This window comes from Lonchura striata, chromosome 3 (genome assembly GCF_046129695.1).
Source record: "Lonchura striata isolate bLonStr1 chromosome 3, bLonStr1.mat, whole genome shotgun sequence".
Taxonomy (NCBI): Eukaryota; Metazoa; Chordata; class Aves; order Passeriformes; family Estrildidae; genus Lonchura; species Lonchura striata.
In genome coordinates, this window is record NC_134605.1 from 3,518,555 (window position 1) to 4,671,987 (window position 1,153,433).

At 38.9% G+C, this 1,153,433-nt stretch overlaps 6 protein-coding genes, 2 long non-coding RNA genes and 1 other non-coding gene across 20 annotated transcripts; 5 read left to right on the top strand and 4 right to left on the bottom strand.

Annotated features, from left to right (window-relative positions):
• Positions 1–35,188: 35,188 nt before the first annotated feature.
• Positions 35,189–890,977, bottom strand: MACROD2 (mono-ADP ribosylhydrolase 2). 6 transcript variants are annotated; one of them, XM_021527840.3, is made up of 19 exons: positions 890,741–890,977; positions 886,750–886,848; positions 867,486–867,593; positions 696,465–696,494; positions 617,972–618,088; positions 386,226–386,347; positions 314,298–314,328; positions 287,090–287,163; positions 119,369–119,450; positions 103,737–103,778; positions 96,372–96,440; positions 84,062–84,124; positions 80,670–80,735; positions 72,055–72,132; positions 71,367–71,441; positions 70,783–70,872; positions 44,729–44,812; positions 40,095–40,163; positions 35,189–38,282 (listed from the first exon to the last, which is right to left on the bottom strand). In XM_021527840.3, exons 1-18 carry the CDS (start codon positions 890,784–890,786, stop codon positions 40,102–40,104), a joined length of 1,338 nt encoding a protein of 445 aa, XP_021383515.1. In that variant the 5' UTR covers positions 890,787–890,977; the 3' UTR covers positions 35,189–38,282; positions 40,095–40,101. The 6 variants fall into 6 exon arrangements, with proteins under 6 accessions (XP_021383515.1, XP_021383514.1, XP_021383513.1 ...); XM_021527839.3 differs by having other exon boundaries at positions 96,372–96,437; positions 886,732–886,848; XM_021527838.3 differs by having other exon boundaries at positions 35,189–38,278; positions 886,732–886,848.
• On the bottom strand, positions 493,586–493,775 carry LOC116183515 (U2 spliceosomal RNA). The gene has a single exon (XR_004148147.1). It is a non-coding gene; the product is annotated as a U2 spliceosomal RNA (small nuclear RNA).
• Positions 778,702–791,554, top strand: FLRT3 (fibronectin leucine rich transmembrane protein 3). The gene is made up of 3 exons (XM_021527836.2): positions 778,702–778,806; positions 786,011–786,755; positions 787,820–791,554. The coding sequence occupies exon 3, from the start codon at positions 787,865–787,867 to the stop codon at positions 789,812–789,814; it is 1,950 nt and encodes a 649-aa protein (XP_021383511.1). The 5' UTR covers positions 778,702–778,806; positions 786,011–786,755; positions 787,820–787,864; the 3' UTR covers positions 789,815–791,554.
• A 1,703-nt stretch (positions 890,978–892,680) lies between the features above and the next one.
• Positions 892,681–893,855, top strand: LOC110469269 (uncharacterized). The gene is made up of 3 exons (XR_002465220.2): positions 892,681–892,873; positions 893,253–893,321; positions 893,800–893,855. It is a non-coding gene; the product is annotated as an uncharacterized LOC110469269 (long non-coding RNA).
• Positions 893,856–941,407: 47,552 nt separating this feature from the next.
• NDUFAF5 (NADH:ubiquinone oxidoreductase complex assembly factor 5) lies at positions 941,408–948,489 on the bottom strand. Its single transcript, XM_021527835.3, has 11 exons — positions 948,242–948,489; positions 947,677–947,717; positions 947,437–947,500; positions 946,731–946,778; positions 946,526–946,629; positions 946,057–946,096; positions 944,166–944,363; positions 943,513–943,573; positions 942,190–942,273; positions 941,751–941,833; positions 941,408–941,636 (listed from the first exon to the last, which is right to left on the bottom strand). Exons 1-11 carry the CDS (start codon positions 948,473–948,475, stop codon positions 941,550–941,552), a joined length of 1,044 nt encoding a protein of 347 aa, XP_021383510.1. The 5' UTR covers positions 948,476–948,489; the 3' UTR covers positions 941,408–941,549.
• Positions 948,490–948,553: 64 nt separating this feature from the next.
• ESF1 (ESF1 nucleolar pre-rRNA processing protein) lies at positions 948,554–978,087 on the top strand. Of its 6 annotated transcripts, none has more exons than XM_021527831.3 (14): positions 948,554–948,659; positions 950,341–951,037; positions 951,748–952,082; positions 952,906–953,019; positions 953,712–953,812; positions 954,904–955,056; positions 956,502–956,616; positions 957,562–957,700; positions 963,383–963,544; positions 970,099–970,220; positions 971,407–971,497; positions 976,162–976,229; positions 976,880–977,026; positions 977,178–978,087. In XM_021527831.3, exons 2-14 carry the CDS (start codon positions 950,341–950,343, stop codon positions 977,475–977,477), a joined length of 2,544 nt encoding a protein of 847 aa, XP_021383506.2. In that variant the 5' UTR covers positions 948,554–948,659; the 3' UTR covers positions 977,478–978,087. The 6 variants fall into 6 exon arrangements, with proteins under 6 accessions (XP_021383506.2, XP_031360085.2, XP_021383508.2 ...); XM_031504225.2 differs by having other exon boundaries at positions 948,576–948,670; XM_021527833.3 differs by having other exon boundaries at positions 948,619–948,637.
• A 6,106-nt stretch (positions 978,088–984,193) lies between these two features.
• Positions 984,194–1,060,249, top strand: TASP1 (taspase 1). Of its 2 annotated transcripts, none has more exons than XM_077781855.1 (14): positions 984,194–984,235; positions 986,715–986,932; positions 988,564–988,631; positions 990,094–990,162; positions 997,736–997,856; positions 998,942–999,026; positions 1,004,415–1,004,494; positions 1,014,514–1,014,620; positions 1,021,445–1,021,564; positions 1,022,521–1,022,599; positions 1,037,226–1,037,336; positions 1,046,370–1,046,480; positions 1,049,992–1,050,065; positions 1,058,765–1,060,249. In XM_077781855.1, the coding sequence occupies exons 2-14, from the start codon at positions 986,788–986,790 to the stop codon at positions 1,058,858–1,058,860; spliced, it is 1,266 nt and encodes a 421-aa protein (XP_077637981.1). In that variant the 5' UTR covers positions 984,194–984,235; positions 986,715–986,787; the 3' UTR covers positions 1,058,861–1,060,249. The 2 variants fall into 2 exon arrangements, with proteins under 2 accessions (XP_077637981.1, XP_021383503.1); XM_021527828.1 differs by lacking the exon at positions 984,194–984,235 and adding an exon at positions 984,448–984,687.
• Positions 1,060,250–1,089,325: 29,076 nt separating this feature from the next.
• ISM1 (isthmin 1) lies at positions 1,089,326–1,128,457 on the bottom strand. Its single transcript, XM_021527826.3, has 6 exons — positions 1,128,266–1,128,457; positions 1,107,380–1,107,616; positions 1,098,377–1,098,644; positions 1,095,244–1,095,387; positions 1,092,837–1,092,926; positions 1,089,326–1,091,200 (listed from the first exon to the last, which is right to left on the bottom strand). The coding sequence occupies exons 1-6, from the start codon at positions 1,128,392–1,128,394 to the stop codon at positions 1,090,683–1,090,685; spliced, it is 1,386 nt and encodes a 461-aa protein (XP_021383501.1). The 5' UTR covers positions 1,128,395–1,128,457; the 3' UTR covers positions 1,089,326–1,090,682.
• A 184-nt stretch (positions 1,128,458–1,128,641) lies between these two features.
• Positions 1,128,642–1,130,110, top strand: LOC110469259 (uncharacterized). Its single transcript, XR_004147961.2, has 2 exons — positions 1,128,642–1,128,716; positions 1,129,422–1,130,110. It is a non-coding gene; the product is annotated as an uncharacterized LOC110469259 (long non-coding RNA).
• The last annotated feature ends 23,323 nt before the right edge of the window (positions 1,130,111–1,153,433 follow it).

Consider the following 1,153,433-nt stretch of genomic DNA (forward strand, 5'->3'; position numbering starts at 1 on the left):
AATTGAAAAAAGAGGATTTAGCCTTTGGTATCCTTTCTCAGGATATGCTTTTCAAACTGGAATGTCAGCAGTTTGCATCTAATTTCTTTTGAGCTAAATATATTCACTTTGATTTTTTTTGTCTGTGCTTTTCTCTCAGATGGTGTTTCTGCAGGTGATTGGGGAATCCCTTAGCTCCAGGGGATCAGCAGGCATTATTTACCTTTTTTGTCCTCAATTCCTCCATATGTTTATTTATTTACTGCCATTCCTCTGATTTTAAAAAGGAAAAGCACAGATGTTTGAGGAGTGTCTGCCTTTTTTCCACTGTAATTAATTATCTATTATCTATTCAGGGTGCTGCATCCATTGCTCCATCAGGGGCTGTATAACTCAGGGAGGAGTTTCCCAAATGGAAATCTCTTCTCTGACCTCCCCAAGGGGCATGAAGTATGGATCTGTCCCACCTGTGTGAGATGGAAGAAGAAGCTCAAAAGCTCTTAGCATTCCCATCGTGCAAACATAGAGCTGGGTGCAGGAGAAGCGTGCAGCAACAATTGCCACACTGGCAATGGCCTTGAAAGGGAGGTAAGAATTAACACAGCACTTAAATTTAGGGACTAGAAAATGTGCCTGATTCCTTCTCTGCAGCACCACCTGGAAAATAAATTCTGGTTTTGAGGAGATTTTATTTCTCTGGGCAAGCACTTTCATAGTAGATCTTGTGGTATTTCCCACGTAGCATCCACCAGTCTGAGATGAGTCTTCAGTGCCTTTTTGATAACTGCATCTCTTAACCCAGGGCTACAAATCTGCTGCATGCCATCCATGTGGATGAGTGTCCTAGGGTGATGTTATGGTGTTTGTATCTCCAGTCCTGTGTTCTGTTTATGTTTGATATTCTGTTCTGTGCTTTCAGAACTGAGTCTGAAAGTGAAGGTTTGTTTTGCCTTGTTATCAGCCGGCTCACCTCCCCCCATGGTCTGTGTCTAGAAAAGGCTGGTACTGGCTGGCTTGCTTTTGCTTGCTTCTGCTTTTGCCTTTGCTTCCTAGTTAGTTTAGCTAAGCAGTCCAATTCTTTCCCTGGAATCTTTGATCCTTTCCTTCCTTTCCTTTCCTTTCCTTTCCTTTCCTTTCCTTTCCTTTCCTTTCCTTTCCTTTCCTTTCCTTTCCTTTCCTTTCCTTTCCTTTCCTTTCCTTTCCTTCCCTTCCCTTTCCTTCCCTTCCCTTCCCTTCCCTTCCCTTCCCTTCCCTTCCCTTCCCTTCCCTTCCCTTCCCTTCCCTTCCCTTCCCTTCCCTTCCCTTCCCTTCCCTTCCCTTCCCTTCCCTTCCCTTCCCTTCCCTTCCCTTCCCTTCCCTTCCCTTCCCTTCCCTTCCCTTCCCTTCCCTTCCCTTCCCTTCCCTTCCCTTCCCTTCCCTTCCCTTCCCTTCCCTTCCCTTCCCTTCTCTTCTCTTCTCTTCTCTTCTCTTCTCTTCTCTTCTCTTCTCTTCTCTTCTCTTCTCTTCTCTTCTCTTCTCTTCTCTTCTCTTCTCCTTCCCCCTTCCCCCTTCCCCCTTCCCCCTTCCCCCTTCCCCCTTCCCCTTTTTTCCCCTTTCCCCTTTTTTTTTCCCCTTTCCCCTTTTTTCCCCTTTCCCCTTTCCCCTTTTCCCCTTTCCCCTTTTTTCCCCTTTCCCCTTTCCCCTTTCCCCTTTTCCCTTTCCCTTTCCTGAATACCATCCAATCTGCTCCAGACTGGGACCTGGGTAGAGTGGGGCCATGGGGGTTTCTTTTCTGGGGGCTCCTTCCAGAGGGGTTTTCCCCAAATTTGCCCTAAACTAGGACAATGAGGTTGCCCACGTGTTCACATGGGCTGGGGGCATGCAGAGCTGTATCTAATGCTCCTTTGCACAGAAGTGCTTCCTCCTTTTTGAAATGCTCTGGGTGCTCCACAGATGAAGGGTGCTCAGGGTGCATCTATGCATTAAACTTGGCTTAACTCATTTGTTCTTTAGTCCTTCATTATCCAGATGGGAGCAACTTCAAAGTGCTGTTCTCAGCAAGACACATTCCTCCCTATCACTTGGATGTGCCCAAAGCCTGTTTCATGAAAAACTTCGACCTTTTTTTTCAAATGTATGGTATTTCAAAGTCACTTTTTGATTAGACCAGGATCACTAGCAGTTAAATCCATCATGATCCAAAAGTGTTTGAGGGCATATTTTACCTAAGTCATATTGTAGGCATAAAGGGCTCAGCTGTAAAGGCCTCCTAGTGTGTCCTGGCTCCACATAAAAGAAAAAGAATAGATATTTTCATAAATAAAAGTGCAGACCATCATATGCACTCATAATCTCAGAGTAATTAAGCAGCTGGAGAAGATGATGATTCATACCAAGACTCACTGTGCTCAAAGAGTAATTTTCTGTATGTTTGAACATGTTGCTAAGAAATCTTGTAAAAAATGTATTATTCTCTGGTTAAAAGGCTGCCTTCTGGGGTTAAGGCAAATAGCATTTTATTTGTTATTGTGTATCATGATATATAACACAATCTGATGAACTTTCAAAGGGAGCAGTGTGAGACCTTGCAGAGGAGCATTTCTGGGAGAAGTGATCCAATGATGGGAGCTCAGACTGCAATGGAGGCACTGCCCTGCAGAGGTGTAGGTGTTGTGAACTCCTACCATGTGTCTCGTGGTGTTGGGGGTTACAGAGCACCACGGGCAGTGGGAATTTTTTGCTTCTCTCTGAGTATCAGCTTTCATCAAAAAAGTGTTTTTTCTTTTTTACTTCAGTCCTCATGGCGTAAGAAAAATGGTCAGAAATGTGGCAGTCCAGGCTGAAAAATCCAACAAAAAGAAATCAGGTTTGACTTAACATCTATCTTGTGATTAATATTGGGGCTGACTTGCCAATTTATACTATTTGAAAGGCCAAATTAAATAACCTGTAACATTTTTATACTACCCTTCAGATGTGGATTGAAAAGTCCTTTCAGATGTGAAACTGTCTTTTGTGATATACTTGTGATAGAGTGTTTCTGTGAATTTGGGCTAATTTGGTCTTATTTTCCTATAGTGATTTTTCTTAATTCTGCCTCACTTTTCCATGAGTGATGGTCTGTACTTATGCACTGCTCTCAGTGGGACCTATAGAGCCCTCTGCTATCCAGTTATTTCACCCCAAAATTATCTGTCTGGGGATTTCACCTGCCTGAAGGTTGATCTGGAGGAGGGCATGTGTACAGAAAAGGACTGACAACTGAGAAGTTACAGCAAGAAGACTGAGCCAGGAAATCCCCCAGGAAGAAGAGCAGCTCCATGTATTCCCCAGCTGACTTGGCTCACAAGTTTTCAAGAAAATATCCAGGTTAGAACAAAATAGAGTGCCTTCCTCCTGATAGCTTTTAAAAATTATTTTTGCTTGAGTAAAGCCAAGCTCCTTTGAGGTAAATGTGTACAGGAATAAAATTATTGAATAAACATAAAACCCTAGAACTGATTGGGTTCATTTAGTTCCAGCCCCTTCACCATGGGCAAGGATGTCCCTCACTAGATCAATTTGCTCATGGCCCCTGGTCTTGACCACTTCCAAGGGTATCTATGATCATTTAATGATTTCTGTGTGTAAATAAGCACCTATTGGGAGAGGTTGCAGTGGTCACTCTGAATAAGAAGGCTTGGAAGTGATGAAACGCAATCTCCAAGCAAATCCCATGGTCAGATTCACTCAGGATCTCATCCCATGGTGCTCCTTTCCTCTTGCCTAGAAATAATAGGCATAATTTTGCACCAAGATACAATTTATATGGCAAACAAAATCACAGCAGCAATAAGAGTTAAGCAGCACACTCCAGGAATCTCACTGCTGTGTAAAAGTAGATATAGCAGCTATGGTTGTGCACTGATTTTGGCATCTCTGGCTCCACTGTAAGTATTTGTTTATACCACCATTTAGGAGGAAATTTTCTGTGAGCTGATGGTGGTTCAGACCAGCTCCCTTGCCAAAATCTTGCCATTTTTTGCTTTACATTACCACCCCTCAATACAAACTCATCTTTTGCACCCCCAAACAGGTCAAATGTTTTGTTAAGTCTCAAGTGCCTGGAGCTTCTTTCTGCTTCAACTTTTCCCAGTTCCTCAAGATTTTCTAGTTCTTCCTATTTAGTTCTTCCTGTTTATTTCTTCCTATGATCCACAATTGTGCTGATAAAGCCTTTGATTTGCAGTTGATAACCCACTCTCCTGTAGATATTAGAAAAGATTTGTTTGAGCAAACTGCTGCTTTCATCTGTCCTTCAAACGTCCCAGACAGAGGAAGGGTTAAGGGAAATATGCTCTGGAAAGGTGCCAGAGGATTTAGGTGGTGATGCTCTGAGGATGTGCTTGAGGAGTATAAAGTGTGCTTGTCAGGTTTCATGGCTATGCTTAAAATCAGCTCATCTCAGAACCTGTGAGGAATAAAAGGCTTTGGAGGAGCACGGGATGTTTCCCTTGGCAGCTCAAGGTGCATCATACTGCAATCAGCTGTGCTTGCTCCCTGCACCCACCTGCTAAAAAGTGTGCTTGGGGAAAAAAATTAAACTTATTTTTTACTCACACGTGTAGACTAATTTACATCTCAAATCCTGAAGTCAATGAAAAGTTAATTCATAATGCTGGTATTGAAGACGATTAATCCAGTTTGGGATATGAGGGAAGGAATTACCACTTCTGGTGAGATGAACACCAGGACCTGATACTCCTCTGTGCATTCCTCTGCTTGAGATTTAGTTTTGAAGGTGGTTATTAATGTTTACCTTTCATGATTGGAAAATAGCACTGTATAAAGCGTGGCAATTTTTCTCCCTTAATGAGCTAAATTGCTAAATTCCTGCCTGGCACTTTGTGGAGAGTCTCTAATTCAAATTGACAGCGATCTGCAATGCCAAATAATAAAGTACATTTTACATATTTATGCATATATGTGTGGGACAGGAATTATTTCACGTTAATTGAGAGAATGGCAGGGAGTTCTACAATGGGGATTACTATTTTTTTTTTTATTTCTGATATACTTCATCTACCCTTCCTGAGCTGAAAGATGATGATATTAGTAGTTTCCATTTGCAGTGAAGCAGCAACTCTGATGTGTCCCTAATATTTGCCAGCACTGGCACCTCCTTTGCTGTATAAAGATACAAGAATAGCTTTTTAACCTGATTTGGTGTTCATTAACACCGTTTAAAATTATGGTAATAGCCAAGAATTTACTCATATGTGGCACTGCATCTACTTCTTAAGCTAAGAGATCATCTTCTGTAATCTTTGGTGTTGCTAAGTCCCCCAAAATGGGGTGATACTCATTTACATTAGCTGGGCCTCATCTCTCAGAAAGCATTTCTGAAGGCCATACACTTTGGGGGACATGATTATTTAGGATTGCTGCAGTCATAGGTGTTATTTACCATTAATAAATCAGACTGTTTTCAATCCATATCCATCACCACAGGATCACTGAGGAGAGCCACAGCTAGGATTTCTCTTTAGTGAAAGCCATTAACAAGGTGTACCTGTTGAGTGAGGGCTGCTTTACCATTGGAAATCCTTCACTTCTGTGAGAATGAAACTTTTATTTATTTTCCTTCCCCTCAAGGTTACAGCCACAAATCTGTTTGGCATGCAAGAGTAGTGTGAAATCACTTAAATGAGCCATGGAAGGGCTGAGTGGTCCTGATGTGCTAATGTACTCATGGAAAATGCTGGTTCTGCTGGTAAAGTGGGACTAAGGCAAGCCAGACCATTTATCCCCACACACAGACCAGAGCAGGCTGAACCTAAAGGTGTTTGAGTGATAATTGATCTGTCCTTTTGAGTGAGCCCTCCTGCAAGCTCATTCTCACTCCAGCCCCAGCAGAAGGCTACTCCCAGTTTTTTGTCCCATAAATGAAAACAAAATCAGTGAGACAGATTTATCAGAAGGATATTCTGTAGTGGTGATCCCTGCCCCAAGCTTGGTGTTCTCTCTGGGCAATACAATAATGAGTAATTAAACACCCCTACCAATTCAATTGAAGTTCCCAAAGTGCTGGCTAAGCATGAATTACAGTAAGGCTATGAGAGACAGACAGCAAACTCTAAGCCTCAATTTGCAGGCATGAAAGACCCAGTTTGTCAGTTTAAAAACCAACATGAAAACTGTCTCTGCATGCAAATCAATATTCAAAACACCTGAAGCTCAGCAGGACCAAATTTGCACTTTAGGGATCCTCTGTGCCCTGTAAACATCACAAACAAAATTCTAGTCCCAAAGGTGAAGTAAAAGTAAATTTATTACTTGCTTAACCATTCTGAATAATTTTCAGATATATCGTGGTGAAGCACTGTAATTACTGTGTGAGTTTAATTTAGAGTAGGTATTTACCAATCAAATTATATCTGGCAGAGGTCTTGAAGGGATGAAAGTGATCTTAAAAGAAACCCCTCAGTATGTGTATCAGTAATATTCCAAAAATCAATGTTGTCATCAAGCCATATTGACCTTCTTAGAAGCTGTGTTTTTTTAAATTACATCTCTGAAATAAGATTAAAACTTTTCATTATGCCTGTAGTTTCTTTAAAATAAATAAAAAGCACCAAAGCATTTCTTATTGATCCTGAGTCTCATAATAAGTCTTTAAATCTGAACAAATCCAAATGAAAAAACACAAACCAGACAATCCCAACAATCCTCCTCTATTATCTATCTGTATCAAGGGACGTTAAAGTTTAATACATATTTTGTAAATGTTTATTTAATGGTGGGATTTTTCTTGTTGCCCCTTTTGGTGTGCCAGCTGTAGAATCCACCTTTGAACTCTTGAGGCCTCAGCAGAGATGGTTAATAAATGCTATTTTGGCACCTGATACAGCAAGTAATGCCACTCCATTAGCACAGTCCCAGACACCCCTTGCTCATTAATTGTTGTTCTTCATTAGAATGAATAGCTAAGAATTTTTTTTAAAATAAAAGAAAAAACTTTTGGTAGTGGGAGAAGGATATAGAAGAAAGGTTTCAGATCTACCAGGAAGAAGGAGCATCCATGTACTGAACTGTGCCCTGAGCTCTTACAGAAGTCCACCTTTATATAATGTCCAAGGCTTTATGACAGTGTTCAGAGAAAGCAGGCAAAGACAAAATAAATAATCCAATAAAATTTACCTGTTTTTCAGGTTTTCTTTGGGGGTCTTAGCTACTCTGGGCAAATCTGGTTGTTGAGGTATTTCTGTACATGGCTGGGATGTCTCCAGGTTGTCCTGGGCCAGACCATAGGTGTAACGTTGCTCCTCTGTGCTGGGAGTTGGTAAAGCTATAAACATAAAAGACAGGCAGGGCCAGGGGTAGAATATGCATGGAAAAGTTGTGTAATGTATGGAATATGGAACACCTTTGGGAATAAAGGTGTGGGTCAGACCGAGGCTCGGTGCACAAGTTTTTGGAGAGATATCTCACTTGTGCTGGGTGCTGACAGTACATACCCACTTCAGAACTACCCCAGCTTGTGGAGTCTAATTATTTATTCTATGTATCGCTTCACTGTGAGAAAAATCACTTGCACTTTATGGTCTCATCTTTAGGAAATGAGATGTGAATTATAGGAAATATGGAGTGTGTCATCTCTGCCCAGCTGCCTTGACCCACTCCATGGCCTCGTCACATCTGGCACTGCACTTGCAAAACTGAGACTCACCTCCAACCACAGAATTTCTGGGTGTGGGTCTGAGATCTCTTGCATTTTACCTGTTGTTTCTAGGATGCTGCAGCAGCCCCATCATGTAGCCCTTGGCTGGTTTGCTCCCTCACCATGGCAGTATAGCCAATACCAGGTGTCACCCTGATTCTTAAGATTTTCTAAAGCCTTCTGAGTTTACATTCTGTTAGAGAACTTTCCCACATGTTTTCTATAAACAACGTATTGTTTTGCATTCCTTCGTGGGGGTGGAGGAAGTTGATGTACTGGTGGTTTGTCCAATGTCTTTGGAGAGGTGGCCCATTCACTCTCCAACCCACTGTCACCTTTGGAAAAGTATAAAAGTTGGAGTCAGAGAATAAACCTTCTTTCTTTTTTACCTTGCCATCGCAGTGGCTCGTGTTGTGCTTTCTCGTGTCCTATAGTGACAACCAGGTAGCTCTCCTGCAAGCAGCAGTAGGTGAAGTTAGGCAGCTTGGTTTCCCCTCCTCAGAAGAGCACACACAGCTCCTGCCTGTATTTAGGCACTCTGCAGTGAGCCCAATGCAACATTCATATCCCAGCTGGCGTGAGCACAAGGATAAGCAGACACTGTTCACATAGGGAGGGCTGCTCAGACATCCTGTGCAAGGCCCAGCAGAGTGGCTGAGAAACACAGATTCAGTGGCCAACGCCTCAGAGGCAAAGCCCATCTGCAGAGAAGTCAGCACTGACTTCTCTGGGCTCACCCCTCAAAATCACAGAGGCACATATGCACAGAATGGAACACAGATCTGCTGAAAATGAATCCCAAGGTGAACGGGCAAGTGCCAAATGCTCCTGACAAATGTTGTTGATGTCACAGCATTATGTAAGCTAGCAAGTGATTCTTATCCATGGTTTTGTTTTGCCAGTATTCAACTTTGCATAGCAGCTTTTAATCACATAGACAATTTAATAATTTTGGCTTTGCAGACAGATTGTAGTTTCATAGGAGTCATTCTGACCCCTTCTCTCTACAAAGGCTGCTGTTCTCCTTGGACAGCAGTGGTCCCAGTAGTCATCTCTATGTTTTCATTCTTTCAGATATATATCCTCTCATCATTTCTCTCCTTTGCCCAATTTTCCAAATACCTCTGTCCTCAGAGGCACACCTGGACACCCATCTTGTTTCTCTGCAGCTGCTTTAGCAATTTGTTTTCTTCCTCCTTTTGCTCATATGAATGTAATTCCATGAGTTGCTGGATGACACCACTAGTGTCCTCTGTTTAACAGCAGCATAAAATTAGACAAGAACATAAATTGTATTGAACACAGCATAAAAGCCTATACATGGTCTGTGTTCTCTGCCCCTCATGTCTACTTTGGTGTTTGATGTTTTCAAATGGGCCAGATTTGCACCAGAAAATGTTTTGTTTTCCTGGAGAAGGCAAATGGTTCAGAAAAGTCAACATTTTTCTGAGAAGACATTCTGCATCTTAAAGATATTGCATAATCAATGGAGACATAAAAGAGCATGAAAAATTTGCAAGGAGCCATAGCAATTTTAAGAACATCAAAATATATTGGGTTTGATTCCCAAGAGGAGCCCTTATTTGTGTGAACGGGGATCCTGTAATTTTATTATCTCCTAGTAATTTTCCTGTCTTCCATTTCATACCTTTAAAAAGGTAGGAGGATACGAGCAAATCTGTTCATTTGGAGTTATGTTTTGTTTTGGTGGTTTAATTTAAGTGGCACTGAAACGCCAACTGAAATTAGTGTGAGAATGCTGTAGCATTGTAGAGAGGGTTTTGAAGAGCAAAAAGTCCTTTCCACATTGCCAACTTTAGTAGGGAATTTCCTTTTTTGTTCTGAGCTACTCTTTACATTATGCCTCCATTGTTAAATAATTAAGGAAGTAGACTGCAAAGAATTGATTTTAAAATGTGGCAATTTATGTGTGCCATTAAACTTCATTTTTGCTGTAACATAGCTTGCTAATTTGTTATGATGTCTTTGATTTAGTAGCCATTGCCAGATGCATTAGGGGAAAAGGTAAACTTTAAGCTTGTTGACTTGATTACTAAGTTGATTTATTCCTTCTTTTGACCAGTTTACACCAATAGCTATTGCAAGAGCTATAACTGCTATGCAGTCAACACTTCAGTTTCCCCAGTACTAGGAAATACTTTAGGCCACACATTTTTGTGACCAAAGCTTTCTGAACAAATGCTGCAGCACTAGAACAATTCCCTTGATTTTGTTTTTTATTAATTCAGTACTTGTGAGCTGCTTTACAGAAACAATCACACACATTAGGTCCATATCAATAATTTATTCTCCTTTATTAGAAACTATCAGGGCCTTAGAGAGAATTGTAGATGTGAGGGATTAAAATCTACCATTCCTTCAGAGAGGCCATGGGGAGGGCACACATACTGTGAACAAGGCTTGGGAGGAAAGGACCTATTTTTATAGACATAGAGTTAGGTGTATACAGTGGGAAATTGCCTCTTTGCCTTAATTAAAAATAGATTTCTTTCCAGTTTTTTGAGTTCACATGTGTAAGAGTAATTGAGTCTGGAAGAGAGAATTTCAAAACTCAATATTTATGAATTTCAAACATGCATTTAGAAGTGCTCCTAATAGATGTGGTGGTTTTTTTCTCCAGCAAAAATTGTTACAGATTACTGCATGATTCAATTTATAAGTGTTTTACAGAAGGCTAATTGTTCATAGGTGTTTTTATGGCACAGGTGCTACAAGCAACCTAGCCAAATGAAAACCCAGCAAGGGGCAAAATGAACACAACCCATCTGGATTTAAGGAGAGGTCAGTGAACGACTCTGGATTCACTGTGTTTTGCAGAACTACAAAGGAAAAACTGCATTATTTTGGGTTTTGCCCAGGATGTTGTTAGTGCCTATATAAGACTATAATTCTGTAATATAATACCTGGTTTCTTGCTATGCTTTATAAGTATGTTTAGCCTATCATATATCTATTTGTTTCATTATTTAGTAGCAATAACTACATGAACACTAGAAAAGTGGAGATCGATAAATGTGCTGTGTTGTTGAGTGGGGAAAACTGTATTGGGTCTAATGCAGGCATCCAACTTGCTTTCAGTAAATCCTGAAAAACCATTTCTGTCAACATCTTGTTGAGTGTCTCTGACATTTTCTTTAACAGATGCATAAATTTAACTGATATTCATATTTTCCTGTTTTACACCCTGATGTTCTGCTCACCGTCACTGTTACCCGGTGATGACCGAGTATGTTTGCTGGCACTAAGAGCTTGATGTATTCAATGGCTGACAGAAGGTAAAGCCTGAAAGCATTTCACACACCTTAAAAGCTGAACATGGTCCTCTATTTCCAACCTCAGAAGGGAGGCAGGGGAGTCTTTAAATCTTAGCAAAGCCACAGAGTGTGAGCACGGTGCTGAGCAGGCTGTGCTGGTGGCAAGGAAGGCTTTGGAGGAATCACCCTGCTCCCTCCAAAGTGCAGGATCCTGCCAGAAGTCTCAGCTAGGGCTAATTTGAGAGAAACCAGTCAGAACAGCCACCATGAAAGAGCAGAAGGACTTGATGTTGCCATCCTTACTAATGTGAAAAAGCAGCCTGGAAAAGAGCACAGATTTTTGACCTCTTCTAAAAGAAGTGAGGGAGAAGTAAAGATGGCTGAGAAATATCATAAAAGCCCTAGAAAACAGTGGCTAGGTCATTCCTCAGAATCCTGACTATCATTATCTTCCAGATGCCAAAAAATAAGTGTCCCTCTCTCCTGCTCCTTCCAAGTTTATACCCTTCATGTTTACAGAAAAAGGCTGGGAAACAACACTAAAATAAATCCTAGAAATCAGAAACTATATGGCAGATATCATCACCGTTGTATTTCTTTAGATAGTCTTTTGGTGGTTTGGATGTATAGTTCATAGGTTTTTATGGGTACTTAGAATTAGCAATATGCCATTAGACACAGCATAAAAACAACCCACAGAGAGCTGCTCAGAGTTTTCTTGTGCACAAAATGTTTGTGAGAAAACACATTGTAAAAACACAATTTGTTTTCAAAAAGAATTTTTAGTGGAGAATGCTGATTTTTTAATCCAAAGTCAAGGTACAGTTTTCCCTCACAAAGATTTTTTAAAAGCTGAAAACCTCCTTCATAAAACGAGATAAACCCATACTGCGTTCTAGCATGTTTGTGTTTAAAAAAAAAAATCTCAGGTCTTCTCATGCTGACCTGGGGGACTTATGCCAAGTTCTCTAGGGAATCTGGAAACTTCTGTTCTGATTACTTTTTAAAATGGGGTTTTGTAGTGCTACAGTCTGGACAACAGGTCCAAGCCAGAACTGACTTACAAATTATTCCTGTGCATGATATAACTAATATCACCTATGCTAGTTACTTAAAAATAGACAAACCTTGTTTAACAGACTCACCAAACCACTTTTGCTAGCTGTTTGAATGCCAAACCAGATGCTTTAGAGATTTTTGCATGATCTTGTGCAATTGTCTGCATGATATGCTAAAAGAACCTCCCAAGTATTACCAATTTTAAGAAATCCTCCCAGCCATTGGCGTGGGCTCTGGCCAAGCCCTGCTCTGGGGATTTTGGGAAGTGTACCATCAGATGTTTCTGCACAGCAAGATACTCAAGTCATTCTGACTTGCTGATCTGGGTCTGTAAAAGCTGGACCCTTCTGCAGCAATTTAGGAGTGGATGCATTGATAGGACTTCCCAATTCCTGGGAAAATTCTCCAAATTGTCACTGCAGCAGGGTCTCCCCAGCAACTTGCAGTTCTGGGTGTGGTAATGTGTTAGAGCAATTGGTGATGGAACTTTCTCAGTCACTATTCTCTTTCTCATATAGTAATAATTTGGTATCTTACTTATTTTGTATGTTGCTGGAACTGAGTGCATAGTAACCTTATTAATGTATTAAATGTATAATTTTATTTCTGTGTTGCCTTAATATAATAATAGTAAAAAGAGAGCATTATTTCCATTGGTGTCTGTGATATTTCTGTCACACCCATCAACTGGCAAAACATGTCTTATTGAAGTTTTTTTGCTTAAATTCACTGTCTTATTCACCTCTTTTTGGCAGACCAGTGTTGAAGAAGCTCTGCAGGGACCATGCAGAGAGAGTGATAAATCTCTCTGAGGAAAAAGCAGATCAAGTTAAGAAAACCTGGGAGGATAAGGAGCAGCATCCACTGCCCCAAACGTTGCTGTAAAGTCTTACTGATACATTTTTTTTTTGTGGACTGCCTGTGTTCACAGCCTGGCTGGACCATCACTCCAGTCACACTAACCTTTGACACTGCTGCAGCCCCCCCTGCACAGCTAGGACTGAATTTCAATTCTAGCTCCCTCAATGAGCTGCCAGTGTTGCTGTGACAATTATTCTGTAGCTTATTGAAGAGTCACAGTTAATTCAAAGAAAATGGATATATGAAATATTTACATCTGACTTTTCTTTCGTTATTGCTAATTTTTGTTGTTGTTGCTGTTTTTCCTTATAAGCAGCAAACAAAATGCTCTGTTCGTGAAAGAACAGATTGGATTTCCATGTCAGGGCTGCTTTATATAATTAGTTCATAGTCATAGGGAAAAAATATTTATAAATCCAACCTTCACAAAAGAACAACACAGAGGATCAGCTGAAGCCAAACATATATGAAGTTTTGCATTATGTAATGGTAAAATGCTCCTACTGAAATGTTTTATTGATTGCTCAATAATGAAGGAACAAGACTAGGCTTCCAAAAACATAGCACCAAATCTATATGGACAGATAGATATAATTGATTCCTTTCATTGTGGAGTGCTAACATAGAAAAATATTAGGCTATCTGCGAGGAGCAGTCTGAATGTTCAGATTGGTATTCAGTAAAAGCTTTGTATGGTACCAGCACTCCAAGGAGACTGTTTCATATTTTCAGTCTTATCTGTCAACAGCTCTGCATAATCCTCAACAGGTGGATCAATAAGAGCCAAAGGTATTGTGTTACAGTGTGATAATTCCTCAGAAAAGGTAGTGTGTGTTTAGGCTTCTTTGATAGCATTGATGTCAGTGCGAAAAATAAGAAGTAGTAATTATCCCACCCTCAAACAATGATTATTTAAAAGTTCTCATGGATTGGCAATATGCAAAGCACAGAACTTGTGGAGGTGAGTGGCTGAGGAGCAGGTAGCTGGCACAGGTACCAACATCCCCACCATGGCCTGGGGGACTTCTGGCATGTGCTGTCACTGAACTCATGTCCCTGTAACCATGAAGATCAGGAAACTAACCCTGAAGTTAATTTTTGAACCTTCTCCTCTGAAAATCCTTATTCCATACACTTCTGCCAGTATCCTAGATAACCTTCCCCAGCAGTCAGGGACCATGAGATGGGGTGGATGATGCATTGTGCCTTTTGCAGAGGTAAAATATTCACTTGAATTGATCCACCCATTGATTTTTTAGGCTTGCCTCAGTCATGTGACAAACCCCTCTTTGAGGAATTATGAAATCCACAGGTTCATTTAGGAGCTGCAGTGTCCTGTAGTGTAAAGCATAAAGTTTGCTGTTGAATGATAGATATTGTGAAATAAAGAGTACTCAGATTTGAATGTGTCTGCTTATTTTATAAGACTTTATTTTTAAGAATTTTCAGGTTCCCCCATGCTTACTTAAACAAAGGAGACAACTTTCCAGACAAAAATAAATTTATTAAGTGCTGACCATAAAAAATAATGAAATTGAATGCCAGCATTTTTCAGACTGGGGTTCCAAACAAGAGCAGAGCAAGAGGGTCCAATTTCAGACAGTCAGCAGGGAAAGGGAAGCAAAATCCTTGTACCAAGCAAAATATCACAACACTGTCCAGAGAAGCCTGGGGAAAGATTATACAATCTGGACAGAGTCAAGTTGTGCTGTCTGAGACAGTTTAAAGAAAAATCCATTCCTGTACTCTCCAAAATACAAGATGGGGTGATTCTGGCACCTTGCTCCCAGCCAAGGCGAGGCAGCACCAGCAGATCTGGCCACCAGCCAGCACTGGTGCAGTGAGAGCAAACCCAGCTTCCCAATGTGAAATTTCTCCCCCTTCCAAAAAGAGTATGAATCCCTTCTGGCACACTTCTTCCCCACCCTTCAGGGTGAGATTTTTTAATCCTAAATCATCTGATATGGAGGATGAGGAGCTGGGCATTCTGCAACAGCAGGGAAAGATTTTATCCCTGTTGAGATTTCAGGTTTATATTAATTATTAATATTTAGATTAACATCTTGTTGACACTGCATATTTTTTATCCCTTTTTTTACTACCATTTTTTTTTTGCCAGCTGTTTAGTTTAATTAAAGCTCCCCAGCATGGGTTTTCCCCTGAAAGTATTCAGTGATGCCTTGAGGTCTTTTGACAAGCTAAGTATTAATTTCTCTAAATTAAGATGGGTGCCTGCCTGCTCTTTTGTCTCAAGGAATGGGGGGTTTCCTGTGCTCCCCCTGTCCCATCATTCACTCCCTATCCCTCTGCAGACAGACATGACAACATAAAACCTTCCTCTGTTCCTTGGTGCCCAAGGACTGCACCCAGAGGTGCTGAGGGAGAATTTTCCAGCAGAGAGAAGACATTTTAATATGCAAATCTCTTCCTAAGAAGCTGTGATGTAGCCAAACACCCAAGGTATAATCTGGTTTGCCTACCAGTTTTTTAGAAAGCAGACACACAAAGGAAAAACCTTGCTCTGGATATATGCATCTATTTACAGATTTAATACCAGCAAAGCTAGTGAGCAAGTGAGCAGCCACCCCAAAGGTCAGAGCCAGCCTCTTCCCTTCTCCCTGCCTTTCCTTCTGAAGTTTTCCTTATTCCCACATTTATAAATTCCACTGAAAAAGAACAGAGCTGTCTCCTTCTGTGACTGAAATACTAGAAAAAGCCTTTGGTTCCTCAAAATCTAATGACCAATTGGTTCCCTCCTCATCCTTCCTCAACAGTGCATTAAAGAGAGAGAAACAATTCTTGTCTTCGCTTGCTGCACATGTTATTGTGAACATGTGGAATGTGTTATGGAGATTTGTTACCAAAGGGTGGTTTCTTAATTAGCTGATGATGATGATGTTTGGATTGGTGGACCAATTAGGTCCAGGTGCATTGTAACTGTCTATAAAAGCAATGCGTATCTTAATAATGATACACAGAATAATATAGTAATATAATAATTATATATAACAATATATATAAAATATAATATACAATTATATATAATAATATAATAATAAGTATAACATAATAATAAAATAAAGAGATTGATCAGCCTTCTGTGAATCATGGAGTCAATGCTAATTATTACCCGGCCAGGGGCCCGATGTTGCAGTGACAGGTTCCACCCTGAAAGCAAGGACTTGCTAAAAACTGTCTCTACTGCCAGCTGTAGCATTTCACTTTTCTGTCCACACAGTGCAAATTCATTAACAATCCCATAGATGCCTTTTCCCAGATCTGTGACATCATTGTCACTAGGCCATTAGCATTTCGTAGGACTTTGTTGGGGTATTGGCATTCAAAGACTTTTGGTTATGCCTAGGAAACTCAAGGGTGTTTTGCCCAGCCCACAGGCACCTGCTGGCTGGAGCAATCTGTGTGCAAGCTTTGCTCACTCTTAAATTTCTTTTTTGGCTTAATTTAGACTGATGGCTCAAGTAATGGCCATTTTCAGGAAGCCTTGAAAAGCTCTGTGAGCAGTGACAGCACAAGGGGAGAGAGAGCCCAAAGGAAGGGTGTGTAGTACAGAAAACTTAAAAGCAAAAAGTGACACAGCTCTACACAGCTCTACCTCTTTTTAATGAATGAAAAGTTAATTTAAATATTTGTAAGCCTAGAAAGAGCAGTTCCAAAATTAATGACCTATTTTGCCATAAAATGAGGAACATGATGTAATATTTTGCAAATGTTTGCAAATATTTTGCTGAAGAGCTGTGTAGGCATCTGCTTACTGGGTATGTGTGGCAGTCTTTCTTGAGAATACAAGGCAAATTCCTCTAATACCTTCTTACATGAGAGAGCTTTCTGCCTGCTTTTATTTGTTGCTGTTGCCATTCTTTTAAGGCATCCTGCAGTGCAGGAGGAAAAAGGCTCAGATTTGTCAAGGTGGTGATGGCAAAGCATAATGTGGCCATGCTGCAGCCTATTTGTGCTCCTTAATGCTTCAGAGATTTCCACGTGAAGTGAATCATGCCAGAATAATAATGCCACATCTTGCAATTCATTCTCATCAGTTTTAATGAAGATAAAGAGGCTCACTTTTTGAATCCATTTGTGCTTAACAAATTAAACATGCTGCTGAATGGTGCATGCGTACAGAATATTTGTCCATATAGTGTTCATTTAGGTGGCAAGTTAATTAAGCTTGCTTGTTCCTATATATTTTTATTTTTGAAATTCATCCTGTGAACTTTCTGCCTTAAGAAGGCCTCACAGCTATACAGTTGGTTCTGATCTTGTTCCTTGATTATCTGAAGTTATTGTTAATCATTTTACTCTTATTTTTGATGTTGCAGCATCGCTTTGCTTTGAGAAAGTATTTTTGGAGTCCAGCAGCTGAAGAAGTGAGTGACAGGGAGCAGAGGGTAAAAAGGAAAATAGGAAAATCTCCCTTATTTGCCACAGCAGCAATCCACCACCAATCAACGGGTGTCGCCTACAGGCAGCTCCCCATCTCCTTCCTGAAGCTTCGTTTCATGACCCTGTATCTACGGATTGCTACACAGCTGGCAAAAAAAGTGCAGCAGCCACTGGGGAGAGGGTGAACTTCCCACCGTGTCAGGGAAGTTGGCAGGATGCTCAGATTTGTTATGAGGAGATGCTCTGGAGAAGCTTAGGGAATGCTGGAGCAATCCCTAGTTTGGGGTGGCTCCGTGTGCTGGAAAAGTCTCTCCTCCAACCCGAGCTTCCAAAGAAAGGCTCAGCAGTCTCTGTTGTTGGGTCTCAAGGCAGTTTATTGCAAGTTATCTCAAAGATTTTCTCCTTGAGCTGCTGTGGTTTGCTCACAGCTCAGGCAGAGGCACACACACACCCTGACATCCTCTCTGACCCCGACTGCTTCTTCTCTCCCCGCCCAGGGCTGCTGCTGTCTTTTATATGGTACATTACGTGTTACATGGGTACAGTTTTCCCCAATGCCTATTACCTATATTAAATGGTGCTTTTCTATCTTTTATATGGTACATTACGTGTTACATGTTTACAGTTCTTCCCCAATGCCTATTACCTATATTAAATGGTGCTTTTCTATCTTTTATATGGTACATTACGTGTTACATGGTTACAGTTTTCCCCCAATGCCTATTACCTATATTAAATGGTGCTTTTCTATCTTTTATATGTACATTACATGTTACATGGTTACAGTTTTTCCCAATGCCTATTACCTATATTAAATGGTGCTTTTCTATCTTTTATATGGTACATTACGTGTTACATGGTTACATTTTCCCCCAATGCCTATTACCTACATTAAATGGTGATTTTCTACTCTAAACCAATCTGTGAGTGCCAACATCACCAAGAACATGGAGGTAAGGAAGGAGAAAGAGGGAGGACAGGGCAGGCCCAGATCCCAAATCCATCTTAAAATCTCTGACCCCCATGTACAAAACAGAAATCCCCCTGTACAGCACTCAAAAATTCTTCCCTCTACTTTGTGACTACTTCTACTATAATATCTAAACTTTTGTGATTTCTTGTTCTTCCTGCAAGTTTGGTAAATCATTCCATGGCTCAAACCCAAAATCACAGCTGTTTCCAGCTGCCTGCCAGGGTCTCAAATGCTTCTGACCTGGTCCTGGAACCTCCTGAAATGTCTGAGGGACATTTTGAGTTCTGACAAGGGATGACACCAATTTTGCCTCAAGAAACACAAAGAAAAGCAAGCAATATCTGTTACATTAAACACTTTCATTCTGCAAACTGCTGAAAATAATAAATTAATAAACACAAGAAAGGAGGCCAATTAACACTTTAATAAGATTAATTTCCACAATAAACTGTTCTTCAGCAAATAGCCAGGGAAGGGTTCCAAATACTTGGTTGTCTGGACCTGTGACTTTGGATAAAACATAAAAGAGAAGTGGAAAAACCAATGGGCAACAACTTTTGAGCTATGCTGGGAAATTGTATTTACTACTGCAATCTGGGCAGCAAGGCAGAAGCAAGAGGACCATCCAGATGTGCCCCCAGAGAAGCTGTGCAATGGAACATGCAGAGTTACCATGATGTAAATCCCCACTTTCTTTTTCTGTCAGAGGGAATAAATGGCTATAGGAACCACCAGGTGATACTTGATTTTGGCACTAAGTAATGCCACGTAATTCAGCATGGATCTCTCTATGGTAACTTTTGACTTGTGGACACTGAATGGTGCAAAAAATGCTATTTTTTTTTCTTTCTTTTTCTCTAAAGAAAAGGAGAGTTCCCTGATTCAGCTGTCTGTTAACTTGAAGGTTGACCCAAATATCTCCTGGAAGACAGGAGACAAAGAGGGAATCATTGAATATCCTGAGTTGGAAGGGACCCACAAGGGTAATCAAGTCCAACTCCTGACTGTGCGGGGAGCAAGCCCAAAACCCCACCATTGGCCTGAGAGTATTGTCCAAAACTTCTGAGAATATGTCAGACTTGGTCCTGTGAACAGTTCCCTGGGGAGCCTCTTTCAGTGCTCAGATGCCTTCTGAGTGAAAAACCTTTACCTGATTTTTAAACCAAACATCGCCTGGCTCAGCTTCAGGCCATTCCCTTGAGTCTTGTCATTGATCCCCAGGAAGAAGAGTTCAGTGCCCCTCCTCTTCACTTGTGTGAAAGCTGCAGACTGCAATGATGTCTCCTGTCAGTCTCCTCCAGGCTGAAGAAGTTAAATGACCTCAGCTGCTCCTCATACAGCTTCTCTTCCAGACCTTTCACCATCCTCGTGCACCTCCTTTGGATGCTCAAAAGACTTGAACAGCTCAACTTTCATTTTCTTTTGTTGTGAAGGGCATATCCTCTATTCTTGTAGACAAAAAAGTATGTGCAAATGGCAGAAAGGAGAAATTAGAACACTGATGCCAGAAAATGCAGTTTCCCCCTCTGCTTCTGTCTTTTTTCTTGTAGCTTTGTTGCTGAAGAAAGGTAAGCACAGTGGGTGGTAATAACAGTCACGCAAAACCTTGGACCCATTGTATCATCATCTGTCTGTTCAAAATATTTCCAGGTTTGTTTTGGTCATGGACTCACAGCAGTTGATAAAAAAAAAAGTCCTGATTGGGCTGCCAGAGATAAGCTGCTAGCAACAAGAGGCAGAAGAGGAGGCACAAGAGGAGAAAGGACAGGCAGGTGAGCAACAGGGCCACGAGTGTCCCAGAAATTGACTTCAAATATTGAAACATATTCAAGGGTGCTGACTTACAGCAATTTACACTTATTTCTAGGGGATACTTGGAAACTCCATCCTTTAGCAGCACAGGCAGCATCTGCAATTACAATACAGAGGTGGGAACTCTGGCACCACGGGGTGAATTTCAAAAATAAAATCAACACCCCATTGAACAAAGACAGATTTTTGTGGCCACAAGGAATCTTTAGCCTGCTCTTTTCTTTTTTTTTTTTTTTCTTAATTGCACCATAAAAATAGTGAATATCTTGTTTCATTCACAGATATATTTTTATTCCCACTGTGAGGGCCCAAATTCATGAATCCCAGCAGCCTTTTCTGCCTTTGTGCTGCTTTGTGTTTTCATTACAATACCACTGCCAATTTACTCTTTTAAATCCCAAAGCTGTATGTCTTGAAAAAAACCATCAAACTTTGTCTGGGAGGAGGCACAAGTCAGAGTCATCTAAGAAAAGTCTGTTAATCCCTTCTTTCTCCAGAGATAAATCCATAGCAATTGAACTGCATTGCCAGCTGCACTTCTCCCTCTGTTTTGGTGCAGACTTTATAGAAATACTGTCAACAATAACACAGCTGGAACAGTTATTTGCTGCCAGATACTCGGCTCTCCTGACAACAAGTTGCCAGTGTGGACACTGAAGAATTGACTGAAGAATTGAAGAACTGACTCTAAAATCAGCTTTAACACATTCATAGTGGCATCTCCTGGAAGCTCTGGGACAGGTCAGGACAACTTTTCTAGGATGCATTACAGACACTGTCAAATCTGTAGAGCTGTCTCTATGAAGAGGAACCATGGAAGAGGAGTATTTGATGGGAATTTTGGAGTGAAAATACCCACCCATATTTTCTCTTAAAAAAAGATATCTTAAAATTGTATCAAATGTGTTTGTTGTAAATGTTAGAGAGGGAAATTAGGAAAAAGAGAGCATCACAAAGACATTCCCTACAGGTGGCCAAACAGTGTATCTTGTGAAGGCTGTATCTTGTGAAGAAGAAGAGGGTGTAAAATAAAATCCAATTCTGTACTTTGTGTAATACAGAGCGAGTGTCTGGACTGTGATTAGGCTAAAGAAAAAAAGGGAAATTAAAGTAAATTTGCAGGTGGGTGAAACAGATTTTTTGGGGGCAAGAGCTGCTATTCAAGGTCAGTGATAAATAACTCATGTCTAGAAGATAACAGAGAACATGCAGGACTGGAGAAAAAATTCAATTTTGGGCAGAAGGTGACACATCAAGCCAATATGGGTAATATGAAATGATGGTAAGAACAAGGACTATGTTCATCCATCATCCCTGGGATTAAAAAGATTGAAGAAAAAAGATCAAAGATGTCTCTTTGTACTGTAAGAGTCTCCATTTTAGACCCTCTGCCATCCATAGGATATTTGTTTTGGCAGAGGAGGACCACAACTCATCATGGAAAAATATTTCCTACTTGATTAATGTGTCCAGAGAGTCAATTGTTCATCTACTGAATATGTGAGAGCCTGAGGGGCAGGGAGGTCCTCAGGATGAGAGGAAGATGAATCACCTAAAAGCGAGCATTGCCCTGAAGATTGTGTAAGGACATGAGACACCAGCACAAGAAAAGAAAAGGAGAAAGCTGAAATACATGTGAAAACAAATGTTTTAGAAGGATTGGGAAGATCGAGAAGACAAAGTGAAAAATGCAGTTTTGGAGGAGATTATGAGGCATAAATGGCTACCAGAGAATAGGAAACTCCAGTGGGTGGATCAGATACTCATGACAGAAAAGTAAAACCAGCCAAAACAAGTGATGAGGGGGGAGCTTAGATCTTCCAAGAGCACCAAGCTATTCACTGGAGTATTGAGATGCTAGGATAGAGTCAGAATGGTGTTGAAAAGGGCCAGAAAGGAGGTAGAAATGAAGTCAAAGGCCAAAGAAGAATGACACACAATATGGTGCTGGTGGAGACCATAGGAGGATGTGTTTTGTGTGGAGGGAGTTGCCAGCAAAGCAAGGAGTGGCAAATTTTAACATACATATATAGAACTTAGATGGGAGAAAGGGCAACGCCACAAGTCTTGGATTTACTCTCTTCTGGTCCTCTGTTTTCCTAAGCAGCCATGGTTATCCATGAGGCTCAACATTACTGCACTCTTTATGGCCATTGCAATGAAAAACTGCTGGAGTTTTCAAGAAGTTGTCCTGTCATCATCCTGCAATGAGACAATTTTAAAATTGTTGATTTTTCTGTCTGCTAATTTTATCCAGGCTTAATTAAAAGCAACCACAGAGAGCAAGAGACTCAAAGAGAAGACAAGAGGGAGGAAAAATAAAATTATTTGGCTTCACATTCCAGGGACCCAAGCACAATTTGGCAACTAACTGAGGCTCATGAGAGATTTTTAATTTTTTTTTTTTTCTGAATTATATGAACTGAGTTTATAATTATAGAGATCCAGATCCTTGGCATTGTCATATCCAGCAAGTCTCATTACTTATCTTGCAGGAAGTACATGGCTGTTAATACTAATTCCATAATGACAGTGGAGCAGTGAAGTCAAATTTAATAGTGCCTCAGTTAATCATTAAAATTCGCCTATCTCTGTGGATACTGGATCTTCTAATATTTCCATGCAATGCCATTGTGGGTAATAAACGAGATGGCAAAAGGGGCTTTTTAATGTGTTATCATCCCATGGAGGCCAATAAGGCTACCTCAGTCCTGGCTCAGAAATGTTGGAGTGGGCTGTGCAAGCCAATTCCTTTCTGTGATAGTTCTCCGGGAAAAATCTACTTTGACATATCCACGAGATACTGAAAGGTCAAAGATGGAGAAGCAAACACAAGATAGCCAGAGCACATGGCACGTGTCTCAGTTTAGAGACAAATTTAGGAGAAAAACGCTCTGGAACGAGCATTGTTTTTTCAAGAGGAGTGATTCAGTAATCTCCTTTTTCTGCCAGTGAAAGAAATGAATACCAGTGGGTGAAAGTGAAAAAACCCCAACTGTTTATTAACAAACAAGGTGCCTGCACAGCACAGGAAAAAAAAGTGAAGAAATTCTAGATATTGAACTTTCAGAACCTTACCTCCCACAGCAGAACATAAAACTAAAAATGCCCAGGGAAGAAAAACACACTGGCTGCTGCGTGGTTGGGAAGGAAAAACTGTGGCTTTTCCTTTGTCTCAGGGAAGGGAAAAAGGAGTTCATGCAGCAGCTCAGGCAAAACAGATGGGAACCTGTTGAACTTCTGATGCTGGTCTCCACCTCACAGCAGACTAAGCTGGTGGAATTTGGTGTCCTTTCTCTTGTTGGTTCAGCTTTTCCCAAGGTCTTGCCTGGCTGGATCGGCCCCTGCCATTCCCCCTGCAGGTTCCAGTGAACTGCCTTGGTAGTTGAAGAGGGCTGATTTAAATTTTTTTCTTAAAAGCAGATTAAAAATTGAATTATCTCTCCCTTTCTCTCCTAAATCTCTCCATTTTTGAGAGCTGATCCACTGCTTACAGATCCCCTTCCAGTATTTAAAAATGCATTTAAATGCCAGTTAAGCATCCACTGAGACCAGCAGTCATACTTTGGTTTTGTCACCACATTTCTGGCTGATACAGCATTGAGTGCATTGCATATTCCCCAAAATAACAATACACTGCACATCCCCCAAAATAAGGATAGCGAGAAGGATGGGAAGAGAGATGTGGTGTTAAAGGGCTAGGATGATGGGTTTGAAATCTTTTTGGCCTCTGGGTGTTTGAACAGGGTGTAAAGTTATCAATAGCAATCAGGAAACATTGGCTATGTTTGATGCTTCACTTATGGCTCAATATCTAAAATGGAAATACTGATTGGTTTCGGAGCACGTTGTAATCAATATGGCATATCTGATGAATATTGCAGCTAATTAGCTGTGACTTGGTTGTTTAGTGTTTCAGATGAGGAAAATTATCATGTCAATGCTCTGATTTCATAAGAAGAGAATTATTGCTTTATTTTCTGGTATTTGTTTTGGTTTATGCATGTGCATCTTTATTTCTGTATCTGTGTATGCTCTTTGCTTTAGTGAATATGTGTTTTTGCAAGCTCATGTTGAGCAGAATTTGTCTCTGAGTCAAAATTGACAGAAAAAGCTTAATCTGCAATAAGAACTCTTATATTTGTTTTTGTTGTTGTTGTTGTTTATTTTTTTTTCTTTCAGGATTTTAAAAGGAGAACAGATTACTTGCACAGAGCATGATCATCATACTCCAGCAGCAGGGACTAGTGCTGTTAGCTTGCTTTCAGCACTGTCTTTGCAAGTGTCCATGCAGCCTCCAGCACTCACACCATCTGTCACCATCCACAGCTGCACACAGACAGTCTCCAAGCCCAAACTAACCATTTCTTAGGATTTTTTATGTGCTACAATATTTTAATGCCACCATAAAGCAATGTGATTGATGAGCACATGCCTCGTGCCCTGAGTGATCCTGTCACTCCTGAGGCTGTTGGATGAGCAGGGGGTGTCTTGTGGCCTCTTTGATTAGCTGACCCTCCAGTACACACCAGGGATGCCCCAAGGAGATCTGTACCCACTAAAGATGTTGCCTCTCCCTGCAGGGAGGTGTGCTAATGAAACAGCATGCAGGACTGAAATGCACCTTGTCATCATGGGTTCTGTCAGGGTTAGGGGCAGAGCTAGATGTCCCAAATCAGAACTTTCACAAATTTCAATTGCTAAACCCCAAATAATCCTGATCAGAAAAATGTGATCCAGAATCAATAGAACACAATATCTCTGATGCTCCCAATTGGACACCAACAATGCTGGGTCCTTCCTAAGTGTCATCCAGACTTAGAGATGCCTCTGTCAGAGCAAGGGGCAGACCTGCCTCTCTCCTGTAAAGTTCACAGAGAGGAGAGAGTTCCAGCTCAGAGGATTAACTCAGAGGTGCTATTCCACCTAACCAGGTTGTCATCTACACTGGGGGTATGGATGCCTGAGGGAGCTTTGCTTGCACTGTGAGGTGAAGGTGCCTCAGGACCCATCCTGGATGCACTCACGTGTCTGTGTGGATGACCCTCTGGGTCCTACTTCGCCACAGTTACTGGGATCCAGAGGGTCCTGGAGTGCCCAACGATGATTACCCAGGTTCAAAGATGGATATGGCTTTGCCTTGCATGAATGATAGACCAACTGAGGAGCCCATTGAAGAATGGACCCAGGGAGATGTACAAAGATAAATGATTCCCCAATTCTTGGCCTTCTCCATTCTTCTAATCTTCATAAACACTGCACAGGAAATCTGCCTCAAATGTCTCCAGCAGCGACCTGACCATGCTGAGACACCCTGTCTTGTAGCATACCTTGCCTCAGGTTTTTTTCCTGTCACAAAGTTATTTATGTTTAGTTGCCAATGAGTTAAAGTACATACAAACCTAATGCAGTCTTATGCCCTCCCTGCAGCTGTGTTTGTCTAGCTCTCCCCTGGCAATGAGTACTTGCAGGGCCTCCCCTGATGTTCCCAAACCCTCAGAAAGGTATATTTTCCCCAAGAAGAATAAAAAAAGGGCAATAATCCCTGGGTAACATGTAGCATGAGCCTGCTTGGGGTCACCCAGCAGCAGCCAGCAAAAATGTCTAAACAAGCATTCTGAGCTTCCAGCTGGTGTCTTCTTGTCTTTCATTTCACAGCTTAAGCTGCCAGTCCTCCACAAATTCTACCCTGTAGGAAGACTTGGAAAAGGAAAATGTAAAGCAGTAAACAAAATGACAAAAAGGTTTCTAAACATTTAAATGTCAAAATTTGGGATAGTCCAATTACTTCTCAGCAGAACATTGGAGCTTTTGAGTGGCTTCTGGTGTTATTCAAATGTGCATCAGGCTAGTGGGGGATCTAATCAGGGGCTTTCTAATTGTGATAATGTTGCTCTGAGAAGCAGTGGTCTCTCAGAGACCACAACATTCTTTGAGAAAAGCAAAGAGAGGAAATTGCCAAAAGAAAGGGTTGTCATAGCTCCCTGAGAAGCAGATGAAGTTAGATTTTCCCTCATTTCAAAATGGGATTCCTTCACCCACAGGTTACCAGGATGGAGCCTGAATCATGAACAGTGGACATGGGCCCTGATGAGATGATGGCCACTTCCAAATTTTGTTTTCATTGTAATGGCTTGGAAATCCCGTGAAGTTGTGGAAGGTTTTTTTTTTCCTCTGACAGATTCAGACTTTCTAAAGAGGATTTTTTTAGATAATTGGCCACTTTTTCATCCTCTCCTCTCCTCTCCTCTCCTCTCCTCTCCTCTCCTCTCCTCTCCTCTCCTCTCCTCTCCTCTCCTCTCCTCTCCTCTCCTCTCCTCTCCTCTCCTCTCCTCTCCTCTCCTCTCCTCTCCTCTCCTCTCCTCTCCTCTCCTCTCCTCTCCTCTCCTCTCCTCTCCTCTCCTCTCCTCTCCTCTCCTCTCCTCTCCTCTCCTCTCCCCTCCTCTCCTCTCATCTCCTCTCCTCCACTGAGTTCCAAACCTGTTGCCATAGGGAGGGACACCTCCCACCAGCACAGGTTGTTCAAATACCCATCTAAATTTTCCTCTTGAGATCTTTCTGATTTCTGCAGTTTTGATAAGAATTAAACCATCTAAATTGCCAAGTAGCTTTATTTGCAGATATTGATTCCTGGAGAGGCAGGAAGTTTATATTTGAATGATGGATTGGCACATCATTAGCTCTGATTGAGATGACATCTTTAAATGAATACTGTCATCTAGCACTTAATTAGAGATGACTTAGTTATTTTGCAAAGCATTTCATGTCAGGATGGGTCCCTGATGAGCTTTGGAGCTTCTTGAAGGGGAGAACATGGAGAAGGTGGTACTATTTTGTCTGTATGCAGATGCATAAAAGCAACAGAAATTTGGAAAGGGGGATGTCACTGAGGCAAGAGAGCAGAGAAGGATTGAGAGGGATATGAGACCACAGCCTACATTGTAGTGTTGGTCAGAAGGGTAACCACAAAACAAACCTCTGTCTGATTCATCATGGCAAACGGCTCTAAAAAATGAAGGGATGCTTTTCAAAGAAACAAAAATTTATTCGACCCCCTTTCTTTAGAGGGAAAAATAATAAAGGTAAGATGCCCCATAAGATGCCCATTAATTTCCTCTTCATCTGTTTGATAGCATTTGTGAATGTTCTGTTTCCCCATCCTTGTGATTTGAGGGTTATTTTGGGAGAATAAGTCTATGAGTCTAGGAGCTGCATTCCAACACAGGACTGGGCACCAGGATAGGCATTCCCAGCTCTCTTAAGCATTGTGCTCCCTGGGCCAGAGGACCAGGGGACTGCCATTCACTCTGCAAGCAAGAGACTGAGTTCCCCATACAGGCACAGGCTCCAGGTGGCTCCCAGCTACAGAGCCCTTTCCAGGCACTGGAATTCTCTATTTTTAGGGTTTACCCAATGTGAAAAGAGGAAAGGTTGGGTCTGAACCCAGTGCTCAGGTTCAATTCCAGGCCACATCCAAGGTGGCACTCAGTCCTGCTGGGGGTCAGTTTAATTCCTGTACAACTTAGCAGTGTGGGTTTAGTCACAGATTCCCCAGCTGTGCAAAGACAAAGCATAGCTGAGCACTAATGAGGCATAATTTAAAAAATTCTATCGTGCAAATTAATTTCACACATAAACACTGGCATAGTGTACTGGAGTGCAGGCCTTGTAAGCTCAGTAAATGCCTGCACATTCTCTGGCTTTCTCCAGGTTGAAAATGTTTGATTTACCTTCCAGAAAGCACAAAAATGTGTTTTATTAGCCTGAGGCAAGGCGATAAATCATCCAGCACAGTAAAAGCACAACCAGCATAGGGCAGGAAGGATGCAGCATGGGAGTCTGTGGAGCACAGAGCCCCTGGGTGCAGTGGTGGGAAGTGCTATCACACCCACAACATTGCTGCTGTACTTTCTGAGGTAAGTTTCCAGTTTTCATTACAAATAGCTAAAGGTCTCCCTAGATCCCCATTAATTATATACAAATGAGTGTTCTCTGCAGCCTGGCCATATTTATTGCTTAAATTTGTTTGTACCACTAGCCTTCCCTTATTTTCTTCCTCCTGGCATGCTTCTCTGCTGGTGTTGCATGGGCAGTTTTTCTTCTTCCTGGACCACATGCCACAGGGAAAGTTCCAATCTTGATAGATATTAGACTAAAAACTTCCTAGAAATCAGCTGCAGAACATATTTTTTCTCTCTGCAGATCTAATGTTCACACCACAGGGAGAAACAGACTCCAAATGCACCATGGTTTCTCCTGTATAATGTCAATTTGATATTGATTTTACTCCCTGGGGCCTGTTTCCTGAATGTAGGGACATGTGATGATACAGACCCTCCAGCAGAGCTACTCTGACTCCTCTACATCTTCCTCCTGCTCTGTGCCAAAATAATGTATTGTGGTAGGAGGATTCCTCATCACTTCATGGAGCTAGAGAATTGGCTATGGTGATCCATGTAAATAAAATAGAACAGAGCAAAATAAAACAAATCAAATAGTGGATGCAGAGGGTGAGCCTGGGCAAGGGAGTGTTGAATTGAAGACTTGCAGGTTCACAGGTCAGGAATGAGTCCCTGTGTGGCTAAAAAGAGGTAGGAAATGAGGGACCAATGCATGTTGAGAAACAAGTTGTTTGATAAATTACTAGGCAATATAAATAATTATTCTAACCTTCCTATCCCTTGATTTTCAGTAATGAAGTCTGATGCTAATGGAATCACCCATCCAGTTTTTCCCCAACCTGTCCTGGAGGAGAAGTGGCAAGACACAGTGAGGGAACCAGGGTGAAAACTAACTCCATGCATGGCTTCATCATGTGATGTCAAATTCTCTTCTTATGGATGGAGTAGGATTTTTTAACTTATTTTTCAAAGAGACATGTTTATCACAGTGCCACCCATCTCACCTTTGTGCAACCCAGATCCAAGAACAAAGGAAGCTCTCTGTATGTTGATAATTTTGGATAAATAAATTTTGGCTTTGGGAAAACTGGATAAAATGCAGTCATGTGTCCAGTGTAATGAGGGATGTCTTGCAAAGTCATGTTGCTCTTGCTGGTGATTCTGTGGTGCCATAGAGGGTTGCAGAGAGCAGACTAGCCAAAGACATATTTGCTATGTGACACATCCCTTCTTAATCCCATTCAGATCCCTCTGTGTTCCTGCAAAAAATGAAAAGCTTAACTGAAAATCATGAGATTAAATAAATAAATTAAAAGGGTGTAAAAAGCCAGGCAATAAATAAGCCACTAATTCTCACCTTTCTCCCAAGTGTTAGCATGAGTATGCAGGGACATGAAACTTGCTTGTACCACTCCTTGCACACCCTTACCCTTCAAGGTCAAGTATTCTCTCTAGAATATATGAAATATTCAGACACACACACAAACCAGAAGTATTCAGAGGCTGTCAGCTTTCCTAAGTGATACAAACTTTGCTCTAATAGCAGCAGTAAGAGGGAGGCACTCCACTGTTTTGATTCTCAGGCATAAGGAGTCTTGCTGTTCTGGGACAGTAACTTCAGGTTCACTTCCTAAAGGATCCAAGTTCTCCATGTGTTCTTCTGTCCTCTGAATTGAAGTCCTCCCCACTTGGTAGCGAAGTCTGATTCAAAGGATGATTTTTATGGATGCCTGTCTTGGCTGCTGCAGCCCAAGTCCTGGAGGGGAAGGTGAGGATGTTTAACTGCAGGTGGAAGCTGGTGTTAATCAAGGGGATGTGGGAATCCAGGGCATCCCTCTGGCTGCCCTGGCAGGTTTGGGACCCTGGCAGGGGTCAGGAACCCCCCTGGACAGAGCCCCCAGAGACACTGGCTGTGATCTCTGTCCATGGAAAAGAGTTTTCAATCTTACAGCATGAATTACCAGCTCTGAGTGTTTGATATCAGTAATAATTAAGTGTGGCACAGGTGCAAAAGTAAAATTTTAGGATTCTAGATTAGGGGCCCAAAGGGGACAAGATGGAGGAAATTGGGTGTGTCTTGTCCTTTTTCTCCTTCTTCATGCCCTCCATGTTTCACTGTGGTGTTGGCATTTTTCTGTTGGTTCAGGCTGGGGACACACTGTCCAGCGTAGGTGACAGATATTGGCACGTTATTGTAAATCCAGCCCAGGGAGTTTCTGGTATTGAATGTTTGTCACATCCCACTGAGGGCAGAGCCCCACACGCTGCCCTGCAGGACAGAGCTGGGCAGGGCAGCAGAACATGTTAGAGATAAACAGAATAAACAACATTGGAACCAGCACAGACCAATTATGGCTTTGGCAGCAGGGCAGAAAGACAGAGACTTTCTACAATCTCAGAATCATCAATACCACAGATTCTGACAAGGGGATGCTTCTGGCATGGAGGCAATGTGTTTGAGGTTTTTTTTTTGCTATAAAGTGCAGCACCTTAACTGAAACAAGTGGTTTGTTTAAGCTTGGTTAGTTACAGGTGACTGGAGACAGTGAGTGTTGGGTTGTGTCGATCAAGGTCAGTTTTTCTTTCCATATTGGTTTGAACAAGATGCCAGCTACCAGAGGCTCAGGCTCATGATGAGGTTCAGAGGATCGTGGAAACCCAGCATCACAGAGGCAGTGCAGGATTTGCAGATGTCTTTGGGACATCATCTCTTCCAAGCAGCTCCCTGGGGATAGGGGAATTAAGAGATGTGTGTGCTATGCAGCAGTGCTGAACCACAACAGGCATTTGCTGCCCACAGCCCCTCCTAACTCCCCATGGGAGCTTCTGCTTTCCTGTGCCACTATTATTCTTTTAGCCATTTTTGGGAAGCCCAAAAACATATGCCATCTTTGTCTTCTTTTCCTTGGGGTTCAGCAATGCAAGTCAGAGTTTTAGCAGAAGCAGTGTCAATAATTCTGTCTCTCTCTCTTGACATACAAGGCCAGTCATTGCAAGGAAGGTCTAGCAGGTTGTATCCACCAGCAGAAAAAAAGCCTCATGAATTGGGTAATTCTGCTGAAGCAAAGGAGGCAATGCTTTATCTCAGTCCTGTTCTCTCCATCCACAACAAGGCTAAAACAGCAGGAGGCATTTTCATTGCTCACAGCTCCATCTCTCTTTTCTCTTTTTGGCTAAATAAAAGTGTCATTGTTTTTGGTTTTTTGCTTGTGTTTTTTCTTTCTTTTCACTCTTTGGAATCACACTGCTGGGGCTGCCACGTGCTCTCCACAGCTGGATCAAAGTCTCTGTCTGCCACTGTGTACCATTGCCTCCCATTCCCAAGCACACAGGTATTCCCCCATCTCCCTCCCCCTCCAATTCTCCAGCATCCTGCTGGAATGTTGGCCTGAACTTTGGACAATGGTTGTTCTTCCAGAGCCCTCAGCTGGGAGATAGGATTAGTGGCTGGCTAGCTCAAGCTCCAGGGAGCTGCTGTGATGCTCACTGGGCTAAAAAATTTTAGTTTGCCCCACATCCATCTGTATGTTAATGTAGTCAAGCAGAAAAAAACAAACCAAAACATGATCCCCCATTGTGCCAGGAAAAGAAAGAAGTGTGAAGGTCTGTCAGAATGTTTTCTCTGTCACAAGTTTTGTCACCCTTCCACTGAAGGCTATAGGGGACTAGGGGACTAAAGCCTTTATTTTTTTTTTCTGAAATTAAATTCTACTTAAATTCTACTTTTACAGTTTGTGCTAGGCTTGACTGGAAACAGCAACAAAACAACACTTAGGAGTGCTTTTTGTTAACATATTTTTTAAAACTTCCGTTTCTGTTTCATGATAGAAATCAACTACACTATAGAGTCCTGTTTGTTCTCTGATTCCTGCTCTCGTGTCATAATATTGTTCTGCTATAAAGTTTCTCAATAAAATCTAGTGTACATTATTACATATTCTATGTTATACATGGGGATTCCATATATAGCTATCCTGGGAGTTTTCTTTAGGATGTGATAGATCCTACATGACATTTTATAGAGAATTTTGTTCAATTTTGTTAAGTGGATATACTGCTAAAAAAAAAAAAAAATCTAAAATGACATACTATATGTGCAATAGATACATACAAGATATAAAATACAGCCTATAGTAAATCATATCCCAATACTGTATCACACATCATATAATATAAACACAATAATAAACATCATAATAATATAAACTATATATAGCAGATGATTGTTAGTTAATGTATTTTGGACTGTATAGTGTATTTTATTACATACTGTATGTGTACTACACCTAATTTAATTAGACAAAATGTGTGCTCTATAGAAAACTCATTATATCAAACTTGGGTTTATATAATCCCTAAACACAGGTAAAAGCTGCAACGTAAAGTCAATATTTGCACACAAAGTATTTGGTATTACATAAACTAAACCATCTAGGTATCATCTAACATGGAGATAATATATAGCAGCAGTCTACTACAAATACTGTGGTTTAGAACACATATTATGGATAACATATAAGCTATATGATATTTAATATTCAATGTAAATGTAGCTACATATACACTAGCACAATAGTGGTATTTTATATAAAATAAATGTAACTTGGGATAGAACTGCACACAACAGTAGTATATAATAACAGTATAAAATATAACAGTAGTATTATGTAGTATATCCCTATGCTATTCTATTATATACTACTCCTTTATATCATATATTATATTTGTGCCATACCATATAGGAATTATATAATACTATGTTGTTTGTCTAGTAAATGCCATTAGCAAGATACAATACATTACATAACGAAACATAATATATCTTATCTTCTTATCATAATGAACTATATTGAATCTTATACTACACACACTATTTACTGTAAACACAACACATAACATTTTCTTTGACTGGGGGAAAGAGGTAATTAATGTCTGCTCAGCACCTGGCTTCTCATTTCCCTTTTCTGCAGAAAAAAATAAACACACTCTGCTCTGGTGTGGGGTGCTGTGAAGGGCACATTGAGCAGAGAGGGGATTTTTAATTTCACCATGCCCATTTGTGTACTTCTGGATTTTTGGGTCTCTGTTGCATGTTTCAACTGTCTTGTGATTTGATCTCTTCTTCTCTCTTCCTGCTTTCATTTCAAAACTCTTTCCTGACTTGCTGTTGCGATATAGTTTAAAAATATATTAAAGTCTGATAATTTAGGCTTACATTTCCCATCCAGAAGGACACTTCTGCCAAGCAGGTACTTGGAAACTGGTGTGAAATAAGTAGGACTTCTACGTACTGGGCAAAGGCCAAAGAGGTTCTCTGGCCTGTGCAACAGCTGGTGTCAGCACTGAGACCCAGACTTGCACTGAAAATTATTTTACAAAGCTTGTTTTGTTTTTTGCTGGGGAGAACCAGGAAGATCTTGGTGACTATTTTTAATAGGTGAGGTGTGTCTAGTTGCAAATGCCAACCACATTTTCCATCATCAACCAAGTGCATGGACTTGCTCTTCTACCAAGGAATGGATGATGCTCAACAGGGTTAAACTGGAGGAAAATTTCACCTGTGTAATGCAAATAGAGGCAGCCCGCCCAAACCATGAGCCATGAGCTGCCACCAGATGGAGTAACCTCCCCAACTACCTCCTCCACCATCTGTATTTTCATCAGGAATGATTTTTTTTTCCCTGAAGGAATTCATTATGATAAATATTTTATCATTGAATTCTGAAACAGTTAATAGTGATTTGACATTTACTTTAAGGAGTTCCTGATAATTTTAGTGGAGTGAGAAGTTAGGGTATTTAATTGTCTCTGGACACTTTTACTTCAGAAAAAAAAGAAAAAAAAAGAGAGAGAGAGAGAAAAGAAAGAAGCCCAACCTCAAGACTAATTAAAATCCCAAAACACGGTTTTTATCTTTCAAATAAACCAAGGTCATAATGGCCCCTTTAGAAGCTGCTGTGTGAGGGGGGCTAAGGGAGAGGAATAAAAGCCAATTTAAAACATGTACATAACCCTCTGAGGATATTCACATAGAAATCCTGAAAGGTAACCCAATTTCTCTTGGAGACTCTCTCTGAGAAGCTGATTAGGGAAATTGGTAATAAGAGCTTCTGATTCTGTAGACAAAGATTGACACCCAATGTGATCAGCTCCACAGAAGACTTTCCCAGGCACAAATCCACCACTTCAACACCTTCCCTTTTCAGTCCTGTTTTAGAAATTTGTCAAGAACACTCTCCTAACCCACATCATTTGGAAAAACATCCGTCTCTGGGAAGATCTGTGCCACTTCAAACACATGACCTTCTTCATACTCCAATGGCATGGACTTTTTCCTCTTGACGTTGTGCTAGTCAAGAAGGGTGGGAGGGACAGCACTTTTAGCTAAGAAGGCAATTTATTTGTTCTCTCTTAAAACACACACACTGTTACAGCAGAAATAGGCTACAGTGTGGGTAAAGTTCTGGACACAAAGTGAAAACAGTGAGAAGCTATTTCTGGTACTTCTCTCTCTCAGGTTAACTCAGACCATACATACAGTTGAGGCTTGCATACAGCAAAAACGCAGACATTCCCCACAGCCACGCATCTCCTGTACCTTGTCCTCTTCCATTGAGCAGTCCAAGGGTTTGCACACAAGGAAAGGTGAAATTTCAGAGAAGGAAGCCATTTGTTGGAGAGTGTTGAACCCACATAGCCCAGCCCCCTCCCTTCAGTTATTGATGTTTAAAACCTTGGCTGAGAAGAGTAAGGCTGGGCTGGTACACAGTTTCACCTATGTCAGTGTCATGAAAGAGAAAAAAACCCCACTTTTATGGTCTTTAAGGTATCCTCTACCTATCCATTTTTTAAATAAGGGATGGTAGAAAGAACAGATAACATGTAATATACATAATTCCCTATTATACCTGTGGATTGCATTTATATGGAGTATTCTTTGACACATAACAGATGCTGGGATTTAGTGCAACAGGACAGGTTTTGTAACATCTCTTGAGCAGTGCTGGGACCAGCTAAGATGCCTTCCCCCTTTGAGCTGTAAGATCCTCTAAAAATCCCCTCTGCCAGGAGATATCTGGTTGTTACAAGAATCTGTCAAATGATAAATTTTAATGAGGATCTGGCTGCAGGTCCTTGGCTGATGTCCTTCGTTGACAACCAAAATTACCAAACCAAAATGTCCTTCATTGACAAGTGTACTGCACCACTGGCATGGTGAGGAGGGCATAAACACACGAGTGGCATTGCCTTTTCTTCAGGACAAGCTTTATTAACTATTTGCTTTAACAAGGTAGTTATGAAGGCATTGGTTCTTTAGGTTACAAGGAAAGTAACGAGACTCAGGTTGAGCATGTAAATGACAAAGTAACAAGAAAGGCATATGTTAACCCAGATAACTACTAGACCATCTATTAGAAGACATTTTGCAAGCAACATTCTACATTTCTTTGCATTGAAGTAAAAACATATTTTTTGGTCAAGAAAATTACCTTTTTCAATTTTTACATTTTTTTTAAAACTTATATCACAAATGTCAGGGTAAGGCAAATCCTGGATGAACAATATGATAAAAATCCCTATTCCCCAAGAAAATAGATCCACGTACTCTGTTAAATTTTGTAATTTTAAAAGCAAAGCTGGCATGCACTGCATATAGAGAAAACTTTTTTTTTAATATAATTTAATTCAAGTCCTAAAGCAGAACAGTGTTAATTCAAAGAGAGGCTTTCTCAGTGCTTTATAGAAAGAGTGACAATTAGCTGCAGTGACCCATTATTACAGACTATGTCTCAGTATCACCTTTGGATGTCATCATGGGAGCAGTCACCAGCCTGAGGAATATTGTGCCTAATGGTAGGGATGAGCACTTTCAGGCACAGGAGAAACAACAATCAAGCACAGCCTCTTACGTTGAATGCAAACAGCAGCACCCAAAAGCTGCTACTCCCTTTACACCACCTACTGTGAATACATTTTGAGTTTAAATCAAAATTCTTGACATAAATATCAGTATGGTCGTTCTCCAACTAACATTTGTTCTTCTACAAAACCAGCTCCTTACCTTTCTGCATCTCCAGAAGAACATCAGAGACTGACTGCAGCAGCTTATTAACACAGCTGAGAACTCATGCTGCCAACGTATACTCACATTATGAGTAGTGAAAAATGCCAACAACTTAAATCAAAACCCACCCAAAGGAAGACAGATATGAACAAGGCTGCAAATAGTACAGTAAGGACTTAATCTACTCATAGGTTTCCTTGCTTTACACTTTCTGGACTTCATGCTTTGCTGACACATCATTGGGCAAATGGTTGTTTCGAAGACTTGCTATTGTCTACCAAGGTTAAATAAAAAGCAAAATGATATTACTGGCAGGGGCTAGAGAGAATCTAATATGATGCATCTTTGCAGCTAATTTTTTTTCTTTAACTGCCAGTCAGTCTTCGCAAGACATTTAAGGAATCTTTATCTCCTTCTGAATGACCACACCTCACCACCCAACCTCCTGTGGGGCTGTCCCTTTGGCTCCCTTGCTAAAGCCAAAGTTGGTGAAAAAAGATTCTTGGCTAATGTTAATGTTGGCCATGGGGAAGCACAATCAGAAGGGGTACAGAACTACATTCAAGGGACTGGATGGTCTGTTGGAGTTCCCACAGTTACACCACCTCCTGATGCATTTATCCACTCCTGACTGACCTATTATGACAGCCTGTTTCAATTATAATTACACAGTATGAGAAATACACAGAAACACCAGGGACCATGCAGAAGAGTCCACATCCCAAAAGACACGTTCTGCCAAGCATGACCCCAAGACTGGGAAAGGAGAGCATCAGAGGCACCTCAAAGGGAACAAGGAGTCCCTTCAAGAGTATTTGGAGGAAACAAGAGCCAAAGGAATGGTAGCTACCAAATACAGGTAATCTTAGTGAAATTCTCAAACCAATTAATAGACTAACATTAGCTCATTTACTCCTACAATTGATCCAATTTGGAGTTGTCCATCCACTCCAGGTGATGAAGAAGCTCCTTGAGAGCCCCTCTGGCGCTAGTCACACCTGGGTGAATGTACCACTGGAGACAGCACACAGAAATACCCTTCCCTGATGCTTTTCCTGTTTTCCTTTCTAATCCTTATTTTTCCTTGACACCGTTTTGAATTAACAACAACCATTGACTGTCATAGCCCATGTTAGGTACACTCAGGTCACCCTTGACTTGCTGTTACTCCATCACAGGATTTATCATTAAAACTGCTCTAGCTGGGATGAACCTAGATCACAGGAGGATAGAGATATGTCTTACCTTTTTTTTTTACTTTTTTTCATGGCCAGATATTAAATACCTGTTCTGTGATTCAGGAATATTTTGGGTGAAAAAAGGAGTACAGAACCAATTATTTTATCACAATTATCAAATTAGAATCAATTACTGTGCTTAAAATGACCAAATTAGTCTTAGCAGCATTTAAAAATCCTGTTTGTAGCACATCCCACTAGGGACACAGGTTGCATGCTTTTCCATCCAGTGTATTTTCCATCAGTTTTGGTTACAGTACAGTTGGGATATGCACACGAAAACCTTTTGTTCCTTTTCTAAAAATTTCAGTGCAGCATTTACTGGCAGAAAAATTGACATATGGAGAGACATTCTTATTCAAATAACTGTTAATTGCTTTAAAAAAAAAAAAGAAAAATCCATGCATATGTGGTGGAAAATGTAATGAGGGCTCACAAAAGCTACTGTGTGAAGCTGTTAAAGCTGGGAACTGTATTTAAAGATGCCTCCAATGCAGAGTCTTTCCAGCATTGATGAAATGTCTGTTGTCTACCTGTACCCAAAGGTCATACTTACAGCACTGGTTTTGAGATGTGCAGAACTAACTGGAAAAAGCAGGATTTAGGGTGTTGGCTGTTTGAGGCCACATGTGTTATTCACATGTAAGGACGTGGCACAGCATAGGCTGAACATGGGAAAGAAGATAAAGATGCTAGAAAAGGGGTGGGCCTGGAAACAGGCTACTGATAGTATGATGCAGGAGGAAAAAAGACCCAAGATAAGAGAGGGACTCACATTTCAGAAGAAACTGTTGTAAACGCAGGGTTAATTGCAAAACATTGTTAGACCTGGGAAGTTATGATTCTTTCCAACAGACTTACAGAATGAAATGCAATGAAGAACAAAGAGAAATTAATAGCAAAGACTCATTCCCCCAAAAGCTCCCCCCCTCCCAACCCGCTGATCATCTCTGTGTGCTCTTTTCGGCCAAGAATGATGCTGGAGGATGTCAGCGCCTGCCCGTAGGGTTTCCATGGGTCTCTCCTCTCCTGCATCCTTCCTTTGACACAGCAGGAGAGAGAAAAGCAGAAAGAAAAAAGTGAAATTCTCAAATGTCTGCACAGAACCCACGTCTCATGTTTCCAGCAACAGATGCCTAAGGTTTCATTTTTTGTCCAATGTGTGTGTGTGTGTGACACAGCTTATGTATAACAGCTACTATTGGGTGAGCAAATTACCTGTGCTCATCAGGGTGTCTTGGCTTTCCAGAACATACCAGAGATACCAGCTCTGGCAGGTGCTTTGGTGACAAACAACACATTAAAGTACTAAAAATAGGAAGCAGATGGACCCCCCTCACTCCAGAACGACCCTTGTGAGATTCTATGAGGTTTAACAGGCTGATCAATCCTCCCTGGGGATTGCTCCTAGTAATTAAAACAGCAGCAACGGAGTTTGGATGACTTTGACAATGAGTTACAATGAATTTGACGCCTGCTTCTAATTCTGTGCATGCCATTGAACTGCTGAGCAAGACCTGGTGTGCCCAGGATCTGGCCCCTTTGCATAGAAAGATGCCTGCAAAGCCACATCTTGCAGTGGAACTGAAGAGATTTATTAATTGATTGCTAATTCATGAACAAAAACTACTCCAGCCCTAAACATTCACAGATGATCATTTCTATGGGAAAATGCAGCATGAGAAACAGATTTCTTAAGGGCCACATGAAAACTGCAATATTCAAGTAACTTTTTTTTAAAACAGAAGGTCATTAACATATCGATGTATTTTTAAGTTAAGGATTTCATTATTTCCTCTTTTTTGTTTGGGCAAAAAGCTAAGGGAGGGGGAGGAAGAGTTATGGGTGCTGCATTTTAATTAATATTTTGAGGGTGCATCCTATTTTTACTTCAGTACTTTTTAAATGGGACACTATCAGGGCTATTTCTCACTCCAGCAGTATAGTAGCACATCACCTGTATGCTGATAAGGGCCAAGAGTCACGTTCAATAATAAGACCTTGTGTTTTAAATCTCTGTGTTACAGATGTTACATTGTACACCATGTTCTTGTGCTGCATGAAACCCCATTACAAGGGTAAATATAGGATGTTGCTGTTGATGATATTGGTACTTCTCAAAAACCCTACCCCAAAGGAAGCAGTGTGCACTCAAAATCACTTCTGAGGGAGAAATGGCTCCTGCTTCTTTTTGTTAGGGATGAGACCTGGACTTCTATCTTCCCACTACATTATTCATTTTAGTCTGGAAGAAATGCTATTTATGCCTATGAAACACACTTCCTCTACAGCCACCACTGCTCCAGCCACAGTACTATCATTTAGTGTGGAAAGCCAAAAAAAGCTCCGAAAGGCAGCAGAGCTCCAGAAGACAGCTCTCTGAATTTGCCTTGTTTTTCAGTGGTATTGCTGCAGAGATATTAGGTATGGAGACACAAGGGCAACAAACCCCTTACAATGTGAACCTTTTGTTCCCAGAACACAGCTCATACAGAACTGAGCTTTGTTCCAATCAGTATAAATTGCCTGTCATTTCCCGAAGCAATGCCAAAAATTGTTTGCTCACTTATTCTTCTGTTCCTTATCTCAGTGCTGTTTTGCCTTACAATGATCTAAGACCATGCACTACCTGCATCCATTACAGCTGCAGACTGCTGCTATAATATTTGCTTTTTTCCTTTTTCTGATGCAATACAGGCCATATTAGACAATTACTTCTCCTTTGTATTAGGTATTCCTATTTTTTTTAATGTTTGCTAAATTTTAACTTTAATTCAGTTGCTTTCAAAGCAAGTTTTTATACAGAAACTGTATGGAAAATAGGGGAGAAAAGATAATTGTGAAGATCTTACCTGTTACTTAAGGTTTCTGCTCTGTTTCCATTGGATCGTTTATACTTTCAACTTGACTATTCATTTCAGCTGAAAAAGAAACAAGATGGTCATTAAACTCTGTTAATGATACTTGTTAAATTATGTGAAGTAATAACTACTTTTAAACCAAAAGGGACATTAATTGCATTAAGAAATCTCTTAAGTCATCAAATAAGTCTCTTAGGGGACCCATCCTAACCCTGGACACTATGAGAAGCAGTCCTGCAAGGAGGAAGGCTTTAGCATCACTAGAAATGTGAGCCTCTGGCTCTAGATTTGCTCTTTGGTCCACATCCATCCAAAAAGTCCGACTTTGGCACCTAAGCAAGGAGTCCAGCTCAAGGGCAGAAGGACATTCATGTCTCTGTAGGCCACAGAGATACAGGTATTACCAAAGAGTGGCCTAGACTTGCTGGACTAAGTGGAGACCCTCAGATTCAAACCTTGACCCCCAGATTCAAACCTTGACCCTCTGATTTCAAACCTGAACCTTTTATTCAAACCTTGATCCTCAGATTCAAACCTTGACCCTCAGATTCAAACATCCACTTCTAACAAAGTCCTTGGTAGGACTCGGGTTGAGCCACAGGATGAAGACAGATCCATTTCCATAGAAAAATAGGATGATTAAGTTGGAAAAGACCCTTCAGGTCACTGAGTCCAACCTGACACTGCCAAGTCCCACTAAATCATGTCCCTAAATTACAGGAGCCAAGCTGTAACACTTTTGATGCCATCTCAGTTACAGAGATGCTGCTTCCAGAAGTTCTTGAACTGCAAATTGCTGGAACCTAGGGGAGAATTCAGAGGCAATGCCACTATATTCCTACAATAATAGTTTCTTAGTGTAAGATCCATTTAAAAGGCAATCTTATTTTAATTTAAAATTACAAAAAAAAAATCAAACAAAAAAAATTTTAAAAAATTAAATAGAAGGCTTAAACTAATTTCACTATGACATTTCTCAAAACTGTAATCTAAATTATGGCAGGTGTGATTGGTCATAGCAAGGCTAAACATAAATACCTGCAGTTTTAAGACTAATATTTAGTATTTGTTCTGCATTGAATTTGAATGAAGCCATTTATAGTAAAATAATTTTTTGTTTCTTTACTTTGTGTTATCACCTGTAGATTGTGAGGCATTTGATATGGGTGGCAGGGAAAAACCTCAAACATGAGTAAAAGATTTGGAAATTAAGATGGGAGAGAGGAAGGAAAAAAACCCCAAAATCAATAACGATGCTACTTCCAGCCAGGTAGTATGATGTCTTTTCTGAATCAATATTATATCAATGTACCTGTTACAGTTTTGATGAATTGTTTGTAAATTATTCATCACCCATATGCAGAGAAGATACTGTAATGGCTTCCTGGATGTATGTATGAATAATATGAAAAGTATCCTCTCCTGATTACACAGCTCTGATGCACATCACATTTAGCAAGCTTTATATATTCTTTAACAATATTTGCATAGAAAATACAGGATGCTTAATAAAAAAAAAATCACTGAAAGAAGGCTGCTGCACACTGACAGCAGCATCCTCTCCCAGCCCCATCATGCTGGACAGCCTCACTGGCAGTATTTGCTGAAAATACCATCAGCCTTCACTCATGTTCCACAGAAACCACCTGCAAAATAAATCTGGACTTGAAACCTGTGGTGAGGCTCTGTCAGCATCCCAGATGAACCTTCTCCTACATATTTGTGTTGGAGCTCAGCTCTTTGCATGAGCTCTGCTAGGGACAGGGAGGTCTGCCTGAAGGATGGGCTTCTGCAGCCCACTGAGTGAACCCCAACATATGCCACTATGATTCCACACAGTTCCTTCTGTTTAGCTGGAAAAGTGCACAGCAGGGAAGCACATAGCACAAGAACACGTGGAGGAACTGCCACCAGGTATGGTGGGGATGGGAAAGGAAAAGGGAAAGGGAAATGGAAAGGGAAAAAGAAGGAAAAAAGAAGGAAAAAAGAAGGAAAAAAGAAGGAAAAAAGAAGAAGGAAAAAGAAGAAGGAAAAAGAAGAAGGAAAAAGAAGAAGGAAAAAAGAAGAAGGAAAAAGAAGAAGGAAAAAGAAGAAGGAAAAAGAAGAAGGAAAAAGAAGAAGGAAAAAGAAGAAGGAAAAAGAAGAAGGAAAAAGAAGAAGGAAAAAGAAGGCTGCCATCTAAGAACCCAATCACCAAAGGTGGGGATTGCCATCATTAAAAAAACTAATCAGCAATCTGTCTTGAGTACAAGACATTTAATATACACAAGGGTCTTAGCTCTGATGGAAATGGGCAGGACAAATATGTGTCTGTATACATAGCCCTAATCCAGGCTATAGATGCACCTTCTGACAGTTTTCCTGATGGAGAACCAATCCCAGGTCTCAAATAATAGTAATTTCTCAAACATATCACTCTCATGGACCTGCCCACTGGATGAACAATATCAAGATCCACCTAAGCTGTCTAAATTCTCTGCATCTCTAATGCACTTTCCACTGTGCCCTTGAACATGAAATTAAACCACAAGAGCTGGGCTGCCAAGGGGGATGCAGTGATACATGCCTGTGCTTTCAGCTGTGAAGCAATGAGATCTCCTGGGGTGGAAAGAAGAGGACCAGAGGAAAAAATAGGCAATTTACCTAAAAATTACTGTTAAAGGGAATGAGTTTGAGCCTTTCTTTCTTTTTTTGTTTTTTTCTAAAACACGCAGTACATGTCCACAAGGAAAACCACTCTGTAACATACTCCTAATAGCAATTTAAGTAGTCTAGAAATAAAAACTTCCCTGACAAGTGAAGTACTTTTTTGGCAGCTTAAGCAAATACACTTTTCCTGTTCTTTCATATAATTTAGAAAGTTAAAAGAAAAGGAAGGTACAAGATGAGTCATATGTAGAAGACATTAAAAGATAAGCCAAATTTGAAACAGAGAAAGCTATCAAGATCCTCATTTTAGAAATTGCTAGCTGGTCCTGCTGTCCTGTGCTATGGGCACACATTGAAACAGCTATGCAATCACTTTCCTTTCCAGCCAGAAATCCCTTAAAATATTCCTTTAGTAAATTTGTATTTGTTTTCACTAAGTAGCCCAAAGTGTCCCATGGATTCACAATTCAAATGTTTTAATGTGCTATGACTTTTGGGTTTGTTCAAAGAATGAGTCAAGAAGGCTAATTTGGCTTTATTCTGCACTTCTACTTGTAATAGCATAACCTCTAGCATTTTTTAATAAAGGGAAGTTCATTACGCAAACTTGCTTTTCCTGTGCTTGCAAACTTCTTTACAGACCAGTATCTAAGCAGTCACCAATTCAAATAATGCAGCACAATCTGATATCAGATAAAGGAAATCAGCATCAGATTCTTAATAGCAAGAACAATATAATTGGTTTGTGTTTAAGATGTATAAAAGTGTCCCTTCAATTTATATTATATCAATGTTGAGGAGGTTAAATAAAGAATTAAAAAATTAAAAAATAGCCTTCATTACAGAGAGTAGTCTGTGGGTAAAAAATGAGGATTGGACACCCAATCCCAAACCCACTGCTGTTTGGGGCAGTAAAAATGCCCCTCTGTGTAAAACCCAACAAAACTGCAAGAGCTGACCAAAATGAGTGAAAAAGGCCTCACCAAAGCTTAAGCACCAATATGCTGATTCCCACTATAATTTCTTTAAACACAGGATGAGTCAAGGAGGTGAATTATTTTTTGTTTACAAGGATATTACACACTGTAGATTTTGAGTAGCATCCTAGTACTCAGGCCTTGCTAGAAATTGCCACACAGATGGGTCATTGGCTCACCAAGATCAATGTTGGAGGAATATAATTTCCAAGTCAGGAATTGTGTGTTGATCATGTCCACAAACCTGACTGAAACTGCTGTTGGGTCAATTAATTGTGGTTGTTTTATTAACAGCAAAAGTCTCCCAGCTGAGCAAGAATGAGATTAACATACAAGTTCAGAGTGGTTATACTGCCAAATACTTCCCCCTTGATGGAGCTGGGCACCAGCACAAAAATATTCAGAAATAATCCTCTGACTGCAGTTAGACCCCCAACCTCTTGACCTCAAGACCAACATTACACTGGGTCTAAAATATTAATTAAAAGGAAGTGTAGATCATAACTGAACATATTAAGCCAATCAAATTAAAAAGCAGGCCTACAGTGCTAAAAATTACTTCCAACAGACTCACAAGTCAGTAGAGATGGTGCAAACTCTCAGAAAGACTCAGTTGAAGAGACTGTAAATGTAACTCAATTTTTTTTAGGAGGAAACATACAAACAAACTCCAGAAAGGCAATGCTAGGTAGCAACTTCAGGACAATACACAGAGTCATAGAATGGTTTTGCTTGGAAAAGACTTTAAAGACCATGTAGTTGTAGTCCCCAGCCTTGGGCAAGGACACCTTCCACCAGATCAGGTTGTTCCAAGCCTCCACGAGCCTGGCCTTGAACAGTTCCAGGAATGGGGCATCCACAGCTCTCTGGACAACCTGTTCCACAGCCTCCCTACCCTCAGAGTGAACAATTCCTTACTAATATCCAACCTAAACACACTCTTTGTCAGATTAAAGCCATTACTCTAAAAAATTAATTGAAAACAACAGAACAACATACCATCCTTATTTGAAACATCTGCTGCTTGACTTGCAAGGTCAATTTTCATAGGCTCCACGGAAGTTTCCTCTTGCTCTTGTATCCCTATAATATAAGCCCAAGAAGGAGAAAAATCAATACTCACAGTATCTGATTAATATCTAATTCTCAGACTCCTCATGCCTGGCTTTTTTTTTCCCTTCTGGCAAGCTCTTACCTTTGTAGACTCCACTGTTGTATAATGGCACCCACTAGAGAAGAGGACAAAGGATATAGGGAGAACATGACTTGAAAACAATTGCCTGAATATTTTTAGTAATTCAAATTATTTTTTTAACTGAGATTGTTAAAATCACATCGTGGTGCGTGCTTCTGCCTCCCCACCATTCTTTTCTCATCACTTTTAAAGAATCCCTTCTCTTCATAAAATGAAGTAAATGATGGGGACTTAATCACAGTTATAAAGTTTCTATAGCCAGTAGAAAGAAGAGAAATACAGTGAAGTGTTCAAATACACTGGGTAGCCAGACACAGACTAGGATATGAATGTAGGAAAATGCATTTTATCACTGTAACTCAATATTTTTATCTCTTCTGCCTCAGGCAGAAGCCGAAAGCTTAGATTCGAACTCCTAACAATATTTGAAAAGGAAAAACAATTAATTTCCTGGTTTAGACAGAGTTCTACTATTCTGCTATTGGCTAAGAAGCCAATTTTTATTTACATTCCATCATGCTACTTCTCTGCTTCTGTAAAGCCTGTTGCACTCATCCTGTGACTGAACTCTAGGATATCAGGTGGTTGGTCACTAAGGGATCCAGGCATTTGGCTGGTTGTAACGAGACAGAAGAGAGTAGTGAGGACTCAGATATTTCAGAAACATTTCATTCAAAAACTGAAATAATTTATCTGTTCAACAACACAGATGAAACCTTCACTGTCTCTCAAAAACCTCCTTCTTTCTCCTGTGGAATTCTAAAGTGGGGTTTTTAAGTTCAGCAGGGTGTACTACATTTATTTTGTCCATAAAGATGTATCTACTACTGACAATTCCAGCCACTTTTCCTTCTAATTTTATCTGTAAAACAATGGTATAATGGATACTTTAGTTTTCTCTCTGCTTGCTGGGATGGCCAAAGCTATTTTTACTGGCAACTTCTGCCACACTACCTATAGAGTCACAGAATCAGAGAATCATTAAGGTAGGAAAAGATGTCTAAGATAAGAGTCCCACTTTTAACCCAAGACTGCTAAGTGCACCATAAAACCATGTCCTCAAGTACTACATCCACTCACCTTCTGAACATTTCCAGGGTTGGGGATTCCACTGCTTCCCTGGGCAGCCTATTCCAATGCCTGACCTAAAGTCCTACCAAACTTGGGGGATGGATGACTTTACAGTGATAGAAATGTTACTTATCACTTTAACATACTTTATTTCTGATGCAGAAGCTTTTCAGTGGATCATCATATCACCAGCTTCACCTCTTTCTCACTGGTTTAAAATCATCTCCCCATGGATGCAAACAAAATGCCTGTAAACATCTGTGACTGGGAATGCTGCATATCTACCTGAAATGGCCCCTTTGTGGGTGCATCCAGCTCCAGATGTTTCTCCAGGGAATTCATGAGAGTGAGCGTGGTTATCTCCTGTGGTTTTTTATGTACCAACATCCCCAAAATTTCCCAGTGCTCACCCACCTGTCTTTTTGCCTCATGCAAAAGGTAAACCCAGGAGACCCTACATGAGTAATATGTATTTGGAATTTGTCAAGTACAAGACTGAACAGGTGTTTCAAAATCCCTACCTGACTTCTCCTGGCAAAATCAATATAAAATTTGAGGGACCATGAAAACACTGATTAATGAAGGAAGATACACAGACATTATGATTGTGATACATTTTGATTATCTGAGGGAAGCAGCTCTGTGAAAAATAAAATTTTGAAAAATCTCAGAATAATCAGGTGGGCTGGGAGGAAGTTTAAAAACCATTTAGTTCCAATCCTCCTGCCATGGGCAGGGACACCTTCCACTAGACCAGGTTGTTCCAAGCCACATCCAACCTGGCCTTGAACAATTCACGGGATTTTTGTTCTGCTTTTTCACCTTCTTTCCATGTCTGAAACTCTGATTCCCCATCTTTCTAGGAGGGGATTGTTGCAGTATCACTGGTTTTTCTGTTTTTTACACAGGGAGTTCACTGTTGGATATTGTCAGCATGAAAATTATAGTGGGAAACAATGTTCAGGGGCAACCTAGACAGAAGATGTTTTATACTTTTACTAAGCTAAGCACCACTGCAAATCTTGGGAAGAGATTTTCACAGTTTACCATCTCATTTTTTGGGAAAATTTACAAATTCAGTTACTATAAATGTAATTTCTTCCTTCATTATTACTATGGGATGGACGCAGGAATATTCACTATACTCCCATGCATGTGGAAATGGTATTATCCAAAATAGCTCCCCTGCTGTGGAGTCAATTCAAGCTCACTCTGAGATCAGCCCAATTCACATAAACAGCAGAATTTGATCAATACCAGAAACTGCCTTGACAACCAATTTATTCATGAGGCCTCTCCCTTGATCTAATTCCTTCAGGTTAAAGCACAAACAAGCAAAGGGTGTCAGGTCTCCATGCAGGAGCTGAGGGCTCCTGAAGGAGAGGGAGCCCAGGAGATACCACTTTCAATATCAATTCTCATTTCCAATTGTGCTCCTGCCAGAGCTCATTACCTGAACCCTTTGCCAACTGGTCACACAATCAGCTCAGCACTAACAAACAATGGGCTGCTGGCACAGGCAAGCAGGGCTCCCAGCCTTTCCCAATGCATAAGACAAGTATATACCAGGAAGACAGAAATCTGTGTACACTTATATAATCTCTTCGTTTTTTCCTTAATAATCACTTGTTCTGTGTGCTAACAGTTAATACACCATTTTCTCTAGAGATTATTTTTCCCCCTCTAAATTCACATGCTGTTTGCAAGACTAACATGAAGCTCTTGTGGTAGCTCTTGGTACGTTAGCATTGATTTTCAAATTGTCCAAATATAGAGGTTAGGCATCTGTTTTACGAATCCCCAATAAATTCTAACAAGTAAAAAGCTTAACCCTTGTCTTCCTCATCATCCTCTTTCTCCCTTTGCACAAGGTTTACATCTATTTCAAGCAACAAAAACAATTCAGGCTTAGAAGCTGTAACAACCCAAGAACTCAGTTTCTGCTCTGAGCTGCCTACCTTAAGGATGCTTATTTCTCTTTGACGAGTTTCAAGGGGGGGTTCTCCTGGCAGAACCTTCAAGACCAGCCTTGGCATCCAGATGTGGGTCAGGAATGTCAAGTGGGCTCTGAACAAGAAACCTGGGCTCCTGCTATTAGTTTCTACTTGTTAAAAATGTCAGAGACCCCCTTTAAGACAAACAGAAGAACCAGTTTCATGTGTAAATTGGTTCTGTCAGTGTAATCACATACTCCATGGTAACTTAAATCTTTAAAAATCCCCAATTACAGAAGTCATGTAATAAGTGGGAAATCCTGGCTCTAAGATCATTCTGAATATTTGAGGGAGAAAATAGTTGGCAATACTACAAGAATCCTGAAAACTACTCTTTTTACAGGCAAAATGGCAATGCCATTATTCCCATAGCTAGTCTGCTCTGCAATTCTGGGTGTTGCTGCAGGAATTCAAATAAAATACTATCCTGCCCACAGACAATGTGTAACCTGAAGAAATTCATTAGTTGTAAATTATGCATAAAGGAGTTGCTTCTACTTGTGTTACATACTTTGAAAAAATTGCCTCTGTCATGCAATAGGAAAACCACGTTAGAATTATACTGAACAATCCAGATTTCTCCAATTCATGCCCACTGTTGTTTTGAGTTTAGTTGTAAATATGCTTCCCCTAATCATGAGACTCTGAGAGAGTCAGGCACATTAAAAAGGAATAAATCCAAATTTCTCTGTTTAAAATTGGAACACACCATTTTTCATCTGCAGTAACAAAACCAAACCAACCAACCAAAAAAAAACGCCCAAAAGCAGATAAAACTCTTCTGACCAACAGCTGCATTCTCTTCTGTCAAAACCAGTTCCCATCTCCTTGCTCTGCAAATAGCCAGAGTTGTTTTTTTTCCTTCTTTCCAGTCATTTCATTGTAGCACTTTGCTAATGTGACTGTCAAGCCTTCACATATTTTGTTTACTGCTGTATTTTAGTGGCATTATAAATGCTGCCTCATTTAGAAACTGAAGCTGTCTGTGATACAAGGATTCTGTTTGACTCCTGTTTGATATCCATCTGGGATGACTGACCTTTTTAATCAGACCAGATTCTACCACATCAAATACTTATGCTGTCTTTTTGTATGGCTTTATAGGTATAAGCACCCAACCTGCTGCTCTTGGAGCACTAAGAAATAAAACAGGAGACCTTTTCCATCTGTATTTCATTACATTTGGGCTGGAGGGCACTTTTCTCCCTTGTTGTCCTTCTGCAATAGCACAGGTCAAGCTTGACAATTCCAAATCTGCAGGAATGGCCGTGCCACCACCACGCCTCTCGCTATGCAGCACGGCTCAGTAAATAACAAACAACTCCATCTGTTATATCAGAATTACCACACCTCGATCAACCACCACCCTGTCCCCAGCAATTATGCTCCACAGAGATGAAAGAAAACTCCAGGATGCAGATTTCAAAGGAGGGTGTGCTGGGTTTCTCAAGGCACTGAGTGAGCATCATTCTGGATTTGTTTTGCAGCCCCTTCATTGTTAATTGGCATGTGCAGCCTCCTTTTTGGCATTTTGGCTTTCCAGAGTAAACTTCTGTTTGTACTTCTGTTTTCCAGAGTAACAAAGAGTGATGAATCTCCCTTTCACTTCAGTGCAGTGTGTGTCAGCTCAGCTCTGTGTTTATGCACACTACTGTACCTAAAGACATCATGCTGCTCCCAGCCACTGTTATTCCCAGATCAAGCTGAACACCAATTTAAAAAAATGCAATTTAAAAGTGTCTAAGATCTGCTTATCTCTATCCCCTTCAAGCCTTTTATTAAACATACTGTTAGTAAAATCCCATTGTGCCAACCATTCTCCAAAGGTGAGAATGGGAGGCTAGTGAGGAGTGTCACTCAGCAATACAGTCCATAAAAGCCATACAAATTTGAAACATCTAAAATTACTCATGTCCAACAGGAGCACTTTGTGTATTTTGCCTCTCTCTAAAAACAGGATAAACCTGCACACTTGATGAATGCATGATACATTGTTTTAAGAAAAGCCTTTTTGATTAATTTTTAAGTCTGGAAAAATGTTTAAAAGGCCATGTCATTGTTTTCCAGATGCTCTTTTTGTCAAACCCTCATCAGAGAAGAAGACTGCAGCATAGAATGTTTGAACCGGAGCACCCAGAAAATTTCATCTCATCCCTCAATTGCTGGCTGTTAGCACAACTAAAATGTTGCCTGGTTGTGATCAAACTAGTAGATCACCTGTCCTAAATGGCTTCTAAAACACATATGCTCCCTCCTTCTCTGCCTACAAATAAGGCAAATAGTATGCTCAGTAGCATTATGACAATTGAAGGGAACAGATATGGTATGATTATTTACCTCCCTTTACCATTCTGTCATTTTTTTTCCTGCTGTTTGTGAAACTCATGAGTGATTTGGTTCAGTTCCTGATCACTACCTGCCTCATCCTGAAAACTGTGTAGGTGTGAGGAATTAAAGCACTCGGGGACCCTTCTATGTAAGCCTTAGAACATCTACATATTTCCTAGGGCACACCTTTTACCAGAGGGAATGCTGCTGGGCATTCACAATTTTTTCTGAATTCCACAGCCATGTGAGCCAGCCTGTGGAAAGAAAGCTGCCTGCCAGAATGACATCTGCACCTCTACTCCCACCACAATATCTCTGTTCTCACACACTCACCAGGCTCACCACCACACACCTGGCAGCACAGCAGCTCTCTCCAGCAGCTTTAATTCCTCTCTGCACCATTAATCTCTGGTGAGGATTCCTGGCCTTAATTTTGATGAACCAATGTGGGAGCCCAAATGCTTTAATAGGCCTTTCTTTCCCTTTGGTCCACCCACTAAAAACCGACTTAATAGCCTGTGCTGCCATCAGCAGCACACACTCTGCCTCTATTCCTTTTCAATCTTGTATTCACTGTATTTTCAGAGCACTTCAAATGACCTTGAGAAAACCACAGAAAAGCAGACTGTGATAGCAAAGAGATCCTGGATCTCCTAAGCAGGACAGATTTGCCAGACACTGTTTCAAAAAAAGGGAAAGAAACTTTCCATTTTGTTCCAAAGCAGTAACTCTAAACATAAAGGGGACTGAGTCAGTCCTCAGCTTGAGCAGCAGGGCAAGAACCAGATGAGCACCTGTAGTGAACAGAAACAATATTTGTAATTGAAATTATAAAGAAAAGATGGGGAAGAAGAGGGGAATAACCTCAGAGAACCTCAAATCGCTCAAGAGCTGAAAGTTAGAAGAGTTCCTCTCAGAGAAGCACCCTCACCTTTCATGGAGAACCCACCCATCCACCCAGGCCAAAAGGAGGCTTTGCCCAAGCTCATGATCATGTACTGATGGGGCTTCTCATCCTTCTGGCTTGCAACCACTTATTTATGAGGCTCCTGCTTCTGAAAGAAATCACTGCTGAGCAAAAGAGCAACCTTAGAAAATATTCTGTTCAATTCCTTTTCAAGGAGACTATTACCAAAATTACGAAGAATGAGCTTCAAAGTAGTGGTGGACATCAGCTGAGGGTGTATGGATCTAACTGAAATGCAATAACAATATACAATGTGGGAGAAAGATTCTTCCCTGATATTTCTCCAGAGAACCCAATCTAAATTTTGCAGCTTAAAATGGAACACAATATTTACAACAAGGAGAGGCATATGAAGTTGAACAAAGTTTTTCTAATAGATGCCAAGATCATTACTGTGACATTGGGTAAAAACTGGAGCAACTTTTTTTGAAAGCTGAGGCATGTTTTTCCTCAACCATCCTGCCTTCACTCCATATTATCGAAAATTTTTCAAAGTTCTGTTATGCCTCAAGGTACCAAAGAGAAACTGGAGGCCAAAACCATATAACACAGTCTGAACAAAAGTCCTTAAGAAAAAAAAAAAAAAAAAAAAAGAGGGGGGGAAAAAGAGGAGGACAAAACTATCTCAGTGTGTTTCTTATCAGAGAAATCACTTTCAAAAAAATGCAGGATTTACCCTTTAGCACTAGAAATCATATCCCCTCTGTCCATCAAACTATCTTTTAACATAGAGGTTGTTCCAGATGCCAGCACACACAGGCCAACACTTTCAACAATAGCTGACTAATGTTAGGGGCACTTTAAAAGGGAGTTTTGATCCCTTTTTTCAAAAGCTTCAAGCTTCTAGCAGCTCCATCTGGCTTCAAAGGGGGCTCACTTCACAAAGTGTTTTGGATGTGCTCAGCATTTTTGAAATTCAGGGCACCTATGTTGAATCCTAAAGATGGACTTTAAAAATCCATGCCAATTCTCACTGCACTAAGGATGACACCACTTCTTTAATCTGTGCTTAGAAAGCTTAGTGACATTATAACCAACAACCTGGATTTTCCATTCTCTTTCCTTCAACAGAATTTGAGGGAATTCTTATAATTTGTAGAACCCCTAATAAAACTGGTGTCTATAGTGAAAACTAGCAGACTTGAGTCTAAAAAGATAACTATAATTTTCATTGAAACTACTCAGTAACACCTCCTCAAATCCTCTTTGTAGTTCCTGAGCTCTTGTCAGAACTCAAAATGTCCCTCAGACATTTTTGGATGTTCTGGGCCCAGGTCAGAAGCATTTGAGACCTGGAAGGCAGCTGGAAACAGCTGGGATTTTGGATTTGAACCATGGAACGATTTACCAGCCTGGCAGGAAGAACAAGAAGTCACAAAAGTTTAGATATTATAGTAGAAGTAGTTACAAAGTAGAGGGAAGAATTTTTAAGTGCTGTACAGGGGGGGTTCTGTTTTGTACATGGGAGTCAGAGGTTTTAAGATGGAGGGATTTGGGCCTGCCCTGTCCTTCCTCTTTCTCCTTCCTTACCTCCATGTTCTTGGTGATGTTGGCACTCACAGATTGGTTTAGAGTAGAAAAGCACCATTTAATATAGGTAATAGGCATTGGGAAAAACTGTAACCATGTAACACGTAATGTACCATATAAAAGATAGAAAAGCACCATTTAATATAAGTAATGGGCATTGGGGGAAAACTGTAAACATGTAACATGTAATGTGCCATATAAAAGATAGAAAAGCACCATTTAATATAAGTAATGGGCATTGGGGAAAAACTGTAAACAGGTATCACATAATGTACCATATAAAAGAGCAGCAGCCCTGGGCGGGGAGAGAAGAAGCAGTCGGGGTCAGAGAGGATGTCAGGGTGTGTGTGTGCCTCTGCCTGAGCTGTGAGCAAACCACAGCAGCCCAAGGAGAAAATCTTTTAGATAACTTGCAATAAACTGCCTTGAGACCGAACAACAGAGACTGCTGAGCCTTTCTTTGGAAGCTCGGGTTGGAGGAGAGAATTTTCCACCACACGGAGCCACCCCTGACCTTGGGTGAGCTCTGGCAAGCTCTTTCCTGACAAAGAGCTGTTCTGTAGGTCAGCCAGGATGTAGCAGCTGGGGCTGTGGGATACTCAGAAATTCCACAGGCCATAAAAAAGCACAGAATTCCAGTATTGTAGTACTTAGCCCTTCCTGGAATGCGAGCTCCCTCCTATGGGGTGCCAGGAAACATAAGGGTTTGTATCTGCAACCTTAGCACCAAAGTCAAGACTTCTACAATTAAACCAGAATATAATAATTGTATTAGCAGCTGGTAGTGGCAGGCTTCTGTCCTGCTAAAGCAGGGGGACACACAAGCACTAAAAACACTTCCTCAAGCTAAATTCTTCAAATTGCTGGATTCTGACCATGCTTTATGATTTATTCATAATAAGGCCTTCTTAGCTTAGAAGCCTGCAGATGCCTGGAGCCTTTCCATTATATATCTTTCAAGTGTTTTGAGCTTAGGAATAAAAAAAAAAAAACCCACCTGACATAATGGTTCCAGCCTTGTGTCAAAAAGCAGCAATATTTCCCCTCTTCTTCTGGAACACGCACAGTTAGGGTAATACAGAGCTTTTGCCAGCACTCAGCACAAGGGTAGAAATTAGAGGTAACAGGTGTGCTCTCTACAAATGTGCACATGGCCCAGGTCTGCAAGTATTTGTACACTGGTGCAAGGATTGTCACTGCCCATCTCTACAAATAGCTTGGCAGCTCTTACTATCATGGGAACTACTGAAGATTTCAAAAGAATTCAGAAGTGCTAATCTCCTGATGCAGGTGACTTCAGCCCTGACAGACATTTCCTCAGAGTCACAGATAAAATTGAAGGATTAAGCCATAAAGGATTAGGAGAGGTGTCACCTAGAATCAAGTTACTGGCCTTGAATCATGGTTTTGTTGGGCAGTGAAAATAGCAAATTTCACCATCTTAAAAACAAGCTTTATTGTATTTCTTTAAATATATATAAATATATTTCAGATATATATCTTGATTTTCTGAGTAGGCTTAAAAATCTAGATGGCTAATAGTTGTACAATTTCAATCTTTTATTACACTTCAGTGCACTAAAATACATCAATCTGACAATCTGAAGAGACCAAACAAATTTCTTTCACAACAATGCACTGGATGTTTATGTATCTAAGAAAATACAGGAAATAAACACCTTGCACAGCTCTCTTGACATAGAACCTGTTATAAATGATACAGACCCTAAAAAGGGAGGGTCTGTTAGACAGAAAATTGGGCTTTGCCTAGAAAGTTTATAGCTCATAGCAAATCTAGGTCTTCCCAACTTAGCTGCCCAGTTATTTTGATGTAAGCACCAAAAAGAGGTCCATACATGAGATGTGCTTGAAGTCCAAAAAGCCTGTGGCATTTCACTTAACAAGTGTAGAGATTATTTGGGGTGGTAGGGAAGAAATAAGCCTGGTGCCTTAAAGGGATGTTTCAAGTCACCCTGGATATCTGTGACAGTGCTGAGAACTGATCGAAAATCTTATGAGGCACCCAAGCACTGATCCTCAGCCTGATAAAACCTGCCCTAATTTGGAAGTTTTGTGTCTAGCCCAGGCTGGAGACTGGCAGAAGCTGACACTGTGACAAAGCTACTGCTGCTACTGCATTCTGCAGGCAGGGGGTGGTCCTGCTGTACAGGGAGCCCACTGCAAAGGCACATGTATATATTTCTAATATTTCTAATGAAAATATTTCTAATAAAACCTTCTCCTGAATCAAACTATGCTTTGTTTTTCCTGGTTTAAAAGAACAGATAGTATAATGGGAAATGTAATGTTTTCAGAGAGTCATACAAATGTATCCTGTGAAGCCAAATATTTCCAGAGATATGTTGCTGGCTCTTGCCCAATCAATAAACTGAAGCTACCAGAGTGCTGTTAAAAAAAAAAAATAAGAAAAATTAACCACCCCCCCCCCCAATTTAAAATGACATTAGTATTTTTCAATTTTGTCAGACATTTTCATGGAGGAAGGAACAAGGAGGAACTGCTTTTTGATTACCCAGCAGGAAGCATTTAAGAATATGTTTATTGGTCATTCATGACACAAGTACTTCTGGCAGAGGCAAGCAAGCTATTTTTTAGGCAGCAGAGCTGGAAGAAGCTGGTTGGTCACAGAGAATCCATATATAAGACAGTGGTGCCACTGTGTTGGCAGTCCATGAAAGGGATACCTCAATTAGGCTCATGAGCTTGCAAAATAATGGAATTTAGGCTGTGCATTCCTTGGATAAAGAAAACTGTGAAGGGCATTTTGCACAGCATTTCCAGCTTAAGTTTAGAGACTGGACTATACAGCAGTAATTATTAATGATAGTAGAAGTCCTAATTAATACTAAGTAGGTACTAATTAGTAGTAATAGGTAAATGGTACTATAGTACTAATAGTACTATAGCACTGGTTAGGACTGTAGTAAATAGTACTAATTAGTACTAATAGGTAAAAAGATCCTGCTTATCCTTCTGTATATCTCCTATCAGAAAAATTCTTCATTAAGCTTCATTTCCTTAACAGAGAGCAATTCATACTCTAAGTGACAACTTAACAGTGTAACCATTAATGTACAATAGAAATTATAATAAAAATGAACCCAAATTAAAGTTCTCTAAATTCAGTTTATCTACTCTTCATCTCATAGCATATTTACTATAGCAAGTCTAAAAGTTTAGACTCATTTTATTTCTGCCTGTCCTCCGATTTACAAACCCTGAATTAATGCAGCTCTTTTCACAGCCCACATATGAAAGAACTGTGCAAACAGCTGAAGGAAATTACAAGGACTGGATCACATGCCATGGATCACATTCTGTGCACAGAATGGCTTCCCCAGTGCTTTTTGACATTCATCAGTAGTGATGATATCATTGCAGTCCTTGGATCACTGGTGTTGTAGCCATGTGAAAGCAGAGTTCCACTGACAGAGCAACACTTATAACAAAAGGCCATCCCTCCCAAGGGGAGCACAACAGTGATTTGAATATCAGGCCTCAAAAAGGTGGCTTTATTTCAAAAATTTTGCCAAGGGCTGCTAGTGGGCCAATCAGTTTCAGTGTGTGATGGTTTATAGCAACAAGACTGTGAAGTCTCCAGAAACTAGAAATCCGTGAAATGTGGGGAAAAAAGCTGCCTTCTTGCCAAAACAAAATTCCTGGTTATATAGAGTATTGGATCAAAGACAAAGTATTTTGCAGAAACACAGCATCATCACAAACCTCATCACCAAGGCTTTGGGGATGCTGGCTGACAGTCCCTCTAAGTGTCCTCAGCCACGGTAATTGAGCACAGCCAAGGCTGGACCAGCTCCCTGCCCCTTCCTCCAGCTTTCCTCGGGACACACCCTCCAAATTCTGATTTATTCTGTGTTATCATCAGCAGGGGTGATCAGTGAGCAACTGGGGAGCCCCTGCTGACCAGGGAATGCCTCCTCAGCAACTCCCAGCAGCATGGCAAGAAGAGGAAAATCGAGATGTCAATTCCAAAGCATGCCTGGAAATTTGTACCTGCAGTAGCTTCTCTCAAAGACTTAGAGCTCACCTCTTCTTTCCCAAAGCCTGCAGCAGACCCAACTACTTGAAGCTCTTGGACAGCACAGGGATACAGAAAGCATGGTGCAGTTTCAGCTTCCTGCATATGTGTCCTTTGGGTCCTGGGGTCAAAGAATCATAGAATAGTTTGGGAAAGGATCTTGGAGATCATCTAGTTCCAACAACCCTGCCATAAGTTTTTGGCCAAAGATTTTTCCACCTCCCTAGCAATTAAGAGAAGGTGCAAAATACCAGAGAAATGGCATTTCCTAGTGATTCTGATAAACAGAGTATATAACCAGCTACTTTAAAAGCAGGCTTTGAAATGCCACTGGCTTGCTTTGTTCTAAGCACAGTCCCAGGGAGAATGTCAGGTCGCATAACTCACTTGTTATCTTTATACAGAGGAGCTCCACTAAGCACCAGCCATCATAAAAATACTAACATTCCACTTAGTGGAAAATAAATAGAAAAAAAAATGCAACAACTCGCTTAAAAGGAAGCCAATTAGCACTTCAAAGATTGCCACGGGGTCTGTAAACAGGGATGTTAATACACTGGGGAGTTGTGCTCCTCCTCAGCCACAGCCTGAGTTATGAAAATGGAGGGAGCACCATTAGAGAGATAACACTCCCCCATGACACAAACCTACACTGTGCATTCATTTAGACACACTCTTTGCATTTCATTTCCCTCAGTGGCTTAAAAAATGCCAAGAGTCAGAATAGCATGTGAAGAGCATTTTAATCTAGCCTTAGATAAGGCACTTTCCTCCTCTGGGCAGCGAGCGCTCAGCAGCAACCACTTTATGTACAACATGAAGGAAAGTGTCAGGGAGAAAACTGCAGTAATTGAGGTCACATCCTCTGTGACTGCAAGGAAACCCTCTCACACAGTTCCCCCCATCATCCACGGACATTTCCATGTATATACAGCTAACCATTTTAATGATCTATAAATATTTATCTCCTGAGCAGATAAACTAGTAGGCATTTAATTCTAGCGATGCAAACACCTGATGGATGGATGCTCTCATCTACCTGTAAGTGCAAAACACTGAATTAAATTATGTGGCAAAATTATGTGACAGTTATCTCTGAGGTATTTGGAATTCCACACAAAATCTGTGCTTCACATGGTTAAGCAGCTAGCTCTCACGTTTTATAGGGAGGGAGGGAGGTAGGGAAGAAGGGAAAAAAGTTGTGCTTTGTGGTTTTTTTTTTAATCTCATTTGCAGCTGTACAGTTACAGCTTAAAGATTAATAATAAAAGAGCATATGTGACAATGCAGAAACAAATGATGTTCAATGTTCAACACAAAGCAAGATGCAAATATATTTTTCTGTTAATTAACCAGGCTTTCATTTCAACTATGCTGATCTTGTAAATAAAGCATACAAGCTAGCTTCAAACAAGTGTGGGAATTACACAAAGGAAAGAAGAATCCCAAACCTGAAATCAAAACACCTTAACTCAGTGGTCTCCTAGTACTGGTTGGCTAATTATATTTGCCATTTTTTATCCAGGGGATCTAAACAGATTAAAACAGTTTAAAACCAATTGTATTCAGGAACTGGCCCAAGGGCAAGAGCTCTCTGGATAGTACCAGACATCAGCTGGTGTCAACCACTGCCAAAAAACAAGGGGCATCCCTGAATGTTCTGAAAGACGAGAAGAGGTTGGGCAGAAGGATGTATGGACAAGAGGACAGACAGACAGAAGAAAGAACAAACAACTAAATAATACTAAATAACATTCTCCTGCACCTATGATTTACCTTTAAGGATTTGCTTTCCACGCACTTTATTGAAAATGTTCAAGTCCTTAACTTATCTTCTGGGAGGCAAATAAGGGGGCCTGAAAAGCCTTAGGTAATTAAGCATTGCTGAGATGTGCTTGATGAGATGGGGAAATACAAAGCTTTTGAAAGGGTGAAAAATCTCCAACTATCTGGCAGTAGTGTTGAGAAGAAAAAGGAAATACAAGGGGCAGTCTGCAGTAGGGAGGTACAGGACTCCTTAATTATTGGGCTACCAAGACCATTACCACCCTAATTGCCTGCAAAAGCTTACAAAATGAACTCACAAGGCTCAGCAAAAATAATACCTCTTAGTAAGAACAGCATCTTCAGGAAAGGAAACAGGAGTAGCTTTCCCCAAGATACATCTGCTAATTAGAAATGATGGGTAATAGAGGCAGGTGGCAAGGCCCCCAGAGGAGTGCAAAACTATTCCTGGTGACCTCCCTACCTGTTTCTTCTGACTGCTGCTCTCCAAGGCTTCACAGATGGTGTTCTCTTTAAATTAATACCACCCTGCCAGCCAGAAGGAAGCTTCTGTTGTACTTGGCAATACAGGTGAACAGCCTGCATTTAGATTTCAAAGCAAATGCCACAGGTGTTCCAGCAATATGGCAAGCAGCTGATGTGCTCCAGCCTCTTCAGGCCTGGATAAGACTCAGCTGTGTTTTCTTATCTCTAAGACTAGCTAGAGAAAAATCACAACATTCAAAGGGTAAACTTAGCACACACTGGAGCACAATCTGAACTATCTTTGCTCTAAATGACTTTGTCAGTTGTGAGGTGTGAAAGTGCCAATGCCATCCTGCCTTCTCCTCTTGGAGGAGATGGATATGTATCCAGCTGATTACAGGTGCAGGTTAGCAAGGAGCAAACTGGCTTTGACACCCGAAGCTGTGACCAAAGCTTTGCCAAAAAGCAAAAGCATTCTGTGCTCATTCTCACTTTTGGAATGTGAATATGTGTAGCTGATTTCCTTCCCTCCTACATGCAGATCCTTCTCTAGTTTTTTCAGCTGTGCACTGGCGATCTAGTTGGATTCACAAGCTGGGCAAGAGCAAGCTGTATCTATCTTTGGATGGTAGACCTCATTTCAAGAAGGAAATGGTTCATACATTGCATGGCACTGCTGTTTCCAGGATCAGATATAAGGCTCAGGTCATGGCTACTTCTGGTGGTCAAATATCCCATAGCAGCTGTGATAAGAAAAAATGGCATTAACCATATTTTACAGCCAAATCTTGACATGGATATCTCTCCCCAGGCTCCCCTTGAAAGTTCTTTTCACTTTGGAAAGATTTCCTGTGTCTTAAACATCACACCTTTAACTTAGTACTGTTAAACATTGGCTGTGTTTAATGCCAGAGAGAACAGTTTCATGAGCAGATTTTGTGATCTCTATATGCATCAATTTCTAGGATAACTTGGGTTCCTTTAGATAGGTACAAGATATATATGTATTTCTTATCATCTGCTTTTCATGCTCACACACTTCAAGAGCCAGCTGGATCTGCAAGTGGAACTGCATCCAGGAAATCTATTTTATGCCATGCTGGAAGCAGGCAATACTAGGAATATTGTTTAAAGACTTTTTCCTTTAACTTTCTTTTCTTTTTAAAGCAAACTTGCCCATATTGCTTTGCCAGAAGATTCAAAGCCAAGCTACAAAAGCATCCAAATGTTTGGACATTTACCTGAAAACAGCTGTGTTCCAGCTGCAGAAGCCTGGATACTATACTATAACTCAGTAACTGTGTGGTTACTGAGACATGTCTGTAACCTCCCAGTAACCTCAGTCATCTGCAATTCAAGACTCAGGTTTCTATGTGCAAGCAGATTTATGATGATACAGGCATTAAGAACATTGACAAGGCTTTAAAAAGACCACAATAGCTGTACCTACCACACACTGGACAGTTATTGCCTTGGAAGACAGAGAGGTAAACAAAAACCACAGAGGATGCCAGTTTTACCCGACCAATATGAGTGTGGAAGCTGTTAGCTATGCATGTGAGGGTAATTGTAAAATATCTGCTGTCCCAAGGAAGAAGTCCCAAAAAATGAGAGCACAGCTCTGGTCCCTTTTGGCAATCTAGTTGTTTAGATCAATGTGACCACCAGGCAGGAGCTCCTGATATCTAAAGGAGGAATTGGGTGTGTGGGTAAGGACCACAGCAAAACACCATGGATCTGTGAGGTGAGATCACAAGAAGAAGGGCCAAGGGTTTAACTGAGGTCTGATGGCAGCAGCCATGCAAAACTTGGAGCAATGAGGGGCTGAACCCAAGTGAGGGAGAGGGACCATGCCACTGCTTACCCTGGCCTCATACTCTATTGATCAGAACATGCTGGAAATAAATCTGAATTAATGCTGGCAGGGTTCCACCCCTGATCCTTGTTTCTTAGAGATTTCTGCAAGACAGCCATCTGGGAAGCCCCTCTCTTTACTGGGACAGCACCAATAAGAATTTGTCACCTGTAGAGAGCTTTCAATGCTCAGAAAAGAGCAAAACAAAAAGCAATGAAGCTGCTGCACACTCATAACAGCAAGTCCTCCTCAGTTTTGTGACCTCTCCAGACCAGCTGGGTTGATGGAGGCACCATACTAAGGTAGATCATGCAACACCTCCAGAAGGGAGGTGATGCTCTGACCCAGCTGCGCTACCTCCCTGCTCAGTCTGTCAGCTTCCTACTAATCTTCCTTCTAGCTGGAGGAATCAGGCAAGTTAATTTCCTTGGCTTGAGCTGCTGGAGTCAGGCATTGATTTTTCAGCATATTGACATCTTATTTTGAAGCACCTGAGCTATCCCCATTTGTTCTCATTTGACACCTTTGTGCTACATTTCAGGCTGTCAGACCGTGAAAACATGACCAGCAGTTGTGCTTTACCGGATGAAACACTGTGTAGGTGTAACTGTGTAACTGCAATAGCTTTTGGCCACAAATTGGGAATCTCAATGTTTGCTAGGCCCTGATACAGTGAATTTGCCATCCTGACCCCCTGACTATACACCATTGTTAGCTGTACCCAGGGGCCAATGGAGAAGAGGTTACTGACTATTTCTGCTCAAAATCCAGAACAGATTTTAACCAATTTTTCTGTGCAGGTAGGAATGGTATAGCCTGTAAGTGGCTGCTTATTTCCTCCACAGAGAAAATGCTGAATGTGTAGACAAGCTGTCTTTCAAGGGCTGTAAAGTAATGTAAGTATTGAGAGGTTTTAGGATGATGTAAATAGAATGAAGGAGGTGTAGTCCTCTGCAGTAGGTATGAAAACTGGCAAAGTGACTGCAGAACAAACAGCAAAGGCACATCCTCATCCACAAAGGGGAATAATGAGTAAAAGGGTTTATATACCCCAAAATTTCAGTGTAAAGGCCCTGCAACAGTGAAACAGTTATGAAGGTCATCTTTTGGTTGAAATTTGCTAGCTGTAGAAAGCAATGGATTTGAGAACTCAGGATAGACGTCAGAAGTCTGAACATGGGAGGAAAATCATTGGCAACTATTTCAACAAAGCACAGTGTTAATCAAGTACATTATAAGCATTGAAGCATGTGTACAAGTAAGTTAAAAACACCCACCATTCCAATACTCTTCATATTTCTCTTGGACCTCTAAAACAAAACTAAGTGTTTTTGCAGTTGCCCATAGACTGTCTGCAGCTGCAACTCACAGTTCATAATTCAGAGCACTGCTTTAATTGCAGCTATGAGCACATGCACAGCACACAGGAGTGCTCCAGGAAAGGCTCCTCAGAGATCATGCAACACCCTAAAAAGGAGATGCCGAGCTTTTGGTGAAATAACAAAGTCCCAAAGAGCTGCACTTCTGCACCAACGTGTTGAGATGATCCAGCTGCCTGATTCAGATGCAGTCCCAGAGATGGAGGAGGGAAGAGCTTTCTCCCTGGCAGGTCATTCAGAGTAGCTAGAGGTAAGGTCAGCTGATACCATGGACCAGATATGCTGGTGATGACTTTGCATGCTCATCTGGAGGCAAAATGTGATAAAAGCCAACCAAGCAGAGGAAAACTCTTCCAGATGGCAAGACCTCAAAAGAACACTCATCTGTAACCACATTAGGGAAAGGTGGGGGGGACAAAAAACCCGCTTCCAAAAAGTTATGAATAAAGTAAGGAAAAAAGGAAGATAAAATCCAGAGGAAAACATTATGCTTCAAAGATCTGAGAGAGACTGAGTGGGATTTTTCCTGCTCTGGGTCAGCTGCAGTGAGAAAGTTTTAATCTCAGTTGAATTCATGCTCTAGGAAAGAAACCTCTACTTTACAAGGCTGCACAGACATTTCCCCTCACTTTGTAGCAGTCCCTTCTTGTACAGCTCTGGCCTCCTTCTCCAAGCAGAAGAAGCAAGGACACCTATGAAGCCATGGTGTACCTCACTAGCTGAGCAGAAGTGGGAATACACAGAAGAGAAAACAGAACAGAGCTGAATCAGAGTGTGTCTCTTGATCCACGTGACAGTATGGAGTGAGTAAATGCTACCCTTCTTATAGATTTACTCCTCACCACAGCACTAGGCTAAACTACAGAAATAAGCAGTGAAGTGAAAATATTCTTCCACTCCTCAAAGAACAAGCCACAGAATCTTTCAATCCTAGGGCATATGGTGTTTTCTTTTAATTCCTTCCTATTCTATACTTGAAAAAAAAAAAGACATTTCTCCAATTATACCTACTCCAGTCCCACTGGTTGTGGTTTCCACACAGTTATGACTGGACTCCACTCTATTTTATGAAAATCCTTGGTGAAATGCAGTTTGTGTCCCTGCTGCCCTAAGTGGGTGGCCATTTGAATATTTGAAACAGCTATAACATTGTGCCATAACCTGGGCAAGGCTGTACATCCATCCAAAACCTAAGCACGTGGGAGTACAGAATTTCCAGTTCCAGAGCCAGCTCAGTTGGATGAGTGTATTCCATCATAAACAAACTTTATTAAAAGAGGTAAGAATCTAAAATTTATCAGTGCTTAACAAAATGAAGACCTCTTTTGTAGAAGATGGCACAAAGACATTTATCTGTGAGGGATCAAATTGTTTCCTGGTGAAACTGCCTGCACTCCTTTGGTCTGCTGGAAGATTGAATTTCTTACTGTGGCACACAGGAGCTAAGCTCACTGTTCAAACAGATACCTCTGTAGCTGTGCAGTGTATGTTCAAGTGGTGCCTTATCTCTGGAGGTGCTAAAACTTATTTCCAGAAATATTGATGGCTATGATGCCATCTGTAACAGTGCAGTGCTTGGCCAGTGAGTCCTACTTTTTCAATACGTTACAGGAAACTCTTTCTAAGATGTCAGACTCTCTCCTATATTCATTTCCCTCATCTTTTGGGTGCTGTTTGAGATAGTTTAAAAGAGATACATGTTTTGTTTCCATAAGGCACTGCTGGCTCTCTGCAGAAGTGAGCTAGAACCAAAGCCTGCTAGACTTGGACCCCACCATTTGGAATACAGATTCTATTACCTCCTCAATTTTCATATGTGAAAAGGACCTTATCAGTATCTTAAAGCTCTTCAAGACTTGTAGCTAACAAGTAAAAAACATGCAATATCATGGAATACTTTTATAAACATATGAGGACTAAGAATGACATCATAGCATCTGCGTTTTCACTGGGATTTACTGATTTCATATTTTTTGGCATTCCCAACATGGAAAATCAAAATGAAAATGGCACTTCAATATATTTCATTAAAAAATCCAGTTCCACCTACAGCATCTTCAAGGATTTAATTTCTCCTCTTTCTTTTTAGTTTCTGTATAAGGAAAAGCACTCTAAAGCTTCTTTTGCTTGATTTAATGCTGAGTGTGATTCAATTCAGTGCTGCAACATAAGTTAATTAAACTAAACAAAGGATGCATTGTCAACATTTTCAGCAGGAACAAAAAGATGATATTTTTAAATGCAATAAAAATTGCTAATTCATAATAATATTTCTGTTCTGCTTACTCTAAATGAAATGAAGAAAACAATCAAATAGAGATAATAAACCATAAATGCTATCATTGTTACAGTATTCCCTATTGTTGTATTCCTGTTTTCTTTGCTTATGGCTTTATGTGTTTTACCCTCACCATCATGTCTGGTAACACAAAATGACTGTGACAGCAAGCAAAAGATTTAAGCTGAAAAATTCCTTAGGTGTTCTACTTTCTTATTAGAAAAGCACACAGAAAAAATTAAATTATTTTTCCTTGCAATGGCTGAAAAATAATTAAAACTTCAAATTAATCCTGCAACACCTATTTTTTATGCACATTCAGGTTAGAACCTGGGATGTGGAGAGTAATGAAAAGAAACAGATTCTTTTTGTGGCAGAAAAATAAATACAACTTTTTTTCCCCTCGAGAGACTGAAATCAATATCTAGAGCAGACTACTGACAGTGCAATAACCACCCTGACTGCCAATGCACAGTGCTGCACAGCATCCTCAGGGAAGCAGCATCAGAAAAGCCCTGCAGGAGTTCTGCATTCCATGTGCTGCCCCATCCTGCCCCATCAGTGAAACCTCCTTGCTGATGTAAAGACTTCCCACTTCACAGCTGCCAAAGCCCCCACACAAACAGTGGGGCCAAACTACTCCTCTTCTGCAGTCTGCAATGTGTAAGGAGAGCTAGGAGGATGCAGGTGAGCTTCACCTTGTGAGAATCCAGAGCATCCCTCTGGCTGCCCTGGCAGGTCTGGGACCCTGGCAGGGGTCAGGAACCCCCCTGGACAGAGCCCCCAGAGACACTGTCTGTGATCTCTGTCCATGGAAAAGAGTTTTCAATCTTACAGGATCAATTACCAGCACTGAGTGTTTGATATAAGTAATAATTAAGTGTGGCATGGGTGCAAAAGTAAAATTTTAGGATTCTAGATTAGGGGTCCAAAGGGGACAAGATGGAGGAAATTGGGTGTGCCTTGTCCTTTTTCTCCTTCTTCATGCCCTCCATGTTTCACTGTGGTGTTGGCATTTTTCTGTTGGTTCAGGCTGGGGACACACTGTCCAACGTAGGTGACAGATATTGGCACGTTCTTGTAAATGCAGCCCAGGGAGTTTCTGGTATTTAATGTTTGTCACATCCCACTGAGGGCAGAGCCCCACACGCTGCCCTGCAGGACAGAGCTGGGCAGGGCAGCAGAACATGTTAGAGATAAACAGAATAAACAACCTGGAACCAGCACAGACCAATTATGGCTTCTGCTTTGGCAACGGGGAGAAAGACAGAGACTTTCTACAATCTCAGAATTATCAATACCACAGATTCTGACACACCTGGCTCAGAAATGACTTGGATATCCTTTTCTGCCACAGCTATGATCTCTTCAGGAGGGCAGAGTGCTTGATGCAGACCAAACAGCCCTTGGACAGCCACAAACTCAGCACAGTGGGCTGGCAAACAGAATCTGCTCACAAAATCTCCTCAACTGGCTGATACTGCAGCTGAAAAGTTCCCTGGAGTTTTGTGAAGTTCTCAAGAAAATAAAGGTCTGTAAAGTGAGGCTTCGTAGGTGAGATACCTTTTAGAATTTCTGTTCCTGAGCTCTCTGTGCACCTCCTGCTAGTCCCATCTCCTGCTTCCCATCAGCCCATATCTCTGCATAGCCTAGAGCTTTAAATACCCATTTGCAGCTTTCTGGTTCCACAGCTTTTCCAGCCTTTCTGCAAAAAAGTCCAATGGTGCACTTTTCTTTTTCTTTGCCAAACATCAGTATCAATTAGAATAGGATTTTAAAGATATATTTAATATTTAGCATCTGAATATGGTGTAACATACCAAAAAAAAAAATGACATCTGATCTATTCAGTATGGGTTCTTATCAAATCAATTGCACTATATCTGGTTCAGGGTATTTTTTCCTCTCCTTTTGAACAGCTGAATAAAAGAAGTTGGAGCCTTCATACTAGAAGTAGTCTAGAAACCACAGCAATTCAAAGTATTATTTTCTTTCCAAACAAAGAGAAATTACCTATTTAAAGATTCTAGTGAAGGCTTTTATTTCTTTTTTCATAAATGTCTCATCTTTCTCCACTTGAAGAATTAAAGGAGTTGGGTTAAGCAATAAAATTGCCATGAATCAGTAATAAAAATGTCAGATTTGTCCAAAAATATCTTTCTCAAGAATTCTTTCATTTCTCTATAGCCACAATGTCATTTTGAAATTTTTGAGTGTTTGATAACAAAGTCATTATTCTGACATTATTTACAACTGTACCAATGAGTATAAAATCCTATAAATGCCTGAGACTGAAGCTGTAAAACATGAGAGCTCTTTTCCCCGGGTTTTGGAATATTTTGTTCTCTCCAAGATTCCACCATAAAATTATCACTCCTGCTAAAGCAAAATGGACAAGAGAAGAATGGACAAAGTGGTGCCTCCAGAGTTACAGGTTACAGCTATTCATGTTACAAAGAATGTTGAGCAAAACTGGGCTTAGCTAGAACAGAACTTGGCAGACTTCAACTTTGAAATTAGGCAGACTTTAAATTCAGAGTAAGCAAGCACTGATCAGAAGACTGACACAGGAAATCACATGTACTGCAAATGATGGAAACCTCCCCCAGCCTGCCCCTGAGCCAGCCCTAACCTCATGGTTCAGGTGAGGATTCTACACAGCCACTCTCTCATGTGGAGAAACATCACACCTCAAGCTCAAACAATATTCCAAGTTGGTACAAGATGATGAGATATTTCAGCCCAAATAGAGAAGAGAGAAAACGGAGAAATAACAGCAATAACAGTTCATTTTCTAGTGCTCTGACAGAAATCCTGCCCCTTCAAAGAGTTAAATGACTTCTAAGGGTGATTAGTGAGGGAAATCATCATACTGAATGTTGCAATGAAGGGAGATAGAAAGAGAGGGGAAATAAGATGACAGAGGTGAAAGTGGGCTCAGAGGAGAAATTGGCTGCATACTCACTCAAATATGGGATTTACTTCCATGTGTTGTGGAATAAATGTGCTGATTAAACCTACAAATAAGTGCTGAGTGCATGGCCATTACAACACAACAGGACTACTTGAAAGTGTACATATAAAGAGACTGCCAAAAGGTCTGTTAAAATGTGTGCACTTACATAGTCAGCAAATAGGTCAGTGATCACCACTTGCTCTGGTTTTTAATAAAGGGATTTGAGAATATTCCCCAATCTTATAAGAAACATAGATTTTCATTTTTCTTTTGCAAACTAGAATGAGCACATAATAGTAGTTGGAAAAAGAATAAAAAAGGCATCTTAGCTTGCCTTTTTTCTTCAGCTGCTCCCTTATAATATATAACTTCAAGTTGAAGTAGGAAAAAAGGGAATAAATTGGCACATGTGATATTTTATTACTGATTTTGGGAAAGGCAACAGCAGGTTTTTATGAAACACACAGTGCCTCACATTGTTATATTCTTCAGGGTGATCTGGCTTGGTTCTTACTGCTGGCAATGGGATTTAAGAGTGCAACTGCCAAGATTTTGGTTATTCATTCCTCTGGGCTCCCAGTATCCCAGAACCCCAGGACCTAGGACTCCTTGGGAATTCACACTACAGCATGATCCCGGAGCTGTGAAGTGAAATGAGCTACATAGAAAGGGCTCTCCAAGCTTTAAAAAAACCCAAAACACAGAGATGAGATGGCAGTAAAATTTGCACAACTAAATCAGAAGATAACCTGTGGTTTGTCAGAAGTTCATGTAAACTGACACGTCTCTAAAACATCAAGAAACAGACATTTTTTCCATAGAAAACCACATCATTGAAAAACTCTCTTGCATGCCACAAAGACACAATCAGTAAATGAGCAGAAATTCAGCTTTAGGTTGGAAAAGGGACTTTGTTCTTTGTTGGTCCTTTAGTGGCTTACACAGCTCCAGTCCTGAGGACTGAAGGGATGACAGATGACCATAATGCTCCCAGTCAGACAGAGAGAAGAGAGAGGCAGCTACATGCCACCCTTTTCTCTGGGCTGAGTTTGAAAACACACACAAAAAAATGTCATGTAGAACAGAAAGACCAGGTAGTTTGGAATTTAGTAGTTGCAACATTTGGCTATGCATATATATCCAGAATGGGTCAAACTGACTAAAGATCTGTGAATTTCTGTTTAACAGGACTAGCAGTCCCACATTAGCCTTTTCCCCACATTCTTGCACAAAAATACAGTATTTAATCCTATATCAAATGTACTGTGTGTGTTGTTGGAAAACTTTCAGCTGAATTACTTTAGGAGGTAGCACTTAGGTTACATAAAATAATATCACATATTAAATCTCTTTTTAATGCCAGGCAATCTCTTTCCATTAAGAGGAATCTCTCATTGGGAAACATATTTTATCAGTCTGATCTTCAGCTGATTTTATTTTTCTTACCTCTTTTTGTCCAGATCCACTTCATTTTATGGCAAATTTTCAAAACCCATGTGGTAGAATTTGTGCCCACCAGAACAAGAAGCAACTAGCAAGATGAGCTATGAGGGTGGTTATACCCACAAGAATGAAAACAAGATAAAGGAAAGCTTTTATTTCCTTCTCTGCTCCTGCTCTGCAAGAGCACCCCATTTATTTTCCTGTACCAAAGACAGTACCTTTGGAACAAGCTGAACAGAATATTTGTGCTCTTATCCTGCACACACTCAACACATCTCCTCTTATCATAGAACTTACCAAAAGACCACTTAAATTGATGACACTACTTCTATGGACTTCAACAAACTGAGAATCAGATGAATGCTGCACAGTATCAACACCTGAGACCCCAGGTAGGAACAAGTTCCAAAATATTTAGCAAGAACTTTTTTACTTAGTATTTGAAACTTTTAAATCAAGGGCTGGAAAAGGAAAGGTGCCAAGAACAATCCTTTTCTGACATTACCTGCTTTTCCTTAACATTGCATATTTTAATAGTAAGTAGCACAGATGTTGAAATATAATCTCTCTTCTGAGAACTAAATGACAGTCCCTAGCTGTCGGGGACACTAACAATTTAGTTGTGCTGATGCATAAAATAATACATTAATAATTTCTATTTGGCAGAGATTAACATAACAGGATTGGTATTTGCAATCAGAGTGAGCCTGTACTGCATAACCTGGGTTTGCAACTGAGGCAGTGTGGTACCATTTACCTGAATTTGAACGTAAGAATTATATCAATTCTACCTTCACCATCATTAACACAGCACAAAACCAATACCATTAACACAAATGATAACAAAGAGATGTGATTAGTCTCAACTTGGATAGGCAATTAAAATTAAAAAAAAAAAAAAGAAATGGAAATATTGTTTAGCTGTATATGAACAAAGAGGTTCTATTAACCTGGCTTTGCAGTGAAGAAAATTGTCAACATTGCTAATTCAGATTTGCAATTAAGTTGATGTCAATGTGGCTGAGAAAAGGACTTCATAATTAGGACAACACAGTTAGTATTGACCAGAATTTTCAATAAAAATCATGTCTGCATTTTAATATGGAACTGTAATATTCATCCTTGGGCTCTACAAATGACCATATAATTAACTGGCAGTTACTTTAAAATTAGAGAATTATTTACATAATACATAATTTTTATATAACCATGTGCCTTTACAAATGGTGAGATGATTGCAGGGTTCCCAGGAGCATCCAACACTTAAATTTCTATATTTCCTTGCAAAAGTATTCCCAAGATTTCAAATACTTTACTACCATTAAAAAATTACTGCCTCAGAAGACTGCATTCTCAATCCAAATATTGGTTTCTTCTTTAGAATTACTAGTTTTAGTTACTCTTTAGTTAAATCTCTATTAATTTATCTCACAAATAACTATCATACTCATTTATTCAAATACTCCAAATGCTTCTTGCATTATGGGCTTAAAGGCAAAAAAACAAAAGTGAGGAGAGTATTTAAATGCCACTTTTGAACCTGAGTGTGCACTTTTTTGCACTTAGCATTCTAGTGAAATCCAAGTCCAATATATAAAAACTACACACAAAGATAAGACAAAAAAAAGATTTTTTTCATAGAGGAAAAAAGAACACTTTTCTGTGTCCTTTTCACGTTTCCTTACAATAGAAAAGGATAACATGAGTCCTGCAGCATTCTCTGTCTCCATCTGCTTTATAATAGGCTCACCTCCTTCTTCTTCTTTTCCTTCTTCCTTTTCCTCTGCACCAAGTATCAAAGGAATCTCAGCTTCTGTTGTGTCTTGGTTCAACGGTGGATCTGAATAAATTTGATAAAAAGATGAAGAGTAAGGCTTTTCAGAATGGACTTGAAAGGATTAACACCCACTAGAGACCTTGCCATTAAAAACACTGGCAGAGGAAAAGGATCTTTTCCTCCATGAATACAAATAAAAAAGCTGTCCAAGGAAATCCAAGGGGCTCTCGTTCAGAGCAAAGCCTTGAAGATACTGGACTTTCTGGGATTTAGCACAAAATCCCATGTGCTTACTCCAAACATGGGTCCTCACTGGGACTCATTGCAATCCCAGAGACACACACAGCCCATGCCCCACCTCTTGATGCATTGAAGGCCAGGTTGGATGCAGCTTTGAGCAACCTGGCCTAGCAGAAGGTGTACCTGCCCATGGCAGGGGGGTTGAAACTAGATGATCTTTAAGGTCCCTTCAATCCCAGACATTCTATGATTCCGTGATTCTACGTTAGTGTTTTTGCTTGTTAATCTTGCTCTTTGATTTCAAGACACTGAAGTACCTTCTATTTCCATGCAGGAGCCTTGGGAATCTGCCCCAGTTTTTATCTCCTCATTTGCAGAAACATCCTGTTGTCCTGTTAATACAGCAAACAGAAAATGCTATCAGGATGATGCTGCACGCATGCAATTCATTAAAACAGAAAGTGAACCTTAGACACAGCATGGTATTTCTAAGCCAAGAACCACTTTTTTTTCCTAGTAAGTGAACCATGTTGAACACATTTTATATAGGAAAATGTCATTTAACAGTACTAAACATTAGGTTAGTTAGATAGCTGGTCAAAACTGACCCTGCAGCACTTACAGTTTTTCTTCTTTTGCAGCTCAGCCTTGACATTGTTTTTCTCATAGGAGATGTTGTAAAGCACTTGTACTTGATGGTCAGCAGAAAGAACAGAAACACCCCACAGGCTTTCAGAACCACAATAACAACACAGGAGGACATGATAATAGTGCTGTGCAGCCAGGATCATTATGGCTAAACCTATTTAGAGACACGTGGCTTTCCCAGTAGCATCAGGGGTTACTGTCCCACAGCTGGCTGACACGTAACCTCCATTAGCGAACAGCATTTCCTTAAGGTGGCAGAAGTCAGGCTTAAACCCACTGGGTGCTGACACTGGAAGAACTCAAGTTTCACACTGGTTCATCATGGCTGTCCTAAAAAACTTTGATACAAAACTTTACCTTTGGCTTGATCTTGTTCACACCCCACAGGATGCACTGAATCACCTTTCTGCGTGCCTTTGGAGTCTTTCAGGGAATCTGAGGAAAAAAAGCAAACAAACAAATAAATCCTGAAGCAGTTTTCATGCTGGGAAAGTAGACTTGAGTTAGAGGAGCTCTTAGGTGCCAGCTTCGTATTTGACATTTTGATACACTGACTGATTTTCTAGCTGTTTAACTACAGTCTTATAAACTACAGAAGTGTATTTGTGGGTTCCAATTATTCAAATTGATATCAGAATCCCTGCCCATACTGAGCAGTTTTTTGCTGGCAGTACAAGACTTAAACCAGGAGCTGATGAAGAAGGATGCATAAGAATAATCAGCAGCACTACCAAGAATTATATTCCTAATGAGTGGAGTGGCACAAATCTATGAGAAATAGCAGAAACAATCTACTTGATAAATAAAGTGATTTATTATTTATTTAGAATAACAGTTTTTCATGGCTGAATTTACAGAAACTTTAAATCTTTCCAGAAACATTAAATCCCATAAATCCCTGTGCAAATCCTAGCCTCATGTCACTTGATGACAAAGCTCCCAAGGCCGAGAGTGCTTTTCTTTTTTTGGGGCAGACTGTCAAAATGAACTACCCAAAGCAATGCTTGGAACCAGTGCCACAGTGAGACTTAAATTACATTTTGGCAGATAGTCCAATTGCTGTGCTATCTGGGGTCTTCATAAACACAAGGCATCATTTTGTTGAATCAAACATTTTCTGACAACAGCCAGTTTTGCATGGGGACAGAGAAATATATAATGCATAATTCCATGCATTCAGGTAATACAGCAAAAAAGACACTTGATTTAGTTTTGCTCATCCTCTTCACAGACAGATTTCACTGGATAAAGAACTCTCTTTGAACCTCATTAAAAACCAGTGCTGATCTAAATGTGCAAACCATAGGGATAAGTCCACTCCAGGTCACAACAGCAGCAAGAGATGATCAGTGTTTTTGTTCCCATGTGAGATGATTTCTAAAATCCTGCTCAATGGAAAAAGTAAGTGACAGTGCCAAAAGATCTACAGCACGTGATAATAAATTACATCCTGGCAGTGCTTTTACAACTTAAATTCTGGAAGGTCCCTCTCAACAACATTGTTGAGCAAATCTTACAATATACCCAAGTATGCCCCTGTAAAACTCTGTTCCTGAAAGTGTCCAAAAGTAATCTCTGATGGATAAGTAGAAAGCTAGGTTGTTAATAACTGATCCAAATTTAATAATCTGTAGGAAAGGTATGTGCTGAAATTGTGTGGCTTTAATTAACTGCAAATAATCCCCCAAGGCAAATATTTAATTACCCGCACAGTTTCTTACTTCTTTCATGGCATGACAATAAGTTTAAAAAAACAAAGTTTGAAAGTAGAATAACTCACTGATGTACAATTTGCTAAACTTTATACTTGCTGCACTTTTTTTTTGCCCTACTTCACCAGTCTTCCATACCACACTATTCCCACCTATTGGCACAGCTGGCAGTCTGTCCTGTGGGCTTCATTCTCAAGGAATTGTAATTTGGAGTTAAACTTTCATTTTTATCATAAACAGTTGTCCAATTGCTCCAGTGTTTGAGAAAGCAATGTAACTTCACTGAATTCCAAATTGTCCCAGGCCATCTACAATGATAATTTTTGCAAGTTATTTTTTGCAAAGCATGTCTCTGAAAATAACAGACAATGGACAGAAGTTACTGCCTAGCTGTAAGAGTCTCTCAATTTTACGTCACCAGCAGAAACCTGTCTTGATTGGTTTTACCATGCAGATTCTGAGCTCCAAAATCCTTAATGTCAAGATCATATCAAAGGTTACTCCTTTTCAAATCCAAATATTGCACTAAATATTCAAGCCAAAATGTCCAAAGACAGATTTACTTTTAGGATTAACAAGAATAAAATAAAACAAAGGAATAAATCCAGATTTATGAAGCAAATCTGTGCCAAGCAAAAGTGAAAGTGTAAAACCAAAGGCAGTGATCAATAAAAATGCTGATGATACACCACATTCTGTGTGCAAGTTTTCAGTAGGATAGTGATATTCCTCAGGCTCAGCTGATCCTCTGTGCCCACTTAGCCCTTTGGAGCCTTGTGTAAAGCCAGTATTATAGTCCTATATGATTCAGGGCCTACAAGAGCACTGGCTGTCCCTAAGGCCTTTCTTCACCTCTTACTCACTTGATTTTGTAAAATGGCATAAAGCAATGTCAGCCTTCTCCCAGCATATTTAATTATCTGTTAAGTCATACCAGAGAATCCAAGCCAGACTATTCTTTCACAGCACAGTATTTTTGATAACATATACACTGGGCACTGTAAATACAAATTGAGACTGTAAAAGTTAAGACTCCTCCAGTCAGGACTGAAAAAAACCTTGTTTCTGATACCACATTGGGACACAGTTCCTAATATCACACATGCATGAGTCAAACAGGAGGTTTAATTGTGTAAATAAGGCAAAGATAGGCCACATTTATCTACTGCACATCAGGAGCTTAAGTGATGGTTGAAGTCTGAGCATCCCTTGGTTCTCAAAATTCCTTGCTGGCGGGAGTGGCAGTGTCTATGTCAGGAGTGCTTATCTCTGCTACCCTCCATTTTATTGGAACAAGTGTCTTGTGGGACTGCATGCTTGAGTCCACCTGGGAATTAGCCCCAGTCTTTAACAATCTGTTTACAAAATATTTCAGCTTTAAATAAACTGATCAGAACACTCTGCAAGCATATTCACTGCTCCTATCAAATGTACGTTGAATTAATCTCCAAAAAATGCCCACAGCTTGCAGTAAACTATCAACCCTATCCTTCCTGCCAATAGTCAGGCACTATTTTGTCTAAATCCTGTATAAATCCCCATGCTTTTCCATGCCATTCATTTTTTCCTTTGACTGTATAAGGCAATGCTACTCAAACACGATTTTGCAAAAGCTAAGGAAGAAGGGAGATGCTAAGAACTGAATGTTAAGTGGTTTTAATGCTCTTCTAAAATTCACTTCCCCAGCTACTCTCTGTATGGCTTATTTACTGAGTAGTTTCTAATGTGCAGAACATCTGGATCCTGTACACAGCATAGATAAATCACCATGTTTTAGGGAGCTGTAAGAAGATCAAAGAGGGAAAATGCTGGTCATTAGGAAAGAAGCAGGTTCAGTACATTTTATTTTTTTAAGCATGATACTGTGATAAATGACTGGAATATTTCCAGAGTGAAAGAAATCCAGCAGACATCTAAAATTATAGGTAATGGCGTGCATGGAGGCTTCCACATGATTAGGGTATTCTTTTGCCTCATAAACCGAGGAAAATATGTCAAAATGAAGTACTATAAAATGATGGTTTATGAGAAGTTAGGAAGAAATTCTTGAGCTTTGACTTTAAAATGTTATTTTTATATCCACCAAGATTTCATTTTAATCTATCTTTATAACAGATTAGATTTATTGAAGCCCAAGTTTAAAAATGCTTGGTAAACCAGATCTCTTTAGGTGCAACAACTCATAAAGATATTTTAGCAAGATTTCAGGTAATAGACCAAAAAGTTCATCTCTGCAGGTGGGACCACCAAATACTTCTCCAAACTGCTTGTGCTTCAAGCTGAAGAAAGGGCATCTCACCTTCTGTCCACCTGAGAAATTCCAGGTGCAGCTAGTATAAAAACTGTGGGCATCCTTTTCCTGATGTAAGGAGCAGGACCTGTTGTACAGGGCTCTGGGAAATGCAAAAGCTGAGAAAAACCTGTAAGGTTAGAGCCTGTCCAGGGGAAAGGACGGGAGGGAGGAAATGAAAGAGCAGGATCTCATGCTGGAGTGATGGAAGCACAGCTGAATGGCTCTAGGTCAGATAACACTCAAAAATAAGGAGGATTAAATAAGGTGGATTAGTGCTCACTATTGCAGGTGCCAGTACTGGTGAAGGGTAGAGCAGAAACACCTCTTGAGTAGTTCAGGGGCTGGACCCCATCTGGATGCACAACTCGGGTTAGATGAAATGTGAAGAAGTGAATAACCCACGTTACAAGCAGCTCACAGTGAGCCTTGTGGAAGGTGTTAAGAGAATAAGTGGCTGGTTGGATGGTGGTGCTGACATCCCTGGTTAAAAACCCCAAACCCCACAAATTAGCTTGTGTTAGCCAGTTGGCTTTCACAGGAATCCTTCTAACCAAGGGACAGAAAAATGTTATTGCTTGAGGAGGTATACAAAGCCACAGGTATGGTTGAGGGTGTTGAAACTCTTCCATTCAAAAAGGTTCTTTTCCAGTTACCTATAATTTAAATTCTCCAGGCTGAAACTTTAGGAGTAATCATAGCCCAAGGGTGAGGTAAAAACATTTCATTGGTAGCTGAGTGCTCAAAATCAGGTCAGTCATTTAGACATCTTAATATATACCTAAGAACTGATTTTAAATACCTCTTTCTGAACATATTGGCCTTTCAGTCAGTCTTTTTCATGTGCTTACCAATGACTAATTTATGTCAATTTGCACAGCTCCCCTGCATTTGAAATGCTCTTTCAGTTTATCCTTTCTCAATCATTTCCATCTTCAGGACATCATGATTTTTCCATACTGAGAGCTACAGCTGGCCAAAGAGGAATTTACACCCATTACATTTTACAGTCAGGATACTTACCAGCTTCTGGGTTGCCCAAAGAGAATTTTTAAGACCCACCCTTAGCCAAGTCATATATCTAATTCTGTTTCTGAAAACAAAAGCCCTCCAGCCAACTGAATCTGACTCCAGAGAATGCAGAAAAACAGTGACTTGCTTTCAATGGCACTCCCACAGAAGCCCAGACTTTGGTGAATGTCTGGAAATAATTAATCAATCACTTATTTATTTTTAAAATTAGTTAGTATATGATTTAATTTAGTTGACCTTCAAATGAAATTCAGTTCTTATTAAGTGCTAATGAATTATAATAAATGTATTGTGCACAGAAACTTTGCACAGTAGGGATTTATGCTTCACCTGTATTAAATCCAGTTCCTTTTTACATTTTCCTGCCAGAAAGTCAAATCATTAAATTGGGTTAAAATAGTGATTGGTAAAAGGGTCAACTGAGATGAAGATGCAGAATATTCTCTGTCACACATGCATGCATGTACACAGACTCTCTTTAACAAAACATAAGCACAGGTTCAATCCTTCAATCCAATCTCTACATACTTCATGGTCAGTTTAAAATGAATTTGTAGCCCCAGCATAATCTTGTACAGACATACCAGATTGAGTGCAGCCTTCCTGATACACCCTTTATCTGCTGCACAAACATTAATGACTTTAATCACTTTGTTCTGCCTTTACACTTCACAGAAAGAAGCATCTCTCACTTGAAGTATGCTGTATATAAAGGATCTACTTCCATATGCGCAGTAATGAAGAACTTTTGCAAAGGTGCTGCCTGGAGATGTCAACTCTCCCCCGAGAGATCATAGCTAAGCATGCAAGTTTTTAAGGGCAAAATTGTGATGGTAAAATTTGCAGATAGTAGGAAGAGAAACTTGGCACAGATTGGAATAAGAGGATAGCTCTACAGTGTTGCATTGAAAATCCTGTTATTCTTGAAATATGACTGTTCTCCCCCTTCCTGCACCCCAACCCCTCCCCTTTTTTTTTTTTCTGGAGACAAATGAACACTCCAAAAATTCAGTTTGCTCAAACACCGTGTGCAAACTGTGGACTTTTTTTCCTGGACAGTACCTATCTATGGTAACAGAAGACATATACTTTTAGTTTAATGTGAGATTTGCGGTCTCACAAGAGGTTTTCATTTTAATCAAAGCCACTCAAGTGTAATTCCTGCACTGTCCCTCACTCTTATCATAAAAATCCCTTTCATGTTCACATCCTCCCTTTTTTCCTTTAAAAATAAATGATAAAGAGGACTGACATACAACAGAAATACTAGATCTTCATAGTAGCAGAGATGGATGTGCTTTGTTTTGAATATCATCACATTTTAGAACAATAACTATGTCAATATACTGGCTATATTTTGATCCCAGGAATATGAGGAGGAAAAATAAAGCAGAAAAACTGCTAGTCAACTCTAATTGGACTCAAAATCCTTGTTTTAGTGCACTCAAAGTGAGCTGACATTTAAAATACCTAAACTTTCATAGCAAGAAAGAGTGGTTTAAATGATGCATTTTGGGAATGTGCAGCTAGACTTCTTTTCCATAAATCTTTTACAGTAATTAAGTGGAAGGACTGGGAAAACATAATTTCTTTAAATGCTTTATGTCCTGTTCATTTAGTTGAAGATAATGAAATGAATATGAGAGAAATGAATATGTTCCAGAACCTGGAGGTTTTAGCCTTGTTAACTCAGTGGGCAAACAATTTGAAAGCTGGAATTTGTTTCGGGAGCATCAGGTGTTTTCAGAAATGCCAGGATTTTGTAAAAGTGCCATTTCTCAAGAAGTAGCACATTTTTTATAACAGTGATATTTATTTTAAAAACCTCTCAAAAATCTGAAATTATAGAAGCATTGAAGAATCACAGAGTGGTTTGGGTTGGAAGGGATCATGAGGATCATTTCATTCTAAGCCCCCAGCAGGGACACCTTCCACTAGACCAGGATGCTCCAAGTCATGTCCAACCTGGCCTTGAACACTGTGGATGGGACATCCACAGCTTCTCTGTGCAATCTCTATCAATGCCTCATCACCCTCACAGTAAAGATCTGCAAACTGAAAATCTACCAATGGAAATAAGGATTAAAACCATGGCCATGGTGGCCTTGCTGTTCAAAATTCTTGTTTCCATTAAAAAAAAAAAAAAAAAAAACTAGCAAGCAAATATGAAAACGTGGTCTTAGCTTTTATCTTCGTTTTTTTCTTTTTTTAACTTGTACAGTTTTACAAGCAAAATCTATGGAGGAGATTTTGTCTCACTCCTTTTTCCTACAAGATGCTTCCCATCTTTCTTATGAGGAGAGGTAGGACATCAAGGAGATAATGCACTTTGGATCTCTCAGGGCTCTCTCTCTTCCATCAGCCTCTCAAGAGAAGAGGGGAAAACACTAGATATACTCTTAATATATTATATGAACAGTGGGACTTATCACACAAAGACAATTTCTTTCCTAAGAAGAGACTTCTAATGCAATGGTGTAAAAACCTGGAGGGCTTACACACTGAGAAGCATATCAGAAGACAGTCTTCTTCATTAGGAACAAGCACGTGGAAAAATACCAATTGTTGGGATTGTCATCTGACTGCAGACAGAAAAGGAAAATCCAACCCCAAAGCCTCTCTGTGACCCTCACATTGTGAAAAAGACAAAATGGGGAGTCTTCCAGATACAGAAGACATAAACAGGCCAAATGTCATCAAAACAAGAGAAATTAATGACAGGCAATCACCAACCATGCTGGGATTGAATCCATCACTATTTCTGCCTTCCACTACCCTTGCCAGGATTTCAATTTGTGATGTATCAAAAGCAAAAGCCAGTGCTACAGCAAAGGTTTGTGGTTCTTTTTTTTCTTTGCAGCATCAATCAATCTGTTACAAGAGCACTTAAATCAACCTGCACAAGGCTTTGAACTCATAATCAGGTAAGTATGTAGGCTATCCAGCATGTGGCTTTGAACAAAAGGGCAGGATCTCACACCCTGTCACACTTATCTAGAAAAACGAGAAGAGAGTCAAGAAGCAATGCTGAATTAAACACTAAATCTTTTAAAATAAATAAGTTAATGGATGTTAATAATTATGTTATCTCAGTAAAATGCACGAAAATTTTCTAATAGTCTTTCTTGAAGGTCATACTGATAGGCTACATTTATTATAGATAGCATAACTCCTGTTTTGGATTACCAGTAGCAAACATTTTGTATTTCACCCAGACTTCTTCCTAATGTACCCCCACAAAAATGCTAAAAATGTAGACCAGCACAAGCAACTAATAGCATGATTATTACAGGAATATCAAAAACAATACAGCTGTGCACTGGCTCCTATCTCTTGGTAAACCAACAGCTCCACAGGAAAAATCTCAGCTTGAAGCATTTAAATTAGATAATCTCTCTTGTTTCCTAAACACCCTATCATTTGGTCCTGTGACACTTTTAAATATTTATTACAAACTAAATTATCTGAGTGCCCAGCACAGTCTGCACAAGATAAACATTACTCTCTGCCCCTCTGTTATGACTTCATCTCCTCCTGTCTCCTCCTGATGTGTTTATAGCTATTGTGTTTTTCTTTTCCTGCATCAGGAGAGCACTGAACAGGGAGCTGATATTGCTGAGATAGATGTGCATGCTTAAATATATATGAATCACCCCAGTGAGCCCAAGCTTTGGGCTTGTTTTGGATATGTCATGTATGATATTTTTATATTAACTCCACAACAAGAGGACTTACAAATTTGTGATGTCTCTCCTACCAGCACAACAGTTGGTACCAAGTACTTAATTTCAAAGACTTTTGTAAATGAAAATCCAAGCATTTACCTATTTCTGTATTGTTTAACTGTTATTTTGGCTGTTTCCAGACAAAGGAAAAAACAGTTTCATGAAATGTCCTCGTGGGAGAGGATATTTGAAAATCCAATTTCCAGTCTGTACCTTTATTCTCACTGAGCTCAGTGTCTTCTGATGATAGGCTGGCTACAGCTGAAGGTTTTGTTTCACCTACAAGAACAAAGGAAATGAAAGAGAAGCTATTAATTAAATAGAAAACTGATGAACCACTTTACTGAAAAAAAGTGTTATGCCTTATTGAGACAAGACATTAGACCTGAATTTCATTTACTGGGCTTCCATCCATTCACTGGCTATTACTGGTCTGATCATCTTCCCCAAGCAAGGTGTAATCTAACATTCCAATACAGGCAGGTTAAATCTGTATTTCAATTTCTCATAATACAGAGAGAGGAACAGCTATTGGTTTAATGGGTACACTGGTATTCTATTTGCTCTGAGATTTCTTTTTTTCATTTAACCCATATATTTTGAAAAAAAATAATTAAGTCATTCTTAAATTGAATCATGTCCATGAATCCTACTGGAATCCAAATGACTAGATGCAAATGCTTTCCTGAAAATAGAAGCTTTCATGAATCAGGTCTGAAATTAGAAAGTCCCTAAAATTCTGCAGCTTGCAGTTTTTTAATAGTAGAGCATGCAGGTAAAACTATTGTAGTTAATAGATACAACTGGTACTTGAACTTAAATCAACAGTGAAAGTGAAAACATTTTATTTTCTTGCTAATTTTTGTAGTTCTAAAAGTCTTTATAAACTTTCATTTTAATGCCTAGATTTTAATTTCTTTCAAAAGACTTGTTGCTGATGATTCTGGGAAAATATTTTCCTTATATAGCCAGCAAGTACTTTTAACTAGATTGAAATAAGACCTCAGAACCACCTGCCTTCTTGTTTTTCCACGTGTTAACTGTGAAGCTCATTGATGACAGACTGGAGGTCAGACTTTAAAAAAACCTCACACAGTTTAAAATTTTCAGTCTTTTCAGAATATTACTGCTTTCTCCACTACAATAGTTTTCTTAATAATATATACTTTTCTTTATAATATAATGATATTTTTCACTATAATGAGAATATAAAAATCCTTATGTAATGGACCAGCTAAGATAAAGCATCAAATTTTTGTCCTATATTTTCTTTCACAATATCGCAGTATATGATTTGTTGCACTCAGAAGTTGTTTATGCCTTTGGTTTAGATAATACAAATAAGAACTTTAACATTGGGGGGAATTGCTCCTAAAAGTGGTCACTCATAGTGTTTAGAAATCTAAGCATACAACTGTGTACCTTGGAAAATCAGGTCATTTTCTACTGCCAAGAAGGGGTGAAAAAGCAGCAACCTCAAAGCTCCTGGTGATGCTTTTTCTCTGCAGTGCATAGAGCAGAAAACTGCAGAGACTCATTAAATGGCTGTAACCAACTTGGGCTAATTGTGGCGCTCTGTTCCTGTGACTATCTGAACCAGGAGGGAAAATTGATAAGCCAAATCATTTTTTTCCTGCAACACCATCTGCCCAGGGTCAAGGAGTTGAGTACTGGGCTATGAGTGGGCATGGCATTATATTTAGGTATGTACCTAAATCGTGTCCCTAAAGTATGAAATTTTCTGGATCTGGGACCTCAAATATCTGGATCTTTTATTTGACACTCTTCATGAGAATAATGAAACATGAGTACCAATACAAGATAGCAAAAGAATGTATATCACTGCTCTGATAAACCAGCTCTGACAGCTCATGTTGCAACAAGTCATAACAAGCAGTTTTGGGAAAAGCATAATGCATTAAAAACACCTACAGCAAAGAAGTAGTTTCAAGAGGCAAATATTCCTTAATTCTCTTGGGGGAAAAAAAAAGAGTATTTTATTCAATCAAACTCACACCCTCAGAGTGACTATCACTGACAAGCACAGTGGGCATCTGCAAAAGCTATAATCAGGTTTAACAGGAACCTCAGCAATTGGAGCCAGGAGCTCCAGGCAGTCTTAGCTCTTAGGTGAGCTGGCAGTCAAGTAGTACTTGGTAAAGTTAAAAGCTCAAAATTGCTAGGAAAAAAGATATGCCACAGTCTAGTCAGGGATTCAAAAGAGAATTTCAATTCACACAGAATAGCTCATTCTTCTCCCTGGTCCCCTGGGCCTGTTTAAAATACAACTAGCATGAAAGTGAAAAACCAGGGTAGGATATATGGTTGCCCTCCAGCACTTACAAAACACCACCATACCCTTATCTTGGGGAGGATAAAGTTTGCTGAGGTCCATGGGAATCTATTTCATTCTGTAACACTGTTTGCTTCTGGCTTCACCTGGCACTGCCTGCCCCACATTAAGAGGCAGAAGAGGTGACAAAAAGGACATGAAGCACAGAAGGGCTTCAAACACGTACAGGCAACATCAGATGTCAACACTCAGTTGAAGAACAGTTACCTGTGGAAGGCAGAGAGAAAAGCTGCCCTTCTACCTACACAGTGGCCAATGCACAGGATGAGAAGAAGACCCTCATTCAGTGGACTTCTCATTACCACAATACAGGAAACAAATCAGGTAAGTCAGGAACCCAGGCCGTCTAAATTTATCTGCTGTGTTTGCTGACTGGCTACCTTCAGCTCAAGAAATTCCAAAGAAAAACCCTTTTATTCTTTCTGGTTTAAATATGTTTAAGGAACATTCTGCAATACAATGGGAAAGAAATCCTAATCAAATGAGAAAAACTGTGTGCTACACGTAATACTACAGTTAAAGAAATACTTAATAAATAAGGTAATAGACATTTCGATTGCCACTTCAGGTCTTTTGGTAAGTAAGTCATTCTAGCTGTCTCTTGGAAGGAACAGAGTTGTGCAAACCATAAACAACCAGACAACAGAACAGGAAAAAAAAAAAACCAAACAGAAAAAAAAATCTCTTGTGAGCATGGAGTGACACTATATTCTGACATACTGAACTCACTAGAATTTATAAGCGTTGACACCTGCAAAACCCACCATTTGTGAGCTCTGACATTCACTCACAGCATATGTAATATTTTTCTCTATGGATTTAAATCTTTATAACCATTGTGACTTGTGCAGGCAATTTTTTAAAACTTGAAAATACCCTTTAAAAATATTCAGGAGTTGAATTTTCATGAGAAGGAGCCTGCTGCTTGCTTCGTCCTTCCCCAAATTTCTTTCCTTCATTCCTATTCTATCCAGAGAGGAGAAAAAAAAGTTATTCCTTGTGAGACGATTAGCTAGATTAGTCACCTGAAAGGAAGAATGTAGAGCTGGTGAGCTGGAGAGGGGTCTGCACTCCTGCACTGCAGCACATTCATTCATAATGAATGAAGATTCAGTCTCTAATGGGAGAATTGCTCAAGACCTGAGCTAATCTGGTGAAAGTGTACAAACATTCCCTTCAAAAGCACTGACTAAGGTTATTGTTCACCAAAGTGGATAAAACCTGACAGGCCTTTAAGGAGCTGGGCACAAACCTGCTTCTTGGCTCTCTGTCTTACTTTCATCGGTGTTTTCCTTGTCCACTGTGCCATTGCCACCTATTGAAGAAAACACAGAAAAATTATTTATGATATATCTTTTTATTGGTACCTGGAGCACTGCAATATTAATTGTAACCAATTTAGCACAAACTGTTAATTTACAGCAAAGCACTGTGATAAAAAAGGAGAGATTGTAAAGGTAAGCTGAGAAAACCTGCCAACAGGACCAGTTCCATTTAAACCAGTCATGTTTTTTCTCTCAAGATGAGGATTATAGATTTTCTCTCAATAAGCTCACTGGAAATAACAATACCAAATAGAGGGATGTTTCCCTAAACAGGGTCCACAATAAATAAAATTTTTGCTTGAACTTCTACGTATTTTATAAAGAGGTTTTTTCCTAGGGTTATTTTCCTCCTGTAGCATTTCAACAGTTTCTTGGGCTGTGTTTCTGACCTGCAGAACTTACTTCAATGCCTATGGAAGGTGAGAATCAACTGAACTGAATTTTAGAGCAAAAGCCATTATGACACTTAATGTAAAGTAAAAAAAGCATCATAAATGGCTGTAATGAAGAGAGCACACCAAACCAAAGTAAGATTGCTAGAACTGAATGAATTTTTCCTCTTTTTACATTCACATTCATTCCCTGTTTTCTTCACTACTTCATATTCATTATCCATTTTCTACCCTCCAGCTCCCTTTTGGAAGGCAGGCACCAAATAGCAAATAACCACGGAGAATGGGTAATTAGAAATATATCAGGAATTCTCTATTTTCAGGGATGGAAAAGGCTCTTTTAGCTTCATAATAACATGATAGGCTGCAGAGCTTCACGCAGGATCAGATGCCATGGCCACACTCCCTGCTTTGCAGCACCACGAGAACAGCTGAGCACCAGCCTCAATGAGATTATTTGAAAAGTTGCCTGCTGAGCATATACATTGCAAGAAGGGAAATTCATTCCCAGGCCTGGAAATGTCCTGATAATGATACACATATTTTTCTTCTGTGATCTTTGCTGGCTGATGGGTTTTCTGATTACAGCTTCTCTAAAACAAAACAGCTAAAGTTCCTCGTGTCGGCCACCTTGCTTTCACTTAACCCATGGAACCTGGTGGTGGCAATAGCAGTGGTCCAATGTGATTAGGTGGATGCAAGGAAGACAGAGCACGTATTTTCCACGGGCAGATGTCCATCTGGCAGCACACTGCACCCAGCAGATATTTAAAGGCTGAGGTATGATGCTTTCCCTCTTTCCAGCAGGCAGTTCTTCCTGGCATCCAGCAGATGGGACTAGTGGAGAATGATTTCCAAGGCTGGCCCTGCACAGAGCTGCTCTCAGGAGGAGAGGAGATGGAGCAGGAACTGGACACCCTTCCCCTGAGAGAAGAGAGGTGGGCAGGGTGCAGCTGATGGCCATCACTGGGGACTTGGGCTTCCTGCCCTCCTGGTAACTCTTTGTAGGAATTCCGACCTTAATGGATGACTGCCATAGTGATTTCTTAGCACATTAGTGAGCTCCTGTAAAAAATTGCATTATGCAGATGACCAGAATGGACTGACAAAAGCTGCAGGGTTTTTCTTTCCCTGACTTGAAATCAAAAGGTATTGTTTTCAAAGTCACAGTTCTGCCTGTCCACACACAATAGGAGGACCACATGGAAAAAAAAAAACAAAACCCAGAAGTTAGCTAAATATTTATCTGCCCCACCCCTTTTCTCTTAAAACACAGGCTTGGTGCCATCAAGCTATGCAGCAAGCAATCCATAAATCAAGAGAATCCTATAACACAGCAGTGCAGCAGCACTGGAAAAATCTTTACCAATAGGTCAGACCAAAAGAGATTATTGCACCACTGTAAAATGAGCAGTGCCAAAGCTTCAAGGATTCAATTATGGTCAAGTGTAACATTTTTTCACCCTATGCAGAAAGAATTTCACAACCAGAAAAAGCAGGTCAGGCATAAATGTAACTACTGATATATAAATGAAATTAATTCTAGCTATTCCTTACTGCATTCACAATTTAAAACTCCATTTCCAGATGATACTTGTTTCTACATCCATTATTATGACTCTGAGCACAACTTATTTGACTAAAACCAGTTATTTCAAGGGTTCATTCATATTTATTACCAAGGAACTATATCTCTTGCTTAAGTCACTCAGAGAAAATTTAAACTACAAGAGAAAGTTTAAATGATCATCTGGTTTGGTAGATTATCAGGTAAACCACATTATCTCAATTCTAAACGTATTATTTCACATGACATTAATTGTTTAGAGTTGGTCTCATAGAACCTAAGTTACAAAATGTTTTCACTTCATTTTGTTCCTTTAGAAATAAAAATGTAAAAGACTTTAAGCAGAAACTTATCTTGTACTCTGACCCAATCCAGTAGAGTGACTGGATCATAGCATGAAAATTCATCTTGATCAGTGTACTGACAGTAAGTGTTGTGCCTGGCAAGTGACTTTGGCAGAAATAGAGAAAAGGAAATGTTAAAAATTAAGACTGGACAAGTGATGCTCAAATAAATGACTTGCAGAAGGAATGGTTAAAAACTGTGCTTGATCTGGAGTATATGTTTATCTTGTGAGAAGGAGAGGAAGCAGGGCATGAATACACTGACAAGAAAGCAAACTATGGAGTAGAGAAGTGACTAATCCCAAAGTCTTTGACAAACATGTTGTTCTACTTTAAAAAAACCCTTCTAATGAGTCTCTCACTGAGTGTCTTTGACTGATGAAGAGTCTTTCTGCAGTTATTGCTCTTCACTGGAACTGGGTGCAGAGCAAATGGAAAGGCTTTAAGGAGCACGTCCTCAAGGCAAAGAGCTGAAAATATATTTTACAAGAGTACTGAGACAATTTTTCCATCATATTTTTATTCACCCCTGGCTCTCCTTTCCTCCAGGCAGAAAAGCCAGAGCCAGTACATTTTCATTGAGTCTTCCCCACGACATTATTTATAATAAAAAAGTATTTTCCTCTGGATGGCATCTACAGTATCTGCCATCCTTCTTTTCCCACTGCTGCAGCAATCAGTGACTGTATTTCCTTTAGGTGAAAGCTGTCTTCACAATATTTGCTTTTCTATTATACTGGTAATTGAACAGCAATCTGTCACTCACTCCAAAGGAGATACAAGAAGTGGCAAATGACATGTCGTGTCATTTTAGGCCAGAAAATGTAAATGATTTTAAGCCCCATCACAAGACAAATGAGAACATCTGTTTCTTTCCCCTTGGCATGAGATTCAGTTATAAAAAATAGAAGTTTGAGGATTACAGTAGTACTGTACAAACAAAATAAGCACATCAGACACTAAAATACCTTCTTCTGTCCATATATTCTACTTTCTCTTGCCAAGTTGACTACTGCCTGATAGATTCTTGCTGTCTTCTTTGGCATTTTCTTTGAGATCATCAAGAAATTCTATTCCCCTTCCCCCTCCCCAGATGTTATATTTGGTAGGAAAGTGGCTAAACAAGGATCAATCAGCATGCTCAGCAAGCTGGCAGAGTAAGTGATACTTCTAACTCCACCAGAAAAGAGGATTCTCCAGGAGTGCCTTCTGGAGAGGGATTTAGCATGCTTAGTGAGGTGCCAGCTGCAGTGGCAGCCCCCACATGAAGCAGATAATATGATAAATAATAAGCCAGCCATCAGACAGGATAGGGCTGGGACAAGATCCTGATGAAAGGTCAGGGAACAAACCCTTGGTGCAGGTTTTAGTATTCTTAACATTTTCTCTGTTAGAGCCTGGAAATATGTGGCTTCTTACATCTTCCACTGTTCTTGTGACAAAACATGGCAAGACAAAAATATTAATAGCCTGCTGGCCTCTTGGCTCTTCCCATTTCAGAGCTGAGGAAGTGCAATGTCTGCTCACACACCTACTCCTCCTCAGCAGCACCTTTCTTCACAAGCAGCTGGTGACATACATAGAGATGAGGCTAAAGTCCGTGCCCCAAAAACTGCTGCAAAAAGACATTTTTTCAGAAGAAATCAGAATTGCAGACACTGTATGTTTTTATTTCAAGGAAGAAGTTCTGCATAATCAGTACAAAACAGTCCATTTCTACCCCTCCAACACAGAATCACAGAATATCCTGATCTAGAGAGGATCCACAAGGATCATCTAGTCCAACTCATGAACACAGAGGCTATTAATAATAAAATTGTTTTTGCTACAGAGAAAGCTTCATTTATATGAATCATTTATATGAATCATTAATTTATATATATCATTCACTCTATCATCCATAGAGTGTCAGTGCTTAGAATACAGTTTCTCCAAACCTCCTCCTCCTTCCTGGGGTAGAAATAAAAGTGACAAAGGGCCAATACCTGAGGCTTTCATCTTAATTTGTGCAAGTGCCACATCCTGGCACACTAGGCTGGATCCTATTACACCTCTGAATGGCTCTGCCATGCAAGTTCAGGAGCATCCTCTGCTTTTCTGCATGGCCAGTGACTTTGGCATCTCTCCAATGGCCTGACCTGTGCTTCTCTCTTGCAAAACAAATACAAGCACAACCGAGATCTGTCAGACAAGGGACGCCAGTTTTGAACTGTCTTTTTACAGCACAGAAATACTGCCTTGGTAATCGTATTAATGACATGAATATGTCATTATTGTATAGCAGAGAAACTAATTAATGAGAAAGTGAAAAATATAGGCCTTGATCTGCATACAAGTAGATATGCTGGCTTCACTGAAACCCCTAAAATGTGAGAAAAAAACACATGTGCATCCATATAAGTACTTGAGATCATACAGCCTGCAACCATTTTCAAACTATTCCAGTAGTAAAATAATATTAGACATAAACCAAGAAGCACATAGACACAAAGGCCATTATTGCAGAACTACAAACACATTAAAGTGAATCATTAATGTGGTGGCCTGAGGTCGCTGAACATTTTCAGTTTTCATTTTAATTTCTTTTAATTAAATTATGATTTAGGTCAGTTTTAATCATTACTTGTATATAACCCCTTTGGGGTAAATTTTAAAGGGTTAGTAATGAGTTATCTGCAGTAATTGTTTAATGGAGTTATGAGACTCTTCCCTCTGTGCTGCTTCAAGAAATTACCATGCTGCAGATGCAGCCCTGAACATGCTACTGTGAATGCACCCAGTCCAGTGAAGCTGTCAGTCCAATAAATAATAGTGCTTCATTTCCATGCAGCATTTTGTCCAGAAGTGTGGGAAGAGAATGAGAAAACTGTGGCTTGAGTGGCTTATCTCAGAGGTTAAAAATAAAACTGTTGTATTTAATATATTTAACGTCCTGAGAAATACAATAGTCTTGGCTAAAGCCTGGTGAAGTCACCATGCATGTCCCCCTTGCTTCACTCTTCTGTGGGTCAGAAGACAGCTAACTCAGCTTTATTGTAACCCCCCTGGTTAGGGAAGAACCAGAGGGAAACACTACAGCACAAAATTAAGTCCTGGGAATATAGGAGCATGCTGGTTCATCTCAGCTCAGTGCTGGAAATATGCTCACCTGGCTTCCCACTGGGTCTAACTCAGATTGTGCAAGAGAGGTGCTGGGCAAGGAACATGGAACATTTCATTGCAAAGATGCTGAGCATCACTATTCCTGTGATGGTTCAGAACAAATGAAGGGAGACATCTCCTGGAAGCCTGGGCTGACCAACACAACCAGAATATGGATGGATATCACACCCGAGATGTCACAGGCAGTCTGTGCAGAGGACAAAGATAATATTGGCATTTTGATGCAAAAAAACCCCACACACTGTGCTCACTTGGCTTTTCACTGGGTCTAACTCTCCATTGACTCAGATTGTACAGTACAGGTGCTGCACAGTATTGCCACTGTGCTTGTAGTGTCTAAAAGGGGACAGAAATTGCTCCTGTGAGCTGATGCATAGTTTACAGCAGTATAAAGAACCCCTGACTCCTGGCCCTACAGTTAGTCCTATCCAAGAGAAACAAAATGACCCCATGAGGGCAAGTGGAAATAAATCCTCAAATTTTATCATTACTATATAAATTTACCCTTTGTTCATATTTTTACAGTGTGCCTGAAGTCTGAGTAACTACACAGGACAAGGGACAGCCACATGGTTTCTTTTCCAAGCCACAGTCAAAATAAAGCTTGAGACCTATTTTGATTTTTACAAATTGAAGAAACAGACAGAGAAGCCAAAGAGAAGACTACACTCATAAAAGTCTTCAAAAAATGCAAACAAAGCCATGGACTACTTAGCATCAGCATTTTGGAATGAAAGGACCAGCCCCATCTCCTGCACTAGGCCCGAGCAATCAGGATGGTTTTCTGTTACTTACATCATGCTTAAAAATGAGCAATGAATTCCTTGGAGAGATGAGCCCCCTGCAGGTGTTCACTGGATAGAATTCTTCTCTGACAACACTGCATTAGTCACTGCAGTAACTTAAGTGTTTTGCACCTTAGCTCATCTTAGAAGGAAGACAATCTACTCCGAAGCATCCAGGGTGAAAAGAGGAATTGCAAGTGTCTTTCTGGTGCTGTTACACAAACATACACTGGGTTGCTAAAAGAAACCCAAATGGGTAAATGGCCAACGCAACAGGACTGCACATCACCTGTGGAGACCAAAATGAGCTGTGTTTTCTGAGTTTTGCAAAGCCATTGCATGGCAATTTAATGGAACAGCAGAAGCCACTTCACCAATGAAAATAATCTTCTAAGAAATGTTTGCTCAAGGAGAAAATACAACTGAAAATACAGATAACATCCTCCTTTACCCCTGGCTAAGTGCAAGGTGATCACTTAATATTCTGAAAGCTGTAATCAGTCAGGACAGATGGTGGACTTCAAAACAGAAGCAAAAAGAGAAGCTATCATCCACAAAGGATGGAGGTTAATTACCACTTTTTAAACATAACCCATCTGCATTAAGGTGAAACTTATCACAGATATGTTTGATACACATCCTTCCCAGGGAATTTCTTCTGTACTACTTCATCTTCATTTAACATTTTATTAAAAGATTAGGTTTGCTGGCAAAAAGAAGACAGTCAATTGTAAGCTATCTTAATAAAAAGCAACACTTTTAAGGCTGAATAAACGACTGTGTTTTTTTAAGTATAATTATGTATCTCAATGTTCATTTTTAGTAGATTATGAGTGGAGCAAAACTTTACTGAAGAATATGACTGCCCCGTGGGATATAAAGTATGACTGTAACTACAATTTATCACAGGATAAAAGAACCCCTTGCCATAAACTGCAGAACATATTAAAATATATTAAGAACTCAAATCTAGATAATATTAATTAATACCTTAAAGAGACAGACAATCAGGCCTGCACAGTGTTAGAAGACTCTTAGAACATCTCTGCATACTGGCAAGAAAGAGCCATCTGTGTGCATGCCACCATTCAGAGAGGATTGAGCCCACCTTGGAGGGAAGTAGCACAAGCCAAGTGCCATGGACTATGGTGGGTCCCTCTCCATGAAGCCAGAGAGTGGAAAATTCATGGCAAATAAAGGAGAAGCAGGAAGGGGAAGCCTTATGTTAATCTCACAATTAGAAGATTGAGCCATAAGCAGAGGTTTATTTCCTGGTCTCAAGATGATGCACTTTTTGCCTTTTCACAAAAACTTTTTTTGGGAGAAGGGATGAGGAACCAGGGTGTCTCCCTCTTGGTGAGAATCAAACTGAATGGCCATGACCTGCTGGACCAATGAGTTGTCAAGATTAACATGAAGTTTTATTTTGCCTCATTTCTGCTGTGTACTTCAATCTCTCATTATTATATATTATTATAATAATATATATATATAACGTATAATATTATATATTATTATATATGTCAGACTGACATCTCTCATGGACAGAGCATCCACCAAGTCAGGCAGGTGCCAGCTGGTGAGCCTGGATTTCTGACGTAACACTCAGAAATGTGATGTTACCTTTGAATGCCAAGAGGCCAAATTGTGGTGACTCCATCAGGCAAAGGAACCAACACTATCAACTCTGTTAAAGGTGATTTGTGTTCATTTTGAACTTTGTGGTTTGGCTCATTCATCAACCTGTTCTCCTTCCCACCAAGTGAATGGAAAGCAAAGTTCACCCTGGATGAATAACTCCAACAGACCCGCTCCTTCACAGGTGATCCTGGGAAACAAACAGCCTATCAATCTATCAGGAGGAATCTGGTCATTCATCTGGGGAGCAGCTTATGAGAGAAGCTGGAGTAAGACAACTTCCAGAGCTCCAGTTCTGTCTTCACATCCCTTGAAGGAGGGCAAGAAAATGGCTTTTGCTGCGTGGATTGATTATTTTTCTGCTGAAGGAAGAGAAAAAGCAGGCATTTGTGCTACTCCTACTAGATGTGTTACTCATTTTTGATGCAACATTGGTCTCACACAGGCCGTGGAGGGAATGGATGGGGAAGCTCTTTGGCAGGCTCTGCTTCATATCTGAGAAATCCCGTAAAGAAGGAAAGGGCAAACAGTTTTGCTTCTCCCTATTGCACACACCGTATGGGAGGACACATGGTGGGGTAGGTAAGAGACACAAGGAACATTTAAGATTTTTGTTTTGTTAGGATTTTGTATAAATGGCTTGCCTTTGCTTGGTGACAATAAGGAGGATGAGAATGGGTGACTGTGGTATTTGTGCCAACTCATGGCTGCTATGTTATGACAAGTATTGCCATTTTGTCTATGCAACCACTTTAAGATTGTGTTATGAAGCTACTGAAGTAAAACATGCATATGTTTTCTTTAGTACCAAACATATTTTGTTCACCTGACAATTTACAATCACTCAATCTATGAATGCACCTGACTGAGGGAAAGGAAAAATTATCCCTGGCAGCTTTTACTCTCCCAGGATGCAGGAAAGTGGCAGGAGGAAAAAAAAAAGAACAAAAAGCAAGAAAATGATTTGGCATGTTTGCACATGTCAAACCTGAAATACTGCAGGGAACCTGTGAGTAAAAGAGGTTTCCTAGTCTATCCATTTTCACAGACAATACCTCTGCAGTGAAAATCTATGGAATACAACCACTGACATAAGAATCTGCTGTGCAGTTCACACTTACTTTTCTCTACCAACAGTGTGGAGAGAACAATATAGCTAATAGCATAATAACAGAGACCATTAATACTTTAGTGGTTTGGTATAAGGTTGCTTTCATTAGCATGTCAAGTGTTTATTTTAGCTTACTGCAAAACAAGCTCCTTACATACAGCCACTTACTCACCTTTCCTTGATTGCAAAGAGGGTGATAATAAAGGAACTTACTTTCCCCAATATTCTGTGGAGGTTTTAACATGTACTGAAATGCTATTGCTCCATTACCTCTAGCCAACGAATCAGCCTGGTGAGCTGGAGAAAAATATTACAGCAGAAATATTGCTGAACTCAGTGGAATAGGTTTCAGAGACTGCCACAAGGGCAGACACAAGGCTGCTATCACTGCAAGTTGTACTCCCATCTTCAATCTAAAACAACACTCACAACCAAGCAGAGGAAATACACTGTGCTCTTCCCATGTCTCAGTGCATATTTGTTACCTATTTTATAGCTAGTCTTGTTATCAAAGGGAAAATAATATCCTATGTTAAATTTGGACTTGATTTTATTGATAAAAGATAGGGGTTGGGCTTTTGGGGATTTTCATTTGTTTTGTGGGGATTTGTTTTGTATATTTGTTTACTTTTTTTGTGTGTGACCTTTCCCCCTTTTTCCTTTCCTTTCCTTTCCTTTCCTTTCCTTTCCTTTCCTTTCCTTTCCTTTCCTTTCCTTTCCTTTCCTTTCCTTTCCTTTCCTTTCCTTTCCTTTCCTTTCCTTTCCTTTCCTTTCCTTTCCTTTCCTTTCCTTTCCTTTCCTTTCCTTTCCTTTCCTTTCCTTTCCTTTCCTTTCCTTTCCTTTCCTTTCCTTTCCTTTCCTTTCCTTTCCTTTCCTTTCCTTTCCCTCTTTAACTTGGGGTACTTAAAGTGAATTATCCCAAAGTATAAACACACCAAACCACAAAGCACTTCAGTTTTACCCTAAGGGAAATTCAACCAAGTCGACCTCAGGCAGTGTTTGCCTATGTTGTGTTTTATTCAAGAATGTTTATACGCATTAGCTACTCAGTTATTCTTTTAAAAAGAAAATAAAAAAGCTAGCTTCTTGGAAGTGAAGACAAACCCCTACCTAAATAAAAATATTCAGATATGTAGTTATGGTTCATGTCACATCTTCAGAACTTTTATAATCTTCAAGGCTCCCCATTAAAAGTTCTTCTAATTAATAAAAACCAACAGCTAATAATTAGGAGAACTAAATCCTCCTCTCAGACAAATGTGTGCAAATCCCATTTACTGCAATGGAAATGGCTCACAGGTGTGTTACATTAGACTCCAGCCACTTGGCAACTTGACAGGAATTCAGTGTCTAGATCCCAACTTCTTGTCTCCTCTTCCAGAGGCACAGGTAATGCCAAAGAAATCTGACCCAGGTTTCTCCACAGGCCCCTCAGCAAACACTTTAATCACCTATTCTTTTCTCCATCATAACAACTCAAGGCTAAATCTGAATTTTCAATCCTAAACATTACAGGTTTGCTTCCTGCCTAGCAGATGGGAGCTCTGCCACCAGCTATATTAAATCCAGCAGCAGTGATTATGTTTTACAGACTTCAATTCTATCAAATCTATACAGCAAAATCTACTGTATGACATCAAATTCAAGGAATTCAGGCATTTTACAGCTCAGGAGTAATGCAATAATTCTATTGCCATACTGTTTACTTTGCCCTTCCTACACGTTTATTTGTGCTTCACAAAGTGAACAGTAGGTCACTGGGAAAAATGGATAGGCACAGAAAAACAGGAAACTGTACCTAGGGAGCCACAGAAAGAGTGAAACAACATCAGTTAATTTTTGAATGGAAGGAAAACCTTACAGTTTGACGATACTTTCTCCCTTCCATTTTATTTTTTTTTTCAAGATATTGATACAATGAAAAGTTTTAGCCACACTCAACGTAAGAATATATCATAAAACAACTGCTGTTCTGCCTGTTTAGGAACATTGAAGGTGTCACCACAATCCCAGCCGTGGTTCAGCCTACATAAAAATGGACATGTGGTTTGTCATCACTGAATTCTCTAATTCAAACATAAAATTGGCATTTTAATTTAAACTGGGTTCAATGCAGCATGAAAGGAAAGACACTCAGGTGTGATGAAATGTCATGGGTCCCTCCAATAGCTGTCCCTTCCAGGTGATGACAGCTCTTGCTTTAATGACCTGCCTGTAACAACCAGTCACAATGTTAGTGACAGCATGTTACTAGCAGTTACTTAAAATGATCAATGTTAACATTTTTTCTGCTCTTTGTGACTCACACTATACCCTAGTCAGAAAACTTTAGGAGCTGAATGCACAGCACTAAGTCACAATGCTGAAGATTGTGGAGCCACTGAGATACAAAATTAGATAGGTCATTTGAAGAATATTAGGTCTAAAATAATCCATGACAAGGAAGTGTCATGGATTAATAATGAAGGTTCATTCTTTTATCTATGTCACATAAGAGGAATTTCTTCAGCATTGGGGTGTTTTGCTCTTCTACAAATCTGAAAGCGTTGAAAATAAGCCTTTGATGTTAACAGTTTATAAAGAACTCTACCAGTGAGATAGAGATTAGGAAAATTTACTTTGATCCAGTTTTAGAGCAACATAGACCACGTTAATGTTCATACACATGGACAAGCTTCCCTGAGCAGACTCAAGTGGACAAAAATATCCTCAGAGGAACAACACTATAGGCATAATGTTAATCACCTGTGACTTCTAACTGCAGAGAGATGTACTACATTGTGTAAGGTCTGGAAACATAAACATTGTAAAAAGGAAAACAGCAAAAATTTCTTGTAGAAAAGGAAAGCGAGGATTTTATCACTCCGTGTTTCACAGCAGGTACCTGACCAATTTAACCAACCAGACTATGACCCAAGCTCCTCACAACATGGATTACACTTGGGCTTTTCAATTACATGAAGTCAGAACTGGTTAGAGATAAAACAGCAGCAATTTATTAAGATGTATCACCAATAATCAGCAGCCCATCACATAAAAACAGGGTTTGTAATTGTGAATCTACCTTAGGATGAAATATACTTCAGAAGACTTATAATCCCTTTATCTAGGCCAAAAAGAACTCTTCAAGTGTGTGCAAAGAGCATTTTTAACTGAAAGTTTTCCCAAGAATTCAAACCAAACGTTTCCTCAAAATGTGAACTGATTAATAGCCCTGAGAAGCTGTTAGACCACCTACCTTCAGCATCATCCTGCAGGTCCTCAGGCTGCTCTTCTTTGCTCTTTGTGGGAGATGAAGGCTGGCCTTCTTTAAACATAAAACATTGTAAATTACATACATTATTTGGAAATGGTTTCATTGGATCAGATATTACCATGTGTGATATCACAATTGTATGTTTTATCTTAGCACTCCATTCAGTACTCAATGCTTATCTTTCTGCTATTTAAATTATTGCACCATCTCTTATGAAATTTATAATATGTGGCTTCCAGCCTGGTCTGGACTTTCTCAGACTTTCACAGGACAGCAGTGAAGAAAGCTCATACTTAAATAACATACTGCTTCACAAGCACTACAGAAACAATAATCATAACCCTCAGCCAAATAATGTTTTAATTTTTAGTTGTAAGCATAATATTTATTATACTGCATTATGGAACTGTGGAGAAATAATCTGATCTAAATGACCTTTTTTCTCAGCTCAATTCTCCACTCACTGTTTTAACACAAGAACAAATGAATATAGACTGAAATTAATAATTAAATGAAAGGTAGGGAAACAAATTCCACAGCTTTCACAAATTCACAAATTTCACAAATTTCCTTAACAGAGAGTGAAGTCAAGGAAATGAAAGCTTTACAAGATAGAAATGTTTGGGTTGAAAAAATCCATTCCAGCCTTTCAGAGAGTGGGCAATATCAAGCTGGAGGAAAGGGAGCAAAAATTGAGGCCAATTAAATGTGAGATCTCCCTTACTTGTATGGACTGAAGCACAGAGTGTTTAATATCAATTGGTTAAACTTCAAATATTATGAACTTTTTCTACAATATTTTCAAAATATCCTGTCAACATAAATGATGGCATTACTGTTTGTTTGCTATGACACACCTCAAGGCACAAACTGGTAGCAGAGAAAACCTGTTAATAAAAAGGGAGGCCAAGCTGGAAATTAGGCATAAAGGTATTCATAAATTAAGACATTTAATGCAAGCAGGTTCCCTAATTAAAACATTCTTTAAACATTGCTGCTTAACCACGAAAGCAGTGACTGACAGACAATTAAAACTCAATTCATTGCTCCTACTGAATGTATTCAACCGTGATGGGAAAATGACTCTCTGTCATTTGACTTTCTGTCAAGCCTCCTGATTCCTTGTGGCTAACTGAGGGCTTGGTTGCAGGAGAAGCCTAAAGAAAACCTACTTTTTTGTGTGCTGGAAATAAACCTTGACCACTCGTAACCAGGAAATTTAAGAACACATATGACCTCACATTATTCACCCCTATTGCTGTTGCCACTAGAAAATAAGGCTCATGATTAGCTAATTACCAACTAGGAAAAAATTACCTACACATGCTTTATAAATTGCTTAAGTGTTTCAGAAACTCCCAGGTCTCTCCTGCTGTCACATATATGCCACACAATCATCTACTCTTTACGTTGCTGGAGTTTTAAACAGCTCTTGACAAGGAGATGCTCAGCTCTCATGATGGTCTTGGCTCTTTTAAGACCAATAGATTCTCCCCTTTTATCTTCTACCTTTCCACAATTACATATATCTAGGACCAAAATGCTGAAAAATTTTGAAACAGATGGTATGAAGGCAAGTTATGATGTGAAAAAGTAATTTGCAGATTCAAGGGGTAGTTGGACTCAATGATCCTTGTGGGTCCCTTTAATTCAGGATATTTTATAACTCTAAGAATATTTTGTTCATCCAAAAGACAAAAAAGGGAGTCAATCATTGGCTTTGAATGGAGTCCAGGGAACACAGAAATAGTCTCTGCCAACCATACTTATGCCCAAAAAACCCAAAAGACACATGGATTGGGAAGGTGGCAGGACAGCTCAAAATGGCAGCAAGAATTTCAAAATTGAGATCTGTATGTGAGTAGTGAAATTTTATCTCACTTCCTTAATTTTAATTAAAGAACCTTATTAAAAAAAAAAAAAAGCCAATCTGAACATTGCTTTTACAAATTTCTACTAGAAGGGAGTTTACACTTCTTTCTAGAACTACACACAGCTCAGAGCATGAAGAGCCCTTAGCAATCAGTAAATAAAGCCAGTTATTGAAAAACAGAGCAAGCCTTGAGGTTTGGTTTGGTGGTAGACTGTTCCTGGGAGCACTTAATACAGGACATGTCATGTGTCATGCCATCATGCTTGCTCATCTGAATTTGAAATTCGAACACAGTATTTTGAGGAAAACAAGAGTTTTCAAGTGCTAAGATGAATTTCTTTCTGAAATGAAGAAGGCAGGAGTAACCACAAGAAAATCTGTGGGGAAAAATAAAGGCAAAGCCTGCCAAATAAAGACATGCTTTGTCAACCCCTTAAGGGGCTCAGGAGCAATGCTGATAGAGTTCAACAAGAACTGTAATACAAAAGAGACATCCTGAAAATAACCAGACTTGTGAAGACTTATTAATACCAATCCTCTCACTTTAAAAAAAAAAAACAAACTTGAATATTTATAGTGGACCATATCAACATATGGCTTCTTTGGTTAAAATGCCACTCTGAACTATCTGCTCTGTTTTCTTTTTTGTTTGAGAATAATTCACATGAGGGGACTGAATCAATAGGAATGCTTCAATCAACACTTCCCCTCTACTGAGGATTTTTATCATGTAACCAATCCATGAAGTTTCCTCCAGTCCTACACATCAAATGTCAATCCAGGTAAAGTGCAAATGTCCAGCCAGGTCTTTCAGGATTATTTGAATAGATTAGGTAATATAACCAACATCTTAATTGACAGCCCAAAGATGGAGAGGGAGGAGTTGTACATTCAGAGAAGTCAGAATTGTTAGCACAGATGCACTCTGTAAAAAGCCTTCAAAATGCTCACAAAATGGTGTAAAGGCAGTGTCCCAGGAGAACAAGATTTCAATCACTATTTCACTATTTTTAGCAGATATCCCTTATTCCAGAGACAGAAAATGATCTGTGTTTACAATGGTCAAAATAAAACTCTTAGCCCTTTTTGCTCTCCAGCCATGTGTATGTCCTTCCAAACAGTTAATCAAATATTACTGAAATTTTATCTGTAAATTTCTTTTTAAAAAGAGCAGATCTGGACAGGTGTCTGAACTGATCATATTAAAATATTTTCTAATTGTGATCATTTGTGCAAAAAGGTTTCTGAGCTCTACTACTGGGAGACATATTTCTTCTTTATAGGCTAATTCAGAGGGTCAGCAAGTCATGTAAATCCCACAGTCTGTCTCCAAGTAACCAATTTTCAAAATCCTTCACAACTCCCAAATTTGCCTTGTTGCACGTGATTGCTATTTTCATCTCAAGAATAAAAGATAAAGTCTCCCTCCAAAAATCAATCTCCAAGAGTAAGGGTGTGCATACAGTGGAACATGCCAAAAAACTCTGTATTTATGTATCTTGGTTGTCATAGGGTATTATTAGTTTTTAAGCCCTGATAATGTGAATGAGATCCTTCACCTTGTTGTTTTAACTGGCTGTGGCTTCTAGGAAAAGAATAGGTGGTTCATCAGGACAATCAGGATAGAAACAGGATAAACAGCAGAGCATTTATTAGGAATAACTACTTGATGGGAAATGACAGTAGTGTGGCAACAAAGAGATGATGTCAAAAGGCTTTGGTATCTGGCAGAGAATGAAGCTGAACAGGTTGAGGGAGAATATAGATTCAGATTCAGAATTGAAAGATTTTCCTGAATGTTTATTTATTTTTTCCTTTTTTTTTAAATTGCAATAGCAATGGTAAGAGAACTGATTTATGTCAACAAACAATATCATTATTATGTACTGACATAAGTCAATTATCGTAACATTAGGGAAAAAAAAAATGAAACAAAAACACTCAGGAAAAACTAACTACTGCATCATCTGATCCTTGTGTTATGTAGGGAATCATTCACAAAGTAAAGCTGAGATGTAGACCTGCACAGGCCCAGACCTGCTATTTCTATATCTGCCCTTTTGACTCAAACCCTGCTAACACCAACTGCATGACACATGATAACCTCAAAGCACTTCAAATTAAGTGGTGCCATTAAGCCAGCAACTACAAGACTCAGCATTCAGAATAACAGACAGCTAGATTAAAAGCTTATTAATCAAATGCCATTAGAAGAGTGGGTTTGAGTGTGTGTATTTAGAAAGAGTGGATTATTTTTATTTTTAAATGTTTTTTCTTATTCTACTATGTCCAATATAAGCAGTGATGTTGTATGATAAACTTGCCAAAGTTGTCATTCCTGCTTGTTGATTTTATAGAATGAATATAGATACTAATGGACATTATCTAGCAAATTGTCTTAAGGATGGTTTTTTATCCTATACCCATTTTTGTTTCTGTTTTTGTTTTGTGTCCAGTGTGGTCTCTGCCTCCCTTTCCCTCTCCTCCCCCAGCTCTAGGAGTATTGCTGTGGGTTAGAGCTAAAGTTCCTATACATGTCTAGTCTGCAACATGTGCTCTCTAGGAATCCAACCTCTCCTTTTCACTTCGAGCAAAACAATTGGAGAAAACACCCCAAATGGATATGGACAGCTCAAGGAAAAATTGGTTGTCAGTATTGGTGCCAGCTGTTGACTCCATCTGCTGCAGTCATGACCCATGAAGTCAAGTGGAATGAAAAATGATTATACAATTAATATCCTGTAGTGGTGACTAGAAGGTACTTCTCCATTTTCCCCTTTGAAGAGTAAATAGTAGATATCCTCCAAACTGAAAAAAAATTAGTATAAAAATGAAAACTCCCCTCAATGCAAAAATTATGCTTGTATTTATAATTCCAGTAGACACATGCTACAATCATTAAAAACTCCATGCAAAAACAGGTCAAAAGGGAATAACTTGTATATCTGCTTCACTACTGGGGTGGATATACAAAATACACTTATTTTTAGCCCTGTAGGTGTTAATTGCTTATAACCAATGCACTGATTCCCAAAATATCTCCAATAAATAAATAATTTTCTGATAAAGAAATAACCAAGGACGTGCTCTTAAAGCTCACAGCATCGTAGACCATCGAGGGCAGCTCTGATCTGATCTATCTCATATGCACAAAAGAAATGTCTTCTTCAAATTACATAATTCAGTGATAATTTCCCAGAGTATCTATGTAGCTTTACCTAAATTAATGAAGCTGGGAAGGATACATGACAAAAAAGTAGAATTGCATTCCTTTTAATTCTAATTTAAAATGCTTTAAAAAAAACCCAAAAAACCCACACCAATTTAATTTGCATAATCTCCATAAAAACAAGACAAAAAACTGAAAAATAATTTGGCTTCTAAAAAGATACATGCCATGATAAATATAAAAAATTAAATAAGAAATGTTAGATGAATACTGCAAATTTAACAGGGGCATTATCTTTGGCAAATATTTGTTATATGATGACAAGTCCTTTTTTTTCCACTTTTATGTATGTTCTTACAACTTTATCAATCAAACTAACTGTATTAAAATTACTAAAATTTCCTATCCAGTAATCTTGACACCAAAATGTAATTACAATTACATGTAATAAAATCAGTAGGCCAGAACAGCCATAAAAAAATGTGCTAATCCATCAGTATAACACATATCTGTGCATATCTGTTTTCACACCTTTGTATATGCACCATTCTTTGAGTATTTCTAATTTCTCAGGTAATTAAGTAGTTGCATAAATGATCATAATCCATTTGTCTTTAGGACAATCTTTCCAATTTAAGTAGTCAAAATACTGCTTCAAGAGCTTTTACCTCTGTTTTCTGGCTGGTATATGCCTGCCTCTCCCCTTGTGGCACTCCTTTCTGACCTTAAGCTTAAAGTCTGACCTGAACTCCTTATGTTTTCATAAAGAGAGCTGGATGTTCCTGCACAGTCACTGGGCCGTGATGGGATCAGGGTCACAGAGACCTTGGAGGAAGCTTGGAAGGAGAGGCAGAGGAGCAGAGGGAGCTACTCTGCACCTGAAAGGAGATGCACTGCACAGAAATCCATATGGAACAGGAGATGTTCACTGAGGACTCTGGGAATCCAGAGCATCCCTCTGGCTGCCCTGGCATGTCTGGGATCCTGGCAGGGGTCAGGAACCCCCCTGGACAGAGCCCCCAGAGACACTGGCTGTGATCTCTGGCCATGGAAAAGAGTTTTCAATCTTACAGGATGAATTACCAGCTCTGAGTGTTTGATATAAGTAATAATTAAGTGTGGCACGGGTGCAAAAGTAAAATTTTAGGATTTTAGATAAGGGGTCCAAAGGGGACAAGCTGGAGGAAATTGGGTGTGTCTTGTCCTTTTTCTCCTTCTTCATGCCCTCCATGTTTCACTGTGGTGTTGGCATTTTTCTGTTGGTTCAGGCTGGGGACACACTGTCCAACGTAGGTGACAGATATTGGCGCGTTATTGTAAATCCAGCCCAGGGAGTTTCTGGTATTTAATGTTTGTAACATCCCACTGAGGGCAGAGCCCCACACGCTGCCCTGCAGGACAGAGCTGGGCAGGGCAGCAGAACATGTGAGAGATAAACAGAATAAACAACCTGGAAACCAGCACAGACCAATTATGGCTTCTGCTTTGGCAGTGGGGCAGAAAGACAGAGACTTTTACAATCTTGGAATCATCAATACCTCTGACATAGCACCTCCAGGTGAGGGAGGGGAAGTATCAGAAGGTGCTGTGGTGGAAGTCTGTTACAAAAAACCTGGTCAAGATTAACTGGAACAAGCTTCCTTGAAAAAAACTTGCAGAAATCTCCTGAATGGAAGCTTTTGTCCTCATGGGAGTTATCTCATCCTCTGTCTGTCCTCTCCCTTTCTTGTTCCTCTGGTGTTTCTTCCCCATATATCTATTCATCATTTCCATTTTATGTTATCCACAAACCCTAAACAGTGACACTTGTTTTAAACAGTAAATTATGAGGACCAGGAAATAATCCTCTGAACCACTGTCAGACCAAGCTCAGTGTATTTAAGAGTTTGTGGAAGAGTTTTGCTACTGTTTTCATTGCAAACATATCACTGCCACTATTCAGAAGGGTAAATGACTCAAGAATTGTTCTATTCACACTTTTCTACAGGCAAAGAGACTAAAGAATTATTATTATTTCCCCTTCATGTTCAAACTAGCTATTGATAAAAAGGAATGAAATATCTCCCAGAGGCTCATAAGGTGATGACATTAAAAAAGTAGCCTCAGCCAGTGTTACTATGCACTATTTATTATCAGGGATGGTACACCCCAATTTTGTGTAAAAACCAGAGATGACTGTGGTAACATTGGCAATAATGATTGGCACTGCTTATCTTGACTAAGGCAATTAATTTCTAGAATTTTTTCAGTTGGGCTTATGCTTCAGAGAAATAATATATATTAGCATAAAATATTCTTTACTCACCTCTCTCTTCACTCAGCTGAGGCCCTTCTTCATTAGCATCACCTGTCAAAAAAAAAAAAAAAAAAAAAAAAAGAAAAAAAAAAAAAAGAAAAAGGTTACTGGGAATACCAGCAAACATCTTAAATGAAATATTCCATGTTTGAAATTGCCCATATCTTAGTTTACCACCTCCTGTTTAACATTTTGCATCAAAATCTGGAGCTGGATGGGGAGGAAAGTTTTGATACTGGTTACTACCACATACAGGTAATGAAAAGAATAAAGACAGGGAATAAAAGTCTACATAATTTACAAAATTCTGCAAATAAAGACAGGCATAATAAGAAATTCCATTCTCTTTCCTGCAGAGTTTTTGGTTTACTTGACAAGTTTCAGTTTGCTTGGTTTCCCTGGAACAGCTGGCTATGTTAAGAAGAGAACTAGATACCCCACTAGAAAACCACATAAAGAAGTTACTAAATATTTGCCAGACAGGAAAATTGGTTTAAGAACAAAATGAATCTGTGAAGACCGAACTTGGGCTAGCTAGGAAGAGATAATATTTAAGCTTAAGATGAAAGATAAGGAAAGAAGATTCCTTTTGCAAAAAGTTCCATTTTGGTAGCAAGGGAATTTCCTACAAGTTGTTTTGCTGAGTTAAAAAAAATTATCAGCCTTAGTTAACACCTTGGTAATTCAGTGTCCCACAGCCTCAATCATCTAACGGAAAGCTCAATGATCACAGATGTCTGTCAATTATGTTCCTGATTCATGCAGATTCCATTTGTATCCTTTAAACAGAGATGCTGAGGGACTTATTACCAGAGCCTGTAGGGCAGGACAAGAGGGAATGGCTTTGAACTAACAGAGGGCTGGTTTAAATGAGATAATGGGAAGAAATTCTTCATTGTGAGTGTGTTGAGTCAGTAAAACAAATTGACAGAGAAGCTGTGGATGCCCTATCCCTGGAAATGCTTTGGAAAATCTGGTCTAGTGGAAGGTGTCCCAGCCCTTGGCAGAGTAGGATGGAATCAGATGGCCTTTCAGGTCCCTTCCAACCAACCATTCTATGATGTGGGCATGTGCAAATTCCATAGCAAGCCCACAGCTTCTGTGTGAGGCTTAGTATCTTTCAAACTGGTATATGTGCATATCACAATTGACCACCACATGAACTCCAAGGAGCTTTGCAATATAATAAGCAATACTAAATGGAAACTAACTGCAATATTCAGGTCCAAATTTACAGGGTTAGAACTTTACATCAGAAACTCTGCTAAGATCCAAATGCTGTGACTGGCTATAAGGATTAAGCTCTGGTCTCACCAAGATTTGGAGTCTGAAACTTTATTCTAATTACCATGAGAGCAGAAAAATTGGTTAATAATAGAGGCCTCTCCTGGGAATTGTAATTAATTACAAGTATTGAAGACAGGAGTGTAAGAATTTTCATGATTCTGAATCTTCAGTAGATGGATCTGCATCCACTCTTTTCCACTTTTCTTCTCATTCAGACATGATCTGGAGAGCAGAACTTTCAGAAAGCACTAAACAACAGCAGATTACATTTCTCTTGAGTACATTTTATTCTGGCCCAAAGGACTGAAAAAAGCCACTGCACGTTTTACTTCCTTGCTTCTTATTCTTCAAACAATTGCTTTGGAGGTGAAAAGGGCACATAGGCCTCTACTGTACAAATATAAATTTGTACACTGTCATGATTTGAAAGACAGGTGTTTGCCAAGGAAGGCAGGAACCTCCCTTGGAAAGGAGAATATGACCCGATGATGCTGTTGAGGCAGGACAGGAATGAGGAGACTCTGAGTTAGAAGGCTGAAAGAGAAAAACCCTGATTTATTTCAAAATGTATTGCTCTTTATAGAGAGCTTCCTTCAGACCAATTCCATTGGTCCTGAAGTGAAAACATATCACACAGTAAGTGACTCACAGTGGTAGACCTTAACTATAAACAACGTGAACAACAAGAGAGATAAAGAACCTTATTTCCATTCTTTTCCAACAGATTCCCAGGCTTCTGTTTCTCTCTTTGACTGAATCTGAGACCTACAACCCCCTTCCCTCTGAATTATTATAAATTTGAAAGTAAGGGGCTTTCAGGCAAAGAAATGGGAAAGGAATGACAGATCTTTAGTAGTATGCACAGGGATAACGAGGCAGACAAACACAGCCAGCAGCAGCACCAGCCACCACCACGAACACAGTGCCTCTCCTGATAGCGAAATGACCTCTAGCAGGAACCTCAGAAACAGCAAGCAGGAAAAAGTGGATCCTGGCGTAGTAAACAAAATGTATAAAAATTCTGCAGCTATAGCTGGAACCCCGGGCTGTCCCAGCAGACAGGGGAGAGTTTGGAGCTCTAGTGGAGCAAAAAACCCAGAGCAATGGCAGAGAAGCCGTAGGGCTGTGCAGCAGCAGCCCCGCTCCTGAACAGGGCAAGGAGAGGCTCCCTCAGATGGGGCAGGGGCTCAGGGTGCCCGGTTTTCCCCCAAGGCACTGGAATATCTGTGGTGAGGGTCGTTTGTTTAGTGAGGTCAGGCATTAATAAGGGCATTGTCCCAGTGCATCCGCTGCTTTTACAAGCAGAGCTCTACTCCTGGATGGAGAAGGCAGCAGTGATGCCGTGTGAAGGCTGACCTAGAACAGAGACTAAACAGAGCTAGAGAATAAAGTGGGTGTTTATTAAGAGGTCTCAGTAGATCCACCTTGGGCAGTGCAACTTAAAATGGTCACAAAAGTGGACAACCGGTCATGGGGTCTCACACTTTTATAAGTTTTGGTCCATTAGCATATCGGAACTAAATGTCCAATTATAGCTTTATCCCATGAAGTCCCATCCTTCTTGTTTTCTCTCTTCAGTCCACTGCTGTTCATGTTCTTGGGCCTGAGATCGGGATTGGTTGCCCTTGGGTCCCCACATGGAGAAGGAATTGTTTTGTCTCCCTACTCTGTGAGAAGAGCTCAGTATCCCAGCCCACACACTAAGCAGAATAGAATCTAAAAACAGAAAAGCTAAAACCAGAGGCATTAGCAGGAGACAAAACCCCACAGTGGTGGCAAATTCTCCCCACAGCAACTGCAGCCTCTCTCCCCCTCGGGAGTGAGAGTGAGAGCTGGAGGCTGTGCCCAATCCCTTCCCCCAGCCCAAAATCTTTTGGTAACTGTGGCCTTCCCAAGAGAAAACCCCTCAGGTATGGGAGTAGCAGCCAGCTGCACCCCTCCTCTATGGCTACATCCTTTTTCTCTCTTATGTACCAGTTGTGATTGTTTTTTAGCAACAAAGGGGAGAAAATATCCTAAGCAAAAGAAAACAAAAGGAAAATATTCTAACCCCCAACATACGAACCTTAAGAAGTTTTGACAAGTAATTTTTAAGATAAGAAAATGAAAAATATTGTTAAAGCTCATGGGAATTCTGTCATTGGCTTCAACAGAGCTAGGATTTTCAACTGGAGTTCTGCTATTCTTCAACAAACTGCTCAGAAAACATTTGGCAACGTAGAGATTATTAATTACTCAGTTTCCAATAACATGTTCTTTCCATGGAAGCATTTATAATGAAACCAGCATGATAAGGTTTCAAATTAATCTAAGATATGAGACTAAATCTGCAGAATCTTAACATACATGGATCACCTGGTCTTCGGTGAAAGTTCTTAATTATAGTTCTGTAAGTGACTTGGAATATGAAATTCCCAAAGCAACAGAATAGTTTCTAAGCTAGTGATAATGGACACAGACAAGAAATCTGATGTTATTAAAAAGTAGGGAAGTCATTATGCAATGTAATTATGAAGAGACAAAGACTGCTTTTGTGAACTAATTTTGAATTAAAGGCTGGATTTTTATTTTTTTTTTTGGAAAAAGTACCAACAGCTTGCTGAACGGCAATGAACTCTCTGCATCATTTCTGAAAATGGAAGTTGGGCTCCCAATAACTTGGTGATACAATCTCTGAGGCATTGTGGTGTGCCTTTAAAAAATTTACCCCAATCTAGGTATGAATCTGAGTTTCACTTTGGCACACAGCAATCCCCAGCCACTTCATGTGTCCATAATTATTACTCTCACTTATTAATAATTATGTGTCCATAAGTATTCCTCTCAATTATTAACCCATCTGGTAGAAACATTTCCCTGTTAAATATAAAACATTCTCCTTTACTGGCCTTGGTGTAGCCAGCTGAAGTGATAAACACCACGTTTAGCTTACAGAGCTCTATGCCAATACCAATTATTAGACCTAAAAACCAGTGGTTTAGAAGTCTGTACCCAAAATGCATTCACTTACCTCCTGAATAGGATGATATTAAGGGCAGTTTCTTGGTTACTGGTTCTGAGTAAGTAAAAATTTTTTTTTACTGAAGCGCTACGTGCCTAATATAAAGCAAAATCAGTGCCAATTTACCATAAATTAGATTTGTTATACCTAATTTTGTTTTTCTTTTGTTTATTTAGTTTTTCTAATTTTTTTACTGTTTTCCTATACAATATCTTATCCCATCTGGAGGAAGCATTTAAAGGTTTGTTTTGGTTTGAAATATGCACCACAGACAGTCAGTCCCAAAGAAAAATTGGATAAAACCACAGGAGAACCTTAGAGTGAATCTTTGACAGCAGCAAACATTTCCTTAAATACATCTTGTCAATATTTCTTGTCCAAACTCCCCCACTGGAAAGACCAGAGGTGAGATCCTCTGTACCTCTCACCCTCACTTGAGAGCTGTTGAAAAATAATTGACCAGCAAAACATGCTCTAGTGTGTGTACACATCTACCCACACTTGGTTACTCCTCTGGCTGGAGAAGGAGAACAATGACCTTTCACATTGCTCCCCCATTAAAGCCCTGGGTTTTAGGAAGTTCTACCAAGATGACTTTGCTAGAAAAGGAATGACTGACCTTGCAGTCTGGAGTGAGAGGAAAACTGACAGTGACTACCAGAAAGGATCAGCTCGTCCCCAAGAAAAGTCACATCAGTATTTAGAAAGCTTAGGAGATAAAAAACTTTCTAATCCAAAATGTGTGCAAAATTTTCCAGCTTATAAATTCAGGTATACTACATAAGATTAAGGTATTAAATGGGTGATGTGTGTGAGAAGCTTCCACTCAAATGCAAAATAATTTACATTTGAAAGTCAACCTATGATTGAAAACCTCTCTCTAACTCCCAGGCTATCAAGGTAACTATATCTCTAAAGATCAGAGAGCTTTACATTTGGGAGCAAGGTGCTCAAAGCAAAAGCTTTTGTGTAAGCCACAGGCTCCCTGTTGGGGTCATGCACATACCTGTGGCTCTTTCATTGCCCTATCCCTTGTTATGTGCTGAGCTTTGGGAAATGGAATAATTACACCATATCTGCTCTTACTGATACAGGAGAAGGGGATGCCTTCTGTCAGATCCTTTTGTTTTGCCTTTTGCCTTGCTGGTCAGGTTGTTTCCCTGTCTCCCTAGTCGTGGCATACAAGCAAACACAAGCGAGATGGCTAAAATCATCAATATGTGTTAAGATTTATGTTAAGAACAGAGAGGTGAAAGGCTCTAAATACCACCAGTAATCCCCAAAGCCATTAAACCACCTCTTCCTTGTTGCTCACGCTTCCATCTGCATTCTCCTGCCTGTTAGCACAAACACTGCACATTGAGAAACCCTTCCATGAGAACCAAATCTGTGCTGCAGGAGGCTGCTGCTTTATCTGCCTTCAGGTCCTGCATCCTGCTGTCACTCCCCAACAGCACTGCATGCTGCTGGCTTCTCCCTGCCTCCCTCTAATCTTTCCTCAGCTGCTTAATTGCATCCTTCAGGATTTTTATTTTTACTGAGCATTTTCTGCAGTTTCCTGATTTCCAGATATTTCCCTATTTCTAGTCAAACTACATGTCTCAGTCTCCTCCTCCTTGCAACTGTGGCTCCATGTCCTGACCACAACCAGGAGAGAACTGGGAGGGCACTGTGGGAATGGATAAAAATCCCCTCTGCAGCTTGTATGAACATCCCACTCTCCCAAAGAGAGCAATGAGATGGGCACAGCTGTACAGGAGGCTGAAATGACAGGTTGGTGATCATAGTGCTGATGTCTTAAAATAGAAGCTCACACCAAAAGAAACCCCCCAAAATTTCAGCACTGAAAGCTTCAGCCATCCTCTTGAGCTTATTTGCAATGCAAAAATAGGGGTCTGGTTCAAAGTGTTTCTACTGTCAAGCAAGTATTCCATGATCTGCCTGCACTATTTATTTCCATTGGGATTACAGAGAAGGAGCAGCACAGCAATATCACACCTTGGAGGAAAATGGATCCCATTTCAGGTCAGTCTTGAAAAACTTCTTCTGTCTGTTCTCAAGAGCAGCCAACAATGTGGGCAAGGGTACCCACCTGAGACAAACCCATGATAATACCAGGTTTCCAGCAGCTGAAAAGACCAAGCAAGTTTTTGCTGTCTACATTTCTCTCTCCCACACATTTCTTTCCAAAATTTGATCCCAAAGCTTCCTACCTGACTGCATGATCACCTTCACAACCTTTGGGAGATTTATGATAGTATTTCATTTAATCACTTGTTTTGGTGGCTTGCAACCACTGCTGATAACCAAAAGCAGTGTACAGGCTTTATGTCCACCTTAGCATAAGAGTTGCTGTATCCAGTGAGCCACACAGGAAGGTTTCTTGAGGCCAAACATACATATGAGGCTTGCAATAACCTATGATATCCCAACCTCTTTTGGTTGTTTTGATTCCTCCAACTCAGTTCTCCACTGGGGAAATGTGACAGAAAATAGCACAAAAAAGGACAGTATTTTCTTTGAGGAAAAGCAGGTTCGGAAATCTCTGGCAGATAAGATCAACTAAAGCAGGCCTGACTCTTTTCTCCTCTCCTAGTAAAAAGTTATATTTTCTACAAAATATTTTCTCATCCTCAGTGCTCCTAAGATGAAGAAAAAAGAAGAAAAAGATAAAACAAATAGATCTTTAACAAGAAAAGGTCCATACTTCTGCTTTGGAAGTAAAAATAGTATTTCTTCTGGTCCTATTTCTATCTTTTCATCATGCAATCCTGCCTTCAGAGTATACTACATAAACCTCCACCTGATACTGAGCAATTTTCATTAATTTTTTTTTGTCCAATTGTAAAGAAACTTCCACTGATACACTCTGTACATTCTTTCCTGTGTTGCTTAGTTACACCAGTCTCACAACACTGGAGCCTCACAGAATGTAGAATATGTTTGTAGTTTTTGAAGCCATATCAAATAGAAATTCTTACTACCAATCTCCAAAAAAGTTTAGGCACTGCAGCTTTTTTGTCATCACATAGATGACCTCTTTAATGAACTGTATCACCTGATCTGCTATAAAACACATAGCATACAAAGCATATGAACCTCAGCTGCATGCAAAGACTATGCAGTAACTGCTATTCCCACACTGAGGGAATTGGACAACCTTAGTCCAGTGAAGGAAATGGTACTCACACCAGCATCAGATCTGGACTTCTATTTGCCAGATGCTTCTACCTTACATGAAAGGAACAAGGCACTCCCTGGGGAAAGAGGTATCAGGTTTCATAAAAAACAACAAAAAAAAAATCCAAACATATTCAGTATTTCCTCTCTGGCCTAAAATACTGAAAATAACAAAGTTTCATTCACACAAGTGCTAAATTGGATGTTAATCTAGTAGTCACACACAAAATGGCATGTTTTGCATACAGTCATACATTTGCAAATACAAGCTGCTAACAACATCTCATCATGCTGATACAAGCTGCTAACAACATCTATGGCAGAGGCAACCAAATGATACAGCTATTGTAAATGCAGGTGAACTCAATGGGAAGAAATGACAATGTCTGACTCAATTCAGAAGGCTGAATGATTTCTTTATTACAACTATGCTAAAATACATTCATATACTACATAAAAGGAGGATACTAAAACTACATACTACTTTCTTTGACTCTAACACAACTCATGACCCTCTCTCCAGAGTCCAGACCCAAGTGGGTTGGATTGTCCATCAGGCTCAAACAATCCTCACCAGAATCCAACCAAGCACTCACTCCAGGTAAACAATTCTCCAAACACATTCCACATAGGAAAAACAAGGAGCAGAAATAGAAATTGTTTTCTCTTTCATTTCTCTCTGTGCACCTCTATGAAAAATCCTGAGAGGGAGAGAAATGTGCTTGCCAGACAACCCCAAATTTAACTGCTTCCTTGGAAATATGAAGCAGTTGAGCACATGAAGTCATTTGGAGTATGTGGCCAGAAAGGACTGGATATTTTTGATGATGACATTAAATGCATTTGGAATGCTTTAATGAGATGCCACAATACCCAACAGAGTAGGAAGAAAAGATCCCTGATCAAAGATATATTCACATAATGTATTATACAGAAAAAGCTGCTTGCTCATTTTCTGGTGCAGGCATCCATGCGTGAAGGGCTGAGTACAGAAGAGAACAGCAACACACTTCTCCCAGTCACTCCCTGAGCCTAAGGTTACACACAGGCCATGAAGATTAATAGTTGTTGTTGCACCAGTCTTCTGTTGGTTGAGCTAATCCTTTTTTAAACTGTATTTAAGACCTGCAGGCTCTGCAGCACTTTGTATCAAGTACTCTTAGATCCTAACCTGTATGTTGGGTGGAAAAATTACTTCCTCTTGCTTGTTTTCATCGAGATTCATAATTTCCTGGCACACCTTGCACTCCTTGTGTTACAAGAGTCCATACTGACCTTTCTAATTACCAGGCTCATCATCTTCCTGTGCTCCCCCATGCTGTTGTCATGCACAGCATCCTGATCCTTGCATCTAAATGACCCCTGTGCCTTCAAGGGCATCCTCATCTACCTGCCACTTTGCTGTTTCAATGCAGCTCCTATCCAGGTGTCTCCCAGGAACTGGAAAGCTCATGGATTTGGAATGAGTGGAGAAATACACAGAAACAACCATTTTCCCAGGCTTCTGGATGAATTGTAGGCTCTGTTGTCAGTCTCAAAGAAGGAGACAAGAAAAATCCCTTCAAGATGCAAAGAAGCAAAGAAGATGAGCCTCCATTTAGCAAAGCAAAAGCTCCTGACAACAGCTCTTAAACAGGTTCTGGTCCCATTGCTGATACATGCCCTGTTCCTGCTGCCAGCAGGAATGAGGAGAGGAACAGTTTTCCAGACCATAGTGCAGACAGTATGACAAGCCTCTCTCAAACCATATTTTTAGGTGACCAGTACTTGCAATACACAAAGCCTAGAGCAATTCTCTGTCAGCAGTTGGACATAAAATAATTCTGATTATATCATACCAGGAAGTTTTATTAGGATTCAAAAGGAAGCAGGAAACTACCCATAAACTTTTTTTTTTAGGTTCTGGAAACCCACTGCTATGTTGGAAGGTGATGGGAATCCTTTCTTGATCTGCATATCTCCTAAGATGCTGAAAACAGTATCTGAACCATCAACTCTATACTCTGTCCTTCTAGCATCACTCCTGAGCTTTACCACTCTCCTGCACTACATTGAGATGTTGGCAAAATGGGCAAAACTGACAACCTCAATGAGTGGTAGGACTGGCACAGTCTTTCACCATGGCAAGTATAGACAGAAAGTCATAGAAAAATGTTGGTTTACAGTTTTATGAACACACCTAGCTTTAAGTGACTTTGACATTTTCTGAGGTAAGTTGTTTTCAGACATGTTTCAAAATGGACAAGAACTTTATACATGGTGTCTATTTTAAATTTTTGAGAACAATTTTTACAACAACCTATTTACACTGTAGGGTACTTGATCAGAGGACAAAGGTGCTGTGGGAGAGAGCTAGAGCAAAGGCAATATCCCATTTTAGTGCATAGGCTCCTCCAGCTCCCCCAGATGGGCAGTGCTTCCCTGGAAGCCTCTACTCCTGAGGGCCAAGGGACCATCAGGAGAAACAGTGGGGCTGTGCTTCTACCCAGCTGTTTGCAACCAAGTCCTTCAGCAAGGGGCCTTGCAGGAGCCATCTGAGTATGACATCTTCCAATAGAAAGACAGTTCAAAGGGATACAGAGAGCATTTTGCACCCACCTGAATCAGTGTGCCATTATGTCTCCAAACTGACTGCTGGCTTCCACCCACCAAAAATTCCTCACTCATCCCTGCCTCAACACAAGACTGCCACAAGACTCAAAACCTGAGGGGAATGTTAAATGCTGGCATGGAGTCCAGAGCAGGCTGGATGGCTCTGACTGCATAAATACTGAGGGGTACCCTGCTATGCTTTCCATGGCTGGATACACAGCCATGGAAAGGAAAGGGATGCGTGGTCATGGCACAATCACTACCTGAAAACCCAAGCAGGATCTCCAAGGGACAAAAGTTTTTTTTGATTTCAAGAAATAAAAGTACCTTAAGCAACGCAATACAACACCTCCATCACTATGGTGTGGGTCTCAGATTCAGTCAAAGAAAGAAACTGAGAGTTTCTAGCCAGGCAGAAGCCTGGGAAAGAGCTGGGAAAGAATGTAAATAATTCTTTATCTCTCTTGTTTTTCACATTGTTTATAGTTAAGTTCTATCACTGTGTGTCAAGCACTCTGCAGCAATGGTGGTGGATTGCTTTCACTTCAGAACCAATGGATTTGATCCTTGTGAAGCTCTGTAAAAAAGAGCAGTGTATTTTGAATAAATTGGAGTTTTACTCTCAGCAGCCTTCTGAGTCAGAGTCTATTCATTCCTGTCCTGCCTCGACAGCGACACTATGGTGTTGGGGAAGGAAGACAGCAAACACCACCTTGCCAGCTTTGTGAGGGAAAGCAGTGAAGACAGTGATATGATGGTCTGACTGCTTCCAGTTTCACCCTGTGAGATCACAGGCATTCATCAGCTGTGAAGACAACAACTTGGAAAACGCGCATGGAGACAGAACAAGCAGCTGCAACCAAAACCTTCAGGATGGCCCTTATTGATCAGGGGAAGAAAGCCAAAGAGATATCAAACTCCTCCAAATCTTACTCCCTAAGTTCTGTGGGGCCCCATTGGCCTTTGTACTCCAGCCTGAACCAGTCAGAAAACCAAAGCCTTGTGACTTATGAGGCAAATCACTACCCAGGTGAAACCTCCCATAAAGGATATTGGGCACTTCCAGTTAACTGCTTGGCACCTCTCCACAGAGTAAAATAAAGCCCATGGAAAATATTTTGTGGAATACATTCAGGTGATGAATTATGGAAACGAATTGGCTCATGAACACTGCAAATGCAAATAGAGAGGCTAAATTTATCAGATGAATTATCCATTTGATACTGGATTACTTGCTGAGGGCTAACTTATGACTCCTTTGCTCAAGCAGAGGATTGCTCCAGCCCCAGTGCAGTCTGCCATAGTAAGCAGAGAGAGCAATGCCTCTCAATACCAGTACAGAAATGACACCCACTGCTTAGGAGTTCGCTCACGTATTAGTGCAGAGATTGGCCTTTTCAATACAAAGGCCTTCATTCAGCCATTTAGACAGTTTCCAATTTGATTCCAAGCCTGGGAGATCTCTTAACAATGAATTTCCTCTGCAATTGTAATATATTTGCACAATTTATGCACAAGCGGGATGCTGTGCACCCTCCTGAAGTAATAGGAGAATTATTATAAGGCAGTAGCTCTCATCCATATGGTTTGGGTAGGGGAAACTGTGTTTTCATCAACCAGGATGAAAGCAGAAAATGCATTAAATATCATAGCCTGTAACAGAGGGGAGAAAAGGTTTTCTCAAGATGAAGCAATCTCTCTCTCTTTTTCCTAACATCAACTGATAACGGCTCAAAAATGAAACAAACAAACAAACAAACAACTCCCCAACAACAACAACAAACTCCTGGGCTCAGCATCCTTTCATTAGCTCTAAAAGGACATGAGTCCAAAAGCATGCACCTTCCATCTATAAACTGGCTTTGTGAAAGTCCTTTTGCAAATGTCCTTTCTCTAAAAATTTTTGCAATGTTTTAGTGAAGTAATTTTGTTACTCAGTTTAAAGTACCAAGAAGTAACATAACATTGGATGCTGCAGCTTCACAGGGCATCCCTTTTATAGCACTATTTCTAAAAAACATTTTCAGAAAAAAAAAAAAATGTTTTTCCTCTCCAATCCATTGGTAACAGGTGGTAGATTTAGAAATACTTTAAGCATTACAATTGAAGATAAACCGTTTAGAATATATGACAGCCACCATGAAAAATAAGCATTTGCCAAAGGTCCTTACAAGATTATCTGTCTGACATATTAAGTAGCTTTATGTACACAGAATACAGGAAGAAAAGAAAAAAGGTATCTTTGTTCCAACTGGCAACTGTTTACAAATGCTCTTAATTTTCCTCCTATGTATAGAATCTTAGAAGTATGTATCACTCCAAGGTAAATGTTGGCAAATCTCACTTTTCAAGGGGGATTCATTTTTCTGGTAAGTCTTATAAATATGTTTAGTTAGCAAGAAAAGTAATGTCTGGACTCCAGAGAGTTCCATTAGGAAAAACAATGCATTCCAAAAGAAAAAAGTATCTAAGTAGCAGTTCCTTTCCCAGAAAACTCACTTGTACTACTACTAGCAATGAATCCAGCAATGTAAAAGCTACACATATGAGCCAGAACCGCAGGCAAAGATATTTTATTTTTCTGAAAGACATTCTCTCAGTTTAAGCCAAAGGAATGTTCCAACAGAGGTAAAGGGAGAATAGCTGGGCTATGTCATTGCACAAAGAGATAGGACTCAATTCATAAAAAGAAAAAAAAAACCATCACTGTGGCAATGCTTAATATATTTAAACAGTGATCCATCTTAAGCAAATGAACTTGTTCTTTCTACTTCTCTTTTCTTACTAGAATATACAAAATCTTCTCAGCAAATACCCTGAGGATCAATAGGAAATTCTGCCTTGACAAGGACCCTTTACTTAACCAAACCAGGACTTTTCTGGACAGCACTGGAATGAGAACCTATGTCTGAATCAAAGATAAGTGGTGCTCTGCTCTCTCTTGGAGCATGCTGGCTCTGGATTGGGTTCTGTAATCACTGAGATTAAATTAGAAATGCTGAGACAGTTACAATTGCTCAGTTACTGCACAGCTTTCCTGCACTGCTAAGACATGACATTACTTCAAAGTCTGTCTCTTCCCTCCATATATTTAAAGTTTGAAAATGACAAGACTCTTGGCAGTTGTCTTGATATCAATATTATTACTTGACTAATTTCTTCGGCATTCCACTTGCAAAATAGGCCTAATGATATGTTCAACTAATGGAACGATTTCCCTATATCTATATTCCACTTACTCTAATGCACTGAGGTGTAATTCTAGCTTCATTTCATTACCACTTTCATTACCTAGCTCAAGCACTTGCATGTCTTTTTGGATTTATTAATGCAGTGGGTTTAAAGTAATAATTATTTATGTATATAACTCTATGAATATATTCTTCTTTCTAAGCATTTTTGTCCACATCTATTAAAGTAGATATATTTCATAATATTTCTGAATACAAGATGAACTTTTAAAATGTCTTGATGCTTTTTCTCTAAGCTTAAAGCAATACCTCAGTGTTATTCTCTCCTGTGAGTGTTTAGATAGTGTCCTAACAATTTGAATTTACAGCAAGTCTGTCCTTAAAGACTTTAATTTCACTAAATTAATAGATTTCCTTTAAACCAAAACAAAACCACCAATTTCATTAATTTCTTCCACAGTAAAAATATCAGGAATTTACTGCCAAAGGTAGAGGCAGCTGCTAACTCCTTGACACAGAACCATGTTAGCTAAGTCTTCTGTGCAGGAAACCAGTCCTGCAGAGAGATGGGATTTCTCTACAGTGAGATTTTATTAATCTAATCCTACAATAATCTATCTGAATTTCAGATACTGAGAACTAAACTTTCTCTGGACAGTTGTAAATTTTGGATTAACCTTTTTTATAGCCACATATGCAGAACACTAGATTTAGAGGGTCCCTAACATGATCACCTGTCTGTGGTCACATATCAGAATCCAAATTTTTGTCTGAGAAAAAACCCCATAAAACCTTTGCATAGATGAGAATAAACATACTTTTAAAGCTACAGTATGGCAGATCATCTACATAACGGGGTGAAATGAAATTATATGTTTTTCTATAACAAAAGAGCCAGCTGCACAGATTCTTTGAAGACAGGACTTCAATAATGTCAGGTTTTAAAAAAATCCATTTAAAATAAATCTTCCACTTTGCTGTCTTTCTGCCTTTAGGCTTGTCATGATACAGCTCTGAAGCATCTTCTTGTCTCTCAAACTTTCAAACCCAGGTGGGTTTTACATTTATATAAATAATACCAGGCTTTACAGCACAATTTCCAAGGCCTTAGAGATGAAAGTGAGCATTAATGATCTTGATTTGTTGACAAATTGATGCTATATATTATTTTCTTACTTAATCTGAAGGGCAGTAACACAGCCAGCAACAGTAGGCAGGGTACTGCCACTTTATCCTTTGGGTTAGTCATGCTGACAAAAAGTAAAATCACTCAATGACTGGATTAGATATGAATACAGCTTCTTGAAATGCATGTTATGTATGCTTCAGACAAGAATATTATTAAGTGGTTAGACATCATTTGATGCTACCTGAATAATTCAATAGGTCTTTAAGTTTCAGCTGCCAATCACTGAGAACTGGTGATTACAAAGTCATCTACAAAAAAGCATTGTTCTAGTGAGATGAGACCAAAATATCACAATTTCCATGCTACCAGACAAAGCAAAAGGAAAAAAGCCACTAAGGCTACAGTGACAACAGAGTCCTGTGAAATTAATGGAACTCTGTTCACACCAATTACTCCACGACCATTTCCACTAGGACAGCATGGGGAGTATTGGGAGATAAACCACTAAACTCTGGATCTTTTCACACACAGTTGGACTGATGTAAGCACAAAGCAAAATAAAATGGGAGGAATTTTAGGGTTGCTAAAATTACAGAGAGCAGATTTCTAATAACGTAGGATAAAAATAAATCACAGGTTTGTAGGAGGAGGGGGATTAGCAAATTTGCTATCCACCAGGTTTCCTTAAATCTAGAAAGCAACCTCCTGTGTGGAATTCAAGATGAATGGCTAACATTTCCCAAGTGCTCCAATGAGAGCCATTTTTCTCCCACTCATTCTTACACTTGGACAGCGCAAGTTTAAAGTCCTCATTGAGACCCAGTTGGACTCTAACCCCTGCAGTATCTTTTCAGACCCAGAGGAACCTTTCCATCATTGTTAATGAAAGACCAAAGTCTGTAAAAAGTGTATAGAAAAGCAATATACGTGTATATATGAGCTATATACATTAGTGCAAATAATTTCCTTCTCAAGAGTCAGGTGAGCCATGCACCAAGTTTTGGGAAAAGATACACATATAGCATGGAATGAAGAGATTAGCTGTGCTGAGCATGCAAAAGTAGTATTAGATGTAGCTTAAATGGTTCACACATTTTAAATATCTGCATTTGTCTAGGATCAGAGCCTCTATGTGCAGCTGATCTTTAAAGAAAATTCATATTTTCAGTATTTGGCTTTGGAAAGAAGAAAAGATGTCAACTGTTGCATTTTTTTCTGCATGCTTTTTTAAAGTCAAATGGTGCTTGATTACTGTACCTACCTAGAGGGAAAAACTCGCCCATTTTCTTCTTGAAAATTTTGTAGTCAACCTCCAAAAAGACGCAGAAGATGATACGATCCACCTGTAAGAAACAAAACGATTCACAGTGAAAGCATCACAATCATCCATATTGGCAACAATAGTCAATAAAGACAAAGAAACTTTTAAGCCAATGTGCTTTTATGCTTCAGGCAAACAAGAAAACAGGGCTGCACATCTTGACTTTATTGTACATCTGTGTTGTAATTTATAATATAACCTTTGCAATCACAGCTCACAACTGTATTCTTTGTTAACTGCCTCTTGTTTATGCAAACTGCTCTCAAGCACAGTATAAATGACTTTGGCATTCCAGATGAGAACTGGGATGCAATGTTTGATGAAAAAGTCATGTGGGGACTTCTAATAAGCATACAGAAGAGTAAATGGGTAAGTAAGGAGCTTTTTTTCCAATCCTTGTCTGACAAACCTATTTGCAAACCCATTTAGTATTTTAAAATGGCTTTAAGAGGTTTCATGTGGTTTTAATTTACATGAAACCACTTATTCTCACTGTAATACAAATAGAATGCAGCAGAAACACAAAAGCTGATTAGATGACAGGTAGCACACAGGGTAAATAAAACATTTAATATGCCATCTACTTAGCGGGGCTGAGCATATCAATGAAACCACAGCCCATAATGTATGCACCACCCACCACTAAGTTCAAATAAATTCTTTTGGGAGATCACTGTATGTGAATAGCTTTTCTGAAACAGACCAAAAATAATTAAAAAGCTAAATAAAACAAAACTACGAAATCTAAAGCCTTTAAGGCTGAAAACCACCCAGACTGGACTTTAGCCTTGCAATACCTTTGTGTTATTTATTTGCATTTCCCAGCACAAAATGCCTCTGTAGCTGAAACCCAGCTTGGAGGGGCTGGGGAAAACAAAAAGACCCTCTTACAGCTGAGCTGAGGGACCTGCAACCCAGCAATCATTTGTTTCTGAGATGTGCATAAGAGGCTAACCACAATGAGATAAGGCCCAAGCAATAGGAAACTTGGCATCTTATGCTGCCACAGTGTCTCCACAGGCAATAGGACAAGCTGTCACAGCAGAACTCCTCAAGAGTGCCTTTGCATGTGCTAGAAGGACCATAAGCCTCCCTCCTGCAGGGAAACAGTGAGAGGAATGCTCTCAAGATGTAAATTCTTTCCCTTATCTTCAGTAGAAAATGCTGTCCTTTTGCTGCAGCTGGTCTTAGAAGTGAAGTCCAAGCCTTCAAAGATACCATTATGCTGAACAGCTCAGGATGTCATTTTTGAGCTCACTTTGGCACAGCCTGGTAGGATCCAGAAGGGAATGAGAGCAGGCAAGCACTGGTTATGCTGGAAAATACCAGCAGCTACTAACCAGGACATCTCAGAGCAAAATGTGATGACAAAACCTTAGCTGGGATGATGTCACCTGAACGATCAGACTGGCTATGTAACATCACAACTAGCAATAGCACAAGGGGTAAGGGCCTCAAGTTGCACCAAGGGAGGTTCAGGTTCAACATTTGGAAAAATTTCTTCATTGGAAGAGTGGTTAAGCACCAGAACAGGTTCCCCAGGGATCTGGTGGAGGTCCCATCCCTAGAAATGATAAAAAAATGAATATATGTGGCACTTTACACCATGGGTTAGTGGGAAAAGTTGAATTCATTCAAAAGTTGAACATGAGGACCCTGGAGATCTCCAAGGTTACTGATTCTATGACACTCTATGAGACTGAAGGTACAAGTTATGCTGGTGTTAAGGAAGAAGGAGGCTCGTGAGCAGGAGAGAAAGCAGCAGAGCAGGGAAGCCTATCAGCAGATTTTTCAGCAAGAAAACTGCCTGCTGCTGTCTGCTCATATAATGCCTACAGAGCCAAGCTGTTCTGTGCATCCCTCGTAAACAAACCAGGCTGGATCTTAAAAATATTCTGGACCATGGCATCAGCTATTCTTATAAAGGGATATAATAAAAAACTCAAATACTAGTTATAGGCTCAAGCCAAAAAGCCATACTCATCTCCCCACTCACAAATTCATAATGTAAAGCATCATTGCCAAGAAGCGTTACATTTTGCCTACATGAGATTTGACATGAATTTAAGGTCCCTACCAACCCAAATTATTCTATAATTCTATGGTTCTGCCTAAGGTGGATGCCTTCAGGAGGGAGGCTTTAATCAGCAAGTGCTTACTTGTGAAAATTTGATTAGGATATTGCTGGGGTGTTGCTAGATTGTCATCTTCTCTCTCTGCCTTGCAGATTTTCAAGCATTAAAAGTGATAGGCCCAATGAACCAGAACAGATAAAAGAGCAAGGACAGAAATGTATAAAGCAGAGGAGGAAGGATATTCCTATACAGAGAAGTTTCTGAGTCTCTATATAGTCCCATATCCTCTGCTGAAAATGTTACAGAAATTTGCCTCATTCTGTATACTCCAACTTCTCAAGATGTTCCCTTTTTATTTATTCAGTGCAGCTTGCAATAATAAAACTTCTCCATGAGAATTTCTACTACTTCTAATATAATTCCTTAATTTAAATAGGGAATCTCTCTAGAATTGGCAGACTATTTCAAAATTTCTAGCCTCCTGACTGTACACATCCTATATATAAACCCATTCCATTTCTTCTTGATGTGTGAAAAACTGCTCTATTTTTAAGTATGCATAAGATATTGTGATGACAGCTGAAATCCTGTATTTATCTGATTGCATGGCATGTGTTGGCAGATAGTAAATCTGAAATTAACCCCTATTCTATCACTCTGCCAGTTATTGGCTATTTTATCTAACATCCCAAGCTAAAATAACTTGAGATTTCATAGGGAAAGTAATCTTGTCCTCACTATGCCCATTCCAGCTACAATAAGGAAAGGATTAATCCAAGTGACTATCAACCTGCTTTTCCTGCTGGCCCACAAAAGCTCAGCAGGATTTTTGGGACACATAGTTTGGAAATCCACTTCTTATTCAACAAGGAAATCTCTTCTCTCATGTGGCCTGGAAATGCCAGCTTCATTAGAGCATCACACCACCCCTCTAGAGAGGCTCAGGAATAGCCCCTGTGGGTTCCTGATATGCCCAGATGAGACCCCAGTGCCTTTTGCAGGAGCCCAGCTCCTCCACTGCTGCCCAAGCACCACTCAACTGCAGCAGAACTGCAAAGGAGTTCCAGGTTGAAGGTATTAAAGCTCATCCATGATTGACAGCTCTTTTTTTGAAGGCTGGTGTTAAAATCAACCATGCCCTGTCGGAGCCTGATTAAATTCTGCTCGCTTTGCAGCTATGAATAGATGGATCAAAGAACCCCAAAATCAAGAGCACTGCAGCACAGGGAGAAGGGAGTTAAAATGCATGAGCTGTTCACTTAGGCACCTTCACAGCTCAAGGCTGTGAGTACATTTGATTGTTTTGGTTTTTTTTTTTTTTTTTTTTTTTTTACCTTGGGCCCTGCTTTCCTTGCCGTATTTAATTTTGATGGGAATAGCTTCCAGGTGGTTTTGTTAGCAGCACCTGATAAGAATTAGTAAACTTGTGAAGGGGTTACAGGACTCAGGCTATCTTTTTAGAATCACAGAATGGTTTGGATTGGAAGTAACCTCAAAGATAATCCAGTTCCAATTCCCCCATCATGGGCAAGAACACCTTCCACCAGACCTGATTCCTCCAAGCCCCACTCAGACTGGCCTTGGACACATTTTTTTGCACTAGAATGGACCCTAACACCAGAGTTTTAGAAGGACACAGCCATATCTCATGAACTGAAAATATCTTCACTAGTGTTTTCAATTAATGTGATATGAATATAAAAGCACAGTTGGTCTAATAGCAGCACTGATCTTAGTGCAAAGAAAATAACAAAGAAGTTTCTTCCTGGTTTTTGATATTTGGGCTTTTGTTAGTTGATAACTTTGGGAGCACTTCACATGTGAGTTTTCAATTTATTGATGAGTTCACTCACAGACAACTGATGGTCTACGAGAGCTCCATGGAAGGCTGGGCAGGTGGGTGCTCAAGGACATGTACAGGAATGATGGAAAGCTGCTGAGGGTCCCTTATCCTAAAGGTCCCTGCCCTCTCCTGCAGTGTGTGGGAGGACACCACATGTTTACATGCACATCTCTGCATGCAGGTGCTGCTATAGTAGGAATTTACAGCTATATCTGTATAATAAAGATAGCAATTCCTTACATGGGCATACAGAGAGAGGATAAAGGGGAATGGTTTTAAACTAAAGGAGAAGAGATTAAGATTAGTTGTTAGGAAGAAATTCCTTACAATGAGGGTAGTGAGGTCCTGGCCCAGGTGTTGCCCAGAGAAGCTGAGGCTGCCCCATCCCTGGAAGTGTTTATGACCAGGCTGGATGGGCTCTGAGTAACCTGGTCTAGTGGAAGGTGTTCCTGGCCCTGGCAGGGGGCTGAAATGAGATGAATTTTAAGGTCCCTTCCAAACCAAGCCTGTCTGTGATTCTCTATATATTTAGCATCAAAGATATATCTATGTTTTTATCTCAGCTCTTTTGCTGTGGTTTCAGGCAGGCTGTGTGATTCCTCTAGCTTCATTTCTCTGTCTGGGGACAGGAACACCTGGCTGTGCACCTAAACATTGCTTTAAAGAGTTACTGCCAAGCAAAATCCACAGGACATGCCAAATGCTTTCATTGGTATAGCTGTATGCATACCCAAGTAACGAGCTGGATATATCAAACACAGATCTGAAGCAAAACACTGATCAAAAGGCTTTCTAGACTATTTTATATAATGAGTGTTTTCATGTCATTGCCACCCCATGTCCTAACAAAATAACAGCTTGCAATGAAAACAAACCTAAGCACTCCCAAGTATTTCATGCATGTCTCCAGCACCAAGACATTTACCTAGCAGGAAGTGACTGCTTTTTATATGCATCAAAAAGTTTCATCATCACGTAAATCTTACCAGAAAATACACAATAGAAAAACAATGAGAACTTGCATAAAATGTTTCCCAATCCTACATCAAATGAATGATAACACAGCACAAAGAGAAGGAAGCAGCTTTTTGTTCTTTGTAGGTGTAGCAAATCCATGCCATGAAACACTCCTGCCTCATCCCATTAGGCCCTATTGTCATAAGGCAACAGTGAACACCAGAGGCTTGCAGAAACATTTTTAATTTATCAAAATTACATGGATTTAATTCAAAACTCACTGAAGCAAACCAGAGATTTTTTTCATTGACTTCAGCATTGGATTGGCACCTATAATTTGTAGTGCCAGACAGAAAATTTGCCTCCTCAAGAGTTCTTCTGATACAGACATTTAATTATCCTAAATGTCGCATTCTCCAAGATATCCTCACCAGGGACAGTTCAAGGCTGCCTGAACCCCTCAATATGCCTTGACTACATTGCCTGTAAGAAAGGAGCTCTGAACATTCCAAGTTGTATGGGGCTTTCACCAACCTGGTCTAGCAAAAGACTGCCAAGGCAGGGAGTTTGGAATGAGATCACCTGTAAGGCCCCTCCCAACCTGAACCTTCTTATGATTCAACAATGTTGGACATTTTCCTTTGTTTGGACCATGATTTCATGGGCAGCCCTGTTAGCTTTCATTGCCTGGCAAAACTTCCCTTGCAGAGAGCAGTGAGAACAAAGCAACCCAAGTCAGGTTTTCAAGGTATGCTTTCAGAATCAAAATCTCAGCTGTGAGCAGCTCAGAATAAGGAGCAAGAGATTTTTAATGCACTCTAGGACCAGGCTCTGAGTGCTCTAGCTGGTCCCTCCACATGATGTAAAATCTCTTCTACTTTTGAGACAAGGGCTTAGTTTTCTGTTCTGAAGTTCATATCGCTTTCTTGCTTATATTCAGGGACTTTATTTGCCATCTCTTCTGTTCTTCTGACAAAGCTGCTCTCTGCCTGTAACTGAGCTGATGCACTGAACTGAAGTACAGAGACCAACACCTCGTTCTGCCCTGCTGAAGAACTGGTAGATGATATTCTCTCTTGATGCTGAGTCTCCCCTTCAGCCCGTCCTCTGCCTGATTTGATCCTCTGCTAATCCTATTGCAGCCAACAGATGGAAATACCAGCTTTGTAGAATAACAGAGCCATCTGCCATATACCTCCCAGCAGCTGTGATCCACTTTGCCAGAGATGCTGCCTTTCTCCAGCACCATGAACATCTGGCCAGCTGTCCAGATAGCAGCCTGTCTGACCAAACAGAGAAGAGAGGACTGCATCTCCCCTTGGAGACCAGCAGGGTTGATGCCAGAAATTTTCACATGTTTTCTGAAGCTGAATGCTTCAGGCCCTAGAAATACTAATTTCATAGCACTGTAAATTAAAAATCAGCCTCCTGGTATTATTACTAATTTCACAGAAACCATTAGAGCATAAAGCCTAGCTGACTGCCTGCTCCTTTTGGCATGACATCATGGTCTGTAATCACAGAATTACTCCTAAAAAGAACTTCAGTTAAGTTTTTATGGCAAATAGAAAGCTTTGGTGCTGCCTTCATCCTCGGAACAGGATTTAAGCAGGGCAGAGGTGTCAGACTGGTGATACGGTGAATTTGACAATCAACGAACTGTGTGATGATGTTCACAAAGCCATTCACCTAGCCTTAAGAGCTTTTCTCTTGGCACAGCTTCAAATCCACTGCAGGCCTGAGCCAAAACACCCTGTGTTTACTTGACCTTGCAATCATACAAATGAGCCCAGCTTCAAGCAAACAGGACATCTCTGGATTACCCTTTAATCCAGGGAGAAGTGTACTCTTTCAGAGTACTGCTCTCTGGTTTTCATGGAATTGAATTCGGAAATTCTTTAGAATACAAAGAAAAAGCCTAAATAAAAAATTACATTACTGCAAGCCGCTTGCAAATAATGGTATTAATGGAGAGTTATGATATAGCATCAAGAGTAAATACCTGTGAAGGACTGGCTGTGAAGAAGCAACTCTTAAACTATCATATTACTTAGTTAGCTATTAAAGAATAAAAAATAGAAACCATATGAATTATAAAATTATTTATGCCTATCACAGAGTGGAATGGTTTCTATGCTGGTCCTACTGTAGTTAGAAAACAGAATTAGAAAGTTATTATTAGTACTTTAATATCCTGCTTCATGATGGAACACATATTTAGCTTGGAGTGAAAGATAATTAAAAGTCCAAGGGCAATTTAGAAAACCACACCAAAATCAACTAAAACCCCACCAGAAATTTATTACCAACTTAAAATATTAATACAAACAACATCCTAGTGCATAAGGCTTTGCAGCTATCTCCGCCTCTAAACCAAAATGCTTCATTTAACATTGAAGCTCAGTAAAAATTCAAAATATGGTCAGAACATCTCTCCCTGTCCTTTGTGCCTGATCCTACAGGTCTGTTCATATTCAACAGCTGAGGGCTGTTGATATTCCCAGTATCACACAGGTACCAGACACACCAGTGCAGTTATCACTATGGCCCAAGCCTATCTCCACATAACTGAAGCACATTAAAACCCACAAAATTTCCAGTGGAGAACCACTTTGCCCACAGCTCTCAAGCACAGGTCAGCATTACAGTTTTGTGACAGTTCTGATAGATCCCTGCTGCCAGGTGAAGATTTGACATGCCCAAGGTCACAGAGAAACAAGAACAGCAGAAATAGAGAGAACCCTGGGTTTTTTCTCTCCTGTTCTCTTTTGACCAAAGATGCTACAGACCAAAAAAAAAAAAAAAAAAAAAATTCCCATGAATGGTCATATGAAAAGTTCACAAGCTTCACTGCACATCACTGCTTTTCCTCTGGTGGAAATATATTTTCAGTGCATCCATGTATTGTGTGAATCAATACTGATAAGTCTTTTTCCCTTATACATTGATTGTTTTTTAAAAGTTACTTGTTCTTTGTGAGTGAATTCACTCTGTGAATACCTTCAATACTTTTTTAATACAGTGTATTATTCAAGGGCAGGTAGAGCATTCCTTTTTGGCCTTCTTTGTGCTGAGCTGTCCTTTCTTGTGTGTGAACAAAGCATCTGCCTGACAAGCAGAATGGTTGTCCTGAAGAACCATCCTGAATCTTAAACAAGAAATTATAGCAGCATTTTCACAGGAATTCACAATTTTGTTGTCAGCCATTTAAGTATGTCCCAGTTACTTACTGCACAATTATATGACAAATAAGATGTGACAGTCCTGTAGTGGTAATATAAACACAGACAGGCTGTAAAATAACCAGTCCTTAATAGTCCACATGTGGTTTTGCTCTCAACTACAAAAAGTTTTTCATTTTCCTAAAGGTGAAAAAACCTGTAAAACTAGTCTAGGATTTAAGGGAATGTCTCAGTATATTTCTTTTGATGGTCACTAAAACTTGTCAGGGAAGGGCCAGGAGAGTAGTTTAAGAATGCATTTGTTTTTACCAAGATATCCATCAATCTGCACAATTCACTTCTATGCCACACAAACACGATGACATAAAACCCATTAATCTTTTCCAGCTTAATTCCTACTGTCCTTTGAAGATACACTTTTGGAATATCTGAAGGCGACCTCCATTTTTCACAGTTCCCAGTCATAGGGCAGCTGACACAGCCAAGATATTCCTGTATTCAGCGAAACCGGGGGAATGAATGGATTCTGATGAATGTAATTTGCTATCTCAGTGACAAATGGCAAATGGGAAGAGAGGGTGTGCATGCAAATATAACTGCATTAAATAAGGGCTTGTGAAGGATAGTACTCTGAAAATATCTGATAGGCAGTTTTACAACAACCATGCCTTATGGAGGAGATAAATCATCAGCTTACTTAGAGTTATCATTATATCCTCATTGTGGAGCTTCGCTGAATAAGATGGAATTGTGGCACACAATCAAGCAGGGTGTTGTGATCCCATAAGCCAAGTTTTGCATCACATTTTACCTTACAACATCAGTTTTTCACTATCGTTTTAGTAAAAGTTGGACTTAAATATCCCAAAGTTCCCTATGATTATGAGCATCCTAAACCTGTCTGGGCACTGAACCTGTGGTAGACTAATTCCCAAGATTGTTGTGCTCCAGCTCTTTGCTGGATTGAGGTGTCACTTTGGAAAATGCTCATGGTTTTGGTGGTTTTTGACAGTTTTGTTGCAGTACCATATAATATCTACTGGTAAAATTCCCACTCCTTCTCAAATCCAGCAGGAGAATTAGGGCTATTTGCTCAGACTCCACCACTCAAAAAGCAAAATATCTTTGAACACAGAAATGTGATCACCTCCTTGCCATTGTCCTAGTGGCTGCTGCAAGATTTTGAATACGAAACAGCCCCAGGACTTAAAATCACACAGACAGACCAAGTAATGGTACCTCCCACACTTCAGACAGGTATGAGAATCAAAAAATCACACATTTGAGTTGGAAGAGACCTTAAAAATCATCTAGTTCCAATCCCCCTGCTTCAGACAGGGATATATCCCACAAGATCAGATTGCTGAGGACCCAATACAGCCTTTCCTTGAATACTTCCAGGAATGGGATATCCACAATTTCTCTGGGCTAATTGTTCCAGTGGCTAAATGATGAGTAATTTAATTTTGAATGCTAGAGCCAGTGCCAGGAGGAGGCAGCACTGCATGACACTGGGAACCAGCAGGAAGAGCAATGGGGATCCATTTTTCTGGAAAACAAAGCTCTCCACTGCTGCTGCTCAGGCTCCTGAAGGGTGCACAATAGTTGAACTGCAGAAAAAGGGCAGGAAAAACAGTTCTTGGAAGATGATGATGGTTTAAACAACTATTTAAGCGCACTGTTACAGGCAGGGTAAAATGGAAGTCATGCTAAACTCAGCAGCAATTTTCTCACTGAGTCTGAGAAAAGGTTTCACCCCACCTCAGGGGTTGGGATACTTTCCAGCTGTTTTCATGTTATTTTCAAATTATTGGAAAGGAAATCTGGCTGGATCTTACAAAGTTGGTTGAAAATGCAGCTTTTAAAAAATATTTTCATCAAAAGGGGACAGATTTCTCCCATATACAAAATTATATAAGCATCTGAACCCAGAAAGTTTCACCTCAGGAAGCTTTTGAAAATACATGATTTGATGAAGTCTCTCAAACCTATTGTAAATGAGAGCAGTCCAGGAGAAAATTCCCACTGAATATTCCCCTTGTTTGCTATCACTCCTTTTATCATTCTCATTTACATCTCTCTCCTTCATCCTGCATTAATGTTCACATTTGTCACTCTTTATCCAAAGGCTGGATGATTTCACAAGGGTTTTGGGGCAGTGCAACCAAATGCTTCCCACCCTGCTGGGAAGATGACAGCAGCACATGGTCACCAATTTTGTCTGACTACATCCAGGTTTCCAAAAATTCAACAAATGTTGTAAAAGCTGCACTTTTAGGAGAAGAAAAGGGCTCACCTAACCTGCAGCAATGTACTGCAAGTTCTCCTCACAGCACCTCAGTATAGTCTCTGTTTGAGAAGAGCATAGGTAGAGATAACACTAGTACAGAAAGTTATTAATTCCTACCCAATGAGGTGATTAAAACTCCTGTTGTGGAAGCAAAGTAAAGGGTTAACAGACCTGCATTCCCAAGAATAAAGGCCATATGGCATAACTTGAAACAGCTCTGAAACCATTGCTCGTACTAAAACCTGTACTGAATCATTTATGTAAATATTACCTAATCTCTCTCCTTGAAGAAAATGTTTTATGATTAAATTATTTGTCATGTAGAGATCAAATTAATCTCACTAATGCAAGCTATTAAAGACCATTTTCCAAGGACAAAGGCTGATTTTCTTAAATACTGTATGCGTCTCATTCTAATACTGGAGATAATCTTTTTGCCACCAGAAAAAGACAGAACCAGAAAAAAATTAATGTGAAATTTACAGTACTGCTACAAAAACCACTTCCATTCCCAGGATGCTCATTTCTGTGCCTCTTCCAAAAACGAGATCAACTCAGGATCATTTGATTTGCTTACTGCATGTCTAGAGGAACACCCTATTTGTGCCTGAAACACTCAGGTAGGTTCAACAAAACAATGCCATTTTTTAAAATAGTGACTGTAGAATGATGAGCTATTTTTGTAAGATTTTGCAATGCTTGATTCCCAGCATCCTGAAAGAATCCATGCCAGGAGTCTGCATGACCTAAATGCAACCTCTGCATGTTTCTTGCTGATCAAAAATGAGGTCAGGAGGAACAATGAGCAGCAAGTCAGGCAAATTGGGTGTAAAATACTATTCCCAAACATATTCCCAAAATAATATTCCCAAACACTCAAGAACTGGAGTTGGTGACTGGGTCAACTCGTGGGATGGCTGCTTCTGAGAGCCTGATTTTGGGATGTCTGCAGCTGTGAGAGGCTGGGGTCTGTAAGGAAGATCTGTGCTTAGGAGCAGATAAATTATAGATTTGGCAGTGTGAGTTGGGACAGCAATCCAGCCAAAATGCCCTCGTGTAAAAGGTCATTAATCCAGCTTGATACAATTGACAGATATCTTCCACAGAGGACATTGCAAGTCTAATACATGTTGTTTAGGAAAAAGCCCCAAACCAATGGGATATAAATGTCGACAGTATGCCAACACTTTTCATAAAGATCAATAGGGGAAAAATGGGATTCATCTCTAAGGGATCACTTTAAAATTAATTTTAATAGATGGTAATAGGCTGACAGTCCTCTGAAAACAGCCAGCAGATGTTCCAGCTCTTTACCAAGTCCCCGTGCCAAACATTGGGTATACCAATTCCACAAAATCCATCTTCTGGATGGAGCTCTGTTTCTGCAGTTAGAATACAAATTATGGCTCTTAGTGGGTTTTGACTTCCACCAGTGTGTTTAGTTCTGCTGTGGGTTGCAGAGCACGACCAAGTAAGCAGATTTATGATTTACTAGAAAGGACAAGAAGTTGCCTTATTTTATGGTATGTCACTGTCAACAGATAACCTTCGTTTTATCTATCTCCTCATCATGAGGTAAAATGCATCTAAATTACTAAGATGCTGCTCAAATAAAATTGAGAACATCAGAACAATTCATACAAGCTGCTCAAATGCACTGATGCATATAAAGTCTCCAAAACCATTTATTGTCAAAATGTCAATGCTAAATGCATAAAAACGTAACTTACTTTATTCCATTAATTAAGTAATGTGTGCACAGCACTTTGAAAATGTAAAAGCACTTTAAGCACTGAGAGCTAAACAGTATTATTTTCACCCATGTGGACACACTGTATGAATCATACATAATAATCACTTCTTGTGGAAAGTATTTTTGGTTCACTGCCAAACCCTAACCTAGAGATTTGGCACTTCTGTTCAGTAAAACATCTTTAAATGGTCCTATCTGGACTCCAGCTGGAAATTTTCTGCAACACATTCATTACTGAGTCCTTCACAATATATACCAGGTATACAGTCCCTTCAAAACTCTGTAATTAACGTTGTATAGAGAGATTGTAAACACGTTATTGCATTCTCCTCATTTGCACAGAATATTTGAGAAGAGTGGCTCACTAGTATTAGCTGTGATTTAACTCATTCTCTTTGACCTGTACAAGATGCAACAGGTGTAATGGATGCAACACAAGAATGGGACTCCCTTTCATCTTTGTGAGAGCTTAGATTGCTTTCTGATCTCCTGGTGGAAAGGAGATTGTGTGAAAAGATGATTATGTAACAACCTGATGGTATCATCATTATCTATCCCTATCATTGCTGTGACATGCTTCCCTCTAATCCCTCTCTGACTGGACTTTGTTTTTCCCCCCTCTATCTTTTGTGACTGAGGAGATGCCATGACCACGAGTTTTCCTTCCCAAATGAGAGCTCAGAGAGCTTTCACAAGGGCCATGTGTCATTCCTGCAAGTACATCTGTTGCATCTGTCTTGAAAAAATAAGCCTGGCTACCCCTGCCTTGCACAAAATCGCTTCTTCAGGATCACATTTACAGGGGAAAGTCTAAAATAACCAGACACCAATAAAACTACATCATTCTCCTGATTAGTTAAGAGGAACAATGATGACTTACAGCTGGCCTAAGTACCACCTGTGAACAAGTCAGCTCCATGTTTCCAGCTTCCTGGCTGACCTGGTGGTAATATACTCTCTATCCTTGTTATAGATCTCAAACCAGGAGATGTTTTATGCATGCCTTGTATCTGTTTAAACACATGCCTAGCCATAATAGAAATTAGTCTGTGTAGGATTAACCTAGCCAAGAATTTATCTGGTAAAAGTCTTTCTGGATGTTCAGATTTAAAGAGTTTTCAAGAACCTTGTCTGCAAAACACTGCACCCATCACTATTAACAATCCCCTACATTTGATAACAGATAGGTGTGTTTATTCAGCATCATTTTTTACTCTCTAATTAATGGAGAAAAAAGAACAAAAGTGAGAAATATCTGATGTGGTCAACATTGCTCTGTAAAGTTTAGACCAATTTGCTCCACTTGAAACAGAGAAAGTAATTTGGAGATTATTAAAAAGAAAGAAAAGAAAGAAAAGAAAGAAAGGATATTTGAACTGCCTGGCTTTGAAGAGATGAAACCTTTTACAGGGTTTACTGTGTCAGCTTACAAACCTTTTTGGGGGGCAGCTACACTGCACATCTTATTTATAAGGTAAATACAGTGACATCCCACACCAATCCCAGCAACATGTGGCTGTGCAGGACTTGCATGGCCCAGCTGAGCTTTGGGAGGCCCCATGCTCAAAATGAAGGGTGATCCAAGCCTGTCAAAACATTGTTCAGCTCCTGCTCTAATTCTGCCTGGCTCTGTGGTGAGCTCTCACTCTTTCCCACTCAGAAAGCAACACCTTTATCTCATTTTAGCTAGACAGAAATAGGGAAAGAGCAGGGAAGGCAGAGGAGGGTCAGCTGTTGTGACACAGTGGGCTGGGCTGGTGCAGATCACTGTGGCTCCTGGAGGGCTACAGCAATTTTCCACAGCAAAGCCTCTTGCCTGGCACCTTGCTTTCATGCAGTTGCTCCAAAGGTTCAGTAATACTTGGTGTTAAAAAATCCATATGGCCCTATCAGGATTCCAGATACATACATTATTCAATAATAATAAGTTACAGACTCATGTAAAACTCTACAATAGCTGTATATCTGCTGTAGGTGGAGTGGGTTAAAAAGAAAGAAAAAAAGCATATCTCATGCAAATACAGTAGATAAACCATTTCATTTGCAACAATCAACTCCCAGAAGTGATGTGAGTCTATCTGGCAGCTCTTTCTAATAACTCCAACCTATTCGCTGCAAACTTGGTTCTCTGCAGCCTTCAGTGTGGAGAGAACAAGGAGTTCTTGATCTCACAGAAAAGACAATTTGTGGCCCTCCTCCACATCACACAACGAGGACATGACTGTAACACCTGTGGAGTCAAGCAGCTCCTTCCAGATTCATTACTTCTGATTTCACCTTACAAGCATGCAGCAGGATCCATGTGATGTGTGGAGCATCCACAAAGCTGATCCTGGGGACAAATCCACCTGATTTAGCTTCTGACTCCAATGTTCAGTAGTCCCATGTTAAAACCCACAGACCATGTCCCTGCATTTACATTATCCATCACCATCAAATTGGAATGATTACTCCCTGTGGATCATGTCAGACCCACCCAAAGCTCCACATTCTTGTGTCTGGTAACTCACTCAAATTTCACTTCTGTAAGATTAATGTGCTGAGAGATAAGTTAAACATATCTAAATATCTGAAAAGTCAAATCAGTTTTCTCAACTATCTTCTCTTATAAAAATATCAGCTCCAGGTCTGTGATTTTTATGCCAAGTGTCAAAGCACAATTACTACATATGGTTAAATTACAACTGTCTAAAATGTGGATTTATAATACAGATAATGGAAGTAGTCCTATAACTGTAACATTTCAAATCTGCCATCTCTAAAAATGTCAGTTTTCAAGGGATATCATCTGATGGTTTGAGCTGCCTCTTGACCAATGGCAAGATGATGCTATACTGGGGGGGAAGACTTTTATTATTTTTCAGTTACTGTGGAGGATGAAGATGGCATCCTCCTCCTTAGAAAGTAACTCTACCTACCAAAACATTCTGTTGGAGTGATTGAACTTCTGTGACACTAACACAGCATTCTGCTCATACTACCTCATACTGCCTGCAGAACTGAAAACATACTGTAGCTGTAAACACCATATTTACAGCCTTCATCATGATGACAGCTTAAAAAAAATCACAGCATTTCACAAACTAATAAATGTGGGCACCTCTTCTGCCTTGTCATTTCTGAGCTTTTAGGAACTCAGGTCATGCTCTCACCTGTGTTTTCCAACTACAAAAGACTAGAACATATTAAAAGCACACATGAAATAACTTAAAAAAAAAATCTTTGACTTATAAGCCTTCAAATCTCAAGCTTTCAGAGGAACATCAAATATCACAAGAGCTGGATCATAAAGCTGCATTTTCCTTTCCTCTTAAGTTGAGGAACACCAGAAAAACACCAAAGGAGCGGCAGGGGACCTGGCTGAAACTCCCTGATATGATTTGCAAGGTTGCTCTGGTTGTGACCTGTTCACACTGAACTCAGTTGGGCTTCTTTAATTATGAGGGGACTTGGGCCAGGCTCATCTGTGATGACCATTGCACACTTCTGCCTCCATGGAAGATAGGTCACTTCTCTTCTGCCATTATCTGTATATAAATGCCTTTAAATGGATATTTTCTCTTTACTGCACTGAAAAGGGACGTGCCATCTTATTTTGTAGAATGGGTAATTTTCTCCAGGAACATCAAAGAAGCAGCTCTGATGATTTGAAGCAGCAGCAGAAGGAAGATCTCTGGAAATAAGCTTTTTTTTCTGCTGCACTTTTCTTCCCATGTGCTGCAGGATGAGTCACACTTAGATCTGTGTTTCTAGGCTTCAGTTCTCTGCAGACCTCTTTCACAGGAGCCTGGAATGCTACAGTGGGGAATAATCCCAGTGAAATGAAGAATCTGCTGCTGTGATGCTACCAGGCATGGAGCAAGCCAAGGAGCTGCAGTCAGCTGGAGCTCCCAGTCACAAAGCTATCACTATCCTAACTTTTCCTTCACTAACTAAAAAGGCTCAAGAAAACTCAAAAATAATCTTGAGTGGATCTTGCCTGTAGCCTTGGAAGGCATTTGTGGGGCTTCTTATATATAAGGTTTCAACTTGACCTATTATCAGCTTTTATCTGGAAAGGTAATTACTTCAATCACAGTGCCTGCTGCCAACTCCTGTGAGTGTGAATTGGTTCATCTGAGGGTCCACATTCAAGCTGGTGAGCTGGGAGGTGTTGTAAACAGGATTCCTTCAGTGATCAGTACAACTTGAAAAGAAAATGTTGTTTTAAATTAATTGTACAGCCACCGACTGATTTTGAAGCCTGCAAGCTACAGAAAGTAGCCATTAAAAATATTTTCAATCAGAAGAACCAAACATGATTTCTGTTGTAATAAGACAAACATACAAATCACAGATTTTAGGAGTTTTAATTTTCATAACTTTCAGAACAATGTACTACCTTTATGTTCAAGTTGTGTTTGTTTACAAAGTTCAATCTGCTTTAATTCAGTGGTATTTTGATTGAATTTTTAAATTTTCCTTTCCTTTCTTTCCCTTTCCCTTTCCCTTTCCCTTTTTTCCTTTATTTTCTTTTTCTTTCTTTTTTTTTGTCTTTTTTCTCTCCTGTCAAGTCAGGCTACAGCAGCTCATCAAAATGATGCAAGGTGACCTGAATTTTCCCTTATTTGTTACTGTGATGTATCTACAGCAGCAATATGATCTCATAATGAAACAATTGCAGTAAAGATATCTAAGTGGATGCCACAGCTCTGCTGAAACATAGTAAAGTGAAATGAAAAAAAAAAAAATCCTTACAACACAAATCACATAGTTAAGTTGTAATGTGTTGCAAACAGAATATGAGTATTGGAGGAGGGAAGTAAAGCCAGAAATGCCTGACTGAAACTTTTATATTATTTTTAACATATTTGGGGAGTGCATAATTAAGGGATTTACAGCATTAAAACCCAGAGCTGTTGTGCAGCACTGCACTAATCAGTAACAAGAGAAAGGGTGAATTACAGCACTTTCCCATGCAGTTTGAACTACCTTGTAAGATAAACAATATTGATTGCTTTTCAGCCTCCTCTCTATTAGAAAGAGACTTCTAATTTTGGGAAATCAATAATAAAAGGTAGCAGAACACACACCCCACATTCCTCCTCCTCCCCAATTCTCTTCACATAAGCCTGGAAACAAGAAAGGACAGAACCAGGCATTGAACTGGGAGATCATTGCTGATGTGCAGGATGGAGGATTTGCCCCTTGGGCCACATTCTTCTTCATTGCTGGCTGAATCTGCATCAGAATCAGAACCCACAAGCTACTGTTTTAATTTCTTGACAGAAAAAATTCTTGCAATGCTTGTTTTAACATAGGGGTTTTTAAAATTATTTTTCCCTCTTTTTTTTTTTTTTTATCTCAGCTGCCTTCAGTGCCTGAAAATTAACTCCTTAAGTAGTTTAACAAATATATTTTCATTTTCAAAGAAAGCAAAAGGCTTTTGTTAGAGGCCAAAATAGCTTAAGTTTTCAAGCTGTGGGGTCCTTCTACTTCTTTTGTCTGGCTCATGATTTTAGGGGCCAAAAGGCATCAACTTAACAGCAAAGGAATGGGTGGTGGTATTGAATTACCAAAGCTGGTGTGTTGGGAGGCTGTTTGGGTCTCTGCTTTCTGGTAGTGTTTTTTTGGAGGATGGCTGTTTTTCAAGGCCTGTTCTATAAAAGCCCGACAGACAATGCCAAATTTCTAAGAGCAGATATACACAAAACACTTCATAAAGCACATTTAGGCAGACATTGTGCATTACATACCATGTAAGATGCCCAGCAAGCCTTCCAAGAAAAACAGCAACACTGACTGAAGCCAGGCCAAGGATTTTCTCATTAGCATGAGCAGAGGTTAGGCAGGCATACAGTGTTTCCCCTGTCTGTTTCCATTTACAGAGGCAACCACTCCTAGGAATATTATACCCAATACACAGCTGGATAGTCTACAAAGAAATAGTTGTGGGTTTTTTCCTGTCTTCTGCTGCTGAACTCCTGTCTGCTTGGTATTTACGTGATTTCCCCTGAAAGTGGTGAGGTTTACCCTAATATGACACTTGCTTTTCTTACAGTCTGACAGGGAATAGTCACCCTAGGCTGGTATTAAACCAGCAATTTTTCTTGTGACTCTCTTGTTAGAGCAACTACCTGTGGCCATTATCTGAATGCATCACTTAAGTCTTTGATGGCAAAATGTTCAAATAAATAAGAGAGAACCAAAGTAGCTAGCAAATATCAGGAGATGATTATGTGGTTAAACCTATAAATGACAATGCTATAAGAACAGCCGGAGGTATTTTTAATAAAGTAATCACAAACAGATTAATAGCTTGGAAAGCAATAGGGGATTTTTCTCTTCCACAGCAATGGGATTTTCAGCAGACTCTAACCAGTCCTCATGGAAGTGGAAATGTGCTTATCTATATCCATCTCCTCTGATGGCCTCACTTCTCAACACAAAGGCAAATCAATAAGAGGACTTGTTATTGAGAGAGGTCTCAAGAGTCAGGCACTGTGATCACACCTATAATCCTGCAGAAATCTATTTCCAACAACTACATCATCTCCAATGCAACTGGCATATTGTTTAGAGCTGCTGTGCAAAGCCTATGATATAGGGAAGGAAATAAAACTAGATATAGCGTATCCATGCTGACCTCCTGCTGCTGCATCTGACTCAGTACCAAAGGTTATTGCACTAAAATAATGCTTTTGATTGCTTGCATTTCGAGGATGGAGACCTCTGTTATTAGAGAAAACTGATTATCTGCACAGTGCCTATGGATGGATTTCTCTCACTCTCATTTTGGATGACCAATTAAGTAACAAGGGCAGTGGAAGGGTTAAGCATTGATCTCTGGGTTCCCCTGGCATGCCAGGGATATGCTGCTAATAACAGTGGTGGCAGTTTCCTGAGCTGTAACTCCCCGTGTGATAACAACTTCTGATCTGATGAAAATTCCTCCCTGGCTGCTGCAAACACCCCTTCGTTTAGAAGTTTTGAATGTGCTAACAGCTAATTTATTAAAGGACTCCTACCGTGTCCATGTTTACAGGGCTCAGGCTGCATACAAAGGAAAAGACTATTCCAGACACATCAGGAGAGCAGAAGAGAGCTGTATTTTTGGAAAGGCAGCACAATGTGGCAGAAGGACTGAACTGATGAAAAGAACAGCTATGATTTTGTGCTGAGACTTCTTTCAACCCTGACTAAAATGAGCACAATTACAGATTGGAAAAGGTGAATAAATGAGAATAAGATATATTTCACAAATGGTGAAATAAAGAAGTCCAGGCTACAAGTCTTGAAAAATGTGAAAGTTTCCTAGATGCTTACATATGGTAATGAAGGCAAATGTTCATTGTGGGCAGACAGCTATTAAACCAGTGTCTTATTATAAAGTGTTGTCTCATTTTAGAAAGGCTCATCCTATAAATCACTGTAAATGTCAAGGTAAAATTTCTCAGACCTAAAACTAGTCTCTGACCCCAGTCCAGGGGAATAAAAGGACCAAGGAGAAACAGAGGCTATATCTTCCAAAGAATTCTTTGAGTACAGACTTTTAACTAAGAAATTAAGATACCTTCACAAATTTTGAAGAAATCCCTCATCTTCTGCACAAAAAATAGCTGTAACAGACAATTACAGCCACCTCCAATAAGTCACATTCCAGATGTCTCTCCCTGACAAGGTGTTAGAATGCCAAAGTTTGAAAATAGAAGTCCAAGAAGTAAGAAGGTGTCCTCCACATCTAACAGCATCACCTCATTACCTGCAGGTAAATATTAGGCATGGCCTGAGTTTAGAAAATAAGGTTAAGTGCAAGGAGCATCTGGTTAACAAGCTAATAGGCTAAATAATTCTTGTACAGTTTCCAGACACTAACATTTATATGTTAAGATTTCCACCTCCTAGCTGTATTTTCCTTTCACTGACAAGTATTCATAAAATAATCTTAACAACTTGGTATTCATTTAGTTTAAAGATTTACACTTTAGCTTCCTTTTAAAATCCCATTGTAAGCAAACCACTTGATGTGCTGTCAAGTGATACCCCAATGAGGACAGTTTCTAGTGGGCTTTAAGTAGCTCAGGAGAAAGAAGTAAAAGCAAGGGTCAAACACCATGCTGGAGGTATGTTTGCCTGTTTAAGGTACTGCCTTCTCCCTGGGCCTCTGATGTATGCTTTATGAAAATACACATTTCTATAATGAGCCCTTATAAATATGATGACATCCCCTCTTCCTTACTTCATTCTGCCTGTACTTGAAGTATCAACTTAAAACATATTCACAACATTTTTGGCTCTGTGAATAAATCTACACGTTAAGTAGCATTAATTATAAGCAGCAGTGTTCTGCTCCTTGCTATGCACTGTTGATGTGATCTACAGATGTCTGGATTAACAACTCTTTGCACGTGCAAAAGAAATGCCATGTGGTCCCTCCAGCACAGCACTGTCATGTGTGTGATGGGCCTGCCCTGTGCACAAGGTCTTCCTCATTCAACTTTACCTTTTACCTAGCCCCCAAAAGACTCCTTGGAAGAAAAAATACTGTTCCTAAATGCTGGACTGAGTGCTGCACACAATCCTTCCTCTTTCAAGGAAGCTGCTCACAGCACTACTCCATCCCCCGAAGTCTTGTTCCATCCCCATTTGTCCAAGCTGTAATCCTGCCACTGCCTTGTGACTCCCCTGACTTTTAAAGTGTGCTGGTTACTTTTATCATCTGAAGTACTCTTAATACATCAATTTACCTCAAAATGCTTAACAGTCGCCTTCCATCTGGAATTTTTCTCCAAACATGCCTTAAAAACAGGTTTATATGCAACTTCTCCACTAAGGACTCCAGAAGTTCTCCAGTCTCATGAAGTTCTGTCTTTCTAGTGCTTGAGCTCCCTGCACCAGAGTGTGTGACTCAGATTCAGTCAAAGGAAGAAATGGAGAGTTTCTAGCCAGGCAGAGGCCTGGGAAAGAGCTGGGAAATAATGTAAATAATTCTTTATCTCTCTTGTTGTTCACATTGTTTATAGTTAAGTTCTATCACTGTGCGTCAAGCACTCTGCACCAATGCTGTGGGTTGTTTTCACTTCAGGACCAATGGATTTGATCCTTGCAAAGCACTGTATAAAAGAACAGTGTATTTTGAATAAATAGGAGTTTTACTCTCAGCAGCCTTCTGAGTCAAGTCTATTCATTCCCATCCTGCCTTGACAGCGACACCAAAGAGATGCCTAAACATCATGTCCCACCACCATTCTTCTCAAGGAGGCACAATGGAAGACTTAAGATGACCTTAATGCCCCACTTTGGATGTTCTGCTTGCTGAGCTTCGTTAGTGCCTGCTATGATCTGGACCACAAGAAGATGTGGCTCTACATCCCTACCAGGAAAGCCAGGTGGTGATGTCCACTGTGGGCATATAGGGGGAAAAAAATCAAATACAGGAAAAAGGGACAAGAAAAAAATTAGCCTGGAGGAACACACAGAAGATTAAACCTTGGGGTTTAACCAGACATCAGTACATGCCTTACAGCAGTTCCAGGGTTGTGAAGTCACTTGAGAGGTTATTTTGATGCTCAGCCTGTGGATTAGTTGTGTTTCTGCAGCTCCTTCACTCTGATATTGGCTGGTGGCATTACTGTGCTTGTTATCTCATTAGTCACCACATTATTGTCTCTGCATCACTCTTCTGAGGTTTCTTAGATTGCTCTATTTCACTTAAAATAAGTCTGTGACATTTGATGTGAAGTCACCCATAATTATAAGGTACTGAAAATACATCAAAAATAACCCTACATATTTTTTGTGTCTATACTTTTGCAGTGCTGCTAACATGGATGCACTAGGCTGAGAGGCCAAAATATCTTAATATCCATTTGCAAGGGACCAGAGAACACACTCCCTGAAAATAAGTTATTAAATTAAATGAAGATCAATTCCATATTTATGGATGATACTCTGCTAAAAGTCACCATAAGGTCAAAGAAAGATGGAACAAATACATCACCCTCCTAGAGCATAACAATATAAAAAAAAAAAAATTGAAGCACCCTTCTGATGCTAGAAATTCTAGCTCTAACAAGCTGCTTCTTTTGGTGCTTCTGATTGTTTTTCCTTAGCTGCTGGAGATTGGGATGGCAGTCATGAAGCAGTTTCCACAACCAATTTCAGTCCATAAATGCAAATTAGGCAGAGTTCTCAAGAATTCTTGGTACTGCATTTTCTGTTTGTCCAATATATTCTAGGAAATTCTGGTCATCCTCATCTGGATCATAAAGACTTAGATTATCACATGTATACATCCACCTCCAGTGATGATAAGAAGCCATAATACCAAATCCAAACTGGTTAAAAGATGGTGGGGGTTGGTTTTGGTTTTTGTTTTCCTTTTTTTTTTTGTTTTAAATTTAAGTTCTAGCTTTTTTTAACCAAAAAATAAAAAAGAGTACATCTCCAGTATTGACCAGTTGCCTCCAAAAGTATATTTAAGTTCAAGTCAAACCACTGATTTTTGACAGTTTCAAAAAATTATGCTGAAACAGAAATGGCACAAGCAATATCCAGGGCAGTGTCATTGAAGAAACATGTCACATTTGTTCAGTGCTATGTCACATTTGTTCTCAGGCTAAGTCCAACAGATTCTGCCATTTTTTGGTACCACAAAAATGTATGTCTGCCTTTTCCCAACAGTTAAAGAATGTTTAAAGATCCATTGCTTATGTTCTCTCTAATCACCTGCTCTGAGCCTGTGGCTGGGGACTAATTACAGTATCTACTAAAAAACCCAAAACATACATTATGCTGTGTATTTTACTGCAAATATACTATAATGAATTTCAACAGGCAAAGGAAAATTGAGTATCTAAATTTCCTGGCAGATATGTGGATTTATGAAAATAAGCTCCTAGGACGGGAAGAAAATATTGGTACCTATATACTGTCAAAATTTCTGACATTCATACCTCTGTGGGTGAAATAACTGACCCCAAACTCCTCAGTCTCGGGACCAGACTTGCTTTTTAACATTCAAAGAATTGTAGAGTAGTTCCAACCTGATAAGTGCTGTTTAAGGCCAGGCTGAACAGTGCTCTGGATGGAGCAATTATTCTCAGAGAATAAACAGTAACTATGAAGTTTCACACTGCTTTAAAGGACCCATGTGAGGATGGACAGGCTTTTTTAACATTTTCTCTAATTCTTTTTCATTCCATCTTTGCTCTTCAACAAAAGCAGGATGTGTTCCTCCCATTCCCCTAGTTTTGGGCAGCTATACTTATCCACATCTCTTCAATATGATGGAAGGAAGAGAACTTGTAATTCATAACATATTGATGTCAAAATCTTCATATCATACCTGGCAGATGGCTCGATAAATAAACTAAGAACATCAATAAACACAGAAAAAAGCTGTTCTTTACAGAGGGAAGTGTGGGCCCACTCTTTGCTAGCATACATAGTGCAGCTCTGGCATATGCTGAGCACACCCATGAGATATTCTTGCTTGCTCCAGAGAGGAGCTTGGCTTCCTTTCCCTTAGATCAGTTTAAGGTGCTCCCTGAGTAGGCAAGAAGAAAACTGTCATGAGACTGGGAGTCCTGGGGACCTTTGAACCCCTCTCTTTCCACACAGGGATGTGTTCATGAAGGACTGGGCTGCACGTGGTCCCTGAAAGAGCTGGGGACTCACTGATGGGACTGGCACTGCCCTTATTTCCCTATTTCATTGAGCAGCACAGTGGTTTCTGTGCTTCTCTTTGAGCACCAAAACCTGTAAGGAACTTTTACCATGTACACTGGGGAAAACCTCTTCCTCAGCCTCTATTGCCAAGCTGCACAGAAAGGAAGGAAAACCTGCACCAGTGTCAGCCAGATGCAAAAGTGAAAAGATCAGGTAATCCTGGAGGGTGGATTTACAATCAGAAAATTCCCTCCTTTTACCTCACACATTAAAGAAAAAAAGAAAATCTGAGGATAAAGAAGGAATCATATCTGCTTTTTTTCACAGAAGGGGAAAAAGCAGCTTCTGCTACCAACCTTGCTATTTTTGCATCCTTCCAAATTGCAGCTCAAACAAACTGCTCTCAGTTCTAACATTTGTTTCTGGTTTCAGACTAGTAGAAATCTAATTTCCTTCTCCCCAAGAGCAAATGTCAGCACAAGTGGGATCTGAAATTTGTTGTTTGACACCTGCAGCAGAGCTAAATTGAGAGTAATATTTCAAAGAGGTACTTGGTAGGTATGCACTTAAATTTGCTTAAAAGGCAAGCAGGCTTGGGTATGGTCCTACTGCACACTGCCTCTAAAACATATTCCCTGACCCCCTGGACTGATCCAAGGCAAAGGAAAGGGAACTGCTAGAACTGCTATGATTGGAACCAAATGTAGTGTTTTAGAAAATTCTGTAAGTCTGGCTCAGAAGTATTATAATTTTACACTTCTAAACACATAGGCCAAAAGAGCTGCCTACCTTTTACACAGAATCAAATAGTTTGGGTTGGAAGAGATGTTAAGAACATCCCATTCCAGCTCCACTGCCATAGGCAGGGACACCTTCCACTAGACTAGGTTGATGAGAACCCCATCCAACAGAAAAAAACAGTTGACAATTAAAATGAATTTTTGATTCAGGATCATTCAAAAATGAATTCCTGATAATGAGACACAAACACCATCCTCAGACTTCCTAGCCTTGCTTTGGTGTCCAGATTCCTATGCCACTGCAGGCAATCTGCCTCTGACTTTTCCAAGAAGAAATCAGCATCAAGGCTGTGAGCTGCTAAATGCATCCCAGTGCTGTAAATTAACATTCAGAAATTCAGTATTTAAATGCAGAAAATCAGAAAAAAAGCTGCAATGTTATTTATTGATATTTACTCTAGTTCATCTGTAAAATACACTATTTTCACCCAACAGCTGGGCAGTGGAACACGTGAGCTACCTGTAGTTTGACACTCCAGGCTGAGAAAGCAGGCTAAATCCTAGCCAGTTCTGACTCCATGTAACAAAGTGCACAAATTAAGTTTATTTCATCACTTTACTGGTATGGCTTGTGTAGTCCTTGTGGTACAATTGCTTGGCACAATTCTGAAATTTGCAGTGCAGTTTTCTCATTTTGAGAACAGGTCCCTGAGGTTTAAACCACACAGGAAACTTTTGTTTTAAGATGTCAGAGTGCATTTTCAATTGTCACATCAACCTGAGCAGACACGTATCTTATTAATACATAAAAAAACACACAGTCAGGACAACTGACTTACAGAAATGTAAGCAGGGAACCAGGTAAGATTAAAAGTCAAATAAAAATCGGATTGCCTTCTTTTCTGTCCCCTGCTACAATCACAAGGGTATAAGAATGTATATGGAATATCAACTTACTAGAGCAGAAAATTTGAAAGTTAGCATTGCTTCCACAGTGCAAAATGACAAAGGAAACCTAAAAATGCTACAGATTTTAAATGGATCTAAACTGGCACAGTTCCATTAAAGTCATATGGATGAAGGTTGGTATCTAGTCATCTTCCATACAAAAATAGCAATATTTGGATAAGCTAATAGTTATTAGAAATTCCACTGGTGTGGAGTTGCTTTAATCTTCAAACAAACCCATGTCTCAGAGGTGCTAACTGGAAGATTGCCATTACTTTCAATACCCTCCTCTGAAGCCACTACAGAACCAATAATTAATGAAAAGGGCAGATTATGCACATGCAGTAGTACAAACATATCAGAAAATCAGAATTCAGTAAGGAAAAAAAAAAAAAAACCAACAGATTGCTGGTAGCCTGCCCCCCACAGGGGCCATTCTACTATTTTTAAGTCAATTAGTTTAACTTCTCTCAAAAGTCAGCCCTCTCTCCTTGTTAGTGGTCACAAACAGTTTACTCCACTTATTATTCTTTTAACAGCTCATTAGAACTGGAATTAATCAATTAATTAGTGCCAAAGAATCTAAAGGCCATTTATGATCAATTTCTTGAAATAAAAAACAGAAGACAAAAGCCATCTAAAACATCCAGAAGAATTTCAATTACTGCAAATAGGATATATTAGAAAACTGGAAAAGAAACTCAGCAGCATCTATATTTGTGGATCATTATTAGAGAGAAAATGGGAATCACTGTTTCCTAGTTCCTGCAGGAGAAAGTCCAAATTATTAACTTTCAAAAGTTAACTTTTAAAAGTGGAAATACATTCAAAATCTATTAGGATGATTCTCAGACAGTGTATTGATGAGGAGCACTGATGTGCCAAGATCAGGAAACACCTGACCCACAGATACTATGTGATATCTCTTATAAATGCAATATCCTCTTATAAAAGCAGCATTAGAAAGTGCCATATTCACTATTAAATGTGGTTGTTTTCCAGGCCAATGACTGCACAGATCTAGTAAATATCCACAGAAACCACATATTTCATTATCACTTGCTTGTATTGGTCTTTTCCAGAAATGTTGAATTCTGATAAAAATTATCAGATGTGTTTTAGGAAGAAAAGTTAAGCATTCTGCATGAAAAAATAATTATGTATAATTACAACATAGAAATTACCAGATAAATAATCTCATCAGTTCCTATAAGGAAGATGCCTCTAGATGCCTTTAGCTGAAACTAATTCAGTTGAATAGGAAAATAGTCTGAAAACATGAAGAATTTATCAGAGGATGACAAGCTTTTTATACAGTTTTGAGGCATTTTACATTTTCTATGCCATGGACATACCACTTTTTCAGTCATTTTTTAAAAATATCTCTGCAGAAATATTATCATTGCTTACATTTTACAGTGATTTTTCATAAGGGAAATAGTTTCCCATTTGGGGATATATTTAGTACATAAAAAATACTTAAATGCATAAGTATTAGTCTAGGTATTAAATAAATGAAATAAATAAATGAAATGGGTGTTAAAAAAAACATGAGAATCAAAAGAGAAATGGAAGTTCTTAAAGACATGGTGCAACAAAAATCCTGACCAAAATGGATCAAGGAATATTGTCTATAGCCCACATCTGAGATTCTGTTAAAAATACAGCTGCAAAGACTGGATAAAGAGCCTTTAGGCATACATGAAGACCAGCTCTAGCCTGCTTTTTGCATCAGGGATCCTGCCAGGCTCAGAAGGGATAGCCAAGGGAAGAATTCCAAATACCAGCCCTAAGAACATTGACTGCTCTCTCCCCTCAGCTAGCAGGAGCAGTGACAGCTCAGAGTTCACAGCCACCATGGAAAAAGCTGGCAGGGGCTGGAGTGGAGCAGAAAGTTGTACTTTGAGAGACCTTGGAGGGCCTCACCATCTCCTGCTGAAGGCATCCTCTGCAGGTGAGAGGTGATTTACTTGGGAGTTTTACTTTGGATACATTGGACGGATGGGCAGAGTCCAACAGCATGAAGTTTAATAAGTCTAAGTGCTGAGTTCTACATTTTGGCCACAAAAATCCCCTACAGCATTACAGGTTGGGGACAGTGTGGCTGGAAAATGTTCAGGTTGAAAGGGACCTGGGGGTGCTGGTCCACAGCTGGTTGGATATGACAATGTGCCTCGGTGGCCAAGAAGGCAAATGGCATCCTGGCCTGGATCAGGAATGGTGTGGCCAGCAGGAGCAGGGAGCTCATTCTCCCCCTGTACTCGGTGCTGGTGAGGGCACAGCTGGAGTGCTGTGTCCAGTTCTGGCCCCTCAGTTTGGGAAGGACATTGAGACCCTTGAGCACATCCAGAGGAGGCAACAAGGCTGGAGAGGGGCTGGGAACACAAACCCTGTGAGGAACGTTTGAGGGAGTTGGGGTTGTTTATCCTGGAGAAGAGGAGGCTCAGAGGTGACCTCATTGCTCTCTACAGCTCCTGAAGGGAGGTTGCACAGGTGGGGTTGGTCTCTTCCATCGGGCAGCACTGACAGAACAAGAGGACACAGTCTCAAGCTACATCAGGGAAGGTTTAGGTTGGATATTAGGAAAAAAAAATTCACAGAAAGAATAATAAAATACTGGATTTGTCTTCCTAGGGAGGTGGTGGAATCACCATCTCTGGATGTGTTTAAAAGAAGACTGGACTTGGCACTCAGTGCTGTAGTCTAGTTGTGGTGTTAGGGCATAGGTTGGACTTGATGATCTTAGAGGTCTCTTCCAACCTCATTATTCTGTGATTCTGTGAGTTCCTTTCAGTCACAAAGCATGATGCTTTCTGCTGAGGCTGGGATTTTCCATTTTAAAATTTAGGTTAGAGCTAAGAAAAGTGATCAAGTTAATGCAAGTTAACAACTTCCAGTTCCTCACCTGAGCACAGTAACCCTTCCCTCCCAGCACCTGGCATTTGTAAGTGAAACAGTAACTGGTAGCACAAGCATCTCATAAGTTTTATTCAGGCCCCCTTATTACACAGCATGCTTAAAATGGAGCATTATGGAAACACCCACATTTTTTTCTATATGGACAAGTCAGAACAAGTGACAAGAGCTTCTAATCATAGTTGAACCTAGGCAGGTCAAAAAGACAGTTTTATAAAAGCATTAATGCTTTAATATTCTGAATCACTGTGGAGAAGTCTCAATTAGTCAACTTATTTCCTTAGGGAAATCTCTCCTCTCTTTGTTTATTTTAATTAAATACCAAACAATGTCACTAAAACACATCCCTGGCACTCTGTGGAAAGAGAGTTATTTAAAACAGTTTTTTTTTTTTTTTCTCTTTGAGGATATAAAGACAAATGCACAGAGAAGGAAATACTTCCTTTTAAAATGCAGCACTGATATTCCCTACCTAACATAATAAATTGGAAAGCACAAACACATCTAGTACATATTTATGAAAGGCAGCATTTAACTGCTCTGTAATACTGTGAATAAAACACTGTGGAAGGTCTGTGCAGCTTATTCTGGAGGTGTTTCTGCATGTACAGAAAAGCAAAGGTGCAGACACCTTTGGTTAGGTGTTGGGCATGAACCAACAAATTCCTTTGCTTATTATGGAGTAAGGATGAATGATGGCAAAGGTCCCTGTGTGATCACCTGCACCCAGGAGCACCCAACTCTCCATGCTCAGCACCCCACATATATGAGACCATAGGTTTATATGGTACCTTATGTTTTACTGTCCTTAAGTATTTCTTTCCTTTAACTTCATTAAAAAAGGAGCTTTTTGTTCTCAAAAATGGTTTGAAAAAACCACTTTTCAAGACAATTAGCCTGAGACATTTCACACAGCTCAAGTGTTCAGCATTATGAATGTTCTAGAAGCTTTTTCATCCTGTCATTAGTAAATAAAACATCAGCTGAACCCTTCTAAAGCTCTGCAGATATATGAGGGAGTTGTTATAACTGTATTTATATAGGACAATTCTGCCTTGCTGCTATAAACTATCCTGACCATAGCAGATTCTGATTCAGCACCTTCAGGTGTAAGACTCATGCAAAAAGGAGAAAATATTTTTTATTAACTTCCTATGGAAACAGTAAGGAAAGTCATCCTTAATTAATTTGGGTGGAAACACACTAATTTGGTAAGAGCACACATCCATACGAGAAATAGCTGTGCAGTGTAATGAAAAAAAGCCAATGTAATGAAAAAAAGAGTCAAACCCCTCTTTCCACATCTAGTATAATTCATTATAGAGATCCCCTGTGGTTAAACCAAAATTACTGCAAGAGTTGCAAAGACAGCTACTATTCCCCATGTATAAGTATATATATATGAATATGTTTAAGTATAAATTATTATGTATCTGTATGTAATATATTATAAAAGTGTATTGTATTTTGTACGATTTATATTTTATATAATATAGAAGTACTTATATTTTTTATGTGCATAAAATTTCTCTCTCCCTTTTTCTCTCTCCCTAACTGCATAAGCTTGAGGAAATGAAGATGATGGTTCTGTGCTGAATAATCTCCAGTGGCACTTTGGCTGGAGGAGAAGGATGCGCAGGGACTTTAATGTACAGAGCTGGTGGCTGGAGATGGGGTGAAGATCCAGTCTGGCCTGTGCCTCCTGTGCAAGAGCATCTGGGAAGGATTTCCCTCCCTTCTCCTTCTCTTCTCTAGGCTTTCAGCAACCTGCTCTAGGGGAAGGTGTCCCTGTCCATGGTTGGAACGAGGTGATTTTAAGGTCCCCTTCAACCCAAAACATCCTGTGATTCTAAGAAATCCCAAACTCGGAATTATTTTCCCTGAGTTTAGTTCAAACCAGTTTTTGAGCTAAGGCAGCTTTGCCTTGAGCAGCAATCTTGCTAATAGATGGCCACAGACCGTGGGCTCACATCCAAAGTATGTGAATTCCAGCTCTGAAACACAGGAGCTGTTTCTTGCTACATCAAAACAGACTGAGGGTCCAGCATCCTCATCACTGCCAGATGCTTCAAAACAAGTTAGATTCATTTTTGCTGCTAGCAAGATTAATTCACCTACTAATCAACTCAGCTGAAACCGTGACACTGGGGAGCCCAGATTTTGACCCTTACTGTACAATTTCCAGCCTGAGAAACAAGAAAGATTTCTTCTGACCACAACAGATGATGCCCCAGAGCAAAAGTGATTTAAGAGAAGATTGGCATGCAGTGGTAATTTCATCTAAGCTAGTGTAACCAATTTGAGGTTTTGATCTTTGAGAATAATGTTACAGCATAACATTTTCAGAAGTGCCCAAATGACCTTCGCCCTTCGGCTCCGCTGGCTTTCAGCAGGCTGATGCACTGAATCACCCAGGAATGTTCAAAAACTTTGCCAATACACTTGAATCTTTAGCAGAAAACCAAGAGAGGCAGCCTGGCTTTGCCCTGTGAGTTCCATGGGACTTGTTTTGAGGGAGCAGAAAGAGCTTTTTGTTCCACCTGTGTCCCACACCAATTTTTCACAGCCAGCAGAGTATCAGTTGTTACACCTCCATAGCTTCATCCCACTGCATCAGGAAAAACATGGGAAACAGGAGTCTGCTGGAGGAAGAATGGACAAGTCCCCAGTTTGTGATTCTCTGGCCAGTTAAAGCAAACACACTCCCCCTTCCCAAAGTTCATGGGAATTCTCCCTGGGGAAGTCTCATTTTTGTTTTCTAGCTCCTCTCCTGGCACAAAGAGCTGTCACCAGGCACATTTCAGAGGCAGAGTATGTCTTACAGTGAGGGTAAAAAAAACCGCATCAGAAATGCAAGGCAACAAATTTTGAACACTGTTTTTAATTACTGATACTTCATTATTTATGTTTCACTCTGAACAGCTTACCAGGATGATCAATCCCTTGAACCATTAATTAAATACTGTTGATGCAACATTTCAGACTTTTCTTTCTGCTCATTGTGTAGCCTAATCTCTTTGAATCCTCATTTCTTTGGAAGTACAGGCCGTTTTCTCTAATTCTCCCAGATTTCATTCTCTGAGTTTTCCTTTTACACGGAATGTTGAAACGACATACCCAGAACAACACCATGTATCACTCCTGCTATGGAAAGTGTATTCCCAGATTTGATGGATGGGATAAAGCTCTTTTAGGTGGGAATGTGCTGCTAAGTCTATGCAGATGGACTATTTTTCATGTGGTAGAGCAATATGAATATGGATATCCAGCTGTAGGGCTTAGGTGTAATCAGGGAGGGAGATGCAAAACCACAGTGACAAGAAGGTCAATATGTTTTACCTAATAACAAATTCTACTGCTGGTGCAGCTGAAGGGAAAGGCAAGCATTGAGAGAAATATATTTCAATAATTACTTCATTTTGAAAAATGTGATAATTGCATACACAGAGTAGCCACTGGAGATCAATGGCAGAAGATATGTTGGTTGGAAATGTTTTTAAAAAACAGATAAATACACAGCAAATACTGGAAAGATTTATTAAATAATGCAAAAATTAAAAGAAATATGCAATTTATGTGCATCTAAACATTCCCAAAATTAGGAAAAGCCTGGCATTTTCACACCCCTGGTTGCAAGTATACTCACAGCCAGCCTGTGTATGCTGACATGTTAAATATTAAATGAGAAGCTAAAGCAAGCTCAGCATAGGAAGACTCAGCTGTGAACAGCCAAGTCTTGGGATTGTGTAGCAAAAGCTGTGGTGTACTGGTGTGCTTTGACACTGGTCCAACACCAGGCAACCACCAGAATCTCTCACTCATCCTCCCCAGCCAGAGCTGGGCAAAGGAGGGAAAGGAGAAAAAATTTACCAAAGGCTTCATGAGTGGGATAAGGACTGGGAGAAATATTTCAAGGGCAAAACAAGGCCTTCACCATGGTCTACAGAGGAATCTCGACTCTGGCACCTGGAGCACCTCCTGTCCCTCCTTCTCCACTGACCTTGGTGTCTCCATGTTGTTTCCCTCACATATTCTACCTCCTCCTCTTCTCTGGCTAGAAGCAAAACACCCCATGACTTTGTTTTGATCTTCTTCTTAAATATGTCATCACTGGCATTATCAGCCTCTGTCACTGGCCCAGTTTTGTCCAGCATGTCCATCTTCAGAGCCATCAGGGATTGGCTCTGCCAGACGTGGTGGGAAGCTGCCAGCAGCTTCTCACAGGAGCCATCCCTGCTACCTAAAACCAGGCTGTACCAAACCAACACCTGTACCCATTTCTGTGACCAGCAGTGCTCCTGAAACCAGCCCCACATTCCCTCTGCTATCGCCGAGGTGCTGCCAGACAGCTCTAAGGCCTGAGGTGGATGGGATGGGATGGGATGCTCAGTCCTACATTCTTCTCCCTGGAGCACCATGCCCATCTCTGCAGGTCTCTACACAACAGAACTGGGGGGATGGGGCAGTGTTATGTGTAGTAGATATAATTCGCGCCATTTTTAATATGATATATGTGATATTGAATATTTGTTAGAGTATACACATTTATATTAGGATTTCCCTCCTGCCCTCTCAGGGGAGACTGGGTGTATATTAGAAACTAATTTACAAGTAAGAAGGTACGACTCCGCAAGAGATGGGCCATGGCTGGGGAGATACGGAAACCCAGGTGCTGATCGTCACAAAAACAACCCGAGATGGATCTCATGGAAATCCTCAGATCCATGTGAATGCAGCCTTTCAAGAAATTCACCAACTCCTGACACTGAATTGTTCTCCCTCATCACCAAAAAAGAGAATCTTATTAACATATCGACTCTAAATAGAAGAAAAGACTGTTTGCTGAAATCTTGGCCTTGGGCTGAATTTTCCCTATAAAAACCTCTTGTGCCGGGATGGAGGTGTGTGGGCATAGGGGAAAACCTCTGCTGAGGCTGACTCCTTGTGGCACACCCAGAGCCAACCCTGGCCTTGGCTGTGTTCTTTCCTTGTGGCTGGCTAGATAGAATTTGATGGCAAAATAAATATTTTATTTTTTCATATTAATTTGGCTGGACAAATTTTCATTTATAACAGGCAGGAATTCCATTCCTGAATGCCCATCACACACAGAGGTATAGGGACGCAGTGCCACAGCCTTTACATCAGGGCTGAACAGCACTGTGGCCACAGGGGAAGAGTGGAAGGCTTAAAAGCAAGGAAATACCTTGATGTATTAATAAACATGATTACTGCCACAACAACTGTAAAAACTGAGGCACTCCAGAGTACGAAAGAGACACAAAAAGTCACTTCTCCAAGCCTAGAGAGCCAATGAAAATGATACCACAGGAGCGTAAGACACCACATTCTATATGTTACTAATTTCTATGCTGTATCTGAAACCTGATAGCCAAAAAAAGTTAAAGATTCCATCAAAAGCTCAATATCTGCTAAAATACTGAAAGAATTAGCAGCATGACTGGCCTGTGTAAATCTCCATTCATACCCCACTACACACAAAGTCTGGCTGCTAACTGCAGGAAAAGGTAAAATTTGTGACAGCGGTTTACAATAAATCAATTCATTGATCTTTCCACTTTTTCACCAATATTTATCCCCAGACAACTTCAATTAGCCCCGTGAACAAAGTGACGCCTGGCAAACCATAAATGAGCCTTTGATGTTATCACATCCTAAGCCAAAGAACACAGGGGGTGTTTATTTTACTAGCTGGTCCACATTCCTAGATCTACTTTACAAGGAAAAAAGGCACCATTAACACCTTTGTCTAAGGGCTAATTCTGTTGCTGCTAGACAGTCCCTGGTCCTTTCTTCCACTGAAAGAAAAAGAACCATAAGGAGGTGTCACCTGAAAAGCCTGCCACTGGAAGAGGTGTGGCAAATATTCTAACATCATAAAATAACAAAAAATAAGACAATGCTGAGAGATTTTAGTCAGCAAATACATAATGAAATGCAAAACTAAAACCCAAAAAAGAAGCAGACAAACAAAACCACACACAAAAAAACCCCAACAAATAAAACCCCCCCAAAAAACACAACGCAACAAAAAAAATTGCTGAATGAGGAGCATTTGAATTGATGAAGGGCAATGAAGCATGATAACCAGGAGAGTCCTGACTCCACCCCTAAATTGTTCCTGGGGAAAACAGTACTTAAGCATGCATCTCTATTTTTCTGCAAACTCCCATAACAGCAATTTGATTGAATTTGAAGTAAATCACTTAATATTCGAGAGATATAAACTTCCCTAATAGTGTGAAGTAATCCTATATCACAGTTGTACAAACAAATAAATATCACAGTTGTACAAACAAATAAATTATCTGAGTCCTTGGCAGAACAGCCAAGGACTGAACTGGGGAGATGAGAGATGGCAGTCCAACACAATGAAATAAAATATTCTGTTGGTATTTCTGAAGTTCTGACAAACGTGGCCCAGAAGGTCTAAAAGTTGTGAGTTGACTTTTGAGTCTTTCACACCAAATGCTAAGCAAGCAAAGAGGTGATAAAGTCATGACTCAGGTTTTACAGTGTTTTATCTATGTTGAGCACTCTCAGACTAAATCGTGCATGGCAATTGTTCCCTAGCCAATATGTAATAAAGTAATTTTGAGCAATTTTTAAAAAAACAAACATCTAACTGTTTGAAATTTCTGAGCTGTATCCAGATTTTTGTCCTTTTTCTGCTTTGTTTGGTCAAGTTCACTCGCAAGGAGCCCGAGACATCAGGGATCTCCACCAGAATCTGAGATGTCCTGGCTAGATTTTGAGTTTTTTCCTCTCAATCAAAATGTACTCTGGCATAGTTTAGCATTAGAGTAAGTGCAGATTGCAAGATAATAATAATGCACTCAATAATTGATAGCGTGTTATGCTAAATTTGTTAAAAGAAAAACAACCAACCAAGGCAGTAAACCCCACAATATACACTGAAGACGAATAAACAGAGAGAATAATCACCAGCATACTCTGCTAGTTATATTCCAAGTTTAATCAACCCAAGGGACAAAGTAACAGACACAGAATTTCACCCACACTTCAGAACCAGAATTTCTCTTCCAGTGCAGCATATTCTGCAAAACTCAGTGCTAGTGAAAAGTATAACCTTTCTGACTTTAAAGACTTGAGCTTGTTTTTTGAAAGCCCAACTCTCTCCTAGCTTCCAGCTGAAACGGGGCAGACCAGTCCCTCAGCTGCAGTTAATCAGTGTGGCTCCACCAAAATCAACAAATCTGTGCAATTTAACACTAGCCTAAGAACTGACCCTGTGCTATTTCCCAGCATACTGTCCTCAGTTGAGACTACAGATATAATTATTTTGGTTCTGGCATCTGAAATATTTCATCAACAGTGAGTTAATTAGGTTACTGCAGTAGAGTGTTGTAAACTCCCATAATTTTTGATGTTTGCTAAAACAATACATATTCTGCAGCTGAGTAAATATTTCTTTGAGGAACATAATGTAGGAATTGGTTCTCACTCCAGATGTAGATTGCATTTATAGAAATTTGCACTGTGGCTTTGATTTGAATTTTCTCATCCTCTGCTCTGTGACAACTGAATGCCTGTAGACTCACAGCTGTAGTGATATTCCAAACTTCCACAGTGCCTTCCTCTATTTAGTCCTTTACTCCCATTGTTGAACTAAGCCACAAGGATCCCCCTGGGATAAGAATTATTCTATTCATTTTACATGTGGGAAATTTATGATGAGAAAGCTGAAGCCACTTGCCAAGGTTGTGTGAGAAACCTAGAATAAAGCTAGAGAGAAGTGTAATCAATGCAGAGGAAAAGTTCCAGTCTTATTGAACAGGAATGAATGTTTGCAGAATTCAAGCCACATTTTAAAAATATTGTTAAGTAGACAAGCATAATTCCATAAAAAAGAAAAAGAAATACCATGTCATTTTGCTGAATGATAACTAAATGCTGTACATATTTATTTGAGAAGTTTTGGAGTTTTTTCTCTCCAGGAAATAATTTTCCTAAAGGTTTTCAACTTATATATATTGGAATTTCCTTCATGGGGGGAAAAAATATCCCTTACTGCATTCAGCAATAAAAAAAACACAAGAAATAATAATTGTGGGTGGAACTTGGTGGCATTCATTAACAGTACGGGCTCAGATGTGTGCCATTTCTGGAAGTGCTGGAAAAACAAAAGGGAGTTTCAATCCTGACTTCCCTGACAGCAAAGGAAAAGTTTTGAGCTATTTTCATAATTCCGTGGTCTGTTTTGATATGTTGAAGAGCAACAAAAGCATGCTTCACAATTGCCCCATAACAAATAATATTTTGATGCTCAGATTGCATTTTCAAGTTAAATAGTGCATAAGAATTGCATACAGACCTTTAAGAGAATGCTACAGGTCACACAGCTCAAGTCAGACAATGTTTTCAAATAACAATGATTAAGTTGACAGCAAGACAAATAACTGCCCATGGCATTGATGGCTGCAGCTGCAAAATGAAATGCTGGGGGACCAAACAACCCTTGACTCTGGCATGGCCCTGACTGCAGAGATGAGTCCTGCAGTGTTTGAGAATTGCTTCAGAAAGGACAACCCTATCATTAGCCATGCAGGTTTAGGCTCAGCCATTATGAAGATGCCAGTCAGGAAAATTTCCTCCTTCAGGAGGGGGGAAAGAACCCTGTCAAACCTGTTTAAAACAATGGGCTTAATCTTGTACCTTTAAGGAGTTTTTTTGGGGATGCAGTAGCAGCCTATGTCCATGTTCTAACAGAACAGAAGAAAGAACAGAAAGAATATAAGAAAGTGATCACAGGAAAGGAGCAATGAGATAAAGCAAAATAGACTTTCTAACAACTATCTTGCTCTATGTAAAAAAAAACCCACTCTGTAGGTCACGTTGAAGCAAAAAAATATTGAACATTTTAATTGCTAGATAATATTTTCTCTTGAGTATGGAACGGTCTGTTTTCCTAGATGATGTTCTCTATTTCCGGTGAAAATACAAAAAATTATTGAAAATGAGGTTCTGGTCTTGTACATTTTCATATTTCAGAGGTCGATTTGCATACTAATTATGTTCCTCTTCTCTTCCATATTCTACAATAGGAACAAGTACATTCACAAAATATGGTACAAATTGACAAGGCATAACAGCTTTTATTGAAAATACAAATACATGAGCACTGTCAAGTTACAGCTTAAAGCAGAACTTTCTTTCTGGCAATGTCAATTTGCAAATATGGTCGTCACAGAATTTCTGGAATTCATGGAACAGATAGGATTCAGAAGAGGAAAAATATGTAAAGTGGAGAAATAAAGATGCTAGGCGACACTAGAAAACAGGGAATAGCACAGTGAGAAAAAGATGGAGAGAAACCAGAAGTGGAGGGATGCATGTTCTATGGAGAGATGAAATGAAGGGGAATGAGATCAGAAACAGGGTTGATGGTAAGCAAAGAAGAAAGTATCTCAGAAATAAAAGCTATTTTTTGGCTGCTAAATTTTGCTGTTATGAAGACCCAAATAATTTGCCAACACTGTCTGCTCCATAAATAACTACTTGCAAATGTGTCCTTTCATTTTGTGTATTTATTTTTATTAGCTCTTCCACTGATGATAAACACTGGATAAACACTGGCTTTGCTAATGCTCTCTTCTGACAAAAAAAAAAAAAAAAAAAAAGAAAAAATTCTTTACTCCTTTAGGGATGAACAAAAAGACTAACTGCCCATAAAACACCCAAAAAGAAAGCATCGCAGGAATATTCCTGCATGGCTGAAAATAAAACCTAAGATCACATCAAAATTGGTGGCCCAGAGTAATTTTCAGTGAACCACAACTGTTATTTCTCATGCCAGCTGGGAACATTAAAGAGACTTTATTAATGCATGATTTCTGCATTTACCTCATATTTCTAACTTGGAATAAATTAGAAACAGACTTAAAGGCCCCATTCCGCAGGATGAAGTAAACAAATGTGTTTTACCATATATGCTTTTCAGAGTGAATTAAATTCATGCAGCATTTGTTCAGCTTGCTCACAGCAGACAGCTTTCATTCTGAACAGCAGGCTGTGAGAAGAACAGACAACCACTTCTCCCCATCACTGCTGTGTCACTGCACCGAACAGCAAAGGAGCCAAGAACATTTTCAAACACTAAATACACATCCGTGACTGCCACCTGAAAACAGAATTTCTATCCACCATCGTGTTGCCAGAGAAAAACACTGATATCCCAAAATTTAACAGCAATTTGAAGGAGGAAGAAAGATGGGAACTCAAACTTCATTCTCATCCCTACCAAAAGTGCTGCTGTAAACAGAAGCTGCAAGAGCCTTGGGATGCAGTGGCTCTGGAAGGCTGCTGGCTGCACACAGCTGCTTCCATCTCATCCTTAAATTTCCTCTCAGAAGGGCAAATCCAGGGATTAATAGATCATATATGATATATTAACAACATCTAACCAGAAGAGCTTTCACTCACTTCTACTTGACTTTTTTTTTTTTTTTTTTTTTTTTTTTTTTTTTTTTTTTTGGCTTTTCTCAGTTTAAGAAAGACTTAAAAAGAACACAGCTGTTCCCAAACATAAAGTGGGTTCCCAAAATCCCTAGTGGGATTTTTTGGGTTGTTTTTGTTTGCTTGTTTGGGGGGTTTTTGTGTGTTTTTGTTTTGTTTGTTTTTTTAAACTTTTGATTCAAAGCAGAGCACCAGATTCTACTCCAAATTCAACCCCACAGTTCTGAGGTTGAACAGAGAAGAAAAAAAGTTGAGTCAAGACCAGGCTGAAGCCTTGCTTGGGAAAGAACCCAAAGAATCCCTGCATGTGCTCCTCTGGCCACTTTTAGCAGCCTATAGACCCACTATGGACAAGTGCTGCATGAAAGCATAGCTCAGAAATGAAACAACTGCTTTAAAATAACATCTGAATTGCTTCTGTGAATGAAAACAGCAGGTTATGCTAAATCAACTACATTTTTCTCAACTCAGACTTTTAAAATATATTTCTATCAGAGACTAAATGATGATGCCAAGCTCTCACTGCAATCAAAAGCAACCACTGCAGTTCATATGCACAGAAAATTTAGCTATCCATCAGGTAAACAACCTGAAAAAATTTCACCATCAGAATGGAGTTTGGATTAAACCTTTAGAAGTGAACTAGCAAATCATTACTATACACAAAATTTTGGTATTTTTGCTGAACAAAAAGCCCCAAAAAGTCAATAACGTTGAAGTAAACAATTTAAAAAAATAAACTCATAATCTTACAGCTTGGTCGGCACCACTATGGCTAAATAATGTCTCTGGAACATTGTTTACTTGAAAAGAGAGGCTAAAAGCACCACTGATGCTCAATTCTTTTCCCATTTGGTGTGGTGGATACCTAAAATATCTTGGTCTCTAACCACTGTAAATAAAACAGCACAAGCTCTTACTTGAGCTAAACTTAAGAATTAGTTTAAACTCATTATTTCCCCACTAATTTATAGTTTACCCTGGGACCTTAGGAATACACACAATGAAAAATATGTTTCTTATATGGCAGTTACTATTATGGGAAAAATGTATAGAAGAATTAATAGAGAAACAGTGGTGTTTGAAGCTAAGTGCATAAGCAGGCTTTACAAAATATATTTTCCAAGCTGTTTTTATGGCAATTTTTACAGTCATGTGGGTGCTTTAGAGGCACAAGGACAGATATCCATAAAGGAATTTTTAGTCATCAGAATTACTATGTCTTCATTTCTGTTTCATATAAGCTTTTAATATCAATGAAGTTAATCTGGCTGTACTGGTAAAAGACTGGGTTCATACTTTGGGGTGTCTCAATGAGAGTTATGAATTTATTGACAGCAATTTATGTTGCAAAGGAGACACACAAAACATAATAAACATAATAACATGTAGTAAAATAAGACAAAACATTAAATCTTGGGTTAGTTCCTCTGTGATAAATATATTCATCATTCTGAATAATTAATGAACTGGATCATACATATAAATTTCTCATTTCTTAAGTGGAGTGTCTGTTTAGGTCCCATGTATGCTGCATTTACGGATAAGGGAAAGGGCTGTACATCTTGTCCCTCCACACTGTGTCCAGCCTGCGTTTTTCACAGACAGGGTTTCTAGCTATTAATCAAATAAGATACTTTCCAAACACAAAAGCAAACAGAGAATAAAATTTTCATCTGTGAGGACAATAAACACCTATTTAGCAGGCACATCTTACTGAATTAATGTGGTAAGCAAATATTTTGAACAATCTTTCATTATCCTGTTGCATGTATCCCTCCTAGTCTTCAACACTGGCAGGCTCCTAAGAGGGTTTAAGTCATCTGCCCATCACCATTCAAGTATTGTGAAAGTTCAATGCCACTCATTCTGCAATTCATTCCAATCAATACCAGTTCCTTTACATTTTTCAGGCAACACTGTTAGTCACAGAGGGAAGGAGATGGCATCCTGAAGGTGTACCTAACCTTTTGACAGCTATGGACATTAAAACAATCTGCTCAGCAATGCAATTATGTTAGTGAAGTGCTGTCAATCAGAGAACATTTCTATATACAACCTGGGGGCAAGAGGAGCAAGGGGTTTTGGGTACAAATTCTGGCTCCTGTTCAGGGCAGCACTTTAGCAAACCCCTGAGCTAAGCACTGAGGGTCTTTAAAGCCAGTGGACCATAGGCAAATGCTTAATTACAGAATTAACTATGGTCAGAATTGAGTCCAAACAGCTTAATCTTGCAGTAGATAAACACCATCAGCTGCCATTATACTGAGAGTTGCTAATGCTTGGTGTTGAGGTAACTGGAAATTCTGGATGTGCACATACCAGCCAGAATCCATGTCTCCAACAATAAGGAAGAGAGGCAGACCTGTGCTAAGGCTGAAAATCAGTTGTTCTTCCTTTAAAACAAATTCAGCTTTGGAATATGGTACATCCCTTTTTTTATCCCACGAAGACAGAAAAATTAATTACCTCAAGGTTATATTTATTTTTGTATATATAGTATATATATTATTTCTTTAAACCTATAGAAGGATGAAAAACTAAGACAGAAATCCAAAAAAAGAGGAAAAATAGTTTAGAATGGCAAAGTACATTTGAAAACATTATTCTCTATGGCCAGGGAATTTTATCTAGGGTAACTTCTGCAAGCAAAGTGCATTTTAAGTGTTTTAAGTGAATTCTAATGAAAGACTCCTTTTCAGCCCTACTTTGCTTTTAGCAGCATTATTTCTTCCTTATTAGCATTCAAGTTTATTAATTACCCATTGCACGCCTAAAAGTATTCTTGGGAAGTGATAATAGCAGCACATTCTGTGATGGAGGGAAGACTTTGTTGGCACTTAGGCACTTGAAATGTGTGAAGTGGTTTGAAGGTGAAGGAACTTGAGCCCCGGGTGAAAGTGTAAGTAGATTTTAGAATATCTGACTAGCAGGATTTAAAGCCACAAGTGTAACAAGTGTATGCTAATGCAGCTGAATGTCAAAACAGAAAGAAGATGTGTCACTCTCAAAATGGCATATTATTTTTTTAAACTACTTGAGACCTTAAGAATGCACATTTGATTGCTCATTAAAGCAATTACCATAGTTTCTTAAGCACATTACACTGCATCTTTGTGCGATTTTCTACCCAAGCCATTCAACTCTGTTTCCTATTGAAAAATAACATTTAAATTATTTAATGGACAATTGGTGCAGTTTGGTGACCAAAAGTTCAAAAAAACAAGCAGAACTTCTAATGAATAAATTGTGAAAGCAATTTGAAAATTGTAGGGCTTAAAGAACATCACAAGTTTCGTCTGAAGAAAGAAAAAAATCTCCTCAAATAATAGTGTTTATTATAGGGAGGGAGGAAGGGAAGGGAAGGGAAGGGAAGGGAAGGGAAGGGAAGGGAAGGGAAGGGAAGGGAAGGGAAGGGAAGGGAAGGGAAGGGAAGGGAAGGGAAGGGAAGGGAAGGGAAGGGAAGGGAAGGGAAGGGAAGGGAAGGGAAGGGAAGGGAAGGGAAGGGAAGGGAAGTCTGATATCTTAAAGACTGAGCAACTGGATGAGATTCTGTTATAAGAACATATTTCCCAATTGCAGGAGCCCCAGCCTCAACCTTGAAAGCTCAAATGTTTCTTGTTGACTATTTTTGTGCATTAGAGAGGCCAAAAATTTAGTGCACAAGAAATAGGCCTAGATATCCACTTTTTAATGAGCCTTTCTCTTCTTCTTCATACATACTGATTATGCCATAAGTGCATTAAACATGTAAGAAGTCTCTGCCCTAGTTGAAAAAAAAATTAAGAATTTTGCCTATAAAAATAATTACACTAATGAATTACATACCCAGTTCTTCATGCCTGACACATAGGCAAGTCAAAGAAAAGTGAAAGCAGTCTGAGGATACTAATTTACAGAAGATGGTGTATATTTGTTTTCTTCCATGGAGTTCTTGTTAATGATTTACCAATACCAATGAGGCCAGCAAGGGTCCTTCATTTTACATGCAAAAATTAGCTCTCAAATTACTGAAAAGTTTCAAAGGAGAAGAAACTTTTGCAATATGTTTATGTTTTCCTACTAAAAATGCAGAATTACTTTTCCACAGAATTGTACTATCTTGAGTACTCCTCTGAAATTAAGCCAAGGTGCTGAAATAGCTTTCCTAGTCAATTAAAGGGTACAATTCACCCAGATGGCAAGAAATAAGACATTTGCTTTTAGACTCCTAGTTTTGCAGCCATCTGAAGTACTACAATCTTGGATTCACAAAGAGTAAGACACTCATCTTCTCCTAATATTTCCCAAAGATATATAAAACAGGCAGTAGTGTTGTTATGTTACCTGTCAAGTCCTTTGCAATGAAAAACTTTAGCGTTTCCTCTGTTGCGCAAAGATTACACTAAAAAGGTTTTCTTCACATTTATCTTCTTAATGACTATGCTCTTTTTTTATTTTTGTGATCTTACAGATTTTCAAGTTGCACAGAAATTAGAGAAATCAAGTGCTATCTCAACTCCTGTAAGATGACATACAGCCACATGCTGAGTATGAATCCAGTGATCTATAATATCTTGCTTAGCCCTTATTCTCAACAGGCATGTATGGATACAGTTATAGGCAGATTTGTAGTAGCTAAGGATTTCTTGCTTACAAATTAATATTTACATTGCTTCTTCAGTTTTTACTACATTATCACTTTTACATTGAAAAACAAATCATCATCTAATTAAGTTTAAAGTCTGTAGTCACCTATTCTAGCACTGTCACTCCTACACCCAGAATGACATTATCACATTACTAGTAAAAGTATGTGAACTCTTCAGGGTAATTGTTTGAAACTATTAATGTGAATAAAGCTTTTCTATGTGCATGTGATATCTAGGTCTGTTCATCCCTTTGCTGTTGGTAAGATGAGACAGAGTCCCCGTTCTCCTTGTTTTTGTGTTCCTGCTCTGATACCTGTGAAACAGCCAGACCATGAGCATCAGCCTTTCATGAACCTCCCAACTATTCCACTTTGTGTCTTCCAGGAGTTGTTTATTATTGTTGGTCTGTTCACTGTAGGTAGCAGTGTTCCCTCAACCTCCCCATCTGCCTCCCAGCCCTGCCCCACAGCCAGCTCAGAGCACAATGAATGGCAGTGAGGAACTGATCAATCACGACACAGGCATGGCCAAAAGCTGTGCTTTCCCAGCTCTCAGGCATGCATCTACACTCACATGGCTATTTTGCTTGGTAATATGTACAACCTGGGCAACTGGCTTTGAAAGAATAAAAAAAAACTTGCCTAGCTACAATCTGGCCTTTTCTTTCTTTATAACATGCACTGTACAACAACAGCAGTTTTCATGATCAGCTGCCCTCAGTCAGAGCTTAAACCTTTGCAGATACCAGCAAATCTTCCATTTCACTTCCACGGGAACTGCAGCAGCCAGCAAAGCTACTGAAGCTTTTTACACTTTTCCTGACATTAACTTATGAACCCCACCAGAAACTGCACATGTGTATTTCAAAGGATGCTGCTCGCCATCCCACTGCCCACAGCACAGCCAGGTCCCATATGGAGCTCTGATACCAGCAGACACACAGCAGGCAGGGGTCAGAAACAGCCCAAATTTGTTGTCTCCTTTGCCTCTGTGCACTCGTTTCCTTTTCACAGCTCTTAAATTCAAGCAAGGAATTGAAACTTCAGGTGATTGTCAAACAATCCATTTAAGGAGTTATTACTCTGCGTCATGATATTGATTCAATAATGTTCCTCCAGCTCCTGCTTTGGGTAAATGAGACAGGCTACCCACACTTCCCAACACAAACCCCTAAATCTTTCAAAGCATAGTCTTGCAATGACTGTAAAACACACCGTGTTTTGGGGGTGCTGATCATTCATGGGAAAGTCCTACAACACTTCTTGCTTGGAGGAACTTATATTTTAGAACCAGGGAATAATTACATGTGGTGTCACCATGTTATTGCTCTTTTTGGAGTTTTTTTTTTCTGGTTTGCCTTCTGTATGCTATTATCAGCTGTAGAGAAAGGCACAGCCCTTACAGGCAGCTTTACTCTCCCTGGACATCAATACACACTAATAGCATAAAAACTCTCAGATCCTAGATAAACCTGAGCCCTTGGAGCATCCTTCTGTGCTCTAACCTATGGTCCATAATGCAGCTGAAATCTGCCTCAAAGCAGGTCCAGCACCTCTCCATAACAACACATCCACGCTGCTTTTAAAAGTGGATTATGTGAATTTGGGAACAGGCTGGTGATGATGGGATGGTGGGCATGGCAGCTAAGCTCCTTCCCAGGGACTGGAGCTCAGCCAGGCTGTGCTTCTAGGGAAGTGAGCTCTGCTACAACTGCACATCAAGAAATGGAAAGTAGCAAAAGCACATTAAAAAAATGAGGAAAAGGTGACATCTGCACCAATTCAAGTTCTCCATAATGGTGGCTTCAGTTAAAAGTTCCAGGATGGTCGTATACAGAGATACAGGATTTATCAGGTCACAAAACAAGTTTAAAATGCCTGGGGGATGCCCAAAATCACACATTTGAACCCAGCAGGGCTAACCATACCTTCAGCTATCTAGGAAAATAAATTGCAGATGGTGTGCTTTAGGGCATGGGGTCTCATCTCACTCCTTTGGCCCTGCTGCTCTAACTAGGAGCAAGTTTGATTCCTTTTCTCCAGGGTAACTCAAATGAAGATGGAAAGGGATGGGGGGGGGATACATATATTTTATTACCAAACTCTATTTAGCAGTAAAGAGATGAGTAAATCTGAAGGTTTTATGCATCTTTAATGCCAACAGTGGTCTTTTAAACATAGCTACGATATACCTATACATCACCTCCCTGTTGATTCATCTGAATCCCTAATGTCACAATGAAGAAAACAGTCTTCCTAGGTAATTACTGTATCTCTATTAAAATAAATTAAGTCTCTATTGAAAAGGCTTGTTTGTTCCATATCCATCCTGCTAATGTGTATCTTTTCCTTCATTATAATTGATAAACTATCAAGCCTGCTATGTTGGGGAAATCAATAATTAAAGAGCTTTACAGTAATTACTCCAATAACACACATTCTTGCCACTTAAAATACAAATTAAATCCACTAAATTAAAATTTACACTGTCAACAGACAAAGATGGGTATGTCAAGCACTAGCCTCAAAGAGTTTCAACACTGCTCAGAATGTCATTACATTGAGCAACAGGTCTCCTGCAGAATATTTTACAGAGTATTTTATTTGCTCATTGGTGTTTATCATCTGTGTGCTTCAGGATATGAGATGTGAGTCAACAACAGAGCCACAGCTTTCCTCACACAGCACAAATAAATTAGTGCCATTTGCAAGCAATTTCAGTATAACTGACCTCCCTGCATCTGATCCAGTATGTACAGCAAAAGCCTACATGGACGCATATACAATATGAATACAATTTTAAATATATACATACAAATAAATACTTTCATGTATTTATTTTTAAGTGTATATTCATTGTTTTGATAACATGCATGTTCAGATGCATAACAGGCATTTTTCTTATTTCAGGAGGGCTCTTTTAAAATGAACTGAATACCAGTACTTTTATTATTTTATAATCTGAAATTTAATATTTTGGTGTATTCTAATAAAAAAATACCCAGTGTATACAAACAAGTGGAGATGGGGACATGCAGGCATGTTCATCCCAAGTTACATTAAATACTTAAATTGCAATAGCTAAGTTCATATTATTAATCCCCTAATTATAGGGGAGACTGATGACAAATTTTAAATGACATGGGTTCATGGATATGAGAGTTGCACAGCTAAAATAAGAGTGCCTGTCTTCTCACACCCATCCCAACTAATTCCCTACTCTTAAGCCACTTTCACCCTGACACAACCTCATGGTAAAATTGATTTGGGATCAGAAGGGCTAATTTTCCTTTTCATCATCACCATTCACCATTTCCCCAGGGCTGGAGTAAGGATGGGATCACCATCCCTGGAAGTGATGAAAAGCCATGTGGATGTGGAATTTGGGGATGTAGTTCTGGGTTAATGACTGCACTCAGTGATCCTAGAGGCCTTTCCTACCCTTAAGGATTCTGTGAGGGTATGGGGCAGGATAAGTGTCAAACTACTGCTTTGCTGGGTAGCAGAGAAAGAAATCAGTACCTGACAATCATAAATCTGAGATATCTGGAAGTTTTACTGAAGGACCAGCTCCAACATTGTGTTTCTCTTTAGGCCAAAATCTCTATCTAGGCAGTAATTTTAATGACTTAGGCATATCTTTTGAGAGATGAACGTTTCTTATTTTAGCTTCTTCTTTCAGAATAACCAATATTTTTGTCTTGCCTACCTCAGGCAAAACAGGTTGTTTTTGTTCTAGAAACAACAACAACAACAAAAAGTGATCCTAAATCCCATCTGAAGTCATGGCATAGGCAAAAATCCTGAAATTACTTTAAAAAAAGAAATAATCTGACATGAATATGCTATTTGCAAACCTAGTCTCATTTTAAGTCTCACTTCTTCTTGTAAAAGTTGAATTAATCAGCAAATCCCAATTTTCCAATTGTGCTGCAGTATATGTAAACATGATCCTGATTTTCCTATTATCATATGTATAGAATAATTTTCTTTATTGGACATCACTAGTCAGGCTTGAGTGATGCAGCAGTGGCTTCAAGGTCCCTGTTTGAAGCCATGCTCCTCTCTGGGAAGCTTTGTGATGTGATCCTACAAGGAATTGGAAATCAGGGCCCACAGAGTTATTTGGGCTTTTCTCTCATTTATATAAAAGATGAGATTCTCTCTTATTTTTTCATTCAGCTAAGCCACTGATATTCAATCTCTGCTGACATAATCACTTGACATTTCACAAAATATCACAGTATTCTTCCTTACAAAATAAGTCTTGCCCATGGCTTAGGTAAAGGAAATGGATGTACTAGATCAGTGTCACTGAAAGACTAAAACCTGCACCTTTATGGGAGGAAACCCAAACTCCTTCTGGTCTTATTGGCATGACTCCTGGTCTTATTGACTGAACTTTGCCATCAATGACTGCATTTCAAGGCCACTGGTTTACACAGAGAATTATTTTAGATGTTGACACGAAAAAGCTTTAGGTGAGATGGAGTGGGACACAGACCGAGCAGGAAGAGATGCTGTCCTGTCAAAGAACCAAAAAACAATTTGGGTTGAAATGGATCTTCAAGACCATCTCATTCCAATCCCCTTTGCCACGGGCAAGGACACATTCCACTAGACCAGGTTGCTCCTACACTGTCCAACCTGTCCTTGAACATTTCCAGGGATGGGGGAACCCAGGACTTCTCTGAGCAACCTGTGCCAATGCCTCACCACCTTTCCAGTAAGGGATTTCTTTCTAATACCCAAACCAAAACTACTCTCTTCCAGCCTGAGGCCATCTTGTCGCTTCCCCTATCCTGTGTATTTCTATTTTCACTCTGGGTTGGGCTGCTGCTCATACTTAAGAAGTGTTTTGACAGCAGGGAAGTGATTCCATGGAAGAGCCTGAGCATGATCTCTGCTGTCGTTGAAGCTGAAGGCAGTGCTCTGCATGAGAGTTTCCACATGCTCAATGTACTTTCAATATCACACAGGTCAGGAAAGGCTAAGAGGTGTGGAAGAGACTGGAAAGGGAGTAAAGTGTAATCACAAGGAGAAAGGGGAAAAACAGCAGCAAAAACATCAGCTGTGAAAAAAGCTGCATCCGCTGATGCTTAACATAGCTATCACACAGAGCACTGCTCCTGTATTTTTTATAATATATATATTTTTTTTTGCTTTGTATGCTTCCATTTATATTTAACAAGACCTTTTATTTACCCTCTCTGCACCCAAATAATACAAATAAAAAAATCAGACAGCAAGCCCCACCGAGACTCTAAGCTAACACTTCTGATGGTGGCATAGAGAGACCAGCACCATCATGGTCTCTTGACCTACATGGGAAGCAGTGCCACAGTGCTGAGGCAGCACAGAGAAAGAGATAAAATGCTTTCCCTTGAAACAGCTGTGAAATAATGCAGACTCTGCTGTGTGCTAAGGGTACAGCTACTGCTGCTCTGGCAAACGATGGAGTGGTTTTCCCCCAAGCATTGCTTCAGGAAATAAAAACTTAAAAATCCAAGAAAACACTTGAAATAGAGCTGAAGTTGATTTTTTTTCCTGCCTTTTCAGTTTTGATGTTAGATATGTGTTTGATATCTCTCTTGACTACATCTGTGTTCTTCTAATTCATTATTCTCACCCAGATTTTAAACTAGGTGAATATTATTAATTAAGTGGATGAGGCAGCAGCTTCTGAACTGATGCCCTGCTTGTATTACATCTGGGAAATGGGATTGTATCAGCCTTCAAAAAATATAAATAGTGTGTGAGATTTGTAAGTTATGAATTATCCTTGCCTACTAAATTAGCAACAGATAAATGAAGTGCGCCTTTTTCACCATATTAATCCAAAATTCTAAGAAAAAAAAAAATTAAAAGGCTGCCATTAGTTGCACGATTTTCAAAACAAAGCCATAATTTCTGGATATCTGATATTTCTGTCACATCATGCTGCTTGTAAGCTATCTGACATTTTTGGTCATGCTCTCCCCAGGCTGGAATCTTCTCTGCCCTCTCTGCTTATTCTCCTCAGAATGGTCATTATTTTAGGAGGGTGAGATATAAATTTTAATATTTCTAAGTTAATATTTCTGGCAGAAACAGGTAAAGACAACAATTATATCTCATTAGCTCATTAGCTAATTACTACAGAGCTAGGAATAAACACAGGTTTGTCCATTTCTCCACTTTGTACTGAAATCTCAACTATTATCATTGAATGCTAGAAACTACAGTGCACCTCTTTTTGGCTGGAAAGAACTTTTTCTAGCAGTTTCTAACAATACTATGACAACTATACCACAAATGAATATGCCTTGAAATATGGAGTATAGTAGTGAATGTGAAGCTTCTTATAAAAAAATATTTCCAGATTTTCTGTGAACTTATTTAGGGTTATGGAATTTCCAGCTGTGACATCAAACACTAAATATAAATATTTATTAAACATTGTGATGATGCTGCAAGACATAACAAACACAAATATCTGACATGACATGCTCTTAATTTTTATATTGGCAAAGAAAATATTCATTTTTAAATTACATCATGTTGCTTATTTCAGTTGCAAAAACAAAAAAGAAAAATGGATGCTCACAGAGGTACACCAAATTTATATATTTTGAGATCCTGAGCTGCTGGTTAGGGAAGGTTTCCAATAAAGGGGATTTGAGGAGTGATAGCCTCCCCAGCCATAATGTACAGCTGTAAAGACCAATGGAAAAAATACTCTTTTCAAACCAGTTCTTAAAAGTAATGGTTATAAAACATGCAATCTTGCTTTTTTACATTATTAAGTGGTCCCTTCAAGCAGTGAGATGGAGCTGTAATTTTTGCTAATTAAGATATCATTATTACCCTATGCATACTGCTCAAAGGTCTCTGAAGAGAATCCCATACTTCCTCAGCCTACTTATTTTTTATATCTGCCTACATACTTTTTACATCACCAGTAAGCACCTAGGATTCATTCAGTGCTAGTGAGCAGCAGGCTTACACTGACTGTCCAATTTTTATAGTTATGTGAATATTTGGGTAATAGAGTTTTTCTGAAGCCAAATTAGAATGCAAATAAATGATAATATGATGTGCAATAATTTTCAGTGTCTGATAGCATACTAGTAAGGACCCATTTTAATGCTATGCCAACTCCATAATCCCAAAAATTAAATTCATTGAAATGCATACCTCTCCTATTATATTTAGTTAGCAACTTGTTAATATTATTCATATGTTCCAGTATTTTCCTAAAATCCTCTGCTTGGAACAGAATATTATTTTATGATTGAAAAATCAGCAAAAATGAAATGAGCAGCTGTTAACCTCAGCAATCACAGACCACATGCAACTATAAATGCATAAAGCACTCATTTCTCAAAAACTGCATTTTTTTTCCCTCTCCATTTGTTGAAATCCAAGTTTGGATACACCAAGATGTTGCCAATTAATCTAACATACACAGCAGAATGATCACTTAGCTCTAAGCAAATTGTTCATATTGCACATTACTTCCACGTTCATATTTACTTTACAGCTTTACATTTGGACATAGCCAAAAAACCTCCTCAGTGGTGTTAGCTGCTCTGATATTTATAAATCTAGATCAAGCAGGGTGGACTGCAGTGAGAATCCACAGAACGACTGAAACACCACCAGGCTTCACACTTCTATCAAATCTCTGCCAAGAATGCTACTTCCAAATGCTGTTTAATGAAGGATTATCTATTGTCAGAGTCACTGCCATGTAAGTCATTCTAAAATAGCCACTTGCATCCCATTTTAAAGATTGATAAAAAAAAAATTGCTGATGAGAAACTAAAATACAGTGTGGGAAATGGGTCCACAAAAGAGAAGGAGGGGGGAAGATCTGTCAGGATAGCAGCTGGGAGAAGGGGCCTGGCTCTGCTTAAAAAGGATAAGCCCTCCATGGGTAAATGTAAACTGGGAGAGGAGAAAACTTGCTTAGACAGACTGGTATCGTTAAAACTGAAGAATGAAAAATATGAGGCTGGAGAACAAGACAAAGATTCCAGCTGGGCATGAAGACCATAAGGAGAGTTGGGAGCCTCATTAGCAAAGACTTGGCTTCCTTAGGCATCAGGAAAAACAATAGGACAGGAATCATTTGGGGATGCCAACAATGAATGGGTTAGGGGAGTTTCTCCTCCAGGGTGCGTGGAGGAGGAGCCATGGTGGCATCTCGCCCTGCTGTCTTCCAGCAAACATCCCCCAGAGGCTCCGTGGTGCCTCTAAGGGACAGCAACTTCTGCCACCAGCTCCTCTCCCAGCCAGGAGGGCCCTATGAGTAACAAAAGCCATCAAGCAGATCCCTCATCACAATTCCTTCAAAATCATAGGCAGCTGCAATTCAAGACCTACACAAAAGAACACCAGGAAAGCTGTCACTGCTAAGGAGTTAAGAAATACATGAAATAAATGGCTCATAAAACTTCCTTTCTCCATACGTTGATGTTGTGGCAACCCAGAACACCAGCCACACACGGCAACAGGACTCATATTGGAAAAACACTTTCAAAATTACCATTTCTTAGTTTCTGGACTGTTTTCCAACCAGAAAAAGAACTGCTTCTTTAAACACTTAGTGCCATTTTTACGTTCTTTGCTAGGGATCTTCTGAACGCCATAACTGCAGTGAGGCACATGCAACATCTCATTCTTTGTACCTGCTCTCAAAGGAACAGTATTGAAATTGAATCTCCTTAAGATCATCAATCTTTTTGTTCAATGTATGTAATCTTTTCTAACATCAACTTATATGTAGGTTTTGTAGCACAAAATTCCTTCAGGCACACACTAAAGCTTTTTCCTCCTGGACTAAATAGTTGGAATGAGTTGCTTTCAAAGCTGTCACCATGACATAAAACACTATCTGCCTCTTCCTTCACTGCCAGTGGGCAATATTATTTCATAAACAATCTAGTTCTAGGCTAATGTTGCCCACAGTTTAAAAAAAAAAAAAGCTACAAAGCCAAAAGGTAATCTTTTCAAAACATACATTTTAAGCATCCCATAAGGTCTAACCATCTGTACAATGTCACGTAAAAATAAATGGGAATATTTCCACACTACAAATTAAGTAGCTGGTGGAAGCAGAAGAGAAACAGTGGCAGAACAGTTATGGCATCTTGCTAGAGATGCAGAGGGTTTTTCCAGAAAAAAATTCCCCCTACTGACACAGCTACAACAGTCACACATGTCCATGGCCTCACAGAAATTGTATCTTAACCCTGTGAGATGATCTGATGGCACTTCAGACTTTGACCTTGATCATCAATGCATTCAAGGACCATTTATATTTCAGGTGGCACTCACCCTCAAATAAGAAAAATAATTTTATGCCAATCCAGTGCTTCTCTGAAAATAACTGCTTTGTAGATTTGCTCCACTTTTTGTGAAAAAGATTCTCCTGAGAGCAGAGCGAACCCAAACCAGCCATGGAGCACTGACCACTACACCACCTTAGGGGAGGAACTGCTCATCATCTCCTGATCTCATTCTTTGTTCTCTGGACTCCCAAACCAGAACAGAGCAGCCCTGGCACTTCAAGGTATTCCCTTTTTTCCCAGCACACTATTAAAATTATGAGGCTATGACATACAGAGGCATCTGAAGGAAAGTTATGATCAGTGAATTTTCACTTATCATCAGTGAATTTTCAAACACAAAGATATTTTCCCCAGAGAAAAGGAAGAATATAAACACAACCAAATAATACATATTACCTTTCATTTTTCCAGCCTTAATGACTCTATAATTCTATACTTTCTCAGTAACTTCTGCAGATGGATCTTTAACCAGAGCATCTGAAATGGCAAATCACAACTGCACTTTGAGAATATTCTTCCTTTATGATAATATAACTGTCTTTGACCTCTTGCTTATCAATATAATATCTACCTGCTTGCAAGTCCATAGAGACAACTTTAAAAGCCAGTAATTTCTTGATGCTGCTTTAATCAAATGCCTGCTGCAAGTGAAAGTCAGAAGTAGATGAAAACCTATTTTCATTAATGCAATAAAAATAATTTCATAAACATATTAACAATTTCCTGCCTCACTCTTAATTTTATTTTCTCTCCATTATATTCATTTAGGAAGATAATGATACCATTTGTTATTCTGTCCAATATTTGTTAAGCATACAGGCTAGGAGCAAGACAAATGAGATTGTTGGCATGTAGACAAAAAGGCAGATACTGTGGGATATAATTTGGGTATAACAAATTATTAGGCAGGTATGTACCTGTAATTGGTACTTAGTTCTTCAGGTTTATTACAAATATGGTGCACACTTAATGGGTCCACAATGTGCTTCCAGCTATTACTTGAGAGAGAAAATACTACTCAGGCATGTTCAACAAGATTCGGGGCAAATTCTCAATGATGAAAACTTGCAGAAGCCAGTGCTGCATGAGCTGGGATTAATCAATATATTCAGTGTAATTTAAGGGTTTTGTTTGTTTGTTTGTTTTATTTTTTTGATTGGTGTTTGTTTTGTTGGGTTTTGTTTGTTTGTTTGTTTGAACTTTATTGCTTCAAATTAAATTCATCTCTAATTTCATTTGTAGAAAGTGGAGACAAACCATTAAACCACCAGGATTTCAAATAAACCCTAATTATGTACAAATGCATCAACAGGGCATGGGCATGCAATTAGATAGCTAATTATTATTTAAAAAAAAAAAAAAAAAAAAGACTACTCCAGATTGCTGTACACACTGTCAAGTCCTGCATTCACAAAATATAGTATCATGTTAAGTGGCCAGGGTAGGAGCTTCTGTTATTTTTCTTGGGATATTAGTGATGGATGGAGTCACCAAGGGGATTGAGAAGAGCCTGCCACAGGAGGAGGTGTTGATGTGTCATCTCATACTTTCCTGGCAGGAGCTGACAAGAGAAATGGCAGGACTGGGAGGTTGGTTAGAAACATTCCTAAGCTGTGGCTTTCTCCTGGGTGCTGACAACTGAATCTGGACTTCCATGGGAGAAACAGAGAGTCCATAAGAACTGGGCAAGAAGAACATTTACCTATTCCACCATTTCAGTATTGTCTTAGCTGAGGGATTTTGAATGAAGAGTTCCACTAAAATAAATGTATTTTTATAGTACTGCTTGTTTGCAAAGAAACTTCTTTCCTGTACAAGTCTTATTCAAGTCTATCCATAATCCTTTGAAAGCCTGATGCCTCTTATAAAAACAGAGCTCAGCACAGAGGCACCACTCCAACAACCACCCCACAGAAGCAGAGCTGGGAGAAAGGGAAACCAAAGTGCCCCAGTAAAAATTTCCATCCCGAGGCTGCTAAAGGAGCATAGAACTCACACAAAGAAAATAAAGGAGAAATCTTCTCTGCACAAGCCACCAATCAGTAGAATCTGATTAGACCAAGATCATGATAAAAACAGATTGGCCCAAACAAATCTGGAAGAAGCAGGAACTTACTAATTATATACCTCATGAGCTTCTCGCTTGTTGATGTGAAGGAGATCTTAATTCTCTGAGAAAAATCACCAGATTTTTATAAAAAGCTGTGATTATATTTTTTTAAAGTGTTTTCCTGTTGCTAATATCTCCACGTTTCCAGATATTTTGGAGACTTTACCATGGCTCTGGTAGCAATTAAGAGAATTCAACATAAATCTATCTGACATAAGTAATATTTTTGTACCAGGATTTTGCCACGTAATATTTCCAGCTGCATTCTTTTTGAAATGCTATCAATGCTTATAGAAATGCAAAACAAATCTGTCATTCACCTTTTTTCCCACTGTACCAAACGCATAAAAAGAATAAAAAGACTGAAAGTATTTTACAGCATTCCTTTGCCCACAAGGAGCTGAAACAATTTTCCAGAGTAGCCCATGAATCAAGCATCATATGAAATGCAGATGGCAGCACTGCTTAGCACACATCCATCCGTACCAGCCAACTTCCCCAATGGACCACCCCATTCAGTGGTGTGAGATTGATTCAGCTGAAGGATTCAGCTCATTCCTAGAGTTACACATTAAAGAGGGCAAGAACAGCATGAGTAGGAGAAGACAGGAGCCAGATGAGCCTTGGTTTAAGATAACTTCAGCAATCTCGGGCAGCTGCGGTACAATGGGATTTGTCACAGGACTTTCTGATCCCCTGTGAGCCCTATAAGTGCACTCAGGACAGGGAAAGGGTGATGCTGTCACCTGGCCTAGGTGGCACTCCATGTGCCTGCCTCAGCTTCTGCCATCTGGGATTTTTTTAAAAAGCACTCTCTGGATTTTCTTTGCATATATAAACTCATAACTCACGTGCCTTTTTAAGGCTGCGCTCTGAAGCAGCTGCTCAAAATAAATAATATCCTACTATGTGAGCATCCCTGTTGTAGGCAAGGACTGTCGCCCCAATTCTTAAGATTTTCTAAAGCCTTCTGAGTTTACATTCTGTTAGAAAACTTTTTCACACAATTTTCTATAAACAACCTATTGTTTTGCATTTCTTCATAGGGGTGGAGAAACTTAATGTACTAGTAGTTTGTCCAATATCTTGGGAGAGGTGGCACATTCACTCTCCAATCCACTGTCACCTTTGGAAAAGTATAAAAGTTGGAGTCAGAAAATAAGCCTTCTTCTTTACCTTGCAAATAGCAGTGGCTTGCTTTCACATGTCCTATAGCGACAAAGGACACCATACCTAAGGTGAAGTGACCACAAAGATGAAAGGATTGAAGCACTTTTCTCTTTAATCAGAACTTCCTTTTTTTTTTTTCCCAGGTATACAATACTATGGTTACTTTACCTGCCATCTCAGATACTTGTCCTCTGGACAGCTCCTTCTGTTTCTCCTTTCTTTCTCACTCACATACTTCCACATGATTTCTGTTTCCACAAAGCTTAACTTGGCTATAAGACTAATTTCTGTACTTATTCCAATATTCTGGGGACTTGTATGATTTTTTTATTTTTCAACAAAGGAACAAAGTCAAGCCATACCAATTGCAGATATCAAAACCATTGACTAGGAAAATGCTTATAGCCAGAAGCCACACGGAAAAAAATCCTCAAGCTGCTTAAAAAACATACAGACTAGATATATACACTGTATACCCAGTGTCCTATTCCTGCTGATATCTTTGATTGTTTAGGCAACAGTCTATGTCAAAATGCATTTCAATAATACCCTAACTGGCACAACAGCCTTCTCTCATTTAGTAGATTCAATCACTACTTGCTGATGGAAGGCAGAAATCCCAGCTAAAAGATGACATTACAGTACATTTCTCCCATGACTGAAATGTTTTTATCACTCATGATCTTTTGGACAGGATTCCATATCTTGCTCAATGTATTATAAAAAGGGAAAACAAACATGAGACAGCAGCAACAGCTTTGTCACATCTTTACTGAACTCATTAATCAATATTTGTACTGTCAGTGAACCAAAAACTAGGCTGGACAGCAAAAAACCCAGAACAGTGCCTGCAGCCTTGGGTCTTTTTTTCCCTTCAACACAAATAATATGCCTGCATTTAATATTGCTAGAAGTCACATCCATTATTCAATTATTCAAAATACTTCAGCATAATTCATATTTTATGAGCCAGGTTCATTGGTTTGTGTCAGATTATAAATTTAATCTAGGTAGTCAAAGCACTCGGGTCAGATTAGCCGTATTTCATTCTTTTCTCAGAAAAAAATCTATTACATTGAAAAGTCCTCATCATGTACAGTTGAAAAATATGGGGAAAATGTCATTAAATGAATGAAAACACTTTCAAATAATCAGGCCCATCCAATAATTGTTGCATGAGGAAAAAATTATATATAATATAAAGTAATATAAGAGTTTCACATATCTCTTTTCCTACCAAACAAAAAAAAAAACAACTTAAAAATATCGGGAAACACTAATTTATAACAGAAAACATTCATTTTCAGAGTTCTTTGGGGTTATATATATTTATGGCTAGGTGAATAGATTATCTGAACTAATTTATTTCCCTGCATATTCTGTATGCTGAATTGAGGAGGAAGGAGATGTGGTAGATTTTTGCAGTGAGAAACATTTGCTTGAGGAATTCCCTCTGATGTGTTTATCTGATGTATTATTGACAACATCAACTAATGACTATTCATTATACCAAGTGAACATCTTTACAGCTTGCTCCCTGGTCTGCTGAAAAGAGCAACAAAGCCATTAGGAAGCATCTGAAAATCCTGCAAGGATATCCTGCAAGGACATTCCCCACCTCACCCCCAGACAGCTGGGGGCTATGGAGGAGATAACCCAGCAGACAGATGCCAAACAGGGGGGTTATCTCTGCTGCCAAGAGGGCGAGACCCCCAGCTAAGAATAAACATCTTTTTCTGGAGAGTGAGATGTAGAGAGAGATAAAAATGAGATGTCATTGGCTGAAATACACTGCTTTACACTATAAAAACTACACCAATTTTTACAGAGACAGAAGCCTCCTACACAATCCCTGGAAATGTGCAGGACCTCTCCCATGAAGTTTAGACACATCTCTGTGGATACTCTTCTGGGAATTGGGAGAAAGGACCATATGTATGCCTCACCAGAAATTGGATGGTGAGATCCATGGAATCTTACCCTATACCATTTCTTTTCTAGCTGTATCTCACTCATGCACTGAATCGTTTACCTACTAACAGTGTTTCTTTTGCGTACTAAGTAACCTGTTAAAGTCTTATGTCTGTTTTTCTTGGCCTATTCAATAAATAATTCATGTTGTAATAGATATAATCAGCCATTATTAAGAACCTGAAAAGCCTGAGTGGGTTTTGGGCCTCAATAAAGTTACTGTCTACTGCCAGAGGCCTGGGCAGAGATTGGGATTTGTCCAAACACTTCCCCTCTCCATTTGTAACATACCCTTTCTGGAAAGCCCCCAATGATCTTTTCTTCCCCAATGGTCTCCTCATTTCACATGAGGAAGGGCTCTGATTCTATGAGGTGTTAAAACACTATATCAGTCAAAAAAGATTTCATCTGCAGGCTCAAAACTGAGAACTCGTTTTGCAAAACTCCATAAATTTCAGTCTGCAAAGATTGCTTTTCTTGTTACCATGTTATATCTTCAATTTCCATGGCAAAAATGCAAACAATTCACAAAGAGCACAATGGATTTAGGTCATACTTTCTAAGGATGCTACCTGGCAGTAAAATGCAGAGCTGGATACTGCTTTTTACTGAGTGTGCAGAGTGGCTGTGGTTTGTTTCCTTCAACCTCCCCTTTCCAACCTCACCTGAGCTCTGCTTTGCCCTTTCTGCAGCTCATGTCTTGCTTACCTATTACATTGCCTATATCCTCTGCATTAAGGTTGTAGAAGTCAAAAACGAGATGGTTTAAAGAAATTGTCTTCCACTTTTTCTTGCAAGGATGAGAACTCCTTGGATTCACTCTGTGTAAAGACTGTGAAGACTTCGTCTGTCTTTGAGGAATTAGAAAGACTTTGAAATTTCACAAGAAAATATCAGATTCTCATTACTTTTGTGAACCTTATTCAAACTCAGATTTAGATAGGCAATTAAACTAGAAATAGCAATTATTGTTATCAGCTTCTTTCCCCACACCTAAGGCAAAACTCACTGAATCGCTGAAGATTGTCAGTATCCTCATCTCTCAACCTGACTTTCAATGACTAAACTTTCTTGTTCACATCATCAGAAGTCTCAGAGAATATTATTTATTACTATTTCATCAAGTGTACCTGACTTTTTGTCATCTTCATAGACCAGGTAAGCCAAATAGTAAGTTCACATGAAAAGCCAATGGCCATGAAGGAACAGCCATTTCCAAACATAATTTTCCATCATCACTTACACCGTTAATTGGCATAAATGAAAACAAAACCAAATGCTTGAGGTACAGCCACTCTTTCAGAAAGGAAACAAAAGGAGGATCTTGTCATCCTTACATTTGGGTGATGCCAGATTAAATTGGACAAGCACCCAGTAATAGTCAGCTGCACACCCTGTGCTTGTTGTAAGTAAATAACTGGCCTGCAGGCATGACAAGCCAAAATCAATAAGTGCACCTGTAGGGATTCTGTAATTTACCCTGCTGCAAGACTGAGAGGACAGGCAACTGGTTATCCACAAAGGGTATGATTACCCAGCAGGGAAAGGAATTTCATGACCTTGCAATGCCCTCTCTTTGATAACCACTTGCTCTGTGTGTTCAACAGTACAAGGCTGCATACCACAACATGGACTTAATAAACATTTTCTCCAAGAAATCTCTTCCAAAGCACCAAGTGACTACACATTTCTATGCACACAGTTGACCTCTACATAACAGTAAATTCTCAGGTGGCATTCAAAAATGATGGACCCATCTGTAAAATCATTCTTTCATCAATTTAAACGTTTGACAGCATCCAGCAGATTTAACTTCCACCTGAGCAGAGATATAGTAACTTGCCCCTTTTTCAGCAGTCTGAAATTTGAAGGTGGACACAGATTAATTATCTCTTTTCTTAAGCCATTGCCATTTTTAAGATAGAGCTTCGGCTATCTAGCAGAGAACATGCCTATAAGGTAAGGATTAAACAAACTCAGAATTGAGTAGATTCTTTATTTGAGATCTAAAGATAGGCAGGTGTCAAAATTCATCTTTGATAAGACACCATCCATCAGCTTTGATTCTCCTCCTAAAGTATACATTTTTCTTTCCAGTGCTACAGTAATGACATTTCACACAACACATCATGCCACACTTCATATTCTCCTATAAAGGTGATTTTCATTCTTGTTTATAATCCTGTATCCAAGCTTAACCCAAGCTTTGTATTTTTGATAAAGTAAAAGATATAAAAATATAACTGGCAAAAATGCATTATTTCCTATTTTAGACTCCCCAGTGATTACTAGCAAAAGTCTCTGTATACACCATTAAGAAGCATTATGCTTCCATATACAAACTTTCCTCCTAATGGCTTGTTCTTTCAGAATAGGATTACCTCATTAGCATGGTGGAATGACTTTGGGTAAATGAATGGTACCTATACTGTCAGTAAAGCTGAAATGCTATTACATATATACTTCTCTAGGGAGATTCAAGTAAGATTTAAATCAATTTACTGCTCATTTTTTACTATATAAGAGGGGGAAAAAACTGGTACATCTGGTGTGAGCTGACCTTCCCTCAGGACATAAAACTTTTGATCCTGTTTTCTCCAGCATCTGCTAGATGTCATGGTGAATGCAATTAAATATGTGGCATGCTGTAATTCTTGTTTGTCATGCTTTCCTGCAGGTAGAAAGAACCTTTCCAAATTCTAATATTTTACCCTTATAGCATGTGAGCCCACCTTCAAGTAACAACAGCTGGACCTTACTAATTGTAAGATACATTTACTAATCATAAAATACATTTACATTTCCTTCTGAACTCAGACCTGAAATGTTTCTCTAATGAACAGGTGAAAAATTCATCTTTTCTTCATCACTTGATTTCTTAGGGCACCATCTACTACTTATGTAACATCACAACAGAGCAATTTAAATAAACAAAGCACTTTAACACAGAGAGATGGCTGTTAATATGTTAGAAGAATACCTGCATTCACGAATATACCATGTGGTGCCTTTCTGGATTTAAAATAGACTTGGTATCACAGATCCAAATGATTTTAAATGCAAACTTTGCTTCACTAAGCAATTCAATGATGTGTGCATTATACAGATAACAGCTGGTCTTTTATCTGTGTTCCAAACAGAGATCATGCACCAGATAACTTCTTCATTATTAGCCAACAACATCACACTGAGCTTTCTATCTTTTTTACCCAGACGAAAGACTGAGACCTGTGCTATATATCCATGCCATTCAGAGACCATAACTTCTACCCATTCATGTATCTCACTCAATATTTGGCAGCCATACAGTCCTGAATGGACTGAAAAACAGCCTGTACTTTTCCTGTACCAGCCACTTCAACACAAATTAATAAGAAATACTTTTATAAAAATGTATATGTTGGGGATGCTTTTTTGGCTTTTTTTTTTTTTTGGGGGGGGAGGGGGTGGGGTTGGGGGTTTTGTTTGGTTTTTTGGTGCAATTTTCAAGTAATTTACATAACAGTAGAAAATCAAATCAATAGGAGGGAGAATTAGAAGAATCAGAGTCTGGTCAGTGTCATTGCAGGCTGGGTAATAATTAGCATTGACTCCATGATCACAGAAGGCTCATCAATCTATTTATTATATTATTATTAAGAAACCCATTGCTTTTATACACAGTTACGATACAGCTAGACTTGATTGGTCCTCCAATCCAAACACCATCACCACTGGCTAATTAAGAAACCACCCTTTGGTAAACAAATCTCCATAGCACATTCCACATGTTCATAACAACAGGTGCAGCAAATGAAAATAAGAATTATATCTCATTCTTTTCTCTGATCTTCTCACAGCCTTTCCAGCACAATGCCTGGAAAACGTGTGTTTCTCTCTGTGGCCAGAGTGCTGCTGCCCCAGGTCAGTTTCTGAAAGAGTTAGCAACTATGAAGAACTAGAACTCAGAAAAATGTTTTGAATTAAAAACTAAATTTTTTGCTCTATGTAACACACATATTACTTGCATGAGGGTTTTAGCAATATCTTCATTGAATTATGACTGCAGCAATTACAAAGTAGCTGCTTTTACAGGTGACTTGCTGAAGATTTTGACTGAGAACATGTCAAAGAACTCCTCCTGCAAGTCTCAGCCTCAGAAATTTCTTTACAGAAGGTCTACTCTTTGGTGCCACCATGCACCACAGCATTATAAGCCAAAAAACAACCTCTAAAGCAACCTACCTCTGAAATTTCACCAAGAGTCTCAATCTGCATTTCTATGAGCACTGGAATAAATGTGGCAAAGCCTGGCCACATAGCTGGCATAAGAAATCTTCAAAAACACACTGACTTGCTCTAGGGCAACCTTCAAGGAAAACCCTGGAACTCTTTCATAGCAAGAGCTGTTATTCACACCAGCTTTGCTCAACTTCAGTGTGAACTTTCAGAGAGATTTACCTATAGAGGAAAATTTACAGATTTATCTATAGAGGAAAAAAAGCCAGACTTCAACATAAAAATTCTAGTTCCCAGACATGCTGGATTTTAAGATGCACCTTTCCTTCATATTTTAGTAGGACCTCAGATAGATTTAAATCTCAGACAGACTGCCGAAAGACTGCATGTGAAGTACAGCATGACACAGCAGGAATAAAGCTCCAACACTGAGCAATCTGTAATGTAAAAACTCTCAGACTTTGAAGGGTTTTACTAAATCTTCAGCCTAAATTACTTTGTTCATCAGAGCTACAGAGAGATTAATATGGCCTTAGAGCCCTTGAGCAAACTTAATTGGGTACTACAATCTGTGCTGGCTATTTAAATGGTTTTCAGTAGATCTTTTTCTTTTCCCACCCCTTGCAGATGCTCAGACCACCATAGGAACCTGGGCAGGATGACTACTTCTGTCAATGCAAAGTGCAGAAAGCCACTGCATTTCTTTTGGTGGACAAGAAAATCAGAATTTGTCATTATTAGGTAGAAATTCTTAGTATGAGAGTGGTGAGGCACTGGCACAGGTTGCCCAGAGAAGCTGTGGGTGCCTCATCCCTGGAAGTGTTCAAGCCAGGTTGGATGGGGCTTTGAATAACCTGGTTTAGTGGAAGGTATCTCCATATGTGGCAGAAGGGTTGGAACCAACTGAGCTTTAAGATCCCTTCCAACCCAAACCACTCTATGATTGTATTTGAGAAAATATCTCCATCAACTGAATTAAGATTTATCCCATTTTCCATTATTTTTGGGACAAAGACACAAAAGAAGTTGGGCAAAATTACTCCTTTTGGAGAAGGGTTGCAAGTAAATACTTCTGGTGCAGGGCCAGCTGGTTTTATCCATTCAAGGAGACCAATGCAATGACTATATATCTAAAACATGTGCTAGAACGAATCTTCTCATATATGGAGCCATCCTTCCATCTTCTCTCCTTTTGCAGCAAAAATGTTTGAGAATTTGGCAAAATTTGGAGCACACATTGGAGCAACTTCTTGCTATTCATGCAGGTTCTGAGATGTAAATTGAATATGATCGAGTAGCCCCTAACCCAAGAAAGCTCTTAAATGTGTTCTTCACACACTAGCAGCAATTTGAGTAGTTCAAGATTCAGTGAGCTGACACTTCACTACAAAACCACATCTATTTCAAAGTATGCAAAAATACTGAAAGTGCCTTTATGGATCTGTATTTTGCTTTGCAAGGGGCTGGGGAGTTTTTTCCTTTACTGATTTCACAGCTCAGAAGAAGGAGAAAAATCTCTTGACTGAATATGATGGCCACCAAGTTTGCAATTACAAAAACACAACGTGCTTTCAGCTGCTCAAAATGAATTTTCAAAAGAAGTGAAAAGACTGCTAAAAGATGGTTTGGCATGAAACATTCAAGTTTTATTCTCAGTCACCCTGTTGAGTTTTTGACAGAAGAGGAAAAGGTAGACTAGCAGCTCTCAAAGTGAGAAACTTCTCAGGACAGCTAACTTTCTGTTTAAGTACAAAACCAGACTTGACTGCAATCTCTGGGGATCCTGATCAAAGCGGGTCACCTGCCTTTGCCAAACAGACCATCTGATCTCCATTTTATATCAACAATAGATGAACTGACAAACTAGTCACAAGCCAAACATAATAAAGCCAAAAAGCTGTCAGCCTACAATAAACTTACCTTGAGGCTACAAGGATATAATCTTTGAATGTTTTCTGGCATTACTTGATCTGTCTCACCCAATTAATACTAATACAAGCAAATACAAGGACTTCAAGGATTTCTTGCCCGTCATCATGATGGTGATGAAGCATTCGGCCCAAGATAAGAATTCTACGGTGGTTTTGTTCTGGTTTTAAAAATATATTCAGTGAAGTGAAATTCCAGTATTATGTTGCAATATGCTTTTATTAGGTGGAGGTTTATAAATTCTTCTCCAGAATCCCGTGGCTCAAAGCATCTTAAAAATGTTATTAAAAAAAATATCAAAAACTCACTTGCCATTCAACATCTTTTTCAGGAAACTCAGTTTCAGACACACACACACATGTATACATAAAAGAATACACCTATACGTATGTATTCAATATGTATTCATATGGCTTCAAATTGCAAATATTTCTGTCAGCACTAACACAAGTAAGACATTCTAAACATTCTGTTTGGAAAGAAAAAGATCTTTTTTTCCTCTGTATGAGAGAATGTGAGTTTTTCAAACTTCTGCAGAAATGTGCATGCTACATTGGCATAAAGGTTCATTTACCTTGATGAAAACCAGGATAGGGAAATTTAAGCAGAGCCTCCATACACTTCCAGGGCTAAATAGCTCCTCTAAAGCTTTTATCTGGACTGAACTCCCACTGGGAGTGTCAACATACCTTGATCTCTTTGTACTCTATTCCCCATCTATAAAATGAGGATTAATCTATGCCAAAAAGGAACTCTGCAATATATTAGAGTGCATCAGGTTCTTCAATCACATGAACCACAAATTCCCAAGTACCACTGCAAATAAGCTTACTTGAGTTCAATGCAAAAAAGGTTTGGGCTTTAATTCAGTATTATATTTTAACATCTCTTTTTTAAAAACACAAAATCTTCTCCTCTGCAGAATCTGAACAAAAATAATCTCCTGAACTAGCTGCAATCTCAGCATGGTAATTAATATACTGATTTTTAAAAGCACACTTACTGAGAAAGGAAATATATGATTCCCTGCATTTGGCAGTACCATGAACTAAGAAATAGTGATAAGAACTCTACAAATGCATTTTAGGGCTGGAAAGCAACATATTCCAGAGAAGATTATCTTATTATTTTGCATATCACTAGACACTGGATCTAGAGATCTGTCACAAATGTCCTTAACTGCCAGCTAACCTTTGATTTTAACAGGCAGCCCATGCCTGACATTTAATTAGCAGCCCAATTAAATATTTTGCTGCTCTCAGCTTATTTTACAATTTAGAAGCAAGAGAAAGAAATCAAGACAGACTTCCATGAGGAAGAATTTACAAGTGTCTTTATTAGCTTCTGGCTGTGTAATGAGATAAGGACTTTTGGACCATTTCCTTATTATTGAGATGTTTGTCTTAGATCCTTAAAACCATTCCCAGGGATTCTTTCAGTAGTTTTATGGGAATGACACAACTGTGAAAAATAGAAGTTTTAACGTTTTATGTACTGGGTGTAATGCTACTGCAATATTAACACATGGTTCTCCTGCCAAGATTTGATAGAAAGATGTTCATGGGGACAATGGGCTGTAGTGAATGGATATTAAGAACCAAAGCAATGATCTGTAGAATTTTGTGTCTTCTCTTCTGTTGAATTTTACCCACCCTACAGAGATTTCACCATTAGCTGCTTGTATGTTGTGAAGTTGTTAAGGCAGCTGGTCAGGGTGGTTTTATTATGTTTATTATGCAGTTAACTAGAGATCCAGCATATCTGAAAAATTATTAAGCCTCTTCCCAGCCTAGGAGAAGCTGTTTTTTTTCCAGCTGTTCTCTTTTGAGATAACTTTTCCATTATTTGTTTCTGAAAAGATGCTCCCATATAAAAAAAAAATGTTTCTGGAAGTTAGAACTTTTATGGAGAGGTCATTAAGAAGGGGCTGATGCAATTCCTATCTGTCTGCCTGTTACCTGCTGGCTGCCTGCTCTTCAGACAGCCTTAAGAATCACTCCACACAAATGAGTGAAATGAAGCCTAATTTAATGGAATCTCTCAAGTTGTTACTATTCTGTACTATGCCTGTATATCATCCTTTATATGGACTCCATCAAGGTTGCCCCAAAATGCAGCAAACATCAGAGACCTCCAGTAATCAAAACCTGTCTGCATTTTTAGGCTAATGGGGGCAAACTGAAGTTCCCCAAGTCAACTTAGAAAATCCAGCAGGCTGCATCACCCAGTTTTTGTGTGCATGAAATTCATATGACAGTTAAAGCAGAGTAGGTAATGTTCTGTGTTAAATCCCACCTTGAATTACTGCACAAAACCATCCTATGCTGATCAACCTGACTAAGGGCAACTGAAATCAATAACCTCTTGCTAGCATGGATCTGGGATCTGAGACTGATGTGTGTCTTCAGCAGGAAGGAAATCCAGGCAGGAAGACTTTATACCTAACATTACTAGCTTCAGGCTTTATTTATGCCATTGTATTTATTTAGAAATCAAAAGGAATTTTCTTTTTTTAAGTAACTAATTATGGAATTGTTGAAGCAACAGCCTGAAGTGTCATCAGCAAAAGTCTCTTCTAAGGGTGTCTTATTAGAAGATCTGTTTATAGCATTTTGAAAATTATTTACCGTTCTTTAAATCAATTTGAAAGTGACTAGCACCACATAATTTTCTATTTGTACTAATTACAAGTAAAGAGCAATATTAGATGAGATGGTTATAAATAAAGCTTGTTGAGCAGCATATTGACATTATTTCATAAAGCTAAAGTTCTGCCAAGTTAATAATGGAACTTGGACCACGCGCAAAGAAACATATTTGATTAACCCTTGCTGTACTAATAAATGAAGACCATTTCATTAAAAAGTACTTTGCTACATTAGTATTTATATCATTCTTTTGCTGGTGGTCAAGGAGTTAACAAACATCTGGAATGTGCCTTTTAAAAGATCATGAATACATTTAAACTATTTTTATCTTGGAAGTGATTTGATGTATCTGATCTACTGTGGTATAAAACTGGAGGGGCTGTCACATACAGTACCCAAGCAGTTTGAAGGGAAAAACATTTCCAGCTGTACCACACAACAGTTTCCAAATAACTCTGAATACATTTAGTAAATGATCCTTTCATGAGGAAGGGGCTAAGCTGTATCACAGAATTGAAGGACAGCTAATAAATATACACTAAAACTAGGATTTTAAGTTTATTATTGAGTATTTGACAACTGGATTTTCTGAATTATGAGCTCTATCTTCCAAATATAACTAACTCCTTTCCTTTCTGTATCTTGAACAGTAATAAAGGTTTGAGTTTGAGTGGAAGAATTTTGTTTGATTAGTTTTTCTGTTGCCAACAACAACTAATACTTACTATGCTCTGGGCACATTCCAACAGGCAACTGGCTAGATGACAGTGAATTCACCTACACGTGTTAATAAAAACTGAGAAAAGCACAAGGGGTCCAGCACTGAAATGAGCTGATGGGTGCAGAAATACACCAGTAGATTCATAGCACTGCAGCAGTTCAGTCATAGTCCACTGAAGTTCTGGCTGTCAGATTTCCCTGTGGGTTAAACGCTGCAGTCTTGGACAATAAATGTTGGCTTCATATTGGTGTTCCATTCACTCACCTCTTTTGCTACCAGGCATATTTACAATCTACAATTGAGCTGCAAAACCAGTAAATTACTTTATTCTCATAATTTAGTTTATCACATTGGCACAGTGACACGCATCTGCCAGTCCCAGTCCTGTTGCCCAAACTTTCCTCCCTTTCTCAGATACTTCCTGTAGACCAACAGAGCTTACTTATAACTCCAGTTCTCAGAGGAAAACCATCTTAAATTCAAAACTAGGTATCTATTACATGAGTAAAATAGTTCCTCCTTAGTTATCATTACCTATTAAGCCTTGAGTTATATTATTACAAATGTTTGCTTCCAGAAACCAGGAAATAGACTCACTGATTTTTTAGAAGTTTACTCCATCTTCCTCTTTCTTACTTAAGACTTCATCTTTCCCTTTCTTTTTTCCTTTGAGGAGGGGCCAAAAGAGGGGAGGCAATCTGTCAGCCTCTTCATGCTGGGAAATCATCTTGCCGTGTATTTTTGGGTTATGAAGCTTTGCTCTGTTAAGTAGGCACTGAGTGAGCTCTGAAACACCAAAGTAGCAGCTGCCATTTCTAGAGAACATCCTTCTCTAGCAGACAGGTACAACAAGCTCCCAAGTCCATTGGAGTAATGAAAAAAAACTTGAGCAGGTTTTGTCCCATGCCCTCTAAAGTCTCAGTACACTTCCCCATTTGCCTTCCATGATTATTAAGAAAGAAGCAGTATCAAATGCTGGTTCACAAGGTTAAAGATGCTCAGGGAGGGAATACTAACTCCATCTTATCTGCTGTAAAACCAGCATTTTTACTCTTAGTTCCTCACTAAGGGTGAGGAATATTCTCTCAAACAGAAGCTCTCCGTGCTCTGTACACACAGAACTGACATATGACTGAGTTTCTAACACAATTGAGACTGGCACAGCAAAGAGGAGGGCTCTGTCCTCACCAGTCTGCCAACATCAAAAAGAACCTTCTGTGTTTTTTAATTAAAAACTTTAAACAGTCCACAGGCTTATTCCAAAACTCTTTTAAACAACAACAAAATTCATCTTCAAAGGTTATTTGTTTTCAAAACACTCCATAATAACAAAAAGAAACTTAAATCTATGCATGAAATTAAAGTTGTCCCACAAAGGAAATAAAAAGATATAGTTAATTTTTCAAAGGGTTCCCACTTCTGGGTGGTCTGATTTCTAAATGGTGCTTGTACCACAGATGTATTTTGCTATCTGAATTTGGCACAAAATGATCTCTGGCTATTACCAAGAACCAGCTGGCCCATGGGGCCTGTAGTGCTCCATTGTGTGACCTTCTTTTACAGCCTTGAGAAACATTTCTCAGTGGTCAGATTTATCTCCTTTTTTCCTAATTATCACAGAGACAACAAAGCTAAGTCAAGGTCCTTAACATTAAGAATACTTGAAGTTATAATGTTCCACAATAAAAAAATATTTTTTTAGCAAATAGCAATGCTGTCACAAATAGACATCTTTAACTTTATTTGTAGTATCTTATAGGTTCTAAGGAACTTAAAACTAAATTAAGACAGTCTAAAATAAGAATAAAAATAAAGTAAATTATTATCCAACATTAAATGCATTGGACAAGAGATTTACCCAGTATATGCTTACACTTCAGTTCTTTAAGTCAATTTTGCATCTATATACTATCGAGACAATTAACTTTAGGAACAGGCAAGATAAAAATGAAATTTAATGTATATTTAAAAAAAAAAATAAATTGAAGGACTTGGATTAATTAAGCTTTTCCTAGGCACCTGCTTGTAAGGGATTTACCAAAAACCATTTTATGGCAGACAGTGCCAAGAAATACTACTAGTCTCTTTTGGGATATACTTGGTGAACAACTTGTCACATGTCACAATCAATAAGATACCTTCTATTTTAATATATTGCACACTAGTATTTACAAATGTAATCTTTTACTGACTCTTGGAAAGAGACTTGACAGAGGTAGCATTACACGTAATGCAGAAACCAGAAAAAAACTTGGTCTTCAGATCCAGCTGAAATGAAAACACTGGCAAAAATATCCTTAAATAAAAAAAGAAATGTGCAACCCCACTCACAAAAAAAAAAAAAAAAATCTCAAATGCCTTATTGTTTTTGAGAGGAATAGCAAGTCTGCATACATAAAGCTAATGAAAGGACTGCTCAATTTATCTGAGCAGAAGTGCTTTTAAAACCTTGATAGGATGTGCAGATACTCATTAAACATTGTGAGCTGCTCACAGGCAAATGGGCATAACTTTCTCCCATGGGAACATGCTGCAGATTATCAAAGACAAGCAATGAAGAATAAAACTGGCTAATATGACAGTCAAGGCTGGAAGGATTTGCTGAGATAAGAAATGGTTCTCAGCGTTCTGGCAAGGGTATTGTTGTCAGATATTCTGCGATTTACATTTACAGAGAGTTTCACTGCTCTTTTTTATTTCCAGAATTAGCATATCAGAAGATGAAGCCCGGAGTTTTATGTTGTGTTTTTTTTTTTTTTTTCTTATTAATTACTCAAAAGCATGTGCTTCTATACCTTTTGATTTAGAGTACAAAGAAAAATGAAGAATAGAATTCTATCAATCTTTCAAATTTCTTGCTTCCCTGAAAAATACTTATGGGCTATTTTGGTTGATGAAATGACATAAACCCTGCTCAGATCATCAGAAATAGTGCAATGGTGAACACCAACTACTTTTAATTTCACAACTAATATTATATAGTGGATTTGTGAGAATTTTTTCAATGCAGCCATAAATTACAACAATTTCCTCAGAATTTCAAAAATTTGAAAAATTCTGGAAACCTATACAAAGATAAAATTAGCATTAGAAATGAACAGGATAAATAAAAATAGGTTGCATTTACAAATCTTGAATGCCTTCATGGAAATTATCTAGGCATGGTTATTTTCATTGTACAAAGAAATTAATCTGTAATTATCTGAGGCTTCTTATGAAAAGTGATTTCACCAAAACCAAAAATGTTCATGTATGAAGAAACAAAGAATAAGAAGACTGAGTATGAGCTATGTCAGATAATTAAAAACCTAAAATATAGAACCAATTGCCTCGTAACTTGCAGTCAAGAAAGATGGCTATCTATATACAGAAAAGAAATTGGCACAAGAAAGAGGGAAAACAGCTCTCCATGAATAAACAGGCACATATACTCAATGAATGGCTTCAACAGTGAAAAGATTCAGTCTATGGATATGCATCACTCTCAATGTAAATGTGTGGAGATCAGCATAGAAATAAATTGCATTACTTTTGCTATGTGCTGTATCAGTAAGGCACTTAACAGAGGTGGTGATGCATTGCAACTCGGAATAAAATGGAAGGTAAGAGGAGACAGAAGAAATTGGCAATCATTGGTAACGAGCAATAAAAGGGTGTTTCTTTAAAACTGTGTTAGGAACAAAATGAGCCACAGCAATTTTTCTTGTTGATTAGTGAACAAAACTGACTAGTTGTTAATAATGCTGTAAAAGATAGAAGCAGTCAATAAATCTCTCTCGTATCTGGAAAATAAGTCAGTAGATATGTCACTTAATGATGATAACATTTATCTTTCATTCAAAGCAACCAAGGGTGATGTTTAAATGAAGCTTCTAGAGTCAGACCTTTTAAAGGAGCAGGCCTGCATAAGCTTCAGGGCAACACCTTCAAAGAGTAGTTTCCAAGGAGAAATTTTTACCATCGACATCAGTGTTGAATAACTCTTTGAACAGTACAAAAATTCAAGAGGTTTGGCAAAAAGAAAACACGCTATTATAGCAAAAAGTAAGTATATAGAGACCTGTCATCTTAAATCAGTCCTGGGAAAAATTATGGAACAAGCAATATAGCTGTTTTTAAAGCAATTAAAGAAGGACTATATAAGTTAGAACTGTTTATGGTCTTGTCAATCTAACTCAAGATCTGTGGCAATGACATGACACACTATAAGGTTAATAAAGTTAAAGGTGCTGAGATGATGAATTTCCCTGAGGTATGCAATTCAGTGCCAAGTAATATTTTGTTTAAGAAACAGGAAAACTACAAATTTAATGCAATACATTAAATATATCAAAGATCAGCTAACTGAAGGGTTCTAAAATTGAATTGGATGTTTTCCAAGTAGAGGCCAGAAAGAACCAAACATCTACCCAATTGCTACTGAACATAAATCCAGAAAAAAAAAAAAATCATATTTACAGAGTGAGGACTTTGTCCTAGAAAGCAGCAAGTGAAAAGGACATGCTGCTCACCATGAGTAAGGGTGTTGGGCAGCCACTTTGATGCTACTGCATCTTCCAAAAATTCTGACAACTGTCCCCTTGTCCAAAAAGGGAGAAGAGGCAGTTAGAAGAAACCACAGGCCAGTCAAGCTCACCTTATTTCCTGGGGAAATTATGCAGCAAATTCCCCCAAAGACACCTCCATGCACATAAAGGACATGAATGGGATAGAAAAAATCATCAGGGAAGCACCAAAGTAAAACCCTGCCTTGACAACACTGGTTGTCTTCCATGACTTGTAAGATAAAGGAGGACTAGAAAGAGGATTGGTGACCCCCATTTCATAAAGCACTATTCGCTATGGTACCCCATATAATTGAATAAATGATTTTTCATGTGGGATCTTGAACCTTGAAGAGATTCAAAACCCAAATGGACACAGCCCACAGCAGAGCTTTGAGCAAGGAAATTGAAGAACACATCTCCAGAGCTCCTTCCCAATCTGAGTTACTCTATATTCAACCAAGTACAAGCACCTAATACAACATTATAGAGTCTTTAACCTCCCAGATTAAATAAAATGGGTAAAAAAAGAAGTTCACTAAATTCACACTAGAAATAAGGGGCAAAAGTTAAGAGCAATGAAACCAGAACTTTAATGACCTCAAAAATTAAGATATTAAAGTCAGAGTACTTCAGTATCTTGCACGTTTCAGAAAGCCTATGAGTTCATCACCAGCCTCTTTTCCAGCCTTATAATCTGTGCATCTGTAACAAGAAAGCGATGAGCTTTTTCCCCCATTCTTATTCTTAGGAGAACTATACTCCATTATCCCATAGATGGAAGGAAGACATAATAAGGGAAGGTGAAACAACTGCAGCACAAATAAACCAAGAGTAATGTTCCAGCATTCAAGAATTCAAACACTGAAATTAGTCCCGGCAGAACATTAAATCACTGCTCCAGGATGCCATCAGAAGCATACAGCTGGGTAAACTATTAGGAACTCTACAATTACAAGTATCACTTGGGGAGAAATTGTGATAAAAAGAAGTGATAGACACATCATGTTGTGAATATACAGCATTGCTTCTTAAATGTTTATATGCCCACAGTGTTTAGAAAACAAATGCTTTGTGCATAAAATGACATAATAAAATTCTTTCTACTTCATGAGACCTAATTTTTAGTGAAAATATTTTTCCTTATAAACATTTGATGTACACATCTGCTAGAGCTAAAAAAGTTAGACTTTTAAAAAAATAATCACTAGTAGAAAAACCTGAAAAACACACCGAATGTCGACAAAGCATGCCTGTAACATTTATATGGACCCAAAATGACAAGATTTATGGAATTCCTTTTGCAACATTCTCCACTGAAAACAATATTTTGAAAATTTTATTTTTGATTATAATGTTATTCAATGCACTGAATTGCATGGATGTAATTTCAAAATAAAATTAATTATGATTTGTCCTAGCATCACAGGCAATTTGAAGAAGTTAATTACACATTCAAAGTGCTTCTGTCTTCAAATTAAAAAGAGAACTGACACCAGCATTACTCAATGTAATTATATCCTTTTATTTATGTATTTTGACCAGTGTGTAAGTTAGTTCCTGCCATCAAGGCAATTCCATCGTAAGATTCTGTTGTTTTTTTTTTCCCAAATAACAAATGCTAAGCCAAATGGATTTGAAGCACGAAAGTCCAAGATATTGTCAGATTTTGAGAAAAGAGTGCCACAAAAGCTGATGCAGCTTCAGCAGCTCACCCAGATTTGGATCTGCCCTCTCGAACACTTGGCACTTAGGGACACACATTTTCCACTTTAATATAGGTAAGGACTCAACTGCCACTTACAGTTATCTTTTATCCTCTCTCTGCTATCAGATCCTGCTTTCATCTCTGACCACCCACACAGCCTCATGGCTTGAATTTCAATGGAACAGACATTCTGTGGTGTCCACAATATATACAATTCCTGCCCTGCACACTTCTGTTACTGCGTCATGACAACAGCGGCAAACGTTTCCCCATCCACAGAGAAAAACAAAGAGGAGATGGGAGAAAAATCCCCTTCCTTTATAAGAGGGAAATTATTTCCCTGTAGCACGTTGTGAACTGGCAAACACAAGAGGTGATAAAGCCAAACCAAAGGTGGAAAACATGGGCTAGAGAGGTAAACATCTGGAATGCCACGGAGAAAACCACACTTGCCATTCTGCTCTAGGTCCTCATGGGAGGATGTGTGAGTACTGCTGATGCCACCCACAAAACATGCCAAGTCTTCCACAGATAAACACACAGAGTAATGCTGCCAGAATTCCAACTCTGGAAATGTATTTCCCAGGCCCTTTTCCTGGTTAGTTAGTTGGGGGTAGTTTTTTTTTTGTTTGATTTTTTTTTTTCTGGTGAGGGGGGATGTGGGGGTGGTGTTGTTTTTTGTTTGGTTTTGGTTTTGAGGGTTTTGTTTCGCTTTCAGTTTTTTGTTTTCATAGATTTTGTTTCTTGCCATGTTGTAGAAAACAATGCAAAGCCAACAAATAAAGATCATCCTCTACATAGCTACTATTGGACTACGGAAGGGAAGGGAAGGGAAGGGAAGGGAAGGGAAGGGAAGGGAAGGGAAGGGAAGGGAAGGGAAGGGAAGGGAAGGGAAGGGAAGGGAAGGGAAGGGAAGGGAAGGGAAGGGAAGGGAAGGGAAGGGAAGGGAAGGGAAGGGAAGGGAAGGGAGGGGAGGGGAGGGGAGGGGAGGGGAGGGGAGGGGAGGGGAGGGGAGGGGAGGGGAGGGGAGGGGAGGGGAGGGGAGGGGAGGGAAGGGAAGGGAAGGGAAGGGAAGGGAAGGGAAGGGAAGGGAAGGGAAGGGAAGGGAAGGGAAGGGAAGGGAAGGGAAGGGAAGGGAAGGGAAGGGAAGGGAAGGGAAGGGAAGGGAAGGGAAGGGAAGGGAAGGGATCCTTTATTTGTAAATGGAGAAAAGATGGAAAAAACCCTGAGAAAGTGTCCATTTGGACATACATAGGTAAAACAATTGACACTAAAGCCTGTTGAAATCACTCCAGAGACTCCCGGGGAAAATTGACCATTCTCCTGAAAAATTTGTGATTGATGGGAGAAATCCCAAAGGATAGGTAGGAAATAAGCAAGGGAAAACTCAAGAGAATGAGGATTTAGGAAATTGCACAGCAATACGCTACATTAGAAAGGTTTTAATCTAGAAAATACATTTAACTGTCCTCAAGTAAACATCTAGAGGATCACTGCATGCCTGAGTTTGGCCAGCACAGAGCTGCTAAAGACAAATGCTGTCACACAACCTAATTTACTCAAGTGGACTAGAGAGAAAGCATTGAATGGGATCTATTTTGGCTTCATTCCTGTTCCTGACATATTCCACATGACATACTCTGAATCAAACCACAGAAATGTAGGTTAACATGAAACCACAACAAAACAGATGCAGGTCCATCTGAAAATATACTCCCAGGGACAATTACCTGTGGTTTCCCAGCAAAACTAGAAAATGTATCAAAACAGGCATCAATGACTCTGTTCTGGGTTCTGATGTTTGACTGTTGGTATCATTAATGATGGAATTAATACACATATAAAACTGGCCAGTGAAAAAACAAAAAGAAGAGCAATTTATTCTGAGTATGAAGCTAGAAAACAAATCTTGCTGAAATGCAGAAGCAGTCTGAGATGAAAGATAATAAGAAGCACTTCACCTACAACACACAAGTCACAAATACACAAGGTTAGTGCCAACCTATGAAAACAGGTTTGGAGGAATTTGGCATGCATCACAGGATAAGTGACTAAATACTGTGATGCAAAATTTGCCACAAAGGATGAAAAACATTATTCTAGGAATGCACTAAAAGGAGTGTCATTTATAATGGCTAGAGCAACTGGTCCATTGCTACCACCAGTTCAAAACCAATGAGGTCTCATGTAGAGTATGAAAAAGGTAAACTGGTGAAAGTCCAGAGAAAAGCACAAAGGAAATGTTTGGAATAGTGGTTTTAGAAAGGCTTGGAGAAATAAATATGTGTGTGTGTTGAGACTATAAAAGATAACAAGAACACACTGAGATATGGCTGAGTGGACAGTGACCATCAAATGCTCCATGCATCTGGCTGGGGAAACAAGAGCTCATGCCCTGAACTTGGAGCAACATAAATTTAAGGTACTAGAGCAAATTACCTCACTGTACATTCAGCTAAGCATTGGAACAGAGCAAGAAACAGCAAAATCCACATAAGCAGGGAGCTGTTTCAAGATAAGGTTAGATATGAGTCTCAGGATTAAGTGCCATTACTCAGGACCAGCTAGGACTCACAGTTTACTAATATAATGCTTTCTGCTTAAAAAATATAATATTGTGCTTAAACTGACACAGAGCAGCTGGATGTTCCAGCTTATCCCCTGCTTCAATGGGGCAAGAACTCAACATCAACAAGGCTGATCAAAATTTAAAATTCTGGTAGAAGATGAGGGGCTGTCAATGTGAATGTGTGGCAGTACAGGTGTTTGAACTTTTCCAGTCTGAGTCATAAACTGAGCCAGAAAAATCACTGTACATATAGCCTGTCCTAATGGTGAGAGCTTGCAAACTCTGCCTGCTTGGGCTAAAGGTAACAATACAGAGTAATGTTTATTTCTGCTCAAAACTTTCTAAGACTCCTTGGTTTCTGGCCTTTTTTTTTTTTTTTTTTTTTAAGATTGCAGAATTACAAAGCTAAAATGAGCATGTGCCTAAAGCAAATAAAGAAATAGGATCTCTCAACTAGCAATTTATACCAATCTTCTGCAAGGGATGTAAACAAAACATAAAGTGCTATTTTAGTAACCATGCAGCCTCTAGGGTTTGTTTGTAAAATGCTCTGGACGAGATTTTCAGTATCAGATGCATAAGTTATGCCAGGAAAAAAACCCTGAATGCAAAGCAGATTTCATTGCACATCACTGTCTCTTCCAGGCAGAAAGTGGATCCTGCCACACGCAGTGACCTCTCTTCAGCGTGTCATTCTCTGCTTCTCACAATTAGCAGGGCATCAGGCCAGAAAAACATAAAAATATGAGCCAATTGCCTTTGCATTTTCATATATTTGGCTGGTGAATTTGAAAATCTTCATGCTTAATTCTAAGTGCACGCTTCCATAGATAAACTGGCCAAAGAATAAAATGCAACATGAAACCCTCCTCAAATCCCAGAAATGACAGAGAAGGTGCACACTGTCCTTAGGTTTCAAAAAGAGGAGCAACTGTAATTAATTTATCTTTCTCCATGAAAAATTATGTTTAAACAGATCTTACACACCAAACACCTGATCTTCACAATCACTTGTGAGACAGTTAAATATCCCATTTCTTTTTATGGAAGCAAGTGGAGACAGCTCAAGGTCCAGGTTGGAAGCATTTCAATCCCCTAGAATCATTGCACTGCTTCAGTACTAATTCTGTGAAATAGCTGCTCAAAGGTTCACAAGTGGGCTTTAAATGAATTCTCTTAGGTTCACAGTGCAAATCATTATCAGAAATTCAATTTTATCACAGATGTTTTATATGCTCAAACCATTACAGTAAGCTACTGTGAGGACCAATGATAAGGTAATAAAGAAGCACCTGAAAAAACTATTAAATGTGATTTTTACATTACAGATGCCCATGGAGGTGACTGAGTTTTTCAAAATCATGCTTTACAATGTCAGGGTCACAAATCCACTTCAGCTCTTTAGCTTTGTGTCTATAAGCAATTTGAAGTGAAAGGTTTAATTCTAGTATTATGGTCATTGGGGATAGGGCTATATAGCATGGCTATGAGGCAGGCAGAAAGCAAACAATAAAGGAAATGCCATGGGTGAGGGACACAAGCTGAAAACACACAGGAAAAGGGCTGGCTCATGGAAACCACATTATGGGCATGCCTCATGTGAGGTCCATTTGGAAAACAGAGCAGGCTACAGTAATGCAAAATTGCAGTAGATGCTGAAAGAGACAGAGAAGACTCAAAGAAAATTCAGGCATAATTTTTGTGCTAGCATTTAGATAGATGGAATGGTTTCTCCTGAGTCAGACAACCCTGAAGAGGTACCTAACCACATCCCCAGCCTTCAGAGCTTCTTCTGGGGAAAGCAACCTTTTGCCTCATTTTTAATACCATCCTCATAATAATTTCAGCTTAATACACTCTGGCATGTGTTCAAAACCAAGAGCCTGGTGACCAGCCAAGGTGATAGTTCCTGAGAGCCACCTGAGTCTCCAGGGGTGCATATATGCATTTTTTTTCTGCTAGGAAACCTGCTATTTCTTTGGATGTAACTCTTGACAACATTGCTGCACCTGAGAAAGACACTTTTATCAGGCTGAGTGACACTAACCAAATGGAACAGGTGGCCAAGAATCTACCCAATTTTGCTTAAAATAATTAGCTACAAAGTTCTTTAAAAAAAAGATCACTACAACTCACGTAGATAATGGACATTAGTTTACAACATGCTGTTTTATGCCCTCTCAGGGTAGTTATTTTCTGTCTGTGTCACAGACTTGAGAAGCATTAGAAGTACCTGAATTTACACATGCAGTGGCATCTCAGGAGCTGGGTATCTATAGTACCAGAATTAGTCCTTTTCAGCAGCTACGATATTCTCTCACAGAGAAGAACTCTGCAGGAGTGCTCAGGGCAGGTTCTTGCTCTGAACCACCACAAAAACCTCTCTACTTTCTTAAAAAAATTCCTGGGCAAGCAGGTCCATGGCACAGGGCAGTAGAGAGCTGTTAGCAATCTATACCCTCACATTTCCACTCCAACCCTCTTTACACACTTAAGCAGAAAAGTCTCTTAGAACAAAAAAAGCTTTTAGGCAAATAAAAACCCCTCACAGAAGGAGGATTTGTATGAAGAATTCTTTCCTGTGGCCTGATGTCTTGCTTATCTCATGCTGCCTTGTCTGTGCTGCACATATCTCTCTAAAGGCAACCACAATATTTAGGTCTTGTAAAAAAAGCTGTGAAACAGGGATTCCAGATGTTATCATTTCTTAAACCCTTGGCAGCACACTCCCCTCAACCTTTTGAACATTTAATTCCTGACTTATTTATGCACTAAAACAACTTCTTAAAAGTAGTGCATAAATCTGTGTGCCATTTCAGTCTAACATCAATATGCTAAATTCTTGAATTTGTTGCCAACCATTACTATACAAACTTACTCTCAGAGAAACTCTACACTTTATGATAAATGCTGAGAAGAGATTAAGTACTGCTGCAGCATCACTCCTCAAAAATCATGGAGAAAATCATCAATTTATTCTTGTCATTGTAATTAATGCTTATCCATGGTGTTCAATAAATTTAATACTAGTTTTCAAGGCAAGAAAGCCATTGACTTCTAAATATTACACAACCTATCAATTAAAATATTGTGGATAATCTGTTCACTAATGGTGAGTTTCATTATTACTCTTCAAAATCAGCTAATTTTTGTGAACACTGGTCACTTTCAGAAGGAAAGATATAATAAGTTAGCAATAGGGCATCAAGATCCTGACAAGACAGCACTGATTTATGGGCTTTAAATAAGATGAATAATGTGGATTAGCATCAGTTAACAATGAGAGAGCTTGCAAAATGTAAGGCCTTTCAATTTAGATGTTCTTATTGCAAAATAATGATCTCTTCTGAAAATATCACTAGATACGAGGGCTGCACAAACTCCACTGACACCACCAGAAAAGGCTACAGAAGAAAGATTTCTGACAGTAAAATATGATGAGCAAATTTTTCAGCTTATTGTTTACAGTAGCTCAAAACCATCATGGAGAGTGAAGTTCCAGAGGGAATAAATGAGATGTGAGTCCCTGGACTACAAATAGTAAATGTCAGATAGGTACTTGCTGTTTCTTACAAATACATTGCAGGTGAAGCAGACATCTCACAGAATTTAGACAAGTCCTTTTGCTGTTCTGCAGCACTAGACCTATAAATATATATGTTCCTGAATTCCATTCCATGTGAATACAAAAGATTTAGTCAATACAATTTTATGAATCTGGAAGCATTATGCTAGATGTCATGCCACTAAATCGTATATTGCCTCCTAAACCAGACTATGAGGTACTGTTTTAACTCTTGAGAATACCAAGCTGAGAAAGTAACATACTTTCTGCTAAAATGACAAAACCCCAAAAGAGAAAACATCCCCCTCCATCATTAAAATAAGTGGTCTGCACGAGTCACACAGAATGAGATTTTATTAGCTTTCTGTATTTCTTATCCTCCCCCTGGCAAAAATGTGCATTTACCTGCCTGTAAAAAAATGTTTGAATCAATTCCAAATAATTTTCTGATTATTTTGAACTTGTCTGTATTTACCAATTATTATTTAAAACAAAGTAAAGATATAATTTTGAGTCCTTACACTCTAGAAACCTCTAGGAGGCATTGGCTGGAAACATTACTTTTGTGATACAAATCATTGCTGCAGACATTGTCAGTTATTTTCCCTGTCCTCCCTTTCTTCAAACTGCAGTTAATCCTCCAAATAATTTCCTACATCCATCCATTCCCTCTTCCTGCCCTGAGGATAAATGTCTCAATCTCCTTCTAATCATTCATCATCAGACTCCTTCACTGGCTATTTTGTACCAAACCATCCCCTACACAAAATTATTTTATCCAATTTTTCACTCTTACTCAAGATTTTATAGACATTGACTGCTATTTATCTATCTATATTTTATAGTCCCAAGTAAAGCTATGAACAGTAAAAAATTTAATTCTGTTTTGTCCTATCAATTTACTACCTGAAATGGAGACCAAAACTTTGAGGAAAGCAAATTTGATAGGCTGGGGGGTTTTCCACCCCCTCCATCTCTAACATCTCTGTCAGTGCCAGGAGTGGTGGCAGACACACATGTAGGGGGAAAATCAGGGCAAAATACAAGCAAGGCAGTTTTAGAAAGAATGATAAGTGATGGAGAGATGAGATGTAAAGGGCTTTTTCTGGGATGTGAAGCTTGTACTGAGGTCCCACTGACCTTTCATGCTCTGACATGAAGAGTGGATTTGTAAGGGATGAAATTTGAGCCCATTCCACTGGTGCCTCCTGTCAGGTGCACGGCAGCGGTGGCAAAGCTGCTCTGCTTCTCTCTATCTGCCACATATATCAACTAGTACTTTAGCAAATTCAGCTCATTACCTTTTATTTTCTCCCTTTCATATACTCAAAGACTATGAAGCAACTTTAGACAGCAGAAATATTTTTCATATAAACCATTTCCATGACCAAATTCATGGATTAATACACAGCAATGATCAAGCCCCAGCCCTACACAGATTTCAGAGAACAGCAGAAAGACACATGGTTATATCATGATCACTGTTTTTTGAAAATAAATTCCCAGCTGGAGTAATAATGAAATATGCTTAAAAATCAATGACATGCCTACTACATGGTGATTAAATCTGTAAAGTGAAGAAAATCCATTAAAACTTTGATACTTAAACACTCCCAAGTCACTCACATCTGTTTCTGAAATTCAGTTGCATGCTAAGACAATATATTTGACTCAAATGCAGAAGTAAGAATTCATTTACAAGTCTCAAAAATCCCCCAAAGCAATTTTTACCAGAATCTGCAACATTGAAAGTGAGTGTATAAGTGGCCTCAAAGTGCCTCAAGGCTACCATTCATACTTCAAAAGAAAATTCTTGTTGTGATGTTAAAATGCAAGGGCAGATGACATCTGTGATGATTTCCCAGGCTGAAACTGCTGACTGATTAATATTAGTTGCATCTCTCTGTCTAATCATCCATATTTTTTTTTTTTTTTATTTTATCATAACAAAAATTCACAGCAAACTTAAGCCTTCCCCTAGGAGGTTGTTACTACAAATTGTCGCTGTTATGGCACACAAAAACCTTGTCACTGAGGGAAAAAAAAAACCAAAACAGGTTCTGCCTACACCACCTGCAGGAAAGCAGCACTAAGAAACACTGGCTATTAGCCAAGGTGAGGGGTCAAGTGATTAGTTTGCACTGATGTCCTCATGCTTTAAAAGAGAAACAATCTTTAGTGTCAGGTTCTGCAGCTGTCAGGGATGAAAGTGAGATAAGATGGACAATTGTTTTGGTCCAGATGGCAATCTCTGTCCCTGTGGTCTTCAGAGTATCATTGAAAATGATACCACATTGTTCTCTTAATGAAAATGCAGGTAAAAAGCATGGCAAAACACTGATTCAATGAACACAAGTGTACAGCAACCCTTAATTACCATTATCACTGCTTCTTCCAGGTGCAGTCAGTAGCAAAAAGAACCATTTCCAATTATCCACAGATTCTTCTTTAAAAGTTAAATACGACCACTCAGGTTCCCACCCAGAAACGTGGGATACCTTGATAATTTCCCTTGAGCAAACTCTATAAGGAAACATTGCTTTCCTGAATTGAAGGGCTGCTTTATTGAATTGCAGGGTTTAAACACTGAGAATTCTGCTGCTAAGTGGGAAAGGAAGAAACATGAGGGAAAAGAGAGGAAAATTAGTAAGCAGTAAATCAGCATAAGTCTTTCAAGTTAGATTCCAACCCCCAAGGGCATCTGGTAATTGTCTTTAGCCTCAGCTCAACCATCCTGTCAGTTGGGGTGGTTGGTGATGCAAAACTTACCAGTGTTAGCCACTTGTCACCACTTTTTCCATGCCCAGGTGCACATACAGGTTGGAAAAAGCTGAGACTGTCAGAGAAGTGCAGAATTTCAGCAGATAACTCTGGCCCTAAGGAATGTGCAGCTCAGGCAGCTCCTTTAACACCTCACCTAGGGAGCATCCCAAGCCAGAAGAGCTCAGATATACTTCTGTTTCTAGATCTAACCATATACTTCAGAGAATACTTGAGTATTTTAGTAGACTTTACTCTAAACTCCAAGCTACCTCAATGCTTTGCCCTCTCCTACCAGGACTGAAAACTTAGCAGTTTCTGGGAAAAGAATGCAACAAATGAAAGCACTGACAGTGGGAGCCTTTGCCACCATTGAAACCATCAAAAATAATTAAAAAAAAACCAACCAAAAAAAAACAACCAAACAAACAAACGAAAAAAAAAAACCCAAAAAAACCCCATACATGCTTTTAGTCAGTAAATTTTCTTGCCATCTTCCTGACTTGCAGTGGTTACAGTCATGGGCATCCAACCCTGGATCTTCACCCATCAATGCTGCATACTCTCTACTTTGATACTTTAATTTTGATGTTGAATCTGCTCCATCAAGAACACCAGAAACTGATACTGCACTTACAAAGCCAAAGGACACATTGAATCCTTTCCAGGTCATGCACAATTGAAGATGCACAGAAAATTAAGCCCTGGGTTAAGTTTCATTCAAACACAACAGATTTTTGTATTGCTGTAAACATGACATCCTCAACCAATAGACAACAGACCCCAAAATATTGCCATCATAGAGCACTATATGACTTGGCTATAATGGTTTCTATGCATGTTGCTTGAAAAGCAAAGACTTCCTGTATTCTACAGAATATTTCTATGTTTTCAGTGACTGGCTGATTGTGGATTGGAACTAGATGATCTTAAAGGTGCCTTCAAACCCAAACAATTCTACGTTGTAATGGTCTTTTCTTCAACAACTTTAAAGTAATAGTATGGTATTTTCCTCAAGTTTGCCACAAAGCAATGCATCAGGAAAGGGGTGTTTACCTCTTCAGCTGATTTTATCACCATGCTTACCTGCTTGCATCACAACCATCTAAAAGCACGCAGAGAAACTGCAGCAACTGGGATGTTGTCTCAAGATAAACAGAAAATCTGCTTAAATCCAAGCTGTGACTAGTGGCATGCATACAGCTGAGTAGTGTTGAAGTGTTTGTGTAAAAGTGTCACATACAGGTACAAATTATAGATTCACATCCTCCTCTTCCAGTCATCAGACACACCTACTTACCACTGGTTGCCCTGAAAGGGGCCTTTGCAAAGTGCTCCCAAGGTCAATGTGTAGATAACAGGGGGTGAATTATAAATGGCAATGCGCAATGAGCTTTTAAAGCACCTCCTCACCATTTACTCTCCTGACTTAGTTTAACTGACTTGTGAGGTCTCTAATGTTAAAACATATATAGATGTTAAAGCATTCAAAACTCAGTTAACATCCAAGTTTGGGGGGTTGTCAGTGATACTGCGTTTTCACTTGGACCACTATAAAAGTAGGCCACAAATTAATGATTCAATTATTCAAATACTGAGTAGAGGTATTTTTATATGTATATATATTTAAGGTACTTTACCCCTCATCTTTTTAAGACAGACATATATTTGAGATGCACCAGCTGACTAGGAAAACATCCAAAGTTAGGCAGTTTTGTTGGCATTAACCAGAAAGATTGGGTAAATTATGGAACCAATAAAACTGCCAAGATTTGTACTTTCCTAAACTAGTTGCTGCATTCCTGATTTATTAGTGAGAACTTCAAAGGTTTTTCATAAAGATAAATAAAAGCACATGGACAGGAACATAATACACAGACTAGACAGCTCTAAAATACACTGTTTACAGTGAACTGGGAGAGAGCAACATTTCAGGTCATACTTTATATCTAGCAGAGCAAAACATCAGAACTGATATGACTGATAACTACTGTAAAGAGTGCAAACTTATTTCCCTAAAGATGGAAAACCTTTAGATAGAGCTGACCAGTGTCCAGCCTTAAAAAACTAATGTCCCCTCTGATCCTAGACCTGTCTCAACAAAAATCAACAGCCCTTTGGGAATGGGAATAAAAGCAAGATCTCCCTCTTGCAATATGACAGAATGCAAAAATGTAAAAAGTAGGACACTAAACTGATTAGGAAGATTTGTGCATCATTAAAATAATGCTCCTGGGCCATCACCTCAATAAATACAAGACAACAAAGATGATGATATTTCAACCTTCAAAACTCCCTCTGTGACTCATGCTGCAATAGATAGCACGTAGAAGCTGTGAGAGCAGGGAACAGACATACACAGCAAGAGAAGCAGTTCAGCCACTTTTACTCCATGAAGAACAGAATGAGCACAGATAGTAGCTTACAAATGACATTCTGGCAGCCTGGTAAGGTCAGTGCCAACGCTGCCATTCAATTTGCTGTGGTCAGTCTTCTGCCGTGTCCCATCACATCATTTCTTGGCCATACATGCCAAATCCTTTTTCACTTTGAGGACTGTGCTGTCATTTTTCACTTTGTTACCCTGCCCTTTAGTTGCCATTAATGTGACATTGATGCATATCCCAGGAAAGAAAAGACAATTCTTTAAATTATCATGTGCCAGGAACTTGTTCCCTTTTAAACATTACAGTTGCTGAGTTGCTATTGCCTTGTACCTTATTAAGGCTAACACTGACAATGTTGGTGGGTACACAGTGCACTCATTAACTGGTTTTGCAGCTAAAACAACTGAAGTTGCCTGGAAACACTGCTTTTTAATTCAAGTTCTTCTTTATTCATTCTACACATATTTAAAAAAAGAGTATGTTCAGTATCTATAAGCTGTTTCACAAACATGAGTTTTTGTGTTGTTTTTTTTTTAATCACTATAAGCAATTAACGGGAGATCTATAAATCAATATTGAATTTTTAAATTAATGATTAAAAGTGAAATTTCCTCAAACTTAAAAAAAAACAACAAAAAAAAACCTAAAGAAACTGATCTTTAATATAACAGAAAAATTACTGCTAAATACAGTGAAGCTTTGGCATGACAGAGTTGATTTCTGGATAGAAATAATAGACAGTACTCCTGAAATAATAAAAATCCTTGGCAGAAAAAATACATATTAATTAATTTAGTGGAGGTTTACCCTTTAAGGGATCAGATTCCGGCTGGGACGGGTGGGGATGGCAAGGACAGAAGATGGTGGTGACTGCGGGTAGTACCTGCGTGGAGCTTTCTATTTACATCTGCACAAATCAAAACTTCCCTGAGCTCTTTAAGATCAATTCCCAGTTAGCCATGCCCTGCCAGGTGTTTAACACTGTTAACAAGGATGTTAATAAGGCAGCAGAGGTCAGATTCCAGAATGAATGCCCTAGGGCATCCAATCTCTAAACTCCTAAGCACCACACTAGGTGTTTTCTTGGAGAACAGTGCTCCCTACCTGCTTTTAGGCATCAGCAAAGTCTCCTACACCTTTCACAGAAGGATGAACATCTGCCCAACAACTTGGTGGTATTTCTAGCAACATTTTCATTACCTCTAAAGTCTTTCTGTGCCCCTGGTTTCCAAATTGCTACTGTCCTTTCTCTTAATCTTATACTTCAGGATGAGAGGAAATGGTCTCGAGTTGAAACAGGGGATGTTTGGATGGGATATTAGGAAAAATTCCTTACTGAAAGCGTGGTCAGGCATTGAAACAGACTGCACAGGGAAGGAGTCAAATCACCACCCCTGGAAATCTTAAAAAAATGTGTAATTGTGGCACTTTGGGACAGTTTGGTAATGAACTTGGCAGGGCTGGGTTAACAGGTGGACTTGATGATCTTCGAGGTCTTTTCCAGACTTAAGAATTCTAGAATTCCATGACATAATCGCAATGTTTAATGCAGGAAGAATTTCCACACCTGTTATTGCTATACATCAGAGTGGTGTGGACTTTCAGCCTGTGTGGCACAGCACAAGGAAAATCAGGCACCAATGGTGATCCTGGGAGGGTTTCCTTCAGCTCCTCCAGTCACAGCCACATAATTAAGAAGTGCCCACAGAAGTTAAGAACATTCCTGGTGAAATTCAGTCCCTCCCATACTGCAGGCACCAAGGACTCACTGAAGAGTGACACTCCCTTAGGCTCCCTCTTAATTTCCCCTTTTGAGCTCTAGAAAGGAAAAGCAACTTCCTGGCTCCAACCTGTGTTCTAACAGTTTATTTCAGCATCAATTTTGACAATTCACAAGGAGATTTGGAATCCACTTCTCCATGCTTCCTATACTCCCCATATTTTAGTTTAATGGGGACTTTGGAAGAAAAAAATAAAGATTTCAGTGACTCTTTTATTTGAATAGTGATGGAAATGGCATGTTATCATTCTGGGTAATACTGGGAATGAATAATGGTGCCAGAACATGGCCAGAATCTCACTGTAACCCAAAGATCAGATGTTTTTAAACTTCAGAGACCATAAATATGTGCAGATGTTTTCAAAGGCTGCTAGAATAGCCAGACTGAGCTCATGGTGTAAGCAAAAGCCAAATATCAAAAAGTTTTATGTAACTGTTCAGATACTAAAAACTATATGAACTCCCACAAACATATTTTTAATATTGCCTCAATTTCAAAAGATCTCCCCATAACAAATTCAGTGAAAACTAAAAAAAAAGAAAAAAAAGAAAAAATCCCTTCTAGCTCCTAGTCTTGCTTTTATCCCCCTCATTTTCCTGCATACTTTCAAAATGTCACTACTCAGGAAAGCCAAGTTAATAGTTCCAGATCCTGAAATCTGCCTAAACATTCTAAACAGGCCACCATCTTTCAGACCAAAGAAAGCTGTCAGATGTTCTGCCTATTTCACCACAGACCTCTGCAAAATCCTTTAAGGAAACACAGGAAAGCAGGAAAAAGCGTGTGCCCACTCCCTGCTGACAGACTGTTCACTTCATAAAACTGGCCATCCCACAATATAACAATTTCCTGCCCACACTCAAGTTCAAGTGGTCAAGCCTAAGGCCTCTAAATTTTCAGTATTTTCCCTGCATGTCTAAGACTAAACATACCATATAAAACAAACTTTTAGAATTCAAAGATAATCTTTGCCTGTGAATAATAAAACAATCCAAATATTTCCTGAGTAACCTGATAGAGCAACAATCCTAACTGAAGCTTCATTTTAAAAAGCTGAAGTATCTCTTTGCATTTTTTTTCATAGAAGAGTGAACATTCAATGACCAGTTCTTTGCTACAATAAAATTAACACCCTCCAGAAAGGGCAAGCTTGCTTCTAAGCAGTCTGAGATGTTCTGCAACACAGAACAATGTGTTGCTCCAACCTGAATGCTGTACTGAGAGCCACAGTATTTTAGAAAAGGAACTTAATTAAACAAAAGGATAGAAGTAGGCAGTGAGGAAATCCATTGCTGGGAAACTAGGATAAGAAATATAAAACCTATAGTAATATCTAAACTTCTAACAGAATTCTAATGCTTTACTTCTTTATATGTAACACAATATTCTGTGGTTTATTTCACTCAGGAAAGCCAGAAACAGAAGAATCAAACCCTTGATAAGTGATTAAGACCCAAATATAATTTTCTGCTGTAGCTTTGTCCTTGGGTAATGAAGTGGGATGACACCATGAGGGTTTCCTACCTGTCACTACTGCTGAGCAATGCATTGTTCCTTTAATGGCTAATGTGCTTGTATCCCTAAAGATAGTGAATATAGTGAGTCACTGGAGAAATGTATATTTTTTTGAATTGAGCCATTTTGCTGTCTCTCAACCTTACAAGCTATATCAGTAGTTATTTTCAAAGGATGAAGAAATTTAGGTGACTTGGAGAAACTTGAACTAGACATGATGCATTTCAGGGAATTACTTGCTGTGCTGTTCTCCTCTTGGTAAGCAATACTTATAAAAGTTTCATTTCATGACATGCCAAGCACATTCTCTCTAGTAAGTTGGAAGATTGAAACCTACTTAAATATTCTCAGCCAAAAAATTATATTCTGCCTCAAAGCTAAAGATACTGAAAATATGATATGAAGATGTTGCAGAAAATTTATGAACATATCATCAGCTACAAAGGCAGTTTTGGCCAGCTGACTTTGGAATCAGCTGATCCAAAGATTTACTTGTTGCCTCCTCCCACAGCAATCCTACCACACTCTGTTAGGATGCCACACAATCAAGTTGCCTATGCAAATTAGCACGTCCTAACTGGCAGCAGTTGAGCTTAACTTCTAATGAGCCCATCCAATTGTATAAGTAAGTGTCTGCTGGGACTGAACACCAGAACTAATAGCATTTGAAGTTTGGGTGGGCTCTTTGTCTTCCCCTGCCCAGAGAGATTTAAGATAGTCTTGAAGTAAGCAGTATCAGCTGAATATGCCTACAAGCTGTTTCATCATTAACCTTGACATTAGAAATACTTTATTTATCCATTTCTGAATTCTGATTTATGTACGTATCAAAGAGAACAACCACGTGGGAACACTGTATAATTATATTTGTAAAATACACTAATGCCCTTCTCAAGAATCATTCATTCTTACAACCATATTGACTATTTGCCCTTGTTCACGATCTATCTCGTTTTTTATGGAAAAGGCTAAAGAAAGCATCAGGATTTCTGTCTTCTGTGTAATAGCCCACAATCCAGCCTAGTCTAGGGCACGTGGCTTTGGACCTGATGGCACTGCTGTGAATGAAGCCATTACTTCCCTTTGTGTCAACTTCGGCCTCTTAACCAATATTGACCGGGCAGTTGTCAATATCTAGCCCGGAATGGAAACTTCTTCAGCACAAAGTGAGAATTGCTTTTCCAAAATGTCTTAAAAGAGGACCATTTTACATTAAAAAAAAAAAAAAGGTTTAATATATGTATTCATACTTGTACCTATGCTGTTTTTACACGTACAAATTAAGAAAAAACAGAATTTCTAAGTTTGATTTTACTCATTTTGGCATAACCCTGCACTGAAGTCTTTGCAAAATAAACCCATAACTCCAACATAACAGCAGTTACACTGCAGCAAGACAGAGGTGTAGCAGGGGTCCAGTCTATTGCCTGTACAAGAGTGGATGAACTGGGCATGCAAATTTGGTACCTCCCCTAAACACCATTTCATTAGCAGGAAAAAAGTGTTTCTAAAGCCCAAGGACCTCCAGTGATTTGGCAGCAGCAGCAGCTGAATGTCCTGGTAGTCAAAGTAGTGATGATTCACCCATGGAAACGATCTGTAACCACATCTTGAGGCCACCAAACCTTGACAACATCATTCTAGAGCAGACTGCAAGCTGCACTCAAATCTTTCCACTAAAAGGTATTTTACTGCCTCTTCAGGACCAAAATGAACCTATTCCCATGTGCTTCCTCACAAGTGGGAAGGATTTTGCAATCTGCTGAGTGGCATTACAGCAATCCAAATAATGTCAGCTATATAGCACTTATGAGCTGAACAGTGAAATGAGTCATTCATTCTTTCAGGAAGGAATTTCACAGTCTGTAAGTCAAAAGCTCTGTTTGTTATGGACATTTGCTTTCTGGTGCTAAGAATTTGGAGAAATAGAAAATTCAGATTGACTGGGCCCTGGAAGAGAAAAATGTCTAAAGCAACACTGGTAAAGGGGTCGTGGGTATGGGTAGAGACATCTGTTACTTGAGCAACTTGGGCTTTATTTTTCTTTCAGCACGGTAATATGAAGCATCAAAGAGAAATGACACCTGGCAGAGAATTTCATTGTCAGCAAGACCTTTTGTGACTTGCAAATGCACTTGAAAACTGGGAATGCAGAAAACAAAACTCACATATTTTCTAGAGTGAAAGCACCAAGTAGAAACAGATCAAGATTAGATATTGTTATTTTATTTCTCTCTTTTCCCCCTTTAAAATAAAAAATGTCCTTCTCCTTTCACACTCCAAATGCAAAATTTAAAATATTATGAAAATAAAACAATCCTGATGATTTTTTTTTTTTGTGGAAGTGGAGTAGGCAAACATAAAGTGACAGCTGGCACCTGATATTTTGTAGAAAATACCAATACTATCAGTTTCCTGTACTGTTACTGACCAGATGGTTATTTAGGGGCCTTTTGACCTCAATTTCATTTAAACTGGGATAGAAGAGTTGAACAGAATAGAAGCTAAGGGTAATAATTCTTCAAGAACTGCAATGCAAAACCAGTGCATTATTTTCTTCCAGACTGCGCCAACCTCAATACAAAAGGCAAAAGACATTTCCTGTCTGGCAGGAAATGGGACCATTTTAGCTGCTCATTCCAACTTTTACTTCACATTTTTTATTTCCCTAGGCAGAATATATCAACTATATAAATCATCACCAAAATTTGCTAGAAATTACCCCAGAGAGTATCCACTCTATACAGAGAAATAAAAGATTTATCTTGATATGATTTTGAAACTACATGGAAATGTATTATCAAAATGTAACTTCTGCTAAAGGTGTGTTTCAAATCACTTCCATGCAATAGACATTCACAGAATGTGAGTAACTATGTTTTCTTATTTAACAAAAGAAGAGTGGAGGTTATAATCTTTCTAAAACTACCTTTTCAGAGACACTCAAAGCCTGGTGCTTTTAAAAAAGGAAGAAAAAATAGTTCAAAGCAGATTGAAATTAAGCTAGATAGTAAAGTCTGCCTGGATGTCTTATCTTTTTTAAGCAAGAAAGGAAAAAATTGGTTCTGAATATACACTGACACTAGAATTACAAATATGAACACCTACACAGCTACCATGCATATTGTTACTAAAAGTTGTTCTTATGATATTTCACCATTCCTTTTGAAGAATTTCAGACTTCACTGTCTCTCACACAGCCTTATCCCAGTCTTTTCAGTTCTGCCTGCTGCAGTATTTTGCTGTTCGTTCTTTCAGTTCAGCACAGAGAACCTGCCCAGGTTCCAGCTCCCTGAGAATGTTACTCAGCAGGATCATATTCCTAAAAAAGGTGATGTTCAGGTCGTGCTCATTCTAAAGAAGGCCAAAACTGCCCTTTCTGTTTCATTCTGAAAGAGAAGTGCCTGAAGCTATTTTAATGGTTTCTTATATCATGGCTTGGCTTAGAAGGGACCTTAAAACTTGGGTAGTTCCAAGCCCTCTGCCATGGGCAGGGACACCTTCCTCTAGACCAGGTTGCTCAGAGCCCCATCTAACCTGGCCTTGAACACTTGCAGGGATGGGGCATCCACAGCTTCTCTGGAAAATCTGTGCCAGTGCCTCACCACCCCCATAGGAAAGAATTTCTTCCTGACACCTAACCTAAACCCTCCCTCGTGCAGCCATTTCCTCTTGACCTATAACTGCATGCCCTTGTAAGAAGTCCATCTCAAGCTTTTTTGTTTAGTTAAAATAGTGCAAAGATGTAAAGAAATGAAAGCTTGATGGATGAAGGTATCAGTTCTGGGCTACCTGGACTCTGCAGCAATCAGGGATGCAGCACATGCTCTGATGTACCTTTATAGGTCACACACATCCATGTTTTCTGTGTGAAAGCGACAGTGCATAACACTATCCAAAGACCATGAATAATTGGTATGGCACTCCTCTCCTACAACCCACTGGATGAGCAGGAATAGACAGATGTGGGAAAATTTACCCTGCTACTGAAGCAGCAAGTGAAATAGCTAAGGAAAGGAGAACCCATAGTGTCCATGTCTATGGAACAATTTGTTGCAGGAATGGCAATTACAGCAAACAGACATCCACTGAAACAATCTGGGACTGCTATTTTGCATTATGGTGGCTTCATTCCCTATGTGATTCCTAGTGAGGAAAGGAGCACCCCATTTGACACGTCATGAACAAGAGGAGACAATATGAGCAAATAATGCCCTGTGTGACTTATAATTAGGTGCCCCCCAAAATGTTGTCACTATCGCAAAAAACCTATTGAAAGAAAACATTAAATTAGTGGAGGACATGAAATCACAGAGAGGTATGGATAAAACACGGGAACCTTTTATAACAACTAATGAAATCAGCCTCCAAAGATAGAAAGGATAGTTGTGAAAGAAACATGGCAATGAAGAAAAAAAAGCACAATGTAAGACCACAAATCCTTGCTGCCCCATAAAACTGCTGTAGCTAACTTCATCGTGTTTACATGGGATGTTGGCTTGAGTTTAAAGGAAACATTCACTCTACTATATATAGTTGGCAAGAAGAAAGGTTCTCTCCAAAGCTTCTGGGAGCATATGTTTTATGAATACATGGAATAAAAGTAGTGATCTGTACCATTAGAATATATATCCTTCTAAAATGTGTCTGCATGGCTCAATCAGATTTCTTCATTTAAAAATATAATGCAATGTAATTTTATTCAACTTTTTAGAAGTGAAATACAGCCCATGAATAAACTCTTTCAAATCTCTGCCATGAGAGCAAATTCTCTAAATGTTATTCTGAAGCACCACATAATGACTCCCAGCATCTAAAGCCCAAACCACTTGTGAAAATTCAGCCTTTCAAAGTGCTCTAACTCTATTGCTTCCAGCTGCTTACATCTGCCTAAATGTACTGAATCTTGCATACAAAGTCCGTAAATCAAAGGAGGAAAGTGGTGGAAAGGGAGAGTGATAGAACTCTAAAAGACACAGACTGAAAAATAATTTGCTGCTATTAGGGTCTACTGAATTTGACATATTTTCAAAAACACCACCAGCACTGAAATTCCTAGAAAGCTCTCTCCACAAAAAGAGCCATTACAACCTTAGATACCTGATACTTCAAAGTAATTTCTCCCCTAAAACCTGCCCAATACCACAGCCAAGAACGATTCTCAGAGAAATCTCAAGTAAACATATATCCTGTGTGCAATGTTTAAAATATCTTTATATACAGAGCAAGTAGCATGACAGCTGCAACTCTTTCTCTTTTACAGAAGACCATACCTTTTATGAAGGAATCTAAAATACTTATATAGCCTGTTCCAGTAACCTGCACACTCCTCGTGGGATGTAAAGGGCTCAGAAAAATTTAATGGTCAATTTTTGGTAACTTTGAATACAAATAGCATAAAAAATGGGAACAGTTCTGATGGTTCATGATTTTAAGTATCACAAAACAGACCATCTCATCGGAGTAAGGTCTGACCCACCCTCTACCACAGATTCCTAGCTCCCCAAATATTTCAAAACAGATCACCTTTTCCAGTCTCTGACACCTAGGTAAACTAGGCAGTAAAGCCTAAATAAACTAGCCTAAGAGGTGCAAAGAAAAATGGTATAGCCAATATGATAGAAGAAGGCTTTCATTAGAAACTCTGAGAGTAATACTGTTTCAAAAATTGTCTTTCCGAGTTATTCCATTGAAATGGATGTCATCCACTACACTATGCCAATAGCAGGAAGGATAAATATTTTTCAAGGGATCATTGAGTAACAGAAAATAGAGAAATAATTTTTCATGACTGTGTAAGTATTCACAAGGGAAGTATCTGGAAAAGTGAAATGGATGACAGATGCAGTGTGTGCTACAATGGTTGAAAAGGAGAGACCTTCTCCAGGACTTGGCTGAGAAAACATTTCTTACGAGGAGAGTTCCTGGGAGTATGCAAACAAAGAAATGGCTTCCTCAAAGATATAATACTTTAAATTACTGTTCAAGTGTTCAAGACCAGGTTGGATGGGGTTCAATGAGCAACCTGGTTGATGAGCAGCCTGCTTGGATGAGCAGCCTGGTCGAGTTGAAGGTGTCTGTAAGCATGGCAGGGGAGTTGGAACAAAATGGCCTTTAAGGTCCTTTCAGCATAAACCACCCTGTGATTATAGAAGTCAACATTTTACCTAATACTGAACTGGAAGCATTAGTTCTGTGTGCAACAAACATTGATTTAAATAACTAAATCAACACTCAAGTGGTTTTGAAAAAAAGTTGACATACTTAAGCTTAATTCTTTTTTCCTCTTCTCATGCTCTCTGACCCTCATGTTACTTTGAGTTACTTAGTAGATAGGTTATCCTTTTCTCCATTCCCTCTATTTTTTTTTTTTTTAAGCCAAATAAGATACACAAAAGGTGCACTTCATCTAGTCAGGTTATGTCTTACCCTACACTAACATTCCAAAAACAGAGAACTTCCATCTAAAAGAAAAAATGCAAATGGCATCAAGCGAAACCTAGTAGTTGTGAAGTGTAGTTGTGAAGTATGAAATCAGCTTACTTTTCACACACCTTTGGATATATCAGTACCTGCAAAACTTGCTATTTCAAATGAAAAAATATGAAGGATTAGAGCCACATGGTAGCCAACTTAATTCTTCACCTGCAATCTGCTTCCCTGCTCAGGATCTCAGGCTTCAAGTGTGTGTGGGCAACATAAACAAGTTCCTACAGGGCAGGAAAAGCCCACATTGCATTGCAGAGTGTGCTAAGAAGCTGTTCTTTATTTTGCTTCAAATGTAAGGCAGATAAATATTTACAAGATTAACTTGGTACAGTTAGCACAAGACTTGAGAAAATTTTGTAAATCTAAAGGTACAGTTATCACTGAAAAAAGAATTCCTGAAGTGCAGGGGAATTCAGAAAATCTTCTCATTCTCTATTAGCAGATTTCATGGTCTGCTCATTGCATACTTGCTCTAAGTTCCAGATTCACTCTGAGTTAAACTACTGCTTTTTTCAGACATTATTCAGCCTCTAAAATCCTTTTCAACCATATACACATCCAGCCAAACATCTAATTATATTTTGCCATACAAAGTACTATGAAATAAACACTCGCTTTAAATGTCATTATCTTAATTATGGTAATGGCTTCAGGAGAAACCCACAGAATTATGGTTGATGATATTAGTCTTCTCAGCCTTAGAAAATAATACATACCCAACAGCTACATAAATCTGATAAATGACAAGAAACAGCAGAGCAAAAGGGTATTGCTGAGTGTATGCTGCTAAAATCATGGGATGAAGATGGAAGAAGCCCTGTTTTCAAAGGAATCAGAACTCGGCCTGGCTTTTCAAGCTTAGCCAAGAGAAGAATTCTCCCTTTCATCCTGATAATTCAGATGCTGGTTTCCCTGCTAGTAACACACCCTCTGCCCAAGTTGGCTGGCTCTTTATGGAACGAGGCAGGTTCCCAGGGATCAGAAATCCAGAAATACTTTCCAAGAGCAATAGGCTGCCAGCAAGAAAGATGATGGAAGAGGAAACAACAACAGGAGAGGGAGAAGAAGGAAAAATTTGGCACAGTGATACACATAAAGGATCAATGACTATAGGAAAGAGAGGAAAAGAGAATTAGGAGGGCATTTGTGTCGATGCTGTTGCTGTGCCCCAGATTGGCCACTGTGTCGTGCCTGTGGGAAATGTCACCTTGGGATAACAAAGCATAAACACCATGAATGATGCAACCACACCTCATTTATTTTAGACTCCAGTCTAAGACTTGATTTCTTTTCTTGTAAGGACTATGCCAGAATAAGGTGCAGAAATGGGTCTTAATGAATTAGTTTCAGTTCACTTAAAATTAATAATGATTTCTTTGCAGCAGTGCTACAGGAACCACTGTCTGCATACTGTGTGCCACTAAGGGACATGGTCTGGACATCAGGGCATGTCCAGCCTGGTTGTCCCACACCTACTGAGTAAATCTGATTTCCTCAGGATGCCTCAGAGGATATGCATTGTTCATGCAGAACTCCCTGATATGTGTGCTGTTATTAGGGAATTAATGGAAATATGCAGACATAGCACTTGCTAGTAAAAGGTCCTTGATCACACTGTACAAATGGATGGCACTGTTGTCACACTTTAGAGAAAGATGTCACTAGTTCTGATGCCATACAGTTTTCTGAATCTGAGAGGATCACCACTGCTCTGTAAACATCTTGATTTCAGTGTCTCCTGCAACTGCTAAATGCCTGCTTAGCATTAAAAGGGCACAATTGTTGCTAAACAAACCTAAAAAATTGGGTTTTTTGTTTACAAAATGATGAATCTCCACCAAACACACACTACTTCCTTCTCTCCCCTCCGAGGACTTACACTGAAATGCAGAAAGCAGACAAGACTGTGCTCACATAGTTAACGATGAGATTTAATACTTCCAGCAGCAGAACAAAGAACAGCTGGTTATCTACAAGGTGGATTTTCTGGATTGCCAGGGGTGTTATGTACAGTACACTTCAGCAAAGCACAAGGAAACACAGCCCTCTCACCATCTGGGAGCATCCCCCTGATGTCACGTGAAAATAGGTTACACAAAAGGGATGCTAAGGGCAACGACTGTGCTAAGGATGCACAGGGAGAAAACCCTTCAGTTACCAACAGCCTGTCTGGCCCTGACAACAGCTACTGCTGCAGATTGTCAGAGGTCACTGGAACAGCAAGGCTTTCTTAAGAGCTAGTGTGTGAACAAAAAAAAAAAAAAAAAATAGCCCTGAATTTTACTGCCTCATTATAAGAGACAACAGATGGATGAAAAGAGATGTCAACTACTTCGTGATTATTATGCCAAGGGATATTTTAAGGAAGGACTTCAAGGATTTAACGAATTTTAACAAATGTTTTCGGGGAGAACAAGGGGGATAATTCACAGGGTCTGCAAAAGACCTTATCTAAGAATATAACTGAGAGGCTGGCCTAGCTGAGGAGGTGAATTCACAGGGTGGAATCATAAGGAAAAAAAAGCCACGGAAGTGAACACGTCCATCTGTTGTGCTAGAAAAAGGCACTGAAAAAACCAAAATTAAAAAAGAAGGAGTAAAATGGCCAACGTAAAAGAGAAGGATATGGCCCTTAAAGTAGCATCCCAAACAGGTAAGAAGAGGTCACAAGTGTATTTGGGAAATCCAAAGAAAAAAACTGGACAGCTGGAACCAAAATGTGAGAGGATGTTTGGACCAGAGTTTCAGTTCTGTGGTTAGCCAGTTAATATAAATAAATAAATAAATAAATAAATAAATAAAGGGTTTATTAAAAAAAAAATCTTCCAGCCTCCAGCACGTGAGGCCTTAGTGAAGTCCTAGTGAAACAGCAGCAGCTGCTCATTACAGCTAAGGGTCAGCAATTGAGTTTGCAGTGAAAAGTGAAGGAGGCAGAGGGAATTATTTTGGGAAATGTGACTGCTTAAGTGCTGAGATAAGGATTGAAAAACCTCATGCTTAGGTAAGAGAGTTCACCCTCACTTCTATATATGCTGTAAACAGGTTTCTGAATAACATACCCAACCCCACAAGAGTAGAAAACCACTTCTACCTCTCCCTTCCAGATAGCATTAGAGAACTAATTGGGCTGAAGGCAAAGGTGCAGCTTTCCAACTATACAGATTTTTAATACTTGATACTGTTAGGAGAAATAGCTTTCTGAAAGCAACTCCCTCAATGCAATAAGTGTTATGTGTTTCAACCATAACGATGCACAAAGACTGAGGGGAGAGCAAAGTATTTCAGCTAATCAGACATGAGATGACATAGGTGTCATTGCTCATTGACTGCCTTTGACAATATCTACTGCAAATGGCACAGATCCCTATAGAAGTCATCAAAAGCTCACAGAATCTGCTGGCATTCGAATTTGAAATAAAAGTGCTATTTTCTTCAAACAGAACGAGAACAGGGTGAACAACCATGATTCAGACAGCTTTAAAGCGCTCTAGGACAAGGCTGTCAGCAGGTGATACACCTTGGGCACACTCACAAGCCATGTACCTAGCTTGATTTTCAGAAGACTGAGTGACAAATTCACAAATATGTTTTTAATGGTGCAAGAAGAGGGTGTTGTTTGATTCATTTGCCAAAGAATCCAAAAATCTTTTTTAGCTCAGAGGTGTGTGTGTCAGGGCGCAGGGGGAAATATCATATTAAAAACACCAAATCAACAAAAAAACTCTTTGCAGGATGTCCTGTCTGGCAGGTTATGGTACAGCAGAAACATGCTGTGCCAACAAGGAAGTTACAAAGATTACTCCACCACTGATTTTGGAGTAGTTTTGCCATCCTGGAGAAGAGCTTTGAGAAATCAGCTTTAAGCAAACAGCTAACAGGAGGGGAGGGTGGAACCAACAGAGGAAACTACCCTACAGCACTTGATACCCAGGAAGTGGGTTTTCTAGGCTGAGGATAAAACAAGCCCTCATCTTCCTCCCCCACCAGTAGCCACAGCCCAGCCCTGTGGTGCTTACACCACCGAGCACTGCCTTGGGTGCTCAGCCATGGTCCCAGCTGCTCAGTCAGCCCTCGTGTCTGCAGGAATCTCCTGCCACCGTTTTAAAGAGGGATGCAGTAACTGTGATGTGCTGACTGTGCTCCATTTCTATGCTGATCCAGGTTTCCCTTTATCCAGGCTACCCCATCCTGCTACTCTCGGAGAGCACAGTGTTGATTGCCTTGGTTGCATTCTCCCCACCACTCACAGATTAGACAGCAAAGAGGACATGGCTCTGCCTCACTCAGATACAACTCCTTCATCATTAGTTGCCATTTGCCCCGCTTTTTGTAACAAATTCCAGATGAATCCCAAATTCCCTATTAAGCAAAGACACAATTTATGCAAATCAGTATTTTTAGTCCAGGTATGTCTCCTCCAGGAAAGGAAATTCCTCACTTCTGAACAAGGGATCAGGTGAATACTGACAGCGTTAGCATTATGAAAGTAAACACCATCCATAAACATGCAAGAAAACAAGAAAGGTATTGCAGTATTGATCAGCATCAAATTTCCATCTGGAATCAACAGTGCACTGCAAGATGAACCAAGGGAACCATGTAGTTTTCATAGATAGAGGAATTTTTTTTGTGGTAGACTAGAACTTAAAATGAAGGATTATATTATAGGAGCAGGTTGTCCCTATAACAGCCCAGGAGTGAAATTTTTGCAGGCTCCACTTTCAGCCCAGCAGAATACTCATTTAGAACAGAAAAACATGGAAGAAAGGAATGCAGGCTGAACTGCAGAATTGCAGGCACAGCAGAACTCTTTGGGATTGTTTTTTGTCTTAAGTAAAGGTTCTGCTTTTTCAACAATTTTCAGTCCACCACTTTATGCTACGTTTCTCAGCAGCAGAAGCCTCAAGATTTTTCCTCTGGAGAAATCTTGCACAGATTGCTTGTACCAGTCCAGCCACAGGCTGAGCAATCTGTTCTGGGTTTTTGTTTTGTTTTTTTTTTTTTTTTTTCTTTGTTGGCTCTACTGAAATGAGGTACCACAAGCTGTTCCATTCCCTATCAGAAAACAAAAAATTATCTTTTATTTTAGTGTTTTCTACCAAGAAGTATATGCTCTAAGTGGAGGTTTAGCTGAGCAGAAATTCAATAGCAAACATAAATTGCTACCAGCATTTTGACCATTTATCATTTTTGACACGAGACCTTCCACAGGTTACGGCCATACAGGAGTATAATTCTGATAATAAATTGCAAGGTGAATTTCTGTAACCATCTTTTCCTCTGTTATATACCCCAGACATTTTAGCAGTTTTAGGCACTTGTACCAGGAATCTGCATGCAGTTTGATGACAAGTATGCTTAGCTAATGTATTTTCTTAGATTTACGAAACAACACAGTTAGTTTCTTGGTACTTTAAAGAGATCAACAAAGAGGTTTGCCCTCTTGTAGCACTCAAAACCACTAACCCATTGTATTACATTGGATGCAGAGAACTTTCCATTCACTATCATAAGAGATAAACAAAAGACAAAAACTTCCTCAGAGACTTCTAGAAAAGAAAACCTGAAAGTCAATGCATCCCAGTTTGCTAATGGATGTATGACTCAATACTCTTGAAAGACAAAAAGATTTTGACTACCTTTGGTTTGACCAAATCTAAATGTTTTCCCCATTTTAAAGACAAGAATTATTGTCTCATTTAGAAACCCCAAGAAATTTAAGAGAGAGTCAGAAAAAACTTGAACCTGCTGCTGTCACTGCCCCTCATATTGATCAGGAACCTTTTCTTGTCAGCACTGCACCTCTCAGGACTGAGCACCTAATGCATGATCACAGAATCTTGTTCCATGCCACAAAAAAACACATTGTTGTTTTCAGGGGCTAACTTTTCTTAAAAAAAACCTAAGGATGAAAAATTAGGTAGCGAGAGAACAAACCACATCTGTAAGAAGAGATGGCTTGTTCCCAAGCCCAAGTAGGACAATCTAACATTTGTCTGTGCCAAAGGTAGGGAGGGAGCTGCTCCAATTTTGCTGATAATAAGCATAAGTTCATTTTCCAGAGAATCATAGAATGGTTTTGGTTTAAAGTGACTTTAGAGATTATTTTGTTCCAGCCTCCCTGCCATGGGCACCTTCCAACAGACCTGGTTGCTTGAAGCCATGGCCTACAGTTTTTAATGTAGAATCAGAGAGGAAAAAGAATTGTCTTGACTAATTACATTGATTTCAGATAACAAGGTGCCACAAATAACAGTATTTTAAAATTCTTTATATATTTATTGATATGTCTCTGAGCACTCACTTTCCATGCTGTATGTTAAAAACAGGATATTACTTTGTAAGACAAAACTTATTTCTTTCCCTGCTGTAAGAGGGAAAGGCCAGTGATTGACCATCACTCAAGACCAGAAGGATAAATTAGAAAGCCTACTTGTACAAAAGGGCTTTATTGGTGCTTTGTTTCTTTGGTTGCTGTTTTGTTTTGTTTGTTTGTTTTTTTGTGGCCTATTTTTTTCTGTGATTTTTTTTTTTTTTTTGGTTGTGGGTTTTTTGCAGTTTGGAGGTTTTTTTTGTGTGCTTTTTGCTTATTTGTGGTTGGTTGGTTGGTTGGGATTTTTTTGTATGCATGTGTTGAGGTTTTTGTTTGTTTTCTCCTTGAGGCAGAAAAAGAATATGCTCTTAATGGAAATGAAATGGAAGTGAACATGGATTTAACAATGAAAAAGAGCAGAGGGAGAAACTCACATAATTCAAAACTCATTTTGTAATATCTGAAATGTTTGAAAAATGTTTTATCTACATTATAGAATTTCAAGTTGTACTAAATTCCTCTAACCTTAACCTCAATTGTTAGCTCACTAAGTATATTCCCAGAAAGAATATGAATTAAACATTATAGGAAAAAGTCCACTAAATACAGCTTAGAGAAAGCAGGTGCAACTCTTAGAAATGTGCCTGGCTCTAGTTCAACTCGGTGTAAATTACATCTCCAACACTTACATTGTTAGCATTAGAGTAAATTATGAGCGGATTCTATGAAATCCAAAATGTTATGCTGATGTAAAAATATGATAAGAGAAGAGAGAGCTGGGAGTGGAGAAAGAATGATGAGAAAAACTGAGTAAGCATGGCAGAGTAATGTGAGGTATATGAACAAACAACACCCGTATGAGTTATAGGCTCCATTAATTCCTTTCCTCTCCTATATTTACTTTCTGCCTAGAGGGAATGTAACATAAAGGAGAATTCCTTGTTTCAGATTATGCCTCTACTATCAAAAAAAAAAAAAAAAAAAAAAAAAAAAAAAAAAAAAAAAATCCAGAACCAACATGAGTGTGGAGACTTCAGTAATTGGACCCATACATCACAACAGGTTGTCAAAAATAACTTCTGCTTTGCAGAGCTGGTTGTTTCAGAAGTGAAGACCTATGAAGACACTGATGCTAAACAGTGCTGAATGCCCCCTGCAAGGTGCTAAGTGCCTTGAATGTCCATTTAATAAGTGTGAATTGAGAGCATCCAGCAATTCACAAGAGATGCTAAAATGCTCTGCAACACAGAGCTCCAGATACCTTAGATCCTTTTTCCTGATGGCATCATTTTTTTTTTTTCCCTTTTTAACAAGGTCTGTGTGATGCCACTTTCATCAGTGTTCTTTAGAGGTGAAGACAGCACTGGAAATCTGCTTTATAGGCAGCACTTTCCCATCTTGGAATCTGTCATGGCTTTGCTCTAACTGGCCCATTCTGGTGCATTGGAGCAAGGCTCACAGATTCGCTCCACGGGAAGCTGCTGAGCTGCAGTGGCAGCCAGGGCAGGGTTGAGAACCTCTGTCCTTCCCAGTGTGAGGATTTGGTCTTTCAAGGAGCGAGGGCTCTGCTGAGATCAGGCATGGTCCTTGGCTCCCAAATGCTGGAGGGTGCAGAAGGCTCCTGGTGGAAGTCAAGGGCACCCTCCGCACTGCAAATGGAGGCAAACACCCTGCCTCTCCCTGCACAAGCAGAGAGTGGTGATGACCTGCTGCATCCATCCATCAGTGCCAGACTAGAGGAACTTCATTGGAACACGTCTGGGACATGTCCATCCTGTTTACACCACGGCAAACAGCATGAGAAGGAAGATCTGCATTAAAACCCAGATATGCCGGCACATCCTATGTGGGAATAAGTTCCTATTGTGACGCAGGACAACTTAAATTGTTGGGTGGTGGTTCCTTATCTGTCCAAACATACACATCAAAAACCAAAAAATTTACTTGGGTGGTGGTTCCTTACCTGTCCAAACATACAAATCAGAAAATAAATTTACTATCATCTGACAGAAATGCCTGGCTATGATGGAGTGGGGGATTTTTCCAAAGAAATGCAGAAACAGATATTGAGTGTGGTAGATGGCATAGTGCAAGTAAATTTCATCTTGAATTATCACATCTTGTCACATTAACAGACGTACTTATTTCAATATCCAAGGTTTGGAGCAGCCAAAGAGGAACTTTCAGCTGATCTAAAACCCTGAAGCAGTCTGAGTAGCTTTAGAGAAGGCACAATATTTTCACAAAGCAAGTACAAGTGCTTTCTGTGAATAAAAAAGATACTGTTGTGGCATGACTGACCAGATGTTTAATTATTCTGTCCAGTACAAGAGTGTTTGTCTGACATACCAAACATCAGGAATAAAGCAAAGAGAAAATTCTGTGAAACAAGGCAGAGACACAAAAACTAATTCAACATTAGTAAATGGACTTTGAACAATTTTTTGCCCACTGCTATTATAACAATCAGACATTTCCTGTAGGATACTGCAATACACAAAACAAACACAACAGCAATCAGGTTCACTAAAAGAAACAGACCTTTAATAAAAAGAAGTCACACAATCCATTCCCTGAAAACACAGGAGGAGAAGGGAGAAGGAATATAAAGGAAAGAGTAAGAAGTGAAAGATCTCCCTTTAATTTGACAACATTTTATTTACATAAAGTGAGATGTAAGGAAAATATGGGATGCTATGACTTCAGCCTGTGAGTCCAAATCGTAGGCTGCCTGATGTAAAGTGATGGGGCATTTAAAACATCCCTTCTAAAGCATTGATTCTAATTAATTTAGTGTTGCTGATACAAAGCTTTATTAAGTCTCTTTTCCCTTCATATATCTGTCAAGGAACAAAAATCTGCTCTTATGCTTTTTTTTTCCCTCCTGAAACATTTGACTTAGAGTGGAAAATTGGTTAGACAAGTGCAAAAATAATTGGGACCTGTGTGATCTCTGTTGGCATGAACAGCCCAAACCACAACTCAGCCATTAATAATGTAAACTGGAAGGCTTTGGGAGGCCAAGAGCAGATCCTAGGAAAAGTCTGGGAGTACAATCATGACCATTTTGGAGACAAGTACCATTGGGAACATCTGCATTCGGGGGGTGGGTACAAGCATCAAGGCTGCCTGAGTCTGCTTGAGTTGGCAAGTGACATTAGGCAAGTGCAAACTTGCAAAGATGGTGCAAACAGAGAGAAAATGAACAGGACCTGATGGGAATAGGTTTATAGTGCTTGACTGTCATATTAAAACAACATGCCAGGAAAAGGATTTGTTAAAACAAAGAACATTCATTGGAGGGACTTAAATGATTTTCTATAGCAGAATCAGATTTTGTGATTATCAGATTTTAAATAGCCAGAATGGAATTGCCTACAACACATCAACATTAACAGTCTACCTACCAAAATAATGCCAAAATTAAAAGTCCTAAGGTGCTTTTTAAAAATTTTATCTACTAAAATCTGATTATCTTGAAGTCAGAATTTTGTACCTGACATCACACCTGTAAAGGTTTTGATTATACCTGTAACAAATACACCTTGGACCCTTGGGAAGGGTCCATGAAAGGCACATGCAGCTCTTCAGCACCAGAGGATGACTTGGCTGTGTTCCTCCTCTTTCCCCAACAACTAAGAGAGGAGAGGCAGAGGTCTCTGAACCTACATTATCAAAATAAATTAAAGCTCTAGAGGGCAATTCAACAGCCAGATTCTGGCCAAACAATTGGACAGACAGAAAATGGAAAAAAAAGGCCCTGAGCTTACTGCCTGATTTTCTCCACTGACCCAAAGTCATATGGGGAGAGTTCTGATAAATAAAATGGAGAGAGAAACAATCTAGCTGCATGGGCTTAAAAATTGTATTTTGCAAAGTGCTCATTCTGCTTTATACTGGCCTTGAGCCTTGGGAGCTGAAGAAACAGGATGGACTTTTAGGAATAAACATGGTTCAGTGTTGTGGAAGATGAGGAGGTGTTCTGCAAATCTGATTGCATTATCTGTGGCTATAAGGACAATTATTAAGCAACTACCTACACAGTGGATCATATCCTGTCACAAACACAATGCAGTGCAAGAAAGAAAATCTCTCTCAGACTCCAGAGATGAACTAATAAAATGAAAGCACAAGACCCATTTTTCTTCCTCTGTGATTTATTTTAAATTACCGTGAAGGCAGGCTATCTCCAGACATGTGAAAATAAAATCAAGGTATAAGTTACACTGAATGCAGGATGAATGTCAGGAATCCTCCACATTCTAAGTGTGTTTATGATAAGCAGCATCAGAAAAAAGCTTTTTAGGCAATTTTTGCCAAACCCAAGTCAATCAGAGACTGCATTTACTATTATAGGGCAGGTGTCCTCCAATCAGCATGGCAAACATGACTATATAACAGAAACCTAGACAATTCTACAAATTGGTACAGTGTTATTGAGATCACAGTGTTCATCACTGATTCAAGAGCACAGCAAAGGTTAGGAAGTAAATCCTGACCTACAGAAGCTACTGACATCACTCCTGTTGGAGTGAAAAGAGATGGAGTCAGCCTGCAATCCCTGCTACAAAGAGTTTCTGAATTTAAATTCTAGCAACAGCAGAGCTAGAGCAGCTTAACAGTGGTTGGACAGTCAGATAAGTTGAATGCAGCTGCATAAACCATGGGAATTTGAAGAGACCGAACCAGCAATTTTCAGGGTACTAATATTCTATAAATCTTCCAGGTAAGTCAAGCTCAGTGGGTATTTTACCTCCTAAGCAAAGATAAGTAAAGGATTATGATTATATGAGAGATTTTCAATTCACATAAGTTCGTTGTTAGATAAGGTTAAAGAAAGAGTTCAATTACAGTGCAACATTCAAGTTAACATAGAGATAACAATGGCCAGGTACTTCTTACCTGATTAGCTGAACAAAAGAAAAATTAATATTTGCAAGGCAAGAAAAATTTGGTAAAAAATAATTAATCTAGAATATCTATGTAAAGTGTAGATGACATTTGATAAACTCAGTCATTAGAACAGCAGAAGCATTTTTTTTTTTCAAGGAATTTACTTCCCTGGGATTTCTAGACTCACATATTCCTTATTCTTCCTTTCCCTTAAAGGAATGTGAGATTTTTCACAAATTTCTATCTCCTTAGTAATGAGAATTTAATGATTTCATATTATTATGCACTGATAAAATAAAGGATAGCAGCAAATCTAATGTAGAAAATAACTGATAAATTCCTTTGCCTGTTACCTGTCAGTCTTTTCACTCTGATTGGCAAGAAGTAATAAAATATAACTAATTCTCACAATATACATATAGATATAATATACATATAAATGACATATTGCCTACAGCAGATAAAGAAAAATTTATTGGTGGTGTTCATATTTCTCTGATAATGCAAAAGGCAAATGTCTTTTTTCAGAATGGCAGTGCAGCAGTGAAACAATAATCGCTATTATTTAGCCCAAAAAATAGAAATACCTCTCATATTGAATTACATTGTTCCCAATGAATAGTGGTTTCACTCCTCAAGTAAGTGCAGGGGTGGGTCACATTCTTCTGGGTATTAAAAGAAAAGTACGTCACACAGAAACAAACTCTCTGTTGATAAATATGGTCCACAGGAAAGGGTGTTTTTAGGAAAATGTTTTACTCAAACAACTGTCTCTGCCACTGTAAACCTGAATGAGGGAGATAATATTGATCATGGAGATAATACTGATCATGCAGTTCAATCTAAGCTTTTTAGCAGAGAGGAATGCTACAAAATCAGCATAGTAGTCTACAGACTCCCAGTAAAGCTCTATCACCTGGGGTCTTGCAAAGTTCAAAGTATTCCCACAGTTACTAGGAATTGGGTTCTTAAAACTGGACACTCTTTACAGGTGACTTAAAGCTCAATCAGGTGGAGCTGGAGAGCAGGAAACAGTGCCAAGAATTGGGTATTTATCAGAGAGAAAACCTTGTGTGTCCTGTTTGCAGTGACTAATATTCATAATTGCCTGCACAGACTTTTGTTACAGATTTCCAGCATTTACTGACAACAGTCTTACTCCTCTTCTTCAGAGTTATCACCCAACACATTTGTTAAAATGGCAATTTCAGGAGCTGCTGTCCAAATCACACTTCCCGAAATATGTCAGGATATTCTATGTTCTACACTTTGGGTGTCAGCGTGCTGCCTTGCAAAAACCCAGTGTCTCAAGAGTCTCTGACCACTTAGCAGCCACTATAACCTCCACTTCCCCGTGCTTCACCTCTATTTGCTAAATTTCAGAGTAGAGCAGTAAGAATAGAATATCAATCACATTTAGCTTTGCTTCTCTTCATCAGCAATGGAAAACCAGGTTATTAAAAGAAGGTCACTCCTACATGGCTTGACTTTGGAAAAATTTCTTCAGGGGCAGTGGCCCCATACTGATATGAAATATCTTCAGCAATAATGATCATTCCTGAATAAATACCTGGGAAAATATTCCAGCTCAGGTGATATCATATTCAGCTGAAATTTATTTGATATTAGCTTCTCAGTTCTTGGTGCTGCTAAGCGTGTTCATGAAGGGAGCTGCTGAGCTAACCCTGAACACAAAATTAACTGATAATTCCAAACACTGGTAGGATAGAGAGCTAATTGGAAAGTCCCCTAGCATTAAATAATTCCCATCTGTCTTCAAAAGCACAGTATCAATCATAGCGATTGCTGCACTGGCCTTACTCTTCTGGCATTCTCCAAAGAGGAAATGGGAAAGGCACAGAATGCATAAATCATTTTGATATAAAAAGAAAGTACTTAGGCAGCCATGTAATGAATCCCCAGCAATGTCATCTATGTTAAAGGCCATGAAAAGTTTTGTAAGGTCCTGAGTGTACACAGCATAGAATAACAGAAAAGTGGTTTACAGCTTCACAGAGCAGCATGAAACTCTATCTTAGACAAGCACACAAGCTAACATCTAAATGAACCCATAAACCACTTACCAAAGGAAGGTAAGGAGTAAGCTGTGTGTCTTATTCTGAATTGTTGGGTCTTACATCTTAGCAGCAAATATTGGGTTGCCACTTAGATTAGCTATTTGCAATTATTTCCCGATTTTGAAAAATGCCTGGGTTGCATTCAAACAATGCTTCTTGCTTTTCCAGATTTTAGAAAGCAGAAACTCAAGCATTCAGTGGGACTCAGAATCTGAAGGTGGTGCTATCTCTCACAGTACAGGACTTCAGGTTAGCATTAATCATGGAACAATTGTCAGATTAATCATGGAACAGAACAATTGTCAGATAAAGAGCAAAATGGCTTGTGCCTGGTTCAGAACAGAAGCAGACTCTCCTCTGCTAATAAAATGAAGTAAAATAAAATAGAACCCAGGTAGGGCCGGTTTTAAAAATGAACAGGTTTTCTCCATCCTACTCAACATATGCCATCCTGGACAATTATGTGTCATGCCAGCAAATATTTTCTGTGGACTGCAATGCACAGTCTGTGTCTATCATTGCATTCTGATTATTTGTGTGTTTGTGGTTTCTATACTTATGTTTTTCTAGAACCAGCACCTCTTAATGCAAACTTAGGGATAACAGATACACTAAAATACACATGTGATTGAAGGGAAAAAAGAGTTTTGTCTGAGGCTTTTTTGAAGAACTGATGTCAAATGAAATTCTGAAGACATGTGCAGATTTGAGGTGGGTCCCATCTGCAGCTCCTGTGCTATGCCTGTCCCCAGGAATTGAAGGAATAGGCATCTTCAACTCCCCAGAGTGGTGGTTTACACCTCTATGCATCAAGATGGCTATATGGAGGCAGAGTGAAAATAGATAATCTTTAAGGTCCCTTCTAAACAAAACCATTCTATGATATATTTTATTCTACATATATTCATGTATTGGCAGCTTTGATGTCCTCAGTAAAATGGTTTGATATTTGCCAATAAAATTAAAATACAAGTTTGCATATTAGTAATAAAGTAATGCCAAATAATATTTGGAAGTTGGCTTGTAGAACCCTTAGAAAATTCCTTAGCCAACATATGATGCAGAATAAACAATTACAATAAGCATGAGCATAAGAACATTTTAAAAGATAAAAGAATTTGACTTTACATAAAATCATCATGATACTAAGCACTGATTACTTTTTAAATTTAATTTAACGATCCTCATTTCTAATAAAATTTCCATCAACCTGATAAATATTCATGTTGTTTTAGTGCTGTCACACAGAGACAAGCAAACATGACATACAGCTCACCAAGATGCAAAGTCTGAGCATCAAATGTATGCAATAGAGAAAGGGCATTCAAGCATGACCGTATAACTCTGAGTTCTGCTTAGTATGGTTTAAGAAGAGATAGGCAAAGACACAAGGATATTTAATAACATTAACAAAGGCAACAAATTTTATTTCTATTTTCTGCAACTTAGCAGCCAATTCCATATTTTAGAAGTACTAAAGATTCCTCTGTTTAAGCTGTGGACATCAGTGAAGTGCTTACAAATATGCAGATTACTCCCATTAGCTTGTAAAATTTATAATTTCATCAGACCTTCTGGAAAAATAGATATTCTTATGTACCTACAATTCTCTCCTGATTCACCTGTGTAGGATTTTCAGTGAGTGACTTCAGCATTGAAGTATACTTTCACAGTGTACTAAGTAGATTTCCCTTGCTTTTCAGGGACTGCTTTTCTCCTTTGTCAGACAAATGAAAATAGATTTAAAGCGTTTCTGCTAATGTTGGCATTCTGGTGAGACAATCTGATTCAATTCATATAAACCAAAATAATACCAGTAATGAGGGATCAAAAATTAAACTAAAATTGACTACTAGATTATCCTGAGTTGGAAATTACCCATGAGAATCGTTAAATCCAACTCTCAGCCCTGCATAGGACCATCCCAAAATCATGCCATGTGAAAATGTGGTCCAAATGCTTCTTGAACTGTGTCAGGCTTGGTGCTGCGGCCACTTTCCTGGGGAACCTGTTCCAGTGCTCAATCACCCTTTCTGTGAAGAACTTTTTCCTAACATCCAAGATAAACCTCCCACAAAAACAACTTTGTGTTGTTCCCTGGAGCTCTGTCACTAGTGACCAGGGGGAAAAGACACGTGCTGGCCCCTCTGCTTCCTCTTCTGTGGAAGCTGTAGACCAAGACAGGCAACAGCCTGTAATAGGGCCCACATGACCAATTTGGGTAGACAGATCCCAAAGATCCGTGGGATAAATAATAAAGGAAGTCCCACTTTTGGATATCCAGTATTAAGTTATGAAAGTCTCCAACTCAATGATGCAAAGACTGACTGAAATAAATTTAATCTACAAAATTACACTAGTCAAAAAAAAAATTGTTTTGGTAGATTAACAGTGCTATAGAGGGATAAACCATGTTTTAGGAAATTTCTGAGTGTTTTTATTTTCTTTCCTAATAACAGAAGCTACCATAAGCTGGCTGTGGCTGCAGGACCCATGAACATACGTGTCTTGCCCCAAAGCAAGGAAGGTATCTCATGTTCTTCACACGATAAGGACAATAGATACCACACAGGGGGAGAAAGCTTCATGTGCACTCAGGAGGAAAAGGGAAGAGAACTTAGGGCAGCCAGACAACCAGGAGTCAAATGTCAGAGGTGAAAGGGAGCAAGCAGTAGCTGCCTAACTTTCCTTAAGCAAAGAATCAGAGAACTTAATTCCTCCTTGTTCTGGAGTACATAAAAAGCCCTTCCTAGCCCTGCAGTGCAGAAAGCTTGTGCCAAGTTATGGACATGTAACATACAATGCAGTTTGACATTTAATCCCATATGAGAGACTTGTACAAGCCTTCACCACAGCACCAGAACCAGGGGTCTCACAACAGCTGCCTGCAGCCTGGCTGATGTTATCACAGGCCACAGAAACAGAGCAAAGCTCGTTTCATTTGTGTGGTGGGGTCACTGGCATTTGGCAGATGTTAGCCTAAGCATTATTGATCAGACACAAGGAAAGTGGTAGGACATAAGGATGATGAAACACTTTTTGGCAATTTGACAAACGCACTGCTTCTTTGAGTTGGGTTGTTCATCCATACATGGTATCTATACACCCAATGCCTGAATACAGGATGGCAATGTAAGGAATAATACCAAAATTTTCTTGATCTTTTCTTCTTCAAAAACTGTATCAAACATACTAGAGAGGCTGACTGCATTAAAAGTCTACAAATTCGTACCATACAGAGCCTTTAGCACCATTTCTCATCTTTTATCCATTACTTTAGCTCATTTAAAACCCATATTTAAAATACTCTGAAAGAGGCAATCAGCATTGCAGTTGTACAACTGAATGTGTTGTTACTTCAAGAATCTTTGCCTTACATTGTTCATATTTACAATAGCTGTGAGAAACAGCCAGCATTGGTTGTTTCAGACAGCTTATCTTAAGATTTAGATGTTTGGTGTTAGACAATGCTGGGTTTAAAAAGCAAGAAAGTTAAGGAAGAGGTTTAAAAAATATGTGTTAGCAATTATTAGGCAAAAAATTTCTTTTTACTGTAGTACCTCTGGTTATAATCAGGAATAGGGAAAAACCTCCTGAGACCATGAAGAGTCATGAAATTGTCATTGTGCCATAAATCTCCATTTTTAAGTTTTTCAACTGCCAGCTTTGCTAAGTGGAAGATACAGTCTTTATTTCCCACAGCAGGATTAGGAAGCAGTATGAAAATACTTATTATCTGTGGGTTTCTTATCCATATTCTTTTATTGTACCTTAAAACATCAGCTTACACCAAGTGGTTGTTGTTTAAAACTAAATTAATGTGCGTCACAACAATTTCAGGTTTCTTGCTGCAGGCTGGAAAGTCAGATCCTGTTTCTGTAAACTTGGAGATGCACTGAAAATGTTTAAATAAATCAAACCCATTTAAACTAAGGTTTGAAAAAATAAGGGGCATTCACCATTTCATGAATTTTCATTGGTTTGGGATCTACAAGGGAAGAATGATCATGGAATCTTATACGTGCAAAATTGGTCAGAGAGATTTTTAAATTTTGCTATTGAACAAGATTGGTAGCTTCATACAAGGTTTTCTTGCAAAGAACACAATTACAGGGATATTTTAACTCAAAATTTTACTAGCCTGCCAAAAGTTCTTACAGCACTACATTAGCTCTGTGATCCTTAAGACGTGCACATATTTCTATACTACTGTTGCCCAAGTGTAGCTTTAAGTCACTTTATCTGCCACAGAGTTAACAGCCTTGCAGCTGACTTCATTAAGCCCTGGTAGGTACAGCAGGGCTTCAGCACCTGAGGGTCAGCCTGCCCCTCTGTTCCCCTTGCTACTTAGATGTTTTGGTCATAAATGAAATCCTCTGGCCTTCAATGAGGTCTAAGCAGGATTCCTGCAGTCTTCCAGGCTGGGAGCAGCACTCCTTAGCCCTGGTCCTTGATAGCAAAGAGATAATGGTGCTGCCACCAGCAGCATCACAGAATCACAGAATCCTAAAGGTTGGAAAAGACCCCTAAGATCACTGGCTCCAAACATCAACAAACAGCTTAAGGGGCACAATTATTTCACTAAACCTGACTGCAGAAGGGTGGGAAGGTTTCCTTCCCTGCTTCATTAGAGCAAGTTGCACTTTAGTTCCTCCACTTGACTGTTGACATGGCAGAGGAAGTGTTATGAGAGGAGCAGCATGTGCAAAGTGCTTTCTAGCAATAAAGGAGAAGCAGTAGACACTTGCTGAAGAAAAATGCTTTTCTTCTCAGCAATGAAAATGGTGACAGAACTAGCACAGCTTAGCTTGGCAGCTTCTCTAGGGGAGTTTCAGGAGTCCTGCTGCCACAGAAACCAGGGCACAAATCAACCTTGTGAATGACAGGACAAAAGTTCTGTCAAGAGATGTATTTAATTGTAGCTGTAAATATTAGAGATGTTCTTCCTAACACAGTGAAGATTAAAACAAGCCAATGTTATCAATTTGCCTGAAGAGACCCAGCTGGGTGGTGTCGTCTCAGTGCATGGGATGATGATAATGTGCAAAGTCAGCCTGGACAGCAGTATTTTAAAATAAAATGCCTATTTATTTCCCTTATTGAATAGATAGGGAGATAAGGAACACTGGGCTAATCCCACGGAGAACTCAAGCTCCTCTGTGATGTCCTTGTACCTTTTCCTGCAGGAGAAAAGGTGCACAAGGTGTGGAACCCATGGCCTGGCACTGGAACACAGGACACTCCCCTGCAGCCCCCAGATCCCTGCTTGAGCTTACTGAGACAGACCCAGCAGGACAAAAAGAACAACTTTTGCCCTTTCCTCACCCTATTTTTGAACTTTTTTAGGAGTGGAAACTTTCAGGAGGGAGTTCATGCTATCAAGTTTGTCTATGCAGCAGCTACTGCTTTTGGTACTACAGTAAGCTAAATAATTAGAAATTTCATATATGTGCCCTTCAAAATCCTCTAGCCTGGCTTGTTGATTTGGCTCTGAGGATCCAAATCCATTATAAAACTTCCTCTTATTTTGCCTTCCCATAATAACCCATTTAATATTAGTCACAATCTATCTTTTACTGTAAAAAAACTCTGAAAAACGTGTCATGGATTCAAGTGAAAAGCACATTTTAATATGAATCATAAATTTTCTAATCCCTCTCTCACCTCCCCCCACCCCCCATTAAATTATTCTCTGGATAATGAATCAGATATTCTTTTATTAGCATATTTCATTTCTCAGCCTTTCAATAGAAACAGAAATAATATTTTCTAGAAAAAGACAGCTCTTAGACAATGAAAAGACATTAAATTGTAGATTTAAAAATTCCCCCTCTACTGAAAGTCCATATATATATTGAGAGGCTAACAGAACAATTGTGCTGCCTCAAGATTCATTAACTGCTGATTTCATGCACAGACAGGCAAGAGAGAAAACTAGGAAGGGAACCTTTTGAATATTGCATTAACTCTGATATTCAATTATTATAACAATGCCACTCAGGAGAGCTTGCACTGAATTTTGTTAGAGATGGGAATTTAAAGAAAATGATAACTGACCAATTTGAAGACTCACAAAATAGTTTTTTGGTTTCAATAATACCATGTATTACTAATTTTCCCTTCAGAAACAGGAAAATGTTTATATTGCATTAAAAGTCTTAGAATTTGAAGCAAGATCACTTAAAAACAAAAATTGAAACTTCCCCTATTTTTACATTAATAATGACAAATATATACATAGGATTTCTGTATTTTTCTATAATGGAACATATACCCAAAAGGACTAATTTATTTTTCTTTCTTTAACCTCACCAGAGCCTACTTAGAGTGGCTTTGTTCAAATTGTTCCTATTTTTCACATGATTATATTTCTCAAAATTTTTGAAATTACTATTATCTTGTAGATTTTGGTAGCTTGCAGCAAGACCTTTCCTTTTAATTATTGATAGGCATATTTTTATTTTTCATTAACTAGATACCTAAATATAAACAAGTCTTATGCCATGCCACTAAAAGTCTTGCAGAAGTCATCTTTAAATGGCTCTTGTGTAAAGTGATGTTTCCCCCACTTTACTTCCCACCCTCTTAAGATATCTATGACTTTGAAGGAAAAAATGGTAGGGCTTAATGCCTTACCAAGCTACTTAGAAGAAGAACTCCTAATGAGTGTAAATTGGTAATAATAGTTATAACATACACCCAAGGAAAGAAATTCTGTATCTCAGCTGATGGAAAACCACTCATCAGTCAGAGGCATGGCAACTGTTGGAAATAAATTACACTTTTGTTTTCACAAGTATGGAATTTAACATCAAGAAGGGGTTTCCAAAGCATGTACAAGCCTTGTATTCAATGGCATCCACAACTGTGTGGCACAGGACTTGGAGCAACCTGGTCTAGTAGAAGGTTGGAAGGCGATGATCTTTAATGTCCCACTCAACCCAGAGCATTCTGTGTTTCTGTGAATGCTCTATAGCTTCTTACATTTACGTCTCCACCATTATGCTCAGAGTTCAATACGCATATGAGAAAAGACAGGAGGTTGCTGTTGTCCATGCCAATCCTCACTTTGCAAACACTAATAGTTTAGCAGTCTCGTCTTTGATAGAAAGATCAGATGCCACAGCCACAGGTGCTGGTTATCCAACTGCACACAAAGCACGTCTCTGTTTTGGAAAGCACAGTTAAGGCACACCGATTTCACTAGCTGGAAGCTGTGGGTCTCAGATTCAGTCAAAGAGAGAAACTGAGAGTTTCTAGCCAGGCAGAGGCCTGGGAAAGAGCTGGGAAAGAATGTAAATAATTCTTTATCTCTCTTGTTTTTCACACTGTTTATAGTTAAGTTCTATCACTGTGCGTCAAGCACTCTGCACCAATGGTGTGGGTTGTTTTCACTTCAGGACCAATGGAGTTGGTCCTCACAAAGCTCTATATAAAAGAGCAGTGTATTTTGAATAAACTGGAGTTTTGCTCTCAGCAGCCTTCTGAGCCAGATTCTTCTCCTTCCCGTCCTGCCTCGACAGCAACAAGAAGCCATTTTCCCTCAATTTCACTGACTTCAGAAATAGTGGGTGAGCAAAACTGTCTCTAAACCCCAAATACACAAAATCAACCCATTTTATCTGCAGTTAACATTTATGTGCCACTAATGTCCTCTGAAACAAAATTCACCCAAATCCCACAATGAAGCTCAGGTACAGCACAATTATGCTCAGCAGAAGTGAGCCCATATATGAAAAATGTGTTTCTTCTACACTAAGCTCTAACTTCAGCCCAAGCTGATGCCGTGTCATCACACACAGCCACTTGTATAAATACTGCTAGTATTTAAAAGGTCTTAACAACAAATTTTATTCCAAGATTCAGGAATCCTGATAATACTTTTGATGTCTGTCCAGAAAAAAACCATCCTAAACAACACAACTAACCCACGTGAGTTCAGATGCTCAGAAAACTTTAACCAAAGTCTTAAGCTCTCCATTTTAAAAACTAAGATGAGAATACCCATGGTACCTACCAGGGCTGTCAGAAATTCCTTGGCTAATACTTGTGAAGAGCCAACTGCCAAGGTTGCCCTTTGGTGCTGATTTTGTCAAAATTCTTCCTATCCAAGGCTACAGTCCAACAAGGCTGGAAAACAAACTACCTGCTACCAAATAGGACATAATATGATAGACTGCACTTGAAAAATTGCTTTAAAGAAACATTTGTTTTTGCAGGTAACAGGACCTCTCTATATGGAATGACTGTGCTTATTCCTGTCAAATATAATAGACACAATATAATTTAAAAATTGCATATAATTTCATCTGTTTTTTTTTCACAGAAAAGGACTTTGTTCACATAACATTTAGAAAGACTATTTGATTATTCCTGTTTTCATCAACATGGTTATTGGAAAAGATATTTAGTGGAAAAACTAGATATGCATACAAATTTTATCCCTTAATAGATAAAACTGACACAAATCTATAAATACCCTTTACTTTATTTTCAATATAACCATTTCACTTCAGCTGAAAACATGTTTATTAAGGGTTCAGTGATTGAAGATAAACCAATTGTTAACTACTGTTGACAAATGATTGCTTGGGGACTCCTGCTCATCTAATAAAGTGAATCTGCTCTCCTCACATTTCTCCTTGCTATCACACCATAAACTACTTTTATAGCATCTTCTAGGCAATGCATCACCAGGCACTTTACATTATAAAACTAATCAGCAGATAAAACACCACTGGATCTTATAACACTGACATAAAATTCAATATCTAGTAAAGCCTAAATCAAAAAGGTACGTTTTCTGCATCAATTTGAAAACTAAGAGAAACATGCACGGCTTGTACTTGAGGATGGAAGAGAAGTCCAGGGATATGGAGCAGGGCAATTCAAAGCTTAGATTTGATACAGCTTGCACACAAGCCTTAGAAGTTACTTTGAGAGATTTCAAAGAGCTCAGCTGACACAGAATGAAAATGTCAGATGCCAAGCCCATGTAATGTACGTTCAGTCTTCTAAGAACAGAGGTATTAATGTGCACTAGTGCCTTGGCCAAAAGTAATCACAGTTCTTTCAAAACTGATGATTGCTTGCATTATCTCTGTTTTGGAGAGTAATAACCAGCCGTTTCTCTCATGATCAAAGTGGCAAAATTGTTTTACTGAACCACTGAGAAGGTAGAGAGGCAAAAATGGTTTGGAAAGTAAATTTAACTCAGGTAAAACTCGATGAGAAAGTAAATTACCAAACACTTAAGATATCTTAAAAACAAAAATCTTATCTAATGGCTTACTTCAGAATTTTTTATTAGGTACTCCCAATGACAGTACTCCCACCCTCACTTATCAGGATTTGTTTATAATTACACAAAGTCAAACCAATCCAATATATCAGTGAAGTATAGAGAAAAAATTACTTGTGTACACTTACAGCTGAAAGAGATTGCAATACTTCTGTGTTAATAAAAATCTTCATTTGTAGGAATAGCACTTGTGCAGTAGTGATTATCAACCAGGCTGTATGTGCAGAGTTCAAAACTCATATAAATCAATCTCCAGGGTATTTCAGGGAAGGACCCTTGAAAGCTCATCAACAATGAAAGAGAAGTCAGGACTTATTTGAGTCCAAGACATAAAACAACACTATTCCACAATTGGAGAAAAGAAGGGACTCTTAGCTATAATATCTTTAGAATATTTTAAAACAAACAGTCCAAAAGACACACTTCATGTTGAAGAGCAACAGCATAGCAAGTTCTCCAAAGCACAGGCATCATGACAGGACTTTATACAGTGCAAACACCACTAGATGGGCTGGATATTAACAAAATCAGCCTGGAGAATTTCCATACACATTGTCACATGGAAACCTTTGTAATTTGCAAAACTGAACTAAAAGAACTCTGTTAGCAGAACAAGTGATAAAGGATCAGAGAGAGGAAAGGGGCTTGAGACAGCATCACCAAAGGATGGCCATGCCTATTAGAAATTATAGAGCCTTTAATAATGAAACAAGAATTTCTGAGGTCTACATTCAAGTCTCATTTATTGAACCAATAGGAAGGCAGAGAGGTAAAAAGAGTTTTGAAAGTAAATTAAATCAGCCAAAATCTGATGGGAAATGTAACTATTCAATAAATATTTTTACTTTTATAATAAATATTGAATTTTTCAATAGCTCTTGATTTATTATTAAATAAAGTTATTTTATTATGGAAGTATTCTAATTGAATTGAAAACTCAACAGTCAAAATCTAACTGCAAATTTATAATTTTCTACTATGCATTTACTTCCTCATAATTTTATAATTATAATTTTATTCTTCTAAATCCAACTAACAACTTAGGAGGCATCAGACAGTCCCAGTGCAATATGGTTTAGTATTGCTGCAGACACTGTAGTGCTTGGCTTTTAACAAAAGCCCAGGTTATACATCCTCATCTTTGTGAAACAAACCTGAAATTAGGTTTGCCTATCTGATGTATATCCCTTGGACTGAAAAAGCAGAAATTTTTGCACTCAGAAAAAGAAGCTGGATACACATTGCAGCTCCTAAGCCCTAATCCCACCTGGAAAATCTGTGTCCTGGCAGAGGCAGAGTTAACTCTCTCCTATCTGGCATAGCAGGATATTGCTGCACTAGTGGCTGCAGCAAGGCCAGGTATTGCACCCCTGCATCAGCACAACCATGCATGGACAACAGTCTGCCTGGACTGTGTTTCCCATTCCTCTGGTGGAAAGGGAAGATCTGGTGACAAACAGGAGTCTGCAAGGAGCAAGGCAGGATGGCAAACAAGATTGATATTTGAACATTTGATTGGAAGAAGGAGACTCTCATCCCGTTCTTGGCAGCTGTTCCATAAGTACACTTTGAGATGAGAAACAAGAAAGTACTAAAAAGCCCACAAGTTAGACCTTGATACACTTTAAACCACATATTTGCAAAATAATTGTCAATCCTGCTGTATTTCCTAGATCTAACCCATACCATTTGTGAAGACAAGAACACCGAGGGAGTAACCTTGGATGTGGCCAAATGATCTTGCAGCAATGATATTCCCACTGCTGCTTATTAGCTTCAAAGGTTGAAAACAAATGAAGCAAAAAAATAAAAGCTTCAGGGTGCTTGTATGGCTCTGCACTGATCTTAAACCAAGGAGGCAGAAGACACAGCAACTGCAGCATCATCTGCAATAGATGTTCTGCACTGGATGCTGGGACAAATTTCCTTAGAAAGAGCCAAAATAGGGTTGTGAATAATTATACAGGAAGAGTCACTAATAGAGGGAGTAGAGCCTGGAAGTTGAGCACAGGCAACAAAGAGCTAGATTGCAAGGTTTTGTGCTGAAGAGTGACTGAAAACCCCTGCTTGCTCCGTGGAACATGGTTTGAAAAGCTCTGCCTGAATTGGCCAGAAATTTGCATGATGATCAAAGGTAAAATAACTTGAGCTGAAGAATAGCAGAGAAACCTGCTTCCTTTTTTTTCAGGCAGGATGGGAAATGGAGGTACACCGCAGGAAAAATTATGGAAAGCAGCATGGTTGTTGCAAGTCAAGGCTGAGACTTCTGTCATTAGATCAAAATTCAGCTGCCCTTAAGTTTTTCACGGATATGCAGCTGTTCAGTCACTGTCACATGAAGGCTTAGGATGCCATTCAGTGCACCCACAATGTCTGACAGGACAGGACTGTGATCATGATCCTTGTTTACAGGGGATACAGAGTGCAGAGGCAGCAGAAGCAATGAACTGGAGGCTCTGAATGTACTTCTACTTCATAAATTTCTGTATTATTGCCACAAAAATCAACTTAACTGATGCCTAAGCCACACAAATACAGATAGCTGTACATGCACACACACAAGACTGTGAACTCTGAAAAAGCTGCTTGAACACCAGCCACTCCTGCCCCATTCCACCCACCTTGCTGTGCCATTTCCATTAACAGGCAGACACAACACATACAAGAATCCACTGTGCCTTTCATCAAAAAATAGACAGGAATTCTAAAACCTCAGGGACACCCTCAACCTTTAAGTATCTCTTTGGTAACACCGAATAAAAATTAGAATGTATTGCTGCCATAGACCTGATTGTATTTTACATATTCCAGATCCTTTATTCACTAATTAAATATTGAACTTTCATTAATGCTGGTGTTCAATTGTGCTATCTTAACTAAAAATAGATTGTCACCTAGTTCAGTCCTGCTCAATAAACTAAATGCAGGACAGAGATATGCAATCACATGGTGACAATAAACTGGAAGGCATTAATGACACTATGAGAGCCATGGAGGATGCCAAGAGATTAACAGATTGTCCTAATGTTAGTGTCCTTGAAAAGCTTTCCATTAGAAGACCTTAAAATAGTTTACAAGTGCAAATAGTAAATCATTACATATCTGAACAGCATAAGGAACTAAACACACTTGCTTCCTGGCTTAATTATGATCTAGTCAGAGAATCACATTTTTGTGTATCAAAAAAGTCTATAATCAGGAGAATCATTATATGGAAGTACACTGGGAAATGGGAGGTGGCAGCCAATAGCTACATCCATAATTCAAACTGTGACTTGGGATTACTCACTGGTTCACATCCTCCTGGGACAAAAACATTAGCTCCAACAGTTATCAAAATGGAAATGCAACAATACAAGTTGATGAACTCACAAAGGAAAATCATCTCACAACTGTGAATAGCCATTTACTAATAATAAAACATAAAGAAATGTAAACTCAGGACAATCTTAACTCTAAAATTTCTAGAGAACGTAGATGTGGGAGATGAAGCATCTCCAACAGTTCTATTTCTCATAGAAAAAAAAGTTTTCTCACAAAGGTTGTTTCTAATTTCAGTTGCAACCTTATTCCCAGTATTTGACATACACTGAGCAGGTGATGACACTCAGCCCTAGGTCAGTACTGAAGATTTCAAGAGTTACCAAAGACCAACATTATCTGCAAAACAGTTATTCCTGCCTGCAGTATTTTTGACTGAGTGAAAAATGTCTTTCTAATGTAGGCAGATGAGCTCTGACTTATGAGTATCAAACATAACATTACTACAACAGACAGCAGAGAGAAAAAAGTGAAATCAGATTCCAGATTTCAGTCACAGGAATAAAACCAGAACAAATCCACTAAGGTACACTCCTTACTGATAGTGTCTGGTCCTTTGAGTTCAGAAGTAAAACCTGACAACAGGGCAGCATCTTTCTGAAAATGAGCAAATGCTGACTGAAGCCAAGGACTATGAGTGCTTTGGCAGTGGTTACATCACATTTTCTGATGGAATTTGATGGAAATGTGAAGCACACCTAATGGAAAGTCCTCTACTTTCTGTGCATCAGTCATATAGAAAGGAACATGCTTCTCTCTCTGAATGTTTCTGCTGCTGTTCTTTTTCAGTTAACAGCTTTAAGTTGAAAAACAGTAAGTTTAGATCAGATATTACAAAAACACTCTGTGCAGAGAGTGGTGAGGCAGTGGAACAAGTTGCTTAGGGAAGCTGTGGCTGCCCCATCCTTGGAAGTGTTCAAGGCAAGGCTGGACAGGGCTCTGAGCAACCTGGTCTGGTGGAAGGTGTCCCTGTCCAGGGCTGGGTTAGAATGAGATCATCCTTAATGCTGCTCCCTGCTGAAGCAGTTCTATGACTCTGCACTCAGAATAACTCAGGAAAATGAGAAAGAATTCTAAAAAGTTGTAAAAAAACCCAAGTGTACTCCTAGTGAAGGAACAGAAGTAATTTTAAAGCAATTGACAGCGAGCAGTTAGAAAAAACAGAAGTGCTGGAGAGAAATACAAACTTAAGCCTCCAGTGCAACATGAGCTGCCTCTCAGCTGGATTGGCAGAGGAGAGGCATATAAAGGAGAGGCACCAATTTCCAAATTGCAATGCAAATATTTCACCAGGTTCTTTCTCTCAGAAAAAATAATTATCCTCTTGCAAATACTGAAGGAATATAACATAAAACGTTTTGAATAGTGATGTTTCAAGAGACATTTCATTGTATGAAAAATCAGGCAAGGTCACCTTCATTTGAGATCAGAAAAATGTTCACAGGCAAGGAAATTAGGGTGAAAAAAGAAAAAAGAAAAGATATATCATATTATCACAACTCTAAGTCAACTAGTACTTCATTTTATGACCACAGCTCAAGAAATTTTTAACAAAGTCACTATATGAATTTAATGAAGAAAACAACCCTGGTTCAGTGATGAGATGGAAATCTGGAAGTTTAGCTAACTGTTGCATCATGAACAACTACATCCTCCCACTTCCTTTAGCTGCCTTTGCCAGCAATAAAAATAATCTTATTCCAGATTTTAACCATGACATGCTGGAGAGCTTGATCTGTCCCTCACAAGACGTTAGATTCTACTAACTGCATCATGTATGCAACATTAGGCAAAACACAGAAGGAAAAAAATGTAGACTTAGGGTAGCTCAGAACTCCTTTAGTTTCAGATGCTTCCAAGCAGAAATGATGCAAATAATTTCTGTTAAAAAAATTTCTGTAAAAAAAATTCCTGTCGATTTATATGTTCGTGGTTTTAAAGTCATGGCTTTTTACTCCTTCCATGAGGCATATGTTGACATGTTCCTGTAAAATCCACTTAAAAATACATCCTCTACACTCAAAACCTGCTAGAGGTTAGAGAAGGTAAGCTTCAGAAAAGGGGTAATAATTTAAAAAGTAGGCCTCATCTGTAGAACACTTTATAAATGAAAACAGACTGAAAAATAAATTCCTGAGATCTCCTTTAAAAAGCAGGAAAATTAGGCTCTTTCATTACTTCAGGCTTTGCTACTTCACAGGCTTTCCACACTGTTGGTCTTTGCTGCCTTGGGGAGCAGTAACTATGATTATACAGTGCAAAATAAGTAGCCTTAGCCCTAAGGCTGGATGGAACACCTAAAAATTTCTGACTCCTTTCAGAGTTATGAAAATGTACACTGACACTCCCACTCCACCCTTAATAAAATGAGCAAGTCATGCTTGAGGCCACTCAAGTTCCACAGGCTTAACTACTGAGCCTCAGTATGAGTGTGATTATCCACTGGCTTCTCCTGGGTAACACTTGGAGTTCCTCTGTACTTATTGAATATGCCCTAAAAACGTTCATGTGTTGTTTTTTCTTTCAATAAACCTGCCTTTCAGGTAACACTGCAATAGTTCAGGTGCTAGTTTGTCAGCCCACAACACATTCTTCCAAAAAAAAAAAAAAAAAAGACCTTTTATATTTTCCCAAATCCCTCCAGTTTGGAGAAAAAAAAAAAAAAAAAAAAAAGAGAGAGAGAAACAAAAATCCTTCCCCAAAGAAAAACAACAAAAATCAGAACAAGCTCCACCCTCCAACAAATAAACACACCCCCCCTCAACCCCCAACCAATCTCTTCATGTTTCCTTCCCCAACCAGCTATTTAAATCTATGAACTAATGAATGTTGACTACCCTTTTTGAAAATGAAACATGGAAAAGCAAAAAGTCTCAATTAAATGTTTGACTTCATGGGTCAATAAAAGATTAATGTTATGATGAAACAATACTAGCAATTTGGTGTAAATGCTTAGGATTTATAGCTCTGTGTGTATTGATCTATAGAAGTGGTTTTGGCAAGCACTCACACTGCTGTACCAACAAAAGGGGTGTTACTGTCTCTCCCCACAACTTAATATCACACTACAAGGAGCATTTCCATGGTGGAAGCCCACATCCCAATCTGTTTTACTGCCAGAAAAGGCAGTTTTATCCAAAGTGTTGTTTAGGATATTATCTCATCCACTCTTGTTCCAAAGGGACGCACAGTGCAATGCCAAAACCAGATATTTGCAAGTCCCATCAGAGATCTGTCATATCCATGGGCACCTAACACCACTGCCCAGCTTCTTTGGATCTTGTACATAAACATCCTATGCACTGAAATAAATACATGAAAACAGTCCATAGCATTCACTCATCGCCATAAATAATGCACAAATCATTTGATAGATCTGCTACTTTTATTTTAAATTAAGCATCAGTTTCAATGATACTTCTCTCTCCCTCTAGGGAGGAAGCTTGCAACATTTGAGGAAGTTATCAGAGTAAGTAAAAATTAAATATTTGACAGACAATTAGTACAACCTCCTTTTTCAATAAAACTAAAAAACGCCTTTTAAGTAAAGTAGAAAACATACTTTGTTATGTTAATTCTTACAGCTTCACAAGATAATGATCAACTCAAGTGTAAATTTTGCCCAATACTAATAAGGCAAGGAAGGGACAGCTGGTTTTGGCAAACCTGAGGAGGTGAGTGAGGCTTGCAGATCCTAAAAGCTTTGAACAGAATGCATCAGACACACACAGAGTGAGGTCTGACAAGGCAACACTGGGAAACAATCAGCAGCTTGTCTCAGCCTTTCTAGGCAGGATGAATTCAAACAGAAAGCAGCACAATAAGATTCTTTCTGGATACATATTTTTCACTTCAAGAGCCTACCAAACCCTCTCTAGCCAACTGTGGATTGTAGGTTATGGAACAAGGCTCCCAGGTAAAAGCTGAGCTTGCCTTTTCCTGCATTCAATTCAAAGTTCTGTAAGGAAGCGATAACAGAATCAGGCCAAAAGCTCAGTCCATTAAATCATCTATAAGTCACACTCTCTGGAACCAAATCCAGGTAAATCACAGAACATCCCCCAGCTCAGTGGCTTGGCCACGCCATGCTCCTAAAATACAAGACAAAGATGAGTAAAATGCCATTTATATTAGCAGCATGTGCAGCATGCTCCCTTGAAGGTTTTGGATTCGTGCAGACACCCTGGTATTTTACCAATACGTGCCAGGGTCATCCCTTGACACTCCTTTCTCTCCTGACTCCTGTGGTGCCAACCTTTCCCACCTGGCTCTTGTAGTTAAAGTGGTGCTATAGTTTGAGGATATTTAATATAAACTAAAATAAAGAATTTTATTTAGACTATCTGAAAGAAGCAGCACAGTTACACAACTTTATAGAATACATAGGTGAAGAAATAAAAGTAAAGCAATGCTTTAACAATTCTTTTTCCTTTATACATCTCTCTGCTCATTGCACAGTTCCACTCTGTGCAGAGTTTATGCCTGAGGGTGTATCTGCTAGACAATGCCTACACCTGAGTTTTATCAGAAAATTTCCTTGTAAGGGAGAGGTTCCCCATGGACAACTTCCAATAAAAGAAAACCCTTAGAAATACTTATCAGAGCTCACCCTCAGTGTCTCCATCTTCCCTTCAAACTTTTATAGCAAATCTCTTTTGAAGTTCCCAAGTGTCTAGACAGACTTTATCTTTCATTTCAAAACATGCTCTAATTTCACCTTAACCAGAGGGTGGTCTTACTATTTTTTTTTAATAAAACAATCACTGCTTTCCCTGCTTAGAGATGCAAACACCTCTGTAAGACACAAGGCCAGCACTGAGTAGCTACTGAGCAGCTCTGTCTCCTTTCACAAATGATGGAAACCTCTCCCTGCTTTCCTGACTCACTGCAGTGCTCCTGTACTGACCACTACAACTACTCACACATCAACACCCAACAGGTACATAAGCACACAAACTCCTGATTTGACTCTGAACAAACACAATCTCAATAATTTTTTTTCTGAGTTTATATAGCAGAGTTAGGTGACTTTTTTTTTTTTTTTTTTTTTTTTTTTTTTTTTTTTTTTTTTTTTTTTTTAGTGCTACATTATATCTTTGTTCTCATATTTAGGTTCATGCTGGTGTAATGCCCCCATGGTCAGAAACAAACCCTCCTACATCCTATCTGGTATCCCTCATCACCTTTCTCAGATTTTGGGAATAGTAGTAAGATATATCCCACCTCTTTCAGGAGTTATCCACTTGATCGTTCTGAATAAAACACGCTTCTGAAATAAACACTCAGCAAATTCATCACATCTTTCAGACACTTCTCAGAGCGTTTCCAAGGACTGAAAGAAGTTTCAGCATACAACCTTGGTGGGTGCAGATGTTTAACTACCTGTATGGACAATGATCTGAGGGGCATAAAAGTTGATCCTTTCTCTGTTCTACTTCCTTTCAATCAGATCAGTCGCTTGGGAAACAGGACTTCATGCTCATTCAGTATCCAGGAAAACATTTCTGCAGTTAAATAGGCACGAAGTAATAAAACCACTCCAAACTCCAATCAGGAAAAGTGACAAGAGATAGTACTAAATGCACAAATCCCTTTTTACTGTCCTCGAGTGTAATCACAAACTCTGCTGTGCTGTTAATGAACCCCTGCATGTCATATGCTCTCTCCAAGGTAAATGAATGAATGACTAATTCTTGCAGCAAATCACTTTGATAGCCTGGAAGTTTTAATGCAGCCACACTGTTCTTGAGTGTGTCCTGTCCTTTGGTAAGACCATCTTACTTTACTGTGTAGCCTGCACTACACAGTAAAGTGAAGTGACCTGCCCCCATCTGCAAGAATGCACCTATACAAACCTCTGTTAACTTGTGCTTGACATTGCCCTCCCTATGCTATGAAAAGTTTCCTGTTTGCTCTGTTTACTGCCTTAAACACACACAAAGCATGCTGAAACAAGATGGAAAGAGATAAGTTGAATTATACAAGTATATCATAGTACAGTGTATTTTTGCACATTCTTTATCCTTCAACTCGTACATGCCATACCAATGTTGACAAAACAAGCATGGGTTTAATATTTTGTACCTCTGAACAAGGTGAAAAACTAAAGAGGTAGAGTGCACTTTGTTCTCATCTCCATCTTCTTATACCCACATGATATTGAAAGCATTCTTTAAAAAATGCCAGCTTTTCCCCAGCATCCAAGTATAGCATGTCTCTAAATTTTAGAGCCATTTGTGAATTTAGGGCAGCAGGGTGAACAAGCACCACTGCAATACAACACAGAGGTGGAGAACTGGGGACAGCAAGAAGCAGGAGCTAAAGACGTGTCCCCTATTTTTAAACATCCTACTTGGGGAACCTACATTCTCACTAGTGCTGACTCCAGCCATTCAGCCATCAAAAGCCAGACCTTAATACTTCTCCTTGGACACATCAAGAAGTTCTATTAAAGTCATGCTGGATGACTCATTCACAGGCCCAGACAGGCACTAGTTCTCAAGGCAGCTTTCTTGGCCACCATTCAATCCTTTCCCTCTTTTACAAGCAGCCATAATTTTTTCCATCTTCTTGATTCTGCCACATATGGTGTGACACAACATCCTTATGAAGCTCCTTGAAACAACAGCATCTTTTTCTTAGCTGTGATTTGTTCAAAACACATACCATCTGTGCATCCTGGAGAGAAAAAAACCCTGCAGCTTGTGAATGTACAGCACACTCTTAAGCAATGGAAAGCAGGTCATAAAATGGGACATAATGGGCTAGAGATCTTGAAATCTAGCCTCTTCCCTACCTTTTAAGTGAATAACTTTATTTGAACTGTATCTGTGTGAGCTTTAATTACCTAAATTATCCAGGTAGGGCATTATATGTCAATTTTGCTGTTGCATATTGATGCAACACACAAACTAAGCCACAGATCTACATGGCAAGTCATGGCCATCGCTACTCGGTTTTGCTCTGTTGGAAATTTGGGGAGACATAAAAATAAAATCCAGTGCATTTCACAACACTCAAAACAATCACCTCAGATCTAGAAGATCTGGCCCTTCTTCCTCAGTGGGTACAGAGGGGCTTCCATGTAAAAGCATAAATAATTCCATGCCCTGAGATTAGAGAATGGAAAAAAAAAAAAGAATCCCCCAGCATCAAAAGTTAGAGACAGGATTTCAGGATGCAAATGTACCCCAGTGAACATTAATACTTCCTCAAGGTGTTATTTTCTTTGCCTTTTAAAACATTAAAATAGCTAAAAATAAATGACAGAAGCCTGGTACAGAAACACAATTCATCGACTTTTATGACACAGAGCTCAATGCCTCTGCCAAGATGTCTCTCCACAGAAACCTCAAAGGGTGACCATTACCCCCCTGACCACTGAATCCTTCACATCCCCTGTGAGGCTGCCAACACACACACTAATTGCTGCCAACAATTATAATGCTTTCTGTGTTCTGAAATGGACACCTGGCATGGGACTATTCAGCTCATTTCACAGAGGCCAGCAGTTGTCAAATGATCATGATTTCTGGCCAGAAAAAAAATTCTGATTTCTGGACAGAAAAAGCCTCTGTGGAAAACTCTGGGTGGGGAGAAAAAAGCATATGACAGCAACACAGAGGGAAAGCAGACAAAAGAAGTGACATCTTCTTGTCACATTGTTCTGCCTCTTTTCTCCTTTCCTGTTAAATATGCAGTATCACCAAAAAACCAATCACTCTAACCACTTTACTCAGCTATTGCCTGGGGCTCAAAAGCACATGTCTGGTTGTGCTGCTAACTGCTGAAAGCAGAGGTTTTGGAAGGACTAGCCTTGGGACCCTCCCAGTCTCCACTTGTGTTCCCGATGCCAGATCTGAAAGTGAAACTGGAAGAGATGGAAGAACAACATAGAAAATGAACTATAAGACTTCTGAGGATTTTAGAAATTACTGTGGTTAACTCTGTGGGTTTTTTTTTTTTTTTTTCTTCTTCTTCATTATATGGAAGTATTTTATTTAGGATAGGTCAATAAGAACCAAGGAACAGAATGAAGCATATGTCTTGAGGGTGAAGTGTATGGTATTTTTACCACCAGACTGCAGAAATTCAGTCCTTTTCTAAGTTGTCTCATTTTAAGTGGAAATTGTTTAAATACAATGACTTTTCAAATTTTTACTTTATCAAAACCCCTGCATATGAGCAAAGTTCACCCTCATTAATGTTGCTTAAGTGTACATATGTCCCTGACATTTTGCCACATCTGTGGAACAACATTTATTCTTTACTAAAGTCTTGAGGCCATTTTTCAAATACTTGAGCCAGTTCTGTTCAGATTCACAGAAAAACCCTTTTCACCATTATCATGCAAGATGATTCACTGTCTTCTGTTAAAATTATTCAATTCTGCCCAAACAAAACAGGCATATAAAATCCCTCTAGAACACCACCCAAGCTATTAGCTGATATATTGTTTTAATGAGGACATCTCCATTTATCTTCTGAAAGAGTTGATTATAGAATTCACATACAATTATTAGACCATTTAGAAGATTTTAAAGTTGTCCTTGGAAGCATCTCCTATCACTGTTTCAGGTTTAACCTATAGGCAATTTCCCTTAAGAATTCTGAAAGGAAATTTGCATTTGTTAAGCCTTCTGTTCAGAACCCTTTTTTAAGGAGGTTACAGGTTAAATGGAGCTGCTCACAAATGGAAAACATAGAATCGTTTATAAAAAGAAACATAAAAATACTATGTGTAAATAAAAGATTTATTGCAATATGCCACAGAGTGATCTACTCTGGTTCTTTGCTAACCAAGGATTTTGGTACCATCCACCAGCCTTTTACCAGCTATATCAACACTGGCTGTGCAACAACCCCTTCAGCACCTGGAGTGGTTTAGAGCTGTGTTCTGTGTGATGCTACAGTGTGATGTGTGCAAGCAGCTGCTGCAGGAGTAGAGAGATGTCTAAAATAAAATTATAGTTTGATATGTGCTTGGTGAAATGGTACTGGGGAAGAGAAAGCAGGTTCATTCATATCAGCTCTTCTGGGATAAGATACATCCTTTTCATAATTTCTAATTTTTTTACATATTCTAGAACCTGGAAGAAAAGATGACCTGCAGGCACTTTCTTTCAATGCCTGTCCCAGTTAGGTTGTGTGCAATAACCTAGAAGGAGAGCAACTCAAACGTGTTAACACTTCTTCATGCATTATTTCCAACTGTTACAGCTTTTGGGCTGTATTGTAATATACTTACTGAATATCTTAATTGCTGTGATTTAAAGTGATAACAAAGGACAGAGAAATTTGCTTTGCAAGTACTCTTTCAGTATCACTTGCTGAGCTGGGAGCATCTGGAATAAATGTACATACAAAGAACTTTGAGAGATTTATTTCAAGCACAAATTTTGGCTGATTCAAATGAACTTATTCAAATCTCTTTAAGGTCAATAAACAATATAGAAACAAAAAGGAAGCAAAAAAAAAGCTGTCCCTTTTTTTCAACACTGATCAAACCAGATCAGTGGAGGATAGCATAAACTTCTCTTGCCACATTCAGCCCAAGATATATGGCACACCCTTTTCCTAGCTAACTACCCTTTAAATAGTTGATGGAGATTCTGCTCCAGTCCAGTCCAGTGCTCATTTTTAAAGTCTGGAGAATTATAAAGTAATATTATCTTATCTGTACAGTCATTTATTTTGCTTTGTGAAGAAAAAAAAATTATTTTGCTGTGTTTAGGTTTTATGGGGGGGAAGGAGATGTGTGTCCATATTTTAATGGGAAAGGATGAGGGAGTGATGAAAATATTTTGATTTATCAGCTGAATATTATTTTAATGTCTGAAGCATTAATATTGCTAAGATTTGACAATTGTGTTTTGAAATATTTCCAAATTATGTAAGCCTCACCCACTACATGCATTAAAGAAAAAAGGTGTAATATGGCCATTGTCTGTCATAAATGCCAGTGTCTAATTGCCAACTTCCCTCTGAAAATTACAAGGTTGCCCCAATACCTTTTTAGATAGGAACAACATAGGAAATCTGCCATATCCCTTTTAATAACTGTACAGATGCTAATGATGTACATACTAAATGTACATACTAATGATGCACTTAGCTATCAATATTAACTAAAGAAAATTAGATAGAACATTTTTATTTCTATTCAAAAAATGAATTCATATTCTGAAACCTCACATTTGGTTTCTCTAGAATGATGATGTATAAATATTTTGCTGAAGCAGCTCTTCTTGGTGTTAGCCCCCTCTATGTGTTTACATCCCAAACTATGTGAAAACTAGAACAGATACATATGTCTCTAAAGCCAAGCAATACTTCCTAGGGAAACCAAAACCTAAAAACTCTAGACTGCTTTCATTTGGCTGCTTAAATATAGAATTAAGAGTGAAGCATTAGGTGATCCTGTTTGAAAGCTTGGACTGTCCCACTCCTCCTCTCTGAGTTCTGACTCCTTTGGTCACTGACAACCAAGTCATGAACTCTCACCCTTTAAGGGATTAGGATTCTGTCTTACAATCACTTTTTTGTCCCCCAAGTGGACAGGCTGCTCACAATTTCCCACTGGGATAACTGAGCACTTTCTCACCAGCTTCAGGTCAGTTTACCTAAATTTGCTCCTGTGCCAGCACTACCCTCCAGCTTCAGCAGCTGCTCTGCTCTTACCTGCCTGATAGATTGCAACGATATCCACTCTCTCAGCTAACTTTTCCTTGGTTTAACAAGCCAAATTTTATATCTCCCTCTCAAAAAGTCACTTCTCCCCATTGTTTTCCAGTTGCAGTCTGCTTTCTTTCAAATCTGGTTGCCCACAGAAAGGATGGACAGCCCATTCCAGAATGTTTAAAGGCAGGTTGGATTTGGCTTGGAGCAACCTGCTGGAGGGAAAAGTGAACTGCTCATGTCGGAGGGTTGGAATGAGATGAACTTTAGGGTACCTTCCAAACAAAAACATTCTATGATTCTATGGTTCTTAAACACAAGTGATCACAACAGTACAATGATTACAAGATCAGGTTTCTCCAGTGTATTTCAGGTCATGAATGTGTGCCTACTTTCACTAAAATATTTCATGCCATCCCTCCCCAAACTGCATTTGCCTTGGCCATGGCTTCATCACATCATTCATTCTCAGCCATTATGTGATTTAATAATTCTAAGTCTTTTTCCTCTGCCATTGCCAATTGATGAACTTCATATAGCCAAAAATTTTATTAATCCCAATCTCTAGTACCTTACAACTCCCCTGCAAATTTAATAATGTTTTTGTCACTCAGTCTTTAATATTATCTATTATTGTTATGGGCAGAAAAAGCCTCATAACTTTCATCAAAAAATTCCACTGGCTTCATCCAACGCTTATAAAGTAGCCACCACTAGAAATAACAGAGAAAATCAAAGCCACGGCCACAGTTTAGGATCTGTCACCTTTCCCTAGCTCACAACTGCTTCTAGGCATCTCATCACCCCTGCATCTCCAGCTGGCTATCATACAATTTTCTATAGATCTCCACTTGCTTTAGCTAAGGAAAATATCCTACTGAATATTGCATCTCGTGCTTTATGAAAATGCAGGTAATATCTAATGTTTTGCTTTCAAATAGAAAGTCATGCATCTTACCAAAGAAAGGTGTTCAGTAAAATCTGAAGCAATGCCTTTGAATTTTATCCGAGTTTCCCATTAACCTCTGTGCCTTTAACTACTCTTCATTTCTTTTTCATACTCAAAAGATCTGCACATTGCTCAGAGCAGACTAACAGTTTTGTAGTGGGCCAGATCACTTTATCGTCCTCTGTTGATTTGGCATCCCTGATCTGAAAGATTTATTACCAATGCTTGCTCTTAGAGAAGCCATTTCATATTATCATGTCTTTCTAAATTCTGGAAAGGAGATTATGTTGGTTCCTATGACTTCAGGGCACTTATTATAGAAGGCCTTTAGAGCCTGGCTTCTACTTTCATTATGATAATGTTAATTCCCATACATGAATTCCTGTGAGGCACCCTACCTCTGCCCTACCTTTTAAGTGAATGTCTTTATTTGAGCTGTATTTGTGTGAGCTTTAATTTGGCAGAGAAGTGTATTTCCATGATGTGGTCAATATTAATGAATGCATGTGCATGCTGAGGAAGGGTGAATTTCAAAATTATGGGGCCATTGGTGGATTTTCTCACAGAAGAGAAATTATTTGGTGCGAGTAGAGATGGCATAAGGCGTTTAAGATTTACCCTGGGAAGCAAACCAAGTGAACAACATCTGTGGGGTTAATCTGGAATGAGGAAAAAAAAACCCAGAGAAATGTAACTGCCTCTGAGACAAGCATGAGAAGAAACAGAGATCCTTCAGACAGGTTCTTTGGAGGAAGATGAGCCACTTTCCTCAATGAAAGCCTGCATCTCTCAGAGATAGGAAGTGCACAGGGCACCTGTCATATTGCATCATGTAGGGAAGAAAAGCAGCACTGGCAGTGCCTTCCTGTGGTCACCTATTTTTCTCCCAGGAGTGAGAGCAGAGTTTGACAGCAGCCAGGGACAGGCAGCATCTTGCTCGGTCACAAATATGAAACTAATCTATATTTAAGCTGCAAATGTGAAACCAATCTATACGAGGAGGAGAGGTGTCAGCTTGGGCAGCTAAAATTGACAGTTTAAGAGAGCTTTTCAATGTGTGAACTAAGGGGGATGAGCAGCACTTCCACAGCGAAAGGTGTGATCAGCCATTGCTGGGAAAGGAAGGCTGGAATAAGGAACTGGAAACACCAACCCATAATGACAAGCAAAAGTTCTTTAAGATGTCAGGGGGCTCAGAGGTTCTACTATCCAAGGGCTGAAAAGCCTGGTGGTGGCAGCAAGGGCACAGAGTGAGAAGAGTGAAGAAACAAAGGCATGAAAGTCAGGAAGCTGCTCCTTCTAAATAAAGCAATGTAGCCACAGTGGTCAGAGATGGAGTCTTTCTAAAGCAGAGCACAGGCTGCTAAATAGAACAAATTCTCAAAGCATTTTTATTATCCTGGTCTTGGTTATTAAGTAGCCCTTGCCAGGGACAATCATACCCACATCATAGTAAATCCAAAGTGTTTTTCTCAATTTGCTGTCACAGTTTGATAAGTAAAAAACACACAAAAGGATAATTGCATCTGCATTCCTACCTACTCTCCCAGCATACAACAAAGAGCAATGTCATTGTCCAGCACAGATCTCATCATGCTGACATCGACTGGACATTAGGAAAACGTTCTTCACTGAAATGGTGGCCAGACATTGGAGTGGGCTAAGCAGGGAAGTGTAATTGTTCAGAAAACATATATATTTGGTGCTCAGTGACATGGCTCAGCAGAGGGTTGGCAGTGATGAGCTGATGGTTGGATCCAATGATCTAAGAGGTCTTTTCAGCCTTTGAGATTCTATGGTCCTTTCTAAACTTGACTGGCCAGGGACAAAACTGCCTCGATTCTGAACTAATCTGCACTCTCTCTCTGCCACTTCAAATCCTTCCTGAAGGCTCATCTCTACTTTAAAGCCAGGAAAAAAAACCTCAAACCCAGCTAACCAACTCTGGTTAAGTATTACCAAGGATAGCTGAGGAAAAAAATATGCTTTTTGAAAACAATCATGTTACAAATAGCCAGTGTAACAGTGCAATTTTAGTTGACACTATTTGCTGTTTGCCCTTTTCATTTGTCACACTTGCACTTCAAATTAGGCTGTTACTTCTTTAAAATAGGACTTCTAGCTTTATGGTACAATGATCTAAATGGTGGACATACTAAAATAATACCTAATAATACATGCTCAGGGCACTAAACAGGTACTTGTTCAACATAAAGTTGTCAGAAAAAGATTCTACAACATCTCTTACTACATCATGCCTTGACAATTATTAATCCCCTCAGCATTTCCCCAGGTTTATATTGTTACAAAGCAAAAAAAAAAAAAAAAAAAAAAAAAGCTCCTGTATGTGCCAGTTTAATGATAACTGTTCCTAAATAATTTACTGCAAACAGAAAAGGCTTAAGAGTTATGTGAAGATGCCAAGGGAACATTCTGTGCACCTTCACTATCTCAATTTCAGTACCAAAAGATTGTTTGATTTTTATCCAAAAGCCAAAGGCAAAACCCTGTCACTGACAAGTGCAAAAAAATGCTGATTTCAGAAAACAAAGCCCTTGTAGTGATGATAACATTTAGCTTTGGTCTACTGGTGGCAGACATGTCACCTTTATACAACTTCATATAGAATACACTAATAAAACATGATAAAAGTGTGCTCTAGTTATGCTGGCATGCAGCTGATGATAACCTGAAGTGGAAAGTTCATTTTTCAAAGTCAGCACTTTAATCTTCTTAGGAATATTAAATTGTCATTTTAAATACATTTTCAGAGAAGCATGTTTGATAAGTAATATGTGCTCTATGATATCATTTGGGTTGAAGTTCTAAAATATATTGTTATTTCCAGTCAAATTAAAACATCCTGAACATTATGAAGTATATTATAATCTATTTTTTGAAAGTGCTAGCTTGTGAAAAAGCAGCTTACACTGAAATAACACCATTAAAGGGAAAGTTTGTGTTCAAGTACAGTTTGGTGTATCCTGCCTGACTCAATAGATGAGCACCAATACATTCCAAACTTCTTCAAAGAAAACCACCAGAAGTTGTAACTTATACCACTTTCTGCAGCAAATGGAACAGGGCTGATAATCTGACAGGAAAAGCTCCTCTCATGGAGTTTGGAGCTCTAGCTGGATCCCAAAAATAAAGAAATTCAAGACATGTAGGATAATAGCATACTTTGATGGTGAGACTGACTGCATGCTTTTCTGTTCCGCTGATGTTCCTTTTTATTTCAGAGATTAAATTTAAAGGCTATTCTCATTCCATTTGAATCACACCTCTCACATTTGCCTACCCACAGGAGGGGGATAAAAAACATGGTAATAAGATCTAGTAGTTTGGGGACCACTAACTGGCAGAATTCTATAGCTGGCAGAATACTGGCAACCAAAAGTAGATCAAGCACACTACATCTTACATAAAAGAGCCCACACGCCTCCTCACACTAAAATAACAGCTCTGCTATACCAAGAATAGTGTTTGTCATTGTCTTTTCAGCAAAGCCATGACTGCATAAGCAAGCTCAGCATGGGTTGCTCCAATTGATTTATAGAAGTGATTTTTTTTTTTTTTTTTTTTTTTGGTCACAGCAATAGAGAAAACTTTCTTCTAATGCATCTAGGCAAATGCTTTACACAAATAAATAGCTTGCCAAAGCCTTTAAATCACCTCAAATATGAACCTTGTCCTCACAACAGGCTGCTGATTTCTCAAAGGCAAGCAGGTATTTGTGATCATTATAAATACAGCACGAAATAGTCTTCATTCATTTCTGTGCTGTTTGTTCTTTCCCCAGATATTATCCTATTTCCCAGAAAATTTGTGCTTTTCCTGTCCCATTAATGTCCACACTCCAGCATTCAGAAGGCTGGAAGATACACAGCATATGCTGATACTTGCAAATAACAGCACTGAAAGCAGTGTACAACAGTGCACTTCTCTGAAAAGAGGCTGCAATGAATCACTCCAGCATGCTGATTAGCATTTTTACTACTTTAAAATTTCAATTTTCATTTTTTTACTGCATCTTAATGCACTGTTCTTTCCCTTTTCAGCTGACTGTAACTAAAGAATTCTTCTTTGCTTTCTCTCTCTCTGACTGTAAAGTTGTTTATGATGTTCTGCACGGTGAACAGCATATATAAAAATAAATTGTATGCTAAATAGGTTTAGAAGGTAATATGATAGCAAATCAAGAAAAAGGAAGATTGAAACCTCCCTTGCAGCCCAAAAGAAAAACAACTTAGTAGAGATGAGGGATATCACCTTTGCTTCAGTATTCTACTTCTTCTGTAGAATAAATATTTATATTACATATACAGATATTATGTATTATAACAATAAATAGTGTTTCATGCCACTCCAAAATACCACGAAAGATAAAAGGCTGGACAGGCAGCTGAATTTGGATCCTCTGTACAAAGTTGCTTTATTTGATTTCAGCTCTTACTGCCATCAGACATCTAAAGGGACAATGCAAGCCTGAAATTACATTAAGTAATGTGCTCTATCACATGTTTGAAAGGGTTCATAAGGGATTCAAGCACATCCTAGAAATGTTGCACATTTCAGTACCTTGCTGTGTGGAGGACATATCTGTGGAGCAAGGCCACTGAAAACACTGACTTTCCAACAGTTATTCCCAGAGCCTGACAAGGATTCACTGGAGTGAAGTGCTCTTCCAACACTGCCCCATTCTTTACCAAAGACAAGCAATGAAGCAAAACTCTCCATCTCTCAGAAACAACTTTCTAGAGTACATAATATATATTGCATAAGGTTAAAAATGTTTCTGTATCTGTACAGGAACTACTTAGCATACTAATTAAAGTAAGAAAAAAGAGCATTAACTTGAAACCAGGTCTTCTGAAGTTAAAAATATCTATTACACTGTGCTACACACTTCACTACTCAAGATCACTGAGGAGGAAGCGTATAACCATAAATAACATCCTATGCTTAATAGGGAAACTGTAAGACAGCAGTATATCAAAAACCTACTATTTACTTGACACAACTCGCACAGTAAGCTCATTTTTGCTGCAAGTAAATCACCTCAATATAAACAAGGACTTCAGGAAAAACAAGCAAGAATTCATAGTCTAACTCAGGAGAATCATAAATCTAAATGTTTCTTTATGAAAAAAAATGACACCAATCCACTGCTTGCATCCAATTTTCAGCTTCCCAGGAATTCACCTTGTTCATATGCATCATGCCATTACAGCACCATTCAGCAAGATGCCAGAATTGAAAACTCCCCAAATGGTCCAAACTGGACAGATGGGTAAAGCTTTTATCTTGTTCCCAGAATGGCTGTTTTCATGGCATGCCTGAAAGAAAACAAAGACTTATACGACCCTTTTTAATTTTCCTCCTCTGAGTCTGTATGCTTGGCTGAATGAGACAGAGTTCAGCAGCAAAGAGTGGTGAAAGCAAGAGCACTCTGTGTGTGACTTCTGGGAAAGAAGGATCAGGGCACTGGATCTTGGTAAAGAATATTCACTCGGGTGCTTCTCCATCTGAACACTCCGCAGAGCTGGAAATATCACCAAACTAATTTGCAAAACTGCTGTGGGTGAAGAATCCAAGATAAGCATAGGTCATAAACCTAAAATGTCATCAGTTCTCAGTGGCATCTCACTGAACCTTCTGATGCTCACAGTAAATTATTTTTAGCTAACTAAGAGCAAATCTTCCTGGTTATGATATTATCTTCATTACACCATCCAGTAGGCTACTTCACTGCAATGACTTCTAGATTAAATTGTATTGATAGGACAGGGAATTGTTCATAGGATCACAAAATGAATTTATATTCCAAATAGCTGAAACTACAGAAGCAGAAAACTCTAAGTCTGCATTATTTAGTTTTACTTATCTTTCTACAGTTGGGAATGTTATTCACAGCAAACCAACCAACATTCTTACAAAGTAGGAAATCAGTAACTATGGAAAACATACTCTGTAAATACTCATTTCATAACACATTTCAGAACATCTATTTTGTGCTCATTACCCACAAAAATCCAAGGCACGTGGGTTTACTCACTGTGCTACTCATCAACAGCACATTTTGACTGTAGTTAAAGAAACATTCAGAAGAATATTATCTACAGTATGTTCATGTGCTGACTTTCTGATTCATGCTGAGATGGCTGTTCATTCAACCCTCTCTAATTAGCACTCCACAAATTATGAATGGCAAATATCTCCAGCAAACCATTTCTGTGTTCCACTCTGAAGACTGAGAAATAAACACAGAAGAAGTTTTTGATGATTTTTCATATTCAGGAACTGGTCATTTTATTATCAGGGGAAAAAAGGATTCTCTGCTATTTATCAGCTGAGCAATAAGTTCTGGCTATCTTAACAAGTATGGAAACAAAAATAAGCAAAAAGAGAAGAGATTTCTGTTTATCTATTTAGGTTTGTGACTTTGCCTCACCTCAATTGTTGGGCACCAAAGAACAGCACATTAGAGGAGTATGACTTAGAGCTGAAGGTTTTGCATTGTCTAAGGAATTAGGAAATTACAGAAGAGCATTTACATCACATGCAGAACAACTCCATATATAACCACTGCTCCCCAGACTAGCTGGCTGATGGGATTAGCATTTGTTTTCTCCTTAAATTGTATCAGCATTTACTCTTTCCTCTTGCTATCAGTGCTCCATGCAGAACTTTAAAGAAACAAACTTGAAGACTAAGAAATTTGTGTGAGGACTGTTCTTTGAACACAGGGTCAGCTGATACATTTGAGCAGCTTCAGGGAGATATTTGATCATTTCATAAATGAACAATCCCCAACATATTGACCAAGACAGACTAAAACTCTATTTACTTATGTAAGTGCACATATCTCCTATGCAGCGCCTGTTGAGATTGGCGGATCTACTAGTTTGAAGGGCTGCTTGTGAAAATAAACATTCATAGCTGGATGTTCTTGCAACTGCTTGGTATTCCCTGAGTAAAATCCCCTACAAATTGAGTAAGAGATAGCAGGAGACCCTCAGTGACGCTACATGTGAAGTGTGTATTTCCTGATGCTTCTATAAACTCACATCTAACTTCCCTATGCCAAAACTCCATCATTGCTCTGGCACATACACAAGTAAATACTTAATATTCAGTTTACATCAAAGAAGCTTCATTAGTGGCACTGGTCAGCAACAACTAAATTTCATGCTGCCAACACAGTACAAATACATATCCATCTCTTGAATTTTGGAGGTAGGATTGGGCCATGGCAAAAAACTCAAGGACAACCTTAGATCTAGTAGAGTACATCTAGTACTTTCAATGAAGTTAATTCTCTTATTATGCCAGTCCAAAAAAAAAAAATCAAAGAAATTAATAAAACAAATGCCTAGTAGACTCTGGCAGAAAAGAACAGGGTGGTGGGGGAAAACACTTTGCATTTACCCCATTATTTCCTCTTCTTTTTCTCTTTTTTATTTTCTCCTTATCTAAGCAGCTAGCATTGATCACTCAGAGAAACAGAAAGGGGCCAGTCTGACATTTGACTTTACTAATTTTAACCCTTTCCATATTGTTAGATCATGTTTTTACAAGAATGGATTTTCTGTTCTCTGTCTCTGGGTTCCTTTTACACTGGGTCTTCAGTTTCTTTTAGAACGACCAGAAAAGGAAAGAACTCTTTTTGAATAAACTACAAGATTCCTATGTGATTCTTACAGGATACCAGGATCTGAAACTTTAAGGTGAGAAAACAATGCAAAATTCATAATGAAATCAGGTTAGCAAAACCCCAAAATGATCAGAAGAAATAATTATAGTATTTTTCATGAGACATCAAAGTAATTTGACATATATCTTCTTGTGTGCATTCTTCATTCCTGTGAAGAGGGACAGCATAAACCCTGTGAACTACTTCAGTCTCATTTAAACTTTAAATTAGGACTTAATGCATGTGATGCATATGCCTTTAACTGGTCACTAGCACAGAACTGAATATTATATATAATATACCCACAGTGGGTACTGACCTCAACTCAACTGGTACTGCTCTTCCATTAGGTGTAAATTCATGCACAGTTAATTTTAGCTGAACAAAATTGATTCTACCAGGCATTAAAAAGCCAAAGGAAAATTTCATAAAAATACAAACTAAAATTTTCAAGCCCTTCTGCATACAGTAAAAATAAAGTACTCTGTGCTACATTAGCTTCATCTTATGATTCCTTAAAAGTATATGTCTATTAGCACATGCCAAGGCAATAAATTCAGAATTACATATTTCCAATTGATAAGCCTATTAAAACTAAGCAAGTATTCCATAACATAAAGCCTTTGTTGCCACAACATTAATGAGTGATAGTGATGTCAAACAGAATAGCTGCAGAACCTTTGCACCTATCATAGATCTGTTCAGGATTAGTAGGGGAAAAAAAAAAAAAAAAGTCCTGTTTCTATCAGGATGTAACAACATGTGAAAGCAAAGCAGGAATTCTGTTGGCCTTCCCGTGGTCTTGAATAGATCTTTGAATTTCCTTTGCACAAGAATGTGTGACCTGAACTGCCACGCTGTGCAACATGTCAGAAGAAGCGAGGATCCTCTTTCAAAGATGGGCTCTCAAAAACTCACAGGGACCAGAATTTACTCAAAATTTAAAGGTTGCCTTTGGAAACTGCCAACCAAGTGCACAGCAGTTGGGAAGGATAATGGAAGATGAACAGTGTGATACATATAGAGACAAGTTCAAAGCTGGAAATACAGTGCCTGAGGAGAGAGGCAGAGAGCCAGATGCTGCTTCTAGCAGAATGTCTAGGAATCATTGCACCAATATCCATCAGAAGAGGACAGCGTGTCAGGAGACAGGGATGTGAGCTGCACTTCCTCACACCAAACACCTGAAGCCGATTCTGCTTTCAGAAGGATTCATTAAGGAAGGGTCAATATTTGGACAAAGAAAAAGATAAGCCGAGAAAGTGGTATCAAATTCAACAGAAAGACATTGTAAACAAAGGTGCAGGGACTGCTCATGTCAATTAATACCTGATCAGATGGGACTTGGATGGGTCCCATCCAACACTGGCCAGGCTTGGACATGGTCCTGAGCAACCTGGTCTAGTGGAAGGTAGAGAGGTTGCCCATGGTAAAGAGGTTGGAATGAGATGATGTTTAAACTCCTTCCAAACCAAATCATTCTCCAATTCTGTGATGTTCCCATCAATACACCTTGTGGTGGCCAATCCCACCAGAGCATGAAGACTGGCTTCATAAAACTAGGTAACCAGAGATCCTGAACCAACTCAGTTGTTTGCCACTGAATTTAGATTCAGCAAAGGAACAGCCATGAGGACATGGAGGAGACTCATATATTACGGCAACACAGAGAGAAGTGTCCTCTGTTACCCAGAAACATTTCTGTAAATAGATACACCCTAATGAGGCTCCTGATTAGAAACAGATAATTTTCTTTGTGAGGCCAGGGTGATGTTTCCATTGAGACTCCCATTTTCTTGTCTGTGATGGGTAAGAGGCAGGCCGAAAATGTTGCTGATTCCCTTCAGTACCAGGAGGAAAAAGGCATCATGGTGGTGCCTTAAGTCTTGGCTTTTCATATTTTCCAGATTCTGTATGGCATTAGTAATTTTGAACTTCATATAAAGTGTTAGCCAGTTCTCTTTCACTGTTTAGTTGGACAAATAATCCTTTTCCAGCCTGAGAACCAAGGACACCATTGCAGCTTCAGGCCAAAAAGTATAAACAGTGAATTGAGGAGAGCAAACTGGGAGGATGGGACTTCCTAACCTGGGGCTGTAATTGGACAATTAACCCCAATGTGTAAATGGACTAGAACTTACAAACGTGTGAGAACTCATGATCTGGCATCCATCTCGGGTGAAGCCTCTGCCAGATTGCCCAAAGTGTATCCTTTGAAGGCCATTTTAATAAATACCTATTTTATTCCTTTAATACTGTCTAGCCTCTGTTCTAGGTAGTCTCTCAAGGCATCAGTGGTGCTGTTGCTCTCTGATAGCTCTGCCTGTTGACTCTGCAGGAGACTGAGGATGGCAAGGTGTTGAAATGTAATTTGCACTTATTCTGGAAAGAATTAGGGTATTTTAGAAGTGGTTTTGTGTTTGTTTTTGGTTTGGTTTGTTTTGGTTCTGGTTTGGTTTGGGTTTTTTGGGGTTTTTTTTTTGTTTTTGTTTTTGGGTTTTTTTTTTTTCTAAAGCTAAGAATTTCTGGGTTTTTCCATGCAAGAATCTGACTCATTTTGCAGTCTAGGGAAAGGAACATTTGCAGCTCCTCTTTCTCTGTGGCATAATTTGTAGTTGACTCTTAGTAGCAAGAAACATTTGTCTGGATGTCTACCTGGGAGGAAAGAAGTGAATGTTATCAGTCAGAGCTTTCTGTACCATTCCTTAAAACCAATGTTTTGGTAGAAGAAGAAAAAACCCAAACCAAACCACCACATTCAGCATGTGGTTCAAGCATCTAGCATTCAACTTAGAGGTGTGGATTTTTTTTGTAATGCCATACCTTAAATTCATTTCAAGATCTGTAACGGCTTAGAGGGAGCAAAGAAAAAGGAACTTAATAGCAAAGGAAAAGATCCTCTCTGAAAATGTTCAGATAAAAGCAAAACAAAGTGAAACAACCTTTGATGAAGGCAGGAATGCAGCTATTCTAACACAAAGCAAATTCAGTATTGACAAAACATCTACTGAAGAAGATAGAACAGGGTAGGACACCTTTTAAGAAACAATTTCCAGATGTGGAAGGGAGGAGAAAATTTAAAAAACAAAGCCTAATATGAAAATCTAGAGTCTCATATGTATTCAGGTCCAAATAACATGCAGCTTTGGTATAAAACCTCAGACAGAAAAAGGAACACTTTCTGACATTGTTTACAGCAAAACACTGGAGATGGCCACACTTTGACACAGGAACTCTTAGTGCAGCTATTAAAACTACAGGGTGCTAAGACAAGCTAGAGGTTATGTATCTCCCAAGGTAGCTTCCATAATTTCACTTCTACTGGTACTGTTTAAGACTGTGAACATTAATTCAACAAAGCATGCATTTAAAAAAGGACAACTTTGTATTCTATTTTGTGTGTTAACATTTTTGAACTGGTGTTAAATGCTAGAGAATCAATTGCTGTGTGCAAATCTTTATGACAGCGACATTGCAAATCAATCAAATCCTTCTTTCTATGCCAAACCTGTAGAAACTATCAGTTTGAAAGCACAGACAGTATACAAAGGCATAATCCAAATATTTGACAAACACATGTCTCATAGTTAGGAGCACATTTACTAAGACTTGCAAAGCATTTTTTAAAACTTTATAGCAGCCAGCAGGGCACAGATAGCTCAATCATGAATTTCCATCGCTTCCTCTGACAGTAGCTCCTAAAGGAGAGTCAATCCACATCTAATATGAAATATGATGAAAATTGTAGAAACTTTATTAAATGTTTATCCATCATGCACACACGCTTTTCTCTCCCCAGTGAAATCCATTCAGCAGATGGCTTTATTAGAGCTTAAAGAAGCACTGAAGAATGATGGATTTAAGTACAAAATGAGACAAGAAAGAGTTAAACATATGTTAAAAGGCTGTCTGCTTTTGCCTGCCTAAAGGGCTTGATCCTGCTGAGAAAAAGAGACAAGTGCTCCATGGATTCATAAAAGCAAGAGATTTATTCCCCTAAGCTGCTGTGCATGTACCTAGCAATCCTGAGGGGTCAATTCTCTGAGCAACCCACCTTAGAAAAAATATCTTTTTATTTTCTTTCTTCTTAAAGCTCAAGAAAAAGAAGAACTTGGACAGTCTAGGAAAGAGATCTTCTTACAACAGAGAACTAAACAGTTTATCAGGACTACATTAGATGATCAACAGGAGTCTCATGTAGCTGATTTGCAGCCTAATATTTATTTTGTACCACTGATTTACAGGCACAGAGGTATTAAGTGGACTGTGAGCATCCCATGAAATTCTTTCATCTTTCAGTGTGTGTGGAGACAGAGAGGCATGCTGGGCCCCTCCCTTGGAGAGGTATCCCTTGAATGGGATATGATAAGATCTTCTCAAACTCTCCTGGGACTGAGAAATCCCCCTTGGTCATGGTGAGCTCCTAGTATGCTTTGGATTCCCACATAGATTTGTTGTAACTGACTGGTTTTCCCTCCTTTGTACCACCTTCACTTTTCCCCAGAAAAAACCCATTTTCTGCCTGTTCAGAGGGATCTGTCATCACTGGTATCCTTTGCAGGGTGCTGCAATAAAGGCTACCTCTGTGCAATAGCTGTCCTGTCCCTGTGTTGGCCAGGGTACACCTGGCAACGCAGAGCTGAAATCACTAAGAGCTAAAATCACTGCTAAGAGCTGATCTGCCTGCCCCTTGCTGAGGTTATTTGGTGGTTGAAGGACTGCCTGAGACCCCTAGAAAGTTGTCTCCTGTGGGATCTCTCTCTCTGGGAAGGTTGGGCATCTGGGCCAAGCCATCAGACCCCCGACCAGCTGCCCAACAAGTGTGCTTCTTGTACATTTGCCAAAAGTCATCATTTTCCAGCATCCTGCATAGCTACAGCACCAACTGATAAATGCTTTCTCAATGAAGAAAACATAATTTCATTGGATTTCTCCTTAAGCTCAAGCCTTCCTAATAATAAATGTATTGATTAAAATTCCTGCTCTGAAAACAAAGGACAGATTAAATAAGTGCTTCACTGTGAGAATGTGTGTATGAGGGAATCTTCATTTCTATACACAGCTCAATTGAATTTGGTGAGACTTGGTAAAAAAATGGACCACATCGTAGATTGATGCCTCTGCAATTCAGGAAACCATAAATCAAGAAACCTGGAAGAGACAGAGCATGATGGCAGTACATTGTAGTTGGTTAAAAGCTGTATCAGCTGTCAAATATTTAGCATGTATTCCGCTGAAGAGACATTGTTCAAAATAAGAAGGTTTTTAGATATAGCTCAGTGAGCTGTCCTATTCTATATGTCACATAATTTGTTTTGTTTGCGTTAAATCTCCAGTTGCATTTCCCTATTATGCACAAGAAGATATGAATGCTGCTTCGGAGGGTCTTTTAGTCTTAAAACAGAACATATTTGAATGTGTTGCTTCATTTAAACAATCCTGATTGTTCCAGTAGTGATAATGGGCTGTAGGTAATCTCACAGAAACCTGACATAACAGATTAACACCAAGATTCCTCAGAGACCATCCATTATCCAGCCACATCCATTAGTCTAGACCTATCTGCTAGTGGAAGCAGGTAAAACCAGGGCAATCATACCAGCTCTGTGCTGCCCCACAGCACTCAACCATCAACTATGGACATCAACCACAATGAGGGCCAGATGGCCCCAGCTGGGCAATGTGTACCTGGCAGCACAAAACCTGCTCTGTGAGATAAAACCATTTAGCAAAAGCACTTATTAATCTCCAATGTAAGTTCAAAGACTTGGAAAAAATATACCTTTAGAAGGCCACAAAATGACAACTTCCAACTTGTCCTTAGTAGAAGGCCTGAACTTCTGACTGATGGTTTTCTAATATCAGGCCTTAAATGTCACTGATCCCACAGCAAAGCACTGATGTGCTTTGGCATCAGTTCAGAGCTGTATGGGCATGTACAAGGCCTCACACTAGTTCAGTTTTCCTTCCCTGAAATATCATTTTTGAAGGGTTCCCCATTTAATATATAAATGCCAGGTGCCAAAGAGATGATCAATGACCTTCTAAAATCATAGTGCTATCATTTTCCTTGAGGCCACATTGATTTTTGTCCTGGGCACAGTGCCACGAACCAGATAACAACATCACAGCACCATCATAGGATGATACTGGTGGAAGCAAACTTAGACTGGAAGTGACAGAGACCATATGACACCAGTTACTCTGAGGCAGTCTTGCCAGCTCAGGAGTGTTTGTAATTCCATGAGGGAGTATCCAAGTCCAACTGAAGTAAAAAAAAAAACTGTCAGAAGTACTTCAGTGTCCAGGAGCTTTGGTTACCTTTCCAGAGATTATTTAGTCATGCAGGACACGAGCTCTCATGGAAAGCTTTTGAGATTTCTCACTGAAAGTTAATGAGACTTTATCTCTTAGGCATCTGAGCTATGCTTGGTGTAAGAATTAAAAATCTGAGTAACGCAAACATTTGTAAAATACTTATCTGAATGGCCCACATATGTTCTGGACTTAGAGACTTAATGGCAAAGTTTCAAAACATCTGGTAATAAATTCAAGTTTTAATCAGTTTTACTTGGTCACCAGATCACTGTATTTTTGTAGATGTTACTCCTTGCATCCTGGAAAATGATGACAGTAAGATAAAAGCATCTGCAACTGATAAGAGGATGAACATAGAAAAAAATCAATATAAGTGTACTCAGAATAGTGTTTCTGGATACTATCTGAACCTCTACCTAAGAGACTTCTCTCTGAAATTCTTTTAGCGTTTTAGTCTCATCATGGGGATGATAACAGTCTGAAAAAAAACACTGCAAGGGAAGGAATCAGTATTTTAAAGTAAATAATCTCATGATGAGACAACCTAACACAATGCTTCTAAACAGAGGTGAAAAAAGGTTCTGCAGGAACACTTTTATTTCATTATCCTCCAGCTGCTTGCATGCCCATCTTATGTAGCTCAATTCAGGAAAACTTCTACAGTGGCCACAGTCTTCAGGAAAAAGGGAATTTTTCCTGCACAAGACAGTACAATCCTTCAGAGCAACAGGGAATGCTCTGAGACACAGAGAGAATTCCCTTTTCTATTTTACCCCTGCAAAAAGTGTCTTTAGTTGGAGGAAAACGGAGATGTACATCTGGCCAATTATAATAAAAAGACCACCTAATCAGTGTTTTGGGGAAGAACTAGTGTGGAAAAAATAGCACTGAAGCAGCTATGATTTCAACTGAACTATATCCAGTAAAACCACCTTCCATTTTTGCAGCATTATGCCTATACACACATGTTCTAAGAAGAATAGGCAACTTCCAGTGTTATAAAAACATGACACAGATCCACACAGACTTTCAGCACAGAAAAATAAACTATTTTTAAACAAATAACTGAAACGAAAACATTTTCCACCCTATACAATCCAGTTGTAAGTTTTATCTTAGTTTTTCAGATAAAATTACAATCAGCCAGAAATTATGCAGAAAACAAGGAGAGAGAGCTATCACAAAACTTCAGCAGTTTCCTCTAGGTCTTAAGGGACATTTTAGTAATTTTTTTTTTTTTTTAATTATAAAAATAGTGTGACATGCTTGTAGTGAAAAGAGAACAACTCACTTATGACTCCATTCTATTGTCCACTTACGACCTTTTGTTACATTGATGGGATGCAAGTACTAAGAGGAGGAAAATACTTGTAAACAACATTTTCCTCAACATTGGCATAACAGGGAAAAAGATCTTGCATGCCTTGTGTTGAAGCACAGAGAACTTCCTACAATACAGCAGAAACAGCCACAGTACAGATTTGTCAGTGCTGCATCCAGATTTGAATGGCTCTTGCTCTAAACTCTGCTCTTAAATGTTCACCACCACCACCAAAAGCAGAGAAACGTGCTAAGCTCTATATATTCACATTTTAAAATTTACTCAGTTGCTCATTAGCTTAAAGTGGAACCTATGTTGCTTTTGAACTCTGACTTTTTGGTTAGGTAATCTCATTAAGAGAGATAAAATTATTCAGATGAAATTCATAAACCATGTTGAAGAACGACCCTGAACATCTAAATACGAAACTTGTTAGAATTAAAAGGAAAAATCTTACAAGATTATAAAAAGAAAAAGTACTTGGATTCTTCATTCAATTTGTATAATTTGAGAGGTTAAATTTAATTAGAAATGTAAAATTGCCTGCCCTGAGTAGGGCCAGGTCTTCATGTGTGATAAAGCTTCCAAACTTTGCTGACAGGAGCTGAAAAGTGGCACTGACACTGGAATCATGCTTCAGTGGTGAGAAACTATCTTATTTTTTTTAAGTTTTGTCTCCATATAGTTTTCAAAACTATTATTTCATATATTTTATTGACCATATATTCATACAATTTATTATAATTCTATCATAATTTTTATTCCACAGTTAAAGTCATGTTTTCCCACTATTTGGCAAACCTACTTTTCTATTACAAGAGGTAGATTGGGTACATCTGAATTTAAATAGCCTCCCTGTCATTATCTCTCAGAGATCTCTCATGATCTTCAAAGACACATATCCCATGTTTTTTCATGGGAAGTCTCAGTTTCTAAGTTTGATTCTAAACTGGCATCTCATAGAAATATTTTCCATGTCACCTCTAAAAGAATCATGTGTGTGAGAAAAGAATCAAGTATGTGAGTTAAAATATAAATTTGCCTGGCTGAATAGCTATCAGTTTGTTGTAGCATTCTTTAATTATAATGACAGTACAGGATGACTTCATTTAGGATCTTATCAAAAGGGAGATTGCATTTAGGTTATTTACATGTAAGATATATTTAAAGCTTTTATAATGCAAGTGTTACTGCTGCAAAATGTTGAAAGTACCTTCTCTTACATAAAAAAAAACCTGATTCAATACACTAATTCATAATTTTGCATCAAATAATTCAGTTTATTCCCCAGATTTAACTTTAACTCAAGAAAGAGTTTGCATTGCGTAGACCACAAAACAAAGTTCTGAGATAAACAAGTAGCTAATACATACTCCCCAGATATGTTTATCCATAAGTAATAAGGAGTGCTTTATGAAATAGAATATTGATTCCAAAATCCATAGAACACTCTTGATGTGTACTTTCCCCTCACTTGCTGACCCTGTACTCCTACTTAATTATATTAATAATGTACCGCTTTCAAAAAGCCAAAATTGTTAATACATTCCTTGTAATATCCTAGCTCTGGAAGCCAGAGATAGTATAATTAATGTCCATGATAAATGTCAGAAAGCTGCTGCTTTGTTTCTTTACTTCTATGGAGGGAAAGGAGAGGAGAGGGAGGTACAGAAAACCACAGAAAAAAGCCTTTGAGTCCTTTAATATGTACTTGTTTTCTTCCTTTTTAAATGTTTGTACAGAACACCAGCCTCCCAAGCACTGAAAATAATTGGATCTCTTCACTGTTTGACAAAATAAGAAAGGAATGCCGGGTCTTGCAGCTGTATGGCAAAGACAGCCCTTGTGGCAGAGACAAAGAGCCCATGAATTCCCAGTTCAGGCTCACACTGATGGGGAAGAACAGAGGCAGAGGGTGATGCATCTTTATCAACAGCTGCCAGTCACTGCTGGTTTGCCACATGCAAATGCAGCAGCCTTCACACCTTACATTTGCTCCCCAAGGATAAATGCTTCTGGAATCACAACTGCTGGCCAAGACAAGGAAGTGTTGCGCGGAGCACATTGGCAAAGCTGCCATAAACTGGCTGCCCATTGTCATTTTTATTGTGCTTATAATTGCAATTATAAACAATGCCTTGTGTTCTTCCATTCTCATTCCAAAGACACAAATTGCTGCTAACATCCTGAATTCCAGACAATAGCTTTTGATCTAATTTGCTAGTGCTGCCTTCTCTTAAACATTATATTTTGTCATATGGTGCACTTAGTGAATTGCAATTTTTTATTTTTCCCCTTAGCTGCAAAATTTGTAGGTATTTTGGCAATAATATACTTAAAAGTCTCAAAAACATCACCTAGGGGCTCAGCATAATAAAAAGCACACGTATCTGTGTGTTCAGCCAAATTCATCAAAATTGTAGGCCTCTGACTCCCTCCCCAAAAATCTTTATCCAATGTGAATATCAGTGTTCCTTTTTAAACAAGCCTATGACCTCTCTATTGACATATTCTCACTGAAAGTAGAGCTAAAACATAGCTAATCTATATCACTGATGTCACTGACTCAGAAAACACAAATAAAGAAGTTCACAGGGGAAAAAACCCTATAGCAATAATTTTAGTACTACTTATAGTATTTTCTGTTTGTCACTATCATTTCTCTAATAATTTGAACATTTATGTAGAATTGGTACTTGCAGACTAATCAGCTAGCAAAAATACTATCAGCAAAATCATAAGACATAAGCATAAACAAAAGACTTGGGTCATGAATAAATTTCTGCTTGGGTCTTGAACTGCATTTTATATGAATGTTCAGGCACCTTCTGAACTTCTGCAGAACAATATTGAACAAAATATCCTGTTATAAGTCAAACTTGAACTCAAGCAAAATGACAAGAAGTAGAACCAGCCAAGGCACAGAGCTAAACAATCAATTTTTTTTTTCATGCCACTTTCTGCATTGCTTTTGGTTTTAACTGTGTGACCTGCCAGTAAATGAACAGCAAAGAATTTATTGTCACCAGAGCTCTGAAGTGACAAGTCTTTAAAAAGACTGCCTTCTGCAATAAACCATTTTTGCAAGAAGAGATGAAAATTGTACCTCAAAACATATTCATTAGATTAGATTGATGTATATATAACAGCACAATAGAATGACAAGTCACAAAGGATCAAATAATTGTCTTAATAATGTCCACTACAGTGATGAAGTGCAGCAGTTTGTACATTAGAAGGCTATTTATGAACCCTGTGATTGCATTAGGTTTTGCTGCCTACAGGCACCTCATGACTGCACCAACAGCTCTGTAATCCCCATCCCTTTGTGGTTTGTAACCAAGAATGCAAAAACAATTAGTACTTCACTTTCTTTCCAATTTTTAATACGAACATAATTTTTTTGCTACAGTAATTACCATTGAAAGTATGACAGAAGGAAGCAGGTAATCTATATCTTTTCTTGTGTAATATTTTTTAAAAGTATTAGAAAATATTTCTTGTTATTTTGTTTTCCAACCTTTCTCAAATGGGAACGTAGACAACTACATCACATCCTTTTTTCCTGTTGTCAAAAAAAACCAAACAAACAAACAAACAAAAAAAAAAAACCAAACAAAGGAAAGAAAAAAAAATTCCTGGCAAATAAAGACAATATCTGGATTAAGCATTACTGAAACATGGAAATGCCATGTTGTCCACTTTCTGCCCACTGCTGCTGACATCCAATCAAAGCCAAATTTTGGGGTGGGCAAGAATCTGAAATAAGGGGAATACTGTGAAAATCCCACAGCAAAGGACATCTTCCAGTTGAATGATTCTTCCAGCACTGGTAATAGCTGGATATAGGCAGCACTAAGATGATCAGTGTTTCCCATTCAAAATCACCGTCGGTTAACAACAAGATCAGAAAGAATTGTCTCCTCTCTTGGATACTGATAGCACTGGAAAAGCATGAGCACACCTCTCTTAGGAGGAAAGGCTGAGAGAATTGGGATTCTTCAGCCTGGAAAAGAGAAGGATTTTGGGTAACATAATAGCGACCTTCAGTACCTGAAGGGAGCCTACAAGAAGGATGGAGAGAGATGATTTACAATGGCCTGGGGTGACAGGACAAAGGGGAACAGCTTCATACTGAAAGAGTAGATTTATATTAGATATTAGGAAGAAATTCTTCTCTGTGAGTGTGGTGAGACACTGGAACAGGCTGCCTGGAGAAGGGGTGAATGCTCCATTTCTAGAAGTGTTCAAGGGCAGGTTGGATGGAGCTCTGAGCAGCCTGCTCTAGTGTGGCAGGGGAGTTGGAACAAGATGATCTTTAACCTAAACCATTCCATTAGCAGAGACATACACTGAGGTCCCTGGGATGAGGAAAGATATCCAAGAACTGTTGGATTCACAGCTCTTACTGGGGTTTTCTGTTTGGTTAGTTTTTTTGGGGTTGGTATCTTGTGAGTTTCTGTGTTGTTGGCCTTTGTTGCTACTGTTTTTTTGTTGTTTGTTTGTTTGTTTGTTTTAATGAAGAAAAGCACTTCCATCCAAAACTCCACACTGCATACAGGTGCAGATGATGCTTACAGAGCACTCTGAAGAAATGGAACTATTATGAGGATATAAAAGGTTACACTGAAGCCATTGACTATATTCTTCAATGGTCATTCAAGAGTGCCTGGTACAATTTTGTGTTTCTAAGCGTATCTCACTCTCTTTCAAAAATGAACTGCTTCTTTTTACGGTCTTCAAATCACCCTTAGTATCTGGAAGACCCTGGTATCTACCAAGGCATTTAAGGTAGATTTAGTAATATTTTTATATGTTCAACATGGCATATTGTATTCCATTGACGCTGCAGAAAAATGAATTGGTATGTTTTGTTTAAAATAGACATAATTTCCTTTGTCATGGTTTTATGACAATTTCCATATTTGTTTTCATTTGAATGCTATTAAAAGTGTTTGGTTTTGAACATCCTTTGAGAAATGATTAGTGATAAAAACATTTTGATAATGGTTCATCTATTTCTGTACACATTGACACAGCAAATATGCCATTCTAGGCTGGATTCTGAAAGGATAAGAGTCAGTGTTACACAATATCCATGACCCTCTTTTTGCTAATCATCCCTAATCAGCTGTTGCTTTACAAATCAAATTTCTTAGTCCTTTCAGGCATGCAGAGTGATGCTAATGTGTGGCAACAAAATGTTGATTATAGACCACTGGGTAGCACTAGCTGCCCCATTAGTGGCATCCAGCTGTCCAGATTCATGCATGAGCAAGAAGGATTTAATAAGTTAAGATGAAGAACAGCAAAATGCTTGTGATGTGAAATGCTTGTGATGCAAATAAGAACAATACAGAAATAATTAGTGTTGGGGAAAGCATCTTTTCAAAGCAATAGTTGAGGAAAATGAGTGTAACTTTATTAATCACTATATTAGACACTGGCCTTTTCTACAGTTTTTTTTAATTAATCTGTTAACCCAGTTTCTAGCAATGATGAACCTAAAAGCACAGTGTAAGAAAGTGGGCATTCCAAGGCCTACAGAGCTAAAAATATCTATTAACAGATTGAACACAATTTGAAAGATTAACTGTATTAAAATAATTTAACCAATACAGAGAGTGCTCCTCTTTTGGGATACCTGCTTTTTCAGCTGTAGAAAGCACCAGGGTAACATTGGTTTCAAATTTAAAATAGATAGCATGGGAAATCTGAATTTTTTACTATTGAAACAAAATCTGGAAGCTTGAATATGGAAAGTTTCTATCTTTTTCAATATTAAAACTTCTCCATACCTGCGCAGACTACAAAGACCTAAATCCCTCACCTCAAATTCCTCTGAATTTCAAGTCCATCCCCAAACACCATGGCAATTCTTTACTTCTGTATCTAATTGCTCTAAGTTCTAAAAAGTGCCAAATAAAAGTGCTGAAGGTTGAGATTAGCCCATCATTACTTAAAAGGGAAGAGGGTAACATTTTTCTGACTTTATACATCTTGGCCTATATTTCCTTAGGGCACAGAACTTGCCTGTGTGTTACTCTGGTATAATAAACAGTCAATGGTTCCATAAATACCAGGGTCCAGCTTCTGAGCTGATGCAAATTGACTTAAACAGAGCTAAGCAGCCTGACACCAGCTGAGGAAACAGCTCTGTGGATCTAATTATATACACAGCAAAAGAGTCACTAAGAACTCTATCTCAATTCAGCCTATTTGACATAATTAACCGTACAATAATATGTTCTATGATCAAATAGCTTGGTTCTTTTGAAGTACTCACTTTCCCTTTTCCTGCAGTAAGCACATCTAAGAAGAAATTCATTCTTACATCCCTGAACATTTGCAACTATCCACACCAAAGGTTGCTGTTTTGTGCCTAATCCCAGCTGCTCTGGAGAGAAAAGCAAAATCTCCAGCTGGGTGCCATGACTGCAGAATAAAACTCTTTCAATGCATAATGTCCATCAGTACAACTACAGTCCTGTCGATCGACAAAAGGGACCAAATCCATGTTCTAAATTTCATTCTATAGGGGCCAGACTAGTACAGAGGCTGGGAAGCTCTCAAACATGGAAAAAATAGTCTGGATTGCAATTGGTGATCTGGAGGTGAAGGACTTGTTAAATCCTCTCCAGAGCTTTGCTCTGCCTCTTCTCTAGTCCTCACTCTGAAAACAAAGATGCATTTATTTGAAGCTCTGTTAATTTTAGGAGGGGGGGAAGGCAGTAATTAGCATGCCTCAGTTACATAAAGGGTTAATTCTTTAAACTGCTTGTCAATTCATTACTCCAAATTTTGACAAAGACACTTGGATTAAATCCATAAGTAGATGGATTTATGTTGTTTAGTCACTCAGGTTTTAAAACTCTCCGGAGCTCCACTGCCTTACCCTACTCCTACAAGAGCTGATGTGCTACTCCCACAGACAACATTTATTAAATTAGTATATCATTATTTTCTAAACCATCATTCTTTATGTATTTCAGTAATTTGCCTCCTTGAATCAGGGTATACAGAGTCTGAGAACTATTAAGTTAAACTACTTCTCCTTGGTTATCTTGGTTTTATTTCTCCCTAGAAGCCTTTAAGCCATTCACAGCAGTCCCTGACAGAATGTGCTGGAATACAATAAAATATCAACTAACTACAGTCAACCAGCTGCTAATACTATTTCTCCAAAATATCTTCATTATTAATGGAAAGCATTGTGGTGTAGCAACATGCTCAAAAACTAACTGCAAAAGAAATTATGACCCAGTTCTGTGAATAATTATATTGCATTTCCTAACATTTTCCTATCACATTAATTAGTAAAGTTGTGGTTTTAAGTTCACAGAACCAATTTGACCTCTTTTTAGCAAAAGCCCACAGAGGCCATCCAGCTAGCAAAACCTTATACTTGTCACATATTTTTATTTGAAGAAGCTTTATAAATATATATACCATCTATGGATTCACGAGCATAAATATCTTTGTTAACCACTGAATATTTCTTCCAAACCACTTTCTAGAGCACTTAGAAGAAAATAATCTGGAAGAAAATAGCCATCTCAAAATGACTATGTATGGAATTACTCACACAGGCGCTAATTAATCTAGCTGAAAACTGGGACATGGCAGCTCTGGAGACCATTATAAAATATAGAGTCTTGTACATCACAAGGTCAAACACAGTGTAGGTGTCTGAGGGGACAGAGCAGCTGAACTGGGGCTGCTTGGTGGCCCTGAGTGTCTGAGTCCAGGTCCAAAGTGACAAAGTGTCACCGTCACAAAGCTCTCCAGGCGCTGGCACGAGCTGACCCCGTGCTGAGCCTCAGCAGGGCTGCCCTGGGCTGAAGGGGGCTGGCACTGCTCTGCTCCTCTGCTCCCAGTCGGTGTCATTTCGGATTGTGCTGACATCTCAACCCATGCACAGCCCAACACCCTCCAACCTCTTCCCCGTTTCATCCTGCCGGGCAACGTCACTACCCTGCCCAGAAAGGAAATGGATAAAATACCTTAGATATAGATTGTTTCCAGACATACACGCCATTTACCTTCAAATCTCGCTATTTTTCTAAACAAATGTAAATTTGAACACCAATGCCATGCTTAATAAAAGGCAATGCATCATTAAAACATAAAACTGCTGCATTATAGTTCAGATATAGTAAACGGTTTGGTAGCCTTTTATGTTCAATTTTGTTTTGATAACAGCTGTCTGTGCTTCTTGCTGTCCCTGCAGGAAGAAAAATCAAAGCTCATGCAGGAAAAAAGTACTACTACCATCCTCCTTTCCAAAAGCAATTCTTTAACTATTCAGTCAATTCAAATCTAAAAATAGCTGGGGAAAAAAAAATACTTGGGAAGAAAAAAGAATGCCTCCTTAATTGCCTATTAATTGCTATACCCAATTGTAACTTTCTTTTTTCACTAGCAAGTATCATAATTTGTGCCATTATAAGGCTCTGGAGAATTGTGCCAACAGAGAATGTGCATGTCAAATAATTGATTCAACCTGCCATTTCCCCACAGGGTCAAGAAGGAGCAGCTGGACTTGAAATCCCTACCTAAAAACAAAATCTGCAGCACACGAGATAGATCCAGAGTGGAGGTACAGCCTTTGTTTTCCACATCCTGATCCAAAGCACTCAGCTAAATGCCCAGGCAGAAAAGCCAAATATAAATAGGCACATTCACCCCTCACACAGGGGGCAGAACAGGGATGGCTGAAAGGAAGAAACTGCAAAGCAAAAGAAGGTACAAAGGAAAGGAGAGCAGTGCATACTGGAACCTGCCAGATCCCTGTATCAGCAATTCATTTTTACTCCATGAGACTGCTTTGGATACCCTGGACATCCAAAATCAACCTTTTCCACCAGCACACTGGAGAAAACCCACCGGCCAACAGTGCACTTACATGATCTATGGTAGCTCTCCCTTTTTAACTAAGATATTTTTTGAACTAAAAATCTGGATCAATCTCAGAGCTTCATTTCTAAAGGTCAGGCAATACTCTGGGTAAGAGAGTGTCAGAATTCCCTGCCCCTTATTTCCAGTCCAGGCCACAGAGAAAAACCATATGAGGTCTCCAAGGCTGTCCAGAGCTAGACATCTGCCCCAGATCTTAACACATTTGACAGCAGCAGGATTCCTTTTTCCCACATACACAACATAAAAGGTGACCATGAATCAGTAATAAAGACAAGTTACTCATCATTTAGGTGGAAATCCCATTTCACTGGGAAGTCTCACATTTAATTAGTATTTTTACGTGGTATTATATACCTATAATTCTTTAGTCTCTTAATAGTTCAGAAAAAAAATATAATAATAATAATAATATCTATAGTTGTTTCTTTCCCTCTCAGCGTCTGCTATTTGGAGGCATCGTACAAGCTAGATTTATTTTTGGAGTACCATGGCTATAAATTGCACGTCATGGGATTGTCCCTCAAAGATATCTCTGTCTCAAAGAGAGCATTGCAGAAACTGAAGCACCACACTCACACTACCACAAGTGCTAATAAATAAACCACTGTATTTTTTGCAAATGCTTTCAACGTGGGAGCTAATTCAGGCTTTTACTCTATCTCCTATAACAAACAGTGATGCTACCACCCTATTTGGACTTGACAATTTCTGTGTGTTCCCTCCAACTCGGAGCATTCTGTGATTCCACGTTTAGGGATCCTTATGCTCACCGTTTCTTGCTAGCAATTGTGCTGAAAAATTCCTTCACTGCAAAAATTCCACCTTAAATAAAATTTAGGAAGGCTTTGAAGACTAGCATTAGTCTACAGAAGCTTACCCTTTGTATTTACACTCAGAACACTGAATTACAAGTATCTTTGATAATTTGCAGTACAGCAATTTCTTACATACACAACTCCACCTTGCTAATAAGCCATTCAGTACCAACAGCACGCCAGGCATTTCCCAAACTCCCATGAAGACTCAGACCCCACCTGAGGGGTCTGAGTGACAAGCACACACACATAAGCAACCTGTTGCTGAGATTTTATTCTCATATGATATGCCCCATAAAAATCACGCTAGATAAAAAATGTCTAGGATATTCTACAAATCTAAGCATGCATATTAATGAGATATTGCAGTTATGCTATATAACACTGTATCAAAGTTCATAGAATCCAATGAAAAACAAGGGCAGTGGCACCTCAGCTGTCTGAAGGGAAACATATTTGCTTTGTAAATATTAATGAACTTTATATGATGTCTGTAGGGAGAGATTTTAACAGGAAACACAGTGAGGAGGACTAAAGCACTTCATTTCTATCGTTCCTACTGAAACATTTCTCAACAGGAGGTTATCATCATACATATCATATATTATTATATGCAACCCCAAAGGGAGATGTTTGTTTAAATGTCCACAGGGAAGAGGTTATCATCCAACAGATATCAGGATTAAAGTCAGAGAAGTCAAAGTGCTCTGTGATAAATTTGTTTTATTTCAGGTTTGAGCACCCAACTCCTATAACAAGAAGCCCAACAATAAGCAACAGTGAAAGTTCAAAGACTTATTTCCACACATAGAGAAGTTTTTTTTTAAAAAAAATGCAAAAGCAAAAAGAATAAATTATTCATATAGAATGCATTTTATCTATAAAACAATCCTTCACCATCTAAACTAAAGGATAGGACTATCAATATGCAAATAGAAGACTAAGGCTTCCTAACCTTTTGGTTAGATCACAAACCCAAAGGGGCCTTAAATGAAAGATGAAATTTCCAGCAGAAAAGGCCAAAAATTATGTATAAAACCCTTCCCCCAACCTGAAAATATGTAGCCAGATTGAGGTTTAAATGCATAATGCCTTTTAAGCGTGTGGAAAAGCTGCATGGAAGAAACCAGAAAAGAATGTAGAACCTGAAAAATCCCTTCCTCACACATCATCAAATCTAGGAAATTCAGACACGGGTTCCTGAAAGGCCCTAGTTTCTTGAAAGGGGGAGAAATCAGAAAGACACCTATTCCCCTGGATTTACTGGATATTGATCATGTGGATGAAGATATAGCAGCTGATTCTTAGTATTTCTTTTCAGCCTCAAAAAGAGCAGGGAAGTGTCCTACCAAGTGGTATCTTAGGTATAATAGCAAAGATGAGACCAATATACTAGCTCAGAGAAGTTCAATACTCCTGGTTCAGAAAAGCATCCCAAATTCACTTCTGGTAAATGTAAATTTACTCCTGAATGAAAGTGTGCTCCTGAATCAGGATGAAGACAGAAAATTAGGGAGACATTGCAATGCTGACCTTGTTATTTACAAGGCATAACTGCAAGTCAAAGCTGTGCTCTGTGCCATGGAAACTTTCATTTCAACTGTAAAATTATATTGCTTTTAAAGCTACTTAATTCCGCTTTCACCCTCACCCGTATTTATGATCTAACCACTGGCTATTTTCCACTTATTTTACTATCCACAAAGTATATTCATCCTTTTCTCTTTTTATGTAGGTAAAAAGAAAATAAGTTCTTTGAGAAATTAATTCTATTTAGATTTAGTAGCTGTAAACAGTCTATGCTTGTAAAAGGTAATCTTCATTTTTTATCTCATGGGAGATCAGGTTAGAAGTAAGGAGAAACCTGAGTAAGTCTCTGTATGGCATTTGTTCAAAAACTCTTCCCATGAAGCATTGCTTACAATTCCTATGGAAGTGAAGAATTTCATAGCTCCTTAATTTATTTTCCATTTTTCATTAATCCCAAATAAATGAAAGAATCACATAATCTGTCCTGAACTCTAAGTAGGAAGGTCATATGCACCCTTAAACTGTTCTCACATTTGAATTTAAGCAATTTGTTCTATATTATTTTTCAGTTATTTTATTTTGGAAGCCTGCCATCATTTTTTCCATCTTTCCTCAGGTCCTCATTGTCAATGCTCTCCACATCCACAGTGCTCTTCTCAATCTGTTCTGTCATTTCATATTTAATACACAGACCTATTTTTCACCTTCCCAGGAATACAGTAGGATACAGAACCTATGAAGTATGTGGCCAATATCATCTAACCTATTAAATGTCAGAATCATATATCTCAAACTATATGTCAAGATGCTGAAGTCTAGCAGCAATAAACTCATTCTGTTCTTCATAGGGAGTGCACTCTGGCTATAAAGATCCATGTGGGTTTCCTTCTGTATATATTTGATTGTGGCCTATTGTTGATGGCTGATGTGGCTGGGAATGATAGTAGGAATTGGCCAGATCTTAGATGGGAAAGTGGAATAAAACCTAGCAGAATATTCCATTTACGGTTATTTCTTTCATACCAGTTTGGTTCTTCATAGAGTGATCCCATGTTTGCTTCAGTATGAGAGTCACCTAATGTATTTTTTTGTATTTTAGTATTATTTCACACTCATGTTCCACACTGGACATTCTGTTTTGAGAAAAACTGTAGGCAAGAGAACTGAATTGAAACCAAACCAAAGCAGCACCTTTCCAGAAACAAAACAGCCATGTAATTTTATTGGAAACAGAAGACCCAAAGAAGCCATCACGCACTCTGCAAGATGCCAGAGAAGTGTCAGCAAAAACAAGCACATGCTCCTGTCTGGTGTGGAGGGGCTGCTGCCCGTGCCACCAGCTGGTGCTCATCCATTCAACCTGGCTTCTGTCTGCTGCTCACTGCCAGCCAAAGCCACCCCTAGCAGGCAGCTTCTCCTCTCAGTCTCCCAAAGGAGAACATCTCCACAGTAGAAGCCTCCTTGCAAGCCTCCACAGAGCAGAAGGAAAATCTTCTCCACCATCTCCTTCCTCTTACCCCACCTCAGCACAGCTCCTGCTGAGACCCAGCCATAACCCACCCATACAGTTCAGACACCAAAGGAGGGCAAAACATAAACCACAACAGATTTACTAATGTCAAGAGCTCGGAAGCAAAACAAAGATTGCTCCAGCAATTTCTCCATCACTCATAAAGTATTTTATCTATGAATCTCACATGAGCTGCATGGATTGTTATTCCTCAGTTACATATTCCTACATACACACAAGATGAGGAACACAAGCAATTTAAAGTCCCCAGAAGTGCAGCAACAATAACTGAGTCCTACCAAAATGAAGGCTGGACCTCTTCTGCATTGTGTTGATTTGAGGAGCCAGTTGAAATTACCAGATTTCTGGCTGAAAGCAGTACAGAAATAACAGGATGTTATCCTGATCTTTTTTGTCATGCAAGAAGTAACAAGAAGGAAAATAAAGCCACTGTTTCTACTTATATTTAAGTATTTTTTCACATTGCTCACTACAGTTGTTAGGCCCCTCCAAACACCCAGAAATCACAAGGGAAAAACAAAGAAACAAAATAAAATCCCAGCCCTGAAGCAGAGACAATTTTGTTAATTTAGCTACACGCCTGTAGAATTTTGAAGTATCCAGGATCCTGCTATCATAATTGCTATTAAACTGTAAGGATAAAAAGAACAAATTCTTTGGAAAATTTCAATTATTAGACAGTTAACTGCTGTAAACACGAAAGAACCCATGCAGAGTTCTGTTTTGTATTACTGACACTCATTAGCTGCAGTGGAGTTACTGAAGGGGTTTTTGATGCAGTACCCTAAGGTTAGATAAATCATTACAAAGATGTATTCAGTGAAAACATCTACACTATGCATGGATTTCCTTAATTGTCCACAAATTTTAGAGGGAAGCATTGAGAGAAAGCCATGGTTCCAAATCCTTCTTCCCAGTTTCATTTTGGTCACAAATGAGCATCTCAGAGACCACACCACAGAATGGTGGGACATTCCCAGCCATCATGAGCTCAAACAGTTCTGTCCAGAAGGGATCCTTCCTGCCTGTTTCTCAGTAGCTGTAGCAAAAATACCAAAACCTTTTCAAGTTAATAAATAAAGTATTATGTGTAACAAAGACAGGCTTCGTCCACTTTGCTTTATCACCCCTCTAACTGAACAGCAGCCACTAGAACATCGAAGAAAAGCATTGCTGCCTTGGCAGCTGCCTTATCATTTCAGAAAATGAATTGTCTGTACGGATGATAGTTAGATTTGGGCTTTAGGGATGACACTGAATCTCACTGAGCCTAGTGAGAGAGCAGCTATACAGAGCAAGTAAATCATTTTAATTTTGTACCGGTTGAAAAGCATTTTTTTCTCGACTTCAGCAAGATGACAGTGGCATGATGGCTGATTTTCATTTCAATCAGAGCAGCATATGATTACCACCTAATTAGAATGTAGAAATAGAAAGGAGACCATTTTTTAACCTACCCAAGAGAACAGTGCTGGGGGAGGGGAGGAGATTATGTTAATCAAGTGATACTGGCATATCAGAGCGACCAAAATAGCTGGATGAATTTTTATCGGCACCCTTACTGTCCTTGAGGATCTGTCAGTGGCTTCAATTGAAACCTGCATTTTCAGAGCTTTATTTCTGAGTAGTAAATATTCTTTACAATAAATACATGTCACCGCAGGCCTGAACTAAAAGATATCACTTTAGGCATAAATACGTATATTTTTGTCACAATTTCACAGGGTTTTGTTGACAATTGTAAAACTGTAAACATGAAAACTAACAAATCAAAACTAAAAGTCATACTGTCTTAAGGGGAGTTGTTTGCATTAATATACATGGGTTTTTGTTTTTTGTTTTTGTTTTTTTTTTAACTTGCTATCATTAATTAAATATTGCCAGCTAGCTACTCCACTCCTTTCTGGAATAAATGTTGAAAGTTAGATGCTCTGCCCTAGGGGAATCTAACTGAGGTTACATTAAATGGAACTGCATCAGGCAACATTTTCTAAGACACACTGTCTCCATCTGCATCCTTCTGCAGAGATAAAGCCTAGACCTCATCTCAAGATGCCACTTTCTTTAATTGTCTCTGAAGAATGAAGAGCCAGAAATAGACTGCTGAGACCGCCAAAAGGAGGGGGTTAGAGAAATTAAAAACAAAATAAAATTAATATTGAAATGATCTTTTAGGCAAGTCTGCTTTGTGCAATAAAGAGTTTGCTCTTCCCTCCTGGGCAGTAGCTGCTCATCACAGAATCTCTCTCCAAACTGGTCACCAGTACCCAGCACCATTTTAGGTGCATGAGAGATCCTACCTTTAGCTGTCTTAGTAGTGGAAAATACCCCCACATATAATATTTGGATGGAGCACAATACCAAAGGAAGCACAAGTACAGGGCACCATCTTGGGGCGTGTCTAACTAGAGAAACAGGGGTTTCCTCATGAACATTTTTGTCAGAAGGAGTATAAGAAATGTGATCCTGATCACCTCCCCACCCTCATTAAAACAGAGTTCCACTAATTCAGCTGGACTGGGATTTGGCTCATCCCGCTTTGCTGGAAATGTTCACCTTTATTTGGCTGTGGGATGATATATAACTACCTTTTAAGAGACAAGGACTTTAGTCCCATGTACTTCAGACAAAACAAGAAAAAAAGTCTGTCTTCAGCAATTAATCTAGTGAAAAGGAATCAAGAATGTGTTTATTTACTTCTTATTTATGTGCTTTTAATTTGTATCAGTTATTTTAACAGCACACACATTGCCACTGCACCTTCCCAGTTGTTCTAGCAGGGTGTGTATTAAATGTTGTGAGACATTGTGCAAGAGAAAGAACAATACTTTGAACTAAATGTGCTGTCAAATTAAAGTCTTTTCTTGAGCAGTGAAAAAGTCCTGAGGCTTTTCATGTCGGTGTATTGTATGGTGAGGCATACACTGAGATATTTTTATTTTTCACCCCTTCGAGAAACATAGCAAAGCAGAAGTAGATAATTTCTATAATTGCAAACATTTCTAGACATCTGCTACAAAAACTCAAAGATAATCCTCTCCCCATCACCCCCAGTAATAAAGGGGGTCCAGTATTTAAAGTTGTCATAATGTTTTTGAGATACAGGAAATCAGCTGGCAACACCTCAAACCTTGCCAAATTATCCCAGAAACAAACAATCTGACCTGTTTAAAAAGCTTAATGTGCATTTTAAAATGAATCCCAGGGTGTAATTTCCTAAAGATGAACACCAGTTCTATTTTGTGCTCTGAAGAATTCTATTAAACCTCTAGAGCATTTTGAGCAAAGTGAAAACACAGTTTGCTAAGGAGATAGCCTAGGTGGTCTGCAGTAAATTAACCACTACTGCTGACTGAGGCCATACCGGGGAGTTTGCTCCAAGGGATTTCTACACTTACAGCATAACACCATTTACCAGCTTCTAAACTAGATTTGCCCCCTGGCTGCAAGTCAGCAAACCTTGGTGTAAAGCATGGCCAGAGATTAGTTTGATTAAGGGCTTCATTTCAAGAGTGGGAGGGTGCTGCTGTTACACAAAACTGAGTCCAGACCACTACTTACAACACAGTTGTTTTTTTCCCATCCATCTTTATGCAGTTGAGTTTTAGGCTGCTGGACTATGGTGGCTGTGTGTTGAGTAAATTACAATAGAAATACCTCTCTGTTGCTTTGTAACAATTAACCTCAGAAAGAAGCTAACTCCATTTGCATGGTAATGAGACATTCATCTAAGTGACATCAGAGTTAAGCATGCTAATAAGTTTTTATACAAACACCTGAGGGGTCAAGCACAACCATGGGCTTGGATAAGAAAACCTTTTATTAAATGCAAATCACTTGTCTCTGAAATACTATGACAGAGAAATTTGCAGAACTCTAACACAGCTTGCAGAAGTCATTCAAGTTACATTTTCAGGTCTCTGGGCTGACTAAGGAATACAGCAACTGATTTATTTATCTTTGGAATAAATATCAATATCTAAAAAATCTTCATTATAGCATCAAAGGAAAGAAGTACTACAGAAAGGTAGAGAGGGGAAAACAAGAATATTGCCTTATCTTTCCCAAATTTGTCACAGATTCCTGGGTTGCTGGAAGGCAGATGAGACACAGCTGCTGTAGAGCACAACAAAAGATTTGGAAATTTGTCAGCTTTCCACCTTATTCACCTACCTGTTTTTGCCAGGTATATTGCTATGGAGGCAGATTCACTAGTGAGCATGCTCTCTATCTTGCACTAAAACTTATTGAATTCAATCAGTCAATTCACATTCTACAATCAAGGAGTTTGAGACCTTAGTGAGTGGTCAGGTTCAAGGGCATAACTGGCTGCCAGACACCTTTGGGACTAAAGGAGCAGAACCTTCTCACAGGTTAGGCAGATTGCAGAACAAAGGTTGAGGGAAAGAAGCAGACTTTGATTAATTTAACAGACTGAAGTGTAGGAGGTTTCTCTTGCTCAGGAGAGGCTGTTAGCAGGACACACCAACTCATCCTGACAGCACAGGCAGTACCAGAGAGCAGGTTTGGACCATGCTAACAGGAATGAGATGCAGACAGCACTCTGAAAAACCCATGCCAGATCGTTAGAGGTTTTGCTCCCAGACTAGAAAATGTGAATTTAAATATCCAGTGGGTGTAGTGGGAATTGATCTGTCTTTAAGACAGAACTTTGTAGAAAGGACTACATCATATGTCTGTGTGCAATAGGAGGAGACTGTATTAAAGCACAGAAAGTCCTCTTAATTCCATTGCTGTATGATGAGCTACTTTGGGGGAAAGCTTGGGTAATGTATAATATTACTGCTCAAAACACAAGATCTAGATCAAGGGAGTAAGTACACATCCCTGGAAGTGCTCAAGGCCACGATGGATGGGGCCCTGAGCAGTCTGGTATAATGGGTAGCATTCCTGCCCATAGCAGGGGCTGGAATCAGATGCACTTCAAGGTTCCTTGCAATGCAAAATATTCTATGGTTCCATAACATTATAAAATTGATCACATTGACCCCTAGCACAGAACTACATCAGCTCTTTTAAACCAAGTAACTATGCTCACATTGCTGTATGCATTAAATGACAGAAACCCAGTTATGGTATGCTTCCCAAAGATCCCTTTTACTGCATAAATTACTGCTGTCTTCAATAAAATTAAATATCTTTATTTTGCTGCTGTCCTGTTTACAGCATGTAAAACATGCTAGTATGCCATAATCTAAAACTTAAGCCAATGGATTGTGGAAAAACCCTAGGAAGATAGCAAGCTTCATGTGAGAAAGTACAAAGTTGTGAATAACCAAACCCTCAAAACATATCTTGACAGAAGCCTAATACTCCACGTCCTTTGAAAATCAACAAAAACTCTGGGGGAACAGCTCTGAATCATCATCATCAGTAATATGCAATAATTGCACCACCCATATGTCTTCAAGTACATCAAACAGAGTGAGACCTCGCCTTGCCGAGGCTGGGATTCAGGATTTTAGGAAAAACACATTTAAGACAACAACTATGAGCTGAAATGGTCCAAATTGAAATAACAACTGTATAAGAGGGAAGTATAAGATTAGTGTAAAATGTAAGACGAGTAGGATAACTTCCAATAATTTCTTTGTAATAAGGACAGCCTGTGCTCCGTTCACTGTCCAAACATTATAAATGACAGCTACTTCTTTAAAAGTAATTCTGGTTAAATTGGAGTTTCTGAGGAGGAAGGCAGGAGGTGTATATACAATACAGACTCAGTTTTTGAGGAAGAAAAGCTTATTTCTGGAGCAAGAAACTAAAACAAACCTTTTAGCCTATTTTTTAAATTATGTTGTAAAAAATGAAGCTAGGAGAAATTACAAAATGGTGAGCACCGTAAACATATTGGTTTTAAACTTACACATCAAGATTAAAATTACAAACAGACAAGATCTTAAAAATGTAAGTTCAGGGATATGCTGATGAGATTTAGGCCCTAAGAGTGTTAACCCACCCAAAACTCCTGCTTCACTGCTCAGCTTTCCAGCTGTGGGAAGCAACTGTGACAGCAAAAGCCACAGCAGCCACTAACTCAGTGCTGCAAAAAATCAGTCTCCAAACAGGTATGCCCTCCTTAATGCACTTCCAGGCTTGAAAACCTCAACTCTACTGCTCAAATCTCAACATATTCCTACCTTTCAATCCAAATTTAGCAAAGAACCCAAACAAAACCATATAAACCCACTAAATTCATACCCTGACATATCAGATTCTTAGGAAAAAATAAGCTCCCTGAATATATTGCTAGAGGAAAAACATTACTAATTACATCATTGTAAGCAGTGCTTCTCCACTTTGTTCAATGTTTTCAGACAAAATACCAAACAACTTTAATTTTCTGAAATCTGCTGGCTATCATCTTGAGGAAACAGGCAACTGTCAGTTTAAGACACAATGATTTATTTTTTGTTTTGCCACTTCTTTTACTGCACTTCTGCAATCCAACACTAGGAACAGAGAAAGACAAACACTGGATAGGGGAGAGATGCAGATAATTCTGTTAAAAGCATTTTTTGTCTTGTACAAATAATCATTATTATGTTGCCATTGGAAGATGACCAGTACTATTAAAAATTCATATATTTAGTGAGTGTTTCTGAGAAAATGAACACTTAATAGTAAGAGAACCAAAAAAATTAATGAAAACACAAAATAGGAACCTACAGCTCCTTACTGTAAAGTGACCTCTGGAACACCACTGATCTTTGGTGGCTGTTTCCACTGACAGCTGGTGTGCCCATTTCCTTTCCAAGAATCTCCTCATTATTACCCAAAAACTCTGACACTCAGAAACAGCGTAGGAAGAGAACAGTCTTCTGCTTTGCCAGGAAAGATTACAATGCACAGGAAAGGCACAGTATGGTTTCAAACAAAGGTATTTCCTTTGAACTCTAGTATAGCTTTTAGACATAAAAATCTTCCTCTGGCTATATTGTCCTGACATGACTTCACTGGTCTTAAGACTAAATAACAAAAGACTTCAAGCTCAACCCTATGTTTACTCTTTTCACAGTTTTGGAGTCAAAGACCATAACCTTAAACAGAAATTTGAAAAAAAAATATTATTCCATACCTCATTGTGATTCTTGCTTAACCATTCCTTAATAGTGCTAAGGGCAATGACAGCAGCAGGCTCATTTGGAAAACCTAAAAAAGAAAAAAAATGGGAGATAAATAAAATGTATATATTTCTTTTATATGTAAGAAATCAAAAATATGGGCTTTTATTTCTTCCTATTCTTTAAAATATTTTGGAATTGCAGTTGGTCAACTCCCTTCTTCACAGATTTGTATAAAGGTTTTAGGCAACATCTGTTACATTTTTCCCCAGCTAAATAAATAGGTACAATGCTTTATTGGATTTTTTTTTTTTCCTTGACTCTAGTTAAAAAAAGTCCACTGCTCAGGACAAGAAGAAACAATAGAGAGCTATACATGTGTCATACTAGGCAGGCAACTATTCAACACATCTATCACAGTAACAAAGACCAGGCTTACATTTCATGGCAGCAAGAAAAATTCAGACATTTCTTAAAGCATAAGGGCATTCTTAAGGCTTTCTTTTTTTTAATCCATCTGTCAGCAAAACTATACCACACTATGACCCCAGTGCCATAGGCCTTATAAAGAGAGACATGTTTGATTTGGAAATCTCTCAATTTATAACCTGAATCATAATAAACAACTTTGGAAATTAAAGAATTCATTAAGCATAAGCATATGAACTTAAGGCCTTATGTTGCATGATACATTAGCAATAGTAATTCCCCCCAGCATTAAACAATAACAAAACTCTTTCCAGGGATACAGACTTTTTGCTTTGATGGTTTCTACCTATCAAATCCATGGATGCTTTCATTACTTAGTCACCTTAATTTAATTTTCCTTTAAATTCCTAACTTGGGGGCAGCAAATCATTTCTGTGAGGATTTAAAAATAAAACCCCATAAGCTGTATGAATCGCTCTCAGTAGGCTGGATTAATAGAATAGGCTTTGAAGAGATGGAGCTGCAGGCATAGTGGACAAGCAAGCAACAGGGCTAGAAAGAGTCATGAAATTTGGCATACAGCAGTGTAGATACAGCCTTTCTTACATCATACATCACCCTTCCACCATAAACTGAAACACAGATACTGCAGAAAATTATAAATGTTCAGCTTTTTTTTACTTATATCTTCTTTAACCCTTTTCTAGAATTTGTGCAATGCAAGATTAAGAAAAAACCCAACCCAAACCAAAATCCCTCCACTGAATCATGTTCCCAAAACATCACTCGCTGTGAATTGACTGCAAAAATTTGCTCCAGCAGCCTGTGTACTGTTCTGAAGTGACAGATGACAACAATTCATCAAGAAAAACAAGTAAAATAGTCAATTTTGGATAATACCAGCATTTAGCATGTGCTTCCTTTGAATACATTTCTCAATAAAGCCTATTTTTACATTTTAAAAAATAAACTTACCAAGTCCAAGATAGAAAACTAGCTTAGACCCTGCAAATGTTACTGTGGATACGTCTATTGCTACTGGGAAAATAAATTCTTGTAACATTTAATAACGCTGCTGATATCATCAAGGCATATGTCTCTTGACACCAACTAACCACCACTAACGAAACCCAAAGCGGGGACTTCCAACAGCCTCATTTTCATAATATAAAATAACAGAGCTCTAAGCAGACCATCTGCTCAAATTAGTAACATCCTAGCTAACAAACTGGGACTTCTTCACATAGAAATTCCATGCTCTGAGTGTGGTAGCTCTGCCTGGACATAAAATGAACACCATGCAGAGGGACAAATGCATATTTCAGACAACTGATATATTATTGTTTATGCACTGAATGGTTTATTTTCAGAACAATTCTCCCTCCAGCAAGATTAACTTTTCAGGCTTGTTTTTCACTCCCTTGCAGCAGGGTAGTTGGCCAAAATGGTGATAAAGCACTGAGTATTGTATAGAATCTCTCCATAGATTGCACACTGTTTAGAAACTGCTGCCATACTTACCAGTCTTAAATAGAACCTTATCTAGAAAACTGGTTTTCAATTACTACTAAGTCACCACAATGTAAAGGAAATAGTTCAGCAACGTAAATAAACAGCCTTGAATCATGTGTGTGATTTCAGAAAATATGTTGAAATCCATCATAGCCTTTTATGATCGGCTACCCCCCAAAAAGAATAATCTAACTAGCATCTTACACACATTTCTGAACATTTTATGGAAAGGATTATCTTATTGACTATATGTAGAAGCAGGATGCAATTAGCCTCCTGTTGCAAACCTTGCACCAGCACAAAAGCCCCTCTGTCTCTGATTCTCAAACAGAAAAACATTTTTGTTTATAGGACTGGGTTAAAGGAAGATAAAGCAAGGTGGGATCTGTTAAAACATGCTTTTGCATTGTTTTTATCTCTAGCCTACATTTGCCTGCCATAACATTTCTGGATTGCTTCCATCTGCACCCCCATTCCTCCTTCCCACTTTCAGTGAAAAAGCAATCTCAGGAAGCACGTGGGAATCAAATTACTTGAGAGAAATGAGCTCGAGGTGCCTCACAGTTTACTGACTGCTGGAGCAGCAGCTCAGGCAATTCTGGCTAAAGGCTCAATTTCACAAAAGATAAAACAGGTAAAGTAATGAGTGACACTGGGCCATGTTACTGCAGTGAGTGCTCCTCCAGCATACTGAAAAGGATGAGGGCACAAAAAATCACACATTGGCCATGAGGTACAGGGCTTCACTGTGTTTATTTGCCTGCAGAAATTGAGAGAGTTGGCAGGTTGTATGTCATGGGCAGGTGTGTGGCGAAGTGCACCTGCCCACAGACACAGGTATCTAACTTGGACTGAGCTTTTTACATCCTCCACTGCCACAGTGAACACCTTGGCAACCTACCCAGCTATACCAAAAAACAGTGCAGGTTGTGTCTGCTTCCTGAAGAGCTGCTTCAGCAAGTGACAATGTTATTGCCACCATCTGCATTTTGCAGTGCCAACTGATGACATCTCACCATCCATTACCAGGATCTCAGCTCCTCAGGTACAGCAAAACCCTGGATATGAGCAGCCACTCCTCTGGTGCCCCTCTGAGTTCAGAAGCCATTCTTAACAGCACAACTTTCATCATCACAGCTGATGGCACAGTGGGTGCAAGCCTTCAGAGTCAGTAGGAACCATCACATAAAGTACACCTCATCTGAACTCCACTGCTTTTGGTATGTCTTTGCACAGATACTACCCACAGTGACAGCCCAGGAAAGCTTTCAGAGGTCTTCAAACTTACAAGAATCTGCAACTCTTTCCAGGGCTTTACCAACTTATTCCTGGAAATTGTAACCCTGACCAGTGAAAGAGCTGGCAAAGCAAGCTGTAGGCTGTGGCAGTCCTTGCAGTTATCATGGCCATAATTTTCCTGCAAAGGCATGATAAGATATGGCAGAATTATTTGGATATGAAATAAATGTGCTGTTTTGAGGAAAAGGGTGTGGAAGATAACTAAGGTAGTAAGTAGAGATGCTCACTGATATTCCCATTACATTTTGTATTTCTTCCCTGGAATGCAACTGGTAAGAACATAAATCGTCCTGTTTCATCAAAGTACACAAAATATGCAATTAATTCCCTGTTGTTAGACACCCTTGTGTAAATGCTCAGTCTTTTGTGCTTGAGGGATTCAGTGGAGAACCATTTACTAATTATGAATGTCTGCCATTCTGCTTAATTTATCTGTGCAGTATCCAAAAAACATATACCAGTGGTCCATAGAATCATAGACTATTCTGAGTTGAAACATACCCACAAGGATCACAGAGTCCAACTCTGGCTCTGTACAATACTCTTCAAAGCATAACAGAGCACCAAGGATTTTGAGACACAAAACTAACAGAAATCTATTTCAGGGACTGCCAAACTTTGTGGAATGCTGGTAGCTTTATCTGCCTATTTTACTAGGTTTGATCCAATCTTACAAAAAAACGTCTAACTTACAAATCAGGTAATGCCACCTCCCCATGAAAAGCCCATTAACAAAACACGGGTATTAAGTAATCAAACTTTAATATGATCTGAGGATTAAGATAAGAGATTATAACAGGAAGGCTATAATACTAACAAGCAAATGTCAATCCAGAAAAATCACTTCAGTAGCTGTAGCAATAAGTGTTATAATTTGTCAGTTCAACTGAGATGCCCAACTAAGTCAGCTTCTCCTGGTAAAAAAAGGTCTGTATCCTTTTCTGCTAGCACAGCCTAAGTGCTAGTCAGGTTTTTATTCATTTAAAATGTTCTCTCTCTATGGATTCTAAAAGGCTCGTCACAGGCTTAATATTCTTATTTGCCAGTTTTAATGGTTTAATTTTGAAGCAAATCATGAAAAGAACCAAATGCACATCAACACAAATAATCATTATGTATTTTCATATTTTTTCTCAGAAAAATATCTACGCTGGCATATTTGTGCATATATCAAGATGTAACAGTTTGCAGACTGTTCCTGTGTGCTAAAATCAACCCTGAGTCCCACGGCTTAATCAACAAGACTGTTAAAATGGAAAAACTTCCAGGTTTTAAATGTATAGATTTGTCAGTATGTTTACAGATATATAAATTATGGACTCCAAATAGCAGCTTGTCACATTTTTAAACTGGGGGACTGCACTGAAGGCCATCTCTGCAGTCAGTATGACAGGGTATCTCCACCGTGCATCAAGTACTTGCTATGTGGGAACCATCAGCACCAGATGGCATGGAATACAAAGATGCTTTAAAGGAAACAAGTGGGAAAGAAGAGGAAAAAAGGTACTAAGAATTTATTCCATACATGTTCTGAAACCTGATATTATTGTTGGTACTGTAAATACCTTCTGAATCACAACCAACACCTAAATAACTACGCTTCATTATGGCCATGTGGGTTAAGGCCAGCTAGTGACAGCACAGATGATGCTGCTTAGGACAATAAAAGAGAATAAATGAGATGCACAGCCCAGCATGCCTGAGGTAGGGTTAACTCAATACATCCACTTGTCCTTCAGCTGTGAAATAAACAGAATAAGCTTGCAACTGATCCCATATAATCATCTTGTCAGAGATGTATTTTAAAAATACATACATACATTCACTCATGAATTCACGTTGATTCCCATTAGCATGGTAAATCCATTCTTTTTGGAAAGAGTTTATAGTATTCTACCAAAAAGCTTATTTTGTTGCTATTCTCAAGATTTTTGCTGTTTTTCACTCACTCTTCTTTTTCTTTTTTTTTTTAATTACCATTGTCACATAGTTATTGGACAAACATGCTAAGTTCCTACCTTGATCATTTGTGTGGACTCTTATAACCTGGAAAGAAAGTACCCACATTTGGATCAGCTGTTTTGAAGACTAAACTGAAGAGCCATGAATCTTCTGCTAAATAACCTACCTTACCTTATTGAACTCATTCAGCCAGAGAAAACCTTATTTGCTGCCCACTCAAAAACTAACTCTAAGAAAGTGGAATTAAGTACTGTGAAAAGCCAGTAACCTTTCTGTTACCCCAGGAAACAAAGCTGCACCAATTCACTGTATCCTTCACAGACTGTGCTACAGTAATTAATTATCATTCATGAGAAACAAAGAAGGGGAAATAAGAAATTTTCAAAATGCATAAACAAAACATTATTCTGGAGAAATCATTATATGCTTCTCAATTAATCCCAAGAAAGGTACAAACCTTTACATTTTCCTTGAGTGAAAAAATTCAGCAGCAACATAAAACTACATATATTTCCTGAAGAATCATTTCCACTTGCATTCAACTGACATGACAGATGCAGCTGGTGGAAGGTGGTTAATAAAGAAACTCACAAGAACTTTTCTGCTCTGATACAGCAACACAAAGCTGGTAGAGAGTTGAAATAAGGGAGAGGCTTTCTTCATCCATAAAAGTACACTGGGTAAGACAGGGATCCCTTCTTAAGTCAGTCAGGGTCAATGCTGGCACCAGGATGTGGGAATTCAGGGCTTCCTTCTGGCTGCCCTGGCAGGTCTGGGACCCTGGCAGGGGTCAGGAACCCCCCTGGACAGAGCCCCCAGAGACACTGGCTGTGATCTCTGCCCATGGAAAAGAGTTTTCAATCTTACAGGATGAATTACCAGCTCTGAGTGTTTGATATAAGTAATAATTAAGTGTGGCATGGGTGCAAAAGTAAAATTTTAGGATTCTAGATAAGGGGTCCAAAGGGGACAAGATGGAGGAAATTGGGTGTGTCTTGTCCTTTTTCTCCTTCTTCATGCCCTCCATGTCTCACTGTGGTGTTGGCATTTTTCTGTTGGTTCAGGCTGGGGACACACTGTCCAACGTAGGTGACAGATATTGGCACGTTCTTGTAAATCCAGCCCAGGGAGTTTCTGGTATTTAATGTTTGTAACATCCCACTGAGGGCAGAGCCCCACACGCTGCCCTGCAGGACAGAGCTGGGCAGGGCAGCAGAACATGTGAGAGATAAACAGAATAAACAACCTGGAAACCAGCACAGACCAATTATGGCTTCTGCTTTGGCAGCGGGGCTGACAGACAGAGACTTTCTACAATCTCAGAATCATCAATACCTCAGATTCAGACACCAGGGAACGTGATGAAACTCACACAAGTCAGCAAAATCAAGACAAGTTGGAGGTCAAGATCCATGGACTCTCTTGGTAACGGGGCTTGCTCAGCCCTGGCTTGTCAGAAGAGGTGCCTACTGTGTGCTGGCTGATAGGGGCCCCTTGTCTGCTCAGCACATCAACTCACCTGCAGCTCAGGTGGTTTTTTTTGTATATCTGGGCTCAGCTTAGGGCTGCAGCTGAAAGAAGCTGGTTGCCAAAAGGTGGCTACAATGCAAGATAAACTAGGTCATAGCTGTTTTCTCTGAAATACAGAATACCACACCATGCTTCACTTCACGCTCTGCCATGTTGATAGCATTGGAAAAATACCTGCCATATAAAATTAAAAGTGTCAGCTGAACAGAGACATACACTGTAATCATGGAGGTCATGTGAGCAGAGGCTTGCACCAGTAAGTCTAAAGATTCCACTGAAGAAAAACTAGATTGCAAGTTCACTGTGCTGTTTGATATTTATTAGCATTGGAGGAGGGAAGAAATTTTAGTGAAAATGCATTTACACTTGGACTACTGAGGAGGAACAGTGTTCCCCTACGAGCACCTTGCTGCAAGAAGTATCATAATGCTGTTCTGAAGGAGAGCTGCATGTGTGTAAGAATTTCACTTTTCTGCAGTAGTAGTAGAATTTTTTATTAGAAATCTAGGTTTTGGTTTCGCTTTTCCTGCATTTGCAATGAAGTATGCTTGCAGGGGATACATCATGGAAAAATGGATTTTGTAGCAGACTTGTGAAAAAAAAAAAAAAAAAAAAAAAAAAAGCAAGCAATACTTGGAGACTCTGGGAAGCAAAACTGCTTTGTAGCTGTGCTGTTTACTGTGCTGTGTGATGGAGCTTTTCTGTCTGTCAAGGAATTTCTAATTCCCAAGCAGAAAATTAGGCTTCAAGATGAGCACAGTAGGGGAAGATCAGACAGACACCAGCACAACACTGAAAGCAAAAAGATCTCAGTGCTCTGGCCATTAGCATTCTCCTATGGAAGGAGAAAGCATAGACAATGCAAATGCAAGTGGAAGATATACTCACGCAGGTAGTTTTGCAATTATAAAATCTACCTATGAGAGTGTATATGCAATGTCTGTGTAATGTACACAGCTGTTTAAACACATGTATGCAGCTGTTCCTGAGCTCAAGCACATCATTCTCCTTTAAATACACTTCATGGCATAACCAGAATTGCTATTCCAGAAACAAATGCTGTACAAAGAAATGTTAATTGATAGAGATCTCAAAGTGTACATGAGCTTCCTAATGCAGAGTATTAAATCTTCTATTTTGCCATATATAACAAGCAAGTTGGGTTTTAGGGTGGCAACATAATACAGCCGAAGTAATTTGAAACGAAGTGTAAAGCACTAGTCAGCTGTGAAATCTCCCATCATACACTGAATTGCACAGCAATGGAATATTGGCTTCAGTGTAGTTACAGTTGCAACATGGTTAAATATTTATTCTACACACTGATTTAAATAAAAATGCCCTATTGTTTTCAAGTGCAGCAAAGGTGCAAGGAGTCAATCCTACCTTCCTAACATGTCTTGATAATGCCAGAGGAGATAAAACCCAACCAACCAACCCCCATGCACCCACACACTCTGAATTCCACTTGAAACCGATACTTGCTTTTCAAATGTGTGGTCCAGGGCATTGGACCTCCTTAACCTCCACTGACACTATCCCAAGCCCTCCTTGACACACCCTGTGTCTAAGCACCAAGGCATGACCTTGTTTCAATAGTTGGAATAAAGTACCAATTCTGTACCTTGCCCAGCACTGTTCCTCATGGCATTTTGCTATTGATTGCAAGCTCAAATTGAAGGCTTATTTGAAGCAGAGATATTCTTGATGTGCCACTCCTTACTGAGTTTCGGATGTCTACTAATATACCTGCCACTGCAGGTTGGACAGGGGGAGAAGGGGTAGGAATTGCCACGAGAGGCTCTCTGTTCTTGCTGACAGATCTTTGTGCAGACAGCAGGAGCCAGGAAAATGCACTGAGGAGCAGCAGATTGAGGGGGAGGAAGAGGAGGAGAGGGAGGGAGCATGGAACCTCCTGCTGCAAGATGGAGACTCAGATTCTGGGAAGAAGGGCTGAATATAAGAGAAAATATCAGGGCTACTGGTTTTGCTGGAGCTCTCAGTACTTTGCCTCAAATAGGCAGCACACCATGGCAGGAGTTACAGGAACTAGGGGAAACACATGTATGGACATAAGCCACTACAGCAAAATGAAGGAAAACAGCAGCATAGAAAGTCTGAGAAACTTCAGAGTAATAAAACATGCACAGGCAATAGTGAAAAAAATACAAAATCACATAAAGAACACAGACAGCATTGCCAGCCCAGCTCTAGCCCTTAAGTCACTTCCACCACGTTCAATTGCTCTAGCAGATGCAACACTAAGACCTGGCTGGATTATCTAAAACCAGCAGATATTTGGGGAAGGCCATCCACGTACAAGAACAAACAAGACTATCTCACATTATTTCTAGGGAAGCACTGCTCTTATCTCCTCTCCAAGGGAAATCAAAGATTTCCTAAGAGCACATAATCAGCTGAAGCAATATATACTTACTCCTTGTGAAAGGAAAAAAAGAAAAAAAAGGAAATAAAGATGTTCTTTTATCTTTTTTCCCAAAAGACATATGAGGAAGAAAGTTATAGGGCAGGTTGGGTGAAAAAGCAAGACACTATGTCTGGCACATTTAATCTACTTAGTTTAGTCTTTTTAATAAATACATTATTGATTCTTGGTTTGTCTTTATGATTCACATTGTGGATTTTTTTCAATTCTTGCCTCAGACTGCAGTAAACCATACTAAAGGGTCACACCAGCAGCTACTGTATTCAGGAAATCTGCAACAATTCAAAACTGAAATATTTCCATCCAATCTGGATTTCAAAAATGCCAGTATACTTGGGAGGAATGCGAGGAGGTGCATTCTAAATTTGATGCTTAATGGCTTGTTCTTCACTGTACAGAAAAGCAATTCTTGGTACTTGAACACATTACTACATGTACACTGATAAAACAAGTGCTTGTGCAGGTTGTTGAACTTGATGCACTCGAGATAGTGCATCATGGCACTAGCTCAACAATTTTATGCATTAATTTTTTAAGAGAAAAACTTTTTAAGAGAAAAAAAAATTTTCCCCTTGCCCAGATGCTGCTGCATTCCTGTAGTAGTTTTTTGCCTGGCAAGAGGTACGCTCCACATATCCTTCTTTTTGTCCTGCAAGGGTCACAATGTGCCTTATTTGATTTTATGCTCCTGTATCTATCAGCAACCAGCCAATCTACACTATTGATCTTCATTTCAGGATGTACTGCAGCAATAAGTTTTTCAACAAAAACTACATGGAATCCACTACCACTTCTTCAACCTTCCTCCCAATGCAGCACTGAAAAACCTTTCTGCATGTTCTGAGATTACAGCAATTTACCAATGCTGTAAATTTAAATTTACAATTTACAGCAATTCAACAGATGAAAAGTGGTTAGAAGACTGTTAAAGTTTAGAATAATGGGAAAAAATGGATTAAAGCAAGAGTAAGGTTACAACAATCCATTACACACTTCTGATGCTCTTAGCAAGATCTCAAATGCTAAAGGATGTAAAAAAACATAAATGGATAAAACATAAAAAAATAACCTTATCTCATGGAACACCCTCACCAGAACACTTTTGACTAACAATCCCCCCAATAAGCAGTTGTGATTTAAGTCCAATACTGGTAGCTGATCAACAAAATAATCCAGACCTCATCAGATAATTCAATGTTTCAAAAGATCACAGTATTAATTGTTAAACAAGTTTTTGTTACAAATACCATTTCTCCTAACATCTCTGATTTGCATTTCACTCACAATTATGCTTTTATTGAGTCTTGCATTCTTCAGTCAAAAAGGAAATTAAATAACCAGTTAATGGCACATGCAATTCCAGAAACTCTAATACAATTTAGTCTTGATATGAACTTTAGGTCTTATTGAACTTGTTTTAAGTTGCATTTTCAACATGTATTCTGGTAAGTTGCCAGTGTATTGTTGGAGTTTTTAAAATTTATTTTAAAATCATTATATCAGGAAACATGGGCTGCTTTAGGAGGGAACGGGATTTCCTAGCATTAAGAAAGGTGTAACAAACATCAAAAATTCTGGTTAGACCAACAGCAGTAAATCCAGCCTTAAAGTGAAATTATTCAATTTTGTGAGATGCCACTCTTCAGGGGGAAACATAAAGTCCAAACACACATGTTTATCAAGTAATTTTGAACAATATTCAAACTGAGAAAGGGGAGAAAGCAATAACAGAGCAAATGACAATTACTGTAGTCAGAAAGAATGTCCAGATTTGAAACAAAGGAACCAGTGCTACGGTTGGTCAGATAAAGCTGCAAAGGATTTGGAAGACTGAGAAATCTCTTTTGTCCAACAATGCAGTACAAATAAGAAGCTGATCTGGACAATTTAAATGTAAATTTCTTACTACCTGTCAGACAAGTGAGATTTAAAGACCTCCCCTTAAAAACCCAGGCATCTCCAAACCTAGTCTTAAAGTGAAAATTGACCTCCCACCTCAATTTCCTTGTAAATGTGGCCATGTGGCTCCAAAGGGGTTGTTTGTTCTCACACTTTAATAAATTTAGATGATGTGTATGGTTGGCATGAGATGACCCACACTACACCCAGGAAAACCACCTTTTCAAGGCAGGCCCATGCCAAAACCACAACTAATCGTCTCGGAAACATGACATCCCAGGCATCAGATTAGCAGAAAGGATATGGAAAAGCCTTGAATGCTTTGCATGGAGGAACCCTTTTGATTGTTAAACACTGAGGCAAATGATGGAAAATATTAGATTTTTAATTGGGGGATGCATAAAAAGAAGTTGTCAATTCAAAAAAGCTTGTTACATCACCAAAATAATGTTAGATTTAGAATCAAGCTTAGGGAGCAGTTTAGTCAATGTGATTTCCACTATTTTTATCAAAGCATCCTCACTACATACACAATTACACTCAAGATAGTTCACTTTATCATGACCGCTGCACATCTGCAGATTGTGAAAAACACCTGTGCAATATTGTGTTGGGTTGGGATTATTTCAGTGAATTATTGGTATGCAGACACTAGCCTCCACAGCTCAGTCTTCCTCACATCTCTGGGAACAGAAATCAGTTTAAAGCAACCCCAAAAGTGCACAAAGGATGGGAAGTTGTATGTATGTATGAATGCATGGGTCAAAATCTAGAAGGGGAATAACAGTACCTGGGAGTGAGGGGGAAAAAAGAAATTAGAAACAGTTCTGCAAACTTCTCTTGCCCATGGTGGGAGAATATTTGGGAGTGATGTTGAGCCTGGAAAAGCTGGTGTTCAGGCAAGACCTTTATATCTCACTAGGTAAATCTATTTTAAGTGATAATACAGTAAATTAATTTTCCCCAAATTAGGACTGTTTTGCCCATTATAGTACTTTGCAAGTCATCTCCCTGTCTTCATCTTGGCATGCCTATTTCTTCATCTTGTCTTTCCCCCTGTCCTGCTGAGGAGGAAGAGTATTGTAAATGCAGGTGAACCTGGTGGGAAGAAATGCTGATGTCTGACTCCAGTTCAGAAGGCTGAATGATTTCTTCATTATAACTATGCTAAAATACATTAATATACTATTTAAAGGAGATACTAAAACTACATACCTACCTTCTAACTGCCATATCTAACTAACTCACAAGTCATGACCCTCTCTCCAGTCCAGCCCCAGGTGGATTGGATTGGCTATCAGGCTCAATCACCCCAGGTAAACAATTCTCCAAACACATTCCACATGGGAATACAAGGAGCAGAAATAGAAATTGTTTTCTCTGTCTTCTCTCTGTGTTCCTCTATGAATAATTCCTGAGAGAGAGAAGAATGTGCCTGCCACAGAAGAGAATTAAGCAAGTGGCTGGGTGGGCATCTGTCAGCCAACATCAAGCCATCACACAACCACAGATTCCTCTGCCATAAAACATTTTACGTGTTCTACTCTTTTTTCTTCACCAAAACACAGAGTTTGAAAGCCTGCAAAAAGAAATCCTAATCACATGCAGAAAAACCATAAGAAAGGAAGGGGATGGAAAACTAAGGCATGAAAGTACTTGTACTGGTGAGATCAACATAAGGTACTTGGGGTCACACACACCAATTGTAGTTAGACATTTCCAGTTAGATTCACAAAAATAAGAGACTGTCATCCTACGAAAACCATGGTTGTTATTTAGAGATCAGTTGCTAAAGAAAAGACCTCCACAGAAAAGCGGGAAAACTCAACAGTTCTGATGAGTCAAATCCAATGAGATAATACCTATTTTTATGTGTATTATACATATTTATAGATGAACTTCACAAAATAATCTCATGCAGTTTGGAGCTGATAAAAGTAAAACATGATAAACTTACAGTAACTACCAGGAGAAGAAAAAGAATAACATATTCAAAGTTTGTGGTGTTATGCAACTGAAAGTCTGAATATTATTATTTAAAATTATTACAAAAAAGCAGGGCACAGTTTCTATATAAACCATTTATGAATAAGTAAAAATAAGTTTTACTAGCACTGTAACGAGTACTAATCAAGTTATGTTGAAACCACTGTATAAGCAGAAGTCTTAACTTAAAAGTATTCTGGGAACACAGAAATAAAGTGGTGGGCATCCAAATGAAAGAAGGATCTCTAAAATTCAGAAAGATTAAGGAAGAAGGATTTGTATTCCTTAGAAAATAGGAGATTACAATTAAACCTCTGTGAAACAAAATAATTTGAAGAAACTAGAAGACTAATTGCTGCAGGTTATCTGAGTTCATGCAAACACCAAAAGTCAAATTAAGACATCCCCTCTCCAGTAAGAATTTGGAAAAAAATCCTCTAAACAGATGGAAAGAGCAGGAAGAAGGAAAAAATATCAGCAATCAGTCATACTTTTATAAACAGTTTAAAAACTGCTTAGAACACATTTGAAAGAGTTTGTGTGCAGTAACAGAGTCAAGGGAGGACACAATGAGTGTGTGAGCTTCTGGGTCATTTCCCGCGCTAAACTTTTATCATCAATTTTGTTCCTTATGATTTCCCATCAGATTCCACATCTACCTTTCTTATATGCTGCATGGGATAATACCACGAGAAACACACCAAAAAGAACTGATGCTTTGAAAGGATTGAAGTCCTTTTGAAAATCCAGTAAACAAATAAAAAGCCCACAAACCAGTTGGAACGAAGCAAGTTCAGAGTGTGGAAAAACACTACCTTCTAAATCCAGCTCTAAGAAATGAAGGTGCAACTATCGCAGCCTTGTTCCCCCAGGAGTTACTCCATGCTCAGATCTGCTGGCTGAAACATTTGGGTGGATATCCTTTGCTTTGGGCCAAACCAGTGGGTTGGGTTGGATTCAACAGCTTCAGTGCAGGTGGTTTTTCACCCAGCCACACTTTTTGGGATTGGAATGGTTTGGCTAGGAGGTGGACTGACAGACCTGAGGAGGCCATGAGTTACTGCTTGGAGCAGCTGTGGGCTGAGCATTCTCACAGCAGCTGGAATTGGGGTACAAATAGTACTTCTATAGGACTTTCTGGCTGTTTGATGGTGGTGGTTTTGGTGGTTTTTGATAAAACAAAGTGTCTTTTAAATAACTGCATCTAATGTGTGCTAATGTGATGATACTGTCTTAAGCATTGAACATTATAGACAGATAATTCAGGATTGGACTGAAGCCCATGATTATCTGCTAGCATTTACTGTGTGGATATTCAGATTTATCACAAAGAAAGAGTTTCATCATCAGTCCTGACATTTTTGGGGAAGAGAGCAGCCTTACAATTTAGAGATCTGTAGACATTAATGTATTTACTAGGCAGTGACAAAAACAAGCAATAAATACAGAGTAACCTAAATAGCACAGATCATGCATTACAAGTTACAAAATTAAGGCTACACATGAAATTCAGACAGAACCATTTTGTTTAGTAAGTAGAAAATCAGTGAAATATGTTGACAGTAAGTCATAAAAACAAATAATAAAAATAAGTAGATTAAAAAAAAAATGTGGAGGTAAGGGAAAATTTAACATATCAAGAATGATAAAATGTGGAGCCAAGGCTGAAATTTATTCAGTACAAATATCAAGGTGACCTCTTCTTAGCAGAAAGCTTTGATACCATGAAACTTCAATAATTTGTGAAAATTGGTCTATCAAGCAAACATAACTTGTTATCAAATCCAATTTTTTAAAAGTAGAAAATTTCTTGAAATCATGTGTGATTTAAAATGAATATATTTTTATGAACTTTAAGCCTATGTTTTATTGGCATTAGTGCTGATGGAGAAATGTTTCTATTTATTCCTCTTCAGAAAATGCTCAGCTGAGTTAAGGTCAGCATAAATGCCATGTAATCAACATGGAAAACTCAGAAGAAGGTCAACAACTAGGAAAGAGAGTCTTGAAAACATGGAACAAGTGAAAGGATTTGGAAGCTAATTCTTTACCCTCAAATGCCTCAAATTCCAGAGCCAGAACACCACTGACTGCCCTTAGCAAGACCCTTTTGAATATGCTGACATTACTAAAGAAATTCAAGGTGAGAATAGTCATATATTCCCACATCACTTGTGTACAATTTTGGAAAATATCAACTAAAAATATTTGTGGGGAGTTACACTCAAATTTGTCAGTTGTACATTCTCTAACTCTTGGCCACCAATCAGGGTAACTACAGTCACTGCTTCTGTTTACTTATAGTCAATAAAACATTGACAACTACACCATGCTACACAGCTGAGACAGGTGTAGGATTCCATAACATGGAATCTTTGCTAGAAATGTCATAGAAGCATTGCCAATATGCATTCTCATTACCTGAATCATAGCTAGCTGATTTGATTAAATGGGAGCTTTGAATCTCACTTTTTTTTGGGGAGGGAATGTCTTACTGTACATCAGTGATTCATTGCTTTACTGAAAACTAGTAAACTGTAGCTTATAATGTTGATAGCAAAGTACAACACAAGATTTCTAGGGCACTGACTGGAATGGCCAACATATAAATAGCATCACTTGTTTCTTCTATATTGTTTCTAGTACTGTGAAAAATCTATCAGGTTTCCTTCCTTTCTCATTTTGTAAACTAGGCAAAAAGGGGAAAAAACATAATCTCTTAATTGAGCAGTACCACTTAGCAATAGAATTTTCTTTACTCTCATTCCTAAAGATGGGAAAAAACCACCCTGAAAACCAAACCAAACTGAGAAGGCTACAACCAACCTGCAAATGCAACTCAAAACATCATTGGACATGTTCCTAATGGCACTAGGCTAAAAAATAATGTTCCGGCCTCCTAACAGTCAGCTGTAGCGTGTTTACTGCTACAACAAAAAGAATAGTTAAAAACCTATCAGTGGCAGAATGTTTAGCACCTATTACAGACACAAGTGTAACTACCTAATGGTAATTAAGGGCATAAGAGAATGACTAATGTTCTGAATCCATAAAACTGGAAGCTATTATGATTGCACTGTCTGCAGCTCACAGCCTACACTGGGCAATTTACGGTGATAAGCATTCTGCATAAAACTGATACTCCGTTTTTCCAACCCTGGATAATGAGCTGGTACATAAAGCTGAAACTACACACCACACACTGGTCACCACTTGAACAGTCGATTTACTCTCATCCTAAGGATGCACCTGTTTTTCTTAACCTTAAGTTCTAGATATTCCTATGCTATATTTTTCTCATCAAAATGCCAAACACTTAATGCAGCGTCTTTTGTGGTTTATAAATACATTTTTGTTCATCAAAACTGAGAAACAAGAAAAATGATAAAGGAAATACAATACTGGCTGGCTGGTAGCTAGAACAATGTGCTGACATTTATATCAGCTCTTATATAGTTCAGGGGTTTCTGAACTAGGCCTTCCCCATGCAAAATTGGCATACAATTATTCACACTGAATAGCACATTCCTCAATGAGTGACCTGGAAATGCCACTCCATTGGACTAAGCAACCCAAAATTTGGTTTGTAAGAGAAACAAGTCACAATGTATGATGAACTGTTATATTTTCTATATGGGACACTCCCTGAAAATGAAGGTTTAATGTTCGTATTCCAGAGAGAAATGAAACAGAAGAGGGCAAAAATTCTTCCACCACCACAGCATCACATGCAAGAAATTATTACGCTTTACATTATACCATATTTCTATTAGAGGGCTCTTTCAAACATCACATAGAGAAGGGGGGGGCACTGATATGCTGCATTGTCCAAAACTAAATTGGAAAATGACAGATACAGATTATCATCTAGTAATTTATAGGAAAGAAGTACTTTCATTGTCTTATATATAAGTAATATACTGAAAGGAATAAAAGAGATATACAAATAGTTTACAAATCAGATTTTAATGATCTTTTCAAGGGGCTAGATACTCTTTCAAGAAGTAAGTTAGTCTTCCCTGCCCAAATCAAATATTTTTAAAAAGGTACAATACTTTGGACTAGATTTCTCTTCTGCTGAGCTCAATGCAGTTATTCAAAGTGAATAGGGACAATTACAAAAAACCACATCTATTCCTCTTGATGCAATGGAATATTTCAAACCTAGTGCAAATCACCATAGCTTTTCTGAAACCAATGTACTCCAACATTAACTTGCTCTGTTTCCATTTTAATTACCAGATGAAAACCTAAAATCATAGCCAAAGATAGAAAAAAAGTACATTAGTAAGTAAAGAACATTATTGTACTACTATGAGTAAGCCAGTTAAAGGAGTCCCATATTCCTGATGTAACTCTAGAAGCCACACATCTGCTGCACAATTCCAAAAAATAGATAAGAACAACGAGGAAAGTTAAGGAAACATCTACCAAAAGTTCCAAAGTTCTCTACACTGCTGTTAAAGTAAATAATTTTCTTTAGGCTGCCATTGTTTTCCTTTCCATCTGGAACCAGCTTACCTCCTGTTCCCTGGGAGAAAATGAGAGTCTGTGTGAAGCTATAACCACTCAGACCTGCCAGCATTATTAACAGAATCATGGAATGGCTTGGGTTGGAAGGGACCCGTATATAATCTAAACTTCAACCCCGAATTTTTGCTGTTTTTTACAGTAGCCATAACACATCCTGCCAAACCAAGGAGTCATTTTGTTCCCCATGGGATCAGACACAAAATCACTCCACAAACACAATTTTGGTTGTTCTCTCTTCAAGGCAGGAACTTGTAAGCCACTGTGACTTTTCCTCCTGAGGACTTATCCAGGAGCTCGGTGTCCCACATCGGTGATGGATGAGGTGTTGGGATGCTCTCAATAACCTTTATCACACCCGCCAAGCCCTCTGACTGCGAGTGAACAGTTTGTTTATGGGCGGTGCTGGTGACAGGCACAACCAGTCCCCTCGTTCAGTCAAATGGGTGAATTGAAGGATTAGTCTGTCATGCCAGCACAGGGCCTCATTTTTCTTCTGTGCTACGTGGGTCACCCCCTTCCCACAGCCTGCATTTGATCATGATTAATTTGTCAAGGCTGGCTATAGCATGGAAATGAAGAAATGGATTGCCAATTACAGTTATCTTCTCGCAGAATACCCCTTGAACCAGCCCTTTTCTGCAGTACTGACAGCTCAGAAATAAACCAAAAGCAGCTCTATTGAGCAGAAGCCTGACCCAAAGTGTATTTTAAAGCATAAGGTGACTTCCCCCTGTCCAAACCTGATCTACAGTGTAAATGTGTGACTTCTATGCTGCCTGCCTGAGTTTTGGTGAGTACCCAAAAAAAGCCCACTCACATTTGTTTTTGCAGTCACCTTGTTAATATGTACTGAATTTCTGGCTTAACACTCTTCAACAAGAAGGTGCACATTTGTTTCTGTGAACCTCACCCTGAATAAACCTGAAGGGGAATTTAATATGTGTACAATTACTGCCAAGTAAACAAACTTAGCAATGATTCTGCTCTGCACAGAAGCTCTGGAAAGGATTCAAACTTTCTCCCCAACATTACTCATAGAAAGGTAAATTCTGACTCTTGCTGCATTTCCTCTGCCATAAGGCTTATGTGTTCTTACTAGCTGTGTAATATTTAATCGATACAAGAAACTAACTTAAACTGAATAATCAGATTCTGATAGATAAATTAAACAGAAAACAATTCCACAACAACCTCATATTTTATTAATAATTCTTCATATGGAACTTGAGAAATAACACTGCAGCCCTGGCAATGCATGCATGCCATTTGTTTAATTCACTGATGCAATCACCAGCAAGTTACTTAAGTTGCATAAATTCAAAGTATGTGTATAAATCCAACTTTTTTATTACCTCAAAAATTGCCAGTTAAAAAGAAAATCCCTTTTTCAACAAAAAAAAAAAAAAAAAAAAAAAATCAGAGCACTGTAATAGATGTTTCCTTCCACTGTAATTCATGGTACTTTACACTATTTTCTGGTGCATCACACCTTGAGACAGAAGACAGGTGAATGTTTTGCCAACATGTGCAGTACACAATAACTTTAAATACATTCCCAAGACAAAAAGGCACAACTAACTCTCTTCCAGGCCCAAGGTGGCCTTCCATTAACCCAGCTGCCAACACGATCTGCGGTGTGCAGAGCTGCAGAATACATCTTATAAACAGGATTTTGGCTTAGAAACAGGATTAGTCATTCACTACACAGAATCATTCAGCTCTGCTATTCTGCCTCAGTGGCAGTTGCCCTTTCCAGTGATATATGGCAGCATCACAATTTAACAAAGATTCAGGAAAAAGGACAACACAGTGAATGACTCTCAGAGATGCCTTTAGCTTGACTTTCAGGTACTTTGATGAGACTCAAAATAGCAGTCTATTCTGTTGATCCTTTCTTTCATTTCAGGAGAAAGATATTTACCCTTGCAGCAATACATTTTTACCTTTCACAAGCCACCTAAAAGTCTCAATATTCTCACACACTCTTCTTCCAAACTTATTGGAGTGACCAAAGTTAAGAACAAGAGATGACTTTGGTCATGTAAATTTATATATATGGCAACTTTCTGTGTTTGTACTGGAGTAATATTAAGGGTCTCCAACACTGATAGAGCCATTACAATAGATATTGCATAAATAAACAGTAAGAGATAATGTCTGCTATGGAGAATAAAAAGTAGGACAAATAAGGTCCAGCATCACAATATTCTGTGGCCAGACCACAGATAGACCCTTTGCACTAAAAACTAAGGAATTAATGGGAAACAGAAGCTGTTTTCCTGAACCATTTACTATCTAATGCAGTCACAGAAGTTCAAAAATATACCAAAGGTCAATACCTTTGTGGTAAAACTATTTGATATACATGACACCACAAATATTACTCCTACTCAACTTTGGCGTGTCAGGGCTTTTAAAAGCTCTGCAAGGACACCCAAAGACTTGTACTACTTTTCTGTCCTCACAGAATGAGTTTTAAGCTGTGAGTGGGACTCAGCTAAATACTCTCAGAGTCACAGGATATCTCAGGATGAAGGGAACCACAAGGATTATGGAGCCAGATTCTCTGCTCCTCACAGGACTACCGAAAATTAAATCATGTAACTAAGGCATCATGCTCATCAAGTTTCATGGCAGCTTCCTTCTGTTTATGTTTGTAAACTCCAGGTAAAGCAATTGCATGCTATTAAAAGGAATAGAAATCTTGCCCTTGGTGAGCTTTTTCTAGCTGCCAAGTATACAGAACATGTGGCATAACTAAGATTACATGCAAGACTAGTTATGCCAGAGTGCACAGGTAAATGAAATCACTGCTAAGTGCTAAAATGTGGGAAGGCATGAAAAAGATATCTTTATAATGACTATGTTTTCACACTACATCTAATGAGGAATATGGTTAAAAGACACCCAAAACAACACGGTAGAATTCACTAATGGATTGGGCTCCAAGTTAAGTTTTAGAGACATGCTCTTTCCTGGGGCAAGGGGCAAGATTACATCAAAGAAAAAATTTGGATAGCAATAATTGGGCCTTTTACCAAGAAATTTTTTATACTTCATGTATCAACTCAAAGCAATGTCTCTAGGATGAGGTCTACATAGCTTTATTTTCTTACTTCAATTAATTTCTCAACAAATTAGCTTCAAAGAGCTTTAGCTTTTCCGGAGTGTAAAGGCACAGAACAAACACATCAGATTATCATGTTGACATCAGCCAAGAAAATTTAGAAAAGGAAATTAAGTGATTCTGTTGGTATACAACAATATAGAGTTTTAACTTTCATCATGGTAATTGAGACATTCCTAGCTCTTTGAATAGAAAACCACAAATATGAAAGCAAATAATATATCTGACCAGCTGAAGCCCTGTTTATCATTTCTGGAATATGCTTTTCGGATACCAGAGAACTTTTCCAATTTATGTATGATTTACAGGATAGTTACCTGACAAAAAAAAGTAATAACACAAAAAGTGAAAGGAAAAATGGAGAAGTGCCCAAAGCTCAACAAGTTTTTGATGAATTTGGAGATGTTCCTGGCTTTTCCTCAGCAGTCTGGAGATAGCTATAGAGCTCACTGCAAAAGCAACTTGAGCCAGGCTAGTAGCTTCAACATGGAAAACACTATAAGAGCAAAAGAGCACACAATTGTTTCTTGCAGAGTAGAACCCAGGCAGTGAGGCTAAAGAGAATGGGTAGCTGCAAGATTGAAAGGCACAATAATATACTAATATATATTTAATATAAATATGGCTGAAATATAATTTTAAGAGGAAGAAGTAACTACATAGACTTTTATTTCTTCTTAAAGAGAACATGGAAAAGACTACAAGAGATGCCATGAGGCAATTATTTAGTCAACAGTCTAAGCTTTCAAAGGGAAATTTTTAAGGATAGTCACTAAATGCCATTTTCATGAAGGACGGGATTTGTCCTCTAGTGTTCAGGGGAAATGCTGCAAATTGGACCAGTCAGCAAGACCTTCAGAATAGATAAAATTCTAGATAGTCAAACTCCATTATCCATAAAAAGCTAATTTCCACAGAAAAAGAGAGCTTATTAAGTCTCTCATCTGGAATCAAGTTAGAGCTTCTCCTTGATAAATACATCACATGAATGTTAATTTTAGACTGCTGAGAGCTCATCAATTTACACTTCCTTATAATAATTTTTTAGTATTTAAATTATGGGAAGACACCAATTAGTATCATGGACACCACACTATCTGAAATAAGAACACTGTTAAATAATGCATGCAACAAATTTTTATACAAGTAGTAATTAGAATTCTAGGATTACTTGAATATTATAATAGTAATTTGATAGCTGTTACCATTACTTTTAATAATAATCTATTTAACTGGTGATCAGACCCAAAAGAAGTGTCAAAGAATGAGTTCTCATATATCTTCATTTTTGAAAACATATTGCATTATGCCAATTAACGAGCAAATAACAAAATGCAATTAACTCTCAATGAGTTACAAAAAAGGTCTCTTAAAACAACACAGTGTCAAAAAAGTTGATGTGGCCTAAGCTGAGGGATGAGGAGCTGCTGATCAAGTTTAAAAATCAGCTTAGTTACAAAAATCTTCTTAATAGGAACTTTTCTTATGTGACCTACCGGATCGGGATCTTTTATCACGAAGGATCTATATGATAATATTCATTTTCCTGGATAACCTCAACTGACATCACAATATCCAAATTCTGATGATCACACAAGCATCAAGCCTTTTTAATGGTAACAGGAACTCAAAGCACCAGACTGGAGATAAATACAAAACCACTTCATAGTTACTTATTACACATTGGTGTCTAGTGGCACTGAAAAATTTACAGCTAACTCCTTCCTTGGAAAGATGACTGTGCAACCCTTACTAGAATTGCTCATTAAAGAAACATCTATTCCAGAAATGAAATGCCAACAGAAAAATGAGGAAAAAAAACAGATGAGGAAGATGGAAATAGATGGCTTCAACCTTTAACCCTGTGTCAGGAATTTATTCTGCCTTTGAAAACATTTGGTTTAGTCTTCTGACTCAGATTTTACAAGGGCTTTTATAAGCCTCAGTAGAACACCTGTTGGTTAATCCCTTGTTATAACCTACCTTGGCTCACCTCATGGGGAGAAGAGCTGATGGATATGCTCCCAGGATGAATCACTTTTTGGACTCTTAGCAGGATGGATTTGGGCTCAATACACTGGTGCCACAAGCTGGCACAAGACCAAAGGACCTCTTCCCCTTCCCCAGATCTAAAGCAGACCAGAGGATCTGTGCTCCCTCCCTGCATCCTCCCTTAAGAACAGATTATATGCTTTTGTTTCCTATACACACAGCCATTTTACTCCAGGTTTTTCTTTTCAGACTTCCCTTTAGCAACACATAGCAAAAAACAAAAAACAAACAAACAAAAAAAAAAAAAAAAAAACAACCAAAAAAACAAACAAACAAAAAAGTGTAATGTTTTGCCATGACCAGGCCAAAAGCTACAAGTAAGCTTCAGTAGCCTGATTCTACAGCAGCAAGATTTACTCCAACATAATAACAATGTTTAAAATGTGGTGAAACTGTGCATTTCCACCACCTAAATCACACAGACATTCTGCAGTTTTGTGGCATTTGGTCTTTTTCTCTCCATGTTTTTAAAATTAATGCAAGTATAAGTTCATAAGAAAATTAAGAGCTGCCTTTATATTTATTCTCAGAAAGGATAGAGGAAATAATTTTCATGAAATCAAGCTAAGGTAAATCATACAGCTACAGTGATGTAGAGACAGAAATACACACCAATTGGAATTAGGAGTTTTATCTTTCTCCCTCCACTTTATTTCTTCTTTTTTCCTCTCTCCCTTAAGTTTAAAATAATATTTAAATACTAGTTTTTGTTGCCAACATAAGTATCTCAGAACAAAGCCCAACCCTGTATTACTGTAAAGTAACAGTAAGGAGATAACACATAGGTATGCATAGACCATAACATCTTCAATTCCTTCCATATGTAGCCAATCCCACAATTATCCCTCAAAATATTTGTGACAAACATGAAAAATCCTGTCTCCTTACATCTATCTGCAGAGCCTTGTTTTAACTTTGTGGCTTGGAAGGTTTGTAGAACCACATCCAACATCCTTGTTCACTTTGCAGGCTGCAAACACCACAATTTGTGGAGAGCTTCTTAATGAGGTGCTCTTCCAGAAAATCTACTCAAGAAAGTGGCACTTCCCTCCCAATCCCCTCTTCTGGAGGTACCTCAGACATAATGAGACAGTAATTAAGGGGAAACTGGACATGTAAATAGTGATCCACTAGTATAACATGAAAATCCAACACACTGCAGCCTAAAATAGCACTGTGTACCTTCTGAACTATATATTTGTCTATAGATTTTTTCATCCCTTTTTATAACTTGTTTCCAAACAGATAGTAAAATTGCTTTAAAAAGAAAAAAGAGGGAGTAAAAAAGCAAGAAATCCCTAAAAATCTAACTGCTCTGGCTTATGTTTGTATGTTACTAAACAGCTGCTAAGGATGTGTGGAGCTTGATACTCCAATACCTCCCTAATGCCATGGGAGGGATGTAAATCCTCAGTCCTCCTCCCAAAACAGTTTTATTTTGGAAACTTCATGCTCTTGGTATAAACAAAAGCATTTATTGCAATGGAAGACAGTAACCCAGGGATTCAGGGAGATATAAACCTTCACAACCTTTGCTTTCTTAGACTGATTAGCAGTTCTTAAGCCTATTAAAGGTGACAGGGATCTCTTAGGAAAATATATTAGGGATTTGGGATCTTGTAGGGAATTTTTTTTTTTCCCAGAGTGCCTGTGGGCAAACTCTCACTTGTCTTTTAGTCCTTACAAATATTTAGCATTGGTTGTTTCCTATGTAATTCTTCAAAGATGGAATCCCTAAGCTGAAACATCCACAGCGTGATGGGTGGAGATGGAGCATTAGGAAAGTGTTTGGGAAGGAGGGCAGACTTTTCCTCGATCCAACACTCTTTCTATGGAAAGCAATCTGCCCTTTGCCAAGACCTCAGAAAAAGCCTTGCTTGCTTGTTTCTTCCCAGCTTCCTTTTTATGGGAGAAAAAGAGTGCTCTGCAGTGATGAAAACAAGAATGGACTGCTCCCCATAGAAGTGTGAACACTCTGTCCTAATGAAAAGAGTGTAGGTGAGCAAGCTACACATCCACAGGAGTCTGGAGCAAAACTCAGTCCAGATTCTCAAACTGAATATACTCACCCAACCTCTAGCAAATTTCTGTACTTTAATTTTTGGAAGAATTTTCATCCTCAGACAGGGGTTTCTCAAGGGAAAGAATTTGTTTGCATGGATCTAAGATGAAATAGCAAATGTGTTCCTTGTGTACTGCATAATTGGGACAATCCAATGTTATGTGCACAGCACAGATCCTCTAATCAACTTGGCCACCAGGAATGAGGCTGATCCCCTTTTTCATCTAGACTCTGCCTTTATCTAAAGGAATATGCGTGGATAAAGGGGAAAACCCCAACCAAACCAAAAAGATTAAAGCATAGTTTTGTGGGGCTTGTGTGTACTTTACATTGCAAACATGTCACCACCCAGAGTATAATTTTAGCAATGGAACTGCTATCAAACATTCCTGAAAATACTGACACCTGAAGCCAGATGCAGGGCTGCCTGTTTAATTATTACTCTCAGGCAGTGCATCTGAAAGTCTGGAAAGAAGGGAAGTACTTCTTTAATTGAGGAATAAAAAACATTTATTAAAATGTAAACAGTACAATCAAGTAGAGGTTGTATTCTCTCCCAAAAAAAAAACCCAAAAAGCAGCCTCAAAAAACCAGAGCATTTTAGCATAAACTCATCTTAATCTATTTCCAACAGGGAAAACAGCAAACAATTACAGAAAAAGCATCTGCTGCAGTGTATAATGTTTCAGCAATGCCACAGCCACCTTCAAGAAAAGCATTGAAAATTTCACATAAACTCATGATTCCTATCAGAGATACTTTCCAACTTTCTCTGCTGGCTTTAGGGAACCATATTTCTCACTTGCTGAGACTTTTCTATTAACTAGGCCAATTCTAAAATAAAGTCAACTATTATTCTTTGTACCTCCCACTTACTAGTAATTTCCATATACTTACACCATATCTTGCTTGATTTTCTAAAATAAATGTATCAAACAAAAACAAATGTAAACAAAAATAAGTATATGAAACAAAAATGTATCTATGTAAAAGATCAAGATTTAAGCCAATGAATCAAGGACTAAAATGTAAAGTTTGCCTCCAAGTTCAAAAGGGGGACTAAAACTGAGAAATGAGGCGAAGCTTTATCTGAAACCAGATTTTTATTCAGCCAACTCCAGTGCTCGTGGAAATGGCATCTGCAAGTTCTGCAACAATGGAAATGCAGTTCAAATAGAAGAGAATACAGCACCCAAACTGAACTAGATTTTACCTTCTAAAGCCTATTTCAGATTTACAATCATAAAAAAAAAAAATTAGTAAAAGGTCCTTAAAATAGGAGGGAAAAGCCTGAATATTTCTCCCCTCCTGAATATGAATTATCTAATTAGTCAAAGCTCAAATTATCTTATCTAACAATTACTATATGTTATGACTAATGTCATACTACATCATTACATGATAATGACTTTTTTTCTTTAATTTATTTCTGCTTAGCATAAAATCATCAAACAGTTTGGGTTGGAAGGGATCTTAAAGATCATCTGGTTCCAGTCCCCTTTGGGACAGGTCCCACTAGATCAAGTTGATAAAAGTTCCATCCTACCTGGCCTTCAACTGTTCAAGGCATGGAGCACCCTCATATTTCTTTAAATCATCCTTATTTTAAAAACTTTAAATTGCATAAGTAATCAAACCTACAATCATATATTGGATCGAAATGAAAAAAAAATCAGCATAGGTTATTGTTTAAGGAAAAAAACACCCCTTTGTAGTTTGTATGTTTTCTCAAATGTCTCAATTTTTAAAAGATACTGAACTTGTTTTTTCCTCCATCAAATATCATGCTCACTTGTTTCACAATGCCAGCCAAAAGCCAGTTAACTCTTGGTGATGGATTACCTTATGATTACAACAAAGCAAGAGACTTATCATAACCATTTCCTTCCAGATCCTTCAGGCCATGTAAATTTGCATGTAAATTAATAAACTAAACTGGTGGAAGCAAAACTCAAGGGAACTAAAATAATTTCCTGTTACTCCAGCAAGCTGGCTTGGCTTTTTTTATTTCTTTTGGCCGGTCTTGGACATCATGGCATCTTTCTTTCCCTCTGGATGGAAAATTTTTCCAGACCCTTATTTTCCCCTTGTTGAAAGAACAGCAGCGTGTTTAAGAGTTACTGCAGAAGTGCAATCACAGTTTCAGGGTTTGGCTCACAGGCTCTCAGGGTTATGCTAAGGGCTGCACAAGAGTATCCCACTTCCCAGCACACCAGCATCCAGTCACAGCCAAAGGCTTTGAGTCTCTGTTATTTAACATGGTATAAATATATTGGTGAGACAAAACAACTGACGAGACATCTGATATGAAATACCAATCCTGTTTGAAACACCAAGGATAGGGAAAAATGAGTAAGAATAAGTGACATCAAAGGTGTGTCTTACCATAAATTCCGGTTGAAATACAGGGAAAGGCCTGTAAAACACATGAAAGGAAAAGAAAAGATCAGTGGGATTTCTGTTTACCATACTTTTTATCAAAACCAAGAGTGTTTTTAAATGCCTGTTTTTCAACACCCAGAGATAATATGTTACAGCATTCATGGTTACAGCAGTCAAATCACAGGCATTCTCGTGCCATTATATGAAACATATTCCATATGTTTTCCTTGCTGCCACATTAATAAAAATAAAACTGCATTCTTTTTCACATCTTGAGCTGCAAGCAACATTTGAATACAGACTCATTCTTAAAACTGCCTTTTGAGTTAAAATTTAATGCTATGAGCTAAAAATGAACACCATAAGCTACTACAGTAGCAACACACAAAGTCATATCATCTGGGTAGAGTTAGACAATGTTTCTTCATCAGTAAAATAAGCTTGGCCAGCTTAGACTATGTTATGCCTCTTTGCCATGCCCTCATTCACTATAATCTCATTTTTAGGTTCAGTTCTTTTGGATGTGGTTTCTGGTGTGACCCAACACAGTTGTACTGCTACAAGCCAAAGGTTTGCAAACTGGTGCAGGGGGAGGAACTGGAAGATGCTGGTGAAAAGAAATAATACATTTTTGGGGCAGCTTGGACACCAAAGAATATACATCATGCAACAAGAAATATTACAGACACTGTGCCAGGAAGAACAATAATTTGCATTCCTGCTAGCTGTATGTGTTGTCTTGAGATTTGCATTTCTATGAGTCAGAGTCAGTTTTCCACCAGGAAAAAACAAAGTTGACGTTTCACGAGAGAGGCAATTTTCTTCATGTTCAGCTGATACATGATATCTCCTTTGCCTCCCACCTCTGGACTGACAGCAGACACAGCTCAAAGGTATGAGAGCACCTGGGACCAAAGTCTCAAATATCCACCCTGAGGCTCCCTCCAGATCCCCCAACAATGAGTCATCATACAAAAGAAATAGATTCTTCTTTACTTAATCACACAGGAAAACATTATTCAAAGCAAATGCTTGCTTTACATTTAACCAGGGAATTAATTAGGGAATGGTGATTAAGAAAGGAGAGGTCTAATGGAAAGAATACATCCTCCCCTCGCCTCCCCTCTGAAAATACTTAACTAAAATAAAGTGAAGGAGAATTATAGTCTCATTCCTTCTCATAGCCACTACAACTTACATCCTGGAAAGTACTTAGCTTTGTAGTTTGTACCCAATAAATCACAAGAATCAGCTCTTTAAAGAAATGAAGAATAGAGTAGAAAATAGAAAAAACAACCACCACATGGTTATAGAGCTCAGGCTGAAGTGGCAACAGATACTTCAACAATCAGAGAAGCATTTTGTTCAGTTTAGGAAAAGATCTTAAAATTCAGCACTGTTGCAGTTTCCACATGTTAAGAGATAATTGCTCCAAACAAGTGCTTTGTTTTCTATTCTTTGCAGATTTTCAATAACAGCATGAGACTTAGACACTCATTTGCCTCAGAACAGGAGTAACAGAGTATTTGTGATTCTTTCTCTTACTGGCCCCACAACCAGGTAAGGGGAAATAGTCCTGCAGCACCTCCAAAACTCCATCAATCCCGTGGCTCCTTGGGCAACACCCCACACGGTGTCTATGGGACACAGCTTCACTACTGACTTGAGATCCCCAGTGTGTGACAAAGCCACCCACCTCGGGGACCTCGGGCTGGATGGCTCTGCAGCCTCTGGCAGCAAACAGCAGCAGCTCCCAAAGGGCATCTGGCTGACACGGCTCTGAGCAAGATCACACACCCTTAAGGGTCTAAAAGACCTCTGAGATCACCAAATCCAACCCTTACATGAACCTACTTAAAGCCATGAAAGGGACCTTGAAGGGGTCTGCAAGACTGGCTGCTGCACTGTGGGACCGGCTCAGCACACCCTGCCAACATCTGGCACCACAGCTGTGTACTGGGGTGCTAGACCCAAGCACCTGAGGGCTCCAGGGAACAAGTTTCCTTCTCATCTTTGCTCAGAGAGAGAAGATGAGAACTGCATTTTCAGCAGTTCAAACTTGTTCATCTCCATTCACAGAATAACGTGCTCTGAGGCTGCTCAGCAAGCTCTGGCTGGAAATTTGTGTGTTCTCTGTGTTTCTGAGCACTTTAAAAATTATTGTGTAGGCACAATCATTACCTCGCTTTCAGATTCTGTCATGCAGCTGAAACAGATCTGGAATGGAGGTACAAGACTATAAAATCCCATCAAGTTCCTTTGGAATATGGGTTTGTGCCATAACTCAGATGAGCTCTGCCCTCTCCCTCATTCAGAGATGATCACAGCACATAACCAGCAGATGTAATTCCGTAAAATGTGACAGTGCTTTTATTCATTCAAGAAAGACCCATGCCTGAGATCACATATCAACCGTGTTTCCTCTTAGCTCCTAGGGAGACAATTTAGTCTAGATGCCAGGTTGAAATTACTGGCAGAGCACTAATAGGGAATTCACAGCATGGATGTCAACATACTGCAATATTTGGCTTATGGACAAAAGATGTTAAGGTTTCTAACCTTTTCTGTGACTAATTAATAACAACTTAATTATGTATCTGATTTCAATTTTAAAAATCCTTTTCACAGTAGGTAACATTCATTCCTATTTCCACAATAATAATGTTTCTCATCTTAATTTGTTGCTGGTATCCAGTATTTATTTATGAACTTTTAATTTCTTTTCTACCAAAATAGCATATTTGCTTTATTTGGGGACTAATAAGAAATGCTACCCTGATAGCATTCAAAACACACAGCTCTGAAATTAAACATAAGTAATATAGGCAGGAGCTTCCTACTAGTACTGTGCTTTAGCAATCATCTAGAGAAAGAAGCCAAATTAAATCAGGTTTGTGAATACTGTAAGACTGAAATGGATTTAATTCCTGTAGGAGAGAATGTGGGCACTCAGCCTCTGGTTCTTTTTAATCCAATGTGTCTTTACCAAGGCTACAGCAGCAGTACTAATTAGGATGAAATGTAATGCAGCTTTATGAGGAACATTTACAACAGTCACCAGGTGGAAGCCAAGTTGGACTCTAAAACATTTCAGTAAGAAGCACCTGGGTATTTAAATACTTAAAGGCTTATCTACATCAAGGGGCTCTAGTTCACACTGAGCTGCAATGTATTAATGGTTGTACATTAGATGAATACAATTACTAAGCCTCCATGACCAGATGCCTCCTACTGCAGCCACAGCTCCTAATTGCTTACACAGAGCAAGGACTTTCTTCAAATTAAGTGTTCAGCATCCTGAACTGGTCTCCAAGTGACATTTCTGCCACTATAATGCCATATGCAAGGTAAGCACTTTTATTCCAGCACATAGCACAGCATACAAAAATAATATCAAACACAAACCCTTCTCTGATTTCACTGCATCATCTTACAAAGAGGATTAATTTTCCTGTTTGAGAGCCATTCCTTCATGCACCTTGCATTACTGATATTAATGTTCATCAGCCTAAAAAGTCTAAAAAGCTTGTGCACCTTAGATGCTTTCCAAAATAACATGCTCTATGAAAACACTGAACTTCAAAAAACACAATGAAACTATAAACTTCAGGGACTATTTTATGTCTTTTGCTGCACAAACTATTCACAAGGTACCTAAACACATATTTAAGATCAGTAACATCAAACACTCAAGTCAAGTTTTGCTGCTGTTACTAGATCAAACTTATAAACTGAATGATTTTATAAACCACCAACTATAAACACTATCTTTTTTCCTTTTAAATATCCTTCTACTACTATCTGAAAGAAAAATAAACTAAAATCTTTTGTTATTTTCCAGCCTCTCTCCTGAAGTAATTTCTCTTTTGGTCATAATTCTGAACCATAATTTAACAAACAACAGATTTTGGAAAAACTATCATTCAAAGAAAATTTTCTATTCATAAATAGAGAATTCCAACACAATTCCCTATCCTGAAGGTGAGGAAAAAAAAAAAGAATAATTGAAAATGACAATACTTAAGCTCTGTTTTCATTACAGACAATACTAGCATGTTTGTTGTCTTTAAATAACAAAAAAAGCAATTATCACCTCAAAAATAAGCAATGTTCTGAATGCAGCATGACACATGCAAGCCTGTTTGCTGTGTGATAATATTCTTACTGTTAAATTATGTGTCTTAGTTTACACAATTAATGACTTTTTTTTTTTAACTGAAGTAATCAAAAAATTTCAACCAAATGACATTAATTCAACAATGGATGGGGTGAAAAAATATTGAGGAATGTCTACTAGGAATTACAAATTCTTTTAGCATCTGTGTATTCTAATTTACATGAATTTAAGATAGTCTTTTGAAGACATTGAAACCAGATGCTACAATGACCTACACAAGACAGTAGAGCATTGTAGTATGGAATTAAATTAAGATGGTTTACTACTTGAGAAATCTTACTAATATTTTTTTAAATTTTCAAATTCAGAATCTTTCAATAATTAAAAGTAATAGCTCAATTAACTGCCAGGATAAAGATCTGGACTGAAGTTAAGTCAAAGAATCTGATTTCTCCATATACAAACTCGGTTGTGGGGTGAAGTTTGCCTGTTTTTTCCTCTAAACTATTTGAATATTTGTAGTTAAAGTGAAAAACTTATGTGGGAACAACAAATTAACAGTTTGGCATATATTTGAAAAGCCATCATGCATTTATATTTAGAAACACTGAGCCATGAAACCTGGCTGCTCAAAGCAGGGCCATTTAAAGCTGATCACCCAGGCTGGAATATCTCCTAAGATGGAGACCCTACAACGTCTGTGACAACCTCTTCTGCTGTTTGACCAACAGAGAGTGAAGTCAATTCTTGTGTTTAAACACCTCCCAGCTCTCTGCAGACTCCCCAGGGTGCTTTGTTCCCCATCATCTGAGTCACTAATAATGAATTTTAATACCACTGGCCCCACAGTCAGCCCCTAGGGTAGATGACAAGTGACCAGTTCCAGCTGGACCTTGTGCCACTGATCACCACCCTGTAAATCCCAGCAGCTCAGCTAATTTTTAGTTCACCTTTTACACAGTAAAAAAAAAAAAAAAAAAAAAAAAAAAGACAGAAATAATTGGGTTTATAAGACAGCACTTGCCTAGGATGCTTAGAAGCCATTGCAGTTGAAATACCAATTAAAGCAGCAAAAATGCAGATGATAATGAAAGAATAAAATATCAAATGCAAATTTAGAACAGATTTATTTATTTTTTTCTTTCTATACCATCCTGTGCCAAAGCAGGCTTGAAATGAATGACAAACTGATTTTGAACCACATCTGTGATGTGCTTTCAGCCCCAGCAGAGAACAGTTATGAGCTTCCTTCATGCTGAAGAGCAAGAAATTAAAAGTCATTCTTCCTTTTTCAAGAGTAGAAAGTAACATTCAACCACATGCCACACATTACATCAGCCTCATGGTGCTACAGAGCACAGAGCAGTTTCTAGGTTTGCCTCTAGAGTCCCTGAACTCTCAGTGTCTAATTACTTTGAGAAGAGCTTGAAGATGCCAATTCCTTTACAAGAACAATGCAGAACAGCCCTTATCACTTTTTTTTTTTTTTTAATGAAGGTTATGGATTATTTTCTGAAGCCTAATAATACTGTTTAACCACATTAACTTAAAAACACCTATTGTTTTTAGGGATTCCATTCCTTCAGCCCCACTACTAACAAGATCCTGTAGTATCCACAGAACTCATCTTATGTGTGTATTGCTAAGAGGAAAGCTGGGATCTCTGCTTGCCCATTTCCAGGCTGGACTTCTGGCCTGAAGTTTTAAGTTTTAATAAAGAGGGTAATTTGACCTGTCTTAGCAGGTCTAATGAATGGCTCTCATGGGGAACTGTTGACTAGAGAGTGAAGCTAGATACCCAAGATAAATTTAGGTGAAACAGATCTTTCCCTCAGAACAGGAAATCGTATATACTCGCTAGAAAGATGCAGGAACTCTCTCTCATCTGAGTCCTCACCACAGGAATATTATTCCATTGATTCAATTTAAAATTACTTTTAATGAAAAATGTTGAGCCATATTTCTCCAGCTTCATGAGACAAGCAGGGCCAGCAAATCCCCTGTTTCTCCAAAGAGTTAATTAAGAATTACACATAACCCTCAGTTTTGTGCATTGGTTTAATGTCCAGGAGCACAGCTGTGAGGATCAGATGTGCAGGCTCCAGGTAGGGAGATTTCCATCCCAAGAAATGCCAATGCTGAGATGTACATGGTGCTCAGAAGGCACAGGCATTGCAAACCTGGCCCAAGCCCACCCAGGTTTATAGGAGAGGACACACCTAATGCCACATCAGCATTTCCAGCATCCACATCATTACCTGCTAGCAACTTCTTAATGAGCTCAATTTTGGTGTCTAGGTCCCTCATTCAAATCAATTTGTGCCACATCTACAGATCAATAGTAGCTTTACATTTATAATATTGTCAAATGAAAAGAAAAAGGAATAAGAAACCACAAGACTATATATTGATATAAAAGCTTTAGAAAGGAGATACTCAGCAATAAAAGTGTTTACTGATGACAGTGACAATTACCTCATCCTTAAGCCTACGTTAGCCTGTTCTTACTGCTTCATCTAAACCAACATACTCAAGGAAATACCACTGCACCTTTACTGTGGTTTCATTTAGATCTGAGCCAACCTTACAAGAAAAAGTTATTAAATCATATTAACATAGTAGTGAGATCATACTCTGACAAACAAGAATAATGAGGTAAATTAAGGGGAGATGGGTATTGAGGCTTTGCTCTAAATGTCCTTAATTTTGAAGGTTTGAGACATACTGGCTTCTGAACCTCACTGCAATTTTAGTTTTTTACTATTTGTGACATTTATACCTTCCATTTATATAAAGTAATATGTAATTTTAATGCAGGTCTAATAGTTTCAACTGCCATTGACACAGATTGTAAAATGAAAAAGGGAGAATACCTTGTTGAGTGAGATGCTATTTTATATCATTCCTGCCACCCCAACCACTGCAATACAGTGGGTTAATGCCATATTTGGATTCCAGTCTTGTCAACACATCAAAGATCCTCCCAGGTGAAGAGGAGCAGGGCTATGCAATTGATCTCCCCTAACCTGTAACGCCTGTGTCACTCTGGTCCAGGGTGAGCGACAGCAATGCATGTTTCTTTTTGAGAGAGGTAAGAGAGATGCCTTGAAGAAGTACATGATGATGATGAAAGGTATGAGAAAGGCACAGACCTTGGAAAATGTCAAGGGAGATCACAGTCAAAACTGCCTTCTTTATCTGGAATAAATAACAGCAGTTGTGGATTATGCGACTGTAATTCTGTGGAGGAGGTCTGGTGACATAAATCACAGTAAAGACAACTTGAGACTCTTTAAAGACCAAGGAGGTTATTCATATTTTTAGCTTACATTCTCCTGTCCCCAGGCACAATCCCTACAGGTATTTCTATGGCTGTTGGGAGAGCCCTCAGTGCACTGTTTTTACCCTCCCTATTTATTACCTGCTGTCACCCCCACACTATAGTTTTTTCCTTCCCATCCTTCTGCGCGCTCCTCCCCGATCACGGATTGCCGCCATCCGCCCTGCTCCAAATTCACTGCTTCCATTATCACTTCCCTTGCAGCTGGGGCACATCTGCTCTCAGATTCACTTTACCATTTTTCCTGGGGCTTTGCCTTGCTCTCAGCATCGCTGGAATGCCTGTGCAAGGAAAGCAGCAGCTACAGGAATCTCGTCACCATCTGCGGCTTGATTCAGAGCCACTGCAGGCAGCAAGAAACCCTCAGCTTCAACTGCAATCCAAATCCTATTACCACTGGTTTTTCTCTTTCCAGCTGCTGTGGAATGACACTAATAAACAAGTTAAACTGCACCAATATTACCAAAAACAGGTCAGCAACTCTGGATACCCATTTCTGGCACACTGGGTTTGGTTCAGAAATCAGAAGACAACACTCACTGCTTGAAAGAAGGTTCTGGAAAAATCAGTGGCAATGTCTTCAACAGGACACTCAGAAAATGAGGAGTCCTGAAGAGAGGCCAATCCAGGTTTGCAGGTTCTGGCACATTTCCTCATTCTGAGTAACCCCAACAGTGTTTCTTACCAAGTTGAATGAATCTGCACAACACTTTCCTTGGCATCAGTAAATGTGTCAAGATTTGTCGCAATAAAACTTCAATGTCAATGCAAAAAAGGCCGTCACACATATGGGAAAAGTAGAAAGAAAAAACCCCAAAATCTGAAAAAATATGTCTATTTTCTCTAAATTCCTTCAGCTTTCATTCCCTTATAGACATATACCTCCTCTTGAGAAGTGTTGCTGCAAAAAATACAAGGTTAACAATTTAAAATGGAACTCTGACTTTAATTTTCTATGTCCTACTGTTTAATATATAGATCTAGACAATTTTTTAATTGAATTTAAGTAACATAATGACTTGTCAAATTCTTCCTGCTTTCAAATATTCTGTAAGGAAATAACTGGTATGTATATTTTTAAATGGCAAAAACAGCAGAAGTGAATTACAAGCATAAAGATATTTCTCTCTTTTTAAATACACATTTCTCAAATGAAGAAAACTGCACAGAGCAATCAAAATGAAGCACAAAAATATAGCTATCACTTTGATTTCCCTTTATTTTCTGGTTGAGTTACCCCTAGATGCCTTTTTCATTAAAAAGAAAAAAATAAAAAAGCATATTAGAATCTTTGTGCTGTTGCTTTCCTTTTTTTCTTTTTAAGGAAAGACAGACATGAAAAGGTCTAAACCAGGGACACATTATTCAAGAAACATTATAAGGAATAACCACTTGCATTACTCATATTTATTATTCATGCAAACTATTTATCAAGAGAGACAAAAGCAGATTTTATATATATATATATATATATATATATATCTACTGTTATGTGTATGTCAAAAGATATCAGCTCTGGAGAACAAGTTTAGCACACAGAAATGGGGAAAAACCAATAAAAAACCAGCCAATACCAAAAAGCCCAAAGCAGGCAGGAAAATGAAGGAAATTAAGAACTTTTGCCTGAGGATAGTAAAAGTTTAGCATGGTTAAATGGCTTTACAGTTTCTTGTTTTCAAATACCTTGAAGAGAATTAAGAATTAAAAGAAAGATTCTGTGCCATGGTAAGGACTGTATAAAAGCAAAGGGGGAAACGTTGGTAGACTACTAAAGCCCCAGTTCTTTTTGCTGTCTTTTCTCCAAACAGCCATTGATTTCAGGGTGTGTTCTTCACATGTAGTGACTCCACAAAGGGCCTCTAAATGCTTCTTTTCAGACTGCTTTGAAGGCATTAAAATGCATAAATTTCCATTTGTGCTCATGGGATTTGTATGGCCAACACTACTTGCTACTCTTCCAGAGTCTGCTCCCCTGGTTCTTCTACTTTCAAGGTCTACTCCAGCAGAATGCTTCTGTCTTGCATTCAAATACAGTTATGAAATTCATAACTAAACAGTACTTTAAACCATATTGTTTAATCTATGACTTTTCCTCTGACAAGTGTGAAAACGTGTGCAATATGACAGAAGGTTTGCTATAGTAATTGCATGTTGTGATTGAATGAGAGAGTAACAACCACGGAAATAACTGTCTTGCTGAAATAACTGCAGAAGGTAAGTTGCTCCTGTACAGTTTTAACTCATGCACCATCTGTTTCCACAGTCCTTTAAATGTTCCTTCAGCTAGTTAAGGGATTTGATTGTTGTTCCTATAGGCATTGCCACATTTTCTCTGACCTTTTGCTCATTGTACCTTGGAAAGTGTACAAACCTCTCCATCCTTTTCTGTCCTTCTTCCCCTCAAACCCTACTCACTGGGACTCATTTATCCACTGCCCACATCTGACAGACCTCCCACTCATGTTTTCTAAGCTCTTCCCACATTAGCTAGCAAAGAAGAGATTACATATGGGCAAAATGTGTAGGTCCCTTTGTGTATCCAGTAGATGGAGACACAGTGTTTATTTCCCTGAAAGTTGACATTAATAAACATCAGTTCAAGAATGAAGTAATATTCAAAAAGTATTATTATAGTCAAGAATTACCTAGTTGTAAAAACAGAAATATATCTAAATAATAATCACATTGTAGAGTTGAACTGCAATGCTATATCATTTGCAATATAGCACTAAGTAACACTGCATTAAACTTAACAGATTATCATGACTAATTCTATATTAAACACAGCAGTAATGTAGCTAGAGTTACCTTGTAGTTACAATAACTGAGGTTCCTTCAACTCAAATCTCCAGGTGAATAAAAAAAACAGGGAATATCAGATGAAACCAATGTGTTGCAAATTAAAAATGAATAAAAGGAGATTCTTCTTCACATAAAACAGTGGATGCCACAGAAATGAGAAAAGCTTATGGGAGTTGAAAATCAATAATATGAATTCACCTAAGAAAAAAGCCAATGAGCAACTTAAAGCATGGAGATAAAAGCTGTGCATCAAAAAGTCCCTAAGTGATGAAAAACCAGGGATGGGGAAGTGTTCTGACAACTGCCATTAAATGCTTACCCCATCCCTTTACTCCCCACTAAGACACTTTGCATTTGGGCTGACCCAGCATGGCCCTTCATATATTCCTCAGCAAACTATCTGCATAATTATCAAGAAAATTATGAACAAACTGGCAAAAGGTGCAGCTCTGGGGAGTCGTTTTAAGCTAAAATCTCTGTGAAAACAAATAATTGCATCAGAACAGCAATTGCAAAACAGCAAATGACCACAAGCCTCCTCTGTCCTGACCAAACAGGGTTTTAGAGATCAAGACTTCCATCCCATTTGCTCCTGCAGATGTCCTTTAGAGCAGAGGACATCTTTGTATGTAAAGATGTAAAGCTAGCAGGGGAGTTTATTGCATGATGTGCTTTTGCTTCTCTGTGGCACAAACAATAAAAACATGAGCCAATGCTAATCAAAAAGGGACTACAGACCCTCTTTATCCTTGCTGGATTTGCTGCAGCCACCAGGCAGCACTCTCACTTCCCTTCTGAAGCCACTCTCCCTCTGGTCTCCATCGTTTCTTTCCAATGTGCTGCTGTAGGGGGCTTTAGGAAATACTTTACCATGCACAATGAGCAGCTCTCTGAATCCAAAACATAAAACATCATACTGGCTTATCTTTATGACGAAAGAAGATGTGTTTTATGCTCACCTTTCATACACATATTGAATACAACAATGTGAATAATATTTAAAATATTTGACGAAACTCTACTTCTGCTATATCTTACATTTTTTTGGTGACTCACTGCTCCATCTGAGAGCAGCATTCTCATTATAGAGCCCCCTAAGAAATATACCATCCCCAGCAACACCTTAAGTGTTTGAGCATTTTATTTGCCTTTCCAGACAGAACTGTTTTCAAGAAGTCATCCAAAATCTCTTTCAGATAATTTCTCCCCAAGGAGGAGCAACTAATTAGCAGTCCATGCACAGGTTAGTCATTTACATGATTCCATTGTGGATTCTTCAATTTTTATCTAAAGTCTTTGAAATTTATATATAATGTCAGTCATTCTGAGTCATCAGTAAATAGCAATCCTCTGTGCTGCGCTGCTGGAAACACTTTTAAATATATGGAGCAAAACTGGTCCTGACACCACTCCTCCTAATACTGCTGTTAACCTCTTCCATTGAGAGAACAGCTCATTTGCTCCTTTCTCATTTGCTAATTGATTTTTAATCCATAAATTCCAAAAGGCTATTGATTTCTCAATGCCATGAATCTTTTTTGAATAAACAATGCTGCTTATTTTCTCAAAAACACCCAGCGAGGAGGGAGGCTGCCACTGCAGCACAAGCCTTCACGGTTTACTTGGTGCCAGAAAAAAAGTAGGAAACTCTCTCTAGAGTGCCCAGACAAGACAGCCAAGACTTTCATCCTTAGCTCAGTTCAGGGGGTACACACTGCCCAGGACAGATGGATAGTGCTGGGCAAAAATAGCAATTCTAAGTGCAAGCAGAAGCAAACATAAGGCAGAGAGGCCAATACATGTGACATTTCAGCCAAGTCTTGAGCTGTTCTAATAATAAACCAGGGAAATAGCTTGAACATTCCATGTTATTGAGCAGTGGACCCTGACCTTTCTCAGTCCACACACCACAAGCAATGTCAGCTCTTGCCCTTCCCTGGCCCATGGAGCACTGTGACAGCAGCCCTGGCTTCAGCTCATTCCAGCGAGCTGTGGCCACAGGACAAAGAGCACTGGCAAAGGTCTTGGTTTTTCTTCTGAAGAAGAAATTATTTTATTTTACAGATGTTGTGACAGTAAGCTCTCCTCATAAAAAGTGACAAAATGATTAATGATAAATTAAAATGCTGTGGTTTTAGCTGTACATGGAATATATTTGGGATGATTTGGCTGATAGTACTACGAGTATAGCACAAAGCTGTCTCATTTCTCTCTTTCAAAACATTTCTTCAAACCTAGTGTCCAAAAAAACTTGACAAATTTTAAGTTGGTGTTGCACTTTGTCAAATCCTAACAGCTAACACTACCTCCTCAGTGGGGTCCTGGTTCTTAAACAGCCACCTTAAATACACCAGCAATATAAAAGCATAAGCTATAAATTATTTGGTCTCTTCAGCTGCTGGGAGCAGTCCAGACAACCCACAAATTCTTTATGAACTAAAAATCAGAAAATTAAAATACACAGATTAAGCTAAACCAACTTTAATACACTTCAGGATTTTGGCTACCACTTCACCTATAATTAACATTGGCACTAATATGTTTTACCATATTAGTACCAGTATGGCCATAAGACCAGCATTATGGGATGGAATAAAAAGTGGCTAATCCCATAATGTGACTCAGAGAAAATCTGTATGTGATCTGGGAGAAATTGTCATCCTCTCTCCTCAGTCCCTGAGAGTTTCCAGAGGATCTGGCTATGCCATCACTCAGGACAGTGAAGGATGCCTGCAATGGATTTCCATCTACAGAAAAGCCTTGTCTGAGAACTGGAAGGAAAACTGTGTGAGGATGGAGGATGGAAGGGGAAAGGCAATGAGGATACCAGTTTTCCTCTAAGAGCACCTGTAAGATCCAAGAGTTTCAGAGAGCACTTGCCTGTAGTTGCATACACTGTAAATCATAAATTTATCAGTATAAAGATTTTCATGCTCCAAGAACATACAAGTAGCAAACCTACTTCATTAAATACTAATGCTTCCTTCTCACAAAAGAACTTTTCTCACTACATGTAGCTGTGTGGATAAATAAGAATAAGGGGGAGATTGCCCAGAGAAACTGTGCTCAAGGCCAGACTGGACAGGGCTTGGAGAAACCTGGTCTCATGTAAGCATGACCAAGCTTGACCAAGCAGGGGGCTTGGAACAAGATGATTTTTGAGGTCTTTTTGAATCCAAATCATTCTGTAATTCTATGATTTTCCTGATTGTTTTACTTTTAATTCTCAGGAAGTGAAGAATAATTTTTATCAGTATTATCTCTAATTTCCAAATGTACCTTAACAATGGAGTAATTCAAGTTATAGTGCAATATAAATGTTTTTGTATTGCATAATAATTCACTTCATAAAGGGCTGGATGGTCCATTCTTTTGTATTTTATGCCAATAAATTTACATTTTCCTAAGTTTTTCCTAATTATTAGATACAAAAGGAAACTAGCAAATAAATACATTTTACTCAAAAAAAGAGGAAAAAAAAAAAAAGCTGTTAGGCTATTAGGCAATGCTCTTCACCACAACCTAGATTCTACGTTTCACAGTGAAATCCACACTGTTTTAATCCTCAGCCTAGGCTAATAATTCTTATGAGAAACAGCATAAATCGATCAAGCTTTGTCATCAGAAATTAGAATAAGGCAACTCTTTGCCTTTAAAAAATGAAAACTACAACAACAACCTGTTATTGTACTAGTCAGGAAAGGAAAGTACCCATATGTGATAGAGACTAGCAGTATATTTTACACAGTCTGTGCTCAGAGTCCAGTGCTGAAAGGCAATATAGCACTCAGAGGAGGCCCCACATCCTTCTACAATGGAACAGCAACAAAATGCCTGGAGATGTAGTAGGATGGCATTCCCAATATTTGCCTCTGCTGATATTGAATCTGCTCTGTTGAAACCTCATGTTCAAGTTTTGCAATATTGGCTTTTGTGTAGTAGAATGAGTGATCTCCTCAAGTAAAAACAATAGGACAATATTGTTCTCTGCAATTGTCCCTGTTGTGAGAGTGAAGGCAATTCTGTCACAATGGATGGTCAATGGCTGCATCTAATGTGGTCTACTCCCTTTTTTGATATCACTGAAATATTACTGGATATCGCTGATATTACTGGATCTCCCTTTTTGTCAATACCTTTCTTTCACATAAATGTGATTTTCAATCTTCATCAATATGTTCAGTTCTCTCCCAATAGAGCAAAACTGAGGAGGAAACAATGGTGGATTATGTATACTATGTGAACATCAGCTTATATGTAAGCTTTGTTCTACATTAAATCAATATGTAAGGACAAAAAGCTAGTATTTTATTAAAACATCACTACAAAAAGAACAAACTGGGCAATTGGAAACACTACAGAAAGAGCACACAGAGGCCATCACCTGAAATATTTCCAGCAGAGGTGTCTCAGACATCACTTATCTTATTTCCCTATTAGACTGGGCTCAACCCAGGAGTTTTTTCACTGTACTCTTCTGATTCTTTCCCCCAAGCCACTAGTGAGGGAGTGGCTCTGCAGGTCTTAGTTGCTGGGTGATGATTCTCAAGGACTGAAATATTACAAATGTGCCACTCAAATGAACCTATCTGCAGCACACCACAGTAAAATATTTTATTGGCCCTGTAAAACCTGTGAGCCCTAGGAAGGCTTCTGCATATTGACTAAGGCAATTTCTCCATCAAGGAATTATTTACATATAAACAGGCTTTGCTATAAAAGCATACCATGACATTAAAGATGAGGGAGAAGTGGGAGAAACAAGTGTTGTCAAGACCACTTCCAAACAGAAGGGTTTTTGAACATCCCAAGGTACTTCCTTTGACAAACAACACAATTTTTATTCAGCCATCCCTATCTCCAGTACATTTCTAGAAAGATATGCTCTCTGAGCTACCTATTACATCATTTAGTTCCTGGGATCAACTGTAATAATACTCTGTATATGAAAATAGTTCTAAAAGTATTTTTTTAGGGCTGCCAACACATCCAAAAGGCACAAAAATCTAGAATTAAGATTGTTGCACAGTTCTTCGTGTATTTACTCTGCCTTGAATATATTTTTTTTAATTTCATGCATTTCTTTCTGCTGAACCCTAACTCGTTCAGTTTATAAAAACACAATTCATGTTATTAGCATGAGCCAGGTAACTCTAAGCATCTTCTGAAGGGAGTGTCTCAAGCTTCCTGGGCCTTCCCCACTCTGCAAAGTATTCCTACAGTCACAAAAGACACTCCAGAAAAGGATTTGTGAATATGTGGATACATCAGTGGCATAAAGTTTACTGTGATTCTGATGGGCTCATGACTGTGTTTCTACAGAACCCCATACAAAGTTTTTGTTGGCTTTGAGCTGGCTGTACTATAGAGGACAAATTCTCATCCAGAAAAAAATTAGTGAGGTGCAGATATGTAACAGCTGATATGATAAGGTTTTAGAAATGAACCAGTGCAATGATTTTATGCCAGACCAGTACTGCTTAGCACATGGCTGTGCCAGCCTTTCTGCAGCATTGAGAGACCTGGAACAGATTTACTTCATTTCCTAGTGTATTCACAAAAAAAAAAAGAGTGAAATGAAAAAAAATCAGTATCAGAGTTGGAAATGCAGCTGCCTGATGCATCAGGGATTTTTTTGTCTGTTTGGTTGGTTTTTTTACTATAAATTTGTAGCTGGGGGTGGGGCGTTGGGGAGAATCTGGGCATTTCTTTTGATTGCTGATGAACTCCCCTTATACCCAGCTTTTTTAAGTTAGATCGGCAGAAGAAATTCTGGAAACAGCCCACAACTTGCCCGAGTTTTCATGATTTAGAAGGCAAATCACACAACTGCACTGCTCCATCGCCAGTCCAGACAACGTCTCTGCTCCCAGCAGCGAGGAAACGGAATCAGAGCTCGTGCACCACCAGTAGCAATGCAGAGGAAAGATGCTTCTTGCCCAACCCCATGTTCTATTTTCAGACTGGCAGTGTGATCACTGACCCAGCACCATGTGGGGATATGAAAGCTAGCTGTGTCCCATAGACCAAGATGCTCAGGCAGCCTTCAAAGCACAGGAACGCCACTCTCAGCCCTGCTGAGCATCCCTCGTACAGCTGCCTCCCAACAGCAGACAGTTTTCCCATTCTCAATGACTGAAATAAATGATTTCTTTACGATTTCAACATGTCAACTTCAAAACTATAGTCAAAAGAACCTAACATTCAGAGCAAGCTACAAGGAGCTCAGAAAAAAAACCCACAGAAAACAAGTCACTCCTGAATTTCTGCTAAAAGCAATAGTTTTCTGTAACAGCTGAACAAGAATTTCAGTTCCATACACACGCTTGCTTTACTCACATTACTGCCTCAAGGATTTCTTTTCCAGAGGTGTGAAGTCTCACTTTGAGATAGATGTCCCACTGCATCTTAAGCAGCAGTCTGAGCAACTGGAATTCTGCTATTTCTGGTGACTTCAAACACCAGCAAACTAGTTGATCAGATTCATGTTCCACAGGGTCTGCAAAGCTCTATAATTTTTCTGGGTTTTTTTAGTAGCAAAATGGTGCCCATCAGCTGCTCATTCATAAGCACTGGCCACATTATATGCCTTCCTATGATAGCAGTGCAATACAAGCAACCCTCACAGTGAGAAGTGCTTTTGGACAGACAATGTCTGGTTACAGAGCATCAAAGAAAACATTCAGCCATTTAAAAAAACCAAATCAAACCAACTGAAAAACCCCAAACAAACAAAAGGAAAAAATATTTTCACCTTAGCAGAATACAGAGATGAGAAACTTTAGAATTAATTTACATTTTGGTACACTCCTAAATTCAAAATTAAGTTGATTTTGTTACCCTGATGTTTATTAAATATTCCATTTTCCTTCTTGAAGTGATGACATCTTACTGTAAATCAACCTTTGGTTGGAGACAAATAAAACCAGAAGTCATCCTACTGGGATCTAATTACCCCAGCTGGATTATGTTTTATCAAGCAGATGGTTGCAGATTTTCTCCTTTGCTGTTTCTTCCTGGAAAAGGCCTCTAATACCTTTTTGGAAGTTTCCCACGCTAGCTGCACTTTGCTAATCAAACTTTGTGCAGAAAAAGCCTTGTGCATTCCACCTGTAAGAGTTTTCTGAATTTATGTATTTTAGAAACATATAAAAGCTCTCTGAGCAGCTTTTCCAGTCAGTCCTTGCTCTCTGCAGTCTGCCCTCACAGCAAAGCCCAAGGCTGGGGCTTCATCAAGTCATTTGCATGATGCAATAAATTATCAACATCAATCAGGTACATCATTAACATAATCCTGTTGGCTTACAAAAAAACCCACGCATTAAAAACCTGTTTCCCTAACAAAGCAGAAACACAGAGCCTCAGGCAGCTCCTCAGCCCCTTGCCTGTGCAGTCATCCAAGGCTGGAAGGGTGAGCTGTGACTGGCTCTTACCCCAGGGAAGTAGCCAGAGTCCTGGGCCAAGGATTAAAAGGTGACCCAGCAACAGAGCACAGAGAAGAAGTTCTAATAGTCAACCCCAATGCTGCTCTGAAAAACCCCATGGCCAAAACATCCCACCTGCCTATTTCTAATTTTGGTCATATCCACAAGTTGGGTTTTTTCCCAGCTCTCCTCACTAAGTACATCCAAGTTACCAGCAGTACATCACCTCTTGCCTTTGCCAATGGCATTTCATTCATTTTAGCAACACAGAGTAAATATTAGGCTTCAGGAAAATGTCTCTGCAGCTTGAAGCTTACCTGCAAAATCTCTTTTGCCACTCTGATTCAGAAGCCTTGTGCTGCAAAGCTTTCCCTCTCTCTCTCTACCATGGAATACATTTAGCAATTCTTCCAGACTTTTCTGGATCCTGTCTGCAACACTGAATATCACCAGTGCTGCAGAGACACCAAAATCCAGTTTTTCCTCCTCCTTGCAGAGGTTGTGGCTGGGCAAAAGACCAGTTAGGGAAGTTTCTTCCAATAGATGTGTTCTTCAGTTTGAGATGTGGGATCAGTACATGGTCACACCATGGCCAGCATTCCCCTTGCAGGGAACAGGTACACCACAGCTAGTTGACACACCAAAGCTGAAGCTGATATGCTGCTGACTGGTCCACAGCAAAAAACAGAAAATCCCAGTAAAAACAAGCCGAGAAAAAGTTGGCAAAATTATTATTTACCTCCCGCTGTTCTCTTGTCTTTGAGTGTGGCCAGGTTGGGCTGCCTAAGGCTTGAGAGTACTGCATTTTCCTCACCTGATCTATTATTTATGAGTTCAACTATAAAGACAGGCATAAAGATCACTAAGCTTATATCAGCAGCTGAAGTTTACAGGCTCTATATCCATCAACACCCCCCAGGTTCAGACATTAAAGCAAAACACCTCAGAAAAACTAACAATGAACTTTCCCATTGTCTTGAGCTACAGACACAGTAGGTTTCACCAGACCCATCACTGTAATCTGACTGTCATATGGCAAAACTTCATAGAATATATCCATTTAAAAATTACAATGGTAATCAGAAAATCCTGCAGGTTTTTATTGTGCAGTGCACTATTATTATATATCCCCTCCCAAAGGAATGTGCTTTCTGCTGGGGAGTGGAAGAGGATGGAGATTGACATAAGCTGCCCTACAACTCTCTGCGCTCCTGAATTATCATTTTTTTAACCTTGGGAAAAAATTGAATTCCGCTACTGAATAAATTTAGCACAGAGTCAACTTAATGATCACATTAGTCCCTGTCTGTTCTCCCAATGCCCATTCACTATTTAATTAACCTATTTCTGTAGGTTACTTCCTGGAGCTATTTTTAGGTAGTTTAATCTAAGTCATCCCTTCTCTGAAGATGGTTGCATGAGTTACCTTTTTTCTACAAACTGTGTCATTGCCATTTGGGTGTTAGTAGGAACATGGCTACACCAAAGCCTGCACTGACTTAGTTTGTCAGTATATCACTGCCCAAAGTCTATGAGGGTTTTTTTCCTGGTTCATTCCTGGGACAACAGAAATCATTCCTGCTACTTTAGCAACTTGCTAGAAGATGGATTTTCTTCAGTAAGACCAATAATTCAATCACGATTGCGGGCTGATTTAATTACAGGGGGGTGGAAAAAGAACCTATACATCATTTTCCTGGAAGCAAGACCCACACACCAGAGATCTTATGACAAAGGCTTCGTGTGCCAGCCCACACAGACTGCAGCTGGAGCAGCCAGAGGGGCGTCTGCTGCTGAATGCACTGACAGAAAAACCTCATTATCCAAACCGGGGAAGTGACGTGTACACTTCTTTTGTCTGCAAAGGCTGCAGGATGGACATGACTAACAACCAGAGAGTTGTTATTGTGGTTTGTTTGCCTCAGTGCACAGAGTAACTGCAAAGCTAAAAAATAGGCAGCTAAAAAACATATCCAAATAAAACTACTAGGGCAGGAGCCCAGACAAAGATTAAAAAATATATAGAATTGCCATTTGGAGCCTGGGATTTGCATAAACTCATTGGAAAGGGAACCTGTAAAAAGAGACCCTACTTCCTCAGCTGATCCATAGAGAGACTGGGCATCTTTAGGAAAGAATTTGTAACTATCAGAGTAATATTTTGAGTGATTGTGATACTGGCTGTCAAGATCTCACACGGCTTTAGCTGTAGCAGATTGCTGTAGACTAGTCTTTCCCTTTGCTGAATGTATGTCTGAGATTTTATCTGATAAAAAAAACCCCTGCTTTTCTCTGTATTATTATTGCAATTTTGACCAATCTGCTGGCAAATCAGGCTTTCCAGCCTCATTCTCTGTCTATTGAAAACATACCAAACAATTCCTTATACCTCTAGTGGGTAAGAAATGAAGGCTAAGGCTTTCAAATTCATTTTCCAAAACATTCCATCTATGTTTTAGTAAAAAAGCAAGCTCTTGGGACTTGGAGGAAGGAGGAGGGGGCTGGCAGGAGATCTTAGCTGTCCCTATTATTTTAATAAAGACAGCTAAAGTCCCTTAGAAGTTAAGAGGAAAAGGAAATGTGCTCTGTGTAGTGGTAATCCAGCACTGTAATCTCTGTGCTTTTCTAGCACGTAGTTTGAAGTAAGAAGCAGACAATAAAGGATTGTCTTTAAAGAATTAAGAGTTTAAAAAAACTTACAGGTAAGATCCGGAAGCATAATGGGAAAATGTGAAAAAAATAACAGAGAAGAACAACAATAATAAAAAGATGAAATAATGGAAGATTATTAATGATTACAAAGCTGAACCTGTAAATGCCTGCAAATTAACTCAGCACACACATCAAATACTGCCTTTTCTAGCCTTCATCTCATAAAAACATAGTTCTATTCTTCTGTTCTGAAATGTTCCTATACCATATATGATTTTAATAGAATAATTTGGCTTTCATATTATATGTATTGATTATATATCATTACTAATAATATAATATCTAATTTTTCTTTCATATAAATGTTACGTATCATGTAAGCAAAAACCAGTTTCAGTAAACCTTGCTAGGACTAAATTTATCACTACACCACTGCCCATTATTAAGGAAATAATAGATATTGCTAAAATAACATTGATTATATTAAAATAATATATAATACACATTTTCTAAAATAGTGTGTATAAAACTATGCTTCTAACATAGCAATATTTTCCCCTTATGTGTATTTTTAACAACACTGGAGAGCTATAAGATTCAGAATTTCACAACAAATATCAAGAAGGGAAATCAGATATTAGATTTTCTTTAAATATGTTCAATGTCTTGGTCAATAATAACACAAAAAATTAAATATGAGGTAAATGTAATATAGCTAATTAAAATGTTCAGCCTTCTCAGGCTGGGCCATTTAGAGGAGAAAAACAAGAGTGTGCATACCATAAGTATCCTTTTTTTTTTGTACTGACTTTAACTTCTAGTATTCGGCCAGGATTTTTTAGATGCCACTCTAATTCATCTGAGGAGAAAACATGCTCATTAATAACTAAAATGGATACAGGACTTTTTTTTTTGTGCTACCAGCATACTTAGCAACTGCTGAAAGCTAGAAATGGTGCACTACCTGGAGAGCTTTTGCTGGATAACTACTTTTTCACAAGTGTGCAGTGGAACATGTGGGTGGCTGTGACTTTTCGGGTGTGTGGCTGCACCAGGAATGCTCTGCAGCAAAAAATGCCTTTTTTAAAGCAAGCTCTGCCAGGAAATATGATCACAGTTGCTTTTTTGCTGCATCTAGGAATAAAATCAGGACTTCAAAAGGATGCCTGTAAGTAGGAGGGAAAGTGGATGCAAAGCAAAGTAGAAAACCAACAGTAAAAAATGAAAGGAAATTCTGTAATTTGAAGTCTTAAATTTTACATTACCTTACCAAGAGTATTGTCTCTAAGCATTACCACCTCTCCTCCAGAAAATTCCATACCAAATTTGATAAATACAATATTCTCTTTTTATTTCAGATCATACTGTGAGACTAGTTAAAGAAAATTAAATAACACCTAGTTTAGGAGCACAGTTGTTTTCCAATTTTTGTTCTGAACACCTTTCTCTTTTAAACATATATTTCTTCCTGATAACAGCCTAAAAATACTGTAAATATCTTGGAAAATCCCTGTTGAGCTGTAAGATTACCTTTCAGCTCTGCTGCCAGTTGATATGCTAACAACCAGCAAGCAGTAAGCTTTCTTGACCTTGAAGGGACAAGCTGCTGCAATGAAGTGAAAGACCATATTTCAACAGACCTCCAAAAAGAACTCCAAATCTTCATTTTTTCCTGTTCTCAGCTCAATCTGAGATGTTGTCTCAATGAAATTTGGAAATTACATGTCAAAAGAACTTTGCTAAGTCCAACATAAAGACAAATGTTTCTTTTGTAGGAGCTGACAGAGAAAAGATACAGAGTCTGCAGTGTCCACATAGGTATTGCATTCAGCATCCTGAAAATCAGTTCACAACTACTTGTTGCTCATACATTCTAATCTATTTTAAAGGGACTTCTTTGAAGCAGATTTTTTAAGAAAGGGGGAGGGGGAATCCTGAAAATCAGTGTTTGGCGGTCCAGCTGAGAACTGCAGCAAAGAAAGAAAGCTGTCATTGCATAATAATGCTGATCAAAATCCTCTAAATTCAGGGTCAGACTAGAGACTGTGGCTACTTGTCATCCAGACATCAATTCAGCTTGTGTAGGTAAATGAGATTAGTGCTAAATTTTTCATGCCAAAATCATGCCAAGAGCTGTAGCCTTGTTAGGTGCTTGCTCTTAGGGGCTAGGAGGCAGTTTAAGGAGATTAATGGGACTACTGCCATTTGGCTGAAAATACCAATATTTGTCTGTGGGGCAAAAGTTGTTGGACATATCATCATCTGGTCCTTACTCAACATGTTGAAAGTTCTCACTGTGTTCCTATTGCTGCCATCTCCTTTTTTTGTTCAGACTAAGGAGCATGGGTACAGAGAAGAGCAAGCCTGCACATTCTTACCTGACACCACGTGTCTCTCTGCCATGCACAGATAATGCTGGTTTTCCTTCCTCTTGGCAACATCCAGGGGTCTGTTTTATTTTGTTTATTGCTCACTGCAAAATGCCTGCATGTACCCAACCTGATTATTATTCTTTGTTTTATGGAATTAAGCAAAACATGCTGCCATGTTGAAGAGCTGAATTAGTATCACAATTCTGCACGCTGCCCTGACAAAAAAGGACAAAGCTCTAATACAATCCCCAAGACTCCTTCTTTCAGAGCTCCACAGAGCTGCTCCATCATGCCACAGCATTCACATGAAATGCCAAAATACTTAGATGCTATAGGCATTGATCCATATAGAATCCACAGCATAAAAGGTGAAGTTTTAAGAAGAAACCCACAGCTGCTGAAGTAACCACATATTTGAATTTCTTCCCTTTTCCATGCCTGCAAGGCAAATTACATTTATAAAAGTTTACAGCAGCCCAAACCCAGAAATAACCACTATAATAATGTATTCTGACCATACTGTAAAACATTCATAGTACTTTGGTGAGGAATATTTATTATGTAGTATATAACTCAAGTTTACCAGAAGATATTTCTGGAAAGATATTGCATTTTACTTTAAAAACTTCACAGACAGAGCTTAGAGAAACTTAAAACCTTATTTCAAAACAAACCAAAACAAAAGCCACGTTTGGCAGGAAACCATTCAAATTCATTTTATACTGTTTCTCCCTCTGCTTCCCTACCTCCATGTCCCAGAATCCTCTCCCTACCCACCAGCCTGTAGCTTCCAGTTATTCTAAAAACTGAAGTGGCAGAGGTCTGGCATAAAAGCCCACAACTGCAGTTGAACAGGCATCCATTTCATTTCACAGGTTTTCTTGGTTTCAGGTTTGTTTTTAAAGGACAACATCCAGTTTCTTACATCCTGCTGCCTCTAGTGATTCTGACTCCTTAGTCTACAAAATTTATCAAAACAATTTGCAATCACTATTTTAACCCATTTGCCCTATCATCTAAAAGAATAAATGCACAGACCAGGATGATATTGTGCATTTATGACAAGAGTTTTGCTGCTAACTTTAAGATGGACAGATTGTACCTCTTGTTCTCATTTTTCCCCAGCTTCCCCAGGGGAAAGCTCAAAGCCATGAAAAATTTCAGACAACTGGCTTACATAGACAGCTAAAAGACAGACAGAAGGAACACAGATGTTATACAGAAAGCCAAATTTAGCTTTAGTAATGCAGGAGAAAACATAGCCCTTAAATTTAAAAACAGGTAGGTGAAATGTAAGGATTTTCAGTACTCTCTGTTGAGTTGAAAACTGAAAGCTTTAAAACCCTGTAGTTACATAAAAATAATGAAAAACAAAGCCTGTCCACAGGATGCAAGCATGACCCATGCACTGAATCATGAGGATCATTCATTACAGGACAAAACAAAATTACAGTGCCTCTTATTCTGTTTGAATAAGACTTTACTCGCCAATAGTCCTTCCAATGTCCAAAAGAGGGAGAGTGATGAAATCAGCTCCCCAAATGGCATGTAAAGCATTGAATTGCCAGTCTGAATGGCTCACTACATACATTGTGTATTCTTTAGGATAATTGCCACAGGATTTCTCCACAAGAAGCCTTTAGAAAGCTTACCAACTTTGACCAATACATTAGCTACAGTTTCAATTTCCCTGTTAATGTGAAACGTTTTTCAGCATGCAGCCTCACAGAAACCAGTTAGCAATACTATTACCTTCACACTTAGTGGGTGAAGAATTGACAAAGATTAACATTCAAGCAAAGAAGTGCTTAGCTGACTTATGCAGGTAATAATCATGAGCACATAATGATGCCAAATGGAAAAGAAAGGAAAAAACAGACTTGCAAAAGCAATGAAAATGCTGAATCTTAAAACCAAACCTGTAATGACTGGTAATGCACAAGATACATTATTTGTAAGCAATGTTGGCATACAAATGAAACACACTGAAAGAAAACTACCCAATAGACAGTGCAACTGGGAATATTGCTAAAGTGTACTCCATAAATTCATGCAAACAAAAGAAATCATTAAATATAATTTTGTTCACAAATATCAACATACAACAAATAGCCATGTTAGCCAGCAATGCAGTGAGAAAAACAACATGGTAATCACTGCAGCCCAAGTCCCACTGTTCTCCAAAAAGTGAATGCTCCTTTAGAACATATCTTATTTGCTCTCCATATTTGAAATGTAAATGTTTCTTATCGGCTACATTAATCTCATAGTAAGTCTTTTGAAATGGCTGTATTTACTGTAACAACTGAATACCTGTGAATTCTAAGAGAAGTTTCTGTTGCTATTTTTCTTCCTTTACTGAGAAACAAAACAAGCTTTGATTGTGAAAATGACTTAAATTCCTGCATTACAGCCCACCCCTGAATGAAGCATTAAGGTTCTTACCTGTTTTGCTAAACTGCAATGAAGTTAAGTACACATTTAAATACTTTGTAGAGTCTGAATACAGCATTTGGCTAAGCCCAACTGCACAAGATTGTATACGCTGCCAAGCTTGTACAAGCTGGCCTAAAAAACTTTGTTCACGTGCCAGAAGTTTTGCCACAGCGTGAGCCTTAGACATTTATTTGGAAAACTGCATGTACCAAAGACTAAGTCTTGCTGGCTTGCAGAAAGTCTTTGCTCTGTCCAAAGTAAACAGGAACAGAAGGAGTTTGAAAGGAGTCGGTAGACTGCAGCTTGTTTGTACTGAATCACACGGGCGTAAGAACCTCCTCAAGGGAGATGTTACACCAGAAACCCAGAGCACCATCCAGGTCAGGAGACCTTCATTCCATTCTGCCTGGACACATCACCTGTCTTGGCTGCCACCATTCTGTCTCTAGGTGGGACATGTCCCTTGAGCTACTGCTTTAATGTAAAGGGATGAACAAGCAAATATAAAACATCACTAGGCTTTCTTACTGCAAAGAATCAACTGCTAAAATCTGCTACAAAACACCTCCTTCTCTAAAGAATGTTTTGGACTCATGACACCAGAAGATAACATCTGAAATCTAAAGATGATAGAATAGCATTATGAAAGATAAGGCAGGACTGAACTCCTTTCTCCACAAAAGCAAAAGCATCTCAGTCTTTGGCCTCCTGGCATGTCTCAGTTACCAGAGTGCCCCACCTTCTGCAGGACACGCTGGCTGGATGGTGCTACACATCTGCCATCTTCTGCTGTTACTTATCTCTACACCCACATCCTTTTTACTCCAATTTCCTAGCTCACCTGTCAGCAAAAGTGAACACTTCACCTAGAATTCAATCTAATCTCTTGTTACTTAATACAGCCCTAACTGCACCATCTCAGTAAACCCAAGCCCAGTCAGCTGAGGGGCAGACAGATTTCACAGGAAAGAGAGCCACCTACCAAACCATCCCACCCACTCCTCATGGGCCTGCAAGTACACATATTTTTTTCTTGGAGAGCTGCCATCAAGGTCTCCTCAGCTCAAATCACTGCTTTGCAACCCACTGCAGGCCATACACTGTGCAGGGAAGAAATGTGCATTCCCAGGAGGCAGAAACAAAACAGAATTATATTCCTTTGAAAAAAAAAAAGAATCTTTTCCAGTCAGAGAAACAATTTCAAAATGTCCTCAATGCTCTTCTTTTCCTGTCTGCAGCTCATTTTTTTTTTTTTTTTGAATTGGACTTTCCAGATAATTAGGATGCCAGCACAAATTATTTGGCAAAGGCTGGACTACTGGCAGGTGGGATGCTACTCTGGCAATTTCGAGTTGGACAAAAAAAAAATTAAATCAATCTACAAAACACAAAACGGCCAAACAGATTACTCATTGGCTCATTGGTAAGCCACATCCCCTTGAGGCTGTTGATCTGGCTCTATCCCTGGCTGCCAGCCTGCTGGAGTACAGATGGAAGAACTGGCTGTGGAAACGCTTCTCTCGCCCACAGCTCAGCAGGAGAAGGGATCCCAAACGCTGCTGGAGAATATTTCCTTGGTAACTTATCTTCTACTTATCAGTGCCTTTCCACTGAGGAAGCAGTATTTCTTTTCCTTAAGCAAGATCTAAAGGAAATTATTAGCAATTTTCAGTATTTCTTTCAAATCACTAACTCCTTGCAGAACATTGAGCAAAGTTAATGGAAATAATTTTCCTGCTCAAAGATTTTGTTTTCACTGCAACACAACTGGAAACATTAAAGATAAAAGCTTTGCAGCTGTTATTTTGTGAGCTGAACTTCTCAATTTCCAAATATCATGCCATTCTCTTTTGGTAGTTTTGACAAGGTCCTACTTGTGTTTATACTGAATTTGCAGTGTTTATAACTTACACACTACCCGTATATTTCTGCAATAAACAATATAAACTAAATCAGGTCTACATTACATCATAATGAATTAATGGATTCAAATGTAACTTTACTCCTTAATTAGAAAATGTAGTAGGGTTCTTTCCATCACAAAGCTTTGTATACAAAAATATTGGTATCATATCAAGTGCACCCTGCAGATACCTGGGAATGGCACAAATCCAATCCCCTGTTATGATATGCCCCTGATCTTATGACTTGGATATGACTATGATGTATCAACACAGAGATCAATCAGCATTTTTCCAATTTTAAGAAACCCTGCAAATTTAAACCATAAGTGAAACAGAAAGTTTGAAATTATCTCAATTAATGCAAATAAAAAAACATTGAAATTAATACATGCTGATACCTGAATACCCCAAGTGCTAGAAGCAAAACCTCTCAGATTTCAAGAATTACATGTGATGATGTTTTTTCACTTAATTTATATTCACAGAATTACAGAATGGTTTGGGTTGGAAGGGACCTCAAAAATCATCTTGTTCCAACCCCCTGCTGTGGGCATGGACACCTTACACTAGACCAGGGTGCTCCAAGCCCCATCCAACCTGGCCTTGAACACTTTTAGGAATGGGGCATCCTGCAGCTTCTCAGGGAAGCCTGTTCCAGGACCTCCTCACCCTCACAATAAAGAATTTCTTCACAATATCTTATCTAACCCTGCTCTCCATCACTTTAAAGCCATTTCCCCTTGTTCTTCACCACATGCTCTTGTCAAAATTCCTTCAAAATTCCTCCAAGTTGTCTTGGAGCCCCTTCAGGTACTGTAAGATGCTCAAGTTTCCCTGGAGCCTTCTCTTCTCTAGGCTGGACAAGGTTGTATTTTTCCATTCCTTTCTTAACACACAGTACACAAACAAGCATTTGTTTTTAATTTTCCAGTTTAGTGAGTTCTCCTAACAACCTCCTGCTCTCTCTCACCTCCACCAACTTGTCTCTCATCTGCTCTCTGATGGTGTCCCATGAATCGAGTGATCAGCACAGAGGGAGTGTTAATGCAGGTCAAAATCCCCTCTCCCAGCCCCTTTTGTCCAGTTAACTGTCATGCCTAATCTCTGGGCAGAGCCAATGTTATATTAATCAGCTGCTGGTGTATCTCTTGCTTCTTAAATCCTACTCGCTGCTTTACCCAGACCTGCTCTGAGCTGGCAGAGGGGTCCCTCACAAGCAATGAGACTCTGCAAGCTGCTCAGGCTCTGGTCTGACAGTGGGACAAGCCAGGACACAGCCAGCAAAGCAGCAGGACACACTGCAGAGCCTGAGAGGGACTTGCCAGTTACTGGGCTGGCAGCAGCACCAGGCTAAATTCAGCCTGCAACTTCATTTTCAATCTCCTACCAGCTTTTTAACTCTTACTGTAATCAAATCCACTCATCTGGTCTTCACTCACCAATCCTGGATGGCAGAGACATCTAGGAGAGGGGATAGGTGGGGAGACTTTGGATCCCTCAGGAGATGTCACAGCTCCTCTTACCAAGAGACAAAGGGGCAGAACTCATGTTGCCACCACTCCTCAGATGTTGTGTGGCTCTCCAAGCCCCAGGCACAGCCCTCCCAGGAGCTGCCAGGGTCACACTGGGGACTGAGGGGACCAAGTGAGTGAAGAGCAGCATCCCTATGCAGATATCAGGCTGGTCCCCTCCAGCAAGGAGCTGGGGAAAGGATGGTTTGAGATCCAGAAACAGCCACATCTGGGAGGAGTTTGTCCCTGCCAAGAGTTACAAAGTAGAAGGACAGTCTCTAGCAAAAGGGAAAGCACTTTGATTTTTTTGCTTGGTATTGGCATGGCAGAAGAAGAAAAGCAAATCTACCAGAAATTGCTGAGGTAGTGATATTGAAACACATAATAGTCCATGTTTTCAAAGGGCAAGTAGAACGGGGAGGAAACGGGGGACTCTCATAACCACAGACAACATAAAACTCCCAAGAAAGCTGTGTCTATACTACAGCCAAAGCTAAACCCAAGCTGAAATAAATCTTTGGGGAAGGTGCCCACAAAAAAAAAATTAAAAGTACTTTCTCAATAATTTTCATTAAGAAAGGAAACATCAGGACTGCATAAGGGTATTTCTAATATTATTTTTAGCCAAACAGAATCAACTGTAAGTTGTAGAGGGAAGGTAATATAAGAAGGGAAAAATTAAAATTACTCAAAAATTTTATGGGAGAGACAAGAGACCAAATGATTAGCACAAGAAGACTTGGAGCTCATGCTGAAGCAGAAGGTCAAGAGACAAAAACATTAATCCCCTGCTTAATATTTTTAAAGGCTCAAACCCACCATAAAGAAAGGGTCCATAATTTGGTCCCTTTCTAAGTGGCAGCTTCACACTGATCTCCCAAACTGGTTTTCTTACTCCTTGCTTTTTTCCTCCAGCACCCACATTTGACTAAAGTCATTGCAGCAAATATATGGCAAGCTGTGGAAAGCATTTTTGGCACATAATGTAAGTGGTAGGTACTTGGCAGGCACAGCAGACAGTTGCACTGATTGCCTCAGCATTGCCTGTGTCACTTTGTAAAGTCAGTGATAGATTTGGCCGTGCTGCTACATCCTCCCAGTGCTGCATTCCGCTCACACACCATCCATTCATTCTTAAAACCAGCAAATTCAAAACCAATGTGAGAGACAAAGTATATCACCTTGGATCTACACACAATGTGCTTTTGCTACTCAGCACGAACATATTTCACCATAAAGCAGAGGAGAGTGGTAATTCTCGGTGTGTCACGCAATTGAAACACTGGGGCTGAAAATGAAGTGGTGGAAGAAAAGCAGTTATAGGAAAGACAGGAATGAAATGGGACTGTTATTATGAAGCTCTTTTAAAATAACTTGTATATCATAAATAATAAAGAACCAAGCTGGTTTAGCAGCAGCATGCTGTTACTGCTGATTAGGAAGCTGGAAATGTGTCTGTTAAGTCTGCTTTTTCTGCTTCAGATGCCAAAGCTTTTCTTTATCCAACTACTTTTAAAGCATTCAAGTTTTCCAGGTTACCCTTCACCTTTACTGCATCACTGCTCAAATGCAGTCTAGTCAGGACAAACAGTTGTAAAAAAAGAACCTCAAACCTCACCAAACTGTTCCATATTCATTTCCATATATCATTTTCCCTCATTTTTATAGGGACTAAAAGGCCCAGAGAAGCATTACACAATCAAGTGCTGAGATTCATCCAGGGCAGGGGAGCTCAAGAATAGGGTCTTTCATCATTTTAACACCTATAAGGAGAACAAAACATAGCTGGCCACCACGGGCTTGACTCTTGGAAAACACATGCAAAGGATATTGTGAATTTATTAGTGGCAAGACGGGGTAAGCAAAAATGTCAAATTCAAAAAGAAAATAAAAAATTTATGCTCAGACTAATGCACAGCAGCATTGCAAGAGGACTCAGTATGTACCATAAATCAAACTCAGCTATAGGACAATCACAGTGAAGCCAGATAGAATAGGTGCTTTATAGTATAAAGTAGTTATAGCAAGTGATTAACTCTACTCTTGCATCAGGAACAGAAATTCTATACTCTCTTAAACATTCTTTTATTTTCTCTTGCCAACAGCAATCATTTTATAATACACTGTTCACAGGAAAGATACCACTTAAAAGAAAAATCTACATATCACCATTTCTTCTACAATCTAGTCTATAACTAGAACATACATGTGATATTGTTGTTCCAGGATGGTTCATGGGAAGTGGGACCATGCAGGAAGAGTTTGTATGCTTTGCAGCTCAAAAGCAGCGAACAAAATAATGCAGGGAGCCGGCAGAATGGTGTGTTTTATTGAAGTGAATAAAGCACAAGCATTCTCCTGCCTTAGAGATCTGCCTGCAAGTGACTCCTGCTGTTGTTCTTGACTTGGATGCATGACATAAGCTGCATGCCAGAGCAGGAATCACTGTCCCTTCTCCAGCCTGGCATGACCCCTCTCTGATCGCTATCCTGCCGGACAGCGCGGGAGGCACTGAGACTGAGGAAGTCACGCAAACCACAGGATGATGCAAGAATAAATTGCATGAGAAATACCTACTAGGAATTTCCAGTCCCTCTCACAGATCAGTGTCAGTGAATGAAGTTGAAAAATAGTGCCTGAACTCGGTGCTTGTTTGGTTTTTACACAGCAAATAAACGGTACACAAAAATATCAACTAATAAATTTGAATGCATTATAAGCATTCCAGAAGAGATGCAATGTCTTCTTGCATGAGAGTTGAAGCTACTAAAAATTAGGTCAGGGACAGGTTATCCCTTAGCTGTGTGCCACAGGCTTCTTAACTTGCTCTTGTGAAGCAGCTGTCAGACAGGAAACCTGGAATTGGATGGACTCCCCCTCTGATCTGTGAGGGTGATCCCTACCCAGCCCCAGGCAGAGTGCCAGCAGCTATGAGTGACCTCTTTGTAGAGCCTGCTTGCTTCTTCTTAAGTACACCAATTATTTCAGCTCTAAATTGCTCTCAAATCAGGCAAGCAAAAGCATCAAATGAGGTGGTGGTTCTGCAACATCGACAAATGCAGCTTAAGGCTGACATTGCCAAATTAATCTTCTCTTCTGATCAAAAGATTTACTTTCTTCTAGTGAAAGACTAACAACTAACCTAAAGTTTCTGGAAAACCTGGCAACAATGTGAATCATTTGGTAGCTTGATCCCCTCTCTCTCCCTGAGGATCAAAATTCGGTTAAATTGATAATGGGTGCAAACTAACAAAATAATTATATGCAACAATTTTAAATGTTCAGACACCTGAGCTAGGTTATTTTTGTGTTTTGCACAAGTCTCACTGCAATTCTACAAAAATATATATGACAAACCTATTAATACATAAAAATCCATACATATATATATATATATGTATGTGGATTAATAGCTCCACAGCAACTGCAAAACCTTGGATTGATGCAAATGAGGAAAGCAGGAGTTATTTTAATTATGTGCACTTCTTTATCTGGTTTCAACAGATTAAGCGTTATTAAAAAAAAAAAAAAGAAGTGAAATTCTTTAACCAGCACATAAAAAGGTCTCTTCTGCCAACCAAAAAAAAAAAAAAAAATAAAGCCATTAAAACTCTTTTTCTAATTCAATCAAAAATTTCAGCTCTGACAATGCTAAGAAGAGCACACTTCAGATCTTTTCCAGCTTTCTAAGCTATCGCAATCAATTTTTTTAAAGACCTGAAACTTATCCTAATTAAGATCTTTCCTTTGATATCCTGAGAATGGCCTCAAGGATTCATTCTAATAAACAGAAATGATTCCTGGTATTTTTCAGTTTTCATAAACTCCGCAGCAAAATTCAGTTAACTCATTCCATGACAAAATAACTTATCATTGATCATTCCATCCAAAACAGACTCTGTGACACACTGACACAGGCTTGAAAAGGAAGATGTGGGTTGCTCAAATGAAATTGAAGTTTCTCAGAGTGAATTCATTGGATTTGATGCAACTTTGACAAATAAAATGAATCAGCCTCCTCAGTCGAGAGAAAAAAGCCCACATTTGAAATTAAATGACACCTTGATGAAGTAGGTGTCCTGATTCATGTTCTCAAAAGACTACAGTGACACATTTACCTTCACAAGCTCTTCTTCTCATCTTACCCTAGCACCACCAAAGCTGACAGTATGATTTTTACTGATTTCATCTGGAAGTACCTTTGAGTAAATTAATACAGTGAAGATGTTACTCAGCTCTGAAGAGTTATCTATTTCCTCCTCTGTTTTTGTTTAATAAATCTGTGTCATCTGCCCAGCTTAAATTAACACTTCCCAAAAATGTAAACTTTGCATAAAAAATTTGCTGGTTACCCACTACAACAACACTTACTGAAAAGCTGGTCAAACACCAAACAACTTGGCCAGCAAGGTCACAGGGTGCCCACCTTCAAGATATTAATACCCCAAAGGAACATTATGCTTAGCAACCTGTTATCAGCGCCCATGTTTCGAGTAGAAAAAGTAGAAAAAATTTCTAGATCTCCAGAGGCCCTGTCCAAACTCAAGTCATGAAAAATATTAATGAATTATAGAGAATACTGCACCACAATCTATAAAAGATCACATTAATTTTAGTCTGCATGTGGCTCATTATTAACTAATTATAATTCAAAATACAGGCAGATTTCATAGAGAAAAAAATCCATGGTCATAGAAACATCTTCACCCTCCCTATCAAACAATTCTTTATATCAAGAAGTTGCTCCATGCAGTTAAAACTTCAGTTTGCTTTTTATGCATGCAGTAGAAAAGTCAACACTGAACAAGGCTTTGTCAAATACCTTTTGTATGCTACTGGAAAGGATAAGGTCATATTATTAAATAATAAATCTTATCTGCTTTTTCAGGTTCCCATATATTACTGAAAACTGATATGAAAATGGGAGTGCTTTGAGCCTCTGTTAATGAACCACACTGCTGTGCTGGGTCAGCACCACTCTGCTTTAGTGAGGCGATTTTTCCCATTCACTTTAAAATTCAAGTAGCTTTTCTTTTAGAAAAGAAAAACAGGACAGCACTAAGGAATCTGGTTTTTATGTAATCCCCAGCTCCCAGATTACCACCAGGGAGCACACAAATGTGCTAATGTGAAAAATCACCTCCATTTTCTGCTGCCTCGCAGAGAAAAGCAATTTTATTCTGAATACTCACTCAACTCTTGGACATGTTCAAGTTCACAAAGGGACAGTAGTATATTCATCGACTGAGTAGAAGTGCCAGAACTGCTTCTAGATGATACCATGAATCTTATGGCTATAATGTATTGCTTCTTTCTCATGTCTGTCTCAACAACAAACATAGTCTTTTCTCCAACTTTGTGTTCAGTCACAAAATTCCCTTTTATAATCATCCAATTTCATTAGTGACAGTTACATAAATATTTTAAAAATAGCTAACTTAATTGTCCCTTGGAGAAATAGATCTTCCAAATAACCCTGCGATACTTTTCCAAACTTTCAAGCCATTGACCTCAATAATGAGCTGTAGAAAATTTGTTATAAAGTGAAGAAATAATTCCATTTTTGTAATGTATCATAGCATAAGCCTCTAATGAACTCAGAAACCCACCAATTCAATGCACATGTTTGAAGCTGTTTATCCACTGGTCAAAATTGGGATCTTCAAGCTCATTTATTATGGTAATGTACATTAAGACACAAACCACAAATTTATCATTGAGATATGGTGCTATACCAGTCCATTCATTTGTGTCTCACTTCACAGCAATTCATTTACTACAGCTTTACCATGTTCATGTAGGTGAGCCTGACAACAGGAGTGGAAGAAACCACCACCCACTTAGATAATAAAAAGCACAAATCACCAACCAAGTCAAAAATGAAGTATAGATTTCCTTCCCACACTCCAGCAGATTAAAACTCAGATTGGTTGAAATCCATTTTGAGATTTCAGCAAATCCATTTATCTCTGTTATGCATCCTGCTGTCTTCCCATCATGAATCCTCCGTGTCCTAAATTTAGGGTAAGGAAAGGGAAGACTTCTTTAGATCTCCATGGAGCACACAACGGAGCAAGTAGAGCCCTACAAGAAACACTGCAGAACTGGGTATACAATGGAAGGAGGCATTATTTCAGCCATATAGGAATTTTTAAAAAACACCATATTCCTCAGTGACCATAAAAACATTAATAAAAGAATCTTTCAGTAACTTCTGGGCACCACTCATTCCATTTGTTAAGAAGTCAGGGTAGAATTGTTCTTAACTTCAGTGATTTTAACACACTTGGAAACCTTCAGACAGATCCCTGACTAAGATTATTACTGATATAAATTAATACTGATCTAAAGTAAATTAATTACCACTAACAGTAGATATTCACAGACAATAATGTTCACATATGTTTTCCCCCCATTCCAGGTATATTTTGTGGTTTTAAGTTGCTTTCTCTGCATCTGTACTGTCTACAACAGTACAGAACTAAAACGGTTATGCCAAAGTTAACTAATTTTGCTTACATCGAGAACAGTAAAAGTATTTAATGATGGATACATGCCAAGAACAAAGTGCAAATTCAGTTTATTCTCACTATTATAGCTACAGTTAAGTCTGATGGAAAACAAGGACATGGTGCTATAACATCTGTAAGGGGAAACTTCCCTAGCACCTTTTATTCCTCCATTTCCGTAAACACTTCTCTCAAAAACAGATGTACATACACCTACTAAAGTCATTTCAAAGGAGAGGGCATTGTTCATAAAAATACCTGTATTTTTACTTTCACCACTGCCACAAACAGTCAAACAAATAGTCCTGGACTAAATGCACACAACTCTTCAAGGTAAATGCTTCACACCTGTAAGACATTGCTTAGATAGTAATGGGAGTTTGGCATTTCTAAAACTCTGGAGGAAAGTCTACTGAGAAAGGTATTGCTAAAATTAGAGAGGAGCTATGTTCTGGGACTGCCACAACTGTGGGGAAATGATGTGTGAGTATCTATACCAGCCATTCCAAAAGAAGTTTTGTAACACAAATGTACTGTTCTTTCCCATCTCTATGAGTGTTCAGATACAGGCTGCTTTGAGCAACCTGATCTGCTGGCAGATGTCCCCAGCAGGGGGCTGGAACAAGGTGATCTTGAAGGTCCCCCCCAACCCAAACCATTCTGTGGTTCTTTTTCCTACTCAGTTTATCCTATCATAACACAGTGATGAGATAGATTAGAATCCTCACCCTATGTAGCATTGTGTTAAAGGATATTCTTTTTTAAGTAATAGTATTTTAAAACTTCAGCAGTTACCTTTCATTTTTCAGAATGGCACATTAGTAAAACACTCTTAAAAAAAAAAAAAATCAATCCGTCAGACACAATCTCTTTTATGTTATATATAACATCCATATTCATATATCACACATAATGATGTAGAGATACCCAGAGATCCTTTCAGCCTGAAAAGGCTGAAGGAAGAGAGAAAATGCAGACTTTGCTAATTCTGGGATAACTCTAAGCTTCATAAGTGAAAAGGAACAGAAGACAAGTTACAAGCAATCTTGGCAGAGAAATTCTCAAAATCGATAAGCAAGATCTGCAACCAATTTTAGTTCTGCACAGCTCTGTTTTAAATAACATCTATGTCCATACACAGCATTAACACAGCTGGATTTATGGTACTTCTCTAGGTAAATTTTAGCTCACCTCTTTTTCAGGTTATTTGGTTAAGATTTGTCTTATTAGATAATAGCTAATAATAAAAGGCCTTGTCATAGCAAAAAAAAAAAAAAAAAAAAAAAAAAAAGCTGCCCTGCTTTTGTAGCTAACAGAGATTAGTGATTTAAGTAATGAGATACAATTATGCATCTGATTCATGATGTTAAGTTTGGAACCAAGATGTACAGTAAGGGAAGATAAAGAAAAAGATGCTTGGCTTTAGAAACAGGTGCAGAAGCAAAGTTGGCTCTGTACATGGAATAACATGAAATGAAACAGCCAGCCCAAGACCAACTAAGTGAGAGAGAAAAGTAAAGTTACATATCATTTGTGAAAGGCTAACTGCAGGCATGCAATGGTTAAACAGTTCTCAACTATTGTAAGCATAATTTCTTAGGGATTCAAATAAGAGAGAACTAAAAAAATATAATCACTAATTCCATCTCTGAGTTATAATAAGTAATTTCACAAATGAAGTGGATCAAAGAATCCCAGTGAAATTGAAGCTATGAGATAACAAATGCACTGGCAGAGAGAAGCAGGTGAATAGACACTACATCAGCTCCATCTTCATTTTTAAAGGACACCACATAAGAACTCCCTCCAGCCCCAGAGCCTCCCATGTGCTGTGCCAGTCCTGGCAAGAGTTGGTGAGGCACAGCCAGTAACTTGCAGCTGAACCACCAAATCAGCTTAACTGATGACATTGCTGTGTCACAGCTCTGAAACATTCCACAATGAAGGATGATGACATTTTGCTTCAAATGCTGAGACCCTGAAAGTGGCCATTTCCTCCAAAAGGTTTGTGAATCACAAACTTGGGTGTCTATTACATGAGTTACATTGAAAGTAAAGGGTATTCAAGTACTTGGCTTTAGCTTATTCTCACCTTCAGCACCTCAGCATTTTGAATTTGAAATGTAACACTTCAACCTAACAAAATCTTGGTTCCAAAACAAAGGTTTAATGCCTCAAATGAAGGTCATAACTATTTGCCTGACTCTAACCTAGATCCAATATTTTCTCCATGTGATTTGAAAAGATCAGAACAAAGGTTCTAGGGTACATCATTAAAAAAAGCACCAGATATCTCTGAGACATCTGCCCTTTACCCAAGCCTATCTAATCTTCACTGTGTACAATAATAACTTAGGGAATTAATATTCTGTGATAACCAAAGCAGAATCCTACCTTAATTTTTTGACAATAATCTGAAAATATTTGCCAGGAACCAAAAGCAAATGAAAGAATAAACGAACATTGGATTCGCTCTTTCCCTGAAGAGAAGGGTTTTTAAATATCATCAAAACTGCTTATTGCAGTCAAGATAAAACACCAGCTCCTCCCAAATTGTTAAAACAATCAAGCATCACATAATTTTTAGTAATTAGACTCATTAACATTCCTTAGAGACTGATTTGATTCATTATATGGAACACACTCTTAATCTTACAAACCTTGTTTTTTTAGCCCAAAGGAAAACTCTAAACAAGTACCAGAGATAGTGAATACTGCTTTGTAATGTCTTAAATCTAACTTCTAGTAAGAGAGCAAAACAGTGCTGTTACTATGCAATAGTCTTCAATTTAACCCAGATTAAAGAGCAACTCAATGTATAACAAAAATCCTTATACATTCTTGATTGACACTGCATTGAACTCTGCAGATGAAAGAAAGAGAAGCTGTTGTAGAGCAGGCAATCATATTATATCAAACTTTGCTAAATAAAGAGATTTTTTTTCCAGCCACAGGCATAGCCTTAAGGGCAGAACACAGCAGATCAATAAGGTGTTTTACTGAAATGGACTGATTTCAGAGGTGACATATTTGACATCTCTTTCCAACTCTTATGTGTTTCTTCCTCTTCTGTCACACATAAAATAAAGCTGTCTGCTATGACTGACTAGATACTTCAGATACACATGAAATAACACAAGGGAAGGGTTCTCTAAAACCTGGTGAGAACTCATGGCTATTTCTCACACAGTCCCTTTGTAAGCATTCCTTCGGTACGACAGAAGAGCACTTATGGTACAAGATGATGAAAACAGTTAAATTCTTTTTCCCTCATATCTCAAGAGCACTTCCCGACCTAACAGATTGAGGAGTTGGTGTCCCTCACTCAGTCTTGTCCTGTTGAAATTGCTCCAGTTTGTACAGTCAACTTGGAGATGACTGGCCAGACTCTTACAGGGAACCTGGGTTTCCAAAATGCTGAAAAAACCCCAGCTGTCTGTCCATATCAAATATCCAGCCAAAAGATACTTTTAATTATCTAAAATAAGTAAAACACAGATATCAGGAGGAGCTAAGGAAGAGGCTGACAAAATCATCTGAGGTTTAGGGGAAAGCTGTGGCACCAGGGAAGCATCCATTTTCCACAGCTAGAGAGATTACCTTGTTTTATGGGGCTCTTCATGTTCTAAAGCAGGTTACTACATTTTGCTTTTTTGGGGAAAAACATTTCTTTGATCTCAAAAAGACTTTTGTTCAACCCCAGACCTAAAAACTATTTGCAAAACTGATCTCTCAAGCAGTTTAATTATTAACAACATTTCATTATCCAAGTGTTTTAATTAACCAACATTCAAAATCAGAGGAAAAAGAGGCAATATCCCAAACTTAGAGACAGAAATTGTTGTCGCCAAGGTTTGGCAAATTGTTACTAGATTTCTTAGGAATTTGTCAGAGATCGGCTGCTCAGCTGTCTATACATTGCCCTGCTCCATTATTTAAGAATAAAAAGTAAGGAAGCACAAATATCTTCAACACGATCTCCCAAATCATTAGGAATGGCTTTTGCCTGTTTTACAGTAGCTTAATACAAGAACTGCCTCTCTGTAGCAGCCAGACACACCAGTGGTAGGGCTGAGGATGGAGTGACATCAAGTCTGATGCAGTTAAGCAAGTCCCATCTCAGGAATGACTCAAGAGGAAGGGACAACAACAGAGATGTGATTGCCTGGTTGTACTTTAGTAATAAAAATATATTTAACATCTCTCAGGCACTGAGACATTGAAGATTGTTGAAAAGAGAAATAAGATTAGGAAAAAGCCAAAGTATGATAGAGAAGATGCTAAACAAGAGGCTGGAAGACTGCTTGAAATACCGACCACAAGATGTCTGCAAATTACACTGAGATAGATGTAGTGAAGTATCACCAAGGTAAGGCTGCTCTGAAGAGCTGCAATGCATTTTTGTTACTGGCAGACCATAATATTTTCTGTTGAGACTCTGGAAAGGTGCTGTTGTGAAGCCAAACCTACAAATACAGACAACAGGCAGTTGACTAAATGAGCTCTCATTCATTTCAAACAGATGTTACAGTAACATCTGCATGAGGCGCTGATTCAGAACTGAAACCACATAGGCAGAACATATTTTCAACGACTGTACCTCTCAGTCTATATAATGTCACAGGAGAAAGGAGAAGCAATAACTACTTCTCCTCCTAAAATTTAACCTTATTGAATAAGGTGATAAAAAGACAGATTTCCTTTTCCTGCAGCCTCTTTTTGTGGACCTTCTCTCTTTCACCTAAATGACATCACCTATTCTCAGTACTTCCAAAAGTAATTTCTGCCTTTGAGTGAACTGGCTGTACTGCAAGCTCCCATTTTTAGCACCAGAACTGGAGGTGTGCCTTGTCACCTCCAGCTAACTAGCAAAAAGAAAGTTTCAAGTTTGTCAGATCCCTTTTCCCTCATTCAAACTTATTCTTCTCCTTCCATCATTAGAACACTCAACCAATACCAGACTCCGTCAGGTCACTAGGCTGGAGCCTGCAGTTCTCACCCGTGGAAGCATCTGCCTGCACCAGAACATAAAGCTCTGTTTTATTCCCAAAGAAACACTTCTTGGAGTTCTCTAAAGAAATGGTCCAGTTGAGAGTGAGCAAGCAATGACCTGCCTGTGACTGGAGAGCTCCTCTAAAGGGGATCTTTAAAGGTGGGGACAAGTGTTGAAGGCTCCTGGTGCTAAACATAAACACCCAGAGTGAAAACCTCTCCTGCACATTGGAGGAAAGCAAACACACCACACACAAAAAAAACCCCCAACAAAAATAACAACCAACAAATCAAAACCAAACCCAAACAAACAAAAAGGAGTATTTTGGTTTTCTAGTGATTAAAGGGATATAGGGTGCAAAATTTATCTGCAATAAGGAAATCCCAACCTCATATATGGAGGACCCCTTCATACTGCCAAAGTCACTCACTACAGGATATGTAAGAGACACTAGTGACAGCAAAAATCAATTAGCTACAAAAATGGGTGTAACATTCAGAAAATTTGAACAAATAGAATCTGTATGAGCCATACAACCACTGTACCAAAGAGTTACTGGCAGTCTCATACCAGGCTGCAACTGGCAGAAGAAGGAAAGAGAAAATGCCATTAAAATTTTGAGTTTAAAAGCTTACCCTATATCACCTATTTCTTTGTTAATTCTTAACTATTTAAATTAAGAGTTTATTTTACTTCATATTTGAGACCCTGATTTAGCAAGTTATTTAGGTTAATATAATGTCTTCACCAACCTATGCTCTTGCTAAATTAAACTTTACAGGTTAATATTACACAAATTATCTCAGATTTTTATTGTAGATTTAGCATGCAGAGCAGTAGCTTTCAGATTGCCTAAAATCACAGCATTTCTATTTAAGACTATTTCAGTTTCAATACAGTCTCAAATTTCCATCTCTCAGTCTATGCCTGAAGATGGAATTTTTAGGTACTTTGAAGAAATTCTTTAACCACCTTTTTCATGAACAGTCAAAACACATTTTTCCTAAAAAAATTAAATTAAAAATCTTTATGTTCAACTTCTTCAATTCACAAACAGTTGGGAGTTGAAAAATGACATTTCTCTGCAAAGTATCCTTCAGTGGTAAGTAATTAGGTTTTCCAATGAACAGGATTTTGATTCAGTATTTTGAAACTATTCAGGGAGATGTACAAAAGCCTAAAGAAAAAAAGTGACAAATTAGATCATGTGATTTAATTAAATTACATGATTTCTCAGGGAAACAATGGCATACTGCACAGGCAGGTATGATGTGATAACCTAAGTTAGCTCATGCTATCTTGTATCTCCAAGCCTCATTTTCTTACTCCTAATATGCAGGGAAGAAGTCACTGACAGGAAATCATGCCTGACTTAAGAGAGGAAAAATATGTCACCAGGAAGATGGAGGGGAAAAAAAATTACCTTGATCCCATCCATGTGTTTTGATAGTTTCACATTCAATTCAGAAATCTGGTTGTGAGGTAGGTGTTTTGGTTGTTCCACTGGAGATTTGGATTTCTTTCTGGAAGGATTTTCTTTATTTTTTACCCTTAGTGAGAAGGAACTTGCACAGTGCAGACATTCATGTTTTCTAGATTGGTAGTGAGCAATATTTAATTTTATGCCCCTAATCACCTAATTTTGCTTACTATGTTTGTATTTATATGCATCGGATAGGAAGCCACTTCCTCTCTTCCTTCCATCCTTCCAGAAGACAGAGGGAAAAAGAACGTATCTGCCTATTAAGAATTTATCCATAGCATGTCCAGATGCACTGAATTTGATGGAAAGCAGACACACAACTGTCATGTGCCTTTTTTCATGTCCAGACATGTCACTGGAACAGTTACCAGCTAAACCTACAGCAAACCACTATTAATCTAAGCTGTTAGTTATGAATTAAGGGATATAAAATCTTAGAGGGAGCTTCCCTAAGAGTCTAAGTCATTCCTCACTTCCCAAAGTACTGCAAACTTTTAGGCACTTAATTTTGTTCAAGCAAGACTTTGAGCAAAGGTTTGGGGCACAAGATACATATAAATACCTCGCCCTCAGCTTCCTGATATTCTTGCCCCATTTATTTTTGACACCAGAGCAGAAGACATGACCTAGATCACACAGAAGGCTTTTCTCAGGTCTCATTGCTTTTCTCCTGCAAATTACCTACATCATTTGCCACAGTGAAAATCTGAATTAGAACGGGGAGATAATAATATGATTCTCCCAGTTTACAGCACTTCAGGATCACTAACTTCCATGGTAAACGTAACAGGAATCAGCTGTTCAGAGGAGACAAGAGAAATTAAAGCCAGCTTAAAAAATGGTTAGTGAAAGAAAGGAGAAAAGATGTAACCCATATGGAACCTTTGGTGGTCTGGCCCACTCCCAGGAAGCTTCTCTGCAATTCCTCTAAACTGCCTCAGCTTCTTCAGAAGTTGTCCCGTGTCACAGCAACCAGTCATTCTGTCCTGCTCTGTCATCTCAGCTGGGCAGTGCTGGTGCAACTAATGGAGCAAATAACCTATCCCCTCTAACGTGGCTCATCAATAACATCATGCCAATGCAACTCTTGTGTTTATCATATTGTTAAGTGGCCACAAATCATTGCTAAAAGAGTAACTCTTCCAAACTATTTGTACTGAACACCTCGCAACTTCAAAGAAACAATCCTTCAAACCCATGTATTGACATTTTGCACTGTTGTTTCACATTTTTTAATGGTTCTGAATAGAAAAATCCATAAAATGTTTGTTCACGGAATATTGCCTTGCAGTATTTTATATACCCTCATTTGCCTCACTTACAAAGTATTTAGAATACTGAAGCAACTCTGACATAAATATTTTCTGTGTTGCCCTAAAAAGACTATCTGATAATTTAACTGTAGTATCATAAACTCTGAAACAACATGATATTTTCTGACTAACAGTCAACATATTGTAATGCCTACATGCAAAAGATGTAAATATGTGAAACATCTACTTGGTTACTCTTGCTGTATATTTTCCTGAATCCAAAACATTACCATCACATTTTAAGTACATTTAAATATAGAACTATAGAGAAAATTGATGTGAGCTATGATTTTTAAAAGACATGGGAGTTTAACAATGTATGCAACCACTATAAAAACCAAGTGGGACGATATTTTTGAAACAGTTTTGCTTTGGCAGTTCTGTGATCACTTAAATCATAGTTTCACCTCTTCCTCATTAGGGAAACTTCCATTCTAGAAATACAGCAAAGAAAAGCTGTATTCTGGAAAAAAGCTTCCATTCTAGAAAGCACAACTTACGACAAAGGCTTGTGCTGCATTTCAAATTTCTCTAAATCTTACAAATAGTTCTAGTTTGAAAAAAGAACTTTCCTTCGTGTCCAGTCCTCCCTTGCAGATTTTCATGTGAGGGCACACTGACCTCAAGACATAAGAGAGTATTAGCCTTTTCAAACAATTCTTTGGAAACAGCAGAATAAGAAAGCAAGAACATTTAGCCTTAAGGAAGGAGGAGAGAGAAGAGGAACAAACCATCTAAGAATGTTAGACCACATTAACTATTCCATTAAAGTTTATGGACCGACATTAATAAAATCAAGTTAACCCAGAGTAAAAGATAACAAATATTTCAAATATTTCATAACAGTTCCTATGTATTCTGCTAAAAAAAAACCTGCTAAGTGGAATCAGTGCCATCAGGAAAGCTCTGGAGGCAGTCAGGCATGCAGTAGACAGGTGTCAGCATGGGTGATTTGCGAGGTTATGAGCACACCAAGTACCACTAGAAGCATTTTGTAGAATTAGAGAGAGTTCAAAGACTGCTGAACTTTCCAGAAAACCCCTCATGGAAAGAGACTGATAACACTGGGATCATTTACTTTGGGCTGTATCTACATCACACAGGGTTAGGTGCAATGAGGCAGAGCAAATGCAGCTGTGCCCATGTCCATGTGGAACTGCTGCTCTGCTTTTGGTGTCCCAGCTGCCTCATTTTACACTGATTTAAACCATCCGTGCACTCATATGTTGGAAAGGAAGATGCATAACGAGGAAGAAGATGGAAGTACAGAGCAGGTGACTAATACAGAGAAAAATTATTACTTTATTTTCCCTTTTTTCATATTGCCACCAACACTCTTACCAATAACATAAGATTGAACTGTGGAACTCCTCACCACAGGGCAGCTCAAAAATAAATTTACATGAGTTATCCTTCTTGCCAAAGGTTTCAGCAAAGCTTGAACTTTGTTAATATTGAATAAGAGGATATTTACATCAATTCAAAGTTTTGACGGGAGTTCTGAGAATGAATCAGGGGTAGGGTCTCTTGTGGAGGCTAAAGAATTGAACATCTTTAATGATGCAATAGCAATGTCTGCCTGAATACAGCAAAAATAATAAACCTGATGAAATTTCTGAACAGAAATGGGACAGAGTGCTGAATGTTTCCCTTTCACATCTGAACAAGGCAAGCACATCCATATGGACTTTCTCATTATTAGCAAAGATTATTTTTTCTGTGATATTTATTCATGAAATTGCACCCTATGGCATTTTCCTTACGTCTTTCTTACTCTGCTTGAAAATCGTTTTCGTTCTCTATATTTTCACTAAGACTCCTCAATGGACTTGTGTGACATTTCCAGTCGTCATTTTTTTTCCTTCTAAAAACTGAATTTGAACTCAAAATAGCTGATTTAAAAAAAAAAAAATAATAATGATGCTTGCATAAATCTCAAATCTTGCATCCCCTCCCAAATCTTTCAAAAGAGAATTGCAAATCTATCCATTACTGGAATCACCAAACTTTCAGCTAGATCAAAATATTAACTGTTAACACCCAAATCCAGTGAAATGGGAACCTGTAATGCCCAAACACAAAGGCACTTCTGGCTACCCTACTTCCAGTAGGCAAAGCAGCACTAAAGTGTGATTAATAAGGCAGTTAAATTCCTGCATTTTTCTGTGGTCCTTCAAAAATCATTCAGAAATAAAGAAAATATTTTCCCTGCCTGTGAGAGCAGAATTTGAGATTCTAATGGATCTTCAAAAATCCAGTATTCCTGCAAACTGCTTTGTCACAACCTGTTTCTTCTATCACTTTCCACCAGGATGCATGGATTTATATGCATTTTAGAAAGCTGCCCAAACACTGGTTTTGCAAGATTTCTAATATTCAGATTTAAAACAGTGTGTCCTTGACTATGAGCATTATACCAACCTCCTAGTGGTCTCACATCATTTGGGGACATAAAATTATGAAACTTGCATTTAATTATCAAGAAATGGAACTGCTACTGACTAAAAAAAAAAAAAAAACTTTATTAAAATTTCCCAGTAACATGAATAAAGCCAGAGAAATTTTTGAAACTATTATTAAAACTATTATTTAAAATATGACATTTTAATTCTCTTCTGTGGCAAAAGATGAATCATCAAAAAATATTAAGTGCAATAATTATTGAGAAAATAAGGCATCCCATGGTAGTTTCTTAAATGACTAAAGCATTCATTAAGTTTTTTTTATTTCAAATAAATCCCCTGTTGAACCTTTCTTTGTATTTCTTTATCAACTTATGAACATAAAAATCTCACACAATACAGTGTTTTGAAGCATCACTTAGCCAGGGAAGAATGAGGACAGGGCTTTGGTTTGTTATTTAAACTGTTTAAGAGCAAGATATCATCAGTTAGACAAAGACACTGATTCAGTCACATCCTTTCCTACTAGTTTGTATTTTATATCCTATTAATGAGCTTTTCTAACTCCCCCTTTCTTTAGAAGAAAGTTTATTTGGAAGGCATATAATAAAAAAATTAAAAACAGAAACAATCCTCACAGTCCTCATCAAACTAACAGAATTTCTCTAAGGAGGTAGGAAACTGCTGCTTCTTCCCAGCACACATTGATCAAAAAAAGAGATATATCTGGGCAGAAGATTTACACATCTATATCATATAATGCTACATATTTAAAATTAATTTTAAAACCAAACAGAAAAACTCACAACAATAAACAGCCAAAACCAACTCTTTTCCCACAAAATGCACCCAATCCAATTTAATGATGCTGCCTAAGATGGGTAGTTCCTTTTTTTCCCCCAAGAATATACCACCACAAATGTGTGACATTTCTTCTGAGGAGATAAATAATCTTTTGACAATAATGTTCTTCAGGCACAAATGATGGACAAGGAAGTAAATGTTAAGAAAAACTCCCTTACTATTTCACATCAGCATTCATCTGTTGACTTGCACTCCCCACTGGGAGCCAAGCATCCCAATGTCTCTCATCAGTAGCTATCTAAAAAAGCTGGCAGCATTTTAGCTCTATTTCCTACTACTAAAATTCACAGCCTGTCTGCTGTAAGCAGCTCACCAAAGATGCCTTAGCCAGTGCCATGGAAAAAGGATGTGCTGAGGAAATTCTCTGGCAATCTTATAAGAAAGAATCAATTATGAAAAATGCATGGACAACAATAGCAGCACAAGCAATGATATGAGCAGAAAATGCAGTCTGGTCATTCAGAGCCAGCAGCAGTACAACCAGGAGCATAACTTCCAGAAGTGTTAAATTATAAAATCTGTCAGATCTGGACCTAGAAAAAGAGATGTCCTGTGTCAGAAGCCTCACCCGTACCAAAACACCCCTGACATCTTGCAGGTGTATTTTTATTGATTGTAAACATGTTTTCTATAAAAGTGAAATGAGACTAGGACAGGTGCCCATTGAGATGGGCACGACAAATGACAAGGACTTTGAAGAGCCAGTGAGCCATCTCTAACACTGCAAGAAAGCTTCAGAGCTCTACTTCAAAAACTTGAGCCAAGAAATGAAGGCAAGGAAAGGAAGCTTGACAAAAGGTGAAAAGCATTTCTAACACTAGTACAGACAATTCAGCCCTTACAGAAACATTCTGAAGAGCTACAAGATTAAAATTAATGTACTGGGACAGTCACACCACTCTCACCTTACCCCTAAGGCTCCACAGAGACTGTCATGGGGAGTGCATCCATATATCCACCACCAGCCCTGCCCTGTGGTGGGCACCTGTGCCTGGGTGAAGCTATTTGAGGTAGCTCACAAACAAATCCCACTGCAAACAGCTGTGGGAGGATGCCACAATAATTTACTGCTTAGGTGATGGATGAAATGGCAGACGAAATGCTATGTTGACAAATGTAAATTAACGTGCATTGAAAAAACATTCCTGACTTTACTTACACAATGATAAGCTGTAATTTAGCTATTAGAACTCAGAAACAGGAGCTTGGAGATACGTGTAATTGTGAAAAAAACATCAGCTCTGTGCTTGGCAGAGATTAAGAAAAGCAAACAAAGAAGAAAAAAAATTATATTGCTGCATGCTACTCCTTTTCTCATTCTTTTCTCCAAGTATTTGTTCTTTGCCACTCCTCGAGAACAGACACAAGAGTTAGTGAGATCCGTGATGTGACTCAGTGAAACCTTTCACGTTCTCCTGCTACAAGAACAGCACAATTTGATAAAGAGACTGTGAATTAAAACATTAATAAATTTCCAAGAATTTCAAATTAATTGTAACAGCACTAGATAAATCATAAATGCTTTCTTCATAGTTACACAATTTATTTACAGGATGAACCAGATGGCTCAACAAAAACAGATACAAATTTGGAAAGGTTTTTTATTGTATATTGCCAGTGCAGGCCTAAAGGAAGCAAATTAGGGTTCAAGGTACCTGAACCCCATCTATAACACTATGCTTATTAATGGTGCCCAAAATATGGAATATATAATGAGAACAGTTACAGAGTTCTTCAGAAGAACTCTAAGCTCAATAGGGACTGAAGTTAAATCCCACTGAGGTCAACAGGGTAGGGAAACTATTTTACCTGTGTAAAAAAACCTCAAAAAATCCAAAAATCCAAAAATCGGGTGTGGACTTGGCAGTGCTAGGTTAATGGTTGGAATCAACAATCTAAAAGGGCTTTTCTAATCTAAATTATTCTATTATTCCAAAATAACTCACTCCTCAGTGTGCAAGTGACAATGGTGCATCACCACCAGGCTAATGGTTTCAATCCTGACATGAGCTACTCAACTGCAACGAGAATGTGCCTGCTTCTTTCTACATGCTCCTGCTATCAACTCCTAAGAGAAGACAGTTACACATCAAATATGCTGTAAAACTAATTTTTTTCCTACTAAAGCCACTCTGCTGTAAAACCCTTGAGTCACTTCTGTGAATTCTAGACTTTTGATACACTGAGGGGCCGAAAGATAAATAAATTAAAATAATATATGTAAGAAACTAAATAAAATTAAAAGAAATCAAATAAAAATACACATAAACAATGGGAAACTCCATTTAAATTCCTTGGTGTTCAAGAAAAGAGCATTAAGTCCAAGTCCTCTGAAAATGTTTTTGATTGTCACCTTTTGCTAGAAATAATGCTGCAAGTGAATTCTAAAATTGAGCACTATCTTTACAAGAAAATTTGATCAAAGATTAATTTTCAGAAAACATCTGCTCAGAACAGGTAATATTTATTTTGACTTTGAAAAAAGCATTAAAAAAATTCTTTAACTTAATTGTAGCACTTAATGAATTTTACTTACATTTACCAGTCGCCCAAATATTTTCCATCAGGTTATACAAGAAAATACTAATGAATCAAAGAACTCCTCTTACAAACATTCCCAACTGATCTGATAAAAAGAATCTCTTAGGAACAGAGGTTTTGATGCACCTCTAAAAAGATCAGCATTTTAAAGACAACAGGGGAAACAGAACGCAGTCATGTTGCTACAGGCGCTATATTATTTGCTTGCTCAAGAAATTATTTTCTAGTTTCTAATTTTATAGAACACACATTTCAAATTACAAATCTGAGATTCAACTTTCTAATGTAACGTGAAAAAAGACTGCAGCTTCACATGAATGTTTTGACTGGCTGTAATTATTTTCCTTCGCTGCATCAAAACTGTTGTAGAGAATGATAACTAAAGCCTATTAGGAGCTACAACTGTCAAGACTGAATGAAATAATGGAAGACAAGTTTAGTCTTGCAATACTGTCCAGGGGAAAAACAAGTGAAAAACAAATCAAGGAAATCCTCTCACATTCTTTAACAGCAGAGTTGCTCTGAAAAGCTATTAGTTTAGATAATCTTCCATGAAACCACAAAACTGCAATTTTTGTAGCATATGTCGAATCAAGCAAACTTGCTAGGCAGAAGTTAGTAATTCAGAGAGTGTGACTAAGCTTGATTAGCTTTCTGCTGAAGTAATTTCAAAATATCCACATTTTTTTTGGTAAGCAATGCTGCCAATGGATTACTAAAGCTGATCACTAGCTTTGTTGCTATTTATAAGCTCAGGAATGCCATTACAGCCTCCACTAAACATGGAGTTGGTCTAAACACTCAAGTTAATTACAAAGACAAATTGTACAAATCTATGAGTTAGAATGATTTTTAAAACTTAAAACTTTTAAAACTTTTTAATTTAAAAGAAAATTCAAATTCTTCCTTTAAAAAAATTACGTATGAGCTACTCAATGACAGGTAGATTTAGATATTTTGATGTGGAGGCACTCCACCTGGAATGTCTTTATTCAAATTTCATGCACCACAAACCAGGAAGAGCCCAGAAGGTTCTCTAGTCAGTCTCACAAAGAGAAAATGTGAATTTGTAGATGGGGCACTTGCAGAAGGCTGTTTTAGGTTAATGGTTGGACTCAATGATCTTAGAGGTCCTTTCCATTCTAAATGATTATGATTCTGTGATGCCAGAATTTCCTTGCATGGCTGTTGATGCTCTAATACCCAGCTGGGGTGGTCTGTTTTGTATTGGAAGCCTCTTTGCAGCCTTCCTCAGTTTCACTGCCTTGCCCAGAGACATCTGCAAAGCTAATTGCCCTTCCATGATGCAGAACTAAGTCAGCCAGCCAGCCAAGACTGCAGTCATCAAAAAGGGAATTTTCTAGCAGGATTTTCAGTTTTGCTCTAGACAAAAGAATCAGAGCTGGGCTAACATAATATGCTGGCAGCCCGATCAGACACCGCGTCTCCCGGATTCGGATTTACAACTAGACTTGACTGGAACCATCCCTTGCTGAGCACAGGAAACAGAGTTCCTGAAATAGCTGATCTGGCCAGCTCTTCTCATTCAGGCTCATCTGGCAGAAATAGCATCTGCAAAATCACCAGGAGTTAATAACGCATTCATCGACACTGAAAATGACTGAAAATTCCCTTTCCACTTATTATCCTACCTCTGTAACACGTTTTAAAAGGAACTGTAATTACCATTGTGTACTGTTGTTAGGAAAGAGAAGATGAAAGCTGCTCTAAAGCAACCACAATGTCCCATCTCTCTTTTGCTCTTTGCTAAACAACAAACGTGTGCCTTGAAGTGATTGCTCCACAGCGAGAAGCAACTCCCAGGAATGAATTGCAATGACCTTGTGATGTTTGCTGGGGAACTTATCAGAGCTACTACTTAAGAGAGTGCAAGAGATATTTGATGTAAGCAAACTCAAAGAGTTATACCTAGAACAAATAGCACTGAACCTTCTAAAATGCCTATGGCAGCCTGGCAAATGCAATCCCTGCTCACAAATTTTATTACGTTCAGAGTAATACTTGTTTGATAGGGTTCACATCTAAGCAGAGAACAGGCAAAAGCTTTCCTAAGAGAAATGTTAATATTAAGCCTAGCTTACTTCAAATTTTCAAATAAAATAAAATAAATGCAATAGAAATACCCAAATTGTCCCCCTCCAGGTTTTTGCCATGAAGACTTCAAAGAAACTTTAAACAAAGGGGGTAACATGTGAAAATGAAATCACACCAACCAAAGGTTCTGCCACTGGAAGGATTTAAGAAATGGTGAGTGTGTCACCTATTGGCAAAAAAATAAAAAAAAAGCTGTTGTGGGTAAATGGCTATAAATATAAAAAAGTAAAAGGACATGAAGAGCTCTAAATAAAACCAGAAGCATTGCCTGACTGAATTAGTAACTATAGCTAAATGTGGTTTTGATTCACTGGTAATTTATGAGTCTTTTATATTTATGACTATAATAACTAAAAGGAGCCAGAAAAAAAAAAAAAAAAAAAAAGATGACAAATGCTTAATATATAGTACTATATAATAATGGCAAATTTTCAGTATGCCAAAAATACTTAAAAAGTCTTGGAGCATTTAAAAACAATCCCACCACCAATTTCTCTTTCTCACTCCTTCAGAGTGAATTAGGGCAAGATTAAATCACAGTTTCCTTGCTGAGAAAAGACAGAGAAAATAAACTTCTGAGGAATTAATGCTTTAAGTTACTTAGGTATTAAAGATTGAATATGGTATTATTATAAAGTTAATAGTAGGGAAAGTATCAATAAGGAAATTATATATGCAGCAATTTTTAATTACCTCTCATAGCAGAGGATAAAGAGGCAAAATGAATCCCATTTTCACTACTTAATAATAAACTAGCACAGAACAAGCTTCACTAAGGTAAGTAACTCATGTGCTGTCTTTTATCCTTTAGTGGCCTGTTTGTTCTCTTGCTTAAATCAAATTACCTGTCATGAAATAGAGATTACTGTTATATATGATTATATCAAAGTTGGCCCAATATGGACAATCAGAGCAGTAACTCACAGGTCACAAGTGGAAGAGTGGTGATTTGGGAGTTAGTAATTAATGGCTTCTGATCAGCCAGCTGGATCACTTATTTGATGGTCCCTAATTAGCCTTTTCCCAAAGACAAAATAGATAAGAAAATTGCTATATATTACATTTCCCATGGCTGCAAAACAACCCAATTGATTGCTTATGAGATAAAGCATTAGTCCCTTAACCTCAATTCTATTCACCTAGGATATATTCAGAAGTGTGGCTTCACCAAAAAAACACATAACTTTGAAGTTGTATTTTCCTGAAGGAATAAAATCGGTACCAGAATTCACATCTGATTCATAATTCTTTTCCATCTTGTTCTGGCTCACTCAGAATTACAAACAAATGAGACTCAGTGCTGCTTTCCCCAGAGCATTCAGCTGCCAAAGATACTGATCTAGAACACGCACCGTTATTTAACCTTTTAAAACTTTCTACAGTTGTCCTTCCCCCTGAAAACAAGGCTTTCTTTTTAGATATGAGCCTTCCAACTCTAAGAACATAACCAGGTTTTGTCTTTTGAGTGGCAGCTGCTCTGGAGTGGCATGGGACAGGAGGCAACTGGAACCCCCATCAGAAGGAAGAAAACCCACCCTACAGCGAGGGCTCAAACTTGTAGTTCAAAACAGGAAAATCCAAATAAGAGAAATCCATCACCTAAGGGTTATTAATCTGGATTCACTCTTATGTGACCAGGATTTATGTGTCTTTATCTGCACACACATGTGCATATATGTATTGTATCCTGTGTCGAATCCAAAATGATTTGCTGAACACTTTGCTAGGTAAAGCTGTTCTTAGACTACAAAACAACCGTATATTTCTAAGCTAGATGGGTCAGAACACACACAGGATACTAAAATAATTTTAAACTGCTGATTTTCCATTCTTCTGTTTTGTAATACACAAATATTTATATCCTGTGTTTATTAATGTGTTCTGACCAAAAGCATCCTGAAATTACTTTATGACCAAAGAAGAAAATCAGAGGTTATAATCTTTAAAAAATTAAACACTTTCCTAGGTATCAAATCCATAAAACATTAATCAAAACAGACACAGAAAAACTGCTTTATACTGAAACACTTTCATCACCCATTCACTCTTCCCTGTATTCAAACATGTCCAAAAACCAGCCCCAAATGTCTATGTATGTCAACATCCAAAAAGTATCTCAAATGGCCCAAAGTATCCCAAACCACCCCTATGTATCCCAGCACCTCTGTGCCAATCCCCCCCAAACCAACAAAAATACCTGGATTCTAGCCTTGGTTTCTCAAAGAGACAAAAATCATCTCCATCGTCCCAAATTTTGCTTGAACATTTCCTACTTCCACCAAGCTGAGGCTTGTTTGAATGGCCACTGCTGCCTCCTCATCTTCCACTGCCTCCTCTCCCTCGTCCTCCTCCTCTGTTGAGCTTTCCTGGTGGCAGAGCAGGACCTCCAAAAAATGCTTCCCACATGCCATAAGCCATTTCCACAGCTCGCCCCCGCTTTGTACCTTCAAAGTTGGGGGCATTCAGTGGAACCTCATAAATTCTCTATAAATGCTCGTGGTCTGCCATCTCTGTTGAAAACATAATCTCCACTATTTAAAAACAAAAGGACTAAAACCACATTTCATACCCAAATGGTCAGCAGTTAAGAAAGCATTGTGTTATTATTCAATACAGTAAAGCGTTTTGCATCCTAAGAAACCTGAGAAATGGTAAAAAAATCCATGGGTGGGTTCATTTCAGCCTCACCTGTGACAGCATAAGAAAGCTCACAATTAGGTTTTGTTCTCTGTGAAATGACAATTAAAAAAATGAAGACTTTATTACATGTGTGTATATATACATATTTGTATATGTATGCATGTATATATATATACATACATATCCCCCTATATAAAGTACCTATTAGAATTACTTAAAGGCTTCTGGAAGAGAGAAGTGCTTCAGAAAGAATTAGTCCAAAAATAGAAAACTTTCAACCATGTATTTAAAAGCACTAACATTCAAGTGGCAAATTCTAAACCACCCCCCACCCTCCCACTATATAGATCTTCTCTGGAAACTTTTTACTTCTTTAGCACAAAAACTGCTTTTAGAAAGCAAAAAATATTGAAGAGTAGGAACAGAAGACTCTAATGGTTAGTGCTTCCATTGAGAGAGAAATAAAAACCATTTCAGGGGCTAGGCATTGTAAGCTTTTTCTCTTTCCCTTATATCTCTTTTGTTATCCTCTACTAAAATCAGAATGTGAAGGGAAATATCCATCACCATTACACATGAGGAGACATCAGCTAATTTTGTGAGGAAATTCATCAGTCAATAGTTATTGTAAGCTCTAATATTCAGATGTCAAACAACTAAATTCTGTATTGCAACTGCACAACTGCTCTTAGAACAACTAGTCTCTAAAAAAAAAAATATTGGCAATATAAGCCTTAAAGGAAATTGTCTCATATATTCTAAAACCATCCTGCAGAAAATAGCAGCTACACAAATTTGCAAGGATTTCAGTCTTTGCAGTGACTGGAGCCAATGAAATGGATGGCATAGAAAATGAAATGGTTTTGCTTGATGTAGACTGCACATTATTTGAACAGTGAACCAACTGGGATTAAATATCCTAATTCTCAATCTTGTAAAAAACTGTGATGGACAGCTTTTTCAAACTCATTAATACTAAAGCGACTGCTGATAATTGCTCCAGGTTTCAACCTCTAATTAAAGCTAAGTGGTCTGATTTGCATATAGTAAACAATGGAAGTTTCTTGTGATCACACTCCCAGAGGCCTTATCTGCTTCACAAATACAGTATCATTAAAACTTGAATGCTAATTACAGTTAATTTCTCAATGCAAATAGGAGTAATTCAGTGGACATTTAGGTCTTTCTTGCTTAGACTTAGCACTGTAGTTTATCTAAATGCACCCCAGACACTTACCAAAAATAACACACCAGGAAGAACAAAACATTCCACAACTCTCCCTTCTCTATCACGTTTAATAAAATGATGTCAAATGTTAGCAAAAGCATTACCATAAATTGAGCAAGGTAAATCAATTAGCCTTTCTCCATTTGTTCTGTTTATCTGGGTAACAATGTAGAAAAAACAAAGCATTGCTAATTAAAAATAGTTCAGGCTAAGCTATGGTGCTCAAATTACAAACTTCCGTAGTATTATAAAAAGACTTTCTAAAACAATTCTTATTTTAAACACTGTCTATGTAATGAAAAAAAAAAAAAAACAACAATGTAGAAATTTGCATCTGTTGGGAAAATACATAAGATACAGTAAAGTGTCTAATAATAACACACTTCTAATGTATTTTTAACCTCTCCTTCAGCCTCCTGTGTCAACTAAAAGTAAAGAGGAAGCAGGAGAATTAGAAGTATGAACTATTTTGCCCACGTGAAATAGCAGCCAGCACTCTGGCAGCCTGAAGCCCAGGTTAAAGAAGGAGATTGTTGTGCCAGGCTGCACATCCCTGTGCCTGCAGAGGCTGGGGATGTGAACACAGCACCACGAGCAGCACCAAGAGCTGAGGTGAATCACTCTTACTCAAAGAGCCAGCTCCTCTGCTCAGTAGCTGGTGTTTGGGATGTGCCAGCCCTTTACCCCAGGCTTTTCTTATTAATCTGCTTCAGAAAAGGCTCAGATCCCCTCCCATCTGCTGTATTTCAAATTTCCATGTGGACTAGACCGCAAGTTTCTCTAACAGAGTGACAAGTCACCTAAGAACAGCTCATCCATAGGTACTATAAAAATACCAGTGCAATGCTGACAATGTCACTGGCTAATTACTGACTCCATATGTACCAGGGAAAAGTTACAGTCATCTTCCTGCTGCTATGAAGGCTGCATTAACGAGTCAAGTTATGATTTCCATTGACAATCCTTAGTATTTTTACATGCTTCCACACTCCTTCAGTTAAGTTACAGGTGGAAAGTGAGTCATTAGGATTCAGAGATACCTGTTTCACAACAGCTGCACCATGCAGAGAGAAGTAAACTTCATTTGCCATGTAAATATTTATGTATGTATAAGGAGAAAAACCAAACTTCCAGGTTGTACCATGAAAATATTTACTTGGTAAATACCTCATTGTCTTTTCTTCCTTCCCTTTCAGAAAGCCTCCATTTCAATTCTTTTTTCACTACACTCTCATCCTGCCATTTTTTACAGAGGATGCAATCCTTAAGTCACCTCCCAAAACACCTGAGATTTTGTTTTCTCTTGACCCAGAATTCATTTTAAAAACAAAAATAATAAAAATCCAACACTTGCTATCTATTCTGCCTCATTCCAGTTCTGAGGTACTGCACCTTGAACTATGTTCTGCAAGCAGATAATTTTTAAAATTGTATTTTTCACTCTTTATGCCAGTGATCCTATAATTATTTGCCCTCTAGATTTAATTTCCTAATCACTTAACCATGTCGTTTTCCATGCTGGATATTACTACAGGAATGTCTCCAAGTTCAAAGTGTGCCAAGGTTTTTAACCCTCTCTCAGTCAATCCAAAAAGAACACAATCCTTCCTGCAAGAAGCTCTCACACTCAAGCCTGTCACTAAACACAAGCTTTCACCTTAACTCACTAGAAAAAAACATTAAAACCAAGGCAAGAAAAACAAATCAAACATAAGATCAGCCTTGGCTCTCCATGCACAGTTTGGATTCATGAATTTGCTACAGTTTATGAATCCAAAACCTGCCCATATGAATCACCTTGCTGCAGCCAGGGCATGTCCCGGGAGGCAGGTTTACTCCTGCACTTAGCTCCCAGCAGATGTCCAAATATTGGCCACCAGTCCACTGCTGGGGCTTTGTCCTTTACTACTCTTCATGAAAAATGTCACCTATTAGCTTTCAAAGTATACCAGCATTTTGGTCTTTTAAATTATGCCTTTCGATAAGCCTTTAATAATTTTTTATTCCATTGAAATGGTTGGAAAGCAGGGACCATAATCTGTGATAAGCATATTCAAACCGCTTGGAGCAAAAGCCTGAGGCACTTCTGAAGTGAAACCCCAAGTATACAATGATTAAGGTCATAATAAAATGAAAATCTATATGAAATTGTGTGAGCCTTTTTGCAAAAACATAAATTTTTGGCACTGTTCTGCTCAAGATATTAGCCCACTTTGATCATTTTGTTGGTGCTGTTTTCTGCCATCACCATGGTAGTAAGTAATTCACCAGAATATGTTACAGAGACTTCCCTTTGCCTGAGATTTGGTTATTACATCTTGATAGCAGCTGTTAAGCCAGCTGAAAACATTTTGGGTGCTGAGAATTGATGAGATTTGTTTCAGGTGCATAACATAGGAGTTTGACACCAGTAGCTTCAGCTGAGTCCAAACTTTTCATCCTCAGTGGCTGGGAGAAAGCACTTATGATCATTCAATTTAAATACAAACATTTTCATTTCTTTTGCAAGTGGGGAGAGGGTGTTGGTTTGGTTTTGGTGGGTTGGTTGGGTTTTTCCTTAAAACCAAACATTTCCCAATGTGCACGCACAATTAATACCATTGTGTTCAAGAACCCTTCAAAGATTTTTTTTCTCCAGATAATAACTCAGATGAGAACAGTCATGTAGCTGCAAACTTATTGCTCACTATTAAGAGAGCCTAGTGCATCAAGGGTTTTGATTTATTTATTCTTCAGTCTAAAACACCACAATCTATTCTGGAGGAGTTTAATATACTAAAACAACTTCAGGGGAAAACAGGGAAGTGATCCTTCTACACATAGCCTTTATTTACAGATTCCATGCCTCCCGAAATTTTACATAAAACATTATTTTATACTAAGTGAGCAATCATTTGACATGAACTTCGGTCATTAGTGGTGCTTCACTTGATGCCCTACAGAACCTACAGAATTTACAACAACAACAAAAAGGATCTACTGAGCCATTTTCAAAGAAAGAAAAAGAAAAAAAACCAAAAACTTGGAGTATAGAGGCATAGAAAGTTTCCTGAGACTTTTATACGGCAAAAGCCTCCACATACATTCATAACAGTTAAAGATTTTTATTAATATGAGCCAGTTCTTCCTATTGAATGAGAAATCTTTGAACTATTACCAGTGCCACTGCTGATTACCAATTCTTACCAAATCTTTAAAGAGAACTTAACTTTGGTTAGCTGCCATTTCTCTAATGGAAGCCAAGCTCTTTTGCATACCAGAAGATATATAGATAAAACATGCAATCATGTCAGTAAAAACTTTCCTGTTGACACTGGCGCTGCCACGCTCACTGCACGCACCAAGGTAAAAAGTGGATGCACAACCAGGGAAGAACAAAGTCTCTCTCTCTCTCTCTGTCTCTCTCTAGGAATAGTTTAATTAAACAACATGACTTGTACATTCGTTACCCCACAAGAACTGGAAAGGTTATATGCCTGATATATCTATCTGTACTGATATTGATATCTATATGCTTTTAGGAAGACTTTGAGCTCAAACAGCCAAACTTCCTAACACCTGCCCCCAGTCCTGCTGGAACTCCAAAGGGCCAAGCATCTGCTTCTCATTAGCCTCTCCACAAGTGTTCATCCAATTTGCAAGTTTGCCTTGGGTAGGATTTTTCAAGCGCTTCCTGACTTATTCTCATGCTGCATTAACGCCTGAATATTCCTGCCTATTTGCTATTCTCCTGCTTAGACTTAACTGCTGAAATAGGTACTGCTCAGAAGCCAAAATTACAAGGGAATTGTTATCTTTAACTAACAAAACCTTTCACAATTCAGTCCAAACTACATAACATTTTATTTGGCTGAAAATGCTTTTATTAAGTCCAGACTGTAATTTAGGTACTAGTGAGAATTTAACTTTACATTTTCTACTCCAAAGCATTTTTTGGAGCCTGTCATTTAACCAGATTCTCCCTGGCTCTTTTGTAGCTTTCCATTTTTTTTCCCCAAACTACCTCATAAAGGCTTTCAAGGTGCATGCATTTGTTTTATGAAACATCTCAGCCTCCCTTCTCTGCTGGGACTAAGTACAAAGGGATTTGGGAGAAAGTCGTTTTGTGAAATGATACTTTGCATATTTATTCAGAGAAGCCCTTCACTTGGGGAAAACGCAAGGGCTGGTTTTCTTAACAAGAAGATAATAAAGAAAAATTATTTAATTTATTCAAAGTACATCTGCACTGCAAAAGAAAGGCATGATGATAAATTGTACTAACTCATCCAAGCCACCCAGCTCAGAAACTACAGATGGTGTGACTATAATGGAGCTCTTCATGGTCAAGATTTGTGAGTATTTAGTTAGAATAGGATAAGCCATTTCCATCAGCTCTGGTTCCTGCAGAAACTCTTTGGATAATGGTGGTAACACTGGATTAGGCTATCCAAAAAATAAATTTGACTAAGGCCAAATACATGACAACAGCAAAATATCTCCCTCCCCAACTATAAAGGAGGGAAACAGATGTACCACTGAAATGATCCACAATAAATGGTGATTAACAACATCAGCAGCTCCTGCTTTTAAAACCATCGATCACGAGCAATTTTAATTAAAGCGAACAGTGAAGTAGGTGATTTGGCTCAGCATCCATGAATTTATCAAGTGGGATGTTTCTAACGCCCGATTACAAGCTGTAGGCACTGCTACCATCAGGCCTAAGCAGAATTAGCCATCATTAACATCATTAGCTTCTGGGGGTGAAATATGATGAATATACATCATCTGGGATGGCAGATTAATCAACTGAACCAGTGTCAGGCAGCATTGCCACCTCATGGTTTTCTAGCAATGTGGCTCTTGGAGCACCAAATGGTTGGTGGTCTAGTTAAACTGTATTTTTCTTTTAAGAATACAAAGTCTTTTAGTTCCTCTATTTTATTGTGAAAATACCCGGATATGGTGCTATGGGTTTGCTTGCTTTCCTGAGAAAACAAACTGAATTGGTGAACTGTGAGCACTCAGATATTAATACTGCAGCAAAAATTTAACTTATATGTCACATTCTGCCAGGGCAATGGAGAAGAGATAACCAAATTACAATCTCTACATATCTGCTGCTTTAGGTGGGCCTGGATACAACTTTGCTTCTATTTAATGCAGCTCAGTGGCTTTGATAGTCACAGACCCTTAAAAAATTGACAGATTATCCAAAAGTGTTGAAATAATGAAGACACATGAGAATAAAGAACAAAGGATGAGGAGAAAAGATTAGAAAAATTGATACATAAATAAATAACCTATGGAATTTGAACACAATGAAGCATACTTTGAGGGATCAAAAAAGGGATGTACATAAACTGAGTGGGAAGAAGAAAGAAACAAAGCTACAGACAACAACATAACGATTCAAGATTGCAGTAAGTAATAATACCATGTTTAGAACAACATGTTTCTCTGTTATAGACAGAAAATATGGCACCACAGTATATAAACAGGGAAGTTAGAATGCAAGGAAGACATGAATTTATCAGAAAGTAAAAGTAACCGTTTGATGACTTTTGTCTTGCGCTTGTCCTTGTTACCAAACTTAGTCTTGTTGCATTTGAAAATGGAAGAATAGCTAAGGAATGGACAAACAGGAATGCTGGCATGTAACAGAAGTGTGAGAAATGCTTTGTACCATTGTGTATTTTGCTTAAAAAAAAAAATTCTGATCTGCTATGATCCAGCTGGATAAAACACTCACACGAGGACTTGAGACATAAATGAGAACTGAGTAGGAGATGGAGATTTAAGATCAATATCAGACACATTTTAGTGATCCAGAATCATTAATGGCAGCATTTCCTCCTTCTGCAGGAGGCAGGCAGGTACGAAATTTTCTGTATTGCACAAACACTTGGATGATGAACTTCAGGTACATGACAATGGTTGGGGGAGGAGGGGGGAGCAGGCACATTTCAGTTCCAACATGCCTGAGAAAACACAAAAAAGCACATTTACAGAGGCAGGCACGGACAAAACCAGGGCATGCCAAAGTAATGAACACAGACACTGAAACATCATCTGCTTACAAACTAGGAGGATCAATCTCATCACTACCATGCCAGAAAAATTCCCTGCAAAAAGCCTGACTCTCCTTGCTTGACTAAGGGAGGGATGCATTTCACAAAAAGGAATACCAACAGGTAACGTGTTGCGGTTCCAATTTATTTTATTGATTCCTTGCTAAGTGGTTCATTCATGTATCCCCATGTTCTCTCTGAGTTGGTTTGTCCCTGGGTTTTACCCTGCCTCAAAGCCATCCCTCATGCCATTCCCCACTCTTTGTTCCAGCTCTTTCCCTGCCTATCAAAGCAACCCAGCCCCTTATTCCCCAACCTTCTCTGCCACTTTAACCTCGGGCCAATCCCTGACCTGCCACATCCCGTGGGAATTCCTCTACTCCTCGAGCCCCATTGGCCCATGTACCCCATCCTCTCCACCCTCCTACCCCAACTGGCCCCAGACACTGGATGTGATCCCCTCACTCCTCCCCTGAGGATTCCCTATTGCTTCACTGTTTGTATCCACCCCTGATTTGGATCTGTACAAAACCCCTTGCACAGGAATGCTGGGGGCTCTTTGTTTCTGATCCGTTAACTTGGAATAAATTCTTCTTTGTGGAACCTCAGGATGGAGAGCCTGCTCTTTTCTCCTCTGCCTGATCCCTGTTGTGGTTTGTATCTGGCACCATAGAGCCAGTGGCTCTAAAGGTTCTGCCTCTGGTAAATCCCCGTACCAAGGCAGTTCCCCACTCCTGGCGTGGCGCTGGAGTTGTAAGAGCTAGCCCAGGCTACATAATGAATATGAAAATTTGTTGGGCATGTGCTCTCTCACCTTTCTTGTGGGTTCTGACATGCTTTCAGTCTTCCTTTTTCACACAAGCAGGGAAAAAACTGCCCTTTGGTTATGGACACGTGGACTCAGTTATTCAAGGAGGACGTGTGTCAGTGGATAATTCTGCCCCAACACTGAGACCATCACCCAAGGTTTCTGTCCAAACTACATCAAGCAGTATGAACAAAAAACACGGTCTTGTGTGAGTTCCACCTCTCTGGAAGTGCATGGTTCTGTGGCTAAGATTTAATTCATAAAGGTTTAATACAGACAGCATGTCAAAGAAAGTTCAGAAAAGTATGGAAACCCATAAAACCCAGCAATACACTGATTTATCTCCTTAGAAAAAGATTTACAATGTAATATTTCAATGAGAATAGAATAAATAATAATTTTTTAGTAAGACCACTAGTAAACTAAATGTGCTACAGCTAATTGCAGTCTGCAGAAATGTATGTTCTTGGCTTACAGCTTTTGCTCATCTTTTAGGAAAGGCATAATAAGAGCAAACAAAAAATTCATTTACTTATAATTGTCCCAATTAAAATTATTTTTTCCCCTAGCAGGAATGCCTATCCATGACAAGCCACGGGAAGTCATACTACAGTAACACATCTTTTATATAATATTTTCTGGTACTAAAGCAAAAGGCTCTGTTATGTTTGTTTGCAGCTCTGCTATGAACAGAACTCTAAATCCTGACAGGCATCACTAGGAGTTGATATGGGAGTCAGCTTTGAAAAATCAGGCTGCTGAACTGTTTATATGACTACAGACTGCATGTAGTTTTATATTTGGTGAGAACAGTTTTCAGATGAAATAAATTAATATTTCACCAGGATAAAAACTGAAGTGCCAATCATATTACCTAAATTATATTACTCCAATTACAGTTGTTTTATACTTCAGAGACCTTAAAAGATAACATGACATCATCCCACAGGAATAATATAGAACACCTTTAGATAAGGGTATACATTTTGTAACTGACTACTGAACACGGCTGTTTCTTTACATGTAACTATGATTTAATATATAATTTCAGCATAATGTAAATGGCTCCAAGCAACTACTAGCAATTCAGGAAACTAATGAGTTGTCAAATAAGGCTCACAAAAGCATGCCCCTTCTGATTATTCCTCAAAATTACTTTCCAGTATATCTACTCTGATCCTAAATAGAGATTATGCTATCATGATATATCTTTTTCTAACTTAGGTAAGTATTATGATGCCCATCTGATACACCGAATAATCTATGCTTTTAGTTGCTCATTTCTTTGCTTCATATTAGCTATTTAAATATAAAAACAATGTTCAATCTTTTTAAAATATGTTATTTGAAAAATTGACTGATTTAAATATAAAAAAAACCCAGAAACTTCATGCTATTGTTTGTTCTCTGTTACATTAATGTTCATTCTCTGTGAATTGTTTGTTCTCTCTTAAGTTGATGTTTAAACAATGCAAATTGAATGTACAGAGATGTCTCAAAATGATCACATGAAGAAAAGCCAAGTGGCAAGGAGCTTGGGAGAACGGTGCAGTGCCAAAATGCAGCAACACATTCTTTTCCTCAACATCAAATTGCAAGGGAAAAAAAAAATCTGGTATTTCCTTCAGGTAAGTCATTATCTGCCAGAAAGCCCTTTATACACTTTTAGGCATCACAGAAGATACCACCAGGAGAAAAACCTGTGAATAAGCAATTTCTAATTTCAGAAAAATTTGACTCCACTTCTGGTGATGGAAAGAATCACAGCAGTCAGTGACAAAAAAACCCAAAAAACCCAAACAAATCAACTCTGTTCCATCTTCTATTGCACATTAGTGCTGTTGTTCAGAATCTCATGAGTCTTAACAGGGATTTCACTGATTGCCCTTACAGAGGAAATACAAGCCCTCCTGAAGAGCCTACAAACTGCCAACAAGGTGACAGGGTCAATCAAAGGAAGCAAAATAAAAGGACAACGATGGCTTTGCACAGAGCCTGATGGCCACAGCTCACCAGCTCTCTGGGATTTGAGATGAATTTGTACATGCTTAACTTTCCCTATGAATTTGCATTACAAGAATGTGCTATTCCAATAATGACAAACTTCTTAAATACTCGACTCTGCAGAGTTGAGATGTGTATGCAAATAAAATCCCTCTAGTCTACTTTTATTATTTTTTAATTCTCTTTCAATCCCAATGAAGCACAATTTCCTCTGCACAGAAACATCAAACATTTTCCTCCTCTACATTTTATGATGTAGACTTTCCAGCAATCCCTGGCTTTTATGAGCTGTCTCATGTAATGAACATTGTGGTCCACTGTCTGACAGATCTGTACTTTATCCTTCCCTAATGAGACAGTTCTCCAATTATTGAGCCAACAGCCAGTGTTTCTCTAGAAAGTTTCACCCTTTTAAGCACAGAATTCCCACAGGGTAATTGGCAAATTATCACACATTAAACCCATCACATACACAAACTTGCAGAATTTATTCCTGACCCAGTAATTTCCTTTCTTTCTCCACCAGTTCAGGATGGTATTTTTCAGTGTTCAGTCAGTGTTTCATTAAAGCCCCCCAAAAATAACTCACCTTTCTCCCCCTTGTCACCACAATCACCATGTTACAGAACAGTAAAACAGTAACACCACAGAACAAAATGGAGAAATGAGACTGCCTAGTAATGCAGTTTATTAAAGCAACACAGTTACTTCTTTATACCATGCAGGCAGTTTGTGGTTGAAGATGAACCAAGGTACCTGTGTGGTGCCTTGCTATAAAACATACTCATAACTGATCATTTATGTCTCTGAGCTGCTTCTGCCACTCTTAGCCATGGGAAGCAAACGCTGTAATACATTTCAAGCATCAAAGAAAACTAAATCACTTCTTCCTAGGAAATATATACTCCATATATAACCAGACAAGGGCAGAATCAAAATTTTAACGCTAGTGAAGGCTCATCTACACATACTGGTGGAGCCACAACTTTCCCAAGAAATTTTCCCAATGTTTTACCAACCTTCCAGTTAGGAAATTTCTCACAATCTTAAATCTAAATGCCCAATCCTATAATTTCAGTCTGTTTCTTCTTGTCCTGTCCCTAACCCAGACAACAATTTACTTTTACACTTCCTAAAATAGCTTTTTATGTGTTAGGGGCTTTTTATCTTCTCCTCATCTTTGGTCTTCTCTACTCTGCACTTAAAATCCTTTCTTTTTCACTCTGCTTTTGGTGTGTTTCTAACACCATTTCTGGCTGAGATGCTGTCTTCCCCCCACTGGGCATGGTAGCACAACAGATAATTTTTCCTGTTTAATTGTCATTCGATAGCTGCTCCTTTTCTTGGTTTTCCCATAACAGTGTAAGGTTGTCAACACACCTCCAGTGCATGATCCACTACAAACTTCAGCTCATTCTCTGAGGAATCTCTGCCCAGCGCTTCAATCATTCCTCAGCCTTTCTCAATTGAATGAGTGTCTCTGTTGAGGTGTAGCAATTTACACTTCATCTCACTGAATACACTGCATTTAATGAAACCCTCATTGAGGAAAAAGGGTTGCAATTCAATCTACCAAGATAATTTTGGAAGAAATGGCTGGGAGCACATCCAAAACAAAGCAGCAGATTCACCTTTGATTAAGAAAAGTATGGCCAACTATAATAATTTCTGAAACCATACGGAAAGATCACAACCTCCTCGTTTCATGCCACAATGATGATTAAGCAAACTGAAAAACTTAAAGCAGTAGATTAATTTTTAAGGATATTTATCTGGAAAATATCTAAAACAGAAAGCTAAAAAGGAAAAAAAAGAGGAAGGCTAAGCTGGAGAGAAAACGGAGTCTGAAAACATAACATCAGTCATATCATAACTTACAAGTTAAACAAGTGTTTCAAATAAACAAATTAAGTGGATTTATGATACTGTGGAAATTTCCTTCCAAAGCAACTCTTCTGATTGATGGATATGAATTTATATCAGAAAACAAGATGATAAAACCAACCTTTAGGAGTTTCAGACTTATAACTCATTGCTATGGCAACATTCTCAGCAAGAAATAAGTTTCGTTGGAAATAGCAAAAAAAAAAATCACTTTACTTTTCCCTAAAGCATAACTCTACAGCACAAAAGAACAAGACAGGTAAAGGCAAGAGTGTACACCAAACCGTTAGACCAATACACAACAGTGCAACTTTTTAAGCATCTTCCTGCAATTCAAATAAAATTCCTCTTTCATTAACTTTATAATTTATGACAGGAAGAGCTGAAAACACACTGGGTTTGAAATAGATATTGAAAATTTCAGTCTGCGAGTTATAATTGAAGATTCAGGCATCACAATGGCTAAACGTGTCTCTGCTCAAATGAAGCTCAATTAAACTGTACAGCCCAGCAGAAGCATAGCTTCCTTTTGAAAGTGGATACAAATACCAAGAATATTAGTGAATACCTTTTTTAAAAGTCCCTAATTACAGGTGGAGACAAATATTTTAGAAAATGAAAAAAAAAAGTGTTTGTTTATTAAGTGCTATAAACAGGTAAGTGGCAGGTCCCTTTCCTGATATATTTTTATATGCTGATCTGAATAATTATTAAATTGTGTTTCTGTATAAACAAGTTATAATAGTATTTATATTAACTTTGCCAATCACAGGCAAAATATAATTACATGACATTTGTTTGAAAAAACACCTAAAAAAGGATAAGAGTTTTAATTCCCTGTAGATTAACTTAATTATAAATGAAAGAAATATTTCTCTAATGAAGCCTCAAATAATACTCTCATCTTAAAGCCCCTGCAAATGCACAGCTAGTATCATGCATTGTGCACAGTGACTGAAGACCCCAGGAATGGAGGCAAAACATGCATTTCAAAAAGCACGTCCTGATCCTATTTATCATGCTTTTGTAAAAAAGCTCCCCAAACTGCAGCATAAGCTGTGTGCACAGGAGGGACACACTTTATTCAGAGCCCAAAGACACAACCTACTCTCTCAGGAATATCCCATCATTTCAGGTCACTGGCCATCCCACCACCAAGCAATGGCTTTTCCACTCGACCTGACGATGAGCAAATCAGCCCTTGAATAGGCCTCTCACTGCTGAGCTATTTCTAGATGCCCTTTTGCCTTTTCATGTACTTCAGACAGGAGGAGCAGTGTGGTTGTTCTGAGAAAGTCCAGCTAAGAGGTTTTCCCTGGAGCAGAACAACTTTCTACATTCACAGACAAGCACCCAGGCAGAAAGAGACAGATCTTTTTGGTGTGGTGTTTTTTTAATGCCACACCAAGCTAACTCTAGGGAACTCAAGCTGACTCTAGGGGAACAACAGGAAAAAAAAAAAATCAGTATTTTGCATATAATGTTGTTAATACATTCGTTGGTGATAAGCTGAGCTCCTTCTGGAACTCAAAAAGCCACATTCTTAGAGGATTTCCTCCTACCCCCGTTGGTCCCCTCTAATTCTCCCTCGAGGTGGAGGTCAGAGGGTGCAGGCTAAAGAAATGCCTCTTGTTAAAGCTTTACAATTCACCCCCTGCCAACATGAAGAGTTCCTGAAGACTGCAATTCCGAGCACAGTCCTGAACAACAGCAGAGTTGTAGTCCCAAACAGAACTCCATTTCCTTAACCATTGTGGAGGAAGCCTGCTCTGCCTTCTGAGTGAGGGACCAGCACCAGCTTCCCTTCTCTGCAAACACACTACAGATCTTTTGGCTTGGATCCCACCCACAGCAACTCACACCATCTCTTTTTATTTTCTGTGCAGTTCATAAAGTCCCTGTCTAACTGTGATCTGACTGACAGCAATTAATTGAAATTTTTTTAACCACAAGTGAAGTCTGAATAAAATAGGTGGCAGGGAAGTGTTTGATGTTCAGAAAGCTTCCAGGGTATCAAATGGCTTCAAAGAAGTGCATGCAAAGAAAAGCAGGATAAGAGGTCCCATGAAAAACTTATGGCACAGAGAGCAAATAATTTCAAAGACTGTGTAAACAGGGGACCAATTTAAAATCTGAAAACAGTGATTACAGCTGCCCTAGTCAGCCTGATAACCTTACACTTAATTGGCCTGTAAGACTCTTACTTAGAAAACCAGTACAGAAAAACAGGGGGAAGAAGCACCTATTAGACTGTTTCTTACTATATCTTCTTTCAGTAAAGATTTGTAATGTATTTCCAGTGTTTCAGGCAGCAGAGATTTAATTGCTGCACTACAGCAATCCTTAGTACTGTGCAAAAGAGCACAACATCAACATACAAATTTTTTACTATTAAGAGATTATTCTGAACATTTAAGAGAATTATTTTGCTAAAACACCAGCTATTTACTCTCTTTGAATTGCCTTAAATATTTTTTCTCCCATTCAGTTGTACCAACTTTAGTGGAGACAAACAGAAAGCTGTCTCAAGTAGCCTCTGTCACCAGACAGAGGATTATATAAATAAGACTCATCCAAGAAAAAAGGTTCACCCTGACCACACAAATAGTCAGACAGCAGCACAAGTTTCCTAGAGGGAGCACAGCTACATAAACAAGTGCTGAGGAAAAAGCAACACGTGGATTTGGAAATGCAAGATAACAAGGACACACACTAACACAAAATTCAGTAACCTAGCAGGCAGATGGAGTAGATGACCTGAGAGAGGCTAACTCTGTACAAAATAGCTGATATGGTATTTGGAACCTCATCTTGAATATAAAACGTTTCAGGAAACAGGCTCAGAAGACAAATGTCAGGGGCTGTGTGATTTCTCTGAGCAATCTGGAGGATGATCAAATTTTTTCCTGAGCCTTTTCTTCCTGGCTTAATGTTGATGCAGATCCTCACCCACAGCTGGGGTGCTGGTGGATTATGAACCTTGGCAATCGCTCTGATGGGCATTTCATTACATTTCCTCATCTCATTTTCTGTTGTACCCATCTTTCTTTTTTTTTTTTTTTTTTTCTTTCTTTTTTTTTTTTTTAGATATGAAGATAATAACATGTTTGGATGAGATACCAGTGCTCCCTTAGGAGTTAGCCAGAGTTGCTCTCATCCATGCCTGGACACCCTGGATGTGAAAGCAACCTAAATTACTATCAGCTACACCATGTAACTGCCCTGTTATCACACACACAATGATATTGTTCTGTCCTCCCCTCCATAAAGCTGCATCTCAGAATTTACACAGTATTTCAAGGCAATTGTTTCCCTTCCTCAGTGTGTAAAACAACTATATACACATATGTATAACAGAGTTTGGGTCTATTTTGGGAATATTCTTGTTCTTGTAGTTCACTTTGAAATGAAATATAATCTCTATGGCATCCACCGCTTCTCCAGAGGCAGATCAACAATATGTAATAGTGAAACAAGTAACTGCTGTAAGTACATCTAATTTCAGACTTATTATTCAAGACCATTTCCTCATTGTGCTGGTTTTCTGACACACTTTGACTATTTGTGAACTAGGCTTTTTTTCCCCACCACATGCTACTCCATCATTTCCTGTGCTGAGTTCCACTGTAGCTGTCAGCTACATTTCTGACTTCTCTTCCACTGCAACACAGGCAGAAACTCCCTTCTGTTACTGGAGTGGATGCTGTTGAGGTTATATTCAGTCTCTGATCAATTGTTATCATATATCTCTGTCCTTTTCCAGTGCTTGCAACACTGCCTATTGTAGTATAATTTGTAAATGTAATTAATGAGGTGTTTATGTACTCTTCAAAAATCATTAAGATGTTAAATTAAACTGCATTTAGTGGTGCACCCTGAGTCACCCTGTATGCTTTGGTCCAACTCAATATGTTGCCATTCATCATCACACTCAATTCATAATGCCTCCAGCAATTCTAACTCCTTTGACACAATTCATATTCAAAATACTTCCAATTGTGGTGGGGCTTTTTCTTCCTTTTTCAATAATTTCTAGATTTATCCTTTCTGTTTTGAAGGTAACAGATCTGTGTTGTTACAATCTAATGTCTTCCTGCTCTGCTTCCTTCTCAGTTATTACAATTGCCAGTGCACTGATGTTCTCTGGTTTAGTTAACTCTTTTAGCATATTGCAACTTGCTAGCACCAATACCTATTTATTTATGTGTCATTAACATATGGCTTTTCCTCCTGTTACTCATTATCTACGTTAAGAATCCGTGTTTTTCTCTTTCACATACTTACATCATCTTCTTGTTAAAAAGGCAATCAAAATAGGCTATCCATCAGCACAGCTAATTTTCTCTTCCTTATTTTACACAGGTAAACCAAAAGGGTTTTTTTCTTCCTTCTTCATACTGCAAATATTTCTGTTGCCATAACCCAAATGACACTCAAATGTTGTCTGTTTGAGTCAGTTTGAATCCTTTGCTCGCTCTATCAGGTCTCTGCAAGCCTCAGAAATCTGTGGATACTTTAAACCACTTTCTTTTCCTTCCCTCTACACCTACAGTACTGGATCTTGTGAAACTCACACTTTGCATTCCTTTCCTTCAGACTCACAGTAAACTACTGCTCCCTAATTGACTGAATTATACATCTTACTTTTCTCCAGGCTTGGTTTTGTCACTAGGACACACTCAAGTGGCCTTCACTTCCCAAGGCATCACTGAAATCGCTGGACTTAGGGCTTTTCACAACAGTCCATGATCTGTCATGTGGCCTTTAAAATCCATATTGCTTTCTAAGCTTCCAAATGCTGCTATGAATGAATGGCTCTTGGCTCCTGTTCAGTTTGTGCAGCTGTGTTCTGCAAGTCTGGGTGCTGAACATTTTTTATCTCAAACAGGTGCACAGGCAACAACTCTTCACCATGAGTTAAGAGTTACATAATCATATACAATAACCTGTGTATGATTTCTCCTGTGGTTAACTTTCTCATTAAAATATCAAGCCAGGTTTCACAAGATATCAGGCTGGTTTCCTTGAGCACAATCTCTTTTTATTATTCTCTGTTAAACACCATGCTACCACCTAGAATGATCTAAAAATTACAGACTCTCTACAGATATAAGCATTACTTGCATTGACCAATGCCCAATAAGGTTTTTCCTTTGTTATTTCAATACTCTTTTTTACGCCCTTTCCTAATTATCATTCTATTTTTGTTTTCCCACATATTAAGATCTTTATTCAAACTAACCTGTAATTGTCCAGAGCAGGCAGAAACAAGGATGGACATAGGAGCAACTGCACAAAGCTTTTACTGGCTCCAATGAGAATCAAAGCAGGACATGAACATTCTTTGGTGTTTCAACAACACCAGAGAGGGGATCAAAATATGCCCACCAATCCAAAGTTGTTTTCAGCTCTTAGAATTTTTATGCTTAGAATTAAAATAAAAAACTCAAACCCACCAAAGAAAACAGACTCCACAATGGTTTGTATAATGGCTAAAAGAGGGATTGCTGGGCACCATTTTCAGAAGCAGAGAGAGGATGTCATGAACACAAAAAGTGTTGAAGAGCAGAGCTCTCACCAAAAAGAAGAAAATAAGTGATATTCATCAGGTCTGACTCTGAAGGGCACATCTAACTTCAGTTCAAAGCCCTACAAACTGTCCTGCCCCTGCCTCATAAAGCTTTATTTTTCATTTGTGATATTTCAGTGTTAATAGCTTCCTCTTACTGAATATTACATCTTTATATAACAGCATTGGTTCAGCTTACATTTTTTAAGATTGTGTGTATGTTTGCATTCTAAGTTGCCAAACATATGTGTTATCGTATAACCAGCCAAAATGACCCCAAAGGTGTGAAGTCAGGCTCAGAATCCAAATTCTTTCTCAAACCTACAAGGAGCTAACCTAAGACTTAAGCTGCAATTGTGTCAGCTATAGAATTAAAGCTCTGGAGTTGGAGAGGGAAAAGCTTCTTTCCTCTGTGGCCTTTGAAAATTTGGCACTTTGAGGGAAAGCACTGTACTATGTGTTTCAAGTACAATGAACTTTATCGTGCGATGAAATATCACATAATAGGCTATTTTATGATCAATTTTGGTAAAGGGTGTTAAAACCAGTAACAATGGACTGACCAACACTCTTATTTTTAGGAAAAGGTAGAATAAGCAACAAATTAATCAGTTCTCAGCTATTTAGGAGTCTATACTGCATGCAGTTATCCTCCTGAGGAGTGGCTTCTTGGGGTTTTTTTAATAAATAATGCAGTATAAGAATGAGCCATGGGATCAGCTTCCTTCCTTCCTTAATGACCCAGCTGCTTGTACTCCTAATACCAGGCACACTTTCCCTAACTCCTAAAATAAGCTTAGCCCTTTCATCTAGCAATTTTTTTGGCCAAATAATGTTTAATTTTTTGGTTTCTCATAACATGAAGAGAAAAAATGTACCTGGAAGCTTACAGTCATAATTATTCTACATCAAGGAAAGTAAGATCCAAACGAGAAAAAACAATAATGTGCTCTCTCACAATACTTACGATTGATCTGATGTTGTTTTCTTTTGCCAGTTTCAGAGAGGACTTATAGCAACTTGCTAAGTTTTCTTTATGAGTGTCAGTGAGATGGCCTCTTGCAATTGGCCCAACAGTATGGATCACATCTGCAGCAAATAAAAAAAGAAAATAAAGCAACATTAAAGATGCTACTGCATTGCACATCAATTCAATCTTGTATTACAGCTACACACAAAGGTAGGAATACACTATGTAAACAAATGTATTTAACTGGAAAACACATCAGAATCCACATGTGCCCTAATTAAACATAAATCAGTAAAGGTTAAGTTTTGAAGGATTTGGACTAAAGGAGAACATAGGAAAGATAGAGTGAATACTTGTTAGATGTTTACTGCAATGCATACGCTGCAGAAATGAAATGTTTGCACAAAGTCTTAAGTCTTAAGGCCTCTACAGCTGTAAATACTGTAGAACTTTGAAACAATTGTTCTCACTCCTCAAAGCCCACTCACTGGGAAAGTTCACTATACAGAAACTCAGCATCGTTGGTGATACACAGGTCATCTTTGTCTTTCCTCAGTAGTAACCATTTGAAAGGAGGAAAAGTTGAGACTCAGAAATGTGTTGGTTATTCAAAAATCCTGCTTTCCTCTAGCATCAGACCAGATGGAGATGCCATGCAATAAAACAAAATATTCTGTTTGAAGAAATTTGTAACAAGCAAAAAGAGAAAACACAGTCATCTTAGGTATGATGCCTTTGGACTCATCAAAATCTGATGCTTCAATCAATCAAAGTCTCTGAAGTGCTGTAAGAAAAATGAATTTAAGAGCCTCGAGTAAAAAAGTATTGAAAAGATATCTACAAATTAAAAGGTACCATTTTTTTTTTTTTATCTCTTCCTTCCTAGCCCTCCAACTATTATGAAACATGTTTACCTTTTACACATCATTCTTCTATAGTATATGTGAGCATAATAAATGAGTTATAGTGGCAGATGTATATATATTTTTTGCCTTTCTTTATAATTTCCTACAATGTATAGCAGAAATAAACAGTGGCACGATTTTTTCTTTTTTCAGTGTTGCACTAACGGGGATTAAGCCAACACTTTCAACTGCAGTAGTGCTGGTCCCCTTTTAGGTTGTGTTTCTGTCCCATGTGGGTCAGGTTTCCAAGCAACATCTGCTGTTGCTATGTTCCAGAATATTTTAATTTACTCACAAATCCTACAGAATTAACACCATTATTCTTTGTCCAAGCTGGTTTTGATGCTTTCCATCCTACAAATGCCAAAGCATAAGAGAAAATGGACAAAATAACATTAAAATGCACACTGTCTCTTTTTCAAAATTCAGACATCATCCATCAAGTCCTGCTTTCTGCTATTTAAGAGGTAGCTTTTAGGCTGAGCCATAATGTTCTGAAAAATTCAAAATATTTTCTATACATTAGCCACAAAGTATTGATAAATCAGGAAATAAAAGCACATCTGATTCCCAGTGTCCAGAACACTAAGGAATCCACTGTGATGGAAACTGAAACCTGTAAGAGCTAAACTTCCCAACTGCTACAGAAAACCCCACTCCTGTGAAGTAAATAAAAGGTTGGGAACTCTTCTTTCTGTTTTGATCACAGTAATTTTCTCCAGTTGTGGGAACAAAATGGACAGATTGGATAATTTCTGTTGAATGTCACTGCTGCCAGATAGTGACTCCAGAGATCCTTCCCTACAACTGAACCTTCACCAGGTGTTGAGCCTTTATCCACTCAAGAGTGGGATGACAGCAGGATGCTAAACCAACCTGTGAGTTCAGAAAAATTATACTCTCACATGTTTTTTTAGCTACTATCATAAACTGAGAGCTATTAAGAAAGGACATGAAAAAATAAAAGAGCTAGTTTAAAATTTGCTTCTGTGTGCAAAGATAAGGTTATGTGAGTACTTCCATTACCAGAGACTGTAATTTCTGTTCATGACTATAGCAGTTTCCTGGAGGTTGACACTTTCCAAGGAACGTTTCTATTTGGAAGTTCTGGCAACTTCAGAGAAAGGGAAAAATAAAAACCCAGTTTTTGACTTTTTTCCTTTGTTTTTTATTTTACAACAGGTGAACTTAAATTATGGAGCCAGAGACATGATTTAACAGTAGACTTGGCAGTGTGGGTTACTGGATGGACTCAATGACCTTAGAGGTCTTTTCCAACCTAAATGATTCTATGATTCTACAGGGAAAGGAAAATACTCATGAATCTCACCACAGTCAAGTTCCCTCTACATTTACAGACACCCAGATCGGAGTCACCATGATGAATTTTGAATTCACAATACCCAGCAGCCAACGAGCATATCAAGGAACAACTAAAAAATCAACTTAAAAAGAATGTGCAAAGGAGGGAAAGGGAAAAGGAAAAGGATCATAAACATTTCCCTCTTTCAGCTAAGGCTGAGTTTCTTGCATTTCAATGTGGAGCTCCTTGAAAGCTTAAGTATAATGGTTTAAATTATTAATTGATTAATAAAAGGCAAGAAGGAGTTTTGGGGAACAGACCATGTACCAAATTCTTGCCAAGGTCCTTCTGTATAAAACTCCCACAGTATAATTCCTAGATGTATTTCACTCACTAAATCTTTACCTCCATTTCTTTAGGTTTTCATTATTAAACACTAGTTTAATAATGCTAGTTTTGCTCAGTGAATGCAAAATGCTTTTGTCATCTTCTTTTCAGAACTTCCCAATTTAGCATTTTCATGACAACTCATCAATCCTGTATTGCTGTACGAGACACTTCACATAAAAAAGTGACCTTTAATGCATATTAGCCTTTATGTTTAATTTTTTTCAAGTCCATCATAGGCTGTTCTTTAGACAGGACACAAAAGCTGGTTATGAATTGAATAGGCCCTGACCAACCCAATCTAATGGGAGGCATCCTATGGCAGGGGCTTTGGAATTAGATGATGTTTAAGGTCACTTCCCACCCAAAGCATTCTATTATTCTATGAACTGGTTTATAAAATACCGTTTACAGCATATTATTGACAAAGAAAACCTTTTCTTAGGCACATTATACTGAAACATGTGATAAAGATCTAATTAGCAGAGCAGCATTACTAATATGCCAGGGCTTTATGGTCAGCAGACAAACAGGGAAGTAATAATTTTATTGTTGTGCATTGTCAATAAAATTAGTGTATACATACACTTCCTAAACTACATAGAAAACTAAAACTACACCTATAGTAAGCTCAACTACATTGACCTTATTCTGCTTAAGCCATTCCAAAATACCCTAAAGTTTGCAGGTAGGCAAAACCCTTTGAGATTATACAGGCATAAAGGAAACAAACCAGAAAACAAAACAGCTCTTCTTCCTCCTTTGGCCCATGAATCAGCCTTCACAGGCTGAAGCAGTACCATTTATTGTTAATATATCAACAAAGACTGTCAAACTTCAAGCTTGTCTGTCATAGTTGTTTCCTTTCTGCTCACGCATTGTCCTCTGCAGAAAGCTGCAGGATGGAGGAGTGTGTGCCATAGGAGAGGTCTACAGACATTTGTCCACAAGGAAATTCAGAGCAGAACTGCTGCTCTGCTCTTCTGGCCACCTACTACAGCAGCCACCCTCAATTGCCAACTTCCAGCACTGCTGGCAAGGAAAACCAAGGATGTGCAAGTCCTACTTGCCACACCCAGCCAGAACAGGGAGCCACCCTGGGGAAGAGCAATGACATTCTGAAGGAAAACACAACAGTAAAGGGTTGCCACAGGACACATACACATGAGTTTCACCAGAGAAGGCAAACCAACTGCAGCAGCAAGGCAGGTGGGAGCACCAGCTGTGGGTCAGGGCATGACCATGGCCTGAAGGTAAACTGTGCACCAATGGCACCAATGATGAGACCACAGAAGTGGTCTCATCACCTAAAGACTTTAAAATTGGGGAAAATGTAGTGAAACTCAAAAAATATTTAGTTTGGCTGGAAAAGATGACTCCTGTTTGCTCTTGTGGCATCTGCACCCTTTGGGGTCCAAGCACTTCTCAGTGAGGTCATGGGAGTAAAGGATGCAAACATTTCCCAAAAACCAAAATAAGCTTTTTTTAATCTTCAAAACCAAGTAAGCTGGTCAAAAAAGAGATTGGTCACCACTCAGAGAATGGCACACTAACCATTTGTAGTATTTTCACTTTTATGTCAAAAGAAGTTGCCAGCACTGCTGTGAAGTTGCTGATTTACTGTGGTCAGTCTTCCAGCCAAGTGCACTGATAGGAAACTTCATTAAAAAGAAAGCTGCAATCCATGGGTCCGTAAATCACTGTGCATACAGAGAGCAGAGATGTTTGCTTACATTTTTAATACTACATTGAGGTGGAGAGCCCCCAAGGAAGGTATATCCTTATCTGGGATTCAGGCCACAACAATGGATCAAACTGCTTTTAATGCTAATGAAGCTGTTGGTTTAAAACAGTGTTTATAAGGAAAGGAGATATTTCAGAAATAAAACTACAACTGTTGTATAAACTTTATGCATTAAATGGCCAATGAGGCTTGTTTTCTCAGGTCTTTTTCTTAAAAAAGTCAATCCATATACCTTAACTTGCTGTTTTCTCACAGAAGTTTTTAATTGTACTGCTATGACGAAAGGGCAGAGCAGTGTGGACAAGGATGAAACAAGACTTCCAGTTGAAAAGGGTGAAAAGAAGTGACTGTGCTTCAAAAACCAACCTGGAGGACTGATGTAAATTACTCACAATGTAATTTACTCTTCCCTTGTTCTTTAAAAATGTGTCAATAGACGGCAAAAATATTAGCACAGTGAGCTTTTCCAAACAACTAAAAAAGTACAAATAAGTTTCTCTCATTCCTTCCCTTACAGATGTGAGCGTGGTGCATTCACACTGCTAAAGAAGCACAGCCAGAATCAGTGACATATTTCTCTCATTCACCCCATTAACACATTCATAGCCATAATCAGCCCAGCCACCCAACTGCATAACCCTGGACCCTGTCAATCGCAGAGGGAACCATGTGAATTTCAAGAAGGAAGGTACTGCATTGTGTGCATCATTGAATTTAAAAAAAAAAAATGCTTGTAAAAATTCAGAGCATTGAGGGCTCCATTTGTAAATATTATCAGCTGATTTATACAGTAAGCACCCATTATATTCGTGCCAAAAAGGAATCTGAGCTGATGTTTAGCTGATGGCAAATAAACTTACCTCCAGATACTCATACCTCCTGGCTATCCCTATTCTTCAGGACTATGAGGAGCCTATTGCTTTGGTATACAAATTGCTCAGCTTTTTAATTTTCTATTTCTAGCTACATGCACCTGCACATAAAAAGTGCACTTTCAGCGTGAAAGAAACAACTATTAATTTTAAGTTCAGCTGAAATGAATCCCACAGGACCGCAGTCTAATTCTAGGTCTTCAAAAGTAGATTAGCAGAGCTGAATATTATAAATGTAAGACATCTTTTATAAATCACTGAATGCTATGTGGAATGCATACAATACAACTCCTAAGTTCAAAAGCATTTCTCTGCTTTGTATAGGTATATATTGCATTTATGAGCAGTTAAAGTGTCAGTTCCAGGTTTCCAGGCTTGGGGCAATAAGCACTGCTCAAGCTGAACTTTGTACCTTTTGTAACTGCCTTCAGTGATTAATTAGCTGTTTTGGGTGAATACAAAAAAAAAAAAAAAAATGTTTCATTAGCAGCAAAAGGTACAATATCTAGAAGTCATTTGTGTAAAATATTTAAGCCATTTTTCACTTCAATGGCATTGTCTGCCAAGGAAAGGTAAAGAATATACCTACTGTAAATTATTAACCAGCATCCCTCATTGTGGGTTAGATGTATATCCTAACTACTAGGCAGCACAGACAGTCAGAAAACAATATTCCCAAAGGGAGAGGCGAGGGATTTGCTGAGTCTGAGAGCCCCTGTGGGGAGCTGCAGAAGTTTGCACTCAATAGGCTGCATTTAGCAGAGAGCGACGGCTCAGCACCCGTGGGAAGCTGAGAGTCACAGAGAGCTTGTTTACAATGGTTACACCACTGCCTCCACAGCCAGCCAGAGAATTAAGTCACACAAGTCAAAGCCTCTCTGGCACTCATGCTTGTCATAAAATACAAGGCCCGAGTATGTCTGTGTAATCCCAGAGCAGTTCCCCTGCCATCAATGAACTTCCAGCATCGCTCTGCCATCAGGGCCTCACCATTAACATCAGAAACAAAAGTAGGCTCTGTTCAGGCAGGAGAAGCAAGTGGTGCAATTAAAAGACACTATACTGTATCCCAAAGTAATAGGTTTTACAAAGCAATTTAATGCCACGATGACAGATGTCAAAGCAGCGGCTAGACAGACGGCCCCACAACTTCCATGGCAATAATTGCCCACATGTAAAGCTGTTTGGGATATTCCTAGTGTGATACGAATGAACATGAAATGAACATGACAAGACTGAACATGAAGTTATGACATTCGTGACTTGTTATTCCTGATCTCTTTTTTTAATCTCTACTGGAAGAATTTGCAGCAGAAATGCTCAAACGTTATCCTCGTTCCCTACCTTCCTACCCAAATAAAAACCTTAATATACCTCGGAAAAACAGAAGAGATTAAATTGTGCTGCCTCAAGCAGATTTTGTCCCCCGCACATTAGAGGAAACCTCACTTTGCTGTAGCAGCAGAGGAGCTCAGACAAGCACCCTCCTCATCGAGTGGCTCATGAAAACACGTACCAAGTGACCCCCTTGACCCAAGCAATGCTTTCCACCTTTCACTGACTTATTTTTCTTCACAAGTGGACAGGGCTACAGACAAAAATGCCCTAATCTGTATTTTTGTTTATGTTTGCTACATATAGGAAAGCATGAGCCACAAAGATTCTCTATTTTTATTATACTGAATAGCAAAAGATGTTCGTGAGTGAGTTTGGTTTAAATCATTTGATAAGGTTTTTCAACACTCAAAAATAAACTTGCTTGCCCTAAACTGAAAGTATTTATTCTTTAGAAGCTAAGACAGAGTTTCAGTCTATCATTCCACAAAAATTTTACACCAAAATCCACAAGGTGGTGAAGGATATTACACCAGCCATGTAGATTCAAGGGATAGTTAATCTCACTCAATTCTTGATTGAGTAGAGAGTCTCGCAAATATTACCCATAAAAACATGCAACACAAATCAAGTCATAAAAATGCAAATGGGGATTAAGTTAAGTTCAATTATAGTTTTGGAATTGGATTAATTACACAGGCACAGAAATCAGAAATTAGCTAATTTATGTTCTCAGCTTCTCAAAGCATGAACCTCTTGTCACACATTGTCTGTTCCGAGTGTCCAGCCCGGTTTTGTTGAAGTGAGTTTAGTTACCTCTGCTGGAGTATTGCACAATTAAAGCATAAATATACCCTTTAGGATATGGGGAAAATAAAACAGCAAGGTAACCAAATCAAAATAAAACAAAATCCCCAAAACAAAGCAGAAATAAATGAAAAAAACCACACCCATCCACAAATAAAAAAATCCACAAAAAACTTCACTTGGCCTCATTAAAAAGCATAGTGCCAGATTGCTTATATCCAGAAAAGATTAATACTCAGAAGTAAATTTCTTATGCTCTCTTCTGACAGCTGAACAGTGCTACAGTGTGCTCTGATAATTTTAACAACAAGCCATAGCAAAAGTTCTTCATTTCCTATTTTAAGGATTTTTTTCTGTGCAAATTCTGTTTTGATAACTTCCAGGATTTCTTCTTAAAATGCTCTTTATTATTCAATCAAGTTCATTGTAGGGATGTTGAAACAAAGGAAGACATCCCAAGAAAGAAAGAAAACGATCCACCATGTTATGTTTACCATGCCACGGGATACCTTAAATACAAGCAGATCCCCAGATACTGTGCCAAAACTTCAAGGCTTTCTTCCCCTCATGAAACTATCAAATCACACAAATTATCTCCTTCATGTAGAAATTAAAAATATTAGCCAAAAAAACTTACAAAACACTGATCTTCACTTGAAAGGACTGGTGATTACAGCAGGAAGTTTCCAGAGGACCAAACTAAACAACCCTTAATCCACATTAGCAGCAGAATAACCTCAGGTGAAATGAGGGGAAACTGCCAGCATTGGTTTTATCTGCCCATTGAAGGGATACAAATCTTTTAATGAGATCACTTCAGGTAAAAAGGTTTTTATAAAGACTGAAAGACTTGTTTCCTTAAGATGAAGTTTTATTGGCTTCTTCAAGAGGCAGAGAATGACTCAGAGTTTCAATAACAAATTTATTATATTCATAGCTTCAGTTGTGCATCTGTTCCTTAAGGGAAGTGCATTACAAAAAGTTCCCACATTTGTTTTATTCATTTACTATTACTATATGTTTTCTTTGGAATAAACAAACTTGTTTCACCTCAGAAATTGGAACACATCTATTTTGTTTGACATTTCTTTAATCTACATATCCCTCACAGCAGAAATTAGATGCTTTGCTAAGGATTTTGCATGTTGTCTTTAAGAAAAACAGAAAAATATTCTAAAATTACAGGTTCTCCATGTATCTTCTAAAGAAACCAGTGGCAGCTAAATCAGCCTAATTTACTTTCAAGTTTGAATACTGGAAACGATACAAACCTTGCCACAAACAATATAATATAATACAGCTCTTGCAATGCGGATAGGAGAACCTTGTGCAGCCTCTTAGTTATCTCCTCTCAAATCCAGGTGGATGCAGATGGAAGAGAAAGTTAGAAACTAAAAGACTGAAACCATTAAATATTTTTAAAAATACAATAAATCCCAGTTTAAAAAGATACAGAGCTGAGGATTCATTTGAACTGTGCAACAGAACTCCATTGTATACAGCAATAAACACAGTGATTATAGCTCCAAACTGGAAAACTGCTTCTAAACCTGGGAGCAATATCACAGAAACTGGTGAGACTACTGCTTAAAGGTAACAAGGATCCAAACACCAGCAAAGGAAAGGAGAGCACACCTTCAGGATGAAGGAATGCACACTTACCATTTCATTTTTAAATGGTATGACTGAAAAATCTCACTCTTACTATCTTTTTACTTTCATAAGAAAACCATAGTCCCTAATTTACTTGACCTTAAGTATTTATCTTCTGTACTTTTAGTAAGCTGCATTTAACAGATCTTTGTCTATAGTCAGTTCCTTAAGACATGGTTGCCCTACTATATCTATGAGCCCATCACAAAACAACAAAAGAGGAAAAAATTAAATTTACTATTGAAACCTTTTTCCTAAACTCAAACACAGCCAATGGAAACAGGGACATATGATGCAGCACCCAAAAGCAAGCTCAACTCATTTTTTAAAGCTGACTAGATTTCCAGTTGGCAGTGCCACTTTAATTCCCTTACATAAGTGTGGTAAGTGAAATAACTGGACAGCTCTTTGAACCATAGGATGAGACTTCTTGCCTAGAAGAGGAATCTCACTTTCTATTGTCAATTGTATTTTAATTCTTGGTGGCTGAAATCACAGAAAAGCACCCTCCTGATATTAACATATTCCAGACACCAATTTATGAGAATTCTGTGCATGCCAAGATAAATTCCTTTGACCATTCTCCCCCCACCTCTTCCCCAGAGATGCTCTCTAGTTTGAAAGATAGTTTAGTTTCATCAGCTGGCAATGAGACAAATATTAGCACTTGGAATCCAGTGCTCTGTAATCCATCCTAAAAGAAAACCCAGCAGATGATAGAGGCCGGGCACAAGCAAGCCTGGTCCTAGAGGGAGGAGACAACTAAAAAGACATGTGTCTGCACAGACTACAGACAATCTATCCTATAGATATTTAACACAGAAAAAAAGAACAGATTTAGAGAAGTACTTCAGTGCTTCAACCCTGCTCTCTGCATGCTTTGTAATAAAGAGCTGTTACTTCTCTGAATACTTCAAACAAAAAGAGAAAAAAGGCTAATTTATATTGTTAATAAATCAAACTACTGTTTAGCAGAATTAAGTAAATCTTGAATCAAGACTGAGAGCAGCCATTTTGCTTGGGAGAGCAGAGGTACAGTGGAGGTCGAATTGTCCTAACATCAATTTGTTACACACACACTCAGGCACCAGAGCCTTTGCCCAGTGCAAACAGAACACACCCCACAACTTGTTAAATCTTGCTTGTTCTCAGGACTCCTTAAATTTGAGCCCAAGTGTACAATTTTCCCTTCAGTTGATACTGACAGGGCAGCAGAGTGTGTGACTTGTGGCAGTCGATGGGACAAAGAAACCAATATGGCTGTGCCTGGCCATGGTACTCTGCCCTTAATACTTTTATCAATTTTCATTCAGAACTGAGCTTTCACAGATACCACTAGCATCACATAGAAATAATCTGATCTCAACCTTCCAGCTCAGAGAGATGCCAAAAGGAGAGAATAGAAAATGACAAGAAAACACCACTCCATCTTTTACTCCATTTACTCTCTGGATTGTGCTCACAATACAACATAACTGAGCAATATTTCTGATTAAGGCATATAAACCCTCTCACGGACTGTGACCAGCTCAGCCAGGCTAGCTGGTTGCCAGGTGGAGTGCAGAGGCAGCCTGCTTACAACACAGATCAGCTCACCAAAACCATAGGTAAGCACCACCGAGGTGGAAAGGAGCTGTAAGTCTTCAGCAAACACGTTCAGAATCACTGGCAGACAAAAAAGCTACGTCCAAACATGAAATACATCCAACGAGGGTATTTAGCAAAAAATGTGGTATGATATTTCACACAATATGTACTGCTTCTGTGGTTCCAAGTGAAAAACAAGCTTTGACAAACATCTTGAAAGTGTTTTGCTTCAGTGTAAGTTGTAAACAGTTGAATTTTCAGCACGACCAAACACACCAAAATAAGAAACAGGGAAACTATTTTCTTTTCAAGATAAAAAATGTATTGCAAAGTGAACTGTTAGCAACTTGCTGAGGCTTATTGCACTGCTAATGTTCTCCATGTCAATGTCACTAGGAAGAGCCCCTGGAGAAACACTGGTGTCACCTCTTGTTCAGCTTAGTTGAGAAAAATGTACTTAAACAACCTTCTGGAAAGTCATGTAATGAACTAAAAGAGCTGTTGAAGGACATTCTTAAGCTTCAACTCACTGTAAAGGAAACACAGATGTAAATAAAGTCAATTAATGTGCTCAGTATTATTGTAGCATACCATTAGCCTGTCCAAGCATCTCACAATAGTCACCAGTGGAGAATTTCTAACTCAAGTCACTCAAAAGGGATACTGGTGTTTAGGAACTGGAAACCAGAAAGATTGGGGCTAGAAATGGTAGCAATGCCTTTGAAAAAAACATAATGGGGAGATGAGAAATCTTGCTAGGGTGACAACTGTCAGAACCACATGCCATTTCCAAAACTAAGACTGTCCCTTGCTGAAGGGAATTGCTTCATTTCTGTGAAACCATCTTGAGAAAAATATTTTATTGCACTTGTCACTGTCAAAACAACCATTTTGCCACCTGCAGTGTCCACAAATTCAATGCATTGTTTCTCTAGGAAAAGAAGAAACGTCTGCAAAATCACATTACCACTTGAACACCAGCCTGAGGATTAGAGGGACTTTTTAGAAGTCCATGTGCAAAGTTGTACTTTACAGCACTGTTTTCCCTTGCATGGGTTGTCAGAAAGACAAACTGGTATTTTCACAGTGAAAGCAATTGCTTCAAGAATAATGTCAGCTTTTATTGTTCACAAAGCACTAGAAATCAGAGCACGTGAAGCAGCAAACCATTTGGCTGACCTTACCAGCTGAGCAACGTATAGTCAAGCGAGCTAAAACATGTTGGGCAACACAGCAGAAAAGAAAATCAAATGCAGACATGTACTTTCACATGTTCTTGTGCTACCACTGCAGTGTTTTTTTTCAAAGCCAGCCAATTGCTTGATACTAATCATGGCAAAAAGCCCGACCTTATGCAGGTGAGTGTTCTCAGTTTGGATCCTGGGCCTGAAAGCAAGACACCAAAAAAGGTAAATCCAATTGCTTCAACAGTGCCATTTACACAGTCAAGTGCTAAAACCCACCTGGGCTACTCTATGATTTGGAAAATCACTTTGAAGCACTGGCTGTTGGTGGCTGTTGTTTGAAAAATCTGTAAATAGTACCAGATGGAAGAGGCCAAGGATGAGGAATCCTGGATGATGATTACACTATACATTGAAACTCTAGAAAAAGGCAAAGCTTTAACATAAGCACAAAGGCATCTTTTAATTCTTAAAAAAAAAACTTAGAAGGGAAGTTTTACCCCATGCTAGTACTGATAATGTTCATAGTTCATGTGTGTTCCTCTCTAGTTATCTTCAAGATTTTCTAAATTGATACCTGATACCCTTGGCTTTAGGGACAAAATAAACAAAAAACCAAAACAAACCAAGAAAAACAAAACCAAAAAAACAAACCAAAAAAGCCCCCAAAAAACCATCCCACAAAACCAACCTTTGTTCCCAAATTCCCACAGAATGAAATTCTAACATAACCAAGCTTTGTTGGGTACTTCACCTCATTAGAGTTCTCATCATTTAAATAATGTTCAGCAATAACAGAAGACCCTGTCATAAAGCTTTTGATAGATGTTCCATAGCCAACACATTATGGTCAGGATTTATGGGAATGCTTTAGAAAAGTAAAAAAATTGCACTGACTATCATTTAGCAGAGAAATTATAAATGCAAATTCAGAGGAAGACAGTATCCTTTTCTTCAAATTTTGAAGTAGTTTCTGGAAAGGGAGACCGTATAATAAACTTCTAATTTCTCTAGTAACATTAGGAAAGGAAGGAAAATTACAATAGGCCAGGTACCATGTCATCCTTGATATACTACTACACTTCTTTATGAGCACATTACAATTCAGAGAGCTAATAATAAAAAGTGATGCTGAGATGATGAATTGATGCTATGCAATTAGACCTATTAGAATTCACAAGAGTTGACAGGCAATAATCAAACCACTTTCATGCTGCCCATTGCAATTATCTTTGCACTTAAGAATCAACAAAGCACATAATGACTTGCTCTCAATTAAGGAATTCATGAGAAATGGAATTTTAATTAGTGTGTAGAAAATTTGGTCCATTTATTACTTTACAGGACAACAGATTGTAAAAACTAGTTGAGTAACTCTTAGTGTTCAGCAAGGGTTCAGTTACAAAAACATACTGATGCTTCCAAAAAGGAGTCCCTAATAACATCCCCTGAAATTGGATTGCCAAGGTAAATGCACATTCACTTCTGCTACGTTCTGGAGGAAAAAAAAAAAAAAAACAACAAAACAACATGACCAAGAAACCAATCCACAAACAAAGCTGTTGGAACTGGCAACTAAAATGGAAGCCATTGATGATGTTCTCAATTACCAGCTAATGAACAAGTTGGGTGCAGTTACATTTATTTGTGGTACAAGTCACAGATACCAGAAGATACAATTCTACACTCTCATCAGAAAATGAATAGGACAAGACAATGAAAATGCACCATCACTTAAAAAAACCAGAGCCTGAATGGTAACTTGAATGCTGATTTAAGTTTTTTTTTTCAATAGTGCTTGAATAGCCAGACTACTTAGATTCAAATAAAATTATTCTCTCAGTTTGCTGATCTTAGTACAAAACAATTTACCAACAATTTACCCGTCTTTACAATGTCCCCATTAAAAACCAAAAAACATTCACAACAACTTGAATGTCTTCTTGTAAGTGATAATATTTCAAAAGAAGGGAAAAAACCCCTTTCACACAGGGATTCATTCTTAGATTCCCCTAGATGCTCTGCTTAGCGAGGGCTCTGGAAGCAGCAGGGAAAGCAGCAGGCACTGCTGCCCCAGGGCCATCCCTCCCACCAAGGGAACATTTCCACACTGCTGCAGAGCCACCATCTTCGCCCCACACAGCATTTGCAGGGAAAGGGATTTTGTAGATACATCTTCATGCCTCCAGCACGCTGGAATTGCTCCTCAGGAGCAGGGAGAGCTCGTGGCAGGTGAAAACAGCTCAGCGTGCTGCTGTCACTTTGGATCAGCTCCGACAGGAGGACACAAACTCCAGGATGCCTCACTTCCCACCTTCTGGTTTTGTGTCAAGTGCAGCACATTTAAATTAGCACATCTCAGCCAGAGCATCAGCCATGCCATCAAAACTACCCTTTCCTCCTGCACAGCACATTTTTGAAGTTGCAGGAGGAGGATGTAAGTGAAATGGCATAACCTGTTTATTTTGCTGCACTTGTTTCTGCAAAAATGATACCTACCCTGGCCTAGGTATTGCAGCAAAGACACTTTTGAGAAGGAGCTGAGAACAGTGAATCTCCTTGGAGGGCCATGGTGAATAGTTCAGACATACCAGGCATTTTGATCAGAAGGCAAGCAAGTAACAGTTATGCTTTAAAAACTTAACACAATTAATTCAAAATATGCTTACAAGGTAAAGAACAAAGTCGCTCCAGAATGGGCTCCTAGATTAACATCAAAATCTGTTAAACAGTCATAAAACACACCGTGCTGCTGAGGATTGTTATGAGTGAACCTGAACTAAGTGATTCTCTGTGCCACAGAATTTACAAGATCATGGCTCAGTACCTCATTAAAATTAGGGTTCTGTTAATTAAAGCTTTCTTTCAAGTGATAGATGGCTACTGTGGATGTAAGCTGCACGTACTGTTGAGACTTCATTTTAAGAATAGAAAGCACACATGAAACATATAGCCCTGGGTAGAAATAAAGTTGCTTCCTACGGAAGCAAAGATTTCTTCTACTGCAATACAGACAGAGAGAGACAGGTAGAAGGTTCTTTAAAATTCATTAAAGTCTTGTTGGCACCCACGTTTATTTCAAAGTCTTTGAACAGTATCCCTTTCACTAGTCCAGTCTTGCTAAAGGTAACAGAAAACTTTTTAAAAAAAGATTCAAGATTCTTAAGAGTGAATTTGCTTGCACCCCTGCCCAAATCCTTTAATCTGAGATTTTAAACCCCACTATTGCATTAAAAGGCACACTTAAAAACAAACAAACAAAACAAAACACACACACACAAAAAAAGAAAATATAAAAATAACAAAAAACCCCAATGGATAGAAGTGTGTTCAATATAGCTAGGGAGACAGAGCACAATTTATTTAATCCTCAAACTTGTTATCCAAAAACTCCTTGACTTCTAGGAAGACCTAACACTGTTTTAGTGCTGAAAAGGACTTCTAAGAGAAGTGGGGTATCTACATCAGAGAATGAACCCAAAAGCCTTTAAAAAGAAAAAGTCTTAGGATTCTTAAAGATTCATTAGGGATGACATAGAAAATCCACTGATGGCAAGACAGTCAATGAGGCATCTCTAAGGTCATGTAAAGGGGATGTTTATGAACAGGCAATGAGAAAGAAAAAAGGCAACACACTTTAAAAACGTATATTTTAACCAATAAGCTATAAAATTGCCAAATAAATAGTCTCATTAAAAGAGGCACTTTTTTCCAATTTGGTAACTTCTCAAAAAGAGAACAATTAAAGATGAGCATTCTCTGCTATTTCGATATTCAAGTCTAGTTTTTATCCAGCTGAGCCCTTCCAAATGCTGTATTTGATTCTTTAATGGCTTCATGGTACAGTGGATTTGAATTCCATCCTTATTTCCATGACTAAAAGGAAAATTCAAAACAGAAGATTTGGACTACTTAGAAATTAGGTGTGTGTAGGGTTTAGGATGTGCTGCAACAAAAGAGAGAAATTATAGAGCTCAGAACACACTTTTTTCCTCTCCCATATCAGAAAACCTATGAGCCCTTAACCATATTGATAGTCATTAATAGCTCTGAATCAAGATAAACCTGTGCACCTTTCACAAATGCTGTAAGCTGAATAGAGTTTCTAGAATTACCTACAACTGATGAAACAAAATCATTGGTCTTACTCCAAGTTTTGACCCAGTAAGTTCAAAAGGAGGAAAATGCTGCAGACCTACAACCAGAGTGGGCTCAATTTTAAGCATAAGCATTCATTTTCTAAACTGAAGCTTATCTTAAGAATTTACTTACTTTTCACCCCTAGAAGTGTCAGCACTGGAGCAACTAATACAGCCATCAAAATAATTACCACAGCAAATTGCAGCAAATAGGCTGATGAAGCAGAATTTTTCGAAACTCTGCCTGTAACAGAAAGAGCTGGACTTCCCAGGTGGGACTTAAAAGTTTCTGTACTTCACCCAGTATCACCTTGTTGAGGAGCTGTTCCTGCCCTGTTTTCCCTCAAAGGAAAGCATCCTGGCTCTGGGGAGCTAATTCCCTTCCACAGCTTAGGGCTGTGCAGACTCTCAGCAATTATGCACAGCTGTATGAGCCTTTTCAAAGGGTTGATGCTTAAAAGACAGTAAAGAGGCAACTGGGCCATGTTGACCAGAATCCAGGACATTAAAACCCTGGAGAGTTTGTACTGATTGGCTTTTTATTTTTGTGTTTTATTGTAAGGAAAATAAATGAATGAAATACAGCCAAACATGTTGGGATCACAAAACAAATTCATTTAAACACAAAATTTCTACCTTGTATTTATCTGTCTTCTTCCTTTTTAACTCTGCCCTACCCTTCTTCATTAAAATATTTATGTATGATAATGATTTCCTGACATACAGAATTAAATCAAACCATATTGTAATAAAACTAAATTAAGCAGAAGATAAATAAATCAAGTATCATTTTTTACAGCTTTCCCAGAAATAAAACAATTAGCACATTAGCAGTAAATGCAATAATAAAATTAGCCAATTAGGATATTTAAGTGATTACCACATTGAATTGAAAGAGTAACTGCCATACATATGGATAAGTTCTGCTGAGATAGAGAAGAAACTGCACTGTCCTCTTCTGTGTCAAATGGAGTGCTTATGCAACACGGTGGATTTATTGCCATAGACAAAACCTGATCTGATGTTACCCTGTTCTCTAGTGTCTGAAGAAGACACCCTAAAGCAAATGAGAAGATAGTTGTGCTCATGTTAATTCTTGTTGTGATACTATTTGCAGCATCCTTTCACACCAAAATTGACTACAGAATTGTAATGAGTTCTTTAGGAATGCTACCAATTCTAAAATAATAAAACACAAAACAACAAACCAAAAAAAAAAAAAAAAATCAAAAACAAAACCCTAAAAGGTTTACATATTAATAGCACTTCAATGTTTCTCTCCCAGATGGTAACACAGCTGACTGCCATTCCCTCTTATAACACAGCACTGTTTATCCTCTGAATGTCCCTCGTACAAAAGTGTTTTAATCCTTTGTTGTTGCTGTAAAACTTGATCTACTGTCCGACAACATAAAAGTGTCAACTTTTTGGATATATGTTTGAAAACGTAGCTAGGATAATCCAGCCTCTACATCAGCAACAATGCAGTTCATGGCTCAGAGATAATGGGCTTGCAGATTATTAACTGAAGGGTGCAGTATTTTACCCCTCACAGCTCTGGAATAAAGCATAGTTTTGCTGCACACGGTGCATTTTCGGCACGTTTCCTTGCTGCTCCCTTTTCCAGTAGCCAGCTCGAAGCTTTACGATGCTCAACTGTGCTGTGCAGTCAACTGGAATGAAACAGCACTTTTATTACAGGCATCCGAGGATCTGTTAGTTCTTGTAGGAATTATGGAGCGCTAAGGAAAACTAATATATGATGTGGAGAGAGATTAGCAGAGGAATGGGATTTTGATTCAGCATCTTAAGGAAGATGGATGAAGGAAGAGTGAGCAATTAAAGCAGTTGATCTTGTGCAGAGTAAGAACACCCACACAAATTGGGACATCACCTATTCCTCCCTGCAAACAAGCACACAGAGTGTGCCCAAGAAGTGGTATCAACAAGCCTTTATTTGCTGTCCATTTGCTGTCCCCACAATAAAGAGTTGGAAATATTCATATACTGTCTTAGGCAATATTCCAGTATCTACTACATGTCTATTACTAGGCTATTATAATTGCATGCTTTTATAACTAAGCTACAATAAAGTGAGAGAATAAGGAGTATGGACGATTAAGAAGAAGTAGATAAAATGGAAACAAACATCTGTAAAGAATAACATATTTACTGAAGCAAACTATTATATACTTAAAGCAAATAATTCAGAAACTAGGCAGCACACTGGAAAAGTAAATGCCATCAGAATAGACATCTCCTATCATCACAGAATGGCTTAGATTGGAAGGCACCTTAAGACTCATCTAACTCCAGTTCCCCTGCCATGGGTAGGCACACCTTCCACTAGACCAGCTTTCCAAGCACCATCCAACACTTCCAGGGATGGGGGACACACAGCATTTCTAGGAAACCTGTGCTAGTGCCTCATCACACTCACAGTGAGGAACTTTTTCCTATTATCTAATTTAAACCTGTTCTCTGTGACTTTGAAGACATTCTCCCTTCTTCTATCACTTCATGCCCTTGTGAAGAGCTCTCTTGCAGCCCCTTTAGGTACTGAAGGCTGCTATGAAGGTCTCCTGAAATGTTCTCCAACCCCAACTCTCCCAGCCTGTGTCCATAGCAGAGGAAGACTTCCACCACTACAGCTTTGCTGCCAGCACCATGTGCCCTGCAAGAAGGAGCACACATGTGCAGAGCAACTTTTCTTCCCTTAAAACCACACAGGTGAACCTCAGCTCCCAAGAGCACAATGGTGTCATTGGAAGTGATGCAGCAGGATTGCATCCCAGCCAGGCTCTGCCATCTACTGAGTTACAGGAAGGACAGAAGGGTTTGCTTCATTGGCATGTAACCTCCACCTACAGCAGTTAACCTCAAATGTTTACTTTATTACACACAATATGCCTCCATCGAAAGATGCTGCACTGTGTTATTTAAACACAGACTTTATGAATATTTTTATAGCTCTGCTATTCCCCCCTAGTGTATATTTATTTCCATTTTAGCTTGGCAGTTTTCTCAACCAAGCCTCCTTGATGTAGGTCCATGTGAGAACACCAACTGAAAAGACTTTAAATCAACCTCCTTGTTAGTGGAAGCACACAACACTATTAACCAGTGACTTGATATTCCTTCCAAAGAGCAGGAGGTCAATTCTCTGGGCCAAATTAATATCTCCACAGAATAATTTCCTGGCTGGTGAGTCAAGAAAAAAATTACCTCACTCTGTGGCTCAGCCAGGGCCACTAGGACTCAGAGTGACCCTGGGCATGACCAGCTTAGGCAGCCACCACCATATTTAGATCTGGGTCCAATGTCCCATCACATTTCACCTGCTCATTATCTACCTTAGCCAAAAAATCTGTTGCAGAGAAAACAAAGTGCTAGGCTAAAAGCAGAGCAGTGCACTAGAACCAGGCAGGATAACGTTTTCTTTGATGCTTTGAAGTCAGCAGGGTTATGCATCTTAAAGCATTGTTTCTTTGCATAGATCTGATATTCAAACAATAAAGCCAATTACTTTAAACAGTATCTGTCTGCCAGGACAACCAAAGAGAAAAGTATTTCATTTTTTCTCTTGTTTATGTGTAAGAAAAAAGAAGAAGATGGCAACCAGTCAGTTCCACAGATTTCATCCCCATTCTGAAATAGATGCTCAACTGTAAATACTCCATATATCCAGCAGAGCACATATCCATGTGTTTATATTTCAGCTGTACCAGAATCAAACAGATGCAAGTACAAGATTTTGACAGTGACATTATTCAGTACTGAGCTGAATTTTAAACTTTATATTGAATTTAATTTTAACATCGTTTTCACACAATTTTAAAATCAAACGGTACCCCACACCCTTCTGAAGAAGCACTGTATCAGAATTTTAGCAGTGCCACAGTAGCAAACCCATCTTGTAATTTTATACCCACCTTGGGCCACTGTGTTTTGAAATAGATAGTGAGCCTTACATAAAAAAACTGTTATACTAAACATAAATCAGAGAAGCTTGACATGATTAACAACACTGGGCCAGTCACCCTGAGAGAATATTAACTGCTATTAATTAATTCAGTGATGAAGCATAGTATTCCTCCTTGCGGGCACTAGCTAGTGTTAAGACCATTCCCACCACTTACCAAGAATTAGACTCTCAATTTTCAACTTAATAAGCCAAAATCAATGCATTGTCCACCATCTGATTTATTAGACTAGATGTACTGATTTTTAAAAAAACTCCTTAGCAATGGCAAAACAATATTGTATTATTATGCAAAATTACATGGCAAATCAATCAGAAATAACACTATACAGTTAGAAGCATAAGATTTAAAGCTAAAACATTTGGAGCATATAAAAAAGAATGCCAGCCTAGACACGACATGTCATGGTTAGAGTGTTGGCAAATGCTTAATTGTAGGGTTCAGATACCAGGGACTGACCATGTAACACATGAAAGGTTGTCAGTAGGGTAAACACGTAAAAAAATGTGTTTGCAAAAAGCAACTGTTAACCTTCAGCAGAAACAAGTATTTGTGCTAGCATGTCTCTGAAGATATAATTTTTTCCCCATCCTTTGACCATCCCTGTGAAAGAACCTGATTCGTATTTTGAAAAAAGAAATCAAACATTCCTACTACAAAAATAATCCAAACAACACAGTCCTTCAGTGCAAGACTAGTAGCTATTGACTGGGTTTGTATTATTTTTTATTATCTGTACCAGAAGCAACAATTTTAGCAGAACCATTTAGAAACATCTGCATGCTCCATTCAACCACATCTATAGAGTCCAAGACTTTCCAAGCCATCACCAAGAATACCCTCACCAGCTGTCAGGAGCAGACTTTGTATTTTCATTTCAAAACTCAAAGCACTGAATGAAAGGCAAATTTTGAGGACCAGCTGCCTTGGTCCTGCAAAGCTTGTTGTTCTGTCCATGTTGGAGGAAGTTTTGTGGACATTTCCAACACATACGGATTGACACCAAGATAATTTATTTTGTGAATAAGTGGAGCAAAAAGCAAATATAGCAAGTCTGTGACAGCACTTGCACGAGTCAGATGCAAGGGTTTATGGATGGCTCACAAACACAGATTATTTGTGTCTTTGATTATATTTCTGCTCAGCACAGAGCCCTGTTCAGTGCCAAAATTATGAGAGTCAGACAACAGATGTTAAGATTCCCAAAACCCTGTCAGTGGAGTTAGAGGGATGATCATGATCATTGCTATAATACTGTTTTACTCTCAAAGATCTCAACACAAAGAGAAGAGGTTTATCCTGTACTTCAATATGGTAAAAGCCTTTTTGAGAAACTTGGCCAGTTACTCTCTGTCCTGAAGCACTGAATCAACTGAAACCCCAAGGAGATTTTAAAAATACAACCACAGTGATGCATTCACACAGACAAAAAGGCCAGATCACTAAAGCCTGAGAGACCCACTGCAGTCCAGACATCATGTAAAAGCCTTTGTAAATTCACTGCCTGATGGCATTCTGGCAGTGGTATAGATTTAGTGAAAGTTCCATAAATTCCAATGCAATTAAAAACCATATAACATTGCTGTATTTATGAGCCCTGCACTAGTCCCACCCCCATCCTGGGCATCTCATACAAACTCTGGGCCACACAACAACAGGAGCGAAAACATTGTGTTATGAACAATCTAGATCAAAAATCAGTATTTAACAGTCAAAGAAAGTGCATCTAACCAAATTTACACCCAACGTAAATTGCTGTGCAATCATAATCTGCAATTATTTGATTTTCAGTTTTTATTTTTAAATGGAACACGAAAGTGTTGAATGGGACCGTTGCCTGCAAATATGTCTCTTCAGATTTCAAGAATTTCACCTATATAATCAGCAAAAAGCATAATTTGCAGGCATAAAGTCAATACATTGGACAATATCTTTTCAACAGAATGGAAAGTGAATAACAATTACACTGCTTAAGGCAAACAATATGCTTTTGAATACCTAATGGCATGTTTATTTTCTTTCTCAGCAGCTAGTATTTTCATAATAAGTTGATTTAACTTTCTTTTGAGAGCAAATCTTTTCTATGTTGCATAAAGGATTTTATTTTAATTTCAATCATAAGGAGCCATGTGTTCAAGACCTCTCCTGTTACATTACTAAATGCAAGGCAGGAAAATGAAATACTAGGTTCACCTGCTACATGTCTTTTAATAGACACTTTATTAGCACTTATAGTATATTAGGATGTGCTAATTTGATAACATAGAAACAAAAAAGTTAATTGTCACACAAATTTCAATTTTTGCACACAATAACTGCTTTTTAAAGACCTTTTAGCATATTCCATAAGTCCTAGTACAGTAAGGCACAAAAAGTTTTGCAAGTGTGTCCTGCACACAAACTGCATTCAGAGTTAAAACAGGTGCAAAAAAGAAGAAATCCTTAGGGATCACTGCAGAACACGACGTGCATCAAACTTATCAACATGCAATTTTTCAATGGAATTTTTTGCTCTGGCAGAGCTTAGAGTAATTCCTTACAATGAAGAATATGTAATTTTTGTGATGATTAAGGATTTTAGTCTTAGCACAGAATCAGAGATTGTGCTGCAGAGCAAAGGCAAATCACATGGAAAAGTCTATTACTTAAAAAAGAAACCACCAAGGAAATAAACTGGTCATTCCTGCTTCCCTACAGATTAGGCTTTGAGCAGTCCCAGCAAGGTCTTGTCAAGTGACACCTGATGAAAGCAGGAGTAGTGCAAAGCAGAACATGGGGCTCCAAGTGTCCAGAGCAATTCAGATGGGCATTCACACAGCTGGAAGGGAAATGGGGGAGCAGAAGCTATGCTCCACCAACCTACCCCATGCCACCATGTTATTTCTTTAATTTGTTCTACCTGTCTGCTCAGATTACCTAATATGAATCTCACACTGCTGGCCAAGCCATTGGATAAATTACTTTTGACGGAATTAGGAAAATTGTGCTGTAATTGGGTGTTCCTCAGTGATCAACATGAGACTGCCTGATCACCAAGAGACTTTGCCTGATCACCATGCTGAGATGGAGATTTCAGGCCTGCTGGATTTTCTGTGTCAAGAACAGAAAATTTCTACAGCTCCTGGGAGCCAGAAGAAAAATTCCTTCCTCACACCATTAAGTAATGTACTTAAAACACTTCCTAGAAAATAGACCTGGCACTATCTAAAAATGTTGGAGATCTTTGCCAAAGGCCTCAGTGGGGAAAAAGAGTGAAGAGTAAAGCTTGTTCCAACTTAAAACTACATATCCACAGAAGGCAAATGCATTCCCTAGCCCAGGGGTACCCAGGAGACAGAAGCTGAAAGGGTTGCAAGGCCTCGAGCATTTTAAATTATTCACATCCTGCCACTGCTTTTCCTACTAAGAATCACAGAATATCCTGTGTTAGGAGGAATCCACAGGGATCATCAAGTCCATCTCCTGGTCATGAACAGGACAACCCCAAGAATCACACCGTGTGCCCGAGAGTGTTGTACAAACAATTCTGGAAACCCGGCAGGCTCAGTGCAGTGACTGCTTTTCTGGGGAGCCTGTCCCAGTGCCCAACCACCCTCCAGGGGAAGAACCTTCTCCTATCATCCAGCCCACTCCTCCTTCACACAGATTCAGGCCATTCCCCCAGCTCCTATCCCTGGTTACCCCCAGGCAGAAGAGAAGCGTTCCTGCCCCTCATGAGAGGAAGATGGAGATTGTTGCGAGGTCTCCCCTCAGTCTCCTCTTCACCAGGCTGCTGAACACACCAAGTGACCTCAACCACTCCTCATGTGGCTTCCCTCAAGGCCCTTCACCATCTTCATAGCTTTCCTTTGGATGCTTTATATCCTTGTCTTGTGGTGCCTAAAACTGACCATGGAAAGCGAGTCCATCCATGAAACTGCAATCATTAAGTATTTCTGTAGGTATTTACTACTCAAATTTCAGACCAATATACTGCCCCAGATGGTCTACCCAGCACCCTGGCCATAGTGAGCCAGGGCACGTTTGGGCCACGTTTTTCTCATGGAACAACAATATTGGAAGATGGCTAAGTTGTTCAATATAGACATTTTTTGTAACACTCTATGGCCCATCAGCACACACAGAGCAGTCACACTTTTTCTTTCCAATTGGTTTGGCATTCGAGGGAGAAGTGGGGGCAAAACTCCACACAGTTTCAAGAGCAGAGAGCCAGCGAGTGGACTCTTGAGCTTTTCAGGTGATTTGTAGCCTGTCTCCTGAAGGAACAGAAATTAATGAGTAAAACAAAGTCCCTTTAATCTGCCTTTGCCTGCAAATTCTTTCCTATAATCCCCGTCTTTGTTCCCTCTTGGTAGACTGCTCACTAAATTTACATTTCAGAGTCTTCCTAAATATTCCTTTCAGGCTGTTAGTGACACAATGTATAATCACCTTGCCTGAGCCTACTACTAATAAACAAACAAGAGGATTGCCAGCTTTTTTGTGTGCCTTAATATTTAATCTAATTGCTTAAATATTGAGAGCAGTCAAATATTTTAACTACTCAGTCAGCACACAGAAAACCTAGAAATTTACTTTTCCTTCAGGGTATGTCACCTATTTGAAGTGACTAGGATGGCAAAGTGCTACAGGTGTATTTTCATAGCTTAAATTTATGGAGTAAAGAGCAAGAAGTAGGAGGTAACAAAACCACATTAACCACCACATAAAAGCATTTAAAAGTAGAGGGAATAACCAGATCTGCCCTGAGCAGACAAAGTAAGATTGGTTTAAAAAGATAGGAGAACTGAAGATGAACCTGAAACTCAACTACTTATAACCTTGCATCAGTTCTAAAATTCCAGGTTTGTTACGTGGCAAAATCAAAGATGACAATACAACAACCATGTGGTAGGCACTGAGGACCAAAGGAAGTGAGTGAGATGTTTTGATATTAAAGCATTGTAGCTGTCATCACTTGTCTAAATGTTGCTACTAATTTCTATCACCTTATCTCATAAATTTAAGAGCTGATAGATCACAAGAGTACAGAAAAGAGCTTTGAATCACATAAGGAGCAGATTTATTTTCATAGCTATAGATGAAGAAAAATAACCCATCTAGTCCAATCCCAACTTTAAAAAAGGGGCAAAGTGTTCAGTGCTGGAATTCTCACTGGGACAGGACAATACACAGAACACATCTATACCCCAAGCCCCTCAAGGGCTGTCTGAAAACACATAGACCTGAAAAAATATCCTCTGAATACTGACACTCAGCAAAAAGCTTGCATCCTTTGGTCTTGCCTTTGCTTCAACATCATTCTTTAAAAACAAGAACAGAAAAAGTCCTATTTCCCTGAATAGCAAGGGTATTGCAGAGCCGCATTTGAAATTCTTCCTGAGATACCTGAAAGATTCAAGAGGCTGGAAGAGGTCACCAAGATAAACCTCAGATAACCATTTCAAATGCAAGGCTGAGCAAAAGCCATGGATGGATTTCAAAATATGACCCTTGCTGGAAAAAAGAAACTTTCCACTCTCTAAGACTGCATTAATTTTCTAAATTGAATATTTAGGACTTTCACCCTCCTCCTGAGAGTCAGATACCAGGTAGGGGCAGAAGGAAGAATTTTACAAACACAAACTTTATAGACACATTATGAGTTATTTCACTTTTTGTGACTTACAATTCAGCTATGCTCACCCCTTTTTTCAGCATCTAACCCTCTGTAAAAGAGCCAATGACAAAGAATTGGTGATTAAAAGAATGTCTTTCTAAAAGAGATGCCTTATTAATGGGAACTGTTAATTCTGAGAAGGAAGAAAAGCAGATTTTCAAGGAACACGTGTTATTTTCAAAATGTTGAAGGGTGTATTTAATGTACAGTAGAGGTTCACTTCTTTTTACTGGACAGTAGAGGTAATCATCACTACAGAATAAATATCAGGCATATTTACCAAGATGAATATTTAGATTCAGTAAGAGCTGCTGGGGTTATGCCATAGTCCCATGTTAAACCTATTAAATCTTTATAACAACTGGCATTAGCAGAAGCATTTCATTAACAGGCTAATGAATACACTGATACTCTCTGGTACTCTGGTTTTAATCACTGAAAGGTAGTTCTTATCCCAGTTCCCAAAGTTGGGGATATGCTATGTTTGAATAGAAGTGCTGGTGATCACAGCAATATCAAACAAAGTCAGACAGCACCATAATCTTACAGGGGAAAACCAGAATAATAATGAGAATTTACGTCAGTACTTCTCAAAACAGTTTCAATTAAAAATATGCAACAGTGATACGATCAAACAAGAAATTGGTTCTGCATGACTGAAACAAAGACCTACTGCTCTGACTGTATTTATACTCAGTTATTGAGCAGAGGCCTTTGACTTTCCAAGGAGGCAGGCAGCCAAAAAGTTGCATTAAAACATAGCTTGAAATCCAGCCAGTTTCTAAAATTCTCCTGAAACAGAATGAACTCTGTGTTGTGCAGAATTAGATTAATTTAACAATGGTCTTTTCACCCATACTCAGTAAATGTAGCTTTTTTTTTTTCTACTGAAAGATCATTTTCTGAGTTACTAGGTCTAGTAAGGTACTGCCTTTCATCTAATAAATAAAGAAAATAAATAAATAAATATATAAAAAAAACAGAAATCACCCCATCACACTTCCTGACAACATTTTGCCTCCCTCTCCTCCCTGAGACTTGTGGGATTTTTCCGTCTGACTCTCAGTTTACTTTCCATTGTGCAGGTTACTCTTGGCTCTAAAAAAAGCCACATGTACAGAATCAATTTTTATCACTACACAGGTGTAATTCAGGAATTAAAATCCAGGTTTCTAGAACAGCCAGAGTCCAACAGAAATTTAAGGCAGAAAGCATAAACTCTATTTGTGATTGTCATCCTGAAAATTCCTACCCAAACTGGGGCTTGAACTGGGACATAATTAATGTGAACTCGGTTCTAGGTTTACAGTTTAGCTGTTGGAATACAAATGAAATTAGTACCAACCACTAGAAATGTCTTTGACTAAGGAAATGCACAGAAATTGCATATCTGTCAAAGCAGAATAATAGCGTTTATTATTATTATGATTATTCACATTTAACACTGGCGAATTTGCAAAGACTAGAAAGAAATTTGCTTGCTTTTTCCAAAGCTTCCTGTAATGTTTTATTGTTTTGTAACTGCCAGGAAAAAATAGTATTTCCATAGTAGCTAATACATCTACTAATATTTTAAAATAAAAGCCACCCAAAATCTATGCTTGCACAAAAAAAAAAAAAAAAAATACTACAAAGAACTGGAAACCAGTGGGTGGAAATGTGGTATTTCTATTGCTATTAGAGAAAAGAGGACCTTAAAAAATAGCAGAATTAAATGCTTTTGTGCTATATTCATATTTAATTCTCACAATGAATATGGGGACTGAATGTTTGCCTTCCATTAGAAATTGTCAACTGAAGTTGGTGGGAGTATTGGAAAATACTAATACATTTCTAACACCAGAAGATTCTTAAATTTAATTTTTAACTTGTTTTCTTGTAAAGAAATAGCCAAGCACATATGTTTGGAAAGCTCATTAAAATAGTCTAGGCATATAAAATCCAACTAGACACACAAATAACATCATTTGTAAACATACTTCAGTGGCTACATTTATAAATATGATTAGAACATTAGCAAAAATAAAGTATTTAGCCCAGAACTATATAAGTATCTCTACAGAACAGGTAATACAAAATAGGTAATGATAATATCAGAACATAAAAGAACATAAAATAAAGTATATATGTGCATATATCCACGCATAAGTGTGCACGTTGAGTGTGTGCCTGATTGTTTGCTTTAACACGTTTTCATTCTTCAATGCACACACAAATATGCAGTTATTATAAAGATACACAAAAATTTTCTTCCCTACAGCCTTGTTGCATATGACTGAGCAAACATAATGCAAGAAGTTGACACTAAATGTTTCCCATTAAAGTTCTGCAGAAACACTATAAAATATCAGACTGCCAAAATGTCCGAGTGGCTTGAGCAGCCCAGGGTGCTGAAGGGGTTAACTACTGTGGGTGAACCTGAACTGGGCTTGGCAGAAGGATGACAGTGTTGTATGGGGCTGGAGGGGGCTAAGTCTCACCTGAGCCCTCCCCCCCACTCCCCTTTGATGCAAGCCTGGGTTTGAGGCCATAAACTTGCAGTTTTTATGGGAAAAATAGTCCAGAAAGTTTGTGATGAAGAGTACAAGCATCTCATGATGGGGAGCTAGACTAGATTGCTCAAAGTCCCATCCAGCCTGGTGTTGGACACTTCCAGAAATGGCAACATTACTTATCACCTACTCAGGAAAATAAAAAAAGAAAAAATGCTTACAATTTGTTTGCTGATTATTTCACTGTTTGTGAAACACTGATGTTCTGAGCGCCTTAAAATTGTATTTAAAGCTGCAAGAATACCCAGGGCTTTACAAGTGAAATCCAAAGCATTTTTCCCAAATGAATGTACAAGTTATTCAAACCTGAATTATGACCACACTGGCAGTTTATTACTTAAGAGTCACTCTAGTGCTGTACTTGGCCTGGCAACAGAAGAGAGCATAACTATAGCTGCTTTCTTCTCAATTAACTCATGTAGTTAAAAAAGCAGCTGAAAAGCAGCTTGGTCTTGTGATACTGAAAGGATTAGAAATACTTTTCTCTCTCTTTCCCAAATCAGAGAACATTCTTGCAATATAAGGTCAGCAGTGCTTTCACCAGCAGCCCCTATAGTCCACCCAGACTGTCCACTTCAGTTTTGATATGGTGACACAGGGCACACAGGCAAACCAATTCCAGCTACGAGTCTCACACAGGATGGGTTAAGTCTGCTCAAGCTTCCGTTGGCAGAAGCAACTCTCACCCAGTCAAATTTAAAATGGAAACACCCACTTAAATGATGCTACTGGCAGTATTTTAATATTTTTCATATATTTCAAAACAGATCCGTTTATCCTATTACTGCTGATCCAGCTTTTTTTTATTCCAGTGTACGTCAGCAAACAAATCTTTTTCTGCTAATGTGGTACAAAGGCAATAATAGAACAATTACAACTGCATTATTGCTAATGAATACAAATCTTACTGCACCTCTTTTTTCAATCATATATTATGTTATTCAAAGAAATATGCAGGTATCTCAACAACAGACACAGCTATTCCTGTTAACCTTGCACCTTAACTGTTCTCTGGTTTATATCCTCTTCCCCATCTGCTTTTTGTTTCTGTGAAATAAAGCAGATGACGCTCACAAAGTTTAAATTGTCTTAGCCAAAATACAGAAACCAATCAAGTCTAGTCCTTTCTCCCTCCTTCCCCCTCCGCCCCAATCCCCTGATGATAATAGCTGCAGATGAAGCCCACAGATATAAAATGCCAGATGTTAGTCCAAATTATTTGTGATTACCCGACTGCAATTGAGTGCATATTCTTCTTCTTCAACATGAAGAACATGTCCCCTTCCCTCTGGCACATTTTATTTGGACAATTCTAATATTTGTTTGTGAAAGAGGGATGGAAAAACTGCAGATGTCTTTGGGAACTTCCAACCTGAGCATTGAATGCACTTGTTTTGATTTTCCATTATTGCTATACCTTGTTACACTTGTCACATCTTATTCAATAAGGTCAGACCGTGTTCAACAAGGGCACAAACCAGTGTGCTACTAACTAATATGGCTGTTCTCAAAACAAAACAAAAAATCCAGATTTGGCAAAATATAGCTCAAAGTGGACATAGAGACCACAACAGAGTTTTCCCGTGATGCATGAACATTGGTGATTCCTCTCTGAATATCATGGACAATTCTTGTATCAAAAGTTATTGTCCAAAATCATCCACCTATTGAAGGCTATATTTTCCTTCCACATAGTGTCTAAATTGTTTTGTAAGGTTTACCAATGATTTCAGACATGCTTAAAATATGCAGGGAAAAAAAAAAAATCACATACCAAAAGATTCAAAAGGCTAAATGTAAGCATTTCACTTTTAAACTGCCTGTGCAAAATCAAAACTCATGTAATACCTCAGAGACAAATTAAGGAACCAAAAATATTGTAACCGCTGCACATTTTACCAGGCATGTCAGCTAAAACTTCCCTCCGACTTGCCCTGTTGTGTAAATTACCATGTAACATCCTTTTGACCACAGATAGTCTGTAATTTCATCAAGCAAGCATACAAATCAAATAGCCTCCAGACCTTCTCCGTGTTAATGAAAAAGCATTTGTTTCCAGGCATATCAAGTATTAACTTATTAGTATTATCTGTGAAACATACAAGTGACAGTGGATTTTAGGGAAAGCTTACATCTCTAAAACCTCTTGACTTTCTTTAGAAGCTTTAAAGCAAACCCCTGTGCTCTGTGGCAACATTGATAAGGAAAAGCTTTTCCTGTGAAGCTAAGCCCTCCATGGGCAGCAAGCAGCAGTGACTGACTCAAACTGCTGGGGAACTCAGACAGATTTTTCTTTTTCTTTTCAACCTGTCTTGGAATTGAGTTTATGTGTCTGATGTATTATACTAGAGCCTGGGCAATGCTGACCCATCAAGTGGATCTGATTGAAGTGCCAGCTGTGTGAACCAAGATTTCAGTTTCAGATATGGGGACAAACAGTTGCTCACCATCAGAAAAAGGGTGTTATCTGCGGGGTCATACCTATCATAACAGGAGAGCTAACTAATGCTGCAAGCAGATACCATCCTTCCTGCTATGTGTGCAAGGTTCAGTTTCTGGATGTTTTCTCAACATCAGGCAAGCAATCCCAAACCCATCAAATAAACCAAAATATAGGCAACCACCTCCTACAAACACCATACAGAACACACAAGCCTAAGCACTTAGGCGGAGTCCAACAGTCACATATCATTAAATTATTGTAGAGCATCCCCTACACTGGGAGCAAGAAGGTACAATCTCATCTTTCTTCCTGTCCTCAACCTCTGGCTCTGCTTCCTGCATGGGCACGAGTGCTGCAGATCTGATCCCATCTGTGGCACAGCCTGATCAGCCATGTCCAGGGATCCCAGCTGGAGAGCTTGCCCAGGCAGCAAGAACAACACTTGCCTTTTCTCCTTTGCTGCCTCTCTCCCGTGAGCCTCAGCATCTTTATTCACAGTGCACACTGCAACTGAAAGACCTTTCACTGCCTGTCCCAGCTGGCCTCTCTCTTTTGAATCCATGACAAAACATCTCCCCTATCCCTCAAGAAGATTGTCATGGTTATTCTCTACTTTCAGAGGGGCATTATTTCTTCAATGTACAGCAAAACTTTTTCCAACCCAAAACATGGTGGAATTGTTTCATTTCCTGTTTGCTCAAAGTTAATTTTCATAGGTCTTGACCATGTGATTGAATGGAAAATTTTATTTAAAATATCACATTTAATTGGAGCTGAATCATTTCATAGAGACACACTTTTTCAGACTAGCTTTCAGGGACAGATCTAAATGTTTGAGTCAACAGGTGAGTCACTAAGAAAATGGGGCAGACTCCATATTGTCTAATTCTACAGCTTTTGATGAAAAAGCATGCCCTGCTTGACATAGACCAGGGACTTAAATTTCTATCCCCAGCTCAGTAATGCAGTTGTCAGTCCATAAGGCTTATGCATGTCCTGCACACAAAGAGACTTTTGTGGTTCACCAGAGAATGAAAACCAATTGTGAAAGTTGGAGAGGTGCTGTAAGGAATCCTCCTCTCACACTGGGTTCTGTGAAGCATCCTGGACTCCAGGTGGATTGTTTTACAGATGGAGGGGTTACATTACCATCCCAGGTGACCTCCTGCATGATGCAGGTCACAGTATTCCTCCCTGCCAAGCCACTCTGTCTAGCTCAACCACTTGTGATGGCAATAAAGTGTAAGATGCAATTTAAATGCTTGCAGTGATAGACAACTTCACCACATTCACTAGCAAGTTGTTCCACGGACTAATTACCCTCTCTTAAAAATACACCTTGCATTTCCCGTTTGATCTTTGCTGACTTCAGCTCTTAGCTGCTGGATCCTGTGGCTTTGCCTGCTAGCTAAAGTCTTTTGCTCCAGACATCTTATCCCTCAGTGGGTACTTACAGACCATGATTAAATAGCCACTTAACCTTCTCTACAGTAAGGTGAGTCCTATGAGAGCAGATGGTGCTGAGCACCTCTAAAAATTAGCAGTGCAGCTATTTCTGTTGGTAAATTGCCAGCTGATTGTTTTGCTAAGGCCAGTTATGGAGAGCTGCTGGCACCTCTGACAGATATAGGAAGTGCTCAGCATGGTCCAGCATTTGTTTTTCATACCCCAGTTCCTAAAGGCCAAAGACATCATCTCCTGTGTTTGCCAGCCCTAATGCAGCCAGAACCAACCTCTGTCAATGGAGATGCACATTAAAGAGGACTCAGTGACTCAGGACTGAGAAAGCTTTACCTACATGATCTCTGCACAGCTGGTATTAAATAAATACCAAACCAAACCATCCTGCTTATTTTTTGCACTCAAAGGAAAAATGTAGTATCTTGTATCACTAAAGCAGGAAATGGAAGCTGCTCTGCAATGAGAGAAAAAAACAGGTCCTGTCATAGCACAGGCAGGAGCCCTTGAGTGGCTGGATGAAAGCACAGCAATAGCACCAGCCCTTCCCTCTCCTTGCTAGAAACAACCCCAGCAGCAGCTGCCATGGGAAGGTATCACTGTCAAGAATTGGTTTGAAGCTTTCAAACATTTTGGATCTGCTGCCCAAGCAGCTGTTCTTTGGAGAGCAGCCTAGAGAAGTTCTCTCATGTGAAGAGGATGTCCCCACTGCCCTTCAGATTCCCAGAAAGGAGTGTTGTTATACAGCAAGTACATAATTTTCTTGGTGGCTAAACAGCAAGACAATTACCTGGATCTTCTGCCCAGGACTGTAGAAGCAAGATTTGACTGTCACAATTTTCCATAAATAGGCTGGCAGTACTCATGTTAAATGTATAAAACTCCAATTCCTTTGCTATGGGTGCTGGCCCAAACACATCTTGCAGCTGCAAGACCACAAAATCTCCGATAGAAAATATTTAGAAGGCTCTGGTATGAAAACCATTCCATTCACACAATGCTACTAAGATCTCCATCTTACTAGGTAATGGCATGAATGGGCACACAGGGATAGGACATGAAAAGATAGTTGAACTACCAGAGCCTCGAGCTTTGGTAGAGATGGTACATGCAAATTCTCAGTCATATCAAACTTCAGTTGTGAAATACTTTAACCAATAAATAAATCCAAACCCATCACATTGAGCCCCCAGTCCCTCCTCCCTCTGCTATTTTTGGCTCCTTGTGGGAAATAGGTCCAGTGCTAGAAATTTTATAAGCAGTATTTTAAAAACATTCAGACATCTCATAATCTAAACAGAGAACTGTCCCACTGACCCTGACACATGTAACCAAGGCACAGAAAGTACATTAAATGTAAGAATAGGGTCCATATGGTTTTCATAATTAATAATGAATTCCAGTGAACTGAATTCAGTTTTAATTGGAATTAAAAAATCTTTTTACATCGAGTGAAAGGAGAAAGAGGGTTGCAGCTTTTTAAACCCACCCTTCCAAATTGAATATGCACACAAGGGTGCATAGATGAAAGGAGCAAAGAAGACCAGAGAACAGAGAAGAGACAGAAAATGTAAATCAGGAGGAGACAGGCTATAGGCCTCTGAAATACTTTCCAGATTTCCTGCCAGTAAACATCAATTGAATACAAAGCTACTGAAGTATAATTACCTCCTTGTCAATCCTAACATTAACATTTTCCTAACTCTTCAATGACAATCACTTCTTTCAACACTCCTTAATAACAATTCATTTACTCATCCTTTCACGGATGTGTAGGACTGTTAATAACTTCACATCCTTAAAGCAAAACTAGAAAGCTGTTGATCAGAGACAGCTACTGAAATTAAAATGGATTTCTGAACAGCCAGAATTTTTCAGAATGGACTTTCCACTTCTTTCAAAAACTGGAAAATTATTTTTTACAAGGTTACTTTATTCATTCTTTTCTCTTTCATTCATGAAAACTTGAAAAAAATTAGTATTCAAAAGGCAAGTATTATGGATAAATAATCCTGTAGGACCCCTCCTCCCTGCATTTCCTTTCAAGCAGCCTACAAAGTGCTTCTCACAAAAATGTTCAATAAAGAACACAAGACAATCCAGTTATTGTTCAAGCCTTTAGCACAAACAGGTTGCATGTCTTAGGCAAGCCACTTAGCATACACCTGCTGACTTTCTCCAATAAATAAAACACTAGAATGGTATTCACCTTCTTCAAAACACCAGAAATAAGGAAAGGAAAAAGAGAGCATCAACTAGTTACAAGGTCATAGCAGAACTAGGATAAAACACTTATTCATGTTTTCCTCAGTCCTTCTGAGTAACAGCAAATGTGATGAAAACAAACTATTTTGAATATGAAATACTAGCATCATATTTTTTGGCACAGCACAGTCCTGAGACCTGTCTTCCCCCCTACCATTTAATTTTTGTTAAAATCCAGTTCTAGTCCTTCTGACAAGATATCTTCAAAATACAAACCAAATTAACAGACCACATGGGGCAAGGGTGCTGATTTTTATCTAGTTTTTCTCCAGAGTTATATTCAAAAACTGCAGAAGTTCCTTAGCCAAGCTCCATAAAAGGGTATTTAAGCACAGGAGATGGTTGCTTACTGAGAAGCTGCCCTAATTGGATACGAAACCAATAGATGGAATGAACTAAGTAACCAAATGACACAAAAGTGAAGCAAGATACAGAGAAGATTGTGTATTCAACCTTTTATTGTGACTACCATAAACTCAGAAAGGAAGTCTGCATACAGCCTAATAAAGAGGGACTATGAAAGTATGAATTTAATCTAAAAAAACCCATGTAAGTGTGATATGAACTGTGATATAGTGTGATTTGGGCTGTGCACCTTAGTCAGTGAAGTAGTCCCAGCCTCTTACCAACAGGGTAAGGACCTGGGTTTCATCGTGATCTCCTAATAACCATCCTGCTCTCAATTCTCTCAGTTCTCAGGTGGCATATTTAGACCCTTCATATATAAGTGCCAGTATAGCTAGAGAAATATTAAGACACCTAATCAGCTCTCAGCTCCTCTCTCAATAGATCATATCTCTGCCAGGGGTTTATCAGGGGAAAAAAAAATATTTTTGGTTCTTGCTCCTAAACAGGTGCCTGCAGTGTCGTATGGGAGAATTCCCATGTTAACTGGTTAAGACATTTCCCCAGGATTATAGGGGGAAGTCTCTGGAAGTCAGTCTGTCTTCAAAAAGGAAAAACAAAAATATTTAAAGCTTTGTTCAGAAAACAATTTCTGGTCTTGATGCACTTCTCCACTGTCTTACCTTCCATTCATCTGGATGCTTAACTTGCTTGCTAGAGCGATGGACCTGATTATCAGGAATACTAAACAACCACCAGTACTCACCATCATTAAAACCACAACTAATGCTATGCTGTTGGGACAAAACCTTTCACTAAATCCTACAATTTCTCTTCATCCTTCATTTGTTACACCTTAGATAATAAAAGCAATTAATAAAATCCTTACAAGAGGAGCTGAGTAATGTTGTGCAGAGTATAATACTTCAACACGAGTCTTGCAATGAAGTCCTCCAGGGAAGAACTTTCTTTTCTGTGTAGATGTCAGAGAGAAACATCAATAGTTAAATGTTCCCCCAAAGAAATAAAACTTGTTAGGCATTTTCATTTAAAGACCTGCAGCCAGCTCTCACCTCAGATTTGGCCTCTTGTTGAAGTCAACAGCAAAACTAGCACTGACTTCAGCAAGAACAAGGTCATGGTCCTTCTGTACTGCTGACTGGGTGATAGCACAGTCATAGGTCCTGAATTTAAAGAGGAGAGAAATCAATACATAGCCTACAGCTGTCTGGTTACATCTCCCCAGCTACCTATAGACTCACACTGGGGACTTCAATTAGTTTTCACTTTCTGGGCTTTCTGGACAAAAGGTTCATATGACAGCGTATGACACATTAGGCTTTATCTGGGTTCTCAGAGGGGTTGTAGTCAAAAGATCATTGAGATAAACATGACTGCCAGTGTCTGGGTGCCCTGCTGAGGAGGCTTTCCTTGTATATTATGTGCAACCCGCTGGGAACATGCAGACAAATATAAAGCTCTCTTTTATGGAGCAGCTAATGTCAACAGTGGTGCCTGCACCACATGACTTGATGCATCAGGGGAATCCAGCCCAAACAACTTTTCATGTTACACAGAAAAGGCATAAAAAAAAAATCAGACCAAATTACTATAGGGGTTTTGATATCTGCTTCCATTCACACAAAGCTAAGAACAAAGTTGCCCTCTGTATGTTCAAATAAAAAAGTAACTTCCATTAAAAAAAAAAAAAAGGGGGAAATAAATGCTCATCTGTATGACCCTTTGCAGAAAAAATGCAGGTCCTCTCTTCATAAAGATACATTCATACATATAAGTACATGGATATATGTAAGGGGACCTTTATCTTTGGCTTTACAGAAAACTGATTTTAATTTACAGGAATTTCTGTTGCTTTCAAAAACTTTTAAAATAGACTCATTATATTTAGTGTTTCCTTTGCTTGGCATCAGAATATTATAAAACAAATAAAACCAACAGCATTAGAATGGTGCTAACTGCAATCCAGAGATACAAATGAATCCTCCATACTGCCAGCATAAACTATCCTTTGCCTAAAAAAACCAACTGCTTAACAAATGAGCACTTAAATAAGCTTTCACTAAACTTCAGCATAAACTGTTAAGTGTGTATTTGGCAAACTTTGCACTGGGATTTTAATTAAAGCCACCAGCCGTATAAACTGCATTGTTTCTGCTTGTTTTTTCCCTCCATACATCAGCTTTCTCTCTCCCCAGGTTTAAGTGAAGAGGCAGATTTGTCTGAAGCTCTGGCCAAAGCCAAAAATCAAAGGCAGTTGCATTTCCTGGGATGGCTGTGAACACAGCAAGGAAATACACCCATGAACATTACGGATAACCTTGGGAGCATCGGTTCATTGGCTGGCAGCTGAGAGCTGGATCACCAGAAATCCTCCTGAACATGGAAACACATGCAGTGTTAGCAGAGACAAAGTGATCCAATACACTCAGCAAAGGCAGGTTCAGGGAAGGAACAAATAGAAAAGCTCATGCTTAGAGTCAAAAGCAGCCAATTCTCTCATTCAGCCTTGGAAACTGGCAAGAACAATACAGCATTTCCCTGCTTCATTTTTCCTTTCTGATGAAACTTTCCCCATCTATCCTGCAGGTATAAATACTGCTATATAATCTGTGATAGCTGGTTGAGGGCAATTTCACTGAAACATAATGGCTTATCTGGAGGACTTTTGCTAAAAAATGGGTCTTTTTAATCTAAACATGAAAAATACATTCTTAAAATGTTGAAATACTACAAATGTTGACAATACTACATCAATGTTTACAAAACACTATGCACCATATAATTCATGGCAGAATAACAGAGAGGAAAAACTTCAGTGAACTTCAAATATACTGACTGCAAAAGCTAACCACATTAAGGCAACATCCAGAATTTAAAATAAGCAGCTACAAAGGCGACTTGGGGAAAATCTATCATGTCGGGATGCACCAATCCTTTAACTAATTAAAACCAAGACATTTGATTCTTTTGCAAATGTTAATAATCTCTTTTTGAAATATTAATCATCCAAGTAGCAAACTGTTTACATTTTTGTCAAAAATTGATATATATTGCCCCAAATTTTAAAAATTCCATATTAGCTATACCCATCAAAAGACTTGAACTTTCAATCAAACACTGTCTACAGAGGAGCAATGAGGTAAATTAGGCAACAGTAATTTAACTATCAATCCTTGTCATTTCAGAATGACAGTACTATTTAGAAAAAAGAGAAAGGAAAATAGATTAAAGTGCTAAAACAAAGACACTTTCATCTGAATAAAACATATGTAACTCTGGTCGGAGAGGTTACTTTAATTTGCAGCCAGTTTGATTTGCCACTCATCTTCCTTCAAGAATCATTCTGTTTCAAGTGCAGTAAGAGATTATTTATTTGCATAAGCCAACATAGGGTTATTCTTTCTTCAAAAAACAGAGAATGACATTGCTATACAAATGAAAGAAAATGTTAACAACTCCTGAAAGTTCTCATAGGTGATTAAAGACATCATGCCACATAGCACTAAGTGATTAGCACTGATGTGGCATATATTACATTTTAAGCATAGTTGAGCTTTTACACTGCTTCTCTAGCTACTAATAAACTTATTTTTCAAGACACATTAGAAGTATTTGATCTTCAGAAGAATGTTTTGGACTAAGAGCAGAAATTGCTATCCTTCAGTGAAATAACTTTTATAAATGATCAGGAAAAAGTAGCATCCCTACACATTTATTTTGAAATTACTCTTGAAGGATAAGAAACTGAAATTGAAGCTGGTCTTTGATATTATTATTTTGTTCCTTATTTCTGAGACAGATCTGAATCACAGCACAGAGGTAGCTGTCACCAATCTACTGTTGCCAGACCTTCTGTCTGCAGATATCCCAACTGCACTTTGTAATCACAAATATTAAGAGTTTCTGTGGGAATCCAGAGCATCCCTCTGGCTGCCCTGGCAGGTTTGGGACCCTGGCAGGGGTCAGGAACCCCCCTGGACAGAGCCCCCAGAGACACTGTTTGTGATCTCTGTCCATGGAAAAGAGTTTTCAATCTTACAGGATGAATTACAAGCTCTGAGTGATTGATAGAAGTAATAATTAAGTGTGGTACAGGTGCAAAAGTAAAATTTTAGGATTCTAGATGAGGGGTCCAAAGGGGACAAGATGGAGGAAATTGGGTGTGTCTTGTCCTTTTTCTCCTTCTTCATGCCCTCCATGTTTCACTGTGGTGTTGGCATTTTTCTGTTGGTTCAGGCTGGGGACACACTGTCCAACGTAGGTGACAGATATTGGCACGTTCTTGTAAATCCAGCCCAGGGAGTTTCTGGTATTTAATGTTTGTCACATCCCACTGAGGGCAGAGCCCCACACGCTGCCCTGCAGGACAGAGCTGGGCAGGGCAGCAGAACATGTGAGAGATAAACAGAATAAACAACCTGGAAACCAGCACAGACCAATTATGGCTTCTGCTTTGGCAGTGGGGCTGACAGACAGAGACTTTCTACAATCTCAGAATCATCAATACCTCAGATTCAGACAGGTTTCTCCTTCAGAGGAGGTTACTCCCACAGAGTCTCTCTGAAGTCTCCAGAGAAATTTGGTTTTCTGGAGCTGACCTGGACACAACCAACACCTGCTGCAGCAGCAGTGTGAGCTCATAATGGAAACATCAGGTACTTGCTCCACACCAAACAGGCTTTGAAAGCCAATCCAACAAATAATGTCAACCCAGAGCCTTCTGCTCCTCTTCTGACCTCCCTGTAACATTCCTCCTTACAAACCTTTTCATGAGCTTCAAATACATGTATTTCATTCTTTCAGTTTGCAGTCATATTGATAACTGCACAGCTGGAGCCCAATTTGACCATTAGCTTTATTATTATGCCATCCATGCCCTAACTCCTATCCCACACACCTCAAAAAACCTCACCTTACCAAACAAACCCTCCCCAGCCTCAGAGGAAGGCAGCTTTTCAAGCACATAGGGAGTGTTATACAAATGAAAGAAAATGTTAACAACTCCTGAAAGTTCTCATAGGTGATTAAAGACATCATGCCACATAACACTAAGTGATTAGCACTGATGTGGCATATATTGCATTTTAAGAAATGCAATATAAAAAGACCTCATAGGGAATCAGCTCCAAAGCCAAAAGCCTTGGCAGAGCCCTGCATTACAAAACCCTCATGATCAGAACAAAACCCAAACCTCCTCCAGCTGAAATGCTTCTGATAAATAACAAATTTTAAAGGTAATACTTTTCTGATAGACTACAAAAAGGTTGCAGCACTACTTAGTTGTTTAAAGCTGAGACCAACTCCTTGACTTCCCCTGGGAAGCCTGTGCATGGCAGAACACAAAACTGCAGGACAGTACTACTGAGAGCAACATTCCAAAGATAACTAAACATCTTTCATTTCCAAAGGTGCTTGAAATTATTTTTCATTTTTTCCCATATCATGTGGACTATCATCCCTCTCCTGCTAAGTCCTAGGAACTGGGCTCCTCCTTTCAAGTAAGGATTTTTTCATATAGTTTTAGGTTCCTGGCAGAAGATATATCACTGCTGTTCTTTGGAATACAGAGTAAAAAAGTATGTCTGTCACTCACTAATTTCTCTAGGGATGTTTTCCATACCAGAGAAAATAAAACTTAGATTTTATATTGTTTCCTGTCTTCCACCAGGTCACATTTAAAACAGAAAACAGTAGGATACAAGTATGAACCTAGCTTAAAATTTTTTAAAAGCTCATTCTCTTTGCAACTAATAAGAAAAGAAAAATAAAGGAAAGAAAAAGAGGTAGTGGGGCGAGAATATTAAAAGTCATGGTTGCCACCTCCTAACTCACCCAGGGCACAAGCCAAAACAATTATGGACAGACAGATGCCGATGGCAATAAAACAGTTACTTGCATTCTGCACCTATTTTAAATATTAAGTGTTAGCATCATGTTACTTAGGTAATTAAAAGCTTCCAAATTTTAGTTTCAGGATGTATGAATAAAGCACTGCATATGGAGGAAAGTCAAACCCAAACATTTCTTTGTTTGCATCTTGAGTACATATAACATCATGTAATCAAAGACTTATAGTTTAGAATGAATAATACTGTAACTGATGCTTAAAATTTGGCAGTGAGAATGACCATTTACAGGTTAAGTCTGATTGCACACTAAAAAAAGCAGACGTGTAACAGCTTATCTTTTAAATATCATATACTACACACATAAATGCAAGTTCTGGATCTAATTTTACAAGATTTTTGGTTATGAACACATGGACACCAAAAATCCAGCATGAATAATAAGTTACAGTCTTTCCCAAACTGCAGTTGCTAGTAAAGTCAGTACAGAAAATTTCATTATACCTTCAGCAAATGCTTATTTGACATTTTATTCTTTCTTAAAACAGTGAAGCTCTCCCCCAGAAACAGGGAACAAGATAATAATACTCATGACCAACTCCAGCTGCACTTTCTCCTCTTTCATGATGGATGAAAAATATGTGGGCATACATATTTCCTAATCTTTTATCAAAGAATATTTAAATGAGGGATAGGAATTTCTGCTCTTAGTCTGGAATGCACTTCTGAAGCTCAAATATTTCTGTTGTGTCTTCAAAAAAACATTGGGCTCACACAGAAGATGTCTGGAGACCAGGTCAGTGGCTGAATTTGATTTCACTTTTATTATTTAACACAGCAAAGATGTATGCAAAACAGAGAGGTGGAAAAGTGGTAACTCAGGTGAGAGAAGGATTTGTTACTGCAGTGGTCAAAGCACATTCAGGCAGAACAAAAGCAGGAGCAATTACTCCTGTATGTAACAGGCATAACATTGTCTTAACTGTCTTAATGTAATGAATAATACTTAATTTGCACAGTGGGATTCATGTTGAAGCTAAATTCAAAGCATTACAAAAGACATGTTGCCCAGCAAAATTGATGTCATGTAAATTTTCTGCTAAGCATCTCTTCAGGAAAAGCAATAAATTCCCAGATTACAGTGAACATTTCTTACTTTGTTGATATCACCATATCTGTAAACTGTAGCACACTGAACATTAATTTAATCACATCAGCACAGGCCAAGTGACAATGACTGATCTTTGGTATTAATTTTTCGCTGTTCCAATATGTATTTAAAAAACCTCCACCACCTTATTTTAGAAGGATTATGGTGCTACTGCAAGCCATCTATATTGGCATAACCAACAAAAATTCAAGGATTTGGTACATACCAAACAAATAAATTTGTGTTTCATGCTTACATAAAATACCCTTGTGAAATATTGCCTAACCCAAATTTAAAAAACAAAAGTTAAATATTTATATACAAGACCAACTGGAAGCACAGGAAATCCTTATGGAAGACATAGTCCAACCTGATTGACCATTCATATCCAGAGTATGACATACAATGGAAATAAATAAAAAATAGACCAACATACTCCATTGCTCCCAACATCTGCAAAGCCTATTTTAAACTTCCTGAGCTGCACAGATGTAACAGCATGGAGCTCTTAAGCCTCGAGTGTATATTGATGAGATTGCATTTGTGTTTCTGTGATCCTGAAGTGAACAATTAAAGAACATAAATTTCTGTCTGGCAACTGAACAAATCCAGAAGGTTACTGCTTCTATTTGTGAGGATGTCTGACTTGTATCTCTGCGAGACAAATTAGCAGCTTGCCAGCAGTTCACCAGGATATCTTTACTATATCTATTTAAAAAAAATGTATTTATTTTAAACAAATTAAAGGAGATTGTGCCTGAGAGGTTACAAAAAAATGCTGAAATTCTTGAAAATACACATGAGTGTGGGGGTAGAAGAAATTCAGATAAGCAACAAGGAATAGCAAAATAATAACAAAATATACTAACTGTAGAGATGACTTATTTACAAGTGGAAAAAAAATACCAGGTTTTACCATCTCATTTTAACCCCCAGGTTTTTATCTCACCAGAGCATGTTCTGTACCACCCTGTCCACAGTCCTCCAAGACCAAAAGTGACATTTCTGCCCAAGCACTACAGCACAAAAGAGGAAGTGGAATGGATGAGCTCTTTTAATTCTAAAAGTATCATTCTTGCATGTGTAAAGAATTGAACCCTGCAGCTAAAAACTAAGGCAGACTTTTATCAAAAGTCATCAATCAAGCAAGAGCACACAAACGTAATGACATCTCCCAACTGATGTCATTAAAATCTGAGAACTCCAGAAAAATGCTGTTATCACAAAGACAGAGAACTAACGATTTATTACTTTTTTAAAAAACATTTGGCCCTCACAATGTACAACTACGAGGTTTTCTCCATTCTCTCCTCCCCTTTTTCAGTTCTCCTTTTGCAATTTGTGAAGTCCAAAAGAAGAAAAAAAAGAGAGGGTGAGATAAATGACTATCAAGAGGAAAAAAGAAACACTGTCAGTTTAAGTTTTCCTTCATGACGGAGTCCAGAGTCAAGAACTGCACACACTGTCTTCCTAGGAATAGAGGTGATGGAAGATAATATCTGGAAGGAGGAGAGAAAATGCTCTGTGGAAACAAGTTTTTGGGAAGCCCAGGGTTCAAGACCATGTAGCAGGATCACAGAAGTTAGATGTGCCTGGAAGTCTTGATGAAACAAAGTCCAACAAAAAAGGCAGAATTTCCCCATCTGTCCAATTCCACCAAGTGGCTACATGAATGCTATCTCAAATGAACCATACCACGCATCACAGAAAAAGCCATGCAGGAGTTTTGTAATAGTTTTAGAAGTGAGCTCCAATGATGCCTTTGCTAGGCAACACAACTGAATCTTCATTTTTTAAAACGAAATAATCCCTTTGCCATTGTAGTCATTGATCCAGCTCAGTGTTGCTCCAAAGACAGGTTGTAACAAAAATATGGTACTTTCACTTATTAATTACTTACCTCCTTAAGTCTTTTTACTCACAAGGAAACAACTCCCCCCCCCCCGACAAGACAATGCTCTTTTTTCCATAAATGTCAGTCTAAAACTAAATGTCTATATTCTGTAAGAAAATTCAGTATTCTCTTCATCTTAAAGAAACAAGACTGGAAATTAAAGTTACTTATCAAAAATCACTAAAATTCTTTATTACAAAGTACATTGGGGGATTGAAACTAAATGATCTTTAAGGTCCCTTCCAACCCAAGCCATTCTACGATTCTATGACAATTTAGCACTACAGAGGATTTAGTGCCCACAAAACACTACAGGACTGTGCAATCAAAGTCCAAGTCAGTAAAAACATCAAACACCCTTTTAAACTAAAGAAAATGGAAAACCCTTTCAGCACAGCATCTTTGTTCTGTGTGCCATTTCTCTCCAAAATGTAATGCCACTATGATGTCATTCTAAGCATCAGAGCTCTAAAAGCCTGCAGTAATACTGGTTTCAATTTCACTCTGAATTATTATTTGGAAAACATTTAGGAAAATATAATGAGCCCAACAGGAGGCTCAAAATCTAAGACATCCTGTTGTCTGCCTTTGTGAAAAACCACAAAATCTTTAGCTTGAAGCTACTTGAGTTGCACTTTCCACTCTTTTTTTGGAATGGTTTCTCATTTTCCAAACCCCCTTTCTATCGATAGATTTTTCCATTCAGTAAACAAGGCAGCTGCTGCTTATTTAGAAAGAGATCTTCAAGGCCAACAAGAAAATCTACAGGTAATAAACACAAAAAACCCAGAACACAACAATCCAAGAACAAGTGTATGCACAAGAAGAGATACTTCAATACCATAAATACCTGCCACAACTGTGACAAGGATTAACAGAAGCCAACCTGTGGGTTGACAAACCATTCAAGAAAACCCAGTACTGTATTATTCTTGCTCTAGAAATCTTAAATCCATGGGGAGGACTACAGAAGAGACTGCAGCACACCTGCATCATCATCAGGTTCATATTTCACCCTTAAAGCAGTTTAGAAGTGTTCAAGGCCAGGTTGGGTGGGATTTGGAACAGGCTGATCCACTGGAATTCCTGACCAAGAGTAGGGGGTTAAACTAGAAGATCTTTGGATTTCTCTCTAAACCAAACCATTCTATGATTCCATCAATTAGAGGGAAAGTGACTGTGTTGAAAGCAGGTGAAGGTCAGGAACCAAGGACAACATGAAAGAAGGCATCTCTGGAGTGTTCTCAAGTGAGAAACACGATCGGGGAATGCAACAGCTCTTTACTTTTTGTTATCACAACTATTTAATGTTAATTTATCTAAGCATTTTCTGGGTGACTTGATACCAAGCTCATTGTTTTAATGCACATGCGAAGGTAGCATGATCTTTCTGCTTCACAAATTCACCATGTCTACATGTTCCTGAATAGCAGTGTCCTCTGACATATATGAGAAGAGGTCTGGACATACTGGACGTATTTCCAATGTCTGTATTAAGCTGATGAACAGTAAGTTCACTAGTAAGAAAAGGGAAATGAAAATGCAAGAGGTAAGATTCAATACACAGAACTAATAGTGCTCAGAGAGTGTTGTTAGTCCTATAACATTAGCGTCATAGGAAATGACAAAATGAAAAGATGCAAATGGATTTAGCAATTTAAAAGGAATCTAAATTCCTGGCTGGAGTGCAGGGAGAGGCAACATTTTATTTGTCCTCTTTCTATTTATTTTATGAATTTGATTACACGAGTGGGAGCTATACTTGAAATTGTTTCCATGGGCAAACTAAACAATAACATTTTGTTCTATAAATCAAGCATCACACATTAATGTCAAAATTACTTTTATATTTTAAAACAATCTGTACTACAAAACATGTATCACCTTGCAAGAAATTCTGGGGCCACACAGCCAGTGCTGTCTTTTAGTTTTCAGCAATTAATCACATCTGTATATATTGTTTTAAAAACTTTTAACAGAAAATGTCCACTGGAAATATCTGCCAGGAACAGCAAAAAAATTAGTTTAAAAGGCATAGCTGAGGCCAGGAGCTAGAATACCTTAAAATACAAAGGTGGATGATAATGTCCTGTGGTGCTAGAGTGACTTTTACAGAAGGGAATGTATTATGGATTGCCAGAGGGACACACGTAAGACCAGACATCCAAGTAGACTTTCAGAGAGGTAATTACAGGATTTTCACACATTACAAGACAAGCAGTATCCCCTTCCAGAAACCAGCTTTGACACACTGTAGCCAGCCTTTTAAAAAAGCAAAGAAAAACTGTACAGCCTTTCTACAGTTTGTTCCATACATATTTCTACTCTTTTGTATACATCAAGTTATTGGAACTAAACCCAAATGAAGATATCCCCAAGAAGTCAGTCTTGAAGAGCGACCAATGTGGTTTGTTTTTGGGAAGCTGCAGGGGCTCAGGAGGCTGGTGTGAAACTCATCCCAGGGCTGATCCACCCTGGGGAGGCAGGGATTCCTCACATCCATCACCATGAATGCTCTCACCTTGGATCTCTCCCTTTCCTGCTGTACTGTGGCACAAGTACAGCACAACTCCTTCATTTATAATGCGCCTGTCATGAAAGCAAACCCAAAATGCAAGCAACAGCAACTTTATTAGCACTTACTGATCCCAGGGGTGATAAATACGTTTGTTTACTTCTGCACGACCAAAGCTGGTGGTAAAAGGGAAACTGATCAGACTGTTGGGTGGCTGAAACTCCCATTAAAAACCAAATGATAACATAATCCCAGGAAATTGCCAGGATATAGAGATGGAAAGTGCTGCAGTACCCAGGGCCATGCTGGCATCCTGCCAAAAGCCCGAGGGTCAAAGCTATTATTTTGCATGTATATCTACATAAATTTACATATATTTTGCATAACAAGTAAGCACAGTATTAAATACGCTTTACTGAGGGACCTTCCTGGACTAGTTTACCCACTCTTGCAAGAGCACAAGGCTAGTGATTGCCTTTATTTTTAACTTCCTATATAATAACTAATCTGGTTTTAAAATGCAGTCTTCTGGGAAGACTCAGGAGAACACCACAGCAAAATTACTCCTCAGCTTACAAGGAGGTGTGCAAGAGGGTCAGTGCAACCAGTTGGGATAGACTACTTATTTATTTTACCTGGAGTGCAGATCCCTTTCTCCTATGTGTGGCATTATAGAAATTCTTAACTCTTTTCTGCTTTACTCCTATGGCTCATCCCAAATTCAAGTTTGGATTTTCCATCTTTTGGTACAGAGAATCTTCCGATTATATTCAGGAAAAAAAATTTAGCAAAACTTTTTATCTGTCCTTCTGTGGACAGAAACATAATCATAACTATGGTTTAGATGGTTATACACAGTCATACAATCACATCCAGATGTGCTGGAGAGCCAGAAAGCATTCCCACAGTAAGAGATGAAAAAAGTAATCACACAGTTTTCCTGGAATAAAAATATAGATGTACCCTCACATTATGACATTAGCACAATCAATTCCTCTGCAGCTACAATCTGAGTAATTGCTTTCAACTGGTTTTGTAGGATGCTTTACTTTTTGAAACTATCAGAGTCCAAATATGTCAAACTGCAAACTATGCAAAAATGTGAGTTCTCTTCTGTTTGCAGAATGTTGTAAAATTTCAGAAAGCAACCAAACCTGAGCTATGCATAACATTTTCTTTTAAAAAATACTACCTTGTGCCACATTTCTTGACTTCCCTCTCAATTCATCTCTTATACTCTTCAGCTAGAGATTCAGGATTGGATGTTTTGTAAAGCTGTCAAACTCACTCAGAAATTTCCAGTACATAAAAATAATGCAATACTTTATGATAATATTGCAAAAGAGGAACTTGTTATCTAGAATGAAAGAGAAAAGACTTGCACAAACAGCAGAAAACAGCAAGGGAGCTATGGTCAATGTGCTTCAGACAACACATGAAAAATATTAATTTAAACTATTATCACTTCCTAGTTTACATGCTTGCTTACCACTAAATTGTAGGATATCAAACTTCTATTTAGGATTAAAAAATGCAATCCTGAAGAAAGATCTGATTGTCTTTACAGTCCAGGTCTGCCCTGCCTGAACCCATCCTGCCTTCTATCCTGCAAAAACAGACACCAAATGCCAAACATGCATGACACCCTTCAGAACATTAAGCCTAGGCTATCATTTTCTCCTTCTCTCTTCTTTTTTTGCTGGAAGTCTGATTTTCTTTAGAGACTCTCTTGAAAAGCTCATATTTTCACACTGCCTTTTGCTTTGCAAAACAGCCAAGTGACAAAGTAAAATCTCTTCAGAAACCCTATAATAATAAACTGTGGATACAGAAAAGAAGTTGGGTGATTTTGTAGAGTAACAGATGTCACTTTAAACTTCCAGGTAACTAGACAAAGGCAATCAATTTTTTTTCTTAATTTTTAAAGACAGCTTCAGACACTATGGGTAATAAGGTAATTGAAACACTTTAATTCTCTAAACACATTGCTGCTGGGAAATGAAACTGATGCATCCCTCTACAAAACCACATGCTTTGCCACACTGCCAAACATTTCCTTCATCCCTCCAGTCATTTTCTTCTCATCTGTCCAGCTATGCGTCTCATCAGCATCCACTGCCAGTGTGTACCAATACAAACTTGAGCTGTATTACCTCAGCAAAGTTTATAAATTCCATATGCTTCTTTATGCTCTCTGCAAAGAATTAAAATGACTGTTATCTGGACCACCACATTTACCACATTAGCACTGTTCTGCTCAAGCAGACTGTTCATCTTCTCACTTCCAGGCCTGTATTTTAAACCAGAGATGTCTTAATGCAAATCCAGAGTGTCACAAACACAGCAGCAGCAACAGCAAAGGTTTTATTTTCCTTTATGTCAACCTATGTCAACAATACATAATCTGGGTGCTTAGTTTTCTTCTGACTGCTGCCACTGAATGCAGTGCAAGGAAGGGAAAGGGGGGGTGGAGGGAGATAAACCCTTGAAGGCTATTTCTCCTGCTACTCGTACATACATGGCAAGAGACACAAAAGGCAAGCTCACTGCAATTTAATCGTATTATGATCCATTTCCACCCAAAATTCATACATCTGGATGAAAAACCAACACTTATCTGAGCCTTGTCACCCCCTGCAGCCCCTCTGCACTTACAGATGTTACAAATTTGGCAGCAGGCATCAACAGCAGAGGCAACGCTGCCTGGACCGCACCGACACAACGGGGTCTCTTTATCCTTCCCTAACCTGAGCTGCTGAAGCACTCAAAAACTTCCTGAAATACTTCTATCACTATCTGGGGGAGTTATCAGAGAATTAGAGACTGTATTTGAGAATGGAACATGGTGCAGTCTGACGGGCATAAAAGCCCAACAGACTGTTTGGGGAATAGTTTGTTCTTTTAATGCTGACACTGTATCATTTGTTTTTGGCAACTCAACACCATCACCAGCTATCATCTTATTTAAATTGTCTCGAAAGGTCTAAAACTCTCTTTATTTGTAATATCTTTTAGAAGGGAAAGAAAATAGATACATTATTTGTAAAGCAGCATATATCATGACTTTGATCTGTGCTGCAGCAATACCCTTCACAGATAAAAGCAGAGCTGTTGAAGAGGAGGAGTCACCAGATGAGTATACACTATCTAGCAGCTTTTTGAAAACATATTTTGACTCAATTAGCACTTACAGCGATAGTTAATTTTAGATAATAAAGCACTGAACTTTCTGTCATCATGCTTTCATGCTACAAAATCCTCTTCAATTAAAGCAGAATATATCCAAAATGTTTCCCTAACTCATTTTATGTATTTTCCTCTGCTTAAAGCTGTCCCTTGCCTACATTAACATACAAGGCAGAGGCTGAAATACAGGTTAGTTATTTAGCTGCTAAACTCCTGTAGAAAAAATGAAATTACAGAGTGGCATGCACTAATGCATATTGTAGACACAATAATGGACATACTGCTCTCATACAATTAGGTTGTCTTGATCCAGGAACTAGTTGTGTGATTCAGTCCTAGGCATTAGGATAGCTGTGTCAGGATTTCTGATGTCAACTTTGAATTGTTCATCATGCAAACATATTTATACTATTTTAAGTTGGGATATACGGGGTTCATTGTGGAGGGGGCTGGTTTTGAAGGGGTTCTAAGTGCTGAAAAACCACATGATAAATAACACATACTCCTGGCAGAGGATTCAACCCAGCCACACATGTGCTTAGCATACAAGTTTGCACAGATGCTGACCCTTCCTCTGGGTTATGCTTTGTCTTTCATTTTGGTCATCACTGACTGCTCATATGAAAGCTGAAAACTATTTTTAAAAATAAATCCTGACACATTTCTCCACTATCTGTGGCTGTGCAGTTTATGTGCAGTACAGACAAAGCTCATTATGAATAAATACAAGATCAAGAAGTGCTTATGAAAAACATCAGCAGATCAGCCCTTAAAAAGAAACAGCCTGGGGTATCGGTAAAATTTGTGATCATCAGAAGATTGTGATCATCAGAAGATTGGTAAACTGAAACACTTCAGAACAATGAAGTTTTCCCCTTAAAATTAGAACTTCAGTCATAAACCAACTTAAAACCTGTGCAGCAGTCTAAATCCAAATCCCAAATACCATAGGCCTTCCTGACAATACTGGCTGGATGTGACATGAAAGTAAGATCCAGACTCCAGACAATTCACAAAAGAATTGATTTATATCACATCCTTTTTCCATGCAGTTTGTATTTATGCAATTTTATGAGTCTGTGTAACATCAGCCTTTTGGCAGCTGTGTACAGATACATCATTATATTTATTTTGGATAAGGTGTTATTTTTTGCTGTTGATAACTCTGGGTATCATCTTCCTTATCTTTTTTAATCTCCCTATTTGTTACCTGCAATATTAAAGTCAGAAAATTCAGTAGTCTTATGGGACACCAGCTATGTTGTAGATCAATTTAAGAGAAAATGAATACATCACCTTTTGAATTATTGTACTGAGAATAATAATGTAGAATATAAAACTGCCTTTTTGACTCTTCCTTGTACTTGGCCACTTTCTTACAAAAGGCCCTATTAATGTGTTCTGTGTGGCACATTTTAGAGATGTTCCTAGAATCATCCTCTGATTGTTCCTGATTGTTCAGTTACGTTTGTAGGGAAGTGACCCCACCCTTTTGCAAATCTGGTGAGACTCTAACCTCAGAAGTACATCTCTGAGAAAGAATGTGATTCACTCACCAGTAGACTTGCCTGAAACTGTAAGATGTGTCAGATTTTCCTACATCTCACTCCAGGAAAGTAAATTGTATTTTTGAAAGGCATCCTTCCCATAGTTGAATGCTTTACATCATTACATCATGTTCATGGGTGTGTAACAAGGAACAGGAATTTTCATCCTTTCTCCAGCTGCCTGTCAGCTATTTTCAAAATGTCTTTGGAGTTGACATTGTTTTACTGCACCCATTGATAAACTATAATGGACTTTGATTGCATTTCCCTTTCAATACACATTATGATCAAGGAGCACATTCACAATATTCTCTTAAAAATGCTGTGGAAGTTCTGGACTTCCAGTCATTACATACTCAACAGTGGAGTTTGCAGAGAAACCTTATTCTATTCTACTTATTCTATTCAGGTATTCCACTCCTGCCTCCACAGACATCACAGAACATTTCAGTTTATTTGACTAAACACTAACGCTTCTTCTTCCATATGAAATCATATCTTATGTATACTCAAGAAGTGACAATACTGGCAGTATTTTTTTCTTTTTCTTCATTTTGGTTTTTTCTGCACTGTTTGCATTAGCATTTCTTTCACATGAATGTTCACAGCCACCCAGTTCATTTGAATTAGTTGTGCAACTTGTCGTTTTGTGCTCTGCTATTTTTTCCATCAGCTTTTCCACTGAATTTTCAAGATCAATAGACATAGTTTACTGCAATGCAAGATTTTCCTGCTACTGCCACTGCTACTGTCATTATAGTCACCTTTTGTGGCTTACAAATTCAGCCTCATTCTATGTTTTAACAGGTGAGACATAAATGCAAAGTGTTATTTTCTTTTGAATATTATGAATATAAGTCTTAAAAGTGGCAGAGTAGCTGTAGTAGCAGCACCCTACAGTACAAAAATGGATTTATTTCATACATTCCATTTTGCTTCACAGCCCCAAAAGAGTAGCCTTGAGTTTATTTGACTAAATCTAATAAGGATTGATGTTACTACCAGAAAAGCAGTAAAATTCAAATATAAAATTTTAAACCATTCTTCCTGTTTTATGCTTTATACTGGTGTTCTCTGCATCACTGTAATTATACAGCAGAATTTTCCATGAAGCCAATCTGATTATAGCATAAACACCAAAAACCCAAACCTACGAATGAATAGCTATGGCACTGGGAAAAATCAGGTGTTAGAAAAGATGTCTGCAATAAAGGTATAACAGGAAAATGTCATGTTCATTTAGACCAGAAAAAGACTTTTTGCCTTTTTCTCCCCCCATCCCTTTTGTAGAACACATTCAATAACAAACATGCTTGGTAAATAACCAACAGTTAAAAGTCTAATACCACCTCCCCTCCCAGCAGCAGAGCACCTCACAACTCAAATACCCACTAAAAATCAATTGCCTGGAAACTAATAGGGATCCGTTTAGTTACTGGAATGGTTTTGCATTGATTTCTTCCCTTATCATCTTTGTATGTTAGCACGTTAGCAAAGCTGAAGCACACTGCAAATCCAAAACTTCTATTTCTTCTATTATCTAGAAAACCTGCTGATGTTTTTTTTTTTGGTTTTTTTAAGCCAAACCAGACTAAATCCCAGGGTCTGCTATGGATCAGTTTGGGGGTTTTGTTTGTTTTTTTAAGACTGTATTCATGTGAAAAAGCAATCCACACACATCAAAGGCAGCCCTGCCTTCTTTCACATGAGTTTCCATTCAAGCTGATGTTTGCTGGCCTAAAATCCAGAGCCCTTGTCACTCCTGGGCAGTGTGATTTAATTTGCTGGCTGGAGCACCACAGGTGGAGTGGCACACATGAGTGACTGATCATTTGCCACCAGCCCAAGCCTGATTCAGCACAGAGGGGTGCTCAGCTTGCACCTGCAAGGTCAGTGCCCAACAATCCCCTCTCCCCCTCACCACAGCAGCAGAATTTGTACAGGGATGTTGAGCAACTGAAGTCACTAAAATGTCAGAGCTTCAACCGTTTTTGACGTACATCAGATTTGGTCTACGTTGCACAGACATGACATTTCCATGCTTCTCCCAGAAACTCTCTTTCAATGACGATCAAACTATAGAATAGAGTGAGGAACTAGGAAAAAAAAAAAAAAAAAAGCACAAAACAATTTGCTCCCCTTCAACTCATGAGCATAAGCCAAAGTGATGTATTTAACCAAAAGAGGAAAAAAGTTTTCCAAACCATGAAATAAATAAATTGTTCAATGAATCACATTTTTAACAAAAACTTTCCTATTTCAAAAAAATGCAGGAAAAAGCTGGCTCAACAGAGCTGGACTATTCACCTTAAATTTCAAAAGAAAATATAAACTTGAAAAAGAAGGAAGAAAGAGAAGCCATCAGCTTCAAACTATTATAAGCTTAGGATGCAAAATTACATTATTCCTGTCACCTTAAAAGGGACTCTTGGCTGAAAAATATGATAGGAACCATGACTGAACAAGACATGTTGATCAGTTCAGCAACCACAAATCACACTGAATTTTGATTTTAGTGGGATGCCATGAAAATAGGAATTAAACATCTACAGCTCAGGAGAGCTTACAGCTAGATTTAAAATACTGTCTGCAGCTAAAGAAAACAATGACAAATGTCATTTCACTGAAAAATGTATCTCTAAGTATATAAGTTTTAAGCAACTTCATATCTTTCAACATATTTTACAAATTTTCTATGCTTGTTACAAATTATAAAAACAAAAACCAAAAAAACCCAAATAAAACTCTTTACATCAAAAGAGACACTGGATTTTCTGCCTACACAGCATTTGAGTTAGAAATTACATGTCATGTTCTTGATTGTAGGTAATTGTGAAAGTAATTGTGTATCTTAATTTGGAATTAAAATAGGAGAACTATTTGTAATAGGGCTAGGGAGAATAAGGAAAAAGGGAAGCAGAACCTGAACCCCTCCCCACTAAGCTCCCTTGTGGGAAGCTGTGTATGGATACTGTGACCTTGAGTGCCCTCTGGCAGCCAGGTGTCACAGCTGCTGTTTCATTTTTGGCATTGCCCAGGCCTGACTCTACCTCCAGAGACTGCACTGATGGCCAGGAACCACCCAGAGCTTCTTCCCAAGCAGCAACCAGGAGTTTTAGTACCCTGCAAACTAAAGACCATCCATCTGAAGAACAGCCTAGTACAAAAACCCACCCACTTAGGAGCAATCCAAGCCACTGCATTTGAGGATTTACAGTTGTTTGAATTGAATGCAAGCTCCTAGGCGTAATGGAAAGTCACTTGGCATCTGTTGGCTTCAGTCTCTAAAGCATTCCATGATTTTCTCTTCCCACCACCCCACCTAATGTACCTGATGAGACTGCATGACTTCCCTAAGTGTTAGAAATTCTCACCTCATCAGTCACCTTAACAACACGCAATATTTTCCTAAGCTTAGACATGCCAGGGCAGGGAACCATATGAAAAACACTAACAAGTAAAATCTCAGCTCACCCTTAATCCACCAGCCACAAAATCCCAGTGCCTCACTCCCTGCCTCAGCCCATACAACCAACTTTCCCTGGGCTAGCAACAGCTGTAAGCATGGTCTGGTCTTCTGACCACCTGCCCTGGTGACATTTGAAAATCTTTGCATGCTTTCTACAGAACATGGCTTAATCTAAGCAGTAATTGATTTTAAACTTCAGTACAAAAGTGTGCTCACCACTTGAAATCCTATTGAAATTAGTGCTGCTAGATACAGGAGAGATGAAACTTGTAGAGCTGCAAAGTTGTATATCTAACCCACGCACTGAGGGCATAATCCCCAAATTAGGGATAAAGATCTGGAAGCTTCAAAATCCCTTTCCCATTCTCCCTTGGATCTCAGAGCAGATCTATTGCCCGAGGTGGTAACTCAGGCATACAGACCGACAAGAAAACAGCAGCTCCTAAATCCAGAATGTCCCTTCTGGATTCATACAGCAGCTGCAAAAACACATATTGACCAACTCCACTGGATGTCCTGCATTTGGCAAACAATCACAAAGGAATGAGGGGGAGTAGGGAATAGCCAAGGGAGATGAAACAAAACGAGGCAAAAAATCTCCAAAAGAGAAAGGAACAATAGAAAAGGGCAGCAGGGGGAGGATGAGAAATCTCTGCAAGGCAAAGAGAGAAAACAAGAGAGTCTGGGAAAGTGGTGAGATAAGTGAAGAAACAGGCTGTGGGGAAGATCTTCCACCATTAGCACATTAATGCAAGGCTCCTGCTGGAAGATAGTTGGGAACAAATGACCAGCAGAATTAAAAACCAAACCCAATTCTGCAAGATACAAAGAGAACTCAATCACACATTAGTAACCAGAAAGGCTTTCTAGCCCAGAATAATTCTGTGATGATAACTGGGAAAGCACCACACAGAAAGGTTTGGACATTGTCACTGGCTGAGGAAGTAGGTTAGGCTTGAAAAGAGATCATGCACACCAAATGCAAAATGGATAACATTAAACATTTATTGACAACAGAAGCAAAGTTAGGCTAAGCTTCCAAAAATACTGAGCACTACTCAATACAAATCAAGTCCTGAGATGGAGTGAGCACCAATTGAGAGCATCCTACACTTTTTAGTTTCAATGGCTCACAAACTATTCCTTCAGGTCTTTCACTGATTAAAATTAGTGCTTCAGTTCCTGCTGGCTGCTTGAAATGCTTGCCATGGTGACTCTTTAAATCTGCCCCAGCTGGGCTGCCAGCTGCACAATGGATGTGTACCCTGGGAAGGGCCAGGGAACAGAACACATCTCCTCAGGGCTGGGGAGGAGGGAAACACAGTGTTGGTTCCCAGTGAGATAGGACAGCATCTACATCCACATGCTCCTGTTCAGAAGAGGCAAATACATGAAAGCTCTGCTCTCTTTCACTAAGAGACAACCATTTATCTTCTTCAACCCAGCAAGCTTCAAGCTAAGCAGTGCTAATAAAGAAATGAGGGGAAGGCAGAGGAGTGAGGCATTGCTTTTCCCAGTTGGAGAGGGAAATGCAGTGGTTTATAATAGCAAGGTAAAAAAAAATTGTAAGAAAATACTCTTTTTTTTAAGTTGCATGCACTCACTGTTCATACTACATTCCCTTCCACATTTATAGCAACCTGGAGTCACTAAGTGTAACCTCAAAGTGAACATTTCCTGGGCCCCAGGAAACAGAGATCAGCTGCTCCTCAGCCCAGACAGGGCAGCACTATTCCTGCCCCCATGATACACAGCACTTACAGGCACACAAATCCCATTCTGGATGGGAGGTGGAACTGCATTTTTAATTGCTGATGATTGCTTGGTTTGGTCCAGATGATACCTTGTGGCTGGATTTTTTTTTTTTTTTTTTTTTTTTTTATGTTTTCATCCTCAGAAATGGTTTTGTCTTTGTCTCCAGGATAGCAGATATGGTTGCATTACAGTAGCACAGCTCACACCCTCTCCTGACAGCACTTGCCCTCCCAGCACAGGAAAATCCATACTGCAGAAGTCTGGAATGGTTACATGGTTGTCACTAAACTTACTCAGTTAACAGATACACCTTTTTTCTTTTTTCTTTTAACATATAATTTTTTTGTAACATTTCCTTTATCTCTAAAGGAAAAGCAACATGCTTGCAATCCCAAATTTATTATTATTTTATTTTTTGAGAAAGGATATCCTTCTATACAATTTTGTTTAAATGTGTGATTTAAGCTTACTTACAGTTAATCCATATTTTTAATTACATTGTTTCTCTCACTATAGATCAACAGTTGATTAATCAGACTGTTCAGCAAAGCAGCAAGGTGTCTAACCCTCTTACTTGCTGTATTTGTAATGAACTTCATCTTATATTCCTCAATGAAACATAAAAAAAGCCCCACAAGCTATTTCAAGCTATCCAACTACAGGGAGCCCACCAGGAGCTCACCTATGGGCAAGGCTATCAACTTTATTCTCTGTCAGCTTCCTGACAAGTCTTGCATCATACTACACACACTTGTTGTGAATAAGAAATATTTCAAAAGCCAGTTTTTCATAACTTAATCTGCATTTTCATATGCCAATTTTATGGCTCCCCTGCTACAAAATTCCCTGCAGCACAAGGGCTTCCTACAAAGCTGCAAAAGACTGCCTTTAGTTAAGGAAAAAGCTGTCAACACTTAAAAGATATGTAAGCACTTGCATTTCTTCTGTGTTAAATGGTTGGACTCAATGTTCCCAGAAATCTTTTCCAAACTAAACGACTATGATTCTAACCTGCAAAGTGACTAAATACATAAAACCTCAGCAAGTCTAAACCCAGTCACTCTCTCTCACTGCCAGGCATCTGCCAGTGCAGCAACTCCTTTCACACAAAATAAGCACATAGCTCCCCATTGGAGAGCAGTGTTGTCTAGCATTTTGGGAAGTTATTTCCCACCTTTAAAATAAAATCAACTAAATGAGTGCTTATTCTAACTGTCCTAAGAGCTTTTCAAAAATGAGACCTTCATCACCTTCCCATGTTGCTTTAATCCAATCTTATTTTAATAATCCGACAGCTTTTCCTAGCTTTAACTATCTTTTATCCTGTTGCTGCTCCTCTTATACTTCACAAAGACTATTCCATTTTTTTAAATTTAAAACGACATATTACAAAAACCCTCACATCTCCTTTATTCTTTTCCTCAATCTAAATCTCTCTTCCTCCTATTCATACCTCATGGAGTCACATTTTCTACATCTCCAATCATTCTCTGTTGGAATTTCTTTAAATTGTTATTCTCTTTCCAAATGGGTATAGATTGCATCACCCAGGACATTAGGGAAAATATCAGGTTTATGCCTGACATTTGCCAGTTTCCTAAATAGTCCTGACAGTTGCCAGTTTGTTAAATTCCACCATATTGCAGATTCCAACACCTCTCACAGGAATAGAAGTTGGGGTGTCATAACCAACACCTTTTTATGTTTATACTATATAGGCTCATAAAACAATATGGAAATGAGATATTGGTTCAGTATCTACCCAAAAGATGTACATGGACATGTGGAATTCAAACCCCTTTTCATCAATCTTAAAAACATTTCAGAATTGGTAAATATCAATCCTAGGAGAGGCAAGTTCCTGTAAACTTCCCCAGTTTGAGCTGATAGCTGAGTCTGAGCAAGTCAAAAATACAACAGTCATAGAGAAATCTCTTCATTCTCCTTTTAGAAAAAAGCTATATTAAAATAGGTCTTTTGATTTTGCAGACTTGTTTCCAAACATACTAAAAGAGTACTAACTGCATGCATTATTTAAAACAGAGGAATTGAGGTTTTTAAAGGGCAAGGAGGGTTCTCCCCCAAAGAAGATAATGTATAAGGAACAAGCACACTCACTTGAAAAAGAAATAGACTGGGTTAGCCCTAACCCGCGGCTTCGTTTGTAAAAGCTGCTGTGTTTCAAAGCTTTGCTCTTCCCAGGGCTCTGCACTGACATTTGGCTAACTGACTCACTGAATGCTCCCTTTAAACTTACATGGTGTCAATTAATAGATTATAGAAGCCATTGATTTACCTTTAAAGTCCTTTATGATCTCTAGTCCTCTGAGAAGTGAGTGGGTACCTATGAAGTGACAACTCACATCTTCATCAGCCTACAGCAAAGGCTTCCTCTGCAGTCACTGAGCTAAGACTGAGCAGGACATGGAAAATATAACATGAGCTTCAAATACCAACATTTCCAGCAAGGACTTGGCTGGAAAAGGCCACAGCCTATTTGCTTAGAAAGGCCACAGGCAGTGCTGCTGAGGCCTGTGTGGAATAAAAAGGAATCTTTATTTCTTTTAACTCAGTATTTCAAATTCCAAATCATGAAAGTTTAAGAATGTAGCATGGTCAGCATATAAACTAAGACATGAGTAAATGGAACTATTAGGGGATTATTTCTAAATTGGGCCCAGGTTCAAACCAAAGCGTCCCTCAGACACCCAGTCTACTGAAGATACTCCAGTATGGTCGGACTGCTTCCCAGGCACTGCCTGACTGTGGGATGACAGACGTCCTTGCTTTGGATCTTCACAATCCCACAGACACCCATGTTCCCTCCAAAACTAATAGCAGATACTCTACTGTTATACAAAGATCAAAATCTTGGTGCCCTTTGCCAGACTAGGTACCAGGACAAAGTAATGGCGAAAAATTAGAAACGGCCATTTGGAAGTGGGAGCAATTTGAATGCTAAAATGGAAAATAATTAAGTGGGCATTCTAAAGGATGTTCCTTATTGCTTTTCTTCACTTACTGAGCACCTGTGCAATTTGCATACTGGCCTTCATCCAGCCTTACAACTTCAGCTTCTTGAGCCAGGCTTGGCAATGGCAAACAAGTTTGCACCAAATCCAACCAAGACACAAAGCAATGCATCTTAATATTTAGTCACTAATTATGCTGCCTAAATCACTGCTCTAGTCCACATGCCACAGTTTCTTCTGTACCAGTGAGCATTCCCTAATTGGAGACTCCTGATAAATTCTAAAAATACCATGTTTATTAATGGGAAGATTAATATTTTCAAAAGCTTTGTTCCTTAACAGTGAGTCAGAAAACTCAGTGAAGCACCTAAAGGGATGCTACAGAAGGAAAAACACCACTACACCATTAGCACACCAGCTGAAGGAACCTACTAGCTTCAGTGTTATTAAAATCACTAAATTATTTTTTAAACTCTTGAAAGATACAGAAAGGGCGATTATCCTTTCCTTCAAAATCCCATCTGCTTTGAATTCTTACAGCTTCAAAATAAGCTTACAGTTCTAATTAATTTTAATGATCGATGCTATTACTTACTATCTAAACAAAACTATTTAATTTCTTAGTGGGTTTGAATTTTATTGTTTCATCTTTAATAATTTATAAATGTTTTTAATCAAGAGAAGCTACAGTTCACCTTGGAGGAGGTTCTTTCAAGTGTGATATATGGCTGCATAGACCTGCTGCATTTAGGTCTCTTGAGAGGGCTATGCTGAGTCCAAATTAATACACAGAATTTAAACAGATCACTTGGTGCTGTCTTTTGGAGGATGCTCCCAACTGAATGCAGATCTCAAAGTCAGAGCAGGGTAGCACAGTTAAAGGAATCAATCCACATTAAAGTGAACTGAGGGTAAAAAAGGAGAAAATTAATATTTAGCAAACTTGCATATGTGTCTCAGTTAATTTCGTATATCATTAAGGAAAGCTCACAAGTAACATGTTATATAAGGGTTTTGCTTTAAGACAGACTGCATTCAACCGACCAGTTTTCTATGGCAGTACAGGGATAAAAAAAAAGAATTAGACTTCAGATTCCATATTAATTTTTCCATTTAACTCAATGGGACCAAGAGTTACCCCTTGGAGTATGCCTGAGAAAACAAGGAAATAGCCCAGGAACTTCAGAGTTCCAGTTTTATCTCTGACCTTAAATAATACATATACTGCTAAACTCAATAGTTTCTCCCTGCTCAAGCTAATATTCTGAATATTATAAAGAAAATGTTAGCAGCATTAACACTAACAAACCACTGTGTCATCAGCCTGGGCAGCAAACACAAATTTTGAACTAAATTTCACCCCCAGAACAGTTCTTTAGAGACCTGCCAAGCCTTTGTTGAGACAAGGTATACAAGGAGTTCACAAAACAACATTTTACATTTTATTTTCCCCTACCTTGTGTCACTCCCTTGCTTCTTCTCAATACCCTCTTTTGTATTTGCACTAAAAAATATCACAGTGCATAGCTCAATTCCATTAGTTGAAATCTATCAAATCTATTAAAACACTATCAAATAATGCCTTCCCCCCCACACTCTTTAAACTCGGGATTAACTCTGAAACATCTGTCATATTCTGCTTTGTGTTTTATATTAAAATCTTGTTTCTCTTGCAGTCTTGCAATTTTGCAGCAATGACAACTGGCATTTAATAATTAGCTTCCCAATTTGCACAAAAGCACTCTGATTTCAGAGAAAACAACCTGTGGGTAGTTTGCACACAGACCCTTTACCCTCACTGATGTTTTCTGGAAAAGAAAATGCCCATTTCGATACAAATTACAGAGAAAACTGAGCTATTCAATTAAGCTATTTTAACTAACTAGTATAAATAATTTAAAGAAAAAATTCCAAACATACCCCAAAATATTCTTCTCATGAGTCTCTATGTTTTACTGCAGTGGGTATATTACAATGAAGCCTTATGCATTACAAGTCCATCATGCTTTTTCTTGCCCTAAAATCCAAATGGTTGCAAGCATTATTGAAAATTAATATTCTCCCCTCTTCCCCCAAGTGAAATAATTTAGCTTTCACAAATATTTCTTCTCCCAAAATCACCTTCACTGTTTGGTCCATCCATACAAGAAAATGGAGACATTCCTTCACTGAAAACTTACCAGAAGTCCTAACATGGTTACATATTTCTCATTCCACCATGTTTTCTTGCATGCTGCAAAGGGAGTAATCATCTACATACTAAATTAAGAACATCAGGATACTGAGGGATTCCTCTGTTTTCAAAATATTCTATATTAATAATACATTATTCTGTTAATATATTAATGACCCTCCTCCTTTCTCTCATGGAAGCTTCAGTCACTGAAGATAACAGAAGGACTGTGTCAGGAGTCAGCAATGTGTTTTCCATCATTTCAGTGGAATAGTGTAAATGTGGGTGATCTCTTATTCATAAGAGTTATTCTTCAGTACATTACAGGGGAAAAAAGATTTGTTACGATTTGTTTGTTATCTGAGCAACATCCTCTCAGCCCCACAGATGGGATTTATCTTACCTCAAATCAGCTAAAAAACTCAGCATTTGTAGACAGCTGATTTAAGCTGTTAGTAGAAGAAAAATAGATTATTTCTCTGCAACTCATTTGGTAAGACCATCATTATTCATCTTCTCCTTTGCAGGTGCAAAGCTACATGGACTTGATGAGAAAGATTGTGCATTTGACACTCAAGCCTTAGAAATTACAGAGTAAGTCCATGAAGGGCTTCCATTTTCTGTTTCCCAGAGAATGATGAAGTAGCTCTGAAAACAGATTCAGGACCAACAAATAATAATCTGAAAAGAACTTCTTGCTGTATTTAATCTTAAATCACAAAGTGCTTAAATCACAAAGTGCTGCCCATTCCAGAATTGAATGGTTTGTATATCCTGTCACAGTTCCTTCCTTATGTTGCCTTTTTTTTGGTAGAGGGTTTTTTACGTTTTTTTTTTTAGGTGGCGTTTTTTACCCATTTTATTTTTTAAAAGGTTTTTCAAGCTGGAACCTTGATCAATTGACTTTTATTTCTCTGGTGACTTGTGCTGCTCAATTATGACATTTCATTTCAACCTTCCTCTCCCAACACCTTGCATTAATCCACCAAAATAACTACTGGCAATGTTTTCGGGATGATCGATTTTTCACATCTGAAAGACATTTGTTCTGGTATGCTAACAGTAATAAATGAGAGAGGGGCCTTCAAGAGTACATAATGAAACTGAATGCCAAGATAAATGTTACATTTCAAAGTATAATGACTGAAAAAAATTCAGATAAACATCTTTTTTTTTTTTTTTTTTTTGCTTATTTTCTTCCACAATATATGTATCTGTTTGTCATCAAGGATTTGAATATGACATTATCAGCATAATTAGAAACACAAATTGATCTATTTGTCATATCAATAGCAGCTCTAGCTGGAGGATCAAATATCCAAATTTGCCCCTGCTCATCAGAGAAACCTCAAGAAAGCAAACTAATATTTCAAGGATTCCATGGGGAATACATGACAAATTAAGTCTCCAAAATAATTACAACATCCCAAAGGGAAAATGCACTTCTCTTGCAAATGACTCCTAGGTTTTTACATACATTTTAAAACACATTTTAAAGGAGCGATACTAACATAATTTATAAAAGATCACGTTTCCATGATCTAAGGGTTTGTATTTTGAAGACCTGAATAAATCCCCAGCCCAGGACATACTTGAAAGTAAGATCAGGACTTTTTACCCTGAAAGGTCATTCACCTTCCCAGGAAGAACATGCATAATGTATTCTTCTACAGGCTTTTTTTTAAAGTCATAGTCCTGATATTTATAGTTCTTTATACTTGTGTTTATACTGATAATTAATAATACTGAGAATATAAATTATGAGGTTTAGAAATACATATATCTATGGGGACCTGAAATATGGAGTCCAGGAAGAATTTGCACAACTGCTACGGAGCTGCTCCACAGACTAACTGTGCAGAGCAGGAAAATAGCTGGTGGTCAGGAAAGGAAGACAAAAGTATAGGAAATACTGAAATAATAGGTGCAGTTCCTAGAAATTACTCCTGCTGCAGAGGGTGGCAGAGCCATACAGAATGATGACAAGCTCTCTCTCTTCCCAGCCCTCCAGTGAACTGTATTAAGCATCAGTGATCTGATGCTTAATATTAACCTGTGAAAATTGCATAAATTTTTCAAAAGAGAATGATTAATTTCTCTGCAAGACAAGGCAAGCACCATTCTCAGTTCCTTAAAATAAATTCAGAATAGAGAAACCCAAAATAAAACTTTCTTTTTGTTTTTAAAACAATCCAATAGGTTTAATATCTATACATACACGTTTTCTCTTATTCAAGCTACAAAATCTGTTGTCTGAACCCAAATCAGAACTACAAAACATAAACAAATTTTTAGTCAATCACTTCCCTAGCTTTATACTGCTCTTTACTTGAATATAGAAAAGAAAAAAAAAAAAACTTCTGGCAATGCCAGAGGCATCTTTGAATCCAAAAAGAGTTAGATTTGAAGACATCTTCTACAAATCAAGAAAGAAAACTTAAAGCAAATCCTCTGTAAATCCCACTGGCAAAATACTAAAAGCAAGAAGTAGGTTAAAGTCCATTAGCTGGCAGTAGAAATGCACCAGAAGACAAAAGGTTATGGGTAGCTCTTGTATGTTCTTCTATTAAGAGAATTTAAATATTTGTTGTGGTGTTAGCTTATAAAGTGGAGTGAGACTGAATTTTTGGAAACCATAAAAACAAAGTAGGTAAAGCAAGGAACACATCATCACATCTGTCAGGCTTTTAAAAACAAAGGGGATCTGATGACTGCTGGAGGGAAAAAAAAGCAATACAAGTGACTAAAAAAGCCACATCAATTTTTCCATATAGTCTATGGCTGTTAAGTTCATCTCTCTCCCCATTCCCTTTAATGACTTTGTTTTCAAAGAAGGTACTTTTTACAGAAGGATCAAGTATGAGCACAATACTCACCCAAAATAGGAGTTTTATTAATAGATTGAGTACAATAACAAAATACTTAAGGAAATCAGAATTGATAACAACATATGCCGGGATGTAAATTCAGCACCATGGTATTCAATTAAGATTTTGTTTTATTTTCAGAAAGGATGACTTAGAGAATGTCCAAACAACTCAGACCACAGCACTGCCAGCAAAGCAAAGAAAAACCCTACTAAGCCCAAGCAGCTCAAGCAGGAATTCTGGAAAGCCTCCTATTGAACCCCAGGTCATTTTCCCAAAGGGTAAGAGGCAGGCATTACAACCTGAATGACAACAAATTTCAGAATGCATTTTGGTATTTTGAAATTAAAAATAAAAACCCACAAACAAAAAACCAACAAACCCAAAGAAAAAAAAAAACCCACTATAAAATTCACAGTAAATATTCACATTTCCTGATGTCCACTTCCATTCTACCCTTTAAAATTCTGAAACAAAACTTCAGCAGACTTCCAGTGCTCTCAGTAAAGAAGTATTGCCTGACTGCTCTTGAGCTTCAGCTATCCATTCTTACAGCTTATATTGTCTTAAAAACCCTACAGACCTGTTAAATTTACATTATAAAGTCATCCAAGTGAATATTGTGTGTAAGGCTGAAAAAGTCAAGAATGTCAATTCCAGCACTGTTCCTTCTGCTATTCATAGCTCAAAGCAAGGTTCTTGTATTTCTTTTATATGGGCCTAATTTCATTCACTCAAGCACATTTGGAAAAACAGCATCCGATAGCATTCATGCAAGAAAGGCTGGTCACACATTTAAATTGCCTTTTTTTACAAGTTAAAGGCTACTCCTACACACAGGCATCACTTCATTTAGGCAGACTCAAGTATTTGAGAATGGCAGGACTGAATCTGATTGGCACAGCAGAAATTTTATATTATCTTTTTATTTTTTGGCCATTAAACACACAGACCATCAGCAGCAAAACACCGCCTGATGGAGACAGCAGAGGAGCACTGAGAGTTGTGATTGTATTTCACAGTTCTTAGTCATAATTGCATCAGGCCCTTGGCAGGTCAGTTATCCTCTACCTTAACTTTGGCTCTATTCACAAATGACATAAGAAATAATACTTAGACACTTCCCAACCTTTCTTCAAGACTGGATTTTCTCATTTTTTCTAGATGCCACATATTCAGGGTCATAAAATTGAGACAAAAGAGCCAGAAGTTGCAACTGTGCAAACTGCTACACTTCTGAGCTTATAAAATCCCTAATACTACTATAAATACTTGCTTTGTTTGTCATGATGTGTATTCCTACCACACAGCACAGTCAGCCTGAAGGGGGAAAAAAAGTATCAGCAGTGAACATCACCAATTCTGCTTGTGAAAGAATTTGTTGCAGCCTCCGAGGCCATATACGTAGCTTAATTCCCATCAGCATTAGTGTAGCTTAATGCAGAATTTATAGAGAAAAATGAAGGTTATATATTAGCCCGAGTAAATTGGTTGTTCTTTTGGTGCCCCTTAATGAAAAATAGCACTTCCTTCTAAGTATGCTTTGTAGTTAGACAAGTCTTTGTTGCTGCAGAGAAATGTAAATTTATGGGAATAACAAAACAAATTGATTAGTGACATGGAAGCCACTTAATTTTTGCTTCCCAGATGGGAGATTGTTAAGCAACCATTTAACATGTTTGTATTTCATAAGGAAAATGCAAGTTTTCAGCCTGAGATGCTTAAAATTCAGAATTATCATCTTTAACTTTTAGCTGCCTGCAAAATTCCAGCCTTTTTACAGCCCTATGTGGGGTGAGCCATCCAGCTCTGCTCTTAGAGCACAAAGGGCTGTACCACTAAGAAGGAAAGAGGGCCAACATTCTAATTTAAAACAGCTACTAGTTGGTGGTTTACATTATCTAGCCAACTAAAGGCAGAAAGAACTATTTTGTATTTAGTACAGTCAATACAAATCCAAATACTTAAGAGTCCAAAAAGCAGACCGCATGAATGTTACCCTTACATTTGCAATGACAAGCTGTGTACAGTAACATGCACAATTACCTGGTCTGTAGTTTTAGATACAAAAATCACACACTGGAAACACACCCTAAATTTCACATCCACATAATTCTGAGTAGTTCTAGGACAAACAACCTGCCCTGATCAAAAAGGCTTAATTCACTTTCACAAGTAAACACTTTTTCTAATACATCCAAATGTGATCAACGTGCATCAGCCACTTTGCTTCCCCAATTTTGTAATTTCATATAAGCAAATAGACTGAATCCACAGACATTTTAGAGCAGAATGTAGAATTACAATTTATAGACAATTTTCAAAATGCCAATATAAAACTGATCCTTCCTGACTAAACTGCCATACATTTATCATTCCCCTACAAAAAGCTCAGTATTTTAAAACAGAAATACAATAGCAAAATATTGAATTGACACTTATGATAAAATGCATTTGATTAAGACTTAATAAAGTAGTCTGTATAATACCAGTGAATAATGCATCATAAGATAAAGGTAGACATAAAGCAAATAAGGGTGTCAAATCTAATTCTAATGTGCATTTTTCAGCCATATTATTTATTTTATTACTGGATTTGGAAACACACGCAGAGATTCAATAAGCTTTCTTTTTTAAGCAAATAACAATAAATTCCTTGAAGAAATTTACCTGATTTAGACATGTTGCTAAGTTAAAATCAATAAAAAGATTTCCAGAGAGCTTGTCATGTTCCTTATTTGAATAGCATAGCTTAGAAATAGGACATTTAAAGAAAACTTTCAGAAATAAAGGTAGAGTGGTTTTGAGTTTTCTGTCCCATGCATTGGGAAAAACTGAAATACAAGCATGAACATCAAAATATGAGACTGATTAATTTTAGCTAAATAAGTTTTCTAAAATTCTACTCTTAATATTCAACATGAGCCTTCCCAAAAGGACAAGCCATAAACTATTTGTCTCGATAAATGACACTGGATGCCAAAGCACACATGCAAACACATAATACATAAATGAACCTTTTTCCCTATTGGTAGCAGGCTGGCCTTAACTGAACCACAGTTGTAAAGCCAAGAAATACCTTCCCATTAATTAAAGTTTAAAAATATTTGCAAAGGCAAATATTTGTATTCAAAGTCAATCCCATATTGCTTGGAAAATATAATTTTATATTCAAGCTGGAGGTTTCAGAGATAAGGTGCCCAGAACATCTCAAATTTCACCAAATCTCTGAAATAATTCCCAACTAAAATTTTCACTAGAACTTTGATATTAAGTTTAAAATAGCATGTAGAAATGGGCAGCACACAAGAACTGAAAATGGACCTGGCTGGCCCAAACACCACCCTGCTTTCATGGATTTCCAAGCTCTGCAGGAATAAATTCCACACAAGGAAGGATCTCCATGGCATGTGTCAGTCACATTCCACCTTTAGGGCCTCAAGGTCTGGGGATGGGGGTGAGATAAACATGCCAAAGAGGGAACTTGCCCTTGGATTAGGTATCGGAGAAAATCAAGACAAAACACTGACACTCAAGCATTAACACTGGTAACAAGGCTTCAATTGCTTCCCAATGTTTTCACTCTGGAGAGGTTTCCCTTGGTTTTCCAGCACAGCAGGCTCCCTCCCTCTTGCTTTCCATCACTGAAACTCCATCCCTGCCTTTCATCTTTCTTTTCATTTGGAATGTTAAATTTTTACTCTCTCCCAGAAAAAATAGATGGTAACTGTAAACGATCACTCTGGGGGCACATTAAAGCTTTCTTTAACCTCATGTTTATCTTCCTTACTCCAGAAAAACTGGTAGCACACATATTATTACCCTCCTGAAGCCACATTCAATAAACAGAAGACGCAAAGTGCAGTTTAGATTTCAAAAATGTCACAAAGTTCCAGGATAAGCCACAAGGCCTATCTATGCTGTCACTGAACTCAATTAATCTTTTCACTTATTTTAAAACTTGAATAATTGCATTTGATATCATGTCAGAAGTTCTGATGCACAGCAGCATGTCATTTTAGAAACCCTGTTCACAATAATTTGAAGAGCTTTGGAAATGCAGCATTTTAAATGTTGAAGTTTTGTTCAAGCCTCATGAAATGTTAGCTTCCTTTTTCTCTGAATAAATCCCAGAATAGCAAAGGCAGATAACAGGGGAAAAAAAAAAAATCCATGTCTCTACTGTCTGCTTGCTTATTATTTTAAGCATTCTCTAGTGCAGTGTGCTTCTAGTCTTTCTTGGTGAAAGTAAACCCTGTCCCATACCTAGAATGGTACTAAAGGAGAGAACACTGGAAAACATTTTTGCTGGGAACCTGAGGCTCTCAAAGAATGGCATCTTGGCCTAAATGAGCACAGGCCACTTCATCCCTGAGCCATCTGCATGCCACTTATTTCCAGCTGGCATTTGATTCCATGTACACCTGCAGAGAAAGCCCCAATACAACAGTTTTCCCCCACACTGTTGAAATGGAGCCTTTTAGCGATGGGCAAAGATCATTCATTTTAGTAATAAAAAAAATTTCTATTGCTTCTTTCTAATCGACATAATGGAAGGGTAAGAACAGCCCCAAAGTATTATTTATAAACTTTTAGTCCTGTAAAAGTCCAAAGGAGCAACAAAAGCGTCACTGTTTGAAATTAGTTGCCCTGAAACAAGTACAGGGAAGGTTTGCTTCTGACTGTTTGCAAGGAATGGAGTACTACACACAACTCTAGCCATGAGTCATTGAGCCACATCCTGGGAAGTCCTGCTGAAGTGGATATTGCCTCATTTTAATGCAAATTTAAATTTATTGCCTGAAAACCAGATCAAAAAAACCCCTGTGTTTCAGCAACCTCCTGTGTGAGACTTACCCAGAATAAAGAATAGGGTATCAAAGCCCTGCATGAGAAGCTGCTTATGCAAACTAAACTAATGACAGAATGGTTTGGGTTGGAAAGGACCTTAAAAACCATTTAGCTCCAACTGCTCTGCCATGGGCAGGGACACCTTCCACTATATCATGAATCCTCTTTCCACTATTTTCCTCAAGTACATGAACATGTGTTAAAACACAGTAATCTGTAGCATTTTGATCATAAAGCCCAGTGTTTAAACCAGTAAACACAGTCTGCATAAGCAGCTTCAAGAGAGCATGTACCAGCCCAGGAGAGCAGCAGGGTGTAGCCTGAGGCTTCTCTTCCATTTCTATGCACAGCCCTGTGCACCACTTCAATCTCCAAGGCAAAAAAATTACAACAGGCTTACAGATTGCAGATTGTAGTGCCTGCAGCTTGAAATGAATTTCAGTGCATTTTCTCAAGGACCCACCATGAGAAGTAACTACTAATGCACATTTCAAGTAGCTCTCTTGGCAAAAGCAAGAAAAAAAATCACCAGAGGGTCAGAGAAATTTGGGGCTAGAAGACATTATGTAGTCTCAAGCATTCTATGGAAATACATTTTCATTATAACTTCTACAGAAATATATCTGCATATCCACAAGGCTGTTTTAGATTAATAGATAAGCATATATTAATTCTCTTCTATGAAGGAAATTCCATTAAAAATTATTTTAAGTCTATGACTTATAAAAAGGCTTTTGTACATCCAAGGAGAACCATCATAGCTTCAAATGGAACCAATTGCTTTCTGAGCTCTTCCCAAAAAACTAATGACAACTATATTTTTAAACAGAAAATTAATGACTACTATATTTTTAAACTGGAACCTTTTAATATGAAAGACCTACACTCCATCCTTATCTTTTTTTTGTTTTTTTTTAATGGACACAATTGCCACACTTTCTCCTCTTAATTCATTATTTCTACACCTCCTACAAAGTCTCTTTTCTTCTTTGGAAGAGGTAGTTTAGCTGTGAGTGAGCAGCCTCAGCACTGACACAGAACTGGTGCTCCACTCCCCAAAATCAGGTCTACATTTCCTAACTCCATGCTCACTCGGGCACTTTTTCCATCTTCATCATACTGAGGACACTGTGGTCAGCAAAACATCACTTCAAAAATATTGTTGATTTTAAACACCTTTACACACTCTCCCCAGTAATGGGCAACCCACAATAGCTTTGATGCCACTGTAACTAGCTGAGAGTTCACTGGACATTTCTACACTTCATATCCTTGGGTTTTTTTGTCCTCACAGCAGCTACTATGCAGTTCTACAGCTCAGTCAAAATTACTTCTTAATAAATTTTTACTTTGTATTTACATCAAATTCACAAGGAGATTACATTTTGTTCCCAAGCCTGTCTTCAGCTACATTACTGGGAGTCTCAAAGTCTGCACTTTTTATGTTCTCTGGGTTTTAAGTTAGGTATAGGTCTTTATATAGAATGTTCTGAACACAGTTTATTACTTGCTGCACAAGATGTATGCTAACCCCTTGGTAATTCCTTCAATCTAGGAATTTTATTCCCAAAAGCAAACTTGGCCTTACCATTCAAGATAATGAATACCTGTTGGCACTTATCTGGCTCACTCACCTTGGAAAGCCAACAAAGAAGTGTTATCTAGTGAAAATATATATGCACTTTTAACTCTAAAAAAAAAGAGACTGTACTAGTTGGTTCACTTTAAAGTACTTTCCAATAGTCCAACTAATTTGCTTAGCAGAAACTTATATATAGCATATATATTTATATATATATATGCTCTATATATACACATATATATTTTCCCTCAAATCGTACACACAAATACAAAAAAAAAAAATATCCTAGCACTTCTATACTAAACCATTATCATAAAATAAAGGAGTAATTTTTTGCATAAAGGTCATTAACCTCTTTAAGTAAAAATTCAGCACTATTCCAAGAGGTGCAGAGGTGCTTCAACTTCCAGAAGTTAAAATGGTGCTGGACCTGGCAACAGATTTAGAGACACCCAGTTCTTCCTCTCCTTGAAGGGCAGTAAAGCTGGCCATTGATTTAAAACCTTGCACTACAATTTACAGTTGATATTTTGAACCTTCACTAAGACAATCAGATAAACAGAGTATTTAACTAATCCCATTCCTAACACAATTTCTTCTGAGTTGTCAGGAACAACCAGCAAATGACAAGTTCTACATCATTAGTCTTTCTTGTGATTGTTTTCAAAACAACTAAATTGCGATCACCAGAGGCCTAAAATACTGCTGGTCTTATTGATTATTGCTGTGCAAAGACATTTTTCTTTCATGTGTTCTCTTTCCAGCTTTGCACACAAAGATAATTAACCAGCAAGACAGAGTAGAGCTGAGGACACACATCCCCAGCTGGGCAGAAAGGCACTTGGGTGAAGCTCAGCACCTTTGTGTGAACTCTGACTGCAGCAGCTCATTCTGAATCTAAGCGACACAAACCCACAACAAAATGAAAAAAACTCAAATAGATTAAATGACTTCTACTGGAAACAGCATTTTACACCTCCAAAGTGTTTTATGAGCATTAATCTGTAAGGTTCTCAATTTGATTTTTAAAATTTTATTCTGGTTGGTTTTTTTTTCAAACAAACCTTGTTTCAAATGATAATTAATGAACTGGACTTGAATATTTCAAGAACTTGTAGTTTTGCTTCATGAAATGCAGCTTCTGGCTAGGCACAGCCATGTTCTTACTCCTTTGACTGGTAGATTCAAAAATGTTGATTAATTTAACAGAAATGTCATTGAGATGTTCCTTATGCACAACAAACAAAAGAATTATAGTGCAATAAACCAAGTGAGAAAACAAGAAGTCCCAAGATGAAAGAATGGCCTTTTGTATGAAGAATTTTGGTAGTTTGTTTGGTTTTTTCTAATGACTTGGGGCTACATTCATCCAACTTATTTTCTGTTTTCCATTGCAAATTCATGTGGGAAGTGCTCAATACTGCTACAGCCCACAGCATGGAATGGAGATTCCACTTCAGCAGCATTCCCATGTCTGGGAGTGGCACCAGGCTCACCCAGGTCAAACAGCTGAAGGTCAAACAGCTGCTTTTCTCCAAAATCAGAAAGATAATTAGAAGGAACCCCAGCAAGATGACCAAGAAGGGCTCAGGTTTCAAACATGGCATTAGACAAAACACTAATAGGTTTTGTGCATTGTGTAAACTGCACCAAAAAAAAAAAAAAAAAAAAAAAAAAAAAAAAAAAAAAAGCTTTAAACAATTCCCTTTATCTTTGCAAGCACAGACCCAAAACAGGTGGGAAATCTCCAATTCAATTCACCTTGGATCAGTTGGATCAGGGAATCTTAACAGCTCACGGATCTGCTATGGGGGTGTTTCTATCATATACATGAAAAAACTGCCTGGCCTCTGCATCTAGACATTTTAAATAGCAGTTAATCAATCTAAAATGCATTTCTGTTGGCAGCACTAATTCTCTCTAGAATGTGTGTGCATAAGCTATTAAAAGTATAGATAATTTACAAAAACTATTCTCCTGTGCATTTAACAAGCAAATAATGTGGCTGAACAGGGAATAAATGTGATTAAATGTAAAACTGGAAAAAAAAAAACCCAGCTACTTAGCAGACCTGATCTGTAATTTTCTAACCTCCACAACTAAACAGATTTCAGTACAACTTCAACTCCATTTTATTACATTTCATACTAGCTCTAATAAGTTATGAACATAATTGCATGCACAAATGTTCTTCAGTATGGCATCACCAGAAAAAATTCTAACTCTTTCAGATTGCTGTAAACATCATTAAATTGAAGCTTCTTATAATGTTTTACAAAGTAATATGCAAATTTCACTCATGGTACTCAAAGTTTCATGTGATGTGTAAAACAGTAAAAGGATTTCTCTTTACCTGGTAGGGATAGAAAGTTGTTACTATGTCATGATACAACATTAAAAATTAAACAAATGTACATTTTGCAAATTTGCTCATCTATAAAATAAATTCATATATTAAAAATATATGGAAAATCTGAGCATCTCAGAACAAATCCTTCAACAGAAATATTATTTGCAATATTTCAACTGACAAAAAATTTGAAAATATTTCAAATGACAAAGACATGACACTTCCCACCTAATGCTTTTCTCTAAACATGATCAGCAGTTCCAGAGAACATTCAAGAAAACTGACAAATCCACGAGAAACTCGGAACGAAGCATTAGACAACTACTGCAAATTAAATGTGTACTAGATCTCTTATATATTTCCACATGCTTTTGTCACTGAACATCAAGCCCAAACCAGAACACAGTTTATCCTGTATTACATGGTAACATGGCAATGCAATGTGATCACTCCTGTTGTGCAAAGAATGACCAGGATAATTCCCATTTTTGCATGTATACTCTGCCACAGGGCAAATGCAAGAGCCTCCTCCATTTAAATCAGAGGTAACAGTGAAAAATCCCAGCTTGGTGATAGATGTGAAGGCAATACATGCAAGACATAAAACACTTATTAGATAAATCTCTGCTGAAATGGCCAGGAATGTCTGCCAAAGGATAATACCCTGTTTAGGAGATGATACAAAGGATTGAGCACATTCTCTGCCTCCTTTTTAGCTATTTCTTTTCTTCCTTGGCTATATGAAAGGGTTGGAAAATACACAACTATGGCAATACACATATAATTCTTGAGGGAACAGTGTTCAGTAAAGTGCTGCATAGCACACCTCCCCTTGCAGCACAGACCCAGACATTCTTGGTGTTGTTTTTATTATGTAGAAATAACTACATGGACACAGCTCATCTCTTCTAAACATGGATAAACATATATGCTTAAAGGTTTTGCAAAACTGTTCTTAAAAAAATTCAGTATCAGCAAAATAAAACAATGAAGAAATGGGAAACAATGCCTTGATGCACAAAAGAAAACAAGATCATCCATTAAAAGACAGACTCCCATATGAAGGCACAAAAAATAAATGCCGAGAAGGAAAAGCAAAAAACAAGTCCATGAAGAAGGAAACAGAATTCTCTTGGGTAACAATATTCACAGCACCAACTAAAGGACTACTTTGTACAACACTGGTGTTATCCTCTGCCATATGGGGTTTTTTGGCACTAGTAATAGAAAAGCAAAGAAAAACCCTCAGAAGAGAATTCCACCTCCAGCTACATCCCTGAGTGAGAAACAACTCACAAAGATGGATAACACTACTGAAAAAAACTTACATAGCAAGTTTTGTACTATTCTATTTAAAATATTTACAGTATTTTTCAGAGCCTTAAATGAAGTCTGATCGTTTTATGCCTTTCAGAGCCTTAAATGAAGTTTGAGTATTTTACACCTGGAACAGGACCTTGTAAGGCACCAAAAGGTAACCTACCCTGCCTCAGTTGTGTTCAAATCTTTCCTGAAGTTAGCTGTACAGCAACTTTGATTACAACTCACATGCAGCGAAGTCAAGAGCCACGTGCAGACTGGATCACATTGCCATACTGCCAGTCAGTAACAATCATATGCTGTACACTTCAATTATTATGCCTGCCCAGAAAAGTGCAACTAAGAGGAAAAAGAAGGAAGAAGCAGTGAAGAGAAGAGAAAGGATAGAATTCATTTGTTTTCTGTCAATAAGTCTGTAAACCCAGCAGCCTTGTTAGCGTCTCTTTAAAAGTGCAACAGAGCTGATACCACCTGTTTTTAATTTTCATTCCCTTTGCAAGCAACTGAAATAAGTTCTTTTTAAATAAAGAATATAAAAGAAGTTGTAACAAATAAAAGGTATTAACTCTATTTCATTTCCCTATGATAAAAAGCACAAAGAAATGAGAAACAAAACACTTGAGACATGAAAAAATAACAACCAACAACTTGAAGCTCCTTACTTCAAGGTTAATGTGAATGAAATTTACTCAAGTTGAACATCACACCAATTACAAAAGCAAAAAAAAAAAACTCACTAAGCTCTGATTTCTAACAATAGAGGTAGACACACTGTTTCCAGAATGCTCATTATATACAGATTTAGGTTGCTCCAGGGACTGATTAAGACTAGAGATATTCTATCAATACCATTAAGCTCTCTAAGATGCAGTTCTCCCCTCAATGCATTTATACCATCAAAAATGAGGATACAACTACAAATGTTGTAAAGTATCACATAGTGTCATGATTGCTCTTTGATCTTATAACTGTAAAGTAAACCATTTTAAGCATCAACTACAACAGACACAAAATGATCTCACATAGATAAAAACCAGCAACACATAGAAGGAAGTCCTTTGCAAGTCCCCAATGTAACTGGTCCATTATTTTAAGGGTTTGGACAGAAACCAAGAAAAATGTGTAAAATTGTACAGCATCTAAAAATGGTATATTCAATATGGCTGTGCTCTTTGAGAATGTTACTCAGCCAAAGGAGGTTTTTTAATTATTTTCTTCTACATTGATAAGGTGACTTTTATACCCAGATTGACTACTACAAGATTAGCCCATGAAGAGGCACTTCAGATTAAAAAGACAACCTTTGTATGACCTTATACAACCTAAGATTAGTTCATTTTCATATGCAATGTTTTTATCACTCCTTTGCAATGTAAAATTGTTATGCAAGTTTTTCTCTCAGAGGGATAACCATAATCCAGTTGAAGGCCATGATAATTTTTCTGGTGACAAAAGGTATTTGCCTTTAGAAATACAAATCCATAACACACAACTCTGATTCCAGAGTGAGATTTATAAGTCAAAGTACCATCCTAGTAACCTTCTCAGCCAGATGTTGTATTGAAAAACTGGGCTAAATCTGTTTCCCGAAACTATTGTATTCCTTCAACAGTAAATGCTGGTTTTCTTTAAAAATAGAGAAAGTAACTTACATGCCTGTGAACAAAACTTTTTTGAGGAAAAAATACTAGTCTTTTATTGGTAACTCTTCAAAAGAACCTACAGACCTATATATGAAAGATTCAAAAGTCAACAGTTCAAGTTACTTTCTGAATTTAACAGATCATATTATTCGAATTGCTAAATTTGGACCTACTTCTTTGCATTTCAATGGAAAGATGAGGCTACCAATGTAGGAACACTTGCATTCATCACCTCTGGGAGATGACCTCTCCAGAGCATTTGCCTCATTCATCTCCAGGTGATAGCAAAAGCAATAGCAACAAATTGCATGTTTATTGTTAATCAACCACAAGCTATTATCCACTAACAGTAAGTACATGAATAATAGGCTACTTCACCTACATGAAGCAGCTGTCCTAAATTGATACAGCAAGCACAAAGTAAGGACTTGTAGTTTGCACAGCTGGAAGCAGAAGCAAACAGCTTCCAGTGATGGGTCAACTAACTAGATACACCCAAAGGAAACCAGACCATGGTGGGAAATCTCCAATTTCTAGTCAGATGATGCATATCTCCTTTAAACTGGACTGTTTAAGCAGTGGTGAGGAGCAGAGGTACCTGCTGCCTTGCACAGAGATGGAAGAGATGACCTCCTTAATGTGACACAAAAGGAGGGATATCTTCCTGTTTGCAGGATGCTGCTGGAAAATGCACTATTATCAGTCTTGCAGAGCAAGATCATCCCAGTGCCGGATGATCTGAGAGCCATGACCCTGCAAGGTACACCTCCTACTCAAGCAATACATGAACTTTTTCTAATCATAGCTTTGTCATAAGCAGAAATCAAGCCAAAGCTATCTTCCCTCCCCACAGAACTTGAAGCTTTCTGAACACCAAAACCATGACCTATCCACAATCTGGAAACACAGAATAGGAGCCCAAATGTCTCACTGAATAATAATGTTATAAGGAGTCCATAAAATTATTTGCCACAGGTCTGAAAAATACATTCAATGGTCATGCTTGTTCTGACTCACAAAAACCCTGCTGGTAGTTTTATTAAGGATATTTACCCTTACTGGGTAAAGGCAACTGGTTTTCTTTTATTTTTCTTTAGACTATATGTAATTTATTTAGAGCATAATTTCCCTATTATTCTTCCAAACAACAAGGCCATTAACATATTTTAGATCTGGAGAATGGTGCAGTTAAATTCTTCCAGTTTAAGCAAATTGTGCCAATTCTTAGAGAAAACAGGAGCTATCTCTGATGAGCTGTTTCCCATTAGCCTTGAGAAAGGTAAAATAGGATCACCCTTTAGCTCACACTATTACTACTGTCTTCTTGAGAATGTTTAGCTTCTTTAGTGAAATCAGATGTCTTCCCAGATCCCAAATCACTTTAAAGACATACAGATGGTCTAAATGCTTGCTTTTCTTTTTATCTTTTTGTCAACTAAGAAATGTCAGCCCTGTGATGGCCAGACCACTATTAATAGTATCAAGCACTTAATTCCCTTACATTTAAAAAATCTTTCCTGGCTACCAGTTTTTCTAACTTTTTGTAGAGCCATAGGGTTTAGATGATCATTTGTTAAATGATCTGTTCACAAATCATGGACAGGTGGGCAGTGGGGAGAAAGAGCAGTACTATAACATCAAATAGGTTTGGACAGCATTGTGGCTACCTCTAGGAAAAAAAGGTTATCAAAATTCTTCTGTCACCAGCTTCCTACATTCCTTCAGACTGCCAAGTTTCCATAATATAAGGTGGGGTAGATAGCAAACAGCAGATATTAATAATCTAAATAAAAATTATATTAATTTTAATGTGGATACAGCAAATTAACTCATTTTCCTTGAGTTAAGCACTTTACAAATTAGCAGATGACCTTCTAGCACATCAGGAGGGGCCATTCCCATTAAGCATAAAAAAGCTAATCCATTAACTACTCATGTAAACAACCAACACAGCATTCCTAAAAAGCGTGGAAAATAAACATAAAGGAATATGTGTATTCTGAGCAGTACTCAGTGCTACAAACATTACAAACACATGGGTAAGTAAGACTTTTACTCCCACACAGGATTTCACCCACCAAAAGAGGAAAGATTATTCTTCTGCAAAGAGATTCTCATTAGCTCATATGAAAACTACTCAAAAATGCTGATGCAGTCAAAGAAAATTATACAATAATTATTTTCTTATTAAGAAACAAATACATGCCTTTTGGCCTCTTACCAAAACCACTAATTAATGTAGATGCTACATTACATTATGAAAACTGCAGAGGCAGCTCAGTCTTGCTGGGGCTTTAAGAGCTGCTCAGGTGGGATGAACAGATGAATTAACTGTTTCTGGGTGTTTTCTACTCTTCATCTCTGCATCTGCTGACTAATAAGAAGCAATCCATTAGTCATCCACCTGCCAGTCCACACAACATGCTAAATGAATACACACTAGGCATTTACACGAAGATTTAACAAATCAGTGGATGTACTAGTGCATTTTTAAACAGTGGAAATGCCTTTTACATTCTCAATTTGCCAGAATCACTCATCTCTCAGGACTTACCATAAGATCAAGGTAATTATTCTTTCAGAGCACTGAAACTACAAAAGAGCAACCAATGAAGCATACCTAAAAATGCACAACCTACGCTTTCATCCTGCATTTGTTGAAAATCCAAGTGTAAAACTGGGCACATACATGTGCTCACTGAAATTCTTCTCCATTTTCATGGCCTTGAAAGAAGGGGCAAGGAAAAATATCATTATGATTTCATCTCCAAAAAGCATCCCATTTACCATATGGTAACTGTAATCTTATTGAACAGTCAGCTGCAGCTGAGAAAGATTTTCTCAAACAGGTATGTTAAATCTAACACATTTTATGTAGAATTCAGCATTTTATTCCCATATAAAAGCAAAACATACATTTTAAAAAATTTTCCACATTCTGATTCCAATGTATTCCATTAGTCACACAAAGATTTTGTTTTATACTGATAGGGAGTGTGCTAAGATCAGATGATAGGAAGAAATTCTGTACTGTGAGGGTGCTGAATGAATGGATCAGGTTGCCCAGAGAGGTTCTCAACACCCCATTTCTGGAAGTGTTCAAAGCCAGACTGGATGGGGCCCTGAGCAACCTTGTCTGGTCACTGGCACCCCTCCTCATAGCATGGGAATTGGAACTAGATCATCTTTAAGGCCTATTCCAGCCCAAACCATCCTATAGTTCTGTATTTTGCCATACTGAGGAGCTTTAAGAAAGGTATGCTGAAAATATTGTCTTTCTTGTTAAATATTTCCATACTTCAAAATGTTTAGAAGAATGTAGAATGCCATTTGTCTGACAGTTTATGAGCTGTATTACTTTATATGAATTATAGGTATCACAAACTGAATAAAAAAGGATGGGGGAAAAAAATCAGGAAAAATAATTGTAGTCACAAGCACCTAATTACAAAGACATTCAGATTCAGCTATTCATCTTAATCAACTATGAGCAGACAGGGACCACAGGGCTTGTTTCTATTAGATGAGGATAAGAAAGAAGTCTAAGCCTTAAAGAGTTCTTCTTTCTATCTTGGGATTTTGATTAAGGCAACCACATGTAAAGCTGAAACATAAACACACTACCACAGAATAAGCACACGCTTTCTAAGATTACTCAGAAACAGAACCGTTTCATCTGCTACTAAACTGGAAGTAGAACTTCAAGCTCAAAAAGAGTAAAAATATTCTGACTAAAGTACTTAATCCTTCCTTCTGGCACATCTTTGCAAGAAGAGAACCAACGGTAGTCTCTACCATTACTTGTCTTCACAAATATCTAGAAGTCTCCATGCAAGGCATGGAAAATTAAATAATTCAGACATGTCCTCATCTTAACTGGGAGACAATTTTGATCATGACAGCTGTATTTTCTTAGCTCTCTCTCCTGTATTTATCCTTCATCTCTTCCCATGTACCGAAGAAGACCCTTGATCCCAACTAAATAACTTACCCTGAGATACTTGCTACACATACTAAATGGAGATGGTGAAAATTAAGAGGTAAAACTAAAAATATCTGGAAAAGGAAAAGGCCCCAAAGGTCAATATGCACCTTTCCTCCACCTTCTCAAGCAAGCCAAGTCATTCAGACTGCATCAGAGCCTCCCCATCAATACTAAACCATCATGGACTTGGCCTAAAGTGGCCAACAACATAGCAACACTGGAAAAAAAGCTTAAATTCTTTAAACTTCAGAAATAAAATAATATTCTTTTGATTTTCAAATACCAATAAAACCTCAGATATTTCTCAGAATCCACTCAACTGGGATGAGGACAGCTATAATTAGTGAGCAATAATTTACTGTCAGAAACTAATCTCTCCAACCAAGTATATTAAATAAAATACATTTTGATAGTTATAATAGACTGTGATTTAGCTTCTAAGTGACATTTCTAGTATATTTATTGTTATTACCATGGCTGTACAAAGTAATACAAAAGTGAACAGAGAGAAGTGGAAGATTTTAAAAACACTGTGCAAGGTAGGTATCAGTTTTTCTGTGTAGAAATCTTCCCAAAAGCTCTGTAAAGCACCTCTCACAGTCTGACAAGGCCTCTGCCTTTTTAGCCAAGCCTCCTATTAGTTATTAGAGGATATATAAGGAACTTGGATATAATGTAAGCCAGAAGTCTTACATTTTAATGAAACAATGTTATATTCAGCAGCTTACGTCAGTAAACTTACTTCAAAGAACTTTCCTGTACTGTGATTTCAAAAGTGAGGTGAAAATAATAAAAAGCCAAATTCATTTTTGACTTGAACCCAGTAGTCTCCAAAGCCATAAATAAAAAGTATACCCTGAACCAAAGCATAAGTTCTTTGTCATTCCTAATACAGACCTGCTGGAAAAAGCCTGATGCTGCTTCCTCACAGAGTAGGTGACACTTCACCTGCCTTATCATCCTTACAAAAAGTAATTTCTGTATGAATCTGTTCTCTTTAAAGAACTAAAGAATTAGCCATTTAAAATTTCCAGCCACCATACAGAGTATCCATCTACTCATATGATATGATATTACATAATAATGCAATTATTGGAAATTAATTATATTAAATAGGTCTCATGAGAATTACTCTCCACACATAACATAATTATGAATATTTTTGTAGTGCCACTAAATATGGAAGATACTCTGTGTATGCTGATGTATTTTATAGAATAATCCCTTGCCACAACCCATTTATTTCTAAAAATCTCTTTATAAAAGACAGCTCTGCACTTAGAGTGCTTCGGCTCACTTCCATTACCACATAATGATTGCCAAATAATACAAATGATTGCATGCAGAAAGTAAAATACAGAATTAAGGGCATAACAACACACTTAACTCTTCTGGAGTGGTTGTTCAGTTTTGAGTTTTCTTTTTCAAATCAAGACTTGTATTTCATGATTTGATGATAGCTTTTAGTACAGTATGACAAGCAAATGAATCTGAATAACTAAACTGAACTAGATTATAGATAATTTACTTCCACCACTATATCCAAAAACAATAATCAGTACTCTAACAAAATAAACAAATGACCATTTGTTATTTTTAGTATTTATTCTTCACATTATCATTTGCTCTCTAAACTCAACCCATCTCACTTCAGCATGCAAAGCAATTCAAGCTCAGGTTTCCTCAGCAATAGTAACAGCAGAAAAAACACACCTGAAGAACACATTAACAAAACTCTTTGCAATATATAAAAGGCTTCTTACCCAAATTCCTTGAAAACCACTTTCCCCTTAACAGGGTACTATGACAGGCACATTCTTCTCTCTCTCTCAAGATTTTTTCATAGAGGAACACAGACAAAAGAAAGAGAAAACAACTTCTATTTCTTCTCCTTGTTTTCCCATGTGGAATGTGCTTGGAGAATTTTTTACCTGGGGTGATTGTTTGATTGGATTCAGGTGAGGATTGTTTGAGCCTCATGGCCAATCCAACCCACCTGTGGCCACGAGGGTCACGAGTTGTGAGTGAGTTAGATATGGTAGAAAATTAGGTTTGTAGTTTTAGTATCTCCTTTAAATAGTATATTAATGTATTTTAGTATACTTATAATAAAGAAATCATTCAGCCTTCTGAACTGCAGTCAAACATCAGCATTTCTTCCCACCAGGTTCACCTGCATTTACAATAGGGTACCTGGTAGTAGTTAGTACTAACATCCAGTTTGTACATAGGAACAGAAAGAATGGCCATTAAAAACTTGCCAGTTCAAAGGCAACATTACATAAATCCTTTCATAACCATTCTAAGTCCCATCTTCATGCTCTCCCCATCACTGTGAGCCAGCATTAGAACCTACATTTTGGAGTCCTAATGAGTATTTCTCTCCCACCTCCCTACCTGACATCCACCCATCCTGTTCTGAGGCACAGCTGTGTCTCCTCCAGCAATCCCAGAACTCTTCAGCTACCACAGAGAGATCTCTCTTGAGGATGAGAATCGTGCAGGATTTCAGGAGCTCACCAGCCTTTGCACTGTGTTAGGGCTCTCAGGTGCACTGCACCCCAGGAAAATCCACCTTACCAATGAATGGCTAAAGGGCTGGTACCGTCAGTGGAATTTTGGATTTTTTGATCATGTGGCAACTTCTGCAGCATCAGGCCTGTTAGAGTGAGATAGGCTCCACCTATCTTACAAGGGCAAAAGGATTCTGGCCCATAAATTGGCAGGGTTAACCAAAAGGGCTTTGAAGGGGGAAGGAGATGAAACCAGGCTCTCCAGAGAGGACCCTCAGGGTGGTAAGCCAGAGCTGGGTGAAATCAGCAGCCCTGCTGAAGTGCATGTACACTGATGCATACAGCATGGTAACACACAGGAGGAGCTGGAAGCCATGGTCCAGCAGGTACAGCAGCAGTGTCCCCACCACAGAGACGTGCTGGGAGGACTTGCAAACTGGAGCACTGCAGTGGATGGCATCCTGGCCTGCATCAGCAATAGTGTGGCCAGCAGCACCATTCTTTCCCTGTACTTGGCCTGGCTGGGCTGCACTGTGAGTGCTGTATCCAGCTCTGGGTGCACCAGCTCACAAAGCATGTTGAGGTGTCCAGATGTGCCCAGAGAAGGGCAGCAAGGTGATGAAGAGTGTGGAGCAAAAGTGATGAGAAGTGATGGAGGGAGCTGGAGGGATTTAGGCTGGAGAAAAGGAGGCTCGAGGAGACCTCAGCACTGTCTAGAGCTGCCTGGAAGGAGGGTGTAGCCAGGTGGGGGTCAGCCTCTCCTCCCAGGCAACCAGCAGCAGGACAAGAGGACACAGCCTCAAGCTGCACCAGGGAAAGTTTAGGCTGGGTATTAGGAAGTTCTTCACAGAAAGAGTGACTGGACATTGGAATGACCAGGGAGCTGGTAGAGTCACCATCCCTGGAGGTGTTTAAAAAACGACTGGATGTGGCCTCAGTGCCACAGTGTGGTTTACATGGTGGTGTTAGATTATGGGTTAGACCCAAAGTTCTTTTCCAACCTAGTTAATTCTGAGATTCTGTGACTCTGTGTTTCTCTTACCATTCTTCCAGAGCTGCACATAATCAGCTGCTCATTCCCATCTTCTCCTACATGAACCACCTGGGAATCCAGCACACCTGGGGCCTTTCTCCCTATCAACCATTCCAGCTGTCCTGCCCTCACAATATAACAACTGCTCTTATAAAAGCCCCAATTCCCCCTGTATCTCTTCTTACTGGTGCAGTTCTTTAACAGACTTTGCCAAGTGATTCCTGTATTTAATTTGTCTTGTGTAACTCATGACACTCCTAGGCTCCTGTGCACACCTTCCAAAATATCTAGAGAGCTGGAAAGGTGTCATAAGAAGTAACAAAATAAAAATATCCCTGATTTCTTCTTTGTATTAATGAAAACATTATGATAAAAGCCCTCAGTATTCTCTGATTTCTGCAAGATCCTCATCACCACTTTTCAAATCATTGCACATAAGGGGGAAAACCTATTGCTACTATTTTAAGGTTTATTCCTAAGGAAATACTAAAAAAAAGCCCATTCAATGACCTTCACTATCAAAGCCTTAAAATTCTTCAGAACAGTTCTTTCCTTGTAAGAATGGCAGAGACTGCACTAACACTCATGCAATGAAGAAACCAAACTTCTTTCTTTACATGCTAATAAACAATTTTAAACAATTTTCCCTTAATTAGGCAAAGTGAAAAATGCACAAACTGAAAAAGGACTTCTATTATCATAATGAAGTGTGATAAACTACAGTGTATTTCTAGTTCCAGATCAATGCCCTGGCTGGATGCACTTCTGGGACAAACCAAAACCAGTCCCCAAAATAACAAAGTCAGGGCTACAAATGAAACAAAATTACCTGAGCCACTGCTCAGAAAGGTGATGGTTTGGAAATGGACTAGCTCAGAAAGAAGGAAATTTGGCAACAGTAATGCCAAAAACCAGTTCACAGATCTGTTCTGAAAAGCTCCTTTTTCTGGATCAGTCAGCTCCTAGGGGGATGGAGGGCCCACAGTCAAAATATCCCAACTCAAAAAACATCTGAGCATGAAGTTAAGCACAGACATGCTTGCATGCCATTGCTGACTGGAAGCCACTGCTCAATTTAGCAAAGCAATTAAGGACATGATTATTCAGAAGTTAACTTATATCCAAATCATCTGAACTTGCCTTATGCTTATAGTTAAGTAGATCCTTAAGAAGTTATATGAAAGAAATCATATGGAAGTGTCTTTTTAAAAATTATTTACAAGCAAATGTGTAGGGCTAGCTGTCAAAACAAAGGAAACAAAGGTAAGTAAATCTAAAGAATCACAGGTTTTGCATTCAATCAAATCATGAGCCAGGATGATTAATTTCCACATGAATACTCAGATCATCCTTTGAAAAAACTGTCATCCATATAAGATTTTATTTTCAATCTACTAAGGATTTTGCAATAGCCTGTGTATTATGTGCAATATGCACAAACAGGTGTGTGACAATTTGAAGCACTAATGCCTGGATTGTCTGCAGGTGAACATTATCATTACCCAAACAGGTCACACTGAAAATTTCCTGCACCAATAACAAATCAGCTGCTTACTGCTAGGAGCAGTAACTAATAGAAGTGTGTGTTTCTATTTTAGATAATATTTTGCATACAAGAGCTTCTATTGCTACTGATAACCTTTTGTAGCCATTTCCCACTAATATAGCACAACAGGTGCTAAAGATGTCCAAAATCTTCTATATAAGAGCTTTTGATAGATGAGGAATCCAGTTTGAATCCAACAAAAAATGGATTTTGATACTAAAAAATCATTCAAGTTGGAAGTCTCCTTTTTGAAGATGGAGGGAAGCAGGACATGGAGATCACTGTGGAAAATCTGTTTACAGCTCTACCCCCAGGTGTCTCCTTCTACTAAACACAAACAATAAAAACTGTGAAATAATTGTACAAGATGAAGTGTTGCTGCTTCAGTAAAGTTTAAAAGCAGCATTGTTGGGGAATATGGACACAGGAAAAATTTTAAGTCATCACTATGAAGCCTAAGGAAGTTAGGCTGGGTGTGGGCATTAAGATGTACCATGAAGAAAAGGTGCAGCATAATCCTCCAGATTCTGTAGGCTGCGGAGTGAATGTAGGCCTGCATGGAAAAGCTGGAGAGTTTAAAGAGTCTTTTCTTTATTATTTTATTATTTCCTTTATATTTATTTGTAGAAAACATTCTGTCATTTTCTTATCACAGACTTCAAGCCCATGTTGTTGGTTACCAGGTAATGCTACAGTTTTAATGGCTCGAGTCAGTTGGAATCTTTAGTAACAGAACATGAAAATATAGCAACAACAGCTCCTTGTTTTAATTGTAACACTTCACCTCATAGGCACAGAAAGCCTGTTCACTACATCAAGCAATAGAACACATAGGATTTATGCTGCATGCCTCCTGAAATTAAAGGCATTTCTGCAGGCAGGTCAGTTTTTAAAAAATCCAAAAAGAGAAGGTCAATTCTTTTCTTTGCTTCCCTCCAAAAATCTTTGTGGAAATTTGGTCAGGAGAGCTACACAGAGGACCATCAACTGGGGTAAGCTGATTTCAGTTCAAGACCTGGTCATATTAATTGGGAGAAAGCATTTAAAGTTAAAAAGCCAGTCACTTAAATTTTGAAAGTGCCAATAACTGTTGGGTGTCAAAAAGGGTCAAACACAATAGAGAAGACTCAACCATCACTATGTAATGGAGGCCTCTTCAAAAGCTTCTTTTAAATTCATTTTCATTCAGCACTTTGTAGAGATAGAACAGACTAGAACTGGGAAAAAGGCCACTTTGCAGCCCCCTCACTCCCTGTGAAGGAACAGCCTGAAATACTCCAAGCATTTATATGTGAGCAAGGCACTGTGGGTCTTGGAACTGAAAATAAACACACAGTCAAACTTCTAAAAATTCCTAATAAGCAGGAAGGGGCAGGGGAGCCCCATTGCCCACTGTGGTTTTGGGATGGCTGATGCAGATCTTTGTATCTCTCACTGAAGCATTAAAAGCACCTTTCATAATGTGTGAATAGCTTTGTTATGCTGTGTAAGCCCACGACAGGCTCTTGAAAATCACCTTTTCTCACTTTGATTTTACACAAGGCTCTCCTGCTCTAGCAAGGGAAGATCAGCTCTGTGGCTGTCTGTATCCTGCCTGATGTCAGGGAAGTTCCTGCATCTTCTGAACTCTCCCAACACCCCACCAGCAATGCTGCTCATCTGGGATCAGGCAACTCAGAACAATTTATGGAGCAATTGCAAGTATTTTCACTCCATTATTTACACTCTGCTCCAGGCAAATCATGGCAATAAAGCAAAATTTTCAAAGACACAACATTTGCAGGGAGGAATGTTATAGGGAAAAAGGAAATTATCACTTAAAAATCCTGTGTCATGAGCAGTCTCCCCTTTTATCTGTGCTCCTCCATCCAAAATACAAGAATACTGCTAGTTGTTTAGCTATTTTTAATGATGCTTTAACAATTAATGTATTATAATGTTATTTAAGTCTTACTAGAGGTAAGAACAGGCCATGAGAGACAAAAGAACACAGCTGAGTCTGTGGAGACCAGAGTAATTCCTTTGAAAAAGAACCATTCAGTCCAGGTAGTTTAAAGCTGACAGAGCAGAATGACCAGAGAATGCTGAGCAAATAAACAACAAAAATATTGGACAAGAAGCAAAAGACAACAGACAGAAGAATAGCACCAAGACTGAAACATTTACTTTTGAAAGCAGTGAAAATATGGGGAATAGGAAAGACAAGAGAAAAAATAAGAAGTAAAATAGTCAGGAAAAAACAACCATAAAGTAATGGATAAGCTGTATTAGAGAATAGGGACAAAATAAAGGAAAGAAAAATACAATGAAGCAACATGCTTCAAACAGAATTCAGTGTAAATGTGCTTCCATTTGCTGAACTTCCCAGGAACAGAAACCCAGGGGTTTTTACCTGCAATCAGGCTTTTGGGAATACAGGATGTAGTGAAATTCTCCAGCCTGAATGATGCTGTTTATGTATATGAGAATAGAAGCTTTGGTTGCATCTGACTTAGGTTAGGAATTGGCTTTACATCCAACTTAAAGTTATAAGCAGGAAAAGTGGATCAGACCTTCCAATTTTGACATTTTTTCTAACACACACCTCTTTCTGAGGCAGAAACCCAGGTCAGTTAACAGGCTGTTAATGCCTCAGTAGAATCTCTTTCATAAAAGTTGGGAACAAAATTCTAAGTAATCAAAAGATGAGAACTTGGTACTGGGACAGGAAATGGCCAGGATGACCTGTCTTCCTGCATCCTTCTCTTACAAGAAATCTTAGCACAGATTTTTGCTGTAGGTTCTTTGACAAACAACTGCAATCTATTCCAAAATTATCTTTAGGTAGCTATATATGCAAGGAAAAAAATCTGTATTGGCCTTTGTGGTCCTTGAAGATCAGATTATTTAGTTTTCTAGTTTTGATTATTTCATTTTTATTAGACTGAAATTTTAAAGGAGCTTGATGGCAATTCAGACCACAGAGCACAATCTGTGTTCCATGAGTCAGGAAGCCATGCAGAGAATTTTTTACAGAAGCAGTGTAAACCTGAATTTTGGCACACTTGGGTTGGCTGGCAGGCTTTAAGGGAACAGTGGCACACTTTAGCCCCTGAATTCTGGCTTACATTGGATGCTTACATAGCTCACCTGTGTAGCCAACATTTAATTTTGCATATTTTGGCTGATTACACACTATATATAAAGAAATATATATATATATATATACATATATATGTATGTATATACTATGTATAAATAAGCCAACTGCATTAGGATTTCCAGAAATCTGTCACAAAACATGTAGGGCACAGAAATTCAGTGTCAGATAAAAGGAGCTAAACCTGATCTCTCTTTTGTCACACAGATTACAAGCTATCCCAGAGTCTAAAAGAAGATGTGTAAACCCTGAAAATTCAGGACTGCCAGGACTATCAGTTTCTTGCACAAAAAAACACCTGGCACAAAATAAGCCTGAATAAGTCTGATGTGAATAATTTTTTAGAGGACTTCCTGAGCAATGTCTTCCTCATCTGTTCTTCCAGAGTGATGGTAAGTTTTGAATCATATTTAAATTATTATTTAATTAAGATGATACACTAAAATAATTGCCTACAGATAGCATCTCTCCAAATTGCATATGGCTTAAAATTTGACCCTTTACTCACAAACAAGGTCCCCTCGATGGTGATTCAGACCTGCACCATGGAGATTCTCCTCCCATACAGAGACATACCTAGAATTAATACAAAGGCACAAGCTCCTGCAAAATGTGACTGCTCTGAAACACTCAGAAGCCTTTCTGCAATTAGAAGGGACTAATTTGTCTCACATTCCCTCGTGGATATTATCTTATGCTCCTGATAGATTCCAGCCTACATTTATTCAAGCTGAAAATCTCAATCCCGATCTCCAGGGCCATCCAACAGAACAAGTCCTGCCTTTATCAAGGGCTGCACTCCCTGGGAGCTCAGCAATCTGTGGAGCCCTTTGGTGGCTGCATGTACCATTCTTCTTTGGAAACATTCCTTGAAAGTATTTTTTGAGTCTGAACTCCTTTGCAGCTTCCCCAGCCAAAATTACATTTTCATAATATGTGGCACATACAAAATTACTATTCCCCAAGCTTGCATCTCCTTACCTAGGGGACGGGCCAAACTCAAATGCTAATAGCAACTGAGAGAATGTAATTTCCTTAAGTAATATTTAAATAACGTTTTGCAAAAATAAATTGCAGTATTCTAAATTAGATTAAAATAATCAACCTATTTACATATTTAGTACACAGAAAAAAAATTTAACTTCTGTTGGTCTATTTCGTGTGTCTGGACCTAGAAATCTAAATGACATTGACGTAAAAAGAGAATTTTCAACAAAACATAATTTGTCAAACAATAAAAGCTGCTAAATTCAAAGGGAACATCAACCACACAATTGGCTTAAATATGCTATGCAATTTCCCTTCCTAAATTTTGGCTTAAATACCATTTGACATATTTCCAGCAAAAGGCAACAAAATTAATTCTCTACTTGTGCCCTGCACAAGCTATGCGATTTACTCAGAGGGAATAAAAGTTTTCTCAAAGTGTTTGATAATGGACCACTTCCATCAATCATCATGGCATTCTCCTCCCCTGACTTCCTGTGAAGTTTCTGAAAGATCCTACTTCCTCTCCATCCAAAAGGCAACATGAGTTTTGTTTAACCTCCCTAACCATAAAACACAGCTCTTCTGTTAATCTGTCATCTACTAATCAAGACTCCATCCGGAGGGGCCCTGGATATCCATTAGCAGCTGGAATGCTGCATTGAAATCCTGGTTCCTAACAAAATAACAGGTTTTGTAACTATTACTGGTCTAGGATAATTCTTCTTCCACACATGCAGGTGCTTGTGGGAGTAATTTTTAACAGCTGTAGTGTAAAATACAGCATAAATGCCAGAAGTGCTAATGTAGAACCATCATATCCATTGCTCCAATAGGAAAAAATCTAAAACACTATCTCTAACAAAGCCAAGAGTTTTCAAGGAGTATAAAGGGTATTTACAACAATGTCTCTGACATGGCAATTGAAAATATGATACATTCTAGTTATGGAAATGATGAAAATACCGTTCTGAAAATGAAAACCAGCTTGTTTTGTGATGGTTACAGATAAAATATTGGAGGAAGCATGCTGCTGTGCCTACATAAAATAAATCTTAGGATGACAAATTACAGTTCAGCAGGTAAACAAGATTTATCCATATTTTTTAGATGAGAGTGGTGCTTCTTAGGGTGGCTCAGCAACTACTATTATTTTTCAAAATCTCCATGTATTTCAGAGGCTTCTGGAAGATGACACAGACTAATATATCTTATATAACCTTTATTACCAGCATCTTATTTATAAGGTATTAATTTTGCTTGATCCTGACATACAACATGCAAATCAGGGACCAGTTTTGCTAAATTCATATTGTCCTAATTTTTTCATTTGTCAAGTGACTTCAGAACTTCTCTGCTCTCAGTTTTTTAAAGCAAGAAAATTAAATTTTGCATAGACTTCAATCTCAAATATACTGTGCTTTCTACACATTTTAAGCACAATTTTTGACAGCATTCTTTTTCAAACCTGTTTCACAGATTTATCCTAACAGTTTGTGCAACTTCACAATGCTTCAGAAGCAGTTGGGAACAGTTATTTTACTACCTTACAAAAATGACCATTAAATGATGTCATATACAATAATGACATGAATATATTAAATTTTCTTTCATTTCAAAAATGTAAAAAATCCACCCAACCCCTTCTTCTCCCAAATGCTTTCAATTTCATCAGCAGGTAGCAGGCTAAAGTACAGAATGTGCAATAAAGTGCATGTAGCAACAACATTTCAGGAATTTTACCAATACAAAGCTGTCGCTTTACGCTGAAGTTTCTCCAACATCAAAGAGTGGTGTTAAGGCATGAGTGACAGCCAAGGCAACAGCTGTATGGATAAAATATGGTTGTTTTAACACCTTCTGTCTTGATGTAAGAAAGGTCAAGGGATGTTGCCTTCATACTGTGGTGTTCTGGGTGAGGGTGAGTTCATTGGTAAAGCTTCAGAATGAGAGTTTCTGAATATTCACTGTTAACTCTGCAGAAAGGGGTGATGGGGGGGGGAAAATAAAATCTGAGCTTCCCTCCACTGACACTGCGAAGATTAAATATTGGGAAAAGCTGCTGTCAGAGGTTCCTGCTCATTGGGATTCCACAGATAAAAACCAGGAGCTTTCTGGAACTCTGGAAACTTGCTCCCAAATTCACAGACAAGCACACAGTATCGCAGATGAAAGACTGCTGACTGCTGTGCAGTTAAACCCTCTAATTTACTTAGCATATTCTCTTTCTGAGGTCTCCTTGCAGCTGTTCATTGCAAATGATCCAAGGCAACATTCCCGTGCTTGAGACAAGCATAGCAAATTTGAACTAAGGAAACACATTTAGGAAGAGGTGAAAAGCATCTGAACTCAAGAGAAAAAGATTTAACACCTCCTAGTTCTAAAGCATTTAAAATGTATGCACTGATTTTGTAGTTTCTACAAAAGATAAAAGCTTGTGCATGAAACTTGAAATTAGTAAGATTAAAGAGTAAAGAATTTCTGTGTTTCTTTTAGAAACAAGGGCAAATGTCAGCCAGTGAATTTATACATGTTATTTTGTCCTTGTTGCATTTGCATTACACTGTTACACTGAGTTCAAATTTACTTTGGGAAATAATATTAAATATACGTGAGTGCCATTAAGAAGTGTGTGAAAAATGACTGAATCTAGAAAGTGGATTAACAGCATTTTTATAAAAAGGCCAAATTAAAGGAATATGAGAATGGAAGGAATGGGGATACTAGTACCATCTGGAAGCATACTCTTTTTCTTTGCAGTTCATTCTCAAAGGCTTGGAGATATCCCAATCTCCAAGATTAATCAAGATACAGAGAGCCCAGTAACACCCCTCCAAAGCCCACCTGGGCCCAGGGAACTCACTTGGGAAATGGGACTGAGGGGATGTCAAGTCACCAGGGCAGGACTTGGTAAACTACAGTTGGTACCTGCAGACTTGACCTGCAGTGGGCTGAAGGATGCTGTTTTCTGGCACTTCTTGATGTCTGCACATTCTGTTGGGACTGATAAAGTTTGGTAACAGCTTTGTTTAATTTGCTTTTGTGAGTTACAATTTTAGAGACTCGAGAAGCAAAGTAACTAATAACAAAGATTTTAAAGCTGGAATTCTCTTTGAGTTTTGCACATTTCATCCTGTAAAATTTACCTTTTCTCAAAACCAGTTTGTGCCTTCTTGCTTCCAACTAATCCTGTCTCACTGTTAACAGGAATGAAACATGAAATGAAATACAGTGTGTTGAATATTAGAGTCTGAAAATCTCTTCAAGTAGCAATTGTTACTGATCATTTTATTTAAATATAATTCCTAGAAATCTGAAGAAGAAAGAGATGTTATTTTGAATGGCACCTCACAAGATGTGTATGCCACCATATGTGTATACATGCTCTGGAGCTTTTGTGCATGTCTCATGGAGAAGACTCATGGACATAAAGGCACCAATGCAGTCAGCCATGCATTTCTTTCTGCTCTTTTCCAATCTCACATTATTATTCCAACCTGCCAAGCTGTCAGGGAAACAGTGCCAGTTGTAGGTCTTATGCTGTAACTGGACATGGTAGGTATCCAGGTGCTCTCAAGTTCCCTTTGGTGTAAATTGGTACCAGCTCTATCTTCTCACAAGTGTTACTGGGATAATCCCCAGCTTGCCTAGTCCTTCATAACATGTCTCACAAAAAATTAACAACTTGATAGCTTAAATCTACTTATTTCTTACTCCTTCCTTCTGGGGACCCTGGATTATAGTGCCTCACTGTCCCACTGACCAGGGCTGGATGATACATGTCCCATACAGCTTTTCAAAGAAGTCCTATGAACCTCTGCTTTAGACATACCAAAAGACAGAAGAGTCTAAAAAAAAAAAAAAATTAAGCAAACACCCCTTCATCCCAAAGCCTCACTTTCTTCACTCCTGAATGACTTTGGAATTTAGCAGAACCTTCTAGAAATGTCCTTTGGCACATTGTCTAAGCTGTTTTCTTTCTAGGCAACAATGTCCCTCTGTCCTCCAACCATGTTGCTCCAGCTCCACAAATATTTCAGATCTATTTTGATTCTACCACTAATCCTTGTTTCTTTGCTTTGCTCCATTTTTTATTAAATTCCCTTTCTTATCAAGACTCCCACCTCTGCAGGGGAAGAGGACACAGGAATCTCAGCCCACAGGTTATTTTGTTCTAAGTGAATTATTACCATCAATTGAGAAGACACCTGTGAGCAGTAAACAGCTCAGAGGCTGACAGCTCAGACCTACTCTCTGAACCAGCAGCTACCACAAAACTCAATTTAAAAGCAGTCACTCAGCCCAAATTAATTATATACAAGGCCAGGAGCAAAGAGCAGAGTGTTCTGCTGGGATCTCCTGAAGGCAACCTGGCTGAACTGCAAAGCAACAGTGGTAAATTTTCCCCTGCCCTTGCTCTTTCCTCCTGACCACGCCATAATTACCAATGATGCAGCACAATTAAACACCAAGCTCCTGATCAGTGCAATTGTAAAGGACTAAGAGAGAGGGAAAACATAGGCTTATAACACTTACCCACAAGTCTTACTCTCCCTGTGTAAAGTATTCCTATAAAACAGAATTCCAGCCTTTTCAACACCATTTTCAAAAAATGTCTATGAAGAACAAATATGCCCTCAGAAATGGAAAAAGTATGATAATTAATTCCCTCAGAGTTTTATGATACTCTGCCGTTGGTCCTAAACAAGATATTGTTCAATGTGCACAAAGTTAACACTTTTTAGACCTTTTGTTGACCTGACCTGAGGGCAGGTCTCCACTCAGCAAATGTCCTATGATACAGGAGACTTATTTCCATTTTGTTTTGCAGACCCAACATTTAAAAATAATCTTCTCAAATCTCACAAATCCCATCGAGATATCAGACCCTTATGCAGTGAGTCAGCTGCCTATTACAAACATGACTCACAATGTGGAGTAAACCCCTGCTCTTAAAAAATTCACAAAGAGGAAGAAAAGGAGCTAGAACTCCCAGCACCACAACGCACAACCTGCTTGCTCTGTGCCTGTCAGCTAGGCTGGGAAGTCATTGGAAAAAGTTCTGTGTTCACCTCTTACACAGCCCTGTGCAAATTGTAGGCACACATCTAAAACTATCTCATTATTGGCACTAATTTATTGACAGCAGATAGTTCACTGCAGATGTCAACTCTCAGTCCATCACTTGGCTGGGGGAAAATGCTCAGAGAGAGACCTATCACTCTCCAACCTGTGAAAGCAGCTGCAACAGCTGCCAAAGAGAGGTACTTCTGGGTATCCATAAATGTCTTGCTTTGTTATGTTTTCCTGTGCTAACTGCTCTTTTGCTTGGCAGATCATCTTTACCTTCCCCTCATTCAATTCAGTTTCATTGTGTATTTATGTCTCCCTTTTCAGTATCACATTTCCTTCCAACTATCTTGCATTTTCATAATCAATTTTTCTTCTCCCCTTCCTCTTCTCTTTCCTATAGTCTAACTGGAACTAGTCTGATATTTGCTGACATCAGTGCTGTGGATTTTAACTTGAACTCCTACCAATATCACTCACTCCTGGCTACTATAAGAGAACTACAGGAGAACACAAACCCATCTCCACATGTTTCTGCACTGGTAATAATATCTGTTTTCTAGGCATTACCAAAATAAACAGTATTAGCAACAGTTAGATCTGCTTGATTCAGATCCTCCAATGTATGGTTACACCACAGAGTTGCTTAAATGACACATATAAAAGAGCATGGACAATTTAATTACTTTTACTTTTTACTGATTTGAAACCTCACACGTTTTAAAATGCCATTGAGGGGAAAAGCCTTTGAGGAAAAATTCTACAAACACAGTCTGAGGCTAAATATTGCAGTTAAAAGTAAACCAGGCTTAAAATAAAAAGTTGGCATTTTAAAGGCCTGCAAATAGGATTAGATCTACCAAGACTGTATAAACATTAATAAGTAGAGCTCCATTCAGAGATAATGTATCTGTGAGTCACATGAGAACCAGCATGAACTCTTTTTAATTTCCAACCAGAAGGTCTGGAGGTTGAAAGAGGTAAAACAACTCAGCAGAAAGGTTCACTAGGACAGATTAGGATCTTACACTGTCAAACGTCTGCTTCTGTTGGCTGCAGCTCTGTTTGATTGCTGCTGAGCGTGAGTGCTCACCCACCTCACATCTTTAGCACTCTGAAGATATAAAAACCTCAACTCTTTATTCAAGCTGGCTCTCAACATGGCACATCCTAAGCAGCAGGTTGCTGGGCATGGATATTTCTCCCTCCCAACCCACTCCCAACCCCCACTGGTGCTGAAGAATGATGTGACAGTAATGAATTAAATGAAAGTCTTGTCCAACTGTTGCTACGTTTCAGAATTAGAGATTATTCCTTGCTCCTATGTAGTCCAGGAGAATGTTCTCTACAATTCCCCACTGCTGCTCTCTGGAATGTTATCCTGCTGTATCCTACTTGTATGAGAAGCCCTTGCTTCTCTGTGTGAGCCACTGGCACTTTAGGTCACTGGAAGAAAGTCATTCCTAGTGGAGAGCTTTGTCTTGCTGAAGGACATTGCAGCATGGATGCACTTGAGATACATCTCTCACCCCCTCAGCACAACAAAAACAAATAGAGATAAAAATCGAGAACAAAAAAAAAGTGTGTTTTGTATCTTGGGTTTGTTTGCCTGAGACTTCGGCTTTACTCACAACAACCAGTGAGAAAACCTGCAATAAAGATCAAAATCCCACTTGTGGTTTCAGTAAGGAATCATCCTTAGAAAAAAAGAGCATTTACAAGTTAAAAATTAGTGGAAGTTTAGAAAAGAAAGGCTAAGTGTAGCCTGAATTGTGATGTGAAAAATGACAAAGGGATGGTAGCAATACACCATCAAATCCCTTGCCAAAGTAAATGAAAAAGTCACCCAGGCTGATAACATCTGGATATGTGCAACCTCAATTTAGTCAAAATCCTAATGCAAACAAGTCCACTGATAGCAGAAGGGTAGTTAAATATTCCACTGCCTTTGGATAATCAAAACCATCTTCCTTCCTAAAAAAATAACAAACGTTTCAATTATCAAATTCTAAGGAAGAAACTGACAGCTATTGGAAGGATTCCATTATTTTTTTTTTTCTTTGTAAACAACTCTGCAACCAGTTTTTTGTTTGTACAGAAATGACAAGAGCTCTCAAATTACTTAATACTTGTAAATAACGGTAATATATGGTATACTGATTATATATAATAGAAACACAGTGTATTTTGATCTGGTTTATTAGACTGATGCAAGTCCTCATATTCTGCTAACTATAATGATATTATTAGATTCAGTGATATAAATATTGAAATAAAAATGAAATAAAATGCATTTTCAACTTTGTAACATGGAGTTTCTATAATATATGCATACCCTCTTCAAGAATCATAGGAAAAAAGGGTAGTAGTCACTCTGGGAATGGTAACAGTGCAGCAAGGGAATTCAGTCTCTAACAGATTTCATATAGAGGCTGTGGAGGATCAGTGCATAAGTATCTTATTACACCAATCTAATCATATATTGCTTTAGTCATTCAGTCAACCCTTTTGTCAACTTATTGCATTAATATATTATCACTGATAATGAAGTTTTGACGGTAATCTGAAACATCTGCAACAAGTACCATCAAAGCCATTGAATACAGGATAGCATTAACAAAATTTTTTTTTCCAGGGCTAACAACTTAATATAGTTCTAGGGTAAATGTCACATCAGAAATAATTCTAATCATATATGAATAACCTTTCATGCCTTTTGCTAGAATGCATATGAAATGCAATAATCTATATATTCCAGCAGAATCCAAGCAATTTTTCTGTAGCAAAGCTGAAGCTGATATAGCAAGTCAAAATCAAAGCCTGAAGAACACTAACAATGTTAGGAAGCACTGAGGAGTTACAAGAAGAAAAGAATTCCACTAAGTTCCATTGCAAATGATCACAATAAAAAGAAAAATATCCTCCATGTGTGCACCAGAAAATCCTAATGGTAACTAATTAAATAATAAATTCTAAAAATTCTAAAATTCTGCTTTCCTGTAGCTAACAAAGCTAAAATGCTCATTTTAAAAAATAGGTCAAGTCTCTCATCTCTGTGTAACAGTGACAGAAGTATTAAACTGGCTGATTTAAAAGGAAAAGGATTATCAGAACTCTTATTTGCACATAGTTATGCAGAAAAAAAATCACCCAAGATGAAATTCAACAGAACCATATTATGCTGAAACACAAGTAAATCTGATAAACAACACAGAAAATGTGAAAATAGGCTATGAAGTTTCTGAAAAAAATCAAAGGGGAACTGGATATTTAAAAAATTAAAACATGCAAAAATGAAATCTTGCTCACCAACAACTGTCTAGTTTATATGAAATAAAAAATGCTATATGGTGCATGTGATGTTCATCAATAACTTCATTTTAAGATGTACCTCATCCTGAGAGATCAACTGAGCTCAGCTCTTCTGTACTGCAGAAGGTTAAAACAAATATGAACTAGTTTCCAGATTAGGGCTGGAGATGGAATCTCAAACTATGGAACCTCTAAAACAATTCATACTGAAAAAATCACATTCCAATGCTATTAAATAATAAAGGACTCTGAAAGAGTTTATCTGGCTTTTCTTGAACACACCATGCCCAAATATATGGTCAACACTTTAATAAGTGCAAAGATAGAGGGATTTAACTTTCAAGACAGTCACCAAGACAGCCTCAAAATTAAGAATTCTGAAGGTTTTATTCTATTGCTTTGCAGCTAGTTTACACTCAGCCAGGACATTCTGTGTAACTGCATCACTTACACGTCAGATGTTAACAGTGCTGTATTACACATGAATGAGAACATGCCATTAATCTAAGACTTTGTACTTAGATCCCTTTTTATTCTCTTATTCTCAAATGTTGGAATGCTTAAATATTCTTATTTTAACAAACAGATACCCAGAAAAAGAACTCAAAATGTATGTTTCAATCCTTCATACTCCTGCAACATTTTGGAAAGGAATGGCTTCCATATATTGTGGCTGTACTGTGACTTTCCTTCTATTGAGGAAAATAAAATTCATTCCAAAGTTATTTGATTGTTCTTGATGATACTGACCATTAGAAAAGGAGCTACTTATTGTTGTTGGAATGTAAATTTCTGAGTAGAAAACCTGAAACAGAAAACAGCAGATCAGAAGTAGCTCATTAGCAGATCTATTGATCTCGTTGAGCCAGGTTTGAGAAAGAGAATATGTGCAGAATCCATGTTTTTTTCAAATATTACAATTCAGATCTTTATATTAAACTGATGTATGTATTCATCCTTAGTTTCACGTTAATACAAAGATGTTCTGGGGCTGTTAAACTGTGCATCCTGCCCTATTTCAGCCAGCCAACAAGGACTTTAATTCAAGTGGCACTTGCAAAGTGACCCTGCAGTGTGCCCCTCCAGGGACTCCAACTTTTGAGAATGCTCAGTGTCCTCCTCTTTTGAATGTCAATTGTGAAAAAAATACTTCCCAACTCCACCCAAACTAAATGCTCCTAGCTTAGAGATGGAACACTTCAGAAATGGAACTTCAGTAGTCACCAATGGACACTCCTCCCCTCCCTCCCCAAAATTTTTCAGGAATAAAAAAACACAACAAAAATTTATGTACCACAGAGCTCATTAACATCTTTGTGATAGTCTCCACTAGTTCCAGCATTCCACTTTAGAAATAATATTTCTTCAAAGTATTTATACTGTGTTAAACTTAAACCTCCTGAGCCATGCTGAAGGTAATCACAGGTACATCTGTTTCTGTCATATTTAAATTCATAGCCTGATTCAATTGCAAATAATTAGCTATTTATCACTATGAAGTTACAGAGTCAGAAAGGGTCAATATGATTCTAACCATTTAACAAAAGACAGAGGCCTTAAAAGGAGGAAAGGGGAGAAAAACAAAATAAACCGTAATGATGAATCCCACAGTAAATCAAATACAATCAGTTCTGCTTGCTCATCATACCCCTGGACAACCCAATTCCTTTGTTTTTCTTCACAGACTTACAGAATTTATTGCCATACATATCATTTAAGTCCATCTTTCACTTTTATAGCCTGAAGAGGAGAATTATTTAGTAAAAATAACTTGAGTACATGGCTCTTGTAATACTGTTGTGACCTCAGTTTCTAACACCGACACTGAAACATTACTATAAGTCACGAAGTTTTTTCACTTGCAAGGACATCTTAATTATCCTACCCATGACATGAATGCTTTTGGAAGATAAAGTCTGTAATTAACTTGTTGCCAAACAATATGTTTACCATCCCTGAAGGTCAGTTCTAGTATAAAGGCATAAGGATACTTAACGTTGGGAGAGGTGCATTGTAACTGCCATCAAACATTAACCAAGTGGTCATCCATTATCTACAGCAGCAGCAATGCAGAGTAGGAAAATATTCTAAGCACCATAAAATGACTGTGCTGAAATAAATCTCTAGTGCAACACGTAAGGCTTGCAACACATAAGTATAACTAGAGATATGGTGCTTGACCCATTGTAACCAGAGTTGTTAGAAATTCCACTTACTCTCAGTAGTCAGTTCATAGTAGGAAAATTTGCTCAAGACAGTTAAACAAGACTGCTCCTGTATTATGGAAATCTGCCTTTGCTGATTGTCCTTGTGGGGAGAATGTAGGTTTTGAAACTGTTTTTAAAGATTATACTAAAACTACTGTAAGAGCTTCTTGCCTTGTTTAGTTCTGAATTTAAATTAGAAATTTGCATACCCCAGTTTGAGTAAGAAATCCATGCTCTGAAAAGGGCAGGGTATACAAGTACAGGTGTAACAAGGGGTTCCATCAGCCCTGCACAAAGCCATGAAGGGCAGCTTAGCACTCCTGGAACAATTCCTATACCAAAGTAGTTCCCTGTTCCAGGGAAATGAGAAAGTAACCGTCTTTGATTAAAGATCTCCTATAATACCTCAATTCATTGTATACATGAGATACGAGAGGTACAAACAGAAAAATTAAAAGGACAAACAATGGAATAAAATTAAGGAAAATTATATTAAAGAAATAATACGTAAAGCACTTCTATGCTGTGCCCAGTCTCTGACTCACATCATCATCATTATTCTGTATTTCAACAGGAAACCTAACAGACACTTGGCCCTTCCTTTGCTTTACGTTCTGCTTACAGCCAGAGACAGATGGAAGGAATGGAAGGCAAAGAAAAGCAGCTAAGAAAATCACGGAGGAATAAAATCATCTTTGCCCAACCAGACCCACTCTTTCATCCCACGCTCACAGCATGCTCTCCTTCACATAGAGGAATAGGTAACAACTGAGAACTTGTGTTTTCCTCAAAGTATTGGACAATATGGGAACAACTTGTGAAGAAATGGCATATGGAAGAACCTAAACATGGCAAACAGGCAAGAGTGAAAAAAGTAAACAGGAAAAAGAAATTTGGATGAGAAAATAGGAGAGATGAAAATGTTGTCTATTCAGATAAAGGAAGGAGGGATGCAGCTACAGAAGGGAAAATATTATGAATTTAAATAGGGAAAGAAACAAGAAATCTGGCTTGCCAGAATCAATGAATGTATGACCTGGAGGAGGCGGAGGAGTCTGGAGACATTCACATCCAGGTGTGACCATTAACACTGCACTAAACTAGTAAACAAAGAAGTTCTTCAGGCATATAAAAGGACAATAAAGAAGGTACTTTGAATTTGTACCTTTGATGCAAAACTGGTTGATTCAAGTCTGTGTTGTTTGAAAAACTCTTGTATGTCAGCACTTAGTTACTGGAATAGCTTGACTGTGTTGAAACATGGACTATTTGCACGTTTTCCATTGAGAATAGATTGGATTTCAAATCCCCCCACTTAGTTACCAGAGGCCTTTCCATCAGCTGGAAACACTTTTCAATCCATTTTGCCAACTTTTGACCTATGCTAGTTACTTTTGGAAGGTGAAACGCATCAGGATCAGGCATGGATAAGCAATTCTCCACTGAGAGCATGTCAAATAGACATGCAGCCTCCCCTGAGCCAGAATGCAGCAAATGTGCATTTCTCAGGAAGGGACACTTAGAGCTGTTCATATGGAAGCAAGTAACAAGAACTTATGTCAGTCTACACTTCTCTTGTAGCTCAGTGTAGGCATCACACATGCTATTTATTTTCTGAAACAATACTGGAGAGTGCTGTTTATGTGCTGCCTATAGACCATCTAATTAAAGAGCATAGCATATTAAAGCAATTGAAAAAAAAGCAGTTTGTTTTTGCAGCACAAAAAGAAGAGTCTGACAGCTAGGCAAAATAACTGACATACTGTTTCACTGTATATATTTGCCTGAATATGATGGTATAACAAGCTATTATATAGTAAGAGAAAGCTTCAGCTAATTGCTGCCCAGTAACTTTCCATCTTCTTCCTTCACTACTGCAAGTGTCAGGCAGCTGCAAGTTGAGTTTTGACTGAGCTCTCACCTTTTTATGTGAAATGAAAGCTCTGTCTATATAGATGGCTGGAAGCTCATGGCACCTGATGCCAAAACAGTATTATCCTACAATACTGCACAAGGAAGTATACCCAAGGCCTTCCTCGTATTCTTCCCATCTTTACCCTTCAATATCCATCTGTAATTTTTTTTTTTTTTTTAAACAAGTCACCACATGTGATGTCTCTTGAATTTCCCAGAAGATTTCCTAACTTGTTGCTTGCAGGAAGGAGAGCCTCCTACAGGCTGGTTGCACCCAGCAGAAAATACAGATGCCTTGTTGCAGCAGGAGGGAGAAAATCAGAGCTGAAGTCATTATCCCCTTCACCACCACCCCTCTCCATCCTCTGTGTAAATTCTCTGACAGCATTCCCCTCTTATCTTCTTCAATAGTGTCAAGCAAAATGAAAAGGTTAGACTTGAAGACTTGTATGTGGCCTTTAGATTAGACAACCCATTAAAAAAAAAAAGAAAACCCAAAAAAAAAAAAAAATACACACAGCAAAATATTTTTAAAATCACAGAAAAACAAAGGTTCAAGGACTAAGTTTGCTCCCTTAGCTGAATTGCACGTGCTTTAATACTCCTTCACAAAGAAATACCTAGTATCATACTTCCCAAAGTGACTGTGGAAGCCAACCACAGGACCAAAATTTGCTCCAGTATCCAAAAATATATACCAGCGAAGGGTAAAGATGCAAATCCCCACACTGGAGCACCATGCTCCTTTATGTTGTTCTTCATACATAAAGGGATGCTAAAAATGGAACATGTAAGTTAGCTACAATCTGGTGAGGGCTTTCACTTGTATTTTCTGTATTTAGCATCTCCCTGTTCTATCATCTTTCCCTCTTTCACATACCCACATTTCCTTTCCTTGCTCTGGTGGAGGCTCTTTGGACAATTACACAGTAAGAAGTGCAGACAGTGCTGTGAAACCCTCTAAAAAGCTTGGTGTGAATCAGACTCATGGGGATCACAGGCTACCACTCAACTTCTCTCACAGTCATAGCTCAGAGCCATTGGTAAAGTTTCCCATGGAAAAAAAAAAAAAGAATGTTACTAAATATTCAGGCTGCAGTGCTATGTGCCAGGACATGTCCACTGGACGATGGATTGCCCTTCATATGGGTCAGCAGTGGTTTGTAACCCCAGGCTTAACCTTGGAGTAACTTTTAGAGTATTTCATAAGTCTTTGCACATCATCTTTTAGGCTTTCAGTCTTTTAAAGACAATTCAGAGGTTTGGGGTAAAAATATATCGGCCTTAGTTTCGCACCAACACCATACATGCTCAAAACAACTTGTTACCTAACATTCATCTGTTTGTCTAGAAAATAAATGTCAGTACTGTCAGGAAAGGGAAAAGTTTATGATTAAACTCCAGCTATATCATCTCTCATAATATTTGCTTGAAGACAGCAAAGATTCAGCATTCAATTTTTCATCCACCACTTTGAAACAGTATTGCAGAGAAGACATACAAAAGAACACTTACATAGAAACACGCACCTTTACAGTCAATGTTGTTATGTAAAAACCATTTTACAATTAGTACAGTTTTAGGTTAGAAAAGTAATTCAACAAAATATCACACAGGATGATGGGACTAAGCAGGGATGTCTACAGAGGTAGACATCAAGCCAATGATCTGCAACAGCCCAACGGAAAGCCAAAAGTGCACTTCTCTGTTGTCCTAATGAACTGCTTTAAACATGAAAGAAAATCATGCATTTCTTCAGCATGAAATCTCCCCTCAAAAAAGAACAAAGAAACCATCCAGTTTTCCAGCACGTACAGAGTAATTAAGCAACTCAAATCATGATCCCCCTAACAAACACCACCCCCCAATCAGTCCTACCCATCTATGAAGATCACTGAGAGAAGCCCAACTTGAGAGTCATTGTGGGATGCCTGATTATATTCATATTCAATTGTTCAAGCCATAGCACAGATAAACTAAGATACCTGTTAGGGCATAGTGCAGAGACCACATTCCTGTCTCATGAGTGATGTCCTCAAATGAAAAAAGAGCTGTGATACTGTTGCAGTCTAAGTTGAGAATACCAATAATAAAATACTAAGCCTTTGGGTATTTTGAACATGGAATTAAGTTATTTATTCAAAGTATCACATAACAGCAATATAAGCAAGTCACAGGCACTTTACTTTTTTAATGTACAAATGAGTTTTGCTTGTAGATAGCTCGTGTCTTGCCATGTCATGACTGCAGAATGACAGCAGATACTTATCCACTCAGCCTTAATTAATTTACTCCCAAATGAATACTGCATTTAGAAGGGAATGTAATTTTATCCTGGAAAACCACTTCACACAAACAGGACAAACTGTTACCTCATCTGATTTGTATCTATATTCTAATCACACAGATTCTTACTATAAAAGAATTCAAAATTATTCTAAAAATATGCAGCTGCTATTGCACATAAATATTCCATCTTCCTGTCTGGATAAAAACTTTCTGAGGGAAATAGCAGACTTGCTTAAGGCTTGTTTTTCTTACATCTCACGTGGACATGCCTAAAACACTCATATCACTTTTCCATCATACTTTACATCACCTAGGTGGAAATATCTACAAGTTCAACAATGTTCTGCTGCTTGTGTTCTGCTATTTTGGTGTTTTAATTATGTTACTTCACATGGCGGAATGAAGTTTGACATTAGTATTGAATCTCATAAATCATCACTTTAAGAAAACGCATTCCCTTGAGGAGCAGTAATACAGGTCATATGGGAGTCCTGTTTTAGCTTCAAACCTTGTTAAACAACCTTAACTGTTTTCAGAGAGTCAGTGGTAGGATTGTGCCTTCTGAGGCACGTAAGAAACAAGTTATATGTTATCCCTTTTTGTAAATTTTTCTATTTTTGGTGGAATTTTTTTTTAAAAACAATATTAGGATTCAAAAATAAAAAAATAAATTAAATGTGAATTCAGCATTAATTCAACATTGCTGGCTCTGGAATAAAGGCATGATAACACAGTGTGTCAGCTGAACAGTGCCAGTGATATAGAGTCCCTAAAATTCCCTTCTTCTTCTTTTCAAAACATTTTAGCAAGGAAATGGCTGATGAGATAATACAAAAATCAGTGTGCCACACATAAACATGAAAAACCAGTTTTACAATGATATTCAGTGAAGCAGAATACAGAAGCTTACACAGACTTTACAAATAACAACACTAATCAGGTTGTAATAAATTCCACTAGAACTATTTTCTTACAATACTAATTGTTTCTTTTGTAAGGGTGAGATCATGACCCCATAGTATCACTCTCTAAAGGGAACCAATCAATCTGGTCTAACCGTTTATTTACTAATGAAATTTAAATTTTAAGTTGGGGCAGCAGAAATTTTGCACTTGCATGGCACAGCTTCCACAGTAATGTGAGCTTCTGCTTTGAATCCAATAGGGATGCACAGAGACAGGGACTGATATCAAACACTGATAGCAGCACACACACTGTGGTCTTTTGCAAAGGCTCAGATATTTCTGCTTCTTCTTAAGAGAGCTGCAAAAATGAGATGGTGGAAGTGTGCCTTTCTTTAAAAGGAGGAGGCGGCAGGGCACAATTCTTTAAGGAAATCTGTCCAACTCTCCCTGTTGTTCTTGCCAATTCTTTCACTTTGTGCATTATGGATGTGCCAAGGAGCTCCTCTCCCAGGGTGCTGAGCTCCCAGGTCAGCTGAGGAGTGGCAACAGCAGTGGATGCTCAGTTTCCTAAATGAATTAACACTCTGACTCCCTTTTCAATGTCTATTGATAAAGGGAAGACTTGGCTACTGCCAACCACTCTACTTTTTCCCCAATGCACTATGAAAAGGATTTCTGCACGCTAAAAATCTGCACAGCAAAATGCAGATCTCTGTGTTTCTCCAAAAGCTGTCTCTGGAAGGCACAGCGCATTAGTAGCTGTGACCTCACCCAGACCACCTGGGTTTGGGGCACAGAACCACTCAGAAGGGGGTGGGAAAAAAAGCAGATTGATGCCACTACTTTTTGGATGAAAATAAGAAATCTAGGATCCTATTGCTACAGGCAAGTGGCACATGAATCCTTCTCTGCTCTGTTGCAGGAAACATTCTCCAAAAGAACCAGCATGTATGTGCTGATCTAGGGGTAATGAAGCCACTTCTTGAATGCTAGCCTGTGTCACAGGTTTAGCTAACCTGAGCTGGCCTTACCTCACCTGGGTGCATATAATACACACTAAATTAATTTTGTCAGACAGAGAAAAGAGAGAATCAATATTTACTCCAGGATCAAAATGCTTTTCATTTCAAGAACTCAGCTGTCTAGAAAAACGAGGAACAATCATTTTGTTCCCATGGCAAACAAAAGCTACCTTGCCAGTAGACACTGGATATTGACAATAACCTGTGAGCATCATAGTATGCATAGCAATAAGATGGCATTTTTCTGTACTGGATTTCTGTCTTGTAGATTTCTGGGTTTGGAGCTAAGCAGAAATATTAAAGAATCGAAATATAGTATTTTCCATTGAATAGTAACATTAAAATAATTACAACCAACAAGCACTTCTACATCCCCCACGTAAGCTTTATTTAACATATCCTAATTGAAATACTGAGGCTATGAATAATGCCTAGTAAATCACCCAGTGATTCAAAATGCAAGGAACATGAAGTTTAGGGGGCTTTTTCAAACTATTATTTTACTGCAATTAAGTTGGTAGTACACCAAGCTACCACCAAAAATGTCACACCAAATTAACTTCCTTTTTATTAACGATGGCAGGCAAAATAATTTTAAAAAGTGAAGGTGTCTTGGTAATGAGACTTAACTAAAGGAAACTAATTTGCAATGACATGGGTTCCTCCATTCTGTAATACCTCACGTACTTAATAAAACACGCTTGAAGGGTCAAATTCTTATGTCATCTAATAATTATTTTGATCTCTCTCTATCTGAACTGTATGAATTTTATTTCTAATAGAAGATCTAGTTTTCACCCTGTCATATCAACATGGCTTTTAGTGGCATGGTTGTGTTTCAAAAGATGTCATGAGCCATGCTTGTGATCACCTGCTGCATTACCTGGACCTCAGCAGTGACTCTGTCACAGCCCTAATAAAACCAGGTCCTGTTAGCCACCCACTGACTGCAGCATGAATGAACAGTTCTGGACCTCCAGTTTACAAAGTAGAATTTTGCTGGCATTTAATCAGTCCAAATCATTCAAGTGAACACCAGTTCTCCATAGTTTTTGGCTTTTTTTATATATTTTAAACACCTGTGTTTAAAAAATAGTGTTTCCTCAAAGATACCAATCACATCTATTTCTTTCCAATGCTCTTGAATCAAACCAAAGTAAATCCTGAATGTTGCATTTCACCACCATGCAGAGTGTTTCTATCTGTTGGACTCTGCAGTTATTTCTGATCGCTATTTATCTCATTTTTCAGAAAAACACTACCTGTAAGACTGGTCAGCGAAAATAAACACCAGTGATGCAAGAACTGGCTCTTCAGCAAGGACAAGACCAAGTGTAGGCTCACTGTACCCAGCAGGTACAAGGTACCACCTAGTTCTGAGGATAATCTGATTTTATAATACTGAATATCACAAAATAGATACTAATACAAACTGAGAAGGCAGTGAAAACAAGATTAAAATAAAATCAGAACTGCTATTTTATTTTATTTCAGATTTTTAAAAATTATTTTACTTTATATGGGGTTTTATGGAGACTCAGGAACTCGCTGAGCTGAAAATCGGTGGGAATTAAGAGAACACTGTGGAGAGGCATAATCTATGTTTGCTCTGTTCCTGCTCTTCCCTTTGCACTCTTTTATGGTCATTTAGGGACTTGTTGCTTTTTTTTTTTTCTTTTCACACCATTCTAGAAACACAGCAATAGCAGGCTTCACGCATGGAGAGGATGGCGCAAGCTCCTAGTACATTTCCCAGTCCCCAAACTCATTTAATAAAAAATCCTCCAGCTGAGGACATAACAGATATTAAACTGATAAAAACATGTGTTGCACTTGATCTTGGCCAAAAGGTCAAGAGGCAAACACGAATCAGCAGACTCAGTGGTTTCTTGGTCTGACTCAGTGCACACGCTGAGACTGAATCATCCCAAGATTTTAACACCACGGTAGCAGCAATTATGCAGCTTTATCACTCAGATTTATTTCAAAAAGCTGCAGACATACTACAGACCCCAGATAACTCACTTCAGGATCTCAATTAGCTCATGATTTTAAACACATAGAAAGTGTCTCAGAACAGGATCTCAGGAAAGTTAATGATGCCATGTCTAGCCTCACAAACTATTTCAGTCTTGATTTGACTATTTCTTCTATTGTAAACTAAATAAAAAGCGAAAACATCTAGCCCTTCCCTCTGACCTCCAAGCTCCTGCAGTTTCAATGCCCCCAGCCCCAAATATTTAAGGAAACTTGTTTTCTGAATCACAAAGGATTTTTTTTAGAAATTCATCTCCCCTACAGAAACTATTTCACAAAATTCTAAAAAGTTGAGGGAATTTTAAATAAATAACTTATTAAATACAGAACTACTGCAGTGCATTTTGTTAATCCTTGCTGGACTCATTAGAGCATCTTGCACACTAATTCAAAGACTAAATATCAGTCTTGCTAAAGCACAATTACTCAGTATCAAACTCCACCATAAATTAGCAGAGAAATTGTCCACACATGAAGAGCACTAAGTCAATACTGCTAAAGCATCCAAAAAAAAAAAAATATCATTCCTGTGCATGGAAACACAAAAACGTCTTTTGAAGTTAATGAGTAATAACAAAAGATATTTTAGTAACTTGGAAAAAGTATTTCTTTAAAATTATTTTCAAGAATACTTTGTAAACAAACTTGGAAAACTTTTTATTACCAATGATATTTTCAATCACTCATCATAACAACTAATTGTCTGAAAGAATACAACAGAGGGTCACAAGGTGACCTTGGAAAGGAAAGGTATTGTCACAGCAATACGAATCTAATATCCTGACATTGGTGCTCCAAGCTGCACAAGACAATCAGCCAGTTATAATGAAATTGTTTCACTTTCAATACAGAGTTTTCAGTGAATCAGTATCAGCCAATCCACTGGATTTTAATGAGTTAAAATATTTCAATAGCATAGCTTTGTTATTTTGTTTAATCACCTTTCTCTAAGGCTCTGAACAACATTTAAGCATGTGCTTAATTTGCTATTGAAGTCAACAGAATGAACAGTGAATACTGAAGTTCAGCATGTGCTTAATGAGATTTACTGAGTCAGAATGCATAAAAGCCAATGTGAGCAGAATCAAAGCTCTGAGGTATTAGCCAAGCCCACCCTGAGTTTCCCTAAAGATACAGGGCTTCCAAAAGGTGAATGAAAATTTTATATTATTATGACACGTCTACTGCACACCTGTACGTCTGAAATATTTATGTAGAAAAACACATACCAGACTTTGTAGGTCTTTAAAATGGCAAAAGAATAAACTTTGTATTTACCCTAAAATACTAACTGGAAGATTTTGTGGAATTTTGTTTGGTGTCAGTAGCTCTGCAATACTTTTTGATGTGAAACAACTACTGATTTGTCTTATGCTTCCTCCAAAAAGAAAATGCAGTATTATTTGGGTGTTTTGATCTGGGGCAGGAAGGAATGGAGGAATGTAGCTAACATATATATTTTAGCTATTTGTTCCTCTGTGAAAAAGAAGGAACTTAATCCAATATTCCTATCCCACTTCCTCAGTCACTCAGGCAAACTGTGCAACCTTCCCATACCTGCATATGAACATTTGCATTGGACCAGCTGATATTTTTCTCAGATTGAATTAAATAAAACCACCTGCATGCCTTTAAGCCTCCTTCTTTACTACCAAAGACTACCACCACTTCTTCCTAGAGCAGGCAAGTCCAGTTTAACAAATAGCAACTCAATGAGCTTTGAATGCAACATATAAAGTATAAAAGTGTACTTTTTCTATTTTCTGTGACACTTAAATGGCCTAAGTGAACATCAAATTTGATTGCAAATAATAAATATTTTATTGATAGAAAATATTAAAAAAGGTGTTTGATACCAGGAGAAAAATTCTTCAGATTCCATAGTCATAATAAATGTTCAAATCTGATTTTTCCATATTTTAATTCTTTCTCTTTTAGCTTACATGGAGGATCTGGTTTTGGCATCAAATGTCACTGTGACTGTTTGGTGTTTTTTTGCCCTGCTCAGAAAAAAATAACAGTTATTTAGAGAAATATTTAGCAATTTCTCTTAACAACATACAGGCACCAATCCTTTCTCTAATGTGCTGTCAAAATCAACAAATCTGTTACAGAAAATTTTAACATTTAAATGTTGAACATAAATGTTACTTCAAAATGGCAGTCATCAGCATGGGAAGGAGTTAATCTTCCCAAGTCTTTTTCTAAGAGTAAAAAAGGCAAGGAACAGCTGTCACTCAGGTGATGAATACAAGCTGCCAGCCTTTTAAACAGCAGGTACAGCATTTGAGCTCTGAATTAATTAGCATTCAGAAAGTCTAAACACGGCTTGATAACTCTGCAAGATGATTTTTGTCCCTTCCTGCAAATTAATACTGCTATTAAGATGAGCAAGGGCACAATGCGGATCGTAATTGTACCCATTAAACAAAGTTTCACAAGTAATGAATTGGAGGCTCTTGCCAAGAACATCAAGTCAAACAAAGCCTAGCTGCAAATAACAGACGCACAGGAATCCATCTTCACTTTTTCATGGCATTCACAAAACCACATACAATATGGATTCCTGTGTAAATGCACAAAATGTTTGCTGCATATAAGGACAGGCTTCTTAAGAGTTCATGTTTTTAAATGTTGAAACAGTGGCTTTGTCTCTAAAGCATTCAGGCTACTTCCATACGAGAGCTGCTTCTGACATACACATATATACCGAAAAAGAGTTAACAAGGCCTCAGAGATTATACTTATAATGTCTTAAAAAACAAGGCCTCCCTCCATCAATTACTGCTGCAGCACTGCATCAAAGTCTACACAATCCATGTGGAAAATCTTCCTCCTATATTTATCATTTCCTTTAAATGATGAGCATATTTTATAAAGCACAAAAATGATTGATATCAGGATTTAATGATGTTTAATAAGTGGCCATCTGTCAACAGTCAAGGAGTAAAAAGGAAGCACATTATTATTTCCCAAAAGACTAGAAATATTGATGCTAATTAAAAGGCACATTATCATTATCTCAAAGCAATGTCTAAACACTAATCAGACTTCACATCCAGGGCAGGAGAAAGAGGGAGAACTATGGATATAAGTGCTCTCCAAATGGGTCACTGGAGTTGAGAGTCTCCAAACTGATGTTATGATAGCATACAGATTGGAACTTGGCAAGTAGCTCAACTCTTTAGAAGAAACCTTTGGTTCATTTTTACAAAGATTTGTAGAAGAAAAGAACTGTGCTAAACATGGCCCTTCACTATTTATTATTTCCAATTTCCAGCCACCTTATTTCACAACAAAATAAAACTTGTTGTGCCCAAACACATGATTAATTGTACCATACTAAATTGCAATGTACTCAGTACTTTTAGCTGAGAAGTGGCTCGATGTCACATGTACATAAGGGACTTATGTGGTCAAAAACTTACACAAAAAGGAATAAAACCCATGCACATGGTGTCTGAAGCTCTTTTGACCCTTTGGGCCTCTAGGAAGACCCTGCATGGTTCAGGATTCCTCATCTTCTCCTGCTGAGTGCTATGGAGGAGGAAGGTACATAAAGGTAGGTGGTTCAATCTGCCACTCATGTTTGCCTGGACCTCTGCCTTCCACATTAATAGTCAGTTTAAAACACAGGATATATTGCCATTTTCATAATTCATCTTGATCAGAATTTCTTTTAAGCAAGTAAATCTCTCCTAACCTCAAAATCTATACTTCATATTCTAACTGGGGCCGTGAGGAGCCTATAACATACTTTTTGCCTCAGTATGTAAAAGCTGTTGAGACTCTTAGCATTTATTGCCTGCAGAGAGGCACAGTTATAGGCCACTAAAAATCTTTCCCTGCCCTTGAGATATGAGAGGTGTGTGAGCAAGATATGACTGATCCCACCTGCCACATCATGGAAACTCTATGTACAGTCCCAGGTTTAGCAATATTGACTCTGAGCCAGGCCCAGCAGTTCACCAACTTCATGAGGTTTGGTGTTGTTAGAAGGAGAATTCAGGGGAGTGATGCAGAATATTCCTGTGCTGAAGGTAAGCAAATCACAAACAAACACTAAGTAAACTGGGAGCAGGTGCAATGAAACTAGGGATGAGAGAATCACACTGAAAACATAAAAATGGCAAACTGAAAGTATCTCAGGCTGGAGAAAAGCACAGCTACCCTGGCAGTCAAGGCCCAGGACCATGAGTACCATACCTAATTGAGAGCAGGCATTTTCCCCATGGTATTTTTACTGGCTTACTTTTTCACCTATAATTGCCACTATCAAATTACCATCTCCACAATGCAAAGCCACCTCTAGTCTTCCTCCTCAGGTCAAGAAAGCCATTCATCACTGTCAAGTGAAGCATATTTCCATTTTTACTTGTCATTTTCAAACCATCACTTCACACAGGTGTGACCTCTGATCCTGACTTTCCTTCCAACACTCCCCTCACTATACTCTGATAGTCCACCATTATCTCCTCCCTCAGAAATATTAAAAATTTTTAAAGGAGATGTTCCTGGTTTTGATTACCCTATTTCAATATAACTCCTTGATCTTCAGCATAAACACTTCAATCATTCTGGCATTTTCATTGACTCAAATTAAATGCAGAGCCAGTAATTATTTCACAATCCCCTTGCCCTTTCATACACAAGTCTTCTGCCTTACACAATGACAAAGTATTACCTCGCAGACTCTTAAATTGTTCAGATACTTCAGATACATTTTGGATATGAATCTGACATGAGGGGACTCTTAAGTAAACCTTCTGAGTCTTACCCAGTACTAATTGTGAGCAATTACAGTACTTTTCTCATGTTGAGCTCCAATGCTCAAACATGATGTGAAGCCATATAACCATACAATAGTTCCACTGATTAACAGGTTCCTCGGGGTGATCATGAGCATGAAGTTCAAGATCCCCTGCATTTTGCAGCCTCTAAATGTAAATTCAGCAAAGCTGAAGAAAAAGGTAAATTCACAGTACTGTTTACTTGAATTTGACTCTGGACATTTAGACAGACACACAAAAATGAAAAAACACCGTCAGTATCCAGTTTTAATTATGTTATTTACTTCCATATTCACAACATTTGTTTTAAACTGGCACCAAATTCTTTATTCCTGGTGCCTCCCAGATTTGCCTTCTGACTCTGTGCAATTGTTGTACATCGTATAGCTGTCAGAGCAGAAGTGGAATGTAAGAAAAGCTGGATAATTGTAAGCTGGGGCATATGGTACTACAGAGAAAGTAAGGGTTAGAAGGAAGAAGGGGGTTTTGTTTTGATTTTTTTCAAGAGTTTGGATACAACTAAAGATTTTTTTGGTGGGCAAAGAAAATACCCCGTGTTTATCCATTTCTCCACAATTTGAAAAGTTGCTTGCTTTTCCCTCTCCCCCGCTTTTTCTTTGGGGGTTGTTGGATGGGAAGAGAAGAAGGGAAGAAGAAGTTATGTTGCTTGTGTAGAGCGTGCATGACATTGAGGTTTTCACCAAAAAAAAGCACTGAAATTAGCTAGCTGCTCTGTAAACATGTCAGGCTTCATACCTCACACGCATTGAAATGACCAGCACAGTTTGCTCTTCTCAAAGGTATTGCTTTAAGCTGATTGCTGACTCAAGACAAGAACACAACCCTGGTCACAGTGAGTTTCTAAGTATTTTCTCTGCAGCTGCAGGGTATAGAGGGTTTTCTGTCTGTTTTGCTTTTTTCCCCCCCTCCTTCATATGAAACCTCAGATTCTGGAGTACAGTTTGGCAGCACCAGGCTGAAATCACTGCCAGTTTCCTAGGGTACAGAATCTCTAATAACACAAAGCCCTGACTATTTACTTGCCCAATAAATAATCAAAATTTTGTACCATGATTGTCTTTAAAATATATGACTTCTTGTCTCTCTTGGTTGCAGCTAATCCTTTCTGTCAACAGGGTTTCATCTGTAACAAGCCTGCCTGTGACATGTGAGGTCCCAATACGTCTCTCAACAAATCCCCCGTGCATGGCGTGGCTCACAAAGCACACAGGTTGCAAAAAGGACCACAGAGACAGAGGCTGTCTCCTCTAATGGGATCAGAAAGGTGGAGCTTTCCCATGGAAGATGCTCATCAAAGGCCAGGCCAGGAGAGACAGCACGCTGTCAGGGAAGTCCCAGCTCACATATTGCATTTCTGGTGCATAAGCAGAACAGAGCATTCGTGATATTTCTATTCCTGAAAAGGCTTCTCTGTCAGGTTGAATTATTGGTCACACTGTCATGCTTGGAAAGCTGATCCAGGTGATGTTTGCTTCATACTCAGCAATTTTGAACAGCATTTTATCTAGCTTTAAGAGCTGGCATTGTACAACTCGCTCTTTAGGGCTTATTCTTCCTTTTTTCCTCCCCTCTTCTGCCTTTGCTTCAATTTAACACTCCTTCACTTTGCTCAACATATCAAAAGAAAATGCATGAGGTGGTAAAAACTGGATGTATCATTTTAACCAGCAGTGAATTATCAGAGGCTTCCCTTGGTTTTGCAGAAGGGATAATGGGAATAAACTCCATAAGAGCCATTTATTCTCCCCACTTCCCCAATGCCTGGCCCTCTACCCACAGCAGCCTGAGCTTAATGTGCAGCTGTGGAGGGGAGGAATGTGACAGACACCAGCTTGCTCTCCTGCTTCCTATGGGAGAGGACATTACCTCTCCTGCAAAATGCTATTACATTGCGTGGCTGCTTTCTCCCACTTTCTCACAGAAAGAGCTCCATTTTCATCTCATTGACAAGGAAATGAAAATTGCCTTCAAATTCACTGTATAGACACTTAACACCTTGGGGGTTGTTTTTCCATCTTATCTGAGATTTTAACCAGTTCCCACAGTTCACTGCACTTCTCTGAAATCTGCTGTCAAGCCAAGAGTTTCAATTTACTCAATGGTCCAGAGTAGTGCTAAAGCTGGTCTTGATGAGTGCCAAACTGCTAATAACTGAGAGATACCACAACAGCCATTAAATCAAAAATTGCAGAGACTCTAGTTTTGTCTTCCAAGATGTCTGAGAATGTGTGCCTCTATCTGCATATACACATTCTCAAGTAGCAAGATAGAAAACATTTAACTGAGGGTACTTTGAAAAGGATATAGTCTGCTATTCAAAATTTATTTTCTTCTTGGAGTGATTAGATGGGGCAGCAGAATGACAAGAGTTCACCCACTGACATGACAGTTGACACACTACACAATATTGTATTCTTTCAGATTTAGCATCTCATATCACCTCAACAAATACTAATTATAACAACAATTTAGCCTTAGGAATTTTTCAAGCAATTATATTATTTACTTTTTACAATACTATTTATTATGTCTGATGCAGTTAGTTAATGTTATAACCAGCTGAATCACCCGACGTATAATTTATAAAATTTCACCTTGGGCACTCTGCTGAAGTGCTGGCATTGCCAAATCTCTACGTCTGCACTTCAGTAAACAATGTTGCAGGCACTTTAGACAAATTTTCACACGCTAGCCTATTGATGTTGTTTCCTACACATAAAATTCCCAAATGAACCAGAGGCATCCATTAATAATGTGCATTAATGGGCAGAAATTTCTTCACATGGACTCTATAAATCTTAAAATACTTGCAAGATAAATAGTTTGCTTTTGTGTAATAAGAAAAGACAAACTTTTGTATTTGATTAAACATTTGGACCTAATTATTTTCAGGACCTAATATATCAGCACTCCTACCAAGCACAGATGGGAATAAGCAAGAAATTTTTTATGCTCCCTTTGCTATGTTCATAGGAATATAAATTTACATTTATTGTATTATTGTAACTAAATTTGAGAACCATTAATCTGGAGAAAAAAATGCAAGGAAGACCCACATTTCTGAATGGATGTTAATTATCTCAGTAAAAATAATTAGGCCACAGCCACCCTACCTACCTTGTAATGAGGTGAGATCCTAAAAAGAAAAAAAAAAGTAGTAAAAGGAAAATAGCACCATTTGAACAAATTTTCCCACCAGCTTTCAGCATGGTTGGTTAATCAGCAGCCAGCTAAATAACTCAAAAAGTAAACAGGAAAAAGTTAACTCAGGTTATTTACTAATTGTTGAAAAAGAGCACAACAGTAGTAAAACCACACAGCTCTTCCTCTCATCCAAGTGGAGGAGCCAGCATATTCTATTATTTCAGAGGTATACTTTGCTCCCTGATAAACAACCCTGATTTACCTAATAATTGGGTTTATATGTTTATAGACAGTAACTGCAGCCAGATTTAGGCACAAGTTTAACTTTTTTCAGCTAAATGTGAAAGTAAAAAGATCTACATAAAGCTACCTTATAAGTGAATCAGATCTGCTGGAAAAAAGCAATAGTACAAACAGAAAAAATGCACAAATTCCTTGTAACAGTCCTAAACTTTGGCTTTTCAAGGCATCTGGTCATCTAGGCAAGTCCCACTGGGACCACATGGCACGTAAACAAATTAACATTTTGTTTAAACGTCAATCAACAAGATCTTTCCATTCAAACCCAGGTCAGCTGCACTGGCAGCTGTTAAAGTGGTGACATTCCTTGCTTACACAGATGCCTGGGTGGAAACACCATTCTACTTTGAAAATATCCTCCTAGAAGCTTACAGTTTAAGCCTTTCAAAATCTATATCAAAAAATATTACAGTAAAATTTCTGGGGACAACCCCAGTTGTTTCCTCCATCCTATTCTCATTCACATATTGGAGGTTAAAACCACAAACTTTTCACTCCAAATAGCAAGCAGTGCAATTTTCATACATTCCTCTGTACTACTCATCATCATTCCTGTAAAGTATTTCAGACACTGTTTTACAGGTAGTAACATCATGGAAACTTTCCAAGAAAAACGAGAAAACACTGGCTTAAAATGCTGATCACCAGATGAGGGGAAGCTTGCAAAGAATTCTGTTGGGTTACTCTTTTAAGTTGTTGGAATTTGCAGAAAGGTAGCACCTCATCACTGAGGCAGCAGAGAGAAATCCCAGGATGCCAGGCAGGTAACACCATATCAATCCAACAGAACAGCAAGGGCCATCAGAATGAATCACCAAAAACCTTTGTTGGAGGTGGTACATGCAAATACAGGCTGAAACAAGCTATGAGAGCATACATGGGAGGCACAAGGGGGGAAATGAGAAAGAAAAGTGTGGTGGTTTCAGTTTGAATCGGGCAGAAACACTAATTTTCTGTAGTGGTTTTGGTACCCCAATTTGAGATTTTCCAGCTAACACACTAATTAATGTGGTGGGTTCAGTGCTGCCTAAACTCCAGTGCACCCACTAGGATATATTTACACATTTCTTGCTGTGAGATAGGATTAGGAGGAAGCAGGCTCAAAACTTTAAAAGGGTATAAAGAAAAGTTGATTAACAGTAACAAAAAAAAAAAGAATAATAAGAATCAGAATAAAACCTTTAGAACACTTCTCCTCCCCCCATAAACCTTTATTTCCTACTAACAACGTGCAGAAGAAATTCAGTCAGTTTATCACTTCTAGAATAGTCTTTTTTCAGCTCACTTAGGGAGAGGAGACCCTCTTGTCAGTCTACAGCCTGTGGCTAAAGCTGCACTGGGCTGGGGGCAGTGGCCAGGATCTCAGCAGAGGGCTGGGGCTCAGCTGCAGTGCCAGGGGTGATGCCTCCCCCTCTACCTGGCAGCTGATGGGGCCAAGCCAGCCTTTGACCTGCTCAGGTCAGAAGGAAAAGAGGGTCCCTCAGGACTTTTCCACCCTTAACATATATAGTCATAGAAGCCTGTCTAGCCTTCTCAGTATTTTAACAGATTGTCAATTCTCAAAGCTAATTACAAATTGTGTTTTGTCAGACATGGCAAAAACAGCACATTAAGAAAGCCACAAGGACAGGTAAATCGTTTTCTTGGTCTTAACTTTAAATGATTGTCAAATTTTTTGGTAGTTTCAGTTTCTTCTAGTGTGAATAAACAATAATGAATAAACTTTGCAAAAAACAGTCTCAATTTATTAAGAACTGCAAAGAGCTCACGCACAAAGACACTCCTATTCTTCCTCTCTGCCATGTAAATATACATGATCATGTGTCAGGTGATAAGCAGTAAAGAATAACAAAATCTGGTCTACTTCACTGTGAGTGAACAAGTTGTGCACATAATCCACTTCCTCGATATTCTTCAGCACAATGTACGAGAATTTAAAAATGTGTTACCCATGACAGTTCTCCTAATACCTTTAATTAAAACACTACCAGAAGTTATAATGAAAAATCATTACTTCTTTTTTAATACACTAAACCCTCAAGCTCCAGTTATTTTACATTCTGGTAAAAAGGAAATGAATAATGAAGACACATTTTGGGACTTAACATAATCATAATATACTCAATTAAAGGGCAGGAAAGAGGCTTCATTTTTAAATTTCCTTTTAACAGATACAAGCTTTATGTTCCTTTATTATTACAAATACGCTAATTTTAAATGTCACCCTTTTAAGCTCTGAACATTTGTTAACAAGCTGCATCTTTCCTCTGCCCCACTACACATGACAAACACAGGGTCTCACTGAATTAAAAGAAATTAGTCAATAGTTGCCCTTATTGTGATTTCTGGCTGCCTTGTAACAACCCTCTGGATTTTGCTCTGAATGTAAAATGCTTACTATCATGAAGTTTTCTTGGTGATCAACATGCTAACATGTGACTACTTACAACAAAGCTATTTACTGTTTGCAAACTCTCCCACTCCCTTCTGACAAAAGCATTTTATCATTTCCTGGATAAAAGCTGGGATACGGGGGCACACAAGACGAAGGTCAATGGACTCCAAGAATTCCGGCATGCCCGTGTGAAAAGCCAGCAGGTCCACCCACTAAGGGCATTCAGCACTTGTTAGCATTTTATGGGGTTCAGAGCATCTCCCCACGGATTTCCTAGCAGCTGTAGGAACCATGGTTACCCGGGCCTCCAGCTCTTCACTCTGGGAATGCGAATGTCAGCTGGTGCTGTCTGCCCAAAGTGATGATGCCACCAAGGTCCTCCATCAAGGAGAGGACGATGGCCATGCAATGCAACTATAACAGTTCTACCTCTTATCTTCACACAACCCCCACCTCATGATTTCAGCAAATAAACCAGACACTGAGCTCCTTCACCACACAAGCCCGATTCGTGAAGCCACAAGCCTGATTCCTAGAGACAGAACTTTTTCTGCACTCAAAAAATCTTTTGAGCTCTGTGATCACATTATCAAAAACTAAATTATGGTAATCATATACAGAGGCAAAGACAGGCAAAACTGTGACTATTTGTAACTCTCTGAACTTCTTTTAATGCATAGCCTCTGTATGTAATTTTTCTGAGATTTGGAAACTGCAAAAATATGGAATTGGTTTGTTTGGATTACTATTTTTTGATGTAAACTGGTTGTTTGGATTCTTGCATTGTTTCTGTAAACTAAAAATCCAAACTGATATCCCACTATGAAGCAGCACATTGATGCCGACATCCATATCATCCATTACAAGATCCACTTATCAAAATTCTGGTACCTAGAAGTAAAAGACAGAGCTAGCAGATTATCTTCTGTGATAACGGGGTGATAGCAACATATCTGCTACTTATTTCATAAAGTATTTGCTAACAGCAGAGAAAAATCCTGTGTTAAGTTCCAGTTTCTTGCACTTACTACAAAATCTGTCCCATCCAGTTCCATTCTTCCTGCAGAGCACAGCTCACCTCTGCTGAGCATGGGAAAACAGGAGCTTCCAGAGCTTCACTGTAATTTGGAACAACTTAGGCAGATGTTTTATGACAAAAAACCAGAACCACAGCCCCTTAACTATTTGTAGACCCTTGCTCAAAGCACGAGGTCTGTTTCCTAATAAAAAGAGCAACAACAAGAAGCCACCAGGAACTGTGGGATAACATAGCACTGTTCTTAAAGGATTTAATGAATGCAGGCCTTAAAAATCATACCTTGATTATACTGCAATGCAACTCCAAAGAGAGCTTGAGTGTAACTGTGCCACATGATGACCCAGGTCATACTTGGAGAACTAAAACCCGATTTAAGATTTAGCAGATCAGAATAAATTTGGGACCTAGCTACAGATATGATGCAAGACAGAATATAAATTCCTTGCCACTGCCAATATATTTTGCCCAATTGCTCTGCCAGGTCATATCGACCTAGAAAAAGGAGTCTGCATATGTGTGCATATCTGAATGCATTACACATGCACCTCTTGGAGCAGCTATGCAGGATTGATGGCTGCAGACAGTATTTCTAATGGCCTTTTTAATTGGCAGTATGATGATTAATTGAGGCCTTTACAGAACGCTGGGAGTGCTCATTACCACACAGCATGGTGTCCCAGCACACTGTGTGGGTGACCGTTATTACTAAATAGTCATCAAAACATGAGACACTGATAAGATAAATTTTACACAAATCTACGAACCCCAGAAATTGAAGCCTACTACTGAGGCAGCTGGAAAATTCTGCTTTCTACTTAATAAATTATTTTAGCAGTGCCCATATGCTCCCAGATAGCAGAAAAGGACTTGAGAAAGGTATTGAAAACAGGCTACGTGTGTAATAAGGATTAAATACCTCATGCAGTATTTCTTGCCTTTGCAGAAGTTTACATTTGCTCAAGGCTACATACAAGATATTACAATTACCCCCTCAGACAAGAGCCAACCACATGGTCACTGCACACCTGCAATTGCTGGGAGAGAAGCAGGTGTGCTCAAGAATGGCCATCAAATATCTCAGCTACACTGGACCTGCACAACACCCTGCTGCTGCCACTGCTGCCTTTCCCCTGGGGAAATGCTGACGGGCTGCTCGGTGTCCAACACCCAAGGTAAGGGTTGGCTTGTCCCCCTCTGTTCTGCACTGGTGCAGCCTCACCTTGAGTGCTGTGTGTGTGCAGTTTTAAGCATTGCAATATAGAAAAGACATTAAGCTATTAGAAAGCATCCAAAGAAGGGCCACAAGGATGGTGAAAGGCCTTGAAGGGAAGTTGTATGGAAGAGTAGCTGAGGGCACTTGGTCTGTACAGTTGGAGGAGACTGAAGGGAAACTTTATCAGAGTCTACAACTTCCTCTTATGAGGGGAAGAGGAGGGTCAAGACACTGATCTCTTCTCTGTGGTGACCAGTGACAGGGCTCCAAGGAATGGCTCGATGTTGTCAGCACCAAGCCTGAGGGAGTTCAAGAAATGTTTGGACAACGCTCTCAGGCACATAGATTCTAGGGGCTGCCCTGTGCAGGGTCGAGAGTTGGACTCAATTATCCTTCTGAGACCCATCCAACTCAGAATATTCTGTGATTCTCTGGTTTCTTCACCTCTGCCCTTCCCAGCACAGTGTACAGCCTCCATGCCCACACAGCCCTCTCCAGCTCCTTCTGGATTACTGACAGTAATTACCCACTCCCTTTGTAGTTAGAGGGCTGTTTGCTGGCTCAGGGCTTCCAGAGCCCACAAATGTCTTTAATACACAACAGAGAACCACTTAACCATTTATAAATATTCTGTAAATAATCTTGGATAACACTAACACCATCTTACATTCTGTGAATGACTCGGGATTTTGTCGCACGCTGACAAAGAACTCATTCTCATTAGAATTCTGCAAAATCTTCTTACACAAATCTCCTGTCAGCTTCAATCCATTAAAAATAATAAAGGTATGCTCAAAAGTGGAGACCAAAGCAAATTTTGTTTAGACTCAACAGATCCCATTTACTGTGATGTTAATCAGACAGCAACAACTCACGTCTTCCTTTGCCTTGATAATGGGATCTAATAGGACATTTGGCTGCTTTTCCATCACACCATGGGTCTGTAAAACACTGGGCACAACACAGCACAGATTCAGCCCTGCCTGCAGGTCACAAGGAAGGACCAGTGGAGTTCCCAGGTAAGAAGTACTCCCAAAGTATTATCCATTGTACTGAGCATCTCTCCTGTATACCTTTGAAATACCCTCTTCAAGTCCAAAACCTGAAATAGTGATTGTCCTCCAGTGCAGAAGAAAAGCTTAGATCATCTTTTGCCTGATTAACTGGCTTTTCACTGTCTTCCTTTCTCATTCCCACTCCAAAAAAATAGAGGCTTTGCAGCACTGAAACAGCTCTTTTCCTAACTGGAAGAAGACAGATAATAGATATGCTGTCCAGCCAAATATAAGCTCCATGACAAGATGGGAGTAGCTGCCAAAAGTACATTCCTTAAAAAAGAAGAGAAATCTACTCTCCTGATGAGTTCAGGACTGTTTCCTCTGCTGGGCCCATACAGCTAAAACCAGCCAGAAACCAGTTTGGGACCAGGCATTATTGTACAACCCAAAACAGGTGTGTGGAACACAGGTGCATATAGGCAAGTTTGGGGATCTGCTCTTAGTTGCAAGCTTTCTGTTAAAATCCCACACCTTCTACCTTCTCATTTGTATCTCCAGCTGATTTGCTCCAAAGGATATATCACAAGAATTTGTTTTTAAATTGCATTTTGAGAGCTAAGAACAGGCAATATTACAGAAAAAAAAAAAAAAAAAAGCCTACCAAATATTTGTCAGAAAGCTGGGCTTTCTCAGCCATGACAGTAATGCTGGAGTAAACTGGCTTTGAAAGATTTCCGAGTTTTGTAGTTTTGAGTGAGGATTTTATGAACCAGTTTTAAATGCATTTGGATCACTAAAAATTAGTTTTAGTTGTAGTTCCCTAGAAAAGAAACTAGTTTAAATCAATCTTATTTTAAATACACATGGACAACTTAGAATTGCATCATATGCCATTGCTAATATGTAATAGTTTCCAATTCCAAAGTAGATTTAAGTATTGCTACAGAGCTGAAGATATCATTTGGAAACAGATGTTAAAGTGTCATCATGAAAAGCAACTCTCTTACTGAATAAATGAACTTCTTTATAGCACTTAAAAAAAATTAGGCTAAATAATATATGCCCTATTCAACATTTTTAGATTGTGTAAATAGCCACCTTTATGAATCACAAATCATAACAAATTGCTATGTTTCTGGAAATGGGTATTAATCTCCTTGAAACCTTGAGCTCATGATGCACAGCAAGCTTGCCAATAAAAACTAATGGGGAAAAAAGAAAAATAAAATCAGAAAAACTGACACACATGTCCCATTTATAATAACAACTTAACTGGTGAACCACAAATCCCAGCCTTTGTCCAAGAGCACTGCTTCTACAGAAAAACAAACAAAGAAAAAAAGAGATAAAAAACCTCAAAAATATCTCTGTTTTGAACTGCGTTAATTTTTTCTAGATTCTTTCTAAACATCAAAATTCATCTATCTTGGTATTCTAAAGAAATAAGGGTAGTAACACACTAACTGTGGTAAAACCAATCTTTAATTTGTTTGATTTAATGAGGAGTTTGTAAAAATACTGTGACACAAAAAACCTCAATATGTTCTCTTCCTTGGCCTCCTGTAGACAGAAAATGGTATTTTCAAAATCCATTGACATGACTCAAATTTTTTTGCCTCTAGAATTTTTATGGCTTCACACATATCTGACACATCATTTTTGCTAACCCTCTTGTTAACTCTTCAAATCATTAGCAGCATTTCAGTGTACGGAGGAGAATGCTAAATTAAAGAGTCAATTTCAGTTTTTAAGCCCCAGGGCAGAAAAGGTTGAGCACAACACAGAGAAAATGTATTTTACTTCCAGCTTGGATTGCCTGTGCTCTCATTACACTACCTCATCACCCCTTGAGCTGCTGTGTGAAGCAGAGGTCTATTAAGCTCTGAAGGGAGCTCATTCTTCTGTCCTATAAGCTAAAGAAAGACATTTCTGGAGGGATGAGAACTGCTTGAGCTGGATGGAGAAGATACTTGAAAATGCCTCGTGGGGTTCCAGCCATACAAGCCAAAGCATAATAGCACTGAACTGGGGGTGTGGCACAGCAGATATTTATAACTGCTGGTGGACAAAGCTTTTATTGCCTTTAGAAACACAAAGATGAAAGGGGAAAACAACTCTACAGTGAGGGGGGAAGGGTGAATGCACACAATAGGGTTTTTATATATTACCCAGACAGGCTTCTGTTGCTGTGGGACTTTTCTCATTCATTGAGCTAAGAGGATAATTTTGCGGTGTGTCAGCAGATCAAGTGAAGGACAGAACTGCAGTGAGCAAGCCTGGTGCTTTATGCACACCTTGACAAATGGCTAATTGCAGCCGTGGGCTGTTTTGAAATTCTGAGCATTCATATGTCAGCTACAGAAATCACAAGTGAAATCTGGCAGAACAGCAGAAAGGAAAAGCACGGCAGGGCAACACAGGGAGAGGAGGGTTCATTACACACAGTGGAAAAACAAGAGGATTTGGAAGATGAGCACCAATGTGTAACTGGTGCCACTCACAAGAGGTGCTGAGGAGCATTTGCCATAGAAAGCAAAAATCAACAGGAAAATTAAAGTGAACATATATCTTTTCTTTTTCCATTGTTTCTAAAGCTACAGATTTTGCTCCAAGGAAACAAACTCCAACCAAATCCAACTAGAACAAACCCCGTGTATCAAACCAACCAACTTGCTTCCCACTCCCATCTCTCTTTCCCTTTTCCAAAACCAGCCACTCTAGAATGAAAAAAAACCCAGCAGTTCAGTTACATGAAGACAGGGACAAAGGAAGAAGCTTGGACATGATTAAACAAGAAAAATAATAATAATAACAACCACTCTCATCATCATCATCATGATCATCCCATTCCTTAATGGCTGAAGATGCACTACATAATTTCTTAGCAGATTGATACATTACAAGAGGGGCAGTGAAAGAAAGCTGCCCAAAATATTTCAAATTTGCTTCAAAAGATACGCTCAATACACCCTGCTTTTCAAAATCCTGGCTTTTCATGAAGCATTTTCCAGTCTAACTCCTCTGTAGAAAAAAATTCAATTTAAGAGGGAAGAAAGGTACAATTTTCTCTAACTGGAAAAGGCAAATCAATACTTCATAAGTATGGTATGCGTTAAGATAATTAATTTTCCACAATATGCTCAATACTCAGCAGTGAAAACAGTATAAGACTAAATTAATAACTAAATATTCTACATACTTAGAGCACGAAAACACTTTCATTCTTATTAAATAGATTAAATGGAAATGGTTTCTATGGCTGTCAAACTGCAGCAAGTCTGAGCACCTTGAATTCTGAACCCTATGCATAGTACCATAATTGTCTTTTCTTAACCGTTTGTTAGAAGCTTCATATTGTATCAAAAACCTTTTTGAAGGGAATGGCAACCTTTAACAGTCTCATTCATTCAGGCTGTGCCTCATTTCCATTATTCCCAAAGCTCATGTAGATTTTATTCGTCTTATTCTTTGCAAGGTCATATTTTTCTCTGTCATTTTACTTGTTACATCCCAAGCTTCAAGATCAGCAAACACAGCCTTAAATGCACTTCACCCTCACTCTAAGGGAAATAAAAAAAAAAAAAAAAAACCTTTAGAAAAGGCGATTTTGACATTGGCTGCCTGCAGCTTGACTCCCTACAGCTTCGCAGTGAGATCAAGAATAATACTTCACTTTATAATGCTCACCTCGAGATTGCATCAGTAATGAAACACTCCAAGCAGGGATCAGTTAGAACAGCAAATGGCTTTAACATTCCCAGGGAGCAAAGGAATTAAAATATACCACACTTCACATTTGCAAAATAAAGAGGGGACTAAAAAGCGAAGAAATAAAAACACCACCAACAACAAAATCCTTCATGGTGGAATGTCTTGAAAGAGAATGTGTATGGCTGGAGAAGCTGCTGTGCTGCATAAGACACTAAGGTTTTGTTAACCACAGCTTAAAATCTACACTAAGTGCAAAATGAATTTTCTCATATATTTTCTTGAGGATTTCAGCCTATTTCTACATTTTCAAAAAGCAAAGACAGGAACAAAAAGCCTTCCTGAAGGAAAGCATTGCACTGCAATGATTTCTTGAAGATTATTTGTAAATTTATTCCTAAATTTCTAACACAGTATGCAGGCATACATAGGGAGTTCAAAAATATATGGAGCAAATGCACAAGCAGAAACAATAAAATAAAATCCAGTCATAAAATCTGCCCCCCTCTGAGTGGGATTTCACAGGATCTCAACTGGAGGAAAGAAGGCAATAAAAGCAGATCTGTGGGTGTTCGCACTGTACACAAGAATGTATGCAGGCATATCTCACTCTTTGATATACAAGTTATTTCACTGGGAATTTCACATCTTCTGACATGTCACCCTCACCGACTAAGAATCCGATCTAATTTGGACCACTTCTGATAAGGTATTTTTATATAGCAATGCAGGGACAGAATCCAGTACCAGCCTTGCACCATTGCAGAGCAGGGAGAAATTGTTACCTGCACGTTTTCTGAGGCCAGGTTCTCCTTAATGGACACAGGATTTCTACCATTGTTTGAATCAAAGCGAAAACAGCAATTTGATTCTCAGTTTTTTCAAATTTTCTAAGTGCAACTTTATCCTGAAGGGTGAAAAGTTAACTCCTCCTAGCTTGAGATCTCCTGCACGTGCCTCCAGAATTTAGTCTGAGGCCAGAGAAGGAGATGATATTTAGCTGGTTAGAAAGGACAAAGCCTGACTCTGTCACTCTTGGAAGAATAGCCAGCTACAGACAAATTATTTGTGCACATGACACTGAATCTGAGTCACTGAGACAAATGTAATACAAAAGCTTCACTTCTACAAATACATCCTCTACATTCACTTTTTAGAGCATGAGTATGTCTCTGAAAGAAAAAGGCTTGGGACTGTGCTTTCCCATGCAGGGAATTGTTACTGGGCTAGAACAGGGCTGCAGGGATGATAGTCCAGATGTGTGGAACGAGTGCTCACCAGGATGAGGCCTAAGAAGATCATAAAAGGCTGCTGGTGACTCCAGCTAGTGCCGTGACTCCTCCAGCTCCGAGGCTCTTGCACTCAGTCCTTGCTGAATACGTATCTCTTTAGACATTAAAGCTCCCATGTGTGTTTTAACCCTACTTAGGAAAAAAACTATAGTACTAAGGGTTTGGGGGAGGTTATGTAACAGTAGCCCTGAGAAATAAAATAACCCATTTTTTCAGAAGCCATGAGTCTAAAGTAATTAAAAGAAATCACTAGACCCTGAAAAAACCCTGCACCTTATTTCTTGATTTTGGTATTTGCAGACTTAAGCTAATGCAAGTGCCACTATACACTGTCAGACACTCAGATTTGTCAGTATTCTTAAAAGGCATATAAATACTTTAGATTAAAGCATAATGATTTAATACAGATAAATTTTCTGTCTTTCATATATCTCTTTTGTAGTTACAGCAGACATTTTGTCATATGCTAATTTCCAGACAAGACCGTATATAGCAAAAGACAAAGTTTTCCATTAAAGAACATAACTCCAAACCCAAGTAAAAATACTTTTAGAAAATCCAAGTAAAAATACTTTTAGAAAATCCAAAATAATTTTAGTTCAAGGCTTTCTTATTATACTAATAAGTGTATTCATATCCACTCTGTAAGAAGGAACATTATTTATTGCATACCTTTTTTCAGAGGAGCACTTGAATATTTGTGAAGAAGTACAATATATCACAAATTTTCCTGTAACTAACATTACAAATGAAAACAACTGCTTTGTATTAAAGAATTACCCACTGCCAACCAATGAATTTGAAAGAAAAGCATCAAAATCACTTAAACTGGATCTTGACTGGTATGCTTCAATTGAATTTTGTCCCAGGGTTAATGTCCATCATCTTTAGATTATTTAGAAGTGATGAAAAGATACATTTCTATTCCCATCACTACATATATACATACCAAAAATTTCTCACTCTATTGAATATAGTATGCCAGGCTTCCAGATGATTGGTTTGGAGCAGGTGAAAACAAAATTCTGTTCAAGGAATTTAAATTTCTTTGCAGACATCTTGGGAATTTGATTTCCAGATCAAAAGTGAACTTTAGCATAACAAAATCTATCAGTTCATATCCTGGAACATAGCTGAATCACACTAGCATCATTTCAGAGTTAAAACTCAGCTTCCTACAACTCAGATATGGTATCCTTTCAGAAGAAGGAATAAGTAGAGGAAGCTCAGAATTGTACAAAAGAATGATTACAACTAACAAAAGTAACAGGAATGTCTTAAAATGACAGGACTGTGCATTACAGTCTCAATTAATTCCTGATTTTTAAGAGGGTCAGGTGCTTGAGTAGGGAAGGTTGTCTCGGAGGGGGGAAATAACAAGCTGGGATCACTTAGCCAGCCTTGAGACTCCTACACAGCAGAGGTATCAGAACACAGAACCACGGTCACTTCACCACACTGAAGGATAATATTCACTTACAACTGGAAATATTTACTGATAAGGACTGGGTACCCTGGATTATTCAGATTCTAAAATGAAGATTTTTGGACCATTGGAGTTTTTGCTCTATATACCACCTTTTACTCTGATTTTCAGAAAGACAAATTATAAACAAAGTTTCTGAAGAACTCAGAATTCACTGAATCACTGCAAGGAATCTTTTTAAGAATAATTTTTAAAAAGAGCAAAAAATTTGAACTGAGAATTTGAGCTGCAATTATCCTCTTGAAACTCAATTCCATTGGCATCTTTCCTCAAAGACAAGCAAATCACAACATCATTCTGTGATTGAAACCCGTCTGCCATCAATCCACACAACTGCCTTATACTTCACATGGGCCTGCTCATCTTGTCAAGTGAAGAAAAATCTCATTATCGGTTTTAGCACCCCGGAGCCCTTCCAGTTCTCAAAGTAATATTCCAAACAGCTCAAGTAGAGCACAGTAACAGAGAGCTCGGCAGCCAACCCACTGTAATGCTATGAAAAAGCAGAACTTTGGCTGATAGAGGCCATAAATTTATAAAATCCTTTTGAGGCCATCCATACCATAATATGAAACTCAAATGATTACTTCTCCCACCTGTTTCTTACAGGTTTGGTTTTTTCAAGGAAGAGGTGGGAAGAAACAAAAGGATAGGCAGTTACCTTACACTTTAAATCTGTATGTTAAAAAATATATTCTGTACCCCTTTAGTCTACACAACATCTTACAGTATGGGCTGGAAGTAAATACAAACAGGCTCTCAAATCCTGCTTTAGTTGTGTGCAGTACATGTACAGGAGCTCAAGGGTGTCCTTGGAATGGAGATACACCTGATTTCCTACTAACCAATCCATGAACAGCATCAGAAGAAGGAAACCATAGCCTATAATTATGCTTGCAAGCTACATATTTCCACTGTTTAAGGGAAAATCTTCTGGGTAATAAACGCTAACTGACTGGAATCCGATATACCTATTATTAAATGTATGCATTTCTAATACCTCATAATAATTAATAATTACTCATATAATTTTAATATAGTCTGTAAATTAAATTGGCATCAAATACATGCAAAGAACAACTTGTCCACAGGCTTGGGAGAACCTGCACCTAGGAAAACTAAGTACCTGCTTTCAATGCTTCTGATACTTATTAAATCAGCCTATAATACATTTTTTAATTGATGTTCAAAATCATTATGGCAAAAGTCCTAAAGGCACCTGTTAGTTGAAGTGTAGGGGCAGAGCAAAATGTTGAGTTCAAATTGTAATAGAGGTGTTAATCTTGAGTATGAATACAATCATATCAAAATGAGGTTGCTGGGACAGGGCATTGCTTGCTCCTGATGATGTTCAGGAATCCATAAATCATATCTTAGCAGAGGAGGTGGAGTACAAAAAAGACCTGAAACTCCACAGAATGGAAAAAAAGCAGTACTGTTTTAACACATTAACTTCCACATCTGGAATCCAGCAATGGGAGTTTCAGGAATAGATAAGGAATTCGTGATTCTAGTATTTCAGTGTAACAACAAGCTACATCACCTGGCTAAGAATGCCTCATTTAGGGAAACTTTAAACATTTGCTGCTATCAAGGACTGCACATATCTTGTAAAGCCACTTCAAACTTTCTTCTAAAAGGAAGTTTAGCACCAAATACTTCAGATATTTTTCCAGAAAATCAGCTCACAGCTCTCAGGCACAGGGAGATAAAGGCTTGGGAGTTGGGGTTTTGTGAAGGTTTTTGTTTTGTTTGTTTCCTTTTATTTTCCTTTTAAAAATAAAGCCACAAAGCAGCATCAAAATGTGTCCAGATGATGAATACTCTGGCCTACGTGTCTTACTTGGGTTCCTCTGTAGCTCACCACTTCCAGCTCTGCATGCTGCAGGGAGAAATGGATTTTCCATCTCCACTTCTTTGCATAGTGACTTACGTGAGCTTTGCACATGATGGGAACTCACTGAAGTGGAAGTTGATGTTCTTCCCCAGGCCTTTGCCATGTGTGAAAGCCAAATCTACTGCACACTGGAGCCTGGTAACATGGGGCTGCACATTGGCGTGTAAATCAAGTGCAGAATGGGGGGAAATAGTGCAAAAGGAGATTCACCACTCAACACTTCACACGTACAAAATGTATGCAATTGAGGAAGCTAATTCAAAGACAAAAAAAGTGGGAAAAGGGCAAAATGGAGACCAAAAATCACAGGAAGTGAGAGAAAGAAGAAAAAAAAGTTGCAAAATTCTATTTCTTGACTATATATGATTAATAAGATGTAAAAACATTTCCAAATATTAAGTTGCCCATTTGCAAGCAAATTATCACCTAGAAATCTGCATTTCATTCTTATTAAGATAGAGTAAATCTGTCTCAGAGATTTACACAAAGTCTGGAAAAGGAGGTGAAGGGGACACAGTGGGGAAATGAAAGCTGAACATATCTGTGCTCCCCATAGGAAGTCACAGCATTTTCCCATTGAGAAACTGAAAGCATGGGTTATCTTTATCCAAATAATTCAACATGTGCTTAGCCCTTAACACAGGTGCTACTTTAATGCCATTTGGTAAATAATTACACTTTTATTAGCAGTGCCAAACTCTAGATTACACACTGAATCAAGGCTCTTGCAAGCAAATGAATTTGAATCACATTCTCTAAACCAATTCCCACCACTAACTTTTTTCTTAGTAAAATCAAAGATGAGGACTCAGTCCAAATATCTGGAAGGAAATGTGTCAACTTATAGTTCAAATTAGAAGTATGCATCATGTTTTTATGACATGATGCTAAATTTAAGTCTGTCCACAATAAAACAAGAATGACCCTAATATTACACAGCTGTGGCATCTCTCCAAAGAATTACTGTTTACGTATTAAATTGGTTGTCTGAACTTTTTAAAAGAAAAGTCTTCTGCATTATTTCACAGCTGAGCTATGAAATGAACCATACAAAGCCTTGCAGGTACTCATTTAGCAATAACATAATTTTATTTTTAAATGTGTGTGCAAAAGACTTCCTAGTCCAGTTTATACTGAAGCTTTACTTACATAATCACATCAACCAGAAATGCAAACGTGTTCTGACTGGAGACAAGCCCTCATTAGATTATGTTGCATTATAAAAAAATTCCTCACAGTTCCTAATGAAACACTTGCCATCTAGCAAAGTAAGGCGATTAAGTAAACAGCGCTGTAGCATGACAACATGTGGTAAAATGCCATGGGGAAGGGCTTAATTGCAGGAGCTTGCACTAAATGCCGAGCTCCAAGAGAGCTGATCAGAATCCAAAGTGATAGGAGAAGAAATGGGGCACTCTTAAGAATTTCTGGACTGTACATCTAATTACTTGTGGATGGAAGCTAATGAAGTCCAAAAAACACACAACAAAGTAGGAAACTCGACAATGTGCCTATGTATGTGTGCTTGTAATTTTTTTAACCCATACAAAATTCACATCCCAAGGCTGCACATAGTGTGTGTAAGGTAAGGTCATAAGCATGTATTTTCACAGCCGTTACCCTTCAGATCTCCTGTTTGCATATGCAAATGTTGAAGGGCTGATGTGATGAAAATCTGCACCCAAACAAATAAACACTGGCTGAGCCCTGCTCGTCAGGCACTGTGTTTGGATGTAGCAGTCTCATCACCCTCGGGTGTGCACTAGCTCATGGCAGGGGACACTCTTGGTTTCCTGGAAGAAAACACACAAGTTGATGCCTTCCCATTCTGGTCTTCATGCACAAGAGGTTTGTGTAGGCATGCTGAAGCTTTGATGTGGAATTTTCCTAACAGCCATGACTTGGTCCCACCTCCCAAAGTGGTACAGATGACAAGAGGACCTCCAATACTATGAGCCCTGATCACTTCGTGCTTTGAAATATTTGAACATTTTCTTTATCAGAAAAGAAGAACATTCTCATTTTTAAGTCATTTGATGACTTGAAAACTTGAGAGTTTATTGATTTCACCAACAAACTTTCTCCTAGCTCAGCAAAACATCAGAGCATCTGCAATTTTATGAAACCTTATGGAACATGTTTCCCAAATGACTACTCAGCTACTGTAGGTGCTACATAGCAGCAGCCAGGCTCTGAGTTTGTTTTCCCTGAAATGTAGAGCCAGACTTCCAGACAGGCTTGGCCCTTGATATGTGCATGTACTAGACAGCAGTAAAGGCAACTGCTCTTTGTGAAATAAGACAGCTTGAGAGTGATGTTTAAAAAATAAAGAGGCACCGTGGTTTTGGAGGCTGTTATCCTCTTAACTTTGGATAAGTTGGAAAACCTGCTTCACCTGCCTGTCCTGCTGACAGTCCCCCTCTGCATCTCCAGCTAGAGTAAGCTGAAGGGCTTTCAAGCACTGGCTGTAGAAAACATCTGAACAGGATCCGTGGAAGTGTCCCCAAATAACATGTGGACAGACCACCCAGGCACGCCTGGTGAGCTAAACTTGCAATGCCTGGGCTCCTCTAGCTGCTCTTCCAATTGCCCCAGACACGGCTGAGTTTCTGCCAGGAGCAAGGTTTACTTGTCTGAGCTCTGTTTATTTCTAAGCCTACCCTGAGAAAATAAAACATACCGTAAGCTAAACAATTAGCCTTCCAAGAAAAATGGTACGGGCCAAAGAGATAGTACAGCGTAGCTTCTGATCTGCCTATGAAGTGGGGCTGCAGCTGCAAATAGCTGCACTGAAGTGAAAATAGATTAACTGCATACATAAACTGCCTGATCCTTCTGTAAAACTGAGCAGGGGATTTGTGGGATCTGTAATCCTGGTATTCAGGTCTTTCCTTGTGCTCAGCAGAGATGTCTGAATCTGTTTCAGGCATGTCACACAGTTATTTTCAGCTGACTCGTCCAATACTGGAGACTTAAAAAAAATGTCTTTACAACAATAATCAGTTACTCTAGAAATTAACAATTAATAACAGTTTTAGGTAAGTGCCTATAGATATCCCATTCCTCTTGGAAGGGAATATTTACAATGCAGTATATACAATATTACATCCAACGTGCAGATTATATTACTGTGACATCACTGTCTTCTGAAAATGTCCCTTTTTCTATTCAATTTGGAGTTGTCATCCATAAATTAAAACTGCCAATACTACGGAAAAATACATATTTTTGTATTTTTGCCATCGCTGTTTTGATGTTAAAAATATAGATCACTCTATATAGGATGCAATGTCAATAATATACATGGTGTATGTGTGTGTAGGCAAATAAACTCAAATATGGAAGCATATTTTTAAAGAAGTCACCAAAATAATGCTCTTGTCCTAGAAACTAGAATAGAACTTTGCAAATATTTCACTAACACTAACCAACCAGTCTTCAGATAGACTTAAGAGAATAAGCCAACATGACAAAACTTCAGATGGTAAAGGTGCTTCAGGAACCTATGGCTGGCAGCTCGAGGTCTGGAATCCAAAGAGTCTCCTCCTTCTCATTCATCCCATCCTGCATGAAGGGAGCTAACACAGAGAGAGGCTCCACACAATACCACATCCTTCAAGTTGGAAGAAATTCTAAAACACACATTCTTATAGCATGCTGCTTTTGCACTCACCATAGATATTGTCACTGAAGCAGAGAATAGCATTAATAGTATTCTTGAAAAGAACTATCTCATCAGAATGTTTACATAAGTCTTGCTACTATCAAGTTCTGTTACATATAATTAACCTGAAATAATTTTAAAAATCCAATTAAACCCACATTTAAGTCATGTTCAACATATCTGTACTTTTAATTGAAGCTCTACTTTAATCACCCAAAATTCTCTCCTAGGCCTTCTAGAGAAAGCAAAACTGTCCATACAATAAGAATAGTTTCAATAAAAAAACATGTTTTCTTGAAGCCCAATTTTATGAAGCAAAGTATTAACTCTTGGAAAATTATAACTTAACCTGTTGCTATTGCATTAAAATGCAATTCATCAATATGTAAGAAATGAAGTTTATATTGTAAGTATATTATTTGACTGTTTAAACGCAAAATCAGCATTTGGGTAAGATTTTAATACTGCTTTTTGATTTCAAAAAATGTGTGTTTGTAAAACCAAGAACTACATTTCCAACCGACAATCTCCAGATTTTTCTTGCACTGTTACCTTTCAGTAACATTATGCTCTAATTGCAAAAGCAGTAAATAAAAATGTGCATGAAAACTTCAAATCTGAAGAAATAAGGGATTTCATGAGGAAGTGACAGTTTGGAAAGCATCTTTGTCACGTTATTTTGGTAAGTGTCACTTCCAGCTCACTGTCAAGAGAGGGAGCATAAATGCCAGCAAGGGAGAAAAAGAAAATGCAACATTTTAAAATATATCATAGGAGATCACAGACCTCCTCCTATTTGCTAAAAAGCTGTACCTCAGAGAAGCTAGTATTAGTCCATAATCTAACATCAATATTGTTTTGGCAAGTAATTAGGTCTCCATTCAGGGAATTAAATAAAGTTAAAATCTATCTGTCACTTTGCATGTTGAAGCACGAACCTAACACTTCTAGAAGACAGAGATACCTAAATTATCAGCATGTGATTTGACTGAGGTATAAATCAGCCATTCTATTGAGTTTTCCATAGGTATACAAAAGAACTTCTTTAAGCCAATTGCCTTTGCTTCACCATCAAACTGTCAGCTTTAGTCATTTTGTTACACAGAACAATTTTCTGATTAAAAAATGAATTGAAGATAAGCATGTTTCAGGAGTCCAGAATACTGTCATGCATCAGTCCTTTGTTTAAAGGGATATCAATAAATAAAGGAATAAATAAACAAACTAATTAAAAAAACATAATAATCAGAGTATATATTTTTATGTCCTCCAGCAGCCAGGTCATGGAAAGATCAAAACAAAATCATATTTTCTCTATGTTCTCAGTTAATGTTGACAGGGTTAGGTAAATGATTGGTATTGAAACTTGCAGTAAATTATTCTGTGAGTACTACAAATGCAGTAGCAGGAAATAAAGATACACAGCAACCAAGCAGATCTTCCAGCATCTCCTGGGTCAGTCACCATCATGAAGGAAAAGCAAATTATTTTTTGCTCTAACCAATCTATTTGCTATTTATTGTAACTGAGGGAGTATTTCCTTCTCCCCCTCCTCCATGATGTTGCTGGCACACACAAAGAGGACACTTTTTTTATGAAAAAGGACTCATTTGCTTTTTTCCACCTCAGCCTGCCTCTCCCAAGCCCTTCTGTGTGCTTTTGCCAATGAGGCTTTTCCCCTCTCTGAATTCCCCCCTTCTGACAGGGCTGCAGTGCAGGAGTTATTTGATCAGTCACAGTCACAAGAGTTATCTGATGTGCCACGGATGTCGAAGCACATATAGACCCTTTGCTTTGTTCTGGAAAATGTATGTGTCAGAAACAACAGCAAGATGGGGGATTCCACATATCCTGTAGCCTCCTATAGGTCATAGCCAAAATCCCTACTCCACAGTTTGATGCACAGGTTCTCAGCTGAAGTACCCCAGTAAGAAAAGTAATTACTTGTAATTGCCTGTGACATTTCAGATGATTAACAAAAAACCCCAAAACTGAAGTATCTTTATTTCAAACTACTTTATTACTTAATTTGCTGCATTTTCTTATCCTGTGTATTTTCTCAGAAAACAAAACAAAAAAAAAAACAATGAAAATTAAATTTTAAAAGCCAGTAGCTTCCTATCTGGAAGCCCAACCCAGTCTCTCTCAGATCTTGTAACATGGGCAAGGAAGCATCACACAGGCCAAAGGGAAAGTCAGTGCAACTCCAGAGACAATCAAATCCTGTACAAAATACTAAGGAGCTTTTCAAAGTCGTTTGGTGCCTACCTAAACCAGAAATCATTGCAGATTATGAATAAGATGTGATTTTTTTTTTTTTTTCTCCTTACTGGGAAAATTTAGAAAGTCAAACACAGGAAAATTATAAATAAAATTCCATGTGAAAGCACTGCTACTATATAGTACAGCAGGACTATATATACAGGCAGGAATCACAGGCATAGACATGAAAATATACACAGCAAAAAAGAAATCATGTTTAAATAAAATGAAACCTGCTTTTGGTTAAAACCTGTTTTTTTCTAAGGATGATACTGATGCCACAAGTCCATCTACTTCCTGAAGGACATGCATGTCAAAGTAAAAGTTAAAAAAAATCCCAACTCTGTCAAACTGGTACATATTTTGGCTTGAAAATTCCTGGGCTAGACCAAAATCAGCACTTGCGCATTCAGATGTTTTTCAGTCCAGTTTCATATTTTTTAAACTATTTTTTTGGTTGTTCATTTGAACAATGTACAGGAATGGTGTATGCATTTACATTTATTTATCAGAAATGGCAAAGTATTAAAATATTTTCCCAGTTTAAGAACGCCTGTAGTAACTACGGTAAATAAAATCTTATTACTTGTGAAATGTAAGGTCAACAGCTCTAGTCTTAAACAGTTGCTCTCCATTTTCAGGCAAGTTTAATGAAAGTGAACATGTCAGTTCCTAAAATATAAATGGTCACCAAGAGACTACATCCACAGAAAATATGTAGAGTTTCACACAGGGCAGAGTCTGCTTTTAAACAGAGCTCTGCTGGGTTGGCTTCTACCATACACAACTTGTTGGATATGTTTAAAACAAACCAGCTGGGTCCATCTTGATTAATTATCATCTATACTACAGGACAATTAGAGATGCAACTTTCCCCTGGGTTGGCATCTTGATGTTTTTATGCACACATACCTTTTATGTTCAGAAAGTCAAGTTGCTGAAACACTCTCTGTCACTGCTGGTAGCATTTAATTTAATGGTTTTCTTTGCTTCTTCATCCAGCCTAACCTCTGAGGCCTACTATTTCACTCTTTTTGCTTATAATGTTTGTTAAACCGTTTTGCAAAATCTCCTGATACTATGTTTTAAAAAAAAAAAAAAAATGCTAATTTATACAATTACTACTTGTCAGCAGTCAATTTCTCAATAACAAGGTGCTTCCTTGTAACTGGAGCAGTTTATTCACCTGACCCAAAGATCATCGGAGGTCCCAGTTTCCAATAACCAACCTCAGTGGCAAAACTATTCAGAATTAATTTCCTACACACATGGCACCCGATAATACTCCTGATAATACTCTGCCAAGACCTGAGTTGCAGCAGTCCCACTCAAAATGCAGAGATGTGAGGCAAAGGTCTCAACTCAGAGTGTTGGAGAGGGAGGTGTTTGCAATGGACCCAGACCTATACCTTAATTCATACAATGCACATTTGGGCTTTGCTTTGATCCTGGCTCCCTAAAATAAACAAGGCTCAGGCAATTTCCTCCCATCTACCTGCCTCCCCTTCCTTCTCTATGGAAATTGTCTTCAAAAGCATTTGGAAGCCATTAGTCAGCCTCAAACAGACCTGGAAGAGCAGTGGAAAATGGGAGGCAATTAATTTCCCTTCAGTTTGGGAAATCAACAGGTGGGCAGAGGGGAGTCCCTCTGCTCACACCCACACCAGAGTGAGATGATCCTGCCAGTGGGCAGATCCCACAGCTGCAGGACAGCTGTTCCTACTGCTCCTGCCTTTGAAGTAGCTGTGGAACACCAAAGGGGTTCAGGAGCCAACAACAGACATTTTGAGAAAACCCAGGGGTGTTTTTTTCCCCTGCTAGCCACAAGACTCTCTCTTTTCCAACAGCTGTCATGATTAAGGATGCTTTCTGAAGCTGGAGGTTATGGATCATACTGAGCACAAACAAGCACTTCATCTCCCCATGCCCACCATTCATCACAGTCATTCCAACGAGGGCTGTGTGCCCTCCTGTATGTGACATGCCAATCCATTCCCCGTTATTTCATTAGCTTACTTTATGTCTTCCCCTATAAATTATATCAAGAACAAAGCAGGTTGTTAGAAGGAAAAACACCTTGTTTCTCACAACACATCCTACCTGCAATTTGTGGACAAGGGAAAAGGTGAATAATTAAAACTGTAAAAAACATTTTCATGAAAAGTCTTCTAAAGAAGGTGTGTTAGTGGTTTGGACAGTTGACCTTCTATAAATTGAAAAAAAAAAAATCAATTCTCGTGTGGCATCTACTGCTTGGGGTTGGGATTTCATGAAATAACTCTCTGTTACTTAACACACATGTGCATCTGTGAAAAAGGACATTTGTGTATTCAAAGAGATAATAATAGCAGATTACAAATTCACTTTCATACTAAAAGCCAAAAGACAAATTAAATATTAGAAACCACATTGAGTAATGAATAAAATTAGTGAAAGTGCATTTTGACAGTATTCTAATACATTCTTTACAACATTAAAGTATTTTTTTGCTATGAAAAATACAAGTTCAAAGTCTTTACATATTCTATGCATTTGTCAATGAAAACTTCAGCTTTTGCCAGTAGGCACAGAATCAGTTTAGTTTTGCAGTTGAGAACAAAAAAGTTAATAGGCTTCTAGCTGTATTTGAGTGATATGGATGCAGCCCTTATAATAAACAGCAAATCTCTGTAATGCCATAATCAAGTATATTGCAATATATTGTTAGCTACTGCCTGCAGATAGAAGATGCTGAAGAACAATTTGTATTTTTCCCTTTTGATTAGATTGTGCTGTGATGCAAGCTTTTTATAAATAAATAAATAAATGTTTAAAATTTCATAGTATTTTGTAAAAGAACTGAACAGAACAAAACAAAACACAAAAACCTACCACAGCATTCATGCTGCAGCAAACAAACGTATCATCTTCCACAGGCTTCCCAACAACTTTGCTGCCATTAGCTTGGTTTGAATAATTACTGTTATTTTAGTAAACACTTCACATTCCAACTACTTAATGTACTATTCCCTGCAAATGGTCCCTTTCTGCTCTTGTCAAGTCAGTATCAATACTCAGCAACTACTTGGAATTCATTTTTACTTGAAGAATGTTTTTGTATTTTTTTTTCTATACATTAATTTTCCTATCTGTCCTTTTCACTACAGTATTTTTGTATGAAAAAGAGTATGTGCTGATTTGGGGGTTTCTCATAAATTAATTTTCACAGTTCTCAGAATTTTGAAAGAGAGATCTGTAGTCTGAGATCTTAATGATTCCCAAATTACGATTGCATCTCGAGTGTGGTAAAATACATTAGAACTTGGGTTTACAAAATGACAGAAAGTTCATCTTTCTACTAGACTTGAGATACATTTTTTTCTTCCCTTTATCTGACTTGTTTCAAAGTTATCATACCTGTATCCTCCAGGGAAAGCAGAGCATCACATTATTCTTTGCAAAGCTCATAGGGCATTTGGATCAATACCTCAGCACATTAGACAGCTTTCCAGTGCCAGCTTTTATCCTTCAACATGTTTCCTTTCAAAATTCTTCTTTTATTTTTCCCTCCACCCTGTTTTATTTTCTCCAAACTGACATTCTTTGTCAGTGCTTGCCTCTACTCTGCCATATCTTCAATAATCATAATATACTTTATGGCCTGGTTGCACACATATCAGGATTGGGCAATTTTGAAGAGAAATTTTGTTTCCATGGACTTGTGAATGCAGATCTAGGATTATTTTAATTCTTACATTTTCTGTCTGCCAACTCCAGCTGTTCACACTGAATTGCAGTAGTGAATGATATTTGATCTTTATCTTTTTTTTTTTTTTTTTCCTTCTCCACTTCTCAAAAAAAAAAAAATGCAGTTTCCATTTCTCTGGCATATCTGTAGTGTTTCCAGCTTTGTGGAAGTGAAAACATGGGATGAAGAGAGGAGGAGGGTTTGAGCACCCTTAAATGTCTACCTAGCACCAACTGAGAGCAACCATGAACTCCTTGCTTACAAATCCCTTACCTCCCCAGCCATAAATCTAACTGTGTCTGTGAAAAAAGATTGAACCTTGATTCAGAATGGCTCATTTTCAATAGTACTGGATATTTATAAATTTTGCATGTTAGCAAATACTTCAAGAGCCATATGTAAACACATGGAATGGGAATATATTAGGGGAAGTGTGGAATGATCCCAAGTGGAAAATTTCACACCTTTCCCAAGCTCTGCTGGAGGCTTCCAGCTCAACATAAGACCAAGTTATTTCCTCCAACTCAGACCACAACATTTTGCGTGCATTCAAAAAATAGTTACTGACCTTCTTTGACTACAGTTTTCAGAATATAACTTCTTAAAATATCAAATACCAAACACTGAAACATGCCTACCTATTTCAATATTCTCTTCTTGCACACCAGGGGAGATCAAAACAAGTCAAGTATCCTAGACTGGCAGTATAGTTTCAGGGAACTGTTTTGATATTCCAGACATGGATATTATTTTTTGGTGGGGATTTATTTTTGGTGAGGCTTTTTGCTCACCTTGGGTAGATTATAAGTAAAGAAAGATGAGAGCCATCTGTTTGTGGATATTTGAATAATAACCCAAATGTAAGTCTCTACAGGCCTATCTCTAGGAAGATAAATTCATTTTATTTTAATTGAAAACTTAATTTCCTAAGAAATTGATGAAATGGATCCCACTTCCTACCATGCCCTTCCAGATACAATTTCACATTCTTCAGTAGCAAACTGATCTTCCAGTGCTGACATTAGTCCAGATGTAAGTCCAACTAAAAATTACACATAAATGAATCATGGTGGAAGCTAATTGGAGGGGTTTATTTTGCTTACCAAAATATTGTCTTAGTGTGAATATGTTATCCATCATTAGCTTGTTCAAAATACTCCAGCATTCCTGCAACTTCAGGATCAAACTGGGGGCCATACTCTCAAGTTTTCTTTCCCCTTTGGTCTAGCTACTCTTTTCATTTAGTAGATTCCTGTCCAGCTCTGCCAAGGACACTGTCAAGGTAAATAAGGCATTTCAGATCCCTTTTTAGTTTTATCATCAGAATATGACATCATCTCCTGTCTTCTCCTTCCCACTGGTCACAGGTCTGCAAAAGTCTCTTAGGTCTTGGGCAAAACTCTCTGGCAGTATCAGATACAGGGGTTATAATAGTGGGAATATATGGGCACGGACTGACTTTCCTTAGTCTTCATACCTGAAAGCAAAGCAATGCTCCAGGAGGACAGCTAACATAAATCAAATTAGTCCTGTTTCTGAATATTTAACTTTTGAAATTTCACCTTCATCAGACAATGTGAGCACAATTTTGGATATGTTTTAAGTTAAGAATGAAGGAATGAGAAGGGAAAGTAATTGGAAACTTAAAGTGATGGGGAAAAATGATTGTTTCTGCACCATTACTGAAACAGGGCATTGCACTTTACTTGTTACCAGAGAAACGGTATCTGTTTCTCTTTATTCATTGAAGATTTCTATAAAATAAGCTACACAAAGAGACAATTTCTGAAGGTGAATGCTAGTTAACTGGCTAAGCTATTGTTCTCTCAAACCTAAATTGCTATATTTATATTTTTTCTTGTTTTGTTTCCCCTCCATACATATAAAATGTCATTGGGAGTCAAGTTCAGAACACCTAATAAGAATGCAGATGTTGAATATATTGAGTGCCTCTCAATGTGTCAGACTCTATGCTGAGCAACTCTTGGTTCACCACTGGCTCTAAGGGAAGCCAGGAAAGCTTCCTAGCTCTGCCTCTTAGCAACGCTATCATGCCTTTATAGTGTATTTCTGACTGAATTAATTTTTAATTGCTAAAATAAATTACTGCAACAACCTAGGAAAAAGTGAAGCTGATTTTTCACTTTATTAGAATAAGCCATGCTAGCATTCTTGCTGCTCTTGTCTGATTACATTGTATTGAGTATGGCTTGTGATAGGGGAAAAGATCTAATTAGAACTGACCTAATCCAGTCATAGAAATAGCCCACAGGCTTAACAGAGAGGTTGGCCCCACATCATTCATCTATCAGGAGTTCCATGTAACTGCTTCAAGTGATACAAGGCATCAAAAGCGCCTCTGATTCTCAAAGTAGCTCAGGTATAAAATTCTTCACAGTCAATAAGAGCTTTTTGGTTTCTTAACCCTTCTTGCAGTGCTGTCCAGAGTACCTGACAACACACTGAGTCATTAGGTTTTGGGTAAAAGGACAGGAGGGAGCAGAAGCTCCATCACTGCTCCTTAGTCAGCCAGCAGTGTGGTTTGTGGTTGGGCAGCCCTCCCATCCCAGCCTCTGAGCCAGCTTATCCTCCCATAGCTCTTCCAGCTGTTTCACCTTAATGTGGCAGGCAGCACAGCCCCATTTTCCAGGGAACAAATGAATTCAATTGTCAGCTCAGTCAATGATCAGAATTTTGGCAATAAATCTGTAACATAATGGCTGACAGAGCTGCACAAAGACTGAGTCTGCTGCCTATGTTCCAAGAAAAGGAAGCTGCTGGAGGCAGTAAGCCATAGTGGGTGGTTGGGGAGGCTGTGCAGTGCATCCTCTTGCCTCCTCCCATCTTGCGCCATGCTAGAAATATGACAGCTCTTTCTTAACAGACTGGAGATTACTTGGTGCTCCAGTCCAGGTGGGCCTGGAAAACACTTCACTGAGCCCTTGGGCTCAGAAGGGTCATGCTCACACAGCCTTTGTCTCTGGATTTGGAGCTGGGAGCTCAATGCCTGGCTTGGAGGACAAGCAAAGAGAGAGAAAAAAGCCAAGCAGTCTGGCAAGTTCCTACAGCACTTCCAGGAGTGTCTGAAGCCAGGCAGGCATTTTGAAGTAACACAGAAGCAGTTAATACACAAACAATTACTTTATGATCAAAAACCAGATTGCTCCTGTAGGCATAAAGAAATTAAACCACCAGTTCCCTTCATTAGTATCTGAGCACTGCAGAGAAGGAGTTGTGTGGGTGTACACATCCTGACCTTCCTCCAGAACACTCACAGTCTAAGTAATTCCCTCCCAGCACCTCCCATTTTGAGAGTCATGACCCAGCTCCACTCCAACCAGACAGGCTGGCGGTGCCTGGAGCTGTAGAGCAGAGCTGGGTGAGGGACCAGCTGTACAACAAGGACATAACAAGTCCATGAAGTAGCTCTGCTGTGAAGAACGTGGGGGCCCTGGCAGCAAGATGAATGTGAGTCAGCAGGGCACCTTTGAGGCAACAAAGGATAGATACCCTGTCCTAGACCACAGCAGGCCAAGGGATGTGATTTCTGTACTCTGTTCAGCACATTGCCATTCCTGGAATGATTGTCTGCTTTTGGTGCCCTCAACTTTTCAAGAGAGAATGAAAAGTTGGATGGGGTCCAGTGAAGGGCAACCAGGATGATTGGAGAACTTCTCATAAGAAGAAAAGTTTTAGGAACTGGGCTGGAGAAGAAAAGGCTCAGAAGATCTAGTTATAACTTCCACTACCTAAAAAAAATGTACACATAGAGAAAGCAGAGGTACTCTTCCCATCAGGATATATTTTCACAAAACATAGGTAATGGGCACAAGTTGCTGCAGGGAAAAGTACAGGTAAATATAGGGGGGTAAATATTCCAGTGAGAACAACTGAACTTTGGAAAAGATCCCTCAAAGAAGTAGTGGAATCTTCTTGGTGGAAAGAACTGAGGCTCAGCTTGGTAATGTCCTGAATAATCAAATCTAATTCCTCCAACAGAAAGAGACCAAATGATCTCCATGAGTCCCTTCTAAACCATGCTTTGCTGTGGTTCCAATGCAAATCCTAAAGTGAAGGGGAAAAAATAAAGCAACATTTTTCTTGAAATGAAGACAATTCCACAAATAAATTTCCTTCACTCAATTCATCTAGCAACAGTATTTTAAAAATAATACATCTCCCTCTCTTCTCAAATCCAATAAAAAAGGACAGGACAGCAAAAGTCATCATTTTAACTTGCCACACACTGTTGTGTTGTAAAACTACACAGCTTCTTGGAGCTGCATTTCTTTTTAAAATTTCTTTTCCAACACAAAGTCAAAAGCAAAGAGCTTAAGTAATCATCAATAGTGCAAACCATGGGTTTATCCTAAATGTTGAATTTAAGTGACTCTGTTAGTGAGAAAGGAGAGCAACACATGACTTTCCTGCAGTATTGGAAGGGAAATCAGAGAACAGTTTCCAGCCTTGTTTGACTGCTCAGCAGCAATCTACAACCAGCTAAAATGACAGAGGCTCACAAAATGGCTTACAACAGACTTTTGATGAACTACCTCATCAAAATCAACACACACTAAAGGAAGAAGATTGCCAAGACAATTTACTAATAAAGACAAGACTCCAGAGCAATCTTAATGAGAGGAAGTGTTATACATTATTTCTACATTCCTATTTGGAGAAAAAAAAAAATCCTGTGTAGAATCTTAGAAGCAGCAATATTGAGATATGTTTAGTAGTTATAGTGTGATCACAGCCATACAACCCCATGCTGGGAACCACGAGCAAGAACACCCAAAAATCAGAGCATATGAAAGTATCCCTAACTCAGAGCTTCTCCAGGGACGTTCAGGAGTTGCAGTTTGTCCTCTGAGCAACCTAATCTAGTTGAAGATGTCCCCTGCAGGGGGATGAGCTATTTGAACTTTAAAGGACCTTTCCAACCCAGATTGTTCTACAAATCTATGATTCTATTCCACAGCTTTTACATTTCCAACTTCAGCTGTGCAATCTGCATGCTTATCACAGTTACACATATCATCTAAACACAGTCCCTGAAAACTCAGATTGCTATTGCCTTGAGCAGTCAGGAAAAGTAATTTGACCAGCAGAGCGATGCTCAACTGGAATCAAAACTGGACAGGGACTTATTCTCACCAACTGATGCTCTGAACTGAAAGCTCACACAATGAGCTTTCTCCTCTAAAATCAAAGCAGCACAATGAGCATTTCATTCTCTGAAGTGTCTCTAATGAGAATAAAAAAGGGCAGCAGATAGCTGCTCACAGGTGTCTGGCAGGGGAGATTGCTTGTTGGGTCTCCCAGTGGGAAACAACAAAGGAAAAGGAGGCTAAAAAACACACACTGTGCAAAAGCAAGATTTGTGAGATAAGGAAGAGAAAAAAATTATTTTTTAAATTAAATAAAGGATGAGAAGGGGAAAAAGAGGAGTCTTTGGCCATTAAAAAGACAACAAAGATATTTAGGAAGAAATGTGAACGATACAGAGAGAGGAGGAGCCACTTGTTTGCTCAAGGGGCTGTGCTGCCAACACTCCCTTGCAGGACCTAGGGAAGGAAGGGAGAGGAGGGCACAGCACACCACCAAAGCCACACCATGGGGAATACTCTGGCTGGCTGCTGTGCTCAGTGGGAGGCACTGCAAGCAGCTCTGCATTCCCCAGGTTTGATCTCCAAAAAACAGCACTAAAGTAAATATATGCTCCTGTGGAAGTTCAGCAATGTCCCTGGAGCTCATTCATTTTCTAACCTTTTCCCAGCTGCTGGCCTGCAATGGTATCAGTTCACATGGAGCCAGACTGGATTTCAAAGGAAAGGTCCCAGAGGTGACAAGCAGCTCATTAATTCACCGTAGTGCTTTAGTGCTGGAGGAAGTGCTGTAAACGCACAATCTGAAACTATTTAGAGCCACCAAATAATTATATCACAAGAAGCCACTGCACACTTCACATTCACTAATGCTAAAATCTAGCTATGTAATCTGCTGAGAGAATTAATGAAGAAAAAAGGAGGAGACTGGCAATTTATTAAGAAATGCTAATCAACCTGTTTTTGAAGTGTCCCTCATTTGCATTACAAACATTATTATAAAAATTCAGCATTATGCCTCTCTGTGCTGCATTGTACTGCTCTACTGAACATCAAAAATATTCACTTCCTTAGAGCAGGGGAAAAAAAGGAATGAAAAATCATGATCAAAGATAACTTCAATTACTTGTTAATTTCACCTTAATTCCACTCCTGGGATAATAAGCCTTCCTCAAAAGTTCCCTTCCCTGTAACAAATTCTGATATATGCTTATAGGCCCCTAAATATATTCCCACAAGAAGTACATGAATAAATATGCATTGGTGTAATTTACATAGTCTTCACCACAAGCACAGTAGGCCTGTTCATAAAAAAAATACTACAGTTTACTATGTGAAAAACTCATTAAACTCCCCTTTGAATACAGGAATGAAACTTATTTTTTAATTTATTAGACACACTTTCATTGGTCTTCTATCCAAAAGCATTATGGGGAATGCTCAGAGACACTTTTATTCTCTAGTAAGAATAAAATAACTGCAAAGGAAAATCAGAAGTGTATAATTTTGATCATGTATCAAAGCTTCATGCATTCATTGCTGAATAAACTACTTCTTTCTTTTGCATAGATAAGTTGATATGAAGAAAAGCAAAGTAATTTCTAAGTTGGTTTATCTATCAAGAATTTTTCCACAATTTATTGCTGAATATTCTTTCTTCCCTTTTCAAGGACCACTGAAATCTTAACTTCAAAGACTCAGGGAAACACACCTGATTCACCAATCAATACTATGAACGGCTAGAAAATTAAGAAATTATTAAACTTTTAAAATAAGGCAACAGAATTATAACATCCAAATTACTAATTCCAGTCCATCAGCTGCATATGAAATAAATTTTTTGAAAATGTTTCTCTTTTGAAAAACTGGTGAGCTCTAAAGAGAAAAAAAATTGATACTGGAAAATTCTTGACCAGCTCTGCCTAAAATCACAGACTTACATAACAGAATTTCCAGAATTTTCAGTGAGGCCAGACAAACTCAGACTGAAATAATTAAAAAAAAAAAAAAAAAAATACTTGACTACTAATACAATATATCGTCTCTGGCTATGATTCTGAAATGTAATTGATTAGATGGAATGACAAAACATCTAACACCCAGCAAACACACACAACGGCATTTAAAAACACAAATCTTTTGAAAAGAAAAGTGATCTCACCTCAACTTCTGAATAGAAAAATTACAATTAATCTTTCTTTTTTAGTGCATTGCAGAAAGCAGAACCTGGGGACCAAAGGTTGCAATAGACTATTCAGAAATGAAAGCCACCAAATGTTGGGTATCAAAAACCCCCTTTTACAGATACATTAGATAATGAGAACAAGTTCTCTCAGGAAAAAGACTAACTATGCTTTCCCTTCCTTATGGCTACTGTTAGGCGAAAATTTTCCTTCTTTCTTTGGAAAGAAAATTAAGGAAAGTAAACCTGTATTAGATTCCATTTTATCTGTTTGGGAGAACATGACTGTCTTCACGAAGACCAATTGTGGGTGTTTCTGTAGGACAGTAGGACCATCCTTCAGTGATGGGTGTCATAATTTTTAAAGCACATACAGTAAAATAGCATCTCACTTTGGCCCTTCCCAGGAGCAGAGCTGAACTTTAAGACTATAAATTGTATTTTGAAGATATGCACTGTGATTTGTTCATGACTAAACCATTGGGTATGTAAGGATACAGAACTCCTCCCTCTCCTCCTCTCTTTGCCTTCTAACTACTTCCCCACCGTGTTAATTTTGCCAGTGGAACAGCTGGCCTAATGAAAAGCCAAAATAGGAGGTCTTGTGCTTTATACATGTTTTCTCTGTACATCTTCAAAGCTTCCTCCCTACCTGAAGACCAGGACAGGAATCGTTTGGCCTCGGTGTGTTAGGAAGGAGTCTCACCTGCAGCCTAATGAAGTGATCGATTCAGCAGCACTCTGCTTTCCTGTCAAAAGGGTTATAGATTTTCCTGACACACAAGATGTGCCAAAGGAAAAAGGTACATGGGGAGAAGGCTGTGTTGTGTAAGAGAGGGAGGGCTAACCATCATCAAGAGTACATCCCTTAAATGCATCCTTCTCTTCTGAATTTCTGTCTGTAGATCAAAACCTGACCGTGTCCCCAGAGGGCAGGGCTGCAACAAATGATACACACATTATTCTTCTTTCCACCTAGACTTCAAGTTTAGATGTCCTTCAAATTCCTTTTATTTTATTAATCTGGATGGTCAAATTGTCAGCCACCTTAAGGGGTATATAAAACCTTATTTACTTAGTAGAAATTTAGTTTCTAAACTACAAGTATTGGTCTGTCCAATCAATATGACTTGAAATGTAGCAGGATTGCACAACAAAGTTCTGTGATGTTTCTTGGATTTACATTATTTTTTGAGCTGTTTTCTCTGCTGCATAATGCTCCCAAGGCTATAAAAAACCAGGTATTACAAGCAAATGATTTGTTGAACAGACTGCATGAATTTAATTCAGCAGTTTTCATTCACAGTATTTAGACATGGCAGACCTCGGGGAGCTGTTTGAGAAGATACTCCATTCTGCTTTCCCTTTTCCTTTTAAGCATTCATTTATATTGTTGAGGACTGTGATTTAGGAAAGACAGGAATACAACAGACACTTTGAACCATTCTGATTTTCCCTCCTAGGCTACCAGATTTTAAGTGACAATATTGGTTCTCCCAGTGGGCACATCCTCTTTTATTGGGGTGGTTGACAATCTTTACTGCTACAGTATATTGTTTTCAAAGATTCAGCAGCTGCAGCAGCCCTTAATTAAGTCTCTTCTGATCATATTTTTACTGCATAGAAATCTAATAAATACTAGGAAAACAAAATATATTAAATGGCAGAGTTATTAGGAAAAGAATAAAGAGGAGAAAACCAAGCATGGGTAGGTACAGACAAAATTACTACTTAGATGCTTTTTAAATAAGCACCTGGAACCAGGTTTGTCAAATCAAAGGAATAAATTACATTTGTGGACGTAATCTTCTGGGAGCTACTTTTTTGTGTTTATTTTTTTTTTCTTTTTACTAATTCACCACATTTGCTGTATCAATTATGTTGGCTTTCCATTCAGATTGAATTTCTCTTTTAATCAATACTTTAAACCAAGAGCTTGATCCAAAGCCAGCAGGGACCAGTGAAAAGTTTCTTTGACTTCAGTAGAGTGCAAGCACCAGAATTACATTAAGAAACTAATCTTCACTGTAGATGCACTATTTGTGAAACAAAGCATAAAATATTTGAAATTACAGCTTTTTAATAATGCTTCAATACCACTTTAATCACACAGATATTTGCTCTGGGACTCTGGCTTCATATACCAAAATTCAGACAGAAGCTCTCATTTTTGTCTCATTTGCCCAAAAGTGTAAACAGAAAAACATACATTATAGGAACTATATTAAAACTATTCTACAGCACTTCAAAAGACAAGTCTCAATTTAAACCTCCATTTCTTATAGTCTGGGTTTCAATCAGGATACCTGGAGCTAATAATTAAACTCCACAGAAATTACAGAAAGGGAACACTAGAAACAAAAAAAATCAATAAAGAAACCTTTTAGAGGAATATACCTCTGAAACAAATGGTTGCAGTATTCATTCTATTAAAGAGTACCTGAAGGAGGGAAGACCTTAAAGCAGTCCTTAGCACAGTGCTGCAGATGCTACAGAACAGCTCCCTAGCACTTGGCATATGCAATTTCATTGTGGGGGAATCTACTGCCTTTTAAATGACAAAAAAAAAAAAAAGGCAAGACAAATCTCAAGTTTCCTGAAAACTGTGACATTAACTCTCATTTGCAGCCCTGCACTGCAGCAACCACCAGTGATGGATGCTGAAGTTAAAACAAGATGACTTCCCTGTCCCAGGAAAGTCCCATTACATTGTCATTCAGGGATCTAACACATGGCAAATGCTGCCACATTTCATTCTTTTTTCATTCTACAAATAACTCTTCAAATGGTAATTTCAGGGTGGTACCTCAAAGTTGCATGAAGCTGCATGGAGCTAGGATAACTATTCACCCCATTTATCATCCCTTTGTTTCTTGCTTGACAGGGATGATAGCCTAATTTTTCCTCTGCATTAATAGAACATTCACGTCACATCAAATTCTGAAGTCATTAGTTAGTATATTCACCAAATCTACATGAATAAAGCAATAACTTGATCACTGTTTTTTAAAGTGCCAATTCAAAATAGGAAAAAAAAGAAAAAAATCAGGTGCTGTTTAAACAGCATCATCATTATTCTAATTGATACCTTAGAGTTAACACTACAGAAGGGGGACTAACTAGGAGCACTGCACTCCCACATACAATTCAGTTCAAGCAAGTGTCTCTCACTCAGTGTTTAAGGCACAAGAGTTAGTGGCATGAGAGCAAGAATTGCTTCCACTAATGCTTGCAGATCTCTATCCTCCTGAATGTATGCTATTGATTTAGCTTCCAAATGCCAAACTATCAAACTTCCTCGCTGTGGGAGAGTTACAGAGGAACAGGAGCTCCAGCCAGAGACAGGATCATTAAATGAACCACCTCTGAACAGACCTGTTGCTAAAAATAAAAGCACCTGCCATGATTCTGTGCTCTGTAGGTATGAATCTGCTCTGTGAGATTCAAAATCCTTGGAGATTGTAAGGTATGTCAAACTACATCCCAACGCCCTGAGCCAGAGAGATGGAGAGAACTTTTAAGGGTTAAGAGGCTCCACCAGCTGCTCTGGAAGTCAAAGGATTGCAGAAAATGTCTAAATTTTGAGAGCTTAAATCACTTCTCTAGTAATTTCTCATGGGGTCTGTTGATTAAGTCTGCACCTCCTGACAGGATCTGGATTTGAGGTAAACATTTCTCCCATGTTCTATCAGGGACAGGATGGAGTGCAGGCCAAAAAAAAAAACTGAAGTCTGAAGTTTTCCAGCAGTGGGGAGAGATGACAAAAACCCAAAAGCCAGACAGCATATTTCACAGTAACAGTGTGGCTGTACATCTCTGAGTGACCAGGGACTGTTTTCACCTGCAATCCTAACAAGTATCGTTAGTGCATTTTAAATAAGCATAACCTCATTAAAGTGTAGATTAATCTCCTTAAAACTTACAAATATTTGTAATAGTTTATCAGTACAAAAATTAATATAGAGGAGAGACCTAGATTTACTTAAAAATATCTTCAAAAGATGGTAGTTTGTGTCCCAAGGAAGTTGAAGAAAACAAACAAAAGATTTTATGGATTTGTTGTTTCAAAAATCTATCATGCTAAATAAATGTGCAAATGAAAAGAATACAATAGTACTCAACTTTGAAGCCTATTCCTCTTCACACAATTGTTTTTCCATCTGTCTTATGCCTAGTGCCTGTGACAGGCGCTCATGGTGGAACATAAAATGTGCGTTCACTGATGATACAACTGCACAAACAGTTGTATTGAAGCAGCTCAAGTGTTCAGGCACTTCTGCCTCAAAACTTAAAAGGTTTTGCTTTGTTTAAAAATACAGGTGTATTTGTAAGGAGGTAATTACTACTGAACAACTCACTGTTCCCTAACAGAGAATGGAGTGCAATTTCCTAGAGATGCTTCTTAAACCAATATAGAAAGGTTAAGTGAAAGAAAAAAGCACAAGTAGAACATATGAAAGGGCACTGTGGCTTTGAACCTTTATATGAGAACTTAACTGAAAACTAACAAAGCAGAAACACATTACAAAGCCACAGTTTTGCAAAGTTTGGACATAAAAAACCACCAAAGAATTGCAGCATAATAAAAGATTCAACAAGACTTTCCAAGATAAAAGTTTCAGGATGACCCATACAGTGACAGATCACAAGCCAGAGACTATAACCCTCCACTGTGGAGAAAATAACTGTGATTATTTCAAAATGGGTAGTGGCCACTGAGGGGGAAAAGTGGAGGAAAAAAGACACCAAATATAAAGTTCAGTATAGAGCAAAAACACCACAAAGACAAAAGACACATAACTAGCCAGAGAAATAGGTGAAAGAGCTTTCAAGCATTTTAACTTTACAGTGCCTCTGAGGTAAGTAAATATTACCTCTTTTTGCTTCATAATTGAGGCAATAAGGGAAAATGATGTATCAAGAACATGTGAGAAGTCTGAGCCAGAGCCAAGAACCCAGATTTATTACCTAACCACTATACCACGCTGACTCCCACAAATGATGGAGACAAACTTCAGGGATTCAGAAAGAAAAACCCAAAGAGTCTGGGCTGGCAAGGCTAAGCTACAAAACTTAAAGAAAAAAAAAGGTGGGCTTGGCACAGGTTTGCCATGACAAAATGATCAAGCTCATAACTGCACACCAAACCTAGCACATAATTAGGGATGGAGCAGCTCACGCACACTAAGGAAAAGCAGCACAAGACCCTGCAGAAAGGGAATTCTGGTCCCTGCACGTTTCTCCCACTGGTGATGGAAATAGGGAACAAAGAAGAGTGACAGGAATTAGTCCCAGTGCTCAGTTCTGTGCTTGTTGAAATGCTGGACATTTCTGACATACTTCAGTGTAAGACCCATACAGAAGAGTGCATCTTGAATAAATTCCATCCATTCCTTGGCTAAGGAATGATTAAGCATTCCTAGAGTTTAACCATTTCCATACTGTGAAGGCTATCAATGGAAAGGACAAGACAAGGCATTTGGGTTTATCTGAAGGTATTACGTTATTTGGTGGAATGGGCTCAACAAAAAAGTGTAACATTTAGGCCTAATAAGAATTAACTAATCACCTACAGATGGAAGCACTACTCACATATCTACTGAGGGAAAATGTACGCATATTGGACAACAAACTTGTCCTGATAATAATGTAACCATCTATTCCAGCTTTAAAATGTGTATTTGTTGGGAAATGGATCAATGGGCTATTATGGAGGACCCAGTTTGATTTATCCAGAAGCTAAAAGGCAACAGCCCCATAAATTCCAATTGGAATGTGAGATTTTTAAGAGGGTAAGCATAACAGAGAAGCAGAAAACTCCTGCTGAAGTAGCACCCTTCATTTGAGCAGGCCTGTCAACACATGAAAGATTTGAACATCAAATAACTTTAAGGTCAATTTTGGCTGTAACCTTTTAACTATTCCTTTAGCTTTAACATACATAACTGAGATCACAGCATTGACACCTATCCTCCAGGTCTGCCAGCAAAAGTGATGAAAAAAAGACAAAGTTTAGCAAAATACCCTGAAGAATTCTGTTCCTGGGATACCACTTCTAAGGAGTAATTTTGCCTATTTATTTTTAATTAAAACAACATTTAACACAATGCAAAGCTGAAATGAGAAAGTATGATTGGCACAGCTTCAGAGACAGGGCAGCTCTTGCTGGTCAAGCAGGATGAAAGAGGTCACGGACCTTTTCTAGTCTATGGTTCATATCCTCAGGTCTTGTTTAAATTAGTTGGTTTTGAAAGAGGTCTAAGTGAAGCAGACATCTTCCGTCCTAGCTGACAAAGTATATGGTACACCTACATATGTTTTCAAATGTAACCTACTTTTATAACCACAGGCTCTCAGTAAGATAAAAATTCATTGCCTTTGATGGCCTCCTCAGGATTGGGAATCCCTGTCAGAATTCTCTCTTGCTCCCACTAATGCTTGCAGATCTCTTTGGATTTGAATATTCAAATTCCTTTCACCTCTGTCACCACCACTAGCAGCCCCATGAACCCTTTCAGTATCTATCCAGGCAGATCAGGATGGTGCTGCTTAAACTAAGTCAATTAGCAAGCAGCAGATGTCCAGGCCAAGTCCAAGACTTCCATGGAAGTCTTGAAATCAGTTGAAAGGTGAAGACAACAAAAGTTAAGGCCTCTCTCTGGGCTCTAATGCCTGCTCCAGGAATGAGATGGACCACAGACAGAAATCAGATCCGGAAGGGAGAGCAGATGAAGGCAGCCCTATGTAAATTGTCAAATACAAACAGGAACCTGCAGTGCGGTCCAACTTTTTGCCAGATACATCTCTAAACAAATTAGTTTATCAAAGCTGACATCTAATTAAATCTTCTCTTTAGTGCCTGTCATTCTTCTTGCATGTCCATGCAAAAGGGGTCATAGCAAACCCCTTTGATGACATTAAATATTAATTGCCAACTGTATTCTTATATACTCATTCCAACGTACTAGCTTCTAAATCAAAATGTGGGCCATGCACAGGAAAATCCTGTAGATAACATGTGACCACATCAGGATCTTGCATCATAAGCAAATCTAAAATAAAATATATAATGATCTAGCATGTATTGGGAAAAGCATTATTTAAAATTAAGGGGGAAAGGATCAAGACCTATTCTCCTGTTGAGTAATGTATGGGGGTTGAGGGAATTTGAAACCATTCTGTGTTATGCTCCATACACGCTGCTGACAGCCAAAACTCAAAAGGAAACCTATCCTAATGCTATTTGATGACTGACAATGTCCATGTGGCAGTATTTTCATTGGCAGAAAAGAAACATAAAAAGGATAGACAAGACAACTTTAAATTTCTATTGATCTGTCAGACTAAGTTAGAATCCTCATGTTACCAAGTAGATTTTTTTAAAAGCTGAACATGGAGCAATAAGTAGATTTCAAACTTCACCGGACCTAAATCCATTCACAGTAAGAAAATTTTAACAAATTATTCTTGATATCACACTATGAAGTCATGATATAGGGGGAAATTGTCACCTTAATGTGTCATACACATTTCTGTATATTTATATTTCAATCTGTAAGCCTTGTTAAAAATGTTTAAAATATATTTTAAGATGAACTGGAAGTACAAGGCTGTGAAGATGAGTACTCAGAGTTTCTGTAGATCAGCCAAGGGTAGAGGACGCATTTTTGCAGTGGTTTATTTTGACAATGCAAGTCTATTCTTCCACAGAAATCATAACCATACAAAGGTAACAAAAAAAAAAAAAAAAAGTACCTGAGCAAATGAGACCTCTACAGTGTTTGTAACTGCAGAAGTGACTACTTGGCATATGCATCTTAGGGCAGCTGGAGACCTGGGTATTTGATGCATCTCTATTGCTGCTGCATGTTCAATTTACAATAATTTACTAGTCAAAACTCACTATGAACAACCTTAATTGCAAGAAGATTATCTTCTCAGTAGGCTGCCACTATCATGTACTGTGACAGCTTTATGTTTTGTTATATTTATGGTTTCCAAACATCCCTACAAAGAAGATTGTGAGATTTCGCATCATTACACAGCCAAGCATGCAGCCTGCCATGTTTGTACTGTTTGTGATGGTGGCTCCAGATGGTAAACATGTTTATGCAACCACAGGAACACTGTATCTAACTGAACTTTTCCCAGGCTTGAAAATATTTAAGTACTGGACAATAGAAAGTTGTTTATTTAAGAAAGATTTAGAAACCTTAAAACCTCAACAGGATCACATATGTAAAATTTAAGGTCAGTGACTTCACTAATGTTTTCTAAGTCATTGCAGATTTACTCTGTGTCAACGTGGCCCTATTTGAACTTCATCTGTATTCCAAAATACCACTTAAAAGCAACCAAAAAATCAGAATCTCCATTAGTATTAAATACTTTTAAATACAAAACACTGCATTCAAAAGTACACAACAGAGAGTGGTTGTCCTAAAAACATGATCTCAGGACACGGGCAGCTCTGTGAACAGTGGCTCAGGAGCCTCTTGGTAGCAAAGTCTGATCTGCTTCCCATGTTGAGCTAACTGAGAATCTCTTTTCCTGCCTTGCTGTTTCCATATGATACCAAGAAAAAGCAATTCACTATTTCTTTGGATTGTTTTCATAAAACTAAGAAGGTTGGTGGTCCCTTTTGTACTCTGGAGGGTGTGAGAAGCCACCTTGCCCAGCCACCTCATTCAGGTCGGATCAACACAGAGTGTTTAATAAGATGTGGCAGCAGACAGTCCATCTTTATTGCTGTTTTCGAAGCTATTAGGACTATGGGAAATCAAAACAAAACCAGCAAGACCATGTTCACAGCACTGCAAATGTTTTCTGCTGTTTCTTCTCTCCATAGAGTACCACAGGAGATTCTCATTCCTTCAGCAAGTTGGTTTCCACATTAATGAAAGTAGACCAGAGAAAACATAATTCCTAGCTGTCCTTTCCTTCTTTTGTTTAAATCACTTTTCCTCTTTTGCTATTTCACTTTCCTGACAATTATCCTCATGCTTTTATTGCTTAATTTATTTTCTTCTCCTTACAAATGTCCCCAGTAGAAATGCAAAATGCTAGCGCACCTTGTAAAAAATGGGTTTGGCTGAGATGGATAGAAGGATTCCTGTGACTCATGAATTTGGCCAGAAGTAACTGGGTCCTGGATGAATGTCCAAAGATATGAAGCTAAAACATCTCAAATTAGGCAAATTCAGATGAAGACTCTAAGTTAGCATGTCAAAAGTTCACTCTTCACTCTACAAAAAGCAAGAAGTATAAGTTTTCCTGTCTGCTTCCTGCTTGTTATATCACCTCCAATTTAAAATGTTATAGTCTTGGGGGAATTTTTTTTTCTTTTTTTTAATTTCCTACTTACTACCTTAGTTACACAAGTCACATTTTAAACTGCTGTCGTTGATGGAAATAATCACAGCTCTAGATGATACACTTTATTTTTGCTGCTCTGATTGTAAAATTGATTAATGAGCCCTGAATTTAGAAGCTTCTATACTAACAATCTTGGGTTTTAAACAGTCTCACCTTCCTCAGCTAAAACAGGATAAGTTGTTACTTCCTGACAGTGAAATATTTATGTGTTCATGTGTACATACGAAATATTCTTCAGAAGGTAAGGATTTTAGGTCTACAAGCACATCCTATTTAAAAAAAACAAACAATGTAACCTCCTGTAACACAGTTAAGGTAAAGATGTTGGTCTACAGACACGCTAAGGGTTTAATACACACACCATCCAGAAAAACCTTTCCAATGGTTAAGCCCAAGGTCAACAGCAAGGTTGGAAACTCAAAATTTGAAAAGTACAACTAAGTTTAAGTTCTTGTTGAGGAGATGCCAATCTTACTCATGTAAGAACACTTATGCAGGCTCCAGCTGCTAATATGATGGACCAGCAAAAACATGAACCTTTTCCTGTATCGTCCCAAAAGCCAACAGGTATCAAAAGCTATGACAAATCTTTGATGAAATAAAGGTGGCAGACTTCAAATATATTTATCAACATATTCTACATTTCTTCTGCAGATTGACTCCTTTTACAGCTGAAGATCAAATAATCACTGTATTTACATACAGATGTAATGGTCCACACATGCAAAGTAAACTCATTAGTTTTCAAAATATTCCTACCAGCACTCAAGCAGGATCTCTTCAGGCAGAATTCTGACACTAGGGAATGCAACTGCAGGAAACTGTGAACTTTGAGTTACTTGACTGCTCAGCCATGAGCTCTGGCATCTCTCAGCATTAATAAGGAAAGAAAAAGTCCATGTTGGGGAGTTGGGGTGCTCACTACAAAACTGACATCAGAAAATGAAGAGTCTTCATCAGTATTAATCATAACTAATATGATTAATAATTCAAAAACAACATGAGGCAAGAAACACTCCTCCCAGAGCAGCAAGACTCTAGAAGTCATGTTGAAAAAATAAAGTATGTTTCTGACTGAAAAAACGTATTGACACCTCAAGACCAAAAATACTGCAATGCAGTGTTCTCAGAAAAAAAACAGGAGCCACCCTGACAGCTTTGGAAGTCACTCATGAGGCAGCACAGATGAAACAAAATTCGGTATCTTGTTTTGCCCTTAACTGAGGGCTGAGCAAAGGAGGAGTTCTTCCTTTTTCAAGAGGCAAGCAGTTACAAGGAGAGCTGACCCTTCACCCCTACTCAAGTCTGTGGAAACAAGCATCTTTAAGCTTGGACATGAGTTATTAAAAAGGCAGGATCAATTAAAACCTCATATTTCTAGCTGAAAATTTTATTACTAATAAGTCTTAAGATATTATCATTACCAAGTGCTAATGAAAACTTCTCCTGCTGTGTTTTTTTTTCTCCAGTTTTCTATGTGCAGATGCTACTCTGGACAGGTAGCTCCATATAGTTCATAAGAGTATTTCATATTTCAGAATTATAAAAACAAGTCACAACCATGTGGTTTTAATGCTAGAATTTTTCAGGAAGATGTGAGTAGTGAAATATTGGAAACTACTCAAACTCCTTTCTCTAGCAAATTTGAAATATATAGCCTATGTTTAAAAAGAGTAAATATACTGGTAATCTAAATGCTACCTAATTACAGAGATTACCTACAGTATAATATACTGCATGAACATACAGTTGTAACCTATGAGAGTTTTAACAACAGCAGGTCTCTTTTTAAATAGTAGCATCTTTTAAGTCTCTTTCAGGGTGTGCATTTTCCAGGTGTCTCTCCCATCTACTGCACTACTTCCAATACAGCAAACCCCTCATGAAAGGAGGCTCTTGAACAAATAAGTGAAAGCTTTTCTGCCACTCTTGACAGCTCAGAAGATGATGCACGTCACATTTCAGAGGCAGTTCTCAGAAGGTAACATGGCATTTTTTCTGCACACACTTATAAGTGGTGTGACAAAAAGTGGAAATTCCCTTAAGAACTTGGTACACAGACCAAGTCGAAGTACCTGAAGTGCTACCACAGAAAAGGTGTCAGCACCAGAATGGTGAATCCTGAACCTCAGGATTGTGACTTCTGTATTTACACAGCCTGGCCCAAGCTGGGACCAACAGAGAAGCCACAGCTGTATCTTCATCTTTTGTCTAGCCTACATCTCTGACAGAACAAGAGAATGGAAAAACCAATCTTTACTCATTAGAATTTTCACTCAGTGCAAATTAATGTGAGGAGCAGGCCTCAGCTCCTGAGCATGGAGCTCAGCAAAGCAGCACTTGCTGCAGAATGGAACACGGAGCTGAGCATGGAGATACGCAGCTCCAGGCAACCAACATCCCACCCACCAGCACCAAGGAGGCAGAAAGAAAAACATGCTTCTCATCAAACCTGAATCCTTGAGATGCTTTGGTGTAGCTCCAAAACTGGAACATCACTTTGTGCACCATCAGTGCACAAAGAAAATTTTATAAATCTCTCAAGTGTGTATTGGGCTGAACCTCAGATCCATGAACAGCATAAACTTCTCAAGTGCCTCATGCACACACTGAGAAATGTGTCTGCTCTGAGAAAACAAGCAGCTTCAACATATGGATTGGCACTTTCTCGTGGTATTATCTTACACAGATTCCTTGAATTTGTAACGTATTCCCCTTTAGAAGACCCTACAGTGGCTATGGTTAGAGGCCAAGCATTATTTGAAACAACACAAAGCACGGAATAGCTTGATGAAGACCAAATATATGCAAATAGGTGGTAATAATGCAGAAGCTGAGACTAGTTGTACCATTTTACTGATTTATAGTAATTTAACCTATTTTCTTTCGTGCCTTATTCTCAGTCCTAAAATAAAAACAAAAATCCACTTGAGTCAGGACAGAGGTCAGCAATCACCATTTCAACTTAAAATATCTCCATTTAAATGCAAATACTAGCCTTTCTTCCTGACCTTTAAATATTCGTTTCATAGAAATGGAATAGAAAGTGTAAATTTTGTGTCTTCCTATGTCTAATCCTGTGTAATTTAGTTGCAGTTTTTGACACATAAATCCTTCTTATTAAATATATTCCTTCTGATTAAATATGTCATTGTATCAGCATGCTCAAGCTCCTCAGAGACACAACCCAGTAATTTTGCCTGATGTTTCATTTCACAGAGTACATAGATTAAAATGGAGATTATTATTTCTTCTTACTCTCTATTATTTGAAATAAACCCAAGTTTATGTGGTATCAACAAAAAGGCTACAATATTCTTTCTGGGGCTTGCTCATAACAAATTTAAACAATACTGATATTCACAGCAGAGGCTTGCAAGCTCTCCTCAAACACGTTCATCTAACTCAAAACCACCCTTGTGTACCCACAGCCATGTATTATCCTTACATTTCTGGGCAGTTAGCAGATGATTTATACATGAAAACAACAAAATAAATGAACTGATATTTATTTTCACACAACAAGACCTTCCAAAGAGATCCTTCCCTGCTCCTAGGAAGAGCCATCCTGTGTTCCTCCTCTTCCAGGCCTAGTTCCTTGAAAGAATGATCTTCCACCTCTTTAAAAAGCTTGACAACTGCCATTTAAAAGAGCAATATTTTATAAAATGTCAGATTTTCAGCTAAAGGGCAAAAAGGCACCAGTTCCTGGGTCAAATATAGTCACATCATCATCACTGCAGATCAAAGGTCCACTATTAGCTGTACCATCATTTCCCACATCATGGGTTCCCCTCCCTGTTTCACCAAAAAAAACATGCTAATGTTTTTAACATCCTCCCTACTCACAAGGAGGCAAGAAGAATTCTCTGTGCCTGCACATGCAGAAACATTTCTGTTGTTGCTGTTTTCACCAATTCAGTCATTAGTTTCTTAAATTAGAGCCCATCCCCTTCCATATATTTTATTTCATGATTCAAATCAGGACAGACTCAGTATTAGTGCCAATGAATTACGTATGCAAATCACATTCATGCTCTGGCAAACATGACTCTAACTTTGATTAAAAAAACATAATTATGCTTTATTACTCCATTTATTGAGGGATGGGGAGAAAAGTTTTAAAGACTGATTTTTCATTATGGCATTTTTTCCTCTGACTATCAATCTGGCTAATGGCAGTAGCAAGCCTAAGGAATTGTCAGAGTCTCATCTCTCAATTCAAAAGATAATGAAGAAAACCCAAGTGTGAAAATTGGTGTTTTGTACAGATCATCACAGTAATTTCTTGAAAACATTTCAGAATGAAATGCGTTCCCTGTTTATATTCTTTTGTACAAAGAGTTTCTCTACTGGTCCTGCATTTCAGAGCTTAGATATTGCACAAATTAACTCCTTAACATATACTATGGAGTTGAGAAAAATTTATGCATGCAAAGGACACAGCATCACATCAGACGATTACTAACCACAGCAGCTAAAGAATCACAGCACAGTCAATTCAATTTTCAGTGATGCCTCTTTAAGCTCTAACGAACCATGGGGCCCTAATGAGAGGTTTCACTGAATCCAGACCAATCAAGCAGAAACTTTATGGAGAAAAGGTAAAAGCTAAGAAGCAAAACCACTCAATAACTATATTTTACAGCAATGCGTTCAACCATGACTTAATAGTTACCCTTTAAATCTGTAAAAAACTAATCATGATAGAATTGTAACTTTGCAGCGGCAGGATTGGCTTCCTTCTTCCCACTCTTTGCTTCCCACCAAAAGTGGGAGACAAGGAGCTGTAAGGGGAAAATAAACAAATGTTGAGAAACAGTGAAAGTAATCATGATACCTTGGTTTGTGTGTGGCAGTATCTTAGGCTGCCCTCAATATCATGAACCACTTTGATTTATTGGGCCATTAAAGTTCTAGTAATTCCAGTGTAGTTCCTCAACTAATGGTTACTGACAGGAAGGGTTTCTGTCTTTCCATTTAACAGTGCTAAAAGATGGAATCCTGACCTTGCTAAACTCAATAGCAAAATTTCCACTCAGTTCTGACTGGTGGAGTATTATACAGACATCTTCCAACCTGTAAAATGTTTTCTAAAAGAATAATTAAGTATGGCAAGTGAGTGTTGTCAATTGGCAAACCCTGTGCCAAAATGAAAACTTTGATCAGAGGGAGGGGCAGTCTTTTATGAAGCAAAGGACAAAAATGGGCTACCTGCTAAGTGTGTGTCTTTCAAAATATTCTTCGGCTTAATTAAGCTGCACAAGATATGTTTCTACAGAAATCAGCAGAATCTGCTGTGAAAACATGAGCCTTAGCAACAGATTTAACTGTTCTTACTAGAGCATATCAGAGGGAATAGAAAGGAAGAAAAGTAAGCAATACCTCTGACTGCTTTCTTGAAAGGGAAGAATTAGGATGCTGATGACTTAGCAAAAGTTGTTCTCCTTAAAAGAGTTCAAGTTGGAATGGAGGAATAGTTCTTCAGGAATTTCAAGACCATAGAAGCTTTCTCTTCAGAGGTTGATGATGAGGAACAATGAAGAAAGAAAAAAGATCTTTCCTTTCTGGTTTTAAGAATTACAGTAAAGATTATTATGTCACAGATCTCTCTCTCCATTCCTCCTGAAGGAGCAGAAGTAGGACATGTCATATGTATTCAAGCTGAAGAGAAAATTAGTGGATTTGAGGCCTTATTCTTTACAGACTCCTAGAAAAACCCAGTGTTATGGAGGAAAATAACTTCTCCAAAGCACTTATCTGAGATTTCATGGGCACACTGGCACAGGTTTTCTGAGGGGAGGATAAAAGAAACTAATCTAGTTTGCTTGGCATTGGAATAAATTAAGTCATATAGTGGTCACCGATATGCTGCATTTCATGTTAGGTCTAGGAGGATGAACCTGCTTTCCATTCTTCATCTGTAGAATGGAAATGATACCAACAGATTAAAATAATGGAGTAATATCAGCAAATTAAAATATAATACTATCAAGAAACTTCTGATCCTCTCAGTTCAACCTCTTGCAAAAGGGTGGTAGATCTCTTCTGGATATAAGTATATCCCTTCTGTCTCAAGGCACATTTCACTCTGAAGATACAATATCTCTGTTTATAAACAGAGATTGTCATATGGCTGTGATGCTTCTAAACTACATAACCTCATAGCTTAGTCTATGCATAAAAAGATTCTAGTGCTTCGATTTCTGGGCTAACTAGAGACAAATGTGCGAACCAAAAGAGCAAAACTGCTCTGTTTCTGCTGCTTTTATATGAGAAGCTAAAAAAATTTAACCAAAAAAGAAACATTGTTTCATAAAGATGCTGAAAATTAGTTGTACCAATGAATTTTAACAGACAAATGTAAAGACACAATCTATATGTTTGGAATCATTAATATGAAGTGCCAAATCAAGAGCTGCTTTATTGTTTTTTGTGTCAGAAAGACAGCCACCAGATCCTTCAATCCTTCTCTTTCCAATGCCATATTTAAAGTTTCCTAGTTGTTTTCTTTATTTTAATTTCTAGGATTTTTGCTAAAGAAAACCCCACAGTATATGGATAGTTCTAATAAGTCAATGCTTTTCTCTCAGAAGTTTGGTGGTTTGGTGGACACCAAAGTCCACATACCCTGAAGAAAAGACAGAATTTAGCAACAGTTTAATATAGTCTAGACAGTCTAAAGGATTGACATCAAAAGACAGAATTTTTCACTGCTACACCTTCATCACTCTGACCTGAGCTCATAATTACCTTCATGTCAGTGAATCAATTTATTTGTGCTGCTCGAATGCATAAGTACTGACCTTTGTTAAATGTGAAACCAGATGGCTTTGTTGGATCACTAGAAATTTGGCACATATCACACACCACAAATACTATGCTGGTCAATCAGTAACTCTTTTAGCCCTCCTCTTTTTTACAGAGCACAGAGCTGGATCAACACAGAACATATGGTACACTCAAAAGTCAGAGACAGTTGTTCCAGTTTGCTCTTCAGGCACATTTAAGAAGGAAGGTAGCAAAGTTGCACTTTCTTATCCCTTCACAAGCTACTCTGGCTCTCAAATGTAACAGCAGTTAGGTTTAAAATTCTGGAAGGAATAAAAAAGTGTTAAATTATCAGCACATACAATCAAATTACTTAGTAAAACAAGACTATTTGTATGCTGTATTAATCAGGGTAATGAGGACAGTGTGGTAGACTTGGCAGTCTGGGAATTGCCAGACAAGATCATGATTCAACTTCTTCAGTATCATTTCACCAACTGTGGCCAATACCAAATGTTTCCAAGGAAGATAGAAGAAATCCAGATGGACACAGTTAAAGGACAAAATTATGCTTAAAGATAAATGTCTTCTCCACTTTGTGAACATAATCCAACGTCATCTTTTGCCCTGAAGCAAGGTTATTTAAATTACTTCCAAAACCCAGTTTTTCTCATTTAGCTCTAGTTTCACATAGCAAAAAGGCTTATGTGACTGCTGTGGCCATGACAGCTTCCCTTCTTCCATCACCAGAACGTGACTTTTGAACCTTTTGGCCAACTTCATCAAAACTGAAATGAAAGGGCAGGAAAGTCTTTGAGACAATTAAACTCCCAGAGTATCATGAACACTGGCTGACAGACCTGAAGAAACACCTACATTCCTGCATCTGCTGAGGGAGAGACAGGCCACTGCCTGCAGCTATACATCCGTCTGGCAGCCCTGGGACAATCCATCACATCACACTTACAGGCCAATCAGCCGAATCACGCCTCACCCAAGCCAAAGCCTTTTGACCCAGCAGAGGTGAGGGTCTCCTGTGCAGTCCAGGGCAGGAGAAAGAAAAGGAGCTGCTGTTAATTCACTGGGGATATTCAGGTGACAAAGGACACGTCCTCAGAGGAAACCCGCTCTCATTCATTTGACTGAACACCAAGTAACTTGAGAGGCTTTTCCCTTCACGTCTAAGTATTGACCTACAAAAGTCTAATCCCAGCACCTCACCTTCCACCTTTTGCTTTTACTTCTTTTAAAGACTTGGCTTAATATTTTAGAGCTGTAAGTAATCAAACATTACACACTTTTTATGTCAGCTGTTGATTTCCGTGGTTTGTTCAGTTTCATTAAACTTCTCCCATTTTCTTCATGCACCACAAACAAACCAAGTTCTCCCCACTGTGTCATCCTATATAATAATTATTTGATGTTTTCTACATCTTCCTCTACAGGGAAAACAATCTTTTATGTCTTTCTATTAAAAAAGACCAATTCTTTCTGAGCCTCTAAATTATTTTCACCTCTTAAATATGGATTATTTTACTTTCTGTGATGGTTTTTCTCTTGGAAAACATATCTAGAAACATCTGAAGTGCAAACACTCCATTAATATAGTCTTACATTCTCTTCTGCACACTCACAGTCCATGCCTTAGACAAGGCAGCATTTGGTTCAGTTTTTTAGCTGCAATCATACATTGGTCAAGAACTCATGATAACAATCATTTCTTAAAAGGAGAGCATCTGAGAATAAATGTGTTTACATAGAAAGACACTGTCTAGGAATACAAACCTGTACAGGAAAAGGAATTTAGACATGTCATGAAGCAGATGTCTGAAATTCTGAGATTAATTTCATCTGCATTCCCTTGTAGGTGTTACAATGACAGACATAATAGTATAATATAATACCAGGAATATATACTATCTGTTAACAAGCACAATAACAATATTTATTACAAACTGGATTGAACTTTTAAGGATGCTGTAATCAATGCAAACTTGTTTTATCATAGAGGATGTACACACATAAAGTTTGACCAGCAACAGGAAGCAAGTAAAAGCAATTTTAAAAGTATAACCAGAAGTGAACAATACCACAGTATTTTACTGTTGCAGATTCTATTGAATAAAATTGCTAATAACATGTCCACAGGCAGAAGAAACATCTGGAACAGAAGGAAGCAGTTCACCCATATTAGAGCATAAGCTAAACTTTTTATATAATCTTCATTGTGTGCATGTCAAGGCATGGGGATCACCTTCATATAGCACCTGGACAATACACAGCACCCTGACACACCCAAGCACACAGCATTGAAAATATAATCCATCACACAGAGGAAGGGCTACTGCACCTCCTGATAATAAAAAAAAAATGAAATGTCCTAACAAAAAGTCTTTTTTTGCCAGTCTTCCTTTAGCGTTGACATTAGTTCATCTCTAAAAGGCTAAATAATGAGCATTGATGCCTTAATTTGTTCATTTGAATATTAGAGACTTACAGATCTATTAATTTGATGCTCTATTTACATAGTCTATTCAATCGCTAATCTTGACTACATTAAATTTGAATTTTAAGTGATTAATTTAAAACAACTTTTCTCCTGGAACAGCAATTGGTATTTAAGCTTTTCCTCTGCTGTCAAGATTTAAATTAGTTGTATATAAGTGTCCCAAAATTTAAAGGGTAATAAATCTATTAGAACCCATTTACTATGCCATATCATGAGTACATGTCACAAATATAATCTGGTGGTCCCAGGGCAGTATTTTAATATTTTAAGAGGAAAGAGCAGTGGCTACAAATCAGAATCCAGTGGAGGCACATCAACACAACTAGTAATATGCAGGTCAGTGATGATTAGTGACAAAACACTTAGTGACCATTGCCTATGAGTCTGTGCACAAGACTCAATAAGCTATGCTTTATTATCTCATTTAATATTTTCTGTCAATGGACATATTTATTTGAAGCAGAGAGTGATGCTACTGCAGCCTCTAGTCAGGCAAGGAAGCAGGGCAAGTAATTTTAGTGTGTTCACCAGTAGGACACTGATGACTCAGTAACTGAGCAACTGTCTGCTATCAACTCCACTGTGGGGCTCTTTGCAATAGAAAACTGATGTTGAACACATTAACAAAAAAATCAAAAAAATCCAAATCCACACAAAAAAAAAAAAAAGGCAGCAAACCAAAGGCTGGTAAGCAAAATAAGTTCACACAGCAAATTCCAGGAAGCCAAACTAACCACTGCTAGTATCCCCAAAATTCATCTCAACCAATTTGATTTGTTTCCACCAGGAAATAATTGTTAGAGTTATCTGCCAAAGTAGCCTTAAACCCCCTTTCTTGTGTCTGACTTTACTACAGGAAGTTTATTTCGCAATATTACAGTATTAAAGGAAAACAATGGCTGTCCAGTTGTAAGACAACATACAGACAAAAAGCATATGGGGCTGGAATGAGTGACACCATCAGATTTGGAGTGGCTGCTCTGAACGGGCTCCTTCTAGGCAGTGATATGGAATAACCAAGGGTCACAAATCATCAAGTGGAATGGAAAATGTGATTTTCTTTAATCAAATTTTGTTCATACAGGTACGTGCAATCTAACTCCAGCCTGCCAGATTAAGATATTAACCCAATTATTTTCATTTTATCACCTTGTAAAAATGAGCCATCACTTTATTTAAATTTGTTCAACTGTTAAAGGCTAAGAGAGTAATATACTCCAATGTCAATATAGTGCCAAAATGCATTTAGTATAAAAAGCATCTATTTATATGAATCTTAATTGTGGGAGGCAGTCCTGGGGAAAATCATCCACAGATTCCATGGGAAGCCACAGTGGTATAAGCAAAAGTATTGCCCCACCTTCCCCATGTAAATGAATATGTCCCCATGTATATGAATATATGTCGTATCCTCCTCAGTTTATGCTCATCTGTTTGTACCATCCTTTAGTTCTAGAAAGTTCTACGTTTTCTGTTTCCCCATTAGTTCTCTCAAGTTAACTGCTCCTTCCCCTTGTTCTCATTGGTCCAGTTTGTGCCACTCCATCCCTGCTCCCCCCTTAGACCCCCTTCCCATTGACTGTTTGCACCCCAGCCACCCCCTTTCCTTTCCCAGTTCTATACTCTGGCCCCTCCTTCCCAGCTCACTCTTGTAGCCCGCTTTCCCTGCGTGCAGGAGCTCCCCCACTCCAGCACCCATCTCCTTAGTCCTCGTTCTTCTCAATAAACCCACGTGGATCGCAGCAACTCCAGAGTCCTCCTGTCTTTTGGTGGAGACTTTATTATGCTATCCAGGCACCTGTGATCTACCCAGCAGCAAGCTGCCCCGCCAGACAAGGCTCAGGTCGCCTGCACTTAATCAGTCTAGACATGTGCAGAAGTATTTCTTAGAGCAGACCCAGAGGCACAGCAGACAATAAATTGAGTGGGCATTCCAAAGACTTACATTAGTGGAACTGAAAACTCATTTCTTAGGCCCATTCATAATGGGGAAATTATTGTCCTGTTCCCTACAGACTTTCCATTATCCCATTACAGAGAAGCCAGAACTTCTATCTCTGCTTCCACGCCCATGCACATATTGCATCAAGAGAACTTCATTTGGCTGAAGGCCATAAATTCACCGTGAAAGGCAAATGAAGATCCTCTCAATCTGGTCACCAAGGCATGACATCCTAAAACCCAAGAAGGATAGAGCTCAGAAGCCTTGTAGAACACAGCGTGTTCCACCTAGGTGGTAAAGACCAACTGTGCTCTAACAGCATGCCTGTCCCAAAATTAGCAAAGTAAATATATACATGTATCCTTAGGGCCCAATGACCAATTTTCAAACTGTTAAGCACAAGCAAATTGAGAAGGAAAGAGCATGGCTCTGCAGTTCAGTGGCACTAATTTCTTCCAAACTGTGTGTTGCAAAACCAGCCTGAACAGTTATTTTTCTAATCCTGCCATGTCATATTGAACAGTAGTGCAAAAACCATGGAAATTGGCAGGAAGACGGGATACCAGAAAAAGGAAAACTGGATTTTTTTAATCAGACAGATAAAATCTTCCCTTATCAGCCATTTATTCACCAGGGCTCTTCAGCCCATGCTTAAGTGCTTTGGTGAACCGGAACCATGGCACCTTATCCATGATGACAAAAATTAAAAAAAAATATACATAGATAGATAACAAACAAATAAACATTTTTTTAAAAAAATACATACTTTAAATTTTGAAAAAATGTGTTTTTTCATGAAACAACAAACCATCTCCTTGTCAAAGGCAATCTGTTATGAACAGAGAAGTATCACAGGATGAGGAAGACAGCTATGAGAACTGCTGAGGTCTGTTTTAATTAATTGTAGGCAAAAATTCCCTTTTCTCAGTGTGTTATCTATTCTTACAAACCCAGCCAGATCGAGTCACTAACAGGTGACAGAAGTTCATGCTTCAGAGAGGAGTTCTGAGCCGATTGTGAAGTTTTGTATCAACACTGTCCAACACACCAGGCAGGAGAGGGAAGCAGGGTATCAGTCAGGAAGAGGACCACACGTGGCACTGGCCTCTCTGCTATCACTGCTGCCTAATGTGCACTTTATTAAGGCAGGTTCTTCTGTGAGCTACTCAATGTCAGCCAGAAAGGACAGCTTATCCTGTAGGGGAGGTTTTGGTGCATTCCTACCAGCCCTTAGAACTAGCCAACCCCACAGCAAGTTTCCTATCCCAAAATATAAGCCATAATTGCATTAAGAGGGACGCCTGCCTCTCAAAACCAACACATTAAGGCAAACGTAAAGCAAATTACATTAAGGCAGATGCAACGCAAAACACACACAATGCAAAATAGATGGAAATGAACCAGTGTGTTGCCCTTTGAAACATGAGCTATCTGACCATGTAAGCAGCAGCACTGCATTAAGAAAAAAGGGTGCTTGCTATGTAAATGAGGTACCTCTCTCCTAGGAGCAGCACAAGTAAAGCTCACCCTGGAGAACAGAGTGCTGGCTGCATCCTGGGTGTGACACAAACCACAAGAACAGATCAAAGGTATTACCTTGGAGTGGTAAAAACAGATAAATCAAAACAAAGAAAATGCAGCTGTACACACCTCTCCAGCAATCATGTAATTCCCTGTGTTTATATGAATGCCTGGACACCACCCTCTTCTCTTAAAAGAAGACTACCTTTCTTCAAACCCTGCAGAGGGCTCCAAGAACTCAGCACGCAGCCCTAACCAACACACAGAAGCCATTAAGCATTAAAAAAAAAAAAGCTCCATTCTCTTTCATTAACGAACATTAAATATTTTTAAATGTCAACTCTAACAATTATTACTTTAAAGAGTTATGATGAAGGATTATACTAACTTGAGTGGCCTGGAGAAGGGGATGAGGTAGCAGTTGTTCACCACCTCTCCATATTCAAGAACTACTGCCACATATAACAGGCTACAAGGAGGCTGAAGAAAACCCCAAATAGAAACAAGGTTCTTTAATAAACATGCCATAAAAAAATGAATTAAGTGACAAAATACTCAAATGTGAAACATTAGGAGAGTTCAAAAGCAACAATAAACACTCAGGAAACTAAAACCTAATAAGTTTATTTTAAGGAAAATAACACTACTGTTGGCTGAGGAGGTCTCTGTTTCTCTAGAAAATGGCCTAATAAGCTGAGATTTGGGAATATTTTCATTGGCGCCTGACATGACACTGGGCTAAACACATCTTCAGTCTGATCCATTACAACCAGCAACGTTTCTTTTTACAAAACTGGTATAATTTGTAGATGGCTGTGGGGCATTCCAACCTTTAAACTTCACATCCAAACCCATGACACAGTTACTTTGACACAAAGTGCTACAGACTTCTAAAAAGCTGCTAACTTGTACCTGTCAGCTTTTCAGGCTACTCCAAATTTAAAAGTTGGAGTTTTTAAATAGTCTTCTAACAGACTGAATGTTCTCTATCAAACAACATAAAAACCAATTCAGTTTTGTGGATTTTCAGTTTCATTCATTTAGGCAGTCAAAACACTTTTTTTCCCTTTGTATACACACTGCAATTACTCATTTGAATGCACTTCTGTTTTATCAGAAGGCATAACATAAAGATCTCTTTAAGGCCAGCACCCCATATAATGTAATTTTCCTCCATTACGCAGTTTGCTTAAAACATTTTGCCTGGGAACAGTCAGTAATAAAAAGCACTTCAATCGATCTCATCCCTTAGCTGTGCCATAATTTTCAATTCAGGGTGTCAGCACCACGCACAGAAAGGCAAGCTGGAGTCTGTTATAAAAATATCAAGCATATTAAAAAAAAATTGGTGAAAGAACTTGAGAGATCACTGTTCCCTTCTTTAATAAGTCTGAATTTCAATCTGAACCCAACTTGAACAGATTAATACGTGAATTTATAACATCTCCACATTAAAAAATTGTTAAAGACACCTTTTCCAAATGCACAAGTCCAACTGACGTTCAACAAAATTTATATTCCAACCTCAAAGTGAAGTTGGGAATGGGTAGAAATTTAACATCCACCTTTTCCTCTTAGCTGCTCCAGCATGGATCTGAACTATTTTACTAACAGAGTTACTTAGATTTCATACCACCACAAACAGTTCCATCATGTAGAATCTTTGATATGTCAAACAACATTAACCTTTTACTGTGCTCTGGCAAACTTAGATTTTCCCACAGGGTGGAAACTATAGCTGTATAGAGATGAGAGTTGGAGAGATGCATTCTTCTCTTCTTTAAAAAATTCTTTAATAAGTAAAACAAGGAGATAAGGGTACTCCTGTGAACTCTTAAAAATGCCATGTGACCTAACTGTACGTTTGCAAGACCTTTCTTACATTATAAAGCCCTAAGCACAGAGGCAGTGGGCTCATCTATGACCATCAGTTCCTGTGGATTGCTGCAGAATAACACTGTACAATAGCAGATTTACCCTCTTTTATCAGAGGAAAGAGATTAAGCTGATCAGATCCACCTGGGGTACTCCCAGAGCATTCCCATACTACCCAACAGGAACATTTTGAAAACATGAGGTAGATTAAATGAGTGAGGAAACTCAAAGAAGATTAAAAAAATCCCTTTTTGTCAGTGCAGGGGAGACTCACAGCATTCCTTGACCCTCAAAAAGTAAAACATAGTGGCTTCACTTATGTCTGTTCAAAATAATATTAATAATAATAGAATAATAATTTCTCAGTGAGAAATTCTAAAACTAAAAGTGTAAAAATCTAGAAAAGGGAAACAAAGAAATGAAGTGCAAGACAGGCAAAGATGAGGGTTGGACAAGTTTGCTATGTATTATACATGTTAAATAGTCCCTTCTCCTAGCTATCTCTATAAGACCTCTCATAGGGTATAAAATTACATCAGCAGATGCATGAAAATCCAAGCATAGGCTGGCTATTTTGCTATATGGATTTAAATTTATCCAGAGACTATATGATACTTTAAACAAACATTCTTTCAAAGCAGATAATAAGAAAAAACACAAAACTGAAGTACTGTGTACCTCTGTGGAAGAAAGGCTTGATTCAGCAAATGAAGAGGCACATCTGTGAAGATTTGCTTCAGTATATTGCATGTTCTTTAAATATTAAACTTGAAAAGGTTTTTTAATCAGACCAGTATTTTACTAAATTTTATGCAAACCCATGTATTTTTCTATCTTTTACACTTGTTTTCCTGAGGTGAGAGCTCTTGCAATAAATTTTAAAATATTTTAAACTAACTTGCAGGCCATAATATTCGTGACCTGTCAGGCCCCTTAACTGAGCATCACAGTTAAATCCACAGAAAGACTTAGGTAACAAAATTCAATTTTCTAAGAAATATTTGACATTATGTGGAGAGCCAACCCAACCAGCAGGCTAACTCCTACAGATCTACTAAGGTGTCATTAGCTACATGAAAGTGGATTATTCATGACTAAGTTTGCTCTCCTCCTCTCTCTTTCCCAAAGTCAATATGTTGTATTTCACTCCAGAAGCCATTTTCTTTTCCTCTAATTCTTCCTATGTCTCTAATAATTAATTCATTCTGCTTACACTGCAGCAGCGTCAAAACCATGGTTTGAGTTTCTCAGCAACAGAAAGAACTCTGCCAAAGGCAATGTGCCATGCCATAACCTCAATTACAGCTTACATGGGAGAAGGCTCCATTTACTTGCTGCAGGAGTCACTCTTTTGTCTTAAACGAAAATTCTCTACAGGTTATTGGGTCTCAAAGACATGCAGCAAAAAAGCACAGCAGATAATATGAAAAACATCCATTTCAGAGACAAGATGAAAGATCCATATCAGAAAACACAGATTAGAGAAGCACTTCACTATTAGTAGTTATCCTGTCACACACTTTCACAACTACAAAATACACCATCTACAAAATATTTGTGATGGGGCTATGAAAGCACAACACTGATCTGCCTCACTGACTGAAATTCCCAGCAACTGCTCCGGCACTGGCTTTTACACTCCCCACTTCTCCCTCTCATTAGCCCAAAAAAGGTTCTCTTTGGTGGCTAGACACAAATACGTTTGACAGACTCCATGCGTGGTGTTCTTTCATTTACGCATCAGTCAAAAAGGTCACCCCCTTTCTATGGAAGGGAAGGCAAGTTAGGGGAGACTTGTGGCCACTAGAATTGAAGTAGGTGGAATTAGCTGTGCAGCCTTCAGAGAAAGGCCTAAAAATCATTTATTGCCCCGACCCCTGAAGTAGAGCAAAAAAATATGGTTCCCTGAAGTCGTTTTAGAGATCTGACATTCCAAGAGAAGTTCAAAGTCTTTCTGCAATGTGAAAAATCAGATAGAAGACTTTGAAATGTGAATGAAGAAATGCATTGTCCGATTAACCTCCAACCTTAAAAAAGAAAAAGTCAGCTGGCTTAGGATCACAGAAGCCAAAATAAGTGAGAAAGGATCTTTTACAGGAGAAAGTGTTTAAAATCTTGTAAAGAGTCAGGAATGAATTGGCATGAATATTATTTATGAAATCAGCAATGTAAAAATATTAAATTAATTCTTCTTCCCTTCAAATTAATAGCAGTGAGTTATTCATTTATCTTAATGAACAGTATTTATTCACCTGAAAAGACAGAAAACTATTTTGTTAGTTAAGTTGATGTAATTTCTATTGGGCATGGATAGCAAGAGATAACTCATAAATGTGAATATGGCAGCAGCACTTCAAGTCTGTTTTCCCTTCTGCAATTCTGCAATTAAAGTTGGTAGAAGCTATGTGATCTTATTCACAAGCTGTATGCAGTTTTCTGTTAAAAGAAGTATTATGAATCAAAATACTAAAAGAACTAACATTCAATTATAAGAGAACAAAACCAAAACAGCAGCAAAGAAAATAAGAAAGCCATTGTAAGAATTTGCAGGGAGTTTTAAATATGCAAAAATTGTTTAACTGGACTCATGACAAATTTTGGGTTAGTGCTATGAAATAAGAAACCATGTGATGAGGGTCAAACTGAAGGCAAGATTTTCAACAATGGTTTGAGTTTTGCAATTTTAGTCTTCCCTCTTAATTGTAATTGAGAACAGTCCAATACTTTTCCCCGAAGTGTCTTTTGCTCTTAGCTTAACATGTGTGGCATGTGCCTTAAGCAGCATATTCACAGTGCAGGAACAAAATGGTCGAGACACTTGTAATTTTAGGAACTGGAGTGTTTAATATATGGAAAGTAAAAAGAAATAGTGCAATTTGGAAAGAAACTGAAAAAAACCCTGACAGCTGACAAAGACAATAGCAGAATTTTGCCAGATGTTTTCTACAGCTCTGACCACAAATGCATCTTACTGGAATGAAGAGGAAAATATAAATGGAAAAGTGAATTACTGTATGACCCAAAATAACTGGAGCCAAAGGTGAAATGGATAGGGCCATCTCAGATAACACCAAGCATGAGAATAGTTCTTCCCTTTGTCTGATCAAAACCTGGCTCTCTTGAGAAACAGTGGAAACAAGCAACAGCAATAACTGGTGCTTTCAACAACCTCACCCTAACTTCAGAATCTCATCATCTTGGGATTGCCAACCCTTTTGCACAGCTGGCCAGAACACACAATGCCTTGGGTATAACCTGGTCTTGAGTTTGTTACCTCTCCATCAGCCTCCTTGTGCCCTAAGGACCCTTATGGGCATGCACAGAGAGTATTTTTAACCAGGATTATCAAAAGCATATTATAGGCAGCAGCACCCACTACTCCAACACCAGCATTTTTAAACATACTTATACCTCATTCAACTCATAATATTGGTTTGGGAACAATGTCATCAGTGATGACTCTGACCCAGTTTAGGCACAAAAAACCAAAGGACACACTCCTCTTTTAGAGTTCGCTTGGAACTATGCTTTAGATAACTCTCCACATATACATATGTGCAGTTTTAATTAATGCTTTATCATCTGCTTTTGCATATGCATTCTAATCTGAAGTCACAATCAGTTAATTTACTCCAGTTCTAAGCCAGTTTTAAAATAGTATGGAGACAAATGGAGGAAATGTAGGCTGGAAGCTGAACTATCAAGAGTCTCTTGATGTTTAGCACAGTATTAAAATAAATGTATTAAAAAGGGCTACTTTGGACCAAGAAACTTAAACTTCACACATCAATTCAACTCTTCATATCCATATGAATCTATCTCATATGGCTAATAATTGACTTATCCCAAGCCCAGTTCAATTTACATAAGAAGAACCCACGCCTAAAACATAAGGGATTTAAAAAACCCCACAAAAACATCAGCATATAATGTCTTTAAATTTTCAGACTGGAATTTCTCTTATTCTTTTTGGCTTTTGGAACCTCTCTTATCCTCCCTGGTAACTATTAAGTTGATAGTGGACAGCTAGACAGATACCAAATTCAAGCTGGATGTCAAAAAGCAAATCCAAATTTCTTGTGTAGGATCATCTCCAATTTTCTGATATAACGTCACCTTACTTCTCTGTCAGGGAGTGACTTTTTTATATTGTGTATTATGCATTAACTTTATGTTTAATATTTGTTTCTACATTTCCAGAAGACTATCCAAATGTCAAAACTGAGGTTATAAGAAGCATTAGTAATTAATAAAATAATTATGTCACATGAAGCAGCATCACAACAATCCTGAACAGAAATCCTCCAAAGAACATACTCATGTTCTCTTTAAGGAACCATGTGTGTATCTTGTAGAAAGTTACACATTGTGGTTTTTATGCTTTCCACTATTTTTTGGACATTTTTAAACACTCTGGAAAACTATTTAGTTGATCAGTGTATCAATGACATGACCCTAATCTGAAATTTTCCTTTTATCTTTTCTCTATGTTGCACTTTCCGTACAGCTAAGTCCCAAAGAGAGTGAGCGCTCTTCTCCTTGAGTGCACGAGAGGATAAGAACAGAGAGTGCAAAGAGAAAGTTAGGCAATTAAGCAATACAATCTCTGTGACCTTTACTCATCTAAGAGGAATTTGACCTGATGCTACCAAAGTGGCCATATAATGGAGCGTGGCTCTCCACTAGCAGTTTGAGCAAGTTCAGTTTTGTTGGCCTGTGTACTTGCATCTAATCTCTTTATTTAGTCACCGAACACTGAGGTCACCTATTTAGAAACCACCTACAGAAAAAAGGGAGCAAGTGTTATGTTTCCCTGGTTCCCGCAGAACGTTTGCTAGATAATGGCAAGCGGAGACTACTCCTTCCATTAACACTTTGACCCTTCCAGTTAATGGCCTTTTGGTTCACAGAGATACAGCAAACAGAGCTCCCTCTGAGACCCTAAGCTATAGGTAACCTAAGGAAGCATGGGCTCTGCAGGTACTTGGAAAACGTCCAGGACACACTTAACTGCCAAGAAAGAGGTTCACAAATTGGCCCACTGGTTTCATCATATCCAAATGATTCCAGAAGGGACGTGCTGGAGCATCTTAGTTTTGTATGTTACAAAACACAGTCAGATCAAGGAAAACAGCCTCCTTCCAAGCAGTAGTTCAAAAATGGAGATAGTCCCTTTTCACCCAAAAAGAATGCATGGTTTAATATCTGCAGCATACTTTTCAAAATGAAAAGCAACATCTCTGTGATGGATAAGTATTTATACCTAATACTACAAAATCTTATGAGGTGATAGAAGCAATTATTTTCACTTGATTTCATGCACTCCTATTCCTGCTTTGAATGGGAAACCTTTCTCACAGGGAGAATAGCTTACACTGTGCTGAGCAGCATCACTGAAAGAGGAAGGTTCCCCAAGGCCAGTAATATTTTTCATCCTTTGGTGCTTAATAGTGACTTAAGGCATGTTAACATTTCTTCTACCACCTTCCCTAAAATCTAACTTGTGACATTAAGACCGTGACTAAGTAAAATAATTTGGTTTCTAGTGTATTATTTTGGCATATTTTGAACAGGAATTATAAAGCACTGATTTTTCATAATCCCAGAGGCTGGCAATCCCATGATTTGGAATTTGGAATTTGGAATCCTATGATTTGGAATTACAAATAAAATTTTAAAAAATACATCTGGTCCCAGTTCTAAAGAAATCTCTAGGGGACTGTAAAATTTTGGCTTCCATAATAATAGAATCGGGTCTTATAATAATAAGACCCTATTTTAAACAAAGCTACATAAATCCATTAGAAAAATACACAGCCAAACACCACCAGAGAAAGGAAATAGACCTTTCAAGTGCCAGATTTAAGGACTACAGAAGAATAAGGAAGACTGATTCTGAATCCTGTTCTGATTCCCATTTTTCCCTTATACATCTCCATCTTCCTAAACTTTTCCAGTTCTTATCACATCATCACCAAACAGTTTTACTTTTTTCATGCACAAGTGATGTGTAGTATTTGTGATCATGGTTGTGCCCATCTTTGCTGACCTACTCCATACATTTATTCCACTTATTATACTTTGGAGGTACCAGGATGTGACACAGGGACTTATTCTCACACTCTTACAACCTTAGCTTAGACTCACCTAGTGGAAATGTAAAGTCCTCATGGAAGACAAACTTGAGAAAAACAACACAGGATTCCTAGCTAGGATGTTTTTATGTGGCATAAATTAATTTTACCCCAAAACACTGAAATCAAAAACCAGTAAAATAAGATGGGTATCAGATAGCCTAAGACTTTTAGGAGCTTAGGATCAGTTTCTACATGAGGACTTTTAAAACAGATGTTGAAGCCCAGTATTACACCTGAGAATGAATCAGCGCAGAATTCCTTCCTAAGTGGACAGAAAAACACATTAAAGCTCAGTAGCATTTTGAACATTAAAGTTGATGACAGCATTTATGTACGAGTTCGTTTATATTTTAATTTATGCAGAAAAGGTCATTATTTGTAGACATTCCCATGGTGATTTTCAAAGCAGCATCAGGGTTCTGATTAGTGGCACGCTCTGAAAGCCAGGTGCTTAGAACTGCCTTTTAAACAGAGACAGTCTGCTCATGAAGTCACATTGCACTGGAAACTTGTTCACTTTTTCAGTGGAAAACCTCTTTGCTAATAGATTAGAATTTTTTTTGCCATCCACTCTTCCCAAAGTTTATAAAGCAGATAGTAGTTCAGTGTCCATAAATACACTTGCAAAGCTGAGACCTGTGGTATTCAGAGCTGGGAGCAGGATCCCTTTGTTTGGGGCACCCAGGTGTGGGATTCTTTCTGTGGGACACTTGGCAGCTTCACCTCTGCAGTGCTGCTGAAAGAGTGTTCGATGATCGCTTTCCCAAAGAAAAGCACTTGTGAGACACACACCTCCCGTCAAACCAGATCAATTTGCTCTTATGGATTCCAGTTGTTTCAGGATCTGAACACTCCCCAGGGCCAGCGGATCAAACACTGCACTTAAGCCGGAGATGAGGCAGCCTAACAGATGATTCACCTTATCCAGGAATATGGGTTATCTTTATTCTTTTTTTGTTTCATTTTGGCAACCGGGACTCATAAAATATCTGAGAAGACCACAGCTACGTATTTTTTAAAGAGAAAGAAAACAAAACACAAAGAATCAGACCTTTAGGAGACAGGGAATTCCTCCTAGAGCTAGGAGAAAAGCAGACTGCCTCAGGCAAGATGTCATCTTCTTAGTTAACACACAGTTCTTTTTCCCCATCCTTTCAAGTGAACTGCTGGAAACATTTTAGATCTTGTCTAGAGATAAAAGTTAATTTTACATGGTGCATCAGAGACACAGTATAAATTAATAAATGAAATAATATTTTTCCAGTAAGGCTCTGCTGGCGATGCAAGAGCCTGACTTTTCACTCTTGCAGAACCTTCCTATAAAAAAAGTTTCTACATAAAAGGAATAAAGCTACTTGTCTGTCAGCAGGATTCAATAAAAGAAGTTCATATTTATTAAGTCTATAACTCTTTAATACCAAATGCTGTTTTCCTCCATTAAAAAGGTATTTTTAAATTTTTTTTTAAGAATGCATTTTTTCCTGGTACTTTCTGAATGCATTATCAGTTTGTGTTAATTGAAGTTATACTTTTGGGTAACTCATGAAGTTCCAGAAGATGATGGATGTGGTATCATCTACACAGGGGGCTCCTGTTTTACAAGTAAGAGTTAACAGCTACTGTGCACTGGATGAGACATGCCTATCAGCTGAAGAGGAAGACCATGAAAATAAAGTCCAAAAGCAGGTCTGGCAATGTACTTGCAATATGGTAAGAATGAATGTCAGCATGGCTCCAGAGCTTGAAGTACAGATGTTCAATATGTAAGCACCAGGGTCAGTGCAGACCAGGTAAACCTGGTTTAGAGATGCAGGTGTCCTAAGCTAAAGCCTTCATGCACCCAAGGCAACTGCACAGAAAGCCTGTGTATCTGAGTGCTCCTTCAGCTTGAGAGTAAAACCTGCTCTCACAACAAGAGTGCTCTGGCAGATCACCAAATGATTCTTTTATACTCAGATAACCAGTTTTAATCCTGAGAGGCCATCCTAGCCAATCCTCTGCCATGTATGATGAATGCAATTAAAGTCTTACCCTACAGTAGTACAAAGTGATAACCTCTTATTGCAAGAAAAAGCCAGCTGAATAGATGTAAAAAATGCCTTCATCTGACATTATTGAAAACTGAGGTAAACAACCTTCCAAAACAAACATCAGCATTTCTGCTCTCTGTATTTTCTTTTTTAGAATACACTGTGAATATGAAATCATTTCAAAGAACAGTGCACAAATTAAATTATACTGGTCATTATGAACACAGAGCAATATGAGAGGGTGATGAACTCACCAGTATGACATAATAATGCCAGCAAATTAAGCAGAGAAAAAATCATGACAGTAGTACTTAAGTATTTCCCCAGTGCCTGAGCAATTTGTGCATTAGCAGCCTATTGCCTCATCACTTACCACAAAACAATCTGAACTGGTAACTCTTTCTGACAACGACTGCCATTTATTATCTATTCCTACAGTGCCCAGCACAGTGGTGTTCAATTTATATCAGTAATAACCCAAAGGAAAGCATCCACTTTGTGTCCAGGAGATTGCAGTCTGCAGCCCATCTGCCTCTAAAGATGTAGAGAAGAACCTGCACTGGCAACTGCAGCATCCCATGGGCACAGCAAAGGGCACAAAGAGAAGAAGCCTGATGCAATGGGCCATGAAGATGCTGGGCTTTCCTTTCTTGGTGGAGACCCTCTTGACCCAAGGCTGGAAAGAAGCCAGGGAAGGTCACAGCAGCGGGACAGAGCAGGCAGGAGAGATTTGCTGGCACTTGCAGTGAATTCAGGACAGAGCAGGGAAACAATGCAAGGCTTTGGTAGTGCTCCAACTCGGCTCTCCTTGCCCTGAGCTCCATCCAATAATGAAGGAAGAGGGCATCACAGCCTATCCAGGTGGCCAAGACATTAACCTGGCATCATCAGCATGCAGAGTTTTTACTCATCTCTCTCTTTTCTTTACCCCTCTTATGCTCATCTTTCATTACAAAACAGCAGCAACAAAGACCTTCTTCCAAAAAGGATTTTAGACATGTATATATATTTTCCAAATATATATTTTCTTTTTTAGAGCAGATACCAGTAGATAACCAAGACAGATATAATAACTTAGTTATAAATACAATTTTGGTACTAAAGGATGGCAAGCCTACAAGAAGACTGAATAAGGCTAAGATAATAAATACCTTATAAAAATACAAGAACTTCCCACTACTAACAGAGTCTGAAGAATCATTTACACAAAACACAACCAAGTCAATTAAGTGACAATAACTGGTTCTGCTTTGAAGCATCTCAAATTCACGTTTAATTATGCTTAATGCATCGTTTTATTCTCCTAACATAACGGGTTAGCATAAGCACACCAAGTGCTGACAGTGACCTTTCTGTCTCAAATATGCTATTCACAGCTATTTAATTAATCCCTTACGTGTAGCTGGACATACAGCCTAATGTCCTACAGAAGGGCACTGAATTAGCCTCATTGTCACCATATGAGATGGCATTCATCTCCAAATGCCAAAGCGGGCATAAGGAATGCAGCACAAGAATAGGAAGCATTGAAAAGAGCAAGAGGACAAGAAATTCTTGAATAGCCTGCTCCTTGATCATCATTTACAGATCCACTTTTGCAATGAAAAATATCCAAGAGATTGTTTTCCCAATTGTGCCAGTCTTTTGCACTTCAAAGGGGTGTTTCTTCACTTCTCCAGCAGTTAGGACCCAAGGTCACTCAAGGCAAAATTAATCTCCTCCACTTCTGTAATTTTCCCTCTTATCAAAATGTGTGTGTGCTCAAAGCACAAGCTGCAGTGGTTGTCAGTAAACAGCCTGAAAGCTTTAAAAGCAAAGAGAAAGTGCACTGTGGCTGCTATGGCTCAAGCATTCTGGAAATTTTACAGGAATCTACTTCTCTATTTTCTGATCTCTAAGTGTCAATAAGTAAGAGACTTCCATAACAGAGATTTTGTTTGTTTGTTTGTTTTAGTCTGAATAAGGGTACATAAAAAATGTATTTTAAATACTTCCCAGTAAAAAATGAAGAAAATAAATATGAACGCCCTCACACCTGTAAGTTATTAAAAATACAGAATGTGCTTAGGGTTGATACTATATTTAACACAAAATTGTGGTTAGCAATGTATTTAGCTGTCCAGCTAAAGTTCTAATGCTTCTTCACCCACTAAACTTTCTGTAGTCTCTCCTCCTCGTACACTCTATTTAAAATCCACACCACATCTCACAGTCTGAACTGTCAACTTCTAACTTCATCAAGAAACACAAGTTATAAATTACATATTTCCTAATAAAGACAGTAATTTACAGCTGAAAATATCTATAGACAAATCTCCAGTTATCTGAATTCCTATTGAAAAGAAGAACTGTTCCTGGATTGTGTTTTGCTCTGAGAAGTGTTAAACAAACTTGTTACCATAGACCTCTAGGTAAACAGAATCAAAACCAAATAATCCAAATGTCTCTTTTACACTCAAGATTTAAAGCACCTCAGAAAATACCAAGAGAGTTATGTAAATATAACTGTATCATCTTTAAACACTTCTACTGATGAACTTTTACAAAATAAAGCTCCAAAGATCTGTTTCTACTTCAGCTACTACCAATAGCATGTTTTTTATAAACACAGAATAAAGCATAAAACAAATGTGTGCTGTCTGCATAATCAATTCTTATTCTTTTTGAAAAGCAAAAATACTCCAATATTTATATTACTTTCTTCTTTGTATAAAAGAAATAAACCCTTCATTTTCCAGGGCAAAAATCCATGCTGCATTTTAATGTTAAATTCTCTTTCCTGAATATGTTTTTCAACCCTGTATGTACATAAAGATTACAGTTTTCTAGTTTGGGGTTTGGTTTTTATTTTCTTAAGAGTTACAGACACTTAGGTTAGTCCCAAAGTCAAAGGTACCTACACTCCTGCTTCAGCTCATCAAGGAAAGGGATGAATATTTAGACTGGAGTCTTTCAAGGCCCCATAGTCTCTTTTTCAGTTTAACGGGATCTGTTATATCTCTGGAGTTTAGACTGAATGTCACAAGTATGACACTTACTGCACCACCAGACTGACAGAGAAGAAATCAACAGGAAAAGAAAAATCTATATTTTCATTGTCCACTGTAAAAAAAAAAAAAAAAAAAAGGATAAATAATTGATGACAGCTGAGCAAAACTTATCCTTTCATACATGCACAGTACAAATTAGACAACTAGCACCAGCTTACATAAATGTGAAGAGTACAGACAGAAATATTTCTTGGCTTTCTTATCCCTGTCCTCTTTCTTGGACCTTACTTAGTATTTTGATGCTCTTCTGCAAAACTCTTGCTGGTGTTTTCAACCCCTTTCACTGAGGTACAATTCAAATTCAGAATTGTCTATGCTGCTCCTAAAATGAAGTGATACTCTGAAAATCCAAACAGTTCTTTCAAAAAGCTGTGTGAGAAGTGGTGGGACACCAAAAGAGATGCTGGGAGCAGGCCTTTGCTTCAGCAGCAGGAGGAAGAAGTGGCAGGTAGCAGGTTTGTTCAGACAGCTGACATACCATGAAATGTATTCACTCAGTGCTGTGGGGATGCACGATCAGACACTTTGTCAAGAACAACCTGAAAACTTCTGTCACATTAAAGCACAGGGGTGCAGTGCACACCTCACATGACAATTAATATTATAATAAACACTTCAAGCAGCTCACGTGCACTCATACTGTGTGTCAGAGGGATGTTCCTGGCATTTTGGGATAGCTGCCTTTCAGATTTGACAGTTCATACTCTATTAATCAACACTGTAAATCCCAACCGCTCCTCATCAACCCCTGAGGGCCTAAAAAGTAATTTTTTACTATTTTGTCAGAATGACTGGAGAAACTCAAGTCAGAAGAGAAGCAGAGGTATGTCACTGAGAATTGCAATCTACTCTGTGTAATAAAATTGAGATTCTATTTCAGAGCAGCTAAGCTTCTGCAAGTCCCTTTTCTCTTCTGAATCAATTATCTTTTACTCTTTCCTTCTTCCAGCTCCACATTAATGTTAATATTCTGTTCTGGCCATTTTTACCTTTACAGGGTCTTGATGCCTGGCTAGAAAGAGCATACACAGGGACAGTGTGAAAGCCCTCAGGATGGCTTGGGACCAGAGTGTATAAAATAATTTTTGGCAAAATAAATAAGTTTGGCTTCTTTGAAGCCAGACATTCCCTGCTTACACTTCCTTTTAGTACTAGTCTTTCTGCTCCATCCTGGATTTTGACAGTAATTAAAGCTCCTTCTCAAAGGCTTTAGATATTGATCCTAGATCAGTCTTTTATTCCCAAATAGCTCCATAATCTCTATTTATTTTCCTAAATTAAAACCAGCACACTTTTCTCCAAGTTAATACGTTTTCATTGTTTCCAGTGGAAATTTCAAGTGCCCAGCTTCTCCAGATTTGGGCTGTACAGCATGGAAAGCCTGGCTTGTGCAATTCTGAGAATGCTACAAAATGAAGTCCATGCCAGAGACAAAAGCAGCCCTTTTATTGTGTCCACCAGGTCACACAGCTTCATGTCACCGAGTGTCCTCTCCCTCTGAGCAAGGTTAGTCTGGTGTTTCCCAGGGAGGAGTGCTGAGCTGCAGCCTGAGCTGTAAGAAACTTGGAGCATGACCAATCAATGATGGTCCACTCACCTCCAGCAGGGACAAGCCCAGCAGGTATCCTGCATCACTGCCAGGTGGCTATTGACAACTGGTCCCTTTTAGAAAAGGAACTCTGAACCCCAACAAACATCCCATACTTATTCCTTACACCAAAGGCTACCAAAGTAAACAGAGGATGAAACTTCCCTTTCTTCTCTTTTTTTAGAATATATGAGTGTAGGGAACAGATGCTCCTTGATATTTCCTGTGTTGTCTCAATTAGTGGCCCACAAATCCTGGGTTTTAGATTCCCACTGAATTCCCCCTCTACAAGACGTGCAATCTGGCACTCAGCAGGCACCAAAGAAAATTACTAGTGTGGATAGGTGTGCAGCAGAGATCAGAAGTGTAGATGCAGTCTACCTGTCCATTCAGGCACTGTGTGTTTTCAATACCCAGGCATTCAAGTCTCACATTCATCATGTTCAGAGCAAGACAGAACACTTGCTTTTATGTGCACCCATTCAGTGTACAGGGAATCTATACCCACATCCATCACATTCAGTGAAATAGAGCCTATTTGCAAATGTTAAGCTTCCATTTCCCTGCAGTGACCTGAATTACAATAGGCTGCAGGTGGACATGTTACATTTCCAAACTGATAGACATTAAAAAATTCTGCTGGAGTCATTAATAAATGTGGCTAAATGTGGAGAAAGGCTCATTTCAAAAAGTAGCTGTGCACCATAAAGGATGCCTAAAAAGGCTGGTTTTCAGCAAGCAAATATAATGTTTATGGCAGATGTCAGTGTGTGTAAGAGATAAAGATGGAGCATGTGCATTTTTACTATACCACGTAAAATGCTGGTATCCATAGTTTACCTACCCAGGCAATGCTGCTTCTGAACCTTCAAAGGCAACATCATGCATTTTCAAATTCATTCATCATGGTCATGCTGAACTCTTTCTTTTCCCACTGAAATCCTATCAGTGATGCCAAGTACCAATGATGAAAACCTGTTTTTGGAGGAAACGTCTACATCATGCATAAACCAGTGAATGTCTGTCAGGCATTTGAAATAGTGTTATTGTTCTCAGGCACTGCTGGCCACTGCAATGCCACAGGAAAAAGGAGGAGGGCTTCAAGTGAAGCTTGTTCTCAGTGCATCCTTGCCATAACTTATGCAAACGCAACTCAGGATGGAAGAAAAATGGAACTTCATATGACGACTAATTCAATTCACAAGTCATGATAATGCCCATCAGCCATCTGGGTATGAGAATAGTTCATAACTGCAACCTTGAAGGGAGACATTTTACTTTCTGGGAAAGAACAGGATTGATGGTTGAATACTGATTAGTTAGGTAAGAGCAGTTTGGTCCCTCAGCAATGTACTGGTTTGTTTTCTTTTTAATCTCTCCTGCTATACCTCTGGGAAATAGGGTATCTACTGGTTTCAATGTCTGAAATTAGTTTTTAGAGGAAAGTAAAAACTCGTAATGTATAGAGCATTAGAAACAAGTGAATAAAGATGAGAGAATTTAATAATCTCTGGGAAATGGGTAGAGGGCTAACAGAGACCCTGTTGGAAAAAAACATCCCATTCTTGCTGCCATAAGCACAGTACCTGTGCTATTCCTGAACAAAGGTCGGAGGAAGGGTGATAGGAATTGACTAAGAAATTGGAAAAATAGCTATGATAGCCACCCAAAAAAAAACCAAAAAAAAACAACCAACCAACCAAAAAAATAAAACAAAAAACAGAACAAAAAAAACCCCAAAACAAACAAAAAACCAAAATAAAATCCAACAAAACAAAGACCAAACTCAAAACTGAGCGGTAGAAGAGAGAAAAACCTCAGTCTCAATTTGCTTATCCCTGTATCCTCCCCAGCCAGAGTCCCCACAAAGCTCCATCATCTTTCCCTAAATCCATGACTTCTGCTGGAGCCATCCTGCTCCCCAACCTGACTCAAATGGGAAAGCACAGGTGCTGCTTTTGCTGCTTTTTCCCTGCTGAGGAGCTGGGTATCAGTCAGAGATGGGAGCTGGCCCTGTCCCACTGACAGGCTCTATCAACTCTCTGTGCACACAGTTACAAACCTTTTGAAAAATCACCTTTATTCTGCCTTGCTGCAGGCCAGAAACTAGTTGGTTAAATAAAACATAAAATCCATTACAGTAGAACTGCCTCATGCAAGACATACCATGCTTCTCTAACTGCTAGGGAAAGAAAGGGGAACAAAAAAAAGATAACAGTCCCTTTCCAGGATGGCCTGGGAATTTGATAAATTCAAATCTACTGGTCCTATAGATGAGTATAGGCACACCCATCCTTCACTGTGCTTAGCCTGAGAGCCCTCTTAACCATGAAATAATGAAGCTGAGAGAGAACAGTGCTGAAATGGTATCAAATGGACTGTGGAATGAGCATTATATAAGAACAATTTTCTTATAATAGCAAATCTTACTTATTTTTATGGGACTCTAAATATTTCTTTCTAGACTTTCTATGTGGCTTCTCAGCATTGCATAAATGAATCTCAAACAGCTATTTAAGATCTTTCCTATTTCTTTTCTACTTTGATACTTATATCTGATGCAGCATTTTGGTGATGTGAAAATTACTGAAATCCATATGTCTAACAAGAAAATGGAGTGTGAAAAACATGAACATTCCTAAAAAGACCTCTTTTAGACATACAAGCTTTTTTCATTAAGTTTCTGTGTTTGAAAGAGGCATTATTAAGTATTGTATTTTAGTCCAAAACCTACCAAATAAGAGCATTCTTTTTATATTCTCTGAATTCCCACTGGTGCCACTTAAATTAGTGTTCTTATTAACCAGGCTGTATTTTATACTTGTGTGGCCTAAATAAATCACTTCCATATTTTTTCATACATTACCAGGACTGCTTTTATTATTATTTTGTTAAGTATGAAGCTGTCACAAGCTAGCATTAAAATGTCACCTGCAAAACAGCAGGAGAAATGGATCACTTAATATCTGCTTCAGCAAATAACTATGCAGACCATATTTCTTGTGGCCCCCTGAATCCATGGTAAGTCCCATTTGTTTGTCAGTGTTTTATTATTACAATGCTGACATTTCTGTCATAAGGACCAAAAGATTCCTCTCCTTTAAAGAAAAACAGAAGGGAACATCCTGTCTGCTTTACGTCTGCAAAATGAAGATGGAGTATTTTGAGATTTTCTCCAATTCATAACTGTGCAGCTTTTAACTTGTATTTCTGAGATTGCATGTTTAGTCATGCAAGTTATGCCATTCACAGCATTCATCTACAGGGCCTGTCTTTTTCAGTGATGCTCTATTTTTTTGCTATGCCTCAGTCTCTGTGGAATTCAGTATTTATTTTACTGTATCAGATAGTACAATTTGACAGATAAGTGCTTCTATATTTTTATTCTTCAAAAACAGTTAAGGTTTCCATCTAGTGTTTGTTGAAGACACTTGGTGTCATGACTGACAAACCTAAGACTGCAGGTAGCCCTAAGAAATGTGGGCATTTTCCATCAAAAACATTCTGTATCTCTTCCTTCCTGCTTTCCCCTCCTCCTGCAGACCTGAACTGACTCTTCTCAGCCACTGCCATACCACAAAATACCCAAACTGATGGCTTTTTTTGGATACACTCCAAAATTAGCTGCTTTCTGCTACTCTCTGAATGCACTGTAGCCTTTTAACCTTTCATTATTTTCACTTTTGAAGAAGAAGTTTATAGGGAAAATTGCTGGGCTCCTCTAAAGGACAAGAAGTAGATTTTCTCTTCACTAGCAGAACTCGATATTTTTCCACAGGCTCCACTACCTAACGTGCTGTTTTCATCAATATTACTACTCCAGTGATGCCTTTCCTTCTGGTATTTCTGCATTCATTGCTCCAGCCTCTCTTTTATATGATTTCCTCTTCCTATTTTCCACTGAAAATGTGACAATTTCTAACTAGCTTCTTTCCATGCCTTTTGATCAATGCTGCCTCACTTCTCCAGGTTTCCATCTGAACCCTGTCACTGAAGGTGAATTTTTTACTAAATATATCATATGAATCCTTTTTCATTCCTGCATTTAGCTCTCTGTCTGTATGCTTATTTTATTCAGACTATCTTCTCATACATACAAACACAGAACTTCACTTAGGCTTCTCTACATACCCAACACACATTTTCTAGATTTTTGGTTCTCATTCCCTGGCAGTTTGAATTTCCCACCCATGGCAGAGGACAGCTCTGCCCCTCATCCCCACTGCACTGCAATCAAAGTCAGGAGGAGTTCTTTAAGCCCTCAAGGGAAGGGCTTTTCTTCCACTGCTGGCAGACAGCCATCTGTTTCCTAAAAATCCCTCCCTGCTGCAACCATAGCCACCAGCAGCGTTCAGTCACTTCTGCTTCCTTAGTTCCATTTCACCTGCCCACTCAAAAGAGAAAGCAATTGGTGAAGAGTGCAACTGAGAAAACACCATTCAGAAAATCATTATTTCTGAAAGACTTGGAGTTTGTTACTCCAAAATGTGAGAGTGAATGAGGATTTCTTGAAAGTTACTAGTTGTGACTGAGAATTAAAATATTTATTGGAGGGACTAAGAAAAGTAAACCTCGGAGGCTCAATACCCAGATTCAACAACCTACGACTCCTACATTTCACTACAAAATTTTGCTTTGTTGTTTTGATTTTTTTAACTGACATTCTTTCTTCCTTTCTTAAAGTATTTATAGCATATGTAAAACATGTTACAACCATATCCTTATTCTTTATTCTATTTATAAGAGATACAAATCTAAACAGAAATGTTATTATATAGATATTAAAATACAAATTCTTGGATCAGATATGAAAATCTGAGGAAGAAAGATCCTACTTGCATTCAAAAGCAAATAAATGCTGGTTCTTTGTAATACAGAGGAAATTCCAACCTTTTCTACAATAAAACCCAACACTAAATGATCCAGTGCATAAGTGTAATTTGTACAATAAATAGTAAGTTAACCTCGATGGGATACATGCTTTGAAATTTAAAATTTTTCTTCTCCAAGTATTATTCTGTATAGATGTGAATTGAATTTGAATTTTAGGTTCAAGGAGTTTGTTAGGGCACATTAATTCCAAAACCATCTTTATCTTAACACATAAAAAAGTACAAATATACAGAAGTACCTTAACACTTAAAAAAGTACAAATGCAGAAAATCCAATTATTTACAAATCTTTAAGCAGAGTACCTACTTAATATCAAGGATATAAATTAATAAAAAGGAGAAGCTTGAAAGCTAAGGAAAAGGTCACATCATATGATACAGCAGTGTAAGTGGTGTGAGGACAGTGTTTGAATGCTGGAAATGCGAAAACATTTATCCCTCCTTAGATATCAAACAGTTTTTAAAATTATGCACAATTAGACCTAATAACATCACATTTCTTTTTCAAGCTACTGCACTTTGACTGTAGAATACACATACTCCAATGCCAGAAGTTTTGTAGAGATACTTTATAATGCCATTGCATAGAGAGACAAAACCATTAAGAGCTAACATCTCTGAATGTTACAGATGGTTGAAAGATACTCTTAACTGTAAATGTCATAATAATAAATTGTATTAATCTGAAATACGGAAACGCTGCCATCCCTGAAAAGAATTCTACTTTCATTTACATATTGTTGATGCACTTTACCCTGCCAAGGATCCAAAGTTTATGTTGGACCTCTGATAGTTTTTCACACTTTTAACTGAAACACATGGTATGTTCATGTCGGGTTAGAGCAGTGTTTTCACTAGACAGTCACTCTGCTTTATTCACAAGATAATAATGCATCTAATTTACACTACAGAAAGCACTTAGTTCCTAAAAAGACACTTCTCTTTCTCTTTCTTCACTTCTGAAGAACACTGGGAGAGGTAAAATGAGACCCTCCCAAAAAAATAATTCCTATTCACTTAAAATTGTTAACAAAATAAAGAATGTATTTTGCGTCAATGTTTAAAATCAATTCACTTTCCTTTGTTCTTTAAGGTACTTTTAGAGATCAATAATTAATTATATCCCAGGGACTCAAGGAAATCAAACAAAAATCCCTGATGAATGCATTTAGCAGAAGTGTTCCTACACAGACAATTGAAAAACAGGTGAACAGGTAAGTCCAGCTGTAATTCATTTCAAGGAGCAGGAGCGACTCTCACGATGTTCTGCTCTGACCCCTCTCATTGCTAACTCAGTTCATAGAATACTGTAAAGAACAGCCAAAGTGTGGGAGTTACGAGGAGAAGAGACACCACAGAATGGAGAAACTGAGATAAAACCACTGATACTAAATCTGAAGTCGGTATCTTCTGAGTTTTGTCCAAGTGAACAACTGCCTCTTGCCAGTGCATGTGGGATGCTCCAGTGAACTGGATTCATGTGGACAGATTTTCTTGGGACAAGCACAACTACCACTCACTCACTGCTTCCTGTCTGATTAAGGAGAGGGTTGTATAAACATTTATAAATGACACTTAACACTTACAAGTCAGCAAAGAGATACTAAAATGCCAATAAACTCATCTTGATCAGTGAAAAAAAATAATGCACCTTGCTTTTAAAAGACCACAGTGTAGCACCATGTACTGATTTGGTTATTACCACCTACTCATAATTTTAATGCTTCTTCATAAGAAATATTCAAGCATTACTTTTTCTACCAAAAATGGTTTCACACTTCCAAATAGGTGACAGAGTAAGAACCACCTTGCCAATTTAATGAAGCTGTGATTTTTTTATTTTCCTATCAAAGCTGAGAAAGGGACCCAAACGACAGGTACATTGCAAAAATAAACCACAGAGTGCTACAAAAACAACAAAAAGTGAAGTCATCAAGGTTTTCTGTGAAACCATGGAAAGACACCCACTGGGTCTTCAACTTTATGGAACATTTTGAACAGAGCTGGGCTAAACATTTCTGGAAAAATCTGTAATCAAAAATTGGAGTATTTTCTACCAAAAATTTTCTTTTCAAAAAATGGAGTAAAATGCTAAAGAATTAAGCTCACTTGACATGGTTTATTGCCATTTAAAATCACCTAGCTATTTTCCATTTAGGAATTTGGCAAAATGTTTCAAAGACAAAGTCCTCAGCTTTACAAAGCCAAATATTTACATGTTGTGTACAGCCAAGAGTGTACTAGTGGAAGCACGTACGTTAATTACTTTGTGATTAAGTTAAGATTACAGACATAGGAAAAAAGTCACCGCCTACCTTTGAAAACTTTATTTGAATACTCATACTGCCCAGCAGGGGCCTGAGAGGACTGAAGGCATTGTGATGGGAAAAGTCACACTTTCTCCTGTCCCCATTCCCCCAGGTGTCCGAGGCTCAGAAAAGGCAGGAGGCTGTGACACTGTGCCAGCTGATATGCAATCAAGCAAGTCACACATGTTATTGAGCATGAAGTTTAGAGCCACTTAAGGCTGCTCATATCATAAGGACAACAGACAATTTGGCAGGTATCCCTTTGTGCCAGAGACAATGTCTGTGGCATAGGAAAGAAGAGTTCTGCCTAAGGAACACATCTTTTTTCCTGAAACAAAAATTGTAGAGGATGCCTCTGAGGCTCCAAGGATCACTTTCTCAGAAAACTCATGCAATCCAAGGAAGGTGGTACATGGAAAAATAGAATGAATGTATGTATAACTTACAGGTCTGGACAGAAGCTCCTATGGCATAGACTAACTTTTTGAAGTAATGCTACTTTAGTCTGAAAATAAGATTATTACTGAGAAACATGCTGCATATATACATTTGCTTTCTAGTTTGCTTTGGAAGAAACTATTAGCACTGGTTTAGTACAGAAAGAAAATGAGTGTGCATCCAAAAAGTACCTCCAGCCAAATATTTTAATTCCCAGGTCTCAGCCAGCACTAGTGTTACAATAGCAAACTAGATGTGCATTCTGGGTGTGGGCAGGCAAACTGCTTAGCAAATGATCTCAGACAGCGTCAGCGTGTTGTACCTGGGTCTGCCACCAGAAGTAGCTTTTGAACTAGGAAACCTGCAACCATGGGAGCCCTTGTTTTATATTATTTGGAGGCTCATTAGCACATTTCAACAATCTGCCTGGGAAAATATGACTTACTACTGAGAATAATGCTCAGGCTGAGAATGGAGATACTTCCACAATTCTGGCTCACAAAACAAACCATGTCATTCACATGCATGTCCAAACCTGTTTGTTCCCAGAGCTGAGACAGCAGCACTGCTCATAAACAGCTGTGAGCGAGGTAATGACATGCAAACGCTGAGCATGGGAGATTTCTTTACAAAGCAAAGGAAGTATTTATGGTATAATACACACTATCTTCAAGTCTTAGTGTAGCACAGCCTCTGTGAAGCTGTGAACCTGTGAAAAACCATTACAGAGGGTAAGTTTTATGGAAATTATGTTCATACTCGGAGCTGATTAGGGAGCAACCAAATTTATAGCAGCACATCCAATTCATGGAAGATGAACTCTTTCACAAAACTCTCAATTCTCATAAATTCTTTCTCTGCTGGAAAAATGTCCGTTTCTGATTCACACAATCATTTCATTTTGAAATATCTAATAATAACCAAGAAGCTTTAATGTTTTAGTAGACAGGGTTCTCCAAACAGAGGATGACAGGATGTTTTTCAAAAGCTAGCAAACCAGGATAGCATAATTGTGTACACTACTTCACTGTTCAAAAAATGTTATTATCCTAAAACAGGGAAATGAAGGGGAAAAAATTGTCCATGTTTTACAATAAAATTGCAATAATGTGTTCTGAATCCTGATACTCTTACTCTTCTTGTGCCATAGCCCCAGAGAAGGGAGAAGTCCACACATGGGAGGATCTTCACTCTAATATATGCAAGCCATATGTTGACAAACACATAATATCTGCCTCTTTTAACAAGGAGTTGCACCATGTGATTACATAAACTACATCTGGGAAATGCGGTGGCAGAACTTGGCCATATCTGCCAAATAAGATAAAAAGATTGCCTTTCAAAAGATTTCTTTTTTCATTTCATTGAAGCAATAAAGCAGAAATTACAGGATTTCCCCACAGCTTTGAAGAAACTTGAGCTGCACTTTGTTGAGTTGAAGATAGGTGGTTTCCCTTTCCAGGGTTTCCCTTTCCTTCAGAATTGGGCAGAACTCTGTCGAGCTCCATTCAATGCCCACAAGCCATGCTCTCTTCAGCTGAGTCAGGGTGTCGCCCATCAGAGAGCCTTCCTGGAAGTGTTTTTATGCACAATTCTTTTGCATAAGTACATACGTACACTTGTCAAAAAAAAAAAAAAAGAAAATAAAAAAGAAAAACCAAAACTCACATCATGCCTTTTACTGAACATGCTTGGTAGTCTGAGTAAGTCAAGGTTGCCAGTTGCCATGGATTTGTCTTGACCATACAGAAAATTGTCATGTTTTAATCTAGGAAGATATGTAATGCAAAATTAGGCAAGTTGTTGTAGGTTTGGGGCTTTTTTTATATAGAAATCCTCACCTTTGATGACTTTAGACAGACAGATTACAAAAGCATCTGCTCAGTAAGTCAATGTGTGTCTCCTCATTAAAGGATCCCAAGATTGAATCTCAAAGAAGATGTGTGGGTGATCTTCAAGGAAAAGAGTCCCAAGTGATATCCCTTCAATTAGGAAGGACCTGACGCTGCAGCTGAATTCCTTTGTAATGCTATCTGATGAAGGTGATGTGAGGTACATGTAATTTCAGGGCCATCCCCATTCCACTGCAGCATAAGGACTATTTGTGGAACGCATCTCATTTGCCCTCTACCTCAAAAATACCTCAAGAGGGCATGTCATAGGGTAGGAACTGAATACTTGGTAGTGTCTGTGCTTGGCAGAGTTGAAAGAAAAAGTAATAAGGCAAAGATAATCATATCCAGTCATAAGTCATACAAACACTGCAACACCCTGAAAAAACATGACAACTTATAAGCCAGTCTGAAAATAGGCAACATGCATATGAAGAGATAATGGCTGAGCTCTCTCTGGTGACAGCCCTCTGGACACACTGGTCAGACTCGTTCTGACCTATGAAAAGAGGATGTAATCCTTTGGACAAGGCTGGTGCAGGAAGTGTGGAATAAGTGAGTATAAATGCAAGTGGAAGTTGGGGAAGAAAGGTCTCAACCCACTGGCTTTCCTCATGCTGATCTGGCTGTACCTCAGTGATGAGAGGCCATCACAATTTGCAGCCAGCAGAGCCCACAATACAGCATCAAGTATATGGTACTGTATGCCTAAGGCTGATTAATCTGTTGGATTAATGCTTTATTTTAGTTGTTGAAGTGATAGCATAATAGTTTAGCATAAATAATGCTTATTTGTGTTTGTGGAAATCTGCCAAAATATTCCCATTACAGTGGCCCCTGATTTCCTAATCAAAATAACTGCTATATTAAATCACCCATATCTGAGCTACCATTTGCATACCAGCTCTAACAAATTACAAAACTTGAATTAGATTAATTCCAAAGTTAAGCCAAATGTACCATTTCAGAACCCTCAAATTCCTTGTTGCTGAAAATAAATGAAAAGCAACTCATTTGCTTTGGAGACAGGCAGGATCAGCCAGCTACCTCCGGCAAACATGCCTGAATGTTGGGTACAGACTCTATCTACAAACCTACTATCTCACCCAGGCAATCAGACAAACACGTCCACCAAGAACACAAACATACCTGCTAGTCTGGATTGAACCAAAGGATAAGCTTTCCAAAGCTTATATTCTCTCAGAGCAACTATGCGCACAGATAAAGACTATGGATCAATGCCCACGGGACCTCAGGAGTGTAAAGAATCCCTTTCATGTGGTAAGTTCACAAAACTGAAGCAAGCACAGGAAAGCTTTCTGTTTAATGCATGAATTAAACACCCCAGACACACAGGTTGTTACTGCTGAGGGCTGTGATTTCCAACTGCACAACACCCAGGCAGTAACATCAGCCTGGCTGCCTAATCAAGAGTTCACTGCCATCCGAGACAAGGAGCGTAAACACCGCTCGTCTCCAGAGGCTGGAAGCAGCCCAAGGGAGGGCAAGACAAAGAAAGCTGTGTCACAAAGACATGGATAAGTGTACAGAATGCTTGGCTGTGCAGAAGCATACAGGAAGAAAGCCTATGGAGAGAACAGAGCAGTAAACACAATGATATGTAAGAGGCAGCTAAACTCTAGATTTTGGTGTACTGCGAGCATGGATGTACGTGACTGCTCCAGGTGGCATTGCATTTCTCTTTGTATCAAAATGGCATTCCCAGAGGCAGTGGCGCAAGTGTGCCGAGGCTCCTGTATTTCTATTAATACACCACATTAAAGGTGTAAAAAACAAACAAGAGAAACTGAGACAAACTATACAGGCTTGTGTCGTATCCTTCCAAGACTAAGTGATGCAGTTGGTTGAGTACAGAGAAGCAAGATGCTATGCAGCACATGTTCTTTGATAATGCCCTACTTTAGAACCAAAGAGCAGTCTGATTATGCTTTGAAAGCAACATGATCAAAGGAATTCAGAAAAAGCCATTTGAATCATTTTCCTAGATGCTTCTAACAAACTGTATTAGGCCAAATCCGCCCTTTCAGTTTTAACAGTTTGAGTCGTAGCATTAGTCTTCTACTCCTTAAATCTATTCATAAACAAAAAATAAAAACCTTCTCCAAAGAAATGACCACACTAACCCATTATCTTGTGTAACTGAGTGCAATCAAAGACCTTCATTTACTTTATGTAAATGTCCTCTCCCTTTCCCAGGCCTACGGTTTTCTTACTCTCTGTTGTGTCACCTCATATCTAAGCTAGATACTGAGATCATCTGGGTGGAGATTCTGGGTAAAAAAGTCACTACTGACTAAAAAAATACAGCACCATGGTAATTCAAGATACTTTTGCAGTAAATACACTGGTTTCTTCTCTGCTTACAACATGTAAAAAACAAAAAAGCATGGATGTAATATATCCAAATATTTCCATATCAATCACATTCTATTTTCTGACAATCAAAAGGTTGCAACTCCTTATGATGCAAAATCAAGAGTGATATTCAGTGGCCTAAGATGTTTGAAGCAGACAGGCCCACAGGGTGATATTATTAAGCATGGAATTCCTTGATGCTTACAGCATTTCCTCTGTTACTAACCTAGGTTTAGGAGTCAGAACTGTCTCCTCCAGAGAGCACCACTCTCTCTGCCACTGTTGCCAATGACGAGTCTGATTCAAAGGCTGGTAGCAGAGAGCCAGCAAATGGCAGCTGCTCCATTGTCCACGAGTCCTACAGCACAAAACCTCAAGTCATGGCATAAAGGGGTTAAACGTGTGATGGCAGTGACAGGATTCTGGGGGGACATTAAAGCTCTCTGAAGCCTTGGCAGTTTATTACTGAAGTGTAACTGTCCCATGTTTCGTTCTGTGGCTGGTTACAAAACTGTGAGGCATTTACTTGTATGGGAATTCTTACTTCCACTCCACTTCTCTCCTGAAAGCTACAGTGCAGTGTTGGCAAAAACAAACAGCAATGACATTTTGTGGACCAAAGTCTCCTCAAAGATTCAGACACTAACATCCACTAAACAAATGTGAAAGGAAGATTTGTCTTATATGCTTTGATGAAGTCGAGTTTGATGGAAGAGATTTTATCTTTGTTTTCCTTTGTTCTGCTTTCACTTAACAGGAAATCTTTATGCATTGGCAGCCAGATTTCACAGGTAAAAAAAAGTACCTGCCTTGAAAATTTGAGTCTTTCATCTATTTTCTTTTAGTGTGTATCAGTGAATGTTTCATCTGAGACACAACAGGATATACGCTGAGCTCTTAAACACATTAAACCAACTGGATCAAGTCCTTTAAATGTGTTAACTTACGTCTGCCTTGCTCTTTCATTTTATATCACTATTTTCTTTGTGTTTATTATTGTAGTAAAGCAGAATAAACTAGAACTAACCTTTTTCTCAGGCCATTTTATATCCCCTTTTCCTTCATTCCCCTGCCACATGACATATTTCCAGGAATTATACCCCAGACAGGCAAGCAGCATCCTTAAATCATAAACAGGAAAAAATGCAATTGTTTTTCTTTCTTGTTGCATCCCTTATGGTTCAAACTGCCAGTGATATTGCCACTGATCCACAACCAAATGAAATTCATGCTTCTTTGTTTGCACTCCTTTTTTTCCTTCCTAATAGCATCTTCTTTAGTTTTTTATTTATTTACCCATTGCAGATATTTTTAGTATTTAGATATTTTAGTAAATATCTCTTTAGCCCCTCAATGTTTCCCATTCGGGTTCTAAATATTTTTAATTAAGATGAAAGGATCCTCCCATTCTTGCGCTTCCACATATTTGCGTTATCTTCCACAATTCCTTTTATATACATCCAGAATATTGTTAGCTGAGGCATTTCACCTCTCCTATATCACTTCACTTGTGTCCAGCTTATACTTATTCATATTTAGCTATTAACTTTTATTTAAACAAAGTATACCACATCATTTTACTCATCCATGTAATATTATATTAACCCATATAATCATTACAGGTGAAAGACATTAATTGTTTCATTAACTTCAGCATCATTGTAGCATGCAAGACTTGCACTGGAAGTTGATCTTTTTATTGATGATGTTGTTGTTGTTATTATTACTGAACATTAGAAGAGGTCATAGATGTAGCTTTTGCAGTGAGCTAGTTCACATAAGCAAGCATTTCTGCAAGTCAGAAACTATGGTTTCAACAGCCAGGAGAATGAGAATGAACCATCTGCAGGATTTCCTAAGTTATTTCAACAACTCTCTTTGGCAGCACCACAGCTGAGCTCAAGTAGCCAGAGCAATTTTATTTGCTTCACGTTAATTGTTGGTGGACCTTTTCCACTCAAAAGCACTTGAAATAAGTAAGAGGCGGCAATTTCTTTACATGCATTGGTTTTATAATTTGGTCTATTGGTTGAAAGAGAGGAGTTGATGACAGGGCCATAATTGCACTGACTTTTTACATATGTAACTCATCTCAGAAGCTCATCTCTTAGACTCCCTGCTATCTTCAAACATGCCAGCAACAGCAATTGGAATGGGCAGAAATCTAACACCCCTAGAAACTGAAAAAGAATCCTAACGAAGGGAAGCAGTGAAAACACACACACACATGTATGGCCAACTTCAGATTTGACCACAACTGCCCTGCACCCCACTATGGCTCATCTGTAGCAGTGGAATAAATCTGAAACTCAATTTCATTCCTTATTGAACCATTAAATTTTATGCCACTTGGATACAGGCTGCATGAGGCCAGAGGATGTAAAGTCTATGTTTGATACTTTCTAAATATTATTTGCTTCTAGGAATGATTTGCATCAATTTTTATTTCAGACCAGTATATATAACATAGAAACAAATTCATTTTTTTTTTAATAAAAACACACTTTCTTTGTATATTCACCTTTCACTAAACTCAGTTCTTCAAGACCTCCTGTTCTATTTGAGTCCTAGATGTGACCAGGAACAAATAACTGGATTTTTTATTCCAATGGCCATACACAAAATAAAGAACTGAATGGACAAGAAATGATATGAATTTGTAATCTCTCTTTCTATTTATTTAGCTTTTCTAGAAGCAATAGTAGAAACCTTAAGTTCAGTAAAAAAGCTAAAACATACCTTTCTCTACAACACTTTTCCAATCCAGTGCAATCCATGGTAATCCATGGTAAGTAACAAGCAAATTTTGGATTTTAATAGACATTCTTGGTCTGCCCCAAAGAAAGCTATAGGCAGTTGTGGGTTGTATAAATGACACTATGTGCCTGTGTTACTCAAACAGAAACATGCCACATGAATGCAAATTGCACATGGTGAAAAACAGGCAAAAAAAGACAGGGGAAGAAGGGCAAATCTCCGAAAGAGAAATACATTATTAAAGGATATATTTGTAATATATGCAAAGCTGTCTTTCTGACTAAGTTATTGACCAGGGAGAAAGGACTACAGGTCTCTGCTATTATAGTGCACTGCCAGCTTTCAGCTTTATATACTCACTTCTCCAGAGAGATTTGAATATCCTCATCCTTTGCCATTTTTACCCTCTCCCCAGCATTTGACTGAATTTTAAGTGTCTAATACATTGAAATTCAGTGAATGAGATGGAATAAAACTGTGCAGTGAATAATCAGCAGTGAATAACATCCAGAAAGCACTTGTGTATTTTTTTCCTACTGAGAAAAATGTCCTAAACAACATTTGATTTATCTACCCCGAAGTTCTCCTTACAGGGACTGACACTGCTGTTGACTGGGCATTTATTTATGATCAGTTGGTACCAGGCTCTGTGGGTTTCCTAGCAGGAAAACTGAAATTCATTACTCTTGCCACACTACACCATCCATCTTTTATGTATTATATAGTGCACCGATCAACAGCAGGTGTAGACTTGAAAACTCAAAAAATGAATATTTAATTATTATAATATTATATATATGCCTGCATTTTGTTGTAAGAAAAATGTATACATGGATTTTGCTGTACATGATTTTCTAGCAGGTCACTATTTGCAATGGCACTGCCCCACTGTTGTAGCAGACATTTATTTTTGCTTTACCTGGCATCACTTCTGCCAATTCTTTCAAGTAAAAGAGGTTCCACTAAAAACAGGAAGACCAAGATGACATCTCATCAATGAGAAAAAATATTTAATCTGATAAAACAAAAGCCACTTCCCTTGAATCAGAATTAGTCTATTCCCATACCTGTGCCTGGGAACCAAGCTGTAGTCTCAGTTAAAATAAATAACCATTGGATTCAGAATATCAATTTAACAAGTGAGTGTTGACAGAAATCTTTTTCAATAAAGAGCATTGAAACAGTACTTCCAAATAAGTTTCATACTAAGCTTTCCTTTACAATTTACCTATAATGCAATGTTGTGGTTGCTGACCTCAAAGGCAATGTGCATATATTTCTAATTATAAGCTAAATAACTATGACATACAAATAAATGCTTCACCTTATACTCTAAACCTTGGAAGTACATAGTTCATCATGTTAACTCTGATTAATTCACTTGTGTGCTATCATACATTATTAAGATACATAAAACGTATGTGAGAAAAGTGAGCAGACTAACACTTCGCATACCAGATTTGATGTCAAGCATATAATGGCACAGCCAACCTAGCATTCTTTAGCATTGCTAATCTATAGCAATGAAATGAAGCATAAAGGAAGGGGAAAAAAAGGGGGGAAAGGGGAAGAACACACAAAACTTCAAAAGAAAATAGCGATCCAGTTATAAGATTTTCTATGAAACCATGAATATTTATGAAAAAGCGAGGAGGTTTTTTTTTCTTTCACATAGCTTCCAATATCTCCTTTAAAAACTCTTCTGAAATATTAGACACATTAAAAAAATAAACTGTGCATATAAAAGAATGAAAGACATGCAGCTTTTAAGATAAGCATGCTTTCAGTGCAAGCATCTGCACTCAAAAGAGCATTTACACAAATTAACATATTTTATCCACTGTAAGGACCATAAAGCATTTCCAATTCAGCATATAATTTTTATTTCAATTGGCATGGCAAAATCTTTAAGTGTAGCATAGTAGAAGATATGAGAAGCTGCAATGACTAAAGGCAATGGTGGATTTCCCCGCATAAAGGAATGAATAACAATCAAAAAAAGGTTTGGGTATTTGGAGCAGAGAGAGGATGTTATCCTCAAATTCACAGAATCAGTTTCTTGTTACTATATTTTGAAGCAAATATAATCTCCTTCTGAGTGAAGACAGAGAAAAAGATTACATGATACAGTACAATCCCTTTTCTAGAAACATGGCAATTTTGTCATCAACACACGGATGAGAGATGTCATTGCTCTTGGAAAAGAATTAGAAAGCTACTATACAGCTCTCAGGCACGGTGCCTCACCTGGCAAGCAAGGTCACTCCACATTCTAAGCTCTATGCCATTTGCAGATTAAGGTTTCTAACACTAGAGCTAGTTCCTCCATCTCCCAAAATTCAAACTGCAGTGCTTTGGTACATGCCACAGACAGGGTTGCTATGGTACAGCACTCACAAAAGCAATAACTGCTTCCAGCACTTTGCTTCATGGCTGCAAGGACTTGTCTGCCCTGATTAATTTTAAGTTAGTGATGAAAATACTAATAAGACTGAAACAGGAAAAGCAAATTTAGGGACTACATTGGCTCTTGGACTCTGCTGTGATCTACTTCTGTGCAATAAAGCTTTCAAAAGAGACTGTTACTTCTCAGGTACACATAGGAGAAATACTGAAGTCCCTTCTTAGGATACAGGACATACATAATGTCTAAGATGTACTGCCATTCTCAAAAAGCACTTTTCCAATAACAAACTGCCTTTTGCCTATGCTTAAGGGTGGTGTTTATCCATCAGACACTTCATAAATATGCCTAAATTATCAACTTAGTTGTCCTTCCTCAAGAGGGAGGAGGGAGACGTGGGTGTGCCTCCCTCTCCCACATCTGCAGATCCCTCAGTTAAGCACCCAAAGACAGACAGAATGAATCTGGTCCTTAGCAGGCCACAGTCTCCCCAGCAGACTCCATTCCTCACCCGAATGTTCTTGTGGAATCGAGATTTTGTTTGCCCAAGGCAGACTATGGCAGAGTTCCCTTTCACAACCCAGTTTCTCAAAGGGTTCTTAGTCACTCCAGGCATTTTTTTAATAACACAGGGCCATGTAATAAGGTATATGTACAATAATCTGTCTGAAATCTATAGCAAATTATTCTAAGGTATATTACTTTCAGTGTATCTCATTGCTTCAAGAGCACTACAATCTTACAGATGTAGAAATTAGTTTCATTTACAAGCTGAGAGTCAAGATCCAAGTAAATGTAAAATCTGACCCAAAATAGGTGAAAATACTGTGAAGAAGCTGCCATTACTAACACGTTTGAATCCCCAAAACTAGAACCGTCACCTTGAACCTGAAGTCAGAAATTAGCAGCCTGGACTAATTCATGAAATCATGACAGCTGCACTGTCAAAAAAATCTCACTGATATATGTCTGAAATGCTATCAGTAATTTGCTATCCTTGCTCAAACAATGTGTAGGAGAGAGAAGGCTCTGGTGACTCAGCATGCAGGCAAACTGGCACTGTATTTACCTGTTGGCATTATCTGGAACTCCAGAGTAATAAATGGATGAAATGCAGCTCATAAAAATATTCATATGATGAAATTTATGGCTTACATTAAAGTATGTTTAACTTGAAAAATGACTGTGTAAAGCTCAACTGATCTGTTCCCTGTGTATATTCACAGTCATATCTGTTTATTTTGGGACTGCATGTTAAAATTTATTTCCACTTCTGCATATCCAAACTGTGTGCATGTCCCAGACAGCTGTAACTTTTTCTCTCCTTTGTTTTCGGGGGTTTTTTTTTGGGTTGTTTTTTTTTTTTTTTCTCCATTTTAAAAAACTGCAGGCAGGTACTAAATTTAAAACAGAGCCTGATACAATTCAATCTTCTTAACCACAGACATGGCCAAATCCTGAGATGGGAAGTGAAGAATTCTAGTCCTGTCCCATCTGCAAAGCCAAGCCAAGAAGGATGGGGGAGCATCACAGCTGGTGGTGGAAGCGTCCAGCCCTGCAAAGCCCATCTTGCCAAGGATAGCACCCAAGCACGAGTTCTCATATTTTTTAACACACCTTTCATGGGAAGAGACACAGTTACCCTCTGTTCACAACACAGCTGTCTGGGACCATGGAGGAGAACTTGTCTAACACCCAGCCCTCCCTGCCCACCTCAAAGGCTGCTGGGGGCAGGAGGCACCAGGAGGAGGTTTGGCCATGGGAATCGACCTGCACAGGCAGAGCCAGCAGCTCCTGCCTGGGCAACCCAGCCCCAAGCTCCGACCAGAAAGCTGCTCCACTGATGCAAGGGTAGATTACAGAGGTCTTCTTATTTACACCTCTATTACCATAGCTAACAAGGAGTAAGCCAGGACTCTCTTCCACTCCCTATGTAAAACAAGTATCTCCTTTAAATCTTTCACACTGTAGATAGAGTGGAAAAATTTTTCACATGCTGTTAAGCTTCTCAGTTTTCCAGCAGCAACACTTTCTTTTTTGTGGAACAGCAGAAATATAATACTTCTCCTCTCAATGTAACATCCCCTACATTCTTACTGTGTGATCATTTCTGTAGTATCTAAATTTGTAGTATACTGAGGTAAAGTAAATATGAAGCTTCCTCAATGAAACCTTCCTCATCTTCAAACAACACACTACAATCACAACATGACAGAGTACCATAAGAAGTCATCTCAAATTCCTTGCCAAAGACCTTTTAAAGCAACTAGAAGTGGAACACCTATGGACAATGTATTTTGCATATATTGCAATGTATACAGGAAAATGAAAAATGATAGTTTAAAAAATTCTGATGGGGTACTAACAGAACAAGATGGCTTGCAAATTGGACTTGTACTTAAAAGAATAGCACTGAAACACAATGTTTCCAGTACAGAATTATTTTTTCTTTGTTTCACTCATAAATACTGGTCACTCTTTTGGAAGCAATCTTTCAAAGACAGAAGTACAATTTCCAATGTGCACACATCAGTTCATGCCACAATGCAATTTGCGTTACTCATGTAACAGTTGATGTTTTCATATATACATAAATATCCCTAAAGTTGAGGGCATTTTCTTTTTTTTTTTTCCCTTTGTTTTGAGACAAAACTCATCAACAACCTGAAAACCAAACCAGCATGTGCAGAGAAGGGCAATCAGGGAGACTAGGGAGCAACCAGATGACTTCTCAAAACTGTTGTGTAGGTAAATGTGACTATTTGCAATTTAATTGCTATTGCTATGCGTTAAGTGACTAGCACATACAACCATTTCAAAACCAGAATCTATTCCTAATTCCATGACATCCAGCTAGCTAAGAGCAGTGCCAGCAACCCACCATTTACAGAATGAGCACTCCTCAGAGACAGACACATTTAATAGGGGGTGGTGAAAGACATAATTCAGATGAGACATGTGGACTGAGAACCAACCTCTTCTTAAATCTTTTCTGTACTGTCTTTTATTGCTCAGTTGAAAGGAATTTGCCGTGCAAAATGATAAGAAATACAAACCACCTTCTTAATCCACATGCCAAAACATTTACTTTTCTTTTTAATGCCCCTTTAATTCCTGGTAAAATTCCAAACCTAGGGTTTATATTTCATGATATTGTCAACTTTGCATAAAACTACTGGTACTACTCATGACTTATACAGCCTCAGGGAGACTATTGATTTTTTTTCCCCTTCATAAATCTGAAAATGCTCTGTCTCTTCCCCATGGACCCATTATATTTATTGGTATCTATCTCAAAACAACTGCTCAAGGTTATAGCTATAAGAACATTTGGGGTTCTAATTCACTATACAGAGGCTAGAGAAGCCCACAGACTTGGGCTCAGAACCCAGAGTTTGCCCTGATTACAAAGGATAGTTGGGTTCTTTTATTATGTGTCAAGATCACAAGATAAACCATTTTGTTTGGACAGAGCTTATACTCTCTTTGATGGAATATGAAGCAAATTTTATAGGAATTTAAAAAGTGGCACATGACCTTCTTTATGCAGCAAGGATCAGACAATAATAGTTAACAATAAATATCAGTATAAATATTTCCCTAAATTGCCTTATGGACCAGCTAAAATAAAGACATCCTGGTCCCCCATGCCCAATTTTTGAAGACCATCTGACTGTCTGACAACTCAGATAGGAATAAAATATGTGGAGATGTGGTCAAAGATGAAAAAGAAGATTTAGCTCTTCAGTTCATTAAAATACAGTATGCTGTAATGACTGATTATGTTGCTATTGCTTTAAATTGGCAGTTGAATCTTAAAAGATAACTTTGCATTAACTTTTAAGCTACTTTAGGAAGGAAGAAGGCATCATGCAATAGTTTTATACTCACTATACTATACTGAGTCCAAATGGAAGATTTGCATGTGAATTTTTTTAAACTATACCAAGCCACATATTCTGTGCTGTAATGATCTTCCAAGAGAGTCTGTGCCTGTGGGATGTTCCTCTCAGCACTAGAAAACTTCTGTCAATATAGATGAAGGCATTTTAAACTGAGCCATGGGACTACTTAAGAACTTATCCATGGCCACCCGTGGAGCAGGGTGTTATAAATGTGTGGAAGAGCATCAGAGTAATGATTTTTATTTATTTCCCTGTTATTAGTATGGAACTGAAAAGTGGGAGTACCAACAACCTTACCATATTCCCTGTTCCACAACCATGCTGCAAGGAAAAGAGCATCGCCTCCAAAATCAGCAGTAACAGCAAAGCCATTTAATTTAAAGACATGCAAAAATATAGTCATCACAATAAAAACTGTAGCCTTTGCCAATGGATTTCACTAAGTGGTATCTGAGATACCATAATTTTGATTACATTTAGAACAAAAGCATATGCCTAGTGTGCAGTTAAAGGACACAAATGCTGACTATATATTGCTTTTCACTGTACTTTAATAAATTAAACACAGAAATTGCAGTATGTTATCCATATTCTACATGAAAATACCTACAGCATAAATTATACTGGCAGCTGACCAGCTGGCAAGGCATGCCTAGGCTTCACATATCACATGAATACATAGTCTTTCATTTGTAATCTAGTTTTCATAAAATGAGCAGTAGCAAATTTTCAAGTCTGTAAATTCTGTGCTGGACCAACCCACACCACTATAAAATATCATGTTCTGAGAGTATGACCTGCTCCAGGAAAATAAGATTTTTAGATCATTTTACAGCGTCAGCTTTTATAAACATATTTAGTAAATATAAATCAAGGCACACACTTCTGGTTTTGATATAAACCTTTGATAGAGGAAAACTTCCAACAACAATCCAAAAATGAGAGATATTTCCAATAACCAAGAGTGTCAAATGTTAACACCATGGATTTACATGTTTTCATGAGCTGGCAAATTCTGTAATGGTGGTATTTCATACCATTTCTCTATTCCTTTACTCTTCCCAGTACTAAAGTTATTATCACCCAATTATTGTAGCATGAAAATAGTCAAAAATCTTTGCTGCTTTGTTCAAGTAATTGTTAACAAATCCAAAATGATAAAAAATGTTACATGCGTATGTTCCAGTAACTGTACATGGAGTTAGTCATAGACACACAGTAATGGCAGAAACTGTAGCTTTCATAAATTAATTGCTAATACATTATCATTAATTATTTTAAGTTGTAAATAGGTTGCATTTACAACTTAAAAACTCATTGTCATGGTAGACATTCTTAGCCTACAATCATAGAACACATGAACTTCCTAAAATTTATACAATGTATTTTGAGAATTAGTTTTTCTGTGACAACCTATGATGGGAAAATGTGGAGTGTAAATGTACAGAAAATTAAAATATCTGGATATTTAAGAATAAAATGTCTACATAAATTACTGAGGCTGCAGTTAGGGAGAAAACACAAAGAGAATCCAGGCTTGTTTCAGGATTCAGCTGACTTAAAAGTGAAAAAAACCACCTCTGACAAGCACAAAACATGATAAAATTAACCTTTTTTTTTTTTTTTTTTTTCTTTTTTCAAACAGAACTCATTGTTAAATAAAACCTTCTGTCTCCCAGGGAAAGTGACAGTAGTGGATGTTAATGTTAAAGAAGGACTGGAAAGCACCACATGTGGGCTGAGAGCCACCTGCTCTATGCTGTAGCTTTTTGCTTGGCTATTAGAAGCAATGACAGAGTTACTCCAACACTGAGCTGATGGGATGTCCTGGGCAGGTTCAAGTGGTGGCCCTTTGTATAATTTTTAGGGACAATGGGGTGTGATTTGGAACATGCCTTTGGCTGTCCAAGAAATCACCACACAAACAGAAAAAGTCACAAAGTAAAAAATGATGACATGTTCTTGGTGTTACCTTGGTATCAACATGTCAATGAGTGTGGCATGACTCACTTGGTCCTTTCAGCCCAGTTTATCCCAGTACAATTCCCTTGCTGCTTCCCCTTTTTCTTCTAAGCATAAAGAGAAAAATTATGTTTATGATTTTCCCTGATTTATCATGTTTCCCAGCATATCCTCCACTGACTCTAAAAGAAAAAGCAAAGTATACAGAACTCCACATTAAAATTTTTACATATACAGCGAAATGAACACATGATTTAGCATTTTCAAGACTTAAAAGTGTTAAATAAGTTGTATTATTCTTTTCTTTTGTCTGCTAAGCAATAAAACAGAAATGAGCAGTGGGGCTAACCATGAATCCATCTTTTGAAATCACACTGACTGAAAAAAATACATTACCAATTATAAATAGCTAAAATTTCAAATAGAATTATCTATAGAAGTTGTACATTGTTGATATTTGCTAAGTTTTCTTTTCAAATGCAGAGACAGAGACTCTTTAAGGATATTTATGGCTCTGAGCAACAGACATTGCTACACTCAACCCTTTTTCCAGGGAATACGAGCCTGTGTAACACTGCTGGGGAAAAGATTCAGCTACATCATGTTTAGATCGCTAAGAAATTGTCACTGTTGTAAGAAAATGCCCCAAGAGGCCAAGAAGTGAGTCATGACCTGTGATTTTGCATTGATTTTATAGAGAGAATGTCTGAACACTGCAACAGTGAGTGGCGTGCTCATTTCATCAAGACCACATAACAAAAATAAATGGATTCGTTACTGAAATAAAATAAACACAAAAGATAACGTGAAAATGGGATTTAAAAACATGTGTGAGGAGAAGCAGAAGATTTTTAGCAAGGACAGAAATTATTATGAATCACTTTGAATGGCACATAAAAAGTTATCTCACTTTTACCTACACAGAGATTGTCTTTCCACAGGTATTTCACCAAATTACATTTCCTACTCTCCTGCCTCTGTTTACTGCAGTTTCAAAAGAATGCATACGAGTACCATATGAACAGCAGCAGGAAATAAAATCTGGTTTTAATAGGAACTACTTAAACAAAGTTTAAAAATAAAGTACTTATTTTCAAAACTAGATTGCTTAATTTTTTAAGGGCTTTGGCTCTGCAATGTACAAGGGTGCTCTAAGATGCAGATACCCAAACCTCCGATTCACTTTAAAAATTAGCACTCTCTTAGAAGTATAAATTGCTCCATCTGGAAGTGATTAGGGTTCCAAGGATGTGCAGCATTAAGTAATTTAACTTGCTGAAGTGCTTCTTTTTTTAATAAGCTCTTCAATTTAAAAATAAGAATAGTTTAAAAAAACCCTCCACCTTCTTCCTAGTACAGCTGTTTGAATCACATGAACCACTTTATTCATTTAAGAACCTGAAAAAGGTGGGGAGGGCATTACTTGAGGCCAACAGTAACAACTGTATTAGCAACAAACTCGAGGTATAACTGTAGAGGAAAAAAAATGTTAAATAGTTGACCTCAAATGTTTGCCTGTGATAGCCACCATGCTATCTCCCTTTGCACAGCTACTACCATTGTTTATCTCCTGGTAGAAGCTTCTTCCTTATCTGTCTTCAAAAAAAATTTGATGAAAATTTCTTAGAATGTTTTCATGGCATTTAACAGAAGGGAAATTAAAAGTTGGCATTTGACAATAGTAATTTCAGCATTTTTCAGGTTAAAATCCCTATGTAATTTTAAAGGGTTGAAAAGTTAAAGTGAGAAATGCTAATTGCTCTGGGGAACATGAAAATTAAAATATATTTCTAACTTGAATGAACTGACATGCATCATCAGTTGTATTTTCAATTAAGGTTTTGCAATGTTGATTAATTCACTCATTTGAAAACAATTTACATACAAGATGGTCAGGGAAGTGGAATGTTGCCCTGAGGGAACTCAAGAGAAGAGTCAGGGATCAAAGTCTGAAAGCAAATTGACAGATTTGGGGAGCTTTCAATAGCATGATAGTAGTGGTTGAAGATCAGAGCAGGGAGATGAATTATTTTGCTTGGATGACAATTACTACCATCACTGAAAATTTAAGGCTTCAGATTTTTCATAAACACAAAGTCATGTACTTCATATTATTAAGAAAATTCCAGCCATCAGTATAAGGAAATATCTGAATACTGAAATGGAAATTAGCTTTCTAATTTGCATTTAGGAATGTGTAACCATGTGGACAGGCTTTTATGTTAAGAAACTATTTCCTGTTACAACCTTTGCCAGCAGACTCCAGAAAAGCTCTGACTTTCCCTCTATACCTGGCTGCTTAGATTAACCAGGAATATGAATGGGAAATTGACCTATTTATAAAGCAATTTAGAGAGAAATATTACCAATAGTTGCTACTGCATTTCAATAGGATGCCCCAAGTTAGATTTCAATTTGCAATGTTTAAATTGCAAAAAGAATTCAAATTGCAATCAGCTGTGTGGTCTCTTTGAACTATATAGAAAAATTTGAGATGCAACTCTGAGGAAATTATTGTAGGTAACATTTTAAAAGCAATTCAACCAATTATAAAATTTGCTCACAATGCTGACACACCATGCCAAGACTGTTGGTTTCACACTTCCCAAATAAGGCAGTGTTCAGTAAAGTAAAAAGCGCATATCACATATAAGCTAAAACTATGTCAAGCAGAAACAAAAAATTTAGTAAAAATCATTTTGAACTTGGAGACAAAGTAGGAAATAGGAAACGACGTGCTTTTTTTTTTTTTTAATCCACTTCATAATGAACAGTTAGAAATGCCTTTTGCCAGCTGTTGCTGGAAAGCTGTCAGTTCATTTTTAAATAGAGATGTCAAAGGTCTGCAAACCTGTTATTGAACAAGACTGAAAAGCATATGCCAATGAACAATTGAAAATGACTGGGGTGATGGGGTTAGGTGCAGGGACACATGATTTTAGTCAACCTTTTGGCTTGCCATATTCTTTGAAACTCAGCTCTCTGGAGCTTTCAAGGCTCTACAGTTACCCAAGAGATAAATAAATTCAGGACCATAAAGCATACCTAAGCCTCTCTGCATTATAGGTTCGTAATGAGTTAAAAATGAGAATGTCAGCACAGATGAACTTTCAGAAGTGAAAACTTATGCTATTTATCTTTGGAAGTAAAAAGCAGATCTAAGGCTATGCTCATATGCAACACACTTCTTTAATGATATATGATAGAAACAGAAAGAATCCCTGCAAAATACCATGCCTTTAGTGTCAGACACATTAAAAAATGTTTAAAACTCTTAGCCTTTACAGTGAAAAATAAAATTCTTTAGTGTTTAAGTAGTTTTTCCTATGATGGTATGAAGATACATATTTTTATTAAACTAATTGTGTAACCAACTCTGGTGCAGACATTCTAAGAAGGAAGATGCATTCATGTAAAAGTTCCACCTGTGCTGATGTATGCCACAGGAACAAAAACATTTCTATTTGAGTCAGATTTCTAATGCCACAAAAAAAGACTGTCCTTGGACAAAACTGAGCACCCAATGTGGATAATATATAAAAGTATATCAACAAGGGCTCTCTACATGAGAAATTAATCATGCTACATACAATCATTAACAGACACCAATGAGAAGTTGCCGCACCTGCTAAATTTAGCAATGGCATCAAAGGCTAATTAATGCAAATAGTGAGAAATGTGCTCCCTTTTGCAACGGGGGAAAAAAAAAGTATGAAATGACGAATGTAAAAAAAAGGGCAAAACCAGTGGCTGGCATAAACCCTAACTAAAGCAATGAAACATGGCTACATTATCCATCTTGATAATCCTATTGTCAGGTTATTTATTCTTAGGGAACAAGTTAAAGCTCGTTTAACTAACTCCAATAAAGAGGTAAAGCCTATTTAACAAAAAGCCTGTGTAACTGGATGACTGTAAGGATCCTCACGTTAAAATATCAGAAACATCCAAGTACTTCAAGAGCATACATATGACAAAAGTCTTATTAGGCAATGAAAAGAATATGTCCTTTTCCTTTCAGCAGGCGTATTTATATGCCTAAAATTAAACACATGCCTAATAATTAAGCATGATTAGGTTCCAATTACTTCATTTGTGCCTCTTTAGTACTTTTTTCATTTCATTCTAGCTGCATCAAAATGTGAAAACCAGAGATGTGAATGGCTGAGATTGACTGCCATGCATTTCAGCCACATTTCAGCCCACCCTGGAAAATGTAAGCTTTCTGTCATAAGCTGTCAGTAAAACTCATGTCTTCAAAGGTTCTGAGAACCAAGCTTACATGGCACCTTTAGATTTTACATTTTGTTTGACACCTACCATTTGCGAGAAATGGCATTGTATAACTGCTTTCCATCCTGTCTGTCCCCATCACCCCCACCCCACAAACATAATTGCTTTTACTACAAATATCTGACACTGCTAGTGAAAGTAACAGAGTGAGATTTAGAAAACTCTCATTGGCTGCCTGATACATTTTGCAGAATCACAGAATGGTTTAGGCAGAAGGAACCTTGCAAATCATCCAATTCCATCCCTCTGTCATGGACAGGGACACCCTTCACTACGCCAGGTTGCCCAGAGCTCCATCCAACCTGGCCTTGAACTCTTTCAAGGACGGGGCATCCACAACCTCTCTGGGCAAGCTGTTCAGTCACCCTCAAAAAGAAGAATTTCTTTCTAATATCCAAGCTAATCCCGTCCTCTGTCAGTTTAAAGCCATTCCCCACTTGTCACATAAGCGCAAATCTTCTAGTGTTAGTGTTAAGTAGTTTCTTTTCTATCAAATAAAAAAAAAGGAAGGAGTAAATAATTTTTTACAAGTGGAGAGCACAGTCTGGCCAGGAAAAAGAAACAACTGTTGTATTTACAGAACATTTGAAAAGTCAGCTTATTACAGCAGGCAGCATGTTACATACCTACAAGTTTCATGTCAGAGATTCAATATTAATGTCCTTTTTTATTGGTTCCTTACTTGAACATATCCTAAATTTTGTAGGTACAGTACATTTACTAACAAAGGAAAATTAATCAGATAAATCCCATTATTTTCCTATTACTCAAATAGAACTTATAGTAGAAGATACCTGAGATGACACACTGTATTAGCTACTGTAGAAAATAACTGTCTATTAATGCTCAATTTACTGAGTGGACATTTAAAGTGTTCCAGAACTGCCAATAATAACAACAGAGTGGCAAGCTTTGACAGCAGAAAAGCAAACCAATCGATCTAAAATGGTAGACACAGAAAGCAATCTAGTATTAAAAATAAACTTGAGCAAATCAAATAGATTTGATTTAAAAGGTAAATATGATTCCAACACTGGTTATAATTTACAGGTATAATTCAGATTATATTTGTTATTCAAGGCCCCAGAGACCTTCCAAATTAAAACTGCAGGATTGTCTCACTATAGAAATCATTCTGGTCGAATTAAAAGAGAGGATGAGGATCTAAATTTTTTTGCATTTCCCTTACCACTCAAGTAGATCTGTAAACTGAGAACAAATCTAGGGAAGAGCTATTATGAAGACACAACCTTAGGGAGCAAACCAAAAGGTTTTTCCGAAAGTGTTACTTATGTATTTCTGCATGGAGCAAAAGCCCTAGGTTTCACAAACAGCCAAAGCATGGCTGTTCACCAACAACCAAAACGTGCCCCTTTGTGCTTTTGCAAAATTTCACCTACATAAAACATATGTTGCTAAACTCGGTGAAGAAAGGACCCCAGCCAGAAGGTTCCACCTTATTCCCAGGATCCTGGGAAATCATGAAGTCCTGAAGCAGCACCAGGACTGATGCATATCTAGCGATTTCTCATAGGATTACGCAAAGAGCGTAAAGAGGAGGAAACACAATTTCATAATCAGTGTCAAAGTTCAGGAACAGATCATAGCAATCACAGCCCCAGGAAAAACCACCCTTCCAGCAGTACCCCTAAGTGGAAGTGACCCCCTTCCCCCAGGCTACCCCTTCACTGCCCAGACCTTGTTCCCTGCCTCGTATCCACACCCTGCCCCAGCAGCATCCTCTGACAGGCTCATGTGTTCCCAGATCATCCAAGGCAGTGACTTGCAGGAGGAACTAGCCCAGACGTGACAGTAACTTGCCTCTGAAGCACAAGGGACAGCTTGTACCTCTCAGAGCTGCCATTTCCTAACATCAAGAAGTAATTAATCTAAGCTGACTTCCATCATGGTGTGAACAGTTTGCCAACAGTTACCACATAATATTATGTTAGAAATTATACATGTTCACTACACTGGAGATGTGCCTAAGGCATTAACTGTAAATGGTATTTTTCAGCAGGGTTGTGTATGTGGGCATGCACGCCAGAGCAAGAAAAGCCCTGACAGTCATGGATTGCACAACGGTTTCCATAAACAGAATTTTTTGTTGAGAGCTTTTCTCACTGCTGTACTAAAGTTTTCTGTGTTTGGCCTTGGAAAAAAGAAAAATTATTCTAAATACTTCAGGACTGAAAGAACTGCTCCCATCTCAAATCCATCACCAGGGAGAGAAACAGGAGTCTGATTTCACTGCGCTTGTTCTCATCCCAGATTTACTTCAACACATTTCACCATTTTGTCTTTAATTTTGGATTCCTCCATTCTGAAAATATTCACTGAGGTAAGGTTTATGCAGATGGATAAACATATCTGAGCAGCAGGAAGTCCTGACAGTGCTTGGAATCAGCTGGTACATCTGGGGATGGAGGGCTCATCAAATGAACCTCGCAAAGTGTGAGCATGTTGGGAAAGGCTGGGCATCAGCTTATGCCCTGCCTTTTGTATTTTGAAGCCTAGAAAATCCATAGCAGGCATTGAACTTCACCTTATGTAGATGTGCTAGGGAGAATAGAAGAGCAGCGGCAGCAAAATTCGTAAGTATGCAAAGATCATGGTAATCAGTCTGAAACATTATTATAAATTCATTCATGGAACCGATTCCTGCCCTTCCTATTGCCTAAGCTGTTATTTCCTCAGGTAGTTCATAAATGCTATGATGGCATTTTAAGCAGTGATTTCACACTGAAGCATTTCCAGAAGTCCTGTGAGGTATGAAGATCTATTGGGCTGTTTCAATTTGTTATGTTCAGAAGGTTTTCTCCAGAAAAAGCTCACGATGTACGGGAGATAAGCCCCAAGCAAAGGAAAGTATCAGTCACATGCACAGAATAAAGTTTCCCCTTTACAATTTGACATTATCTGCTTAGGATGAAATACAATCTATGCTATAATCTGTTTTAAGAATTAGGAAAACAAAAGCCCAAGCACACACATTAAATTGGTATCGAGAGAAAAATCCATATTATACAGGTGACAGGTTTTTCTAACAAAGCATTTAAAAGAGCAAAGTATGGAAAACACCACTGCCTGCCTCCAAATACTTGCAAAAAAGGTTAAGGAATATAATAGGCAAAAGAGGAAGAAATATTAGCACACAACCGCATAAGCTAAGGTGCAAAGCATGTTAATTAGTGTATTATAATGACTTCTGACAGTTTCACATAATGCCTTTTCATCAGCATACTGTTTCAATTACACATTCTCCACTTCCCACATTAAAACCAGCTTCACTATGATTTTTCACCTGCTGCTTCAGTATTAAGTTTAAGCCCCATGTCTTCCAAGAAAATAATTTTATTTTCCTAAAGTTACTCACTGATTCCTTCAAGAAACACAAGGGAAAACATTCTTCTACTTTGTGAAAGCATAAAAGGAAAAGGGAGGGAAATGCTATAATGTAGTCTACCTCATTATCTCCAATACCATGATCCTCCATGCTGCACAAAGCCCTTGGTTAGAAGTAAATCATGCAGCTCAGAGGTGAAGCACACTGGAACAGACACCTCAAATCTGGATTAACTTTCCTCAGATACTGAATAAATGATCACAGAATGGCAGATATGTTGAATTGGAAGAAAGCACTCAGAAGGATCACAGAGTCCTACTCCTGGCCCTGTACAGATTCATGAGACAGCATTTTTTTCGCCCCCAACATCTATTAAACATGGAACCAAACCTTAAGACAAATGTCTGGAAGTCTGGTCTACTAACAATTAAAAGGTTGTTCGATATTTCATTACTAGTGACCAGATAGGGAAATTTGTACCTCCCAATGTATTTTTATAGACTTGTGCCTTGGAGGAATCACAAATAAGTAAATACAAAATGAATGTTCAGCTAGGTCTAAATTCTTTACAAACTTTAAAATGCTGAATGTATTCATTATTGCCACAGAAATGAGGCACAAGGAAGATGGAAAACTGCCTTGCTCCTCTGCTTGCAAAACCAAGCAGGGCACCATGATGCCAAGCTGCATTCTGTGGGCAGAGTGTGAATGGAATAAAGGAGCACAACTCCAAGGCAGATCCCTACAGCCACACACAGGAGCAGGCTCTGACAGCAGATCTGGGCCATGATGAATGGGTCTCCCTCCTACACATGCCTCTGAGCTCGCTCTGGGGAGAGGCAGCCGCTGGAGGATGATCATTGCCTCCAGGAAACAATCTTTCCCATCCCAAACTGCACAGGACACACCCTATATCTCCAGTCGTGGTATGGCTGGAAGAATTTTTTCCATGCACTCATAGATCACTCTGTTTCAACAAGTCTGGTACATTCTTCCTCCATCTACTGCTGAAAGGTGCCAGGAAACCTGTAAAGCAAGTTGGGATTTTTAGCAGTGGCTCTGCTACTCCACTGGTAGCTCGAGAGGTGCCCAGAGCCTGACAGGATTTGGTGCTTTTGGGGCACAGGCAGAGCAGTCACACAGGGTAAACAATCTTGCTCATTTAATGACAGTTTACTGTAGTCACCTTCAATATACCCACGTTTTCAACCACTAATCCACTCATTTTATGAAACAGTCACGTAGTAAGAAAGCTCTTGACACAGAGCCACAAAACAGAAACTCCTCCTTGAAATTTTCATGCAGCAACTCATCACCCAATTATTCCTCTTCCTTTTACATCTCACTGAATTTTAACAAGGAAAATGGCAGGGAGCTAAGAGGCAATGTTTTAGCCTAAATTCTGTATTTGGTCAAAGTTCTAAATTCCTCTTCTCCTCTGCTCTCTGTCTCCCATAACATAACTCTTTAAGCCCTTAATTCAAGTTTGTACAGCCAGGGTGACACTCCCAGGCAATGCAAATGCATACTTGGAGCATCTTCCATCAAGCAATGCACCCCATAAAGTAGCTGCAGCTGTTTCTTAAGGCATTTGGATGCTTGCAGCAATCATAGACTGTCAGAATGAATTTTCAACCCCAGGCACACTTTAAGCAAGAGTCTTCAGGCTCCCCAGTACCTTTTTGCTTTTTTATCTAAAGAATTATTTAACGTCCAGACTTCCCCACATGCCCAGTACCCATGCACTCATTCTGCAATCTCTCTGCAAAGGTTTCTAGTAAGATCTTAAATCAGCACTGGAGTGCTTAGAATTAGTATGTATTAACAGATTTAGGTAATGAAATTTTAAGCTACTGAAGCTTATTATTTTCATCCTCAAAATCTATTCATGTAAGTGCAGTCACCTTTTAATTCAGAGCAGAAGATTTGAGATTTAAATGTAGGTTCACTTGAAGTGAATTTAGCACACAAAAAGTGACAGGAATTGGAATACAGCTCTTTTGTGAACTGAAGAAAAAGAAATGAAAGAATAGAAGCAGCAAACAAATTACAAGACCTGTCAACCTTGCTAGATACTATGTTGAGAGCAGTAGGGATGAATGGGGACTTCCCACTTCTATGCCTATCACAAACAAATGAAAATATATGCATGGTTTTGAATAAGGTATTTAGGAAGTGACAGATAAGTCTTAGGAAGGCACATTTGCTTTCCCTGCTGAGAAAATAACATATCTCAATAACACCACTTCCTTTCAAATTCCTCGGGACAACAAATCACAGAGGGCAATTTTAATTTATTTTGACTGTTTACTCTGTGTTGACAATTTGAATTGGTAGCTTCTGATATTCTCCTTCAGGAAGCAGTTTGAAACATGACAGCTCAGGCTGCAAAGAATTAATACCTTCAAAATTATACGTCTCTTAACCAACTGTCTTTTTTCCCAGCTATTCCAGCCTTCATTTCAGCATTCCAGTTTGCATTTCTTTTGTTCAAAAGGACATCCCAGAATGTTATTCTTTCCATTGTTTTGGAATTGCACACACACATTAAACATGCCTGGGAAAGCCCAGAAAAAATAATAAGAAAAAAATAGTAAAATTATTTGACTGTCAAGAAATTCCTGTCCTCCAGAAAGAACTATGCTCATTTATGTATTTTAGAAATTCCTTGTTTTTAGATTTCCGTTGTTTGAAGAGCGTGACCATATGCTATATGAACATACATATTCAGTGCTATCCACAATATGGAAACAGATTTACACAGACAGCACATTTAACTCTACAGCAGCCATTTTAACAGAAGGGGCACAAGCCAAGGTAAGAAAATCAATCTCTGATGCATAAATATGGATTGTGACACAGCCACAACCTAACCAACTGATGTTAAATGTCACAAGAAAACTTGCGAACTACATTAACTCCCCAAAAGGCTTTACAAGCATTCTTCACCACCACTTTGTTCAGGTTGCTGAAATGACAACTTCAACAGAGGGCAAACTGAACTTTCTCTTATAGAAAGTCTCAAACAACAAGTACCATTCTGCCTCTCAAGCAAGAAACTAATTTTTTTTTAATTGTTCCATTCCTTTCTCTAAGTAGAAAAAGTACACCCTGCTATTAGCTTGCCATTGTCAAGTAATCCGAAACGTATAGGGATGTAAAATTAAAGCTCTCACAAAACTGATGTAAGCTTCAAAAATTATTCCACATCAATTGAGGATTCCTGCTTCACTAAGTTTTATTGTTCTCCAGTCTAGTTAATCTTCTGATACGTAATGGTTATTGTTCCATGTATTCTGAAGGCTTATACTTAAGCAGGAATGTGGGAATGGTTGTGTAGGTAACTCCAAAATCAATCCCATTAGAGTAAAAATAAAAATTGATGCCAAAACTCCCCTCGTACAAAGATAAAATGTAAATGCTCTACAGAAAGTGAAAACAGCTCCTCAGGGAATTGTTAGGAACTGGGCAAAAGAGCAACGCAACCGTTTTGTTAGTCAAGTAGGAACTTGAAGGAAGAGAACTGGGAGTGCTCGTGAGAACAGCACAGCTCTGCCAGCACGGGCAGCACCAGAGACACCACTGACCTTGCATGCGCATGGAACAGCAATAAAGTAAAAGGAAATAGATAAAAATCTGTGTGTATAAAGTATATGCCATTTTTATTCCTTAAAGGATTTAATAAATTCCACAAGTCTCCAGGAACATAAAGATAAGCTAGCTGCTCATGAAGGGCAAAGCGCTATCAGTTTTCAAACCAACTCCACGGAGTTTAGGAAGGACTTCAGGGAGAAATGGCATTTAATAACATCTCTCACTGCTCCTAAAACACAGAGCTGCTTCCTAAATGGGAGCCATAATTTAACCTTCTTTCCTGCAGAGCACTGTCCTCAAGAAAACATTTCAAAATGAAGGAAGAAAACCAATTTACTTGTCTCTTTCTCAGCTTGTTTGTTAGGACTGATTTCTTCATACATTCCAATTACATTCTGAATGAATTAAGTATGACTGATACTCAGGAAAAAAAACAGTTTATATTAATGATCTGCCTTAATTTCTTCGATTTTCAAAACTTTTAATATAAGAAAATATGAAAATGTTAAGGGTGTTCAGCTGGAAGAGGAAATTAGAAGGATAAATATAACACAGCCTCTTTAATCCAAACATTTTCTTTAAAATAATTTCCACTTTCAAGCTTCATTTACAGTCTCATTTGCACAGAGTTGCCAATCCTGATTAGCCCGAATGAACTCCCTACACATGAAGGTGAAATCTCCCAGACAGTGATACAGCAGGAAATTAGAACACCTGCAGACATCCAGTGTGCTACAATAGACTTCCTTTTTACTTGGAATTACCCTCAAATTAATACCTTCAAACATGAATGTAGAAAACAAGGGATCTCACAATCCATGGTTCAACAGAAACTTCACATTTTAAAGCTAAAGAAATGCATTCTGTTTGAGACTAAAAGCTAGGATACAAAGAAGCTTCTCTAGCTTTCAAAAACAGTGATCCTTTAAAAAGGGAGAAAAGCATGATTTCTACCACAGTTTCAAAACACTTTTATAATAGGAACTAGTTGTGAGTGATGTTACAGTAGGCAAGATACAAAAATATTTGCTCAGCCCACCAGTGGAAACATAATTCCCCATAAAGACCCAAAACACAACCCTCTAGAAAGCCACAATTTCTTTAAAAAAACCCAAATAACTGATAGTTTTAAAGATATTATGTCTGATTGCAAATGAACACTCAAGTCATGAAAGTAAGAAATAAAGAAGGTAAGAAAGTAATAAAAAACAATTTTCACACTCAGCAAATCATCACATGCCATCTATTCCAGTTGATTATGGCATTTATTTGGTCAAGTATTCACAAGTTAAAACTCCAAGTGTTTAATCATAGTCTGGCCTGTTATAAAGCATTATGTCTTAAGACTTTATTTGATCAGAAGGCAAGCTTAGACTAGTTCTTGCAACTTTGAGAAATTACAGTCAACCATTTCTCAATATCTGATAGGCAGGAAGAAGAAGAAATGAATTTTAAAATGGGTATGGTTTGATAATTGATACATAAGCCATGTTTCAAGAGCTGTGATTGCTAAAAGTGAAGGGGGATTCCCTGAATGTATGGAAGACAGTATGGCACATAGCACACCTCATGTCAGAAAAAAAGAAATGTCCATTATCTTTTTAATGCATATATTAAAACAAGGTAACGGATGAAGAATATAATACCCATGAAAATACAAAACAATTAATGCTGAGAAATCACCACTTGAAGTGACTGCACAAGAAAATGCTGGGAAAAGGAAGAAAAGCTTGAAGTAGAAAACTGCAGAGGTAGGAGAAGAATGATATACTTGCAGGAGCAGCACATAAAGAAGAAACTGTAGTTAAATGTACACTGTTAACTGTATGCCTGCCATTTTACCAGTTTGGATGCTAAAGGTGCAACATACACTGAATGCTGGGGTTGCAGCCAAATCACAGCTCCTGATGTTGAGCATGAAGATACTGTAAGCCAGCAGAGGTGCTCTTCTGATTTAGAACACTGGCAGGTAAATACATTGTTATCCAAACATCAACAGCACATCCTCGTTACAATGCCTCCAATAAAACACATAATAATTCAAATGAGTATTGTCACTGATTTGTATTAAGGAGGGCCTGAAGGTAACAGCAAAAAGCAAAGCCCTCTTTTAAAGAAAAACATTGAATTCCTCTACCGTAGGCTGGGACATATTTTTGACTGCTTAGATAATATGGAAAAGTGAGGAAAATATGGGAGGGGAACAAACACGAGGCTAAAAAGCACTACTTTAGAAGCATTTATTTCAGGGCTCAGTGCAGCCAGCCCTGCCTAAAGCTCTCCCAGGTTTGAAGACACTGAATTCACTCCCTAAAAAACTACACAGATTAGGAAACCATTCATTCACCCTGCAGGGGTACATCAAAATCTCAGACTGCTGAAAAAACACAAGACAGGGACTTAACCACACCTGCATCTAATATCAATCACCATTTAATAAAATAGGATTCTTAGAAAGAAGTGGATTAGATAATGGGTTACAGAGAAATTGATTATGCAGTTCTGATTCAAATCCAACACGAAATAGGAGTGACAGAAAACTATTACCAAATTATGCCAGCTCAATGGATTACTCATCTGTTCTAATACCCTCAGTTTGTCCTCAGTAGGTATCACTTCAATACAAAAGTCCCTTCCACAGTTGGAATTAATTCAAAGAATACCTTTAGAGTACAGAATATTCCAAAAACTGAATGTTTCTTTCTTACTAAAAAACAGTCAGCTTAATCAGATTTGGAAAACCTTCTCCTTCCCATGGCTGTCATGCCAGTCCATGTGTCTGTCTAGTGTAGCTTACATACATGGAGGGGGATTGTTTAATTTTAAACAAGCACTTAAATTCTTCATCCCTGCTGGCATGAGGGTGACTCTGAGCTGTTTGGGAGGAGCCTGGAACAAGCTCTGAAGCTGCAGTTTCTTCATATGCTACAGCCAAACACAACACACCAAGCAGCATCACAAGATGTGAAAAGGGCTGGAGCCCTCCGCTCTTTTGTGTACAAGGTGAAGGTTTGTTCCACCTTAGAGGATTTCCTTTCAGAAATGCTGTGTCTGCCTTACAGGGGATTTACTCATTTGTGTTTACTCATTTCTGATTCATGGTCATTGGGCCTCTAAAATATTGTTACTAAAAAGAAAAAAAGACAAAAGAAGTCTTTTCTCATTTTTAGCCTCACCCTCTGTCTATGATCACAAGGGATTCTCTGACCCATGAACTAACTGCTCTTTTTGACACAACCAGATGGTAGGAAAGCTAAAGAAAGCATTATCTCAAATCAACAACAAAGAGATGTAACAAAAAATAAGAAAGGAAATCTTACTGTGGTTTTACAGAACTTGAAGTATTGCAAATTACATTAACTAGACAAAAAGTATCTGAGGAACGTAGAGAGAACCCCAGATATTCCACCAGAAAAATTAAAGTTCCACACAGTAAGAGGACTCATGGATGTGTAGGTGCAAAAGGACATCCATGTATCTGAAAGACTCAGGAACCTCTACTGGGGACCTTCTGCCTCTTCTCTGATGCTTTTGAATTCCCTGTGGTGGGAAACCTGTATAATACAAGTTTTCTTTACTTCTAACCTAATTATTCCCAAGCTAAAATAGTGGTATCCTAAAGCAGGACATGTAATAAATATTCTTTAGCAATAAATCACACCAAGAGGGGAGGTTTTATATCCTGCAAAAAAACAAGCACATAGCAGGGATCTGGCAGGTCTGGAGCCTTATATCCTTCCTTTGACTAGGACCAAACATTCAAAGGCAAAACTCACTCTCAGAAATTGTCTTTCTTTGCCAAGTGTAAGATTGTGATTTACAGTGACTTTTTTTGCATATTTGTTTTGTTCAATTCTTTAAAGTGAAAGAAATCCAACAATATCCATGGCTTCCCAGTTAATTTTGCATTAACTTCACTTTCAGCTTCTAATGAATAGGGCTGTATTGCAACAAACTAATTTTAAATGAAGTCTTCCCTGGGACTATTTCTGCTTCATTTTGTGGGGAAAAAAAAAAAAAAAAGTTGTTTTAAACAAGATTACACCTCTGACAGGATTACACCTGACATAAATGCAGTCTTTTACTTGAGTGAATTGTGATTTTTAAAACCGTGGGCTTTCAGATAATCTATTTTTACATTACATTTACAAACTGCAGGCTTTTAATAATGTATTACATAACATTATTTTGTGTCCATGACACCTCCCAGAGTCTCAAGGGTTTTTCTCCCTCTCTGTGTTACATCTAAACATATGTGGAGCTTCTCAATTCTGTTGGAGAATTAAAATTGAATAACACAACTGTTAAAACAAAAATTCTTCAATAGAAACTGTTGTGTTCATGGGTCCTTCAAACAGTTTATAGTCTTGTTTTGGTGACCTGCTGTTTACAGTCCATGAAGACTAGGAGATATTTAAACAATATTCTTATTGTATTCTTAGTTTCTTGAAACCAACCCACGTGTTTTAATTCTAATGAAAACATTGTATAAAATTATACTGAAAGTGTAGTGAGAAAGTTACCAGAAAAAAAAAAAAAAAGTGATTCAGACAGACATAGCTATAATCAGATATCAAAGGGGTTATTTTTAGTGATGCAAAGCATTTTACATTTATGTATTTATGTGTTTATTTATTTATGAGCCCTGGAAAGCTACCAGCTATTTTTATTGTAAAACTAAATAGGAAGCATACTTAGAAGAGTGCAGTAATGTTCCAACACATTGTCATGTTGAAATATGAAGATTGTCAGATATTTCTCTGTCCATCTCTCTGACATATCACTAGGAAATATGAGAATTCAGACCCCTGTGTTAAAGGAAATTCAGTATAACTCAGTTTCCCGAGGAGCCAGAAGAGAGATGCATATAATGACAAATAGCTAAGCAAGAGTATGTAAGAAGATGTAATTCAAAATTGGTGACAGTTGTTTAATTAATAATTTCTTCTAGCTTCTTACTGTATAAATTATATTATACAAATTATACTCACCAACAAACCAACACATGGGCAGAAACAGGCATAAAAATTTTATGTTGGGAGTATTAGATCTTTCATGAATACAGTTTCCTCCTAAACCTAGTCCTAGAACTATTATCAATCTCTTGGAGTACTGATGAGTCTTTTAAGCCACAGTTTGGGTTTTCTGTTAACATTTAAATACATCCAGAAAAGTCTAAATCCCAGATCAGAGTGACTGTTGTGCCCTGCAGATGATGGATTCCAAAGCTCCCCTGTATTCCCAGCAGTGAAACTTCAGTTCAGGTCCAGCAAGCTGAGAACTCTGTGCTGCAAAATCATTAAAAACATCTCCAAGTAGTCTGTAAATGGCCAAAAATGAACCACATCCAGAATCTATTTTTTCTTACCAGCTTATAATCCAAGATATTGCCATCTACTCAGAGGAGAATAAATGGTACAACACTTGCAGCCATACAATGGTGTAAATAATCTGTAATCCCAACTAGTTTGCACAAAGCTACAGAGATACAGTAAAATAAATGTGTCCCTTCCAGCCCTTGCTTTGGCTTTTTTTTTATGTTTGAAAAAGGTAAAAAAATCACTGGTGGCAACTCAAGAATCTTTATAAACATCATCAAAAGCTCATAAATACAAAAAAAGTAAGAAATTAATCTGAGAATTATAAGAAATTTTTTTAAAAATCCCTAGTGTATGGTCTTCAACTTGCATGACAAATCAAACAAAACTTTAAGAAAAAAAATCTGTGTAAAGGCAGTATTAAGAAAAGGGGGATGCTATCAGAAACTAAAATAAAGGGGGAACACATTTCTAGTGCTGAGCAGCAACAACAACAAAAATCCCTGTCAATTTGATCCCCATACTTGAAAGCAAAACATCCTCGATTATGATCTCTTTTCACCAGTAGTGAAACAGCATCTTCAATATATAAAATAATACCACTTTTACATCTTACTACTATCTGATTAATCAGCATTTAGATTCCTTCCTACAGCAATTAAAACATTGTTTATACCCTATATCTCACATTTGCTGTTTTCTTCTTAAAGAGAAATGTTTCAAATGCTTAGCCTAAGTTTACACACAAAAAAAAAATCCCAACTACATATCAAAACACTGTTACATGGAACAGCCTCAAAATTCCTCTGCTGAGTGAAACGAAGATCTTTAAAAAACCATTTTACACAACCTTCTCATCCTATCTACTTATGCCTGGTCTAAAGCAATTACATTACAGATAAAGAACTCATAAAACAGTTCTGCTTTTTGTCTGTATTATTCCTTCAAAACATAATCAGAAAAAAATCCAACACAAAATTAGCAACTTTAAAAACCTCAACTGCAATGTTTCTAACTGAAGGAGAACTCCAAAAGAATCACAGCACCTTTCAGCTTCATATTATTCTTTCTGCTTTATTTCAAAATAGTAGAAACAAGATCTTTATTTATTACTTATGATCTGATTACTTCCATTTGCAAATAATTTGTCTTATTTTTGGCTGCATAATGTGCAGTTTCAGCACAAAAAGGAATCCTATTTTTTACTTTCAAGAAAGAAAATTAGGCTGTACTGTTTTTAAAACATTACAGCTACAATCATATAATTATTATTAATCTGAAGAAATGATATGAAGGTAATGACCTCTGAGGGGCTCCAATTCTAAACCTTTTTGGTACTCCAGGGAAATAGAGGAACAGCAGTTACTGTTCTGATTCAAGCCCCAAGCCTGTGCCAACACACTTTATAAGCTAAATCTGGGTTTGGGAGACAGGCTGCATATTCTTCAGAAACTAAACCAGCATAAATCACAAAGTGCCAACACACTATGAGGTTAATGTTGTGTTTTACTACAGTAAGCAATTTCTATCACCATTTAAAATGAGACAAGCAAAATTCAGGCAGACAAAATCTCATGCATCAAAGATTAATTTTCAAGTACTGAGCATTGGCTTTGGCTACTGAGGGAACATATTAGAGTGGGAGCAGCAACCACTGCACTTAAAGGAGTATAAATATCTCCATTCTAACCCTTCTCCTTGTCAGCTAACAGTGGTGATGGGGGTTTTGTTTATTTTTGATGCATTAGACTTTTCCATCTTTTTATTATTATTTGAGTAAAAAGGACCAACTATATCTAAGTATGAAGGAAATAAAATATATTAGCCTTAAGGGGCACAACGCCCTTCTCCAGTGCCAACATACCTGAGGAATGACGCTACACAGCCAGTGTGGAGAGGCATATTCCAGCAAATTATTTTGCACCTAATTAGGAGACATTTTAAATAGTACTTTGCACATAAATTAAGCATTAGGAAAGTGTTCACACCTTGTAACTCACTCTCTCTGTTCCATCAAGGGGTTTCCAGACAGTGCTCGATGCTCATGCCAAGCAACTGTGATAAAGAGTGCAGGCTGCTGTCCCCAACACACCACCCTGCAAACTCAGTTCTGTGACTGCTTTCAGTAACACTGAAAATCAGACCTTTGCAGAAAATGCAGCTGCCCAGAATTGCAGAAGTAAAGCCAGGGAGGGAAATTCATGCCATCAGGTTTCTGCCGCCTGCTATTACAACATATTAACACACGTTGTATTTTTGCCAATGGTGGACCCAATTACTGAGCAAATGGCTCAGGGCTCCTCTAAAATTTCTCAGTGCCCACTTCTGTCCTGGAGTTCAGTACTCAGTGACCAGACTGTAACAAGCAATGCCCAGAAGAGGAGGATTGAGATTTGGCAGTGAGGACCGATGATAAAACATTTCCTTTAGCCACAGAACGTACATTTGTAACCAAACAATTAGATGTGAAACGACAGCTTCCAGCAGAGCAGGCCATGAGTCAACCACAGCACGACACTGCAGAGAACACTGACAAACACACGCTTGGGTCCATTCACAAATTAAATTTTAAAGAATCTATCTATTAAAAAAAATGTCTATGAGCTAGGCTCAAATCCAAGGAGAAAGAACATATACTCTTGTGATGGGGGATTCTTGCTGATTTATAACCTCTGGTAGCTACAGCACTTGTCCCTTTTCTTCCCAAACTGATGACAGACCCTGTACAGACTTGGAAGAGAAAGAGATGTTTGAACTTGTTTCGCTGAAGTTAATAAATGCATTCCCCATCATCCCCAGGAGTCCTAACTTCTCCCTTTTCGTAGGTGTGTGAGGGGGTATGTAAGGAGGAGACAAGCCATGCAGCCTTACTATAAACCCTCTCTCTTTAAAATCTAAGGAGTTTTTAGGACCAAACAAGTAACCATTAATACTTCCCTTCCAACATATTCACAGTATAAACATGTATGTGTATGCTCATGGTGAATACAACAGGTCATTAAGATGACTGGAGCCAATTAGATCAAATTAAAACACAATAAAGGCATGATTTCACTTACTTTCAAAATGGTCTTAAAATACATAATATGATCTTATTAAAAAACTTTTTGTAACCCAGAAACCACTCAGAAGAAAAACACATAAATATGTGGTAAGTGGTTTTGTTAACTATAAAGAAAACCTTTCCCAAAGGAATCTGAAAAAGAAAAATATCTCTCAAGAAAAAGGGGTCTCAGACCTTTTATTAGTATTAACTTGCTTTGCTTAATTTTCAAATTGGTTTTTAATGTATCTGCAATGATAATGTTTTGAAGGGATGGGAAAGAGCTGCTGCAGCTCGGTGCTGCTTCAGGAAATCCCTGTGTTTTTCCAGCTATATATTGCCTTCTCAGGAGGTGTCATGCAGTTTGGGCACATGGCTAAAAATAATGTGAGGCTACTCAAGTAAGATAAAGAGTAAAAATACATCCCTGCTGGAAAACTATCATAACTTTTATGCTATTATGTGTATATATATACACATATATAATATATATATATATATATGTCTTTTATATGCTATTAATGATTGTGGCACCTTAAGCTGTACCTTTTTAACTGAAATTTCATCAAAATTCAGTCAATTATGAATCAGTTGTGGGAGAAGATCAAGAATCTTGACCAACTGAGAGTTAGGCCAAGATTCTTGACCTAAAAATCAAGTCAGTCTTCTCTAAGCAATCCTGTCTTGTCCACATATTGTTCACATTTACACCTCCCTATCTAATTTCCAGACATATTTTTCAATTCCCAGACTTACCTTTTACCAGAATAAATAGGGAGGTAGCAAACTGAACAACCATCAGAATCATGCAGAAGAAAGCAACTCCTCAAGCCTCACATATCAGAAATTCAGAATAATTTGAAACAAAAATGTATTGTTTTATAAACAAGGTAATCAAAATATATAAACAAATTTCTTTGTGGAATACTGGAAGTCTGAAAAATATCCTTGAACATTATGCCCCATGCTTCCAACTGGTCAGTTTTGTAGTGCAGTACAGTTTTGGAGTTCCATTTCTGCATAAATCAACCTTTTAATTACAGCTCTGCGACTTATCTCTGAGAAAATTAGGAGATCTAAAAATCAGTACCATTACAGCCTTACTTTAAAATAATACTCTGCAAATATTCATCTTTTAAAGACTGGAAATTATGTCTACATAACAGAAGCACACTTTTTAATCTCTACTTTTTAATCTCCACTTTTTAATCTGATTAAACAAATTTAAAAGATGATTCCTCCTACTGCGTTTAATACTAGCACTTCTCCTAACTACTTATTTCACAGCAGGAACTGTCTCTGAGAGCACATTCACATTATTACTCCAGGCTGATCTTAGACCAGAAGACTTGCTATATATGCTATTTACTCAGAGACTGTGCTTAAAGTACTAAAAATGTCAAGCAAACAGAAATAATTTTTCTAAATATTATAGATTTATTATGAACATAAACCATTGTATTAGAAACTGCTTAGCAAGGTGTCTCCACCAGAAGTCCACCTTTCAGATTTACTGATGGTTGGTTCTATCCCATATTAGAGGCTGTAAGATTTTATTTTCCTAGATTTAGGAGGTTTACTATCAGACATTTTTCAGAAAAAGAAAGGAATTGTTACTAGATTTGATAGTAATAGAAAAAAAGTTTGTTTGGGAGTCCTTTCCTGCCTAGGTCAGGGTACCACATGCCTGTGTATCTTTGGTTTTCAATTGTTTTTAGGCCTGTTAAATACCAGGCGGAATGGGACTCTATTTTCTAATGTGTCCTGACAGGGTCTTTTTTTATAGTGAACCTCTGCAAGTAGATAACAATCCACAAAGCTGTTATGGACCCCTCGTTCCAGCCATAAACACAATTTACATCCAGACCATTTTCTGCCAGTAGAGCCAACTGAGACTATTAATCAAATGAGAAAGAAAACAAGCATTAGCAGAGCTTTAAACAGATACTGTTCATCTGTTATTTAAAGCATGTCAGTATCAGAGTACTGCTCAATGTTTGAAGATCAGCTGTACAATATTTAGAATGAACTGTTCTTTAAAAGGAACAACAATATGAAGTACAGAAGTTAAATAACTGATGATCAGTCTGGGACAGCGTTAAAGGAAACTATCTCAGAGCAAAAGGCACTGCCTTTTTCAGCCCTCCAGAGCACTATGGAAACTTGGGTGCCTACATAGGTGTTTGCTGAAAAACAACAATAGATGACATCAACCAAATTATGTATTCAGCAAATAACTTGTTTGGCATTTGGGGGGGGCTTTGTGTAGGCTTTTGCAGCACAGGAGGCAGATGGTGATTACACTGATTTCTGTAAAACTGTACTGAATGTTATGTTAACTGGTAATTAGAAAAGTCAGTTTGACTTCCTTTCTATTTTCAAACAGAATATGTTTTGGCATAACAAAGTGTATGTCTTGAAAAGTTTATAAAGAAACATCTCCAGGCCACAGACATATTAATCTTGGTCTGTTCACATTATTACAATAAAGCGCTGAAGAAAATTATGAACAATTGTATGTATTCTCTCTCTGAACATTTGCTGTTACTTGTGTTCTTCACAAACTGATTTCTGACTCAGATACACCAAGAACAAATCACAGAAAGCCAGCCTATATACTAAATCTTTGCACTTTTCAGTCAGATATTATTTTTCAATTTTTCCACTATGAAGTTATTTGTCAGACCTGTTTTTGTTTTATCTAAGTAAATATAGCAAAGTACTCAATAAAAATACAATAGATCATAAAGGAGATGGCCAGAGTGGTTTTTATTTACCAACTACTACCTTCCTAACAAAGCATACCTTCCCTTCAGTACCAAACTTAATCTCAGCTTCCTCCAAGTCATTGATAAAACAAAGCAATATGCTGCATGATTTTTGAATACTAAACCTTTTTTAATACGGAGTTCTTGCTGAAGCCCAAGTCCTGCATCAGACAGCACACACAGGCTGCTGTGTCCCAGAGCAGCTTTGCTGAATTCAGCAAACTGTTTCCAAGCAAAGCTTTTCAGGATCAAGAACTTGAAATGGGAAAACCCCAGGGGTAGGAAACAAAATTGTAACATTTTAGAATTCTGTTAAATAACAAAAACACAACAAACACCCAAACACGACAATTCATCATGCTAAGAAATGCATTTTACATTTACTATGATTGTTTGTCCAACTACAGTCAACAGTAGACAACAGAATAAATAATTCACTACTCAAAAAACTGTTAACTGATTATTGTGATTGTTTCCCTACCCACAAACAGATCAATAAAAAGCAAACTGCTTGTGAAAGTTGGAAGTTAACAGTCAACCTTAACCTTCAGCAAATTGCTGGCACACCACCTTGCCTCACAGCAGATCTGGATGGGAAAGTCTGGACCTCCTTTCAGAGCACTGCTTCCTCAGGAAAGTCAAATGCAAAATAGTTCCCACAGTTAAACTGTCATACTATTAAGACAAAGTGACAGAGAGTGACACAAGATATTCAGTAGCTTTATAGCTCTCTAAAATATGAAACCAGTCTTGACTGTTTGATCACTTTCACGTGAATGGTTTAAAAGGTACAATAATTTAATGAGCCTACAAACTAAAGCTTATAAAGGCAAAAGTAAAAGAAAACAATTGTTAGTGAGAACACAAATATATTTTCAGGGAAAAAAAATTAAGTAATCAAGAGTTTAAAATTCTCAGCCTCTGCATGAAAATTGAATGTTTCCCTCCCTGTGTCTGTTGATGTTAAAGGTATCCTGTCCCCTCCTCATGTTGATGCATGATCAAATACAAATAGACGTGGCTTTAATGCAGTTTCAACTTCTAAGAATACTGATTAAGAATATTGGCTTTTCCCCATGCCTGGTTACAGGTTTTATTTCCAGCTTCAAGTGATAATGAGTTTCCTAATTGTTTTGTTTATTATGCTTACACAAAGAACTAAGATTTTCCTATAGCCTTCAAATAGGATCTCATTTTTCAAACCTAACTTAAGCAGCCCCTTGAACTGCTGCAAGATTTAAAGGGAGGTCACACCTCAGGCCTGACCTTTCCTCTTTCCAACACACATCAGTTGCCTTGATACTTTGGATTTAATTTCTGTCACTAAAATACATGAGAGGAATTTTCACCTACTGATGAGCAGCTTTTCTGTCCCTCCAGAGATACTTTTTGGTTAAACAGGGAGAACATCAAACATCCCCAGAAGAGTAAATTACAATGTGTCATCCAACAATCCCTTTTATGGGGATCCGGTGATGCTTTGAGCCATGTACAAACCCAAGCTAACCACCACACTGAACCTTCCTCAACAATTTCCCTGACCTCTAGTCAAATTAGCCTTTCATAAATGACCATTATCATGTGGTAAAACAACGTATAAAACACAGAAAAGTTTTCCCACAAATAGAAATTACCACTGCCAAGGAAATAACTGGAAGTTCTCATGACCACCATCATAAAAAGAGTAAAAAAATGACTGGGAAAACAATTTTCATACCTATCTAAGACATTAAGGACTACAGGAGCCTAGAGAAATACCTGCTACTGCAGCCAGCATTTGATTTTACATGAGAGTTAAGAGAGTTCTAGATATTGTTTTATGAGCCATGTCCCTGCTGCAGCCTGCATATCTCAAAGAAATACAAGTTTCCCATATCTGACTTTAAAAAAATAATAATTTTTAAAAAAAAGCTAGTTGAAATCTAGTTATATGAAGTCTGCAATGCTTTTCAGTATTTGTATCTTCATGTCTTAATATACTATTCTATAAGATCCTAATTTGCAAATATTTCTACTTTATATTTTCATATAATGGACTGGCTGACCAATGTGCAGTTAGTGTTCTGCAAGACAAGCTCAACATCTACACAACACAGTCAAATAACCATCTTCCTACTTGAAATAGGAGGAAAATTTTTGACAATTCCACCTTCAAAGTGCAAAAACATTCCAGCACTCAGCTGCACTCTGGTGAAAGCTAAAGTGTGACAGATGCCTTCACAGTAATTGCCAATCAGACACTACACAGCAGCTGAAAACACAATACATCACTTTGATCTCCTGGGCCCTCAAAGTATTCACAATCAAAGAATCTGCATGAAAAATATCAAATATGCAACATTTCAAAAAACTGTCTCCACGGAACTTAAATATGATAATGTATATTTTGTTCATATTTCATAAAGCATTTCCAATCCTTTATTATGCATATGACAGGATAGGTTTTAGCTTGCAAAAAATAAACATGAAAGATGCTTTATATTTTAGAGACATGTAAGTTTTCATCGCAGAACATAGGTGAAATAATCATTTAGAAAAGCCTGAATTGCTTTGAGGGGAAGACATTATTACAGAACATGCTTAATTAAGTCCCGCTGCTAATTCCGTAAAATGAATACCCTGTTGAATTAGACTGCAGGGAAATGAACCATGCACACCAGCAGCACATGCTGGAAACAAGAATGCTGAGAAAGGCTTGACTCACATTTTGCAGGTAGGTCGTATCCGCAGGTAATTTTGGCCTGTCCAGTCTCACAGCCACTCAGGTTGCGACACTCGGCAACTAAGCAGGGCCCAGCAGCTCGGTGTATGCAGCCATCCACTACAAAACAAGCCCAGAACATGGAATTTATTAAAAACCACTTTTTATGTTGTCTTCACTCACAGTAATAAACTTTTACTGCCCATTTTTACATCCATAGCCCAGACCAACTGATCTTGTAAGTTGATATCTAAATATACGCATGTTTTTCTTTTGATAGAATTAGTCAGTGAGTATCACAAAAGCGTATTTTTTAACCAACTTCTGTGAATTTAAAAGCAAACATCCAGAAAATGTAAAGTAGAATAAAAGTTTTAGTATTAGAAAAGGATCTTACTGAAGGCTCTAAGAAATTGTCATGACAAATTATGAAAATAATTTGATCCCCATCTAAATGCCAAACCCTCTTTTACAACATACCTCTGATACTTCTACAACTGCGCAGATCATTTAATGTCACCATGCTACTAATGCCTTATATAAAAATTCCAACAAATAATGCTTACTGTTTTGAAATATAAAAAACAACTACTTCTGAGCTTTTTAAATTTTTCCATTTTTTTTTTAAATTTTGCATTATTCATGCAAAATTTTGGAGCTAATTAAAAAAAATAATTACTAAAGGTTGCAATTGCAGCTAAGTATACAAGAAAATTCATAGAGCAGGTAGATCTTATTACCTTCAGGAGCCAGCAAAAGAATAAAACAAGGCTGCTGGCACAGCAATTCTACCCTCTCAACATGCAATCCAAGAAATCATTTACTGTAATTATAGCAAAAGTTTGAGAAAAAGAATAGAAAATAATAAAGGAAGTAGTGTATGCATGAACATATTCACTAGAGTAAAGCCCTCATTCGGCAGCAGCTATGGAGTTCAACTAGAAGAAATAATCTTCACATAAATTATAACATCAACTCAAAAAATAAGCTCAAGTATAAAGGCTAAAAAAATACTTACATAGCTAATAAAGGATGAATCTGTATGAACATTGTTTAAGATTTATTTCAGATTTTATTCAGATTTAACTAGTTCAAACTTAGAGCTGTGCCCTGCAGCACGTTTGAAGCAGTTAAAGGAGAGCAGGTTTGAAAGGGCAATGGGGGGGTGGGTTTTTAAGAGATTCACATCACCTGGTCACAGCAGGTGCTGTGTAGCTTCCTCCAGGCTCACATGTGAGCAAGCCATGGCACTCAGTGCTCCCACGGACCACGCAGAGCCTGCTGCAACACAGGGAGAGAAGGGGAAACCCCACCCCACGATGCTCCTGGGAGCCACCATGGAAACAATGGCAGTCCTCTCTACCTTAAGGCCACAACTGGTTTTATGAGGTGTTTATGAGTATTTCCTAAAGTAAGGCATCCCCAAGTGGGGAGGCAGATAACATCTTCAAATGGATGAAAACTGACTTCTGCTAAGTGTTAAAAACCTGATTGTCCATTTTGAGTTCTATACCAGAGTTCACGTTCAGGTAGCACAGCAGTTCAAGTGGATAAGCAGTTCCTTGCAATATTCCATGCCCATCCTGGACACATTGTCACTGGTTTTCAAAATGGTTTTTTGTAGTACTTTATATTAGCAAAAGATAACTACAGAATGATGTGATACTGCATTTTCAATGAAATTTTCTAAAATTGTTTCTTGAAAAGACCATGGATGCCAAGCCACCAGCTGTAAGCACATTGCACATTCTCTGTCCCAAGACACCAAGGCTTCTTATTCTACCTCAGCTGAACTTTTGTTTTTTAACTTATCCAAAATCTCTGCTCAACAGACTCCAAGGTGCTACTGCAAGAATAATATTTTGTAACATTAAAGGGAAGAAAGAATGTTTGAAATCTATCCTGTGTTCATAATAACCAATTTAATTGTTTTAACCTAATTACTAAATGTTCTTCCAAACCAAGCAGGATAAGTAAACAAGTATGCATTGAAGAGTATTATATATGCATATATATGCCTCAAGAGTATTTTTATAAGCAGAATCACCACAATCTTTACCAGCCTTAGCACTTCCTGAGACAGCAACATAAAAACAGCACAGATGCTTAGGACTAGCACTTTCTCCATGATTCTTTACAGAGGAAGAAGTCCTTAGGAATAGTGGACAAGGACTCAAGTCCATGCAAGCATTCACTTGGTGGCTGATGAATCACTTCCACCCCTGAGGTCTTTGCTGTCCCCACCAGTTCAGCACTTTCCTTGGAGCAGTGTCTGTGCAAGGCTCAGCTGCTCTCTCAACTCCACAATCTGACCTCTTCTTCCTCAAAATCATTGTCTTTAGCATAAGTCCAGCTCAGAGCACAGCCAAGCAATGGGACCTGCAGAAGGAAACCATCACCTCTGCCAGGGAAGTAGAAGCACAGGTTTGCCATTTCTAAAATACCCAAAAATCAGCATTCCATGTGTCAGAGCAGCTGTGATCACACAGCAGGTCCCAGCTCCCCATCTATAACCCCTCTCATGTTGGAAGGGTGCTCTTAATGCAAATACAGCTATGATTAAGATGGTCTATCAGTAGTTTCCTGATTCCACACATCTGTGTCCAACCTTTATAAGCAAAGAAGCTCCAGAAGGATGAAAGAATAATTGAAAAAAATTGAATTCTTAATGGAGAAAAATCAATTCTATCACAACCAATCCTGACATATGACAAGGAAAATGGAAGACATCTGCCAGAATGGAACAAGTAGACATGCATACTTCCCTTATAAAGGTGGCACAAGAAAAAAATGATTGACTACTCCAGACAGGCTTAGATGGAAAAGTAAAAATTAGCATTTGATATACTTCAGTGACTGATGACACAAAAGAATGAAAGTGGGGAGGCGGGAAGGGGGAGAACAGCACTAACAAAATCAAAACCCAAACACCAAACCACCCAAAACTTTAATAATAACCTCTTTTTCCTATCATACTTCATTAAACACATTAATAGAGATGACCTCTGGTCTGTGTAGCATTTTTTATTTCATAACTCAATAACTCATGCCAGAAATACCCTATGTTTCAAATAATATATTCACTTCAGAACTACACTGAAATATATTGACAAATATGAGCACTCTGCCTAACACAAAGTAAGACGATTGCAAAGGTAAATATGATTCTTCAGCCTCAGCTACAACATGTCTTAGCCATATTAATTAAGAAAAAAGAAAAACATGGAACAGGCATTATAAAATATTTACATGAAATATTCTCTTTCTGGAGGTGTGTAGCAACTAGTAATGTCAGTGTACAGAGAATCAAGCACTACTAACAGGAAAACTTAGTGGAAATTACAGATAATAACAACCACCTCAGGAGGGAAAAAATTATGGTCAAAGACATTTTGTTATTCTGTAATAATGAGGAAGAAATTTACACTATAATAATGGCATGCTGCCAAATTAATAGGAAAGTACAAAATCCTTGATAGGTTGGTTTCAGATATTTCATCTGTATTTTCAATTTTAACTTTGCTATAGATGCACATCTGCATTATTCCAAAAAGATCTGGAAAACATTAGACCATATCCCACTGTTCATTGTACAACTGGCTGAAAAACCCAGTCAAATCAGATTTGGCATCACATGACAACGATAAGGAATTGTGCTTTCTCACTGCTTTCTACAACCAAGAGAAAATGTGATTTCACTTCAAAGCCCTCACTCTGCCTCACAGTGTGCCTTTTCTTCTACAGGCTGCCTTCTTGTTCAGGCTTATGGAAATCACATAGATATGCTTTGGGTTATTTTCATACACAAGTGACCTGCCATTTAAGGTCTATGTGGGGAAATTCCCACAGACAAAACTGTCAGTCATAACTAAAAGAAATCCAATTTCTGATCTGCATGCTGATCAATCAACAACACTTGAAGATACTAAAGAGAGGGCTTCTATCCTTCTTGGTACTGTGCTTCTTGAAATGAGTTTCAGGCTTATAAACCAAGCTACTTCTAAGGATTTTTGAGAGCACTGAGTCCTGCCTAGGGCCACCAGTGAGGCAGCAAACACCCACAGGATGGTGGAAGAACACCTGCTCCTCTTCTGCCTCCCATCCCAACAAACTGGTACCCCACAATCTGAGGTCCCATAAATTCTCATAAATTTCATAAATTCTGAAATAGCACAAAACACTTCAGCTTTTGAATGACTTCAAAGACTTAATGCAGGTCAACTTGTCTTTTGAAAAGTGATCCTGTTACCCAGTGCCTTCATGTGTGGAGAGCCCAGAAAAACTGCGTTTCTGTATTTATTGTTTCACCATGCTTGGGTGGACAAGCACATGGAAGGGGCTTCTCAGTTTTGAAGATCGACAAACATGAACAATATTTTGAGGCTGAAAAACAACCCAAGAAACTTCAATTTCATCTCTATAGTTCAAGTTGTTCATGCTTGTGTAAAGCTATTAAAAGTACTACTCTAATGGGTTTTTTTTTCATGAAAAATAATAGCTATTTCATTGCATGCTTCCATAAGTTTCAGGAGCCACTAGGGACAGTGCTTTGTTCTCCCAACAATTCACCAGAAGCCATTAATGAAGAAAAACTATTTTCAAAGCTACCGCAGTCAATGGCATTGGTGGCACAAAGAAGTCAGCTGAAAATATTTGGCTAAAATACACAAGCAAAGTCAGGTATCAAAATAAAAATCCTGTGCAAAAGGACAGCATATTTATGACATCATGTTAAACAAAAATATGTAATCTTTGACACCATCTTTCTCCCTATACACTGAAGGATGCTAAGGTGAAATCTTTTCTTAGTTAAATTATTGTAAAACAATTGCATTTGTCCTCCAAAATTAAAGGGTTAAAGTTATATACTACAAATACTAGCTAATTTACTGCTATACAATATAGAAAAAATCTATTTCTTAGGAAAATGTCTTAAAATTGCATATGAAGCAAAAGCACAGGAAACACAGAATTAAGGGTATCATGGGATGCTGCTTAAAAAAAATAACCTCAGCAAAACTAGCCTTGCAGTGCAGGTGGTAATAAAAAGGGTAAGGTAATCTAACACCACAGCAAAAAATACAAACTCCTCCAGGAATAATAAGGCCCAAATTTCTTTTGTGACCTTGTGTGCAAGGCTGAATAAAGTGAGCTATGATGTAAACAACATATGCAGATTTATTGTGTTACATTTCAAGAATCTATATAGTCTTTTTTCCATAATAATTCCTGTTCTCTGGTGCTTTTCCAGATATTTATTTCTTATTTTCATTAGAAAATTCATGAGGCTTGCTTATTTAAGAAAGTCACCTGTGCTTGATATATTTCTGAAGTGGCACTGGTCTTCCACATGGCAAATGACACAAGTGCATAAAAGCAGGATAATGTCATTGCATTAGATGCACTGATGGGGACAAAAGAGAAAACTGCTTTGTGCACTGTATAATCTCTGCTACACACATCCTCCATTCTTGTGGACCTTCCAAAAATGCTCATTGCAAGGATGTGTGTGGCAACCAGAAGAGGAAAAAAAAAAAACAAAAAAAAAACCCAAAAAAACAACCAAACAACAAAAAAAACACTCTCCAAAAAAACACCACTCTCCAAAAAAACACCACCAAACCCCCACATAACAATCCAAGAACAAACTCACAAAGAAATTCAGCTTCATTCTGCTAAACTGGCAAAGTACCTCTGAAAAGTTCATTGGAATCAACTGCTGCCAAAGTTGCAACTGTACCTCTGAGACCAGTGTCAAGAGGAAATAAATCCTGCCCTCAAGAGACAACAGGTGATGGTCTAACGAACAAAGGTGGAGATCTTAAAAAGATTATAACACAGATGCCATACGACTGCTAGGAACAGCAGTTTTTATTACTGGGATGGCCTCTGTCATTTGGAAGTTTAATGAACTGGAGATTTTTAATCAATGCACTGGTTTATAGGCCTCTAACATAATCAATTTTAAAAACTTAGTAATTATAGAGTATTTCCTGGCCAAAATCTCAGCATTCAAAAGCATGATCTTAAGCTTTATCCTTAAAATCCTCCATTTTAAACACAGAAAGCACAGATGAACCATTTATTTTGAGATGGCTAGTTCCCTGAATTAGGTTCACATTTCATCACAATCTACACTCACATTCCTTAAATATTCCTACTTTCAGAAACCCTTAGTGTGTACACCTTATTTAAGACCAAAATGACACCTTAAATCTTGATGCTTAAATTACTGATTACCTAATGTGTCAATCCACATTCTCTGAACAGTGCCTTCTTTTCTTAAGAATCACCATTCTAAAGCCGCACAAGGGGCCTTCTGGCAGGTGGAATTACAACTGGGGATCCTCCCAGCTCCAGCCAACCATACTGCAGAGCAAGCTTAATGAAAAGTAATAATAAAACATAATAAACCATTATTCCAGGATATACTGCAAGGAACAAAACTATGCGTAACAATGCTAGGTGTAAACCCTATTGGAAAGTCAGACATGGGAAACTTGTATTTTTGAGTATTGTCAAGGTGAAATCCTATAAATTTAGCATTACAAACCACCAGTAATTGCCTGCCATGGTGAAAAGTAGTGGGAATTAAATTTTAAAGCCTACTGGTTGTTTTAAGAGAAGGTTAACCTTATCTGGATGCAGTTCACAGCCAAGCGTAACAAAAGCAGCTGAAACATCCAACATAATCAATGTCCTTGCCATAAACTGGCAAAAAGCCCATATGGATAAAGAAATCAACACCAATTCAAAATAAATCTCAATTGCCCACGAATCTGAAAATTTAAGTCTCCTGCATTTATTGCACGCAGCCAGTTATTCCTACTTTGACAAAACAGAAACCAATAGGAAACTCACATATTTTGGCAGATTTTTTATTTTAGTTAAATATCTCAGGATACCAGAAGCTCATATTAAAAATAAACAAAAAGCCAAGTCAAAGTTGTCCTGTCATGCTGGTAATGATGATTGGCAAATTCCTTCCACAAACCACTAAACAATGAAGAAAGTGTTCGTTTTATCTCACACTTATGACATCATCTTCCTTGGTCTTTGAGCGCTCTGCTCCAATTTTGTAGACGAGAGCTGTAATGTCAATAGGATTCACACTTTTGTCAGCCCACTCAAGCAGCATAAGGGCTCAGAGAAACACGGGGCTGATAAACCTGTCTGAATGTCACACTTTTGGCAAGAAAAAACAGTAGGAAAGGCTCCAATAGTGCTTTTCCAGTTTTTCCCAGTCCAAACTGCTGACATTAAGGCATGTGTGAAGGAGCCATTCACTTCCTTTTAATTGTGTTAGTGTTGAGACACCTGACATGCCACACTCTTTTCCAGATGGAAAGGAGACAGCTAAGCCCTACATACAGTGAGCACAAAAACTGCTTGTTGTTGTTTACTGAGGAGGGAGGTGATAAGTCTGGAGAAATTCAGGCTACTCTGGGCTATTAAAACAAGCTCAGTTCACACTCCTCTCAACTCGCTCCCCCAGCTCCCCAAAACAACTAGTAAGAAGGTGCAAGTTGTTTTAGGTGGTATCACCCTGGAGAAATGGGTCTGGCCACTCTGAAATCCTTTCCTCAGCCTCCTGAGCAGCCACAGTACTTCGTTTCCAGCTGGATACTGCACAGATTGGAAAGACAACAAATGTTTATCTACGTTTCATTGCTAAGACGCCTACTTTGTCCTGGATTTTTACTCGTGTTACTGTGCTATTATTACACAGGACTGTCTTTTTTTTAGTAAATATCCATATTATTGCCTTCAAAATGTCTCTGAAACCCTCTTTGCCATGATGGCTATTGTACAGATCGAGTTACTACCGTCATATCAAGCTCTGTCTGGTGCACTGAACTATGGATTCTCTTTTTCCTCCTGCACAGTTCAGACACATTAAGTTAAACTCAGAGAAAGGCTAAAGGAACAAGAATGTGATAAGAAGATAAAAAGTATGTCTTATAGTATAAAGATAAAGATAGGAAGATAAAAAGTATGTCAATGAAAATCAGATTTTATTTTTAAAAAGCTATTTGCTGATGTTCTGATGCTGCAATAAGGAACACAGAAATGGACAAACTGGTATGATTCGCTGTCCATCTGTCTCAGCAACCTGTGTCACTTGATGGCCAAAGAAAATGCTTAAGAGAAGAGGGCAAGATCAGAGAAAGAAATTACCAGAACGTCCACAGCATTGGAAAATCACAAAGATGAGAAAGATGTCTTTTCTGTATGACTATGGCTTTACTTTTTATATTGCGGTTTTGGCATTTTTTGGTTTGGTTTGGGGTTTTTTTTTGGTTGTGGGCTGCAATTTATTTTTGAGTATTTTCTAAGTGTCTCAGACTCAAATAGGCTTTTGAATTTGTATCTTCCAATTTTATGTAGTCTTCTCCTAATGCAGACAAGGAAATTATTACCGCAGGTTATTCTGAAAAAAAGGCATATTGCTAACCTAGAAAATAATGATAATAGAAAAACCTTCTATAATCCTTTAGGAAGTTTTTTGTTTAAGGGGTTTTTCCCCCCTCATTTACAACACATACAGACAAGTGCTTCTTCTCTGTTGTCTGATGTCTATTTTTCTTTGGATTTTTTTGTACATCTTTTTCTTCTCTGTACATTTCAGCATTTTAGAGGCTCAGCACAAGAAGATAGGAGACTGCAATGGTGTGCTCCATTGCTTATAAATGTTTCGAAAATACTAAGTGCACAGGCTGGTCAAAGCAGATGAATTGTATTAAGCCAGAATAGATATTTGCATATTTGGAGTACAGTTATTAAGCAGTCATCGTGCAGTGATTATACAAATTTATTCACTACAATCAGCCAGCAGTTGACAGGCACAGGTCAAGGATTTAGACGGAGCAGGCTATCAAGTAATAATTATAAAATGACTGTGTAAAAGGAAGCCTTATAATAGTGATGCATCCTAACAGCCCAAAAGGCTTTTGGCATGTCATTCCTGAAAATTTTAAAGGTATAGTGAAAATTAAAAAAAAAAAAGTATAATGTTAACCACTCTTTCCCCATGAAAATGCAAGGGGAGATAATATAAGCCCTTCTTGACAGAGAATATGGAAGGGGGCATTCTCACATAGCTCTTTGTGGATTTGAAGCCTGAGGGCTTCCATAAGGAAATATGACTTTTAATTAAATATAACTAATCCAGACATGGGAGAAGGTGATTTTTCTCTTTAGCCATAGGGTGCACCAAGCACCAGAACACTATACATCATTGCTGGAATGAAAGAATGCATTAAAGTTTCTGAGGAAGCCTGGGAGAAGACACTGAGAGCTGGAGCCAGACAAAGGAGGTACATTGTGCAAGGGAAATAGGTCCACTTCTGAAAAATCTTTACAAAGAAAGGTGGGAAGATCTGCCAAGAAAAAGCTTTCATGATTTACAACTTCAAATATTACATCCTTGAAAATTTTTGTAAGCAATTTGATTGTTTGTTTTTAAGAGCCATCTCTTCTCTTCCCTTTTAACCCATACAGGTTTAGTTTGACCATGCAGATAATCTTCCTGGAGGTTTCCATGATGCACCAGCTGTGAGAGAGAGGGTGAAGAAAGTACCAGAGGAAAGGTCAGCTACAGAAGCAAAGTACATTCAGTGCTGGGCATACTTCAAAAGGACTTAAAAAACCCATGGGGATTGAAGGAACTCTGAATTAGGGCAGCAGCTGGAATGCACAAAGGAGTAAGACTGAGCATCAACAAAGGAGATACTCTCTGGCTTGCAGCAAGGCTAACAGGCTCTAGGAAAACTCCAAGTTATTCACTGAGGAGCAGCTGGTTTTCTTATTTCCTGGACCATTTTCACTTGTGCTAATTTACTTTTATTGTGAACCACTGAAGGGAGAAAACTTGGTGGAGATACTTCTCAGTCTGCAATCACAGAAACATCCTCTGAGTTTGGAGTGTTGTTTCAAACCAGATTAATTAATGGTATTACATATACAAAAATTGCCCTGCAATAGGTAAATCCAATTGAACACATTACAATGTATTCTAATGGAATACAAGGGAAGAAAAAGGTAAACACTAGATTAACCAGAAAATTATGCATGAACAAGGTTCTTTCAGACAGTGTTTTAACACAAGCCTGAGAAGTAATTACCCATAAAAACAAATATTCTTAAAGATTCTTTCCTTTAGTTGAGAGCCTATGTCAAATCCTATGTACAACACAATCAAGAAAAAGGTAACTTACTAGATCTTGCCAAAAGATAACTTATAAGATCTAGGACGCAATCAACATTTAGCAATGCTGAAATATCAACATTTAGCAATGCTGAAATATCAACTTGTTCAGCCACATGCAAAAATATCACATAAACTAAATACAACTTCCCCTCTAAAACCAGTATCATATCCTGATACAGACTTACACTGCAAATCAAATGCAGAAGAGAAACTATTTATTTACACTAATATGTCAGATTGCATTGCAGAAACTGACAAATCTACAAAAAATATTAGATCTATATCTCAACCTATAAAAAACCACAACCTTCACACATAATTTACTGTATCTGCAGTACGGGAGCAAGCTGCCATCATCGGACCATGCCTTCCTTTTCTACTTCTAGACAGATTTTGTCTGACAGCAAAGTTCTGTTTCCAAGGTAAATGGAAAAGCCTTCTACTAGCTTAATATTGTCAGATATATTCAAAATTATCGAGTGGAAATTAGTAACAGAATAATCATGAATAAAAAGAAAAGGAATAAAACCCCTTGAATGTTTGTTTATTTATTTATTTAATTAATGACAGAAATAAAAACAAGATAATGGCACAGCTTGAGATAATATACCTTCCACATTGCCCAGTGTATTTAGGGGTTATTTGCAGTGCAATCACTTTGGACAGAAATCATATGAAAAACTCGAGAAGGGCACAAGGCCTGATAACAGCAAGCAATCTTTAGTTAAATGGAAGACTGATTCCAAAAGTTGCATGGGGAGCTTCTCTGAGCTGTTTCCTGCCCAGTCCTCCACAAGGCCACACCACAACAGCTTGTTTAATCAAGTCCCACACAAGCTTTTTTAACCTACAAAAAAGGTAAACCTGTAATTAATGAACTTACTACTTATCTGAGCTGGCTGCAACCCTCTTTATGCTCCATGAGTTGTGGGAAGGGAAATTAAAGTACTAAGCACAGCTTAAATTTACAATCTAATAGTTTTCAAGTAAGAAACAAGACATCCCACACAGATGGCTATATTTACCAGTTCGGTAATTCTGGTAATTCCCTCCCAAATAACTTTATGTTTGTCCTAAAACACCATTAAAGCATAGATAAGGAACAGAAGAACTAAAGAGCAGGTTAATCTGCGTAGCATCATTATGTATTATTTAGTTTAATATCTTCTTGTAGTAAATACAAAATCATTATGTGCCATTTTCTTCAAGAGAACATTGTAGTAAATTTGGTGTTGCAACAGAACCATTAAAGTATAATAGTGTACACAGAAAAATTCTACTGATTAGCAAACAAAAATATGTAATTATAGCCACAGTGTGGGACTCAGTTGGCTGGTGTTTTATTGCATACTGTTCTGTAAGACTACTTTGCTGCCAAAAATAATGAGGCAAATACTGAGTTGCTAGTTCCAGTTGTACTGGAGTTTTTTGTCTTGATTTTATTGACATTTATAAAGCGATCGTCACATGTAACAAACAAGTCACATTGCCAACACTGTGAGCTGCAGTCTGCAGTGATTAACGAGTAAACAGCATCAGTTCCATAGCAACATTCTACGGATGTGGATCAATATTAACTGATCTTTTAAAGAGGTAATTCTGAACAACACTTTGGCCAAAGCATCTCAAGTACTCTGCCATTTGAGCAATATTAACGAAATAATACAAGAGCACTGAGACATGGCTTTAAAATGAAAAAGCAGCTCAACATTACCTCATAAAAGATGTAGTAAACACGTTCAAGTGTGCATATTTCTAATATATAAAAATACAGTTTTAAAAGAAAATACATATCATCATGAGTAGAAAGACTGAACAGTATATATCCTGTAATATTTGGCATTATGGTTATGCCTCCAGATTTAATTTTCCAGCTTCCATTAAAGGGAGGAGAAGGAATGAGATATATTTGATGCATTGTACAAAAAAAAAAGATGGTGCCAGTTTAAAAAGCTTGCAAAGAAATTAAAATCACAAAGGGTCAATCTGTTTCTGAAAAGTTACATTGGAATGTCAGAGGCATTAAATCATAGGTAGTTCATATCTAAACTGCAGCCTGATATCATTAGAAAGGAGCAACTACTCCAATATAACAAAGTGAGAGGACAGGTAACACTGGCTGAAGGTACCAAAGCTCCAAAGACTGCATCTGTGATGAACCCTGGGAATAAATTCCTCTTCAAGTCTGGCCTCCTTCCTAGAAACATTTATAGCACAAAATCTTTACCCATTTTTAGAAAAAATAAAAAAAAAAAAATCTTAATAGTTCGTCAGTGGTGTCAAATGCAGACTAAAGTTCAATATAATTATTAATATTAATACACTCATTCTCGGAAAATATACTTTTCAAAACAGCTTCACCTACTTAATTTCACAGAAGTAAAAGGCTTGCAAAGAGCAAGTCATATACGGGATTATGAGAAGAGATTATGGTGAATGGGCAAGGCACCGTAAACAACCATCTATACAAAGGGGACATTAAGACTCATCTGCACTTTTCTATTAAAATTTACCACTTTGGGTACATCTTCATTAGTAAATACAGAGGACCAGTAAGAACACACCTGTGGAGTAAAACAGCTGGTGGTGAGAACCTGTTGTATAAATACTATACACAGTTCAGGCCTTTTGATGGTACAGAGGGTTTTTGTTTGGGGGTTTTATTTAATTTCGAGCTAGATCTTGACTGGTGCTAGGGCTGAATGCCAGTTTTCCAGTGGAATGCATTAGGGACTCATTTTCCAGTCTACTTTCACCAGAAAGAAACCTAGTTCATGTGCTCCAAGGTGCATGATAATGCTAAATAGCAAAGTGTTTAGCCACAGGACATGGGAATTTCCTTCAAAAGCACACGCTGGGCCCTAACTATAAAAAGCAAGGTGCATAAACCTTGTATGGGTTTGAGCTGAAATTTATTTGAATTTTTCAGGATTTTTAGCCAACCCTGAGTTAGTGTACCTGCAAATAAAGGGGGAAAGCCTCATTCTCACTCAAATAAAACAAATCTTTACATTTTCATAGCAGTAGTTTGGTACTGAACAACCTATATGAATCAAAGTTCAAAAGATCAAAGTAACAACTCGCATCAAACTCAAGCTCTGGATCAGCCACGCACAAAAGTCAGCACAATAGGATATTCATCCCTTAAGGTTTTAGTTGTAAACAGGCACTAACAAACATCTGAGCAATGGCAGAACAAAAACATTCAGCAGCCACCCCAGGGTGCAGGCATAAACAAGCCCTGTCTTACAATGACTAATAAATTCTGCTTGCAGTGGTGATGTTAAGGATGAAGCGTTGGGAACCAATGAGAAGGAGGGCAGGATAGACAAACTCCTTCAGAGCATCAAGAAGACTCACACAAATAACCCAATCCTATGGTTCTAGTTACTTCTGATGGGCACATGGAGAAAAGGAATGCTTTCCCTGCCTTCACAATATTATACAAAACATTTTACATGGCAAAGTCCTTGTGAAATATACATTTAATGTCAAACCAAGAGCAACATGTTTGAATATGCTGAGGAAACATTTTACAAGACAGTCTCCAGAAGACCAATGGTTAACTTACAGTCCCACACCATAAATAATCCCTGTATACCAGTAATACCAGCATCACACTGTAAAGACAAACTGGTCATGAACCTATGGAAAGATGGTGACTTTCATTCTGATAAATAGATATCTTAGATTTACAAGCTTTAATATTATTAATGTTTTTTATTTTTGACATATATGCTTTCATAGAGTCAGAGAATAAATTAGGCTGGATTGAAGCCTTAAGGGTATGTAGTCCCACCACCTGCTCAGTTCCCTTTACAAAACAAATGCGTGGTCAAACTAGATCAGCCTTCCATCCTTCTGAAATGATGAAAACTACAGAAAAAGTTGAAGAGCTGTTCCACCATCTAAAATCTGTTTATTGTTATTATTTTTACTAATTATGTTTATGCTCCAAGGTAAAATAACACCCAACACCTACATGTTATTGAAAGTAAATGCTTTTCAATTATTAAGATGGAAGAGAGAAAGCTAAACAATAAAGAATTAAAGCTGGCACAAAAGGCTCATGCAAAAACAGTCCCAAGATGACACCTATCCAGTTTGGCAAGGTGCCCATTTGTGGTGATAGCAGGAACCACAGAAAAATAGGTGCAGCTAAAGTATTAAGGAGGATGAAAGGTCTAAGCTGACAGCAAATACAAACCAGACCTGAATTCTCCAGTCAGACTCTGTTTGGGGAGGCCAGGCTATTATTTGTTATCTGAGGACTGAGGTATGCACAACATAGGCAGGCACTGCTGGCACAGGAATGAGCCCCAAGAGCCTTAATGAGGGACAACCTGAAGCCTCAAGTCTCTCTCCATGTAACATGGTGAAAGGCAAAAAAGAAAGGGGTGACTTTTAACACAGCTTTCAGCAGAGACCCAGGGTTCTGATTTATTTTTCTCACATCCACATCTTCTTCTTAATTCTGCTCTTCCTTTTCAACAACAAGGTTTTATTTATAACTATCTCTTCTAATTAGAAGGCCAACTTCCTGATCTCTTGACCTATTGCACAATATGATTTTAATTAGTTCACACTGACATGCAAAGGCCTGGAGTTTAAGTATTGCTTTGCCTGAACAAACCTATTTGCCCATTGAAATCCCTTACATAAACATCCCAACAAAAGACTTATTAAAATATTTTTAAAATATTACTATACAAAATTCAGTGGGATAGAGTAATGTTGTAAAGAGGGATGTTCATGACTTTCTGAAAGACAATTTTCTCCATTGAACTACACTTCTTTCTACATTGTTTTAAATAAATAGGATTTTTTTAAATTGAGTACCAATATATCATTCCTTCTCAATTAATGCCTTATGTATATGTCAGCACAGATACAGATATTACAAGAATATTTGTTTTGAACAGCTCTTTTATGAGAGAATTTATGTACTTTGTAACGGAGATGGACAAAAAAGAGGAAAACACAGCAAGGGAAACTGAGGGTAAAATGATGGGTCATATTTCCAGTACTGTCCAAACCCTCCCTGTAGCTCCAGAAAGCCCCAGATCTCCTGTCTCCCCTTCACTCACTTCACACTCAGCTCCTCCACATCTCCAATCTGGACTTTTGGGAGTTGTTAGCCAGGTAAAACTCATGTGTGCTATAGCTAATCTGAAATACACCAGCCACATGATTCCAACAAAATATATAATGCTAGAGTCTCCCTGGCTTCACAGAGGCTTTAGCTTCTTTTTGGATGTCAGATTTTAGAAATGTTTTAGAGATCTACTTGTTCTGAGACTTGCAACTCTCTATCAAACACATCTGCAAATAACCCTTAGGTTAATTAATGTGTTGGGAATTAATAGTAGGTAACAGACAGCACAAGAAAACCAGAGTAAGAGTGTTTCAAAATCTGCAGACTGCTTATATAGGATGGGGCACAACCAAAGCACAAATTGATACTATCACTATTTCCTTTCCAGTTGGACAAGAAATCCCTGACAAAACTGTCTCGGACTTCAAGGACGCCAGGTCACACTACAGCAATCTGCCTATCTGGGAATGAGTAAGAGAAGTCTGAGCACCTGTGGTCAGGAGATTTAGGAAATACAGGAAAGATCATGGACGTGAGGATGACTCAGTGAGCATCAGGGCTTGAACTTCCACCTCTGGCATTTATTGGTGGAATATCGACCATCATTCCATCTAAACATTTTCTCATGTTCAGCAGATTCCCTATCAAATATGAGTTAGTGTTGCAAGCCTACCTACTTGAAAGCAACAAAATTACTCTGAGACAGCACTTTTTTTAGAGCCAGAGTTAATCATTGTGAAATTACTGATGTTCCCTTGATATTTTAAATAGATACCCCAGAAAAGTACAGAATAAAAAGTGACAAGGAAAAATGTTTAGATAGCCACACTCAATCTTTCTCTTCTCTTATTCATTAAGCTGCAGGTTTTAAGGGAGGATGCAGTTGTTAGGGCTTCTCAGAGAAACCTGGCCTAATTAAGTTTTAATTCCAGCAAATCAGGAGTTATACTTTGTCCCTGTTGAATACAGAGACACATTTTAACATCATTTCCCAAAAAGACATCATCTCTTGATAATTCCGCAATGGATCTAGTCCAAAATTTGGCACCATCTGTTTATCATAAAAGGTCTTTGTGATTCAGGAGTCCAACCAGCCTCTTCGCCTATAAGACCTTGGCCACATCTGTCTCCAGAACTCTGTGAACAATCAAAAAATCATTGCAGAACAGCTACAAAAGAGCCCCTTCTTTCCTCTTAAACCTCTTTCTACTTATTGGCTTCAGGCTATGCTTAAACTTAAAATTATGGAGAAGTGCTTTAATAGTAACATTTATATATATATATATATATATATATATATATATATATATATATATATATATATAACCTGGGGTTCAATGCCTTCAAACATCAAAAATCAGAGGGACTGCAGCAGGGGGAAGGGAGAACTGCAGAGATTTGTAAGTAAAGCTTTTTGGAGTGTATCAATGCTAGGATGAGCCAGAAGACCCAGCAGCCAGTGTCACTATTCTCATTTCCATGGATGAATTCCTAAATTAATCTCAAGACCAAAATAAATCATTCCCACCATGCAGTGGACAGTTAGGAGAATGATTTCTTGCAATACACAAGATTCTTCAACTGAGAGGAAAGCTTCCCCCTTTGTTGCCTCTTTAATGGTCCTTTCTAAACATATTCTGGTCTTGAGCTTTCTGAAAGAGTCAAAAACTAAGCCTAGCTTAAACACACACAAAAATAACGTGTGTATGGACACAGCAATCACTACAGTCAATTAGGTATTCATGGCTCTGCTCCCATTCCTGCTGCAGTAGGTGTGACTGTTGTACTTTCTCCCCAATTCTCCTGTTCCATTTCCTTACACTAGGCCAGATACTGCTTCACCACACATAAAAACAAAAACTGCTACAAAGTAAAGTAGAAATGGATTTACACTGTACAAAGCAAGGCATATTTAAAAAAAAAAAAATAAATTGGATACAATACACATGAAGCACCACAGAATGTGAATGTGGATCTCGGAAAGGTTTCTTCATAAATCAAGATTTTGGGAGCATTCTCCACTGGATGCAGAGATGCTTGGGTGGATGCACAAAGCACCCCACCAACTGCAGTGGTCCTGTCCCTCGCTGCAGGTATGCGAAAACAACAATTAAGCTTTTGTCAAACATATCCTTTTTTCAACAAGCAAACAAATTCTTTCTAAATACCTGTGCTGCCAATGTCTCTCTCACATGTATAATTATAAAGCCCTTAAAACACTACAGTCAAATGGCATTGTTAAATAACCAAATGTGTTTTCTCTATCTTACTTCTGATTGTTCAACATTAGCACATAAAGTTGACAGTCATTAAGCAAATGATAAATGCTATCTATTCATACAAAAAGCGTTTTACTGAATCAAAACCATTAACAGTTCCCAAGAGCATAAACGTAATTCTTCTATACTACTGAAAAGAAAAGCTACCAAAAAAATTAGAAAAAGAAGAGATGTTTTTACATTCAGGAGCATATGCAGACATGCCTCAGAAGAAGCAAGTAACAGACCTGACCTAACACAGTACAGCTTAAAAATCATTATAAAAGGAATTTAGTGTGTGTAAGATTAGAAAACATGAAATTTGATTTCTTTTCCTTATGCCTCAGACCTTCTGTAATGCTTCTAGTCAATTTTACCAGAAGAAGAAATACTACAAATTTTAAGCATAAATCTACGCTTTTTTTTTTTTTTTTTTTTTTTGCTACATAATATGTATCCTTTGTCAAGCACAATGATCACATTAAAGAATGGAAACATAATATAAAGTTATTTGTGTTCAAATACTTCATCTAGCTCAGAAGATTCAGAAACACAGCAGAAACTGGAAGGACAGATTTTGGAAATTCTTCCAGGACAAGTATTCGTGAATAAAAGCTAAAATCTAGAAGATGTCCCATGTTTCCCTGCCTTTTCAAATGGTGTTACTCTGACATCTGCCAGGGAAAGGAATTGAAAATATGCTGTGAAACGGCCAGCATTATTTTTCTGCTTGGAGAAAAGCACATCTTGTACCTGTAAGATATCCCTTGCCTTTTGTATGACTTCTTGACTTAGCAACACCAGAGTTTATGAAATGGTCACTCACAGCAACCAGCACAGCCACAGAGCAAAGCCTTTTCTCTTGGTTTTCCTCCATCACACTTTTCAAGCAAATGAGTGATATGAGGTCTCAAATCGTAAAGTGAATATCCTACAAGTATTTGGTTTTCCCTAAGAAAGGGAACAGAGGTACTTCTGGCTAGTGAGACAGGAAATGTGTAAATCCTATCCCACTTTCTCATTTAGGGAGTTTAATAAAGCAGCCCTGTATTGTGGCACACCAATATATTTTGGCAGCATTCAGAGAGATAGCACCTCTTGAGCTGTGAGTACCACATTTTACTGCACCCTGTCAGGTTAGATAAAAGTTGTCTGCAACTTTTGTATTCTTCCTAGACAAAAGAGTTATACAGTATTGCCAAGAAGCTTTAGAACCATACCGGGTAGCGCTTCACTACTGCAAAACAACAAGATTCTATTTCTTCCTCTGTCTAAAAGGTGTTCTGGCAACTCTACAAACATTCAAGAAAGCAGCATATTCTCCAGCTACTCTGCAACATGCGTTGAGACAAGGCCTTAGAGAGACTGACTTTGGAGACTGACCTCTTACAATTTCTTAAACAATTTATAAAACAACCTTCCTATGGAATTATTTTTTTTCAGCTTCACAGTTAGAGAACAAACATTCTTTAAAAATCAAACTCCTTCCTCCAAAACTAGTTCTAAAGGAGTAGGGTACAACGTAAAAGGAACAGGAGAAGAAAATAAGAGCACAAAGTAAGTATGTCAATTATTTCACCATGCTAAATATGACTGGAGAAGAGAGAAACTTCAGTTAATAGCAGGCTGATTATTCCAGTAGGGCCACTTAATAGTAATGATGGAAAGATAGCACTTGTTTAGCTAGTGTCTGTAAAGTACGTTACATTCCTCAGATAGAAAACTACAGATACACCAAACACCATCATCATTACACCGGCTGCTGCTCTGACTTCTGTAAATAATGAAAGGTTGTGACATATTCTGGGTAAGCATATTGTAATGTAACATGTGGGGATGGGAGGAGCACACATGACCAATCCCTCCATCTTATATTTTATGCATGAGGAGTAATAATTTATCATGTGGTCAGAGCACAGTCGCCAAGAGGAACAGCTTGGAGCTGATAATGCTTCCTGGAGAGACTGAGGAGTTCCTCTTGGGAAGACAAGAAGTGATCAATAAGCATGAGAAGCAAGCTGCAATAATAATGGTCGACTCTCAAAGTACTCTTGCTTTTTGTTTACTTTGTTGGAAACTCTTAAAAACATCTTCCAGTCCAGTGCTCAATACCTTTAGGGCACAATTACACCTTTGCCAGAAGCACTAATTAATTTTAATTACTCCTTCTGACAAATATTTTGTACAGAGTGTAATATAGGTATGTTTATTACTCCAGGAATTTAAGATTTTACATTAGAAAAAAACCCCACCTGTTCTATTACAACCATAATTAAAGGAGGAAAAATACAAAACATGCAACACAAAATGTGCAAAACTCTGAATTTCAAAGTAGGAAGGCAACTTTCTGCAACTCATTTTTTCAGATAATTTACAGTAGACACAATTTAAATGGACTTGGTTTTGCCCAAATTATTTTTGCTACTCATCTATCAGATAAGAGGCAACAGTAGCATACAGTGGTAATAATTAGGGTGCAGTGGAAATGGAACGGCATGATAAATAAAACTGTTCCAGCACAGAGAAGACAGAAAAGTTTGGTGATGCTTTAGTTTATGGGAGATGTCCTTTATTATTTTCAATGGTGAGGTAATTCATTAAATGGTCTTGGGCAGACAAGTCTGTCAATACTGGAACAAAGCTACATACAAACCCATCATTTTAATTAAGGACTTAGAGGATGTCCAGTGAGTTAATTGCTATTAAAACACATACAAAGAATGTTCTTATTTCATCTGATGTGTTTTCTTACAGACTCTCACAGGAGAAATGCTAAATGCAATGATAAAAGTATTTTCTGTCTTTCTGTGTAGGAAGAGATTATCAGCAAGCTAGGAATTAGATTTTAAGCATAATCACTGCATAGTAGCTAATTTTGTAAGATACACATGTGCCTGTACTTCACTTCAATATATATTTAATTCAACTAGAAATTCTAGTATCAAGATACTGCTTTAAAACATCTAAAAACAAGGAAGCTTTCAGTTAAACACCATCAAAAAACCTTATTAATGGTATAAAAAAAAAATAAATGAATGGAGCTGGTGACACTCAGTGTTGTCAAGAAGCATCTCTTTATGCCTAAGGTGACCTTAAGCCATGGCTGGAGATTGAAAAACTCCTTAAAAAAAAAAAAAAAGAATAAGAGAATTATCTACAGTGTATGAAACAACACGACAGAGAACCCACTATATTCCACAACCCAAGTGCAAAGAAGGGAATCAAACTGAAATATGGTGCACAGCAATCAGAAATATTGGTGATAAGAAACCTGCAGTCCAGCCTCTCAAGCAGGGCATGACAGTCCCCAGACACCAGAGCTGGTCTCTGTACGAGTCATTTGAGGTGGCTGGAGGGGACTGGGCTGGAACTCCCTCCTTCAGAGGAATGCAGCTCCTGTTCTGTTGCTGTTCCATGTCATGTTCTGACCAGGAGCTCTCGCGGTCACCTGGGAGAGCTGGAAGGTGTCAGGATGAGACAAGGTGGCTCCCTGAAGCCAAGGCAGGGAAAAACTTCCCCAGTGCTTCCAGCAGCTGACCTCCACCATGCTCCACCTCATTAGCACCGTGCTTCAGGCACCCTACTTTCCACTTAGGTAATGAGGAACATTCATCAAAACTATTGTCTTAGCTTTTTTCAGTACACTACAGATTCTGAAAAACTAACACTCTTTCTGCAAATACCTTTTCTTCACCTTAACACTTGTGCAGTATTTATTAGATGTTTTTTGCAAAAACCTTTCCTTTTGAATGAGTAAGATCTGACTGCTAGCATTGTATTAAATATAATGAGAGTTTTCCATGCATTTGGGTTCATTTCTAAGGACGCGTTTCAGTGCCTTTCTGATTCAAAACCAAACTCTTGTACACACATCCTACTCATGAGCTAATTCAAACACAGGTATCACCTAGTTTCAGTGAAAAGACTGAAATGAAGACCAAGATAATAACTTAATACAAGCTGTTATAATATGATGAATAGGACATTTTAGAAGAGCTTGCTAGGAAAATAATTCATATTGTATACTAAATAAAAAGGATCATACTCTCAAGAGCTTTTCAAATGTTCCTTTCCCCTTGATGAATTACAATGCAATTTTCTAGCCAACTAATTTCACTAAAGAAGATAATGACTTGAGCAAAAGGCTAATCAACTGCCAATCAGGATTCCTTGAAGCACAGAATGTCAAACATCTGAGCAAGTTTTTTTACAAGTCATAAAAGCACTAAAGTTCCATGATATGTCATAAAACCTGTGATGAAACTCTGAAGTTGATGAAGCATTCTTATTTCTCTAGTGATATTCTTAAACAAACAAGTTCCAGCTTTAACCAAATCTTCCATTAATATTCAGACCTATTAAAGAAGCATCATCACTACACAATTAGCTGTGTAAATGTCAGTCAGAGAACTAAACAGATTAATCATCCAGGTTGCTTTATCTAGCAAGTGTCTGAACTGTGAATGTTACTTAATTTCCTCAGGATTGGAGGGTGAGAAATGAAATGTTTTTTAAAATCTTCCTTTATTAGACTTTTATCATGATAGTGAGTGCTAATTTATCATGACTATTTGCTGTTAATTTAAATCCACTTTGTTTTTTTTTTCTGTAGTATTCTACTTACACCTTTTTCTGTAATTCAGCAGAAAATGTTTTAGAAGGGAAGCTTTGTAGAAAAACATTAATTGCCATCATCTTTTCTTCATAAGAAACACAGGTCAAAACTTTTTTATGTGTGGCTAAATAGTAGTCTCTGAAGGCAGGACTTCATTACTTTATGTAGCTTGTCTCTGCCTTTCTACTTTTAAAGTCAATAAGTAATTATTTGTCCAGGCTTCTGTTTCACCATCTTGTGTAGTTTTCTGGGAAGAAAGCAAGGCTTCTTGAACCTCTGTTACCCACTTGATCTTGCTATGATGTTTAGAGTTGGGTACATATTACATAAGCAGAATCTTATCACTGATAAATACAGGAGAATGGAAGAGAACATCTTTAACCAATCTAAGTCAACAGCGTTTTCTAACTCCAAAAGTTTTGGACAACAAGAAGGAGAAAAGCAGACAGTCCAGTCTCATGTTCTCATAGTTAAACATCTATTTCTGAAAATTTAGTATACTGCATAATCTCAGAAGACAATGGGGGGAAAAAAGGGTTATATGTTACAGATTAACTCAAACATTTTAAATCAGGACATGGCATGCCAGCTAAAAGTATTCTGTTCATTTTTGGTCCTTACACAATTAAAAACCATATCTGGATATGAGAAATTAAAGTCATCAAATGCTTTATTAGAACACCATTATTTCACCCTGCTTCGAAAATCTGTTTACAGTAAATGCCTGTAGTGACTTAGGCAAACAGAACTGGTGCACTTCCTGGGAAAAGCTAAAACCCAGGATGGACATGAGGTACAACATATACTGAAGCCCACAGTAAGCACACATCTCTCCCCTAACTACAGACTTATTCCTGCCATTTCCCACTCTCATGTGGCACATTTCTCCTCACACTAGTCCCCTCTCCTCTGCTGGACTTGGTAGACATGGAAAAACATTTTGCCTCTTTTCTCATACTAATAAATGTTATCTATGAAATTCAGGTGGTCTCACTACCATTGGTATTTATTTCCTGGGTACAGACTGCGTGCGAATGAAGACCTGGAGTGGCCTGCTCCACCTAGCCAGCCACTTCCAGCTGCTGGCAGAATTCCTTAGCCAAAATTCACAACCACCACTGCATTGCTCTGGGCTTTCCAGACCTGCTTGCTATGTCTGTTTGCTGTCTCTTGTCCTCTCCTCACACCATGAGCATTTTAGGGCTGGGATGGTCTTTCACTGTTACATGCTGGCTGAAGGAAAACAGCAGTGCTGTTTATGGTCACTAGTAAGAGCCACCTAGAGCTACAGCAATTTTTTAAAAGGGTTTTAAAACCTTCTCAGAGACACTGGAGGCAGCAAAACTACAGGATTCAAGAATTTCCCACCAAAGCAAGGACCCTTGACAGAACAAAAGCAGACTTGTGAGAAAAACAGCCCCAGGCCCTGCTCATCAGGATTACTATCGCTGACCTCCCTTTTCTATGAACTGGGGAAAAGTGTTAGAAAGAACAAAACTCTTTTCAATAGGGAAAAAAAAAAAAAAAACGGAGATATGGGCAGAGACAGGAAAATATGGGGCTTTTCAAGCCAATGGGCCAACTCCTCAATCAATACCACAGAGACAGGAAACTTCATTCCCTTTTTTTTCAATAGATTTGATACATACATGCATACATACATACATACATATATATATGTATAATGTAGATGTCAACACACACAAAATCCAGGAAGAGAAAGACAGAAAAAACAGTTCTTGACAAGATCCTATGTCCTCCTTAGGCCTCCATCTGTTCCTAGAAAAATTCTCTCTCAACAGAAGCAGTTAATGTCATGTTAAGTTTTTTAGCTCATTTCTATATATCAATTACTTTGGAAACAGTCCTTTGGTTTCTGGGAGGGAGGAGGAACAACTAAACTTAGGTTTGCTGAACAGTGGTTCCACTTTCACACTGGCCTCCCCACATCCCCCAGGTCTGAAGAAATCCAGCAGGTGATGACAGTCATACAGCTCAGCATCCAGCTAAAGGAAATGTTTTCGTAGAGATTCTCAACAGGCAAACAAGCACGGGGAGCACACAGCTGGATAAAGCCACTTCTGAACGCTGACCTGCCCAATGTACATGCTCCTACCTCAGGAATTAAGATCCCAGACCAGGGAGAAAACAAAGACAGGGGGAAAAAATCCTGAACATCTCTACAGGCACCAAAGTATAAAATCAGTTACAGCACTACAAGCACAGTAAGACACTACGTGTTCTACACTCCTTGGATATTGAATCCAAGAACATCCTTCATCTCGCCAAACACTTGTTGAATACTGAAGTATTTTAACATATTAGGTTTATTAGATCACTATTTGGAAGCCTTTCCAAAAAAACTGATCTGGCAAAGCAATTACTATTCCAGGGAGCATAGCTGAGCTGTGGAAAGCCACATGTGCTTGAAAAGCTTGACTTGTTTTAAAGCAGGCAGTTGAAGGGTAGTGTGAAAGAATAGGATAGAAATAACTTGCATAAAAATAGAGATTCAAGGAAATACGGAGAGAAGTTAAAAGATTCATAAAAGCCCATTGGACAAGGTCTAGCAGACCTAATAAAATTACACTTCCCAAGAATTGAATAATTTTCCAATCAGGTATGTGGAGACTGTAGACAAACCACAGATTTTCCAGCTCAGAGCAATGTTTCCAGATGCTGCTATATTTTCCAGTATTTTGCTTTTCTGAGTCAAGTGAGATGGGCTTCTTCTTTGATGGGAACATTTGAAAAAATACTTGAACCAAACAGGTAATCTGTGTCATAGAATCACAGAATCAACGAGGTTGGAAAAGACGTCTGAGATCATCAAGTCCAACCTTTGACCAAATGCCACCTTGTGAACCACAACATGGCACTGAGTGCCACATCCAGTCTTTCCTTAAATACCTCCAGGGATGGTGACTCTGCTACTGCCCTGGGCAGCTCATTCCAATGTCTAATAAGCCTTTCTGTGAAGGAAATCCTCCTAAAGCCCAACCTGAACCTCCCCTCCATACAGAAGTAAAAAAATGTGTCAATTTTACACTGTAAATTGCCTCCTTGTTCCTTACCACCTCCTCTATCACTTCTGAAGCATTAGCCCTGCCTAGAGTGTTCCTGAGTGGTATGGAAGGACTTGGAGTGAAACAGAAATACAAAATCTTTCCTGAGAGACAAAAATGTTTCAAGAAAGAGACAATGCAAACCAATTTTCCAGTTGACTATCAGAACATACTGAAACCCAGCTCAGACTTTTCCAATATCCCTGCTGAAAATTACTTGCACACAAACAAATTAAAAAGTATGTGATGAGACTGCTTATGGAAATATTAGAGAATCACTGAGGATTGTTTTTTCTTATATTTATGGATACATATAACCATCCTGTTCCTGGATTATTTTATGAAACAGCAAGTCTCAAGCCAAATCACACCAGGGGGTGATGGAGTGGAAAGCAGTTGTGAGGACTGTGACAGGAAGGATGAGGCAGTGGGCTGAGGTGGGAATAGCAAGGCATGGATTGGGATCAGTATTGGCTCTGGGTTCTTCTCACCCATGGCACGTTGCAGGGCAATGAAGCACCATCTGTCTGAGGGGTTTGCAGCCTGAAGGCAGGGAAACAGCAAGTGTACTTGCCAACCTGATGACCTGTGACTTAGCTTGCCATTATAACGAAAAAGTACTAACAGTTTAATTTTCCTGAGTTTATATAGCCACATATTCTCTGTCTCATTTATTAACAGTATTTCTGACTGCTTTTCCCACTTCTGAGGAAAATGCTCCAGAGCCCCAAGACTAAAAGCTGATGCTGGAGCAAGCTTTATGCACTATAACATGGTATCTGTAGGTACAGGAAATTTTAACTTTGAAAGCTAGACAGAAATACAGATAATGAGAATATTACCACTGGATCACTTGCTTTCAGAAAAAACTAGTAAAGAAAGACAATTTGCAGCAGAGATCTTCTGAAATTAATGGGGTACATTTACCAATAAACAGGACACTGATTTTTCTTGCTTTTTAACCCTTGTAAGCCATTGTTTACTGTCCTTCCTGGTCTTCCTCATTGTGCACATTTATACAGACACTTTCTCCTTCCATTTTCCTGTCTCCACCTCAGCTTTTCCAGCAAAACAATGGCTTTTGCCATCTGTCTCACTCTGCTTGTGCCACTAGGGAACAATGTCACAGACTGAGCCTCATACAAAAGGCCACAAAGATCTAGTGAGCCATGGGACCCTGCTGATTCAGGGGTGCTGAAGCACCATGCACCATGTTAGCGTGAAAGTGCTGCCCAGCCTTGCAATAAAAACATGGAGGTGCACATATCCCCCAGACACAATGTTGTACATCCTACAGCTCTGCTGAAAATAACAAGCTTCTCCCACAGCATGGAGTGATGGGCTGTCATTAAACCATGGCATTCAAGTGAACTGGTTGGATTTTAGTCCTAACTTCATTTTCTTCTTGATTTGCGAGGCTCTTCTCCCTTTAATGGTACACTGAAGTAGCTACAAGTACAGCTCCTGTTCTGAAACAGGAAATGTCTGTGTGAGCTGACCCTGTCAGTGCCCCAGAGCTTTCAGAGCCAAGGCTGCAGGCTTCAGCTTTGGTACAAGGAGAAGTGGATGGAGGCTCACTGTGCAAACAAACAGGAGGCAGATCTAATAATGCATTCACCAGTGATGATAGAAAAGCCATATTCATCATCAGTCAATAAATACTAACTCATACAGTTTCTATGTATTACTTGAAGTTATTGTTTTCCTACTGTTTTTCCATGCTACAACTTAACCAACTTCTCCTTTTTTTCAATGTATAAGTTAACCCTCACTTTAATTAACGCCTAGCTGTATTGTACAGAGACACAAAACTTTTTATAATGCACCACTGCTGAGAATTAATTACTTAAAAAGTGACCACTGCATTAATTTGTGCTTAAACGGTCCTCTTGGTGATCAAACATCTGGGTAGCTAATTTTAACTAAAAAGCTCTATAAACAACATGTACATTGAACAAATAAAATATATTCTAAAATTTAGTTTCATAGGTATAAAAGCAAGCGATCTACATGTTGCTGCCAAGAACCCATGAGTGCAATTCTTTCTTTAGATAATGTTAGCTTTTCTGCTTTCTAAAAAAAACCATTCATTTAGTTTATGATTCAAAGTCTAGGTAAGTGCCTGAATATTCTGTCTCACAACTCCACACCTCATTTTAAAACATAGGCAATTAAGGAATAATGAGAATTTGTTAAGTAGTCGGAACATACGGCATATAACGAATGATAGCACTTGGGATCACTGATGGATATGTTATGAGAAGCTCCACAGCACTGCCTTACAACAGAATAGGATAGAAATGCTCTGTGAGGCGAGGCAGAGGCCAGTGAATGCCAACAGTCAAATTTTTAATTTACAACAAGTAGAAATATCATAACTCCTCTCTCCCCCTTCTAGAACCCATCCACCTTCAGATCCCTCTGCAGAAATCCTTCAGTCACATGAACAGCATTTTGGGGGAGCTGCAGCTTTGCAGTGTATCACTACAGTGATGCTCTCTAACAGCCCTTAGCAAGGTACAGTGCTAGAAGTTTAACCTGGAGTCATTTGTAAGGGGTAGCAGAAGAGATAAGTTCTATTATATGCTTTAGGGCAAAATTCCTACTGAACAGAGATGTAACAAAGCTGCCAGACACAGAAATTAACAGTGAAGTAATGAATTTCCATCTCGCCAATAAAAATCTGTTCCAGTAATCTATTTTCCATACTAAAAATCTGTATTGGTAAGGATCACTCTTGTATATCATGTAACAAAAACAAACAAACAAAAAGACAAAATAAACTAACCAAAGGGAACCAGTTATTTGAGAAACTTTAGGAAAAATGTCTGCCTTCCCAAAAACACACACAAGCCAAAACCATGGCCAAGAAAAGTCTGAAATTGCACACATTCATTTGGTGTGTGGAGAACAGACACTTGACATGAAAATTAGAATTCACAGCACTGAATTCACTTGCAATCATGCAAGTTGGAACCACAGAAATTTGGGAAGGCAGGAGTGAGGCAGCAGTGGGTCTGCAGAAGGCTCTTGGAGGAGGATGTCTGTGATAAAAGGGAGCTGCAGAGAGGTATGTGGGATAAAACAAAAAGGTATTACAGAGACTGGGACTCAATTTAGTAGCCAACTTGTGCTGCTGTGCCTCTGCTGCAGTGTAGTGCACAGATACGGACTCAGGTCTCAAAATCCCTAGGGCAGCCCAGAGCTGGGTAATAAGTTACCTGCCTGGGTGTTTATCCCATAATGCAGGCCTGGCTCCAGCAGCTCTCGGTTACTGCTAATGCCCAGACAAGATCTGCAGTGACCACAGCCCACAGGTATCCTCAGAAGAAGTCAAGAACAGCAGATTTAGTACAGAAAAAGAGAAACCAGAACTCTCTTTTGAGAAGAAGCTTATTTTGACATACATCTGAGTATCTAATCCAAACCTGAAGAGCAATCCTACTGCAGAACAATTCAAACTATTGCAGTCTGAAAGCTGCTTTTTACCAGGAAGTGCCGTTTTCCCAATCTTTCATTTTATCTGAGAGGAACCTACTTTGAGAGGCAGTATTTTGTTTAGCTTCTTGATACCAAGTGTTGCCCCCACAAAGGGGCCTGGGGACCACAACGGACTGGCTCTCTGCTGGAAGGAGCTGGCCCTTCCCCACAGCAGAGGGTTTCCCTGGCTGGTTGTGGCAGACAGAAAAGGGGGGACCCGCAGACAGATGTGGGGAGCCCATGCTCTGACAGAGGCTCCCACTGGAGGCACGAGGTCAGCAGTCAGCTCTCCAAAACCTTCCTCCCATCACCCTGCTGTTATCCAAGGGCACTGAGCTGACTGAAACTGAGCTTGAAAGCAGGAAGCTGCCAGCCAGGACAAAAGGGGAAATTGTCTGCAAAACCTTTTTATTTTGGTTCTGTCCTGCCTAATCACTTCAAGTTTTCTCCGTGTAAGATGTGAGATATTTTAGCACATATCCAAATACAATGTGGATTTTGAAGTCTAATGGCTCTGCCATGGGACACATCCCTTTCCCAGTTCCGGCAACTCAAGGTCTTACTACAAATTTTGTCTCTCACTTCCTCCCAGGGTTAATCCAATTTACATGACCACAACATTATTTAGGGTATTTTACCACCTTAAATGTATTGTCCTTCCTGTAAGGTTTTCTTCTATCCCAGACAATATTTCTTTTATGCAAGTCAGTGACTTTCTAGTGCAAAATATGAGACCCAGCACCCACCATTCACCACTGGTCTGGAAATTCATAGTGGGCACAGGAGCTGGGATGTGTTTCTAATGTAAAAAAGTGACTTCATACTAAATGTTGGCAAGCAGGCTAACAAGGGTCATTCCAGGAGCAAAATGTCTTTCCAGCCCGTGAAAATGTGCTTTGCACCTATACTTTTTTTGTCCAAGGAATTGTTGTGCCTCAGAAACTGAAAAAGAAAAGGTGCCTCACTCTATGAGGGGAAGCAGAAGAATCACAACACCAGATGTTACAAGACCCCTTGACACCCTGCCCCTGAAAAAAAAGCCCAGCTGACACTCAGAAAAGACTGTCAATGGAAGATATCAGTCTTCAAAAAGGAAATAAGTTTTGTGTCTTTCAGAGTAAACACATTACTAAAAAAATTACATTTTTGAGGTTGAAAAAAAGAAATTACTCTCCACAAAAAATTATGTAACCCCCACTTCAAATAAACAGCAGTAACCACCCATTTTGATGTTATTGTTAAGAGCAGCAATGTCGGTAGCAGTACAGCATAACAATATTTTAATGCCACAACATACGCAGGAGAATTCTGCAGATATTATATTTATAGGATGGAGCAAACCTCATTAACTGCCTGCAGCATTGCTTCAGTTCATTACATGACACAAACAGAACAAATTTATATAGCTGTATCTAAAATTACAAGCAGGTAGTTCCATACTTCCAGGGCTACATCTAAGCAGTGGTATTTATGCAGCCATGAATAAAGTCCTGCCAGCATTTTGATTATAAAACTGTATTTGTAAGATCTATTTTATAAGTTGCTCGGAAAAATGTCATTTAACTTCCAAGTTACTACTAATATTTTGTCTTTAATGATTTTGTACAACTAATAATTCCTTATTACCTAGAAAAATTTTACACAGACTCTAAGTAACGGAAGTCAGTAATATGGGAATGAGATTATTTCTCAAAGAGATATTGACAAGTTCACTAGAACAGAAATTTGAACTAATCACAAATGTTTTAAATATAAAATGGTCTGTGGTAGAGCTAAACATACCTTTTGGAAATGGTAATGGATGTCTGTAAGGGAAATCCATGACAAGGATGTCCTTACAGGAACATGGTAACACTATAAGCAAATGCTAATAAAATGCCAAGAGATTAAATGCTGAGATCAAATAAATACATCAAAAATATTTATCTCTGAAGATGTTTACATCTGACCAGTTCACAGCTGTACTCCTTTGTTGTCTTAAAAGAAAAGTATAATGAAAAGAATCCGACCCTACAACTACTTTTTCCCAACAAGATCTTTTGTCTTGGACACAGAAGCAGCAGTGGGGGGTATGGTTTAGTGAGGTTGTAATTCATCTCCACTAAGAGTTTTCTGACAAAAACAGTGTGAAGTGTCATTCTTCCCTTCCTCTGGGAGTTGGTGAAAGTGTTTCTGTCATGCTTTTTTCTGTCCCTTACAATACAAGGTGTCAGAAGCTTCCAGTCTATTCCTCAGGTTTTTCTGGTGTCTTTTGTCCATTTTTATCACTTGGCATTGTGCCCGCCCCCGAGTTTATAAATCTTTGATGAGATCATATGCTGCTGCTCACTGGAGGTCTGTATCTGGGAGGTGCCAAGGATGCAGCACTGTGTGACATTTATGTGCCAACAGCTCCCCAAACATAACTTAACTCTTAGGCCATTGCCATTTACTGACTCCTAGGGGGCCAGTTCACAACATGGTGACAAAGGCATCAAATTAACTGCTATGAACATGTACCTAGAGACCTTACTGCCCCTTCTTTTTACTCCTAAGGAAAATAATAAATTTTAAATATTTTTGGTGAATATTAAAATAAATACTAGGTGGTCTTCCAGTATCTTTTCAAAGCAAGAAAAAAAATGAAAAATGAAATATGCTTGACTAAAACCAAACCAGCTAGCAGCTGAGGCCTATGACTCTAGGATAGGCCCAGATGTGCAGTGCTGTGTTACTGTTGTTACTGCTTGAGATGTGACAAATGAAGAGCTTGGAACACAGCTTCCAAGCCCCCAAGGCATAGAATCCATCAAATTAAGCAAGAGTCCACCAAAAACCAGCTGTCTTCAACCCACCACAAGTGGAGCTAAGAGGAGGAAAGGGTAACAACCTGGTAAACCTTCTACCCGCAATGGGCACAAAACTTACAGTGAAAAAGAGTGCAGGCTACCTACCCAGCAGTCCCTGCAGCAAACATCAGCAGAGATATCTGACATTAAAAACACTCTCTGGTATCCCCAGCACAGGAAGGACACGGAGTTGCTGCAGCAAGTCAAGAAGATTAAGGGAATAAAGCATCTCTTCTATGGGGAAAGGCTGAGAGAATTGAGATTGCTCAGCTGGAGAAGAGAAGGCTCAGGGGTGACCGAACTGTGACCTTCCAGTACCTGAAGGGAGCCTACAAGAAGGATGGACAGAGACTGTTCACTAGAGCATGGAGTGACAGGACATGGCTCCAAACTGAGACAGAGTAAGTTTAGATCACATGTTAGGAAGAAATTCCTTACTGTGAGTGCTGAGGCACTGGCACAGTTGGCCAGAGAAGCTGTGGCTGCCCCATCCCTGGAAGTGTTCAAGGCCAGGTTGGATGGAGCTCTGAGCAACCTTCTCTGGTGGGGAGTGTCCCTGCCCATGGCAGGGGAGTTGGAACTGAATGATCTTTACGGTCCTTTTCAACCCAAACCTTTCTATGATTCTATGATATCAACTATCAACTTCTATTAACAAAGCAAAGATCAGAGTCCAGCAAAGCTCAGGAAGAAATAAGGTTCATATCTAACATATATATAAGTAACCATCTAGAACAGCTAATGACACAGGATGCTGTAAATTAATTAGGAGCATATTACTCAGATGATTTTTTTTTTTTTTGCAAATTTTCATCTAAAATTTTCTACAGAAAATCTATTTTGACCCCAACAAAGAGGAAAAAAAAGACACCAATCAAAAGAGATAGTAGAGATTAAAGGGGAATTTTTATAAATGTGTGACTGCTAAATGGCATTTTGCTAAATTGAAATAAAGAGACACAAACCTCAAAACCTTCACAAACAAACAAATTGTGTAGTTCATGCATTGCAGAATCTCTAAGGGAATTATATTAAAGCAGTCCTAACTCCATTAATCTGTTCCTGCCCTGGAAATTGTTCTTACAAGACACATAATAGATCATTAAGGAGGGTACTTTTTAAATTGTTATTACTCATACAGGTGAGGTATTTTAAATATGAATCATACGCTGACGCATTGCATTAAAAATCCTGGAATTTTTATGTCATGTCTCACAAAGTAGTTGACACTGAGATGCATCAGTGTCACCTAAAATATCCTCTTCAGAGGAAAGTGGAACACTAAACTGGACAAAAAGTTATCATTGCTTTTGTGGCACAACCCTGAATGAGCCAGGAGATGGGAGAGATGACTTAACAAGATTTGTCTTGTCAAAAGTGAGAACCTCAAGGGATTTTTAAAAATAAGAAAAAAATAAAGGGCAAAAAAAAAATTACATTTTAAAATTGTAAAAAAACATTAGCTGCTGCAAGGAAAAGGCTAAAGGGAGTAGCTCCTTCCAAGAAAGGTGAAGAACTGATTAATCAGGAAATTATGTTTTATTTCCTGTTAGTTGTCGTCAACACACAGGGAGAGAGCACAGCTGCCAGACACTGCCCAGGGCATGAGGAGTCACTGCTCCTCCCAGAAAGGTGCCCATCTAAGAAGCAAAATGTGCAGTTCCCTGCTTCACTCCATGGTAGAGATCACCAGACCAAAAAAAAAAAAAAATACACTAATGGAGGTTTCCATTCACACCCTTGTGAGCCCTTGTCTTTTCCAAATTTCCACTGAAGGAAGCCCTATCTCAAAATTATATTAAAGCTTGATTCTAATGGCATCTTGATATAAATGAAATCCAGCACTGAGGGAAAGAAACACCTCCAAAGAAACATAGAGTGTCATGGTAAAATATCATCCTCATGAATGGGTTAGCTAGAAGCACAAATATGAACATATTTAAACACCAAAAGTTTAAAACAAAGCTAGTCTAAAGACTAAGCAATATATCATAGAATCATAGAATGGTTTAGGTTGGAAAAGACCTTAAAAATGATCATTCAGTTCCAACTCCCCTGCCATGGGCAGGGACACTCCCCACCAGAGAAGGTTGCTCAGAGCTCCATCCAACCTGGCCTTGAACACTTCCAGGGATGGGGCAGCCACAGCTTCTCTGGGCAACCTGTGCCAGTGCCTCAGCACTCACAGTAAGGAATTTCTTCCTAACACGTGATCTAAACTTACTCTGTCTCAGTTTGGAGCCATGTCCTGTCACTCCATGCTCTAGTGAACAGTCTCTGTCCATCCTTCTTGTAGGCTCCCTTCAGGTACTGGAAGGTCACAGTTCGGTCACCCCTGAGCCTTCTCTTCTCCAGGCTGAACAACCCCAAATCTCTCAGTCTTTCCTCAAGGAAAGCTGCTCCATCCCTCTGATCATCTTGGTGGCTTCTTCTGGCCTCACTCCAGCAGCTCCATGTCCATCCTGTGCTCAACCCCAGACCTGGACACAGCCCTGCAGGTGGGTCACACTTGATGGGGCAGAGAGACAGAATCCCCTCCCTCCCTGCTGCACACAGGGCTCTGGATGCAGCCCAGGGCACTGACCTAGGGTTAGTTTGTGTGCAAGAAGTTTTAGAACTGAGCTCGCTAAGCAAATGCCAGGGAAAAATCTGACTGTATTTCTCACACTCTTCAAGTGTTTTCAAAACATAATTGTCATTTCTGCCTGGGGAATGTTTTTTTTTTTCCCATCCCAGCCTACTATCTATACCTTCAAGCTGTAACAAGGGCCTGTTAACAGAGTTTTCTGGTTACAGTTTCTCTTCCAAAAGCACAGGACATTTTCATGCTGCTGTGGGCTCTGTTACCCGAAGTTTTGATCTACCCAATACAAAGGCAACAATATTTTTTTCTAGGCTTACATGAGAGGCAGAATTCAACTTGATTTAACAAAGCTTTTTGAACAGTGAGGCAACATTTGGCTTCAAGTCTGCCATTCAAACAGCTGACTTTAGGGAATGAGGAGTATATTTCTTTCCCAGAGTCAGATTCTTGTAATGATGAAAAAGTTCCTGTTAAGCATTGATGCATATAACTAATTTGGACAAGTTAGGAAATGCACTCTTTGCTCATTACCTGGAATTTACAGTATCTGTGGGAAAATATCAGTTATGGCACTGAGTCTCATAATGTCATCTGTGCTTCACCAGTGCTGAGCTATGAAATTTCTAGATAAGCTTGCTATTATCTGATAGCAATGGGTCCTCTGCAACTGCTGAACTGCATTAGGAGGAACAAAATACTCCTGACATATTTATTTTCCTTCTGAGCAACAGCTGAAGTATTGATAAAGCAGAAAAGCAGGATAGAAAGTCAGAACTGGTAGGCACAGACTCTGCAACCTAAAGTACAGCAAAAATGTGGGTCACACTCTGAAAACATTTGCAAACACTTGACTCAAAGCACTTAGAGAGCAGCAATATGCTCACAGACATGTTTTATAAGGGCAAACACATATACAGTAGTTTAGGAAAAAAAAAAGAACTGAGATTACAAACAGAGGCAAAGCAGCTAAAGATGTGTAATAACAGCAAATTATTCTGCACAATTTCAGATACAGCTCTCTTCAGTACACTGGTTGTGCAATAGCATTAGCTACACTGAAAATATTTTTTTTACAGAAAATGTATGCTTTAAGAGAATTATTGTATGGAGAACCACTTGAGACTTAGGAAACACTAACTTGAACTTAATGTGTATAGACTTGATTTGGTCCATTGTATTGTACTACATGGGTGGCTGCTTTTCCCCAAATAACATCTGCCTGACTCAGAAGAATGAATGGATGTTCTAAATACTACAAAATGTAATTTTTGCTGTTGAGTATGAGGCCACTTTTTGTTTACTTTTTGCTCAGGTGCTGCTTAAAATCAGCCATGAAAACCAATTGATAAAAATATCCTGGCAGGAGTCATGACATTTCACATGGAATTATCTGTGTGCTTAATAATGTTCCTCAGCTTATTTTCATACTAATGAAATAGCACTATTATTTGCATTGGAGAACTGCATGGAAACATATTTGCCTAAAAAGTCTCTTTCATCTCTGAAGCAGACCATGTTCCATATGGATGCTCACTTTACTGAATATGTTTGTTAAAATATTAAGAATCTGAAAATTCAATGATTCGTTAAAAAGCAATAAAATACTATCAGACAGGAGCAGATGCTTGTCCTGTTGTCAAATATGTAATCTGAACTCCAAAACTCAGAAGTGTTACAGCTATTTCAGGAAAAGAACAATTATTCCCAGTCTTATTCCTGGGAAATGGAGAGCCATTTTACCTGAAAAATATGAAAAGTGAATAAACTTGGCAAACGATTCATGAAAATATTCATACAGTGGTGAATATTTCATTTTGCACAAATAAGGGGGCAAATTTACAAGCAATAAGAAGATGGTTGTATGCACAGGATCAATCCACTCCTAAAATTTTCATCTGTGATGGGTTGACCCCAGCTAGATGCCAGGTGCCTACCAAAGCTGCACTATCACTTCCCTCCTCAGCTTGGCTGGGAAGAGAAAATATAATGTCAGGCTCATGGGTTGAGATAAGGGCAGGAGAGATCACTCACCAATTACCATACTGGGAAAAACAAATTCAGCTTGGGGAAATTTGATTTCTTAGCAATGAAATCAGAGAGGAGTAATGAGAGAAAATAATCTTAAACCTTAAAACACCTTCTCCTCTACCCCTTCCTTCTTCCTGGGCTCAACTTCACTCCTGATGTCTCTGTCTCCTCTAGAAGAGCACAGGGAGACAGGGGATGGGGTAGAGGAATGGCCTGTGGTCAGTTCATCTCACACACATCATTTCTGCTCCTCCTTCCTCCCCAGGGAGAAATCCTTCACACTCTTTTCCTGCTCCAGGGTGGGATCCCTGCCATGGGACACAGTCCTTCTCTACATTTTCCAATGTGGGTCCATTCCATGGGGTGCAGTCCTTCAGGAACAGGCTACTCCAGCATAAGCCCTCCATGGGATCACAAGTCCTGCCAGCAAGCCTGCTCCAGCATGGGCTCCTCTCTCTCTCTGTGGGTCCAGAGGTGCTGTGAGGAGCACAGCTGGAGCTGTGCTGCTCCAGCACAGGCTTCCTACAGGCTTCCAGCCTCCTCTGAGCATCCAGCTGCTCCAGTGCAGGTCTCCTCCATGGGCTGCAGGGGCAGACCATGGGCTGCACCCCAGGCTGCAGAGGAATCAGCTCTGGTGCCTGGAGCACCTCCTTGCCCTCCTTCTGCACTGACCTTGCTGTCGGCAGGGCTGTTGCTCTCACTTATTTTCACTCCCCTCTCCAGCTGCAATTGCTCTTGCACAGAAACCCTTTTTCTGTTATTAAATACATTCTCCCAGAGACTCTACCATCATTCCTGCTCAGCTCAGTCTTGGCCAGGAGCAGATCTATCTTGGAGCTGGCTGGCATTGGCTCCACTGGACACGGGAGAAGCTTCTGGAAGCTTCACAGAAGCCACCCTGCTAGCACCACCCCCCACCCCCCAAACCTTCCCATGCAAAATCCTGCACAGCAGAGCTTTACTTGCTAGGATTTTAACCATTTTCCCTTTGGCATCAGATCAAGTAGACACAATAGTTTAGTAATTAGACATGCAAGTTTAAGTCCCCTCAGTTTAAACCATCATTGGCCTTGTCCTTCAGCTCCCAGTGAGAAAGACAGGAATATATCCAAGGCACTGACATGCTTCCACTTGTCTGGGCGGGCAGTCAGAGGGTACCTAAGACAGTCAGAGATGCTCTGTGCTAACAGCAGATTTTAGAAAATGCATTTCTAAAATAATTCATACTACATCAAGAAGAACTTTTTTCCTTTAAAGAGAATATGAATCATTTAATGCCCCCTGAAATCCATTACTTTCATGCACTGTAACAAAATAAATATTTTACAAACAATGAACTTCCAGCTCCCTGCCTCTGAATTCTTATTCATCTCCAGTTACAAATTGTTTAAGCCTGGTTTGCCATCTTAGGGAGCAAGAAAAGCCAGAAAGTTTCTGCACAAATTATCTTTTCACAGTGTGCTTGCTATTTAAACTCACTTAAATATGTAAATCTAATTATTTGTCTCAAAGATTTCTGCATATGCACTTTTAAGAATGCAGTGTACAGAAGTCTGTTCATAATGCTGAGGCCAAATCCTGCAGTCTCACAGAAGAACCCACAACCAAATAAACTGACATGTGGAACAACTAATTCAGAGAATGAGATCTGTTTAATTAGTCCACTAAAACAATGTATAAAGTTGTGAAATCTGCAGTTTTAGAGCCTTTTTCTTTAATCTATGCTGAATCTTTTTTGAAATCTTTTCTATGAAGTATCAGCAGATCTTTAAGATCAAGTATTGTTAGCAAATGTTCTTATATCACTCATCTGTTAGGTGTTAGTGTTGATCTTTTTAACATTCACAAAACACTCTTTTCTCTATTGTAGATTATAAGTATCAGCAACTGTGTAGAAACAGCTTTGTTTAGATCTGTCAGGACCCTCTGTCCTGAAAAATGTTGAGTATTAATCTCCAGTAAAAACAAATTCCAAAGGATTTTTAATATTTTTAATTAGTGTGTGCTTTTTCATCTCATTAGAAGTATAATCAGTAGATCATTTGTAATGTAAACATTAAACATTACTATTTCTGTACATTGAGAACAAACACAAAATTTTACTTTAGAATATTAATTAATTTTGATGTTGAACTTATCAGAAAAGCTGCCAATTTGCATGTTAGTCACTTGCAGTCTTTAGACCTTAGAGGGAATCTACTTAGACATAAACAGTTAAACACTGAAAGATGAAGCTAAAATAGCCATAAAAAGGACAAAAGAGGAGGAAGCACATTTTCTACATCTGAGGCAAAGCAAACAATCGCAGTAGTAATTATAGCCCTTTTCTTTAAAGCAGACTTTAGGCCAATTGTCCTGAGGCCACTGAAGGAAGAACAAGATTTAGTTACAGTGGCCATTTGATACTGCAATTTATTGCTTGCAGTATTTTCCTTGAAACAAGATATTTAAGAGAGCCAGTTGCTTGGTGTTAAAAGCTTAATTTTCAAAGCAAATTTGAAGAATGATTCCAGATTGTGACATGACCAGTCTTCTTATTACTGCTCACATATTTTCCTTGGGCTATGAAAACAATTCCAGGTTCTTTTTTCCATTTTGACCATAGCAAATGAATAATGTGGCCATGCAAGTGATACAGTCAGAAAATCAAGGTCTGCAAGGCAATTCTGCTCTTAGGTTCTTTACTGATGCCCAGTATTAATAATGCTTTATTATTAAATTACTTGCTTAAATATGCCTATTTTAAAATGGTTTATATGCTTTGGAAAATATTATAATTAGAATATATTTCTGTTAATAATTCTTCATATAATAACTTAGAATGACTCAGAAGTCATTTTAAGGAAAAAAAATTCCATTTATGTAATGAATAGAGAAAAGAAGCCCAAGTCAGGGTTATCTGTAGGTATATGCAGAAAATCACCCACATTTTTTAAGACTCAGTGTGTAGAGATGAAACCAAGATCATCATCGGGAACCTGAGCTGCTAAAACTATGTATTTAAAACTTTATGGCTGAGATTTTCCAAACATCCTATACTGATTTGACTTAAACATATGGAAATAAATGGCCACAGTGAAGCGATCTGATGTGGGCAAGTCTAACCTGCTGCCTGCCCTCCAGTTAGGGAGAGCTGACAGAGCTTTGAGCCTCTGGAGGAGCAGCTTAGCACTGCACACGATGGAATTTTTCAAGTACTTGTGTGACAGAGGATTATGACTAGGCAAATACAGCTCCCTTCTCTAAATGTCCAATATAGAGCAGTCAGTCCTACTCATAGGAGCTGACAAAACAGGCAAGGATTTGCCAATGCAACTCAGAAGCAGTGGAAATATGACAGTCAGTAAATATTGAATGAGCTATGAATGTTCTTTCCCTACAGCTGGAAGGGGCTTTGCCAGGAAATGATCAGGAAAGTAAAACAGTGAAGATAATGTAAGAAAGCACATAATCAGAAGATCAAACCAAATGAAAGTGAAATAAGGAAACGAAGAGAGAAAAAGAGGAAAGGAAAATAGCAATAAAGTTCATATTAGACTAAAAAGGAGCATTTGAGAGAGCACAGATCAACACAGAGCTGCAGATCACATAGGCTGGAGTAGAAAATGGTGGGAATGGTGGAACAGGAACATCTCCAAAGTCTAAGAGCTTTGCATGCAACTAGTTTGACAGGCTCCTGCCAAGCCAATCTCTATTTGAGTCTGTTTCATCTCAGTGACACTCTTCTTCCATAAACCCACATCACACAGGGCCAGGCAGCATGCAAAGCATCCTGCTCCCTCTGCTCCTCCTGTGTTATCTCTGCTCCAACTGGGCCCATGCTGCTTCCTGCCAGCTCCCCATACACACCCAACAACCTGAGCCAGTGTCAGGGAATTGGTGGGCTCAAGCACTGTTTTCTTGTTCCACTCATCTGCCTCTGTTCTCTGCACACAGCTGGGGGAAAAAGAAAAATACAGGCACATGCAGATGCTTAAGGAACAGACAGGAAATAAGAGAACTGATGAATGTAATGCCAGCTCTCAAACATCTCACCATTAAAATATACAAAATTATTTTACTTAGTTTTTCTTATCTGTACACTGGAATTAACATTTTCAATTTATTTATGCACAGTCTTTTAAAACATGATGATGAAAATTCCTTTAGCATTGCAAAATATTAGTACAATTAATGTCATGGCATGTTTGAGAGTAAAGGTATTATTGAAGTGGTTATGAGAATTTGTCAAGTTCTTGTCTCACTCCGACTTCTCAAACACCAGAATGAAGAAAGCCCTAAAAATAGAGGGAAATGTGGCTGCTGTCCATTTGAATGATATGAAAAGCTCCATATTAGCAATCTCAGCTCAGTTTCTGATAGCTTGTTCCTCAGAATGTACAGCTGCTCTTGATTTTCCTTGTTCATTACTAATAGCAAGTGTCTTGAATGTATCAGAAGAAGAAATTAAATACATTAAAATCTCCTTTTCCCATCAAAAGTAATTAGCAAATTCTTTTACATCCTAACCAGGTACTTCCCTTATTACTAGTTATTCTCTTTGGCATACACATTGGCTGGGGAGAAGAAGTTCATATTTTCCACTGTCTGACAAGACAATTTATTCCACAAGGACTATAAGCTAAGTCATTTCACATAAGTGTTTAAAAAAATCATTAGAAATCAATATGCAAAATCATCTTGTAGCTGGCCACAAGAAATTCCAAGGTAACTATTTTTTGTAGAATCACTGCTATCTGAATTGAGGAAATTAGAATACACTGCCGACGTTAACACCACCAAATTAAAAAAAAAAAAAAAAAAAAAAAAAAAGTAAATTTTAACAGCAAATTTTAACAGTAATTTCACAGCAAAGTGATGCTGTACTTAATATGGCCCTTGGGGTCTTGAGCTGATGTTCTGCCCAACTGCAGAGAAGAGTGGAGAAACTTAAAAGGCACACAAATGCAATTTCAGCCTGACACAGCACTATATACCACAGCAATAATAGCAATAATTTGTGTCAATGGCTGCAGAATTACTGTTGCTGAGATGTACTTTATTACGTTTCATCCATCCTTCAGCAGACTTTCAGTGCTACAGAGCAGAAGAGGAGCTGGCTCAAAGCAATAATTCACTACACAAAACATCATCTTGATAATGCAAAAAAAAAAAAAACCAGCAGCTACCATTTCTGACTTTTCAAAAAATTCAAGCAATGTTTTGATATGTAGATTCACTCATGCCGGTATCGTTAAGACAGAAAGGGAAGGAATACATCGCTCATGATCCAGTTTGTATTTCCTCTTCCTGAATCATGCAGGGCTTTTGTCTCAGGTAGTAATCCAGCTTTCTCCAAGTTTTTTTGTCTCTGCATTTACAGCTTGGATGTTTTTAAGCTTCATTCAACCATCCCTGCAAACCAGCTACGCCCCAGACTCACAGCAAGCTAGTTATAAACATTTGTGTATCCTTGACTCCTTCCTCTGTACTTAATTTATGTTATATTTTAGATGCTTTTAATTAGGGAGCATCTACTGATAACAGGAAGGATATAGTTTAAATGTACAAGAACTAGGAAAGGAATTAAGTAAAAATAAAAAGAAAACATGAGATTATTCATTCTAACTCACAGCTGTGATCCCCTTGTGCATTTTATCACTAACTACAACTTCTGCTTTAGGAAAATGTGGACTATAAGAAGATAAAAATCTTGTTTCATGTATGAGAAAATAGCAAGATTGAGAATTAATTTGTGTACTAAAAGGTGTTTCCAAATTGCTTCAATACTGTTCAAAATATCCACTGAAAAATACATTCATGAGATTTTGCCACACAGGTGTTTCAAACACCATTTCAGGACAGGATATTTCACGAAGGATAATGAGAAATAAAAATCAAAAAAGTAAAAAGCATCATTTGTGCAGAGATCCAAGGAAGGAGAGCAAATCTCCCAGGATGGAGCAAGAGCTGTGAGACTCACGGCTGCCCCATAACAGGCTGGGGAAGATCCTCTCTGCAGCTCTGGATCAAGTGGTCACTCTACTGTGAACCCAGAAAATCATTTCTTACTATTGCAGATAGATTTGGTACACAGCCCGGAACAACCACCTGGAAAAGATCCAAAGCTCTTGGCTCTCACATCTGCTTTCTAGATAGTGGTCTTGCCCTTGTTCAAATAGATTTATGATCTTCATAAATTAGAAAAGGTTAAGAACATACCACTCTTAATAATTGGCTTTATTAATTATCTTTAAAATAGATTATTTTAAATTTGGTACTATTTTTGCAACACAATAAAACAAACACTCTTAAAACAGAAAATATACAAATCAGTAGAAAACTGGCCACCAGTACTTGTGAGAATATTTTTCACCTTTCCAAATGTACTTTTCTGTCCTTCTCCTATCTCCTCCCTACATTATTTTCTGGTTTATAACATGGCTGTTACTTGTCTGAGCCTGATAAACTCCTGGAACTCAGTTTGACCTCTCAAACAAGATTCCAAGAATGTGGCCATCACAAGAAATCAAAATAGTGCATCCACAACATACTAGTTTAGAAGTTGTGCTTATCACAAGCCTTTTTAATTATCTTACATCGCTTTGATTCCTTTCCTTAGGGTACTAATTACATGAGTGTGTTAGGTTTCTTTTAATGTTATTTCATAACATCCACTTTTTCCACATTTTCAAGCAATATTCTGCATGCACACTACTTTTAAATGCACAACATTTAATTCAAGCCTTAGCAGTAGATTGGCTTTAATCATCTGAAACATGTTATGCCATCTCTGTAGTGTCAGAGAGAAGCCTGACTTAGTGGATAACCTAAATCACACTATAGCAGGTTTGGTACATCAATTACCACTTACTTTTCACTTACTGCTATAGGAATATAAAATGTTGGAAAGTGAGTTGAAAAATGCAAAGTAAATGCTAGGGGTCACAAACTTGAGTTTTCAGGCCAGTTCACATAATTTGTCATAATTTTTTTGTTTGCAAATCAATGAGTAACTAAACCAAATCAACCACCAGTGTTTCACTGGAGACAGAGATCCTTCACTGTCACAAGTTAAGTTGATATTAACAGTTTTGGTACACAGGTTTTTTACTTTCTTTAGGAGCTCCCAGATTTATTTATACAAGAAAAGATAGGCTTCTGTTCAGCTCATAGCCATAAAATAAGCCAATACTAGACTGTCAAAACCCACAGTTGCAGACTGTGGTATAGTGATATAACCAAAGAAAATAAGGAGTTATTCTGTGTTAGTCTTAAGAACATAACTTCTTCAGCTTCCCTATTCATCTGTCTTCTTACTCTATCCACAAAACAAAAAAGTCCAACACTAGCGACTGTTCAAACCAAGTCTAGTTATTTTTTTCACCTTCACCTGAAAAAAGTTCCAATGCTAGTTAGAAAAGAGTTGTACTATTAGCAGCACTGGAATATATATTTAAACAAAGACAAAGAGTTTCTTATATCAACTAACTAATTAACTAACTGTATGTTTGATTTGGATACTTTGCAATGCCAGGTTTTATCCCTGTGGGAATGCTTACAGACTTGTCCAGGTAACTAAATGCCAATATTCCTAGATATGCAAGCCTCAGAAATCATCCTGGGCCTTTGATTATTTAATTCAGATAGGTTATACATCATTTATGTGGGCTATAGATGTCTAGGGTTTCCTTTTATCTAAATGAGTATTTTTACTTAGAAAATGCAAACCAACTTCAGCTTTACGATTCTTCTCAAACTCTTCTTCAAATGACAGACATCAAGAACATGAAAACCCTTTAATTCATAGGGAATGCACAATATGCTCCTGACAAATACACACTCTCCAACTTCCTGTGATATGATATTCTCCAGTCAATGAAACAGGTTGTGTAGGAAAAAATGTTTTCCTGAAGCATATCTCACAAAACCAATGAAAGGAAACTATTCTCTTGGAGTAAGTATTTTCCTTTGTTCTTTAATCCCAATAGTAAAAGAGATTCTGTGCCCTATTTATGTTACAGTCAAAAGCAATAAAAAAAGGTTTTAAATTAAGGTAAGAGTAGGAATTAAGGAAAGCTGGGTTGTATCTACATTTCACTGAAAATGTTTTTAGGCAAGTCTCATTAAGTTTTGCAGGTAGAAAAATTCCAACACACAGACACAAATGAAGGAAAGACAGAATGACTGAAAATCAGTAAAAGCACTATTCAGGAAAAGGTTCAAATGTGATCAGATCTGCAGGGTGTTGAGTGCCCTCACCTCAATGCCACATTAGTAATAGTCAGAGGAATAACTTACAAACTGGACCCAGAAATAATGAAACAGGACACCTCAGTGCCATTTATTTTTCATTTTAAAACGCAATCAAATAAACAACCACCCTGAATCCATCCACCTTCCATCACTGGATTGATAACACTCAGGAGAACAATCTCCCCAGCTTTTGCAAAATGTCAGAAGCACCAACACTTCAAACTTTATACTCTTCAGTATAGCAGAAACACCACCTGAAAAGGGAATTTTCCATTGAACCCCCGAACATAGGAACACAGATTTCCCAAAAAAGTGCATGGTTCATTTCCTTCGGAAAAGAAATGCATTGTTACAGACATTAAATACAAAGTACCTAAATGCACTGCATAGTTATATACAATTATTATTCCTACTCTTTCATAAGCAATGCCATCTAAAAGGATAAAGAAAGGGTTAAAACCTTCATTTAAACTAATCAGAATAAATGTCAACATAAGCATCAGCAGAGGAAGGCATACCAAAAATAATAGAAAAATAGCGAAGACATAACAAACAATAAAGCTACTTAAAATCATGGATACTGATTTATCCTGTGATGCAGCACATAATACTTGAAGGCAAAACAAAAATTCCACTTAATTTTCATTTGCTTGAAAGATCTAAATGTAAATACTGGTTTTCATTGCTCCTGTGACTTCTGCAAACAAATGATTTTGAAATAAGTTCTTTGCTTTTCCTTTAAGGAGCTATGTGTGCTAAACTGAAACAGTCCTGAAAACAGAAATGCATTCAGTAAGGGCAAAATAGAGAAATGATACAACAGGAAAGGTTCTTCAGGCCCAGCTCCTCATGGGCATTGAGGCAGGGTGTCTCTATGGACACAGATCAGGTGATGCTGCTGGGGCAGGCACGTGCATTAGCAGAGTGAATTTAGGTAACACATTCAAAAGAATTATGTCTAGTTACTATTACTTCTACAGTCAGCAGGTTAGCATTTTCTGGTATTTGTCTAAAATCTCCAAGGCTATGCACACGCCATCATGTCAAAACAGTGGAATTATACCTTTTAAAAACACAAGCCAAAATTAGGCAACTGATAAGGGAAGCATTGCTCAGCTCGAGTTGCTCCAAACTCTGGCTGGCACTTTGTAAACATTCATATCAGGATTCTTTGTTAAGCCTCAGCCTTGGGTCCCCTCACTGACTATGCAGCCTCCACTGCTCAGGTGCTGACCTTTGCTCAAGTCATTCTCTATGTCTGGACATTACCTGACTTAAGCCCAAAGTATTATGGGCTGCTAATGTACTTTTTCTCTTCAAATAAAGGAACTGAAACACTCAAAGACAGTTATGAAAAAACAGGAAAAAAATTCAAAGAGGATGACTCTAAAATGATTATTAAGTCTGACCAACAAAGGCACCAAGTGGTGCCTTTTTTCCAAAGTCTGCAGTATTAGCAAACTGATGTCCTGCATGCTATGACTACACTGGCTGTTGGGAATCACTACTCAGATCCAGAATGCTGTGATGCATTGAGTAATTTCCTTTAAATTCCTATCACTCATTGCTTAATATGATGACACAAACTTGGACTGTAAAATGACCTACTGCAGGCTCATTAGTCACGTTCCTCTTTTGCTCAGAAATGTAGTGGGAATTTGCACACAGATTAAAGAAGACTGCTTTTAAGAACTGCCCAAATACATTGTAAAGTCTTACCTTCTCTGGTTTTATGTCCACCACTAATCTTGCCATTCCTTACCAAAATTAACCTTGATCTAAGTAATTTGTTGCTACTATAACTGATTTACTGAACATTACTATAATATGCATGATGTATGCAAGACATTACATTTGTCCAGCTAATGGCAAACTTAGGTTTGCAAGACATTTTCTCTCAGTATCAGCTGAGTATAGCTGAATTAAATGAGGCAAGAGACATGAAGCTTCTAACCTATTTCTGTAAGGAGTACCAAGCCATTTAACTCTTGAAACCAAGATGGTATTTCATGCAGACTTCAATTCCAGATCTCTGTCAAATTTCTGAAACAGGCCATTGCATTTGGTTGGAAAGTTCTTCTATTTGGGAATAATTAGTTGCAGGATCAAAAACTCAATTTACAATCCTGAAAAGTGAGTACTGTTCAATTTTCCTTAGAAGTTATGCATTTTAGTGGTAATGCATAGAATAGCTGAAGACTTTTGCAATTTTCTCCTGATGTAGAAATAACTGTCGTCTGGCCAAATTAGAACATTTTTAGGCATGTGTGTGGGCTCAAACATTTCCCCTATTTGCTACCAAAACCTGATTGACTTTGAGAGAGACATACTGGTTGGTAACTTGATGGCCAATATGAGTACGCCGGGTTTTAACAGCACAACAAAGGGTTAACACACATGTTGTCACAAAAGGAAAACAAGAACAATTTCAAATGACAAAATATTGTTCCAAAGAGAAAAAGGACTGAGTACAACTTCAGCAAAGTGGTACAAATTATAAAATAATTATCTAGCATTTTTGAAAGTAGAAGAAGTGACAATAAAGGGGTTTAGGTGGTCTAGAGCTGATCATCCACCAACACCTCTAAGGGCTTTGAGCAATTACAGAGATTTCAAATATGAACAAACACCTATTTTCTAAACTGCTGAGCACATACAAATGGGAATTAACCATTTACTGAGACAAGCAATTAAGACAAATTAGAAAACAGTTTCATGTGCTTTCTGCACGAGAAATACCTTATAAATGCCTTTCAGTGACCCAAAAAGTGAACAATAAGCCTATGTTAAAGGCTACTGTCAGAGAGACAAAGAGCAAAGACATGCAAGCTTTGTCTACACTCATCCAGAGAAACTCAGCAAATTGCTCTGTCATGCATCTTGTACCCTCCCCAGCAATCATGTGAACCTTTGCCCTTTTGCCCTGACAGATTAAATCGAAGCATGAAGAAGTAGGATCCTAGCCAAAGAATATTACATTTTAAAAGCTGACCTAAGCTCTTTTTATTTGCCCTTTCATTTTGATCTCATGATGATGTTTCAGTACTTTCTTCAGAAACTGAGTTCATCAATCTCCAACTCTTTCCTGATGTGTTGTAGGTTTCTGCATTTCTTCCATTTCAGGGAAGGGTGACGTGCTTTGCACTTTACAGACCAACTGTAATAAAAGGGTCTGTATGATTCAGGAGATCTAGAATACCTAGTCATAAAGAAAACTTGTCATCTGATTTCTCTTACCTCTCAAACTATGAATATTTTTTGCACTAATATTTAGAATAGTAAAACAATTATTATTTGCTTAAATACTGATTTTGAACTTGCATAAAATTTATCACGAGGGAAAAGTATCTGGACAAGCACCCTCTTTCCCCTATGTACCCACTCCATCCACCACTGCCCTTCCTTAAACAGCTGCATTTAGAACCCTGTAAGTACTTTGTAATCAGGTGCTTGGCTTTTCCTAAACCTCTAAAACTGACACAAAGATGAACAACATTTGACACTATGAGTGAATAACAGCATAAACTATTACACTATTTTATCTGAAATTAAAATTCTCTAGTCTTATACAGGTACCTTTTAAATGGGCCTCAGCTTTCAGACCTGAAAACTGAGGGTGTGATCTGCACAGCTCAGGACTAAGTAAAGAAACACTGAATCTTCTAGCTCATCACTCCCACATTTTGAACGGCCTTATCACCTTGTAGAGGTTAAGAAACCCTGTTTGCCTCAATTAGTTTTAAATAGATGTTTCATTGCTGTCAATAAGAACAAAAGATTGCAGATGTTTGAACTACTTACATACCTTTCCAAAGGACTGAAGTTTGTAACACCATTGCATGAGCTATCAAAATACTTGCTTGGGCAATCTGACTTGTAGAAATGTTCAATTCATATAAAGCAAATGAAAACATTTTTACAGAGAATAACATTGTAACATTGTTTTTTATAAATCAATTTATTAAGCAACACAGTAGAGCAAGAGTATATAAACTTTGAGTTTTTATGTGGGATACACTCCACACTAAGCACAGTGACTAAATTTATGTAATTTCCAATGAGTTAGAAGCTAATATCTCTTCCTCTACACAATGATCTAATATTGCACACCATCATCCAAGTCTTCCTGACAAAATAGGAGAAAAAGCACATATATTTGTACACAAAAGGATCGATATTTTGAGACTAATGTCACAGGGACATTTCTCTCTCTCTCAGGATTTTTCATAGAGGTGCACAGAGAAAAAGAAAGAGAAAATAATTTCTATTTCTGCTCCTTGTTTTTCTCATGTGGAATGTGTTTGGAGAATTGTTTACCTGGAGTGAGTGCTTGATTGGATTCAGGTGAGGATTGTTTAAGCCTGATGGACAATCCAACCCACCTGTGGTTGGACTCTCGAGAGGGTCACAAGTTGTTTGAGTTAAAGATGATAGAACAAGTAGGTTTGTAGTTTTAGTATCTTCCTTTATATAGTATATTAATGTATTTTAGCATAGTTATAATAAAGAAATCATTCAGCCTTCTGAACTGAGTCATAATCATTTTTTCCCATCGGGTTCGCTGCATTTACCATAAGAGACTGCATAATCCTCTATCTCTTTTCTTTTAAATGGGTCTTCCTAGAAATTAGTCATCTTTTAAATTGATATTCCTGCAGAAAAAGTATTTTTTCCATATTTTTGTGATGTATATAGAACATGCAAGACATCTAGATACTCTACTTCTTAATTTTTAATTAGAAAACTCAACATTTTTTCTATATAATTTTCCATAGATAACAGTATAGAAAAGTGGCAAAGTAAGTGGCAAAAATTCCAGATAAGACAGAAGTTAAATTTGATTCTGAGAAAAACAACATTCATACAGATTGTTTAAACCACTATTTAGTAGTATTTTAGGACTAAATACCTCTTAATATTCAATGACTATGAACATAGGAATGCAAGATATTGCTCAGCTGTTAATGAGTCCTTACTCTTACATTTAAAGACTGAGAAAGCTCCCAACAGATACCCAGAGAAGACAACGCTAACACTTACTAAAATTTAAGTGTAACAATCACAAAGAAAGCACAAAAATGAAAGATTAAAAGGAGAAGAGGGAAGGAGGAGTATTATGGAGGATACAAAACATAGATATTTTCAAACCTTCAGCTTTTGGACATAAGTATATCTTTGCAATATCAATATTCACATATAAGAACAATATTTTGCCAGCACCTAAGTCTGCTATTGGACAATCAGCTCTGGAACACACCAGGATGTTGTTGACAGAACTCAAGAAAAGGGTATTTCAGGGCAGTGTCTAAATGGACCAGATTTCACTGCTCCAACCATAACAAGAGCCTGTGTTTCCCACTGCAAATTCAGAAGTACTACAGTGTTACACAACCAGTACATTATGGCTCACAACAGCAATTTTTCTCTCACTTAAAGGCAACTGTTTACAACAAAGAACCTCCCAGAAGGGTTTTGCATACAAGTGTTCATCTGTTAACTGAACTAACATCACTAGCAAAGTTATAGTCTATTATTGGAATATCTTTTATTATAATACCTGTGTTAGCACTTCATACTTACCAGAGGTAAATGCAAAATGTTTCTATACTCATTGAAATAAAACATTTCACTTCCACAGAGAATGCCTATATACTTAGACAGAAGCTAAGAATGTTAATTATATGTGCATTTAGAATGATGACTGAGACATCAGCTACTCCTCTTCTATGCACTGGCAGTTGAAGCAGAGTCCAAAAATACTCTTCTGGTCCTTTATACTGCAAGGACACAATAAGGTGTTCATAGCCTCACATCCCTACACTGTTTATCAACATATTTTACAGTGTAACTTGATACACTTTATACAGAAAATTTAGCTTGCTGATATCCTGTGAAAACAGATTTGTTGGGTCTATAAGTATTTGATTTGATTTCACAAAAAACATGCTGAAGATGTGGATAGTCGTGGCAGGCCTTGCTCCGAATGCCACAACCTTCCCAAAGAAGCATCTTCAAAAAGACACCTCAGAGGCACGGGCACGTCTGTGCTCATGCCGAGATATTTCAGCTCTTTTGTGATCTGGGCGATGCAGGAGGAGAAACGGGGTCTTCGTGTGGGGTTCCAAGAAAGGGATGAAATGCATCTCAGGCAGGGAAAGCAGGGGTTTATATGTCACTGTCGAGGCAGGACAGGAATGAGAAGACTGATCAGAAGGCTGCTGAGAGCAAAACTCTGGTTTATTCAAAATATCCTGTTCTTTTATACAGAGTTTTGTGAGGACCAACTCCATTGGTCCTGAAGTGAAAACAACCCAAACCATTGGTGCAGAGTGCTTGACGCACAGTGATAGAACTTAACTATGTGAACAACAAGAGAGATAAAGAATTATTTACATTCTTCTCCAGCACTTTCCCAGGCTTTTGCCTGGCTAGAAACTCTCTGTTTCTCTCTTTGACTGAATCTGAGACCCACATTTATGTATGGATTTTAAGGGGTGGGGGAGAACACCACGGGCAATGGGATGAGGGCACAGGGGTGGAGCAAGTGGGAAGGCCAATGAGATACATTGAATCTGCATGTCACAGCAAGGCATGCTGGGAGAAGCCTCTTTCCTCACCCTAACAAGGGTGGCAATACCTTGAGGGGTTTTCCCTGCAGGGGAGTGGTGTGGACCCTGTTGGCCCACCAGCCTCCACAGTGGATGGCTCTAAGGATGACCCAGACAAAGCATTTCAAGAAGGCTGCACTTCAAATGATTAATGCAATTCTGGCAATCTCTTAATTCACCTCTTTATCCAGCAGCAATAAAGCTCAATTCCATAATCTGACACCTCCTTTGCCTGGATGTCCAATTAAATAAATTTAAATAAGTGAAGGACTCCTCAGAAACTGTGAGTTTTCTACACAAAAAATCCCCTGAAGTCTCTCTTAATACCCTGATGTAAATAACAAAATACTGCTGCAGACAGAATGCATAGAAATTATGAACAGGTCTCAAGAAGTCACCCAGCTCATCATCTCACACTCTCTGTTGCTACTTAAATACCTATGTTAAATAGACATTATTTAACAAATAATATCACTGCCAAATATTTGGCCAATATTTAAAAAGCTTTTCTGCCTATTTACTACTTAATGGTTATGTAGCTGAGACATCCTCCTAGATTTAGGAATAAGTCTCTCCCCTTAGTAACCACCAGGCAGAGAAAACAATTGATCACTATTCTCTTTTATACAGAACAAATCCAAGTCTGTAAACCTTTTCTCAAAGATCAGGTTTTAACTATATTTGAGTTTTACAATTTCTCTGCATTTACCTCTCTAAAACTACTGGCATGGGAAGGAAACTGAGAAATATGGGATGCTAAAAGGCATCTAGAATCCTTTTGTGGCATGAGAAAGGTATTTCACTTTAATCATTCAGACTCCTGTATCTTTAAAAAGCCGGGCCAACCTTCACCAAACCCTTTGTAGCTGCTCAATGTGGAGGTTCTCAGATATTTCAGACTACAGGAAAGCCTTTAACAGCCAATTAAGCTCCATATTGCTCTTTTACTGGGGAGCCCAGAACTGGACACAGTATTTCTGATGTTTATATATTTATATATCACTCCTAAGCAAACACACAAACCAGACAACATAGCACTAATTCTGTATTTTAAAAATCGTCTATGTGAAACTTTGACAGTGTAGGTAAAATTTCTAAATTGACAAGTATTGCAGTTACTACGCCCTTGTTCATGTATTTGGTGAGGACAAAGAAAGCTTTTTAGCTGCCATTAAAAGATCAAATGCAATTCCTGCAAAGTGGCCTCTGTCATCTAAAAGGGACATACACAAATCACCTAAGAAATACTTCCTTCTCTTGTGATTATGAAGCTAATCTAAATATGCTCCTCACAGATTAGGTCTAGGCCATTTTATCAGATTCAAAACCAAAGAGAGGGTTTTTTCTATTTTTCAAAACACAGGAACTAAAAATAAAAGTGAGGCTGCCCGGCATTTGGTTGAGTGAACTTATCTACTTATCAACCCCCAGCCCACAGAACTGCCCAAAGGAAAAGGGATAAAAATATGAAAAAATTATCATTCTGCAATCCCAATATTGTATAATATAAAGAGAGAGACAGTGGTCAAAACTGACAGGAATTAAGTATTCAAAGGCAAAATACACACAGCAGAGATACAAATCTATTTTCATTTCTAGAACTCATAATGCAAAGAAGGATAAAATACATCAGTAAAAAGAAAAAAATATTTAAATCTGTTAGAAGGATGAGAGTTTTGTCTTCACCAGATGTTAAATTTTACACTTCAGAATAAACAAAAAAGCCCCAAACTCCCAACAAACAAACAAACCCCCCAAACAAATAAACAAAACAAAGCAAAGCAAATCAAAGCAAAACAAAAGAGGAACAAGTTTCAGCCAAACAAATTCTATACTTTTAAGAACACGTCTGGACCATTTAATCTAAGGACTGAATCAGAACAGCTTGGGGGCACGGGAAGGAAACTAGACAGAAACATGGACTTGTGGAACTACATGGAAGGGTGGGAAAATAATCCAGGACAAAAGTATTAAAAAATAGAGAAGAGGTTACAAGCAGGGAGGCCTGAGCACTCATTTAAATATTTTTGTGTTATGCTTTAATTACTTTATTCGCAGTTTATTTTACCTACATGCAGCACATATAAGAACACACCCTCACAATGAAATCTGATGTACCAAAAATTAAATTGCTCCTATCTCTAAGTTAGCAAACATTAAGATGAGAGGAAACTGATGAAACTCAAGAGAGAAGAAAACTGGGTTTTAGTTTCCTTTTGCTTTACATGCAAAAGTCAGCAGAGAATAAAGCACCTTTATATTTACAGTATGAAATACCGTATTTCATAAAACCTGATGCCTGAAATAATGGAGGCACTACAGACTTGGCCAGGACCATGTTAGATTCTGAATGCAATAATTAGTTTTTTTACAAAAGGCATTCATTTCATTTCAGTGAAACCACAGAAATATTGAGTGTTTACATTATCTTCTCCAAAGTCTCATTTCCTTTTCATTTATTACATATATGAGACAGAAAGTTCAAATAACAAAGCTGAAGTGCATTAATGAAATGAAGAATTACTTTTTATTTGCAGCACTTTGCAGGAAGAGACACGTGTATGTGCCAATGAAATGTGGGTGAGCATCAGCACGCTCTTTACCTTTTAGGATTGAAAATAAATTACTCCAACACAGATGATCATATGTTTGATGGAGTGTTAAATGCTAAAGTAAGGAAATACATGCATAACTCTAAGGAAAACCATAACACACAGGAATTCTGTATCTGCTTTGGTCATCAATATATCTCTGTGGAATAAAGGAGCAAGTCATATTCCCTGCCTGTGTTTCAAGGGATATCTTTATTTTTGCAAGTTAAGACAGATTTCTTTCCATTTTATAAATGGCACATTCTGGACTGCCATCTTCTTAATACATCATATTTTTTTTTTAGAAATGTACTATCGTGTCCAAAGGAAGTTAAGCATTTAGTACTTGGCCAATGCAGAGTGAAATTCTCACACATACAAACTGTTGGGCAGAGCCTGCATTTGATTTGCCTGCTCTTGTTTGTGAATGTCAGTAGAGAGCCATAGATTTCTTAAAGCGTGCCACCAAAATGTGTCAACAAAATGAAATGAAAGCCTTGACCATTTCAACAATTCAGTGATGTTTAAAGGAAGTTTAAAATTACTCCCTAAACTAGATTTCCAGAGATCAGTCCAGACACAAGACAATGATCTTGTGCCCAGAAGGGCCATATTGTCTTGCGGCTTCCTCCCAAAAGGCCTCCCTTTCATGTCATGATCCAGCAGCAATACAGATAGCATTTAAGTACTACACATAGTCCCTTTCATCTTATTCATGCCTTTTTTCCAATAAGAACACTATTTCCTCTCAGACTGTGCAAACATCTCCCCTTTCCCCTGCATGTTTTCCCTGCTCTGTCCATGAAGCAGTGAAGGGGAAGACACACAATATCCTCCCTTGCTCCATCGTGAGGACATCAGAATAACAATATATCCTTTAGTATTTTCTAGTACTCATTTATGAATTATCCTCGCTTCCTAAATAATCTATGTTGATATCAGGCCACCACCATCTCCATCTGAAAGGAATATGAGTGTTTTGGATTACCTCTGGTAATTCAAGAGGTGCTGGGAGAGGTTGTTACAAAACTCCATCAGAACAAGGCAGAATTCTGCTTGGGTTCCATGCCAGCTCCGAGAAGACAAACCACTGAGGAGCAGCATTATTTTGCCCTATGATGAGTTGAAAGTGTTTTTTTTGGACCTCTAAGAGAAACTCAGAAGTTTGGCTTCAAGAGAAGGAATAAACAGACAAAAAGGTCTGTCCCAAAAGCTATATTGTTCTGAGAATTCAAAAGATCAGGCCCATGCTGAGTGGCTTGTCAATCACTTTTGTGTCCATACATCACTTCAAAACACACCTCAAGATTTTTTTTGTGTTTTGAGTGTTTGCAAGTCCTAGAAGTTTAGATAATTTTACCCAGCTGGTCTCAAACAACCCTTTGCAACTGTAACAGCTGTCAAAAAAGTGAGAGGATGAAAACTGAAATGAAATTTTCTAAATTCATGTATTTGTGTATAGAAATATATTTAGGTGGATAGACAGATACCCACACTTCCCCCGAGCCAATGCCTAAGCCTCCAACCACCACCACCAAGTGACTTGCAGACAACTGAGGGATTCAGACCCACTCCAGCTCAGCAGTTGTATTTTTAATTCCCTCCAGTTCAGCCCCCTCTGCATTGGTGTTTCTACCAATACATGGAAAAAACTCAATTTCATATTTAATATTTATGCTGCCTTTGGTTTATCAATTTGCATCTTTCTCAGCTAAAGAGCATCTCTCTTTGCTCTACTTTCAGACCCAGAAATTTCAATCTGGCAACATCCAACCAGGTCTTGGCTAAATAACAATTAGTTGCTATTTCTCAGGTTTCAGATACCCAAACTGCAGGGGAAAGAGCTTTGGTTGAGCTCACAATCAAATCAAACCCATAATTTCAAAGGAACTCAAGATTTAGCATGTATAAAAAAATTAATCTTAGTAGTGGCTTGATGGCAATAAAACTTAAAAATCTATTATTTTTCTTCTGCTACAGTAATGTCCTTAATCAGAGAGTCACTTCTTCTGAGCATGTGTGATTAATGTGCAATAGAAGGGAAAAAACCCTCCTTCCACCAAAGCAAAGAGCCACTGCTTAGAAATGCAACTACTACGCCAAAAATTGTTTTAAATAGTCTCAAATTTCTAAAATAGACTCCAAGATTAGCTCAGATACCACACTACATTCACACCACATCATAAACACAGATTAAGATTGTTTTACAGAAAAATACACTTCTGAATTAAAAGAAAAAAATTACTCACAGTATGTTATGCCTCAGATATTGAAAACTACCCTTCAAGAAACATACATATATTAGGAAATCATGAGTGTAGTAAACAGCACCCACATATTTCCTAAAAATTGTGCAATATGCCATCTCTCTAGGTTTCAAATCTTAAAACTGTAGAAAACAGCTTTGTCTTACAGGAGATTGCAGATTCCCTGATGCTGTAAATTTGACTCTGTAAATTATATGATGCAATGATGTAAGACAGGGGATGGCAGAACAAAATGGTCAGCCAAGAACAAATTATGAGTAGCTGGGATTTGGGGGATTCATTTTGAGAGAGAAAGGGGACAATTATGCCAAAAGAAAACCTGTTGGGATTCATATTCACAGGAGCAACATCTTCCAACGTATTAACATGGCAAGCAACCAGTACCTTTGTTTAGAGCTCTTTTTGGTAAGTTGAAACCTCCTCATGGCCTAGGTACACATTACAGCCCCTGATGTTGAAAAAGACTGACATACCCAATAAAGGCAATTAAACCAGTGCACATCAGGATTTGTTTATTTGCAAGCAGGTCCTTCTGGCCAACAGTTAACAGCAAATTCTGCTTTTTGCAAGGGCAAAGTCAAAAAACTTTGCTAAAGGAAAACAAACTAAGAGAGGCAATGGTGAATAAGGTTCAAAAAAGCCATTCAGAAAGGTGATTTCTCTGTACACATTCTCCTACAATGACTACAATCTTCTTTGTACTGTATGAAGCTTTGCTTGGGCATTGCTGTGGTGCTGCATGGAATCAAACTGTACATCCCAGTATCTCATCTGAGAGTGTAATCACTTGACAAATCAATCAGCACTCACTTCACTCAGAAATACAAAGGAACAGATTCACCTCCTAGTTCCAGGGGGATCCTGCAATCAGAGATTGTGATGAAAAGAGCCCAGGACTTTGCCTGCTCCTCTGCTCTGCCTGTTTCACCTCAGGGAGCTCCAGCAGGACTCCAGTCCTATCAATGCCGATGACTAAGAGGAGGCACTTTTCCTCATCTGGCTTTGAAAAAAATCCAAAAGCCAGCACAGGAATGGGAAGTGAACAGGAGTCAAACCTGGTGCCCAGGTTGTGGACGGGTACCTTTCATCTCTGCTCTCTAGCAGGAGCTGAGGTACGTGCCCCACAGCCCGTCAGGAAGGCACTGTGCTCCTGCCCTGCCAGTGGGCTGCAGTTACACAAGAGAAGTAGGACAGAAGTAGTCGACCAAAGAGAAAATCACTTTTCCCACAGGCTTTCCACTTTTTCTTCCTGAGGGAAGAATCTGCCTTCTGGATGAACCAGACACAAAGCAAAGCTTACAAAACATGAAACAGTGCTTGAGAAGAAAGAGAAGTAAAAAATCCTGTATAATGGAGATAGAGCTTTCTACTAGTGCTACCCAAAACTAAGGGGCTTCAACTAGAGATCAGTTCAACCCTGTTGCACTGATTGCAGCCCATTGCAGGAGACTGTACCTCTGAATCCTGTCAAACATAAGACCTTAAGGAATTCACTGAAAATTCACTTTTACATTGCAATAGGAGAAACAGCATTTATATCCTTAATAACACATTTTTGCAGTGGAAAGACTGGCTTATACCAAACCCAAAGTAGTCATTAGAGTGTCTGCAAGAGATTGTGCCATTTTCCTGCATGTTTCAAAGGCAGTGTTTGAATCCAAAGCACTCAAGTCCTTCCCTAAAGAATTTTGTAGCAGGTGGTGTTAATAATCCCCAAAACAGGATTCTCTTTGCTGCACCAGCTAGAAGTTCAGGGAAAAGGGATTATGACAAAAACTTCACCTGACCCAGTAATGCCTCTGTCATTTGTCACCTCTCATGTCACTTTTACAATAAGCAGGTATAACATTCCAATCATAATACTGCAGACGTACTTCTACACCTGCCAAGGTTGAAGGCTAACATGCTCTTAGAAAGCCATTCTTCTGCAGGAAAATACATAGAAATCAGAAAGACCTACAATTCTACAAGGAATGTCCAGTTTTCTGGAGGGCCTTTACAAGCCTCTTCTCCTCTGTTTAATCATAAGAGAAAAAAAAATAGAGAGAAAGAGACAGGAAACAAAAAAAGGCATGGTGAGATAGAGGTCAAACCAGAATGTCTCCAGTGAAATACCTGTGTGAGAGTTTTCTGAAGTCACCTTATTGAAAGTAACATTGCCTCTTTTCTTACCATGAATGCTTGCTAGTTTTCATTTATGTTGATTGCTCATGCATTAAAAAATGTCTGGGGCACCAGTGGAACATCACATAAGGAAGAGTTGAAAGATATGAAACCTTTCTAATGTCTAAACCCAATGGTACAGATACACCAGAGTAATTATTTTGTCATTAAATTCCTATCTTTATAATTAATTAAAGACATTTGGACCTGTCTTATACACAGGAGTTATGTAAGTACATAAGCAAAGCATTTCACTATTAAATATGTACTTTTCTAAATTGCAATAAAAATAATTTATTTCACAATTTACCAGATACATTATAAATATACTATAAAAATTCCTGGATTTTCTTCCGTAAATATCTAAGGTGCAGAGGAGAAATAAATCAGATATTAAATAACATTAATTGGTATTTTAAATTAATTCTAAACTATTCAGTTGAATTTTAGACGTCTTTTATCTTTTACATGGCACTTTAGCACTTTAAAATGCTACAAGATAAGTATATCCACTTATTTGAAAACATCTCCAAAAGGCAAATTCACTGTAATAACAGCAAATTTAGAAAATCAGTGCCTGGCGATCTAATTTACAGGTGTTTTTTTAAAGGAAAACAAACATTTTCAAAGTCATCTCAGAGTTTTCATTCTTCTAGTGCTACCGGCCATGGCAAGAAACATTAGTCTGAAACACCCTTACTCTCATTTGTCTACAATAATCTGTGAGAAGAACAGAGCACCAGTCTTGATGTGTCAGAAACCCAAATCAGCATATATTCAACTTAAATAAGAGTAAAATGACTACAAATAACTACACAAATCATACACAGTTGTATAAGATTTTAAAACCCTTAATCCTTTGGTACTTGAGGGAGATGTTTATTTAAAATACTAAGCTATTAAGAAAGCACCTTTTTGTGCTTTAGCTCTTCATAAAAAATCTACTAATGTATTCCACTACTTGTTTTTAGCAGATACAGTATGTCAAGACCTGGTCCTCAGTGAGTAAAGCAGAAGCTACTTTACTATAATCAGGCTGGTTTCTTTAAAGAAAACAAGACATTTCAGGAATTTTCTTTCTCAGTCCAATTTACTCCTGCCCACACTTCCCAGTGCTTTCAATCCCACACTCTGATTTCCTGTTCCTCCCACTCCCTTTCACACACTCAGAACTATTATTTTACCCTTCCTTTTCAGCCCATCTCCCTTTGTCCTTGTAGCTTCATTGCTCCTATGAATCCACCTCTCCTCCCACTTCTTCTATTTCCATATTTCCTTTAAAAGAAAACAAAACAAAAAGAACACCACAAAGAAATTCCCCCCTTAAAAAAGAAAAAGGAAATAACCCTGAAAATCAAACCTCAGTAAAACCAATGAATAACGCTGCAACTGTACCAAGCTCCACTGATTTGTATGCAACATTAGACTCTGTTATCTCCTGCCTTTTCATTTATTTAGACTATAAAACAAACAAGTTAAGATCAGAGATTTAATTCAGTAGGTCACTTATTTGATTTCAGGATGCAAAGATGGATGGCTAGAGGAGTTTAGGTGGCTTAAGCAACTACTGAAAAAATACCCAGACAAAATTAAGCTTCCATCAAGGAGATGTAAGATCCTTCCTAAACTCATCGTCTTAACAGCATCCTGGCTGCATCAACAAGATTACTTACATCTTGCACTACAACCAGCAGCACCCAGGAGGGCCCTGCAGTGCCTGGTTGCCATGTAACTATCATCTGCCATCCAAAGATACATATATGTCTGGAATAAGAACTAAGCTTTTCCCAAGTTACTGGTTTAACTGGAGTGTGGCTTCCTCTTTTATCCTCCCCTCTCTGGCTTCTCTACTTCTGCTCTCCAGGCACTGAGATTAAGTGCCTATATATCAGAGGACAATTGCCAAGGAAAGCAAAAGTTAGATTATAATCAACACAGAGCTGGAGCCTCAGTACTTACACTTGTCTTATGGCTGCTATCAAAACAATAAGTGCTCCACAGGCCTGTAAGACACATTCAGCCACACGTACTTTTGTCCCTTCACGGAGCAAGTGTCACCAGCCTGCAATGAATAGTGCACATGCACCTGCACACATCTAAAAATTGAACCTGAAGTTCACATTAATAATGGAGCACTCCAGGTGGTCTGCAAGCTGGGGCCATAATGAGGAACTTTCAGTGACACATTAGTTATCAAATGCTAAGCCAGGTCACTACACATGAATAAAGTGATCTCCCCGGAAAGATGAAAGGGGAATTATTTTTTCTTTTTAAGAGAGATTACACCAGCCTTCTCTAAAAGGTCTGAAGAAAGACAATGTGCTAAAACAGTTAACTTGATTAGACTGGAACTGAATAAAACACATCAACATCTATCAGAGGAGCAGAAAATTATTCTGAACTGTATATGCAACAGTGGCTAAATCCCACAATGCCCTTTGAGCCCCTGCTGACAGCAAACCTCTGAATTGGGACTGCACTGCCTGCAAAACCAGTGGGGGAAATGATGCTGGTCTCAAGTGTGGCTGCTGGGGCCACAGGGAATGTCAAAGGTGACAGCACTAGCCCTGGGAACCAGGAGCACCTTTCCCACAGCCTGCCTCTGCTGACCACTTGCCCATTCCAGGGAGCAGGCTGCCCCCACGCTCTGTAGGGACAGCCTTCAGGCAGGGGCACGACAAACACAGGCAGGAAAATCAGGGTCTCCTCCACACTGTAAGAAACTGAGAGCCCACTTGCCCTGCTTCACACCTGCTCTGCCCACTGGCATGTAGGAGGGACATGAAAACACTCTGGGACTTTTCACAGGGAACTTGCTCTGGTCAGAGGATGACAGAGGTCTGTAGAGGATCATTCCTACTTCAGAGAGCCTGGGCAGTGTGTGTTTAGAAATAACAAACATAGGACACAAAACTGATGTCCCATGTTGCCAATGCAGCAGGCCTTCACACAGCCTGCTGGGAGGTCATTCCACCACACAAAGGCTGCACAAGACCTCATCTAGTACATCCACTTGGTGTTCTCTGCCAAAATCCAGAACATCCACTTGGTGCTCTCAGCCAAAATCCAGAATATCCACTTGGTGCTCTCAGCCAAAATCCAGAACATCCACTTGGTGCTCTCAGCCAAAATCCAGAACATCCACTTGGCGTTCTTGGCCAAAATGGGGCTTTGCCTCTGCAAATGAACAGTAGAGAGGAAGCAACTTCCTACAGAAAGCAGCTCACTCAAACCTCAGGCATCCTCTTTCATCCTACAGGGAGTAAACAGAATCAAGATCCAGAAATAAGAAGGCTCAGAAGGTTTTAAGCTTTAAAACTTCTAAATCTTCACCCCAGTGCCTTGCCCTGGAGCAAAATTATTTTTAAAGCTTTGTCCTCTGAGAAAGAAACACCAATTATTGTAAGAGGGAGCAAAGGAGTACTGGATTGCCCACTCATCAACACATTTTGCAACTGTACAACAGTATGTTGATGAAATCTGGAAATGGGGAAGGGATGAAAGAAGAGAGCAGGACGGTAGCATAAAACTTGGCAACACTGGGTCTGTTCAAAGCTCTCTATGTATTGTAGCACTGCTGTGAAGCACTAGAACAATACTATTATGCTATAAATCAGTTCAGACTAGAAAAGCTATTCATCTATTTCAAAGATAGTTCTAGTACAAGGACATGGAAAAATTTAAGGAGGAAAGTCTCTGTATCTTGTTAGTACATGGTCCTGTAATCAAAGACAGGAATCATTGTTTTCTGATTTTAATTTTATTGCTTACTACTCTGCTTTTTAACGAAAAGGTATTTCAGTGAGATACCCAAAGATACAGTAAGAAATATCACCAAATATAGAATAAATCAGTTAGTTGTTCTTCTCATAATTAAAGCACTCTACAGAAAATACATCTAAGTGTTCCTACCAATATGCACAATTCAAAATCAACAGCATTCAAACATCTTCAGAAAGATGAAAATGAAGGAAATCACACCAGCTTATGGCGGAAAAGAAAAAAAAAAAAAACACAAAAATAAGTCTATCTACTGCATGACTCTGGAAATTTAATGTAAAACTCTCCCTGAGAGAAAGCCAGCTCCCAATCTTAAGAAGCTGTTTTAGCTTAATTGTTTTGAGATGTAAATGTACACAGCACACAATGACATTCTTCACTTGGGAGAAAAACCAAAACCAAAGAATAAACACAGTTGCTGGATCTGAAGCAAGCTGTTCACTGTCCTGAAATAATATAACTTACTTAGACGTGTTTTCATGCTGAGAAGCTGGAGAAGCCAAAGTGCTGCTTAAGGCCCATTTGAGACAGTTTTGCACCTAATGAAGCCAGTATATTTTTTGCAAGATAGTGTTATTTTCTTTTTTCCAAGCATCCCTATATGGAAACTGATAAAAGCTTCTGAAATACCACAGTCTTTGTGTTATCACCCAAATAAATCATTGTACTTCTAGGAGAAAAAACAGCTACTGGAATAGGAATAATGGAGAAATAAATCCAAAAGCATATAGGAAGTAAGTGAAAAGTTGTTATTGCCACCAGTGTCAGGCCTTGCTGCCAGAAAGCATTAATCCTGATACTAATCTGCAGACTTAATCCTGATACTAATTTGAAGACTTCTATGAACTAATACCAAACATACCTATTCTAATATTTTTTAAATAATTTTTAATGAAACCTGACCACTGACTCTAGCAAGCTGCTCTCAGAAGTCAAGCTTGCTATTTTTCACATCACCAGAAACATGGTCTTCTGTCCCTAACAGGCTTTTCTGAAGAAACAGGATGTTAGCATTCATTACTGTAAACCACTGATGTATAGTTTATTTGTGGTTTTAAAGTTTTCAACCACTTTTCTTTGATGCAGTGCATAATCAGTAGCAATTAAAAGACTACCTTAAAAAATGGAAGCCTCTGAACAAATTTTGTGATAAACCATCAAAGGAGTGGAGTTTGAAGTAAAGGCCTGAAGGGTAAGAAACAAACTAAACTTGAAGTAACTTAGGTCTCTAAGAAACGTGGCAGGAGTGGAGGAAATCTCTACCATTAACAGCTATGGAAAGCTCAATGGAAAAAAAAAATCAGACACAGCTTGTTTACCTGGATGTAGAATTAAACCAAAGGATACTGTCATTCTTGCACCAGAATAAACTGGAACTTTTATGATTCTATACTGAAAATGGTTCAACTGTAAAATCACACTTCACAGCTCAAGGCAAAATGATCCCACAGGATCCCTAAATGAAAAGCAGTGTATTTTGGTTCACTACCACTGACTTGTCATCCATGGTTGGCTTAAAATCCTTCGTTAAAAGAATTCTTGAAAAGTAACTAAGAGAAGGCATCTGGAAGTAGGCTTGAACCATTGGTACATACAGGCCGTGCTTCTTCAGGACATCTATACTTGTTCACAAATGCCAAGAGGCTGGAAAAGGCTTCTGCAGACAATTTTTTTTCTTTAGTAATGGGAATGTTGCATGGGTACCTTATGCTTTAGAATAAACATGCACCAATCATTTACCTAATTTTTCTATTACACTCAGTGCCAAATTTATCTAATTATAGATTACTGATGACTAACTAGAAGCTAGAAAATATAAGCTTTACTTATTTCTACTTAACAGAGTAAAAGAATTGCCAATCTGCAGGTGGAAACATTTACAGCAATTCTTGATCAGTTTATTTAGAAATTAAAGTTATAATTTCAAAACCTTTTGAGAGTCAATTGCCTCCAAGCACACTCTTATATCATTTCAAAGCTCAGATCCTTGAGTTTTAAAAATAATACTTGAGTTTATTATTGCAGGCAAAGAATTCTGCTGAATACTTTTTCAAAATGTTTGAACAAGCATTGGTGAAATGATAGCAAAAAGCTCACAGAGCTAGGCTGGCAGTCACAGAAGCAGTTTTTCCAGTGCTCCATGAAATTCAGTTTCAGACAACAGATCCCTGCATAGTTCAGACTTTTTCAAACAGACAGGAGCAGATCACTCAGAGAGTGTGGCAAGTCTGCCAACCCTCAAAATCAACAGGATAGCTGAGGAAGGGAGTCTGAACTACTGCAACACCTGAAACCAAAAATGTAGAGCTCATAAATGGTTCTGAACACATCTAAATTAAAGGGTAATATAAGTGTTCAGTCCTCATTAGTGTTTCCTATGTGTATCAATCAGAAGTGCTACTGGAACTCCTTGGAGCAATCAAATACTGTAAGCACTTTTTTCACTGGAAACTGAAGATACAGAAAAAAATTCCTACATGGTACAAAGATAAAAGACTGCCTTCTCAATTCAGCTACTATTAACACTTGCACCTGGTGGTTACATAATTAAATACAGAAAACAACAATTGTACCCTAAGAGAAACTTAATTAGATTAGGCATGTAGTAACAAATGCAAAATTACCATCATTAGAATGTCAGTGTACTACAAATGGAAATGCTTAAGTGCCAAGCCCACAGCTCCCATTTCTGATTTATTCCCACAGATGAGGAGGAGACAGCAATTTGCTCCCTTTTATAATTTCAGGACAAATGCATCTAGGTGAGATTTACCCAAAAAAAGAGCAGGCAGGAGTACTGCTGGCATCTCTCTCCCTAGAAATTCAGATGAACTGTTGTTGACAGATGTTTTGTGCTACAAAAGCAAAACCAGATCAGGCAGTGTGGAACAAACTAATGAATCTACAAAGCTCCTGTGTGTCCTGATCCTTTCACAGGCACCTGCTTTGCTCACAGATGAGGCTCTGAGTGATACGACAGCTTCTCCCCCAGCTGAAAGCAACAGGAATCCTTTAATTTCAGGTTTAAAGCTGTACCAACAACCAAAAAAATATAAATTAAGATTTCAGGGAAAATGTTTCAATGGCATGATGGTCTAGATAGTGATGAACTTGAAAAGACTGCCTATGGAAGCTGCAAACTAATAATCAAGAAGACAGGGAGGAGTTTGAGAATGATCCACCAAGAGTGACCTAAGCAAAAGTCCTACTGTCAGAACAAGTCTTGCTTTCCCCTGATTATATATAGAATCTTTTTAAATAGCTGGAATACCCTTTCCCTGACCAGCTAAAGATCAGCAGCTGCAACGCCTGTGTGCAAAGTCACATGAAGGAAAGGAATGACCTCCATAGTTAAATCAAACAAATGTTTTTCCAATTGTCTTCTACCATCTTAGTGGGAACTGTACTCACAAACCTTCAGATCCCACCACCATGACAGATGAGACTCAGTATGACCAAAGACATCCATGAATGTCACAAATATGGGATTCCTAAGTCACATCATGTCACATCAAATGGAAGTTCACACACCACTGGAAGTTTGTAGTTCTCTAAATGCCAAGATACGCCAATTTATCAGGAATTACTGTGAGCTTAAAATGAGTATTTAAATGCTTCATATATATAATCATCTTTCCTCAATTATTGCACTACAAATAGTACCTGAGTTTTTTTGCCCAAAAAAGCTGCCTTCCTGGATAGTTCATGCCTATGAAATAATTTAAACATTACCACTGGAATTGTAAAGCCAAAGAAGCCTTACTCACAGTTATCTCCCCTGACAGGACAGATACTTAACTAAATCTCACACCTAAAGCTATATATTATTTAAACAGCTTTTTGGTAAGAGTTCCAAAGGAGATCTGATCCAACTTGTTCCATAAGAACTATTAGGATTTAAATAACATAAATGAGAAAAATACCTGACAAAGTATTCAGGTTGTTTTTAGAAAAGTACAGCCATATTCTTATACTTGATGGCAAACCTATCATCAGGTGAGTGTGAACTCTGCCATACTTCTGCTGCAATACTAAAATTTGCAATTTCTCCTTCCAAAAGGTAAGAATCCTTCCCTTTATTAAGCAAACCCAGAGAAGCACTAGGCAAAGTTGTGGACTGATATTAAACTTTACCATGTAGTTAAGAAATAAAAATTAAAAATGAAAGAAGCCTGGTTTCTGATGTTTTTAAGGAAAATCAAGGTATTATGGGGTACAGATAAGTTTGTTTCTGGAGAAATCTACAGATACATAAGGTTACCCAGCTGTGCAGTCATGAAACATAGTTTTCCTGAAAAAATAAGGAACTATAGCAACCAAGGCACCACGGCCTCACATATGCTGTAATAATGAGACATAATGAAGTGTCTTCTGGGAGCTCTCCCACTACTGCTAAAATTTTATAGCATCAAATTTGGGAACTAATTTTGAAAAAGACAGAATCCTATTTAATATTTGATGTGCACTGGTACTTCTTTCCTTTGTAATCAAACAATTTCTCTCTAAACATCCACATTCTTATGCTAGAAAAAAAAATCAACTGCTCCTGCTGAATCAAGTCTCAAAGGGAAAGATAATAATATCCCATATGAACTTGACAGTATTTGCTTAGTATATCCTATTTGCAGATATAATCTTTTTTTGAATAATCGTATGTTTGCAATTTTCCAGCTCTTGATGGAAAACTGACCTGTCATCAGAGCAAATTTCCTTCAAAACTCACACATGACTGTTATCTGTAGCTGGTGTTATTAAGAATATCCCTTTTTTGAGACTCATTCCACCAGTTATCTACGTATAAATTTATACATGTAACAGCTCTCATCTTCTTTCATGGTGAGGACATGTAACTTTTCCTTGCTGTAAAAAGTGACTTGAAATAATTTTCTGATTAATCTTCCAATTCATTGTCCAGCTGCCATTTCAAGGGAAAATTTTTCTGCTGCACCTTTTGTTCCCTGCTAGGACAGGCAGTCCTGCCTGCAGCACTAATTGCTTGTAAGCCCAGAGAAGGGGTGAAATTCCACCACAGCTGGGTTATATCTGGAATGAACAGAGGCCCCATCCTTGGACAAATAATCCCCATGGAGAAATTACTGAAGAAACATGAAGAAGGTAGTAACACCAGGGTTTTTATCCTTTTACAGTGACAATACCACCTTCATTCCTAAAAGCCATGGAACAGCCAACAGAGTGACCACTGTGGTACAGCTGGACTGCATTAAACATTTTAAATCAAAATTGTGATGGGAAGATAAACAAAGATGACAAACACAACTGTAGGCTTTTGTAAACTTTTCCTTCACTTGCAGCAACTCTGAAATTGGCAATTCTCTTTCATTTGCCTGAGTAATGAATTCATTTGGCTTAAGAAATTACTGCCTGCTCAGAACACTTTTCCCTTCATCCCAGCACAAACTGGTGAAAGGAAGTGCCACTACCTGCATTTAGAGGCTGATGATATGATTGAAGATGAGAGGGACTGGTGACTAAAGCTGTGATTAAGATACTGCATAAGAATAAAGCTGGCAATGAAAGGGCACAGTCATGCAAATTCAAAGAGACAGAATCTGGGAAATTGGTCTGTGACTAAAATGAAACCATTTCCCAGTAAAGAAACTGGACAGTAAGCCAGAAGCAGAGAGGAACTGTAACTGGCTAGACATGGAGACTTGTTTTCAGAAGTGAATATTAAGGTAAAAAGTTAGAAAGGGGACACTCACTTCCTGCACCCCAAATGTTTGAGAACATAGTCTCACTTTGCCATCTGCCCTGCAGCAGAGGAAGTTATCACTCATCTCTTCCCCTCCACACTTGTTTCCACACCCATCACTCCTCTCTCAATCAGCTCTCTGTTCCTTAATCACATCAAAGCACCTTTTTAAGACCAGTTTGAAATTGCCCAAGTAAAAATGCTCCCTAAACCAAATTCCTCTTTAACATGTAAATTTAGGCCTGCAGTCTTTGGAATGGATGAGAATAAGGGAGTAGTAAACTGTAAAATGCAGGTAGTGGGACTGGGAACAAGTAGGGAAGGTGGGAATCTCAAGGTACATTTCAACTGGGTGATTTATAATCTGGCGTGACATCCTAAACTGATACACAAGCTCCAGTTTGAAGAATTGCTTGGAATTTATCAGACCTACTCTTTGAAAAAAAAGGATTTCCATTCTTCAAATAAATCAGCCCCCTACTGTATAGCCTGGGCCTTAAAATTAGAATTCTGATGAAAATCTCTGGGTTTGGTTTTTTTCCTTCTTCTTTTGGTGAAGGAAACACCATTGTTTTGGGAAAGACAAATAAACTACCTATGAAATCTTTAATTTACTTATCAAATCATATACCATAACAAATACTGGTTTGCAGACCAGACTTTAAATATTCAACAAGTAAACCTTGGGTTTGCTTTGAGCGAGGAGGATGACTGAGATGATGTTCCAGCTGGAAGAACAGTGAAGTTGTACAGTTAGAGTCAATATCATATACATACACACATGCACAGAGACTGCGAGCCTCCAGGCAACTTGAATTTTGGCACTTCCTAACTTTAAGTACTTGTATTTGCACCTTAATAACATTATTTTAACAGTGTGTGTGTATAATAGACTCATAGCTCACTCAGCCAAGACTTAATTGATTTAATCAACCACATTTGTGAATTATTTGGGAAGCTTACCCCAGTTTGCTAAGTTGCAGCCCTGCCCAATAAAAATTAAAGCAGATGCCTCTGTGAAGCCCAGAGAAACAAGCTGATAATGTAAAAGGAACAGACTGAACTGTAACAGAAGTGTGACAAAAAATATTTTGTTCTTTGCTACTGTATACGTAGCCAAAACTACAACACTACAGATCTGCCAGTCCAAATGGCAAAAACATCATTTTAAAAAGAAAATCAGGTTTAAAAGAAACTTGAATTATAAACCCTACACATTATAAGGCATTTTCATAAAGAACAAGGAAAAATATGTAAATTAGGTGACTTTATAAAGAAAAAATCTCCAAGTATTCTACATATAATTATGAGATATTATTTTTTGTAGGAGAAACATTGAAATTCTTCAGCTGTTGAAAGAGACTAAATTTGATTGATAATAAAAATAGATATTTTTAATGCAAAAAGCTTTTTATAATCAAATATTTTAAAACACTTTTTTATTAATACTATACAAATTAAAATTATAAATAAACAGTTTTTCTCTAACATAATGAAAAAAAGGCCCAAGTAAGAACAGTGAATTCTGTGTATTTAGAATTATCAGTGGCAGTAGCCTCAAATGCATCACATTTGTTCTATATTCCCTTCTAGTCCCTTAGTGTAGAACTGTTTATCCAGCAGTACTTATTTCCAGTTGGTAGTCCTGCCATTCCCTTAGAGAATTTGCTGTATCACCAATTAAGGTTGAATTGTCAGAAAGTTGCTCTCAGCAGAGTATGGTTTCCCTCCCTCCAAACATCAGCCTGTTTTTATCAATAACACTCATTCAAAAATTAAAATTCCTCTTCCTTCCAAATAGGAATCAAAATTTCTAGCTGCAAAACTGATCTAAGTTTTTACATTTTTGCTTTGCCTTCAGGGAGTTGATTTTTGCTCTTTTTTAAAAGGACCTTTTGCAAAACATACGATTCCCAAGTCTCATTCTCCAACTGGAAACTGGAGAAAACATTATTTCTCTGTTCACAAAGTAATTAGGTCTGTGGAGTATTTAGACTCTGTGATAACAATGCTCATAGAAATGAGGTTTACTATGTGTTTTCTTTCATGTCCATGCCATCTTCAGCAGTTACTGGCTGGCCCTGATCATGTCACATCTCAGTTTACTGTTTCCCCACTACATTTGGTTTTAAAAAATTAAGTCTAAATTGTTGCTACAAAGTCATTCAGGTTAAACTTGAAGCCTTAAAAAGGGCAGGGGGGTTTTATTTGTTTCTTAAATCACAAGAGCTGTCTACTTTGTAGTCTTCCATATGTCACTAGAATGAAAATTAGCAAGTCTAAGCTGCATTGCCATCCAATATTTTCAATTCAAAAAGATGAGTAACTGCAAAGACAGACATGCAGTTCTTCCACTAATGTTTCTTAAAAAGCAGTTCCACGGATGTTAGAGTTTTAATCCTTCATTACCAATCACAACATTAAATTTTCTGTATTATGCCAAAAGTTCATTCCACTTCACACTGTCTGATACAGGGTTCTTAAAACTGGAGGGAAGCAAAGCACACTGCAAACAAAGGACGATAGATTTTTCCAAGACTCAACTATCTTGCCATCTACTCTGCTGGAGATTTTCCTGGCTTTTGATAAACTGCGTGTTATAATCTGTATGTGCTTTGCTTAGAAGAAAGAACTTTGGGAAAATGTGATCAGGAAAGAGTGAGTAGTGAAGTTCTGTGGAAAGAGCAGAAAATTTGAAATAGAAGGTGAGAGGTGAATGCAGACCTGATTTTATATTCCTTCAACCTATGCAGCAATAGAATTGTAAACTCTTTCTGTAATATCTGTAATTTCAATACTTGGGTTTTCCTTGGTTCTGTAGTTTAATCCTGATTTTTATTCAAAATTGTCTTTGAAAATATAGTAACTAAAATGTAATTACTTTCATTAGATACAGAAAGAAGAAACTATTGTAAATTCTTTTCATTACAGGAGGTGGGGAATTAAGGACAATGACAATCTCCAATCTCTGACCTTTGGGGTCAGTACGTCAGCAGACAGCGGTACGATTTCCTCTCTCCTTCTGGGAGATGTGAGTGCCATGTAATGCCCATATTCTCATTGTATTGGACATGCACATTTTAAAAGAATAACCAACAAGAATCAGCAAACAGCTGGTGCCATTTCTCAGAAGGAACATTCTACTGATTAAGGACTTTGTTTTGTATTTAAGCATACCAGCATGAAAGCTTCAGTAAACCAGTTGATATTCAAAAGTGCCTCTATATCTACAAGTCAAGTACTTCCATCATTCCTTTATTTAACTTCTATTTCTTTTAATACCCCCCTGTAAAACTTATTAAACAACATTAAATGTTTTAAATTGCATTTTGCATTTTCCTCCTATTGTAGCCTAGTCCTCATTCAAGACCTCCTTTCCTGGTTCTCCTCAGTACCAGGAAAATAGCCGTAGACTTCACCTCTGAAAAACAGATTTAAAAACATCACCACCCACTGTTTGAGCCTAACAAATCATGTCTTTGCTGCCGTGTTCACTTCATTCTTACCTCAGCAAAAGGGACATTGTCAAAATTGTTCAGCGTGAAATTGAACAACTTTGACAGATGTCCCAATTTACAGATTTTTCATTAAGGAAACCAACCAAAGGCTTAATTTTCAAAAACATCTTCAGTAGACTGGTACATATATATACTCAAATAGTCAACTTTATTCTCACTGCAACCTGCAGAGATGTGCATCTCTTCCGGCACTCCCAGCCTGTTTTCCCTTGGCAACTGTGCTCCTCTTCAGTTATGGGAAGAGAGCCTTGACAGAAGGCTCCTAAGATGACTTTGTTAAATGAAAAAATTGTGTTTTCTGCATTCAAGACACGTGACACATACATCTATATGCCTGTATGGGGGAAAAGTGTTTACATTTTTAAATCACTTTGCATCGACATAACAAATGGACAGTGAATTGCCTCATTCATCATGTGGTAGCCGTCATTTAGGGAAGGTTTGTGATCTCTCCTCCCAGATTTGCAGCTCTGTCCCCCAAGATGAAACAAAAAGGAAAAGGAAAGAAATACATTCCTTACATAACCACCTGCCTTTTCACCTTGGATTTATATCAAGAGTGCCTCAAATTTTCAATGACCATGAACTAAAGGTCCCAGTCTAAAAAAATTAATGTTCTATTTTTATGCATGTATTTATGCACACACATGCTAAATATGAGTTTATGAAGCAATTGCAAGATCAAATAAAAAACATCTATAGTGACATGCACACACACACATATATATATATGAAAGTCATGTAAAGATAGAGAGCAGACAGTGTGTATCCTCATGCTTTACTTGTGAGTACATAACACTGTAAATATCTCATCATAAAATTAACAAAATGAGGAGAATTAGTGCAATTTTTGAGACAGAAAGAGAACCCCCCAATCAAGTGTGAGTTCAGAGTGTTATGGACTCAGCACTCAGTAACTGAGGAGTGAAATATAAAACATCACTTCCTAATGCCCAATTAAGGCAATGCAGCAGCAGCATTAAAAAGCTGAGGATAGCAGTGAGTATGACTGGATGGACTAAATCTTAGATTATTTTAATGAAAAAAACAGTCATGTTTCTGTATCACCAGCTGGAACAGGAGCACCCCTTTAAAGAGTCACAGGCTGAACATGTATTAAAAAAAACAAATCAGAAAAACCCAAACTGATCATATATCTGTATCAATTCATATAAATAGCAAAATGTTATTTATTTATTTTTAACTAACTGCTCTGAAAGAGTAATTAGCAGGATACAATTAGGTGACAACTGAGAAATACTTAAAATAAATCCAGAGACTTCCTGTTTATGATTATTACCCATACTTTGTATAAAAAGACTGGAAAAAGGAAGCTAGAATCCTATTTAGCCAGATAGCAAAACATATATCATATTGTAACAAAAACAGAAAAGAAATAAGAGTAGAGCACACATTTTAAATACAGCCACGGCAGTTTATGTTGAGTCCTTTGAAATAAACTGTGCTTATTTATTTATAGAGCTTTCATCATATCTCTAGATGCATTGCAAAATGAGAAAATCCACTAATTTTCATTTAAAGCTGAACTAAAACTCCACTCCAATAATAGAAGGCAAAACCCAAAGTGTACACAAATGAAAGAAGGCTGTGGAGGGGGGAGGGGAGGAAAGGAAAGGAAAGAGGGAAGGAGGGGAAGGAGGGAGGAAGGGAGGAAGGGAGGAAGGGAGGAAGGGAGGAGGGGAGGAGGGGAGGAAGAGAGAGAGAAATAAAGAAAGAAAGAGAGAAAGAAATTTTAAAAATAACTGACCTGTAAAGAAATACTTTTCTTGCATAGTAAGTTTGAATAAATTCTATAAAAGATGTTGAATTGCTGAGAAATCTATTTGCTTTGATCTGATACAACAAAAAGCTCATGAATAACAAGATTTTGGGCTGAACCCAACACATTGAAAGGGTTACAGTCTACCCTGAGCTACTGGCCTACCAATGGAACTATCACAGAGCTGCAGCAAAAAATACATAAATATTAACATTTTAATTGGCTGATGCACTGTCACAGTGGGGGAACTTGTGGATACAACCCTCTCAAACCCACTCTATTTACAGAGATGGAAAAGAACAGCATACAAATAGTAAAAGGAGATAAAACACTTTAACAACCCTACAGAATTGTAGCAGCAATCTTCTAGCAAGAAGGGATTAATTAGCAACAAAGGCAAATGGCCATTTGCCTTAAATTATCAGTTCTCCTCATGGTCATTATTCACCAGGAAAATCTTTGTACCTTCATAGCCATTATTTACATACCTAGCCTATGACGATGCAGTGTACAAAGCAGCTGACAGCTTTTGAAGGTAGCTGAAATCCCAGATGAAGCACATTTGTTCCATGCAGCCATTTGTTGTGAGCACACCCCAATCTGACAAATGCATTTGACATGATACAGGAACATACCAACAGACTGACATAAAAAAATACCAAATAATAATGCTTATTTTCTTGATGAAAGAATCTTGTCAGTGCTCCTTTCCCAAACTCTTTCCTCTCCCTCTCACGGGATGATTTCATGTTATGCACATGTCATGCACAAATTTGAACTTTGGATTTAAACCCCTGCTTCTCTTGCATTTAAATTATGTAAATATCAAACCCAAGCCCTGTGAAATCCAAAACAGAGACCATCTAGTCCTGGTTTAGGACAAAGCAGGATTGTCTTCTTCCTGTTACACATTTTGAATGGGCAAGTGCAGGGCAAGTCTGGTATTTAAACTCTTCTGCTATTATATATATTGCAACTTATCTCATTCCTGCCTCCAATTTTCTCTTGTACAACTTTCACTTCTCAGTGTCATTAATATCCATTCAGTAAACTGATGTCAAGTTACTATTAAGAAAGTGAAAAACCTCCTTTCTTGTTTTTTTGGTGGGTTTTTTTTTGTTTTGTTTTGGGTTTGGCTTGGTTTGTTTAGTTTTGTTTTTGCTAGAGATTTAACTATCAGAAGACAGCTGGACATGGCCAGTAATGTACCTAAGACACAGCCGTGAGAATAAAAATTTATCCCTGGCTAAGGGGAGTGATGTCAAGATATTTGTGTCAGCTGTTCCTTCCTGACACTACTGACTGGATAATCACTGGATTTTTTAGCTCAGTAGCTCACAATTAATTGAAAAATAGACAGGATGGCTGGCAAACAGCAGTTGACACACTTGAAGGGACACGACTCCAGGATAAAAGTCATTCTGGTAATTTCTTTCGGGAGAAAACACTCTTTTTTTGTCACTATTATAACATAACATAAAAGCAGCAAATCCCAAGTTCAAAATTGAGTCTATGCAATGCAGTATAGAGAAACCCAGCTCCCTGCTGTGACCATGAACACAAGTTCCCCATGCCATAAGAACTGCTTAAAACTGTGCCTACAATTGTATCTTGTCAGGGCAGACAGGTATGTCTGGTCTACATTTAAGATATGCTAAAATACTTATGGCTATATGGGATTTTTTTTTTTTTTTTCATGCTTGCAAAAGCCCTAGAGAAAAAAATAGTTACACCAGCCAAAAAAAAGAGAGACATGGCTCTCACCACAAAAAAGCAGACAGATCTTCTGGGGCGACTAACTTGAACTGGGTCTAAATGAAGCTTCCAAGAGACTGTAAATATAACCTGTCCTCTCTCTGAGTTTGTAAAGACAAAGTTACCAGTTTTAAGTACAGAGCTGAAAGAAACTATGATCATAATAGGACACATGAAAAGGTGATGTCTCCTTCCCAAATTCTGGCATAGGCAACAAAATCTTACGGAAGTAAAAAAAAATCCAAATTAAATATACCCTCAATTTAAGGTCAACTAAATCAAGGCAATGCAGAAATCAACATGCAACAAGAACATCATTACAGTCAGCAAATCAAGTACAAGAAAAATGAACCATGATGAAAATAACTGAATACTAGGTGGGAACAGCAGAGCACAATACCCAAAAAAATCCCCACAGATTACTCAAAGCCGTAAGGGAGGAAAAACCTCAGCTTCTGCTCACTTTGCTTGAATAAAACACATTAAATCATATGTTTTAATTCCTTGACACTAATGTAAAAGAGTGTAAAGAAAAAAGACTGTCATGCAAAATATGGCACTTTGATTTCTGAAGTCAAAATTCAGGACACATTTTTAAAAGAGATTACTTTTTCTCAAAATACCAAGTTTTTATTCACTCCTCCAAATGCAGGTAATTTTCTTAATAATTTTTCACTTTTGCAGTTTTGAGCATAATGGGACGAATAATACATGATGCACAAATAAGTTATAATGCTCCATGCAAGTTATTAGCAGTGAGATGCTGAATATGTGATAAATCTAGACCTGAAAGTGAAATATGCCTCTTAATTAAAAATCAATTATTAAAAACAGTAAAGAATGAAAAAGAAAAAAGGCTCACTCACCAAACTCATAATGAAATCCTGGAAACTTCAGAGTTATTTGAAAAGCCGAAAAAAACCTTCAACATCTATATTTAACTAAAGACTCCATTGTGGGTTTCTTGATTTTATGATTAAACAGTTCTGGTATCTTTTGTGCTTTTATCTCTTCATTCCAAACGGTCATGAAAATGAACAGACAGCATTTAAATTGGGAATGCAAGAACAAACCATTGCTTCAGCTCTGGGAAATCAAAGTACAGGGATGCCCTGATGTGGCTCTGAGGTGCTGCATGGAAGATAAGCAGCCACCCAAAACCACCATGCCCTGAACTTGCAAGCAAATGTTCCATGTTCACTCACAATGTTGCCCTTTGGGTTTCTTAGCAGATCTCTTCAAGAAAATGGTTTTAACACCCAGAGAAAGTGATTTGCAAATATTTGATCAGGATGTGCAAATAACTATTTCCAATTAATTTGTGTTTAGTCCTGAAAAGATTTCAAACACAGAACGGCTCAAAAGCAGCTCAAAATCACACCACCTGTTGCATAAGCTTGGACAAGCGGAAATTTCCAGTTCTCTTTATCTGTAAAACTAAGACATGTATTCATACCTCCAGCAGTGACAGAGAGATTAAATTAACGAGCACTACCAAGGAGATCTGAATCCCATTATTGGAGAAACTACACTGGTATTATGCATTATCATAAATATTCAGCATTTGCAATCAAAAGAAGGCTTTGGTGTTTACGTATATAATAAAGTTTTAATAATTCACTATCAGTATTTCACGCAGAGTGCTACCATCACTTTCTTCTAGATAAAAGAAAAAATGCACCCAGAATTTAAAATCCACAACCATTCCACTGGGAATCAGAAAATTCCTTCTACAGAAAAATGCCTGTGGAGAGCACCAAGCCATGTTTCCAAAAGCCAGGGGCTCCAGGCTCCACCTGCCTGTGACAGGTGAGTGGCTGGCAGGTCTGCCTCCATTTTGGGTACCCCTGAGTAGGATCTGGCCTGCAGACCACACACACTTTTCCCTTCTCAAAACATACACCCTCTGGCATCTGTCCAAAATCCAGAATATTTTAGTGATGAAACTATCAGGATTTTTATTCAGAAAATTTGGAAACCCCAAGCAAGTGTGCTCTGAGGACATCAGCTGCCCTACCCATGGGTGGCTGATGGCACCTCCACATATGTAGCCCCTCAGCCATAAGCAGCCACCCTCTAAGCCATAAATCTGTCAGATTTGGTATTTTTCCTGTACCACAACAAGAGTTATTGTTAATGTTAAGCATTGTTATCCTTCCACCAGAGATCAAAGGATGTGGGACTGGGGTTCTGGCCATGGGGGCTGCAGCAGCTCATGCCTGGAGAAACCCACTGCATGCCCAAAAGCCAACCTCCCACAGCAGCTTCCCCATAACCCTCAAGGCACTGATCTTTTAAAATTGCAATTAAAATCCCAAAGGATGTCAGGGAGGGAGGGAAGGAGGGAGGGGAGAAGGGGCAGCAGCACCTTGGGCTGCCATCATCTCAGCCTGCCATGAAGGGAGAGAACATAATTTTAATTGCCACTTTTAACACATAAAATGCAGGGAAAATCCTAATTTGACCCACAGCACAGGCTCATCCCATCTGCTGCAGAGGGAAAGCCACATTATCAAGGGCCACACTGAACAGACATCAACTTCTGAAGTACAGTCCAGCTGAATAAATAACACGGAAAGTTAATAGCCAAATCCTTTCAGCAGCAGCAGTGCCCTGGGAACCTGATTAGAATTTGAACATTTGCATTGATTTATATTTTTTTTTTTTTCGATGTTACCAGCTGGGAGCAAGTGCTGGAGAGGAGGTACAGGAACAGCTCTGCAGAAACAGGAACAGCTAGCAAAGGATTACCTCCTAAAGGATTATCTTTTAAACAAAGAAAAATTTGGTATACTGCAAACAACTAACTCAAATCAAAAGAAACATATTAATCCAACAGGATTAACAGGTAAGGCTGCCCTGTACTTTAATGTCCAGACACACAGCTGAAGAACATGAATGGTTTTATTTAGATTATTTGGTTGTCCAGCACCTTTTTATAGTCCAAAATAAGAGCTGCCTGTTCAGTTAAAACAAAAGTTTTGAGGACTTAGCCTGCAGCCTCACAAGCAACAGAGATCTCCTTTTTACAGAGCCCTTTCCTTTACCCTTGCATATGTAATCTCTGATCATAGAGTTCTTTTAACTCCCATCAGGATGGAGCATTAGTTGCTGCCTGTACCACACCTGCGCTGTGAAATTTCCAGAACTGAGCTCTCAACTTCCCTCTGGGTGGCAGGGGAAGTCACTGAAACTGAGATTAAGCTCTTTATGAGTTCATTTTTCCTACATTGTTACCACTCATATAGATTATATGGCCACAGTACTACAGAAATACCAAAATTAAAATAGCATCAATCTACTAAAATAAAAAAACATCCATGTATTTGGAAGTAATACAATGATACATACTTGAGCATCCCTGCCTTAGCAGTAGACACTTTAGTAGCATCTCTGACTTGCACCAAAGTTTTATATTGAAATCTACTTGACTATTCTGGCAAGCAGAGTAAGGTAAGCAATCAAGTTTAAACCATAACAATATTAAAAAAAAAAAGTACAAAGATAAAGCCACTTTCATTTACTAAAATTACATTTTACTGTATTTTAATATTTTCACATTTGTGTTAAAATTGTTTATTAATCATACATTTGAGGTTCCCCTGGGGTAAATTACAAAGTCTAAATACTTAAAAACAACACACCATAGGGCAGTTCAGCAGTTCCTTTATGTTTTAGTGAGCCTCATATACATCTCAGCCCCTACTTTGACCCAGAGTTGAAACCAAATTCAGCAGCAGTTGCAAACCTTACCTTGTGATGATAGGAATAATTATGGACTTTGGTGAATTTTTCCATCTAAAAAATGTATATTTCCAACTTTTGAATTTATATTCTTTCATAACCAACTAACCTCTCTGCATTGGTCCAGCATATATTTCATGTTTGTTTAAGAGTGAATTAAGCATTATGCAAAGACTCACCTCCTCCACCTCCAAGAAGGCTGGAATTAGCTGTAAGAAAATCAAAAAGGGAATTATTAGCATTGAGTTTCCTAAATATGCACAGAACCAAAATAGAAGATGTTTCATAAGAGATTGGCCATTGTTTCAGTAACTTTGTCACTCTTCCCTTACCCGAAAACACTTAATGCAAAAACAATCACTTATTGTAAATTGCAATCACAATCTTTACCTTTGCAGTATCTTTGAAAATGCAGGCTAATAAATAAAATAATAATAAAATTACTAAAGCTAATTCACTGAATAGGTTATGAAATTACAATCCTGCATTTATAATTCTATAAATCATATTCCTCTGTGATTACCAAATTAATTTAAAATTTTCATTGTAGAGAAACTTAAATACACTTTGATTCAACTTCTGATTATGTTTCCTTGTTTTCTATGCCATGGGACCTTTGGGGATGATGATGAGAAATACTGGCTCCATTGATATCAAAAGGTTTGTACAATTGAGCTGGGATTTCCCTCAGCAGGCTTAATTGACTCAGCACTGTAACCATCCAAGTACCCAGGCCAGAACTTGATAAATCGCTTATGAAAAGCAATTTTCAGAGCATGGTGATACAAGATGGTCCTTCAAATTAATCTAGCACAACTGGAGTCATGCCAAATATTTTCCTTCCAGTGCCTAGGCAGAAACAAGGAATGCCTAAGCTTCTAAACCTGCCCTTTAGATGTGTGGGAAACAAATCCTTGTTGTATCAGAATATATTTAAAACAAAGTATGGGCATAAAGGAGACACACAGGTATTTCTGATGAGTAAAGAACAGACACCTCAAACCATGTCCTGCTCCAGGACAAAGGTATATAGCAAGATACACAGAATAAATTAGGTATTGTTTTAATATGTTATTGTTTATGTAATTTTCCTGTCTCTTCAATAAAAGTTTGTAAACAGCAAATTCCCTGCTGTTGGGTTTTTTTCATCATTTTCTTGAGACTTTTACATAAAACTGACAATTATCTTTATTTTCTTTTTTATCAGATATTCTACAAACACATTGGACTTAACATCCATTTTTAACTCAAACATTTGCAGACAGTTTTCCTTGACACTTCAGTAAAACTCCCTTCATCAGAAAGCCAGAGTTTCCATCACAGGCAAGATGCATGTAAAAAAAGTACCTCTACATTACTCAAGTACTTCTGTATTAGTCAAAATGCAATGTTCTTTAAAGAAATAAAATGCAGTTTTATATCCAGCATAGCTGACCATATTAAATCAAAGTGAACAAATTAACTAAGCTAGTTACTCATCCTAGGATTAGTTGTCCTACTGTCAATGAAGAACCATTAAAACCAAGACCTAGAGAGATGTTCTCATGCCTTTTCTGCATCCAAATCTGGTTCTAGTACCCTGGAAAATCAGATGAAGGAAAATGGGACAAAAGAAATCCTTTTTTTCTGAAACAAAGTCACTTGCAGCCATTTTTAAAGAAGTGCTTGATTGGAGACAGAGAAAGGTTGGAGAAACAGGCACAGAATGGAAAACTTAAAAAAACAACAACAAAATTGTCCATAAGTATGAACATCTCTTGCCTATCCTCTCTAAAGTGCTAGCAGAGAAGAAATACTCTCATGTATATATTGCTTTTGACAAATAATGATGGTAAAAATAAATGTGTGCAGATATGCTGCAAAGAACGTCAGCCTTGCTATATTTACCTAATTCTTGCCCTGACTGAAATTCACTATTAAACAAAGAAACAAATAAAACCAGCCTCACATATTTCTACAGCTGCTTCTGAAGACGTCCTCTAACAGGTAACATCACTTTCCCTGCAGTAAAAAGTACTTATCTGCTATAGAAATCAGGAGAGTTCTTATCAGAAGAAACTAAAAGGAACAAAGTGTCATCTACTGCCTGATATTCCAGCTTATTTTTTGGCACTGTAGAATACACCTACAATTAAACTATTCTAATCCTTACATGAGTCACATTCTAGGATTTCAGTTATTGTGTTTGAGAGACTTGAGACACACAGCTAAAACCTGTTTCCAAAGTTTCCACTGCTAAAAAAGTTTTTTGGATACCCAGCCAACATCCCCATTGCAAACACTCATTCAATGGCTTCTCAGAGAATTATGCTTCTCTCATTAAGTCTTCCTAACAATGTTAATCTTTCCAATATTTTCCAAAAATTTCTTAATAACATATAATATAAGTCAGCACCACACACTTCTCTATAGAAACAGTACAAACAGTTCAAATAGGTTTTTGGCTGCAATGCATCTACTACAGCTATTGAAAATGCAATAATAATTCACAGGGACTCTTCATTTTTAAATTTTGCTTTCATAATAGAAGGAAAATCAAATAATCTCCCTGTGATTCCAGGAAAGAACAAGACTGATTTATATTTACAGCTTTTTTTTTCTAGAAAGATAATGTGTAAAAAAGCAAGAACTTTTATTTTCAGATTTTTCAGACTCTTCCTGAAAGGTTCAATAAAACATGCATCTCTTTCCATATTTGGGAAAAAATTACCACTACAGAAGTAACTCATCACTTAGCACCTAATGAATCTTCTCCCACACAGAGGTCAGCACAGCCCCATGGCTCCAATCACATCGCATTATTTGGAGCAAGCATGGCCTCTCCTCTCAGTCCCTCTGTTTATCTGCAGCTGCATTTTATCCATCAATGCTTCCAAACCATCAAGGCTTGGAAAGCCTTCTGGAAGCTGCTCCTGCTGTAGAGGTTCAACTATGGGTAGTTGTATGAGCAACCAGCAGAAGGTCCCAGGAAGCTTTCAACCTCCAAACTTCAGAGTCCAAATTGCCCCACAGGTTACACCACTGCAAGTCCTCTCCACTCAGGGCATGCCCAGTCTTAGTAGAACACCTTTCACCATGTGCCTGAGAAGCTGTGGATGTCCCATCCCTGGCAATGTTCCTGGCTGGACTGGACAGGGCTCTGAGCAACCTGATCAAGTGGGAGGTGTCACCCCAGAATATCTGCCCACAGCAGGACAGCTGGAATGGGATGATTTTTAAGGTCCCTTCCAAGTCAAACCACTCTATGATTCTATGATTTTATGATTGTAGATTGTAAATCCATCTTGGCTAACCCCGTGTTCTTATTTCTCTTTTCCAGAGCTGTACGAGATTCTCAAGTCACAGGAGACTTGGGGTGGGAGGAAACAGGAAGACTGAATTGCTACCAAGTTACCAAGGCAAAGAACAATAAAAGAAAGCAAACAAGAGTAAGAGGGGCTCCAAAGAAACGTGAGTAAAGACTTCTTGCACCTCATTTCATTCCCCATATCACCCTATCAAAATGACCTGCCCAACCTCTCTGACATTGCCTCCTTAAAAACTAGAGTCCACAATAGATTCCTGGGCATTAACTCTGAAAATCTACTCACAGTAGAAATTTGAAATATTATTTTAATACATACAGAGTGGTCAGGCATCCAGCAGACTACAGTCTGCCGTGACAGACTGAAAAACAACACACATTGATAGAGCCCCATCCAAAACATCATTGTCAATGGCCCTAAAGAGGCAGCAGAGGTGAGAGTTCATCTGATTTTAAATATTTTTGCCTACACCAGTAACATAGGCTTCAATTTAAAAAAAAAAAAAAAAAAGTAAAAAAAAAAGCACCATATCTGGGGACCAGTTCCTGTGGTATCCTTTAAATAGTGGCTTAATGGTGACGCAAATTACAGCTCTAGAGATACTGTGCATCACCACTACTTTAAAAGGAGACTTGAATGCTGCATTCTGAGAGACAGATCTCATCTTCACAGACTGTCTCAGTACAGGGAACAGAAATACATCTAGAAGTGTTAAGATGGCTTTCAGTCCTTTAGGTCTGGTTTACTTTTTAATAGAGACATTACAGCCATTAGCAGAAAAATTGTTTCTATGAAGTTCAGCCTCATCCCTAAGAAAAAATCCACTCTAAAAAAATAATTTAAATGAAAAAACAGTAGCTAATCACTAAGGATAATGATTTAGCCCTTATTTAGATGTTTACAGCCCCAGATTCAACCCGAAATTCAGTATTTCAAGTTACTTAAAACCTCAATGGACTAGATAAATATGCTTTTTAAAAGCACCAGAAAGTCCTGCTAAAGAAACCCTGTGAACACTAGTCTGCTGTACCTTGAGAATTCAATTCTTGCTTTCAGAAAAAAAAATCTTTCCAAAATACTAGTGTGGGGAGAGAAGGGAAAGAAGTAAAGAAAATAAAAAACATGGAAGGAAAGAATTTAAAGTAAGCTTAGTTGCTCATGATGGCATACTGACAATGAAAGCTCAGGTTTCTAAAATGTACAAATTTTAATAATGAATATACCAGCACATTTGACAAATAAGAACTGGACATCAGTGTTTTAAATCTCAGCCTTCTTAAAGAGTTATGTTGTATCACTTTCCAACAGTTTTTTGACTGAATAAGCAGATCAGAAACTCTGGTGTGATTTCCTCACTGTTCTCTTTAGAACAACATTCTTACCAAAAAGTAAGGTTATTTGAAATTTTGAGGAAGGCAATTGAATGCTGAAGTTCACCTCAAACGAAACTGAAAATTTTCCTGTGCTGCCAGCCAGAACATACAAAAAGTGAAGGAGGATATATGTATGGGAGGCAATTGCAGGCACAGAATTACTTTTTCTGCTGTCAGTTCTGAGGAATTTAGAGAATAGGAAAGATGTGAATAGCATTTTTTTTTTAATATATCTCTGGAGATAACACACTTTTAGCTTCATTAAGAACACGGCTGAATAACTGTTTACTTTTTGTTGGCATATACTCATCTGACAACAATTTAAGAACATAAATTCTTCTGGGAGCATGTCTTTGTCAAGTATTAATGGCACTAGTAACTTAAATTGACATCTATGTCATGCAGCCATGCATCTGTCAGTATAATAAAAATATAACTCTAAAAGATTAGTTGATATTGTCTGACTTTGGCAGCAGATGCTTGAGCTTATTTTGATGTAAAAAAGATTGAATATTTTTGTCAATACTTTCTAATTGTGAAATTTATTCAAGGAGACAACTTTATAACTGGCAGTATTGTAAGATGCAAGACATTCTATTGCCTCAGACACCATTTTTATTCATCAATAAAACATCATAAGAGGCAGCTGGTGAGCAGAGTAACAGTAATTTATGGAATGGGAAGCTACATTTCTTCTACATGTTTTGTGAGACATCCTTACCTATCACTGAATTTCGTTTCATCTTCTCTCAAGAAACCAGAGAGAACAAAGAGGAGTGAGATAACAGCTGCACCTTGTACATCCAAACATTTTTAGCAAGAGATGTATTTTGGTGCCTTAAAGTAAAAAGCTTCAGGCTTAAAGATCACAAAGTCATTTTGCAGCAGGTATAGTAAATAAAACACAGTCACCACTCTGTTTAAAATGCTCCCCTGCATATAAAGCCACAGCAGTCAGGAGAGGTAAAAGAACATTATAACAACAGACTGGGACAGATTGGCAAACTTATGTCAGTGGCTATTGATGCAAAGCAGAGATGACTGGAAATTAGAAAGCCACTAGGCCTAAATGGCCTAAGTGGCCAAATAAGATTGACTTAAAACATTTAAGTGACCAAATAAGATTAGCTTAAAACACTTATGCAACCATACCCCAGAAACAGCTCCAGAATACAGGTGGAACAATTTACGGAAGACTTCTACAAACAAATTGCTCCTCCCCAGGTTTGCTTACTTTTAATGTGTGATCAAGAGCACATCATACTCTCAGTACACACTCAAAAGACTTCAGCTTCATTCCTAGAAAATCTCCTTTTCTCCCCATAAAACCACTCAGCAAATAGACACCAATATTTACACAGTCTCATTTTATTCAAAATAGGAAGTACCAACTTCAAGCTCTCTTTCTAAAAAGTCAAGATCCCTAGAGGCATGACCAAACAATTCAGCTCATGAAGTTTCCATCATCTTTGTTTTATCAAAACAGATGATGTGGGATACTACAGAAGGAACTGAGTTTTCCATGTCTTACCTTTTATTAGATATATAAAACTGCACAGTATAAGTTAAAGAAAAAAAAAAAAAAACTAATGGAGAGCTTTGTGCAATTAGAAGCACAGGTTTTGTATTTGGAACCAATAAAATGGTTTTGTGGCTCACTTGTCACAAGCTGTGATATTCTCTTCCCCACTCACAAATTCTGTACAGAGAACAGATTTTTTTAAACTTAGGTTTGCTATCTTTGCAAATACACCAGTCATTGTCTCTGATTTCAAGCTTGTAAAAGGTATGTCAGGGGTAGATTAAAGGGGAAAAATAATCAGCATACTAGTAAGTACTCTGGAGTTGATCCTGTCAAGGAAATTGCCTTCACAACATTGTGAATTCAATAAAGAAACACTAACTGTCATAAAGTCTCAGTTATTTTTCTTTTCTAATACATTACCAACTCAATACATGATATACATTTGTGCAAGATGGTTATTTTTTAAAGTTATATATTATATCAATTAAGCCTAATCATTCATATGCAAAGTATCTCTGAAATCTGATATGAAGAGCAAAAAAAAAAAAAAAAGCCACCAAATGCACCAAAGACTCAATGCAGGTAAGGCAGCAGACAGCAGCATGGGACAGAAATGAGCACACTGCTATCAGGATAACATCTTCAACTTGGCCTAATTGGAGGCATAACTTCAAAGCAGAGGGAGCTGAATGACAGGTTTTTTACCATACTGTGAAATACAGTAATTGCCTTAATGCAGGGTGGAAGAAAATTAACAGAAATTGAAGTTGACTAACACATCCTGAGAAAAATCCGTGAGAGAAGGTGTTTGGCCCAGAGTACTTCCTAAATGCTGCTGTATAAACTTCCATATGGACTGAAGTTTAGGCTGCAGCTTTAAAAGAAGCCTAAACTTTGCAGTAGCCTGAGGGCTCCACCAAAATTGCTTATTGGTGGGGAAGTCAGACAACCACAAAAAAAAAAAAGTAACTTAAAAGAATATCCCAAAAACCAAATTAACTTGGTTTTTAAGAATGGTCCCAAACACAACTTCACAAAGCACTTCCAGGTGAAATTTTTGCAAAAACAGCAGTTCACACTTTCCTACCAATGAAACTCATACTTCTTATACCCATTCACTGGTATTAATTTGAGCTAGACAGGACCATTTATTTCAAAAGAGAAGCAAGAAAGTGATGAAGAAGAAGGTTTCCTGCCAGTACCTCAAGAAGGACAGTTAGAAGAACCTGTTTGATGAGGCTGATGTCATCCTTGGGAGGGAGAAGATGACAGACTTGCTGAATCAGTACCTGCAGTTTGCAGGGAAGAAATCAGAAAAGGCTAAGAGTGGCTGGTCAGCACAGAAAGATCCATGGTCATGTTTTGTGTGTGCCCCTCTGCAGAAGTCATGCTCGTTTTCCCCATTCCTCTCATTTTGGGAAACATCAGAAAAGCACAAACCAGGAACAACAATTTCACTCTAAAACACGGGGTAATAAATTGCCACAAACTATAAGATGATAAAGGGAAAGAGATTAATTAAGATTTGATCTATTTTGTGCATCAGTTTGTGATTTGCTCAGTCACTTAAAAGTTGCCTTCTAGATCATTAAGGTATTTAACAACCTAGCTGAGCTGAAATGTAAAGCAACAGGAACTTCCTTCAGTGCAGAATAATGAGGACAAAAATATTCAGGTCTACTAAAACCCATTCTTCATTACACAGTTTAGGCCATTTGTGTGGTTTGTAAATGCAACATTAAAGGGAATCAAAGTGTTGCAGTATATAATTAATCCATTTAAGTAGAATCATTATCAAAAAAGCTTATGCAAAATAAAGTAAGACGTGGTCCAAGGTTCTACTAGCACAATTAGAAAAACAGTTTTGGTAGTAATTGTTGCAAAATAATTAGTGAAATGTATAAAATTCACGCATCTTTCTAGTATCCCAAAGGAACTAGAATATGTTATCTGGAAAACAGGAAAAAAATCAGAGTGAAGTTCTTCAAGCCTTTGTTGCCTTTGTCTTTTCAAAATTACAGCCAGCTCTGAACCTACCAGTCTACCTGTATCTTATGACCTTTTTCTTCTATTTTTAAAACATAGCTATGGTACTTATGGTGTAGCTATATATAAATGAAACTAGGTTTCATTTCAATATTTTGCTACAAAAAAACTGCCTAATATTTAACTTCTCCAAGGAAAATGTCAGACTGCAAAAAACTGTATTTAAGCAACATGTACCCTCTGAAGATTAAAACAAAAGGCAAGAAAAACTAACATATTTCAGTTCTGAAACATTATTTAACATTCAGGCTTCAAATCTATTTTAAAAACCCTAATTTGTTATCAAATCAAAGACCACTGCTGGAAAGAAGTTACCTGGGGACTTGTCCTGCCATTTTTCCATGGGGCAACCAGCAGGAAGATTTTCCCTGTGGTGCAGGCACATCCCACACTGCTCCTGTTTTACTCACAGGCAAGCCAAGCAAGGATACTCATGGCTGCAGCTGCAGTGGGTGTATTTTCAAGTTAAAGTAGCACATGTCCACACCACCTTTTTTTTTTTTTTTTTTTTAGGGTATTAACACTCATGAACAATTCAGTTTAAAAGAAAAACAAGAAAAAAGGCACACCTGATGTCCTACAAAACAGAAACAGCCCTGGTGTTTTGGTTTGGTATTGGTTTGGGTTTTTTCAGCTACACAGACAAGACTTCACTTGCAACTTCTGCCTCCAAGTTAGAGGAAGGCAAGCTGTTATTGCACTGTTTTTGCAAGAGCAGCCTGGAAGGAAGATTTTGACAATGAATTACAAGCTCCTGCAAGCAACTAGCGCAGACTTGTAGGAGCTGAAGAGCCTGCAAAGCACTGAAGTTGACTTTAAAATGTGTCCAACTGGGTGAGTGTAACATGCTCTGCACATGATGGGTGTTGCATCACCTCCCTAATGAACCTTTCTTTATATAGCCTGAAATTAAAAGCAGCTCCCACTGTGGTCTGTGGGAGCCACATTACAGAAGACACAGAGGATCTGGTTATGTATTTTAAAGTCGTGGGGGTGTTGTTTTCAAACATAGGCCCAAACTGTTTCTATAGGGCTAAATATTTGTATAACAACAGTCATGTATTCCTTTGTAAGGTAAAGTGGAACTTAATAACCTCAGCATTTCAGTCAAACCAGAAATAATGCATTACGGTAAAATACAGACTGGACATCATACACTGCCTCTAATAATACTGTCCCAAATATTTCTGTATCCTGCTGTCAAATATGCTATCCATACTTCTTCTTAAATGTCTGTTTCAAAAAAGCTATAGCCTAAAAAAATCTGGAGAAGACCATAAAAGACAGTAAGAATAAAGTGTAGCCATCAACTTACTCTATCAGAGACATCAGAAACTTCCCCTTTTATGATAAAAGTAAGTCAGCTTAGTTAAATCGATCATCCTCTCCATTTTATTGCTCTTGGAATGTACAGTCCATGACACATCTTAAAATGGAGAAACATAAACTGAAGTTTGGGAAAAAAAATACAGTTAGCTCACTATTTTCACATTCCCTGAAAACCCTAAAAACTCTATTCAGGAACTTTAAAGAAAAGGAAGATCACAAATAATCAAAATGATAGGAAGGCCTGAAGATATTTTCAAAGGCATGACAGAGCCAAGAACCCAGATGAAATCCCTGGCAATGACAGATTTTAGATTGTGTGGGACAATTCTTTGTTCCTGTCAGCTTGTGGAAGGTTTCTAATCTTTCCTAGCTGCAGATGCTCACGGTTTGTGATTTATTCCAACAACCATCAGATCGAGCTGTGCTGTGTGGTTACTTCCTTAGCAAACAGTGCCCAGCACCCCATTTCCCTGGCCATCACCTGTGTACCTGCCCCTTGTGCTCCCCATGGCTGCCTGAGTAATAAAGCAATGAGTCAATTTGTTAAACTCTTAAGATTCATCTTTAACACTATGATTACAGGCACTTCTTAAAGATAAGGCAGATTAAAGCTATTATCCAAAAATGTGCAGTAAACAGGCAACGTTGTTATACGGTTGTGCATTCCAGCAGGTAGTATCTGGCAGAAGCAGCATTAAGGCTTTGATGAAAAATTTACTGAGGTTTTGCTGGACAAGGAGCTTTCCTTTTCTGTGAAGCACAACAGGAGGGCAGGATGTTGCACTGTCAACACTGATAATGCCGCGCAGACAGAAAAATAATCATCAACTTGCAACTCCTAATCAATAACTTCATCATATAGGCACCAGTGGGTCATCCTTAGAATTTCATGTCCTTGCTCTGTGCTAATTCCACTGGTCAATTTAGATATGGAAAGATTGCCTGTATCAAGCAATGCCACCTTGATACAGGGCAATTCCCAGTTAGGCAACATATTTCCATAGTCTAGATGAGACAAGACTTGTGGATGCAGAACACATGTGGAAGACTGATTTCCCTCCCCAGAAGATGACAGGCAGGCACTGCCCGGTGGCAGTGTGGGACATCTATGTTTTGTGAACCCAAGACAGATGATATGAATTCATCGTCTGGTGGCCAAGATGCTTGTGGTTAACTTACCACCATCACCACAAGCACTTCCACCACAAATCCTTTCAGCATAACCACTACCCAAAACCGCAAGAACTGCTCATACTTGCTATTTTTGCTACTTTTTGTTTCATTGCTTCTAGTCACAGTTTGCCCACTAATTTAAGAGTAGTATCAGCACGTAAAACAAGTAATAGAACACATCTGCCCCTCTGCCTGGGCCACAACTCAATCACAAGCTATTTTGTATAGCCTACAAAGTATTCTCACTGAGAGTTTCAATAAAAAGGACTCTCGCTTATGAATCAGAGCTTAGGACTGAAAACAAGAAAGAAAAAAACCTACAAATAATTTCTACAGATAAATAAACCAAAGATAAATTGGGAAAGCTGATTAATAATTTCAAAGTATGCTGCTCCTTTTTTGTGCTGTTACTGAGCATCTTTAAAGTGCTGCTTAAATAAGGACTTCTGTGCTTTTGGTTTACCAATCTTTCTGTAAGGCAAAAGGAAGGCAAATACATGTAGCTCAAAAACCCCACTGGGATGAACGTTGGTCCAAAAACCACACTGGTCCAAGCTGAAACATTTTTCTCCAAAATGCTGCAATATATGCAGTCCATCTAGAGCAACTTTCTAACACCTTGCTGTCAATGAGATGATATTTTAATGAGTTATTTTCCTTCTACACTTTATCTCAAGGGAAAATAAAGATCCTAAAAAGCTCCAAGATTTCACATACACCATTTGAATCCAGGATTAGTATGTAACTCCCAGTGGTCTATTCCATGTCTAGGAAATATAAACAAGGACACTATAATCTAATCTGTGCAAAGCAAACACTTCATTTCACTATTCTAATACTGCTAGAGTGATTTATGAGGCAGCTGAGTAATTCTGAAAAATGTACTAAGAAAACAAAGGCAAAATTAGGCAAAGTACAAACGTTGTTTATAAGAATACAGAGACCAGCAATGTCAAAGGATATCACAGGCATCTTATGCTACACATAAGCACATCTGTGAGGCAGGTAAAGTATGTTTTTATAGCTGTTCAGAAAAGAAAATGATGAATCATCTTTTATAGCTCTATATAAAATTACTTTTCTAGTGGCAATTAATAGAGAGAGGCCCCAGAACACCAGTCACATGCTCTAACCATCAGGGAGAAATAAATTATATGACAATAAAACCCCCCAATGTTTAGTGAATACAGAAAATTCTGTTTTCTCTTGAAAAGCAGCCACACCAATCACAAATTCTATATGCATATCAGCAGAGATGGCTCAGTGGAGCTACAGAGGATCTGCTGTGCTCAAAGCATCAGGCAGGGAGACTGCAGTCCAAAGCCCACATGACTAAATACCCAGCACAAGTTTATGGCCATTATTTGCAGGAAAAGATGTCCTGTTTATTTCTTTCACGTAATACTGATATCATTCCTACCAATATGTATAAAACCCACCAACAGTCCCAAGATGTTACCAGAGTATGTTAGAGGCAGCAAAATCCACAGTGATCTGGCTGGAATAAGGGACTGCACTGGAGCACGGCTCTTTTCTTCCCCCAAAGTCTCAGGCAGTCTTTTCTCTATACTTAAAACAAATTAAATCTACTGCAATTAATGATTATAGTTTTTCCTTCAATCAGCCCATACTCCTCTAGGAAATTAACTTAGCTATTAAAAGCCTAAAGGCTGGAAAGGAACCTAGTTAGATGAGTTTTACCTCCTCTGTATTGCCTGTGTAATCAAATGCAGTTTCCCCACCAGTTTAATTCTAATCAGTTTAATTACTGAAAATTACAATGAAAAAAAACCCTTAATTCTTCCACTAGAACAAAGGAGAAAAGCTACACTTGGTTGCAGAAGAGAACTGGGCGACATGATACTGCACATGAGGGAGTGGAAATAACCAAAAATAAAGGCAACAGCTATCAGACTGAGGAGGTGGAAGTAGTAAGCTACAAGCCAAGAATAAAACTCAGTGCAGACTATTTCCTGGATGTGAAGTTGTGGGGAGAGTTTATTACTTCAATATTGCAACAACTTGGTTACACAGGACTTGTGTAGATCCACTGAGTCTTAATCTGTTTTTCCTACTCAGTCTTTTGGCCCTATACAAAAGTTTTTTTGCTGCAATACAAATATAGTGAGATGAAAGGTGTCCTAAGCAACTCTTTTGGACACACATGGTGCTATATAGATACACTTCGAGAGAAAGTACATTTCCTTCACTTGATTTCCACAGCAAAAGTATTTCTTACTGCAATGAAACTCTGCGTTTAAAAAGAAATTATTTCATGGTATGTTTTTCTTACCTCTTGTCACAAGTAAACCTCCATACTGACCAGAGCTATGAAAGGCAATATAATGTCTTTATTTCTTCTGAAATACCCAAAACATAAACTAAATCCATTCTTACATTGTATCTATTTCCCATTTCTCCTTTTATCCATAATGGCTTTGCTGTCTACTTCACAATACTAAGGACCTCAATCAAGGCGACTTTAAATCTTCTCCATCCAGATGACTAATCCCAGTTAATCTCATTTAAACTGCTAGTTTACATTCTACTAACACCGCACAGCCATCTAGTCTGTGCAAGGAAGGGGTAGGAACAGGCCAGTGACTCTTACTAGAAGACATTGCAATCCCTGCACAAGCAGAACTGCCATAAATCAAGGATTGGTGCTAGTAACACAGATAGTGGCATTTTAAAGTCTAAAATATTGGAACAAATTATTTTATTTTTGCTGAATTCACCAATCAGCCAGCCTTGCATTTTGTCATGTACACTGCAGAAAAGAGAAATACTGTCTCACCACAAAAAATGCAGTCCTTCTCCAAAAAGGAAACTTGTTAAACCCAAGTCAAGTTTTTAACTAATTATGTGCACAATCTTTTACTAATGGAGACTGGGGGGAGCCAGAGGGTACATAGAATACCACAGAAGTATTCATAAGCATCCAGGAATATGCTCAGAAACATGGAAAGGTGAACCTTAGACATTACCAACAGGCAAACCATGCATGTTCCTCAAGAAATATGTCTCTTATAAAAAGGCCACATTGCTGTAAGACAGCAGACGTGGTTTTCACGAAGTCCCCTTCTGTGCCACGATGTCTGTAGCCATGAAGGCTTTAAGAAGTCCCTTAGCTGGTAAAGATCTGCAGAAAGCAGCACTATCTCTATCTCTCTGAGCAAACACACACCAAGCCTTTGTCTGAGTCTACAGGGCCCTCCTGGAGGGGTTATTTTATCAAGGTTGAGATAGGAACTCCTAGGGTGGAGAAGCCTCATGCTTACGTTAAATGCAAGTCACTTATTCACTTTTGTTCAAAAATGCCTGGCCTTGAACATTTTAAAGGCTGTAATGGGATCAAGCATATCTAAAAGAACAATAAATCTCAATCAAAGTTCAAACCAAGTTCTAAAGTTAGATAAGATGTCTGCATATTTCCTTACGCACTCCCAATTGTTTTATCCCAATCAGCTGAGAGGGTATTTTACAAAATCCCTTTCCAAGCTTTTCTTAGATTTCTTCTCTCAGAAGATGGGGAAAGCTACAGAGAAATACCTTGAAATTCCTGAAGGTTCTGACTTTTGAAGCACTTATTAAACATGTAGTGAATAAAATAGGGAAAGAACTTCAATATTCCAAAAGCATGGATATACTAGCAGTAACTCCTTACTAGTTGATGGCTATTTTCTGCCCCATTCATGATAAAATTTGGTTTTCCTCTGCAAGATCAGCAGTTAGAAAACAAAGGAAGAAGAGAGGAGCAGATGAGAAATAAAAAGCAAACAAAAACACAAGTTAAAACAAAAAAAATAAATAAACAAACAAGAAAAATCCCCTGAAACTACACAAACACACACACATACACACACAAAATACAGCCAAGAAACAACAAGAAAGCATACAAAGGCAAGACTGTAAAGTAAGATTTGCAAAAGCTCTGTCTCCTCTTTTTCCCCCAGAAGATATACCAATGTAGCTATACTTCAAATTCACATTATGCATTTTAAGTACACCTTTATGAAGCTTTTTAAAAGAGCTATGTTTATAAAAGGACCTTGCAACAGGTCCTACAAGAAATAGCACAAAAATCAGTTGTGAAAGACCCTTCAGCATGGGTCCCTTTCCTGTAACAAACTGATGAACACTCCACACAAACTGTATCTCACATGGCAAGACCAGAAAACTGCTGAAAAGGCAATTGCTTTATGTGTTCCACCATTACTTGTCCAAAATTAATCTTTAAAATAATAAAATTGTATTTACTTGAGGCATCTAAGATAGTTCTTTAAAATGAAGAAGAATAACCTGAATTGGAATTGAAACAGACGACAATTTACAGGATATTAACATCCACTCTATGACTGCCATTTCATTGAAGCTGAGATCTGAAGTGTATAATGTCTGGTGCACTAAATAGCCTTTCATGAAGACAAATTCATCTACTGGTGGGCCCAAAGTATCCTTGAGGAGAATAAATGCACTTAACCTGCATTTCCTAGAGGAAATGCACTCTTGAGGATGTCCTTTTGGAGGTCTGAGTCCCTTTCATGTAACCTACAAAGCTCCCATAGGATCCAGCCAAAGCTCAGAGCTGCATGGAAAGCTCTCATGCCACAATTGCCGCAAGGGTCACCACTGACTAAACAGCCAGGCTTAAAAGGATTAAATTCCCTAATCTGAGAAGTGCCGCTGAAGCAGAAGACCAGATAAATCCTAAGCATAGTTTCAGAAAACAAATATGGAATCTCAGCAATTCCATTTTTTACAACAGCTCCAGAGTGAATTCATATTTAAATAGAACTAAGTCCCCTCTTGCATCTTCCAAAACATCCATCACTGTAACTTCAGCCTTTTTATAATTTAAATTAATAAACTTCAGCGCCTAAGTACATCTTTAGTCTGTTTTGACAGACAAAATTAATACCTCTTGCAGTTACTACTGTTGGAAAGTACTAGAAGACTCAGTAATCAGATGCTTTGACCTCCCGCTCTCCAGCTAGTTATTCATGGTGTCAGCCAACTTCTGCAGGTCTCTGACCCCAGCAGCTGGCCAGGAGCAGCCCAGCCCAGCCCAGCCCTGCCCAGACTGGACCAGCCCAGCCCAGCCCAGCCCAGCCCAGCCCTGCCCAGACTGGACCAGCCCAGCCCAGCCCAGCCCAGCCCAGCCCAGCCCAGCCCTGCCCAGACTGGACCAGCCCAGCCCAGCCCAGCCCAGCCCTGCCCAGACTGGACCAGCCCAACCCAGCCCTGCACAGCCCAGCCCAGCCCAGCCCAGCCCAGCCCAGCCCTGCCCAGCCCAGCCCAGCCCAGCAGCCCCACAGAGCAGAACCAGACAAAGTGACGCTGGCACTGATCTGCTGTGCCAGCCCAGCCCAGCACTCGGCCAGCTCTGCCCCTGACAGCATTTTGGCACTTCCAGCTACACTTCTGGCTGCACAGCACTGTGGAGCTGTGCTTTTACAATGCTATTAGAATGCTATGCTTTTAGAAACAGCATCCATCATTAGAGCAAAGGAAGTGTTTGAACAACATTTCTACAGACATATGTCCCAGTGCCCACAAGTGGGCTCAAATTAACCTACTACAATAAAAAACAGTAGGGCTATTACTGAGGAGAAAAAAGTTCTATGTATCTTTATGTCAAATATGGGCTATTTAGATGTTTTGCTTATTTATTTAGGGGGAGTTAGTGTGATTCCTGGGCCTGTCCTATGCAGGGCCAGCAGTTGAACTTGGATGATCCTTGTGGGTCCTTTCCAATGCAGAATATTCTATGATTCTATGCATTCTAGTTGTACTAGTTAATTTTAATCTATGCATATTTTTTGTCTTGAAACTTTTGACTTACACTGAGCCCTGAGATTTCCTGGAGGGTAAAAAAAAACAGACAACATGGAAAAGGCTCAATTCTCTGCTTTCCTAAGTATATCCGACTCCCCAGTCACAAACTGCTTTTCTAGCCAGTAAAAGAAAATGAGTGCAGGAAGAGCAGAAATGTTTTGATACTGTTGCCATGGTGTAAAAGTATTATTCCATACAGGAACTTTCACTACATTTGTCATCAAAATTATATGCAACAGGTAAAGGCACAGTACAAGCATGGGAAGCATCAGACCCTGACAGCCGGCAGCCTTGAGCAGGGTTGGTAAAGACCCAGCCAGCTGGAACTGAATCACGCATTACTTCTCAAGGTAATTGATGAAATGGAAAAATGTGTAATATTGGAAAACAGTAATATTAATAAAAACAGATTTTACCAATATTAATTAAGATGCTTGGTAAATGCATTAAGAATGCTTTATTAATATAATCTATTTAAGAATGGACTACAACTACAACCATTTATGAATGGTACTGAATTCACATGTGAAATAATTTGGTTTAAAAAAACAGTGAAAAAGGATGACATGCTCCACTTTAACACAATGTTTAAAAAACTCACCAGAAGGAACAAAATCCATGAGAAAAGATGCAAGACCTTGTTTATTCATGGAATATCTTAAAGTCTGAGAGCTATAAGAAAATTTGCTCCATCCCAAGGAAACCTTTTTTAAAACTATCATCTTTCATTTTGTTACGCAACAAATACTTTGAGAATTTACTCAGCTGCAGTTAAAAAATCCGTAACTATAAATTCTGGATAATATCATCTACTTATTAAATTCATCAAACTGAAAAAATATTAATTTCTTTTGGTGAAAAAGAAAACCATTAAAATGTACAGCTGCTTTAAAAACTTGCAGGAACACTTATTTTTTCCTCTGATATTCCTTTATTGTTTCTTTCATTTTATTCTTTTTATAAATGGCTGTATAGGTATTTCCAGAACACCAGGTTGAGATACTTTTATAACTATTCAACTGCCTAATGATTTCACTTTCCATGATTTACACTTGGAAGAATGTAATAGCAAATACACATAATGACAAAAAATGTTTGCTAAACCGGCCAAGTGCAACTAATGCTGCTGAAACCACATGGGCAGAAAGCAAATCGGGAATTGGCAAATGACAGGGTTTGGAAGATTAGATTTCACAGGATGTTCACAAGTAATAATTTCCCATAATGTGCTGCTCTCCTTTGTTCCCCAAGTAGCCATCAGTCTTCCTAGAAAGCAAGTTGGATGTAGCCACTGAACTTCCCACCCTGCAGAGCAAACTCCCTCCTTCCACTGACTGTACAAGGGATCCAGTTAGGTTTTACAGCACTCTCACCATGCATATTTAGGGCTGGAAATCTGCATTCTGGAGAAGACCAAGAGACAGCTGGGAGCAATTTTCAAAATCTTGAAGCATAAAAGACCCCAGTGGTTTGGGAGCAGATCAACATGTTCATTCGGGTAGGATACAGTCAAACAACATGGTAGGGAAGGCCAGGCTTTCACCCACAGTAACACACAGACACAAATCCAGCGCTAGAACTGCAGTGAGTCCCTGGCAGAAGCACTCAGCAGGTACAGTGGGAGGATTCCAGCACTCAGCAGATACTGTCACAAGTGGAAATGCATCACAGACCAACTCCAACCAGGACTGGCCCCACTTACACAAGTTAAAGTCAACTTGTATGAACATAAAGTTAGCAGCTATACTTTCACATTGCTCATGACATCTTTCTGTCCTGAGACGCCAGTGAGGGATTGTCTTCTGCTTTCACATTGCTCATGACATCTTTCCGTCCTGAAACTCCAGCGAGGTATTGTCTTCTACAACCATTTCACCCTTCCATGACTTCAGTTATGTTTAAATAAAGACAATTGCAAAAAACCTACAAGCTGTAGTATTTAATAGAGAGCAACCCTTATGGGAATTGCTACTTCTGAGCAAAGAAACAATCTTGAGCCCAAATGAGGCATTGTTATCAGGGGCAATAAGCATTATTTGTCCAAGATTTTCTACCAGAGACAAGGATGTTGTCTCCAGAATTTTCTTTCATCTTGTCTCAGCTCTCATGTCTCTGATATCCCACTCATGGTTTCCCTCCCCCTTGATCTAATCCCTACATTTCTCTCCTTTCCAACATACAACATTTTCTCACAACCACATCGTCTACAGTTACTTCTCCTTTCTTTGGTTCCTCTCTCAGCTGCTTTCTACCTCTCCAGGTTTGTGTTGCCCAAGCAGTTTATTTTTCTACACCCCTCTGCCCCCCCTCACTGCTCTCCTGAGCTGCCCTGTGCCCATTTGCTATCCAGCTTTCCACTGCGAGATGACATTTTGCCTTTCGGTTTCAGTGCGTGCGGTTTCCAGTAACCGGATTAAAGGGACTTAAATTAGAAAGAAGGCAAATATGTAAACAAGCAGCTCTGAGTTATAAGTAGCTGACGCAGGTTTCATTCAAGCAGCATGCATGTTTGAGAAAGCAACCCTTTTTTTTAATTGCCCCCATAAATATTGCCTGAAATTTCCCTTATTTTCTGTCTTTCAGGGTCATCCTTCAATAAAGACAACTCAAAACATTCCTGGGTAAGTCAAGAAAAAACTCCAATTCAAATTAATTTATCAGAGCTTTCTCTTGAGGGAGAATGCAGCTGCTAACTGGAAAACCTTATCTGATAGCCTAGGAGTTAAAAGGTCACAGGAGACTAGGAAGTAGCTGATTGAAGAATAGCCATTATCTTTTCCTATGCATTATGGTAATTTTTTTCAATCAAAATCAAAGCTCTTAAGAATATTTTACTGGACACCATATTGATCGTTTAAAATTTGTCCTGTGGAGTCTTATAAATGTTGGCAATATAACTATGAAACTGCAAACAGAGATGTGTTGTGGAATCATACTATTTATTGAAAAAATAGTATGTAAGACAGAAATGTATATATATATATATATATATATATATATATATATATATGTACACACTCTTAAGATCAGATATTAAGGCATTTTTCAACAACAACTCAGATGTATAAGCAAAAAGTTTCACTTACCAAGACTCATCACCAATATTGAATTATTAAACAAACAACCTGAACTGGATATTGAATACCAAGCATTACCACAATGTGAAAAAAACCCTTGCTTCCCTTGAGACTGGACAATTTAATCAGCCTACAGGAAAGAAATACTGGAAGAGTTAAATTTAATGCTCAGTGAGTACTATTTTAACCTTCCTGTTTCAGCAAGATTTAAGAATGTCTCAGAAGAGTTATCTCTTCTCAAATTAACTTTACTCTCCCCATCCTTTCTTCTACTTGTTCATGCAATTAACAACAAATAAAGCTGCAAAATCCCGTATCGAAATTACATTTCCACTGCAGTACGTGAAACAACAACCCTCCTCTTGCTGTTAACTGGAAACTAACTTTTAGATTTAAACCCCAAGTTTTTCTACTTACGACCATTTGTCTTGATTTTTATCCCATATTTTCAGGAAGGAATGCCAATGGCAACTTCTAGGTTCTAGCCACAGAACAGTGACAGTAGACAGTCCAGAATTAACTATGGACTTGGAGGTTTTACTGCATAAATTAACCTGCCAGTGTCCTGTCACCTGCTCTACAGGAACTCCTCGGGGTGAAGTTGGGCTCTGTAACTCTCTGCGGTTCAGATTTTAAGTGATGTTTAAACCAGAAATTTAACACTGTAATACATCATCTGGAAAGCAGAGACTGAGCAGTTTTATTTGAAAAACAATTCCATCTAACCCTTCTTAAATGGGAAGGTAAAGCTGATGCACAGCACATAACAGTGCTGATGAAACCCTGCAGAAAACAGCATGTGCATAGTTTAGCTCCAGGCAGGAATATGGTCTCTTCAGCCACTCTAAACTACCTCCAAATGCCACAGCAGACCTGGTGTGTGGATGTCAGTAGACCTTGGATACTCACAGGCTCACAAGCTCTACTGAAATAAAACATAAGCAGGTCTTACTAAGAGGAGCTTACAAACTGTGATTATGGGAGAAGCACTCTGTCTTGAAAAGGAAGTATTCAGGAGACTCAGTTCAAATGCACCAAAATAGTTTTATTTCCTGTGAGTGGACATAAAATGGCTATTTTCTCCACAGTGGGGAGAATAAAGATATTTTCCTCTTATTTGTTCAGAAATAAAATTGTTGGGATACACCCCACAACATGCCGCTTTTAAGGAAAATGAGACAGATTGGGAACAGCTTACACAAAGTGGAAAACTCAGCATTTTGACATGTGGCACAACTCTCAGTGCTGCTTTCCTGCTGCTGACAGGCAAGTCACGGAACAGCGTGCACTAACTCCTGCCTTCCACAGCAGTGTCAACCCTCACCAGCCAACCACGGCACCATGGACAGTACAGAAATCATGTTTACATAGCATTTGGCTTGTTTTCTCTGTGTAGGATTTTGCAGGCCTGACTCATCCCTTTATAAAGTTTAGTTTTTCCTCAGCACTACCCTCTAATGGTAATTATTCCCTCAACAGGGTTTGTGTGCTACCCATCAGGATGTGGAAAAGGTGATCAGAGCATCTCAAAACTCAAAAGATGAAATATGTTTTCTCCTTAGTTGTATTAATTTTACATAGCAAAACATGGCAATCCCAAGTACCCTGGCCTCCGAAACACCAACAATGCCCAAAGTTACAAAGTGCAGTAATGGGGAACAAGCCATGCATAAAAATGCTATCAGTGAAAGGTTCATCCAACCTTCAGCTCCACCTGCCCCAAAACGCACCAGGTTTAGTCAAATCTACAGAACAATTGTTTTCACCTGAGTTCCAGGACTGCTGATTAAAAAAAAAAAAAAAAGCTTTAAAAGTTCAACTGCAGTTATTTTTGTTGTTGTTGTTCCTTATTTACGGTATTAAAAGGGGAAAACCTTTGGAGTACTTGGAGTACATCACTGCCCGTTTAACTAAACAAAAAGATGCCACTTGCATCTGGCAAAAACAAAGGTTAAATTAGTGTGAAGAAATAGCAAAGCATTAACTAAACACAATGCTTTACACATAAAACCGAACACAATAAAAAGCATTAGCTGGGTGAATTCCTGACTGATAAGCACGACTTTAAAAGCTATGAATTTCTAAACCACTGCCTTAGAGGCTTAGAAGGTCAAGGACCATTTCTCCTAGTGCTACCACAGCAGCCTCATCCTTGTCAATGGAAAACCTGCTGGTTGACTAGTGAGCCTAAGGAAATGATAGGCCCAGTTTTCCAGAAAGAAAAAATACTGTGGGCCAAAATAGGGGTTTTGGTGTTTTTGTTGGGTTTCTTTATTTAGATGGAGATACAGTGAAGTTGCATTTCTTTGGGTTGCTTAACCAAAAAACAATCGTATGCTAATATCCTCCCAGGCAATTGCAAAAGTAATATAATTTCTAAGAATTTGCAAGCATTTTTATCATAGCAGCCATGTTAGCATTCCTAGGAAATGCCACTGCATTTTGGTATGTTTTGTTATTTTTTATTTGAATCTTTGCTTTCTTCTTTGACAAGGAGAGAAAAAACTCCTTGCTCCAAGTCAGGTACTTCCCTTCTTCTACACCTGGGGTAATGAATTGGACTGAGGGATATATTTCAGAAGCTATGCCTGTAACAGTGGTCAAAAGCCTACTATTTAGAAGTACTTACAGTATTATTTAAGAAATACTTTCTTGTCGTTAATATAATGTACACAGCATAAGACAGTGGAATTCAACTTGGGTACTTAAAAAATCAATTAACTTCAGTGACTCATTATTTAAGAGTTTTTATATGAGTTTTTGCTAAGTTACACCACAATCAATATAACTTTTTTTGGTCAGGATTATCCAAAGTAAAGTTCTGAAATATGACAGAAATTAAGAGTGCAACTTACACACATAAATAATTAAGAGTTTTCTACACTCCAACATATGATATGGAAAATATGCCAGTTAGACTTAAGTTCTAATTAAAAGGAGTAAAAGCTGATTGCCAGAGAACGTGCAACTTGTATAAACAGATATTCCCCCATACTTTCACAGACACTGAAGGTGATTATTCACACAGACAATTCTAGGAAATCTATTTCAGTGTATTTTATTATGGACTAAAACTGAACCCATGCTCTGCAACAATGGAAAAATTGTTAACAACGTTGCCTCTAGAGAGGGTTGGGTTTGTGTTTAAGACCCTAATTAGCTGGTTTTCCATCACACTATTTTGTGCTGTTGGCTTCAATGTTATCAGTTGTAATTAAAAACATGAAGTATTACGACCCACCTCTACAAATCAATTCCTAAATCATTGCAATGCAAGTAATTGTCGAAGTATATATATCTTAAATATTACGAGTGTTATCTAGGCTTCAGGGGAATCATAATTCTCCTCTGATTTTTCTTTCTAAAGCAGCCTTGCCTTTCCAATCCCGAAAATATAATACTTAATTGCCTGTGTCAGACTGAGTGTTGCTGCTGCTTCTAACACTAACTAGAAGTCTAAACAACTCCATGGTCCTAACAGACTGTGGAAAAAAAAACACTCAAAAACTATTGCTTACAATTAAAAGAATCACAGCCTTTTAAGTGCAGCCTTATTGCCTGCTCCTCCACCAGGAAGACAGACCCCTGTGACAGCATCTAAGGACAAAGCAGATGACATTTTCGTCCTTGCCAAGTGATGCAGGACCACTGTGTGCTGCCTCCAGGTCACAGTGGCCCAGAACAGAGGGTTTGTTCCCTTATTTCAGTGTGGTGAGGACCCAAGTAAACTCTGCAGCCTCCTCCCTACCCTCTCCCCATGTTAAATGTTCAGACACACATTTCTGCAATATAAAGAAGGGCCAGGTCACGCTTCTCTGTGCCTGTACAAGCAAGTGTGGATTCTACACAGCTTCTTTAAAAATTCTAACTTACTGTGACCCAAAAAAAATTGCAAAAATCTGCAAATTTTGATGGTTTGATAGGAGTTTTTCATAATCTTAGTGTTTCAATACTCCAATGGCTGGACAAACAGAAATTATTAAAGACCTCCATACTCCCAGTTCCATACAACACTTCTGTGATTTACAGCCTCAGAAACTGAAAAAGAAAAAGATCCAAAAGATCCTATTCTTTCAAGAAGAGAGGAAAGGAAAATGATAACTATTCTGTATCTACAAATTCAAAACAGAGGGTCCTCCAAAACAGAGGGTTGGTATAATGAAGCAACTGACTGAAGTAAAAATGAGGCTCCATGTGCCATTTATTCTCAAAGATGATCCAGTATGCATACTTCATACTTTTCAGCAACACTTGTTTGACAGTAATATGGAGGCTACTGGAGAGTTTAAAGTCCATGCTGCCTTGTACACACAACTTCTTAGTGGATTGTGTTTTAACCTGCCCCCTGTGACTGCCTTTTCCACATCCTGCTTCCAGAAAACGAGCGCTCCTGCTGACAAGCTCGTGCCCGCTAATCTCAGCAAAAAAGGACAGGCTGCCACTTCGTACAGAAGCAGCGAAACAAGATCTGAAAGGTCCTGCCCTCAGGAGAAGCACTTGTTCCTGCCCTTTCCATACACCAGCCTGGGAATGGAGCAGAGTAGCCCCAACCCCTGGGAAAGCGCTGATGCTGGCACAGGGCACGGAGAGCAGGGATGCAGGAGCTCAGGAGCACGTGACAGGGAGCAGGGAATGCAAGTCCCTGGGTGAAACCAAGCACTGAGGTCTCCCACTCCCCTCCAGATGTTCCCACCTGTGCCTTTCATACCAGGCAAAGCACAGGATAAGAAACAGACTGTAATTCCTTTCAACCCTCGGTAAGAACACAAACTTAGAGGCCTTGCCCTAATCTTTCTTCCAGCATTTCTTTGTCTTCTTGTCGAAACTCAGCCTTGTTCTGCAGAGGAAGAGACAAGAGCCAGATATGATAGGTATGTGATTGCTCTACTAACTTCTTCCCACATACCACCAAAGGATTTTTCTAATAGACTCTGTTTTCTGCCATTTGCTGGTTTGTTTTTGTGACTGACCTTTCATACATGGCAGATGGTGTTCTGGAAGGAAAGACCATGAGAACTGCAGTACTCTTTCAAAGCAAAGACCCGCTAGGCCTAAGATCCTACTTCTAACACAGATGTGAAAAGATGGCCAAGAACAGGATAACCAAGCACAATATTCCCAAATAGTTACTCTTATTAATACTCCACATACTTTCAGTTGCCTTTAGTTTCTAAATAATCCCCAGTGACTTTTTCATCCAGCTTCTCCTTAAGCTATAAGTAACTGCAATACCATTTGGCAACAAGTTCCACATGCCATGTACTCATTGCACAGCAAGTCTAGCTCCTGCACACTTCAAACCTGGCACTGGCTCTATTTATGCAGGTGTGAGAAGTTTTATTTTTTATTACACTCCTTAATAACTTATTCAGAACATTAAATGCTTACAGTCCTCAGCTTTACCAAGCTGTGTTCAACATAATGATATTACATCTGCCACTTTGCACATCAAAGCCATTTCAGCCAACCATTTACACCATTAGTAATTCACCTTTTTCATTCTTCACAAAGTTTGGGAAATAATGGTTTTATCTGGTTTTATCTTAAGGCAAAATATTTACATTTCCAACAAGAAGGTTGTATGAAGGTTTGCTGTAGCATTGATCTCTCCAGTTGAGAGAGGTGGGGAGCATTCACAGCATTTTGTATATCTCTACCCAAAATTCCACAGAAATGAGCTCATCACTGACCTACCCTCAGCAGACCTTTTTGCTATGCACCTTACATATAGCGATTACATTAAAGATATTTTCACATCTTTTCCATCTTCAGTTTTGACATAAGACTTTGCTTTTTCTTTTCTAATTTGCAGATCGTCAATGGTACAGACCTTATCCTGGAAGGCATCAGATGCAAAATATGCAAATCGAAAGACCTCCAGAAATGCTCCACTTAAGGAAATACAAGTGAGCCTGAAACACCTTCAGAAGAAAAAAAGGCACTAAATGTAATCAGCTTAAATTCTTTCGGTACTTTTAAATTCATTAGTATTTCCAGGTAGTGCTACAAGTAATGCTGAAGGGCTCTTGGAGAACAGAGGATCTTGGGTAAAGCAAGTATTTGCTATAATTTGATTCTGATGAGAACAAAATAGATGGAATTGTCTGGAATATATTTATAGTAAAAAGACTTTATTAATCACAGCTTTTTGACCTGATCATCCTGGCATACAGGTATGCAGCTTGTCTCTACATCCTCTTCTTTAACTGATGACAACATGAGAACAAATGAATTTGAATATGAAAATGTTACTTAATTAAGAAAACTCCTGTTATTTTCCTATTGCAGGAAGCAAACTTCATCTAACAAGTATAAGACTTTCACGTATGTAGAATTTTAACATATTAAAGAACTTTACTTGAATATTTATGCTCCATTTTAGACATGAAACTTGCATAATAGCATATAAAGACAGCCATATTTCAATACAAATATTAATTTTTATAAATATCTTTTAATCTCTGCAACTCTTCTTCATGAATAGCTGATGCTATCAATATGCAATTTATTCTGAGTATATTAAATATAAAACTAAAGTTCTTTGTTTAATCTTTTAAAAAAAGTTATGATGATTTGCCTTTCCCCAAAATTTCAGATCTGTCAACCTCTCTGGCAAAATCAATGTAATGAACACAGTTAAAAAATCTATTTCTATTGATCCATCTACATCTTTTTTCAAAGCAAAAATATTCCAATCATGGAATGATCTAATAAGAAACAGAAAGAAAAATGTTAATAATTAAAATTAGTCTTGTGAGTCAAACCAATATAAACAGTCTTATCAACTAGCAATAAGTAAATAAGAATAACGAAAGGAGTGTGCCAGTTTAAGTTATGGTTTTGGACTTTCATGTTAATGCACTGTTCAGGAAAATGAGCAACTCAACCCAGTGCTCAGAGCCCCATCCTCCAGTCTTTTGCACAACATTGAAACTCATACAAACCCAAGATTCAGATTACAAAGAGGCAGATTTCTTCTCTGCTGTCAACACTTCTATATTTGTGTTGGTTGGCTTGACTCCTTGATCTCCAAGAAATCATCCCAAAAACTACAGGCAGATCCACAACCGGAAGAGCAAAGAATATTTAACTAGCAGAATTGCTCAGTGTGAGCATGTGGGTGTTTGCCTGCAACACTGAGATTCTGATGTTGTTTTCTTTTCAAGTTCCTTTCTAGCCTGAACAGGTTAGATTTAAAAACAGGCCTTAAAGGAGCATGGTATTTCAACTGAACAGATTATTCTGATCATTAAATGACTGACCAAAGTTGTTGAAGTTTTACTTTTGGTTTTCACCTGAAAGTAGGCAAAGCAAACCAGATAATTTTATACCAACTTTTCTTTCTTTTTTTTTTCAATATATGTTTCTTGAAAGCAAGAGAAGTGTTGATTTGATTCCAAAGCAATATTCAGTCTGTATTGTGTCAAGCAGGCACTTCTCCCCTGATGGATGGTCTAATCCATGTTAGAACATCTCTGATACTGGAAATTAGGAAAGGAAAATTCTTTGTTCTTCGTGGTTACCAGCATTTCAGTGCAAATCCCTTCTGGTATGTGTATTATACAACAGCAACATTATTCCACACGTTCTACCAGAAGTCTTCATTACACACTCCCATATTTAAGAGGAGACAAGCTCTGGTATCAGAATATTCACCTGAAAACTGATTTCTGAATCCAGGGCAATTTATCTAACATAAACTTCAACTGCAATGTTTAGGACTTAAAAAGCAAACAGGGGAAAATACTGCAACACTTTTGAAATTATCCTAGCTCAGTGCAAGGGTCTTTTACTACAGATTAAATACTGTTTTTCTCAACATATCTGTTCTGAACCCACTGCATGTCCTTTCCTGTTGGCAATAAAGGATTGCTGTGGCACACCATATATTTCAACCCATTTTCACCACCACAAAGTTTTCAGATGATGCTCAGATGCAGATGACTATGCCAAGAAGGTGGAAAAGATTTCTAAGTGTTTACTCTTAGTAAACTTAGTGTCCAGTTAAGTGAAGTGACATCTTCCAGATGAAGTGGAAGCTCTAGCAAGACCTGTATCAGCCTAATGAACAGCATTACACACCTGCAACATTTGGGACAAATGTAATCAGCAATATTTTTCTTCCTTCTTGAGTCATTTCCATCATTAAAAATAACTCTAAAAGACTGATTGTTTCCTAAATTAATTCTTCAACAGATTCCTCACAACAGATGGTTTGTTCACTCCCAAATACGAGCTTCAAGCGAGGGAAAGACAAACAGCAATAGTGCAGTAACCACATATAAAATGTCTTGGGAGTACCTCCTAAATTGGAAACTCATGACAGAAAAAAGTACCACAAATATTAACAGGGACAAACTAATGCCAGTAGAATCCAGAAAACCTCTCATATCACCTTGGAAATGTATTATTTTGCTAAGAATCCAAAACTTCTTTAAGTAACACAATTTATTACCTCAAATCCTATTATAAAACCCAACCAGCAAGTGTTTCTATGATGCTTTGTAACATGCACCTTACGTGCTCTGAACTTTAAAAACTTAAAATCAAAATTACAATCCTTTATCTGACTGCTTTGCAGAGACTAGAATTTGACTGGAATTATATTTTCTTTATGCCAAATATCCCACATCTCAATCCCTTCATATTTTGAAGTGGAAAAAAGCCAAAAGACAGTCACAAGCTTCTGCAACTCATTTCTGGAAACAGAAAAAATGACTTACTTTTTAGTTTCAGTGAAACATTTTGTTCTAGATATACACACACATCTATATATATTTAATACAAGCTTATGCTAGCAAAAAATCAGAACTAGGATGCTGTTTTAGATCCAATGATGTCATGCTAAGACAGTTTTGGGTTTTTGCCCCTAGAAGCAGAAATTGCCCATCAGCTACAATTCACTTTCCATCAGAACTTAGCATTTGATTGCACAGCCTTCTCCTAAAGGAAAAGCAGTCCTCCAGTACTTTAACTTGCAAACAAGCTTCCAGGCCACTGGGAAACCTGTTGATGTTACTATTAAAGAAAAGAAATAAACACCTTTCCTGTCTAACATAACCTAATCTGTTGAATTTCTGTGCAAAGCATTTTGTAGTTCAGTAAAATGGTTTCCAAACAAAAGCCAACATTGGAATGAGGATTTGTGCCTCGAAATCACACCTTCTATTATACTTAGGATAGACATGTTTAAAAGATCTGCAGCCTGGTCCCAGTAGGATCAGCCATTATACTGATATAATTTCTTTCCATCTGTAATTCAGTGCATTAGGTAATGAGCTCTGGAATTTTATAAAATGTTGGGTTTTTTAAATTGCTTTAAATCACACCAGAGACAACTGACAAAACTGAATAACCTGCTTACTCTTTCACAAAGTATTTCCATCCAATTTTGAGCCCAACAACCATTTCATAGCTCTGGTAAAAATAAAAAATTATGAAGCCACAGAATAAAACCCAAGACCATAAAAATGTACTATATTGTATTTGGCTTATTTCTTTCAGAGAGATTAACAAGAGCTACACAATTTACAGCTACTTAAACACAACTCTCACTGCATAAATAGCCAACATCACCGTTTCACACTGTTGACAATAATTTCTATCACAAAAGAGATATGATCCAATCTGCCACCATTTGCCATATAAAGGATCTGGCATACTGCTATGTCTAAAATGAACCTGCAAGTGAAAACAAAAAAGCAACAAACTTATACCTGTTTTGTTTTGTTACACAGCAGGGAAAAATTCTGAGTTTACAAAGCATTTTCAAAGGAAGCCATCATACAGTACTTTTTCCCACAAGGCCATCTGGAAGAATCCCTGCCCTAAAGAAGAGAGATCTCTCTTCTGCCCGTCAATTGTCAGAGCACATGAACTCTCCGCCACTGGATTTCCAAGCAGACACTTGTTTTGATGCTGGGAAGGCACCAGCAGGAACAGCTGGAGACTCCAGAGGATTTGCTTGCTCTGTGTGCAGTCCCCGGGGATCCCGGGTGACAAGCAGCATCAGCAGCAGCAGCAGCAGAGCCACGGGAGCGAGCAGCTCAGGGCAGGTTTTCTGCAACACCTCTGCCTGTGAAAGGGCCACTCACCCCATATTCTACAGCCCTTCGCTTGCCATGGCTGCAGCTCCCAGAAAAACTCCTTGAAACCAAGCCCCCCACCTCGCATGCACTTGCATCCAAGTAAAGTGAATACTGGTGAGGCATTTGAGAGCTGAAATTTGGAAACACTCAGAAGTGGATGCAGCCTGAGCCCAGCCCCTGAGCTCTGATCCTCAGCAGTGATACCTCCAAGCAACTCAAAGCCTTGTTGTTTCCAGAATTCTCCTCTCCATCACTACACCTTGGGGTTTTTTTAATAATACACAACCCAGAAACCTTCTAGGCAACAGCCCCTTCAGCCACAGACACAGGCACCTGCAGGAATGAGATCTGCAACCGAAGCAGGGATTATACACAATTTCTGTCCACTGTTATTTTTGTCTCATGGCACTCGGGATTTTTGGAACGGCTGAAGTTGCTCATTGTAGCCTAGTTTATTTCTGATCAACCTTTCTCCTGTGTTACAGGGATTTTGTCCAACAGTGTTGTCACGGTATCAGTGCAGGGTAAAGCTGAGCTGTCACTCTTACTCCTAGTTTTTGATCTCCATGAGACTCAAGCAATGGGACACTCACAGCACACACTAGAAATTTTACATTCATTTACACTGGGAAACCACTTTTTGACAACTTTATAATATTTTGAGAACTCCCTTTGTGCCAAGATTGTTCACACAGAATGAGAGTTTATTTCTGTATATGCAAGAGCCTTGGTTTGTGTTTGTACAGAAGCTGTGCCTGAATTTTAATGCTTTATAAGCCTTGTTATGAAATGTCTGCTCATTTGTACTGCATGTACCTTTCCTTCCCCTCCTAGGAAACCACACTCCAGCTCATCGGCAGGAATGAAGACACCCACCTGAACTCCTCCCCCCCAGCCTCCTTAGTTCAGCTTTACACGTTCCCACCTTGCATTTCCTAAATTCCCTGAGAAAGTGAGAGTCTCTGCAAATAACAATGTTCAAGCTGAAACTCTAGATTTTGTGTAACCTTCAACAAGTTGCTAAAACCTGTAACTGACACACATTTCTCTGACAAGAAAATACCAGTAGAAAACTAACTTTCAATTAAAATACTCATTTTCACAAGGGATTTTTTTTTTTTTTTTTTTTTTTTGCAACTTAGCCTAAAGCCCTGTGATTATAGAGTGTGCAAGGCTTGAGGTACCTCACATTTTTCAGTGGTAATGTATTTGCCACTCCTTCAGAGAGGCAGACCTTTGGAAACAGCAAGGAAAATGGGGAAAAGAGAACTCTAGTCTAAAGTTAACCTTCTTGCAACCAATCCTTTCAACTCAACTCACTCTCGTACGTAATGCTTGGGGTAACAGTACAAGGTGCACTGCCTGCAGGCCAGCACTGGCCCTGCCAGACCACAGAACAGAGACTTTCCATTACAAGATCCACAAAAATTATGAACCTTCAACAGCTCTTCCCTTTTCTCCTCTCTGTTCCCACCCAGGCCATGCCAAGCCTCGCTTTACAAAGGGGATGATTCCTCATCCCTCATATTTTCCACTGCAAGTTTCCACTACCGAGCACAGTTACCCAGTTCTGAAGGTCTCCTTTCTCATTCAAGGAAAGGGAATAAAAACCTCGATAGTTCATACATTCTGCATCCTTTTGAAACATCTTATTTTACAGAAATATGTTATTTCCAACCAACCCATTTTTATTGTTCATTTAGAATACAACCAGCTTTTTTATTGCAAAATAACACTTATTGAGAAATAGTCCTTTAGCAGATTTCATTCTTTTGCTATTTTTCAGCCAGCCCAAATGCATACACACAATAAATAAGCTATAATTTTGGTTCTAAAACAGCTGTCATCTCATAAAAACTTGCTGCTCACAAGCAATGTTTGTTGCACATTCAATCCTATAAGGACATAATACACATAATTATGCTATTGTTATTAAGGCAATCATAACAGATACCATATGGACTTTAAAGTGGCTTTGAGAACCATTTTTTAATAAACGGAACATCACTGACACATTTTGGAAGAAAAATCCATTCCCTAAACTGCACACTATTGGTAATATATATAGCTTACTCCTTTTGGGGTGTTTTTACACTGTATGCACTGAGAGTAACAATACAACTCATAGCTTCTATTGAGATCTCACTTTCAAAGGCTCTCCAGACTCATTGCACATCATGTTTTTAATACAACAGTGACTGCATGCCAGAATTCAATGCTCCTGCAAATATGCCAACTTGTAGCTACTTTCAAAATGAGCTACTCACTAGGAATTAGTGCCAGGGTAAATCAATGGCACATTCAGCTAGATGTCCCAGCTCTGCAAAATGAATTATACGCTATATACAGTCCTTTTGTACATGTCTGGTTTTTTTGCATCTTTATCAACGAAAGCTGAAAAGACTAGGAATGAAGTTCCAGAAGGCTGTAAATTATCAAGCAAAGGATTAGCAGAACAGGAAGCAATTTTTTCTACCTGCATGTTTAAATACTGGATTCATGCATTAGGATAAATTCTACACTGTCTAAACCATTTCACCCCTTCTCAAAAAACACTGCTTTCTTTGGATTGTTCCCACTGTGACACACACAGAGTGGCGGGATGCTGGGAGCTGCACCAGCAGCCTACTAATAGCTGAGTGCTGGGTTGCTGAGGGAAAAAAAAAAAGTCACTTAAGTTGTAACAGCTAATGGGTGGTAGATAATTGGGGGCAGCAAAACTGAACTTTTGACTGCTCAAACACAAACCTGCTAGCTGCAGCTGGTATGGACATGAGACAGAATCGAAAACTAGGAGGAGGATCCCACGTGCTTCTGCACGTGGGACTGTTAGACTGGGAAAATAGGAGGCCTGGGAAGCAGGAAGAAGGAAGAAAAGATGCTGGTTAGATCCTGGAGCTCTGTCTCATGTATGGGGGCAGATATCAGGAGCTACCTGTGAACCTGACTTTCAGTCCCACCTCCTACAGCCAAGATCATCCTTGTGCAGAAGGCCACAGATCATCAAACAAAGGGCAAAGTCTCTCATCTTTTTGGTTCTAAAATAAACTGCAGTATCCAGAGATACTATGTACAGTAGGGGTTTATGCCCCCATTTTTTTTTTACATAAGTTTTTCACTCATGACATGGAGGTCGTCGCCCTTTCTTTAAAAAAAAAACATACTGCCACACTTGACCAATGTGCAATGCTCTTATTGCAAAATCCAGTAAGCCTCAGGGCTGTCCACTCTTATGAACAGCAGGTAAATTTTAGAAATAATTGAACCTTGTGGAGTTGTGTTTGTGAGGGAGGAGCCCTCTCCACAAGGCTAAACAGCAATTTGCAGAAGAAGTCTCAGCAGCCTGTGTCCCATTTATAAAACCTTCTTATTCAGTACCTTTTAATTCCCTTCAGACTTTCAATCAATTTTCCATCCACATCTCAAAAATGAGACCGACTCTACAAGTTGTGTGCAGTTGTTCCACATGTTAATCATCTCCTCCTACAGAACCAGCTTCCTTCATCTACTACAACCTCAGAGGAACATGTCTAATTCCACCTGACTTCACCATTCAGTGATAGTATATCGTATTTATTTTCATATGGATTATGCACAGTGCCTTAGGTGCTTATACTATGGGCATTTTATAAGTGTAAACTTGATTGATTGGTCACAAGACTGTTTTCGATAGCTGTAAAATGGATTTGGCCCCCAGCCATGGTTTGCTCAGCACAGATATACTGTAGGACTGAGATAACTTCAAGAATTCATAGCACATATGCTAAGAAATGTTACAAACCCGTATTTGTACGGTTGGCATTATGCATGCATCACTAAACATTTCTCAATAGCAGCGCATACTACAACATATAAGAGAATTCTGGCTGGATATTTATCAGGAAAGAAGACTAATGAAAATGTGTTTTCAATAACTGGTGTGAAGTCAGCCCACTCTGTGCTGATTAGATGCAGTGGCAGTACAGAAACAGCCTTATTCAGCATAATACGAAGCAATCACCCGCTGTACACAGGCTTGAATTGGGAGCTTCATGCTTTATGCTGAGTGACTAAATGCAAAAAAAATCAAGATGACTGCATTAATTGCCATCTTCTTCTTGAATGGCAAAAAGAAATCCAACATCTAACGCCACCTCTCCACCTGGATTCTTTTTCCACGGTTTTCTCAAGTGCTGTTCAAAAAATCCCCTTTGTAAGATTATCTCTCTATAGTAATGTAATTTTTATCAAAGTACAAAGGTATCACCCTTCTAGGAAGACATTGTTTTTATATAAACTATGCAAGCTTAATATTAAGATATTTTTTTTATATGCAGAATTGTATCTTCATACAATTTTATGCTTCTCTTTCTTGTAAGTTGCAAAGGAGCCCTTTGTGTAAGCTGATATTTCTATTCTTGAAATCTGGTCTTTAAGAGTCTTCAGTTTTGAAAGAAGATGGACTATTTTCAAGCAGTTTAGATAAAAATAAGGTTTTCCTAAATAGCCGTAACTTTCTAGGGTTCTAGAGCTTCCCAGTATTGAACTGGTAATGACAAAGACTGTAACCATTAAAGCCAGCCTTGTGATGTATCATCAACTATGCTATTTCTACACTACCTTCAAATAATAGTCAAACCAATACATTTCATTAAACATGTAATTCTTTTGTTCTGATGTATTTGCAAACTACTACCTGTAACAATGTGTAAGCATTACAGCCACCTTGATATGCATGGTCTGGGTTCTTACAAACATTTGAGAAGGAATTTATTTTTAATCTTTATGCATTGAATAATCCTTTCTATACCAACTCACACATACAACTTTATTGCTAGGATAAAGCAAAGCATTTCATTCAGATGAGGACTAGGTAAGCATTTTGGACAGTCTTACTTCTCTTTGCAAAAGCGTGGCTCCAGTCACAAACAGCAGGAAACTCTCTCATTAGACTCTAAACTTTGGACATAGTAATTTCACAAACCTCAGCCAAGCAGAAAACAGCATTTGTCCATGCCAGATACAAGCACTTCTTTCTAAATATCATTTTAAGTCTGATTTTCTTCTCTACAATGAAATAGGCCAGATTTTTTTTCTCCTGCAATAAAAGCTAAAATAATTTTCAGGTACTGTCTCCAAAAAGCTCTGCTGGACACCACTGAATCAGCAGCACTAAGGAAAAAACACCTTTTTCCTCTTTGAGACAGCCCTGATGTTAACTTAGAAATATTCTTGCAGGCTGATTCACTACAGCACCAAAGCATATGTTCACCTTTAGGAATGCACAACTGACGTAAACTAAAAAGACCCATGTTAATGGTTTGCTGGATCAGGTCCTAGTCCACAGTTGGTTACCCACTTAATCTGTTGCTGATCCTCTGTGTGCTCACAGGGACTTAGAAAATGGCATGGGAAAATAGGAATAAAAAGATACAGAGACAAGATGGACCATAATGACAGTTCACTGAATCATCAAGAGTGTGGCTTTTCAACCACAGACAACAGTTAAATCAAATCAAAATAGGGTTTGGGGATCAATGAAACCATATTGCTGGAATCATGCTGTTAACTGGCACCTGAACATAAACTAACACAATTAAGCTACCCCAGTTCATGTTACCAGTAATGTTAAATTTCACTCCTTGGACTGCAAAGCTTTTTTGACTGTCTTCTTTTTCACTTCCTTAAGTTAAGTTAATTTTTAAGGCAATCTGTTAAAGTCAGAAAGCATATTTTTCTCCCCTCAACAAAGAATATCCTTAGTGGCATGGCAATGTCACTTTGCCAACAATTAAAAAGGCCTGATTTATACAGTCTTTAGTATCGGTGCATGGAACAATGAAATGCTTCCAGAAAATCACACTATTTTGTATTTTCTGTCTCCAGGGAAAACCACACAGACGTGGGCCAACACAGTTATATGTCATTTACAAAATGAAACATGGCACTTGATAAAGAAAGAGTATCTTCTAGGTAGGATGCTTGCTAAGTAGGTCCAAGCTGTCAAAGCATCAAAGACATCACCTCTTCCTTCTGTCACTCAGAGTACTGGCAACCCATGCCCATTACCATGAGAACAGAGATAGTGCTGAAGTAATAATAAAAAAAAAAAGGCACTGGAATCTTTTGGCTTCTGCAGTACGAGAGAGTCCACCAAAGAGAGCTTGGTGGAGACATGCTGTGGTTAACTTTTTTACTTGTGAAAGTAATAATAACAAAACATTTTTTAAAACTTCAAATCAGACATACAGATTTATTGAATTTTTTTACCTGGAAAATACCTGCAAGATCTTTCCACTGAATTCCCCAATTAATTAATCTTCAATACCTTGGCAACTACCACGCTTCATAGGATTGTGGAATGTTTTGGGCTGGAAGGTACCCTAAAGAACATCTTATTCCAAACCCCCTGCCTTGGGCAGGGACACATGTTCACAGCACATATCTTATAGGCCTCAAAACCCTCTTCCTCCTTTTGAGAATAAATTTTCTGTAGGTTGTAAAACACACTATGATAGACCTAGTGCAGTTAATGAAGTTAAATCCCACAGTCTGGAAGGAAGCAGCTGCTCTGGAACAGAGGAACAGCCCTGCGGTCTCTCTTCATTTAACTCCTCATTCCCCAAAGCAACTACATTTGTTTTGGTCCAATACTTTCCCCTTTGGTACAAGTACAAAGACCCTCTCCAGATTGGCTGCTCTGGCTTGAGCTGCAGCTGCAATTCAGATTTCTATTTTAAACGTGGGCAAAAACCTGTCCTCTTTTAAGGGAGCACAGCAGCAAATACATCAAAGTGTTCATGGTCTTCCTTTAACTTTCCTGCTATTTGCCCTAAAGGACATGTCTGCTCCAAAACTGTCACGATTAACTTGGACAAGAGGGAGAGTTGAAGGCTACAGAAGCATCTTAGGAGAAAGAAACCTATAATAAGTCCCAAGATGCTCTCATGGGAGCAGGGAAATAGTGCACTAACAGTAACAGGGGTGTATCTCTGCTCCCAACACCTGCACGTGGATGCTCAGCCCTGGGTTCCTCCACTCACAGCCTCAGCTCCTCTAGGGAAAACACACACTTGGTACTTCAGGCAATCTCTGCAAGGCAAATCCCTGGCTGCCTTGACTGGAATACATCCATGCTGCTCAACTCTGAGCTTAATTTAGGAACCAGTTTAGGATTTCACTTGAGCTTTATTAGTGAAGTTGATGGACTGAGAAGAACTTGCACAAAGCCATGGTCTCCAAGCCACGGCTCTTGTAGCATGGAGGTAATTTTATTGACAAAATTGTTTCACAAGCCAAGTAAACTGTGGTTTAGGTGAGCATTGCTTACTGCTGCTGTTTTCCCCTCCAGAGTCATCAGAAAGCAAGTCATTCACCCCTGCGATAAGCCTTTTAATGGCAATATCCTAAAACTGTGATTCACAGAGGAAACCCATTCCCGAAAAGCCTTCACCTAAGATAAGAAAGGTATTTATATGGAAGCTTGCTAGCTTATAAGAAAACACAAATACACTGACAAAAGTGTTTTCCAAATCAAGCTAATGAATACCAAAAATGCAAGCAAAATAGATGATTTGGGGGAGAAAACTTAAAAGAAGGGTGGGAACAGAAAGCATCAGGCACTGAGTTGCAGGGATGGCATACAGGGATGTTTCTGCACAGTTAAAGATTTTAAAAACAACTGGTGGGACAAACAGTAACCCAGCTAATCCTTGGTACTGGCATGCTGCCTATTTTGAGAGAGCAGCAGCTGGTGAATCTGACGTAAGTCTCTGCATCCAAAGCAGGAACTTACTGTAATGAAACCACAGCCCACATTGGAAAAAAGACTGTAGACTCGACAAAAAAAGTTTTTTAAAAATCAGGATCTCTATACACTAAGTGCTACATTTCCATCCAAGTAAAATTAACCACAGAATGTCACAATTAGACTGATTCAGGGGAAAAAAAAAAAAATACCCCAAATCAAAACCATCAGTTGGACTGAACATAGTATTAAAAAAAAAAAAAAATTAAAAAAAAAACCAAAACAAGGTGAGGATGAAGAAATTACAAGCTTTGCATCTTCTTCAGTTTGAAAAGTACAAATCTAAGACCTTAAGTGGCATAAAAACACCATTCCAAAAGCCTGAGGCACTAGGCATAACCACATGGACTGGAAAAAATAGGCACATTAGTGAACCACCTAATTCAGGATCCAGTTACTCTTCCACCCCCACTGGGGCACTGCAAGAATGTCAGTCCCTTTATCTTGGCACCTTCTGATAAAAACGTCCACACCTCTCTCTCCCCCTCATTCCCTCCCTCTCCCTGGCCTCAGAGGAGGGCCAGGTTCACCTGAGGCTCTGAGCAGACACTCTCTGCATTTCCCTGACTAACTGGTTTCCAGCATTCTTTTTTCCTTTCTTTCAGAAAATATAATGAGAGACAAAAAAAAAAAAAAAAAAAAAAAAAGGCGGGGGGGGGGGGGTTTGAGGAACACTGTGCTTTTTAATCTTTCTCTGTTTGATAATAATTAGCATGGGAAGAAATTACCCATCTGTATAATGGTAGGAGCAATCACACAACGCCCCTGAATCTCATTTCAGGAATTCCAGTTGCTGCACCTGGTAAGGGTAATGGAAGGTGCCGATTTCATGGACAAAAAGCCCTTAAAAGATCTTTAAATGGGCTGAGAGGCACACGAAGGGGTGAAGAGGGTTATATTTCATTTAGGGATGATAGAAGAGGAAGTCATCAGGTCATTAAATCGTTTAATTTGCTCTATAAGCAAATGAGTGCATAAACACCAGAGTTCTGGTCACATTATCTCTGACTGACCTTCAGTGTTAAATATGCTCAGTTTAGAAAGCAAATGTTTTCTTTTGTCTTTAAGAACCAGCCTTGTAAAAATAGCTCTGGAGCTGAAAGTCAAGCTGTGTTCTTTTTTGTTCATGCATCACCATAGAAATTGGTGATGGAAAACTTATTAGAAATTGTCACTGGAGTCAGCAGATCCCGGGTTTCAATAATCTTTGGCAGCGCCGTCGAGTAAGAAAGGGGATGTTTTCCAGATCAAAACTCCTCTTAAAACAACCAGATATGTGCCTCCAGGGCTGTGCATGAAGTAAGGGCACGGAGAGGGGCTGTGCAAGATAAGCGGGGAGGGCAGGGACAGAAATGACTCCTTGTTTTCCCCTGACTAGCAGATCCTTAATGCACCGCGCCCAGCCGCCGGCAGAATGCGGTCCCGTTGTGAAGCTGGGATGAGCTCGCCGGGAGCTCCCTGCCTTCTCCTGCGCCAGCCTCAGCGCTGCTAATGTGGCTCTGAAAACGCAAGAAGAGCTCTGAAAATTTTAGCTGTTCCCAGCAACCACTCGTGCTTCTTAACCCCCCGCTAATTCCCTCCCACACCACAGCCTGTGCTGCACATTTCAGGGAGATGAACCTCAGTTTGCAGCAGGGAGCTCTGCTGAAACCGGATCAGCATCACTTGATTCAACCTCCAGACTGTCTTGATTCCAAGCCTACTTCTGCTCAGTGTTCAAAATCTTCACAGATTTCTCTGTGTAGCCAGAAGAACCAAGTTCAACACAGAAACTAAATCTGTTCCACTTTAACATCTTTCATTTCCAGTATTTCATTCCTAGCTTTTAGTGCATGAGAACCAGCACTTCTCTAAATAAGCTTTTCCAGTGCTTTTATAGACTGTACATCATTGATCCAGGCTTTCCCAGTGCCATTTGCTTTGGGATCACCATCATCCAAAGAGAAAGCTTGCTACAGAACAGCACTGGCAGAAGCAGCTCCAAAAGGGAGTTTCGGGAAGCATTACAGTAACTTCTCAGGTCTAAGGAAAATTCATGCAGCTCCAAAAGGAGACACACTTCCTTCCCTGGAAAAAAGGCAGCTGGAAGTCTCCATTTAATTTCTGAAATGCTTTACATACCACGAATGTTATGCATCTCACATTTTGACTTCAGTAAGTTATTATATCATAATGGAAAAACATCATAAATATTACATTGAAAACAAACATAGAAGTATAATTTAAAACCACTGAGTCAAAACTAGCTGCCTTGGAACTCCCGGACCATGGGGCCACCATTTGCCTCTGCTCATCATCCTGTTAATTTTTGTCTCCCACAAGTCTCATCACAGGGAAAATGGTGAGATACTTAAAATCTCACTAAGTTTATAGTTAATAAAGTTGTTTAGCATGGATGAAATTATTTCATATTATATTCATGACAGAAATCTTGCATAAAATAATTTCATGCCTTAATATTCACAGAATTTCAGCATTCTTCACACAGGCTTTGCTTTAATTAACTATAATGATTAACTCTACCGTTTAAATGGTAAACTGAATCATTTCTGGCACTATGAGAAGGGAGGGAGCTTTCCATTGATGTGATGCAAATAGGTCAATGAAACATAATAAATGTAACATTTTTGGGTAAAAGTTGTCATTTTACTGTTCAAATATTGAAGTATCCCTTATAGATTGATAGAAAGATGCAGTGAAATAACATTCTGCAATGTCCCTCACACAAGGATTATAAACAGTGTTATCTGCCTGGTCTCCAACAAGAGCTGGAAGATGCACTGGAGGCTGGACACACCAGGAACCTTAAAAGTAGCCATATTTTGGACTTCTTTCCTCAGAAGGGAGGAGCAGATTGCTAAATTTTACTCTTGGTAATGGATGACCTCCTTCTATTGCTCTTTTTCAATCAAATTATTTTTTTCTTCCAAGATATCTGCTGGGAAGGTTTCCTGGAAAGTAGCAGAAGTAGTTTGAGATGTGATTTCTGCAGCTGTCTTTGAAGTCAGTTATTTCTGAAATAGAAACTTGGAGACAAAACTCCCTTCATAATTAAACATGTAGAGTGGGGGAAAAGGGGAGTAGGGTAGAGATTTTTTTGAAGGTGTTTAAGTGATCCTACTACTTTAAAACATATTTTACCTCATTCAAAAAAACAATAGTGTGTTTCAGAGAACTCTTAAAACCAGAGTTGCTTAACGTGAAACATAAAGAGTAGATGTACAAAAGCACAGTGAGATGAGTTTCCGGCAGATGCCTGCTGCTCCATCTCCTTTGCAGGCAAGGCTTTCACGCAGCCACACACGTTGTGCCCAGGCTTCCCATGGCAGTGGAATTTATTAGGACATCTCAACTGCATTTCAGGCACAAAAGAGCAGAGGCTCCACACACCAGCACATCCTTCAGACTCATCCTTCCTCTGAGACATGCCTCCCATCACTGCTGAGTCAGCCAGAGCCAAGCTGGGCATCCGGCAGCACAGACTGTCTGTGCTGCACGGGCTTTGACTCAGCTCGTGCCAGCTGATGAGGAAGGGATTGGCCTGAGCACTAGGAGATCATTTTCCAAGGTGTTTTGCTGCTCCTGAAACCAATCTGTTATTTTATGGCATTTTGATTTTTACCGGAAGTCTTCTATTAAAACAGAAAAATCTAACCTCCAGCCTGGAAGAAGCTCAACTGCATGTTCAGAAGAGAAATACCTCAGACACATGCATGCCAGGCCAACATTTCTTAAGTAGTTTATTAAATAATCCCTAAAATTTATACAAAAATAAGTTCATAGCATTTCAAACCATATTGTATTTTGCCCAATTTCACAACTGTCCTCTTCCCACACTGTAATGGCCTAAGTTTCCGATCCCGCCAAAGGGTTTTGTTTTTGTTTCATAAATTAAAACCATGGATTTCTTCGTAATAGGCCACTTAGGATCTGTATAGTGAGAGTATTTCCAAAAGATCTGACATCCCTTCATTAAAGTAGGCTACATCCCTGGTAGACTAAATGCTAACTTGAGAAGTCTTAAACAGATGCTGTACAAGAAATTTTTCAAGGCACACGATGAAATAGCAGCACTGTTGAAACCAATTGATCCTGTGACATTACAGCGAGAAGATGCTGTAGCTAAGAAAAATGCCAACTTCATTTCAGCCCCAAACAAGTTATAACAGCAGCAATGTTGGCTCAGGGCATTTTTAAGGAATTAATAACCAGCTAGGGTTAGTAGCCTGAGGCAAAGTCAAGGATTAAGCACTGTGAGGATAAACACATACAGCAGCTTCAAATAATATAGCTGACTTCAGTTTAATCATTTTGTTTCACTTTCAAAAAAACTTATGATCTCCAGACAGAAAATATAATTCATATCAGCAAAAGAATATACACATACACACCCCCTCAGGCAAGAGCTGAAGAGATAAATGGAAGCACTGTAAAAAGTAAACATTTTCTTCTTAGCAACAGAAGGAGAAAGATTCCATTGGTTACAATTAAAACAAACAACCAAGAACTTCAGAAAATAGGCAAATATTCCCAAAGGATGATACAACAGAGCGGGAGAGGGACTTTTGCAAGGGCATCGAGTGCTAGCATAAGGGGAAATGGCTTCAAAGTGACAGAGGGTAAAGGCAGATTGGCTATTAAGAAGAAATTCCCTGTGACAGCCGTGAGGCCCTGGAAGAGGTGGCCCAGAGAACTCATAGATACCACATCTTTAGAAATGTTCAAGACCAGGTTGGATGGGGCTTTGAGCAATCTGGTCTAGTGAAAGGTGTCCTGCCCATGGCAGAGGGTTAGAACTGGACAATCTTTAAAGGTGCCTTCCAACCCAAAACATTCCATGATTGCATGAAAAAATACTCAAACAATGTTAATGACTGTACAGGAGAGGAAAGGTAACTTAGGTGATGCCAAAATTCAATACTTCCCCCCCAGAACAGTGGACCAACCTTCTACCATAGCCTTCACCAGCCAGAACTGCTCACAAAACTGAGCAAATATACCAGTGTTTATGCTTTCTTTTTCTGCTCAGCTAGCAAATAAAAAATCATCTCTGATATTTATTTTGTTTGAAAGGACTACATACTTCTTTTCACTAAAATAAATCAACCCAATAAACTTCAGACCAATTTGGAAAATGTGTAGTCAGAACAGGATTCAGATTTTACTAACAGGCAAATCAAAAGCATCTTGAAGGCACTGCCATAGGTCTTAAGTTTAAAAGTTCCAATAAAGATGCTAAATATCAAAAATGACACTTGAATTTTTAATAGAAGTATTTCCTTGAATCACTCAAAGTCAAGATAGAATAATTGTTAAGATGGTATGCTTCAGCATCTTTTTATTTGAGAAGGTCTAACCAGTTGCTATCCCAACTCAGAGATCCTGCAGTTGGAATGTTTACATTTATCTTTGCAGATCAAGGGGAGAAAGAAGCCTCTTCTACCTGGGTGACTTTTTAACACTTACATCTAAACACAGTACATGGCATTTGCTCTCTCGTAGAAGGTAATTTTTTTCTCACTTTCTCTGTCTCTCTCTTTTTTTTTTTTTTTTTTTTTTTTTTTTTTTTTTTTTTTTTTTTTTTTAACAGGGAAAGGTCACTCTCTTACATCATTGAAGATGTTTAAAGGACATTGCAAAATTCAGATGTTCCTTAAAATTAGTTTAGGACTCTTCTTTCAGTATTAAATACTGCACAGAAAACTTACAGTTGGTAACTATGAAGATCCCGAGTTGAATCTTTCAGACAACACTTTTCATTTATTACATAGACAAAAATTTCTAGGGCCAATTAAATATTAATGTACAATGGAAAAGTTAATAATCTTTTAATCTAATTTATGTTGATATGCTGATAGAAATACACTTATTATTACAATTTACTTTAAAAAATGTATAAAAAGGTAGGAATTTTTAGAGAGATTTTCGATACTCAAAATGTTATCTGACCTCAGTGAAGTCAGAGGATGCTTTGTCATGGACTGAATTAAGATCTCACTGTAAGCTTTTGTTTGATCATTCTTTGTTCAGAAACATGACAGTTATATCCCTAGAGATTTGTTTGATTGGAGTTGTTTCTAGTCAAAACATTTCTCATGTGACCAGCACTTCCTGACTCACCCCGGAAAGCCTGTCACTGCCTAGAACAGCATCATCCACCTCCCTGAGCACGAGCCTTGCAGCAAGGGACTCCAGAGCTTTCGTCCAAGTTCTTACAACATCCTCCCACAGCTCCAGAGGAACAACATCCCTGAAGACTGGGATGGTATTCATGCATGAATATATCACAGGGATGTTAGAAAGGTTAACATTTTGAGAGCACAACACTTCCATCTTGGTGAAAGAAAATATGCATGAAGGAAAGAAAGACAAAACTTATGAGTTATTGCAGACAGAATGGAAAACTCAAAAAAAAAATTACATAAAACTTTCAGGGGCCTTACAATCTAATATGGAAAAATCAAACACTGGAGTATTTTACTAGAAGTTCCTCTCACAATAGCTGGTGATGAAGAATGAATGAATGCCATTCCAAGTGCCAAGACATGTTTTCATTGCCTCTTATAGACAGCATATTACTGAATATTGAGCTATATTCTTACAATGCTTTTCTACCTATAAATTCTACATTTAGCACAGGGTTATCCATTTGGTGAACTGCAAAAGCACATAATAAAATGCATTTCATCCTGTATATGTGACAGCCTCACTTGCTGTTAAAGTATCTTCCAAATACTATCATGCTCTTGAAGAACTCTAAAATAAACATCAAATCCCAACCACAAGTAAGAAGCTCTATCCTCCTGAACAACTGGGTGCTGCCACAACTTTACCCCAATTTCAAAGTACAAGTATTCAGTTCAAGTCCAGCATTTGCAGGGAATTATCCCATAAAGTTTAAGTGTTAGGTTCATCTTTTTTTTTACCCCTCAGGAACAAGTGGTCATCTAATTTTTCACTTCTTAGATAAAACAGTTTCCATACCATCAATCCACAAAGTTGATAGTATTATGGAAAAAATCTTCACCAACAGATTTGTAATAGATTCAATCTTCTACATTGTTTTATTGTTTCATTTCTGCCTTTACTCCTAACTTGAAAATACTAGTCAGTCTCCATGTTTCAAAGCAGGATTTTTCTGACAGCTCATGCCAACAGTTCAGATGGTTTAGCTGCCTAAAAGAGAAAAAAAAAAAAAAAAAAAAAAAGGAGCAAAAACCACAAAGCAGCAAGCAAACACAAAACCCAACATCCTCTTCTTGGAGGTCATCTGGTGTCTTCCCAGACACTTGAGTGCTGAATGCCAGGGGAAACAGCTTGGCTAAAAGCAGTCTTATTATTATCCAGATCAAGTACAATACTTCACAAGTATTTATTTTTATATCTTGTCAACATTTGCACAGTCTTTGTCTGGAAATTCCAGAGCAGCATGCACAAGCTGTCAGCTACCTTTATGCAATACTGCATCCTTCTCAGAACTGATAAAATACTGATTTCTAGTTAGACAACATAGCTGTCACATCAAAATACATTCAAACATTTAAATTGTAACACCTCGCTCACCCCAAAATCTCTTTCCAAAGCGTATCGGGCACTGAATTTGTGACATTAAACAGACAGAACGGCTGTCTGCTAAAAGCAGCATCCATAATTAAGCAAGCAGAACATATAAAGTGTGGTACAATAACAGGAAGGTGGGATTTCATTCACCTCAGGTAAGGTTTCCACGGGTTAATGCAACCAGCTCACATTTAACTGTCAGAATTTCCTACAGACCATGGAAAGGAATAAATGGCTTAATATAGCAATTACTCTAATTTATCTTCAATTCCTAATTTAATCAAGCTGAATCTCTTTCTGAGATTTATTTCTCCATTGATTGTAACGTGAGAGATGTGTAACTCACATTTAGGTGTTAAAGGTTAGACATATAAGCAGAAGTAAGATGGATCTTATCTTACTAACATGTTTCATCCTAAAGCATGAGATTGAGAATATAGGTTTCCTCCACAGCATGCCCAAGGAATTTGAGAACTGTGGAAATGCAGTTTACATGAAAACACAGAGTGCATACTGCTAGCAAAAACCAAGATCTTGCTATAAACACATGCACAGAGATGGCTTGGGCTTAAAAAATGAGTGTGGAGAAGCAGCATCTACAGCAGGAACACAATCTGATTTGACAATTGATGGCTGTCACAGATAGTGCAGGCAACAAAATCCCTTGGACTGATGAGCAGTGGATCCTATCAAACACCCAGATTTTTGCAGGCATGTGTTAAAGATGGGCAGCAAGATTCCCGACCCCAATGCTCACACCTTTAGGAATAAACAGGACATTATGCTTCTGGTCAGCTTAGCTGGAGTCCAACCAATCTTTCCCTCTGCAACAAAGAAGCCAAAAGAGTAGATGAAGAACACAGAATGTCAAATCATTTACTTCATTACCCTGGCGAAAAAACATCACACACCACACAGAATAAACTGTGTGTTTCACTACTGAGAAACACCCCAGCAGATGTTTATCTATCCTCCATATAATGTCCTGGCACCTGCCATCTTAGATTTTCATTAACTGGAAATTCCAATGAGACATAAGACATCATTTGGGCAGTTAATTACTAGAAGATGGCCCAGAAAGGTTGTAGAATCTCCATCCTGGGAGCCATTGGAGGCTGGAATAGACTCTGCCCTGAGCAAACTGAATGCAGGGTTGGACTGGAAGAGTCCAGAAATCCATTTCAACCCTTTGTATCCTGTGCCTGTCCTTTCAGCAAACAGCACCATGTACTGCAAAGCCATCATCTACAGCCACATACAGGAAAGCAGTCCTGGTTGTACATCACCCTGGTTTTGACTATTGTCGCTCAGAGAGGGAAAAGCTCCCTTTACATTGAATAAACATGTTAGAAAAACTTGCAAAACTACAACACTTTTGGCCAAACTACCATTTTGATTACATTTTTAAAGGTGTGAACATCTTTTATTTTTCAGTTTATAAACCTGAATCTAGCACCTCTCCTCCTCCCCACCATCACACTACCCCCAGAAAAAAGAGTCATCACTACACATGGATCTGCCACAAACAAAATCATTTAGAGGAACAGGGAAAATACATCTTTTATCATCTGTGCCACCTAGCAACACACAGTACTGGATACAAAACATTTGCAGATCTGACACAGGGGAGCACATGAACATCAGAATAGGAGAAGAGATAAAATCTGCTTTCCCATTTCAAAGCTTCCACAGGCACAAGAGCTTTCCATTAATTCTGAAATATTGTCACGCTCACAACAGAACTCAAACATTATTTTTAAATTGCATACTTTAGTTTTGAGCAAATACAGCATTTGGGGTTTTGTGTGTGTGTGTGACTGATAATTTCATCTTCTATAAATCAGAACCAAGCCAAGTATTTCTGAGGTATGAAAAATTTTGCTGAACTTCACAATTAAATGCAGGGCAACTACACTTTTTCTGATCTGCTGTGCACAGAAACAGAAAGGACAGTCTTTTGTATTTAAATTATTACAGTGGGCAGACTTTATATGAACAGAGGCTTTAAGGTTTTAAAACCAGATTGCTTCAAGAACATGAGAATTTCATCCAGAATAGTGAGTAAAGTATTAGTAAAAAAATTAGCATAAACATAGCCACACATAATTACTTGCACACTATTGGTTTGTTGCAATTTACCCGTTAGCAACTTCAGTTCCTGCACTGCTCACATGTTCCTGAGCCAGGGATACAAACACCAACACACTGCACACAATAGGTCCCAAAATTGCAGCACATCTGAGGACAGGCTCGAGGCCTCCTGGCTTCAATGTTCTAGCACTGGAGTAACCTTATTTTAGTTTTAAAATGTATTTAATATTTAAGCAATGGTATCTATAAAAACAATGCATTTGACTTTCAGTTCAATAAACAGCATGATGTATGTAACTTTAATTATTTTTTAAAATTGCAAGGTTAGTCAACTACAGTACTTGGAGAGTCAGTCTGGAAGAAATGAAGTATTAAACATCCCTAATTTCAGTCAATAATCTGGAAACTACTGTAGCTTTCCACTTTTTAGGCATTCCTATTCATAATTCACCACTGGATACAACAAAAACAATACTTTATTCATAAGCTGAGTAGTAAGTTCAGTGTGTACAAAAAAAAATAATAATTTAGGATAAATTTTGAGAAACTTTAAAAGATATCCCTCTCCTGTTGGGTTTTTTCTTTTCCCCTGGAAAAAAAAATTCAGTGGCACTCAGCTTAGGAGATGGTCAAAGCACATTTAAAGATTTGTTTGGACACATACATACCTATTCATTTTGATAATTTCATCCTGATTTTGGACTAGACATTTCCCAACTGAGGTATCTTTCATATATCTGTCTCGCTCTCTTATCTTAGCCATTCTGGACAAAGGGAAGCTCATTACTCATCTTTAGATTGCTTTTTAAAGTATAACATCTTTCCTTCAGATTCTGGTTTTTTTTTTTTGTTTTTTTTTTTTTTTTTAATTAGAATGTAAAACCAGCAGCCTGCTTTAATCTTTGCATGTGAAGGGGACTCCAGGAAAGTGATGCAAGATTTGCCACACAAAAGGAGGAGGCAACACAGAGACCGGAATGGAAATGAGCACAGGAGGCAAAATCAAAGAAAATTGAAAAGAAAATCAGAGATTAAGGTAAATGAGGCAAACCAGAATTTCAGAAGTAAACATTAAGATTGACAACTGTCAGGAACTGAATCACCTATTCAATCAACTAAGCAGCTCATCATGGGCAGAAATAGGCTCCTCCAGAACACTTCATCAGGCTCCCTTGAATCTGACTGAATGCAGCTTGGGGCTTGCTCTTACATGAAACATCATCTTTGCTTTGTTTCTTCTTAAAATTCTGTGCTGCAAAGCAATAATCACCAGTGACTGGTGATTCACTGTAATTCAAAAATCCATGAGAACCTGACAAATTGTGGCATCAATTCACAAAATGTCACACAGTAGTAATTACTGTCCTGAACTAGTACTCAAATTACATACACAGCACCTTGACACCAAAATCAGAAGGAATATTTGTTTCTGCTTAAACAGGGGAAGAAAGTCAGCCAGATGTCTGTATAAAATTTCACTCTGCTACAAGTTCCTGTTACAGTTTTAAAGACAAAACTGAAAATGGGTGCAGGATATTAACTTTGCACTGGGTAGAAACACTGGGGGGTCAACCATGACCAGTGGGGCTTTAAGAACGACACAGAAATCCCCTCCAAACTCAGCTGTAGAAGAAAGGGGGGGATTATTATTCTGTTTTAAAAAGCTTCTTAAAAGCAGAACTGAAATTGCTAAGGCTGTAATAGGAGATGTGCATATATTAATTAAAAAAATCAGTTCACCTCTGAAACCAAGGAATCTTGGCCTATAAATTTTTTGGTACTTTGGGATTTGCAAATAATTTCACTTCAAGTCAGAAAGGTTTGTGGACCAAGTAACTCCTGTTCAGGTTTTGCTTCCACATCAGCCTCACAATCGCTACTCCTGCACACTGCTAAATGTCCTTACAAGAAAAAGGGAAACAAAGAACCAGAAATGTCCTTTCACTTTAGCTTTTATACTGCCATGTAATGTACTTAATCAGTACTTATTTTAACATAGGAGAAACAAATATCTGACCTTTGTTTAGAGAGCTGATTCTTAGATTTTAATTATCAACAGATCTGTGCTGGTTAAAGAACTGTGAGAGGATTTTAATACAGTGAAGCAATAACACAAGTCATAAACCAGAAAACCCAGGACTCTGCATTAGTTCATTTCAAAGTAAACATAGAAATTAAATGATTGCTCTGTAATGTCTCAGAGACTGCAAAAACAACGATAAAAGGGTAACTACCATACTGATGTAAATGTTTTCATAGGATCCAATTAAGACACGGCAGTGTTGTTTTGCCTTTTAAGTTCTGTTCAATACTTTATCCATGTCTCATATCCTTCACCCTCTCACTTCTAAGGAAATTTCGTATTAGCTTACTTGTACTTCTTGACACAAGAACCATTTTCAGCTTGATACAAAAGTGAAGAGCTGAAGCTTTTTAGGGGAGGGCTCAGTTAGCAATTTTCAATTCCCAACCAAACTTCAGACCATCTTGGAGAGATCGAGAAGGAGACAACATGGTACAGCAGATCTGAGAGCTGTGGTTGACTTTCCTGGGATTCTGAATATGAGAGATGGGATGCTCCAGGGGTTTTGGCTGGTTAGGCACAGTCAGTGCTTGCTACTTTGCATAATGAGTATCTGATTTATTTGAAACTAGGGGACAACCCTAACGTTCAATTCTACAGAGAACAAACAAGTTATGACATTATACCCATGATTTCTATTATTCACTAAGTCCCTTCTCATTGTAATCACTTACTACCCTCTTTTTTTATTTACCAGTTCCCTTTTTTCCCCTGGACACACAAATCACTTTCCATAAAGGATAATTCCCTTTTCCTTTCCTGAACTTCATTGTCTACACTGGCTTTTTCTGAACTTTTCAAACTTATCTTCTGAAGTATTATCTTATAAGTACACAAGTTTACTTATCTATCATTTCAGCCTGATGCCCTAAAACAACATATATACTTAATATAACTATAATAAATCTTCATAAAATGAAAATTATCAACCAATTCAGACACTGACTGCATAACTTTGTTCATGATTCTTTAACCAGTTTTCAGTACATTGCAGAGTGTCAAAAAGTACTCAACAGTAATTTATTTTTCAGGACACTTACTTCACATGATGCATACAAAAGACTGGGATTCACCCAGACTACCCTATGTTCTTTGGACAAAACTTTTAATAATCTCAACAAGTTTTTTTCCAGCAATGCCTAATTATTTCAACTCATCACACTTACTGCTCATAGCTCCATTATCCTCTGTCTTCTTTCATTTCCCTCACCAAAAGGGAAGGATTTAGTTGGATACTAAAGACAGTTTTTACTCAATAAAAAAATTAAGTCTACTTTCTCACTGTTCACCAGACTTGAAATAGGAATCCCCATTGTTCCCTTTACTTTCCTCTGACAGGATCAGCCTAAGATGTGATTCTGAAGGTAACTGCAGTAAGTGCATGAAATGAAAAAATTTCTTACCAAGTTGATGATATTTTGTCACCTAAACATGTCACTTACTAAACAGAATAATTTTTCTACCCAGCAAAGTCTTCTATAGGTGTATTGGCAGGTTCTTGATTGCTTTCTAATTGCCTTTGCTTCTTTCTCACGGAAGGCTGATCAAACCCAGTTCCAATCCTGGCTCCTTACCAAGTCTTTCCATAGCACTAGCTAAAGCATCTTTACTTCTTCAGCGGGAGAATCAGGATAAAATACCCCATGTTCACACACCCCATGTCTGTGTGTGCCTTACCAAACAATTAGTGCCTGCATCCTTGCCTGTGTCAGCCTCCCGCTCCATTCCTGGCACTACTTGTTTATTTGTGTTCTGCTTCAAAAATCCTTTTCTTTTCTCCTTGGGTTTTTTTCCCCCTCCTTTGCATTAATTTGTTTTGCTTCTAAAATGGAATGTAACAGCTGGTTAGTAGTTCATAGCTCATTTATAGTTTATTCACCTTTTGTTGCTCGACATTTTAGTTCTCCTTATTTAAATGAGCATTATGTGCTGGGATTTTAGCATTAAATAAATGCTTTTCTGCCCAGTTTCACCTCTTACGAGTTCCAAACTCATGAAATACATTATAAACAAAGACCTACAACAGAACACATAAAGCAGCACTTAGAAATCCAGTTTGCCGGTGATGGATTAGGGATTTACATTCCCAAACTACCAAATACAGTGGTCTCCTTGACCACCCAGCTACGCTGATTTATTCGCAGTGACAGATTAAGCAGTCTTCATCGTTACATATCATTAGTGGAAATCAAAGTCATGTCAGATATTGATGGTAATACCTTTCAAAGGTACATTACTGACCAAGCTTTATGAGCAGCTTTCACATTCATTATTCAGTGAGCAACAATGCTTAAAATATATGCATATATATACTCTTGGATCCTTGGACTATATTAATCACTGATGATTTTGGAGGAATGGAAAATAAAACCAAACTTAAAGTTAACCTGTACATGGAAGCAGCAAGTTCAGCCTTCTCAATTTATAGATTTACTATTTTAAGTCAATTGCATTAAAGTGCAGTAAGACATCTCAATTGCAAAAGTAAAAACTCCTAAATATCTAAATTCTAGCATTAAACACAACTCTTTCTCTGGATGCTGAAAACCTATTCAAATTACTGGGAAAAAAAAAAAAAGTATTAAACTTCTATTTAAAGGCATGCAGTTATTCTGAGTTATGTTATTGTATGTTATCAATATGCTATTGATTAAAACTAATCTATTATAGGTACAGAACAATCCAGTGTTAATGCTTATTTTAAAATCGAGAAGTGATGAAAGCAATTTCCATAGCCCATTTAAAACTTTCACTCAAAACATGTAGGTTAATGGAATTTAATATAAACAGCATGGAACAGAAGGACTAAAATCTGATGGGAAACAATCAGAATAATTTGGTCTGCCAGCTGAAAGGATACACATGTACAACTAAATTGAACTTTGTTTATGCCTTTTGATTTTCAAGCCTTCTCTAACATGATTACTCTATCTCCAGTTCTGTCAAGGGGAAAACTCCTCCCTCTTTCTGAATCTGCTTCTAAATCAACTTTTTAAATACTGTTTTTACAATATTAGGTATGTCACACTATTTAGTTTCTGCTCTAAACATCTGCAAAGAGAATGTACCTCCCATAACTCCTGGCCTGCTCCTGAATTTCTCTACATCTGCTACTATTATTTTTATAGTCTCTGATTTGTTCTTGCCATTTTTTTATGTAAACAAGAGTAGGGGAAGGCCCTTTTTGTTCCTCCTCTCATATACCTTTGAGAAATGGGATCATAATTACAGTGCCAAGCCATTTATGCAGCTGCAAGTAGTATTCCTGGGCACTTCAAAAGACTTCTTAACCAAAAAGAAATCTCAGATGCTTTATAAAAATAAGAATGTTCACTATGAATAGAATTAAAATGAATCATTACCTAAGTAGGGGTGTACAGTAAAGGATGAGATTTAACACAGGAAAATAGCAAGGCCTCCATAAGCAGACTGCATTATGCTTGTGTTTATGTTAAAAAAAACTGCAGTACTTTTTACCCTTAAGGGTTTGTTTCATTTTGTACACAAATTACATCCACTCTGCCAGACACCATTTATAATGGCAGACAATCAGATCAGACACGACACTCAAGGGTCTTTATAAACTTCACATTAAAAAAGCAACATGTCAGTAGATTTGGCTACTACAGGTTTCCCCCATCATTTAATTCCCATTTATCTTAAATTGGTAAATGGCTTAAAAGTCGCTGTACACAGTCGCTCATGTAACCATACCACGCATGCAATGAATGGTCCAAGCCTTTGCTTTTAGGAAATCACCTCAAAAAATCTGCTTTTGTGCCACTTTCGAAGTCCAGGGAATAGACTTCACATTAGAAAGTTGGGTTTTTTTACAAGCTTCCCAACTAAAATCTTTGAGACACAAAAGTGGTGAAAACTTTAGTTCAACAGGTTTATTTTGATGCAGTGATGAGGACAGCAGTGGTTTGTTATACATTGTGTTGAAAAAGAAAAAATCCACAGTACTTGATAGCACACAGTTATCCGAAGTTACTTAATTATCATACATAAAAATTGTTTTTCAGAAGTAAGACTGCAAATCACTTCAAATTGTGCTTGGGCACATTTTGCACAGTAAGATTAGTATAAAACAAATTATCCTGAAAAATAATTATATTATTCAGTAATTTTTTTACAGTTCCCTTTTTGAATCTTCATGTTGAGCCTCCACTTATCCACGTTTTTTATTAAGAAAATGGATACCTAATCTAATAATAACCCCAGACACGAGCAGCTTCATGAATTGTAAAAGTTAAAACTGGAAGAATTATATCTCTCATAAATCAGAGGTCCTCTATTAACATCAGGAAAATATTGTGGAAATTTCCAGCCCTATCAAGTACTGCCCTGAAAGAAACCAGACCTTTGATGTGACTAGCACAGGCTGCCCTCAAGACCATCAGGAAGAAGAATTAGTTTCAGATAGGGAAAGATGTGGGCCAGTAACAGTGCCTCGAGTTTCACCAGGAATGAAAGCTCAGACACAGGGACAAGTGGAGGGGCAATGCTGGGGAGCACAAGGAAAATTCATGGAACTATCCTAAAAGTGGCTGCAAATGAAAGGAATCTGATTGTTCAATGCAGGGAAAGCAAGTTCTGCTGTCAGTCATTCCAAGGGATCTCTGGAGCTGGACAAAGGGAGTCCCTTTCTGTGGTGGTTTTGCAAAGGTGCTCACAGCCATCTCTCCTGCTGTGCCTGAAGCCAGTGAAGGATATCGGTGCTTAATGGACGCAAATAAATCTATCAGAATACGTGGCTACACCATCTGTCAAAACATACAAACTAAAACCTAGCAAAACTCACTATTAAATTGGCAAACGTCCTTGATTTTGGTGGGTTTTTTGGAAGGATATGGCATGTAAATTTGTAGCCAGAGATTCTAATAAATTTTTTACTCTTCCAGCATTTGTTTTATCAGGTTTACAATTAGTTTATTATGTACCAATAGTCTGCATCCAGTAGAAAATCACTATCCATATGTTAAGATGCAAGCCCCTTTGATACACTTCACGACTGGGACATGGAAACTGAGGCTAACTTTTGTCTGCTGCAGCATTGCAGAATAATAATTCAATTTGAGATGCAGTTCCCAACAATTCAAACTGGCCAGTAAAGCACACACAGTAAGGCTCTAGAAACCAAGGGATCTTGGGTTGTATCATCAATGTCTAAATCAACACATCTACAGAATAGCAAACACATTTTCCCACATCACAAAACACATTTTGAGAGCTGACTAGCTCAAAGTTTGGGGTGGGTTTTTTTTTCATCTTTCTTAATTATGTGGTTCTGTCAATCACGTAAAATTCCCTCAAAATAATGACCATAAATAAATAGAGTCATTGAATGATCACAGGCAAATCAAACCCCAGCAGCAGTATCTGACAGCTCCCAGGGGATACAAGTGCTGTCAGTCCAGAACCTGCCACATTAAGAAATCCCTTAGCTGAGCTGTTGTACCAGTTAAGAACTGAAAGGTGGACAGAGCTGTAAGGAAACAAGTGGAAGAGTCTCCTGCAGAAAGTTTGCAGCAGCTGCTTTTTCACCTTGGATGAGAATATCTTTGTCTGAAAACAGCTCTCCCAGTCCTAATATGGGACCTGTACAAGGACAGCAGTGCCTTACTCTTTTACTACCCAGTGCTCTGTCCATGGATGTGAATTGTTGGTGCTCTGCTCCTGTTCTTGTGCAGTCAGACCCCCTCTCCCACTTTGGTTGCATGCCACAGACCCAGCTGCAGTATTTAGTATATCCAGGTATGCCACACACATGGAACTTCTCAGTTTTCCCAAGGCCAAGACAAACTCAGTTACTCTTTAAAAGAAATATTCTTCAAAAATATCAGTTAACTTCTTAGATGCAGCTGACATATGAAAGTCTCCACAACACTAATAAGCTTGAAAGAATTTATATAACAGAAGGCTAAGGGGTGACATACCCAGTACCTGAAGGGAGTCTGCAAGAAAAATGGAGAAGGATTGTTTACAAGAGCATGGAGAGAGAGGACAAGGGGGAATGGATCCAAACTGACAGAGAGTAGGTTTAAATCAGATATTAGGAAAAAATTATTTACTGTGAAGGTGGCACTGGAATCAGCTGTCTGGAGATGCTGTGGATGACTCATCCCTGGAACTATTCAAGGTCAGGCTGGATAGGGCTTTGAGCAACCCAGACTAGTGGAAAGTGTCCCTGTCCATGGCAGGAGGTTGGAACTGGATGATTGTTAAGGTCCTTTCCAACCCAAAACCTTCCATGGATGACTCTGTGCATTGACGGAACCAAAACTTATTTCAGGTGAAAAAGTAGGTGCAAAAGCAGCAACCTCTACAGGAGAGGTGTGAGTATCAGTGAAACAATTTGGACTGGTGGAGAAGAGCACCTAAGAACATAAGAAACGTGGGCAGCACTTAACTCTCAAGTACTAGATTAGTTCTCTGAGGAAGAAAAGGAAACTGCACTTGGCCAAAGGAAAGAGAGCTATAGAGAAAGAGACTATAATATATCCTACAAGGCTGGAAAAGTAATACTGGAAAATAAGGAGCTTCTTGTACCTCACAGCAACAATTAAAAGATATTTGAATCTTATTAGAGTGGTCTATTCTTCACTAGTATTAGAATAAAGACAACACTGCACTCTCAGAACTTCAGATTGAAGGGAACAGAATCTGCTCAATATCAAATATAAGAATAAAAAAGGCTTATGGAAATGATCCAAGAAGCTAACAATGCACCTTTCAGAGGCATAAGTAATATATTAATGACTCTGAAACATAAATATTTGTTTGTAATGCCCTTAATACAGCCCAATATAACAAGCCCTGACAGATCAGCATTTATTTTGCTGACCATTGGCTGTCCAAATTCTTCTGCTACAATTAATTCCAGTGTATTGAAGAGGAAATACTACACAGTTCTGCCAGTCACAAGCAAAGTCTGTAATGCAGCACCAGCCAATCAAGTCCTTCTCAGGACTGACAATATTCTCCCATCCAGCAGCATCAGGACACTGCTGCAGAAAGGCTCTCACTCCCTTCTTCATCTAAATTAGTTTTACATCAACAGTTCCTACTTTCCTGCTGTCAACTACCAAATGACGAATTGATAATGCATTTTGATGAAGGACAGTGTATACATATAATAAAAAAATATTGATGCGGCTTCCATAATTCATCATAAAGTTATTATTCTTTTTATTCAGTTTGGAGACTTTCACAAGCCATTAGCTGGATTTCCATTTCAAGAATGAATTCATGGTTCACACAGATGTTATTTCAAAATCAGAAGTTTGCTGAAGATACTGGAATATGGTGCATGTGAAAGTGCATTGCTAGGGTTTGGGGGGTTATGGTTTGTTTTTTTTCTTTTAACTGCCATAGCAATGATGTCAACTCACCCAGAGCTTCTAATTTTTGTGCAACATGCATCACTCTTTAAAAAAAGTGCAATAGTGCAGGTGTGCAAGTAATAAGATCTTATAAAGGAAAAACATTATTGCTCGTAAAGTAAAATGATCAAACAGCAACTTAGTCTTGTTGGATTCTGATAAAAATGAGCTATGTGAGACCAAACCAAGGTTTATTCCACAAGGAACCCATGTAAGTCATCAAGTGAGCCATATTTCCTTTTTTAATATAAAAAGTTCCATTATCTAGAGGAAGAATGTATATATGTTATTAATATCTGACTACTACATGTATGAAGAAGGGCTTTTATTAATAACTACCAGGAAACAGGCACACCAACCACCTCATGCTTGGCTTCACCTCACCACCGCAGAGGAAAGCTCACGTCTTTCATCGAAAATGGCAATATATTCTTCCAGCTTACTATTTTACATCCTCTCTGAGGCTTTTAACCACTGGACTGAATCCTGAACAAAGGAATCGGATGTCCAGAACGAAAGGCGCAGGGGAGCAGCAGCTATTTATCCACTCTTTGCAATATTCTTCTGACAGTGTGAAGCGTAGCAGCCGCTGCCAGTGCCCACCGCCGCTCAATATTGACCGCTGGCGCGCAGCGGAAAGGACCTTTCCATCAGACAGCTCCGAGGATCCTCCTATTAGCAAGACTTAAGGAGGCCTTTGTCATCTCAAATATGCTCAGCTGCTCACCGCACGGCGAAGCAGTGTAAGAACCATTTAAAGATGTGTCTGACATCATTAATCTGTTTGCCCTCTGACCTGCGGAGCTGAACTGTAACTATGGCGACTAAAGCTTGACCTTACTACGCTGAGAAACTTTAAAGCTCAGTAGTATTTTGGGTCACATTGTTAGGATGAACAAAGGAATAAAGAAGAAATGTGACAGTTTCCTGGGAATTAAGGTCAGCAGGTCAATTGCCCTAAAACTTTGTTGTTATATGATAAGCAAGACTAGGTGAAATAATTTTTCAGCAATTAGAATTTTAAAAAACCCAAACAACAAAATCTAGAGTTTTTGTTGTCTGAAGCAGAAAACTGGTCTCTGCAAAAGCAATATGTAGCCCATCATTGAGCAAAATTACTCAACAGCATACCCTGTACCATTTACAGCACAAACACTGGAAAAAATGGGCAGTAGGTATCATTTGCACATTCTCATATCAGGTTTATTGTTAATTCAAGATTTGGGGAGGCGTATGAAACATATTTATTAATCAGTTTCTGGAATTGCATTTGCTAAAATTGTCAGTGTTTTCCATCCTCCCTCTTCAAATGATTCATGAATGTAGGTGGGAATAAGCAGCCCGAACACACTGATTTGGAACATCTGTGTAAAGGCAGCATATGTCTTAGTCTGGGAATAAATACAGTATAGGGACTTGTCCTAACTAAATGCTATGACAAATGCCAATCCAAATATTTACAGTCTATAAAATTAGGCTTACTAACACTGTTTATACAATTAGGTAGAGTGAAGCAGTTTTCAATTTAATCATGCATTGGCAAAATTTATAGGTGTCTCCTCCATTTTATTATAGTTCCTAAATTATTCAATAAAATTATTCTACATCAGAATTAACTAATTACAAACATATTTTTTAAGCCTAAAAGTTTTTCAAATATTAGGTATTCCTACCCATACCATGAAGGTCCACAAATGTATCCTATAACAGCAGCTAAAAGGCAGATAGATACAAAAGATCTAAGTTGTGTATTGATTTATCATGTTAGGTTTTTCTAATTTGTCACATCATTACTGAAGAAAAACTATTGTAATGCAAAAGTGCAGCACAGACTGTGCATAACATGCCAGTGTAGCTGAGTATATCACCCACAAAAAGTGTGTGAAGTGTGTGAAGGAAAAAGTATGAAAAGGAAAGTTTGTGAAGCAGTGTCTTCTTTCACAGTAGGAGAAGTTAAACATATCTCAACATAGTGTTTTGGGGTTCTCCACAATTAGCATATTTTATTTAATTATTTAATAATTATGTAAGTGGATGCTAAAACAGTGGCACTTGTTCATTAAGAAATATTAACATAGCACAGAAGCACAGTGCATGGCAGAAGTACCAGCTCACACTTCTTATGAATATTAAAGAATACAAAAGTAAAATTCCAGGCACCCTGCTAGATAGTCCTTTCTGCTTTTCTTTTTTTATAATATTCTAGATGTGCCTGAGAAATAGAATTCTACAAAACTGGTTTTAAAAGGTCTGTAGACTGTGAGTCTGACAAAAAGGCGTAGCTAAAATGATGTCGAAGTCTGAATGCCATCAATAAAGAATTCAAATTTTGTTTAATTATTTTTTATTCTGAATTTGCTGTTGGTTGAGCACAAACTAAAGCAATCACTGCTGCAGCTTTATCTGACCTGGGAAAAAAATGTTAATGGCTCTAGAAAAGCACTAGAAAAGCTCTAAAGAAAGAATTCAAAACTTAGAAAATTTGTTTCAGTGTGGGCAAATGGAAGAATGTAGTTAAAATACACATCCAACAGCAAGGTAGGAGTGATTTACCTGTAGCCATCAAACCCCAGAATATGAGACAATTCTTATCACATAGATTACCCTTTTGCTGAGAATGTCCAACGCCACTGCCACCCAGGCAGATCACAAACTGGGACAGGTTTTAACAGCAATGGCAGTTTGGAGGACAAACATGCAACAGTTCGTATTTAAGATATGCAGCAGACTCTTCACCTTGGAAGACAGGATGTCTTTTGAAGCTGTGCCTGTGACAGCTGTGATACCAAAAAATAGTGTCAAGAGGTTATTTGGGCCCCATTATACAGAAGTTCACTCTAAATGTCATAATGCACCAGCTTATTTTCATCTTCTCTAAACTTGATACAAAACATTTAAGAGTCAAAACACATTTGCTCTTAATTAACTATCCTTTTGAAATCACTGTATTTTAGCATTGTTATAAAAACAGTGACAAACTAAGAAACTTGTGTGTGAACCCACAGTGCTGAAACTTGGCACAGAAGGGGGGCATTCCCAGGTGCCACACTCTCATTACCCACTCATGAATTAATAATTATTCTGGAAGTAAAAGGAGACCCTGGAAAACTTCAAAAACCTCAACAGTTATTACTTTCTATACAAGAGAATCCGATCTGAAGTCATACATTGAAGTACTACTCAGTTGGCACAGAAATGGATTAAAGCCAGGAAATTCTAAGTTTAAGCTGACTCGCCATCCTTAGCACACTCTATTGTCCTTTATCCCTAAAATTTAATTAAACCTCAGTCCTGACCAGTTGTAATAAGTAGTACAGAAAACTGATTATCGGAATTGCTTTCCTCCAACGGGTCTATTGTGCTACACTTCCCCTCTGCAAAATACAAAAGACCCTATGTACATTTCTCTTTCTCTGTGAAAAGAGGGATGGAAAAAAAATCCAGTCTGAACTTTTATTTAGTTGCCGATTGTGCTGTGGAATGAAAGTAAGCATTTTCTTTTAAAAGCTGATTCAAATTCAGTACTTAATCATGCCATAGCAGAGCAAGAGCAGCAACAAATTATGTTACAATTACATTAAAAAAATTTTTACAAGATTTTGTTTTCAGTCACATCTAATCTTTCAATAGCTGCTGTTTCTAGGACTGATATTTGCTAACAGCATTCATGCCTGCAACTAGCTACTTTGATCAGAAACATTTGGAATGTAAGGAAAATATGTACGTGCATGTGTATGCAGAGCACAGACAGGGAGGAAAGCAGTCACATTTGATTATAAAAAAGTTCTAGAAGCCATAAAGTATTTCCTTCATTCTTCTATATGGTTATTTTCCCTTATTCTAAGAGATTACTTACTCCTGTAGTAACCAATTTGTTTTCGCTGCTGCAGATCACTGCAATACACTATTACAAAGTAATGGTTTTAAAATTTAAAATGCTATGAACTCCACTTTAGATAACAGACCCAAAACCCAGGCCTCAAGTGCCTACATTAAAGCAGAATCACCAGTAACTGGATGGATGACTAAGCCATCCAGAAAACAGTAAAAGAGCTTGCAGGCCATAGGACACAAATTGAGAGCCCAGGTTTTAAAATTCCTCTTTGTCTGCAGTGCTCTCCCTCTCACCCAGGAAAAGTCAGATGACTTGAAGATATCAAATAACATCTGTTTTCTAAACAATACACTAATGCCTACAAAATTTATAACACCCACTTCTGAAACAATACAGAAGACTGCTCAGTCTGCAAATCCAAAACCTTTAAAGGAATTTTAATTAGCAATTTCAAAAAGATGCCTATAATCCAGGCAGCATATCACTGCCATGAGATGAAATAAAAAATACGTATGCAAAGCTATCTATGGTATTATAAGCATATCCAACAGAACTCTGAAAGCCTTTGGGTTAAAGCTATTAAACTTGTAGAGCTTCAAAGTGGAAAGGTACAACCCTTCACAGGCCAGCAACAGGTCAGTGCCTGTTACAGTGATGCCTCATCGTTCCTCTGGTAAATGACTCCTGGTTTGGCTGCCACGGCTGCCTTCATTCCCATCTACCTCTGCTTTTTGCCACTAACACAAGACAGCAACGGTGTTTGTTCACCAAAGTGAAAATGCAAATCCCTACTATGTCCTCCTGACTCTCTGGCCAAGCTTATGTAAATATGTTTTCCTAATACACAGCATTCTACAGATTGGGGTACCATAGCAAAGGACAAATTGACATTCCCTGCTTTTCTGCACAGCATTCCTGGGTTTATAGAGGTACAGTGATGTTTTCCCAGCAGTCACTCCAAAAGCAGCTAACTATCAATGCTAGTAACTTCTCTTCATCTCTAAGAAGGGAACAGACCCAAACCACCCTAGAATGAGAAGACATATAGATTTCAAAGCTGCCCACATAGGATTAATAATCATAGAACAACAGAATATGCTGAGTTTGAAGGGACCCATCAGGATCATTTAGCCCAGTTCCTGGCCCTGCACAGTAAATCCCAAGAATCCCACCATGTGCCTAAAAGCATTGTGCAAATGCTTCTGGAGCTCTGTCAGGGTTGGTACTGTGACCATTTCCCTGGGGAGCCCTTTAAGTACACACCCTCCTGTGGGTAAAAAAACCCTTCCTGATATTCAACCTAAAGCTCCCCTAACTCAGCTTCATTCCATTTCCTCGAGTCACTGGTCACAAGAGTGACGAGATCCTGCCTTGTCTTTGGCAGCACCCACTGCTCAGGGACTCCCAGAATAAGTGCTGCACATTTCATCAGTAGTTACATGAGACTGTTTCTACTTGAAACCTTAAGTAACACAAGCACCACATTGCGAGAGCAAAGAGTTGTTACAGTCAGGACAAAATGAACAGCTGCCACACAATTTGATGGAAGTGCCAATTTCCATGCCAATACCACAATCCTTTCAATGAGGCATTTGGCCAACATATTAAAATCCTTAAGACCATCGGGAAAACAACAAAGTAATTCCACAGTAACAGCCGCAGCATGTTATGGCATCTATTGTTATTAAAAATACAGTAGATGTAGAATTACATGTTACAGAAAGAGATGAGTATTTCTTTTTAGTATCAGAAATTGAAAAGCAAAGAAGAAAAATGTTTTTGTAGTAATATGACAGGCGACATAAACAGCAAGAAATTTGACAGCTGCATATGCCAAACTCATACGTTTACTAAGAACAAGGCTGTACAAGACCTCTAAGGCAGAAGTTCACAGATGCAGCATTGAAGTCAGTTTTGAATGGCAATGGTGGGTGGAAAACCATAACTAGCAGGCAGCAGGGCTTTGCAGTTGTTTTGCAGGCAGCTCAGAACGGTGAAGTAAATAAACAAATAAGTGAAACTGAGCCAGCAGCAACTTGTGACGTGCAGTGTGACTGGCTGTCATTCAGAGCTGGCTCATCTGCTCTTCGAGTGCATGGATTTGACTTGAAACTGTTCTATGCACACATACACAGAAAGTTTCTATTAAATCCATGGAGACTAAATAGAGCCCCTAATGAGGCTCAAGACTTGACTCTTCACCTCTCTGAAAAGCATACCTGAAGTACAGTTAAAGCTGACCACAAAAGCCAACAGCTCCACAGTGCAGCACGCTGGACCCAACAACCAAAGTGCAGTGGAACAGGATGGTCCCACAGGCATCAGCATTTGTCTGGTTCCATCAAAAGCTACATGGAAAAGCAGCACCACCAAAACGTACTTCATTCCGGGAGGAAGTCTGCATTTTTGGCAGCTGAGCTGACTAAAGGCCTGGCCAAACACAAGCTGATACAAAAGTGGAGATGGTGCTGCCCTCTGCGGCAGCAGCCAACCAGATGTATTGTGGAAATCCATTTTTAGATGCTCTTGCCTGGAGTATTGAGGACCTGAACTCAATAACCTGAATCCCTTCTGTTATGTGCTTCTAGGCTCCACTGTGTGCACAGAGCACAGAGAGCACAGAGCTGACCCGGCACAGGCTCAAAATTATTGTGGCTGAACAATCCATAGCAATCACGACTTGTTCGCTGAAGAATTTACAATTGCAATCAGAACCTCTCTACAACCCCTGGGAAAAACGATCAAGAAACGAAATAGGCTTTGTTATATCCACGAACAATAATGTAAAATAACACCAACTAGAAATAAAGACAAATACTAGGCAGGCTAACAACAAATGGTTCTCACTGGGGCTATTTTTAGATGCATTCATATTTAAATATGAAGGTAATTTCCCAGTGCAGCTGTTAACAGCTCTTCCTGAGCTTCTCTTGGAGTTTGGGTGTTGCATCTGCTGGCATTTGCAAGGCAAACTTCTGGTTTCAGTGCATTATAACTACCAAAGCAGATGTTTCAAGCATCACCCTCAAAAATCATACTTTGCATCTCAGGGGATACTGTGGTCAATTTATTTGTAAAAGGTTTGAGGTTTTATGTACAAAACTATGTTGCTATTGTAACAAGCATCTTGCATGGTTTTGAATATACCTGAAGACACGCTGAGGTACATATCAGGTGAACAAAATCCATAAAAAATGTGCCAGTTTGGGTTGCTGATGGTTTGAGAAATGCATGGTTTTAAAGAATCATTGAACAGGTCAAGAACTACTACAGTTTTAATGAGGGACTTTGTCTGCTTCTCTCATTCAAATGAAGATTTTGTTTTTTTCTTTGTCAATAAGTGGTAATTAAATAGTTCTCACACATTCTACTGTATCTGAAAGACTGCTTATGTGGAGAGAGATACAGTAATGCTCTAATTAGGACTACATACATACCATATTTGATTCAGATCATGGGTCCAGCTAGTCCTGTCAATACCAGCACTAAGTAGTTCTGCTTTCAGAGCAATGTGCAAAACTGTGTTTTGCACCTCCGAGTTGTTGTCAAAATACCTGAAGATTAGAAATAGATTTATATTCTGGTTTTAAAACCCATCTAGAGTAGCAAGCAAAGAAATGAAAAGCCAAACCACTCAAGAGTGTATATCACTGATCTCTCTAGCCCATGGCATCACTTATACTGTGATGACTGTGCTAGAGACCTTGTGTTTAACCTGCTGTCTTGGGAGAGCCAAGCCTGCCTTCAACTTTTTTTACAGAAGGGAATTGAGACTAAATCTTTGGCATCAATGCCACAAACCTTCAGTGAAGAGCAGTGTGGTTTAGGTGGAGCAGCAGGTGAAAGAGTGATGGTAAAGCGGCTTTGAAAATATTTTCCCCACCAATGAATTGGATACAAAGCTACTACAATGTAGACCATTCTTAGGGGAGACAAAAGCATGCTCAGCCGTGTATGTGAAAGGCAGGAGTTTGGTTTTCTTACTTGCCAGGTGAGAGGAGAAACAAGGAATTGAAAGAAAGAGTCAGACTCTGCTCTGCGGTGGTGTGTTTTTCTTTCATTTGATATTTGTTTAATATCTGTTTCCCCCCCCCAACCCCCCTTTCCCTGCCCCTTTCCCTAGAACCTTCCCTGTCATTCATTCTAGCCCCCTCCTCAGCTTCCAGATGTTAGTTCTGCCCTAAACTCCTCCCCTGCTATTCCCTCATTGGTTACTGTTCCTACACCCGTCCTCCTGAGTTCTGTATAAAACCTTTGCCCCCCCGCCCGCCGGGGTCTTGGGGCTCATGGAATAAAACCATCTCGTTCCCCCCCCAAGTCCCGTGTCGCCTTCGTCTGTCCCTGCGCGCCACGAACTGAAACTGCAGAGCTTGCGGGGGAAAGCGGCCGCCCGTTCTCTTCCCTCACCGCCCAGCACGGCTCGGAGTGCCGCGGCGAGGAGCGCATGCCGCGCCTCAACATATGGTAGCAGAGGATGGTTCCCTCCTTCGTCTTGTAAAAAAAAACGGGCAAATTTGTGGGGGCGCCCGCCTCACAGAAGAAGAAGGAGGGAAGAGGAACATCTACGGCCGTAAAAGCTCTGCCGGATGCTAAGAGGAGCTGAGCGCCGAGCGAAAAAGATTGAGGCTCCGGGACCTCTTTGTTCTCGCCATCTTCCCGCCCGGGAGCAGCCGCGCTGCACGGGCAGCCGGGCTGCAGAGCTTTTTGGCGGGCAGACTTACCCGAGAACACAGAGGGCGGTTTTGGCAGCGGCTCGGGGGAGCCTGAAGAGGGGCTGACCGAGAAGAGGTTCATTCCTCGGTCAGCATCTGCAGCGAGACCACCGGAGGCTGATAGTGGCCGAAACCAAGGCTTCGGGGACGAGTCTTGGTTTAACGGGAACACCCAGGCTTCCGGAAGGGCCAAACCGAAAGAGAAGGAACATCCCCAGTTTTCAGCGCGACTTTTCCATCGAGTCGAGGAGAAGATTCAAGCCATCTCCGTCCGAGCCTGCAAGGTAAGGTGGGCTACACGGGGTGGGGGTCGCCCCGACGGACGGCTGAGTCTGCCACCTTTTTTTTTCTCGCGTTTTAACCCCCGTCTGCGCCCAGACTGGGGCTGTAGCCGTGCATGTCCCTGGCAAGCGGGTGGGTTTTCTTTTTCTGGGAGAAGCTAGCACTGAGTGCTATCCTTCGCCTAGTCTTCTGTGGGGACCTAGATTAGATCGCTTTTTCTTCTCCTCGAAAAAGTTGTCTTCTCTATCCTCCCCTCCCCATTCTGGGCTGGACGGAGGGGGTAGAAAAGACACCAGTAGGGATCAGCTAAGAAGACGACACGTTAGCTATAGGAGAGTTGTTAAAAGGGGCCCTTTACACCCACGCATTGCGCCGACATCCAGCTGCGTCGGGCGGCCCCCCCCCCCCTCCTATAAATTTCCCCTTTTTGCTTCTGTGAAGCTCCCTATGCCCCCATCCCCTCGGACTTTCCTAAAACCCTTTCCTATCCTCCCTTGGGGATTGCTGTGGCCGAGCCGCCCCAAGTGCCCTGCCGGACACTGCTCAGGCCAAGTGCAGTGTGCCCGGCACCCCTCTCAAGATGGCGCTGGCCACGCCGCTCGGGACCCATTTCCCGCCTTGACCCTTCTTTTCCGCCCCTGGTTTCCCGCCAGTCCCATCTCTCCCCCAATAGCCCTGCACCGTCCCTGCACGAGGCTAGTCCCTGTTGGGGGAGGCGGGGTTGGATATTCCCCATCCTTCTTCGGGCTCGTCCTCCGGGGGGAGGGTCGGGAGGGATCTTCTCCCGAGGAAATGGAGCCGAAACCCGGGACTGAGGATCCGTCATTTTGTCTTCCCCCTGAAATGGCGGCGCCCCGGTCCACCCCTTACCGATACCCCCTGTTAATCATGGCAATCACTAATTAAGTGATTGTCTGATTCCCCTATCCTATTCCTTAATGTACCCTACCCAATATTCCTTTTTATTTAACTACAAATTCCTCTTTTTGCTTTTGATTATTTTTGAATAATCTGTTTGTTGAGTTATATTTTATAGAAAAAAAAATCATCCCAGTTAATTATTACTCAAGATATTATGCCCACCTCTCAAACGGACATTCAAATTGAACAAACCACATCGCTATCCGCTGACTCTGCTTTAAAACAAGCGCCGTTATCCGCTGACTCTGCTTTAAGAATTTAAGAAGCTGAACATCGCAAACGCCGCGACGCAGCAAATTCTAAATCAGATGAAGTCACAAATCCTGCTGTGCTTTGTACCCTTAATTTGGACTCTCATTTAAGACAATTTTATATACTCCAGATGAAGTTTTTATATGTTTCATATGTTATAATCACAATTAGTTTATCATTTTTTAATGTCTTTCAATTTATGTTTTTTTAATAATATGTAATGTTACAATTTGATTTTATATTAAGTTGTTTTGTTGTAATTATAATTAATTCAGTCTTTTCTGATATTTTTTAACTTAAAGGCTGTGTTTAACCATTATTGCTACAGGAATCACTCAGCTACTATATCGCTTCAGGCTTGCTGCATTGCTGCGAAATTTAAAAAATTTATTAGTTATATTTAGTTGATCTTTTATTATATTTAATTCCAATAATTCCATTTAATTATTTTATTCAAATTAGATAGTTATAATTTTAATCATTCTAATTAAATTTTTTAGTTTAATTTCTGTCAATTATTTCATTCTATTTCAATTATTTACATTATTTACATTATTTTAAATTGTTACTCAGAACAGCAAAACAGCAAGTTTTGTGCAGTCTTGTGTCTAATTTAAGCTGTTACTACTCTTCCTGCCCTATAAATGCAATAATGTGTCTTTCATGTCCTTTAAGTAATTTACAATGTTATCATATGATTTTATATTATTTGCATGTTTTATTAATTTGCTTAAACCACAAAATTCTCCTTCTTTTTGTAAAGTAAAAGAGGGAGATGCGGTGGTGTGTTTTTCTTTCATTTGATATTTGTTTAATATCTGTTTCCCCCCCCCAACCCCCCTTTCCCTGCCCCTTTCCCTAGAACCTTCCCTGTCATTCATTCTAGCCCCCTCCTCAGCTTCCAGATGTTAGTTCTGCCCTAAACTCCTCCCCTGCTATTCCCTCATTGGTTACTGTTCCTACACCCGTCCTCCTGAGTTCTGTATAAAACCTTTGCCCCCCCGCCCGCCGGGGTCTTGGGGCTCATGGAATAAAACCATCTCGTTCCCCCCCCAAGTCCCGTGTCGCCTTCGTCTGTCCCTGCGCGCCACGAACTGAAACTGCAGAGCTTGCGGGGGAAAGCGGCCGCCCGTTCTCTTCCCTCACCGCCCAGCACGGCTCGGAGTGCCGCGGCGAGGAGCGCATGCCGCGCCTCAACATATGTGGAGTTGCGTTATGTATATGTTTTATTATCCCTGTATTATGTATTGGTTTATTCCTTTGTACCCCCGTGTGCAACTTGGTTTATCCCCAGTTTTCCCGCCTTGTCCGCCCTTCCCGCCTTCCCAGTATCTATCCATCACCCTGAAAGAGGCATTTTACCCCCCCCGGGTGCCTTGTCTGTCACTCGGTGCCCCTTCCCATCCATCCAGAAGCTTCTACTCAGGGCACCGGGTGATTGGGCGAGGACCTGGGGCTCCCCCCATATCCTTCCCCCATTGAACCCCACCATATCCCCCCATCCCGGAGCCACCCCCTATCCCTATCCCCATTGGTCGTTGGATACCCCTCCCTTACAGTTTATAAGCCAGTGCAAGCACCTTGTGCTTGTTCCTGTTGGCTGGCACCGTTCTAGGATATTTGGCCCCGTTGGGCTACAATAAACTCGGACTTAGCCCCCAGCAGGATCCGCTCTTCATTTACCACCGCGAGGCTTGCTAGCGCTGCCCGGAACCCACAAAGGCACTCTCCAAACCCCAGCTGGGAGCGGCGGAGGGTGCCTCCATCGCCCACTCTCGCCCCAGAGAAGAGCTAGCCGGGGCTGAGACAAAGGGAACCGGGGCGGGAGCGCGGCAGCTGGCGCCCAACGAGCGGCCCCGTTTTCGCGGCGTTGGACCCTCGTTTGAGGATTTTAGGGTCGCGCAGACCTGAAGAATCGTCCTCCTGGCCGTCAGCTACCCCGGCGAGAGCAGACCCACGTTTTAGTGGGTGGCACTCTTGGGGACAGGATCGGCAGCTCTGGAACGCACCTCCGGAGTCGATTCTCTCGCAGAGAAGCCCTGCGATTGGTTTTTCTTTTCCACCCTTCCCTCTCGGACCCCTGTAGTTTGTGAGTATAGGGGCCCCTGGGGCTTTCCCGGTCCTTTTTTTTTTGGTTGGTTCCTTTCCCCTAGGTTTTAGGGGAAGGATCCCTTTTTGGTGGGTTTCTTTTTCCCCGGGGTTCGGGGAAAAAATTCCTGTTTTTGGTGCTTCCCTTTCCGGGCGGGAAGCTAAAGGACCGCGACAAAGCCGGAAGTGTGGTCTTTTGTTTTTCGTTCGTATTTTCCCAATCGTAGGCGCTGCAGCACGATTTAACATCTAACAGCCATGGGTGCAAGGCTGTCCGTGCCGCAGAAGAGCATTTATTCCCAAGTTGTGGGTATCCTTTTAGTGGGGGGAATTAAGGTTAAAAAATCTGAAGTAAAACAATTCGTTCAGTGGTTGTCGCAAACTTTCCCTGACATTTCGCCAGCTAAATTATACCAAGCCCCTTTTTGGGAACAAGTAGCGGAGAAGATCCTGCGACAGTCAGATCTCTCTCTCTCCATATTCACCCATTTGGCTCTCCAAATTCGCGATATAATTAAATATCACTACGAAAGTCTGCCACAGCCAGCCGCAAACAAACCGATCCCCAGTTCAGCGGATAGTTCATATAACCCTACTCCGCTTCCCTGTCCCTCAGCCCGGTCGCTGCAGTACGATGCGGCAGCCGCCGCTGCGGCAGAGCGCAGGGCGGCTGCTGCCGCTGCTCCCGAGGCTGCGGCTGCGGCGGGGCACGGGGTGGCTGCTGTCGCTGCTCCCGAGGCTGCGGCTGCGGCGGGCGCTGCGGGAAAACTGCAGCAAAACTCTCCCTCTCTCCCGAAGTCGGGTATTATCAAACAGGCATCCCGGCATTGCCCGCAGGCAGATTCTGGCCCCTCTGAGAATACCCTAGACACCCCGCAGGGCGGTGCAGGCACTGTCTCTGCTTCTACCCGTTCCCCTTCTTCCCCGCGCTGTACAGCCCCGTCCCGTAGAGACTCCGTTCGTTTTCAGTTATCCCAGACCCCCGAAGATCCCTCATCCCCCATCCTCCATCCCCAAACCCCACGAAATAGCTCCCCTTCTTCCCCCTTCCCCAGGACACAAGATGGAGGTGACCGCGTGAGTTTTCCCGCCACTCGTGCTCCTTCTTCCCATGATCCCTGTCCTCCCCCCTCCCATAATCCCTTCCGGCAGACCAACCCCTTCTGCTCCCCGGATTTCTCCGCCCATCTCCCTCCTCCACCCCCTGCAGACTCCTCCTTTCTTGAATTATTCAACACCCCACCCCTCAGCTCCACCCCCGGGGAGGAGAGTCCCCACCATACCACTCCTCCTGCTCCAAACCACGCCTCGTCCCCTGGTTCCCACGACCCCACTTCCAGTTCCCACGCTTTCGGTTCCGGGGGGGGGGAGCGTGGAAACCCCGATCCACCCCAGTCCCTACCTGCCTTCTCGGCCGCACCTGTCACCTGTACCCCGCGGCGGGGGGGTAGGCCCCTTGCACAGTGGTCCCCCATCCCCCAGCAGACCATCAAAGAGCTCTGCAAGGCCAAGAAGGGGTTCGGGATAGAAAGCGAATACTTCCGAGGCTTATTAAAAGCAACCCTCTCCTCCAAAGAATATGTCCCAGCAGACATGCGAACTCTCTTCTCCTGTTTAATTACCCACGGAGAATTCCTCATCTGGGAGTCCGAGTGGAAGCGGGAGATCAGAGAGGTGTTACCTGACCTCTGGGCCAATGCAGATAGCTCTAGGGATGAGGATGGGGCTGTAATATCGCTAGACCACTTGTGCGGGGAGGGGGATTGGAAAATGGGGACCAAGCAGGCGGAAAAAATCCCCAGAGAGGCGCTGCAAGTCAGCACTAGGGCAGCAGAAAAGGCGTTTTTTAAGTTAAGACCCAGCGGTACGGTTATTAACTTCTTGTCCCTAAAGCAGGAATCCCTAGAACCTTTTGTCGCGTTCGTGGATCGCTTGCATCACGCGATGGAGGCTCAGGTCCCGGACGAGAGGCTGCGAGAGGGGATGCTTGCCACAGTTGCGAGGCAGAACGCTAACGACGCGTGCCGGCAAGCAATCCTCAGTCTGCCCCTGGACCCTGAGCCTACCCTTCAAAGCATGCTACAAGTCTGTGCGAAGAAGGTGACAGTTCCTGCTAAAGACATTCCAGAGACTCCTAAACCACCCACAAAGAGAGTAGCCTTCGTTGAAGCCGTGACACCGCCAGCCACCCCTTCTCCAGATCGCCGCCCTACAGGAGCACCCCCGAGGGGACAACAGCACCATCAGGCCTGCAATCTATGTAGGCAGAAGGGACATTGGGCTTCCCAATGCCCGCTGAGGGACGAGTTTTTTAGGTTTAAACAGCAGCGACAAGAAAAGAGTGCCCCCAACTCGGGGGGAAAACAAAAAAACTGAGTCATCAGCGCAGTCCCTCCCTGCGCGAGGACATAAATATGGTGGGTTCTATAACATCAGAGGAGGGGAGGGACGACTACCTGCAATGCCCACCTGAGGACATTTCACTAGACTTGACACACCAGATTATGGCTGACAAACCAGCCTATATGAGGGAAGATGTGGATTTCATTCCCACTGCTTGGCTGGGTCGAGGCCCGAACCAGCCCAAGCCGATACTTAACATCGTATCTGGTTTCTCCCCATATAAGTTGGCCCTGACTGAAGCTCTGCACCTAAGGGACAGCGACTGGCACTCCATCGCTGTCGACACAGAAGACCCAGGAACCTGGAGGAACCTCCACAGTAAGTACATCGTTCTTGGAGACACAAAATTCACGCCTCTCAAAGTCACTATTGCACCATCCCTGACATCTAGGAACACCGAGCGATTAGTGGTGTGGCTGCACTGCCCCCATCCTCCAGTCTTCCTTCCCAAGGGCCAAATCATCGCCCAAGCCATTCCAGCATCTGGGCCTCCGGCACACCCTGAGGATCTATGGAAGAAGTCAGCGAAGAAGAGCTACCAGGTGTGCCAGGCCCAGGTCATAGGGAAGGAAAGACCAAAGCTCTCCTGCTATATGCGGAAGGATGGGGAGTACAAACACCTAAGCGGTCTCCTAGATACAGGAGCAGACGTGACAGTCATTCCCGCACGGGATTGGCCGTCACGCTGGGAATTGCAAAACGTGGCGGAGAAAATTCAAGGTGTAGGGGGTTCTCAATTGGCAAAGCAATCAAAAAACATCGTAAAATTTGAGGGGCCGAACGGACAATCGGCCTATTTACGCCCGTTCGTATTAGATTACACAGAACCCTTATGGGGGAGAGACCTGATGGCCCAGTGGGGGGTCACAATTAACATCCCGACCCCCCAAGTTTTTCGGACAACAGTCACTGAAGAGCGTCCTACCCGAAAACTTAATTGGCTCACAGATACACCAGTGTGGGTAGAGCAGTGGCCGCTCAATAAACAGAAATTAAAAGCGCTTCGGGAGCTCGTGAACGAGCAACTTGCCAAAGGGAATATCCAGGAAACAACATCCCCCTGGAATTCCCCTGTCTTTGTCCTGAAAAAACCTGGCAAAGATGAGTGGCGCCTCCTTCATGACCTTCGCGCCATCAACAATGTAATAGAAGACATGGGTCCTCTCCAGCCAGGGATGCCGTCCCCCACGATGTTACCAGAAAATTGGGAATTAGCTGTCATTGACATCAAAAATTGTTTTTTCCAAATTCCCCTACACCCTGATGACGCACCACGGTTCGCCTTCTCGGTTCCTTCCATCAACCGAGAAGCCCCAATGGAGAGATACCACTGGAAAGTTCTTCCCCAAGGCATGAAAGTCAGCCCAAGTATTTGCCAGTGGTACGTCTCTTCATTGCTGTCCCCTGTGCGTGCAGCCACCGAGGGCGTGATCATCCAGCACTATATGGATGATATTCTTATTTGTGCCCCCAACAGCGATTTACTTACACACGCGCTTGAACTGACAACCAGTGCGTTGGTTGCTGTAGGGTTCGAGCTGCGAGAAGATAAGATTCAAAGAATGCCACCTTGGAAGTACCTGGATTTAGAGATAAACAAGCGGACCATTGTTCCGCACAAATTAGCCATAAAAAATTCAATTCGGACTCTAGCCGACGTGCAGCAGCTGTGTGGGTCTTTAAACTGGGTGAGACCCTGGTTAAGTATTAACAACGAAGACCTAGCCCCTCTTTTCAATTTATTGAAAGGGGGGGAAGAGCCTAGTTCTCCCAGGGAACTCACTCCAGAGGCCAAAGCTGCTTTGCAGAAGGTTCAGGAGGCAATGTCTGCCAGGCAGGCCCACAGGTACGATCCGGGCCTGCCCTTCCGATTCATCATATTGGGCAGACTGCCACACCTCCACGGTGTCATCTTCCAATGGGCAGACACCCTAGGAAAGGGCAAGGATAAGGACAAAAGGGACCCACTCTCCATCATAGAGTGGGTATTCCTGAGTCATTCACGATCCAAAAGGTTGACACGGCCACAAGAGCTAGTAGCAGAGCTAATCCGCAAAGCGAGAACACGGATTCAGGAGCTGGCGGGGTGTGACTTTGATCACATCCACATTCCTTTGAAATTAGAATCGGGCCAATTCACAAAGGCAATGTTAGAACACCTGCTGCAAGAGAATGAATCATTGCAGTTTGCACTGGACAGCTACACCGGAAAAATTTCTGTTTTGAGACCGGCCCACAAAATTTTCAATTCCGAAATCCAATTCACTCTGTCAACAAAACAAATTCAGAGCAAAAAACCCTTAAAGGCTCTAACAGTTTTTACGGACGCGTCCGGAGGGTCCCACAAGTCAGTAGTGACTTGGAAAGATCCTCAAACTCAGCAGTGGGAGGCAGATGTTGTTGAAGTAGAAGGATCCCCTCAAGTAGCTGAGTTGGCCGCAGTCGTTAGAGCTTTTGAGCGGTTCTCTGAACCTTTTAATTTGGTAACTGATTCGGCCTATGTAGCAGGTGTAGTGTCCAGAGCACAGGATGCAATCCTGCAAGGTGTCTCCAACGATGCCCTTAACAAGTTGCTCTCTAAGCTAATAAGGCTAGTCTCCCACCGAGAGCAACCGTTTTATGTGATGCATATCAGGTCACACACCGACCTGCCGGGGTTCTTGGCCAAGGGCAATCGGCGTGCCGATTCCCTCACTGCCGCCCCCGCACAGCTGGCGCCGCTCCCGGACAAGTTCCAGCAAGCCAAAATAAGCCACCAGCTTTACCATCAAAATGCGCCTGGTCTGGTCCAGCAGTTCCATCTAACCCGGGACCAGGCCAAGGCCATTGTGGCCACATGCCCGTCCTGTAAGTCGCTCCCACTACCATCAGTGAGCGCAGGGGCTAACCCTAGGGGTCTAAAGTCCTGTGAGGTGTGGCAGATGGACGTTACTCATATCCCCTCCTTCGGGAGGATGAAGTACGTCCATGTCTCCGTGGACACCTTCTCTGGAGCAGTTTTCGCCTCTGCCCACACAGGGGAGAAGGCCAAGGAAGTAGAGAAACACCTGATACAAGCCTTCTCCATGCTAGGCGTCCCAAAACAGATAAAAACAGACAATGCCCCCGGGTACACATCCAAAGAATTCGCAGGCTTCCTGCAGCAATGGGGAATAGAACATAAAACTGGCATCGCCTATTCCCCGACAGGTCAAGCCGTGGTAGAGAGGACTCATCAAAGCATCAAAAGGATGCTTAAACAACAACAGTCGTCAGCTAAAAATGAGTCCCCCCAGGTTCAGTTAGCGCGGGCCCTTTTTACCATCAATTTCTTAAACTGTTCCTTCGAGTGCCTCAACCCCCCCATCGCGAGGCACTTTAATTCCTACGAGCAGAGCAAGGTCAGGGAAAAGCCGCCAGTTCTCATTAAAAACCCTGAGACCTGGCAGCAGGAAGGACCCTATGACTTGGTCACCTGGGGACGGGGGTACGCTTGCGTATCCACGCCCTCAGGCCTGAGATGGGTCCCTTCCAAATTCGTCAGACCATATGTCCCTAAGACCCAGAAGAAAAAACCGGACAGTCCTCAAGTTGGGTACGCCGCCCTCCGACGGCGGAAAAGGTCCCCCTCACCTGGTCCCCCCTCTTCCCTCCCTGGCTCCTGGGATTCTCTGTTCCCCTTTGAGTTAGACCTCCCCTACCTCGACTATTAATTTCAGTTGCTTTCTAAAGAAACAGGACTTTTGCTGCTGCTGGGACTCATTGTGTTTATTACAGGCTTTAGCGTAGTGATGAACTGGAACACTTGAACAAGGAAGGGTTCCAAGAAGAAGAATTTCCAGAAAAAGGAAACATCTAGTTTCAAAATGAGCCCAGTGACTGTGAAGCCCCCGTTTAAAGACTTACTTTATCCTCTTCACCTTTCTTTCTTTTTAAACAAAAAAAGGAGGAGATGTGGAGTTGCGTTATGTATATGTTTTATTATCCCTGTATTATGTATTGGTTTATTCCTTTGTACCCCCGTGTGCAACTTGGTTTATCCCCAGTTTTCCCGCCTTGTCCGCCCTTCCCGCCTTCCCAGTATCTATCCATCACCCTGAAAGAGGCATTTTACCCCCCCCGGGTGCCTTGTCTGTCACTCGGTGCCCCTTCCCATCCATCCAGAAGCTTCTACTCAGGGCACCGGGTGATTGGGCGAGGACCTGGGGCTCCCCCCATATCCTTCCCCCATTGAACCCCACCATATCCCCCCATCCCGGAGCCACCCCCTATCCCTATCCCCATTGGTCGTTGGATACCCCTCCCTTACAGTTTATAAGCCAGTGCAAGCACCTTGTGCTTGTTCCTGTTGGCTGGCACCGTTCTAGGATATTTGGCCCCGTTGGGCTACAATAAACTCGGACTTAGCCCCCAGCAGGATCCGCTCTTCATTTACCACCGCGAGGCTTGCTAGCGCTGCCCGGAACCCACAAAGGCACTCTCCAAACCCCAGCTGGGAGCGGCGGAGGGTGCCTCCATCGCCCACTCTCGCCCCAGAGAAGAGCTAGCCGGGGCTGAGACAAAGGGAACCGGGGCGGGAGCGCGGCACTGCTCTTTACTAACAAAGTTGCTGTTGTCACCTTCTCAGGCAAGTCAACTATCTTAGGTGCTGCACATCACACACAGTGATATCCAGGTCAGCCAAATGGCTTTGTTTTCCTGAGTCACAGAGCTGAAGGTCTCTCACCGGTTCCTACAGGTTACCTCTCTTTAGGACTCCCAACATTTCCTCCAAGGCCCTGGGATTGGCAGCAGCAATTAGTGTGTGTTCACCAAAGGCCAAAGAACAAAACCTTTGAGGAAGGAGATCAAAGATGAATTAAGGAAGGGAGAAAAAAAAAAAAAAAGAAAATGAGGAAGACTGATCTAGATACGAAGCTTAAAATTAATTTCAGATTCCGATTCCCATGAAAATTCAGCCTCTCATCACTTCAATGAACTTCATCCTCAGTAGCAGCAAGTCATACCCACTAAATAATGCATGTCCATCACCTGCTCAAAGTAATTCCCAGGTGTCAGGCCTTCTCCTCACTTCCCTGCTTACCAGCAAGTTCTGGGTAGACACTTGGTTGGGGAGAGCTTCTCTCACTCCTCAGTGTCCCTAGTCATTCTAGGTGTTGGAATTAGTGAAGAATGAAGAAGGATTGCTCTAGGAGTACCTGGGAAACTGTCCAACTTGAATGTGCTTCAGAGACATAGAAAATAGGATGCCTCTGCTGAGCACGCCAGTGCTGTAGGAATGAGATCTCCTGTGAATTAGAGGGAAATTCTAAACAAAATTTCATGGGTAAAAAGTCAAATCACCATTAATAATGTATGACTAGGATAGGAAATGTGAAAGAACACACACATATGCCTTACAACTAATTTTTTTTCTGTTTAGCTTCAAGGATCTTTCCACAGCACATTCAGCCAGCAGATGCTGAAAACACGCCAGCGCCCACACCAATTCATGCAGATGGTGCTGGTGGGGTTGAGCCTTGTACAAAACTTACTTGTCTTCTCAACTAAGATAAAGATTCTGCATGTGTGTCCTTTTCCTGAGTCAGAATTTCATCACTACATTTCTCATGGCCAGGGAAATTTCAAAATTCCTGTTAACTCACTTTTAATGACCATATCAACCCATAACTTTCTGCCAGCCCCATTAACTGCTGTTGTACAAAGCCATTCCTGAAACAGCCTCTCTTGCTGAACAGAAGAAGACAGAATAATAACCCCTGCTCACGACTAAATAAATCTGTTCAGACAATGTAAACTTAGTCTTTCCTGAGAATAAACACTTTTGAGTTATTAATATATTCAACACTAGCACAGCCTTTCGTAATTTCAAACCCAGGTATTACACAAGCAAATCAGCAAATGCACAGACTCTGGCTTATTGCTAGATGTTAACACAGACTAGACACAAACAACTAGGGTGGTGCATTTGGCCAAAATAAATGTGCTAATGCTTCGATTTGCCTGCAAAGCAGGGGGTGTACATTTTTGTAGAGATTACAGATCACCACCTAATGCCTTCAGCTGCACTGTATACACTTGCTTTGCGTTTACCAGGAATGCTAAATATTCAAATTGGGGAACTCATACATTATACAAGTGCAGAAAACTTAGCTACTGTAATTTTACCAGATTAGACCTAAGTGAGACTGCTCAACTCATAGGAGAAGAAAAGAAAATAGGAAACTCTCTAACATGTAAGAGAGGCCAAAGAAGGACAATAAGGGAGAGAAAAGAGCTCAGCAGAAGCAGTTTCTCCCGGCATAAAATCAATGCACAAAAAAATGCACAATGCAAAAAAAGCTGGAATGTGAATGTTTCCATGTGGGTTGACATGTGGAGAAACAACTGTTGGGCACTGTGGGAGGAGGTGGATAAGAAGCAGGGCATATGCAAAAAGCCTGGCAGAGGGAGGCTAAGTACAGTGAGAGGAAAGACAAAGGGAGAAAATCATCTGGGGCTGTCAGGAAGTAAAAACAAAGAGAAAGGACCAGAGCTATTTTCATGGCCTGCAAATAGAAAGCATGTGACTTTCAAGTTTTCAGAATAAACCTATGAAGAACTGAGATTTATAAAAACTGCATATGAATATAAAACAAGAAACATGGATTTTGCCGAACTGACTGTCTGATCAGTATCTAAACAGGCACCAGCAGGAGCAGCAATGAGTTCCAACATTAACAGGCAAAAAAGGAACATGGACAGAAAGGAGTCATCCATCCCAAGCCCCTTCTTAGCAAGCCCCAAATCACCCTTGCCTGTTAGGATATCTCTCTGTCCTCAAAGGCTGGCTCTGGGCAGCTGTTGCATAAGCAGCAAACAAAGCTCCAAGAAAGAGCTCAAGACCAAAATGGCACCAGATTTTTTTTTTTTTTCTGCCATGTCAGAAGGTTTCAGGTTGGTATTTTTTTCAGGGTTTTTTTATGTATTTCTGTACTACTGGAACCCTTTTTATAGAGGCAGGTGTAAAAATGCATTTACCACTTTGTTCAGCTCACTATATGCTTCATCCATAAAAATGTGAATTTGCAAATGCAGAACTCTACCCTGAGGGCAGAACAGCAGGTTTTTTCCTTTACAGGATTCTTCCTCACACTCACTAGACATTACTAACAATCTCAGCTAAGGTTTTCAAGGTTGTTTTGGAGGAACATTATTTTTCCTCCCTTTAACACACTTTCAAAGCCACATCAAGCAAAAGGAAAGTCTCTTGTGTTCTGACAGCATTCCTTACTTTGTCAAGTAAGCAAGGAAAAACTCCATGTTCTTCATAGCTGCGAAGGAGTTAGCACTGGTTCTCCTAAAAATGTTGTCATGGTGTTTTCATGGTTTGACATCTAACAAATAGAGGAAATTGCTTTTTAAATATAAATGTTCACTTTAAGCATTAGGAGCAAACTTTCCTGGAATGGACTTTATGGACTCAGCTTTCTTTACCCACTGCAGTATGTCCTGTAAATAATAAAAAATAAATACAGTACTCAAAGGCTTTGCAATTTCAAGTGCCCTATTAAGTTACTTAATTTTGCTATCCATAGCACATGATCTCACAAGCAAAGCTGTTTATTTGCCTTAGGGAAAATACAGATGTGATTGCATCACGAGTGGTTCTGAGTTGACAGGGCTTTTCCCTGGGGTTGTTTAGGAGAGCTGGAAAGAAGAATGAGGAGAAAGCATGGAGAGAAGAGGGAGGAATGGAAGAAAATACAGGTACAGTTGTCTAACCTCCTGGCCTTTAGAGACAAACAAAATAGCCACAATTACAACTATTATCCCTTACATTCCTCTGGCAGGGGAAAAGAAAGAAGCACACTTGAGCCCACCTACTTTTAAACGAGTATTTTGGTTTAGACTCTTCATTTCTAGCTCTGCTGTGGACTGCCTTGCATGATTACACTCCCATTTTTGTTGCTTTTGATACAGAGCTGCTGCACCAACTTTGACAAGGTACTCTATGTACATACACAGTGCTGAAAGATGAATTTGACAGACATTTGTACTTGGAAGGAATATATCCAAAACTGGATTCTAATTCTGAAATTATTCTGATAATTTAAATATAAGGTCTAATACAAACTACAATATGTATTTGCTGAGAAACACTACCTAGTGAATATCAGGAAACCTTACAGAACATGTATCATACTGAAGTTCATATATCATAGTGTCCTCTTTCCTTACATGTCTCCACAAATCAGCCCATGCCTAACTTGGATTTGGGACAGCTTGCTTTGGAAAATCAATATAACCTCATAAAAGTCTGAAGCTAATACCCACTAACATTCATTTCAGCTTATTCCATTGAATATCAAACTATTACCTCTCAGCTTTATCTGACAGAAATCTGTCCTTGAGATGATCAACAAAGCAAGGGGTCAGTTTTGATTCTTGAAGACAGCCAGCCCTCTCCTTCGCTGAGGATAAGTGATCTCAGATTCAATTTCACTTTCACAGTCAAGGTGTTTGGTTTCTCAATATTTCATAAATGTCCTGCCTGGAAATGTATATGACTGGAACCTGATCTACAGCAGGACAAAGCATATCCAAAAAGCCTGTCAAGTCACAGGGAGAATCATTCAGGTCAACTCTTGGCTGAGGGAGTTCCTAGAACTTCAATTCTTATCACACCATCGGTGGAGGAAAACATAAAAAGGCATCATCATTACCACATTGACCTAATAGCACCTTACAAGTGCATGTTAGAAACCTGAATAAAATTCTGTGAAACACAGTATGCAGTGTGAGTACTCTGAATTTCCCACCCGACACCTTCTCAACTCTCTCAGCCCATGAAGCATTAACAAGATTACTATGTCTTCCAAAAGGTAATTTCCCTGTAGGTCTGACAAGAACTTTAATCTCAGTGTCACGAGCATTAATTAATTCTATAAACAAAATGCAGGTAAAACATTATTTTAACTTAAAAATTCAATTAAAATCTCTCATTATATTCCTAGGCTTTGGCACACCTAGGAATATACGCGCCTAGGAAAATACACACACCTATGTGTTAAATATTCATATTTTTATTCCCAACATTTGAATAACTCCATCCTTATCAACAGAACTTCTCCATTCTCTTGGAACTGAAGACATCTTGAATTCCTACATTTTAAGAAAAATATGGAGAATGTGGTCAAGATCTGCATGTACAAGAGATTTTTTATGGAGAGTATTTGAAAGGCTATCCACCTTCTTAAGAAGTATATTTACAGAGTTTACATCAAAGAATACAGTCAAAAATCTGTTTGCAACAGCACATTAAAGACCTTTCAGTACTCCAGAGCAGCTGTGACCTGGTAAAATGTAATTATTTTTCACATGCCCTTTGGAATTCTTTAGGAATATGTACTGTAATTTCTAACCAGTGCCATAAGCACTGGGCCAGCCTTGTAATTAAGCTGAGAGATAGCTGGATGAGTACCATATACATCTTTTATAAGCATCCCACAGATCTGTGTTAAGGCTTAGCAACATGGCACAACAACATAACCCTAGAATCTGTTACTTAATACAGCTGAGAAATACCAAATACACAGAGTTTTTGAAAAATACTACTATAATCCTAAAGGAATTTTAGTTAAAAAAAAAAAAAAAAAAAAAACCAAAAAAACAGGATAGCTGCAGCATTTCCAAACTCAGTATTTCCACAGCCCACTATTCTGTCCCACATGATGACATACAGCCCTGCTGTAGTACCAGATGTATCACCATATCACCATTCATATAATACATATACATATGCCTATAATACATGTGTCCAAATGCCTATAATGTGCTAGATGTGCATTAAGATGTATATGCAACACAATTCTGAGCTGGTTAGGGCACAGCTCACTGCCAGGACTATCAATACAGACAATTGCACCTTAACCTGAAGTCAATTTATTATTAGTTTTTACTCTTCTCAGGGAAAGATTAGAATTGAAGTGGCAGTGAAAAAATCCTTTCCTTCCCTATAAAGAAAAATCAATCCATATTTTTTTTTAATTAGTAGAATAAATACAGTATGTACATAACATTTCATATATCTAAGTATCAAATCCGTCAAGTGGCATTCAAAAATTTAATAAAATCCTCTTGATAAAGGATGAGGTCTGACACTTTTAAGTTCATCTGGTTATATTTTTGACAAGATATCAACAGCAACTGAAGTATTCAAGTTTTACACAGAAGGTGCACCTATGTGGCAGTTTCTATAGGATTTACAGAAGTCGAGCCCTCTTTGGAATCAATGGAGCTTCATCCTGTAGTCTTCTGATACAGCAAAAAGTGCAACTAGAGGATAACTAGCATCAGCAGAGCCAGTTTTCAGGAGTCTGCCTTCCCCCCAGACAGTGGCTCTGTGCTGGAAAACATGCTGGTCAAAACCCCGTATGAGGTGGCCAAGATCATTTGTGCACGGCTAATGAAGAGAACAGGATGCTCCTGAATGCAGCAGCTGTCTGCTGGGAAAGATGCCCCATTTAATGGGAAATTTTTAAAAAACCAAAACAATAGAAACATCTACCTTATCTGCCAAAACTAATGCTACTTGTTTGCTTGTAAGCTATGGGAAAGAAAACTGCGTTTTATGAATAAAACGCCTGGGGTAGATGTCTTCTCTTTGCCCTTTAACGACCATAAATTTCTTGTTGTGTTTGAAGGGCAGAGAATTTAGGAAAAATCCCTAGGGACTGGCCAGGCCCTGATTCCCCTCAGTCTCAGTCTTGCTGGGGATGGTAAGATCTCTCCCGGTGAGCAGCAGAGAAGGAACCAGGCAGTTCCCATCCACTCGATGATTCCTAAAGGAGTCACCTCGGGAAAACCCTCCAATCTTCCAAAGCCGCCGTAGCCTGCATTGCCAGGGAGATGCCAGGGGAGTGCCGGCACTCACAGCCATGTGGCGGGTGGGACTGAGGAAATTTATTAATTTATTTATGTTTTAAACAGGGTTTTTTCAAGCCCTTTCGCGAAACTCGCGGCCAGTCCTGGTCCTTGGACAGAAAACCAGGGAGCTGGCATCACCTGCCCAGCCCAAAGCCGGGCACTGGGGGATGCAATGGGGGATGAAGGGGAGCCACACGACCACCAGCGCCTCTCTGCCACGTCAAACACGGGATAAAGAAGTTCTTTTAACCCCCGAGCGCCACGTCCGGCCCCGGCGGGGCCGCGGCGCCGCCTGCTGCTCCCCCTGGCGGCGGCCGCGCGCAGCGCCCCGCCCCGGGCCCGCCCCCGTGACGCGCGGCCCCGCCCCCGCGGCGCCGCCGCTGCCGCCGCCACTTGAGGGGCGCGCGGAGCTCCGTCCGCGCCCGCTCCGCGCCGCGCTCCGCTCCGAGCCCGCCGCGACTGCCGCCCGCACCGCCCCGCAGGTAAGCGCGGGATAACCGCTTCTTCTCCGCCGCGGGGCTTGCGCGCGTCGGGGGGCGCACAGGAGGAGGAGGATGTGCAGGGAAGTTTGGGCGCGCTCCCTGCGCCACCCCCCGCTTCCCAGCGCCGGAGTGCGGGCACGGCGCTGCGGCGGGGAGAGCCCGCCCGCCCTCCCGGCGGGGTGCGCAGAGGGCTCAGCCCGCACATCTGGAGCGCGCCCGGGGGTTCTCCAGGCTGGGCGTGCGGTGCTTGCTCTGCCAGGAGAAGGAGGCAGCGCGAACCCGCCCTGCGCGGGGGCGCAGAACCGCGCCGGGGACCCGCAGAGCAGCGCCCGCGCCCCGCGGCGCTGGGACCCCGGCCGCGCGTGTTAACGCGGATGGTGGGGGGCGATCCTGAGCGTAACCCGGATCGCTCCCACGGTTGGGAAACTTCCCCCTCCCTCCATCCCTTCTTGCTGCATCTATTTAAAAAAAAAAAAAAAATAAAATAAATCGAGGCGATGCGTTCGCGCCCCTGCGCAGCGCTGTCCCCCGCACCACAAAGTCTGCGGGCGAGAAGATGGGCAACAAAATGGTTGCACAGAAAGAATGCAACAGGCCCAAATTCCCGCCCCGACGCCCCACTTGCTTTGGGAAGAAGAGCAGGCTCATAATCCTCCTGCCATTCCATAGGTCCTCGCCTAGTTCTAATCAACTTTTCTGCTGTTTTCAGTGTATTAAGTGATTTTGTGCCCTCGTACAGGCACAGCTAATTAATTTATAAATGGCTTGCAAATAAATAATTCACTACGTACTTTGTTGCACACCTCATCTCTATGTGATTCTGACCTCAAAAATCGTTTCACACTGCTGGATGTTCCAAAATCTTTTGTTTTTAACCCTCTTCCTCAAATGCAATTAGGAGCTGCAACTTAGTTGATCAGGCAGAGCCCAAGTATTCCTGCATTTCCCAACGTAGTGGTCTTGCTTCCCAGCATCTGCCATAGCTCACAGCAACCAAGCACAGCTTTTTGATTTTGGGGTTGGTTGGCTGGTTCTTTTTTTGGATTCCTGCTTAGTTTCCAAGCTCATCCCCTTGGCGAATAAAAGCTCAGCTCTTGCACAGACAGCTGCCTTTCTGGCTCAGTCCTGCTCTTTGAGGTCGCCTCAATTTTAATCTCTCAGACCGCAGAGGGGTTTGAGCTCAACCCTGGCACATCCAGGCAAAGTTGCAAGGAGTGTTGCAAACGCGAGGACGAGTGTATGTAATTAACTAATTCACGGAATGCTGTTACCAACGGGTTATTAATTCAGGCTGAAGGCAAGTCGCATCCCTTCTGCAAGGGATCAGTTCTGGTTAGTTAACAGAGTACAGTGGAATATTTTCTACACCAGATTCACACCAAAATGCAGAATTACTTTACAGCTAAATCTTATTCCTGCATATTAGCTGAATGCATTTTCTCTTTGCCTCTTTGAAACAAGAAGATTCACATTTTGCATTTCCATGTACATCTTTTATACAAAGTATACAAAGAGGCTGAAAATGTTCAGACTTAAAGAAACAGTTCATTATCCTGACCCCAATTTCCTTGTCTAAAATATACTGCCCAAAAAGATAGAAGCATCAGTTATGCTCACCATCTATTGCCTGGGGATATGGTGCCTTAATTAACATTTCTTTGAATTAGACTGAAAACTGCATTTGTCGATTCAAGTGTATAAAGAAAATAATTATTTGCTATAAACCAGAAAGATCAGTCTGTGTTTTCCTTGTCAATATATGCCATGCATTAGGTCATACTCAAGATCTTTCAGTGCCCTTCCCTCCCTCAAAAGAAAACCCACCTTCAAGTTTCCTTTAATTTATTCCAAAACCATACAATACAGCCCTGTCTAAGATAGGGCTTCAGATATTTTATAAACAAAAGGTATACCTGGGTTTACAGAAAGCCAATTATCTTGAAATACACTCGGTTTATTCTAATCCTACTTCATGCTGCTATCAAGCTTTTTTATTTTTCGATCCACATTTAATCACTTCTAAAAGCTGTATTTTTTCCTGTCTTCTGTGCTCCTCCTGTATACCAGAAACAGTGACAGCCCTTGGAATATATTTAAAATGCTAATGCTATTTTTTTTTTTTTTTTTTTTTGGTACACTTACACCATTTTAACTGGAGAAAAACCAGATAAATACTGCAAGTAATCGGCATGGGAAATTCTGTAAACTCTCTAGAAGAGCAGTTTATTTTTTTATAATTTTGCTCTTTTGCAAGCTGCCTCTGTTTTTCTCACTAGGAGACGTTGTTGTAATTAAAGCTTGAGAAGACTGGACAGCAGCAAAAAACATCTGACTTGTGGCTCTTAAAAGCACAGGTTTTGTAGCATGTACCACCCCCCAGTGGGCAAAAAACTCTGTAGTAAACTCACAGTGAGCTTTGATCTCCAGAAATAAAGTGGATACATTTTACAGCAAGAACGAAATAAAGATTAGTTTCTGGGTTGGGGTTTTTGGTGTTTGTTTTGGTTTGGTTTTTTCCCCTCTGTCACCAGTAGCTAAAAGTTGCCTGATATTGTGTAAGGCAGTGGTGACTAATCAAAGCAATTGCTGGAGTTTGCAAACTTTGCAGTTGCAGTTATTTGAAGTGGCTTCAGTTGGGAGATGGCCATCTTTGTCTCCTTGGAGCAGGAAGCATGGATGCTAATGGCTAGTTAGCTCTTAAGTTTTTTCCTTAATCACTTCAAAGCGCAGGAATGTGCGGAAGAATTAATATGTGATTGCTTGCATCTATTTTTAAAAGCAGCCAAATACCACTCAGGGCAGGAATCTTGAAAAGTGTTCAGTACATATCTTATGGCATCACAAACTCTCTTTTGCCTTTCCTGAGCTGTAAGAATCCAAACAGTCTTACAGCTTCACATTTTTTCTATTTCTTTGAGGAGCAAACTTAATAATCGGGATATGAGCAAACAACTGCTTTAAAAAGGAAAGAAACAAAACTACTGAAACTTTATCTAGTGTTCAAGTAATGTTTTTACATGTTGGAAGTTTGTGCCAGAAACTCCCTATCAGGTATAAGTCTACCTAAACTTGTCAAGAGGGGAAAACCAGATTTTTTTTCCCTTGAAACAATGGCAGCATTTGTTCTCTATTCTTTTATTTAATGCCCAGACAAGTTACCTCAGCAGCAGCTCTCAAAAAGAAAACCTAGAAGCCATAATTGGCTAAACTCAAAGAGCACTAAAACACAAACCAAAAATCCATTGCAGAAGACTCCCCCTCACAGTGTTTTCTTAACGTGCAAATCTTCCTGCAGCAGAGTAGTCAAAACAAGAGAGTGAGAAGGAGTAGAGTAATAGTCTGGGTCTTTTCAACCCGGCATCTTCAAAACTAGGAAAGATTTTAGAAGTAAACTTCAGAAGAGAACCACTCATAGTTCATTTCCATCCTCTACAGCAAATACAGGTTTGGCTGATCTTGGGTGTGGAGTCAAGCTTTTACTCAGAATTCATTTCTAAGTCAGATTTACTTGCATTTGAGGGAAGATCACATAAAAATTTGCATTTTTTAGGACACTTGAGTTAGACTTAATAAGACACAAAGCAGTATTATTCCTACTGCACAAGAAGTGGGAGCAAATTTTCTACAAGTAAATGAAATCTCCAAGAAAAAACAACAACAAATTCACTAACACACAGTGATACACTCTGACTGAAGGGCTCACTCTCATTTTAACAAGCTCATTTACATTTTTTACCCCTTGGAAAGACAGCTAGAGGACCTTCTGCTTGCCTAGCGCCAAACAAAAGGCTGGGGCACCTTCCTGAAATACGATGATCGTGGAAATTGCAGCTCCTAGACAGGGTGCTTAGAAAGCATTTTGCTGTCTCTGTCAACTAACCCTGAGTAATACACTTAAAGAAAACAAAGTGTGGACATTGTTTTAAGTCTAGATTAGCACTGTGGAACTTCTTTAAAAAAAAAAAAAAAAAAGTTGGTGAAGCTGTTTAAGCTGCAGCATGATCTTTGTAAGCACAACTGGCATTACAAGCAGTAGATGGACTTCACAAGTATTTTAAAAAATAAGCACATTTTGTGTTTCCGATATGTTTTCACTTCTACACAAATAGAGAGCTAATTCTGGAATAGAAGTACACTGGTTAAGCAAGTTGGCTTATCAAGTATGTATATTCTAGTGGTGGCTTTGAATAATAGTTTTGTCTTTTACAACCTAAAAATATCTAGTAGTTTCCCTTTCCTCTGTTACTTTGATGGTAATAAAGAAGCCACTGAGCTACCAGAGTTACTGCTGGGAACACAGAGGTAGATTAGAAATTCAAATAAGCATCATATGACCTCAAGTGAGGCAGGTCTTGATTTTATTCACATTTTATACTAGCTTGGAAAGAAATCTTTGACACTGTTTTTAGAAAAAAATCCCAATTTTTCAAATAGACCAAAACTATTTCTTTTGTTAAGCCATTGCCTGTCTACAGTACAGCGAGTGCAGCTGGACTCCATACTTCAGGGTAAATACATTGTTGTTCTTATGTTGGTTTTTTTTTAAATAGCTCAACTTATGTTGAACATTTTAAAGTGAGATGTCCCCTTAATTGTACCACAGTGATAAGTCCACATGCAAGGTCCACACTTTCCTGATATCTCTAGTAATTCACTAGCTTACATAGTCCCAGGAAAACTAATTTAATCATGTAGTTCGGGAAAGTTCATGAAAACATTCAACTTGAAATAAAGAGCAAAAAGGCTGAGATTGTTCAGTTTTTCCAATGTTACTTTTGTTACCAAAAAACAAAGACTGATTTTTGAATTTAAAAATTATTAGCACAGTTTCTAAAATCTGGTCTGCTCAAAAATAATAGCTTCTTTCAAAACCATGTGTCCATGAAGCCTCCCAGTCTGATGCTGCAGAAACCTGGACACAGTGTCTGTACCAGTGGGGGTCACTTTTCTTTTCATCCTGCCGGATCAGCTATAATGACTTGGTGTCAGGGAATATTTAGAGACAGCTCAAGAAGGGGAAAGTTGGAGCATGGCAGCACGATTCCCTTCTTCTCTGTAGACAGATCACTGGATCCTTTGATATGCAAAAACATTGTTTTCAGCTACAGCTTGAGATATAAAAGGGAAGTGCGAGATATCAAACAATCAAGACCTGAAGAAAACTATTCTAAGTTTAGAAAAGGGAGTGGGGGGTATAGCCTTAATCCACATGTTTGAAACAGTGTCATTTTCTCCAAAGAGACCTTTTCTTTTCCTTACTCCTGTTTTCATGTAATTTTGAGAGAAAGGATAAAAAAAAAATCCAGGAACTTAATGAGCTTTAGTGCTTTCATTTTAATCCTGCACATTACTGCTATTATAATAGTGGCAATAAATGAAGAGATGACTATCAAATGAAGCACAGAGGAAAGAGTTTTTGTGCTAGAAAGGTAAAATAAATGAAATTGCTGTGTGCATGTATCTATGAAATGTATGCATACTAGAGCCAACGTTTTGCTTAATACTAACAAGTTTTTTACAGCTCAGAGTTCTAAAGGAAATTTATGATTATAAGTACTTAAAAGTTATTGTAGCCTTCAAAGGCCTATTAAAGGAATTTATATTCCTGTTTCACCATACCCTTCCAGAAAATACCTTCTATCACGGCTTCACATTAGTTCCTAAGAGACACCATTTTTTTCTACAGCTGTTAAGTTGCTCTTTATTTCAGAGTTTTAGGAATACAGCCTGGGCTTCTTTCCCCAAACACTTGAGTAATACAGAGCAAGAAAACTAGACACTGTAAGAATACAGAGCTTTTCTTGTTTCATTTCATAATGATTATATAATTTACCCAAATTACATAAGTTACCACTAAACATGCATTCCCTTCTATTCTAAAATGTGGCCAGAGAGATTGAGTTTTTGCCTTAAATAAAGAATACATAAAAATACTTATTTATGCCAACGTAGAGGTCTCTCATTTTGAGTTGTTTTTTTTGTTTTTTTTTTTTTTTTTCATTGAACCACTGCTGCAAACAAGATGCTGAAAACAAAGCTCAGAGGAGCAGGAAAGCAGCAGCAGGAGAGAAGAGTCTTTTCCACTCCCTCGCATGATGGGTAGTCACACTATCTCTCAAATGGAGGGCTTTGAGGTTTGGTTTTTTTAAATGGTTAACTTTTTTCTATTAAAAAGAGCAGCAAAATTTGTATCTATTTAAATTTATCACTGCATATTCTGTGTTGCTGTAAGAAGTATGACCGGTCTGTTTCATAACAGACCTGCTACAAATTGCAAAAGGCATTTCTAAAACCGAGAGTGTTTGTGTTTAGGTCAAGTATTTTACGGAGGAGCAGAAGATGCTCTAGTTTTGCTCCCAGGAAGGCAGCTAAGCAAGCATTACTCAGCACACTGTTCCTGCCAAGTATTTTGCTTCCAAGGATTGTGCTCGGCCCCTTGGACAAACGTGAAGTCACAAAAAGCAAAGCACACATTAAGGATTTGTTTCATTTCAGATTTAACCACTTTTATTTCAGACATGCTACCTACAAACTCGCTGGGGCCTTGGTATCTCACTGGATACTTTACGCAGTAGTGATACAAAGTTGCCCAAGTTAAGAATGCTGTTTAAAAAATAATTAGTATTCTGCAAAAAATACAAATAGAAGAAATAATATTTTTCTGTTTTTTAGAAATTTTACAACCTAAACCCACCTATGTATTGCCAAAAAGCAGACACAGATGCCTGGCTAGACCCTAGCTCAGAATCAACGTGCTGCATGTAAGAAATACATTCATACAATATTTTGACAAAAATGCTTTCCCTTTCACCCAGTAGCTAGTGAAGAGTTATTAGCTCCCTTTACACTCAAAACCAAGGAGAAGATCATCTATTTACCAGGAACACAAAGCAAGCAACCATTTTGGCCTCCTCCAAAGTGGCAACACTGGCATTTAACATCAAATGAAAAACATAATTTACAGATATTTTATTACACTCTGCCTTTATTTTTCTACTGAAACAAAGGAAAATAGTTCCAGCAAAACTGCAGTAACATGAAACTACACAGCAAAACATTTTTTGAAAGAGCTCTATGGATTTTGCTGAAATACCAATGCCTAGGGGAAACAAGGCGTGCTACTCATGTACAGGGAATGCAACCCTTAAAACTAGTGTGTACCAGTTGTTATTAATTCCATTTTTTTTTGTTTTTACTTTTGCAGGACATTAAGAGTTCAAGGAAAGCTTTCAGAGGGGAGTTTTCTGGGAAGGAAATCATATTTTTGTGGGTTTTTTTTATAATGAAGAAAACCATCTGAATTGCCTGATGTTTCTGTGGTAAAGTAACTTGCATTCTTGCAGCACAGGAGGAATTCTTTCCTGCATTACAAATTTGGAAGAAATGTTAAGAAGTAAGAGTTGGAAAATGGTTCTCTGAAAGAGGTGTGGATGTACCAGGATGTAGCTACTGTACAAAGGTCATACTTGGATAATTCTGGATAGGAAAAAGCATCCCTTTCCTGACCTCCTGAAGAGGCTGCAATTCCTTCAAGCTTCAGCATAATGAATAGTTTGTATCACACGGCACTACAGTTCCCTCCTCTGACTACTATGCTGCACAGAAGAGTTTGTAAGAGTTACAAAGAAAGTAATTCCTGCTAAAGGCATTAAACCAAACAAAAGAGGCTCTTCATTCACAGACTTTACATGAGGACTAAAATAGAAGGAAGCTGAAGCTTTTCTACACTGGGGCCTGGTGTGCTTATGTACCATGATAAATCTTGGTTGGAATGCTCATTGAGTATCGTGCCAGGAGCCAGGGAACACACACCACCACCAAGGATCATCTGAGTAAACACCATCGAGAAAAAACTGCTTCATGGAGTAAAGCATAAGAGTGACTGGGCAGAAAGACATCCCTTTACTGGATATCCTCAAGCACAAAACTTACTCATACCTTTAAATACGGTAGGATCAATATAAATTTATTTTCCTTTTCATGCCTCTGAGAGTAAAGTTCAATTAATATATGAACCCATAAGAGAAAAGGTCATGACACCGCTTTATGCATAGGTCATCTTGCAGGAGTTCTCACAACCCTAATTACAATGCTAATTGAATTATGTTGTCTTAAAAGCTATAAAAATGCTAATTACCTGAGCTCAGTGTACAAACACACTACCAATGCAAAGGAAAATCTCAGTCTCAAGAGTTAATTTATACTATGCTGGTAATAAGATGGGAAAATGTGGTTAAACCTGCCAAATAGATTCTTATGAGTATGCTACTTAGTAAGACAACTTTTGAGAATGACAAATATTTAAACATTAAATTAAGCATGTAATGAAATATTTCATCCAGTAAACTAGAAAGCCATAGCTCTACCAGTTGTAACATTCAACTTTCTGAGCAGTCACTTAAGCTTGAAAACCAAGCAAAATAGTCCACAGTGTTTCTAAGTTACACACTGTGAAGCTGAGCACCGGGAAAGACTTGGAAAAATGTCTTCACTGGCCCTCACTCTTTTGTCTGCATTTTATGCTTTGCTTTTAGGGCTTTTATTTAACTTCTGAAATGGCTACCACTAGACTTGTAGGTTTGTAAGGGTTTTATAGTTCACTTAAGGGCTCCTGAGGAAGTTAGCTGGCTTAGGAATTACTTCTTATCTTTCAGATATAGAATGATTTACTTGAACTCTGGTGTGACTTCAGTTCTGTACTTATCTGGTATCTGTGAACAAAGATTGTCGGTATACATGAAATGGGAAGGAATCCTTAGAAAGAGTCTTGTTGCTTAAACAAAATAATTCACAGATCAGGTATACTTGATTATATTATTTTCAATCACTATGCAGTTAATTAGTCCAAGTAGTAGAATTATTGATGTAAAGAAAAGAGAGTAAAATGTATCTACGCACTTGAATTTTGGTTTAATGTGTTTCAGATGTCTTCTGTAATGTTGAAGTTGATTTTTTTTTAATTGCGGTTTATTCACTGATGATCTGGATAATTTTGTTTGTTTGGTTTTTTTAGATTGTTGAAGATCAGAACTGTATAGAAATCTCATCATTCCTGACCATGATTAGTGTTACCTGGAGCATCTTCCTAGTTTGGACTAAAATAGGGCTGTTACTTGACATGGCACCTTATTCTGTTAGTGCCAAACCATGCCCTTCAGTATGTCGCTGTGATGTGGGTTTCATATATTGTAATGATCGCGATTTGACGTCTATTCCTACAGGAATCCCAGAGGATGCAACTACCCTCTTCCTTCAGAACAATCAAATAAATAATGCTGGGATTCCTTCAGAACTGAAGAACTTGCTTAGGGTGGAAAGAATATATTTATACCGCAACAGCCTAGATGAATTCCCCACTAACCTCCCTAAGTACATTAAAGAACTGCATTTGCAGGAGAACAATATAAGGACCATTACTTATGATTCACTTTCAAAAATTCCTTATCTGGAAGAACTGCATTTGGATGATAATTCTGTTTCTGCCGTTAGCATTGAGGATGGAGCTTTCCGGGACAACATCTATCTCAGACTTCTTTTTCTCTCTCGAAATCACCTTAGCACCATTCCCTGGGGGTTGCCTAAAACCATAGAAGAGCTACGCTTGGATGATAATCGTATTTCCACAATTTCTGAGCTGTCCCTTCAAGACCTTACAAATCTAAAACGCCTTGTTTTAGATGGAAATCTTCTAAATAATCATGGATTGGGAGACAAAGTCTTCATTAATCTAGTCAATCTTACAGAATTGTCATTGGTCCGCAATTCACTCACAGCTGCACCGGTGAATTTGCCAGGAACAAACCTAAGAAAGCTTTATCTCCAAGAAAACCATATCAACCGTGTGCCACCCAATGCTTTCTCTTACTTACGGCAGTTGTATCGCCTAGATATGTCCAATAACAATCTCAGCAATTTACCTCAGGGTGTCTTTGATGATCTAGACAACATCACTCAACTTTTTCTTCGCAACAACCCTTGGCACTGTGGGTGCAAGATGAAATGGGTACGTGACTGGCTACAGTCATTGCCTTTAAAAGTGAACGTACGTGGACTGATGTGTCAGGCACCAGAAAAGGTACGTGGAATGGCTATCAAAGACCTCAGCGCAGAACTGTTTGACTGTAAGGACGATAGCATGGTAAGCACCATCCAAATCACTACTGCAGTACCAAACACAGTATACCCAGCCCAGGGACACTGGCCTATTTCTGTGACCAAACAACCAGACATCAAGACTCCCAACCTAAATAAAAATTACAGAACCACAGCAAGCCCAGTACGCAAAATCATTACAATATTTGTGAAATCCGTCAGCACGGAGACTATTCACATCTCCTGGAAAGTTGCACTACCGATGACTGCTTTGAGACTGAGCTGGCTCAAGATGGGTCACAGCCCTGCCTTTGGATCTATAACTGAAACTATAGTTACAGGCGACAGAAATGACTATTTGCTCACGGCTCTGGAACCAGAGTCACCATACCGTGTGTGCATGGTTCCCATGGAAACCAGCAATATCTATCTCTCCGATGAAACACCCGAATGCATCGAGACCGAGACGGCACCTCTTAAGATGTACAACCCTACCACCACCCTCAATCGGGAGCAGGAGAAAGAACCTTACAAAAACTCCAGCTTGCCCTTGGCCGCCATCATCGGTGGTGTGGTGGCGCTGGTGGCCATAGGGCTGCTGGCCCTGGTCTGCTGGTACGTCCATAGGAACGGGTCCCTGTTCTCCCGGAACTGCACCTACAGCAAGGGACGCCGGAGAAAAGATGACTATGCCGAAGCAGGAACCAAGAAGGATAACTCCATCTTGGAAATCAGGGAGACTTCTTTCCAGATGATACCAATAACCAGTGACCAAGTGTCCAAGGAGGAATTTGTAATACACACCATTTTCCCACCTAATGGCATGAATCTGTACAAGAACAGCCACAGTGAAAGCAGTAGTAACAGGAGCTACAGAGACAGTGGTATTCCAGATTCAGATCATTCACACTCATGATACTGAGGGACGTGAAAGACTGGTTTGGGTTTTGTTGGGTTTTTTGGGTTTGTTTTGTTTTTTAAAGAAAACAAGAAAAGACTGACTTAACAGTCGCTGTTCTACTGCAAAACACTGGATTAAAAGACTGACAAAGCAATGTACTGTACATTTGCCATATAATTTATATTTAAGAACTTTTTATTAAAAGTTTCAAATTTCAGGCTACTGCTGCGATTAATGTAGTGGGGATACCTGACCACAATTCTATATTTTAGTATTTTTTAGTAATTTGTACGTATTTTCCTTGCTAATATTGAAGTTACAGACCATTTAACTTTTGTGTTCTACTGAGTAAGATGACTTGTTGACTGTGAAAGTGAATTTTCTTGCCGTGTTGAGCAGTCAGAACATTCATCTGAGATCCTTGTAAGTGTAAGCACAGGTCATTTTTCACTTTGGTATCAATAAAATAATGTTGAACCTGGCAAATCAGGAAGATCAAAAAGTGGTTACAAAAACTCACAGAACTTCCAGTGTTGAGTCTATTAAATCTGTAAACCACAACAATACTCAATAAACAAAAATGTGTGTAGTAATGGGCAATATCAGCTGTCTGGATATATCCATTCAAGAGTGGTGAAATCCAATTTAAATTAGAATAATCAAATTGATGATATGCATGAGACTGAATCTTTTGATAAGTGTTAAAAAAGTGGTAGGCTCTACAAACCAAGGGGGTAGATACAGTTCAGGAATAGTTTTTTGGTTATCAGAATCAGTGGTCTGTATATTACAGACAAAATAGTGATGGATGCTTATTGAAGCAGTGATCCTTGAAGGGGGAATAACGTGCTCTGACTCCATGTTGCAGAAGGCTGAATAAATTGTTTTGTTAAGCTAAATTATATTACATTAATTCTATACTATACTAGAACTATATAATGCTAAAAGGATACTAAAGAAAAACCTGTGACTGTCTCCAGACAAGTCACAACACAGATTTGACCCAATTGGCCAGTCAGTCCAAACAACCTTCACCAATGTCCAATTAACGAATCACTCTTCGGTAAATAATCTCCGTAACACATTGCACATGTGCCAAACAGGAGCAGTGAATAGAGATAAGAATTGTTTCCTTCTTTCTCTGAGCTTCCTTACTGTGTCTCACAACTTCCCAGGAAAAATCCTGGGAGAGAGAATCATGTCTCTCTCTGTTCAGAGAATGTGAATACCACAGATGCTCACAGGCATTTGGGAGACAAGGGCAGGAAGACAGAGACAACTCTTTGAAACTGCTTTGAAAAGAAAAAGGGCTTAAAGTGCAGTTTCACAAGAAAAGAGAGCAGGACAAAACCCAAGGCAATAAAAGCAAGATCTCAAAAACTAAGGTGGTCCCAAAGGTGAGCAGACAAATGGAGAATGCAGCTATTCTGAAGAATATACGCGTCTGTGTTCAGTATAATGCTGTTACAGTCAGGAATACTGCCCATTACTGTCACAGTTATCCAGAAATTCCTTGGTAAATCTCTAAGGTAACATGTTTCTTTCTGCCTTCCTGCTGAACTATGAGCTATTTCATGTTTAAACCCCAAGCCACTCTTTGTTGCAATAATCATTCTGTTTCTTCAACTAAAAACCAAAGTGCTTTGTATGCCCTTTGGCCAGTCTTGTGTGTGCCTTGATCCAACGCTACATGTATCAAGCTTTTAAAAACTAAGAAAAAAGGAAATAATAAAATACCCACCTTTTCATACATAACTTAACTATGAAAAATACTGGTCTTATTCATGAATGAAGCTGAAAAAGTACTTCAAAATTATGCTGCACCTCTGCAGTGCTTGGATAAGAAACCCACTTGGAAGCTACTACTTCTCAGGTCATGAGCTTCACCTCACTCTGTGTTCAGGTTAACAGTATTACCCTTGCAGGTTTTCTTCCATTATTAATTGCTTGGAAAAAAAGTTTTCACAACAGTGAACAATGAAAGGGAGGGAAGGCGTGGAGTTACAACCCTCTGAAATACGGGAGTTTTTTAAAAGAAACAACAAATGAAAAATACTTAATATTTCAGACAAGAAGGAATGTATATCAAATGCAGTTTAATTCTATGAGAATTTTAGTGATGCTTTGCCTGTTTCTCTAACAGTAGTAAAGAACAAGAGATGAAGAAAGAGTGACCAGCACTGAGACTAACAGTTTCAGCAATCAAGCCTGCAAATGAATCTCCTACCAGGGATCTATCTAACTGCACAGACACAAAATTTCCAGTGACACACTTTTTCTTTATCTTCATTTTCCAGATGTGCCCAGGGAAGTTCCTCTCCAAAGTCCCTGTACCATGGAATTGTTGACAGATCATTTTCAAAAATGTCTCCTGCAGTTTCCTGAGCAGTGGAGGCACAAAGCACTGTGCTTCCTTACTGACCTTGTACAAACCATGTCTCCTTTGCATGGAACATTGAATGGATCCATGGAAAGGGGAGTGTAACACTCAGCCCAGTGTATTGCACCAAACAAGATTATTTTGCTTTGTTGTCCCATCAGGTGCCAATCTAGGGAAGGGCAAGACAGCCAAGACTGAGCATATGCAACCTCATTACATTGATGTGCAAAAAGCTTCCCAAGCAGTGAGCAGGGAAGGAAAACAACACAGAGGGACTGGACAGACCTGTTCTTTGTCAACAGTCACACGGGGGCATCCCTGATATCTGAGCCTATGTAATGGCTGGGTCACTGGCAAGAGAGCCTAGTTCTTTGCCAGCACTTCTCCAGTAACAAAATTAAACAGGTTTTGTTGGATTTTCACGCTATTTGAAAACCTCTGTCTCAGCTGGCTCCAAATTTATGTTTTGAAAAAGGTAAAACAACTTTCAGTGAGTACTTTGCCTTCTGAGGCACCTAAGCCAGAAGTGCCTGGTAACAGTATGTACCAACTCCAGTCATGCCACACAAGGTCATAAGGGTATAAAAAAGTTAACATTTGAAGAGATAATTGTATGACAGTCTTAAGTAAAATGACTTTTTATGTGACATTTTTGCCTGCGAGGCAGAAGGCTACAAATCCAAAGCAACTTCAGTAAATCAGCCCAGTTGTTCCTACTTCACCTTCCACCAGCAAGAGTGAAAATCTGGGCAAGGCCGTCTTCCTCAGGCAATCAGGTCAGACTTGCAGGAGAGCTGGTGTCCTCTTACCACATGTAATGTCAATGCAAAAAATTGCTCACTGGAGTGTGCAAGACCTTCCTCAGGTTCTACAGGAACTTTTACTCCACACACATAATGTTAAAATTAATTCAGCATATGAAAGATTGCTTTCAAACTAAACTGTGTGTTTTTTCTTTTGCCTTTTGATACAAATTTCTATTCCTCTCCATGTCAGGACTATCTCTTCAAGATTGCTACTTCTAGTGCTGCAGTTGCTGCACGCAGTGCTCCCAGCATCATCGGAAATCCCTTCAGTTAGGTATATATGCAGGCAAAGCAGATTACTACAGTAGGCACTTTGTTCAACAAGTTTATCAAAATAACATTAATCCACATAATTTATCTCAGTTTTCGAATTCCATGTTATTTCTGTGTCCTATTCAATTGTGGAGCACGGGGTGAGATTTTTTTCAGTGTTGCCTAAACCTGTGTGCAGAATTCACTTGATCAGTACTCTCCATATTCAAAAACTATGCTAAGTATCTTTTACATTCTTTATCGTTGTCCCTTTTTAAATTTATAGTGCTATCCTGAATTGCCCACAGTTCTGTTTTAACCTGAAAGCTGTCTCCAAAAATACTCTGGTACTTTGGAAACAGTTAATTTTGTCTCATCTTGGCACCTTCCAGAACTAGGGCCAGGAGCTGGACTCAATGATCCTGATGGGTCCTTTGAACTCAGTATATTCTACAGTTCTGTGAGAAACTTGCTTCATTTATAAGCAGTTATTTCCTAGCTTTTTACCAGAGCCTGATGTGCAGCAACTGTTGGGGTTTTTTGATTGTTTTTGGTTTTGTTTTTTTTTCTTCTGGCTTTAACAGTACTAAATTCAAAGTATTATGGTCTTGGAACACAGTTTCCATCTCTCCTGCTAATGCAGTAGTGAGCATGCAAGCTATCTTGTGCCAATGCTGTACATATTGAATGTAGAGCAGCAAATGCAATAAAGCAAGAGCAAAAGTAATAAAGGCTTATTTGCTATTAAAATAATTTACTGATGACATAATGCACTACAGCAAATATAAAGACTTCCCTTCTAAGAGGATAAAATTTTGTACAGTCACCTGCAGCTGAAGTTGGATAAGACCTTCAGAAGTGAGCTGGCAGATGCCATCCACATCAGTTTATCCAAACTACATTTGTTTGATATAATTTTGGGCAGAACCATAATTCACACGGGTACCCTCCACTTTCAAAATGCCTTAACCTTCCTTCCAAATCTGTACATTGTTTCAGCATCACCGAGGGACTGATCTTTGTTTAATTAACTGTTTCTTTACTGATACTAGAACTGCCCTCAGAGCTTCAAGCCACAAGCCAGCATTTAACCACCAGTGATTTTTTTTTTAAAGCATGAAGTTACTCCATACCTGAGAAGTTTTCATCTTCCAAACTAGCCCAGAGTGATCCCATTAGAGAGAAAAAGCTCATTGACTGAATTCAGACATCAGAATTTTACTTTTTTTTTTTTTCCCTTTGCAAATGAATTTAATTTTGGGGTGGGGGTGGTGGATAAGAATTCCACCCTTGTGATGAAATTAGAGCCTTTTCAAACACTCTGAAGGTACAGCCATGACACAGGTATTAAATTCTGGACACAATTGCTTAAAAAGTTTCTTCTTTTGGTAAACATGAATGTTTGATTTAATAGTTCTTTCATCAAATCATTGCCTGCTTCTCCCAAAAAACCTGGATAAAAGCAGAATGTAAAAGGGTGGCAAAGCAGATGCTCAAAATAAGGATCACCTTGTTTTCTCGGCACAGGACATCAAGTAAGACACTCACAGCATGGTAGTCTTTAAGTGATGCCTGAGGAACATTTCTCCCCTGGGGGAAACCAAGACACTTCAAATGGGTATTAAATAAACATTCTCTGGATTTTTGATGGTCTAAGGCAAAGGCATACAATACATATTTCGGCAACCAAGCAAATGTCCATCATGCATGGACATCATAAATGCCCTATGCCTGAAAACAGCAAGTCAGGACTGCAGATGTGAATTTCCCAACTTCAACTGATTTTCACGGCCCCTTTTTGTTTTCTTAGGTGAAAAATTAATGGAGTCACAGTATAAAACCCCTCAAGATTAACAACATGAGCTGAAAACATCTTTTTGATATCTGAAGCTGGACCTTCTAAGCTTAGCAAGAACACTCATAAATAAGTTATAAAAATAGAAGGATCTTAATAGGGCTAATTAAATAATCTGACTTGTTCAAGCTGGTTGATAGTGTTCATATAGGCTGATACTCTGTCCTGAACAGCCCTCTTAAGTCATCAAAAACAGGGAGCAGATCATAGCCAAGTGCTAGTGCATGCTTCTGTTCCCTTGCTGAGCTTAAGGAATATCTATCTATAGACAGAGCTGTGGAAGCTCTAATTGTTCAAACTCAAGGGGCTGCACCATGTTCTTTAATCACTAACTGTGGGAACATCATTTACAAAAGGATGAAATTATGCACATTATGCATCATTTAATGTCCCTAATTTATGCAAAATATTTAAAAATTTATTTAGCTCAGAACTGCACATACAATTTATGTAATACTGCTTTCCTCCAGTGGCCTTAATCCTTGATAAATGCCTACTAGGAAACTGGCTTTCCACATGAAAACAGATCTTTTTTGTGGATGTGGGGATCAGTTTTGTTTAATATTTTTTCTGGGTTTTTTTTTCTTTTGTTAGGAACAATAGGAATTAGGATTTTTTTTTTCTTTTGTTAGGAACAATTAGGAGCAATAAATAATTTTAGTGAAAATCTTTCCATTTTTAATGGGATACAAATTCAACTGGTTGATAATTTTAAATTAATACCCTCAGACACAGCAGGTGCTGGTGTGATAAAAGATATCCCCACAAACTCTGCTTTCCCATCTCACCTCACAATAATGCTTTCCAGGGTATTAACTTGAAGCCTCGTTTTTATTGCAAGGATTGCAAAAAGGTAATTAAATCTGTTTTCACTACTGTAAGATCAAAACTAGGGACTTACAAATTTTGAGATGCACACGAGCACTTGTATTTATCTAATGCAGGTGTGGCTTAGAAGAAGCATCTTTCAGGCTAGATTACACACAGAAGGCCATGGCAAATCTGTCTTTGTCCACCTCTGAGCCTGCCGTATTAACAAAACTTCCAAAATTGCTAGACCAAGCATCACCAATTTCAACAGGCAGTACAAGAAGGCCTCCTTACCTTACATATCATCTTTAGCTACTGGCTTTTGTGTGTGTAAAGTGGAGTTAATTTGGCTTCCTTAAGTGTTGTCTTTCCATGGATTCAATGAGGAAGTACGAAAATAACTATTTTTAAAAAGGTAAGCCTTTCTACCAAGGAATGCTGACAAAGCAGAGGATTTAAGAAATTATGTTTTAGCTGTTACTCCAGAATTACATCCCAAATACAAGCCTGTGTAAACCCTATGCATTTCCTGATGGTGTGTCTAATATGCTCACCCCCTGTTTAAGCTACATTTAATGGACGTGAGTTATTTGCATTGCACTCCTCCTCAAACTATGTTCATTTTCTACACAGTTTGAGCATGGATAGGTACAGAATCTGTGGTGTTTTATTTGTTTACCTGGTTTCAGTAATCTTCTCAAGAAACATTAAGACACTTATTTCCTAAGCCTGATGGAATAAATTGCTGCCCATGTTCATTAACAGAAAGAAAGCCATATACAGGGAAATGCTAACCCAGTGAGTAAATACAATTTTACGGCATTAGCTGATAACACAGAACCTCCGCCTAATGTCTTTAAAGCAATTATTTTACCTTATGAACTCCTTAATGGCAAGTAACCTACTTCATCCTCTAAAAACCTTTTCATTTCTCCCTGATAGAGAAATTACTTATAGCATGCTAAACTAAAAATTGAGAAAAATGCCACAGAGTACTGCCAGATCTTGGAAGTTTTTCTGGTTGTTGAAATTCAGCACCTTGCAGCCAAATGAAGCCGTCAGGAGAATATCACTCGGGGAGCTAAATTGCTGACCTCATGCTATTTCCTTGGATAAAGGAAAAAAAGTCAGTGATGGAACTGCATGTAAGACCTCACCAGCTCAACCATGGCTCTCTCAGAGACAGACCCTCACCTCTCCCATTTACACAACTTGGTGCTTTTGATAATAGGAAAATTTTTAAGTACCTTTAAAGGTCAAAAAGGTTCAGCACCAGCAGGACAACCACCATCTCTAGGCTGTTCTTTCTAGTCTTCTTCTCTTTTTTTTTCTTTTTTATTTAATTAAATAAATTAATTAAATAAAGCTCATTGCATGTAAAAACCTCTTCATTGCTAACCACACTTGTTGACACATAATGGAATAGTGCTGAACCCTCCTTAAAGAGTTTGAACTTAAATCCAGGGCAGGCACATCACAAAATATTTTCCCTGGAAATCTCCACTATTCCCTGAACTTACAGATACATTATGTTAAGGGTGGGGGGAACAACATAAACATATATTCCTAAGAAGCTGCTCTTAACACTGTTGCTTTCCCATGTTCCATATATGAATTTAAGAAAGTCCAAATAAATAAGATCAAGTAAAGAGAATTTTGGATGATAAGTGCAATACCACAAAATCACATTTCTACTACTGAGAATTGAATTATGCTAAAAAAAAAGAACTACTACTTTGTTTATCATATATGTCTCAGGAAATACTCAGGTCTTTCATTATTTACTGGCCAAGGGACAGAGGTGCACTGATCAGTGTTCCTTGGGTATAGACAGAGGCATTAAAAGGAGCCAAATACACCTGAACAAAATTATAGGGATTGGTTTTGTCAAAAAAAAAAAAAAAAAAAAAAAAAAAAAAAAAAAAGTCCTAAATGTCTGTTTTAAAACATTTTGTCCCAAACTCTGAAATCTATTACTATCTTACAGTATTCTTTAAAAAAAAAACAAAAAAAAACAAAAAAAAAAAAAACAAGCAAATAGCTTATCTTTCAAGCATGGAAAATTTGATGTAATGCCAAGTGTTACCTATAAACAAGTTTCAAAGGTTTGGTTTATATGACTTCATACCCAATGCTACGATGAGCACATGTTTATTGAGGACCTCCCGAGTGTTTTTCAATACATGTTCTGCACAGAAGTAAACGGCCGTTTGTGCAGTACAGTTCCCACTCATTTTCCTTTCCCATTTCCCCTGTGTTGTCAACTGACTTCTTTAACACTTATATAATTTTAGTAATAAAATACTAGAAGTGCAAAAAGTAGTGTATCAAAACTTTTTTAAGGTCTTAGAGATGGGAGAGGGAAAGCACATTATACTAGGATGCTAATAAGACAGGAAAGGGTGCTATTGTGTGCTGCAGGGAGATTTCCCTTGTTTCACTGAAAGAGAAAAAAAAAAACCAAGCTTCCACAAGCTCAGCTATTTTGACAAAAGGACCTATGGAGCTGCTCATGCAAGAAACACATCTTGTTCCCAAAGAAACTACACCACTTTGGGAAGGGAGGGAAAGAGAGCATCTCTCTTTGATATAGATTTGAAGGTGATATCCTCTGCCTCATGAAGGAGCACCCCACTGGTACAGTCAGCATAAGTCGGGTTGTCTTAATATCCGTTTTAAACTCAATGCTGGTATTGCTGCAAAACTCAGGAGCAAAGCAACCAAGTCTCAGGGACTTCAAATAAACTCCCAAACAAATCAAAAAAACAACCAACCCTGCAAAATCCTCAAAAAGCACCTATCAAAGTGATTTCAATCCAGTGATCCGGCGCACAGTAAAAGGATGTAAGCTCTTCTAATCCCACTCTTTGAGCTCCTCCAGGCTCCAGCTCCCGTTGCCATGGCCCAGCTGACACCTCCTGGAAAGGACTGGAGCCTCACAGCCCCAGCAGTGCCTCCTGCATGGCCTGATGGCTGCTGGCTGTGGGTTTGCACACTGCAAAAACAGCTTGGGGGACGAGGAGCATGAGTGGCAGCCATTCCAGTCCAGGAGGTTTTATTACAATGAGTTCTGCTCCAGGCAGGCTGCCGTCATCAGCATATTTCTGACAGGTATTTTATTTTTCCTCCACAGAATACCTAACACTACTGAAAGCACCCACTGCTACATTAGATACTGCTGGTTTATTTAGATAAAATAAAATAAAATAAAATTTAAAATTACCTACTGTTCTCCTTTGTGCTAATAAAGACTGACTTTATCCTTCAGTATAATCCCGCCAAATCAATTAAAACGTATTCAGTGGGTTGAAAGGATACTAGTGAAGTATTAACAAAAGCCTGGTTTGGATTATGCAAAATTTTTGCAGCAACTGACTGATGCAAAGATTTCTGTGGCAACACTTTCAGGAAAAGAAAATAAATCTAGCTCTTCAAAATGTTTCCTTCTATATTTTGTTCAGCAGCTCTAGGAAGCTATTAGGTCAAATTCCCCCAACACTGACCTATTTCTGAAGTTTGCAAGTCAATATGTGAGTGATGAGTGAAGTCTCCCATAGTCGTTCATAGAAATGTCTAAAGTGCTGCTATAAACTGATGCTTAAGGATATTAAATAGGAAAATGTCTTAAAACAGAAGCAGCTCATGTCTGGGTATGCTTGGGTGCATCACTGTCAACTAAGGAACCCATCTAGGACATTCCTGTGCCTTCCCGGGAATGAAACAGAATTCCTGAGGACAGGGAAATGAACCATGCTAGGTGTCAATGGGGGCTTGGAAACCTGCCAGGGCATGTGCTCCCATGTTTCACAACCAGCTAAAATGCCACCATGGAGGGGAAAAAACAATTTTTCCCATGCTGAGAAAGAGATCAGCAGGTGCTCTTACTTGTGCTAGGTCTGGTCAGCAGACAGTCAATACTGCTTCCGTTGAAAAAAAAAAAGAAAAAAAAAATTTATTATAAACTTTCATCTGCCAAACAAGCCAGGGATCATGTTTTCTAGTGCTTTCACGTTTGTAGGAAGCTGCTTCTGACATCTCCCCCCAGGGCTTGATCATACAACGAAGGAAAAATAGAGAATTTTAAAGACACTGGCAAGCGTTTGGTCTTTCAAAATGTCATTGCTAATCTCCACATCATCCAGCCTGCTCAGTAATCAAGACAGAGGAACTGTACAAGTGCAAATTAGTGTCACTTATGTCCTGAAAACAAGTAAGAATTAGGATATGGAATAAGTATGCCCAAAAGCAACATCAAATTTATTCCCCATGATCAGATGAGAGATTTACTGAAGTTTACTTCACCTTACACAGAAAAAAGCCCCAGACAAACATGAAGATATCTCTATGACATTTACCATCTGGCTGAGCAGGTTAGTGCTGTATTAAATGGATGCTGTACAGGCTGAATAGCAGTGAGAACAGGGAGGCAAGGAGTGGTCCTGAGCTCCCACAGCCATTTTCAAACACTTCCAAGATAGAAGACCTGTCTTCTGCAAGATTATTCTTTTCTTTTGGGTCCATTAACAGAAAAATTATCAGGAGCACTAGGGTTTTTTTAGGACATTACGCATCCCAATAGCCTGATATGAGTGAACAGAACAGATTTATGGGGAGTCACCTGTTCAGGTGCAGCACAGACATCCAAAAGCAGATCTGTTATCAATCCCAGGATGTCTCATGCCAGCCTGTAACATCTCTCTCTTTCACAGGAGGGCAGGGGCACTGTGAGCCCACGGACAAGCAACTTCAGCACAGGACTCAGAGACCACATGAAAAACTGCCAATGTTTCCCTGAACCACTGAAGCACAGCAAGGAAGCAGCCCATTCATACGTGGGCACTAGGAAGTTGTCCAAGACCTTTAAACTCTTATTCTCCTGGGAGCTGACCCAGATTTTACTATTACTGTAACAGTAAAAAAACACTCGCTACTTAATACCTGCAGTATAGGATTATATGCTGATGATGCAGGCTTCTTGAACACTGCAAAGTGCTGGGGGTATTTGTTGTTAAATCAACAGTTTTGCAGGAGTAATCATTGTATCTGCCTAGAAAAAAACCCAGTATTTCCTATATGAGGAAAAGCAACAGTGTTAATTGCTGGTATTTCATATTAGAAGAAAATGAGCAGGAAAAGAAAAACTCCTCCAACCATAGTGATCAACTTACACATTCCAATTTTATTTTAAAAAAATGAAAATATTCTGTGTCCAGAACAGTCCTTCTTAAAAATGTGCTTTGTAAGATCTTTTTTGTAACATTCTTCCCTTACTAATGATTTTTAAATGTTCTTCTAATCAGCTTGAAAGGGACCAGTAATTTTTGGCTCAGCTGTAGCAGCAATAGAAGGAATCAGCACAACATGCCAGAGGAATGTGAAATGTACTAACCAGATATGAAGTCAGCTGCACAATACTGAAATCCATGCAAGTCTGCATCAGATTGTCTAACACTGCAGAATTTGTGATATTTACTCTGCCATTCAAGAACTCTGCTTACATGACACTTACCCTGATCTCTCAAAGCCATATATTACATACATAGCCATAGTGCAAAGGGGAACATAAGTGCTCTAAATCTATTCTCCATTTTCTTCAAAAGCATAATGTATAATAACACATTTTATAAGCAATATAATTAATAATTATAATTATAAATATAATTTTATGTTATATTAATAAACATAATTATAAATTTTATGTAATTTTTCCTTTTAAATTACATTTCATTAATCTTTGTCCTTTAAAATAAAGATACAAGCATATGGCCAGATATTTTTCTGTATAAAGCAGCATCATTCCTATGATAAAATTAATAGGTCTTCCAAGCAATTTTTGCTAAGCAGCCAAAAGTAAAGAGTGAGCAAATTACAACACTAATACTAATTTATTAAGCTACTTTCAAATGCCTTCAGCTTCCCTTTTCTTTGTTTGCAGCATTAGAGGATCATTTGATAAAGCACAACTGCAGATGTTCAGCCCTTTGTTTACCAAGGTAACTGCGACTGAAAAGGAAATGGAAGTGACAGCACCAGGGCTACCTCGCCTTGCCAGGAGCAACTATGTCCTGGAGCAGTTGCTGCTGGAGGAAATTAAACTGTAGAAACCCTGAAGGATGACATTACTGGGGAGCTCTGCAATTCAGACTGGCAAGGAAGCAGGAGTGGGAGCCTTGGAGAGCTGCCACCACCTCCCTTCTATGGACCATGGTGTCCCTTTCCCACTATGCTGTTTTCTGGGCTGTACAATATGTTTTCCTAGACCTGCCACCCATATGGAGACTTGGACACATTACACCAAGTCAATCATACCAGCCACTCCTGGTATAAGCCAAGCCTGGCACATTTATACCTCTGTCAGCACTAATTCTGCTGCTTTTTGAGGAGATGACAAAACTCTGCTGTGTAGCAAGCAGAGGTTCATCATACCTAAGTGACCACACTGTGGGTTCACAAGACAAATAAAAACACTCAACTTTTATTTGCAAATTGCCCTGCAAAAATCTCTCGTTACAAACACATCTATTTCACGGCAAATTTCTATTTTTTTAACTTTCCTAAAGCAGATGCTTGTCGCCGCAGGTCCCCAGCCGGGTAGTAATTAGCATTGACTCCATGGTTGCAGAAGGCTGATCAATTGCTTTATTATATCATCTTATACTATATTATACTATAGTTATTAAGAAACTCAGTAACCCTTACAGGCAGTCCAATCCAGCTTTGACCTAACTGGTCAATCAATCCAAACACCATCCAGTGGCCAATTAAGAAATCACCCTTTTATTAAACAAATCTCCATGGCACATTGCACATGTGCACAACAGCAGGTGCAACAAGTGGAGATAAGAATTGTTTCTCATTCTTTTCTCTGATCTTCTCACAGCCTTCCCCGGAAAAATGCCTGGGAAATATCTGTCTGCTCTCTGTGACCAGAGAGCTGCTGCCACAGATGCTTATGAAGGCAAATACTACAATGCTTGGTCCTTAGGATTGCATTTTAAATAACAAAAGCTAAAAGGTTCTGATTGACCAAAGCTTTTTTTTTTTTTTTTTAATCAGATCAACTGTTTTACACTGTCGAAAATAAGAACAAATCCAGGCAATATTTTCTATTTCCCACTTCTACTCTTAGAAACAAGTGTGACATTTATAACCACAGTGTAAAAGCTCATTAATACTCTACACTGACCTATTAATAAGGGTTATTGGCTTAACACAATAGGAGACATTCTCGTGGAAAACAGACAAGGAAAGGAGAGAGCAGCTCAAGATAAGCCACCTCTCCACAAACAGGCTCAAATGATGAGATCATTAAATGACAGTGTTAAAAGCATCCAGCATTTTTCACCTCTTCTCTGCTCATTTCAAAACTAGCTTAAAACCGCAGAATAAAAGCCCAGTGAATACCCCAGTACATTTTAAAAGGCAATTCTCTCTCAAAGGGCTGGTAGCAGGCAGGGAGTGGGAGAAAGGTTTATTTTAGTTGAGCTAATCTGACAGACTGGCACCTACTCAGAGGTGTTGGAAGACGTCTGGCGCATCCACACACCCACCAAGAGCAGCACTAAATTCTTAAAGACAGGGCTGTCTATGCATTAAGTTCCCTTTTTAAGTACTTCTCCTTAGAAGCTTTGTTCTTTCTTTTCAAATAAATCATTTAAAGCAATCTCCCAATAAGTGTTCTGTGGGGGAGACACTTCCAACACTTCACCTTGGAGTTTGCCAAAACTAGCAAATGCTCAAGGCACCCTGCCCATGGAAGTACCAAAAAGGGTGAGAAATCACCTGCCTGCCAGATGAAGTGGGAGTCCCGATTCACACCCCATGCAGCCTTCTAAAGCCATCCTTTAGCTTAAATAATTGTGGTATGCTTGGGACTTTTTCCTACCATAAACGTATGGAAAACAATCCTAGTTCCCCTCAGCTTATCTTTTTCTAGGCTGAAGCCAAGCTCTTCCAGGCCACTGGTAAAATGCTGGCTGATCCTTCCACCACTATCCTAATTTCCCTTCCTTGACCTGTGTCAAGGCTGTTTAAACTCATCTTCCTAAGTACAGATAGGACACCTTCATTCTTTACTGCTCCCAAATGGTGACGTTGAGCTTTCAGAAGGAATTCATATCATCCATCCTTAAGCACACAACATTCTCCTGAAACCAATTAATGGCAGAGGAAAGCAATTCTTCTCACTTAATAATCCAATCCTCCCCCGCCTTGCCAATGTCTCTCAGCTTTGGAGTTGGCAAATTTATTTAGCAAGCTTTTAATTCTTCTGTAAAGGCTGCTAATGAAAATATTAAATAAAGCACGATTTGATCTTTGAGGAGCTCCAGCAGTACCTTCGCTTAAACTTGCAGCGATAAAAAGGTTATCACGAATGACAGCATTGAAAGACTCCAACTCTTTAAAGATATCTTAACCATCTCAAAAGCCCTTTTTGCAGGAGACAGGATTACCATGATGCAATCAAATTATGTCAAATTATCTCAAGTATTGTGAGCATTTGTGCCAGCCACCCACCCCAAAGAAAAACAAAAACTGAACTAACGCTGTTTGACTTGCACAGATGCAGCAAGCCCAGTGACCACTTTTACTCCAACTAACCCAGAAAGAAGGTCATTGTCATCGTCCTCTAGTTCCCCCCAAGATGTCCCTCTCATCTGCATGAAGATGCTTTCATCACGAAACAGCTTGCAAAGCACAGATCCCCTGTGATACTGCAATTAGCTAATTTCCTATACTGATATCTCTTATACAGTGAACAGCATTTTAATTAATTCTTTAAATATATATCCCTGCAATAGGTTGAACCTTAATTAAAATTAGAAGTGCATGATAGCATCGTCTTATCTGGTTACAAACCCATTTTTTTTAAATTTGCGGTGATGATATCGCAACCACATTAGAAGGAATACATATTAAATTTTATGTTCTTTCAGTTCTACATAACACTAAGAAAATTAATTCAATCTGCGTTTACACTCACAGAATCTGACTTCTGCTTCAGTAATAAATATTTTTGCTTTGTTTCAAACACAACTTTTACAAAACTGTTTTAAACTTTGCCCTGGGCACGTCTCTGCCCACCAGAGATCTGCTGATGCTTAATCTCATATTTCATTAGTTATTGCTTAATTAGAACCCCATTTGAAACAAGTTGAATAAAAATGGACCATTTAATTATTGTGAGACATGAAAGAGGCAGAAAGTTCTTTGTAATCCAAGCTGCTCCTCAGCAAATTTTTATCATGTTTATCACAGATATCAGACTTTGCTGTCTATCTCTCTCTCAGCTCTGCATCTCCTGATGCAGCTCTTCAGTCAGCACATCTGCCACTACTCCTACATTCATCTTCACACAGCTCCCCTGGCATCGAAGAACACCACAATCCTGTGGCTGGGAGACACGTTCTTGCAGCCCAGGATCACCACCACCAAAGCTTCCCAGGCCCCACCCTGTGATTTATCACACTTTAAACCGAAAGACCAGCACAGTGAGCAGGGGGAAAACTCCAGCAAAATTGTTCAGCTACAAGAAGCACACAACTAAACAGAAGGTCTTTTCAAACCTAGCAGGGTTTATCACAGCTGTAAAACAAGCAGGGCTTCTTTGGTACTAGCACTACCCGTAAATATTGATTAAAAAACTAAAAAAAGTTTATCCTGAGTCCCTCTAAATGGCCTTTTCTCTTTATAGCCAACCAATTAACAAAACCAGCAAGTTTACAATTCAAGTACAGAATGACCAAGTTAGTATCTATTACATGCACAACTAAACACCCAATTGTATCAGTGTTTCCCCTTGTTCAGGAAGCATTTACACAGGAACACCAAATTACATTCTCTTTTCAGGCTTGGGCATCTGAGTATAATTTCAACTTCCCAATATAAACAAAATGTGCTCAAAACCTTCAATTTATTTGAGAAGCATTCGCAAACTTCAGTCGTGTCTGAAACCACTATTTGAAATGCTTATTCATGAATTGTAAATTGAATTGTTACTGCTCTGTATTATGCAAATAGCCAAATTCTAGCATTGTAACAGAAGCAATGAGCTTGTTATCCTGTCAGTCCTGCAACTTCTTAGAACATCATTTCCAAAACTGCTTGTGTGCTCCCTTAACTGTACTAGTTTTGATACTAACGAAGGATTCACCACCAGTTTAAATGGAAGTCACACAACAATGAGCCCTTCTGAAAAGCCGACCATTATCTTTAACTTGGAATGCAAAGGATATCCTCATACTTATCAAAAATACCTGTAAAAGCATTTATGTATTTAATTAATTCCTGTAATTAATTCCTGTAAAAGCATTATGTTTGCTGTAAAAGCAAACACAAGATATCCAGTGGAACTGAGAAACAGAAAACTAAGATGGCAGATATCAGGATTCTTGTTAAATAAGCACATGATGCATTCCATCAATGCAACCATTAGCTTTGCTTGGGTGTTCAACAACTAGTTTTAGTTAGATAAATTATATCGCTAAACAGTCATATGTGAAAAATAAAGAGTACATGCAACTGTCTTAAATTGAGATATATATCCCCACAGTCATCCTTTATGCAAAAATTATGCATATGGTGCGTGTGGGTGGACTGAAAGCACAACGGGATGAGCGTTACCTCGTTGCATCTCCATAACGCAGGCCGGGCTGGAGGGCTCAGAGGAGACAGGGTGCCTGTCAGATCCATCAGCACATAAATCAGAGTATTGGTATCAGCGAGTCGAGTCACGTGCATCCCATTAAATCCTGCAACGTTACCTCATCCCCGCAGCACTCAAGAAAGCCTTGTCAGACAGATGCTGCCTCCCACCCGCTCCCACTCAGGCAACGCCTTGCAGGTGGCAGGTGACACGAGGACAGGCTGTGCCAGGGCATGCTGTCCAGCACACCAAACCACACCAACTGGCACATCAGCCATGCTGAGTGGCACACCCTACTGTTCCATGCCATGCCATCCAGCACATCACACCACACCAACCAGCTGGGACACAGGATCCCCACCTCCTGCAGGCCTGAGAGCGCCCAACAGCCAGTCAGAGATTTGCTCCGTAGAAGATGCAGCCCTAGAGACAGGAGAGATGTGCTTTCCACAACAGACAATGTGATGACAGACCTCCCACACCACCAGGGAAAAGGGTGCAGTCCTAATCCCTCGGTTACTACAGCACAGAGCCTCCTGGCTGGCCGGAGTGCAAGGCAGGAATCAACCCAGGAACAGTGCTGGAAGCAAACAGGATTGTGAAAGCAGGAACATATCTGAGCCCCTAGTCCATGCTATTTCATTCCAGAGCACTTAGCATCATGTTTGCTTATATTCAATTCCTTTCTTTATCTCATTTAAACTGACTTCATTTTACAAAGAAAAGCTCAATTTTAATGCATTTCTTTATTCCTTCCCACAGCATTATGCTACTTTATTTACAACTTGTGTTAGAGAGCAGCTTCCCATATCTGTGCATTTTTTTGTTCCAAGACAGACGTTTCAAATACGTCTTGGTGTTGAATGGAAACAAGGAAGAGCTATGCTCTAGTGTCTTTCGATAGGAAAACACTGGCAGTGTTTGCATGCTGCAGCTGAAAACAATATACTGATAAAGCATCAAGGGGTGCTTCCCATCAGCAGAGAGAAGCAGGGAGCAGAAATAAGGCTCAGACAGAAAGAAAGGAATTGATTTGGAACTTGAAGAACCACCTCTGTTTCCTCTCCTTTTTCACAGCTATAAATTAGATATTCATCTCCATAACTGATTCAGAAGGCTGTTTTAAAAGCTGCTAACAGGGTCTGCACAGCTTTCAGGCTTATGCATGTCATGCACGAATAAAGAGTCACCACCATCCTTAAACTCACAGCATCATTAGAGGTACCATACAAATTATGTTGGGAAAAAAAAAAAAAAAAAAGGTATTTGAATATATTTTTCTATCTGAAATATCAACACATGCAGAGCTGGCCTGCAATCTAAATGAAACCAAGGGAGTGCTTCCTCTTAAAATGCATTGATACTGCTTGAGTGAAAAGCTTGCTGCTGATGGGTTTTATGTGCATCTAAGCTGAGCCAAGTGAGCTCAACACAATCTAGCAATTCTACCATTTACCATGCTGCAGTAAAATAAGGCTTTTTGCTTCTTCCTAATTATATTCTCAGACTGCACAACAGACTTATCTATTCCCACCACCTATAAATGACAATGCTGTTGTAATATTTCGTAATGTATTTCCAAATGATAAAAAAGGCAACCAGTGAAAAGGAACAGTAAACATAGAATAAGAGGCTACTGTCCATGCTTCCACAAACACTTGAGCCAATTGTACTTACACACCACCATAAATCAAACAGGCACAATCCAATTTAAATACAAGTCCTGCAAGGCTTTTTCATTAATGTATGGTTTATGCTTTTGTCATCTTTTGACTAATTTTATTACATAATACTGAGAGATTTACTATATTGCATTACAGTTCAGTTAGTCATAACAGAATTGAAAAAGTTAATTTTGTTTCTCTGTTTCAGAAGCTAAAGAGTATATTATGTCATGCTGGTTTTCAATCAGTACATTTTTCTGAAATTCCTCTTTTGTTTCCTCTTCCCATTTCACATTAAGAAAACCACTTCCTGTGTACTATTGCTGTTTTAAAAGGTATACCAAAGAATGCTTCCATACTTGTACATGCTGCCTCTCAAAAAAAATCAGATCTTCAAGTTTTTTAGTTTCTTCTCTATTTTGCTCCATCCCATTTTTTCAGGGTCTCTGGTCAAGCAGTAATAGCTCAGTAGTTCAGCACTGACCTCATGGAAGAAAAGATTAAGGGCCACACTGCCTTATATTTCCCTTACTTGAAACAGCACAAGTAATTCCACTTAAATTGGGGAGATACATTTATAGCCCATTTTTGAAGATGGGAATATAATTCTGGTGGGCTTTTACTAGCTTTTTGTCTTTTTTTATTATCTTCCTTAAACAGCTGCTACTGAACACCATCAGAGGAAGGATGATGCTCTGCCCTGAGATGGCTGCACTTGGGAATGAATCATCACAGGCAGAGCAGCACCACTAGGAATAAACCCAATGCTAAACATCATATGTGCACTAATCTCCATTTTTCTGTTTAAATGGATTTCTTCTTAGTTTTATTCTTAAGCATTTTACTCAAAGGTCTTACTTCCTCAGTACCAATACACAAGAGGACCCAGCCAGAGTACAGAAAATTGTCCATAGCAAAGGCTCCTGTGCTTACATCACCAAACTAGTATTGCTTAGAAATTTCAATCTATTGTCCCAGCTGTTAAAGAAAAAGAGGTTTTGGCACAGAACACTCTGTAATGCACAGAAGAACAGAAAAAACTGAACTATAGGAAGACAACCACTCTTACAGTATACTGCACATACAGCATGACACAAGTCAAAAACATATTTTAAAAAATGTAAGTCATGTTACTGATAAAAACACCTTCCACAACACACAACAGACAATGCACCTATTATTAGGGATGTTCTACCTTTTTATTTGCAACTAATTTTAAAAGGACTGCTCAGGGAGTGCTGCTGCTGCTGGTTCCAGACTAATTACCTCCAGATTGTGTCGGATTTTCCCACACACAGAAACAAGTGGCATGCTGAATTTGGTCATGTTAAGGAGTTTCCATCAGCTGCTTCATAACCACTTTGAGAAACTCATATGGATGCAATTATGACTTTGCAGTAAAGTTTTTGTTGTTTTGGGTTTTCTTTTAAACACCGGACCACAAAAACCATGTTCCTCATTCAATCCCATTGAAGTAAATAGGATGGTTTCAATAGACATTAATGGCTTCTGGTGAGGTTTCATAAAAAGATGAAAAATAAATCTCTTCATCTACCAGAGAGTGAGGTTAATCTCTTATTCTTAAATCTCACACATCAAAGAACTCCAGCATTGCACAGGATTGCTGCACACTTAGTCCAATAGATGGCTATATGATAGTCATTGTCTGAAATGAAGAATACTTACATAAAACACAGCTCCAAAACTAAGGACTTGGATTAAAAAAACACCAGGCTCTTCTCTCTGAAGTAGTACTTTATCAATTTAAAGAGATTAATCTTTAAGTTAGAAAAAAATACAATGCCACTAATTTCATTCCCCTACAACTAAAATATAGAAAACCTCACCTGAATAGGATGTACTTTTATACTTTTGTCACAGAGAATAGTAAGACATACTTACACATATTTTCTCTCCAGATGACACAGTTGAAGGCAAAAACCATTTAAACAGCACTAGGAATGGGGGAATACTTTAAACCTTTTTCCAAGATGAGAGTTACAGCCACCACATAGATTTTCAGCACAGTGCTCCTTAGGAGATAGTACTCCCAAGAAACACTTGGAAATAAAACATTTTCTTCCCTGAAAGCCCTTTACAGAAACCTCAGTTCCGAACTCAGACTCAGGTGGTGCCACATGTGGTGGAGGTGTCTTTGCAGCAGCCAGCTGCAGTGAGCTCATGGACAGAGACCACAGCGTGCACAACAGCCACATGTGCATATTAAATAATCATTTCTTCTTTACTCAAATATCTACAACCAACAAAGTGAGAAAGTGGTGAGTCTCTAACTAAGGGTCTCAATAATCTACAGAATTCACAGCTTTGCTTTTGCCCAGAAGCATTTGAAGCTGCTTCTGTTTTTCTGTATAGACATGATTATAGGAAAGCAGCTGCCTTAATGAACCACAGAAAGTGTGCTGGAAAAAAGAGGCAGGGGATGAGACCTTGTTCTGCCTTCTAAGAAGTTTCTTGGACACTATTTTTCCTCCTTGTCACATACTCAGTCTCTGAAATAAACACACATCTCAGCTATAATACAATTAATTATAATGAAATATATAAGGACACTGCATTCTACCTTTTGTTAGAAATGTGTTGATTTTAACTTTATGTTAAAAATAAGATTAAGTTCAAACAAATATTCTTAGCAAAGAAGATTTTCTTTGAATTTGAAAAAGCCAAGACGTGAGAGAAGGTCCTTAGGAGCCTTTTATTAAAACTAGAATTCTGCCCACTTCCTTCATTAGCAATGGACCAATTCCCAGCATATTCTCATGTTGAAATACAAACTGCTGGCATTCTTCTCTGGTGTACAAGCAATGATCCCATTGTTTCATTCCAAATATGACAATTAATGTTCAGCATATCCTGAAGAATCCTATACATAATTACTCAATATTATGTGGCTTGTTTAAATCAGGCCATACCTAGTAGTAACTGAAAGTAATCAGATTATGGAAAATTAAACAGTGGCTTCATTCCTTGGTAATAATTATCTTTCTTTTCACTCTAAAAACTTCAAGACTGGTACCTGAAACTTCTCCTTTCTACCTGTTCTTCCAACTCTGTGAAAAATTAAAAGCACTTTTGCATGCTGTAAACTCCAGCTACAGCCTAAAAACAGACATGTAACAGCAGAAGAAAGACCAACTGGACTTGCACAGACTGCACTGCAGGCTGGGAAGAGAGCAGGGAAGGAAGAGCTTTATTTATAAATTCATATAAGCTACTCTAAGATTTAGGGGAAAAGTCCACCCTTCACCACCAGCAATTATTCACCACCATCTTCAATAGCCATTTATTGGGTATGCTTGAATTTGTGGCACTCAAGACAATTGTTTATCATGTCATAATCTGGAAATAATTGTAGAGATTACAGTGTATTGAAATGGACTTTTTCTGCTGGTTGGCAAGATAAATAATATATTTACAGCATTAAGTAGTTTTCTACTTGTATTTCCTAAGACCATTTCAATTGCTGGGTGGGGTTTTTTCCAGTGGACCAAAGAGTCACTCAAGCACAATAATGTTGGATGCACAAACACCACAGGCAAATTTGGCAGAAGCCATATGTTTTAAAATGTATCAAGTCAATAAAATGTCATTAAAACAACAGATTTTAAAATATGGAAATGAGAAGATGCAAACTTGTTCAATAACCAAGGAAAGCATCAGTATAAGGAAAACCTATAATACATGCAGCAATAGGTTTTACTTGCTTGCTTCTCTGTTGGCAGCATTGTAATAACATTGATGATATTCAATATGATACCGTTTTTTTTTCCCCACCTGTGTCTTATATCTGAAAGGAAAGACAAGAAACTGCAGAGGAGGAAAACACATTCTACTGAAACGAATAGAAGTTTAAGTCTGAATTAATGAAAGCAGTATTTCACTCCAAGTTGAATTGATTTGCCCCAAGTGGCACAAGTTAGAAGCAGAGCTGCTGGTTTTAATCCACTCCCTCGACCCCTCTTCTCCTAAGTCACTCCACTAGATCGCTTACCTGCCTGTCTCTGCACAGAACAAGACACATGTTACGGTACACACCAGCTCTGCTCCGCTGGCAGTCATCTGACCCCCTCTGGATTTAGTCCAATACCCCATGTAACTAGGAAATTACCTCATATATCATATTTTAAGTGCAGAGCAGGAAATCAATACACACACCAAAACATGCAGAAAATCCTTCAACCTATGTTTCTCAAACTGAGAATCCTTTCACAGATTTCTGAAGAATTCAAGTCTTCAGTTTTCTCCCAAGCACTGCCACAGCCAACCAGAGCATCACTACAGCTTCAGCAGAGTTAAGAATCAGCTTCCCCAAATGCCACGTAGGAAATGCGTTGACAACACCATGCAAGTACTGTCCTTTTCCCACTCAAATGTGCCCCCAACAGTTTTCACTGCATTTGCCCACAGAGCACACACATTTTGCTATGACTCAGTTATTTTACTTTTTAGTGCTTCTCTCCAGTTAATCAGCTCCAGTAACCACTAGGAATTACTGATGGCAGAAAGCAAATAGAACTTGCCCCAGTTTCCTTAACAGGCTAGATTGAAAATCTGTCCAATTAATCCTCTTAAAAAAAAAAAAAAAAGCCTACTAATGCACTTAAAGTTATAGCTCCAAGACTGAAAGCATCTTGGCCAAATTCTGCTAAAGATCCTTTAAGAACAGTACTGGAAGACTGGGTTTTACCACTTACTTTTGGTCACTCTGGACAAGCCATTTACTTATAAGTGTGAGGGGTTTTTGGTGTTTCTTTTTTAAGAACATTTGTGAATATTAATAGCTATATACCTTCAAGATAAATAAAAACCTGTTTGAAAAACTCACACCAAAGGATTAAACTTACTTATAAAGAATGCAACTCACTGCTAAGCAACAATTTCTCTTCTAAGTTAACTGAACACCAGACAGAAATTGTGCAACACAGAAAGTGTGCAAAACCACAATAACCGTCATCTCAAACAATTCATTCCCTGCATGGAATGTGGTAGGGTGTCCAAACATCCTCACTGACTTGTCTTACATAGAGAAGATTTTGTTTTCTCTCAGCACGCAGAAGCTACATAACAATTATGCTCCATTCCCTAATAGCATTTGTTTTCCAAATTCTCTCATCTCAGGGACTGCCTGACACTCGATTCAGAAATTGTTTAGTCTTGGCCTTTAAAAAAAAAGACAAAGTGGTAAATTGATAAGAAAATCTTAGCTAGAGAATGCAAGAAGTCCTGCACATTCATGTATAACATCAACTGAGAAAAACCAAGCAGAAGAGACAGTCGAGGAAACAATAAAAGCTGGTATGCTGCTCCTCGACTTCAGCTGCCCCTTGGTGTCTAGAGAGTGTTTTCATCTTCTCTCAAGACAGCACCAGTTACACATGAATGCTTTTGAGTGCCAGCCTCATTAAAGTCTACACTGATACCAGCCCCTATAGCCAATACAAAATTAATATTCAAACTTCAGCTGAGAAGACTGTCACAATTGCTCCACCAGAGTTTGCATACAAGGAAAACAAGTGTTACAGAACAGGAAAATTATATTAACTGTGTTCTCAAATTGCCGCTCTGAGCATTGCATACTAATGTATTAATATTTGTTTTTAAAATAAGCATCTGCTACTGGAAGACTGGAAGAGAACAGAAAATCAGATGTTACCCAAAGCATCACAACCCTTTCAGAAAAGGAAGGCTGCAGGTCACTGACATCTGCCTGTCCACTATAAGGGAACAAGGACGTCAACACTGAACCTAGTTAAAGCAAGACCAAAGGAGGGACTGGACAGAAACAGAGCTTGGAAGCCATTTCAGAGTCAAGCCTTTGTGCAAGTGTTTAAAATACAGACTGAAGACTACTCTAGATTTCATAGAGCCAACGGATTCTGAGTGTACAGGGAGAGAGATTTTCCTTACCACCAATAAAAAGATACTTGGCCACCTGAAGTCAGGAAGTGCCTGATACTGGATCCGAAACAATTGGAAGTTAATTTATATTTTAGGGGCCCCCATTCTCCTTCCTCCCTCATCTCCTTGGGCTTGCTTTTCCTCTAGCCCAGCAGGGAAAGCAGCAACCACATGCACAGAGGCTACATGACTGTAAGTTGGTAAAAAGCTGCTAAGCTAACTGATGGCAAATCTGACCTTCCTAAAATGCTTGCCAAGAATTTAAGAAGATATATATTATTATTTCAAAGGAGCAGGATTCTCATGAACATCCCATTAAACTTCAGGAATAGCAAACCACAACAGGGTGCAACCTGCATATGGCCAGCAGGAGAGGGATGTGCCTCTGTAAGATAAATGACAGTTATTCAGAGGGAATAGGTACATATAAAATACAAACCAACTTCTCTATTTTTTAAATAACATGCTGAATGTTCTCAAGTTCTCCAAGCAAAAAGCATTTAAAGATCATTGTAATTCATTCCTCCTAATGTTTCCCTTAGCTGCATTATTACTTCTTGTGCCAAGACACATCTCAGTACCACTTCCATACCTGACACCATCTCCATCATGAAACAAAGTTCACAGCCAATATGAGGAGATAAAAGTAATCTTATTTCCACCAGAGATGATTCTGTTGCACATTGTATTTATTTTAGAAACCTCATTTCTTAAATATGTGAAATTACATAAGCAATAAAATAGCTTGCACAGAGTAGTGCTAAATTTTTCTACACCACCTGTCTTAACTTCAGAACAGGACTGTAAGTCAGCTGTGGTCCAAGTGAAAATGACCTGATGCAGCTCTACTACAATACAAAGGCTTAGAACTATTTTTATTTAAGTCATTTATGACTAAATGAAACAAGAGATGGCTAATTTGATTGGTTCATATATACTAGTGTGCATTATTCAAAACAGTAATATTTTATCTGAAAACAGATTAAAGAATACATTCCAGAATTCGAATCTAAATATTAAAATTTGCTCAATCTCCACCTTATAAGAAATACAATTAAGATGCTGCTTCAATTTTATTTAAAATATATAATTAATCTTTAGCAAGCCCAAAAGCAATTTATCACTTAAAGCAGCATACTGAGAATTTACCTGTCACCCCTAAAAAAAATTGTTCCAACATAATAAATTCTGTTATTGATAAAGATTTTTTAAATGACAAGACACAAGGTCAGTAAGCTACCACCACAGATTCTACTATTCTCCCCAAGTGCCACTGCAGAGATGTAGAACTGTAATGCAAATTATAACTCTGTGGCCACAGTCCAAGGAATATAGAGTAGCAGTCAATTTCACCTTATTCTGGATCAATTCTATTTTTCTTAGGGACAATTTTGTATAAAAATCCAGCAACAGAAAAGCCGGACCCATAATTATGCTCTCCAAGGGAAGGAATGCTCAGTAACAGAGACAGATGGCTTCAGCTCATATGCTGCACTCCCTCTTTTTTAAAAGTTCTGCTGCAATCTTATTGTAAAGGCTTTGTAACTCGCTTGTTTGCATCTGTCGTCATATTTCATGAGCTGTGTGCCTTCTGAATAAAAAAAATGTTTTGTTTTTGAGATGGGAGCAGATTTTGCTCGTTTATCATAATAAATCTCTCAATTGGGATACAGCTATTTTCTCACAAAGAAAAATTCAAAGTGTAACATTATACTATTCCTCTGCTGTCAACAAAAGCAAAATGGAGCATATTTTAAAAATGGAATCATGCATCTGGATCAATAAAGATCATGACCATACAGGTTAACTACCTCCAAAATGTTTTAGGTGGCCTTTTGTCTCTGACATGTCCACAGCTAATTGTAATAACTTGGTCTTATCCAAATAGAACAACCTTTTACCACTCTATAAGAGCTGCAATACCCAAAGTGAACATCAGATTAGTATTTCCATAATGGTACTGTCACGTATCTCACTTTTATTTGCTTTATAATAATCACAGTTTATTACATGCCATTATTTACACCTCTCCGTGCCTATAATCCAGTTTTCATTTGCATTACCAACTGAAGGATTGTCTTCTTTTGTCCAAATTTATGTGCTACTTTTCATGATGCTAAAAGACAGAGTATTTTGAAATATGAAATATTCTTTTGGAGCAAGTCCAGAGAAGGTCACAAGTATGATCAGGGGGCTGGAGCACCTATCCTCAGGACAGGCTGAGACAGCTGGGGTTATTCAGTCTGGAGAAGAGGAGGTAAAACTGAGACTTCTGAGCACATTCCACTATCTTAAAGGGGCTACAAGAGAGCTGGAGAGGGACTTTTGACATGGCACAGAGTGTGATTGGACAAGAGGAAATGGCTTAAACTGCCAGAGGGAAGGGTTAGATTAGACACAGGGAAGGAAGTTTTCCCTGTGACGATGGCGAGGCACTGGCTGCCCAGGGAAGTTGTGGACATCCCATCTCTGGAAGTTGTGGACATCCCATCTCTGGAAGTGCTCAAGGTCAGCTGATGGGACTCTGAGCAACCTGCTCTAGTGGGAGGTGTCCCTGCTCATGGCAGATGACCTTTAAGGTCCCTTCCGACCCAACCCATTCTATGGTTCTATGACTAAACACTGTGACATCCCAGAGTGTCCACGTCCCACCATGTCTCAAAATAAGCCCCTTTAATAGTTCCAGCCTTGACATAAAAATAAACATTTTGTGGCCAGGAGAGGTGTAGAAAATCCGCTGTGTGTAACATTAGGCAAGAACCAGAGAGGTGCTAAAGAAGTGACTCACACAAGTGGCAGCAGGGCCTCACCTCTCCAACCAGGTAGAGCAAAAGGAGAGTGACAACGGTGCAGTTTATAAATGGAAATGATACTCAGATATATTAAAAATGTAAAAGACAGGATGATACGCAATGGACGTATATCCTTAAGAACTACTAAAGTAAAAACTTAATTTACTGCAAAGAAAGAATAAAATTTTGATTTTATGGCAAGTCCCACAATAACCAGGTGTTATGGCTACCCAGAGTATATGGCTATATTCATCTTTTGTGGTCAGTATTTCAGCTAGCAGGACAAAAATCAACTGTAGGTTGCTAAATCATATGTGTGTCTTTCTCTCTCCACATTTCTATCCATCTATATAAAAATTTGGTCCATCACATAAAGTTGCCAGTAATGCTGAAGTCCCACTTTGACAATTTTATTTTTAATCTCTTTCCATGTTAGTCTCTCAAATTGAATAGAGGACATGTCAACTACCAGGCTTAATTTCTATTCTCATTAGCTTCTACATCATGCAGATGTCAGGTCAGGAAGAACCATATCAGATAACCAAAAATTAGTAATAATTAACCAATAGCAGTGCAGTTTGCCTGAAGAGACCTATTCTTTCCAAGTGGTAAATTATTTTTTAATTATCCCATTGAGATGGAGACTTCTAATTGCAAATACTCTAAGCAAGGAAAAAATATGCACTGGGGAAATCCCAGATTATTAGCAACTGTGCAACTTTCTACATAGACTTTGCAAGTAACAATAGACTTTTTCCAGTTAACATAAATTATTCCTAGAAGACTTCTCTATCGATGCAGATAAACCTGAAATTGTAGTACACAAGGATAATGGAATTGTTAATCCATTTTTTGATGTCCAAACACAATTTTTTAAAGTCAAGAACAGATTGAAGTCAGACCTATTTTGAATGTGCAGATATAAGAAAATGAAATGGGTTTTGAGCAGCAAACATATTCTATTAGCCTAAAATTAGATGACATCAATATATACCTATTTATTTGGCACTTGAGAGGCACTTCATTTGTTCCAATACAATTTTACAGATCCAGAATTACCCCTGAGCCCTCTATCCCATGTTTCCTTCAGGGAGAAGAAGAGAGATGTTATTTAATACTTGGGAACTTCAAGGTTTTTCCACTGTCCATAACCACCAGCTTGAACAGCTTCTCACACACCAAAAGAAAGAAACTAAAGAAGTCATAAAATCACCACTGGATCTCCACCAGGACCAGAGGAACCAGGATTTTGGAAACCACATGTTTGTGGCCACCGTTGAGCATGGCAGCTTTAAATATCCACATTGTTCTGCATTCAGTGGTCAGCAGAGCACAGTTCAGCCTGTGCTGTCCCCAGCCCTGCCCAGCCCAAAGGGACAACACAGGGGTGAAGAAGAGCTCTGACTCTTGATTTTTCTGATCCAACCACAAAACTGGTGCTCAGTATCCTCCTCCATGTCCTAACAGCCCTTCAGCTTTACCTTGATATTCCCCACTTTTGTCTCCTAAATAAACCCAGTTGCTTTCTCAGGGATCAGGCCATAACTGTCCCTCAAACTGAGCAAAATTAGGAGTATATAACCATGTTCTAAGCATCTTTTTAAGATGCTGCATGTAATTAGATGATATTTAATATTTTCTTGCCCCCCTGGGAGTAAGATTCTCAGGTGGCCCAAGACAACAGTAACATTACACCCTTAGTACATCGATTTCTGAGGCTCAAACATTTGAGCAGTTTTTTGCTTAACATTTGAGCATTTTTGATTAAATGCTGCATCAAACATTTAATAAAAAAGTTGGCTGTAAAATCCTAATGGCTAATTTGTCACTTCCAGATTTCATAACAAGCATTATCATTGTCTCCCAGGATTGCAACAAGCAAGGTTTGTACTAATGTTGTTCAGCCACAAACATTTCTATTAATATGGCTCATGCACACATTTTCTATCAGCCATATGTCACTCACTGGAGACTTCCCTTGAAGTTTGAAGGGTAGAGGAGAATATTATGCACTAAAGGTACAAAAACACAAAATCCTCTTTCATGGCCGCATTTTGGCTTTTTTTAAACCAATGTCTTTGCTGCTGAAAGCTGGCAGTACTACAGGTGCAGAAGGTGCACAGATTTCTGCTCTGTGGGTGCAAAATATAGTTTATAGGCCAAGTGAAATCCATAGTCAGCATCCAGTGAACTGCTGGCCTTGCAAACAGCCGTACTGCAGGAAGGAAAAGTCAAGTGTGTCTCCTGAGAAAGAACCTTTGGGTGAGGCAAGTTGTTCAATAAATGTGTACAGATTAACAGCTTTAATTTTGGTTTCCAGAGAGTTTGGGAGGACAAGAGTTTGTGAAAGAATGCCAGTAGGATGCAGAAAGCTTTTGAGCCTACATTCTTTACCACCCTCGTTCATGTTATTTTAAATTTTCTACACAAACCCAGGCTGAAATAGCTGTCAGTAAATCCCTTGTCTCAAAGAATTTGGGGTTCATCTCTAAATCTGTAGACAACAGTATCAAAGCTCTGCTACTTTTGAGGCTGGAAATAAGCAGGGCAGTAAAACTGCTACACCCACCTGGCAACTCTTGTGCCCAAAAGCTATTATAACAAAAACAACTCAAAAAAGGACAAAGTTTTCAGTAAGGGGAAATAATCCACAATTACCCTTTTCAGGCTTTCTTAAACGTCACTGGAATATGCAGATTTTTACTTATCCTAATTGCTCAATGCTAGCCTACCCTTGCTTTTCAAACCTTTCTGGAGAAGAGAAGAGAAGAGAGGCCACTGCAAGGAAGCCACCACAGGGCAAAACACCTCCCACACCAACAATCCATTTTTGATCCAATACTGTAAGCATGACATTTACATCCAGGTCACCTCACTTATACCCTGTCCCTGGACTGCTTATTGTCCTCATTAGGTTACTAGAGAAGGGGATAAAAAAGTCTATCATGAGGCATAAGCCACATCTCTCATCTGACCTAAAACCACAAGCTGAAACATCTGTAATTAACTGTCTATTTTCTAACACATGAGCAGAAGACAATATGCTAATTGCCAAGGTCCTTTCAAATTTAATTTGTCCAGTTCCTGTGGTTCAAAAAGATCCCTGAAGTCAGAGACATTTTTAAAATTGTCATTACAGTTAGTTTAGTTCAAATGTTGCCCCCAGAAAGCCTATAAAATAAAAAGAAAATTTGATTTTTTCTGCATCTGATTTCTCCTCTTTTATATAAGCTTTAATGCAGCTTATAATTAGGCACTGCTACCTAAGGGAAAATTAATGAAATAAGAACAAGCCTCCAGATGAAGATTTTAAAGCATGTGTCAGTGACACAAAGTTTTTTTGCCATGTTAGTACATTTAATTGAGAGAAGAGAGGCAGAAACTGGCTAGAAACACAGACGACCTCTTATTCTGTGTCAATGCACCAGTATCTTGTAATCAGACACTGATATACTGAATATGTCACTGTGCTTTTTTCTCCCCTTTTCCAAATACAAATCAGAGAGGAAAAATTGCCTATAGACTGGGGGTTTGTTGCTGTTATTTCTTTTAAAGGAAAACTAAGAAAGCTACCTGTTGTTCTTTCAAAATGTAAAATTTAAATTGAAAACATAAAGTCTTCTGTCCACGTACACAGAAGTTTAAAACATGCAGGTAAAATGCCAAAGTCAATGAGACCATTTCAGAATAGGAGAGGTTGTATTTGTGTTTATAAACCATATGATGTATTTGCCATATAAAAAACAGAGTTATTCCCTCCAAATTTCCGAAAAATAAATAGAAATGTAATCAGAAAAAGACATTGCTTTTCCCTAGTAGTTTAAGATTCAAATATACACTAAGACCCTTTTGATAGAGTTTAAAATTATGTTAATTTAATGAAGTCTTTAGTCAATACTTCAGTTGTCCTTTGAATTCACCAATTCTATGATGAAGCACTTCTCAGACTGCTTTGGACAAAAAAACACATTACAGTATTGTTGCTCCAGTAAGTGCAACAAAATAGATTATTTTTTTTGAACAAAGTCACTACTGATCTGCAATTGCAAAGCTGCCTTTAAGGCTGCCACTGCACCAAAAAGAAAATGGCTAAACACACAATTATTTTAATAAGAATAAAATACTCCTATGCAAATACATGCAGCAGCCTGAATTTGACAGAGAAAGGATCCAGTCTCAGACAAGTTTTATAATTTTCTATTTGATTTGTATCACCTTTATTGCTGCTGTGACACCAGATGCTTTTCCAATTTGTAACTATAATTAGAAAGAATTTTTTACAAAAATAATTATAATTTAATCAACTAGTTTTCATATTTTCTAGTGCTATCACCCTACTTTGTTTTGTCAGTTTCCTACTGAAATAGAAAGCTGAGTCAAGGAAGACAAGAAAGTTTCCATTCTCATTTCTTGCTGCCTCAATATATTAAGTTTTCTCAATGTTCAGTTCTTTGGCATAACTGTGTTTCCCAATCAAGTCATGGTAACTGCACACTGAAAACAAACCACCTTTCAAAAGCTTAAGAGTTGAGTAAAGAAAGATTGAAGAAAATAAACCAACCCCCAAAGGAATACAGTTAGATATGTTATCCTTTTCCCAGAGTAACAAAGTGCCTAAAAAGATGGGCTGGAGACTGAAATAGAGAGAATGTGGCCAGTTTCAAGGCCAAAGAAGTCCATTGGTGAAATACCCATGGCATAAGACCATGCTGCTCATCACCATCACCTGGGGAGATGTGCTGAAGTTCCCTGTTTCCAGCACACAGCACTAGGGACCTTCCTACTGCAAAGGTCAAGGATGTGCAGCGAGATCCTAGAGGTTAAGCACCTGTATTCAAGCAGTCTCTCAGCTTCCTGTCAGAGGAGGCTGAAAGCACTCTAGGAAAATTCATTACTGCTCAGATGCCACTGCAGCCAATCCTAGATAGGCCCAGAAAACCCTTCTCACATCCTTATTAAAAACTGGAACAAAAAACAAGGAAAACACCATATCTCAAGGTAAGGATTTGCCACCAGGGTCAGTGGACAATTGGAATCAAGGCTGGGAGAATGAATCCACTCACCAAGACACAACAATCAAGGAACAACTTCTATGTGAACCTCTTGATTTCTTTTACACCTCCTCATATCATTTGACTTCTACCTAAACATCCCGTTATTCTAGTTTATAGTGTAATAAAACCTGCCTTTTTTTCCCCTGTTTCAAAGCCTTCTAACATTCATTGAAGTCATTGCAGACCCACATTTAAGCTCCATCTGGCAGCAGGACCCTAAAACCTACACCTAAAACCCACCATGCCCACAACTTGTTTAAAAAACAAAATAAGAAACAAACAAAAAATCACAAACAACAAAACAACAAAAATTTGACATTAATGGGAAGATGTACATAGATGTATCTCAACTTCCCTTTAATGTTTTTCAGAAAAACAATGTTAATACAGTTTCTGCCTTATGCAACCTTGTCTGTCCCTCATGCCACTGTCTCCAGAAATGCGCAGCTGATTTTCATGGATGAATCTTTATGATGAAACACCAAAAAAAAAGTAAAAATGTGAGCAAAACAACTTTAAAACTTGATTACTCAGTGATGAATACATAAAACTCATCTGTGTTTGTGAATAATTTCTATCCTACCTTAGAACAAGGGATTAAAAAAAGTAGTAGGCTTTTTCTCAATTTTTTGTTATACTTCTATGCAAATCATCTAGACCTTACCTTCATATCCCATTATATAAAATAAGTCTTTGTGGAAAAGTATATCACATTTTCCTATGCCAAACATGTTTGGGAAAAGCTTCACCTGAAGACTAAGTGAGGTACAGGGCAAGGTTCTCTATTTGGGGCATAAGCGACACCTTCTTAAAAGGTCCACAGTATCAGAGGTTCCTGGAGAAATTGGATTCATTTTCTGCTCTTCCCCACTTTTCCTGGGAAGAAATTGGAGATGGATTGGCTTTCTGTGTGAGCTCCTGAGTAAGACTGGAGGGAATTTGAGTGGCGTAGCAGGGACCAGAGCAAAACAAGAGTATTTGGAACTAGAAAATCAAAAGCACTATCGATATACATGAGAGGATATAAGTCCATCCAAGACTGGTGAACAGTGAAAGAAGCACAGGCCATGGAAAGAGGTTTAGAAAACACATATTCTGGGAAAGTTGCAGAATGTGAAATATAAATTGCCAGATTATAAGGAAACAGAGATGAAAGTTTGATTACAAAAACTTGGAAGGCAGGAAAATTGAATAAGTCACTGACTGAGAAAAAGACCGTGAAAGAGAAATAAGCACACAGAAAGAGAATGGAAGCAGAGACAGAAGATGGTTTAAGATAGAAAAGGAGCACAAAAACAAGGGTTGGATACAAAATTTAGAAATATGCTTGTTAATCTGCTTAGATAAACATGATTGTAAAAACTACTGTGCTACAATGGTAGCTCCTAAGACCAGAGTTCATGGACCCAAAACACTGCTAGAAGTTGAGATGATGTGATTTGTGACACGATCCTCGCTCAGAGCAGCCAAAACCCCTGTCCCAGTGGCCTGCCAGCTCTCCTCATGCAGCCTACCCAGAAACAGTCACCAGCTATCTGGGTATTACAATACAGTGGACATAAACTTAACACAAAAAAGGGAGTCATCTTACAACACGAGGACAAAATCATGCAATTCTCAAAAAAAAACCTAGTTGTGAGATGGATGTAAACCTGTCCAAAATGCAGGAATGCTTCACACTGAAACAGAACTAATCACTTCAACCCCAGCTGGCCAACTGGTGTGAATCAGAGACACACTCACACATGTTTGTCTGCCTTCAGCAGATGGTGGGAAAACGTCCACGAAAGCTTCCTAGCTTTTCCTGTGCACAGAGTAACCTAATGTCCGATATCTGAGGAATGCAATGCTTGTGTGGCAAAGTTGGGCTGGGGAAAATAAAAGAGATGCCGCATGGTTTAACATCAAACCCAACCATTTCTCTTAATTTTAGGGTTTGGTTTCTTCTTTTTCTAGAACTCTAGTGCCACAGGAGATTTTTGAGAACAACTCAAGAAACACAAACACACAGTGCCGTTATCTTTTCATCATCAGAAATCTCTTGAGAACTTTCATTAAAAGCATTTTTTAATTCTTTACAAATCCATAAAGAAACCATTCTACAAGGACATTTACTCTCTTAGGTGAAAAATAATGGTCTGACTCCTGCTTATTTCCTAGCAAACCCTCACTGCAAATGCTGCTCAATTAATGTACCTTACACAGCAAGCTACAATTTAAAAACTATACAGCTGAAAGCATACATTTGTGCATTCACATTAGCAGGAGATTGGGAAGGCTGGGACTCTCCAGATTGGAATGGGAGAGGTTAAGGTGAGCAGAAATCCAGGTTTACAAAGCAGCATACTCTGTGGAGAGGCTGAAAAAAACACATGAAACTGAAAGGTATTTAAAAGTAGGATAAAGTTCATTTAAGACAGTTAAAATAATTTTTCACCCAGTGGGCAGAGGAGCTTCCTGGCAGCAGAGGCAGCCTGCAGCATCAGCTCAGAGATGGTCTCAGCCACCTTTGTGCAGTCATCTCTCTTCACTTGCCAAAAAACAGAGCAACTGATGAATTCAAGGTAAGAAGCCCTCCCTGGGATGGTGTAGGGTAAGACAAAGCCATCAGAGGTGAGGTTTGCAGCCCACCTTGCCCATCCAGAGCTCGTCACCTATCCCCAGCCCAGGCACACAGTCCTGCCAAAGCCATATGTCCTACCATATGTCCAGAGAAGCGCTGGCACGAGAGACAAACGGACTCGCCTCCCTGCTGCTACATCGCTTTCCTGCTGCTGCACTCGAGCCTTCTGGATCAATGCTCTTGCACTGATCAATCAGGAATACCAGGATTTAGGCTTGAATTCCCTGAGCAGCAATATAATTAGATTACTTTAATTTGATGCAGACTTAGATCCCTACCAGCATTCTGGCTTGTTGCATTTGTATTTCCTAGACTGGTGAACAAAGAAGCCAGGTTAACAGATAGGAAGGAATAAAATGGAAGGTCTTGGATCCATTTCTGCTAAATTGACAAGCACATTTCTATATACTAGGTATTATATATGTCACACAGCACCACTAATGAAGTGATTGGCTCCCTGAGATACCTAACGAAGCTACCCAGTGAAATTAAACATGTCATCTTTGAATGCCCCAGAAGGGGAAATAAAGAGAGGTAAATTCATAAGCTTATTCATAACCACCAACCTTATTCACAACCATCTATTTCACAGCATTACAGACAAAAAACCTCAGATTTTTACAGTCTTAGTCAGTACTTCTCATAGGTAGTAATTCAGCTTCAGCGGTTAGGTAAAGCAGTTAATTCATAAAGCCACAAGTTCCCCTAACACATGAACACATTGCAGCTGTTTTGTATTCAGGGTTTGTGTAATGCTATCAATTCTTTTCCACTTTGTTTCTTCTCCTTGCTCCCTCAGAAGAATAAAGTAACTCTAAAGTAAAAAAGAAAGAAATCATTCCTTAACTACCTTGTGAAATATGTTGGCGTGACTGTGAAAGCCAAGTAAGACTGAGGGATACAGGGTCTTGAGATATAAAAGTTGCCACAGTTAGTGAAAAGACCCAGAGATTTTCCTCAGAAGAATCTGAGGAAAGAAGATGCAGTGAAATTTCATGGAATCAGAAAAACAATCTGCTACAGTACATATCCAGAATTTTTTCTAAATAAAACCAGAAAACTTCTGATAAACAAATTATGAACATTTGCAGGGAAATGAAAATTCTTATGCATGAACAGGAATGTGACCCAGGGCAGTACCTCCTAGTCCCTTAGGAATTACAGAACATTTGAAAGAAATGAGAAATTCTGATGAATGATGAAATGTATGAATGAAAGAGCCTGGAAACCAACAGGATAGATCATGAACTTTACAGCATTATGATTTCTTTAAACCTCATCTTCCTGCAAAAAACACATACACAGTCAAGTACTCAGCAGATTTTTAATAACACTCATTTTGCTACACATTTCAAACCATCCTGATTTTTCTTTCAGAAATCACTTGCACGAGCAGCAACTACATTCTCAAATGCAGAATTATGTTAGTGTAACATAATTTTGCTTTTAACAAGTACAATATTAAATCCATATTATTTTTGCATTTTCTAGAACTCAAGCTATTGGCAGTCTTTGAACCTCATCCTCCAAAGTTTCTCCAAGGTAAAGAAGGGAAGATACTGGCCAAGGCACCTCAGGAGACAAAACCAGCTGGTTTTCATCATGGTCTTGAGAATGGTTGTATTGAGAGATTAGTCAGGCCTAAGAAACAACTTTCTTTATTCTACTCAGTTTGGAAGCAGATACACCTCACAAGAGCAGTAGAAATCAATATTAGTCTGAACCACAATGAGCCTTCATATTCAGAAGTTCAGCTGCAACTGGGGTCAAAAAGAGCAGAGAAAGAGAATTTGAATAGTACAGTGATCCATGAATCAATTCAAGGCAGTAAATAACATCTGTGCCTGAGTGAGCTATAATACTTTATAAAACAATAACACTTCTGATTGATAGGAAAGTTTTATATCATACCATAGGTAAAACTGTTGCCAATGTAATCTTTTCTCCTAGGGAAAGGGGCATTTGAAACATTCCTTCCTGCATTAACTTTCAGCCTGCCAACTTCAGAGGCAAAGATTAAAGGTATTGTATTTAAGTTATATGTTTGGCAACAAATCATGTTGGTGTTGATTACAGAGTCCTGGTTAACACTTTGCCAGTCCTACAAAGCAGGAATCTGCTAGGGCACAGAGACCTCTGTCCCAGCAGCCAGATGAGAAAATAAAAAAAAAAAATTAAAAATTAAAAACACAAACAAACAAAAAGAAGGAAACATGTAAAGGTGGTAGTTGAAGACACAGAGGGAAAGATGCACTCTGCCATCTGGGTATAAGAACATATTTACAATAATGCACATCTGCACGGACACTCCAGAGAAAAAAATCATGGGCCTTTTACACCACAAAGAATAAGAGAATTGTTTTCACTCTTGCAGTAATGCATGGACACAGTACTGAGTTTTCACTGAAGATAAATGTTTGGTATATTACAATTGGTCAGTGCCCATTAAAGGGAAGAAAAGCAGTCAGTAAAAAAAAAAAATCTGGTGACCATCTTGTGCTATATAAAGCATCAAATACCCTCTTGTTTCATCTTTATTGTGACACAATGAAACTGGAAAAAACACTATTCTTCATGCTAAAGGGATCTTTCCCTCAAGTGAAGAGCAGAACAGGTTCAAACAATTTAGCCAAGATCATTACTAAAAGTTTTGTCATCTAATCAAGATCCAGATTTTACAAAATTTTGACTGAGTTTTCACATAGAGTGTCATGAGAATGAATCCATTTCAAGTCTATCTAAAGCTCAAGTCAAACTTTGTGACTATAGAAGCAAAAGGAAAAACCCCAAATAATCTCTACAATATCTTCTCCTTCCTTCCTCTCAGAAAACAAGCATTTTATATTAACTGTTACACCTTGACTTTACCACTCTCTTGCACACCACAAACAGTTGACTGGCCAGCTTGAAATGTTTACAGAACAAGCTGACTGTATATATATATATATATATATATATATATATGCCCTGAAACATTTGAAAACTAAAAGCATACACAAAAACAACATCCCTGACATGTTTAAAAGAATACATTATGACAATAAACTCCAGGTACTATGCTACTATGCAGGAGGGTGTAAGAGATAAAACAGTAATTCAAATTAAATTGCTGAGCAAGTTAAAGTATCACAAGTTTCTAGGATGGCTTTTATAAAAATAATGTTTTAGCTCATTAGATAATTGATTTTTATTCTATTTCTGGTAGTACTCCAAGTAGTATTTCCTGTGTAAAGATGCAAGCAGTGCTGCAGGAGCAGCACCACATGTGACTACTGTGCACACTTGAAGCTAAGAAACTGACTTCAGAAAATTTATTAATTTAGAGTATTAGCAGACATCACAGTAAAAATTAGTTACTGCATTTCACAACACTATATAAGTATTATCAAAATGCCTCACTTGAGATTGTCAGTCCATGCTCTCAAAGAGACAATGAGCTGCTGGTAATGCTGGTACCCTACAGACAGCACAGGCAACAGGGCTGACTGATCACTATTTACTCAATTAATAAACTCCAAAACAAATTTGCATCATCTCGCATTATGCAGTCTAAGAAATGGTTCACATTTCTATCAGAAGAAATTATTCTCATTTATTTTAAAAGACATTGCCACATTTGAAAAACATGCCAATACACAACTATTGTTATTGATAATTAGACATGCAACTCAAGCTACATTTGGTAGAAACAGCTACCTCTCTTCAAATGATCCAAGCCCTTGTAGTAATAGTAATTAACAAGAAAACAGCAATTACAGATTTATGTGCTACCTTAAACATGAATACTGACATCATATAAACAATTCTGCGCAAGTTGCTGTTTTAATTAGCCCTTGTGCGCTTTGTGTGAAAATTAACATTCCAGTGACTTACTGTTTAAACACTAAATTCAGAAATTTATATTGCAGAAGTGATAAAAATCAAACAAATAACTGAGACTCATACCCAACCTGCAATTTTTAGCTATTATCTCTACTGGGGTACATTTTTTTTTATATACACATGCATGCATATATATGAATAATTAATTCTGAGATAAACATTCCATAAACTGTCATTTGTGTCTTGTAGATTTAGGTTTCCTCTAAGAGTTTGATTTTACTCTACTCATCCATTTTACATAACTATTTCATGCAAAACTTTTAAACTACTTAAGCACTTGTACTGCAAGTGTAACATCCCCTGCTGCACAAGGCATTCAAAATTTTTTTTCTGAATCCATTTCTTTCAGAAATCAACTTTTCCTCATGTATTTTTCAATTCTATCAAGGTAAAAATTCCATTCTTTTCAAAGCACTCATTATTGACTCATGCTTTATGTTACGCTGCACTTGAACAGCTGCATCATGGCTGGTTTCGTAAGGAAGAAGAGTTACAACCTGAAACTGCATGTCCTGGCTTGTTTGCCCCAGCCTTGTGATTTCTTTTCTTGTTTTGAAATCAAGTATCCTAAATTCCAATATACTTTTGAAGCAGCTTGTTGCTTTTAATGCTCATAACCATTTTGAAGCTAAGCTGATTAGTGCCTTCAGGGCACCGTTATTAAGGGAGAAGAAATTCACTGATGCAGACACCAGCGCACGCTGCCTTTCAGGTTCTATTTTTATAGACCATTAGAAATCTGCCATGTTTTGTCACATTCCTGCAATGTGCCACTTCAGGGCTTTCATTCTTATGAATACCTTGCTGAGTCTTCAGGGGTTTTGACAAAATTCAATTCCAACTGCAGTACCTTCCCACCCACCCCCAGAAAAACACCCACTACCTTCAACCTTCCTTGTACCTGTCTGTTAAAACTCTTAAGAAACTTTGAGTCAAAGCAACATGTTTCTTCAAAGAGAACAGCAAGTCACATGTACCTGTAATAAGTTTGGTATTATGTCCATAAAGCTCAAGTTATTTGGGCAAGGAAAGTCTTATTCCCTTCAGAGACCCGTACTGTGCCCACCTGTGCATGGGCATGGAATGGAATGAATTCCCTAGGAGTTCCCAGCAGAAGCTGAAAACCATTAAGATATTTCACTGCATCCCATGGAACATCGCTGCCTCAAACAATTTTAGGGGAGCTGCCTTTCCTTTATTTTGGTATTGTAACTTCATCTCTGGTGTGAATCACCCATTCTCTCCACCACTGTTTTTGTTCCATAGGATTTGCTGGAACTTCTCTTTGGCACCAAGCAGTACCAGCTGCTTTTATGCATAAACAATGACTACTTTTCTATTTCCATTAAGGTACAAACCAAACATTTTCATAACAAATATGATCCAGTCACCAGTACTTTTTCTTCACTCTCCTTTTTCTTTTTCTTTCAAGAAATTAAAACACTCACTAGTATTCCTTAGACAAAGTTTAAAACAACAGATATCTGGGATGTTCCTCCTCCTTTCGCATGTGACTTCTATCAGATAAAATCTCAGCAAAGGGAACTATTACCACGACTCCCCAGCTGGTAGCAGTACCATTGAGGGCATAAGAATGTACAAAAAAGGGAGGTTTTGCCAAAAAAACACACCATATTTGGACATATAAGTGCCACAATCACCACTGAAAGGCCCCAGCAGCTCCTGATTGCAGCTTCTACCTGTGCCAACCCAGGGAAATCCTTTGCTAACTTTTACAGCATAACAAGATACTTAAGAAGAGAACTTGATTTCACTACATCTAAGAAAATAAAAATACGCTAACAAACTGGAGTTTATCCTGTGAAAATTACCACAACTAAGAAAAATGTCATTTAAAGTATCAAAGTGCAAACTAAGGTTGACAAATTTCTATTTCACATCCAGTATCAAATCCCATGTAAACTAGTGATGGGAACACACATGTGGCAAAGTGCTTCCAATAATAACGCTCAATATCTGACTTTTTTTGTGCCCGAGTTCTGTCTTTTGCTTTGTAACACTGTGTTTGGCAGCTGTTGCAAACAAGCAAAAGTAAGTTAGAGAGCAAGAGCAGGGAAAAAAACTTTGATATGTACTTTGAATAGTTAGAACAAATGCCTAATTGTGGACTATTTATTGAAAGACTGCATAAGCTGTATTTATCAGATTTTATTACAAGACCAAAAGCATGGCCATGACAAGGTATGGGAAGGGTTTTACAGTGTCTGGCCTGCTGATACACATACACCACTGGTAGAAAAAATTCATTAACTGAAGGAAGGGGAAGCACACTTGTCCACTTTCTCCATCATCCTGAATTTCTCACCACCACCATCCCCACTCCAAATCCCCGAACGAGCCAGAGAGTGCGGCCATCCAGCACTGAAAAGCTGTGTTCAGAAAAAAAGGTAATTCAGCAGGAGAAAATTACTCCCTGAAGCTTCTCATTCCTTTGGATAATCTTTTCCAGTTCCAGGATTTGGAGGTTTTCAGTTCTTTTAACAAGTGTTGCTTACACGTATAAAGTAAGCATATGGTAGGAGAGAAAAATAAAAACACACCAAAAACCTCAGTTATTTTCTAATATTGCAAGAAAATTTAAGTTACAAGGAGAATTTATTCATCTTATTTGAGTTTGCAAGCCCCTACATTTGTTTAGCAGAGGTAACTGAAAACTTAATAGATGATTTTTTTTTTCCTGCCTTATAAATGACAGATGCAATTTAATCCTCACCATTGTAGTTGAGAGTTACAGGTGGATTTTAGCTTTTAATAAAATGGAAATAGCAATTAAGTCAGGGCTGTCAATTATCATCATATATACATCTGGGTAAACCACTATATGCAGAGCAAACAAACTCAGTTGGTACCAGCTGAAGGTGAAGGATGGAAGTAAATCTGTAGAAGAAACACAAGGAAACACAAGATCCTATTTTCCCTATGTTGTAACCTTTCCAGAAAATATATTTCCATTTTAACTGCATCAAAAAGTGGTTTTGTTTCTTTTATAGGAAAGAAAAAAAAAAAAAAAAAAAAAGAGAAACATTGCTTAAATTGCTCTAAGTGCTTCCCTGCTCTGAACATTTACTCACCCAAGTTCTGGGTTATAAAGGCAAAGATACAAGCTTTTTGTTGCCTTTCCAGAAGTCATTGCAACCTGATCTTTCGTTCTCTAAACGCATTAGAGACTTGCATTACTGGTCTACTGCTTTTATCCCTTTTAAAAATTTTCATGCAAAAAACTGTCTTGAATTATTTCATTTGCATGGTAGCACTAAGCATGAAGCATTTTAATGGAAAGAATTTTTACACAGCCATTCACAGCACCATATACATGAGTTAAGTCAATGGCAAAAAGATGTGTTAAGAGCACCCACCAGAAATTATTACTACAGAGTGTTTCTGAGTGAAACTACTGTCCATTGCAATAGAGTGACTTAACTGCAATTTTCATTGAAGAGGGAAGATAAGTTAAAATATCAGAACATACTTCTGACAAGGAAAAAAGAGAGGGATATGCCTGATAACAGATGTGTCATAAATTGAAGTTACTGGAAGTTAAATGAAAAAATAATTTTAACTACCTCTATATGATGTTTATAAGCCAAAACTTTTAAAATTCAGTGCATGACACTACATTACAGAAATAAAATACAGCAAAATGCAAATCTTGCAAAAGTGAAGTCAGTTACTTCTTTAAAAGTGTATAGCACAGGTCTGAATACCAAGTCCCAAAAGACAGCCCAGGTACTCTCCTGTCAGCACTGATCATCCCCAGCTGCTGCTTTACAGCTTTAAGGAACATCAATAACAGGAATTCTTGGAATGCAAGGATGACAAATTACAGGGAAGACTTGCCCATAAGCTAAATTAAAGGAGTTTTGACTACTCCCATACTCGTGCATATGCACTGCTTTCCTCGTGTGTGTCTGCTGAAGCTGAGTCCAGGCCAGGCTGGATGGGGCTCTGAGCACCTGGTCTAGGGGAAGCTGTCCTCGTCCATGGCAGGGGAACAGGAACGAGATGGTCTTTAGGGTCTCTCACAACCCAAACCATTCCATGATTCTATGATTCATCACTTTTGGATCAAAACAAACTCCTACAGTGTCCTCAAGGCAAAAACAACAGCACAGAAGCATCAATCATCCCCTTGCTTCACTACCTTTTTATCTGATCATGAAAAAAAAATAAAACCAAACCAACAAAAAAGACAAATTCTGGTGGAAAAAACTATCTACCTAAGTCTGAAGAGAGAGTAAGTGTAGTTATCTTTTGAAGTGTTACATAATGATTGGAACTATAATGAGTTTCAAAGTAAGACTGCATGTCACAAATTCCACATTAATTCAAACACAGATTCTTAGGGAAAAAAAAAAATCATACTACCTTGTTAGCACACATTGTTCAGCCAGAGTTCAAAGTAAGAGAATGTAATTTACTTTTTGCTGTCACAAAGGAGTAGTTTATAATTCCATAGTTAATAGCTGAAAGTATTTTCACCTAGCAATAAACCCAACATTTACTACAGTCATAAGATTGAGATTACAACATTTACTACCATCGTAGAATCGAAATTACAAACGGCTTTTGATCACTGCAGAGAGGGGGAGTTTCATCACTTGTGCAAGATGAGAAGGTCACCGTCTGCTTCCCAGAGTTGTCACACCCACTCCACAGGCTCAGAGAGCATCAAATGAGGAGCTGCACAGCCTGGCAGCTCTGCACACCAGAAACCAAGGAGCACGCGAGGAGGGCCACGTACAGTTACAGCAGATCTCAGCTGTGTGTGCATTCCCTCTAGCAAGGTAAGGGAAATACACATTAGGCTGCAATTACAGCCAAGCATTCCGCGTAAGATTGGAGTGCTGCAAATGCTGCTGTTCTCCTGACAGCAAGCAAGTCGTAATTTTGACCTGCAACTTGACACAGCCACCAAAATAAAACAGATGGTAGACTGGAAATTAACACCTGGAATTCAGTCCCAGGAAAACAGATGCATTGAAGTCATTTTTGCAACAATATGGCAACAGCAGCATTAGTTCCAATGATGTGAAATACCAGGTACCTATTTGAAGAGTATCTGTCATTTATATTCTGCTGACTCTTCAAGAAAGTGTGGTGGGGGGTGGGGGGGAGAAGAAGAAAACAAATTATGCTGTTGGTAAAAGCAAGCCTTCCTCAGCTAATAAAAAGGTAAGTATAATGGCCAACTTGCCCTATAGCTTAACAGTTTTTACCTCGTTCAAGAAGTAAAACAATGAGCTGAAAAATTTAAACCTAAAACACTTCCCAAAAATATGACAAAGGAAGCCATTTTTGCTTTGTTTTACAAAGTATTAATTGGTATTAATTGGTCAACATTTGAAAGAAACCCACTGATGGTCAAGTTATGATTCTAAAACTACTCATTTGGTGACTCTTCCTCCAGTGTAACAGATTCTATGATATTTTAAGTAACATTAGCTGCTCAATTAATTCTTTTCTTTAAAAGGAGATAAAGTAAGATGTTATTTTACAGCATACTTGAGGAATTTTTTTTTTTATTCTTTATTGCTTAAAGAAAGGTAACAGAAAATATTACTAAATCATTAAGCCTAAACCAAGCTACAAAATAAAAAATACTTATGTCAGTTTATGTGGCTGAGGCCTACTCTGACCCTTCTGTATCTGCTTATGGAAGTCAAGTCTACATGGCTTACCTGGCTACTTGGAGAATATGTTGGGAAGCACTTTGCTAAGGGGTCTCAGTTCAAAGGCTGCCCATGTTTCTGAACAAGAAGCCACTTAGCTTGACATAAACAGGTAGAAACATCCACTGAAATCCAGTCCAGCTGCCTGGAAGTAGCAGTCTCAAACAGAGAGCTATGCAAGCAAAGATGTGAAAGATGCTACTTATAATGTGTTATGAGCAAGACAAATGTCTAAATTGGACATTTTTTCCTGGGGTAAATACTTCCCCATCTCTGTCTATAGGGAATGGAGAGATATCAATTACTCCTAAAGAATCTACCTCAGCTGTGGAGCACCTCTTTAAGGAAAGGCTCGATTGCCTTCAGAGAGGCGCTCTTGCTTTATTGCCTATGGAAGAAGCAGAGGGCCAAACTGGACAGTGGAAAGGGAGGCAAAATCCACATATGGGAAAAAAATACAGAAGGTATTCATTACTACAAAAACATCATGCCTTTGACACAAATAAAAGAGAAAAACAAGATGTGAAATCGACAAAGGTTTCTTTCTCACAGACAACTGAATTCACTACTCTGTGTTTAAGATAACAAAGTTTTTCCTCAGAAGTCAGTCAATCCCTGCCCAGGGATGGGGGTTGGGAACTAAATGATTTTTAGGGTCCCATTCAACACAAATCATTCTGTGATTCCCAAGGGCAGGCTCATAAGTGTGGACAAAGCTGACAAGAAGCTACAGGCTCTCACGCTGCTACTAACAATCCAAACACTCCCCGATGACTTGCTGAACTGTAGCATTATGCAATTACATGGGTATATTGAATCTGAGAACTACAAGCTCAGAAAAAAGTCAATTTGGCTGTTACTTGGTTAGTTATGGCATGGTATAATTAGCCCAGCTCATTAAACATAAGACAGTGAATACATAACATCTTCTATAAACTTCATTGACAATATTATATATATCATTTGCATCTTGCTGAAATGAGCAACAACTGCATCAATTTTCATTTTGAAAGAATAAGCTTCATATTGCTTAATGCTAGAAGAAATTAAGATTTCCACAGAAATTTAAGCTTCTAGTCATTATTCCCCGTAACAGAAGTCATACTAAAAATGGGCTCTTACATCTATGCCTGGGATAAAACTATCCTGAAGAATCAAGTAAACAGCATCAATTCCTTTTCTTCTCAAAACCTTCATACCAACATTCACACTTTACCTGCCCCCATCAGTTCTGCTAATTTCCCTCTTAGCCATTTCACCACATCATACACCTACCACCACCTCAACACTTTCTGTGGAGGCTTCTTCCCCTCACTCACATCTTCTCAAAACCAGCTACTCCTTACAAAGAGAAAAAGTAGTAAAAAATTACTCTCTGCTGTCATCACTACTCCCCTACTACTTAATTTTTTTTTCTATAAAGGTTCCTCCTCTCTGCTATTTAAAATATACTTACAAGAAAGGAGCTGCCTACTACTCCAGCTCTGTGAGTAGCAGATTTCTAAGCACCTTCCCCTCACCTACATCCTCCATTTTTAAATATACTCCTCTGACACTGAAAAAAAAGAGCACAGAGTATAAGTAACTGCCTTAAGTCCCATGCCACTTAAGTGTAAGAGAGAAGGCCTGTGTTTACAATTACTACCAAGATAATTTGGATGGAAGAAGCCTTCCTTTGCTATAGATGATTTACTGAATGATGGCCATAAATATTTTTTTTTTCAATAAACTGCAGCAAAGAAGGTCCTGGTTATTGAGGGAGAACATCAGTCTCAGATTTCCAGGGTGGGGAGTTCAACCAGTGATATAAAGTGTTCCCAAAAGAAATGTAAAGTAACTAATATGACTTCTGAAAAACAAATGAAACAAGCAGCATTCAGAAAAGTGGTTAGAGTTGCAAATGGGAATTGTTAGTTTATTACACATAAATTGCATCTTAGACATTAAAAGTTTGTGTGTCCTATCAGGCATAAAATTTCAATCCTGCTTTATTTATCTCCCAGTTATATGAATTGTTTACAATATTCACTGATTAGAGTTATATTAGAAAATAATAAACAAGGAGTAAGAAAAACAAGTCCATTATTTAAATCTAATGTTTAATTTTGCTTTGCATTGATACTCAGCAATATCAATTGGGTGCAAATAGGTTTTGTGCATGCTATTTAAATAGCAACAAAGAAACTTGATCAACAACAGGAAATGCATGAAAGAAAGGAAGAATGAAGGGACTATATTAAAAGTCATAAAGCATTTTTAAAAGCTTCATTAGACTTAGAAATGTATCAAAAAGCCACATCTTCTGGAAAAAATCTATAACATTACACAATTGAAATTAGAAAGCATGAGATTTCCTGAAACAGGGGAGAAGAATGGAATCTGAAACTTCCCTTTATATTTCAAAACCCAGCCCTTATGGAAGTGCACAGCTGTGCCCAAGTGAAAGAGATAGGCAGCTCAACATCTTGTATCAGTAACATATGGCTTAAGGCAGGTACAAAGAGATTTACTTCCCATGTGAGCCATTAAAATCTCCAGATACGTTTAAAGCTCATGCTGTGGAATTACAGTAATGGAACTGTCCTGAGACCTCAGAGCCCCACCACAAGTGTCTTTTGTTAAGAAAGCTGCAAAGGCTTGAATTTCCATTTAATATCAGTTTTCTACAAAAATATAGATAGCCTATCTAAAACATATGGATAAACATGTGTTTTAACATAAAGCTTTTGGGGATTTTTTTTTTAATGCTTTAAACATAACTCTGAGTGTTTCACTTGTCCCAGCATTGGGACAGGACTTCAGGAAAGCATTTCCTAATACTCTTTGGGTTTGGGCACTACCATTCAGAAGTCCTTATATGGATTCTCCTAAAACATGGAAACATTTGGAAATAAAATCACTTTGACATACAAACTAGAGAAACAGCAACTAGACCACCTAAGACTGATAATACTGATTTTTTAAATCACACTGATCTTTTTTTAAAGTATTTCCATATGGATAGAAAATGCAGATAACTTGTCCAATAATTTCTACATTGTACTATAAAAGCAAAAGCTTGCTAAGATATTGAAAAGCAGTCTTTATCTCAATCTTTCCTCTGAGCAGAGAAAACACAAGGATTGAAAAGTGGAACATGGGAGTGAGATTAGCTGTATTTAGGCCAAGCTGACGAATCCAAAATAGTATGTGTGTGTGTATACATATAAATGTAATAATACATAAAACCAGGACTGCCTTGTGCTCACATGTAAGCTAACATCTAAGGGAATATTGTTTCACTTCCATGCAAGCTTGCCCTAAATGCTCTTCCCAGATGTTAACCTTCCTCATGAGTCTCTGAAAAAACTTTCATTAAAAGTTAACATCTGGAAAAAATTAAATTGGAGACAAGTAGTTAAGATGCTACATGAATTAAGCTATCAGCTGATTATAAACCTATCCCATAAATTACTTCAGCACTGCCCTGTTTCAAGACTCATTTAAGAGCCTGGCGACTTACGAGAAGCTTGGCAAGTTCCCTGCAAAGGGACACTTGCTCCTGTTTACAATGCACAAAATTTCTCCTGCTGTTAATTTTTATGGAGACCTGGTTTGCTGAGCATCTCATCTGCTGAACCCAGAGAGAGCTCAATTCTGCAACAGGTTATTTGATGAAGGAATCGAAGTCTTGCACTAGAAATGCCTTCCTTCACAGCACTTCCTTGCAAATTTTATTCCAGGAAGCAGTTTTGACTCCATTACTATTACACACTTCAAAATTATGAATGTGTGTTGAAAAAACTTGGATTTGAGGCAGAAAATGCAAATGCTCTCAGGCTTCCTGGCTGCTTTAGAGGCACAAGCTGTGCAAAGCCAGGCCATTCCTCATCTTGGAGCTGGTGCAGGCAGCGTGTTGCTTTCACATTAGAGAATTCAGCTGCTGAGACTGTTTTCCACAGGAAAAAGCTGCAAAGTCTTTCCTATCATGCAACTGAAATTTCTGCTCTCTCATATTTATTCCAATTTTCAAACCATAATTTCTCCTTGCAGGCACGCTTGTCAGAAATGAGTGGATGTGCAACTCTGCCTTCGTTACCGACTCAGTACACCTTCACCCTCCTCCTCTCACCCAGGGGATGCTTCTCCAGGCTGTCACCCAGACAACTGCATATTTTAGGAATATAAATACCACAATGATTTCCAAACACTTGGAATTCAAAACACAGGTATTTCTAAAGAATTTGGTTACTTGTATGAAACGGCTAAGGAAACAAAGAGGTAAATAAAACCTGACAGAGGGAAATCTGTCACTGTCAAGGCAATGGGGAACCTCACCCCAAAGCTCACTACTGATGCAGCCCACCAGGTGTGAGTCTCAGCTTCCAGCTTGCTGACACACACCTGAAAGCCACAGTTCTGCTGTTATCAGCTAAGCAAACGTTAGTTAACAAAAGCTTTCCAGAAGCCCAGTAGGAAATTTCAAGGAGAATAAAGGAGCACCTTTAGTTTAATTTTAATCAAGTTAAAATGTTAAAGCACAAAGCAGATACAAGAAAAATTAATGTCATTTAAAAAGACCAAGCTCTACCTCTATTCCCACCTCTCTTCATTACACTGCAATCTCGAGCCTAAATTCAGTCTTAGAGGAATTTGATCCTTTTTATTCACATTCCAAAGCAATGTTGGCTCTTCAAAAACTTATCATTTGTGCAGCAAGGAAAAAAGACCAAGAAAAAACCTCCAGATATATGAATGAGAAAAAAAATGGTCTGTACAGACCTCAAACAAGCTCAATAAAATGCTGCTATATCAAAGTATCTATGTTTGAAGTGCCAAGTATGCTTTTTTAGTGTATAAGGATAAAATCATAGAATCATAGAATGACCTGGATTGGAAGGGATCATTCCAATCCCCCGCCATGGGCAGAGACACCTTCTCCTAGACCAGGTTGCTCCAAGCCCTGTCCAACCTGTCCTTGAACAAGGCCAGGGATGGGGCATCCACAACCTCTTTGGGCAACCTCTGGTAGTGCCTCACCACCTTCACAGTGAAGGATTTTCTCCTAATATTTAATCTAAACATGCCCTCTGACACTTTGGATCCATTCCCCCTCGTTATGCCATGCCCTTCTAAATTGTCTCCCCCCATTACTCTGTAGGCTCCCTTCAGGTACTAGAAGGCTGCAATTACATGAGCCCAAAGCCTTCTTTTTTCCAGGCTGAACAATCCCAATTCTTTCAGCCTTTCCTCTTAAGAGAGAAGCTCCATCTCTCTTACTAACTTGGTGGCTCTCCTCCTTGGCTCATGTCCAGCCTCTCCTCCACCAGCACCCCCAACTACTTCTTGTCGGGGCTGCTCCCAATCCCTTCATCCCCCATCCTGCCCTGACACAGGGGCCAGTAACAACATCCACGCTTCACATAAATAACCTTTTTTTTTTTTTTTTTTTGCTCCATGCTTGCATGGATTTTGGTATCTTTATAAAAGTGGAAAAAATAAAAATGAAGGAAAAAGCAAGTGTTCCTGTTAACTGTAAGCTATAAGGCTTTTAAGGAGGCTCACAAAAGAAAAACAAAGATGCCCATATGGCCAAAAGCACAGAGAACACCATATGAACAGATTCAGTGTAACTCAAATCCCACATGTCTGGATGCAGATAATGTACAATGCTTAAAAAGGCTGGAGATAAAAAGTTACAGGGAATTAAAAGCAATTTAAAAGAGTCTGATATAAAGATAAGATTTAAGAAGTTTTCAATAATGAGGTTAATGAATAAAAATGCATGCCATTTGTTTTCTTGCCTGTCATCTTCATTAGCAATCCAAGGGAAATTATTTATGAATTTCTTATTTCTACATATGGTGTAACTGAATTTGCTTGAATTTGTTGATAATTTTGAACATGCTTGAATTTTGAACATGCTTGAATTTGTTGATAATATTTCCTTCTCAAGGAAAACAGTTTATTCAAATATCTGGCAATGATATTTCAATGACTAGTTGAGCATTCCTGCTGTGAGTCAAGGAAAAATAAAAATTTCCATAGAAAGAACAGGAAATATTTCCCTAACTTTTAACAGTGCCATAACTAATGCAATACCCTGTGCTATCTTTCTGTTGCCATATACTATAGATGCATCTTGACATCCTACTAAACTCCTGCATTACAGTTCTAAGAGAATAATCTTGCCTTGCCATGGAAATTTTGATAAGTAAATTGTCATAACATATTGCTTTAAAGATGGCATAAAATTATTCAGACATTTCTGTTGTTTTCTTCCAAAAGCGCCAAGAAGGCTGAATTTGAAAATATATGACTAAGAGAATCCCAAGCACATATACTCACAAATCTTTTCCTCATTTGGAAATATAAATTACTAATTAAGTCACATGAAACTTTTAAGAAAACAAAAAGTCGTAAGTATTATCAGTCCATAAAAATATCTCTGGTTTCACAAAGCTGCATTGAATAGACAGAAAACAAATTTTAGGCAGTCCCTCTCCAGAATAAGTAACCAAACCCAGCCCCCTGCTTTTCCTAAGAAGAGGCTGAAAGACAAGGGAAGCTGAGGTTTAAATCATATTTTTCCTTTGTTTTAGTGCAGCAGCCAACAGTGGAAGGGAAGCAGAAAGCTGCCCCAGCACAAGGAAAATTTTGAAGAAGTTCAGTGGATGCTTTTGCGACTTGTCTGTCTCATTAACTTCTTCCCTACAAAGGATTTCTGCTTCCAAAGCCCTGGCTACCTGTCGTATTTCCAGAGAAATACCATTAATTATGACATTTAACAACACCAAGGAATCATTCCAAGGAATTCTGCTGAGCTAAAGCTACCAGCACCAAAAGAGAGGTTATTAGGGACTTTATGAAAACCTGCAGTACTACTTTGGATTTTTATTTTTTTAATGGAGTGAAAGAAAAAAAGAAAAGTGAGAAAGTTAAAGCACACAAATGAATTAATACCTGAATAGATACAATCTTCTCCTTTACTCTTGCTCTTCTTTCCCCCCATGATGAAAGTTAGATACCTAAAAATGGGTGTGACATCTGTCCTGAAGATTGGCACAGGATTGATCAAAAACACAATGCAGCCTGACATGGATACCCAAAGAAGTCTGAAAGGCTGGAAAGACAGGGCACTTAAGGAGGCAGGAGGTACACTGAGCAAATTTTTTTCCTCAAGGGGTAAGTTAAGCTGGAAAGGTAAGAAAGAAATAATACTACATAAAAAACACGTCTCTTAAAAATAGATTAGGCTTGCATTTTCTCAGGTGTCCTTATTACCGTAACTATATATATCCAGCTAATGGCTCTAATAACATTCAATTGTTTATTCTATAGTTTAAACTGAAGAATTAGCAGCAAAGCCTATTTCTCCTACTGCAAGTATGTACATCCCAGTTCTGTGTACACGTCCATCGTCAGGGAGGCAGGAGCAGTTGTGATCCTGTAAGTGCTGTCACAGCAAGCAACTCATCCATCAGATACCATCTGACTGATCTTAGCAAAAACAGAAATATGAAGGAAATCCTTGAGCTGGCAATGCTGCAGTTCAAAGCCCAAATCCAAAATAAGCCCTAAAATAACAATTGCTACCAGCTGAAACTAAATGAAGGTTGGACTAAATTACCTTAGGTTGAACTACATGATCTTAAGGGTCTTTTCCAACGCACTTCATTCTGTGATTTTGTGAATGTCATGGCTTCTCGTGGCAAAACCAGAAAATGTTCCATTTACAAACAATTCAGAACACAGGTACTATAACCAGATAGATATAAAGGTAGAAAAGCCTCAGTCTAAACTCTGCTTAGTGCTCTCTCTGCCACTTCAGAGTCCAAATTTCACCAGTTAACAGAAAGCAAATGATGGGAAAGATGTTAAATCAAAGCCCATCAAAAACCTGCAAGAACCACTTTCTCAGCTACACTCACTTCAAAGCTTCCTAAATAACACCTCTTCCCTTTGCAAAGCAACAAACAGAATTTGAACCTTGACCGTATTTACTGAAACTCATGTGGCAAACCTACTTTCATTTAAAAATTTTAAATACCCAAAAAAAATGAGAGGTACTGACTCCATCCTTAAGCCCATATAAGAGATTGCAGAACACTTGTGTGAGGAACAAAATCCATGTGAATGGGGAAGGGAGGATGAGATCAAACCTAAAACCCACTAAGCTTTTTTATTTTTAATGTAGTCTCTAAAATGGTATTTCAGCTCTTATCATCATTAAAACAATGCTGGTAGGAATTGTAATGTCAGTACTTTAGCAGCTACGATTATGTATTTAAAGTGTTATTGGTTCAATTCAACCACTTGTTTGCTATGTGCTTCTTACTGGTGGTTTATGTATTTAAATTATTTCACAGACTTCCAAGATCTGTACTTTTTAATCATGTTCCATCACATTCTCAGTTATCAAAACACAGAAAACCATATAGGTTTTGAGCAAATGTAGCATAAAACACAGATAAAGGTAATGCAGGAGGTTACTGTCCAGCACAAAGACCCTACTGGCAACAGCCAAACAAACATTGCTCAGGTGGTTGAAACCATTCCCTGTTTCCTCCCTTCCAATTGTTTTTCTTTCTAAAATCATAATTAAAGATAATGCCATACTTCTGCCCTTATGTTCATTTTTTTCCTGAAGCACCCAAGACCAGTTTCTTCAGACTTGTGCTCTCATAATCTGTTCTTAAAAATTACAAAAGCTTATAGAATGAAATGATTAAACCAAAAATAAAGTTACATAACTATAAAGATCCAGACAGAACAGCTAAAGGGTGTGATAGTACTAGCCAAAATCAGACCTCAGCTGAGTGTTCCAGTAGTAATTCTTCAGGTTATAAAAATATATTCTAATCTTTAAGAAAAACAAGCACTGATGTAGATTACTTCAAAATGTTACTGAAAGTATGTTGCTTCTTGTTGATACTGACTTTTCAGATGTGGAATGGTAAAGTAAAATCCATGTACAACACCCATGGAAGTAAACCCATGAATTTACAAGAACAGTGGTTTCCTACAGAAAGCCCATATGGAAGAGCAGCTTTGGCAAGTACCAGTTCAGGCAAGAGCAGGTATTTGTGAAAGCCAGCTCAAGGCAAATGGTGAGCCTGCATTGCTTTCAATACTTCCCAACACTATATTGGTGAAGTTTTATAAAGCAATCATTCATCATTTCATATATGAATAATAAAGAAGATTATTGAACTGTGGAGGAAAACCACAAGCAAAAAAGCTGGACACCAGGTTCGTCACTGTAAGAAGTATGGATTGTGCATTCATATAGAGCATGACTTTGCAAGATAAACTTTTTAAAAAGCACTTTGTCTCTAGCTTTATCCATAATGCATCCAAAGACCTTTTTCAAAAGAATATGAGGGTTGCATACAGATCCTTTTTAACACCTAACGCAAGGTAGAAATATAGAGGGACTTGCTGGTTCCCCCTAGTTAAACTAGTTTCATATTTAAAATCCAAATACTACACTTACAATAAGCACACAAAATATAAAGATATTCAAGCACAAAAATAGGAATCAAGAATTCTATCAAAAAATAACTACAAATAAAGTCCTAAATTCCCAGAGATCATGATGCACAATACATTCAAAAATGCAGAGAGAGGGGAACCAGCTGGCAATTAGGAGAGCACAAACAAGACATAAAGCTAGGTTCAATTCCATGTTGTATCCAGGAATACTTAAAAGTCTCAAATAAATAATTCTCTGCTTTTCCCATATACTTCCCAAAGCAACCCTCCTCCCTCCCCACTGCTTCACTCAGGGAGGCTGTGACCCTATTCCATGAGTACCAGAGTCACAACTGGAAAGCTGCGTGGACACATTGCAGAGCATTTTGCAAGAGTGTGTGTGTGTACCAACCAGTCCTCATCATGGGAGCAGCTTCCTGTCAGCATGCAAAAAACACACCTGGCAAGGAAGATCTAAATGTCTTTTAAAATTTTAAAAACCAAAAAAGTATCCTAGTAGCAATTCTTCTAAGGTTGTGACTGGCATTACTGTAAAATGTGTAAGTTATTACAGTAGCTTCACGTATTATCGAAGAAAAATTAAGGAGATGACTTTTTCAGGCAGTGAAGTATTTTAATCATTAAACTAACTTTCCTGTAAGCACAGCCACAGTATGTAGGTACGTGGAAGGTACTTCCAACACTGCTTGACAGAGACCTTTGCAGCATCTTTCACAGGTAACAAGATTAAGTTTTTCTGTTGTGTGAGAGAAACTTTACTTTGGGAAAATGTTCACTCTGTTATCTGAAGATGCCCAATGCTGCAGCAGAGAGTAACCAAGCAGTAAGATCTCAGTCCTTCTATCTGTCAAGAGGCTCTGAAGCACATAGAGGAAAAGGACAAAGGTGGGGGTGGGATTACTGGTCGTTCCTCATGAAAACAAGTAAAGTGGATCTGTGTTTAGCTTGGGCCACACAGCAAACATAACTCGAGGTAACTTTTGTTCCTGTAGGAGCCCAAAAGGTGGCACAGGCAGATCTCATCCACCATCAGCAATCTCAACAATTGAGAAAGAGGATGTTTCTGATGCACAACAAAAGCATCTGCCCCTAACCTTCATTAAAAGTCAATGGGATTTTGGCTCCTGATTCTCATTACTTCTTTTGAAAGTCTCCCCTTTTGTCCTTCCACTACAGACCACAGATGAAAGGAAGAGCTTTTCTGTTTGAGACAGGCAGCAGCCCCTTCAGTTATGGCTGACCAGGAAAAGCAAGTGTTTCACTCCTGCCTGGACTTGGGGTTTTCAATTTGCACAGTATTGATTGGGCAATGGGTAATAACCAAATTATAGCAGAGCCAGCAGGTCCAATCAATCTCTTCTCAGATATAAATATGACCTCTCTCACCAGCTGCAACCTGGACTGTTTGGAAGCCTTTCATGATAAAGCAGTAGATACTTATTTGTCCAAGCACTGGTATGAAACATGAAGAGCGTATTTACTCTTTACCAGTAGTAACCAAAAAATGTCATTGTATTTCACTGTGAAATACAGAATATCAGAAATACTCAATATTTACAGCAAAGGACTCTGATAAAAACCACTACAGATGTGTACATAGTATCACTCAAATTATCTTCTGATGTACAAGTACTGAAAGTTCATGAATTTTACTGACGGAACAAGACATGTAACTGAAACAATACAGTTACTGTTCTGGTGCTGTTTGAAGACACGTCTCCTTTGTAATCATAGTTTAATCCTAAAATTCAAACAAAAAAAATTACAAACCCATGCAGCTTCTGCTTCAAAAGTCCTTTATTTCCTACCTGGCACTAGTAGCCCTCAAAAAAAACTTTAATTAAATCCAAAACAAACAAGAAAGGTATTACAAGGTTTAGTGCCTTCATAAACAGATAGTCACATTCATTTTAATTGTTCCATGATAAACAATGAAGACCTGTTTTAGAAAAGGAGATTTAGTAGCTTTTTCCACCAAATTTCTGTGTTAAAACAGGATTAAATAACCCGTGGGCAGCAGAAAGCAATCCCCCGTAAGCATACTGAAAAACAAGTCATCCAGGACAGCGTAACAAGCTAATCCATTACTTCTTTGATTTGTTTGCTTGTTCAAGGGCTTGTGGATTTTAGTGATTAATATAAGGTTTCTAGGTGTCATTAGCAACTCCAGCAACAAGTGCAACTTACCATGGTGTAGTTTTCAAAGCAAATTCAAAACAATCTGGTAATCCACTGTGAATTTCACAAGAAAATATCCCAGACTTCTGTGTGCACAGCAACAACAAAATACTTTCCTCTATGTATTCTGTACTTTATTCAAATGCTGTGGTAAGAAACACGTGTGTGTATATGGCTACACATTTCCATTTTAGTGGTTATTGTTTATTAATGCACTCAACAGCAAAACCCAACAGCTATCACATTCCAGTCATTCAATTATAGCCACTTTGCTACTCCTGTTTCTAGGAATAGACTGCACCACTTCACATCGCTGCCTTGGTCAGCCTTAACTACTGAAGTGCATATATATGAATATATGTGCTATGGCATCCCAAATAGCTTCATGGTGCTGAAATAATTGAACTGTCACTCATTACAAGGCAAAAGAATAAGGATTTAGAGAAGGTGGACTTGGTTTATAGCACTTGTTCCTGCAAGGGAAAAATGGCTCCAGATATCAGTGCTAATGGAAAAAATAAATGCAAAAGCATTTCCTCCATATTTTATGAAAATTTAAACCTTTTCCTGCTGACAGGAGCAGTTAGTAGAAATGAGCCTGAGAAACCTGAGCAGCCTGGTTTTTAAGACTGAGAAACACCTACTCCATGGTACTATTAAGAAGAAGAAATGCCTTACCACACAAGACTAACAGTCTGTCTAACCAGGATTTTCTCCCTGATGGGAGCAACAGGGGATGATTTTCAGAGAGAGCACGTCAGCCTGGAAACTGCAAAGTCCCTTCCCCTTGCATTCCCCCTGCATCCACAACCGATCCATTAAAGATGTTAGAGCATACTTTTATGCCCAGTCCTTTTGCTGTGCACTTATGACCTGCCTACTATTAATCTACCTAATCACTTTTACCATAAGAGAAGTTTAACAGTGAATTCACGTGTGTTCTGAAAGGTTACTCACATGGGGAGTGAGACAGCCAAAACAGAGGAGTTCCGTAAAGAAATCGGTCAAGGAAGTTTACAGCAACAGCAGCAAACAATCTAAAATACTTTTTGCTTCAAGAAAGTTGGCATTTAGCAGTTACTGCTCAATGTATCCTGCATCCATGAACACATAACAGCACAACATGATTGAACAGTGCCTTCTTCGTACAACAGACATGGAGGAACTGCCATGGCTGAATCACTCTCAGGACAGTAACATCTAAAGAGAACATCCAGTCTAACATGCTTATTATGTAGCTTTTTTTTGTTGTTAATAAATAGTTTCAAGATTCTTTTACCCAAAAATGAAGCCCAGCAATTATGCTTCCTTGATTTTCTAAAAGTGCTCAGCATAAGTCTCTTTTTCCTTTTAACAGAAATGGTTCATTAAGTTTTTAACACTACACATTGATCACTCAAGTCATCTCCACGGAAGTTTCTTAAATTGACATTCTGGTCAGACAGGTTGTTTGAAGCAACAAATTGCTAAACCCCAGCTTAGAGAGCACCTGCTCTAAGTACGAGTTATTCCAATCCCACAGGGTTTGTTAGCGTCTCTTTGGATTGCCACTCCAGTCTGGTTAAATAGACCTCCTCTGTGTAGTTGCTTTTGAGAGCTTGTTGTGAAGAGCTACAGAGAGAAGAATTTGCCGTAAGGGTAAAGTCTACAACACCAAAAATTCACAGGAAAGGAAACAGTATTATTTCATAATTGCACTTAAACATGACTGATGAAATTATACACAGACGGGATAGATGTAAAGACTCAAAGCAAGTCTTACACAACCAGTTGGATCTCATATGTTTACAATTTTCATATATGAAAAATACCTTGGCAACATCATGGTTGTAAAACTACCTCTTTGCAGTCTGTGATATGCACCAAGTTTTTTTACTTACTAAGACTAATACTCTAGGTCAATTTAACTCAATACCTTTAAGGAAATATAAGGGTTGAGACAACTAAAACCACAGAAAGTCAACAGACATCCAATTCCAACTCATACTTTCAAGCTCATGTCCTCAATTCACGTAATTATATTCACACTCAAAGGATATCAGTAGTAAAATAAATATATACACACATGCTACACCTGGAAGTACTATTTTGAAGATGTTCCCTAAATTTAAAAAAAAAAAAAAAACTTTAAAAATTAAAATTAAAGAAAAAATTGCAAGGCCAAATTATTCAACATCCCAGTTGGAATTTAGCTGGTCAAGTCTGACATAAATTTCATGGTAAGTAGAGCTTGGTGAAATTTTAGATAAAAGTTAATTAAGCAGTAGTAGTATATAAAATTGGCATCAGCTTTTTTACTACATGTCTTTTCAGATCTTTTTTTCTCCCAACGTACAAACAGATCTCACTAAATTTAATAATAAAATTTGAAATTAGTTTTGAAAATTATCAATTTTTTTTCGTTTTTTCAGAGGGGAAATGATTGAACTAATGAGCAATGCAAAGAAATTTATTTCTAGACAAGCAAAACCACCACTTCCACTCAGCAATCTGGCCCTGCACCACACCTCACCCCTATATGATAAAAAAAAAAAGGCATACAGTGCCTAAGTTTTACAACTCATCCAGAAGAAAAGCATGAAGGAACGGCCTGCTTGGCTAAGTTTTTTAACACATGTCCTTGCACATACGCACAGGTGCGTAAGTGAAGCAGTTTCCAAATCTGTGTCAGGCAGCCAGAACTGAGTATGTAAAACATCAAAACACATTTGCAAATTTTCCTCCTACAAACTGCAAAATACAAGAAATTCAGTTTTAACATGCCAAGATCAGTCCTTGACTAATATACCTAACACCACGTCACAAGAACAAACAACAATCTTCAATTCCATTTTTTGGAGTAATTTCTGATTTTTAGGAACATATGGATAGTGTATCCCTGTTACAAATAGTGCTATTCCCTATCCAGATTCTTACAAAAACCTACTACTGACCAGAATTGTAAACTCCTCCTTGAAAATGTTTTGAGAATATTTTGATTTTACCTGTATATTTTGATGTCAGTGTTTATTGGAAACATTACTAATGATCAACAACTCCTCATTCAGTAGAATTTTGGATCAATTGTACCTGGTACAAGACATTTGAAAAATTTCAAGTTATAGAATCATAGAATAGTTTGCATTTGAAAAGACCCTAATGATTATTTATTTCCAAACCTTTGCTGTGGGCAGGGATACTTTCCACTACACCATGTTGCTCAGAGTCTCATCCAGCCTGGCCTTGAACAATTCCAGGGATGGGGCAGCCATAATTTCTCTGGGCACCCTCACAGCGAAGAAATTTCTCCTAATATCTAATCTAAACCTACTGTCTTCTAGTTTGAATCCATTCCTCCTTGTCCTGTCACTACATGCTCTTGAAAAAGTAGGCTCCTTGTGGATATTCAAATATTTTAGGAAATCCAATATTCTATCAGACTTATCATTCAAAATAACCCATATATGTTCTCCTTAGTCTTGTAGGGCTATTTTAAGTATACAGAATATACAGACACAAAGCAGCTTTTCTGAATCAGAAAGAGTTAAAGTGGCTTCCTGAGGAAGTTTCTTCTATAAGAATTCCTCCTCACAAGTGAAATCAAATCACAAAGGAGGAGGAAGACAGACAAAAAGACTCAAAACTCCATATTGTGGCAGGATATACTATTTGTCATGCTAAAATAGACATGCACAAAGGGAAACATACACACAAGAACTAGAAGATCCTTGGAGCTTTTTTTTTGTTATGAGACAGCTGCAAACACATAGCTGTTAGCATTACTGACTGAGGAAAAGATTCATTTATTTCAAGTAGCAGCTAAGCAACCTTTGACCACTGTAAGACCTGACAACTTTAATTAGTTTTAGCTTAAAACGGAACCAAACTTGGCTTTGGCATCTCTCCAAATAATTTTATCCCAGACTGCTCTCTGTTCCTAGTAGAGCATTGCGGTATAATTACTTTAATCTCTTCATAGGCATGTTCCATTTGCTAGCTTTCCAAGGAAATTTACAACCTTAACATATAGCTCAAAAATAATAAAAAAAAAACTCTCTTACTAGGGAAAAAAAAAAATTAATGAGAAATCTCCATCTCTCACTAGCCTATAAAGAGAAATTTTATTTTTCAGAAGTTGCTATGCCAAACTAAAGCTCATCACGTTCAATTAAAGACACCGGACACAACAGCTCTGTGCCGTGTATGCACAGTGAAGCTGCTAGATCTGTTTGTATGGTTGGGGTTTGGTTTTTTTCAGGTTTAGCTTGTATCATTCTAGACAAGAAAAATTACTATCTGGCACAAATTCCAGACATATTAGCAGCCATAACTATTTCCAGATTAAATAATGTTATCACGTTGCTATAAAACACTAACAGCACTTACAGATTCAGCCGCTCTCATCTGGCCACTTCACCCCCCAAGCTCAACAGAGCAAATAGCTGGACAACGCATTTCTGCATCAAGTCAAAGTTATCAGAGAGAACAGGAAAGGGGGCCCTCCAGCAGAAGAATATTTTTCCCTATCTGTCCTAATCCACGCTCATATTTCCCAGAGAGTTCTCTGCTGAATTGCAGAAGATGGTTTGCCTGCTTCACAGATCAAGTCATGAGATGAATCCTGGAGCACGGAATAGCACACGAGCTGTGAGGGAAATGAAAGAGGGGGCTTTGACAGGAACCTGAAGCTCATAACTGTGGGTAATCCTGCTGTGTATTGGGTGCTCAGGTGGGCTTTGCACTTGCATTCATTTTCCTTCCAGCTGAGTTTTTAGTAACAAGTTGCAAAATGTGCGGGTAGAGAAATGTACATGCAATGGGACTTTTTCTTAACAGGCTTTTGTTTTGGAAAATCACAACTTGAAATATATGTATTTACATGGAACACAGGTTAATCTCATACTTCAGATGGAAGGCAACTGTCCCTGGCTTCTGCATGAAGTCTCACAACTTCAGCCCTGTCCCTATGAAAACTGCTCCCTGCACGGTTGAGCTTCTCTTCTCACGTCAGAAACCCACTGTGCCCGCAGAGGAGAATTGTCAACCGTGATCTTCATCCAAGAAGAAGAGACGACATTATGGATTTCCCACTATAATTCAGAGCACAATTTTCTTCAGAGGATAAACTTAATTAAAATAAGACAGGACAGCAGAAGTAATAAAAAACCTTTTAATTACATTTCTATGGTTTTGGATTTGTCCTCAAGCTAGACATCCAGACTGCTTCAGCCTTCACCAAAAATATGAAAGGAATTCAACTTAAAAAGTTTTCCTGAGCAAGCAAAAGAGCACTGAATGTCAAAAAAATTACTACTTTTAACTTGTGTCTCTCTATCAAAGAATAACTTGCAGGAACATAGAAAACAGACCATATTTATTCAAAAAAGGCTAAACTAAGACTTTTTGGTAAATAAATGAATACATTTCCAAACTCTATAAACCATGTGTTTTCTTCCATACACAGCCCAGTGCAGGAGGTTTGCATTTTCTTCCCTACATTCACCACTATAAAGCTCCAAATCTGATCTTAATAAATATAACTGCAGGTCACCTGTAAATTGTTTAATTAAATGTTGTTGATACCAATTCTTTATAAGCTATCAGCATGGAAACCTCTCATGGACTCCTCAGTCAACAAAAATAAAGGCGGCCATAGGGGCAATACAATGCTTAACAACAAGATGCTCTCCCGGGGCACACAGGTACCAAGCTAACGAGCCACCAAGTCATTCACCGCCAGGGAAGCAGGGTGCAACACAAAGAAAACAGCAGGGAAATTCACTTAAGTTGCCCGGGCGACAGCAAAGCAACGTGATGAAAAATTCCCAATCGCCCAATTGCAGGGAAAGCACTGGGGCGAGCTCACACCAGCCCGGGACTGGGATTGCAGCACACCCTAGTGACCCAAACTCTCCACAGTAAAAACTAAAGAAATTCAACCTGAGCTCCCCAAAAAAGCTAAAGAGCACTGATTTGAACTCTGCCTCTATTTATAAAACATCTGATGTTTGTTAAGAGGCATTGGTCTGGGACCGCCAACCTTTTCCCCCTCTTGCCCTGTGAAGGCAACTGTGGTTATTATGCAGTTTGCCATTTCTTTGGGGCAGATTGAAACATTGATAATTAATTATTGATGAGCTATGGCTTTGCACTTTGTCTTACTGGTCGAGAACTGACGTGCAGCAGACAAGAGCATGGGACCTTATGTGTAGATGCCACAGCAGCACCCCAGCTCCAGCAGGACTGCACCAGGACACTCTTCCCCACAAACCACCAGATTCCAGAGATCTTTGCATACCGTGGCTTATTCTTGCAGTTTCTAGGCTACACATACAGTCTGCACTGTAAAATGTAACTGAACATCAGCAGCTTTTCAACAGGTGCTTCAGCTACTGCAACAGTCTATTTGCAATACCAAAAATAACTAAAAACAGGGACTTCTCTCCCTCCCAACACCCTGTAAGCACAACACTATCAAGAAAAATAGTTTATATATAGTCTCAAAGCACATTGCTTCACTAAGGCTGGAAAAGTGAAAGAAATCCAGAAATAAATTATAAAATAAATTCAGCACAGCTGACTTCCACATTTTCATGCACTTGCCCAGAACAGCCCTGGCTTAGCAGGTCCTAGAGGAAGAGTTCAAGCACATAGACAGACCCCTCTCATTCAGTGTAAAATATTAGTCATTTTGATTGCTGAGAGGCTTCCAAATTGCCATGTAACTAACTACAGCCCCAACTCACAGTACCTTGGTCAAGTGGCCCTTTCCCACTCACACCTTTAGCCCATACTTCCTTCATCTTCTCAAATTAAAGCATGATTTTTTTCACATCCTATAGTTTTATTGAACAATCTTCACAATCTGGAGGTGTCGTCTTAGTGACTCCATGGACTCAGTGACAAGATAAGCCTCAATAATTCAAACCCATCAAACCACTAATTTTTTTCCCCACATGCCCTCCTGCATTTCAGTGCCAATTTCCTTCTCCCACTCTTTTCCAGCACTTCAATTTTAATTCTCCCCTTTCTGTTTTTCCCAGTGTTTCTCTGTGATTTCCAGTGTGCCTTTGTTTCTCATCTCTTGCTTCAATTTGTTTAAAAAGTGCTTAAATTAAAGAAGCTTTCCCAGTCTGCCATGTCTACAGTTGTTGCTCCTGTTCTTAGTGCAAACGTGAATTATTGATTAATCCAAAGCCACATATATATGCACGCACACACTACACCAGCACAATGTTAGACTTTCTTCTCATAATAACTTCACAGAACAATCACCATTACACAAGACACATTTGGTACCCATGGTAGCACTACTTCAGTCAGGAATATATACTCAAAAAATAATTTTGGAGAGTTTAAGTTTCAGACTGTTAAGAACATCATGACTACAGCAAGTACTTACAATGGATCATTGTACCTACTAATGAACAAAGCCTGTTGAAACACTAAACTGCATGATTATTGCTTAATTTCTAGATGTGGATACACCTCATTGCCTCTCTGTACAGACTACACTTTGAAGCTGAAATAATGAACTACATGATTAGAGAGCAGCTTTAAAAGAGAACAAAACTTAGTGCCTTTTTTATTAAATACCGGGGGGAAAAAAAAACTTCAATGAGAAATAGTCCTTTAACACATAATTTTCAAGACTTTTATATGTCCTTAAATTATGTAAGAACAATCCTTCCCAAGTGAACGTGACTACGCCTGCACTAAATTTAAGAACTTGTGCAGTTTTTTCCAGGTTCAGCGCTTAAACTCGTATCTTTTGAGTGACACAAATGCCTCATTTAAAATCAGCATTTTCATTAAATTTGCAAGCTATTATATATGTGCTGTAGGTATTAAGCTTCAGAAGCATAACGTGTTGGTACCAAAAAGAGTTATCCATGCACTCTGAAAAGGAAACATTTTGGACAAAGGAAGAAGAAAAATGCTTTGGTTCTTCCAAGATGTGGATTTCCCATCCTTAAGATAAAATAGTTGACATAAGTTGAGAATAGAAATAATACATCCATTAACAAACAACATTTAACACCTTCTCTCAGCAAGGTGTTAAAATGAAAAAAGTGAGCCACCAGTTGCACTGGTGTAAAAGAACAGTAATAACAATCCATAAACAATCTCTTCAAATAGCTTTCTTGCCATTCCCTTCTCCCATCAGCTATCTTCATGCAAGCATGCATGTTACATGGCAAGCAATTCAATTATGACACTCTATCGGAAAAGAAAAAAGCAGTTAAAAGAAGATATCATTGAAAGAAACTTCTGGAATTTATAAACAGTCCTTTCACCAGTGCATCACTCAAATTGTATAAATAGATTTACCTCAATATTGCTAAGAACCAGCTCTCTGGATTACTTGTACCAAAGTTGTATTAAAGCCTAGGCTTCTTCAGTAACTGATTTTATTTCCAGTTCATATGCATATTTATTTTTCACCTAATTCACAGATTCATTATGTGCACTGACAAGGGATCAAAATTCAGGATTTTAAGTAAAAACTCTTCCGTCTCACTAATTATATAGGATTTAGCTTCTGTATTTGCACAATGCCACGCAGACTGCTGACAGCTCAGACTATTTGCTTAGCTGGTCAGGAAGAAACACTTAAAACTACAGCTAATTTTTTTTTTTTTTTAAGCAAAATACAAAGAGTGCAAACATATACACCTATTATATGCTGCAGTACAGATATTGAAAATTAAATACTATGCTTGAAGTGCATAAGCATCACCTAGACAGAGCCCATGTCTAAATAGCTTAACAACCCCAAGCAAAAATGTTAAGCCAATTCATTAACTGATTTCACCACAACCAGAAAGCACCCAAAATTCCACTTCTAATATTAAATCATTCTCCATCTCACCAGACTAAGTCCACATGTGCAGCACTGTGTTCATGCCAGAACTGGAAAAAAATTAGACCCAAGATAGAACAACTATAATTTCTAAGTTATATATTTAGGAAGACTTGTAAGATAATGTTAACAGAGGCAATAAAAGCTTTTTAAAAAAATAAAAATAAAAGCAGTATTTCCAGCAGGAGGAATGTTTCATTTGGCCAAGGAACTTAAAAAAAAATCCCTTGATTCAGGAGACCACACTGGGGAAGAGGGAGACTACTCAGTTTGCACAGATCCAAGGTATCCATGCCCTTTTCCTAAAGCCCTGGATCATGAAACTATGCTCTTGTATCACTGCCATAAACAACTCAAAGCCCACTGGAGTTCCACGGGCCCCAGTTCACAGCTGCATCTTTTCTAACTGAGGAGTGATGCTATACTACCTTCAGCACCAAGTATCAAGGCATCCCTGCCTTGAGTCTTCCTCTCATTAAACAAAAACAAAACAAAACAAACAAAAAATTCATGAGAAGAAATCTAGAGAGGATGACAATGCCGCTGATAAATCAGATCCACGTTCCAAGCCAGGGAGAGGTAACGATGGACTTCAGTTTTCAATTTAATCAAAGCAAAAGAGTGAGCTTTTCACTACATATCTTGGCTAAAAAAGAAACATGTCCTAGCTTAGCTCCATCATGCCTGCACCAGCAAATTGACTTAATTGTCAGCAAGGAATTATGAAATATGAAGTGACTCCAGCAGCGCCCCAGGGAGACTCCTGAGGCACGGTGTCTATAGCAGAGACACCAAAGTGCCATCCATCTCGCTCACCCTCAGGCAAAGCAGAACAGCCTTGGCTCTCTAAAAGAGGCTGCCAAGAAGAACAAAACCCAGTTTTCCTGAATGATTAGCAGTGGCCCAAATAAGAAATTTTAAATACATCAGCACAGCTTCCCTGGCTGCTGAAAGCACAGACAGTAAGTCATGATTTGAGACAGCAATTTGTAGTTACAAGGCTACATCCAGTTACAGCTCACAGGGGCCTTACTAAGGAGAGAGGCTACACTGTGCATGCTTTCCCTCTCACACCCCTCTCCCCAGCAATTAGGGTAAAGGGAGGCTACAGTCTACACAAGCTGCTCTGCTGGGTGCTAGCACTAGAGGACAGGACAGGAGAGGAAGGCAGCAGATACAAGCTATACCTTCTGACTGAAATCCTGGTTTCAATCTGACAATGCCAGCATGACAGAAGAGAAACCACATGTAACTCAGACCCTGGACATGGGAACTAAGAAAGAAGTAGGGAGCCCAAAATCTTCTGCTGGGTCTTTGATAATAGCTATAGAGATAAGTACTCCCACCTAAAAACACCCCTTTGGCCTGTCCATCAGGGATTCACTTCAGATTTAAGAAACAGTTTCTGTTTTAATCTTGTCTGTTACTGGTGGTGGAAACTAGTCTGAACTAGAGCTGCAACCTCTGAAGCTGTAAACTCCTGACCTAAAGAGCCTTTGGGCTGTAAACCCTGCCAAAACTCCGGGTTTGGGCCTCCTAAGCAGGTTCTTTTGTATCAGAAGGGAGGAGGAAAATAGAGAAATCACTCTTTGTGGTGAAACAGCCCTAATACTGATCACTCAGCTCCCTGAAATGCTGCATTTGTTATCTAATGGGGGAGGGGGGCTATAATTAGTTGAACCATGGCCAAGGCTAGAACTGCTGGCAAAACTCTTCTGGGACATCACAAAAATTGTCTGGCCTCCAGCACTCAAAGATGTCTTCATCCAAAGAATCAAAGAAAACCAACAAGTAAGCCTTTGCCCTGGTCTACTCTTTTCCCAAGGTTGATTTAGTAGTTTTATTTTTTAAAGTAACATACAATCTAAAATGAAAATTGTTTCAGAACCTAAGAAATAAGTTGTCATTAATAAATTCTCTCAGCTTTTTCTCTCTGGCTCGTTGAATTCTGCAGGTAATATCCACCATTCTTCATTGATTGACTATTCTGAAAATCATTCTAAAATGTGATTTTCATTTCAGAAAGAGTAATAAAATTACTCAGATTTGTAGAAATTCAGAACTAGTCAAGTGAACTTGACCACACTGCTCAACATAATCCTTTCAAAGTGGACTGAAACTGACAGGATGAGAAAAGAGAGATCCTCTGAAATAGCCTGTACACCACAAATTCTTAGAACTGTAAAGGGAATGGGCTGCCAGTTATTATTATCAGGCATATCAAGTCACAGGGAAGACTTACATTCCTCTATAACCTGGTTTGATAGAATTGAAAGCAGTATCACCTCTTTCTTACATAAAAAGTTATTTCACATGACACAAGAGTACAGTTCCCTTGAAAAAGCAATACGGTTCACACTTTAAATTTAAAAAGCATTTATAACATGGATTTGCAATGCAAAACATTCTAAATACAAATCAAATATAGCTGACAGAACCATCTTTTTGAGGCAGCCCACAACTAGGCATGCCAGATATTAACTATTTCTATTCATTTATATTTATTACTCGGCAGAAACCAGCTTTCAAGCATAAAATGAAGGTGCTACAGAGACATATTGAAGTGATTCAAGTTGCACACCAGATTAAAGTTACTTCGGCGCAAATATGCAAGTGATAAAAGAGAGAAGGAACAATCTGAAAATCTTCTCCAAATCAGTGTTTTTCCCACAGGTTTCAACTACTCAGACACAATAGACAATGAAAGCCTCAGGCTCCAAGGCTTCACTGGTGAAACCATCTGAGAACAAGGGCCATTACAACATCGCTCCACAAGGAGCCAAGTCATCTTTTCTTTATGGCACTGCCAGCCCTCGGGCACAGCTCAGGCAGAGCTGCAGAGCTCCAAAAGCTCCTCTGCAGCCAGGAGGACAGGATACCCGAGGGAGGAGGGAACAGGATCACCCACGTCCCCTCTTGGCCATTCAAGCACACTGTGCAAGTGATAATCCAGGCAAGAGATACTAAGACAAACCCTGAATGTTCCTCTCACCTCAGAGTGAAGAGAATAAGTCTTGAGAGCAGCAGCAGCTCATCACCCCACTGCTGTGAGGAAAGCACAGGGCCTTGCAGCATCTTCAATACTGTAATTAAAACAATTCCCAAACACATCCAAACGACTCTGAACAATGGTATATTAACATGCGAGTGACTCCTTATTGCACACGATGCAAACACACTTGCCATTGTGCTTAGGTTAACAAGCAAATACCCCTTTCACAAGCTTCCACTGACCTTTGATGTATATTTAGCTGCCATTACTAATTTTTATTACTGGAACACCAGGTCACACAAAGGAATTTGGAGCCCAGATTTTTAAAGCCAAGCTGTACCCTTAATACTAATTTCTAAGCAAGAGGCATTCTGAATTCCTAAAGAAAAAACTTGTGTTTTTGCAAACAGAAATGTTTTTCTTTTCTCAGAAAATCAGTTGCTAACAGCCATAGGTCAAAACCAAACCCAAACTGCATTTCACAGTCCATAACTATTTATTTAACAAGTAATGGAAGCTGTATTTCAAGGGAGTAACATTTCCAAGACCTGCAGCAAATGGCAAAGCACTAGGCAAACCCAAAACCCTAGCAAAGGGTGGAAGACTCAGCACGAAGAGAATTAAGCAAAAGCAACTCTTCCTGCTGGAGAAGGCAGGGGAGATAGGGTCAGCCAGCTGCACAATAGCAGTTTTGAACATCAACTCTGATACTGCTTTTTTATCCCATTTTCTGCATCTAGAAAATTAGATAAGATAAACCTAAAGCTTACTTGCTCCAATCAAAGTAGACCTTCCCCTATTCAATACTTAACTGCATATGTTTAACAAGATTACATTACACATAGAAATCCTAATTCCAATGCTGACCTTACTGTACTACTTACAGTGACTGAGACAGTGTTGAGACAATATGTGTGCAAATCCAGAAAAATCCAAAGTGTTCATGGTTAGAAACAGAAAGGGAGGAAAAAACAAATATACATCTGGACAGAGGAGTGGGGTGGTGGGGAGAGGTAATATTAACACTACAGAGATAATGTCAGCCTTCCAGCTGCCAGTATTTTGTAAGTAGAGAGAGGAGGCCTCTCTTCTTCTTTTGTGTTCCAACATTTGGAAATTACTTGACTGGTCTGGGTTTTTTAAAATGCAAAATCTTGAAAAAACCCACAATGTTGCATGCCTATCTTGACTGAGAACACACTGTTGCAACTATCAGCTTAGAAAAAAACACAATCCTTTAGATAATCCGCCACAAGTCCTGATTAAAAGTGGATTTAATATTATGAAACGAAGCATAATTGTTCAAGACGACCTTGAGTAGTTTCTTATACCACTCTGTTCCATCAGTGCAGTCAAGATGACAGCTGCACTGTCAAATGTATGATATGACAGGCTGATAGCAAGGTCTCTCCAAAATATTTTCCTCTATGAAGTAAAACAGATGCTTACAGTTCTTCCAAACCACGCCTGTCTCCTGTTCTATTTCAAACACACGCTGAACACACATAATGAAATGGAGTCGGCATTTAATAAGCATGAGCTCTATCGATGGCCTATCCAACAAGCACGCCTCGAATACATGCATTTTGTTTCCTCTGCTTAAGTCATCACCGATTTTATGTCCAGGAAAATTAAGGTACACAAGCCTAAAAGTGGTTTTACGAAAACAGGGGCACTATTGCCACCTGCTGTCAGAAAGGATTCACAGCATCCCATGCCACCTCACGCTTCCCAACTGAGGGAAGTCACAGACTTTTGAAAAAATCCAACTTTGCAGGTGTTTGGCTTGTACACCACTAGTTTTCAGTAGAAAGAGTACATGCAGAAAATGTCCAGGGTGACCATGGCATGAAGGGTCAGAAATCACACTGGGATCAGAGATAATAAATGGATTCAAACAACTGATGCACAAAGAAACAAGGAGAACACACTGGTCTAGGTAAAACAGATACTGTCCTGAAAGCATCAACACTGAAAACAGACAGCAAATAAATCCAGCTACCATAGACCATCAGGTTAGAAAAGGCTAAAACATCTACCTTGCCCATTTATTATTAGATTTTCAGAAGACAGACTATGCTGAATCCTGTCAGAGGAGAGAGCTGGCCATTAATTTTGTGTCAGGGTATTTCCTAGAATCACAAAATGGCCTGTTTTGGAAGGAACCATCAAAGATCATCTAGTTCAACCCCTCCTCGCCATGAGCCATTTCACCAATCCAGGTTGCTCAACTTTCCCGTCAATCTGACCTTAAACTTTCCATGGATGGGGCATCCACAACTTGTCTGGCAAAACTGTTTTAGATAGTTAGGTAGCAGATACTTAACAATCATGCACGCTCATCTCATTGCACTCAGACTTCTATGGGAGCACAAAATAACATTAAAAGTCAAAAAACATAGCTCTGAACCTCAACACATGTGTCTGGTGCTTCTGCCCACAACCCGTTAGTTTAAGGAGCCTTTTGAGTGTGTTGTTCCAGTGGAAAGTACATTTCCTTCTCCACTGTTTTTTTTCATGTCTTCTCAGTAAGTCACTGAACACTCACATCCCACTGCCTGAAATCATCACTTGATTATCACTACCATTCAGTGCCTCTCTGTTTGCAGTGCCTGCCCGTATGGCAGGTGGAGTGGCAAAGCTCTCCTTGAGGCACGCGAGGTTGAGGCTTCCATTCCACCACCTGAGACTCGGCTCGTTGGCACCACACACAATGTGGCAGGATAACGTCCAGGGGTCTGAGGCACATTTCCACCCAGAAGCCAATCTCCATGAGCTACATGAGATGGCTGTAAGCACACTGGTGGAATATTGGAATCAAAATATTTCACCACAATTCACTTCCCTTTCCCAAAGCACCCTAGAACAAGGAACAAAGTTCTTCCATGGTATGTGTCTGCAGCACTGCCAAACCTTTTTTTTTTAATGCTAAATTTTTGAGCTATACTAATTACACCTGAAATATTTTCAAAGTGCATTCCAACCACCCCTTCTGCAGTGCAATTCTGAGTGAGCCTCCTCAGTCATAAACCTTGGCCACATGGTTACAGCAAATGGTGTTTGAGGCAGCAGCTACAGCTCCCCACCTAAATTAAACCACACCTACAGCAGTACTTGCCTTCCATTTCATTCTCTTGAACACTAACACTATACACAGCCTTTTCATCCAAATGAATATTGCACTACAGGGAAGAACAGAATTGAAATGAAATTAGACCAGAAGCAGAGGGCAAGTTTAACCACATCTACTGCTCACCAGCCAGGCTTACAGCATTTTCCACAGAAAGCAGTAATAAACTCACTCACAGATGTCACAACTGAGCATGACCGATTCCCTCAACTATTAACACTGACATTCCTGATGAGTAAGTGAGGACTACATATAAATTAGTCTGGGGTTTTACACACAAGTGTAATTGTACCAACTGTAAAATAACTTGAGAAACCTTTGATTAACACCACAGTCTGCTCATAGTAAAGATGAAAACCAAATTAACAGCAATTTGTTAGCAATATTGGTTCTATTCCTAGAGGAAATTACAATAGTGTAAGTTACATAGGCAGATGCCAGATGCACTCCATGCAAGAGATCTCAATACAAGTTTTCCATTTTCTATCTGTACACTGGAGATAAAACATGTAAAGTATATTTACAAAACATTTGAATGGACAGCAAACTCGCTAAGAAGCTGTGAGTATAATCAACCATTTATGTTTAGTTCAACTGAAAAAAAAAGTAAAAACCCCACAAAAATCAATACTATAAAATGTAACAATCCAATGTCAAAATGCCATAAGCATCTTAAGGGCAGATTTTACATTTTGTTTCTTCCATATTCAATAGCAGGAACATTTGAGTTAAGGGACTTATTTTCATAGAAAATTATTGAAGAATAATTTCAAATAAACTCCAGAGTAAGAATTACTGGTCACTGTAAAATAAAAAGGGGGAGAATAAGTATACACACCAGATCATGCTCAGCAACTGACTCAAATACCTTCATAATATTCAGACAGGCCACTTCTGAAATAATTTCTACTTCAGAAGTTACAAGATGAAACTTCTGTGTGATAAATTAAGTTGCCAAATGAAAGGGATTAGCAATCAGTGAAATTGCCTGATGTCAGATCTGTTCCAGATTAGAATCCATCCTTTTTCCCCACCTGTTCATTAAGCACCAAGTTCAAGGCAACTACAGTGACTGATTGCACATTAACGAGCTGTTTGTGTGGAAAGGCAGAGTTCAGTCCCTATCTATACTTACACACTTGTATAAGCATAATTCACTGATATTATATTCAGTTCCCAGTATCAATACATAGCTCTTCTACCTTGATGTGTAATTTTGAGCTTGAGAAAAAAAGGGCCACCTCATTAAGTTAAACAGTCATATTCAAGGTCAAGGCCAGAAAATTATTAATCTGGAAGAAAATAATGTGCTATCTCCAGATAAAAAAACTGGATAAAGGTATTGCTGTGACACAAAAATGCTGAAACATGGTTGTGAAGTCAGAAGCTTGAGGGAAGAAAGGCATATTTCACTAGGAAATGTGAGATTCAATATGAAATATCTATTTCATCCTATAAATCAAGTCATGTAGAGGCTCCAGTGAAAAACAGTCCTGCAACAAGCAAATCAAGCATAGGGTATTTAAAACTGAATATTTTTCAGTTCCACATATGTTCAGTACTGGGACCGAGAAGCAGGACAAGCATTCCAAACTCTTGCAAATTTGTTTAAAAACTCAGTTGTAATTCTCTCCCTGGAAACATCTCTGCTTCTTAAAGCAAACAGGAGACCATCACCTCTGTGCACCTTCCCTCAGCTGGCCCTGCACGCTGCACCAAGGAAGCTGAGGAGCCTGAGCCTGCCAAACCAGCATTCCCAGCTGAGGCCACTCACTGCACACAGGTAGAGGTTTGATGCTCTTCTTGAGCAATGTGAGGCTCAGAAACTAAATTCCAGCATCAGGGTTAGTAGAAAAGGGACATAAAGAGCTATTTACTTATGTTAGTCACCAAGTCTTTTCTCTCTTTATCAGAGGAAGATTTTAAATCACGTTTGTTTTCTCACATGGAGAAGATATTAATTTTAAAAATTGAGAGTTTCTTTCCCAAATTTGTGAGTATTAGAAAGTATTCCAGCACTCAAATACAGTTTAAAGGGAGACACCTAGTTTCTATAATTCTAGCAACTCTCTAACTGCAAACTTAGATGCAATACTACAGACTTATTAACAGTAATACCTAATTGAATAGACATGAACATCTTCCTTTTTCCTGAAGAGTAAAGGTTTCTGTTCTCAGTACCATACTTTTGTACTGATACAAAGAATATTTTTCAAATATAAGAAGAAATATTATCTCTTCTAGTTCTGCAAGTCATCATCCTCCTCCCTATCAGATAAAAATCAGGAGAATCCTATTTTCCCTTAACATAATGGTTTCCCCTTGTTCTTCCTCCTAGTAAAAACTCCCACACAAGCATATTAGTATATGCCTCCTTATCTTATAACTGGGCAGCAAGATTTATGAACAGGTAGGAAATGAATACATGAGGTCAGTAGTGATGAACTGCTGCTTAAGGTATATGAGGTACACAGACATCCCTGTCACACCCACTCCCAAAATATCACTCCTGCACCCATTTCAGATAGTTACTGTATAATAATACTGTATAAATAGTGACACCATTTTCCATATTAAAAATGCAGAGGAAATGTAGTCCTTTACTGCTCAGTTGATACAATAAATATTAAAGAAATTGTTTTTCAAACCTTACTCAGGCTTTTACTGCTCATTTCTGTATTTGGGATTGCCAGAGGGACTAATGGCCCATCTCTCCCCTCCCTAGACACCACAGACACACCACACCCCCTCCAAGCTCTGTTCTGATGGTTTATTCAGATGTTGGCTAATTGTGGTTATCTGGCTTCCAAGTGCTTGAAGCACTTTTGGCATCAGGATGAAGTGACATCCGGGAACATTTAATATGTTAAAAAGGCCAATCAGCACAGATTAATGCAGTAAGCACATGCCTCAAGGAGAGCCTGTTTACATTCTTACAGTGTAATAAAAAAAGTGCAGAGGAGGACATAGGAGTAAAAGTAAGATTTTCATACAAGTCTTACCTGAATCCTTAAAAAAAAAAATGTGTGAAGGAAATGGCATAACATGACACCTTAAGCAAAATATCAAGTTAAACTAATACTTGTCTGCAATGAAATTGGTAGTAAGGAAGTTTTAAGAAACCATTGTGTAAGGAAAAGACATTTACAGGGGTAGATAATTGACATCAATTTTAGCAAAATCACACATCAGCTCCTTTTTTCAGCTCCTTTCTCTCTCACAATGCATCTCAGCTCTTCACTCTAGTCTTGAATGATTTCAAAGAGACTGTTTTGATGTGGTTCTTTTGAGAACGAGCAAACTATACATAAGATATTTTTAGAAGGTAAGCAACATTCAGTTTGTCTGCTAGAAGTCTAGGACAAAAAAGGATTCTTTTGCAGTAGTGTTCATCAATTATATCCTGATATTTACCTACAGAAGATCACCATTTATTTTAATTTATGTCTCATTTCCTTCTTACATATTTGAGAATACACTTCTTTTGTCAATAGGTTTGGATGCAAATCTGGAGACAATCTGAACCACCTGGAACCCTTCCACAGCCCCAGAATTTGTCAGACCATTCCCTTACTTCAAGCATGTTTAGATCAATTTCAACATTCAACCTGTATCTTTCTGTGGCTTTAATTTAGATATGACTTGCTGTATTTTAACTATGTATTACTGGAGACAGTTACTGGAATTTCTAAATTCAGAAAGTCTCCAGAGGGTCCCTTCCTCCCTTCCTAACCCAGGGCTTGCAACAGGTAGGAGGGAGTCAATCATTAACATTTGGGGTAGTCAAAAGGCATTAAGTATAAAAAGAACTTGCATATATTTACCTCCAGAAAACCTGTCTCCTATTCCATATTCAACAGGCTGCATTTTATTCAACTTACATACATAAACTGGTACTGTGTGTACTTACTGCTTTATGTCTTTGAGGCTTGGATAAGTTCCATTGCAGAAGAAAAAACAATGGAATTCTTTGCAAAAGCATCATATGTTGCAGAAACATGGGTTTAGATACCACCTAAGAGACACTACCATTTCACTGAAATGGTTTGATTTAAAAAGAATCCCAGCACAGAAGATGTTTTGCATAAATAATATGGATCTTGAACCAAAACACCTCCCTCATGTAGCTTTCCAGCTATCCTCAGCAAACCAAAGGCTTAGACTTCATTACTGCACTGACACACAGCATATGTTTTTTTCCAAAGTAACTGAAGATTAATATTTTAACCTAAAATTACTAATATCTCATAATAGTTAACACATTATACCCTTTAGGAACTATAGAAGGTTAATGAGTTAGAAGAATCTTAAAAATCCACCTGTACCAATGCCCTGGCCCTAGGATTGCTGTTTTGTGTCCATCTGATACACCAAAGTATTACTGTATAAACATGTTCCAATCATTAAGTAGCTTTGCCAACATCTAATCTGAATCTCCCTTTAAGCCCAAATTCAATTTACAGAGGACAACAGTAGAAACAACTAAGCTTTCTAGATACTTTTAGAGTGTTTTGTCCCTCTTTAGGTCTTTAAGCCTCAGTCTGTTTTGAGTGGTCTTTAAACCTTTTCTCAGAATTGCATATCAATACATGTTGATTTGATTCTTTTTTTTTTCTTCTCAGAAAGAGCCATTTATCACCAGGATGGCAGGCTAATAGGTTTATAGGCAGATAATATCATTTGCAGTCTGGGATTATAGGCATTTGGACCTTTCAGGATAATTAAAGGGGGATTTAAATCAAGAAAAGTGAAGTATTCCTATTCTAAAGCTAATCTGTAACTAGTTCCAGCCTGTAATTCAAGTGAGGCCTATGAACAAAGAGAAGCTAAACATAAAAGGAGGAAAGTATGCTAATATTGACTTACTGTAAAGCAATAAAGTAAAGAATTCAGCAAAGGCACTATTGGAAAAATCATTTTAAAAATAGAATGAGGAAAAAATATTGAAATAGTAACATTTCAGAGGCCTTGTCAACACAGTGAGGAGATGGTCATGTTACATAGATGCTACTGTATGTTTGTTATTTAGGAAGGCTTTTCTGCATCAGTGAACTAGAAGATGAATTAATTTTTTTTTTGCACGGGAATACCAGCCTCAGTCCTTGGAATGCAAACTTTATTTGGAAATGGCTAAGGATTCCACCTGTATTTCACAAAACACATTAGCAGATGCCCACTGGTAAAGCAGGATGTCATACAATCAAATAGTTGAGGAGAGTCTGTTCACTACCCTATACTCTGCGTGAGCAAACATTCCTGTGCTCTTTACAGACATGAACCAGTAACTCCACATGGCATTTTCCTCTGATAAGCAAACACATCAATTTTAGCTATTACATCCCTGGGAATCTCCGAACTTAATTCCATCACACAGAAGATACTGCAGCACATTTCCTTCCAAAAAATTAATACCACCAAAATTAGTTCTTGTAAATTAATCCGTGCCACTCAAGTACTACGGAAAAAAAAAATTTCAGCCTCAGGACACACAAACCACACATTCTTTTTGGAGTGGAGAGTGCAGACAAGATATGGCTATGAGCATGTGTATAGGGGTAAACCTTCCCATCATTTTTTTGCCAAAAAACTGAACTAGTTTGCTATAATCTAATACACTAATTAATTAGTGTTGCGGTGTTTTCTCTTTATTTTTTTGTTTTCAATAGTTGGTTTTGTACCCCCCCTCCCCTGAGGCATTAGTTTAGTCCTTTTTGTCAGTCCTACCTCATACTTAGCCCTTGTTCCAGAGAGTTCCCTGTCATTTATGTACCCCCCACTGCCCCATTGACTGTTCCCCTCCCCTGGAACTTCCTATTGGTTTAAACATGGTAATCCCTGCCTTATGTTCGTCCCCTGCTACTGTGTTATTGGTTCCTAGTCCCAAACTCCACCCTGGTCCTGTCCCTTAAAACTCACTGCCCTGCCTGTGTCGTGGTCCTTGCCTCTGCTGTATACTTGACTTACAGACGGTTTTAGTTTCACCCTTTTGGCCTAATAAACAATCCTGGGATAAGCAAGCAAGGCCCATCTCATCATTCCGCGGGAGTTGTGAACCCTTCTGTCACTAACACCAAATGTGCTGCTGAGTGCTGTGTAAATTAGTTACACAGGCATTTCCCTCTTTTTGTCACAAGATGCTACATACACTTCTTCACCTTGACTTCACACATGGAGACACAGTCACTGAGCAAGAAGAGGTACTAAAATACTTAAAACTTTGTAGCTCATGGCCAAAATCTTGAAAAATACCATCTACCAACAAGAAAACAAATATGAAAACCACATAAACAAAATTCTGTTTTCCTATCACCCTATCATTAAAGTTCTCACATTACCTAGCCCACAAGTGGATCGATTTATAAAAGCAGACTGGAATGTACTGTATTAGCTTAGTAACAAAAATGAGCCTTCTACAAGGCAAAGTATGAAGTCTCAACTAACCAAATCAGGTCAAAAGATGGACACAAGACCATTAATTTTTTCATGGCGACCGTACTATAAAAGTTTCACAATAATCCCTGCCACAGTAAATGCACACAGGATGAACAGCTACAATATGAACAAATTGGGGAAAATGCCGTATTTGCAACAGGCTTCCACAGGACGCACCAGTTTTAGGCAACTTTTTTGAGTTCACACTTGTACCATAGAGCTATAAAGGATTTTCAAGACATAGCTACATAAAATATTTAACCACCTACCAGCATTAACGATGGCATCAACCTCAAGCAGCGTAATGTCACCTCTATAGAGAGAAACTTTCTCACTCAGACTTTTCTTCCCTTGCAGATCTTCTTTAGCATTTTCACCTACAAACCAAGAAAGCAGAAAAATCAGGTTATAAGTGTGGGTCCGAGGTCATTATTTACAAGCCCTAAACAGGCAGCAGTACAGTGACACTACCGCTGTCAGACTGCAGCATCTTTTGGTTTCACCTCGAGAGGGCACCAGTAACCCACAGGACACCAGCACTGCCCTAACAGCAGGCTGCTTGCTTTTTACTTGTTTCTAAATAGAAGCTAGTAGGAAGCACTGAATCCGTATCCACATACCGTTTGTTACAAAACTGTAGAAACATACATATTTTTTGAGTGAGATCCATCAAGTAATTTTATTTGGTAATCACAAGGGTGTAAATTGCAAAAACAAATTGAGGCATTAAGATTGTTCTCCTAGCCAGAGTAATAATTTCTCCAATCCAGAATTATACCAAAGGAGTACAAAAATACAGAAGCACACCATCTGCCAACAGCTCCAAAATTCAGAATGACTTCTAAAGACATGTAGCCAGACAACAAGCCTGGAAAAAAAATCCATGCAAATTTTAAACTTGGAGCTTTGTCACCTTAAACTGCTCAACTAGGATGAGGCAGGTGGTGAAGACAACATAACAGATTTGTTACTAAATAATGTTACCATAGGCCCCTTACTCCTTTAAACTCTTTGAGATTTTGCATCACCAAATTGCTTCATTTATATTCAATTCACTCTATAGAACAGCTCAGTTACCTCAAACCCTTGCACAAACATACTGCCCAAAGCTTCAAGTTAGACATGCACATCACCAGAAATGAACTGAGGAGGGAAGATTATGAAATTCACTTTTACTACTACTTTTTTTAAATTCGTTCTAACACAAGTCTCAAGAAGCCTGACTTCATCTATTTGTCTCAAATCTTCAAAATATGTAAAGCTTGTTGATAAGCAGAAAATCTTCAATATTTAGTGAGACAGTAGAAGCCGTCCAAACAAATTTGTCCCTCTAGTCTTACCCTCCATTTCCATCAACTCAAGAATACCAACTTGGACATGTCAACATTTCATTCCTGAGCACCAGAGAGCACATCCCCAAGCTCCCAAGTCCTATCCCACAGTGACAAGACAGAGGAGCAGGCTGAGACAGCCACATGCTCAGACCCTCTGGCCTGGCCTTGCTTTGACATTGCCAGCCTCTGGCTGCCAGGCAACAGCCCTGGGACATCGCAGCTGATGCCACCACCTCGCCCGGAGCCCGTGGGCACTGCTCAGCTCAGGGCCAGGGATCGCAGCTGCTCGGGCAGCTTTGCCATGCCCCGCCCGGGGCTCTCGCTGCTCCTGGGGCTCTGCGTGGCCTCGCTGCTGGCCAGCACGCCCAGAGCTCACAGCCGGCCCGGCAGGAGCTCGGCCCGGCTGCCTGCGCCAGCCCAGGACGTGCGGCAGCCGGACACCGGCACGGGCAGCGCCAGCCTGCGCCCCGTGCAGCCGCGCTGCTGCGCCTTCTTAGCCTGTCCCTGCTGCTCGCCGCGCCTTGCCTCGGCTGCAGCCTCCGGAGAAAAGCCGAGGGGCGGCAGAGAGAGGCGAGGGATGGGGACCAGGCAGGTGGGACGGTGCCAGGGGACAGCAGCTATGAGGTGTAGGGTGAGGAGCGCCGGCCCCTGCGGAGAGGAAAGCTGGGCAGGCACCAAGGCTCCTCTGCTGACGCGCCTATCCCTCGCAGCCCCCAAATCACCAGGCTAGCCCAGATATACAGGGGCTGTGAGGGAAGGCGGGTCAGGAGTTGGGCAAAGATTCCCCAAAGAGGCTCAGATTCCCCGATGTGGTTGTCCAAGCTGTTTTATTCCATGGGATGAAGGGGAAAAGAGAGAGAACCAGGAAAGGACAGGGCCTTACCTAGGATCAGGACAGGGAGGGCTCTTTGGCTCTCCACCAGCCCCGTTGGAGCAGGAAGGAGGGGACCATGCTGTCACATCCCGGTCACAGGTGTCCCTGGCAAGGGAAAAGCATAGCCCGAGAGCAACGCGACACTCTGCCGCTTCCCCAGCCCCCTGCCCGAGTCCAGAAGCAGAGGTGGGGCTCAGCCCCCTTCCTCCCAGGAGGAAACAAGTGCTCCCTGCCCTGTGTCTCCCAGGAGAAGGCCTGGACACACTCAGCCTGGCCAAGGAGCTGCTGCCTGGCTGCCTGCTCCCCCCTCCATGACGAGGTGATCGGCCGCCAGAAGGAAAACTATGCCTCCATCAAGAGCTTCCTGAGGCACCTGCGCCAACGCTGCCTGCGGGAGGACGGGCTCCAGAGAGGAAGGAGCGAGAAAGTGTGGAAGGACTTAGACGAGGAGGCAGCACTTTTCTCCGATTGAGAAAACAACCCCTGCTAGGCAAATGGAGCAATATACTGCAAGATTACTCATACAGCTTTGTATTATTATTAAAATGACTTATTAAATAAGATAGCTTTTATTTCTGTTTTAACTTTAGTCTTGCAAACGAGTTGATTGTTACTCTTAGGAGAAAGCTAAGTCAATGGCCACTAAATCATCTCTGCACACATACTCACAAAAGATGGAGATTATCCTGGTACATCCCTTCCAAAATGTGGGGGTTTAGGCTATTACTGACAATACACAAAAATGGCAACACTGCTGTTGGTCCTCCTCTTGTCTCCTCTGCCCCAGCAATACATTTCAGCTGAAAGTCTTCACCAGAAACAGTTGAACATTCATGTCCAATCTGAACTTTTTTCCCTCTAGATCCAGCCATCATTTGCTACCCCTCTGCTTATACAATCCAATTTCATTTCGCTCTTCCTCCTACATGATCCTTTGGTCCTTCAATCATGTTCAAAACATCTGAGAGTCCACAGAGCCACAGCTTGAAGTAGGATGAGGTGGATTACCTGAGCTCTTCACACCAAATAGAGAAAATAGGCAGTCCTAGCCCTCAGTTTTGTTTACAACTCCTTCCAGATCAGTTGTAAGGAAAAAGGCCTTTACAGCTTACACAAGGGTAGAAAAATGCATTAGATTGAGTCTGCAAAAACCGCACTTAAAAACAAAACAGGTAAAGTTCACCTGAACCAAGTGATTAAGGGACTGTCAGAACATCTCACTAGAGGGAGCCCCCACCCAGGACATAAATGTACTCAGCTGGTGCAATGAACAAGGATGGCACAAACCTACAGTATTGGAAAATCAGCCCTGAAACTCAATCACTGCTCAAATAGCTGGAGTTTTAAAGTCTAATATACTTTAAAGTATATTAATTTTTTACACAGGTCTCAAGCATCCAATTACAAAATCCCTAAAGCAATACCAAAGAGCTTACCACTAGAGGGAAGAGAAAAACCTACCGCTTGAAAAGTTTATTACAAAAAAACACTACATTTGCACTTTAAATTAATGTTAAAGAAAGATTAGAGCACTCACGAAGTAGTAAAAATAGGTACCAAAGCCCCCTAGTATAAAGCAATACTTATGGCAAAGCAAAAATCTCTTGGCAGTCTATGAGCAAAGGCTGATAAAAGAAATCAAAGAGAGAACAAGTGAGGATTGATGGCAGCGAGGTTCTCAGACACACACTCTTATAAGGGAAGTTTGTTAAACAAGTAACATGACACATTTCTCTTCAAGTTCATAAAAACAAGTAGCAGACTGGATTGCAAGTAAAAAAAAAGATGAAAATAGCAGAGTTCCATCATTTCTAGTCAGCTTTAGAATCCACAGCTTAAAGAAGCAAATTAATTCCAAATTCAACAGAAATAAGTCTGCCCACTACCTCACCCCTGCTACAATAGCTACTAGTAGAGATGTATCCCCACAGGGAAGGCTTCTCTAAGAGAATCTGGAAAAAGAATCTGAGCAAGGGACAAGAATGACATTATCCCCAGACAAGAGGCAGCCCTTCCACTCCTGGAAGAATCCTCAACAAATACTTGACTGGGACAGTAAGCCACTTTTCTTGGGTTGCTGAAAACACAAAGGAGATAAGCGAGCTTTAGAGGAGGGCATCTGACCCTGGCAGAACGTACAGCAGCAATTCTGCTACATATTGTGCTTTTTCCCTTCAGTGCCTATTTTTTCTTTTTTACTTCAGCCTTTGTTTCCACAAGTTTCCTGTACAAACTACAAATGATGAACTATTAGCAATTACTAATATCACATCTAACACAATTTCCATTCCATTTGTTTCTGCATAGGCTTATGGATCATTAAAAAAGACAGATTGTAAGACCTGTAATATTATGTGTCTTCTACTCCTACTAAGTGTGGATGATTGTATAGGAAAGGCAATTGCTTATCTAAATCAAGATAAGCATTATTTCCATATGTTCCATCACCAGGGGAAAAGCATTCACAGATGCACTGCGCTACTTCAAATTTGTAGTACAGATTTGCTCTATCACTTCTTGGACTTAAACAAGATCAGAACCTGAGCACAAGGAAGAAACATCTGTTGCAAACAAATCACTTTCTACCCAGACAAAAATGCACACAACATGCAAGTCAAAAGCACTTGATGATGAACACCAACACCTTCTCCCTGGCTGCACACTCTGCCAATATGGTCTGTTTCAGCTAATTTCCAAGTGGCATAATTGGATTAGCTGAGGACGACAGCCAAGCAGCAAACTCGGGAGGCAAGCAGACACCATGAATCACAGAATGGATGTGGTTGGGTGGCACCTCTGGTGATCAAGTCACCCACAGCAAGTTATCCAGGACCCTGTCCCAGTTGAATTTAAAGTATCTCCAAAGACAGAGATTCCACAACCTCTCCAAGTAACCAGTTCCAGTGTTCAGCCACCCTAACAGTATGTGTGTAGCTTTGTTTTTTAATGCTCAGAAAGAATTTCCTCTTTCAGCTTGTGCCTACTACCTCTTGTCCTGTCACTGTGTACCACAGAGATGAGTCTGGAGAGATCTCTTTTACACCCTCCACTTTATGTTTATAAACACTGATCAGATCCCATCTGGGGTATCTCTTCTTCAGTTTAAACTTCAGCTCTCTCACTCTTTCCAGGCACAGGGGATGCTCCAGCCCCATTATAATGTTTTAATCATCTCTGTGACTCATCTGGTGCATGAACTACACTTTGCAGTTCTGCACCACTGACAAACCGCCTGAGGTCACACTTTGCCCCATCTTCCAGGTCAGGAAGTCGTGGTATCTCCCATCCAAGGTTCCACAGGAGGCATGAAATATCCCCCATCTGCAGGGCTATAACTCACCCCTGGCACAAGTATCACAAAAAGCCCCAAGCTCGCTCGTCAGACCAAGTTTAATACAGTGATAGGACCACCAGCAGCCCTCAAAAAAGGTTGTAAGTGGGAGCCTTGACTTTTCAGCCACATTTAAATGGGAGCCATTGAAGACATTTACACATTACAGACAAAAAGAGTGGCGCACCGTGAGAATTGATCAAAACAGACAGTCCCTCTGAACAACCCACACAACACTCATGCAAAATGCAGTTTTCCTGTGTTACAAGGTCTTGCATAGTCCTTAAACAACCTTTTTCTCAGTCTATCCCACACAGCTCTCTATGTCCCCAAAATAACAAAGCTGAGAGGCAAAAGAACCCTTGAAGTCTGGGAGAGAAAGAAGTGGAAGGAAAGGAGGAGCCTGTCTTTTTTATGAAGTTTTTGTAAACCAAGAGAAGACTTGGTATGGAAAGCTAAAGTACCAAATAACAAAGTTTGAGAAAGGAGTAACAACAAACAAGGAGAACAAGAATAGGAATACATTCCCAATTCTACTTTGTGATGCACCCTTAGCTGCAGGGACATGCAATTGTCAATTCATAAATCAGAGTCTTCTCACTTCAGCAGCAAGCACATTGACAGCAAAGACATAAGTAGGCTGAGACCCTTGGGTATTTGTGTGTTTACTTGAAGAGTCAGCATCCAGCTGTTCTGGTTGCTATGCTTGCTGGAGATTTCATGATTTAAGGTCCACAGAAAAGGCTACTGGTTCAGCTGTGACTGAGAAGGAGATGTGCTTTGTCTGTGTGAAGAAACCCATTCAATCACTGCTTTGTTTGGTTGGGTTTAGAACAAAGACCATCAGAGGTATCCCAGACTTTGTAATGATATAGTTGAATAAAAATGCTGTTGGATATGGTATTTTGCTAAGTCCTCGCCCAAGCCTGATTATCAGTACCTCACTCCAAGTGATACCAAGAATTTCAATACAGATTCTTCTCAATGAACAGCAGCCTGAGTTGTACTGAAGTACATCAAATGGTCAGCCAAGGTCACATGGAGGCAAGAACTACCCTGCATTGCCTCAAACTCAATTCCTACTTTATAACCTCCCTCTACTACAAAGAGCTCATAATTAACAATGGAAGTTCAAAATTGGAGACTCAAACATATGACACTGCTATAGACCACTGTTCATTGCCCCATGAGTATGTTGATACTTGTCTACAAAACTAGAGGCCTACAGGTGATTCCACTTCACGAGATTCCTTCCAAGACAAAGCAGATCCCTTCACTGCAAGAGATGCATTCATACAGCTATTCCTGATGTGTTCAAATTGATCCAGTACCACCTGGGGTAACTATGAGCCTTCATCCAAAACATACCACCAGCAGTGCAGCATTCCCCCACTGACCATTATAAACTGTCTGGAAAAAAATTACTTTTCATGACCAGTCAGGTACTTAGTCCTTGGCAGCACCTGTTTTACTTACCAAAATCTGAGAACCCATTTAAATGGGTAAGCACATACAACATCAAGGAGGATTTAAATAAGTTTATAGTGGGGAACCACAAATTCATTACTTTCATTAACTTATTAAGCTGTCAGACAATTTATTCTACATGTTCTGCTTTTTTAATTCTCTACACCACTGCTGAGCAACGACTTCTCTAGTTGAGTATTACAGGCTTTTGTAGTACTTGAAGTAAAGCTTGGAAATAAAATGTTACTACCAGAAAACTACAAAACTTGTGCAAATCCATCAGCATTTCATGGTATTGTCATTCAAAAATCTTTCTCCCTGACATAGAGTGACAGCTTACCAGGTGGGAGTACAAACTTTAGTTTTCTAGTATTGCAAGATGGTAGGTAAGGCCGGTAGGTAAGGCATAGGGTTTAGGATTTTTTCCTTTTCTTCTTTCTCTCAGGGAATTTTTGCCCATATGTTGCTAGGAGACAAAAATGACCGGGTACTTGAGAGAGACAAAATAATTTGCCAAGCTCAGGGGAGGGGTGCAGCTGGCTGCTCTCTCTCTTGACTTGGGAGCTCCTGTGGGAAAGGCAGAGGTATCACAAGATTTGGGCTGGGGGGCAGCTCCTGGCTTTCTCCTGTGCTCTTGGCATTTGGAAGTGGAACAGGCTGCAGTCACTGTGGGAAAAATTTGCTACCAGTGCAGGGTTCTGTTTTCTGCCTTCTCCTGCCGTGAGGGGAGTTCTGCTCTGCAAGAGCGGCCATTACACAGCTGACCTCACTGAACCAAGGACCCTTCACCACCTCCCTGGGTGCCTCAGGGGAAATCCTGGGATCTCTGAGCCCCTGCAGCCTCCAAGGGAGCCTCTGCTGGCCGTGTTCGGAGCCAGGCAGCCACGGCCCAGCCCCGCTCTGGGGTTTTTGCCGCTGGAGCCACACAGCCCCTGCCCGCTGGGACACCCCGGCTGCGGAGTTCCTGACACATCTCCTTTCCCGTTCCATGATTTCGTTCATCCCTACTGTTCCAGCTTGCACGGGGAATCAGCACCCCCGGCCTGCCCAGCCAGGAGCCAGCAGCGCCCCTGCTGGCCGTGCCCGGAACTGCGCCCAAGGGGAAAGCGCCGGCAGCCCAGCGCGGCTGGGACTGCGCTGGCGCTGCTGGCCTTGCCTCGTGATCCCTCTGCATACTGCTAAAGATCTGTCCTTCCCACTTCTTTCCCTGAAAGCTCCTTACTTTCAAATTTATAATAATTCAGAGGGAAGGTGTGGGATTCCTTAAAATCAGAGGGTTTTGGGCACGTTGCAAAAGGCAGGCCTCAGGGACAGCAGGATGGTGATTAGAGCTAAGCAGTAGCTATAAGATTTGTCAGCAGAAAAATTATACAAGTAGAAAGAAAGGACAAATAGAACAATAGTCTGTATATTAACACTTGGGTAGAATAACTCCCTAAGTTGCAGAAAAGTATATCTGGTGAGATATTAGGAAGGTCTAAGCTTAATAATGGAGCTCTGTGCATTGTATCTTGAGGCTTACAAGCAAGTATTGTATTCTAAATAAGCAAGCATTGTTTTAACTAAGGGTATGTGTGCTTATAATGATTGGATAGAACTACAGTCAATATGCTTTTGCTTCGTGTGATTGGTCAAAAAGCTTTTAAAGTAAGTTGTAACATTAAGTTCTTGATCTGTTGCCTCAATGTGAGCTGTTGGCCTCTTCCCATTGTCATAACCATGTAATAAGACTGATGCTAAAAAATAAACAGCTTGAGACGCATACCACAACAGTCCCATCCTCCTTCGTGACTTGTATATAGCCCCCAGCTGGCGACAGGAAGGGTGTCAGAATCTGAGGCATTGATGATTCTGAGATTGTAGAAAGTCTCTGTCTTTCAGCCCCGCTGCCAAAGCAGAAGCCGTAATTGGTCTGTGCTGGTTCCAAGGTTGTTTATTCTGTTTATCTCTCACATGTTCTGCTGCCCTGCCCAGCTCTGTCCTGCAGGGCAGCGTGTGGGGCTCTGCCCTCAGTGGGATGTTACAAACATTAAATACCAGAAACTCCCTGGGCTGCATTTACAAGAACGTGCCAATATCTGTCACCTACGTTGGACAGTGTGTCCCCAGCCTGAACCAACAGAAAAATGCCAACACCACAGTGAAACATGGAGGGCATGAAGAAGGAGAAAAAGGACAAGGCACACCCAATTTCCTCCATCTTGTCCCCTTTGGACCCCTCATCTAGAATCCTAAAATTTTACTTTTGCACCCGTGCCACACTTAATTATTACTTATATCAAACACTCAGAGCTGGTAATTCATCCTGTAAGATTGAAAACTCTTTTCCATGGACAGAGATCACAGATAGTGTCTCTCGGGGCTCTGTACAGAGGGTTCCTGACCCCCTTCCAGGGTCCCAGGCCTTCCACTAGCAGTTAGCAGAAAAATCTAGCTCTATCTTCTTTTACATACCTACCTAGAAATGAAAGACACACCAAATCTCAGAGCCTTTAAGTCAATATAAGAATGTCTGTGTACATCACCTATTCTCCTGGATTTAGTTATTTGCAGTACATTTACAATCCTTCCCCTCTAAGAACACTGGTGAGAATGCAGAAAGATGGGAAAAAACAGAAAGGAACTCTATTTTTTCTTTAAATATGACTGACCCATACTCTCAGTGACAGCTACATGAAGTCTGGGGTTTGCTTTCAGTGGATGTCGATTCATTAGGAAATCCCACCAAAGAACAGCACTACAACACATAATACACTGGTAGGTGTGCAGTAGAGTACCTTACACAGAAAAGGTTGCATTGAGCACATGGGAATAAATCCAGCACAGGCTGAACTTCATCTACAAGTCATACCTGTGCAGCAAATAGAAAACACAGAACTTGGAGCACCTTTACAGTCTAATCAGCCGTATCAAGAAGACCATCATAAAAGCCCATAATTGCATGAACAAGCCTTTGTGAAAGAGCAAAGGGCAAGATAACACAGGGAAATTATTTAAAGAAAGACAGAGGTGCAACCAGTTTCTTCATATCTTACACTTTCTTCATACCTACTCTGTCTTAGAGTGCAAAAGACTGTATCTTTTGGACAGGAGCCTTTGGGTAAACCCTAGAGAAGTCTTCCAGCACAACATTTGATGACCAACTCCTAGGGATGCTATTAGTGCAAAGGTGCTTGCAGAGAACTACTTCCACTCTCAGAAATAAATGTATTGGCTACATCAGCACACGGCTGAGAAGCTTCATTTTCCAACATGTGCATTCTATAACACCCCATCCTGAAAAAAAACAACTGACAATGTTGGTGAAGGCCCTTGTGACACATTTCTGCAAACATGCCAAGTCAACATGCCTGCAAGTCTCAGGACAATCTCTGTGCACAAACATTATGCTTCTCCCTCACACTGTACATTGGAATAGAAAATACTTTTCAATATCATTTCAATGGTTTTTAAAGGTGTGCAAAATCCAAATTTAACATCTTTCTATTGTATTGTTAAGCCTTCTCTCCAGCAGAGAAGAGCATTTTCTGGGCATTAAAAAAATAAGCAGCACTTCCTACAGGGCTGAGAAATTTTCTCTCAACTTGTTTTACAAATATACATCAGCTAGATGTCCTCACATGGAGAAAACCACTTATCGCTTCACAGAGAACTACTATCATTTAATGGCAGGACTCAATCAACATAGAGGTCTTCTGCAACCTTAACAATCCTATGATTCTACACTACAATTATTCAGACCCTTGCTGACTTAAGAGACATTTTTTCATGTTGAGCACATAGAAATGAATCAAAAAAGGGAATCTGAATAAAAAAGGGAATACTGAATCAAAAAAGGGAAACCAGGCTTATGTTATTTCCAGTGACTGGGTTTTTAACACCTGTGTGATCAAGTGTTCAACTGTGCATGAAGCAAATATAGCTACACATGAAAGTTAGTTAACATTATACAAACAGAGAGCTTGGTGAGCCCAAACTGCACGAGTGATTCCCCAACACCATCAAGGGAGTTAAAGCAGTTATCATTACTTCCTTTGAGTGTGAGGTTAATTTTCAAACTTGTTGCAAGCCTCTCACACACAGAGTTGGGTGGCCTACCCTGTGTCATATAGATTAATTTGGGGGTTTGATTCTGAAATCCCCCACACTCAAAAGAAGCTCACTTTTTATATATAAAAAAGAAGAATGGAAAAAAATAATAATCGAAGAAAAGACAGAAGCCAAAATATATAACCTGTGACTTTTACCCTGCATATGTTAAATTATCTTACTCAAGTCAGCCACCAAAATATTCCAAGCTGGAACCTGCAATTTTTCTCAGCAGTGTCTGAGGAACAGCACATCCCAACTTAAAGCATCACTGCTGCTAAAGTCATCCTCCCTCACACCCTGAACGAGCCTGCCAGCTGACAGCACACTGCATCATCTTGACTTCCCAACTTTACTAAGTACTTCCTTAGGGACCTCTCTACAAAACTTCAGTGCAGTGACATTCAGTAGCTACAAAAAAAAAAAGAAAAAGGATTGTTTCTCATATTACACAGGACGGAAGTTTGAAACTTATGAATGTGCTCAAGATTCATGTTACCAGTAATCAAACATTAAAACTATTCTTTATGGCAAAGATGTACCTAACTTCCCTTTGCATCTCCACCTGCTATCCCTCTCTAAAACCCATCAAGAGCTTGCTGAGCCTCAATAAGGACACCAGTTTATCAATTTATTGTTGAGGGCAGCATGCTTTCCTATGGTTAACTTTTGCCCCTGAAGGAGCTGTCTGACACTGCAGATAAGAGAGCTTTCTCAGCTGCATGCAGAAGAGCCACAACATAATAACTCTATCCAGGACTTGTATAAGCTTAATGCTGTATGGAAGCTACCTTATTAAAAAGGCACAGAGCAGCAGCTTAAAGAGAAGTCATCATGTTAATTACATCAAAGACAAGTGACTTACTTTCTTAGAGAGAGGATTAGCTACACTGGATTTTGTGTTCTTAATCTATGTAAACAGACCTGAACTTTTTAATAATCATCATCTCATACTTGCTGAAAGCAAGAAACTTTTTTGTTTTTCCCAAAGACACTTGAATGCAAACTGTAAAACAAGCGTCATCTCGCTGGCAGCTAACCCATTCAATAAAGGTTATTCACATGAAACTCACCAGAGAATTACAAGGTCAACTGAATACATCTTCATGCTTTTTGTTTACTGTCGTTTCCCTCTACCCCTTACACTAAACACACTGATTTATCTACTTACATCAGGGTTATCACTAACTAGAGATGATTCACCTCCAGGAACCAATGAACACACACACACACACAGATTATTGCTTAGTTTATGCTCAAGTAAACGTGCACCTCAAGAGTGTAGTGGTTTAGGTTTGCCAATCTGAGTTTCCCAGCCAATGCACCAATTCATGTAGTGCCTCTAGCACTAGCCAAACACCAGTGCATCCACTGGAATTATTTACTCATTTTCCGCTGCAAGGTAAGGATTAGGAAGAGAGCAAAGAAGGCTCAAAACTTTAAAGGGAATAAAGAAAATTTCATTAACAGAACCAAAAGAAAAGAAATAGTAAGAAATCAGAATAAACATTCAGACCACTTCTCCTCCCTTTAACTTTTTTTTTTCATACTGACAACATAGACAAATTTGTTATTTTCAGACAGTTTACCACTTAAAAAATAATCTGACTTCAGTTCACTTAGAGGAACTTAAGAGTCTCTCCTGCCGTGCCATGGAGACTTTCCCACAAGAAACAGCTTTCTCGTGGTTTCAATTTTCACAAACAGCAGCTTCCCAGAAAACTGCAATTGTGAAGACCCTCCCATGGTCTGGTAGTCTTCCCATAACTACCACCATGGGTCATCTCAGCTTATTGGGGTTCTAGTATAGAAACAGAAGTTCTCTTCTTTTATCTCCAGGAACCGAGGTTTTCTTATTCTATCCCTGGGGCAAGGTTTCTCATCTCTCTCTCTCTTCAAGCTCCTCATTAGATCACAGCTACTTCAATATCTGCTTGCTTCAACACTGGTGCTTCTGCTCACGGTGATGGCTAGAATGCTACATCCCCCCAAAGCATTCCATGAAAAAAACTCTGGTGTATCAATTTTATCTTCACCATAGCCTTACAGGAGAATCCCAGTCCAAGACTAAGGCACCTCCTCATTCTCCACCCATTGAGGATTTGACTTTCTTAAGTGATTTAACAGGGCGTCAATATTTAAAATTAGCCAGTTAATTGGTTCTGTCATGTCTGAAGGAACCTGCCAAGGTCCTTACAGGGAATCACTTCCATAGCTCATGGATCATTTTTTTTTCCTTAACTAAAAACCAAACTACATTAAACCACGACAAAGGGTTGTTCTCACCTCTGTACTGTGCAAGTCTATCTTTGGAAATCAATAGGCAAAGTAGGTATTGGGAGAGCCAGAAGGGTGTGTGGGGTCACCAGATCATATGGTCAGATCTGTACCACTCTGCAGCTTTGTGTCTGTTCAGGACACATCCTGAAAGGGCAGCCAAGAGCTCGAGGAAAGCAGAGCACACGGGACTCAGGTTACACCCTCCTGCCCTGGCAGCCTTGGATATCTGCCACTGCCAAATACCAACTCAGCCTTAAAGTTACTCCACATTGTGCCATGGGCACACAGACTCCTGGACACCTTCAGCACAGACTAAGAAGCTGCAAACATGGCTTGCCCTTCTTACGCCTCTAATTCCTTTGCTGCTTCCTTAATATCCATATAACATGGACAGAGTAGAAATGAGCAAACACGTTTTCAGCCCTGTCCACAAAAAGCATGTTAATTACACAAGTATTCAAAACACTTAATTACCACAATCCTCACACAATTCACAGAAACCACAATTGTTAGTATTTTCATGGTGCTTCCCCAGCTATTATACATAGCAATTAACAAGCAGTGCTCTCCATGTGCATCTAGGAGACATGGCTTTCTAACCTTAAACACACCAGTCTTGAAGAGACCTTGTGATAAGATGTTTAGCATGAGTAACAGTGATATGCCAATACATGAAAAGTAAGGACAAAACCAAATACAGCATGAGTTTAGGTGAAGCTGGAATTCACATTCAGGGCCACAGGTAATAGAGGAGACCCTGAACAGTGGCACACAAGTTATTGCTGTTTTCTGTGTGTACTCAGCAGAAAAACTGCTGCACTCTGAACTTCCCCAAAGCAAGAGTTTCAGTAGCAAAAGCTTTTTTTTTTTTTTTTTTTTGCAAGATAGCAAAAATTACACTAAGCTGTCTCAATTTATTTTCATCCTTTCCACTCAGCTAAGAATCTGTTATAAAGACAGTTGCTACAGTCATTGTAAGAAAAAAAAAATCACAATGAAAGCTGATGGACTTGGATCTTTGGTGGGGGAATGGTCTTGAAACACACAGGTTTCACACAGCTCTTACCGACAGATCTTGTGATTGTCAAACTGTTCTAACAATCTCAATGTTGTAGTTGAACATAATTTCCTTTTCTGTATAAATCACTGATAATATTGAATGGTTTAGAGAGATGCCATTTCTTAATTGTAGCTATCTGGCTGAATTTCACTGCAGCTTAGTAGTGGTGTCACTTTCCAAAGTCTAATAATAATCACTTTGGCTCCTGGTTCCTGCAGGACAGATATTCATATCAAGCAAGGCTGCATGGAGATACTGGAGAGTTACTTGTGCTAGTTACCCATCTCAAGAAATGCTAGTCAGAGCTCAGTCTTACTACACAATTTCTTTTCACCATGCAGCATTTGGACTGGCTCATCTACATGCTTTGTCTCTGTAATCTTGTGTCAACCCACTGTGAATATTTAGAAAGCTACACATTGATAGTACAACAATGGTTTTATTAAATCCAAACCTTATGATTATATGTAAAACCCTCAGATCAATTTGAATAGTTTAAGCCATATCATTTTCTTAAAAAATAGCAGATTAAAAAGATTCAGAGACTGCCAAAACATCTAAACATATTTCAAGACTTGTTTAAAAGGACTGCAGACCTTTTGTGTCGTTTAACCTTAAATAAAAATAAACTTAGTTATCACGTCCTTCCATTTTAACTTCATCCTATGAAAAGCAGTTCTTACCACTAGTAAAGATCTTTAAACCACCACCTAAATTTGCTGTTTTCTTGGCATCACTGTCACACCAATGAATTCCAGGGGCTGTGAGAGTCAGCAGGACTATCAGCTGCCTGTAGTTAAACAATATCAATTATTCCATTTTCTGAATTATCCAGTTAGTACAACAAAATGTTTTTCTACCAGTGACACACAAAACTCAATGACAACAAAATTACCAAGACCCTAATTTTTAAAAAAGCTTTCCAGAAAAGTTTTCAGAAGTCATCTCTCAAATTCACCACTGCAGAATAAAGATATCTTTGGGAATTAGTGTGTACCCAACAAAAAGTTAATATATGTATTTAACTTCAAAATACACTCTAGTTGTCTACATGGTGGCATTTAATTCACAGAGCAACATTTGTGCCTGTCGCTGTACAAGATGAGTGCCTAAGAAAGTGGCATGTAATAAATAGCATTGAAACAAAGGGATATAAATTCCAGAACTTCATAAAACAAGTTCATTATTCACATGTTGTCAGGAGGACACTCTGTTTCAAAGTACATGAGGAAACAGATGAGATGTATGTACTTTTGGTCTATCTGAAGGATAAAAAGTGGAGAGAATGATACATTACAGGATATTCACACTATCCAGACCTCTACAGCAAGCTCATTCTTTGTTTCCAAAGTGGACAACTCCTCATTTCCTTAATAAATACTTAAAGCAGAAAAAGTTTATATTTACTGGACTACTTCAAGAAAAAAGTTTTGCCTTCCTACCATCCCCTCTTGACATTAAGGAGAGCCATTTGTCACTAATTGTCCCTTTTCCTTCCACTGCTGAAACACTTGATCTCTGAGATCCACTTGTGCAGCCTGGCAAGCAGCACACCAAAAATCAGGGGTGTTGACAGCATAGCCCTTCTGGAAATTACTATACCCACATCAGATTGCTTCCCTTAGTGCAGAAAAGTGGGCACAAACCTTAGTCTCTGCATTCCACTTTTTGCCACCCTCTTCCCAAAACAAAGACTTAACACAAACATTGACAAAATTCCATGCCAACACACACCAACCTAATTTCTTATGGCTAGTCATGTCCATATGAGGAGACCCACAAAAAATGTAGTTTTTTGGGTTTTTTTTTTTTTTGTTTTTTTTTTTACTCACAGCAGAGCATTTTAAAAGATACTGCCTCTTTGAACTTCCAAATATTTTAAATAGCTTTGCTGCCAGCAAAGAGAGAAAGCCCTTGCCAGCTGCCATTCAGTATCTTTACTCCTCAGGAGCCTTTACACAGATGTGCATCCCTCATGTTGCTCTGTTACAAAGACTTCCATCCTCACCAAAACACTGAACTTCTTCCAAGCTTTGCTGGTTTTCTTCAGAATTTAGTTCTGAACACAACTTCTATCAAAGGGTAGAAGAGGGGTAGGGAAAAACTTTCTTCCACAAACTAAAGTATGATCTTCCAATTTGCCAATAAAGAAGTATCCCAGCAGTGAGATTGATTCCTTCCCAATATTAACCTCTTAGGTCATTTCAGTTTGCATAATTCCACATGCAGACTTTTTAATAATCTGCCATTAGACTTCGATGTAACAAAAATGTATGCCTAACTGGAACTCCCCAACACCTTGCAGTGAGTCATTCACATTTAGAAATGGGCACTGTGAAAGTTTTACATTGTCCACTCAATTTTTCCTAATAGCCAGTACAAAAACTTGTACAGTATTGAACACCCATAATCTCCAGCTGAGTACTGAGTGTGTTTGTGAATGGCTGCCAGCTCAGATGCTCTGCTCTTCTCTACAGCTTCTTACTCCAGCAGCTGATTGATTGTGCCTGCTTCACTTGATTTGTTCTTGGTTGTTTTCTTGATTTCTCCTCATCACTCTTCCTGAACAGCCACTCTATGCTTTACCAATCAATCTGTCATTTTTTTTACTGTCATAAAATTCAACACCCAACTCACTTTCGGGAGTGAATTGTAAAGAATTTTTTCCAAATTCCCCATCAGGTGATGTTTTGGTTTGACAAATACACAGAAGATTTTATTTTCACCACCTCTCCCCTTCAGATCCCTTCTGTTTGTCAGTGCAAGCAGCCACCTTGCACTTGAAGGAAATAACAAAACTTGAACACGGCGTCGTCAGATCATCACCATTTCCATCACACCTGGGGCTTCACTTGTTCTCTCACCAAATTCCCTCACACCTGGGGCTTCACTTGTTCTCTCACCAAATTCCCTCACACCTGGGGCTTCACTTGTTCTCTCACCAAATTCCATCACACCTGGGGCTTCACTTGTTCTCTCACCAAATTCCCTCACACCTGGGGCTTCACTTGTTCTCTCACCAAATTCCATCACACCTGGGGCTTCACTTGTTCTCTCCAGAATCTCACTCAGGCTGTACCTGTTGCCTTCTGTATGTCCCATCAAACAGCACAAAAGTTCTCATCAGCAGTAAGATTTAAATTCTAGTTTTTCTGTAATTAAGCTCAAAAAGACAGCTTTTAGACACACTTGATACCTTCAGAATGGGGTCAACATTTAAGAGAAATAAAGTTTGAAACAAAGAATCACATTAATACACATACTTCTTTTAATTCTCCTAATCAGTTGGAACGCGGAAGCATTTCAGCAGCCCAACCTTCCAGAAGTTCACTATTACACATGGCTTACTTACAACAAATACATCAAAGAAAAAGAGTCACTATGGATATTTTCTCCTGAATGTATAGTGTAACAAAACCTTCATGCAGCAGAGAGGCGTTGTGTTCCAGCACAACTTTTGCCTTCCAGCATTTTTTACAGTGTACTGGGTACTAACAAAAAGAATTCAAGAGCAGCTACAAGGAAATAAATTCACCACTGCCATGATTCAATACCCACATATTAGACACTGATATTTTGCTCCTGTCAAGTGTTACAGCAGTCACAACATAAATCCACACCTTGTCACTTACAGCAGCCCAAGTAATGCAACATCTGTGAATTTCAGTGCTTTACAGAGAATCTGAGAGTAGCTGGGAAAAAAAAACCTATTTTGGGCTAGGAGGGATAGCTAAAGAGTCTCCCAGTTAAACCACATGACATACTGTATATTCCCACATACCACAGGCCTCCAAGATCACCTTGCAAGAAGTCAGGCATTCTTTTTTATTTTTATGCAGCCTTTGTTGTCTAGATGGACAGGCTTCCTGATGTTGCAAGATATAAATGACCTACTCAAATGGGAGAAAGATCTATGGGTACTGATGTAATACAGCTACTCAGCAGGGCTGAAGAGCTCAGCAATCTCTTGACATATTTTCACTTTGGAAATTATTCCAGACGCTTTTAGGATAGACAATAGTAATAGCTGCTTTTGACAAGGACATCTGAAAATCTGCGAGCTCCTTCAGATTGTGCTAAAATAAGTGTTACAGCCTTCCAGTTTAAAAACAGCTGATCAGCTCCATGCCTCATTTCACCTGGACTATCACCATAAAGACTATGTTCACCTGCAGCCTGAGGTTACTCTACACACCTCTTCACCCAGACCAGTATTTCCCTTTAATAATAACAAAAGGGTCAGAAAATTAGTCCTATATCTGCAGAGGTAGGAAGCACTTCAGATCTCATAGTTAGATACTTCTTAAAAAAAACACGGGCTTCAGCCAAGAAGGATAGCAGTATACAGAAAAAAAAAAAAAAAAAAGAAGAGGAGAAAGAAACTAGCTCAGAAGTCATCCCCATTCCTCTGTACCCTTGCATTAATGAAAGGGAACTAGACAGAAAACAAGTCATTGTAACAGAATTACTTGCAGAGTAGAAAAGTCTGTAAGCAAATAGGATTCACATTTTTGGTTAGTTCTCACTGCAAGTATCTAGATAACTCTGCTGGTGATCACAACCATGATAAGGGTGCACACACTAAGGAAACTGGAGTTAATCCTGGCCAGAGGAACATCAGTTCCTCAGCCCAAGAAAGCAGGCAGGACATGTAGGTAAGGGAGGCCCCATCTTCTCCAGTTTCTGGATTCTTAGGAAATAACACAGCTCGCACACTTAGCCTCTGCTTTTGGGTCACCTGCAGCATCGTTTTGCCCAGGTTCCCCCATATCATCATGCTCAGTAATTTTAGGCATAGCTGATTGCTGGAGTATCTAGAAAGCAAGATTCCTGCAGAGAAGATCTATTTCACACACTTAAGGGTTAGTGACTCCATCTGGGAATACCAAGAGAGTTCTGGGACACCAGTGAGGTGTCCAGAAATTTAAGAAATCTTGTCGAGTTTCTTTTGTCCCCGTCCCAATTTTAGACTATCACTGTTCAAAACAACATGGGTTCTAAGTTTTGGCCTTCCTTGAAGTAACTTCAGATTGAGAAAACAGAGTGGTCTATATTTCAAAGACTCCCCCACTTCACTTACCATCACTTTCACTCTTACTTTTTAAGTCTTCCATCCACGTTGGAATAGTTTTTAATGCAACATAATCCCCCAAGTACTCTTTGCGTCTTTCTTCCAAGGTCATCTTCAGCAAACGCTCTGTTTAGGGGAAAGAGAAATAAGAAAAGTTTGGCAAGCTTTCATACATTGTTGCATACGAGTGACACAGTGACCAGTGCACTGCCCTTGATGAATGAAATGCCACTTGAGGGGACCAAGCACGAGTGATGCAGTGAGTTACAACAGGAGCTAACCACGGTGCATCTCTACAAGTGCACACACCTATTTCTGGCCATCCCAGTTCTGCAAAGTCAACACCTCTTCCCCACACTCTGGGGGGAGAGGCTTCCTACCCACATCACTATGTGCTGCTTCTTCCTGCCACTTTAATTCCTGTGTCAGAGAACAGCAATTTTAGTAGGGAATTGTTGTTTTATAGGGAGTTTTCAGGTATGAAAGTCTGTTCTGCAGGTTTTGCATTTGTAAACCAGAACTAAAAAAAAAAACAAAAAACACAAAAGTTCACAAAAGTGAGCCTGGTGGGAAATGAACAAAATGCTACTACGTGAGAAAAGAGATCAGAGCTACAGCAAATGTTTTTCAATTGCTAGGTGTCTGGGGTGGTAAAAAAGGCAAGTTTAGCTTTAGAGATTTTCATGGGAATATTAACAGGACACACCTAGTTACCACACCAAAATACATATGGACGGTTGTTTTTGTTTTCTGAGATGCCACCACCTCTTTTTTCAGATGTTTCATGAAAAGTAAAGCCTCAAACACCACACAAGTATGACAGCAACTGCCAACTTCACTCTTCTTCTGACCCTGCTGTAAATGGACTTTTACAGTAAAAAAAAAAAAAAAAGCCATCACAATGACCCAAAACTGCAAGCAACCCCAGCACTTTAGCTCATTTCTGCAGTCACATACTCTTTTCCCTCCCTACCTCATCAATGCTTAGTATTAGCTCAGCACAAGATGAAGAGCTTTTTCCCCTACCAAAAGAAGAGGGGGAAAGAAAAAGACCAGTAGAGAACATCAGGACACCCGTACTCAAATTTCTCCGTCTGTTTTTACGGTAACACTGTGCTACTTTAACCACATTAGTTTTTCTTGACATGTTAATCAGTAATAAATGCTTTTCAATGACTGAAGAACTTTTAGGGGTGTGGGGAAAGACTAGATCTGTATTATTTGCATTTTACATAAAGGACTACCCAAACAAAAAGAACATTTCTCAAGTTGAAGCAGCAAAGGATGAACACGGAAACTGCTTCTCAGATCAAATCTTAAACCAAGAAAGAAAATCACTGGGGTCTGGTTTGAGGTTCTTGTGTGTTTTTTTCAAAATAGAGTTTCCTAATTATGTAGACTGCAGTCAGCACAGTCTAATAAAGCAAGTCTTGAGCACAGCCTTCCTTAACAAAATAAGTTTATTTTAGTATTTTTTACAAAGAACTACCAATTTCTGCGGTTGACAAAAACATTTCTCTTTCCTTATTCAGCCTGGTATCTCAGTGGGATATTTACACCTGCCATTAGAACTGACTAATGAGGATCACCATTCTGCACAGCAGCTGTGTACCCACCTCCGCTGCCCAACTCCAGGCATACGAAACTCCAAGGATGTGAAATGCACACTGGAAGTCCTACAGGTGGGCAGACCTGAGAGAGCATGTCAGTTTTGAGGGACTGACAAACAGCTAGCCTAGGTGCCTTTTGCAGAAGAGTGCCTTCAAAACACAAGTTCTTCTCTGTAGGAAGGTTTTACAAAAGTTTCCTCTTGTGAGTCAGCAGCAAGAACTGAAACTGAGTCTTACAAACCTCCCGGAGGATGTTCCCAACAGCCTTCACTGCAAGCACAGTTTTCTGCCTGTGGCAGAAATTTGGGAAGTTTGCAGACAGCCCAGTCCTGTGTCCAAGGCTCTGAAATCACCTCCACTCCTGCTCCTACTCCGTTTCAGCTGTCCTCATGGAAGATCTCCCCTGAGAGGACGTGGACCAACCTTTAATTACCAAGAAAGTAATTAAGAAAAGCGAGCGTATTGTCAGTGGGTTTGAACTCAATATTTAGCAATCAGTGCTTTTTTCATTTCAAGAAGTGCTTCAGAATATAAAAGGCTGAGAGCAACTGGACTCAGGGCTTCATGGGAAGAACAGAGCCAGTGAGCACAGCCAGCTTTGCAGGAGTTCAGGGGGGCTTGTAAAAGGTAAAGACCTGACAAGATTTGATTTCCAAAGTACTGACTGGGTAAGAAGGAAGGAAGTTTGGCTTCTGTAGTTTTCTTCTCTATTAAACGAGGTACTTGATAAGAGCAGTCTTACAGAGCTAAAAACTGAAGGGCAATGCCAGCAATGAAGAGAGAAGCTTTTTCTGCCCTCCTCACTCAGAGTACTCAGGACCAACATCAGCATGGTGCTGAAAAACTTATTGTAGCAGAAGACTGGCAAATACTCTTCGTTCTCACTGGGCAAAAAGACAGGGAGTTATGGCCAGCTAGCACTCAAAAATGCCTCCTGGATGGAAAAGCTTCAGCAGCACTGATATGCATTCAGCAACATCACCACGCTGATGGAGACCACCATCCTCATAACATGCTGAGACACCAAAAGTGTGTCAGCAGCTCCAGTTTCCAGCCCCTCCACCCTGCCCTCCTTACTAATGGCTCGAGTTCACCTGCCAAGCTGTGAATTCACATAGACAATAACAGAGCTGAGACATTAACAGAGCTGAAAGAGACAAGTGAGAGTAATAATAACATCCACTGGAGCCTACCAGCAACTTTTCCCCATCTGCTCCTTTCATTTTTCAAAGGTGAAACATACAGCATTAAGGAAAAAGTAGGTTGTAACTGATCACACATAAACAATGTTCGAGACAATTTAACTTTCTTCATTGAAAACAGAAAGCTGCCAGGTAGAAATTTGTTGCCTCACCTTTACTACAGAAACATGGTTTGCAAGATGGTTTGAAAGAAAAAGACTCACTTCATTTGAGAGGAGTTTGACAGGAGCAACTACCCTACAGAAAAATAAGTTCATTTCTGTTTTAACAATTTTTCCTTAGAAACGTGCACCTGAATCCTCTTCCTTGAACTGGTCTTCTGCCTTCTTAGCTTGAAACATACGTAGAGTCACAAGGGTGATGGAAGAAAAAAAGAGAACTTAAAATATGACCCTCTGATAGGTATTTCTTCCTCTCCTCATCTATTACTACGTTATTTGGAACACACCGGGCAAGAAGCTTTCCTCCTCACAGATGTAAATGTTGTACTTCCACTCTGAATTTTTTTTCTTATTTTTATATTGGTCTCCCCGGGATCAATATAAAGTACAAACAAAACAATGCATCAAATGCTTGGCCCACAGTTTTCATGCTCTGGAGTTTGGCTTAGGGGCTTTATAAACTGAGAATACACGGGTCGGAGTCCTTAAATGCATAAAAGGATAAAAATAAAAATGCATAAATAGTTCAAAAGGTGGGACGTAGGGGTGCTCTGAGACTCCCATACCCCAAACATTTCACCCCGCCTGAACGGCACTAGGATCCGAACTGATTACACCAATGAGCCCAGTAAACCACGCTTCCTCTCAGAAAACAAACGCACAGAGAGGAGAAAAAGCACGTTTTGAGAGCATGTGCCCAACTTTCCGGCCTGAAACCCTCCCGCAAGGTGACTTGGGGGCGGGAAGCCCTGCGGAGAGGGGTTGTTCATCGCTTCCCTCCGCCCCAGGGCTGCACAGCCGGCGGGCACGCCGAGGCGCGGGGGAAACACGCCGAGCTCCCGCACGGCCGGGCTGCCGTGCGGGCTTTGAGCCAGGAGAGCCCGGCACAAGCGCGGGGAACGCGGAGCTGCCCCTTCCCCACCCCGTCCCTTCAGCGGGAAGCGCTGCCCGACACCCCTCCGAGAGCACCGGGACCACCCCGGCGCTCCCCTCGCTCCCTCCCGCCGAGAGCAGCGGGCCCGGCCGGCGCGGAGGGCGAGAATACCTTTCTCCTCCCGCCACAGCTTTTTCCGCTTGTTGCCGGGGTACATGGTGGCGTGGCTGGCGGCGGCTTTGAGCTGCAGGTTCCCCAGGCTCACGAGGGGGTGGAGGAGACGCCGTGCCAGAGCCAGAGCCAGAGCCAGAGCCGAGCGATGCCGCCGCTGCCGCCGGGTCCGGCTCCGCGCCCGCCGCACGGTGCCCGTCAGCCGGGTCACGCCTCGCTCTGCCCCGGCACCCCCGCAGCGCCCGCCCCGCTCCGCGCCGCCCGTTGGCTCCGGCAGCCGCCGCTCAGCCGCCGCCTCCTCCTCCCGCACCCACCGGGAGCAGCCCGAGCGCGGCGGCGCCGGCTCGGCGGATCTGCGGGGAGCGCGTTGTGCGGGGACACGGCGCGGCCGGGGCTCGGGCGTGCGCTCGGCGCGGCGCTCGCAGCCCCCGCGGGGCGAGAGGGAGGGAAGGAGCGGGCGGACAGCCCCGTCCCGCCCCGCCACCGCCCCCCGCCCGCCTCCTCCGCCCCTCTGCTTCCGGGTTGCGCCGGGCCCGGGCTGTGCCCGGCCGCCGCGGCTGTTGCCGGGCGACGGCGCCGGGCGGCCCCGGAGCTCCCGCGGCGCGGGGAGCTGCCCCGAGCGGCTTGACGGCAGCGGCTGCAGCTGCCGGGTGAGGATTCCGGCAGCGCGGCTGAGCTGGCGCGTCCCGAGGATGGTTCAGGGTCTGGGGCGCAAGTGCTGTGAGGAGCAGCTGAAGGAGCCGGGGATGGTCAGCCTGGAGAAAAGGATGCTCATAGATGGGCTTGTCAATCTCTAGAACTCCCCGAAAGGAGGCTGCAGCCATGTGGTCCCATGTAACCAAGTGTTAAAAATGGAAATTTATTCAGACAAATTAAAAATTAAAATAGTTTTATTAGCTGTCAAATTCTATCTAGGCAGCCACGGAAAAAACAGTGCCGAGGCCGGGGATCAACCCTAGGTGTGCCACAAGGAGTCACCTCAGCAGAGGTTTTCCCCTATGCTCACGCACCTCCATCCTGGCGCAAGAGGTTTTTATAGGGAAAATTCAGCCCGAGGCCAAGATTTCAGCAATCAGTCTTTTCTTCCATTCAGAGACCATAGGTTAATAAGATTTTCTTTCTTGGTGATGAGGAAAAAAAATTCAGTGTCCAGAGTTGTTGAATACCTTGATGAAGTGCACATGTATTTTCCTGAGGATTTCCATGATATCCATCTCAGGTATCCCTCCAGACATGGCCCATCTCCTGGCCAGGCCACATCCTTTTACTTGTAAATCAGGTTTCAACATACACCAGGTTTCGCCTGCAAGAGTTGGGGAGGCTTCTAATACAAAAGAGCATAATCTGACAAGTATCCAATATTACATATTTCATACAAGGAATGGCACAAATGATGTTTACTACACATAACACCAGCATGAGGACATAGTCTTTAACTGGGCCAGGGAGGTTCGTGTTGGACATTGGGAGGAATTCCTTCACAGAAAGGGTGATTAGACATTGGAATGGGCTTCCCAGAGTGGTGGTGGAGTTACCACCCCTGGAGTGGTTGACATGTCCAGCCTTTTCCTAAACAATCTGGTCTTCACTCAAAGGTTGAAGTCGATGACCTCGAAGGTGGTTTCCAACCTATTTGATTCTGAGATTCTGTGACTCCTGGGATCCCTACACCACACTCCCAGCCCCTAGTCCCACCTATTGGAAAATCACCTCTGCCTGCAGCAGAGGCCAAGGTCTGCCCAGGTCCAAGGGTCAAGGAAGGCACCTTGGCCCCTGTGTCACTCAGCCTTCTCTGTAACAAGAGTAATTTTCTCCTTCGCACCAACTTCCGTGGACTAAATAAATAAAAACAAAAGCTTCCCTACAACTTACAAATTCTCTTAGCTTCACTTGTGCCCCACGGAGGGAAAGTTCCTTCCCATGCAGGTGAATGGATTTAGCCCTGGAGCATAGCAGGTGCTTGACTTAGAGCAGGAGTGATGAGGGGCTGGTGTGACAAAGGACACATCACAGCCTCACTGTGCTTATTTGACACAGCCTCACCAAGACAGAACAGTTGACAGGGGTACAGAGGTGTCCAATTGAAGTCAAACACAGAGTCTACATCTGCTCATATGGAAAATGGAATTCCAGGTAAATCGTACAGAGAATGTCTTATGTGCAGCCCCTGGTCAGGGACTGGATTTTCTCTTGTGACACACTTTTGTGCTTTACGTGTATCAAAGAAAGGTGAAATACAGCTTAGTAACATTTCAGTAGCAACATTTCACTTCTTTTCTCATAGTATTTGCTAAACACAAATGTTAGCATCTCTACTATAACCATTAATTTTGGTACAGTTCCTTACAGTGGAATCATTAATCTTATCCCACTTGCTGATGCAGGAAAGAACCCAGTTTACTTTTTAATAAATCAGACTGAGTCCTCTTTACAGAGCATATTTGAGCATTCATATTAGACCACCTATTGAAGGGTTATTGCTATCTTTACCTGATTTCTTTGCTTTGCCCAGGTGATGTGCCTTGGTAGCCCAAGCACAATCTTCTCATCTTGATAAGAAAAATGAGAGGGAAACCAACAGGTAAATTTTTATTTTCTTCTTTTTACGTCTATTATGTGGAGCAAATATTTGAATGCATATCCTAGATCACTGAATATTTACCAGGCTACTGAATATTCTGGTGTCCTGTGGGATCTGTTCCACATTTTATAAATCAATGTTTATTGGACCAGAAGGGGAGAAAGAGAAAACTTAGCTCTCATCCTATAGAGGCCATCTGCATGCATTCTGCAGTTTCATTTGTAAAAGCAGCTACAACAGCCATGATTTTGGAAAATATCTAAAGCAAGTATGTGCGTATATAAAGCATATATAAAAGGCATATCTAAAGCATTTGTAAAAGTAGAAAGAAAATGAAGCCTGATGTTTACACCAGCACCAAATTAAAGACAAGATAAAAGACAGGAATAAAACTGGTCTTCGGCTTAAAAATAGAAGTGTCCAAATGTTACAATTCCAGTAGGGAAATTCTTACTGTATTTTACATTTTTTTCTTCAGGTGCTGGTGATACAATTGATCCCACTGAAGAAGCAATAAATTGTGCCACTGACTGATACGAGCGTGATCTGTCTTTTTACACTTGTTGATTCTGGAGGCCTGAAGGCAGAGAAACAATCAGCATTATCATACATGGTGGGAAAATTCACCTAAAAGTTGCATTTCAGTACTTGGATGAAAACCAATCATGCTGCAAACTGGGAGATTATTTTCTGAGAACACTGTAGTGAGCTGGCATACATTGAGGGCTAAAGCAATGCTCAGAAGGGCTCAAAAAACTTCTGTTGAAAAAATGAATATGAAAATAGCAGCAACAGAAAATTGGTGTTGATCTAATGATTTGTGTGTATTTGGTCCATCCAAGGCCTAGTGAACTAAGTTCAGAATGGTGGCATTCTGCAGAGGAAGACGGGAAAACTGAGCAATGTCCAAAATTAGTATTTAAGAGATATATAGCCTAGATAGAATACTAATAGCTGCAAAAATGAACATTTAACATATGGATAAAGTAATGACTGGTTAGAGAGTTCCCATTGGAGATATAATAGAAAATGTAAATTAATATGAGAGGGAATACTATGCTATAGAAATGAATAAATGTACCAAAGAAGAGCTAGAGCCTCTATCCAAACTGCTGGATCATCCCACTGAACCAGCATTAAGGCTGCTACGTGCATCATTTCCTGACCAAAATAAACCATCCTGACCAAAATAAAGGCAGTGGCACAGCAAATCCTGGGCTGAGCCCTTGCAGAGCAAAGCTGAGCAGATCTGGGGCCCTGCAGGAGGAAGTTTGGGGCTGCTGGGTGAGCCCTGGCCCCGTGGAGGTCAGCCGTGGCACACCAGGAGAGTGGGTTTGGGATGCAGATTTTAAAGCAAGGATCAAAACATCAGTTGCTGGAGAAATAGAGAGGATGGGAATGGAAGTTGGCTGCTCCAAGTCTTGAAAGTCTTAAAAACATTTGAAAAATTCTGTGTCAAAGAGGGAAGGGCAAATTAGTGCCACCTTCACAACCACAGCATGGTATAGGGTCAGGGCCTGTGTTTGTGGGCATTGAACCATGGGCAGCAAAACTGGGCACTTTTGTGAGAAAAGGTGTGAAGTTTAACAAGAAGAAAATTTGCATGAAAATGGCAGTAAGCAGCTCTTTTCATTGCTTACAGTGGAAAGCAGTTCTTTGGTTTTCACACTGTTCATTTTTTCCTTGAATACAGCAGAAAAGATAAATATGAAATTGAGATGTCTTAAAGTTCTGAAATAATTTAAATTTTCATAATTTAAATATCAATTTTACTAACAAAAATTTAAAATGCAGATCTATATTCAGATTATTTCCTCAATTTCTACCTCATAAAAGCAGAAAGCAACAGAACATTATGGACAGTTTTACATGTTAAGAAAATATTTCTTCATCATGTACATGAAAGTACCTTTTTAAACATGTAATATCTGTAGCTATTAAACAAAATTGATTTATTACACTGATAACAGAGCAATATAACAATCTAAAATGTGTTTATAAATTATTTCTATTTAATAAAAATTTATTTCAGCCATCATTATTCTTTTCAAAGCTTGCTTGTGTAGCAAACTGTGCACTGTACGTGGTCCTGCAAATTTTGATAAACCCTGTGCCATGCACCTTTCCACTGCTGGAAATTCAAATACAAACTTAGAGCCCCTGTACATTAACTATGAAGTCTCTCCTCCTGTCCATCCCTATCACATGCTGGAAGTGTTCTGAGTCCTTTTCCCAAGGCTCCTGCAATATCACTGGTAAGATGCCATCTTTTGTTAGCACGTCCACTCTGAGGTACACTAACATGCACTGAAAACACAAAATGCACATCATCCATCTTTCATGCGACAGCTGCATCCCACCTACTGAACTTTCAAGCTCATGGCACACCTGGGTCAAGGTTCTGTTAATAAAATGATGCTGAGTGACAGAAGAGTGGGAGTTAACTGCCTGAAAGCGTTTGATAAACTGTTACCTGTAATTTCTTCAGTTTGTTGCTTTGGGCAAATGTGCTAAAGAGGAAACAAGTAACTACAAGCCCCATTTGTCCAAGTGGGTGAGTGGAGATGAAGATGAAAGGCAATACACTCGAATTACTCACAGCTTTTTGATTTTTGTCCACTTTGTCAGGGAACTATCTTTTGTTCCATCAAATAATTAGCTAAAAATAGCTAAACTATTAGTGATAGCTAAACTATTCAAAGAAAGATAATTGTTTCTGTACTTTTGATGCATCTTTTGATATGATTGCATGATTCTGTTGTTTCATAACTAATCAAATTTCAGTTTAACCACTAAGGTTATAGCTGTATCTAGATATTGTCACTTTTGATAGTAAATAAATAGCACATTAAACACATAAATATATTGAGATAATTAGTCAAATAATCTAATATATATACATTATTAAGTGACATTTATGACAAGAAATCTAATATATATATATTATTGACATTTATGACAAGACTAACTTTTTAGTATTTTGATATCCACGTCTCATTTTTAATTTGTTGCAGCATTACAAACTTTGAGAAGAGAATTTTGTAGATCCTTTGAGGTCAGACCTATTTTAAATCAACTATTTTGGAAAACATTGTTCCCATATAGTACTATTTTAACACAGTTCAGTCTGGTGATGGAAATGAGTGGAGCATTTTCCCAAGACTTAATTAGAGTTCCAAAATACCGGGTGTGATTATGTACACCATGTGGGACTGGTGCATGTTATAATTACTGCATGTTGTTACCATGTTGTAGCTGAGTTCTGCAGTGAGGGCTGCTCTTCATTACAGCCAGAGGCAAAGGAGGCAAGGGAAAAAGGCAAAAGAGAAAGTGCTTTTCAGAGTTTCCACAATAACTCCAAAGGCTTCATGTTTTATGTGCAGCAGAAGACCCAGGGAAAAAAGGCAGGAATGTTCAACTTAGGCTCCTCTCCAGGATCAGCATCATATGGAAGAGATAAAAATACAAGCTGAAAAATTCAGCAGTTGATCCAGACTCAAACTGTCTTCTGCTCCTGGAACTATTCCTGGCTCAGAGAGGAAAAGAGGAAAGTGTCCTAACTCAGAGATGAATCAATGCAGAGAGGAGTGGAATGCCACACTGGCTCCCTGGGAGTTTGCCACAGTTCAGGTGTTTGTAGGTGTGATGGTGGTGGTTGCACAAACCTTTCCAGGCCTCTGCCAGTGGCTGCTGGAAACAGAAGTAACTTTTAATCTCAATTGTTCTGTATCTGAATGAACTAAGATGTATCTGAATGGAATAAGATGTATTCCACAAAGTACTTGATAGAGAAGAAAACTAAGTAGGAAATTACTCTTTTTTTATGCTGCTTGAAAAAGTGAAATTCCTGTTCAGCCTACAATGTCCTCAGTAAAAAATAAAGATTGAAAGCACAAACAGGATGAAAGTCAATGTGACCTGAATAGAGAAGAACAGAGTTAAAAAAAAAAAAAAAAAAAAAAAAAGCAGGGTATGACCATGTGCTCAAACATAAAGCACATAAAAGCAATTCCATTGACTTCACCAGCACCACTGATGTACTCTTTGACTGCTGGGAACTTGACCTCAGCAGGCTGTGTACAACCTTCTTATCATCAAGAGAGTCAAGTGTCTCTGCAAGGACAGAATATAATTAAATGGGATCACATCTAGCAGAGGAAAGCATAATGTTAATCTGCAGTAGTAGTAAAAAATATTCCCTGCTTATAAAATTCCTTAAATGAGAGCTTCTTTTCTTTCCAGAAAAACAACATCCTGGCATTAGAAACAGTCGAGCCAGGTGACCATAAGAAGAGGTAAATATGCATTTTTCTTGTTTTGGTTCTTCCCTCATGACTGCACACATCTACGTCTATACTTGGATTTTTATTTTAAGACTGCAAAGGGCAGAAGGCGAGTGATTTATTCCAACATGCTGTGCCATTATAGAGCTCAACTGGGGCTGGTTGGGCTGGGAAGTAATTGGTTGCTAAAACAAATAAAAGAAGGGAGTACCTTTAAAAGATATCTAACATGCTAATTGTTAAATTAGACTGAAATTACATTATTAAGACAGCTTTCAAGTGTCTGAAATGAAAGAATGTCATACATTCTGAGGAAATCTAGATCTCACCAGAGGGGACATCCACTGTCATTATTCTGCTATCTGCTATTTGTTCTGTTTTGTCTTTTATAACAGAGAACAAAAAAAAAAAAAAAAAAAAAAAAAAGCTAAGAAGCTAGGAGGTGGTTGAGAGTTGAAAGAATGAGCAGACAGATAAATGATGTAAGAATTGGAAAAATAACTCAAAATTTTAAAATTACATACAGGGTAAAGCTGGTACAAAACAGTTGATAAAAACTGAGGCTATTTTATATTTATATTATAACGTAGATGTTATACATCTTACTATTTTTGTTTCAACAGATAATATGCACCATCAAAATCAATGGAATTATATCATTGAAAATATATGTTTATTTAATATATAACAAGAAATAACTGAGTTAATTTTCAAGTCTGCTTTTCCATCTCTCTCTTTCGCTTGGTTATTTTATTTGGTTTAGCTTTATTCCCTCCAAATGATGCCATCTATTCATGGCATCTTCTATTCATGTTGCTATTCTTATAATTTCTGATCGATTTTGTTGTTAAATCTATCCATTCCTACACACCTTTTGGTGCACAGACTGGAAGCAAATACCAAGGCACATTTTGATTATGAAAGTACAGGTGCTAGTGAACATTAGTGAGATTCTGTGTGTGATACAAACAGAATCCCAGCATGGACAAAACGAAGGAATTATGGATGCACTGTGGCTGGAAGGCTCACAGAAGATCTTAGTCCAAAGCAAGGTTGCACCAGGGTGCTCAGATTTGACAGGTTTGGTGCTGAGCACCTCCTGGGGTAGTGGATTCTCAGCCTCTCCAGGCCACCTGTCCCAGCCTTGGCTGGATTTGCTGAAGTTTACCACCACCTTTTTTACATTTTCATCTAGAACCCAGCTCTAAAGGAATAGTTCAAAGAATTTCAACTCAATTTTCTGGTGCACCACAATACACAGGGCTGTGTGAGCATATCCCCACACTCTGCACTTTCTTGCACTGCATTGCAAGAAAAGATCCTGCTGTAGCCTCAGACTCTGCTGGATAATGTGGCTTTTAGGCAACGAACTCTATCTTTATAGAGTCCAACACAAAAGGAAGAGCTGGGGTGGAGGGTGTCTGCTGAAGGAATGGCATGGTTACTTTCCAAGTAATTTTTCTTTCTAATTTTACTTTACTCTTTTGTCTCCTCTTTCATTTTGTTTGCTTTGCCTACCATTTTGTCTTCTTTATTGCTCATATTTCCATTAGTAGCACAGTGTATTTTTATCCCCTGTAAATGAAGCACATGCTCCTGCTCCTTTTCTTGCAATCCTTCCAGGATTGCACAAGCATATCTACATTTTCCTTTTTTTTTTTCATCTTAATGCAATATACGCCATATCCACTTCACTAGTTTCCTCTCAATCAAATTTTCTAAATTATTTGTTTGGTATGAAGGGAGAACAGAAATGTCATAAAAATAACTGCTTTACCTTAAATCACCTAGGTCATAACAGTGTATTTTATTTAGTGCAATTATATCACTTGGCAAAAGTTCATTCAAAATTTGGGAGTTCAGGTTTTAAAGGAGATAAGTTTTTGGTTTTTTTTTTAATTATATTATATATAATACTACTGAGCCAGAATGGTGTTAATTAAAATGTCTTCCCCGTAACTTGAATTTATTGCTTTGTAAATAGAGGTTTCTGCATCAGTGATATACAAGAAAAGTAGGAGATTTGCATCACAATTCTTACAAGATGTTTCAATTGTGACTTTGATTTTTTTTTTTATAGTCCTCATCGTCATTAACTATTTTTTTGCCTTGTTACAGTAGTTTTTGTTGCTGGTATGTTAATAGCTTTTCCCAATGTGCCCAAATCAGTGCAAATCTTTTTACTAGTCCACAAGTATTTCTTGACCTATAGTAGGCAGTTTTGTTTATATTCCTCCTCAAGTTGCTCAAGAATTGTATTACGAATTCTGTTCTGTTCCTGTCAAACTCCTCATGAAACCCTCCTTTTATTTGGACTGTGAGAAAATTATTTATTGTGGATACAGGATGTTCTTTGCAACAGTGAATCCAAAAGCAGGTACTAAGCGTGTCAGTGAGAGCAGAGAGTGGAAAACGCTTTGCTCCCTCCTGCAGGGAGCTGGGCAGGACTCCAGTGCTCCCCACTCTCCTCTCCTCCTCCAGCTCCATCCAGCAACTTTATCCCCATGGCTCTGCAGTGCTGTCTTGCTTCCTGACTGCACAGTAACACAGGGGAGTTTGCATTGTGAATCCTCTTCTGTGGCTTATCTACAAGCTTGATAAAGGTCCTGACAATCCTCTTGGTTGTTAATTCATCTGTACTTACTTACAAGAAGTAGCATAGTTAAGGCTGACCTATAGCAAATTCTCCAAATAATCCATTCCAGAGAAAATTAAGACCTTCTGCCTGCTCATGCATAGCAGTGTAAGGGATAGCTAGCTGGCTACAACACCACTTAATTTATGATTATTCATGTAGGTGGCTACAGCTCAGTGCTACTGTGCTGCCTTTTTTTTTTATAAGCTAGAAAATGAATTTACCTTTTCTTTTCTTCTTTTAGCAATGCCTTCTTAAAACCCCTTTCAAAAAGTTGTCTGTGGTCTCATTAGAATTTAATATCTTATGTTTTAATAACTATTCTACCAGATTACTACAGTGTTATAATTATCTAGGGGAGGGGAAGGGAAGGGAAGGGGAAGGGGAAGGGAAAGGGAAAGGGAAAGGGAAAGGGAAAGGGAAAAGGAAAAGGAAAAGGAAAAGGAAAAGGAAAAGGAAAAGGAAAAGGAAAAGGAAAAGGAAAAGGAAAAGGAAAAGGAAAAGGAAAAGGAAAAGGAAAAGGAAAAATGACTTTATAATTAGTTAGCAAAGTAAGACTATTTGCCTCAGATACATTCTGTTTGGATAGAAACAAAACAGTTTTATAACACAATGAACCCGCTTACCAATAACTTGCATATTCTCAGAAGCAGAAAACAAATTTTTTTAAACCACAGAGAAATAATGTTTCAAAACAAGTAAATGCATTTCAAGGCATAATTGTATAATTTATCAGGAAGAACATTTAGTCCCTCCAACACAGCCACAAACTGTGTTACACATTATTTCTTTTAATAAATTTGAAAAATTGTCTGAAGGGCCAGTATTTTTCACTAGCACCCAAATTGCATCCACACAGTGATTTGAAGGTAGCATGGACAGGCAGCAGTCCCACACGCTCACTGCTAATGGAACCTTTGGAACTGGAGCATTTAGTGCCACACCTGGGGAGCAGCATTCAGGAGCCTCACGGCAGGCTGTGCTGGTGTCTGGGTGACCCAAAGCAGGGCTGGGGAGGCCAGCAGGAGCTGAGACCCTGCTGGGTGCCATGGCAGTGAGGTTGGCCAAGCTTGGCAAAAATCAGCACGAACCGTTCACTTTGCTGGGGAATAGCAGGAAGGGAGGGTCAGTCACTGTGTGTACCCTGAGACCACAGCACCACTGATATTTGTGTGAGTGACTTGCAGAACCTCCCAGGACTGGAAGATCACAAAGCAATGACAAAAATTCCAGTTGCTCCAGGGATTCGTGCTTCTTGTCAAGCTCTCACTCAGAGGGTTGCTTGTGACAAGCACATTTCTCTCCCTTTCAGGATTTTTCATAGAGGTGCACAGAGAGAAATGAAAGAGAAAACAATTTCTATTTCTGTTCCTTGTTTTTCCCATGTGGAATGTGTTTGGAGAATTGTTTACCTGGAGTGAGTGTTTGGTTGGATTCTGGTGAGGATTGTTTGAGCCTGATGGCCAATCCAACCCACCTGGGGCTGGACTCTCAGAGAGGGTCACCAGTTGTGTTAGAGTTAGAGAAAGTAGTATGTAGTATGAGTATCCCCCTTTTATATAGTATATTAATGTATTTTAGCATAGTTATAATAAAGAAATCATTCAGCCTTCTGAATTGAGTCAGACATTGTCATTCCTTCCCATTGGGTTCACCTGCATTTACAATAGTTGTTGTTCTGTCTGGACACTGAGGTGACACTTGACAACACAGCAGGCAGGAGGAAGAGAGATCAGATGATGCCTCATAGGCACTCACAGCTCTTATGAATGGCTACAATGGGACAATCTAAACAATTCTCTGGAGGCCAGCTTCCACAGAGAAGAATAAGTCCATGCACTTCAGAGTGCAACTGCCCACCTTTGCAATTTGGTTGCCCAGCCCTGGCCACCACAGATGTTGAGACCATGTGTTCCCAAATGCCTGGTCACCAATATTGCTGGAGACCTCAGGTCTGTGCTTCACACAGCAGTAAAGTCCAGCAGCCATGTCCTGTGCTCGGGAGGAGCAGGACCATCAGCTTGATACCTTTTCTGGAATTTGCCACCAGGACCCAGAAATTAATTCAGTAAACAGCTGCCACCTCACAGAAATTGTCCTCCCTCCCCCAACCATGCATCTTGCTACAGATGGACTTACTAGTAATTAATTAGCTGAGCCACAAGCATCTCATTATCTGTCCCTCTCTCTGGTAGTTGGTCACCACTACAGAACTGGCCAGTGAAATACATTTGAGCACAGAAATGGGTAGAGCTAATGAGAGCTCATTTTTTAAGTCCTGAGTCTTAAAGACTGTTTCTTACAGTGTTTTCTCGAGTGATAGCTAAAAATTGCAATTTTCAATAAAGTCTTACAATGTACTTTCATTACTGTGGTGAAACATATTGTTATTATTGGAAAAATGAAATAGCATTAAGCTGCTGCTATATATAGCAGTATGTACTATCAATGTCTTCTATATTGCTGCTGATAAAGCAGGAATCTGAAAAATCCCTCCAAGATTGATGAATCAGTCCAGGTCCTAAAACTAGGAATCAGGTGGAAATGGAAATTCACCACATACAGCTGGAGCTGCCCCACAATATTTGAATACAACCACATTTTGCAAAGTGGCCATTAATTTTGGTCCTGCTAATTTTTAGTATCCAAATCAATACCTCACAGACATGATTTGTGAAGATGACACTTATTAAATGAGTTCAGTTTCACGTGCTAAGCTATAGTTGAGATATAGATGAGAAATGCTTATCAAATATTTGCTGCTAGATGCAGTTATTTTAGTAGTAAGTTTTTGAAATAAAATCTTAGTTTATGCCTAAATCCAGTTGCATTTGATTGTTTTTATTGGAAATAAGCTGTACCGGAGACAGTCTTGTCTATGAACAAGAGAATCACAGGCTGGTCTCCATAAGCCTGTTATTGTTCATTTTTTTCTGCTGGAGACTTGCACATATTTTATACTGAATTTATTTTGTGTTGATGCTTTGCATGTGGGGTAATAAAGAGGTTTCTCAATATACAATCCATTTGAAAGCAGTATATTAAATAATTGACTTCGTTCTTTGGGCCTTGCTTCAGTTGCATTTGAAAACAAGGTTAATTTTCCTTGATTGCTAAATAGCACTGTTAACAGTAAGAAAAATGATGTGTTCATCGTGGAGCACTTCTGTGGTTTGTGAAATATTAACAATTTTCTGTTTACAAAATATGTATTCCCATTTTTAAAAATATTATTTTAGACTGCCTCTGTTAGGCAGCAAAACTGTTTTCATGATGATTTCTGGATTTGACACTCATCTTAATTGCTGATCATTTCCTCTTTTTGACATCACCCTAAAAATTAAGTATGAAATGTTGCCAAAAAATATTATTTAATTGTAACGGATATAAATTCACAAAAAACCCTCCTAGAATATGACTTCTCAGACCTTAATAATAAATTGCCCCTTCTAGCAATCTAATTGGACAATTGAACAAGTTTGCTATACAAGGGAAATCAGCTACTCCTTAAAAAAAAAAATGAAAAAAAAAATTGAAAAAAAAAAAGTGTTTCAAATTATAGATTCAACTCTGCAAAACTTCAGTCTCATCATGTTGCTCTAGTTGTACAAAATGGGGTAGAAATAGCCTCAGGGAAGAATCCAAAAGTAATGAGGTTAGTTCAAGTGGAGCTGACAGAACAGCTCTCTGTCAGTCCCCCAACACTGAGGCATGTATCCAGATACAGCAGTTAATAATCACCTTAAACTATCACAAAATCAACATTTTTTCTGTGGTTGCTACTTCTGTTTTTTTAGTTAAACACACAACTTAGGGTAGAGTTAGAAGGTACAGACCACAACTTTTATGAGAAGTTAAAAAACAGATTAACAATGTACGACCACATCTGCCTTAGCAGAGCTCTGCAGTAAATGTGCATAATTCTCCCCTTCCTATAATAACAGTATCTGCAGTTTTAAAATAGTTTGTATATGAAAGATGGAATAACAGAATACATTTTAGTTCACCCTGGACATTTGATGGCAATATACCTGCCATACCTACAGTGGCACAAGGATAATTAATTGAGACACTGCCAAAGGGACATAACACTTTTACTGATAAATTCTTTACATTTTTCCAAAGGGCCACAGCCAGCATTTCAGCTTTAGGCTGTTTTATTGCCTAGAGCAAATGTGATTTTGATAGACCTTCACAAGTTATGGAAAAGATTATCTAGAATGGTTATGTTTCAAATGTTAAAAATATTCCAGGAAAAATAGGAAAGCTGCTGTACTTGAACTTCTTAATGCAAATAAGGACTTACCTGAATATAAATGATGTGCATTTTTGAACAAGGCTGCCAAGCTGAAATAAACCCAAAGCATATTAATATTATAATAGCAAGATGAGATTATTTAAAACCTAGATTAAAGAGGTCATCACAGTTCAAATAATGGATAGAGGGAAATGAAAACCCAGAAAATAGAAATCCTAGCAGTATTTAGTGAAAAACCAATTTAAACCCAGTCTAAAAAAATTAGAAACACTGGTAAATTTTATTTTTATTAGTTCTCCAATGTTTTTCCATCAGAGACACAAGTCTGATATTAAAGTGCTTTTGTTAGTATAGCTGACATGGCCTGATGAACCAATCCTTGCCAAAATACTCATTTACAGATATAACTCTGCCAGCAGACTTTTTCATGTGTGTTATCCAGTCTCTTACAAGGTCTGCCCCTGCCCTTCTTTTGGTCCTTAATTGGTCATCACCCTCTTTATGCAGTTTTACACCGTGCTATCTAAATGAAGTATTTCAGTGATTCAGCAATGACAGCTAGAGGTTTAAAATGTTCATGCTTTTTTGTATGCTAGTTTAATATAAGTAAAGTGTAGAAAACTGTCAAAACTGGTCTGATGTCAGAGTTTTGTCAGATTCTCCTGGTATATTCCTGCATCTGAGCAGGATTAGAGAGAAGACTGAAAAGGTTTTTAGTCCCAAAGGGCAGATGCTGCAGGCAAAAGTGCCCACTGATTTTAATGATGATTGAATTGCATCTGTGGCCACAAATGCCATTTCAGAAGTGACGTCAAGTTTCAGTTGAAAAAGTAACACCCTGATAGAGAAAACTAAAATGGGAACTACCTGAGCCCCAGACACTGTGCTCCAGATTCTGAAGAAATATTAATGAGAATGCTAAAATTTTATTTCTTCAAAGACTTATGAGATTCTCCCTTATAGAAATAATTTGATTATAAGAGTTTTCTTCAGGAAGAAAAAGTAGATCAGTGAGGGGCATTAACTGAGGAGTATTAATAAGATTTATACAAGTAGCTATGGGCAGTATTTTGGTGCACAGAGAGGGGTGGGAAACTGTGTATGTGTTTTGTTGGAATTTGTTTTCTTAGGAAAAATCAGAATTTGGGGTCCTTGGCTTAAGAAACAGCTTTGGCAGGATAAAAATGGAAGCAAGGCTCCTTCTTATAGGTCAAATTCCAGCAATAATAAAACAAGGCTATAGCTGCATTCACTGGATCTGTATATATCCCCAGGCTGTCTGTGGAGGCTACACTGACTCACAGGGAATGAAATTTGGCATTGCCTTTCAGATGTGGGTAAATTAGGTCAGGCCAATGTGAAACACAGGCAAACACTCAGAAAAAAAAAAAATGTTCAAGTGATTGTGATGGCCATGGCACACTAAATGAAACAATAGTTTTTTTGAGAATTTCAGTGAACTTTTATTTTCAGTGAACTTTTATCTCAGTTATTCTGTCAGATACTATACTTGGAAAGGGTCTATCAGATTTACTTGCTTATTGAGACAAGTGTTTTCGTTCCAGGTTTGTAAGTTTTAGAAACATGCTGACTAAATGCATCGTGTCTGAGAAAAGAGCAGCCTCCTTAAATAAGAACACTTTGAGAAAAAATAAAATAAAATAGAGAAGCACAGTATAAAATTATGAGCAGTAACAAATGGAAGATGTTTACTACACAGCTATATCTTCTTCTACTTTTTGTTTTCTGCAAAATCTGATAAATATTAAATATAATTAAATATGAGATTTCATTGATAACACTGGAGTTCTGATATCTGTTATTACTAAATTCCTAATGCTAATAAAGAAGAAACTTTAAATACTTACTGAAATGTTTTCTAAACAGTGAATGGGCCATTAATGCTGCTTTTTAAAAGTCAATACATACAGAGTATATTTTTTCAATGACCACACAATGATCACACACAATGATTCCAGCTACCAATTACAACCTGCTTTTCTTCAGCCTAAGAAGCCCAGACTCCTTCAGCTCATAAAATATGTGAACATATTTGTGCCATCTCAAAATCAGATAAGCTGAATTTTTAGATGTTTTATGTATGGGATGTCAGTCTTAACAAATGTTTCAAATACAGCTCAGCAGCATAACAAGACTGTTTAAATTCTATAAATTAAGAGTAAAACTAGAGAACTGAGTGACATTTTACGTCAGTTATTACTAATATGAATGATGAACAATATCTAGAAATACACATAATCTGCGTGTATATCTCAAAAATAAAGATTGATTTGAAAGAAATGGTGCATCATTTCTTTTCTTCTCATATCTAGGACACACTGAATGAATTTCAAGGATAAAGAATGGAAGACATCACCTCACTGCAAGTTAACAGCCTTGGCTTTAAGTATCTGCTTTCCCCACGTGCTGCTTGCCCTCTGTAAAGCATGCTGGTAGTGTGAGACAATGGAGCTACAAAGCCTTTCTAAAGCAGATGTGTCTCAAAAATTTGAAGTGTCATCTTCAATAAAAAATTTCACTGTCTTTGACTTCTACCTGCTACATCATGTCCAGTCCAGATGTTCCCCTGCCACACTGTGGGGTCCTTCCCATGGGAGACAGTTCTCCACAAACTTCTCCAATGAGTGGGGCAAGCACATTTCTCTCCCTCTCAGGAATTTTCATAGAGGTGCACAGAGAGAAATGAAAGAGAAAACAATTTCTATTTCTGCTCCTTGTTTTTCCTATGTGGAATGTGTTTGGAGAATTGTTTACCTGGAGTGAGTGCTTGTTTGGATTCTGGTGAGGATTGTTTGAGCCTGATGGCCAATCCAACCCACCTGGGCCTGGGCTCTCAGAGAGGGTCACCAGTTGTGTTAGAGTCAGAAAAAGTAGTATGGAGTTTTAGGATCTTCTTTTTTATATAGTATATTAATGTATTTTAGCATAGTCATAATAAAGAAATCATTCAGCTTTCTGAATTGAGTCAGACATGGTCATTTCTTCCCATTGGGTTCACCTGCATTTGCAATAATGTGAGTCCATCCCATGAGCAGCAGCTCTCTGCAAACTGCTCCAGCCTGAGCCCATCCCATGGGGAGAGTCCTCCCCAAACCTCTGCAGGGTGGGGTCACTTGCAGGGGGTGCAGTCCCTCAAGGACAGGCTGCTCTAGCGTGGGCTCCTCTCTCCATGGGCCTCCCACAGGGTCCCAGCCCCTTCTCAGGCACCCCCAGCTCCCCACGGGCTGTGGGTGGGTCTCTGCATCCCCCTGGATCTCCGTGGGCTGCAGGGCACAGCTGCCTCACCATGGGCTCACCCCAGGCTGCAGAGGAACCCCAGCTCCGTGCCTGGAGCACCTCCTGCTCCTCCTTCTGCCCCCACCTTGTGTCTGCAGGGTTGTTCCTCCCACATGTTCTCACCCTGCTCTTCTCTGGCAATTACAACTGCACCATACCTTTTTTTTCCTTTGCTCTAAAACGTGTTCTCACAGAGGCAGCCCAGCCCTGGCCAGCAGCACATCCATCTTTGGAAGCACCAGGGATTGGCTCTGCCACACATGGTAGAAGCTTCTGGCAGCTCCTTGCAGAAGCCAGACCTGTAGCCCCCCACTACCAAAACTAGGGAATGGAAGTTAATACATCCCCAATCTAATCTTCTGCAATATTGCCATTAAAGAAGACAATGAATGAGACAATAATCCAAGTGTCACCTTTGATTTCTGGGAGCTCACATGACCTGCCTTTCCAGTTCAGCATTTTAATCCCATACAGGGTTAATTTTCAATTCACATTCAGAAGAGCTTCCATGGGGTAAAATGACTGAGCATTTCTCTAAACTTTTAATTTAATGTGGGCCAAATTCATTCTTGTTGACTTGATTTGCATTTGGGAGTAGGTTATTATTTTTTGAAAACCGTTCTGTAAAATGCGGATCATAGATTGTTTGCTGATCCAAGAAAGTGACTCAGTGGAGAAGTGTGCAGTGAGTATATCAAAATGAAGAAATAGTCACAGAGGAAAATCATTAAGATTTCTGAAATGTTTGGTGTATTTTAACCATGAAATATGCAGTCTTTAGATCTATATAGTGGGCAATAGCGATTTTCAGTGCTGTGGTAGATGTTGGAGGGATTTGTGAGGCAAAGAAATTTTCTAACCCAGAGCTTTTAGAATGCTAAACCATCTAGACCAAATGTTTTTTATCATTACTTAGAAGTAAAATATATGTAGCAAAGTATATATTATATACAAGCTAATTCTAGTAAGATACCTGTTTTTACATAAGCTACAACCAAGCTGAGAAATACAGATATTTTTTTTCCCTCAGGAAAATAAGTAACAAGTAGCACCTGTAAAACTCAACCAGACTAATTTGCAAGAAATTTTGTAATTAGCTAAATCTATCTAAAGTCATCTGTTACATTTAAACTGAAACTCACCTGCAGATGAATTACTTAAAAATGTGAGGTGCAAAAAGATGTGTTTCTACAAGTAGATCAGCAGCAAGAGGAAGTCTAGGGAAATTGTGGGACTACTCTTGAGCATGACAGGGAACTGATCACAGAGGAGAGGGCACAAAAAGAACAAAGCACTCAATGCCTTCTTCACTTCAATCTGACCCTCAGTAAAGAAAACTGCCACTCTCTTTTCAGTAGTATCTAAACAGGACAAGAAGCATCTTAAAATACAGGAAACTCCAGCTAAACATAGGAAAATGTTTATTTATGTGAAGGTGATCACTACAATAGGTTTCCCAGGACCCCATCCCATCAGGTTTTGAATATCTCCAAGGATGAAGCCTCCATGACCCCTCTGAAGACCATGCCTGATCATGGGCCCTGGACCAGGTCATCTCTAGAAATCCCACCCAATCTCATCTATTCTGTAATGCCGTGATAAGATTAAGTAAAGAAAGTAAATTTTATTTATTATAAAAGAAGATGGAATCACAGTATTTCCCTTAATGCAATCTAATCTATACTCAATTACTCAAAAATATAATTTCTATTTTAATTTGACTGCTGGATTTTTCCAAGTAGTGCATTGATAGTAAAATTCTTTTGATTATTATTGATGTTGTCTGACTGGAGATGGGATTACCTTACTTCCATTGTGATTGGCAGTCCTTTTTAAAAAGACATTGAGAAGTGTTTCTTTTAACTGTTTACCACTAAAGCTGTTTCAGTAAGATAATAGATAGGGAAAAAGAAAATATCTCTTAGCTATGCTTGTTGCTGTAATTTATTTGGTTGGTTCTTTTTGCCTGCAAAACAACCTGGCAGACCACAGCAAACCCCATCATGATAAGGATTGCTAGCTTGCAAGTAAATTCCTGGCTAGTGAGGATAAAGGCATAACAAATGTGAAATTAGACAGCTCCACCATCTATTAGTCATGGAGCAAAGCAGAATGCTGCCTACTGTTCTGCACAATGGATGGTGTAGTACTTAAGCAGCGGTGTTTCCTGAAAGCCTTAAAAATGTTTTTGTTTTTTTTTTCTTGAACTTGTCCAAGATGTATTTTTTTTCTCTAATCTGAAAAAGGGATGACTAAAAAGGGGTATGACAAAGATATACAAAAGCATGACTTGTATGGAGAAGTTGGATAGAGACCAAGTATTCATTGCCTCTTCCGAAACAAAACCTATGGGGGATCAAATTAGGCTATTAGGAGCTACACTGGAAACAAATGAAAGTTTTCCTCATGTTGCAAAGAGGACATCTAGGGAACTGCATGCCAAAAGATGCAGTGGTGCCAAAAAATTTGCAGGAGCTCTAGGGGACACTGAACAACTCCACAGAAAATAAAAACACTGAGAATTACTAAATTGTCAAGCATTGTATCTAGATCAAGAAGTCTCTGAGCTTCTCAGCAGATGGAGATTAGAGAGTATCCTGTGTACTTACCCCCTTTGTAGTTTTTCAGGAACATTCCCATTTGGTCACTCTTCCTTTGAGTCTCCCCTTCAGGACAGTCTGAAGTGTTCTCCCTAAGCAATGTGGGAAGAAACAGGAGACAGGAAACAGAAAAGATGGAGGGGAAAATCAAAATTAAGCATAATGATTAATAAAAAAAGGAAGATATCCAGACCACAATTGACAGCACTTACCACTATCTTCAAATACACATGGTCTGGTGAACACTGGTCAGTGCCTGGGGCCACATGATCTGTGGTCTGAACTGTGTGACCATGGGAAAATGTCAAACAAAGCATAAAAATCACGGTAAATGTGATAATAAGATATATCATTTTACAATATTATTGCAGAAAGATTATGTTACTTTATGCAGTTATATTAATGTGATTACCCAAATGATAAATGCTTTGATTTGTCTCATATCCATGTGTGACTATTATAAATTAAATAATTCTGTAAAAATAAGGAATTATATATGTAAAAAAAGTTATTCATTGAAATAAAGCTTTTGAAAACCACTGACATTCATTTAGAATTCAGCTTAGATAAAATTAGTACAGTCATCCCTGAATTAAACACATTAAGTCTTAAAAGATATAGGTACCAATCTTTCATATAACCTTCTCCATCAAGTAGTTATATGTTTTAACACAACCAAAACAAAGGAAGAAATATGCAAGATAATGTTAACTTGTAATCCTTAAAAACACACACAAAAATAGGTGAAATCCTCATTTATAGGTTGAGGATGAGGGAAGATAGATTGAGAAGGAAGTGTGTTCTTTGTGAGGGAGCAGCAATTTGTACTTTCCTAGAGCCATTCACAGCACAAAAGTCTACTAAAGAATTCAAGAAAAAAATTGCTGTGGCACTCCCTCACTCATCTTTATTACAAAAAAATATGAGCATCCATAAGCAAAATAAGGAAAATAAGCATGCCACTAAGAATATAAGACATTTTAGCACCTAAGGCATCTTCCTATAAAGGACTGTTGCCTGAAGCACAGGGCTACTACAGAGAGAACACTGGTTATTGCCGCACTCTACTTATCAAATAGTAACAACAGTGAGATATTTTATTTTAGCCAGTGAAAGACATTTGGAACCACCAGTTTCAGGGTGTGTATTTTTCCTTTTGATGGAAGTATTGCCCCATCTATTCCCCAGCCCAAGTGACTACCAAGGTGCAGAGCAGTTGTGTAGCATGCACATGCATGCACAGATGCACATGTGTTACATGCTCTGTCCCCCTTTGACTCAGAGGAAATCTCTATGACTCTGGTAGGAACAAGGTTTCCAAAAGCACATACTTTGTACCCAGAAATCAGGCCTCAAACAATACACTTCCAACCAGAGGAATTACTAGTACATTAGGTAGAATGGAAGAAAATGTTGTTTCTTTCTCTTCCACTTAATCTTCAAGCAGAATTTCCTTTACACTAAACACAGCTATCTTATCTTTTAGCACTAAGTTTAAGTTGGAAGCGCATTGGCACTGAAAGAAATAATCATTGGTTCCTTATTTTTACCTCATGCCATCCTCCGCTTGCACTGGCACAAGTGTTGATCTGGGTGAAGAAACTGATATGGGCTATCAGTGACCAGTATTTTACTGGTGGCTTCTTTTAGGTTTCTGTAGCTTTGGGTGCAAATCCAGCCCTGCCATTAATAAATGCAAAGGGATTTAGAAGTCCTCTCTCACTTACCAAAAGCTTTATGTAAGCCTGAACCAGACTTTTTTCCCCTGCAATCTAACTCCCAGGTCTTTTTATTATTTAATGTTATTAACCCTAACCTCGTGTTAATATTAATGTTACCAAGTAACAGCCACATTAAGTTGAAACTAATAGTCTGGGAGTGTGGGGGGAGAAACAGAACTTGAAAGATCTTTGTTTAAAAAAAAAAAAATGTGTTGTAGTTAGCTGGCAGACAATGGAATATTAGCTATTGGTGTTCAGGCCATTACTCTGTAACTACTCTTAAAGGCTTTAGGAAACACTCAAATTCAATTTGAACCTCTCAGTTCTGAATTAGAGTCTATAAATGCCAGCACAACAACAGCCACAGGAAATTTGAATGCAATGGAAAGAATAGCTCCTGCTTTATTCTTCAGACCTCCTGGGCTTCTGCATATGATGCCACTACAGCCGTGTTGCTGTATGACATCTTTGGGAAAAGAAATGAAGATTTTATAAAAGCCAAGCTAAACACACTATTTTAAATTTTCTTTGTAAGTGTATAAAGGTCTAATTAGCACTACTCATCTGGAAACTTATAAATATTTGAATAGTAGTAAGAATTAGTTTATTTCTACATATATCTTGGCATAAATTGGGGTCATGTGTAATTATCCAAATGACAGCATCTTCTTTGAGATAGCTTTAGAGGATCACATTTCCTGATCAATGTTGGAAGAAACTAATATTAATGAGTGATACTGAACCTTTCATGTACTTCTTTTTTTATTCTTTAAAAGAATTACTTATGTTCAGAGCTTCATTCACACTGGAATAAGCTGTTCCATGTCACTTTTTGTAACAATTACTAAAGTTCTGTTATATTCTGTGGCTCCAGAGATAATTGGCAAAGTTTAACTAAATATTAAATATGAATCCCCAAGAAGATTTTAAACCTGAATTTTGAGTGAGTGCATAATGTGAGAGATGTTTTGGCTATTTTAATTCACATGTTCTTACACTACCACCAAAAACTATATTCAGCTGTCAAAGTTATAGGTTCATCTTTAAATGCTAACAAGTTCAAAATGCTTTTGTGAAAAAAACATTAACTATAATTCAAAAATAGAAAATACTTTAACTTCTCACAGAGAAGACTTTCTGATTTGCCTAAGTCTCTTGAATACCAGATGTAATTTTGAAGAATTTTAGTCTGAGTGAAACTCCATTGTGACTACATATGCACTAATGACATAGGTTAAAGGCCTTCCCTTAAAAATAGTGTTTGTTCCAGTCACTCTTTTCTGATGACTCAAACCAGATTCACTTCCCATTACAGCTCACTATCATTTAATGCACCTTCATTTCTAGAGCCAGCCAGTATTACTACTGTGAGCTCCCCCCTGGGGATGTCACTACAAAATCAGGTACTCCAGATTCTATTAATTTTATTCATAATTATCAGTGGATCAGATCCTCAAAATGTATATCTGTTAAGATGTTTCTCACTGTATTGCTCAGCATAGACTAGTTCAGAATAAGCTAAAAGTGCTTTAATTGATGCCTAGTTTCAAGTCAAGGGGAATCTCCAGATGACAAATATTTACTTGTATACAAACATGTTTGGTGAATTTAAGCAAATTTGACAGAACCCTGTCACTCAAGAGGGTATTTTAATTGATATTCCTGTATTCCTGTTATGCCTTCATATTGCTCTTGCTAAGGTTTTGCATTTTGATTGTATGAACTTCCTTGGAAAGACCAGTTTTGTCATCTGCTTCAGATCCCATGGCACCTATGGCAACAATAGGATGAACAGAATGAGTTTCCACTTTAAACTAAAAGCACCAGAGTATCAGATTTTATACACCTGGCAGGTAGATATTTGAAATAAATGTTTCTTGTAGGGGAACTTTATCCTGTATGGGACAACTTCTATTTCCATTGAGGCAACACTTCTTGAAAGTATTCTTGACAAAAATATTCAAGAAGCACCAGGCCGATCCAGCAGGAATTCACTGTAGAAATGCTCATATTTTTCAATTGTTGGTCTACAGAATGTTCACTACAGACATTAACATTATTGTGTATCACAGATACCTTCCCCTTCTGCTTCTGTAACACCCTCACACATCCAACACTGCAATAGAAGCCAGTCCAGGTCAGTAACTAAAAACTTACTCCAAACACTCAGAGCAGAATTGCTGAATTGTTAAGTAATAATAATTGTTCAAAATAAACACCTAGAAACTGCTGACAACTTGATACATTAGAAACCCTTAAAAGCAGCATATGGTAAATATCGTGCTGCAGGACTTGTTCACATCTCTTAGATGAAGAGAGTTGAATGTAGCATTAACTTAATACTTAAGCACAAAGACAACATATTTACCAATTTTGACAAGCTAGTACTTTGCTTTTTACTCCAGTAGTGCCATAAGCTTTTGGTAAGCTCATAATGCATTGTCATTTTTTCTTTCTTGTTTTTTTTCTTTTGTTTGATTGAAATGTAAGTTTTTCTGTTTGGGGAAAAAGGAAAGGATTGGCACTCATGATGCACTGCAACTTGTTGCATCCTGAGTTTAGGATGGAGGGTCTTGCCTTGAGGAAGCATCTGTGCTGTGCTCCTTTCTCACATGATTTAAGCATCTTTCTCCTCAGTGTTATCACTGGGTACCATGTCCTGGGAATTTAAGGCAGATTCCAGTCTCATAATACTTTGCTGTAACTTCCAGTGCTGTCACATACAGATATTCCCATTGCATCCATACCAATATCAATACTTCAGTTACAAACCTCTACACCATGCAGTTACAATAATTTATGATAGACACCCCAAACCTCAGAACAGAGCTCCTCCTCTTCCAGCAGGCATGAGTTATATTACTAGCCAAAGAGCTGTCACTCTTGAATGTGAGTCCCAATGCTTAAATGAGAGTCTGAATTCCATTAGAATCTTATTCACCATGGATTAATTTAAAATTATTTCCTGTCTGTTTAATTTTGTGTCACAGTAACCATGGTGATAAGGTGTTCAGGAATTAACAGAATATTTTGAAATATATTCGTGCCATCCTTCAGACGCTGGGTCACAACACTGTTAGTGTTGAGGTCCAGTGGACTTCTGTAATACTATTAAAGTAATTGATCTAGCTCCCAGCTTTATCAAGAGGCATTTGCTACCATCTAAAATACACTACTTCACTTTTCTGGACCAGTTCCAAAGCACAGCATCACACATGGGCAAGTCCTAGAGGTTTCTATTTCTTTATTTAAGAGGAGAATTAAACCACAGGACTAGAGCATTATCCATGGTTATTAGCAATGCACTTGTGCTGAAAATGTTTTAAGGATTTATACAGCAGAATCAGGAGCAGCCCTATAGGCTGCTTCTCCATTTTATGTTCTTGCATTATTGTATAGTGTGGGTTTTCTCATAATACCATTGTGCTACTTGCATTACTCAAGTAGGAGACTGTGGTAAATCTCAAAGATAAAGTACTTCAAGGAACATATATATACCTTGCTATATTTTGAATGAAAATTGAGGGGAAAGACTTTTCAAACAAAATATGTAACTTAGATATATCATAAACAGAATACAGGAAAAATTATTCTTTAATCACAGGCAGCAAGACATCGTTATCTTGGAGTTAAGGTTGCTAAGCAACTTAGCTGGTACAAAACCTACAGAGCAGAAATCCTACTGTTAATAAACTGTAAGTGTGGCAATGTCCAAAGTAACATGGATTAAACTGATAACATTATATTTCATATACTCTCCTATCTGTACAAACCAGTCAAGTCATAGTCATATTCGCATTTTTCATTTGAATAATTTTTCATTTTGTTGAACCCTTTATCACTGCATAACAATATGGTATAGAAAACATAGTCTAAAAGATAATGCACGAAGGACAGAAGAATAAATATCAAGTGATGGCAGAATTTTCTAGACATTTTCACTTACTACTGACACTGTAGAAAGTGTCTTACCTCAAGACCTCTTGTGCCTGCTTTGTACTTAATTCGTAAAAATCCCATCGCTGTAGAACTTGAACACATTTGAGGAATTTTGGTCCTAAAATGCTATTTGTCAGGCCAGGTTCATCACTTAATTTGTCTTAAAGACATAAAAATCACTCTGGAAACTATGAACAGAAAGATAAAGAAACTAGATACTAGGAAACCCCTTTTAAACACTGTATGGACATACTGAATGTGTCATAGTAATTACAAATAGTCCTCCAGGTATTTCCTAAATAAGCATTTGATGTGAAAGGAGGCTGAACAACCCAAATTTATGACTGGAGTTCATCACGTAGCTCTTACATATGAGAAATAAGTCAGGACTTGTGAATCACAGGACAGGGGTGAAGGAGAAAGAATAAACTAAAATTTTATTTCTCCCAAGAGAAGTAAAAACTGAAATCCTCCTCATTCCTGTCCGAACAAAATCCTACAATTTCAGGAACTTCTTCCCTGGCTTCTTTCAGCATTTCCCACATGCCTGTGCTTTGGTTTTGTCTGGAGCTGACACTGGTGTCCCCAGAGCTTGAGTGTGACTCCTCAGCCACCGAGCTCCTCTCTATGACCAGGACCACTGGTCCTGGAGCAGGGCTAGGTGGTCTGTGGCTGGACACAGCCTTTCCTTGTACAACATGCTCCTGCTTCTGTCCCTTGCCTGTATTCCAGGTTATTATTATACGTCTTTGTGGGAAAAGAAGGAAATTCAAGACAGTGTTATCTAACAAAGGTTATGTCTCAAACAAGCAGTTCTAAAAGTTGAAACAATGGCATTTTCAATTTCAAAGTTCAATTGTTTTACCTGATAAAATACAAAGATTATTGGGTCAGTGTTCAGCTTATTGGGCATTCTATTCTGCACTTCAGACTATGGGGATAAGTGTAATAAAGTTTAGAATAAATGCATTTCAATTTGATTTAGACCTTGAGTTAAACAACCTTATTTCCCATATACCTTTGAAGCATCAAGGCTGCAACAGTCCTTACACTAACACTGTTGCTGTAGGACTACAATTACTTTAAAAAATATAAATTATGTGACCCTTCAGATTATTTTTGCTGGATCCCTGCTGCCTCAATACTCACCCTAAGAGCTTTTAATCGCAAGCTGCTCCACTGACCATAAAGCATCACAGCAAGACAGGGAGGGAAGACATTAAACACCCAGTGAAAGATTTCAGCTGACTTCAGTAAACATTAGATCAAGCAAATAACCATGCATCAACCTCTACTTCGATTAATGGGTTTCAGTGAGAACATATTTCATAAGCAAAGCCCACAGAAAAAACACATTCATCCTTGTTTCTCTGAACTTTTAGTGGAAGGAGCATAGAGTCAAAGCACCATGACAGTGATCTTTCCTGTTGTTTACTATTATAGGTAAAAAAATTATAGAGCTGAATTAATAATAATAAAAAATCAGTTTTTATATTGCGACTGAGATTCGGTCTCCGATAGCCACAATCAAAGGGACAGCACAGAGCCTGGGATTGGCACTGGGTGAACTCTGATCCGAACTCTATTGTTTCAGATCCCCTCTGTTCAGGAACATTGTCTCTGTCTGGTTAGTTTTATACAGTTTTTTCTGCCTGGGGCAGAGGTTCTCCTATTTTTTCATTGCTTCACATATTCATGGGGTCTCCTTTTCTCTGTGCTGGGCTGGACAAAGTTATTTCCTGATCCTCAAGCTGGGGGAACCTGGTATTGAGATGCATGGTCCTGACATGCTCCTAATGACTCTGACTATCTTGATCATGGATACTTCTCAAATCTTCATTTCTTGGGTGTCTCCTGGATGGTCCTGGGAAAGGGCCCATCTCTGCACAAAACCACAGTTTTTCGGTTTTTTGTTTGTAAATGAGGTCTTTCTCCCTGCTGCCATCTGTGGTTTTGCAACCTTTCCCCCGCTTCAGCTTGTGGGTTTTTTTAAACTTTAAAAATTTTTGACAAGCACAACTTATTTCATGTATATTTGGCATGAGCACGAATTGTTCCATAACATATATTACAGTTACCAGCACATGACCACACGCAAGAGAATTATTACACCAATTTCTCAAGTAAGAACCACAGAAGAAGTTGGATAACTATCTGTCCAGGGACCATGGGTTGTCTTTATACAACCTGAAATAGAATACAAGTCTTCTGCATCCCAGCTAGATGTCTAAGCCAACAGATCAGTTTTATCAACACTGGAACAGCTCTCCCTTTACTGGGTCTCAGGTGTCTGGCCTCTATAAACCTATGCTCTTTAACCATGCAGTTTGAATAACATGTTTAAACTCTTGTGCCATGTAGTGCCACAGGCAGTTTGAACTTCAGATTTCTTTGGCATGAGTGTACCTTTCTTCTGATTACACCAATTTGTTATATGTGTATATGATAATTCGTGCAAATAAAGTTGTCGTATATTTTATAGTTATGTACTGTTAAGATATACTCTTATAAGAAGTTTTTAAAATGTACAAGCCAGCGACAGGGATTGCAACACAATGTTGAAACCACCTGGACAAGAGAGGGGGACTTCATTTACAAGCAAATGATCATGGCCAGCCTGGAGAAGGATCACCCATCCAGGTGGTCAGAGGAACACCCAGATGATGAATACCCAAGACTGATATAGCCAGAGCCATCAGGGAGATACATCTCCATACCGAATTCCAGGAACACGATCATGGGTGTTCATCACTCTCCAGACATGTTTTGTTCAACTTGCCACGTAAATACGTGCAGTCCAAAAAGGAAGAAAAAGGACTCTGCCTCAGGCAAGAAAAAACATATTAAAATTGGTCAGACAGGACAGTCGGTGTGAAGCACAGGGGACCCTGTGCTGCAGCGGTCAAACCTGTGTCTCACCCAGCGCCGACACCCGGGCTCGGCACTGACCCTTTTTGATAGTGGCTTTTTGTTTTTATTCTCTAAATTCGTATTTGGAACATTTAATAAATTTTCTTAAATTAAAAAATTGGAGCTCTCATTTATAGCAAATTCAAATGCCCATCTTTCTCCTTTTACTCCTGTGTTCAAAAGGGAAGAAAATCAATCTCTTGTGATGCTACTCTCTCCAAAGTAGGAAGCTCAGTTAATTTGAACTAAGAACTTTGCAAACCAGTGAGTGGAAATAATTTGTGTTAATAGCAGTAGACTCTGCCCTCTGGATTTTACTCTTCTTCAGTACCATTTATAAACTACTTATAACAAAGCTCATTGTTACACCTTATTTAAGAGCTGTTTAATATAGCAACTTTCCTGTTTTGCTCTTTAAGTGCTAAGCCCAAGAAAATCAGGGAAAAGAGAGAGTAATCAATTTGATAACTCTGCAGTAATGAATAGTTAGTGCTATCTCCAGACTCTTCAGGTAAGTGACCCACCTAGTGATTACCACATCCCTGGAGCGACTGAACCTGCAGCCCCTATGTGATCTCCCCTCAAGGGCAGCCCTGTACCTTCCAGGCAGAAGCAGTTATCTTTGTCTGATCAGCCCCTGCTCCTTCACTTCCTCAGCATGGTATTGGCCAGAAGCCTCCTGTAAATCATTGTGATCATTCTCCACTGTTCTGAGCGCAATTCAGCAGCTGCAGAAAATGCTCCCCTCAGAGGATAACAGAAAAGCAGCTGATAACTGCCTTACTTCGCAGTGCAAAACAAGTTTAGGACAAAAGCACTAGGAAAAAAGCAGATAAATGACTGCAAATGACTCCTATACATGCTAATCAAACCAAGTTTTGCATCAACTTTACCCAGTTCTGGATTGAGCAAGAATTTCTTTTCCCTCTCCACTAACTTTGCCTTTTTCCCTTCCTAAAATACTAAGAAGGCTGAACTGAATCCACCCAAGTACTCTGGCAGGATCTTTCTTTGCTCTTCCCCTTGAAGTATCAACTTCAAGATACCACACATGGCAGTTTGGTGACTGCATCCCACTGCAAAGGGGTTGGTAAAAACTGCCATGGAAGGCACCAGCTAGAAAGGAGGAACATGTTGGCCCAGCACCATTAATCTGTTCCTTTGTCCCTACAAACCAGATCTGCCCATTCTGCTTCTTGTGTGAAAGTTTTTTTATCAGTAAAACAATTTCACTCACCTGCATTTCATCTGATGCACTCCAGAGACAGACACGTGGGGCAGTGTCTCTCTGGGGCACATCCTGCAGAGCTGTGACACTTGGATGCCTTCTCCCACTTCACTGTTATGCTTTGTCACACATATTAGAGATTCATGTTAGTTCGTGGCTTCAGTTTCTACAAGCGACCTGCCTTGTTCAGCCAGGAAATAGAAAGCTTATATAACAGTAATTCTCTGTTCCTCAGCTGCTCCATTCTCCATAGCATCTCAGACAGCAAGTCTGCTTTTGAAATTTCTGCCTGGCAGCCCGCTCTGGTCTCCTGCAGAGAACTTGAAAAATAACATTTATTTTTTTCCTATAATGTTCCTTTACAATATTTCCAGTAGTTTTACAGTAGACAAGATTAAAAAGTGCCATGACCAACAAGGACTTCTGTAGTGGGTGACAATTTAAGGTGCAATTGTACAATAAAAAATTGTTAGGATGGCAGTTTATTACAGCTTTGCAAGAAACAGTGTGTGACTATGCAGTTATATTTAGAAATTATCACTCTCAACTGTGAAATCTCCATTGCCTTGGTCAGAAGTCTCTCCAGTGTTTCAGCATGGTTTTCCTTTAGACTTAACTCACATTTCAGAAGAAATTGTGGAAGTTCTATTTCTCCCTCATTTAACATCACAACTTATTTTTAAATTGTACAGGTGATGGTCTTTTTTTTTCCTCCAGATTTTCCCTCTTATGCAGAATGGTGGGCTGCAAATGGTCCATGAATTATGCACTTATCTTTCCCATTCATTCATTTTAAAGGCTCAGAAGAACAGCGTATTCTTTACAAAAGTACATTATTACATAAAATGGACATTAATTCAATCAAATTAATAAAAAATAATTCCTGGTATAATAAGTATGTCTAGAATTATCTCTAAGAATTATTATCTCTATTTTGAATATACTACAGTGCTATTTTCTTGGGTACACAGAAGGAGCTTCACTAGAATATATGCAAGATTTGCTGTAGATTTCTATATTTTCTAATGTCAATTATCATTCATGTTTTTAATTCCAGCTTGTAGCTACCAAAAATCTTGGAATACACTGCAAGAATGGCATACCCCAGACTCTAAATCAGTTTCCATTGGCTTAATTTGTGGGCTCCTAGCCTTTATGATTTTGTGATTATCTGCATTTCTGAGCCATTGGGTTCACTGGACTATGTCCAGTTCTCAGTAGCCTACAAGGGAAATATCAAAGATATTGTGATCAAGATGATTTTTATTCTAAATTCGATACAAAATCTTAGATTTTGAGGTGGGTGAGGATGTTTTGGGTTTTTTGGTCTTTTGTTTTTGTTGTTGTTGATTTTTTTAAAAATTAAAGCCACAAGCCAATGAAATCTCTTCACATTCTCCATCAGAATTTCCAAAGTGTACCTATGAAAACTTTACTAAACCCAATAGGTATACCTATTTGTGAAAAATATTTCTAGGTTCCGTAGTTGACATAGTCCATAAAACAACCCCAAAACAAAAAAAAAAACACCAAACAAAAAACCACACAAAAACACCTAGAATGAACAAAACAACCCCACCATGCAGAGGTTCCATCAGACATAACTTGCTGCATTTTGTACCACTGTAGCCTTACATCTCAAATTTCAGCTGTGCACTAGTGCTTTAAGCCAAAAAATGAAACTGACTGTACAGCTTTGTAGCTTTAATGGCTTCATATTTGATTCTATGTCCTATTTAGTCTTGCAGAGCATGAGAGAAATATATTTAAGACTTCTTAGAAATCAAGCTGAGCCAGCAGAGCCATAGTTCATGAAACCTGTGCTGCTTCCCTGACGTTACAAGCAAAACCAGCTCAGCCCTCTGAGTTATGTGTTCCCCAAATACTTTATTCTTTCAAAATGACTGTACCCTACATTAACTGCAAGAGTAGGTGTTAAGTTTTGTCATACAATTTAAAATCATACTATTGCAATTTATTTAACAGAGCTGACTAAGCTTCCTGTGGGAAATGGTGCCAAGTTCCATTCTGCAGGTGGGTAGGGGTAGGAGCATTTCTGGCCTTCATACTCAAGCACCAGCTAGAAGCTTCCCTAATTCCCAAGATCGTGCTGTACTTTAAAAAAAAAAAAGTAGCCATGTGGTACTGTAAGTCATAAATTTTTACTTTTAACTCTGTTTCTGAAGCATAATGATCTTCATAAGAAATTCTATTTGTAATGGCGGAAACCATATTTTAGCATTTGAAGTTAATAAAATTAATTTGAGTTTTCTTACATTATTGTTTTTGTTAGAGATAATTTTATCCTTAAAGCATCATCAGTAGAACATCCAGTTTACATGAGTTATGGTAAAATGAAAGTATCTTATTTTGCAAACCAACAGTCTTGAAATCATGTCCTTAGTGAAGCAATAGCAAATACAGAGCTAACAGAGACATACAGAGCTAACAGAAACCCTGTTTTAGTAAATAATAAGACCATTATTTCTCATTCTTGGCCTTATATCTGTAGCCACATGAAGGGTGAATTGTTGATAATTTCCAGTGTAATCCCTGGCACTCAATTCTTCCAGCTACTATTCTTTTTTTACTGAACTGTCCAATATCTACTAAGAGAAATTAATATTGAAAATATTTTCTTGTGCAAGTTTATTCTAGTTACCCAACGTGTTTATGCAGTTTCATTAAGTTTAGCATAACTGGCTGCTTTGATATCTCTGGATCACTATATATTGCTCTTTTTTCATCTCCACCTTAGGTCTTACAATTTATTAGCAACTGTTGTTGGATTAAAAACATTGAAGATGGACAAAATTTGAGTGTTTAAGAACTAAACTATGTGTTGATAACAGAAAGTTTGGGAGTGTTCTGGTTTGAAAGCAAAACCAGAAAGTCAGAAATACAATTTATTAGGAAAAGGGAAAAAATAAAAAACCAAAATACATAAGAGAAACCACTGACAGAGTCAGAATACAACCTGACACCCTTTTGGTCAGGGTGTTGGTAGCAGTCCAAACTGGAATGGCTGCAGTCCTCCTGGAGTGGCAGATGTGGTTCTGTTGGAGCAGTGATCCTGTAGAAGGGTGTAGTCTTCCTCTGAAGGTCCCGTGAAAAGACCCAGCAGTTCCTCTGGGAGTCCAGTGGAAAGGCTCAGTCTATGTTCCAAAAACTCAGATTTTATCCAGGTAGGAGTGCTTGGCTCCTCCCCCTGGGTGGAGCATCTCACAATGGGATGCTGTAACTTTTATCAGTCAGGAAGTGACATTGAATAGGCCATTAACAGCAGATGTCTCCTCTGAGGGAGGATGAGTTTGTGGAAGAGATAAAGAAAACTGCCCAATTAACAGAAGACAACGGCCATACCTCTAACAGATGGCAAATACATCTCACCTTGTAACCTAGGACAGAGAAACTCAGACATTTTGTTAAAATTATCTGGGGGTCTGGGGCAAAACAAGAGCAACACAAAAGGCAACAGTGATTTGTGTGTTTATGGGGATGTGTTTCAGCCCTCTGCTCTGTTTCTTGAGTTGTGCTCAAGGTAGGTACTGTCACACAAAAAAACTTGTGAATGTTGTGTGTGAGAGTTGCTAAGGCCTGTGTTTTGGGCACAGAAAATCACAGAAACTAAGCAGAAGATATTAAGCCACTAGTATCAACTGGATCCATTTAGATACATGGACTCCCTAGGCACTCAGCACGTGTATGTCTTGGACATCAACCATGTTTGCACTACTACAACAGCAAGTCTTACACAAACAGTCCTGGGTTTTCTTGTTGTGCTCAAGAATGTACTTTTCAAACCAAGTCTCACTGTCCCCATTTGCCTGATTTGGTTCACATTGTGGACCAGGTTTGATGTGCACCAACTCGATTAGTTTAAGGACCAACTAAATTGGAAGTGCACATCAACCATGAATGGGCAATTAGTTCACAGCATGAGTTTTTAACTAGTGTGATGTAAAGCCACCCATCACCCCTTCAAAACCCACACAGTGGGTACCTGCAGCCTGTTTGCTCCTGCAAGTCCACATCCACTGCTCCACACTACTTGCTAACAAAGACAAAGCCTACAGGACTGTAAAGCTTGTGGAAGAGCAGACTGTATTTTAGGGCTTCTCAGGGTGGAAGCTGGTTCTTGTACTTATATTCACTGTGCCCAGAACAATAACACTTAAATCTAGACCCTAAGATCCAATACTGCAATAGTTATAGAACCTACCAATATGAAAGAAAGATAATAGGCTGCAAATATGGAATCAAAGTAGATTCTAGGTCTCCAGCAAAAGGGGAACTGAAGCTGCCAGACAGCATCAAACTAGGAGAAAGTTCCTTCCTTCTTCAGTGCTGTAAAGAAAACTAATTGAATCAGAAGGTTAGTCTCATTCCTTTCTATCTCCACTGTCAGAAATGAACAATTCTTACTTATTAGGTCAGCATAGTCTGCAAGGCTTTGCAAAATAACAGATATGTAAGTACTCCTTGTGCCTAAGGCTTACGCACGCAGAATACATCTATATTAATCATACATACATAAATATATATCTATTTATTAATTTTATACTTTGCTGATCACTTTTAGAGATACTATCATCAGCTGGGCAGAGCAGGTAGTGTATTTGCGGTGAAAATACTTTGGAACACCATTTCATGTTTTCACAAAAAATAACATCTTCCATATATACCAATGCACTGCAACAAGAATTCCAAATTGCTGGTTTGTCTGGTTTTAGCAGAGCTAACCTGATCTTGTTCTTTAGAAAGAATTGTTTCCAGCTGAAATATCTAACTCCTCAAATTCAGCCACTTTCCACCTTCCATGCTAAACTATGGCTATTTTGGCATGACAGATCTGCTGAGTGGGACTGCATCTGCAATAATCACTTTTAGCAAGAAATCAGATTCAACAGCTAATCAGGGAAACACATTTTTGTGCATTTAAATATTTTTCAATTCACATGAAACAAAACGAAATGTAGAATATATCAAACTCATTTCACCTTTTTGGGAGTGAGTGGAAAGACTAATTTTAAAGGAAACTTTACTATTTGATAAAGACAGTCAAAATTTGGCATGCTAATGGCCTAGCATTTCGAAAAAGGTATGTATTATTTTTAAGGCTAATTTGATAAATTGCCATCATTAAGGACTTGATAATTACTAAGTCTAATGCAGCTGTTCAGGTGCATAAGGATAGTATGATGGCTGATTTTTGTTTTTTTGCAGAAAATGCTTTGAGCACTGGTGACAGAATGGGTTGATTGTCACTACAGCCCAGCCTGGGGAACAGAATTTACCTCTTAGGAATCATGCAGTTGCTGACTTAGTTTGAAATCAGATAAATTAGAATTAACAACAGTTTTACCCAAAGAAATCTCTTGAGGATCCAGATTGAAATAATTAATAACACACACTTACTTTATGCTTAAATCATATCTGAAAAAAACTTGAAGAAAAGCAGGAGGCCAAGGTAGAGTTTAACTCCAAAGCCAGAGGACCAAGTTACACTGAGCAGTTTGGCTTCACTGTGTTCAGTGAGGACCACCAAGCTTACATTCCCCCAGCTTTAGGCATTAATGGGGCACTTGATGTGGAAATCCTTAAAATCAGAGGGTTTTGGACACGTTGCAAAAGGCAGGCCTCAGAGACAGCAGGATGGTGATTAGAGCTAAGCAGTAGCTATAAGATTTGTCAGCAGAAAAATTATACAAGAAGTAGAAAGAAAGGACAAATAGAACAATGGTCTATGTATCAACACTTGGGTAGAAAATCTGGTGAGACCTTAAGAAGTTCTAAGCTTAATAATAGAGCTCTGTGCATTGTCTCTTAAGGTTTACAAGCAAGTATTGTAGTCTAAACAAGCAAGCATTGTTTTAACCAGAAGTACATGTGCTTACAGTGATTGGATAAAACTACTGTCAATATGCTTTTGCTTTGTGTGATCGGTCAAAAAGTTTATAAAATAAGTTGTAACATTAAGTTCTTAGTCTGCTGCCTGAGATGTGAGCTGCTAGCATCTTCCCATTGTCATAACCATGTAATGAGACTGATGCTAAAAAATAAACAGCTCAAAACTGAGTTCCTCAGCAGCCCCGTCCCGTTTGTGATTTGTACATAGCCCCCAGCCAGAGATACTTGGAGCAGGAGAGTGGCTGCTTCCTTGTGGGCAGCAAAGGCAGAGAGTGCTTTCACAGGTGATGCAAGTCTTGGGTGAGAATCAAATCTATGGAAGAACTCTCTTATTTCAGATCTATGGAAGAACTCTCTTTTTTCTATAGACAGTCTTAATTGATTGATGTTAAATAGGTTAGGATTTAGATTTGGAACTCTGTGAGTTCATATGAAGAAAGTTTTGGGGCCATAATGCTTGTCTTGATCAAATTTTAAAACATGCAGAATTTTTACAAGTAATTTCCATGAATTGGTTTCACTCTATGTAGCTGGTGGAAATAGAAATGCTATTTTATTACCAAATAAAGACAATACTTACCAAATTAATATGTAAATCTTATTTTTTCTCTGTTCCCTGATTCTACCAATATTTCGGTTTCCTGGTGTCCAAATAATTCACATCCAACGAAACTCTTGGAAGGAAATCATTATTTCTCAAAGAAGGATAAAATAGGCAGAAAAATGAATTATCTTTGAAAGGCATTTAAGTGGGAAAGAACAAAGCACATTTCATCTTGACATTTTTGATTCTACATCACATCAACAAGGACAAGATGTATTTATTTTATTGACCAACATTTCTGGACAAAAAAATCAGAATTGTTCTTTTGCCTTTAAAAATTTCATAATGGCAGTTGAAAAGGTGTCATTTGTTATGTCTTTAATATGATATTTAATCTGCACTTAATTACAAAAGGATTCCATGTAACCCACTTAATGGGATGGAGTTAAAAATAGCAAAAAAGGGGTATTATAATATATAATGAATTTTGTCATCTGTCTTATATTTAGGGAAATAATAAATTCTATCCAAGAAGTTGAAGAGTTGAAAGAGGAATCAAATTCCCATGGTATGCCTGAAGACTGAAGGGCTATTCACCAGGGCACTAACAATCTTCAGAGCCAAAGCACAAGATCTCATTAAAGCACAGAATACTTAATGCATATTAAAACACTAAGGTCTGGCTCATTGCTTAGCTGTGCTGCAGAAGTGTAAAACCTCACTTAGTTCTACTGCTACTTTTCTGTCCAGCTTTACCAAACTGCTGCTCTAAGAACTTCTGTACTGTATATTTTCTTTTTCACACCTGTGAAATCAATCCACATTTGGTTCTGAGAATGTAATTATTCTTCATCAAAGGATTTTTTCTGTGATCAGTTCACAAAATAACATGTGTTATGATGCTTTATGCATATTAAAAATCATGCACAGCAGGTCTTTACATGCTCAGGTTGTGAAACTATACCTCTCACATAATCACCACACATAAATTTTCTTTGCATCAAAAGCTATCTGCTCTGTACCATATCTACAGTCACTAAAACTGTAAAACAAAAAAAAAAAAAAATCTTTAGCTAAATGAATCTCTTCTAGAAAAAAAAACTCATCAAGTTCCCTCAAAAAATTGAAAGAAATTAAGCATAAAAATTGAGGGAAATGGGTGAAAAGATCTTCCCTGTTAAATATGCAGTATTTAGTGCAATTAAATGCTATTTAAAGAATAAGCAGTTCTAAAAACACTTACTTTCTTTTTCATCCAAGTATGTTAAAGTAGAATTTGATCACCATACACTCTCAGATATGTTTTTACTCTGAAGGGCTATAGTCTTACACAGCACTCCATAATCAGTGCAACAGCTGCAAGCTCCAGATTTAAGGCTGAAAGTAAGGTTCACCTTTTTAAAATAGTGAATAATTAATCATTGCAAATAAGGCCTGTGGTAGCTTCTCTTGCATTTGAGCTCTCAAATCAAGATTAAATAACTTTTGAGTCCTTTACTGAAGTCACCAAGGCTTCTTCAGTGTTCTGAAGGATGTCCCTGGGAAGTGATGCCCCAAAGACAGATATTGAGCTCCTGAGGCCCGAGGCACAAGAAGTTTTACAAATTAGCATGAAAACTCCAAGAAACTTTCAAGCCAGTAGGACTCTACTGGAGCCTTCAAAAACTAATTGACTGTATTGTATGAAGCTGCCAACATAAAACAGATATCCTGAAGTACTTCCTCACCTGTATCCTTAAATCAATCCTACTGACAGACTTAATTTTACTACGTACTGAGGAGAAGTTTTTATTCAGAGAACGGAAACATACCTTCTCATCTTTCCATTGAAAACAGTCTTGTTGATGCTTTCTAAAGTGATTTAATCCCTGTCTTATCTTTAACAATTTGAATGACATCTTTTCTCATTTGTATGCACTATTATCAAAGCAAGCAATTACTGGGCAGGGGGGAGGGAGAGAAATATAGATAAAGATAAATAACCTTTTAGACTAATGGGATGGAAAAAGCATAAGAAATCAAGAAGAGGCAGACTTGCTTGGTCTCAGAGCAGTTGCCATGGCACTTGTCTACAATAGTTGCAGATTTACTCACTCTCTGGCAGGTAGCAGCAGCCACAGGAGTTGGTTTTCATCCTCTCTGGGAGAGGAAATTTATTTTCCCCTCACCTCTTAGGCATTAAAACTCAACCTTGTTCACAGTGCCAAGAAATACTGAGCTGCCCATGTATTTCACACAGGGTAGGAGTCAGCCTACATCACTCCCCACACTGTCTCATTTTCAGCCTCTCACCTTCATCACTGAACCTGTTGCAGTCAACCCCTTTCCAAAACTTTTTCAGTGTTTTGTATAGCAAAGTTAATTTCTGTTGCTCTACCACTTCTAATCCTTTTCAATCTACAACATATTTTTTCCTTTCCTTCACTGAAATTTGACATATCTGAGTGACCAGGATGACAAAGTCCAAATCTTTTCATCATAATAACTTTTTAAATATTTTCAACAACTGCACCTCTCAGTCTATATAATGTCACAGGAGAAAGGAGAAGCAATAACTACTTCTCCTCCTAAAAGTTAACCCTATTGAATAAGGTGATAAAAAGACAGATTTCCTTTTCCTGCAGCCTCTTTTTGTGGACCTTCTCTCTTTCACCTAAATGACATCACCTATTCTCAGTACTTCCAAAAGTAATTTCTGCCTTTGAGTGAACTGGCTGTACTGCAAGCTCCCATTTTTAGCACCAGAACTGGAGGTGTGCCTTGTCACCTCCAGATAACTAGCAAAAAGAAAGTTTCAAGTTTGTCAGATCCCTTTTCCCTCATTCAAACTTATTCTTCTCCTTCCATCATTAGAACACTCAACCGATTTCTCCTTTAGTGAAGCTGTTTCTAAATCCTACCTGCCTTCTTTTCTTGTTGTTCTATAAACCTGTTTTTCTCTCTCCCTCTGATCCTGAAACCATAGCAGATACTCTTGACAGTACCCCTTTTCCTGCTTGTCACCCTAAGTTCTTCAGTGTTTTGGGAATCCAGCTGCTGACCACGCCACCCTTGACAGCTGTTTTTATCATTCCTTTACCTTTGACACTAAGGCTTTTTGTTTTCAGATTCAAACATCTCTGCCTCTTAATGTGAACTGGTATCTCAGGCTCTAGCTTAGCCTGTGGTGCCCTCTGAGCTGTCCTCTCTCAATGTCCCATGTTTCTGAGTCCTTTTCATAGTGTTCTCTGACAATATTCTGTGCAATCACATGGAAGCAATATAGCTTCTCTAGCATAGCTGCAAACAGCATTGCTTAATAATGCTTTTTATTTTTAGTAACAAGAAGAGGAAGAAAAAATGCTTTCTTAAGCCAGGTCCCAAAACAAGAGCTTTGCCCTCAGAAGTCCCTGTATGTTCCAGCTAAAGACAGAACTATAACAAATGTGCTGCTTTTATTCCCTTGGGAAAAATAGTCTCAGAAAATTTAGTCACTTGGCAACCTTGGCACTTAAGGGTCTGAGCAACAAGGAGCAAACAGAAAGTACCTTTAAGAGTTGTTCCTCAATTCTTTGTGCCTTCTGCCTTTCCTTTGCAGACGCTCCCTCATCAGGAGCCTAAACTTCCACCTCTGCAATTATCTGGGAGTGCTTAGAATAATGACATTATTTATGTGTTGGCCACAGTTTCACTGTAGCCCCTTTGCTTCCTTTCATAACAGCATATGATAATAATCACCAGCTTTAAAAACAAGTGCCTGCAGCAAAGGAAAAAAACCAACTGCAGTAAGCTGGCAATCTGGAGGTTAAAGTTCCATACCTTTTCAAGAAAAACTGCTGTGTGCCCTGCAGAGTATACATGCAACTAATTTCTGCATAAGCAATAAAAATACCTGAGCTCAAGCAGGCTACAAGGCTTGTCTCCATGCCATATATCATATATCTGACTGCAGCCATATAGCTTCACTTTGCACAGATTTTCCTTCTTATATTTTTCAGTGAATTTGATTTAATGATATCAGGGCACTTCTTGCATTTACTTTCCAGCAGTGCTCAAACCAATTGAGTTTTCCTGATATAAATAGCTGTGGATAAGGAATTCATATCAAGGTGCATAAGCATTTGTAGCAACCTAACATATGAAACAATGCAGAAGTGATATGCACTGTCATTCAGTAAATGGAAACAAAGATATATATGTGATATATAATTGAGTACCTCTAAGTAACACAGCTTGGAAATGAGAAACTAGAAGAATTGTCTACAGTATATAAAGGGGAAGGCAGGGCATGAAAAGGTGAAATGGAAGAACACACATGAAATTTAAATTATTAAAGAAGGTTAATAAGAAATATGATACTTTACCTATTAAAATCTTGAGCTGGTAATAATCTGTCTCTCATTAGTTTTGAGTGTGAATTTCAACATTTAGGTTAATGGTGATCTTCCTCTCCTTAGTTTTCTTCCCTTGTCTTCACTATTCCAGTTCTCAGTGAAAGAGACAGGTCTTCATGGTTTATTCCACACATTCCTCTAATAGAGCTGTACCTTTCCAAATTACATTTCCCTTCCACCACAGATTTCATTCTCCTGTGGTTAGTTTTATATTGTGCTGCTGAATAAACTTTACCAGAACTAGGATTTTCATAATTTGTTTTATAAATAATTAGGCTTTTTAATAAAAAAGTGTATTATAGCCACATACAGTTAGCTGTATTCCACAGAGCTGAACAAGCTGCAAAACAGCTTAATACAAGTGGCAATAACTGCAACTACAGACAAAAAAGAGTAATCACAGTCAGTATTTATGCAAAGTACATTAGAAAAAACTAAATTTGCATATTTTACTAAAATACAAACCATACATAAACCACAGAATGCTGAATTTAATGTCCTTATTACTATTAAAGTATTTGCTTTTCATGGTACCATTTTGCAAAAATAGTCAGTTAGTGGCACCATGTTAGAATTTAAAATACTATTATTTTTAAAATGAAATATACTTAGAAATTCAGTTCTGTAAGAATACTGCTGGAAATATGATTACAAGGAGAACACTAGGAGGCAAGGTGTCTTTCCCAAGCAGCATCTAACATCACAACCCCATTTTAATTTAAAATTTAAACCTCTGTATAGGATTTAGTAACATTTCCCCCATTTCAGTTTCAATTTCTCTGTTACATAAGAGAAGGCTGTACTGACACAGCACAGACCTACTTCAACAGATAATTATTCATTTCAGAGCACAAGTGCTCTGCTTCCAATAGATGGTAAAAGCCTGTGCTGAAAAAAAATCCACAGAAGAGAAAAATCAACACTATTATTTTTATAAGCAATAATGTTGCTCTACTTACCTGACCTTGCAGCCAACTTCCAAACTTACCCATATCACCATTTTTAACTTCTGAAACTCCTTGGGAAACAGGGGTTTGCTTTGTGCTTACATCTGGTTCTATTTTGTCAATCACAAAGCGTTCGATGGGAGAAATACATTATAATTTCCACTTTAGTAAGATTGCAGAACCATAGAATGGTTTAGGTTTAAAGGCCCTTTAAAGACCATCTAGTCCAACCTCCCTGAAAAGAGCAGGGATACCTTCAACCAGATCGGGTTGCTCACAGTCCCATCCAGCTTGACAATATTTCCAGAAATGGGAACTTGACATTTTTTTAATTTTTTTTTTTTTTTTGCCTGCAGAAGTGAGGGCAGCCCTGAAACACAGATGGAGCTTGGGTGCTGCTAACCCTGTGAGCACAGCCACAAAAATCAGCCCCTTCCTGCACTGCCTGTAACTTTATTCCTATAATCGGGATTAAGTGAGGTGGTTCTTACATTCCAAGTCAAACACACCTAAATTCCTACACAGACCAACAAAATACTTTTCTTCTTACAAGTTCTACTGCCAAAACATCCTTATTATAGAATCACATCTTCAATCTTCAGCTACTAGTGAAGAGACGTGCACTGATTTACCAGGTAAAATATGAATACACTCTCCCAAGAGACTTATTTAAAAGTTTGATCTATTTTTTCTGTGACTCTCTCAGACCAAAAGACCTGAGAATACTTTTCCTCCATAAGAAATTCTATTTTAGTAGAGTACAGCTCAGTTTGAGGGAGGCCAGCAATGGACCTCTCCATGTTTTTCTCCCCTTGCTGTGTGGTTCACATTGAGTTCAGGAACTTTAAAAACCCCTTTTTTAAAATATCTGCTTTAAAATACTATTTCTTGAATAAATCCAAGTTAGCAATCCCATAGGATTAGGGTTGAACCTGGAACAGAATTGTTAATTACATGTTAATATATTTTGATAAAATAATTTACATTTCCCTGAGTTAAATCCTAGAAATGTAAAGATACATCTATTACTGGCCCTACAACCAAGTAAATTGAGCACACTGCCCAATTTGTTTGGCAGGCTGCACAGAGTACACACAGTGACCCAACATCTCTCCAAAGCAGCCCAGAACCTGAAAATTATTTCATTTGCTCAGTGATAAGGCAAAAGAGGAAGGCAGGCAAGTGCACTCTGAAATTATCAGACAGGGAAAGATGTGGTAGGGCATAAATCCCTAAGAGAGTTGCTGTTCTAATGCACAAGAAATAACTTGCTATTTTCACAGTCACAGCCATAATTTTATTCATTGTATTTAACAGAACAATGCAATAAAAGTAACTTTTAAATGGATACACTCTTGAAGAAATTAAAGAATTTTCATGATTGGTGAATTTGTTTCAGAGAATTTTACATTTATCTCTCTTTCCAGTAATGTCAGATTGCACTAGGGTAAAATCAAAAACCCATCATGAAAAACATACTTTGAAGAACTTGGTCCTAATCTTCAAGCCTCAGGGTTGGATTTTTTGTTTATTCACTCTCTAGGGAACAGACAAAGCAGAAGAAACTTTATATTCTTCTAAGTATGTGTTCTCTCTCACAGCATTAATTTTCACCACTTTAGTCCCAGCAGATCACCACAACTTTGCTATGTCTGACTTTACAGTACTAGATGAAAACACATTCATAGAGAATTCCCCATCATAAACAAATCGGCTGTAGAAGGGAGGGAAAATTATCCTTTGAATTCCATCATCTAGAACTTCTGAAATGCCCCACAGCTGGTTACATCCAACCAACTGCAAAAGAGCTGGCAGCAGCCTGAATCATGACTTGAGAACCTCTGCATCAGGTGTGGGACTCCAGCACCCCTTCCACTTCAAGAGTAAATAAATAGTATTATCTTTATTGTCAGCTGTGTGTATAATCTACATTTAGAACAACTGATCCAGCTATTGCTATGAGGCTACACACAGAACTGGCCACATCCTCACATATGCTACAAATTTGAACTTATAGTCAGAAAACCATCTTTAAAAGCTAAAAAAACCCTACTGCCAACACAGCCAAAAAAATTCTCTGATTGAAGGAACTTTCAAACCTACAGGCATGCCTGTTTGAACCAATACCTTAGAAACTCCTTGTGCAGAACAGATTGGATTGATATTTTACAGTAATGCCTTCTGTCAAGGAAGCATCTAATGGGAACAAGACACTATATGGACTCTAATATAGCTTGCCACATTTTTACTAGTGTTTTCAATGTCCACACAAGAAATTGCCCATTAAATTTATAGACCAATTTAATGCTAATTACACTCATTACACTCTCTGAGAAAACTAGGTAATTGGGTTGTTGTACTTCTATCTTTAGAAATAAATTAGAATTCCTGCTTAGTTAGAATAATTTAAAATGTCTGACTGTGCCTGTTCAAAGCATCCATTAACAAATGCTGGCTTCTACTCGACTTCCCACTGCATTAAACAGGCCATTTCTACACACAAGACAAAGCAACTAATCAACTGGAAGTTGAAAATAAATATGCAGGGAGCAGGCATACAAACCACAGCGTTAAAATGCATTTGCCTTATGCCAAGATTCATTTGTAAATTCATCAAGTGTTATACTAAGTCATGTTGATGTGTTTTCAAGACGGTTAACTGCTTGAAAACAAATAATATTTACAGTATAGTTCAATGGAGTTATTCAGCAATGCTCAAAAGCAGACACTGAGCAGGTAGGTGCACAGAACCATTCGTATTGCTGCAGCACTCAGGGCAGTGCTCTGGTGACAGGTGGCCCTGCCCATGTCAGGGGGGTTGAAACTAGATGAGCTTTAAGGTCCCTTCCAACCCAAGCCATTCTGTGATCCAACTCTCAGATCCTTTTCAAAGCTAAGGGGCTCTGATTTCAATCCTCAAGACTCCTAAAATTATGCACAGTCTCTACGTGACAATTCAGAGATCTACGAGAGCGAGTATTTAACAAAGCCAAGCTGTCCAGCAGAAAATGCCAGAAAGGAGTGCAGGGACTGAGTAATTTTATATTTGTGAAGATTTACTAACTCTTTGCAGGGAAACACTTCCCTGCACTTTGGCAGCATTTGTGTTTATAAACTTGAATCCTTTTCCAAAGCAGAGCAATTGAGTCTGCTCCAAACATAGGCTAATAAATAATCATACTATCATCTTAATGCCATATCTTTGGGATAGAATTTAATTTATAACTCTGTGCTTAGCTATGTTCTAAGGGATAATAAACTTTTAGGTACAAAAAAATACCAGCCACCACACTGTAAACCAACCTGAATAGAGATGCAATCCATTCAGTGCTCAAAGTTTCACTTTCCATACAATGAAGATTCAGTGAGTCAGGAGGGAAAAAGAACACACACAACAAAAATAAACAAAAGAAAATTGTACACATCTACTTGGAAAGCTCACATATAAATAAAAGAACAGATGTTTTCATTTGTTTTGTGAAAGGTGGTAATCGAAGATCAGTCATCCATGTATCAAACAAGTGCTCTACCTCTGTTGACTCAACAGTGCTGTGACAGCACTGCAGCTCCTCCTGAGAATGCCTTCGAAGTTGATGCCTGGAGGCAAAATCATTTGAGGAATGCTTTCTTTGAGATGTGATTAAAAAAATCTCTTCGCAGTAGCTCCAGCTCAGCTTTTCTTTTGGAATTTCAGAAACATAAATTATAGGTAAAAAAAAAAAAAAAAAAAAGTCACAGACAAAAAGTCTGGCCTGGACAAGATATTCTGCAAATTTCTGTTAAATGGATACTGAGTTCTGACTGGCTTATATTTTGAATTTAGCTACCTATCAAATTCAGCATCAGTTTACCAAGTAAAGCTCACTACACCTGCTGCCTCGGAACTGCAATATTACTCTAAGATTGGGCATCCTGCTTTTGAGTCAGAAAAGAAATTGACTGGGAATATAATCACCAAATCTGAGGTGGTACTTGATGGGAATTACATTTTTAATTCCAGAAGCGAACGCAACTGACATTAGAAAATAACATGGAGAGTTCTGAAACAAATATATGTTCTGCATCAAATTAAAGTAATCAATAGTTCTAGAATTGGAATAAAGTAATAGATTTTCATAAAACTGAAAATATAATACGTGGTTGATGGGTTTCTCCTCAAACCAGGTTTTATGAGCTCCCAAAAAACATATCACACCTGAGATAGCCCAGTTACCTCAAATACATAAAATTAGCAGGATGGCTTCTGACATAATGTTGGAAACAGAAAAAGGTTTAATAAAAGACAAAATAACAAAGCTGTTACAGAGAAAAACCAAGCCAGGGGCAAGAGGTCCCTGCTTCTGCTAAAATACCCCACAAAAGCAATTATTTCCTTTGTTCTCTACCTTTTCTAGTGGATTACCTAGGTGGAACCTCTTGGCCTCTGTCCAATCCAACAGCCCCAGGTGTGAGGTGAAGTCCAAAAGGTTCTATGAGGTGTCATTTTAGCAAATTGGGGTCTGGGCTTTTTGCCTTCTTAAGACAAAGAATAATTTAGTCACTCCATCAACAGGCGGCACATTCCTACACACAGCAGAAAAATAAATGGGAGACTTTAAAACATTCCCTATGTAATTTTTGGTAAGAACTGATGGCTCTGGCACCTGAATGGTACAGCAATACACATTTTGTGAAGACAAGATGATAGTATGGCTAAAAAAATGGGCATCACATACAACCATCTGTGGCTCAGTTTAGGGAAAAAACAATTCCGGGAGGAAAAAATTCCAGGGAGAAAAAACCCTCAGGGAGTACAATGATTCTACTATCAACAAGAACTTCAAGTTACTACTTTTTATACTTGTTACCCAGTAGATTCCCTCAGTAAATTGTTCATTTTGGCTAGTATTTCCACAGAATAAGTGATATTTTAATACTAGGGTGCCTTACTTTAGATGTAAAAAATTCAATGTTAGAGATTTAAACCAATGCAGGTAGCAAGTAAAACAATAACTTCTTTTATGTTGTAATTTGGCTAAAAGGTGGCATTTTATACAAACTATCACAGAATGGCTTGGGTCGAGAGAAATGTTAAAGGTTGCCTAGCTCCAACCCCCACCACTGGCAGGGAGACCTTCTGCTAGACTAAGTCACTGCAAGCCCCATCCAACTCGGCCTTGAACATTTCTCCAGAGATGGGACATCCACAGCTCCCCTGCGCAACTTGTTCAAGGGCCTCACCACCCTCACAGGAAGTAATTTCTTCCTATTATTTAATCTAAACCCACCCCCTGTCACTTTAAAGCCCACACACCATTGCAAAGTCCCTCACCAACTCTTTTGCAGCCCCTTTAGTATTGGAAGGCTGTTGAAATGCATCCAATGTATTTCCATAGTTTTGGCATCTATGAAACCAGAAATTATATCCAATATATGTTATATAGATTGTATTTGAATAAACCTTCTTATTTTGCAATTATTAGAAAACTTGCAAATTTTCATATATTCTGGCCTATCATGAGTTTGAGGCCAAATAAGATTGCCCAGTATTCATTGTTCTGTGCTTCAAAATAAGGCTCCAAACAGGAACACTTTTTCTGTGGAATTTGTCTCTTCCTTTATCAACAAACCTTGTACCCCAAGACACAGCTCCACATAATGGGGGAAACCTACACAGAGTACAAGGTGGCAAAAAATCCTGAACATCATCAGCTGCTATGATAGAAATACATGTGCAATGTGTGCAAACAAAACATCCGGAACTGACAGAGTGTTTGCTTAAAATCTGCTGAGATTGTCTGAAAATGAAGATAACCATCAGCCACATGAAACAGTAATCAGGCAGTTATCAAAGACCTCAGATAGGAAAGAAATATCAGCTAAAATATAAAATATAAAAAGCCCTAACATTTCTAACAGGGAGAAAAGAGCAGTGAAAAACTGGTTTGATACCAAGAAGGTGCCCCTGGCATCTCAAGCTCTATGGGGCCTGAGGGAACAGCCTCCCCTGGCAGTGGGCTGAGAACAGAGCTCAACAAGCACAGGTCACTCCTGGGGTGCGGTGCCACCTTTGGGGCCCTGCCCCAACAGCTGGGTGGATTAGCAGGTGCTAGGAACAGCCCAGGTGAGAATGCAGCCACAGCATCCACACTTCCTCAGGTGATGCATGCACACAGAAATATATTTTGAGAAGGGTGGGCTCAAACCACTGAAACCTCCTGGTAAAGGGACAGGGGTGAGCATTTACCTGCAAATTTGACAGTGTTTGTGTGGGGGCTGTGGGGGTTGCTATAGGAGTATGTTTAGGTAAGTGAAGGTTTTTACAAAGGTTTTGTAAGGGTCTAGTAGTCATTTATCTATTATGTTGCTGCTATTAATCCTGCATGCATAGTTCATGGACTAACAGTCAATTACAAACTAGCAATAAATCAACAAATCACTTCAATTTTAACTTGATTTAAGTAAGGCATGAGCTGTTTTTCCCTTACAAGCAGCAAATGCACTCCTCAGTGTCTTCTGCTTCACTCCTATTACATGTAGCCTTCAACTGAACTTACCTATCTCGGGTTTTTATTTTTCTTTTCCTTTTCTTTCACCTGAAAGCATCCAAGATAGTCAGGAAATCACACTGGCTTCAGTACTCAGACTGATTCCAATCAAAGGACTAAAGGACTACAATAATTGTACTTCTTCAAAGTAATGGCTCCAAATCCTGGGCAAAAATGGACCACATCTTTGAAAAGTGCATATTAAATCTCTGGGTTACAAAAATGAAAGCTTAAGAGGTTTAACATACATGCTAGCCTTCTAAGAAGTGGTTTCTTAAACAAGATGCTCTAATGAATTTAATCCCAGAGATCAGGTTTTTGCTTCAGAAAATTCCAATTAAACATCATATGAAAGCTTGGTGTGTCTCTCCCCCTGCAACTGAAAGCTCAGTGTTAGCTCCTAGTTTTTCCAGAAAACATCAAAAGAGTGTCATTCGTATTTTTCTTTTTTAAACAGTGTAAAGAAATACAGCTAAATTTAATTTTGTATGGTTCACTTTTGTACTTCTGCTGTTGTCATTTTTATAAATTAGAGGTAATGAAGAATCCTCTCTCATGTTTTAACTTCACAGATTCTTAGTCTTGAAAGCACAGGATCTCATTCCTTTATTCTAAACAGACTTGAATAAAACCATACATTGACAGATCTTGCAACCAAAGACCCAGACCAAGCATACTCACTGATCTGTGACTCAAACTCTCATGCTCATTAAGTGCAACCACGCTTCTTCCAAACTTGTTTTTATTTTATTTATGGGCTCCTAACTTTTGATTAATCAAATACTTATCGCCTTGATTTTTTATCTCATTCTGTATTCAGGAGAAAAATATTCTGTATTATGCATAAAGCTTTTTAAGTTAACTAAACTTACAAGAGACATTACATCACCTTCACAGCTACTTTTTAGAAGTTACTAACTCTGAAAATCTGACTGTCAGCATACAGAGTACTAGGCTAGCAACTGGCAACTGTGCTCTTCTTCATTACAATTTTAGAAAGCCATAAAGACTTAAATCTGAAAAATAATTAAAATGAAACAGAATCTTGTGACAAAAACATCTCTTCATATTAAACTAAGTGTTTTCAAAGTTACTTATTCAAGCAACTAATAGAAACCAGGAGTAACCCAGAACTCCAAGAAGTACTACAAAAAAACCCCCTATAATTGCAGTTTAAAGCCCCCACAAAAGGCAGGTATTCAAACATAGACAGGGAAATTAACACCTCACCTGCCTGTTACATGTTTCCTAATTCTAACCCACACTGCTCCAATGCCATTTTTACTACTCCTCACTTCTATTACTCCCCAGCCCTTTTTCGAATTAATAGAATATCTACACCTTTTTTCCCCCAAGGGCTAGGAGGAAAGCTATATATCTTTTCCTCCTGTTCAGAAGATGTTTCTCCACTACCAAAACACTTTACTATTTATGTATGCCATCTATGAAATATGAAATCAAAGAACTGGAAAGCCTTCCTTTTCACCACAACTTGAATACTTCAAAGGAGCACAGCAGGAGCACTTCTCCAATTAACATTTACCCAGCACATTCCACCTCCTCACTCACTTAACACGTCTGAGTCACAACCACGAGCTCAAGTGATTGGAAATTAACCTACTAAACCAATGATTTATAAAGTTACATTAATTTGACACATAACTTCATGGAAACCTACATCTGGGAAATCAGAGATTCCTCCAGAAACAAGGGAATTTTATTTAAGCCAGAGAAGACCTGTAGAGTGATGCAGTATTTTGTACCAAGTCCACTGATGGAGTATTAAAAAACCAGCAGCTTTCACAGAAACAAGCTCTTGTTTTAGTCTTTATAGAGTTTTAAAGGTTGTCAGACCATTTAGAGTCTCTCCCCTTTTTTCCAGCAGAATTACTGTTCTTTTCTAGAAAACAATAAATCAACTAATTTCTCTCAAATAATTATGGGTTAGGCTTGTAAGCAAGAACAGGACAGACTACTCTTGCCCTCCTTCTCATGATTTCTATGTTCTCTGCCCATTTTTTATTTAAAGTCACAGCCTGGTCAATAAAATAAGCCCCCAAATCACGACATTACAGATGGGAAGACTTTTGCCTACCTGACCTGTTGGGTTTGTGTTATGCACAAGTTCTGTCAAACTCCACCTGGTGGTTAATCTTAAAAAAACCTAGGAAATAAACTTTAAAAGCTTTAGCTCCATCAGGATTGATATACCACTTAAGATACTAGAATAAAAATTATGGAACTGAATATTTGGTTGTATAGACTTCATCCTTTCTGTTTCTCCCCAACTCTATGAGTGCTACAATCAGACAAAATCTCTGGGCAGGTATTTTTTCTAAACCTCTCATATTAATGGGTCATAGTTGCAATTAATATAAATTTCTGGCAATGCTGTTATAGACAAGAAAAATCATAACTCAATGGCACACCTAAGGAGAAAATTACTCTTCTTGCTCTTTAGCCTCTGACATAGAAAAGTGGAAAGTAATGTGTAAGCGTAATTTTCAACTAACATTTAGATAATGTATCAATTATTCAAATCTCTTACAGTAACTTTTTACCCATACTTCCCAACTAATAAAAACCATAACAATTCATATCTTTGTATTTGCTGATAGTTTCTCTTACAGGCTGTCTCATAAATTCACCTGCTACCATTCTTTACTGTTATAATACACTATTATTTATTATGATCTACTAGCTTTGAAAAATTATTTTAAAATGCATTCAAGATATGTAAACCATACCTGGAGCACCCTTTGATATTGAAATCTGAAGGAGGTGTTATTTTTGAGAATAGTAAATTTAATACAAAGTCGAAAGTTGAATTGCTCTCTCAAAGACTTGAGAGAGAAAACTGCTCAAATATTTATCTAGAAAGAAAAAATTAACACCCACCATTTCACACAGATAATGCTGTGGCACAGTACAAAACCTCAACAGTGCGTACTTTATTATCATTTCAGGATGTCATCACTAAATAAGCTCAAGTGAAGACTGTCTGCAATTAAAACTTTAATAGAAGTTTCAAGACAATTATTATTTCTGAAGAACAACTATTTTTTTCCCGTTTTAAGAAGTCCTTCTATTTTTGCCAGATCTCCAAATGAAACTGTTGCAGAACCTCGCTGGGCTGGTTTTGCCTAAGGAAGAAAAAAAAACAAAACCAAACCATATAGAGCTAATTTTAAACAAATTTAGTGAAAAGCTTTTAAAACATCAGTACCTTCATAGAGAAAATAACAGCTTCACATTACCTGTGACTCGTGGTATTTCCAGCCAATCATGTAGTAGATCTGAAAGGTGGCTGGTACGGAGCCATTGCTGTTTCCGTACATTTCTGTTGGGGCAGGAAGGGAGAGAGAGAAGGTACAGGCTGTCAGCTCTAGGAAACACTCAGTTCTCAGAACATCAGAGCTGAGTGTGACATATTCATCAGAATGACTCCGGCTGAAAGATTTGGGACAATAAAAATATCTCAGACTGCTGCATCAATATAGTTCAAATCCTAGCATTATAACTGAGGTTAAAAATAGCTTATGATAATGGCATTTTGTTCTGGAGTATTTGGGGTTTTTGGTTTTGCTTTGGGTTTGTTTAGGTTTTGGAGTTTTTTTACAAAAAAGTCATAAAAAAAGACATAGAAAAATATTCTCAAAGTCATTTTAGATGAACTCATTACTCTGTAATACTGACCTTGGTATATTGCAGCAGCTGCCAGCATTGTCTCCCTGTGCAGCAGAGGTTTTCTATTCCAAGAGCAATTACTCTCCCCCATACCTAAAAATATGTTTTAGCTTTAAGAAAAAGAATTGCACACTCCATGAGTTAAGTGTCATGCACTAAGGACAGATTCTTACAAAACCAAAGTACAGACTCCTCTGTTATTCAATGCAAGAGAAAACATACCACATTATCATTAGGTGAGTTTCTTATGTATAAGAATCCAAAACTTTTAATTCCTACACTTTGCAATTTACAGTTTGCACTGCTAGGAATAATTTCAAATTATTACTTCTTCAGTCTGAGTCTTCAAACATTTAGGCTTTTAAGTATAACTGATTTTAAGAATGAGTACAAAGGGTTTATTCAGACACATGACAGTATTTGTTTAACAGATAATCATTACAATTACTAATCCAAGAGATTTAAAATACAAAATAAAGTAACCACAATTCTGATCTTTTTAATCACTTACTGCATCTGAATGTTTCTGCTCAGAATAAAAGCTGCCTTTCCATTAAGGAATTACTCCATACAGCAGTCGATCCAGATAAGAAATGCCCTGAGTTGCTGTCAGTAACAACAAACTGCATGTGAATGACTGCTTTACAATCCATGACAAATGCAATCAGAGTATTAACAAAATCGTTACTCAATTGTTTGCTGTTCCTCAGCAACTTCCAAATTAAGGATTTATTTACTCTCATTCCAAAGCCGTTTGCTGATTGCCTTGGTAATTAGAAAGGCTCACAGGAAAAGTCAGTGTGTGGGATATGGACTGCTGTCTCCCTTTAAAGGCTTTTCTGCACCTTACAGTGAACAGGCTCATGCAGAACTGGAAACCCAGGGAAGCAGAACATTCACAGCAGACCATGAAGCAGCAAATCTTTGACTTGTGCCTCCCAACACAAAGCTCCTGACAGGCATAATCTCCCGACTCACTAGAAAGCTGGAAAAAACCTAATGCTTCCCCTGTTGCACTAAGATTTATTTGTATTATTTTAAGAAAGAAATTCTTTGTGATGAATATGCTGAAACACTGGCTCAGGTTGCTAAGAGAGGTAGTGGATGACCCACACCTGGAAACATCCAAGACCAGGTCGGAGGGAGCTCTGAGCAACCTGATCTAGTTCAAGATGTCTTTGCTCACTGCAGAGTTGGATTAGATGACCTTCAAAGGTTCTTTCCAACCCACACTAGTCTATGATTTAGAGTTAAGAAACACACAGTAAAACAGTTCTGTGTCTGGTCCACTGATACAGAAAACATTTATCTTCCCACAAAGAATATACTTGCCTTGTAAGTCTTCCATAACCTCAAATAACCCTGGATAGTTCACTTGGATTTCATCAGTATCCTAGAAGAATAGAGAAGTTCAATTTTAGAGCATACCAAACTAAACCAGTAGCGTTATTTCAACCTTGCTGTACTACCAAACTATTCCCTGCCTGTGGCAGGACAGTTGGAACTAGATGATTTCTGAAGTCCCTTCCAACCCAAACCATTCTGCAATTCTATTCTTCTGCCTCTTCTGCTCAAATCATGTATTTCTAGGAAGCATGTACTATTTTAAGATTTCTAAGCAAGTTTTGCTTAGTAGCCCAAATGCAATCAAATTTGAATTTAAATGCCATTATCTTCTTCTTGGTTTTAGAAGAAAGAGCAAGTGTCTATAATTTTTTCATGCAGGTCTAACATTCTTTGACATTTCTCCAAGAAAGCCATCCAAATTCTACTGGGCCATGAGCCAAAGATACACTTCAGCTGGTTCCATAATCACCACAAAACCAAGAACAGTGACAATCCAGGCTATTTCTGCAGCCTGTTCAGCAAGATGCACCACATGCAGAATGACGCAGTATGTTATTACTACATTAGCAAACAGCGATTTCCATATTCCAGCAGCTCTGATGCTCTGGATTGTTCTCCCTGCTGGCTCTCATAATTACCACAGTGAGGGTGTTAAAGCCAGCCCTGGACAGCAGATGTCCCAGATCGGCGACGGCGGTGAAGGGTGAGACGTGAGGAGAGAAGCCCCCTTCCCTCTCCAGCTCAGCCAGCTGCAGGGAGCAGCGCAGCTCGTACAGAGTGTCCCCCCCGAACATGGCTCCGATGAACACTCCGTTGGGCTTCAGCACCTGGTGGATCTGCAACACACAAACACGGCTTTGCTGCGTGGAGCCTACGTAACTAAGTGGTTTTTAGCACTTTTTATTAAAAAAAAACTCAGAAGTAATCATTTTAAAAGCTGTGACAGACTTTTAATATTGACTGTATTCTGCAGGGCAAGCTGTGATGCAGCTTCTGGTCACACTGCAAATACTCTTGTTGAAGAGAGACTATTTTCTGTTCTTAAGAGTAAATCCTCAGAAATTACACTTACATTCAGGAAACATGGAACAAACCGTAGAAATTGAGGGTAAAACTATTTTCAGCACAATATTCCTAAAATAGTATTCTAAATTAATTTACTTCTAGAAGGAAGATAGATTAAGCCAAGTATACTATTTACTTTTACTTTGAGAGCAGCAAAAGCACTTAATGTCTTGATTTAAGAGAAGTTAAGACTTTCGTTTCCAGTACTGATCTCTGCACTTCTGAGACAATAGAGTAATGCCATTTTTATTATGTCTACAATTACTTATTATTAACTTGCCCAAACAGCAATATTATAATTCAAACACCAAGGCTGACAAGCTGCTTTCTGGTCTTCTAAGTTCTAGCCCTCTTCCTAGAGAGAAGGCAAATAAATTCATGCTTTCTCATTGCTTTAAGAGCTGGAAGTTATCTCTGGCTTAGACATCCAGAAGAGTCTGATTATACAGCCAGGCTAACACGACAGCAAGCATTTCCAATGCCTTTGAAAAAAAATGTTTTCCATAGTTTTTTAATGAAGTATTAATCAAGCTACCTTTTCTGTGTTAGTAAAAAAGCCTTTAATTGACAGGTAAGACAATTAGGCAGTTAAAGGCAGTTTCCATCACTTAAAGACAACACAGGAAATCATGAGAGCTGGCCAAGAAGCCCAGTTCCCTCACCACTGTGAGACAGTGTCAGTTATATTTACTGTAGGAGAAAGTATTTGGCCCTCCATAGAATACTTAAATTCCAGTGAAAATTCTGTATTTCTTTCAAACTTCTTTTTATAGGTACCGAATGCATTTCAATTGATTTTTATTATTTCAGTGACAGTAGGGTAGTCCTAGTCCTACCAACAGGTGATAAAACAGCACTGCAATGACTGATCAATTTGAAATAAATGAAAAACCAGCAAACTGGTTAACATGTTCCTTGTTCCTGCACCACGTTTTTTGATTTGACTAAAGTTTACACCTGCAGGAAAGAGCCAAAGTAATCCAAAATAACCAAAACTGTTAGTGAAAAAAAATATTTTTCTGTCCTCAACAAGTATTTGCTTTATTCTAATATCAAAAAGCCTTGGTCAAAGCTGTATTTCAAAATAAACAGCTAAGAGATAAAAATAACTCAAGCTCCATAAAGCAGCTCTGCAGAAGTGTAGTATTTTATTACAAATAGTAAGAGTTAACAATAAAGATCAATAGCACTGTCTCAGGTGACATTAGTTACCATGATCTCAGCTGTGGAGAATCCAAATATTGTACAAGTATGTTGTTGTTATTTTTTCCAAATTGGTCTGAGGGAGCAAATTAGTAACAATGTAAGCTAATGCTCCTCAAACTGTGAAAAGTGTTGCAAAAAATATTTGCATGCAACATGAGTTGTGTGCCTCTTATTTAAAGAAGACCTGGAAATAGAGAGTGCTCTCAATGCAAGTAATGGCAAGTACTAACTTAAGAGTATTAAAAAACAATTTCTTACCTCTTTGAAAGCTTTAGGAAGGTCATTCACCCAATGTAAACTGAAATAATAGAAGTGTACATTTTATAATTTCAGATTAAATCAAATGCTAACCACCTAGTTAGCAGAAGCCAAAGCCACAAACTGATTTCTGAAGATGAAACAGCTGCTTGAAACTGATACCAAACAAGAACAGAAGTTTATCCACAAAGACCTTATTTTTGGGGAGAAAACACAAATCTTGGAGACTAGTATGTCAAAATGCAGGAAAGAGAGAAGTTCCAAGTGTTTTCAAGGAAATTAAACAAAAACAGGAAGAATCACCAGGACAGCAGTTTTTCCTAATACATGACCATATTAACTATGCAAGTACTTTTCTTATTGCCTTTTAATGGGACTAGTAATATTTGTTGGATTTATTTTCTTAAAGCTACTCTGAAAAGAACATTATTAACAACTTAAACAAAACAAATAAATTATGAATACATACCTTAAGCTGCTAACAACAAGATCAAATGTATCTTCTTTAAAAGGAAGGAATTCCTCATCAGCTACAACCCTGACCGTCGGGATTTCAGATTCTACAGCATTTTTCTAATGTTGGGTTGGAAGAAAAACAGCTCATCAAAACCTCACTTCTGTTGCTTTCCTGTATTACAGAATTGAAGCACTTTAGCATTCAAAAAGCTACTTACTAAAGCATTCTCTGCGATATCAGCTTGAACAAGTTTTTCAACTGTTTCCTGAAATAAAATTTTAAAAGTCTATTAAATATGTGAATTATTTTGTAAATGGACATGAGTAACTTTTTGGCACTTACACCTATAATAAATTAGAAAGAATATTTTCCACTCTTGATAAAAGCTTTACATAAAGCACAAAGCACTTTTCCCCACACAATGTGGGGCCTGCTCCCAGGGAGAACAGCTGAGACAGAAATGGTAACAGAAAACACATTCTGTAATTTTAGGCATAGGTTTAGTTAAACATAAACCATGGATTAACAGCCAAGGAAGCACCTTTACTCACAGAGTGGTTCATGAATGGTAAACTGTTAATGGCTTCAAAGCCTCCATAATGACACTTCTCTTTAACAACTAACTGTAGCCAATATATTCACCAAAAAAACAGGCATATTTCTACCAAAACGAAAAGTTAACTGTATTATAATAGCTAACTTCCCTTGCACATTTGTCCAGTTTTCAGTGGCAATAAATGAAGAACAGCCTGCACAACACGCAGCTTTGAACTGTAACTACAGGTATAGGCGTATGGGGTGGGGGAAAATTTACCTCATTAAGACTCAGATGATTGTCTTAAGTTGTAACAGAGCCCTGTTTGAAAGGGACGTACAACTTATGACCTTCCCTTAAACACTTCTAAGTATGAAGAGAACAGTACCTTGGTTAAGTGCTGAGCTATGTAACCTCTTCCAGAGCCAACATCCAAAGCGAGAGGAAACGTTCTAAAGGATAAGATCAGCAATACAGAACATAACCAATATTTTTAATTTTAGAGCCGCTACCTTATTGAACTCAGCCCACCGAGCATCCTTTTGTGGTACCTCGGGGAAAGGCACTCCGCATCCAGCGCTACCCCCAGGGCTCCCAGCCCTGGGGATGAGGGACAGGCGGGGCTCACCTGGTGATGTCAAACACCCGGTCCGCGATCCTGCCGCCGACCTGCGGGGAGAGCCGGCGGTCAGAATCACAGGGGCAGTGAGGCTGGAAAAGATCTGGGATCATCAAGTACAACCTGTTAGTAAACAGCACCTTGTCAGCTAAACCGTGGTTAACTAAACTGAGTGCCACGTCCAGACTTTCATTAAACACCTCCAGGGACGGTGACTCCACCACCTCCCTGGGCAGCCCATTCCAATGTCTGATTACTCTTTTCTGTGAAGAAATTCCTGATGTCCAACCTAAACTTCCCCTGGCAAAGCTTGAGGCGATGGCATCTTATACTGTCGCTGGCTGCCTAAGAAAATAGTCCGACCTCCACCTGCCTACAACCCCCTATCCAGGGAGTTATAGAGTGATAAGGCGACCCCTAAGCCTTCTTTCCTCCAGGCTGAACAGCCCTGCTCTCTCAGAGCCTTGTGCAGCCCCGCTGCCCTCCCCTGGACCCGCTCCAGCTGCTCAGCATCGCCCAGAGCCCCGGGGCCCAGGCCTGGCCACAGCACTGGGGGACGCCGCCGGCCCCGCACCTCCTCCCTCAGGTAATCGCACTTGGCGGGCTCGGCCTGCAGCGCCGCCCAGTTCTTCTGCTTCCGCTTCAGCCGCCGGTCGAACGGGTTCAGCGCGCCCGGCGAGGCTCCGGCAGGAGGGGGAGGAGGAGAAGGAGGAGGCGAAGTGGCGGCAGCCCTGGCCGGCAGCGCCCAGAAGGGGCGGCGGCAGCGCGCCCTCAGCGCGCAGAAGGAGCAGCGCCATGGCGGCGCCATCGGCCCGGCCCCGCGCCCCTCCGCGCCTGCGCCGTGCGGGCGGGGAGCCCGGCCCGCCCGGCCGCCGTAGCGCCGCCGGAAGCGGCCGACAGCGGCCGAGAGCGGCCGTGAGGGAGCCGTGAGGGCGCCGTGCGGGCGCCGTGAGGGAGCCGTGAGGGCGCCGTGAGGGAGCCGTGAGGGAGCCGTGAGGGAGCCGTGAGGGCGCCGTGAGGGAGCCGTGCGGGCGCCGTGCGGGCGCCGTGCGGGCGCCGTGAGGGCGCCGTGAGGGAGCGGCGGGCGCCGGGCACGGTCGGCGGGAGCGGAGCGGCCTCGCGGCTCCGCACCGCGGGCGCCTCCGTCGCTGGGGTGCGGGACGGAGCGGGTGTGGGGGTTGGAGTCGTGTTGGCGCACCTGGTGCTGCTGGTGGGATGTAGTTGGGTTTTAATCTCGTTGAAGGTCCCACGCGTGGGTCTGGTGAGGAGTCACGGAGGGATGTGTCTGCAAGCCAGGTGTATCCGTAATTGGAGAGTCAGAGAACGGCCTGGGTTGAAAGAGGTCTTAAACACAGGCTAGGGGCACGTTCCGCCAGACCAGTTTGCTCAGAGCCCCATCCAAGCTGGCCTTGAGCACTTCCAGGGATGAAGCATCCACAGCTTCTCCGGGCAACCTGTACCAGTGCCTCGCCACCGTCTTCCTTAGATAGAAAGAATTTTTTCTATCTAATCTAAACCTATCTTCTAATAGGTTGAAACCATTTCCCCTCGTGCTGCTATTCCAGATCCTTGTAAATAGTCTTTCTCCATCTTTCTTGTAGGCTCCCTTCAGATGGAAGGCCATAGTTAGGTCTCCTGAAGCCTTCTCTAGGTTGAGCCATTTCAATTCTCTCAGTCTTTTCTCATAGGAGAGGAGCTCCTCTTCTCTTGGTGGTCTCTGGACTTGCTCCAATAGCTCCATGTTCTTCCCGTGTTGGGACCCCACATCTGGACAGAGCACTTAAGGTGGGCTCTCACCAGAGCAGAGGGGCAGAATTCCCTTCCTCGCCTTCTGTACATGGAGCTTTGGATGCAGCCCAGGGCACAGGGGTTTTTTGGGCTGCCAGTGCAGCTGACAAAGCAAAGATTTGTGGCTGAGACTGTGGTAGGTACAGGACTGTTTGTGACTTGTTTAAATCTGCTGCTGCATCAAAGCCATCAGGCTGCTAGGTTCCATCAACCAGCAGGGATAAAGAAGTCATTATGCCACATGGTGCCTGTCAGGTCACATCTGTGCTCAGTTTTGGTCTCTGCCCTACAAAAAAGATGTGGACAGGCTGGAGAGGGTCCAGAAAAGGGCCACAAGGATGGCCAAAGGACTGGCAAGCTGCCATGTGAGGAAAGGCATAGAGAGTTGGATTTGTTCCACGTTGAGGAAAGAAGGTTCAGGGGAGACCTTATCCTCAGGTTCCAGTGTTTAAAAAGTGGCTACAAAGAAGTCAGAGACTGTGTTTTTACAAGAAGTCACAAGCAAAAGACAAGGGGTTATAGGTACAAGATTCCATTTAGATACAAAAGGAAAATTTTCCTCAATGAGAATATTCCACCACTGGAAGAATCTCCCCAGGGAAGTGGTGGATTCCCACTTACAAGATTTGGCTGTCAGAGTGCTGGGCCACCTTGTATATTCAGTGCTTTTGCCAAGAAATGTTGGGCCAGGGAATCTTTGAGGTCCCTTCCAAGCAGGTGGCTTGTGATGCTATGAAATTGCCATATATGGTTTTTGAAATAACGTCTTCAGTATAGGTTAGAAATCCAACTTTGTTTGATCCTTGATTTTTTAAATTGCATATCTAAATCTATGTTAATTGGGTTTTTTTAATCAGAAATGTTTGGGTTTTTTCTGTATTGTAGATGTCCAAATCTTCAATGGCATCGAAAATGTCAGCCCAGGAGGAAATACTGAGCGATGGCCGGTTCAGCTGCGTTGCGAGGGACCCCAGGTTTTGGGAGATGCCTGAAAAGGAACGTAAAGTCAAGATTGACAAGCGGTTCCGAGCCATGTTCCATGACAAGAAGTTCAAGCTGAAGTACACAGTGGATAAAAGAGGTCGCCCTGTTAACTACACCACTACAGAGAACCTCAGGAAGTTTTATGCCTTGTCAGAATCTGATTCTGATCTTTCGGAAAGTGATAGCAAAGAACTCACAGCAAAGAAAAAAAAGAAAAAGAAAGTTAAAGGTAAAGGAGAAGGAGATTCTGCAAAGGCTCTTGCAGGTGGCATCCCAAAGGAGGAGAGCAAAAACGCCCAACAAGGGGTGGACCAAACATGTGAGGCGGTGACTAAACTAAATGACCTTAAAAAAGAAGGACAAAAAAGTAAGTCTAAGTTCAGCGTGAAAGAGGACTCGCAGAAACCTGCTGTGGAAGTTGATCACTCTCAGAGAATCACGGGCCTTTTACCCAAAGGGAAAAACAAACAAGGAGGAGTGTCAGGGGGAAGATCCATTTCCATTCAAATCAAGGAAAAGTCTTCACAGGGAAGTGCTGCTAAGTCAGTCAAAGCTCCCAGGAGGGACCACTCCGTAGGAGGGAAAATAAAAGAATCAGGTTAGTTGTTCAAATAACAAGGAGAATTTAGTTGTGTTCATTTGGATGTTGATGCTTTTGTTTTATTCTGCAAGATTAGTTATAAAATAGCTAACTGACTCAAATTCAGTGCTGCTGAAGGATTGGAGCTGGTCAGCTCTCTATAGAATCAGTTCTGATTCTTCAGTAAGATTGTGAATATCCCTGTTCTGTTCTTTTAATTCTTGTTGCTGAAATTGTCAGTTCGTTAGGAAAGGAAAGGAAAATTTATAACAGCATATGCACTGCTGTATTTATTAAACTGAACTGCAGATACATGAACTGATATCATGAAGGCACGTCACAACTTGTGGTCTGAAATATGGCAGTGTTGAGCCATTAATATTAGGGGGAATTAGAAAGAACAGGCAACTTGAAGAAAAACTTGTCCATGTGTATAGCCTCCATTATTAAATAGATTTCTACTTCTTCATTCTGTAATATAAATAAAATAGCTGAATATTTAATTACATTTGGGATTGATAGTACAATTTTGAGCCTAAAGAGTAATTAAATTAGATTAGACCAGACAAACAAAAGAGGAAATGCTGATGTTTTCTGTTTCTTGCTCCTGCATTGTATCAGGAGTCCTGTAAATAGGTATGAAAAAACCCTGAAGTTTCCCTTTTCGTAAAGAGTCATGTGTAATTCTAACATAAAAAGGTATCTAATGTTTATCTTTCTGTGCTCAGACATCTGTGACCAAAGTGTCCAAGGTAAAAGCCAGTTAGAGGAAGAAACCTCTTCAAGCGAAGATGCAGAATTGGAAGAAGAGGAATCAGAAGATGGTGGAGAAACAAGCAAGGAAGAGGAGCCAGAAGATGATGGGGAAATGGATGAGGATGACAGTGATTCAGAAGATGATGAAGAAAGTGATCTAGATGAAGGGCCTGATCTAGCCAGAGGCATAGGGAACATTGACACAAGCTCAGAGGATGATGAGGATTTAAACGAGCTGTTTCCAAAGGAGCCGGAGATCGAGCACTCATGGCGAGAGCTAGACAAAGATGCCCCACGTGGAGATGAGGTATCAATACTTTGCATGTGAAAAGCTGCTACATGACAAACTCAGAAATGTTACGAGTTCATTGTAGACCATCATCTCTGGAACAGTTTGTGGAAGTATTTTTCATAAAGGTTTTTCAGCCTTTTCGTGACAGAATGGAAGTGGTAATGAAATTGACAATGAGAGACTTGCAGTTTTCACTGGTATCTCCTCTTCTCCTAAGCACACTTACCTATACATATGAATAAGCTGGCTATGGTGAAAGAACAAATAAAATCAAGCCTCTCAGTAATTCCAGAATTTAAATAGTACTGCTTTTGTTCATTACTGATTTTTTTCACTTTTTAAAAATTTAGTTCTTTAACTCTCACTTTAAGAAATTAAGGCATCGTGAGACAGTGAAATAGGACTTTACAGCTAGCACAATCAGTGTGTAAAGAAATCACAGTACTCTAGTGCTGTCACAATAGTGGTTGTTGTTGCTCCTGAGACTAACAATGTTTGATGATAACAGAATCCTAAGCAATTATATTGTCACTGCAGTTCTAAATCTGTGATTGGTGCAGTCCATTCTGTGGTGCTTCACTATTTATGTCCTTTTTATGTGCTCTGGTAATCAATGCTTCTCATCTTTGCTACTTTAAGGTTAAAAGGTCATGATGATGCTTCTCATCTTTGCTACTTGAAGTGGTAAAAAGTCACAACGACAATGCTCCTTTTGTTTTTTTCAGCAAAGTTTATTGCTGACTTTGATTTTTACCACTGAGTTCTGCTAGTGTATTGTGAATTGTGTATTCCCCACAACAGGTAACATACAAATCTATGAATTCTTATGTTCTTTCAGATTACAAGTAGATTGGCTGTTTGTAATATGGATTGGGATAGGTTGAAGGCTAAGGATTTATTGGCTCTATTTAATTGTTTCACACCCAAAGGAGGAACAGTGTTTTCTGTTAAGGTAAGAACTGGTTTCTAAAAGGAGTACTGACTTTCATTGTTTAAAAAATAGACTAGAAAATAAGAAGCAAGACAGTACTGTGGAGAGCCAAAAGAAATATTAATGTGTTCAAAGAGAAACTCTGTTGCATTTTAACTTGCTGTAACAGGCATGTATTTAGCAGAATTAGAAGCCAAAGCCATTAACTTCTTTTATTTAAGAGGTTGGCCCAAAGTGCAGGTTTTCTCTAGTAGGAAGAGACTACATTTCCTTGATTAGTTTAATATTCAGTGGTACTAGTATGGCAGATAACCCAACCTTAGATTAAAGATCCAGCCTTAGACCTTACTAATAAATTGGTTTTATTCTGGCCAGTTTAGTTATATTTTTCCATTATTAGTGTCTACCTCAGCTCTCTGAGAAATTTTAATCAGATACCTCTTTCTGAAAAGGGCCACAATGTACACAATGAAAAAAGTCAAGGTTCCTGTTGTTCTTCATCTGCCTCAAAAATCCTAGCAGGCAGTTTGGTTGGAATAACTGTCTTTTCCATACGTTAACATTAGGAAGCTATTAAAGTTTATGGAATTGATCCCTTTACTGATCCTAAATAAAAACTGTGAAGTGTAAAAGCCTAGAGAGATTTTTTTTTTTTTCCTTAGTGTACATTACACTGCAGTTAAAAACTTAGTTTTGTGTTGTTGTATTTGTAGATTTATCCTTCAGAGTTTGGAAAAGAGAGATTGAAAGAGGAAGAACAAAAAGGACCTGTGGAACTGTTCGATCTTCCAGAGAATACCACAGAGGATGATGGGTATTAATTTTAATTTTGTCTTCAAATGACAGATATAATATGTTTAATTCTTAGTAGAAATCCCAATCAACTCCTGTTTCCAGGAGTTCATATCTGGAAGTGTCTGTGGGCACCTTATTTTTCTAGTTTTGTTCAAAGGTTGTTTTACAACAGACACTCGTTCATGATCAGAGCATTTAACAAATGCATGATGATGAAACTTGAGAAGATTTGCCTTTTCATATGAGTTCAGAATTTTAAGATGTAGCTCATTGGAATAATCAATGGAACAAATGCATAGTTAACTTAAAAACCAGCATTTCTCCTCTACAAATTGCCATTTGTGCAGTAAGCTCTCTTTAGTGCTCACTGTCGATATTCTTACCTGTGAATCAACAGGGACCTTAGTCCAAGAATTCCCAGACTGAGATTTCTTGAGTGTCACCAGCAACAGCCCAGGCCTCCTAGGCTGAGTTCCTCAGTTCTTCAGGCATGTCTTTTTTGCCTTTTTTTCGCTTTTGTTCAAGGTTTTGCTTTGATATTTTTCCAGAATTTCCAGATGTTTGTCAGCCTGATTGGGGCCATATTTGTATAATGCATCCTGCTGGACTGGCCTGTATTTACAAAATGTAGATGCTTATAAAATAAGGGCAGATCCCTTTGAAGATATTCTCTGGTGCATCAGGAGATTGTAAGGTGGATGTAGAGCACGTTCTGAGGTCACCTGCATTGTGTTCATCAGGGTGCATCCTGAAGTGTTGGATTTACTGCTCAGTAGGCTTGAGAGCATCAGGAATCCAACACACAGAAATCCAGGTATCCCAGAGGTACCTCAGTGGTACCTGTGCCCTTCTGATTCACTGAACCTCATCCCTGTGACCTTTCAGTGGAGTCATGTACAAATTTTACACTTAATAAAACTGTCTGAAGTAGTCTTTTTACTTGAAGAAAACTCAATTCTGATGGAACTTTGTGCTGTTTAACATTCAATCTTACAAGATGAGGAGAGTGGTTGATTGGTGCATGTTTTTAATGAGTTGAATTAAAAGATATTGTGAATAAAAAGCTGTTAAAGCCAGCTCACCTGACTGGTCTTTTCTCCACTTTTGCAGGATTTATAGGGAAAAACTGCGGGAGTACCAGTTTAAGCGACTGAAATACTTCTATGCAGTTGTAGAATGTGATTCTCCTGAAACAGCCAATAAAATTTATGAGGAATGTGATGGACTGGAATTTGAAAGTAGCTGTTCTTTCATAGACCTGAGGTAACTCCACTGGTGATATTTTTGCACTTTGGGCCAGGGAGGGTGAATTAAAGGCACTTTATAATAATTCAGAGTAAACTGTATTACTTTATTCTGTAACCAAAATGAGTTACGAAGGTAAATTGGGCATCCAGTGAGTTGTTAGGTTTCCCTTTGATTTCTCTTCTTTTTAACCATTTTTATTGTAATATGGGAAGTTCAAGAGGATCTCCACATAGAGAGTCTATTTTCAGAGAAGCCAGGATAAAAAGTACTGATTACATCTTCAAGCTTTGGTACAATTAAGTAAAGTGATAGGATTCAGAAAATGTAATTTCTTTCTTTTTCTCTTCCCAAGGATCCAGAAGCGGATCTTTTTTGTGATTCCTTACCACAGGGCAAGATTATTGCTGCTTTTGTCACAAAGCTGCAATAGATATGTTAGTCCTTGTGAATGAGCTGGATGCTCTGATACTTCAAAAGTCATGTTTGAGAAAGAAAGGATTTAAAGTTATGGTTTGGTTTATTGTTAGTTTTTCCTTTTGTTGCAAAAGCCGCCTTTTGTTCTAAGTAGAAAAGTTACTAAATCACAAAAAGTTATGACAAAAGCCCTGTTTGTCTGCTGGAGCCTCTGTTATGGATACCTTTGGAAGTCAGTGAAATTTAAGGGTTTTTTGCTTTGAATCATATTCTAGAGAAACTCAGTTAATTTGCTTTGAACCAACTTGGAGAAGACATCTATGCTAAAGGAACATGTAACTTTTCATCATTTTGAACACTGATAAAGTTTTACAACATACAGTTGTTTGAAAATCTCCAATTATTTTCCTAATCTTCTGCTTTATTAGATTTTAATGTTGAATACTATTTATCAGATTACATTTGCAAAGATTTTAAAAAGTCACAAGTAATTTCTCAAGTAGCATATCAAAGTTTTTGGGTTTTTTTTGTAAACTAAGTTCTTCAATTGTTACTTCTAAACTTTTTTTTTCCTTACTAATTATAATTCTCAGGATGTGCCAAACATTCCTAAAAGGTTTGGAATTTCTTATTCATCTGTTTCCAAATCCTATTTTATTCACTTTTTTCTTTTTAATGTTTAATATTAAACTTTCTGAAAAGATTGTTCTTAAAACAAAGAAAAACACCAAAAAAAACCCCACCTGTGACCCTATTTGTACCAGAATGAAATTTGGTAATATTGAAATACTGAAAATTGAAATACTTCCCAAAGAGCATGTTGTTGTACACTGAAAACTTGTGGAACAGATCTGCAGAAGCCAGGCAATAAATCTCACATGTGTGGAGTACTTGTCCATATATTTTTTTCCCTTTTCAGACTTACCCCCTTTTTATTTTAGCTAATTCTTTCATGCTGATGTACCATACTCAGGAAAGCTTAGGCTGTTTATACTATGAAATTTCCCGGTGTATTTGAAGAATAACATGTTTTATTTGCCTTTAAGATTTATTCCAGATAATGTTACATTTGATGATAAGCCAAAAGATGTAGCCTCAGAAGTGAACATAGCTGCTTATAAACCAAAGTACTTCACATCTGCTGCTATGGGAACATCAAAGGTATCTTTACAGTGTTTTTGTAATGCTTTTCTTATTTGTTTAGTTTTGCTGTCAGCTTATGAATGATATATGTACTAGGGAAAAGATTCCTGATTATCTCCACCATTTCAAAATAAAGACATCAAACATATTAAAGATTTAAGCATGCTATGGACCTACAAGTTGCAACCCTGGTTTGGTTTTTAAAAGAGATTGTGCTTCTCTTTTACAAATTAAATACTGAATGTTGACCTCATTATATCTCTGTGACAAGTTGCACATAAAATTACTTTGTAATTTACAGTTAAATCCTTTAATTTGCCTAAAATGGATGTTAGTGTATAAATCAGTAAGAGCTTTTCTGGTAGTAATGCCAGGCTTCAACAGTTGCTTCCCCTCCTTGTAGCAATTAATTCCTACTCTGTCCTACTGAGAGCCAAAATTTCCATCTGGCCATGAAGTGAACCAGATTGGAGAAGTGATTAGTTGAGAAATAAGAACTTTCTGTTAGATGGTTTTTCGGTCAGATCTGTTTCACGTTCTGGTTGAGGGCGCAGTTGCGCAAACACTTTCATTGTCTCCACTGCAGTCCGTGTGTGATTCCGGCAGGGAATTGCTGCTGGAAGAGGAAAAGAGAGGAGTTAGTGGCTGCTTCAACTCCAGTATCTGTTGCCACAAAGGAAATTTGGCTTACAGAGGTTTTGTGTTGTGGGACCTGCTGTTAAAGAACCATTTCAGTGCATGAGATCTCTTCAGTTCTTCTTTTAGCTCAAATGCCTTAAAACTGTAAAATAAATTCCAAGATGTTGTAATTAAATTTATGTAAATAAATGGTTATTATAGTGAGTTATTGTAGAGAGCATTACTAACAGGTAATTGAATTGAAAATATAAAATAATCTTCCCTATAAAGACAACATTACAGTTTTTAGTTTCAGCTTCTACAAATGGCATTCTTTCTTTTAAGGTAGATATCACATGGGATGAGACAGATCATGAACGAGTAACGTCACTCAGCAGAACTTTTAACAAAGAGGAGCTTCTTGACATGGATTTTCAAGCTTATTTGGCTTCATCAAGCGAAGAAGAAGAGGAACAACAGCAAGGTACTTTGGTAATAAATATTGTACACAAAGTGGTTAGCTGAAGGGTTCTGAATACAAATTATTTATGTATTTAAATGTCATATCTATAGAAAATGCTTTGAACATCATCATTTACAAGGACAATATTATATTTGTTGCATAATGATTGTACCCCTGAGCAGAATCTTTAAATAGTCCAGACTGGAAAGGGCCTTAAAGACTATCTAGCTCCCAATAGCCTGCTGTTGTCAGGGACACCTTCCACTGGACTACAGTAGCTGCTTTCTGAATAGGAGCTAGCACCTCTGAGTGGAAAATAATTTTCTTGCATTTTGTTTCTCCTCCTACTCCTTTTTTTTTTCTTTCTTCAGGGTATCTTGGCATCTCTTTGTCAAGTTTGGCAATATCCGCTTTTAATCTGTTAATTTCTGAGATAAATTATAGGCCCATAGAACTTGAAGTGTTTCCTTTTCAGAGGAAAAGTCCTAGTTTGAAATGCAAGGTGGATAATGACTAAATGAACAGGAACATATTTCACATGCTTTTTGATTCACATACTTCTTAAGAATATAGAGAGAATTTAATCTAACTTTGTAAGGTACGTGAGTTTTTTCATATGGTGCAGCAATGTTTAAATTCCTGATTTAAATTGTTTGTTTTCATTCTAAAATTCATCTTTCTCTTAATATATACAGCCTAGATTACAAGGCAAATAAAATTTCATTAAACCTTAATTAGGTCTTTCAAACAGATGTTAAAATTTATTTATACCACATTAAAGCAGGTTGTTGCAATCAGAGATGAGCTTGGAGCATGCAAAAAAACATTGCAGATTCTTCTGGTTTTAAAGTTGGGAAATCTTTTGGCAGAAAACTTATTTTGGCATTATCTTGGCAACAATAATGTCCACTTGTGTCTTATTTTACATAAAAACTGCACTGTAATGCACCTTATTTTCTCTAGCAATACTCAGTGAAGTCTATAACGGGGACCAGGGGATGCAGAGTAAAGATCTTTTCTCAGGTACAAGACTACCAAGGTGCTAAAGAGAAGCATCTATGATAGGGTAGTGATGAAAGCAAATATTCATGTGAACAACACTTCAGGAATTTTAAAGAGTAAAATTCCATTGCTGGGAAGGAAAAAAAAATGACCTTAAATAATCTTACCACACTAATAAATTTTAAATTTGGAACTATCTAGATTCAAATTATGTTTTGAAAAGTAAGTTGTTAATAGAGAAATTACGTTGTCATGTCTTTAATATGTTCCTGACATTTTACCCATTCAGTTATGTGATACAAAACAGGATTCCATCTGTTAGGGTTCCATTCAGCAGAATTATGTGGTGCTATGCACAAATGGGAAAAATCAATGTCAGCTGCCTGAATGGAAATGTAGGAGTCTGATAAGGAGGAAAAAGTGTCCTGGACTTCTATTCATATTTTTCAAACTTATTAAAATGTTTTATTTTTAAAAGGGTTTTTGTTGGCCTGTTCTAACATGTCTTTTCATGGAATTTTTCAGCTTAAAATATGTGCATCGTGTGAATGTTAGTATTACTGTTAAACAACAGTTCTGTAACATCAAGGATTTCAGTGACCTGGAATGTTGTGGTTCATAGCAAAAAATTTCTCCTTTATGTTGCTTCTGAATTTTCTGTTACTTGGGTACATTTATCCCAGTTAGGAAGTGTTTGTGGCATTCATCAAGTTCAACCCATTATTGCTATTTTGACAATGTGGACCAGTGACTTAGTGTATGGCATTTTGAATATGCTTCAAATTAAGCATTATGGGGTTTATGTCTAAGCTTTTAATCTGGTTGTTTTTTGGGTTTTTTTTTTTGCTCTTTACAGGAGCAACATATTTTCTGCTGTTCTGCTTTGCACAGCACACAAATAGTGAAACAGACTCTATGACAAAATACTTTTTAGGACTTTATTTATTTAGCTGGTCTTTATAGAATCATGGAATCACTGAATATCCTAAGTTGGAAGGGACCCGTGAGGGTCACTGGGTCCAAGTTGTGACTCTGCAAAGGGAAGTTAAACCTAAGAGTTGTCCAAACACTGAACACCACCAGGCTTGTAGGAGCTTAATGTAGATCCCTGCTCTCCTCAGTAGGAATCTGAGCAGGAAATCCAGTCTCCTGTGGTACTTGACTTCCAGTACAAGGCTCCACAAAGCCTGTAGGTCTTTTGTTTTGTACTGCCCTCCTGATGCCAGAGATGCACAAGTGCAGTGAAAGGAAATGTAGTGGTCAGGAGGGAGGAATTTTTGTTTAAATAATAATTAAGGTTAGATAGAATCAGACTAGTTATTAAATCTTTTTACAACTCTGAAATCTATTTGTTGCAATAACTCATGACTGCATATATAAATTTAAATGCATGTATAGCATTTTATTAGATAAGGCACAGAATTTTTCTCTTAAAAATGAACAGTATCCACATGTGTTTATATTTGCTAAAGCTATTAGAGAAGGCTAAGAAATGAAGGGTGACAGAAGTAGAACATGTGGTTATTTATTATTGTCTGTGGAAAGAAAAAGCAAGAGGGTTTAGCAGTTTATGAGTTGGCCAGGCTTGGGTAGAATTTCATGGGAATTTCAGAATGCAAATACCACAACCTGATTATTTTCTTTCTGTGAAGCATCAGAAACTTGATTCAACTGATGCGATGTTGGATACTTTTCCAAAGCATGTTTGCAGGAACTGTAGGGTTGGGCTTGTTTTGTAAATAAAGGTGCTTGTAAGGCCAAGAAGGGTCATGCCATCATTCCTACTAGGAAGTTCATGTAAACTGTTGGAGGTGTCCAGTGACATGAGGAACACATCTCCCTGTGCTTTTGCAGGCCAGTGAGTCTCTACTCAGGACTGACTCCGAGTGCCAAAGTATTAACCTTGCCTTAGGTCTGGCTGGCTCAGAGGCCTGTCTCTAGTGGTGCACAGACAGGTGCTTGAAGGCTGCAGATACAAAACTCACCTGGTTTGCAAGAGGAGGTTTAAAAACTGCACCCAGTGCACACCCCTCAATAGCTAGACTACACAGATCTGAAGGAAAATGAAAAAAAATCTAAGAAAATGCCATAATTAAATGTTTACCATTCATTTACTGTTATCTGTCTGTTTGCATTCTCTTCTTCCAGTATCTTTTCTCCCTGAAAAATCTTACAAAAAGGCATCAACTCTGATAGGCTTTGAATAAACTTCTTCTTGTATACTAAATTTTTCCTTTTTTTTTTTTTTTTCCACTGGGATGAACTAACAGGATTTGCAAAAATCCTTGTTCAGGAAGTGCTTAGAATGTGGGGAAAAGGGGTTAAACCCCAGTGTTTTCTTTGACATTATTTTCTGGCTCACAACTGACATCAACACATTTCATTTTTCATAGCATGCTGTAGTGCAAAAACCTGTACCTCAGACTTGATTCTTGAGCGCTGGAGTCTAAAGCTTTTTGGTTTTAATTCTCTGGGTCTACATGCATTGTACATATTTTGATTTTCATTTTTTATCTATCTGAATTTGAGTACCTACCCTGAATAAAATTGAGATATTTAGGGCAATTTTTATGGCAGTTCCATCAGCATCCAAGTCAGTAGCTGAGTTTTCTGCTTTGCCACTACATGAAAGAAAATTCCCCCTACCTCTAAAATAATTCAGCTTTGCATCAGACCTCTTGTCTGATGTTATATCTGCTAAAAGTTTTCTACTGTCTTTAGTTTCTAAGGTTGAGTTTTTTAAAAAAAGGTATCATCTTCTCAGCTATTGCAAGCTAATCTTAAACTAAGAACATGATCTCTTCACAACCCTATTATTACAAGAACAAGATGATCTCAGCTAACTCAGCTGCCAGTCACTGATTTAATATATTGAACCTCTGCATTTGGTTATATTTGGTATTAATATCATCTTCTATAAACAAATTGTTGTATTTGAATGTTCCTGACCAGCCTCACTATTTGAACTTCCTTGTTTTAAAATCTTTTAGCACTTCTATTACTACTTTCTTTTGAAAACAATAAGAATATGCTTGTATTTTATTTTAAATTTCATCAGTTTTTGCCTTTTTCTCCTTCCCAGGTTGATTATATTTCTCTTGCAGTGCAGCAGTTAATGCCCCAGAACTTTTTGGTTTGTGTGTTTTGTTCAAAAAGCCTTTGAACAAGCTGTTGGCAGAAAGCGTTGCTGCCTTAATATCCATCAAAAAGTGTTTCCTGATGTTGTGCAATACAGCTTGATACTTGAAAGCTACTGACAAGGTTATTTGAACTCTGAACAAACTTTGAGAACAAATTCAGCTCACTTTCCTTTCTTGCAGCTGTGGTCAAATGTGCTTTATTTGCTTACAGAATTAAAAGCTCCTAGAGTTCATTTGAAGGCGATGTTGAACATTTGTTTTGGAACTGTTAATTTTGACAGAAGAAACACAAATTCTATCTAAATGAGAAAGAATGACAGTATGCATTGCCACTTAAATTTCTCCTAGCAAAACAAGTGATAAATACAAACTGATAGCCCCTTGCCTATCCAGATTCTAGCATCCTCTTTTAGCTTAAGGATTTTTTCAGTTCCCATGCAGTTCAACCTCTTCTTTCTCAGGACACTAGGAATAAGAAACAACCAAATGTCTTCTTTTTCTACTTGTCTTCAAAACAGAGTTGCCTTTTGCTTTCTGGATGAGCAGATGCTTCCCTCTTAGATCTCAGCTTCTGATGAGGAAAGTAGAAAAGCAGCTGCAGCTGACTTGTCCCCATGTGCTGTGCAAAAGATGAGCTGGCAGGGAACGAGCCCGGCCTGGCTGAGCAGAGAGCTTTGGCTGGAACTTAGGAAAGAAAGGAGGGTTTATGAACTTTGGAAGAAGGGACAGGCAATTCAGGGGGACTGCAAGGGTGTGGGGAGGTTATGCAGGGAGAAAATAAGGGCCACAGCCAAGCTAGAACTTAACCTGATTACTGCTGTGGAAGACAAAAATTGTCTATATAAATACATTTGCAATAAGAGGAGAGCTAAGGAGGATCTCCATCCTTCACTGGATGTAGAGGGAAGCACCGTGACAAAGAATGAGTGAAAGGCTGCAGTACTAATGCCTGCTTTGCTTGTCTTTAATAGTAGTGCCAGTTCTGTGGGTGCCTGAACTGGAAGACAGGAACAGGGAGCAGAAAGAAGCCCCCTTAATCCAAAGGGAAATGGTCAGTGATCTGCTACACCACTTAGAGGCACAAAAGTCTGTGGGGCCAGATGGGATCCACCCAAGGGTACTGAGGGAGTTGGCAGATATCTTATGCTCTTAGCCACTTTCCATCATTTTTGAGCAGTCCTGGATAATCAAGGAGGTCCCAGTTGATTGGAAGTTCAGAGATGTAATGCCCAACTACACAAAGGCCTGGAAGGGCTGGTTTTGGAGATTTACATTCTACTCTGCTGGAAGGGACTCTAAAAGTAATAATTGTAAAATATGGTGAAGGATGTGTGTCCAGTAAGTGATTTCCTTTACAGGACAAATTGTCTTGTCTTTTCAGATACTGTTTTAACTCATCTAAATAAGGGAATTCTTAAACTGGCTGTTCTGTAGGGTAATAATAGATGAAAATATTTTACATTATCTTCTGGAAATAATGTGTATGACTTAGATTTATTTTGTAAAGATTAATTTCAGTTTTCATGGAGCTCTCTGTGATAACTTTGCTCTCTCCTCCAAGATGGTGATGTAGCTCATGAAATGGAAGATGACAAACCGAGGAAAAGCCACAAAGATGATGAAGAGCAAATTGCCAAGTACAGAGAACTTTTGCAAAGTATCAAAGAAAAAGAGAAAAAACAGGAAGAAAAGGATATAGGAATGGAGATTAAGTGGGTTCCAGGTAGGGTTTATTTTTTTTCCTGTTTTGGCAGATATGCAGTATTGGTCTGCTGACGTGGATATAGTGTAAGGTGCTGAATTTATAGTAGGAGAAAAAACCCCTTTTTTTTCCCATAAATTGAAATCCAGATTGTTTACAGTGAGGGAAATAGAAGAAATAACATGACTGAACTCAGTTCCTGAGCTGTAAGTTTTTCTTCATAGATAATTTTTGCCAAGACTTTTTGTACTTGCTTTTTTAATTATCACTTTATAGACATTTTTTAAGTAGAATTCATGTGTTTGCTATAGAGTCATAAAACATGCTTACACTTTTAAAAATGGAAATCAGTATGATTTGGAAACATAGTATATAATTAGAGGAGAGTGGTTTGGAAGTGTTGCTTGCATAATGCTAAAGATCTAGGGAAGAAATGAGGAAGAAGACCTTCCAGTGAAACTGCTCTGGGAGAAAAAGCAAGGTACCAGGAATGGCTGGGGATCAGTGACATCCAGATTGACATTTGGAAATCAGTGAAAGGTAACTTCACCATGTAGCATCCCAGCACAACTCATCTGGAGAGCCAAACCTGAGTGTATAGTTCTCTTTTTTCTTTGTGACAAAAAACCACTCAGACTGAATGCTTTCCATGAGGTACAATGAGCCATTTTAACAACTCACTACATCCACAAAGGGAAAGGTTTGCACTGTGCCATCACCTTAATCCTGGCCCAGAGCTCATTCTGACTGTCTGTACCAGCCCTGGCACTTGGTAGGTCTCTACAAGTCTAATTTTGTTTGCTAAAATAACAGAACTACTCTGGAAAAGAAAAGATCTGGATCTTTTCCACTGAGTTAGCATGTTAGGCACATGTTCAGAGGGTTAAATGTCCAGCTGAAAGATTAGGAAAGTATGACATTCCCTTCTTGGGAGCAGCAAGGTGCAGCAGCTGTGGGACTGCAGCCTATGTCAGGACACAGCCCCGTTCTGTTACTGCCTACAGCAAGACCAGACACATGCCAAAATACAGGCCCTTCACTGCTGATGGCTTAATCCCAGCTAACAATGCATATCTAACAATATGATTTATACAAATATTATTCTGAGTTGTAATTCAGGTAACTTCTGCTGAATAGAAGTTCTGCTCAGTTTGAAATATTCTGGTCTGTAGCTGTTCAGTTCACTGAAATGGACTAAACTGAAAGGAATAATTTTATTCCTATTTCTTCATGAGACCTGTATTCAAAAGGATACATGGGCATTAAAAAGTATGTGCTTTCAATCATGCTTTTATAATTCCAATAATTTCTGATATGAATTCTGTCAAAACCTTTTTGAAAAAGCATGTATCATGCAGCCAGGACAAGTGATCACTAACAGAGTGTCATACTCCATCTGTCCACAGCATGTCAGTACTTGCATTCACGATGTTGCTCACTGAGTAGTTGATTCATTGTGTCACTGAGTATTCAAGACCAAGGAGTTTTCATAGATAGGTAGCTATATAAGACTTCCACAGAGATTTGTTGTTGCCACCTTTCAGAGTGAAGGTGGAAACCACAGGTGAATCAGTTGCTGCTATGAGTGTTTTGTATTTATAAATGTTTGTATTTAGATGTTGTTAATGTAACTATTTTTTGTGTTGTCTTTGGAAAACACGTTTGGAGGGTTTTTTGTTTGTTATGCATTCTGTTTTTCAAAGAATTCTGCGAATTGTATGAAAGAAGTTCTGTAAATTTAAAAAAAATTGAGCAACTTAATGTGCATATTCAGGAATCTAGAGCAAACCATTTATTTTAGCAAATGGAAAATTGTTTTAAGGGAGACCAAAGAAAACTCTTTAGTCTTGCTTGCCCTGAGAGAGCAAGAAGTTTTCTAAGAGGCTGTCATTAAGACTGTACCTTTTATGTTATGAGTAAATTGCATTCACATTTAGTAGCAATGGAGTATTAACTGTAGTAGAGATGGAATCCAGTTCCATGAGGCATGGGCTCTCTGTTTCTTTCCAATGGAACTTTAGAAAATTGGATTAGTTACATGCTTACACCTAGTCCAACCCCTTCCTAGCTGCACCTTCTTGTAGGACTCCTAGGACTCTTCTGATGGAAGGATGGTAAAAAAACCCAAACAACTAAACAAAAAACATAAATTTGACTGATTTTGTCTAAATGTAGTTAGATGTCCATGCATAGATATTAATATAATTTTAGGTTCAATGTGCATGTGCACACAATTAATTTTACATGGATAGTTTATAGTATTTGATGTTAATTTAGCAACTATGATTTTACAGTATGTGGTAACATTTCCTCATTTCTTACGCTGAATAATGAGAGGTTTGTTGAAGGGCAGAGGTTCTGGAAATCATAAAAGTGTTCACTTGCCTTTGTTAGAGACTGTTCCCCTCCACAAGGTCAGCAGTGCCACTTCTGGCTAGTGACCCCTGCAATATAGTTTTGTCCAAAACACAAGTTGTAAAACTGAAAATCAGTGTCTAAAGTTTGCTTTTGAGTCAAAAATTCAGCCATTACTTAATTTGGGCAGCATTTGGAGAAGAGGTCCTGCACACCTGAAGAGGATACTCTTTATATATGTTTTTTGTATTGTGGAGCATAAGCAGCACATGTTGAACAGTAAGTAGTTTGTAGCTTTGGCAATTTATACACGCTTGAGGCTATGCTTCCTTAGGGAGACAACATTAGTTGTTACGTTATTTTTTCTTGAACAAATGTGCTCTTTTAAATTTCAAAATAATTTATGTTTAGTTGGTGCATTCTAGGCATTCAAAAATAGTTTTAGTTGTATTCTCTGAAGCCTCCTTATTCTTTTTCAGGAAACTAATTTATGTCTGTTGAAATATTTTTATTATCAAGTTCTGCCTTATTGTGCTTGACTTATTGCAAAATCTTTTTCCTGCCCAAATGATTAATACATGGAAGAATTACAACAGTTAAATCTAGGAAGTTTTTCAACTGAGAGGCAGATATTTGAATTAATTTAAAATTTTGAGTTTTGGAACAGTTATTTACACATGGTTATAGAAAGCATACTTTGTCAATGGTTCAGTTATGCTTGAATCATAATAGTTTTAAATAAACCACAGTGCCAGTAAAAATAAATTAGATGTAGTTCCAGCTCTCTTTGGCCTGTTTCTTCTAGGCACAAAATCAGTGTTATATTCAAGCATCCATCTGTTTTCTTAATCATATCTGATTTAAGCAACAATTAGTATGAATCCTTATCCAGCTCCCAAAGCTCCCCTTAGAAAGTGAAAAGAGAGAAGACCACAGCTGCATTTCTTGATGATACTCAGCCAAGTTTTTGGGGGCATTTTTTGAACTTAACAACCTTTTCCTTTGGGAAGAATGAGATGTAAATATTTAGCTAGGCTTAGAGCAAAATTTCAGATATGTTTTGGTGAGTAGCATAGAAGACTGTGGCGTCTGTAAAGTGCATAGTAAAGCCCAACTGTAGTTAGAGATGATGCTGAGCACAGAAATGCTTATATGAAGTATTTATCTCCATCTGGGTCATTGCTGAGTGTGTCCATCTCCTGGAGTGGCCTCAGCTCCTGCAGCATGTGCTGAGCTGTGTGGGGGCTCACACCTGACAGCTGCTACGCGTGGTGGCTTCTCACAGGCACTTTTACTGCTGAGGAAAGCTCAAATAAATTCTAATGTTATCCGAGTGCTTCTATTTGCGTTCCTTTCAGCTACCTGTTGAAAAGTGTTTCATTTTTCAGGTGAGGCGTTACACGCAAAAATGAACTTGCTTGTTTAGATTTCCTGAGAACAGAAATGTATCTTTCTAGCCTCTAATAACAGTGACAGTTGCAGGCTGTTTATACTTCCATTAGTTTTCAGAACTAAGTGTTTGGAGAAGTAAAAATTCTGCCTGCACCCATTGCTTGCTGTCCCACCAGTGAGAACAGCAGTGTATTTAGGTTTGCTGTAGTATTTACAACACGTTTAATCCTTTAGCTGAAGTATAATTTCGTTGCATGCTAATATAGATGATCTTTTTCCTTGCCCACTTTTGTGAAGATTAAATAAAACTATTGATTCATTAATTTAAAAAAAAAATTATATCAGTAAGGGTATATCTAAGTTAGACCTTTCTATGGCCAGCTAATATTTCTACCTAAAGTAGACAGTTCCTTTCCCCTTCTGGAATCAAAATCCTTCTGACCACTTAAATACACTCTTATTCTCGGGAAGTGGTCTGGACAGTAGTTTCTAAGCATTCTAATCTGTGGAGAAACTCTAATGCCTTTCATGAGACTGCCAAATACCACAAGAAAGGGCTGGATTTTCCTCCAAGTTCTTCAGTGCCAGATGGATCAAATGATTCAATTTTCCAGGCAAATAAATCAGAAATATTGTAACTTCCTTTCAGATTTTGGGTCTCTCTTTTGCTGGAGATGTGACATTTTTTTTTTTATTATTCTGTATTTATTATCTTCAAAGAGAATCTGCAGGGTTGTTACCTGACCAGTAATTTTTTCCATAAAAGTACTACAAAATATTCAAAATTATAGTGGTTCAGTTTCAAGGAAGCTGATGACTCTGCTTTCATGGACTTTGAAGATAACTAAATATTTGTTCTTGTTCTATGAGAGATTCTTAATGGCATGTTTTTAGTTAATCTATGCAAAATCCTTCTTTTATTGTGGCTCTGATTTGTGTGCTGGTTAAGTACCAGCCAATTTTTCTGGCTGTAACAGTTTGCCACTTACTGCTCATTCTGGCAATTTTCCAGAGTAGTAGAAGGATCCTTTATCTTGTTTTTGCTCCATTCTTTTCCTCCTACGATTCTGTGGTTTAATATGATTTTATATCTTGTCCACACTTCATATTTCAGACAATTTGTAACCAGCTCCCCAGCCTTGGAATAATTTTTGGAGTGTCAATGGAACGCAAAAACAGGGATTAGTGTTTGCAGTTTTTCAGGAAATGTTCTGCCTGCTCTTCTGAGGATGGCTAGAACTGTCCATGAAAGCTGCCCTGTTATTCCATCATGATCATTGTTTTCAGTTCCTCCATGCTGAGGAGAGCTGGAAGAAATGATGAAGAATGGGGACTTGGCAACTGAGAAATATGGGAAAAAGAATGGGATCTAGTCTAGGACATCTGGAGAGGTCTGAGTATGCTTTGTAAGCAATAAAACTGGGATGAGGGGTGGGAGAGTAGGATCTAGTTAGGTCAGGGCTGGAGTGGTGTGGCAGAAGAGAGACCACTAGAAGTAGGACTGAGGAAGAGACAATGAATATCAGACTTGGAGAGTGAAGCAGAAACAGGATTCCTACAAACTCCCAAGCAAATTCAGTCACTTTGTGGCTGACAATGTTATGTGTAGGATATCTGACTAATTTGTTACCAAAGTAAAAAAAAAAAAAGGTTTAGTGAATGAAGCAAGGAATTGCAGGTAGGAGAAAAATACTTCATTGCCCAGGCTGTTACCTCCTACCAGGGAAGTCAGTTCCATTACTTCCCATTAATTGTGCTCAGTGTATTGCACAACAAGTCAATCTTCTTAGATCATGAAATTTTGTTTTTGCAAACACCCATCTTCTGAAGAGTGGGCTGAATGTTTATGAGGTGCATCTGAAATCAGTTTTCATCCTCATAATATCCAAGTGCTCTGTGATGCAATGAATTTTAGGACAGTGTTCTTGATGTATATGGAACTTTTTACTAAAATTAGAAGATTGCTTTTAAATGTAGTGCATATTCTGGATTTAAGTATTCCACATGTAAAGTGGGAATACTTCAGTTATTTAGTGGATTTATTTTTAAGGTGATGTTCTTACATCATTGAATACTCTAATGATGCATATTTATAGAAACCTTTATTCTGTTCTATTTACAAAAAGCTTAAAGGTTAAGAAACGCTTGTCAATGCAGATGAAAGTGCTGGGCGTGGAAACAGTAGATATCTGTGCTAAATTATGGAATTTAATGTAAACCTAATTTACACATCCAAACTTAACTGTCCTAGTTCACACATCCAAAATTAACTGTTTGATCCTGTTGGGCCAAAATTATTAAGAGCCAGACATGTTGCACTTCTATGAAGTTTACTTTTCTAGAATGAAAAATACAGTGTTCAGCAGAGATCCTAGAGCATTTTCAGAGTATTGCCACACAGGCAAAGTTTCAGCAATGTAACTAATTCAGAATCTGAACTAATGATAGTGTGGTACATTAAACATAAGGGCTCTGTGTATGTCTGTTGGTTTTGTTGTGTTACTCATTCTGGCATCTGTACACTGCACAATTGAATGTCTGCAGAAGAGACCTTTCTGAGGAGCAGCAGGAGTGTTGGGGATCAGATACCACATAGCAAACACTTCTTCTGACTTTTATACAGTTTTTACTGAAGGAATGTTTTATTTGGAAAAACACATACTGTAAAGCAGTCTTCTTTATAAAGATGGGTTTTTAAACAATATTTATGTTGTTTCCACAGACTTGTTGAATAAAAGCTAGATAGATCTTTTGCAAAGGAGAAAACAGTTTATTAAAAAAATTCAGATTCATCACATTTATTAAATTTACTATGGCTTTTTTCCTAGGCCTCAAAGAAACTGCTGAAGAAATGGTCAAAAATAGGTTGGAGGGAAAAGATAACCTGACTCCATGGCAAAAATATCTAGAGAAGAAGAAAGAAAAAAGAATTCTTAAGAAAAAGAGAAAGGTAATGTTTATATTGGCCATTTGAGGGGGAGTTGTTGTTTGTTTTCTTATTTGTTGTTAAGGTTTGTTTCAGATAAACAAAATAAATTGTCCAGCTGCCAGTGCTATTTTAAGGTTATAATATGCAATGGTCACTCATGTGGAAATACTGGGAGTAGTTCATCAAACCTACACAGGAAAAGGATATTCAGCATACTGCTAACCATACATATGCTTCCACAAAGCATCTTTTATCTACTTGTGCTGCTGTAAAGATAAATTAGTCATAATAATAATTGACTTTAATTTGCATTTTTAATGCATTAGAAGCAGTCTTTTTGCTACTGTGTGCATATCAATTCAAAGTTGTTATGACAACGATAATTGTAGTTGTTATGACAATGATAATTTGGAGATTTTGAGGCTAAAATAATACAGACTTGTTTACCAAACCTGTAATTACAAAGAATTAATAGCTGCAAAGAACTATTCAAATTGCAAATTGCAAGATAAAAAATAAAAAGCATGTTGCATGCAGAATCTAGATTCTCTGAAGTCTTACTCTTAGTATAACTCACATTGCTGAATTACACTTCTAAGAGTAAACTCTACACCTTGAGTTATTCTGTGCCTGTCAGTTAATTTTAACTGGCACTTGATGAGTAACTTCTTTAAGTTGATAAGTGCTTAAAATGGAGTAAGCAGCAGTGTTCAGTAGCAGAGCAACTTTGTCTAGCTTAACAGGCTTGTCCAGTTTGATAAATTACATCAAGGAGCAAGGTGTATGACACACTACTATCAGTAAGAAAATTTGTTCATTTAAATCTGAACTCCAGCTTTTTGAAATCTGCAGCACAAAGTGAACTTTTTTACTCAAATTTGTCCCCAAGCATAACTTTTGTGGAACATAAAGTAAGGACATAACAGTACTGATCTTGTAATTTTGTTGGAATGGTTGTCTGATGCATCACAGTTTGGGGATATGCCTGATAAAATGTATGAAAGAGGGTTGAATTTTTTTATTTGTCTTTACTATCAAATTTTGCTGTGCTCTGGTTTTTTTGATGTTTCATGTACATTATTTCAGTTTTCATCTTCATAGCTACTAAAAGAACTTCTCATTCCAGTGAAACTTAAATAGTTGATTGATTGAAATAGTGTTGAAATAATCAAGTGTTGATTGAATTAATGTTTGTGCTTTGTTACAGGCTGCTGCTGAGAAAGAAGAGAGTGAAGATGAACTTCCACCTGATGTTGACCTCAATGACCCCTATTTTGCTGAAGAATTTGAGAAAACAGGTCAGTCAAGACAGGCGACTTCTAGAGTAAATCTGCCTTTCTGTTAAATACTGAGTTTCCAAAACAAAGTCAGGCTGGACTGAACATAGAGATAGAATGTTCAGAATTAAATTAAGTAGGTGTTACTTGCCTAAAATGGCCATTTCTGTAAAATTATGTGTATTGTAATACATGGAATGGTACGGAATATTCTCTTGGCTTTCACCAGAGATCATTAGTTATCCAGTTTCTGGGGATGGCTGTTAAAAACAAGCTGCTCCCCTAAGTATTCCAGAGAAAAGTATTCCATTGCTTTTGAAGTCTTTTTATTTAAGAAGAGCCAAATCTATATGGGTCTCTTTGAAGCTTGGGTCAATTACAAAAATTACAAAAATGTCAAATGTTTTTGCATGATAAACAAAGTTGTCTTTAAGAAGAAATCACTAATCTCTTATTCTGATACATGTTTTTACTGGAGTACTTTTGGCTGCTTAGAAACCCCAATTGAGAAATGTAATATTTTAGAAAATAACTTGCCCAGTTTAGATTTTTAGGATACCTTTTTTACAAACTTTTTATTCTGATGTTTAAATTAGCTTTTGCCATGGTAACAGCAAATTTTATTTTGAGTGATTTTGCTGAGTAAAATCACTAAAGGTAAGTTTCTGATGTTCCTTATTTTTGGGAGCCAGATCCTAAGGGTGGCTCATATTACTGCATATTAAAAGAAGAAAAATGACATCAAAACAAAAGAAGAAAACAAAAATAAATAAGTTAGTAACTGGTTTACTCATATTGCCAGTCTGTTGTTTGGTTGGGGTTTTTTTGAGCACAGTAGTGCAGATCCAAGTTCCATTTAAAAAGGGTAAGTTACTTTTAATTTTATACTCACCAACACACAGGCTTCTGTCCTGAATGTTACAATCTATCCTAGGATAAAATAAATAACTAACCTCCCAAATCTGGATGATTTTGTACTTAATAAGCTGAAATACAGAAGAGTAGAGTGAGTCCTGTCCATGTTTCAGAAAAAACACCACAGTCCCAAGTGTCATGCAGTGCTGTTTTCTGCCATGATTTCTGGGTGGCTTGTGTATAGGTTGAAGTAATTAATTGTAAAGATAACCATTCCTTTCACCAAATTATTTCATTTTTCTTTAATAGCGAGATTACCTATGTACTCTCATATAATGTATGATGTTCTCTGTGAAATCTCTGAAAAAATTTTCTTCTGCATTATGTGAAAAGTTGTGTCCTAAAGGGGCTTTGCAGAGAATGAGCTTATCTGCACTTTAAACCTTGTCCATAACATAGAGAATAGACTTGTTTGTGGAGTCTTTGAGGATAGTTAATACACATAAAAGTTAAGAAAGTGAAGCTTTTGTCTTCACAATTACTGATAATTACTAAGGTACAGGAGAAAACCAGGACGTGGTTAGCCCTGGAGAAGTTCTAAAGAGACAGTACAGTGGCTGGCTATGAGCCAGTTTACATTTTAGTGGTAATTACACTGCACAACTTTGGCATTCACCAAGTTTACCCAGAAGAGCCTCTTGTCTTATAGTTGGGGTTGCTTTTAAGCACAGCTTATCCAGTGAGGGAGAATAGGTTACAGTCATCTTTGAACTTGCCTGTAATCCTGCCAAGTTTGTATTTAGGGTACAGGCAACTTAAATGACCATCATTTTTCACAAGCCTTCCACAATTCCCCTGGAAGTTTGAAATTTCACTCTTAAATTGACTGACAGATTATTTTAGATTATGCTGAAAAATCATATGACAGGGTTTATTTGCAGACTTATGTGGACCAGTGCAGAAACTGAGGATGCAGTAGTGCTGGATTCATTTGTTGGCTGTAACATGCATGGCTCTTGTGTAGCTTGGTTTCTATCAAGCTGAGGCAATGAAGGGAAGCAAGAGTGAAAGGAGATGCTAGACCAAGGGCCTAAAAACTCTTGAGTGCTGTGAAAGGAAATCTGGAATTTACGGGAAGTTCACTGAACCATATGTTCCTCAGGTATGTCTTTGTTCCTGATAAGCAGGCAATGATTCTTAGCTTGTGGATGCTTCACCTTGGGAGAGGCAAGGTAGATGAAATCCTTTGTGCCTGCTCAAAAGCTGTGTAGGGTTCATGGCAGTACTTGCTTTGCAGTTTTCATGTGACTTTTTAATAGTACCACAGGCTAAAATGTCAGATGTTGCAGATACATGAGCCCTGATGATCCATTCTAGGAGCTTGATTCTAGTTTCATATTGTCAAGAAAAAAAAAATTGTCACTTTCATTTTACACTGATGCCCATACTGTTTCAAAAAGCCTTGTAAGATTTGGGTTTGGATTTGTCAGTCTCACTGCATCAGCTTATGTGGGGTCTTAGAAAAGGGAGACAAAATGACTCTTATAGCTTAAACTGTTGAAAAATCAATGTCTAAATAGTGTAATTGCTTATTAACTGAAACCAAGGTCCTGCTTTTGGGGATCACTGGACAGTTTCAGAAGACATTAGACTATTAAACATAGTTTCTGTTTAACCATTGAGGAATTCTCCACACATTATTGTAACTCTGTTAGTTCCAAACCATTAGTTGCCTTCTCATGATCTAATTTATGATATAGGTAGGAACTGATGGCTCTTTAAAGCTGGAAGGGAGCAGTATGAGTGCAAGGACCTAAGAGCTTAACAACAGAATCAGAGTATAGTTGTAGAACCTGTACTTGAAAGATAAAGTAGATGAAAAGATTCATTTACCACATTTCTTTGCAAGGGTTTTGAGACCGACTCAAGTTTCTGAATAAGGCAGAGGTCTTGTGAAAGGAGTTTTTGACTTGGGGTCAGTTTCTGTATCAGAAGTCCCAAAGATATAATTAGCTTTTACTGTCTGCTGGAAAGTTGTTGATGTGCAAAGTTAATGTTGCAAACAAAATTCTTGAGCTGAGAAAGAGTTGAATGGTAGCTTGAGTGGGAATTACAGCAGAAACTGGACACTTGTACTGGCTGGCACCAGCTACCAATTAATTCTGTGGCACACTGAAGTATCTTCTGCTGTAGGTGGGACAAATCTGATTGAAGGATGGCAGTGGGGATGAAGTGCTAGGAAAACTCTGACAGATTGCAATCAGTTTGCCATAAGTGTGCAACAAGTGTGTGTGGTGGGGTTAGAAGAATGTATGTGGGAAGAGGGACTGTAGCAGGAATATGCTAATAAGAGAGAAAATTATTAATTTGTGAATTTTCAAGCAGAAACATTTTCAGTTTTATACAAATTTTTGAGTCCCAAGGGTGATTTTAAGTCCCGAGCTGGTTTTACTAGCTGCACAGTGTCAAAGTAAGAAATAAAGGGTTTACTAATTTATTTATTTTCATGGAGAAGAGCTCAGTTTGATACCAACTCCTTGTTCAGCCCCATCTTCATCCACAGAATACTCTGAAGGCATAAGCGTCACTGCTGTAATTCCCCATAGAGTGAAAGAGAGAGGAAGGTGACTTGAATGACTTTGCTTTGGGAAATGTGTAGAAAGAAAATAAATGTATTGATCTAATTTCTCATATAACTGTCTCCAATTTTATCTCTGTTCTCCTTTTCTGTAGTTTAGCCACTTCTGAAAGATAAAAATATTCCATAGTTGTTGAAGGCCTACAGAAGACATTTATTTCTTCCTTCTACACGTTAACTTAAATTGTGTCATTTAGGTAAAAATATCATATCTGAATCTGCTTTTCCTGCACATTTTCTGGAACTACTAAATCAATAGTTTAGTTTTTCAGCTGATGGCATTGTGCATCAGAATAGTTTATTTTTTCATGGTGATGGTTTGTTTCTTCTGGAAATCCATTTCCAGTTTGGAATCCATGTAGAAATAGTCAAGGGAATAGTCAAGGCAAAAAAAAAACCTTTCTCAAGAAATACATCCTCTTCCAGAGTATCCTTAGTGATATAACTTGACATGTGTCTGGCATGTCTGTATTTCTAGTCTGAGTACAAACCTGTCCTAACAAAATGAAGCCAAATATCTTCCTTAAGAGTACCCCCAGTGGACTGCAGTAAATTGCCTGGGAATGTCATTCTAAGCTCAAAGGTCAGAGTGTGTGGTTTGGGTCAGGAAACCTTCTGCTTTTCCTGTTTTTTCTTGATCAAGATCTACAGGCATTCCAAAAAGAATAATTTGATTTAGTGGGATTTATAAACAGGTCTGTTTTCATTAGAAGTTAGATTTGACTAATGTCTTATGCTGTTACTGTTCATTATATCTGTCATTATCAGCACTGTGTATCTGAAGGCTAAGGGAGTAGGGGAGCTTCCTCAGAACAATATTCAGTCTGAGCAGAGTCAATCATATTTTAATTTCCACAAGAAAATGCCCTGGGAGTGGTGTGATGTCATGGGTTTGCCTGCACTATTGTGATACTTCTTTCTACTGCTCTATGAAAAATACAGTAAAACCATGGTTTTGACTTATTAATGCCATTTGAATGTTGCTGCCTCCTTAAACTGAACAACTATTCAGTGGATTTTTATTGCTTTAAGTTTTCCTGGTTTTTCTTAACTTTGCAGCCTTTTTCCACATCCAACATTCAAATACTGAGTGCAAGAAAATGAGATGTACTTAGAAGTTCTAGCTATAGGTAAATTATGCCCTCATGCATAAGCTTGGATAAATATGTTTGTGCCCTGTATTTGCACTTAGGTTTAAAGAAGAAGCCAGAATCAATAGAAAGCACCTCAGAAGATGAGGATGAAGTTGAAAAACAGAAGGTAAAGTGGTGTAAAATGTTGCATTGTATGAATTCTGCAAGTATCTGGTATGTGTTTGTGAATAGAACTGTAGAATTTCGTAGGATAGCAGTAGAATAAAACTATACAATTTTATTAGTGAGAGCCCGTAGAGCAAAAACTACCAAGAAGTTTTTATTTTTTTAACATCAGTATTGTATGAAACATTTGTGAGTTCAAACCTTGTCCTGTAAATTTTTGTCCTTGAAGAGTGAGTTATTTGCTATTTTGTTTTCTTTTCATCCTCTCTCAGAACAAGTTAACTAAAAGAATCACTTAAATCCAGATATTTTTGTTTTAATCTTGCTATATGAATATCAGTATTAAATTGTATCCATTAGTTATTTCTAAGTTATAGTGTAAAATTTTCAGATGAGATTATTACTGTGGTTGAAAATTGAATGTGCATATTTGCATTAATTTAAAATCTAATAAGAAGGAAATAAATTTGTATTAATACTACACCTCAAAATGTTAAAAGAATGTTTTTATGGATGAAATAATACTGCCCTGATGACCCTATTTCAACTTATTTAAACAAATGTAGACTCATACAGGTTTTATTAATGAGATGCTGAATTTTTTCATAGAAAACTTTCATTGTGTACATGGACTTTCTTATTTTGTAACAGGCTGAAATGGCCCTACTGATGATGGATGATGAGGATGACACCAGAAAACATTTTAATTATAAAAAGATTATAGAACAACAGAATTTGAGCAAGAAGAAAAAGAAACTTCTTATGAAAAAGAAAGAATTACTAGAAGATGACTTCCAGGTAATTGTGTACTTCTTGATTTTGTGACTGGAGCAGTTCCAGGAATCTCATGAACTATGACTTCTGGAGCAGTTCATGTTTTATTAGGCTTAAAAGCTTTGCTGTCATGGGAAAAGTTTACCTAAAATAAATGCTTCTTTTCTCACTTCAGGTAAATGTTGCTGATTCAAGATTCCAAGCCATGTTTACTTCTCCTCTGTTTAATTTGGATCCTTCAGATCCAAATTTCAAAAAGACAAAAGCAGTAGAAAAGATCCTGGAAGAGAAAGCTCGCCGAAGAGAAGAAAAGGAGCAAGATCTCAAGGAGGCAAACAAGGGCCTGGAGAACAAGATGGCAAAGAAAGGAGAGGTTGCCAAGAAACCCATAAATCCTGCCCTATCAATGCTAATAAAGTCAGTCAAGCATAAAACCCAAGAGTTTCAGGCACGGAAAAAGCAGAAATTCAAATAACTGAACTTTGATTTTACTCAGCCTTTACTTTAGTCCAAGCCCTGCTAACTGGAGACATCTGTTAAAATTACTGTGGCCTGCTCTAATTCCTGTCCACCTAAAATATCCTGAAAATTCATTTAACTATGTTGGTGAATTGTGAAGTGTTCAGAGTAATAATCACTCTTTTCTTATGCCACAACAAATACCGTTTTGCATATATGTAAGGAAATGATGGTTTTGGGGTGATTTGTTTTGTATCATGTCATCTCTTAAAAATAATAGAAGCACTGAAAATGGCTAAAAACATCATGATTATGGGTTTATTTATAAATAATAAAAACCATTCTGCAGAGGTTTATTGCTGAAACTAAGTGGTTTTAAAGTTTTTAATTCCACGGAAGTCTGTAAAACATACCTGTCCTGATAAAGAAGGTAATAATATAACTACAAATGGACAAAATTTTGTATACAAGCTTTTCATAGATTTTTTAAAAGATTGCATAAATGCTTTATACATTTCTCCTTTTAATACTTGAAGGTAATAGAACTAATTAGTGGAAATATTGCCCTTTAGAAGTGTTTCATTGACATACTTTGGAAATAAATATTTTAAATTGGCCCAAAAGAATTTTGGGTACTAGCTGTGTTTTTTTATTTCACGCCTAAATGAAATTGCATCAAAATAAACTTTTTGTTATTGTTATTACATTTCCATGAATATGATACTTATACAAGGTCTTCCAGTATTGTAAGTGTTAAAAAAAACAAAGAGGGGATGGGAAGAGGAAAGGAAAAAAATCAAAGGCAGATCTAGATGGTACAGTTTTAGAAAACATCTTGTTTGGCCATGTCAGTGCTGGTGATGACAGTATCAAAGGTGCAGGGAGAATACAGTAAGTAGAAAATGATCACTCTTCCCTAGAGTATGGCCATTGATTAAGGTTGGGTGTGAGTTGGGGTGTTGGGATTTTTTTAAAAGTTTGCTGTATCAGCTACAATGGAAATACAACATGGCATTACAAGAAACACTGAAAATTTTAGAAACCAGGAGCTGAAAGGTAATTTTCCATTTTAAAGACATTTTTAATTTCTAAAATGTTCTACTAATCTAAACAAAGACTTCTATGAATCAGAGATTAAAACTATTGATAATCAAAACCAGTGTTTATAGCAAGTAAATTTATCTCAGTATGTAAAGGAGATAAGAGAGCTGGATTAATACATGGGAGGCTGTAGAATGACCAAAAAACCCAAAGGTATTAAGGAACATAATACACAAATACAGGTGGAGATGGATTTTACAAGAGTGCTTTGCAATGATGTTCCTATTGAATACTTGGAGACTGTTTTAAATGTAATTACTTATCATAAACATTTTAACATCTTCAGAGTTACTTTGTTTTAATACTGGGTCCATTGAAAGTCTCCCATAATTTTGTTCAGTAATTTGTATGGAAAACAGATGTGTTGGGAAATGAAAGGCAACAACAAACTACGCTGTCTCTTGAATCCTCTAGCCCTGCTGAGTTCTACCAAACACTTCTGTGTTATTGGTGCTTTTCTTTTCAGTTTGGTGCTTTTCTAGCTGGAAATCAAAGTGGAATCAGTGGATCTCTGCTCCTGCAGATTGCCCAGATGTGCTGAGTGACTCACTGGTACAGAACTCCACCAGAACCTCTGTACTCCTGCAATGCCTCTGTCCTTGACATGAACTTTGCTGGAGGAGTAATTTGAAAAATCTGGTTATAAAATTTAGAAGTCACAAATTGTGAGGATTTCTTTCTAATTTAAATTAGATTGTATAAATTATGTTCTATCTTCACATGGCTACTTTCTCCTGTTAGGAAGCCTTGCCTCTACTTGCAAGTCATAGACAAAATGTATGGAAAGGTGAATGCAGACTTCATAGTGATTTTAAATATCGGTTTAAATAATTATTTTGTTGTATGGTAGTGTGTATTGGGTATCCTGTAAGTGCTTAACGTATAATCATTTTATGTAATCAGAAGTTTTTGTTGTTGGTTTTGTTCTCAAGTTACTGAGTGCTGAGGGAGCATCTTGGTTGGGAAGCTCAAGATAAAGGGTTTTTGTAAGGTTTGATAAAGGCTAAAATAAGAGACGAAAGTCCAGCTCTGGGGTGCTCCTGGTGGACAGCCAAAGAACACAGGGGTATATCCCAACAGTGTTATCTTTATATGGTTACATCACTGAGGTACATGCATATTCATGTGTTTCATACATTATTTAAACATTCTTGTGGACTTTCTGATGTTTTAGAAACTCCTGTTTTTGGCTTCACGCTCCGGTTTATCTGCATGATATCCTGGGTCAATATATTTAATTTCTTCTTGTATCTCCATCCTGCTGTTTCACATCCTCTGACAAGAATTTAGTATGCCTTCCTTAAATTTAACATGGTATTCTCTAATTGTCCTCCAGTGCTCTGGTTTGTGTCATGGTTATCTTATCACTTGGAGGATTCAGTCAAGGAAAGGGGAACACCATGTTCACTTTACACCATTTGTTTGGTTAGATAGAGGTATTTTAAAACCTAGTGTTCAGCTAAGGCCTGTAAGATAGTATATTCACCCCACTACTATTTCTATAAGATATGCAGTATGTACTTAAACTTATTGTTATACTGACAAACAACTAAACAAAGGTATACATGATCAGTGCAAAAACTAATATATACAATGTGAAAGCCAGTATCATATTGCAGTCTTTTTTTACCAACACCTTCCTTTTCTCTTGAATCAGTCTGTCCTACCTCAAATGTACCTATTGCCATCTGAGAAGAAGAAAATACTCTGAGGAATCTCCTTGGTTCAGTTCAGCACTGTTAAGAATAACAAGGGCTTGAAATAAAAAAAAAAAAAAAAAAAAAAAAAAAAAAAAAAAAAGGCAACAAAGCAACTTGCAACTTGGATTTGGACCTCAGGTTAAAATCTGTGAAAGAAAGCCAAAGATTTCCTGAGGGTTTGTGGAGTGCATGTTATTTCCTTGTAGTTTTGTCCAACAGAATAGGAAGCACCTGGTAATGTGGAAGACAAAAGCTGCTCTCCAAAAGCCACATAGTTTTGTGTGCCAAAAACTTGTGTTGAAAAAGACTTGCATTTGTTCCTGACATATTTTGCATTGTTAAAAATGTAAGGCTGGTCTTTGAAAAAAAGAAGTCAATGATACAAAAGTGGAAGCACATTTTTACTGGGAAAAAAATCTACAAAAAGATTTTCTGTGACTATTAGGCGGGCCAGGGAGGAGCCCTCTGAATTCCTGGGGGAGATCCTGTGTAGAGCAATTAGGATGTGATGGAGGTGGAATAAAGTGTGGGGGTGAAAAAGTTAGTTTCCAGATGTCCCTATCCACAGCAGGGGGGTTTGGATTAGATGTTCTTTAAAAGCTCCATCCAGCCCAAACCGTTCTATGGTTCTACAATTCTTTGTGTGGTTCTTGCAACTTCATTGCAAGTTCCTGCTGATGTTTAATACATGGTATAGCCTGTGTTCACCACAAACATGAAAGCAAATGACACTTCTCTTGATGACAGTAAGAAGTGTAAGCAATCTGTTGCTAGTTATTATTTGCTACTAAATCTATTTTGGCTAGTGAATGAAATTGGTGTTACTAGGAAGTCATACCCCCTTGTCCTGTCACTCCATGCTCTAGTGAACAGTCTCTGTCCATCCTTCTTGTAGGCTCCCTTCAGGTACTGGAAGGTCACAATTAGGTCACCCCTGAGCCTTCTCTTCTCCAGGCTGAACAACCCCAAATCTCTCAGGCTTTCCTCAAGGAAAGCTGCTCCATCCCTCTGATCATCTTGGTGGCTTCTTCTGGCCTCACTCCAACAGCTCTGTGTCCTTCCAATGCTGGCCACCCCAGATCTGGACACAGCCCTGCAGCTGGGGTCACACCAGAGAGGGGGCAGAGAGGCAGAATCCCCTCCCTCATCTGCTGCCCGCAGGGCTCTGGATGCAGCCTGGAGCAGGGTTGCTTTCTGGGCTGCCACAGTGCATTGCCACGTCATGTCACCTGCGCCAATGCTGCCTGCGCGGGGACGGGCTCCAGAGAGGAAGGAGCGAGAAAGTGTGGAAGGACTTAGATGCAACCCCTGCTAGGCAAATGGAGCAATATACTGCAAGATTACTCATACAGCTTTGTATTATTATTAAAATAGTTTATTTAGAAAGACACCTATTATTAGTAGTGAATGAATTCATTGTCAGAGAGGCACCGTAGAAATTTTCTTTTCAAAACCTGTAGTTTGGCTGAAGCAGGTGATTTTCTGACAGCTTGTTTGCAGAGAATGCACTATATTGTTCACTGTTGCAGGAACCAGTGTAATAGCTACATAGTTACTCCTAAGAAAATAAAACTGAGGAGTTAAAATCTATTTCATCTAGAGGGGTCAGGATAATATTGTGTATAATCGATATCATTTCACTGCCCATGTGCAGCTTCAGCAAGAAATTAAGTGAATTCTGCAAACAGAGCAACCTTCTCTTGATGTAATAAAAGCTTTAGAGTTTCTACTTTAAAAGGCCAAGCTTTGCAAGTGAGAATTTCAGCTGTCAGATTAAATAAATTTACAATAAAAGAAAATCTATAAGGACATCTGGACTCATTTCATGGTTCTATGAAGAAGAGGAGCAGCAGGCTGGAAGTGTGGAGGTACTTTGGGAACAGTGGACTGTGTGGACTGGGATAATGAACTGTCTCACACATACACAGCTGGTCCCCAGGACTGATGATAGTGACCATCAGAGAAGGTACCATGGAAATGGGATTCACATACAGCTGTCCTTGATCCTGGGAAGGCAACTTCAGTAAACAATGTGTTTTTTATACCACCTCTACAACAAAGTGGACAGAAGTTAATAAAGACTTATTATCTCTAGCAGAACACAATAGTTAAATGCTCATTGAAGCAGAAAGATGTAAAATACCCGATTGTTGTGAGGATTTCCTAGCAAGTGTATTATGAAATACACATATTTTTAATCAATAAGGTTAGTTTTGAGTAGCTATGAGAAGTCACATGTGTAGATATACATGTATCCTACATGGATATGTGTATATTGTATTATATAGTGCATACTGTGTTATATTTATGTGTAATTGTACATATGTATATTGCATACTAATATATGTATATTAATATACATACTGCATGTTTATATATGCCTATACATATATACATATAATTGCATTTACATGCATATTACTATGCACATTGCATATTAATGTATATATACATATACACATATAATTGCATATCTTTGTATATTAATATGCATATTGCATGACATATCTACATTGTATGCTGATATATAGTTGTATTGCATGTTGGATGATATATATGTATATTGCTAAACTATATCTGCATATTGATAGAAATATGTGTATTGATATGATATATGGGTATGTAGCATATTTATATATTTGTACACTGCATATTGTATTATATATATGATATATATGTATATTGCATAGAGATACATCACATATTCTATGATTCCTATATTGATTTTGTATTGGTATGATACACATCCATATTGATGTGAGATATAGGTATATATGTATATTGCATAGATATAGAGATACATCACATATTCTATAATATTGATTATATGTGATACGATACACACGCATATTGATACGAGATATAGGTATATATGTATATTGCATAGATATAGAGATACATCACATATTCTATAATATTGATTATATGTGATACGATACACACGCATATTGATACGAGATATAGGTATATTGCCCTGGGGCTCACGGCAACAACACTGGAGGTTACTATCCATCCCCTTGACACACCGATGGCACCGGGGGGCTGTGCCGCTGTGCCCGGAGGCCGAGCCTGGCTCCGACCGTGCGGCCGGACCGCGGCGGGGATCGCCGTCCCATCCCGGGGATCGCCGTCCCGGGGATCGCTCTCCTAGAGATCGCTGTCCCGGGGATCGCTGTCCCATCCCGGGGATCGCCGTCCCATCCCGGGGATCGCCGTCCCATCCCGGGGATCGCTGTCCCATCCCGGGGATCGCCGTCCCATCCCGGGGATCGCCGTCCCATCCCGGGGATCGCCGTCCCATCTCGGGGAGCGCTATCCCGGGTATCCCTCTCCCGGGGATCGCTCTCCCGGGGATCCTTCTCCCGGGGATCGCCGTCCCGGGGATCGCCCTCCCGGGTATCCCTCTCCCGGGGATCGCCGTCCCGGGGAGCGCTGTCCCATCCCGGGGATCCCTGTCCCATCCCGGGGAGCGCTGTCCCATCCCGGGGAGCGCTGTCCCATCCCGGGGGTCGCTGTCCCATCCCGGGGATCGCCGTCCCGGGGATCGTTCTCCCGGGGATCGCCCTCCCGGGGATCGTTCTCCCGGGGATCGCCCTCCCGGGGATCACTCTCCTAGAGATCGCCGTCCCGGGGATCGCCGTCCCGGGGATCGCCCTCCCGGGGATCCCTCTCCCGGGGATCGCCCTCCCGGGGACCGCCGTCCCATCCCGGGGATCCCTGTCCCATCCCGGGGATCGCTCTCCTAGAGATCGCCGTCCCGGGGATCGCTCTCCCGGGGACCGCCGTCCCGGGGACCGCCGTCCCGGCCGGCCCCGCCGCGCCCGCCCCGCGCCATTGGCCCCGCGGAACGCCGCTCAGCAGCGGCGCCACATCCGCCGGCGGGCGCGGCCCGGCCAATGGGCGCGGGGCGGGGGCGGGCCGCCTCCCCTCACCGCGGCAACGAGCGGGCGGTCCCGGATGGCGGCGGCGCAGGGTGAGTGCGGCGGGGCTGCCCCGGGCCGCCGCTGCCCGGCACGGCCTCTCCCGTGCGCGCCCTGCCCGCGGCGCTGGGAGCGGGGCCGGGCCGCGGCCGTCGGGGCGGGGGCGCGGCGGCGGCGGCCCGGCCCGCCCCGCGCTCCGCTCGCTGCCGGCCGCGCCCCGGCGGGAGCGGGGCTGCGCCCGCCCCGCGCCCGGGCAGGAGGCCGGGCCGCTGCTGCCGGGCGCTCAGGGCGTTCCTTGGCTGTTTCGGTGAAAGCGTTCTGGTTCCTGGTCCTGGTGTGTGCTCTTCCACCGTGCCTGCCGCTGCACGGGAAATGTGTAGCAAGGAGGAATCGAGTCAAGAGTGGTGCGAGCGTGACAGCCCAGCAGGGAGAAGTGATAAATCCTAAAAGAGGATTGAAAGGGAAAAGTTGGGTCCAGTGGGAGCTTAACAAGTGGAAGCAGCAGGTTTGTGAATGAAATGTAAAAGGACTTGAAGAACAGTTTGAGATGGGAGGTGTTTGAGAAAATTGAGTTGATTTGGAGGAAGTGTTACAAATGGAAGCAAACGAGAGATAGGTTGGGTTGCCTGTATGTTCTCTATAAATATAAACACATCCTTAGACCCACCTCTGTGCAAAGGCCTAATGAGGATTTCCAGCCTGCAGTTACACTGTTAGTAAGTCTTCAAGTGACATCATTGGCTTAATTTACAAAAGCCATTTTATCATCATTACTGCTTTTCCTACTACCCCACTATTTCTTCCATTCCCGTGACAGTTTCAATTCCTTACTTGCTCCTCTGTTTCTTTACTGAAGTCTGTGCTGTGCCCTTGTTGTAGGAGTGACTTTCTGGAGGGTGTAGCAAGATGCAGCAAAGAGAACCGATGGTCGCTGGAGCCATCTTTACTATTGGTAGAAAGGAAGTAAATGCAGTGATGAATACTTTAATCTTAGCTCTGAAATGTTCTCAAGTGTCCATTACAATCGGATATAATCCGTAAACACTTTCTCTCTGTAGAGCCTATGTATTGTAGTGGCCTTTCATTTTGTATTGGACATATATAATTATAACAACAAGTTCATATTTTATTTTAAAAAGTAAATTTATAACTGTATGAAGATTACTAGGTATGTTTAGTATTTAGGAAGAAATTGTGGTAGATAAATAACTTCCTCCAGTGCTGTGCTGATTCTTCTTATCAAAAGAATAGTTGTGGCAAACCAGCTGGTTTGTTCTGTGGCACTGCTGAATCTTGCTTGACATCATTTACATAGTTTGGGCCATTTAAATGGAGTGGTATTTAATTGCTGGAGTAAGCCAATTGGCATTTGAGGAGTCAGTGGTTTAAGTCTTATGCGTTAAACATCTCATTTTTCTGTTCGCTTTCCAGTGTTCTTGGGTTACAAAGTCCTTTTTGAGATGGTAGGATTGATAGATGTTATACTGGAATGTAGAGGTGTAGAGTCAGAGAATGGTTTGGATTGGAAGAGACCTTCAAATTCATCTAGTTCTTAATATATAAACTATCTTAATGTATTACAGAGTTTTTTTCCATTTCTGCATTAGCACTACATGCTTTTCACTTCCTTAAGTAATTCAGTGTGTGGAATGTCTCTGTTTTACCTTCTGAAGTAGACAAATGGTTTTGTCAGGATTAATATGTAGTAAGCTGTGGATAAGAGCAGCAGTAAATACAGACACGTTGGCAACTCCTGATAAATACATCGTTCTGTATTGTTATTTTTTTTTATTTCATGTAGTAGGTAATACTGACAATATTTCCATTAGTTTTCTATAAGCATTAATTTCCTTAGCATCTTAAGGGTAACCATCAAAGCCAATAAAGTTATTAATTATTTGAGCTTGACTTAAGCATGTGGAGGTTCACTAGTAATCATAGTAGCTCTTCTTACCCAGACAAACATTGTTTGACTATTTTAGGCTTACTTGGTTTTGTTTTAGAAATAATTTGTCATTAAAAAAAAGTTAATTTATTTTTTCTTTTCCTGCTGCAAATTAGTGAGGAATTATAAGGAGATGGGATGAAACAGTATAGAAGAATAGGAGTTCATTATAGAATCTTAAACAGGCTTTTTTTGCATAGAAAGGAAAATGTGTGGTGTTTTAAAGGGTTAGTCATGTGCCAGTTAGATGTGATGAGCAGAGAAATTAGTTGTATTGTTGGAAAACAGGGCACCATGGAAAGCAAAACTTATATTAACAGTTGCTTCCAGTGTATGGCAAGATCATTAGGTTCAAGTTATATTGTAGTGAAAAGGCTTCTTTCAGCTTGCAGCATGGACTTTGATTGTTTTACGTCTCATTAGTGCTGTTGGCTAGGAAAGAGGCAGAACTTGGAAACCCTGCTTTGGAGAGGTGTGTTCTCCTTGGTTTAAACTTCTCTCCTAAAAGTTCTTTCTGAGGTTATTTGTGTGAAATTCATCTCTTGAAGTCAGTGTCTAACATATATATATATGTGATCTGGTTTTAGGATGATTTCTCTCCAGAGTTTATTTTTGAATGGAAGTGTGCTCCTTCCCAGTAGAAGATGGTGATCCTAATGTATGATCATGGAGAAGGGGATAAGCTCAGTAGAAGTGTTACCTTCCAAATCATCTCAGGTTACAGCTGTAAAAGTGGTCGTCAAAGAGCCCGAAACAAAGCAAACCCAAAGAGGGAAACGAGTGGGATTTGTGCTTGTCCATGCAGGTAAGATGTGGAAGCAGAACAGCTGGAATGGAAATAGTGCATATTTTGATATCAAACTAGTTAGCAACAAAAATTTTATAGTGGCTTTGGACTACTAGTGTGCTAATAAAGTGACATTAACTCTGTGTTCAAGACTCAGAATGAGGAGTCTGATTGGAAGTTGCACAGGAAAGTCTTAATCATAGTGTTGTTATTTGGGTGTTCTGGATGATATTTTTCTTCTCCTTCCTAAAGGTAAATGATTATAAAATGTTGTATTCTGTAGTTGTCTGCTAAGCTTGGCAAACCTACGAAATGAGTGAGATATTTCAGTCTGTTTCTTTATCTATGGAAGGATCAAATACAGTCCTTTCTTTCATTGCTGATGGTTTCTTGTCTAGCTTGTCCATGAGGACAGTCCAGCTAAGACCTTCTGAAATCTGCTTAGGCTGTTTTTTGCAGAGCTCTTTTTTCCTTCTGAATCTGTTTTTTTGATCTTGTTCATATTTAAGTGAGTTACTGTTTATTCTTTCCACATGTAATGAAGGCCTCCTCTACTCAGATCTGATGCAGAAATTACGTATTATGTGTATCTTGCTCATAAATTCTTCTTTCATAGGTTCTTTATTAAATACTATGAATCATGAAGGTGACAATGCTTATATCTGGGTGTATATTGAGCATCTGTGTGAGTACATGAGGTGAAATAGAGGAAAGTGGCCTGGTCATGCCTAAAACATTTGAAAAGCCAACATGTTACTTGCTTTATAAAATCATTAAGATTAAAAAAACAGCCCCAAACCTTAAATCATTTATTCTGGGTTGATGTTTGATGACCTTGGTATTCTATTTTAAGGGCAAATGAAATTGCTCAATATAGTGTCCTTTGCTGGGTCACTTTGGTATTAGTGTTAAAGCTTATTTTAGACTTTCTCAAAAATAATATTTCTAAAGGTGAGCGAAGGGAAGTTGTGGTAAATACAAGCATGGTTTTAGATGCAAAACCTGGTAAAACAGAATTAGATTTTAAATATGTGCCACTCTTGTTTTTCTGATGCTGCATTTAGTTGAATGGTGGCACTGATAAACTTTTCAGGTGTGGAAGTAGGGGCAGTGGCTTCAAAATAAGGCAGAATGGTTCAGTACAGCAGGATAAAGACTGAGAATAAGAAAAAAGGTGAAAAATCTGTATGAGTTTCATTTGAAGGAACTCCTTGTTCTAAGTTAGGAGTAACAAGCTTTAAAAACATAGCATAAACATGAGAAAATGAGCAGAATTGTGGAAAAAAAGAAAATCAGAGTTTGACTTAAAACTGAGAGTTTTGCCCAATAATGGACAGTATAGAAAAAAGCTATACTGGAAATCCTCCAAGAATGAGTGAAACTGGAATCTCTTGGAACATTTTTCTAGGAAGAGATTGATGCTAATATTTATACCTGCATGCTTCTGGCTATATCATCTGTATCCTGTATTTTACTGAGTGTGTTTGATTCTGTGTTTGAATGCATAAAGTTGTCAATCATTGATAGGAAATGCCAGTGTAATCCAGAATAAGGAAAAGTGTATCTGCCTGTGTCTTAAATCTCTGTGTGAACTGCAGGCTGTAGTTTGCCAGGTAGTATAATGTATTTTCCTTCTGTTTCAATTGCAGGTGCAGGTTATCATTCTGAATCCAAAGCTAAAGAGTACAAGCATGTGTGTAAAAGAGCCTGCCAGAAGGTACATGTCACCAGCTCCACAGTCCTGTACTGGGTAACACAAGAAATATCTGGATTTAGCTGCTTGGGCTGTATGTTTTTATAGAAGGAAATGAGGGAAACCAGAGCAGAAACACTTAAGATGATACAGAGGCAGGACAGTGCAGGCCATGAGATGCAGCAACATTCTCATCAGTGCTGGCAAATAGCAGACACCAAATGAACAGTGGGAGAACAAGAGAAGGTCACAGTGGTACCTACAAGGAGTATTCCTACAGCTTCCTGCACTTCTCCAGGCTTTCTGGAGCTAAGTATGATATCTATATACAGATTTCTTCCACATCCACTTTTTGGAATTTATTTAAACTCTAGCATCCAGGTTGCTCTGTGAATGCAGGGATTTCTGTAATTATTATATTCTTGATAGCTCTTACCCTCTTAATAGGCAGGGAGGTAGGAACAGGAAAAACAAAACTAAAAAAAAATCAAAGTTGGAAACGGAGAAATGGCAAGATTTTCATTTCCCTTGAAATTAATATGTTTTCATCTCTTCCAAGAACTTTGCTTTGGAGCTGGAAAGTCCTGTCTTTTAAGTATTGAATGAGTAGCTGGAAGACCTCTCTCTAAAATTTTTAGTGCAGGGAGAAGGAGCTTGGCAGGATTTTTAAAAGAGTTTCAGAATTGGTCTCTGATAATTATCACTTTGTGTTACAGTTTGTTGCTCAATCGTAATACCAATCTAATTTTGCAATGAGAGGCCTCGCAAATTATCCAAATTTAACACTGGCTTTTTTAGCCTTGGTGAAAGTAATTTTCCAGCTGGTCATATGAGATCTGCTGTTGAATTCAAGTCCAATTTGAGATTCTGTGTAGCTACTCTTGAGCTGAGTAGCCAACATCAATAACTTCTGTGAAGAATAAACAGTTTCAGGTTTGTCTTGCAGCCAGAGTTGTTTTCTGGGGTTCCCTGAGAAAGCTTGATTGTAAGATCTCGTTCAGTATGGATATAATAAATACTGTTAGGCTCTACAATTGTTGTGTCTGTATGCTATTTGAAGGTAACATTATTTTAGGTGATTTGTATTGGTTTTTAGATGAAGTTGAGAAGTTATCTTCAATTTTATGGTAATTGCTATATGTGGTACTAGAAATTCGTGTTGGAGCTTGGAAGGGAAAGTTGAAACTTGTTGACTGACATTTGGTGTTTGAGGACATGAAGTATAAGAAGTTATTTTGATAGAAATTTGACTATGCAGAAATCTGCTACTAAATACAGTGTCACAATGTCATAATAGTAAAATCATACCTTCAGATCTGCCCTCATATGATTCATACTGACTTTTTCCAGTGCTTCTTGTTCTTACACTCTTAGATTTTAAAATAATTTGGTGAAGATTTTATTTTATACAGGAATAGAAAAATGTAGGGCTCAGTCACAGAATAATAGAATTTCCTAATCATCAGCTACAACTTGTGTTTTACAGGCAATTGAAAAGCTACAGGCTGGTGCTCTTGCAACAGATGCAGTGACTGCAGCACTTATAGAATTAGAGGTATGAATTTCTGACTAGTAGTAAATATAACTCTTGGGTAAATCTTGCCAGACCTTTCTGTAGGGGGTGTTAAATGGGCAATCTCAGTGGATTTTTGTTTTTGTGCTACACTACTTTTATCTTTTGCTTTTCCGCTATATTTTGGTGTAAAGTACTTTATAAATATGCAAACTGAATTAACGTTTTCTAGTTGGTGCAATTTGGTTGTCATTTTAGGTGTGCCTTATCAGATAGTCTTTACCCTTTAAGAATAAATGCAGTAATTGAAGATTTACTGAACACTTTGTAAGGAACTGAATTTCTGGCTTGCTGAGCTACAGACAGGTTGTTCTGGCTCTGCTTCTTAGAGAGAGAAACTATATCCTACTGGTTTTGATTATTATGACAAAATATGTGTAGAGGAATTGGGCAAGTAATGTTTTTATTTCAAAACAGTACTTGTTAATTAAGCTAGAACATCTTGGTGAGCAGCTGCTGGTGAGGTTTTTGGAAAAGTGTCTTTTTGAAGTGATGAGGTTTTTATAGCATCTGCCTTCAGTGAAGGTCCCCATGAAATAATATAGACGTGAGTAAAGCTAAACATTTCTGGGTGGTAAATGAAGCAGTTTGGTCATTGTCCCAGATCCAGTAATCCTTTATGACAGTAATGATGGAAACAGGTATTCCTCTTCTCCTGTAAGTAGTAATTGCTTCTTCCTCTCCAACTTTATTAGTTAAAAAAAAAAAGGAAAGCAAGGTAGGTGTTGTGCTGTAAAAATAATTTCCTGCACTTGGAATTTATGGTAGTATTCCAAGAGGATTAGCAGTGGATTTGCTTATCCAGATGTTGGGAAAGTGTTCATTAATGTACTTGATGGGGATAGTGTAAGGCAGGCAGTAAGTGCATACTTCAGTATGTGTTAGACATGCTGAGTGGTAGCCAAGGCTTCAGTCACACTGTGAACTTGGCAAGTGCCTTGGCTTTTAGCACTCCTGTGGGTCTCAGTGAGCTGTTCAAATATGCTTTCATGTGTTATCTTACACATTAGAGTATGGCTCACAGAAAGCAGTGGGTGTCTCTCTCATGGAATTATTTATGATGCACTTCCCTAAGCTCACTGAGGCTGCTCTCACTCCATGAAACTGGTTTGTGTGTCAGCTCCCTCCTCAGTGGAAAGCAAAAATAAAAATCTACTTTGAGTTGCGATTTTTATCGTGTTCCTGAGCTACAGAGAAAAACATATTTTGAAAAGCTTGACCGAACAGTTGTAGATCTCTTTGCAGCTGTGTCTGGGGTAAATAGTTTATCTGTTTTTGTTATCCCCAAGAGACTTTTACTTTAGTAGATTTAAATATTCTGAAGCAGCTTCTGTAGAACAAGTTATGGCTCTAAGATTAAAAAGTTTTTTTCTAATTACTCCAATCAGAATCCTTTTTCTCCTTATCTATCTTGCTACTACTGTACTAATGCCTGCTGTCATTCCACTTTTTGGTTTGGCAATTGTCTTAGGTAGTATTTTTGTGTTCTGTTGTACAAAATGTTTTTTTCCTTTTCCCTGTTTTTAAGATTAAATGTTATCTTGTTCAGGTTGTAGTGCAGTCATTAATGTAATTATTTACTTTCATTTATTCATTAAGTGATTTATATAATCTCTTAATTGAAGGTTCTGTCTGTTACTGGAATAGGGAGTACTGGGTGTGGGATTTGGCCTTCTTTAGATTAAAGTAGTTAGTTATGCAATTACATTGAGGGAAAGTCAAATTTGTACCCAAACCAGAAAATGGTGTGGTTTGCAGTGGCAGATTTTTGGATCTGGTGTGAGAAACTCCCAAGTGTTAGACTGCCAGCTTCCAAAATATGGAACAGTTTGTATCTACTCATACCTCATTTTGAGCAGCATCTCCAGACATCTCTGTCATTTCTGGAGCTGCATCTTCTGGTTTAGTACTGGTGGTTTTTCTGGTGCTCTATGGGAAGCAAACTACATGTGGTAAGTCAACAAAGCAATCAAAATAGTTTTTCTCATTAATTTTATGAGCAAAAATGCAGGTTTGTGTTGACGGTTTCTCTAGTGAGCTGTCACTCTTTTGTGTATATTATAATATTTATATTATACTACATGAACAATGTGTTGTAGCATTTGAAGTTGACAAATAAATAACAAATCTGTGTGAAACTGTCTTCTTGTATCCCTGTAACACAAATGAAGATGCAGAACAACAGAATATTGTATTAAATGATAACAGATTTCATTATAAATATACTGACTGTAACTTCTTGATATTTTGGTTTCTGTAGGTCACATTGCTATGAGTTTATGTGTAAATATTTAATCACTTTTACAGTTCTCTCAGACTTCTAATGCTGTATTCCAAAATTTGTAATCTTTGCAAGGCAAAATATCTTTTCATGGAAATATTGCAAGAGATGAATGTTTTTCCTCAGTTCCACTCAATTACAGAACTCCTGTTATACAGGATTGCAGCTCATCCAAAAGGCATCACTTCAAAGAGTTGTTGAGGCACAAGAGTTGCTCTTGATCTTTTATGATCAAGCAGACAGTTTGCTTCTGGTATGCTGTCTGTGTTTTATTTTTTCAGGCTCTAAGTGCAGAAAAAATAACCTTTCTTTGTGGGACTGTGTGACTCTCAAGTGAAATGGTGTTCTGTGAATACAATAATAGTAATAATTAACTAGAGGAAAAGGTGGATTTCTTTTGCAAAGGAACAAGACTGACAGAGAATATTGTTAAAACAACCGTGCTGGTCTTCATAAGCATCAGCTGTATTTGATAAGGTCATTAAGGCAGGTATGTTTTGTGGTTTAAGAACTCTGTATTGAAAAGAAATAAATGCACGTGTTACCTCTGTCAGCCTTTGGTAACAAAATGGTCTGGGCAAGGTATTTTGTAAGACTCATTGTTTACTTCCACAAAGACATTATTGCAGTACTCTTAATTTTTGCACCCTTGCTATCAGCCACCATATGATGCCTGGATTTTTCTTAAAACACAGTGAAATTATTAAACAGGTTTTTTTGGTGGGGGGAGGAGACCTCATACAACCCACTTAAAATGTGCTGTTTTCAGCAAAACCACAGGTTGATTGCATTCATGTCTGGCTGTGAGAAAATTATGTAATTTCAAAGTTTTCTTTTACTATGGAACACTTAATGAAGTCTACTGTCAAGTACTAGGAACATACAGTAGTTGTAAAGAGTGATGAAGATTTCAAATTGTTTCTAAGTTTAGTGTAATCCTTTATTAATATTTATGTAGATTACTTGTTTCTTTATCTGACTTCAGTAGAACATTCTTTATGAACATCATTTAAATTAGGAGTTAATATGATTGATGGGGAAGTGGATGTCACATTTTGGGTTACAATCTCCTTGCTACTGAAATTGCTCAGTTTATTTTGCATGTTGTAGATCCATGCAAAGAATGTTTTGGATCCGTTATATTCAAACAGTGTGTTTCTATGGTTGTCACAAAATTTTGCAGTGGAAAAACCTTTTTCTTAAGGAATTGTTTTTTTTATTTTTTTAAAATTATTATTATTTTCCTAATAGTTAAGACCTTTGAATATACAGTCTTAGTCCCACGGATTTCTCTGTCAAGGAGAAGCATCCTTGTCATTTTAAGGCAGTCACCATAGATGAACTTCTAATGGGTAATGAACTGGCAGTTATTAATTCCAGTGAAAAACATTACTATGATGCTTTGCTGCAGAGTGACTGACAGTAATTTGTGACAAAAGTGTTGTCTAAAAACATTTTTGCTCGTGTAATTGAAAGGGATGTGACTCATCCTTGTAGAATATTGATTGTCATGAAACTCTCACAGAAAAATAACTTCTAAAATCAGTGTGTGTTGAATTTGCTTTAAAAGGTACAAATCAGCCATGGCCAAGGCTGTATCAAAGATGGATGGAATGTTCTTTCATGTTCACTGAAATCTGAGCATTTTAACTGTTTGCCTAGATGTGTTACAGAGCTGAGTAACATCTTCAAGCATTCCAACTTTGACCACAGCTAGAAATTCCAGGATGCCTGTATTTGCTGCCAGGACAATTACAAATACATTTTGAAGTAAAAAGGATTCTGTAAATAAAAATGGTGCCCTCGGAAGCTTGAGAGTTTTTGCAAGATGGGTAACTTGGGAAAACAAAACTCTTTTTTCACGTCTTAAAGCTTTCTCTTACCTCCTTTGCTACAGCTTTACATGGTAAGTTAGAGACACTTTGTGGAGTCATTGCCAGGAAGTCTAGTGTTTGTCACATAACTGAAGAGTTACATTTTGTTAAAATGCTTTGAATAGCCTTTTTTTTGTCTTTTCTCTCTTCTTAGTGTTCTATGGTGGCAAGGCTTGCTGTTAACGTGCAAAGCTAAGGCTTGGTTTGCTTACTTTTTCAGTTTCCTTAGAAACACAAAATCTGATAGCTGCTGTGGTTTTAAATAAAAATATATTCCTGAAGATACCTTTTTCTCTTTTCCTGTCCTCCCTTTTCCTGGACACATGCTTTGGTTGGGTTCATCCCCATTTTATGGTAGTCAGATCTTGCAGTGCTGCACTTTTCTGTCTGAGGGTATGAAAAGAATTTCACTTAGGACAGTTTGTTTCTTGCCTCTTTAAAGGCATTCATTCTTCTGTTTAAATGTTTCTGCATTTCTTGTAAGTTTTGAGTTTTCATTTCAAAATACACCTCTATGTTTATACATTATATTCTTCCACTTACATATCAGACTCTTAAAATCTTTTGGTCAAACTTCGCAGAGATTCATGTTTTGAAATAGAGATTGTATTTGTGTGGTGTAGTTCATATCTTTGCCTATTCATAGAAGTAGGTGTGAATGTCTTATTTCCATTTTTTTTAAATAGGTATGTTTTCCCCTACCTTGTTTCAAAGGCATTTATCTCACTTCAGAGAAATGCAGGTAGATATAAAAAATTCCATAGGTTCACACCCAGTCTCTCTAAAGCTGTTTTCAGATTGCCTTTCAGATGTGTGAAGTTAAACCATCTTCCTCTTAGAATTCTGAGCCTTTTTTCTTAATTGAATGCAATCTGATTCTAAAGCTAATTGAAACTCCATAGAAAATTTAAACAGATTATTGAAATTTTGTCTTTATTTCTTTTTACTGGAGAAGTTACTCATGTTGTTACTGATAAGATTCTGAGTCCTAATATGAGAGTTACCCCACCAAAGAGACATCTGCAATTTGGTGTGGAGTTCTTATTATCAAAAATAGTTTAGTGTTCTAATAAATATTCTATAGGGGGAAGTAGGTGATGTTCCCTTTGTTCAAAATTGTGTCTTGGTGCATCCTTGAGGTTGTGCCAGTGAAGGTGCTATGCCAAAGCATGCAGCACTTATAGATCCTGTGAAATAAAGTGAGCTCTGTATCCTGTATTTTTTCCTTGGCCTCTTTTGATTATTGCCTTTACCAGATGGTAGAGACCTTTGTGCCTTGAGTGCAGAGGAATTCTGGACAGTGTTACCAGGACTTGTTCTGGTGTGTCCTTCTTACTCCCTTTATTTGGCCATGACATGTACTCTTAGGATAAAAGCTGTTTCTGTTTTGTGGCAGCGAAAAATCTGTGGAGCACAATAGTTTTCCTCTTTGCTAATTCTTTTAAGTATAATGCACTGAGTGAATGTATTTGGAAGAGAATATTAGAGAATTGTCTCCAGACTCGCAGGTCTTTGCACTCTGATTATCCAGGGGGAGAGGACTTGGACAGCACTAGGAGCAAGCATTGGTCATGCTAAGCATTCCTGGTTTTACTGTGTTTTCCAAGTACCTGTCACTGTTTGCTTTCAATTCCTTCCACCACTTCTCTGCTCCCTTTTTTCCTAAACTTCACTGATTTAGTTTTCTTCATATTTGTAGAGCCTGAGGAGCAATGAAGCAAGTTAAACCAGCAGCTACTCTGAATCTTCTGCCTTTTCAAGGCTATCAGCTGTTTCTAAACATATTTTCCCCCACCCATCCACTTTCTACAGAAAATTGTTTGTGCATTCTAAACTGTAAATGTTTCATTATCCGAAAATATTTTCAAATTTACTTATGTGCTGTGAGGCGTTGCTGTCAAAATAAACAACAAAATGAATATACACAGTGAATTGGAAGAAGTGTTGTGGTATGGGATAAAATAGGATAAAATCTTGTGCTGCTTCAGAAGGAAAAAGCAGAAAATAAAGGCCAGTTTCATGATTATGTATTAGCCAGGGATCTTGTATTCATGATTCTTCAGAAAGATAGTGTTTTGGTGACTCAAACACTGAGAACTCTTTACATGTCTCTGTAAATTTGAATCAACATCTTGCAGAACAGATTTTGAATTTACTCACTACTTGCTGTTTTGAAAGTTAATAAAAGCTAACTGACATCAGATTTATTTTTCATTTCTACGTGCTCACCTCTTATTTCTTTAAATTCATTGTAGATTAGAATGTTCAAAACCCATCCAGTTAATTTTAAATGTAAGACAAAACTTTGAGCTGTTTCCAGTAATTTGTTTCCTGGTTCAGTTTTTATTACTCATCAGTGAAATGAGATGTCATACTTCTACAGTGCACACTTGGATTCTTTAAAATTAGAGGGTTTTGGGCACGTTGTAAAAGACACACTGGTCTAGACAAACATTGTTCCTTGTTGCATCAGGTTGTTACACTGATGTAATTTAAACATAGGAAACTCTGAAAGCATGCAGCATCTCTCTGAAATTTGATTTAGCTATTATTTCTTTGTCTTATATTCCTTTCATATAGAAGAGGGGCTTGTACTGAACTGGCAGTGAGACTGCTGAACTGTGCTACTTTGAGATTTTGTGGTTTTAAAGTTATGGGGATGCTCTGATGAAATGAAGGATAAAAATGGGGTTTAGTTCTAGCATGCAGAACTTGCTCTTTGACAACCTTGGGTTTATTAAAAGCAACAGAAGTTGTTAACAAAAAAGGAGTTAGCTTTGTGATCTTGTTAAAATGTTATTCCATAGTTTCTTTGAAATAGGAATTGGTTTTTAGTCAAGAAGCTTCCAGACCACAGTCCCTGTGCCAATGGTCAAATAGGAATTTTACAAAGTGGATTTTCAGTGATGCCAGTTCATCATTTCTGCATGTGGAGCTGCAGTTGTGGGCTTAGAATGTTTAGAAAAAGGACAGTTCTGTTTTGCTGTAGTGTCATACTTAGGAGTTTCAAAGATAGACTGGTCTGTGCAGTGATTATAAGATGTTACTTAAATGTTACTTCATGGGTTAAGGAACAAGGAGGTGTGTACTTTGGGGGAGGGAGAGATTTTCACTTGTATTGCAAGGCTTTTGCTTGTATAGAAATTAATTGTTAGGCAATTGGTTTTTATATTAGTGCATTATTACATTTGAGATATATCACACCCTACAGAGGTGAAAGCTGTCCACTGTAGTAATTTTAGATGCTCTGTTCAATTTGCCTTTGTTTTTGTTGTGCAAGATTAAGCTACTAAAATAAGAAAATGCATTGCACCAAGATCAGTGCCATCAGATCACTTATACAGAGGTTTGATCTATCTGTTATGGATGTGGCCTTATAGTGTTCTATTCTTATTTTTAGGATTCTCCTTTTACAAATGCAGGATTGGGATCTAACCTAAACCTGCTGGGTGAGATAGAATGTGATGCCAGTATAATGGATGGAAAGTCATTGAATTTTGGAGCTGTTGGAGCACTGAGTGGTATGTTAATTATAAAGCTAACTGCTGATTTAAGTGCAAAGATCAATTTCGGGGTTTTTATTACTGATTTGAAGGGAGACTTATTGTAAATTCTGTTGTGTTTAAATAAATTCTGCTCCTTTAAAAAAGGAGGAGGCAGTCCTGCTCCCTGAAATGCTGGTTTATGTTAATTTCTTGGTGTAACATGTTGTCTTATTAGTTCACTGATAATCCTTTGACATAGCACACAGTATTTGCAGTGGGACTCAGTTTGCTGAGATGAATTTGAGGAATGATAGTGTAATAACATTCAGTTGTTAAAAATATTACAAGTATTTAAATTAGGCTTTTTATTTGTTTTTGTGCTCAGGTAATTTATTTGCATATGGGACTCATTTAATATGAGAGCTAGTGTGTTTCTCTCTTTTTTCCTAGTTTTAGCTTTCAGTATAAAACAAATATAAGGTCCCAAACAGGGATTGTTAAGGTTTCATTCTAAGTATATGAACTGCCTTAGCTGTTACTATTGAATAGCTTTTCTGACAAGATTTCAAGCTTTATTCTTTATCCTAGAATAGTTCTAAACTGTGGTAATAGCTTCCTCATGTAGACATAAATCTAAAATAAATAGTAAAATTAAGTGTTTCAAGCCTTATTTGTTACAAAGTGTATCCTTCCAACCATGGGGAAGGAAGAAACTGAGAGTGTGAGACATCTGAGTTCTATAATTTCTGTTCTGGCCAGATAAATCCAAATAAAAATTCCACCTAGAAAAATTAACGCTTATAAACATCTTTGACCCTTAAATACAATGGATTTTACATGAGATTTCTGTGGTAGGTGATCACTCCTCCTATTTCAATATAGCTTTTTAAAAAAAGTGGAGGAGATGTCGACTGGAAGGCTTTGTCACTACCAACAGCATGTGAAGGGAAAACTGAAATGTTGTTACTACATTGAAACATAAGGTGTCTCTTAAAAACCTTGGAAATTAAATGAATCTGAGTTCCACTGCCAAAATGAACTGTATAGTGCTATGAGAGGAAAATATTTTTAATGTTTTGTTCCTTTTTTTTTTTTTTTTTTGCTAATTTTTCTTTTTTTAGGAATCAAGAATCCAGTTTCGGTTGCAAATAGATTGTTGTGTGAAGGGCAGAAGGGGAAACTCTCTGCTGGCAGAATTCCACCCTGGTAATTGCTTTGTTCTGCTTGACTTTCCTTCACTCTTTGGTCTCTACTGCATGGATGCAATATTTGAAGGTTTTATCTCACCCAGGAAGGCTGGTGCTTTAAAAAGAAGATAAGCTTTGTTCTCTGATCTTGAAACTTCTTAGGCAGTCAGTGGAAGGAAGTATTAGATATAGATGGCAACATCATTTTGTGATAGTTTCTGTCTGTCTGATTATTTCCAGTTGTCATACTTACTTCTTATGTTTGTTACTGTAGCCTTTTGAAAAATCAAACCCATCAAGATTACATGGAAATTCTACTGTCTTTGCCTCTATCTACCTTTAACAAAAACCAACAAGCAGTTTTTAATAAGTATAGAAAAAAATCATATTTTACTGCCTTTGTGGCTTTGTGGAAATGTGCAGCATTTAGTAACTTCCTCTTATTTTAAAGATAAATTTAATAATATTTACAACAAAAGTGAGAACAAGCAGTCGCTCATTAAGACGGATATAAAACTTAAATGGAAGAGGTGAGTATTAAACACAGAATAACTCAAAATGTTATTGCCTTACTTTGGAAAGAATCCAAGAAATGTGTCAGAATTGATTGCTCTTAAAACCACCTTATTTTCATTAGCAGTTTAAATTGACAGGTAGAGAACTTGAATAATTTATTCATATTAATTGATTGCTATCATCAGTTATCATACCTGTGGTAGAATTTGCTGCCCTTTGCCAACTAGTGGTCAGTATTTGCAAAGTATTAAACCAGCATTTATGTAGTTTAAAAAAAATGTGAGTACTAGATTTACAAATTTTACTTTCCTTACTGTAGTATTCTCTGAATTTAGCCAAGTAGCTTTTAGCTAGATGGTGCAGTATTCATATTTAAATGGTGAGGATTTCAATGTTCTGTCATGTGCAAAAAAAATTCATAGATCAAAAAAAGCCACCTTGAAATCAAACCATCAACAGGCAAATTTTGCATTTTAAACACTTTAATGGATAAAGAACAGAGTAATTGTGGGGAGGTTTACTAAAGAATAGGAACTTTATATTCAATAGCTGTTAGCTGCTCATTTCCTTAGCTGTCAGGAGAAAATGAGGCTTTGCTGAGGTACATTGAAATGTGAAATGAGTGTGAAATGTGGTTTTTTTGTGTTCCAGAAGTATTATGGAAATCAGCTACAGGAGCAAGCGCTTGAGATTGTTTTACTTATATCATCAGTGTTCTAGAATTATTGTAAGGAAGAGCACTTTGATATTATGCTGTGACTTTGTGACCTACTTTATGATGCTATTTTAAAAATACAGAGTGGAAAAGGAGCTATATCCTCTTGCCCTACAAGGGCAAGGCTAAATCTTTTGAGGACTGTGCAAAACTAGCAGATGTTTTTAAAGCTCAAATCTTGAGATGAGAGATGAGCTGTTTTTGGAACCAAGGCACTTGGGTTACCTGACAAATATTTTCATTTCCTCTTTTCCCCCTTCTGGATTTTGAATGCACATCTTAAAATTAAGATTTTTATAGACTGGAAGGAGTCTATACTAGTGGGATATGATGGGTTATGCTTTGGGCTTGCTGTGGTGGGTCCTTCTATGCCAAGGTCAGAATGAGAGTTCATGTACATTGAAGGTGGTGCTATGGAGGATTTCACATCTTGCCTTCCTGACTGGGGTTGGCATGACACATCTGGGACTGCAAAAATATTCCTGCCAAAGCTGGGAATACTTAGAATGGCAAGAGAATAGCCATATTTTGGCTTTCCTAGGAAATGTCAGGATTCTAGTAAGTGATTTTTAATTGTAAAGATACACGATTTTCATCTTGGTTCTCGTTGGCACATAGTGTATCGGGAATCTTCCAGATACTGCTTAGCCCAAAAACCTGCTTAAAGAAACTTATGGTAGAGGCTCTTTTTGTAGCATGGTCTAAACTAGCTTAATGTTTTCTGCCAAAAATGTTTGGTGCATGACCAAACAGAAAAAAATTCAGGAGCTGTGAGGTTAGTAAAAGTGGCATTAGGGAGTTTTTTGCTATGAAATATCAATGGTGATAGTTTGCTTGGGCTGTTTACCCCTGTGCAGCATACATTTTCATAGTGGCAGTTCAAAACTAATTCAAAGGGTATATTTCTGATTTTCCGTAGAAGAAATTCAAATGAGTTTGAATTAAGTTACTCAGAGAGCTTACCCAGTAAACTTACTGGGATGGAGAAATCCTGTTCTGCCAGGATTTTCTCGGATGAAGGAACAGAAAATACTTGTAAATATTTCATTATGTCACATAAGATATTCCTGTTCCTTGTATAACTTTTACAAAAGAAAGTACTTTCGTAATTGCATGATTACAAACTGGATGAGCCTTTGGAAGGGGTCTTGGATCACAGAGTAATAGATTAGATGTTTTGTGGTAATAAGGATGAAGATTTTCTATTTCCTGTTGTGAAACTTTGACCAAAGGAAAGAAACTTCTTTATATCTGTCTGCTCTTAAATGTATGTTGGTAAGATTTGCAGGACAGCACAAATGCACCTAAATGTTTCCATTCTTAGAACTCTGTAGTAGTAGTGAAATTAAGTCCATGTCCATATCCCTTTCTCAATAATGATGATAGGGGATAGAATTCCTTCTTAGGTTCTTGGGATATACAGAGATTTGTAATTGCTTCACAGCTTTGCACTATGATGTGCAGGATACAAACATTGTGTAATTAGTAGGGCAGTGCATAGCCAAAGCTCCCAGAGTGAATGAGCACACACCACCTTTTATCTCTGCTCTGTATTTCTTCAGAACAATTTCTTCTTTGTAACACTGATTTCAGAGTGATTGCTACAGTTTATGATAAAATGTTACCAAGTGTATTTATTACAATGTGGATCACCTTATGAACCAAACTTTGTGACACTTCTGTTTAGCTTGGAGCATCCTGTTTCCCTACAGCCCATATTAAATGTCCATGTTTGGAGTATTCAACACAGCATAATCATGTTCTTGGAGAAAATTGCCTAAAAAGATCATTTTAGAGGCCTTTACTTATATTTTCTATTAATATGGCCTAGTGTGCCTGGAACTGGAAAGCACATCTGAGCACCACCTCCTTTCTGGGAGGATGTTTTCATCGTCTGTGTTCTGAGTCTGTAAGAGCTGCAGAGTACTCTGATATATTTGCAAGAAAGATCTTCATGTCCTGTCTGTGCAGACCCAACTTTCAGAGTAGCAGAGAATAAACTCATTAATCCTTTGTTTGTATTAATGAACTCATTAATCCTTTGTATTTGTTTTTCCCCTCCATTTGGAAAATAGTATTTTGAATTAGCCCGAAGGCTTTTGAAACTTGGGGTTGTTTTGATTGCTTTCTATAATGCACTGGCTTTATTTCTTCTTCCTTCACCCCCAGTAAATCAAGCTTGGTGGTAGTTTTGTTTTTATATGCAGACAACAAAGCATTGAGGTCCTGATGCTATTTGTCTTGTAAACAGTTTATTTTAACTTTGCTGTGATTACGGTGTCCTTCAAAGATCTGAATGGAACAGTTTTAAAAAGGTGGAGGATCTCTGCGGTGATATGGAGCCTCAATTAGTTTTCTACTCTGATTTAAAGACTTTGGAACTAAAATGTTATGTGTTCTAGGAGGGAAAGGAATCTAAGGATTAAGGACAGAAACGTGAACAAACTAAAAGTCACATCGCATAAGTTAGGTGACACTCTTGGGTGCTTTTTTCCATTCCTCATAAAATACTGGTGACATTTTCTGGCTTTAAGTATTAAAAAGGCAGCTGTGAAACTGCTTGTAAAACTCAGTATTTCTGACTGACCTGTGCTTGAGTTACCATATATTGAACTCTCAATGTTGAGTTTGATGCTTTTCCCACCTAACCTTTCTCTCTGTGTAAATTATTTTATTGAAAAGGAAGTGCTTATTTACTCCCCAAAAATGTATTGTTTGATAAAGACCAAAACGACCTTCTTTTATACAATGAAGAATACTACTAAATTTGGTTTGGCTACAGTTTTCATAATTTTTTAATGTTAATATTGAAAGGTTTATTATGTTATGTGTCAGTCAGGTTATTTCTTGAGCACTAACTTATCTAACAGTAGATGCTTGAGTTCTGCCAAAGTACCCAATAACTTATCCTACAGTATCTTGCAATGAGAATAATTCTTACCTGAAGCTGCACTAACAATGGTAAGAAATGTACATTTAACAATTCAAATTCTCATTTAGATCGACCTTTCATGAGGCTTTAATAAAGAAAGACTGAGCATACCTCTTGGATTTGTTAAATCATATAGAAGATAAAAAATACCACCACAAAATACTGTATAATGAAAGCTGCAGATGTTGGATGTAGCACTGTAAAGAAAACTTCAGCAGCATTAATGCTAACAAATTTTCTGTATCAATAGTGTTCTCAGAAACTGAGAACTGCATGGCCCAAGGGACTACTTAGTATCTGGAATAACTTCTTCAGACTCATCTTCTTAACTCTGGTATTTCAGTAAAATGTTTTCCAGTTTGCTGAAAATTCTTAGTCTTTGCTTCTTGTGTCCATTAGGCAGTTGTGTTATTCTTAACTTCATTGTCCACTTTTGAAATAAGATTGGAAGTAGTTGTCCTTTATTGTGTTGCACAGCAGCTTTATGAAAGTGTCTCATTTCCAGCTACTACATACCCTGTTTTTGGCAGTAAGATTAATTTCTCTAAGGGGAAACAACATGAGGTTTGCTTTTTCTTCTATCCTGGAAGTTCCATGTGTGTGTATATTTTTTGCTCTTGTTTGTTGTCACAGCTCTCTGTACTGTCTCACTATGGTAAAGTGTTCAGTACTGACTAGAGAACAGCTTCTTAGATCTCTGGAGTATTTTTACAAGTATATTTAAAATTTAATGGGCTAGTCTCATTTGCAAATGATTGATAAAGCTCCATGAAATAGACCTTAATCATTCTAAATAAAGTTAGTTTTTAGCTTGTGTTGTACTTCTCCAAATACTGCTTGGTATTCCTTTGACACTGGCTGGCTTTACTGGAAATACCTTACCATTCTCACCTTTCCCATCCCATATTTTTAGTCTTCAGAATTTTGCTAAGTTGATGTAGAGAGCAAGATTTGAGACAGCTCTGTCCTGTTTTAGCTGCAGTTGCAAGCTGATGCTGATTTTGTATTGAATTTCAAACTTAATAGCACTTGGTTTTGTCCGGTAATAAATTTAATGTCAGAGCTGCATAATCTTTTAAAGAAACTACGTAAGGTTGCCAAATGTAATTAATAGCAGACGGTCCTGTGAAATATAGACAGTTTATGATTTAAAATTGACCAAACCAAATAGAAAAAAAATAATTGCAAGCAAAGGGGGATTTGTTATATGGTTTTGTTTAAACTCCCTCTTCTGTGTCTCCTAGCTTTTTAGTTGGTGAAGGAGCTTACAGATGGGCAGTTGATCACGGGATACCAGCATGTCCTCCAGGTATCATGGCTACAAGTGAGTAAACTGGTGGTGTCAGTAGGAAGAACAGGACAGAGTAACTTTAAATGGTGCCTCATCTTTTGAGGTGTACATCACTTCATTGTTCTTAACATTCAACTAGCTTATCGTGTTATGGTCTATAAGGGGTGTTCTAAGTTTACTAATTTTCTAATAAGTTTCTAAATAGAAAAAAATTGTAAACTCTTTAGCTGTATTTTAGCAACATCTAATTTAAGTGAATCTGTGATTCTAGGACTAAATTCAATGATGGACTTATTTTACACCAAAATGTAGGCTCTTTAAAAGCTCAGTCCTACAAGTCTCCAGTTGTGATCCATCTTGGACCCTAACAGCACCAACTAGCCATATATCAAAATTCAGCAGGTGCCAGTTTGTCTCTAAGATTGTGTAGTTACGCTCATCCCTGGGTCTTTGTCCAGAACTGCTCTTGTCTAAACATACTGTCAAAGTAATTTGCCTTTTTTTTTTTTCAACATAAGGCTTCACTTCACCTAATCTGATAATAACCCAATCTGGTAAACAGACTTGGATTATACTGTATATTGATCTTATCTAATATAAAAGCTTATTATCTTAACATAATCACTGTTTTTTTATTTTATATTAAAACATCATCTGTGAACTAGGCTAAAAATGAGTGCACTTACCCATGGAAAGGAAGATGTGGTTTTCTTCCTTCTGTTCTTCAGCCTTTTGGAAAGTGCCATAACTACCAGTCTGTAGTTTGTTTTAGGTGAGAACATGCCCTGTGCTGCCTGTTGAGGTTATGCAGGACAAAAACCAGAAGTTTTTACCCAAAGAAGGAGAACACAGAAGATTAGGAATGTTTACTTTACAGTAAAGAGTACTACTACTTCAAATATCTTACCCCTAGATCAGAGGTTGAAACCCAGGGCTCCCATTAAGCCTTTTATTGGTTCTAATTTTAAATGTAGAGAAATATCTAGAAACTGCAGCTCAGAATTGTTGATACTCAGTGCTGAAGTGTAACCCCTGAAGCAGTGGCACTGTTTTGTTTGATTGCACTGATTTTCATACGCATTCACGACACATTTCATTTTGAACAGAAAGTTTTGATCTCTAGCTCCATATGACTGAAACCTTTGCTCTATCTGCTGCCCAAAATAGCATTTGCAGAACATCTATTGTGCTGAGTTGAGCAGAACACCTTTATTTCTGTGGCTCTAGAAAGAGTAGAAACACTTAATGCTTAGAAGTTTTCTTGGCGGGGAGGAGGGTTGCTTTTTTTTTTCTCTTTTTAGGAAGGTAGTTGCTGCTTACATGCAGGAGATACTTCACAAAGAAGGTGCCCTGACTAATTTTGTTTGCATGCACAGATTTCAACTGTTTCTAGTACCAGTGTATTTTGATTGTGACATTAATTGCCCGATGATACATTTGCTAGCTACAGTGTACTCAAGTCAGAATAAATATACACACTAGCAGGGATGGCCACTGTTAGTTTGGTTTGCCTAATCCATACTGTGAATTTATATTGGAGAAACATTAGAAGAATAATCCCATCCAATGTAATTTCACAATCCTGCTCCAATAGACTACTTCTTGCATTTTGTCTCCACAGTACATTTGGCATATTTCTGTTTATCAAAACAATTTGCATTAAAACAGTTGAAACATCCAGGACTGACAAGTTAATTTTGCATTATAGTTATTAATGGTAGTATATCTGAGTTTTTTTTCCTTAAAAAAACAAACAAACAAACAAAAACCAATGCAAGAGTAAACAAGAACCTGAAGAATCAGTTCCAGGAAATGTTATACTGATTCCTGTCCCAGTCCTTAGCAAAGTAAATCTTGTACTTCATTGACCTCTGGTCAGTGGGATTGGAAGATGACCATTAACAACATATGTGACAACATGGGATTGTTACAAATGAAAAGAAATGGGAAACTCTCTCACAGATAGCATATAAGAAGCCAAAATAAATTCATCCAATGTTACCATGGAAAGGAAAGTTGGATCTGCTTAAGAAACAATCAAATAGAATTTGTTTCCAAGCAACCACAAAGAGATTTCATCTGAAGTCAGCTGTTTTGTTAAATACTGTACCAATCTTCCAAAAAAGGGAGATTTTTTTGATTGTGCTTGCTACCATTGCTGTGGTAAAGTTTGCATGGAGAGCTGGGGGTAAATTAAGTAGACATTGCATAGCTTCTGAATATCTCTGTAAAAGAAAGAACTGAAAGAATTGCTAAACATCAGGAAAATATGTTTAGTAACTTATTTTCAAAAAACCAAACAGAAATCCCCTCCAAAAACCTCTAATCCAAATTTAGATGTGCACTTGCATTAAATATTGGCAGGGAGAACTATGCATGGTCTCCATATGCGCCAAAGCAGGTGCATGTTTTGGCTTCTCTGTGCTGCACATGGAAAATAGATTCTTGAATTGTCTTATTCTGTCTCCTTTTTCTTGGACCTGGGATGAAAAGAGTAATGAGAAGAGTAATGTTGCAGCTGCTGTCAGGAAGGCTGGGGATTGGGAGGTTGGTTTGCACGGGTGGAGCATCCCTGTGGTCAGTGTCAAAGAAAGGGTCACGATCTGCTTTGTGGTCACACTCCATGGTTCTCTCAGAACTATCCAAGTATGGAAGCACCAAACTGGAAGTCTGTTTTAAACCATGTTCATTGTTGAATTGCATCAAGGTTTTGTTTTGGCTCATGTGCTTCAACTTCTTCGGTTTGTCAAGTGTGTGAGGAAATGGGATTTCTACCATTTGCAGAAACCTGGTGACTTTCCAGTGTACAGAGTGGGTGGTTTAAACAAAAAAAAACAACCCAAACACCTGAAATGTGATCTGTCTGTATTGCCCACAGTCTGCAAGGAAGCTGAATTTATTAATTCCTGCCCAGACTAGAGGCTGCCAGTACAGAGCCCATACTGACTTATCCCAGTGCTTTGTTGCTCTGTGCTACAGAGACTGCTTTGGCAGTGTAATCCAAGTGTTAAGGTGTAATTACAATTTAGAAGTGCTGAATTACTGTACATTGCAGTCTCTTAAAAATGTTAAAAGGGCACTTTAAATATGCAACATAAATTTGAGGTACATCCTCAGCTGCCATTATTTGTGCCTGCAGTAGGAATAACCAAAACACTTCTATCTGAAATTATCAACTCAGCCTATAATAGATATAAATTATCTTTGACAAAGATAACACTTTGTAAGATAGCATCTTGCATTTGCTTACAATGTTAAATCTTCAGAGGGAAAGAGAAGGAAAGCACCTACTCATGCAGCAAACTTGTAACTCTAACAATGTGGAAGTGACTGTAAGCACCTTAGTGATTAATAATGTTATATAAGAACAAAAATAGTGGCAGTGGATCCACATAACTTGTGAACTGCAGTTCAAGAATAGCCATAAATAAGATGCTTAAGGAAGGATGTAAGAACACAGCAAGTATTTGATTCCCTTCCCCTATCCCTTACATTATTCCAGACTCTACATTCTGGATTTGTTAGTGACTCCTGTATACATGGAAAGTGAACAGTGCAGTAAACCTTCACAACTACATTACCTCACTGTCATTATTTTGAGACTTGCTGAGTAAAAGCTGCTACTTCATTGTCAGAATCCTGCTCAGAATCCTTCTTCAGTCAAATTCTCGAATTACCTTGAATAACTTTGGGTGGTCATCAGTAAAATCACATCTTGTTCAACAGACACAGGGCTGCTATGGGTTGGTTTGAAATTCTATTTGTAACAGACCATTTCTTTACTTGTACTTTGTTACTTTTTTTTATATTAACTGTGTGCATGCAAGGAAATTCTTGTTTATCTTATGGCTGCTTGGATTTTTTTAATGAGGGAGAGTCTTTTTTGGTTGAGTGTAGTGCAGACTGTGCTATATCTAGTGACACTGTATGTCTCCCTGACCACCAGTATTGCCTGCCTGTCCTCCAAAACCCCAAATCTCACCTCACTCCCAGTTCTCTCATTACTTATTATTGTATTAGAAAAAAAACATTTGCTGTATTGCTGGAACTCTGCTATGAGGCAGTGGCTCAGACCATGTTTCCTTTGTTTTTAAGGGGGAGATGAAGGTTATTCTTTAAATATGATTTAGCCAAGTGCCATTTTCCCCCATTCATTTTGCTGTTTCTGGCAAAGTATGGCAACATGGAAGTTAGTCTTTTAGTCCCAACACAAGCCTAAGTGGTGTTAATCTGTCATTTAAAGTAGCTTTGTTAAAAAGAAATTTATTTTTGTCTTTCTGTTTTAATTTGTGTCATTTATTTTAGCAACTTCTCAACAGAATTCTTCACAAGATCATTTGAATTCCTGTGGGTTAACTAATTTGTTAGTATATTCCTTTTTAATTCTCTTCTCCAATAGTTGCATTCTATTTTCATATGGAATAGAAAGATAAAGTGCAGAAAGCTTCTGCCAGCTGACTCTAAGCAGAGTCTGCCAGGGGGTGCTATATGATTGGTCAGAGCTCTTGCTCTACTTCAAAGATTTTTAAACATTCTTGGAGTTTTTTTAGTATTTTCAATTTATAGTTTGATTTTAAACAAGGATTGCTGAACACTTATAGGTTGCATAATATTTAGTTGCATAGTAATTTGTAATGTGTCTGATTGAAAGTTAATATTTGGGGTTTGTGTTCCCAGCTTGCCGTTCCACCACTGTAATCAGGAGAGTTTGAATATTGTTCTGAACTTGATTTATTTATTTAAAACTTTATTTATGTTAAAAATTTATATTTCCTTCCTCTATTTGATAATGAAGTTGTTCACATAGCCATTATCTAAATTTTCAACCTTGCTGAAAGTAAATAAGGGAATACATATGGCTTATAAAAGCATGGGGATTTTAAAGAAACATAGACTTTGTAGTAAAAATGTTTTGCATTAACTTTGGTCAAGAAATTAACAGTGTATTATAATAAATAGCCTGTCTTCTGCAGGCCTGTTTAAGGTACATAGGGCTGGAATGAACAAGTAGATATGTATCAATTGTGCCATTATTTAACAAATGAAAAGGTGTCTTAGTGTTGTATTTAAGTCTGTATGAACAATTCAGTAGTTTCAAGGACTCCATGTATAGGACAAATCTGCTTTTAATCTGCCTGTGGTCTCTGAATATCTAATGGGCTATGAAAGGTGACTGAGAAACTTCTGAAGAGCTGTGTAGAATGGGAAATACAGTTGTGTTTCATTTTCTTAATCATTGTATCATTATCTAATAGAACTGTCGAGATTTTTGATTAAATTTTTACTTGTACGTAGTATAATGGTTTAAGTAGTTAAGGGAATGATCAGAGTACAGGAGGTGAGTAAAGGATGTGGAAGTTTTATGGCAAACAGGTGGCACAAATGAATCTCTTCATCATTAGTCTCTGACCTGCTTGCTGAAAATTACTTTCTCATCTCCTTGTTAGGTGGTGATAATGATGAAAAAAGCATGTAAAAAAGGTGTACTTATTGGCTAGCAGTAATAGTTTAGGAGATGAATCTTGGGCTAATTAATTAGGTAATGGAGATCTTGTGGCCTTTTCTCAGCAGGGTATCCAGGAACATCAGAACAATCAGTCTTAGCTTTGAACAAGATGAGCCTGTGAGACTTTTCTTCTGCATTTACAGATAAATATTATCAAGTGCATGTTCTGATACCACATCCACTGATGCCCAACCTCTCCTGCAGGCGAGTGGTGTTGAGCAGGAGCTGCTTCTACTGTTCTGTGCTCAGCCACTGAACCTTCTCCCAGGGAAATTTGTCTCTCCTCTGCTGTGACCAAGTGTCCCACCAGAGCTTCCCCTGTCTGGCACAGTTGCACCCAAATTGCAGAGTACACGTGAGCTGCTCGTGTTGGTACCTTGGGGGCTGAAGGAGGAATGTGGATGATTAAGAAGGTGTTTCCAGGTCCTTGAAGGTTATTTGTTCCAGAAGATGCATCCCATGCTGCGAGGCAGGGATGTGTGATAAATACTGTAAATGAGGTTGGATTGATTTGTAATACTTTGGTTCCGATGTGCTACGGCTGTCACTCATTGAGTCTTTAGGCCTGAGAAACTGACGTTTTAACAAGACATTTTAAATGACATTTTAACAGTAATTTTATAAACCTGTGGGACATTTTTTCTTTTCTTCCCTTCCTCTCCCAGCAGCTCGGAGGTGGTTTTATTTATGCCACTAGGTGCATAAATGATGGAGCAGAACAACAGGGCTGGTTGTACTCTGTGGCTCCCAAGACTCAATTCTCATTTCTTCTAAGCATGATGGGGAGTGCACATGTTGTTACATGGGTAGGGTAGTAATTGCCAGGGATTTATCTGAAAGTACTTGTTTGAATTGCATCTAAACTTTTAAGTTCTTAAGCAAAATCAAAGGACATTTTACTAAATACCTTTCCATACATTTCAGCGACAGTACCACTGAGCTGTGATCCAAAACTTTTTCAAGCTAAAATTCCATCAGCTCCCTTACCCCTCTTCCTAGCTTTCTTCCCAGTCTGTAGGCTTTGCTTCTCTTGCTCTTCTCTTCCTCCTTGATCCAGGCAACATCAGGCTGATGTAGCTATATTGCATTTGTTTTAGGAAAACATGCCTGTCTTCATCACTGTGTTGTGACCCTTTCCTTTTCTCAAGCTTGGAATGCACTGTCTGGTTGGAGAAGGTGAGAGTGGTTTTTATACTGTCATTAAGGACAAATGAAATTTTGTAGCGTCCTTGCACCACAAAGTTGAGGTTTTGTTTTAGATTTAATGTGAACTATGAACTCAAATTGTGTCTAGGTGTTTTCTTTCTGTCTGTAGTGCATATTTGCAAAATAAACTTGTTGTGGGGTGTTCTTCCATGTTGTGTGTGTGTTGTTAACCAAGCACGTTTGAATCCTAGACTATATTTTAGTTCATGGAATGTTTTAGTATGTTCTTTGTCAAGGATCAACCTTAGAGGGTGTTTTCAGAAAACTTCCAGAAAACACACCTTTTGTGTGTGCAGTTTGGAGCTCGCTTGTGTTCCTCAGTTTCTTTTGTCAGTAGTAGACCAAGACGAAGCAATGAGAGTACTGTTCATTTTAATGGCATTTATAGTGGTTTTACATAAATAGAACATCACAAAAGCAGGAATAAACTGAGGGCAGGCAGCCTGTCACTTGCTTTAGTCTTTATTCCCTTACTCTGGGGAGAAATAAACCAAATTTAAGATTCAACTAAGAATCATGACTTTTTTTTTTTTAACTGAAGTTGGCCATAAAACTGTCAAAGGAAAAAATTGCCAGGTTTTGAGTGTAACCTGGTCCTTTATTTCATGGTTATTTGGTCAGTTTCGAGGTATTAGCTTGCTTATCTTGCTAGGAGGAATTGATAATTACTGCTAGTAATTATTTTTCTTAAATAACAAAGGGCTGTTATTCATAAGTCCTTGCTAAAACAAAATCTTTTCATCTAAAAGTTAATCCTAATAACTATTTTGAAGTTCAGTGTAGCCTGAGCACAAGAACTTCCCTTCTAGGGGATGTCTGACTATTCTGATGTTCCCTCACAGGTATGAAAGGTATGAGGTTTCGTGGTAAACTGAACAAAACTGAGGAGTATGAATTAATACCTTATTTATTTAAACCTGAGGTTGATCAGATACTGATGCAGAAGCCGAGAGGAGTTGTGAAATCTCCATTGTTGAAAGTACTCAGAATCTAACAAATCCTTTTAAATTGCATTTGGGGTTTTTTGGAGGTAGGACTCCACAACCTCCTAATATCCCTTCCAACCTACATCATTAAATGCTGCTAGAAAGGTGTCTTCATCTGTCTGTCTGACATAGCCCCAGAGATGTGTACTTCTTTCCTCATAATGATGTTTTTTTCTGCCCTGTATTTCTCAACTTATCAATACAATCTTGAATTAACAATGCAGATAAGAAGTTATTGTTAGCATATCATTCAGAGTAAGTCTTCAGGCTTTTCCTTGTTTTGAAAAGACAATCTTAAAGCACAGAATAACCTCTGAAAATTAATTGCTTAACTAGGGATTGTGGTCTTAAGTGAATGAAACATCTCTCAAGCTTGGAGAATTTTGTACGTTGTGGAAAAATGGCAGGATAAATATTCTACCAAGATATAGGTGGAGTGGAGATGCTGCCATACATACAGCAGCACTTAGTGCAGCTGGGAATTAGTCCATGTGTTCTGTGCATTTGATGTGATCTTTGTGGGTGTGTTTGAGTTGCTGAATGTGCAAATACTGCAGAAGCTTTCAGGACACTGCTGACATTTGGTTCTGAAGTGCAGGGAACATGTTCAGGTTGGCATGTGTGGGCTCCTGCACCCTTTTGCCTCTCTAGATCCACGTTTTTTCCAGCTTGGCAGGAGGTAGTGAGTGGCAGCAGCAGGTAACAGGCTTAGGCATATTTATCCCTGTGTAATGCCTGCTCTTGAGGAACACCAAGGCTTTTCTTACTCACCCCTTGTGGCTCTGCCCACAGGTATTTGCTGTGCTTGGTGAACTTACAGCAACTTACAAGTTCTCCTGTTTAAAAATTCTCTTTAAAACAATGTGCTGGCTTAGTTTTATTTTGGGGCACTTCTGTTAGTGAAGTTCTTGATCTGTTAGAAATTATTAGTTTGTTTCTCCCCACTGCCAGTTAGTACTTGACTAAAATGATTCTTTGTCTCTCCTTCTTATCAAGTATTCAGGTTTTACCTCTTCATCCTCATTTCAAACATAGAAATGTGTTGTCCAAAGTAGCTGCATTAATCAGCTCTATATAGTAGAATGAATTCCTTTCTTGGTGATGGCTGATTAATATGGGTTTGCATTTTTAAAGAACTGGTATTCATTAGGTTTTTGGAGAGAAATGCCAGCTTTCTCACTACTTTTTGAGTTATATACTTGAACAACTAACTGTGTGGACATTAAGGTCCAGTTTTATATACTTAAAAACATGATTAAAAAAGTTTGCTAGGTGAATTTTGACAACTGTGTGAAGAAATTACAAAGTAACATGCTCACTGTCTGTATAATTTGTGAGAATTGTAAATTAAAGCTCTGGGTTCTATTGGCTCTGCAACATTGAGTTTATTACTAGACTTCATGTAGCTGTTCCAGTCTTCTGAATAATACTGATGTAACTATGTTCAGAATTTCATTTAAAATGACATTTTTTTTGAACTTTATAGAAAAACCTGTGCTTTTTAGTTTCCATTGAATTTGTGACTTACTTGTATAAGTAAGAGATTCAAATTGCTCTGTTCTCCCAATAGCTTGGTTTAGTGTGGTTAAACAAGTGACAAAAGACATTTTCTCCCTACCTCTTCACATTTTACAGAAGATGTTAAAACAGCCTGGGGATGATATTGAGTCAAAACTAATTTAAACTAAATATGTCAATATCTGCAATTTGTTAATGAACTGAAACTTCTAAAATGGGAACATGTCATTTTAGTCTCTTAAGCATAACAATTTTATTTTTTAGAGAGCACTTCCTTTCTGAATGTAGGGCTTAGATGTAGAAAGTAGGTGTTTGTCTTCTTGAGACCTAGGTGGTCTTTACACTGTGTTGGATTATGGAGCATAAACTACTGCTAGACTTGTGTGTGGCTTTAAATATATGGGTAAACATACAGATATGTGATTAAGGTAATAAAATAGTAACCTAATTTTATGGCTATTAGAATGAGCTCACATGGTATCTATTTTCTTGTCAGCAGTCAAAACCAATTTTAACCCAAGCCACTTATTCTGGTCTCTTCTGTGCAGTGCTGCTTCATTGCCAAAGATATTTAAACCAGCTTCCATGTGTTCATGCTGTGTTTCTACCAGATATTTTACTCTTCACGATTGCTGAACAATAGTAGAACTTTTAAACTTAGGAAAAGATGTGAACAACTTTTACTGAAACTTGAATACTTAGTTTTTGGCTTTTTATTGATGCTTTTTGCATCAGTTAAGAAGTGGGGGATGTGTCCTTCAAAATGTAGACTTATCAATATTTGCTTAAAATAAGTAAATTTTACTTAGTTACATGCTTTTGAACTATTTTTATAGGGTTTAGTTTAGCAGCTTTTAAGAGGAACAAGAGGAAGCTGGAGTTGGCCGAAAAGGTGGAAACAGATCTCATTCAACTAAAGAAAAGAAGACAATCAAATGAAAAGGTTAGCTCTTGTTTCAAATTCTTGTGTCATCCTAAACTTAACAGCTGATTGCTAATAAGCTTCATGTCTTATATGATAAGACTGATGTACCTCAGAAGCCTGTTCTCCTTGTCCATCTTAATGTTTAGATGATATAATAAAAACTTAGTGTAGTTAAAACCTTCTGCCTTGCTGTTTGAAAACCAAACCATCACTTTATATCTTGTTTGTGCTAAGAAAAATATTTTGCTCATTTTGAACTGGAAATATGACAAATGTAAATACAGATTTACCAAAATATTTTCTACTATTTATTCTATTTACCAAAACGTTTTCTTTAGCTTGGGATCTCTGTCACTGTTTCCCACTTTTTAATGTATCCTGAGCACATTGCTTTATGGAACTGGAATTGGTGAAATTTGAAATACCAGGTAGGTAAACATGTGCATCTGTGCATGCATCTGGCATTGACCTGGCCCATATTACTTGTGCTACAAAACTACCAGGGATTCCCTCTGTTCCCCTCATTTTTAGTTTAAATGTAGAGCTTTGGTAACCTGTGAGAATGTCATTCACAGTATTTATGTTTAATGTTGAATACCAAAGTATGGCTCATGAAATGAAATTCCTGTGCTTTATTTGGGGCCTGTGGGCCTTTGGATTGGCCATTTCTCTTTGCTTTGCTGAACTGTCTGACTACTGTGTGGTTACACATATTGATATAAATAAGGTATAAATCCCAGAGAATTGTTAGCAAAAGTCTATTCTCTGTAGTCTGCAAAGGCAAACAGTGATAAATAGGTAATTTACGTCTGTGTTCTTAGATAAGGTGTTTCTCTAGCAGGATACTAATTTTTATTTTTTCAAGGAGCTAAGACTTGTGAAGAAATTAAGGATGGGGGAGCCATGGAAGCTAGTTGTTAATTTTGGAACTTTTCCTGTTCCCAGAACTTCAGTTACCTCCTTGTGAAACTGGGAGTGTGAAAGTGTAGCTGGGGGAGGAGGGCTCCCTGTGCCCTATTGCTGTTCATGTCATAAGGGGCAAGTCAATGCTTGAAACATAAGCCAGTGCATGAGCTTACCAACCTGCAGTTTGGATTTTCAAGGGCTCCAGAGTCCTGTGCAGCACTTGTGGGAGATTCCCAGAGGCCAGTGGTGTTAAGTCAAGGAGATGATCAGATAGAGCACTTCAGATAGAGTGGATTAGTGAGTAATCCACTAACAACTTGCTGGTTTCAGTATGGTTGTTTGCTATTTCTGATATTTGCAATCTCATTTTTTGGCAGCATTGCTGATTTAGTTTCCCAGGTGCTGCTGCTGGCCTTGCTGCACTTGGATCCCCAAAAGGTCCCTGGTGTTCCCATCCAGGTACCCAATGAATCTGGCCACTCCTCACAGCACTAACTGCAGATCTATTAGTTTCTCACATTGCTATTTAATACATTCAGTTCCTCCTTGTGTCCAGCCTAGCAGTTTTCCACATCCACCCAGTTATCCAGACCTCAGCCAGAGCTTTGTCCTCTGTCTGCAGGGATGAAAACCAACCCACGTTCTCCATATGGAATTCTTGTGCTATCCACAGAGTGTAGGATATAATTGCAGCCTTGCAGGAAGTAAGGTTTTCAAAGTAATTTTTCAAAATGAAATAGGAATGAAAAATCAAATTCTAAAAGAGAAAAAAAAGAGTATATCTCCCCAGATATACTCTACTTGATGACCCTTCTATGGTCATCAAAGTCTTTGCTAAATGACCCTTTTCTACTAAAGGGTCAGTAGAAAAGGGTCATTTAGCAAGGACATTTTCATGTGGCATGTGATTTGTTGCCCTAAAACTCACACTGTCAAAGCTGTGCTCTCATAAAAGGTTTTAAATTAACTTTTTAAAATACTTGAGTAATTAGAAGTTAATCTTCTCGTCAAAGTTATTTTAATTGCTAAATGCTCACGTAACTTTTTTATCAGCTGTGCTTCTCTGGAGCTGCAGACCATTCCTTTCAGCAGCACTTCAGAGCTGTTTTATTATCTGGTTTGACTCACCCCCTTTAACTCTGTGCTGCAGCTGAGCACGTGTGCCTCTGTTGTCAGTGCTGCAGGCTGTGGGGAGAGCAAGGTAAAAAAGATGTTGGCAAAAGTGGAGTTAAATGGGATCAGAGCTAATAAGCCAGTGTGAAGATGCAGTATTGCTACCAAAACAGACTAAAATTACTTGGAAGTTTGAGCTAATGATAAATATCGCCAGCTAAAAAGAAAAGTACAGGTTTAAAAATTAGTTTTCAATAAAAATGTGATGATACCAACCTTAAAAAGAATGAGGCTGTTTAAATTCTTCAAAGTTTGTATGGAAAAATGTGGCAGTGTAACTTACTAAAGGAATTTTATTACCTGATAAATTGAGTTTTTTCTGTGTTTTTCTTTGTTCACCCAATGTAGCATTTGCAGAGGGTTATGCATTTGCATACAGGAAAATCCATTCATAACTTCACCAAATTTTGAAGGTGTAAAGATTTAGTCTTTTTTTAGTTGGAGAGTTTTACTGATTTACATAGCTAAGAAATAATTCACACACAAACAAAAATTAACTAAACATTTTCATGGGGGAGTGTCTATGATGTGTTCATTCAGCCAGATGCCATTCTCAAATTCTCCCCTCAAGCACCAGTAAATATCAGAAGTAAATATATTTCTGCTTACTGTTAGTCTGTCATTTACCAGAGGAAATTGTCTTTGAAAATAGCTTAGCAGAGTTTGGCTTGAAATCCTGATTTTACTTTGTCTTTTGCTATTACAAACTTTTACAAGTGATCTCAGCATATCTGTAAAAAATTATCCTCTTCTTGGTTTGAATAAGTGACACTAAGAACCCCTAGTACACATGATTTTTTTGGGACAGATTAGTGTTTGTAAGTTAGTATTTTATAGCCTAGTTATTTAGCTCTAGAAATAACATTATTTAGGTTGAATTTTATTAAAACTGGCTTGGTTTTTATCTAGTTCAACATAGGTACTGACATATGTATGCACCAGTTGGAATTATATGTGTGGAGTCAACACTTCCATGTGCTTCTGTTACTGTATTAAGACTGAACATATTTAGAAAATATTTTTGTCTATGTGCAGGTAATTGTAAGGGTAGCAGTCAACTATGGCAATCCTAGTGTCTGTCTTATTTAGTGTTGCAGTTTGGAAATTTCCTTAAAAATGAAATGAATGTTCCATCTCATATTTGTGTGCAAATGGTCTTTGATAATAAAACCTTACACTTTTCAAAAGTATGCTTCAAAATCCATTTAGTATGGGAAAATAAACCTAAATAATTTTTACCCATTCTAGTTATGTTATGTTGTTTTGTTTTGGCTTTATCTGTGGAAATACAGTATGGAATAATTTTCTCATCTTGCACATGAAAATCAAACAAAATGTTCTTATTTACATACAAAACAACTGTTGAACTGGGAAGGCTGGGATTGCTCATCAAGCTTTGTGTAATTGGATAGTTGGGTAATAGCATAGAAATGTTAGTAGCTTCAATCTGATTAATTTTGTATTTTGTCAGTTATACTCAGAGATGAGATTTAGTAGTAATTACTTTCCATGGCATTTCAGAACTATCTCAAGTGGAGAGGGAAAAGGCCCTGTGTGTAGAATCTTTCAGTGGGCACTGAGTAGAGCTCTCCTAATCTGCTAATTGCTTCCTTAGGGGCTTGTAGTGATGAATATTTACAATTTTTTTATGTGCAGGAGGGAAGGAGGGTTTTTAAAAAATGGTTGATAGAACTCTGCATTTGTGCAGGTGAGCATCTTTCAGTTTTGTGTGCATGTTCTTAGCAAATATCAGAGTATTTGGACCATGGTTTAATAAGCTAATTTCCTTTCCTGCTGCAAGGTGCAAATTAAGTAATGTGAGGTCTGACTTACAACGCTGACTTTCAATTTCTTACTTGCAAAATATTAAGTAATAGATATTTAGGTTGCAATACTGCATTGCTAAAATCCCCAAACTGCCTTTGGAGTGGACAAGTATCATTTAGTATCTGAACTCAGATACAGAATTTGGTAACGGATTTCACCAAGTTTCCTTTGGAACCTGCAAAATTTTAAAATTTAAGTAGCTAAATAAATTAATCAATAGAAAGGTAAGGACGAGCAAACAGGATCTTGATTAGTCCCTATTGGACCTGTATAAAATTTGGTCTTATTTTAGAGTTTTTGAATTGTAGTATTTATCATACTTGTTTTTGTTGTCCTGACACTAGCTTGACAGGATCCTTTGCTTTTCAACATTCATGGGATTTGTAGAGATGAAATGTGTGACACTGGAAGTCTTTTCAGCAGTCTTGCAGTGACTCCTCAGGCACGTGATGCTTTCCTATAGGGAGATGTAAAGAAAGTTCCTTTGTTAAATTGTGATGAGCTCTTTATTTACTGGTCCAGAAATCAGGGTTGCCAGTACAGTTCATTTATGTAGAAGATACTAACAATGTATTTTTCCCCTTGGATGTGGACTAGAACATCACTGGTTTTCAGTTTGCTGAATAAGGATAAATACAGCATCATCTCTGTATCAGTGTCTTTTTTTTTCTTTTTTTGGTCACAAACCAGTTCCTTCTCCCCCTCTCAAAACTTATATTACTGAGAAGAAAAATACAGAATTCCTTTGCTTCAGAGATACTGATTTCCTTCAGAAAGGTTGTGTGGGCCACCTCAATCTTCCCTTAGAAATGTTTCCCTTAGAAAACATTACCTCATTTAAAGTAACTTCGATAAGATTTTCTTTGACTAGATTTTTATATCTGTAGTTGTTTATTAATTAGGAGTTTTGTTTTCAGTATAATTTCCTTCAATAAAAGGGGGCAGGGGGTAGACAGCAGCACCTGTATCATAGTAGTTCTCCTCTAAAGAGAAATCTTAAGAGAATTAATGCTGGAAAGAGCTTTGTCCAGCCTGATCTTGGAAACCTCCAAGGGTGGAAATCTCCATGTCCTGTGAGCAGCCTGCTCTGCTGGTTAAGGTCTTTTCAATTCACTGAGTGGTATTGTTTGAACTGGGTTAGTATTAGCTCAGGGTGTGTCTGGGAGTTCTGGGAGTTGGGAAATACATTTGCACATGAGATGTTAATAAAAGGTTCCTTCATTTTCTTTCATCTTTAGAACTTGGAAGGAAGATGGCTCTTTTCTTATCCCCTTTGCTCCCAGCATCAGAACTCCTTTTGTTTCTACTTTTCCTACCCTTCCTGATCCTTCCTCTCGTTTTTCAGCTTACCCTTCTTCCCAGTACCAGTTGAAACTGTGGATCTCCAGCTTCTCACCCCTCTCTGTCTTTATGCAGTTATTCTGCTTTATTGTTAGGACATCCATCCTTTTGTTTTAATATTGAATATGGTCAGTGCCAACATCTGAGTGCAGAACTTACCAGGGAGGATAGAGGTGTAGGTGCAGAGAAGAAACTTACTGTTTCTCTGGGTGAAAGCCAAGGATGAATCTCCTGCCTAAGAGTTCCAGTTGCTTGAGAAGTATTGTGGCACATGGTAGTGTTGTACTGCATATTTTTCCTTTTGAGACTGACCCAGAATGAACCCAAGTGTTTTCTCTTAAATTAAGTGTGGGCAGAGTATCATCAAGAGTTACAGTACTGGAAACCATGCTTGTTAAGTGACATAGTATGCCCAAGGGAATTTTAATTGATGATGGGAACTTGAAAATTTGAAGTTGAATAGTTAGGTTTTGTTTTTTTTTTTTTTTTTCCTTAATTCCTCACTCTGAATTCTAGTGCAAAAAATTCACATTTATATGAAAATCTTAAAGAACTTTGGCATTATTTCACTGGGTAAGTCTATGTAAGGGGCTTGAGGCTTGTGTAGCAACAGTGTGCGTCTCTGGAGTACGTGATGGATGATGGATCAATTTTGTTTATTGGTTTTGTTTTCTGTACACTGCATGCTGTGTGTGTGGTGGAGCATGAAGTCTGAGTGCCCTGCCCTGAGTTCTGCAGAGAGGGGAATCTAGGCTAAGCCTAGGCAGAGAGGGGAAAACTTCCTTCTCTAAGAGGGACTTAATGTAGTGTATTAAGGAATGGGGGAAGGATATAAAGGAAGACCCCTGCTCCTGGGCAGAGTAAATCTACTCAGAAGTCATGGAAGTAAGGACACTTTGCTAGTTATCTTCTAGTTACAGAAACAAAGAGTAAAACTGCTTTACTCACTAAAGATTCCTGAACTGAGAACAAGACTGGCAGAATCTGTCCTAGGGGAGATTTGTTTCTTGAGGCTTCTATTTATTGTCTTGCTCAGAATATCAGTATTTTCTCTTTACATGGTAAAGAGCTGCTGCTTTTTTTTTTTTTTTTTTTGGGTGGTGCTTTGGTTTTTTTGGAGGGTACTTTGGGTTTTTTGGGGGGGGTTGGTTTTTGTTGTTGTTTTGATTATTTTTTAATTTCGCTTCTTTAAAATCGCACATCTTCAGAGATCAGAGCCTCTGAAAATGCTTTTTTGGGCCTTTTAGGAAAGGCCTTTTGATGTGGCATCAGTTACTGAATCATTTCTTAGTGGACAAGTGGCAACCACTAAGAAAAAATTACTTCTGGCACTTCTGTGAGTAAAAGCAGGTGATCTAAGGATTGGATTAGTTCTGAGATGTTTATTGCCTTCTTGTTACTGGGGAAGTTTTATTAAGGTCTTGTCTGAGGCAAAGCAGCATTTTGGGAAGATTTATGGCAGTGGGTACAAGTGCATGATAACAAATCCATTTGGTTGCTAGGCCTCTCATTTGCACACTCCTAAGGAGTATGATCTGACTTTAATATACTATTTTTGCTAGGATTTTTTTTTTTTTTTTGTGTGTGTCCTGCAGGAGAATGACTCAGGAACCTTGGATACAGTTGGTGCAGTTGTTGTTGACCAAGAAGGAAATGTTGCTGCTGCTGTCTCCAGTGGAGGTTTAGCACTGAAGCATCCTGGAAGAGTTGGTCAGGTGATTATTGTACATTTTTTTGTTGTTGTTGGAATGATTGTTCAGTGTCACAAGCAGGTGTGGTGTCAAGCAAAAGCTGTGACAGCAAACTTCTGTTCTCCCTTCTTGTTAAATGCTGAAGGCATTTTCATTGAATTGATATGTAAATGTTTTCAGTGTCCTCCATCATTGTAATAAAACAGTGATAGGTAAGATGTTCTGTAGTTAGTTACCTTTTGACAGAGAAATCATTAAGTTAACTTCTTGGGCTTAAATACATCCTTAAATCATCTTTTAAATAGAGTCTTAAAATAAGATTTCTCTCAATATTTAGGGAAGCTGTCCTAATTAATTTTTAAATGATCTTGTGAATTGGAGAAAGTGACAAAAGTAATAAAATAACTTATCTGGTATTTATGATGTGTTATATATAATTATGATTATGCTTATAAATTGTGTATAGTTCTATTTATTGTTAATGATAATAATAATATATTTATGATGTGTCACCATATTGCTAGGGAATTTTGAGGTGCATTAGAGATTTTGTACTCCATTGCTGTACAGCTGTGGTTTTGGTTGACATTTTGCACTGTCCAAAAAGCAGTTCTTTTTTGAAATGTAGGTAGATTTTTTTGTTTGTTTGTTTTTTGAATAGCAGAGTGAAAGAGACTTCATATGAACAGGGTTATATCTTTACCCCCATTTTCTGTTAAGCTAGGCTAGAATACTGTATCTGTGACAAACACTCAGATCTCAAGAACAGCAGAAGGATGTGGCAAAATGGAGTGGAATTGCAATATAGTTATGATATTCTTAGTCATCTTTTGTGTTAATACTTGGATTTTTCTCATGTTTCTTTTTTTGTTATTGTTGGTTTGAGGTTGTTATGCTATTTTCATTTTTTTTTAAGGAAAGAGAATAAAGCAAAAATCTTATACACTTAATATTTATGAACAATGTGCTTTTTTCCTTAGGCAGCTCTTTATGGTTGTGGCTGCTGGGCTGAAAATACAGGAGCTCATAATCCTTATTCCACTGCTGTGAGTACTTCAGGTATTTATTACTTTTATAAATATTAATGAAGTTGCTGTCTTTCTCTGTAATTAGTTCCAAATTTAAAATACCAGCATAATTTCCAGACTCTATTCGAAATTTGTATAATTTGTTTATTAGTATCATTTAATTTGTATCATTTATTAGTGCCAGTATTGTATTTAAATCCATGAATTGATCTCTTGTTGGTTGCTTATATTGCCCTTTTTAGTTAATTAGCAACCATAGGAATTTTTATCGTGTTTTGTATTGCACTGAAAAGATGTGCTGTATTTGTTAAGTATTAGGGAACCTGTCCTCCTGTGAAGAAGTGCTAATTAGGCAAGTATTGTATTAAATGCAGAATACCTCTGGGAATGGAAGCTTTGTGTAAAGGACTGAGATAACCAGGGGGTCCTTTGGATACAAAAATATTACATGCAGCATTTTTTTCCTCAAAAGTATTTAATTACTATTTCAGATGAGTAATTAAGAGAATTTTTTCTTCATCTCTCTTTTCCTTCTGAAAGGGAAGGGAAAAGGCAAAACCAAAATACTGGAATAAGATGTATCAGGAAATATTTATTCAGCAATTGTGGAAGTGATGTAAGAATTAGGAGAACTTCTGTTCTCTTTGGAAAGCTTAGGGTCCTCGACACACAAATGTATTGTGTTCATTTGATGCCTTACAGAACACAAAAGTCTTAAGGTGAAATTATGTAGGAGTTGCTTTTACTTTTTTTTTTTCTCCCCCTGGTTGTGTGAACAGCCTCAATCAGAAAAACTACTTGTAACACTCTTTCTTAAGTGCTTATTTCAGGTTGCAAAATGTATGGTGTTGCCCACTGCTCAGGGGTCAGAGTTGTCAGCATTCAGTATAGGGAGAGGTGAAGAAAATGTGCAGAGTTCAGATTTAGGTAATGTCACCTGTATCCCATGGGCAGTGCAGAGTTGGAGTCCTGCTGCAGAAATAGGAGGGGGAGCAAGGTGACAGATTGCAAAGTTAAAATTTGATAGAGGCTGAAGAGCATCAGGAATATCCTGTATTGCTTTTATTTCCTCTGTATTCATGTCTGTTGTGTACTGTTGAAAATTTAGATAGATGTTCACCCTTAAGTTTAATGTCAGGAAAAGCAGATGTCCTTTTTGGTGCTTACTCAGGGGATGTTTTTACTGAATGCAGGAGTGTCAGAAGACATTTTTACTCAAGGGACACCATATTGATTTTAGTTTAATAAATGCTTACTGACATAACTGAATATATTTAAGTATTTGGGACCGTGTTTTAATTAATTAATTGAGCACAAGTTCAATATTAGAGATTGTTTGTGGAAGAGCTGAAGTGGACAACTTTATTTACTTCTTTAAAGCTGTTCTTTGCAAAGTCAGCTGGATTTGAAGTCTGTGTCAGTACTGACAAGCATCCTGGTGCACTCACAGGAGATGGCCAGATTTAATGATGGCCTGAAATAGTAGCCTCCTCTCTTTTTGCTGGTACCACTTTTGTATAGTGCTAAATCCTTCAGTGTTATACTATTTATAACTGTCACAAATACACATATATATGGATATTTGTTTGGTTCAGAACTTCTAGCTTCCATGACATTCCCCTGATGCCAGTCCCAGTTAATTGGAGTGGCTGCTGGCAGACTTTGGAGCGTGGCCATCTGTTCATTCATGGATTTGAAATTCAGACTAGTGGTGTTTAATTAAACTCTTGTTTCTGTTTTTTCCTTTAAAGTATGTGTATGTCTGTGAGAGGGAGGGAGATAGAAATGTTTACAGGAAGTGAGAACTCCTCTGTAATCAATACCATTCTTTTTTCCATTTAAGAAGCTCATAATGTTTTATTTTATAATGTACTTTATGTTTAGTGCAGTTCTAAAATATATTGATGCCTGACTCTTATTTAAAATATGAACATCCAATGATTTGAACCATGAATTTAATTAAGGAGTAAAGGGATGGAAAATTAAGCTGTAGGAAAAGTTGAAATAATGAAACTTAGAGCTTGTCTGGATCACAAGAAGAGATGGGAATGGGGGTATAAACATCTGCAAATATTCAGGTGAAACTGCCATTTCCAAGGAAGATAATAATGCATTAAGTTATAGCATTGTTAAATATTTAGAAAATAAATGTACTGTCTAAATTCTAGAAGATGCCTTGATTTAAAAAGCTCCAAGATGAACAGTGCTTCTTAGCAGAATATCACCACTGTCCCTTGATGTAACTAAACCCAGACTAGACTGTATTTGTAGTAGTGATTATGCCCTCCTCTTGTAGGTTTCCAAATGGGTTTTGTGTTAACATTTTTTTTTAAAAATCAGCAACAAATGTAACTTGCATGTTATATATAAATAAAAAGTGTGTACGTGCACATTCATTTTGTTTCATTTTACATTCAGACATTTACACCTGTGTGTAAATGTATTTAAAAGATGTACATAAAAGAAACCTACAATCAGTTTAAATTTCTGTGGTTTTCACAATATAGCATTTTGTTGTTTTAATTTCACATATCTATTTATTTTAATTTTTCTTTGAGTCATAAATTTGTCACAAATATAATAGTTTCTACAGGGAATTTTTTCCATTTTGTGGGGAGGAGAAATAAAAGAATAAAATTAGACAGTGGTTACTGTGGGCATTGAGTAATATTTTATGTTTATTGTTACATGACTTCAGAGAATAGCTGACTCATCAAATCACATTTGGAATAAAAAAAAAAAAGCTTGAATAAAAAGTTAAACTCAAATGTCTCATAAGATTTATCAAAAGTGTCCTCAAAATTATTTTGTATTAGTGTATGTTAAACAAAAAAATTTTAGTTGAATAATTCTTTGGAAAATAAAAGGTTTCTCTTTTGTGCTGATTTACACTTTTAAACTTCTTTTTAGTGATCACTGAGAATAGAAAGTTAAACCTTGAGAGTTTGTTATATCAGGCTTTATATTCAAGCATGAATGTATTCAAAGTGATTACCTTTGTAGAAACTTCTTTGGAAAAAGAAGTTTTAGTTTAAATGCCACAGTTAATAATATAGTAGGCTTTATTCTTGAACTTTTATTAATTTTCTTCTAAAATCCTCCAATTGAAGCTTCAATATCTTTCAGTACTTGCCTCATTAAAAAAAAGGCAGACTGGGGGAAGATGTCACCACACAAGTACTTAAAAGTAATTGCAAGTTCCTGTAGCTTTCTTTCAATGGTTGTGTATTATTTGAAGATAATCCTGGATTTTCTGTTGGCCCTGTAGCTGCTGGGAGGCTTCCTGCTTTTGCCTGTTCAGGAAAGGATTTGGTATTAGCTCTTATGCCTTTTTAGCAAGTTGTTTCTTAAATAGTTTTGGCTGTTTTTATAATGTTTTTATGCTGAATGTGCCAAAGGTGGTGGTTCTGTACTTGTTTGGGCATGACTTCAACTTTTTGCATGGTAATTTCATACCTCTAACAGTCACTTGACCATGTAGTTTGAACACAGTGTCTTTGGTGTTTTTTTTTTTTTTTTTTTTTTTTTTTTTTTTTTTTTTTGTGGTGGTTTTTTTTTTTTTGACTTTTCAAAAATTACTTCAAGGTTTACAAAATACAGCATATTGTAAAACTCATATTTTATGTTTGTAGTTTGACAGGGCCCAGGACAACTGAAATCAAAAGGTGGAGACTTTCTAAAAACACAGTGGGGGACATGGTGAATGGCTGTGAGGAATGACTGTGAGTTTAAGGGGCCCTAAATCCAAGGTTTATTCTGTGATTCTCAGTCTAAAATTCAGTTTCTATGTAAACAAGTAAAGCCTTTCTGATTTTTCTTTCCCATCAACTTTTGGAGACATTTTGATGTATAAACTCTGCATTATATTAAAATTAATATTTTGGTTGGGAACAAATGATTATGGGACTTTATTGGCCGCTGAAGGATAAACATTACAGGAATTTAAGTATGTCCAAACCAGTATTAAAATTCAAGAATCTCAAAGAATGCTGCACTTGTGTTGGGGGCACACCCAAGATACCTGGGCAACTTTAATAATGCAAGGACCATTCCGTGCAGGAATGGTGGAGACAGAGTGAAACTTGGTAAATGAGATGAGAATTACCAATGGCCTTTATTTAGTATAAATGTAATTAACAGATAAACTGTGTTTTGGATCAATGTAGTAGAAGCCAAATCTGTGGTATTTAAAAGCTTTTCCATGCATGTGTGCACACAGACACAAACAAAACAGGCTTCCTTTTAAGCACCCCCACCATCTCTCCACAAAAAGGGGCCAGAACACTTGTTAGGCTGCTTGGAACTCTTTAGTGGGTGTTTTTTTTTTTGCTGGTATACAAATGTAAAAACAGGAAGATGGGTATTATTTGGAGGGAAAACATTTGTGAACAAAACCCAGCCACAGGAGAAGCAATAGTTCATTTTTTGGCTGTACTTAAAGAAAAAATTTCCTGTTTTTTCCTGAGCATAATAAGAATCAAAGACTTTGTGCATATTCTTCTCATTCAAAATAATATCAAGTGTGACACTGAATCTCCTGCCCAGTTGGAATATTGTGAATATTCAATTCACTAACTGCCAAAAGTAATACTGCTGGTGTAAGAGTCAGGCTGTATTTTTCCCAGGAGATAAATTGAGAAATACTAATTCTCTTTGCATATGCACAACCTTAGCAATAACTATAAATATAAAATTACAGTAACAGCTAATGCAGGACATTTTGAAAATTATACACAAGTGGAATTTTTGAGTGGAAGTGTAGAGACTGAAAATGATGTCCTGTATTTCTTCCATCTTAACAACAGCAGGAAATGGAAAGCATACAAAGGATGTTTTGTGTCTAGGTACCAGCCATTGAGGCCAGCAAATATTGCATTTCTGAAGATAGAAGGTCCTGCATTATTTACAAAACACAGAAAGTCTGTGACGCAAAGCTGCAAAATCTCCAGCTTTTACTAAAATTTATTTGAAGAGAGTATTTGATACAAGAAAGTCACATAGGTTATCCTAGGGAAATTTAAAATATGACCTAATTTATGATCCTAAAGAAGGAGTAGAAGCTTGACATACGTTGAAGGCATTCAGAAAAATTAAGGATGCTAACGAACGTAATTTGGCTTCAGGACTGAGCCAGAATTGCATTGGTAGTTGAGTTGGGAAGGTACAAGGGATGTCAGATTTCTGGAAATACCAGATTTATTTACGAGGTGTAGTTGAGGATTCTGTCTGGGAGAAGTCTTGTAGTGATGTCTTGCTCTTCTCTCCTGCACAGAATCCATTCTGGAATGGAATGAAAATCAGATAGAGAAAACAGCAGTGTTTCAGGAATACATGTACAAACATGTATTTATTCTATGTAAACTTCCTTGCCAGTTTCTTGTGTTGGTGAATTCACCAAGATCCTAGAAAACTGTTAAGGTCTCATGACAAAAGCAGTGGCCTCTGTTCTCATAAATGCATTTTAGAGATTAGATCATAATTCTTTAAAAGCTGTGTTGGGTATACATTTGTGTACACAATACATCATTCCATGAAGGACAAATAGCACACTGTGTTTTGAAGAATCACAGAATTGTTTAGTGTGAAAGGAGCATCTGGAGGTCTAGTCCAACCCCCTGCTCAAGGAGGTTTCTCTTGTTTTTGATATCGACATCAATAAGGGAATATATAGGTTTAATTTTCCTTGCCTCACCTTTTGCTGCTCAAATTGTGTTCACATTTGTCGTTCTTTGCAGTGCATTGTGTGTTTTATGGGTGTTTTGCAGGCAGTGTGGGATGGGTATGTGGAATAGGATGGGATAGAAATGACACCTGTGCAGAGATTGCTGTAGTTGTTAAATTGTCAGCCAGCATTTTGGTCTCCTTATGGAAGCCACTGATCTGTAGATTCCTACTTGAAAACTCCTTTTGCAAGCAAACCATAGTGATGTGCAAATCTACAGAGTAAATACTTTTCAGGGAAGCTTTAATGCAAATAAATTGACTTGTAATGCATAGCTTTGGCTTTGTGATTCCTTTTTGCTGAAGGCAGTAATGGCTGTGTTGGGATCCTTTGAATGAATACCTGGCCAGTGCTGTGTTGTAGAATCATGAAATAGTTTGGATTGGAAGGATGGATGGAGCCCCTCTGCCCTGGGCAGGGATACCTTCTCCTATGGACCAGCTTGCTCAAAGCTTCACTGAGCCTGGCCTCGAACACTTCCAGCAATGGGGCATCCACAGTTTTTCCAAGTGATGACAAAGCTTGCTTCAAACTTGCATGTGTTGTCAGCCCTTCTGGAACACACAAGTGCAGCATTGTCTGTGTGGCCTGTCCTGAGTCCAATGCCCAGAGGAATTTCATATGTAAATCTTATATCCTGTACAGATTGTTTGAGCTACACTATGTGAGATAGATGATATGATACAATTAATCTCTTTGTAGACATATGTATTATCTCTCAAAATCAGTCTGGTCCTGTAAGATTTGGGGAATAAGAGGTAATTTAATGAAGCAAATGGAGAAGAGTTATGTCATTGTTACCATGAAGCAGAGGGTAGGCTGGAGGAAGGGGAGGTCTATCTCCAGACAGATCAGTGTTTAGCTATGAAGTGAATGTTTCTGTCAAGAGTTCATTCAGCCCATGTGTCCAGATGCAGCTGGGAGGACTCAGTGCTGTGGCCTGTGAGCTAACTCAGCACCACCAGAGAAGTCTGGGAGAAGAGAGAGGAAGCTTGAAGCTTGAGAAATTATTTGTGGGAATGGTAGCACTGAGAAGCTAATCAGTTAAACACAGTACTGCAGTGTTCACAGCTGAGAATGTTTGTTTGAATTGCCTTTGGAAGGCTTGCTGGGAAGCAGAACTCGATGGATACAATGATCAGAGATGCCTCTTGAAATTCCAATTGGACTTGATGTTATAATATCTATTAGCTTGAAGGTGCACAGGCTTGTGGAAGCTGTAGCTTCCTGCAGGAGTCCCAGGGCTGGCTGAGCAGTGTTTTGTAAGCAGGGCCAGCAGCTGTGCAGCACCAGCCCTGCCCTGGACACTTGGTGCTGTCCTGTGCTGTGCCTTGTGCAAGTGGCTTGAAATAGGTGGTGGCAGATTGAATTCCCTTTCTATGTCTTAAACACTTTTGTGGGATTTGAGAGTAAGAGGTTTTATACCTTTAGTTAGCAAACACGTAAGTTACTGTCATACTTTCTTCCCTGTGAGTTTTACATGACAGAAGTGATGTAATTTAGAGAAGGTATAGTGTGTTTTACAGAGATCACTAGCAGCCAAGATTCTGAGGAAGGCCTAAGCAAAAGTGTTTGCTTCCTTCTTTACAGCCTAACTGAAATTAATCTTTCAAAATATTTAAATGTAATGAAGAATGTAAGAAGTACATCCCCTTTAAGGGACCTACGTTTTTAATTCATTCTAACCTCTCTTGGAGATACATATGAATTTCTTTTTGTTCATAGTAACACTAACAAAACGCTTTTAAAATCAATTATTTGCCATTTACCACTATTTAGAACGTACAGTGCCAAATGAATGAACCCTTATCTCTCTAACAATTTTTTTCTTATCTGTAAAATTGTAGAAAAGCTCAATGAGTTGTTTTTTTGGAGTGATTTTAGTTTATTTTTCCCATATTAAAAACTTAGAGACATGTTTTCCTTCCTTTCCTTGGAGAAAGTGCTTTAGATATGAGTGTGTCTGCCTGTTGAATTTCTTTTGTTATCTTTGAAACCTGCCCAAATTTACTAAAGGTTCAACCTTTTGGAAAATTTCCATTGCATTTTCTTAGTTGATAAATCATCTAAGGATATTCTGTCTGCAGGAGGAATGTGCTCCACTGAGCCCTCTAGGATCAATGCTTTAGGAATTGGACAGAACTTTGTTTGCAGGTGTTTTTTCTGGCAGCAGGTCAGTAATTTAAAAATTCCCCCTGCTAGTATGAAGACAAGATACAGCAGCTGATAGGAGAAAAAAACCCCTAAAATTGTTACTTTAATACAACACTGTAGTGCATTCTGCTAGACTGCAGCATTTTGTCTTTTGAGAATTATGCATTACATTTTTTTCAATATGTATTTATTTGTATCAGTGTCTTGCCAACTAAATATTTTTATTGTACTGTATTTTGTTTTTTTTAAAATCACTGCCATGCAAGGTTTTAGTCAGATCTTTCTAGAGATGCTGGAAATGAAGAGCAGAGCTTACTGAAATACAGGTTTCACAGTGTTTCCATTAGGCATAACTAGAAGTTGTCCAGGAAATAGAGCAGAAATAGTAGTTCTTTAACTTGTTAGCTGATACTTTAGGGACTACTATTGAACTGAAAATAACATCAAAGCTTAACAGGACAGAAACAACAGGGCCAGGTTAAGACTCTGCTGTGTAGAATAGATGATAAAATACAGATAACCTGTAACTTCTGTCTTTAGCTTCTGTAAAGCAAAGAGTCATACTTTGGCAGTGGAGTAAACTAGATGAATTTTTCCATTCTTGACTGTATATGAGTAATGCAAGTTTCCATTCTGTAGTCTTTTAAAACAAGTTCCAACTCGACAACTTTGTGTTGAGGTACTGTGTGTTTCATAGCTAGACAGGCTCCTGCAGCCTGTCAAAGCTCCATAAGCTCCCTGCTTGTGGCTTGCAGAAAGCAAACTCGATTTTCATTTCTCCTTCCATTCAACAGGAGCCGCTTTCATGTCTGAAAATTGGAAACGCGTGTTTTTCAGTGTGGTGCATGGATGTGTGTGTGCCCTCTGGCACACCTGTTTCTAATTTCCTGACTTGAAAGCATCTCCCATCAAAAGAAGCAGAAAAACAATTTCTCTCTGACATTCTCGCTTTGCACAAGGCCTTCCTTTCCTTTGCCATCTTGGTTCCATCGGAGGAGCATTATAAGATGCAGAGCACGCATTGTAGGGGATGTTCAGCTTATATTGTGTTGTGTTCTTTCTCCTCTTGTGGTTATTTCAAGCATTAGAAATCTTCTTGAGAAGTCAGTATGCTGAGGAAAAACGTAGAGATTTAATCCTCAGTTTCTTGCATGAAGCTCAAATGAAAGATCCAAGTCTGTAGCAAGTTAAGGTTTGTATAACCTGTGACTTGGTTAACAGGAAGATTAACATTTAAATGTTACAGCTGGGATTTCTTACCTTTTTTTCAGAATTATATGCAATGTAAGATAGTGTCTAATATACCTAAAAGTTGAAGATGTTAACAATCTTAAAAAATAAAACAAAAACATCACAGCTCCTCCTTCCCCCTAATAACATGGTTGTTATGGAAGTTGTGCATAGGGTAACTAGCAAAATTACTGCTGAAGTAGTAACTTGAGGGATTTACTAATACATCCAGAACAGCTAAATTAGAGTAGGATAACATAAGAAAAAGAGACTATGAAAAGAAAGGTTGTAGATTCCTAGACCGTTCTTATGTAATTCTTGCAGTAATCAATGAGGAGTATTTGAATTGGAGGTAAATGTGTATTATTATCAGAAATTACACTTTTCAATACCCACAGAAAAGGGAAGTTCTGTTTCACTGTAGGTCTGCCTGGCACTTTGAAAGAAGCACTGCATCAAAACTGTATTGTGCCATGATCCAAGATACGTGTCTCTGAAAATCAGTGTTGGTGTTTCTGTATGATCTTAAGTGATTTTGTGTATGATCTTCAAATCATTTTCAGACAGGAATAGAAGCTTCTGGTTGAAGACAGGTTTTCTGGGATCCTTTAGAATTTCATTTGGGTTTGTAGTTCATTTACAAAGTAACGGTGTTGTGGCTATTAAGCCTCATTCTCCTCTCCTTCCCTTGTCATAGGAATCTGTTGCTATCAGTGCCTGGAGCATTTAGGCATTTGTATATTCTCTCCCCTTAATCTAGGAAGCTAGAAACTTGCATCAAAATATCTGTCTATTTCTGTTTATTTTTTGGTAGGATCTTTGAGTGGCTTGGGTTGGGAGGGACCCTAAAGATCAGACCTTGAAGTTCCTGCCATGGGCAGGCACCCCTTCCACTAGAACTAGTTGCTCAGGGCTCCATCGAGCTTGCCCATGAACACTTCCAGGGATGGCACATTCAGAACTTCCCTGGGCAACCAGTTCCAGTATCTCACCACCTTCATAGTAAAGAATTTCTTCCTGATATTTAATCTAAATCTACCCTCCCTCGCTGTAAAGACATTCCCCCTTGTCCTGTTACTATAGACTCTTGTCTTGGATGCAGCACCGCAGGTGGGCTCTCACTTAAGCTGGGCAGTGGGGCAGAGTCCCCTCCCTCCTCTGCTGCCCATGGGGCTTTGGATGTAGCCTGGGATGTGGCTGGTTCTCTGGGCTGTGAGCACACACTCTCAGGTCATGTTGAGCATCTTGTCCACCAGAAAACCCGAAGTCCTCCTCAGGGCTGCTCTCAATCTGTTCTCCTCCAGCCTCTCCTTGTGATTTGGCGCTTCCCTTACCCTCCAATGCTGTAACCTCATTGTAGAAGGTCACCAAGTTTGTCAGGCATGATTTATCTAAATATTCTCTATAAACTCTTTGTTTTCTGTAGAAGCGTTTTTGCCTTTGCCAGAAGCAATCCTAAAGGAAGGCAGTTAATTGTACTTAGCCCTGCAAACATGGACTACAGCAGCTCCAGCAGTAGTTTTTTTGACAGCAGAGGAGCTGCAAGTAGACAACATAGTGTTTGCAGAATATTACTGTGTTAGGAAAATAATTTGTTTACTATATGAAAGTTATTTCAATGTGAAGCTCTAATTTAACCCAGTAAATTTTTCAAGCTAGTCATCTGCATTTGAGTCACTCATGTATGAAATCTTAGGGAAGCATTTGTCTGTCATTGCAAAATATTCATCTCTGAAATAGAATGAGCTTCAGAATACTGAAGAAGTCATCATCATAATTGGGAAAGGATAGTAAAATGATTTTAACTGTGTTTACAGGAAAGATACTAAAACAATGTATTTGAGACTTCAGTGTAGAATTGAAAAACTTAGTGAGAGTCCCTCTTGGATTGGTTGTACTTGGTAGTACTATTTAGTGGAAGAAATGCCAAATGTATTAACACTTGCAGTTAAATGTAGTAAGATGTGAGATAGTTAAGCAAATTAATCAGAATTACATTTTCATCGACTTGTCTGCATGATTTGGAAATGTGTTTAAGTAGTTTTCACTGGAATTGCTGTCTTGAGTCACGTTAATACAACTTTTTTGGAAGTTGACTACTGCTGGCAGTTAGACTAAAGTGACTGGATCTATAAATTTGTACCCACGAGTTTATATTGTAAGTCATAAATCAGTTTTGATTGCTCTAGTAATGTATATGTTAATTTTGTGCCTAGTCCTAGTATTATCTACAGTTCAAGGCTATACAGACCTACAAATCTGCTAAACCTGCAAGAAATGTGGTTCTGACTTGAGATAATAGAAAGTGTAATTCTTTTTCTCAGCCTGTATCTGGTCAAAGTATGTGACACACTGCTCAGCTGTTTTTTTTTTTTTTTTTTAATTTCCTCAAAAATAGATGTTCCTACATCAAAAACTCCAGTAACAAATTTTTCTTTTGCAAATGGGGGAATTGTTTTCCTTAGTTATCTGTCCCTGCAGACTGCCAGCAAGCGATGTGCTGAAAGATTTTCACATATGCTGCCAGCAGCAGTCTGTAAGTCTGTTGCCTTACAGGTTGACATAAATATAACAAAAAGGAATGACTTTATCTGTGGGGATGTAGAGATATGTGATGTGTTAGTAGAATTTCAAAGCTGCTTTCCTTGTGGTTGATCCTTGATGGGGACATGGGCTGCAACTTTTCTTAACCCATATTGAGTTTTCTCTCTCTGAATTTTTTTTGAAGCAGACTTGATATTATGGGAACTTTTCAATAAAGTAATTCTCTCAGGGGGGAAATAATATTATATGTCATGCTAAAAAATGGCCATTTTTTTTTAATTCCAATTTAGGAAATACTTGACAATTGTGAAGTAGTAACATCTGTTTTTATTACTTGTTGCATTGAACATACATAGGCTCACTGATTTCTGTGTCTCATTTGTTTGATTCCTCTTCTAAGTCCCCTGCTTCTTATTCATATAGTTATATTTAAAGGTGTTACATGTTATATTTTAAAGGTACTAATGGGTTTTTTAAGAAAAAAAATAGCTTTCTCAGTTTTGGCCAGAGCATATGCCTGTTTAGTTTTATTCTTTACAGCAAAGCTTCATAGTGATTAAAGTTTTAAAAAAATTATGTCCATGTTGTGATCTATGGGTAAAATATATCTTGTGGGGTTTTTTCATACTCTTCATCTATCACTTTGGAGTGAATAGTAGATAACTCACAGTTCTATTGTGGACAGAAGCTTCAGAGTGTGAGTATAACGAGGCAAATGAATAGACAAATCTGTAAGCAGTTGCTGAGGTTGCTGTATTTCATGAGCCTCCTGAAGATTATCTCCTGACCAGGACACTTCTCTCATTGAGAGCTTGACAGTCTTGATTTAAACACTTTTTCCCTTGTGCTCTCAAGAATTACTTCCCTTGTCTGTGTAACTGTTGTAGTATTTTTGCTCTTTCATTTTCCTCTAAATTTGTTACTGGATTTTACTCAGACTGTTTGCTATACAAAGCATTTTTTGTGTTTCAGTTGTGCCAATTGTATGTGGATTCAATGCCAAAGTGTCTCACTTGGAACAACTCAGTTTAGCTGAATTGTATTGATCAGGAGACACTTCCCATTAGCAGGGATGCATAACTGAAGACCAAGTTATTTTTGTGAAGATTGAACATAGCAGGATTTTGGGAAATGCGTACACAGTTTTTCAGCAATCTGATCTCTGGGCTGATTCTCTGACATCTAGTGCATCCATAGTGCTCCAGAGGGTGTTGTTTAATTTTGAAAATGAGGGGGGTAATTTTTTTTCCTTCTCTATTAGCAGTCTTTGAAGAACAGTGGAAACTCACTGTGCATTTAATGGGAAGGGTATAATTGTGTGTCAAGTAGCCAGAGAGGGAGATTCTTTGAGTAGGTTGCCATGTCAGGGTTTAAAATGGTGAGAAGAACTAGAAACCAGTCTGTGAGTTGTTGCAATACACAATGCTGGACCTGCCAACGTGTTTGTGCCCTGTTGTACCCACACCAGTCAATGCTCTAGTCTCAGCATATGCACAGTGATGAGGGACTCAGCAGGCTGCACTGGAGCCACTTTGGGTTGGGTTTAATAATTAAATTTTAATTTGTGCTACATCTAGGCTGGCTTCAGCCAGTATCTCTGTTCTGGATTTGTGCTTCCAGTAAAGTATGAGTTACCCGTGGAGACTGAACTGCCTTTGTCTGAAGCCAGCCTAGGTCTGATGTCTTACCAGCTCCACCTCCCTAACACTTGGAAGCAACTAGATTGTTTCCAGCCATAAATTTGTTTCTGGAGGCTGTGTAGGTGTATTTATGTATTCTGTACCTGAGTGAATAAGTCAAACTGTATTATAGCATTTTTTTTTTTATTTATGATTCCAGTGCTTGCTTCATCTTGTTGTATTTAATGAGAAATATGCTAGAAATATATATATATATAATTGTGAATGGATTGTATCTGACTTCTTTCTGTGTATTCTGGTGTCTAATGCAGTCCTGATAAGTTACAAATCTGATCAAAATGTAGTCACAGATAGATGATTTGAGATCATTGTTACATTGCAACTCAACGTTAGTTGTGTTTTTTTTCTTTCCTAATGGGATAACACAGTTCACCTGGCTCTTGGTTAAACCTCTTCTAGCTGCTTTGTCTGCTTCCCTGCCAGTCAGGAAAAATGTCAACAAACAGGAGGCATAAGCAGTGTAATGACCTTGGTCTATATGGAGAAGGTATCAGCCGTGGATTTTCTGTCCAACAACCCCAGCTGGTCCAGTAAACACTCACGGTGCCATTTGGCTGCAGCTGTATGTCCCAAAGCACAGTACAGGAAGGGGAAAGTGTGTAGGAGAAAAGATAGCAGGTGTGAAAGTGTTCCTACAGAACAAGAGTAGCAGCAATGACCTGCTTGTTTCGCCAAAAATAGGTTTCAGAGGATATGTACAGAAAGCACTGAGGCAGTAAGTGATTCTTTCTAGAAGATTTTTAGTTTCTTAAGGACAAACCTTTAAAAATTAAAGGAATTTGTATTAGATTGACCAGCCACTCTGGCAAAAAAGCATGGCTGAATTAATGTATTCCTTTGTTGCAAAAAGGCTGAATCAGATGGACTACATAGAAGATTTTGCCATGCAAAAGAAGTTACTGTGTCACTGAGGTTGTTCTTGGTTTGAAATGTTGCATGCAAGGATCTTTCCCGAGAGAGTGATTAGTAAGAGGATTCTATCTGGATAAAGATGCTAAGTTAAAGACAGTGTTGCTTGTTTCTTCTTTCTGCACTTAATTTTTGTTTGGTTTATGGCTTTGTGGAGTCGAAATTTCAAGAAAGTTGTGAGAAAACCACTGACTTAATTGAATTTTTGAGTGACTTCATGTCAACCTTTTTAAAAAATAAATACGTGTGGCAGAAACTTGTCATTTGCATCGCTATGAAGAAACTGTCATTATTTTGCATCATCTCAGCCAAATTAATATGATGATATAAATTAATTACCGGGTTTCTTCAAAGTGATATCTGTATTTTGACTATTCCCAATCTTAATATTTCTTTAGGTTGTGGTGAGCACCTTGTCCGGACCATACTGGCCAGAGAATGTTCTTGTGCTTTGCAAACAGAGGATGCCCACCAAGCTCTCCTAGAGACTATGCAAAACAAGTTTATTGGTAAGTATATGGCCCAAATTGCCTAAATGCAAGTTAGTTGAAAATGCAAGTAACTCTATCAAAGGTACTTATTCTTGTGATTTTTGTTGAAGCTTTGTGTTGCACTTGGCTTCTGATTTAGTCTTGTGTTACATCTGAAAAATGTTAAACTACAGAAGAATATATTACGAAATTTAAAGGCAAACCCTTGGAAATACCTCAATTGTTATGTGAGTCATAGAATACCCAGAGAGGTTTGAAGAAAGAATTTCCTGTCTGAATCATGGGATGTGGTGTAGAGTTGCACGCTTTAGAATTGATGGTTTAGGACCATTAGTAAAAATTATTCATCATGTTAACCCTTTTAAAAATAGTTGACCTCAAAACTATTTCATGTTCTAATTAAATGCTTTGGGCAGACAGATTCTGGTTTGCTATTTACATATATATGATACACATACATATATATATTACATATATATATTCTTAAAAAAGTGAAATATACTTTGTTAAAAAAAATTAATTTGATTTAAGAAAATTGTGTAATAGATCTTCAATTTCTTATAAATATAGATCTTGTTTTCTTTCCTCAAATCATAAGCAAAATATGAAAGTGGATTTTAAAATAACCATAAATTCTTGCCCCTTTGAAAATTTCAGTGAAGCTTCTGGCATATATGTTGACTTGCAGTGTTTTCATAACTCTTTAAAATTTTTCAAGCTTTAGGATCCACAGAAAATTTTTGTCTTGAAAATTTCTTCTGGACAACATAATTCTTGTACACTGTGTTTCCAAAGCTCGTTTTGTGATACTTTAATTAGAACTGAAAAGGGGCATATACACACCTTTTGGGGTCCCAGGGACTAATGCCCTTGGTCTTGGCAAGCAGTGCATTGCAACTTCTTGACTTTTTTTTTTTTTTGAAGTGTTGAATCCACGTTAGATTTTGCTTCTGACATTTGACTTTTTTGAAGGGAAGTCACCTTTGCTTTGGAAAACTGAACTTGATAATCTGCTGCTGTACTGTGGTCATTTCTAGGTCTTGTTAGAATGCAGAACACTCTGTGTGTTCCCCAAAAAGATTCTAATCCAAGCAGCAAAAATGTAGTTCTTTTGTATTTAATCACTCATTCCAGCGCAATAGTGGCACAAAATTAGGAGTTTGTGTACCCAAAAGAAGTGTTTAGGAAGGATGTTGTGATAGCTTGGCTAATTTGTAACCTGCTTTGCAGATGTTGTATGGGAGTGGCCTAACTTCAGGAAAGTCAGATCTCTAGTCCATGCTCTTAAAATTTATTCTGCTATTTGTTCTAAGAGTGCTAAAAGCAAGCCCAAATTTTATGTAGCCTTGTGCGATGTCATATTAATAAATGTACGCATACAAGATGGAAAGCTACTGATGAAGTAATTCATAGGGACTGGCTGATAAAAGCCCAAAATTTAAATTGTTTTAGTTAAAGGTGCCTTCTTTGAGTTGCTTTGAGTTTTATGGGTTTTCTTTGTTAGGTTTGGTAATGGTTACCAAAAAATGCAATTCTCATTTTGCTTGTTTAATGCAAACGTATTTTGCCACCACTTTGCATATTAAATGTTAACTGGCTCCTATGTGATATATGCATTGTGTTCTTTAGTGGAAATGTGAAAATGTTTCTGTTGGAGATAAAGGCATATTAAATGTTGCTGAAGAATTTGTTACAGCTGAACTGTCAATTGCAGAGAAAGAGTAGCTGCACAGACAGAGGTACCAGGATATCAGTGTGATGTGTTATTGCCTTGGGAAAACACTAAACCCAGCTAAACAGCAGAAAGAAAAGAGTGAGAGGATTAAATTAATGCTCTCCATGAAAAGAAAATTTGAAAAAAAAAAAGTTTATATAACATTAATATAAATGGTTTGTAATTTCTTTTTAAAGTTTTAATTCAGGACAAGTCTGGCTTGTATTTTCAGAAATTTACCACTGCAGCTTCTGCTGCCTGACAGCAAGACTGTGTAGTATCTGCTCAGTTATACTCAGGGCAGTGCTGATGTGGGGCAAAAAGATACTGCCACCTTTGGTTTTTGTGTAGGTGAAGTGCTTGGTTTAGAAAACATAAAATCTAGTTTGTGCTCAGCTGTCCTGTGAATGAAGACTGGTGGAGGAAAACATCAAAATCCAGATACATCCTGCTGGTTACATGTGAGGTAGTATTGAGTTTGTAGCTGGTAGAGAAATTCTGGTGATCTTGGCAATTCTGCAGATGGAATGCAAAGTTAGACATGGCAAATACAGTGCAACAGTTAAAAACATGCATCACACTTAAAAATGGTAGGTTTATACTAAATAGGTTTTTTTGCTGTGACTTTTCATAAGTGATCTGTTAGTTGATAGCACAGGATGTGTGGTATGGTGCAGAATTTCTTATTGTGAAACATCAGGATAAAACAGGGCAATAGATTTCTTGCTGATGGCATGGATGTTTCCCTTGCCTTCCTTAGAGCCCTGCTTTGTGGTCTTTCAAGCTGTCACCAGAATTATAATGGATCAAGGCATTGGAAAAAAACCCAGCCTTTAACAAAGCTGAGCTAGAATGTTTTATCAGAAGTCAAAATGTGTGTTACTTGTATCAGAAGAATGAACAGCTGATTTTGGCAGCTGCCACCAGATTGGTGCTTCCTGTTTACAGGACTCTGAGTCTCTGCAGAGTCCTGGGATTCCTTCCAGCTAGGGAATGCCTGGCTTAGACACTGAGTGCTGTTTAAACAGCAGGTGATGAACAAACTGATGTCAGATGTGCTTCTCTCATCCTTTCTCAGAGCCAGCTTACTGTGGAGAATGCACAAGTGATGGTTGGATCAGAGGTGAGAGAAATGAAATATAGACTTTTTGTAAGTGGAATGAGCGCCATATCTTTAGTCAGAGAGCAGAAGGCTTGGTTCACAATTAAAGAATGGTGTTCTGTAAATACAAGTACCTTCCAAAGAGAAGAACGGAGGATTTTGTTACTCATCATTCCTTTCAAATGCAGCCAAGTTTGTGTTTGTAGAATCCAGTGTAGACTTAGAGTAAATATTTGTGTCATCTCATTGGCAGGAAATCTGGGCTTTTAAAAATGGCAGCATTACCAATGGTACTTTAGAACTTCTTATGAAATACTAGAAATAATGAGCTGAAAGACATAGTTGGAATCTGGTATTTGTTCTTTCCTTAGCAGAGATATGTTTCTTTATTCTTGCATTTTTAAACTGTGCTTCAGTTGAGCAAAGTCTGCAGAAAGGTAATAGCAAAAGAGTAATGCTGACACTTTCTCTTCTAGAAATTTAGTGTCAAAATCCTCTATTTCTGATCAGGACTTTGGACAGCTAGGAATCATAGAAAATGAACTTCCTGAAGATGAGTTATGCTTGCTGGGGAGGAAAAAGCCTTGTACTTCAACAGTAACAAGACTGGCATAGCACAGTGTTATAGTTACTTTATAGTGCATTATAGTTTCCTTTGGTGCTGCATCACTCTAAGTTTTGTAGTATCCTTTGCGGTTTTCTAGCAGGGGAAACAAACTATGGAAGCATTATTATGCTTCTCCATGACACAGAGAAAAAGATTTCCAGAGAGAATGAAGTGATCCTGAAGTTTCATCAGCACAACATGGTGATGTTCCACAAGGTTTTGTATAGGTCCTCCCTATGCTTCTCCGTGTCAAAAGCATTGGGATCTTATTGGCCTGTGGTATCTTCAGTGATTTAATTTCTTAAAATCTTACCTGTAAAGTTTTAAAGTGCAGTTGTTTTCTCATGCAGCATCTTTAAAAATTCAATATAGATGTTGTAACTTAATGTATCATGAAATATAAATTCCTCTGACTTGAGACAGCTTGTGCTAAAATGTTCACCAAATAATGGTGCATAAAATTAAAAGCAGGCTTCATTTAGTGCTTATTATATTTGGAGTTTAGTGGGATACACAGCAGAAGCAGAGTGGCAAACAGCTTCATTTCCACCACGTTCTGTACACAAGCTGACAGTCCAGTGGTCAAGGTGATCTGTAGACTTGAAAAAGTCAGAGTTTCACTCTCACAGTGCACAAGCAGGTTTAGAATTGTTTAACTGCCCTCTATTAAAATTGGGGGGTGCTGAAGCACTTAATTGGTTACACCACAGCACAGTCAGTGTCTAGACCCAAGTTCTGATCCTTTGAAAGCTGACATAAACAACTGAACTGGCAATGGCTTCTCTGCTATGGAAGAGTGTAAATGTAGAACATCTGATGAGCAGCTGGTTCATCCTTCAGCTGGGTAAGTGTAAATAAAACACTTCATTTACAGCTTTGTGTTGAATCTGTGCTTAGAATGGTTCTATGCAGTAACTACAAATGGAGAACAGGATCAGAAGTGAACAACTTCCTACCCATGATCTAGAGGAAACAATCTTTGTCATGCAAGAGCCTTAATTTACAAGAGATGCTGAAGAAAAAGTGTTCTTCACTTGTAAGTGTAGCTCCTCCAGAGCAAGGCTGAATGTTGAGGCCATTATTTGCTTTAGCACTTGTGAAATCTCTCAGGTCTGCCCCTGATCAGCAGCTGAACCTGGGTGCTCATGTTCAGCCCTGGCTGCTCTGCCAGAACTTCATGGGATCAGGGAATGTGGAGTAGCTGTGATGACCTGCTTGCTTGTTTTTGAGGGACCATTACTACAGGTTAATAACATACAAAATACATAAATAAAAATGTAATAATGCTTTCTCTATGTAGCATAGCAATAACAAAGTAGTTGAGCTTCATCCCACCACTTCTCTATGCTGTGGCCAGTCAGTGCTAGCATTATTAGTTAATGCTGCAGTTGGAGTTTTACTTTGGATTTTTCATCCCACATTCCTCAGTGGTATGCCAGGGTAACTGGGAAAGGAATACTGAACTTCATGAGACTTAAAATGATATTTAAAGCCCCAGGTTTTTGTAATTTTGTCATTAGCAAGCTATTAGATCAAAGATTTGTCCAGCAATTCTATTTTATTGCAGTGGAAAACAATGTTTTTGGGTACTAGGCATATTTTGGTTTTATTCTAACTAAATTTTGAATTTGTAGAGGAAAACCTGTATTTCTGAAATGCACAGAGAGAGCAAAAATGGTGTAGGAGGTGGGAGCCAGATCACTTTTTCCTTCTAATGGGAAACCATTCTGCCTTTAATATACATGGTAGTATTTTAGTTCCACTTTCTCTTCTCCTCTTGAAATACTAATTAAATGTATAAAGAAAAAAGTCATTACCTATATTGTTATGTTTCACAAAATTCTGCTCTCTGTTATTCTTTTTCTGAATGGGTTGTCTGTAACAAAAATGAGTTTTAGAACTAAATTGATGAAATATCCTAACCTTTGAATTCACAGTGTTTTGAGAACAGTCAAATTACTTTGTGTGCATGGTACATGGATTCTCTTTAGAAATAAAGTATAATACTGCTTTTGTACCATTATTTTTACAGATTCAGTGATGGATGCATAGCATTCAGCTGTCTGGAATTTTACTTATCATAGACCTACTCATTTGCACTGTCTAGTTTGTTAAAATATACTCTTTAGCATAATTGTAATTGTCATCAGTAGGTCCACATATCTAGAAAGATCCTAGGTATTATATTTGAGTCCCTCTTTTAACATTTAAAAAAAAATGCTTTAATTGCAAAATAAGTAACTTTTAAACAATATGCTTTTCAGCATGTATTTAATTTGGCTTAGGGTCTGATTTTTAAGAGCAGAGAAACAGCCCAAATTTACTGTAACATAGAATATTGTAATACTATTAGTGAGGGCAACTAATTTTTGGCACTTCTCAGAGGTTTATTCTCCACAATTTAGGCAGTGAATTGGAGGCATACACTGTATTGTTGCTGATTTTGCACTGAGATGATTTAGCTGAACTTGCTGCTGAAGGCATCTGGGATGGGTGAGGGTGTAGTCACACAGTTTGCATCTGATGTTTCTGGGAATGGCAGTCTTCAACAGAAACAGGGAAGCAGGGTGGTCCTTGGAAGTGTCTGTGTCTTCATTTGCTGCTTGTGTTTGGAGATGGAAACAAGGGATATGTTCTTTTACAGGCTTCTCCCACCATTCCAGAATAATGCTCATTCTGCAGGAGATGATGAAGTGCTGTAGAAGATCAAAAGGGCAAGCAAGGCTATGTTTTTGTGTGTAGGAGAGATAATGCCTCCCATCATCCTTGCTTTGTTTGCATAACACAATTTTTAAAGACATTTGGTTCAATACTTCATTCAAATTACCTGCTAAAAGTCACTTTAAGTAATTTTATTCATCTCACACCAGTAGTATCCTCTCATGCCAGTAGCAGTGTTACGAAGTTAGTGCAGTGTGACCTGGTTTCATGTGGCATCACCAACATTTCTTCTTAGTCCAAGGGCCCCACCTGTGTCATTCTTAAAGAAGTCAGTGTCTTGCCAATTTATTATGTTTTATTGGTGCTGAAGTTAAGATTTTTCTCACACTTTTATCAGGTGCAGTGCTATTAAGTTAATCCTCTTCTGGAGTTTTCTAGTTGCAGTAGGGTGGCAGTGTACTTCAGCAAAGGCTGAATTAATACCGTTTTCCAACTTTTGAATGGTCTTCAAAGGCTGTGAGTTTTGTGGACTGGTAATAAAGCTTCTGTGGTGCATAATCGTTGAAGTAATTTGTTCAGAAAACAATTGTGGACGTACTTAGGGCAATATAATGTACACCATGTTTAATGGCAATAAATAAATGCTATTTATACTGACAGATTTGAGGCTCTCAGTTGTTCATGTAGAGGTTGAGCATCTTTTTGGATGAAGTTATAAGACTGTCTTATGTGCTTGAAGCTCAAATTTTAAATTCTTATTTAAACCCCTTTTCCAACAAACACTTGCTTTGATTGATTGTTTGTTTTTTTTTGTTCTGTGTTTCACAGAAGATTAATATTTTGTTCTTGCAAAGAAATTCCTGTAAAAATGGAAGTTTTTTGATGGAAATGCAGTGTTACGTGTTCTGCTGCAGTCTCTACATGGAAAGAAATACACTGCTAAGCCTTGTGAAATTTCAAAAGACCATATACAAGTTACTCAGATTACTGACAGTTTGATCAGTCGTGATGGCATAGTTAACAAAAATACTGGGAAAATGATGAAATATGTAATTAGCTTATTTACAGACTTCCCTTTCATCTATTTTTTTCAGAGTTTGAGAGAAAATCCCTAAAATAAATGATTAAACTAATGGAAATATTTCTAGAACAAGACTTCAGTGAAACCAGTTCTAAAATCAGTAATTGCTGTCTGGTGTATGTGCATTCCTACAGTCCTGGTGTTTTACTATGGCTTTGAATATGCTGTCTGCTGTGAACACAGTTTGGTGGCTGTGTTCTGATGAAGTAGAATATTTTTAGCCATTCTAATTAAAGAGGTAATTAATAATTTTCACTAGAACCTTGGAAGAATCTTTCACAGCTCTTAAAAGGGAAGGAGAAACTGCTTATTAGAAAGAAACCAGAACTTTTTCTGTCTCTTTGCCTCAGCTTAGAGAGCTTAGACTTTTCACTATGGCTTAGAGCCTAAATAATTTGTGCAGTTTAGTGTAAGATTAGGTCTGCAGATCAGGTTCATTGTCTTTGAAGTGCCTGATTTTGACTTGGGTGGTAAAACTCTTCACAACTATCCAAGCCTTGTGTTTCTATTTTAACCAAACATATTTTCCCGTTTTATTTACTACTTTATCATGGATTCTTGTTTCACAGGGACTTGGTTGAAGTCAATGAGTAATACAGGAGGTGTATTACCAGGTATAACTAGTAATAGTTCTTTCACAAAGCAAGTGGCCCTTTAAAGATAATAATCTGTTTGCAGTAGATCAAATAAGATACTGCTGTTTATTAAGCATACTGCATTTATTATTTTCCTGCAATGTGGGCATCTATTGCAGTGGCCACCTTGTATCATTCTTCAAAGTGGCTGCTCTAATGTTTGGAGAAAACACAATAAAACTTTTAGTTTTCCTTATGGTAATGCTCAAAGTTGGTTTTTATTGGGCTGTTTTGTTGTTATTTGAATTAAAGGAGTAATTTTAATCATACAAATAGCTGTGGGCAAGTTAAAGGAGGCTGATGAATAGATCTGCTCTAAAGTTCTAGTGGCTGGCAAATTGCAGTGTCTATACACTAATTTATTTAAAAGAAAGAATTGAAAAGAATTACAGTAAATGGCTGTTGCCATTGTGTGTTCAGTTTTAAATGACAGTATAATGCATATATGTAACTAGGATGTCTATGGGCCTAAGTGCAAGAAGGCACCTTTCTTGATTAATGTTCTTGATTAATTTTGTGGCTCAAGACATTTTAAATTGTATGTAAATTATATCATTGTTTCCACATTTAAAGCAATAGGAATCTTATTTCAAATTGCAAACCAGAGAAAAAATACTTAGGCTTGGCTCAGCTACCTTTAAAGCATTTCCAGCTTCTGATAGAAGACTTTTGTATCTTATTTCTTAAATTAACAACAGAGGAGCCACTGTAAAAAGGATGTGCTTAGGCTTTTCTTTTAGTATTCATCAAACAGCAAGGCAGACACTACAGCAGTTTGATGATGCCTCTGTACAAAGGGTTTTATATTGGCAAAAATTAAGAAACTGTAAAAATGACCCAAATTATCTTGATTTTTTTGGATTGTCTTCATATAACCTGTAGAACAGAAAGAGGTAAATATTGAGTCACAATTTTTTTTCAACTTGACACTCCATTTTTTATTATTATATTTTCCTTGATCCATCCAAATTACATTTGAGGTTTGCACTCACAAACGCAATTTTAAATGTTTTTGTTCTTTTGCATGTAGCTCTTCATTTTTTGGATTGCTGGTGAATTAGTAGATTAACGTTCTAGAAAATTATTCTTTTGAAACTCTAGGGAAGAAGAGAACTGATGCTTTTGTAAACGCACTGCTTGATCTGTCAGTCTTTCGAGATTAAAGGGAAAAGGCAGAAAGTCAAATTAAAAAACAAAATGCCCAAGAAACTCTTCTTATTGCAAGTAATTCTCCCCAATGCTTTTCCCCAGGCTCACCTTTTCTAGCCAATGAAGATGGTGTGCTCGGAGGTGTGATAGTTCTCCGCTCCTGCAGGTGCTCAGCCGAGCCTGAATCCTCACAGGAAAAGCCAACTTTACTAGGTAAGCAATTCTTACTCATTTTTAATTCAGCTGGATGCTAACTCAGAATGAAGGGTGAAATGAAATCTCTGTGCCTGATTGAAAGCCACACAGAAAACAAAAAGGAATTGAAACAATAAATTCTATAAAGTGAAATAAGGAACGAAAAAGGCTAGTATTAACAGAACTCCAGAAAAGAGCATTCTCTCTGACTCGTTATTTCTAAGCACAATTGTCATTTAGAAGATTATTTGGGACCCTTCTAAACCTATGGCATAGATATAATAGTTGCTTGTGGTGAGGTGGGATGTGTTCCTTATAGGAAAGTTTGCATTTATAGCTGGCAGTAATGCATGTAGCTGTTTACTGCTTCTCAGTAGCTTGTTTGTGAAAAATGCTTTCTAAAAAGTTCTCTATTCCTCCTTTTTGCAGAAGAAAATGTGTGAATTTGGAGAATTCATTTAAAATTTGTAAGGAAAGTTGTTTATGATTGTTTATTCTTGGTAATGGCCAGGAAAATCGGTTTAGATAAGTCACAGTTACTATTTGCATTTGCACCAAACATGACTTTCTGCTGCTCATACTGAAATCACCTGGACTTTGCCTCTACCAGCAGCTTCTGGTTCCAAAAGGGCTTTACATCCCTTCATCCCTATTTCTGCCCTGGAAACACAATCCCTCTCTTGCTGCTTTATGGCAGAAAAGTGTCTTATGGAAAGGCAGGAAAGTGTATTATGGAAAACTGTCACATGGTTTGTGTGGGAGAAATAGATGGGAGCTGAAGGCTGTAGACTATGAGCAGAACAGGGTGGAAATACAACCCTGAGACATTAAGGCCTCTCTGAGGGAAGGAATTTGGGACTGGGGGTATATGAATTACTTCAGGATGACACTTGTGCCATCACCTTTCCTGTGGTGCTCCTTAGATGTGCATATTTATTGGGTCACATTGACCTGTCCAATGTTACCAGAGTTTAAGTGTTTTTCCTTTGTATAATACTCTGCTTTATTATTGTTTACCCAACTGTGACATTATCTAGTGCAACAGCATCCTGCAACATAAATTCTGTCCTTAGAAAAAAGAGTTAAGGAAATGAAAAAATAAGTCTGGTTAAGTAAGAACAAACAAGATCATTGTAAGCTTCAATTGCCGAGATTTGGAAGTGAGAGAATTTTTTCTATTCATTTAATGCTTGTAATTTATATAAGAGAACATATTATATTAATGAAGATTTGGCATTTTTTCCTCAGAAATTAATTTATAAAATCCCCATATATTGTACATCATAAGTAAACACTATTTCTCCATTGATTTTTGGTTTTGTTTCCACTGAAATAACACTGGGATTAGTTGTAACATAGTTTTTTTTTCTTACCATGGAAATTTCCTACCTTATAATGAATGCAGAGATAATACACAATTAAACACATGTAGTATTTGTGTTGTTTGGACTGAAAATAAGTTGGTTAATACTGAGAAACTTTGTGTATAAAGAACTCTCATGTCTTTGTTACTGGAATCATCTTTATTTCTTTCTTTTTAATGTTGAAAAAAATGGCAAGGAAGTGACTTATTAAATGGTTGAAAGTATACTTATCTGAAGATATTTCACATGTAATTTAGAATTTTCAGTATAGTTCACTACCTATAATGGCTAACAATAGCTAAGGTTTGTGCTAGTACAGGCTACTTTTGGTAGTTTTCAAAGGCTTAGATACAATATTTTGAGAGTATTTGTTCTGAACTGTTTCTCAACTTCTCAAAATTGAAAGATGGGATTAAATTTGTCTTTAAAAATACTTTAACTGACAGTGAAAAAGCATTTTGGGGTGCCATGGAGAGGTTGGGTGCCTCAAACACACATTGTGCTGGATATATTTCACTCTGTGAAAGCCTTTGGTTCACCTTTGGTGGTATCAGTCATGAATCTGTTATGGGGGAGCAGAGCACACACGTCAATGGAGTTAATTTTTCTTTTATGATGGCATCTGCATATCTGTCAGAATCTTCAAGTCTTGCTGGGATCATCTAACATTTGATCTCCTGCTCTGGTTTAATTGCTTTGCAAGGAGATGTGGTTCAAAGGATGAGGCTGCTCAGCAGGCTGTGACCTTCATCAGCCACATTAAAGGAACGTGAGGAATAGGAATGAGTGAAGGTTTTAAACCCATCTAGTGATGCTTGTTTTGCAGTTTGTGAAAGTCACTCTCAAAAGAAATATTTGGAAATGTCTGTTCAAGGCATCTTGTGTGATTCATGTAAGACACCTCCCATAATCCAGAGAAAGAATTTGTGCTTCAGTGCACTTTTTTAAGCCTTTTACAGAATTCTGTGAAATATCTTGAATTATGATCAGCTATTTTTTTTCTTTCCCCCCTTCCAAATTATGACCTTTATGAATACAAAGAAAAATTACCATGACAGAGAGCAGGAAGAAAACAGTGTGGCAATTTAAAAAGCTCCACTGACAGAGACCTGAATGTGCTCTTTGTCTGAATTTTGTGTTGCAGCTGAGTAGGAGTCTGTTTGTGTACATAAAGATACCTGCATATGTATCAGGCAATTAAAGATTATTGGAACAGGCTGTTAAACAGGTCATAAATCACAACACTTTCAAACTTCAGGACAACACCTTACTGGATTAACAGGTATTAACAATACTTGTGAGCAGTGATTAGTTTTGTTAATCATTATCACTATCAGCATGCACTGATATTCTGCATTAGCTGTGAGTGCAGTACCAGAGAGCTGATGTTGTGTATCTGGTGCTGGAAATCCAGGTAATCAGACCTGGGAGTGCATTGCTAGGAGTTTCTTCCTCATCTTTCTTTCTTTTCTTACCTTTAGTGCTCCTCACACTCTCCACAAAAAAAGGGGATGTTTGCATCTCCTGTTGTAGTTCAGCATACTTTTGAATCCAGGACTTTCTCTAATTTTGCCAGAAATCTTTCTTATTGTGCATGTTACTCTGTTTCCATCATACACCTCTCCTCCTTTCTCTGCAGGATAATTTTGCTTTTACCAGATGTCTTTCCTGCCTGATCTATATCTGCAATTCCCATATTGCAGACATGACTATTTCTGCATGTTTGCCTGTATCCTGCTTGAGCAGCTAAGCCACAAATCCCCCTTTACCTGTTGAAAGTAGATCATCTGGCTTTATGCTGTTGCAGGGTGCTTTTTTCTGGCTTCAAGGCAGGCAAATACAAGTTCTGTCAGCTTTTACTGATGAGTGGAACAGGCCACTGCTTTAGAAGTTGGTCCAGTTTTTAACTGCAGTTGGTGTTGATGTGTGTCTCATCTTGGAGGCTCCATATCATTGAAGTAACATTCTTATTCTGGGTAATAGTTTGCAGTATGTGACTACTAATACTCAGGAAAATCTTGTTTGTTTGATAGCTCTGGTAAGTAGTTTTTGTTCTTTGTTTTTTTTTCCTTGCTATATTTGTTCCTCAAGACACAGTCTTGTTAAGTTGCATCTTGTATTTTAAACCAAGGCCTTATTTTAACTTCGTGCATTTTCCTTTATAGTGGAATTTCTGTGGAGCCATACAACAGAGAGCATGTGTGTTGGATACATGTCTGCACAGGATGGCAAAGCTAAGGTAAGCCATGAGGAATAGGCTGTAATACAGCAGGATGACTGCAGAAGATAAGGAGAATTTGAATTAATGATAATGAAATATATAAGAAATTTCTTTCTCTAAGAGAACAGAAGAAGTAACGGTTGCGTAAGCAGTTAAATGTATCAATTGATTGGGCATTTCTAATTTATTTTTTTAATTGCAGCAGTTAACAACACTATACTAGTATATATTCCTTGTCAGGATAAGGTGCCACAAACACGTGTCCATTCCTTCTGCTGACAGTATTTGAATTTGAATAACTTTATTAATCTTGATTCAGTTATGCTGGTACTTTATTTTTCTGTGGGCGTGTCTTCCTTTGGATAAAGCAATTGCACCATCAAGGAAGATATAAAACAAACTTCAAACAAGGTCCTAGAATACCGTCTGTAATACATAATTCAAATATAACCATCCATATTTTCAGTTTCTTGGGGCCTTATAATTGATTTTTAATGGGAGAAATATTACATTAAATTTGAATTTATTACGTTAAATTTGAATTTATTATGTTACATTTGAATTTATTACATAAATTTGAATTTATTATATAATATAATTATATATTATATAATATAATATATATATATGAATTAATTAATATTACATTAAATTTGAACTTAACAGTGAAAACTGGAAAATTCTGGAAAAAAATCTGGAAAATCTCATGATCAAGGAGTAGGGATTAACCAAGTGGATGAGCCATTCATTTTAAGGAAAAGAGCATGGAAGGGAGAAAAAGAAGGGCACTGTAGTGTAGTAACTGGAGCATTTTGGAGAGAGGTTTGAAGAACAGGAATGAACATGGGAGAAGCTGCAAGCAGAGACCATAATGGTTTCTGTAGACATTAATGCAAAGGGGGATGTGACCAAGGTACTACAAGAATATTCAAAAGAAGAAAATTAACATCAGATATTTTACATAGCAAAAACTGGTATAAAACTCTGTTTCAAGCACTGGAATGGATGAGTTCATCTTCAAGATGTAAAATGTGCAGAAAAAAAAGACAAGAATGTTCCAGAAAGACAAGGAAGATAACAAGCAGGTGATGAAGGAAGTGCTAGTAGATGTGTAAGTGAAGAATTTGCCTCACTTTTGAATAAATTAGGTACAATTCTTTCCTGATAGCTCTACATGGAAGAGAGTGTGGTTTGAGTTCTTTTCTTAATATTTGTTTCAGATTTAGTTGAAAAAAAAGTCCAAACTGAACTTGAAAGCTCAGATTGAGTGAAATTAAAGCAAGTTCAGCCACAGATGTTCTAGAATTTGCTAGTTAGCTTTAAAATTGTTGTCTTGTGTTTGCAGTGAAAGAATAACTGAGAATAAAGGATATTAAGTGTTTCCAGTGTGTACACCTGTCTCTGACTTACAATGTGAAACTCAAAATATTATTGTTTCTTTCTGGTAGTGTCTAATTAATAAATAAATGCTAAATATGAAATCTGTCTGGTAATGAGTATCAACATGACAGTGCCATGCCCAGAGTTGCTTTCCTGCTCACAGTTGCAACATGTGACATCTGGTGTGCATTGTTTTCATACTGCTGGTAAATTCTCCAGCTGGTAATCCTGATTGTGCTGACAGACACAGCTGCTCTTCTTGGATCACTTTTAAATTATGTTTTTGACCTTCACTGAAGAGTTAATCCCCCTCTCTTTCTTCCTTCTTTGAGTCTGTGGCCACGAATGCTTTCCAGAGAAAAACCACAAACGCTTTTGCTGCTGACTTCTATTGATCAAAAAAAGTCTTCTGTCATAAAAGCTGGAATTTTCTTCTGCTACAACTAGGACTAAGTTATAGATGGAAAACTGGGCTTGAAATAGAACACAATGTATTGCAAGTGAAAAAAAAAATCTGTTCTTTAATAGAGTGACTGTTTTGCTACAGTTAATTTTGAGTGCTTGCCATGAAAGAATAATGGGATAAGAGTTCATAAAAGTATAGAATATCACTTGTTTATGAGGACCATAGCAAAATGATTAGGCAGCAGCTTGTAAGGAAACATTTGCTTTCCTGTTTTTCTAGGGTGGTAAAGACCTTCGGTCTAGGACTTGAGTTTTGTTCTTAAATGCAGGGGTTGTCATAGTGCCTGATTTTGAACTGGTTCAATTTTTTACTAGACTAGTATTAGAATAATAAAAAGGGGTGCATACCAAAGACAAAAGGAGCCTGCTTTTCTGTCTTAGTGTGATTCTTTGGGCATGGGAGGTTAATGTAATTCATAATAGGGCCTAGCAAATGGTGGTTCTGAACACCAGATGGAAACTGTGGAGACACAGGATGTCTTTCTTACAAGGCAAACACAGGGTGGATGCACCTCACCTGCAGACACTGGTGTGCTCCAGGCATAGAGACAACCAGTTATCTGTCAGCAACTCCTTAAAAGAGGACTGGGACAGGAAAGTGGAATCAGACTTGAAGTGGTTTGGACACCGTGACCTGCTGGTGCTTCTGGCAGCATGAGCTCTCCAAGTGTGGTTTGGAAGTACCCTTGCACCTTGAGGGGTTTGTTTGCTCCCAGTTGAGGCAAGACTGGGTCCTGCAGCTGGCCACTCACCTTCAGATCAGGCTGCCTGAATGTTAGCTCACCAGCACCAAATGGCTGAGCCTGCAAGACAAGAGCTGTGCGCTAATAGTGGTTTGATTTGAAGCATACTTTCTGTAAAGGTATCCAGTGGTGCTTTTTGTTTGTCTGTTTGTTTGTTTTAAACCAGTTGCCTGGAAAAGTCACCATTTTCTGTTGGATTAAAGTGTTTAGGTGAATGTTGCTTTAAAAATCCTGCATAGCCTTGCCAGATGAACTAAGCTCACACCTTATTGCTGACACAGTCATCTCTGTGTGTCCTATCAGCTCCTTCTGGATGCTGGAACAATTTCAGCTCCTCCACTCTGGGAGAGTCATCTCCAGCACCTGCACAGTGGATGTTCCAGTGGCTAATCAAGGCTGATCTTAGCTGGTTCGACTGTGCTTTTCTTTCTTTTTCTTGTCATCCTTCTCAGCACAAGCAGCTTCGTAATCACTTGGTGTCAGCATTTGTCACAAATTGGATGTGGAAGGACACAATCTTTTCATCTCAGCATTTTGGCTCTTTCCTATACTTCTTGAACTAACCTGCACCACCTGGTGCTGCACCTAACCCAGGCTGGTGCTTGGGAGCCTCAGTTATCATGAGCTTAAGGGGCAGACAAGGTTTAGGAGTTTCTGGAGCCCAACCTTCCTGAGCAATACTGTGACAGATTGTTTCAACATCAGCCCTGTTCTTTGGAAGTTGAATGGGCTTCTCAAGATCTCTTGAAGCAGAGGTCTTGTATCGCCACCTCTGTGATGGCAGAATTGTCACAGTAGCTGATGCTCAACTCTTTCCATCCACTCAAGAGGCTGTTGGGATATTCTGGGCTGCAGTGGAAGTCTCTGGCTGCAGCTGTGAGAATATATAGAAGCAGATAGAAAATACTCGTTTGTGGATTCCCTCTGTATCCTTTTGTAGCAGTAACTGCTGCAGCCACAAATGTTATTGCCTCTAGATTGAAAGACTGGAAGATTAAATAACTGCATGAACTGAGGAGATTTTTTTTTTGTTATTGTGTTGTTGACTCGTTAATTACTTGATATGAATTTAAGCGATTATTTCTTTTTCCAGCCCAACTTTTCTTCTCTTTCTGAGATACTAGTTGGTCTTCAGAACAACCTTCCAGATGCTTGGATTTCTTTATGGATCCATAATCTAACAACTGTTCATAGCATCAGCTAAGAAGGTCACTCTGTTACTGGGGCTCTGACTTCTTTAGCATTACTCCATCAGAGTTCAGTTATCATTTCCTATTTTCCTGAACTGATTGGGTTATGTTCTGTTCACCAATAATGTGATTTTAGATTAAAATGAGGAATGGGAAGGAAGGGTGTTAATGGTTTGGTTGCAAAAATTGATTGACTCTTCTTGGTTACAAAGACTTCATATCTTCTTGCTCCATGTCTGCTTACTCAGTGGAGGATGCTTCAAAGGAAAATAAGTTCTTCAGTCTCAAATGAGAGTGCAGTGTATGCCTGCAATGTGAGTTCTCACACCAATGACATCTCTTGAAGGTTCTGCCTATTGGTAGGCAGGCTTTCCTTGATTTAATGTTGTGTATCTGTGCATAGTCAGACAGAAGCCCTTTAATCTCAGGCAGAGTCTGCAGAGTATTTGTTTATTCAAATCCTGCAGTATTCTGCATGTAGAAAATGTTAGTGGCTGGGATACTTTTTCCTGAATCTGACCAGTGTCTTATCATGGTGGTTGAGAGTAGTTGCTGGTGGCTGATGTTTCTGCTTGAAGATAGGTAATTCCTCACTTTATTTTCTATAGTATTTGAAGTCAAAGTCCTTTCTTCCCAGTGCAAGATCCAGTTCCAATACCAGCAAAATGTAGTTTTGGTCATTTATTTTGTGTAGGTATTTGAAATAATTTATCAGCTTGCTATGTTTCTTAGTGTTTATAAAGCTGCTTTATGATCTCTCTAAATGTTGTAAACTTTGACACTTACTGTAAATGTTGCAATATTTTTTAGTAGTAGTGCAGACTCATAGGTTTTAGTTCTTCTAACAGCTGGATGACTTAGATGGCAAATTTAAAAAGCCCAGTTGCAGTACTGAATATAATCCAATTCAGTTGCCAGTTTGAATCTCTTTTTGGCAGCTATTCAGTTATGATAACATGAACTGGTAGGCTTTATGTTATGGAAGGTTTTAATAATGCAAAGCCATTCTTTCCATTCTCAAATGAACCAAATTCACATTGCTTTGCAAGACGTAGTCCAGCATTAGTGGAGAGTGTTGCACATTGCTGTGTTTGAAAACATCCATAGGCAGCAAGTGCTGTCCACACCAAACACTGTGGTTGCAATGTTCAAAAAGAAACTTTTATCTCTGACAGTTAATTTCATCTGCCAGAATGAGCAAACATAAACATGGTGGACAGGGAGACCATCTACAACTCACTTTTCCTGTGGAGATGTAAGCTGTCATAATCAGATTTATTCGCCTTTACTGATATTGTAAAATTTAGCAGAAGCCCTTCCCTCTATGTTTGAAGTGATACATGTGACAAATACTGATTGCAGTGATTGTTGTTGGTTTTCTGAGGATGAGCTTCTGTATTTGACTTTGTGAGTGGAAGGTCTGTGCATGACCTTTGGCAGGAGAAGGGCAGTTTTCCAGTGCTCATCGTGTGAAGAAACACATCTTGGAAGAATCTTAATTCTAATTTGAAAATTAGTGGAAAAATTTACTAAGCCTGTTTAGTGAGCAGAAATATGAAGTCAAATAATTCAGTCATTCATTTCAGACTACAGAGACAGTCTTTTAACTTCATGAGACAGGAGAAGTATATGTCACTGTTCTACTTACTTTCTTTAATCTTCACACTTGTCTGGAGACTGGAGAATCAGTCAGAAATTTTAATTTGAAAAGTATTCTTTGCATACAGTGGACCATCCAGTTCCCTCATAAAAATAAGGTTTTTCTGTTTGTTGGAAATAACCTTCAGTGATTAATACTGGTTAAAATGTTTGGGTCATAGACCTTCATGGAAGTTAACTGGCTCTGATATGAGAAGATAAGTTCACTTTTTGGGTTGGATTCTTGCATAAAGCCAGTAGTTCTGGAACTCGCCCTGGGTTTGGCTGACAGAGTGGGGTAGGGAAGATGGGACTGTGTGTGCAGGTATAAATAAATGCAATAACCTTTGCACCTGCAATTCCCAATGATACAAATCACACTTGAAGATTCATGGCAGGGTTTTAGAATACCTCTACAAAACCCTGGGATGCTGAGCTGATTAGGTGATTGATTGGTATGTGTCTTTAGGCTGTCTTGATACAGGTATGAATGATTTAATTAGATACATAAATAATTTATAGTAATATACTTAACCCACAGAGTGAATTTGAGCCTTGGAAAACTGTTAACTTCCTAAGCAACCTGTATGTAAAATCATTATTTTCAGTGCAGTGAGACCAGAATTACATCATCACTGTATTTTTCTGTTGTTTCCCAACAAGGACAATATTCTGGAGCCTCTCTTTCCATTTTTTCCCCATTTTTTTTCTTTACTAAGGTTTCACCAACCAAGATGCACATGGCATTTTCCAAGAACAGCAGTTGCCAGTATTTAGTGTGGCACCTTCTCCTTCCATACATATACATACAAACCATGGTGGAGGAGAGAATTACCAGGAGACAGAGCAGCAGAGTTGCTGCCAAAATGGGCTCTTACTGCTTAGAAAAGAAATTCAGAATGTGTGGTCAGATGGTTCTGGTGGTGGAAGTATGTACCCAGTTACAAGGCTCCAAATTTCTAAAGAGTATGTGAGCTTGGTGGTAATCTTTTTTTCAGGGAGCAAAGCTGTAGAAAGCAATTTCCTTAAGGATATGGTATATTTGGTCTTTCATTATATTTCATCTCTATAGTGTAATGAATGGAAAAAGTTTATTTTATAAATTATTCCATCTAGAGCATATCCTGAGTGTGTAATAAGAGTGCTGAACACATGAAGTACTCCCTAGGTTTGCTTAAGAACTGAATGTACTGCCATCTGGTAGTTGTACTCTGTCCTCTTGGCAGCGTTTGATTGATTTCAGCTTTCTCATGCAGCACTGTCTGTCTCTTGGCTGAAATTTTATATGCTCATTTTACATTGTATTTATGCTTTTAATGAAAGAAAAATTCTCTAAGTTGTTGTGACAAACTGATACTTTTATGTGAATAGAAGGAGACTAGTTCTTGAGAAGAAAATGTTTTTCGTATTCCTTGGTCTCAAGGTTGTTTCAGGATCCTTGTCTATGAGACATGATGTAATATAAGTCAAAAAGATGAAACCATATACATTGTTCCTGTAGTAGTTGTATTCCATGTATTCCAGAAAGAGCTATTGGTTTTGTGAGTAGTAGGGAACTTCACAGTGTGTGTCAAAAAGCACTGGGAGAGAGGAACATTCCAGTGTCTGCAGCACTGTGGTTGGGGGATTGGTAGGTCCATGATGTTGGTTTGGTTAGGAGGGAAAGAGGGAAACACTGTGGGTTTGGATGTCAGGAACACAGAGCAAGAATCAGCACTGAGGGGTTGGTTAGTTGGACTTTATAGAGGGGTAGGAAGCAAAAGATCAAATGTTTCTTCCAGCATTTACCTTTTTTCTGTGGAACTGTGGGCAAGAGGTTCCTCTTCTAAGCTGCAGCAAAAATCTGTGGTGGCTGACTGGTGTCCCAGATGTTGGTTCCTCATCTCCTATGGGACCCTCACCAACCTTGCTTTTCTCTGGGAAGGCAAAGCAAATCAGAATAGTCCTGGGACTGTAAAATGCCTATATGTGAAGCTGAAGATATGGGTAACTCATCATTCTTAATCTACCATTCTTTGACATACATTTTCCTCAGAGAGAGGCTTCTGTGGAGTTGGGTGGAGGATTAACTCAGAAAAAATACTTATTTTCCTTTTTATTCTGGTCCCAGGCACAATTTCTTCCAGGTGTAGGTTCATTCATTCATGTGGCACACTAATTGAGTTCAATTAAAACCTTTCCAGTGTTCTTTTTTGTTTGCCTTTTTATTTCTTAAGTTTCTAGAATCTAAACCTAATTGACTATACAATCTGGACTTAATGTAAAATGTGATGTTGGGATATAAAAATGTAGCGAACTTTACAAATAAGTTCTGTGGTTCATTTAAAAATATTCAGTGTTCTTTGATGTTCCTTTTTATTTACTGGAGCTTGTTCTTATGGTTAAGAACAAGGGAGATATAAATGTAAGAATTCATTTGGGACTTTTCTATAGTTGTCTTGACATGAATGTTACCCTTTCAAATTACTTATTAAGTAACATCTTAAACATTATCATCTTAGAGCTGTCTCATTTTTGTTCTGCACAAGGCAGCCGTTGGTGAAAGTAATAAAAAGTACTCAGTGTAAACCAGATCTGTATTTGCTCCATCATAGAAAGTGCAAATAAACAGGATACAAGTAAAGGCTTTAAGAAATGCTTTGTTATATGTGGTTTCAGTGTTTCTGTAAATGGGAGTCTTCAGGTGCTGGTGTATAGTGGTTTGGGGTCTTGTGTATCTTGGAAAAGATGCTTATTGGCTTAAACACAATTGTTTTTTGGGTTGATTTATTTGGTAATGAGATACCAATTCCTGACAACAGGAAGTCTTTGGAGTTTTTTAGGTGGATGTGTAGGTATTTTTTGCAGAGAAATGTCTTATTTGCATAATGATCATTGCAGTTGCCTGATCCTCTGAAGTGTTAGTTTGTCAAGTATTTAATTCTGTCTGGGGTTTCTCAAAGGTGTATTTCTGTATGCAGCAGTAAAGACTTCTGAGTCGCCCTAAGAAATAGACCTATAAACCATGAAATGCCATAAGTATTTTCTTTTGTCTTCACTCTGGATAGTTCTTTCTACTTTCAGAGCATTGATTCATCCAATTTGCCTTTTCTATGCATCTGTCGTGGTCTTTCTCTTCATGTGTTAAACATTAATGCAAACAAAATAGAAAAAGAATCTCAGTTGCTTTTCAAGTTGCTTTGTAGTTTGTCCTCAGACTTCAGTGAGGGAGTAGCTTAATTGTTCAATACTTACAAACTTACTTTGTCCTGCATAACTTTGCCTTTTCACAGTCCATAATATTCTCTTGACTTTTCCACAGACTCACATTTCAAGACTTCCTCCTGGAGCTGTGGCAGGACAGTCCGTGGCAATAGAAGGAGGAGTTTGCAGGCTGGAGAGTCCAGAAAGCAGCTGATTCTTCACTTCATTGCAGAGAATGTGAATGACTCTTTGTACAATAAGGGTTTTTTTTGTGTTTTAACAGATGTTGGAAATTCTGCTTTTGTTTTATACTCTGTATTGCAACCATATGCACCACAACTTGAGACAAGTGCTGCTGTAGTTTATGTTCTCACTCTGTGAATGGGGGTTATGTGCATGTTCATTTGTCCCATGAATAAAATAGGAACGCTCCCCAGTTGTGCAAAGATCATGTATGATTAGTGATTGCATTTTCATTTTTCTGTGTTGAAAGATAACCAAAAGTTAAGAAAAAATGATTTAAAGATATGGTCACAATTGTCATTCATATTCTAAATTTAAAAGGCCTTTGAAGTGGCTTTATAATTATGCAAAAAATTATTGTGGTTTCTAAGTTTCTTAGCAGTTTAAGGAAATCCAGAGGTGATTTAAACATGAGTTGTTTTTTTCCTCTCCAGTAAGGAGGATTTTTTTTTTTGTTCAAAGAATGGTTTCAGTGAAACAAACTAGAGCAAAATTAAGGCTCAAATTGTTTTTGAATAGTCTTATAGGTCATATCTGTGTTCCCAAACCCAGATGTTAATAGCTCAAAGCTGTATGTATTGCAAAAAGCTATATGAAGATAACGTATCGTTACGCAGTCTTTATGTATAATGGAATATTACAGTGTAAATAAGAAAACAAAGTTTATGGAAAGATTCAATATTATTCTTCACTTCTGCTTTAAATCTATTTTTAAGAGAGGTACAGAAATGAACATATTACTGGATGAGAAGTGCAATGTGTATCAAGTGGCTGGTGGGAGGTCTGATACTGAGCTTTCGTGTTGGTAAAGCAACTTCCTCATGTCCAGCCGCAGCATGGGTATTTATATAACTGTGTGTAATATGTATGTACTGTGCATAAATTTACTGTAACTCTTTTTGATACCTTGAACAAATCTGCAATGTAAAACAACAAAATCCTTGTCTGCCTCGTGAAGCGTTGGCAGCTGAACTGTCATTTGTCACCAGTTTGGCTATGGGAGCCAGGTTGCCCAAGTCCTAAAAGCGAGTTCTGATGTAAAACCTTCCACTCAGTCCTTTTTCCTTCTCAGCACTGGCAGCAATAGAAGACTTTTGTAATTGATTCATTGTCCTGATAAGTATGCCAAAGAGAAACTAAAATAGTTCATCCTTTTCCCTGGTGGATATTTGATAATTCTGTTTTCAGAAATAGTGGATGAATAGATATTCAGACTTTATTCGCTTAATCAGGCATTGTACTTGCCTGTTTTGTAATATTGTGCCTGCCTATAACAGACATACTTGACTGATTAAATGGTTATATTGATTGTAGTACCAATCTTTCATGGAAAATAATAAAATTTTTTTTAATAGCCTGAGTTAATTTTCACTATTATACTACAGCATACATCGAGATACTGTCATCTGTGTATGGTTTTTTAATTCTGACCTCAGTGTAGCCCTGTAGTTGAAGATATTTCAGTACAGTTCTGTAAATAATATAAAACAGCAGCTTTCCAGATTGCACAACAACAACGAGGAATGTGCCTGTCTTGAAATAGTTTGTGCTGAAATACAATGCTTGAGGTTGGATCCTCAGTGGTACAATCATGGTCTGAGAAAATGAAGGACCCTTCACTGTGTGAAGTGAGTGAAAAATTGAAGATCATGTATATGGGTTTGTACATAGCCAAATTTGAAAATGGCCTTGTTGTTTGAAAAGCTAAAGGAACAGCGTTAGCCTGCTTTTATTCTGAAAGTGCTTTTCTGTACTGACATCATATAGAAATTTTGGCATAAATTCACTCTTTCATGCCATAAGCTTGTAAAATGTAAATTCATAAATGCTTTCTTGCCCTTACTTGCTTAATCTCTCTTTTTGGAGGTTTGGATTCCAGCATAGGATTTTTGTGGTTTGTTTTTACTTTGTTTTTATATCTATACAGTGCTCCAATCAATTTTCTTTTTTTCTTATTTTTGGTGCAGAGTTTATGAGAAGAAAACCATCTGGGCATGTATGAATTTTGGTATCAGTAATTCTGAAGACTGACAGGAGCAGAATTTCCTATCAAACTCCCACTTAAACCAATGAAATAGATTACACTAATTATGCAACTAATTGTGCTACTAGTTATATTTTGAGCTTAAAAGAGGCTTATGAAATATAAATAGCGAGGAGGGACACTGCAATGATGTGTTCTGTAAGCCCATTAAGTGTGTAATAAGTAACCATTGCTACTGGCATAAGCAGATACAACCCAAGAGGAAATTACACAGTGGACAGCAATATCTGCTGAAATTATAAAGGAAGGGTGAGCAAGTGAAATACATAGAAATAAAATTTGAATGCTGTCAATTTTATACTCAAAGACACAATTACATGTCCTAAAGGATTAGCAGACAGGTTGGTGCCAGATTAGTCCTAGTCAGTCTTCAGCCATAATAAATTTTCTTGCTTAAAGCTTCTAATAGGCTAAACCAAACCTGACACATAACCCATTTTTGTCTTACTTTGCTCCTGTGCCTTAACAGCACGAGCCTGCAATGAGTGATTTCAAAGGGCTCCAGCTGAGCAAGTTATGGAAGACAGGTTTGTTACACGAAAAAAAACTTAAGAGGTGATTTGAATTCCAGTTGTGGGGATTTTTTTTTTTTTTTTGGTTGGTTGGGTTGGGTTTTTTTAAATAACTCTTTGCAGTTCTGTACAAATGAAGACTATGCTTTTTGCTTCTGAATTAAGCTCTGGAAATGCTGTGGCATATGAGAGATTTGACTGAGGTGGAGGATGAGAGGACTTGGTTTAGAGGAACTGCAGCCATTCACGTGTGAAGGACAATATAGAAGGTGCTGTGGAAAGAAGGAAGCCTAAAAGAAAACAAAGCTGGTAATACATCTAGGGTTTACTAGCAAGGTTGGGATAACTGCTGTTGTTACTCAAAATGTGAATTAAAAGCAGAATATAGAAAAAGTAGCCAAAGGAATTGGTGTAGTATTTCACAGCGGCAAATGGTAAAAGTTTCCAGGGATTTGGGAGGAGTGGGGATGGGATTGACGCTTTGGGAAGGGGAGGCAACTTAGTGTGAAACCATGAATGTAGGGGGAAAACAGGAACAGACCAAATAACACAATACAACAGTGCAGGATTAGATGGGAAGCTCTCAAGTGTGTTATGAGACTTAAACATGCTTGTTAAAGTGAAGGCTTGCAATTTAACGATTTCTTTTTCTTCCAGTTACTGGGTTGTTTACTTTGAGGCAGTGAGGTATATCAAGAGTTCTGTCATTCAGTCATAGCAGGATTTATCTGTTGAAAGACACTGGCCAGTTTTTACAGCGTTGTGTGTGCAAATAACTGAGCACTATCTCCTCATTCTCAGAAGGTTTGCCACTCTAACAGAGTTTGGATCAATGTAATTCTGGGTGGCTGACATCCCATTCTCTTAGTAGAGAGTCAGTTTTTCATATTAAAATATGACTTAGGCAACCTGGTTTTCAGGTCAGCTTGCTTGATAGGAGGAAGTTTAGGAGTGAATTGAAGAGTTGAAGGGAAAGTTTATACTGTAGCTGGGTAGGGAAATAAAGGCTCTTGTTAGCAGAGAATACAGAACAAATTCAACAGAGGAGAGCGGAAATCAATGGAAAGTGGTAGAGGGAAAACACAATTATTTTAAAGGAAAAAAAAAAGACAGTAACCAAGAAACTTGGGTTTTCAAGGAATTGATAATCATTCACTTGCTATTAGGGCTCATCTTCCAAGGGATATTTGAAGAGACAGAGTATGAATTGCTCCCTTACACTTGGTTTTCACATGAAAGATTTGTTTTGGTTTACAGCAAAGTGAAGACAAACACAATTTCTGTGTCTTTTAGCCTCCATGTAGTATCAGCAGAGGTTTTGTAGATTCCTTGCAGGAGGGTTGGGAAAAGGCTGCTGCCTCATACCAGAGGCCAGATCTGCCAAGAAATGCTGAGAACCTGTAACTTGCAGGAAATTGTGTTGAGATTTTATATGGAAAGGACTTGGGTGGTGGGTCTAAAGACATCATTATTGATAAATAAAACTTACCTCTCTTCTTTTTGCTCATTTTTTACAGGAAAGCTCATGGGAGATTTTGCTACTGTAAGAGCCCTGTGCTTGATTATTCACTCTCTTGGGAAATAGCACAGAGATAAGGAGGACTTGTACACCGACTTTTATTGTAGATTTTACAGTGACACAGGTTAGATTGTACACATTCCACATAACCTGGGCCTTAAATCCCCATGAAGACCATTAGCATCACTTGATAGGGATTTATAAACACAACAGATGTGTCTTGTTACCCACTCCAGTCTGCCTAATGAAGCAAATAAAGTGTGTTAGCACGAGCAGCAGGTATTGGACCTGCTTTCCCTTTGCCTTGTGCCTAAACCATTGTACCCTGCCTTACCTCCGAGCTCTCAGTGATGATGCTGTATTGCTGCAAATATCCACTAAGGCATAGAGATAGAGACCAGCTAAGCTCATCTTTCTGAAACAAAAAGCCTTTCAAAGTGAAATGCCATTTTCAGAAAGCATCACACGAAGGCAAATGTCTGAGGTAAGATCCTGTCCCCAGTGAGGTCACTTGGAGCTCAGCCATCAGCTTCAGTGGAGCCAGGGTGTCATCCTTGAAGGTTTATCTTAGAGGACTCAAACTTTATGAGTCCCTTAATGCCAATACTGAAGGCTTCAGAAATGAGGTTGTGTGAGATGTTTTGATGACTCATACTTAATTTTTAGATTATCTGGGAATATCTATTGGGTGTGTAGGGCTCCAGCAAGTCAAATGGAAGAACCAAACCACACAAATAATCTGCTGTAGCCAAGCAATGACTGTGCTAAAAGGAGCTAAAGGGCTCTCAGTACTGTTTCATAATTCACAGGGTTTCACTTCAGGTACGTGTGAGTGAACGGTAGCAACAGCAACCCATCAGAGCAAAACCTTAGGCAAGGATTCCCATGGTACAACTCACCTGTGGCAAACCACTGTGTCCCAGGTAAGTTCCAATAAGCCACAAAGCCAGCCTGGATTGCAACATCTTCTGTGTGTACTGTACCTGTGATAGAAATCTTACTGAACTTAGTTTTTAGAATTTTTTCCTTAAAATATGAGTTGTGACTGATAACAGCCACACAATGCAATTCTACATTGGAGATCTCCTGGTCCTGTCAGCTTGAGAATTGGTTTAAAGTTGACATCAAATTGTCCATACTTGAAAATACTGCTGCTTTTTGCAGCTAAGAGTAAACTCCAGCCAAAAGACAATGCCGTGTCACAAGAGAGAATGTGCTATGATAGATGATTTGCAATCTGTTGCAATTAGATGACTGCAATTCCATTAATTCTTCAGGAAAAAGGTTTAATGGATAGAAAAAAACCCATATTTTGAGTATTCTATTTGCATATCAAAATAGTTATTCCCAGATAAGTTTCAAGAATCCTGACCAGCATTAGGAAGGAACCTGAATTAGGAAAGAACTCAAAAAACAAGGAAACACCCAACTAAAAATGATGAACAGAAACCAGGCAAAAAGTTCACTGTTAATACACAAGGGGCAGAAGGCAAATGAATTATCCTGTTCTGCAAAGTGTGACAGTGTTTTAAGGTCAGGTATGAGCTAATGCTGTTTGCTTCTTTTGGTACTTTTCTGTTTTGTTTTCAGATTTGAAACTAAGATGCATTTGCTTTTGCTTTGCTAAAGCATTTTCACTTTAGGTATCTCTAAAGTCACACAAATTAATTTAAAACAAAGATGCTTTTACTTCTGTGAGGATGCCAAGCCCAGCTGGGTAACCAATAGGAACTAACCCTGCAGAGAATGACAACCCAAATGCATTCAGGTGTCTGAAGAAATGGATAGGCTTTCAACACTCCCCTGTGCTTTGTCTTCAAAGTAGTTCAAATTCCAATCCTTCATCCATTTCACTGCAATAGAATGAGCCCATATTAGGTAGTCTCACAAATGGCACACACAACTTGGTTCAAGCCTTCCTTCTACCCCTCCTGGCAAGGAAATGAAGAAAACAAGACCTGTTGATTTTGTTTTCCCCCCCAAACTGAGTTGTACCTCTCACGTTGCCCAAGCCCTGCCCCGAGGACAGGTCACAATGTCTCCAGGATGTTTCCTGAGTGCCACAGTTTGGTGATTCTTTCTCAGGGTAATGGAGTACTAAAGTCTGTATCCATCACTCTGATGCTGTTGTCCCTTCTCCATCACTGCCAAGAATCAGCAGAATAATTTGCCTGGGAAAATGCTTGAAGTTTCCATTTTAAAAAAGTCAGAGACTCCAAAAACTACATTTTAAAGAGTTTTTTAATAATAATGATGGCTGGCTAGTCAGTGTGTTGGAAATCCTAGGTGCAGGTTCTTCCAGGTCTCCTGAATTGCATGCACATGTGTTGTCTTTATTCATGTCCACTTCATGTCCTGTTCTCTCCACTCTTTTCAACTTTATTCTCTCTTTCTCCAGCACCATCACTTGAATACTATTAACATTTCCCCTGTGAAATGAATGTGTGTGGCTAGAAAGAACAAGGAAATACATCAAGTTCCTGAATTGAAAGGAGACTGAGGAGTCCCTCGAGGATCCTTGCCCAAAAAAGCCTTTGTACAGATTTTTTTTTTTCCCAGTTAGGGCTAAAATGTAGGTTGCTGTGAACTCCATTGGCACAAATGTGGAAGTAACCAGGAATTGTTTGATCCAGTGATTACAGAACAGCTTCATTCACAGATGAGAGCCTTTTAAGCTGGTACAAAAGTTTTAAATTTTTATTTCTATTTATTTTCACCAGTGTTTTGCCTATTTAATTTCTTAGATTTTTCCCTTCTCAGATTGTTCACAACTGGTAAAAATCACCTGCACAGTAATGTATTGCCAGTCTTACACTGAATATTACCTGTAGAAGGCACTGCATCTCTGCTGGCAACAAGGGAGCTGGTGAAGGGGCAAAGGAGTCATCCCTGCTTTTTGTACTTTCTGGTGAGTTTATTTTTTCTGCCCTGAGAATTCTCCATCAAAGATGTTGCTTCATGCAGTCCTTTTCCAAAGACCAATACAATGTTCATGTAATATTGCCATGAAAAAATCCTCTATTCATGACATAAAAGTAGATACAATGACTTTTTTGAACAGGGCTTGTAAGAGAAAGACCACATAAGCTTTTGCTTCTTCTTTGCTGAAATCTTTCATGTGGCTGGAAAGAAGACACAAGCCCTTTTCCCTTCCTGCAACTAATTCTCCTTACCTGAAAATACCAAAAAGGAAAAATTCTTTCAAATGAGAGCTGGCATCTGCTCCTCATCTTAAATATTCTAATTATTTCTATCTCCTATGCAGACAGGCTGCAACACCTTTTGCCTGTGAGGATACCAAGAACATTTTGTTTTAGTCCATCTTGACTGGGGAAAAAAACAACTGCACTAACTTGACAGTGGACTTTTAAGTTTACAAGTTTAGCTAAACAAGTTAAGTTTATTTCTTGGTGAAACAATGCAGCTCTCAAATTCACTGTCTGTGCATACAAATCCAAAAAGGGTCACCTGCTGTTAACTCTTTCCTTTTTCTGTCCTCCTGATAGCCTGCTGCTCCTGCATCCCTGCTTCCCTGGCTGCTGGTGAGCTAAGGAGTCTTCATATTGTGCTTTTGGCCTCGGGTTAGGCAAGAGGGCTCAGCTGAGAACTTTGATCTCAGGAGAGATCCCAAGGAGATCTGTGCCATGCTGTTGTGTCCAGGCTTTGAAGTCTGGGATTAGCCTGGGGAAGGAAGAAGCCCTGCACGATATATCCTTTTGATGTGAAGCTCTGGTGGGTGATGATGTGAGTTCAGCTCAGGACTTTGAGGCTTCAGCGTCTGCTGAAGGGCTGTGGTGAGCCCTTCTTCTCTCCTGGGACAGCACATCCTCACATGAAGGGATGGAGAAATCCTGGGATTCCCCCATTCTGGGCTATAGCTTTGTTGACAGACTTATTTTTCACTCAAGCATAGTAAATAAAGTTTGTCTCCTGCTTGGAGATGATTCATCTCTCATTATGCTTAATAATTCGAATTCCATGCTCGGCTGCCGCTTCCCCTGTGCTCTGCCAAAGCGAGCGGTCTCTGCTCCGTGCAGCTCCATCTGTCGGCATTGCTTTGCCAGGTCGGAAAAAGGCTAAAACATAACAATCCTTCTCCTCCTCCCCCCTTCAGCAAGGAGAATAGCCTTTTTGCTTGGAATAGGAGATGATAGACGGGGCATGGGGCACCACTTGCTGGGATCTCAAACCAGTCAGGAAAAATCTTGCATCCCTGGGCTCCCCTGCATCTTCAGCATCCTTCAAAATCAGGAGTGCCCAGTGCCTGCTGAGCGTGCTGCAGATCTGGGCAGTGATGAGGACTGAGTGCCCCACACCATTTCTTTTGGTTTTCCAGCCCAACCTTGCCACACCAGGCGCAGCAGCAGCTGCCTGCCAAGGGCTGACAGGGGCTGTGCTTGCTGGAAGCAGAGAAAGTGGCGGTGGCAGGTGATGTGGAGTGGCTGTGGGAGCTCTGAGTCCTGCCCATGCTCACACACAGCCGGAGGGAGCTGCAGGAGCAGCTGGATCCCAAGAGACAAGAGGCAGGAGCCATCCCTACACAGCACCCAGGCTGGGAGCTACGGAAAGGATGGCTCCACTCCTCTGGACATCCTCCGGTGAGCAACAGAGCCAGGAGCTGCTGTGCCCCGTGCCATGGCATGTCCAGACCCTTGGGAGCTCCCTGCTCACAGAGGGCTGTGCTCCAAAACCAGGGGCCAAGCACCAAGTTGCTGGGGAGGAAGCAGCACTGTGGGTGGCTTGGAGGTTGCTCTGGACGAACACAAGGGATGGCGATCACTAAGGATGGGGTACTGCAAGGCGGGGCAGTCACAGGGATGAAGGTTTGTGCTGGAACACTGGCACAGGTGGGTTCCTCCTCCCTGGAGCCTGGATGGGGACCCAGGGATGCTCTGATGCTCTGAGCGGCCTGGTGTGGTTGAAGATGTTCCTGCTCCTTGCAGGGGGTTTGGATCGGATCAGACGACCTGCAAAGGTTCCTCCCGAGCCAAGCCGCTCCCCGATTCCCCAGTTCGGAGGGCACGGAGCATCAGCTGCTGCTATGTCAGGCGGGGCCACAGGAGGGTACCACAGGCAGGGACAGCTTTCAGCAGCGGAACTCGCACGCGTAGCAGCACCGCATCTTGCGGCTCCATTCCCTCTCCTGCCCCGGCGCTGCAAGTTTGGCAGCCAAGGTGTGAGCAGGGCTCGCTCCGAGCTGGGCAGAGCATCACCCTGATGTATCTCCTCGTATGAACCCCTCGCAGAGTTGTTCCCCCCGGGCTGCCGGGGATGTGCCGGGTGAAGCCATCGCGCCAGGTTTTGGGTGCCAGCCAGGAGCTGGGGAGCCAGGCTGTGCCCACCCTGCCCCGGGGGCGAGCTGGGAGTAAAGCGGTGTGCGCAGAGCCCGTGCTGCTCGGGGAGGCTGAAATTCAACACGTACTCCTTTCTGCTCTCAGGGACACAAAGCTGGGCAACAGCACATCACTCATCTCCCTGGCGGCTCCAGACACGCCGGGCTCGGCTCTGTGGCTGCACGGATGGCACCAGGCAGGACTGAGGCTGGCATCAACCAGGGCGGCTTCGCTTGCCTGAAATCGTCCAAAAGCCGGAGCAATTCAAACAACGGAAGTTACAAACATGCTCACAAGCAAATATTTTTCCCTTGTATGGTTTATATGCTTAAAAAAAAAAAATCTGTCTTTCTGCAAGTGTTGTCTTCTTCCATCTACTAGTGGTGTAGGTATGGACTCGCTTGACATCAAACACTGAATATTTTCAATATTGGTACCTCATATGTGGCAGGTCCTAAAATTAGAATGGGGCTTTGTTAATTTTATTATTTATATTATATATATATATATATAATATGTACATTTTATATAGATTCTCTCTATATTTTATCTAAATATTAATTTATCCTTTAATGATGCTTATTATTTGATTTTATAAGGATCTCCTTCTTTAAGGTGCATCAGATGTTCAGAATATCAGAAATCAGTATTCTTTATGATGAGAGTAAATATTCTGATTTTTTGATAGAAGCTTTTTTCCCTTCCATGAAAGGAGAAAGCAATCTGCCAGCTAAATAAAAGCAAATATTTTGTTTCTCGTGCTATCAAAAGCAGCATGCAATATGATCCAGCCTCATTAGTGAAGGAACCATTCTAGTTACACAGATTAAAAATTATACTTAAAAGGCAAAATCAAACAGAACTGTGTAGCTTCTTTCTTTGTCTTCAGCTGTGATTGTCCTTCCAAGACTGAAGTCTGGCTGGAAGCTGACTAAACACAAGATAGATTGCTTCCATGGATTTCAGTGGGAGTTTGGATTGGATGATGTGAGGTTGCAAAACTATAAATGCCTCTCAGAAGGACATGAGTATTACTTAATTCAAGATGGAGAAAGCAGGATATGAACAGTGCAGTGACTGTTTCAGTTTCCCAGATTTCTCTGCACTGAAAGGTGTTCTGCAGATTCATGTTGGAAATGGCCACTCCCAGAGGACGCCGTGCAAGCAGGATGTGGAGTTTCCCCACTAAGGATCACCACTCTGTGTGCTCCATTATCACAGGATCATGGAATGGTTTGGGTTGGAAGAACCTTTAAAGGCCAGCTAGTCCAACCCTTCTGCAGTGAGTAGGAATATCTTCCACTACATCAGGTTGCTCAAAACCCCACCCAACATGACCTTAAATGTTTCCAGGGATAGAGCATCCACAGCTTCTCTGGGCACCTTATGCCTCTGTTTCACCATCCCCACTGTAAAAAAATGTCTTCCTAATACCAGCTCTAAATCAACTCTCCTTCAGTTTAAAATATACTTTGTCCTATTGCAGCAGGACCTGCTACAAAATTTATCCCCATCTTTTTAAAAAGCCCTCTTTAGATACTGGAAGGAACTTGAAGGCTTCCCTGGATATTTCTCTTCTCCAGGCTGAACAAGCCCACCTCTCTCAGCTTGTTTCCTCAGCCCAGGTGCCAAGTTCTCTCTGATTATCTTCAAGGCCCTCACCTGGATCTGCTCCAACAAGTTTGTGACCTTCCTGTGCTGAGGATCCCAGACTTGGATGCAGCACTCCAGGGATGGTCTCACCAGAGAAGAGTAGTGGGGACAGAATCACCTCCCCTGACCTGCTGCCCATGCTTCTGCTCTGGCATGATTTGAGTTTCCCTAGCTGGAGTGCAGGTACTGCCACCCTGGGAAGAGCAGCAGCCTCAGCAGAAATCCCTGTGCTGTTCCAGGCCCTGGAATGTAGCAGACACAATGGTCCACTTGCAGGCAGGAACCCACCTGCAGGCTCAGCATCATGCTGGTCATGGAGCTGAGAGCTGAGAGAAGAGTAGCATCCCTTCCTTGGCAGGTGGGAAGTCCATCCCCTGAGATCAAGCAGTGTCAGAAAGGGAAAGTCAACCAGAGGTTACCTGGGTGCCCCAAGAAAAATCTCCAGGATTTCTCATACACCTTATCACAGAACTGGGACAGAGAAAGCCACAAAAAGCCCCAAATTATTATTCTTCCTTGCTGAGTTGTCCCAACCAATTTGCAGCAGCCTTCAGATGTCTTCACAGTTTGAAGAAGAACTGCTACCAGGGCTTGGGAAATGTAAGTGAGCCTGCAGTTATGGAAAACCTACAAGGCAAAAGTATGAAAAGCTTGCTCGTAAATAATTTACAAGAAAATATCTTGCTCAGCATGGGGTTTGCAGTGAGTGGGTCATATTTAATGACCTGCTTCAAATGTTAATATAAATTATTACTTTCTCACCAGCTAAATCATGGCTGCCTCATGCTCTGTGTGCTCTTCCCTAGAAATGTCACTGATTTGTGAACATGCTGAAGTTTGGAGCCATGTGGCACCCAGGGATGGAGAGAAGGACAGAGAATATGAGGGACTGTCGGGCATCCCAGGGGCATGCCCATCCCTCACTCAGCTGTGAAACCTCACCCAGGTTTCCACAGCATCATCCACCTCTGCAAAATGCAAAAACCTTGGGAACTTTTTGATAGGCTGCTAAACCCCAATAACCTAAATGAACTCGTGTCCCTGGTGCAGAAGCAAGTGTTTGGCTTTGGTTGAATGATGCCTGTGAGTTGTGCAGGGAAACTTTCAAACTGCATAACAGATCTCAGGCAGAATCTCAGGTCAGACACAGCCTGCATCACTCAGAGGTGCAGGGGTGGCTGCCTGTGCATGGCCACCTGCAAGGGAGCAGCCACTGCAAACACGGGGGAACGTGAGTCCCACATCTTTTTCTTGGCAGTGGATACACTTGGTGCTGGAAGAAGGCTATGGGCTGCTTTCACCTGTTGATTTTACACAGAGAAGTGAGGGAGAGAAACCTCAGAGTGTCAACAATGGTAACAATATTCAAGTGAAAGCAGTTATTGCTTTTGACAGATATGTTTAACACAGTAATGTTTTTACACTTTAAAAAATGAGAAGAGAACTTTAATCTCTTCAGTCCATAGTAAGCACAAAAAGCAAAGTGAAATCATCTTTAAGGTGTTACCTTTTCTTAACAGAACTACCTTAGCCAAGGAGAGGAAGTAGGATTTGAGTCAGTAAGGCTTCAAAGTAAATGGACAATTTTGGATTCATGGTGAAGATGGAGTAAGAAGTTGTGGAGTATTGTGTAAATGGGAAAGCAAAACCTGTAGCAGAAGCACAACTAGCATAAATATATCTGTAAAATTGCCCAGAGAGGAACTTATCCTGGCAGGGCTGTTCTAATCCCCACACAGAAACCAAGACTGGTGTTTGCCAAATCTGTGTACATAGTGTTTTTCTCAGTCTCCTTTTTTTTTCCTCCTTTATGCATGAGTAAGATTTTAATTTTAGCAGAAATTCTGCTAAGCTTTTGTGGGCAGGTTGGGGAAAGGAACTGAAGGACGATATTTTTATTTCTTCTATGAATGCAGGGAAGTTCCTCTGAGCTCAGCTGGCAAGGCCACCATCAGAGAGGTGTCACAAGTCTGGTTAGCATTTGATTTCCCAGGGAAGTTATTGAGAAGAGAATATTTGAGAATGTTTGAAGTCACCACGCATGGGCAAGCACAGAGCTCAAACCATTCATACAGAGTGGTCTGCATGTCAATTTTACACTGATGTGACTCACCCAGGTTTGTCTGACCATGCACAGGTGGCACAGGAGGGTTCCCAGGCCCAGCTCCTGCTGTGATGTTGCTCCATGCAAGCAATACATGTTGAGAAGTATAAAACTCTGCTCATACATTGTGCAGCTCTGATGGACTGGCATCTGCCTGGTTTGTAAAGGAATCTCACTGACCAGATGAATTCATCCAGCAGCTGAATTTCCTCCATGTTGTGCTTCTTCAGTAGCAAGGGGCTCCTCTATGAGTGGAACGAAGTTCTGATGGATTTAACCACAGAGTAACAGGAAACTGAGCTGATCTCACCAGTCCAGACGGGGACTCCAGGCACCCGTACCAGTGTCTGGTGTGAAAGCAGAGAGAAAATAGCTCAGGGTTTCACTTCACTCCCACACCACTGACCTATGCTGGAGTCCAAAAAGCCACCCTTCCCTGCTCTGTTTATTTGTTTGTTCAGCCCTCATACACCCTTGTTTATTCACCAGCACAAGGGACACTGGCTCATTTGGCAGCCTCTAATGACAGCTTAGGGTTCACCACCCTGTACTAATTCTGTGTTGTTAAAAATACACTTTTTTCCAAATGAGTAATGGCAGCAGGCAAACACAGGGAATGGCTCCTCTCTAGTTTGCAGTGTGTTTGTTTTGTCCCACACCTTTGTTTTGAGGGATGCTGTTTTTGTAGAAAATGAGTCCAGAGCTGTATACGTCTAACTCAGCTCTTTCTAAGCATGTTTTCTGGGGATTAGCATGCTGGCTGAAAAACAAGCTACTTCTCACAGCCAAAAATGTGAACTGAAAATGAGCTCAAGAACTATTGATTGTGAGATAAGCAGAAGTCTTTCAACTGAGATTGGCTGCAGTGCTGTAGGATGATGTTACTGGTTGGACACTTCCTGAAATGCACTGGTGTCAGGAGCTAAAATTACCAATATTTTTGTGGGGCTTTGAAAGTCATTCTTATTCTGTTCCACCAGCCACTGGTGGTAGGAGTATTTTTCCCTACATATATTGGTCACAATAGTGGTGACCAATATTTTTACCTAGAGTAGTACAAAGGGAAATAACCAGAAGAATAGTCACCAAGCTATTTATAAAGATGTAATGCAGTGCATAGTCATCTGCTTCTGATGAGTGGGTCTGGCCATCAGCAAAACCATGAGGGATTAGAGGAGAAAGTGATTTTGTACTTTTTGTACTTTTTACTGGTAATCAGCAGCAGCATTTGATCTGATGCTGTTCCAACATCTGAGCCTCAAAGCATTTGTGAGGTGAGACCCTCCTTGGTTTCTCTCACCTGACTGCTGAGGTGGAATGAATGAATGGAAAGGTTCAGCATGACACATTAAATAATCACATCTCCCATGTCCACTCACAAGCAAAATATCTTTTATTAAACAAAGGATTTTTGTGCCATTCCCTTTAACATCCCTGCAACTGAACAATAAGCATTATTCATTTTCTGTGGGCTGCTGAAGTTGTGATTATTAATCACTAATCTCACATTTTCAGTCAATGTCTGCTCTATTGGTTTGGTGGTCTTGTAACACTTGGAAAAATCTTGGGAATATTTAGTAAGTTTTTTTTTTTTAATGGAAATAAGTATTGAGTTCAGTGGGAATAGACAGCCTTCTGTGCTGTCTGAAGTTGATAACCCTTTTCTTTGCTAAACAGTATTTGAACTCTCATCTCTGGTTTATCTAAGACAGTAGTTTCATGTTATATCCATGTCAGATAGTTCAATCTGCATCTATCCTTAAAAGTAACTCTTTTATCCATTCGGGTAGTTATTGGTTAAGCCAGCTAGATATTTGTGATAAAGAAGCAGTGGGGATTTGCCTAGTGAGGGCCCTGCAGTGCTCTCATATTTATGCACACTCAGATTTATCAAAGAACAAATGAAAGTGCCTTTTAGCCTTCAAGTATCTTCTCATCTTGAGATAGAGAGGCTTGAATGGTTGCTGGGATTTGCCTCATGCCCATAATTATCACTGTACGCAGTACAAAGCGTAATCTTGTGTCTGTAATCAGGAAATAATTAGGGAATCCAGGATCAGCCAAAGCACTTGTGACCAACACCCTAAACCAGGATCAACTCTAAACTTCTGTCTCACTCACTCTTCCTCAGCTGGGACATGGGGCTTTCCACACTGCAGCGTGAGCAGAAACTGCTGTTCTGTGAGGCCACTTAAGCATGTATGCACACATGTCAATTCTATGGTGATCCAGATGCCCTCCTCCAGACAGCTTTCTGAAAAAAATGACTTCATAGAGGAAAGATGTGTTTTTCATGTCTGGCTCTTGGACATTGTTTTTTGGTTACGTGGTATTTTCTGTAATTAGCAACAAAAATTCAGGCACAGGAATATAGTGTGTGTTTGTTCCATGAAGAGCTAGGACCATTTTTATATTTTGCAACCAAAAAAAAAAACCAACAAAAAAAAACCAACCCAACCAAAAAACCCCTCATTTAATGCTTTAATACCAGCCCAGCTATTTATACCTCTCGCACAGCAAAGCAAAGGAGTGTCTCTGCCAAGTGTAATATTTGTATTTGGAATTTGGAAACATGGTCTATATTGTATGGAGCAGTAGCCTTCTGACTGCCTCCAAGGTTTCTTTTGGCTGATGTTTATCCAGTCTTGCTCTTCACTCATTTTAATGGCTGAAAGGGAGCTGAGGACTGGCACAGCTCAGCCTCTGCTCCTTCAGCTGGTGCTGATGCCCCCTCTGAGCCCCTGTGCTGCCACTCCTCCTTCACACATCAGCAAAGATTCTTCTTCTGCCTTTGACTTTGCCCTGTGTTTCCTGCAGATCTGTCACGATGGGAATGAGTCACAAGCACCCTTATTTAGAGGAGACACTGCCTTTGCTGTCATGGCCATGGGTGACTTGGGCAAACCCTCTGGATGTGGGACAAGCACCTGCATTGGTGCCATCAGGGAGTCTGGAACTGGGAAACATCCATGAGGTCCTGCTCTGAAGACGACGGTGCTCAGACAGAAGGTAGGAATTGTGTTCTCCTCGTGTTTTAAATACCCAATTTTGTAACGTGCGCTGCCTTAGCTCATATGTGAGGCTGATGTCCTTGTCATTCTTCCCCATTTAGAAGAGGCCCACAGATTCACAAAATATTCTCAGCTGGAGGGGACCCACAAGGATTATGGAGTCCAATTCTTAAGTGGGATTGAACTCACAACCCTCATGTTATGAGCACCATACTCCAACCAATTGAGCTAATCTTGGGTTAAGAAATATTCCCTAGATCTTTATTCCCCCTTTTGAGCTCTCTTTTAAAAATAATAATCAAAATAAAACTAACAACAACAGTAGTAACACTAACAACAATGAAAATAATTTGTCATCATCATCATCATCATTATCATCATCACAATACAGTTGTCTGGACTACCAGGCTGCACTTAAGCCATACCCTTTGGGGGAACTGAATGAATTTAGGGACATACAGATTAAGTTAAGTTTATACCTAAATGACTGAAGCATGAGCTTTCCAAATCCATGCCCTGAAGACCCCAATACATCAGGATTTCTTAGAGGAATATTCTTAAAAACAGTGTAATAAAATTTCTGAGAATGGTGAAATTAGGAACAAGGTACAGTTGCTACACAAAGCAGAGGGAGCAGAGAGTGGGGAAGATGCAGTCATTCAAATGTGAGTCAAAGGGACATATTAATAATGGAATATTAGGAATAAACAAAGACCAAGCCTTGTTTTTCCCTCTACTTTTCCCATCTCTCAGTTATGTAGCATATTACCATTGCCCCACTGTTCAGGACACTATCACAGCAGCCATTTTTTCATGTGGATGAGCTGTTCCTGAAAAATGCAGTTGGCACAGACCACTCTTATTTTTCACACAAGGAATGTAGGTCTTCCTGTTCCACATATTTTTCCTCAGTGAGCGTAGTTATTGTTGTCACTGGGAGGAAAATCGTCTCCTGCTAAAATACTTGAGGGGGGAGATAAAGCATGAAACATTTTTTGTTGTGGCTGAGGATTTCCTCTACCAGGCTCCACTTCAGTGATTCACGGCCCTTCTCCAAAAGAAATGCAAAGCTGGGATAAGTATTAATTATGATTTTGCAGTCTGGGGCTACATCCATGGCTGGTACAACTGAAATATCCACCAGCACCTATGGAGGAGATTTAGGCTGAATTGGTGGTCAGAGCTGCAGTAAGTGCCAGCTCCTCACTCTGCTCTGGGCTCAGGGATGTGCCCTCGTGCTGCTTTGAGAGCACTGCTGGATGCCATTGGCACTGCCAGGTATGGGGCATAATTTGGGCTTTCCCTTCCAGGGTTTCCAAGGCAAAGCTCAAGCCATTACCCGGAAAACTCTTCAAAAGTCACTTCCCAGTCCATATCACAGCATAGAGTCTGCTTCTGTGTTTTACTGCAAGAAAAGATGCATTTTTTCCACTGCTGGAATAATAATAATAAATTTTGGCAGTTTTGAAGCAAAAAAAAAAAAAAAAAAAAAATAAGGGCAAGTGTTCTGATTTTTCTCTAAAGTTAGAGCTATTGTTCATCTGGGCAATTTTTGTGTATGAAATGAGGGCAGAGATCTGTGTTTTGGGGGAGAGCCACACTATGGATAAGCGCAAAGGAATTCTGCCACAGCTTTGCCATGAATTATATGTTGTCTGAGGGATTTAACAATATCACAAAGTTCATTGAGAACAGGAACAATCATTTTCCTCTCTTTTCCTGCCAGCAAAATTAATAAGTGATTGAGCTTCCTTAAAGAAATTCCACCCAGTAGCTGTGCCAGCTCTGTCTTCCTCATGTTAGTATGAATTTGCTTTGTTCCTGTGTCCCAGATGGATTTCTGAAAATGGCATGGGATTGCCAAAATGCATCCAAAGACACATATCATCAGTATGCACAGACTGTAAAGAATGCAGCCCCTGCAGCGATGGGTGATTTCATCAAAAGTGACTTTCCAGCTACGCTGAAACCTTTCATGTCTCTTGTGCAATCTGCAGTGCTAAAGTAAACAATTCCAGTGCCAGATTGTCATAAGGATATGAATACTTCAGCTTATTAAAGGGCCACAATCTTATCAAATCGGAGAATAAATGAAATCTTAAAGGAGTTTAAGCTGCTATAAATACAACCGGGTAGATGTAATTGATTTCTCTCCCTACAAATAAAATTACCAAACATACTTATAAACCTGTTAAGGATCTTTAGTCAAAGCACCAAGACCTATTTGCCAAATCTTTGGTTTTCTGGAGCCCTTGAGACACATTTTTGGTGCAGTGCTGTGATTCTGGTGGCATCAGGGGAGTTTTTCAGTGTCTCACCTGGGAAAGAGTGGGAGGATTTGGGATTTTTGAGAGACGGGTATTGTGTTTGATTATTTTTTTTGTTGTTTTGAATATGGAAGTCTGTGTAGTCCTAGGCTATGACAATAGTAACAGAGGCAAATGGATTCTGAGCGAGTTGTGGATAGTTTTCCAAAGGGTGGGTTGACAGCATGAGAGCTTGAACTGAACCTGACACACGTGCAGGAGTGTGTTGGAGCTGTGCTGCATTGGGACAAAAACATGTCCACAAAAGTGAACCCTGGCAGAGAAAGGTTTGGGCTGCACATTTTGTGGAAAGGGAATAAAAATGGGGAAGTGAGAAGACAGCAAGAGAGAAAGTGCAAGGAGCTGCAAGATTAAGGGCGTGGGACAGTGACAGTCTCCAGCTCCACCAGTGCATGGAGAGAGGGAAGGTGTTGCTCACTGTGTCTGTCACCTCTAGAAAAGGGGGCCTTGGAGGCAGAAAGGGAGGAGGCTTCTGCAAAAACTCAGTGGTGTGGAAGATGGCTTGCTCAGGTGTAAATTTTCCATTATTGGAAAGTTCTCAAGATATATGTAACAAATCTCTTCTAGAAACAGCTTTAAGTCAAGACAATGACTGGATTTCCTTGAGAGGGCCACTGGAGCAAAGCTTTCCTCTCCCAGGCAGTGCTGCTGCAGCCACTGATTCCTGTAGTGTCCGAAAGAAGGCAGCATCTCAACTCAGGGGTTTGGACATGGTGCCTGCATTTCCCCCCTTCTCTCATTTTCCAGGCTTTGAGAACAAATTTTAAGTGCTCATCAACTTTCAAGACAGCAAATTAAGTAGGTCACGTCACAACTTTGCCAGCTGATTTATTTTAAAAGACTGAACCAGTGATGAATTCCATACAGCCTCTTTTGGTAAAGGCATCATCTCCTCTACAACTCAATTTATGGTGTTAGAAGGTTGGTATTTTTATGGCACTTCTCTTCAACATAAAAGGAAATTTTAATGAAGACACTTCAATCACTTTCTTTCTTTTTTTTTTTTTTTTGAAGCAAATTAGGAAGGTTTTCTTGTGTGTGTGTTCAAAGGCAGTGCTTGGAAGCCTCTTTTTTTTTTCCTTGCTGAGGATTTCAGCTGGATCAGCTTCCTGAATTGAATTGCTGAATGAACACCAGGGTGAACGCAAAAGCTGGCAGGAGAGAGGCAGTGAGCACATCTGGCTGGAGGCAGGGGGTAAGGAAAAGAGACAGTCTGCGTGAGGAGAACAAAGGGGATCTGACCTCTGCTTGCTTTTCTGAGTGTCTACCTACATCACGAAAGGTGGTCACAGCTGTGGGATGGAAACTTGTGAGCAATGGTGATGTAAAGGAACAGCTGACCCTGGAAGCTGATTTTAAGTTGTAGCTTTTTTTCCCTTCCAGACCCTGTGGGGATACAGCAGGTTTCTCTCTGAGGTCAAGACATCTCAGCCACAGCAGCAGAAGCAGCGCCTGCAGGTGTTTGCTCCCCCTTTTCCCTCCCCTGGTGCTGCTCCACAGGCATCCTTGTTTTTCCCAAGCATGAGGCAGCTGATCAGCCCAGTGCAGAAGAGAGGCAGGAACCTGTGCTGGCCAGCAGCCTCCTGTCCCGCTGTGGCTCTCATGGTTGGGCAGGTGTTTAATCCCAGGGAAGACTTTTCAGTCTGCTGAGCAGAGGGGTCAGGAAAACACTGCTCAGCTGGAGCCAGGACGTGCTGCAGCCCTTGCTTCCGTGGGCTCTGCATCCTGCTGTCAGCACTGTTTGCAGGCTAAAGGTGTCCTGTGCTGGCAGCTGCAGAAAATTGCTGGCTCTGGCATGGTGTGGATGGATTGAGGCAAGAGATCTCTGAAGTTTGCTCTTGGGGAAAGAGGTTCATTGGGCGTGCAGAAAGGTTCTGCCTCGTGCTGCCAGACATGGCGAGGCTTAAGGAGGTGGGGGAGAGACAAAAGGATGCTCTAGGAGAGGGGAAGCTCCAAGAGAGGGGAGGAAGTTCCAAGAGAGGGGAGGAAGTTCCAAGAGGCCACGTGGCCCCTCAAAGCCCCCTTTTCAAGGAGCTTCAATGTGGGTTGGAACAAGGCTTGGGCCAATGGGGTTACAGGCACTTGATGTTTTAGGGGAGGGTACAGGTGCGGGGTGAGCCATACATCTTTTGGGGGTGAGATGGAACAATCCACTTGAATCCAGGACCCATCCATAGGCAGGGGCGTTGTCCGGCTAGCTGGGAGAACTGTTCTCATCCTGGCTGTATTATTTATGGATAATCATATTTATCTATCTTCTGCAACAGGTAGCTTCTCTTGAGGGAGCTTTAGAACCACTCATTGCCCTTCCCCTCTCTTTCCCACTTCCTAATTTATCTTTTAAAAGGGGCTGGAGGACAGACTGTGTGCCTGAGCGCTGTCTGGCACCAGGTGGGAGGTGGTGGCTGGGGCTGTGTCCCAACCTGTGCCCATCCAAAGGGCTTTGCTGGACCTAAGCAATCCCCTGTGATGGAATACATGTCCTGTGTGCTTTTATCATATGTGTGCCTCACCCTTTCAGCTTCTGCAATTGCATTTAACAAACTGAAGGCTGAGGTTTCACTCCAGAGAACAAAGCCCTCCTGGATGCAGGACAATGTGACATCTGTGAATGGCACATTGCAGAGAGGCAAATCCTGCACCACGTGCACTATCTGCATCCACCCATTCCTGGTTCTTTGAAGGATTTGTCTGTGTGCTGCTTTGAGGTGTGGACAGTGTTGAACATGGGCACAAACTGGTTTTTGCCTCACACGCCTTATTGGCTGCTCAGTTTCTGTCTAAACCACTGGTGGACATGAGACTCAATTACTGGAATCTTCAGAAACATCAGCATTAATACCACTTGTGTTTAAGTGATCATTCATAGTAGTGCTTATGCTTTTGGAAGTAAAGACGAAGTCCTATGGGAAAAGGGATTTTCAATCAGGTCCCAGTTTTGCCACAGCCTTTCCTCTCTGACTTTAGCCAGGTTAATTCTCTTGACACCATGAATTTTACTAATATTACTATCATGCTTTAAAAGCTATGGGGAAATTAGGTAATGAATATTTGTTGAGTTGAGATCCCCAAGAGGGACTTAGAGATGTTTTGTAATAGTGGCATAGAAACATTCTGAGTATGGAGAACCACACCAAGGTATGGTTGTGATCCTGCTGATTAAGCCTGTCCTGTCCCACTGTGTAGGGGCTGATTGTGGCTCATAAGAACCCTCAGTACATCACTGATTTTGGTTTTAACATATTGAGAAAGTCTGTGTTAGTAGAAAGGCCTCAACTCCTTCCCCATTTTGACCAGAAATCCTGCCAATGGTGCAGGATATGGTTTGATGGACATGGAAGTATTCAGCTGAAGATTGGACTTGATGATCTTGGAGGTCTTTTCCCATCTTAACGATTCCAGGATTCTGTGAATGATCTCAGGAAGGGCTCTGCTCTAGGCATATAGTAAAGCTAACAGCTTAACCCTGAAAACATTTGACTATGTGCTGATAATCTAAGGAATCTGAGTAACCATGGCCTATGGCTACAGGCAAGTTCCTCTCCACAGAAGTGCAAAAAAATCTCACCCATATGTGTGTGGGATACCCCAAAACCAGCACGTCCTCCTGTCTGCTGAGGCTTTAAGCCTTTGTCTACCCCTGGTAGTTGGTGCTGGTTACAACTGGCTTTTGCAGCGGGGCAGCTTGTCCAGGGAAATTGAACTGGGACCCTCAAATGGTCCCAGTTAGCTGTGGTCTCCTCAGCAGTGATGCCAAGACAATGGACACTGTTTTCTTCCCAGGAAGAATACTGTACAATGTGCAGTGTTTCACTTCCCATGTTATCCTCCCTCAATGGACCCATCTCACCTTTCTTTCCACATTTCTTTCATTGCTGGGATGCAATGCAGCCAGGGCAGGAGATCCAGCTCCAGGTGAGGAGATCTTGGTGGGCTGTCAGCAGACGTCTGCCCAAGGAGGGCATGGGATCAGGGAGCCCAGATATTGGGACACTGCTTTGGTTTTTTATAGGCTCCTCTGTGACCACCAACAGCTGTGGAAACTGCCCTTTATTTCCAGTTCATTGCTTCCTAAATCATTGGCTTTGCAAAACTATTGCAGAGGTTGATTCACAAAAGTGCTTTGAGGCCTTGGGTGTGAAATATTGTGACAAAAGAAGGCATTCCAGCTCTTTATTGCATCGCACACTTTAAATCATGGAAAATTGGACTAAAATACAGTAAATTTAGCATAAAAAGAACTGTTTTCCAATTGCCTGTCAGGATCCCTTCAGCCTCGTAATTGTTTTCGTGTGAAGCAATGAGTGTAATGCCTGTTGATAGTTGTTTGTTCCCTTGCTGTCTCGAAGTTGCTGGAAGCAATTTACAAGTTACTCTTGCTTAATGTCTAGGAAGAGAAGAGGATGGAAAATGTTTACTTGTTTCTTCTTGGTAAAGAGTTGATTCCTGAAAAACCAGATTGGGCTACGGATGATTTGAGCCTTGCTGTTGGCTTTGGGGGTTGAAGGCTCTGATCCTTTTCTATCTCCACTGCTTGCACTGAGCAGAAATATGGGTGTCAGGCTCAAGTTCCCTTTGCTGTGCCTGCCTGTTTCAATGCCATTCGTGCCACTCCCATTAGAGAAAAGGTTGTTGTTGAAAGAAACATTACCTGAAGGGCAGAATAATTTACTCTTTGATGCTATGTGTCAGTACAGAGTGTTTTCCCTCCAGTGTTTAGTACAGTCCCACTCACTGGATCTGCTTTCCTGCTGGTTGTGCCACTGTCCCTTTACTGCCAAATGCAGCGTTTTGCTCACCTTATACAAATTTGAAGATAATGTTCAAACATTTTTTAATCAATCAGGGTTTGTTTTCACATTTTGTCTTCCTTCATTGACTGGCCAGGGTGGATGGGGGCCTGAGCAACCTTGTTCTGGGCGTGGTGTCCCTGTCCATGGCAAAGGGGGTGGAACTGGATCATCTCTGAAGTCTGTGATTCTGTGACTGAGGAATGGCATTTGGAACTGCAATGCAGTGAAAGAGCTTCTGAGGGTTTCCTAAACCACAGTCTCCATTCACAACCTGTTCAGGGATGACAGCCAATGCTGTGGGGAAGGTGTGATCATCTCCTGGGGACTGCACAGCTCCCACAGCGCCGAAAGCATCACCATTTGTTCTGTTTGACTTCCAGCAGATGGTCTAATTATATGAAAAAGCACTGCTCTCCATTTCGTCAGAAGATGTATTCTGAGCTAAGTCTACCTAATGCTTTCCTGATTTCTGTGGTTTTTGCTTTTTTTCCTCCCTCCCCTGAGCTGGACAACAATATGCTCTTAGTCCAGCAATCAAACATGAAAGCGAGCCCATATGTATAAAGTACACTCCTCGTGCTGGAACTTACCCAGAAGAGACAAATTATCTTCATACAGGGGGGCCGGACTTTGTCTCTCTTTCCATTAAAAAAAGAAAAAAAAATTGACATAAGAAGTGTTTTGGAATAAGGGCAATGCAGTGGCCAGTGGTGGGCCATGCTGGTGGTGCTAAGCTGTGCTGCCAGACCTGAGAGCTCAGGGATGCAGTGAGGCCTTTGAAAAGCCAACACAGGGCAAGTTCATGGTAGGAGAGGGGCTGCCACTTGTCCTCTGTGTCCCAGGGCTAGCAGCAAACATATTGGATGAGTGTCTCCTAGAGAAGTCTTTCAAGCCTTTTCATTGAAGTCCACACCTGGCCTGACCTGAAAAACTCAGCTAGTGGGCAGGAAAGCTGGGATTGATGGTTCAGAAGGGGCTGGCAGCTCCTGGCATTTTTGGGGGTGCAGTGACATGGTGGTGACTAAGCTATGGGGAAGTCATATTGCTGCTGTTTCCCTTCTAGGTTTTGCTGCTACTGAACCTTTCAAGGTTGGGTTAGATGGAGCTCTGAGCAACCTGGTGCAGTGGAAGTTGTCCCTGCCCATGGCAGGGTGGGTGGAACTAGATGAGTTTTGAGCTCCCTTCCAACCCAAGCCATGATTCTCTGTAGAGGGCTCTGGATTTGAAGATGTTGGAGAGCAGCTCTACATCTGCTGAAAGCATTGGGAAGTTTTGCAGAAGGCAATCTGTGGGAGAAGTAGGTGGATATTCTTGAGAAGGAAAAGATATCACAGTTTCTATTAAATTTGCTCTATCCTGTTCAAGCTCTGTTCAAGACTGCTTCTTGAGCTCATGGTAGAATTGCCAGCCTGGAAGTGTCAGCTGGAGCAGATAGTCCTGTGAGATTCCCTAGCCTTGTAGATTTTCTCTTCTAAAGCTGGAATTGTCTGGCCTCACCTCCTTTCAAATGCAGACCAAACACACCCTGACAGTGACTTAGACATCAAAGCTGGGCTCTGCTTCCATGTGTTCCTTCAGCCCCAGCTCCCTGTGTGCCTGTCTGGGTGCTGCTTCCATCCCAGGATTGAGATTCAGAAAGGCAGTGCTGGCTCTTGTATATAGCTGGATCAAAAAGTGCTCAGCTCTCAGAGCTTCCCACCTTCCTCCTCCCCATCAGTGCTGCACGGTCAGACACGGAGCGTGCCACTGCTTTCCCTCTGGCTCACAGACTGAATCCATGGGGCAATGCCACCGGCAGCAGAAACAGCCCAGCCTTCCCCCCCACCCCAGCAATGATGGATGCGGTTGTGTTTGAGGTTGACTCAGCTTCCTCCCCCACCTCCAGCCTGTGCTGCTCCAGTGGCTTCTGTCTGTGTGCTGGAAGAGGAGGCCATGTCCCCCTTTTCTTGTGGGAAAAGAGACCCAAGCCAGTGCTCTGCTGTGCTGCCAGTGGTGCTGGGAGCGGGGCAAACCCGCTGGCCTGGGTGGCTGCTACGGGGGTCAGAGGAGGGGGGTTGACCTTTTGAGCAAAAGCCACACTAAATTACAGAAGTACTGAGAGCTGTGCCACTATGGGCAAGGGCAAAACACAGTTATTTGTCAAGGTTAACCACCTCCACGGAGCTGTTGTGGGCAGCTGGAAGCTGTGGTGCAGCCACCGCTGTGCCACGGCCTCTCTGAACACGTGGCCATGGGTGCTTTTATTCAGGAAAATGGCTCAGGAATGTTTCCTTCCCTTACACCTACCAGCTGCACCTTTTAATTTGGCTTTTCTGGGATTGTGTACCTAGTGGTGATTTAACACATGGTGAAATATCTGGGGAATGGCTCTGTCAGTGGATAGCCAGGCCAGGGAAATCCTTAGCCTGCTTTGGACATAGACATTCCGTTTTCTTTGCTTAGCTCCTTTTCAAAACTTGCTTTGTTCCTTTTGACTTGCCCCTGTCTGAGATCACCCTCCTTCAGGATATCATTATCCACATGCTGATTTAAATTGGGATCACCCTTAATGAGGCCACATTGTAATTCAGTGCACTGTACTCTCCACACCTGAGATTCTTCCCATTCCTGTTACTGCATCCTCTCAACTCAAAGAGGCTCCTCCTTTTCCACACCCTTTCTTGGTGTTTCCCAGGCAGGCTGTATGATAAGAGATGTGTAGGAGAACTGAGGCATTGAATTCAGGGTGTTCAGATGTGGTTACTGCTGCAGGCAGTAGTGGCAGACCTTGCTGTTCTCCAAGTTGTCATTTACTGGTCGTACTGGAATAGCTGGGACATTTGCACATGAGATGGAGCTGTGCTTCTGCCTCCTGGTGGGAGCTGACTCCTGGATGGAGATATAATGCCAGGCTGGATCCCCCATCCTTTTTGGGGTAACAGGAACTGCAGCAGTGCTGGAATGCTACTTAAGATTTGCCCTCATTTTTGGCAAGCAGGAGGTGTATGAAGCTGGGCTGCACTGTGATTAGAAGGTGCTCCCTGTTGAGTGCTTGATGGTAAACACTGCCAGAAACTGTGAGATACAGGAATCCCTGTGTCTGCATGGTCCAGTTCATTTGCACTTCTTCCATTTCCTTACCTGGCTCAGTGAGCCCTACTGAGGCTGATGGGGCTTTTCCAAGGCCAGCTGTGTTCATGTTCTATGTTCCATGGCTGGGCAACATCCTCTCAAGAGCTGCCCCTGGGAAGTGTGGAAAGGAGAATGAGTGCAGCTTGCAGCTGGGGACAAAGGAATGGGCTAAGCACAGCAAATGGGTCAAGCACAGCTGTGCAGAGGCAGGAGCTAGCCTGGAATACGGTGCCTGGACTGGGAACTGGTTCCCAATCCTTCTCTGCTCTCCAAACTTTCTGACTCACATCCTGTATCCACCACCATGGTGTGCACACGCCGTCTCTTGCTTCAGGCATGTTTCAGAGTCTTACCAGAGTCCTCCTGAAATCCATAAGTGAAGCACTGTTCCACTTTAAGCAAAGCATTGGTCAGACCCATAATAAACAGCAAGCTCTGACATTTAACACATGTAATACTGTTTGCCCAGTTTTAAAAAGGAAATATTATCTAAGCACTTCTCTGAAGACTAGAGCCACCCACGCTTAGCTGTGTTCAGTTTGGCCAGTCTGACCTGTGCAATATTGCTATCACTTCCAGAATATAACATTCTGAACCCCTTATATAATTGTGTTCTCTGTATGTTTAAAAATCCCCCCCAGATCCTTTTTGTGATAGACAATAAATAAAGAAAAACTTTATAACTCCCTGAACTGATAGAAAATTAGCACAGTCATAAAAGGCCTCTGTAGCTTTCGCAGTGCAGCTGAAAAGGAAAAATGAATAAACCTGCCACTCATAAAGTGAGAGGCAGAGCTGAAGAATGACTGCTGCCATTTTAGCCTCCTGGCCTTCTTCCCTCTGTACAAATGCAAAAATAGCCTCATAGCCTGTGCAGGAGGCAAGGAAATCCTCTGCTCTGGGACCCTTCCTGCAGGCACTGCTCGGCAGCAAACTGCTGTACAGCACATGACTAGAGGATATCCTAAATTAATTTACATAGACATTTAAATATATGCATGTGTGTGTTTTCTTTATGAAATATGAAACCAGTGATTTCTTAGCCAACCCCTTAATTTGTCTGAAACAGCACAGGCATAATGGAAACTGCCCACGCATTTTTCCATTACAAGTTACAAAGGTAAAGAAGGGAAATTGGTGATAGAAAAAAACATACTCTTTCAGCTGGCACAGAAATGCCATGGAGCTAGGTGGCAACACACACTCACTCCAGTTTGCTGGGGAATGTTTACTCTGGTGGTCTTCCTGCTGTCTCATGTTTATTCTGGTGGTCTTCCTGCTGATGTTCTCCCTCCTCAGCATGCTGGGTTCTGTGTGTTTGGAGGGGAGGGATATGGCTGTGCTGATGCCTTGCAGGTGGATGCAGTGAACATGAAGAAATTTGAGTTTGTCCATATCTGTTTTTCAGGTTTCCTCCTCTGAGTGACCAAGAGCCATGCCACTGTCCCTTGTGTAGTGCTGCATGGTGCTGTGGGTGACGGCGGAGCTGCAGAGCAGCTGTGCCTGGCTGGGTTATGAACAGGCTCCCTGCCCTGGCAGCTCCCTGCCTCTGTTAGGAACATCAGGTACCAGGTTTCTGCATGGTCTGTCCAGCCTGAACATGATTTCTGCAGAGATGGATGAGTGTGTGAATCTGCTGCTGAGTGTAAACCAAAGCCAAACTGCTGAGAGCCATGCTGGCTGCTGGGCAGTTCCAGGCAAGTCCTGCTGGAGAACGAAGGAGGGGAGAAAGGGAAGGCCTGAGGGAGCACCAGTGGCTCCTCAGAGCAGGCAGCTCCCTGGGCCATCACTCAGCTCTCCCTCACTGCCTTCCCACCACCAACAAGGGAGACACCACAAAAAAGACATCGTGACATTAAAGCCTTGCCATTGAGGCAGGGCAGATTCTCCAACAGGACAAGGTAACTTCCCCCTTTCCTGCCTTCATCTGGTGTGACCTCACTCAGATGTGTCAGGTGCACCAGCAACTCATTGCAACCAGCCCTACAACCTCACTGTGATGGCTGTATCTGGAACAGCTCCCCGAGCTCACCAGCATTTTTCCAAAGAATGCCTTGTGTTGACAGTGCTAACCAGCCTGCACAGCAGGAGGGGAGAAAAGCAGCTGGTAACTAATGCAGGGCTGTGGGGATTCATGGATGTGTGTATGGTTCTGGTTTTTGCTATATTGTCCTATAACCCATATGCATCACTGTGGGTTCTGTTAGAGGAATTTTGCTGCTCAGCAGCTGTCCGGGCAATGTGAAGCCAGGCCCACTCATCCTTTTAAACATCAAAAGTACAATTCAATCCATTTATGGCTGCCCCAGGGCACTGCTCCACACATCTTTCACAGCGGCTGTGCCAGCTTGATTAATTCCCACCAACTTGACTCAAGCCGTGCTGTAATCCGTTATCTGCTGATTGATCGGGGGTTAAAAATAAGTTGGATGACTTGACTGGTTCCTTGTTTCAGTTTCCCTGTTCAGTTATGCTTGTTTCAATCCCTCCCCATGTCTTTGGTTGAGTGTTCCAATATGTCTTTTCTGTTGTAACATAAGAAACATAACAACAGCTTCTCCTAACCATTGCCCTGTGCCTGGGAATGTGAGCCACAAACCCTTCCTTGGGTCTTGTTCTAAGATGAAGAGTTCTATACTTAAATGACAGAGCTGAGTTTGGCCATAGTAACCTCCATCACCTTGCTAAAGTCTACTACACAAAGGCATTTAATGTACAATTTTGGTCCCTGGAAAGGAGATAAACAGAAAATAAAATAAGCAGCCCAGCTCTGAATGGATCATAATTTATTATGAAATAGGACAGACTTTGTTTTTAATAAAGACTGTTACTTGAGAGAACAGACTATCTCAATCTGTGCTCCAGGACTCATCCTATGATGCACCTGGTAGGTCCTATCAGAAGTTATTTGGCTCCCTCAGTTTTCAGTCTTGGCAAATTATGAGTGGTAGGACTTGAAACTTTGTGCGTCATTTCATTTATTAGAATAATTTTTCCTCTTCCCTGACACTTTATGTGCTATGTTCTGTATTAATAGTGTAGTAGCATTTCTCAATAGCACCATAATTTACTAATCCACAAAGGGCAGGGATGTGTTTTATATTTCAAGAATTGTGACCAACGGCCCTCTCATCTCTCTCCCAGAGAAACCTGAGAATGTTGTTCCCCCCCACATTGTTAAGTAAGAAGCAGAGCTTTCTCCCTGAAAATACCTATCTTCCCTCTGAAGTGATCCTGGAGTTCCTTGTGCCTTTCATCCATCTGCTGTCAATTTAACTGGCTCCACGAGCTAGTGGTGCCTTCATATGACCTTGCAAGTATTTACAAAATCTGGTTTCCATAAAAAATAAGGGGTGATCCCTATGCTTACCCTCCTTCTCAACTAACCATGTTTTGTTACTACCAGCTTGTGCTAGACCATATCCACGTCTTCCCCACCAACTCAAGTCTGGATCTGGGATGCTCCGATGACTTGGCCAAGTTTTCCAGCTGCAGAGCCGTCGCTGGTGCAGATGTGCAGTGGCTTTGCCTGGACCGCTGTTGTTTCTGGAGACTTGGAGCACAGTGCTGGGGCTCTGCAGCCCAGCAGATCTGGCAGAGCCTCCAGCACGGGTCAGACTGCCTTTGGACCCCTGGTTTGCACCACCTGGGCAGACCAACACACACCTGGCCCAGCCCAGTGCCGCTGTTAATGCCAGGGCACCATGCACGTGTCCGTCCATGAGTTTGCAATCAACCTGACCTGAAAGGCCAACAGAGACATGGAAAAGATTTTACAGGAAGCCACAGAAGGGTTTGGGTTGGAAGGGACCTTAAATATCATCTATGTGTGTCTGTATACAGCAGGGGGAATTGCCTTTTATGTCGGTCATGAATCTTTGAGCTCAGACTGACTGCAATGCTGGTCAGCTTTAATTCTGTGTGGGGTTCCATATATGTGTGTCAGACCACATAACCCCAAAACAGGCATATTTCTAGTGACATTTAGCCTTAGTTTCCCAAATGAACACACTGACTTGCAGCAAGGCAGTCTTTCACAGGATGGAACTGCATTTATTTACCCAGGGTGTAACTTTAATCTTTCATCAGAATGCAGATATGAGCTGCTTTATGACAGTTTGTAAACTTGCACTTTATAAAAATTTGGGAATAAAACCTTTGCTAACAACAGTTGTGTTCTTGGAAATCAAGTTCCATCTACCGAAACCTTTTATGTTAGAGATACATCCCACATGTGAGTCATTGTTACAATTCAATAAATACTTTACAAAAATAATGCTAGCTTTTTTAAAAAAATTAAGACACTTTAAGACACCAGTAGTTCCTCCCAGAAAGCTTCCCTTAAAGAATAGCTTCTTCTGTAGGACACTGCATTCAGCATAAGAAAAATGGGGGAAAAGGGCTCGTTGCATCTTTTATCCCAGGGATCTTGTGGATTCCAGTTTTACTGTTCTCTAAAATAATAAACTTCCTTTTCTTAAAAGAAAGAAACAAGCAGATCCAAACATTCTTTGTATTAAAACCTGGGAAGGAACTGTGATCTTTTTGGTTCTTTGACATGGATTCCTTCTCTGCCCTCACTCCTCCAAAGACTTACAGCATGTTCAGTTCATGGTTCACAGCTGCTCTGGAGATGTAACCCCCAACAGATGCAGCTCTGTACCAGAGATGTCTCCAGGAGGGGGCTGTTTGTAACTCTTGCAGAACCACTGCACCAGGACATTTTCTGGCCCGTAGGAAAGCCACAGCTACATCTTCCTGCAAGCCTACCCCAGGTGGACTGCAAATACCTGAGCTAGAAGGTAACAGGAAGAATTCCAAGAGAAAAATTGGTAGGGATTTTCTATATTCAGTTTTGACTATTACCCTTCCAAAAGAAATTCCTTCCTCCTTAGATATGACTGGTCATGAAACTAATTATAGAGAAAACTGATGCTGTAGGTGCATTAATCTTGTAAACCATTCCCATATGGAAGAGTACATTCTTCAATCCTATTGTTTATAACAACTTTTAAGTATGTGCCTCCTCAGCTGGGGCCTTGGGGCCTGATGGCGATGGCAGCTACCCTCCACCCCCTTCATTAGGTTACAGATGGGAAATAAAATGAAATGCACATTATTACATGAACGTTATTGCAGTATAAAATCCTATCAGGACAAGACTTATGTATGTCTGTATGCAAAAATAGGTGTGTGTGAGACAGAGATATGTGTTTATAAATTACACACACTGTGAAAAATACTCATGTATTATATTACAACTATATACATTCATCAGAAAGGAACTGACCAACCCCTTTCGAGGAGCCAACGCAGCAGCCATCATCAGTTCTTTGGCATCCAGGAAACGAATGCTATTTTGCATCTGAAGAAAAGGAAAATCTCCTCAGTATTCCCTTGCTTCTTGAAACTGCTTGTAGTAGTCTTCGTCTGACGGGTTTTCTGTGCACTTCTGCCCATTGTTGGGAGGCCGGGCTTCATTGTAGCGGCTCCAGTCACCTTTGCATATGATCCAAGGCAGAATGTCCACTTTGTAGTGGAGTTCCGCTGAGAATTCGATGCTGATCAGGTTGGGTGTTCCTGCCCCTTTGCCCCTGGTGATCAGCTGCATGTTATCATCGTAGCAGCAGTGCTGCGCTGCGAGCGTCGTGCTCTCCAAAGACAGCATGGAGCGGATGCAGTATCGTGCTGTGGGCTTATAGATCTCCAGTTTTTCCTTTGGACCACTCGCATCCTTCCAGCGGAAGCTCTTCCTCTTAAGTCGGTCAAAGATTTCAGCAGTGCTGTACGCAACTTCTCTGGGGTAGGAGCACGGGCAGCTGGGAAGGTCGTTGACCACTTTGTGCATATATTTCTTCAGGAACTCGCTCTTGCAGCTCATCCATCTCTCACAGCTATCAGTATCTGTTTCAGGGCAGGAAATGGAAACTTAAGATACATTAAGCAGCATCCCACTTGGTGTGATCAGTGATAGCAACTGAGTAAAGTGCTCTGCTGTAGAAAGAAAGGGCAATCACAGTTTGCTGCCCTGCCCACAGTGTATTGCTGTGCTGTCTTGTCAGATAAAGAAATCATGTGTGACTGATTTGAGTGCCTCAGGCAGTGCTAGTCTGAGTTACAGTGCAGAACCGGGCCAGTAGGAATCTGTGACATGTTTTCTACCTGGAAAATTTTAATTAAGCTACTGATATCTCCATGCAGCACAAGAGACACTACCATGGGTTGGTAAGCAGCAGAAAAAGGGAAATCACAATGATTTGATGCCAGTCTCCAGTTAGAATCCTTAGTCAGAACACACTCAACAGGGAAAATGGCAGTCAGATGATGAAGGATTAAGTTTCAGAAAATGCTAGAGATTACAAGATGGCAAGCAAGGCCTGTATTACTCATTTTGAAGTACATTTTAGACCCTAATTCAGTGTTTCTTAAAAAAACAAATACTTTTTTCTATTTGATATTCATTCACTTTTCAAGCATCAATATCTCAAACATGGAGGCTGACATCTTATCTGGCAAATGCAGCCAAAAGTGATTCAGGTTCTAAAAGGGCCTATGGGATATAACATCAGTGGCCGTACATCAGCAGGAGTTTATGGTGCCAGAGGCATGACATATAGCTGGGATTGAAGAGACTTGTAGACCAGTACCATATTTAGTACCAGCACTTCATTATTTTGCAAGACTCTTGGGAGAATCCAGGTAAACATCCTACCTAAAACATTATTAAAGGCGTCTATATCATCCTATGGGCTATCAAAAACCACCTGCATTCTTGCCCCACACTTACTTTAAGAGGACTCTGCAGGAGAGTAACTAACTGGGACCTAAAACTCTTACAGCACACATTGTTGCAAAATATTTACTTAGTGATCTGTGTCCTGTGTTTCTATCTCCTTAAAGAGGCTCATCCTGTCTGTCATTAACTACTGTGCTCAGCCACCATAGTAGGGAGGTGCTGGGTTACAATATTTATTCAATTAATCCAGCATCCAGTGTCTCTGAGTGGCCACACTATAGTTTCATTGCAGGGACAAAATCAGAAGATTGCAGATGTTGGATTGAGTTTTAGATAGTTCAGAATCAAGCCATGTCCTATAAAATTGCATTGGCTACTCCCACTGCAGCACACAGAGCTATAAAAGCAATGCATGCTCATAAAAGTCATTGTCTTATTTTTCCTTTTTTTTTCTGATGTGACAACTGTATTCTTTTATATGAAATGAAAATTCTTTTATAGGCTATTTAACCAAAATAGTAAAGCGTGTTTGATTTCCCCCCCACTCCATTCCTGTGGAGTCCTACAGCTCTTTTCTGAATTAGGACAACAAATAACCCTTTTATGATGAAACAAGCACAGGACTTAAGGGGTGAAAGATTCTATGACCAAAGCAAATTTTCAGATCACAAACAGGAGCAAGATAATAAATGGCTGTTACTATTGACATTGTTAATGCTAAACTCAGTATCTCGATCCCCCAGAACTAATAAAATCCTAAGGAAGTCTCTTATCTGTTACTGAAGGATTGACTAGGCTGCTTACCAACTTCAAACAGTTTGGTTGCATTGAAGTCTTCACTCCCTGCAAGTAAACTCACTTCTGTGGCAGCTGTCCGGAAGGTATCTTCGATCCCTAAGACAAACACGTGTTAGTGGTGCTGCTGTTTTCTCATTAAAACACAATGGAACCAGCTGCCTCCTTGCCACCCCTTCTTCCCCAGGCTCTGCAAGGTGCTTTGTTTTGCCAGGGAACCATTCTGAAGTTGCTGTTGGACTGTTCCTTTAAAGCCACAATGACCAAGGAATCTGAGCTGTTAATAAAACAGAGTAACAGGCCTGAAGACAGGTGAGGAGTTTAGCTCTGTACACAGGCAACCATTTCTCAAGGAAGAAGGATGCTGTTACAGGAAGACTGATGCTTGTTGGTCTCTCCCAGTGCCAGGAAGTTAAAAGGTGTGAGTAGGCAAGAGATAACCAACCTCTTCAAGCAATTCCATCCCCTCCACTTAACAGCTGTCAAATAAAATATCAGCATCTCAACATATCAGGATTTACCAGCAGTCTCCAGTTAATTGTTTGCTACCAGTTGAGAGAAACAGAGATTAACAGAAAAATGATCTTTCCAAAGTAAACATCCTTTTGTTGCTGCTTTAGTTCAGCCTATTGACACGTCTAGCATTTCTGTGCCATGTAGGCTTAACACAAGTAGGTTTCAGGTTTTTTTTCCCTTTCCTCTCCATTGAATTGAAGACCTCTAAAGAGAACTGAAAGATCTTTAATATGTGATAACTATATGGTTAATAATGAAGTCTATTCACCATGATCTGGCCAATGAACTTTCTCCTGATCTCCTGAACTGGGGCATAATAGTGGCTTGCAAAACTTCAAAACAGCCTCAGGCCAATTTTCAATAAAATTATCATAGAGTTTTGCCTTAACTCCAGCACTAGATGTAGAATAATAGATACCCAAGAACCCATTACAAGGCAGTAATTCACTGTTGGAATTATAAACAGCAGAAGCTGAGCTTTGACCTTGTAATTTCAAAACTGTCAGCACAGCATCAAAGAGTGACTATATTTTGCTTGCTGATCGTTGGAGGTCCGTTATATGACATAATATATTCTTTCAATTTTTCCACTTTTTGGCGCTAGCTGGTAATAAATACTAGAGAATATAAGTGGAGGTTACTTGCTTTCTTCTGGAATTAACTCATTGAGGTTTTAGGATGTATGAGAGCATGCAGAAACATTTTTCCCAGGACTGCCTTGCAGTTGTTGCTTTGCAATGGAGACATGGATCTATCTGTGAGTGAGAAACTTCTTTCTAACTCTCTCACCAAGTCTTTTAAGTCTCTTCTCCAGCACTGTTGACATTTTATTTCCCATTAAAAAAATCCTAACCTCCAGTTTAAGAATTTCTGCCTTTCTGAGTCATTAAGTAAACTGAGAATAATGCATACCACCATGACTTGTGTTTTCACTTCTCTCTGATCTTGGGAAGTAATGAACTTGCACTTGTTCCCTGTGTTGTGGCAATTACTGCATGACAAATTAGCCTAAATTTAAACACACGGCAACATCTAAAAATCAGTTTTCCATAGCAGCTTCAAATTTTCATGATGTAGGCTTGAGTGCTCAGCTCTGATTTTGCCGAAGTGAAGACGGTGTGATGGTAAAGACACTTCAAAATGTGAACGGGTAGGAGCTAAGGCAAGGTTCCTTGACCATATTTTCTGAATATATTCAAGCCAAAACTATACATTCCTTCATCCCTGTTCCCAATGCAAGCAAGGCCATTCACTTCACAGCAAAACAGGAGCTCACTGAGGTAACAGCACAGCTGGCTTGAAATTCTAAAACAGCTCCAAATTAGTTTCAAGGGAGTAGATTACACCCTTTAGAATACAAAATGCCTATGCACAAAAATGACTACCATGACCTAGAGAAAGCCTGTACAGAATCACAGAAAAATGAGGTTGGAAGAGACCTCTAAGATCATCACGTCCAACCTATGCCCTAACATCACAACTAGACTATAGCACCAAGTGCCAAGTCCAGTCTTTTTTTAAACACATCCAGAGATGGTGATTCCACCACCTCCCTAGGAAGACAATTCCAGTATTTTATTATTCTTTCAGTGAAATTTTTTTTTTCCTAATATCCAACCTGTACCTTCCCTGACGTAGCTGAGACTGTGTCCTCTTGTTCTGCCAGTTGCTGCTGCTGTAGTTGTCTTTTAAGTCCTAGGGGACGGTGGACTGCATCTAGCAGTGCATCATTACTATGAATAAACGCCGTTGAAAATCAGTGCGTCTTCTCCCACCGGAACCCCTACCTTGCCCCAGAACACACAGGCACCAGGCTTTGTGTGCAGGACGGGTCTCTCCACCCCTGCCCACCTGTCCCTGCTTGCCCTGGCAGCAGTTCCCACCTGGGCAGGGTTCCCACCTGGGCAGTTGGGCCTGTCGCAGGTCCGGGACTCGGTGGCCGTGCAGGCGTAGCCGCAGGACCTGGTGCGCTTCTGGCTGCCGCTGCCGCAGGTGACGCTGCACAGGGACCACGGGCTCCAGTCGCCCTCGCCATCAATGTAATCTGTGTGAGGACAAATGGGAGGAAGGAAATGAGGAAACAAAACTCCTACTACCCCAAACTACTGTGTAGTGTTTTTTATTAAGAAGGCAAAATCACGAATGGGATCCAGATGTCTCTACCTGAAGCTTGGGCCGAATGCCAGGCGCAAGCCTGCTGTTTAAATGGTTTTCACACTTGATGCTCCTCAGGGAAATGCACACAACGTTATTTGAAAAAATATTTCCTTTCTCTTTTGACCTTTTGGCTGCTGAGGATCCTCAGCTGCAAAGCTCGGTCATGAACTAACAGTACACATCTATTCACATAATTTCCCTGCATATAGGAATATGTTTGTGGACCAAAGACTAATCGGGCAAAGGATAAATTCACTTTTCTTTTTCATCTTTTCAAAACACACAACAGTACTCAATTTTTGGGCAAGATGCATGTTGTTGGGCTATGGGAAGCTAAGGGTCATGAGTGAAAATCACAATTTTGTTTTTCAGTCCCTTAAACAGGGAACAGATATTTCAGGAATACTACTATGACAACAGGGAACCGCACGCTTTTCTTGCACCAAGAACAACATGCCATATTTAGTGTTTCATGTGAATTATTAAATAACATCAAATCTGACTAATACTAGAAGGAACCTTATGAAAAAGAAACATGATTTTTTTTCTTCTGGCAGACAGCCAAAGGCACTGACACCAGGTCTGCATAACAAAAGCTGATGCCACTGGGAGACTGGGAGTTCCTAAATCTTCACAAACAGCCTTCTTTGTAAGCTGTGTAAACTGTTGCACATCCCACCGTGTGAAGGCCACCAAACAAAGCCCATGAACCTGTCCCAGCTTTCTTGCCTTCCCACTGGCCTCCCTAGCTGAGGGGACATTTGGCTTAATGGTTTTCCCTGCAACCTACAGGAGATATTTTACTGTGATCATAACTTGCAGCTGTAGCTCCTTTGGGTTACATCACCACTGATAGCAAAGCAAAATCTGGTTTAGTGGCTCTGAGGCAGCTCTGCTCTACAGCTATAGGTAAGAGTACCTAAGCTACAGGAAGACTCAGGGAGGGTTCCCTGGTCTCTGTGCTACATGTAATTCCTGCTCCACCCCAGGGCCATGCTGTCTGTGGGCTTCCTGAGCTGGTTAGCAGAACACGTAACTTGATTTGTTCCATATGTAACGACTGACAACAACTCTGTGGGGTGCTATTAAACATTTATTGCCAGGAGTATGGGAAGGTTATATATCTCACTCAGAGCAAGCTGCCTAGATGCGAGTTCCCCATGGCAAGGACCTTATGTGTTTCTTCTCCTTTTCTGACAGGGCTGATGATGGGGAAGCCACCACACTGGAATCGGGTGTCTGCATTGGGTGTGGGTGTGAACACGGCTAATGTCAGTGTGCAAGACCCGTGGTTCTGGGATTTGCCAGCAGGTAGGCACCACAACAGTCCAAAAAGGCATCAGATGCCTCAGAAGTGATTTGCCCACTATGCCTGGCCCTGCTCTTCTTCCCGGCTCTTTTCCAATTCTTTTCTCTCCATGTGGTTGGCGAGGAGGAGGGCAGGAGAGCAGGTGCAATGCCTCTCAAACAGCCCAGCCCAGGAGACACAGGAAGGGCAGGGAGAGGCCTTGGCAGTGGCAGGAGGGGACAGAGACACACAGCAAAGGTATGAACATGTCAGTGGGTGGAACATCTACACCCCTCACGGGCAGGATCTGCTACTACACCCTGCTGGACAAGGCCATTATTTTATAATAGAAAAAAGGCCAGGAGTTGTTTCCAGTTAGCTGGATGCTCTGGTGTGCAGCAGGGAGCTTTAGGATAATTTTTAGACCTACCTACCTAGTGTTTACAGTGCACTATGAAGCACACTATTGAATATACCATGTTAGATTTTCAGTTGCAGCTCAACCTGTTCTTCCTATTTGCATATTTGTAATTCTTACTATGATTTATCTATCACAATTATTTGTGAAAGCAATTTTATTTAACTAATATGAATAACTGCCCAAGATATGAATTCTTGGCAATAAACTCGCTTACAAATAAACATAGGTGCAAAAAGAAGGGATAGACTTTAATCTTCTGGCCACAAAATTTAAAACATATGAACGTGTTTAAACACACTATTCCATAAAAACTCTCTCTTGATTTTTAAGATTCTAGTACTTCAAGTCAGTCAAATAATGGAAAAACAAGTTTGTTTTACCCAGGCACTCTGCAGCATCTGGGGAATAACAACAGAAATGCCAGGGTAAAAGTACCATGGCTTTGACACCTTGTTCTGACTAAAAGTAGTCTTTATTTACACACAACTTAAATTCAAGGGGCTCTTCCTGTGAGCACAGTTTAGCTCACCTCCCTTGGGTCATTCCCATGTGGATAGTCACAGCCTGTAAGGGCAGTGAATAGCTGTAGCTCTTCTCTGTTTCTGGTTTCTGCAACTATTTCATACAACAAGCTGAAAACAATTGTTTTCCCCATGACACATCTGGAAGAATATTACACGCACAAATACACAATGTTCCTGCTGCACATGCCACTCCCCACACATGCACCAACATAACTCATCTTATTTGTGTATCCACCAAATACTACTGCATTTCAGATCTTGCTTATTTATCCAATAGTTATATTCTGGTTCCCAAACCACCACACGATTCTAAATTTGTACTTACCCTTACTCTAAAAATAAACATGAAACCTTGTTTCCTCTACTTTTTAAAAAAAGCACATGTCGGACTGAAAAAGGCCCTCATACCAGTTATCCCTTCTGGGATTTTCAAGATTATAGATTTACTAGTGGAATGCAGCTACCACAGTACTGCTTGTGCATTTGCACAGATTTGTATTTGAAAGCCGATGAACAAAAGCCACATGTTGAACAATTCTATTTTGCTTGGCCTGATCTCAGCGATGCCTCACCATTCTCATTTCCCTCGTGCTTGTTTTTACAATCCCAAGATGCCCATACGAGGCCTGGAACACAAACCTACCATACTCTGGCTGCTCCTTGGACTCGAATGTCCGGTGACTCGGTGCATGACTATCCCACCCACCGAGAGGGTTGAGGAAGTTGCTGTCCTCAGTGGTGCTGTCATACTTGTAGTCCTGGTCACCGCTGCTCATGCGAGTCAGGGTGGAGGACCTCTGCCACCAGTTCCTCCAGTCGGGTGATGGGGCTGGCCAGCTGGGCTTGCTGCTCTCCTTCTGCAGATCCTTGTCTGTCTCTGTGTCAGGGCTATCCACCACTTCAATGGTGACCTGTGGGATTCAGAACAGACCAGCCTGACCGTCAATGCCTCCTCTTTGTCAGTGGGAAGCTTTCCATACAGCAAAGACAAGGTGCTGCCTGGCAAAGGGGCTGTGCAATGTCGCCCTGATTCTTAAGATTTTCTAAAGCCTTCTGAGTCTACATTCTGTTAGAAAACTTTCCCACACAATTTCTATAAACAACATATTGTTTTGTATTCATTCATGGAGGTGGAGAAACTTATGTACTAGTGGTTTGTCCAATGTCTTTGGAGAGGTGGCCCATTCACTCTCCAATCCACTGTCACCTTTGGAAAAGTATAAAAGTTGGATTCAGAGAATAAACCTTCTTCTTTACCTTGCAAATAGCAGGTGGCTCGCGTTGTGCTTTCACATGTCCTATAGCGACAGTGCAATACCATAGTTTTGGCATGTTGTAAACCATATGTGGATTACTGAACCCAGAGACATGCAAAGGCTGAGGGACTCTTTCTGCTACCTCTGCTGAATCAGACCTTGGAACCAAGGCTAGGAAAAATCCTGCACAAAATAATAACTCATGTTGTGCCTAAAACCCTTGCAGCAGAATTTTCTGTCTTATGGGGAAAATGTGTTTAGAGCCTAACATATATGACCAGGAAAAGGAAAAACAAACCTCTACTCTATGCTGAGGCTGAATTTGAGGTAAGCATGGCGCACACTAGTGTGCAGAACCTGTTCCAAGGACTTGGGTTGACTCAAGATAAGCAAGGCCATGTGTGTGAAGGTTAAGACGCAGAGCCCAGGTATTGCTGGGTTTGCATCTGTCTTGCCCCTCTGGCAGCAGCCCAGCTGTTACTGCTGCATGAAACCACACTTTGTGGCAGTGATGGGAGCCAGAGGCTCCTCTGACCATTGCTGAGTAAGCCACTTGCTGCAAAACCCTTTAAAGCAGGTCCTTTTGTCATGCTGGAAGAGTATAATGACCTGTTATGGTCAACCTGTTTATAGTTTCTAACAAAGCCCAGAACCAAAATTCAGAGTTTGCTGCCCAATTCCCTCACAGACATCACAAATGTCAATACCATTCTGCATAGAAGCAGCCTTTGATTATTGCTTTCTGTGCTGAACAATGTGTAATTGTAAAACTCTTGGATAAATACTGTGTGTGCACATAGGTGGCTATTTAGGTAGAAGCAGAGACTAGCCATGAGAAACCTCGGCACTGTGAGTCATGCAAACATTGGGTGGCCACAGATAGATCATAAAATGCTCTGATGTTTCATGCTAATATGCTTCAGTGATTACACTAGACTGGCTAAACAACCAAAACTGACTGCCAGATATATCTATAATATTTAATATGTATGGAGGCATTCCCAGCCTTTCAAGATGGTACACAATGAAAATCAGGTTATATAAACCAGAAATCATGTACTGTTATGCTAAAAGTAATTTACACCGCCCTGTGGATGTGCATTGTACATAAAATGTTCATTTTATACAAGTTTTATAACTAAAATCACAAGACACACATAAGAAAAAGAAAGAAAAGGTCACAGCTACCTTTAATCCACAGACTGTGACATACAAAGCAAAGCAGAACTGTCATGTCTTCATTTGCCCACATAGCCTTTCTTTGGAGACAGGAGATTTTGAACCTATTTCATGCTTTGCATTTGACCATAGGCCATGCCATTGAAATGAAAAACCTTGCAGGCTACTATGAAGCTCCACTGGTAAAAGAGCAAGAGCAAGAGAAAATGCAATAGTCAGCCTAATAGCATCTTTACACAAAGGGTATTTCATTCCCAGCCTAAATATGGGATTGGAATGATTACTTCATTAAAACTCAAGTTTCTACAGACCAAGAATTAAAATGGATTTCATAATCTTGAAAACATCAGATTCAGTTCAGGGATTCAAAAGTGCTACGTCTATCCAAGCAAAACAGAGTTTTCACAACAAATGAAAGGAAATCACCTTACTGAGCAGCAAACATTGCCAGTGGTGGGGCTCGGTACTCCCCACCTGGAAATCAGTACAGTTCTAGTACTTTAGCAGCAAGTATTTTTAGGACCACACTAACTCTCTTAGCAATGACTCAGCAAAGTGGAAAAAAACCAAACCCTCTGATTTAAAAATATGATAATTGCACCATATGCTTTGATAATCTGTACCTGTATGAAAGTCAATCAGCGTGAACTGGCATTATTTCAGCCAAGGATAATTTGAAGAATCACAAGAACTTGATTTTAAATAATGGTTGATGATGCCAAGTCAACTTAAGGAAAAGAGGGTTTGCAGGGACAGAGAAACTTTTTCTGAGCTTGATGCTACACTGGTGAGGAAAGGCAGGTGGAACACACATGCTTCCAGTGTCAACAGACCCCACCAAACCTCCAGCAGCACTGCCACTAACTTACTTCCAAGACTAGAATATCTGTGCAATCAGCCCCTTCAGTCTGTTTTTACCTCTGAGGAAGCTTATTAGAAAGGCCTCTAAAATGGGTTTTCCAACACAGTGCCAATTTAAAAATCAAAAACAGCAGAAGCAAAATCCAGTGTGATAGTTTGACACATATCTATGTTCCCCTCTCCACTGCTTTAAGCTTTGATTACCAAGGTGTTTATTGTGGAATAAAAATCATGCAGTGAAAGAAATTCTGTAAAGAATCCTGGGATTGTCTGAACTGCCACTCTTGGAAATTAGAAGCCAGCTTCAATCAGCTCTGGTGTTTTCAGGGACTTGGCTTTATGGACCTTCCAGAGGCTGGGAGGAAATCAGTGCATAGTCCTAGGAATCCCTCCACCACTCTATGACCCAGAAGTTAGGGCAAAATAGTGAGAAGAGACTGCTGTTCCAGGTGAGCAATTGCTCCCTTATCCCAGTCTAAAATTTTGAAAAATGAGCTTTCACTGAGTTCTTCCCAGTACTTACAGATAGACTTACAGTGTTAGTCCATGACTGCACTTACACATATACTTGTACACATTGGTGGCACTGAAATATGTAACTTGTGTGATCAGTTTCTATATTGGGGGCTGTTTATAAAAAGGAATAAAGAAATCAGGAATTAGAGAATAAAGATCAAGAACTAGAATAATACAAACCAAGCGTTTAGAGAAGCTCTGGAAAAGCTTTCATACTATGTAAGTATTCCAACAAAAAAATGTTCTCTTAAAAATTAAAAACCAGATCTGGTTTAGCAGCTCTACCTTGGAGCCCATTTTAGAGGCTGATTTCTTCTTCCAGTGTTTATCAAAACTGTAAAGATTCATTTTTTCTCAAGCTTCCCAAAATGTCTGTGGTAACACAGTTCTTGTATAAATCCACAATCATCCCCAGAAGTACTCAAACCTAAAATAAAGCCACTTTGTTGTCTGAGCTAGGAATAAGGACATTAATCTGAAAACTGTTAAAACCAATTGGCGTAAGCACATTAAAACAACAGATTTGCAATCAATTTCTAATGAAACAAGTGTATCATGCACAGATGTCTCCAGACACCAACATCCAATTTTCTCTTGGCCAAAAATATACAGAAGATAAAGATTATCCCAGCCTGTTAGAGTGCACAAAAAGTTCTGTGTTCCTCTTTACTGAGACAATGTTTCTGAATTCACTTTACTGATGTAAACATTGCCCTAAGCGACTAGAAGATTATGTTTCAGGAAGAACTGTGTTTGTCATGTGCAAGCAGCAGATCCTACAACATTTCTATCCTGTTTTTTTTTCATGCAATTGATGCAAATTTTCAATACGGGACTTGCCATTCTGGGTAAGATACACATGTGCAAGTCAGCAATGAGGTAAGTACAACAGGAGAACAGAAACACGTTCAGTATGAGATTGAAATGGTACACCTGGCTTTACATCCCATAATTTTAATTAAAATGCTATCAGCAGTGACAGTAATTTAGTTCTGGTTGTGACATGTCATTTAGAACAGTTCCTGGACTTTAAAAGTGAAGGTCACTCAAGCTTTGTTAGAAGCAAAGAAGACAATGTGACTTGAGACCTGAAATTTCTATTTAATGTTGCCAAATATAAATGTTAGCTAAAAAGTACATCTAATAAAATGTGTGAAAAATGACATTATGATGCAGGTGGATGTGAAGGAAATGGCCATGGGTGAACCCGGAGATGAGTTGAGCCCTGCAGTTCTTTTTTCAAAGCAGATCGTACAGCCTTGTTTCTCCGTGGTTGTGCATGTTCGTAGAGTGGGTGGTTTTGTGTAGATGTGTTTCTAAGAGAAGGTAGTAACCCAGTAGGTATCAAAGAGAGAAAAGAGGTAATGAGTAGATAACAAAGCTAACACAGCAGCCTGGAGTGGTGTGACTGGTGAATATGGCCACAGGCCTTGTGGCAAATGACAAAGACGAAGCAGGCATTAACTTCTGCTTTAAAACCACTCCTGTCAATTAACATGTCTATCAACATGGTTTTAAACAGGAATCCTACCTGTTTCTGTGCAATTTTCACCCAGGACATGTCACCTCATCAAAATGTTTAACACATCCATTAGAACTGGAGCTCATCCAGCTGGGTTTCAGCTCTCTTGGTCATGAAGCTTGACCAAGATCTAAGTTCAGTGAGGAACATGAATATCAACAAAATGCCCTTATTGCCCAAACAGGTTGTGAACTCCCCGTCCCTGCAGGTATGACAAGGCTGGATAGGGCTCTGAACAGCCTGATCTAATGGAAGGTGTCCCTGCCCGTGGCAGGGGGACTTTAATGAGATGATCTTGATGGTCCTTTTCAACCCAAACCACTCCATGGTTCTGTGAGTTTTCCCTTTTCTGCTCATTTGTCGTGCAACAACAGAGCAGCACATTCCCTGACCCTGTTTTCAGTACACAAACCTGGGAAATCACTAATAAAAAGAAAAGGTGAGGGACAAGAGCAAAAGGTTCAATTGCAGATTGAAACATCTGGCTACAAATAGAGGGTTGGCTGCAGAGGGTGGAGAGGTTGTAGAAGGCTGTTTGGAACAGACAAGAAAAATCCATCAGAAATGGAAAACGGGCAGGTTCCTATACACCTCTCATGTGACTTCTTTCTGCTGCTCAGGGGAAAGACTAATTCCGACTTTGAATAATAACCCTGACAAATTACAGGGTCTGCACAGGCATCCCTTGCCTGGTCTGTCAAACAAGTGCAAACCTAGACAGCAGGAATTTTCCACTTGTGAAATGAAAAAAAAAAGTGCAATCACACAACCAAAAGTTTTTGTACACCTTCTCGTCTAGAAGTCTTCCAGGCATTGACAGAATCATTAAAATGACAAAAAAGAAAACAAAATACACCAAACCAAGCAGCCAGTCTGTGCTCAACAGCAGTGACTGTGGGTAAAAATTTTACAAGGCTAGATCACCACAGGAAGGCCAATAAGAGTTGTCCTGGTCATGTATGCAAAGAGTCATATTTATTTGGATTACTACAGTTCTGACTGTTGCTTCTGAGGGTTTTCTAGAGACAGTCTGCTGTACTTACATTATCATCTGATAAATACGGGGGTACCTGGGGTAATCTCAATTCCTCTGATGGTGTTCTGATACTCACTTTTAGATCATCACTAAAAATGCACATAGCAGGGCATGATGCAGCAAGCACCATCTCACAGATCTCACAGGAACCAGAGAAGAAATAGCCCTAAAGAGAACTCTCTGGAGCATTTTTTCCACCTGCTTTTTTGGAAGAAATTTATGCCTCTTTCTTAGATTTTTTAATTCCCAGGTATAATTTCCATTTTAAAATGCTATTTTTGGTTTATGCAGTAGGAGGAAAAAGAGGGTTTGAGTCTTTGAGAAGAAAATATGGCCATTGTGCTATCTTAAAACAGAGGCTGTTTTCTCCTATCCAGCCTCTCAGTCCTAGGAGGACTCTTTAAATCAACACTCCCAGAACTGTAACTTACAGATCTGGGAGCCATTGTGCAAAAAGAAAAATAAGCATCAATTCTGTTTTCACCTGCCAAATAGCTGATGAGAAATTTGCAAGTCAACATATGTCTCTGTTTCTGTTCAGGTCATTTTAGTACTGTTTAACAAGCAAGAATTCACTATAATCCTGTTTTTTTGTAAAAGAGTAGGCCAACTTTTACAACCTTTAGGCAAAAAAATAAACTTTCTCTGACTCTGTAAGGAATTAATGGGAGTTTTATGTCCATGAGGCTTGACCAGCTGTAAGACTGTCAAACAAGAACTTAAAGAAACTTCTATAATCACTATTTACTCACCTAAATAAGCAGAATAAATTCACAGTAAGTAAAATGCAGAACTTAGGGAGCCTCTTTCTTAAAGTGCTCATCCTTGTGCACAGGAGCTCTGGGATCAATGTTTCCCCTTTCCAGTTTACAGGACCAGTCTTCCCAGTTCTCAGAGTCCAGCAAAACTGCTGACATAGTTGCTGACAAATTTCCAAAATCGAGTGGTGGAAAAAGAGGTCACAGCAGCAGCCATTACTCTGAAAACAAGCCAGGGAATTGTTTCCATCTCTTTTATACCTGTGTCTAAACTTTGTATGCTGTTACCACTCAGGAAAGGTTTTTGTTTCCTCCTGTCCTCCTCTGCAGTTTACATACTGTTCAAATAGTGATGTTGCATGATTTGCTTCCCTACAGCTTCCAATCTTCCCTTCTGTCTCAGGTTACAAGATGTGACTTGGGGCGTGTATTCTATTCCATCTGTCAGAGGTGTGGCTGTAGTTTTCTGTTAATTGGGCAGTTTTCTTTATCTCTTCCACAACCAATCCTCCCTCTGGGAAATACCTTCTGTTAATGGGCCATTGAGCCTCACACATAACTGATAAAATGACCATCCCAATGGGAGATGCTCTGCCCAGGGGGAGGAGCCAAGCATTTCTACCCGGATATAATCTGATATTTAGAACACCACAGGCAGCCAGCACTGGATTCCCAGAGAAGCACTTTCTTCTCTGCTGGTTTCCCAGAGGAAGACCAGACCCATCTACACCACCACTGGACCTTCAGAGGAAAACTCCACCCTTGTCCATGTTCCCTGCTCCAGCAGAACTACAGCTGGCACTGCAGGAGCACTGCAGCCACCATTTAATCAGACCACTACCAACACCCTGACCAACAGGGTGTCAGGTCGTATTATGACTCTGTCAATGTTGTTTTTTTTGTTTTTTTGTACTATTGCACTTGTATTTCAATTTTCCTAGTAAAGAACTGTTATTTCTATTCCCACATCTTTGCCTGAGAACCCCTTAATTTCAAAATTGTAATAATTCAGAGGGAGGGGGTTTACATTTTCCATTTCAAGGGAGGCTCCTGCCTTCCTTAGCAGACTCCTGTCTTTTCAAACCAAGATACCTTCCTAAAGCTTTCCAGAATGGTTCTCCTAGCACAAGAGAAGTGTTCCATCACCACATGTTGAACATGTTTGCTCCTTCGGCCTGTCAAGTATTAGACCTGCCCTTGACCCCAAATCTGTGACATTTCTTAATGGTCCAAGTCATCTATGGTGAACGCAAGGGAGTGGAGGCAGCTTCTTCTCACCCAGTCATGGGTAAGAATCATGCACTGGTTTGGGTTGGAAGGGGCCTTAAGGATCATCTCATTCCACTCCCCTGCCATGGTGCCATGGTCAGTGATACCTTCCACCATACCAGGTTGCTCAGAGCCCCATCCAGCCTGACCTTGAACACTTTCGGAGATGGGGCAGCCACAGCTTGTGTGGGCAACACCTGTGCCAGGGCCTCACCACCCTGAGAGGAAAGAATTTCTTCCAAAACTACTTGCTAAAACTACTAAACTTATCCTCTGCCAGTTTAAAGCCATTCTCTCTTGTCCTATCACCCTATAAGAGGGACTTGTAAAAAGTCCCTCTCCAGCCTTCTTGGAGCCTATTTAGCACTGGAAGGTGCTCTAAGGTCTCCCCTGAACCTTCTGTTCTCTGGGCTGAACATCCCCAGCCCTTTCAGCCTGTCTCCAGAGCAGAGGTGCTCCAGCCCTCTTGAGCATGTTGGCCTCTCACCAGCAGATCTATTACATTTTTACATACGTACTTCTTAGACATATCAAAGGGATGGTAATTTTGTGGGCTGGGGGACTATAAGAAGCCAGGAATTAATTTAACCAGAAAACCAGATCTATTAGTGCATTGTTTTTATAAGCACATCTTAGGCAGAACAACATTTGAATTTATTGTTTTGGTTAAAAAAGACCGCTTATTAATGCCAATTTTGCTTCAAGGCTCTGAATTAAAAACAAATCACTCATTTTTTCCTCTTTCCGATCCTTGAAGTTTCAAGATGCAAGTGGCTTGTAAGAGGCTGTTCCAAAGAACAGTTTGAGGAATAACATATAACAAAGTTTCTTGCAGACAACTTTTTTTTATACTACAAGCAGCTGCTACAGAGACTAACTCTAAGTCTCACTGCCATACAGAGGAATGCATTTTGAGCTGAAACTGAAGTACTTGTTCTCTGTCAGCCTTTGGGATGGTTGCATTTTATAATAGCATACAAAATGTAAATCTGTTCATAAACAAATTTTACAACAGTAAATTGAAGGCAGGAATTAAAATACCCATTTTTTTTCAATGAAGGCAATATGCTCCAAAATGGCAATGACAAAGATGGGTTTAGTATATTATATTGTACTATATACATTCCCTGTTGGTAGAGATGGATTATTCTGACTGCTCAGCACGGAATCCAGGCTGAAAGTCGTCTTGGCTCAGTAAAATAACACCGTGTAAGTTATAAAATAGTCAGATGTTAACACAAATTTGTACCTGAATGTTGGGATTCTGCCCATTGATATCTGCTTTTGACAGGTCAGGGAAGTTTGGGAGGTCCAGGAGAAAAGACCTGGGTCCATCTCTTTGCAAGGATGTATGCCCGCTCTCCTGCCTGAATTGCTCCTTAGGAAATGGCCGATGGGCAGCCTGGAGATTGGGGAATTCTCGTCGCTCCTCGGGGTTCAGGGTGAAACTGTCCTCAGGAGAATGGTCCTCTGCAGTCAGTGTGTTCTGGGGAAGAAAAGCAAGGCCCAATAATGACAACTGAGACCGTGCAGTCCTGTCAGTGCCCCCATCCCTCCAGTGGCTGCAGCCTTACAGCACTCAGACCCACAGCTCGCTACTGAAACACAGATCTGTAACCAGCTGACACAAAATAAAACTGAGTCAGACTTGGGGACTTAGTTCTTCCAGGCTCCTGAACCATTCCAGCCTTGTGGCGAGCACCTACACATGGACACAAGCATCAGACTTAAACCTAGAAACATGAGGCTCTGAAGTAACCCCAGGGAATCAAATTGTACCACATTAAACATGTCCCAAAAAATGCCGAAAAGCATCCATCTTAAATTATTTTAGTTTGCTTTGTTCCAAAGTGAAGCAAAAACACTGACTGCTAAGGCCATGAAATTTATGGGATTAAAAGATCCCACCACAGAGCTGGCAACCTCCCCTTCTCTCCCCTCAGTCTGCAACAACTTCCATCTCGTCTCTGAGTTCCTCACCCAATTTCTCTGGTCTTGGGCATCTGAACCTTCCTTCCTCTGGGATCTCATTTTCATGTTTGCCTAATGGTGGGATTGAATTTCACCAAGCTGTGGGTCAGCGGTTAATGCTTTTGTTATTGTTGAGCGTACTTCTGGGTTTTGTAGTATATTACAGCAGGCTTCCTCTGAACCTCTGAACCAGTAGCACTGCTGCCACTGCCTTTGACCTCACCAAGGAGACACATTTAGTATCAAAACACTGGCTCCCTGGGTTAGGACTGGCCTGGGGACTTGGGGAAAAAACAGCAGAGAAGCCAAATCTTCTTATGGCTCCAAAAAAAAAGAAAGGAAAAAAAAAAAAGAAGAAAAAAAAAAGAAAAGAAAAAAAGAAAAAGAAAAAAAAAATCATGGATCAGATTCAGCACAGGTTTTGGGTTTGACTCAGCTGAAAAATTTTAGCTTGAGGTCTTAGTATGACTGCCTGGGGAGTTTTTATTTTGAGTTCATAAAGAGACTGCAAGCATGGAGAGGGTAAATGTTAAAGACCTATCTTTTAAAACAAGCACAATTAAAGTGGAATGGCCACATGTGGTTCTGGCTCTACTGAAGCATATTTTTGCCAGCATTTCTGGTTAAATGCCATCTCCATCCAGCTCCCCTGGTTCAAATTAAGCCACAGCATACCTTTAGCTAAGCTCTCAGATAGATAACAGCTCCAATGCTTTTTCTTTTATTTTGTGTTTATTTGCTTAGAAGGTTCTAAATTGACCTTTAAAAGGATGTTACAATATAACCTGTGCACATTACAGAAAAATATTCACTGAGTTAAAATAAACAAAGGTAGTTCTCCTCTACCCTCCTCACTGCACTCTATTTGTAAAGAGCAAAAACAATTTAAGCAGAATATTGTTGTTGTATTGCCATTTCCAGAATAGATACAGTCTGAAAGTGCCAAAAGGGTAATTTTATACATTTATCTACAGCACAGATACAAATTCTGAATTAGTCTATGTGTGCAGTGCTAAAAATGTGTATAGTCCTGACAGTCTGCTTTGCTTGAAGGCTAAAACAGGCTCTTCTCTTTGCTGGAGACCAGGAAGGACTTTCAGATGCCTTTGGTGGCCCACCCATTATTCAATACAAAGCAGAAAGCAGATCACCCAGCAGGAAGCTCTGGGAAATTAAACTGACGGCCACTTAGCTAACTTTAGGTCCCTCACTCATATGCTACTGCTTTAACTTAACACTTTTCAGATAGAATTCAACATGCTTGGTTCATGAGGATTAAATGGCTTTTCAGTTGTGTCTGACTAACAACAGGACCTAATAGAGCTGTGATTAAATTACTTCAGTTGGGAACAAAAAAAATGTGATACTTATCTATTTTTAGTGGGGTATCATGCCCATAATCTTACCTTTATTAAAAATAAAGTAGGATTTTATTAAAAACTAATAAAATTCCCACATACGTTTCCATACTTTCTCTATCTGTCTGTTCCTTCAGGAGCATCTTGATTCTCCACATTAACGTACAATGCAGCTGGAGCTGGCCAAGGCCTTTGGAGACCCAGATTTAAGTCTCTGACAAGACTCTGTGTGTGATCCTGACAGGTCACAGTCTGCTGGTGCCTCGGTGGGGATAACAGCACTTCCCTTCCTCACTGTGATGTTTGAGGGGACCTCAGCAACTACAATAAGAAGGGCTATATAAAAAGTTTTTAATAGTGTCAAACAGATGGAATATCACATGGAGTTAGTTAGGAAATTGTCATGGTGAAGTAATGACATCAGGCTGATTGGGCCCACTACCAAGCTGCTTGGGGCAGGAACTGTCATTAATTACAGACCGAGTGAGACGGGGCTGCTTGACATTGGAAAGAAAAACAGAGGGAGGACAAGATAACTAATCCATCCCAAAGGCTGCTGCAGGCAAGGGAGGATGGACCGCTCTGCTTGGCCAGGGTGGACATCACCCAGAGACCCCAGTGACACATCAGGTACACATTTCTGATGGCAGTGACTGTCAAGCCCCAGAGTGGGACATGGAGCTTGACTTCAAGAGCAGGGCTGGCTATTGCCTGGCAGGAATGACCCAGGTTAAACCGTGCTCTGCCTAGAGGCACTGCTCTCTCCCACAGTCCCTTTTGCACTAGGAAAGCCCAAGACAGGAGTTCTTGGGCCTCTGTCTTGCACAACAACACAGGCAAGTGGAAACGCTCAGAATGTGTGATCATTCCAGTTATCTGCTCATGGTACGACGAGTGAACGGACATTTGTTTGCAGTTAATAAAATCAAGAGAATGTCAATTTTTTCAGGAAGATACTTCTTGGTGTCACATCTAAGCTGACCTGCAGTATTATTAGAAATGTGCATTTCTGGTAAAAAGATTAAAGAGGCTGCCACAAAATAAAAGTGAGTTTGAACTGCATGTGAAAAGAAGACTATGCTCACCCTGTGCTACTGCATTAGCTCTGCAAAGGCTCTTCCAAGACCCATACAGCAGGAAAAAGTGTGTTCTTATTGCAATGCCAGCATCCTTTCTGAAGAAAATTGGGTTTGTGTTCCAAAGCTAACAGATGATTTTTTTTTTTTTTGAGGGGGATATGCTTTCCTTATTTTTACGTTATTTCCCATGTTTATATTTCACACCGTTTATTTTTAGGTGTACACAATTTTATTACTGATGCTTTTGGGAAAACAGTGTTGTTTGCCTTCCTTTAAAAGCTATGTCACTTCATTCAGAACTATTGACTCAGTTTCTTTGAAGTTATGACATTTCTTATTCAGGCACACTGGTTTCTTACTCAAATGATGCATCTGCTCTAAATATTTTAAGATAAAACACTTTTACCCTCTTCATTTAAAAGGATTATTCACAATGTTTAGACTTTCTATTAAGATGATTTTAAGAGGTTACTCATACTGGCTGTAAACTACACTTCTGCAAGTCCCATGGGATCAGATAATTATAGAAGTTCCTAATACAAAAACAGTATAGGATTTTTGAGTGATCCAAGTGTGGACAGTATATAAAAGCAAGAACATATAACCCATTGTTATGGGTTGAGTGACAAAGCAATAAAATAAACCCTTGAGAGAGAATATTTTGCATTGTTTGCATTACAGAATAACACACCTTGCAACACCCATCTCTGAAAAAGGGAGGGCAATAGGCCAGTACTTATCAATGTGTTTGTATCCATCTATAAACCACAAAAGAAGAGCAATTCACAGGAATTTTGTAAGGATCATTTTCAGTGCTGGTGAGCCAGGTGGGACTTGTACTATGGCAGGAACAACCCTGCATGCAGGAAAATGTTCTGCTTGATATTGCAGGTTAATTCTCCAATAATCAGATAGGTATTTTAACATCCTTTGGTCTTCCCATCATGTTTCTCCCTCTGTCATGATAGACATGAGGTGCAAGGAAATGTACTGTTTCTCTTCCCCACAGAAAAACTAAACAGAAATGGGAACTTGTAAAAATACCGAACTAGGGGAAAAAGGGAATTTCTCTGCAAGTTTGGCAAGTAAGGAGTCCATCTCTCTCCTCTCTTCCTTATTTTAATACCGTTTCCAGTTCTGGAAAAACAACCAAGATAGAGGGTAAGTGAGGAATGACTGTAGATATACAAAATATTCTGAAGTAGTTGCTCTTTCTCTCCCCTTCATATTTATTACTTTCCTTCATTCACTCCCTACTTTCCAAAGCAAGGGCACATTTGTAAGCACTGCTAATTATGGAGTTTAGAGGATTTTAGAAAACGGATACAACTTATATTCTAATAGCTTCCAGGGAGCAAGGACATCTATTACTAATCCCTGCTGCAGCTACATTGTTTCCTTATTTCTTGTATTCTGCTTTGAAATATCTTGTAAAATGATCTTGACAAGGGGTCATGAATTGAAAACCGAGGGTCTGTCACTTCACTTTCATGATGCACCTGTAGAGCATCTTCAGCCACCAGCAACAAAGAACTTTTATTTATTAGGAAACTTCACAGATGCTATATTGCTATCAAAGACAATGAGGCCTGAAGCCTTCACAGAAAACCATTACAGCCATTAGGACTGGTTTCATTTCCCACCTGCCCAAACAGATTGTTTTCATTTTGAAGGCTGTCGTGGGTTTTCAGGTTAGTGCTAAATGATCACTTTAAAATTAACCAGTCCTGGGAGGCTGAGTAACAGACCAGGATACTACATGAGACACTTAGTGCCACAGATGCAAGACTGTGTGTAATGAACTTGGGTGATCTAATTCCTGGAGTTTATTTATGTTTTTCATCTATCACAAGTATAAACATCATGGGACCTATCAGGCATGTTAAAGGAGCAGGCAGGGAGGGTAACAGCTGAGAAACATTATCAGAGATACACAGAGAAAGATTCTTTTATGATTAATGCCACATACGGTCCAAGCAGTCAGACAGGAAGTCAGAGACCAGAGGGGTGTTACATCAACCACTCTGCTACTAAGACATTTAAATTTTTCCTTAAAATGAGCTTGCCCCTCACTCACATATAGCAGTAAATTGAAAAACCTTACTTATCTTTAGAAAACTGCACAAACTAATTGTTCCAATAATAGAAAGTGCATTTTAGATAATCACTGCTAATAAATAATTTAAAACAGATGGCATTGGCTTGTACGTACACAATTGTTTTCACTAAGCAGGTCCAAAACAGAGCATCTGCTTTAAACATCATGCAAATAAAAGATGAATCACTGAAAACAGTTGGTAATATAATGATAACAATAATAATAATAATGATCATTATAATAATGATTATAATAATTATAATAATGATAATGATGATGATGATAATAAGAATAATAAAATAATAATAATAAAGTTCTGTTAATCATAGTCTGTGTTTTAGCAGTTTTCTATTATTCTCCAATTCTCCAGCAAAATTGGTAAAATGACAGTGTGAGCAGTTCTAACTTGTAGTACATCTGCCTGTGTGACTATGTGGCCATGGACAGACTAAATCCAGTCACCCCACAGTGTACTGCTCTGGGACACACGAGCTTCAGGGGCTGCGTGGCTCTTGAAGAGATTTTGTCTCTGTGAAGAACAGGAGGGAGTCACAAACACTGCTGCAAGTAGGAAGTTCACAGCAGACACCAATCCACAGTCACTGCTGAGGAAGAGCTCTCTGTAGATGCTGGGTGCCAGTGGCAAAGTGAGGTGCTTGGGGTGCCCCACTACACACCCAGGCCACTACAGCTGGTTGTCTGCCATGTGCTGTAATATCTCTCAGGAGCTGCATCCAGCAGAACCAGGATCTCAAAGCATCTGGGCATATTTATCACAGAATCACAGCTTTTGAATTTTAGGGTTTCTACACTACAAGCGTGTCTGTGTCGCCCTCATTGCTACACAGAAAACCTTGATGACTGAATGTGTAGCCAGGACTGCAGAGATCCTCAGGCTGTAGGGTTGAGGGCCCCTTCACATCTAGGAAGCACCAGGCAGCTCTTTTGAGACACGTGGCTAACACTACATCAGGACCCTCTGCAGTGGAGGAAAATCTGTTGCCTCGTTTAACCTTGTGAACTGATACCTCCTGAGTGCCAGAGTAGCTCTAACACCATTCTTCCCCTACTGAGCCAGTTTATTCACTTGCAGTTGTCAAGCTTTGGTCCAGCCTTCATTCAGATTCTGCTTGGGAGTTTTGCTCACTGAGCTTCCTTCCTCCTCCACAGCCCTGGCAAACAGTGGGTCACATCTGAGTGGTTCTGGCACACAATGTTTTTAACTCTGAGCTTAAGGAGAAAACCAACCATATTATACTCAGATCTGGCAACCTTTTGCTACATGTTGTGGACACACATTTCACATCACGGCTGTTTTTTATGCTCTGTTGTTTGCTTGTATTTCATGTTTTCATTCAGCTGGAAAATACAAACAGTATGGTTCAGCTTAGAGGTGAAGAACTGCCAGTTTATATAAACACTTTGATAATAGAAACTTGGTGGTGATTACAGCTCAATGTCTGCTGGAAAAAAACAGAGGCCCTTTTGCAAATTTTCTAACGTAGCACAACACTGGTGCTTTGTTCTTCAGCATATCTGCTCAGCAATCCAGGGGACAGCCAAGCATACAGAATTGAATTGTGTACGGCTTTGATGGATGCTCAGTGCCAAATTTTGCTTCTAGTTGCCTAAGCTGCTGATAAACATTTAGTTATTCTTCATTACTCTAAAGATTTCCCTGTAATCACTGCCTGGCTGAGCTCTCCACACAGGACATAGTGATTGAATGGCTGAACAGGCAAAGGTACAGCTGAAGAGTAGCCCAAGTATTCTACACCAGTAACCTGTGGTGCCAAAATGCAAATTCTTTAGAAGTTCTAATTCTTTTTAGGCCTTATTAAAGACTTGCATAAAATCAGTAGTAAAATAAAGCTATAAAATAGAATTTACTTATACCATTGCTAAGTTTAATTAAACTAGTTTAATCTCACCCATCATCTGAAGTCTGCATCATAATTTACACATTAGGTTCCAACAGAATGGGAAAAGCTGCCTCAAGCTGCAATCAAAACTGCAAAAGAAATTCAGGCTATTAATACTTTTTGTACACAACCCTTTTTTCAGGCTTTGCAGGTCAGCACACAAAACATAAGTGTAAATGAAAGAGAACAAACATACATCTCAAGTTATTTTCCTGAGTTTTAAATTATGTCCTTTTGCAAGTTTATTCTAATAAATCATTAGGGCTAGGATTACACTAGGTGAACCAGCTTTAATAAGTGATGTTTTTATCTCTCCCTAGCTAAAAGAGTAACCTTACTTGAAGCCTTTTTAATTTCCAAAGTTGCTTTCAGCTGTTAGTTTTCAAGAAACAGCTATTCCCAGCCTCCATGTCTTCCTCTCAAATGCCACTGACTATCCACCCTATGCTTTCAAAAGTGTCTATGACTCTGGCTGTGTTAACTGGCAGATGTTTTTAGAGACTAGAAAGTGTTTAGTCCCCGTGGACTAAAAGTTACATGATGACTTCATCACATAAGCAAAAGCTAATGACGGGAAAGCAAGAAAGCAGACAAGTGTTATATTCCAAAAACATGATGTTTCCTGTGCTTCTGGCAAAGCTACTTCTGTGCCTGAAAAAAGGCAAATCACTTTAGTCTTGGTGCTCAAAACACACACACACCATCAAATGGCTGCGAGATAATTTATGTGCCTCTCCCTTAGCTGCCTTCCCCGCCAATACTCACTTTGCTTTGGATGGAAGTGAGAGGGTGAAGGCAGAGGACAGGCAGTGTTTATCCACCTTCAATATCTGTGCACCATGTGCCTCGCAACACTCGCTGGAAGGGGTTACTGCACCCAGGAGTTTACAGAAAACAGCAGCAGAAATCTGAGCAGCACCTCAGGACCACGCAGCTCAGCTCCTGCAGGGAAATACCTTTTCAAGTGCACAGCTTCACCTTCTCTGTTCAGAAAACTTTGGAGATTGATACAAGAGAACTGCAAGTAATTATCATATATGGCATCTGCACAGAGGCAACACTTGCTGTGGTTTCATATCAAGCCATCAACAGTGGACATCATGCTCTCTCCACCTCCCTGAGCTGCCTGGGTGCCAGATCAAGAAACCAGAGGATGTGGATTCACAGGAGAAAGGCCTCCCTCCAGTGACATGATGGGGAAGAAGAGCAAGTGAGTTGATAGGCAGCACACCATGGCAAGGCACTGTGAAGACTCTTCTCTGTCTAAGAGGGGAGAAAGGATGTGCCCTGGAGAGAAGTGTGGGCTTTTTGTATCATGAATTCAATGCATGTATATATAAATTCTGGAACAAATAGGGAGGGGGCTATTTCCTAGAGCTGATTAAAGAAGCATGACTTGATTTTCAATTTCTAACGACTCGGGGGGCATTCCAATTGACTGCAGACAGGAAATGAATACCATACATGCACTGAACAAGGCAGATGCTTTTGAATCTGACACTTACGTGAAATGAAAATATCTTCATTTCTGTCTCCCTTCCACCCCATGATCACTAGTTAGTTATGAACTATTTTTAGGATAAATGGTTTTATTTTTTAAAGTTGTTATAGTCTTGGCATGTGCCTGAAGCCACCCAGATTCCACTGTAAATAAAGTGTATGGGGAGCAGGCAAAAAACATCTTTAGATTAGTCCCAGCAGCCCAACATCTTTAGATTAGCCCCAGCAGCAAGGTAAGAGAGTAAAGATAAGAAGCTCAGTTTTGTGTATCCTACCTCCTCTGGCAAGGAACAGAGATGGGATCCTAATGGATAAGCCATATCCAGAGAGGGAGAACAGCTCTATACAAAGAGAGATCCCAAAGCAAAACCAGCAGAGACACTGAAGGCTATGGCTCAGAACTCACTTCCAGCTACTTAACTCTGCTAAAGAGACAAATATATATATATATTCTCCTCATACAGCTCTCACAATCAAACTGCAATAATTGTCATGGTAGTATTATGGGATTTATAGCCCAATATAACAATGTAATTGTTGCTCCTTTTATCAATGGTAGCAGGGCGTTTCAGGCATCTCTTTTCCCCCACTTAGTCCATATGTGTGCAAACACATGATTTCAGCTGCATACTCCTCTTGTATTTTATTGTAGGATTAGGACAAAGGAAGACAAAAAAATCAGAGAGGTGGTATTAATCTCACCCTTACTCTGATGTTATGCAAATAATGAGTTTATCTTGATGTTAAGACAGCCAAAGCTGTATTCCTAAGAACATGAAAAAATGATCCTCATAGAAGAAGAAAAAGGGATGGGTAGGTGAGAAAGGCAGCTTTGATTTACATGATTCAAAATGCCATGAATGCCACATCAGAGAAGAGCAGGAATGAAATTCACATCCACTGAAGGATTTCAGCAGCTTTTTCAGAGCTATTGATCTCTCAAGGGCAAACCCTTTTAAATACTAGGTGATGCCTCTAACTAACCAGAACTCTCACCTTATACTGGCTGAGCCTGATGTAGTTTGCTTTCAGCAGCTGAGGAAAACAGAAACAGCCAAGACAATACTGTGTATCTGGGTTTGATGTAGGACACACAGAACTGAGCACAGAAATGGAAGGTGTGCATTTTCTGAACTAGACGTTTCCTCGCTACGTCTGCTGCAGAAAATGGCCATCATGGTAGATGTTAACTAAAAACCAGACTCCCCACTGACAAGCCACGTGTTTGGTGACCACGGAGCGCTTGCTCTGAGGACAGACTGCTGTCACCCTTATGAGAGCTCTGGGCAGGGTTTGTTTGCTCAGTGCTGAGTTACTAAAAATATAAAGTCACCTCATATTTTGTGCAGGATGAAGGTGAAATAAGACATCTAAGTAGCTACTGCAGCTCAGCTGGCAAGCAGGGACTTGTTCATGAGTTTGGACTCATTGGTCGAACCTGAACACCTAGAAGGCACAGGATCCAACCCTAAATCAAGTGCTGAACTGTCACATGCATCATGGATTGTCATCTTCCCTTCACCCCTTCTCCTCCTTGGGACAGGTGTCTTTGGAGTCTGGTAGACAAACTCCCCAGAATTATGCCTTGTCAGTGGACTTCAGGATCATGCCTTAAGCAAGAGCCACTGGAATTTGGTGCAGTAAAGCAATTTAACCTGATGCAGCCCCAGATTGTTTCCTAAGAGCTGCCTTTGGGCTTCTGATGTGGATCCCCCTGCAGCAGGCTCATTGCTGCTGCCATCATATCCCTGCCAACACTCCCTTCATGCTGCCTTCCACATTTGCCATGCTGCACACACAGCTGCAATGGCACATTATGGATTATTTGTCTCTTTCCAAGCTCTCCTCACATTCTGAAGCCTATCTGCTCCCACCAGCACTCAGCACATTGTGGTACCTTGAACATTTTCAGGAAATGGATGACCCTTTTCCTCCTATTGATAGCTACTGCTGCTACCATTTCAATACACATCAAAATTCTCCAGGACTCTACCAGGCTAAACATCTCATTTGAAACCTCTGTCACTATTCTTTTGAAACACCTGAAGTCCCAGGCAGTGTGGCTACCCTGGGTCCCGTTTGAGAAATATATTCACAAATGTTAGACACACACATATCAAGTCCCTCATTCTTTCCCAATAAAGCCTGGACTTTAAAGCACAAGGTACTCTATTGGCCAGCTGCAGTGAGCTTTTAATAAATAACGTGACGATCAACCCCCAAAATGGAAAGCAATACCCCAGAAGCTCTGTCCTGCCTGACAAACATTTGTTTCCCTCTTGTAGAAAGGAATAACAAAATAGAAGAAGTCAAATTCTGAATGCCTAAACAAACTGAATTAAGAAGAGATGGTAGGAGAAATGATGGATGAATTGTAAGCCACCTGCAAATGTTAAAGTTGCCGTACTCTTCTGCAGAACATTAAGCCTATACTGCAAACCTCCAATAGACAGGGACTGTGCTCTATAAAAATCAAGATGAATGCAGACTTGTTTTTATATTATGGAGGTCCTAATCCTCCTCCTCCTCTGCCTTTGCTCTATTGTTACAACATCAAAGACCAACTGCTGGCCAAGATACAGTCAATATGAAAAGAGCGACCAGCAAATTTACTGCTTGACTTCATTCCCTTTAAATGGAATAGGCACCATGGCCCTTTTTCAAAGTCCAATCACAGACATATATCTTTTTTATTGGACATCATGTACAATAAAGTGAAGCTGTAACTTGGAAAAAAAAAATAGAACACCTTAAAAAAATCCCATGAGGTGAACATTCCTTTATAAAAATATCACTGTGGTTACATGCTTTGAAAAACTCCGGGCACTTCACAGGGCAAAAGGCATGGACTGGCTAGGTTATAGTTTAGCTAAGATGCATACCCATGACTGATATTGAGTTGCTTTCAAAAAATACCTCAACCAACTAATAAAAAGCGATATATTTAAGACAGAATACCAGTGTCATTCAAATAAACTGTAATGGCAGCATTCATGGCACAAGAATAATTAACTGCTTTATTATAGCCTGCTCTGTGCAGTGAGTCTTTACAGACTTCTTCAGCGCAGACAATCTTAAAATCAGGAGTACAAAATGCTGATATACAGACTGCATCTTAAACAACTCCAGTCTGATTACTGAGGTAACTTCCAGAGGCACTTTCACATGAGAGTTGTATCAGCAGGCATTAAAGACAGCGGCAGTTTTGTTGCTCTCATGTTCCTAAATAGAAGAGAAATAATTTCTGGCTATGAAATTAAATAGTGCATAAACAATTTACATGATGAATGAGGAAAATATAGTGGGGTGTTACAGAATCTATGCTATACAGCTATGGTTTTCATTTTCTGTTTTAAACTATTAATAATTTTTGTTTCTTTGGGTAGCTTGTACAAACAGACATCAGTAGATATCTGGTTACTAATGTTATATCGAGACCAATCTCACACTTATTTTAAAATGTTGCACTGATGCATATAGCAGGTAAAACTAAGCAAATTTATGTTTTATCTTTATAAACTTTAGCAACTGTTTCCAACGGAGTAATGACGGTTTCTTCCAGCAAAAACTGCTACTGCTGGGTTACTTTTAAGGCAGTAAAGATACCAAAGCTGTGTAACTAATTTTTGAAGCACTAGCTTAAAAAAATCTTATCACTAGGTCCTCTTCCCTGTTATTTCTGTTACAATTTCTGTGCTGTTACCTCCTTCCATCACAGCCTGCAGCACATCTCCTTCAGTGCGAGGACTTCACCTCCTGCTCACCATTGCTGGGTATTCCTCTATTCGAGGAGGTGTTTCGACTGAGTGCCCAACCTCAGTACCTGAGTGCCCAACTCAATGAGAATGCAAGGGCAAGATGCCTGAAAGGGGTACTCAGGAAGTTAAACCTGTCCCATGGACAACAAGGACCCAGTGATGGCTCCTTAGAAGAGGAGGAATCCACTTTTCTTAGCGTGGTTCCAGTGACAGAAACAGATGGGGCACTATTTGTCTTTTAAAGATGCTAACAGAGAACTCACTGGTTTTGTAATGAGAACTGATCTCAACAACCATGCTGGCCAAGAGGAAATGTTCATCTTCCCAAGGAAGAAGAACTACTGTGGAACAAACACCTGGATTTTTCAGTGCAAAGAAACATAAGAGATGGAAATTAATTCATGCAAAATGAGGACAGCCACATGCCAGGGCCCAGCTCACCTTTATGGACAGAGGTCCTGATGACATGTGCTATGTTCTTATCAGTTCTGTGAAAAAACTGAGCTTTGAAAGATTCATAGTCAAGAGGATCTTGGCCCTGCAGCTGACATAAATCATTGACTTGTCTTGCTTTGTGGAAGTCAGTGGAATGAGGTCAACTTAAGCACACTGAGAATTCAGATCTAGCACAGAAGCATAAAAGCCAAGGGATTTTTGAACTACTCCTGCCTTTCAATGTGCACTGACTCCACCAAGAGTGTGAGAGAAAGATTTCATCCCTGATTTTTCCCGCTCATCTTCAGGAACACTTTCCTACATTAAAGGCTTAGAGATTAACAACTCCAGGCCTGCTTTTGTCCAGCTAGACTGCTAGAAGAGAGGAATAAAAAAGATATGACCCATGGCTATGAGTTCTCTAAGCACTTGAAAAACAAGGACAAAAGGATAAAGGAACTGCTTACCAACGCCCACACCAGCTCCTCTAACCAAGCATTCTGGTGCCACAGAAGTGACCACTGTGGTGAGCCATCCCTTATTACAATAATAAGTTACATTTCACTTTGTTTTCTTTCTTTTTCTGGTATTTCAAATAGAAAGTTCATGGAAATACCAACACTGGAAATATTCTGTTCTTGCTGATGTACCAGTGAGCTCACTATGCTGTTTCTTGGAAATGTTATTCATCTCTATGCTTTGGACTATGAATTTAGCCTGGCATTTACTGTCTTTAAAACTTGTAAAATAGGCACAATTTTACAAGTCTTAAAGTGCAACAGTAACCACTGCATCGAGTGCTTCCTTCTGCCTTTTACTGAAGCACTTTGTATTTTTCACTTTAAAGTTACTCTTTATTATTCATTTCTGACAGTGCCTCTATTCAGGCTGGAGACTGCACGTTGCTCACAAGCTATACAATACTGGAACACCTCAACCTCCATAAGCTTGGGTTGACAACTAAAGTAAAATAAGGGGAAAAAAGACACCACTGAAAAATAATACCTTTAAAAAGTCACCTGTCTGATTTTTGAATTCAGTCAATTCAAAGGGCTTTCATGTAGTGTAGTCTTAAAGCAGACAGCAAGGTAAGAGTCATTATAAAAGGACTAAATAAGCACTAACCAACACAGTGAAGAGAACAGTGAGGCTGAACTAGGTACCACCACATCTGTTTGCAAGGAACACTGGCAAAACACCCAGAAGAGCATAAAGCAACCGATGCTGACAGTTAAACCTGCCAAGGCTGCTAAATCAGGATGTAAGAACCAAGCAAAACTACATGGCTCCAATTTTTTAGGTTTACGCTTGTGTAAGGAAACATCTCAACTGTCTATCTATATATCCAAAATATGAGTGTATTCAAGATTTTAAACTAAGGCAGAAGAATGCAAGCATAAGAAAAGAATGGCAAAATAATTTCCTAGCATTACTTGCACTCCGTGCACTTTTACATAATAAAGGAAAACAAAGGAGAAATTCTCAAGCACAAAAGTTCACAAATCAGTGCATCTTAGAAAACATAAGAGATTTTCAAACTGATCTTTTTCTTCCCACTGGAATACCTAGCAATGACTGGGTTTTCAGAAGTCATCTCTATCACATAACGATTTCAGAAAGTTTTCAAGCCTGCGTTGTCTGCATCATTAGCTGGACTTCACTTTCCATGAAGTTCTCAGATGCTGTGACATAACACAGCCGGTGTTTCCACTTTATTGACAATTCTTTCATCATTTTCATTGACAGAATTTTCCACCATTTTGGAACAATTCAGCATTGATTACTGATATAGAGGTGTTGTAGATATGAGCAGAGACAAAAGAACAATGATGAATTCAAACCACAGTTCCCAATTTCCATCCAACATAACCTGTACTGGTTAAATAGATGTCCCCTCAGCAAAGGAATTCTGCAGCACAGCAAGGTGTCAAACTGCTCATTATGCTGAACCTCCAAGTACCTGGGCTTTGTTACCTACCTGAAGGTCATAACAGTGATGTTACAAACCACAGGGGAGTACACACTGACCAGCACCACACAGCACAATGATGAAGAAATTGTTGAGGCCACCAGCAGAGCTGCAGCTCTAGGCCTCCTCTTTTTGTGGGCAGCTGGCACTAGGAAAGAACAGAAGAGGGAAATGGGACTGAACCCAAGGGTTGGCAACCAAAGCAGGAGAAGCAAAGGAGAGAGTTTTGTACCAATCAGGTAAAAGCAAGGGGTTGTATCACTGTTATAACTTCCATGACCAATTGTGTTCTTCTTGTGTAGAACAAACTTCTCTACACAATCAACAAGAGTTAAAAATAAAAGCTACTCCAGAACTAGTGCTGGTTGTCCATGGCAGATGAAACAAAGTGGAAAGTACCAATGCAGCTCCATCCAGAATCTCTGTACCCACACCTGGCCTCTCCACTCTCACCAAGGGCAGTCACTACATCTCTAGACTGGCCCAGGAGCCAGTTTCAAACCTACCACTCCTTGCATGCCATGAGTGTTCTGTTCACCCACAGGGCTCAAGTCCCTGGTAGCAGGTTTCTCTTTAACCCCTTTGCCCTCACACACAGCCCCAGAGCACAGTAAAGATCAATTGAGAGAAGAGAAAAGCAAAATGAGGAATGTCACTGGACCTCTCCCTGTAGTAGCCACTGTGTTTTGTGTCTGGCTCCAGGACCATGGGAATGAACATGAAGACACTGTGATGGCCCAGGATGAATTTAGAACACACACTCTGCTTTTTTCTTACAAATAGCCCAATACTATAAAGAGTTGGAAAACAATCCTAAATCTTGCTCGAAACAGAAATAACTCAAAGAGATTCTTCAGTACGAAGCACAAAGAAAAAACTGCTCTGATTTATAGTTACAGAGACAAAACAGAGAGGCACCTTGTGATTTAATGCCAGGTATTTATCAGTGATGATCCAAGATAAGCAATACAATGACTGTTAGCTGTTGAGCTTAAGAGATGTTTAGCAAAATATGCCTCATCCAAACATCTTGGTAAAATTTAACTCAGGAAGTTACCTTCACACCTGCCTAATATTGTTCCTTGCAGCCATACCTAAAATATTCTTGGATACCTGTTCAGAATTATTGCAGTAGTCTAAGATCATGCCACATCCTACCCTGAGGGTGTAGGACTTTCCCACCAATGATATTTTAGCTTACTATGAAATTAATCAAAGTGATAGGTATGAAGAGAAGTTTAATTAATGCTTTTTGGCGATTTCTGAGAGCCGGGTTTGAAAGGAGAAAGAATCTCTCCTGGGAGCCAGGGGTGCCCAAAATGGTCCTCTGCTCAGTGCAGCAACCCTTCACCCTTGGTTCCCATTTTATCCTTTGCTTCCATGCCTGCAGCAGCAGCACACGTAAAGCTAATCACCCTTCCTTCCCCCTGGATCCTGGAACAAGCCACAGCCAAACAGCAAAACCACTAAAGAGCACTCACAGTCCCCTCCCTTGGGAGATGAGAATGAACTACACATGGTCTAAACCACTGCTAAATCTTAGTACATATGCCAAAGGGTACTGGAGGTACATATGCCAAAGGGTGAGCCTCAGTTAAGAATCTACACAGAAAAGCTGAGAACAGGCAGGTTTCACTGTCACTGCCAAAAAGTGGAAAACAGCATCCCCTGTGATGAGGAACCTGCTCACCAAAAGAGATTCTGGGTTACAGAGAATCAGCCTGGCCAATTCACAAGCCACCTGCTCTGAAAGCTATTCATGCATAAATGTCTCTTAAGGCAGAGAAGGATTTAGGGTTCACAGTAAATATACAATGTACATTCACTACTGGCACCTTAAACACGCTAAAGGCAGTCTGGAAAACAAGAGGGCAGAATGTGGAATCGACAGGTTTTCAAAGATTACTTAGATGATCAGTTCCTAATAGAGCAAAACAAATGTAAAACTCCAGAGCTCAAATTAGCTTCAAAAAACCCAAGTCTAAAACGCTCCCAAAGTAAACAGCTTGAGTCCTACTTAACTGAGGAAGCCAGAAAGCTGAAATATGCCACTGTATCTGACTGGAAATAGTTTTACAAATTGCCTGAATGCAGTACAAGGGTCAGCAAGAACACACAAGCCCTGAAAGGACTGAAATGTACCCCAGCAAAGGTAGCAGACAGCACACCACTGCTAAACTACTCATGGCATTGAACTGGGGATCTTGGGAGGAAATTACGAGTTCAGCCCTGTAAAGGGCTACTTTAGCGGCTCCTGTGCAACCATTTATCAGCAGCAGAATGTTTTTTCTGGTAGGGCTCAGAGAGCATTTCCAACATGGTGTAATTGCTTGCACACTTATTGAAGACAGGGACAAGAGCAGGAGCAGGGTGATTAAAAGGGAAAAAAAATCTGTTTACAGCATTGTGCTGCTTTTCAAATTTTCTTACACAGCTCCAGTTTTAGGCACAACCACCGAGTTTCAGGCTAATGTAATACTGCTGCAAGTATTGCAGTGGAGAATCTGACTTCATGTGCTATGGCATATATTGTTGGTGGCTCTGTTACTGCATTTTACAAGGTCATTTTTCTTGGTGTGGGAACACTGTTATTCTTGGTGTGCAAGGCCTGCTGTGGAAAAATAAGAAGTGAAGGGGATAAACTTCACGATGAAATATTTTCTCTCAGAATGAAAGCACAGATTTTAGAGTATCATAAAGTATTAAAAATGTCTTCCAAAATTTATGTTCAAGCCTTCCCTTGGTTTCAGAACTATGTAAAAAGATAAAAACATACCCAAGCTGCTTTTTTCCATCTCTTAATTCATTTGCTTCATTTGCTCTTCTTCAGAAAAGAAAGTTTGTACTTCTTTATTTCATAAATATGCTCCAGAACAGCTTCTGGATAATAATTAAATTAGACCTAGTAGAATTCTCAGCGGAAAAAAATCTCTCCCCTTCCCAGTTTTCCATATTTTTTTCCTGTCAGAAGAGATGGAAGAAAGGGAATAAAATCTGACTGGGAAACACAAGGCTGATTCTCTCTCATAACTCAAGACTGAGCTACTTTTCAGCTCCAATGTGGATTTCCCATTTTGTGCTCATTCGCCCTGCCACAACCCAGTTCTAGCAGCAGAATGAAAATGCAGCCACGTGGAGGTCCAGCAACCACTGCCACAGCAGTGAACCAAGGGAGCCTGTGCCTCACCCATCCCAAAGAGGACCCCAGGAGTACATCGGGATTTTCTCCTCACTGCTGCTCCTCCACAGCCAGTCACAGCAGCACAAGACAATCCCAGACATCTGGAATCTCTGGAGACACACAGAGCATGGAGAAGGGCACCGAAGGGAAAAAAAAACAAGGGCGCAGGGGGGAAAATAACTGGCTTAATTTTAGGGTGGAATGTTTTTTTTTTTTCTATATTTCTTTCATCTCTCAGTCCAATTAATTGCAGGGGTTAACCCAACTGAAAGACCAAAAGAAAAAACTATCCTACAAAATCCTTCCTTTATTTAAAGGACCAAGGGATGGGAGAAAAAGAAGCTCTTCCTCTCTTACTGAGTCAGACTTCAAATGCTTACAAGTGTTTTAGACTATTTAAATCTCCAATAATATTTTAAGATTACTAAGGATTTGTCCTGAATTCATTATATGTAAAAACGGACCCAATTCTGACTACCTCATTTGTGCAAACAGACTGCCTAAGTACTAATACACCATATCCTCCGTTTGATAATTGCCAGGGACTTTTGATACAAATTTGCCACATCGAACGATGTCTAATAAACAGCTGTTGCAAAGATTACTCTTTCCTGGATTTGCCACACTTCTTCAAGTGAAATTTCATCAAATGCAACACTGATCTACTCACTTCTCACAATCACTCCTCTCCACAGAAGTACCAGGACAGAAAAACCCTGAGAGATGTCTAAGTGCTTATTATATCAACAAGTCTGAGTTTGTGCAGTTTCCTTTCCCACACTGATTCCCTCCCTGTGAGTGCAGTGCACTAGGATCTTTGCATTTACTTCAGCACGTGCCATGATACAGCCCGAAACATGCCAAAATCAGAAGATCCTAGTGCAAGCTTCTCATTGAGATTTATATTGTGATGCTCTGAATGGAAGAATCTGCCTGCTTAAGTGCAACTTTCTAAAGCAATAGAATCTACGTAGCAAAAGAATCCCTGGAAGTTACAAAACCAGAAAATTGATAGACTTCCATCTGTTTAACCAATTGCTCTAATCAATACCTTTTCCCCCGTAATGTTTTGTACAGATGTTGTCTCTCAAATACATAACTGCAGAATCAATGGAGCTGGGAAGTATATAAGAATTTCAATTCTACAAATGGCAAAACATTATGAAAATATGAACTGCTAAAGCTATCACGGTGCTTAAAGGCACGGAGTTTATTAAGGTAATCTGTAAAACATCACCGAACAGAAAAAATTCTTGAAGTCAACAATCATGAGGTTTTCATGAGACAGCCAACTACAATGATAATAATCCAGGATAATTATCTGATTTTCCTCGTTTCACCCTAACCTTACAACAGTGCTCTAAAAGGAGCTCCTCAGGGAAATGGCATCACCCAGAGTTCCCACTTGCCCAGATGTTTCTCTCATTAAGTTACAAGCCTGTCAAGAAAAGGCAAATTCAGGGTTACTCTAATGATAGCAAACACCTCATAAAAAACCTCTCCAAATTTACTTTTCCAAGGAACATCATTTAAAAAGGCATTCCCGGTGCCCATGAGAAAAGAAAGCATCATTTATAAAACATTATTACCAGAAATCTTGCAGATATTAAAAAAAAACATCCTGGAATGTCAAGCCGGTGATAAAACTGCAGCGACAGCATGGTGGGGCCTTACCCGCGGTGCACGGCTCAGCACGCCTAAGCAGGACTCCCACCAAGTTCAGCAGGAGGTTTTCTGAGTTAGGGGGACCTGACCCCAGCCTGAGACTGGGATGCTGAGCCTGCAGCTCTGGGTTCCCTCCTGTGGCTAGTGGGTTCATTTTGTGGACCACCAGCTGGGGATCTCATGCGTACAGTGATCAATACAGCCTGCACTCTCCTGACTTTTCCTTGGCTTTTATAGTCTGCTGGTGCTGTGATTCTTACCTAGATGATGGACAGTTTACATAAATTTATGGTGATAATAGCGATGGCATTTTTTGTCAATTTATCGCATGACTTGGTAGTTGATTTTATTTTGCCACTTGGATAGCCAAGGCACATGCAAGTGACCAGAGATTTACAAGCTTTGTCCGCAGATGTTGGTGATTCTGCAGCTTTGATCACTGTCTCCAAGTATTATAAATGAATGGCAGCATGTGATACTGAATAAAAAGAATGACCTGCGAAAATACCGAAAAGGAACAAAAAAACGTCCTTCACCTCTGTCGGACATAATACACAGTGGAGTTTCATGGGAGAAGTCTTTCAAAAGACTGGCATGGGCCAGCTGGGTCACAAACGCTGTCCTTCACATCACAAGCACTTATGACCCTAAGTTTCTTGCCTATTTCAGGACTGTCTCTTGATGCTTTCCAAGGAAAGCCATACACTTAGTTCCAGTATTTCCCGAGACCGTACACCTCATGCACCTATCTGCTCCCCTCTCACCCTGTGTCCCCACGGAGGGATGCCCTGGCTGGGACACGCCGTGCCTGACACGGCTGCTCCCATCCCCTGCCTTCCCCACAGGCTCCCCAGGTGCGCTGGCCGTCGTCCGCTGCGGGAACACGCGTGGGAGCCGCCCCGACGCCTCCCGCACGGCATCGAACCGCGGCGCCGGAGCGGCTCTGCCTCCGCCACCGCTGCCCCGACAGCGTAAAGCCAAGGAGGGCGGGGGACACCCCGCGAGCTCCCGGGGAAAGCCCTCGGGCGGGGGAGCCCTGGGATCGGGACAGGCGCGGGCGGCGTGAGGAGGAGGAGGAGGCAGACGGAGCAGGTGCACGGCGCCGGCTCCCGTCAGCTCGGCCAGCCCCGCGCTGCCCGGCCGGCCCTGGCGGCCCCGGGGGACGCGGAGGGTGGTGGGGGAGGCGGGGCGGCACTCACCTGCCGCTGGCTGTGGTTGCCGGCGCCCGTGGGGGCGTGGGGCTCTGCGCCGCCGCGCAGCACGGTGATGTGCAAGGTGAGCAGGAGCAGCCCCAGCAGCAGCAGCAGCTCGGCCGCCAGCCGCACCATCCTCTTGAGCCGGGCGGCTTTAGGGCCCCGCGGCGGCGGCGGCGGACGCGGAGGAGGCGGAGGAGGCGGAGGAGGAGGAGCCGCGGCGGCCGCCGGGGCCGCTCCGGTGGCGGCCCCGGCGGCGGCCCCAGGAGCCGCGGGACGGGCGGCGGGGACCGCGCCGCTCTCGGCGTCGCTGGGGCGGGCGGCGGGCGCGGGGCAGCGGCGGCAGCAGCAGCAGCAGCAGCAGCAGCGGGGGCCGCCGCACCACGGCGGAGCCACGTCGGGGCGGGATGCCGCGGCGGCGGCCAGAGTCCCGGCGCTGCCCGGCGGCGGGCGGCAGGTACCCGAGGCCGGCGGCGTCTCTGCGGGCAGCCCTGCAAGCCAGAGGCACCGCGGGCCGTCGGAAGGAGGGAGCGGGCGGCCGAACCCCCGCCGCCTCGGGGAGCCGCGGCCGGCGGAGAGCAGCGGGTTTCGGCGGCCGGCGGGGACGCGCTGCGAGGACGGGGGGAGCCGGGAGTGTGTGTGCGAGGGAGAGGGAGGAGGGAGGAGAGCGAGGCGGGGGAGCCGGGGACGAGTCTCACATGGCGGGGAAGCCGGGACGCTCCGAGGGGAGGAGAGAGCTCGGGGCTATCGCCTCCCTCCGCGCACGGGGATGGGGGTGGCCCTGAACCAGCTTCCCCCGCTGCCGCCGCCGTGTCCTCGCCCGCCCCGCCGCTCCCCCCTCCCCTCCCGACGCCCGTCGAGGCGTCGCCCTGCCCTGCCCTGCCCTGCCCTGCCCTGCCCGCCCCGCCGGGCCGGGGCGCGCCGCGACCCCCGCCGGCTCCCAGCCCTCGGAGCTCCCCGGGGGAAAAGGGACAGATTGCAGCTTCCCTCTCCCGTCCCTCTTCCTCCCCCTCTCCACCCCCTGGCTCAGCCGTGGGAAATGGGATAGGGGGCGGAGGTCGAGGGGCTGCAAAAAGCTCCAGCTGCCCGCTGCCCTCCCGGGGAGCTGGATACCTGGCTCCATCTCTCCTCTCTCTTTCCTCCGGTGCCGTGGGGCTGGCAGGGGTAGCGCCGCACTCTCTCCTGCCACCGTGCGTGCGTGTTTGCAAGCGGCTGCCGCTCCTCCTGCCTGCTGCTGCTTCCAGACCCACTTTCTCGCCCCCTCGCTCTGTGTCGGGAGAGGTACGTGTCGGATGCTTTTATACTGCCCTGCCTCCTTTCCCTGCTCCCCCCCTTTTCCTTCGCCCTCTCTGCAGCTCCTGCTCCAGGCTTAGCGTGTTCCCCCCAGCCCTGCTCCCCTTCTCCCCGTGCCGACCTGCTCCTCTCCATGCCCTGCTTTGCCAGGACATCCACACCCTTTCCCACACACGGTTGCACCTTGCATCCTGACTGCGAGCTTTGCTCGGCTGGGATGGATCTGCCCTGCCCACATCTCTTTCAGTTGGTCTGTGCATCCCTAGCGGGACTCCAGTCGGGGTTTGACAGTCCTTACTCTCCCTGTTACTTGCTGACCTGTATTAGCACTGTGGAAAAACCTTTCTCTGTCAGATGGGAGGACCTCAAATTTAAAAGTAATGTGGACTTGAAAACGAGGGTTGGATTATCACTTGCTATAAGTCAATATCTCAGCATCTGGTCTGAGGGAGCTGGACCTCTTTGTGGGTGCTCAAGGTGCAGCTCAGTGTAACAAGAACAAACACAGCTCAAATCAACTTGAAGCATAAATAAAGCAACCTAACAAAAAAATGGGAATTTTGGAATCTTCGTTGTCATTCTTGCGCAATTGGGAATGGTATGTGTAAAAATGAGGATACGAACAATCTGTGAGCATGTGACAGCTGAGAGGCTGAATTGGTCTAAAATGTCTGTATTGGGGAAAAAGTGTCCCCTAATCTGAAACGTTTTAATCTGGAGACCGGTGTCCTCAACAGGTTTCCTGCAAGGTAAGGGTGAGATATTCTTCCAGTGTGCAGTGCCAACTGGGACAAGATCCATGAGGGCAGCCTTGCCCTGGAAAACTGCCAATTTTTGGGGCATGAGGAGAATCGGAGCTCACAGGAGGTTCCTTCCAAGTCTTGGAGCATTTGAAGGCTGTGGTTATGAATGAGTCAGAGTGATGTCTTGTACTCTTCCAGTGATAGCCACGGTCAATTATTGCATAGGAATCAGGCAAGAATATAGTTAATATCATTGCACTGGGGTATCATTAAAGATGTGACCAATAACCACAAGCCCCAAACCTTCAGATTTAAGCATTTTCAAATCCACAAACATACTCCATGTTAGCACTGCAGTCGGAATGATCAGCACAGATGATTGTGCAGGGTAGGGACTCCCATGGGTCTGCCCTGAGTGTGTCAGAGGTACAATTCCCATCTTGTGAAATCACTTGTTGAAAAATACCCAGCATGGCACTGATGCTCTTGGATCATACAGAGCTATTCAATACTGCATAAAGCCATAACAGCCTGTGGGACTGTCACATGGCTTTTAAAAAATCTGGTGCCTTTATTTATTTTTTTTTTTTTTTTTTTTTTTTTGCTAATCAAAATATTGAGGAGATAAAAACACTGATTGTACTTCAGTTGTCATCGCTTGGCCTTGGCTCTCCTGCCACCCTTGCTGTGAACCTGGTGGCAATGAGCAGAAGCAGGGCAGCTACAGGAGGCAGGCTTGGCAGCCAAGAGGCACAAGTGTCCTGGTTATCACTGGAAGAGTACGAGACATCATTCTGACTCACTCATGACCACAGCCTTCAGGTTTGCCAAAGTCTGACCATACCTAGTGGCTGCCAGTGGATCCCGGCTGTTGAAGAAAAGTGGAAACTTGGCACTCGAGTTCTGTATTTCAGAGCTTAACAGTCGACAGCCAGAGCAAGACTGAAGGCTCGTAATGCAAAACAGTCTGAGTGACAGTCTGGTTTAAAACACACACATGGATCTGCTGCTCAGCTCTGGGTAATGCGAGTTCTCCCTTGCCTTATGAAACTGAACCAAAAGACATCTTTAATCCAGATGAGATGGGCCGGTACTGGTGCTCATCTCCTCGTGGCACATTAATGCATTGAGCTGTTGTGCAAAGCTAGGCAGGGACAGAGCAGAGCTGCTCTCAGCTGCAAGCGGATGGCAGCGAGGAACCAAAGCCTCGTCCCACTGGAAAAAGTTGGTGTAAAAGTGGCACTTGGGAATGGCACTGCTGCCTGTGTGCCTGTGTGGGGCAGCAAGGCAGGAGTGGGCACGCACACGCTCTGGAGATGTCCCTTTAAATTCACAAACACTCTTCAGTCAGCAGATGACTTCATCGATGAGTCCAGATGGCTGAATCAAGACCTGTAGGGGAGATGGATTTAAAAGCAAAGGGGAAAGTTCTGTTTTCCCAGCTGGGTGGACACTTGCTCAAGCAGTGAGCACCATTTAGTCCCTGGAAGATGAAGTCAGGGTTCATCAGGAGGAGGAGATCCAGAGCTATCCTAAGGGGGATACTGCTCCTGGGATGTGGCTGTGGGCGCTCAGCAGGGAGCTGGATCAACAAGTGGGTCTGGTGGTGCTGGGATAAGAGAGCTGTATTCCTGTGATAGCTCCCTGTGCAGGTTCACAGCTCACACTTCACCCCTTCACCTCCAGCTTTTACCTTCCATTTCTCTTCCCTCCAGTGACAATGGCAGACTCAGCTCCTGTGCACTCCCAACTTCTTGCCAGTGCCAGGGGAAATAGCAAGAGCCATTGGGAAAAGAGCCCAGGCTCTGTGATGACCACCACAGTGCCCAGTCAGGTGCTGTAGCTCAGCTCATGTGCTGGCAGTCAGTAAGCTATGGGAGTCACACTGCTGCTGTCACACTGCGACACGAAATAACTCACAGAAGCAGGCTAGATGTAAAAGGAAAGAAAAAGGACTTTAAAAAGCAAACTTTATTTTCTGACTCCGCTATATATATATATACAATAGCAAATATGACAGTGGATTGGAGGGTGAAACTGCCACCTCTCCAACCACAGTGGTCAAACCAACAGTCCATCAATTCCTCCATTGACAAAGAATGCAAAACGATTATTATATACATCAATATGCATGAGAAAACTCAGTTGAAATATGTAAATATCAGAAGGCATAAGAACTTTTAGAAGAACTTTAAAACTCTCAAAGGAACAGGGTGACACCCTGCCTGTTGCACACCTCACAGATCCCATGTTCCTCATTGCACAGCTTCAAGAGCGAGTAGTGGCTGTCCATGTTGCAGCCTCTGCCACGGGGTGAGGACTCTCTCCTGGGAGGTGTTTCAGGAACCTGGTGGCTACAGCTCTGAAACTGCCAGAAGGGCCCAGGGCATTCCTTACACCAGCCTGCCAACAAAAATACCACTGTAGCACCTTCATTGCTCCAGGCCAACAAACTTTGTCCAGGGCTGAGTTTGTCATGTCCTTGCTGACATGTTCTGATGGTGATGCTCCTGTCTCCTGCCGTAGCCATCACAGCTTATCGCCCCACGTACTGCCCACCACACTGCCTGGGGCCAGCCCATCTTCATCACTGTGCAGGCACCTGCGGTTGGTGCTGAGTCCTGAAAACCAAAGTATTGCCTGACACGCAGCACATTGCAGAGGTTGGGTGGTCCTAGTGATTGAAATGAACATTTCCGTTCGTTTCATTGATTGTACCTGGTCAAATGTGAAAAATCCTCACTTTGGATGAGTGCCACCAGGTGATAACCTTCAAGGCCAACATGAAAATCCTGGATAAGAGGAGGAGAGAAAAAAAATCAGTATGATATAATATAAACCAACATAACTTGTTTCAAATGCTTTATCTCAGAAGTGAGAAGGACCACTGGGTTTTATGTCACAGTATCAAGACTCACTGGGTCCTATACTGAAGCTGTCCCAGCAATTAAAAATTATTGGTGTTTACCTGATTGTCCACTTTACTGTCCATCTTGGTATAGCTCCAGTACCCTGAAGGCATCCTGTCTGTAAGATCTGACAGCTTTTCAGAGAAGCATTGCTGGTCCTCAGCTTGCACCCACTCCCAGGACGCCGTTGTTTCATGTTTAAGCCTGGTGGTTGCTTTAAATTTATCAGGGATGAAAACCTGGCTCCACTGAAGTCATTGGCAAAGCTCCCATCGACTTCAGAGGAGCCAGGATTTCATCCTAAGATGCTTTGTAGATTATTGGTGAATGGAAAGCATACGTCTGGCTTCTCCAGGGTTATTATTGTTGGTGGTGACCTCTGCTCTGGCAAGCACTGAGCAAGGCTAGGTTGAGATAGATGGTTAAAGCTTTCCCTACCTCTTCCCCTGCTTCCTCACAGGGGCTTTGCTTTATGGCTCATCATCTTGGATGCTGCTTATAAAGGAATACCTTCCCATCACCCGCCATGCAGTGGAATTTAATGCCTGTTTGCCCACATTCCCCTTCCCCCAACGCCAGCAGATCAGCAGATAGGAGACAGAATGGCTGATTAGCTTTCTAGCTCCAACCTCTTAGCTATAAGCTGCAAATGTACACACAAGGGTCTTCTCTCTCTCTCTCAAAAAAAAAAAAAAAAAAAACAAAAAAAAAACAACAACCACAAAAAACATTCCCTTGCAGGCAACCTAAGTCTTTCTGTGACTCATGGTTCCTTTATCTCAATAAATTACTACTTGAATAGTAACCACCCTCTTTTTAAAAGAACTGATTAGCTTAGAGTTCTTAATTTTCCTGCTTCTTCTAGACTGGTGCTTTTTTTCCCATCTACATATTTTGCCACCAGCTGGGGTCAAGATTTCTGAATTCTGCAGTGTCTGTGTGACAGGCTGGAAATTCAGCAGCCACTTTATTAAAAACTGAAGCCAAACCGGAAATGTATAACAAGTCTGGATTATGGAATATGGAAATGGAGAAAACAGAAAAACAGTCCAGTCCAGTTTCCCTACTGCTAGGTTGGGTTTTTTAATACCAAATTCCCTTTATTTTACAGTCTGCCACATTTTCACTTTTCAATATGCTGCACATTTTTGTACTGATGATGTGCAACTGCACTGGAGCATTTGCCAAGCTGTGGCAGTATGGGACTGTGGGAACCAGCACGTCAGGCAAGGTTTTTCAGAAGTGCCCAAAGACTCTGAATTCTGCTAACTTTCATGAGAGCTTGCCACAAGGCAAATTTGCCTCTTTGGAGTACAGTGAAACCAGCAAACGCCTTTCTTCTGATGAGAGTTTTAGCACTGCAAAAGTGCCTGGGTTGGGTGCAGTGAAGCTGATTGCTTCAAACAGAGTAAAGGCTCTGACTCTGGATTGATTTACCTTTGTTCCTGGTGGTTTTCTGGCAGCAATGACCCCTGTGACAGAGATGGCTTCTGATAGGTCTTATCCTGTGTCCAGCAGTGTGGCAGCCAGTGTTTTTGAGAGTTAAAAAAAATACAGAAATAAACAGAACAATTCATGCCTTCTGCACCTATGGTTTTAAATTCTTCACTTCCACAGGGAAAATATCACATTATTGGCTTGCAATTGGCTTTTTTCAAGGCTGCTTTTTTGACTCTGGAGAAACATAATAATAATAGAAATATAAGGCAAATTCAGGCTGAAGGACAACTCTGCAGCAAGAAAGGGAAAAGAGGATTTCATAATGAATCCTGTGATGGTGGGTGAGATGAAGGCCTGTTTCCTAAAATAAATGTTCACCTCTGTCCATTGCAGTAGAGCCTTCATTCCCAGAGGTGAAGAAAATAGACTTAATTTCTGAATGACCTCAGGTTTTAAGTGTCACCTTGCTTCATCTTTGTGATTGAACACACCTGCAGCACAGCCTGTGCAAAGGGACTTGAACTCCTGCTAGTGAGCTGCTGCACTGGCACAGGTGAGGATCTGCCTGGCCTAGTTATACCTCCTGCAAAGGGGATCAAGGGGCTTTATTTTATTGATTTTGCTCAATCGTTTCCTCTGCTTGGTAGCCAACACTTGTGTTTCCTAATATCTTTGTGCAGTGCTTTGTCAAGTCAAAATTACGCCACATCAGTGAAATGTTTGGTTTTGAAACCTGCCTATTCTAATACTCCAGTAATTCAATCCTGAAGTGCTGAATTTACACTAAAATTTCTCAGCCCAATTTTGAGCCAGTGCTTTAGGAACCAAACAGTACTAATGATAAACACTCTCTTAGAGAAAGCAAAGGTTTCCAGATAAGCACTGCACACCACAAGCTTATGTAGGAGGAAAAATTCCACAGTCCTGTCATTAGAGAAGAACTTTTTTCAGCCAAGGTGGCAGAAACATGTTGAGTGAGGGCAGGTTCTTTCCCTGCCATTTGCCTCTTTCTCTGAGGGCCATTGGTACACCAAATCAGAGTCTGATGACAAATGCTGTATTCCCTGCAGAGACATCTGAATGATCTGTGACTAGTCTTTTAAAACACACATTTTTCTGAAATGCAGGAAAAAACCTTTTCTGGAAAGTCAGTCTTTGTTCTGCAGGAATTGTGACAACGTGCCCAGTAAAGGTGTTTGGCTTTAAACACCTTTGGCAGTAAAGCCATAGAATAGGCTCAGAGTTACTACAGCAGGTAAAGAGATACTTTAAAATAAAAATATTTAATCCCTTTCATCCAGGAATTGTGCAATTGTCTATTATGGACTACAGCATCTGCTTTAAATGCTTTTAATGCTTTTTATTAAGTTGCTGAGGTGTCAAATGAATTCCTTCTGGACTAAGGATGGGCAGTTGAATTAGATTCTCCTTCCAGCAGGGTTGAAGTACAGGCTGTTTCTGTGTCCTTCCTTGGTGCAGTGTTTCTCACAGCAGTGCCCATGTCTGCGATACCTCAGTACCTAAATTAATAATCACAAAATTAAATAGTGAGGGACTCCCTGGGAAATGTCCCAGCTAGGAGAGGACAGGAATAACTTGGGAATGTGGAGGATGACTTTATGTCAAATAAGGCAACAGAGAAAGAAAACACAATCTGGGACCTCTCATGTAAAGTATTTAATTCTAAGAAAACCATTCTCTGCTATCTGACTTCCAGTGTGCTGTCTGGCAAACAAATGTGCACATTGCTGGTGCTCTCAGACACAGTCTGGATAGCAACAGCTTCACCTGCTGTCCACAGTGGAACGGTGGAAGTCTGAGTGGGTCTGAATGAGATGGTCAGAGCCCAGAGAGAAGCTGCAGAAAGCTCCAGAGAGCCTTTGCAAAAAGCTGATTGCTGCATGCCAGTAACTAGCAGGCAGGGAGCACAGACGCTCACCAGGCGCTGGGGAAATCACACAAACATCTCTCCTGGTCCTGCCAGAGCAGATGTTCTTGGCAAAGGATGCTCTGCTTGGATGGAGACACTGGTCTGGGTTGGCTGGAGCTCTCCTCCACACAGCTGTAAAGGTGGCTTTGCAGCCATGCTCAGAGATGAGAGAGGTGGAGAATGGTTTGAATGTGCAGCACTTTGGTACCTGCAGCTGAGGAAATCACTGCAGATCAAAGAACGTGTTTATTCAAGGCAGCTGGCCTGTCTGTAGAAGATTTTAACCCCTCTGGTACCCTGAAGACAAGAGCAAGTGTGAAACACAAGCATGGAAAAAGCAATACCTGGAGCTCCACCGTGCTGACAGAGCCAGTTACTTGCTGCTAATGAGCAACTGAGATTTTTCTTCTCTGTTCATTGGTAACATCCTTGTGCAGCTGGAATTGGCTTCAGGAGGGGATGCAATGCTGCACAAATCCCCAGGGGAGGGTTTGAAAGACATCACTGTAAACAGCACAGCCCCCTCTGATCAAGCCTCTATAAAGCTGCTCATTTGATGCAGTTGTATCATGTAACAGGTTATACATTCCAAGTGCATTTTCTTATACATAATGCCATTCCTTCAAAATGTGACATGTGTGGGCTTATTGTTGCTGTTGAAGCTGCTGGTGTTTTTTTTTCTGGATAGCCAACCAGTCTGTCCAGCTGGCAGAGCAGTTGGGCCAGCTTCTTGCAGTTTTAGTTCCAGAGTCACCTTTCCACAAGATTAAAAACTCTGAGGCAGTTTCTAGCCCTAGATCCACAAAGCAAGTTGTTGATAAGATTGTTGGCTCAAGAAAATAGGAAAATTGTAGCTGGGCCCACTATAAAAGGAAATTATTTTCCATGATTTACAAATAAATGAACTTCAGTGCAGGCAGGGTCAGACCCTGTTTATGAAGAATCTTTTTACTGTCTATGGAGATATATACAGTATGAGACATATAAGTAGAGAGATCTTTTTTAAACATGAAAAAACTTAAAACATAATGAGAAAGGGAGAGAAGGAGGCCTGGAAAGCAAATGAACCCTTTTTTGACTTCTGGTTCTTAAATAGCTTTTTAGTAGATCCCCGGGGGAGTTCTTCTGTAAAATGCTACAATTTACAAGTGGGTTTAACTATAACATGTTGCTTTTCAACCACAGACAGACAGGAAAAGATCCAATTGACACCTGCATCAGAGAACAAATGGGACACAAAAGATGAAACTCATTTCAAAGGGTCTATTTGTTTGTCTCTTGTCATGAATTAAACCAGTGGGGCTACTATTTCAGGATGGATTCTGCTCCCCTTCCAGTCAATGGGGAAGAAAAAAGCCTATTTGAGTGAATAATGCAGAACCAACCCCTTGGCAAAGAAAAGAGTTGGACTTTGCTGAAGTTTTACTGACAATTCTGCAGTAAGGGGGATATAGTACTTCTGAAATGCTCGACTTTGAAGCCAGATGTTTGAAATTTGAATATTCACACTTGCAGAACTTTAAACAGCCCGATGAAAGTTTACTGAAAAACAATTGGGAATACAAGAATTTTTTTTTAAGAATGCAAAGTACCACAGTACTTTTTAAAAATAGGTTTTCATTTATTTGATTCAAGTCTAACTCAATTTAGAAAATTCTTCCTGTCTAAAGCAATTTCTTCCTGTCTAAAACAATTTGTGTGTGTGTAAGAACAGAGAAAAATTGCTGAAATTATGCTTTTTAGAAATTCAAACCAAAGGAAAAAAATTATTACCTCATTGCCAATAGTTTCATTAAAGGACATAAGGAGATGCCAAAGCAAGAACTCCAAATCCTGAATATGCTTAACAGTTTGTGTGCAGGGGTTGTGTTTACAGAGCTCCCATAAACACGTGCCCATTTTTGCATTTTCTGTTTTGGTCCTTGGGTGTGACTGAGGTCCTGAGCTGCTTGGCTGCAACCCAGCCCTGCCTGCCCAAAGCAAGAGAAAAAAAAAAATATATCCCTGACACGAACATTCTGGCAGCTCTTTGTTTCAAAGAGAACAGAATTTTGTCTCTTATTTGCTGTCCTTTGATTTTTGTGGATGTGGTGGTGGCCTGGGTTTCCAAATCCCTGTCCCTGCCAAGCAGCAAGCCAGGGTTCTCATCCTCACCTACCTCTAAACCCCTGGAGCTGTGCAAAAACTTAAGTTTTTGGCTGTGTATTTAATTCCTGGAGCTGTGCCCAGTTTGGTCCCCACTTAAGTTTTTGGCTGTGTATTTAATCGCTGGGGGGGCTGTGGGACATAGAGCCTGGACTGTAATCTGCTCTCATCATGAATCTCACAATTGCTTTATTTTATTTTTTTTTCCCCTTAAAACCTTCCAACTTTGAGCTACTTAAGTGCACGGAATTAGTGGGATGTTTTTTAAACTGGCATTGCTAGTGATGACAAGTATAGAGGAAATGGTGAAGTCAAAGGGGCTCCAAAGCAGAAGGAAAACACTGGTAGCTGCAGATTTTAGCTCCCAGCTCTTCAGCTCTGGGCACTCCAGCTTCAACAGAGGCCTGAAAACTGCATTTGGGAATGTCACTCCTGGTGGCATATAGAATTTGGACTGTGTAGACAACAAAGAAGCAGCTAAACCCCAAAAGTGTCACAGAGCAGCAGCTCCAGCACACAGAAGATGATGGTGCACAGGTGCTAACTCTGAATTTCCTGCCTTTTGTAGCCAGTATTGTGCCCCTTCCAACCACATTAAAATACCCTGAAGAAATAATTTAATGTTAAATGCTAGGTTTTGGCATGCATTAACTCACGTGCTTGAAATCTGATTTCTGCCTTTTTAACTCCCAATTGCTCCTCGAGGCTAAAGGACTCAGGGGTTTTACATCAGTTTTACTCTTCTAGTTTGAAACTGGGGTGTAGCTGCCCCCTCCCTGCAGGTAGGGATTATGCAAACAAAGTGCTCTCCAATTTGCAGGAATAATCAATACAGTATAAAGCACCTTTTGCTGTTAACCTCCCTTTCGTTAGAGACTTCACCAACTTAACAGTTAAAACAAAAAAAAAAACCATACCCTCCAAATGAAATAGATAGAGAATGTATGTGTAAACCAGATACAGGATAGAAAAGGACTGGAGAGCATGGTCATTCCTGCTTAAAAATGCGATTAGAGACATTAGGTGTGAAGAGATCAATTGGGTGTGTGTGAAATTCAAGCTGCTGATTGTAGACTCATAAACAAAAATAGCCATGGTTAAAGGTGCTTGAGCCTGCAACCTGCCCCAAGAATCCCAAGCAAATTCACTTATGTTATATGACTCCCTGAAAAACTGATGATAACGGGACACCATCTTGGGGGGAAATGATTTGTAAGTTTTTAAATTGCTCTGCTTTGTCTCCTTCTTGTGGTTATCAAACCTACAGTATCTTTGCAAATTAGTGAAGTACAGCTGCTTTAATTCTGTCTCTAGTAAGCACATGGCAATCCTCTCAGAAGCAGCAGGACTACAAACAGTTCTGGTTTGAGAAGAGCAGTGGTTATATCTGTGATGGCATCTACTTATTGTAGAAACCAGTATCAAATCAAATAGTTGATACAATCCTTAAAAGAAATAGAGGACTTGCAAGAAAAACATAAAAAGATATCTGATACTTCTCCGGCCCACTGACATTCTTTGATTGTTTCAGCAAAATAGCAGATAATGGTTACCTGGGCTTGCAGAGAGACTCCTGCTAGAGCTGATGACATGAACTGAACAATCAGGGCTGAAATGGCAAAATTCTGCCACTGACTGAAATTTATTTAAACAGTAAATTTTTAAAAAGTAGACTAATCAGAAAAAATTCACACACACATATGTGTATATATAAGCCTAAGAAGTGATTGCTAAATTTAGCAGGCAACCCAAAACTGATAAAGCTAAACAAAGCTGAAGGAAAGTAGGAACTTTCCCATGTGAGGAGTGACCTAGACGAAAAGGAAGGAAAGGGGCAGACATACCAGTGGATTGAAAAGTAAAACAGCAACTGGTTTGCACAAAAGGAAATTACTTCTTCCATCCTATTGGACAAAGAGAATGCAGCATCATTAATTGACATGAATTCTGGAAGCAAAAGGGACCATACTTTTAAATAAATAATGCCTAACACTGTAGAAATGAGTACTGGGATTCAGACAGAAGTGTTGAAACTAGAAGAACAAAAAATTTCTCAGCAAATCTAAGCACTCCTGTGTGACAAAAATCTCTCCCTTGTATAGCATAATATTAGGAAAATCAGTGGTGTTCCATCTGTTTTTTAATGTGGAATGCTGCATTTGTTTCACATGGATCTCTGTGCAGTTCCTGAGCCTACTGACATTACTTTTGTTTTCTTCAGCTGCCTGTTGCTGCCCCACAGATTAATAAACTACAGGCAGAAAATCTCTTTCCTAAAGGATCTCAACCCTTGAAGCTCAGGATACAGTCATCTCAAGACCAATTAAAAAAAAAAAAATAAAATACTGATGGGAATGGAAGATTCTGCATTGGACTTAATTGTCTAGGGCAAGGAGAAAACATCCCTTTCATCCAGGAATTGTGCAATTGTCTATTATGGGCTACAGCATCTGCTTTAAAGTGAGTGGCAAAACTCATATTGAAATAAACATAAGAAGGATTTGACCCATGAGGGTTCAGATATTTTAAAGCATCTGATTTGCTGATCACTGACAAAAAAAGGACATGGGAGAAACAATTCAGTACTTAGACAATATACTTGCAATGTCTGATAAGCCTCTCTCTCCTTCAAAAAACCCAAACCAAGCAAAAAACCTGAGCTGATGTCTCCACAGTACACATGTGTATTTATGAGAGTAAGTTTGCTTGTTGCCCAGGTGGAAGTCCAGGCTATGGACAGAGAAAATAAATTTTGTATGTAATTTGGGGGTTTCCCCAAATTATTTAATAGAGGAACAGTATAGGAAATAATCAGCACTTGAAACACTGGTCAAGGCTATCATTACAAATAAAGAAACAAAGCTGAAAGACCAGTGTGTTAGGCTGACAAATTGGATTTTGAATTAAGTTTTAGCTGGAATGAATTTCTAATGCTATTTTTAGCCTCAACCATGTGAGAAGCACATGGCTCCATAAATACATTCCCCTCAAGAATAAGTTAATGGGGGTGGGGTGTGTGGAAGGAAACAACCTAAACAATTCATTTAAAGTTAATAACCGAGTCAAGGATTTTATAGCTTTGTTTTTGAAGCGTTTGTCATTAAAGTGTGATTCACTTTTGCAATTACATCTGCTCACAGACCGACAGTGCATGGGACAGTGGTGATGGAAGGTTCGAGTGGGCCCCTCTCATCAAGAGGGGAATTGCTCAGCATTTTGGTGCAGCTGTGGTAAGCTCTGCCTCTGAAACACCCCACAAAGGAACCTGCCTTTTCCTTTACTCTTGCAGAGAGGGCTCTGGGAGAATCAGCCTACACAAAACCCTCCAGGCATCGTGTTGGAAAACCTCATGTAAGCATAACGGCAGAGAAAAGAACAGTCACAAAATAATGCCCAGACATTTTCACCAAATATGCAGGGAGGGACCCACTGCATGCCCTAAACACATTTGGTCTTCAAGCACTCCCAAGAGGAAGGGTTTGTGCAACAGAATTTGTAGCTTTTTTCCCAGCGACATCAGCAGACCTCACATAAGGGCCATAGCTCCCCTACAAACCTCCTCTCCTCTGGGTAGAGATAAAGATGACAAAGGACTCGTGCAATTAAAGAATATCATTATGTCCTCAGTCTTCAAGCATTTCACTCAGGAGATGCTCCTTAGCTTTAGAAAACAAATTAAAGAGGCAAAAAAGAGATAACTGGGACTATAGGGCTTGTTTATTCTGGTTTATCCCCTGACCTGTGAGGTCACAGGCCAGTTGCTTTGGTGCTGCAGCTCCCTGGGTCTGTTGATGAGTAAATCCAGTCCTGGTATGAGAGCAGACATGGAGGACTTGGCTGCTTCTTCATTTTACTTTTTTTTTAAGTCATTATAGGCATCAAATTGCTGTTGTCATGGTGAATTTGGCTCCCAGTCTGGAGGTGACCCTCTGAGGGATCTCCAAGACCATCTGTGGCCAACAGGGTCATGGAGCAAGAGCAGCTGGACCTCTGTGCTGATGAAGGATCTGGAGGAGTTAGCTGTCTGTTCCGGTTTTGCAGATTTATTATTAATTTTTGTCATGTTGGATGGGAGATGTAAAGGTTTCTCCCTCAGTTTTCATGATGGCTTTGTTATGTGGGATTTTCTCTGGTACATGATCCACATAAAGGTTAAAGGAAATGCAGAAATCCAGAAAAGAGACTCCATTAGCTGAAATGGCAATGAACTATAGTTTTTGGCGTGCTGAAGCCTGGGTTTCACCTCCCTGTCGTATATGTTCATGTATGTATCTCTGACTATAGACTTCATTTTCTTAAAATGTACAGAGAAGTTTATCTTTGGTTACTTCTACTGTGGACTAATGGCTTGCCTCCTTTCAACCTACAGATCAAAGACAATATGTAAAAACAGTGAAATTATGACTAAAATGAACACTTTAAACTCTGATACTGTTATTTCATCCAGATTTTTTTTCCTCCCTAGGTTTATATTAACACTCATGTGACTCAATCAGCATCGGTAGCAATCCCCTGCTGATCCATCGTTTGTACCCGGAAGACTTAACTGGTACAACTTGTATTTTATTTCCTTTTTCCAGCCTGTCAAAAGTGCATGTCCTTATGAAATGTACGTGATACTTAGGAATCAAAAGAACAGCTAATTAATTACATCCCACCTCCTCATATGGAAAATGGATCTAAACTAGCATCTAAAACACAATGTGTTTGCTTTAAATAGCCAAATACTGAGGGACCAGAGAGATCTGTGGGGAATTTTTGGCACCATATGAAGATTCTTTCAGCCCTCGAATCCCCCACCCTTGAATTCTGTGGTGGGTTAGTAGGGAAAGGATATAAAAATGTGGAATTTTTTTTAAAGGCTTTTCTCTTTGTTTTCTATTCTCTTTGGCTGCACTCTTATATTTTAATACCGTATAATAGTAAGGAACGAGGAGGGTTGTTCAAAAATATTTTTTAATCTTTATTAGAAACAGAACTGCCTTTTGATGCTGCTGGACCACATTTACCTACAAAGCCCTAAAATGGCTGAAAGAACTGCAACCATAGCTTTTACTTAGGGGTTTTGAGGGGTACCCACACAGTCTGAATGACTGCTGGCAGTGGGGAATACCAGGCTCTCACTAAGTTTGTACGTGGTGCTGACCACTTCAGTGTTGAGGCATTTCCCTGGGGTCCAAAATTAGATACCAGCATTGCTCTTTTGCTTCAGAAACAAAAAAAGATGCTTTGCTTAGGCCTGACTTTTTTCCACTTAACCCCCCTGTCATTAAGGCATATTTGACTTTAATTTACCATAATGGGACAGTGTGATGAATTTAAGGGTTTTGGTGAATGAGATGGGGATTGCTTATGTATTAATAGTGGAACAACAGCAAGAAATGGAGTGAACTTCAGTCTCGGCTGTGATGGGAGTTAGTTTTCTTTCCTCCAAGAGCACATGTACATTTGGGCTTCTTTATGCCCTTACAGACTTCGTTCTATGGCCTGCAGCAGAAAAGGAAATCTGAAAGTTTGAAAAAAGCTTCTGGAAGGAATAAGAAAGGTACATGGAATATGAGGGTTTATGATAGAAGGTTTCATAATTCAACAGTATGAAGGCTGCCTTATCCTATTCCAGTAGTGGAGGTGGATGCCTGTTTGCTTTTCCTTACTCCCACATGCTGTACAATTCCAGCATCTATTGCCATTTGCACAAATTAACAACAGAGCTTCCTATCACTGGAATTTACAGATTTCTTCCACCTGCAGTAATTTCTATTTCTTTCCCAGTTTGTAAAGCATAATCCAACCTCCAATTTCCACGCCATGGACAAGATCTCACATTTCCATAAAAAAAGAAGTAAAACTTGCTGCTAATGCTTATTCCAAATTAATCAGAGGTCCCAGTGCCTCACTTAGGCACACAGGCACAGCTCCTGCAAGCTGAATTGCTGGCATAATCTCATATCCCATATGGAATGTAGCATCAGATTATTAGGAACATTAATGTAAACTAGTAGTCATATTTAAAAACAAGTAACCAAGAATTAAGGGAAACTATAAAAATTAGAAATGGGCAATTTATGCAAGGAGGAGAATGTGAATGTTTGCATGAAAAGAAAAAGAGCAGCATGAGAAGAACGGCAATTTACCTTGTATAATGCATGAAAATGTCTGGGCTTCTCTGTTCTTATTATTGATCTTGAAAAAACATTCTCAGATGACTAGAGAGGAAAAAAAATCCCTAATATAGAGTAAAAATGCCATTTTAAAATCCCATAAACATTGTTATTAGACCATGTGCATGCTACCTCACGCTCTTTGATGAAGTTACAATAGAATTTTTTTCTCCTATCAAACAGGGAAAACACAATTCCAGTAAATACTATGTTCCTAACAAAATAAATGGATTTACAGCATGTCACCCTGAATTATCTTGAGAAAAATATCCTGCAGAAGTTACAGTATCATTACAGATATGCAGACCAAGTATCTTAAACTGGTCAAAGTATCTATTATTGCTTGTTTTTATCTTTCTCTAAAGGGAAGCTATTTTTGACCTCTAAGGAAGGTCAACAACTTAATTATTGTACTTAAGACAAAGCTGCTCTGTGCACAGGAAATGAAAGCTAAAGAGAAGCACTTTGAGAAGAAAGACGTTTTACTCTCAAATAAATGAGACCTCAAAAATTCAATATTGTTTTCATCCTGATCAAGCCTTCTGGATGGATACTAAGTGATGTTCATTGGGTAAAGACAGGAAATCCAGGAGCCTTCCTGCCTTTGCAAGACAAGAGTTGTAGCAGGGCAAATGTGCTTGGAAGATGGTAAAAGAAAAAAGTCCGTACAGGGAGGGCTCTCACAATCACAATCTTTTGTTAGAGAGGCAAATCCACTTGCTTGAGAAATTAAGACATGTAGGCATTTTGATTAAAAAAAACCCTTCACTTCCAATTCTTAGACACCGCTTAGAAGTGGAGTGTGGCAGCACATTTCTCTCCCTCTCAGGATTTTTCATAGAGGTGCACAGAGAGAAATGAAAGAGAAAACAATTTCTATTTCTGCTCCTTGTTTTTCCTATGTGGAATGTGTTTGGAGAATTGTTTACCTGGGGTGAGTGCTTGACTGGATTCTGGTGAGGATTGTTTGAGCCTGATGGCCAATCCAACCCACCTTGGGCTGGACTCTCGAGAGAGGGTCATGAGTTGTGTTAGAGTTAGATAAAGTAGGATGTAGTTTGAGTATCCCCCTTTTATATAGTATATTAATGTATTTTAGCACAGTTATAATAAAGACCTAATTCAGCCTTCTGAATTGAGTCAGACGTTGTCATTCCTTCCCATTGGGTTCGCCTGCATTTACAATAGTGGGGAGCTTGGCTCTCCTGGAAGGTTGCAACTGGAAGAACAAGGAATAGGCAGGAGCAGTCAGGCTCTGTGACTTGCCCCTTTCTGACAGAGCTCCTAACATTAATCTAAACACACCAAACAGAAAGAAATACAAACTAGGCAAAAAGTGATGTGTCACACGATAAGCACTGCGCTCTGGTGCTGAGCTCTCTAACCAGTACTGCTCTGTCAGTCTGTGCCTCTGTCCTCACCTTTGCTGTCACACAGAGGAGCTGTGAGAGGTTTAGTTGATCTTGGAGGTCCCTTCGGTAAAAACACTGTGCTTTTATTCAGGTCTGAGCTGATTTGTGCTCATCAGGCCAGAAGGAAGGACAGAGTGTTGCTCACAGAAAGCGTGGAAAGGTACAGCAGGTATGTGCAGCATTAGGACTACAGAGGGAATCCAGCTTCACCAAAAAGCTCAGAAAAGGGATGCTATTCACCAGTGCTGGAAAGACATGAATCTTTTAACAAGGAAGGGCTGACAAATGCTGTAAATTATCAGCCACAAGCCTTTTGCAGAGAGGAAAATATGGCATTTGATCAATGCCAAGACTGCAGCTCTGCCCTGGGTATGGCGCTGGGTGTCTGCTTTACCACCAATAACATGAACATTCAGATAAAAACCATCTTGGAGTGCGAGGAACATGGGCATGTGTGTAAGTGTGCACTACATCTTTCTAGAGCTTGACAACACATCTTTCCAGTATTTGTACCAACAAGCAAGAACCTCCATATAGAAATGGCTGGATTGTTACCAGTGCAGTGGTGCAGCTTCTCCTGTGGTTGATGTGCTTCTGGAGAAGTCCAAGAGGGTAAGGAAATCCCTCTGACTCTCTCCTGTCATATATCCCCAACTGTGGGGCTGGCTGATGTTCATTTTTGTCAGTTTACCTGCTCAGTGATGACTTGATGGGATGTTTTCCGAAAGCATCCATGTGACTTACAGATTGCATTGCATTTTCAGATGTCACATAGAGTGGCAAATAATTAAGGTAGAGGACCTGTGGGAAAATTGAGCAGTCATGTGATGAGAAGCTATCCTAATCCCCATTCACAAGGGAAATTACTTTAGTTTGCACAGATAATTGAATCCTGGCATTTTTTACCATTTGACTACCTGAGAAAGACTTTCTTACCTAAAAGGAAGAACCATATTAACTGCTCAGTCTTGCAGGGTTTATGAGCTTCAAGAATGCAAGAGTGACCCTTTCCAATCAAACATCACCATCTATCCATTGGATCTTTGGTGATAGTTTGACTTTGATTTCCACAGGGCCTTGTTTCTTCTCCTAAAATTGGCAGAGCTGCCCTAAAACTTAGTCTCTTGTCAGATAATTGGTGTGATAACTAGCAACCTTCACTACAGAGGATAAGGCATTTCAGAGGGTGAAGAAACATTCAAGTTTCAAGTTCAAAATCAGCTACTTCTGCTTTTTTCCAACTTGTGGGGAAATGTGGAAAAATTGTCCTAAGCAGGCAAATTTTCACTCAAGTCTACACAGTGGTTGAGAACAGAGTGATCTGGCTAATGAGAACTGATTACAGGGATTTAACACTAACAGATTTTAGGAGGTCTGAGATTGAATTTAATCTGTTCTTGTGCATGCACTGATGAAGTCCACAGCCTGTTTTTGGCCAAGGCTGTCACAGTCACTGCTTCCAGGATGTAAACTGTCATCTGCACTCTGGTCTCAGATATATGACCTTGCATTTTGCTGGTTTAAAACACATGTTCAGAGGAGTCCACTTTGCCAAGTGTTGCAGTTTGCCTCACAGACTTGACCTGTCTTGTTTATTTATCACTGTGGTATATCTGCAACTTTTCCAGCAGCTGATTTATTTATTGTTTTTCTTCCAAATCCTTGATAAGAATAATGAACAGCTTAGGGGCAAGAACAAATAATTGCAGGATCTTGATAAAAATACCCTCCTGATACCTTTTATATATATATACCTGTTATATATATATATATATATATATATATATATATATACCTGTTATATCAATTTACTCACTTACTATGTGCTGCATCTTTGGTAGAGACATGTAAAAATTATTTTATACCACTATTTTTATGATCAAAACTATAATGGCTGGTATCATTTATGTCATGGTCTCTTGAACTTAATGCTAGCTCCTTTGTGCACCTGATTTTCTTGCAGTTGTCAGAACTGACATCAGGTTCACTGGCCTGTTTTTCCTTGGGGAGCCTGGGAGAATGAGGTCACCTCCTTCATCCTTCTAAAATAGTGAAGCATTTGCTCAGTTCTAGTTCTCTGGAATTGCCCATATACCTTATAAGGTAAGAAGGTCCCCAAGAAATGTTGATAAAAAATAGAGCATGCTATAAACAAGAGACAAAAATCTCATCCTTGAGGCTTGGACACAATGTTGTAACACTTGGCTACAGCCAGATCAGCATGGAAAAGGATAATATTTGTTTTTGTGGATTAGTAATCTCTCCTAGTTTTGAATCTGATGTACTCAGCTTCCTCAAAGGTACACTCAATTTCTGCAATTTAAGTCCATTTAAAATCTCAAATGGCAAATTGCTAAGTGGTGCTGACTTCAGCAGAAACACGATGTGGCTGGATTGCCAAGCACTGCCTGGTTACAGTAAATTTCCTGCATTTCCACTAAACTGTGCATCAGCTTGCAAACAGCAGCACAACTGACCTGAATTGCAGGATTTTATGAAACCTCCTGTCCATTACACCTGGTTTTGAATTTCATTAAGAAAGCTTTGCTCCAGCTTCAACAATTTTTAAGGATACCAGGGCATTGCCTGTTAAAACTAGAGGCAATGATCCATCCTTTAGGAGAACATCACTGCAAGGAGACATCACTAGGAGAAAGTCTTTGACAGCAGACATGTTTCTTTAACTTTTTGTCAACCAAATTTTAAAGGCTAACCATAGAATTATTTTACCTAATTTTACCACAGAAAAGGAATTGTATCCTGTTTTGCACTTCTGTATTTTAAGGCTGTGCATACATGGAACCATTTTAATGGGACAGGAGAGTGGCACTGAAGTCACAGAGTGTCTCTGAAGGCATATAAACAGACAGCAAAAAACTGAGTTTCTAGGCAGTGAGGAGTAGCAGTCAGTAGATAGAGCTCTGAAAAACAGCACAGAGCATGCCCTGCAGTACATGCAGCTATGTCCAGTTGACATTTCTCCCATAAACACCAGAGAGAAATTTATGCTACTGAAAATTGAGCCTATCTTTGATGTTAAGATTATCTGAAATAAAATCCTAAATTGTGAAGGAAAAGGGGTACTTAAACATTTGTATTGAATTAGGACAAATCCAGCAAGAGAGAGCTTTTTGGCTAATGATCCGTATTTAAGAAACTCCCCATAGATTTTCGGAAAACACATAGATTCAGTTGCTTTAGCTCATTCTTCTGTTGAGGAGGAAGAAAAGAAAAAAATACTTTGCTAGAAGTTAGAGATCCCACTTGTCTTTTTGTGTTTTCTTTTTGTTAGGGTGCCTCCTATCCATTTGCTCAGAATATTATTTTATTTTCATCAAGAAGCATGGTTTTCACACATACTCTGTTTACATGGGCACGGGGTCAATCTCTGCATTTTCTACCACCACTACTCACAACAGAAAGAAAATAAAATTGCAAAATCAGGGAAGAGCTTTCATCACTACTTTTAGGGTGTCCCAGATTGCAAGGCAAGATGTATTCCATTTGCCATCTGCATGGCAGTTATCTTCTGTTAATTCGGCAGTTTTCCTTATTTCTTCCACAATCAATTCTCCCTCCTGGGAGGCATCTGCTGTTAATGGCCTATTCAATGTCACTGCATGGCTGATAAAAATTACAGCATCCCATTGTGAGATGCTCCACCCAGAGGGAGGAGCCAAGCATTCCTAACTGGATATAATCTGAGATTTTGGGACACCAGATTCAGGTTTTTCTGCTGGATTTTCAGGAGGACTGCAGCCATTCCAGTTTGGACTGCTGCCAACACCTGACCTAAAGGGTGTCAGGTTGTATTCTGACTTTGTCAGTGTTTTTATTTTTTTCTTTTGCATTATCGCATGCATTTAGTTTTCTTTTTCCCCTTTCCTAATAAATTGTATTTCTGACTTGGAATCTCTCACTGGTTTTACTTTCAACCCAGAACATAGGGCTGATCCAATATCAGCTATCCTCTTTCAAGTATAACTCCCCGTATCAAGATCACTGATGTAGAACTGGTCATGATTTTTCATTAAACATCCAGAGGGCCAGATATGCTGCAAGAGTGTGTTAGGGTAGAGGAAGCAGAGCTCAGAGAGAAAGAGCTCTATTTGATCCTTAGGTCCTTGAAGTTTTCTTGTGGACTCTGAAGGTTGGTTGCCCCAGATGAATAATCAACTGCACCTACAGAGACAAATTCCTAAGCTGGAGAGGCAGTTCCAGGTCCACATCTTAATTTTCACACCTTTTTCTTTAAAGATTTATTCAGGAGGTCAAGGTCTTTGATGTCTTTATGTAAATAAGGGGTACTTCTCTTCTGTGATTATCTATTGCAATATCAAATTGACCAAAAGGTTTGGTGAACAAGACTGTGAGGCATCCCAGTGGTTCAGAGAGGGATGGAGAGCTCCAGCTGTTATGATTTACTATAAATAAATTTATGATTTAAAAGGTTCCTTCTAATCCTTATATGGCATTTCAGGACATACCATATATCCACTTTAACTTTTCCATTTATGTTGCTCAGAACTGGACTGAAGAGTGATGCAGTAATTCAACCAGACTGTCGCTATAGGACACGAGAAAGCACAACACGAGCCACTGTGATGGCAAGGTAAAAAAGAAAGAAGGTTTATTTTCTGACTCCAACTTTTATACTTTTCCAAAGGTGACAGTGGATTGGAGAGTGAATGGGCCACCTCTCCAAAGACATTGGACAAACCACCAGTACATCAACTTCCTCCACCCCTACGAAGGAATGCAAAACAATATGTTGTTTATAGAAAATGTGTGGGAAAGTTTTCTAACAGAATGTAAACTCAGAAGGCTTTAGAAAATCTTAAGAATCAGGGCGACACCAGACCACTCTGATTCTTGGCATTTCATACAACACAAATTTGGGAGCAGAAATGACACACAGCAAGTGCCATCCAGCAGTGCCCAGGCAGGGACAGCCAGCTTCTCTCTCAAAAATGACAGCAGTGGTGTCCCAACTGCATTTTCCCTCAGGCATGTTATTAGGTCAGGAGTAGGAACCCCCTGTATCAACTGCCTGGTTCAGCTAATTTTACTGTAATCACACCCCACATCATCTCTGACCTAACTGGGTGCAAGCTGTCAGAAAAAATATGCGGGCTTTCTCCAGCAGTATTAATTCTGTAAGTCATACAGATATTATTTCAAAAAGATGGAAACCAGTAAAAACAACATGTCTTTTGTCTCCATTAATAACAAAGGGTGGATTTTAATGTTATCTTGATGCATTTGCTGCCAGAAGAGCTTCTTCTAAAGTACAAAAAGCCACTGAAAATCAATGTATTTCATTGACATAGGCCAGAGAACTTTAAGAGGCTCTGCCATGTCCGTAGAGACATGGGCAAATGCATAAATTTCTGTCCTTAGCCCATATCTTGGGCTGCAACAAACAAGCACTGCAATTTATACCAGACATTGGAGAACATTTTCTCTACTATTCAACTCTGGGAAAGGATAATTATTATAAGCAAAACAAGATGAAAATCTGAGAATATTTTATGATCCACTTTCATTACCCACCCCCACCCCCCCCCCCCCAAGAAAAAAAAACAAAAACAAAAATAAAACCCAACAAAAAAAAAATCTCTATTAGCCTTAGAACAATGAGACCAAATTCACACTTGGGGTAACATGACTGACATCAGTAGAGCAGTACAATTAATTTGGCCCATGGGATCTACTTGAAAATATAACATACTGTCACAAGGATGACAGCCAGATTCTGTGGAGAAAATCTTTCTATACTGACTAATTTGGCTTTAAAAAGACAGCGCAGCTGTACAAGCAGCAATGGAGTGGGCTGGATCTTCAAGTGCAACTCTGCTCACATCTGTACAATAAAGCTCAGTTATAACCACATGAGAATTTGGCCAAGTGTCTTTTCCACACCAAATGGGAGATCAGAATATAAGTATTATTAGGCACCAAAATGATATTTGCATGACATTCATAAAAACAAAGCAAAAGATGCTGGGAGGTAGAATTCAAGAACGACCAGGTAGCTAAAGATCTAAGTGAAATGCTGATATGACTTGCTAATCCTTTCTTATCCTGTCTCCTCTCTCCCACCAACTAGTCTCCTGAAGCATGTTAAGCTGCAGAGAGGATCAGAAAAAAACGCAGAAGGCTCTTTGGCTGTTTCTGTCGTCATTTATTTATTTTTAAACAAAAAATTCTTGTCCCTTGCAGTGATGACGTTTTAATGAATCCATCAATCACTGCAAACTCCAAACTAGAATCCTACATAAAAGAGACCTATTTGTAATACGTGACCTAAGCCCATACCTAGAGAAATTAGTTCTCAGGGAGACAATGGAGGTCTTTCATTGCTGTCTCCATGGAATCGTAGATGATTAAGCTGGACAGGGCCTTGTGGGTCCTCAAATCCAACCCCATACACCTAGCATCACTTTATCCCTGCCTTGTTCCCCTGAGTGCGTTATCTAATCCTTTGCTGACTGATTGCGACCCACCCTACAACTTCTCTTCCATGGGAAAATTTCCATTGTTTGTTGCCTAAGCAAGCTCTTGATCCTAGAGGATTGATACTTCTCTAGGTCTTCAGTTCCCCTGTATCAATTATTTTTAGTGTATTTGGATCCAGGCTATTCCCCCTTCCCTCAATTATTTTAAATCTTTCCAAAATTGCCTCTTATTTTTCCTGGTTTCTCACCCATATGCTGTGTACATCTCAGTGTTGCAGGCTGTGTTCCATCACACCTCTGCCACCGTGTTGGGCTCTTCAGGACACATTCATTGGCAAATCTTCAACTTTATTTTGCTGCTGCCATAGGCAGTAAACTTCACTAAGTCATGACTCAATGTTTTGCTTCTCTTTTTACAGCTAGCAGACCCATTACAATTTGCTTTCATTTTATTTGCACCGTTTCTCTCAGGTAGATGTTTCAAAGCTCTCACTTGGTGCTTTCTTACCACAGCATTGTTTTTCCTTTCTGCTTGTCCTGTGCCTACAAGATCTGAGCTTACTTCTTATCACGGATTGAGAGGACTACATAAGTTGTGAGGTGAAGAAGATTCTCCCTGCCCACTCTTCTTCCCTAGGATTGTCCCCAGTGATATCACTGAGATGCAAATCTATAACATGATC

What these genes read in the sequence shown, in the direction of transcription:
- FLRT3 (XM_021527836.2), top strand. Translation starts at nt 787,865, where the DNA reads ATGATTAGTGTTACCTGGAGCATCTTCCTAGTTTGGACTAAAATAGGG.
- MACROD2 (XM_021527838.3), bottom strand. Translation starts at nt 890,786, where the DNA reads ATGTACCCCGGCAACAAGCGGAAAAAGCTGTGGCGGGAGGAGAAAG. An exon ending in TGAGCTCAGTGAGAATAAAG is followed by an intron (nt 72,133 to 80,669) that starts GTACAGACTGGA and finishes TTTTTTCCTCAG; the next exon opens with ATTCCCTGAAAGACTCCAAA. An exon ending in TGAACAAGATCAAGCCAAAG is followed by an intron (nt 71,442 to 72,054) that starts GTAAAGTTTTGT and finishes CTGTATTAACAG; the next exon opens with GACAACAGGATGTTTCTGCA.
- NDUFAF5 (XM_021527835.3), bottom strand. Translation starts at nt 948,475, where the DNA reads ATGGCGCCGCCATGGCGCTGCTCCTTCTGCGCGCTGAGGGCGCGCTGC. An exon ending in TAGCTCAGCACTTAACCAAG is followed by an intron (nt 946,779 to 947,436) that starts GTACTGTTCTCT and finishes ATTTTATTTCAG; the next exon opens with GAAACAGTTGAAAAACTTGT. An exon ending in CTTGTTGTTAGCAGCTTAAG is followed by an intron (nt 946,097 to 946,525) that starts GTATGTATTCAT and finishes CTATTATTTCAG; the next exon opens with TTTACATTGGGTGAATGACC.
- ESF1 (XM_021527831.3), top strand. Translation starts at nt 950,341, where the DNA reads ATGTCCAAATCTTCAATGGCATCGAAAATGTCAGCCCAGGAGGAAATA. An exon ending in TGTTCTTTCATAGACCTGAG is followed by an intron (nt 955,057 to 956,501) that starts GTAACTCCACTG and finishes TTTGCCTTTAAG; the next exon opens with ATTTATTCCAGATAATGTTA. An exon ending in GGAGATTAAGTGGGTTCCAG is followed by an intron (nt 963,545 to 970,098) that starts GTAGGGTTTATT and finishes CTTTTTTCCTAG; the next exon opens with GCCTCAAAGAAACTGCTGAA.
- TASP1 (XM_077781855.1), top strand. Translation starts at nt 986,788, where the DNA reads ATGATCATGGAGAAGGGGATAAGCTCAGTAGAAGTGTTACCTTCCAAA. An exon ending in GTAAAAGAGCCTGCCAGAAG is followed by an intron (nt 988,632 to 990,093) that starts GTACATGTCACC and finishes TGTGTTTTACAG; the next exon opens with GCAATTGAAAAGCTACAGGC. An exon ending in AGCTGTTGGAGCACTGAGTG is followed by an intron (nt 997,857 to 998,941) that starts GTATGTTAATTA and finishes TTCTTTTTTTAG; the next exon opens with GAATCAAGAATCCAGTTTCG.
- ISM1 (XM_021527826.3), bottom strand. Translation starts at nt 1,128,394, where the DNA reads ATGGTGCGGCTGGCGGCCGAGCTGCTGCTGCTGCTGGGGCTGCTCCTG. An exon ending in CAAGGAGCAGCCAGAGTATG is followed by an intron (nt 1,095,388 to 1,098,376) that starts GTAGGTTTGTGT and finishes GTCCTCACACAG; the next exon opens with ATTACATTGATGGCGAGGGC. An exon ending in AACCAAACTGTTTGAAGTTG is followed by an intron (nt 1,091,201 to 1,092,836) that starts GTAAGCAGCCTA and finishes GCCCTGAAACAG; the next exon opens with ATACTGATAGCTGTGAGAGA.